Raw genomic sequence first — 1,041,153 nt, forward strand, 5'->3', positions numbered from 1 at the left:
TGCCAGAAGTGTCAAAATTGCCTGCCATTTGAGAGGGCAGGTAGATGTCAGATCCTTTTAATAAAAGCAGCCCCTAAAGCCTCTTATGTTTCCCTCCCCATGCACCAAAACCTTCTTATCATGGCCTTAAGAGGGGACAACAAGCCCGCTGATTAATTTTAGATCTTTTCCATGAAAAGAGTAGCTTACAGTTTATAGCCATCGCACACAATGTTGGGGCAAGACATGGGGCCAGATTGTGTTAGACCCCGGGGATGAATAGTACACAGGACAGTTCGTTCTGGTTCACAGTCATATACAGTAAAAGCTCATATAGGGATCAACAGTATCACAGTCTTAAAATGGGACTAGTGAGGACACTGTTATTAATAGGCTGTGTGCCCCCCCACCGCTCAAAGACACATGTCATTGTGCACACCTTATGTTACCAGATATTTTCTCCTCTCAAAGTGGGTCCTGAAACCTGACAAATTAAAATGTATCTGAAATTAGAGAGACAAAGGAAGGATCTTTTTTTTCTTGGAAAAAATTAGTTTTTCATTAAAAGCTGCACTTTTATTGAAGCTATACTGGACAGATTTGTATTATTAATATGGTACATTTTTAAACATCTTCCCAGCTCCTCTTCATACACGTTTTGACAAATGACAATTCTGCTTCAGCTGTCACTGCTTTACACCTTCCTGCTCCAAACTTTAGCACCTTACTTTTTTTTTTTTTTCCATTCGGCTTATCCCATGAGTTCAGTGTCGCCACAGCGGATCATTGTCCGCATGTTGATTTGGCACAGTTTTTACACCGGATGCAACCCTCCCCAATTTCTACCGGGCTTGGACCACTGCCCAGCTGGGGAGGGGAATGGGCTGTTAGGGGGGTTCCGTGTATCGGGGATCGAACCACTGACCGTATGGTCCGTGGACGACTGCCTTTCGCAACTGAGCTACAGCCCCCAGCACTGTGACCTTACTATTTAACGCAATTCATGGAAGTGTACAACCCTCTTTTAAGCCACATAGTGACTACACAACAACAAATTTACATAAAATAAGTCGACTTCCAGTGCTCCAAAAAGGCCCAGGCTGCTCCTGTCAGTGGCAATTTTAGTTTTAAGAGACACAAATCAACCTGGACATCTGCATAATGTTTGACAAATACAATAAAACCCTGACCCTTAACAGTTATTTCCTTGGGGGAACAGCCTTTGGACTCAAATCCTCTAGAATTAATTTTGTGAGTTCACAACCTCTGACTGTTGGCCTGTATGCACTGATGCTATTTTTTCCCTCATGACTGCCCAAGGTCTCCTGAAGAAGGCAGGTCTTCACCTGACACACTACAGAACCTCAGGCAACTCACACACAATTGCATTGCTCTGTTAGAAATATATAAAGCAGAGGAATCATGTGGAGCTTCTTCAGTCCTCCTCTGATGCACAAATTAAAGAAAAACTGGGTTACAGTCATAAACCTTCAACAAAATGCCCCAGTTCTATTTGGGATTCAGAATACATCAGTCAATCATTGTGACTGTTTACAATCTGTGACCATCATTTGTAGGACTGTTCTTTACATGGCATAGGAGCTGGAGCAGGAGCATCGAGAGTGGGATAAGCAACTTTTCATTAAGGAAAATTAGTTGCTATGGTTAGTTTCTGTGCTCAATTTAAAAGAAAATCATCATCATTGAGTGTTTTTGTTGTCCCAGCTTAAGAATGATACACCTTTGTAAGGTAAACAATGAGCTGGTGTCATGTGATTCTTAGGGGTTGCATTCTACTAGTCAAGTCTCATTAATATCAATAATAGAAGAGGGACCTCCGTTTTTTAGTTCACGTAGCTCATAAAAATTATTAAGTGGCTACACCTATTTCAATGCATAGGATGCAAATGAGCTGCAGGTTTGTATGGCATTATTTTTCATTTGATTGCTGGCTCCCTGAGAAAAGGTTATGTTGGGATTAGATGACAAACCGAGGAAATAGAAGACTGAAGAGAACTAAGGGACAGGTTGCTCAAGTAGTTGCTTTATTAAACTGTCAACACACTCTCACACTAAGCAAAAGAAAGATTCTGCAGAAAATACACTCTGACACACAGAATGTCACAAGTGTGTGCGTGTGTCTTAGGACATTTTTGTAAAGTGAGGTCATTGAGCTGCTACTTTGTTCAACAGGAGAATAACTCAGCAGCATTTGGAGCCACGATAAAAAATTCACTTAAAATTAAGGGTCTTGTCACCATCTTTTTATATATATTTTGCTGTTTAGATGGTTTGTAACTTCTATCTATTTCTATCTATCTATCTATATATCTATAGATATAGATATATAGATATATATAGAGAGAGAGAGAGAGATGCACATGCACAGTTGAAGAAAGCCGATTAGAAACCTGGTTATGCATGTACATGGCAGAAAAATCAGTGTTCCCTGACACCTAGAGGAACCAGGTTTCTTTAATCTCCTACCCAAAGTTCAGAAGCCAGCTTAACTGTTTACATGAAAATTAAGAAATCAGCTTTCCCGAGAAAGCCGACTGCAACCTTAAATCAAGTCCATGTAAAATGCACTTGATGCAGCTCCTTTAACACAGGCATAGGCAAATATTTAAGGGCCTGAACCTGCTTGCTGCAGAGGATCGAGTTGCTTCTCTCCAAACACTATAATCCGTGCTTGGACCAGTCTATAGCAGTACACAGGACACTGTTCTAGAATAACAGTTCTTTGACCAAACTTTATAGTTTCTGGCTGTAAACACAGCACGTGCTGAGTTCTTCTTGCTTTTAGGTTGTTTCAGTTTTTAGAAACATTTTATTGTCAGGACACACTGGAGGAGGTGGGGAAGGACTGGGGATCCTTAAACCCGTGAGCCAATCATCAACAAGCATGCTTTGCAGTAGGGCGACAAAAATATGGCCACTTATGCATCAGGCCCACACGACCCTCTTGCTGGCTAGGATGATGTATTTGAGGCGAAGCACTGGGTTCTGCGACACTTTCCACAGCAATGAATTCAACTTAACCCATCTCAAAAATACCACTGGAATGTGTGCAATGTTAAAATGTATCGGGACATAACTAAAAAGTCCAATTAGAAAAAAAAAACATTTGAATAATTTACTATGCTGAAATTTAAACTGAATAAACCAAGCTGCGTCTGACAAATACACTTAAATGTCTAAGTGTGTGTGTGTGTGTGTGTGTGTGTGTGTGTGTGTGTGTAGTGGCAGAGTCGAGACTGTGTGACAGGCCACATGGCAGCTGGAGGGTTGGGGGTGGTGTTCAGGAAGCTAGGTGAAGACATGATGGGCTGAAAAAACTCCACAGTGCTCCAGGACGGAAACCCAGGCTGACAAAAAGACTCACGCAGGAATCCAGTCAAACAGTCAGTTGTGCTGTTCCCAGCACAAACACGCCACATCGTCTTGACACTCCAGGTTTTCCTCTTTGTTGGCACTCTCAACAAAAACTTTTCTTCTTCTTTTCGATCACAGAAAGAAGTAAGCGGAGACAGAATGCCGGACATAAAGTCAGCACTTAGTCTGTGCTGCTACAAATCCACAGTTCTGCTTTTAAAGCCAGTGAGCTTTAACAAGAAAATGTCTCATAGAAAACAAGCATGATTAAGATGTGCAGTATGATTAATTGTCTGCTGTCTGAAAAATATCATGAGCCACGTGGTATTTTTCCTTTATGAAAGACCTAATCAATCACCAAATCAGTCATTCCTTTAGTTTCCAAATGCCTTTAACTGTTTTATCTCCAAAACTGATCACTCAGTCTCTGTGGAACTGCACTTAGAAAAAACTGATTGATAGAATATTCTACTGCACCGATGAATTCATTTAACAAGAAAATTATCTTACATCTCACAGTTAGGTAAGAGGTTAGACAGGGATAATGTGGAACTTGATAATCTCAACTAAACAACATAAAAATTATATTTTGGTATCGTGATAGTTTGATTTAAAAAAAACTGCAGCACCTACATATGAATCTTAATAGTGATGTTCTTCATTCAGCACACACTGCATCTATCACAGCATCAGGATGAAAAAGGTGAATGACATCACATCCTGCTCGTATCACACTTGCAGTGCAGAACGTTAGTGTGGACTAAAACTTCTGTGTGCTCAGACCCTCACAGATTTGGCAGACACACAGTTTAAAACACATGAGCTGTTCTTCAGAAAGTAGCCTTATGCTTCCTCTGTTAACAGGATTCAGTTAAACTCTAGTACACTTGATGGGGATTGACTTCCAACTTCCAATATGAACAAATAATAATATAACTGATGCACTATTAAAGACCAAAGATGCTGTACATACCAAAGAACTCTTCTCCTTCTTCTTCCTTCTGTGAGCTGCTGTAGATGGACACTTTCAAACTTGGATGAGTAACACAACAGAAATTGTTGAAGGCAGTGCACACTCTCCAGCAGAGGAGCTCCTGCTTTCATTTCTGCAGGAAGCATGTTGCAGCTCGTAGCCTCACCTAGTCTGTCACACACACCTGCTGCTTGAGGGAGCGATGAAGAAGCAATATGGACTCCAATTAGAGATCTAACCTCTCATAGAGGACAATGACTCGCAGTTAAATCAACAATATGAAACTGCATAGGGAAGAGGTTGTGGTGGAGGGAGCTTCAGCTCGATGGATAATCTGTACTGAAAATAAATTTCATATCCACTGTGTGCTCATTAAAATGTTGAATTTGGGTGGGCATACTTTATGAAGCATTGAAATGTATGACACATTCTCAAGGTTAATTTGTGGCTATCAGAATAAATAAAATAAAATATAACAGAACACACTGATACATATTCCAATATATTCCCCTATACATAGGATTTCATAAAAACATTTCCACCATAGTATAAAGCAGGTTTGACATTTCACAATTAGTTTTTTTTTCTTCGCAAACACTCAAAGTATTATTTGTAATACTGTCGAGAAGAAAAGAGCACTTTCCGTGGGAGAATTCCCTCCCTAGTCACACATCCCTGTCTCTTTTCCTCAGGTTTAACGTCACTGAAAGTTGTCACCACGGGTGGAACGTGTGAGGATAACTGTCTGTGATTTCCTGTACTGGAATGTGTGAGGCTACAGTTGGGCACATTATCAGCATGTTATTTCATCAGCTCCAGCTTGACATGGAACCTTGTTGTACTTATTAAGGAATGTACGGAGAGTTTTGACGTCTGGAGACAGCGGTGGGGGGGACCTACATTAAATGAAAGCTGCAGTTAATTCATACAGAAATACAGTGTCCATTTTGGCAGTTGGGTTCACTCTTGTTATGTAAATTTTTTTTTGTCAAATTTGACTCATTTGATTTGTTCCTTCATTCCAGGCGTTAGTCAACTACAACTAAAAACATTTTAGTTTAGTTTTCATTTGATTGTTTAGTTCCATTTCCCCTCTTTTCCTAATATGTTAATATAGAAACTTATATATAGATACACTAAATATAGAAAATATAAAAACGGATGTCACCAACTTGTTTGGTGACACCAACCTTTACTATGGTTATGGGCAGTGTTCTTGTCTATCATCAGTAGACGCTTCTTTATTTGGTCACACATTCTATGCTCTGTAAGACGCTGGTTCACTTATATTTTGTCTAAAATATAAGGTAAAGCTTTATTGCTTGATAGCCTTATTACAACAACATTTCTGTAGCAAACACGGTGATCTTACCTTCTCATCTTAGCAGTCTTCGTAGTCTCACCTGGTTTTGAGTTATCATGTCGAATTCACAATAAATTAATCTAGTTCATAAATCCAACAGCAGCAGGTGACAGCGCTAAAGTTACCAAACACAAGCGGCTAAATTAACTTTTGAACCAGAATTATTTTTGGTGGAGGAGTGAAACTGTTGATTAGGAGTTTACACTTTTCTACAGATGCTGCAGGTCAGTGAATGAAACTTTGAATTAAGATGCAAATGTTCTGCACTTATATAGCGCTTTTCTACCTATTGGCACTCAAAGTGCTTTACACTGCTTCTTATTCACCCATTCACACACACAATCACACACACACTCATACACCGTTGGGGGAGCTGCTATGCAGCTGGCCAACACTCACCCGGAGCAACTAAGCCGGGGTTCAGTGTCTTGCTCAAGGACGCTTCGACATGTGACCGGAGGAGCCGGGGATTGAACCAACAATTGCGAGATTGGTGGACAACCTAAAGAGTAATGTGGACAACCGCTCTACCTTCCTGCGCTTCAGTCGCTACCTCGTTCTTCCACCTTAATTACACTTTAGTTTTTGATTTGTAAAATAAAATGTTTTAAATGTAAAATGTGTCTTCCTAGTTTGTATTTTCAATAGACAGTTTAGCTTTAATCTCGTGTTCATCATCAAAAAAAAGTATCAACGAATAATATTTTTTAGCCGTCAGCACTGCTATACTCTACTTTACTCTTAAAAACATCATATAGCCCTTCAGTTATTAATCACACTTAACAAGAAACTGCAAAACATACACCTCAAGCAGAAATACCTAATTTTCTGTGATTGATCAGGTCTGAGCATTAATGCGCTATTGCCAGTGTTATTCAGTGGGTAAGACGTCTCAGGAGGTGTTTACAGCATCTTTCCCCAATTAGATATGTTTTGGAACATATTTTGAGTTAATAATAATAATAATAAAATATAGTGTAGCTTTACAAAACACACACTGGTGACACACGAAACAATCCACAACTTTTACTTTCAGAAGGCAGAAATATGGCCCAACAACAAGTGATAGCCATCAAACACACAGAGGTCTCCATGTGTGCTGTCTGCAACAATCATACCCGGATGTATTGTGACACCTGGATATTGTACCAAAATGGCTCCCATTCATTCCTGAGAAAGGTGTTCAGAGGTACCAAAAAAAAAAAAAAAAAACCTTGCAATGTGATCCTCACTTTTCTTTATTGTTGAACATGAACACGTGCAACCTTCTCCTGTCAAGCCCCTCGGCTCTGCACAGAAACGTATGGTTTGTAATAATTAAACATGGCTTTTACACCAACATTAAAGTGTTCATCTGGCTAATAAAACCGTCTGCTGTGAAAAGGCCCTTTAAGGTGGACAGTCTGTCCCACCCTAACTTCCTAACTTACACCCACCGGCTACTATTAAATACATCTGTTCGACCGCTCATTAATACAAATATTTCATCAGCCGGTCACATGGCAGCAACTTGTTGGTTGTAGAGATGTAGTCATGGTGAAGATGATCCCCTGAAATTTCCACTGAGCATCAGAGTGGGAAAGGAAAGTATTTCAGAAAGTTTTTATCTACTGAGATTTTAAAGCACAGCCAGTCGCTAGGGTTTTCAGAGAACGATCTGAAAAAGAGAAACTATCCAGTGATCATCAGTTCCCTGCGTGAAAATTGACCTCTGGCATCAATAAGGTGCCAGAGGTCAGAAGAAAATGACCAGAATGATTTGAGCTTATAAAAAGGCAACAATAATGCACATTGCAAAGAGCAACTCTGAACACACAACACGTCAAACCTTGAAGCAGACATAGCAGCAGAAGACCAAACCGGGTGCCACTCCTGTCAGCTAAGAACAGGAAACTGAGGCTACAATTGGCAAGAGCTCAGCAAAATTGGACAAAAGATAGAAGATTGAAAGAACGTTGCCTGGTCTGATGATTCTTGATTTCTGCTGCAATATTCAGATGGTGAGAACAGAATTTGGTGTAAACAACAAGAAAGTATAGAATGATCCTGCCTTGTTTCAACAGTTAAGGCTGCTGCCAGTGGTTGAATGATATGGTGGTTATTTTGTTGCTACACCTTTTGGGCTGATGGCTACTTCCAGCAGGATAACACGCAATGTCACCAAGTGAAATCATCTCCAAGTGGTATCTTGAATGTTCACTGTACTTAAATAGCCTCTACAGCCACCTGATCTCAATTCAGCACTGTAACAAATTGCTGTAATTTCTACAGTACAACTTTACAATAACTTCTTGTTCTGTCATTTCACAAAGTTTAAGTGTATATTGCAATGCATCATGGGTAAAAAACAATCACAGTTGCTAACAGCATTTTTCCACAGTAACGTATTGTACAATTACAGGCAAGTTGTGTCTTGATCGTAGACGATTCTCAATACAGTTGAATGCTGTTGATTTTGGTGTAGGTGTATTTGAACGAAGAACAAGAGCATTTCCTGCCTGAAGCAGAGGAGCAAAAGTAAAAGAGGAGAGGACATTTGCATTTATTAGACAAAGAGGAGCAGGTAACAGCCTGAAGCAGAAGAAGCCTCCGGAGGAAGCCAGATGAAGCCTCTGGCCTGCTACAGCTACAGTCTGACCTGCAGACACCAGCCACAGAACCACGTCCACGACAGCCTCCCCCTCATTTTCTCCACCGTTCTGTTTGTGCTGCCCTCTATGGCTGCTGAGTACAAACTAACTCTGTGTGTGTTATTTTTTTTTTAGCATTGAGCATAATAAGCAGCGATTAGATCCCAGGTTATACAGGTTGAAAATGATTTTTATTTCATTTGCAGTGAAACTGTTTAGTGTCCACTCAGCGTGTTAAAGTGCAGCTTTATGCCCTATTATGTATTTAAAACAGAGATGCTTCATATCTCAGAGGGAAAAGAAGAAACAGGGAAAATGTTAAACTCAAATTTAATTTTTAGGGTGATAATCTACATCCAACCCTAAAATGGAACCAGCTATAAAATATGTGACAGATATTTTAAAATGGAGATAAAAAAGTAAAACTCTGCTCATTTAGGAACTCAAAATCTCTTTACTGTGATTTTTTTGAGTGTCAAAAAGGTAAGTTAGCAGTTATTCAACCAAATGCTCTGTTTATCCCACCGCACCATTACTTCCTTGCATTACAAGTTCTGCAGAAACACAGGCCAATCTGAGCTATTAGCTGAATTAAGATTTTGAATTGAATTGGCCTTAAATTGACTTGTTCTAACATTTGTATAAGGTTTGCACTAACATTTATATGTGGGTGGGGGGTGTTCATCAGGATATTAAGGACTTAGACCACTTTTGAGAAGTAATTATGTTAGAGAATTCCCAACATCTCCACACGAACAACAACAGCAGAAGCAAACTAGGTCAACTGTTAAAGTACTTTTAAACCTTGACAACAATATTTTTAGTGATGAGTACTATATGAGTATGTTAGTGCAATTGTTTGATGCTGCTGTAATACTTCTAAGCCAGGGCTGGCTGAGAAGTATCCAACCAGAATTTAGCTTGATAAATCTACCTCAGTATTGGTTAGTAACTCATACAATCTGGTGACAAGAAATTCAAATAAACCCTTTGACTGTTAAGAAGCCCACATTTCCATTGTATTAGTCACTGCAGAGCTGCTTCCCGCTTCAGCTTGGACAGCCCAGTTTTCATTTTGTAAGGGCAAATGATTAGTTTGTCTTGCCAAACCATGTGGATTTTGGTCTCATGTAGAATAGATTTAATCAGTGTTGTCATTACCTTTCTTTTGATGTAATGTTGTGATTGAACCAATGCAACCAAGACAGCAAAGTGCATAAGAAGAAAACAACAGTCAATCTGAGTGCTTCATTTCTCAAGTGGACTTGTATGGCTTTGAGCATAAGTCAGACTTTACATACAAAAGATGAGGACTCTTTCATCTCAGGTTCTTGAAGCTATGTAAAACTGTTGACGTTTAATAAAAGTAGTTTTTTCTTTACAATGTTAGTTTTGGATCACTTTTGCACTAAGGTGTCATTTAAAACACGTGTGAATATGTATTGTAAAAGCTGCTAATGTAAAAGCAAAAATTACCTTTAAAAACATTTTCCAACAACGTATTGTTTTGTGAACTATTAACAGCTATTTCTGTAATTTTAATAGAATACAACATAAAATAGTTGTTATATTAATATAAATTAAAATTATATATAAATATAAATAAAAAAATAATAATAATAAAATATATATATGCTGTTGTATGCTGTAATTCTTTTTACAGTAATTAAGTACAAATGTAATAGGACTTAGTTGGGAACTTTTTGTCAGCTTATTACTGTAAATTCTACAGGCATTTCTTTGCAGGGAAAGAAACACCTTTAAAATTTGGTAGAACTGAAAAACATCATGGATGTTATTTAAGTTTGTTTGTTGAAGTGTTTGCAATAAGGCTGCTGAGTGTGTAGTTTTATAGCTTATTATATATAAATGCAGAGCAATTACAGAAAAATAATTAATTTCAATAATTTGTTTTATTGCAAAGCTCTGTTTTTAACTCTGTCTTTAACTTGAGTGTGCGTAGAAAAGAAAAATCATTACATTGTGTGGGGAAGGGTTTGCCACATCCAGCCACTATTTGTGATCCTCACATGCCTGCAGGCAAGAAGCAAGAGTCCCTTAAATCAATGCCTGAGCTAATTGCTATTACAGCTGAATAGAGGGACCAGGGTTACAGCAATAGGATCAATGTTTATTGTGTGGATGAGCTGGCAATTGTGCCTGAATAAACTCAAATTAGAGTATTTTTGCCCTATTTACATATGAGTAGCACCAGGACAATGAGCATTAATCCTTCCACGCTGAGGTGCAGGTGGAAAAGAAAATGGAGCAGGGATGTTTTTTAAGGTTATTAACAAGAAAACTAGTGTTGTAGAATGGCATCATACTGTGCTAAGTATTGCACTAAGTCTATAGGGGTTGAAATACATCATCATTTTCCTCCACCTATAATGTCAATGATTAAAAACAGAGGTGAATGACTTCTGTGGCGTTTATTGGAATGCTACTGTCACCTGAAATTAGGTGGCGTTGGGTTTTAAATAACAGGCCCACAATTTCTCAGCTTTGTTTTAAAGGAACTGTCGGGTTCCCACATTAACACTGAACGTGGACGGTTCAATGGATGTGATGGGGGGACAAAATCCAAAGTCCTTTTACTGTGGCCGAAATGTCCAAGTCAAAAGCGAAAATGAGGCATCAGCAGTTAATCAAAGTGAAAGTATTTCACTATAAAATTCCCTCTTTGTGCTTCTCTGTTCAGTAGCAATTGATGCATAATAACAAAGCAGAAACTTTGTAGTAAAAAAGTTGCAAATCTGCAACGAATCCACTAAATGTAACAAATCTAGATTATTAAAGTTTTAGTTTGTCCTCCAATTAACGTCCACATTAGACAGAGGACAGTGTTTTCCCCTACAGGACACTTATTTTGGGGAGATCTGGAGGAATAGTTATAACAAGCAAAACTAACTGTTTAAGGCAGACTTATGACACTGATGCTTATAATTGTGAACATATCCTTTAATAACTCATTGAGTGTGAACTAATTGTGAACTAGCTTTACATTTTTAAATCACACCTAGGAGAATGCGTTTAAATTATTAGAAAACCTACAAAACAAAACAAAAAAAGACGACCCAAACAACAAAATGATCTGGCAGAGTTTCATGTCTCCATGCATTTTTCCTTTTATAGCATAAGTAAAGTTAGACGACTAGAGCATCGGCTTCTATCACCACACAGCAAAATAAAACTTGGGCAGCAAGATTTGCCATTATAAGCAGATGACAACATTACTTTAACTTTTAATTTTAAAAAATTATCCCAGAACCTCTATACAGTGAATTTCTGGTAAAACTTTTCTAAAATATTAGTGGTTATAAATGGTGACTACTTTCATCGCTAGCAACGGTTCGTTAATATTTACTGGTCAGTTAATTGGATCATGACCTGATTTGGCAGAATGCAAAAAAAATCAATATGGCAGGTGTTAGGCTGTATTTAGTGATAATGCAGTTGCAGATGTTGGCATAACGCCTCACTGGTTTGTCACTTTCCAAAAATTTTTCCAATTTTTCATAACCTGGTAACCCGGAAGTTGTTCTAATGGCTCACAACTGGTTTTATTGACTAGTAACTGTTTATGAGCCATGAGTTACTTTTTTCAGTATCTGTGCTTTTAGTAAAGAGTGTTCGGGTTCAGTAGTTTAAGACTAAGAATATAATAAAATTGCCAAAGATAAAAATGGTTTATAACAATGCTGTCTTAAAGTCATGATGTCATTGGGGAACATCTGAAGTACCTGAGAACATGTTAATTTTTAATCTCAAATATTATTTGACTTACATAGATGACCCATATGTAAACAGTAAAATAACGACAGATCTGAATGGGGATGGAGTTATTACAATCACGAGAACATAACAGTTGTTAACAGCCTGTTGTCCACCCCGATAACCCCTCTTTTTTATCCCCCACCCTCCGTGTTGTATGAACTTGTTGGGAGTCCCTCAGGTAAAATGGCCTGCAAACACATGAATTCAACGCGGCTCTTGTGGCTGAACAGAAGAGAGGCTGCTGCTCATTGTAACTCCCACACAACACTGTGGATTCCAGCAAACGTCTTGTATGGCTCCTTAGAGGGAAAAAGCCTCTCTTTTCATTTGTCCATGTGTACCTCTGACCAAGCTAAGTCTTTTCTTTTTCCTCTCTCCCGCTTTAATCCGTCCCTCTATTTCAGGAAGGAAAAAAAAAAAAAAAACACAAAACCAGGTTCACGCAGTGCTTTAGTGGCTATAAGTGAAAGAGCTTGTGTTTTTTCTTTCCCCCTTTCCCCTCCCTGCGCTGAGTTGAGCCTTGAATCGCTCTGGAAAATTGATTCTTTTGAATAGAGGGGAGGAACAACGTTTAATAGGATCCAAAAAGGAGTTTCTGCCCTTAAACAGGTGGAACGTCCTGTTGGACGTCCTCGAATTTATCCAAATAGAAAGTAAAGGCGGAGTGGACAAGGAGAGATCCCGTCTCCGAGGATTAGCACCTTTCTTTGGAGAAAAAAAAAGTGGAAAAAAAAAAACAAAAAAACAAAGATGTATGTTGTTACCCAAATGCAAACACAATCACCAGCTTAATATTTTCACCTCTTTCATATTTTTGTGGAAGACGACACATTGCAGCCTGTATGACCCGTGTCTAACGCTTTTTTTTTTTCTGAGGGCGTGCAGGTTGATGAGGGCGTCTCCCTGTCACCCAGTTAAGAGTTTGGGTGCCCGCTAATGTCAGGAGACAGTGATCCGCGCTGAGGAGGGGCGGGCGCTGCCAACATGTGACAGAGAGCAGTCGGCTGGTTTCTCCACACCCATCTGACCATTCACGAGGTGAACTCCAGCAACGATTCTTCCTTCAGGAGCTCCGACGATTTTTTGGTCTTTTTCTTGCTCTCCCCTCCTCGTCTTCTTCTCCCTAACGAGCTCAGTAATGTCCTGTTAATTTTGTGTGCACTAGTTAATGAGCATTAATCCATCACACCTGGGTGCTATTGTTCCGGGGGGGTTGGCCATTTGAATGCAAATACGTGACACTGTGACAGCAAGGTGCTTATTAAACTGATGTGTCCTCGTGTCTTTTCTGCTGGGAGCTCAGGAGAGTGAAAAGAGGAGCTGCTCGGACTATACTACCAGGAGTTGCTCACACTAAGTTCTGCTCTGCTGCAAACAAAGCAAAGTCCACAGCAACAAAATGGCAAGTTCTGCCTCACTGGAGACGGTGATGTCCTGCGGTAGGACCGGACCGGCCGCGGCCCCAAAGACCCTGGCCTTCTCCATAGACCGGATCATGTCCAAGAGCTCGGAGTCGAAGGGCAGCACGGAGGAGCGCTCAGAGGGGAAGAGGCTGCTGGGACTCTGCTCCCCGATCCCTTGCATGATCCCGTTGCAGCCTTTGAGCTACGACCTTCAAGCCAAGGCGCTGATGAACTACTCCGAGTTGTGGAGAGCCAGTTTCAGGGGTACTTTTTGCGGTTCCACGGCCGCTCCGTGCAAAGGGAACTGCGCCATGTGCGGCAAAGCGGAGTCGAGCTTGAAGCAGCCGCTGCTGTCATCAGGGAGCAGAGTGGTGAAGCCACAGGTCATCCACCAGGCCGTGGCCGTGCCCAGCGGCGGCTCGCTCTACTATGTCAACTACCTGGACTCTGCGTATCAGCAGTCGGAGCTGCTGGCCGGACACTGGTTCTCCAGTCCGCAGACCCAGGCCTCCCTGTCGGCGCACCACCGACTCTTGCTGCTGGAGAACGCCAAACTGGCAGGGCTGGGGACCGAGAAACTCCCCACTCCTCAATACCCACACAAGGAGCATCTGCCGGGGCAGCTGGACCAGATAGTGAAGGAGAACCACGGCCTGAGCGCCGAGAAGAACGGCGTCAAGACGCACAACAAACTGAGCGGCAGCGGTAGCGGCACCGCAGACGGAAAACCCAAGAACTTTACGTGTGAAGTGTGTGGAAAGGTAAATGAAACTGTGCTCTAAGTAACTAGAGCTTATTTGTTGTTGTTTTTGTTTTTGTTATATTTGTAGATTCAATTTTTATTTTTTTTTTTTGGTTTCCATTTAATCGAAAGTTTAAAAAAAATCCGTTTAATTAAATACAAACATGACATTTTAGATAATGTAAATCAGGTTATTATACTATGAAATATGTTCTCGATAATTACAAATAATTTCCCGGGTGTTTTTGGAATTCTCCGCAGGTTTTTAACGCGCACTATAACCTGACCAGACACATGCCGGTGCATACCGGGGCTCGGCCCTTCGTGTGTAAAGTGTGCGGGAAGGGGTTTCGTCAGGCCAGCACGCTGTGCAGACACAAGATCATCCACACACAGGTGAGACTCTGGATACACACCTGACAGACACATTACTTTGTGACTTTAAAAATCCGGCTTAATTATTTTAGCTTAACCATGTTTTCAACCCATGTTTCCCGCTTGAATGCTTGTAAAAGGAGAAGCCTCACAAATGCAACCAGTGCGGGAAAGCGTTCAACAGAAGCTCGACGCTAAACACTCACGTCCGGATCCACGCAGGGTACAAACCGTTCGTCTGTGAGTTCTGCGGGAAAGGCTTCCACCAGAAAGGTCAGTGATCCACGCCGCTGTCATCTTAAAATAGTTCTACATGGACGGCAGACAGACAGCTTTATTATAACAGGTCCGTTTGGAACGTGGCAGTTTTTTCGTTTTCGCTTTTTAATTGTTGTTTAAATATTTAAAATGATCTGTGTGAATCGAATTTTTATTTCGATCTTGTTTAACGTCCTGACGTGTTTTCTCAAACTACAAAAAAGGTCCGCGTTCGATTGAAATTTTTAACAGTAATTAACTTGTAAAAAAGCAATTATTCATTTATTTATTTCTCTAACATATATTTTTATATATTATATACATTTAAATGTTAAATAAAGATTGCAGAAAATCTGCTTACTATTTGCTCCAAGTAAAGGAGAACTCAGGCCGGTGAGTGTAGGAATTCCTGCTCTGTGCGTCTGGTTGGGCGGAATTGTGCAGCTCTGCAGCTGGACGCGACACTTAAAGCCAAATTAGGTTATTACGCTGTTGTTCTGTTGCATTAATTTTGGCGTGAGGAAGCAGGATTTGTTTTTTCCAGCCGCGTGTTTGGATTCTACACAGTGAAAACTGCAGTGACTCTGCAGGGAAATCCCTGTTTGTTTACTGTGAAGGAATCCTCTCAGCTGCTGAAATAAATATTAGCAGGGTAAAAACAGCACCATATGCTGCTGCTCTTTAGATATCAGCGAATGAACGGGGGAATAATTGCAGGGCCGCCGATGAGCATGAGGCGATCAGTGGAAATAGGACATGTCACTTTCCACGGACTAATTCTCCCTTCAAGACGGCAGCATTTGCTCTGGGTCAGCTGCTAGACCCCGGACAACATGGGGAATCGGAGCTATTTTTTTTTTTTTTTTAGTTGAGTTGGCGCTGCACTTGATTTTGACGAAGTTTGACAACTTCTTGACTTTGGCGCACAAAACCCTGATTAATGAAGGCTGAGGAGAGCAGAGGGACAGCGGACGCTCCGACTTCCCAATGAACTGCTGACCCGGACGGGAAAAGAGAGGAGAGGAGAAGAGCTCCCCTCATCCTGGATGTCTGTTAAGATGTCTCACTTTCCTCTCCTGATATGTTACAAGCCAACATTTAAGGAGGAAAAGGATTTTCTGGTTATTTCAGCTGCGGTAGCATTAATGTGCAGCAGGGGAGATTATTTCTTTTAACTGTAGTGCTTCATTTGTTCTGAATGAATCAAGCTGCATCATTGACTTTACTTTCGGCTTTTAAAAATTTTCTAAACTACAGTTCAGGCACGTGGAATTAACGAATCCGAATGCTTCCAATGATTTAGAGGAAAAATATGATCGTATTTTGTGTACTGATTTTATTACTTTCAGAAAATATTTAGTTGTTCCTCATGAAAAAAAAACTTTTTCATTTTGTTTATGCGTTCCCACAAGGACATGTTTAATCCATGATTTGTCTTCAGGGGTTAGAATGAACGTGGGGGCATGGTTGTGGTCATAATGAGAATTATTTGTTATGAATAACACAAAAATAATCAATGCACGATAAATAATAAAAATAACGTTAAACAGCTACATGTGCATCTAGTGTTGCATTCAGACATTTCAGAATGTTCTGTTTCTATTCTTACGCGTGTTTTTGTTTTTGGGGTTTTTTGTTGTTGTTTTCTAGGAAACTACAAGAACCACAAGCTGACCCACAGCGGGGAGAAGCAGTACAAGTGCTCTATCTGCAACAAGGCCTTCCACCAGATCTACAACCTGACCTTCCACATGCACACGCACAATGACAAGAAGCCCTTCACCTGCGCCACTTGCGGCAAGGGCTTCTGCCGCAACTTTGACCTGAAGAAACACATCAGGAAGCTGCATGACAATGGCTTCTCTGGGGCCACAGAGGCCTCCAGAGAGCTGCAGAGCTGAGCCATGGTGCAAAATCTCCACAGCACATTTTAATACTCCTCCTTGAACTGTGAGGCTTTAAAAACACTGGCTTATGTCCTGCAGCTGTGGCCAATGCTGCATAGGTTTTGAAGGTCCAGAGAAAAAGAACGTGGTGTATTCCACGATTCCTTAAAAAGAACTATGGTGCGTCAAAGGCTCTTGCCAAAGTGTCTCAGCAGTGATACTATAAGAATGGAAGAGCAGAGAAGACAGTGCAACAATGTACACATAACATTGGGTCCCAACCTGTAGAACTTCTTCCTGCTTTAGCTGATAAAAGCACCAGACGGGGAGAAATCATCTGCCTCTAAGGCGGAACTGTAAATAATTATTGGAAATGAAAAAAGATATTTAAAATGTGAATCATCTGGGGAGTACTTTGGCCATGTTCTGTATTCCACAGAAAAAAAAAACTGTTAATGTGAATAAATAAGTTATAAGTTATAATGAAAACTGAATGTTTGAGCCATGTTGTTTCCACTTTTGAAAGCATTTGAAAATAAACTAATATTATCAAGTTTGCACTGACTATATTTAGAAACCTTGTCTCTTTAAACCGCAACAAAACATAACATTTCAGAAAACACATCAAAACATGTAAAAATGTTTTTAGAGGTAAAAGCAAAAGTGTTGAAGGAAATGAAAAAGTGAAAAAAAAAAAAAAAAAACACCAGTGGTGAATTTATAAATTTGTAATGGTGTTTAATTGGCTGTGAACTGGTCCTGATGTTTCAACTTGCAATAAGCTACTGTATGTCTATAACTTCAAGATGAGTGTTCAAAAATTGTGACACAAACAGTTAAAGTGTAATGAAGATTGGCTCTTGGTTTACGGACTTTACAGTATCGCATTACTGTCAAGTACACAAGAGAATTAGTACCATCATAAAAATGCATCTGGGTCCCGACTTGATGATTTCTGGCTTTAAAATCTAAAGTTTGAAATTTATTTCTGTTTATTCTGACTAACAGAGTTCTGTCAGGATTCTTATTTGAACAAAAAAAAAAAAAGAATTCTGAAAAAGGTCAGAACTTAAATACATTTATTAGTCTAGGTATGATGGTTGTGTTTCATTGTGTTTTATTGTGAAGTGTTGTCAGAAATGCACACATAGACTCAGGCTGTATGCTCTGCAGCCACTTTGCTTCACCATTTATTGACAGACACGATCTTAATAATGCAGCATTTACACTTGACTCCGGCGTAATGATCAGAGATAACACGGGCCCTTGAAAGCGAATTACATTAACCAGCTAAACGGCCTCGGGAGGCTTGATTGTGTAGGGGGGGCTGCGAAGGAGGGAGGGGGTGTCGCATCCGGAGCCGCTCATCAGAACAGGAGATAATGGAGCACTCAGGCCGCAGCTCCTCATCTGGGCCTCTGCGTTAATAGAGCACAAGTTATTCTCCGCACGGCTCCTGGAACAATATTATCCCTGCACACATTCTGTCGAGAGGCAGATCCGTGCTCCCAAATGGCGCTCTTTCTATTAACAGCCAATTAGCGCTCAGCCGGGCTGGCCGGGCCTGCACAAGCCTGGCAGGGCTAATATTGCCAGATGAATGTCTTGCTCACCTATTTCATCAACCTACATCACAGACATTTTGTAGGAGAAGCTACGAAACTGTCAACTTTATTAAAAGGCTCGTGGGCTTTGGGTTCAAATAAAGAAAGTATGTGACAACCTGGAGCCTCTTGGTGCCTTGGAAATATCTGGAAAGCCATCCGTGAGATCCACAGGCTGTTGTGGTTTTTTTCTTCTTCACTTGTTTGCGAAGTTTGATGATCAAATTCACCTAATTTTCATTTTCATCTAAATTATTGTTTCATAATAACGTTGAGCCCCAAGTGTATTCATCATACTCTGTATTCAGAAATACTGCATATGGCAAACACCCAGAGTTGGTAAATAACAGTATACTGTGCTTTACTGGATCATTTCCGTTAATCTACTAACATTCAAAGGGACATTTTTTCTCACATACATTTGACTATTAGTTACTTTTTGCAAATAATAACTCAATTAAAATTAAAACTGATAAACAGCAGTCAGGGCATAAAGTGGCAATACCAGCTGCTGTTTCTCTTCCGCATCAACATACAGCTTTGTCCTTAGTTGTTATTCATTACTGAACATTTACTTTGACAGAACTTTTAGCTTTGAATGGACAAATATGAAAAAAAAAACGCGTTAATCAATTCAACAGTGATGAAATCTAATGTTTTCTTATAGTGAGCTTCTTGTACATTTGTATTTTAAGTAGATTCTGAGTATCGGCCACTTCAACTTTAATTAAAAATGAGATTGTATTTCTCTTTCTTTCTGTTTATAGTGGAGTACTTGCACTTTTACTGTTGTACTGCTGTGCATTTGTTACAACCTCTGCAGTCTCTACACTATTGTCACCAATGAATGGTATTTTTGCATAGTACTTTCTATTTGGTTTCAAGACCACTAGCATATTATGACAAAAAATACAAATCTCCTGAATGAAAGACATTACACATATGGAACCCCCCCCAACACACACACACACACACACACACACACACACACACAAAAAAAAAAAAGAAAAAGCAAAAACACTGGACACAATACTCCAGCAGATGTGCACAATGTCTGTGTTGGATTTGTGTTCACTAATAGCCTACTTATTTCTAACTTATTACTTATCCGTGCTGGACGCAGATTTCACTTTAGCCAATCCAATGCAATGTGTGTGGTGAGAAAATAAACACACACACACAAGCCCTGAGCCTGCAGGCTGCGGGACACGAACAACAATGTCGTAGCAGTAAACAACCTAAAGGCAGCCAGGTTGCCCTTTTCTCTGCACTTTTTTTCCCACCTGCACCTCTCCAGCATCTGAGCAACCGCTTCAACATCCACAAACACGTTAATTGACGAACGGGAGCTTTAATTAAGGCGCGCGCCCACGCAGGGATTAGGGCGGGGGAGGGGGGATGCGAGAGCGCGCTTTAATCAGCTGTCAACAACATGAGGACATCTTTCTTTTGCTCCCTCTGCCACCGGGGGATCACCGGGGATTCAGGCAATTTACGGGCCACAAAGGAGCTCGTTTGAGACAGGAAGAGAAGAAAAGCGAGAGGCGGACTTTTTGTCTGGACGATTGAATTGATTGTAAATGGGAGATTAGCGGGGAAGCTTCACCAGCGGCCCGTAAGTGCCCGATCGAGGAGGTTGGAGAGAAAAGGACCAATTAAGTCTACCAAATGTTAACTTACATCAGTTTCCCCTCAGTTTAGCCCACATGAAATTCCAATTTAAGCGTCCCCGGGCTCGCAGCTTTTCTCTTTACAAGAGGATGGAGGGGTGACAGATTGTGTCACTACAACAGCCAACGTTCCCACAACATCTGATACCGTTACCTACAGGCTGTGCGATGGGCCATTTGGAGAGCAACACAAGAATTTTATTTAACAGCACTGAAACCCTAATGCCAGTGCGAAAATAATAAGATTAAAATAAAATATAAATGATAATTATATAGGATTTCAAGGAGACGGACTGGATTTAGGCTGTGAAAACAGGCAGACAGAGTAATATGCAAAAATAAAAACAAAACAAAAAAAATGCTACAAATTAAAGTAAGGCCTTAAAAAAAGAAGGATGTGTTTATTAGACATCCTTTCTTCTGCAAGTCTCAGATCCCCAGGCAGGAAGCACCCAGGGCCCTTAGTGCAAAAGACTTGCAAATCTGCAAATTATTCCCTGTTAGTCTGAAGGTCAGATCACGTGATCGCCAGACTCATATTAGAGAATATCAATAAAATGAAATTTGATTGTAAAATAAGAATTTATTCATCCCTGATAAAATATGTCAGGGGAAGAAAGGGCAGATACAGTATGAAGAGAAGAAAGTGCAGGAAAATGAAAAACATGGTTCAGTTAAGCATTTGGAGCTTATAGTATAATATTGAAAATGAAAATGCTAAAAGCCTTTTAGTGAAAATGTGAGAGGGTAAAGCTTTATATGTATATGGGCTCAATGACAATAAAGGTTGTTGTTGTTCTTCTTTTATTTTCAGTGTTAATGACATTTGATGTTTGTCATAAATCTCCACCCAAATATGCTGTTTTAACATACTGTTCTCCAGTTTTTCAAATGTTATTAGTGACATAGACTGTTGATTTGTTTCACGCATCTTTGAAAATTGCAATTGATGAATGTCATCCAGGTAAAACTCTGTGCAGAACTTTTTGTTAATGGTGGAAAATAAATTTTTTTGTACATTCTTTATTCATCCCCCCTATAAAGAGTCAACATAATTTACTGTGTGTATACCAACAAGTTCTGTATATATATATTCAAGAGAGTTGGGGCTACTATAAAAAATTTAGTTGCCTTTTTTTAAAAAAAGGAATTAAAATCAGAAATCTGAATAAAAAGTCAGAAAAAATTTTTCATAGTGGTCCCAGTCATCTTCTGTATACACATCTGTTAATTAATTGTCGTTTCTGTTGACATATGGATCATAGTGGATTGTGTGAAATCTACTTGGTGCATTTAAAATGAGTTTCTGTTTTGGGTGGTGGGGAGGATCTGCCCAGAGCACAAATTTATACATGTTTCAGCAAAAGTTAAAGTATCAAAATTGCTAATTTAGCATGTTTTAATAACTCATAATGGTCATTTTTATATCTCCATTTGCATTTAATAAAAAGAGCAAATAGAAAAAGCTCAACTCTTTTCCAGCATGTGCTAAAGTTAAAAGATGCCTTCACTGATTTTGAACTTGCTTCTTTTGGATAGTACATGTACATAAATTCAATTCAATTCACAGTCTGGACAATTTCCATTAAACTTCTCATTGACTTACCTATATTAAAATATCTCTCTACTCCTAGCTGAAAAATGCCTCCAGATGACATCACTTCGAGGAACCTTTATTTCAGGTTATGTCACCTTGTTGCTCATACTATACATACTAAGTTTGTGATCACAAGCGTCCTGCTTTAACAGACCTCCCCCAGACGACATCATCTGAACTCCGCTGGGTGATGTCATCTGGAGGAGTTTTTGGCTATAAGCAGGGAAATATTTTAATATAAAAAAGTCAAAGGGAAGTTTAAAAGCATTAATGTACATTTACACCCTAAACTAAAACCATAGAAAGCAAGTTCAAAATTGGTGAAGTTGCCCTTTAATATTGAGATAAATTAACACACACACACACACACACACACACACACACACACACACACACACACACACACACACCCCCACCCACCTACCCACCCACCTCAACTCTCCCTGGGCCTCGTTAGGAAACCACTGGCTCTTTGGCACAATGAGCCTCCAGGATTCATTGTAACGTACTGAGGGGTTAATGAGCAGTCGCTTCACTCTTTGGCTCTATTGCTGCTTTAAAAGAGAAGCAGTAGAAAGGATGGAGGCTGGACCAGCCAAAAATGGAATTTAGAAATGCTGGGATGCTATAAATACAGTTATGTTACAGTTCTTCTACAAAGCAAGTTATTGAAGACAGTGCTGCCATTAGCTCTGGTTTGGCTCAAAAATGTAACGAAGAAGACCTCAGTGTACTGACCCAGGCACTGAGGAATCCAGGGTGTGATGCATGGAAATGAGCCACTCAAGAAGCAGCACAACACACAGATTAGAATGGAAGAGCCGCGGCATTCACTCGCACCTCATTTAGATTCTTTTACAAAGTCAACCCCGAGCCTTTCACCACCAAAACCTCATCAGAATGTCTTAAAGACAGCAGTGAGCAGCTTGTCCCTGGGATGTGCCTGCCTTGGCATGTCAAGGGAACGGCGGGCAGGGAGAAGGTGCTTTGTGGCTGGGAGGGAAAGTGGTGGGCTGCTGGGAACTGAGCAGGGAGGGAGCTCTCATCGCCGATCTGTTGTCAGACTCCATTCTCTGACCTCCATCTATCCATCCGTCTATCGGGTCTTTAGCTTGAGACTAAGGAGGTTTATCACTTAGGTGAAGGAGGATGGTGACATAGGGCTGACCCCAGATTTTACTGTTCCTCAGTAAACTCAGCAAGGCTGATAATATGGGAGAAAACATTACTTTTTATTGTGTTTGGCCAATTTCAGGACCGAAAAACATTATGTAACATATGGCATAGCATCCCACAAAGCAGTATTCGGGCAATGACACTTTTTTGCATGTTAGAAATAATCAACATTAAAACAAACAGTTTGTCAATAATTTTAAAACACAATTAATCAGTAATTTATTAAAGTTACGTTTCTTAGAAAGTGTCACATTTTTGAAATACCATTTTAAGTGGAGAAGTGTGGGGGAAGCCTCCCGTGACACACACTTAACAGCACTTGCAGTAGCATTCTAAATATTTCTAAGTGAGGCTCACCCTACTGACCAATCAGAGAAAAGCAACAATTTCTGCACGTTAAATAGTTTTCTTATTTATTACACCACCTGCGCAGAGCGTGATGGAGCATAATGAGTGGAGTAAAGCTGTTCCGGAGAAAGACTGTTTTAGTCTCATTAGAGTGCTTGCTAAATTTGCACACAGACTTTCAACACACATTGCAGAACCTGGGTAGTTTTCTCATGCAGCTCAGAGCAAAAGAATAGAGTGTGTCTGAATTTAAAAGACAACAAACCGTCTTAAATCTGTGCTTTTCGCTTGAGGTTTAAAATAAAATCTTTTGTGAGACACAATTAAAAACAAAAAAAGAGATAAAATTATTTGTCTATCTATAGTATATTTTATATAACACACTGTTCTAATAGTCTAAAGCCCTTTTCCCATATGAAATCCAGGCATTGTTCTGAGACCCAAGACACCCATGTAGTAGACAACAGGAGATTGCCCTTGTCAAACGCATTCTCACCAGATGTGTTAGAAATGCACTGGTTTAGGAGCGGTGCCTATAACTGGCAGGACTGGACTCAAAAAAACTACATTTTTGGTAATTTCTGTGTTTCGTCTACGGCACAATGAAGCAGCTCCAGTTGCATGATAGAAAGGTCTCTCCGAATTCTCTGGACAATAACCATCTTTTATTTATACATGGACTCGCTGGCTGTATACTATTTTGTAAGTTTATTGCCCGGCTAAACTGCTCCAGACACTGGCATTATGACATACATCTTCTCTAGGTAATGTCCTCAAATACATTCTCTAAAAAGTCAGTGGACTTAATATAGTTTTGCCTCATGGTCCAGTAGAGGATTCTTAAAATAATTTTAAAAAAAAAGGCAAAGAGCAGTGCTACACTAATGACTGTGAAACATCCAAAAGACAGTATTTTGCATTTTACATTAGCCTGCTGAAATTCATTATCACATAAGCAAGTTCTGGTCTAACCCAACACCTGCTATCAGTTGCAGGTATCCAGAAAGGCTGGAATAGAAGGTGCCCTGGAGGCATCTTGGTCAGACACCTGAACCATCTTTACTATAAGCTCTCTTGTTGAGTCATGCAGCTTTATTATTTTGGTCACTACCAACATCTCATGCCCATAGGTGAATGTTGGAGCATAGATCGACTGGTAAATCAAAAACCAAAGCAATTAACATGTCAATCGCACGCTCCCATTTTCCCCAGAGGGAGGGGTGAGTTATTGCCTTACACTTCGAGGTGCGGACTCTCCTCCCGAACATTTCACACAGAGGTCTGACGAAGCCAACAATACCACATCATCTGTATAGAATAGAGAAGTGATTCAGAGGTCCCCAAACCAGACACTCTCCTCCCCCAGCTGTGCCTTGAGATTCTGTCCGTGGAGATGACAAACATAACTGGTGACAAGGGACAGCCCTGCAGGAGCCCAACACCCACTGAACAAATGCTTGACTCCCTGTCAACAATAAGGACACATATCTCAATGGCCCTGGTGCCCCCATACCACCCCTTCACCTGAAAACATGTACACTGAATCCCATCTAGTAAGCTTAAGAGTGAAGTGCTGCTCCAGTGTTTAAAGCCTTGAGACATACCTGAGCTCCTCTGCAGCACCTAAGCATAAGCTTTCCCAGGGAGGCTGAGCAGTTTGGTACCCCAATAATTGTAGCACGTCTTCCAGTCCTACGTTTTAACAATGAGAAATGCAGTAGTGACCCCCCCCCCCCCCAAAAAAAAAAACACCCAAACAAACACATACATACAGAAAATCTATTCAAATATGTAAATCTTTGTCCATCTAATTGCAAGCAAATTAATGTGATCCCCAAATGCCCCGGCTGCACTTAGCTCTTTTCGGTGTCTCTTTGTTGGGGAGGATCAGTTGATTTGGAGATGTCCGGTGCTGGATTTAATCCTTTTGACCTGACCTGGCCCTGCTGGGAAATCTCCTCTCCCCCTTCACTTTAGACCACCATGTTAATGATGAACCACTCTGCTGGCTCACACAATTAGAAGACCAATTTAGGCTGAATGAAACTCTACACGATGCTGCACAACAAGCTGGGAAAACTACATGATGAGCATTCTCTAACTAATCACATTTAGATGCTTTTTTGAAACTGGGTGCTTAAATAATGTTCAATACTAAAGCAGGAAGGAGTGACACAACTGACGTCATATGACCCTTTTGTTATATCTAACATAGTAATTAATTCTAAAGACCAGTGGATCTAAGGTTTAATCTAAGTATAGTTTTAAGCTGTTTGAGCTAATTTACTGCAGTTCAACTCTTAGTAAATTTGCTATGACCCGTCATTTTCACTTGACTGGCAAAATTCCACTTTTTCATATATTCATAACTTTTAAAATACTTTAAGAATAGTTTTTTCACACTGTTTATCCAGAATCACAATAACTACTGACATTTGACAATTCTGCAAAACCTGAGATTCTGTTCATTTTTTACGATTAAAATCCAGATTTAATTTAGTTTTTTTGAAGTACAGCTATAGTGAGGGCAAAGTAAGAAAAATAGTGATTCAATGAAAAATCAGGGTGAAAATCTAAAATTAATCACAGGTCTATGATAATTCACAAACTCTGATCTACTACAGTTAAGTCAGATGTGCCATATATCAATACGACGCACAATTTTCCAAACTGTTGGCACTTAGCATAAATCATAGCATAACATTTAAATAAATAAGCAGCAGACCCACTGATGAGGCACCTGGTCATACGTGTGTGTTCCATCTATCTATTCTGTAATATTTAGAACACTAACATTATATACACTTAAACAAAGCACATCTTCTTTAACGCAGGAAATAAGTGAGTCTGATATGTTAGAACAAGCACACCCAAGTGTGATGAGAGGTCCCTTTTTTTTTCCCAGAGGGCACTGCAGCAGAAACCCCAAACAGGATAGTGATTACTTGTGTGCTTTTTATAAAAGTAAGAAACCAATTTAAGTGTTTGCTTTGACTGGTATGTGTGATGGTAAACTGATTAGAGTGTGATAAAGGACTTCATTAAGAATGAAACAACACACTGGTGCCATGTGTGGATCCATGCCAAGGCAGAATCAATATTAACAAAAGGCACAAGTACACAAACACAAAATTCAGACGTGTCCTTTCAGCTGCCCGCTTAATCCGTCAGTCGATATGAATAGCACCGCACATTCTGACTTTACCGGGCGGCGGCAGAAAGACATCCATGGAAGCACAATCGATACTGTGACTGAAGTGGAATTCAACAAGCACAACCTCCCACTGGATTTCTCTAGGAGCAATAATGCAGCTCAAGTACAGTGGCTTTAGAAAGCATTTACACCCCTTCACTTTCTGCACACCTTGTGTTGTCGATTTTATTTTAAATGGATAAAATTGACAATCAATCTACACTCAATAAGCTGTAATGACAAAGTGAAAACATGCTTTTAAACGTGTTTGTGTGTGTTTGTAAGAATCTATCTAAAAAAAATCTAAATCAAAAATCTCTCATTTGGGGTTTTGTGTGGCAATATCTTGGTCACCTCCCTGAACAAGGTCCTTCCCGTCTGGCGAGTCAAGAGGTTGGTGGACAAAAGTGGTAATTTTATCCACTTAGAATGAAATCTACAACAAAGTGCACAAGAATTATGTTCTGAAATGCCGAGGTGAGGAAGAATTTTACCATTCTCAGCTCCAGAAAGCTGGTTTTGGTTAAATGCACAAAACAATGGATAAGAAGAAAGCATTCATTTGGAAAGAACTGCAGGACACGAGAGATGCATTTGATAACACTAACACAGGCTGTTAGAGAGGAAATTGTACAAATTAGTCTGTGCAGTCAATGGGGAGCCACCTTGAGGGCAGTGTTGGGTCCTCTTAGTGTACGACACGAGGCCTTCGATTTAATGCGAGACAACATGACAACAGTCAAGATCTCTGCGAAGGAAAAGACAAAAAGCTGGCGGCCGGGTTCTTATATAGAGGTGACCTGCCATGATCAAAGGAGAAGACGCAGGACTTACAACCTCCCACAGAGTCAAAGGGAAGCCTCGAACAGAGCCACCAGCACAACAATGGGAGCCGCTCTCATCTGTGAAATCTGAAATTGAAAGCTGAGAGAAAACAAAAAAAAAAAAAAAGAACTGTACAACAATAAAATGATGTCATTTGCAATTTAAATGACATCAGCAGTTGATACAAATCTGTGATCTCTCCAGGCTCAACATACAAACAAATGCAACAGACTCAAAGTGTGAAATAACAGGCTGCAAAAACACAGCATGCCAAAATATTTTCCCTCCCCTTCGCTTGCCCCTCCAACACCCCCGCAGTATATCACTGAATGAAATGCAGCGTGCAATTACCCATTATCCAATCAACTGGAGTCGACACTTAACCATTTGCACGGCTTTGGGCTCAGCCAATTATCTGTCAGGGCTCTCAGTGGGCTCTCAATAGCCGAACCGTGTTGCATAATCTCATGGCTCCAGATTCATGCCATGCCACCAGAGACTGAGGAAGGCTGGAGGAGAGCCGGGCTGCTGTCTGAGGGGTCATTATTGTTGTTGCTGGATGGCAGGGGGAATCGAGGTCTGGTCACTGACAACAGCGGTGACTGCAGCACCCCAGGGCCTCAGCCATTAGAATACATAATGAAGGGCTAGTCATTTGGAAGGGCTCCAGATCGTGCTCTTCAAAACCCTTTTAGATAATTTGCTACATCACATCTTCATCACCCCCCTCCCTACCTCCCTTTCATCCTCCCACTACACGATCCTGTCACCCCTGACCGTATACATAGACCTCCCCCATCATAGTGCTTTTTAAATCCTGCCCTTGACCTCACAGAACCCTACTACCAAACCAGCACCCCACCACCTAGCTGCTGTAAGTCCAGACCGGCCCAGTCAGTCAGTCAGTCAGTGGTTAGTTAAGCCCCTAAGGGCCTTAAGCGCTGGGGCCCCAGCTGAGGAGCCAGGGCAGCTGCCAACCACGGACCTCTTCAACCTCGACTGTCCGGATGATTGCGTTTGTCAAGCTGCCACTCTGAGTCAGTGCGATGCAGGTCTGATCACAACAATTAGGGGTTAAAGCAAGGGAGGGGGTGCCATCTCTGGTGGCGTAGAGAGAGGATATAAAAGTTAGGGTGTTGGGGGCCTTATCCACCCTAGCAGCAAAGAATCAGGTCCCACATTTTTTCTTTTTATATTTTGCACCAGGTGACATGCTTGTCATTACTCCACTGTCACTACAGACATCCCTTTCTCCTCTGTATGTCCACACAACCATATTACAGCCTGGAAAAATGTGAAATGTGTTGTTTTGATCCACTGTGGCTAGATGTAGCCATACTGCATAGACTCAACTGGTAAATGGCAGTTGACAAAGCTGAAGCTTCCAAGAACACTTGAATGTGCAGCACATAACAGCTGAAATTCTATACATACTAAATAATAACCTGTGCAATACCTCAGTCTAATCTCGAGATTAAAGGGTATAAATATGTGAACATAATGTGTCCCTCAGGTTACAGCAATATAGTTGAAAAATCTAATTTTTTCAAACATAATTATATTTTTTCACTTCTAGATTAACTTATAACAAAACATGATTTAAAATTGTAATAATTTATTAAAACTATATGCTTTTTCAAAGTATACAAGGAAACATGTACAATGTCAACTAAAGAAAATCATCCCGAGAAAGTTGTTCCTCTTGGCCGCTATTACTCCAGCTAGTTGAATAGCAAAGCCAACACGTGCATATGTCATCAAGGAAACGGTGATAGCTTCCATTACAGGTGCAACTCCAGAGATCTCTCATTGTTGAAAAACAATTATTCAAATTAATTAATTAATTTAATTTAATATCAAGCCCTACTCTGTATTAAGGAAGCGTTAAGGAAGGAGTAACTGTATAGAAACAGAACATAAAAAAACAGCCAACCTTTTAAAATATGTCAGTTTTTAATATCGTTAAGAAACAGTACAAAAGCTTTACCGTAACAATATAATAAATGTACAAAAAAAGAAATCATACTGTGATGATATAAGCATACTCCCACAGTTCCCTGCTTAAAAAAATACTTTGCTTCGTTTACAGATATTTAGATGTTGCTATAGTATGAGGAACCATATTCAACCATATTGCCCCATTGTCAAACTTCACTATACTACACTTTTCACAAGTTTTCACAGTTCCACAGATGCCTATTCCAGATACATAATGACATCTTCAGGATAGTACTGAAAGTTAAAGCTACAGTATGTAATGGTATTTTTTTTTTTTTTTTTTTTTAAATAGAGATATTTTCCAAAACTGCTCATAATGTAAAAGGGCAGTCAATGCCTCCTGTGACACAGAACAATTTCTGGAAGAGATTTTCTCTTATAAATGTTTTTTTCCAAGGCTCGTCCTTCTAAACATTCAGAGAAGACCATAGCCCGTCCATAAACATGTTGAGCTTTAAAAGGGTACCTTTCAATCTAGTCTCAAGCTAAAGCTAACTTGATTCCAAAAGGTTGCATATTGTAGATTCCAGATGCTTCTGCAGTGGCTTTAGAATTAGGCTGTGGCAGTAACCACTGTGCACACTAAACTAACGGCCTCCTAATCACACTAAATGTGCTGCATTCATATAAAGGCCCTTACATTAAGTGAACTCACTCGTTTAAAGCAATCAGGAAGCCGTGACAGCTGCAGTGAAGGCATGTAAGAAGAAAAAGGGGGGGGGGGTCTATAAATAAGAAAATCTCACAGCTTATTAAATATTTTTTCACCCAACCCTCAAATTAAATCTTAAAAAACCTATGGACCTAATTGTATCTTTTTAGAAGACTGACAACAAGTTATGTTCGCAAACTTAATGATGTTTATTAAAGTAGCTCATAATCTGTACATGAATGGAAAATCTATACTTCAACAAAGCAGTCTGGATAATTTCTAAAATAAACCTGTTCAATCATTTTATGTAGAAAATTGATTACTTATACCTAGAATCATGGCTCCATCTAGTGGTCTGAACACAACATAGCTAACATTCTCTGTCTTAATTTCTCTGCTTTTTCCTGTTTATCAGTAAGTCCGGTATCACTGAATTCAGTAAACCTTGAGATAAACTGCAGTTCACCAAGAGCAGGCAGTATTCAACCCAAGTCAGCAGGGAAGGTCAGCTGACATGAGTTTGACCCACATCGCACTTCTAATTGAAGGAGGAGCACCATCTATCTCGTGATCATCTGCATCATGTGATAACCAAAGCTTTTTTTGGGATATAGCGCTATCAGCTTTACCTTTCATTTATCTAGCAGTCTTAGGTTTTGGTCGAGGAGGCAGGCCCCGATTAGCTGTGCTGGGGTTCTGTTTACCTCTCCTAGCTGTCTGATCTGGACCATCAATCGGATGTGGGCCTTTACCCAGGAGGAAGTGTTCCCAGGAACCAATGGATTCTTCCACAGATGCCCAATATCTTGCCTAAAAGAAAGAAATACAAATAACAGTAACTTCTAGGCCTCAATAAGTAAGTCAGAATAGCTTATTTCATTACAGCTACTGTTTACAGAGTTGCAACAAAAATGACCTGCAGCTTAAGATACAATAAATTTGGGCCTGCTGTGAGCATCATAACCAGTTTACCTCGAGAGCCAGAACATTTGGATGAGTCATTGGTCTTCCTCTGAGACCATCCTCAATCTCCTTTAAATCCTGCAGTAACAGAAGAGATGCTGTTATCTACACTTATCTACATTTATCTAAATGTTAGAATAGGTAGTGACAACAAAAACTTATTTGGGATGAAACAATCTAATCTCACTATTGTTTCCTGACTCTGCTTCTACACTACTGGGGGTTCACACATACGGCTATGATCCATTTGCCTGTAGCTTGCCTTCGGGGAGCTGCAGTCCTTTTGGTGTGTAATGCTGAGAATTTTCTCAGTAATCTCCAATTACAAAGTGAAACAACTAAAACAAAAATGGTAATATGTACTACGCTCCCCAAATCTTTTCATTCTCAAAACACAAACATGCAGGTTATTACATCAAATTCATTGTTGATTTTGGATTCTGTATGAAAATTGTTTAAACTAATAAAATATATAAATGATGACCCTCCTCATCCTTTAATAAATAAATCATGAAAATTGTAAATGTATTTTTAGTGGAGTAATCAACTGGTGTCAGTTAATCACAACCACACAGTCCTTAGGAGGCTCCGATCAGCTAAGGTGACAACAGTAGTGTACTCCTGACCTAGAAGAGGGTTCAGTACAATCAGAAATGTTATGGCTCTTCAGGACTATGTACCATCGCCTCTTCTTTACCTGCAGCAATGAACTGTTCCTGTGGCGAGCAGCCTCGGACAGCTTCACCTGCTGCTCCCTTAGGATCTTCAGCTGCTCTATGCGACTCTCCATCTGCTCCAGCAGCTCTGCTCTCTTCTCCAAGCTGATGTCAGACACAGAATAGAAAGCAACTCTATCAGTATTCCACTAGACAACTTCCAATATGAATGAGGAGCTGATGTTGAAGAGAAGGGAAATTTAACTTGCAACACCTGCCGTGCTCTTACTTGTCATAGTTTTAAAAAGAGAGCAGGACTTGGTTTACAGGCTGTACATCAAACCAGTTATAGTGAATAACCGCTCCACTTGTATGCTACAACCTGTAGACGACTAACAAAGGGTAATTTAAATCAGTTTACCAGCATTTGACATTGGCGACAACTTGATTCTGCCGGTGAAAACTCAAAAAAAAAGGTTTTCCCGACGTATTTTTCCTTCTATCCAGATTCTAGTCCAAATCTCAAATCTGAATGTAGGTTAACAGCAAAAACATTTAAACTTGACAAATCTGTACTAACGTTACTTCTCAAATGTAATTCACAGTGGAAAATAACAATCTGCTTTTGTCCTTTCTTCTTAGAGAGCGTGCGTCCCACTTGGAAATTGATAAGTTACGCTTTTAAAACAGGCGCTGCGCATAACAAGCTTCACACCGTCAGCGTCGTAACCAAGTGAACCAACATTAGCTAACGTTAAGCTCTGTCAGCTAACTCTGACAACAAGAGTCGTATTTACTCTTTAAGGAAGAATTACAGACGCCATTAACACTAATATGGACCAAACTCCACCAGGTCCAACTCACAGTAAAATTGGCGCACTCACATTTCCTCGTGTTTTTCAATTAATTCAAGTTCTTCGGGTAAAAAAGCGGCCATCGCTATGAGCAGCTGTGCCAACGGGGCCTCCGTCCGCACGGGAACGTCAGCATTAAGTAAAGCACACTTTCAGCGTAACACAACAGGAAATGACGCACTGGGAGCTTCAACATAAATGTCTGCTTTTTCTATTAGAACATCGATACATGTCTTCGTATGTACATAAATAATTTCTTCGGATTTCAGTGTTGAGGATGAGATTTGTTCAGTAGTAGTAAAGATGTGTCTTGATTTTCTTTTCTTTTCAAATATTTTTGTAGAGGAGTATTATAACATTAGTAATGATATATAATAATAATAATAGACCCCGTTAATTTATGGCTTATTTTACACTATTTTGGTGTCTTTATTATTAAATACTAAAAGCCAAACCTTTTAAAATTAGGCTGAATCCAAAAATGTCGATCCGGAAGCGCTGGTGCGTAGTTTGACCTACTTAACAGTTGCTCTTTGGAGGAGTCCAGTAACCATAGCAATTATGACCGGTGCTGCTCCCTGCTGGTTGTATTCTAGAAAGCAGTTCATAATCCAGAAATCATCCCATTGACTGTGTATTTTGTTTCTCAGACAAACTAGGCCTACTGTAGAAGACGAAGAAGGTGATGGAGAGCTGAAGTAGTTAATGTTAGACATGTGTTCTTAAACATGGCAACTGCACATTGACAATTTTTTCTGATGACTGTCAGATTAAATGTTAGTTGATGTGGATAGATGAAAGTGACAATTCACAGGCCAAATGCAGAATAAACTTAAGACAAGCATCCTAATCTTAGAATATACGCACTAAACAAATATATGGTTTGCACGTAAGTATTGGGAAACATACGCATTGCATCACACACCACATGCAGGATACATGACTACATTTTATTGTATATTATAATGGAAAAAAGACAGCAAAAAAACAGAAAGTTGTGTAATGGTAGTGAAACCCATCAAAGTCCATCTGCAGACATAATTATGTTTTTCTCATTGTTTTATAGTTTCAATTATATAAATGATGTGTGAGCCTGACTCTCCAGAATGTCGTCTGTCCAAGTTGTGACACTAGAAAATTGTTTTCACTTTTACAGTGTGCGACTTACAAAAGGTGGTTTATTTGGAATTTGTGATTTTAAGAAATTGTACAAAGTTTATAAAGATTTTTGTTGGGTTTTAATATGAATTTCATAAGAGCTCTGTACATTTGACATGACAAAAGTCTACCACATCTTGGATTAAAGGTCTAAGGACTGATGGTGTCCCCTGCTGTAGACTGTATAGGTCTATGTAGAGCTTATGGTTTTACTAAAATAATATTTGTCTTTTCCTTCATCATATTAAAATATTTCTGTATTTATAGGTAAAATCTTTTTCTGAAAATGTTGCACCTAAACTGAGGGGCTTAGGGTTTTCAGTTTGGATATTTTATCTAGAGGAACAGGACAACCCAGAGTGAATTTAAAAACTCTACATAAGAAGAATGTATTTTCCAGCATTGGAATTCTAGGAGCTAACAGCATTGGCTCTGTTGAGACACCTGCTTTTTATGTTATCATGTGATTCAGTGGCCATTATCTGTACACTGTAACAGATTTCTACTGCTGTAAAATGAATACATGCTTACTGTAGAACCTGTATACAGCATTTTGCTGTAGATCTGCAATGCATCATGGTAAGAAATTGTTGGCAGGTATATTATACATATTATTTTACTGTGAATGACAATGCAGTAATTTTGAGATGGATTTTTATTTCAGCAGTAGAAAAACATCTACCACACAAATTTGCTACTGACAAGATTCTACACTTTCTTCAGCCATTTTCTTCAGAAAGGTAACCTAACTCATTACAGTGCATACAGAAAGTATTCACAGCGCTGAACTTTTTCCATATTTTGTTATGTTAGAGCCTCATTACAAAATGGATCAAATTCTTTTGATTGTCTACAGACATATCCTTGGACTTAAATGCTTGTGTCAGAAAGGCTCCAATTTGAATGGGACCACAGGAATAGACAATTAAAATCTGTACACATTTGAGTATTTTATAATTATTTTATAATCCTTTCCAAGTAATGTTTCAACTGCACATTGAAATCCACCTGTATCATACACAGTAGTTAGTACTGCAAATGCGCCACCTATTGTTAGGAAAAAATCAGTAATCTTAGCCACTACAGAGTTACGTAATAGGCCAGACAGTTGGTCTCAGAGTGTATGACTCAGATGACTTAAAGTGAAGGTATGCATTCTTGACTTGTTGTAAGTATTGTCTTGCAGATTCTTCCTTATAGTATGTATTTATATGACATGTATTTATATGACTCAAATACTGTTCACTCTGTCTTGATTAAGCATGAAACTGTATCAGTTTGTTACCAACATTTTTGCATGCTATGTTTGTTCTATGTCAGTGTTTTTGTTGATGATGTTCCACCTCATGCAGTAACTGGTTACATTTTATCATTGTTACCATTGTTATTTTAGTACAATTGCTGTGTGATATAGTTACCAAACTGAGCATTTCCCAGTGTGATTTGATAGAACCACAAGGCGTCACTATTGTTTCTTTTATTATGGTTATTTTGGAAGTAGGTATTTAGGTGAAATTTGTTTTAAAGGAAATGTATTAGGATATTTCTGAGATTTGGTCTTATTTGCTTACTTTAATTACATAGTAGTTAATAGTAGTTTTCATAACAAAGCTGATGTATTGGCAATATCATTATGTTAAGTTCCAGTGATTTCAGTTAGTATGTCAGGGCGACTGTGGCGCAGGAAGGTAGAGCAGTTGTCCACCAATCTCACAGTTGCTGGTTCAATCCCCTGCTCCTCCGGTCAAATGTCAAAGTGTCTTGAGCAAGAAACTGAACCCAAACTTAGTTACTCATTTTGGTGAGTGTTGGCCAGCTGCATAGCAGCTCCCCCATGAGTGTGTGTGTGTGTGAGAGTGTGAATGGGTGAATAAAAGAAGCAGTGTAAAGCACTTTGAGTGCCGATAGGTAGAAAAGCACTATGTAAGTGCAGAACATTTATGTTCATTGTTTCTTTTCTATTTGAATCTGTAGAACCACACACACATATACAAACACCACGCATCCTCCTCTTCATCATCAACCCCTAATAAAGTGGACCTAAAGTGCGTTCAAGTCTTCAGTTTGTGTCCTGATCGACACCCAGCGGCGAGCATCAATATTAATCAGCTCATAAAGATACTCTAGCCCCCATCTACAGCTTAGTTTGTGCTCTGACATGCACTGTTAGCTGTGGGACCTTGTATAGACAGGTGTATGCTTTTCCAACTCATGTCCCATTAACTGAATTTCCTAAAGGTGGACTCCAATCAAGTTGCAGAAACATCTCAAGGGTGATCATTGGAAATAAGATGCACCAGAGCTCAGTTCTGCGTGTCACGGCAAAGGAAAACTTATGTACATGTGATTTTGCCGTGATTTATTTTTAATAAATTTGCAAAGATTTCAAAGAAACGTCTTTCACGTTGTCATTATGTGGTTATGATTGTAGAATTTAGAGGAAAATAATGAAATGGTTCCATTTTGCAATAACGTTGTAACATAATAAAATGTAGAAAAAGTTAAGTGCTGGGAAAATGCTGGAAGCACTGTATTTTGCAACTGTGATTTTATCTAGCACTGTTTTGTCTTGTAAAGTTTCCAGTATGTAATTTGGAGCCAGCGCTGGGAAAGACAAGTGGAAAGACTAGATAGTGTGCAAGGAATATGGAAAATATTTTTATCTGGGGGACATTTATTTAATAAAACAGCATACAGGTAGGGAAGGGTACCGAAACCCAGGGCAACAAATATTTAAAAACAGCTGTGCATAAAGCCGTAGGATATGAAGGCGACTACTGAAAGCAGAGAGACACAGCATGTTTGACAACTTGTGTAACGTTAACCCAATACCAAGCATGTGGGTACCCTGGCCCCAGTGATGAAGATGATGAAAATCTTGAGTAATTAATAAAAAAATATTGCCAAAGATATGTTTTAACTTAACTGATTTATAGTCAGGTAGTTAAACCACAATAATACATAATCATTTATTAGATATGATTAGATAGTATGTTTGCGTTGTATATTTGTATTGAAGGAATCTTCCAGGCAGATGCTGAAGCCCAAATTTCCCGGCCTAGCACTTCAAGGCTCTTCATTCTCGGTAAGATCCCAAATCTAGACACATACTGGCTTTTCTGGTTACTTCACCCAGTTCTGTTGTAAGAGCTTATTTCTCATGCTGTATAATCCAAGTGCATGTTGATACAGTGCAGGAAATAGTTCTGCCTATATGAAGCTGGAAAAAATGGACTGAAGCTATTACATGGATGGGTTGTTTGAAAAGTTTAACTTTTTAAGCCCAAAATTGTGTTTTGGGTGTGTTGTTGATTTTGTTGCAATACAGTAAAGTACACTTCTTGGGAAGCTCTCATTCTTAGTCCAAGTAAGATTTCATAGACAAAACGTGATGGGTGTACTACAATTGTACGGAGCAGCAAATACCATATAAATCCGACTGTGATGCATTTTTGTTTTGTTCTACTATGCTAGTTTTTATGAAGTGGTGTAAGAAATAGAAACATTTTGTGGTATTTTAAATTTGAAATGAGCATTCAACAAAAATGGTCATAAAGCCATCACTGTTTCTTTTTGTCCTTTCACTGCAGAGATGCAAACTTCTGCCCAGGTTGAAGAATCAGGTTCAAAGCAGGACCATCTGCAGGCATGTATAGGTCATATAAGTCACATTTTATAACATTCTAAATGTTTGGCGTTTTGTGTTTTACACAGTTTGATTTTTAGCTGACTATTTTAACTGCATGCTCAGATTTTACCGTAAAATACTTTCATAGTTTTTTACTATGCAATGTTCCTTTGGGTTTTTTCAAATTAAATCAATGTTGTAGAATACATGGGATTGCCAGTAAGCAAATAATATATGACAATAGAGGACTCACACACGTATTTATGATTAACAACCACTGTCTTTTTTTTTTTTTTTTTTTTGCTTTAATTCTTGTTTCTATGACTACAGTCAAATTAGCTAGGAACCTGTAAACAACATGTGAAGCCTTTTGAAACTCTCTAAATATGCATAAATGATCAACTCAATAATTACATGGTCAGGGTTATTTTGAACAAAGAGTTGTTTACAAAATGAAAACTACAAAAATGTATGTAGTATGTATGTATTTTTAAATTTAAAAAGTTGGAATTTGAAGGGAGTGGTAAACAAAATGTCATTTTTAACAAAAACAGTCTGTTCATTTTACAGTGTAAAATAATTTTATAGTTGTCAGTTTACGGCAGCTCAATATTGCTGTGATTTAAAATAAAGCATCCTATTACTGTGATGATAATTACAGTATTATCATAATTACTGTAATAACGATTACAGTATTTATGAGTATTACAGTATTTTATAGATACTGTGATTGACATTTACACTAAGTTAACTGTGCAATCTTCTACACCAAGTTCCTGTACATTTCATGGTATTCTTGTTACAGTGTACTTATCAGAACCATCCAGTAGATACTTGCTCCACATTCTAGTGGGCTCAGTAGGTCTTGATCATGCTATATAATGCACCACAATGTCATTCTCATTTTGGATAACACAATCGCAGAATCAAAACCTTTCTGATCCAAAACACAGCAGCTTGCCTCATTTTTAATCACCCATAAAGGACTCATGTCACACCACTCCTCAGATCTCTACACGGGCTTCCTGTAGGTGCTCACATCAGATTCAAAGCTATGTCTCTTGCCGACAGGGTGATCACCTTAAGAGCTCCTGCTTACCTCTACTCCTCCATTCAGGTCTACAATCCCTCCCGTAAGCTGCGGTTTGCCAATGAAGGTCGTCAGGTGGTCCCACCACCACACAGAAGGCACCAAGCAAACCCTTTCAGCTAAAATGATGCGGAAACAAGCTCCCAAACTCTACACGCTCAGCAAACTCACTCCCAATATTCAAAAACACTGCTGAAAAAAGAACTCTTCCACACCTTCCTATGCACTGAAAACTATTGATAAAAAAATAAATAAAGCAAACTTCCTTTCTGCTTTTTCTTGCACTTGCATCTCATGAAATGTAAACGCTTTTTTGATAGGACTTTGTTTTGATGTTTTCTCCTTGACTTAGATTTTTGACTTGTGCCTCACTTTGGATAAAAGCATCTGCTGATTGACTAAATGTAAATTAAAATGGATCATGCCACAATGTTGTGAGGTGTGCTACAATACTGAAACTACATGACACAACACAAGATGGAGTAATGTTATAAAACAGACAGAAACTGGTTAGATTTAGGCACAAAAATTAGGTGTTGGGCTTAGGGACAGATTGTAGGGTGTCTTAAAATACAGAAACAATACTGACTCAACATAAAAAATGGGATGTTTGTCAAAGTCCTGTGTTTTTTTTTTTATCAAACAAGCAGCACTGATTTAACCTTTTCAGCTCTGGTAACCTGTCATATTTCCTACAGCCACTAGATGCTGCCATGGTTCCGTCAGTAGGTTGTAGGTGACTTGCCAAATCATAACTATGGGTGGATGATTAATTAATTACAATTTAATGGCAAGATAATGCTAGAATCGGTTGAGTTGTGGTGTTTATACACTTTTCTAAGTTGAGTCATCATCTGTTATATTATTAAAGGATAATATTTTGTTTAGCTTTAGGCCCCCAAACATCCAGCAAATTCACAAATTAAAAGTTGCAATGTTAAGCTAGTTAGCTAGTTAGATAACATACATGAAAACAGACTCAAGTATCTTATTCCCCCTAAGAATTATGTGTTCATTAAATATTTTTAATATAAAGTAAATCTCAATAAACCTTTGTAACATTATTAAGAACATATTTTCATTTAATTAAATGGAGGAATGTGTCATGATCCCTGTGTTCCCCTGTTTCATTTTCTCTTGCTCTGCCCGCTGTGTCTTGCAAACTCCTTTTCCTTGCTACACCCCTCCTGCTCTGGTCCTTCAGCCACCTTCCACACACAGACACACACACACACACACACGTGCGCAAACACACAATCACCCTATGCCCAGCTGCAGCTACTTACTCAGTCACACCACAGTATAAAGAATCCTCTCTATCCTCATATAGCAAACACATCTTTCCCTTGGTCTCCAGCTTTTGTCAGCCTTTAGCTCTTCCTCATCCCTTGTTTTGGACTTGGGTTCTCAGTTTGGAAAAACATTACAGGAATGGATAAATCAGTGGACTATTGCAATACTAATACTTTTAACTGAAAGTCTGCAAGATTACAACCCAATGTAATACAAGATGTAAAACAGGTACAATAATGTCACTTATTTTCTGAGAGTGTAGCCTGGAGTTCAAAGAGAGCTGTTGTCTGTCTCTACAGCTCTTTCAGTGTCTCATAGTGAGCAGTTGTATGTGTCACACACAGTTTTCCTCTAAAGGAGGGGCCTTGTTTTTACCAGCAGAGATCTTAAAGAATTAGTTTGTCATGTTCAGTCAGTGTTGCTAAGACGTAGGCTGCATAAGGAGATTTATGCTGCTCCCATGTCTGTAGAGTGGAGCCACTTTGTCCATCTGGGTCATACTGTATGTTGGGTTGAGCATGTGTTGTTCCACTGATTTCAGTCTGTGACAGATTTAGCTTTTCCACAGCTTGCTCTGTTGCCTTTTAAGCAAACACTGGATTTAGCTTTGTTCTGACAGTTACAGCAGTGACAAAGTTGCCATTTGAGTTTGATTTTGATGAAGAATTTGCTACATCTGTTTTTCTACAGGCTGCAGTGTAACAGGACATACCTGTTTTGATGTTGGTGCTTTTCTTTGCTTATATGTTGGTTGGTTCAGTGCTGTGCAGTTAGAGGAGATAAGCCCCATGATCACTCAGCTCAGAGGACTCTGAGCTGTCTCTAGCCTCACCCCTCAACAACACACAGATTGGTAATGGTCCAGCTACTGTGGAAGGAAAAGCTCTGAGCTTTAAAATGTGTTGCAGTTGATACAAGCCTAACATCATGTCTCTGGTTTAACGCAAATATTTAAGATTTTAAACATCCTCACTTTCCTGCAACAGCTGGATCATCAACAAATGGTCCTTTAAATTGTTTAGAAAAGATGAGGAGGTCAGAAACTAAATACATGTGCTCAGATCGTGAGCACTTTTCAAGTACTTCCATTTGTACTTTTTAAAATGTTTTTTTTTTTTAAATGGTTTAGTTATTTTTTCAAATTCAGATCCCCAGTCAACTAATAAATGCTGTTTGTTATTATGGTTATTATGGATGAAGCAGCTGTCATTAAACCTCAAGCAGCTGCTGTTTCAGTTGTCACTTCCGTTCCGTTTCACTTCAGTTGAACTTCCAGGGTCGTGTTGTGCTTGCATACTCTTCCAATGAGCAGTTGTCATGTCAAATCCAAAATTCCAATCAAATGTATTTATATATAACTTTGAATACAACACCATCACTAGACACCAGTCTCACGATTTTACACGTTTTGATAAAAACACATTGTTGACAATCAGGAAACTGCGTTTCTGCTTTAGTTTTCTTTAACTTTCCCCTGTTGTGCAGCTCGGCTCCTGTTAGATAAACCCAGTGGGTGTTACTCAGCAGCAAAGCTGGCCTTCCATTGACAATTAATGGACAGCTGTAGCTAGCTGAGACCTTTGAAGCCATGTGTGTGAATGCTTGGTTAGAGGTTTTTTAAGGCAGCAGCAGTGCACGGAAGTTTTAATGGGTGCCTCAGCTCAGGTCATTTTCTTACAATACTTCAATTATTGTATCACAACTGTGGTGGTACTTAAAAGTATCACCCCCACAGTGTCTTGCATTCACTATTAGAGTAAATGTATAAATGTATTATCTCAAACATTCTAAAGAACCAGAAGTAAAATTATGCAGAATGTACATCAATGAATATGATTATTGAATTATAATTATCAGTGTATATGGGGTCAACACTTTATTGTTAAAAAGGTCATATGGAAAGTAACTAATATATGTGGTTGGGTAAAAGTATAAAACTGACCTCTGAAATGCAATAAAGTAGAAGTGAAATAAAATCATCTCAAAATTATACATGGTGTAAGTAACAATGCTGAGGTACTTTCCTCCTCTGGTTTCTATTGTGTGCAGCCCCAAACATTTGTTATTGCTACTACTGGGGCGCATGGAGGTAGAGCGGTCCTCCACCAATCTCGCAGTTGTTGGTTCAATACCCAGCTTTTCTGATCACATGTCAAAGTGTCCTTGAGCAGGACAATGAACCCCAACTTAGTTTCTCCCGGTGAGTGTTGGCCAGCTGCATAGCAGCTCCCTCATTGGTGTATGTGTGTGTGTGTGTGAGTGTGAGTGTGAATGGGTGAATAAGAAGCAGTGTAAAGAGCTTTGAGTGCCAATAGGTAAGAAAGCGCTATATAAGTGCAGACCATTTACCATTTACTAACTAAAAGACCAATTAGAAAATAGAAAAGTAGGAAAACATGAAGGAATGATAATGATTGTAGTGATTCTTGGATCAATACATGAAATAACAAGGTCTGAACATTTAATATTTCTAGAGAAACCTAAATTATGGGGCACATTTGGACCAAGTTTGGACTAGTATATTCATCTAACAAGCAACATCACATTCAAAAAATATTTAAAATACTTGCAGAGTGCTGGTTCTTTTGTAGTGTGTTTTCCTTTGTAGGGGAGTAATTTATTTGAGTACTGACTCTCTGTACTTCTGCAAACCCTGTCTGCGAACACTGTGTAAAAGTACACATTGGATGAGTAGAGCCTTGAGGCCTAAAATATATATCACACAAACCATTTCAGAAAATTACATCAAAACCCATATTTTATTTTATGTATAGCAATACCATTTACATATTAAATAACACTATCATAGAATGCTTCAATATAGCTTTCAACCAAACAAACCAAAAAAGAAATCCACCTTTTTTTCTTATTTCATATTAGAAAAGAGGAAGGATCAGCCACCTTTTCAGAACGGGTCAATGAAGAGCAAATGATCCAGAGACATATCAGAGAGCTATTGTACACGGAACAGAATCATAGGTTATAGAAAGAAATCTAGTAAAGAGATGATGCCATTGTAATATCACAATCACTGCCTGAACGGTAATGGATGGTGTGAAGTTGGGAAGTGATGGTGACCACAGAGGGGCTTCCACAGAATCCAGCACAAACAGTGACGCCATGAGTGAAATCAAGTGAGACATAAGAATATGATAATGTTTGTGACCACAGACCAGACCCAGGAAACCAGGGAATGGTAAAAGAAACGAGGTTAGATTGGAAAATCATCAGCATTCAGCATGTGAATGATGCCATTTTCAAATCTGGTAGATGTCTCCTGACACAGGCTGTACAGCCTTTCTTGAGAAGAGCTGAGTTACAGAAGCAACAGAATCTATGTACATGTTCTTATTGACAGTACACATGCATGTGCACTTCCAAGGCAACATTAATCGCTTTAAATGGGGACAGTGACAATGGCCAAGTGACCAGCTGAACAACCTAGTCTACATTTGTCTCATGCACCTCTGTGCGGCAGCATCTCTTTTCCTACCAGAAGACTAAAACCATAATCATGTCTTCGATTGGTGCTTAACTTTAAGGGACTGGAGATCCAGACTGGTAAAAATGAAAAGTACCGTCTGCAGTCAGCCGTGCACAAGACATAAATAGTGAACAGTATGTCTCTGAATTAGCTAAGTGGCATGTTTTAAAAATCCCTTGAATTTAGCTCGTTCTGGTGTGAGCGAACATACCAGAAGGTAAAGAAATGTTTTCTGGGTGTCTAAGAAAAGAATAACAAATGAATTTGTTTTTCATCATTATTTCTGTTTCTTACTCCATGCAATCTGTGCACACGCAGCTGTAAACTCAAGGGCCTCGCAGAGAACGTTTGTCGGTTGCAGCTCTGCGTCGTGGCAAACACGATACGCCACTTGCCCAATAGGGGGCAGTATAAGCTACCAACAAGATTAGGTGACTTGTGAGGTGAATTTTCTGCTATTGCTAAATCAACATGTGAAGAAGAAAATGAGCCTCTGAAGATTATATTTGTCATGAGTAAAATGTGAATGAACCCAAAACGACCACATGTTAGTGGGTGTGCATCATCCTATGGATAGGTCAACACTGCCTCTTTTAACATACTAAAATTTCTATTCCTCACTTCCTGCCACTGCCATTTAGCAGTTTACTGACACTAAAAACTTTTCCTTTCAGTAAACAGAACCTTCAGAGTACAGTGACAGCCCAGTATTTGTATCAGACATGTGTGAAATAACAACTCAAGGGTTGGCGTCGGCACAGCTTGCATAGAGTATGAAAGAGCCCCTGATGCTCTCCTCTCTGGCCGTCCTAATAAACGACATATGACAATATAGTGAAGTGGAACTGATTAAAATTTCCATAAGGACAATGATCAAAATGCAAATACAGACAGGTAAAATGGGGGGGTGTTGGGCCTCCAGTCAAGTAAGAGGACAGCGTGTCCAATGTCTTTTTCTGCATGGTAGGAATTCAAGTCTTTGGTAAACGTTAAAAAAATACAAACACACTTGTCCATCTGTTTTGTGCTGTGTGGGAAAAAAAAAAACACGGTTTTACATTTTTATTTAATAAGCAAAACCACAACTGTTTTATTTTACACCATTGATCACAGAGGTGCAGAATATCATCATCTAAAACTGTGGTTAAATGAGAACATCGTCATGTTAAAGAAAGGCGTGTGAGAGGTTACTGCGGCTAATGCAGGAAACATTCGAGACTCCACACTTTGCTTTCAGGCCACAAAAACACAACTACATGAGTGAAGAATGGAAACTATGTACACAAGGCCTTGGGAGGTTAGAGCGAGGGATCAGACCGCTGACAGCAAGCACAGATCTCGAAGGGGCCAAATCTGACATGCACTTTTTACTAGTCCAGTCATTTAATTCACATTGTTAAAGAGGGTCCTTGCTTTTCAGCATGTGACATTTCTGAAAGGGGTCATAGGAAACAGGTCTGCATACTATGGGTAGAGCATGTGTAAGGGGTTTCCTTGGTATATGGGGTTGATTTATTGCTGATTAGTTATGGTTTAGAGGATGATGATATTTTATTAAGGTTTTGTCCTGTGACATGACCGAATCGTATAATGAATTGCACGCCAACGTTTTCTTGTATTCATTGCAAGTATGTCTAAATCTTTGGAGTAAGGAAAAAGAACATAAAACACCACAGAGGAGGCAGGTCAGATTCCTTATTTCAAATAGCTGGAGACATGGAATTTAATGTGAAAATTCAATAGGCTTCACATTGTAGTAGAAACCTTTGCAGATTACCACCTCTGTGCGGCAGCATCTCCTTTTCCGTGGCAACACACAGAAGATTTTTGAAAAGATGAGCAAAAGAAGCAGTGCCAATCCTAGACCGGGAGCTAGAGCGGTCAGCATAGTTTTTTTTAATAGTTTTGGAACCAAAATGCCATTTGAGTGACAATAATAATAATCTCAAAAACTATTTAAAGTAGTAAAAGTACTTTTTATGCATAACAAACATGATATCATTATATTGTAGTTACTGACGCATCAATGTTCATCAATGTGAAGTTGCAGCTGGTAATGCTGGAGCTGATTGTAACAATCTTAAGGGCTGTTTATGATGATCACGTGTTTTGAATCTAATGATACAAAATAATTTACTTCTTGGTTACTGTCCATCACTGGATCAACCACAAGAAAAGCTGTGTGGATTTGGTGCAAACTCTTTTTCGGTATGTATCTAAAACCTAAACCTACATTTTCTCCAGTTTAAACAACTGATTTCAGACTCCACAGTGCCCAGCTGTGTCACCAAATTACAGACTAAAATTTCTACATAAAAGCCGCTACCACTATTTAAACTCTGACAGCCACAGACAGGATCACAGGAAATCTAAAAATATTACTACTCTGTTTACCTTCTAATTTCACAGTTATATTAATTTGTTAAAAAATATAAAAATCATCCTTCATGTTCAACACAACAGTAAAGCTGACTACTGCTCTACAGCAGGTAAATAAATAAAGTTGAAACAAATACCACCTATAGTTTTAGTGTATTTAGCACTTTTTTAATTAACTTGAGGAGGTTAGTTACATTTCTGACATCATGACAGTATCTGGGGACATTAAAGCCCCTGGGCAACACAATTCCATGTCATCATATGTAACAAAATACTGCAAATGTATTTATGGAACTGTGGTGAGATGAGAAAAAAGGCCTTTCATATTACATTAGTTACCTTGTCACTCGGGTCTGTTGTGAAGTTTAACCTGTCACCCATTATCCAGCTTACTGTGAACACAATCATTGGAGTTGATATACTGTAGGTAGTATAGTTTTATGATCAGCAGCTCAATCACTTAATCACCAAACGATATTGGACTTACTTGTGATCTCATCTCATGTTAGATCTTCAAACTAAATCTACTATAAAACAGAGACAACACCAAGTTTGAAATTAGAATTTTTCGGCCCACTGTTTTGTAATTCTGGCACAGGTACACCGTCAGATACTATCTCCAAAGACAGTAAATCTTCCCTGAAGTGACCGACTTTCCAAAATGAACCCAAATGCATGTTGATGAGTTGTCGAGGAAGTCACAAAAGATCAAAGATAAAGATCCGGAGAACTGGAACTTCTCTCACCTCAAATGGGGGGAATGTGGCTTAGTTTGGTAGAGCAACCACAAGGTCAGTGGTTTAAGTCCTGGTTCCTCCTGGCCATGTTTTAAAGTGCCTTTGGGCAAGACACTAAACCCCAGGTTGCCCCTGTAGTGGGCTCTTTAATTATAAATCATTTTGGCCAAAACCATTTGATAAATAACAAATTGTAATTTGTAAATAAAGGTCATTGTTCATGACTCCATTATCTGAAAGGCAGCAGGTAGATGGGTTCATGTGAGAGTGGAAAGGTAAAAACCACTGCTAACCTAGAAGAACATTAAGGCTCATCTGAAGTCTGATACAAAACACCTAGATGAGAGAGGAGGATGTCAGCTCATCAGCCTGTGAGGTGATTATCCCAAGAGTCAGAAGACCTCTTAATGATGCAATATGACTCTAGAATATAGGTTTTTGTAGGGGTCTACTCAAAGTTCAGACCTAAACAAGCAATTAAGTTCTGGGGGTGATCGCCTTCCCATTTTGGGGATTTAGATGTATTTTATTTCAAAGTTCCACTCAGTTTTACTGTTGTTTTGAATGTTAGATTTAGTTTGAAGATCTGAGAACTGTTTAGCTTGAAACTGACAGAAAAAGAAAGGAAATTAGGAGGGGGTCCAAAAGTTTTTCATTTCAGTTAATGGAATCAAAAAGCAGGTTTCTTCAAACAACCCAGCTTTTCTTATCCTTAAGAGACGACAGGAGAATTCATCGACTTTCTTAATTAAGGGAAATTTTAAGAAATTTGAAGCCAAGGCCCAAAGAAAGATGATAAAATGTAAAAACACCACCAGGGGACTAATCAAATCTGGACTAGACCAAACTGTTGCATAGAGCTTGATGCTGAGTCTGCTGCCTCCCTGCACATGATACTTGACACATGTGCTCCACACCTGGAGGCTCCACATCCAGGCCCCTGTGTTCTTAATCTGTGCTTGTCTGTCAGAATTGTGGACCAATAAAAACCCTATAAAAACAGGATTTTCAAAAAGATGGGAAGTGGCGTGAGGTTGCATCACCTGTTGTAGTTTGTCAAATGTTTTAGATGTAAAATCTCTACTGGTGGCATCTGTGTGTGTGTGTGTGTGTGTGAGAGAGAGAGAGATAGAGAGATTAGATGACATAGCAGCATACAAGACTGTAGAGGACTGAGAGAGTCCACTTCAGGATGGCTGTGAATCAGCTGTGAGTTCTGCAGTGGTAAACTATTGAACACAACCGGCCTGCGGCAGGAGGCCACAAAAGGACATGTACAAAAATCACAAAGTTATTATGATAAGGATATATTTATATATGTATACATACAGTATTTCCATATATTAAAAAGCATAATATGAATTATACTAAGAAAGAATAAAGTTCACAGTAGCAGTTGTTACACCACCTCAGGTACTCTAACATGGGCGTCATTCGCTAATAGGTGGAAGAGTGACAACAAAACAAATTTTTGAAAAAGGGTGAAGAGAAAGTATTATTAAAAAGAAAAAAAAAAAGCACTACTTGTCTGTCGCAAACGGCTCCAAGATCTTGTGGTAAATGAGTTGTAATATGAGTACTACAGATGAGCAGGGCGGAGGAGGTCACACTGAGCTGAAGTCGAACAGCAATTTCTGTACTGAGGCTGAGAGTTCTTGCCTTCCTCCATACACTGCTTTAAATGAACTGGGAGGTGGTGGGCAGAGCAATGTCCTTCACAGGAGTAGTTGCTTTAATAAATGCCAAAGCTGTGGAATGTCAAAAAAAAAAAAAAAAAAAGAAAAAAAAACTAAGCTTGAGTGGAGTAAAAGCAGAGTGATTCAGCTTTAGAATAGGCAGTAACACTGACATTATATAGTGCAAACAAGAAAAGACAGGAAAAGTGTTTCTCGTTGCCTACCGACGCTGTCGTGAAACTCAAAATCGCAGGTGCAAACCCTTCAGTAGGAGAACATTAAGACATAAAATGGCGAAAAAAATAAATATCAAAAACTTTTTATCAGAGTAAAAAAGTAATCAGGTTATTCATTTTAACCAAGAGTCTGGCAAAAAAGGCCTCAAAAAGTCTTGTCCACAATAGTTCCATTTTACAAAGTAAAGCGCCTCCTTTGTGGGTTCAGGGACCTCGCAGAGTGTTTGGACCCACAGGATGCCCTCAGCTCAGCTCTAGGTCTCTGAAGGGCCTCTCTCACACCAACGACTCCATGCTCTCTGCCTGCTCAGACTGGTTGGACACAGATACCATGGTCCCGTTAATGTCCCTGGCCAGAAGACCAAAGCTGTCCACCTTGGTGTTGACTAGACTGAGCACAGCTTTGTATAGGTAATGGTACTGGTCCTGTGGGCCAATCAGAGACAGACAGAGACAGATAGAGAGGGGACAGAGTGAGAACAATACATCATCACCAATGCTTTTCTTCTTCAATCCATATCCTGTATAAACACTGATCAGCCACTATTGACACCAATGTTGTGGTGGACAGGGGTCAGCGTAAACACTGAGACTACACACCCCACACACAGTCATGTACTGTGTGTGTTCTGACTTCGTAGATCATAGTACCATTTTTCATATGCTGCCCCTGTCTTATCAACCATTACTTCATCGTAACAAACCAAAATCACCAGTAGATTCACCTTATGTTTTAAATTTCACTTTTTTTGTCGGCACAGTTAAATAAGCCTCACAAAATGACATGTCAACCAAATAATTTGGAACCTAGTTTTGACTGTAAATATCACAAAGCCAACATATTAAATGTTGAAAGTGACAAATTTGATCATTTTGATTACCACCGTCTTGAACACTTTTCCTTTCATTCTTGCTGATACTCTTTTATCACACAACACACCTGACACTTTTCTCCACCTGTTCCAACCTGTACAGTACATTTCCATCCTTATCTTTAATCACACTAACCTGCTGCACATCCTTTCCATCTCTATCTCTTTGTCTGACCAACCTGTACAAATCCACCTCTCCCTCCTTAGTGTCCAACCTAACATACAAGTCCTCATATGCTCTTTGTTTGGCCTTTGCCACCTCTACCTTCACCTTACGCTGTATCTCCCTGTACTCCTGTCTACTCTCTTCAGTCCTCTCAGTGTCCCACTTCTTCTTAGCTAACCTCCTTCTCTGTATACACTGCTGAACTTCCTCGTTCCACCACCAAGTCTCCTTGTCAACTTTCCTCTTTTCAGATTACTCTCCTACCTGTCTCCCTGATCATATTAGCTGAAATTGTCCAGTCATCTGGAAGCACCTACTGACCACTTCTCCTCCCTGAAAACTACACAACATTCTTCCTTTTTCCAATTCCACCTCTTTGTCCTCTGCTCTGCCTTTGTCCTCTTCATCTTCCTCACCACTAGAGTCATTTTACACACCACCATCCTGTGTTGTCTGGCTACACTCTCCCCTACCAATACTTTACAGTCACTGATCTCTTTCAGATAACAACGTCTACACAAGATGTCGTCCACCTGAGTGCTTCTACCTCCGCTCTTATATGTTACCATATTTTTCTGCCTCTTCTGGAAGAAAGTGTTCACTACAGCCATTTCCATCCAGTTTGCAAAGTCTACCACCATCTGTCCTTCTGTGTTCCTGTCCTGAAGACCAAACCTGCCCGTCACAGTCTCATCACCTCTGTTCCCTTCACCTACATGTCCATTGAAATCTGCACCAATCACCACTCTCTCACCTCTGGAGATGCTCTGCATCACTTCATCTAACTCACTCCAGAATTTCTCCTTCTCTTCTAACTCACATCCTACCTGTGGAGCATAACCACCAACAGCATTGAACATCACCCCTTCAACTTCCAGCTTCAGACTCATCAACCTGTCTGATACTCTTTTCACCTCTAGAACATTCCTCACCAACTCCTCTTTCAGGATAACTCCTACTCCATTTCTCTTCCTATCTGACCCATGGTAGAAAAACTTGAACCCTGTTCCTAAGCTTCTAGCCTCGCTACCTTTCCACCTGGTCTCCTGGACACACAGTATGTCCACCTTCCTTCCCTGCATCATGTCGATCAACTCTCTAACCTTCCCTGTCACAGTCCCAACATTCAAAGTCCCTGCTGTCAGTCCTACATTTTTAGGTTTCCTCCTCTCTGTGCCTACGAACACACCTTCCTCCTGTCCTTCACAATTACACAAATAATGACATTAATTGACAACATGTCAGTATAATGATTGGGTATAAAATGAGCATCACAAATGTGTTGAATCTTTGACAGTTAAGAATGGGGTGAGGTTTGCCATTATGTAAAAGACTGCAAGGGCTAAAAGACTTAAGAACAAATCTGCAAATAATTATGAACATTGTAGTATCTGTGTTACATTATATCATTAAAACACTTAGAGAATTCAGAGTATCTGTTTAATTTAAGGACTAAGGCTGCAAAATTGTACTTAAGGTGATCTTTGGGTCCTCAGAGATCACTGCAATAAACCAACATAATTCTGTAGTAGAAATCAGGACCTCAGGAAGTCCACTTCTTTTTCAGTGGAAAACCACTGTCCATGAACACACTTTGTTGCTTCATCAAAAAAGGTAAGTTAAAAGCATAGTTCAGGATCTTTGAAGCTGGTCCTAATAGAAGCTTGAGTGATTTTTATGAACACGTACTGTATAAAAATCTTGTTTGGTAAAACCTTTCCTGCTTTTTTCTACAGTGTCTTCAAATGTTTCCCCCCAGAAAGTGACTACATACTAAGAGATGAGATCCATGGTCAACAGCCCTTGTTCAGTGCTAAAAATGCACTTCAACAGCCACCTGAGACTCATGTGAAATGTCACAGTTCCAGTGTTTTTTTCAAGGATATTATCTACCAGATTTTTACTCCTGGTTACAGATTGAATCAGAAATGTAGCACAATATTTGTTTTTTATTTATTTTTATTTAGCATTGCAGGAAAAGGCACAAGATTTTTACGAACCAGAGTACATGGATAAAAAAGGCAGAATAGGGGAAATTAACCAAAACCCAAAAGCATAACCAGTCTCTAAAACTGTCTTTGTTACTATAATCTGCACCCAGCTGACAAACACTATCATTACTTTCTGCAAAGCTGAGGAAGAAACAACACAGACCATAGATTTTTCTCCACTTACCTCTCGTCAGCTGTTGTTAGTTGATGATTTTAGAGCTTTCAGACCTTTTCTCATAGCATCGTCCTCTGAGAAACAGTCTCCACATACATATAATAATCTGTAAATGCAGTTCACTTACTCACATTGCAGTGATCCATTCTGATCACTATTAGCCACAGCCTGCTCCTAAAAACAGTGTAATTTATCTTAAAAAGACTTTGAATTTGAAAGAGTAGGACTTTAATTTGCTCGTGAAACCACTGACGTTTCATATGACAGGACTCTGAGGAGCATTTTTACCATGGAAAGAGAGCTGTGTGGCCCTCATGTCTTACACTGGAGTCATGTTCTAGGTGGAAACATTTGTGAACACTGTGAAAAATAGAAAAACTTTCATCCAGCAAGATGGTTAGATATGTGTATAAAAATCCAGTTTCTATTAGGACTGCTTCAATGATCCCAAACTATTAGCCTAATACGTCACCATGGAGAATTATAACCATAAGGTCCAGATCCTTCTGCCAAACCACAAAGAGCAGTATACATATAACAGTAAAGTAAAGGCGTTCAGGTGCTGAAAAAGACTATTTACAATCAAAAATAGGTTTCAAATGATTTGTTATTTGCATTCTCTTATGCAAATGACATTTTACAGAGCATCTCAATTTATTTGGGAAATGCACACCATGTGATCTTGTCCCCTGATCTTTTTCAAATACGCAAATTATGTGCTCGACAGATTTAACTAAATTTTGCTAGATTTTGCCTGTCAAATTGAGTTCTGAACAAGAAGCTTACTCATATATTGTAACTAGGCATTGTTAAAGACTTGCTGAGTGTCACCCAAGCTGCAGACTCACAATGTCTGTGAAAACTCCTGGTCTCATGAGGTTGATCATCTTGGCCACTTGATAGATGTCGACGGCGCTCTCACTCTCCAGCTGCTGGGACAGGGTGGTGAGGGCACATAGCATGCCAGCTGATACTGCTCCCAACCTGACACATGCACATGTGCGCACACACACACACACACACACACACACACACACACACACAGTAACGGACGGTCTATTGTTAGCAACATAATATTATCAGAAAATTCTCATCACATTTTTATCTTGTGCTTCTCCACTTGTTCATCAACATCCCATTGATTTAGTTGTTTTTACAGGTGTAGCAGGAGTGGGGCCGAAAGGTACTGCTTTTATTGTAAGATAGCACAAGAGGAAAGACTCTAGAGTAATCAAAATGAAATCTTTTTTTTTTAATATACAGCTCACATTTTGTCTCAATCCATGAACTTTCTTGTTCTTACAAGAAGGGAAGAATTACAGAAATGTTTTAACTGAGAGAAACTACTCATGGTACTGTATGTACATTTCAAGTCAGTCTTCTGATATCATTTGCACTTTCTGTGTTTACAGGAGGACTCCACAGGCTATCGTACAGTGTTACAGAACAGAATGCTTCATTTACAAAAGCTTCCTATACCATGGCCTACATTTTTATCAATAACAGACTCTTAGGTTGCAAATTCTTCCCTTATCTTCTGTTTTCTTGCTCCTCATTATGAAACATATGTAATTTAGTGATGCACATTGAAACTTTTTTTGCCTCATGATTTTCTCGTGATCAGCTGGTGTATGGTGTATCTCAGCCTCCTTGTTATCCTTGTTATACACACATTTCCAAATAAAAAAAAAAAAGCACCTGGCAGCAGCTGAATGCACAGTGTACTATACGTTATAATTACTGTATGTGTTCGACATGTGTAAAAAGTTTTTCTTCCATCTATCTTTCCATCATTATTTAATGTTATCTTCACAGCATGCTGAGGGCAGCTTTTTGGTTATGCCTGTTAGTGAAAGCATATGATAGGTCTACATGGAACTTGCTTCACCACCAACTCTAAATTATCCAGGTCTTGGCCTTGTTTGTGGCTCCATATCTTATAAAGTTGTAGGTACACAGGTTGATGTCGCTTGTATGCCGGTCAAATAGTTTAAAAAAACCTCCAATCCTTTCATATTTTGGAACATGACACACATAAGGGGATACTATTTACCAGTATTCTCTTTTTTACACAGTGTCTCTTCTTCCTGACGGAGGACTTTTCACTTTGTTTGATTTGGCTGGACACCATGTTAGCTATGTCTCAATTCAGACATTGTGTGATTGGAAGCATATGAAGAACAATTGTGCCACAGCATAACAAGACTCTCCCATTTTGAAGGCTGCTTCAGATTTTATGTTACAGCTGTCATAATAATAACACTTTACTTCCTCTAAACGGTTTCCACCAATGGTCTGATGTAGTTTTGCTCATTTGCTCTGTCCTTTCAGATTGAAATCTATTGCAGAATAAATCCTCTGGGTGTGTTTGAAATCTCTGTGGCGGTAGCTCCGGCTGGGAGTGAAGACCCTCACAGATCAGGGATGTCACATCTTAGATTAAAGATTTATTAGCAATTGCATCCACCTGAGGATGACAGCTCAAGCGAGTGTGAGCCTCTCCGGAGGACGGCGGGTCGCCTTCACAATGTAAAGGGTCTCCACTTCCATTAGCAGCCCTGTCAGGAGAGCAGCAGGAACTGCTGCTAACAACCCATGGCTGGCTGAATAATGAGTGCACAGACAATTAGGACGAGCCTCTAACTGACAATCTCTTAGGTGCTGCAAGCTGGCTGCACCATAGCAACCAGATGAAGTGCTCAATTAGTCACTTTTCTTCTTGAGGATGCGACAAGCAATCTTCATTATTCTAATGAATAAACATGAGCAGAGCTGCTGGATTAGTGTGTCGTTCAAGAACACTAATGTGTGTCAATACTAAAGACACTTTCATTAAGTTTAATTGGGCTGATTTGTGGAGTGCCAATTGTCGGAGGTGTCAGGGGGTTAGAGGGACTGTCACTTGTTGGAATGAATATGGCCGTTTGAAAGTAAAACCACACATGCGTTTCCTAGCTTTACTTAAAGAAAACGTATTTTCCCAGTGTTTCTATATGTCAGTTGTGTTTTTGTTCACACAATTCATACACAATAGGGGGAGTGAACAATACTGGTGATAACAACCACTTTAAATAGAATGAATATTATCATGTTACAGTTAAATCCTACAGAGACTGATTTTGATTTCTTTCAGAAAAGACTAGCTATTGTTTGTTATTGCAATTCAAAGAATGGATGATAAGGAAATGTTAATACTTCAAATTATGGCTTTCAATCTTGGATTAGCTTATATTTTAAAATAGTGTAAATGATCAACATACAATGATCTTGAACATATCATGTTTCACTAAATCGAAACTGTGGGTGATGTGATACTGTGATATGTTGACATTATAAAAGAGAAAAGAAAATGTCACACTGACTCATCGTGGACGATGGTTGGTCCGTCCCGGGTGGCTGCCTCCTCTTTGATGACATTGATGAGCTCAAAGGTGCTGCTGATGGGCGCGTCGGGGTTCGGCCACTTGGGGCACTGAAAGTGACGAACCTCTAAGACATAGTCATCCTGTTTGTCAGAGCGTGGGTGAGGCAGGCAGAAAGAAAGCAAGAGATGTTTGATTAAAAACAGTTATGTTCAACTGATACATGTGACTGGAGTTTGGACCAAAACAATGACACTGAATGACATAATCCACTACCCTGTATTTAGGCTAAGGCATTAGGGAGATTTCCCCTGGAGAACAGCAATTTCCTTGACATGTATATGTGTAACCGTGTTTCTAATCAGCTTTCTACCACAGCTCAAATGCCAATGCACTCATGTTTTGTTTTTTTTTTTGTAAGAAATGAATAAGCTATTTTGCCTTAAAGTTGTGTGTTGAGGGGTATGTCCCTGCTCAGATTAAACAACATAAGAAATACCAAATATAAGCCAAGTAAAGCTGGAAAGGAAAACCAAAATAAGAGTAATTTTGTTGAGAATGTCAGTTTCAGACATATTTCAACATTTTTGCCTTTTAGGTATATTTCTACTTCACGGTCGAGTCAGATGAACAACAGTGAGAAATGAAGGTGCTGCATTCAGGTCAAATCTAAAGGAACTCACTCTGCTCTCAAGTGAAATTTATACACTAGGGATACAAAACTTGAGAGTGAGCAGCTTTGAAAATAATGAGATCTAGGAACCCATTTCCTCTGGAGGCTTAAAACATTGATCACACTCAGCACTTTGTCTTCACTCACTCTGACAACCTGTCTTGAATTTATAAATCTCCACCTGCCAGCCTTAGAATCGGGAGCAACAGTTTTCTTCTTATACACATTTACTTAACTCTCTGTTGTCAATCCACTATTTTAACCATAGCTGTGGACGGCGGTCAAAAAGTTCTGTGCTTATTACTGCAGCTTCTTCCAGTCCTTTTAAAACTTGGATCTGGTTTCTCTTGTGTTGCCATAATCACTAAATGTCAAAAGGCCTGATGCTCATTATAGGTTTCAAAAATTTTAACCCACTAAAATATGCGGAAGACCACAGATATTGATGTAAGGTTGTGCTTCATATTCTAAATGATAAATATCAAACATGTTTGAAATAAGAGGATTCTTAGCCACCGAGTAGCATTACGATCGTGTCTGTAAACCCCTCACAGTACAGGAGCATTTGGGCAGATCAGTTCACACCAGCCTTGAGTCCGAAAATCCCCCTCACCTGTTTGTCAGTAGGCACAGTTAACTTTTGGGCCCAGCATAATCCCATTCCTTTAGCACTAAAACCAAGTCTTACCCTAAAACAGTCCGCTGATGTTGTGAAGACCAGCCAAACTATTCTCACAATGCACAAATGGTCTCATCACAATGATATTAATGTATCCAAACATTCCAAACATTCGGACACACACAAGCACTAAACCCAAGTGGGGCAGCTGTGGCTCAGTTGGTAAGGCAGTCTTCCAGGGACCACAGGGTCAGTAGTTTGATCCCTTGTCTTGGCTATGTGTCGAAGTGTCCTTGGGCAAGACACTGAACCCCAATTTGCTCCCAGTGGGTCAGGTGAGCATCTTGCATGGCAGCCACGGCCGTGAGAGAGTGTGAGTGAATGGGAGTCAACATTGTAAAGCGCTTTGGCCAAAAGCACTATATAAGTGTCCATTTACCATTTAACACACACAAACCTGAGTAGCTTCCAGGATGAAGTCATGGATGCTGATCTGCTCCTCGTTGGACAGACAGATTCGGTCTTTACTGATGAGGGTGACAGTGAATGCCTCGCAGTTCATGGCCTCTTCCCGACTGGGCCAGTACACAAACTCATCCTCTGCCTGCAGAAGAGCAAATACAGACTCTGTTTATTCATTTAACACCAGTTGACAGAATTCAGTGTTACATATTCTGTGTTATTAAGTATCTTATATACACAGTACCAGTGGGTAAACATTTAAGTTCCACTTTATGTCAATAAAAAAATTAAGCAAACTGATAAAAATGAGTCATTTAAACGTGTCTTGAAGTCCCGGTGTTATGAAATTACTTCTTCTGCATAAATTTCATTCATTTCTTTTGGATTTCAGTCCCTCCAAGTTGCAAGTGAACCAAAAGTTCCAGTTTGAGAGAATGAAGTGGGAAATGTCAAGCTTAGCTTTCAATTACAGGCTTGTTAAAGGCAACTCAATTAGGTAGTGTTCCAGTTAATTAAGGAGCACCTATTGATGGACGATGTGAATGGAAGGTCCAGAGACGCAGTGCACGGCTGCAGTGCGCTGATCTTTCTTTAGCTACTTCTGTGGTTATACATTGGTCTCTGTGGGCATATGATTCATATGCACACAGACCTGTGACCTCCCTGGTGGTCAGTCCTCTGACAGCCCATCCGCAGAAAATTTCTCGGATCTGTCAGGCACATATGCATCTGTGTGCATATGGTGCGTACCACAGTGATGCATCTGAATGTATGAATCGTAATACTTTAAACACAGGCTTAAAATCCAAAAAACACACAGGCAGGTGCATGGCCGTCATAGTGGTAAGTGACTGACTCTTAAACTCCTGCGCATTACTGCATCTCTGTGTGTGTGTTTCCTACCAGTCCATGGTTGGCAGGCAGCATAACAATAATTTGTGCGTTGTGGTCCCAGATCATTCTCCAGAAGTCTTTTGTGGTGTGGGGCAAAGGATGCTGGGTAATGATGAACTCATTACTCCGAATGTAACCCTGGAAAGACCAACATTTACACCACATGAATTTGAATTCAGATAATGCCGAACCAGCATGAACAGTGTGGACATGTACACTGTTCCCAATAAAGTTGGAATTATTTTCTTTTCCGACAGTCTATAATTGTGGTTTAATTTTCAATGCGATATGTTTGGAAGAGATTGATCAATACATTTTTAAGAATAATATACACTTTATCTATCAAGAATAAATCACATTGTGACAACAATTTCATGAGAAGGTAAAAAAATCTTTTTTCCAGCTTTATGGGCAACACTGTACCTTTACTGAGAAAAGAATTCATCTGCACATTTGATTTTGCTTCATTTTAAAGTATTAAACAGAGCTTTGAGGGTTAAAACTCCAGCTTGTGCTGGATGATACTGAACTGCTATTAGCTGAGCTATGGGTTTAGTCACACTTTAAAGGGACAATACACCAATTTTACACTTCAAGGTAACTTTGCTAGTTATAGACGGCGCTGTTCAGTCTGTGGAAACAGTTGGACGATGTGTTTTGCTTCTTGAGCTTTAAAATGAGAAAATGGGAATGTCACAGTCAAGTTATTGAGGGTATCGCAGCTCTTTTTAATCAAAACCTTTCATGACAAATTGGTGCATGAAGTACTCTGTGCATTATCTCTTAATTTGGATGACTTCAAGTTCAATTTAAGTCAAGTCTTCTTTTGTTGAAAATCCATGCATATTGAATTAGTATAGTGATGCAAAATGGGAAATGTAGGATCCAGTGTTTCTTGACCTGTAGCACTCTCCCATGTATTGCATCCATTTGAAATATAAATCTACAGATGGATGCAAATATCTTTTGTAATAATTTAAATTCGTTTTTTTTTTAAGTTATTGTATACAATTTTAGGCAACTAATATCATCATGATGTGATTGTTTTCCTTTAAAAAACATGCTACATTCAATATTCATTCAAACTGAGTGAGACATTATGGTCTTTGGCGTTTGTTTTTGTTGAAACAATATTGTCATAGTCTGAGAAACACACTAAAATTGTTTGGTTTTTTTGGAGACTTAGAAAATGTCTTGATGTCATTTGATTAAGGATTTCCAAAGGGTATTAATCTACTGCTTTCCATAAAGACTGTGACCCAAATGTACGGTATGTAATATACACGAGGCACAAGCTGCAGCTACGGCCAAACGGCCAAACAAACACACAGTGCCTGATTCTTTTATGAAAACCCTAAATATCTAAATGATTCCTACTTCACTTCACTGGGTCAAAATCTCAGTACTGAGCTGGTTGAACATGCTGGAATCTGGGCATCACTCTAACAAACTCAGAGAGCGAATCTTTAAACACACAAGCAGTGATGTTAACTGACAGTGTTTTGACTTGCTGTATCCTGCTCTAAATAAAACATCAAGGAGAGAGTGGAAAGATCAATGATTGGCAGAAGAAGTGGAAGTGCTGACCATGATGTAAGAGGCATTAATGTAATCCGTGCCTTTGATGCCGGGCAAAGGCGCTAGTCCTACCCTCGCTCGCTCCGCTGTTCACAGTTAGAGAGGGGGTGGGAGGTAGTGAGAGAAAAAAAACAACAACATTATTTACTACTTTATTAGAACAGAGTAACCACATTTCTGTCACACTGTGTGCATTCATTCATCCTTTAATTGTTACTGGTTGAGTGTAGACAGTTCTCCGTAGTTCTTGGCTGATGAACTGTGGAACAGCCATTGACTCTCAAGAGATTTCGTAACAGCTGCAGATAACCACGAGTACAGTAGCTAAATAATGGTAATGGCACCAGACACCTTGTAAACTATATACATCCCAAATCCATAGTGGGGTTCTATATTCTATATTTTAGGACAAAATACATTTTCTGTAGGTTTACTGCAAAATCAAATCATATAATAATGTCTAATAATACAAATTTACAGTGAGAGTTGCACTACATGCAGAATCTAAGAAAAACTTGTGTTTTGGAGATAATGGCATAAACCGCTGCAAGAAGAAAGAGTTGCCCTGAAAGTTTAAAACAGCCGGTTTGCGTTTCTAATTACAGCTGTTTTTACTTTAAGGTATTTAGTTATTGATGCTGAAGTCTGTTCCATTTCAAACTTTAGTTACCCCAAGTTCTACTGTTTTCCATGAGTCTAAAACTTACATGGCACCACAGAGGAATTTCGGTTTTTCTCTTTGTTGCACTCCTTCTGAGCGTTGAAGCATTCCGTGAATCTGGTGTTGCATTGTGTTACCAGCTGGATCACAAAAGAAGAACAGAGTGAGGGTAGGATCATTAAACAATTAAATTAACTCTGGCTGAATACTACAGGTTGGCAATCATAGATATTTAAAAAAAAAAATCTAATAAAAGGTAGCTTGTTTTATCTCCTTCTGTCATTTGGAAGATGCTTTTACATTTCAATTTGTTTTTAAGTGAGCTAAAGTTAGGCCCAGTGTTGTCACATACTATAGCCTATTTCCTCACTGATGTCAACTCATCAGCCCCATTGATTATCATGTTAAAGCCGGGAAAAGTTATGTAATGCTAAAAAAAGAGAAATCTGTTGAGACATGTTGTTGTCGCTGACATCAACAACAAACACTATTTCAACAACTGATATGTCCTATTTACAACAAAAAAAATAGGTTTTAAGTGATTTGAAAATCATTGCATTGTCTTTTATTTACATTTTCCAGTGTCCCATCTTTGCTGGCAATGCGGTTCAGAGGAATCTGAGTTTTTCAACAATGTACAATAAGAAGAGTCTCATGATAAGAACTGACAGTAAAACGAGAAACAGCTCACTCAATAGAAACTCCTCAGGTAAGAGCTACAGTAGCAACACAAAGTAGCTTAGAGGAGTTGGGCAACAACCACACACGCCAGAGAAAAAAGAAAACAGATACAAAAAGCAATTCTATTCTAATCCTGCCATAAAGCACAAGAGTGAGGGGGGGGGGGGCATAACTGTAGTCTGGTCAGCACATGCTGTTCTTAATGTGATGGTTCATCAGGGTTCATAAGAAGTTTAAAGTTTTGCTACTATTGTAATAATGTTTTGTTTTGTGTAATGTCTCATCACCTTGAATTGTTTCTCCAGCTGTGTCCGCCCACTGTGTCCTGGTGTTGTGATGCTGTTGAAGTAGCTGTGGAGCTGGTTGGCAGACACTTCCGTCTCCCTCCCCAAAATGGCTTCCATCAAGGCATCGTGAATGAAGATGTACTGCTCCTAGATCAGCCAAAAGACAAAAAAAGGTGGACAATTTAGTCTTTGTATATTTAATTTTTTCCTATTGTAAACCTCACACAACCTCTTCTCTGGTGCCTCCGTCCATTCATTCCTTCACTAATCGTAAAGTTGGCATCAATTTGGTGTGTGTGTATTAATGGTCATCAAAGAATGAATTGTAATGATTACATTTTTCTACTATTATTACACCAACCACTTGAAAACATTATGTGAAGGTTTGTTTCCTTAGCAAATGTAGAATTGGTAGACTTTGGTGATCCCATTACTTGATGTGTAGTATCAACTAGACACTTGGATGATGTGTATTGAGCAGACAGGAGGCAGGTGTAATCTGTGGGTATATGCTAGCAGAAACCCTGTTATGTAGACACACATATACAAACCTCAGTCTGGACTAGGTAGTTGCGTTGGGTGCGTATGTGTTTGAGGAACCCGAGTACATTAACTGTGCTCTTGTCTTTGATCTGCTGCAGCATGCTGTCAATGACGATGTACGTCCCTGTCCGACCCACTCCAGCACTGCAACACAACAAACGAACACTGAGCACCATCAGGACACATATTGGAGATAATGCAGTCAGTCTGAAATTCCAAACATGGCATTGAATGTCTTTAATTGGAAAAGTAAGCGTAGAAAGCTGAAGGAAATAATAGATTTGGGCTCAAACCAGGGACGTTGCAATTACATGGTCCATGCTTCAAAGAGCTAGGCCATCAGGAAACTCCATAATGTACTTTTGATTTACCACAAGATTCTTACAGAGCAATTTTCTGTTCTGCAGGACATGCTGTTGTTTCTCTAAATGAAGACATTCATATTTGAAACCACAAAATTGGGGGTCTGTGAGTTGGATTGTCCCACAATGGGGAATTAGGAGTGTTCACTTTCTTATAAAAATGTACACGTTTAAACACTAACAAATATTTAGGTCGTGTCTGAGCCGACAGTGACAGATACATTAGCACAGTCGGACTTTTGATAGCATGCTGGGAACATTTTTTTTTTTTTCACTGCCCAACTTCGTTGTATTTTTTAAATATAAGCAAATTCAGAGCTTGATACCTGCAACACTGTTAAACAATGGGATGGACATATTTTTACCACTATGTTACAGAATCTTTGCTTTTAATTATACATTTTCCAGGTTTTCATGGTTCATGGTAACTAAGGATATTACATGTTGCAGCTTTGCAAGTGGAATATTTGCTTAGTCTTGCAGGATATATCTGCTGCTCGGTGGCTGTGGTCGCTGTTGTCTGATTCTACTTCATGATGCTCCACACATTGTCGATTTGAGACAGATGCCAGTCAAACACACACACTATGTCTATGATGCTGTTGTAGAACATCCAGAAGTGGGTTTGCTGAAATATCCACTGACTTCCTGGGAAATTCTTTTGCCTTCGTATATCTTTCTAAAATCACAATATACAATTCTGTTTTGATGGCGCTTTCACACATATGCAAGGCTCCCATGTATGTGTACTGATTCCCTCCACAATACATCACAGATGTTGGCTTTTTCTGATAATAACCTGGTCAGTTTTTTCATCTTTGGTATAGACTTGTGCACTTCTTTGACCACAGAACCACTGTTTCTCATGTTGCCTGAGGGCTCAAAGGCCATGTATGTTCAACAGTGGTTTTCACCTTTGGCCTTTCCTATAGAGTCACAGAAGCTTTTCACAGCATGTTGTACTGTAAATGGTAGAAGCATTTGAGAAACAGTCCTAACCTTTCTGGAAATGAGATTTGTATTATATACTGTAGACTCACTAATGTGTTTTAAAACCTTCTCTTTTTTAAAAGTTTGTGTCTCCCTCTGTTTTCTGCCAGTGTATTTCAATCAAACGCATCTTCCAGCTGCAGGTTAAAAGGACTTTTGAACTTAAATGATATGGTTTCATACAGTGTACTCAACAGTCGGAAATAAACTCCCATGCTTATATTCTAAATATGTCATATTCCTTGAGAAAATGATGTCTCAGATAATGCTGCTTATCTGAGACATCATTTTCAGTTATATAGAATACAGGAACTGGAGAAGGAAACAAACAGGGTCTGAAGGACAAGCATTTTTGAAGAGTTTCTACCTTTCTCCACACTGCGTTTTCGAAATCGGGACCTTTCCTGTTGCTTTGAAACAGCATAGCAGCAGAGTGATTGTGAATGTGTTTCTGCTATATTTCTTGCATAATGACTGGAAAAATGTGTATGTGTGTGTCCCAGTACTAGTAATGAGTAGTGTGTCAGCAGCCACAGCGCCGAGGCAGTGTGACAAGTTATTATCGACCATCACAGTGTAGATGATAGCAGATAGCTTCATACTCATTCCCCCCGGGACCACACTCAGTGGACAATTACCAGTAATTTCCCCACTGCCTTACTGTAAAATGCTCTTAAATACAGGCGGGCAACTGGGACTACAGGTTTGCGGATGCTGTGTAGATATGCCGCTGCAGTGAAAGCAGCGAAAAAAAAGTGTGAACAAAAGCAATGGTACAGGTGTTAACAGATGCAAATTGATTTGTGATATCCTGGGCTAAAAATACAGCGAATTTGTGATGGAACTAAGCGAAATGAATGTCAATCAAGTATTTCCTGTGCGTTCTAAAGGACGGTCAGTGACGTAAGTGCCTGTGAAAGTTATACAGCTTCCAGATCATGGTTTTTCCAAAAGTACTAATTGATAGCAACTCTTCTTGCTTGAGGTTTTCAGTGACCCTCAAATTGGAAGTAATTACACAAAGGTTTAATTTCTTTAGATTGAAGGGGAAAGGTCTCAGAGAACCTTTAGGGAGTCCAGTTTCCATCTAATGTCCCTTAAGTGTGTAAAGAATTTTGTACAGTAACAACAAAGGTTAATAATTGAGTTAGCAATGATGTTAAAGCAGTATTGACACATTACCTGCAGTGAACAAGCATAGGTCCCATGTCAGGTGTCTGAGCGGCCGAGGACCTGCGGACAAAGGTGAGGACAGGCAGGGTGTACTCTGGGACACCCATGTCTGGCCATTGAGTGTAATGATACTGGAACACTGTTCGTTCACTCTGGCCACGTGCCTTAGGGTTCCCCTTTCCAGCCTGAATGCAAGAAAGACAGATGACATGAGGGAAACAATTACATTGACTTATGAGGCTGTGGATGCTATTTGTTATTGTCACGAAAGCCTATAAAGAGACTAAGAGCAACCATGAAGTGAACGAGAACTACTTCCTATTGAGACAGGGCATATCACTTCCTGTCTCTCAGTCTCACCTTTTTTACTTTAGTGTTGCGCAGTGCAAACCGGCGAACAGTGTAGCAGGCATGAACTTTGGTGCTTTTCACTGTGACTACAATGTTGCCGTACTCCTCACTGTTCTCTGTTGGCCAGTACTGATCACATTTCCTCTGGAGAACAAACACACACGAAACAGTGAGAACAAATTGCTGTCAACTAATTGAGGTGAGTCGCTTACACAATTTTTTTCACTTTTCCTATCAAAAAGATCAAAGACCTGTATTAGCAGAGCTGAGTACGCGAAGCTAACTTGGAAGATGCATATGCTAAAGACAAGTTGGGATTTATAAAATCAAACTAGAGTAATTATGCAATTGAGATATTTACATGCACTTGGTAAAACACTTGGTTTTGTAAAGTAAGATGATTTTTAACTGTCAAACTAGGAGACACAAGTACCTGTGCAGGAAAAATTACTATAGTCAGGCCGAATTAATAGAGTGGACGGGGAGGATGAAAAATAGAGTCTAACATGCTTCAATGCCTTTGTTTTTAAACTGAGTCCACACAAAAACTGACTAAAACTGAAATAAACACATGATGGCCTGCAGAAGTCACTTCCCACTGTTGTTATTTTTTTAAGTCAAGACAGTTTGTGCTGTGAGAAGAAGCTCTGTTGTGTCTATCTGTCCGTGCACTGTCAATCTCTAAAGGAATAAATAAAAAGTCAGGAAGCAGCATCTGACACTATACAGTTAAAATCTGAAATAAATCAGAAATTGAGGTGAAGTCAAATTATTAATCTCCCGTATGTAAATGTGTATTTACACCAACCAGGTTATTTCAGGTTAAACATGGTCAAAGTCAGTACGGTGAGCTAGAGAGATGTTGTATTTCTGGTTGTGCTTATAAGATTATTCCACAAGCATCTGTCTGTTTAAATGGATGCATGCTGGCCCAAACCTAAAGTTTCATCATTATCAAACTGTTAAGTGCCTGATACTGACTCATCACCACATTCCCAAGCCCCCCAGAGCTCAGAGGCTTGGAACATTTAATGCCCATATGCAGAGATGCAGAGCAGAGCATGGCTGAACATCAAATGATAAAAAATATTCTGTGTGCAGAATATATGTTGCTCAGCAGCAGGAGAGTTTGTGTAAAGGAGTGCAAACACATATTTTCATAATAAATTTTTTGGTGTATAATTTTTCTGTCTTTTGTGTGAACATAAAGCTTTGGTTTAATTTAATTTTAAAATGGAGCCTCTGCATTTGGATAACGTAAATTAAATCTAGCCGTTGTCATTTTGGGCTGTGGGAAACATCCATCGTCAAATCCCTTCCAAAATATACTGCAGAGATTTGTTATTTTATTTGCTATTTCTACTACTTCAGGTTGCTGTCTAAGTGTGCATCTGAGTTTAACAAGTTGGGTTAAGGAGTGAGAAGAATTTTAGATAAATTTAAATTATGACTCTGCAGAGGTGGGGTTTGAGGAGGCAGAGTACAGAGGCCTGGTGGACAGTTTTGTAGACTGGTGTGGAAACAATAACCTCATCTTGAATGTGGTGAAGACCAAAGAAATGGTCTTGGACTTCAGGAAGATTATGAACCATCAACAGCATCTCAATTCTGGGTAAGGAGGTGGAAGTGGTGGAGGTGTACAAATATCTCGGAGTTCACCTCAACAATAGACTGGACTGGACATGCAACACAGTCTACAGTGTCTCAGTGGAGACTGAGCAGACTTCCTAAGGAATCTCAATCTTGTGTGCAGCCAAATGTTGCAGATGTTTTGCCAGTCGGTGGTGGCCAGTTCAATCTTTTTTGCTGCTATCTGCTGGAGCAGCAGCGTCAGTGCCAGTGACATTAACAAGCTGAATGAACTGATAAGGCAAGCTGGCTCTGTCCTGGGGACCACTGTGGAAACTGTGGAGTTGCACGAGCCTCTGGCCGAACAGCGGAGCAGCTTCAGCAAAAGACTTCTAAAAGACAGATCTTCACCACTTCATCGCAGTATACAGTAACTACAGCAACTGTATCATACATCCACTGTTTCTGCATATGCAGATTAGTACAAACAGTCCCAATGTTTTTTTACGACTGTTGACCTCCATAAATTGCCCAATGTACTGTACCCAATGCATGTATTAGTATCTATCTTTCCATCTATCTATCTAAACATTTGAATTGTGTGAGTGTCAAAACATACTCTGCCTTTCTCCACTAAGTTGGTGATCATGACGATGATGCTAGTATTTTGCTCCCACACCATCCGCCAGAAGTCCTCAAAGGTGGTCTTGAGAGGACCCTGGGCTGCAATGTATGCTTTGGGCTTATTGTAGCCCTAAGGGATAAATCATGGAGAGACTGATGATTAGTGCCAACACGTGGCACATAAAACTTTTTGCATTGCAAAAACATTACATTGTCATAACAAAGCTCAAGAAAATATTCAAAATAAACAGCATATCTGGAATGTTGTTTTTTTGCATTTCTTCTTGCAGGCATCATCTCTAAAATGCTGCTCCTTATCTCACACAAAGACGTGAAAAAACACACACACACGAACACACACACTGTGAAAGCACTCACGTCCACATAGTTGGCATTGATGTAGTCGGTGTGTTTGGAATCCTTCCCAGCCAGCGGCCTCAGCTTCACCCTGCTGTGGTCATCTGAGGAGGAAACACAGAGCAGTAAAACACCGAATGTGTTTGTGTGATTGAAACCACTGCAAGACCTAATCTCAAACCTAACACAGTGCTGTCCGTGTAACGTTGTTACTTGGTGCTCTGCCAAGGCACCTGCTCCCAACCAGGAAGCACATTAACCTTTGTAAATGAAACAAAAGCCAAACTGGATTTTGAAGCTTTTAAACAGCATGGCACATGCCCTCTACCTTCACTCAGTACTCTGATAAATACAAGACAGAGAAGCAAGAGTTGTATTATTTTCCAAGATGAAATATTAACAGCAGATCGATCTAGTCAAGGACCAAGCTGCTTGACGCTTCAATGAGTTTGTGGAAACACAAATCCATTGTATTTACAAAACCATTGTACTTACATTTTTACATTTTGGTTATGAGAAATCTGCAATTTCTCTTTTAAACCATTTAAAAATTGTCAAAACGCAGCAGAAATCACTGGTGTGTGTTTTGCCAAGATATTTGGCAAAATTATTCATGCTCTCCTAATTAATTTTTTTAATGATGGCATGACCATAGGCAGTGCTATTAAGAGGCGTGGGCAAGATAAGACTCCCCCCCAAAAAAATCATAGAAATATTATTCTAAAACATTTTGCTATGCTGTGTATGTGCAAAAACTCTGTAGGTTATTTTAGTGAGAAAAATGAGGTTTGTGTATTTTGAATGTATAATTCAAATGAAGCAGAGATCGGAGAAGCAAATGCACAGAAACGACAATATGATGCTTAAAATGTAAATGAACCTTTAACTGTCTAAATGCTCTTAGAAGTTAATCTTTTATGTTTAGGTAGAGTGTTTCTCTTGAACTAAGCATTGATTTATAAATGAATGTGGCTGTTTGTGACACAAGCTGTAGTTAACAGCTGTTTTATGTTGTCCTCTATGTTACACAGGAGACATCCAGGGCTTATTAATCCTGACGTCTCTTTCCAATGTTCTTCAGCTTTTTTACTGGCTCATCTTCAATTCCCAATTCATATAAGGCAAATATGTTAATGCAATGTTACTTTAGGTTAGTCATATGACCTTTTTCAGGGTCTTCCCATGCTTCAGAGAAGCCCAACTGTATTTAATGATCTAGAACTAAACTAAAAAAAAAAAAAAATCTTCTTTTAAATCATTCTACTTCTTGATAAAACAAAAACTGGTTTGGACAATCAAAACAGTCTAGCTCCAAAATATAATGTATATGAAGATTCAAAATGACAGACAGAAATGCATTACATTTGGGCATCTAGCAGCACATACAGTATGTAGACTTATGGTCCTATATGGAAGAGTTCAGGGCTGCTGGTTGGAAACAATAAGCAGAGGATTTTCCCACAGATTACTAAAGATCAAGTTCAGTCTGAAACAACTTTCTGTGGTATAATATAAATGTATATGTGCTGTACGTGGTTTCAGTTCAGGTACATAGAATAACATCAAGAAAGCAATACTTGAAGTCGAGTAACAGACCTCTATGTCAAATATTATGTTTCCTTACACATCTTAATATATGTTATATATATTTTGCCCCACATTGACTGGGCCAATTAGTGTATTTGTTCTATAAAAAAGACTAAACAGTTCTATTTATTAATGCTTTGAAATGTGTACTTACAGGCCACTATGTTAATGTATCGGTTCTTGTGCTTGTTGTCAGGGTGGTTAGAGTGCTCGGATGTCACCTTCATATCAGAAGTGCACCGCTGCACCTCCTGAGGAAGAAAACACACACATTGTTATCATTTCATGGGTTTTCTTTTTTGGCTGAATTACATTCACCCCAATACTAACACCTGCCAACCCCTAACTTTACCCTAACCCAGAACCCAAGTCCCCACTTTTAAACTCCCATGGTGTAGACTAGCATTTTGTCCCTATGGGGAAACAATGTGCAAACAGTGTGACACTGTAACCCTTGTTGTAGCATCCATCAACTGTGCACATGGTATCTCAGTCCTGACTGAAAAGAAATGAGCAGTTTGTATCTATGTTCTGCGGTGAGGTGATGACCCTTTTGTCGTGCGCAGAATAGTGGAAATCACTACCTCTTTGCTTCATTTACTTCAGAAAATGTTTCTCTTTTGATTACTCAAACTTATTTTGACGTTCTTTTGATGAACGTCAATCCCTTTCCAGGGAGGGAAAATCAGATAAGACAGTGCACAGTTCATTATACATGTCATTACATGTTTTGCTTTGCTTTCTGTCTAAATGTGTCTGATTACTTCTCACGATTCAGCATATATTGTGTATATATATCGTATAATATAACTTTTAACAACCTGTTCAGGCTGACTCAACCCGTTAGATTGCATTTTACTTCTTCATTTTATTGTTAATTAAGCCACATCACTTCACGCAGTGCACTTTAGACTGGAGCTCCAGTACAAGGATTCACTTTGCAGATTTATTCTTGTTTACCTACTTTAATTATTCATATTTACTCTCCTGTGTGTGGATACTGCCTATGGCTGCTGCTTACAGTTCTGAACATGACAGGTCTATCAGTATTTAATGTTGAGCTTCTGCCAAGCGAACAGCTGTTGGCTGCTAGCACAGCATGGCCAACAGGGAGGGGAGGGACTGGATTTGCCTCTGACCTCTTGGTCTAATTTTCTCTAAAGCTTCACAGAATGACCCCCGTGTTGTAGCACTGTCACATGGGTTCATCATACTAATTGGGATTTACAGTATTTCAGGCATAGCAGGCTTGAGATGTGTAAATGTGAGAGAATCATGTTGCAGGTATAAAGCAAGGAGACATGATGATGTCACATAGACACATATGCGCGTCTTTGTGTGTACCATCTGCAAATCAGATCACCTATGTGAAGACTCAGTCACATGCAAGGACACACAAGCACTGCTATTTGAACACCCACATTTATGCATTCACACACATGAGGACGTCCTACTTCTGTTGCTATCTTAGAACATCAGGGATGGCATCATGTTCCTTTTTCTGTGATTGTGAGTTCATGTATCTCGAGACGTGGCCTGCAGTTCTGTGTGGTACATTCGTGGCATTTTCTGCTTTTTCAAGCTGATACAGTCATGCAATGATGTTTGTAATGTGACAAGCGAGCTTCATGATGCTGCTTCCAGATAGGCTGCAATTTGACTTCGCCACAAGTGTGTCAAATTGTACAGATGGGTGAGACCTGATGGGTGACAAAAACAGAAAATGTACAGGCAACACACAAGATTCTCTATTTCCAAAAGATGTTCCCTCTCATTCTGTGCTCTGATGCTGTCTTCATAGGATACGGTTCAGTCAGGTTTTTCCAGTTGCGCTTGTTAAATGAAGCAGATAATGCATAAAGAGGCCTTGCTTTTATATACATTCTTCTCACCTTTCAATGTATTTTTCTTGTGTAAATAGACACATTTACTCATTCTGAGACAACATAAGAATGTAGTCCTCATTTCTATATTACCCTTGGAAATGTATTTGCCATTTATAAAAGTACCATTTCTGGAAACTAAGGACTCAAAAAAAAAATGAAATTAAAAAAACACACGTATCAGTACATCTGAAAACCAACACCTGCGTAGATGCTGACAGAAAGTTGATGTGGGATCCTACATGTTGCTTACTTGACAGATTCTGTGTTGACACAAAATAACATGTTGTTTTAACATGTTTTAACATTTTTTGGCAAGAACATTACTTCTTTAGAGGAAGGGATCCCTTGTAAAAGCACTTTCAGTGTCTGTTAACTCTAAACTGGGACAAGGAGGACACATCGATATCATATGTGGAGCTTTGTTCGTCTAGTTAGGTAATTTGTTTAGAGGGTTCTGTCCAGTTTCTCCTTCTAGGATGTGGGCATAAGCAAAGAATGCAGGGAGATGTAAAGCGTGGTGTTCTATATGTGGTGGTTAAATCACTCAATAAAAGGAGGAGGCAGATGGAGACGGATAACTTTCTTTCACAGTTCGGACTTCCACTTTATTAATCTCACGCTCTCGCTTTTCACTTCCCCTAACATCGACACCTGACAAGCCAAAAACCCAATCAGGAACCAGAACAACCTAAACTCAAGCAAATTAAGGCACAGAGAAGCAGATTCAGTCCACCAATACAAACTCAAACATGGCAAACAAAATTGGAATTATTGTTATGATATCTAATAACTAAAAATAAGATAAAATTAGATCCTTACACTTTAACTCAAATACACATTACATAAGTTCTTAACAGAACCTTACAGAGACAAGGATGGAAAAAGAAAAGAAATAAAAGTGCAAGATATTTTAACAGACTACGACTGCAGAGGGAACCGCGGCCAGAGTGATGAAGTATGCAGCTACATTTAAAAAGTCACTAAAAGTACTCTCTTCTCTGTGACTACAATCCTTCAGTTTGCAGGTCTTTTGTCTTCATTATTTCTTACTCTATCAGCTTTCAATATTTACTTAGGGTGGAAGTAAATTTAGAAAGTACAAAGCCTGCATTTGCATCCCTTTTAGGATGAAAAACATTCAATATCTTTTATTGACCAGCTACATGTCAGCTCTGTAGTGACATACTGTATGTAGTGTGAATTAAATATCAGTTAAAGCTTTAAAAATACAATGTGGATAATGCTAATGAAAAATCTGACACAATGGACTGTAGCAGGAATTGTGGAGGGAACCTGCTTTAGTATTTTGTGTGTGCAAAATACTGGCTGGTCTTTTTTTTAAAAAAGAAAATTCTAAAGAAAATCTCTTAATCATCCAGATTATTGCCCCTACACACAGTTAAGCCTGTTTTAACACCAGTAAGGGATCAATTTCTCAAACTTGTTAAATAGCTCCCGAGAAATCGTGTCTTTATGTCTTGATCCCATTCTAAGCTTCTTAAATGTTCAAGGTTTGTTCTCACACCTTTTACCTGAAAAATCTCAGCTCTTAAAATATCACCAAGATCCAAAAAGTTTTTTGACTGAATATACTTCTCTTTTGGCTTTTTACTTCGCGGTTCATATATTTGTCCCAAAAAAACCCCTCTTGTCTTATATTAATATTCAATATTTTAAGGCCTAAAATACAGGAAGGTGGCTCAAAAGAATAGCAGGTTGTCAAATCACTGGTGGATCTAACCCCAGTTCCCCAATTCCCCCAATTAAGCCGAACCTAAACTTTTTTACAGTAACTGACTGTTTGATTTTGTTTACCTTTGTATTCTCAACCCCCCCAAGAAAGTCCTCACCACTCTATAGGTTAAGTAAAACATCCTCCTTTTCTACAGTAAATCTCCTGAGATGAGTTTCAAACACAAAATTAGAAAGTAAGAGAAAAACACGGGGAAGACAGCTGTGACCTATATAAGAGCCAAGAGAACAGTGAATAGCATCTGAAGAATAAGATCTGCGAATGAGAGTTGGAGACCGAGGGCCATGAAGGATATGCAGCGGGGAGTAAGCTATTTGGGAGCAAGGCTAAAATATCCTACTCAGCTGCTTGCAAAAATAGACGTCTATGTGTCACATCATCTTTACCACCAACAACAGAAATGAACCAGTGTCCTATTCTGGTTGTAAAGTTTAATTTTGTCCCTGACTGTTTTAAAGACTGTAATGTTATAATCTTTATTATTATCATATATTTAAATAATTTTAATAGTCATTCCAATGTTTACCATGATCCCGCATGCAAAAATATAAATAACTGTTTGGAATGGGGAATATATGTTTTCAGAAGTGGTTAATTTGATTTCTCTCTCCAGTGACTTTTGTTTCTTTGTTTTCTAAAACTTTGTGCTAAATCCTGGCACTTCACTACAGAGAAAAGTGGAAATTAATGACCTGCCACAAGAGCCTAAACCATCTGGAAAGTGAACAAAGTAGAAGAAAGTCAAAAGAATTAATGGTTCAAGAAAACTGATCCAAAGGACTTGGTAAACTACTTTTACCATCACTAAACTGTTGTTGGTTTAGTCGGAGTTTTTCATTTTAATTCTGAACCAAAAGTTTTACCCAAACCTATCCAAATTTATTTTTAGCCTAAACCTTGCATTTTGTTGTGGCTAAATGTGACAAAGTTGTAGCTCTGAGTATAGTATTGTCACTATAAAAGCCTGACATGTGGTAGTGCATGATACTGGCAAGTAGAGAGGACCTAATAAATTATATGTATGGACTGATTAGAACAGATAATGGGGCACTGGATAGCCTGATAACATCAGAACAGGGATGAAGCAGTTACATCAATGTCTGTATTAATAATGCAAACAGCTTTTTAAAAATGATCTGTAGCTCCCCTTGACTTTATGAAGCTTTATAGGGACTTTCAGCTTATTGTTTAATATCTGGAGCACAACAGTTTTTTCCTCAATCTCTTTGCTGTCAGCAGAGGAGAATCTCTGAAACAACATTGTCCACCACCTGTCCAACAGCAGACAGCACAGTTAAGCACTAGCTGGTGAACAAAGTGGCAAACATTTAAGCATATTTTCCTCAGGAGTTGCAGGCGACCAAAAAAAAAAATACAATAATCAGCAATTGTTTGCTTAACTGGTTACCATGTCAACTTAAAAGGTGATCACAATGTTTCTAAGGATCACAGGATGGTTACAGTATCCTCTTTGGTTTTTATTTATTAGACTTACCTCAAAATCTTCAGAGAACCCACGCTGGTTATTGGAGTAGAGTTCAGAGACGTGTTTAATGAACTGCTTGACCGGAATAGCTTCCATGTCATCTGCAGAGAAGAGTTGAGACCGGGGTTAAACTAGAATCAGAGGAACAGTAACTTGCTCTGAAGTAAAGCCGCGAGCCGTCGTCCCTACATGTGGGAAGCATTGTAATACAAGGGAGCAGCCTGCCTTTGACAAACAAAGGTAAAGTACACAGGTATGTGACTACTGAGTGATGCTGCACCAGAGTAATATCATGGTGTCAAATCAATTCATCCCTTGCAGAATGGTGTAGGGTTACAGTACAGCACTATGGGACTGGAAGTAACTCAATGCCTCAGTTTTTACTACAAGCTTTAGGTACCTGACATGACCGATCAGCATGAGTACAGCAAGCAAATGTGTGATAATGTGACTTATCTCTTAAAATTTTGTGAAAAAACTGACTTTCATGGTGGAGAAAAATGTAATATCTGCGGAACACTGTCACATTCCTCCAGTTTTAAAATAGCAATGAAAGAAAAAAATGACAGTCCAGGAAGTGGAATTCAAGGCGTAGAAGTTCAACCTCAGTAACAAAGTGTCCAAAATGACCACTTTGTCAAGTCCTTTGGCGGCGCTGTATGTTGATGCAAACATTCGTTACTGTCATGGGAAGCACAAGGCCGTCGAGTACAACAGAAACCCAGGTCCTTCGACATTTCATGCTTAAAGCAGTGTCATAGTATATAAGGCCAAAATCCACATGGGGAGGTTATCAGGACATTTGGATGCAACAAGACATTGGACATTCTGACAGAAGACAGGTTGAAGAAGACACTGTGTATTACCCTGAATTTTAGACGCCTAACCCTAACCAAACTGTGAGGTTTGCACAACTGTAACAGAGGTGCAACATACAGGCACCATTGTTCCAATGGTGGCAAATAGTGATGCTCATGGGGCAAGAAGAAGATGCCAAAGAGCATAGTAAACGTCAAAAATGAGCAAATAAAACTGCAAACACTGCAACGCTGCAAATGTTTTTGAAGAGAATGTAATCAGTGGAGGATTATGTTCTAACGCAGTGATTTTTCCATTTGAGTGAAGCACTAGTAGTGTAGTTTAGTAACAAGAAGGCAAAGAAAACATGTTGTTCAAGAACATTTCACTGATATGTTCACTGTCAGCATAATTGTCACATGCAATTCATGTTACTTCTCTGGTGGCAATTACAATCCCATCAAAAATGTATTTGCTCTTTTAGTTTAGTATCCACAACGTTTTATTTATAATATTCTACATTACTTACTTGGTGGAATACTTCTGCATTTGTACTTTAAGTAAATATTAGAACTTTTACTTTTTTTACTTTGAGTAAGAAATTTGAATACTCCAACTTGTAGTGGAGTATTTCTAGGCAAATACTTCAGGGTTGTGTGGTCTGATCAACTATTGTCAGTGTCATTTGTGCATTGTATGGTCTACGAGAAACAGTGTCTGCCTGCAACAAACCTCTATAAAATCCTAAAAGGCCACAAAATAGGAAGGCTGTGCGCTTTTGTTGTGATGATAGATGCAGATGCAGATCATTTTAAGAGATGCAGTGTTAATCAAACAAGATACTTCATGAAAAGCTGATAGAAATAGCAATCAGTAAATCAAAAGGCCACGGCCAAATACAAGTGTGCAAACTCATGGTGCTAAGTGGTACTTTGAGAAAATCCATTCCCTTGAATGATCAATGAAAGAATAATGGAAAATGAGTAATATATTTCAGTTCCTCTGCATTACGACAGAAGAGCAGGCAATTAAAGCTGTAAGCGAAAGCTTGCTTATCACATTTTTTGTTGTTGTAGGAGCTTTTAGTGAGGAGACACAGAACTGGAGGGTATGTGTCATCAGATGGTCCACTTATAGAGTTGCAAAGTGGTAGTCATCCTTGCTGGCAGCACAAAAAGCTGAACTCGACCCAGATGATTGGAGCCAGTTCAGTGGAGAGGACGCACAAAACACTACACTCAGCTAAAACTCTCTCACAGCTCCCTTCAGTTTAGTCTTCATCAAATATTAACAAAAGCATACGCTCGCTTGCTCTCACTCCGTGTCTCTATGAGACGTTCACTTAGGTATGCAAATATGTCAGAGATATTTGTGTGTCAGTAAACACAGCAGTCTGCTGAGTTTTAAGCAGAGAGGTCTAGGAAAAAAAATGGCAAAATGAAAAACTGATCCAAATTAGTTTTATTGGTTTGACACAGGAGACTAAATCTTAAATACACAAGTGTATCTAATATATACCAATCAGCCACAACATTAATACCACCCAGTTGTTTGAATATTGCGCTGACACATCTTCCCCCTCATTCTTCTAGTTCCAAACTGAGGTACTTTAGCTCTTTACTAGTTCTCTTTCCTTCTCATTCCTCCTCTTTCCTTTCAGTACCTTCTGTACTGCAGCCTGAGTTTTTCTTTAAACTTTATAGCTGAGTAAAAACTGCTGACATGTGGTGCAACTCATGGAACTTTATGTACTGAGATGTCTGCCTTTCTAAACTATGTCCAACCCATTGGATTTTCCTGAGGTGGACTCCAATCAAGCATCTCATTAAAAACAAATAGAAAGCATGATGTAAAGGATCTGAACACTTTTGCAATACAGTAAGAGATTAAGTAAGAGTAAGATTTCACTTTTTCATTTTTTAATTATTAGCAATGTTTTTTTAATGTATGTTTAATGTTTCACTTTGTCGTTATGAGTTGTAGTGTGTAGACTGAAGTGAAAAAAGCTATTTGACTTTTTGCACACAGGCAAGTAAAAAAGGAAAAAGGCAGAGGGGGCCTGAATACTTTCCAAAGTATCCGAAGTGTCAACCTTCGCTTTTAGCATTGAGTTAATTGTGGGATAGGCCTTAAATATGCTACACTGACATAATGTTATTTAGTGACTTTTTGCAGTTGTTAATACCAAATCATCTGTATGTGGTGATAAACATGGTGAATACTGAGATATAAATCACATGCTCATAAAATGGCAAATACTAAAATAACACTAATGTTACACATCTGAAAAGTTAGCATGTCATAGCATGAGGTGTGCGCGTGTGTGTGTGTGTGAGGTGTGTGTTGAGTGCTAGATTCTGTTGTAAAGGGCTGCCACCTGCATGTTGTAAATCCAGCATAAGGCCTTATTTTGAGGATTATGGGATGCGTGAGGCTCTAGTTCAGATCTTTTCAGACAATTAACACAGCTAACATATGGTCAGACACCACATTTGTGTCTGTTTCAGTGGCTCTGATACCTGCACCTTCCAACAGTCGACAAAAAAAGCAAATATATTGGTGATTTGAACTTCAGAGTGAGTCCAAAACCGGAGTACTGTGTGAGCCTGTTCCTGCTGGGGAGAGAGACTACGGCTCAGTGCTGGACTTTGCCATGCTGGGCACCCTGGGCCTGGCCTGGTATGAATGGAGGCCTTTGGACTCTGCCAGGGTCCATTGTAAAGAGGCCCCTAAAGCTTTTAATTAATTTGACGAGTTTGGATGCAAATCCTGGACCTAAAGACCAGAGCTGGATTAGCTAGAAAGCCCTTTCAAGCCCTGCAGAGGTTTTTGTGTGTGTGTGTGTGTGTGTGTGTGTGTGTGTGTTTTATAATAGGTGAACTGAACCTTGCTTGGCTTTCCCTCTCACATGCACACACAAAGAACCATACCAACAATCCCCATCTCCTGTTTAGACGTCCACTGATACATAACTATATGTGATTTTATGCAGTCATGTGTCCAGTAGCACTCTGGATTACTGCTGAGTCTTAGGGCTGTAAAGTGGACGTTTGGATCAGTAAGGTCTTCAAGCTGGCTTGTGACCTTAGACCGCTGCGTTAAGAATAGCCCTGACCTGTAGGAGCCCTTAGAGTGGACCACCACCCTAGCTAACACTGTGCAGAAACCCTGTACCCATATAAAGTGGGTAGATGGAAAAAAGAAAGAGATTAGCAGAAAGAAGGTGATTATCAGCATAGCGCCAATGATGGCTGGTTGTTACCTGGTATGGGGATGACAGGGATGGTTTCATTAGCCACCACCCTGGGTGAACTGCTATCTTCCACATAGAAATGAGCTGTCTGGAAACAGCGCCTGGAAAAAAAAAAAGAGAGAAGGGGTAGGGGTGTGATTACATTTGATTGCATCTTTTTATGGACAGAAGTCGGTATGCTGTGGTTCTGTGGTAGAAGGTCTTTCACCTGATGTAAATCACACATCCTTTCTGTCCTGTATTGCTGCTGCTGTACAGTTACTTCTTTAAAGGGGCAACTTCACCAACTTTCAACTTGCTCACCAGGGCTTTAGTTTAGGGTGAGAATATACAACAATGCTTTTAAACTTCTCTCTGACTTCCCGATATTAAAATATCTCTCTTCTTCTGGCTGAGAAATGCCTCCAGATGGCATCACTTGGACGGTTGTTCACACTATAGAGGTTTGTGGTCAACTTGCTTTTCCAGAGCTCCCCCAGATGATATTATCTGAACTCCTAATGATGTAAAACTCCTGTGATGTCATCTGGAGGCGTTTTTCAACCACAAGAAAAGAGATATTTTGAAATAGGGAAGCCAGAAGTTTAAAAGCATTATTGTATATTTACACACTAAACTAAAGCCACGGGGAGCAAGTTGAAAATTGGGCTCAGGCTCAGAGTTTTGATCTTGTTTGAGGAGGTGAAGCAGACTGGACCTGGGTTTCAGTGCCTCTTCTGGACACACTATAGGCCATAACTACTGAAGCACAACATAGCCAGATAGTCCACAGATTGTTTTTTGGGCCAAATCTTTACACAGGTAATCTTCGAGAGCCTTAATCAGATATAGAATTCATCATGAATGTCAGTGGTGACAGTCAGCCATCCCACAAAGTACATACAGCAGACATGGACTTTGAACTTTACACACAATTATGCACAAGCCACACACACTGGTCTTTGAAGCTTATCTAACTTAAAGTCCTCGTGAACAACACATTTAACTGCTACTTTTATAGCAAAGGGATTTATTTCAAAGCTTGTTCTACTAGGTGACAAACACACACATAGACACACACATAGATACACACACACACACACACTGTGCCTCACTCCAGGTGAGTTTGAAGTCGCACACGTGTAGAAGCTGCCATAGAGGGAAGAGCTCCACAGCACACATAGCAATAGGTCTACTGTTGAGCTTCTATGACGGTGACAATTCACAAGTGTGATGTTTTACATCAAAGTGCTTTGAAATGGAGATCTGCAGCAAGCATTTAGAGAAGAGCTGGAGCAAGAATACAGCTGAACAAAAAGAAAGAGGTGTCACTTGTCTCCTCTCTTAAAAACACCCAAAAAGTAAAAACCTAAATCCTGCCAGGCAGTTTAAAAGGGGAAAATATGTGCCTGCAGAGGAGATGTGCCTGTGACCGTATTATTACATTTACACATAATCATGGGTTTGAGTAAAAAAAGGATTTTAACATTGTGTTCCCACCCAAACTGAAGTTGTCGGTGCAAACTGAAGTGATACTGGGTGGAGATGGAAGGATTTGGGTATGTCTTCAAATGTTCCTTCCATCTTCTAAATTGTTCAGTGCATCTAGGCAGGAAGATTTTCAGGAGCAGACTTCATCATCTAAAGAGATGCTACACTGAACAATATATGAATCAACTGCAATAATACTGCATCTTGACTACAGTATCTGGGCAAGTTGTCATAATACTGGAAATGCCTTTGATACAATACCTTGGAAAAGTACTGACACAAATTCTGACACAGCGTTAAGTGCTTGAATATTTTCTTGAAAACATTCATATAACAAGGCTACACCGAGAGCTAATCCACGAGTGTGTACTGCTTCAGCACTGTTTAGTTTCTTAAAAAAAAAAAATCAAAAATATCTTGTAAGGTCAGCTTTGAATGTTTTGGGTCCAATCCAGCTTAAGTCACCTAAACTTCTCTTTGATGCTTAAGGAGAAATATTTTTATAAACTTTTATTTTTCTCTTTGGATGATGCTTTGAAATAAAAAATAAATACTTATTTAACTAATCACAGAAATTAAGTATATTTATTAGTAGGCTAGTGTGTTTTATGTATCTAAATGATTTTACTTCTATTTTAAATGTGTTTTAAAGTTTATCAACTGATACTCAGCTGTCAAAATCTAGCTGCCCTCCCACCTCATACTACAAGAACACAGTCAATGCAGGAGGTACAGTCACACGAGAGCATGTTCACTGAGAAATGTTAGCAATCATCAACATGTCACCTCAAGGAAAAGTCACTAGATTGTTTACTTTTAACTTAAAGTTATTTTTATATAGGTCCCTAAATCTAGTAGATCAAAAAATGATGATATGCATCAAAACAATCAATATTTTTGACAACAGCAGTATTTGGCTAGCTGGAAATACCAGGGAATAGAAATTATGTCACATGGATAAAGTCATCACTGCATTACTCACTTAGTAAAACAAGCCGTGTTTGTGTTTTTGTGATGCATGACCTCTTGTGGTTGTGGGTATAATGACAGCTGCGTGCCAGGACCACAGGCAGAAAGAATGGGACGCCATAGCACTGAAAAAAACCTCACCACAGACCATCCTACCTACAATGCAAATACTGGTTACATTTAACTATAACCACAACATTTTACTCAACTTAAGAAACCTAGAAAGAACCTCTGGCTGCTCAAACCTAAAGGATTCACTGATTTTGAACTTTCTTCTTTTGGTTGTAGTTCGGGTCGTACATGCACATAAATGCCATTGAATTCCAAATGACTTCCCTCTAACAAAATATCTCTCTACTTCTAGCTGAAAAACGTCTCCAGATGACATCAATCGGAGGAACCTTCAGTTTAGATTATATCATTTCGTTGCTCACACTATGGAGGTTGTAATCCTTGTCAATCTGCTTTTCCAGCGCTCCCTAAAATGACATAATCTAAAGTACTAATTATGAAAAACTCATTTGGGTGATTTGGAGACGTTTTTCAGCTGGAAGCAGGGAAATATGTTTATATTGGGAAGTCAGACCAATGTTTAAAATCATCAATGTACATTTACACCCTAAACTAAAGCCATAGAAAGCAAGTTGAAAATTGGTGAAGTCGCCCTTTAACCAAATCTGCACCGTAGATGTAGAGGTTCAGAAAACACTCATGGGAACTAACTTTCAATCATACGGCTTAGTAGGCATTACTGACCACCTTCTACTCTATTCGTAAGGTCTGAGGTCCTGTTGGAGCAGGAACAGCAAAAATACAGAATGACAAAGACAACACAATAGAGACATCACTTGTGGCTGTCTACATACATGTCCACATTAGTAGTAAAACAGCTATGATCTCATGTTTCCTGAAATACACCTACCACCTATCCACTATGGTGTCCCCTATTCACAACTACACCCTCCAATGACAACAACAACAACTCCTTCTTATGTATGTGTGTGTATGTGTGTGCAGACCCCCCATACCTGTAATTTATACAGAGCAGAGAGCAGAGAGCATTCATCCTGGTGAACAAATAGAGGAGAGAGAGGAGACGGGGTGCCGCATGCTGCTGCTGGCACGAACTGAAAGCAAGTGCACGGAGACAGGGGGACAGACGGAGGGAAGACGGAGGGAGGGAGGTCAGCTTTCCTAACAAGGCATGAAGGGGGTTGTTCCCTCTCTGTGTGACACCAACCCACACACACACACACACACTCACACACACAAAAAAAGGTCAATCCCATACCACTTCCTGGTGTGGGACAGCCAGTGTCATGATGCGTTCAAATCACATTGGACAAATCTAAAAGAAGCATGCTGTGGTCTAAAATACTAGTTGACAAACAAGAGAGCAAGTCACACTCAGTTTCCTTCTGATCATTTGATTAAATGGGATGATCTGGGATAGTGAAATGGTTTAGATGGATCAGTATTTAACATGTTACTAAAAAGTATTTTCAATTCTTTATGGTACAGCCATAAACTAAGCGAACAAAACCTCCTGTTTCGTGTAAACACAGTAGTTTATACAGGTGACAGGCGAGTGTTGTAACACCATGACAATTGTAACACTATCAGTATAACCAATTGGAAAACAAGTGTGATGATGTCACCACTATCTTACACTCCCACTTGCATCAAGAGACATGTCTCTATAAGCATCATTGTAGACTTTATCACCCAAACACAGTTTCTCGGGTATTCAGGTAAGATTATTTTTAGCCTGGCATTTATTCTGTTGTAGATACAATGGTTTGACTAACGTAGGTAGATTTATACAAGAGAATCCTGTTTTTCTGCCAAGTATGCATGTAACCAGGTTTCTAATTGTGCATATAGATAACAAAAGGCTCCAGACAGGGCAAATAGCCGAGAGAGACACTGAGTGAAAGGGGAGATCAATAGCAGAGGGATGCTGCCTCCTTTTTAAATCAAAGTCCATCTAAAGTTTGACTGAAAAATTGAACTAACACACAAGTGTTGTTATTTAGACTTGTAGAAAATTAAATTGCTTTTTACCACAGATGTCTTTTTCAGACACTTTGCACTGTGTGTCAACTGTGACTCTCTGTCCCGTTTGCTGTTTCTGCCCACTCTTGCTGTCAAAGCAATACATGGACACAGCCAAAAAAAAAAAAAAAAAAAGTAGTCACTATCCAGGTCAAATCTGTGAGCCAGGCTCCCAATACAAGTCCAAGAGATGTCCAATTACTTGTCTGCTGTAATCTGTATACCAAGTGTTGTGCATGATTCTATAAGTAACCTGGTTACTGAAGTGACCGTAAATGCAGTAAAAAATACAAGCTTCAAAGCAACATGGTAAAACAGTTCACTATTTATTGGCTGCTTGAGGTGAGGCGAGTTTCCTGGTCCCCCCCCCCCCCCCCCCCCCCCCTCCAAATGACAAAACAACAGTTTGATTTTTAAAGCTCAGACTTGAACGCAACAGAGCAACAGTTTGGGTAAAGTGGGCAGCACCAACAGACGGTGGGTGGAGTCTGTGTAGAACACAGGGTTGTGACCTGAGCTTTGCTCCACAATACGATTAAATACCCGAACACACCCCCAGCACCTGTTGCCAGGCCTATGTGTGTGTGTGTGTGTGGGTGTTTCTCAGTTTCTCAGCACTTGTACACCAAGTAGTGCCACTATTCCAAGTCAGAACTAAGAAGCAAAACTTGGGTCTTGGTCAGTTGCAACAGTGATGATTTAATATGAAACCACTAAAGAATAATGATGTAAAGCAAACACCATCAGGTAACTTGTCGAACACCACATGCATATTGTGTCAGTGTTGTTTACTCTCACACTGTGTTGCCTTCACATGCCACCAATGATTTGCTATGTGTTCTAGATTTCAATAAAGGACCATGCTGCTGTTGTCTAACTTGATTTAGCCAATTACCACTGGTTATATAACCACCATCTGATGCTTTTATCCCACAGTGTAACAGCAGAGCTGCACACAATGATGCTTCAGCATGAACTCAATGTTAGACCACAAATTCTAACAAAACAAAGAAAGATTTACCATTTCAAGTGCGTATGCCTACACAAAATGCAAGTACACTAGATTATAAATTTCACATTACAAACTAAGCATAAGCCAGATGCTCACTTAATTTTTCACATGACCTCTGCATTTTGATATATTACAAGGAAAATATTCTCCTTGGCTTCCTCTTAATCTCTGCTGTAAAATTTCCTGTGAATCTCATGATGGGGTCAATTATCTTCCCCTCAGTTGCCTCGATTGGTGCTTTGATGCGGACTTACTTTTTTAAAACAAAACGTCAGCTCAGTGATCAAATTATCTTATTAATATTTACCTAGACTAATGTAGATGCTTTATTTTCACTTCAGTTATCAATACAAATCGAAATGATCATTGTGGTCTGACACAACAGTCCTGTCTCTTCAAACATTTTGTTTGCTTCTTAAGATTTTCTAGTTTGCTTGAAGTTAACTGATATGATGGCATGTTTTCATCCAAATGCAAAGCAATTTTAAATCAACAAAAGCTAAACAAATTAAATAATATTGTGTATTGTGTAGAAAAGCATACAAAATTACAGAATGATCAGTAGCGCATTAACTTTTAGAATAACAATCACATAAAAATCCCATTGTCATAAAACTGCATGTGCAAATACATTTTCTGGGATATGTAAATGCAACCGAATTATATTTTCTATTACATAATGATGATAATTTGACATTTAATGTAGATGGCAAGTGACAAATATGTTAATGTTGAAAATGTTCATGTGGGGGTTTAGAGACGCCATCTGGCGTCTCCTAGATACTGTACACACAAGGTGCCCTTTCACGTATGTGGCACACAGTCTGGCCAGTCCTCAGTGGCTAGGAAAAGGAACTTCTCTTTGAAACATTTAGTGATAAATAAATAATAAATCTGTGTCACTAAAGTTTTTTCTGTAAAGAAAAGAAAAAAAATTTAAACCACTAGAAGAATCAATCTGATATATAATGTGTAAAGGAACATCAAGGTTGAATTAGTTGTTTAGCTGCGCAATGCACTGTAAACACAGGTCTTAAAAATATTCTCTGGGTATTGCTTTACTACTAGATTTATCGAACTGACACTGGTATTCTTATACAGTGTGGGGAAGAATGTACTAAATGAGGTTTTTTCAAATATTGACATGGTATCACTTGTGTTTTAAAATGCTTAGTTGCAAGGAGGAAATTGACTGTCTCTGCTCTGTCAGTGAGGAGGAAAGGCAGCTGAGTCAGCTGGTTGCTTTTAGTGTTCACAGGCCTTAGGCACAAGACATACTGTAAAAGACACACGGTGGACACCTAGAATCTATTTACTGTATGTAAACAGCTTTGTCTGCTGTTATCTGCTCTCTGACATTGACTGGAAAATCAATCAGTCCTAATAAGCTAAAAGTTTTAATAATGTCATTGAAAACTACACTATTTGAAATGACTGAAATGATTTCTGAAAGGGTACATTTAGTGAAATCTCAGCAATGAAAAACCATATTAATTGTGCTAAATATTATCTCCAAGACCTGATTCCTCCCATAATAGTTTACCCTGCAGGTTTCAGGTATTAGCCTTTGTGTTTTTATCATTTCACTGAGCTTTAATTACCACAAAGTATCACTCAGAGGACAAAGTCACACTAAATGACTCCCAGTGACTCTCAGCCTGCATGATGTGATGTATTAAGTATAAACAGAGCTGGTAAAATAACGGAAGGTATGAAACAGCTTATTTAAGGGGGGGGCTAATTTATGCATTAGTATTGATTGAAACCTCCTGTATTCACAGTGAAACGATGTTGTACTCACACCTCCCATAGAAAGCTACTACAAACCCGATTTCCAGAAAACTTAGGAGGCTGTGAACAATGTACAAAAACGTTCATCTATTGATTTACAAATCCTTTAAAAGCTATTTAGATTGTAATTAGTACAAAGACAACATAACAAATGTTTGTTTGTTTTAGACAAAATTTAGCTTTTAGCTACTTTTAATCTCATTCTGCAAGTTGGAATTTCGATGTTTGGTGGCACAACCTGTAATGTGTTAAAACTACCAGCACTAAAAAGAAACTACAAAAAAATTTCTATATTAATATCTCAACACTTGGTGACAAAAATCTGTAATGCATTCCTCATTGCATAGAATCCTGTGCATATAGCAATAAACACTACAACGCATCCATTCAGAATATTTTACTTGTATGGAGTAGTATTGCATTTTACCAGCTTGCTTTTCACCAGATGAGAAGTAGTGATGGCGCTGTTGTAGTGTACCTACCTCCAGTAGATAAGCACAGCCAGCAAGATGACGATGCAGAGGAAGGTCAGACCTGATACCACCACCAGAGGTACCAGCCACTCTACGCGGCCTAGGCCTGCCCCAGGTCTGGGTCTTGTCTGATGGGTCAGATTCGTCACTGCACTGGGACGGTCTAGAAGTAAAAGTGAAGAAATTAATAAGAGAAAGAAATTCCATATTTGAACAGTCAGGGTACAGTGGGAGAGGTGAACTAAGGAGGTGACTAAGACACTCGATTCATCACAAAAGAATGGCATTTAGAAGAAGTGTGTAATAGTTACCTTAGGAGGAATATCAATACTTAGTATGTGTAGAAATGGGGAGTTGATTAAAGTAAATGCATTGATGAAGTGTCAAGAAAGAAAATAGAAACGTAAGCAGGAATAAGGGAGTTATTAATTATTGTTAGCAATTTCTTTTAGATCATGTATAATCGGTGGTTCGGGTCTTTGTATGTTTGCTGTCATTTAACAAAGAAAATACACGAAAGCCTCTAGGGAGGTAGCAAAGGTACACAAAGTCAATACTAAAGAAAAATGGGAACATATGCCTAAAAAAAAACTCCAATCCAAGTATAAGTACCACTTGTTACTACAAACCCAAATACCACTGATTATTTATTTAACTATATTCCCTAGGTAATGATTTCCGTCGGCATCAGCCCAACTGAGCTACTGATTAAAAGTTTGAACGGTAATAAACATGTTACCATCTTGAAAGCGTAGTCCAGAGTTGGGCAACATGTTCCTCATAAGTACGTTTTTACGTTTTTTAATGTGGACATTCAAAAAGGGAACTACTTAAAAAACCAGATATCTGACTATTTACCAGGATTTTTTATATTAAATAGTAAGAAACATAGTGTTTTTGAACCAACATTCAACTGACTTATAATTTCTCAGGTTCTAAGGTTATAATTGTACTATGTGTTGATTACTGAGGTTATTGTGGGGGTCATGGAGTCATATTAGAGAATGTACATTAACAGGTGGTTCTAAAGTTTTGGCCACTATCTAAAATTAATGATGTTTTCCTTTACGGCTGTTGGTGTTGGAATTTAACGTATAAACCAAAAACCAGTTTCAGACAAACAATGTATGTGTTTGATGAGGCCTCATAGCCTGTATTTACAGTGTGAGAGCAAGCGTGAGTTACTGAGTGCCAACCAGTCAGACAAGATTTCTGGGAAACGGAGTCCATTAAAAGCACAACATTGCCAAACTGCTGTACCTGTTACAAGAGAGAGCAAAGCTTCAGGGTACATTTGAATGTCAGCATAACAATAAAGCACAAATTATATCCCATAAACTATCTTCTGACATTTTTTGGATGAGTCTTCTGACAGCTTTAGAGTTGTTGGAAGATGGAACTTTTCACTTTTGATGGAAGTAGAAGTTTCCAATCTGATTCTAGTGTAACACAAAGCACACGGCCTGATGTACCTCAAAATAAACTCCATGGAACCTGGCTATGTTTAAACTGGAGCACCTGCAAAATTAAATCTTCTACATTCGCGTGTTTTCAGCAGATGACAAGTGACATACCATAAATAAATCTGTGGATCATCATTAGAGACAAGAAAAGTGTGAAATATCTGGAAAAAATGTGCTTCCTGAATATTAAAATTTCTAGATTTTACATTGGCAGACAAGATCCATACTTTGTCTGACATCTGCCCGAACATGTCTCACTTCGTTTCCTGCTCATGTTCCTGTTGTCACTGTGTATACTTTATTAGAATTTGTGGAAGAGTGGGGAATTGGGACACAGCTTATTTGCAGTAAACTAGGTTAAACATATATCTACTGTATCTCTGTGCAGGACACTCAGAAATTGTTACGTCTTTTCCAAAACATGATGTTGTTCTTTTGACTTCAAACTAACAACAGAAGATGCTGCCGCAAAGACAATCCATCAAATGAATCTAAATGAATCAGCTCAGTACAGACTGTCAGGCCACATCTTGGCTGCTGCCCTGAGGTCTGCACGCTATGCACACTGCTTGAGTAAGTGCAGTCAAATAACTTCACCAAATTAGCAAACAGCAACAGTCATTTGGTAAATTCAACTTGCTTTTTGGTCCCTTAATAGATACCACCACCACCTACCCAGTTCAACTGCTGCAGCCGTGATGTTGCTGGAGCTGACGCCGGCCCCCATGGCCTTCAATCTGCCTGGAGCCGAACACTACATCAGGCTGGGCCCCTGCACTGCACTGCAGCACAGCTGGCTTGCATCACCATTCTTGCATTGCCACTAACTCTGCATCCCCTCCCTTGCATCCACACGGACACAAACAGGCACAGTGGGCACAGAGAAACCAGAGCTGCTGCCTGCCTCTGTTCCCTTCTCTTCTCCTTCTGCTTTTCTCTTACGATTACAGTGCTCTGTCAATAATAAATAAATAAAGCGTCGCCGACAGCACACACACACACACACACACACACACACATATATATATATAAATAAATGGAGCAGAGGCTTTTTTCTCCCCTGCAGCTGAGTCTAGCCTCCAAGCCCCATCTCCTTTTCCCATGTATGAAAGTAGGCCAGTGCTCAGATTGCAGCAAGAAGACAGGGAGAGAGGGGGGATGAGGGGGTGTGGGTGAGTAAGGGGAAGGGATGGGGGTGGGGGGTGGGAATAAGAAAACAGTACTGAAACAAGGGATGGAGAGGGTAAAGAATGAACTTAGGATAATAAAGGCAAAGTTTGATCAACGGAGAAATGCAGAAGTGGGAGAAAGGGGACAAAACCGTTGGAGACAAATGGAAGAAGAGAGTCTCAGCTTATTTTTTTGTTTGATTTCAATTCTATGATTGTAGCTTTGACAACGCAGTTCCATGAGGTGCTGAATCAGCGACCCCACCGTGTGCTCCTCTTTCACTGATTTTCCTCTACTACACTTTTTGTTAACCTTTTTAAGGTTGAGTGAGGGTTATAATCAAGTCAAAGTTTAACAATGCAGCGGAGAGAGTGTTAAGTGTAATTGAAGTAAAATTGTGAATATTAATACCAAAATGCATTTATGCATGCAAAGTAAAAAAGTTATGATTTGAAGCCCTTCTCAGATAAATGGATTACTGAACAGGCGTAATGGGCACAGTTGCCTAGTGGTCAGAGGGTTATAGTACAGAGGCTTTGAAATTATTTGTCATATTTCTGGTTTTAAATGAGTTCAGGAAGAGGAAACAAAATGACTACAAAGCGATTCAGACAACCACAACAAAACACCAAAAACACAGCCAACTGTCCAAAAGACATGCAAAGATGACCTAAAAGAGTCACAAGGCTAAGAAAAAGAACTTCAAGTTTGGGGTTAGGCACTAAGACTTCAGCGTAAAATTAAGTTACAAGATAATTAAGTTTTTATAACTTAATGCTACATACAGTGACAACAGCACACAGCTACTTCCTATCTATGGTAAACGTGTGTATCATGTTGTGTAACGATCATCATTAAAGTGCACAACATGTGGCACTAAAGTTGAACCAGGGTCTTCTGTGGAAAAGTCTTGTGTCTAGTAGGTTCATCCACCACCTCAGGAAGGAGAACGGGCTGGTTATTCATTATTTGGTAATATACTTTCTTTAAATTACAGTAGATTCACTTAAAATAATTGTCCCTGCTACTAGTATTTTAAAGTCATTTTACAGTTAAAATTTGAAATTGACAAAATATTGTTAGCAATGATTAGCATCAAAAAAGACACAAACTGACCAAAAGCAGACACAAAACATTCAAAGGTAGATACAAACAAAAGTAGACAGAAATCAAACGATGACCAAATAAGCTACTGTTTCTCGCTGCGTGACACTTTTCGGCATTAGATTTAGTATTAGATGCTGAGGTTCAGGAGCAGATTCTGGAGAAAGTGTCAGTTTTTCTGTAAATACACATCTTTAATCTGAACCAATGACATTATCATTTACCTCTGACTCTTCCTGAGCCACCTGACTGGATGAAATCCAACAAGACCCCCTACATTTGTGCCATGATGGCCATGCTGTGCCTGTTAAAATTACATAACTTAATCATATTCCAATTCTGCACCTGCCTTGTTGATTTTGAGAGATGCGACATCAAGGGCCATCCTGACCTGCTTTTGGAGATTTAATGCAGCTTGTTTGGAGTTGAGAGACTAGAGTATATAGTATTTCATTTCTTTTATGAATACTAGGTCATGCAGGGACTGAGGGAAATTAATTTGCCGTCAAACAGCTAAAGAAGCTCTTTTAAAGCAAACTATTGATTTGAAGACTTTGTTAGGAAGACCAGGGTGTTTTTTAACATTTGTTAAGAAAAATAGGGCATGCACCTGCAGAATGAGTGGGGAAAAGAGCAGAGGGGCAAACACTTCTATACAATCAACTGTCAAAAGGTAAATATCATCTATGAGAACTGTGAGAATGACCGGCAAACATCCAGATGGTCTAAATCAATGTGGCACCATGTCATTTTTTCATTTTTTTCCTAATAATTACAAAGAAGAAAGACAACAGCTATTCACTGAAGTATCAGATTTCATACAAGTTTATTTTTCCTTCTTCAGAAAATATCTCCCAACGTAATAAAGTATTCACAATACTGTGGACCTACATGTTAGAATTTATAATAAATAATTAACTCTACTTGCTAAGTGGGAATTAAGAATTTCTAGTCTTTGGAGGGCAGCTTGCTGGATATTTACACACTGTAGTCCAGATATGAGCCTCTTTGGGTTTGGACTTGGACTGGAGTCCACCACTGACCTAAAAAAAGGCCAGTTCTTGTCAGTTCAGGCGCTTCTCTACTTCTTCTCTGGTAATGGAACTGCTGGACCTTGTGACAGGATGCTAACAGGCTTTGATAGCCAGGTGACCTCCTGTTGTAGATAATTATTGGCTGGAAGCTATTTAAATCTCCCTTGTTTTCTGCAGAACTTGTTTTATAGCCTTTTTTTTCCTGAAAGGCCGTGCAGAGCACGGCAGAGCTTAGCAGATGGTAGAAGAGAATCATGGAGCAGAGAACGGGACAGCTGGATGGAGCACAGTGCATTATTTTTGACTTTTATGCTAGTGCTAGCTATTTGATATATAATATAATATTATATATGCATATAAATTGCAGGTAAGCATGCTAGTATTAATTGGCATGTAATTCATAAATGCCTTTTTGCTCACATAGTTCACACAACTCAAGCCCTCATTAAAGACAAATTCTATCATTTCTTTAGTCCAACTTTTACAGTTCATGGTGTATGAAATTGTTAACTGGTCGCATTGTATATTTTCACTGCTAAATATCTAAATAAATTTAGTAGCATTGACACATTATGCCAAGCTTTGGGCAGTGGCATGACAAGCCTACTTTGTAGTGATGAAACCAGAAGGTATTGGCTTCTGCAATTACTTTCCTTCCTTTCATTGTCATTAGCATGCAATCTCTTTTTTGTTCAAGCACCCAAAGAAGATCCATCAGAACACTAAACTGGTTTACACAGATTCATAAATGTTAGTGCATTGAATCTAACATGAAGGTGGTGGGATTTCCGAGCTATAATGACACCAGCAAAAGACTATATCTTTCCATAACTCTTTACAACTTGTGGCCTCTTTTTTAAAGGAGCTAACATGTCTATTTTTTTATGAATGGCATTGCATTATGTCCCTTTTCCATTTTTACACATAAAGTTGTTAAGATTTCACAGCCCAGATTTCTCTCCGGTAACAAACAGGCCAGTGAGATGATAAAATGTGCATTATTCACACCTACCTACTCTAATTGGGTGGAGGTGTGGCCTCCACATTTTTCAGCCAATTGGAACACAACCTATTGAATAATGAATATTCTGTTATGTCACCTTTTAACCTAAATAATTGTGGCCATCAAAGGCAAACTGTAAATAGAGCAAGAAGTCTGATCTGCAAGGACCTACCGTTGCACAATTGAGGCTTTTTGAACAGGATTTTTCAGCATGGTAGGACTGCGTTGAAACTTCATATCAAAGTGATATCGATGTTTTAAATAAACTGAAGCCATCTTCAAGGCCATGCTTCTTTTAAGAGTTAAAATATCTTCATCAAAGTGCTGTGCGAGGACGGGCTTATCTTTGTGAATCTGATTACACATCTGGGTGTAATGTAAATAACCTTAAACACAGTAAAGATAAGAGTTTAGTAATTTGACAGCACAGGAGGACGTCCACCACCACCTCAATCCAGTCAAAGCTCTCTTTTTAGAGGGAAGGGGACACAAAATAGCGTGGGTAGAGTTGGGACCATACCATGCTGGTACTGGAACAGTAGTCTATGCATTTGTACATTAAACATTGTTTAATTGTAACACATTTACAATGTGATCAATCTTTGTCACTGTCCTCACAATTTATACAACCACGCAGCCTTTGTGCTTCTCTCATGTTCTCGGCAACTGCAGCAGAAAATGACCGACAATGACTGAGAGCACAGTGTAAGAGGAGAAAAAGAGGTTGTTTTTCCGCCTAAAACAGCTCAAATCACAAGAGTGGGAAGTGTTCATTATCCTGAGGAAGAAACCTGCTTGTTAGCTCAGAAGTGGGTATTACCTTAAGCGTTGTGGTCAGAGCTCTGGATTTTATGAAACTCTTGGATGGTTTTACACTGAAAGAAGAAATGTCAGTTTTAAAGTAAGAAGGTGTTTCAGTGTTCACAGCTGTTTAATGAATGGGCTATTACGTATTAAGGTGTTCAGTCTCTGTGAACTCACTACTCATTTCTCTCCACCTCTGGAGAAAGTCAGTACTGATGTCTATCACAGGGGGTTGATGGATGCTATACAAATTTAGATTTCAGGCCCATATTACTGGTTTTAGAATAGTACAAATGTCCATATATATAAACAATTACAGCATTGTTTTCTACCCTTGTAGGTGCAGCTAATGAAAAAAAAAGAGCTAATGAAACGAATTGGAAACAAATTATCTGCATAGTTTAATAATTATGCATTTATCAGAGACATTGAGATACACTGAGACAGATAGACTAGAGACACACACAGTCATTAAGTGTTAAATTCACTTTTCTCTCTCTTGAAAACTGGGATTTGCATTTGTTTGTAGCTTCTAGGCTAAAGATTGATGGTTTCTGAAGTAATGAAAATGAACTTTCCCACAGCAGAAGCTCTGAGCAGAATGTATACAGTTACCACTTTTACAAAGTTGTGCAATAACTTTTAAGCATTTGCCCTTGAGTCCCTCAAGCTCAAACAGAATAAAATTTGCTAAATGTGCTTTGACAAAGAAATTGAGAAAGCCATTTCCGGGGAATATCACAAGATTGCTTTTGTTCATAATAATGTCTGGTCTTGCGCTTAGACTGTGTTTCAAAGCACTTGAAATTGAATTGATATCCCATGGTGTTTGGTTGGCTAATGCAGTGCCCTGCTGAACGTCTTGGTTGGTGGGGGGGGAGAAAAGCATTAGGTCGACTCTCAGCCTGCGCTGGAACTCTGTTAACACTACATCACTGCAATTCATCACAACTTATTCCATTAAGACCTTGGATTTAAAGGTTTTTTTAAGAGCCTAGGAACCACCCCTACCCCCCACCTTCCAAACATTACATCCAACTCTATATTACAAACTGCATTTAGTTCATATTACAAAATGGTTTTCTGCTGCAAACTTTACTGAGATAAACTACAAGCCGTTGACCTTTTATGGCAAATAACATGGTCATTTCATTTGACACTGCAATATAGCCAGTCTTTTGTAGGTCCCATTTTATACCCTTTTTTAACAAGTTTATATATGTCTCAAAGTAGTGCAATAACTTTTAATCATTAAATGCTGAATGTGTTTATTTATTTCAGACCTGGAATATCATTGACATCATGCAATGTGCTGTTGGCTTTATTGCAAAACCTTAGGTTTTGGTGTCTTTAGTTTGAAGGCTGTGAGACACCAAGCCAATGTCAAAAAACAAGTAGCAAAGAAAACGACCTGCTCTGTTGCCGCACATTGTCTTGTCTTGGCTGACAGGTCGTCATATTCTACGTGCATGTCCTGTACTTTAAGGGAAGAGAAAGCAGAAAACCTGGAACCACATGTCTTCAAACTAAACAAAGCACCGCTTGCTTACCGTACTCACACCGCTCTCTCGCATCACATGTGGTTTGTAGCTACTTGTACATGACAATGAGTCTGATACTAAGTTATTGTACTTATTGTATTGTACTGGTCCCACCAACCAAGAGGACCGATCCCCATTCAACATGCTGAATCATCAGCCTGACATTTTGATACCACAAAGGAGCTACAGTATGCCCCCCGCACCTCTTTTCAAAGCATAGCTCAAGTATACACCAACATTTATGTTTCCCCAGTTCTTGTGTGTGATGCTTGGGTGGCGTTAGACTAAGCTGGAAGCGTGACTACGTAAGCAACTCCCTTTATGAGGTCATAAAGTGAGAGAATTGTTTGAGTATACTTCTCTGCAAAAAGCAAAAAGGAAGCGTGTGGAGTTCTCTGATAATTCACACATTGAAGCATGCAGAGAAGATACTGAGGACACATGTAAATGTACAAAAATGATCAAAAAGTGGATTTTGCATAATAGAGGAACTTTAATGTTATTGTTGTGTGTTGACAAACTACCAAAACCAGAAAATAAAGTAGTCAGTGACCCATTGAATTGGATTCGGCTTCAAAGTACTACTATAAATAGTTAATCTTCATTCTCTGTGTTATTGTAAGATTTGCAAAGAACCCAACTGATGTGTTTGATTCTTTCCATACGCCTCTTTATCTTTATCTAAAAAGAACTGCATAAGCATTGATCTCACACCTTTAGGAGATAACAGTGGAGAGGATGAAAATTTGATCAAAGCAGCAATCTAGCCTCTACATCTTACTGTTACCTTCCACTGAAGCAAAATAGCAGTCAGACCCTTCTTATTCTGTATAAAGAGAGTTTGTTTGTGACACTGATTTCAAACTGATATCACATTGAGATGCGTAACATCAGTAGGGACGTCAGAGATTTCAATTCATCTCTGAAATCCGACTGTTTTGTCAGTGTAACCTCACGTTAAGAGCTAGTTCAATAGGCCTTGGGAGCCATAGATGTTAATGAGTTGAATTTGAAGGATTCCTTCAAATAGTTCCTTGTTGCATCCTTGACTATGCAGCTCTTGTACTGGATACATTTGTAGAAAAAAAAACCTATATTTAAAAATCAGTTGACTCACCAGTATGAATGAAGAAAGGCCAGTGCTTCTTATCTCTCCCTGTGCTTGGTCTGAGTGTCCCTGCAGGGTCCTTGGAAGCAGATAATGTAGCTGATTCATTAGCTGCCTCTGTGGTGATGGTGGTGTTAGAGCCAAGTGTATTGTGGGTGTACGTCTCCAGTTGTTCAGCACCAGGTGGCATGTCAGTGGGATCTGGTTCGGTCTGTTTTTTCTCCTTTGCGGTGGAGTCTGGGGTCTCGTTGGGTGGCTTACTCACTGCCGTGCTGTTGTCCTTTGTCTCTGGTTTGCCATGACTTCCTGATCCTTTCCTCTCCTTTTTCTCTTCTTTCTCTTCTTCTTCGTCTTCTTCATCCTTTTCCTCTCCTTCCTTTTCTCCATCCTCTCCTTGACCCTTGCTGTTATCCCTGTCCTCTCCCCCACCTTCATGGTTATCATTGGCTGCAGTTGTGACAGCAGAGGCAGGGGTTGTGGTGGTATCTTTGGTGGGTTCTGCGGTCTGGCGTGTGGTGGTCGGATTGTGGGCCGGTGCTCTGCTTGGCCAAACAGAGCTAGGGAAAGACGAGATGACACCCCCACTGAAGCCCAGCCCAGCAAGTAAAGTGCTGGTCACCACAGATGCCACAGTTGCCTGGCTACCACTGGATGATGGGCCAATGCCGGTCGCCATGGACACAAAGGAGAAGGGGATGCCTGAGGAGGTCCAGGTAGATGAGCCAGAGGAGATAGGAGCCATGTCAGCTGAGGAAGCTGGAGAGACTGTTGGCTAAAAACAAAACAATTTACTAATTAGATTATATCTAATAATCTTTTTTTTTTCTCCTCAGTTAGACGTTATTGACTAAGTTGTTTAAACCTTTATTCAGAGTTGGCACAAACAGGTGGCACAGCATACTTAAGTAAAAGTACCTGCCTAAAAATGAACTATATTATAAGTAGAAGTCCCACTCAAGTGCTGTATTTGCTGTATTTCAACTAGAAAGTTCTTGGAGTCCAATAACCTCCCCTGTAGTTAAGAACCTCCAGTCCATTGTAACTTGCATTTGCACATCAGGTCCAAAGTCCCTAAAGTTGCCCCCCACTGTCCCAACTCACTCCACTCTTGACTCACTCCTTGCTATGTGTATTCTTATTCAAATTACCATTACAGCTATATTCTTTAAGGCAGTTCTTGCTTTGTACCAAACAAAACAAAATACTCCCTATCTGTAGTCCCATGCTAGGTGACATTCAACACTGCAGGCCCCACCCCAGTAGTTCCTAAATCTGGGATCTTTTTTTAAAGGGTAGAAGCATATCCAGAAGTACATTTATATCCAGGATCCTCTAGTGGAAATGCAGATAGAGGACCTGTTCCTTTTGAAAAGTCCCTTGCCTTGAAACAAGTCTTAAGAAAGTTATTTCTTTGGACATGAATCTAACGGAAAGTGATGCTGTTAATAACACAAGTTTACAAGTCTAGTCGACATTTGTTCTACATGTGACTCATCAATAAGGTTTCTGCATGTATCCACCCTCCACCCCAGACACATACCGTCTTGAAAAGCTGTGGCAGGAGGCTGTGCCCTTAAAGAAAAGAAACCTCTCACCACAAAAACGTTTTCTTTCTGACTGCCTCCTCATAAAGGCCCAGATTGCCACAGACCTAACCCGGTGCTTCACATAAAGAGGACTCTTACTGTTTAAATCCCAAAAGGTCAAAATGTTTAGGAACAGCTCAAGTGCAGAACAGGATTCTTTCATTTTAAACACATTATACCATATAACTTTACTTATTCATAAATGTGCATGAAATAAGTAATGAAATAACAAAAAGACCAAATTTAATCCTTAACAGTCCAAAGTCCCAAGAATAAAAATCCTGTTATCCTGTTACATGTGAAGTGTCTAATCCTGACTTAAATTCCCACTGGGACATTCCCTTCAACACAGAGAAAAAAATGCTGCAGTAATACAGACACTGCTCTCTGCTGGATAAAAAGGGAAAATACAGTAGTAGGGATTCCAGAATACGTCTCTTACCATTCCAGTTTTCACAATCCTTGTCCCCTCGAAGATCCTGGTGGTGTTTGCTGAAGCACGGAAAGGGAAGGGGAAAAAAAAAACTGAGAATCCAAAGTGAAACTCAAGAGAAACAATCAGACAACTTCAAGATTTGTCTCCAAGACATCCATGGGAAGGCAAGAACATTAATCACAACATGACACAACATGAGCAAGGCTCTGAATACTTAATGGGGCAGCCAATAAACGTAATGTAGTTAGATGATATTAATACATCTCACTGGCTTTTATCTGCCTGCTTTGTTTAGTTCTAGTCTTTTCCTGTGCTACTTTCCTTTAGCCTGCAGCTATTGATATGAGCTTACCTACAGTAAATAACCTGAATATGAAAGATTACAGTGCCACACAAATGTATTCATGCCCCTTGAAATTTTCCGCATTGTCACGTTACAACCACAAACATAAATATATTTTAATGGGATTTTATGTGATAGACCAACACAAAGTGGTGCATAATTGTGAAGTGGAAGGAAAATGATAAATGGTTTTCAGATTTTTTACAAATACATATCAAAGAAACATGTGGCGTGCATTTGTATTCAGCCCCTTTTACTCTGATACCACTAACTAAAATCCAGTGGAACCAATTACCTTCAGAAGTCACCTCATTAGTAAATAGTCCACCTGTGTTTGATGTAATCTAAGTGTAAATGCATCTGTTCTGTTAATCCTTCAGGTTCGTTAGAGAACATTAGTGAACAAACAGCATCATGAAGTCCAAGGGACACACCAAATAGGTCAGGGATAACGTTGTGGAGAAGTTTAAAGCAGGGTTAGCTTATAAAAAAATATCCTAAGCTTTGAATGTTTCACAGAGCGTAAAACAATCTATCATTCAAAAATGGAAAAAGTTGTGGCACAACTGCAAACCTACCAAGACAAGTCCACCTAAACTGGCAGGTGGGACAAAGAGAGCATTAATCAGAGAAGCAGCCAAGAAGGCTCGTGGTAACTCTGGAGGAGCCGCAGAGAGAGACCAAAATTGAACCTTTTGCCCTAAATGCAAAATTCTGTGTGTGGCGGAAACCTAAGACTGCACTGCACCTGAACACACCATCCCCATGTGAAACATGGTGGTGGCAGCATCATGTTGTGGTGATGCTTTTCTTCTGCATTGACACGCTTTGACAGTTGTTCAAAGATGGCCGAGACATACCCCAAAAGACTTGCAGCTGTAATTGCAGCAAAAAAAGGTTTTACAAAGTATTGACACAGGGGGGCTGAATACAAATGGACACCACACCAAAAAAAATCCTTCCACTTCCCAGTTATGTACCAATTCATGTTACAATTCATACATTTACATTTGTGATTGTAACGTGACAAAATGTGAACACTTATAAGGTATATATATACTTTTGTAAAGCACTGTATGTGATGTCATGGGGAATGTATGTAACTGTCAGAATATTGTGTTTGCATAAATACAAGTCAATATGTTAGATGTGCTGAGAGAAGGCTGTGTTTATTAAAGGAAAATGTACTTATGCACACATTGATGACATCATGACATATTGTGGCACCAGTGTGTGTGTGTGTGTGTGTGTGTGTGTGTGTGTGTGTGTGTGTGTGTGTGCATTACCTCTGAAGAGCATGCTCTGGCTGAAGTCGCTGCGCATGTCATTCATGCAGACAGCCTGCACTCGAAACAGGTACAGTACATCAGGGGAGACGGGAGAAATGATGGCCTCCTACACAGCACACACACAACACATAAACATAACTGGTAAAGTTGACTGTAGGGGGAGCTTTAGTCCCAATAGAGGTTCTAAAATTATTGTTAAATAATGGTTAACTAGAAAATAACAAGAGTTTTTATACTAATCTATATAAAACAGGAGAATAAAAACAACAGAGCACAAAGTGTAAAGAACTACAAATAACCATCTTGGGGCTTGAGTATTATAGGCTGATGTGTAGTTTGGTGCAGTTTATGAAGGTGAACCACAGCAACCACCCTGTCACTACACACATTTCCTATTCCAACTGCAGTTATCCCAAACCTGACAATTTAGAATCATCAATTTCATCCAAGCTGTTTGCTTCTTTATTTTCCAAAGGTCATTCCTAAAACCCTTCATCTCCACATCAGATAATATTGGCTGAAAGGTCCAGTTTTTGGATTTCAACCATAGCTGAGTGTCTCCTTCAGCAGATGGAGCTGGCTCAGGTATAATGACATGAAAACAAGCTGGGTGTGTAATGGGGTGATGGCTACCCCTGTCCCAGTTCAAAAGTCAGTTACAGGTTATAGTTGTAGTTATTAGTAGCTTCTAATGTTATTATTAATCTTTGCATGACTCCCTTTAGTTTTCATTGTGCTTCCTGGAAGGTATAATGTACGATTATCCTGGAAGATGTCTATTTTGGAGAGGAAGAGTGAGGTTTCAGACAAACAAGCAAAACAGATTATGGAAACTATTTTAGAATAACACAGGCCCAAAATCATGGTATATTATGCACAATATAGCTATTTGTAAAGATTTCTCTGCCAGACACTGTGTAGGGGGAAAATAGCTTCACACCTCTGATTTAAGCCATGTTGAGACAATCTCCCTTCACATCCACTCTCATGGAGCTACTGTACATAGCGGTTCAGACTCCATCTCCATCAAATCACATAAAAACTAGATGCTAATGGGATGAAACTGCACCCCCCCCCCCTTCCAAATCTGAGTTCATTAAACACTGTGGGAGCCTTTGGAATGGAGTAGTATCATCAACCTGCTACAGTGTGAAGTTTCCATCTTTAAAGTGCAGATTTCTAATGAACTGGAGCCTGGAATGAAATCTGCAGTAGCTAATGTTACAATACAGCAAACAGATGGCTAAAGGCTGACAACATTCTCAGTGACAGTTCCATTATTTACACTGATAGGAGTGCAGCATTACCACAGATGTGGTGATGATACACTGATGTTCAAATGATACATCTTCTATAAAAACAAGCATACTATTTTAGTTTGGCTTAATTATAAGTTTTCACATCTCTGTTGTGAATTGCCAAGAAATGTCTGTCAGAGTGAACTAGACATCATCACTGCAAATGCACCACGGGACCATTCAGCAAATCTCACGTGCTGAGAAAGGTTTCGTGAGATGGCAGTGGTGTTGCTCTTCGCACTGATGCTGTGGACAATTCATGCTTCCAGCTGAGTCCTGCTCTCTCACAGATAGGTGGCAAAGATTAAGTAAATTAGATGGTTTTTATGTAAACATCTTGGGGCTGCAGTGATAAACAGGATACACATACAACTCACAGCTTCATTATTACTCCTGGAATAATCCCAGTGGCAGTAGAGAGACAGGACACACAAAATGCTAAAACCACTGAAACTTCTATCCTCATCTTTGGTCACTTGTCAGCCTGCAGCCTGGATTAACTTGTGTGTCTGTGATGTAGACCTCCTTTGCTGTCCACAAAAGCTTCCCTGGATGACTTATTTCTTTGTTCAAAAATACGACATTAAAATTGTCTGAACTCAAGCAAAGAGTTTGTGCATGCACAGCTGAAGAGCCATGGTTTAAAGAAATGTCCATCTGGAGCATGTGGTGGGGCAACATTTTGGGAAATATAAAGGCATCAAATCATTGAACATGATTAGTTTTTAGAAAAAATGTTATGATGAGCATATTTGGTCATTTATCATTTGACTAACTTTCTTAGTCATGCCAGTGCTGCTTTGTTGAATCCAGTCACGAACCTGTTACCCGTATTTGTTACCCCTTCTTCAAGTGGTAGGGGCTGTAAAATAGTCTAGTCCACAGTGATTTATTACATGGGGATTCTCCATTGATTGTGACAAGGGGATGTGAGTGAGGGATTTGGGGGTCCTAAAGCCATGTAAGTCCCCGTTGTGACCTAGATAGAACCATCAAGGGAGGATATGAGGAATAGAAGCAGACTCACAAGGCTGACAGTTAGAGGGAGGAAAGAATATAGTGTGGGAAGGGGAGATGGGATGAGAAGACACGGCAACAAAGATACAGAGGTGTAAGGGAGAGTGAAGTGGATTTCAGAGGGAAGGCTAGTCTCTCTAGTTAATGATGGGAGTGTAAAACACTTTCCACCTCTTTTCCTCCATCCCCAAACGTGGCAGAGTCTGAAAAGGGCTCTGCTTCAACAGCCAGGGGGCACTCTGATCCCTTTGTTGCAACTGATCCTGTTTTCCCACATAGCTACTGGCCCAAGGTCATGCTTTTTGCACAGGCTGGCAGCCCTGCATCCCTTCCAGCTTAGCATTAGTATTCAGGTAGCTGACCAGCACACACCACAATGTAAGGCAGGGGTGGGGGAACCCATGCTGCTTGAGGGGCCACAGCCCTGCTTGTTTTCCACCCAACCCACTTGCTGATTACCTGGGCTGGGTGTGTTCAGTCAGTCAGAGGCTGGAGGAGCAGTGGGTAGGGCAGGGATAGTGGAAAACAAGCAAGGTTGCAGCCCTCAAGGAGCATGGGTTCACCACCCCTGATGTAAGCGAATGAAACCTCCTGTCTGCTCCACAGCTTTTTCTCATAACTCATTTTGGCTCCTGATGAGACTATTTGTAATGGAATTGATGGAGGATATTGCTTGGTTTGTGTGCTCGTGTTGATATGCATGTGTGTGTGTGTGTGTGTGTGTGTGTATGTGTGTGTTCAAAAATGTTTCTCTTCACACAAATAGTAACTACTGTATTAAGACCTCCACTGACTCATTTTTTCCCATAATGAATATTTTGCCAAAGCTGCATGTTTGGCTTTGTTAAATCAAAATAAGGCCTTTTTTAATGATGCAATCTGTGCTGATTTTGTATATATCAAAACAATTTTCCTTCAAAACAAGTTATTTGATTTTTTCAAGGCCCTTACAGTCATTTTTTGATGATGTAAAATCTGCTGTATTTTTGTAATAACAAACACACACACACACACACACATAAGCAACTGCACTTGAGTTTTTGTCTATAATATTCTCATCGTAATTTGCAGTTATAGCAAATAAAGTTGACTTTGGCTCTGTTCAAAGCTATTTCATTGCCCAATCAGAAATCCATCTGGACACTGATCTTTACACGTTGAAATATATTAGGTGATTAAAAAAATGTTGCAGGGTGTGCAGAGTATCACAGTGAAAAGGTTACATCAGAGTTCATTAAGTGAGTTCACCAAATAACATGAAAATAACCTGAAGGCCTGGGCAGTGGGTGGCGTGTTTGCAGTGTATCAGCAGGGAAAGGATGAAGAAGGAAGGAGAGAAAGAAGAAATAAACAGAATAGAGATGAGAGAGGACAAAAAGGTCAAAAGCAAGAAAGTAGCTGCAACTACAAAAATCATATTTGTTGTGTGAAGGTGTTTGTGGTTGGTGGTCAGGGTAATGGTCTGATTCCTGGCTGAAGACTAGTGGAAGGTTTACTGATGTGGAATCTGGAATTGATTGGACCTATTTAAGGCCTTTATCAAAGCTTCAAAAAACATTAAAAACATTAAAAACTTTCACAATGAGACTGTAGGGGGAATTATTAAGCAACGTAACATTTACAATTTCCTATCAAACAATAATGTCAAAGTGAAAATCAGCAATGAGACAATTTCAAATTGAAGGATCTGCAATTTATTAACTGGAAGCAAAAATAGGTCTTAAATTAAGAAATGTCATAATTAATTATTAGTGTCCCTGTTTTATGAGCATGTTTTCTGGATTTTGGATTTAATCTAACATCCACCACATTTGATTTGCTAGTGAAGCTGTTGATGTAAACTCAGGACTTTCAGCGGTAGTGGAAATGATTCTGGAAGAGATTACACTTTATGATAATGCAAGGAAAGAGGATTGATACAACATTCACCATGTGAACACTGAGATAGTTGCTGGTTCCTGTTCCCCTTGCTAATTAAGTCATTACTTTGTGGAGAGACTTCAAGCTAAGAACCAAGGGACACGTGCATAGATGGATTGGGTTTGTTGCTGGTGTTCTATCCCAGCAACGTGAGAATACAAAAGTAAGGCAAACTGTCAATGAAACAGAAAGACATCTTTAAGTAACTCAGATTGGATGTGTGGCACTAATATAAACCTGACTGTCCCTCTGCTCTACATCCTGTAAGTAGAGTGAAGTGAGAAACTGTTTGACCTCCTCCAGATATTTTTTCTCTTTTTCTGTCGCAGACTAAACATTCAGATTTTCCAACCAAGTCTAACAAAGGCACATTTAGCAAGCTCAATACAAGTTTAAAATGAGTTTCATATTCACTCAAATAAAAAAGTTCGCCCAATACCTAAATCACCACTGTTAAAAAAAACAATCCCCCCCTAAACTTTGACTAATTCACTTTAAATCTTTCATCTGATTCCCCTGGCCCCACCTTTATTGCTTTACATTTCTTGGGATGTTTTTCTTGGCTGGTTAGTGACTTCCTGGATGAATTGTCATCATGCTCGTGGAATACTTATTAAAGGTCTGGGCCTTTGGGAAGGTTCACTATTGTTCCAAGTCTTCTCTATTTGTAGAAATTGTCTCTCACCGTGGAGTCCTTAGAAACACTTTTGTAATTTCATGTCAGACTGGTAGATAATATTTTTGGTAGTTTTTTGGGTGTAGTAACTAGGATGCAAGCACTTTTTCCCACAGACTAGTTGCTGTTACATCATCTTCTTATTTAATCTTCGCTCAAGTTGCCTTCATTTAAAGTTAGATTTAATTGGAATTTTGTTAATGGTTGAATTAAATTAAACTACACAAACTGACAGAGCGATGAGTACGGCGGAAATTATACTCTTTTCAAATGTGTCCATGTGTGTTGCAGGAACAGCAGTATGTAACATACCAACACTAGTTTTAACATTGAGTTTTCACATTTCATTAATTATTCAGCTGTGGTGGCTGCTGCTTGATTTGTGTGTTAGAAAAGCCATACACTGGCTGACGAGGTAAACTAAACAGCACTACCTTCACACGTAGAATTCCTCACACAGTCTAAAACACATGGTTGTGATGAGGCACACAAGGATCAACTGAAAGCATTCATTGTTCTTCTGAGTCTCCGCGGAATATGTGGCAGTACAAACATGGATATAGACAGCTACGAGTCAGAAAGGAATGCAAAGAGCTGTTTTTTGGCTTACAAACCAGGCCAAGGAAGCACATCAGAGAAAGACTGCCTACATTATATGTGTGTGTGTGTGTGTGTGTGTGTGTGTGTGTGTGTGTGTGTGTGTGTGTGTGTGTGTGTTTGTAAAGCTCACTAAATAAAGGCTATGAAACCCTGAGCTCATTATACTATATGTATATCCACAGATATTTGATCTTAAGCAAACATTTATAGTTTTTAAATATGAATGCAGATACATGAACAACATTTTATGCATTTTAGTTTAGTTAAAGAGTTGGACTGTTGTGGAAGCAGACATACTTTATTTAGGGCACTGTGCGTGGATGTTTAGAATCTTTGCTTGGCCGAGAGGGGTTCGCGCTCAGACACACAATGTGGTGAACTTTTGTTGTGATTACTGCAAATATCATAATTTGGGTTCAAGTAACAGCATGGATTGATTGCTGGTGCACATTAGAGGATTTTAAAATCTTCATTTTTAAAAGATGGGAGGCCATAGACATAAAAACCAAACACACACCTAGGAACTGGCATCTCTTAGAAATGCACTTGATGAAATGTGGCTTTGGAGCAAAATAAACTTGGAAGTGGCCTGTTGTGGTCAACTACAGTACATCTTGTTATGAGCTGTTTTAGACTGCGAAACAAAAGCAGAGAATAATGAAACTATGGCTGAGAAAATAGAAGCAGCATGTTTGATACTGTAGATTTTGCAGGGTGAGCTGGAGTCGAAATGGAAACAAAGTTTTATTCTTAGTCTCAAGTGAGGCTGGTGGAAGCTCCTGCTACAAGTAAACAACATCTGTTCGCTTTGGCTTCAGATCGCTCTTATTGGCTTTTGCTGGTTTTTGCTCAATGTAAATATCAAACATGATTGATATTTACAATTCAAGATCAGGAAGAATCTAGCCTCTCTGGAGCATCAAAATTCCACACGCTACAAGATCATTTGGGCTGATAACCTGTTCCGAACATCCTGTAGTGTATCATAAGCCTAAAACTTTGAAAATGGGAAGAATACTAGTGTATTCTGTCTCCCACCCATCCATCCTGCACTTTGACAAACTTCCAGCCTACTATTTTTGCAAATTTTTAAGCACTTCCTCAAAATACAATATGTATTCATAGTGGCTATAATTTTAAAGAAATAAATGAATAATAGTGGAAATACACATTTATTTAAGTTAGTATTTTGTGTAGTGTGTACAGTCTAAAGTAACACGAGTTTGCATTAAAACCAACTGTATCCTAGTTTAACTCATAGCACTTAGTTAAGTATATGGATTAGATATGCACATGTGATCATGCACATCAAGATTGTTGTTTGGTATGTCCAGTAAACACCAAGACTTTTTACCATAGAGATCAGAATATTGACTAAAAGTAAATATTCTCTAACCCTGATAAGGGAAGCACACTAACACAGCTGCATTTATGTTGCACTGCAACATTCTAGTTTTATTATCCCACAAATATATCTTCTCAATTGGCATTAACCAAAAGTATCAGCCCCATGTTTCAGCAGCGATTCCCACAGCATCCTCACCAGTTTGTGTTTGGCATCGGTCAGGTGTGTTTCCTCAAAGCTGTCGTCATGAGTTGTCCAGCTGTAGGACACCAGGAAGTGGAGGATGGGAGGGTGATAGGTGACCTCTGGACGAGCCCAGCGGACCACCAGAGTGCTGCCATTCACATGCTGCACTTTCATGTTGATTGGAGCACTGCTGCACACTGAGGGGGATAAGGGCAGAAAACAAGAGAGATAAAGGTGTAAATATGAAGAACATGTGTAAACAACAAGAAGAAATGAGGGAAAAGATTCTAGTAAAATGAAAGCATAGAGGAGAAAATGAGGAATCGAGTTACAGTTTTTAAAAAGGGTAAATGGACACTTAAAGTGAGCATAAGATGCAGGGAAGAGTAGGTGAGACAGTGTGAGCGAAGGACAAAGTAAGAAGTGAAGGAAGGAATGTAGAATGAAATTATGGGGGAATAATAAAAGCAATGAAGGGACGCATGAAAACAAAGGACAGATGAAGAGGAAATAAATAAATAAATAAGGAATTTAAGGTGGAATTGGGGGCAGAAAAGACACAAAGAAATAGAGGGAAGTAGATGAGAATTTGTCAGAAAGAAAGAAGCTCTGCTATGCTGCTAATGGAATTTTTGGAGAGTTTAGAGACAAATCTATGACATAAGATATCTCAAATTTAGCTCCATGTTCACCTTACTCAGTCCTAACATCCTGATGCTGTTTTTAAACCTGTAATCTACAGGTTACACATAGAGTGACCTTTAATAATGGTCACAGGTGTGTTTTTCCTTGCAGAGAGGACACTAGAACTGCAGCACTCTGTAACAACAACCACCTTCTCTTTAAAATTACACAGAGCCCACTTGGAGATTTATTTGGCTTATTTTACAAGATATGAAGTCACGACGGAACAGAAGTCCACTGGCTTTTGTCGTTTTTTGGAAACGTTGGATAAATGGTCTACACTTATATACCGCTTTTCTTTTGGCACTCAAAGCACTTTACACCGCTTCTTATTCACCCATTCACACTCACAATCACACACACTCACCAGGTTCAGTGTCTTGCTCAAGACATGTGACCGGAGGAGCTCGGGATTGAACCACCAACTGCGAGATTGGTGGACAACCGCTCTACCTTCCTGCGCCACAGTCGCTCATATGGATAGATATGACACAGAGAGTAGCTGTTACAGAATTCTCCAATCAACATCATGCAGCTGATGGCACGTGTGCATGGATATGGGAAGATGTTACTGTGAGACTCATTTGTGTGTCTGCCTTGTATTGTAACTACTGTGTGAATAATTACAACAAGGCAATGTAAACCCAATGATTACCTGTCTAAATTTCAAACAACCAAACCTTCTTCTTCTTCTTTTCCTTTCGGCTGTTCCCTTTCAGGAGTCGCCACAGCGAATCATGTGCCTCCATCTAACTCTTCTCTCACACCAACTAACTTCATGTCCTCTCTCACTACATCAAACAACCAAACGTATTGAATCAAATAAGCAAAACCACAGACATAACAGATACTTTCTTCCCCCGCTCCTCTGTTAAACCCATTTTTTATTTATATCAGACAGTTTATATGCTACTATTTCTTTAACAACTCAGATCAAGTTCTAACTCAATAAAACTAAAGGAAAATATATGAATTGATTGAAAAAAGGTTTTGAAAAATGCTTCAAATATTTAAATGTACACAGTCATAATTATTAGAAAACAAGTTCCTTTTTAGTTTGAATTTTATGTTAGGCCACAGTCCCCATCAGATCTATTTTCAAAAGAAAGCAGAGTAAAACTCATGCATAAAAGAGAGGATAGGAGAAGGAAGATAGCGGATAAGAGAAATCCATAATGCGAAGGAACAAGAGCAAGAAGTAAATTTAGATGAAGAAAAAAGAAATCACACACGAAGAAAAGGAAAAATGGAAACGTGGAAAATTTTGAGTGTAAGGCAAGAATGAAGGATGAGAATTAAAGGGAGAAGAAGATGAGAGAAGAGATAATTTAATGACTAAACACATCAGCTCAGTATATCTTTGAAAGACAGCAGAAAGTGAGTGATATGCGAGCGTGACTTGTATTCATGATGTTTTATTAGTATTTCCGTGAGACACTCTGAGTCACCCAGTAACAAATACATAATCACATAAAGACACACACACACGCACGTGCACAACACACAATCCAGTTCACATCATGTCTATGGCTGGACTTGCACAAACTGTGCTAATATTACAGACACACACACCCACACAGATACAGGTTTAGTCTACAGGCTCCAACAACACACACATTTACATACATTTAGCTCCAGGCAAAAAGCAACAAAGCTGCTCCACTGTCAAATATCTGGCGGTGAGAGATATGATATGATATGCAAACACATAAACATTGTCATTTAACAGCAAACACACAGAAATGTGGCTCCACTACTGCTGACCACCAACTGCTTCTGTTTGACTAGTGAGGACTAATTGTCCCACATATTGAGGAGTCTATTTTATGGTGTGCTGAAACCATCATTTACCTCAAATGTAGAGAAAACTAAAGGCTTTACTTGAAACTGGTTAACGATTGATGCCTTTCTTTTTCTTTTAATTCATGATGCTGTTATCATATACATTCTCATTTATATTAATCTATTTAAACTTAAAGGTTTGTTCTTTAAATCCCAGTGCTATGGATTCAGCTTAGATAGGTAAATGTATTCAATTTTTTTTTTTTTTTTTTTTTTATCTTACAAAAAACAAACAAACTTATTCTTAGTTCAATTTTAATTCTTGATGCTGATGGAGACAGATGATAGCAGAGGTAGGACAGACATCATTTTAAGTTGCTCCCAGTGGCTAAATAGTGTACTATGAGTAGGGACTGAACTATGATCAACATTTTATTTCAATATGAAACTTTGAGAGAAAGACGAGGTTTAAACCAAGCCGTCTATGGACATCTTTAACTCTCTACCACAGCATTGCAGGAAATTTGCTCATATACTCAAGTTTTTTATTTTTATTTTTCTAGTTCAAAAACTAATACAACCCATCAGCTGGACAGATCACTCCTCTAGAGGACATATTATTATTATTCCCCCGTAGTAGTTGTTTTAAATGCCGCACAAATCACTTTTTACAGCAGTGTGTAAAAACAAATTCCTATGGACACAAGCAAGAATATGTTGGAATGTTGGTGTCCAGATACTTTGGTCAGCATATCTGTAGTGGAAGTGTGTTAAGCAACAATTTGTTACACTATTTACTGTTGAGAAAGAAACAGTAGCAGTAGTTGAGAAAGTAGCAAGAGTAGCATCCAACAATGCCCACAGTGATTATTCCAAACACTGTATCATAATATGCAAATGTGTGCAAAGGTAATTTGATGATGAACATGGGTTGACTGAGAATAGAGCTCATGTGCCTGGTGGAACCAAATTGATTAGCTTGCTCATAAAGAGCTGCAGAGTAGTTTTTCTATTCATAACCTGCAGCCGAGCCCCATGTGACTTAGCATTACTAAAGCCATTAGTCACACACAGACAAAAACACACACGCTCACAAAGTAGAACACACACATACACCTACAGAGACATCATTTGAAAGTCAAACTGTGAATGACCTCTATCCAGGCAAAGCGTATTTAACAGATTTTTATCAACCTGGGCCCAGTGAGCCATGCCTTGTGTGCGTGCATGAGTGTGTGTGGATAAAAGTTAGAGTGTTAATCCCACTGTAGTCCTCAAAGCGTGTACTGTACACGTACAAAAAATTACTACAAACTGAGTATGTATGTGTATGTGATGACCTGTCTCTGTCAATGCAGAGAGGATTTCATTGTTCTCTGGAAAAAAAAATTCCTCTGCATTTCTCTGCAAGACAAATTGTGGACCCATGAAGCTGCTGTTGCCCACACGATTTCTTTAACTCCTTTTCAGGAGCAAGCTGTTTGTGTGTGTGTGTGTGTGTGTGTGTGTGTGTGTGTGGAACACAACTAAAAGGTTTTTGTAGCCCCATGCGTCTGGCTGGGTGATGAAGAGATCCTCTTACAGCTTTCATCAAAGATAAGCGGGTCATCTTTCTCATGTACACTCACTCTCACACGCACTCCCTCACAGGGGAGAGGTCTGGATCTGGATGGCAGTGAGGGATAGAGACTCGGGTCCAATAACACAGAACAGAACATGGGTAGAGGGGGTGACAAGTGGGTCTGACACAGGTACATTTGTAAGGCTCCCTCTCCCTCTCTCTCTCTCTCTCTCTCTCTCTCTCTCTCTCTCCCATAATTCTCTGAGACATCACTAGGAGAGGGAAAGGACTAAGCACTTTGCAGGACAATCATATCCAATGAAGAAGATGGATAGAAAGTGCCTGAACCTGCATGTAACAGTGGGAGTCAACAGTTTCAGGGCGACTGTAACGCAGAATGTAGAGCAGTCGTCCATCAATCCCACAGTTTTTAGTTTGATCCCTGGATCCTCTGGTCACATGTCGAAGTGTCCTTGAGCAAGACACTGAGCTCCAACTTAGTTGCTCCCGGTGAGCGTTGGCCAGCTGCACAGCAGCTCCCCCATTGGCGTGTGAGTGTGTGTGCGAATGGTTAAATGAGAGGCATTGGAAAGCGTTCTGAGTACCAATAGGTACATGAGTGCAGACCATTTAACAGTATCAGAGAGAAAAATCTCATTATAAAAAAGGGAAGTGAGAGCAAATCTATGAAATACGGAGCCAGGCTAAGGAAAAGATCCCTCTAACCTTTAAAAAAAGAGCTGTGTCCAGTATGAGTCCACTCATCAATAATGGCTGCACACACCAAACAAGACATTTACAGTACAGTACATTACTACTGGCATGTAGTTGACACGTCAACTTTTCTAAGTACGACCATCATCAAAAAGCATGAAAATGGCCTGAGCTTCTGACGGCAAATGTTATGTGGCATTTGTTGATGGGGAAAATGTAAATGTAGCTCAGTGTGAAGATTATTTTTATTCACTGTACAGGTCTGTGCAGCACAGCAGCATCTACTCTACAACACTTTGTGTCATTGTTTTATAACAGGTAACCACTCAGTGGCATGAAGGACAGTAAATTGAGTAGCACTTAGACTGGCACTGGCATAGCTCAAACTACTTGATACAGTGCTTGTATCTTTTTGTAAAACTGTTATTGGTGCACCTTTAGATATTATGCAGGGACCTCATTCAGCTCTCGGACATCTTAACCTTGAAGTAAAACCAATCAGACACAAAGTGTGCAGAGAGGTGAAGAATGAGTACATTCAGATCAGAAGAGGCTTTTCTTATTATAGCAATGGGACATTTTAACACGTGCAAATGACCTTAGTTCAAATACTTCAAACCTTAATTAAATGTGAGTAATCCACTCATTTATGTAAGTGATGTTTTGATGCTGAAAATTAATTGAAACTTATTTAAAGTTAGATAAAGAGTTTACATAACTCTGACAGGTGACAAATGACAGGAAACACACAAGTGCAGTACTTGGTCCGAGATCGCTCCTGCTCTGTGGCAGGTATAAAAAGATGAGCAGGTAATCATGATTTTTGGATCGTGATAGCAAGTTACTGTAACTTTGGGAAGAGACTGGCAGGAGGTTCAGTCACAAAGACTGCTCACTGGCTGGCGTATCAAAAGGAACTGTGACTGAAATTACATTTCTTTTTAAGGTCTTTACAGACTAGTCGTTGAGATACAACCCCAAAAACAGATGAGCCCTCTGTGGCCACAGAAGATGGCTGTAGCCCCTCAATATCCAAACAACTAAAACTGGATTTTAATCCCCAACAGCTGCTATAAGAAGCACAAAGAACTAGTGAAGCGTGTGGCTGCATATGTGATCGATGAAATGATGCCCATTTTTACTTCTGACTCTTTGTGTATCTTTTTGAAAGTTTTTGTAGAACCTACTGTACTGTGCCCACTAATTTGTGTTGCATACGATGTAAAAAGTTGTGGCGCTTCAATTCACCTCTTGCTTTTTTGAGCAGTTTATTTATTTTTTTATTTTTTATTTTTTTGCAATTAGTTTTTTTTTTTTATTCACAACAAAAACAGTACAAATAACACGATACAAAACATAACAGCTAGCGAGAGATAAGACAAAAAAAGAAAAGACAGGTGTGACCTATGTACAGTTTGTGTTTGCTTGTGAAAGTGCAACAGGGTTGGAGGACTGAGGAGGGGCAGTGAGGAGACACGGAAAAGTTCTAATCCAAAACACAAAGGAAGAAAAAAAAACCTAAAGTCTAAGAAAACAAAGAAATAAAAAAAGAAAAACTGTGTGGATGGGGGTTGTGTGACTGAATACCTGGTGAGATCGAGGTCCAGTCAGAGGAGTTCCAGGGTGGTCCGGATGGTGTGTTGTATTTTTTGGTTGGTTAGCTGTGTTGAGTGTATTGTTTGGCTGACCTCATTCTAGCCCTAACTCTAGCCCGGAGTCGCCCTCAACCCCAACAGGTGAGGGCTTACTCGCTGCTTGTTTCCCTTCTAAACTCCCAAACCCTGAGGAGGGGGCCTGTTTATTAGGGTGAAACAGTAGAGAGGTGGTGGTCTTGAAATTTAGTGAACCATAGTGTCTCACTCAGAGCCAAACCCCAACGTGTCTCTCCATCAGGAGCAACCAACAGGCCATTCAGTAGAATGAGTAAGTGATAATTAGGTATAAAAAAAAATACATAAATGAAAAAAACTAAAATAAATGCTAAAATAGGATCATAATAATATATATATTTCCTGATTTATTTATTTTTTTTTATATTTTATTTGTCACACATCTGCGTGGCTGCAGTCTATGTAGAACTGCAAAGAGGGCAAAGTACTGAGGTATTTACTTCCTGTACTTACTATACTATGATATATGTTATATTGTTTTATACCAGCTACTATATACTGAACATTTGGTTTTAAAGAAGATAGTTAATTAGTAGCTGTTAAATGTATATTAGTGAGTTTTAGAGGCATAGCAACGATAGCTCCCAATCACTGTTTCCAGTCTTAAGGGCACCGCTAACTGCCTGCTGGCTCCAACATCATATGGGTAAGAGGACATATTTCTAAAACGGACAAAATCTTTTTTCCACAAATACTGTATACAATACTAAAGATTTAGCATTTAAAAATAAGTGGGGAAAAAAAACCTTTAGTAATGAAATCTGTTTCTTTTTATATTAGGGAGACTAAGCCTACTTCCTGTAATCCTGAATAAAGGTTCAGCATCTTTGAGATGCCAATAAGCCCTATGTCTATGTACAGTGTGTGCTTGGAATCTCAATCATCTCATTACATAGAATAGAAGAGGACAGGATACGACATCAGTATAACCACACTCACTGTGCATTACTGTCTAAGGCCACACGCTTTAGACTAAGCCCATACGGTTTTATGATCATGCTGGGAACACATAATGCTTACTGATGCATTTTATCACTTCTCATAAACAGTATAAATATAATGTGCTATAAAATATAAGTGCAAGCATATTATGAAGTTAAACTCTGAGTATTAGCAACGTTACTTGACGTGTTGCCTAAGATCAATAAACATAACGTGTGCCCCTCTTCTCATGTGTTTTAGGCTCCTTGAAAAGTTGTGCAACATGATTACATAATTTATGATGATGCATAGCTTATTCATTTTACTTTGCTTGCTTTGCTAACTTGTCACTTCAAAATCAGCACTTAAAGCACTTGAAAAATGCAAACAGACCTGCAGGTTATTCTTAACAGTCCTTACCAGACAGGCTCAAATACACATGCCATTAGATACTTGTGCATGTACTTTATTAGAATTTTATTTTACTGATGTATGATTTAATGCACACTTAGAATGCCCATGTGACCTCATAATGCATTACAGCTGTCTTAATAATACATAGCTGTGATGAATTAAAAAGGCTACATGTCTACAAAATGCTTTTGATGTTTCCCTCCTACTTGGAGAATGTACTGGCAGGCTGCTCAAACATTGCTTGCTAGTCAGTAATGCAGCTTAGCTTAGCTCTTCACATCTAGTTAAGTGAACGCAAAGAGGAGATTCTTTTAAGACTCGCGGGTACTCCAAGACTCTTTGTGAGCAAAAGTCAAAAGGGCTGACACTTTGATGCAAAGAAGCCCATTGAGACCCCCAGCTAGTTAGAAGGGACCCCACTTGGGGTTTTGTGTAGCAACAGAGATGCACTGTATAATGCAATGCTGCTTAGAAGCTGTACTGAAACTCTGGATAATATGTACATTAATTTTCTATTATTGACATATTAACCCTGTTACACTTTTGTTACACAGGTTTTAACTTATTACACCATTATTACAAAGTTATTATCAACTAATGTCATGTTATTACCTAGATATTACCGCTATAATACATGATTTTTCTAAACTATTGCCTTACTATTTATTTATCTGTTATACCTTTTTATTGCAGATACAACCAAATGTATTACTACCAAAACGCAAAATTTTGTAACCTAAAATGGCATCTACAGGGGAATGGCATTTATTTTATTCATTCATTCCTTTTTTATTCATTCCTTTTAGCAGGCTTACCGGACTATATAAGCTAAGATTAGGAGATGTTTAAAGCTTGTCCAGACATTGTTGCATAAACAGCAAGACAGAGAAAAGTTAGAGGGCTGCAAAACTCACATTACAAGAAAGTAGAAGATATCATGGAAACCAGCAAATAAACCGAGTTGGCAATTGTATGCTAGTCGTTAAATCACAAATCAACTCTTTTACGTTACAATTTACAAGTAGTAAGGAGTAGCACGCCAGGACAATGGGTAGCAAATAACTCGGCCTCTTTTCTCTCTGCTCTATCCTTGCTGTTATCTCAGAGTGCAGCATTGCATGTTAGCTCCAGTGATCTGCTCAGAGCCCTGGATTTTATGAAGCTGTGGAAGGCTTTACACTCTCACTGCAGAAATACACTCCAGTTTGAAGGTCAGACAGCTCACACAGTTACATGTTCGAGGTTGTTTAATGAATATTGATAGGGCTTTGTGTTTTAAACATGGTTGTCTCTCAGTGATATACATAACATGGTAACTGCCAGAGGTGTCTATCAAAGGTGATGTGTGGTTAAAAAGTAGCATGCGATAGAAGTGTGTCACATACAATTCATCTCTAAACAGTAATTTCATGGGTTTACTGCGGCAGCTTTGTTACTACATAAAGAAAACATTCATATAGCCAATATGCATAAGCTATTATATTTGTGAAAACATGGTGTCTAGCACACAAGTGCATGTGCAGCTTCAATTATTTGCACAGTGGGCACCCGGGCTGATAAGGAAGGTTAACCAAATACTGACCCTGTATCTAGTCTGTGAATTATTATCAGCCATCAAAAATATGACAATGGTCTATAATGTGAAATGTCTGTTGTTTAGTTCTTATTTAGTAGTTTGAGAGTCAGTTTTTCATTAGCTTCTCGATTTTCCGAATGAGAAATACTCATTACAGTAAAAAATAAGGATTCTCTATGCTGGTGTCAAGCAAGGAGCTGCTGCATGACAGATATTGATATTCGTATACTGGTCAAATAAATCCAAAGCCTGGGGACATTTTAGTGATATAATATGTCAACATTTTTTTAATTCGCCATTAATGTAAATTAACAACAAATCCTCATTATGTTCATGAAAAATCTTTTTTTGATATTTTTTCTAATTTTAGAAGAAAGGGTTGAGTAAAAATGGCAATAACCAGCCTAGTAGGCAGTGTGTTTACTATAATGACACATTTGGAATAGTGATTACATGTTTATTGGTCCATAACACAGGAAAAGTGCAGCACTTCGTATCTGAAAGTTCTGAAAAGCTCTATACAAATAAGTGACTATGTTCTGCTTAACTTTGGCACTATTATGTAAGACAATGGTTAAAGTACAGTATGGTGTTATTCTGTAACCAAAACACATTTTCTAAGCAATTTGTGTACTGACACAAAAACATTCATTTTAATGTGCATTTTTGTACATACCCATAGGTTGGAGGACTGCTGATGGGATGCCTATGTGATTTTTGGAACACATTTTATATTTCTTTGTATTTTATTAACATACCTCTTATTTTTCTAACAAACAAGATGAAAACCCTCGTACTGTCTGTTATTTTTTATTTTTATTTTTTTGGTTTCTGGATGCAGGCATCAATTTTCAGCTCACTAAATGTTGACCGACCAATCACGACCAATCACTTAGGGTCCCACAAAACATATGGACGAACCATAGCTGATGGTAAACGATCACTGACAGGAGAAAGGTTTTTAAGCTGAGCCACAGTAAAACGGAATAAATTAGCACATGGAGGGAGACCTGGCATTAAAATGATTCATGTTTTCCAGCTGCTGCTGATGCTGCATAGGTTTTGTTTTTAGCTTTTCGTTCTACAACAGCACCTGAGTGTGTTTGGATGTTGTTGTGAAGAGGAGAGGGGTTATAGGCCAGCTGAACACTCATATGCATGCAGTAATGTCCATTCCTAACCCACTTAGCTGTAGCTATGGTAGCATTTTGCAAAGGGTGTGTAGGAGGCCCGTGGTCTGTTTTTTTCAACTCTAATTCTCCTTTTTGCTTTTTTTCCTGCTGTCCTCCTCCTCCTCTTTTACATTTCACTGCCAGCCTTATAGATCTGCTTACAGCACACATGTCCCACTGCTGCGCTCAAGGACATACTGCATGAGAACACAGCACACTGTGCCAGGACAACACACACACATATAGAGTGTGTGTCTGTGCATGTGTGAAGTACCTAGGTGAAGTACCTCTCTCCTGGTCGACCATATGGAAGTATGCATGAAGGTAGGGAGGGAACAAACCCTGCTAGGACAGTTGACACAGCACAGATGCTGGGCCACACACACAAGCTCTTCCAAATACACAGAGAAACAAGTGCCCATGCACACACACACAATACACAATGTGTAGTGTTGTTTGAGTGGTAATGAGGCAGGAGTGGGAGGACGGCTGGTGTGCCTCCCACTACCTTATGCTAGGGGAGTTGCCCAGCTCGCAAGTGAAATTGACAGACTAGGCCAGACCACACACACACACACACACACACACACACACAGTTTCCTCAGGACATTTGAGCATCACTGAATGTACCTCATTTATTAACTTAGGAGGAAATGTCACCATCCAGGAAGAATAATGTAAAAATACTAGAGCAGTTTATGGAGAAAGAGAATGTAATGGTGTGATATGGATCAACTGGTAGAAAGAGCCATAATCCCTGGGAAAGTGTGTTAGAGCTTGAAGTTAAACACATTTTTATGCACTTAATACAACAAAAAAAGTAGCAGTTCTTATTCTTAAAAAATGATATTGTGTCTACTATTTATACCTAATAAAATACCTACACAAGTTTAATCGTGAAGAATTTGAGCAATTTTGAGGTTTCTTAACAGTCAGTGTTTTCATTATGAATTAGCACATTTATGCTGACATACAAACACTCATGTACCTTTGGAAGCCTCGGTGCCAGATGGCCCACTGCTGCTGTCAGTCAGGTCGGGCAGCCAGGCGTCTTTGATGGCCGACTTGAAAACGTGACGGTTATCTAAGCTTTGAATGGGCCTGAAGTTGCTTCGCAGATACTCCACCGACTTAACGTGGTCCTGCTGCTCCGTGGTAAAAATTGAGTAGAAAGCCTCCAACTGGTGCCCGCAGTAAGGGGGGAGCAAGCATGGTAGACACAAAGACACAGAGAGAAAACATGAAGAGTTGGTGCCAGACTTAGCTCACATCCAGTGGTTCATACTGTACAGACATTCATACAATGGTAATAAGCCACTTTCGCTCTCGCCACAAACTATACAATAAGAAAATACAAGATTTTCAAAGATTACATTTTATCATCACCATGAGAAAACTGGGTCGCTGCTGTGCCAAAACAAAGTTTCTATATAACAACAAAGATACAAGTAAAAACCTCCAATCTAAATCTTAAATTATATTTTTTATTGAAGAATATAAGAAATCTTGAAAGGTCTATAATGAGGAATGATCAGAATATTTTTAAAATTGAAAACGTTCAGCTTGGCTCTGCACAGGCTGCCACCTGCTCTTGGGATTTTCCCTGACAGCAACAGGATTTAGAAAGTAAACAAATCATTTACGTTGGATGCTAAGCTAAAGACAGTCACAGGGGTTTTTAAAAAAAAAGAAAATTCTTAATATAGCTCTACCTATGATATTAGAGTGCAGTCAATTTTTGAGGTAGGCATGAAGCCGGAGTGATAAATTTGTGGTACATGTTGACTTAAGGGGGAACAGAATAACTGATGACTGCTTGTTTGAATGTGTATGTTTTAAGTTTGGGAAAAAGAACGTTGGTTTGGTTAAGTGCAGGTGATTAATACTGTAATTCTACAGAAGTGGTGAAATGGTTAAAGGGAACACTCGTGGTTGCTTTTTACAAATGAAAAATAAAATGTTTACATATGAGTACTGTAGAACTTTTAATTCTCTTTTAATTCCTGCATCTAGGAGATGATGAGTCAATTATGGTAAAGACCTGTGGTGATGCCCTGTAGCGGGTGATTTAGGTGTTAGGAGTTAGGTGATTGAAGCAATTATCATATGGCCAACTGCATGAAAAGGAAGTGCAGAAATATAATTCGTTATAAAAACTAAAGTTACTTATGTATAGACTTATCAGGAAAAAAATACTTAAAAGGCAAAGGTAAAAACATTTTAGGAATAATGTAGTAGTAATGTGGACTAATGCATTAATGCAGATTATATGCAGCTTGGGAAACCTGACTACTAGTATGTCTCTCAAGCCCACTGTCATTCCTGAGGCACCAAAAAGTGCATCTTTGTCCAGTCCCCATGTTACATGTTAACACGGTGATCAAGGCTCGGAGCTTTCAGCGCAGGACAATGAAAACCCTAACGGTTCAATATTAACCACCTAAATAAATGAGGTTGTATCTCAAGTGAAAAACTTTCCTTGGGGCGGTGGATGGGATGGTGTATAATACAAGACACAAGACTTTGTCACACGAGACCAGGCTTTGACTCTAGTGCGAGATGTTGCACTTTAATGATGTTTGTAATGCATGGTGAACAGGATTACTATGGTAAGGAAGTAAATGTACATGTGTGCCATTGTCACTGTTTTGTATTTATGGTTTTTTTCTTGTAACCACCCTGAAGTTTTCATGCATGAGAACATGTTGGTTTCCCCCGATACCAGACACAGCAGACGTACAGCAATCGAAACATTACTATAATTTGGTATTAATGTTGTGGCTGATCTATATGGTGAGATTGTTGTAAACAGCATGATGAAATGCTTTTTTTCAATCACTGGTGATACTGCACAAAAAACATTATTCATTAGTCATGAAGACGGGAGACATACAGTAATCTAACACTCTGATCAAATTGATGTATCTTTGCCTCATGGTCATAGAATTCAGCAAATGCTAATTAGTGTCTTCAAAAGGTCACATCCCCAGGCTTTAAACCAGACAATTCAATCACAAGAAAAAGGATACGTTTTTTGACTTGACCCGAGAGAGATGTGGCTCTTCAAAAACATGAACTTTTAGTGTGTGAGGGTGCTTGTGGCCAGCATGTCTGAAGCATTGTCCCCAGGGACACTGTAATTGTGAGTTTGGAGTTCTGATTGCATATTCATGCCTTGCCAGTCTGTCTTTCAGACTGGGTTGTGTGTGGGGCGGCAAAAAGCCACCACAGATTCTCTAACCAGTGTTACAAATGTAGTGTTGGGGTTGGCCTAGTCAGTATTTTGATGAACACTGCAATAACGAATAATGTTGTCACTTATTTGAATGAACTGCATCTGAAAGAGCTCATGCCAAGGTGGCCAAAACCGCCTGGCAGCCCGGATCCAGTAAAGCTAGTTGCCAAACTCATGGTGGACATGTGATGAATGATGAATTATCCAAGAGTCAGATTCTGGGGACCAACGGTGGCTCAAAGAGACCTCAAGTGTTGCTACAAAGAGCTGGTTCTCAGATGCATTTGGCCCAAATCTGCAACACCTGAAACCTGTCCAACTGTCGCACCTGGCTAGACTTGGCTGAATCAGTTTGGTTTGGGAAACTACAATGTACTGATGGAGTGGGCATATTAGACATTGTGGTTGGCATTAGTGGCAAAACTTAATATCTGATTCAACGAGGCTCTCCCCAAAGTGGGTTTAGTCTGAATTTAGCCTCTATGCTATCAAGCTGTGAACATGCTGTACTGCTTTGGTTTGATGTTGAAGTTGTTCTCTTCCCGCATGTTGCCATTTGTCAAACACGTGCTGGGTGGCAAGACGTGCAACCAGACATGGATTTGCACTGTGTGATTGAAGTGTCATCTTTCTGTCTGTGCTGGCAGATGGATACTCTGTACAATGTGTTTGGAAGCAATGCACACAGACAAACAGCTTGTGTGCAAGTGAATGTTGAAAAGGGGAGGGTGTACTGAGAGCAGATTTATTTTCATGAAGGTAAATGTCAGGAAATATCTGAGGACAGCAATTTCTTCCTGTGACTCTCATTGTGCTGTACGACAATCGGGTGCTGTAAAATCCATCAGTAGCTAAACCACAGAAAAATAAGCTTTCAGTATTTAGTCTGACTATAAATTATGATGTTATCGTCCTTGGAGCAGCAATCACTTTGTTTGTCAAAGAAAATAGCAAAGATATTTCCTTAACTACTAACAAGGAAAAGGCTAAAACTGAATTAAAAATATAATTTAAAAACAAAAACTATAACGATATGTTTTACATTTTCACCAACAAATAAAAACTAAATTATCGTGTGAATGGACATGAAATGACTGTCCATTCATAATGCAATAAGGTAGAAAAACACAATTTAAATGCAAAGCATTTAACATTTAGATGTATCCTGCATAGCTACTGACTTATTAGTAGCTCCCCATTTAATTAGCCTCATGCACACAAGACAACACACATAAGTGCACAAAAGAGATAATACCCATTTGTACAAATGGTTTTACCCAACTCCACTGACCTACATTAGGCAATAAGGCCATACCAAACAGTAAAGTGCCAGCAAAGACAGGAAGAAGATCCCCAGCAAGTCAAGGGATGTAAACAACACGTTTCTCGTTGTTTAGAGGGAAATGCCTTCCACATTTTTGTTTAATCTCAGGGATAAATGCACATTTTGGTGAGAAACTGTTTTCATGCAGTTCAGTGGACATCTGTTCCAAATGGGTCGAGATCCTTTCATTGAACCTACTGTACCTGACAATGTAGAAAAGGCTCCACCGCAAGTTCAAACAATCTCTTAAGACATAGAATGATTAGGTTATATTTATGATTATATTATGATTAATGCTCTATGCCTCCATAAACTAAATGCTACTTTACAGCACAAGGATCTTTATAATCAATGATAAATATTTAATTATTGTCTTGGAACAAAGCAACCATTGTTTGCATGAATTTATATGTCTCCATTGGATGACATTCTTCTTCCTCCCTTCTACTGACTCTACCAACCTGACCAGTGTTTTGTCGTTGCTTCTTCTTTTCTTTTCAACCTGCAGTTCGTCTTTTAAGCCACTAGGCGTTGCAAAGTGTCGTCCTCATTATAAGTCCACAGTACTGAATCCTACTGTCTGTGGATGCATTAACAATATCTTGTGATAGTATTATCTATCACACAGCTGCTGTAATAACCCTCTGTTTATGTTGACTTTGTTTAGATGATTTGATGGACTTAAGATTTCCTATGGATTGTGTCTCTGTCTCTTTAATGAGGGCTGTGATGAGATTACATTAGTTTTATACAGTTCAGTTACTTCTAAAAGGTTCATAAGCAACTAAACTGCAAATCATTTTGAAGGAATAATTGATATTTGGATTATAGCCCATTGCAGCATGTCTTGATACATTTACCTACAGACATGGAAACACTTGTCTATTATTCTACTGGAGTGGCGAGATGGTAAAATGTGGTGCTTTAATGCCAGATTTGTGAGTTTGATTCCAATCTTGTTCCATAAAAGAACTTTAACTATATATTATTATAATTATTACTATTAACTGTTCTTTAGAACAGTTTTTAAATAAATTTTATCATGAAAACTAACTGAACCTGTTTGTACAGAATGATACCTGGATAACAAACTACCAACCCCATCCGTTGCCCGTGTTGAACTGTTTAAAAATCATCTGTTTGTAACTAACCTGACACAGTAGAGATGCAGGAGCCCTTTTTATTGACTTTAAAAATTTCTGTCCGGTCTCAGTGTCACTGAACTGCTGCTTTAGTTGATTGATTTAACCTTTTTTTTTTTAGTTGCAAGGCTCAGATGTAAACAAAACATTGTTTCCCAAATTAAAAATTTTAGAACATGTGCCTCCTTCTTCACGCTGATCGCACAAGGAAATCGAACTGATTTTCACACCTCAGGTTGCTTCTCAATCGAATGATCTCTCGCTGTGAGTTACATGTTAGCAATGGGTTCTCTGTCTCCCTCTGTCTCTCATTCTCTCAACTAATCAGTGTGTCTCATGTTTAGTTTTTCCTCTGCCTCCTTTATTGATAATGGTATCTGTAACAAGTGTTGAGTTTTTGCAGCTTTAGAGACGAGGCTCACAGAATTGAAATTGGAAAATAACCCACCTAGTAAGACCCCAGTAGCTGGTGCAGACCACACAAGGCTCTGTGTTAGGACCAATACTTTTTACTCTATACATGTATCCTCTAGACAACATTATTAGAAAACACATTCCCATTGCTATGGTGATGTCCTTTACCTCACATATAAAACAAATCTCTAGAACAGCCTTCTTCCACCTACGGAACATTGCCAAAAGTAGGAGCATCCTGTCTCAAAGTGATGCTGAAAAACTAGTCCATGCATTTGTTACCTCTAGGTTGGACTACTGTAATTCCCTACTTTCAGGATGCCCCAGTAACTCCCTAAAGAGCCTGCAATTAATCCAAAATGCTGCAGCAAGAGTGCTGACTGGAACTAGCAAGAGAGATCATATTTCACCTTCACTAGCTTCTCTTCATTGGCTTCCCATTAAAGTTAGAATAGAATTTAAAACCCTGCTTTTAACATATAGAGCTTTAAACACTCAGGCTCCATCATATATAGAAGATCTCATAGCACCATATCATCCCAGTAGACCACTTTGTTCTCAGAATGCAGGCCTACTATTGGTCCCCAGAATTTCCAAAGGCAGAATGGGAGGTAGAGCCTTTAGCTATCAAGCTCCTTTCCTGTGGAAAGCTCCCAGTTCAGATTCGGGAAGCAGACACCCTCTCTACTTTGAAGTCTATGCTTAAAACCTTCCTCTTTAATAAAGCATAAAGTTAGTTATAGTTATGCTGCTATAGGCTCAGACTGCTGGGGGACCCACCCCCCGATGCAATGAGCTCCTTTCCTCCTCTTGACCATCTCTCCTCTCCTCTCGCCCCACATTTGTCACTGTCCTATTAACTTTGTCTTCTTTCCCACGTAGTTGTCTTTCTCCTTCTCTTACTCCATCTCTTTTCTACAGATGTCCCCAGCTTTGGAGATGTGTGTTTTCCAGTGCGCAGCTACTTGTCCTACCAACTTATCCAATGTTTTGTTGGGAATTAAAAATGACACATATGATTTAGACTGAACATTATTAGATTGATGTGATGACATACAAAGTGACACAGAGAGTGATACAACACAACAAATAAACCTCATTCTTCCGTTACGGTGATAGACTTTAAAGACGAAAAAAAAAAACACAATAAAGTGCACATAGTCTCGAGGCTCCCAAATAAAAACTTTCAACTTCTATGTCCTTACCTTCTTCCAGAGTATTGATTCAACTGTGATGAATTTTTCCCAATTATCCAGTACAGAGAAAAAATGTTTTGTTTGATTTAAGGCTGAATTTCTCAATAACAAACACAGAGCAGTGTGCCCTCTGCTGGTTATTTGGCACACTGCACAAAAGAGGAAATATATATATATTCTAAACTGAAGGTACACTGTTATACATTATTTAGAAGGTACAAGTAAGTCATTTGCTGTGGTAAAACATACATTTAAAGGAACAGTCACTTTTTTGTCAAAAGACGGGGGGTCAACATTGATGTACTTCATTATTATTGCATCAATTTGGTAGAGTTGCATGTTAGGTCATGTTCAGTAGTATATTTCTCCACTGACTCATTATTATAAGGGTGTTTTATATAAGATTTCTATAATTTCCTATGTTTCCCCTATTAATAAAGCTCAAGGTTACTCATTTTGGCCTTAGCTATAATCGATTTTAGATTTGAGGGCATTTTGTCAGGGGGACAAAAAAAAAAAAAAGGAGTCTAAATCTGTACAGTCTTTACATTATGTAAAGTACCTTGAGATTACTTTACATTGAGTTGGCAGTACATACAATATGAAAAGTTAATATTGCTGGCATTCTTTTAAAATTTGATTGCATATGTCAATAGAGAAACAGCATCTGGATTTATGAACAAGCACATTTATTAAAGGCTGTACAAACAAGCACTACAGCAAAAAGAGGTAAAAACAACCCTGTGTCTTACCAATTTACTGACTGACATACATAGGAGTTGGTGTGTACATTGCAAGGTGTCAGAAGGTAATATCTGAGCAAATGTTAAATTGGGTATTTGCAGAGAACAAAGACAGACTGTGCAAATCCTCCTGTGGTCAATTTTGCAAAACAAAGTTTGCTTTAAATTTGATGTGAAATCTGATTTGATCTCAAGACACATTTTGAGAACCTGGGGGAGGCTAGAAAAAAGTCTCCTAACTGACTATAAATGCCTGAATATTACTTGTGTATATTGTGGTAATGTGTTTCTTGAGGTAGCACTATACAGAGTATTGATACACTGAGATTGAAATGACACTTTTAGTCTCCTTGCTTACCAGCTGCTGCAGTTTGGTGTGATGGAAACTGTTCTATTCGGATTCAAAGACTGTCCTCTAGAGAACATAATAATCCATACCAAAGGCAAAAGAGACAGACAGCTGAGACATGTTGCTTTGTAACAAATTGTGATGCATAGATACCCAATCAAACTACCTGATCTTTTGCAAGAGAAAAACGAACAGTAGACTAGAATGTGATTGCAGAAAAACAAAATCCCAAACCCCCCGAGCTGCTGGAAAACAAATGTAAAATACCCATAAAACATCAGCCTGCCAGCTTTGGTGACCAGCTTTAGGGGTGACTTTCTCAGATGATGGAAATCAAATTTCTGTGTTAAAGCAAAGGATTAATAAGAAATGGCCCCAGACTAATTCTACTGTTTACCGAGCTGTAGAAAACCCTCAGGGTTTAGGCCGGACAAAGACTGAGAACAGAGGTAACACTGCACAGTGAAGGAATAAATACAGATCCAGGCAAGGTTCTTTAGCCCACTCCTTTGTGTTAGGTTTTCAGTGGTTTCTAAGGATTTGTTTTTTTGTGAAGTGCTGATTATCTTAGCACATTTCCCTTTAGGCTGCAGGAAACATATCTCATCATGCCTTTGTAGAACTTTAGAAACACACAAGGAATTATTCATATTTCCTTTTATTTTTATGTGGAGTCAGTTAACCTAGGCCAGTCCTGATTTTGCTACGTTGAATTTGCTGTGCAACCACATATACATATAGTGTTCCGATGACTTCAGAACACTGTGCTACATTATAATCATTCAGATCATGTGCTGGTCTGGCTGTGCATTTAGCTACATACAGGCTTGTTGAGGGTCATTCACATGCTCTCAACGATCAATCGACATGATCATCTTTTTAGAATATCCCTTATCTTCCGAAATACATTGTCTGTCATCCAAAATCGTTTATTCTTGTTCAATGTGTCACTAGTACACAAAGGAACTCTAACTTTGTATTGCCCCCGTGTCCATTATGTAGTTGTCTAAACCCCATTTAACAGTTTGCACGTACTGGATTTCCTTAAAGCTGCAATACAATGAGATACAGTATTGATGAATGCTCTGAGAGGAAACCAGGCAATTTTCATATATATGTATATATATCAGCGCAGCTTTAAAATTGGAAGATGTATGCAAGTAATGATTCAGTGCCTCTAAATCTGTGATTTTATGAACATATGTTCTTATTGTGTTTTTCAACATATGCTTCACGTATCATTTGATTGACTGTGTGTGTGTGATATATAACTGATATATATAGCCTGGCTCCAATCTGTCTTTCCTCAAACAGCGGACTGCAGTTTAGAATGAGGCTTAGAGCCAGCAGAACGTCCTCCACTTCTGAATCAAATACGGACCTCACTGGCATACTGTACACAGTACAGTGCAGCCTCACACCAGCTCTTCACTCTGACCATCATTATCCTAGAAATCTAAATCGAAGTTGCTATAGCATCAAAGCCCTGGTCACAGCAGAAATTACCCGTGTGAGATTGTTCTGGCGTTATAGGCAGATTATAAGCAGCTTATACTGTATCTGTTGCTACGGGGAACAACATCATCTGAGAAACGGCAGAGAATTCACAATGATTTGTTTGTTTTGCAAACAGTAAATAAGGCTTGTTCTCATTGTATATCCTCTAAAGGTCTGGCTGCATTTCTTCACCACACACTGTACATAATGAATGTGGTGTTGTCTCCTTGGTCTGAGGAAGACTGGTACATGTACATTCTACACAAATCAGCCACAACATTACCACTGGTGGTCTTAATAATGTCATGTAAGACAAGGATCAGCAGTTTGCAGCTACACAGCTATCACAGCAAAATGTGGTACACTATGTGCAGAGGTGGTCGGAGTAAACAATATATTATTTGGAGTGCAAGGGATATATGGGTTGGGGCACGATAGCCAATTGCACCACAGGTCTGCTGCAGGAGATGAGACAGAGAGGGAGAGAGAACACAGTTTTTGTGTGTGTATAAAGTCGTTCCCGTGGCGTCAAATTGTGACGGCAAAGGGTACTTGTGACATCATTGAGATACACCAAAGGAACGTAAAAAAGGCCCAGTTTGACGCCTGAGGAGGCATCATTATCTGATGCTGTGGGATGAAAAAGTGTTCTTTCAAAAAATGTGGGGTTTACATAAATATTGATAAGATTGCCACAACTCCACTGGAGACATGCTCAGTTGCCTTCCCACTTCCCTGAACATTGTACTTCTCTCATTCTGGAACTTATGATCAGCCACCTAGACAAACCTCAGGTTCTGACTCAGTCACTACTCTTCATACTTCGGACCACTTCTTCACTCAGCTCACTGATCAAACTCCTATTCCACTTGTGCGGAGGCTGCATTCTCTGACTTGGGGACCTCTGGCAGAGCTCTGGCTCAGATCTTACCTGTCTGGACAAGCCTTCAAGTTATCTAGGCAAGCATGAGTTTCTGACTCTCACTGCCTTTATCATAAGACATTTCAGCCTATAATATTGCATTTCAAATGCATGAGTAAACTGTAGCTTAATAAAAGCTGTAAATAAAAGCTGTGCCAAAAATCTCTCTGAAAAAAAAGAGCAGATCCCACCTTTCAGAATATGCAATCCAACTGCTTGTGCAGGGAGTAGTAATTATCTTGGGGTGGACCACAGTGACAGTAATTCAATTCCCAGTCCATTTTGGATATGTGTAGAAGTGCCCTTGAGCAAGACACTGAACCCCAAGTTGCTCCTGGTGGATCAGGTGAGCACCTTGCATGGCAGCCATGTGTGTGTGTGTGAATGGGTGAATATGAAGCCACATTGTAAAGCGCTTTGGATTAAAGGGGCCAGTTACCATTTATCTCATTTCGATTACTGCAATGCCCTGCTGAAAGGGCTACCAGCATGCACAATGAAACCCCTCCATATGCAGGAGCATGGTAAACTTCAGTGCATCTTTTTACATAAACTCCCTCATCCAGGTCTCCCCCACTGCACACTACCAACAAATAGTGTCTGGTGGATCCGAAGCAAAGCTCTTCATGTCAGTTGTCCCACAATTGTGGAATGAGCTGACAAACTCTTCCTGCTCAATAACTTTGCTCCTAATAATCAAGAAGTTGTTGATGACAGGATTCTTCTGCAACTTCCCACACACCTAAACAATGCAAATATCTTCTTGCCTATCATTGCACTTCCATTTGTCCTATGAAACAAAACTTTACTTTTCATAGCACCATGCCTTGAAGTTTTCTCTTTGATAGAGATTATTTACTTGCCTGGTAGGACTCTTGTAAGTAGCTTTCGATAAAAGCATCTGCTAAATGGCTAAATGTTATGGGTTACTTCCAGTGGTCATGGTAGTGTAATGTGCTTAATGGCAGCTCAGGTGGGACATCTATGTTAGGGGACAGTGTTGTTTTCAGATAATCAAAATATGTTGTAGTACAGGATGCAGTGGACATTTAGAGTACTTGTCCTATTATAAATTAAGCTTGTTGACTGTAGCATTCATGTAAAGTCTAAAGGCAACTGTCAGTTGATTACACTCAGAGCATGCTGTGCAGACTGAGCAACTCAGTGCATTTCTATCACTTCTGCATGTAAAAGCATGTCAAATTCATTCAGCAATGAGTTTATTAAAGAAAATACATCTTATTTGGAACTAGTAACATTTAATTTACCTTAGCTACTTGGATGATATGGTAATAAACAGAAAAAAACATTTTTACATTACAAATCAGAAGATTCTGGGTGAGACAGACTCAGACAACGTGACTATTATTACGAGCTGATAAGAACTGATAATGCTTCATTAGATGGTTTGATAACTTTGTGGTCAGGTTGGAAATAGTCCTTCTGTCTTTTGTTTCTCTTGCAGAACAAAAAATATACTGAGCTAGCACAACTAAGGTACGGACTGAATTTCATCAGTACTTAAATTACTAAATCTTTTCGGAATTGTAAACTGCTTCACATTTTAATCATTAAGTTTTCCAACAATTAAAAATACACTAGAGTAAAAAGAGAACTTTGTTCTACCACATTTCACATGGCTTTTTAGCAAAATTTAAAAGTATACATCAAATCGGTGATTGCTGAGGAGGCATTTGACAATACAAAATTAAATTAAAGAGAAAAGAAACCCATATGGCAGCACCCTAACTTTTTTCTATAAATACTGGCACACTTGCACACACAATACCAGGTGGAAAATCATAAATAAATTCCCACATGTCCCACTTGGAATTGCTAATCTTGAGCTGATCTCCCCAGCACTTCTCAGTTGGCAGCTGATATCTACAGTGACTATGATGTTAGACTGGCATGGCATATGGCCAACTTAGGTCAGTAACATCTAAGACACAGTTTCCCTCTCTCCCACAAAGTCATGTAGGCAGGGAAATATAAGAGCAGCAAGTCCACATGTCATGTTTGAAAGGAAGGCATTTTAGGTGAGGTGTTGTGTAAGAGCCTGAGCATTGATCCACTTTAAAAGCAGGCCCAAAGCAACGGCTGTCACTCCTGCTGACCTACTTCAACTATCATCCGAAACAAAAGACTGGCACAAAGAGGGGAGAGAAATAAAATACGAAGAGGCAGAGAGAGACAATAACTGGAGTCACCATCTGTGTTAATTCTCTTCCCAGCCTCCTCCTTTTATCTCTCCATGATGTTTTCCCAAGAGAGTCGCACAGAAAAAAGGAAAAAAAAAAAGTGGGGACAAAAGTACTTCAAACGGAGCTTTTAAAAATGTTAAGAAAGACTTGGTAATGGTCAGAAATCAACAGCCAGAGAACAGGAAGGATGGGTGATCCCCCATCGCCTGCTTGCTTTGTTATGTTTCTGATTACATATTTAGTTGGACTTTGCATCATTTCCCATGAGTTGGATTTGACTTGGCTTGTTTTGATTATTTGATTGCTGAAAGTGAAATACATTGGAAAAAATAGCTAATTATTAATCATAATCAAAAAAGTATGAATGACTGAATAACAAATTGGTAAATGGTCTGCACTTATACTTATATACCCAAAGCGCTGTACACTCTTTCACCCATTTGCACTCAAAATCATACACACACACTGATGGGGGAGCAGCTATGCAGCTGGCCAACACTCACCAGAAGCAACTAAATTGGGGATCAGTGTCTTGCTCAAGGACACTTTGAAACATGACAGTAGGAGCTGGCAACCAACAACCCTGGGGTTGGAGGATGACTGCTGTACCTTCTGCGCCACAGTTTCCCACATTAATATCACAAGGGTTCACCATGACAGAGGTGTAGTGCTGTACCGAATGCTTATTATGTATTGAAATTTGGTATTAAACATCTTTGGTACCCAGCTCTAGTTTTCACATTTAAGTTTGACAGTGCTTTATGAGACAATTGGACCCCCTCCTTATTTCTCTTGTTATGTGTGTATCTCATAATAAACTGTTTCAGATCTTCAAAAGATTTGGAAATAATAATGTATTTATTGAAACAAAAAGTTAACAGCTTGTTCAGGGTTCAACATTTTTACACTAAAATTTAAATTTGTCATTCGTCACTCTTATGTTTGGGATCACTGACTTACTACAGGTACAATTGAGCTTGAGCTCACATACTGATGAGCTGAAGGTCTCCTTTAAAATTATCGGATAGACAGCAGAATGGCAATTCTTCATTGCCCAGATGCAGCAAAGCATCCCCTCACCATTACATTATCACCACCATGCTTGACCATATACAATGCATTTATTCAATTTAAATAAATAACCTTATTCATCTGTGTTGTTTAAGCCTGTTGAAACATAAGCTGAATTGCACTGAAAAAAGCTGCTAAATGTGAAACGCCTCAATCGACCAAGCAAATGCCTGCGTACATTGCAAACTGCTTGAGACAGAAAGTGTAAAGTGAACAAAAGACTGGACCCTAAACAACACAGAAAATTGTGAAATAAACATGTCATATCCTGGTAGACATCCTCAAAGTCCAACAACATTATCAAGGCTTTTATTATATTGTCATATTGCAAGTTTAATTAAATTAGTCCATATTTTGCAGTCAAATGTTTTTTCTTGGGGGTGGGGGGACAGTGCAGTAGGGTTTTGACATCAACAGTGTGGGTACTTCACTGACGTCTGCCAATCTGTCATTGTTGCAAGGAGCCGACCTTTAAATTATTAAAGCCTAAAGTCCAGACAGTCTACACTACATACAGTCACCATTCTCTCCTTTACCACAGACAGATGTTTAGTCTTTAGGAAAGAGGACATGCAGCTTGCTGGATCACAGATCCGACCATTGCAAATAAGCTCTGAATGCATGCAACAAGACAAATTTTGGCATGTACCCAGACAAAAACAGAGACAGAGACCTTAATCAAAAATGTTCTTTCTTGCTAAGGTTGAGAGATTAATTGATACTTCAAATAATTGCCAGTTGCAGCTGCAGCGCTCTCACTGGTTGTCTGGGTAAGACTGTGTAGGAAGGAGTCAGTAATTTTTTTTTTTTACTGTTTCATTTAATGCCCCTGCTGCTTTTAAGAGGTACAGCATGAGAACATCACCTTCTGTTTGGCTTTCTGTCTCCCTGCCTCTGCTGCCTTCTCCATCATTCGTTACGACGTCTCCTCTGTGCCTGCTTTATATTGACCTGTTCTTCTAACTTCAAGGTGTAGAGGCCAATACTTCAGGCACATTTGGCTTGCACCACTGCTGCTCTTAAGCAAACTCATTGGGTCTGCCAAGTGTTCTTCAGACTGGGGAAGGAAGATAAGAGCTAAATACTTTATTCCAACGCATCCTTTTCTTCTTTCACACACTGGACTTGCTTGAGCTGTTCTTCTGTTTATAATGACTGCCTCTTATTTTAGTTCATCACCATTTTCATTCAGATGTAGATATTTAGTAATAGTCTGGTTCTGCATCAAATTGATCTATTTTTAGTAATTTAGTGTTACGAAAAATTCCTGGCAATTACCTAAACACAATACAATCAAAATACAGTCATTGCTGAAAAAATACAACCACCTGCTTTATGTTTTCATTGTAACTTTCAACCCTCTTTTGCAGTAGTGTAGCTTGTGAGAAAAAACTTTAATAGAAGAGTTTAAATAGACAAAGAATTTCTTTTTCGGTCATGTTCTCAAAACAAATTTAGCGTAAGACTTAGTGACAGGTCAGCGACAAACAGGTCAGCTTTGTCATTGTCACACTGACCTCTAATTTAGACATATGTGCGCGTGTATGTTGAAAGCAAAAAAGTAAATGTAAGAACTGGTGTATGTGTGCAAGGGTGTGTTTTTTGTGTGTGGTATATGCTATTGAAGACCCACGGGACAAGTGAAAAAATAAATTGAATTTAGTAATAATAATTAAAGACTTTAGAGCAGGTAAACAAAAAATCAGCCACCTCTGTAATTTGTAAGTTCCATTAAAGTTTGTTTTTTTAATATATATTTGGGCAGGCTAATCAGCTGTTCCATGGCCAGATGTTGTTGTTTTTTTGTTTGTTTGTTTGTTTGTTTCTTTTTTGTCTTTAGGTGACTTAATTTTTTTCCAATGTTTCCAATGCTTCAATATTTGTTATTTTCTCGGTCATTGTTTTAGTTCTCGGTTATATCTTTCTTGGTATCCACTCCCCTGGGTTATCTTTAGGTTTCTGTGTTTTTGTTTAACGGTTTGGTTGTTAATGTCATTGTCTCGGGTTTTTAGTGACCTCCTATTCCTTCCACGTTTATCTCCTATTCCGCCCTCGTTAATTTCCTAGTGCCTCGTTTCGAGTTATTTCCTTGTTTTGTAGCATTCCCTCAGAGTTTGTGTCCGTTTGTTCTCCGTTATTGGAGCGAGTTTTCGTTGTTTATCCCTATCTTTTATAATTCTAAATGAAGCTCAATCTTCTCACCGAACCCCCCTCTTGCCTTGTTGCTCTTGGGTACACTTTAAAAACTAATCCTGGCCCATGTATTCGTGAACCATGATGGAGGTGGTGTTATGGTGTGGACATGCAAGGAACTGGTTCTCTCCTATCTATCAACAATATCACTGCAGGCAAAAGCAGCTGTAGTTTTAGCTTAATGCCAAATCATGCTTTGCAAATGCTCTTGAATGCCCAGATTGAATTTGTATATTTTTGGTAATTCTGAAGAATCTGAATCAGTAGGATTATATTGTACTATAATATGGCCCTAACAAGTTAGATAAAATGCATCTATCAGCAGCAATCACACGCTCTGATAATTCAGTTTGTGATTGTATTTATCTCAGTCACACCTCTTAACAAATCAAACAAATCAATTACTCATCTTCTCATTGAGTGAATTCAATATGTGCTGATTTCAAGTAAAGTTGGTGAGCTTGATGTGCAAATTTGTGTTGACTCTCAGCAAACTGCCTTGACAGTGTTAAGCACTAAATGAACAAAGATAACCTCACAGTCCACAGTTTAAAATGAGCTTTCCTCCCTACATCCACTTCACTACAAACTTAACTAGCTACTGCTCACCCTGTTAGCAATGCTTTCACTAACCTCCTAGCAGGACGTGTAAATTGTGCGGTTTCATTATTAGCTGTGAATAGACACTAACACGTGAGCTAACATTTGTTTTTGTAGGGAAATCAAATTTCCACTTACAGCAGCATTAGAAAATATCTGAGAATTGTCAGAACAGAGGATGTGCTGCTGCTGACACCAAGAAGAAAACTAATTACTCTGGACAAACTTGGATGTGTACACAGCAGAAGCAGCTCAGGTTTAACACAGCATTAAATAGGTGCAGTGATAGACAGCTTTATCCACAGTGATTTAAATATGGGGAAGGAAAATGTCTAGTGTCTGCTGGCAGTATGTGTGTGCTGCCCCGTCGTGCTGCCAATGACGCCGGGTCATCCCATGAAAAACAAACTGAGCTACTCTCACAGATATTTAGACTTTCAGTGAATTGACAGGTGGCAACAAACTGATAGGAGAATAAACTCAGGGGAGGCAAAAGAGTTTACACTAGTTTAATATGTATTTGCATTTAAGCATGATATTCTTACTTTTTTAACTGCCCAGTTAAAGACAAAGGTTTGAGGATTTTGTATAAGAAACTTCGGCACTATAACATAATCCCAACACAGGACCCCGAAGGACATTCACATTTTGAAAGTTGGCTTGCTTGAAAAAAGTACTTTAAAATCAAGTACGTACCACAAATCAGTACCTGAAATGATTAAAAAACCCAGTCCCCAGTCTCAGGTTGACTGATACAGATCAGAAAAAATAGGAATAAAAAACCACAGATTCAACCCAAGCCAAACTATGCATGAAATCAGTCTTAAATCCATATTTTTCTGCACGTTTCTTCTTACTTCTTCACTGTCTTCAAAAAGCAGAGTGGAATGCTTCTGCTGCAAAAGGGACATACGATAACATAGTTACTACTTACTTATGTCTGCATTGGTTGGCTGCCTGTCTTGGAGCATTTGTACCTACTTCTCCTTGTCTTTTGGTATATAATGTAGGACAGCATTAGATACCTTTAATGGAGAGCATACCTGCTAACAAGATTGCCATTGTCTGAAATATCCCTGGTAAGTTTTGGTAGCCTATACACTGCACCATTCACATGTACAACCAGGCCAGGCTGAATTTGTGACTTTTAAAGAGTGGAAACATTGTGATTGCTAATGTTATCAGGGATACAGCTTCCATCCCCTGTGAGGCTGAGGTGTGCACATATTATCCCCATGAAAAGCTCAAGATTGTGCGCTCACATTATTTATTTTTCCAAAGAGGGTTAACGTGGCTACTGCTACTACTACACCACAGCTTGATAATAGCATTACCTGGGGCTCTCGCCCATGATTCACGTGACAAAGTATATGGGCTGGGAATACGGTGAAAGATACTGAGATTTACTGTGACAGATGTGTATTGTATTGTGTATGTATTGAATCACAGCTAATCACAGTCAGCTGTGGTGGTTGATGCATCTAGAATCCTCACTTTTTACCAAAAATGATTTTGAAGTCCTTAAGTAAGGTTTAAACCTGTAGGAAACGCCACTCCAGATCATTTTAGAGCCACAGCATGTCCATGTTTTTCCACAAGCAAAAAAACATATCAAGATCCATGAACAAGACTCATTCTAAAAAAAAACTTGTGCAGCTCATGGTGAGAGAACAAAGTCTGAACCTAATTCGGAGACACAAAGTACCACAGAGTTCATGGTAAACACATGCTGCAGTAGGTGTGTGAGTCATAATGAAGTTCTCAGAAAGGTGATAATTGGCCCCCTCATTCATTTTAAGTAGGGTGGCCAAAACCTACCTAAAAAAAAAACTACCTCTTTTTATGATCCACCTCAGCACAACTACTCACTATGAACTCAACAAACAGAGAATAGAATTATAACCTTTCTGACAGTTTGAACCAAAAAACTGAGAAATTATAAGATTGTAACAGTAGAACATTTTCACTTTAAACACAGAGAAATACAGGATTTAAATTGGGTTTAAATGTTGACAAAAATAAAAAATAAAAAATAAAAAAAGGATTAAGGTTAGTAAAAATGTCTTGATTTGCCTTAAAAACCTATACTTCCGGAGTGTGAAATCTCGTGTGACATCGTGTGTGTAATGTAGGCCACTTGACTGGTTCCAAAAACAATAGAATAGAATAATTTCACACCAGATTTCCCTGTCTTTCTGTGTTAGGAGATCAATCCACCACCCCAACCTCCTGCAGACAAGCACTTCAGTGTCTAAATACTAAGTGACAGTCTTACAACCCCCAGATGTTGCCAAACAGTAATATGTAACTGTACATATGAGCCATTCAGTCGTATTTGACATGAGGACGTCTCCAGAGATTTAAAGTTTTGAGAGTACGGTAGGAGCACACACCTGACAACGGAGTAAACTGTGGACACCACAACGAATTACTGGTAAAAACAAAACAAATTTTATGTTCTTGAACCAAAACCAATGAGGTGCTAACCTTTTGTACTGATCATGGCATCACCTACCATAGAGAATGGAGATAAAATAACTTTGTAATAAGATGCTAACGTCAGGTAAAGCTGTGGTAACTTAGTCCCTTAGTTGGGACGTCATTGGTCACAAATGTAAATTGTAAATAATAAAGGTTGTTTTTGTTTTTGTGTAACATGTGTTCCTTACCTGTTTGTATGAGACGTAGATGGGTCTGCTGAAGATGATCCACTCCACCACCTTACTGCAGGGAGGAGTGGTCAGAGAGCCTGTGTAGCGGTAGTAACTTCCTAACGAGGACGGCAGCAGGTCCTTCAGCACAAACGGCTCCAGGAAGGTCTCTTTCTCTATATAAGAGAGGACAGAACGGAGAGTTCAGATCAATGCAACATCTACCAACTACAGTGACCAGGTTTTCTGGAGCACATCCAAGTGCTACTGTTTTGTAGGGCTTGGGTTTATGTTATTGATTCCATTTGTATTGTGTTTGCCTCACTTAGTGTTCCCCCTATTGACAGATGTAATTATACTAAACACCTATAATTATTCCTCTTTTATTGCTGGATTGAAATCACAAACAATGCTACAAAAGAATTGAGCCCAGAAATTTGCACACAACATCATTTGTACGAAACACTGGTGTCTGAAATGTAAATAAATTTTACTTTCAGTGTCATAAAGACACCTATTGTCATACAGTGCATCCGGAAAGCACCTAACTTTTTCCACATTTTATTATGTTACAGCCTTATTCCAAAATGGATCATATTCATTATTTTCCTCAAAGTTCTACAGACAACACCCCACAAGGACACTGTAAAAGAAGTTTGTTTGAATTCTATGCAAAGTTATTTAAAAAAAAAATATATGTCTATAAGTATGCGCTACCTTTGCCATGACACTCAAAATTGAGCACTGGTGCATTCTGTTTCCAACGACCATCCTTGAGATGTTTCTACAACTCAGTCTACCTATGGGAAATTCAGTTGATTGGACATGAGTTGGAAAAGCATACACCTGTCTATATAAGGTCCCACAGCTAACAGTGCATGTCAGAGCACAAACTAAGCCATGAAGACCAAGGAATTGTCTGGAGACCTCTGAGACAGTAGTGTATCAACGCACAGATCTTGGGAAGGGTATAGAAAATTTTCTACAGCGTTGAAGGTCCAATGAGCACAGGCCTGTATGGTAAAGTTGCCAGATGGAAACCACTCCTCACTAAAAGGCACATGACAGCAGCCTGCCTAAAGGATTCTCAGACCATGACAAACAAAATTCTCTGGTCTCATAAAACCAAGACTGAACTCTTTGGCCTGAATGCCAAGTGTCGTGTCTGGAGGAAACCAGGCACCGCTCACCAACCGGCCAATACCATCCCTACAGTAAAGCCTGGTGGTGGCAGCATCATGCTGTGGGGATGCTTTTTAGCAGCAGGAACTGGAAACTAGTCAGGATTGAGGGAAAGATGAATGCAGCAATATACAGAGACATCCTTGATGAAAACCTGTTCTAGAGCACTCTGGACCTCAGACTGGGGCAACAGTTCATCCTTCAACAGAACAACGGCCCTAAGCAAAAAGCCAAGATAACAAAGAAGTGGCTACGGGGCAACTCAGTTAATGTCCTTGAGTGGCCCGGCCAAAGGCCAAACTTGAACTCGACTGAGCATCTTTGGAGAGGTCTGAAAATGGCTGTGCACCAAACCTTTCCATCCAACCTTATGGAATGTGAGAGGTACTGCAAAGAAGAATGGGAGAAACTGCCCAAAAATAATTGTGCCATGCTTGTAGACTTAAGGCTGTAATTGGTGCTAAAGGTGCTTCAACAAAGTATTAAGTAAAGGCGGTGAATCTTTATGTATGTAATTTTGTTTTGGTTTTTATTTTTATTACATTTTTTACATTATCATTATGGGTTATTTGTTAAAATTTTGAGGAAAATACTGCATGCACTGTACTGTAGTTATTAAGAGTGAGACATCTAGGAAATTGGTGAAATCTAGTGGCCATAGTAAATGTTACAGACACCATATTTAATAATTAAGTCTTTGTAGGGAAGAGTTTGGGGAGGATGGGTGCTTGACAAAATCTGTTTGTGTGCCAAAACTAAATCCCATTGTAACACACATTATCATATGATAATAGCCTACTCAGTCTACTAGCATGTGGAGCAGGTAGCTACTGGCCTGTTGCTATGGTGTTAATAGAAAAAGATAACAACCTGAAAGGTGTGATAACACCAAAAGTGGATGATTTCACTCATGGAGCTTAATTCTAAAAAGTAGTACTAGAGCATGTGATTCAGAAATTGCTGGGTTCACCACACCCACCCAGATTTCACCCAGATTTAGACATTTTCCTTATTGCATCTCACATTATGTTCTAAAAACAGAATCCTACAAATTCTATACATCACCTCTTAATGGCTATTAAGGTAAGATTTCTCTTCTAATTCATAACTGTTCCTAATGTTGTAACATTTAGACTCCAATAGGCTGTTTTCAGATAAGCATTGCAGTAATTCTTTGAAATTTTGTAACTATAAAAAAAATTATATAATATATATATATATATATATATATATATATATTTTATCAAACTTATCACTCATCTGCCTGAGTACAATGTGAGAGGAAAAATAAGGCTTTGTGGATGAGAAGAGCAGATGGAGAGAGAGAATAATGCCTGACAAGAGGAGGGAGGAGTTGTCACCAGAGGAGAGAAGAAGAAGGAGGAAGTGAAATGTGAAGCAGAGGGAAATGTGGGGATGGAGGGGCTGAAAGAAGAAAAATAGGAAACCAGCAACAAAAAAAGAGGAATGGTGATAAGAGATGAGAGGGAGGGGAGGAGGGGAAGGCGTTGAATCCACTGTTCCAATGAAAACGCGTGAGAAAGGAGGATGACAGCAGTGGAAATCAAGGGTGAGGGAGTGTGTACAGGAGACTGGAACATGAGGCTGATGCATGCAGTGGGGTCGGCCACTTGACAGGAGTGATGGTGGCAGAATGGAAGATGTCTTTATTGGCGACAGATAGAACCCTAGCCTTACTTCTACTTCCTCCAAATCCCCCATCTCCTCTTCCTCTTCAGCCTCCTGCTGACAAGCCTCTTGTCCCACTGGCTAAGCAATCCTAACTTCAGAGATATATTCAGCTCTACTGAATCATTGGGTAGGGAATTGTGGGGTGTATTTGGAAATGGAAATTGATGGGAAAGACTTTTGAATTATTATAAATCATACACATCCTCCTGTAAGCACAGAACTCAGGGAACTAACAGGTCCTCCAACTTAAACGCCCAAAGAGTCTTTGTACCTAGGGATGAATAAACCATTTAAGGAAACAGTGCTGTCAAATATGGAAGTAGACACAACAACATGGCGCATACCCAGCCCGCTTTCATTCCAGAGGCGCCGCTTTTTTACGGTCCGTTTGCATCTGTAACTGACGCCCTGAGCTTTCAGTTTAGTCAGTTAGAAACCCTGGTGCGTCAGTATTGTACACCTAAATCAATGACGAAAAAGAGAAAAAGTGTAATAGGGAGGTGGATGGTCATGGGTGACTGGGGTTCAACTCTAGTGTGAGACACTGTGCGCTTTATTGATGATTATTTCACAACATGGCGCATGTGGTTACTATATTTAGGAAGCACGTGTGTGCCATTGACAGTGTTTGTAGCCTTTTGTTTTAACCAACTTCTAACTTATCTTGCCTAATCCTAACCATTGTTGATTCTTAACGAAATGTTGCCCTGAAGTTGTTTTCCCTAACCCTAAAGTAGTTTTTTTTGTGTATATAAAGTCGTTCTTGTGCCGTCATAAGTTGATGCTCCTGTCCAATACTGAAGCCAAAGTGCAGCTGCAGCGTCAAAACCAGACACAATTGTTCCAAAGGCGTAAAATAGTGGCGCCCCTGGAGTATAAAATAAAACGCCAAAGGGCACCTCTGGCATCAAAATGATACGCCAAAGGATGTACAAAGCAGCAAAATTTGATGCCTTAGGAAGCGTCAATATCCGATGTTGTAGGATGAGAACGTGTTGACATACCATTTGTTACAATGGAGCCAAAATAATGCTAGTTTCACGCTCAGTTTTTGGCACCAATCACCAGACTATGCAGGATTTATGAAAAAGAAGAACAACCTTTATTGTCATTGAGCCCATACACATATTTCACACACATGTTACAATAAAATTCGTTCTCTGCATTTGACCCATGCCCTGGGGGAGCAATGGACAGCCACAGCAGGGAGCACCTGGGGTGCTGGCACTGAGCATCTTTCTCAGGGACAAACCTGGCGGGTCGGCCAGGATTTGATCCTGCTGCTCAACCCATTGAGCAACCAGGCTGCCAGGTTTAAATGTGCAAACCTAACACAAAAACATCAGGGGTGGGTTAGGTTAGGTTAAGGAACTAAATTAATATGTTAGGGCTATTTAAAAAAAAAGGATCCTGCCTTTTTAAATCTGTTTGGTATAAACATCATGTCACGTTACACTTGATATTACAGTTGTCTCACACTGGACTTCAACCCAAGTCTCGGGAGTGAAGGTCCTATGTGCTCCGAACCATCCATCATCCCAACCTGCTTCCTGACAGACTTTAAAGGCTCTGAACTCATTTGCGTAAGACTGCCTCTCCACCCCAACCCAAAACTTTGAGCACCAGCCACCACAGTTTTATACAGCTCTTTAAAAAAGTAGGAAGTATTATTGTGATGAGCTTGTGCAGTGATGGTCTCTGGAGCCTTTTATCTCCCACCAGCAGAAGTGATGGTGGAGAAGGGACACAGAACACTGTCGACACAGAAGTCATTTTTCAGTATTTGTCTCGTGTGCATCTGTCAGAACCAATCAACTCCTTTTTTAACCAGTCCAACTGTCTATACAGATGTTGGACCATAAATGCAACACAAAATACAGTTTTCACATAACACAACAACAAAAGAAAAATGATGACTGTGTAAAACACATTTTACAAAGAAACTTTTACAAAACACGATGACACTTCACATAACAACATTTCAAAAAACACGGCACAAGAGAAGACACATTTCACAAAAAACATTACAAAACATAAGAACGAAAGAGAAAACATGACATTTCAGAAAGCAACAATTGAGAAACAAAAACAACAGTAAAACAGTATCCTGTAACATACAACAACATTACGGATCACAGAAAATGTTGGGTCAACCATTGTGGCCCTTAATTTGACAATATCAAAGTTAATCAAGATTTGGGTCAGTATACAGACCAATATCTAATCTCCCCTTTATTTCTAAAATCCTTGCAAAAGTAGTTGCAAAACAATTATGTGACCACCTGTACAGGAATAATTTTGTATCAAGACTTTCAGTCAGGATTTAGAGTTCATCATAGTACAGAAACAGCACTGGTAAAAGTCACCAATGATCTTCTCATGGCCTCAGATAATGGACTCGTCTCTATACTTGTTCTGTTAGATCTTAGTGCTGCATTCGATACCATTGATCATAACATTTTATTACAGAGACTGGAACATGAAATTGGGATTAAAGGAACTGCACTAGGTTGGTTTAAATCTTATCTATCTGATAGATTTCAATTTGTTCATGTTAATGATGAATCGTCCATGCACACAAAGGTTAGCTATGGAGTTCCACAAGGCTTAAATTTCCACTGCTATGCTGATAATACCCAAGTTTATTTATCTATGGAACCATATGAAAATAATCAGTTAATAAATCTTCAAGCCTACAAGACATAAAGGCCTGGATGTCCCACAATTTTTTAGTTCTAAACTGAAGTCATAGTATTTGTGCTCAAAAATCTCAGAGATATGATGTCCAACCATATTGTTACTCTAGATGGCATAAGTCTGGCCTCCAGTACTACTGCAAGGAACCTTGAAGTTTTTGACCAGGACTTGTCCTTTACTGAACATATAAAGCAAATCTCTAGAGCAGCCTTCTTCCACCTACGGAACATTGCCAAAATTAGGAGCATCCTTTCTCAAAGTGATGCCAAAAAACTAGTCCATGCATTTGTTACTTACTGGTCAGGCTCCATCATATATAGAAGATCTCATAGCACCATATCATCCCAGTAGACCACTTCGATCTCGGAATGCAGGCCTACTTGAGGTTCCCAGAATTTCCAAAGGTAGAGCCTTTAGCTATCAAGCTCCTCTCCTGTGGAACCAGGTCCCAGTTCTGATTTGGGAAGCAGACACCCTCTCTACTTTTAAGTCTAGGCTTAAAACCTTCCTCTTTGGTAAAGTTTATACTTAGTTAAAGTTATGCTGCTATAGGCTTAGACTGCTGGGGGACCCCCCTCCTCATGTCACTCTCTGCTCTACTCTCACCCCACAATTGTCACCACTGTATGTCATTAACTCTGTGTGTTGTCTCCCGTAGTTGTCTTTCTCCCTCTCTGTCCCTTTCTGCAGGTGTCCCCGGGTTTTGAAGCTGTGTGTTTTCCAGTGTGCAGCTACTGGTCCTACCAACCTGCCAGATGTTTTGTTGTTGCTTTTGTTGCTCTTTTTCTTTTCTCTCTTCACTTTCCACTCACCCCAACTGGTCAAGGCAGATAGCCGCCCACCCTGAGCCTGTTTTTTCCTCTCCACTGTTGCCTAGGGCTTACTCATTGGGGAATTGTTGGGTTCTCTCTATACATCTTTATAGTCTTGACTTTATTCTGTAAAGTGCCTTGACATGACTTTGTTGTAAATTGGCGCTATATAAATAAAGTTGATTTGAGTTGAATTGAATAAAGAGGTAAGCCTGGTTTACTTTTCTTCCTAGGAATGCTACGGTGGGACTTCAATAGGGTTGGATATATTTTGGGGCAAGAAAGTAGCAATGTAGGTTATACATTGTATGTTATATGTGATTACATCATCCAAATAACATTTACCTTTGTATACTAATGTTCACTTTGGTTCCAATCAGGAGCAAATGATATTCTCACTATTTTTACATAATCTGAAACATTGTGTTATGTGAAATGTTATGTTTTGTAATTTGTAATTATAGGCCACTGTAGCTCACATTTCATTTGAGTTTTACATGTGGAACTGCAGACAAACGCATCTGCTTAGGCTTCAATTCCAAATTCCTAAAGTTAACTTGCATAACCACAGTGAAGTTGCAGTATGCTCTGAGCACTTCCAGAATGCTCCTGACCTAGACTCTGTGCTGTACCTGAACACATGGGGCAGTGGAGCTGCTGCTGATCTGCTAATGTGCTGCTTCTGTATAGATACAGTGAAACATTAGTTGTGCCAGCATGAAGCTGTTATCCCACTGTGAGCATTTTAAGCTTTAAGCCTCCTGTGAGTCACCAGAACAGCTGTCCAGTCATCTAATTGTCCATTAGCATCCTCAGTTAGTCACTCAAGTCTTAATATTTCATTGCACAGCAAGGTAAAATCACACACTTAGCACAACGAAATATCTTTTGAGAGGCACTCAAGGATCTGAGCTTTTTATGACCGAGTGTTTGTGCTGATATTGATCTAACGCTGCTCTATTGTCATGATCAAGCTTGTTACAGTGATCCAAAGCACTGTGAAACATCTGAAAATATCATTCCAATTGAATATTTAAAAAGATAGTCAAATCACAAACTACATCTGCAGATGAAGCTCAAATCTCTTTCTATTTAAGCTTGCTCTGGCTGCAGTGGAGCTGTTTTCTGATCATGCATGCCCTTTAACATGATCACACTGCTCATCATTCGATTTCAAAATGAATAGATGTGTTACTGAACTGATTCATAGAACAGTTTTCTTACCAAAGAAACAAAAATAACTAATTTCATAGAGCAACAAAGGTAGCTTTGTGTTACCCTATACCAGCGGAACAATCTCCATGGCAACTGAGTAAATTCCATCCACCAAACAAGACTCAAAGATGTTAAGGGGTAAGAGTTAACTTTTATTCTGTAGTTGGCCAACTTAGTAAAATATCATGGTTAAAATGAACAAATGTAGAAGACATGAGGGAAATCTAACTACAGCCAATGCTGTTGTCTTTCTGTTCATAGTCTCCCACATGTTTCCCTTTGTTAAATGTAATGTAACTACTGCTCTGGAAACAGCTGCTATAACTTAAGGTATAGTCACATTTGCCTTCTGTTCAGTGAAATTGGTTCGCACTCAGTGCAGATAAGGAAGTGACAAGTGATATCACAGTTTCTATTTGGAGCCAGGGCTCCAAATAGAAACTTACAGCACAGCCATCACACAAAGTGTGTGTATTATATAGTGTGTAAAAACAATACTTTTGAATGTGTCTATAATGGTGGAATGAATCATATTAGGGAACAAAACAAAAGACTAATGGGATGACTTTGGACTGGTTTTCAGTCAGCCTCTTCATATTCCATCTGTGGTCAAAATGTACTCAGTCCCAGTAAATTGTTGCACAAACATTGCAAGTTGCAAGCTTTACTACTTTTTTCTTTCCTAGTTTTTCACACTTTTTTCTTGACAAAACCTTGTAATCTCACCTTTTATAACCACAGTTTTACCCATTAAAATATTTATACAACTTAGTGATAGTCAGGCTGTTTTTGGTGCACAAGATTCATTTTGCATGATTTCTAGACATGATGATTGTTTTTAAATAGTCCTGTTTCTCTATCACTAGTGGAAACAAGCATATGATACTGAGGAGCCAAGCTCCACATATGGCCTGTGGGAGGACACTGCACTTAAAACTCGTACTGAGAAATACATTTGCATTTTTATATGTGCATGTACATAAAATCGCCTAAGCACAGAGCATAGAGGGAATCAATGGATTTACTGTAGTGTGTCTGAGTGAATCCAGTTTATAGGCAGAATGGGAAATGGGAAGTGTACAGATGGGTGACAAATTGTAGGAAAAACCTGAATCAATAAGTAAAGAAACATAATGGATGCAGATGCTGTTTCACAGATAATACTCTTTGGCCAGTACAAAATACTGAGCAGATCCAACTCATTCTAATTTTGGATCAACAATCCAAGTGCAAACCAGCTATGAGCCTTTTAAAAAGTAATTGCACCTCAGAAAAAATAGATATTCTCCTTTTACCTTATGATGAAACATTTTTATACTGATGACAGTGGTCTGTTCCACTATGATAATGTCCCCTTTCATAGGACATGAGGGTTCACTGGATCATTTCTATGAGTATGACAAAGATATCAGTAATATGCTGTGGCACTCACAGTCACCAAATCTAAATTTTGGATGAACATCATCAGAATATTCCATTAGGGAATATCTTTTGGAAGATTGGTGTTCTATCCCTCGAGTAGAGTTTCAAAGGCTTGGAGATTCAATGTGGCAATGTGCATTAAAGTTGTTCTCTTACTGGGAAACAATATGTTGGACTTTCTTTTAATATTTCACTCGTCTGTATATGAGATTGATAAAGCTGAAGAAGCTTAGGAGGCTTAGAGATGTGGACGGTAAAAGGTTAGGATGCATTTCGTAGCTCCTATTACACAAAGGAAGGAAAGAGCAAACAGCTGAAGAGGAGCAGATTGTTTTTGGAAGACAAACACAGATACAGGCAGTAAGTAGCCAACCTGAGGCTTTGCTTTTCTTGCAGAAAATGAATGTCATTTAACATGTCTGAGAACATGATGACTTTTTTATCACAGTTTTATTGCATCCATTTTTAAATCTTCTGCCCACGCCTGGTTTGACAGCTTGAAATGAAGGAAAATAAGCACTGAGGTTAGCAACAAGGCTGGAGACTTGCCCTGAGAGATAAAAAAAAACAAAAAACTAACTGTTGGCAAGGTTTTTTTGGAATTCTAAACGCTAATTCTAAACACTTTGAAGGGTTTAATAAGACCAATGTATTCTTAGTCGGAGAGCCATTTAACACACTTATGACATGGTTTGTGATACTGATGATAGATCTGCATCATTCTAGTTCACATCGAGTGATTGTGCAGGTTTAGTGGCACTGCAAAAAGTAGTGTGGAGAAATGCTGACAGTAAGGGACAAAGAGGTCACTTTACAGCATGTTGTGGCCAAATGTTGTGCTCCTTCCTCTGTGGAATTATCACTTTCATCGCCAAAGTAAATAATAGCTAGAAACAGAATGTATGCTGCTGTGTCTCTGCACAGCTCTATATTTAGCCTTATTAGAGAAGCCCCAAATAAAGGACTTCAACATGATATCATAAAACAACTTATCTTTCAAATACACTAGTATCTTGGAGCCAACATTCCCCTGCTGCTGGCAAGACAACAACATGATGGAGCGATTGTTTTGCTTCCTGAGTATTAAACATGCCCTATCACCATCCTTGAAGGCTGGCATGAAAACAATAAGAAAGCACAGCTTGTAGCCAAAGCAGGTTGCAAAGCTCCCTAAAGAGAGATTTTCTTTTTTAGATTTTTCCACCTATGGATATTGTGTAGATCAGGGGTCAACAACTAGCTTTCCATGGGGGCCATTTTCTGTGAGGTAAACAGTTCTACAGGCCAGAAAGAGGTACAAACCCTATTTCCAGAAAAGTTGGAACATTTTCTAAAATACAAAACGCACATGTGTAAATATGTGTTAGATCAATATTAGCCCAAAAACTGTTAGGCTTCGTTTACTGTACAAAAGCACTGACCAACGTATTTGGCTTTAGTAAGTATAAGCAAATGTTAGTGTGATGGCTGCAAGACACTAGGACATAGACATATTCACATTTCCTTTTAACGACACTTTGTAATAGACACGGGATTGAGGATATTGATAGTGAGGTGGCACAATATTTCACAATTTAAAAAATGTCACAATCCTTTTTTATTTTAACATTAGAAGGTGTCAAAGGTGAAAGATGTTTTCTAAACTGACTCTTGTTGTCTCACTTCACTTGCTAATGAAGTGTCTGATTTTGAGGAAGCTTCACTGGACATTTTGGATTTTCAGCACAAAGGCAAGAAAATGGAAGCACAACTAAAGAAAGACCAAACAAAGACTATGTACAGGCTCTGTGGATGCAATGTGGTTTAGTTAGATGACAGATAAAAGCACTAACTTGCTAACTGCTAAGTTATATACAATGATATCCATAAAACACGTTACAGTCGCCTTCACCACTCCACAAAGCTACATCACTGTTACAGCCATGTTATCACCATGGTGAGCTTTGTTCTTTAAGTGCTGCAATCTTTAAATCACAGACTGTGAACATTCCCAACTGCTGCCTTTAAATATGGAAATGTGGATTTTATTACACAACAGACAACAACCAAAAAATGTAACTGTTCTAACCTTTAAATGCAATGTCCTTTGACAACATTGAAACTACAAACCGGTAGTTTGGTAACATTCTTTCAACCAGAGTTCATATATGTATGCCTCATATCAGTGAGGCTGACCACAGAATACATTTCCACTGTCTTTTAATCTAATCTTACATGAGCCTGACCATACAGTATGTGGCTATCTTCATCATGGTAGCATGACAGCATCTTGTGTAATGCTGCTTGAGGGTACAAAGGTCAGGCATCTTGATTTCAGTTGGTGATCACTGCGTATGTTGTTTTATAAAACATTACATTTACAATGCCTCCAAAAATAATTATATTATTGTTCTTATTATTGCTAACAACATCTTTTCCTTTGTGATTTCAACATTGTGAAGTTTGCAGAAAGTTGGCTCGGAGCTCTCCATGAACTTGATGAAATGGGGATTTGGACAGCCTTCAGCCTTTGCAGACTTCCTGGGAATGTGCCTGTTAAGTCCACAAATCTGTGCAAGTGCAGTGAAGTCTGGACATTTGGATTCAGCCTGAGAGTGTGTTAGCATGCTGACATTAACATTTAACTCAAGGCACTGCTGTGCCTCACTACAGCTTCACAGAACCACAAGCGTGGCTCCACAGTGTAAAGCTTGTTTTTAGTTATTCAGTTTGCACTGAGTGTTACAAATTATCGTCAGAGCCATTGTTTTGTCGGGTGTTAGGCGTAAACTGTGAGAACCAAATCTCAACACTTCTTGCTTCTTTCTCTCAATACATGTTTCTCTTGTCTGACTTTCTCACCAATATTAATAGAATAAAGAACGAGGAAAACATGGGCCTGCTACTTTGCATACCTATGTAATACATCACCACTATATAATTAATAATTAGAATAATCCCAACCATTGCATGTGGGGAATCAGCAGTTAAGCCAGGTTAGCACACTAAAAAAGTACCATATTATAATTAGTTTCAAGTAGATGAGTGGGAGAAGGTGAAAGGTCTTCAGCAAACCAGTCTGATGATAACACAAACTAAATAACAATAGTGTGAAAGTTATTAAAACAACACACTTTTCCTACTTGACCTTATTTGGCAGGGCATTACACTTTCATGCTTGGGTGAAAATGATTAATATTCCATATCAAGCAGCCCCTGTTAGCAGCCTAAAATATGCACTAGTGTCAGAATGAATTAGATGTTTGTTTGCCTCTGGGTTACAATGAGCACACAACCATTAAGCATCTATGATGAAAGAGTGTAAATACAGTAGAGCCATAACTGCTGTTTCGCTTATTTCTAAACTTCCTGGACAGTGGTGCTGTGAGGTTGTTAGAGAAGTCATACAGGGACAGCGAGGTTTACTTATTCAGTTTTTTTCTTTTTTTTTTCTTTTTTTTTTACAAGGCTTAGATTTTTCAGTTTCTAAATCTTGGAGTGTTCAAAGGCAGTTACAAGAATAAAAGAACGAGGGACTCATTTATCTGCACTGCAGTTAGATTGCTTCATTTGCACATGAAATGAGGTGGCATTTTATGCCTGGATGAGAACTTTGTATTTTGCAGTGATAAGTGGATTTTTACTGCAAAACACTAAGCACTCTCTACCCAGTCTTATCAACAGATGGGAAGTGTTACAATTTATTGCCAGGACATATTTGAATTTTATGTCATGTTGTAGTTTCTTTTTTTTATTGTGTGTTCCTATTGTAAAACATTGGACAATAATGTTTGAATTAATTTGGTTGTTTTACGGTCATGAATTATAGTTCTCCCAGTGGTAGATTATTAGCCACTGCAACAGTTTAGTAGAAAGACGTGTTTGTTCAATCATATTTCAGTGCTACATTTTCTAATTGTCCATAGTCAATGAGAACATTCTAATGTGCAAACACGATGTCTCAGTATGTGTTTCTCAACTGTTCCATTGTACATTAAAAGATGCAAAGGCAGAGGCTCGTATATTGTCACTTGAGGTGTCACCACTGTGGCAGTGTGAAAAAAGTGCATTCATTGTTTTTGAGTTAGATGAAAATTATCAATGAACATTCAGTGTAGGTAAGAGCAAGTAACGGGAGCCAGTAAGGCTAGATCTGCATAAAACAGGAAGCATGAATAAAACAGCAAACTGTTCTATTCTAGTATATTTTAATCCACACAGACACACCACATAAATCTATAAACAAGGCTGCACGTTTACGTGGAGTGCACATTAACCACGGTGGCTCTCAGTGTGTTTGGTGTAGTTCATGTCAAAGTGTTGGTAAAAACAATATCTGGTGGAGTTGATGATTATTTAGAGCAACAAAACAATGGGGACAAAAGTGACAGGAATGCCATCTAATACAATTAACTTTTTTTTTCTTCAATGTGTAGTACTTACGTTCACTGCCCCTAGCAGCTACAGCATGGCATGAAGATAGAGTCGGTTCTTCACTGCTGATGGGGTGTGGAATTATAAGACCTTGGTTAAGCTTAGTGGAAGGTAGTGGTTGTGTTTTACATTGTTTCTAAAGTTATTATTAACATTTTCTATATTAAACCCAAACCACTTTTTTTTTCTTTAACTATGGCTTTAAATACTTTAATAACACTGTAGTCAGACAAACTGTTAGTTGCACTGTAAAATCTCAACATATGGCAGAAAAGAAATTAAGAAATAAATTTTACTTAAAATGTTTAGTACCAACATTTTCAATTTGCCATTTATGTAAATTAGCAATATATCCTCATGATGTAGTAATATAGTAAATGTAATCGGGTTGTGGTTCTGTTGCGTACAATATCTATCTGAGATTGCAGTTTACTTGTGTAGAAACACCAGGTGGTAATAATGTTGTGGCTGATATATTCACACTTCAGCACTGTGTTTTGTCCTTTTTATGTCTGTGCTCCCGCTGCTCTGATGTTACAGTGCTGAAATGAAGCCCTTCCTTCTCGCCGGCACAAATTACAAGTCCATTAATTCACTATCTCACTCACTGCAAGGAGTCTCTGCTGACTTGGTGCTCTGCGACCCTGATTGGCAATTAATTTTTAAAGGGTGTACATGGCTTATGGTGATTTCCACTGATATGAGGTACCATGTAAACCCTGTGGCACTTTTGTAGGAATTCCAAGAAGTGAAATTCTGCGTTCACATATCCATATCCCCCATATTTCCTTTTGTCTCCACTACTGTAAAACCATGTCGTCAATTCTTTTACTGATGGGGCTTAATCCCGAAGTGCTCTCCTTTACATCCAACCACGGTTCTCTGCCTTCATGTTAAGCTTCTTTTTCATCTTCTCTTCAATAGGATTCTCGCAAATTTGAGGAAGACACATGTAATAATCTTCTGTTCACTCATGTTGTGTTTTAGAGGATTTTATTAACAGCCTCGTTATTTTAGCAAATAGTTGGGCGGATTTGGCACGCCAGATTATTTTAGGGTGACCACTTTGGAATTGTGAGTATGGTGTTGGAGGTATTTACTTAGCATTCCATCAGACCTCCTGGTGCATCTGCAGCTCAAACACACCATCTCCAGCCGTGTTGTGCATTTTGTCATTTTGGGGATAACTCCTAAAAGGCCTACTGTTCTAAAAACGCTGAATGAGAGTCTCCCGCATTTTTTTTCTACAAAACTGCTGGCCACATAGCAGTGATATTTGATATTAACATTAATGCAACATTTTGGATACCTAATAAGCTCACCAGGTAACACGTTGTCTCTCAGTTGTCGAATTGGTAGTTTACCATAGAATGTGCTGATATGAATTAAAGATCTGCTGTGGTTCATGTGGATGTTGGTAAGAACGAAGTGTAAGTGATCATTATATTGCTATCGTGCATTCAGGTATGTATCCCAACTGCAGATTTTTGTGTGTCCTGTGATCATAGTGGGATACACAATCTCTCTATCGAGCAAAGCAGTGGAGGCAATTATGAGGGCGTGTGTGGGTTGTAGAAAAATAGAGGCTTCAATCATTAGATTTCATCCATCTCTACTGCAGCACAATGTAGAACGCTGCTATGCCGAGTTTAGACAGATTCAAAAGGCCTGCTATGAATTGTGCCGCTCTGTGTCCCGCCCTCATGGAGATGACGCTTTCAAAAAGCGCCCCTTCGCTACACTATAGTGGAAAGTTGAGAGAGGCTCAACTATATGCAAATGCCCTCTAACATAGTACAAGCCAGTGAAAGCTTATCACAACCATCTTAATTCCAGCAGAGACTGAAGCACAGAGTTGTTAACTTCTTTATGTAAAAGGGTTTTAACAAAATAGACAAAAGCTGATTGTAGCTCATCTGAGCTCATCTCCCTCTATTTATGATGTGCATGTGTGTAAGAGTAGTCAATGTGTCAGAAAAAAAACAAGTTAGGGCAGAGAATGTAAATAACATGCTGAAAAGAACAGAACTACAGATTCACCAGAGGCCGGCTATGGTTTGCTACTTTACATCCCTGTGTGTGACAGTGATAAAGAGCAGATCCACATCCCGAGACAGCAGGCAGTGGATGGCATAAAGAGAGAGAGGCGTCGGGCCTCCCAGGCAAACTCAACCTGTGATGCCTTCAGTTTGCTCCTCTGCCACTATTGTTACGGCTCCTGACAGTGTGTGGTGTACCAATTTCTAAGGTAGAGAAGCTGCAGTGAATGGTTTAAGCACTTACATTAGAAAGTGGCTGCGAGGGCCACACTGCCTCAGTGTCAGATTTTGGGGCTCACTATAACAAGTTTAACCAAGAACTTAAAATGTGCAAAAGCAAAATTGGAGTTGATGCTGTCAAGAGTCCAGGGATACAGTAATGTCAAGTACATGGCAAAAGTCTCCAGGACAAAGTGAAAACCTGGCAGTTTTACAGCTTAAGAAAGAACATAGTTCAAATGTACCCTATCTGCCCTAAAACGTCCCTATGTCTAAGCATAGCACAGCAACAGCAGCTCTTATGAGGAAACTGTAAAGGAGATCCAGGGGCAAGAATAGTCTGCAAGACATACAGGAGCAGCCTGCAGGGCTAGTGGGTGAGTTGGGAAATGGGAGATGAAGCTTTGCCAGAGAAAAATACGAGATAAAGAAGCAACTTCTGATCTAAATCAGTTGCCAAGAACTAGAAACAACTCATTCATTACTAATTACTTATTTGTTACAATGTGATGCATCATACTCGGTGGCTACTAAGTGGTTCTTTACTTTATTTAGCAACTACTGATTTTTTGTTGGGGGGTGCAACATTATAAAACTGCAGTAATATCAAACTAAAAAAGGAAAAATCAAAGGGATGTCATTGAACTATACCTTAATGGATCCAGTAACAAAAAGGTATTGGCAGCTTAATAAGTAAAGACAAAGACAATGAGAGGTGAGATGATTTATCTGACAGAACTTATCATTACCTGCTGATTCATTTATTTAGCATCTCCTACTCTCTTCTCTACTAATTATCAACTATGTTTTTCTTCAATCTGAGTAATTCTACTCATCTGCGTTTCATTAATTATGTTGTCATTCCTGATTCTTTCCTCTCTTGTTCCTCACTAACTACTCTCATCTTTTTGTACCATGTTGTAAAGTGTGTAATGGTTCTAGAAGGGTTGGACAGATGATATTAAATGACATGGTCATGTCAGTAAGGGCGTCACTTACAAAACTGCTCATGCTCCTTTTTTAAAAAGACAATCACAAACATATTATGTTGTTTAGCTAATAAGACTTTACATCACTTTATGTCATGTTCTGTCATTTTTGTCATGTGTTGTAGTGCATCCAAATATTTCCACTATGGTGGTGAGTATTGGACTAGTGATGAAGGCATTTTAAAATAATATGCAGAATTCACTACAACCGAGTTTAAATTGAAATACATGAGAGAGGGACCATGATGCTCATCCTCCTACTGGCTGCCACCTCTCAGCTTTCCCATCATTCCACCAAATCATTATCAGTCTTTGCATCTGCTTCCAAAACCAATGCAACCCTGTGCAGACAATGGGCTCCTCTGCTCACTTCCAAAGCCTTTTATGAGTCCTCTATGTAAATCTGACTCAGCCTTCTTAGCACGCTGATTTCACAGGGATGACACAGAGCCGTTCACTGGCCAGCTAGTCAGAGGGCATTTGTTCCAGTGAGGTTTCATGTAAAATGCAACAAGGCATGAGGTACAAAGACAGAAGAGTCAGACCTGTGGCGCATGTCCGCCAGACAAGGCTGGCAACTAGAGAAGAAAGTGCTGTGAAAAATTTAACCACCCGCTGCTACATAGAGTAGCACTGGTAGAGACAGAGCAAATTAGCCAACCACCTTCCCTGTGGGAGAGATGGGAGCTTGGCCTTGATTGAACTTGAGTGGTCTTTGTGTTAGATGAATTATAGAGGCAGAGTAGTCTTTCGAAGACAGCTGAGCAGGAGATAAAGTGCAAGTATCATGCAGTGGGGGTTTTATCAAAGTTTTATTTGTGAGTGCTGAAGCCCTCAAAATTCACTCTGAAGTCATTCTGTTGTTGTGAGGCGAGCGGGGCCCTTTGGGGGGGACAAGACAGAACATTGCTTTAGGATACATGTTTTGATCATGACAGGGCTGCACTTCAGGGCTGTGTGCAGGAGACAACTGTTTTTGACTGAGGGCATACAGTACCAACAAAAAACTATATAAAACCCTCTTAATTTGGTATGTGAAAGAAAAAAATAGTGGATCATCCCAGAAGTCCTAATTTACTGTGAGAACATACTTTACAGGAGGCATTAAATGACGCAAAAGGATGCGACTTTTGATGAAGAGCACTATCAATGCTGGAGTACCCTACAGCTAAAGTTGGATAAAATGTTATTCATCAGAAGTTTATCCCACTTTGGTATTGTTGCATACACAGGGATAGATTCAACTTTATTGTTGCTGTGCAGCTAATAAATACACAACTAGAAATGAAAAATAAGATGTCTGATATGGGTAGAGGCTGCCCCTACAACTGCTGTCTGTTAACACCATCTGGATGGGATGGTTTGGAAAACAGCCTGAGCTCGGGGTGAGAGTGATCCTTGACAATGGTTCTTGCCCTCTGTTGGCACAACCCCAGTTGTTAGGGAGTCCATGATGAGCTCCTTGGTCTTTAGCTGTTGAGAGCCAAGGTTTTACCTCCACACTACATGAGCAGGTCTTAAACATCCTGTAATCAGCCCTACTACTGTGGCGTAATGTTTAACCTTTATTATGGTATTGGATTCATGCACGGGCTAAGCAGTCAAGGGTGATGTGAGAGCAACAGAGGAGCACACAGCCCTGTGGTGTACTGGTGTTCACAGTCAGTGTGTTCTCAATCCTTGCTGTCAGAGAATCAAGGGCCTAGTTGCACAGAGAGTTGCTGAGGTTCTTGGTTTGACCATGTTAGAGATGTTCTCACCTACTGGAAATACTGGTTTAGGCAAGGGGTGGTGCCTAGGTGCAGCATGCAGGAGGCATGACCACACACAAAAAGGATGCTGTGGTAATCGCAGTATTTTGTATGCAGGACATCCATGTAGTAGCAGCCGTATGATAGAAACCTTGTCAACACGCCTACTCGCTTACTGTGAGTTTTATGGACAGTGACTGTGTTGCAGGGCTGTGGCAGGGTAAAGTCTACGTAATGTCAGGGCTGTAGTGCATGTCTGAAAGCAGCTATACTGTACTAGCTCTGCATGGTAAGAGTAAAAACCCTCCCTCATAATTGCACCATAGCTCAGAGTGATAAAGCTTTAGGTAGCAATGCTAATTTACCATTGTAATTCCCCTCTCCACTTAAGTACAGTGAGGAAATTAGCTAAGCAAATTTACAGTTCAAATATTATGCCCCATCAATGTGTAAATCTGATATGGATAAATGCATCTGTAAATTAAACAGAAATAATTAAACCTAAGGCATCTGAACTCCCTCACAAAACTGGAACCTGACTGGCCTACAACAGTATGGTCCTCAGATGTACAGTAAATGAGATGAATCTGCTGAGTCCAACCTTTTCAGTTCAACTGCTGCAAACCCGCCTGACTGGATAGAATCACAACAAAAACTGAGGCTGTTGTTGCACCACTGAGTCCACATTTTAAGAGAATTTGAATTTATGTGGTGACCAACTGTATGAGCAGATAAAACTGTCAAGGTTCACGGCTGGACTTAAACCTACAGTAAAGACATGATCTAGAGAATAAAAACTATGATCCTCCATGTATTTGTAAACTTGTCACGGTAATGTATGTACATTGAGAAAAAAACCCTGAAATCCAGGCTCTCTTGTACTGAAACTGCTACTCACCATGATGAACAACACCCTTTAGGCCATGGATTATAGGGTCGACAGCAGGATTGTCCTTCCCTCCTACCTGCAGAAGAAAAAGAAGAAAGATCTAAATTTAAATATTTGTAATTGTTAAATGTTTTCTTTGAATCTTGTTATATTGCCCAGTTGTCAGCTCCTTCATAGGTGACTTTAAACAACTCCAAATCATCCACACCCACACTTTCCCACATCAGGAATGACGTTGTATTGTTTCTGACTGGCTGTGTCATCAAAAGCTGGAGTTAGCGCAAGTGATTTGAGGATTGTGACACACTAAGCTCTGTCAGTGAGTTACTTAGAGAAACCAGCTGTCTGGAGTAATCAGCGAATGGACTTTACATGCACTTAAGAAACCTGGTTACTTTAAATTGGTGTGTTCATGCAGCAGATGAGTAATCTGATTTCTCCTCTACCTCTGACTTATTATATTAGCATGACCCACAAACTGTTTAGCGACAGAAAATGACTTTACACGTCTTCTTCGTTCTTGTGTGTGTGTTTGTGTCACAGCAGAGTGACAGCTGCAGAGGGAGAAAGAGAAAGGTGAGAAACTCAGTTGAAACACAGCATGAACTGTCTGAATATATGTGGAAATTGCTTGATTTATGTCTTCTACAAGACACTGTTTGTTAGTTCCAGTTGTTTTAAATTTTTGTTCTGACGTTAAACGACCTCTGATTTAAAAATAGGGCAGCTTCAATCATTATTGATCTTTCTTTCATTCAGCCTTTTATTCTGCTGCTTGTCCTGTTCGGCAACCTTTTGTGTTGCGCATGCTCTTTTGGAGAAAGCTAATTACAAAGCTGATTATTCATATACAGAGAAATCAACGTTCTCCGAAAGAGATCTACTTTGGGAAACTAGGTTTTCTGTTTACAAGACAGTTAAGAAATCAGCTTTCCCGAGACCAACTGTAAGGTGGTTACTTAAAGGGCCACTTCACCATGTTAATGTAGATTAATTCTTTTAAACTTCAATCTGACTTTCTTATATTAAAAATATTTCTCTGCCTCTAGCTGAAAAACCCCTCCAGATGACATCACCTGGAGGATTTTTTTAGTTATTAAGATTTCAGATGATGTCATCTGGCAGAGCTCTGGAAAAGCTGGTTGACCATTACAAACTTCATAGTGTGAGCAACAAGATGACATGATCAGGAGGCATTTTAAGCTAGAGTAAAAAGATATTTTGATATAGGGAATAGGGAATTCAATAGAGGCAGCAATGGCTCAGGGACCAGCAGTGGCTCAGCTGGTAGAGTGGCCGCCTACCGACCATGGGTTGGAGGTTTGTGCCCCGCTCTTCCCGACCACATGTTAAAGTGTCCCTGGGCAGGACACTGAACCCATCCCCAACCGTGCAATGCTGATCCCATGCTTGGTGGAAATTGGGGAGGTTTGCGTTAGAAAGGCCTTCCGGTGTAAAAGCTTTGCCACATCATGCATGCAGACAAAATGATCCTCTGTGGCGACCCTGAACTCATGGGATAAGCCGAAAGGACAAAAAAAACAAAAACAAGAACAAGTCAATGGGAAGTTTGATGGCATTTATGTAAAGGTACTACCCAAACGAGAACCAAAAAGAGCAAGTTCAAAATCAGTGAACGCATCCTTTGAGTCATTGTAAACACTATTTGAAGTTGGCTCGGTGTGTCAGGATCCTGTTATTCAGATGTCACTTAGTTATACACACCTCTGTCACCCTGCACCACCTCCAGCTGCAGTATAACTAGTAATTTTATATAGAGGCATTTACTGAGCATTTAGAAGTTAGCTTAGTGTTGATGGTTGCACGTAGAGAACTCTGTGTTTATTACTACTGTAAAGTGGACCCGGTGCTGCTGTGGTGATTCAGCCTCCTACAGGTGTAAAGTGTCCACTAATGTGAGCTTACATATTGCACACATCTATTTGCAAGTGTCCATTTAACTGAAATAACACATTAAGAGCTTGAATGTTTCTGGCTAAAAAGGCTTGTTTGACTAACGCATAATTAGGTAAAATAACTACAAAGTAGTACAGTAGCCAACAGTATGTGTTTTAATTAATCTACAATAAAAGAGAACAAAGGTTGTTGCTAAATCAGGACACAGAAAGAAGTGATGAAAATAATAGAAGGGGAAGGGAAAAAAAAAGTCAAAAAAAAAAAAAAGCACAGAAGAGATGCTGAGAAAACAAGTGCAGCGTAATTAGGGGGAACAAACATCAGCAATCAACAAGCTCTCAAAAGCCCTCTCCATCTGAATGCAAAGGGTGTGTGATAGTAACATGCACATTTTCATTGTCTTTCAATTGAACATCATTGCTTTTGTGAAGCGAGGCATAAAAAAAAAATAAAAATACCTGAGTGAGAGGCCCAAGTACGATCCAAAATCGATCCAACATAAAACATTTAAATATTTTCTCATTGGAACTTTTGCTTAAAGTGCACAAAAAAGGTGTGTGTGTAGGACATGCTATGCTAATTCAAGGCACAGTGACAGAAATCTTTCAGATCATAACAAGTAAACCCGTCTCATGGACTTCTTTATGTAACTGATTTTACATGAGAATAGTTTTTTTGTTGTCGGTGGTGGTGTTTTTTGTGCTTGTCAGATGCGTGTCAGAAACATGGATGAGGCTTTGGAAAAGCAGCTGGATAATATATGTACGTATGGCATGCTGTTAAAATGACAGAAACCACTGTCATTAAGCACATTGTAAGATGACGAGCAAGATCGACAGCAGAGACAGCAGGACACAGAATTGTCTTTTTTTTATGTTAAACACTAACAGGAAAAAAATGCACAAAATGTCTGTTTCCCCTTAGAATCTAGAGTCATTTTGTGAATAGAGTTGAATCATTTTTGTATCGCTGTTCTGCTGTCGACAGGTTTTAGGAGGAATTATTTTCTTCTGAAGGTTAAAAAACTGTCACCAGTGAGGTCTGGATTATTTGCAGTATCCAGGACACTCAGGTCATTTCCAATGCTTTTAGCTTTGGAACAAACCTAATACATTAACACACTTCATATATTCTATGGCTTAGGGTTAGGGTACATTCTATGGCAGCAGAAGTATAAACAGTGCCTATTTTAAATCCAACATAGTCATTTTGTGTGATGTGGCCATTTAGAAAATGTTGTATTTAACCATGGACATATTAGCCTTTACTATACTGTGTCTTTTACAAAAGAATAGGAGGCAGATCAATGAAAGATGACAATTTGCATTTTCAATAGAAAACTGCCAAATAAAAAGTCACTGGCATCAGAGGTACAAATTCACAAAGCAGGAATAATAGATAGAACATAATAAAATAGACTAATAAAAAGCAAACATGAGCTAACATGCTCAGTCACCCAACAGATGTCCTAATGTGTGACTGAGTCAGAGCCTTTATACAGGACACAAGTCTCTGGAGTCAAATTCAGGTCTGTTTTGAGGCAGGTTCCATGCCAACCTCCTCCTTTGAACTCCATAGCCTTTAATAAATGTAAAAATAAAATAACTAATCTTTCTTTTACTTTTACTGCACATCATTACTAAGTACTGCTTGTGCTACTGTACAATTACTGCTATCTACCACTACTACAATGACTATAAATACACAATAACTACTCAAACTGTAGCATTTTGTTTTTTTTCATGGTTGTCAGCATACTTGTGTTTTAGGCAGCAGAGCTGCCTCTTTGCTGTGTATATTTCAAACTAACCCAAACTACCAAAAACACACTGCCAGTATTCATTTCCAACATGCTGCACGAGCACCTAAAAGAGTGCCAACTTGACTCTCCACAACTTTTTCTCTCATGAATTCAGAGACAGACACTTGTTGACCTAAGGCTTTAACAAACACACAGACAAATGTGCACACACGATGTCCAGTTGGATTTTGAAACACACACTGGCTTGTTGGCTTTAATTGTCAAGTTTGGTGTGAAGGATTACTGGGATTTGTACTTAAACTGGCTGACTGCTTGGAATACGGCAAAAGCACAAAATACACTCAGTTACAATTCTGTACTTTCACCAAACAGATGAGCAAATGTTATTCCAAAGCACTCATTATTTTAGAGGATATGTTGAACAATTGGATCTAATTCTCATAATTACAGAAAATGATCTTGATCACAGATCATTTGACTCACAAATGTTATCACTTGTGAGGATGCATAAGAAGCAGTTTACTGATGTCTAGCTCTACAGGTGTCAGGGGCTGGCTACTAGATTAAGCTCACTCCCATCTTTTGTTTGGCTGCTTGGCTCCCAGAAGACAAGTGCCACTTCCTTTGCTGGGTAACAGATCTTCTTGGACATAAGCAAAACAGGCTAAACCAAATGTAACCAAGTGGATTATGTTCTTCAAAACAGCATTAATCCAGTGTCTTAGCCTTTAAAATGCTGTGTCTCACACACGGCAATCTTATAACATCATAGCCTGGCTGCTTTACAATCTACATTTTTCAGTTTTCATATGTATCTTATACTAGCCAATTTCAGATCTTCAAACAAAATCTAACAGTACACGATCAGGTGAATACAAAATACTACTTAGGTCTGTGGGAAACAATATTCACCCTATTAGTTACCTCATCCAAAAAGCTACCAAACTCCAACCCATCAGTGTGGGAAGGACTATAAAGCTGGCATTAGGGCTTTCAACCATTCACGATCAATTCACGATTAAGCACCTCGTGGCTTTTGTCACTACATCTACTGTATGTTCAGTCCCCTGCAATCTACAGTAGATCTGATTGAAAAGAAGTGAATATAAGCAAAGTTGATCCACTATTAGCTGACCTTTTCCATTTATGTAAAATGCTGCTCACTTGTACATGAACATCAGGGGTTTACATATGCTGTTACCCAGATGCACGAAGATGTAAGATAAAATTTAATAGCTTATGCCTTTGCACATGGCACTAATATTGACTCTTATTATCTTAAATAGATTGTGTGCACAGATGTAAATGATGTCATGGAAGCTGGTACACTAATTAACACGTGTGCATGTCAGGTCAAAAACAGGAAGAAAGTAAGGCTTTTTTGTTTTTTTAGCCACTGATGATATTATATAATCAGTAATCATATCCAGTGGAGAAGCTTAATATTTGTGCCAGCTTGCCCACCCCCAAAAGTAAAGAGAACCTTATCTTGCATGTCATTGTATCCCGTCAAGAGTCTGCCTTTACTGTGATTGCAGTTTGTCCTGCCTCTATTTATACCTGCATTACCGTGGATTTACATTTTCTAGGCACATATCATGTTATTACCAGTCGGAAATGTTTTTTGTTTTTTGGCTGAGGCTGTTTGCAACATTCAAAAGTTGTCTAATGCCAAAAAACCTGAAAGAATTTAAATATTTATGCACCGTTAAAAAGCACCCAGAGACTGTGGGAGAATTCCTGTTCCTGTGTGATAGCTCCCTCATGGACAACATGGGTTTTGTACAGCTGTAAATGAAGCCGAAGCAAGGAACATAAGGCAAATAGTAGAATAATAGAATAATTATATGTGGGAAAGTTAGGCACAGACTCTAACTTACCCCCACCCCCTCTCATAAACACACACATTGTGTAATCATTATAAATAACCAACGTTAATAACTGAGACTAGTATGAAGACGGAGTTTGTTTTTTATGTTTTTTTTCTAAGAAGGCAGGAGAGAAAGTGGGTGAGAAATGTAAAAAAAGAAAAGCGACCATGGAGACAAAGAAAGAAAATGACAGACAGAGAGACAGTGAGGAAAGAAAAAAAGGAGGACAGAGCGAATTAGCTTTTCATTATTAATGTTTATCTCCTAAAGCCCACAGGCTCATCCCCTGAGACCTTCAGCCACCAGGCCTCACATCAAACTGCCCTACTCTCTTTCAATCTACCGTTCCCCTTTCTTCCTCTTCAAATCCTGCATCTCTCGTTCGTTCTCCCTTATTCATCCCAACAGCTCCATCTCCCTCCTTCTCTCCAGGGAAAGACCACTGTGGTGACAAATAGGGAAAAAAAGAAACTGTGGTACAATGTGAAATGTCGTTATATTTCTCTTCTTCACCACTTCTCTCTCTCTCTCTGATCGTCTGTCCCCTTCTCCCACTGTCATCTATCCAAGATTCCTCACTCTTGACTTCCTGCACCTCCTTCTGTGTCTTACAGAGACCCATCTCCTCCCCTGCTTTTGGCAGAGCTAACTGCTGATGAATCAATGGCGTAATGGATGTAATGGCTGGACGTCTTTCGAATGAGGCACACTGAAGTGCAGAGTTATTAATTGCATCAGTGAACAAATTGTCAGCAAATGTTGAAAGATGGGAAGAAGGACAGACAAGAAAATCTGGCAATACTGTACTACTAGTTGTTTTTGACCCAGCAAAAGATCTTGTCCATCAGAAGCCAAGCCACAATCTTTCCCCAACATTAACCAAGTCCTGTGAGTGTCTGAATATAAGTATGTAACACTAATAACAAAAACTGGGTATTATACTGCAAGATTAGAAGGCCTGGCTAAAAAAGTTGTCTGGTAAAATTTTACTGATATGTTTAGTATAATTCATTCCGCATCTTGCCATATACAATAATAATTTTCAAAAAATCCTCAAAATAATATCTGAAAACACATGCAGAATTTAAGGAGCCCGACCTTGATGCCATTCCTAAACATAGAAAATAAGTTAAAACCTGATGCAATCTGCAACAGATTTTGTTCTTCAGCAAGAAAATGATCTGAAGCATACAAGTGAAGCTCCACAGAAATTGTTGAAGACAACAAGATTAATGTCCTGGCCGATTCAGAGTGCAGACGTCAATCCAAATGAGAAGTTGTAGAAGGAATTGAAAACAGCTGTTCATTCATGATTGTTGTGCAACCTGACAGAACTTCAATAGTTTTGCACAACAAAATTGAGAAATATTGCAGTGTCTAGATGTTGCAAGCTGATTGAGATCTAGAAATGACTCAATGCTGTAACTGTTGCCAAAGGTGTATCTACTATATAGCTTTTGCTATATATATAACTAACATGGCACCTTGCAGGACTGTTTTGCTCTGACAGACTGGGATGTGTTTAAAGCTGCAGCTACTCTGGAGGACTCTTCCGTCAGCGTACAGGATTATGCTGAGTATGTGACTGGGTACATCAGCACTTGTGTCGATAACATCGTGCCCAGAAACCAGAAGCCCTGGATAAACAGTCAGGTACGTCACATGCTGTTTACTCGCTCTCTTGCATTTAGATCAGGCAATGAGACCGAGTACAAAGCTGCGAAGTACGGACTGAGAAAAGCCATCACACTGGCCAAGGGGCAGTACAGAGAGAAGCTGGACAGCTTCTATTCTACTGCTGACTCGGGGCAGATGTGGCAAGGCCTGCAGCACATCACAGACTACAGGACCAACACCACCAACATCACCACCTCAACACATTCTACACCCGCTTTGAGGCCCCCAGCTACACTGCAGAGAGGGGGCCCACACACACCTGGACCACTCAACCCCCCTCCCCTCCACCAACCATCTCAACGACCCAGGTACACAAAGCTCTGAGAAAGATCAACCCGCGCAAAGCAGCAGGACCAGACAACATTCCTGGGCGGGCCCTCAGAGCATGTGCCAACGAGCTGGCTGACGTTCTCACCTCCATCTTTAACCTCTCCCTCAGCCAGTGCACTGTTCCTTTGTGCTTTAAGACTACGACCATCGTCCCCCTGCATGAATGACTACAGACCAGTGGCACGCACTCCAATCATTATGAAGTGTTTCGAGAGAGTGGTGCTGGCCCACATTCAGAGCAGCATACCAGACACTGTTGACCCCCTGCAGTATGCCTACCGGCCCAACAGGTCCACCTCGGATGCCATTGCTGCTGCCACCCACTACTCCCTCTCTCATCTGGAAAATAAGGACTCATACCTGAGGATAGTTTTCATAGACTACAGCTCCACTTTAAACACGGTCATCCCCCACAAACTCACCCACAAACTGTCCACACTTGTTCTACACCCCACCCTCTGTGACTGGCTCCTACACTTCCTGACTGGCAGGCCTCAGTCTGTCAGGATGGGTAATAGGACTTTTCAGCCAGTATCATCACAAACATTGGCAACTCCATAGGGTTGTGTACTCAGGCCCATCCTATACACCCTGTTCACCTACGACTGTGTTGCCTCCCACAAGGACAACATCATCCTGAAGTTCGCGGATGATATCACCGCAGTGATAGGATGCATTGCTGGCGGAGATGAGGCAGCCTACAGGAGGGAGGTGGCCAGTCTGGCGTCATGGTGTGGAGACAACAACCTCACCCTCAACACGGACAAGACGAAGGAAATGATAATGGACATGAGAAAGGAGAGGGGAACGCATCAGCCACTGTTCATCTGGGAGCTTGAAGTGGAGAGGGTGAGCAGCTTTAAATACCTGGGTGTCCACATCACTGAGGACCTCACTTGGAGACCTCAAGTCACGCAGCTGGTCAAGAAGGCCCAACAGCGGCTGTATTTTTTCAGGAGGCTGAGGAAGTTTGGCATGTCGCCTAAGATCCTCAGCAACTTCTTCAGCTGCGTCACTGAGAGTGTCCTGACCAACTGCATCACTGTGTGGTACGGCAGCACTACTGTCATGGACCGCAAACGCCTGCAGAGAGTGAAGACTGCACAGAAGATCACCAGGACTCCACTGCCCTCCCTGCAGAGCATCTACCACGGCAGAGTCCACAGGAGAGCTGCTTCCATACTCAAAGACCCTTCCCACCCCAGCACTTATACCCTCAGGATGGAGGTACAGAGGTGTGAAATGCAGAACCTCAAGACTGAAGAACATTTTCTTCCCCTCCGCCATCAGACTCCTAAACAGTTGACAGGAGTTTGCCACCATGAAGATAACATAACATAACTGTTTATTTGAGTTCGTTGCTCATGCTTAAATCCAACTGAAACATCCGAAAGTTCTCCTCTTCAAGCAGTCCTGCTCTTATGCTGGGCTATTCCAAGCACAGCAGGAAAACCATATGTGTTCATCTCTGACTGTTTTCTGATTACTCACTCAAAGTCAGAGATATGCTAATAGTAAGGCTGTTGGTCTTTACATGGCTGTTGCAGTGAGTTTATTGTTATCTTAATAACATGCACCCACCATGAAGTGATCTGGGTTTTCAACTATAATATATGCATTTCATCAGACACGCTCTACTAAAGGGTTTTTACACCTAAGTGGACTTTTTTAGTATACTAAAATCACCCTGTTGTGGTCATTGTTATAGCTAGATTGTGCACCTTTGTGTTGTTGTTCTTCTCATTTGTATTAGTGAGAACATCACTATAAACCAAACCAAAAGACCTTGTTCCCCTTTCACACCATTATAAAGTAAAAAATATTATAATAAAGTCACTGCAACCTTGTTGCCATGTATAGCAGAATCATAGAATTTCAAAATCAGCATGAAAAAAAAGCCTTTTTAATTTGGTGAGGGAGAAAGGCGATGACACTGACAGACGATTCTTCAGTCTGAGTGATGGTGTACGTTAAGTAGGCCAGCGGTCATGGAGAAAAGGGACGGCCAAGACAAAGCACATGGGAACATTACCCTTAATCACAGCGAAGAACAAAAACTTCATCGATTTAAACATCAGTAATACTGTGAAATTCCTAGCAAACGACTAAAAAACCGACCGACTGCAAATTACATGTAATGAATTCTGTTTCGCTGCATAACTACTGAGGCTAATGTCTCCTCAAGTGGTGTGCACTGTGCTAAATTGGAAGCAGCTCAGTGGTGGTTTAGCAGTGTCTGCATATATCGCCTAATTACCATCATTTGGGATATGGGGCTGAATGAAGTTGTGTGAGGTCTTCAATTCATATTTCATCATGCTGTTCTTACTCCTGCTGAGCACCTCCACTTTGCCACTACTACAGTAAATTTAAAGTGAGCCAATGGAACTGCTTTAAATGAACTACAAGGCTGTCTGTTGTCAGACTGAGCCTACTGACACAGTCACTTCACCACATTCACAAAACAAATGGGTTGCTCTTTGCACTTTGTTTTACAGAGGTCAGGTAGGGCTTGTGGTGACTTATGCAGGCCTTTGCATGCCTTAAATTAGATCAGAAGAGTCTCTGACCAAAAGGAAACGAATGCCAGCCATCATGAAGACAGATGTCACACACTTTATCTACCAAGGGGGTCATGAAGAGATATATTGTACGTGAAATTACACCCACTGTTAGCAGTTAAGTAAAGTCAGAACGGAAATTATTTATATATAACAATCTGCATTTATTAAAAAATGTAAATGCAGAATTTCTAGAGAAAACAATATACATGAATCATCTTAACTAAAATCTCAACACTCCTCCTCCCTGCTCTGCTTTATGTATATAACGTATTTAAAAAATTACAATAAAATGACTTAAAAGTTAATTTAAAGAGGCAAACAATCGTAGTTAGATGACTTTAAATCCTAGAGTCAAAGGTTTTGTTGCCTTGAACATTCTTCCACGGTAGAATAAGGTGCAGGTGACAGGCTTCTTTTTGCTTCCCCTGACAAGTTGAAAAAAACAGGTGTCTATGAAGTATGAATATCGGTCTCTTAATCCTTTAGGTCTCTGTGGGTTATATACGTTCAGGTAAAAAAAAATAGTCATTATGTTTTAAATATTTTTTAAATGTTGAGGTAATTTTCAAGAAAACCCTTCTCAGCAACAAGAACCTCTGCTGTAATAACCTGACATACCCGATCCATTATAATACTAAGTGTATAAGTGTGTTTACCAAAAACCAGACAACGACAAATGTAGTTGATCCTGAAACCTGTGGCAAATAAGAAGAACTTGAAAACTTGACATTTTTTTAAATTTCTTTTTTCATTCTTCACAGAACATGTAAGTTTGCTTTCTTTCAGCTTCACAGATACACTCTCTGGTTATTGGTATTATAAAAAGGTAACTCCTGCATGGATGCTGCTTACATAGTGATCAATAACCCCCCCCCCAAGAAAAAAAATATTAAAAATGTAATACAGCAATCAATGCCACCAGAATGAGTTTGTTTGAAATGTACTTTTACATTCATTTTCCTGATACCTACTTCCCCTTGATGTCTAATCAGGCTGTTTTGTCAGTAAGCAGAGTGTGTGTGATGATGTGGAATTTGCAGCCCAAGAAAGCTCTTCGTTCATTCTCTTTGTTCTGTGTGACTGACTAGACTGACTCATTCTACCCCATAACATTAAATGAGGTGCCGATGCTTTCAAATCAGGTGAAATTAAACCCAGTAGGACCTTCAAGTTAGAAAACAAATAGTAAAAAGTGAATTAGATATTGCAAGTGATTTGCATCCCACCTGGGCCTCAGTTTGGCTTCTTAGCAGACAATGTAGAGAACAGAGGAGGCATGCAGCGCTGTAAATAAGCAAATAAAAGGGCAATGATAGCTGTTTACAACTGCCATCTATTTCAGTCAGCGGCTGCGGTGCAGTGCAGTGCAGGGTCATAAAGGCGATTCCCTAGCTTAACTGAAACGACAGGGCCAATTTGTCCTGTAACACAAGTGTGATGATTTAATTAATACACGAAAAAACAGTGATGCAGTCACTGCAGAAACACACTGATGTCAGGAGAGGGAGATGTTACAAATGAATGGATTACCACATATTAATGGTGTAATTATCATGAGATTTAAACAATTACAGGAATAAAGTAAAGGGAAACATAAAGACTTTGTATACAACTACCATTCCATGTAACTATGCCATATTGAATTATGTCATTATTTATTGAGGGTTGTTCTATGTAACTGTGAAAACAGACAGTGTCAACATCCTTGTGATCACGTTTCATGTGACACAGATCACATCTCATGTTGGCCTGACACTCTGCTTTTTCATAATTACACCATTCAGCCTTAAGATTAATACTACCGCGTGGTTTGTATTAAAGCCAAACTGGTCATGGCTCGACTCCTTTTCCTAGGTGTTTGGTAGTTTTATATTTGTTTTATGTACGTTTTATATTGTCACTCCATGCACCACAGCACATGTGCTGGCACAGAGCATTGGAATGGTGCAGCTGACTGTTGTCACAATGCTCTGCATATGAATGCTATCCTGTAGGGCAACAAAACGGCCAACGTGTGCCCATTTACACCAGTGAAATTGGTGATTAGGGGCTTTGCTGTTTTTTAGTATGTCTGATCTCAGTCCTGCAGGGTGATAGTCAGTGGTGCCGATCCAGCTTACTCTCTGCCCTATGGTGCCTGGATCTGCATTCAGGAGATTGCCGTTTGCAACACTATTTATACCGGTGGGTGATATAAAACTTGATTAAAACAGGTCATTAAACACCAAACACTAAGTAAAAGGAGAGAAATTGTGACCCATGTCCTTTGTGATAGGTGGTAATGTTGTTGAAATGTAGTGGGTAGGGGGGACTATCCAGCAGCTACCCATACACAGAAAGCTGTGATGCACTCTGTGATCTAAAACTATCAAAATCAAGGTGGCGACTGAGCGGTCTTCCACCAATCGCAAAGTTGTTGGTTCAATCCCCGGCTCCTCCGGTCACATGTTGAAGTGTCCTTGAGCAAGACACTGAACCCCAACTTAGTTGCTCCCAGTGAGTGTTGGCCAGCTGCATAGCAGCTCCCCCACTGGTGTATGAGTGTGTGTGTGGTTATTAGTGTGAATGGGTGAAAAGGAAGTAGTGTAAAGCGCTTTCAGTGCCAATAGATAGAAAAGCGCAATATAAGTGTAGACCATTTAGCAATTACTTTTCCCAATGCTGACCCCATATCCACAATGTCAAAATCAGTGTATAAACACATGACGTGACAATAAATTAGCTGGTTCAGTTGATAGAGTGGCAGTCCATTGACCATAGGGTCGGAGGTTGGTACCTCTCTCTTCCAGAAGGGAATCCGCCTTATAAACGGTGCCAAATCAACATGCTGACTAATGATCCGCTGTGGCGACGCTGAACTTATGGGATAAGCCGAAAGGAATAAAAAAATTTAAAAAAATAAAAATATAAATCCAAAAAAGTTGGGAAAATGTGATTACATAAAAAAAAAACCACAATGTAATGATTTGTTATTCCCATCAACGCATTTTTATTCACAACAGAACATAAAAAACATAACAGATGTAACAATTACAGAAAAATGTTTCCCAACATAAAATTGCAAAGACTTTGAAGATCCCACCATCTACAGCATATAATATGATCAAAAGATTCAGAGAATCAGGACACATCTCCGTGCGCAAAGGACAAGGCCGAAGGTAAAAACTGGATGCATTAAAAACAGGCATGATTCTCTTATGGACATCACTGCATGGGCTCAGGAACACTTCTAGAAATCATTGTCTGTGAACCCGGTTCGCTGTGCAATCCACAAATGTAAGTTAAAGCTTGATCAAAGCTGTGCAAAAACTATATGTGCTTTATTGCCTATGATGTGGGCAGCTTACACATCTGGAAAGGCAACATCAATACTGAAAAGTACATAGAGGTACATATGGACATCAAGACAATGTCTCTTTCAGGGGAGGCCTTGCATATTTCAGCAAGACAAAGCTAAACCATATATTGCATCCATCACAACAGCATGGCTTCAAAATAGTCTGGGTGCTGAACTGGCCTGCATGCAGTCCAGACCTTTCACCAACAGAAAAGATAAAATGAAAAATCCAGCAACAAAAGCCCAGGACTGTTGAGCAGCTAGAATACTGCATCAGACAAGAATGGGAAAACATTCCTCTCAGTAGGACAATTTGACATTGCTGGAAGGAACATAAAAAGCATTTCACATAGAAACGAAAATAAATGTTAATAATCAAATGTCTTATGATGTTACAATGCCTTTCAACTTACAGGTGAGTTACTGTATGAAAGTGATGTGATGTTTTTGTGTTTTCTCATACCGGTAAAATGCTGATTGCATATCCAGATTTAGCTGAACAGAGAAATCAGCAGCCTGGACAGCTAAAGTGAAACACCCTTAGCCCTGTTGCTATCCATGCTTAAACACAAAACTAAGATTGATTTTGAGTGGCTCCATTCAAACTAAATGTAGTGTATTTGCCTCATCCAGTAGTTATAACAAAACAACATTATATGTGGAAAATTGTTTTTAAGCTTCAATGAAATATTGCGTTCATTCACCACAATGTGTGCGTATTACTTGACCTCGAAATAGAAACACATGGACATGTTACAAACCTTATTTCTTCCGAACCAAAAAAAAACAAAAAACAACTGTATTATAGATCCCTGCTACAGACACACACACAGTCTGAGTCTGTCTCCTGAGGTTACCCAAGAAAAACCGAAGCATCCGAGCAGGGCAGGTGAATGAGTGGCACCTGGATGAATAAAGAAAAATGCACTTCTGAGGCCGGCACCCACGCAAACTCCTCTTTGCATAGGAACAAAACACATAAGCACACCCTGTTGAGATCCATGTGCGAGAGCCAAGTTATTGAGGGCACGGGTTCAAATCAATCTTTCAGGTTGCGAGCTGCAACTGCACAACACCATCAGGTTCAGAGGAAATGTGGGGTGTGAGTGTGTGTGTGTGTGTGTGTGTGTGTACCATCATATCAAAAATCTAAGAAGTATTGGAGTGAAATAGAACATATACCGAAGGACAACTGGATCTACCTGTCAGTGAAGGCAGCAGTTTTGGCTGCTTTTCAAATAAGTCTTTTCTGCTGTTTCCCATAGCTGCTTCAAGGTAAGCAATTTTTCCATCTGCCTACTCATCTCCTCTGTTTTGTCATAACTGCAAATGTATCCGTTCCTGCCAACTGCTTACTCATTTTCTGGCAACACATGGTCCTCCAGTGAATTATTCCTATACGTGACCCCCACTGACCTTTTCTCTAATGTCATCTTCATTTCAGAATGAGTCAATGTAAGCCTTACACAAAAGATTTCATTTTCTATTTCCAAATGAATAACCATTAACCAAACATTTTCATTTTCACTATTTAAATGAATCAATGCAATTACATTAACTTCAGAATTTAAATCCCTAACTAACTAAAATTTTTCATGGTATCTGAGGCTACTTTCCACTCATCGTATTTAGTGGCACTATTACGTTGTGGAATGTCACAATTAGCTTTCATGAGTCAGATGTGTGTTTTTGAGTTCAATAAAGTGCCTTCAGCTTGTCCTGCTAAACTTTAGAATGCAGAAATGCAGCTGTGTCTGGAGCACCAAAACCAACAATAAAGAAACTCCCATGGACAGTAACAATTACAGACCATTATCCAATCTCCCTTTACTCTCTAAAATCTTTGAAAAAGTAATTCTAAACAATTATGCAAACACCTGTTCAGGATTAACTTGTTTGAAGACGTTCAGTCTATCTGATAGACTTCAATTTGTTCATGTTAATGATGAATCCTCCATGCACACAAATGTTAGATATGGAGTTCCACAATGCTCTGTGTTAGGACCAATGCGATTTCCTAAAATGTCTCCTCTGTCAACCTCATTAGAAAACACTCCATAAATGTCCATTGCTTAGCTGATGACAAATAAAACTTTATAGTTAGTGATATTCATGCTGCTATACGCTTAGACTGCTGTCCGACCAATATCCAAATCTATATGCCACCAATACATGAGATTAAGTTTGTGTATAACAATAGATTTGTGTCTTCTTTCTCCAGAAGTTGTCTTTCTCCCTCTCTGTCTCCCTCTCTCTGTCCCTTTCTGAAGTTGTCCCTGGCTTTGGAGCTGTGTGTTTCCAGTGTGCAGATAATGGTCCTACGGACTTTGTTTTTGCTTTTGTTGCTATTTCCTCTCTCCACTTTCCACACACCCCAACCGGTCCAGAGAGATGGCCCATCCTGAGCCTGGTTTTGCAGGAGGAAGAATCCTAAAAGAGGAGTTTGTGAGGAATGTTCTAGAGGTAAAAACACAGGTGATAAGTCTGAAGCTGGAAATTGAAACCTTGATGTTTAATGTTGTTAGTGGTTATGCCCCAGAGGTAGCATGTATGTTAGAAGAAAGTGAAGTTAGAAAGGGATGCAGAGCATCCCCAGAGGTGAGAGAGTGGTTATTGGTGCAGATTTCAATGGACATGTTGGTGAAAGGAACAGAGGTGATGAGAATGTGATGGGGAGGTTTGGTCTTCAGGACAGGAAGGAAAGGGATGGATGGTGGTAGACTTTGCAAAGAGGACGGAAATGGCTGTAGTAAATATACTTTCTTCCAGAAGAGGCAAGAACATACGGTGCCAGGAGGTAGAAGCACTAAGGTGGACTACATCTTGTGTAGACGTTGTTATCTGAAAGAGATTAGTGACTGTAAAGTATGTGTAGGAGAGAGTGTAGCCAGACAACACAGGATGGTGGTGTGTAAAATGACTCTGGTGGTGAGGAAAATAAAGAGGATTAAGGCAGAGCAGAGGACGAAGTGCTGGAAGTTGAAATAGGAAGAATGTTGTATAGGTTTCAGGGAGGAGAAGTGGTCAGGAGGTGCTTCCAGATGACTGGACAACTTCAGCTAATATGATCAGGGATACCTGTAGGAGGGTACTCGTATGTCATAGGGAAAGAGGAAAGTGGACAAGGAAAATTGGTGGTGGAACGAGGAAGTTCAGGAGTGTATACAGAGAAAGAGGTTAGCTAAGAAGAAGTGGGACACTGAGAGGACTGAAGAGAGTAGACAGGAGAACAGGGAGATACAGCTTAGGGTGAAGGTAGAGGTGGCAAAGGCCAAACAAAGAGCATATGAGGACTTGTATGTTAGGTTGGACACTAAAGAGGGAGAGGTGGATTTATACAGGTTGGCTAAACAAAGAGATTGAGATGGGAAGGATGTTCAGCAGGTTAAGGTCATTAAAGATAAAAATGGAAATGTATTGACATTTGCCATGAGTGTGATAGGTGAAGAAAATGAAGGGGGAACAAAGAGTAGAAGAGGTGACTGTTTTGGAGCAGGAAGTAGCAAAGATTAGTAAGAGTGAAGTGAGGAGGACGTTGAAGAGGATGAAGAGTGGAAAGGCAGTTGGTCCTGATGACATACCTGTGGAGGTATGGAAGTGTCTAGAAGAGGTGGCAGTAGAGTTTCCAGTTTGTGTAATAAGATCTTAAAGAGTAAGAGGATGGCCGAGGAATGTAGGAGATGTGTACTGGTTCCAGTTTTTAAGAACAAGCGAGCTGTGTAGAGCTGTGGCAACCTCTTTTTTTTTTTTTTTTTTTTCTTTCAGCTTATCCCGTGAGTTCAGGATCGCTACAGCAGATAATTGTCCATTAGCCACAGCAAGACTGAATACATGTGTTTGAGTGAGAGGGACCCAAGGGGAACTATAAAGTTACAGGGAGCATATCTGAAGAAGGTGCAGGAATTTCAGTACTTACAGTGAACGGTTCAGAGCAAAAGAGGTGAAGAGGCGTTTGCAAGCAAGTTGGAACAGGTGTAGAAAAGTGTCAGGTGTGAAAGAAAGGTGTTCAAGACGGTGGTGAGACCAGCGATGTTGTACAGTTTAGAGACAGTGGCACTGAAGAAAAGACAGGAGGCAGAGCTGGAGGTAGACGAGCTTAAGATGTTGAGGTTCTCTTTGGGAGTGACGAGGATGGACAGGATCAGGAATGAGGACATCAGAGGGACAGCTCATGTTAGATGTTTAGGAGATAAAGTTAGAGAGGCCAGATTGAGGTGGTTTGGACATGTTCAGAGAAGACATTGTGAATATATTGGTAGAAGGATGCTGAGGTTGGAGCTGCCAGGCAGGAGGTCTAGAGGAAGACCAAAGAGGAGATTTATGGATGTAGTGAGGGAGGACATGAAGTTAGATGGTGTGAGAGAAGAGGATGCAGAGGACAGAGTTAGATGGAGGCACATGATTCGCTGTGGTGACCCCTGAAAGGGAGCAGGCGAAAGGAAAACAAGAAGAAAAAGACACAGGAAAAGACTCGTCTTTGTTTGTGCAAGCATCTCTGCACAGTGCCTGACAGATATGACAGCCGGCACATATATACCCAACCAATCACAGCTCTTTGCTAGTGCCATAAACCGGCTTAATATAAAGTTAGGTCTATACACTTTTTGTGTCAATACGAGGATTCTTCATTCTTTAGAGGTAATTATAATGGATGATTTGCTAGCTTAATGCTAATGGCAAAACCTTCCTGTTTCACAGCTCCAGCTCGCAGCACGAGGAGCAACTTCATCAAACACCTTTTACTTATGTGCCATGTGTGCAGAAGAGCAAAAGTCTGAGTGCTGAATAAAGCTAAAAGAAAAAATTAATTTAAGTCAAACACATTATAGACTTTATGTCCAGACGATGAAAGCCAGATTGTCTCAGTCTCCATTGTGATGACTGACACCTATCTTTGCTCCCAGCACCCTACAGCAATGTGTCAGGTCGACCTGTTATTGGGCCCAGTTCGTTCATTCCTGAACCTGGCATTGCACTGCTTAGAGGAGCCCATTGTTACTGAGTTTCTTCACAAGGTTTAAGAAAGTCAAAAATTTTATGGAGCTTTGAATCTGCCACCAGTTGACAACATCTTTTGACATACCTCAGACCTAATGAGCTAATTAAGCTCAGAAATGTGTTGGAAAAAAAAAAAAAAAAAAAACCCGAGGCTTCACAATTGTTATAGTGCCCAAACTATTGCACCTGCCAAAATGATCAATTTTTTTATTTATTTTTTTTTGAGCTGTCTATGACATGAAACGTGGGTTTGCACTAATGGCTGCTCATAATATTGTGTTGTATGTCCCCTTATTTAGGCTGTCTGCAACTAAAACATCACTGAAATGTGTTATTTGTCAAGGTGTGGTTGAACCATTCGATACAGTCCAACTACACATGCATAAATCATGTGCTTCTTATATAAAGCTTTTTGATGACATACATGTCAATGCTGGCAAGTGTGCAGACGCTGAAGAAGATGCATTCAGAGCCTTAGAGCAAGGGAGAGAAATGGACGGTACAGACAGGCACAGTGAATGAGAATGAAAGGAGAGGAGGAAATATTAGCTGAGGGTTAATGGTCCAACTAAAAGCTCACTTAGGTAATCGATGGCCTCAAATGAACTTTTTATTCCTGCCATTTGAGAGTGATAGTGCTGACAATGATCCCGGTCCCACTGCTCTACTTAACAGAGTGGAGGAAGGGAGAGGACTTCACTGGTGGCTGGACTTTGTTCTGGATGTACAGGTTTTTCAGCTCGTACCCACACACCCTCACAACACTCCAACACAGAAAACCTGACCTTTTAGCCTTCTGAAAAACTCTCAGTAAAAAGAGGTAGGAGATGTGTGGGGGAATAAAGTACATTTATGGAATACAAACTTTAATCTGTGGCTTTAAAAACACACTGTAAGTCAATCCTAATTCTGACCTCAGTGTGTTTCTCTACCAAACATCACATCAAAGGTTTAGATATTCTCAAATGTGGGAGCTCATATTTCCAATTTCAACCCATGTTCCTCTTATCTCGTATCGTGAAATAAACTGACTTTCCAAATGTATTTAATTGGATGCTTTTTTACATTAGCTACACTTTAAAGGTTTATCAAACATATAAACTGCCTTTTTCAGCTAATAACCTTTGACTAAGCTTCTAATTGTGGGCTGCCCCTACAGCCATATGTTTTGGTCAGTTTGGATCTATGCTCTGTCAAACTCAGAGAACATCTGAGCCACAATCTGAAATGTAGAAACAGCTAAACGCTAAATGGAAAACGCCATAAAAGCCTCCACAGCTTTCACATCCATTTGACAAACTTTAGCTGAATGAAGTTTTCCAAACCGAAGATGAAAATACTCAACAGTACAATTGCCCTTTGAGGCCACAAGACCTAGATTACTCGCAACACAGTGATAATAACAGAGGTTTCATTTTGGGGTGAGCTGTTCAGTAAACCATGAACCATCAAATCCTGTGAGGTGAGACCAGACAAAACTCTCCTCTTCCTCTATTTTAATACAGTCACAATGCAGGCATGGGATGGGAAAAAAAAGATTTCTACCTGAAAAAACACAGCCATGGCTGCGATGATCCTCTTCTCCCTGAGTGCTGCACTGAGGCTGTCAAAGTCATCTGAGTTGTACATGTAGATCTGCATCTGTGGGAAACAGTTGACAGCAAATCACATTTAATGTAATAAAAACATTTCAGCAGATTGTTCTAGTTATTAATATCTTTCACAAAATAATCTGAAAATAATAAGTTAGATTCACAGTCTCTTTTGGAATTTGCATCTTTGTTATGTTTAGAAAGAAAGAAAGGGCAGCAGTGGCTCAGTTGGTGGAGTGGCCACCTACTGACCAGAGGGTCAGAGGCTCACAGGGCTCCGCTCTCCCCAACTGTAGAGGCGGATTAGAATCTGACATTCCAGCAAATACTTCCCTCCGGCAATCGTTGTATGACGAACATGGAACATTTATTGTACTTGCTTCTCAACTCAACTGAACTCACAGAACTCTCAGAACTCGGTAAGAAACCGTGTCCCTCTACAGCTACACACAGAACCTTTTTCTTCTACCTTGTTGGGGTCCACACCTTTCTTGTAGTCAGTTCCTCTGCTCCAGCTACCATGTCACGTCAGTTCCCTTCACTAGCTGAGCTGAACAGCATTGTAACAAACCCTTAGCATTGCATTGTTCCCTTGACCACTGGTCGACAAACTTAAAAAGTAAACTGCAAAGGCAACCATCAAATGGAACTATCAGAGCTATATGGAATCAGTAATGACATCATCACTACACAAAAACATAACACAACACACAATACAGTACAGATCACAATACACAATGGATACTACATAAAAACAAAAAGCAAAAACTGAGGAAACCCTTGGTTAACTCATACAGCAATCACATGTCAAAGTGTCCCCGGGCAAGACACTGAACCCCAAACTGCCCATCCCCAGCAGGGAGGGTTGCATCTGGGATCTGGTGTAAAAAAAAAAAGTGCCAGATCAATATGTGGCAACCATGAACTTACAAGAGAAATAAATTAAATAAAAACTACAAAATTATGTGAAGAAAGAAATTTTTCATACACACAGATAAATATTGTCTTCATATACATAGAATAAGGTTTTAATTATAAGTATATGTTAAATATACTTAAATTATGTTAGTTGACAGAAGAGGTCACCTCAGTGCAGTTTGCTGAAGGCTTTTTGATTCATATAGTGTTGTATGTGACCCACTGATATCATCTCCACAATGCTGTATATGACCAGGCCTTATTGTTCTTTATGTTGTTTCATTCATTTACTTTGTGAAACAGAGCAGGGAGCTACATGCATGGGTTTACTCAACTGGAGTGCAATCCAATTAATACCTGTGCTTGGCTTTGGACAAAAACGTACTCGCAATACGAGTGTGCATGTGGTTCTTTTCATACCACAGTTAGATAAGTGTACGCATTTCCAAACATGTACACGGCAAAACATGATGGGAATTTTTGACAGTAAGCAATAGAAAGAAGAGCTATTTTGTTTCCAGCTGAAGAACATAAAAAAAGAAAAAAAAAAAAACCTGAATGTGCAACAGCCTTAACCCCCTAGTTCAACACAAGACAGATGCAAGGATGCTAAACTAAAGAGTACAGTCAGTGAGCAATGTCTGTAGAGTCCACTGCCCCTTGAAAAAGAAGTATAGATCCAGATTACCAGTATCTAGGAGTATAGTATTGATGGCACAATTACGGCACCTTAAACATAAAGTTTTAATCTATGTACTGCAGTACTGCTGGGTTGTTTAGGGGAGTCTCAGTTATATTACACGTTCAATCTGATTTCCATCAGCCCAGGAACGTCTCTTAAATTAGACCTTTTTTCATGACTAAAAACGGGGAAGCAGTTATTCATGCTTTCATCACATCCTCTGGGATTCCCCCTGCTGTTTGGCTTTTCAGAGTGCTGCCTAGAGAAACCCTGAATTCGAATATTCTACTGCTGGGAGCATCTCCTTCATATGAAGGTTTTAATAACATTTGAAACTGATGAAAATGCCCAACAGGAGGAAAAAACCCACATCTCAATTTTTCTTCTGTGAGATTTATGAGAGCAGTGTGGACTAAACAAGCCGGGTAACATCTGGTATCAACAGCTCCAGGCTTCATTTATTCAAGAGTCTGACTCAGCAGAAAATCTCCATCTAACTTTATATTCTAGGTTTCCATCATTACAGAAATGAAGAAAGGAATTCAAAAAGTTGCCTCATTATATGCAACTGGTGATGCAGTGCTAAATTGTAAAAAGCTGAACTATGACCTCTAGTCAGTGAGCACTGTAGAGGACTTATTTTCAGACTTATTTCATATCCATGCTATACAACACCCAGTTGGTGCTGCATATTATTATTTGCATTATGCATATTTATGAGTAAATGTTGAGCATTTACTGTATATCAGATTCACTATTATTAGCTACAGGTGGTAACTCCAGTTTAGCAGCTAATGATCTCTGTGATAAATGGCACTGCATGCTACCAGTAGGAGTTTGTATGTGTTAGGATCGGATAGATTTATTGCTCAGATTCACCTAACACACAACATGCTCTCCTACGCTGTCTTGTGTGCCATCGGCAAGGTTTAGGCATTCCAATCAGGATTTGTCCTGCAGAAAATCCCATTCCATCAATGAGTTAAATTACTGAGGAATACAATGAAAATATTACACACCCCCAACCCCCACTTGCTTTATTTATAATCCCATCTGAATAGGGCTTTAGTCTTGATTTAGGATTTGCAAAACAATGACTTTGTCTTACTCCATTTTTAGCCATGTATTAATAGACATTTGGTGTTCTGCTGAGTATCTTCAGTAGCAGGATGACACAGATTGAGCCCAAATAAACTAGTGTATGTTCATGGTAAAGAAGGAAGCTGTTACCTATAGCAACAGTGTGACTCACAGATGGGTTTAATTTTTGGTCAGCAAAGAAGCTATTGCTAGAAGAACTGGTCACTATCATTACATTTTTAGTTACATGCAATAAAATTACTAAATTACAATTACAGGTACTGAGAACAAATATATTTGGATGTGAGTGCAATCACTAGGCAACAACACTGCAGGAGGTATGCCTAGGGGTTTAATCTGAGAAATGTATATATGTACACAACACAAGATTCTCCTTTGGCCTCCCACAAGTAAATAGGTCTGGAATAAGAACGAGACATAAAGGCCTGGATGTCTCATAATTTTTTACTTCTAAAGCTCTGAATGGTCAGGCTCCATCATATAGAGAAGACCTCATAGCACCATATCATCCCACTTTCATCTCAGAATACAGGCCTACTTGTGGTTCCCAGAATTTCCAAAGGTAGAATGGGAGGCAGAGCCTTTAGCTATCAAGCTCCTCTCCTGTGGAACCAGCTCCCAGTTCGGATTTCGGGAAGCAGACACCCTCACTACTTTTAAGTCTAGGCTTAAAACCTTCCTCTTTGATAAAGCTTAGTTATGCTGCTATAGGCTTAGACTGCTGGGGACCCACCTCCTCCTCTGCCTCTCTCCTGTCCTCTCACACCACAATTGTCACCACTGCATGACATTAACACTGTGTGTTTTCTCCCGTAGTTGTCTTTCTCCTTCTCTGTCTCCCTCTCTCTGTCCCTTTCTTCAGGTGTCCTACCAACCTGCCCGATGTTCTGTTGCTGCTCTTGTTGCTCTTTTCTTTTCTCTCTTCACTTTCCACTCACCCCAACCGGTCAAGGCAGATGGCCGCTCACCCTGAGCCTGGTTCTGCTGGAGGTTTCTTCCGTTAAAGGGAGTTTTTCCTCTCCACTGTTGCCTAGGGCTTATTCAAGGGGGAATTGTTGGGTTCTTTCTATAAATCTTTATAGTCTTTACTTTATTCTGTAAAGTGCCTTGAGATGACTTTGTTGTTAATTGGCGCTATATAAATAAAGTTGAATTGAAATGGAATTGTATTGAATTGAATGATCTATAACATGGGCTGGTAAGAAGCTTTAGCAATCACTAACAGGTAAATGAAAGGTGAGTAAAGCCTTCGTAAGGTACAAAGCATAAGCAGATATTTTCTACAGAGAAGACTCACAGGGCACCTGACACCATGAGCAGGTAAAACAAGGGAGGAAGCTCAGAGCATGTAACAGAGTTCATGTGCAGTAGGCAAGTGATTTTTAATCATGAAAGTAAATAGATTAACACATGGTAAATGTAAATGTTCTGCACTTATATAGCGCTTTTCTACCTATTGGCACTCAAAGCACTTTACACTGCTTCTTATTCACCCATTCACACTCACAATCACACACACATTTATACACCGATGGGGGAGCTGCTATGCAGCTGGCCAACACTCACCGGGAGCAACTAAGTTGGGGTTCAGTGTCTTGCTCAAGGACACTTCGACATGTGACCAGAGGAGCCGGGGATTGAACCAACAACTGTGAGATTGGTGGACAACCGCTCTACCTTCCTGCGCCAAAGTCGCCCGGACATGGACAATTAACTAACCAGTCACCAGGGGCAAAGTCCAACAGCAAACAGACAACAGTAGCAAACATGAGAAAACAACAAGAAGCTTTGCATGAAAACAAACATGAAGCACTGGGGGGAAAAGTGGCAGACTGTGCGTATGGCTGCTGTTTGGCTCATATATTGTGGTTGATATCAGGTAATGCAGAGCAGGTGGGTCGAGTAAGACAAATGGAGGGATAAACAGAACAAAGAAATTGGGATGAGCGGAGTAGTAGTAGTAGTAGTGGTGGTAAGTGAGTAGACACATTTTGAGCATTACTTTATCATTTGTTCTTTTGTTTTACTTTGCATAACCTTTTGTCTGCTACTCAAATCTATGCTCGTTGCTGAGCAACCACAGTAGCTGTAACAGTCACCCATGAAGCATAGGGTCAGTGGTTTGACGTCTTCAAATTGAAGTCTAGCTGGGCAAGACACTGAATCCCCAAGTTGTCCCTAGTGTCTGTTACTTACTTGTAGGTGGTTCGAATGAAAGTGTTTCCTGAATGAGTTTACATTTACTTAATAATGCATACACACTAATGTGTCTTCATCAGAGTCAACTAGAACAAAGTCAGTAGACAACTGGTCCAATTGGTCATGCACAAGGTATACATCCCTGATTAATTTATGACCTACTACATAAGAATTTGCTTCATGCATTTGTTCTGTTATAATCTGATGCAGGCCCAGGTGTGTTGAAATGTTTAGTTTGTTTGGTGGATCTAAGGCATCTAATCACCTGCACATTGTTAGATGTTTCCTCCCACAGAACACCTTTCTGGGTGGCCATATCATTGGACCAGAACATCTTTCAGTGCTGGAAATCATAAAGGTAAGGTTCACTGCCTGGTTTAAAATGAGGATTATTCACAGGACTTGGCAGTTTTATTGCCCAGTTTTCATATTTGCTGGAAAAGTAATACAAAATAAACGAAATATATTCTTTCATTTATTTAATGAAGTACTTAAAATGCACCTTCCTAACAGTGGTCGTAACTTCGGAAATTTGTTTTACTATATTAGTCAAATATAACTCTCATATAGTGAGATTATGAAAAAGGGATAGAGACAATCAAAAAATAAAGTCAAACAAGGCTGCACCCTGAAGTCCAAAACACTGTAAAATGGACTTGGAAGATGCGTTGTTGTATTGTTGTATTGTTTCACTGAATAACAGTTCAGTGAAAACCAATGAGAACACACACACACCCTCACGTACACACAAACACAAAACCAGTCAGTCAGGCAATATTTGCTGTCATGGTGATATGAAGGCATGATGCATTAAGGCACAGGGTAAATGTGTGCACAGAGTGTGTGACTTGCAATGATACATTATTGGGCCTGTTTGTGTGCACGGACACAGAAACTGGTTAGATGCACGTGTGTTTACGTAATCTCCAGTGTTGGAGAACACATTCCTGCATGCCAAAAAGCAATTTCAGGGGATTTTTCTTTGCCAAGATCAACACTGTCAATAACACTTGTGTAGCATTTTCTCCAGCTTACTAATCCTCACATAAAGAACCCCGTGCATCGCTTTTTGATCTATTTGCAGAGTAAACTGTTGTCAAGCAGCCTGATATAGAGTCTGTTTGGTGAATTTAGAGCAGAGACAGCTCAACTGGAACAAGACTTTCTCCCAGACTGGTATTAATTAAATTTAAAGTGGGGGACTGTGCTTATGAATGTAGCAGTGAGAAAGCAGCTCAACTATTAAAAACACAGCAGTATTTGGCCTAATGCTGGTTATGTGCGGTTCCTCCTGTAGTGAAATGGGATGGTGATGACACAAATCATCAAAAAACTATTGTACTACAACGATTATGACGAACGTAGCTTTCCGCCATCTGGGAGAGTGAAAGCTGAGCGACATGGAGCATTGGCTCTCAAAGTGTGGTGTATATGCAGTTACATTATATGAGAAGAAAATGTAAATGACATCAGAGAATGTAAAGTTACTTCATGCCATGCTAATGGTATGTTCAGTCTGCCACGCTGGTTAAAGGAGCTTGCTTGATTACTTTTGTTTTGTTTGGTGAAAAGGTTTCAAATGTGATGGAAACATAGAAAAGTAAGGCACTACTCCCATACTCATCTACTGTGGTAGCAGCACTGACCTACATTGATTTTTTTTCAGATTCATAACTCCATGACAGTGGACAGTACATTAGCTCCTTTTCTTTGTTTAGCATGTGTGGGCATTACACAACAACAGGATACACTAGATGTGTGTGTCTCCAAACTAAGAGAGGGGCTGAATGCAAATGATGCACAGCATGTAGCACAGCAGTGGTTACTTTATTATAATTAATGGAATCTTGGGGATCATAAGCTTAGCATCATCTCATCATGTGTGTATATGTGTGTGTATGCATATCAAATGATAAATACAAAGGAAAGAGCAAATCCAAAAGATAGATCAAATCTGAGAACCCATCCTGCTTGGACACAGATGAGTTTTCCTCACAAATCCCAATTTAACCCCTGATGAAAGCCATGTTGAAATTAAGGTGTTTTTAGATTTAGAGAATTAAAGATATTCTATTAAAGATTTGAAAGGTATTACATGAACTTTTCACAAATTTGTGATAATCATATAAGTCAAGCGATCCAAGCTTGTGAAGCTTGTTTCAATACAAAACACTTCTTTTATTAATAATGATGTGAGCTGTGAGATCCCATGTAGACTAACGGCCTACATGGGAACGACTAATTGTGTGGGACCAGCAGCAGACTGGGAGTTTTAGCTCTAAGCTGAGAGTTTACTGGGGAGACTGTCTGGGGTGCAGAGCTAAGAACAGCAGGATGAGAGCAGTTTTGTATGTCTAACCCTCTGTAACTCTTTTGGTTGCTATGCCACTGCTTTCTAAGCTGAGTATGTCTGGATTAAGATGCTTTCAGTTAGAATGTCTGATGGTAACTAAAGTGACCTTCCCAACTAAGAAAATAAGATATTGGAATAGAGTTTTGTATAAATTCTATGGTAAATTGGTACAACATGAATGCAAAATGTGTTTTTTAACTTTATCCAGAATTTTAAAAATGGAGTTTAAGGTTTAATTACCAATTGGGCCAAATGCCAACTTCTTGGCTGCCTATGCCTTTTAAGTCTTTTGGTCAATCTGGTTGAAAAGTATAATAGCAATTTGGGTTATTTTGATACATTTTACATTTCTTTGGTGAAATGCAACCTGAAACACAATTTTAAAAAAAACGCTTGTTTATCTTGTGGAAGTGTTGTAAAAGGCTCCTGTGTCAAAGCCTAACCTGTCTTTTTTTTTAGCTCTTGGGGTTAGAACATTCGTGCCAACCATCATACACATATTTGGCATACTATGGTCTTTTAAAGTTAATATCGCTTAAGTGATAACCATCAGCGTGATTAACAATTGCCCAGTTACACGTCAAACCAAACCGAACCAATCGTTCCATAGTGGCCTGCCAACACAACCCCTATGTGTGTCACTACTCATTTAGTGTTTGGCCCACTGCACCACACTCTCCATATTTATACAGCGAGGGAAGCTTCCAGCATACAAACAAGACATGAGGACACACAGTGCAGGCGGATGATTCAGACCACCAGCAACAAAATCATCACACTGCTGCTGATAGGTCAATAGCTGCTTGATGATGGCTAGCTGCAGTTCCAACTGTGCACAGATGGGACACATCACTACTGCTCCATGGTGTCTGCACAAAAAAATAATTAATTGAGTACAATAAGTGGTGTATAATTAACCCTGACTTGTTATTGTAGAAGGGAGGAAAATATCATTTTTTCTAAGGAACGCAAATAGCAACAATTTATTTGATTTTATTTATTTTTATTGGGTTTTCTAGATGTCATAATAAGTTGACAATGGCCAACCATAGAGCTTTCATCATAATCTAAACATGTTGCCAAGATCTATGCACATTTTTCTGTACATTTTTCTGGGGATTCTCTACACAGTTGGAGCCTCTAAGCTCTCAGGAGTGAAATCAAATTGCCACAGCCTAAAGACCCCACCTATGATCTCTGCTTGACTTAGACAAAGCCAAGTCGTTAAACATAGCGTTTGTCTGTTTAGTCCGGGAAAATTCGACTCGCTTTGGCTCAGCACCATCTGAAAACATTGACAAGAACTGGTCAATCAGTGTGTTAACATGGACTTAAGGAACCAGAACAGTCGGCTTTCTTAGAAAAGCTGATCACTTAACGGGAAAGCTGGTTTGTGAAATCGGGGTAGGGGATTAGGGAAACCTGGTTTCCCCAGGTAGATTCCTGAAGAACACAGATTTCTCTGCCATGTTTACTCGTGACCTGGTTTGTAAATAGGTTTTCTCCAAACCTGTAACAAAAAGTGTGTAACAAAAGGCTGCATATGGGAATAAGTAAGTTAAAGGCTGAATGAAAGGACAGATCATGAGCAATGTCGCCTCATTTCTAACAAAGTCCAACTGAAAATGAAACTAACACAAAGGGCCATTCCCCTAGCAGATGCATGTAAAGCCAGTCTATAAGTCAGGTGTTGGAGCAGTGTTGGAACGTACTTATTTTATGTCCAGAAAAATACACTATAGTTCCCACATCTACTACTACTACTACTACTCTCCTTTCGGCTTATCCCGTGTGTTCGGGGTCGCCACAGCGGATCATTGTCCGCATGTTGATTTGGCACAGTTTTTACGCCGGATGCCCTTCCTGACGCAACCCTCCCCAATTTCTACCGGGCTTGGACCGGCACTGCATCGCTGGGGAGGGGAAATGGGCTGTTAGGGGTTCAGGGTCTTGCCCAGGGACACTTCGACATATAGCCAGGGCCGGGGATCAAACCACTCACCCTGTGGTCCGTAAGCAACTGCCTTTACCAACTGAGCTATAGCCGCCCCCCACACTATAGTTCCCACATGATACAGAAAAAGGGTTTTCATGTTGTAGTTATTCCTTCTGTTTATGGAGGCCACAAAACAATTACTTCTTTAAGCCATTTCAATGGGCCTGATGGGGATTGTGCAAATGTATTCTTTATTTAGGTCAATATGTGTCTGCAGCAGTTTATGATAATCTAATTGAGTGGAGCGCTTCTATAGTCTTTTTGTTGTGACGTTCAGGTTTTTCTTGACAGAGCTTTACTGTCAGGATGTACTGAAGGATATGGAAGGGAATGTCTTGTTAGACAGACGGCAATTTAATCAGACTAATTATTAAGACTGAAGACTTATATTATCATTAAAAATAGTTTGTAATTTAGTTTTGCATACAAGGAGAACTGTGGATGTTAGCACCCATGAACATTCTATGAAAAGGTGTGAGGCTGTGCTTAAATAATGTTTATAGAGCAACGGAGGCCCCCAGGTGGTCTTCCAGATAACATTTGAACCCATATACTAGTTGTATATGGGTTCACATAATGCAATGAAATTTTACATCTGAGGCTACATTTAGAAAACAATTTTCAATAACATAAAACATGTACAGCATATGATGTGTTTTTTTCTTTTTTCTGTTGACATGATGTCCTAGATCTAGAATCTATAATCAGTACAATTACCTATGTATTCCACAATATAAGCACTACCTTATATTGTACACATTACAGCCATCTAATTAAAAGGCACAGTAAAAGCACTATAATGTTGACTTAATGTATATTGTACATTTTTAACCCATGTGTTAAGGTCTTCTATATTCAATACAAAGGAGATATATATATATATATATACATACACACACACATATATATATATATATATATATATATATATAGAGAGAGAGAGAGAGAGAGAGATAGAGATAGATAGATAGATAGATAGATAGATACTTCACACACACGCACACACACATACATATATATATATACATATATATATATATATATATATATATATATATATATATATATATATATATATATATATATATATATATATGATGTATAGTGATGTATTTATATTACTTTTCTGTAGCAACAACTTCTCAATGCTGAGGAGGTGCTTGTATCATGAGCTGCTCTGGATAAATGTGTCATCAAAAATGTAACAGCATTCAATCACTCTGTGGCCCATTAATCCAGCCACAGGCAGATATTTTATGTGGCTTGGGTCTGTTATTTGAATCACTCTGTAGTCAACTCACTCGACTATTATATTGTAACAGTGACAGTCCCTACTTTGTGCTCACGTTGTCTTTGAAATGTCTTTCAACGGAGCTCCTTGCATATCAATATTCCCCACTGGCACAATAATAAGACTGTCAAATATTTGAACGTTGTCCGTCTCTGCTCTAACCTCCTTGTGATTCCTATGATTTACTACGATATTGAAAAAACTCTTATCAATAGCAAGTGGCAGGAGATATACTGTACAGCAATTGACTGAGGGTATAAAAGATATAGAGTTAGGGAAATTGCACACTGGGAGGAGCAGAGAGGAAGAAGAGGGAACCTACCTCCCTCTTGGCAATGAGCCTTAGGGGGCCTGTAACAGCACCTCTTCCTTCCTGGAGTTCAAAAGCTTGAGTGGGAGGTAGAGATGCTGTTGAGCCTGGAGGCAAGCCATCTCATCACCAAACAGCCTATTTATTTTCTGCTCACAAAATACTTTGGGAAGGAGAGGGAAACCCCCTGTCGCTCTTGAGGCAAGTGGGGTCCATTTTGCTACTTTTATATCTTCACATCAGGCCAAAAGAAATTGCCACCCAGGTGTTCTGAGGACCCACATACTGTAAGCTGCAACCTATAATCAGAGCTAGAGGAAGACCGATCCCTGGGTCAAGGCCTTGGTTAAGAATATTTTCTTTGTGTGACGTCTCCAACGAGCAAACAGAAATACTCTAGCTGTACTCTCTAAAACAACATCCCTTAAAATCATAATAAGCTCAAACCAACTGAATAAGTAAACAAACACCATATCATAAAGGAATTAACTAAACAATTAACTAAGTTATTTTGTCTTCATTTGCAAATAACTTGATTCTTATTTTTGCAATGAAAACTCCAAATAGCAATACTGTTATTAACTACACAAACACAATTTAGTTTGTTATTCAGTCTGAGACCATGGAATGCATGGACCAAGATTCTGTGCCAACTCATCTAATAAACAAAGAAACATTTCATACTAACTTACACGATTCATCATTTGGGAATTATGATTGTGTGCAGCTTCAGTAAATATTTTAGATATACCGAAACAACCTGGCTGATTAGGTCTTCCAGATATCACTGGGCATATGTCTGGTTTCTGAAGTGATTTAAAGAGACCTGATGTCATGTTCATGGCTATTTCCAAGACAACTAAACCACCAATCAGACCACTGTAAGTTACAGTATGTTATGGTACTTATGATATGATACACACTCTTTTCCACATATGGAATTCTTTTCTTAGGCTGGTGCAGCTGCAATGCTTCATTAAAACAGCAAGGACACATATAGGATTTTGCAACATAAAACATGCAAGTATGGTACATCTTAACTTTAAACTAGCATCATAAAATTATATCAACCTCTCAAACACTTAACAGTAATTGCAAAACATATCATAACATACTGTATGTTAAATTATGCCACTGTATATACCAACCACATGCTACAGTGATTACTAGTTATGATGTCACCTCCATAAGAAATACTCACGGGCAAATGGCAACACACATAGTGTGTGGATAATGCAGACATAGCTGCAGGGTTGTTGACTTAGGCTGAGGATATACTTGTTTTTATCCACATGTTTGCATGTGCATTATATTTAACTCATGTACTCTGCACTGGGCATTGGTTGTGCACTGCTTGAAAAATTAATGCGTTGCATATGTGAGATACAGTCCCGCATAAAACCAGTGGAGCAGTATCATCTCACTAGCACATTTTTATCTGGTAGCAAAACATAACAAATCTTTCTTAGTTACTTTTGAATCACCACATTGTTGATAATAACTACAACAACAATAGCAACGTTTTCATCACCATTTTCTCCATCAACAGCATTGTGGCCAACACAAGTGATGCCATGTCTTCTGCTTTGTGCAAAAATGGAAATAGATGAGAAATATGTTCCACTCTAGTCTAGTCTCCTTCTTGTGAACAACCAATACATTTTCCAGACACACACAAATCATGCATGAAAGCATGTGAAAAAATAACACAGATGACAAAAAAACGTTGCTTTGTCCAGTCCCTTCTGCGCTACACCTGAGTACCTCAGGTACTTTTGTGCATCAGCGATTGAGGCTCAGAGGTTTCAGTGTAGTCAAATAGGAACCCTGGCTCTTCAACATTTGATGCCTAAATCAATGATGGAAAATCTAAAGAGAAAAAGTCTCATAGGGAGGTGGACAAGGATGTGGTTGGTACAACAAGACACTGGACTTTTCCATGGGAGAACTCTAGTACAAAATTTACTGATGATTGTTTCACAACTTGGCGCACGTTGTTATTATAGTAAGGAAGTATGTGTGTGCTGTTAGCGTTTTCTTTCCATGGAATTTGTCTTCTAACTTAACGTTACCCTGAAGTTTTGTCGTCAATATCTGATGCTGTGATATTAGAACGATTAGACTGATCCATTCCGGTTATCAGGCAGGACGTTGTTATCCCCAGTGGAACTCAATAAAACTTTTATCAGAATTTGTAACAATATTACTGTACAATGTTACTTGACTATTCTCAATTAAATGCTTTAATTTGAAGAATTCTGTCCAGTTTTATGAAAAATGCATCTGTTCTAGCAACTTGTTACACATTTGGTGACATTTACTAAGCATGTAGGTGTATGGCTACATATCTGTGTGAGGACCAGTATGACTTTTAGATTTAAGAGAAAGTAAGGACACTTCATAAGGCTTGAGAGTTTAGAAGTGTAGAATTGCACTTAAATAAGATTAGTGACAGACACTTAGTAGTGATCGTTGAGGTTAAGGCAAGTGGCTAGAGAAAGCATTATGTCAAAGAGTGTCCTCACAAAGACAGAAAGTACAAACATATGTGTTTGTGTGCGTGTTTGTGTGCGTGCGTGTGTGATCATCATCAGTGTGCGTGATCACAGATGTGATGTAGTGTAATGTACTCAATGAAGCATTAATATGTGGGAAGGTAAGCGCAGGAGACAGTCTCACCATGAACAGGCTGCAGTGATGAATCAGGCAGCCTGCACTGCTGACACCTTAATGCATCATTATTATAGATGTTCTAAGTGGTTTCTGAGGGAGGGGGCGACAAGCTGATTTAAAGCTAACAACCCACCTGAAAACTAAATGTACATGCATTCATTCTATGCTGATACAAGATTCTATTATCTATCACTGTGAACAACTCTCCTTAAGCTGGAATTTCGAGAACATAGGCCTTCATCAGTCATGTCTGAAAGCCGGCCAAATCCACACATGTGCACCCACATAATTTAAAATGTTCTTCCATGTCATTTAGGAGAGGAAATTCAAATAGATTTCGAAAGTGAAATATAAAATGTCTTCCCAAAGACAGCGTGTATTTAACCTTCTTGAGTCCTGTAAATTATATGCAGATGTCACTGCACAGTGTAAGCAGAACACAATGCATATTCATTCTGAACACCTGCTCACAGCCATGTTCCAGTGAGGCATATATATATGTATAGGCAAAGATAAAATGAAGGGATGACAAGTTAACTATCTTTTTCGCTAGAAAAAGAATGTTGTTATTACTTTGGGTTTAAAATAACGTATGTTTCCGTACTTAAGAGTCGGAGACATTCTGTACGTAACCTACAGCACAGGGAGACAAGTTGACATTGCTTGTATAATGAAACTGTCCTCATAAGAAAAACAGGATCATTTGTCATTCGTTTCCCTAAACACAACATACATTTACCTCGATCTCTAGTGGATATGTGAGTTATTAAGCTTTTCTTGTAGAAACCAAAGCAGACATGGCGTAACATTATTAAAACAATGGCGTCTGTCTGAGGGGGGAAAACATCAGTAAGCAACCAAAGTTTCCAGAACACAATGAAAGAACAGCTCTTAGGCGAGACGTTGTCCTAAGATTTCAATTTTCTAAACAAGTGGTCATGTTGGAAGTCACTGTCCCCTGGGCAGTCTGACGAGAGGCAGCACACGAGCGTACAAAGGCCAAATATCTTAACTGTTAATATATTAACATAACTGTTAGAGGAATATGCCCTTCTGCATTTCCAATAAGCTGGGCATCATATGCTTTGCTGGGCAGTTTCTACACTCAGTCTCCGTAGAATCAGAGGAGAGCAGGAAATAACTTCGAGTAAAAGTAGCGCAAAAGCTGGGGAAAAAGCATCATGGAGGGCCATTCTGTGATGTAGTGTGCTACTTGGACACAAGACGGTGCAGCCAAGAGAGGGTGTCTCATTACCTAAGATCCTAAACACTCCATGACTCCTGGGTTCAAAACTGATGATGTGTTCAAGTTGCTGGGAAAGAGATTTGCAAAGGGTCCTCCTTTTTGTTCAAAGGAGCTAGTGTTATTGAACTGAATTATACCTCTGCGTTCCTCATGCATGCGAAGATATGACGGTTTACCTTTAGAGACATTTCTGTTATACATGTGTGACAGATGCCCACAAGGGGCCAGTGTCACCTTTAGCAAATCAGTATTTACTGTATTACTGTATTTTACTAAGTAAAATTAAACTGGAAGTGAAACAAGTTACTCCAGCGCAAACAAACTAAACTATGTGTTGAATGGAGAGAAGGGGAATAATATGGGCAAGTTGTGTTTATAATTTCTAACCTTTCTGATTTCTTCATTTTCCTTTTTATTATTATTTTAATGCTGCCTCCCAATTCCATAACAACAGAGTTGATTTGCAGCACAAAGTGCCTGAACAAAAATCCCCGATGGTTAGCAACTTCTTTAAACTTCTACGAGGCAATTTGGACTAGTTTCATATTTAGTTGGACTTTAGGTGGATTTTAAAGTGATCAGCTCATGATGCAGCATTGCTCCATAATGATCTTCCATTTGTTGAGATTTTCATTCATGTGCTTGTGCGGTCTGCAGCCTTTTGTTACACACATGTTGTGTTGTCAAAAGCTAATTAGAAACCTGGAAATGCATATACATAGCACCGAAATCTACCAGGGAACTTCCATAATATTTGGTCATAAATGATCATTTGATGCTGAGACAATGCTTTTGCGTTTGTGTCATTGTGTTTGCTTGGGAATGAAAATGCGTCATATGTGTCTTTTTATACTCCGTTGTTATTGTGTAAAGATTCATACCGGTGTTATTATGGAAAGTAGTAAATGGCATGTTTCTAGTGTTGACCGTAGATTTTTGTGTACAAAGTCTCTTAGGGTAACTGTGGGTCAGGAAGTGGAGCAGTTATCAACTGATCTCAGGATTTTAGGTTCAAATCCCTGCTCCTCCTGTCACTGAACCCTAACTTAGTTACTCCTGAGTGTAGTCCACCTGCAAAGCAGCTACCCCATCCGTGTGTGAGTGTGAATGGGTGAAAGAGAAGCAGTGTAATGGGCTTTGGGTACCATAAAAAAGCGAAAAAGTGGCTCAGCCAATGAGAGTGCTGCCACTTTAGGTCCACCTTTGCAGCTGGGCTGATCTCAGTTCACTTACTAAAATGCAGAACTCAACATCAACAAATGCATAAATGAAGGTTTTTCTCCTAATATTACAATAAAACTACAAATTTCTTTTGGACTGTACAAAACCTTATTTACATTTCCTAATCTTAAGTCCACAGTTGTCAGCATTTCGTTGTGTGTGTTGGCTCATTTTCGGTTTTAGAAGTTGTCAGGGTCCGGAAGAGTTTGCTTTAAGTTGTGGGTGTTTGAATGTGGCCAGGATTGCAAAGATAACCGACACTGTGACCTGGATGTATAAAAGGAATTTTTAATCTAGCCAGGGGTGTCGGGATATTTACAGCTTACACCTTTGGCAGGAGCCCAGGACTCATTTTAATTCAAAAAATGTCCTGGCACTCTCTTGTGTCTAGATGATTTAAAAATCAAACAGTAAAAGTCTCATTTTGATGCTCATAATGCTAGAATGACATGCAAGTCCAGAGGGGAGTACAGCGCTGCCTTGTTAACTCCAGTTACATCAGAGAATATTTCTCATGTTGCTCAGGTTGAAAAGTTTCAACTCTCTGGTCAGTTGCAGAAAACCTGTGGGACTGTCAAATCTGTTTATAGTGTTTGGCAGTGTTGCAGTTTGGCTATTTGTATTTTACATATAAATGAATTCCTGTGAGGCAGAAATTGCTCAAACATTGTGTGCCAGAACAACAAGAGGAACAAGGATGGAAGCAAAGTGGCTGACTTCATTTCACACTGTCTAGCTCCAGTCCTCACTCCAACAATACAAGCCCCAAGGTTACAGATGGTCAGACTAAAGGTGATGAGTAAGATCAGTCACTTAAGGTAGTCCCTGTGGCACTGACCCTTCAGACTTTATAAATGGCCTGACTAGGCGTAGATAGTGGGCAGGAAATTGAAAAGACCCCCTGATACACTAGTGGATGCAGAAACAAATTGATAGCTACTTATGGATATGCAAATTTTTCCAGAATGCTCTGGGTCTATGCTGGTGTCTCCTACAAGTTAGACAAACCTGGAAAAGCTTGGATTGGATTGGTGAACCACTTCAGCTGGCTCCTTCCAACATGATGGCAAAGCAGCCCTACTCTAAACTCCCCCCAGATGTCTGAACTCCTTCACCTATTTCTAATGTTGAGCCCAGCCAGACTTTGAAGGCAATGCATTTTTGGAGGATTGTATCTGCTGTTGGACAAAGCTTATGACCTTAGGTTGAAAAGTTGGAGCAGATATCAATCACGTCATCGAAGTCAGGAGAGTTCATCCTCAATATATAAATAAAATTTGTACCTCATTTCGCGAATATGTATTTGATAGTTTTCACTGCTGCACAATTAATCTAAAGGGGTTCTCAATTGTGATGTCAGCATATGCGACTAATTAATTGCAAAAGACTGCAATTTAAATAAATCTGGCGATCTGGTTAATCCCACCTGTTCAAACAATTAAAACTTTGCATGAAACTGTGATTTGTTTCTTTAGAGCAATGGACCAGAAACTAACCCTTGCACCCTTTGGGTTTGAACCGTCTAAATTAAAGCCAATGGATTTTTTGGGATTGACTCTTACCCTTTTCTAATTCAGAATGTTTTATAATTGTTGTGCAGAGGAAAGTTTGCTCAGGTCTACACAGCTATAGATCTACCAATTCAGTCAAGGATGTCAGCAGTTTGCCATGCATGTTTGGAACATTATAGCTGTTTGCACAAGTTGTCAGTATTGAAAGTGTTTGCTTTCAGCTCTGGGTTTTTAGATGTGGCCAAGATTGCAAACTTCACAGAAAGTGTGAGATGAATGTATGATTGGATGTTTTAATCCCACCAAGGGTGTAAAAATTTCTTCATCTTGAATTTTGCAAACATCATCTGAGGAATGTACTAAGTTCCACTCAGCAAATGTCAATTCTCTTTTGACTCAAGGTTCAACGTCTCATCATTAATTAAGAAAGAAAAAGCAATATTTCAATTAACTAGTTCTCGTTAAAACAGAATGCAGACTTCATCCAAAGGAAATATAACTTTTCTTTTATTTCTTATCTAAGTAAAGGGACTACTTCCACCAAAGGGGAGTCAGCATTTTCTTCCTCTCTTTCTCATCAAGTAATGGGGAAATCTCTACAGATAAAGAATATTTTATTGCTATTTCTCAGCTAATTTAATATCAGACGTCAGACAAGAAAAGCTTTTAGATAATTCAGCTTTAATGTGATGTGCAGAATTGGTGATAGCAAAAGAGAAAGAGATCCTCAGCTAATGTAAGTGGAAGCTTTTGTGGTCTTTGCTATAATACTGTCTGAATGCCAAACTCCAAGAAACAACTCCAAACTGCCTTCAACATATTAGTGGTATAAGTCTGCTTGGAATCCATTTATACCCAAAGTTAAACATAATCTTCTACTAGATTTTAAGGGTGAGTGAAAAAATTGATTCACATAGGACTAAATTCATATCCTCTCTAACAGTGCACTCACTCACAAATTGTTACAAATTGTTTTTGTAGATACTATAGAACCAAAATGTGCAAGGACATGTTGCAACCTGAACAACAGACAGCATTGTGCTATAGTTGGCCTGAAGTTAATCCTCAGCTTTTGAACACATTTAAGGGCATTTTAGTGACCTGATAATAACATTTGGATGATGATGGTGGGAGACGAACTCTGGGGCTAACAAATGAGTGGCTAAGCGACATACGCAGCACTTTACAAAGCCTCAAGCAAATCTGGTTGAGAAAACCAACTACCCTCTTTCAAAATACCTGTGTTCATCAGTATTGTGATTAAAGATGACCCCTAATGTTGTAGCAGAGAATGTTCTCCACTGTAAGATTAACACCACAGCAGATAACACTATGTATTTCCTCCTCCCTCCCCTTCATTCCAGAACAGACCTGTCAACTCCTGTTCTTACAAAAATACATTTTAACAGCGATGTCAATGATGTTATATAACAAACTGTTAGAAGTAAATATAAATCTCAGTCCCACTTTTTAAATTTCAGTTTCTTCTCTTTTTTTGCATGCAAGACATTATGTTATAGTTAAAGGCCTAAACATGTTCAGTTTAAAAGCTGTATACTTATTCATACACTTTGCTGTTGATCGATAATAGCATGCAGCCCACTAGTCAAAATATCATGTCTGTCTTTCTTTTCCTTTAATCGAATCATTTTTGAATTGAGAATCACCATGAATCGATCAGGACTTCTGAATAAGATCAGGAGTTTGTCAAAGATTCCGAACCCCACTAGGTTTTCCATTTAATTTAATTCAAATTACTAATGTATTTTAATAAAAAATTTTAATATAGGACTGATTTTAACACAGATTTTATACAACAGATCTGATCAGTCGGGAGCCTGGCGGCTCAGTGGTAGAGCATTGCTTTGGGATGCAGAAGGCTGTGTGTTCAAATCCCGCCCCGCCAGGTATGGCCCCTGCCCAGCCACCAAAGGCCACCTTGGTGCCGGATATAAAATGGGAGGTTCGCAGCAGGAAGGGCATCCGGTGTAAAGACACGCTGTGGCCGTGGCGTCGCCTGTCTATAGGACAGAGCTGATCTGCATTTTTGCATTGTGTTTTGTACTTTTATTAAGAAAAGTTTTTTCTTACATAGTATATGGACAACAATACTGAATACTCTTTACTGTTCAGGTGACTGTATGCATTAAAGTCTTTTGTTTAAATAATTTGAGATAATTGCAATTCTGTCTTGAGTGAACTGCACATAAACCACATTATCTAAAATTATTTAAATAGATACTGTACAATACAAAGGTAAATTTATCATGTAAAGGGTTTTTTCTTATCACTCATCATCAGCATACTGCTTTCTTCCATATGCTGCTTTATAACTAACATCTTTCTTTCCACCAACAATAATTTAATTGACAGATTATTTCTGCACCCTTCAAATGTGCAAATCTTTGATGTGACGAGCCCCTAATATTGTGCACTTTAATCACAACAGGCCACTATCCCACCTGACTAACTTAATCAAAAATGGATACCAACATCATATTGGGATTTAATGATCACAACACTAAAGTCATGCTTGCTTTTATTGTATCTGCTTCCCCTTTACACATGCATAGAATCCATGTGCCACTAACTAGAGTAAATAGGATATTTTCAGCTTTAGCACCACAGCAGGCGTGTTAATAGAATATGTCACAGGCTCAGTGGTGACAGATCACACAGCAGCAAAGGAAATGTTTCTGAAGACTGAAGCAGACCTCTACCCACTGGAAATACCATGTGTGGTTCTCCTCTGTTAAGACAGCAATTTAAAAATTTGTCCTGACAGAGATCTCCTGTCATTCTTTCCATCCACCTTCAAATGTCTCCTGGGACAGCTCTGTTACCTCAGGATGGAAATTTAAAACAGGGGTATTCTGGATTTGGTGCTGCTGCCATGACCACATTATGAGTGCTTTGGGACTGGGCACAGCAGCCTATGATCCCCTCCCTCCTGAGGGACTGACAGATCTGAGGTGACATAAGCAAGGCTTTTTGTGAAAACAGACAACAGAATGCGCCACATGGAGCATGTCCTTGCTGAGAGCAGGGAGCGAGGACATCAAGAAGAAGGTTTGATGCAGTCTCGCAATCCGAGCCAAGCTATGGGGTTTTGAATTCCCCTGGAGCTGGAGAAAGGGCGTTCATCAAAAAAGGTCGTACAATATACAGTTCGGCAGGCAGTGATGTAACGCACACGGAATTTCATCTCTCTCGCTGCCTTGGCTTTCGAAAGCGGATCGGACATGCTGGGACAGGGCCATACAATCTGGGTTAGGAGATATGTTTAGAGCGTGCTGCGACCTCGCGCAATCTATCTTAAAAACCCAATTGAAACACATTATGTGAGAGATGGTCCTGGGAGTCAGCTGTGGCTGTTTCAATTGCATGAATGTTACTGTTTCATTAAATGTAAGTGGAGGGGGATGGGTAGCAAAAAGAAAAAGGGGTGATGGAGGTCACCCTTATCAGCAAGCCATATTATTAAAAATAGTATGGAACAGTTTCGGCAACTGGGACAGCATGTATTCGCCCTAGGTAGGATTGGGCTTTTAAAGAATGACTGTTGTGTGTGTGTGTCTGTGTGTCAGTGAGGATGGGCACCTGGAAACTAGGAATGGCATGTGTTCCTATCCAGAGGAAAGGCCAACCATAAATAAAAGGGAGATAAATTAGAAATAAACAAGGGAGTGCAGCCTGACAGTCATCTTTTATCTTTGAAGCTTTAATGGAATGTAGCTGGATGGGAGAGAGAAAGACCGAAAAGCCAAGGGAGACTGAGGGAGAAGAGGCAATAAATGAGAAGAGCACCAACAGCAAAAAAGCAAATAGGCTGGACATAACAATAGAGAGAAAAAAACCTCGGGAGATATCATTACTAATAAGATCAACAACACAGAAAAACGACCCCCATCACCCCGATGTGATTATGAACACAGCACCTCCACGTGTTGGCCTGCAACACCCAGCTACACTGATTTACTTACTCCTGTTGTGCTACAAGAGAACGAACACCGCTTTCCATCTGCTCTGTCTTCCAGTGTAACTGCACAGTCCCTCTGCCTCCCTCCATCCAATATCGCTTCTCTCCTGACGCTCACAAACTACTGCTTTGGTACAGATAGCTGACAGCTCACCTCTCTTGTCATAAACAGATGCACTCATTTATGCATTCAGCCTCTCACTCCATTCACAAACATACACAATTAAAGGCATTCACACAAAATCCTGCCCAGGCTGTGTTTTGAGCCAGTTTGTCTTATTCATGTAATTATCAGCTTTTACATTTGAGACTTTTTGCATTGGTGATTATGTTCCAGCCACAAAACATACAACCCACACACGGGCTAAAAAGCAAAAAGGACATTGACAAAAAGAATATTTAAAAAGCCAATTTATATCCAACAAAACAAATTTTTAAAGACGTCCAAAAATACAATCCCATCTCCTATAAATTACATTTCTATTTAATGAAACTTCAAATGCAAATACACTCTTTGGGGCATAAAATTGCCCCCACATTTTAATATAATGAATGTAGTTTGACAACGGCAGATATGTTGTTACTAAACATAGCAATCAAATAGACCCAAACATTGTATTTGGTTTCTGCCAAAACATCTAATATTGCAGTGCAAAATCCAGTTTGAGTTTTCTGATTATACTCTCACAGCACACAGTCTGGCTGAACAAAGAAATAAATGAAAAGTACTTTTACGACATTTTTTTTTTTTGGTACACTTTGGTTCACCAAAATTGTTGTCTGGTTTAAAACATGACTGCAACATGAAGGCAGACGATGAAAAAGAAATAAGCCCAATTTTGAGTTAGGATTATTTGGTTCTCATACGATTTTGTGGTCAAAGATGAACATTCATGCTTACATGCCACCATGAACCACCAAAAATGACTGGCGATGAAAAGCTACTCAATACATCTCTGTTGATGACTAATGGAGACTAGTGGATTATTATATGATTTAATATGTTGCCATTGAATTGGGAATATTTTATGAAACCATGACCATAGTATTTCTCTAATCTAAATAAAGTGCTAAGCTAATGATAGCAAAAGATTTTTGGAAGGCGCTGACACAACCCTGTGTTCAAATGTGTCTCCTAAAAATTATGATAAACGCAATTACTTTTTCCAGGGAAACGTAATTTCAGCCACATTGTGTTTTCTGTGAACATGATGGGAATATGCTGGCATGTAACGAAAACTGTGAGTTGCAAATACATTAATGTTGAACACCGTTGTTACCAGACAACGTATTTTTGTCTGCCAAAATATCCGATCTTGCAGCAAAACCCCCAGTTTTGTTATTATCCTGCATTACAATGTCCCGTTTGTGTGATTACAGTGTTATTGAAGCATTTTATGGTTGTAATTTTGTAGTTGCAGCTGCTAGTTACGGTAAGAGGAAGATCAAGGGCTAGGTAATAAAATAAAATGTAATATTTTACGGGAAACATGTTTCACATCCACAGTCTCTCTCTAACCCTAACATCAGTGGTTTTCTTGTCTGAAACTAATCAGCTACAGGACTCTGGAACTTATCTGGGGTCTTTAACTTAACAGTACAGTGCTTTCTACACCCACTTTCTTGCAACTCACTTTTCCATAATAAAAGTACAGTTTGTTTCATTCAACAAATATTTTATTTTAATATTTTCCTTTAGTGTAAAGGACTTTATCAATTTTCCTTGGAAGTGAAACACAAGTTCAAAAAACAATAAAACAAGGTTTTAGCAAATTTTCAATTAGGTCAAACACATTTGTCAAAAACTTCAGTTGCTAAAATCTCTGCATCAACAAAAAGTGTCCTATAATATGCTGATGCTTTAAAATGCACCTGCACAGCTGGCTCATAATTTACATCCAGTGCCCACTGTATGTTCTTCATTAGACGGGTGCAAAGAGCGTAGAGGACAGGGCATGTCCACATAGTTTCCCACCAATCAACATCACATTACTAATGTATCAATACCTGCTTTATAGGAACTTCTCTCAGTTTAATATCAGCATGATCACACCCCAACTATATTTCACAGATTACACTTTTATAGGACTAAAATGTGTAGCCAATTCTCGATACTCTGCCAGACAGGAAGTAATATCAGTATATTTTCCCCATCCTTATGTCATCTGTATTTACATCCTTCTGGCCTGCCCCACATCACTGGGCGTGCCTTTGTTGCTGCAATGTGATTTGAGCTGATGTCACGCACCACCATATGTTCCACGGGCATGGCAGTTGTAAAAAGCTCAGACAGTGCCAACTCGCTGAGGTGTTTTTGATTGTTCGACAAATATATGCCACATAAAAGTTTACGGTGTCAGTTTACAAGTCCAAATGAGTGATGGTGTTCGTGCTGAGCACACTGATTCCAGTGCTGTTTATTGTGCAATTCGGAGAAGGACTGCCAAAAATGATCAAGGAAACAAGGGGTAAATAGAAGAGAATTAATTGAGCAGTATTTTTAATATGTGTCAAAGAGCAATTGTGTTTCTCCTATTGTGCATTTACATTTTCTCCTCGTTGTAATTTACCCTCAGTGTTGGTGCTGGGTGAATTAAGAGCTCTCTGCCCTCCAGTGTGATTAAACAAGGTACAAACAAGAGTCTAAACATCTGCACTGCAGTTTGTGGTAGCTCAGCATTCATTTTTAGCTGTGATATGAAAACACACACCACAGACCTACACACACACACTACGGGTGCTCATAGAAACAAACAGTTTGCATATGGCACTTTGCAGACAAATAGTGCAAAGAAATGAAAACTGCTACCCAGTGTTATCATTATTCATCTGATGATTTAGGGGCTGGGATGCGCTTTCCATTTCCCACACAGCAAAGGTTGATGGGAAATAAAATCCCATTCATCAATGACACATCTTTATCTGTGATACCTGCGGCAAAGCAAAAGGAGGAAGTGTGTGTGTATATGTGCGTGAATGAGTGCACAAGATCCCCCCATCCCCTCCCCTCCCTACCCCAACTCCACCCAATCCACACACACTCACACACACCTAGAAACACACACACACAGTGCTCTCAGCCCTCCTATCGCGTGTTAATTTACAGTGCCTCTCTTATCTAGGCAGGTGGGTAAAAGCTGGGAGAGCAAGTTCTGGAGCCACACACACTCTGCCCTCCTTACTCCATCTTTTCATCCCATGCTCCTTTCGTTTATTACGTTAGGGAAGCTTGGAAGGGGGTAGAGATAAAACGAGCCTCAGCAAGAGGCAGTCAGACAGAATGGATAGCTTAGCTCCTCAGCCAGGTAACCCCGATCGCACCCTCACCTGTTCTTTTGGAGGTGGGCATTAGAACGAAAATGCTATGTAATGTAAAGATGGGTAATTATTTAATCATGAAAAGAAAGATCAATAACAGATTTATATTAAGGACTGAGCTTTAAAATATTAATTATTGGAGTGCTTACACAGTTAATAAAGGTGTTTCTCTACAGCTGCCACACGAACGAAAGTGACTTGTTACCTTAGAGAATCTCTGTACTAAACCACATCAACCTTTTAAAATTATATCCAACCAAATGAGTTGTAAAAATACATAAATGAACAAACATGGCAAACTTTCTTTTCCTCTATTTTCAAGGCAAACAATTTGAAAACAAATTGCTTCCATCAATAATGAGCCTACCACTCTTCACACTGCGATAGAGCCCATACGTTAACTAATGACAAATTGTAAAATTGTAAAAAAAAAAAACACATCTGAATTCTTTGCAAGTTAAATCAATTATTGCCCTCAAAAGCAGAGAAAACTCTGCCATTCAGACTGAAACTGCAATGAATCTAATCACACTTCATCAGTGCAGTGTTGTTTTCCCTGCCAGATGTCAGGAGGGCTTGGTGTGAAATTGCTGCTGTTGGTTAAAAACCTCACAGCTTTGCTTCCAAATTAAAGTTGTTTTTTAAAATCATACATGGGTTTAATTTGGAATGACATGGACTTTCCACAGGGCAACAAATTAAATTACAAGACAGTTCAGACCAATTGTCAATAACTAAACAGTGGAGACTTGCAGAGATTTCTTTACATAGAAAACTATCAAAACAATGAAGATTAGGTGATAAGATTCAGCAAAAATGTTTAGTCAAACAAATGTTGCACTATATGATTACTTCTACTACGCATGGTCTGCATCTATTTAACACTTTTCTACCTGTTGGTACTTAAAGCGCTTTACACTGCCTCTGATTCACATGGGGGAGCTGCTATGCCGCTGGCCAACACTCACCGGGAGCAACAAGGTTGGGGTTCAGTCTCTTGCTCGAGGACACTTCGACATGTGATTGGAGGAACCTGGCATCGAACCAAAAACTGTGAGATTGGCGGTTGACGGCTCTACCAGCTGCGCCACAGTAGCCCCAGAAGAAAGCTGAATTTACGGCACAGACAGTGTGTTCTACTAAATATAATTTCTCAAACAAATAAAGCTCTAAGTGTGTGTGTGTATAAGTTTGCTTTTTCCACTGTCAGTCGACCTTGGAGTTGGCTTGGCAATTTAAAATCGCACACACAAACACAATCTAGTTGAGAATGGGAATGAGAGATCCAGGTGGATTCATGCATGTTTGACTTGTGATGCAAAGCAAACAACAGAGTGCACAATAAGAGTGTACAGGACAGAGGGATTCACATTCACACACACACACACACACACACACACACACACACACAGACACACACACAGGAAGTGCTGGATGGCACACTTCAGTTGAAGATGTGTGCTGTGCTGCCTGGCAGCGCTGTGCTTGGCATATTAACCAGAGTATTACTGTTTAAACTAGCAGGTAGGGGAGCAGCAGGTCCCTACTTCATCATGCCATTCAAGGGCCCTATTAGGCTACAATTACTAAATGGCAAGGCTTGTAAATCATACATCATTCATGTGGAGCACTCAGGGAAAGCACAAGAACACTTTATTTCACCGCCGCCCACTGCAACGCAATGAACTACTGAGAGGTAGAGGGCAGAGAGCTAAGGAAAGGAAGTGAAGAGAATGGAGCACAAAGAAAATGGTAAGTAAATGAATAAATGCTAATGAATAAATAGAAGAAAATAGAAGAACATTATGGAAAAACGAAAAGCAGACAAGAGAGAAAAACCAAATGAAATAAAAGAGAAGACAAATGTTGCATATTTTTTCCAAAAAAAAAAAATCCAAAGCATGTCTTTGTATAATATCTGCTGGGGATATTAGTGATGCCCAGAGGGGGAATCATGTTAATCATATCTAATGGGAAGATGAAACCAGACACAGTGTGAGCTTTCCTGTAGCAGCACCTCAAAGACAAGCATGTACTACACAAGACATCTGACAACCAGTGAAACAAAAGCAGAAGGTCTCAAATTTTCTTCGTCATTTTATTTTGATTACTGTAATGATGAGTTTTCTTCATGGTAGATCTTTGCTCAGATTTTTCACTGTAGAACAGCACAGCCGTGATAACAGTATGGAAGGATAATGAGAATGCTGGTCTCAGTATGGCAGCATGGTAATGATGTATATGAAAGTTATATGTACGGTTCCATAGCCACCATTTTAATTTTACAAAAAAAAAAAAAGGGGGGTAAAAAATGCTGATCACAAAGCTGATGCTGTAGTCAGCATCGGCATGAATTTATATTCAGAATGATAAAGAAGCTGAAAGTTCTACCCCATGATTATGTTCGCTAAAAGGTCAGTGAATCAGCCAAGTTATTGCAACGCATCCTCTCTGAACTAAAATGAGAACATGTTGGAGTGGATAGAGGATAACTACAGTCTTCAGGGTACATCAGGGCTGCATGGAGACTGTCCTTTTTCCTGAAATATGACTATTGTGTTTTTTGCCAGCAGTCAGAAATGACTAAACACTTGTAGTTAACTGAAAACTATCCTTTAGTATTCAGATCCTCAAAGGTTTCTCAGGAGGAGGATAGAGTGGGTGGATAGGACACAAAACACAAGATGTTCCCATAAGATATTGGAGTTCAAGTCAAGTGTGAACCTACTGGTATTTCTGTCCTTGTATCCAGTCACATGTGATTAAGGACCTAATCAGACAGAATGCATTTTACCAGCTGAGGGCATTTTTTTGTAATTGCTTTCAGTGAGAGTGAAGGCTTTGCGTGCTGCTTTGTGGTGTGATCTTCCTCACATTTCTCTGCTCTATGCACCTTGCTTTTTTAATTTGCTGTTCAATTAGATGATTTAAGAGACCCAGTGATTGAGTACCAAACTGTCCCGATTCATCCTAAAATAAGCCGGGAAGCACCCACCATCCAGACAAACCTCCCGGACAAGTTGTTATTCATCCTCTGATCTCTCTTCTTTCTGTCTCATGTACCCACATAGAGCTGGGTTTCTGTGTTAGGCATAGTGAAGAGCAACCTCTCCCTCTGAACCAGAGCCAGAGCAGGTACCTCCGCCTCTCCATTTTTAGTAATGATGAATATAAATGTTTAGAGATGTTTAGCTAACTAGCTGTCTTTACTTTAGTGGCTTGGCTGACGACCGTGATTCAATGGTCGCCTAGTAACATCCAGCAAGCAATTAAAAAGCATTGTGTCTGATTAGGGCTTTCTTAACATAAAAAGCAGTGCTGTGCTTTTATACTTAAAGTGGGTCCTGTCTGATCAGGCCCTAAGTAAGCTGGGTTTAGCAGCATCTCAGCGACCCATTTTTTTAACAAACCCTAACCATCTTTATTCAGTGCCCACACATTTGTGCAGCAGTTTTAACTGTTTAGTAGAAAATTACTGTTACACCAGCTGCATTGTGACTGTAATATAGAGCATCTGCCATTTTGGTGCCAAACGCATGTATTTTCAAAAGACACCTTGCCTTCCTTCGTGGGAGACTTTTAAAAGAAACTGTAGAAAATAAGTAACTGGATAAGTAATTAGATTGTGAGATATATTTTGCAATATTAAAAAAATGACATGATTTTTTTACTTGATAACTTAAATATCCCTATTTGGAAACGATTAGTGTTATATATCTAGAATAATAGAGTTGAAAGGCAAGAAGGCAACATCACTCCTGTCCCCCAAAACATTACATCCAACTGATGTTTGATAAACTGATAAACTAGATGATTTGTGAGTTTTCCTTTTACATTTACATTTAGTTACACTTTTATCCAAAATGACTTAGAATGGAGGAGTAAGGCAGGGAAAAATAAAAAGTTTAAGTGCACAGAAAGGTGTGGATGAGTTCTTTTTTTTTTTATATTGGAAGTGAGGCTGCTGAGTGTGCAGAGCTTGGTAGCTTTTATATCAATTAGAACAAAAGCGAGATGTGTTTGAGTTTGTTTTTTTTACTGCAATGTGTCTATTGCAAATGTGCACATTGTGATGACAGTGCTCTGAAAGTTGTGAAAGCCTGTACATCTATGGGAATCTATTCTCACATTAACAATAGGAATTTCAACTTCTGCTTTCAAATCATTTGGGAAAAGCAGAGCTAACATCACACACATTGACGTTAGGTCAGTTAAAAAGGCAGAGAAACAATGTACAACAACTGGTTAAAAAAAAATCAACTACAGTGGAGTACAGTGGAGTATTTATGTTTAAATGGACTGGGCAGCTGTCAAATGTAGCTGATATAAATCTGCAGTCATAATAAAAATAATACAGAGGAGACAGACTGTGGGGGAGACAGACAATTACATTATGTCTTTATTTTCTTCTATTTTATTTACAGCTCTACATGTGTAATTTAACACTTTGTCTACAATGACCATGCAGTGAGGTCAGCTGCAGTCACAGTACTGTTGTGTAATCATCCGAGCTCACCAGACTAGTGTCATTGAGTTCTGATTGCACAGTCTGAGAGCTACAGGTACACGTGCTCCCATGTTCTGAGGTGATAAACATTATAACACTGGTTTCCTGTACCTGACGACCAAACAGATGTGAGTCTGGAGTTGATGTTCTGCATTTCATAAACCACACACCAGCTTGAAAACACAGTTTCGGTCCCTGTTGCGCATTTTATTTCTGGTTACAGTAAGCGAATACAGGGTTTAATTCACTTTAGCCATTAACAGGACAGTATGAAATTTTATTTGACAGTGTTGAGACAACATTAGTAATTTTGTTTCACGCACCCACTTGTAGAGTTCATTTCTGTATTGCGGCTTTAAACATTTCATTAAACATTAATGAGGAATTGTTGATAAAGAACTTGCGAGTGAATAGCAAGTCTTTGCAACCCTTGACTTTTTCCCTCTTTAGATAAGTAAATTTTTTTTACAAGTACATTTTTCCTTATACTTCGAATGCTGTCTCATAGTGCAGATGGTTTCGGCTTCATTAACACTTTTTTTTTTTTCAAAATAAGTGCTGATTTCAGCACTTCCATCCGAGTATAATAAAGATTAAAAACAGAGATAGCACATGATAGATCTCAGCAATGAAATTCTCTAAACTTTTTCAAATTAAACTAAACTATATCCCACTACATGGTATAGATGCCCTTCTCAATTGTGCATTAAAAGTGCTTATTAGCTGTAGTGTGTGCATACTATAGCTACACACACACATCTGTGTGTGGGTGTAGGTGTGTGTGTTTGTGTGTGCATGTGTGTCCATATATTCATGTTACATTCTCTCCCTGCAGAGAATACATTGTGCAATGTAGCAAGCAGGCAATAAGGTCAAACCAGGGGCTAGACAGCAATCAAACTGTGTTCCTAACTCACTGCTGAGGCTGAGGCTGTGTGAACTAGCATCAAAGGCCACGCTGAGAGAGCTTTACGGTCTGATACTTCAGTCACTCACTGTCAGGCGGCGGAGAGCTTTATCTGACCACAGATACAAAAATAAAGCGACTTACTTTTTTGTTTTACAGTGAACACAATGTAATTTTCGTGTGTCTGTGCACAGTACAACAATTTGAAATGTGCTTTAAATTAAACAAAAATGTTTTTGTATTGTTTTCTATAAAAACTATCACATTAAATCGCATCATTTTCAGTCACTTAGACACTAATTAGGTGGACGTATCTTTTTAAAATGCATAACATCAGTAAAATGCTGCTGCTGTGGGCACTGTGTGTGTGTGTGTGAGCTGCCCCAGCCACCAGTAGACAGAGAGGTGCACAGTGGAGAATCTGCATGAGAAACACAACACTTAGACCTTCACATCTGTTAATCTCACTCAGTGCTCCTTGAGTAGAAATTATGGACATAATCTCACATTTTTTTAGAATTGACTTTTGGAAGTGATTCTGCGGTAAGGCAACAGGTCATTGTAACAGATGGCTTTCTAAGGAATTTGCATTATTGCATTAACATTCACAGCTCTAAACTCTGAAAACCAGTCTACCACTTCCTCACGGCATCATTACAACAAATTCTACATGCAAGTAATCTGGACTGTATTGCCAAACACTTCAGACCAACAGTATCAAATTCCAGTAGAGAGCAACAAAACCCTCATATTTAGTGACTATGTAACTGATCATAACCTGGACCTTGTCTGTCTCTGACTATTTTTGTCTCAACCAACACCAAGTGGATACTCCATCCTGGACGCACTACTCTGTGTCCCCACTCACACCCACTGTAGCTTCATTCAATGCACTCTCACACTGTCTTGACCAGTTAGCACCTTTGCAAGAAAACTGGTCCCACTGTACACATCTAAACCTACAAATATTACTTTGATAAATATAAAAAAGGTATAAACAGAGGAAAACTACTCCCCTCATGTGGTCCAGTCTAGTTTAAACCTCTGGAGTTTAGGGTCTATCTGGTTGTTTTTGAATGCTTTTCATTTTACCTTTATATTTCACCTAAAAAATGTTGCCAATAATTTTGACATATTGTAATAACACATCAAACACCAAGTGTTTTTGCTGAGCTTGACGTCAGCAGATTTACCACGAGGGACTTTGCGTTCAAGCGGAAAAAAAAAGGACGAGAATATTCAAAGCAAAGTCTGGCTAGGTGCGTCCTAATTTGAGCCTCTAAACACACAAAGCATGTATCATAACTATAGTTTTGAGATATAGAGACCCTTCAAAAACTGCCATAGAGTTTGACATCTGCACTTACGACACGCAAACAATGAACTGTCTGCAGTGGTTTGTCCTTCTGCTACATCATCTTAAAGGGATTGTGTGATTGCGTCCATCGACTCCAGGGGGTTAAACAATCCCAAAGCTCTCTTCTCCAAAATAGACAATCTCCCTAAACCCATAGACAACATATTCCAGCATTTCAGAGTTGATAAATGCAATGCCTTTCTCAACTTCTTCCAATCCAAAATTAGAAGAAGGTGCTCCCCCGACTCAAATTATCATAGGAATCGAAACAACCACCTGTCCTCTGGATACTATACAGTCCACACTCAGCAAAGACTGCCTTCCACACATCTGACATTTAAAAGGATGGATGCAAGCAAACTTTGTCAATATCTTCTCTAAGACCTTGTATTTTAAATGTTTTGACCCAGACATGTAAATTAGTTTTGATTATGGCTTAAAAGTAAACTCTGCGTATTTCAATCATATCATAAAATGCTGCATTAAAGGAATCTTGTTTTCAGGGATGCATGGTAATGAGTCTGACTGTACAAGGGAAACACTTTAATACTTTAAAAGTATTTACTTAAATTAATTCAAACATTCCAAAGATACTGTAAATGTATTAATTTTAAATAATTTATTTTTAAAGGCTTTTAAAATGTCTCATGTTAAATAATTAAATGTTGTAAATGTCTACAATAATTCAGCTTCCCAACACCCCAAGAGATTATTATATGTTACACATATTAAAAAGAGTTACACTGGTACACGGATCAAATCACACCACTCAGCAGCTTCATGCAGACATATCAGTGTCCATCACGGTCCTCTTAAAGGAGTGACCTTAGTGGAGCCATGCTGACAATAAGTGTGAGGTGTGACAGTGTATGTCTCTAGAAAACCTGTACAGTTTACTGGCAGGCTCAAGCAATATGAGAAAACAGGCTTAATTTTCACTGGAACATCATATAAATGGTACATTGAAACTTTTCCTTACTAATGGCTCAGAGCTAAATCCATTGTGATGGCATATTATAAATCTTGCAATTTAAAAAACCGCAGACCCTGAAAGCTTTATCCTGCATTCATATAGGCAGTTTTGTGTTTTCAGCAGAATCTTTGAATTCTTCACCGACGGACAGGTAAGCAATATTTCTAAACTGAGCAGCGAGAACAAATGCATCATTTCCATATGAGGCTGTCTCAACTACTGACACAAAGGCACCTTTATGCCATTTTGTGGAAAGGTTTGGGGAAAAAAAGGGGGTTTGGAGAGGAAGGAGAAGATTACAATATCAACCTGAACTGTCAGTGTACTGATCTACCAAATGTCAAACAATACATATTCATCTGTTTGGCCCACCACAGTCCAGAGGCGGTGCTCTAGGAGAGGTCCAAAGTGAGGGGAGGTTGACATTTTAATGTTCAAAAGACTGACAACTGCACATCCACAACATGCAAATACACAATACATGTTTTACTAATGTATGCACTTTGTTGGAGAGGTGATTCCCTGTTTTAAGAGCCAACTGGAATATTACTTCTATCACTAAGATAGAAGATACACACACACACACACACTCTGCACAGACCTCCAGGTAGCACTAGTTATCAAATTACAGTAAGTAAGAATGTTGTAAAACTTACTAAAGAAGCAAAAACCGACTGTTCTATAGAGTGAGGCTCACTCAGAACCATTTTACAAGTGAATATTTCTGCAGAGCTGTTCAATGAGTCTGCATCACAGGAAGCTCCCACTGCTACTCTCCACGTTAAGCATTAGACCACATTTCTGTTAAAATAAGTATGAGAGAGAGTAACTTTAAGTTATTCATGATTTTGAAAATCCTGCCTCCAAAGTGAGAAGGTTTAAATCAGTACAGGTACTGTTGTGTATGTATTTCTATAGATTCAATATAATCTATAGAAATTCATCTTTTATAGTATCGGAGATACGTTTAGAGGAATCATAAAAACTTGGGGAGTAAAAATGTTAAAATATGTTTCAATAGATTCTGTGTTTAGAAAAAAGTTTAATAATCTTGCATAAACATAAAAATTACCAATCCTAAACATCACCTACCTTTAGCTATAGACACTTCACTTCAACACACACACGAACACACACATAACTACCAAGGTTTATCAAAAGGGTGCGATTTCAATAAACATGCGTCCCTACATGAGGGGGACGGAAGTGTGTAAAGGTTGCAGGACTTGGTGGCTGCATAATATTAAAGGATGCCTTTGCTAATTTTCAACTTGCTTCTTTTGGTTTGGGTAGTACATGTACATACATGCCATTAAACTTACAGGAGTTTTACAGCTAGAATCAGAAAAATGTTTTAATATAGGGAAGTCAGAGTAAAGTTTAAAAGCATTAACGTGCAATTACATCCTAAACCAAAGCCATAGAGAGAAAGTTGAAAATTGGTGAAGTTGCCCTTTAAACACACCTGGAGAATGACTGAAATGCGGTGACAAAAGACAAGACAAATCACTGTCACAAATGCTGCTTTGGAACAGCGTGAGTCTGAATAAATAAGGATGGTGAAATGTTACCATGGCATAAATCACTATGTAAAACATGCTTCCCCGTTTGCATGACAAACTGTGTAGTGTGTGTGAAAAGTAACATTTTTGTGTAATAAATGTGCATTTGTAATGTGTAATCTGACGTAAAACACATATACTACTCTCCTTTTGGCTTATCCCGTGAGTTCAGGGTCGCCACAGCGGATCATTATCCGCATGTTGATTTGGCACAGTTTTTACGCTGGATGCCCTTCCTGACGCAACCCTCCCCAATTTCTACCGGGTTTGGACCAGCACTGCACAGCTGGGGAGGGGAATGTGCTGTTAGAGGTTTAGTGTCTTGCCCAGGGACACTTCGACATATAGCCAGGACCAGGAATCAAACCACTCACCCTGTGGTCTGTGGACAACTGCCTTTACCAACTGAGCTATAGCCGCCCCGCCAATCTGGCGTAAAACACATGCCAAATTAAAATGTGAATCATGACTTTCACACCGAAAATGACTTCAATACCAGATCGGTCGGGGCCCGGGTTAACAACGACCACCACCTGTGCTGTTGACCTACAGGGTACTGGTGGAAATTGGACTACTGTTGGTCGAAGAAGGAGAGGAGGAAGAGGTGTTCATAGGCGGAGAGAGAAGAGGAAACCTAAGAATGTAGGACTGAAAGTAAGGACTTTGAATGTTGGGACTATGTGAGGGAAGGCTAGGGAGTTGATCGACATGATGCAGAGAAAGAAGGTGGACATACTGTGTGTCCAGGAGACCAGGTGGAAAGGTAGCGAGGCTAGAAGCTTAGGAGCAGGCTTCAAGTTGTTCTACCATGGGTCAGATAGGAAGAGAAATGGAGTAGGAGTTAACCTGAAAGAGGAGTTTGTGAGGAATGTTCTAGAGGTGAAAAGAGTATCAGACAGGTTGATGAGTCTGAAGCTGAAAATTGAAGGCGTAATGTTCAATGCTGTTGGTGGTTATGCTCCACAGGTAGGATGTCAGTTAGAAGAGAAGGAGAAATTCTGGATTGAGTTAGATCAAGTGATTCAGAGTATCCCCACAGGTGAGAGAGTGGTGATTGGTGCAGATATCAATGGACATGTATATAAAGGGAACAGAGGTGATGAGAATGTGATGGGCAGATTTGGTCTTCAGGACAGGAAGGTCTTCCAGAAGAGGCAGGAACATAGGGTGACATATAAAAGCGGAGGTATAAGCACTCAGGTGAAATACATCTTGTGTAGACGTTGTAATATGAAAGAGATCAGTGACTGTAAAGTATTGGTAGGGGAGAGTGTAGGCAGACAACACAGGATAGTGGTGTGCAAAATGACTCTGGTGGTAAGGAAGATGAAGAGGACTAAGGCAGAGCAGAGGATGAAGTGGTGGAATTTGAAAAAGGAAGAGTGTTGTGTAGTTTTCAGGGATGAACTGAGACAGACGCTGGGTGGTTTGGAGGTGCTTCCAGATGACTGGACCACTACAGCTAATGTGATCAGGGCGACAGGTAGGGGGCTACTTGGGGTAACATCAGGAAAGAGGAAAGTGGACAAGGAGACTTGGTGTTGGAACGAGGAAGTTCAGGAGTGTATACAGGGAAAGAGGTTAGCTAAGAAGAAGTGGGACACTAAGAGGACTGAAGAGAGTAGACAGGAGTACAGGGAGATGCAGCGTAAGGTGAAGATAGAGGTGGCAAAGGCCAAACAAAGAGCATATGAGGACTTGTATGTTAGGTTGGACACTAAAGAGGGAGAGGTGGATTTGTACAGGTTGTTCAGACAAAGAGATAGAGATAGGAAGGATGTGCAGCAGGTTAGTGTGATTAAAGATAATAACATACATGTATTGACAGGTGCCAGGAGTGTGATGGGAAGATGGAAGGAGAACTTTGAAGAGTTGATGAACGAGGAAAATGAAAGGGAACGAAGAGTAGAAGAGGTGACTGGTGTGGAGCAGGAAGTAGCAAAGATTAGTAAGAGTGAAGTGAGGAGGACGTTGAAGAGGATGAAGAGCGGAAAGGCAGTTGGTCCTGATGACATACCTGTGGAGGTATGGAAGTGTCTAGGAGAGGTGGCAGTAGAGTTTCCAGTTTGTTTAATAAGATCTTAAAGAGTGAGAGGATGGCCGAGGAATGTAGGAGATACTGGTTCCAGTTTTTAAGAACAAGCGAGATGTGTACAGCTGTGGCATCTACAGAGGAATAAAGCTGATAAGCCAAACAATGAAGTTGTGGGAAAGAGTAGTGGAAGCTCGGCTAAGGGCAGAAGTGAAGGGGTTCTCTTTGGTCAGAGAGGCCAGATTGAGGTGGTTTGCACATGTTCAGAGGAGAAACTGTGAATATATTGTTAGAAGGATGCTGAGGTTGGAGCTGCCAGGCAGGAGGTCTAGGCGAAGACCAAAGAGGAGATGTATGGATGTAGTGAGGGAGGACATGAAGTTAGATGGTGTGAGAGAAGAGGATGCAGAGGACAGGGTTAGATGGAGGCACATGATTTACTGTGGTGACCCCTGAAAGGGAGCAGCCCAAAGGAAAAGAAGAAGTGTAATAAAAGTCTCAAATAAAATGTCTTAGCACAATGTGAAAACAAGAAACAGCTACTTTTGAAAAAACCTTTTGCTCCTCCAACTGCAAAACGAAAACCAAAATAATTAACACCTAAAACCAACATGCTTAAATTTTTAAGGAAAACTGCACAGAATCAGACATTTCAGGCCACAATGATCCCCCTCAAAAATCCTGCAAAATTCTCTAGGGACTGATAAGTGTAATAATAATTTCACTAATACTAAGCTCCACTACCTTAAATGTTTTACTCAAAATAAACTCAGTGATACTGCTGAATATGAACATAGATCACAGAGTAATTATTTCAGCAGCATTTTCATGTTCCATCCTCATAAGTGCAGAGTATGTAATGGGCTCCTACTAATGTGTTTTTAAGTGTGTTTGATAACTGGATTGGCACTGAGTGCTGCTACTGAATACAAATTGCTAATGTAGAACAGTTTTACATAAACATGAAAGAGTGGGTCTGGCTGTGCCTGTGCCATCCAATTTTGTGCCACCTATTTGAAAGTCGGTTGAATTAATAAAATGTATAAATAAAGTAAAAGTGACAGCTCACAAAGTGCACCTACCAAACAGTCAACAGCAGTGTCCATCAAGACAAAAGTACAGAGAAAAGCTTTCAAAGCAACAGAAATCTCAAAGTTCCCAAATCCATTTCCAGGCCTATCTGTAGTAAATACACAGTTTCCACCTTTACCCTAAATAAGGTTTAACCATTCTTATGATAAGATCATGTATTGGCCTAGATATGTTTAATTTTATAAATTGAGAATAGCCACTAGCCTGCTTATTATTAGATACAGATGTACGGCAGATTTTTGAAAATCAAGTCAATATAGTTTTTCATGGGCTTTACACAGCTCAACAGAAAAGGTGAGTCATCTGGACCAGTGAGTTAGACATCTGCACCGCGAGCAGGCAGGACAGAGAAGATTAAACGCTGTAGATGTTTTCAGACACCAGAGATTATAAATACAGCACTAAAATAATGACTTTAGAAGAGAGCTTTGGTGAGTTGTATGGATGTGAACAAATCTACATTACAATAACATAAGTACCCATTCTACTGTGCTTGTAGTTGTGTTTCAAGTGAGCTGCATTTCTTTTAGATCCTAAAAAGTAAATCATGGATTAAATTTCTCGAAATCACAAAGCATTTTGCTTCTAATAGCTCATGCTGCAGAGGCTGGCAATTTGTCTTGGAATAAGGGAAAAAAATCTAGAGTCATGTTCTTTGCTTTTTTACAAAGAACAACGAAGGAAATGCTTAATGCAGCATTCCATTTGATTTCCCAGACATGACGCAATCACTTCGGCTCTTTAAATGTGTACAATAACAGCTGTAGTCTGAGTGAAGCAAGGTTTGACTTCATGAGTCAAGACTGAGCACTCTTTCAAAGTTATCATCACGCAACTCAAGTAAGTGCAAGGCTAATCCCATCTCATACATTACAGCTCAATATTAGTGGTGTTATTTTATAAAAACCACGAGGTAATATAGAGGTAATATCTAGGTAATAACATGGTAATAGAGGTTATAATATCTTCGTAATAACAAGGTAATAGGTAACTGTGAGAGAAATTTCCTGCATCCTACAAATGCAAAATGCCTGTTCATGGTGAACAAATGCATTCTTTGAACTCTGCTTTCGCACCTCAGCAGACCTTCTGTCTTTAGACCAGAGCTTCATCAGGAAGCTGTCCCAGCAGGAAACACACAAGAGATGAGTAGTCTCACAGACTTGCTAATTAGATTACTGAACACTGTGTATTCACCTGTATGTATGTTCTGCCCTTCCTCTTGTGTTACGGTCGGCACCGACCCATTTTCAGTTTTAAATGCATAAAAGAACCATATACATTTGTTTATTACATCAAGGCTTTTTGACTTTGTCAGTAACCTCTATTTCAACAAAATAAAAAAAAAATTAAAACTTCTAACTAAATTATGAAATGCTCTTATTAAAATTATGACCTTTGTGATGTTAGGGTCGGTTTCGACCCACTTCTAAATATAAGGTTATAAAGCAATATTTACAGCAAAAACTGAAATAATAAGTGCACTGTCAGCCTAAGCACTGACAGCCAGCTCCTCCCCCAATCATGTGAGCTTTAGGTGACTCTTGTTTTCCTCTATAGCTGCACAAATACAGAACAAACAAACAAACTTGGACGCGTCCAGACGTGTGAATTCAGTATTGAATTGGTGACTTGCAGAGTTCACATGTCCAATTTACAGCTTCAAAAATTAGAAAGATTTTCAATGAGCCAAGTACTGGATGGTATTTTTGGTGAAAATGAGGAAGTAAACACAGAGGAACAAAGCGGAAAAAATGTCCATGGTGACACGTGGAAAGACATTGATGAGAAATACCTAGATGCTTACATTGGTGTTCCTCAAATCCTGCAATGAGGCCACTGATAGTCTCTAGGACGTATCAACAGGCAGAAATATTTTTCGGGCAACAATGTCACTTATGGTGTAAAAATCTGGGCAGCCTGTGATTCAAAAACAAGCTATGCCTGGAATTTACAGATTTACACAGGCAGAGCTGCTGGTGGCATCCCAGAGAACAATCAAGGAAAACGTGTGGTCCTCGATATGACTACTGGACTGCAGAGTCACAATATCACTTGTGTTTTTTTTTTGTACCAGCTATGACCTTGGACAAAAGCTCCTCAGGAGGAAACTTTTAGTGAAGCTTTAGTGAAAGGATTTTATTTTTTGGCTTTTTCTTGAAGTAAATGTATACGGGTCAAAACTGACCCGTAACACCACAGATGTTACCATTGTTAAATTTTATTTATTTTTTTTAATAAACTGAACCAAATTATTAAAGTGATGTGTTCTAACATTCCTCAATAATGGCAAGGTAACAAAACAATCTTATATTTATTTATATTTTTCTATTGAGGGTCATTTTACAATATTTTTATATTCAGATTGAGGGGTATGCTGACAAAAAAAAACCCCAAAAGGCCCACACCTAAAACATTAAACCTAATATTTTCATGGAAAAAGAAGCCTAACAAGGTAACCAAGAAATGAGAAACAAATTGGATGATAAATAATTGTTTTTTTTTTGTGTATTTTACGGCTGATTTAGGACACGGGTCAAAACTGACCCATTAACACAAGGGATGGTCACAGAAAGCTAACACAAGAGGAAGGTAAGGTTGACTTGAGTCATTCCTTTATCCTTTTTTGAGGATTCAGCTGCTAAGTTGAGTGGTTAAAGTGGCGACTATGGCGCAGGACGGTAGAGTGGTTGTCCACCAATCTCACAATCCCCGGCTCCTCTGGTCACATGTTGAAGTGTCCTTGAGCAAGACACTGAACCCCAACTTAGTTGCTCCCGGTGAGTGTTGGCCAGCTGCATAGCAGCTCCCCCATCGGTGTATGAGTGTAAATGGGTGAATAAGAAGCAGTGTAAAGCGCTTTGAGTGCCAATAGTTAGGAAACCGCTATGTAAGTGCAAACAATTTAAAACACACCCATAAGCTGCAAAACCTTGTTAATCTGATTGATCCACTCTTGGGTGTATTTCTGTTCTGCTGTGTGTGTTTCTCCCTCTTGCTGATTAAACTCACCATAACCAAGACTGTGAACTGCCTCCTAAACTTGCCTTAAAGTTTTTGCCACTACAGTAACAAGGTAATATTAAGTTTTTTTGTTTATGTTTAATATATTCTTTGTCATATTATAATACAACCGTGACCTCAAATGGATTTAGTTGTGAGGAGCACTACAAATATTTCCATGAAATTAAGTTTTACATTTTATAGCTAGCATTAATTGTACATACAGAAACTGCCATGAGTGGCTCCAGGTAATAATTATAGCTATTAGTGGTTAGTTAAGATGTATAAGATGTCGTCCACCTGAGTGCTTCTACCTCCACTCTTATGTGTCACCTTATGTTCCTGCCTCTTCTGGAAGAAAGTGTTCACTACAGCCATTTCCATCCTCTTTGCAAAGTCTACCACCATCTGTCCTTCTGTGTTCCTGTCCTGAAGACCAAACCTGCCCATCACATTCTCATCACCTCTGTTCCTTTCACCTTTATGTCCATTGAAATCTGCATCAATCACCACTCTCCCACCTCTGGGGATGCTCGGAATCAGTTCATCTAACTCACTCCAGAATTTCTCCTTCTCTTCTAACTCACATCCTACCTGTGGGGCATAACTACCAACAAAATTGTACACCTTCTTCAACCAACAGTTGTCCAATTTCCACTGGTACCCTGTAGATGGCGGTCGTTGTTTACCGGGGCCCCGACCGATCCGGTATGGGAGTCATTTTCGGTGTGAAAATCACGATTCGCATTTTTAATTTGGCACGTGTTTTACGTCGGATGCCCTCCCCAACACAACCCTCTGCATTTATCCAGACTTGGGACTGACACAACAAGACAATTATAATGTCATGGTATCACCCACTATTACTATGCTAATACCTAGATACCAGCCCTGCATTACCTTTGCATTTCCAAAATATTACCCCATTGTGACTGTGGCGCAGGAAGGTAGAGCAGTCGTCCACCAATCTCACAGTTGTTTGTTCAATCCCCGACTCCTCTGGACCCCAACTTAGTTGCTCGTGGTGAGTGTTGGCCAGCTGCATAGCAGCTCCCCCATGAGTGTGTAAGTGTGTGTGTGATTGTGAGTGCAAATGGGTGAATAAGAAGCAGTGTAAAGCGCTTTGAGTGCCAATATGTAGAAAAGCGCTATATAAGTGCAGAACATTTATTACCCTGCTGGCCAGATGATAATAGCCATTCTGAATGTTTAAGACCACTGAATGCTGCATCTGCCCAAAGAACTGTTTCAGAGTCAAGAGCAACACCTCAGCATCTTATAGATATCATTCTATATATATTTCCAAAGAGCAAGGTCAAATAGTTTTTCTTTCTTTAACATGTATTTCTTTTGGACCATATTGAAAGTCTCAACATCTCAATCAACAATCCTGAACATGTCAGGGCTATGTGTATTCAGCTTACCTCCACGGGGTAACGTCGGCCATTGATGCTGTGTTCAGAGCCCTCAGACCCATTGCTTGGACCCCAGTGAAACTCCACTTTTTCTGCCTTAAATCTCCCTGGTAAGCCTGCTCCCCGAACAAAGTAATCATCCTTCAACATAATAGCCACTGCAAAAAAGACAGAAGAACAGGGAAAAACAGAGTCAGAGCGGGAGAGTGTATGATCATACATCACTGAACATCTTTTCACACATACACAGTAATCATTTCTCTCAGAGAAACAGACAACAGAAAATCTTTGTGTGTTGTGGATCTCATGGCAAAATTCAAAGGTCGCTGGAAACACAATCAAAGCTTGTGTGAAGACACATACACAGTGTAAAACCTCTTTAAGGTTTAAAGAGACACAGACAAAGGGAAGCATTTTGAGGACATGCTAAAGTGTTTATCTTTTAAATTAGCTCTGAAGAAGACGTGCTCAAACAAAACCATTTCTGTCATTTTCTTTCAGCCTTCAAGGCAAGTTCTCAAATAAGGGGCTAATTTGCCAAGCAAAATCAAGCTCTACAGCCAGTGCAAATTGCTCCTGGAAGATCCTTTGTTATTTCATCTCGTTGCTGGAATATAGTGAGTATTAAGAGGGGGCCTTATTTTCACATTCACAAATGGCTTTGAAAGGATTCCCATGTTCTATTAACCAATGGAGCAGCCTTCTTCTCATACTTCATCAGATAGTCCTGTCCCGTTTATAGAGGAAGCACTCGCGCGAAGAGACCGAGCTGGTTCATCATCTAGATTTTGGCGAGAAGACTCTGAGTCATGAATTATCATGTGAATGTGCAGACTATACAATTCTGGTCTTTCCCATTTTTTCTGTAGCTCTTGCAGTATTGGCTCCACATTCTTCCATTCATTCTAGCATCTACATCAAGTATCTGCATGACTGCAGTTGCTCAACTCCTGTACTTCTGTTTGTGTATTGCTATTAGCTGATGGGGTGTCAATCCACCACTATCAGCGCATATTCATCTTCTGAACTGTACATACGTCAAAGCATTTTATTCCAAAGGCAGTTTTTTCACAGTCCTGTTCAAAATGGAGTCGAGGTGTCGTTGAGTAATCCACAAAAATTATGCAGTATGCAAACAAAGGTGCAGCTCCTGTAGTCATTAAATACCAAGATCCAGTACTAACACACAATCTGCAGCTATTCCCTGATGCTATGCTAAGATGACAGTGTCTGTGAGCAGGAAATTAATTCAACACCAACCTTTTAATTTTTATTATTATGACAAAAAGAATAATGTAATGAAAATATAGGGAAATTGCTTTTTTAAACTATAAAAAATACTCTCTGGACAGCTTTTACACTCCACCAATGCATGGTGGGAAGTCTGCTAGTTTAAAAGTTTAATGAACTTTCAGCAGTTTATTCTATCAACTTATAATTTAAAATTGAAAGACCTCAAGTCAGAACAATTAATGTTTCTAAGTTGTAAAGTGGTCTGAAGTTTGTTCAACTAAAAGATGTTAGTGTACATGATGATACTTTGGTAGTAGTGCAATATACCCAAATGTTCTAAGTAATAAAACAGAACTCAATCTTATGAGTACTATTTACTGAAACTGTTAAAGTATAAACAGACTGTGGCCTAACTTAAATAAGAAGGACTTTGTGAGACTTTACAATTACGTGATCTGTGTCCTCTTTCACTCAAACATGCTCAGAAAAGTTCTTTTCTGTGTGAATGTCATAGTTTGTTTGTTCATCTTCCAAACTCAGCTTTATTTATGCAGTTTTAAGACACTTTGTCACCCTGTCTGACAGAGCTGACCCTAAAGGCCTGTAAACAAATCATATTCTTCTTTACAAAATAACTGGTTTCACTTCTATTTGAGAGGTTCAGGATGTAGTTCAAGAAATAAGCACAGAATGCATTTGATGGTATACTCTGTGCATGTAAAACCATTTTAGCAGTTTGACAGCAGTTTATTATTAACTGTTTCATACATTTTGTGAACATTCTCATTCCATTTATGTGTCTGTTGATTTCACATTCACTCTAAATAAGTTAAAGTTGATCTGTGAAGAAAAATGCAATTCATGTCTCTGAATTGAGACTGTTGTGAGGGAGGTGCTGAGGGCTTATCCAGCCTGTGCCTGCCTGATTTCACAGCTCCATCACAGCATTCAGTAGCATCTCCACCAGGTGATTCCACCACAGATAAAATGCTCATCTGTCATTTAGAAACAGTGCAGAATCCATGCATAATTCATGGCAAAAACGCAGGGACATTTGTCTTGTTAGCCATGCATTATGGAGCGAGGGAGAGCAGAAGCTGTGCGCCATTTTGTTTCACAGCTGTTGTTTGTGTTAGCATTTTTACATGGCTCTCTACATGCTGTGGAAACCCAAATCCACTGAAATTATGCTCTGCTGTATTTCTTACTTTCCAGGTGGCCGTGATAACCATCTCTTTTTTTCTTTGCGAGGTGCATGGTGGCCTCAGGGAGATGGCTTTAGTAGCTTAAGGCCTGGAGACGCTCAGCATCAGATGTCTCAGAGAATTTTTCATCAACACCGCGATGATGAGCTTGACTCTTTTCTGTCTATGTCGCTCACTCACATCTTACTGTTTGTGCTAGCGGGTGTCAGTGCTAGTGATCATCCACCTGAAGGTCAAATGGCCAGTCTGCCCCCACAGGGATTGACAACACACTGTGTGCGTGCTTTGCTTTATTGAGCTGCTTACACTCAAACAAACGGATGTCTCACATCTCAGCGACATACTGCCGCCCGCTCATGATGCAGTGGCAGGGAGGAGGACAGGACATTTACGCACTCTCTTTGACCTTTTCACCTTAATCAGTCACTGAAAATTGGAAACAAAAATGGGCACAGCATCGAGGCTAGAGAGAGAATTTGCAAGCACCGAAAGATTCTTTGTTCAGCTCTCCTGTCTTTCTCCTCTCTTATGGCCAAACTGTGATGAGGATTATTGCTAGGAGAGCCACACATGTTTTAAAGGTTTTTAACATACTAAACACAACATATTCATGCATTATATGTTATCACTATGAGCAGATTCCCAAAGCTTCCAGTCTTAGTGCTAAGCTTTAAAGACGAAGACAATAAAGAAACAGGTGTTAGGTAGTAAACAGGTACATTTTCCAAATTGTGAGTGGTTGTTTTAATGTCTGCCATCACATTTGCTTTTTGGACTCCTAATTTCACCGAGCTCCAGCATATGCTGAGCATATTTGTGTTGTAAGATGATATCAGCTGGGGGATGGACAGGACACTGGCCCTGTGCACATTGAAAACAGCCTTTTTCTGAGTGACAGAATGATCTGAAGCATCAACAGTTATCAAATCACAATGTTGTAGTTTTTTTAACAATTGTGAACAATAAAATGTTAAACACAATAAGCATAGTCCAGCGGTGTATAGTCCCCTTTTGATCTTAAACCCAAAGCGAACAGCAAAAACAAATGAATTGGCTTTGTTGTTCTAATACTTTTGGAGGCGACTTCATGCACATTGCATTCAGTGCATTCAAAGTTTCAGACCCCCTTCATTGTTTTTCTCATTAATCCACATTCATTTTAGAAGGTTTTGCAAATATGTCAAAAAAGAATAGTCTGAAATATAAATGGTAATTGGACCCTTATACAGTGCTTTTATCCAAAGTGCTTTACAATGTGGATTCCCATTTACCCATTCACACACACACTCACACACCAATGGTGGTGGCTGCCACACAGGTTGCTCACCTGATCCGCCAGGAGCAACTTAGGGTTCAGCCCAAGGGGACATCGGCATGAAACTGGGACTGGGGATCAAACCACTGACTCTGTGCTCCTTGGACGATTGTCTTACCAACAAAGTCCACCCGTGGAATATTAAATTGATTGGACATAATTTGGAAAGACACAGACTTCTCTATAGAAGTTCTCACAGCTGACATTGCAGAGTGTATCACAGCAAAAGCCATGATGTCAAAGGAACTGTCTGCAGAGGTCAGAGACAGGATTATTACAACCCACAGATCTGGGGAAGGCTACAAAAACTTTCAGTTGCCCCGTAGGTTCAAGAGCACAGTGGCCTCCATTATTCTCAAATAGAAAACTATTCTAAGAGCTGGTCACCAGGCCAAACTGAGCGGGGAGAAGTGATCAAGAATGTACAGAACAACTCAGTGAATGTCATAAAGTGGCCCAACCAGAGCCCTGACTTCAACTTTATCAAACATCTCTGTCCCCATCCAACCGGACTGAGCTTGAGAGAATTTCCAAGAAATAATGGTAGAAAATCCCCGAATCCAGTTGTGCAAAGCTTGTCACGTCATGTATTTATAAGACAAATGACAAATGTATTGAATGTGAAAATACATTATTATAATATACATGAACGTCAATGAAATAATTCACTATTTACAGGCTTCTGAAAAAGACAAAACACAGTTGATAGCCTGCCGCAACACTCACTTAGTGTAAGACAACCATTTAGATGAAAACTTTTCATTTACCAAAAAGATCCTTCCTGCTCACCCTTAAGCTCAGTCCTAATAATATTTTTGATCCAAACAACATATTTGTATTATGTGAACAAAACATATTAACAGATTTCACACCTAAATCATTTGTTTTGTATAAATTGTGTTATACAGTAGTAGTACTAGTAGAAATAACCACTGAACTGATTATGCTTCAATACAACATATTCGTCATTGATGTTTTCATATTTATTGTTCATTTGCTTTTTCTCAGGATGCAGTGGGATATTTAGGTGGCACCCCTGCTCGTGCCGTTGCATATAGAATTGCTTAGCACTTATTGCTGAAAGCTGTCTATGCAGCACTTTGATCCCTTAGTTTTCACCCATCCTTTGATGCCAGAGGTGTCCTTTGGCCTTACTACTGGACGCTCCACAAGAACCACTATTTGATGCCTTGGAAACGACAACATCCGGCATTGATGCTGCACTTTGGCTCAGTATTGGACGTTCCAGAAGCGTCACCTTGTGGCGCTGGGGGAACGACTTCATATAAACACAAAAGCTGTGATAGAGTTAGAGGGTAAGGTTACTTTAATGGGGGATTTCACAAATATTCTAATTGCTTTCTATGGCTTTAGTTTAGGGTGTAAATGGAAATCAGTGCTTTTAAACTTCCCTTTGACTTCCCTATATTAAAATAGTTCTTCAATTCTAGCTGAAAACCTCTTCCAGATGACATCACTTGGAGGAGTTTTTCATTATTAAGAGTTCAGATGATATCATCAGGGGGAGCTCTCGAAATGATGATTACGATGATTATCTGTTTTGTAAGAAACAAGATAACATAATCTCAACTAAAGATTTCTCCAAGTGATATCATCAGTTAGAAGCAGAGAGATATTTTAATGTAGTGAAGTTGGAGGAAACTTTAATGGCATTCATTGATACTGATATGATACTCAAACTAGACCCAAAAGAAGCAGCTTCAATACTGGTGAAGGTCCCCTTTAAGAGACAACATGGTTACGGGTTAACCACTAAAGCTTCAGGGTAAAGTTATATTACAACATAAATCACAAAGAACAAAATGCTACAAACGGTGACAGCAGGACACATGTACTTTCTTACATAGTAACCACGTGCACCACGTTAGGTCCCATTCACCAATAAAAGAATAAACATCTCGTACTACAGTCGAACCCTGTCTCCTGTGGAAAAGTCTGGTGTCTTGTTGTATCATCCACCACCACTTTTTCCTATAGGGAAAAGTCACAAGTATTTGCAACCTGTGATTTATGTTACCTGCTCCACTCTTTGATGCTTCTTTACAACAGTTGTCTACAGCACATATCTAAGTTAAAGACTGACACACCAGAAGCATGAGTAGGGGAGATTTATTATTTGTTTTAGTGCCTGAATGAGCATTGTTGAAAATATTATCAATGTAGAAAATGACCAAAGATATCCTTTAAAGTAGCATAGACGTGTATTTTGACTCCCATTCCTATTCATGTATTTAATCATTGCTTTTCATTACTGAAGCCATCATGCATTTCAACTAGAATGCAAATCAGCTCTCTGACATTATATGACTTGAACCCCAGGAACTCATAAACAGCTGCAGGAGCCATATTTTTAATTTCCCTCGCCATTTCCTCTGTGTAGCTGTTTTGAAAGTTAGTTGACATTTGCCAGAGTGGATAAGTGTATAATTAACGCTTCGGCTGCAACGACAAATGGCACTGTTATATGAAAGGCTTAATAAACAGCAAGCATTATAGGGTATTTTACCAGACCAGTTGACATATTCAAATAGGCTGTGTGTGATGATGTGTGGTTAGTACCAGATAGAACTGGCAGTATGATGCAAGTATATTTAGAGAAATCCTGGAATAGTTTATGGTCACTTAATGTGTTACATTGGATTTGTGTCTCTGCAAAACTTTGTCCTGTCATGAATGCAAATGAATGCTTTGTGCTGACAGTGGGAGACAGAGAGAAAAAGCAAAAGAACGGCTATGACAGCAGGTAGAGAAGAGCTCTACGCAAGACTGTTACTGTTTTTCCTGTAAAGCAGCTCAGCAGCAGGTATAGAAGATGTTACACCATTTAATAGATATTTAATCCAATAACATTTAAAAATACAATCACCTGTTTGCAGATGTGGTCACATGTCTGCTATGAGCATAAAGTTTAATAAGATGAGCACAAAATATCACAACAAGCTTAAAAACTGAACTGCCCTCTATGCAGAATCTGCTACAAGCTGCAATATTTTACACTGGACAGAACGTGTTGGGCAAAAGAAAACAACACATTAGTATTTTGCTATATTTACAGCCTTAGCTTAGCTCTGCAAATACCCTGGCAATCAGCCTGTTATATTTTGTAGGATCAAGTGTGAAGGTGGAAATACTGGTATAAAGCTGGCGCTAAAAGAAAAGCCTTAGGGTGCAGCAGAATCTAAATCAATTGCCTTAAAAGAAGTTTAGCACTCGGCTAGTTCTCTGCTCCATCCTATATTTAGTATGCGCGTCACTTCTGCTCACATGAGACTTATCTTACCACTGTCACAGTGTACAACACTGTTTATGTGTAGCCACAGTGTTGCACAGCTCAAAATGCCTGCACATCACGTCAAGCGAACATTAACGCTGGCTCTCACATTTTAGATTTTTAATGTTGAACCTTTAGCTTGTCTAGGCTGCATGTAATTGTGTATGAGACTGTTCTTCTGAAGTAAACGTCAGCGCCAGTTTTTCAGCCAGCGCCTACGTGGTTAATTGTCAGTAATATTTGGGACGTATGATTAATTTAACTTCAACATTTAAATTTGCATTTCGTTCTAAAACACAAAAGAAAAGATAAGAAGGGCTCTTTCTTTGTGCAGTGCAATTGTAACTGGAAATTGTCAATTTAGATATCTAAAGATATCTTGGAACTCTTGGTGGGTGTATAGACTTCCTGCAGCATATTGGATAGTTTATGAGTTTGCAAGATAATTATATTACTTTCATTTCTTATTAAAGAAAAGTTCTGGTCATGCTGTAAATGAGTTGTATTGTCAGCAATCCCCAAATAGACACCTAAAGCAACAGTGAATCTCCTGTACTCACATTTAGTGTCTGTGAGTCTGCAACCTGGATTTATTTATTCATCTGTACTATAAAAAAACTATTAATAACACATCAGCCAGACACTCCCCTCCACTGGATGATGTGTTTCTTCATTCCAAAACATGTGAAAAACATTTTAAAACGTAAACCAGCACTGCACATGGAAGAGAGGGCTGGTAGAACTATGGTGATTCTTAATAGATAGGACAATATTTTGTCTTGTGACAAACTTCTTCACTCATGTGCTTTAGAAATAGAAAATATCACCTAGTGTCTGGTTGACATTTTTTGAACGCTGTTTACATTTATAGAGCAAATCCAAGACTGGATGTGATTGGAGAAGTCTCGTTGTAAGTTTTAACATCTGTGTGATGATTGTTGACAATATGATTTATTCGAAAAATTCATTAAAACTATCCTTTAAATCATTTATCGGTTGTGCATGCTAGGTTTCTGTAAACTCTGCTACTTCCCTGGCAACAGCCTCTTGGAAATAAAGTTTTTCCATGGAAGCTGGAAGGATCCTGATCTCCCACACATCACTGTAACTGCAAAGTACAACATCCTGGAAATCAGCTATTCTCTGTTTTCTCTTTGTAAGTTGACCTATGATCTGCCTTTGTGTGTCGGCCTTATGTTAAGACTGTGACGGCATAAAGGCCATAACATGAGCTGCCTGTCGAGAGCAACTCTTAGAAAGCAAATAGGTGCATTTGACAAAATAGCAATCTATTGCTTTAACGTGATTTATTACATTATGATACTGTACGGTAACGTTAAGTGGTGCAGACTGAAATATCTCAACCCTCTCGGCCGACCCCTGTATGTAAATGGTCTGCACTTATAAAGCACTTTTCTACCTATGGGCGCTCGAATCGCTTTACACTGCTATGTGTTAACTAATGACACCGTTCACCACTACAAACCTCTCTTTATACGTAAAAACACCTCAGTTTTGTCTTAGCACTCAATACGTCATGTGTGCCAAGCTGCACCACACATCCATAGTAGGACTCACCACATTAAACTAGAGTCAGATGTGCTTATTTTACTTCTGATAGCAGTTAGGTTAAATCAAACAGCTCTCAAAGCTAAACTTTCTTTTTGTGGTCTCAGATATGTTCATAGAAAAAAATTAATTTAGTTTTCCATAGCTAAGTCAGGTAATATCAGAATATGACAATTAGGTTAGGCTATTCACAGTTTGTAGAACTTTGTTTTTTCAAAAATCTGCTTAATGCAGCAACAGTAAACCTAAAGACAAATTGGCAATTTATTCGACTGTGTCATCACATGCAACTCTCAAATTCCTGATTGAAAAAATGATGGGATGTGAAACATCACTCTGCAAAACACACAGCTGTGCTCTGGGCAGCACTCAAGAGTGCTGTCAACAGCTATGCCAACCACCTGTGGCCTCTGCCTCTCAACAGCCTTTCAACTCCATTTCTCCACTAAGGGGAAAGGATCATCCATCTTAGTGACAACCTGGAATTGTGAAAAATACCTGTGGCTGACAAGGAGGGTCTTCAAGATGCCAAGCGAGCTGAATGCAGATGGGCTGCTGCTGAATCCTACAGACAGTGACACCTGCCATGGCACTTGCACTAATATGGTTTGCAGCATGTCTGAATGAGGACAGGATGTGTAATCTTCATCATAAATGACTGGCTGCATACTGCACCTGTCTTAGTTTATAATCATGTGAAGGGAAGTTATGCAACAGATGTTTGACATGAAGACATCTGTCAAAATGAGCTAAAACTATTAGGGATGTCACACTGGAGCCTTTAATTGTCTTAGGACCATGGTCTGTCACTGCATCATATGGTTATAAACATTCTGTCATAAATAACTAGCAGCATTTTATTTGACAAAAATGACTCTGTCACGCTGACTACGTTATGTTATCCTAATTTTGGTGTCATGTTCACTGACAAATATAATAAAAGATCTCAAAAGATAATTCAGTCAGAAAAATTGATCATTTTTTTTATATTTTTAACAAAGTTATAAAGTAATTGTTGAGACACCATACCAGGCATGAAAAATGAGTAGTGAACAGCAGAATACTTTATCAAATAATCTAAGCCAGGAGAGCAGGAGGGGAAAAAGACAGCGAGCGTGTCCAGATGTTAATGAGAATCCTACATGGGTAAAGTTTTTCTCCTAAGCTTTATTACTCTGTAAAAGACTGCATGGACAAATAGTTCAACTTGAGAACATTTCTCATTGTAACATTACAAATAATTTTGGAATTTCCCGATCTACAGTACAAAAAAGGCTTTCTCCATATAAATCAAAAACATATAAACCAGGATAAATTCCATCAGTAACAACTGCACCTGTTTTGCCAGTGTTCTTCATAGATGTCTTATTAGATGATTCTGTGTCAAAGCCCTCAAGTGTCAGTTCCTGATATTCTGTAGATGCTTTGGTATCCTGGTCCACAATGTTGATTGGTGACTGGTTCCTCTCTCTGCATCCTGGGTAGGCAGATGCCCAGCCCTCATCAGGCCCATAAATACCTGAGGAAGGCAAGGAATCCAGGATTAGAAATACATTATCAAACCGAGAAGGCTTTAAAAGACTACAGCAGAGAAAAATGACATTTCAAAACCATCTCATGTCCCCTGAAATCAGCTGACAGCGTGCACTGCCAAGTCATCTGAATTCCAATTAATCATTGCTCACAGAATAAATTTATAAAAAGCCCCAAACTGACACAGCTGCTGAAAAGGAAAAACATTTTCATTTATGTGGTAAATACAAATTTTCAAAATGTCATTTTCAAAGGCCATGACTTGTCCTCGGCTGCCTTTTTCGAACATGATACATATAGAATAAATTCTGTATTTGGTTTTGCACTGACCTCCTTCTCAGAGGAGAAGCAGCCCCCCCCCCCACCATCAGTGTCAATCACATCGTTACTGAGCTGACAGAAAACCCTAAATCAAGTCAGATGAGTGGGGAGGAAGCCATTGTGTGTGACTATGTGTATCAATGCATATGTGTGTGCGTGTGTAGAGAGACAGCGTTTGACAGTAAATGTCCACAGAGTGAAAGCCTGAGGCCAGATGAGCACTGAAGTCATTTTTTACAGAGGCTCTGAGATAAAGAAAGTCAGGACTCAAATGTCGCAGGCCACTGATTTTGAGTGTTTACTCGAAGGGTTGCAGCTGCTGGGCACACTGAGGGGCTCGCCCTCGCACTGTGTCTGACCACTGAGATCCAAACCAGCAGCAAGAGGAGAGCAGTTGAAAATTAAATATGTTCATGAGAATAGTAACACATTCTTTATCCATTATAAAACTGTTCCTCAAACTCAATCAAAACCATACTGACTTAACCAATTCAAAACAAATCTATTATGGATCTGGATGTAGAAGATAAAATCCAAAAGATTCTGCAAACTTTATTAGTTTGTCATCCAATTAGGCAAAGTCTTTAGTTGTACACATGAAGATGTTCTGTAACTCCAAATATATTTATTATTTTATTCAAATGAAAAGACACACAGTTTCATTCCCATTATTGTACTGTTACCCAGGTACAATAGACACAATCTCACTTCCCAGTAGATCATAACCCTACCCCTCATTTTTGAGTGCTCCCTCATTTTCCCCTCAAAACACAGTCATAAGGGGCAGTGGTTGACATATCTACCCATGAAACTGGACGACCTTTCAGGACCACTATGCATCAAAAAATCTGTCTTGTTTGCTAAGAAGTCCCCAGTAAAACACAGGGACACCCGTCACAATACGCAGTTAGCAGTAGTGGATAGCAACACTTTCTCCTACCTGCACTGCTTTTACAGAAGTGACGCGATGCCAAAAGGATTGAAAATGATCTGGAAATGTGAATGTGAAAATGTGGGACTGTGACGCACGAACACTCATCATTTTAGTTAACATTAGAGGTTAGTTCACTAACTGGCTTTCTAACATTGGATAAACTGATATTGGGGATTATTTTTATTATTCTATTTTATTATTATTATCCTAACAGTTAATAGAGAAATATGGAAAAATACTTCCATCAATTCATAACCTTCAGTACCTAGTCTGCCTCTGAAATCGTTCTGTTTGATGGGCTCCATAGCTTTAAATGGTACAAATATAGCGCTTTTCTACCTTTTGGTATCCAAAGCACTTTACACTGCTTCTCATTCATCCTTTCACACTCACAATCACACACACTCTCACACACCAATAGGGGCTTACACTCACCAGGAGGTGAGTGGGGTTCTTGCTTAAGGACACTTTGACATGAGAGCGACTGCACTACCTTCTGCACCGCAGTCGCCCTGGTACCATGGTAGCTTTACCATTCAGCCTTCTACCACATCACATATGCATACAAAAACCAAGATTTAGGGCCAAGGGGAAGTTTTGGAGTTGGGGCAAAGTGTCTAGCTTGATAGCTTCAGTTTTGCTCTAATCAGACCAAAGAACCTTTAGCCAGTTGACATCGGGGACTGTCACCAGACTTTTGACAAATGAATGACAAACTTTCTGACAGGTTTGACTTGTGTGTTCCTGTTTAAAAAGTGATTCGCCAGTAACTGGATCTTCCACTTCTAGGTACAGATGTATATATACTCCAATATTTTGTCCACCTCATTCATTTTAAATAGGGTGGCTAAAACATTAGAACCACCTCTTCTTATGATACACTCCAGTATGACGCCACTACCCAGCTTGACCTCAATAATAAACAGACAGTAGAACTATCACCTTTCTGACAGTTTCGACCTAAAAACTGAGAAATTATACCATAGTAAAATTAGAATTCATAGCAGAACTGCTGTATAGAATTGCCTTAGATTGTACAGGTGTACATAATAAAGTGGCCAGTGAGCGTAGATGTAATTTAAAAAAGTAAACAGAAGATGAGAACTTAGCAAGACAAAAATTTGTTTAGTCATCAACACAAAAACTAAGCATTAATCTTACAGTAAGTTTGTCTATCCGCGTCCTGTCTTCAACTGCTAGTACGAACTGGTTTCATTTTTTCACATCAGAACATTCAAGTCACTGCTATACTCCCAGCATGGGGCCTAACAACAATGAAATACCCCCAAAAAAGTTAATGAGGTGAGACAGACTTTGACATGACATTTGAAGAAGTTCTCTATTCAATTTAGTTTTACACCAAACTACTGTACGATTCCTGCATTTAGTTATTTTTATGTGGCTGCACACTTATGCCTATCTCAGGCTTGTGATATGTGATAAAAAACCTAGATAATAGGCCACACGACCCTAATTAATTGCTCTACATTCAGCCCTTCATTCAGATATTCTCCTTTGTGTTGGGCTCCGAGCTGCTTTGCTTCAATGCCATTTCCCATTCAAGCAGCGATGTGAGCAGCACAGACCTATAATTCTCCTGTCAGTGGAAACTAATTGAGCTCTGTGATGTGGAGGACGAGACACAAGCAGTTAAAAGCAATTTTCATTAGAACGTGACTAAAAATCAGACAAGGTGTATTGCATTGGTATTTTCTTGGAATACTTTCAGTAGAGAAATTGCCTGAGTTAATACAACTCTTTAAAATAGCAGTTGTTCGTCCTCTGAATTACTCCTGTGGTGGACTGTGAGAAAGGCCAATGCAATAGTAGTACTGTTATAAGCTTATCAATTTTGCTTTACTGTGATTCATTTTTGACGAGATTTAATCTGTGAAAGACTTTGTTTCACTTTGTAGATGGGTAGTTGACATTAGTATGAATATTCATATATATAAAAGAGGCAATACACCCATTTCTAACTGCACAGTACTAATGAGTTTGGTGATACTTGTAAGTGTGATTTTCCAATAACATTTATATTGTACATAGACAAAAATAAAGATGCAATCCAGTCAAATCTTCTGGCCTCTCGATGGTAATGTTACAATCCTGTTCCCATGTTTAGTTGTTCTAGCTCTATTTCCTGTCTTTGGCTTTTATTTTGTTGCTCCTCCTGTTCCCTTCATGTTAGTCTGTTTGGTTTCTTCACTTTCCTGTTTGTCCCGATTTGTTTCACCTGTTCCCCTGTCCCTTTATACCCAGCTCTCCCCACTGTTCTCTGCCACTTCGTTTGTAGTCTGTACCCGTTGTATTCTGCTCATACTCCTGGCTCTTTCCCGTTTGGACACTCACCTCCCTGCTCTGCCTGTTCCCCTATTTTGGACTCTGTCAAGGTTTGGTATGTGGTTTGGTTACTTCTTTGCTACATTTTTGCCCTTAGTTTATCCTCTGCCTGTTTGTTTTATCCTGGTCCCTGTATTAGTTACTATTGTTAATTTCCCTCTGCCTCAAGTTTAGTTTGATTATGATTTATTCCCATCTGTCTGTTCCTGTTTAGTTCTGTTCATTTGTAGCTGTTAATATTAGTTAAGTTGTTGTCTGGTCCCTGGGTGCACCCTACATTGGTTCTGTCTAGACCAATGCAACTAAACCTGGTTGGTTTAGTTGCTGTTCTGACTGACGTTCCCCTTATTTGTATATCATTTATTTCCCTGCTTCTCTGGCACCCAACCTAAGTTGTCCTCCCTGAGCACAACATTCCAATGATGCGACTATGGAAGAGCACTTCTTTTCAAACAAAAACAAATGACGGTGAAATAAGCATGGTTGTTTATCATCTCCCCTGCTGTCATTACCTTTCTCATGGGGAATGTGTTGGTTCTGTCAATGACTCTCTAAAGCCTTGGCCTTATTACAAAAAGGGCCTTGAGATGATTTTGATATAATATGACGCTACACATAAATAAAACCAAACTGCATTAGAAGATGAAAATTAAAAATGTTTAAGTGTTTTCTCTTGACATCTGCATTGGTCTTATGCCCATAGATACTTTGGATGCAAATGATCTTTGGGGAATCATCTTTCTAGATTCTGCTGATACTTCTTTTTGACAGGGGTGAAGTGTTGAGTATGTAACAATAGGAAGCAGCAGCAACAGTAGATCAGTAAATACGCCAGCGACCTACTGATAAGTCATCATTCCTTTCTAAAAGACTGCAAATAAAGGCATGGATCTCTCTTCAGTTGAGGTAAAGAAAAGGTATATGCATAAAGTGAAGATGCTTGTTACACATTACTATTTGGTTCTTCTTTCTGTTTCAGGGTATTGACCTCATCTTCCCATTTCCATCTGGGTAGGTGTAATCTATTCAGCTCTCGTCTAAATGTTTTTCTTGTTTATCATTTTTTCTTTAACACGCTCGGAGATTTAGTGATTTTCCACAGCTGTGTGTTTCATCATATCAATTCTTTTACATCTAAAAAGGAATAAAGTTTCATACGAAAGTAGGACTTTGCTGGTCATCAAGATCCCTACAAAAGTAATCATCCACTTGTCATCAGACATACATGTTAACTTGGAAACACATTCATAATATTTCGGTGAGAGAATTAAAGTGAGTGGGATGTAAGAAATGCCATTCATGCATGTGTTCCTGTGACAATGCAATATAAACAAGACCACCTTCAGATAAGCACAAACCTTCACGAATGCTGGGCAATTCTTTAACAGTGCTTTTGTTTGCCAGAAGATAAAAGAGTTATGGAGGCTGGAGCTTTTTATGTTGCTATTGGACCACTGGCAACTGATTGTATTTCTGCACAACCAGCCTTGGAATAGAGTTTTGGACCATCTGTTGTAGCTAAAATACATACACAAATATAAACAATGGTGTGCATGTTACAGATTACTGGACTCACTGATGCTTTAATAACATTCATGTAACTTCAACTTCGTTACGCTGATGGTCATCAGGAGAAATCAGAACCGTGAAAAAGGTCATATTTCACCATATTAGTCTTCTCATGTGGTAAACACACAGTAAATCAGATTGGATTTAAACTGCATTCAACCAATAACAGGCAGCACGGTGGTAGAGTGGTTAGCACCACAGCCTCACAGTTACAAGGTCCCTAATTCGACTAAGGCCTTTCTGTGTGGATTTGGCTTGTTTTCCCTGTGGTTGTGTGGGTTTCCTCCTACGGTCCAAAGAAATGCATGTTAGGTTAATTGGTAATTTAAAATCAGCTGTAAGTGTGAATGTGAGTGTGGATGGTTGTTTATCTGTGTATGTCTCTCTGTGTTGTCCCTGAGATAGACTGGAAACAAGGTGTAGCCCCACTCTCGCCCTGTGACAGCTGGGACAGGCTCCAGCCCCCCTACAACCCTGAACAGGATAAGTGGTTACAGATAATGGATGGATGAACCAGTAAAAGGTTGTTTTCACTACCTATAAGGAACAAATGGAAGACAAACAAACGTAGCTACTAGTTGATGAACATAATGGAACATTTAGCAGCTAATTTGCGACAGCAACTTTGTGTGGTGATAATACTGTAAGTTAATCTGGGATGTACAGAACAATATCATATTATTTATGGCTCTGTAGACAGTCATACACAGTATAAGGCTGCACTACAGGCTTCAAAATGTCACTTTAGAAATTCACGAGTGAGGTCACAGTCAATGTATCTATAGAAATGTAAAATTACTTTTTACTTCAAAAGAAGCTGCATGTGATCAGTCATAGAGATCTTTTAACCTTTAAAGAAAACCCAGAGAACTCTATGCAAACAGTCAAGGTTTGTGATTGAGAGCCGACCCCTCTCGTATTCAAAAGTCACTGGCAGATTATAAGGCTAATGGAGAATAGCATCAAGGTTAGAACATGCACACTGACCTGCTTCAATTTGTTTCGGTCACAGTGCTATAGAACTAAAAAACACTTGACTTTTTACATGCATAAATCTATCATAATACATACATTATGAATAATACATTCAGATTTCCAATTGCCAGAAAAGCCAGATGGAAGCTGTCCATACAGAAGAAAAGATATAAATGATCCCTGGAGTTGAAAAGGAAAAGCAAACACGTGTTGACTGTTTTCATTGTGGTAAAAACATTTTTCACATTTACCCTCAGCACAGTCATAGAAATCCACGATAACTGCTAACAATAACTGATGGCATTTTGTTGTCTTGTTTTTTCAATCGTTTTCACTGTTTTCTCACCGGTTTTCCGCAAGCACACATGTTTACATGTCAGGCAGAATGGTGGTAAAGTTGTTAGTGTTGCAGCCTCACAGCTAGAAAGTCCCGGGTTTAAATTCCGGTCTGATGCAGTCTTTCTGCACGAGTGACCTACACTCTTCCATAAATTAGTCAAAAATGACCTGTGTTAAAATTAACGTGTTTTATGCTACTTTGTCAGTTTGGTTAAAAGTAATCATTTGTATTATATTTTCTATTATAGTTTTGTCCCCACAAGAATGATTTCATGTTAGAAATATTAAAATTTTTTATTTGTTAAAGATTTTTTAACATTTTTAAAACATTGTGAAAAATTGAGAAGAAAATTAAACAAGAGCAGATGGAATAAGTCTGGCCTCCAGTACTACTGCAAGGAACCTTCGAGTTATTTTTGATCAGGATTTATCCTTTACTTCACATATAAAACAAATCTCTAGTACAGCCTTCTTCCACTTACGGAACATCCTGTCTCAAAGTGATGCCGAAAAACTAGTCCATGCATTTGTTACCTCTAGGTTGGACTACTGTAATTCCCTACTTTCAGGATGCCCCAGTAACTCCCTAAAGAGCCTGCAATTAATCCAAAATTCTGCAGCAAGAGTGCTGACTGGAACTAGCAAGAGAGATCATAATTTACCTTCACTAGCTTCTCTCAATTGGCTTCCCATTAAATCTAGAACTGAATTTAAAACCCTGCTTCTTACACATAAAGCTCCGAATGGTCAGGCTCCATCATATATACAGTAGAAGACCTCATAGCACCATATCATCCCAGTAGACAACTTCTATCTCAGAATTTCCAAAGGTAGAATGGGAGGCAGAGCCTTTAGCTATCAAGCTCCTCTCCTGTGGAACCAGCTCCCAGTTCAGATTTGGGAAGCCGACACCCTCTCTACTTTTAAGTCTAGGCTTAAAACTTTCCTCTTTAATAAAGCATATAGTTAGTTATAGTTATGCCGCTATAGGCTTAGACTGCTGGGGGACCCCCTCCTCCTGTCACTCTCTCCTCTCCTCTCACCCTGCAATTTGTCACCACTGTATGTCATTAACTGTGTGTTTATTCTCCCATAGTTGTCTTTGTCCTTCTCTGTCCCCCTCTCTCTGTCCCTTTCTGTAGGTGTCCCCGGGCTTTGAAGCAGTGTGTTTTCCATTGTGAAGCTACTGGACCAACCTGCCCAATGTTTTGTTGATGCTTTTGTTGCTCTTTTTCTTTTCTCTCTAATTTCCACTTATCCCAACTGATCAAGGCAGATGGCTGCCCACCCTGACCCTGGTTCTGCTGGAGGTTTCTCGCGTTAAAGGGAGTTTGTCCTCTCCACTGTTGCCTAGGGCTTGCTCAAGGGATTGTTGGGTTCTCTCTTTACATCTTTATAGTCTTGACTTTATTCTGTAAAGTGCCTTGAGACGACTTTGTTGTAAATTGGCGCCGTATAAATAAAGTTGAATTGAATTTAATTAAATTGGCTGTGATCATTAAAAACCTTTGGTGGAGGTAGACAGGGTGGTGAATGGTTCAACAAGACACCGGATTTTCACAGTAGAACAGGGTTTGATACTGGTGCGAGATGTGCACTTTAATGATGATTGTTACAGAATATGACACTATAGTTACTACGCAAGTACATGTGTGACTTCTTTTCTAAGTACAGTTTTGTTTTTATGCAGTTTGTCTTCTAACTTAATCTAACCCTGTGGTTTTAGTGCCTTTAACTGATTTGGTGACTTAGTGTAATGTTACGCTGAAGTTGTTTTCGCTAACCCTAACACAGTTTTGTTTGTATGTAAAGATGCTCCTGTGGTGTCAAATAGTGGTGTCCCTGAAGTGTCCAATACTGACGCCAAAGAGTACCAGTTCCACTAATATGATATGCCAAAGGATGTAAAAAAAGTGGTGCACTTTGACACGTCATTATGTGACACTATGGAATGAGAATGTGTGACTTGTGGCCATTGTAGAGACACTGACATACAGCATGTGACCAAAACAAAGTGTGCAAACAACCCAATAAAAGTTTCTACAAATACTGGTTCTAAAAAGGGAATATGATATCAGCATATAAAGGACTTGTGAGTGACATTGATCAAGTTATCAGCATCTGTCCTTGTTACAGTATGTGTACATGTATTGACACCCATGGGGACACTGTGGTTGGAAAGCTGTAGGTCCAGCAGTAGGTTACCTGCTCAGCAGTGAGTCCACAAGCTTAAAATAAAAGCTTTCACAGCCTTTCAGGTAGCGAGTACTTTAAAGTTGATTTTTATCAACTCTCAGTCTTAAAGTATTTTCAGAGTTGCAGGGAAAAAAAAAACAAAAAAACACCAAGCTGTCATCAGCGCCACAACCCACAGCAAGCACACACATTTTCTGCAGGAAATATTTTTCTCCCTCTGTGTGAAGAACAAACTCCTTCTTAAACATCTCTCTGCAGATGTGGCGTAGAGTTTGAACAGTTCAGCTTCACAAACATGATGCCAGTGATGACAAAGATGTGTCATCAGCGTAAAGTCTTTAGTGAATCAGTTTGTCTTCAGTCACCTTTTATCAGTCCCCCAGTCTGTGTCTGTGTTCTCTTTCAGGTTTGAGCAGCAGCTTTTATACTAGTTTGAATCGAAAACTTTCTTCCATCTTTTATTTCATTTCAATATTTGTTTTTTGTTTTGTTCAACTTTTTCAATCTTAATGAAATGATTTACATTGGTTTGAAAACCTCAGTCAGTCTCCCGCAGATGAGTCACTGTCTGCATTTCATACCTAACTGTTTGAAGTCTTTCACTGGCTGTACTGTATGTCTGAAGAAGACCTCAGCTATAAATTGGTAGCATTCAACAGAAACTGATCCGAGCTCGGTCTGAACCTCTACTTCTCTGTGTCTCCTTCCTTTTCATGCCCACTCACACTAGCTCCAACTATATGCACCCCACATGCTCTAAACTCTGCCCTTAATTGAAAGCAATACTGGGCTCCTGGGCTATAAAATGAATTTGTCTATGATTACTCATGCCCTGGCGCGTTGCAAGCCCGGGGTAATGTCTATTTCATTGAATTAGGCAGCATCCTGTTCCCCCACCCTCCTCCTCCATCTCCATCCTTTCTCAGGGGCTATCGATTGAGGTGGTCTGGCTTTCGTAAAAGGCTAGCATTACCTATGAATCCAGACAGTGGCTGGCCAGGCGTGCAAATGCAGTGGAAGGGAAAACGTGAAGTGATTAGTCACTGCCTTAATACAGATAATTTCTGCTAAAAAAAAAAAAAAGCAGTGGGAGAGTGCAAAGGTAAAAGAGGGTGGAAAGAGGAGACTAGCATGACTGCTGGAGCACTAACCTCAATCACACACCTGGCTAATGGCTAAGAAGCTGTGTGCTGAATAGGCGGACTCACAGAAGGGTGCTGAACCTAGAAATCTACTTCTCTTCAGTTTTCAATATGCTCCAGCACCAACTGCATGCGAAAGGTATAGTCCACACCAACTTAATGTAGCACAAAGAGCTTGTTATCAGTTGTGATAATCAAATCAATCACAGGGATGGATGATGTAGTAAATCTGTAAAGCTGTGCTGCGCTCTTTCTTTGAGCATGCACAACACACTGCACATATTAAATCAGGTGACACTGCATCCAGTTATTGGTCAACTATTCCTAAAACCACAACAGAAGATGTGTGGAATCCTAAAGGGTGACACTACAGTGTAGCCATGACACACCGTATTTGCCAGGGGGTAATTCATTCAAATACTGCTTCAATTATTAATATCGTATGAATAAAAAAAAGACCTGTGAAAACACAACCTCTGAAATTGACAGGACAGGATCCTCTATATGAAGATGTATCACTCTGTTGGATTTTGTGGAGCTCCAGTTTCACTTCGTTTACATAAAGTTCTCCAGCAGTGCAGCAGAGTGGAGCATCCGCCCTGAGAAACTTAGTCCATGTACAGACACTGGCTACAAGGTACAGAGATGAAAAGACTTGGCACCAACAACTTTAGTCAATCACTAAAAATGAGAACCTGATGTTTTCTACACTGACATTTGCTACTGATAAACAGTTGGAGTTTACATCGGAGTGATTTACATCATTAACTCAACTCTGAAAAAGTGCCACGTTCAACTAAGAAAGAAAAAATGCTTCGATGTAAGGGTGACATCAATCCTCTGGATTGGACAGACATATCTAGTTAATACTAGTTTTATGTAAATCAACCTGTGCTGATTTCTAGGACCTGCAGCCACACCATTTCTAGATACATGCCGCTCTGACAAAGGAATCACAAACGGCAGGTGTAGAAGACGATTTGAAATAAAAGTTGTTCAAATTCTGACTAACGTCTTTTTTAAAGCACTTGGCAGTTTAAATTAAAGAATAAGGTAATGCACTAATTAGATAAAGTGTCTCCACACCTTACCTCCAGATTGACTTGTGTAAATCTCCGATATGTGTTTTGCACCTAGTGGACAACACACCAGGAGTGGGTTTCACTCCAAGTAAAGAGTTGAAAGCAGAGAAGGGTTAGGGGGAGTCTGGTACTGACTGCTTCTAGAGATTACAACTAATACCCCTTCCTCAGTGGATTGGTTCTTCTCCTCCAAATCCAGGCATCCTTGACATACAGGCCAACTCCCCAGAGCATTGATTTCTGTCATTTATCCACTAATCCTGATGGAATCAGTGTTGGGAAAGGAGATCGCTGAGTGCCTGCTGAGAGGAAGCTTCCTGCCAAATGGAAAAGAGACACACCACACAAAGCCCTCTGTCCTTCTCTTTCTCGTTATTTCCATGCTCGAGGACATGACGTGAGTGTTTAATTGCAGGACATGGACATATGGCAAGAGTGAGTCTCATTTTTCCTGGACGAAACATGAATCAGCATCAAAGATCACTCTCTATTTTCTTCACCCTTCCCCCTGCGTCCCTCCTGTCCTTCGTCTCATTAGGCACACCTTGATTTCGCTGTTATTTTCGAGCATGACAGATTTTTTTTTCTGACAGCATTATTTCTCCCAAAGGTGTTTTTTTTGCCTTTGTGTAAAAAATAGCTTTTGTCTTCAGAAGCTTGCAGTCCATAATTGTGGTCTTTAGGCAGCTTTTTTCCATACAGTCTTGGGTTTGTTTATGCTGCAAATTGGAATCGTGGCAGGCTTTTCAGTGAGAAGTGAGCGAGGTCGCCTGCACAGCATCTGCTTCAAAAATGGTTCTTAATTGACTGAAAAGCCTCAAACTCTCTCAAAGGTCAGAAGAGACAGCCAGGTGTATTTACAAAGTAAATAATTGACAGAGATGAAGAGTGGGCTCTCTCTCCTGAGAGTTGCTGACAGTCTGCAATGGAAGTTGCACCAAAGCAACATGAATCTCAGATGAAAGAACATTGTTTTTCCCTCCCCCTGCCTCCTTGTGTTTAGCTGAATGACAGTTAATCTTAGTCACATTATCAGCTTTGCCATTATTAGTGCTTGTGCTTACTGTCCTTGAATGTCCACAGGATGGCAAAGGGCCCCTGCAAAGGTTTTTTCTAATTCAGCATCAAGTCTTATGAACTCATTATCATAAATATTGCTTTGTTATGACTTTAGTTAGTCACCACTAGCATTCATACAAAGAGTAACCAGGACATTTTCCCAGGAGTGGCCAAACCTACCCAGAACTCCTTTAGACAGCAAATCATTAATTATCTTCTTTACGTTTAATATTTGCTGGATCAGTTCTTCACACATGTGTAGGTAGTCCATCCACGTCTTACTCACATACACAATACTAGGAATACCTGGAGAGGACTTGTCCCATTGTCACACAAACAGTTGGATTACCTGATGAACTGATTAGATTCAAAGGTTAAAGGTCACTGTCACCTCTCATCTATCAGAAGCATCTGGATGGAACTTCATTATGGCACAATCATTCCCACTAACTGATTAGAATATGAATCTGGACAGACATGCATGTCAGCCGCAACTTGATAATGACAAGGTGATATTATTGATATTTACAGCATTGATTGTTCCTAAAGTAAGAAATGAAAGCAATAGTGTTTCACAGTGATGTCTTCACACAACACAAAAAGCACAACACATTAAAGAAAATCTCAAGTACTGAGTTTTGTCAGATTTATTTGGCTTGTTTGAATGGTTCTTCAATATTTTCCATCAAAATTTTAGATTGCTAGGACAGTTATTTCTCTAAATTGCTACTTTATAGAAGCAGCTCCATGCTGCTGTCCAACAAAATCTGCCAATAAAAAAGGTGAAAAATGGACGGGAGCGAGTAATGCAAGTCACTGAAAAAGTGAGATTATAAAAACACCATGTAAAGCACAAACATTCAAAAGAATGAAATCGGAGTTATTTATAGAAGAGCCTGTTTACTGTAAACTCTGAGGAACATGGACATTTTCTGACCTAGATCTCATAGAATGGGAGACAGACTATAACAAGCTATTGCTGCCTCCAGTATTGCACGGAAAGTACAAGTCACTTTGTTCGAAATGTGGTTTGTAGTTTAATAATTTGTCATTAATTCAGTAGAACAACCTTTATTTTCATTCAGCACGTCTACATGTTACAATGAAACTCTTCCTCTGCATTTAACCCATCCCCCTGGGGGGAGCAGTGGTCGGCCACAGCATCCAGGGAGCATCCTCAAATGGTTACACCTGTTCCCCTGCCTTTTTAAACCCAGCTCTCCCCTTGATTCCCTGTCAGATCATTGTCTTTGTTTTCTATGCAACACCCCGTCTTCTGGTTTGCCTTTCTCATGGTATTTTGGACTCCTGAGTGATTTTTCATTTACCTCTTATCCTGTGTTCTGTTATTAGTTAGTTTTATTGTTTTATTCCTTTTTCCCTCCCTGCCAACCTGGTTTATTTGTTATTCCCCTCTTGTTGTTCCATTTTAAAAAGAAATACAATTCATTTATATTTCAGATCCCTCTCACTGTGTCGCCTTTGGGTCCATACAAAGCCTTGACACAGGGACATGCATGGTAGGCAGGCTGGGATTTGATCCCTCAACTTCTGTTCTACCCTTTGAGCTACCAGGCCACCTTCAATGTCAGGATTTGAGCTCCAGGACACACAACAACACATGAACATGTCCTTACCTATTATGTTACAGGGATGCTAATGCTGATGGTCATTTGGCAGTCTCTCCCCCCTCCCCCCATTGCCACCAGATTAAACTCGATTTTTGATTTGCTCTGGGGAAGCTCGGTTCTCTTTTCGGACGACCAAAGACTCCCTGTAATTCAAACACTGCTCTGTGCTGCCGACTGTTCCCTTAAGTGAAACAACATGAACAAGTAGGGCATTGATCGCTTAGTTCTGCAGGGTCAGGTAGTGAAGGGGATTTAATGTGGCAGCTTGGGGTGCTGCTGGCTTTGTGTTTCCATCAACACTGCCTCTGACACGTAAAGGGACACAGAAAACAGGGAGGTGGTAGATATTTTATTAAGCATTAACAAAGCTTTTTGATTGAATATGTTTGACTACGTGTTTTTATTTATATATATTTTCTCAAACTCAAAATGTTCACTTTGCTGCTGATATTCAGCCTGTTCATTGAAGCCTTTCTCTCAGTGACTAGTTTCTATTGGAATAAATAAAGAACCTGAATAAGAACCAAATAGACATGTCAATGTGTGTCACACTTTTTAATTGACAGATGCCATCTCTGTCTGGTTTATTTGGAATTAGCAGCACTTTCAAAGCACCACCATTATTACCGTATGTACTTGTAAAATGCAAGTCTGCTGGGCGGTGTTCGAGCTTTCTGCCAGGTCACTACTGGGGCAGCCAGATTGGGTTTTAGATTTGAAAACATGCATCAATTTTATGTGTGCATACTGTTTAATGGTCAGACCAGCTGCCCGGATAGTCACATTATCATCTTGAATTTTACGAATATAGACAAAAAGAATTGGTCCAGTAGGGAAAGTAAATATTGCGCAGCTGGTGCTGAGGGGAATGATGCAGCAGGTGGAACAGCCTCTCTGATGCCTGGATTTTGTCTTTATCTAGTCATAAGTGAAACACAATAAAAACAATCAAACTTTTATAAAGCTTATCCTACAAGCAATCGAGAGGAACAAACACAACAAGTGTCAGGAGTCATTTGTGGAACTCCAGTGCTCATTTAATCCAAACAGTCCATCAATGGAGAGCTTTGGTTACTTCTTTCCACAGACATACGACCATTTACACTCACATTCACACCTGCAGGATATTTAGAGTCACCAGTTAACCTAACATGCATGTCTTTGGACTGTGGGAGTCAAACCAGAGTAAAACCCATGCGCGGGGAGGACATGCAACTTCCACATAGAAAAGTTACAGCTGGCTGGGGATGCAAACCCTCGACCTTTGAGATATGAGACTGCAGCACTAACCAGTCCACCACTGTGCTCCCCTGCCCTACATCCTCAAACATTTATTGATAATAATACTTAACGCAACTAAGCCCTGGACCCTAGGAAAAAAACATTTGCTCCAGATTTGTTAGAAGCTCTGCTGTTATGTTTCTTTGCAGAAAAAAATAGCAATAAACAAGTCCATGACCACCTGAGCTATGTTTAGGAGGTTCAGCTTCCTCCCACCGTCAAAGCTGGTTGGGTAATGGAACTCTAACTTGTCTGAATGTAAACGTGACAGCTTGTCTGTCTCTGTGTGTCAGCCTTGTGATTGACTGGCCACTTAACAAGTATGTAACCTGCCTTTTACCCGGCGACACTGAGTCAGCCAATCATAACCGCCTTTGAGAATAAATGGGTACAAGACACTATAAAAATATTATCACTGAGTTAAAGCTTTGAACCTGATTCGGGCAGCTCCAGTGCAGAGATCTAAAGAGTGGTGTGACCCGTGTCCTTTTGGATTGATCAAAAAACAACAGCTACATATGCATATAATGCCAAACACACATGCCCTATACAAAGTTTGCATTGACAGAAAAGTCAAGATTTATCCTGTAAGTAGTGATTTATTTTATGTGCAAGTGATCCAGTGATGTTACTGCTCTCTAAATGGGGGGCAATTGCACTGTCTGCAATCCATCCCTAAAAATCACAGGTACAACTCACCTACACTGAGGACTGAAGACAAGATAAATGACGGGGAGATGGAGATGCCTCTGCGAAACATAGAGCGGAGCAGCAGATGATACTGTGTGGTGTGCAGATGCATTAATAACCCTGATCAATGTTACCCGGAATCATCCCGTTACCTTTTATTATTACAGGGCATGTGTCTAAATGCTTTGTTGCAGAATCCATTACGTCTTAGCACCATGTGAGTGTATGTCATCATTTGAAACCATAAATAAGGTTGTGTCCTTCTATAGAATTCTTTATTTCTTTGATTCTCCAATCTTCAGCTCCAATGGAACCCACAGAACCTAGATCAGTACATACACCCACAATGTACCAAAAAAAATTATTGCATGTTTGTGTTTTCAACCAGTAATCAGTTGGTGATTAATATTCATGAATGTGCAATCTGGAATCAGCTCATTAATAAATGTAACTAGTAATCTGCCCGGTGTAGCAGTTAATTGTGTTAACTGCTCAAAGTGTCTGTCAGCATTATGCTCAAAATGGCTGCCTCATTATCTCCTCAGAGAAATCGGTTGCCACTCAGCATTGCCAATTACTGTGCTCCATCATCAACATGTGAGGGAGGAGCTGGGGAAATGTGTCCACTGGCTATAATAAGGCATGTGGCACAAGGATGTCTGGAAAATCCCCCTCCCCTGGCTTAACAAAAAATCACAAGGCCCCCTGGTAACGTTCCACACGTGATCAGAAATGATTCATGAACTTCTCATGAATCAATGAGTGCTGTACTATTTCCACAACTATATTCATTAAATCTAATGACAAACATACAGCCTGGCCGTTGTTGTTCGGAGTAACAGGGATTTTATTTAATTTATTTGTAGCAGTTTTTGGATTACATCCCAGGAGGATACTGCATTATGTGATCTGAGACAAAGAAATCAATTATGTTTTAAAGAATAAATAAAACATAACTGACATTTGTAGTAAGTCTGAGCAAAAAGAAGAAATCAATGAATGACAGGTGTGGAAATGTGGCTAAATAAACAAAGTACATTTGTCGAATGTTTGAATATAGAAAATGAATGACCTCACGAAGCAAACATAGCATCCTGTGAATCTGGGTGCTGCATATAGACCCCCATGGGTGCTGACTCCTGTCACCTTGAACACAAGTGCCATCCATTCTCCTTCATGACTGATGGGAAGAAGCCAGCCAGAGTGAGAGTGCACACGTGGGTAGAAAAATGCAGGCTGCAGAAGCAGAAATGGCACTCAGCCTTAATTAGATAAAGTAAAACTCTGTGTGTGTGTGTGTGTGTGTGTGTGTGTGTGTGTGCGCGTGGACAGAAAGGTACAACATGACAGAGAGAAAAGTGGAGAGACTCTGTTGACACTGGGGCTCCTAGCTTGCCATCGTCAATCAGTAAGTCTGGTTGGAGCCACTGTCACAGTCCATTTCACTGCTATCCAGTGTCACATGCACACACACCAGGACACCATAAACATATTTAAACATGCGAAAGCACAACATTTACAACTAGTCATTCAGTATTTATGTGAGACTGGATGCCAGTAATGTCAGACACAGAGTGTTTGAATGACTATAATCCAGAGGAAAATCATGGAAGTTGTCAAAAACACACGGAAATAGCCTCAAGTAATATATAGTGTCCTGTGTAGGGTCATGGGGGGGTGGAGCCTGTCTCAGGGCCAACATAAAGAAACATGCACAGACAATTAACCCAACATGACTGTCTTTGGACAATGGAAGGAAACCGGAGGAAACCCAGGCAAGCAAAGGGAGAACATGCAAACTCCACACAGAAATGCCACAGCAGGTTTGGGATGTGAACCCGTGACCTTCTATAACCATAATATGCTATAATAAGTCAAATCTATTGTAAAGCAATTGCTGTAAATCAACTGTATTCTATTCATCAACTTAAAGATGTTGAGTTGATTAAATGTCCAGAGGATTGTTTATCTAACCAATGATTTTCCATTATTTAGAAACATCGTTTGCTTGTTTACATATTCTTCCCAATATGCAATTCATTTCTTTAACTTTCTCATCTGAAAGGGAAAAAAGCATTACGATGGACGACACCTTTCACAAGTACTGATAAGATATAAAGCTCATTTGTAAACAAAACAAAAAAACTTGTGAATGGGTGCAACAGGCACATTTGAATTTGATTTACTTTACATAAGTCTAAAATCTGTGTTGTTATAATGTGAAATATTATGTGAGTCCAGATCAATTTGGAATTTGTTAACAGAAGTAATGTTGTAAGTTGGTTAAATTCCTGTCCTGAACATAAGACATTAAGTTACCTTATCACCAAATTCAAACGTTTGCTGAAGCTGCCTTGCAATGTTTGGGTTTTGTCTATGTTTGTCTTTTTTACAGTGGACACCCTCACACAGATGTGCACCTATGGTCCATTATTTGAATTTACTGTGCATGGGAACTATTTCACCAGTTGTATTAGCACAGAACATTAACTGGCTGAAGTTGACAAATCTAGTTTAAATTCGTAGTCTTTCCTCAGTGGTTTACTTCACTTTATATTTATTAACTTAAAGACTAATACTACAGGAAGAATGTACAGCTGCAGCTGTTGGACCCATTTTATACTAAAGTCAGTGGAAAGAAAACATGTAACCTCTGCTGTCTTTATTTCTGTCTGTCTCTTAAACATGCTTAGCATTCTTATTGTTATTATGAAGAATTATTTATGTACAAAAAATGACCACATAATTATTTTTTTCTCCAAAAATAGGGTTTGAAGGGTTTAATTCTCAAATAACACTGGGAAGTCTATAAATATGCCAGTTTTGTGTCTTTAAAAAAATCCTCATTTGTAGTTAAAGGACTTTGGACATCTATTGCCTATAAGCTTGGACAATAAGAAGCGTCTTAATTTGTGTGCGGTGTAACTACTGCAGCGTTAAAGCAACCTGACATTTATAGGATTGGAAAAGTAAATTAAGTAAAACTAAGTTCCAAACAAACACTAAAGGGAAAAGAAAACTGAAACAGAAAACCTATAAATAATTATAATTAGACTCATAATCAAGCCATGTTTACTGAAGCCTGCTCTGTCAGCTCTCTGTCACTGGGCCACGGAGAAGTGATTTCACACCTCGTCCAGTGTCCCACTGACCCCATCACTCTGCATGCTGCCAACCATTAATCCCATCTGACTGTCCAACTGAGCGTGAAGAGACTGAATAACAAAAGGCCCCCTCCACACACAACAGTTTTCCCCTCCTGCCCATCACTAGCACACACACACACACACACACACACACACACACACACACACAAACAGGGTAAAAGAAGTAAAGAAGAAAACTCACACTTCCACTCAGGTAATGTCATTTCCACCACACCCACTTGCACCTCCCACCTCTATCGTCTCCTCATGACGTGTTGTGAAGGAGAGAGAGGACAAACACTAATCCAAGCGTCAATAGCAACAACTTAATCTTTTTCAGTCTTTTCTTCACCTTAACTGTCTTAGGTTTAAAGCAAAAAGTGTTCATCTCAGTCATAACTGTAAGTTCAACAATTAAAGTCAATGTAAAGTCTCTGAATGGTGACGAGATGCATAAATACTTGCATGATGGTCAAGTGTTGTGATGAGAGATATTTTTTGTTGCTGGCACTTTTGGAGTTTTCGCCTAACAGCTGTAACGCTGTCTGCTGCCTCCATCTGTAAATCTGACCATAAATAGTGTACACTGCATATCTGCACATCTGGATTTGTTATCCTATCTGCTGGTACATCTGGTACCAATACTCACTCACTTGCAGAACTGCTGCAAATCCATAAACGTGTCAGCAACTGCGTTGTTGATTTAATCAGTGTATAATATCCCCTACTTTGTTTTAAATGTTTTACATTTGCACCGCTAGAGAATTTCTTGGCTGCATTACTCTCTTCTGTCTGCACAGACTAATCCTCATCATGGTGTGAAGTAGAAGGTTAAGGGTTCAGTCAGAAATGTGGTTTGTGGAATAATTGTGATTCAAGGTTTATGTATTATTATTCACACTTCCTGAGTTCGTCACATTCTATTGGTCTTATTTTCATGAGTGGAGCAAAGAAACCACATGTTCTGTACCCACCAACAAAAATATATAGAGTAATACTGGATACTTCTCAATACAACCACGAGGAACACGTTACACAACATTGGGGCCTAAATTTTGTTTAAAAATGTTATTTATGAAATTATTTATATAATAAAACTACACAGGGACCTGATGCATGTAGATGAGCTATTTTACAGCCCTGTTCAAATTATCCGCTTTATTTGAGAAACATTTCATTTGTTTTTTAGATCAGGCCTTAAAAATGATAAAAATTATTGAATGACATTTAGCTTTAACAAAAATGAAGGACATGTAATTGACCAGGACAAACAATGGTAGTTAGTGGTTTGTCAGTTAGCAACCATTTCCAAACAACTGACTTGCAAATGAAACACAACACGTTAAATTGCTTTCACAAAAATCCACCATCTTTTTCAAATCCTAACCTAAGTGATTTTGTTTCTGTGACATGACAGTGTTGCACTTTATATGTCCACCATCCACTTCAACCACCTGCTGGTAACACTCTTTCCTTTAGTGAATGTGGGCATCTGAACATTAATGATGAACTCAATACTTTCAATACAAATGTTATAAGGTGTGCAGTTAGTTGCAAAGATAAGTAATTTATAGCACAAAGAGCTGTTGTGTCAGAGAGAAGTTGTATTAATACAGCAGAAACCCTTTCAAATACTAATTATTGATATGACTTTGAGAAAATCAAGTAGAAAATATAATGATATTTATTTATAAAATAAGATACATTTAGGTGCATCATCTAGCAATGAATCTGTTACTGAGTATCTGTTCTCTCTAAAAACAATGTACCAAAAAGTTTCATAACTCAAAGTTACCCAGATAAGCATTTTGAGGGTTGGCCAGTTGGATTATTTTAAAAAAGCTCATTAAATACGCTGGTTACCGTTAGTAATAAAATTATTGGAAGTCGATTAAGCAGCCTGTCAGACCTCCATAAAAAACAGTTACTAAACAAAGTACAGCACATCCTGTCTGACAGCTCTCATTCCCTGTATTCAGAGTTCCATGTCTTGCCTTCGGGCTTTCTCTTTAGACAGCATCAAGTCAGAACCGAAAAAAATAAGAACTCTTTTCTAGCCTCTGCTACGTCTATGGTGAATTTCTGGAGGATACAGCCATGTAAGTTGTAACTTCTCTGCTTTATGTGTTCTTTGTTAGACGTTGTGTAGGATTGTCTGTCTTTGCATTTCTCTGCGGCTGCACAAATAATCTCCCTTTGAGGACAATAAAGTTATTTTTGTGTTGTGTGTGGTTAAAAATGGGCCGATGCATGCCCCCCACCGCCCCAGTGAGGCTCACGCCTTTGTTTCTTATTGAGAACCTCCCTCTGTGGACCTGATTTCTTCATGGAATTGAATAGACCTTTGTGTTTCCTCAATGAGGAAAAAAAAAGAAAGAAGAAAAAAGCAGAATTAAGACAAACCAGCCCACTCATAGTTCTGCATGTTGACTTTTAAATGCAGTGAAAAGATTGAAGCTGCACAAAACAAGAATGGTAACAGAGAAGTAGTCCACACTGGTAAATGTAGTCAGTCCCCTAGAAATAGAACTAACTATGTCATAGTTTCTGTGTTTGTTAAGTGATGTCATGTACATGTGATGTACATGTCAAAACCACGCATGGCATCATTTGTATTTTCTTTTTATGTATTTGTATATTTTATGCATCTCACCCCACCTCTCCCCTGATCTGAACTTTAATCAGCCTGTGTAATATTAAAGTTGAATGTGAACATTCAGTAAATAAAAGACAAACTGCTGCACAGCTATCTCTAGTCCCCAGCAGTCAGCCTATTAGGAATGCACACTGACTTCCTCACTAGATGAATTCATGGCTGCTGAGGAGCTGCTAAGGAGCTGCACCCACGCTGTCGTACGCTTCCCTCTTGTTGCCTCTCACCTCAACACAACACACAGCAAATGAGTGTGGGATGAGTTTAGTTGGAAAAAGTTTGTGATAAACGGCTGCGTGGGCAGTGTTGGAGGCGCAGTAAGTTGAACAATCATCCTCGGAGTAGATGTGCTGCTCTGACTGACAGAGGCCAACCTGTTGCTGGCTTAAGGCTCTCCACTCCAAACTGTGTGTCCACAGTTCTTTTTTAAAGGTGAAAAAGCAAACTTGAGATAAAGGCAGCAGAGTTTCAAAGCTTTGAGGAGTGATGTAATACACACACACACACACACACACACACACACACACACACACACACACACACATGTTTCTAAAGCTCATATGCTGCTCTTCTGCTTTAAATCCTTATCACACAGACAACAGAGTCAATTCTTTTGCCCCTCATTTATGTGTACAGCACCAGTGGAAACTAACAGTACCAAAGTGTAAAAATACTGCATTCAAAATGTTGCTCCATACAAATACTAAAGCATTAGCTAAAATATAAAAGTATGCTTGTAGGTATGCAGAATGGCTTATTTCAAATCCTTGAATATGATAATACTGTTTTATACTGACTGATGCATTCATGTATTCATCACTTTATCGGTACAGCTGGCACAATTAGAAAGATAATTTGAACAAACGTTTACGCTAGTAATTATAATTTGAATTACTGTACTTACTCCTAAGTAGCTTCTGAAAAGTAACTATAAATAAATGTAAAATGTGAGCTCTGACATGCTGTACCGAAAGCAAATTCTACCAACTTGTTGTGTGGCCATTAATAAATTATTAGGATTTTGAAAAGTAAAATATTAAACTCTTTCAAGTATGAAGTAACAGAATAAAAACACTGAAGTGCAGTTGAAACACTAAAAAAACTGTACTTGAGTGCAGTACCTAAGTGTAATGTAGTTAATTTCCAGCCCTGTAAAGTAGTGTCTTACTGCAGATGTTGACTAATCCTGAGATGAACTAGTGGACTGTCCAGTGATACCAAATGACAGCTGGATAGGCTGCTTGAATGTATTCTGGAATAGATTCACGTAGGTGTTCAGGGCCATTGTTCTGCTGCAAAGCTTAGCTCCTACAGCACATTGCTGCCAGAAAGCTATGCTGACATTATAATGCAAGGTGTTCTGATAAATTCTGATAAATCTTTTCTAAGCTGTCCAAGTGTTGTTATCAATTTGGTCCTATTCAATAATAATAACTATGAGTGGTAAGTGGCCTACAGTATATGGACTAATAATGATTGACAACTTGACATTCAATGGCATGATAATGTTATAATGTTGGCTGGAACAATAGCAGTATTTGTGTGTCATATTTGATTGTGTTGGTTCATTATTTTTATTTTAGTGACGGTCTGACCATATGTTAACACACAATTATAAATAAACGTAGGTAATCTCACATACCACAGTACCTGTGCATCATATAAACATATAATACATACAGAAAAAATAAATGCAGAAGATAAATATTGGAAATTTGCCTAAAGTCAGTTCATTCTGTGTTTGAAATTCCACAAAAAGAACATCATGCCTACAGTGGGATTGTTTGGGGATGCTTTAGTATGAGATGCAGTACCGTGTGACAAACGCACAAAAAAGAAGAAATCAGGAAGGGGTCCAATACTTTTTCACATCACTCCAAAAACACTTGCCTGAAAAAGTACTTCACTACAAGTAGTAATGTCACTTAAAAAAGTTCTGAAGTACTAAGTACATGGTCTAAAATTTACTTTAATTTCAAAAGTCAAATAAATGTAGTGGAGTAAAATCTAGAACATTTCTTTCTAAAATTTTGTAACATGATGGAAATACTCTACTAAAGCACAAGTACCTACAAATTGTACTAAAGTATAGTGTGCTTGGGTACTTGTATTTAGAAGTTTACCACCTCTGTATCCTCTCACTACACCAGAACACGCTTTTCTGTAAAATAGTAAAATGATATAATAATATTGTCAAGATAAGAAGAGTCCATTAAATGTTCAACAAAAAGTTTTTTTCCCCAAAAAAATTGTTGAAGAAAGATTTCTGCTGGTCAAGGAGCTGATGAATTATGGTCAATGCAGAGTCATTCTACTGATGACCTCTTTTCAGCCCCATGGCCAAGAAATGATATGAGTCTTTTGCTATTTTCCAAGAGATCAGTCTGCAGGAAAAGAAGGTCTGATATGCTTGTAGTGTTGGTGCAGGTATGCAGGCAGTAGGCCGGAGGAGAAGTGCATTCACAGGTAGGCTGAAGAACATATTCATAATTTAAATGAAATAAATTAAAGAGTGTCAAGTTCATTCTTGATGTGCAGAGAAAATCCAAAAATTGTATTTGATATTCGCTTTCCTATAAGAATCTATGTAAAAAGATCTAAGGACTGTGGAAAATGGAACAAGAACCCAGCTTCAGTGCAAAAACATGAGCATTGTCCACCACAAAGCTCTTATCTGTATGCTGAGCTTGTTTTATCATTGTTTGCCTGAATGCATTTCACGTGCACGTGGGTGAATATACGTACGTGAGTGTGTGTGTCCATGTGATGAGGGGTTTTACAAGCCGAGACAAACAGCACTGATCCGGATTGTTGGAAATAAAAAACATTTCATTTTCATGGCCCTGAATCCCTTTGACCTTGCTTTGTGCAAATTCTCCTCCTGCTGCACTCTTCCTGGATTGTTCCACTGTTATTATTGTTGTTCCTTCTTTTTTCTTTTTTTCTTTTTTTTGGGCTGCTTATAAATAAAAGATAATGATGGTCCCCTGGGCAAAAGAGGGCAGAATTTAATTCTAACAGAGATTTAACTGAGATTTACTTTGTGTGTAGTTTTGTTTTGCGTGTGGGTGGGTGTTTCAGAGAGGAGTGGAGTCTGTGAGAAAAGAATTAATGGCCCCATAAACAAAATGAAAATCAATTATGTGACTGAATTGTTTTTCTAAAACTAAAGTGAGACTAGGAGGGAATGTCTGGAGCTATTCTTCAGAAGGTGATAGAAAGGGGGCTGGCATGGGGGGGAAGTGGGTCATAACAGTCCAGTCAGTATGTGAAAGGCCATATCCAATGATCTATGTATAGCACTGCAATATTATTCCATCATCGTCATTATCATCATTGTTAAACTTTATAGGCAGGTTTAGAGTGAAATCCAAAATTGCACAGAAGGTCCCTTATTGGCTTTCAGACGTGATTCTGGGAAATAGGCTTGAGGTGCAAATTTCACAAGGTAACTTTTGCTCACTACCCAGAGCCACATCAGGCTGCTGATAGTTGAACAGTCAGTGTACAAGGTGAAATATAACATCGTATCTATTAAAGACATATTCTAATTTATGACAGCATATTGTATTTACTTCTCCACTGCCAGTTCACCTATGACGGCCGACTTACCAACTGACGCATGAGATGTTCTACTTACACTTCCAGCCCTTCCACTTCAGCTGATAATGCTAAAGTGTTTATCCCTCACTCCTTAAGTGACACTTCAGCCCTTTTCTGATGCTCATGCTTCAGCTATCTCCTGAGCTTCCAGCATCACCTGAAATGTCAACTGCTTTCTCCTTGCTCTTCAAATGAATGTTCAACTGCTGTCAACACTTACACATCAACTGACATTTCAGGCACTTTTATAGCTTAGAAACTGACAGATGTTTCAGCTCTTTTTAGCTCTTACTGCTCAAATATTAGTTGCTTTAACTTCTTAGATACAGGTGATGATGCAATGCCTGCGGGGTTTAAACTTAGGGTTCAAATGCTTTCAGCGCTGACACTCCAAATTATTTCAGCTATTTTAAGCTCTTAAAAGTGATGTAAAACCTTTTCAGTACTTCAGCTTTTCCTCTCAGTTTTAACTCCTTTACATGCTGCAGACTGACGTCATGAATATTCATCTGGCCTCCTATGGTTCAGTAATACATGTAAAGTATATCAATGGTATTAAACTTTCCTCTGCCTTCCTCCTATTAAAATATAACTTGAGTTGTAGATAGGAACTCAAAACTAGGAGTTGTGGAGGATCATGTGAACCAAAATACAACCTCCATAGTCAGAACAACCAGATCTGACCTGGATGAGCGTTTGAGCAAAGAAGCAAATAGATATTTTATAGGGAAGGTAGAGAAAAATTAAACATATTTCATCAACCCTATCCAACATATACTAATTCCACAGCATCAGATAATGAAGCTTTCAAACTGAGCCATGTTTTATATCTGTTTGCATATCATATTGACACCAAAGATAGCCTTTACCCTGGACGCTCCGTGAGCACCACCATTTGACACCATGGAAATGACTTTATGTTTATGTTGCAATGTGACATCTTTAAAAAAAGAATGCAGTACTACATTAAGTAAAGGGAAAACAACTTCAAGGTAATTTGACAACAGAGAGACAGCAGGGGTTAGTGTTACGCACAAAAACAGGGTAAATTACACTACAAACAGTGACACACGCATACTTCCTTACTATGGTAACTACTTGAGTCATTTTGTGTTACAATCACCGTCAGAGTGCACAACATCTCACACTACAGTCTCAATGGTCTCCTGTGGAAAAGTCCCATGTCTTGTTGTACCATCAGCCACCCTTTGCACCTCCCTCTGAGGCTTTCTCACTTAATGCTCTACATCATTTCTTTCGGCTTCGAATATTGTAGCGTTGGGATTTCGAATGTACTACACTGAAAGCTCAGAGCATCAATCACCAACACAAACAGCTACCTAAATGTCAGCAGCTAATGCAAGAAACACAGAGAAAGAGTCAATGTTTAGTGTCTTGGGAATGAGAGTGGACAAAATTTAGGTCACTTAGGTCAGTAGTTATGTTCCAATGCAACATATTTACAAAGAATGCAGCACTACATTTAGTAAAGAGAAGCAAATTGCAAAAAGGTGATTTGTGGTGGATTAAACAACAGCCAACCGACCAGCAGCTAGTGTTGCAATCACATGTAAAACCAAAGCAAACAATTTAAAAAAAAATTGAACATTAAAGGGCAAGTTTAAAGGAAAACCAGTAGACTTCAGGTTTACCGCAACAAGCCACACTACCCAGTTTGGATTCTTCAGCAACTAAATACACTGTGACAGACCACAGTAACTGTGGAGGCTCACAAACTTTTCACACTTTTCCTGTCACCTCCTCTTAATTTGCCTCATCTTCACAGTTCTTAGGGTTAGGTGGGAAAGCAAACATGAACATTTGTAGTTCACAAGTTCTGTGGTTCCTGAATGTTTTATTTCTCTTAGTTACTGCATTAAATTTTAAACAGAAGTGACACTTTATTTTATTTCATTGTCATATGCCACCGTGCATGCATGGAATAAAGTGCCTTCTGATGAAGGGACAGTCTTGTGTGCTGGTACCTTCAAAGTGTAAACGACAAATGTATTCCCTGTAAAAAGAATTGCTGATTTCAAGTGTGTGATGGATTGAGGCAAGAAAAGCTCTTCAAATAAGGCTAAAGAAAAACTGTGGTTTAGTTTAATGGTCAATAAACACATTGTGGTCTGGTTTAATCAAGAAAATCTCCAGCGACTTCATAAACAATCTTTCTTGAACCTGAAAGAGTCTAAACAGCAATGTTAGAAAAACAGGATTTTGTACTGACAAATATGACAACAATGAAAACAACGCATTCTCCTCCCGCTGTCTTTATCTAAACGTCCACCCCCTTCCGAACCAGGCTTTCCTCTCTCCTAGCTACCATATGTTATCCTGCTTTGACAGAGTCTGTATGGGCTCATCTTGGTCCATGATCACCCAACTATTTACTACCTCTATTCTCCATTTGTATCTGTAGCACTTTAGTAACCAAGAGTACAATGCTATCACATCTCAACGCATTCACATGCACAAACACACACTTGCACAACCTAGTCTGGCTCAAGCTCAGCGGCATATCAGCAGCTGGAGTAGATCTGCCGACCCCCTGCTTGTACTCGGTGTGACTGCAAAGGCCCAGGTTAAGCAATCCGTAAGCCCTCCTGCCTATTACCACTGTGTTTCTTCCCCAGCCTCCATACTCAGCTGCCATATCCCCAGTGACAGGTTTTCAAGCTTTCTAAAGTATTACCATCATCCCTTGTTGTTTTTTCAACCTTGGAAAGAATATGCCGAGTTTTTGGAGGATTGTCATGTCACTCAACTTAGCTGAGAAGTGAAGAGAATGCAGCAGGCAAAAAGTGCCTACTTGTCCCAAGGGACATTATTATCATGGGAGAAATGGGAAAAGTCAAGTTAAAGAACAAATTGAGTCAATTTATTAGAAGTGAAAATAACACTAAATGCACTTTCAGAATGAACTAAAAATCTGATTTTGTTTTCATATAACCCTTTTTCTGTCTTCTTAAAGTGTGAGACTCAGCTACTGTATATCATAGGTCTGCTTGAGTAACCACTAGCATATGCAACAGCTTGTTACTCACAGAGGGAATGCACGCGTGAGACTTTTCAACCCAACTTCCAAGGCAGTAGATGCAAACTGGAGAGCAGTGTAAGAATAAATGCAAAGCTTTGGCTCTTCATGAATTTCTTTGTGCATTCCAAATGAACAAGTAGAAATCTTTAAACCTCGCTCTCCTATGCATTGGGTTCATGAGTGATTTAACATTCAGTGGCAGAGGGCAGGAAGCAAGTAGTATGATAGTCACGGTACAGTGAGTAGTTTACTGTTCAAACGATGAACAGAAGCTATAGTTTTAGCCATGTGCTAATCCTGGCTATTGTACCCTAAGACTGAACAACTGGGGTTTTACCTCTACTCTGTTCCCTATCTGCTGGCAATATTTATTTATATATTTCTGTCATTTAGTTTTTTTATATGTTGAATGCAACCGCAAGGGCGCACAAGCCAGTGTCTTCTTGTGCCAGAGCCAAGTCTGGATAAATGCAGAGGGTTTTGTCAGGAAGGGCATCCAGTGTAAAACACATGCCAAATTAAAAATGCGAATCATGACTTTCACACCGAAAATGACTTCCATACCGGAACGGTCGGGGCCCAGGTTAACATCGTCCGCCACCGGTGCTGTTGACCTACAGGGTACAACTGGAAATTGGACTACTGTTGGTAGAAGAAGGAGAGAAGGAAGGCGTGTTCGTAGGCATAGAGAGAAGAGGAAACCAAAGAATGTAGGACTGACAGTAGGGACTTTGAATGTTGGGACTATAACAGGGAAGGCTAGAGAGTTGGTTGACATGATGCAGAGAAGGAAGGTGTATATACTGTGTGTTCAGGAGACCAGGTAGAAAGGTAGCAAGGCTAGAAGCTTAGGAGCAGGGTTCAAGTTGTTCTACCATGGGTCAGATAGGAGGAGAAATGGAGTAGGAGCTATCCTGAAAGAGGAGTTTGTTAGGAATGTTCTAGAGGTGAAAAGAGTATCAGACAGGTTGATGAGAAAGAAGCTGGAAACTGAAGGGTGATGTTCAATGTTATTAGTGGTTATGCCCCAGAGGTTGGATGTCAGTTAGAAGAGAAGGAGAAATTCTGGAGTGAGATAGGAAGAGGTGGATTTGTACAGGTTGGCCAGACAAAGAGATAGAGATGGGAAGGATGTAGAGCAGGTTAGGGTGATAAAGGATGAGGATCAAAATGACAGGTGCCAGGAGTGTGATGGGAAGATGGAAGGAGAACTTTGAAGAGTTGATGAATGAGGAAAATGAAAGGGAACAAAGAGTAGAAGATGCAGCTGGTGTGGAGCAGGAAGTAGCAAAGATTAGTAAAAGTGAAGTGAGGAGGACGTTGAAGAGGATGAAGAGTGGAAAGGCCCTTGGTCCTGATGACATACCTGTGGAGGTATGGAAGTGTCTAGAAGAGGTGGCATTAGAGTTTCTGACTAGTTTGTTTAACAAGATCTTGGAGAGTGGGAGGATGCTGAGGACTGGAGGAGAAGTGTACTGGTGCCCATTTTTAAGAACAAGGGAGATGTGCAGAGCTGTGGCATCTACAGAGGAATAAAGCTGATGAGCCAAACAATGAAGTTGTAGGAAAGAGTTATGGAAGCTCGGCTAAGGGTTCAGACCAACGGAGAGTGTGTAAAAAAAGAGGTAAAGAAGCATTTTCAAGAAGGTTGGAACAGGTGGAGAAAAGTGTCAGGTGTGTTGTGTGATAAAAGAGTATCAGCCAGAATGAAAGGAAAGGTGTTCAAGACGGTGGTGAGACCAGAGATGTTGTTCGGCTTAGAGACAGTGGCACTGAAAGAAAGACAGGAGGCAGAGCTGGAGGTAGCGGAGCTTAAGATGTTGAGGTTCTCTTTGGGAGTGACGAGGATGGACAGGATCAGGAATGAGGACATCAGAGGGACAGCTCATGTTAGATGTGTTGGAGATAAAGTCAGAGAGGCCAGATTGAGGTGGTTTGGACATGTTCAGAGGAGAAACTGTGAATATATCGGTAGAAGGATGCTGAGGTTGGAGCTGCCAGGCAGGAGGTCTAGAGGAAGAGCAAAGAGGAGATTTATGGATGTAGTGAGGGAGGACATGAAGTTAGTTGGTGTGAGTGAAGAGGATGCAGAGGACAGAGTTAGATGGAGGCACATGATTCGCTGTGGTGACCCCTGAAAGGGAACAGGCCAAAGGAAAGAGGAGGAAGGTTTTTCATTTCTTATTTTACAATAGTAACATTGGAGCATTTGTTATTTTAATAGTAATAGTAACATTCTTCTTCTTCTTTTTTATTAGAAAGTTCCAGGCTTCTCCATAAATCAGTCAGTGATTGATAGTAATATGAGTTTATGCGATGGGTACTTTCAAGGTTTAGTGATTCATTTTTGATATTATTAAGGTGATTAAATAGAGAAAAAAACAGTAAACAATAAAAAAAATGATTAAAACAAGTCCTGAAGGTTTTATGAACAATATGAAAATACAGAACAAAAATGACCTTGTATCCTAGCGAAAGAAGTATCCAGCATGACTGATTTGGCTGGCCCACACATGCTGACAGATGGGAAGGGTACTTATGGAGCACAAGATCGACCAATAACCCCCCTCTTCCCCTTAACTGTACTGCGAGGTCCCTGTGAAGATTTGTTCTGCAGAAAGGTGGCAGATTGTTAGGTGATGAATGAGAGCGGGGAGTCAGGCCCTTCAAATGGCTGTAAGCTGCCTGCATTGATTTTTAGTTCCTCACAAACAGTCTCTAGGGAAAACAAAGCTATCGCCTACAGTGCCTGATGTACAGTACACCCTCCTCAAAACTCACCCCGGCAACTCTAGTGCACATTGAGTGGGCTACACATGTGACCTTATTGTGTTGGTAACAGTGCAGAAATGAAAACTCTGCTTAGAGAGAAGAAGTGTCTGAAATATGAAGTGTGTTGAATAGTCTTTATTAGATGTACCTGTATAATATGTATGTTTCCTTATAGCATTTGATAATCACCAAAAGTTTTAAATGTCTGTATAAAATCAGGCCTTAAGTTTTCACTGCTGTGTTAGAAAATTTTTATGAACAAAATATATAACAATTTTTTTAGTTGTACAGAAATATGGACCATCCCATAAACACAAACTAGGTAAAAACAAACAAACAAACAAGCAAACAAACAAACAAGCCACTTACATTCATTTATTTTTGTGTGAAAAAGATCCGGCCTTAAATATCTGTGTGTGACCTTCAATGACTGGTGTGACCCCTTTCACACCAATAACCCAAACTAACTATTACCTGTTTTCTGCAACAAACGGTAAATGTTCTTTTTTCAGCTTTTCCGGCATCGTTAACCCCACCGACCCTTTCACCAAGCTCTTCAGAAATCTCCTGTGTTCAAGCCATGACACACTTCTACAAACCTATGTTATCAAGATCTGACTTTAAGATTAAAGAGCCAGATTTTTCATCTTTATATAAGTCAAGGTCTCCCATAATCACTGCTTTTAATGCTTTTGCCACACACAATTATATAAGAACGGATTAAATTATTTTCTATAGTAAATGAACAAACAAGAGTCATTTTGTGCCTCATTTAAAGATAATTCTAGGGGTTCACATATTTTCAAGCTTCACTGTGTTTTCATTATGAGTCAGGATTTAGTAAAAGTTGTACATGTGAGAATTCATTTGGTGAACATTTGGTGACAGTTCTGCTCGAGCAGCTGAGATGCTGCCTGACATATTGCCATTTGGACGTTGCCAATTTGTCCAGATGGAGATGCTACTCAGCATGTCCAACTGTGGTCTCATGCACTCTGGAGCCACTAGCAAATAGTTCATGGGAGGTTTGGATTGGCTGATTGTGAACACTTAGGAAAGATGGTCCTCTCCTGTCACAGCCAAATTGGTACAAGTAGCGCAGTACTGTGGAAGGTTCAAATGCAAGTATGTTTGAAATTGTGTGTAAAATTTTGGTGTGGAGTAATTAAAACAAAAGTAAAAATTGGCAGTTGGGTAGCTGTTTGGGGGTAATGTGAAGCAATATGCTCTTCAGAAACCTCAGTGACTCAGTGCTTCCGGGACGGTGGATTGACTAACCAAACTCTGAATGCTCAGCAGCCTCCGAACATTCAAAAAGTTGCGGAACGTAAAATTCTCCCCAAGTGGGACTGTGGCTCAGAAGGTAAAGGCAGTTGTTGGTTCAATCTGTGGCTCCCCCGGTCGAAGTTTCCTTGAGCAAAACACGGATCCCCTAACTTAGTGGCTCCCAGTGAGTGTTCGCCAGCAGCATAGCAGCACCATTCACACACCCCATCGGTGTGTGAATGCGCATCTGATTGTGAGTGCAAATGGATGAATGAGAAGCAGTGTAAAGTGCTCTGAATACCAATAGGTAGAAAAGCGGTACATAAGTGAAGACCATTTACCATCCTCATTAAAAAAATTTATATAATGATAATAAGTTTGCTCTTTCTTCTATATAGCACATATGTTTCATGAAATAGAAATATTTCTTTTCCACTTTTAATGTTTACATTAAAAGTGGAAGTAGGCTTTGTACCTCACTTGTGTGGTACTCGCCTATGATAAAAGCATCTGACCAATAACTAAACGTAAATATAAATGTACAACACCTCTTCTTTTTACATATTTTGTCCCTATTCATCATGTAGTTTACCACATGTTGCATTAGCTCTTGTGTAGGGTGTCCAAATATCTAAAATATTTAAATTGCCACACAATACAGTAAAAACATCCACAATACACAATACAGTAAAATACAAATCATCATTAATTTCCCTAATCCAAAATGAGATGTTTACAGTTATGTTAAGTATATCTCAAAACAAAGATCAGGAGTTTTTACTTGCTGTACATATTCTTCCTTTTATTACAGGCCTTTAAGAGATGCTTGCTATATAAAAAACTAGGGGCCACAATCCGCAGGTATGCAAAAATGTATGAAAGAGTCAGGAATCAAGTCAATCTGATAACAAGATAAAGCTTTGACCTTCCCAATTAGTTGCACGCTTTACAGAACAAAATTATTTTTGTTCATTGCTTTGACTCCACAGGAAAACACAAAAGGGCAAATATTATACTAAAAACACTTTAATTTCCCAAAATATCTACTTGATTTATTAAGCTCAGACTGGCTTCTTATCTGCTTCAGAAACACATTTAAATAAATTTAAACAAACTGATTTTGGCCCCCATTACTTCCATTAAAAGGGCTTAAAGAGCTGATTTATCTATGACCTGTATGGACAAGAAGAGTGAAAAAATATTGAAAAACCTCCTTCAGTGTGACTATAGCTTTAAGAAATACTTGAACAAATGTAAAACCAAGTGTTTCTTTTGTTTAAGAGGCTATAAGAATATCGTAGAGCAAAATACTGTTTCTCCAACTACTACTGCTTGCTATTGGTATTTCATTTCTCCAGTTAGAATTCCTTTTCTTTTGTATGTGTCCCCGCAGTTCACCTCCCTGCCAGCTGAGGCTCTCCACCATCACTTCCATCTGCCTCCAACCTTTCATGGATTTCACTCCTCAGCTTGCACCGGTCATCACACCTGATCCACATGAATTCATCCATTCATGTTTATTCGGAATTTTAAGTTCCAGTCTTTGTTTCTCGTGTGTCTCAATATGTTCTCTGTCTTTGCATATTGCTATTCTCATTCCTTCGCCAACCACCAGCTTTGTTTTTCAGAGAATACGTTAGTTATTTGCAGAGTTTGTTAGTTTGTACCTTGTTGTGTCAGTATATCTTCTACCTTTTGTAGGTAGGTTGTTTTTCCACATTGGTTGTTTATCCTCCTACCTGTGTAGTGAGTGTTTTTTCTTGTCTATATTTGGAATCCTACCATTTACCTCCTATTGAGCGTTTTCTGTTAGTTTTCCTTTGTCCGTTCGCGGTGACGCAGTTTTGACTTAGTTTAATTAGTAAAGCAGTCCGCTGCACTCCCATTACTGTTCTTGGCTCCTGCTTCTGGATCCTGTGTGTGTTGGCTTCTCACATATGCAGGTAACCCATTCTAACCACTGAATGTACAAGTAAGCGGACCACATAGATCACAAAATGATCTATGTCACGTCACAGCGTGACGTTTGGTAATGTTCGAGTTTAGAGAATGATTTGCCCATCTATGATATTTCTGTTTCCTGGATATTTGTGCCCTGTCAGTCATGTGTAGTGCAGCTCTTACAGTCTGAGTTACACACATTGAAAAATGTAGAGACAGCTAAATAAAGTTCTAATTGGACTGGATGTACTGGAAAATATGATACAATATATATCACTTTTAGCTTAGACCATAAAAATAGAACACAAATGTGGTAAAATTTAAAAAACATGGACTAATAGTTTAAAAAAAAGTGCATGTATATCATCTTATTTAAAATGCAATAGTACATAAAAGATCCTGAGCAAAGTTGTTCTAGTTGAGGCGTCCTGCTAGAAAGACTGAATGACCAGTATGACAAGTATCAGAAAAACAAAGTGATACGTTCTGAAGCCAATATACGATGGAAATGGCTGCATGCAACACATTGCCATCTAGACAATCTGGCTAACTTTGTCCCAGGGCACCTCTACTCAGCAGCCTGAATATTTTATCACTGGCAGATGGTGGATCCTCAGAGAGGAAATGACTTACAGGATGGCTAACCTGAGCTGGGTGAGGATTCAAAGACAATAGAATCCACCAGCTGTTTAACACACTGGAGACTCCAATAACAAAGTTTGTGTGCTAGCAGAGATTTCTAATTGATTTGTTGTTCCTTAGGCTCACCAGCTGCTGCTGCCAGATTAGCTAAACTGAGTGTCAGCCTCCATCTAAGGAAAAGACTCGGGAAACACAGTTAGGTGCTCTCCATAGCTACCCAAGCGGATACTGGAAGTAAGATCACCCATGGACATTAAAGAGCAAATGCAGAGGAACATAATGCACTGTTGTGTAAAAGAGTCCAAAAACAAACATTTTCAATTTGCCTGACCATTGTCAAACTTTTTTATAGTTGTAAATAAACTCTTGCAAGACTTGGTTAACATTAGAGGAAGACTGTGGTCTGGTTTATATGAGACTTCAGACACAACGTGCAAATTAACCTTTGTTCAAAACCACAACCTTCTCTACTTTCTTTTCTCAAACAGATACAGCTCAGTAGTCAAAGTCAGGACTGCGATGTCAGAGTCCTGTGGATTATACATCTCCCATTCTCCCTAACCACCACCTTGTGACCTGGTTTCTGATTCACTTAAAAACATAAACACTGCATCTGAACATGATCTATCCAGTAATCATATTGGCAATTTAGCTGCATGGAAACTTCATTGGAAAAGTTGAGCCATGATCAAGATATGCCAGCCAAACGTATTTTATTAAATGTGTTTACATGGACTTAAGTAATCGGGTTACAATCAGCTTCTTGGGGGGCAAAGATCTGGGGAAGGATACAGAAAATTTCTCCAGCATTGAAGGTCCCAATGAGCAAAGTGGCCTGGATCATCCATAAATGGAAGAATTTGGGAACCACCAGGATTCTTCCTGGCCGGCCGGCCAAACTGAGAGATTGACAGCGGGGCCTTAGTCAGGGAGGTGACCAAGAACCCGATGGTCACTCTGAAAGAGCTCCAGCATTTCTCTGTGGTTAGAGCAGAACCTTCCAGAAGAAAAAAAAAAAAAACATCTCTGCAGCACTGCAGCAATCAGGCTTGTATGTTAGAGTATTGAAAACCATTCCTCAGTAAAAGGCACATAACAGCCCACCTGAAAGACTCTTGAGAAAAAAACACGAAACATGATAAAAATTCCCTAGTCTAATGAAACAAAGATGGAACTCTTTGGCCTGAATGCCAAGCATCATGTCTGGAGGAAACCAGGCACCGCTCACCACCTGGCCAATGCCATCCCTACAGTAAAGCCTAGTGGTTTGAACCTGATTGAGCATAGGTTTGCCAAGTTATAGCATTATGCTCAAAAAGAGCTGAGGCTGTAATTTTTTGCTAAAGATGCTTCAACAAAGTATTAAGCAAAGGTGGTAAATATGTACATGTGATTTTGTTTTTTCATTATTTTTTTTTTTAAGAAATTTAGCAAAGATTTCACAAAAACTTTTTTTGTTGTCATTATTAAAAACAATTAATTTAATCTTTTGAGGAATAAAGCTATAACAAAATGTAGTAAATGTTAAGTGCTGGGACTACTTTTCTGGATGCACTATATATACATTGTTAGGCCTTATCCTCTTATATGTGCCAAAGAACCCGCTGTATGTTGAAAGAGCCCACCCCCCTATTGCAGCAGGTGTGTGGAAAATGCACACCTTTACCAACTGGTACCAAAATGGCAGTTGCTGTCAAAAGTGGCACCGAACTGGAAGCTGGTTTAACAGTGTTTGTGCTGAAGTAGATCTGTTCAGACACCGGAAGTAGGCAGGTGTGTAAAGCAACAAAGTCCACATTAGGAGGACTCCCCGTATAAAATCTTATTTAATTAAATGTTTTTTTAATTTATTTTATTAACATAATTATAATGGTTCAACTCTGTACCTCTACTTTAACTCTAAAGCACTTTATCAAGTGTTACACTTTTGAATCCTATAATTGCTGCAGGTTCATCTCCGCATTTTTCAAAGCTTAAAATCTTTGAATGATTAAATGTTCAGAATCAAAAACAAAATGTGGCATTAAATTTTTTTTAACTGATTATTTAATAACCCATCAGTTTCTAAACCTTCCATCAATTGCCAGATTCAGTGAGGGACACCTAATCTTCTCTTTAAGCTGGTCGGAACAAAGCCCCGTTTGATGAAAGAATTTTTTTCCACTTCTTCGATCCCCTGTAGGTAAAGTTGACCCAGCTCTGCACTCTTCAGACTCAAATGGTTACTTCCTGTCCCTTTCAAAATGAGGTGAATAAACAGCTAATGTGCTCTTGCACTTCCTCTCTTCTCTCCACTGTGCCATAGTTAAAACCCCATCAACACACCACGCAGCTTCCTTCCCCAATGTGCCCACCTTTGGCCCGCCGCACGATGTGTACCATAAATCAACACTGGCAACAAATAACATTACAATCATTCAGTAATGGATTGCACCTCTCACTGGGGGAATGCACGATCCATTAAAATTCAATTTAGCCCCTACACTTATTTCTCCAAACAAGTAAAAGTGCCAGTCATCATTTTGTGATGCAGGGAGAGACTTGGGCACTTCTAGGCTGGAGAGATTGATGAGAAGAGAGATTAACACTTCATTTTCAACGCCACTGGAGATAGCCAGACCATAATGAGATAAATGGACTGAAAAGAGAGTTCGAAGGAAGGAGAGTGCAGAGACAGAGTGAGAAAATATAAAGATCCAGCAAAGGAGTGAAGGGTGTTTGAGGATAAGACATGTCTGACAGGGTTTCAGGCCCAGGGCAGAAGGTAATGGTAGAGGCCAGGTACAGATGGATGAGGCAGAACATGGACGCTACATCTATTACAAGACAAGCAGGCTGACATTGAGTCAGCCACTTTCAAGGCCAGCGTTCACACTGTCAACCTTCTGACCTTGCAAAGCCACCCAAAATCTGACAAGCTTGGCTTCTCCTCAGTCTGGAACATAGCAGTCTTAAGATTAGGCAGGAAAATAAAAAGTAAAATAAAAACTCAGACAAGTTCGTGTTATAGGTAGAGTTCACAGAATGAAAACATACAATGTTTGAGACAATGCCCGGCAAACATAAGAACCATCCAATTACTGTCTATTTTTAGAGAAAAAGCAGTTATTCTACCACACTACCAGAGTGTATTTATATACGTTTGGAGAAGTTTGTGAATCTACCCAAGCCCACATGTCGGTAAAACTCAGTCTAATCCCAGTCTGATTAATCTTTTAGGGATGACAGCTTTGTAGAGATAGACATGTTCAGCAAACTGTTGTCCCAATTGTAAGGAGATGTAAGCAATATGGTGCTTATTTATAATAACCATGGCCATAACTGAACTTTTTTTATAAGAACTTTTGCAGCAGAACAAGCTGAAATTACAGAATCTTACAAATCATCACCTAAACAAACTCTAGACAGTTTTGCATGAACACATCCATAAGATATAAGATTGGTGTTCATCAGCATTTACCAAGATACTGTAGTTGTCTGCCATTTGCTGCTGGATATCCTCATGTAAAATAAGTTTCTATAGGTCATTTTTTCCAGCTGCACAAAATGACCTACACAAAACATTTGGGTGTTGTCTGTAGTGAACATGACAAGTACATAGTATGTGGACTTATGGCCTCTTGCAGGCAGCAAAACCATTTTGTTTCTGTGCCTAAACCCAACCAAACCACAATGTTTGCATAGTTGTAATCCAATGTTTTTAAGTGAATAGCAACGCAATGTTGCACTAACCCACTTTTTTCGCAACTGTAATGCTTTATTCACTATTCAATGTATTTGTAATTTGCGCTACTAGAAAACCAGCAACCACAGATGCCTAGAGATTTGACATTTCCAATCATGGGACTCATGGGTTGTTTTGATCTTGTTCACCTGTAAAACTGAGTCACACATTCATCAAGCTGTTTCATTGCAATTTGGCTCAAAATGCACCTACACAGGTGAATAAATATAGAATATAATAATTAACAAATCAATTGATGCTAAAATATTAGAGATTATAACTTTACATGACTGTGATCCACAACTTTCTTGCTTTGGCTATCACAGCTAGAGAAGCAGATACAGTGTATCATCATCATCATTATCATCATCACACCCATCACAGCCAACGACTGTTTAGGCTGTTTAAAGGCATTTAGAGTAAATGCTTGCAGTTATTTTCCTGTTGTGCTTACTTTTAATTTTTTGTTAATTTCTTCTGAATCTCTTTGTCGTTCTCTGATCCTTTTTTCATCTCCCTTACTCACTCAGCCTTATCAGGAATTACTTGACTGCTGAAGTCTGTATAGGATTTTCGTATTTGTTACATGCATCTCTGCCATTAATATGCAACTAATAGAAAGTAAGTCATATGCTCTGACCTTGAACCATTCAAACTGTGCGTGCATGTGTGTGTGTATAGCAAAGCTCTAACACCATTCACTTTGTTCAAATAGCTAAAATTATTTTCCAGCTACATGCCTTTGATGCTTGCAGTAAAGAAGTCCTGCAGTGCTTTAAAGCATCCTCATCGTTGTTTCAGTGATGTACACAGAACTGCATGCTCAGCTTGCATCTCAAATTGCAAAGCTATTAGCCACGGAGTGCCTGATGTTTATAGCCTCAACTCGTTAGGGCTCTGGCTCCCTTATGCTCATTTATGCATTTTGTACAGCTTTTATCATCTTAAATTATTAATGTGTGTTGTTCTTTACTGTTTAATGCGTAACCTCTCATATGCCGCTGTCTTGGCCTGTAAATATCAGATGTTCATCTCAGTACAGTTTAAGTAAAGGTTGAATTAAAGTAAAATAATTATAAAAATACAGCCAGTAGGTCACAAGTTCACATAAGGCCTTTTAAGTTCTGTGATTAAGTAAGCTGGTAATACCAGGGTGTATCAGCGCTCACAATGGGGTTACGTAGGGGTGTCACTGCTCATACACCCATTTTTAATTTACAGCAATTAGTGTTTTCTTCTGTCCCATCTGTCCTCTGTTGATGAAGCAGAATGTTCTTCCTTTAAGGTCAATATTCAGCAGTGGAGGACAAACAGATCTATATATCTTTTCCAGTTTTAATGACATGCAGTCCACATACCAAATAGCCTTGTATCTCTTCTACATTCTGTAATGGCTGAAAGGCTATAAGTTAAAGTCTCATATCAGAATCTCAAAGTTTGTGAAAAAAATACATAAATAAAACAAAATACAGAGAGTATCTTTAAAAGAATGAAAATTTCTCTAAGATTAAATATTTAACAAGATGGCGATGTCAGCTGAATTTAAAATTTATGACAGTAGCTCAGAGCAGAGCCATACACCTGCAACCCTATGACTTGCAGTGCACCTACAGAACTGTACAAATACAGCACATTTGACACACTTAATATTTAATATAATGAAACTCACACACACACACATACAGTACATATAGATTAAATCAAGTAGGGTGACAATGCCATTAAAAAGTATCCTTTTTAATTGCTACTGGATTATAAAACATTATGGATACAACAGAAGGACGAGCAACCACATTTACGGCAGCTGCTCTGTTACCTCATCTGGAACAATAGCAGGACACATCACTTTTTAACAAGTCTGACACCAACTCCATAAATATACAAGCAGCCCCTCCTGACATCCTCTCTGACAATCTGACTTACTTATATGGGGAAACGAGCATATTGTAGATGAAGTACATACATACACAAGTCATTACGTATATATCTGATTGTGAGGCATTGAATGACACTTAGTAGCTCTGATATGGATGGAACATTAAATGGTCCTTATCTGATCTGTTTTGTGATCTTTTGTGAAGCCTGGACATTTATTTTTTCAATGTTTTATGCTTTCACAGGAGATGCACACTGATGGTAATGTTAGCATCACACACACACACACACACACACACACACACACACAAACACACTCACTCACTCACACACACACACACACATATTGTAAAATGTAGTAGGTTGTCTAATGTTTTTGTGCATTCAGTACGGCAGTATTTCCTTGAAATGGTTTCCATTGTCATTTTTATCCTGCAACAAAAGAGTGAAAGATTAAAGTCTTAATATAGACAAAGGAGAATCCTCGTGGCAATGCAGTAATGAAGAGCTAATTAAGAAAAGTTTCATTTGCTACTGATCACAATCTGTATATGCTCAGACATTATCTTGATGCAACAGTCTAATCTAATATCTTTTGAATATTTTGAAGTGCGATATAATAAAGTTTTCTGATGGTCTAGAATAAAATGTAGCAAGGCTAAATAAGCAGATAACCAAATTAAATGAGCCAGTGAGAAGTCCACCAAAATGAACATTTGCCAGTAAAGATGGGGTCAAACTTAAAGGAAAAAAAAGCAACGCTTGGGGATTACTCTTTAAATCCTTGTCCTTGATCTTCTGTCTAAACTGCAAACCTTCCCTTGTAAAAGGTGTCTTCTTTCCACGTATATTATGGGGCTGAGAGGCAGCAACATAATATTTACAGTCAATTGAGTTGATCTTTTTAATACTCAATGACAGTTTATTGCTTAGAAAGAGGTTGCATACACTAGGCTCATGTGATCACTCCACATACAAATATATTTTTCTCTATATCCATATGAATGACCAAGCTTTAATTAACATGAACCTAAAGGGGTTCAGGTCATTTATTTCATACTTTAGATATGTGAACACTGAAGGCATATTCATTTGAAAAAACATACTTTCAAAAACATTTTGAAAGGTTTGGTATCATACACTAAAGCAAAGCATGACTTCTGTCACTTTATGTTTTCTTAAATAGTCAGTACAAGTTCATCCAAGGGGGACCTGGCTTTTGTTTAGACTATTTAAACTCTTTATGTCAGCAAACGCAGTGTTTTGTTTCTTGTTTTTTAAGCTTTTTATGATGTGATAAACAGAGTATCTTGGTGTGATTGTTTCCTCTGCTCCTGTGGCATGTCTCATTTTACCTTTCAATCAAAGCAGTCAAAGAAACAAGAAAAGCTACTGTACGAAATTACACAAATGTAACTGAACAAATGCTCACTTTGAACAGCATGATAAATTTAAAAAGGTAAACCATGGAGGGGGGAGGGTTCCTGAACTGTACTGCAGCCATGGCTTAAAGTTGCTTCACTTTTTTAATTTCAGGCAAAACTGTGACAATCTCTTCAACACGTTCTGCCCCGGATTCTCCATCCAGTTGGACAAGAAAACCTCCAACAGGAGTTGCCCACGGTGTATCTTGATTAAAAGCCCAAACAACTTCAACTGACTCCTTTTGGGGCCAAGAAGCAGAATGGCTCTGCTTCCAGTTCTCTTCAGATGTCCAAAATCTGTACCTTATCTCTAAGTGTGGCCACCTTACGAAGGTAGCTCATTTTGGTCGCTTCAAATAACAATCTTTTAGTCACTATCCACAGCCCATGACCAGAGGTGAAGGTCGTAGAAGAACGTAGACTAACCGGTAAAATGCGAGCTCCACCTGCAGTTGATACTGATCTTCTTTCTATTTGAGCTAGACAGCAAACAAGTGTATTTCCAAGAATGCCAGAGTTCTCCTTAACCAGGACTTCTCTTTGATTGAACACAAGGTGCATGTTCCACTCTTTGGCCCATAACCTCTATGTGCTTGAGTTCAAGCAGTGTTAAATGGGCCGCTTACTGTGGCAGGGCGACCCTGGCTAGAGATCCCATAGAAGTAGTCCGACTCAGCTAACTGAACAGGAGACACCTTCATTATGCTGCTGTCAGGAACACACAGGCTGGGGTCAACCTCAGCTGGCTGTGCACACACACTTGTGTTTCTATAGTTGTGAGTACAACCACTGACAATCCCCTACCCTCAACCATCAACACTCGGTGTTGATCCCCACTCTTTCCTCTCGGCGCAATGAAGTCTAATTTTAGCCTCAATGCTAAATCTAAAGCTTCCTTTTAACAGTCCTTCAAAGTTGCAAGGTCCAACCAGAATTTGTACAAACAAAAATTTGTCGATACAACTACAGACACATAATCAGTTTTAAAAAAAAATATGTCTAATTATATTTACATCCAGATGCATAATACACATAAAACATACAGTCAGGACTGTACATATCTAAGCAGTCACATCACTTAGGTTCTGTACATCAGCACAACAGATTAATATGCTTGGGTGTTGAATGCTAGCCTTGTTTTAAGGGTTAGGTCAAAAAATATTCAAAAACGGTTTAGAAACAAAAAATATATTTAAAGTTGAAAAACACAGACCCCCAGTTTTATGGGCTCCTACATATTTTGACAAATCAAGTGAAATTCTCTCTTTTAATGTGTGTTTGGGAATCCTTTGCGGTCAATGACTACCTGAAAACTGGAACCTATACACATTTGCAGATGCTAGATTTCTTCCCTGGTGATGCTCTATCCAGCCCTTATTAAAAGTGTGGACATTATAATGGCTGATAACAGAAATTTAGCCTGGTCAGCTTTTTGTCTGTATTAATAATATTGTTCTTTAACGATTTTTCCACAATGTAAAAATGAATAGTGGTGTTGTGCCCAGATGGTAAAAATCCAGATTTTTTTTAAGCACAAAAAAACAAAACAAAATGTCTACAGCATAAACATATAGAATGGAAAGGTTGCCAGTAAATAAAACACAGGTAGATATGTTTTTTTTTTCTTTTGGTGCACACAGAATATATACAGAGCTAACCACCTGTCTCCGATTTAAATAAGTTTGTGCTAACCCTCTAACCTGATCATAAAGACCAGATTTTCTATCCAAAGGCACCATAAAGGCACTGAATGATCATAGTGGGGAATTCCTACTGGGCATTGATTAATATTGGGAACATTGTACAATAATCTCACCTTACTGCAAACTTATTTAAGTTTTTTATGGAAAATGAATTCAGAACTTCATCTGTCTCCCAACCTTGCAAATAAATGTGTTGAATTTTCAGGTGACACATCTACGCACAGGAAAATACATAGTAACAGTGCCATAAATACAAATGCGTGCACACTTAATTATAATACTGACTCCTTAGAATTTAAGAGCTGCAGCCATGTTTACCATGTCATTTCTCTCACACTTATGGTGTTTTAAGACTAACAATTTAACACACTCCTAATCATTCATTCAATTCAAAACAATCTACAATATGGAACAAAAGAGGAGCACTAGCTCCTGAAGGGTTAACGTTTATTCCTGCTGCCTTCACCTGGAAAGGCAGAGGGAGTGACAAGAACATTTGAGCTCTATAATTCCTACGAACAGCGACAGCCCGAGCTTGTCTCGTCAACGTCATGCTGGGAGCGAGAGCTGACAGGCTTTGTGTGTATGTGTTTGTGTGTGTGAGTATGTGCGTGTGTTGATTGTATGGGAATTAAAGCAGTGTGGAAGGTTGGGTGGGTGGAGCTGCAGTGTTGGCAGAAGTGAGTAGGATGAGAATTGGCAGGCAGATTACAGATGTGGCACTTGGGGTCTCTGCCCCAATGGTGGGTAGCTGGTCCAACGTATGAGGTTGCTGAGGTTCTGGCCTGATGCTCCGGTCTTGTCAGACAGGCAGAGATGTAGCAAGTGACATTTCCATTGACAGGGAACCATTCTGGGCATCAATCTTTTCTACCTGTACAGTAAACTTTAATTTTAAAATCAAACCTTTGTGTCTTTAAGCACATTTCACTCTGGGTCCCGCAGACAAATGAAAGAAAAGATCGTTCTGTTTTTAGTAATGTACAGGTCTAATAACCTAATCTTTAAGGTGAAGCATGCAGCCCAAAATCTTTTAGTCTGTTTGAATTTTTGCATTTTAAATCTGTAACTGTACCAGAGATTAGATTATTTTCAGTCAATTCAACTGAAAACCAATAAACCATGTCAGAAGGAACGGATTAGGATTTTGGTTTTCAGAGGTTAAAGGCCAAAGTGACTTTGACATGACATCCATCATATCTGTCCATCCCAATTTTCTGAATGCAATATAACAGGAACATCTAAAGGGAAGTTCTGTAGCCCTCATCAGGACTCCCAAGGGTAAAGAGCCTAGATTTGGTGGTCAAAAGCTGTATCTCAGTTATGCCTACGGGGAATTTTATTACATCTGGCACAGACATCCAATTTGACTCATGCATGAACTTAGAGGCTTACAATGGCAATGCAGTATTTCTAGTTATTTTTCCATGCAATAGTATACAGTGGTGTATAATAAGAAGACTGTGCTGCAGAGAGCCTATCTAGAGGTACTGTAAGAAAGAAAAACCCAGCCTGGGTTTCTCACCACACTTGTGACAACTTATAACAAAACAGCTTTAAGTTATGGTGTAATTAAAACAGCATTTAAAATAGTTGATTCCCAGGAAGCAGGAAATAAAAATGTCTTCAAAACATAAATTATCTCTCAAGACTTGGACTTGAAGTCAGATGCCTCCATACTTCAAAAGCTACATCAATTTTAATGAGACACAACCTATCATTCAGTTTAATAATACATAATAATCATCTATAAATAAATAATCTACATTTTCATTAAATATACCTATATCAGATTGCCAATGATTACTCTCTATATCGTATTCTTCTGGATTACACATTATGGTCATCAACGTTGAGTTTCTCATGACTTCTGACACATTACCATTTGAAACACAACAGTTGAAATCATCAATACAGACACTTTCATTCTTTATGTTTACTGTATCATTAGCACTGTATTTTTGATCCAATAGTAGAAAAGGCAACGAGTATGTGGAACTGTTAAACCACAGGCGATGTGTGAAAATATGATTTTAATGAAGAAAGAAAAAAAAAGTCTTCCTCTGCCAGAACAATACCAGACCAAAAACGGAAACTTATTCCAACAACTTCCTAAAGTTTCATTCTGACAATTCTGCCATTCTTATCTTTGAGGCCAGAACACACTCTACTCCCTACATGCTCATTAGTGGTGACCCTGGAGAAACATCACAATAAAATATTGCCTCTCATGTTGGAGATGTACACATACATCTCCAACATGAGAGATGTTTGTGTACTATTATAACAAAAATGCTTTGTTGCCGTATAGCTTCTAGCTTGTAGTCATTCTTCAAACAACACCTTTACCAGAATGTGTTGCTTCTCTACAGCAGCATTTAAATATGTACTTTACATAACTACATTTCTAATGTTAAAGCACAACAAAGTCATTGGCTCCAACACTGCATATAGCAGTGGTTCTCAAACTTTTTCTGTCATTCCCTACTTTTTGGTGGGGTGGCAAGTTCACGCCCCACCTGTCCTCCATCAAAATAGTAATGGCATAGGGCAAGTTTCAAATTTATAACTTCTTTAAATAATTTTAAAATGTATAAATGTATTAGTTTTAAATCAATAACACTAAGTTCAAAATAGAGAAAATAAAGGTGCGAATGTCTTAAAACTTAGCTTTACTTTGTGACTTGAAAAAAAGAAAATGCATTTGGAACAAGAACAAGAACAAGACGAAGTGGACAATATGTGATTAGTGGCTGCAATGAGCCTGTTTTGCACAGCACATATTTTCAAAACGGGGTTACATGTGTTCTATTGCCACTCTCAAGTCAAGCTCAATGTTGAGCTGAGATCTGTACTTTGTTTTCAGTAAAGCAACAGATGAAAATCCCATCTCACAGAAATAAGATGTGGCAAAGGGAAGAAGAATCCTCACACCCCTCTGCCCAATGAGTGGTTGTCTCTTTCTCCTTTCCAACCCAATCCCCCTCCAATTAGTGTCTGAGCTGTAAATCTCAGCCTTAGGGTGGAGTCTGAGGTCATCTCGATGAATTGGTCCTCTTCAGCAAAACTGAAATCAACAGGTGCTGCTGCATTGATCCACATGGATCCTTTATTTTTCCCTGCCACTGTCTGTGCACCATTCGAGCAAACGCCCACACAGGTTTCCCATTTCAGCTTGTGTTCTTTGAGGTAACTTTCAAGAATCTGGAACAGCTCATCAGCTGTGCCCCTGGATCGGACATACTTGCAAAACAGCAAATCCTCGCTCAGTGACTCAGAATTTACAAAACTGACATACGAAATGAACAATCATTATATCATTATTGCTGTCAGTAGCCTCGTCCACTACAAAACTTTGAGCCTTTTCTATGAGTTGTTCATCATAGTTGAGCATACGTCTTGCAACTGTGTCTTTCGACGGGGATAGCTTTCAATTTTGCGGCAGTTGCCTCATCTAGAATAATTGACACTATGTCTACAGCAGCAGGAAGAATGAGCTGCTCAGGGACTGTATGTGTTTTTTTTTGCACTAGGCAATTCTGTATGCAACTTTGAATGAGGCCAATTGTGCTTTGCTGTTCGCTGATTACCATGCGACTTTCCTGCTGACGATATTCCACTAGTTTTCTCTGAAAGAAGTCCAGTGGCTTATTGACATGACCAGGGTGAGTTTTCTTTAAGTGTCTTCTTAATTTGTAGGGTCTCATGCTGTCTGCTGCCAACGGTTTCAGACACAAAACACACATGGGTCTCTCCTCTTCCCCCACCATCTCTACGTTGAATCCAAAAGCAAGATAGCGTCAAAAGCATCATATTTTCTTCTAGGCTGTCTTTTTGGTTGATTAGGCCTACTGTCTGTCTCTTGTTTGTCTACTGGTGCCCAATCACCTCTTTCAATGCACATCAGTAATAAAAAAACCTTTGTTGTTTCAAAACCTTAATACATGCAGACCAACATAGAAACAAGTAGAACACAATGTTTACATGCAGAAACTGTAAAGTTTTAACATCTGCTTTCTTCTTCTATAAGCAGCCTCCTGCGTGCTGCTGTAGACTTGTCCACACTGATAACTACAGTGTTGGAGAGTAACAACACAAACCAGAGAGGGGCTTGTACACAGTATGAACACAGGGTGGTTTCTAAGTGCAGACAATGCACACTGGAGCTCACAGTCTTAATGGAGAGTTTTCTTTTGTAATTCTTTTTTATTTCTTCTACTCAACTCTTCCTATCCCTTCCCATTCATTTCCTTCTGGGACTCCTAACCTCCTTTTGACAGGTAACCCAGTTTAGTGGTCTTGAATCTCCTAAGAGTACTACATTGAAAACAGATAAAGGCGGAAATTGGTAGAGTCTACTGCAGAGAAATCAGGGCAAGAGAGCATGTAAAGCCAAAATGATTTGTTTATACTACACTTCCCTAAATCTCCCCACCCCCTATTTTGTTATATTTCAGTTTTTTTCCATTCAGTGTTCTGACCAGGTTACCTGACATGTAAATAAATAGTATATAAAAGACACTGTTTCTTTTCAGGAAAGATTACCCAAGAAAATAGTGCAAAGACATTTATGTGTTCCACAAGAACACCAACTGTGGCTCCACTGATAATAACAGGCACATTGTGCTGTCATCTTTGTAACACAGTCATCTTCATTTCTCAGGGGCCTTACTCCAGCGCCTCTTTAAAATGTACAGTGCTTGTGCAGCGTACAAGTTCTGGCATGTTAGATCAAAGGGCAAGCAGGAATTGATTTGGATGCATCTTTGCCGCCTGAAAATAAAATACCTTGTAATGAAGCGTGCTTACTGCCAGAGCCCAGCGCAAATATCCCAGAGGAACCATATAATGCATAGAGATGGCAGGGAGTGGTGTTTGTTGTGACACGCTGCCCACCCATAATGGCTACTTAAATTTGACAGTGTTTCCACATAGCCTACTTCAGACTCAGCCTGCAAAAAGAGAGGCATTCGCTGAAGACAGAACTGTCAGGAACATCCCAGAGCAAGAGCAGTGCAAGTCTCTGATGATGTGTAGAGACGTCCTCGTGGTATGGATGGGAGGACAAGCAAAGGCACTCAGTGACATAATGGTAGTGACTGGAGCTCAACACATGGATACTGATCTGTTTCAGGTTTAATGATGGCACTGCCTGCTGATGTGTTAGCCGCTTGTCCAGGACCTTGTTCCTGAGCATGACAAGGCAAATAAGTAAATCAACAAAACATTTTTTCTAGGATTACAGACAAGTATTTTAGGGTCGCTATAACTGCAAAATCATAATATAATCATAACTATAAATGAATATTCATATCTAATAGGCAATATCTACCATTTACCAAATATTTTTTTTTTATACTTGATTGCCCATTTTGCTTAATGCATTGACTTTGCTGGTGACATAACATTTGTATTAGTTCACACAATATATTACAGTGTTACAGTTTGGTGTAATTTTGTAGCCAAAGACGCACAACTGTTTTGGTGCCTGTGTGAAATGGGTGCAATTTCAATACCTGCCTCACTACTGGGTTTAGTGATAGGGACAAAAGACATGTGTAAGGGAATTAAAACAGGTTAGAGCCCCAACACATATATTGTTATTTAACCCCGTTGTATCTTAGTTCATATTCTACACTGTTCTTTTGGCACATTTGATTTGCTAGTTTACCTTATTTTGAGACATCTGCACTTCAGTCTTCTGCACACAGACAACATAGTGAGCTTTTATAAGTGTTGTTACCGATGTTCGCCACAAGAGGGAGATACCCTTTAGCGAGCGTTTCTGTCGGGAGTTTACAGGCAGCGCCGACACACTGTCATATAGCGCTGAGACGAGACACCAGACAGAACGATGTTAACAACAGTGTACTGTTTGTCTGTAATTTTGCAGGTAAGCTGACGAGATATGGAATAGAGGATTAAAGTTTCATATAAAGCAGAGGGTTATGATTAAAGTGGGAAAGTTGGCCGTTTGCTCCCATTCAGAGTGTGTTGGCACGAGTTAGATGTTAGCAATGAGAAGGTAGCAGTTAAGCTAACTCGGCCATTAGGATTAGGACCCTGTACGATACATTTGATTGAGAAACATCTAAACTGCATCACATGTAACTGTAAAGATGTCAGGTGTAAGGACTGAAGTTGTAGTAGTGCTGTTTCATTATTGGTGCCAAACATTTACAAACAAACAAACAATTGTTACGAGTATGTGTTAAATATGCTCAGGTCGGGAGTTTGCAGGCAGCGCCGACACACTGTTATATAGCGCTGAGACGAGACACCAGACAGAACGATGTTAACAACAGTGTACTGTTTGTCTGTAATTTTGCAGTAAAGAGAGAGAAACCACCAGATCCTGTCTGCGTGTTTTGTCAAGTGTGCTAAAAAATTTGGTGGCCCGTACGGGGATCAGCTGTGCTACTGAGAAGACAGTGTGAGGTTGCAGAGGCAACACAAACGAAATGGCGCTGGAGCACCTGCAAGACCAGTTGAGTGAGACCCTGGTATCTCTTAGGTTGGAGCAGCTACAAGAGGTGTGTTTGCAAGCAAAAATCTCCACTGACAAACAGTCCAAAAAGCACACGCTGATCAGGTTAATAACCGAAGCAGCAGAAATAGCTGTTGAAAATGAGGAAGAGGAAGTGGCTCATGAGTTTTTGGTCCACTTATTAACAAATGCTAAAGAGGTGAAGGAAAGAGGTGACCAAGCACAGGGGACAGGGGCTAGGGCAAGCAAAGATGCTGCTATGTTAGCCAGCTTACAAGAACAATATGCAGAACTACAACTGAGTTTTCAGACCTCTACCAAGAAACTTGAGGAGGAAATGTTGAAGCTAACTAACAGAATAACTAGTCAGCAACAAAGGCATGCTTCCCCTCACCAACCAGCCTGGTCCACAGTTACACAGTCACCTGAAGTAACTCTTCGGAGGGAGTTCAAAATTAATGGACAGATTGGAGAAAGAGGGCAGAGGGACAAGCTGTCTTATTCTAACCTCACCCACCAGATTGACATGGGACTAAAGAAAAACCATAGTGAGGCGGAAATTATTGAGGCAGTGGTCCGAGCTGTAAGCCCAGGGTTGAACCTCCGCGATATGCTGGAGATTAAAACAGATCTCACTCTTTCCCAGCTGCGCACCATCTTAAAGGGACATTACAAGGAGGATAGCTCTGTTGATCTGTACCATCGGCTGATAAACATCACCCAGGATAATCACGAGTCCCCACAAAACTTCCTCTTTAGGGCAATAGAGCTGAAAGAGAGACTGTTAGCTTCTTCCAGAGAGCCTGGTACAGATGAGCAGTACAGCCCTGAGCTGGTTCAGAGGAAGTTTCTGAGAGCGGTGCGGACGGGGCTAATTAGTGACAGTGTGAAATATCAGCTAAAAAATTATCTGGATGACCCAGCCGTCACTGATGACGTGTTGATTGCAAAAACAAATGAAGCAGCCAGCCTGGAGTGGGAACGGCAGCAGAAATTCAGAAAGAACAGTAAAGAACTCAAGGTGAGAGAAATAAAAGCAGAAAGATCACCAGTCCCTGAGACAACAGTGAGAGCAGTTGATGGTGAAGAACAGTTCTCCTCCATGCCCACCAAAATTAAAATGCAAAAAACACCACCAGCAACCACTCAAATGGAAGCGGAACTGCTGGATACAATCAAACAACTGAAAGAAGAGATGGAAGAAATAAAAAAAGTTATCCATGGGTCTCCTAAGCCTCCAGTACAGCAACGAGTAAGCAGCGAACGTAGCTGCAGAAAATGTCAAGACAACAAAAAAGGAGAACAGTGTGACCATTGCTTCAAATGTGGGCAAAGCGGTCACTTATCCCGTGGGTGTAGGATGAGGAGGAGCACGGAAAAAAAACCAGGACAGGTAGAATTGTCAGCAAGCACTGCAACACCAACACCATCAGCAGACAAGGAAAGTAAGCCATCTGGAGATGTTTACAAGCTGATTGATGACAGTATCCAAGGTTTAGAGAACAAAAGGGATGTTAAAGCACAAGACATTGGATCACAGAGAAATGACATGATCAGTGTCAGTCTTCTCTCTCCAAGACGCAGAGCACAGTTGCTCAGCCTGATTGGGAAGAAATTGATGATCACCTGCCTGTTGAACGGGGTTGAGACAAGAGCATTGTGGGACACTGGGTCACAAGTCTGCCTGATAAATGAGAACTGGAGACAACGGCACATCCCAAATACCATGGTGAAGAGTATTGCAGAGATCCTTGGATCAGAAACACTAGATGGAAGAGCAGTGAACCAGACACCAATCCCCTTCTCCGGGTGGGTGGAAGTTAAATTTAAACTGCCATCAGACCACACCACACAATTGGAACTCTTGGTCCCAATGCTGGTAGCTAATGAAGATGGTGTGGCTGAAGAACCAATTATTGGATACAATGTAATAGAACATCTGTTAGAGAAGGGCATAGACCCACCCCGTGGGATTACCGAGGCTGTCAGTGCAGCATTCTCTTTTGACTGCAAAAGGACCGAAGTCTTTCTAAAATTAATGAGGAGTGGAGACGACAGGCTAGGAGAAGGCATGGTCAAAGGAGGTAAAGAGATTACGACTATCCCTCCAGGTCAGACAAAAGGACTTAAATGCAGTGTACGTGTAGGCCCCCTCCCAGAGCAACAAGATGTCCTTTTTGAACCCCGCTCACAACCACAGCTCCCGGAGGGGCTGCACATTGAAGAGAGTGTGGTGCGGTTACAGAGAGGCACCTGGTCCCGCTTTACTATCCCAGTGACGAATAACACTGCTCATGATATCTATCTCCCTCCAAGAACCATACTGGGGCAGACCCATGTAGTTAAATCCATCTACCCTGCACCGGCAGAACCGGTGGGAAAGAATGAAACACGAACGGTGAACCAAAAGTCTCAAGAAAAACAGGAAAGGGAGGCTAAGGAGACAGTGCAAGGAGACATGACAGTGAATGGTGATAAAAATAGCTGGGACCCCCCAGTCCCCCTCAGTCATCTCTCTTTAGCACAACAACAGCAGGTCAAACAGGTCTTGAGGGAGGAGTGTGGAGCTTTTTCTCGGGATGAATATGACGTGGGGACCATTCCATCACTGCAGCTCAAAATACGCCTGAGTGACCCCACACCGGTGAAGAAGACATATGTATCCATCCCCAAGCCACTTCATAAGGAGGTAAAAGAATATCTGGAGGATCTGTTGAACAGAGGCTGGATCAAGAAATCAAAATCTTCTTACTCCAGTCCCATTGTATGTGTGAGGAAAAGGGACGGAAGCTTACGTCTGTGCTGTGACTATAGGGAGCTAAATAGGAAATCCATTCCAGATCGCCACCCAATACCCCGAATACAAGATCTGCTCAACAGTCTGAAGGGAAGCTCTTGGTTTTCTGTCCTCGACCAAGGGAAGGCTTACCACCAAGGCTTCCTGGAAGAGTCAAGCCGCCCTCTCACTGCATTCATCACACCCTGGGGCTTGTACGAATGGGTGAGGATCCCTTTTGGATTGTCATCCGCACCCGCAGAGTTCCAGAGGTCGATGGAAGAGTGTCTAGGGGGACTGCGAGATGAGATCTGCCTACCATATTTGGATGATAATCTGGTCCATTCTAAGACATTTGATGACCATCTCAGTGACCTCAGAAGTGTATTACACAGTTATAAGAACCATGGGGTCAAGCTAACGCCAAAAAAATGCGAGATCTTCAAAAATCAGGTGAGATTTCTAGGGAGGCTGGTCACAAAGGATGGCTACACTATGGATCCTGCAGACATCGCCCCTGTGCAGGCATTGAAGCAAAGGAAAGTTACCACTGTAGGAGAGTTAAGAAAGTTGTTGGGATTCGTTTCATATTATCGCAGCTATATCCCAAACTTCTCTCGCATAGCCAAGCCTCTGTATGATCTCCTCTCTTCAGACAAAATGGTGAAAGGAAAGCACAAACGAGTAAAACAGGACAAAAACAAGCGGAACAGTGGAGGCCAGTTGTCATCAAGTCATCCAGTTACATGGTTAAAGGAACATCAGCAGGTATTGTGCCAGCTCATTGACCTTCTTTCTCAGCCGCCCGTATTAGGATATCCTGACTTCGAGCAGCCATTTACCCTACATTGCGATGCCTCGCAGGAGGGGCTTGGAGCCGTGCTTTATCAGAAGCAGCAGGGAAAGTTGGCTGTGGTTGCATACGGGTCCCGGACTCTAACAGCCCCAGAGAAAAACTACCACCTTCACTCGGGAAAACTGGAGTTCCTGGCTCTGAAGTGGGCAATATGTGAGAGGTTCAGGGACTATCTGTACTATGCTCCAGCATTCACAGTTTACACCGACAATAACCCTCTCACATATGTGCTTACCACTGCCAAGCTGAACGCAACCACCTATAGGTGGGTAGCAGAACTCGCCGACTTCCAGTTCTCCATCAAGTACCGTCCCGGCAGAGCAAACAATGACGCTGATGGTCTCTCGCGTATGCCATTTGATATGGAGCAGTACATGGAAACGTGTACACAGGTAATAATGCCTGAGGTAATGAACAGCGTGACACAAGCGGTGGCTGTTCAGTCCCAAACAACTGAGCCCTGGCTGTGCCCTGCGATCATCTCAACAGTAGTAACTGAAAATAATGACATGACAACATCAGTAGCAGAAATCCCTACAATCACCTTAAGGGAAGCCCAAAGAGAGGACCCCGTGATTGGTGAGGTGCTCAAATATGTCCTGTCAGAACAGTGGCCAAAGAGTAGAAAACAACTCCACAATAATAAGAAAATAGCTGCACTGGTGAGGCAAAAATCAAGACTACACATGGACAGTAATGGGCTGCTATATCGGAAAACTGCCGGTCGAACGCAGCTACTTCTGCCAAAGAAATACCACCAGCTTGTGTACAAAGAACTCCATGAGGAGATGGGTCACCTTGGAGTAGAGAGGGTGTTGACCCTTATCAGGGACCGCTTCTATTGGCCTCATATGCAGAAAGATGTTGAGCATCACGTCACGCAGGTGTGCAGCTGTCTGAAAAATAAGCGCCCCACAAAACCAACTAGAGCTCCTCTCTCTAACATCATTACTACATATCCATTCGAGCTGGTGTCCATTGATTTCTTACATCTGGAGAAATGTAAGGGAGGATATGAATATATTCTTCTAGTAATGGACCACTTCACACGGTTCGCTCAAGCTTACCCCTGCCGAAATAAAGCTGCCAAAACAGCTGCTGAGAAAATATTTGGAGATTTTGCACTGAGATTTGGTTTTCCCACAAGACTCCATCATGACCAGGGAAAGGAGTTTGAAAACAGACTGTTCGAGAAGCTACAAAAGTATAGTGGAGTTAAAGGGTCCCGGACCACACCATATCACCCACAAGGGAATGGCCAGGTGGAGAGATTCAACAGGACACTGCTGGCAATGCTCAGAAACCTACCGGAGACTGCTAAAACAGATTGGAAGGCATCGCTGACAAAATTGATCCACGCTTACAATTGCACACGCAGCGAGGCCACAGGGTATGCACCTTATTTCCTCTTATTTGGCCGTAACCCCCGGCTCCCTATTGATCTCATGTTTGGGCTTGCTGCAAAAGATCAAAGCTCATCTCATACAGACTATGCAGAGAAATGGAGGGCAAGAATGACAGAAGCCTACCAGCTAGCATCAAACACCGCCTGCAAAGAGGGAGTAAGAAGAAAAGTCCTCTATGACAAAAAGGCCTATGGTGCAGAGTTGTATCCTGGGTGCAGAGTGTTGATCAGAAATTTAAACGAGAAGGGCGGTCCGGGAAAACTCAGGTCATTCTGGGAAGATCAAGTGTATGTCGTAATACAGAGGAAACACCAGGATAGCCCAGTGTATGAGCTTAAGCCTGAAAATGGGAAGGGACGCACTAGGGTCATTCACCGGAACCTTCTGTTACCATGTGACTTTCTCCCAGTTGAAGAAGTGAAGTCACCTGGTGAACCGAGAAAAGTGAGTGAAAGAGTGAAAGTCAACAAACAGAGACATAGGGAACAGGAAAAGAGCTCTGATGAGGAGGATGACTGGAGAGCCATCGTCAGAACACAAGCAAGAAGTGACGAAGGGGTCAAAGGTTATTTGAGAGCAGAAGCACCTGAGTTCTATCCACACACCACAGTAGTAGCAACAGAGGATTTGACTCCCGAGGACAGTAGAGAACAACCACCAGAGGAGGAGGAAAACAGAACAGCGGATGAGAACATTGAGACGCTGAACATGGAGTGTGAAAATGAGTCCTCTGAATCTGCACCCAGTAGCCAAGAAGACACTGACCTATCACCGGTCAGACAGAAAAGATATCCTTTGAGAAGGAGAAAGGCAAAAGTTATTCTGACTTATCATAGGTTAGGTGAGCCTAGCATGTCTCAGTAATAAGTAATAGACCTAGTCAGAAAATAAGACAATTGGAACGTTGGAAAGGAAAATGTTGACATTTTTCACAGTTCATAAGAAGTACTCCAGCTACAGCTAAACAAGAATGTAAGAAAGTTTTGGGAAAATTAAATAATGATACTATAGGAATGTTGTCGTTGAAAATGTTAGCGCAGTCACCTATCATAACTTGTGTACGACATTCTTTTGTAGGAAGGTTATTACTAGGTTAAAAGTCCTTACTCTCAGAAGTAATGCAGATACCCGTGTACATAGCGGAAGGGGGCAGTGGCGTGTTATCGTGCACATTAACACCTACTGCAGACATATGGCATTAACAGGAGATATGTGTCATATGATTGGCTGGGAGCAGCATTGCATTTACAGGAACGCTGTGAACTCTGACTCCTACTGGGAATAACCTATCTATATGCTATGCATAACAAGTGTACTGATCATTTAATTACATGAACTGGTGATTGCATAATGTCAGGATGCCATTATTTTTGGAGGGGAGAGTGTAAGGGAATTAAAACAGGTTAGAGCCCCAACACATATATTGTTATTTAACCCCGTTGTATCTTAGTTCATATTCTACACTGTTCTTTTGGCACATTTGATTTGCTAGTTTACCTTATTTTGAGACATCTGCACTTCAGTCTTCTGCACACAGACAACATAGTGAGCTTTTATAAGTGTTGTTACCGATGTTCGCCACAAGAGGGAGATACCCTTTAGCGAGCGTTTCTGTCGGGAGTTTACAGGCAGCGCCGACACACTGTCATATAGCGCTGAGACGAGACACCAGACAGAACGATGTTAACAACAGTGTACTGTTTGTCTGTAATTTTGCAGGTAAGCTGACGAGATATGGAATAGAGGATTAAAGTTTCATATAAAGCAGAGGGTTATGATTAAAGTGGGAAAGTTGGCCGTTTGCTCCCATTCAGAGTGTGTTGGCACGAGTTAGATGTTAGCAATGAGAAGGTAGCAGTTAAGCTAACTCGGCCATTAGGATTAGGACCCTGTACGATACATTTGATTGAGAAACATCTAAACTGCATCACATGTAACTGTAAAGATGTCAGGTGTAAGGACTGAAGTTGTAGTAGTGCTGTTTCATTATTGGTGCCAAACATTTACAAACAAACAAACAATTGTTACGAGTATGTGTTAAATATGCTCAGGTCGGGAGTTTGCAGGCAGCGCCGACACACTGTTATATAGCGCTGAGACGAGACACCAGACAGAACGATGTTAACAACAGTGTACTGTTTGTCTGTAATTTTGCAGTAAAGAGAGAGAAACCACCAGATCCTGTCTGCGTGTTTTGTCAAGTGTGCTACACATGTACTGTATGGTTGGAGACGTTGTTGGTTGCTGTGCGGTCCACCCCACTGGCTTTGGTGGTAACAAACATTTTTAAGAGGTAGTAACGTACATATAGAGTGATGGATAGATAGATAGATTAATCGATAGCTTGATTGATTGACTTTAAAACTGGAAAGCTGGTTTTCAAAATTAGTGTAAGGGATTAAAGAAATTTCCAATCAGAATGTGTGTATTAAAGGGTTGCAGACAAGGTTCCAGGGCAGTGAAATTCCACACAAAATCCCCCTGAAAATTCAATTAAATAACATAAAGTCTAAATGACTCACTTCCTACCACTTATTTTCTTAATTCAGACAGTTTGCCTTGTGTTTTTTCAGCTACTTCTGTCCCCCCTCTCTTTTCCACTCTCCCCCCTGTGCTGTTACTCTGCAATGGCAAAAAAAGAACAAAAAAGGAAGATGATAAAAAAAACAAACTGTGTTTGCTGTCACTATACAGTTAAAATCTGTGAGCCAGGCTTCTGTGAGACAGTAAGTCAAAGGTAGAAGAAAATAAACCAGGTGTCTTAAGGACGTGCTTAAGTTCCCTGATTACTCAAGAACTGATTTCAGTACCATGGTTACTTAAGTATAGGTGAACGCAACGACTAACTGCATTGTTGTGTAAGCATTGAGTGTCTTCTTGCTTGTTTGCTCCTCTGAAAAAAAGTACTAACTTGGGGATTTTACCAGAGGATGAATGTCTCAGCGCTGACAGTATCATGGCCAATTAGGCCAGCTGATTATGTGACTTAATTAGCCATGCTAAGGAGCACTGCTGGACTCTAGGGAGCAAAAGGAGCAGAGGAGGACAAATTAAAGAAATTATTTACTCTTAGTACAAAAAACAGCCCAATGCATGTTGCCTACATATTCATGTCGACTAAAGAGGCAAAATTAACTTTGCTTTTTAACTTTCCCTAAGTCACTATTTGCATGCTTGATTATGAGCTAACCTATAGGCATAATAAGCCAAGCTTGTTCATACACAGATGATGCACATTGGAAGGAAATACACTACTGTATAAACAGAACTGCTGGCAGACACACAGAGCAACTTGGTACAGTAAAAGACTGCAGCTGCAGTCAATCATTTTTCATCTAGAAGGTTACCCTCTGCAGGGAATCGACTTTAGCTCCCTAAATGGCTAAACTCAAGTCAGACTAATCCCCATAAGCATTTGCAAAAAGTGGCATTATCTGAAACCCCACATGCTGCATTTATTCAAGCTGTTAGCCCGGGTCCCCTGGAGCCTGCTTCCGATCGGTAGATGCACACCCTCACTAAGGATAACGTATTGACTGAAATCAATTATAGGCCCATTTACTTAATGAGCTTGGTCAACGTCTGTGTCGGGGTGGCCACTGTGCGCCATGCTTGATCGGTCAGCTTATGACGATAGCCGAGGCCAGCACTGATGGTGATGGGACACAGAAACCTCTGAGCTGCCATCTATTGTGCTCTGTTTGGAGAGCAATGTCTGTTCTCACTTTTCTCATTATTAGGACTCAGGACACAGAAGGGAGCCTCAAAGACATCACAAACTACCTGATGGGTATTCTGAGATTTATTAGGTCAAGTTGTAAAGGCAATAGAACCTGGCAACAGTGGCAGTAATATCCCATACTGGTTAAATTAAAGTGGGGAATTCGTCACCATTTGCACAGAAAACAGAACACATCATTGATGGATAAATGCTTTTCAGAAACTGATATTTTTCCAGTAGATTTTCTATGTGTGGACCATCCACAAATATTTGGCCTCACTCAAAAAGAGCTTTTTATTGTTTTGTTTAAAAAAAAATGCAGCTGCAATATTAGCCTTAACTAGTACTGTACAAGTCGCAAAAATAAATTCTGATCTGATCTGATCTTCACAAATATCAACAATCACAATATTTCTAAGCTGATAAAACACAGTCACAATATTTCTTGTCTTTTTTAAACAAACCCATTAAATAACACTAGACTTCTGATGTCATTAAATGTAAGCTGCAATTAGGGGTTTGCAAATCTGGAGTCGAATCAATTAATTGAGAAACGAGCCATGGTTCACTAAAAAGAGATCTCACAAGACCTGTGATCAAGAGTTGTTCATTTTCACGTAGTTGGAAAGGGTTACAGACTAATCTCAAATGCTTTAGATATTCATCGGTCTTGCATTGCTTTCTCTGGATCTCGACCACTTGCCAATGTGAAGGGGAAACTGAGTTGCAAAGTTTATCAAGGTATAATTCAGGATAGTGTCAGGGTTACTGTCTACAAGCCGCAGCACAGACGAATCCGGATGATCCATTAGGCCAATGACCCTAATTATTGATGTAAATCTACTACAGAATGGCTTCAGAGACACTGAATCCACTTTTTGAAATGGACCCGACAGAGCCCAGACCTCAACCGCATAAAGATGCTGTGAAATGAGTGAGGTAGTCACACTAGATGTCCTAAGAACATGAGATCCTTCAACAAAAGATCCTTCTTTCAGTCCTCAGACCTTCATCATTGTGCAAATAAGTCCTTTGCTTCATTAAGGACCGAGCAATAAATCAATATTAATAAAGCAAAGGGCAAAAGAGAAACGATGTGTAGGATTTTTATTGGTTCTTCAACAGAGTTCTTAATTTGACACAGCAGTCTGTGGGATTCTGCGTTGTGCATGAAATTTTAGAAGCCATTACCCCCAATGAAACCACAAAACTACTATAACACTTTCAAAAACTTCCAATCACGTGATCCTAACACGATTGGAAACCTACAAATTCACACAGATCTATTAACCGGACCATATTCTTCTTTACTTGTACCCTGTGGTAACATGCCTGCACCAATACACCTTGCACTATTCTGCTGTAGTGTTATTGCTGGGGTGGGAAATCCCTTGGGCATTTACAGTAAATCAGAAGTTGTTGAAAAATAGCAAGCTTCTGCAGGTACAGGCAGGTTTTACAAAAAGCACTTAAGAAGTAACAAAATAATCTCCTGGCTGAGGCCTAATGACAGTAAAACATGAAAAAGACAGTTGTTATAAGTGATTCATATCATTCACATTATTCTGTGATAATAGAAATAACTGCTTCAGTGCCATTGAAATGATGACTGAGAGCATGACTATGAGGTAAAAATAAAGAGCAAGGTGAGGAAAAGGTGAGCGAAACGGAGGGGAAGTGTCAGGGAGAAAGAGAGACAGAGACAGAATGGAGGACTAAGTGCTAAATGGTGTGAATAATTGAGTTGGAGGTGGCAACTTAATGAGGTGAGCAAGAGAGTGATCACGAAGAAGGCCAAGACTCCCAGTGTGGCCCTCCCAGCAGGACAGGCTAACACTGCCTGACACATGCTAATAATGAGAGAATTCACACGTGCACAAGCACAGAGCAAGTGTTACAAACACTGGAAGGAAAAGTTTTCCCAAATTGGTTCTTAAAAAAACACGCGAACTGGTCACGCCCAAGATACAGCTTTCACATTCAAGTAATACAGAAAAGTATATTCACACAATATTTAGAGTGGCTGTGTATAGAGCTGTGTTCACAAATTTGTATGTGTTAAAAGAAAAAGACGGATTCTACCCAACCAAACCAGAATCTATGATGTAAAGCCAAGACCTGCACAGCTAGGTTGAAGTAAGGCAAAGAATTGAATAAGATGGAAATATTTATCATAGAACAACTTCAGCAGTTATCAGTCCATATGGATGTGTTTACTTGTTGTTCTGTTTCACTGGATTTCATCATAATGACTTTAAGATGCCTGTCAACATGTAATCTGGGTAACAGTGTAGTGACTGATTTAATATTGAATGTTGTATTTATTAACCAGTCCCCCTAGGAATTTGGTAATTTTTGGGTTGACTTGTTGCAGCCCAAAATGCCTGGTTACCATTGTTTGGATTTATTACCACTAGTTAAGCTTATTTATTCAAAGTCTCTTTGAGTCTTTCTGCACTTGCAACAGGTCTGGATGCAACCACCAGTGTTACAGTGATGAGTCCCATGTGTTTTGCAGTAGAAAAATGTTTGTCAGTGCAGACAGTGCAAAGCAGTTTTGTGCTGAACATATGTGGATTCACATTTTAGCAGCAACCTTTGCAGACATCTCACCTCTCCTACGTTCTGGTCATCTTCCTGCTTATTAATGGGACCTTTCTGACCCCTGCAAACTATATATGCTGTATGTGTGTTTGTGCGTGTGCGTGTCTGAGAGCTAAGATCTCATTTCTTGTGCTGTGGTACGATGCATATCTACTTGCTTGGAAAGATAAACTGGAGACAAACGGACATTTGACCTTGGTAAACTGATGACAGAGAAAACAAGTGTTATTACATCAGGGCCCTTTGAAAGAGGAGCTAAAAGTCTTGTCAAGTTTTGTCAGCCTTGTCATTGGAATTTGCTAAGAACATGTGGCATCAGAGTCTGTGATAGGCTTTTGTTTCACAAGTCTCACTGAGAGGATGTTAACTAATGTAGACTGGTGCTTTACAGATGCCCATCACTTGATGATCCTTTTCTGTCACGTGAACACAACAGATCTTATTTTAACTCACTAATTGGGCATTTTTATTGATGAAAAAAAAAGGGTTATGATTATTCAGTCTGATCCTAATGTCAGTATACAGTAGTTAGCATAGGCCAACACATTCTCATCCCACAGCATCAGTTAATGAGGCTTTCTAAGGCATCAAATTGTGCCATTTTGGCCTTTGGTATATCATATTGATGCCACAGTTGCTACCAACAGTGACAATGTAACACATGTACTTCCTTACTATTGTAACTACGTACACAAAGTTTGGTTGTTCCTCCTGCCTTAGGCGGCGAGCGTTTCGTGTTTGTTTTATTTCCTTTGCCTGCGTGCTGTAAGTTTGAGTTTATGTTTTTGTTAATAAATCTGTACTTCCTGTCTCGTGTTGGCTCTTGCAATTGAATCCCCATGTGTGTTGGATTTTCACACATATTTAAAGCACACAATGTCTCCAACTAGAGTCGACCCTTGGTCTTGTGTGGAAAAGTCCTGTATATTCCCGTCTACCATATGGACCTTTTCAGTTTATATACTACATCATTCCTTCCGGAGTCAAATATTAAAGTGTCAGACTTTCCCTTGTACTGCACTGAAAGCTCAGACCGTCGATCAATGGGACAAACAGGTAACTTAACTGTCAGTAGCTAATGCAAAGACACTGGACAAAGTCGCAATTTCTGAAGCCTCTGGAATGAGAATGGGCTATATAGGCATAAAAACTGGCTCCCACAAATTCTAAGGCCATCAAAATTGAGATGGATAGTCGTGGTGCTTTTAGCATAAATCTGTACAATCTGCTTTATGTCACTTGGACTAATGAGATATTTGCAACTGTGACTCTAGCACTGTAAACATGTCTTGTCAAGCCTGACTGAACTGAAAGTCAAATCCAGAGGAATGTGGGTGTCAAACTGTAGTATGTCAGCGTTGCATTGCCCAGCCAATCTGACTTCATAAGCAAATGTATCCATTAGAGTAACACCAATACATGTGCATGACTGATCTCAGTGGATCATTTCAGCTGATCAAAGACAGGCTGCTATTAATAAATATTTTCACTGACACATTGCAGCAGATTTCAGCAAAGAATCATGGCTTCATCATTTGTAAATGGTTTTCTAAGGATGGTTTAGCCTTTGTCACATTTAAATTGATACTACAGATAAATCTCAGAATTTCTAACTTTAAATAATCAATGTTGGTATTAGCCTCAAAAATCCAGTATTGGTACCACTCTGTTATCTGCAGGACAAAGTCTGGACATTCTGTAACCCGAGAAGAAACATTCTATTACAGCCCTGAAGGTTTCACATTTTCCATCACAGTCTTTTCTAATCAATATGTTGATTATTATATTAACATAATATAATTTTTTTTTTTTTTTTTTTTGTCCTTTCAGCTTATCCTGTGAGTTTGTGACGCCACAGCAGATCAATGTCTGCATGTTGATTTGGTACAGTTTTTACACTGGATGCCCTTCCTGACACAACCCTCCCCAATTTCCACCAGGCTTGGACCAGCACTACACACAGCTGGGGAGGAGAATGGGCTGTTAGGGGTTCTGTGTCCAGGGACACTTCGACATATAGCCAGGGCCGGGGATCGAACCACTCACCCTGTGGTTCATGGACGACTGCCTTTACCAACAGAGCTACAGCCTCCCCCATTGACATAATATAATATCGGTGCCTATATAACAGCAAAATATCTTTGCTGTTATTATTTTAGCTCAGTAGAAATTAATCTGGTCTGAACAGGTTAACTGGCCCTGAATCGTCAAACCAACCCACTCACTGACTACATGAATGGAGCTCATCATGATTTATATTGATGTGGATGTGGAGTAGGGGCATTGTAGTGTCATTAATGCTCAACAGGATAGCAGCTTTACATTTGGTTCGGTTATGTTTGCAGTTCTTAAACAGAGATGTTAGACCCTGTTACAGGTTGTACACATGGCTCACTTTCTTTTAGTAAAGGAAGTACCACAATTGCAGCAAGTATGGGTAATTTCCTGCCCAGCCACAGTGGCCTACCATTTGAATGTGGCATACAGTATAACCTGCTTACTCATGATTCTTTCATACAGGTATTAGTAACTGAACTACAGTGAAAAAACACATAAACAGCTGGCAGAATGCTTTGCACAGCTTAACCAACTTTTGAGTAAGCAAATGCAAAACATGTCTCATTCATTTTAGCACCTCTCCTCTTCTTCTTGAGGTTGGGAAGATAGATGTATCCATCCACATGTTGACTGGTGACCTAATTTTAAATCACAAATTCTTAATGATGACAACTTGAACCTATCACAAAATCTCAAATATTCCCCTAAAGCACCATCAACCTTGTACACAACACATTTTACTTATTGATGAACTTCTGCATTTTTTTTATATTGTCAGCAACTTATAGGAAATCACTGCAGCATTTTTCCATTTTGTCTCCCAATTATTATTTTTCTGCTGGACCGATTTGTAAATCGTCACTCCTAGTGACAAATCTACAGATAATTATCACCTAAAATCTTTGGAATGATTTCAATATCCAGCGTACAGACGCTGCTCTCATCCTTTTTTTAGTAACAGCAGCTGTCCCGAACACCGGCTGTCAAGCACAAAACGGCTAAGAAATTTAGCAACTAGATGACACGGGGAAGCGTTCAGGGACTAAAGACAGAGATATTTTTGGTAGAAAGGGGTTGGTAGAGACCCACATCTAAATAGGGAGTTGACACTGGACTTACACCCAACTCCAATTAACATTCTTAATGAACGCTAATATTGCTCCATCACTGCAGGATGTGTCGGCGGCTTGTTCCGCTATCCCAAAGTGGCACAACCCGCTGACAAATATACAGTTAGTCTTTGCTTAAACGGAGTTCCTAAAACAGCTGGTCCACAAAAAATATTCAAATAAGAGGAAATGGGGCATTTAGTGGTTATTATTAAGTGGATTGCTACACATCAGTTCCGCTTGTGAGTGTTTGAGGCATAATAGTTTTTGGACAACAATGGTGCTTCAGTGGCACATGAATGAACTACTCTTTACAAAGCTTTGAAAATAAACACAGTACCTGTTAGTAGAACGTGTTCAGTGTCGCTTTTTGTGGAATAAAAACAGCATATCACCAGCCTGACAACACCAACTAGTCATATTAAATGACATGATGAATGTTCGATGGCTGCACTGTTAACCTCAACACATTCAGGCAATCATAAATAGATAACAAAAATTATCTTACCTGTTGTGAATACATCATCGCAGCACATGCAGTAGAAAAAAAAACAGAGAAAGAGAATTAGAAAATTTTTTTTTTTTTGCTCTTACACGTTTAGAAATGACTTCAAGTCCACACATTCTGTAGAGTTACTGAATGAGTTTGCTCTTCGTTCATGGACACAGACAGAGAGCAGAGATTGATTTGCACTATAATTCCAGGTAATTGCCAACAACATATTGGCAACAACATGTCTGACACGAGAATTGATCGGCTCATTTTAGAGGCAAGTGTCTGTAAATGATTCTCCAATACACACCACTAGATCCAAATCTAAAATAGCCAAGCGAATGAAGTACATTCCAGTAATTACTGCAGTGACAGCCACCACAGTCCAGGTAAAAGCCAGTGTCATTTTTCTGATCAAATGTGTGCCTGTAACAGGGGGTTCAAAAGGTTTCTTACTAGATTTACAGTTCAAAAACGGCATCATTCAACAATAGATACCGCATTTATTGTATATGTACTTAGGATAGGATCAGACTTGTTGACAAGGTTGTTGGACAAGTGGTCTCCACTTTGATTCTGTTGGAATTATTTCCACTTTGCCATGAGAATTGGTGCAGACGGTCATGGCCTCTCAATGTGACCCCTGGACTTCTCCTCTAAAGCTATCATTACCACAAATTTTTATCAATTATGTCTGAAAAGTTCGTCGGTCTTTCAGGATATCCCAGACGTGCTGTTCAGTGATAATTAAACTTCTTCATTCAAGACATTTCACAAAAGCTTTATTGCGTCTATCTCTTAGTGACTGTGGCAGGTATATAAACTCTGTGGAGTTGTTAAGTCATTTGACACATTGTGAAACAGCTTCAGCAGTTTTACAAGAGCTGCATTACCCAGTGTCTGATATGTGGTGTTATAGACCACAATGTTAAAAGAGGTCATTCTAGTTTGGGTCAAAATTGCCTTCTTTATGTCTTTTTTAAAACCCATGGGTTTCACTGTCCAGAAAGTGAACAATGCTGTCCATTGTATGTTTGTGTCCTGCTACCTGCAGCAAACTAGGCAGCATGACAGCATCTACAATAGCGAACATGGCAAATATTATCTAGTGTTAGTCTTATGATCCCTGTTAGCATTGAGAGTAAAGACATATGTTCCGTCTTGATTACAAAATGCTTTAAGAAATTAAAATCATTATTGTTGGAACTTGAAAATACATTTAAAATCTATTGCATTACCCATTTCTAAAAGCTTACTCGTGTTTCCAAAGATCATTTTTTAAAGACAGTTATGTTTTAAGAGAGGATAATGTCAGCCTTCCTGGCCTCCTGTCTGTTTTATATTTTACATTGCCACTGGCAAAAAATCTGCTACATGCCACAAACCAGGAGAACAATGATCTTCATACTGTGCACTAACTGCACCTGAGCTTACGTTTTACCCACAGCTGGGCCTTTTTTCCTATCAGAGGCATAAGTAAATGTTTGCACATGGGCTTTGACAGGAACGAAGCTGAAGCAGAAGCGGTTGACTGGGGTGCATCAAAACTCCTGCTGAGGCTGTGATAGGCAGCCGTCAGCCAATAGCTCTGTTGTCCTAAATATGCAGGCAATGTAGAATGCTTCCTCTGACTGCAAATGAGCTTTTCTTTTTTCCTCCAGTCCCCACCATCAGTGATTGTTCAGAAGCCAGCAGAAGTTACAATATTTACCAGGACTTGGAGACAAGAGCTACCTTGTGAAACAAACTATGAACAATGACAGAGACACTAGAGAGAGAATAGAGTTAAAAACTCAAAGGTCCTTCTATGTATGCTACAGAGTTCATTACACATCAAACAGGATCATTTTAATTTCCCTTATTTGCAGATAGTGGCGCAATTCCTTAATTCTAGTCATGGATCTTGGTGGCAATCTGTATTTTACATTATGACTCACAGTATCTTGTGTGCAACATTATTATTTTGTCCTGAGAGACGCACTAGTAAAATGGTATTGGACAGTCCAAAAGGAAAAGGGTTCTATGTTAGTATGTTTAACAAATTCCATTAAAGTGTACAATGATTGGTTACTCTGGCTGTCATCCAGGAAACTGACCAATGACAGCTCTGCGTGCCTCTTGGTCTAGTTTGAAAATACGTCTGTTAAAAGCCGCTTCGCTGCGTGCGGCATTCACGCTCCTCCTCCGTTGGTCCACTAGTTACCTAGATTATTTTACACCTGCCTACTAACTGATTACTTGGAGCAAATCTGAGTTTTTTTTCTTTGGGATGTCATCGAAGAACAAAACTCTCGAATGTGGTCAGAGGAACTTAAGTGCAGCCACTGGTTACTGAGATGAAAAGACAGAGGAGCTACCCCTAAGATTAATGGGCATTAAGACTTTCCTTTAAGACCGTCCCATCAGCAGGTCCACTCCTGAGAGCGACAACTGGCTCAAAATCGTAGCAGCAGCAGCAAAAGGTAGCTTGCTACTCCAGGTAAATGTTCTGCACTTATATAGCGCTTTTCTACCTACTGGCACTCAAAGCGCTTTACACTGCTTCTTATTCAACCATTCACACACACTGATGGGGGAGCTGCTATGCAGCTGGCCAATGCTCACCGCGAGCAACTAATTTGGGGTTCAGTGTCTTGCTCAAGGACACTTTGACATGTGACTGGAGGAGCCAGGGATTGATCCAACAACTGAGAAATTGGTGGACAACCGCTCTACCTTCCTGCAGCACAGTCGCCCACAGGTGGCTACAAAACTACCCAATCACATATCATCAGCAAACTAGATTGATACTATTTTATTACTCTTGTTACCTGATGTTTTTGTGTGTGGAGTTTGCTTTCACAAATGAACCGAATCTGCATGTCTTTGCATTGTGATTCTAAATTTGCCGTAGGTGTCAGAAACAAACTTGTCTTTTTACTTTCCTTTTTTTAACACTGATAACTGCTAATGACAAAAGTCTTGATTGATATGATTGATATTTTTAGATCAAGCAGTGGTACAAGATTTATAAGAAACAGCAGGAACCCAACACAGAGCCAGGTCTTTGTTGGGTAGGTCTTTGTAGTCAAATTAAAATTAAATCGACTACTTTGTAAACTGTATATATTACTGTATTATTAGGTATAACTCCTTTAGTGTTTTAATGATAATAAGTATATTTGTAAGACCTTTTCCCCTGTAGTGAGATGCCAAAATGTCTTTTGATGGCAAAAAATTATGGAAAAATATTAAGTCCTACTAATTAGGGACATTTTATTGAATCTTACTATGTCTTTATTGTCAATTCCCCTCAGCCCCTACATGCACCAGCTGATTACTGGAAATTTAGAGGAGGGGTTTTCTTAATCTGCTACATTGCTCTATTACTTCTGGAACCAATTGATTGACCTTTTGTGGCACATTTTTAATTTTACTTATTAGTACACTGTAAAGTAAGGATTCTAAAATAAGACATTGCATTGCATATAATATCAGTATATACCGTATATACAGCCCCCAGGTGTTCGGAATATTGTGTACAACTATATAAAAGAAAGACAAGACTCAAAAACAGCAGCACTGTGGTTCCACAGAAAAATATAACTGATTTTGTTATCAAAAACTCCGTGTTTTTATAAACCTCAGTGTGCATACAAAATCCTTTAAAAGCAGTATCTCTGGTCACAATCATTCATATTTTCATACCTTCATGTTTTTATGCCTGTACTATTATATGGGAAACACTGTACATCTAAATATATTAAATAGTCTCCTCTAAAAGCACTTCAATTTAAACAATGAAAATCTTGTAGATCAATTTATTTTGTTGTTCTTCTGTATGTTTTCAGCTCAGAATATCTCACAGTGCCCTTAAAGCTTATGTTATGAGAATTTGAAGAAACTTTTTCTACTGTTAAAATGGAAAAATGTAACAATTAACTATTGTTTTAAGTTCAAACATGTTTTTAACATTATGTATTTAGTTAAGTTTAAAGTCTGGCATGATTATAATCTGTTCTTTACAGTATTTTAAGAGACTACAACCTTTACTGAAGGTGTTTGATTGTAATAATATAAGACTGAAATACTAATAAATGAACAGTGCTTCTCCAAAAATTCTTTAAGGACATTTTCTGTAATTGGGTTTTGCACTTTATATAAATTAGGATATTTTGCCTAAATTTTAAATTTATTTCTCTTGCAGCCTCTGCTGCCAGTCATTTAACAGCTTGTTTTGTTTTGGGTTTTTTTTTTTGTTTTTTTTTACAGCATAGCTAAGACAGATAATTTCACCATAATAGTGAGTAGCTAAGTAAAACATATGCATGTAAAGGTTGCAATGGCCAGACTTTTACTTGATTTTTGCTACTGACTTTTTTAACCATGCATGTGAGTTACTTGAGTTACTTGAGTTACCTATTCATACCTTTCCATTTTGCTATTAATGAAGAAGAAGAGATGCATAACAATAACAAACAACAAATAACAAACTCTCGGTTGGAATGTTAAAATTATAAATTAACTTCCTGTCTGGCTGTTTACTTGTCTAACATTAAGATAGAAATGACCTGTCACAAACTGCTTCAATGAATATGATTTATTTCTGCCACCTCTACAGCAATCGAGAGAGTCTGTCTTTGAAACCTAGGATCACTGACGACAAATCCAAACAACAAACATTACTGGAGCGGAATCTTCTCTGTCATGATAAAAGGAGCCAGAGCTTTATTGAAGCAAATGTTCATAGATAGGTGTAGGTTAGTGGAAGGAAAGCGTGATTATGGTGATGGTGGTGTTGGGAACGGGGGAGGGGAGTTGGACAAGAAAAGTTCCCTTCGATTCAGAATGAGCAGGAGAGGCCTTCATGGAGAGACAGAGCTGAGAGGCAGGGGGAACAGGTAATTAATGCTATTCAGGCCAGTCTGGGTGGGAGATAAGCCCAGACTCTTCTATTTCACACTTTCCCCAGGCCTTCCCATTACCTGAACCAACATAATGACTTTGTGAGCACCTCAACACACAGCTTGGCCACTACACCACTCACCCCCCAGCTCTCACGCCCTCTCTCTTGTGCAAGAGAAATAGATGAGAAACATGAAAAACCAAATGGCCACTGTTTCTGCTGAATCGTATTTCTGTGCTCTCTGGTGGTGCTAATTATTTCCATGTCATGTTTGTCCCCTCTCATAATGGATGTCATAATTATTTTTAAATTGGGTAATAATGGTCGTGAGCAGCAGGGAGGGAATGGAGAGAGACTGGGAGGATTTTTATTTTCTGTTTTCAGGTCAGTTTTCATGTTCTACTTTAAAATTATGAAATTAAAATTAAATTTGATATTATTTGTTAAGAGATTCTGTCTTGAGCAAGTGGATTGCACATTTTTTCCTAATGTGATATGTGTTTGCAACATGAAGAGCTCTGTTCACTAAGCCTGTTAAAAAGGAAGGCCTCAGTCTATTAAAGCAGCAGAAGCTGTGTCTCGGGAGACACATCTAAAGTAGCACTGAGACATTGCAATACTTGGAGCAAGTATCTCAGCAGACTAGGGAAAAGGCGCACGGCATGCTGGCAGTGTGGCTGTTACGCCAGAGATACAGGTTTGGTTATCTTTGTTATTTTGTTGCAGGATATTTGTGGATGTATGCTCTTTTGATAGAAGGGCTGAGAAAAGGACATAAATGGCTGCCTAAAGGCACTGTAACCAAGAATTATGGGTTGTGATTGTCCTTGTCTTTGTCTAATAGCATTAAAGCCCCATATGATCATGTCCTCATGTGATTATCCATATTTTATTATATACAGTCATTCTCTTCCTTTCATTTTGCTGTGTCTCACCTTCAGGGCACACAGAAATGCTGTTTACTGATCTCTCAAATTCTGAAATAGTCTTTACACATTTCCCTCTGAGCAGTTTTAAGTTAGCACCTTAGCACAAACTGGGATCTCTCTAACTGTTTCTCTCAGAAATGCCAAGATTGTTCATTTTGTTCTCTACCGGAACACATCCTCAGGTGTGAGAAAAACGCCGGCCAGAGCAAAATCCATTGGGCCAAGAGAGAGTGGAGAGGATGGAAAATAATGTTCTACTAAAACTATATTTATCATATATTTACAAATATTTTTATCTGTTGTGTGTGTGTGTGTGTATGGGGGGGGGGGGGGGGGGGGGGTCTATCATTTTTATGTATAGTGCTGTATGTAGCCTGCTTTAATGTATTCTATCCGCCTGTATATTCCCACTTACTATACTAAGACAGATGCATTTTTTTAAGAACAGAACATTGCCCATTTAAGCCTGCTGTTGTGGAAGTGGCCCTCTCTCTCAGTAACACTCTAAACCGAAGCATTCTGCAGAATATGTGAACGTGAAAAATGATTTGGGCACATTGGTGAGTCACTTTGAGTTTACACACTGAGGTCGGCACATCGCATTAAACCCGACATTATGATTAGCAAATGTCAGTGTACATTCACACCGAGCTAGCAGCTTCTCATCTTTAGCCATTACCGACAAATGTTGCCATACTATCATTTCAGTTCTCACTAATTCCACGTAACATCGTTAAAGTCAAAGCCAAAGATGGTCTTTGTGAGAAGTACTCCTCCATGTAACACCCACAGGAAAAACTTACTGCTTATCAACTCCTCAGAAACAAAATTGTGATTCTCATTAAAGCCTCATTTTAGTTTCTGTTTCACGGATATGTTTGTGATTACCTAACCACGGTGTATCCCGCCATTCTCCCAATGACAGCTGGGATTGACAACAGCACCCCTGCGACCCCCCCCCATGGGAGAATCAATTAAAATGATGGATGTTTTCTGCATGTTTTCTCCTGAAATTCACTGGTACTAATAGATGAAAGAGATGAAACCCACTTTGGGAAGAAAAGAAGCAATATTAGAAGGACTACTGAGTGTGAGTCTACAGTATATACACAGCATATTACACTACAATGTATTAGGTACATATAGTCTCATGATGGCTTTCATGGGCCTGACAGCATGGGCTGAAACTCTTCTAATAGTGAACCATGCTTTTGATTCATGCCAACCTCGGCTTTGAATATTATCATTGATGGTCTAATGAGATGCATGTCTGTGTGTGAGAGTGAGACAGAGTGAACGGGTACATACTCACTCCGAGGAGGGTACACATATATATATATATATGTGTGTGTGTGTGTGTGTGTAAATGTATGTATATTATCAGGATCTCCAGTGTATGTATGAAATCCAAGCTCAAATCCAGACTCATTCATACCATAAATGTCATTTGTATCATGAGCATTAAAAAATAAAAAAAAGCATTTGTTGTGAACATGTCATTTGTATAACACTATACATCATGGACAGGTGATAAGAAAATGGGCTTCTGGGTATCCGTGGTGGCACCAGGAAATTGTGGCTGGGGGACCTCAGTTGCTTTGTTTTTAAGTTTTTAGGTTAACAAAGCTATGCAAGAACACAATGCTGCAACCTTAATAATAAACGGTGAGGTTGTATCTGCTGTCGCATGCGCATCCGTTCTCCCATTTTGTAGAAGTCGAACCTTTTTCACCTTATCGAGCCAAAGTGCATTGTAGGCTACATTGGTTTGGTCAGAGTGACACGGTCTCTGAAACCCACAAGGTTCCAACCATAAGTGTGACAGCTGAGCTGCCAAACAGAGGTTATGTGGCTCATGCAGCACGTTCTCTTGTGCACCTCGAATGACAGGCAGCTACACAGGGATCAAACTAACATGGACAATGCCACAGTATAATTGTTCTTGAAAGCAGATTTGAATAACTTGCATCCACCACTTACAGTACTTCAATTTACAGGGTAAGTACAGCAAACTTACTGTGTACTTATTAGTAAAAATAGTACCTCCACAGTGCCCATGGATACATATTTGTTAACTAGGGGGAATAACAGGGTAACAAGATGAGAATAAGAAAAATACCTACAGTGTAAGTATAGTGTAGTTATGGGGTACTTAATTAAATATTGCATAATTGGAGCAAATATTGATGATGTAACTGCTGTGTAACTACAGATAAGAAGAGGGTAAAAGGCTCCACTTTAAATTACAGCCGGTATTTGTTGTACCTACTGTACAAGGGATGTTAGATATATTAATTTTTGACTAAATAAATTGCAATCATGCTTTTATTTTTATTGCCTCAAAGCATTAAAAAACCAATTTAATTCAGTTGAACTTTAGTATTCTGAACAATTTATTGAGAAATAATTAAATATTACATGATAGGTGCAATAGGTGTGATAGGTTTAGATTGGAGCTTCTTATCTGTAATTACACAGTAGTTACACCCAGAGTCAGTTCTAGCCATTTTGGTGCCCCCTCACCCCCCACCCTACCACACGCACACGCCACCCCAAACATTAATGGACGTTTTTTGTAAATATTTAGAAAGTCCTGACAGCTCCCACAATATGAATACTAAAAAGGAGCCATGTGCAAACAATAGCCCTATAATATAAGAACAGAATTCAAAAGTTGTAATGTGGGTTTAACTCAAAGTCAGTCCCCTGCCTAGAAACCTCACGAAGGCCACTACTGAGAGCTTGGCAATATGAGAAAAATAAGATAATAAGATCATATTTTATTGATCCAACAGTGGGGTAATTCTTTCATTAAGCAGCTCACAGGAACCGTATTAAGGGCAAAAGGGCATTTTTAAAGTATACAAAAATAGACAAAAGCATTTATAAATAAACACAAAGCCAAGAGAATTTACAGTAATCAAGCATGACGAGAGATATTCAGCTGAACTGTTGAGTTGTATGGTCTTACAGCCATGGGAATGAAAGATCTGCAGTAAAGCTCCTTCCTACACTGAGGGTGAATCAGTCTGCCACTGAAGGAGCTGCACACAGCCTCCACTGTCTGATGCAGTGGGAGGTATTGTCCATCATGGATGTCAGCTTGGCTAACATGCTCCTCTCACCCACCTCCTCCACAGAGTCCAGTGGGAAGTCCGGGACAGAGGTTGCCCCCAGTTTTTTCAGTCTCTTCCTGTCAGAGCTGCTTGCAGCCCAGCAATATGACTTGCAGTTGACATCTGGCAACAGGAACCACTACCGGAGATGTGCACCGATAACTCGTCCCATCACCATCAATTAAATAATGAGAAACAATGGGAGGGGATGGGGGTTGTTCTTGATTGATTATTTTATTTTCAAGACAGAGCACAAGGAAAAGGTATCAGTCGGGGCGGCAAATTATTATTATTATTATATTTTATTTATTGGGAGATTTTTTTTTTGAAGGATTGAAGCAGTGCCCCCTCCAGCAGGTGGCACCCTAGGCGATCGCCTATATGGCCTATGCCACGAGCTGGCTCTGGTTACGCCATAAGAATTTGCTCCTATCATCTAATATTTAATAAGTACCCCTTAACTGCAAAATACTTAAACTGTAGGTATTTTTCTTATTCTCATCATGTTACCCTGTTATTCCCCGAAGTTTGGTTATTGGTACAACATGTATCTATAAGTACTGTGGAGATACACCGTTGTTACTAGTACACAGTCAGTTACCCTGTAAGTCGCGAGCTGTATTGTAAAGCTGTCAATCAATACTTTCTCTTCCTCCGATTCCTCCTCTGATGTCACTACCTGCTCACCTCTACCTTTCTGTTAGCTGCTGGGTAGAGTTCTTGTGTCCATGATTACAGAGACTTTCTGCATCATCGCTCATTTTAACAGAACAAAAAAAACAATCCATAATACTGCTACTTTTTTTTTTACACATAGACATGTGAAATCTACAGCATCAAATCCCAGCCTACCCACCAGGTTTTTCCCTGAGTGAGACACTCAGCGCCAGCTCCCTGGGTGCCCCCTGCCGTGGCAGCCCACTGCTCCCCCCAGTGGGATGGGTCAAATGCAGAGAAAAAATGTCATTGTAACATGTATGTGCAGTGTGTATATGTCCTCAATGACAATAAAGATTGTTGTTCTGTGTTGAGGTAACATTGGCATGAAAATGTCAATTTCTGCCTCACATTAGTTCTTTGAGAAACCCAAAAAAAAAACCCCCACAGTGAATCAGTTAGTTACTAAGTGACAAAAAGTCACTTTTATGACTGTTTTATTACTATTTATTTTATACTATTTAAAGGGAATTAAATAGTTAGGTTAACTTTTTAACATTAATTTAAAAAAAAAAAAAGAATTAATTTACTCCTTTTAAATAACAGAACATTTTTTTTATACTTTTGACTCTTCTTGGTCAGTTTTTTGTTGTTTTGTTTTGTCATAATCTCTATCTGGTCAATTTGCGTCTCTTTTTGGACTTTTTGACTGGTAATTCCTTTAAGCTGATTTCCAGATTGACAATACAATAAAACAAATGGGAACATTACAAAATAAAAAAAAAAAGGAAGCTTCATGAGACAGTGACTCCACACGCACAAAAGATTTACAAAAATAGATTTAAAATAAAATAAAATGATCACACAGCTACAAGACAATGACAAATGATGGAGCACTGAAGCTGCTTTTATTGCTCCCAGTAGGCAAAGCAGCTTCGTTTTGAGATTCTCTTAAGTCAGAAGCTTTAAATACATCTTCATTAGGCATCCTGACTGGCAGAGGAGGACGGAGACCATAAGCAGACAACAATCACGTTCTACTTTTCTGTTTACCTGTAATATGCTTAATAGCAGAGTGGAGGAGTCAGCAAAACGAGTCAGGAAAAAAACTAACTGTAGTCTTTAGCTCTTCTTTATTTATTTTCAACCTTTCTTGCTCTTTGTACATATTCTCCCTTAATTTCACTTCACATCCTCCTTAAAATGAAAGAGGAGTGTTTTTGTTGCTACTTGACAGTTGTTTATTGCACAAAACACTTGAGTAGAAAATATCTAAAAAGGACGATGGTGTTTTTGTACCCTGTTGTGTTTGTATGTCACACATCCCTGCTCGTGTGGGTGTGTCAGAATATGACTGCAGCTCTGGGTTTTTGGTCTCACAATGAATGTGCTCACGTCCCCTGTGATGTGTGTGTTTCAGAGATTTGATTTTCTGCGGTGTGTGTGCGTGTGCGTGTGTTTGTGTAGGTGTGTGAGGGGGTGGCTGGCTGCGAGAAAATGGGTCACGGGTGGAACAATAACAATTTAGAGAAGAAAACAATGAATGTGACTGTGACAGTTGAGGAAAATACATGGGTTTGCTTTTAACAAACTCCACAGGAAAAAAGGGCAAAAACAAACAGAGCTACAGAGGTGGGGTTCATGATGACTCATTGCACAACTGAATGCAGGTTAATAACTTCACAAGTAGAAAGTTTACATATGCTGCTCTGTATAAAATTGAGAATGTGTCAGCGCACACTGACAAAGACTGGTCGAACCCACTGAGTGCTTTGTGTTCTTTGTGAACGTCTGAATAACATTTGATGAGTGTGACCCCGGATGTATTGCCTAATATTCCACCTACATCATATTTCTTACAGGAATTGTTTATAAATTGCTCATAAACATTAATTTCCATCAATCCATTATCTGCAACCATTTATCCTGTTCAGGGTCATTTCCACAATGGACAGGTCACCAGTCTATCTCAGGGAAACACAGACGCACACAGACAGACAACCATTCACACTTACATTTACACCTACCGACAATTCAGTGTAACCAATTTACCTAACATCCATGTCTTTGGACTGTGGGAGGAGACTCACACAAGCACAGGGAGAACGTATAAACTACGTAGAGAATTGAACCTTGGACCTTTTTGCTGTGAGGCAGCAGCGCTAATGAACTCCACTCCACCATAAACTTGGGACAAACGTGTGTCCTAAAAATTATGTTAATTAAATTCTGAGTACATAATCAGTAGATGATTATGTTTCGATGCAATGTATTTTACGAAGGAACAAAACTCGAACTTTATAATTAGAGAGAGTCACACGGATCTTGTTTGGGTGGATTGTGGGTGTACAGAGGACCTGGTGGGTCACAGCACAGACCTGAGTTTAACCGCAAGCTCCAGTGTGTTGTTAAGTGTATGCAAATAAAAAAATAACACTGTAGTCAGACAAACTGAATGTTGTACTGCAAGATCAAATATATTGGTGAACAAAAAAATGTTGCCTGGCAACATTTTACTGATATGTTCAGTATCATCATCCATTTTCCTACCGTACAAAATGTGCTTGCACATACAGTTTATTTGATTGATGTTTACTGGCCTTTTTGTTAAACCAACACTAAACTCAGAAAGAAATAAGTCTAATAATTAACCTAAAGATGTGAAGAAAAGTAAAGTGTGGGAATAGACACTGCTAAACTGAGCATTACTCAGTAGGAGGATATGAGCTTGGGTGTCTGAACTGAAAATTGTGTTAAAACTCTTTACATTTTGTGTTTTGCTGTTGTAGTTATTTTTTGTTGACACCCTAGTCGTCAGAATCTGAGTACAGGAAGCTTATATTTGGGGCAAGTTCAGCCAGCAAACTGCTACAAAACTACCAGTGCTAATTATTAATTCTGTCAATTAAAGTGACAGTATAAAAGGGAACACTTGTCTCTCAAATATTTAGATTAAACCTGCAAATATAACATTTTTTTTATCAGTCTATTCATTCAGATTTCTAGACCACTCTTGTGTTCTACAGTCTGCTTCTCATTTATTTTGCAAACCTATTCACCCACAGATGATGTCTAAACTCCTTGGAGCATCTTTCTCAAAGACACCTGAACATGTGGACAGGAGGAGCCAACCTGCACTGCCTCTCGTGCAACCAAGGTGAAATCTCTTCACTTTCACTGTAACGCTGCACCTGTGCATGACCAACTGATGAGGAGTGTGTTTCGATAGATACAGTTTTGACAGATCCATGAGTTACTCTAGTCGGTCTCTGCAGGCTGTAGCCGTGTTCTGCCTCCTCCGTTTGTCGGAAATTTTGAAACACACGTTTTGGCATTGACATTCCATGTGATCTTAACAACAGCACCTCTAACACAATTTCAGCTATTTTACATGAATGACAAGGAGACTTGAAGGGGACAGAAGGTTTTTTCATGCCCAGTGGCTCAGCTCTGTCATTCAATCAGCTCAGCTCAATCATAAAAGAAACCAACATTTCTGAAAGTCCTGCCCATGTGATCCAAATACATCCATTCTAGTCCATTATTATATAAAAAAAAGACATTATCTCTGATTCAATTCATTAAGGGATTATTCATGAAATTCTTAGGACCTGAAACTGCAAGCTGTGACCTAATATCTGACCTATTGCTGTACATCCTGCACACTGATCCACAGATTCATACATGCAGAGCTCTTGGGCAGTTTAGCTGCAGCTGTGTAGACTTCACTGTCAAAGCAGATTAGGCAAGAAAACAAAAGAATTGATTTTAAAGCTGTGCAGAGTCAATGAGCATTAATCTCAACCTCAGTGATTTTCTGGTGTGTTTACAAAAGACATAAGATAATTAACATGGTACCACATTTTATTACATATATTAAATTTACTGTATTTATATGAATATCTTGTGACTGTGTGACGTGACTTTTTTCTTTAGATTTCAATAACAGTGGATTTATGTAACATACGTGATGATTTGTTATTGAACCACAGAACTATTAAAACTTAGAAAGTGAGACTTTAAACAGGTGAAAACGGTTTTAACCACGATCATTCACCAGTTAGATACATTTAGTGGCAGATTTGAACCCACACTACTATCTTTTTACTAACCATAACCAGCTGTCTTTGCACTTCAACCAAAATTGTTTGTGTGCCACCAAACAGTGGAGGTTTCACATTTGTAAGCCGATGCTCATGATTATTCCCATGACAAAGAAGCTACAGTCACAGTGTAATATCTACACACACCTGCGACATGCTCATGTACAGTAGAGACAGACAACCATTTATGCTTACAATCACGCTTACAGTCAACCTAATTGAAAGTGGGATGAACATGCAAACCCCATATGGTAAAGCTCTGACTGGCTGGGATTTGAACAGGAACCATCCACTGTAGCTCTGCAGACCATCAAGCTGCCTGGATCGGATACTTGTGTGTATTCATTCTCTGAGTATCTGGCTTCTTTCCCTTGTAAGCACTTTCCAGAACCAGACAACAGGCTTACAGTGTGCATATTAACAGAATCTAAAAGGTCCACTTCTTTACGATTCTGAACTTTAGAACCCCACCTCATAGTCTCCACTTTCTAAATGGAGCATACACGGCATAAACAGATTGCTTAAAAAGCCCTATCATTAGTTGGAGTTTAAAAAAGAAAGCATTAACAATTTTGTGGTTGGGTGTTTTCATGTTTCAAAGGGATTTCTATTTGGTACCCAGTTTAGCATCAGTCCATTATTTGCACTGCAACTACTTCACATTGTTTTTCTATTTTTTTACCTATGGAAAGTTAACTTTACCTCTAACTACAAAAAACTCCTTTTGTGTGGAAACATGATTCATATTTTTCAAGCTCATGGTTTTATACTGAACACGTAGCAGGCTGCACAATGAGCTTCGGACACTGTCACTTCCTCTCTCCTCTGTCCTCCTTCAATACTTTGAAAACAATGTAAAGGCAGAGCTCTGCCCCTATTGTCTTATTGCCTCCAAGAAGTGCAACGGCAACTGCGTCATTGATTCTTTTATTATTGCTCTTCTCATGATGACATTTCCCATTTTGTCAGTTCAGCTTTTTTCCTCCCTTTGATTTCAATTGCTGATTATTCCGCATCAGTCGACTCTGATTTGAGGGAGCCAACAGAGTTATTGCTTCCCTCATTCACAGTTATTGCTCTCTGCTCTTCCCAAGCTGGCCTCGCTCAGGCTGCATGCAGAGCGTCAAATAATATCGATGGAGGAGGTGACCGACATTTTTACACATCAGCAGAAGAGAGTGACTGACAGAGAGTAACCACACAGTGCAGCACATCTGGCTGCCAGACTCAGACTATATTCACACTGTCTTCATCAGAATTCTAGCTGTTTAATGTGTAATTTCTTTTCTTGTGTAGGGCCGTTTGTTCAACATTTAAAGTGTAAAAATGTTATATGGATTTAATCACGGGTTGAACTTTGATTGGCAGTGATAATCTCAAACAAGCTTATCTGAAAGCTGTGGATTAGGGCCTGTGCAGCATTCAGAAGGAAATCTGAACCATACTTCGACTCAGAACTAAGCTGAGCTCAGATATATTCTTAAGATCTGTGGTGTAAACTGCTCTCTGGATGTATCTCCACAGCATCTAAGCCATTCTGCAGTAAATATGTTTATGGTCCTGCTACATGAGCCAACTTCTTCTAAGCTTCAGCTGTGTCCTGAGGCAGGTTTTATATGTGGTTCCTTTCTACACCATAAATTATCCTGTGTGTTAAGCTTGATTTATAATTATGTGGTGAATCTATGCAGAGGGTATGTTGTAAGCATTAATAGTTGTGCGGTGGGGAGTTTGCAATTAAATCTCCAAACTGCTAGCTGGTGGTGGGGTTTCTGTGCATGCACCATGAGATTTCTTCCCGTTCCTACTTTTTTTGGCGTGTGTTGCATCAAGATCTCTTAAGCATTTCTGTGCATTGACACAGAGGATAATATGGACTGTTACGAATTTGAACTGTCCTCGTACACCATATAATTATGCACAATTATCTTAAAAAAGGTTTATGGGTGGCACCTTTTCCCTAAAGCAGCACAAATGTTTGTTTTGTGTGAATGAACATTTGCAAATAACCTGAAAAGTAAGTGTATTACCAAAAATCTACAAGAGCACCAAGGTGAACTGTCTGTGAATATGATTATCACAGCTCCGACTGAATATGACTTTCAAATAAATGAAGCTCATCTGAGTGCAAAAATGGCAGCAAATGAGTCCACAAAGATGGTCTACTATCCATTATTCATTATTGGAGCAGGTCCAAGCTGTTCATCATAGTGGCACCAGTGGAAGTTTGCCTTTCGTGGTTTTTCGGAGATAGTTGTTGCCTTCCACACATATAAATTTACCTGTCGCAGCCTGAGAAAATATCAAACATGTCAAGGTTTTTAAGTAGGGTGTCACTTAAAAGGTCAGATACACACAAATATATGTGTTACAACTGCCTGAACTGACATTAGCAAAAGTATGTACCACCATATGTATTCTATAAACATTTTCTGCATTACACAACCACTCCAAACATCTGAAGCAAGCTGTGTGTATTTTTTTGTCCACCCCATTTATATCAATGAACCAGGGCTAAATAACAGAAACAGAAATTCCAGTCTTCTAGTTCAGTTTTAGGAACGCCTAGCTTAAACTGAAAGAGCGACCGAGGTTCATGTCTGTCCTACGCAAAGAGATTAGCCTGAAATTCAACTCTATTTAATGTATGCCCTAATACTGGATATCTTTGAACTTTGCAGTCTACGCTAAATGTCATGAATTCTGAAATACCAATGATCTGAGCTGGGGGTAAGAGTGATGGGAGCATTTTTCAGATTAAAGACGGTACTTGGTGTGTGTGATACAGAAAACAGAATAACTTAACCACTCAACTTAGTAATGTTACTCTTGTTTGTACTGTGAAGGACTGACCATATATTCATCACAGCTAAGACAACAGGCAAAATGTTATCTTGGAAAATCTTTCCCAAGTTGTCCCTCAGATCTACTCACAAACAAAATAAAACCAGGAAAAAACAGCAAAACCCACAGTGACTATGATATTTTCTGTATTCATAGTACTGGGGGCGACCGTAGCTCAGTTGGTTCACGGTTCAGTGGTTCGATCCCCGGCCCCGGCTATATGTCGAACTGTCTCTGGGCAGGACACTGAACCCGTTAACAGCCCACTCCCCTCCCCAGCTGTGCAGTGCCGGTCCAAGCCCGGCAGAAAATGGGGAGGGTTGCGTCAGGAAGGGAATCCGTCGTAAAAACTGTGCCAAATCAACATGCGGACGATGATCCGCTGTGGTGACCCTGAACTCACGGGATAAGCCGCAAGGACAAAAAAATAAATCAAATTCATAGTACTGGTGACCTATCAGTGAGTCAGCTGCCAATCAATGCAAGGACTTCACAGCCTCCTCTCACTTATCACCACAGTGGCACATATAAAAAAAATAAATTTCCCATAGGCAGGATTCACACTCCGTGGGGAAAATCCAGTGCTATATGCCGACTGCTGTCATGTGGGTAGTAATGTGACTAAGTAACTACAGGAAATGACATGTATTTTACAGGACAACAGTCTCTCAAAAACATGTTTCATTCATGCAAAATTGTTTTCTTGTGTGGATTCTTTTTTTTCTGTACTTTTCTAATTAATTGTTTGGTGTTTTGTCACCACTACAGCTCCCAAAAACATCCTGTGACATACAGATACCATAAAGGAAACACTTCATACATTAGTAAATCATATAATCAGCAAATTATATCAGGTGCTTTGCTAAAAATGTTTTTAATGGCACTGGAGTGTCTTTTATGTCTTCACACATAGCTCTAAAAAGCCCGGAGACAAAAACATGTAAATAAAAGGTATCTGGTTTACAATTCAGGTGCCAAGTCTGCAGGCTGTAGAACGGAGTGTAGAGTGTATTGTGTACGAAATCAGCATAGCCACATCCCTGCTATAATCCATTTAGCTTGATTCCACCACGGCCCTGCTGGGAAGAGCTAAGACTCAGCAGAGTGCGGCGACAGGCCAAAACCGCATGTAGTATACCTCAAAAAATCTGGCCTAAAAATACCATTTGCAACTTTTGTCTCTGAAACCCCACTGGGTTTGTTGACACACCTTCCACATTCTCTGATCCCTCAAAGTCATGTTTCACGTCACATCTCAGACTGAATAAGCCACTCTATTCCTGGCATTTTCCATGGCCTGAATGCAGTAAACAAAAACACAAAAAAAGTGCCCAAATAATAAAAACAAATAATTGGTTATTTTGACTAATACTATATAGTAGTACACATTCACTAACAGGTTTCAGTTTGCTAAATTTTAGCAAATTTTAGCAAAGTCTCTGGATTTTCAGTTCTTCCAAAAGCATTGGAACAGCAAGGCTGTTTCATTTCATTTTGCTGTACACTCATTTGGGTTTGAGATCAAAAGATGGATATAAGACAAAATTTCAGCTTTTTTTGGTGGTTCGTATTTACTAATACTACTACTACTAATGACGGTGCGACTGTGGTGCAGGTGGTAGAGCATCCATCCACATGTTGAAGTGTCGATGAGCAAGACACTGAACCCCAGCTCTCGGTGAGCGTTGGTGAGTGTGATTGTGAGTGCGAATGGGTGAATGAGAAGCAGTGTAAAGCCCTCTGAGTACCAATAGGTGAAAAGCACTATATAAGTGCAGACCATTTAATAATTATTATTATTATTTGAATAGCACTTTTTTTAATATTTTATATATTTCTTATATATTAAAAATATATATTACAAACACAATAAACAGGCATCAGTTTAAAAGTAAAATTAGTGGAATGGAAATATCCGATCAATTGTTAAAAGCTGTTTGAGAGTTTTAAGGAGTTTGTAAAAGTGAACAAATTGGAACAAGTATGGATACATTTAGCGATAGAAAAAGACTTGTCACCCTGGGTTTTATGTTGGGTTCTGCATCGTGTGGATAAAAGGTTAGCATCAGCTGAGCGGAGACTATTGACATAAATGTGGCGATGGAGAAGGCCGGAAAGGTTAAAGGGGAGTTGTTTATGCAGGGAGTTGGGAGTGATAAGAAAATGTTTGAATTGAATGTGTTGCAGGGGAGGAACTTTGAGTTCTCTAAGACAGCGGTGATGTGGTCACAGGAGTGGGTGAGCAGACAGGCAGCAAAGTGCTGGATGCTAGTCTGGACTGTAGTTTATTGAGCACTTCAGATGATGAATCATACAGAATGTGTGGCAGTAGCCTGAATGTGACAAAAACACAAATGAGGGTTTCAGCAGCCGAAAAAAAGGTCTGGGGGCAGGCAAGCTATGTTTTTCAGTTAGAAGAAAAAAATTATGAGGTTCACGTGATGTTGGTGGTGGAGGTTGGTGTCAAAATTTATACCAAGGTGTCAGAAATGTGGGGAGGGATAAAGAGTGAAACATCCATATTGATGGTGTTTCTTGTTGCTCAGATGTGTCCTGTGAGACTAATAGTTTGGACTAATAATTGTTCTAAATGACTACTCTTGGTTTTTGCTAGTGAAGACAAGATACATCAACATAAAAACCAACCAAAGAGGCATCAACAACAATTTCACATGGAAAAGAAAGAAACCACTAGTGCACTTAGCGACAAACATAGAAAAGCTAAAGACACAAGCATAGTTAGAGCTGGGAGGAAATCAACAACCTCCATAGAAGGATGGAAGTGTCACAATCTACTCTTTGAAGAAAACCTCTTGAGCAGAGCTGCAGAGGCCATATCACAAGATGTGGATCCTGAGTAGGAACTCAGGACCTGCAGCAAGCTACTCCCATTGGCCACCGTTCTGCTAGCATCCCTCATCAAACCAGATGATAAACGACTCGACTCCACAGCTCATTTCACATTAGGCTCAGCGACTCAGTGGGTCTGATTAACAGGACGGGTGATGCCGGCACCCAGGGTCTAAACACTGTATTAATCACAACAGGCTTTTCTGTTCAGCGGCGTCACCCCAGTCGACGGCCTGTCTCTTCACCTCTGTCCTTGTACACACCCACCAATCATGCCAACAAACACAGACACGTATAAACATACACACAGTAGAGTCATGTGGCTGGGTTGCCCCCCTGCTATTTCATGCTTCGTGCACCTGCCAATTGAAGGCCTGTGCTTTGGGAACAGGGTATGTGTGTGTGTGTGTGTGTGTGTGTGTGTGTGTATGTGAGTGTGTCACCAGGGAAAGTAGGGCAGCTTCGGGGCCTGAGGGCATTTAGAGCAGCCTAAGGGACACACAGCACAGACAGCAGTGTGTCTGAGGAGGAGCTATGTGTTAAAATGTGTTTGTGTGTGTGTGTGTGTGTGTGTGTGTGTGTGTGTGTATTTTTATGCCTTGTACTGTGTTTTTGTGTTCCTTTTCATATTGAGAAAAAAACATGCATGGTGACATACTGCAGCTACACTTATACAGCTATAGGTCTGCTGAAATTAGTAAAAGCAGTGCTATTCTTAGCTCTGTTGGATAGTTATTTTATTTTGAAAGATAGCTGTAGTGAACAAGCTGTTGTTGGTGGCTAAGAGGGCACTACTGTAATATAACGGGCTCATAGCAACGGTTATTTTATCCTATTCTTGTACAGTCACAGCGTGTCTAAATCCTGCATTAAAGTGGCTGATGAAAGCTGGGATCACAGATGAAGTCACTGTTAACGTGCTATAAGCAGCAGTCCCCCTAATGGTCACACGATATTCTGGACTTTTTTGCCCGCTGCAAAATTCTCCTTCATGTTTTATTCTCATTCAGAGTGATCGGAGTGTTTTGACCCTTTCATATTTGTTACAGTTGCACCAGATCAGACTTCCTATGTGTTTCTGAAACGTAATTACAATGTTGGTGGTGGTGGAAATGCTTACTTCTTTAGCTTGTTATGAATAAGGTAAAATCATAAGTAAGGTAAATTACGCTTTTTTTCATGGATGATTCAATTAGTTTTATGTGTGTAATCAATCCTTGGAATAATCAAAACTATTTCTTTGCAGAAAATTGAAGCAAATTTCACTTCCAGATCCTTGAATGTCTGATATATTAAAGAGGCTCTAAATAACATGTTCTCGCAGCAAGTCCAGCTGTCAGCAGCACAGAAGGCTGTTCCCTGGCCTAAGTCCACACACCCATACATTACATACAAAGTCAGAGCGGAAGTTTGCATTTTCCTTGCCTATCGATCACTATCTTGTCACCAAGTAAAGTATACAGCACTATAATTAAAACAAGTGGAGTTAAAACCTTCCATTTATGCCTCTAGAGAGGAATCTTATGAATCAAATTAAATGGGCATCTGTGACATGAAAATGTATGAAAAGCTCTAAAGCAGACAGCACTCATTTCCAAGAGGGCAGATGTTACCTATGTGTGCTGCACATCTTGCAGCTGATGCTCTAAAGACAAGATAGTGGATGCTAAATCATGTAAATGGTGCTGTAAACGTTGACTGTGTGAAGAAATAAAAACTGGAAGTAATTTAAGTGACGCTTAAGATGCTATTACGGACAGGAATGTTCGTTGAAGGAAGAGGTTTTGTTGTTGTTGTTTTCTTGACGCATTAAATCAGAGTACCCACTGTTTTCTGTTCCTCTACATCAGATATGTTGGACTTGGTGTTTATGTTGTATGTTGTGTTTTATTTGGGATAAATTTACCTGCCAGTTTTCTTCCATCAGTGCGGCCCCATCATAACCTGTAGAGATGTGTCATTACATCAATGCTGGGCTAGTCTCTGTTCCACTAGCATCAGAAGCTCAAAACAATCTCCCATCGAGAATCTGTTTCATTGTTTTTCCAACCTTTATGCTCATATAGGCCGTTTGTTCCAAACGTATCATATAACCCAGTTTGTTTAAATAGGGAGGCAGGCATCTGCTGAAACTGCGGCCCTGTGGCTCATACCTTTCCTTACATTTGAGCCAAAATGGCCACCACTTATTTTTTTGTTATAAAACATTTGACTCAAACCCCAGTCTCAGGTTTGAAAGTCCTGGATTTTGTGAGCCATCTACCACCATAGAGTCTTTCAGGCGTTTTAGCATCTTAATACTACAGTGTGTGCTGGGGTTACAGCTGCTATGTGCCATCAAACAGTAACACACTTCTGTTGGTCATTTTCATTGGGGAAATACACACTCTGTGGTATGTCACACAAAAAACAAGATAAGACAACTGTGTGGCTCTGTAAGTCTCATCATTATTATTCACAGATTTGGATTCCTATTTGGGCTCTGGGTTTTGTGGCTGTGTGTTGTTGGTCCCTTAGTGTTTTTCTGGGATAGGAGCTTGGATTGTGAGTATGAGAAACTATTCAGATTGATACAAATAACTGTTGGACCAGTTGTTGTTTAACCTTGGTGAATTGGTGAGTTTCCTGCTGAGCTCAGGCTTGTCATTATTCCCTGTATTCAGTGTCTCTGTGCTTCTCCTCGGCTTTTTTCGATTTACCTGTTCAGCCCAGCCATCTTCTCGACCCCCCTGTTCAACAGTCCTGCATTTATGCAGTGCTTTTTTACTTTATTGGTACTTAAAATGGTTTACACTGCTTTTCAATTACCCATTTGTAATTATACAATAATGCTTCTCTGAGGTTGGCTGCACCTACCTACAACAGCAGCCCTTGGATTGGTGGACAACTGCTCTACCTACTGATCCACATCATCTTCTCCACTCACCTCACCACTCATCTGCTGAACTCCACTATCTCGTCCTGCCCGAGAGCACTAAAGCCGCCTGAGCTCCCGCCCCTCCTATCCAGCAGAACCCCTCAGTACCACCTAATCTACTGCATGATTACAATAAACCATACCTCTCTAAACTTGCTAACTGCTTGGGGTTAAGTATAAAAAAATTTTGTGGTTTGGGTTCTAATGCAAAAAGAAACTTAACTAAAGTAACAACCTTAAGTTACAATTCAGGAAACAAACTAGTTTCCCATGTTTTAAAATCCTGTGTTTGCTCACCCACCAGTAGCTGGTCAGAATTGACAGAAGGATGAATGCGGCCAAATACCGAGAAATAACAGTTCCCAGATGCCTTGCTTCCAATCTAACAGAGTTTCTGAGGATCTGCCAGGAAGAACAGGACAAACTGCCTTAATCAATGTGGTACCGTAAAAAACTATTTCTCCATACAGGGGCCTTTTCCAATGTACTGACTTTGGCATCTGAACAGTTTTGTAAATGAGAAATTTAAGTTTATTTATAACACATTTTGTCAGTATGGGTGATCAGTAGATGAACATGGCAAATTTAATTTATTATGTTCATTGGCAACACAAAATGTGTACGAAGTGAAAGGGTTCGAATACTTTCTTTAGCTTCTCTAAGTACACATTATACATTATCATAGTAACGCTCCTTTTTTTTGTTGTTCTAACAGTTATTAAATGCTACAAATAAATAAAACATGGCAGCTTTAGAGCTGAAGGAGGATGTATTTCTTATTGACAGAGCTAAGCTATGCCAAAAACACATAACTCTGGATGTGCACAAGTCAGCTTATCTCCAAAATGTTGGAGATGTACTTGCATTTACGTAAAAGCATTCATACATATTTTTAAAGGAGCGAGATTTGTGTTTCGCAGTCTGTTCCTTCTTTTTCTCCATGAAACAAACACACACACCCTATATAAGAGAGAAACAGAATCATTTCCAACCCCTCCAACACTAGTGGATACAGTGTTGTTTAAGGTACTGGGTGGAGATGTGTGGGTGTTTTTAAGTTGAGATGAAAAATAAATAAAACATTTTCAAACACTTTTTTCACTGTTTCTGACCCTTCCAGATCCATGGCAGTGGGCTGGTGTTGTATATAATGAATTAATAAAGTGTGTGTCCATGTAAGTAAATGTGTCTGTGTGTTTGTGTACTGTTTGTGTGTCAAGAGGGAACTGATTTTTCAACTGTGAAATTCATGCAGTCCCCTTCAGACCCTCAAGGAGAAGCGGTAATTTATTCTCTAAAGAAAACACACATGCACATGCACATGTACACACGCACACACGCACACGCACACACACACACACACACACACACAAACACAGATCTGACTACCGTTGAGCTATGGAGGAGAGCTTTTCTTCAAACAGGCTGCACATTAAATAGCATTACAATGTTCTTTGTTTTTCACATGTCCCCCTGAGGGTCTATCCCTGGGTTCCTCACCCCCTTTTCCCTGAAGCTACTCACCCACAATACATCTGTACCAGGCTTTGCAAAAAGACCCTGCCTAGAATCAAGATAAACCTGCTGGATCAGCTGCACCCATTTAAAACAAGAATCCTTTTTGGTGTCTTGTGTACATTTAGAAGACACACACACACACAGTTTTGGTAAAATGACAGCTTGTACTCTGGTGCTACAGCATCACAAAGGGATGTTGGGCTGTATGATATAGATTTGTGATGTCTGTCCATTGTCCTTCTAATTAGTAGAAAGTGGTTTAAGAAAAGACATGTGAAAGACATTAAAGCCCAATAAAGGCTACATGCTCATATGAAGGGCTAAAGAGCATCATGATATGATGATGAAAGGAAAGGGGACCCTGCAATGCAATCTTAATGAAATTAGAGGTAATCATGGTTTAATTTTTTGTAATTAGCAAGCCTGCTAGATCGAATCAGGGTTCCAGTCCACTGAAGGTGTTTATTGATAGGAAGTGAGGATGACATTGCTTCAGCTGGCCTGACCGAGCCTTCCCGATACCAATGGCAAGAGGTAATCGAAATGTTCTACTTAACATGAGATTCATATTTCATATGAAGGTCTACATCACTTTTACAAACTGCTTTTCTCTTTGAACTGTGATGAACTCACAGACCGAGGGTTTTAAAACAACTAGTTGGAAAGTCAAAACCCAGCAGTAACCTTTTTCTGAAACTTGTGGATGCACCGCCTTGTGTGGACATGACATGTTTCGTGAAGACACAAACATAATTGTGAGTCTAATATTACATGTATGAGTGTTCAGCTGCTAAATATTCCACTTTGCTGACCAGCCGCTAACACTGCTTATGTATATTAAACTGAATCTAATCAGTGGATTGATTATGTTCTGATGTAACATAGTTTCTGAATGAACAGAGGTCTAAATTTGTCAGCTGTGAGTCACACATCAACAAAAAAATATAAAGGCAATTCAATTGTTGTACCTCAAGATTGGATATTTTAGAGAAAAGGAAATGTGTTGTCTGGGAACAATATATTTGCATCTTGCCATTTACAATAATTACAAAGATTTCTCATTATGTTCATGGATAATGTAATCCAGTTGCAACTGCATTCTTTATCAAAATGTATTTGTGTAAATTAAAAGATACTAAAACTGCAGAGTTGAGTCATGATTTTCTGTGCAGGGCTGAACACAACACATACTGTATATCCATACGTTAAATGTCTATATGTACAGGTGAAATTCCTTCCAGATATAATCTGAATGATGCTCACTGGGAATCTAGTTACAGTCAATCTTTCCATCAATCTCTACTGTTTCCCTAAACTTTAAAACCTGATTATATCCACTCAGTTTTGTGAGATATACAGTTGAGCAATAAGAGGATTATAGGAGCTTGTACAGATTAATAAAACATTGCATGTAGGCCACCAGACTGTCAGCATTCAAGTCCTGCTTTCTGATGAGAGTTCTCTGTGTTAGATAAGACTTCCAAATACATTGGAGCTCATGTTTGCTCTATCACTGCTCACGTTCATCTAGCAAAAACATAAAGAGCAAAGTTTAACTGACTGTAGTGAGCAGGTGCAATATGGAATAAGGAAGTGTTCATTCAAGTGAATCATTGTAATGTTTTTTTTTTTTACTTCATCCACCCATTAGATATACTTGCTTATCTGTACCAATTAGTACAACCATCAGGGTGTTGGAGAAAGCTGCAGAAAAGTCCACCGACCTGGTCATGTGCACTTTTTGAATTCATGCATGCACATGACTACAAACAAACATTTACTGTAAAGCAGCTGCAGGCTCTGCAATGAACAATCTTTAAATGTCCAAATTGAGAAAAGATAAATACTTTAAAAACATTTTAGCAATGTTAAATATTTCTACAGTGCAATACATTTTCATTTGCTGTCTTCTTATACAACGCAGACATTTGTGCAGGTTTCCACAATTTTCTTAGTACAATAATAATGGTTCTGTTTCTGTGTACCAGCTCAAGATTAAATCTCTGTGTATACATGTTTCACAATTTCATGGCACCAATCAGTAAAAACAGATATTTCTCCTGAGGCTGATAAACAACAATTTAAAAAGAAGATAAATAAGAGCAGTAGCAGTAACACTATTATGAACTGAACACATAGTCTAAATGTCTCCAGTTGTTGCCCAGAAAAAACACGTTTGACCTTTTCAGTCCAGTGTTATTTTCAATGTTTCAGGTTTCCTTTGCTTTACATTCACTGTGTTCTTTATTTTAGCCTTTGTTGTAATTCTTTTCTTTCTCTTTGTTTTCCATGTTAGCTTTTTTACTTTTCTCTTCACTTTTGTTCACTTCAGTCATTTAACCTTCTGATTGTTCCTTTACATTCCTTGGTTGCTGTTTCCCACATACTTGCTTCATATTCTATCACCTTTGCTTGTGTTCCATTCAGTCTAGTAAAATAAACACAACAACAGAATGGTTGAACACAGCTAATAATGGAACAAACATAAATCAGCAAAATAAAGTTTTTTGTGGGAAGGTAATTGCTTTTTCCTACATATATACAGCTTCGTGACATTTCACATGGGCCTAATGTCAATACAGATAATTTCTACTCTGTCTTGTTCACTGTATTCACTCTGTGTTGAAATAGACACGTCAAGGCTACAGTCGAATCTAATTAAATTTGATAAAAATATATATGAATCATTTTTTCTTCCTTAATATTATATCAATCCTTGATACTACATAGATCATAAAGGAGACTAAATTGTTAGTGATTTATTGATGTAATATAAAGTAATGTGCCGGTACAAATTAAAAGATTACAATTTTAATTTTGATCTTGTCAGGATCGCCGCTAACTTCACTTCCTACCTCAAGCTTTTTTTTGCACTTACTTCCTGTTCGTGCGCCCTTCACATTCACGCCGCTTCACTTATCACCGGTAATCAGTTTCACCTGCTCTCACTACTGTTTATATACCTCCTCAGTTCTCTTACCAAGCTGCCAAATTGTCTGCATTCTCACTGCGACTTTCCAGCCTTCACGGAATTCATCATTTCTATCTACGGCTTGGACCATGCTATGTTTATTGACCTGACTCTGCCTGCCGCTCTGCTATTGTGAGTAACCGCTTCCTATTGACTCTCTGTTGCCGACCACACGAATGACTAAGGATTATGAGTACTGTTCTCTGTCCATGAAGAAGCAAGATTATCACGAGCGCTTGTATCCATGTCATTATAAGGAGAAGATTTACCACGCTATGTCTATGCTTTTATCATGCCATGGACACACTTTTACCAAGCCATGTTATTATCTGCTTACTACTTTATAAGTAGCTCAGACGAGCGTCCATCACCTGTTCAAGTATTCTGGGGTTACCTGTATCAAGGACTTCTCCAGTGATACCAAGTAAATATTCAGTATTCAAGGATTCTCGTGTATGTCAATGTTATGAACAAATTTAAAGTCATGAAAGGAAATTATGGAGCCCAGATCGTGAGTGCTTTGAGTGCCAATAGATAGAAAAGCGCTAAATAAGTGCAGACCATTTTAGGAGGAATTTGGAGATCTTTTCATTTCAGGGATACAGGGAAATTGACCACAGCTACATTCCATGCACTCACTACCAGGACTGCCTCTGTTACAGATCCAGACCACTACATCTTCCCCACTGGACTCTCCTCCCATCATTTCCATAACCTTTCTTCAAGCTACTCATCCTCACTGCATCTAAGGATCTATCTACACTGCCAGGACCATATTCCACGCTTCCCATAAGACCCCTGCTTCTCCTCCAGACTCAGCTCATCTCCCTATTCACTCTAAATGTTCTACACTTATATAGCACTTTTCTACCTATTGGCACTCAAAGCACTTTACACTTCTTCTTATTCACCCATTCACACTCACAATCACACACACATTCATACACCGATGGGGGAGCTGCTATGCAGCTGGCCGACACTCACCAGGAGCAACTAAGTTGGGGTTCAGTGTCTTGCTCAAGGACACTTTGACATGTGACCGGAGGAGCCGGGGATTGAACCAACAACTGTGATTGGTGAAAAACCGCTCTATGTTCCTGTGCCACAGTCACCTAAGTGCTAAGTCTTGTTTCATGTTTAAACTCCATATCCCAAAAGTCACAGACATCTCCATGCTGCTTTGCCAACTATATTTTATAATCGTTATTTAAACTGAGCTGTTGTGTCAAGCGCCTTAAAACCAGTCCCTTACAGTTCTGTTTCACTTTAGAAACTATAAATCTACATTGTAAAGCAGCATTTGGTAAGGAGGAAAAATGTGGAGATGAAATTGAATCACCAGAGATTGTCATTTGTATCATCCACAGAACAATTAACAAATTCTTCTTGTTCGGCTGTGACACGAGGATGTGCTATTTAGAGGCAACAAAGTTTATCAGGAGGAAGGTTTGGATGGTTCACAAAATGCAGCGCTTTCTAACAGGAGACCAGTTTGAGTCCAGCATTGTTGTTGTTGACAACTGTTATTCCAACAGTCACGTGAAATCAGTACTTCTAGTTGTTTTGTTAAGACTGCAAATTTTTACAAACCCTAACATCTTTCAGTATTTCCTATTGTTTTTGTGCCTAATCTTAATCAAGCTGCTGTATTTGCACATTTTAAATCCTGCATATTGCGTGTTTAGAACAAAAAAGAAGTGCAGGGGGTGCCGTTTCAACAGACTGAGGCCTGCCACCTTAAATGGGTAGTTAACTTTTGAGGGTAGGTACATTGGCTCAGTTGGCCTCCTACAGACCATAATCTAGACAATGGGGCCCCACTCTTCCCAACCACATGTCGAAGTGTTCCTTGGCAAGATGCTGAACCCCCAACAGCCTCTCCCCAGCTGTGCAATGCCAGGCTCAAGCCTGGTAGAAATTGGAGAGGGTTGCATCAGGAAGGGCAGCCGGTGTAAAATGTACCAAATGACCTCAGAGGATAAGCCAAAAGAAAAAAAATAAATAAATATGAAGGTAGGTACAATGTCTTTGGGAATTAAAGGTAGAGAACTTGTTTTAGATACTAGGGTGCGGTTTAGTAATTACCATTTCCTTAGTTTACTCCTCCAAAGAATTGGTACATCTGGGGTTTTATTTACAACCTGTCTGATCATATGACACCAAGTAGTCCTGCACATGAAATATTAGATTATATTCAACCTTGTAATTAAAAGACAATGAAATGCAGACCTCTCATATCAGAAGAAGGTACAATGCAATTTTTAGTTGTTAAAATTGTGGGAGGTTGTTTGCAGTATGAGCCTTCTGATAGTTTCAGTGTTTTCCCAAAACCCTGTGAAGATAAGAATACACACATTTGAACTTTTTTTTTTTAAACACAATACAATTATTTAACCAGTATAACTGGGATATAATTAGTAACATCTAGTTTATTGACACTCATATCTAGCTGTTTGATTTTGGATCAGATGTAAGGAGGGCAGGAGTCTGTAGTATATTTTGGATTATATTCAACTTCATTGTCATTGTGAAGAGTACAGGAACAGAGCCAATGAGAGGCAGTTGGCATCTGACAAGAAGTGCTACAAGAATTATTTAGAAGAAAGGTACAGCCAAGAGTAATAGATACAAGGACATAAGTGGTGCCTTAAATCTAGTATAATTATAATGTAGAGTATGTGTACAATGCATTACACAAGATATGCATTTGTTAATATATAATTCCTGCACTATGAAAATTGAAAATCTTGCAAGCCCCAAGCTGATTACAATAATTGCACAATTCACTGCATAATGCAGTGCATTATTATGCATTTATGCTGAGGTTTACAGTTCAGCAAGGTCATACCCTCTGGGAAGAAGCTTCTCCTGCTTGCCTACTGGTGTAAAAGCAGAGACTTCTGTAATTGTGAGCAACTGTAGTCAGTGACACACGCCAGGGATTTGTAGTCAGAGATGATGTCAGTGATAATGCTCTTAGTAGTCAGTGATAAAAATCCACCAGTAACCTGTGATACAGGTGAGCACAGGTAAAAACGTACAGATATATTATAAAAATCATATGTCTAGAAGAGTTTGGACATTGTGTCAAATCTAAATAAAGACATGATATGCGAAACCTATTTTTGAAATTCTTCAATAAAAAGACAAGATATCTGCTGAAATGTTGAAACTAAAAAAATTGACCATCATGCCAGCAATCCAGGCTTGTCAAAGACAAAGGGGCCCCTGAACTGTTGAGCAGGTGAAATTCTGTGTCAAGCAAGGATGGGGGGGAAAAAAATGGTTTCTTTGAAAAGAAATAGTTGTGCTCCTCAGTTCCCAAACACACAGTGAACGTGTTTACATGGATTTAAGAAACTTCATTAGGTGGTTTTCTCAGGAAAGCTGATTTCTTAAGTGTCATGGACACTGGAAAGGTGGTTTCTGAAATCGGGGTTGGGGGTTAGGCAAACCTGGTTTCCACGATTAGATTTCTGTCGGAGAACACCAATTACTCTGCCATGTATACACGCAACCAGGTTTCTAATTGCCTTTCTCCAACTGCCCATGTGTGTAACCAGAGGCTCCAGCTGTGTAGATCAGCTGCATGTGTCTTTCCTTTTTTCTTCCTCGCGCTGTCACTCTGCTGCAACACTAACACACATCGAGACAGGCAGAGAGAGCAAAGACAAATCTGTTCAAATCTGTACACTAGTCTTATAAAATGAGTTAGAAGTGACGGAGAAATCAGGTTACTCTGCTGCTGCATGTACAGTATACGTGGATTTTCTGTAACCAGGTTACTTTAGTACACTGCCTAATAACCGTGCACTTAAGTAACCAGAGTACCCTGGTTACTAAGTAACCACAGTACCCTGGTTACTTAAGCCCATGTAAACGCAGTTAGTCCTGTTAAAAAAAAAAAAGAGGTGATGCAACACATGGGTTAACTTGCTTCTGTCCTAACTTTGAGACCTGTTGCTGGTATTAAATTTAAAATGAAGAAATATGTTTCAAAAAACCATTTCAAAATTGTGTGAACAGTTGAATTTTTTTTTTTTTAATGCAAAGCAAACTTTGTATTGTTTACAATAAAAATTACTTTCACATGATGTGCTAATCCTTCTATTTTCTTATTTATATTTTACAATATCACATCTTTCATGGAATTAGAGTTTATAAACTAAAGATTAATAGTAAAATGCTAATTATTATTACTTAATGTGTTAATTATTTTCTGATAATAAAATGTGAAATGTCCACAGATATAAAAATTCCCGCTGTTGATTTTAAGGTAACAGAAATATCACTTTCAACTTTATTTCAACTTTATTGAAGTCAGTATGTAATGATTAAACCTTTAAAATAAATGTAGTTATTCTCATATTGTTTTTGAATAAAGTAAAACTCTTATTAGGTTGTGCAGCTTCATAATTGTTATTTGACAATAACTACTACCTGAAGGACTGCTCTCTGACACCACAGGAACAACTTTACATACATACAAAACTCATTAGGGTTACAGAAAACACTTTCAGGATGAGGTTCCATTCACAGATAATGTGTTAGGATTAGACAAAAAAAACTTTAGGGTTGTCAAGTTACAAGACGACAAAAATCTGCAGTGACAACTTAACACACGTACCTTTTTACTATAGAAACTTCTTCACCATAGTAACCACCTGTGCCACGTGTAATGAAAGAAGCACACAACGCCTCGCAAAGTCAAGCCCTGGACTACTGAGGGAATGTCTCGTTTTACCATTCACCACCCTGTCCACCTCCATATTAAATGTTTTCACTTCATATACTACATCATTGCCTAAGGCATCAAAATTTGAAGCGTCTGGGTTTCCATTGTACTGCACTGAAAGCTCTGTGCATTGATCAGCAACGCAAATGGTTACCTTTCTGCGTCTGGACAAATGAGAATGGGCTGACTGTGCCTAAACACATCCTTTGTAGACACAGATCAGGGACAGGAGATGCTGACGTGCTACTTTCACTAAATACTGCAGAAGGGCGAAGCTCATGAAGAAGCCACGTTGGCATTTACAGAAGTAGTAGTCCCACCTCCCAGTTTATTGCTTTTTTCTTTGTTCCCAGAAGATAAGACTTGTCAGGTAAACGTAAACACAGGTCACTTGAGGTGTTTGAACGAGCTGCTACTCCTGTCGATGTTATTGTGAGGACAACCTCATTGAAGATATTTGCCTTCTGACACTTGAGCTGTGAGCCCCTGCATGCTATCTGAGTCACATGGAGAACTGCTCACTTTCCTCCTTCCCCTCCAAGTCTGCTGGAAAGGTCAGTGGGATAATTAGGGCCGTCTGAGGCCGCCTCATCCCTTCTGTCCAGCACGTCAGCTGCATTTTCTAGTCGGCCCCTCTCTATCCTTTAGCTGCTGCACATCACCCAGATTGACTTAGTTTGGAGCAGGCATGGCTGGATTCTAACAAGAGGTGGGGGGGGGGGGGACGGGGGATTGAAGGGCTGTTGTTGGGCTGGAGATACCGTAAGTAGCATCAACATTAAAACATTTTATTTTAGCAGAGCGCTAACCTAATTAGCCCTTCTACTGCACCACACATATCTGCAATCTAATAAGTAATTAGCATCCGGCACTGCTTCTACTCAGCATGTGGGGAGCGAAACAGAGAGGGAGAGATGGAGAAGAACAGAAAGGAGTAAGAAAGCCTATGGCCATTTCTTCTGTCTCATTTACCATCCTTTCCCTCTCTTCACCCCATCTCATCTCCACCTCTGCCTCCCGTGTTCTCTCCCTAATCTATATACCAAGCCTATTTCCCACTCTATCTATACTCTCTCTTTCTCTCCCTATTGTTCGCAGAAGGAAAACAAGGTAAAGGAAAGAGGAGAGTAAGAATAAAGAGGATATAAAAGGAGCCGTGTTCATTTTTCTTTCATGTACCAAAAGGTTCTGGGAAGACAAAAGGGGGGCGAAAGTCCCAAGAAATCCGAAGCAACAGAGCTGATAAGGAGACGGGAAGAGGAGAGTATTCTTCTACTTGTATTCTTGTGAGATTCACTTAGTTTTAATCATAAGTATAATAAAATAACTGGGAGAACATTACTTATAACTGACTAATGAGATCCTAGATCATCTTCTCTCACCAAGAATCTTTGGCCGCCTGTCTCTATCCTACAGAATACATTAGCAGAAACAACCTGCCAAACCTGCAAAGTTTGTCAATTTAACCAATAAGATTCGATCAGATTGTTACTTATTTCACTATTTGGCTTTACAATCACGTTGGTAAAGTTTGATCTTGTGCTCATAGGTCTAGGAAACTTTTTTTTTTTTTTCAAATCCCAACCTGCCTTTTAGATTCTTGCTGTTCAAAGGGTGTTGAAGTCTATCTGTACCCTGCTCTGTGGAGGTTGTTGGTGATGGTATTTACTGTTTGAGTTTTTGCTTCACAGCTCTCACAATACTTTTTGTTAACTGGTTTGTTCTCCTTGGTCAACACAGTCTGTGAATGTTGCTCAGTACGCTAGTGGTTTCTTTCTTTTTCAAGACATTCCAAGTCATTGTATTGGCTCTGCCTAATGTTTTTGTAATGTATGTTCTTCTCCCATAGACAGCTCTCTAGTCTTCATCTGATTTATTCTTTTTAGCAACAAATACAGTCTTTACAGTTAAACCCAAAGCTAAAACTAAAAGCTAGACTACAGTTGTATAACAATATTTACATACACATACCATGAACATGACAATCATGGCAATACTGGGTTTTATGGATTTCTTTCAGCTGTTTACTTTCAACAAATAACCAAACACTGAACAGAGGCGGCTAGGCAGGGATACACAGACGAAACGTCAAACCAAAAAATGAGAGTCAAAAAAGAGAAATTAAGTAGAACAGGGAGGGCTGGACTCCATGCAGGAAAGCACAACATCCAGTGGCATTGAGATTGCAAAGAGACAATGTGGCAGGGGACTGTCGGGAGAGAATAGGTGTAAACAATCAGTGGGAAGGATGAGTAGTGAAGTTGCTGAAATGACAGGAAGTGGGACAGAGGAATTACAAAATAAAAGCCGTAAAACAGGAAGAAGGGCGGGGGAAAACAGGATCAGAGAGGAAATGGAGGAGAGGATAAGACCGATAGGAGAGGCAGGGTAAGGTGTGTGAGTGGGTAAACTGGTGCAGGGAAGGCTAAAAGGTGGAGGTGAGTAGAGTCCATTGTTAGATTCATGACTGTGTTGGTCAGTACAATGAAGCCTTTTTATGTGGGCACAGAAAAGCCAGCAGCTGTGACCAATCATGATCACTAACAGGTTAAAAGTCCTTGGGCTTGGCGAAACAAGACATTTGATAACTTCTACCACCAATGAGTTAAAAACCTAAATGTGTGTATGTATATTTTGGACCCTGTTCATATAGGATGAGGCTGTGTTGGTGTCAGAAAACTTTAAATTGCAACTTCTGTACCAAATTCTTTGGTTTTCACTTTTTTAAAGGTGTATATAGTGCAATCATTCTATTGTGAATCAGGCTTTAGAAATTACAACTAATGCCCTGCTGTCCTATAATAAATATATCTCTAGTTGCAGCATTACTGAAAGGATTAGGGATATTTTGACAGGCCACATCTCCATCCAATCAAAGCAGGTTTATTGTAAATAAATGTAATTTGATATGAATATTTTCTCACATTCTCCTGGATGACAAAGGGGAATATGGGCTGTTGGGAATGGTTATTTGCAGAGGCATCTAATTCAACTAAATAAAATGATAAATAAAATATCATGTCTTTAAAATCCCCAACAAGGTAAAATTCAATCTCCCATTAACAAAGTTCTTCAGTCCCTGACTCAGCTATAGATAATCACACACACTGTGAAGGAGATTAGACTAAATAACTGTAGTCAGTAGATGATCCTCACCAAGATAGTTGGGGCATAGGTGCATGAAAGTTGGTTATGTATGAGGCAGATGATGTGAGTGACCAAAAGATAGGGGCTAAACTAATAAATTCAATTTATATTGATATGGCAAGATGAAAGAATGCAATTTCTGCCTTGCACAGGCTGCAACATGGCTGGTTTGTTATGATTCATTTTTGAAAGCCACAACAATTACAGACTCAAATGGAGAGACTGGAAAGGCATCTCGCAGATGAACCCCATCACATCCTAATAATAACATCGCTGTGTGTGTGCACTCACTCTCCAGGCTTGTTTGCAATTCATTTTGAAGAAAGATTAGACTTATCATCTCAATTATCACTAACCTTTTCTCTGTCCATGGAATTCACAAACATAGCAACACTTCAGCAGTGTCCCCAGATGCACTTATTCACTTTAGTACACAAAAGGATATGGAGCAAGGTCTCAGAAGGGTTATATCATGTAATGTGAAGTCACACTGGGAAGGAAAGGAGAATGATAATGTAAAATATTTGCCTGCCTGGGTTCAGATTTAGTCTGACTGCTCCCATTCTACCAACCCTCATGACAGTCTTGCTGCAGAGGTTTAGCATTTTTTGCAAATTAGCTCATTCATTTTTGTGACATGATAGCTTAACACAAACACATGAACTGGAAGATAAATATTTGTTATTTTTTACCCAAATTCATTTTACAACTTTAATGGGACCCAGTGGCCAAAACATAACAACTGAACTGTTCCTGCTACATTCAGCCTAACAGTCTTTAGTCTTGGATGTAACCGTGCTGTAGTGGGCAACTGAACAACCACACACAAGCAAGCATGATCTTTTCCTTTTATTAAATTGTTCAAAGTGGCCAAGACTAGTCTTTCTTTTTTAGTGTCTCACTTCATGTCCTGTTCTCCAGTACCGAACCTTTATCAATACACCTTGTAAGAGTTTAAAGAACTGCATGTAACTGCATTGACACAACATACAGCTAAAGTAGGACTCTAGGCATCTAAAGCTAAACATCTACACCTCAATATAATTCATGTAATATTATTCAAGAAAAAGGAAAAGGCTGCAGTAATTTATAAGAAAGTGATACAAAGTGCAGAGGCATTAGTGAGAGGAGAGAAAGGAAAGTGGCAAACAACAGTTGACTCTCAAATATCAGTCTCAATCTTAACTGTGTCTCTAAACATCTGTAAATGGAGCTTTCAAATGACTCAGCCCCTGTGCAGTGTACTTTGGGCAGCCTGATTACATAAGCGCAGCATGGGCCTGATGAGCAGCTTCCAATTCCTTCTGCTTACACAACGGAGCCTCCTGCACACACAATGTCAGAGTTAGCCAAGACTGAGCACACAGCCTGACATCCGCAGAGATACATAAAGGCCTCACAGCAACATCTCATAAATCAACCATAACCCATGTGGCCCACTTCACATTTCACAGCATTTAAATCAATTCTTCAGTGACTCTGTTTCCTCGCCACTTTCTGTGATGTGAAATCGTCGACAAAGTGCTTTAGTCAAAGTGCCTTAAGAGACCGGGTTGTGTGATCAGAGGTTTAGACCTCCTGTCTAACTGCTGTGGCCCTCAGCCCCCTGTCCCCATGAATTCACTTTCCTGTCAGCCGTTGCAGCTCATAAGCCCCTTTGATTGTCTTTCGGGAGATCTGGCATTTTTTTTTTTTTTTTTTTTTTTTTTTTTTACCAACTGTCGCTACAGTAGTCTTCAAAAGCATAGACACCACAGCCAGTGTTTCTGCTGACTACCTCTGTTCTGATCAAATGCACAACTAAAAGCTTGGGATTGAATCGTGTACAAATAAAACTAAATGCAAACTCGCCTGGCAGTGTGACACTTGACTTGAGTGTTTAGACATCATAAAAAGCCTTCAGCAGAAGCAGAATCCACTTCATTATCAGAGAATGGAAAGGTGATAAAAGCAGAATACCATTCAAATCAAGAAAAAGAAGATATTTTCTCTGACTAAAAAACACATCATACACAACACCATGCCCCTAACAAGTCAAATATGTCTAAGCTGCTGTATTTAATGTCCCCATTTGGTGAAAAACAAGATCAGAAGAACAAGTTGTCTTGATGATCACAAATGTAGTCGTAGATTTGACCCCGAGAAACCACATCACACAGCATCAGAGCGTCGCAGGACAGCGATACCAACTCCATTTATACTCCAGAAGAAATCTTGTCAAGCAGCACTATCTCTCACACTCAGCTGTGACAACCCATCATCTGAGATACACAAACTGCTACTTTTGGGGGCTGGGAAGGATATCAAGGCAATCCTCATCTAGCCAGTCAGCTTATCTAGCTATGAACTGCAGCACCACAACCTGCTGAGGGAAGATTGCCTGGAAAAAAGACGGACAACCTACTTCATATTTCTTACAGTAACACATTCTCATGTGATGGGCTAACATTATAATTATTGTGATGGAAAAACAATACATGGGACTTTTTTTTACTCACTGTATTCCTTAAAAGGGATAGATTGTTGGAATTTTAAATGATCCCAAACTATTTCAGTATAGCCGTATAATAAAAACAAAAACCCCGGATTGCACATACAGTCACTTCTTTTCTCTTTTCCAATTAGCAATAGTGTTTATGTTCTATGATGTAAATTGTGGGCATCTCCCAAATCTATATACAAATACCCACCACACTCTATACATAACATCTATCTATCTCCATGATAACTCGAATAAGGTGGTTTCAGATTCTTCACTCTTCAGTAGTCATGACAGCACCTTCGGTTAATGCAAATCTCTCCCATAGTTACAGCATTTTTTTCCATGCGCATTCTGTAAAACCCAATGCGCAAACTGTTTGCACATATTTTATGTGTGCGCTCATGGGAACCACATCATCAGCAGACTCAGGAATTTAAATAACCACCAGGTAGTAAATAAAGCTTAACTTACTTTTCAGAAGTGTCCACTGTCTTAATTGCAGCAAAGGTTCTTCACTGCACCCTCTATTTTGATCCTCTGTCATTTCTAAATTATTTTCTATGTCGTCTGTCTTGTTTCATTGTACTGCAGAGGTACTGTACTTTTCCTACCCTTTCTTGCTGCTTGAGCTTGGAGTGAAAATATTAGATAATATTAATTAATTATTAACTAAACTTTTATTTAATAAGTAATTTAACAATAATAATTAAAAGCTAAATCACTCTGTTCCAGACAGTCAGCTGATTGGAACGAGCCATGTTAAATTATAGTAAATATGTTTCAATATATCTGGCCTAAGGGGCAAACTTTCAGCATCAGATTTAAAGACATTATCTACATAATAACCAGCAGCTATGTACAGAGTCCTAACTTCATAGCCTGGATATATTATAGCATTAGCTTGGCTGTCATTACCAGCTTGGCTCCTTACGTGTTTGCTAATAACTAATTTGTAGAGTTGGATTTCCTTAAATAACAGCATTGGTTCACAGCAACAACTGCTCACAGACGAGTCAGCATGTGTGAAGAGGGAGAAAGAGAGAAAGGGAGACTCTGTGGATCAGAGCACTGTGCACAGCTCTGCAATGAAATAAGATTTAAGTAAAAGAAAGAAGAAAAGAAAATCAATATGTGGTGGTCAATGCTAATATTGTGGCAGGCTGTCACAAATAAATGAATATATGGTAGACAGTTGGAGGCAGCTGCAGAAGTGCCCTGATTAACACATTCTTCAGCTATTCATATAGATTTTGTATAGTTGGACCCACAGGGCTGCTGTGGTGCAGGAGGCAGAGCGGTCGTCCACCAGTCCCACACTTGTTGGTTCGACACTGAACCCCAATTTAGTTGCTCCTGGTGAGTGTTGGCCAGCTGCATAGTAGCTCCCCCATCGGTGTGTGTGTGATTGTGAGTGTGAATGGGTAAATTTCGAAGCAATGTAAAGTGCTTTAAGGACCAATAGGTAGAAAAGTGCCATATAAGTGCAGACTATTTACCATTTGCCATATCAATATCACCACATCATCTAGGGTTCTAGAGTTGCCTTGTTCATCTATATGTCCCAACACTTTTCAGACCTGACTGATCAGACTGCTCTGATCCCGTGTGTAAAGGTGCTGTACTTCTATGAGTTTCACTTTTTGTAGCTGAAGTGTTTATTATGTGGTGAATCCTTCAAGGCAGCAGAAACACATTAAGCAGCAGTGACTTTCAGCGAATAACTGAATTATTCAGTGCAATACAGGCAGCTCAGCATGCGGTGTAAGCTGTCATATTAAACACAAAAACAGCTCACAGGGACTTGACAGGATATCAAACACATTGCTTTTTTTCAATATCTAGCTAATGTATTATTTTCAAGATTCTGATTTTTAATATCATATCTTGAATTCACAACACAACCATGGTCTGTGTGGGCATGTGGAGGTAGTTTCTGGGTGTAATGGGATCCCTCGCTCCATCACTGTGCAGACCTGCTAACGGTAATAGAGTCGATGGAGAGATGCTGCTGTGGATCTATAGCACGCACACACACACACTTATGTATTTGTATGCTTGTGAGGACTCCTATTGACTAAATGTATTCATTCCTTGTCCTGAGATTCTCAACTTCAGGGTCCTGACCCTGAATTTTAAGGCAGTTTGATATGCAAAGACAGATACATTCATGTCTCTTTTTAAAATTCTTCTTACTATTTTAAATAAAGGTAAATAAAACATGTCTGAAATGAATCATTTATTCGGGAGATACCTCTCTGCCCTTTTATTAATCACCATAAAAAACATTTATTCCAAATTCCAGTTCCAGATGGAACTGTTAGTTTTCATATTTTGCAGAAAATATTTTATTTTAACTAGACCGCAATTCAATCATTACCAAACCCATTTGGTTCAGTTTTGGCTTAGTGTAATATGAGCCTTGATAATGGTGAGGCTTCTTTTATGTAAAACTCATACTCATACTAACAACTTTCTGCTTCTCCAATACAGGCAATCATGGAAATTACCATTGGATTGGGCTAAAAAAATCACACAACTTCACACATTTTAGATGTATTATCAACTCTACTTGTGACCATCATTTTAAATTCATGTTCCAAACACAAAATTAGCACTCAAACAGAGAGGGAACGATGACTGGTCCTCACAGAGACAGTCCCACAGAAGCACGTGTATCACACACATGGAGATCGCTGCCTGCTTTTCACTCTGTGAGGTCAGAATCCCAGTGACTCCGAATCGAGCGGAGAACAAGAGAGAGATATGGGGTTAGAGTTGTTACTGCAGAGTGGCTCTTTGCTCATGCTGGAGGTTGTGAAATAAGAGTCGAAGCATCATTTAGGTGATGTGTCTGTGTTTATATCTCTGTCTCTTTATTTGTTGCATTTGTGATGACGGTAACACTAAAGTGGTGATACAGTCACTGTGGTAGAAGGAGGAGGAGGAGAGAAAAAAAAAATCTATATATTGCCATTCAAATCTTAATTTAACCATAAAAAGACCAGAACAGTTCACCAAAATTACCAGTTTGAACCATCAGTAGGGTTTTCACCACTAAATTAACAAATTGTTGTCATGTGCTCATCATAATCAAGTCAGAAGTAGTTTTAATATATAAAGGTTAGTTTAAATCATCAAAACCACCAAATTTCAGTTTTTTAATCCAATGTCGACCATTAAAGGACTAGGCTTAATTCCAGCCAGATCTTGTTTAGTTTTGCCTTTCTAGATGTTTAGATCATTTGGGCATTTGGATCATTTGGTTTGAACAGAGGAAACATGTCATCCATTGAGCCGCTTGTTCAGCTGATGTGTTCATATTGATTAATGACTTTAAACAAAAATGGAGGTCTACACCCCAGACGACTAAACTAACCCAGGTTGCAGACTGAAAGACCTGCAATGTCAGTAGAGGTGATTCAGTGTTGGTTATAATGACAGAGAGACTCAAAGTGACATCAATAACAGCCTAAATAATTTCTGACTCCTGAATTTTGTCTCTAAATGTTTAAAAGACCGGTTTAATAACACCAAAACCTGTACAGACTATTCAACTGTTTAGCAGCTAAACCACACAATCAAACAACAAGTCTGAATTATGTTTTTTTACAGTTAGTTCCAGTGTTGGAAAAATCCAGCAGATAAGAATGAAAATATATATACAGCACTTTTACAGGCTAAGAGTATATACATCACATGCTGAACTGGGAGAAAACTGGCTGCCAACTTAGGAAGGTTTGAAGAACTTTTAAAACAGCGGTGAGTAGTGCAGCCTGGAGTGCAATTCCACCTTCAACATGGGCCAAATATTTGAATGTATTACAATAATCTGAGCATTTCACTATTCTGAGCAACCTGCATGCCTGCTGGCTTCAGATTAGTCAGGTGCTCCAGTATTTTTAATGCAGTAAAAACTCCATATGGCACAGTCTGGATTACAGCCCAGATGTGGAATGCATAATTATAACCGGCACTTAAACTGGGGTGTGGGTACAGCAAGTCACTGCAATAATTAACACAAAACAAACAACGAGAAAAGCTCTCACTGGCAATAATGACATTAAATAAGCAGATGAGGGCGACTTTGGTTATGACTTGTGTGAATTTCATAAGATATGACATTTATGACCGTAGCCAAGTGCTAGCACACTGGTCAATTACACTCACACACCCAGCCTTTCAGCGGCGCATTCACCAGTCCTTGGCCACTTAGCACACTTGTGCATTAGTGAAGCACATGAGCACATATACAAACAGACGGAAACATATAATAAAGCATGATGCAGTGGAAAGGTGTGGGGGGCCACTGTGATTTGTCCTGCTGCACATGAAGCCCAGAGGCTGGGAAAGCGAAAAACAAACAGGGCTGCATCACATTAAACAACAAATAGTATATTGTTCTCCTTCACTGTCTGCTGAGACACATATGACCTTTTGCTGTTTTAAGGGAGGAGCCGCTAGCACATCTTCCTCATTAGTCTGCAGTAATAAGCAGAAGGTTACTGTTCCAGAGCTGGAAAGTTTACCACCAATGGCTGCAGGCAAGTATTTCAGGAATCTAGTTTTCAAGGGTAAAAACTTTGTGTCAGGATCTCTTTTTTTTTCACTGTGTGCAATGACACGCTGGAGGCAAAGTTCACCAATGAAATCCATCGTGTTCTGTTTACGTATCCAGTGTCCCCTCATGTCCTCAGATCAACAGTGAATAACTGTTGCCCCAAGTCAACAGTTACTCACTGCTGACTTGAGGCATTTTCTTTTAAATTTAAATCACTGGTTAACAATTTTTTTATTTGTGTCTCATAACAATAGTCAGGTGTGCATATAAACAATAATAGAGGTGGCAAATGACTGTTAATTTAAGACTTGAAAAACTGTGGACCTATCGTTTGTAGCCATGAATCTTCACATTTACTGTATGCTATTACAAGACAAGCTATAAAGAACTAGCTTGTTGCTTTTATTACAAGTTGGCAAGCATTCTGTCTGTGATGTGAGAAGAGTTATTGTTCAGTAGCTACAGATAAACTCCCTGTGTTGGAAACAGAGTTTGTGTATGCACTGCAAAGCCCTGACATCTGAATATGCTATATATGTAGTTTTACAGCCTTATAGCTCCTTTTTCAGGTCAAGCAGGCTAATTTGCCTCTCAGAGACCAATTTACTTTATCCTTTTGTCTGTTAACTTACATTCACCAACCACCTTGCAGTCGCCTGCCTCCACCAGCTACTGAACCTGCATGTCTGTCCACACTGATATAAAATATGTAATGAAGACTATTTTTAATCCCCCCCTCATTAAAGGACAGACAACATAGTTTTTTTTTTTTTTTCTGAGAAGACTGATCCTTCAGTGTGTCAGTCCCCAGCAGATCAGGCTTTAACAGCCAGTTCTCCCTTCTTTGGGGTGGTGACATCAAGGCTTGGTGGTCAGCAGTGTCAAGTTGTTAAGGAAAGAATAAATACCCTTAATATATAATGGAGCAGTGGCGTGGACATACCAAAAACGTAATCTCTCCGAGATTTAGACTTTTCTTTGAATTAATATTGGACTCCCATAAAGTCAGGAAATTGAAAGGCTCAATAAAACTAAACAGAAGTTTATGAGATACAGTTATGTTAAAAATGGTAAAAAGAGTAAAACAAATCATTCTTTTAATCAGCATAATATTTTACACATTCAGCACAAATGGCCAATGAATTATGCTCACCTCAGTCAGTGCTCACCTGACCCACTGGGAGCAACATGGGGTTCAGTGTCTTTCCTAAGGACACTTTGACACGTAGCCTGGAGTGGGGATCGCACCATCCTATGGTCTGGTGATAACTGCCTTAACAACTGAGCTACAGCAGATCCATCCTTCATGACATTGTTGTTCCAGTGTTCTTGGTTATCTGCTATGTACAGTACAGCCTTCTTTAATTCTATCCAAAGGCGACTGATTTTAGATATTAATTACCTAGAGGGTTTATCAGGGTTGGTACAAATTGTTTGACTGATATAAGTTTCACAATTTTATTCCCAATTTTTATTTTTTTACACTCCTTGACCATTTTTGTTATTTTTAATGATGGGGCTCTTTGCACTAGCCGAATGTGCATTAAATTAAAAAATTTTTTAAGTCCTTGTTTTACTTTTTCCCCTTTGGACCATAAGAGGATGTACACTTTTTTACTTAATTGTATCCTGACTTTTAGTCCATAACAAATTTTACCAACTAAAAGTTTGATATCCATCTTTTTTTTTAAGTGCGGCGCACGTTGATTGTATCTATTTCATTCACTTCTTCTTTTTACACTCACAACTTGGAGCTGAGTATTCATGACTCAGTAAAAAAAAAAAAAAAACAGCTACTAGCTAGTCGCTCAGATTTCTCTTGATCTTTGCTACACACACACACACATACACACACAACACATAGTTCAATAAAAAAGCATATCCTCTTCAGGCTTTAACAGAGTGCACTTGATGAGACCCATGTGGTGAAGAGAGAAACAGCAGAATAGGATTTGGTCCAGAGCACCTCACAGCCACAGGCTGGGACTCCCAGCAGGAACAAAGCCTTTGACCTTGCAGCTCATCTGAAGGATGAGAGTCAAAGGCTTGTTAGTCAGAGCCAGCTGGAAACTGGTTGTAATCTATTGAAAGCCTTCCACAACACAAGACCTGAGCAAAATATTGAGAAAATAATACAACACTGCATTTTAAGTGTATTTACTCAGTGTTAGCTGTAAAGAGCAGAACTACTGTATAATTGTATTAAAATTTCTCCTATTATTTTATCCCGCAAACATAAAAAAAAAGTAGCAGTAGGATAATAGTTTATAATCTTTCTCTTGAAAATAATAAATCATGTTACCATTTTACTTTTCAGTCAAACCCATTTTTTCAACCTTAAGCCAAATGTTTTGAAATTGCTGAATTATAGTATCGATCAATGGCTTTCAGCTTGTCCCCTCATGGGGTCTCCACAGTGGAATCTGTTCCGCACGTTAAATTGACAGGAGGTTTTTGTTTTTTTCACGCCGGATGCCCTTCCTGTCACAACCCTCCAATTTTTTATCTGGACTTGGATAATAATCATGAAATTTTTTTAAAATGTATACTAATGTCATTTTTGACTGTTTTACAAATGCATTATTAAAATATGTCTTTATTGACGGCAAAACACAATTCTGGCATCAGTACATTATATTTGACTCCAGATTTTTTTTAACTCATTTGGATTTTTAAAGAAAAGCCTGAATTCTGAGCATGCAGTCAGGAGTCAGAACTCAAAGAAGGATTTTTAGTGCCTCTAATCATCTTCCATAATTTAAAAACATACTTGCTTTGAAAAAGTTGTTTGAAAAAATTGTTCTTCATCTTTTAACTACTGTAAAATGTCTCATCATCAAAGTTTTTTTTTAACATCATTAAGAAAAACTTAATTGTCTATTATTTCATTTAGTGAGTTCATTGCAGTACTGTGCCACTGATATTGCCTTATAATTAGAGTATATTTATGTATAATTAGCAGAAGCTAAGTCGTGGCTTACTAGGACATATAGAATGTGAAGTATGCAAACTAATTGATAAAGTCTTATTTATGAGATGCATTTTTAAAATTGGAAATAAGTTAGTAGACAATATAAGTAAGTTGCAAAGACATAAGAGTAATCAAAGCAGCTGAAACACTTCAGAACAAATAACATCAGGATGAGCTGCATAGACAGAAATATCTACACAAAGACTAATTAAGATTTACCGCACTGCATTATGAATGCAGCGCAGTCCAAATGAGTACATTGTTCCAGTAAATGTTTATGTGGGTCTTAAAGTGTTCTGTTAAGACCACTCAGGATCAATAAAATCCATATGGTGTGTCTTGTAAAAGCCAAACACTGGCAGCTAATGGCTTGCCAAAAACCACCAGAGTTAATACCCATAATTGACCCATTGCTGAAATCAAAGGTACAAAAAGTGTTATATGCACATAAAAGAAGCAACCTCTCCAGCTGTAAAGATAACACCTGTTACCTCAAGTGAAATATTGACCATTTAGTCTTAAGAAGATGAAAAAAAGCTTGAAATTCAGCTTCTACTGCAATACCTATAAAAAGTCTATTTTTGGTCGATCATTGTTTGACCTTTTTAGCAGTATTTCCAGAAGGGAATAAAAGCCTGTGTGGTCAGTTATGCCAAACTGAATGTTGATATCCAAGGTCGTACAGTATTTTACCTACCAGATGGGAATCATATCAAAGAAGCCTGCTTACTGGCAGTCTATATAGTGTCTGTGGCTACTGTAACAGATTAGAGATTTTTATTTTGCTGTAGCATTCAGCGGTCTCATGTTCTTGTGTTTGCCCTGGAGACAGAGATCATGCTGTTCCAGGCCACTGTCTCTACTTAAAAGTAGTACTGGAGATTTTTCAGTCCTCTTGAAAGCTAAATGCAATCCAAGCCCTTGGGGTGTTGCATCAAAGGAACTGTAATATCAAAGCAATATATGTGAACAGCTGCAGTGATTTTGTAGGAATCCTCAGTGCCCATGATTTGCAGATTCATTGCTCAGGTATACATCCTCCAGGCATGGTGCAGAAGCCTGGGAGCTCCAGGACCTCTCTCCCCGAGGCAGCACATTCTGTATACGTGCAAGCAGCAGATATGTGTGTGATGACTGAAGGCTAACTTGAACATAGTCTCGTGGTAGGAGAGCATCCCTCCAGGAAAAAAAGGCTGATATTCACCACTGGTATTAAATATATGTAAAGGGCTATTACACTTCCAAATGATGAGGGGTGAAAGTCTGAATGGAAACAAACTATGAGATAAGAAGTGCACTTCATTATGTGCCCTTTTGCACAGAAAGGAAAAAAGAGAGAAAAAAAAGTCAAATGAACTTCCTTTGGTTCTATCATACCAATCTGTTCAATATTCCCTTAAAAGCAGTTAATTTAATATCTTCACACAGACATTCTGCTTATATTAGTCATTCACTTGTTGTAATAGGTGATATGAATGAAAGCAGAGGCCCATGTAATTAACACCAGATAAAGGTGATGTTGAATATTGCACTGACCTTGAAAAAAGCCAGTCTGAAGTTCATATAAACTACTAAATTATGAAATTTGAAGTTAAGAAAGGCAAATCTAATGTAGAATAAGTGGAACTTAAAGTGCACACTCTGGTTCCACCCATAAGATTAGAAGATATCGTGCATTACTGGTGTGATGTTAAAATTGAATTATTAAAAAATCTATTTTAGGTTAGTGAATCTGTGAAACGTAGATACTGAATGTTAAAAAATAAATAGAATACCTTTAGACTGACAGTCCCTACAGCAATTAGCACACATTAAACCAATCCCCGTGGATTCTATGTGACTTTGTAGTTTTGTTTAATCGCTGAAACTTTTCCACAAAATTGACCTACATGCTGGACCTTTTCCTGAATCCTGAATTCTCACTTAAAGACTACAGCTGCTGGTAGGAGCTTCTTAATGCTACAGCGTTACTTAAAAGCTTTTTGTCTACTTAAATATCCAATCTTGCAGTAGAATATGAGGCTTTTATGGTTGTATTTAGACTTTCACAGCACATGATTAAGTTAGGGAAAGATTGTGGTCTGGATTAATGGAGAAAATTGCAATGGTCACTTCACATGTGTTCTGGAAACAACACCACAAACAAGCCTACAAACCAAACCACACACAGGACTCTGGAGCCAATCTCAGGTCTGTGGAATGACAGTTCTGAACATGGTGCACCTGCAATTCAACCCCAACCACCTCCCTAGGCTTCAATTTGCACCAATTTTACAAAGCTCATTTGCACAAAGAACAAAAGCCTGTTATGATATGTTTTGTTTCTACATTTCTCTAAATTCAGCACTCTTCAGATACATTTTTGTGTTGATTAAACCATTTAAGTTTACTGCAAGTGCAGGCGCTCTGTCATGCAACAAATAGTCACTTTTCCCTTTTCATCCAGCATCTCCACCTATAACACCATACTTTCCACCTTCATAACATCTTTCTGTTCTCTCACCCATTAGAAACTCTAAACATATTCATTACAATAGTTTCTTCTAAACAGCCAAGGTGTGAAATTCAACCTGTCTTTAAAGTGACAAAGCAAGCCAATATCAGCTGATTGGTGCTCCTGGCAGGCAGGCATGCAGGGAGATGGGGGAGGGAAGGCAATGGTGACATGCCAGTAGTGTTCAAAATGAACAAAGGACGGGGGGGGATTAAAAAAGAAACAGTGAATTACTGATCCAGTCAACGCTGAGTCCTCCTGGTCTCCAGTTACTATTAATAACAATAGCTTTCTAGTTACCATCCACACTCAAGCACATGAATATTGCAACAGCCAGTAGTTTACTGTAATGCCAAAGACATCTCTTTGTGTTTGGTAAAGAAGAGGATCAAAATGACGCTTTAATGAGGGGAAAGGAAAAGGAAGCGAATGGCCGTCTGTTTCCTTAACAACCCCGATGGTGAGTATCACAGCCAGTGAAGCAGAGTTACAAAAGTAAAGGAAAGGGATCAAGACAGGAAGAAAGAATGCCTGCCAGTAAGAGGTTAGATGACTCATGAATAAATGCATCCACAACATAGTCACCACCCTGGGACATCCTCCAACAAGTACTAACACCTAAAGCTTTCATCTTCACACTAGGCCAGCACAAAGTCAGGGCTATCAAGTTTTAAGAAAAGGTGCCAATTTCGGTGATAGCAAAAAGAGAAGGAGAAAGACCAAATCAAAAGTTTTTTATATTTCCAAAGAGTTGTTATACGGAGCATAAATTTTATATATTCAGTAAATTGGTTTAAAAACTTAATATACAGTACATAAGGAATTAGGCCTATTTTAGTACATTCAATTTTCTTATCAGATGGTTAAATGAAAAATACCACTGCTACCAGTGAAGAAGTCAGTTAGAGCAGATGCATTGATGAAATCAAACAGTATTTGACTTGAGATCTTGACCTATTTAAAGGTTATCATTGTCTTCCAAAGCTGTTTTGGGAGGGGATTGATTATTTACAAGTATCTTTAACATATTTGTGCAGCTTTAAAACATAAATGTATTCATATTATTCACTTTCATTATTTTTCATAAATTCTACAAACAATACCCCTTAATGACAACGTGAACGAAATTTTCGCAGATTTTCCTCCAGATATGACTTGATGACTTGCCATTCAGGCCAAATTCAATCTTTGTTTGATCAGACCAAAGAGGTTTGTTTCTCATGGTCTGAGAGTCCTTCAGGTAGGCTGTCATGTGCCTTCTACTGAGGAATAGTTTCTGTCTGGCCACACCATGCAGGCCTGATTGGTAGAGTTCTAGATGTTTGTTCTTCTGAAAGGTTCTCCTCTCTCCACAGAAAAATGGTCATCACCCTTTCTATCGCTCAGTTTGGCCGCCCGGCCCGCTCTAGTAATTGGTTTGGTTGTTCCCAACTTCCATTTACGGATGATGACTGTGCTCATTGGGTCTTTCAGTGCTGCAGAAAGTTTTCTGTACCAAGCTAATATGTTCCATGAAATGGTAAAATGTCTCAGTTTCAACATTTGATATGTTGTTTATGTTCTAATGTAAATAAAATATGGGTTGATGAGATTTGCCAAATCATTGGATTCTGACTTCATTTACATTTTACACATCGTCCCAATTTTTTTTTGAATTGGTGTTGTACTTATGGAACTGTTTTAAAGCTAGGACTGACCTACCAATTAAGTGTATTACAGGGTTTTTTGTATATTTCGTGATACGCATTATTTGCAACTTTACTGATGTCCACATGCAGTCCACAAATAGTGTGCTGACTACTCTGACAAAACTAAACTGGATGCTTGTTTTGTGCTCCGTAAGTATGTACTGTTACCATCCTATGCATGGAAATTATTATCTGAAGTTCCAGAGCATTAACATCCCTCAAACACTCGTCCTCCTGCCACATCTATAAATATCTTCATGCCTTGCAGGTCCCTGTGTTCTCAATTTCCATACCCCAACCTCCCTTACTTCTTTTTATTGCCTCCCATAGGGCTCCCAGATGTCTGTGAGCATAGGGTGATGATGAAGCCAACCCAAAACCTTTCCCACAATGCAGCCATCACAGTGTCCACGCATTGTGTTCCACTGAAGCCATTAACCAGTTGCATCACTGTTCCTATCTGCCAAATCCTACCAATAGATTTTATTTATGCAGGGACATGTGCATGTATGTACTAAGAAATACTAAATCTATTGACAATTAATGTTAATCAAGGCAGGATCCTTGCAGGAGCAAATTTAAAGTGAAAAAGTAGGACATTCAACTGGCTGCAACATAGGAAGTGACATTGACATAACTACTCTGTCTTAAATTGCTGCCAAAATATTCTGTGTACATTCTCTCAATTAAAGTTTTAAAAAGGGTTAAATATATCTGGGAAATTCATGACATGGGGTTTGGGGATTTTGGATCAGGTTCTGCTATTTCAATCACCACTGCAGAAGCTAGGAGAACTGACTAAAAGTCCTAGATTCATTCAACTTTTTTTTACCTTGGGATTAAAGCCTGTAATGTCCTAGGACATTTAGGCATTTTAAATCATGCAAATAATATTTTTGGTTTAGACATCACATTTAATTTGGTAAACTGGAAACGGTAAATAAAATAAATCTATAAATACTGAATTGGTGTCAGATCTTTCTCCTGACATCCTAGAAAATGTTATATGTAAATAAATGTGATAAGTAGCAGCTACTGATTTAGAACTGTGTTTTCTTCTGCTGTTGTTAACCTGTTGTCTAAACTTTTACTTAAATTCAATTTTAATGTCTTTAGGATAATTGAGCTGTGTCACCATCTCTGTCACTGTCTCTGGCTGCAGAGCTTCCTGTCAGTTCTCAGTTCAAGTACAATAAAATTGAGTGTGTGAGGAGTGTTGGGCTGTAATCCATTATTAGTAACACGTGGGTGTATTTATATTACTTCTCCCAGCAACATAGTATCAAAGTATAAAAAGTTAAAAATTACATTTCAGTAATAATATTAGTTACTCTTTCCAAAAACAACTTGTTGCAACAGAAATTTTTGTTCTCATGACTCCAAAGATTGATTTAAAATTCAACATTTAATATTCATAGATTTGCACATCACTCTTAGCAGCACCGTAAGCACTAAGCTGGAATGTGATATAAAAATCTTTAAAATCCTGACCCTTCAGATAAATAATATGCAGAGTAATACAACCAATTACTTTTGACAAGGAATATTAATTAAAGTTATATATTATGCTTTTTCAGTGTAGCTCAGTTGGTAACGCAGTCTACAGGGTCAGTGGTTCGAACCCCAGTCCCAGCTATATGTCGAAGTGTCTCTGGGCAAGACACTGAACCCACAACAGCTCATTCCCCTCCCCAGCTGTGCAGTGCCACTCTAATCCCGGTAGAAATTGGGGAGGGTTGCGTCAGGAAGGGCATCCAGTGTAAAAACTGTGCCAAATCAACATGCGGACAATGATCCGCTGTGGAGACCCTGAACTCACGGGATAAGCTGAAAGGAAAAAAAATATATATATATATGTGTTTTTTCAGTAACGATCTGAACACTACTGATAATCGACAAGGATATAAGAAGTATAAGAGTAGGAAATATAAGATGTATATAAATAAATTAGATCTGACTGAAGCAGGTGGGGAAAAAAGGAAACCAACCACAACTTACTTTAATATTTGCATCCTGAAAATATAGTTTTACAGGGTTTGGGGCCAATGTTTGTGTTGGAGCCTTCAAAGACATGCTGCCTGAAATGTACTAATACGGGCAAATTGTTCTTATTAAAGATTTGATCTTAATAAATGTCTATTTTCTTATTATTTATTAGTATTATTATTGGTGATATGGACTTCGGTGTGTATTTGTAAAGTGTATTTGACTACGGGGGGATTCATTAATCAGTTAAATTGTCTCAAACTACCCTCAAGTGATTAGGATTCATTAGCTATTAAAGTAGTTACTGTAATGCTTGGTCAATCAGGCTAAAGTTAACAGGAATTGCACATTGGGGTTAGCGCTTTTAGACCAGTCCCTGAAGTGCCTCAAATATAGTCACACGGGTTTCTGGGTTGGGGCTGGAGCAAGTGAATTGTGAGAAAGAGCAGTACAGGAAAAAGGGCTGGACATGATGTGACATCCCAACCATACATCATGTGGCAAGACAGCAGAGAAGACCAAACTACCCATACATCATCCTTTTGCAACACTGAGGCTAATGGTGACACAGCGTTTCTCTCTTTGCTCACAGGAAATGTCAGAATTGGGTCCCATTAATAGTTTTTAGAATTAATTGAACATATCAGTGTATATATGTGTCATTAATCCATCCATTATCTAAACTGGAATCCTCCCAGCTCACACTGGGCAAGGGCCATGGAATTTGATCAGGAGTCACAGATTCACCTACCTCCTGTTTTCTGTAATTTTTTTGTCTTTCAGCTTAAATTCAGGATCACCACAGCAGGGTATTGTTCTGCATGTTGATTTGGCCCTTCCTGATGCAACCCTGCCAATTTTACCAGGCTTGGGGCCAGCACTGGGGATGGGGATGGGCGATTTTTGGTTCAGTGTCTTGCCCAGGGACACTTCAACATGTGGTTGGGGAGAGCCAAGCGCGAACCTCCGACCCTATGGTCGATGGGTGGGCATCAATGAGCCACTGCCACTGTGGATTAGCCCGATACAGACAAGAGAACATGGAATCCTCAAAAGAGGACTGCAGTCAGAGAGGGACCCAAATCCAGAACCTTGTAGCTAGGAGTCAACGAGTCACGATGCAGTCTGGACAAATTAATTTCATTAATTGCAAGATTCCTGCTGGGCATTCATCACAAATGTTAGCTAATCAACTCTCACTTAGAGAAGCTGGGAGATCAACATGAAGAAGGTCTCGGATGGAATAAAAGCCATCATAAGCTGCAAGAAGAACAAATGCTGCTCAGCTGATGGGGTGTAGAGAGAACAGACCAGTTTAACAATTTTTGTAACAGGTTTGACTGCTCTGCTTCTGTTACAATGTTTGAGCATTTTAAATTGGGTAAGATACTGGATGCCTAAAATTTCCCTTGGGATCAATAAAGTATATGTCAATCAATATTACATTCTAAGAGTAACAAGCTCAATGCCGCTTGGGAGAAGTCAAAAAAGGTCAAAGGGGTGATTACTGAAGGTAATAGGAAAGTAGGACACACTGTTTATTCAGTTAGTCAGTAGTTACTGATTTTTTTTTGTCAGATCTGACACCTTTAATATTGAGTATCTGCCAATACTGTCGAGTCCAATCTGACACTTATTCATCACGTATCTGATACGTTCCTACTTAATCTGACAGACCTTATCTTTCAAGAGCTTCTTGATACATATACTCAGGGATCTGCTTCTAAATATTAGTATTATACTTTTAAATCATTGATATATGAATTAAATGACTAGCTTTAATTGCACAGTGTAACTTTAGGTTAGAATGCAACAGACCGTCTCTTTGCAGACATGCATTATGCACTAAATAAGGGTTGAATGACTACGCCAAGTTGGTGTAATTGCTGATACATGCGAAATCCCTCCAAAAAAGCTATAACACTGACTCCACTATGAATGGAAGCAGGAATGCCTTCTGTTGGTGCAGTCAGCCATGAAGCAGTCCGAGCCCTGATACACGCTCTCTCACAATGGCAGTAATATAGGTGGCAATGAGCACCCACATTAACAAATATGGGTCAGCAGCTCTCCGATATTATGATTTATTTTGCTTTTGTGAGCCTGAGGTCCTAATTTATCTGCCGCTGGCAGTTCCAGAGGGAATGCTACGCTGGCTAACTCAAATCTCCCCCAACACAATGTGCCTTTGAATGTGTTCTCGCAAACACAGACATAACCGCATGCTGAGCCATAATTGGCCTGCGTCATTTGCATTTGAATGGAGGGAAGCCATGCATAGGAGACCTCTGCAAGAGAAATATCTACAGTACATGTCTCACTGTAGCAAAGACCGCGAGAGGAGAAAAGGGAACTTGGGGAAAGGAAAGCAAATAAATGAAGGAACAGAGTGAGAAAGATGGACTTTAAGGAGAATTTGTGGAGGAAAATAACTATTAACTCAACAAAGAGCAATAGAAAACTAGAATTATGCAATTTCTTAAAAGATAGCTTCATGAGTGCTGTAACAGTTGCTAAAAACAGCTTATGCTGATATGTATTTGGCTGTAAACAGGATGAAAACCTGGAAACTTCTGTAAAAACTAAAGTCTGTAAAAACCCTGTGGCCAACATAACCTATGGAAAAGTTTGGGCTAGTTCTAGTTTTAGGTTTTATTGGCCATTAATTAATAAAATTGTATAATATGTAACAATTTTATAAAAGAACAGCCGAAGTGAAGAAAAGTCCTATTGATGGACATTTTGGTGGACTTTTAATAAGGTGAATGGCATCTCAGCTCTTACAGAGTGAACCTGAATTGGCAGTTAGTTACTCTACAATGACCCAATGGCCAATAACAAGAAAACATATTATATTTTCTTGCATGTTACATTATATTTGACATTTGTTTTTACAGAAACCTGAGATTGATTTACAGTGTGACCATTGCGCTGCTGTTATCGTATTCAATGTCACTTCGTAAAAAGTCATTAATGTACACACCAGTCAACATCATTGTTTGGCTTCTGACATGTTCTTTACTGGTACAGTAACAACATTAGCTTTCAAACACATGCATATGTGCATGTTCATGAGTAGGACTCAAACTGCAACTAGTATTTGACAGTAGTGTAAAGGTGACAGTAACACATCACGTTTAGTTTTAGGCAGGACAAATTGACTATGACAATATATATTAAACAGCAAGTACACATATGCTTTAAGACACAAAGTTAAAACGGTGTATCTTTCAAAGTTCTGTTCACCAACTGTGTCCCAACACTCATGCAATGAGGAGTAAGCGCAAAGCAGTAAAGTCAGCAGACTTAGCTTGTGATGAGAGGATGGGAGAGAGGAGCTCCAATTCGAGAAAATAAGAGGAGTCTGATAAGATGAAAAAAAAAATAGATAGACAACAGCCAGATGACATTGAAGAGTTAAAGTTTAGGATGAAATTATCTGCAGAACAAAAGTAACAAAAGAAAACACTGATGTCTTTGGCATATAAAAGCCTTTGATTATAGCCCAACTAAAGTAGCAAAAGTCATCCATTTAAACTGTCAAACATCTTGTCAAAAGTGATTTGAGATTAAGAACAAAAGGTCTCTGAAGAATTGTACCTGGCCTGGCTTTTCTTCAAGCTTACAAACCAAGAAGGGAGCATTTTTTAGCAGTGACAGAAAAGAATAGGGAAGATACCGGTTAGCATATAAACAGTTGACATGTGAAGAGCTGTTTGGTGAAGCTAATTAATACCTTGCCTGCATGTGTGGAGAGAAAAGAAATGGACAGTAAAGACATGCATTATCCACCTGTAAACATTTCAAATACAACCAGCAGTTTTACTAAAATAGACTGTTTATGATAACAAAAGTGGCTCAGCCCAGTCTTGAAATGAATGGAAAATCAACGGTACCCGAAACGCTGATGTTGTCCAGCACTTTGAATATTTTCAAGGAATCAGAACATTTTTGAAACATCTAAATCAATGATTTAGGTCCACGCTATTTATTCTATTTACGTCAGGTGTTTGTCAGATTCAACAGCAAAATTATGTCTGGAGCCAAAGTCTAGCAGCCCTGTGCTGACAGTCTAACTTTAATGCCTAAAGAGGTCATTTACGCCTACTCTTACTCATACTTATGTCCCATTGAACTCTTGAAATAGTGAGAAAAATGGAAAAGAAATAGAAATAGTGAAAAAGAAATAGTGCCTTGTAGCCATGCACAGTACAGAGGCAGGTGTTGAAATAGCAGCGCTTTTGGTGTCATAATAGCAAAAAAGATGGATACCACACCACTTTTTTGCTTTAAACACAGATTTAAACATTTAAACACACAGTAGTTTGGTTGGTTAGGTACAAAAACATCAGGAGCAGGTTAGGTTATAGTAAGGCACTGAATAAAGATTTAAGGGTTAACTTAGTTGCAGTCTGCCTGGTTGTAACAACAATAGTTGTTTTCACTGGACTAGAACTCTGGTCTTCTGTGTGAAAGTCCTGTGTTTTGTGTGTCATCCATCCACCTTAACCTGCCTGCTGATAGTTTAACAGGTTTTAATACTAGGTTACGTTGTAACATTCACTAGAGCTGCTAGGTGTCGCAGAACATTAAGACATATCAATTTTTGGTAGCAGGTAAAAACAACATACTGTTTCATATTTACATCATATTTGAATTTTCATAAGACTCCAGTCATGCATTTTAATATACTGAAACATTAAACTGAATGGCGAACATGACCTGGTCTCGGTGGCTGTTGGTGTTCTGGTTTTAAAATTGTTATTAGTGTTTCAAAAGGGTGAATATTGTTTAAAAAGGGTTTTTTTAGTTCAAACAGGGGAGACTGTAGCTCAGTTGGTAAAGGCAGTGGTCCAGACACCACAGGGTGAGTGGTTCGATCCCCGGCCCTGGCTATATGTTGAAGTGTCCATGGGCAAACCACTGAACCCCTAACAACCCCCTCCCCGGCCGTGAAGTGCTGGTCAAAGCTCGGTAGAAATTGGGGAGGGTTGCATGAGGAAGGGCATCCAGCGTAAACACTGTGCCAAATCAACATGCGGACAATGATCCGTTGTGGAGACCCTGAACTCACAGGATAAGGACAAAAAATAAATAAATGCTATGCTCACACAATATTTTACACGTATCATGTTAAAACCATAATTTCCAATAGACGAAAGATATATTTATAGAATAAAATACAACTACAGTTATATTTTTTTAATCTGAAACTAAACTGAAACTAACAACAGTTGTCTCCAAAACAACTAAAATCTAACAAAATAATAAATTGAATTTAGAAAAAGAATTAAAAACTAAAACTAATATACACTGGTGAGTACTCTTCCAAAGCAAGATGCAAATAAATGTACATATTAGTGCTAAGACGGAAGAAGATGTGAGCTACAAAAATTTCTTATTCTATTTTTGATATAACTGGCATTTTTATTTATACAATGTGTTGACTATGTAAAAAGTGAAATTAGATGTTCTGTTTTTAAAATTGTTAGTTGTGTTTCAAGCGCCGGTTATCCAGTAACACATACTGCATCTTGACACATAAGCAATGTGGGAATTGCATCACTGACACAGGCTCTTGCAGTAGAGACAGAGTGTGTGTCAGTGTCTGGGTCTGGAAAAGAGGCCAGTGACAGCAGGAAAGAGAAAATAATTCCACAAGTCAGAAAAAAAAGACATAACAGCACTTGATGTGACTCAGCACAATTACTCACTCATACTGACACACACGAGTAACTCCCATGATGCGTTGACCAGCTGTGTAAAAGGTGTCCTCAGAGACCACGTCCTAACCCCTACCATCTTCCCTACCAGCATCACCTGGCCCTGTCACAGCCAATCAGATTGGCCATTAATCACGCCTCACGCAAACACTCTCCCCCTGTTGCAGCCCTCTCTACCCACCAGGCTGCCTCCCTCTTTTTACCTCGCTTGACTCACCAGGCAAACCCTAAAATCAGGAAATGTCTTTTCCTCACCTATCGCTGCTGACATTCCTCTCCTTGCCACCACTAATGGCCCCCAACCTACTGCACTCAGATGAAAATGTTAGCTCTGCTTCAAGCTGCTGCAGAAAGCTCCTCTGCTCTTTCACATAGGCCATGGGTTTCCGAGGAGGACTGTGTGACTGACTGATGATGGGGACTGATGCAACATTTCAGTGTCTAATATCATATTCCAAACACTAATACGTAACAGGAACTCTTACAGGATGTTTTTTCTGCCGCACCTTTACTTCCATTTAACCACAAGAGCATTAAAGGTAATGACCAGGTAATCCTAACGGTCGCTCCTATACGGTGAGTCCTATTTATAGGACAGTCAACTTGTTCCACATAATATTTTGTATGAGCTGCTTTTGTGCACAAATGCTGTCATATTGAAACAAAAACTGCTTTTGCAAACAATTTTTCAAGGATGCTACCGTCTAAAATATCATGTGGCAATGGGATTACCTATAACCTGAACCGAGCAATGGACTAACAACACACAGTGCAACAATTATTTGGTCATTATTTGGCTGGTTCAGCTGCAAGATTTCTGCTGCTTCCTCTGATTTATATTAGAGTCTTGTAACAAAAGCATTGATTTTTATAAAGCAGTTCAGTAGATAATATGCCAAATAACAGATCATGGTTGATCTTTTTGTAATTCACTGGTATATGTGTTAATTTTCCAGACCCTGCTACACTGTTAAATTTCCTTATATGGCCCTGCCACAAATTCACCCCTTTGACTTCTAATTCTACTTTCTGCAATATAAAGAAGACCAAATGTAATCACATAGCCACAATGACAGGTGCAAAGCGCTTTGGCACATAGCCTCTGTGTGTCTCTAGGTACACTAGCTATTTTGATCCATGTACAGTAGGTGACATAGCACAAACTACAAAAGACCTGGAGGAAGGTGAATTTAGAATATGGATGGTGTGGTAACTAAAAAATACATTTTTACACAGTTACATCACTACAACATCAGCTATATACAATTATAGATCTAACTACGCATTAACAGAGAGAGCACAGATTTGTATGTTCATAAAAGGCCATTTATACTGTTTGTCCCTCCCCTCTCATGCGACAGAAACATTTGTTGAAAGAGCGCCCCTAGGCCAGCAGACACCTGCTAAAATTGCACCCCTTTGGCGCCAGCCGCTGAAATAGCACCTGCTGTCTGGAACAATAGACCTAGACAAAAACCTAGACAGTCAAAAATGCAGAATTACATTTGTGCATAGTAGTTTGGTTGGGTTTAGGCACAAAATGCACACAGGTTATTTGAGTGCAATGTTGTGGTTTGGCACAACCTGTGTCCACAATAACAGCAAAAGACTTGGATTCGATCTCCAGTTCGATCACCATCCCTGATCTCTAAAATATGTGAGAATATGTGATTCTCCATATAACACAAGCTTGACGTTTCTTAAATGCTAAACCGATCACTGATTATCATTATATTCAAAGTGGTTTGAATTTTTTTGCATTCTTATTCGTTTTAAATACGCTGGCCAAAACATGTATTATGCGCTCCATTGTTCATGGTTGCAACTTAAAATAATTAAACCTTGTAATGTGAAGTACTTTATTTTGTCATTGTACATACAAGGGGAGATTAAGGTTTAAAAGTAAAACTTATCGCAGGGCTGCTGTTGGATTGTGTTAGGTTGTGGCTGATCGATGAAAGTTTTGTGCATTGATTCTTCTTCTGTTCCAAAAAAGTTTGTATTTTAATGCAGATTTAAGTATTAAAACTTACGTTTTTCTGATTGGCACCAAATTAACCCTTTAAAAGTCTGACACTTTCTCCCTTGCCATTGATAGACACTCTATCACTCCTTCCCCCCAGATTAAGATTCGGGCGTTCTCTTCGATAGCACCTTATCTTTGTACCCTATAAAAAAAACCTCTTACCTTCATCTTAATAACATTACTTGCCTTCGTGCTCCTCTTGCCTTGCAAAACAATTATCCATCCTTATCCACTTGCTGGTCTCTTTCAGTCTTGAATACTGTAATGCTCTGTTATGTAGTATCTCACCCAAGCTTCTCCATGAACTGTTTCAGAACTCTGATGCTCATATAATAACCCAGATTCCTGCAACCCAACATGTTACCCCCACTCTTCAACAGCATCACTGGCTTCCCATCAAAGCTCTGCATAACCTTGCTTCAGCTTACCTTTCAGAGCTCCTACAGTAATATACCCCTTCCTGTACTCTTTGTACTTCTTTGTTGTTTTAAGTAAAACATAACTTCCATCTTTGTTTTAAAAAATGTTGTATCACTTTGCAATATTGTGGAGCTTTTGGTTTCACAAAAAATGGTTTAGATGTTTTTAATAACTAGTTTAATTGCTAATTTTCCATGCGTACTACTGCTTTACTACCTATTTGAAGCCACTGCCTTTCATTTATTTCATGCTACTTTGAAACCCAGCTTTGGCCTTGAACGCTGCTTCAGTGAGGTAATCCATCACAGTCAACATCATGTCAGCTTTTATTCTTGTCAATGTTAAATTATGGCAGCATGGTAATGCAACTGAAAGTGCTGATAGATTTGAAAAGTCTGAACTGTATTACCACACAGCACTAACTAAAATGCAAATAAAAGTAGACCTGGTGTTCATGGTGATGGATTAGTGAAGTTAAACAAGCTTCATGTCTTGATTCCTGCATGGTGGTGGAATGAGGGGAAACCATCAGGTGTCTGGGAGGTTAGAACGGCACATTTAGCTTTATATAAAACATCAACGTTTACTCAGAAAAAGGCTCTGTCAGTCATGTAAAATACCATCAAACTAAAAAAATTACATAATGTCATATAGCCTACACTCAACAAGCTTCCACCTGCCAGTTTAGGGTCAGTTGGCCAATTTATTCCACAGCTAATCATCAATCGAGGTAAATTTAAGTTAACAATTTCTAGGTCTTCAGTTAATTCAGGAACATCAATAGCATCTTTGCACCCTAATCGAAACAATTATAATGGCTACGTTATTGGTATAATCGCTAGCCAAGCTGCTATGATGCTGAACACCACATTTACTCACAAATATAATAAAAGCCTAATTACGAAGACTGCTTATCAGGTTACTGTAAACAAATTATATCTCACCTTTCATCTCTGCGGCTATAATTTATTCCCTCATCTACTTTTTACTCCTTCTCTCATATTGGCTAATGGGTTTTCTTTTTAGTGAATATTAAAATGAACATATACCGATAGAGAGTATAATTGTTTTGGACAATACTACGAAGCAAAGCAGAGCTAAGCTGTGTTTCCTCCATTAGTTCTTTACTTTCATGCATTATCACCTTCATACTTCATTTTTTTAAGTTTCTGGTCAGTGAGAATTATGATTGATGATGATATCATATTGCTGTTGGATCTATTGAATGAGTATGTAGTGAGTAAATTTGATTCAAATAGATCATTTCAAAAGCAGGACATCAGAAATTGCATCAAAGTATTAGCAGTTTAATAAAAGTCACAACACAAACATAAAATTGCTACATATAGTAATAGTATCATAGGTTTACCAGTTTTTGTCTGAGAACTCCTGTGCAGGCAACAGAATTTTAAATGTGATGATTGAATATTTCTTACAAACATGCACTTTTCTTTTTGGCTTGTACTTATCATCAAAGACTCAGATATTTTTCAAACACAGCTGTTAATCAGCATGTCCATTCTATCCTGGGAAGGGCTCCAGCTGTCATATCTCATCTATCAATGAACCTTTACTCCCTAAACTGGGGCAGTCTTCCGACCTCACAAATTAATTCAGACCTTCCCTTACCCCTGGTCTGCATGTTACACAACAAATAGAGGCAATAAAGACACAATACAGAATAGAATCGCAGGAAATAATCTTCACAAACACAGACACGCACACACACACACAGACACAAAACCACAAACAAATTCAAAATTCCAATAGATACAATTGAACACACCTTCCACTTTGCATGTTATTACACCATTCAATGGACATCAACAATTGTTATCATCACTATAGATATGGGCCAGTAGATACCTGCTCTACATGTTCATTATCAAGAAATATCATCAGTTTGATCCTAACCTTTACATTTTTGTGCCTAAACTCATAACCATGATTTATTTTTGCTGACACTGAGAACAAAGCAGTTCTTAATATCGCATGATAATGACCTACTGAGCCTACTGGCATGGGAAGCAGGTACAAACTGGCACATATAACATACAAAATTAGTATTTTATTGACACTGTATTTATCTTATAAATATCTTACATAAATTACACTAAATAAAATTAAATTCAAATAGTCTTTCAGTAGTTATTTGTTCAAATGTACTTGCCTAATCAATAAAGCTTAATATAAAAAAAATATGAAAATCAGGAAAATTGAATCAGGAAAAAATCTGCAGAATTTAAATTAAGCTTCCATCTCCTAAACCACTCTACTATAATCCAGTGTTTCTATTGGAAATAGCACTTTACAATTAGTCTCCCATTCACCCAATCACACAAACACACTGGGTGAACTTGGGCTTTTGTGTCTTTCCCAAGGACAAAACCAAAACGTGGACCACAGGATCAACAGTTCAAATATGCACAGGATGAGCTGCTTCACCTTTTGAGCCATGGCTGCTCACACAATTGATGCCTGATCCGGACAGGATTTATCCACTACAACTTCATATGCACATGTGGCTTCGCACACACACACACACACACACACACACACACACACAGGAAACGCTTCACCCACACAACAGACATAGTGAAGAGGATAATGTAAATTTAATAAATAACAGTTTCTTACCTGGATTTGAGATGTCCGGCAGAATCAGGGTACATGGGAAACAAGACAACAGAAAGAGACAAAACAAAGAGATCATTAGATGATACGAAAGTATGAGTCAGAATATCTGTGGAAAAATATGCAAAGATAAAATATGAGGACAAAGACAAGGGGCAACAGTACAGTATCTCAGTTTCTACATATTGTTTCTGTCATTTCCCAAACCTCTGTGCAAACTACGGTGCAAAACACCTTTAGGCTGAGAAAAGTCTTGCAATGTAAAATGTGATCATGCACTGAAAAACAAGGCTGTTTGTAGCATATGATGAAAACATATTGCAGATGTGACAGTTTCATCCAGCTGAAGAAATATTCACACACAACAACAAATCAGCTGGGTTAATGTATAGGTGCGTTTGTGCTTTTCTGAAAGAAAGGTGCTAATGTGCTACCACAGACGCAAGATGTGCCTTCAGAAAATGTCTCTGTTTTTAAAGGTGACAATTACTATCAACGTCTGAGAGACAGTAGTTAACATCTAAATATAATTGCAGTGTTCTACTTAAAGGGGGCCACATTGTTTGGAGATCGACTCTAAATAAATTTACTGAGGTAGCATAGTAGCAAGTAGCAAAGTATGGTACTGCTAATTTTTTTTTTGTGTCACACAGACAATGACATCACCACGCTTTCATGCAGTGTCACTATGGCGACAATCTACAGATGGTACTACATCTGTAGTGTAGAGGCCTAGTAAGGCTTATACTATATATGTGGTGGAAGAAATTTCTTAATGAAGAAAACTGAGCATCTCAGCTGTGGTTACCAGAGTCTGCAAGGTCCTCAACAACTACTTCTTAACCATCCCCAAATTTCGGAGCAATGACTGAATTTTTTTCAACCCCCATCAAATGCATCATCTGTATATAACCATTTGATCACAACAACTTTAGTTCAAGAAACAAGCTTAGCGTAATTTACAATAGCCTATGGGGTTCATAATGCCACACCATTCAGTCTCTCCTGAGGTCAATGTGAAGCTAAGATGCAGTGTGATATAAGTCAAACCAGGAGCTCAGCCCCAGAAACCATCAGATGCCTTGGTGTGTGGCCCCTAATGTATCAACCCTTGCTGCTCTGGAGCACCAGAAGCATCATTAAGACATAATCACCTCCTGCACCTTGATGCCAGCATGGTCTCTGAGAGAGAAAGAGAGTGGCACACTTCAGTGACCACGGACTGTGTTTGTGACCCACTGAGAGCAGCTTGACCAAAGGAAAGAGACTTTCTTTCACATCAGTGCAGACACACACAGAGAGGAGATGAAACGCACAAGAACTAGCACTAATCGTCCCATCAGATGAGAAACATCTGCATCAGGAGCCATTATAAAATAACAGCTCGTGAGATTTAATAAAATGTTCACAATGCTGAACTCACCTCTGTGCATACTGTAGAATGGTATGCAGACTCAATAACTGGCTACATTTGATTTCAAAAGAACACAATTATTATACTAATATTTTAGAATATGTGCATAGATGTATCCTCTTGACCGTGAGCCATGAACGTAATTCACAGGTCAACGCCCACTAACACATCTGCATTTACTGTGTCCCAGTACATAACCTACAAGTAACCTACACAGATCATGTGTTATTATACTGCCTATTGTGGTAAATGACTTCAGAGCATGTTCACTTAACATAGTAAACAATACCTAATCTAACTAAATGTTTTGCAGTATTAAGGCCACAGAAGTGAATGTTAGGATCTACAATTACTGATATAAATTAGGAGTTTCCTTTCAGTACCCAGGAGCAAGAAAAAAGGGCTGTCAAGAAGCTAAAAACGGCTATGACACAACAACATACTAAGGGGTTTTCTCTTTGAAATGTACCAGTAATGGGGCAAAATGCAAAATCATTTGCTCATTAAAATTAAAACCCACAGGGAAACATGAATTTGCTCAAAACATTCCATGGTAACCTGCCTATCAGATTATGAGATATCTCTTGTGCAAAGTTGACATTTTTGCCTGAGGCTAGTGGCCCAGAAAATCATTCATAGTGCGTCAAAAATGGAAAGAGGTTCATTCTATGGGGAGGATAAATGTCTTCAGTAAAGTGTATGGCAATCTATTCGTTAGATTTGAATACTTTTATGTAAAAGTGCAAGTATTTACTCAGTGGTGGTGCTTGGGGAAAGGTTAAGTGGTAACATAAAAAAATTCCTATTAGGAAGCACAGAGTCCATGAAAATCTTGACAGTGGTTTTTGATAGACCTCATTTCTTGTCAGATGTTCAAACAAAAGGTCTTGGAGTGGTGCTCAGGTCAAGAGGGCCGACAAAATATTAGGTGTAATACTTCTAATATCCTGATTATATAAAAATGTTCTAACACTGTGGAAAATGTATGTTAAACCAGAAGGAAATGATTTTTAAATTATTTCAAACATAAATTTAACAGAAAATAAAGCAAATGTAAAACCAGAGAACTTTCTTTGTTTTTCTCTAAAAAATGTTTGCTCATTTTAAATTCAAACGGGTATTGAAGCTGCAAAAGTCATTGTAATATTTACAAACAGCAAATGCTGAGTTTAATCAGCAACAGGTCAATATCATGATTGACTATAATAGAGTATCCAAGAAAAAAATGGATGGGACGAAGTTTTTCACCCTGTGAAAAAATATGTGTTTAACGGTTCAGAATAATATGTTTATTTCAATGTAAAATAAAAGAGAAACAAGGGGTTTCATTATATACAGTATCTCATATCATTAAAAGATTCATTGAATCCAGAGAACTCTCTGTACACATGGGCCAAAGCCAAAAACCAATAATGAATGGCTGTGATCTTCAGGCTCCCAGAGGCAACTGCATCACGCACAGAAATTATTCTGTGGTGGAAATCACTTCATAGGCTCAGGAGCATGTCTGAAAACTATTATCAGTGAACACAGTTTGTCTCTAGATCCACGAATGTATGTAAAACTTGCAAAGAAACAATCATATATAAAAAAGATTTTGAAACACCACCACCTTCTCTAGGTCTAGTCTAAGGTCATTTAAAACAAGAGAAAGTACATATTTTGAATCTGTTTATATTTACATTTGATATTGATATCGCAACTCAAGTACAAGCAAAGCAAATGTTGTCAAGCTTTTTGGATGCTGAACAAGTGACTGGCAAAAGTGAATCCAAATCCGCCCAAAAAAAATATCAACAGTTGCAACCAGTGAGTACTGCAACTCTGTCAGTTTTGTTATTTAGTAGATTTAATTTTTTTTTTTTTTTTTTGTACTTGTGTGCATAGCAAAACATCCAAGGCATATGTCATGTTTTGGTAAATAGGACTATCAAAAGAGCTACAACTCCCAAGCCATTAGGACTGTGATTTCTGACCTCACCATAGCCCGTGGGGGATGGGATTCCACATCTTGCCCTTCTTCTAAAAGTAAATATGCTTTTATATTCCACTGTGTGCATGTGGAGAAGACATTTATTGGTCCAAGGAGTTTTTCCTTGGACCAATAAATGTCTTTTTTACAACCAACATACATGTTTGAATCCATCAGAAAACACAACTTAGGTGCTTCTGCAAAGTGTAAATGTGTAAACGGATGATTGTAATAGCTGAAATAATGCTTGATTTTAACAAAATATTTGTCTTACATTTAACCACTTAAGAATTAATTTGAATGGGTTCAAATATAATGCATTTAATTTTCAGCTGGTGTCCAGCTAGTGATAATGTGTCATACTTGTACATTTAATTTACTACTATTACACCTCCTCATCACCAATCACCCTTGAGCACTAAACTCAGGTACAGGTTTGTCTGTTAAATGTGCACCAATTAACCAAATCATTAAGTGGTCTTAATAATGTCATGGAGAACAAGGGTCAGCATGGCCACTCTGAGCAGTAAGCCACTAAGAAAACAATGTATTTGTATTTGTATGTACAATGTATTTAATTATGGCAAAACATGTACAGTACTTAATAAATTCAGAGTCAAACGTCACTGTTGGTAAAGGTGGAGCTGATTTTAACCACTTTATGTGCTGACAGATGTTTAACACATGATGAAGCATCAGCATTTATTAGACTTTCATGTTGCTCCGATACTCCAGCTAGTGGTTAAGGTCAGAAACAAGTCATGTGGTGGTTTATAGCCATGTCTCTGTAAATGGTGAGAGTGTGGTTACTGCTAATCAGCACAATAGTTACTCTTTTATCTACACAACAGAAATTCAGAAAAAAACTGACAAATGGCAGAAAATGGTTCCTTTGTAGTTGTTTTCAGTGCACAAATTAGCAGTGACAGGAAAGTGTTCAGTGTCTGCTGAACAGTAACAGCTACTGTACTTTAACACAGACATTCAGCTAAGGCTGGTGACACACCTGAAGATTCATAAAGAATGGACGATTCCCACATAAAGACTGTCACAGATAGTCTTTAGAGAGTTCTTACTGAGTCTCAACAAAGTTCCTGAATTCATACCGCATGTGTTTTATGTGTTTGCATTTCTTTACTTTGATAAATACATTTCATGTGATAGGACAAATTAGCTCCTTACTGAGTAGCTATGGTGCCACTGATGTCACAATGCACCTTATAAATTCTGCAAGAGAGGATTTCTTTAGGTGCTGATGCAAATGCCATCATATATATATATATATATATATGTTATATAATATACCTTTCTGAGACATGCCGTACTCTTCTTTGCTGGCCCCCGGCCTTCAGGAAGCTGTGGGGCATTGCAGAAGCTAAGGTCACATCATGATGTGTGATGTTGTGTCCCTTGGTGGAGCCTGACCCTTGACCAGCCCATCCCAGTGCAATCACAGTGTTTATTTAGAGCCCAGACCATTTAACAGCCGAGTAGGTCTCCTTCGGCATCTGCTCAATTATTAAGCACTCTGTGTGTGTGTGTGTGTGTGTGTGTGTGTGTGTGTGTGTGCACGTGTTTGTGTGTTTGTGGGAGGAAGGAATAAAATGAAATTTATGTATATATGTTTGCATGTATATATAATTGTGTTAGAGTATTGAAGCCTGCATTACAAAGAGAGAAGAGTCTTTCTTGGCTGCCTTGGTAGAGCTGTTCAGACTTACATATATGCAGTGTGTATTCTGTATGTTCAACACTTAAGAGTGTCTGTGTGTGTGAGTGTGTGTGTTTGTGTGTGTGTGTGTGTCCTGCAGTGCTGAGGGCTGCCCAGGGAGCAGTAGAAACAGGTTTGTTAGCTGCCAGACACAAACACCAATTAAATCCACAGGCAGAGGTAGCTGAGCTTCAGTGGATCCACACTGGATTGCACTGGCCTACATAGAGCATTCTGTTCCCACACACAAACACACACACACACACATTCATGCAAACACTAAGAGAACTCAATCTACTGTACTATTACACATTTTTGATCATGAATGCAGATAGGTTTTAACAGTCACCAAGCATATTATTTTCTTCGTGTCATTTAGAAATGATTCTGTTACCAATTTCATTAAGACAAAATGTAAGATTATTTACTGTTATCTTTACTGTACATAAATTGAACTGGTTTACCAGTTATTGTATGGTAGATTTAATTAAATTAAACAGAACGGTTTAATGTTAGTCTCCAAAACCTTAATAGACCTTTTAATAAGTATTTGTTTTGATTTCTCCAGGAATATAATTATAATTAAAAATACATGTTTTGTCGGTGACTGTCTGCTGGTTTAGATTTGGATTTGAAGCCTCACTGCTGCAGGTGAACGTATGAAATTAAGCTCACAATGATAAAATGACTTTTGCTTGAATTCCATTTGAAAAAGAGTTGTTTCTAGAATGTGATAGAATAAAGATTTATGTTCTACCACCTCTGTCAGTGTGTGTGTGTGTGTGTGTGTGGCACCGATGAAAAGTGGCCTATTTCTCCCACGTAAAGAAAGCAGTGTGTGCTTGTGGAGAGGGAGAGAAAGCTGACACTGTGACTTTCCACAGAGGTCCTTCCTGCCCCGGGGCACAAACCAGAGTAAATGTCACCATTTTCATCTCCCCCTGCATTGATCTCACACTCAGCTGTTCAAACAGTTACTGGACCCCTTTATGCCCTTTATGAAATCAATGCCCACCTCATAAAAGTCCTACAAATGGAAAGAAGGCAGGACTCTCACTCTCTCTCAAACACACACACACACACACACACACACAGGTTATAGCCGACTTTACCAGACTATTTTATATGGATCATTATCTTAATTAATTTCTCAGGCTATTTGCTGACCCAAGAGCTAGAGGCTGAAATGAACTCCTTGTCTTCCTCTCCTCATCTGACCTTTTACTACAACACTTACCTTGTTCTCTCCTTCTCTCATTTGGTTGTGTTGACTTTTTTTATGACTCTCTACATCTCCTCCTGTGTCCTTCATTTACCGTTTCTTCTAATTTTTTCCACCCATCCCTTTGGACATTTTTTCATTCTTACTACAAGACAAAACCATATTTTATTAGAGTTTTGGAACTCTAATAAAAACAAAAATGTAAAACAAATGCATTTTTAAAGCATAGCATACCGTAGATCTTGAACTGCTGATGGATAGTGCAAATGGAAAATAACAAAAACACAAACTGTATAAGTTATATACTGTAGGTATAGAGAATGGATGTCAGCCAAATTGAGCAAAGCAAGAACATGGGTGCTACAGCAGGTGAACAATTGCTGTATTATCAACTGCTGGAAAAGTTCTAATGATCAACATAGAAAACATATCACAAATGGATTTTTAATTATTACGTTTTCCAGCTTAAAAGCAAAATAGTGGAGCTCAGGTCACAGAGTTAACACTGACGCATCTCATGAGATGATCAGCAGCTGGAAGATGAATAAGCTTTAACGTCAGCAACTTTTCCCATAGTTGCTGGGAAAATTGTGTATACAAATTATAATAAAAAACCATTACACTGGTATGTGGCTATCGCTAGCTGCACATACATGACATAGGGTTGTTGGTTTCTTGTTGCTACACAGCTAACTGTTAACAACTAGCAGGCTGCATTTAGCCACATTACTAATCAAAGAAATTGCGTTCAGGCAACTAACATGTGAACTGCTGTCACACTGTCCGAGCACCATCATGCTACCTCTGGAACAAATAAAAGAAAGCTATGCACTTTGAGCTGTTTAACCAGTGGACACAGAGGGAGCAAGCTTTGACAGAGAAGAAGACGGACCTAAACCAAGAGGGCTGGGTGGTTGTGGGTTGGGTTGTGGGTTCTGGGTTGTCCTAACTCTGATGATTTATGAACTGCTGCTGCATTACAGCATTATTCATCACAATAACAAGCAGTCGTTTAGCAGATGCTTTTATCCAAATTGGCTAACAATTAAGGAGCACACATCCAAGGCCGACGTGGGGTTCAGAGTTTTGCCCAAGGACAGTTCGACATGTTTAAAATTCACAATAACAATGTCATGTGGAAAAGACATTATGTGACAGCGTAAAGTTCAAATACAGAAAAAAGGAGATTAAAAAGCTGTGTGCAAAGACAAGTTTTATCAATTATTAATCACTCGAATTTGTATGTGGTTATACCACAAACAAGATTACATGGGGAAGTATAACATTCAGCAGCTTGTAGAGATACCAGCCCGTTCTCATTCCCGAGGAATTAAAAAGCGCTGCTTTGTCCGGACCTTTTGCGTTATCTGCTGACGCTTAAGGTAGTCACAGTGCTCAACATTTGGAGCTTTCAGTGTATGCAATGGAAAAAATATTTGATGCGTAAAGCAATGACAAATACACACAAATATTTTGTGTGTGTATAAACTCGTTCTCGTGGCGTTAAATAGTGACAGGTAATGTCAAAGGGTACCTGTGGCATCAATATGAAAAAAGCACCGGAATTTGACGTCTTATGAAGCATCATTATCTGACACTGTGAGTTGAGAACATGTTGATTTTTACACACTTATTCTGATTATTTACTTTATTTTCTCTAATCAACGCTCATTTGCTTCCTTGTTCACATTCTCTTCGTAATAAATGTTGCACTTCATCTTCAAACTGTCGATTTGTGTTTATAAATAGTGTATCCTAAAATATGGCAACCACTACCCAGAATGCAACACGACGTTACGTTGCTGCCCCTTCTCTTTATGTCAGTCTATCACAGCACATCTCAGTTTTATCAGTTATCAGTTACTGTGCATATTATATATATGTTAGTGTTTATTACACATGCATTTTACACGAATGAACAACATTACAACGGTGATCTAAAGCTAAACCTAGAATTTGAACTCGGGTCTGGATAAGTTCCAGAACAGAAAATTTCAGTTTCAGAAAGTTTCAGAGCCTTTAACTCTGTGACTGAAAGGTTGAATAGCAATGAGTCTTTAACATTCTACAACATGAAAAGGTTAAAGACATAATAATGTCCCAGGGCAGGTTTTCCATAATCTATGACAGAAAGACAGAAATTTGAGATTTTAAAAAAACCAAAACAATACTTGATGATGTCTATGATGTCACCACTGAACTGTACTAAGTTTGATATGAATAAGTGGAGAGTATGAAGAAGAGCGAAGTCCCACTGATACTGAGTGCGTGTGTGTGTGTGCGCTTCCATCGTAATTATTTTGTGTGCACGGTTAGTGTTTCCAAAAGTGTGTGACCGCGGGGTCACCTCTAGGTCACGGCATGGAGGAGGAGTGCTCTCCTGGTGATTTATGGCTATAGCAACACTGTCAGGCCAACCCTATTTTTCCCAGTGGTCCTTGCAACAGGAGCCAACATAATACTCCTTTTCCTGCCTCTTTCCTGCCAGCCAGCCAGCAGCCTTCTCACCACCCAATCACCTCACCCACATCCACCTTCCCTCTCTGTAGCTCCTCATTATATTCATCCAGTCACTGTTTTGCAGTTTTACATTCAGGGAGGTAGTGGAGGGTAAACCTGTCTATAGTCACTTCACTCACGCTTCTATTTGTGGAAAGGTATTTCATTGGAGTGAAATAAATTTGTATAGCCTTTATTTTTAAGTTTTAAAATATACTACTTTGTAGTCTTGTATCTTGTATGTATATCTAATCCACGGGTCTGTTCAAATTAAATCAGAGTGAGTTGCTTTTGATAATGCGTGTGGGTTTTTACGGCTTTTTTTTTCTAAACTAGCCAAAGCCAAGTTTCAAGCTTACTTAAGTGGACTGGCCATTTTAAACACATTCACATGAATGACACCCACAAGCAGCTGGTCCTTATTGTTACATGGAAGTTTTAACCATGGCAGCTTGAGGAGGTTGTGGCTAACGCATTATCACTTTCCTGCCTTCTCATGAATACCGATAGCAATTTACATCTGCCCTTGAACCATGATTGCATGCGTGTGACAGCCACAAGGAAATTTACACATGATCAAGGACAGATTCTTTCTTAGCCTGAAAAACACAACCAAGACAACACACTATGGATTTGCAATGTACATGTCTGTACATTCAGGCCTTTGAGGTCAGTGGCAGAGCTATAGTGTCTTGGTCATGGTGAGTAATAAATGCTGAGTTAAAAATAAATTTTCCTCCATGTAGGATGATGATCAATCTATGCATATCTCTGTCTATGTAGCTATGAAAACACAATTTATTTCTAGTAACACCTGATTATTCAGCTTTATCTCTGTTTGGCTCCCTTCGTTTTTTACTTAGAGTGTGTCACTCACTAGGTTGCTGACACACTTTATGGATCTTTCATTTTAGGAGACTATTAAAAACCTCTCAACCATACACCCTGGTATTACCTGTTGCGTTCTCCTCATTTAGTTTCAGCATCTCCTCTCAGACAAATTAATATAGGAGGAGAGATATGGGGTAGCAGGAGTAATGATCACCATCTATCACCTGAAGTTGAAAATGTCATTTAAAAAATCTGCAAGAAACAGTATGTGAGCAAATGCTTTGAAATGACCAAATCCAAAACCAAACAATAAACAGACAAATTAACCAACCCCAATTTTTTTTTTTTGTCTTGTGTTTGTCATGAATGGTATGTTGCATTAACATATCAGTCACTGTGTTCTGTCCTGTTCCACATTTGTCAGTGACTAACTGTGGAGAGTAACGAGCAGTATCTGAAAATCCAGGCAGCAGTGACTTTTGTATTTGTAAGGTCCTGTCAGTGGAAGGAAAATCTAGAGTTTGATGATGGCCACCCATAGATCAGTGAGTATCAGCAGTTATGCTTATTGAGAACATGCTTTCCCTCCAGACTTGTAGCACTTGATGAAACTTCATTAATTCACTTGTCCTTTCCTCTACTAATTGAGAACATAATTACTGGATAAAAGCTATTTTGGCCATTTCACATGCTGAGAACTGACTGAATAATTTATAAATGTTACTACAATAGAATGCATAAATATATAATCAGTTTATATAGATGCTTAGGAAACTCAATTGTTGCATGACAAATGCTATAAAGACAAATGAAAATAAATTAATTGCAACTTGAACTCAATGTTTCCCAATTTTTAGTCCAAAATTTCACCCTTCAGAATTTCAGCTATACTGAGCATGGATCTAGAGGCCCATGGCCCAGAGCCTCTGAATTTACAGTTCATATTTCTTGATTAAAAAAGGTCAGTTGGAGGTCAATACAAAACTATTTAAATATGGCTTCAGAAGCCTGCACAATATTGAAATTTTGTATGAAGACCTTGAGTCAGGATTTAGAGTTCATCATAGTACAGAAACGGCACTGGTAAAAGTCACCAACGATCTTCTCATGGCCTCAGATAATGGACTCGTCTCTATACGTGTTCTGTTAGATCTTATTGCTGCAATCGATACCATTGACCACAACATTTTATTACAGAGACTGGAACATGAAATCGGGATTAAAGGAACTGCACTAGGTTGGTTTAAACCTTATCTATCTGATAGACTAAAATTTGTTCTTGTTAATGATGAATCATCCATGCACTCAAAGGTTAGCTGCGGAGTTCCACACGACTATGTGGTAGAACCAATACTTTTCACTTTAGAAATGTGTCCTTTCAGCAAGATTATTAGAAAACACTTCATAAATTTCCATTGCTATGCTGATGATACCCAGCTATATTTATCTATGGAACCAGATAAAAAAAAATTACTTAATTAAGATTAAGATTAACTTTATTGTCTGTCCCACTCAGTGACAGAAGTTCATCTTTGTCAGGTTCCAAAAATCATATGTACTACATTCAATAACCAATGCAATTAGACAGTTAAAACCAACAACATAATAAAAATGTCTTTTAACATTTTTAAAAATGTTTTTTACTGTTTAGAATAGTTATTGCACTGATGATAGAGCAGATAGAGCAGTCTGCAGTGATCCAGTTATCTGGCTGGCCTGATTAATTAAGTTTGTTTCTGTGTTTATTGGTGAGAAAATTATTCCAAGTTGTAATATTGAGAATGAGAATGGATTTCATGAGTGATCTGTAAACCAAACTTAAAATGTCCTTACTGATTGAAAGACCTTAGCTTCCTCAGCAGATGGAGGTGCTGTTGTGCTTTTTTGTACACTGAGTCAGTATGTTGTGCGAAGGACAAGCACATGTCAATCTCTATCCCTAGGTACTTAAAAGATTGTACTTGCTCCACCAACTGGCCCTGAATATTCAGCGGTTGGTTTAGCAAAGGGGAAGTTTTTCCTTTAACCCCAAAACACATTTCTTTAGTTTTTTAATATTCAGCTCCAATGAGCTGGTCATTTTGTCTTCTTAAAGATTTTAATTATTATGTATTCCTTCCACTGTTTTGGTACACAGCTGGAATCCAGACGATGCTGAAAGAGCCTTTTATGAACCCCACCCAGCTGAGCGGAACATTCTTTAGGCACTAAGCCTCTGAGTCCTTCTGGTCCAGCAGCCTTGTTGGGGTTGACTTTGCCTAAGATGGATGTGACAAGTTGTTTGCTGATAGTGAGGGCTTGAATGGAGGAGCATGGGGTTACAGATGAAGCTTCAAGCATACCTACAAGACATAAAGGCCTGGATGTCCTACAATTTTTTACTTCTAAACTCAGACAAAACTGAATTCATAGTATTTGGGCCCAAAAATCTCAGAAATATGATGTCCAACCATATCGTTACTCTAGATGGCATAAGTCTGGCCTCCAGTACTACTGCAAGGAACCTTGGAGTTATTTTTTGACTGGAACTAGGAAGAGAGATCATATTTCACCTTCACTAGCTTCTCTCCATTGGCTTCCCATAAAATCTAGAACAGAATTTAAAACCCTGCTTCTGACAAATAAAGCTCTGAATGGTCAGGCTCCATCATATATACAGAAGAAGACCTCATAGCACCATATCATCCCAGTAGACCACTTCGATCTCAGAATACAGGCCTACTTGTGGTTCCCAGAATTTCCAAAGGTACAATGGGAGGCAGAGCCTTTAGCTATCAAGCTCCTCTCCTGTGGAACCAGCTCCCAGTTCTTATTCGGGAAGCAGACACCCTCTCTACTTTCAAGTCTAGGCTTGAAACCATCCTCTTTGATTAAGCTTATAGTAAGTTATACTTATGCCTCTATAGGCTTAGACTGCCTGGGGACCCATACATACATTTGTCACTTATAGATTAGACGTCTCAGCTGAGCAGTCTAGCCTTTCTCAGACTACCAGGCCTCCACTAAAGTTTGAGGGTCCTGCACAGTATCTTACATATTCCTAGGACTTTACTTTTCTACACAGAGATCTCTCATGTTGTCTCCCAGCTTTTTGATATCAGCCACTTCTTCGGTGATGGTGGTACATAATGTGCAGGGGTTTGTGTATATGAATACCTTCTTGTACAGCTTCAAATCTACCATATAGACCAGCATCAAATCCTACACTTCTTGCACTTCATTTACATTACATAAATATTATAGAGTTTGGCCAAATAAATCGTGTGTTATTCTTGTGTGTATAATTGTGTTTGTAAATTGTATTATATTGAGCATATATATGAAAACAATTTTAAGATATGCCATTTCTGTTAATTGTCAATATATGATCAATATATTAAAAATGATATGTTATAATATAAAAAGCTACAATTTGTAACCTAAGCTAGCGGTAGCAGGTGACCTGAATACAGTCAGCTCTACTCAGCCTTCTTGCCTTTATGTTATGTTTACATACAATCTGTTTTGCTCGGTCAGCTTTGCAAAGTCTGTCAGATATTAGTCAGTATCAAATTCCAAAGAAACATCAAGAAATCATCAAAATTTTATGATTGGTTAGGGTGACAGCACCTCTCTACAAAAAGATACATTTCTACTAAAACAATGTAACAATTTAGTTACATGCAGTGACTTTACCATTTCAACACAGATGCCAATTAAAATCATATACTCCAAGATATAACCCATATACTTAACCATAAAGTGGCTTATAGCAGTTGATATAGCATCTTTGTACACCCTGGAAAATAAGGTATATTCTAAACTTTCAAAGAGGAAAACAGTGGAAAAGTAAAGTAAAGGTTCAGAAGTTTTCAGTTGGAACAGCTGTTTCCTGAGTTGGACATCTACTGTAGATTAAGGAGTTCAGCCATCAAAATGGTCAATTAAATGATTTCGGTTTGAGCTGACAGCAATTACCATGGCCTGTCGCACATTACTGAGATGGCACCGTCGAGACATATAAAATGACCAGAGTACCGTATATATTTCTCTGAAGCCCATTAGGTAATTGGGGTTGGTGGTTGGGGAATTTGAGGGACATTGCTGTTCTGGATGGGAGAAAATTCATGAAGGTGCTCAGGTAATAATTACAATCATTCAGCCTCCCCTGTGATAGTAAAGTCATCCAGAGATGGCTCATTGTACGAAGGCCAACTGAGTGTTAAGACAGAATTAAAAGGATTGTATCCAATACTTGTTTGACCCTTGAGGGTAACTATCTCATACGATGGAGGACACATCACTTGAATGCCCTGGTGCAGACAGTCTGCATTTTTATTGCTTAGGTGAAATGTTAATTTATACATATACACATGTAACTGTTAAATTAAATAGGAGTAATTAAAATATATAAAACAATTAACAATTAACCAAATAATATAATTACTACTACTATAATTAACTGACACGCAGGTTCATCTTCGATTTGTAATTAGTTTCCTTCTTGCATGGAGTTGGTGTAACCTTAGCCCTGGTGCTTTCTACATTTAGACGTGAGCAAAGTATCAAGTGTCGGTTAAAATTTGATTAAACATGGACAGTTATGGGATTATGAGGGTCACCTGTCTCCACTTCATAGCCATCTTGGGGAGGCTTTAATCTTCCATACCAGTAGAAGTCAACGGGGAAAGTAGCAACCCTAGAACAGCATGGGGCTAATTTCACTGCCTGAAGAAGTGATGAGTTCCCTCGATGGACAGTCAGGGGCCTTATTACCTTAACACCCCTTGGTAATGAAGCATGAAACTTGTTCAACACACACACACACAGACACACACACACACACACACACACACACACACCTACCTGATACGGAGCAGTAATTATTGCCCCTTGCCCCTGCTTTCCCCTGCTATTTGAATGCATTAGCAGTCACCACAAATATTCAGTAGATGCAGATGAGACACATGGCATATATTCCTGAGGCTATGGCCCTGACATTAGAATTTAATGGACACATTTAGCTTCACTTAGACAATGACATACTTTTATTCTCTCCATCCCTCCCTGCATCATACCTTGTTTCTGATTCCCCTCTTTCTAGCTCTGCACCTTTCTTTCTTCCTGTAGACATGAAGCCACTGAGCACAGACAGCCAAGGTGATCTTGACTGAGGCCAATTAGCCCCCCCCCTTTTTTCAGACTGAGCTTCACAATGGAAACGCTTGGGGAGAAAAGCAATAGGTTTACTCTCTAAACATGCCTGGCATAAGGACAGAAATCAATAGGTACTCGTGTAATTCACTTTACGGCAGATAACTAGGAGGTGGGAGGGAGGATTAATGAGTTTCTGACCAATGTGATGAAGACAATAGACACTTATAGGCCAAGCCTCATCAGGGCTTTGCCGATGCTCCATGGCAATCAGATAGAGCACCAAAGGAGTAGCAACCCTGGGCTAAACAGAACTGACTTGGACTGGTGCTACTAGATTGCAATTATTTTAAATTAGCTTCGCATTCAAAAAAGCAAATCAGTTTTCTGAATTATGACTAGATATGGAAACTCAGTACAGTTTGACTGAACTACATCTGCAGTATGTGAAACTCATTTTTATGTACATTTATTTTGAAAAATGACTTTCTCTTTGGAAGAAAGATGTCCTAGGGCTCACAGTCTGGTCTGGAGTAAATGTAAATTTCAATGCCTTGAGCACCACAAACTATGGATTTTCGAATGACATCCACAGATAGTGGCAAAAATCTCAGGGACGGATACTGGTAGGCAAAGCAAACTCAGTTCAGCTTGGTCAGTCCAGAGTTACACAGGAGATTAATAGTCTAATTTAACCTTGATTTCTGTGTTCCGTTCCACTTAGAGCTGACCTGAGGAGGTAAACAGAATCCGCTGCTGTATACCTTCAGCAATTCTGTTGGAGCTTCTTAGGAAGCCATTCAATGCATGTCTTCAGAGAGCAATAGTGAGAGGCTGCATCGTTCTCCACCAATTTCACCCTCCATTTTTCTCAACACTGTTGTTCTTGGGTAATCAGTGTCTGCACTGCCGGGGTGGATCATTTTTACCTGCATGGTGATCAATCGCCTCAGTATTCCACTCACCAATAAACTGATAACCCAACCCCCCCCACCCCCCACTTTCAATTACACAGTGATAAACATGTGCAGCAGCAAAGCAGTGGAATCTATCACATGCCAACATGGAGATAAGGCTGATAACACAGCTACAGCTGATAGCCCACCAGCTCTTCTCCTCCTCTCTCGCATCCACACACCAACACACACACATTCACTGTCTAGACAGCCACATGCATATGCACTTTCTTTATCTTAAGCATACCCAAACACTCTCATTTATAATGAACAGTTCATGTGTGCATCCTTCAATGTTCATCTTAATTCATTTTCATTTCATCACACATCATAACCATTATCCAATGAAATTTGAATAGCCCGTGGAAAATATACACCACACAGAAGTGCTGCTGTTGAGGTTTACTTCTTTAAGTACCAGCCCAGGACAAGTTCAACAAAAGGCCCCAGCTCTAACAAACTGTGGCTAAATCAACGCATCATGTCACATGTCGTTTTGTATATTTTCAAGAAAAATATTAGAATCTGAAACTGTGACTATAAAGGTGATAGAAAGGTGATATTAGAGAACAATGTTTAAATCATTACCTTCCCTTTAAAATCACCACTCATCACTTTGATGCTGATCCACTTGGGTTATTCAGTATGTGTAAACACACACTTCCCCTATCTCTTACTTCTAGCTACCTACTCTACCTGTGCTCTGTGTCCTCAGGCATTGTTTGTCCATGTCAGTGTTAAGCCGCTGGTCACAGGGTATACACTTCATGGCGTCATGTGTAAACTGCGTTAGGCATATTAAACAGGCTGTAAGCCAATAAAGCCAGCCGGGGTGAATTTTAGGAACCACACTAATCTACTCTGAGCCCTAAAGAAGAGATTCCCTTTGTGTATTGAATTTTATGCCTACACGTGTTTTTGTATGTGTTTGTTTTTCCTGTGAAATTACTATTTTGACATCTCCTAACCAACTCTGAGTCTGTAAATGTTGGGCAGATAAACGGTGGTTTATCTGTGTCTGTAGGATTGTTAAAGCTAAAACTATTCAGTGAATTAGACTACTCTGGACTTACTGTATATGACTTCTCAAAAAATGATATTTGTCAAGAAAAGGCTGCACGTATGACTGTATGGCAGCAACATGAATGTTCCATTTCACTGGATTGAAAACTGTATTGTTAATGAGGCAGAAAGTAAACACAAAGCTCCTACTGTAATGAAAAAATATGTATGTTTTCCTCAGCCTATTTGTACAGATCACTGGTTTAAAGAAAAAATATAAGACCACATGAAAGTGTTTTACACTTTTACCTGCTGCACTGATTCAAACCTTTGAACAGCTGGATCCTATAATTATCACAACATGACCAAAAGCTTCTTCATCAGACCTTGTCGCCTCCTCTTTGGGAGTGTAGTGTACATTTGGAGCTAGTGACAAGGGAAGTCAAACTACTGAAAAGCTACTGTCCCAGACAAGAAATGGTTAACATGTCATGCAGTGGTCACTGGTCAGTCAAAACTGCTTTTCAGACTAAATGGATTTTCTAATGATATCTTATCTGGGGAATTTATTTTGCAGGTACTGTGGATGCCTGCCTGAAGTCAGACTCATTGAGCAGCACTGGCAGCAGTGAAGAAATATTCACTTCTAAAGGTTTTTGAGCAACTCTCATCCTTTAACCTTAAAAAAAGCATTTAAATGATTTCTGCTTGATTTGTAAGTTCGGTATCATTGTCATTTACTATAATCTAAAAGGGACTAATACCTGAGGTCCAAAGTGTGGTGGAGAGTAACAGACATTGGAAGAGCACAGCATGCAGGGAAAGGGAGTCTTATGCCAGTGCTAGATTAAATCGTAACTGCAGTTTTAATATAATGAGGACATGCTGACAACGGCAGGTTGTAAATAAATTGTGTGGATGTATTTTTTTTGTTTACTATCATATTATCCAAGCTTGCAGTAGAAAATCCAGTTTATCTGACTCTGGTGTTATTCATCTGTTTTATGGTTGTTTTGAGACTCTTGCAGCACTTAGTTAATGTTGGGGAAAAAATGGTGGTCTAACGTATGTTAAGAATATTTAGGCGTCACGTCACAAAGTATTATTTACTATTTAACCAAACCATAATCTTTCTCTAAACTTAACAATGTGTGTTTTTCTTGCCTAAATCCAACCACAGACATGACTCTAGAGTTGAGAATTAGAAACAAAGAAAGAATTAGAACATCATTTCTCTGGTCTTTACAAATTCCCTACAAAAGCTTGATTGCATTAAGAGTTAAATACTTCTTCTTTAATACTACTTTTAGTTTAGTACTTCTTTTTTAATTTCAGCCATTGCCTTTCAGGGGTCGCCACAGCGGATCATGTGCCTCCATCTAACCCTGTCCTCTGCATCCTCTTCTCTCACACCAACTAACTTCATGTCCTCTCTCACTCCATCCATAAATCTCCTCTTTGTTCTTCCTCTAGACCTCCTGCCTGGCAGCTCCAACCTCAGCATCCTTCTACCGATATATTCACAGTTTCTCCTCCAAACCACCTCAATCTGGTTTCTCTGACTTTATCTCTGAAATATCTAACATGAGCTTTCTCTCTGATGTATTCATTCCTGATCCTGTCCGTCCTCGTCACTCCCAAGGAGAACCTCAACATCTTAAGCTCTGCTACCTCCAGCTCTGCCTCCTGTTTCTTCTTCAATGCCACTGTCTCACCACCATCTTGAACACCTTTACTTTAATTCTCGCTGATACTCTTTTATCACACAACATGCCTGATACTTTCCTCCACCTGTTCCAACCTGCTTGCACACAATTCCTTCTTTGACCAATAGTAACCCAATTTCCACCGACACCCTGTAGGTCAACCAGTAGGTCGTTTTTAACCCGGATGTGGAAGTCATGATTCGCATGTTTAATTTGTCATTTGTTCAACATCGGATGCCCTTACTGACACAACCCTCTGCATTTATCCAGACTTGGGACTGACACAAGGAGAAAGTGGCTTGTTTCCCTTTGTGGTTGCATTATCAGGACTAATGCTTAAATTTGACAAATCTCAACAACCAAGACATTTTGCAGCTGTTTTACAGGTTGAGTAGGCTACTCCTTCCCCCACCCACCCACCAGGTCAACATTTCACTGGCACCCTGCAAAAAGAGGCATGTACACATACATACCTGCTTTCTTCCTGATATCTTTATTTATGAAACATTTTGAAACAAGGTGTGATAAAATACAAATGTCAACATTGGACCAAATCCCTATCAACACATGGCCACCTCCACAGCACCAGCTGGTTAAGTAGGCCGCTTCACAACAAAATAAAAATGTTTCTACGTTTCTTTAACAGGATCACTATCAGAGCAGGCAAACACATTTTTAAGTCTTTACTGAAATATTATTTATTCATATGTCAGACAATGAACAGTCATCATTAGCTCTGCAATCATACATGCCTCTTCTTTCAGTCAATTCTTCTTGTAACATTTACTCTACATTGTTTGGTACAAAGTGTAAAAAAAGCTCTGACTCAATTTCTTATTAGTTTGTGCAGAATGGAATAATATTGAATATTTTTCAGGGTGTGCATGTTCTAGTTTCTAAGCTACTTTAAAAAAATAGAACAAAATCAAAAGCAAAATCCTTCCACTGTGGTTTCACCTCTGCTTAGACCACTGGCTTTGTATTGACTTAAAACACATCTAACTCTCACCAACACCAATACCAATCCTTAACAAATGAAAATGGCTTAGCGATGTATCCACTCAACAGGCACAAGTACTATGTGTGATATTTTTATGATGTTTCAATTTAACTGATCCCGTTGTGGTCGGCAGGATCAATTGAAGACAGACACCAGGAAGGAGCTTTAGATTGGCTTTGATCACAGGAAACCCTGAGCCCTGAGCAAAACCAATCCACTCCATCTGCTGATGCAATGAAATCAAATGCACTGGAGGGGACGGTGGCATAGAGTACATCACAGCATGAGCTGCTCATATTGGTTTCTCTGCTCCGGTTTTTTTAAAAAAGGCTGAGGCCAATGCCTCAGTCTTAAAAAGAGAAGGTCTTAAGTTTAAAAATTAGACTATGTACAGTAATTGTTAAAAGAAACATAGACGTTTGAACTCATTTTGAATCAAATTTCATCTAAATAGCAATAAAACACATCCATGTTCAATTTAATATGCTCAGAGGTTTTGTTAAGACATTCATATTTAATCTAATGCATCCAATAGTTTAAGGATGGCTAGAAATAGCTCACATTAAACTTAAAGTAGATCATCACAACAGTCGCTCCATCCATCCATTATCTATAACCACGTATCCTGTTTAGGGCTACAGGGCAGCTGGAACCTGTCCCAGCTGTCATTTGACGAGATGCATGCAGAAAATCATGCATACTCCATACAGAAAAGGCTGCAGCTGACCAGTGGTTTTGAACTGGGTACCTTTTAGCTGTGAGGTGGCAGCACAAACTACTCCACCACTGTGCTGCCTCATCACAATAGTCATTGGACAATACAAAAACAGTGATGGCATGCTTGCATCAGCTGTTTAGAATTATCTGCATTAACCTGACTTTACTGAGATCTGATGCTCCTGTGTGTGTCAGTTAAGGCAAAACAGGTACATAGACCTAGTTAAAAGTCCAAAGCCGTCAGCTTCTAGATACAATAAATGCTGCCTAAAAGTAGAGGAGCCTAAAATGTTTCCGGAAGAGAGTGACTAAAGTAAAGGTCAGTGAAATTAAAATGATAAGTGCATTTGGGAGATCACACACACATAACAAATTCCATGTACGTGAATAAGTTAGATTACATTATCCATTGTCTTGTGTTGGCATTTGGTTCTGATTAACAAAAGGTCAAAAAGTCACTGAAATGATCAGGTATCATCCCTGGAGAATGTAATTTTTGCCAGTATATAGACGTAATTGTTGCTTTGCTACAGTGGTAGTCTACAACTTTAGAGGTAACCCATGCACTGGATTCTGTGGGTTTCCACTAACAGGCATTGAGCAGGTGTTAGGCCAAACCAGCAGTTCCTTTTAGCAACATGTGCTGGCACTGAATAACACTAAAGCAGTTTATGTTTGTGTGTCTCACACTTAATTGTTTTAGATATTCAAACTACAGCTAACATAAAACAGACACAAAATACAAGTTGGAAATGAGCAGCAGTTCTCCGTAAACTACTGAACATTTGGAGAAGTCGTCCACTAGAGTGATTATTGACCAACGGGCCAACTGGCATCGCCATCCTTAAGCCGACTACCACTGGACAGAGCTTTGAGAATGATGTATTCGAATGAACATGCATGTAGTGTAACCTAGTGTTAGCTAACAGCAACTCTGCAGGGATGCCCCTTTGGCACCTCCACTGAACAGGATTCAGTGGAGATGAGAGGGCTAAAAGCCTAACTCCATGGTGGATTAACAATGCAGGGATGAAGGTAACTGCTCTGCATGCAGACAAGCTAGTGTGAGCTCAGGGGATGATCCAGGATCCTATTCTACTGCTATGGCATATTTTGGCTCGGTCATCTGCAGGAGTAAACAGGCTTTGTCAATAGCCCTAAAACACACACACAAACACACATCCACTCCCTGAGGTGTGATGAAGGAATGCATGTGTATGACAGCAACCCTCCTGTCTTTGCATTGCTCCCGAGTGTAATTACAGCCCTTAAAGATGAAGGATCACTCACTATTAATTAATCAATAGACAACACACAGGAGGAAAGAGAGGTAAAGCAAATGCAAGCAGTTGGTACATTTCCAGCCTGCAATCCATCCATTTTCCAGAGATAGAAGAAAAAATGTACAAGGAACAGTCTGGTGAAGCTGGATCATTCTGTGTGTGTGTGTGTGTGTGTGTGTGTGTGTGTGGACAGACTTAGTTCAACACCCTCACTGTGAGTACACATTTTAGCAAAGGGATGTTGGAGGGCTAAGGCTAAGTTAGGGTTTGAGGTTGGACATTTAGTTGTGATGGGATTTGAGATGGTAGATGGAAACGAGACAGTTTCTTCCTCGTTCTACTGGTTATACCCAATGTTTGTGCAATGCCTCTGAAAAATGTTCCCTCTTTTCTCAGATTTATAATGGCTTAAGTGTATTTATCCTTTGCAAACAACAAATACAGTCTTTGCAAACCCAGTCAGTCTTACAGGACACACCTGTCAATGTTTTGCTCCCCCAAATTTGGGTAATTAGATACTAATGTGCTTTGTTCAGTTTCTTTTCGTTTTCAGATCAGTCTTTGGATTTTAAACCCACATATCTTCAGTATACAGCAAAAACTAATGGTTTTAGAGGTACCTGTGGTTCTTTGGTGACCGATAAAGGTCAGGGTCAATGCTTATAAACCGGCAAACTTAGGGTAATGGTCGTCTTTATAAAGACAAAGACGCACAGTTTATATTTTTCTAAATATGCTTGAAACTTAGATGTTGCATATCAAAGTTTTTCTCTGTTTTTCTCTTGAACTAAAGGCCCAGCCACTAAAGGCTCTGCCACTAGTGCTAGGACTGCTTTTTTTCATCAAAGAGGATCATTCAGTGCATGCACATGAACACACACACTCTAAAACACTGTGAGTCTTGACTTAGGGTACATCAATAGTCCTTCAGATACGCTCATTAGACCCTCAATTAGCACTAACTCCTTTGATGGCAGCCATGATCTAGCAAAAGGACGCACAACCATGCACATACTCACATACACACTGTGTCTATAGTAGAATAATGTATGAAAGTTCATTTATATTAAAACTACTGAGGGATCACACAAAACAAGAACAAAACTAATCCGAGAGTTGATACTTGACAGTGTGCAGGGACACTTTCATGAGAGCAAAACAAATTTAGAGAGTGAGGAGGACAGCCTGTGATCGATGTTTTTAGCTTCCAAAGGAACTGGGCCTTTAGATTTGAGTAAGCAGAAGCCCTTAATTTGCCTTCGAGCAAAACAGCTTTATCTCTTTTTTTTGGCTAGATGTCGTACTGAGAAGCTGCTGTGGATTCAACCTGAGAATGAAGTGTTACCCTGTTATTCTAACCCGACGGTGTCGTCCAGTAGCTTTGTCTTTCATTAAAAACTATAGAGTTAACAATAGTACTATTTGACATCTTTTCCACAATTTGCAAAATGTTGTTGCAATATAAAACCAAGCAGTAGTTTTGTAATCGCCCCCTCTTTTGCTGTCATCATTCCAAGTCCATGTCACACTAGGATGAATTTGGTTGCGCGATGGCTTTTTGCAGCACATTTTTAAATGCTGCACAAGTGTTGTCAAATTGATGAAGTAGTTTTTTTAATTTGCTTGTGTTTTGTCTGCTTGTTTTTTTTTTTTTTTTTCAAATTGCAGTGCTATGAGCTCTCAGGGCCATTGTATAAATAGATTAAAAGCAAAAACATAAATCTAGTTTAACAAAAGACATGCAAATAGAAAAAAATGTTAAAAAAACAGAGAACACAACAGCTAATTGAATGAGCAGATAGCTGTGTTAACAGAAAGAAGGAGTTGTTGATCATGATGTTTTTTAAAAAAAAAGTAATTTTCTAACACCACGGACAGATAGTTGTCCTCATTAACTTCATCCATTACCATGGCAACCCAAGAATGTCCCAACCTATTCACCTTTCAATATCTTTAGGTACACTTTCAGTTGATGTATGGGCTCATTCTGGTTTTCTGGGTTTGATCATTTGCTTTTTATTTCAGTATTTTCTTATGTTTCCTCACTTTGCATGACAGATGTATGCATGAGTTTATAAATGTATAAACTATTCTTGTTAGATAGTTTATAAATTATATTCTAGTTACTGTACATATGTGTTCTAATCACAGTGTTGTTGAAGTGTACACTGGTTAACTATGTATTTGGTTTGTGCTGAAGGACATTTTGTTAATAAGCCTTAACAACAAAATACATTACAAGAAAAAGCAGCCCCCAGTTCTCCAGCCAACTCTGGTGGTCAGCACTAATCACAGACTAAAGCAGGACACATCTAAACATAGAAACAAGCACGCTGTAATGAGTGTGTGTTTGCGTGTGTGCATGTGTGTGTGTTTGTTTGCATATTTGTGTGTGTGTGTGTGTGTGTGTGATTGTGTCCATGTGTAGCAGTAGTAGGCTCTGGAGAAGGGAATGCCTTTGTTCTTTTTTCAAGAAATTCAGTTCCAGGATATCAGCAGTGACCTACAGACTAATAGGTTTTTCTGGTCCTGGCTGCATTTTACTTCTCTCCTCATTCCTGTTTGTTCAGAGACTCAGGAAGATGGATGGGATGACAACTGATGTAAATGTATAATCACATCAGTGTCTGATAACACAATGGGCTACTGAGAAATGAAATACGGCAGGAAACTGAAAAAGGTCTGGCTGAATTGAAATGTCCACCACCTGGACTAGCAGACTAGATCCTCACAGGACTTGGTAACACATAATGTCAGGTGTATAGTTGTTAATTCTGAAATGTAAGACTGAACAACTCAGTTGGATCACATTATAAACCTTGATATTCAAAAGGTTTTGTCTAGTTCATAGTTTTCCTCATTTTCTTTTCTTCTGGAAAATCTAGTGTGTATCCTTATGTATGTTCTCACACACATAAGGAGAAATAAAAGATGTACCTGTACATAGGCGCACGTGCCTTATTTAAGACCCTCACATACACAAACAGTACATTTTAAAGCCACCTGGCAGCAAAAAAGGCCTTTTGGCAGCAACATAGCTGTCATCCATCAATGCTAAAACAAATCCTTCACTCCCTGTCGATACAATATTTATCCTAGCCATTGCAGTGTAGACTAATTTATTTACATTGCTGATATACTGGTGTTTTTTGGGGATTTTTTTTTCCCACCGAAGCAGGTTGATAGATGACTGGATAGGTGAAAGGAGGTGATTTGGTGATTTAGGGCCCAATTCTGGGTGCTAAAATTGGTTCCTGCCAGAGTAATACATCAAAGGGAATTAAAAGGTGATTGTGGTGTGTGTGTGTGTGTGTGTGTATGTGTGAGATGCTGCAACATCAACACACACACAAACACACACACACACACACACCGAGCAGATGGATTTAGGATGTGGACAGGAAAAAAAAAAAGAATTGGAAGAAAAGAATGGGGAAGAGATGGAGAAAAGTCTTCAAAGTCTCATTGACCTCAGCCTGATTCAGGTAGCCCCAACTCACACATTCACACAAGCAGCCCCTGTGTGTCTCACTAAACGGTGAGTGATGGGACACTTGTCTCGTCATCATGGCTGTCATGTCACACCAGGATAAATGATATCCAGCAGAGCAGGCCAGTTTGGCTCAGATGTTGGAGAGAAAGGGTTCCCTCAGAGCTCCAGTCAGTGTGTGAAGAGCGACATCCTCCATAAACTATAACAACTTGACATGACAGTATTTATTTCATTGTGCACTTTGTAAGCTACTCCCGCACTAAAATCTATAATCCTATACTCCTCAGGTAATCAGAAGAATGAGCTGTGGTCAACACAGGGTGTTGGTCTATAGTAGCAATCACACAGGAGACATGGAAAAGCTAAAACAACCTGATTAAGATATAAGTATATGGCAAAATAAACCTGTAAACTATCTTTGAACAGAGATAAAGATGGATAAGAATCCAAATGCTAAAGCATCAGGTTATGGATACACCTACAGACTAGTGAAGACTTTAAAAAAACTAGACTTGTTTCTGTTTCCACCAACAGTTTTCTTGTTTTTGACAGTCTGGAAGAAGAACACCTGACAACTGCTGACAACTGAGTAAACACTGGTTGGAAACAATTGGAAGGTTTAAACATACACAGAAAAATGGAGGTAAAATACTGTAACAAAGCTAACTACAGGTAAAACTTTCTCAAACTGTTGTGACATTAGTCGCTGATGTCAGTGGTAAACATCTGTCTCCTAAAAATGACGTTCCTATACAACTAAACTGCAAACACCATTACTTTGATCCATAGTGCTTTACAATACTGCTTTTCATTCACACGCACCAATGGCAGTTGCTGTCATGCAGGGTGCTCACCTGACCCACCGGGAGCAACTTTTCTTGCCCAAGGACACCTCGGCTTGAAAGTCCAACCACTGATCCTGTGGTCAACTGCATTACCAACTGAGCTATAGCTCCCGACATGTAACCTAAATGCCAATTTGCAAATACTGTATGTTGATAGTGAACATGTCAGTAAAATGTTCGTCCGCCAACCTAACCGAACTTACAGCCAAATATCAGGTTTCATTTTCTGCCCATAATATGTGATTCAAAAAAAAGATATGTGATCCAATGTCAACTATTTTGTGACTACAATATTATTAAAGCATTTTATGGTTGGGTTTAAGCAGTTATAGGAGCTGGTTAGGGTCAGAGGAAGGTTGAGGGCTATAGTAATACATCTTACACAAAATGTGTTTTATTGCTTTTAAAGACATCCGTGAGCTTTCTCTAACCCTAACGTCAGTGGTTTTCTTGCCTTAACATAACCAGACACAGGACTCTTTGACTTTGGCTTGATAGTCCTATGCTTAGAACATAATTTTTTCTTAATAACAAATCAGTTTCTTTTGTTCAAAAAATACATTGCCTCGGAATGTAATGAATAAGTCATTACGTTTGCTACAAAAACATAATTATCTTTGCAAGACTAAGAAAGTCATGCAGTTCGAATCCCATTTCCCCCCACTCTTTTTTTTTTTTTATTTATTTTTTTTTTATTTTTTTGATACTGACATTGAGTCACTACCACCCTTTCATTAATTTTGGTTGTCCAAAAGACAAAACTATCTCAGACAAACACCCATTGTGTTACGCCCCCCCACTTCATAGTGGGCTGAGGGAAGAGGGGGCAATAACACAGAACAACCAAAAGAAGTAAAAAGGCCAGGGCAGAAATATAAGACATACGGTTTATTCTCAGTGTATTAAAAGAAAGACTACTGAACACAAGACTTGGGGAGGACAGGACCAGGAAGATGTGCCAACTCAAAGAAATGAATAAAACAAAACTGGGCCTATCTGCCAGCAGCAAAAGTAAGGAAACAATGTCAAAACAAAAGCCTGGCTATCTACAAACTGCTTCGATTTAAAAAGTACAATGAGGCACCAACTTCTAAACCTAGTGTCTCTGACAAGGTCTCTCCTATGTGTGGCACGTATATAGGGTACCCCCACTTTCCAGCCTCCCACCACATCATAACCTAAAAAAATTGTGTCTCCATAATTTTTATGTTTTAGGGTTGAAAGATTAAGTATGTGTAAAACGATCTTTATGAGAATAACTGGCAGTCACTGGGAACAAGAGGCACGATCTTTACCCAGCACGCACTTTCCTCGGCTGAATGTCTGCACCAACTGAACCCGACTGGCACTGACACTGACACATTGTACAGTGTTTCCTGTGGTTGGAGACTAAGAGAGCTGCTGTTTTTAAAATTCAGTATCTTACAGTGACTTCAGCTTGATTAAACTTTTATGGTTATGTTCATAGCAGTGGTTAAGATTAGGGAAAGACTGTGCTTTTGGTTAAATATTTAAAAAGTCAACAGGGACATTAGAATCACTCATCAATATTACACCAAAACAAACATTTATCTGTTTCTAACCAAGTGCATTGATTAAACATATCTGACCATACACAAGACTTAGGATGAAACTATGCTGTCAATTCCTGCATCAATTTCTACTCAAGCCATTCACCCTGACCACTTCTAGATGTCTCTTGGTTTTTCAGGGGACAGAGCCAAGTGTAACGGGATGGTGGATAGATATCAGATCACTGCTTTTTGGCATCATGGTGGAACTAAATGAGGCCTGTGTAACTAAAAATATTGGGAAGCAACCTCCTGACGATCATCAGTTGCCACAGCAAAATCAGTGACCAGCAGTTGCTTTGGTCTAAAGGTTTGCTCCACCAAGTCTGTGGCACACAGTCCCAACTCCCACTATGACTCACATATATAGACTGACCACAACATTAAGAACAAATGATTGAGGTCAGGGGTCAGCATGGACAATCTGAACAGCCTGCAGATGTGCAGCCCGACAATATCTGTGCAACTTTGGAAAGGTGAAATAATTAAAAATAGACCAGCTGTGTTTTGTAATAAAACCACCAGGTTTCTAGCCCTGTCTGTGTTAGTGCTGCGTCTTACTTGTGCTGTAGAGAGGAACGTTTTCCATTTCTATCTATACAGAACAGCCTGTACTGTGTCATCAGCGCTTTGTAGAGAATGAACAATAGTGACTACAGCGCTGTAACAAGACAATTCATCCTCTGAGTGGGAAATGTAGTTTGAATGTGGCAGGACCTTTTGTAGACTTTGTCATATTTACCAATGAATATGGAAAGGGCTATGCACATTAAAGTGTGTGCTTCATGCATACACATAAGCACACATGCACCCACATTATCCATCACTACTGTTTTGTGCTGTACAGCAGGCATGTTTTAATTTATGACAATTATTCAAGGTGACATATACAATCAATAATTTATATACCAGCTTCTTTCAGAGGGAGATGAAGAGCCATCACTGAACAGATGTGTGTACAAGAGCAATGTGCTGTATTTGTATGTAAATGGATTGTGAGAATCAATAATCAATCATACTGCTTCAACTCAATCTATACCAATACGGAGCTGCATAATGTACACACACAGATCACTGTAAAGATCAAAGAAATCGAAGCAAGTTAAATATTAAGTTTCTTTTGCAAAATACATTTTCAAGCTTAAATATATCAGTAAAATTGTTTACCACAGCTGTATCCATGTCAAAGAGCAAGACTGACCATTGTTGTACCCACAGTCCAGCCATTGACATGTTACTAAATAATAAAGCAAATTAAACTCTTATGTGTCGTAATATTGCTTAATGAAATAAATAATTACATCCTTAGTTATTATATTTGCAGTACCTGGACAGTAGCTGCACAGGAACAAAATATTTAGGAACCATGTCTGGCACAACAGAGTAGGGTGTTGAAAATCATACTGTATATGGCAATGTATGTTAACACTGTCTCTATATATATTGGTATTACTAGAGCCACAACAATCAGATAATGTTAATAATAAAGCTGTCAACAATGTTTACACGATAGTGGCAGAAATAACGGGGAAATTATTTGAGGTTAGACGGTAAAAAACGTCTCTGTAAGGAAAGTGGCTCAACTAACATGAGAGTCAGTCAATGGGGGCGAGACAGTCGCTGAAATATTAGACAAGTTAAAATTATACCCTGCAGCAGGTGATGTTACACTGTCAAATGCAACAGATGATGATGCTGGACAGCAACCTGCATACAAGTCCTAAGGCAGCTGTCATGCTGAGAGAATGTTCCACTGCCACTGGGCTGTTCTGTGCCAATAAAATCCTCAAATATTTTCATAATTATATGTAAGAGTTCTGTCAAAATATGAATGAACTAACAAATTCCATTGATACTTGTGAATGTGATACCTATCAAGGTAAAATCACCGGGTAAGGTTGCTGCTTAGCTGAAACTGTAGTCAGGATGTGAGTTTGAGCCAAAATCATGTACAGTAATTATTCATAAGAGGATCAAAACTGTAGCTCCATACACTAAAAGCAACTCATCATCCATGATAAATAAACACCCTGCATACCTCCGAGTCAATCGTGTCTCATTGACAGCAGATAAAGCCAGGCACACTGACCACAGCAGAGGTGCACAGATACATTTCAAATTGGACTTGGTTTAACAACACTCGCCTCATGTCTACACAGAAAGAGCAGCATGAGCCCAAATCTTCAACTCCTGTGAGTAGGATGTAAAAGCTAGATCATTTGCTTCAGATGTGTTTACTTAGTGTAGTTTTCTACGTTCGGAAAATTATTTTGTGTGTCTTTCTGTAGAGTGTGTTACATATGTAGAAACAACAAAATACACTTGAACTGAACAGGAGCCAACATGTGGCCAGTGTGAACAGCTAGGTAATTAAGGTAATTACGGTAGGAGTTAGACTGCAATGACGTGTGTGTCTCAAAGAGACAGCTGATGGCGCCAGTGTAGACATGTTTGTTATGAAACTGAATCCAGCCTAATGGAAATATGATGTGAATTTCTTGCCATTGTTATGATAATATTACATATTAGTTTTAAACTAAAGCTTTTGGAAGGTGCATTTTGTTTTCTTGCTATTAGTCTTTAATAGAAAGACTCAACTAGCTTAAACATATCCTGGACCTGTCTCTTTTGGACATGCACTGGACTTACATAGGAAACATTTGAAGATTAATATTCTCATCCGAAAAACTTTGTACACTTTGTAAACCATGTTTTGCTTTCTCCAAATGGCCTCCGCAGTGGACAAGGATGCTCAGTTTTAGCTTAGCTTTTTGTTGCTCTGTTCTTTTCTCTCTCCCCTTTCCACTCACCTCAACCGGTCGAGGCAGATGGCCGTCCACCCTGAGCCTGGTTCTGCTGGAGGTTTCTTCCGTTAAAGGGAGTTTTTCCTCTCCACTGTTGCCTATGGCTTGCTCCAGGGGGAATTGTTGGGTTCTATATACATCTTTATAATCTTGACTTTATTGTATAAAGTGCCCTGAGATGACTTTGTTGTGAATTGGCGCTATATAAATAAAGTTGAATTGAATTGAATTGAATTGAAAAATTTTTAGTTTTATTCTTCACAAAAAGTTGTCCTGTATTTATCCGCATATTTGCCTATGGCTCCATTGTGTTTCTACATTCATCAGACACACAAACTTCTCTTTTTGTCGTACCAGGTTTGTGCCCCTGTAAGGTTAGATCAGTATCTCTTAACAAAATTCTGAAGGTTTGACAGTAGACTATGGAATGTTGCCTTTCAAAGGAGACAAGGCACATGATCTCAATCCCTAGGGTTAAAGAACAGAAACCATTTTATTTTGGGTAAAGCCATTTTCAGCCAGTGTGTAAATTTGGTTGTTTTAAGGCCTTGAAATCAGGATGACAAAATGACTGTACTCCACACACAGATGTCATTTCTTACACCTTGTGCTTACAAGGATATAACACCTTGCCTCTCACTTCTGCAATGTTGTCACGGCCTTGTCAGATGATGTATGACAAGTCTTGGAAATCTTTAGCCGAGATGATCTGGGCCAAATGAATTAATAATTCATGTTTGATGGAGTCTTTTTAATATTTCAGGCATAATTAATAAGCAGGGGCATCTCTTCCCCTCAGCAGGGGAAATCACAGTCAGCATCAACAGCAGATAAATGAGACACAGCGTCCTGTCCCAGCTCGCTTTCTCGCACACACACGCAGACTAGGGCGTAGCCTGGCTTACTATTAGTCAAAGAGAGAGGAATGAAGGAAAGAAGATGGATGTGGACGGATGTGGAATAAAGAGAGACGGGGAGGAGGAGTGTACATCTAAGTCCCTATTAAGTTCAAATCCGACTCTCAGCTCATAGAAAATTAATTCACAAACGGGAGAGAATGACTTTCATTCCCAATACACAGCAGCACTGGATCTTCTCAGGCCGACATGCACACACGCAGCGCTGTGGGGGGAGGCATTAGATATAGTACAACACACATTCAGTCCCTCGAGTGAATCACTGTGTGTGGTGGATGGATATTACCAGCGCACAGTAATGAAGAATGGTTCTGGAATACACACTGCCTGCTCTAAATAAACCATAATCAGTTTCAGAAACATCGGCCCTTTTAGCTAATCCATCCTGCTCCGCCTGCAGCCAGAAGGTGCTACTGCTGAGTGGGGCGAGGTGAGCGTGGAAGTGGCTCGAGTGCACCTTCTTCCCCAATCAAAAAAAAAAAAAAAAAAAAAATCTAGGGGGAGGGGAACTGGAGGTCAGAAGCAATGAAGAGGAGAAACAAAAGCAGTACCAACGGAGCAGCAGCTCAGCGTGAAGAAAGGAAAATTAGGAGGTTCAATTATAATCACTGACCCAATGCAGCGACTCTACTGAATCTTGATTGGTAACGCTTTGGATTTCAACATTAGTGTTTCCAGGGTGGTGCAAGTACGATGCGGCCTGGCCCAACATGTATTCCAGGATGAGCAAAAGAAGATACTGCTGTGGTACATTTAATTACTTACCATACCTCAATGTGTACTTAAATGTTTTAATGTTTAACTTCCGTAAAGCTGTCGGAATCACAAGAGACAGAAAAAAAAAAAAGAAAACAGCAATTTTCAAAATTGAAGCTACTTTATAGGACATTCTAAATTTCCTCCTCAACTTCCTTTGTTGTCACAGGTTTTGAAGGATTAGTCTCCAAACCCAAATTTGTGACTGAACAAATCATCCTAGTGACCTGGTTATTTTGAATGGCTTGTGGGTAGAAGGGATCCAAGTCCTACTTGAGAGTCGTTCTTTTTGATGTATTGGCCAAATTTCACTGCCTGTCCTACTTCCAGTCCACTTTATCAGAACAAAGAAAACAGCTTTTTAAACCGTTGTAGACTTAATTTTTCCAAAGGCTGTTTGATTTGTCTGTTGCTGTCCCTAAAACCTTCAGTTGCTCTGTCCTTTCCTGGCTTAGCATGCGAGAGCGAGCGCAGCAGTGGTTGTGTGACATAACAAGTGAATAAAGAGAGAGTGAAGTGAGAACAAAGCAGAAGAAGAAAACGTAATTGTTTCACAGTTGGTATCTTGTTAAACACAAATAAACATGGTCACACAAGCAATGTTGTGTGAGTGCAACTGAAGTGCACGTTTCTTCTGCCTGCTTCTTTTTGTCCTTTTTCCTCTGCAGGGGTGAGTGTGTGTATGTGCGAGAGTGTGTGTGTGTGTGTGGGTGTGTGTATCTGCAAAAGTGGACAGGTGGAGAAACCAGACAGACATGAAACAGACAGGGGAGAGAGGGTCATGGGGAGGAGGTCAGCTTGTCCTAATGATTTGCTTCGATGATGATCACTTCCTGGCTTACTTTAGGATGAGTCAGGACAGTTTGGTGGTGTGCTGTGAATCATCGGGTGTCTCAATTAATCTGATTGGACAATGACAAAAGAAAGCTTTTCCACTCAGAGTTAAACTTTTTCAACTGGATCTGTTCAGGGCACTGCTGGAGAAACTGCGTGGTGCATTACAATACAAAACCATAAAACAAAATTACGACAAAGCGGATGCAGGCTGCTAAAACACATACTGTCTGATTAGGTTTGCATCTTTTCTCAATTTGGTTGTGTTGTTGCTTTATGCAGTACAATTCTTAATGCAGCACTGGTGTCGACAAATTTGCTTGTGTTTCGTCTATTTGCAGTGCTACGAGTTCTTAGGGCCACCGTAGAGGGCATGTAGACTCTGCCTCAACTTGACAGTATTGTATCTGTAGCACATTGTACAGTTGAGTGTGGACCAATCTAGGCTTCGTGGATACATATGTGCCGTTCTTTAATCACTTAGCTCTAACATTCTGGGCACAGTCATCGCTGAAACTGAAAATATGTCCTAAAAGTAAAATCTGAATCTGATGAAGACGTGATGTAAACTGTATTTTTTTTTTTTTTTCAGTCTAAATCTTTTCTAAATCTCTCACTTTTCAATCAGCAGCAGCTGCTTCAGGAAAAAATGTACTGACAGTCTGCAGAATTACATTCTTGTTCTATACTCCATGCTGCTTAAAAGGTTCATCACAGAGGTGGAGCTCTGTACTGCTTTAAACATGTCAAAGGCTCTGAGCATAATGAAGATTTTATGTTAAAGCACTTAAAATTAATTTGCTCGACATTTCTGCACTAAAACATAAAGATCCAATCTAAAAAAAATAGTATTTCTCCTAAACCATGGAAGAAATAGAGTTAAATGAATCCATAAAGACAAAAATGAACATGTATGACTGTAACCTTATGACATTGTTTTACTTCACCCCTAAATGGGACAGGCTAGATCCAGCCCTGGTTCAGCTACAGCCCAGGTGTTTCTAGACTAAATTAAAATATTTCTAGGTTCATGTATAATAAATGGGAGGCTTCTCATTTAGCTCTTTATGTAGGGAACAGTTGTACTGTAGTTTGTGACATTGCATCTCTGACACAACTACTTCACAAGACATGAAGATATTATAGACACAGCATATAGATTCAAATATTCTGCCAACCAGAAAACAACATGAAATACAAGATCGCAAAGTATTCTTTATACACATACCAAATCCGGTAGTACGGATACAGTTCCCTACAGTGGACTAACAATCACCAACTAGCAGTCAGTGTAAGACATAGCAGTATAGAGAGATGGCAGAAGCTGCCAGTCTCCACATTAGTAGCCTCATTTGTTCACACTAATTATACTAATGTGTGAAAATTAATGTGCTAATGATTTATTGATGCTAAAATGCTAGCACCTTTAGCTGTGAGGATTAAATTAGCAGCCAACATTTCCAGGAAATCACATTTAAATGTAAACACCATTGTGTTTATCTCACAAAAGTGTGGCGTGCTGAGGCCAGTGACATGACATTTAACACTCGACTCGACAAATTATTTCTGATGGGAAAGAATTCTTGTTTTATTTTTTGGGTTTTTTCAATGTGTAACAATTGCACAATTGAAGCTTAGGGCACTAGTTCATGAAGTTTGTTATAATCTGGGGATTTGTAGTACTCACATAAGTATCAACACGCACGTAAATTTGGTTACACAGTCATATTTTGGAGAAGAAAAGCAAGTCTCCAGAATAAAAGTCATTTAATGTTAAGATGAACACTTTAGGTTTGAGTAACGTGTGCTGCACAGGGAGGTGAAATAAATAAATAAGTTTAATGCTGGACAAGGAAGCAGCAATCAAGAAAGGTAAAATCCAATTCCCTCTGCCCTCCATGTCTGTCACGCTAGGGCTGGACTGGGATTAAAAATCAGCCCTGGACATTTGCACAGACAGACCCACCACAGTCGGCCAGACAACAACTATTCTTGCTCTATCCTTTCAATAAATTTACTTCCCAGTCCCAAATTCCACCACTTAGCTGAGTAATACCCTACATTCTATAATAAAAAATGAAAAGTTCTATTGTTACTGACAGATGTTTGGGAAAAAAATATTCTACTCAAGTGTACAGGGCAGTACATTTACCACAAAGTGCTTTGGCCTTCCAAATATTTATATTTTTATCTCATATTCTTGAACCAACTACAATGAGCAAACCTTCACTTTATGCAAATTACACAGACACACACACACACATATGTATATATGTGTGTGTGTGTGTGTCACCGGAACACAAGACTGTATAAATGTAAGAAATCTTAACAGTATGGTAAAAGGTCTGCCTTTATATAGTGCTCTTCTACCTATCGGTACTCAAAGCACTGCTTCTCTTTTAGGCATTCACACTCGCAATCACACACACTCTCACACATCGATGAGGGAGCTGCTATGCAGCTGGCCAACACTCACCAGGAGCAACTTAGTTGGGGTTCTGTGAAATGTTCAAGGAGACTTCAATGTGAGGCCAGAGGAGACGGGGATCGAACCAGCAACTGGGGGATTGATGGTGAACTGCTCTACCTCCTGCATCACCCATGATGATGATCGATTCAACAATCATGGGGATTTAGTTTATTTAAATCAAGACACCTTGCTTCATATACCACACTGCTGAAACTGCCAATGTGACTGTTATCATTCTGATAGTTAGAGTTCAGTAGGCCACATATTACCTACTGGTGGGCCAGCGGGTTTTTGATTATTAATATATGTGGTTATTTGGCGACACCAAGTATGACAAAGGCAATAGAAGCAGTTGGTAATACACAAGAAACAAAGACCACAGGGGAAAGGTGAACAGGTGCGGGCAGAAGCGATAAGTACCTGGATGCAAACCAATCCACTATCAAGACCACTGACAGATGAAATACATGAGATTGATTATCTTGTCACAATAGCACCTAAAGGAAAGTAAACCAAGTGTCCCTGACGTTGATGTGGAAGCAGAAAACATTCATGTGGATTCTACTTTGACGCGTACTATATCTAAACCTGGTTGGTCACCGAGTACATTCCTTGATGTCAGTGACGTCTTTTAGCAGAATCATGCACCCTGCCATACTGCAAAAGTAGTTAAAGGATGGTTTGAGGTGTGGACAAATTCTCCAGGTCACAATCCAATCGAGAATCCATGGGATGTGGTATAAGCACACATCCAAAACCATGGAGGCCTCTCCTCTAAACTTACCGGACATCAAGGATATAATATTGATGGCTTGGTGCCAGAAATCACAGCACACCCTTAGAGGTTTAGTGGCCTTAATGCCTTGCTGGGTCAGGAATGTTTTGGCAGCGAATAGGACCTACTCAATATTAGGTTGGTGGGTTTTATTGTTATGGCTGATTGGGATTTTCGTATTCTGTTAGCTTTAGAGGCTACTTGAGGTGACTATATAATTGCTTTCAACTCAGAGAAAAGCATACAAAATGATTTTGACTGTAATTATATTAATTTTGAGCATGAGACTTAGACAGTTATATCAGCAATATCTGCAGTTTAACATATGTTATAGCATGTATATATTTGTATCTCCATTTCATATTTTCCCATAATTGATGCAATGGAGGCAGTGACAGTCAAATTAGAACTAGCTACAGTCACCATGCTGGAGAGGTAAAGACGTTATTCTTTAAGTCCCTAGTACATTTTCAGGCCATATCAAGAAACTTGTGTTTACTGATTCTGATGATAGCTAATGTGTATCATGAATTACACTCTGACTCCCCTGTTGTCTGTCCCGCTCTATAAGGCTCAGTGAGCCGCTCAACATCTTGCACCTGCTGCAGAACAGACAGAGCTGGTGCCACTGCAGAAGTGGTGTCTGATGAATGTGTAAATAGGCAACTGTTTGCTAACACATTTTCAACTTTATGAAGTGATAATATGTCAGTGTTGTGTTTACAGCTTGTTGCATCCAATTGGACCAAAAAAAAAAAAAAAAAAAAAAAAAAAAAAATCAACTCTTGTTAATGCTGCTTTCAAGTTGGTTATTTGGAGATTTGTAATGTGTCTGATGTTTTTAAATGGATTGATACATTTAAATGTATTTGACTCATGACTCATTTAATTATTTTTTTATTACTTTTTGTATATATTTATCCAAATGATTCCAGATGTTTTAAAGAGAGACATGCTCTCATCTCTTTCTCTTTCTAGACAGGGTTCATAAAATAAAGAGGATCACTTGACAATGTGATATTATGTTATAGTGAAGAGGCTCTGAACATTTGCTCTCAGAGTTAAAGGGTTTGTTGCTTGCTTTGTATCCTTTGTATTATTTAGTTCTTCCTTCTTTCTATGATTTTTTTTTAAAATAGGATTTGATGATCCTCAAACCCTCTGATGATCATCAAACCCTGTTTTGAAGCTGCTGTCCCCATACAGGCTCCCCTTGCACGAGGTATTTACAGGACACCAACATTGTTTAAGTAAAGAACGAAAAGGAAGTATGAACTGCAATGAGACTGGAATTGCAGGTGTTGCCTAAACATCCACGACCATAACCCACAGGTGCTTTTACATGGCTTGTGTTCTGTAGATGTGTACCTCCCCTGACGCAACAGCATCTCTCATTCTCCTGCTCTCTGATAGTTGTATAGCAGAGCAATGATGTCAACAGCAAAGATCTCATTGCTAGAAGCTCAGCGGCTCAATGTGACCTACATGCTTTATCTACACAAGATGTCTTTTACTCACCTCTGTCTCTCTCTTTCCTCTCTCCTCTCTCTCTCTCCTCTCTCTCTCTCTCTCTCACCAGTGAAGGGTTGCAGCAGCATGAAACGAAGAGATTACTCAAACAGGACAAAGTCATATTCAATTACAGCGCAGGGATATTGGCTGTACAGTAAATTGAACAATTATGTGGCAGGGCTACAGTGGCAGATGTGCAGAGGCCCCCATTTTAGTGGCGTGTGCTGTCAGCAGTGCTGGGTCATTTCATTACAGCTGCAGACTGGGAGGGAGGCTATTGTAGCATACTTATTAAACTACACACACACGAACGCACACACACAGTGGAGAACTGAAAGACAGTGATAATAAAGGAAAAAGGCAATTCCTGGTAAATTCTTGGTAAATTTGCTCAAAAAATCTATTTATTAAGTAGAAAAGTACCATATAATACTTCTAGTCTTATGTATGTCCTGTCATGTCCAAAAATGTCTCATTATAAAAGCATATATATATATATATATATATATATATATATATATATATATATATATATATATCTTATATATATATATATATATATATATATATATAAGTATTAAAGTAGAAGAGTAGCAATGACTTGCATTAAATACAAATTTATTCTGAGTCTTTAAATGAGAAGCCAGGAATTTGACTCAAAGCCCCCAGCACCCATCTTATCATGTCATGCTAAACCATTTTTATATTTTGTATGTATTTTTTTTTTTTCATTAACATAGCATGAAAATCCAAGTTTATTCAACCTAATGTTCTGATTTCTGTCAGAACTAACATATATGCATTAGCTGTTCTAACTTTTAACTGGAAATTGTGAGTTGACTGAATAAAATCTCGAGCACCATGGTGGTAGAATGGTTACCACCTCGTGTGTTTCTCTCTGTATCGGCCCTGAAATAGACTGGATGGCCCTTGCTTCTCACTCTATGACACCAGGGATAGGCTACAGCCCCCCATGACCCTTATTAGGATAAGTGGTAACAGATAATTGATGGATGGATAGAAGAATGAAATTCTGTGACCACAGTTTTTAAAGAAACAAACCTAGCGTATTAGTAGATTTCCCAGCATGCACTTTTTGAGCTTTTATATTCCTCCGAAAGTCTACTTTGTTTTAAAACGTGATGGAAACTTTTTGTGTTTATTACACAATTAAAAAGTTTCTATTTATAATACGAGAATAATGCTAAAACCATGAGTTTAACCAAACAACTGGATTTTGTCAAAGTTAATGTCAACAGTTTGTTGTCTTGGCATTGATTTAGACAAGCAATTGCCCCAGCTGGTGAGAATTCTGGTGAGTCCTTCATGTGGAAAGAAGAACTGAATTTAAAAAGTAATAAAATAAAAAAGTCCAAAAAGTTTAAAATAAAATATATCTGCTAATTTTAGTAAAATAAAAAAACTAAGGTAAACTTTTGTAGATTTTTCTACTGCATCCAATTCTACAGCAGTGGACTGTAAGATGGACACTGCTTTAAGGGAATCATTTTACAGAACACAGTAGTTCTGAGGAAAGTGCAATTGAAATATAATTTTAATGAGATAAGTTTTTTAGGACATGAAGAAAATTCTGCCAGCTACAAATTGCCCATGGATTGTAGTAAACAGTGGGCTAAGCCTTGTCAGAACAGGGATTTTTCTATTGTAATCACTGAAATGACAAAGAAAATAATATGAAACGACACTGATTAGGCATTAATAAGTATTTCAGCACATGCCTGAGTATTTGTACCTGTAGATTCTAAAAAAAAATTTTATTTTAATGGCAAAATTCAAATGTAGGTCAGAGTTAAAAGTCAGTTACAATCAAACAAAGCACAATCAATTAAAAGATCCTCAACTGTCATCAATGTGTTTTCACCCCCTTCATTCGTATTTTCACGTTGTCTCATTGGTGTGCACCCCCCTGTCAGCCTTCCTTCCCAGTGTTCACACCTAATGTTTCACTGAGGCACGCTGCCAGTGAATTTATTAGCACACATTCAGAAAACAAAGATGAGATGGAAGGTGGCACCGAGACAGAAGGAGAAAGTAGATTACAGACATATTTGAGCTACAGTAGGGATGGTGATCATGTGCAATGATGGTGTGGTTCTAAGTTACAAAACAGCAATCAGCCTGATAAAAAAAGACAAGGTAAATCCACTGGATAAACTGTAGCTGGTATTGCACTGTGACAGACCAAGCTCAAACCAAATCACCAGTACAACATACTGAACTGTATAATGAGGAAGTACACAAATACACATAACACGTTGTCCCGTCTGAACGAACCTGTCTTTACACAATGTTAATGTTGACACTAGTACGAGATGGGAAATGATCCCAGAGTGCTGGTGTCAGTTCCTTTCCAAGCTTCTCCCAACTTGAGCCAGAGACACAACAAGCTATATGTCATGTGTTTCACTGTTAGAATCTCTTGTATTTTAAATGCATTCCTACTGTAGAACAGCGCTGCTGTCACCACATGTTGGGGCGACTGTGGCGCAGGAAGGTAGAGCGGTTGTCCACCAATCTCACAGTTGTTGGTTCAATCCGTCCCCGGCTCCTCTGGTCACATGTTGAAGTGTCCTTGAGCAAGACACTGAACCCCAACTTAGTTGCTCCCGGTGAGTGTTGGCCAGCTGCATGGCAGCTCCCCCATCGGTGTATGAGTGTGTGTGCGATTGTGAGTGTGAATGGGTGAATAAGAAGCAGTGTAAAGCGCTTTGAGTGCCAGTAGGTAGAAAAGCGCTATATAAGCGCAAACCATTTACCATGACCATTTACATTGTGATGCATACAATGATCACACGGTCCAGAAGCATGATGCTCTATACTAAAAGCCTCAGCTTAAATACATAATTGTTTATTGGATCACATCTATTTCTAAACCTTAGAATAAAACCCTTACACAAAGTTTAAAATATTAATGTCTCTTTAAACAATTATAAGCAGCATCTGAGATAAACAATCAATCTTTACCACTGGTGATTTTACCAATACCAAAGCTGATGTTTGTTAAGTTGTCGTTATAGCAGAAAACAACAAAACTGACATTATTTCCAACTGTCATGCAGCCGATTTGAGTATTGTCACGATGTGGCCCTCAGTTACACTTCCTCCCTTTGGACTTTATTTTGTAGCCCCGCTTCCTGTTCCTAGTCTTTTCCTTTAGCTTTACTGTTCGTTATCCCTCATTATTGTTTGCACCTGTTCCCCTCAGTATTTAGGTCCAGTTTTCCCCACAGTTCCCTGCCTGATCCTCATCTCTAGTCTAAATTCTCAACTCATGAGTTACCTGACTCCTGTGAATTGGACTCTGTTTTCCAGCAATGTTTGATCTGAGGTTTGCTGTGTTTCTGTTCATATATCCCCTTAGTCTTTGTGTTAGTTGGGTTTCCCGGTTTGTAGTTTAGGTTTAATGGGTTGCATTTTGGTTTCCTTATAATTTGTCTAGTATTCATTTGGGTTTGTGTTCTAAGTTGTATCCTTGTATCCAGTATATTTCTGTTGCCTTTCGTGTTTATCTTCATACCCTCTTGTTAGGAGCGATTTCTGTTAATTATTGATTCTTTTACTGATAAATGTGTTTATTAGTTCAGTCCCTCTCGGTCTCCTCACCGTGTATTTCTTAAATTGTTGGTGAAAATGGATTTGCATTTCTGTCAGTGAACTAACCTGGAGAAAATTTTAGGCCTGTTGTGGTGTTTTTTTTTTTTTTTTTTTTCTTCCCACCACCAATACCACAAAATTTCTCGATAATACAGTCCTCAGATTCAAACGGTTAAATTTGTTCTTCACTCATCTGATCACAGCAGCCACTCAAGTCGAGCGTTTCCTTCTCTCCACACACATACGGGGGGTCTCTGTGTCAATTATTTTTCTCATTCCACACATATTAATATGCCGCCTTTTATCAGCATTCATAGAAGCCCCATTTTCCAGATCTTTGTCATAGTTACCTCTTTCCTCTGTGTCTCCCTGCCTCCCTCCAAGCCAAACCACATTTCTGTACTTGATTTCCATCTGTCTTACTGGTTTTCCCATCAACGCTGAATTATGTTCCCCATAAAGGAAAACAATGTGCATCAAAATACTTCACACAGGATGAAAAGTCAGCCAGCTCTTACTTTTGTAGACGACATCCTGGAGACGCCTAGGGGTGCAAAGCGGGCCAACACACTAAAGAGTACATTATGGGACATAACTGTCAAACCTGATGTTCCTACTCACTTACAAAATCCACGTGCTATGCTGAAGAGCAGCGGGATTTTATCTGTGTAACAGAAGAACCGAGATAGCAGAAAAGCTTAACTTTCAATAAGTCCCGTGTATTCATCTCACGGAAAAGCTTGAAAAGCCTTTATTGTAGCAGCTAATGACCTTCCATGAGGCACCACTAAAATTACAGCTTTTTATAATATTTTATCCATCTCCATTTTATATATTGATTCCCCAATCTCCAATAGCTAAAGCAGCATTTCCCCTCTGTGCCTCTGAGTAAAAGAGATTGCTGTGATTTTATGAGCTGGTACAGTCACCATTGTCCTTGAATGCTTGCAGCTCTGGGCAATGAATTCCCCTCTGTTTATTACTTTATTCATTCTGTTTTACTTTTCTTCTAGTTGTACTAAGAGTTTCAGTATCTGCCAACTCAAATCTAAGCCTGACAGACAACTGGAAACATTTTACAGATGATTTTTTTTTTTATATTTCTATAGTGTGGACTGGACAGAAGGTAAAACAGCTGATAGATATATAAGTTTTCGTTAATGTTACAGGTACATGTATACATATATAAACTAAGATTTCAGCAGTTGTTCATTTGGTTGAGGATTCTGTGCAAAGTGACGTATGAATAAGATAAAATTCATGTCACATTCTACAATACACATCACTGTACATGCACAAACTAACATAAATGCCTCACAAATGACTAGTGAAAGAGCATATTGGGCTGTCTCTGAGACACTAGGCCCACCACTGGTCCTTTTTACTTTTTTCAGTACTGGGAAGATTATTCTACACAAAAACGGATAATTATGAAAAGACATGACACACTTACAAGATATTGTAGGTGTATTTTGTTTATCATTGCACAACAACGTATCACAAAATACTACCTCCATTCTACTAATGTTATTGTCAGCATGCAACATTTGTAGAGTTGAGGTATTTTGCGTGTGTGTATTTGTGATGGCAATATAATAAAGTCTCTATCTACAAAGACCAGATAAGAAACTCAGAACCAGATATTGCCAAAATATAACAAGCTGATTATTAAAGTGTACCAAAAAGCATTGCATCTCATTGATTTATTGTTGAAATTGAGGTTGTTGCAGCATTTTTGAAATGTTTGCTCCACTAAATGAATGACAGCCCTATTTTGGGGTCCTTCATGACTGCAGAGCACACTTACCCGATATATACACTTGATGGATATTACACTGTTCAATAGATGCCAAGGCTACTCAAGGTCTAGTTGAGATGTGTGGAAATATCATGATGGCTGTGAGGACATCAAATTGATGCATTTTACCCGGAGAGGAAGTTGGTTTGATCTTGCATTAGACACAGAACCAATGATGCAATCACAGAGAGTACTCATATAATGCATCACCCCTCACACCTTGCACGGACAGCTCAATATGTTCATTTAATCAGCATACACATATTGAGGGGCTGGAGTGTGTACGGGCATACACAGGTATAGGCAGTGACAGTAAGCGACAAGGTTGATTGAGAGGAGTCTTTTTTGTCCTCTGTGTCCTCTGAATGTGCTGAGGTCCGTCATCAGATCCTGGAAGAATTGTTGTTCCTGTATTTGATATTTGTTTTTTCACGCTTATTTATTAGATTGACTGGATGACTGAGTGTGGGTTCATATGAAGGGGTGGGGTATGGTCCTTTTAGTTTGTAATTGTTTCCTTCATAGGGGCGACTGTGGCGCCGGAAGGTAGAGCGGTCGTCCATCAATCCTGCAGTTGTTGGTTTAATCCCCGGCTCATCCTGTCACATGTTGAAGACACTGAACCCCAACTGAGTTGCTCCTGGTGAGTGATGGCTAGCTGCATAGCAGCTTCCCCATCAGTGCGTGATTGTGAGTGCGAATGGGTGAATAAGAATCAGTAAAAAACTCTTTGAGTGCCAATAGGTAGAAAAGCACTTTATAAGTGCAAACTATTTTCCAATTCAGGTCGCAACAATAAAGCTTATAATTTTTCTGGTGATGGGGCTACGTGGGATACCAGAGCCAAAAAATGCAGTTTTTGCACAGTTTTTACGCCGGATGCCCTTCCTGACGCAACCCCCCCCAATTTCTACCAGGCTTGGACCAGCACTGCACAGCTGGGGAGGGGAATGGGCTGTTAGGGGTTCAGTGTTTTGCCCAGTGACACATATAGCCAGGGCCGGGGATCAAACCACTGACCCTGTGGTCCGTGGACAACTGCCTTTACCAACTGAGCTACAGCCGCCACTAAATAAAATCTTAGGCTAAATGTCATAAACATTCAGAGATTTGTTGTAATTTTTTTCAACTGTACTATAGCTTTGCACAGCAGTACATGTGATGTAGACGTGTGAGACAGTATTTAAAAGTGTTAGGAAAAAGTAAGAGTGTTGAAAAATGTATTGACTGATAAATACTCTCTCTTGTCTGACCATTTAAACACCTAAATAGCAAGCAGATCTTAGAGTTGCAATACAATAATGTATGATTTTTAAAAAGCACAAAACATAAGTAAATCCATCTTTTACATATTATTTTCTGACTAAGTTACATAAATTATCTGAATATATGGCATGAAGTGAGAAATTCACTAAGTGACCAGTCACTGGATATTAGTACATCAGCTGAGTATTGCATAAGCTGGACCCAAAGGTGTTCCTTTAGGGAACTGCGATGAAATTTTGTTTAGATCTTTATATTTTTTAATAATTATTATTAGTAGTAGTAGTACTAGTAGTCGTAGTAGTAGTATTACTACAGTATATTTTGCATTGAATTTTTATCATAGTGCAACTGAGAACATTTTGTGCAGTGCGTTTAACAGTAAGCAGTTTTCTGCAAGCCCTCCAACTTTAATGGCCACAGAGGTCATTTCTACCTACCCTCTTATACATCAAAGTAAAATATTGCCTCTATGTACAGATGCAGGCGCTTTTCAAATTGCACCCTTTTTGGCATCACACTAACCAAATAGCTAAATTGTATTATGGGAACCAGAAGACGTGGCTAAGCAGTAAGAGATATGCCTTATTCATTTTAGGCGGCCAACACATATGATGTAGTCTTTCGTATTTAATAGAAAGTTCTCCAAATACAAGTCTCTAATAACTAAAAATGAATGTAAGTAAAGAAAGTTTTTAAGACATCATCAATTTGGAACACTAAATGTTACTGGCCTCTGAACACTTTTGAAGTAAAAATGACCCACACTCTGTACAGCAGACACCCACCGTGACACACAATTGCTGCTGTGCCTAACATAAAGACACAACTCTTTCCTAAGGTGAAACCTGCACACAAAGGCTGGTAATAGGTCATCAAGACAAAAACAGTAGAAATATGAAATGGGGTTGGGGTTCTGTTGTCCCTGGTGTCAGAACTGTTAGAGCCCTAATTCACAAGTCAGGTCAATGTGAACATGAAGAGTGTTTAACTTTCAGCAAAATGCATATACAGAAACAAAAAAGTATTTTAATTAACCAATAGATGTCCATGCATGCAAACCAGTGGATTGTCATGTGAAAATCTGGACCCAATTCAGGACAGCAACTAATTCAGTGCCTGTTTAATGTCAAATCTGGTTTATTAGCTTTTTTGTATAAGCAAAAACAGAAGTGAGTCTGAATTCTGAGCAAGGCAAAGCAAAAAAAAACTTCTTAATGGACCTTTATAGTGTGTAGTTCTATAAAATTCCGCTAATTCATAGAATTAAACATAATTACACATCATTTCATAATAATTACAGTTTAGTTCTAGTTTACATTCTCTCTTCTCTGAGTGAGTCTGAGTGTCATCATGTAGTACTCACACTTTGTGGGCATTTGTTAAATGACTTTTAAATGTGAATATCATTAAGTTGATTTTCTTCCCTAATAGAAGTGTCTGGTCATCAAAGGCAGGTACAGGTACAAAGCATTAACCCGTTCTAAAAGAACCACAAACATTTGACTGCGAATGAATGGAGTCATTTACAAGCTGTTGATGTCCTAAGTTAAAGCAGTGACTACTGAAAGGCCCGACAGGCTTTTACAGCCAGCCCACGCTTATAATATGGATTAGTGCACCCAAATGAAGTCTGAGTGTTTCAGAATATCGTCTCAGTATTCTCACAGTCCTGGGTGGTTCCCTGGTCCCATACAAAAGCCTGACTGTTATCACATTTATTATTTAGAAATTGGAGCCTCATTCTGCTCCTATGAATAGAAAGTATCACTGTCATCATCATTTATTATATTACTTGAGGCTGACACCTATTTGCTGAAAATGTACACAACACTTAAATAACTATGTCCAAATACTGACTTAACTGAAAAAACTATTGATTTATTTAACACATCACATGATTCACCTCTCTGATTCACTGCAACTGCAGCTCAAAGCGTTGGCAGTTACATGTGACATATCCAGAGTACATTTCATTAGATATCAAGGAAGTTTTGAGGAGAATATTCTTCCTAATTTACTTAAGTGCTGTATAGTTCTCTGTGGGGAGATATCGGTTTTCTGCTGACCCTTTTCATAATGGAGGCAGAGGTCAGCGGCCGTGCTTACAGTAGCTAGAGAACAGAGCCCCAGAGCTGGTAGAGATTTAGTGGACTTCAGCAGAATGGGCTGAGTTATTCCGTTTATAAGACAGAAATTAGTTTTCTCCTTAAACTGGAGTCTCAGTACAAAGCATAAAGCATCACAATGAAAAAATATCCAGTGAATTATTTATCTAAAATTTTTTGCAAGGTTGACTGTGTTGACATTATGAACAGTCACTATAGAAGCATTTCTTTTTCACTGAACTTTCAAGCAATAGCAGTAACACAGTAGGAAAATTCAAAACAGTGATGAGAAAAGGTAAAGACAAAACAAGGTTATGTTTGAGATATATTACAGCTCAGAACTTGTGTTTTTCTAATAGCTGCTGAATCTCATAGAAAAAGCAGTGAATAATGTCATCAGAGGAAGGTTAACCCGTGACCCTCCCATTAAGTACAATCTTGCTGTTCAAATTCACAGTTCCTTTAAAAGTGTGTTATACTGCAGCAAAGTTTTTAATGCACCTACTCATTCTGACATTGTACAGTAGTCCTTCAACCTATTATAAGTGAAAGTCAAAAAGACAGCAGGAAATACAGTACATTGGTTTGTCGTCCATATAGGAGGGATGTTAAAGACATTATCCAGCGTTTGGATGATATTCACATTCGGCCTTTCACACACATTCACATGAGAATATCGATATCCAACCGGAATTGAAATTCACAGTTTTTCTACTTGTACGAATGAAATACATATAAAATATTGTTTTCAGTAGCAGTTAGCACTGGAATGGTTCTGGAAATGCCAGATTGAAACTTTTTTCCCCAATATTTTCTTAATATTAATAAAACATAGTGGCTAACTTGGGAGATAAAATTAAAAGTTGTCTGACCACAGTTGCTGAACATTTTTAAGATTTTGTTCAGACTTTGTCAGCACTTGCTTAAGGTTAGATTGTAATGGCAGTTTAGACAACGGGCACTTTACAGTATTTTCCTTCATTTTTATTTATTTGTAGTTTGTTATACAAAAAGACCAGTAATTCCCAACATCTCTTCTATCATTTACACACATATAGGTTGTTTGTCTCTACCCTCATATACAACCAATTGAACATTTTTTTAAAAAAATAGTACCACTATGTAGAGTTCTTTTGAAATTCCACCCCTTTAAGCACCTGGCAACAAAACGGCTGATACCATTGCCTACAGCGGTGCCAAATAGCTCCTAGTTTCCCACTCACTGGAATTTTAAACGTGCAAACACAGCAGTTTGGGACAGATTAGGTTAGGGACAGACACTAATACAAATGTTAGGATTAGTAAAAAAAAAAAAAAAAAAAAAGCCTTAATATCAGTACTTACTAGTGTGACATCACAACAATGTGCATCATTTCACTAGCTGCTACAACATTAGTTGTTTCACACTTGACACCAACCCCACCCTCCTGTGTGAAATTCCTTTACTTTGTGACACATCAACCACCCCAATCTATCTTAGTTCTAAATACTATGCAGCCGTCTTGCAGGAGTTACACTAGATATTGCCAAACAGTGATATGTATCTGTATCATTTTGGCAGCCAATACAACAATTTACTGCGTATGTCTATCATATGTCCTATGACTGTGGACTATCATATGTCCACAGTCTTCTAATTTCCTGTAATGTTTGGGTACAGCAGTTTTCAGCAAACATCATTCAAAAAGTAGACAATATATGTAAAAGTATAGTAAGGAAGAAAGTTAGTATTAAAGTGTTTGGCAGCAAATAAATCCACATATTTACAGTTGGGAGCTGTAAAACTGGGGAATAAGACATATCAGCTAGTGCTTGTTAACCAGTTCATTTCTTATGGTCTTATTTGGTCTTTTAATATTTCATCTTTATCCTTTTTATTTTGAAACAGCACCTGCCATTTATAAAATGTTATTAATTAATTGTTTTACTACAGGCATAATACAGGACCTACATGTAAATGAAATGCTAATTTAAAGATTATAAATTAAAATCTGGTGGAAATTTACATTGTGATTGCTTGAGAAAACTGCAGCACTTTTGTGTGAGCCAGAGTTATATGCTTCAGAATGAAGAAAATTGCATTTTTTCACTGTGATATTAATGCTGTATTAGGAGGCCATTTCAATTTTCAGACACAAAGAAGAGCCAAGACAAAAAAAAAAAAAAAAAAAAAAAGCCATTTACTTTCAGGCAAATAAAACTCCTTTTTCTTGTGAATAAAATGACTGTACATAACATATCATCAATTTCCATCTTCATTTACCCATTTCAAGGCTGCAGCACAAAGGCCTGAGGGCTGTCTGATGGTGACTTGAGGTGAATGGTAAAACGGCTCAACATGGAGCACGCAAATTAGGTTCGCCTCTCCTGTCGATAGCAAGCCCTGACATTGTTCAGGCCTAAAAATTAATTTCCTGTCAAGGGTGTGGATCTATGAGTATAGGCGTGTTTGTCTGTACGTGTCTGTGTAGTGCTGTACGGTGATGGTGGGGGGCAAGTAATTGTTAATACCAACATGCAGGTCATACCGTGAAGGGAAAAAATGAAAAGAAATCTTTCAAAACAGCCACTCCAGTGTTCGAGTTGTCCAGCCGGCAGGAACCGAGAGCCAATCAGTTTGACCTTATAGTGTCACAGTCAGCTCATTGCAAAATATGGCCATGTAAAATGATATGGCCAAGCACTTATAATAATTTATGTAATAAAGAATGGAAAACATATATCATTGTAAGGGTAATACAGTATATTACATCGATAAGCTTCTATGAGGTTATAAAATGTACACTGCCATAATAATCTTTTTTGATACACTGATTAAAATCACTTAAAGTCACTTGATCATCAAGTCCCTCATTTGTAAATAACAGTATGCATAGAAGTAATATAATTACTATATTACTACTCTAAATACAATATGAATAAGTAGTTTTGATACTAACCATCTAGAGTTACCATTGTGTCACAAACATTCTTCAACAAAGAAATTCTATACTGCATTACCTACAACATTAACACTGCTGTTACTAATAATGTCATGATGAACAAGGGGCAGTATGGCCACTCCGAGCAGTCTGGACCCCATCTCAGCAAAGTGTGGTAAACTTTGTGCAGAGGTGGTAGGAGTACACAAACTCAATACTGCAAGTGCAAGTACTGAGTAATCAATTTTCTATTACAAGTACTACTTTGAATTTTGTACTCAAATAAAACTAATAAGCAGGATATGTACCTTTTACTTAAAGTACAAAACTAAGCATGCTCCACTAAGATAATGTATTTTAAACAATACTTATGATAATTAGAGTAATGAATACAGAATAAGGTTCAAAGATCAGTGTGAATGTGATTTTCATGTGAATGTGAATCACGGTGTATGCATACATATGCATGTTGTTGAAGTTGTGGCTGATGAGTGTATGTGGTTATATATGGTATTGTGATTTTTTTTTTTTTTAGTTGTTGTCAGCTTTAACCTCATTGATCTGACAATAGGTCCATAACAAATTCTATGGTTGATTTTTGCGATGAGAACCATGCTATAGTTGAATTCATCCAGCATTAACCATGAATTATAAATAGGGCTGAATTAAATTGCTTTGTGCATTTCAGTTTAGAGCACACTGATTGAATGTTTCTTCCTGAAATACTTTCTGACTCTAATCTTAGTAACTATGATGTGGGATAAAATATAGTTTACCTTGAATAAAATGTTGCATTTGCTCAAACAACAAAATTGAACCACAGTTCCCCTAATCATCATGTTATCTTCTGTGTCACATTCTGCTTTCTACAAACAATTTTACACATTTAACATTCAGAATTCAGAATTCTACTTTGCATAAACTGACATATAACAATTTCATTAAATTCTAAAAATAAGGCCTCTTGAGAAATAAAGCACACATAAGCCACAGATTATTTATGATAATGAAGTACAGAGTTAATCTTTGTCTTTCTCAGTCTCCTATTCTGGAGGACTGTCCCCAGATAATGCTTGATTTGTCAGCACTGTGCCTGTTTTTTATCTGTCATTCTGATCAGGCCAGGGGTAGAACAGCAATGGCCCAGTGAGGTCCTGATAGGGGTTTGTCAGACCTCTGGAGGACACGATTAGAACAAGCTAATTAGGGCAGATTGAAGTTTGGGAAACTTTGGAGGAGTCATTGGAGGAGACAGAATGCAAAGGAATGTGTGTGTGTGTGTGTGTGTGTGTGTGTGTGTGTGTGTGTGTGTGTGTGTGTGTGTGTGTTAGTAACAACTATTTACATTAGAAAATCAAAAATGATAAATGTGTTTAATGGTCACAAAGCACAAAACATAATTTCAGTGTTGTTCAGCTAATGTGGACATTTTCATGCCATTGTTTGGTTTGTTATCAGTCATTATCATACTGGTTGGTCACCTACTACCTACTGCTATAGTTATTATGAGTGAGATGTTTTTTAAATTAGTGAGATCTATTTGCTGTAATAATTGTTACAGGCCCCAGAGAATCATTTGAAGATGTTCTTTGAAGTTTGAAGTTGTGTAGGAAGGTGGATGGGTAGCTGGACAGGTGGCTCACATCTATGGAATTGGTCACGTGTTATCAACAAATGCTTGATAACATCCGAAAACAGGTGACTTTTTTGCTTCCAAATAACAAACGCTGAATGACCAACTGAATAACTACCAGACGGTAATTTTCAAAATAAAGAGACGGCAGCTCTTCATTACAAGCAGCTTATTGCAAAGGTTATGTTTATTCTTAGTCAACTTCTACAGGTCATAATAACCATGGCAGGAGAACAAGAGAAGTTAGGTGATGTAGTATGTTGTGTAATGAGTGACAAAGCTTCACCCTTCTCTAGGGTTGAGGAGGCCAAAGTCAGTAGGAGGGAGGGTTCAGTCAATACAAGAGTTCTGATCTACTGTTCGCTCTCACACCAAGGGTTCAGCTGCTGGGAGGTGTTGCTATGGCTTGTAAATCAACTAGTCAACTAATGGAAAAATAATGGTAAATGGTCTTCACTTATACAGTACTTTTCTACCTACTGGTACTCAAAACGCTTTACACTGCTTCTCATTCACCCATTCACACTTACTCACTCACACACGGATGGGGGAGCTGCTATGAAGCTGGCCAACACTTACTGGGAGCAACTAAGTTGGGGTTCAGACACATTGACGTGCGTCCAGAGGAGCTGGGATTTTAACTGTGGGATTGGTGGTGCCACAGTTGCCTACTGTGTTAATATGAAATTTTGCCCTCAGCCTTATAGGAGGAGAATTCTGTCATGCTAAAAACTGTCTTTAAGTGTTTTGACTGAATTGAGCAGAGGGTTATCAACAGTCCGTGAGACCATGAGCACAGCCTTGTTCTAATATTAGCTAATAAGAGCCATGTTGTAACAGAAATCTTTCATGAATCATGAAAATAAAACATCCACTATTATTCCAGTCTGCTGTCTCTCAATTGTTTTTCTCTCTTGCCCGGATCCTGCACACCATTACATCAGCATCTTATGTAAGAGCTGCGATCAAACATGTGCGATGGGGATGGAGGGGGTGCATCAGCTGCAGCAGCCCTAACTGAAACTGTCACCGGCTCTGTTTTTACCCACAAGCTCCCGCACTCTCACGGGCACAATGGGCAACCAATTAGGGCTGAAACTAGCAAGCGGAAAAATTTAAATAAATAAACTAAAAGATCATTTGTGGCCTGGGGCTGGCATCACTTGCATGGTGAAAGATTAATGCTGACCCCCTGAAAAAGTATAGGCTAAAAGGGACAGGGTAAGTAGCTTTTTTTCTCTTCTGAAGCGCTGGAAATAAAAAGAGTGGGCCTAGAGACACCTTCAGGCCATATGAACACCGAGCAGAGACGAGGAAGAGAGCAGCGGAGAGAGGACAAAAAGAGAGAGAGAAAGAAGACAAACATATTGTATTGACAGTGGCACATAAGTGCTTTCCCTCTAAAACATACATTCCCGCACACAGCATGCTCTCAACCACACACTGTACTTGTAAAACTCCTCAAAGTACTGAAATGTCCAACATTCTAAAACAACTGTAAAGCTCACATCTTTAAACCTATAAAAGTCACTTTTCTATAATACATGAGCCTTTAATAAGGGCAGAGGGTACGGCTGGGACACTTTAAAGGCGTCTCACTTATTTTCTCTATTTATCTCCTCTCTGCTGTTCTTTCATTTGCTGTTATAATAAGATGTTAATCAAACTACATTTCCTGCACATATGTCACCTTAAAAGCATCCCAGGAAACCTGGAGATTATGCACTTTGTATTTTTTTCTTTTTTTCCAGGAAGTGAAAAGGGAAAAAAGGAAATTAGAATCAACTAAATTAGTAGTGACAGTTCGGATAGAAAGAGCAAAACAGACGGGCAAAGTGGTGATTGTGACACAACCCTGTTGTTGTACAGATAGAATTCAAGCTGTAAAAATTTGCAACATTCTGCATCTATCGAGACACAGGTAAGTATGTAGAAAGTCCTGTGTCTGCATTGAAAAGCTAACATTTATATTGTTGATCTGTTTAACACAGACACCTCTCTTGACAAATAACAACTTGAAAATGTCATTTAATTTCTAATTGGGGTTTGTATATTTAGTTATTCTGTGTTTTATTTCCTTATTGCCTTCATTCCAGTGCTGATTTGAACACTGTCAGTAAATACACAATAAATCTTCTCCATCTTTGATTCATAAACATACAGTAGAACATGGCTGTTCATGAAATGTGATTGATTTCCTTCTCATGTAAGCCGCAATGTGTGGGGTAAACAGCAAGCACGACACCAGACTTGGATGTTATCATTAGAACACGGCCCAATATCTGTTCCTATCAGGCCATGCATACAGTATGGCTTAGTAGGTCCCTACTCTAACTGCCTGTGGGTACAGTAAGTGGGTATCAGGCACGTAAACTATACGTATTTGGCACAAAAAGGCACAAAAATGATGGGTTAGGTTTAGAATAAAGATATTGGTGTGAGTTAAAATAAAGTAACAACACAACATTAAGTAGGAAACAAAGCCACTGTGCTGTCTGTAATATTGTTTCTCATAAACCTACTCATTTCCTACAACTTACTGGTAAATAGTAAGTTCCCTACTGAGCCTGAACAAATGATGGTTCACTTCCGTCAGATGTTTTCAGGAGGCCAGTAATGGTGTAATTCTATTATGTATTCTGTTGTTACCAGATTCATTTATTTTGGAGAGCGGAACGTGGGGATATTTGGACAGATGCCGCTTTCATAAAAAATGTAGACGGATTTAATGTTTCTTTACTACTCGCTTATGGCCTTGATGAAATCTTATTTTTAAATTTCTTATTTTTAAACTAAATATAATCAACATGACTGTGCCAACCCTAACATGGCTCTGTTCCCTTCACTGCCATTGGATGATGGTTTGTGGGCCTGTGGCGACTCATTTCCTTTGATTATCACTGTTCTGGCTCTGAGTTGATGCCAGTAATTATACTGAAGACAGTTATTTTTTTCTTGTTATGTGATGAGACATCCACTCTTTGGACAGAAGAAGGCTGGCACCGTCCTTGGTTCTCGGCTATATCAAAACACTTTTGATTGTCCCAGTGTCTAACATCTTTGAGTGTTTGGAGTCTGTCAAAAGCTTGCCATTTACAACTTTTTTTTTAAGTAATACAAATCCTGAGCCCAGCTTTCCTACCAAAACACAAATGAAAATCCAGAAAATTGGTGTCTCCAAACATAGAACGAGTCATTTACAGGCTTTCTACATTTACTAGTGCATGTGGAACAACCAAAAAGTCAGCAAACTTTCTTCACCAGAAAAACTGGTTGTTAAATACCAAACACACACAAACACATACCTGAGTAGGCCCAATAGGTCTCCTCGGTAGTGGCTCTCCGGAGTCGTGTCCCACTGGCCATGGCTCGGCGAAAGCCTTGGATAGGGGATTTCAACTCAGCTTGGCTTCCTGTCAGTGCTGTGGGGGAGAGGAACATAAAGACAGAGGGGGTTAGCATAAACAGCACCAGAGCTTCCGCAGAACTCTGCAACCCCACCTAGATACATGCTGGGCAGGATGACAGCTTACTCTGTACTATGCTACCTTACCATGCAAGGTGCCTCATAATATCATTCAAAGTAGGAGCAAAGGTCAAAAACTTAGAAAACTAAGAATAGCAACTGTGTAGAAAACAAACCAAGATACCTCACATACATTTCAGGACAGCATTACTACTCAGCTTCTGTTCATGTAACACAACATTAGAAATGAGACCAAATGAATTAAGTGGCTTCCTAATATACCAATATTGGTATATTGAGAACAGTACGTAGAGAACAGAGATCTGAGTCCCTGCTTTGTTTCCTACACATACAAAGTCTAAATATTAGGGTCATTTTAAAGAATGAATCTTGAGTTAATCTGTTGCAATGCAAACGAATAATTAATTGCACATTTATGGTCCACTTCAGACACCGAGCTGAGTAGTCTGCTATAGAAAACTGTCGACAGAAAATATCTGTAACGTGTGCACAATTTCATCATAACATAGTTTCACTAGAAGATAGGATTCATTTAGAAAACAAAATGTATTTAACTTTTACTTCAAGGACATATTCATGACAATTTACAGCATTTGTCTGCAATTATTATACTTATGTCAATAGAACATTTATATGTTTCAAATTAATATCGTCATAACTTAACAAATTGTGTTAAAGCTAAATTGCTATTGATATATTTTATGGGGCTTTGGCTGGTAAAGTCAAAGAGGGAATGTCTAATTCACTAGACAGCAGCTGTTCACTTGTTATATATTTAGGTAAAAGTATAACCCAAGTGGGATATAGTTTGACTGGGATTTCTGTATTTTGATCTGTTTCTGTTGCCAAGGCTGATTGAAAAGTTTAAGCCTCACAATATCTGTCTGGTGTCTTTATAACCCATTACATCATCAAAGTATCAGCTCAGGATAGTAAGACCTCACAGTATGGCTAAGATAACAGTTGGAACGAGATCCAATCCTGACACGTCCCTTTTCTTTTAAGAGAAAAAGCAAACCATAAGCTTCCATTAGGTTTACAAAGATCCACTCACATCTTACGCAATGCACAAATCTTGAGGTGGATGCATTGGTCAGTCAAATAGTAGATAGTACATGTCTTAAATTTTACACCTTTTAAAATCCTATGTCTCTTCTTACAGTTAGAAATATTGGAGCAAGGCAGTTTTTCTTAGAAGTAAATTTTCCAGGTTGGTTTAATTTGAAAAATTCAGAATACTTCTGTTTGTTTCATGGGTGAAACTTTTCTCGCCTCCTCTGAGGCTGAGAGACCTCCTTGAGCCCTGCCAAAGAAAAGGCAGAAATGGAGTGTTCGCTTTAAAGGAGGACAGTGTTTCTGACAGCTGCTCTTCTAATGTCTCTACTTTGCAGTGTGATTTGCCTCTTTAAAATCTTTCACAGAACAAAAATCGTAAGAAAATCATTGGAATTTCTGTAACCCTGCTTAAGGCCTATTAAAAAACACATTTTCTTCTACAGCAACTTTTACTTTAGAACAAGACATTTGCACAAAGTAAGCAGAAGTGAACAGAAACTTATAATGTGGTGTTCTAACCTCGAGGGTGGCACAACAACATTACATGAATATATGGAAAGACTTTAAAATGTAACTGTATATGGCCTGCCCACATCCCAAAACGGTAACTTATTAAAATAAGGTCAGTGAAATGTTGGTTGAATAACAAGTGCATTAAAAGCATTCAAACTCTTCTAACATCTAATGATGACCTATTGTACATGTCTTTTAGCACATTTCAGCTGAAAACTTAGTAGGGCTGCAAAGGAGTCCAGCTGAAAAAAGGTACAGTCAGATGATCAAACCAGGTTGCAGAGAAGCGCTCGGTTAGACGTACTGTAGTACTGTCACAAGAAGTGTCACCTCAGAGCTAATAAAACCACCATAGGTACAGTACAAAGTTGGTGGATGTGAACACAACCAGGTTTCACAAAATGATGCTAATATTCAACGTGCTTGTATGGAAAGTGGCTGCAACCAGATTGCATTTTCTTTTAACATAAGGAGGATATGTTGTCAACTGACATCTGGCTTAAGGAGATAAACTAATAACAACTCATATCTAATACAAGATGTTTTTTCTCTAACCTTAACTAACATCCTTTCCAAACAAGGCCTTGGAGGTGAAGATATTTCTGTGGTTTGACAGTTGTGCACAGCGTTGTGTACCCCAATTTTTTTCCCCGCTAATAAATGTAATGATTTATTAATGCAAAATATTTGGAATATAACTCACTTGTGAATTATCTGTTCCTTACAAAAACTTAATTGCAGTTCCATATTAGTTTTAGTTTAGGGTATAGATTTGTTTGTTGATGGGGACAGTCAAGTGATAATTTTACAAAAGGCCATGTACTAAACTCCAAATACATTTTTAACCTGTCTGATTGTTGAAATCATTTTTGCGAAAACAAAGTAAACTTAAGTACTTTAAACAAAGCAAATAATGCAATCCTTTATTTTTATCAAAGTGGGACTGTCAAATGTGTCCTCCCATCAGGTCGATCCCCAGCTCCTCCTATTCATATGTCAAAGTGTCCTTGGATATTGAATCCCAAGATGCAAGCTTTGTATCAGGGAAGTACCTTACAAGGTAGCCACCATCAGTGTGTGTGTGTTTGTTCTTTGTGTGTGTAACTAGGTGAAAAAGAAGCAAAATGTAAATGTGCTTTGGCAATAAGGTAAGAAATCTACTCACAACAACAACTGTTTTTTAAATTAAAACCCTTTTTTTGCAGTACGCTAACAAATGGGGCTGCTCCGGCTACTGCAGGTGGTAGGGGAGGTGGTGTGTGTGTGGGTGTGTGTGTGTGTGTCTGTATGTTGGTGGGTCACTTACACTTTCACATGTGTTCTCTTGCTGCGATGTGTGCTGTTGGGTTTCAGTGGGGAATTGCCTTAGCTCACTATAAATACAATGTGGCAACATCAGGAGGTGGAACTGCCATTTCACATTTCACCCTGCAATGACCAGCAGTGATTATGTGAACACAAGGAGGTGTGTGTGTGTGTGTGTGTGTGTGTGTGTGTGTGTGTGTGTGTGTGTGTGTGTGTTTGTGATATCTGAGCATCAGGAAGACAGACTGAGCTGTCTCGACTCGAATGCCAGGCAAACCTGAAAACGTCAGTCATGTTGTAATGGAAACCTAAGGTCTCCGGCACTTTGCAAGGCATTGTGGGGGAGTTTTAAAGGCTGAGGATGAACAAAGGGTGAGTCTTTGTTTCAATGACAGACAGCGCTGCCCCTCCACCCCCTCTCCCCTCTTCTTGTTTTAATTCTTTGGGATGTAAGCATGGCTCATGTCTGTGAATGCCAATGGGAGGCAGCTCTATGGCTTTTCTATGAATTACATTATTGATTCTCAATACTGCTCAGAACAGAAAATGTAATTATGCACAGACCCCACCCTAACCCCCTTCATCCTCACCGAACACATCTTCTCCATTCCCTCCCCTCATTTCTTTCTTGTCTTTCACTCAGTGGCTTTACATCAATTTGTCTTTTGCTCCGGCCTTTAGTAACGGCCTCCCCCCCTCCCTTACCTGACCTCTCTAAAGCCTCTGAGTGGGTTGTCCTTCAATCATGTCATGATGGTAAAGGCTTTCCCGAATTGCTCTGCAGCAGCATCAGCAGTACCACTATTTCCACACTGCAAAAACCTTTAGCTTAGCAAGGGTTTTTGTTCCTCATAGAGCCCCAAACATAAGCTTTTTATTCTAATCTCTTTCTTAAAGTGACTTTGTTTTTAAAACTAGGGAATCAGACGTTAGCTGGGAAAAGCATCTGAACATCAGCTCTACAAAAGCACTGTCTAGAGTTGTCCAGTATTAGACAAATTTCTTCAGATCCTATCTCCAGAAATGTTGTGCATACAATGTTCAGGTTTAGTGGTGCCTTTACAGATGGCACTGGTAAGTCAGAAAGTCCATCTCCTCCTGGAAGACACATCATTCAGGACTTCCAAAGATAATTTAAAGTTTTATTTATTTATTTTTTTTTTGGTTTGGGCTCAAAGAAGTTGTGTTTCTGGATCCTGCTTATACATGGTTTCTTTGCATGGTTCAAGTTTTAATTTGCATTTTTAGATTCAGCCACAAACTAAAAACCAAAACAAAAAACAAATGTTTTCAGGGTTGTTCCCATCCAGTGCCCATCCAGTGATATCAGAACTGTGTCTGTTTTTACAGGTAACCTTTAATGAGCAACAAATAAAAGTAGTGAAAGTTATTGTTTTGCAATTCACAAGACATCGCATGAAGTCAAGTCCAATTAAAAAACATGAAATGTCCAAAACATCACGTTTTGAGTCCTTAACTGAGAAACCATTATAGTTACAAATTTACTAATTAAAGTTTATTGGCTTAGATTCTGATCTCAGTAATTATTTGGTGTCTGCTGATTCCAATGAGTCCAATCCTGTACTTACTTAATTGCAGTAAAATATCATTAAATGTGTAAATACACTAAGAACACCTGATTCTAATTTCATCTGACATGACAAATAGTGCTGTTCCCAGCATATCAAAAATAAGTTTATTTGCTTAAATTGTTTACATGAAGTAAATGATTGGATACATTTTAATGATTTGTATTTCTGAATGAATCATTTAAGAACATTTACCTAAACAAACCAAAAGCTGATAACTGTGGTTAAATATAATGGCTAAAGTATGACATGCAGGACCGGTTGACAGACCTCAGTTCAACTCACTGCCCGAGAATAACTTAATATATAGTTTGCTTATTTAGGGGCAATGAGAGAAAAACATAATCGTAATAACAATACCAATTCAGCCGCCAGTGTAGCCAGTGTGAGAGCAGTATCAATACCAAATATAAACCTTCTGATATTCTGTTATAGGCTTAGTAGGCCTCCAAACTACACATAATTATGGGAATATTGAGAAATAATAAGTGACACATTTATTGCATTTTGATCCTACACAAATACACAGTAGGGGAGAACCGTCTCTCTTCTGTTTAATAAATTAATATAAATTAAAATTATTTAATATAAATTACAATCTGATAGCTCTTATTTTCCCTAAAAAACAGCAGTTCCAGTCTTTGAATCATCAAATGAAACAAAACCAGAGGAATCGATACCTGTTATTGTCCGAGTTTTGGCTAATTGTCTCCTCAACTTCCCAGTTTTGCAGCTTGCGCTGTGAACAAGGGCTGCTGTATTCAAACGTGAGGGGGGGGAGCGAAGTTTCTACTTAGTTGATTATTGCATCTTACAAGCAGAAAGCCCAAATATCAAATGGAATCTTAGTAGCTCCTTCTGTTGTATGATTGCAAGTTTGCGAAACAATGACCGACCAGTTGATTTAAACCCACTAAAAAGTATGACAGTGAAGAGATACAACTGCCCAACTGCCTCCTAAATAAAGTTATCATTGCAATTCACACCACCTCCATGATCATCTACCCTGCCCCTTGCCCAACAAACCTTTGTAGAGAAGTTTATTCTTGAAAATGTACTATGACAGCAAATTTGTAAGTGAGACAGAACAGAAACAAACCAGAAACAATGACCTGCCGCTGTAGACACATCACTGTGGTAACTCCATCAATTAGCCCATTATTATTGATTACGTCCAACACTGAGAATCCACCAGTCAGGATTTTAAAGTCATTAAATCTGTGTTCACATTCATGCCACTTGGGAGACTGGACATTAATATGTAGGGACTCCCCCACCTCTCCCTTGTCTGGGTATTTTTCTAACACATGATAAATAGAAAAACTCAGCTCAGGCAGTGGGTTGCGCTGGTAGTTGAAAAACCAGCGTTCATTCTGTATAAACAGCTTCAAATTCTTTATCATGATTAGATTAATTTGAAAAATAACTGTATAAAACAAAACTGAACTTTATATTGGACACACAGTAACCTATTAAAACAAGTGTGGCAATATTACAAATATTAATAAACACTAACTTAATTACAACTGATATTGGAGGAGGAAACAGTGCAGTGAGAAAAGAAGGAAAAGAGGTTGAAACACACATAATAGTTCCATAACTATTTGCCTACTGCAGGGAAAAGTCACTCTTGTTTTTGTTAAGATGATCCAGCTTATCCAGTTTCCAGCTGATGTGACACCAAAATCCTGCAGCGTAATTAGGTGCACAAAACGTGACAGCAGCCCATGATAAACAAAAAAACGAAATATAAGAACTGATTTTAGTGTGCAAAGTCGAGTGGGGGGTGGGGGTTTACAAAAATCCTTGAGGGCAAATGATTAGTTATAACATCTTGTCTAGACACTGATGATGTACTAAAAGTCCTTTTCCTACGCTCTTTAACATTTTTCTCTATACTGCTCTACTGCTAACGCTTTGTCGATGGGGTTGCCGGTATCCACCATCAAACCCTTGCAGATGATCCAAAACGCAGCAGCTCACCTCATTTTTAATCAGCCAAAAAGGACCCATGTCACACCACTCTTCAGATCTCTGCACTGGCTTCCTATAGCTGCTCGAATCAGGTTCAAAGCTCTGTCTCTTGCTTACAGGGTAGTTAACTCAACAGCTCCTGCTTACCCCAACTCACTCATTCAAGTCTAGAATTCATCCCCCCCCCCCAAAAAAAAAACTTCCTTTCTGCTCTTTGTCGCACTTGCCACTGTGAAATGTGAACACTTTTCTGATAGGACTAAATCGAGTTGCAAAGCTTTTATGATTTTATCCATTTGTGTCTAAAGTCATAACAATTATGACAGAAGTCCAAGTCATGTGACTTGAGTCAGTGAAGAATGGATGAATTTGCAGACCATCAAAAGTTAGCTTAGCTGTGGTGACTGCAGGGTTCATGTCTTTGATGTTTTCTCCATAGAATTAGATTTTTGCTGCCTTGTACCTCACTTGTAAGTCACTTTTGATAAAAGCGTCTGATAAATGACTAAATGTAAAAGTAAATGTAAATGTACACTGCAAATTATTTTTAGCATTTATATAACACTGATGAAGATGTAACATCTGAACATTTAAGTTTGCACTCCCTTTGCTGTGGTTTTGTGGTGAGTTTGCAATAAATCTTTTGAAGAAGATATTTTTGCCTCCATGGATTTTTTTTACCTGTGCAAAGATCTCACCTGCTCCTCTGGAATCGCAACCCATGATTAAACTGAAAAGTAGCAGCAGGAAAAAATGTGGATTAAATATGTATCTGTCTCATTACAACAACAGCTTGAAAGTAGTTTTTATACCTTATTTATCACAAACTATCACCTCCCCACAATGATACACAATTTGGTGCAGAAATAATCTGCCTGTGTTCTCTATTCTCAAGTAAAATATTTCAGGGTTAAGTTTTAACAGTTCATCAAAAACCAATACATCACTTATGTTCATAAAATAAAACATCATCACAGTCAACATTCTCCTGTTCCCCGTGAGTCCTAGCAGAAAGAAGCCCACTCGAGTGTAAAGGCAAAGTCGAGTTGCAAAGCTTTTATGATTTTATCCGTTTGAGTCTAAAGTCATAACAATTGTGACAGAGGTCCAAGTCACGTGACTTGAGTCAGTGAAGAATGGATGTATTTACAGACCATCAGCAGTTAGCTTAGCCTTGGTGACTGCAGGGAACACGTCTTCCAATTCTTACAATAGTGTGGCGCAGGAAGATAGAGCGGTTGTCCTCGCAGTTGTTGGTTCAATCCCCAGCTCCTCCAGTCACATGTCAAATTGTCCTTGAGCAAGACACTGAACCCCAACTTAATTGCTCCCGGTGATTGTTGGCCAGCTGCATAGCAGCTCCCCCATCAGTGTATCAGTGAGTATGTGATTTTCAGTGCAAATGGGTGAATAAGAAGCAGTGTAAAGTGCTTTGAGTGCCAATAGGTAGAAAAGCGCTATATAAGTGCAGACCATTTACCATTAACATGAGTGTGTCCTAAACATAGCTTAGACAACAGAAGGTGAATTCCTCTTCTCTAAGATGAGGTTAGTGTCAGGCCTCCAACTGACAAGTCTCAGACAAGGCATCAACATATAGAGATTAAGCTCCAATAGCTCCTGGTAACACAGTTTGCAAGTATTACTGAGATTAGAAATTGTAATGGTTTTCAGCCAATTGCAGTCCTGTACCAATTGCTCACTAGTGAAACAAGTAATCACATAACCTGAACATTTTACTCAGCTATTTTAAACATTCCTAACACGGAATTTATGCATGGTCTGTGCAATTATTTCTAAAAGGAACAGATAATTTTTTAGGCAATAATTATTGCTACACATTTTTTTAAAGGTGTGATTAACCTGAACTGCAAAACTACTACAGCACATAATTTATCAACAATGTCTCCTAAAAACTACATTCATACCCTGTTAAACTGCAAACTTTGTTATGGTGTTTTAGTGAAAACAACAGAGGTTAGACAGTAATGAAGTATTTGTGTTCACGTAGAAATTTCAGATACCTGGTGGTGGAGTATTTAGTGCCCTCGGGTGCACCCTGCCCCACCCCCCAACCCTAAACAGGGTTTAGAGTGCTGTGTTTTTACGTTTTGGCAACACAAGCACTTTGGTTAAGGAACATTTTATGGATAAAGTTTATATCAACATATTTGTTGCATGCTGTTTTTGATATACTTTATTGAACCCTATATTTTGTGGATTTTGTTGCTGACACCCATTACAATAAAAGCACAAATGATGGATTCAGTATTTTGTTTTCAATATTTTCAGTACAAGAACACTTTGAACTCAAAATTATTAGGGCAGGTTAAAACTCAATTATATTGGTTTAGTCCATTTATTTGGCAGAACTTGCACAGAACTCTAACATACTGATATATCATGGGCAAACACTAAAGTCAGGTTTTTGTCTTTAAATTTTGGAATCTGATGTGTAAAAACAGGTTATTTTTAATAGGTTGAGTTTCAAAAACCAGTAATAGTGGAGAACTACTGGAAATTAGAAGATAAAGGTATTTTTCTTTTTCTCTTTCTTTCCTTACTCCCCTTTCCTCTCTGAATCCCCTTAAGCTCCAATCCCATCTCCATCCACATATTCGTGTATGTGTGTATTCGTGTATGTCGTGTATGTTAAAATGTACCCAGCCAATTTAAAGGCTTTATTTATCTTAAGCTGATGGACAGACCCAAACTGAATCCATTTCAGGGAAGGGGCTCTCCAATGGGCTCCTACGATGTTTAAGACAGTGACAGCAAAAAGAGACAGCGGGTGGACTGAAAAGAGAGGTGAAGGACACTAAAAAACATGAGGAAGGAGAGGAATGACAGATGAGAATGGGAGGAGAAGGGGGAGGAGGACGATAAGACAAGACTTAAAGCAGAGAGATGGGCTTAAGCAGAGCCAGAGAGGGGGTGAAGGAGAAGCCAGAAGAAGACTGAAGAGAGCGAATAAAGAAGAGAGGGATTGAGCATGAACGATGAAATTACACCCCTCTCCTAGCAACAGTTACAGAGTCACTGATGGACACCTTGCTGCATGGCAACCAGTCAGTGGCAAAGAAGGAGAGCAGGAGAGATGAACAGAGGCCTAGTGTTGGTCTGAGAAGGAAGAATAGAACAAGAGGGAAAAAAAAGGGAAGGAGCAAAGCTCCTACAAAAATGTCTCACTACAAAAAATATCATGTACTGCACTCTACTCTATGTACAGTATAAATATTAACATTATAGACATTTAGCTGATATTCTTCCCCTTGGAGACCACACAGTATCTTTGCACATAAGTACAGAGAAAAAGATTGGAAGTTTGACTCTTGGGCTATTACGGCACCTCCGCTGTCTCTGAACATCAAAAGTAAAAGGCATGGAAGAGACTGCGAGAACAAAATAACTACAGCATATGATTATGACAGGAAGGTTTAAATATTATGTTGTGTCATAAATAAAATTTTTTAGTATTATACTAAATACATAATTTAAATATATAAGTTGTTCAATAAAAAGTTATAAAAACTAATCACAAGGGGGAAGACTGTCCACTCATCAGCAACAACAATGAAAAGAACATGCTGTCCTATAAGGAACTAGGAACAATCTTGAATGTCATTTCTTCTAACCAAAGCAGAAAATCTGTCTGACAAAGCTTCAGAGTAGACAAAAATCCTACTTAGTGCCTGCAGACTAATGGCAATTCCATCTATAATGCTTCACAATAGCAAAAGCTGTTACTTATCTATTTCTGCAACAGTGGCAATCCTCCTTTTCCCATCTTAGACTTTGTGGATTATATGGTAACAAGAAAATCTTTAAAATATAAAAAACTAGGTGGATGTGAAGATTATTTATTAGGTTGGCTTATATATGAATACACTTTATTTTATGGCTCATAGGCAATTTCGGTGGCAACGTGGGTAACATTAAAAACTTGTCCATGACTACTGCAACTCCCTACTCTCAGGATGCCCCTAAAAAGCCTTAACTCTAAATGCCCAAGCTCCATCATATAAAAAAGACCTCATAGTTCCATATAATCACAGTAGACCACTTCGATCTCAGAATGCAGGCCTACTTGTGGTTCCCAGAATTCCCAAAGGTAGAATGGGAAGCAGAGCCTTTAGATATCAAGCTCCTCTCCTGTGGAACCAGCTCCCATTTCAGATTAAGGAAGCAGACACCCTCTCTACTTTTAAGTCTATAGGCTTAAAACCTTCCTCTTTAATAAATCTTATAGTTAGTTATAGTTATGCTGCTATAGGCTTAGACTTCTGGGAGACCCACCCCCTGATGCACTGAGCTCCTTTCCTCCTCTTGTCCCTCTCTCCTCTCCTGTCAGCCCACAATTGTCACTACTGTATGACATTAAATCTGCGTGTTTTCTCCCATAGTTGTCTTTCTCCTTCTCTGTCTCCCTCTCTCTGTCCCTTTCTGCAGGTGTCCCTGGCCTTGGAGCTGTATGTTTGCAGTGTGCAGCTACTGGTCCTACCAACCTGCCCAATGTTTTGTTGTTGCTTTTTGTTGCTCTGTTCTTTTCTCTCGTCACTTTCCACTCACCCCAACCGCTCAAGGCAGATGGCCGTCCACCCTGAGCCTGGTTCTGCTGAGGGTTTCTTCAGTTAAAGGGAGTCGTAACACATGTTATTTCAAACATGTTTCAATATAATGCTATGTTGTATAGAACCAATATTTTCCAACGATACTGGATTATATGATATCCATCAATATGACAGACGGATAATACATAACTGCATACAAATAAAATATAAATAACATTTGAAGATATGTTGGGCTTAAATTTGATAAAAGAAGAACAGCTAGAGTTAAATTTGTCACATTTAGCACCAACTTTCCGTACCTGACATTTTTTTATGCTCTCCACTATGGACAAAATACAGTCAGTAATAAAACTGTATTGAGGTTCCATATCCAGTCTTAACATAGTACATCCACACACTTTTTATTTTCCTTCATCAGACATATTAAAATGCCCTTCCTCCAACATCTCCACAGAGGCTTGTTGAGATCTGTATCATCCCAGCATAGTGCAAAGGGTGTGGGGTTATTGCTCCCACTACAGGTCCCCTGTGATGTCAAGGAGCCACTGGTCAGACTCCGCTGTTGGCCAGCAGTTTATAGCACTATAGAGTGCTCTCATTGTCCTTATAAAGGCAGAGAGAAATAAAGAGGTGACACTTTTCCCCTCAAGCTATCTGCTCATAGAAAAAAGAAATCAATGATCTTTTACAACAACAATAAGTCTTGCAACTTTATACATAAATATCGCTGCCACTCCACTACATTTCACAAGGACATATTGTAATTTTTACTCCACTACATTTTACAGTTGCTTGCATGTTTATCGAATTAAAAAATCTAGTATATTATTATGAATGAAATAATCTGAGAAAAAATTAAAGTGCTGATTACACCTAAATGAACTAGAAATAATAAACCATTTAACATAGTATATTAACTCTGAAAGGGTCGTTTAAGGTAGGCTATTTGAACTCCAGGTAATAAGTCCCTTAACAAGTTCCACAGTTGATTCTTGCTATGACTACAATTCTTGCTATGCTGTTCAGACTTCAATTGTGAGTAGCCAAGAGCTCAAAAAGATCAGTCAAGCCTGTCTCCTAAAACCACTGATCTTGCTGTAAAACAGTATGGTTGTGTTAATACTCTTCAGCGGTTGGTTAAGATTAGAGAAAGATTGTGCTCTTCTGGTTTAGCAGCGATGAAAAACAAATGGCAACACATTAATCTACCGCAATTAAATTCATCAGTTTTTCGACCACAACTGCTCCTTTGGAGAGCAAGTCAACTTTAGCATACAGCCATTTCAATTACATTTTTGTGGTTATGAATAAACAGAAGCTAACTGTTTCCCACAAAAACAGAATCACAGTTGCAGTGTAGATGCATAGAATCATAATTTTCAGGAGACATTGGACATGCTTGTTCCAAGTCTGATGCAGAAGAACTTTTTATTGATATACTATTTTACTAATTTTTACATTTGTCCCAATATATTCACAAAGTTTAAAACTTTACCGCAGGAGTTTTGAAAAAAAACAAAAAAAACAAGTTATGTCCATCTCAGCAATATAACAAAACTCGGAGCGGCTGGTGGTTGAGTTTCCAACTATGTTTTGAAATGTAAAACCCTGTCTGTGCAAATCTACATCGGTGGCTTTAGTAAACAACCTTCCTGTTACTGACTAACAGTGCAAACACACATACACACACACAGAAAGTGCATAGCAGATGCACAGGAGATGTGTACCAAGGTAACTCATTTCCTCTCTAACACTCTGGCGTGCAATGCCAGGAGTCAATAAAGCTTAAAGGAGTCAGGACTTTGGCTGGCCTGGCCTTTTGTGCCCAAACACACTGCAGCTCACACAAAAGCTCCTCTTGAGAAGAAAAATAGACAACACTGGTTCCTGTCATCCATCACAGGGGGCCATTTAGGGGAATTGCAGAGTGTTTGCTCAAGCCTTAATTAAAATGCACAGCCCATCACTGTGTTCCTGTACTTAACCTTGGCTCGCCCACTTCTGACTTGCTCTCTCTTCACAGCGAACATCAGGGTGTTGCATGGGGAGGCACACACTCACACATACACACAAACAGATACACTGTATGTATGCCGGAGCTGGCCAAGTCAGTCCTTACTCTGGTGATTCACTTCATTAGCATTCTTTACATCTCCCTCCAATGCTCTTACTGCTGAAGGACATCCTCTGAGAAAACACACACATCCACACAGAGGAGAAGCTAGATTTAACTCCAGCTCCACTGTGGAGCTGCTCTCTGGACAAGGTGTGCCGCTTTATCGCAACAGTTGCTCTGCTACGGGAGGCTGGCAGGAGGGGAATGCAGGGTAATGGTCACCCTGCAGCCTGCTGGTGGCTGGCACTGAAATCTGAAGGGGAGGCGGGGTCCATGTGTGAGGTTGACTTTGTATTCTTTATCAAAAGCAGCACGCAAAATCTCATGTCCAAATTCATTATTGCTATGAAACCACTCTATACCCATTTCAACATCTTGTACCATGACACTGACAGCATCTCTATGAAATAAACTGTCCTGTAGAACACACTGACCAATTCAGCAACAAATGAAAACATTTCTTCATAGTGCTGTAGACGTGATGTCTGTAGAGTGATGTCACATATTTACATTCTGATCTAAAACCAACAAAACCAGGCTGGTATCAGCATTGCTCCTACAAATACCAACACCAGCACATAGCAATAAAGGGAAAAGGATGACTCAAGTCCACAGAAAGTAAATATTAGGCATAACTATAGAGCGTTGCTGGTTTTATTACCACCAAATGGTGGCAGCTTAGTGTCAATGTTCTCAGACAACTCAACTTGTTGCAGCCTTGATGTTTAATCTATATACGTTTTTTGTGTGGTATTCACTCATTTTATGACTTACTTCATCATAACCATAGTTATATAGTACATAGTACTTCGCTAAGTTTTATTATTAAAAAACTAGTAGTCTGTACTTTTAGGAATGTGGGGGGAAAGTGAAGTATAAACAGATGGGAATCACTTTCCCACGGTCAGTGATAAATGTCATCATTGCTTCTCACTCCCTCTGTACCTATAATGCTGCCAAAGCTAAAGGATTCACTAACACTGATGTCCAGTTCTAGTAGCATATTTCTTCTCCTCCACCTCTTCTGAACGGTGCTTGTTAATATTATTACTCTATATTGTTGGTGCTTCTCAAGTGTAAGAAGAAATGGCTATTAGTGTACTTGTACATCTAAATAAACGTATCTAGGAAGTAACACTTAAAGAACACAACTTAAACCCTAACCAGCTACTGCTGCCAACTATTTGTCCTAATGCTGCATTTTGAAGAAGAAGAATGGTAGGAGTTCCCATAGAAACAATTAATGAGTACATTCACATGCATTAACTGTCTATTTAAGGTTGTAAGGTTGTTTAAGCTACATACATGTGGAATTAGGTGTAAACAAAAGCATTTATCTTCTTAGGTTCAAGTTCAATTTTATTAGTTTTAAAACTGGACTTCATTCTACCAAGTCAAAGACATTGTAACTGTCCGAACTTCCTGAGATCAACTTCCTGAATTACAAGTGAGAGGTTGACATGATATAACAACATGAATGCAGCATTAGCAAATGTTCTAGAAGCCACGCTGGGTCACCGAAATAACACATAATTAAAAACGTCACAGCCTTTCACCCCCATGCCCACTGCCAGCATAATGCAGGCTCAGCGATGAACCACCATCACAGACCCATACATTTATAGGGGGGGGGGGGGGGTGCTCTTAAATAGGCAGGGTAAAAACAGCTTGTCTCCTTTGAGTTAAGCCTGTGTGATGACTGAACAAAGTCATCAACATTTGAGTTTCAATACTAAAATTCACCATGGCAACGGGTAAATTTGGAGCAGATCTGCAAATTTAATTCAGTGCAGCTAGAAATATTATTAATCTTAAAAAAAAAAAAAACTGTAGCAGCATTGAAAGAGGCTGAGTTGGAGAAGAGTCAATAGATTTAAACTATTACAATATATTCAGTCCATTCATTAATTATTTAGCAGACTTTCCCTAACAGGTATTAACATGTTGAACTCCTACCTAATGTTACATTCACTTGTTTAATATACTGTATTTATTCAGCTGTAGCGTGAAGGCAACACATTGTTTATAGAAGTCAGATTTTAGCTTCATAGTCTGACACACTAATAATGATTTAGGGCATTTCCAGCTGAAAAATGTCCCACAGTCAGTGAGTCAATACAACCATATACTTCACACACAGCTACAAAATGCAATTATGCTTATCAAAATTAAGTGATTTTACTTTGTGATTTGTGAAGGTCACATCAGGTCCAGGTGGATGTAACCATCTGCTGCGTGCAGTTTTTTTATTTGGTTGTTGTTTGCCTGATTGTTTTCTTGTCTCCCAAACTATAAGAAAGAAGAATGAGTCTGCAGGTCTGTAAAGGCCCTTTCATGCTCACTGTATACATCTTCAATACAGCAGTCAACAGGCAATGATATCACTAATGATAGCATTACATCTGTTGATGTTTGATAAGGCCAGATTTTAAACTACACTGTAATGGAACTTTCAGACGTAACACGAAAACAACACTGCTGCTCTCTGAAACCCATTATAGCCAATGATTTACCCCGTGCCAAGGCAGTTTGTCGCTGTGTAGAGCTAAGCACATGCGCAGCCTCCAACTTGGTGACCTCACACATACACAGGTCAAAATTGAATTAATTTAACTTTTACCATTGCACACTGGGACAAATAGCCACAGGGCCATAAAAGATAAAGCATCCAGCCATGATCCAGCCAGAAAACAGCTTAGGTTTCTACCCTTTAGTAGCTCGACAGAACCTAGAAGGTTCCACTGGAAATTCTGAAAACTCTGCCTATGGAATCATCAGCCAGCACAGCACAAGTTATGTCGTATCTAAAAGGTAAAATCTAAATCTAAATCTAACAAATATATATATTGCAGGTATTTAACAGGGGGACGAATTAGCTCAGCTGGAAAGGCAGTCGTCCACAGACCACAGGGTCAGTGGTTCGATACCTGGTCTCAGTTATATGTGTCTCTGGGCAAGACACTGAACCCCTAACAACCCATTCCCATCCCAGCTGTGCAGAAATTGGGGAAGGTTGCGTCAGGAAGGCCATCCGGCATAAGCCAAAAGGACAAAAGAAAAAACTAAATAAAAAATTGCAGGTATTTTACACCATCCACAAGACCACGTGGCAGTTTCAATGCTGTAGTGGACAGGGGTCAGCATGAAAAACAAAGCTTTTGGCATCTCATGAGATACCCTCCTCTGATTAGTTAGAAGGGTGAGCCTCATTCAAAAAATGGTCCTTCTGCTAGTATGGGAGGGTTCAACAGAATCTCTTCGTAGTAACAGTAGTTATGAAGCATCACTACAAAAAAGGTTACAAACCGTAACTTTAAAACTATGTGCACAAGGATTTTTCAGCTACTGTACATAAATGTGAAGAGGGAAAATAATACAGATTTCTTTATAAGAATGGCACAAGAGCAGACTGTGTATGATGACAAGGGTAATTAAAATCATTTGTTTGGGTCACAAAGGCTTTATATAGACATGAAACTACACAGGCATAATCTGTCGATGAAGCATATTTCTTTTAATTTCATTAAAGTTTCGGGTTGATGCAGCAGCAATTTGGCTGCCATGACTTTTATTACACCTTGGGCTTGCAGGCTAAAAGCAGAAAAGATAAGGCTTTGGGTTAGGAAAAGACAGACAGACAAAGTTTGAGGTTAGGAAGAGTGGCTTAGGATTATAAAGCGGGAGAAAGGAAGGCGAGAATTGAGCATGGCAGGGGAGGGGGTGGAAGAGGAGGCCGTGGTGAGGAGAACAAGGAAGGGTCATAGGGGGAGGCAAAAGGGGAGGGCGTTGAGATAGCAGCCTTTTGTGGCTGGCTGGATGTCGATCAGAGCAAAGCAGAGAGAAATCACTCACTCATGGAGTCCGCCCAGCATGACTTCATGTTTTTTTGCAGCCCCAGCCAAGGGCAGAGAAAGACAGTGGAGTGCACACACACACACACACATACACACACACACACAGGAGGTATGAAGCCCAACAAGGCACATCATCATCTATGAAGCAGAAACACTGGGAGGCAATGTTGTGTGAGGAGGACAGAGGAGACAGAGGGAATGTGGCCATAACATATAGCTCAAAGAGCTGTTTAATGTCAAGCAAAATGCCCTCACAGACACGCTTCGCCTTCAAAGCACCTTCCGCCCGTACTCCTCACCTTCCTCCACTTCATTGATCGTATTAATACAGCCAAGCAGGCAGGCAGGCTGGCTGCAAACAGATGCCACTCACACCCTCTCCTCGATCCCTCCAGCCACCCAGCCATTACCCATCACCCACCTCCTCCCCCCTGCAGCATGACACACACATACACACGCACACACACGCTTGGCTAATTAATAGCCCCTGTTCAATGAGACAAGGTCATGCTGCCAGGGGGCTAAACACAATGCCACAAAGCTGACACCTCTGCTGGGACAGGAGACAGACGCTGTTAATGCACTCCTCCATTGTCCTGTCCCAATGGAAGTTGTTCCCCAGTTCCCACCTCCACTTTAATTCTTTTTTTTTTTTTCTTTTTTTTTGGAGCATACTCTGCTGTGATATCAGTAACTGATTGTTTTTCTTGTGCAGTGAAGGTCACATCAGTCCCATTGCGGGTCCGAGTGGGTGCAACCATCTGCTGCCTGCAGGTTGTTGTGTATGTCCACTATCTGTACATTCACAGACCAAGCTGCAGGCCCATGGCTACCTGTATGCACTAGATATAGCAAACTCACAAAATAAAGCTATTATGATAGCAATATCCAGTGTGTAACATCAGGCACTGCAACCTACTGCTCATGGTAGCGTAAGGATGCTAATGGATTCAACAATTTGTTAATTATGAACTTATAAAAAGCAAAATAAAATAAAATGGAAACACTATAAATTTGGCACGCTCCCTAACTACAACAAAACTCAAACTACATCAAAAAATATCTCACAGCCTGAGGAAAACCACTAGGACAGAACATTCCTCCTTAGTCTGATAGCTTTGTATTTATTACAACATTGAATTACAATTACAGAATCACAATTCTATGTGCTTAAATTACTTTGTGTTTCAAATGGATTTATGGGGGAAAAACCAAATCACAATTTGACAAATCAATATTTTACCTTCAGTAAAAACTGTGTGGTGTTTGGGAACTTCATGTTAAAGGTACAGTGTGTAAGATATAAAGAGAGAAATGGAATGAACTATTCATATGTTCTTATAAGTGCAATCACCTGAAAATAAAAACAATTAGAAGCCCTTTAAATCTACATAAGGAGCAGAAAGGCTGCTATATTGTGCCAGTATTAATCCTGCAGTAGCTCAGAGGGGACAAACAGCTGGCTGTACTTAGGGGAATTTCAACATTTTACCACATTGAATAACTTCTGATTTCTCTTCTTCTCTGGAGGCTGGTAACACCTATCCATCACCTGGCTCTGATTGCTCCACCACCTCCGTCTCTCTGCCCTCTTTCTCTTCTGAACACCCAGAATAAAATAGCTTCTTCTAAATATTTTGTTAATGTTTGCGTGTTTCAACACAACAGCAAGTTAATGTTAGCAATAAAACCCTGACACAATCTGAAGTAATCTCATCTCATGATGTGGTCATAAACTCACACATGTCATCTGATGAACACCACAGGCTCTTTCACACTTGTAAAGCAAGGGATGGAGGGTGATTACAGTCTGCAACTTCCCTGCTAGATCCCACAGCACTTCACACACTGCAAACTTAAAGCATCTGAACAAATAATTCAATCAATGAAATCAGTCCGTCAGTTATTCAGCCAGTCACATCACAGTACTTCATACAAATGTCTTTAGACGTGCCTGATGATGAGTTTCAGTCAATCTAAAAGTGAAAGCACAAAGTTGGACTTGCCCACACAGCACTCTTTAAGCAGTGATACAGGCGGTAAATGATGTAGTGTGCACTCAGTGAAATGTTTTTCACCCATCTCTGCTTTCAGTACATGATGTTCCACTGAGTGCCACTGAAAAGGCTTCTAGCTTCAGCTGTGACTTAAATGACAGCCTGATGGAGTACAGCACCGGCCTGCTGAACTTTCCCCATAAGGCACCAGTCCTCCCCATAAATATTCAGAGCAGGGAACTGTGGGTGATCTTTAGTAATGTTCCAGCTGATTGGTGTACTATGGCGGGGGTGATTTGTTGGCATCACCTTCCCACGGAAAAGGGAAAGGATAAAATCGTGCAGGCCATCTTGTGCTTTTACTAAGGATGAAAGGCGAGCAAAGAGAAATGAGACGTACTCTTCTTCATCACTTTCCTTCTATTTTCTAAGTAGGCGTGAAGGTCACCGCATATGAAACAATCCCTAACAGATGTCGCATAGCTGAGTCTGAGAGGAGACCAAAGGCATCTGCTTCTCTGCTGTGCTCATGCTGAAATGGCCCTTTTCTCTTAATAACTCACCGTCTTCTCATATGACATTTCAGTATTCACAGAAACATGTCCATCCTGCAGGCTCCACATTGTCCATTGTCCAACCATATCAAAATGTCAGTGGGTTTGGTGCACTGACATGTTGTCAGGGCTGCACCCTCACACGTGTGTGGCCCATAGCGCTGCTTTGTTCCCTTTCTTGATAGATCACTGTATGAACACAGGATCCTTTTGCGATGTACGTAAAGACCACCAGTTAAAATGTTGCAAAAATGGTTTATTTTACATTCACACTGGTCTAACTTAAACAATATTTTTACTGCATTTTCAATAAGGAGAGGTTGCTGCACAACCAAACACACAGTACTAGGTCAGAAGAACAAGAGAACTAATACTGTAAAATAAGATAAAAACAAGTTGAAAACTGTGAAGATGGATTTGATACTTTGAAAAAGAATGATGTGTTGTAAGCTTTGGCAGCTGGAGTCTAGAGCTGGGTGATGTGTGTATGTCTTTTATCTGATCTGTCAGCTCAGCTACTGCCCCAGAAGTGAACATTGTTACTGTTGCAATGTTTGTGCATCCATTTTAGAGACGTAGTTACTGAAGGAAGGGATGTATTTGTTCAGCTGTTGAGTTCAGATATCAACCAACATTAGGGACAACTCCTACAATGCATATAAGCCCACTCTTTGGATGTTATCGCACCGTTCAGTTGTCATTATCTGTTACTATCAGTAACAGATATCACTACAGCTTTGAGCCAACAGGATCTTGCTCCACATGCTAGAAAGCCCAGTCGGTTATTATTGTTATGAAGAATGTTCTATAGCAATGGTTTAGGCGCAAAAATGAGAAAGATAGAGAAAGATCATGGGGTGGGTTAACAAAGGAATGACATTGACTCACACTATCGAGCTGGACATGAGTTGGTGTTTCTCGTCTCAAAGACCTGTGTTTTGTCACCCACTAAGTTACTCTCACCTCACAACAAATCCTTTAAAGACTTTTCACGTGCCATTTTTATGTTTTCATTTAATTCCTCGTTACAGGGCAGGGTTAGTTAATTTTCTCTGGCTGGTGAAAATGTGTTCAACAAAACCTTGAATTAAATTAATATTACAAACTAACCTGACCTGGAGGAGTTAGAAATATTCTTTATACAATACAATGCTTTCAAATGCATTTTTCATCATTGTTTATTGACTGTATTATTTGTTAACATTAGGGGTCAAACTGCCTTCAAGTCAGTAAAGCTTAAAATTTCTACACAAACTACAGTAGACATGTCCTCAGAGGAAGCTATGGCCCTGGGTAGTTGGCATTTAAAATGAAGTGTAATGCCAAATGTGCACCCTGTTGTGGGGGCTGGTGCGGGTGGCAGCAACTGTTCCTCCAGCACTGAAATGGTCAGAAACAATCCTGGCACCATGTGCTATAGTCTGCTGTCTCCTGTACTCTGGGACAGGTGTGTTTATGAAAAAATCTCTCAATGGAGAAATTTAGGCACATAAAAGCTGCATGAGCTAATGCACACTGGGGTGCATTCAAGAAGTGACAATATGGCTGATGTTATACAAAGCTCTGGCTTTTCAGACTAGTGAATGTGCCCTATTAGGAATAGTGGTTGTGGTTGTTTTTCAGAGCTCCTGTGGTTAAGTGGCTGCGTTAATTAGGCAAACATTATTGTGCAGTCATTCAGTAGACACCGTTAAGTCAAACAACTCAGTTAAGCCTTGCGCGCAGTACAAATGTGTCTTAATTAGGAGTTAAAAGTCTAACTGTCGAATTTTCAAATCTAATCAGTATGCTTTTGAAAGGCCAATCTGGTTGCAGCCTACACTTGTGTTTGTATGTCGCTGTTTGACACTCGCTTGATCTACAAGGCTGTTTGGGTTTGTTTTAACTCAGTTCAGCTGATTGTATAGAAAAGAAGCATTGCAGTTAGGGGTGGTGTGGTCTTAATTTTTCTCCCGTCACACATAAATGCCGTAAGTGAGGGGATGCTAACAAAATCTAACAGATTTCTTATTGATAAAGTCTAATTATTGAATAAAAACACAGCCAGGAGACAGCTATAGGAGCAGCTGTACATGCACATCTTCTAAATAAAGTCTAATTGGTTTATAATACTGGTGCTCAGGGTTGAGACATAACAGACTGTATAAAGAACAGATCCCTAAAACATGTATATGGAAAGTAATTCAAAAGTCATTTTATGTGACTTGTGAAAAAAACACCTAGCAGCCTTGGCGCTGACATGCTTGAAAAGGAGAATGCATCTGGAATTAATTGTTGCTACAGTATCAAACTTAAACTACTGCTACCATGAAACTCAAAAACAGTCAGACTATTCAATGAATCTGCATGACAGCACATTACAACCTTTTGTGAAATGGCGTATACTTTCTCACTCCATGGAATTTATTACATTGTAGAATAATAGTGATGACTTCAAAACTATGAACCACAAATGAAAGTATGCTGTAGAAAAATGCTGTGTTTTAATTGTAGATTATTCATGACATATTCATCTCAAATGGTTTTGGAGCAGTCTCCACCTGTCACACAGCCATAACATAGACCCTAGATGTGTTTCAGGACGTTCTAGTGATGATAAAAAATGATAGTGCCACTAATAACAAACTTCTGTAGCGCTTTCTTTGCAGCAATTTGACCATGAAGGCCTGACTCACACACTTAAGATGACATGTTTGCTACTTGGTAATTGGTAAATTATCTGCCGTTTTCTACCTATTGGCACTCAAAGCGCTTTACACTGCTTCTCATTCACACTCACAATCAGACACACTCACACACCGATGGAGGAGCTGCTATGCAGCTGGCCAACACTCACCAGGAACAACTAAGTTGGGGTTCATTGTCTTGCTCAAGGACACTTCAACATGTGACCAGAAAAGCTGGGGATCAAACCAACAACTGCAGGATTGGTGGAAAAGCGCTCCCCCTTCCTGCGCTACAGTTGCCCCTTGCCCCTCTAGGAGCCTGACATTCACTCTAATGTTAGGTTCTCATTGTTGCTTATCTCTCACTGTGGCAACCTACACTTTGTAACAGTTGTTACTTTTTTATTTTGTTTTAACACTTTTTTTGTCCTATAATAAAGTCTCTTGTCGATTTTATAGTTTGGATTGTTGTAAGTGTTGATCTTGTTTACATTCACACCTACAGACTGTGTAAAGTCATCAGTTAACCTAACTGTGAGCCTTTGGGCTGTGGGAGGAAACATACACAAGCACTGAGACAACATACAGCTCCCACAAAATGAAATTCCAAGAGCTGCAGAGGTACTTGTGTCTGTGTCTCCACATGTTAGCCGTAATACAGAGTAGCATCCTGTCCAGGGTCTACGTTGCCTTTCACACAAATTTCTCAGCTGCTAAAGGCTTCACTATGTTCACTTGACCACTTTCTGGTCAAACACAGGGAAGTATTTGAGTTGTATTTGAGCCTTATTCCTGTGTATGTGTTGTCAGCAGAATATGGAGCTCAAGTGAGATGTCTCTCACTTACTTTCACATAAGTACCTCTGCAGCACTTTTTCCAAATTCCGCCTCTTCACTCTTTTCTACCTACAAGCTCCCTACTAAATCTGTAATTTCTAGTCTCATCTTGACTTCCACGTTTGTGCTTGATCCCTTGCCGACTCACCTAGTTAAAGTGTGTTTACCTCTATTTTCTTCCTACATTATCCTCATTATTCACTCTTCGCTGATTACTGGACAGCTCTTAAAACAGCTGCTATAATTCAAGTTCTCAAGAAACCTGTCGCTGACTTCACATACTTAATAACTTCAATCAAATGTAACATTTTTCTCAGAACATAAATTCATGCTTATTTTAATGGCAATAATCTATTTTATAATTTCAGTTACTTCAGTTCAGTTATTTCAGAGTTTCATCCAAAACACAGAACTGAAACAGCCAGGTTAAGGTCTGTGATGATCTGGTAATCTTCTATCCACTTTTACATTTACATTTAGTCATTTAGCATACACTTTTATCCAAAGCGACTTACAAGTGAGGTACAAGGCAGCAAAAATCTAAGTCAAGGAGAAAACATCAAACCAAAGTCCTATCAGAAAAGTGTTCACAGTTCACGAGATGCAAGTGCAAGAGAGCAGAAAGGATTTTTTTTTTATTTTATTTTTTTTTCCTTATCCACTTTCTGGTCACTTCCTGTCTTGACTACTGTAACTGGTTCAGAAGGCATACACTTACAGTCACACACCCATTTCCTTTTGCTCTGTTTCTCTACAGTGGGCTACCATGGGGTCTAGCATATTCAGTCACACTGCTCCCCTTCTCTGGAACTCTCTGACAAACATTTGTAACACAGATTCTTTCCGTAATTTAAATGGTAAAGGGTAAAAGGTCGGCAACCATATAGCACTTTTCTACCTATTGGTACTCAAAGCACTTTGCACTGCTTCTCATTCACCCATTCGCAGTCACAATCACACACACACTCACTCACCGATGCAGGAAGCTGGGAGCAACTAAGTTGGGGTCTTGCTCAAAGACATTTCGACATGTGACCAGAGGACCCAGGGAACTAACCAACTTTGTCATCATCTGGGATGGGAAATGGATAAACACCTATTGCTTCAAGCCAAGACACCTTCTCTCCATCTTGCTGTTCAATAAAACATATTGGAATAAAAATTTCATTAAGTGGCTTCACTTTCCCAGTTGAATGAAAGGAGTTGTCAAACTGGTATAAAAGGTGCCATTTACAACTATAGAGACATGATCATAAAACATAATGAAGAACGGAACTGCCCTTATCTAAGCACCAACATTTTCAAGAATTACTTTTTTAAAAAGCAATGCCACATAAAACTGTGCCTAGAGCTTAAAAGAGGAGAAGAAAAAAGCGAAAATGGGAGGGAAGAGGAGAGAGTGAAAGAAAAATCAAATGCATACTTGAGCTGGTGTCGGAGTGGAAGATAAAGAAGGCCAAGCAGATGAGTGATTGTGAATCGATAGCCTCTGGGCACAGTGCTCTTCTCTCTCTCGCCAAAGAGTTAACCTTGCGGGTCAGTGCTGATTCAATACACCTCCACTACCAATATGCCTTTAAGCCCAGAGGCACACAAACCCCTTCATTAACAGCCTGGTATTACTGAATCGCTTCTTCAAGTCTCCACATTAGGCTTTGTGCAGTGTTTTCCTTTAACCTCACACAATATATACTGATCTCCTGCCCTTCCCATGGTGCTTTTCCCTTTGCTCAGATCAGGGACTAAATATTATTCTCTTTTGTCTTAAAAAGTGCAAATGAGACCAGCTCGGTTTAAGCAGTGGGCATTTAAAGGCCGAAGGCATATTATCTTATTCAATTAAACTTGTTAAAGTTGAGTGTTTCTCAACCTTTTCAAGTGGCCCCTGTCTTTACATCCCATCTTACATCCCAATGTGCTATGTGGTCAAAGTCAAAGAAACATTTGAAAAATAATCATATTAAAAACTGGTTCCTTAGGTATGCAAAAAGCATATCAATTAAATAATCAATGTTTCCACTGAACATGAGCAAAGGCTGAAATCTCCTTTCTTATACGTTTTCTTGGTTGTATCCTTAAATATATATTTTAAAAAATAAACTATGATGAAATCCAGAACATAACTGGAGTTCACGAAATACAGCCCCATTTATATATTTCAATTACACCACAGTGCTGAGAAAGAGCTTTCTTTAGAAGCAATATTATTTTAACACAGGCTGTTCACTTTGTAGTTGATTTACACTCTAATGTCTTATTTATTGCTGCCAAATATCTCCTAACAAAGTACCTATACTTAATACCTCAACTTAATTGGTGTTTGTCCCTAAACCCCAACTTATAATACTTTTGCACCCACAAATTATTTCCTTATGAAGAAGGTCTCATAACTTGCTTCTATCATGCTTGGATATGATGGGGGAGTCGACAAGCAAAGCACAATGATCTGCCACAACAATATTACACATTATATATTTGTTGCGCAGTTGGTAGAGGGGCCGCCTACTGACCATAGGGACAGAGGTTTGTGCCCCGCTCTTCCCGACCACGTGTCGAAGTGTTCCTGGGTAAGACACTGAACCCATTCACATCGCCAGCTGCGCAGTGCCGATAGCAAGCCCGGTAGAAAAAAATATATATTTGAAGGGACTGACAAATTATGGTATTACAAAAAAAGCCCTATTATCTTCTCAATCTCCAGTTTCAGGTTTTATAATTAGTTCTTTATTGTGATGGGGTAGAAGACCCCGTCACACAGACATCCCATCCTTTCAAAAGACGGTAATGCTAACGTCCCACTACCCACTTAAAATATCGTTTAGCCCTTTATCTATCTAACTCCAACCCTACCACTCTAGCTGTACTTCCTCTGGCTTGCTATTGGGTTTGGCAGTTTGGCAGATGGAATGACTCATCAATGAAGGTCAATGAAGCTTTGTTTTTCTGTCTATATGGATCCTTGTTTTCTCCCTCCATGACTGCAGGAAGGAAGCAGAAAAATGGATATCTAACCAACCTTGGGGTGCATGCTTCATGACAAGATTAAGACACCTGAAAGGATAAGATCCAGCATGCTATGCTGAGACGGCTGCCATCATCGCTGCTGAGGCTTTTAAAGGTGCATTTGAAATTGCCTCAGTGAGCTGATAAACAGGGTTTTTGGCAGGCAGAGTTTGTGGGGCATAATCTCTCAGCAGTGGGGATGCGCTTGAGTGCTGGACAGTGAGAAATTCGATTAACGCCTCCACCAGGGTCTTCCTCTCCGCCCCCCAGCACCATCCCCCCCCGCAACCTCTAGGGTGGATCCAACTCAGGATATGGACCCCAACACACGCAAGAGGCTAATGACAATGCCACTGTTCCCTGGCTAGAATACCATCTGCTTGTGACAAGGCTTCAGAAACAAACACCATGCAGGCGACGACGGTTAAAAGGCTGCCATGTTCCTGAGGGTATATATGTTTGTGTGTGTTTATGTGATTACAAATGAGCGTTTTTGACCCCCTTCACACCTGATGATAACATGTATTATGGGTAAACAGTTTGCCATCAGGGAGTGAGAAAAAAAACTGATTAATTCAAGGTTTAAATGTGGGCTAGACACATGAAAACGCAGATCAACCAAACTACTTTTTGCAGGTGAGCAAGGACACGCTTTACCACCAGAGTGTAAATGCAACACGTCTCCAGTGCATATCTCTGAGACACACAAACGCAAATTAACTTTTATGCAAAATCCCACCCAGGGACTGTGCAAAGCAGCAGCCAACCAACTTTACACCTTACTGGTTTACTTCTTCACTGCTGAATTTATCACTACAACACAGGGTTGAGTATTTTACTGGATGTCAGTCACATCCTACAACATACATACATATTTTTGTTTAAAATGTTGATTAAACACACAGGGTAGTGTACATTGGATTTCTACTGAAATAGTTTTATTGGTGCAAATTGTGAGTAGACCTATGTCAGACCTGGCATCACAATTTTCAGTTACGCAGTAAGTCAGTGTTAATCATAAGTATTTTACTATACTTTTCACACATGTCTAAGGTAGTACTGAGTTATTGTTTTGCAAATCTAAAGTAAGTGTCAAGTGTTTACTACAAAGTCTCAAGTCAAGTCCTCACCAAATAACTGCTGGTTTAGATTTCTGAACATAGTCTAAGTAAAATACAACACAGAAATAATTATCAATCATCAGTACTTTTTAAAAATTATTATTTTAAAATACCAGCTAATGTTGGGGCAACTGTGGGCTAACTAATAGAGTCATCCACTACATGTAAGATCAGTGGTCAGATCCCCAACTCCTTCTGTTAAAGTGACCCTGAGATGGTGAATCCTAGTTTATCAGCTTATCAGGCTCAGGTTCTTGAACTGGTAAAGTAGAAGAATACTAGATGTTTAAGACCTGTGACTCGAGTCCCCACCTGAGCTTTAAGTTGCATGACAATTACTTAAATTGATCTGGGCCATGAATGAAAAAGTTAGGTAAGAAGAGTCTGCTCTGTACTGGTGAATATTTCTAGAAGAAAAACGGATATGAACCATTGAACAATTGCAGTAACATAACTACAATGACTGGGCGGTACACCAACAAAACTCTGCCAGCAGAACTCTGAATGTACTCTTGAAAAAAATGCTTCTGAATGGGATTGAGCTAGGTAGATTTTTTAAACACCCTTAAACCATGACTTCTAAGCAGAATTCTTACAGGAAGACATTTGCATTTGGTTGCCCAAAAATCTTAATGTCAGTTGGTCACACAAACTCAGGCACTTATCCACGGTATTTACAAAAAAATAATTATCCATCAATTACAAGCTGTAATTTGCCCAATCAGACATGTAAAACTCATATTAAGTTGAAATATTGGAGGAAATAAATATTAATAACAGATTTAAACTGATTCTGTAATAATTTGGGGTCTTTTTTTGGCCCAAGTTAATTATTTTTAATTTACAAGTAATAACACTGGTGGTTATATCAAACATCTGGCCTCAGTTTAAAAGTTAATAGAGCCTCTACATTTACAATCTCTCAAAAACAAATTTATGAGACACTTTCAATCTCCAAAAATGTGGGGGGAAATAAAATGGTACTGTGTCTCAGCCCGACACGGCTCCTGGACAAGTCGGGTGCCCCTCACAGCCCAACTAACTGGTAGAAATGCATAAATATTCTGTCAATTAGACGTTTAGTGTTAACCTGCTCCCAGCAATTTCTGATAAGGTGTGGGAGTGGTGAGGTGAATCCAGCTAATAAATGACTAGAGCCACTGGAGCACCTCCTTGGAACGACAGATTAAAAAAAAAAGGAAAAGTCGCCTGGCAAATGTATTTCCCTTGGGAGAAGCCCAATCTAATTATGGAGGGAGATGAGGGGTGGAGGTGGCAAGGAAGGTGCTCGGGAGGTGGGACAGGTTGTTTTTAAGCACTGGCAATCCTGTGCCGCCATGTGTGAATCATAGGCTCAATATCTAATATTGTGCCTGTGTGGTTGCATGATAATGTTATAGATGCCTTTTAAATAACAGTTCTGTAAAAGCCCAAAGCTAATAAACCCTATAGATCTGCACCCACTTCAGATGTTATCACGTCATCCAATGTCAGAACCATAGCTATGGGCCAGTAGTTACCTGCCCCACATCATTGTAAGCTCAGAATTTTAATAACATGCAATAATAAGTGCTGTAATGTCAATACACAAAAAATAAGACTTATGTTTAGTTAAAGATACAGAAACAACACTGAATAAAGTAAGAACATTGACAATGATATAAAACAGGACACAAACTGGTATCTCTTATTTCAGAGTCTTGTGTTTTATCACCCTCCTACACATCCCAACCTCTTCCCTACGTAGACCATGTCAATTCAAAATTACGTAAGTCCTAGTTTGCAACCATGACCCATCTGGGATCTGTAGATTGACAGTCCTGTGATTTGTACACCTGCCAACCTCCTCAACCACCTCCTTGTGGTCCTTTGTCATTAATAAAAGCAGTTTCGTTCATTCAAAAATACGTTACAAAAGAACATAATGACTACCTCATTACGTTCGCTAAAAAAATGTAATCGTCTTTTCAGTTTAGTTATATAAGAATATAATTTTTAGGAGACAGGGTTGAGCTCTGGCACCTGTCATTAATACTATGGCCACTAAATAATGCCAAATTCCCTGCTCATAATAACTACACCAGTAAGTAGAAGGTGACCTGCTAAACCATAACTCTTGGCTGACAGTGATTTCTGACTTGCCATTTCATTCATGTTAATAAACATGATAATCGTCTGACAGATATAAAAAATGATTTAAAGTTAAAAGGGCACATCCTCTTGGAAACATAACCATGCATATTCGAGTTCAAGAAAATCTGTACGACTAGATTTAATTATTCCCATGAATACTAACTAAATGCAGGTCAAGAGCCCCCCATAGTGGGGCTGTCATGTAAAGTTATCATAAGTACAAGTGAGCCAGTGTAGGACTGTGGTTGGTTTTCACAAAATTTTGAATGTACCCGTTGTGAAACAATTCTGCCTCAAAGGCATCATTATTCAGTTACGTGTAGACAGGTAGCTTGGCAGAATGACAAAGAGTGGCTTTACTGAATTCAGGTAATGGATAAAAACTGTTGTTTTAAAAAGGAGCAGAGATCAAAGCTGCCTTCGCTGTCACAACTGGAGTTCGGCGTTTCTAATTTGATGATAAAACTGTTTTGTCAGTGATGAATTCTAACCTATCTGTCAACCCACCGCAGGAACTGCTCCTCTGATGCATATGTGTGTGTGTGCATGTAATGCGATCTGATGCCATCTTAGAGACTAATATCACACACAGCACATCTGCGCATGAAGAGAGAACTGATTGAAGCTTAAAATACAGTCTCAGGAACAGCACTGTGAGCACACGCAAGTGGAGAAAGTGTGAAAAAGTCAGCAATTATTGCAACAAAAATTCAACCAAATTAGCACATTTCAAAGTTTGATTAGTCTTTCTAGTCCTGAGCCATTGTTTCTATAAATGTCTTATGACAGTTCTGTGTTTCCCACGGTGAGGAACAGCAGCAAACATCCGATTTGTCATTACACCCAGTTAAGTAGCAATCACTTTGACCAGCTTTCTTAGAAATCAAGCCACAGTACCTTGTTTTTTGTTGCAAGAAGGCTATTAAACCTGGAAACCCATGTTCTTTTCCATTGACAGTAAAATAAAATGTCTCATTCTACAAGAAAAGGCACAGTGAGTTTATGAATTTTATGCAGTGTTAGACACTATCTTCAAAAATATAAAAAAAAAAATACAATAAAATGTATTGATTTCAAGGTGACGTTTTTTGCAACACTATTCTGCCACAGTCTTTATTGAAGCACTGTATTTAATGAATTTGAGAAGAAGCACCTCAAAGGATAAGTCTTTTGTTAATGCCATGCAAAAAGCTAGAAACTGAATTCATTAAATTCCTTAGAAATTGCACCAATCCTTTCACTTGTAGATTTAATTTTAATTGATTAAAGTGCCAGTTACTGTGTGTCAATGAGTCAGTACAACAAAATGACAAAGTGAACACATTTTGAGAATCTCACTTTTAAAAGTTTTCTGACCTTTTTCTTTGGCTCCAAGTTGTGGTCAGATATATCCTGTTTGTTTTATTTAGTCTCCGCATGTGTTTAGAAGTTGACTGGAGTCCATCTGTGGCAAGTGGACTTAATTGGACATAGCGTAAAAAGACACACACCTGTGCATATACAACCAAAGTGAACTGAAGCAAACATAATGAGCAGATGATTATGTTCCAATGCAACATGTTTTGAATGAATAAAGCCCTACATTTAGTTTTTAGAAGTGAATTGCAAGAAGTGCATGAGTCCCATACCACAGCCCCAAGTTTGACTTGGTTTGATTTAGCAAAAAAGCACTTTGGTTAAGCTTAGAAAAAGATGTAATATATAAGAAAATAAATATGCTTCTTCAGTATCAATGTATCTGCAAGTTTTTCAAACATCAGCATATCCTCATTTTGTTAACAGAAAATGCAATGTCCATAAACTGAGATAATACAGTGTCTTTCGTTATGACAAAGACTTGAAGCCAAGGCAACACTACACTCTTCTTAAACTGTCCACACCAAAGCCAAGACCTAAACCCCGCGCAAAGCAATGGTTCACAGACACTACCCGTCCGATTTAATGGAACTTCAGAGGCTCTGTCAGGAAAAATGAATACCAGATTTCAGTTTTTGACTTCTGATTTTACTTTGTCATAGTGGGTTATTATTGTGTACAATTTATTAATTTAAAATGACATCTGCAACAGCGTGAAGTGTCAGATAGAGAAGGTATTTTCAGGATTTTACATAATTCAGATAAGTGATTCAGGGAAGTATTTGCCTTATTTGTCATGTAGGTAACTTATGCAGCAGAGTGCTTCAAAATCAAATGTGATTGTTAAAGGAGGAACCAGGGGTGTAAATAGTTTTCTATCACACACTGATCTTGTTCTGTGTTCACTTAACGGTGTCTGCAGGGACTGAAACTTGTGACATGTTAACATGCCACAGAGAGAAAAAGGAACGATCCCTTAATCACACTGAATGCCTCTAGAGGAGAAAGAAGTGCACCTTGTCAACAAGAAGAGCTGTGGCACATGTCTCCAAAGTGGGTCAAATTCTTAGAAAACTTGTTATCACCGTAAACTGTTGGACAATTTTTGAATTGCATATTTCTGTTTGGTTCTTAATAGAAATGTGTGCTGATCACATTCAGGATAAGTTAAAATGAGTCTGTCTTCCAACACTTGGTCCTGCTTAGAGACAGAAAAGGTCACGCTAACAGCTCTCATCTCTCCACATGTCACTGTCTCAGCACAAAGTAAGCTCTTTATTGTCACCTCTAGCTGCTGAAAATATGTTTTGGCACCAGTGAATAAATAAAAGAACTGAACATTAAAGGCAACATATGGACTTAATAAGTTGCTCTACTTCTAATCAGTGTTTGGATTTTATCTCATACACCCAAAGTGAACTTGTGTGTCCGTCCTACACTTTGGTGCAGAGTAGGATATGCTCCTAATATTGGTTCCAAATGACCTTTGGATGTCTAGAGATTGTCTTTGACAAACAAGGATGGACAAGCATCCAAGGGCCATGTTAGATGAACAATTTATGACCATTTATGAGAAATAGCAACCACAAACAATTAACTCTATTTACAGTGTCCATGAATATATTCGTCTCCCTTGAAAGTTTTCCATTATGTTTTTTTACATTAAATTGTGGATGATTTTTTTTTTTTTTTTACACTGGTCAACAGAAACCTTTTTTTCATGTAAAACAGATACAAATTTGTTTTTGCAAAGCTTCTCAAACTCTGCCTGCACAGGAAGTTCTCAGTTGAATTGAGGTCTGGGATCTAACTTCACCACTTCGGAACATTAACCTTGTTGTCTCTGAATAATTTCTGTGGAACTTTGGCTAATATGCTTGGTTTCATTGTTTTACCAGGAAACAAATCCTCTCCCTAGCTTTACTTCTCGTGCAGACTGCATCTCCAGGATTTCTCTATTTTTAGATTCTTTACCTTCTACCATCAATAAATATGCTGATGACACTCAGCTTTATATGTATTCTGTATTTATGTGTATTATATTCTTTCGCAAATTTATTTATTTCACCTAAATAAAACAAAAAATGACCGCTTGCATTTAGCTTAATCAGGCATAAATTTGCAATTAATTAATTAGTTCATTAATGGATACATTATTTCACAGGCTGCTTTTCTCAATTCTTAAATATTCCATATTAACAACAAGAATTAATAAATAAATAAAAAAGACTCCAACATTTCCATGAAGTTGCAGGAGGAGGCCAAATATTTTATGAAGGGCTCATTTGGGCCTTATTTGAATGCTATTGGGTTCATCTCTATTCGCCCCCCAGTTCTATACAGCACATGTAAAAATGGCTTGCACCCAGACTCCTATCAGCTGCCATACCTCAATCTTTCTGTCTGTGCTAGGTGGAGCATGGAGAAAGGAGAATGACATCTCATTCCTGATTGGGTCAGACTGACAGGAGCACAGTATTTTACCACAGACACCGTTCACATACACACACATGCACATTCTCCTGCTCATGTACCCCGACTCCTCTCCTCCTTGAGGCTCACCGTTAAAGGAGACATAAAAATGAGGAGATGATGAATTTACTGGAGAAGTGCTTTGTCCCCTATTCTGTTCCCATCACTGTTGACTGAACACGGGACAGGATGATAGATGTCCAACCCCTCCTCAACCCCCCACCCCCGATCCCACAATCCCGCCAGGACTTAATGGTGCATTCCAATAAACCTACATTCAATCTACACATTACTGGTACAGCTCCCACTTATTGACCTGGCCGGTTATTACTTTCTAATGGAGTCGGTGCCAATCTGAAAGTTGAATCTGAGAAGGAATCAATAAGAGAAAAATGAATGACTTGTTGAGTAAATTATATACTTAACCCCGCACACTCATCCCTTTGACACTAAAAGAAAAGGAACAGCAAAAACAGATTTCAGACATAAAAATGGCTCCAGAGAGAGGCATTAGCAGCAGGCTGGTTTTAATTTTCCCACTGGATGCTGGAATTATTAGGGTTTAGCCCTGCATTATGACAGTGTAAGCGGAGGGCAATTCTTCTTCCACCCAAACATGTAATCAAACTCTGTTTTGTCAGAATGCTGTCGAGGCAAATGTAAATAGCCATTAGCATCAGTCAAGAGAGAGAAAGGTCAATAGAGAGAAAGAAAGAGAGAGAGAAAGGTCCCAAGCAGAGGCAGCAGTAGAGAGAGAGAGATGTATTCAAAACAGCTCAACATTGAGAAATGCTCTGTAAGTATTGGTACCTAGTATTAAAGCAGCTATACAGCCTCTCATGCAGCAAACTGGGAAGAAATGTGCATTCTGACACGTTAGTCATGGTCAGTATTGAAATATTTCCCATGTTAACTACAACATTAACTACAACATTAACTATACCAGGTGGTAAATATTTTATGGCTGAGCAGGGTATAATCAACAAGACCAGACTTTTTACTCTCTTTGGTTTATACCTGTAAATAGGTGATTGTGGTGACTGTTGATGTATTTAATGTTTTAATTATAATGGAAACTATCAGGTTGTCCAAAATCCCTTGGGATAGCCCAGTTAATCATTTTACAGTTACAGCTAATTGAGTTCAAAACTAATCTACAAAATGCAGACAAATATTTTGTGGTACTTTGAAAAAATATTCCAACCGTTTCTCACAGCATTATATATACACAGCCAAATGCAGCAAATTAAAAACTTAAAAAGTGGATATCAAACATGCTGGACCATCAGTGACTTCTCTGTGGATCCAAGGCTCAACTTCAACCTTGTATCAGGATATCTGGGTTATGACATCTGACAATTAGCTGTGTTGCAGCCTCGGTGTCTCAAACTAATGCTGCTGTGTGATACAAATAAAATATCCAGATAAATGGTCTGCACTTACAGTGCTTTACACTGCTTCTTATTTACTGATTTGCACTCACAATCACACACAAACCGATGGGGGAGCTGCTATGTATTTGGCCAACACTCACTACGTTGGGGTTCATTGTCTTTGACATGTCACCGGAGGAGCCGGAGATTGAACCAGCAACTGCGGGATTAGTGGACTCCCACTCTACCTTCCTGCACGACAGTCGACCCATACAGATCGTATACAGAATGTTAATACCACAAGGAACTGAATTGAAACTTTTAATACATTAACATTAAACCACATGAAAAAGCAGCAATATTATGCAACGGAAAAGTAGAACAAACTCTAAAACTTCAAATTTTTGTCAAAACCAGATCTATAACCCCCTCTACATATTTTTAGATTTACAAAATATGTAAAAACTATATTACTCAAAAGTCAAAGTGTAGAAGGGAATTTAAAAAACAAGAAGCAGTATGATTTCCACTGGGAGAGAGGAGAAGTGAGTACAGATGGAAAGAAAAGACAAACAGAGAGGCTGTGGTGAAACTGCCAGATACATAAAATCTATCCTCCATTTTATTCTGCGAAATCCAAATAAAGACTGGTTACAGCATGACTGATAAGCACATCAGGCTATGGCCTCTCATTCTCGTGCCCATGCTCACACACACACACACACACACATACAGAGCTCAAACAACTTGAGCAGCCTTTATGTCTTTATGTGTTAATGTTTCCATTTTGTTCATGTAGTTGTATGGACAGATTTTACATTTTGTTTGGCCCTCAGAACTTTAACAGCCAGTTTGAGGGTCAAGACTTGGTTTAAGGGTCAAGGTTAGACTTAAGTTTAGAGGTGCCATGAGGCATTTGGCAGTGATGGTTAAGTCCAAGCGATGATTGAAGTCCTTACAATGACCACAATAACCACAACTGAAGATAAAACACACACTCATATCAAACCCATGCTGCTGGGGTTTCGTTTACTGCAAGCCAGGATTGCAACACATACATATAAAAAAACTAAAATACATACAGACACATTTTCCAATCTTGCAATGCAAAACAGCAATGAGTCAGAGAGAAAGAGGGTCAAGCTTCAAGGGCACAGAAAGCCTTTAGCTTTAAGGGAAGTGAAGGACACAAACAAGCATGCAGCTGAAGGGTAAGCTAAAGCAAATCCCTCTCCTCCAGACCTCTGACCACCATCCTTCAGCTTGCACACAGCCGATGTGAGGTCAGCTACAAATAAAAGAAAATCTCTGAAGGCGGTTGGTCAGCCAGCACAGGTGACACACGCAAGATCAAGTAGAAAGAAGAAGAGGAAAAGTCAGATACGGGGCGCTTTACGTCATCATGTGGATTTTAGCTGCTGCAAGCATCTCAAAACAGATCACCGATATGCAAAGTCCACAGGGTCAAAACTTCAGTTATTAAAAAAAAAAAAATTCAAAGACTACCATACTCTAGCTGGCTAATTATTTATAATTATTATTTAAATTTTGTTGTGTTTGTTGTGTTACTTTTATACATGTGTGTAGGAGGTGTGGTTTCAAATTTGTTTGAAATGCTCATCATTAAATCATTTGTTTAAATGAAAAATGACAAGTGGTGAGGAAAAGAGTTGCAAGCTGGTTACTGCAGAGAATGACAGGCCTCTTAAGTGCTTGATTGTCAACAAACCTAATGTTCACTGTGTTATAGGTTTAGGCCACTTTATTTGAGGTTAGAGGAAGAATGTGTCTGTGAAATGATTGTTCATTTGTTTTTTAAACTAGACCACAATCTTTCTTTGACTTTAAACAAGTGTGAGAATCTAAAACCAATATAGAAAAGTTTAGGAACACTGTAGTCACAAAAAACTATTTTCCAATTATGTTCCCTCAAAGCACATTTACAGTTAAGCTGTAGGTATAGTTAACATGTATGGTAGGTACTCAACATTTTCTTGTTTATATCCATATATAAATCATTTGCAAATGAATACATTTTGAATTAAACATAATTATGGCCACTTTTTCATCAACATAAAAAGAGGACATGCTGTAAACATATGCATTTATCAAGTGCTTTCATAGTCTAAATCTAACCACAAACAGAACTATAGATAAGTTTAGTTTGCAGCAACAGCGTAACTGAGATAACAGTTTGGTGACAGGATTGTTTGTTTGTAGCAAATGACTACGGTATGAAAACATAGCTAGTAAAGTCATGCAAAAAAAAAAAAAAGTCAAATTACTGAAATAGATCAAATTCAGTCAGTGCTCAGTAGGTAACAGCTAGTAACCACACTAATTCTCATTTCTCTTCCTCTGTCTCTGCCTTTCTCTTTCTATCCTTCACACACACACACACACACACACACACACACACACACACTGCATTCATGAGACCTGTGTACGTGTGGTTCACTGTGGTGTGTGATGCCAGACGTTCTCTGTGGGTTAGGATCTATTTGTAGTCTGCTGAAGGTGGAGGTGGTCTCTACAGGATAATTACTCCATTTAGTGTTAAGGTGAGCTGCAGTTCAGGTAGAGCGGAGGAAGAGTAATTATGTCGGCAAAAAACAAGGGCCATGCTGTTACTTAGACCATGTTATAAAACAATAACAGTTTTTAAAAGTTTCCCCAGTGAAACATAAGATTGACACCTTTGGGAAGTTAACAAGCAAATATTAAAAAACTGCCAAGAATAAAATAAAATAAAATGTCTATTTAAATGAATGAGAAATACATTCTGAATGTAAAATGTGATCTCAAAGTTTGACAGAATGATTTGAATTTTCTATCTATTATGTTTTTTTACACTAAAACGAAAAGTCGGACAGCTGTAAAATAAGATCTGCAAAACGAAAAAGACTAATTGGTTGGATCAGCACATGACTTTAACAGGTGAAGAAGAAGCAAATGACTGTGACAGGTCCAACATGGGGGTTTTATATTAAACATTTCTATCCGCGATGCTTTTCCAAGATTTCGAACAGTAATAAAGCAGGAAAGCCAACAACCTCCACCATGAGTGGGGTGGAAGAGGTAAATATAGCAAAGCATTTCTGAAACGTGTAATGAGACAGCTAGAAATGAAATAAGATGTGATATTTCATACAACGTCTTTGCAGTCCTTGCTCTCAGAACCTTACTACATTGCACAGATGTGACCCATACTGCTGAAATCAGCAAAAGTACATCTTTCATGGAGAATAGAGTCCCATAAATCAAAGCAAAAACAAAAGATACTTCCAATTGTTCAATATTTCCACATCACCACCTTCTTCAGTATGAAATGAAACCTAGGTTATTATTGTCTGTACATCCACAAAGAGAACACGAACAGCTGGTAGGAGCAACATGACTTCCAAACTCCATTAGTGTAAAATGTATATGAAAGGATTTGCAAATAATCGAGCCTGATTTTCAATGTAAAAAGTTCAAAGACAACCTATCAAAAGGTAAATCTAAGAAATTAACAGTTTGAAAAATATTTATTTTTTTAATTTTGAATATGATCCCAACAGGTTTCCAAAAAGGTGGAACAGGAGCAACAAAAGACTAAAAGAAGTTGTGTAATACTAAAAGAAAACACAAACCACCAATGTGGTTACAGGTCAGAATCATGATTAGGTATAAAAAGAGTGTCCCAGAGAAGCTGAGTCATTTAGAAATGAGGATGGGGTGAGGTTTATCACTCTGTGGGTATAAAGCATTACACTACAAATAATTTAGTGATTTCATCATCTATGGTTCATTCAGAAGATGTGGAAAAAATGGACAAGGTCAAAAAAACAATCCTAAATAGTCATCATCTTCAGTCCCTCAGGAAGCACTACTACAACAGATATTATTTTGTAGTTGAAATCACTGCATGAGTGCTCTCTGAAAAACCACTGTCAGTGAAAAAAGTTAAAGTTAAAACTACCACGAATAGAAACAACTATATATAAACAAGATCCAGAAACAGCACCACAGTCTCTGAGCCTAAGCTCATGTAAAATGGAGTGAGGTCAAGTTAAAAACTGTCTGGTCTAACGAGTCGAAATCTGAAATTCTTTCTAGAAATTATGGATGAAAATGAAAAAGGAACCAACTGATTTCCTATCAATGCACAGTTGAAAAGCCAGTTTCTGTGAGTGCTGTGGGGGCTCATTACACATGACACCTGTAACTTGCACATCTCCAATTATGCTAAATGATGTATAAAGGTTTCAAAGCAACATATTTAACAAAACTGTTAGATTTGTCAGTTTTAGCATTTGCTATGTTGTTTTTATTATATTTAAAATGGAAAATGGGTTTCTTATTAGTGAAACATCATTGCAATCTCTTTCATATTTACATTTTACACAGCACAGCAATTTTTCTAGAAATTGGGTTTGGTATTTATTATTCGAAATTTTTCAATTAAAGGCAAACAATCAACAAATGGTGGTATGTTTCACTAAGAATGAAACAGTTGCTATGCACAGATAAACAGTGACAAGTGAAATCTAGAATATTAAGAACACTGACTGTGAGTCATACTACAAACCTACACGGTGAATAGGAGGAAAAACAATATAGTAAAAAAAAGCAAAAAAATCGCAAAGCATAAAGAGAAATTGCAAAAGCTGATATTCAAACAAATAACCGAAGACAAACCAAAGAACACACATTCCAACACAGCTGCAGCTCAAAGGAAATGTAAAACGTGGCTTCTGATCCTCCAGCTGAAAATAAACTCTATCCATCTTAGACCCTGGTATTAAACGGGTGTCCTGGGGTTAATCGAATCCGCTAAATAAAAACACACACACACACACACACACACACACACACACACAGTGTCTCTCAAAGCCATAAACAAAACAATCTTGGCTGTAGCTTCACCACATCCTCTCAGGTTCACCAGCCTCAGCTCAGCCATTTCCAGCTGCAAGATGCAGGGCAAAACCTCAGTGTGTTTAAAAGTTGTCTTTACATGATCCTTTTAAGCCCGGTGACAAACTCAGTCTGTCTGAATGTGTCAAGTGTGTGTTGGGGAAGACAGAATGACGGAAGGATAGGAGAAGCTGCCTCACTCCGAAAGAGATCTAGCTCATGTTTGTCTTCAGGAATTGTTGCTCCGCTTTAGATTTGCTTCTTTTCAAAAGCCTATGTGGGTTTAAATGCCCAGACACATTCAAAAGACTGTGCGAGTCAAGCCAAATGAGAACAACAACACAATTTAATTTCAATGTGACCGCCAACTCAGTCGAAGCTATAGCTCGATAAGGAACGAAGCCTCACAAAGATTCAACAAGCTTTGTAATCAAACTTTAATTTGGCTTTCATGTCAGCTCAGAAAGTAATCACTGTAGCCCATTTCTGTCTAGTCAGTAATATAGATACATAAATGTATGAATATATTTTTTGATCTAAAGCAAAGGCTTCTATTTACTGCCACATAATATGCAAATGGGAAATGCAAATGGTCATTAAAAACAGCAGAGTGAGCCGGTGCTCGCTGCTGTGCCACATAGTGCCGATGGCGCTTTCATGTCTAATCAAAGAGGAAAAGCCAAGTTACTATCAGTGATATCAAAGGCCTTTTCTGAAACACAATATAATCTTATATCTATCCCAATTATGGTAGTAGTCTTTTTCTTTCATAATAAAAACAACTGGGAGCATGCTTCAAAGAAAAATAAGAATTGTACTGGCTGCTAGTTGGAGTGAGACACAGAGGAACATCAGCACTCCAACACATTCACAAATACAAAGAGCTTATGTGTACACAGAGGTCAGACTGCAAGCACAGTATTATTGCTCTACTTCAGAATCTCACTCAGTGGGGCTTTGGAATGGAGATAGCACCGACTGATACCCTGAAAGCCTGCTATTCACAATGACAGGCTACCTACTTTCAAACATTTGAAAATTAATTTAATCTAAAGATAGACATCCCAATCCCAATTTATATTTTTATCCTCTATGAAGTAGAACAAACCTTCCAGACTGCTAGGTGTCATAGTCTTGCTGTCTTGTTTCCTGAGGAGTCCCTGAGATGATCAAATACAGAACGCTTTTGCAACAGCATTCACATTTCCAGTACATACTGTATATATGCTAATGTTATTGCTTGCAATCACAATAAACCGGCACTAGTTTACTAGTTAGCAATCCATTCTTATCTCGACATTCTGCCGGCACTGCTTTTAGAAGAGCAACATTGTTATAAAATGTGGCATTTTCATCTTCATAACAAAGCCATAATGGTCATAACATTAGTTTTTGTTAGCTGGCTGGCCTACAGACATTGGGTGAAGTGATACCAGGATTTTCTTATTTGGTTAGTTTGTTCTCTTCTCTTTTGTTAAAGGAAATGTACATTAAAGCATTGAGACAGCGTTAAACTATTGTAGTTAACGTCATTTTATGGGCTGGTTAAAAAAGATTAATTTGTTTATAGCACCCAGTTTGGGTAGGAAAACTGTCAGCCTGCAGGCCTACCTGGCCCTACCCCTTCGATGTAGTCCTTGCTGCTACAGTGAATCAGGACAGCCCTACTACCACAAAAACACACAAAACGTTTGAGAAATACTGGACCAGTCAACAGGTTATCAGCTCAAGTACTAAATGAACTACTAAATGAACTAGATAAGATTGACTTTGTCATTTTCCTCCAGATTTGCTGTATTTGGTAATTCCCAAAGACTCCCACAGACCTCATCTCTGCCAACCCCCTTTGCTGGCCTGGGGAGACTGGGTAAAGACCGCCATGTGTGTCCTCAAAAACACATGGAGCCACCAGCTGCTTCTCTTCCAGTGACAGCCTGGGCAACTTGCTTCGCGAAAGTTTGACGACAGAAGGGCACTGGCCTCCAGAAACTGGCTGAAGTGTTTATGGTGGTGGGCGGTGAGTGTTTGGACTTCAAATTCTACAGAAAACCTCAAATGATGCTGCTCACTGAGGAGTATGCACCATACCTCCTTCTAGGCTTCATCAGCTTGGCTGAATTTGGATGTTGGAGTCTTTAAGAAGATAACAGCCAGAATAGCACCAAACTCCAAGACTGAAACCAGTGTGTCATGTTACAAACGCTACATGGTGTTTTTACAATATGTATTCAATACACTGTGCAGTGTAGCTTTTACAACCTTGCAAAATGGGGCTTTCATCTTGAACGGAGAAGTCTGTGACTGAAGGGACATCAGAACAGTAAAGTGGCAGCTCAGGGTAAAAGATGTAGTTTTTCTGTGTACTGTAGTTGGAGGCTGTGTAGTATGACAAACAGCTGGAAGGAGAAGCACAAGAACTAACAACATGTCACCACTGGCACTAATGTTACCCGAAAGGAAGAAGTACAGTAGCATGTCACCACCACTTCCACAGCCCAGGGGTGATGTGAAAGCAGCCTTGTTTTTAACTAGCGAGTACAAGTAAGACACGTTTATTTATATAACAGTATTTATAGACTTACAGTTAGAAGTATTGATTGAGGAGAATGTCAAAAATACTGTGTTGGTTAAACAATTTAGACTTTCTACATCCTGAAACCCAGTTTTGATTTAAGCATTTTGAGCATTTTGTCTGGAATGTCTGGAAACTGCACTTTATAATGGTCATTACTGATTATGCAAGATTGCCTTCCTTTGTTCTATTTATTCGTTTTAATTCTGATACATTTCCATCTGTGTTTTTTCAATAAGTCTGCATTTCATTCTGCAGCCCATTAACAAATCAGCATATTAATAAAATGTTTCTAAAACATTTTTTGTCTGACTAATGCATTAACAGTTTTATGGCTGTGTTTAGATTTTCACTGCACTTGGTTAAGGTTAAAGAAAAATTGTGGTTTGGCTTAGAGGTCAATATAACAATAAGTTCACAAAAAAATTTTTATTTGCTTTTAAACAAAATCACAATGTGTCTCTAACCTTAACCAAAGTACTTTTGTGCCTAAACTTTAACACACACAGGACTCAAACATGTGTAGAGCATTACTGTTTGCCTGCCACCTTCCCCATCCAGCACCTTTCTATTACTATGTTGCATCAGAACATAATCATCAGCTGATTAAATTCCCTTCAAAAAACCTTTTAAGTTTAGTTATATGTTGACTCATTCAAGCTGAATGCCAATTTACACAAATGAGCTACAGCATTAATACCACTTTAATGTTTTAGCACCTGGGTTCAGTTATGGACAACTTATCCCGTGTATTTTAATGTTGCATTGTCATAAAGTGCAAATTAATATATTGGTTTAATTTAAAACAAATCTAGGTCTGATCAGAATGACCTCACCATGCCTCATATCAGATGCTGGTGCTTAAAATATAGTTAAACACACATACACACACACACACACACACCCCTAAGCCTAAAACATTGACCTTTAAACCTGTAAAAAATGGCTAAATGTCCTCACTTTGCCAAAGCTTCTAACTTGGTTAGAAAACAAAAACTTTTTTTGGCCTTAGGTGACAAATACAAGCACATACACACAGTCTGCCCATCATTTCAGAGAGGGCTAGGGACAATTTTACTGCAGCTGACTTCCAGCAGCTGAGAGCTGGAATATGCTGCTGATCTGACTGAAAACTGAAGCCATGCTGGTCAAATCATGCTTTGAGTTTCCCACCTGTGGTCAGAGGGTCTGTTCTGCCTCTGTGTTACCATAGTTTTTGCTGATGTTTGTGTAGCTATATAAAGCTCAGTGAAAACCCAGTAGAGTAGAGAACCTATCTGTCACAATTTTATGGCTGACATAACTCTTGCAGATATACATAGTTTACATCATAATACACAGACCATGGTCACATGGCAATGGTTCAACAATACACACAACACCCTCAGTGATTGATGTTTGTTCACTTCAAACTTCAAATATAATAAAGAAATACATAGTTCAGAATTTCCTTTTTCACAGCAGAATGCAGTATCCAGCAGCTCCAAACTATTTTCCATCCTAATTTTCTTTTGTTTTATAATTGACCTTGTGCCATGCAATTTGGTTACAGTTTGTAAGGTGTGTGTAGGGATTTACAGCTCTGTATGAGTAAATGCATAGAGCTGTGTTTGTTCATTGTCAGCAGCATGAATCCAAACAAAACACTTGAGTCCCCAAGTGCCTGTGAGCACTGAGCTCAGCTGGTCAACAGAGGAAAAGTGTAGTGGAACTGTACAAAACACACCATCAATTAATAAATGTTTAGTTCTTTGTTAAAGCAGACTGTCAACCTGTCTGCAGTGTCCCAGTGGATGCTGTAAAGAAAAACAGACTTAGAATATATTGAATAAAAGCACAGTAAAATAAATCTGTGAATCCCTCAAAGCTGTTCCAAAAGCTTAAGCTGACGTTTGAAGTCGTATGTGGTGGATTACGAAGTCAGCTTTGGATCACTCTCCTGTTGTAGAACCAACCTCTTTCCAGTTTATTGACTGACTGTGTATGTGCATCCAACATCTGTTGATATTTAGTGGAATCCATTCTTTCCTCGAACTGTGCAGTGTTTCATGTGCCACTGGCTGAAACAAAACTCCACGAAGAATATGTCTAAAAATTGGTGCTTTCATGTGTAGACAGAATTTGTTGACATGTTGCTATACAGTTTTCAGATATATATTTGTGATTAGAGCAAATTTTTTAGCTCTAAAAAAAGAGCTAACTTTTTAATCAGGGCTACACAGTTGTGTCTACAGAGGATGTGCAGTTTCATTTGAAAGATTTTCTGGTCGTCCACACTTGTCTTGACTTCCACAGTTTACTTTAACTGCTGGCATTTCAGTCAGTAGAATTGTAAAGCTTTATATTTTATACTGAACCCTGCTGCGTAGGCACGAGTTAGCTTATTTTAGATCCTCAATTAACTGCTTAAAGGAGCCCATGTTGTTCAGGGTTACCAGAAGATATGAAGCGTCAAAGAATTTATCATGCTCTGGATCTGAAATCAGCTAGCAATTAGTGACAATCCCTCAACTGCCTAATAAGTCTGAACAAGTCAATTAAGTTCTCAAAATAAAATGTCAGATGCCTTACAATAATTTGTTTTGTCTTATCAAAAGTCCAAAACTGGAGGTTACACAACCAATTAACCCTGAAATGACTGGAGATGCTTGAAAGTCACATTCTAATTATTTTGGCAGTTTTATGATGCAAAACAATTTAGTGCAATCCTCATAGAAAAAAATTAGATGTCAGGGTAAAAAATGTCAAATGATGTTACCAGCACTGCACTTTTTCATACCTCCTGATTTCTGTAATTGGTCCATGATTCCCCTTTATTGATTAGAGTCAATCAACTGAAATTGTGGTTTGGTGCTGCATTTGGTCGAACGTCTGTTGGACCCACCTAGTTGCTAGCGTGCAGAAATTCTGCATATGAAACATAAGCCGGAGCTGGAAATGGAAAAGACAGACAGCGAGAGGCAAATGAGACGATGGAAAAGAGAGGATGAGAAGCAGCTGCTACGCTGAGCATAATGAAGGAGAACAAGTTGACTCTGATTGGAGCAGAGTAGGGAGTGTGTAGTATGTGTGAGTCTTTTCCTATTGATTCCACTGTGCCATGACTGTAGCTAGGATAGGCTCAGATTTTTCACATTTGAACCATGGTAGCTAATATTGTAAAACTGCAGTGGGCTGGTGACTAACACAGTAAAGGTCTGATTTAAGCCTGATGGAATCTGTCAAGTCTGTGTTCTGCAAGTCTCAATAAAAACTAGAAAAACTGGGCATGTTTGCACTTTTTTAACCAAAAGTGTTCTGGGATATAAGTCCAGTTAATAAATTCCAATAATAGACAAATTTCCAATAAGGACTAAACTTTCTAAATACTCATTAAATTTCACATCCTTCCTTGCAATTTTTTCTATTCTTTTTCTCAGTGTTTTTATTTATATCAAGTTATTAGTTATGCTAGAAAATTACTGGTCAGACTGTGCACTACTGGAGCACAATGCTTAAAAAAAGGAAACTGTGTTGTGTTTTTGCGCGTCGAACTGATAATCTGGTCCTAACTTGACATCTTTGAAAATACACTAACTGGCCACTTCAGTAGGTACACATGTAGTGTACTGTAGCCATACAGATACAGATGATAGAAATCATCATACATTCTTGATATAAAAAAGTTCACTTTTCTGGGAAGATGTGTCAGCACTAGAACTCAGTCCCATATTTATTATTACAAACAGATGATGTCTAGCAGGATGTGGTGCTTGTGTTTTCTGTAGTGATTTGGGATATATTTGGAACTTTAGAAGACATACAAGCACACATAGTATGTTTCCCTTTGACTTGAGTGAAGCTGTAATTGTTTCCCTCTTTCCGTGTTGTGAAATGAGCTCAGCAGAGTGAAAGATCATCTGTGATCTTTCACAGCGAAAAGAAGTACAGAAGGGGAGTGGTGAAGAGGACAGAGGGAGGGTGGAGTGAGTACAAAAGTCAGCAGAGGAGGACAGATGGCAGGAAAGAGGGAGGAAAAGCAGAGGAAAGAGGGAGAGGGAGCTGATCAGCAGCATTTAACACTTCCTGGTGCCAACTGGATTTGGGAGATTTCATTTTAAAATAAGGCAGTACGACATTGGATTTAGAGAAGCATGCTGAGCCAAACTGTACCAGATCCAACCATCTGCAACCAGGGACAACTATTCCGCTGCTTTACTCCAAGTTAGAGTGATATGCACATCTAATCCAAAAATGTTTTACTATTTATCCAGTCGGTCACAGTGGCAGCGGGTTTAGCGAGGTATTCCTGACGTACCTTTGCCCATCATTTTCTCTCTCCTCCTGGGGGATCCAGAGGCATTCCCTGTCCAAATGAGATATATAATCTGCCCAGCATATTCTGGATCCAGCCGATAGTCTTCTAACAGTAGGACATGCCCAGAAAAACCTCCGATGGAAGGAACCCAGGAGCCATTCTGATGAGTTGCCCAAATCATCTCATCGGCTCTTTCGACGCAAAAGAGATGAGGCTCAAATGTGAGCTCACCACGAATTACCAAACTCCGTGCCCTGTCTACTGTATAAGGCTGAGCCCAGCTACCCCATGGATTGTACTTGCAGTCTCATTCCTTCAGTCGCTAGCAAAAGTTCACAACCGTAAGTGGGACAGAGTCTGTCTAGTAAACTAAAAGCTTTGCCTTACAAACAACGCTTAGAATTTATATCAGTGATGGGAAAAACGTATGTGTTTTTATTTTTTTATGAAAATAAAGGAAGTCATGACTTGTTCACAAAAAAATATTAATCCACCCAGTCTTCCAACAGCCCATTTAGTTTGACCAAAGGTCTGACCACCCACACCTCAGATTGGTTCCGTCTCCAAATTATGTTTGCCCTTCTGATGGCTATTTTCCACCGATGGAAAAGCAAAATCATTCCAATGTTTCAAAGCTAGCCAGCTACAGCCAAGAAAACAGAAAATCTCCAAACCATCTGACTCGGACATTTATATCCTCACATACGCCACCTCCAAGTAAAGTCTGAAGAAGATCAAAGCATGTGTGAAAGAGGCATCTATTAGCACTTGATACCATCGTTGATCTGGTAACTTATTCAACTATAAGTGTCAAAAGTAATTCTGAAATAAACACGTAGTCACATGGGGAGGACAGGACTGTGATGAAGTGGTCTTATTTCTTTGAATTAGTTAAAATCTTTGCAGCTGCATTTTGAACCAGCTGTAGGCAGGCAATTAGACTTTGGCTCAAGTAAGAGTAGATATAGTCTAAATAGTCTGGTGGTACCCATTGTTAGGCATTGATTTGGGTCTATTTTTTTACTATTATACGCATTTTGTCCTCTAATAGAAGCAAATAGATTAAAAATACTAAGGTCTTAGAACTAGGCCTTGTTGCACACCACAGGTCAGTAGATTATAAAGCAGTACCAACAGATACATATACATTTCTATGTCTGAGATGTGATTTTAATCAATGAAGGGCAAAGTCAGACATTGATGTCAACATTCTTTTAAAATTCTCTGTACTGTAGTATGTTTCAAATTCTGGGAGAAGTTATTCAATGAAGCATGTTTTAAGAATTCCAGAAGAAATTAGTATTTTACCATCTGTACAGACTGGCTGCCCCTGTCATAAATATTCATATATATTGTATTTAAGCCCCTCTAGCCTATGCAGAGAACTGCAATTAGCTGTTTCACACATTGCCCCCAGGAACTACACAAACATATGCACACATATGCACTATTTTAATTACATGTTACCTCTGACTTCGGAAGTGTCAATGTTGTGGATGACTCCAAGATTCAGACTCAGACAGATCTCAGATATTAATATCAATTTCTTCTAGTTGCTGCGAATCGCAAAGAGGCAAGCAAAGGAAATGTATTATGTCATGAGCAGGAATTAGTTATAAATCACCTGAATGTAACAAACTAAATCAGGGGACCCTGAAGAGAAGATAATTAGATGATAAAAAAAAAACACTACTTTCTCATGTATAGACGTGAACCTGTAAAAAACAAAGGTTTAATGATGTGTTTGCATAATGTGTTAAAACAGTGTTTTATTTGTGATAGTAGTTGGTATGAGTTGTTATGCTAAAGGAGTAGTTGTGATGTTGATGGTTAAGCCCATTAGTAGTTCACAGTGAAAACAAAATGAAGTGAATACCTGACATGCCCACTCCTCAAGGACATGTCCTCTGTTGAAAGGTCCTGATTTTTTATCAATTTCTAGTGGCATTTTTAAAAAAGTAACTTGTGTTCTCAGAGTTACAGAGATCGAATATTAGAATGAGTGAAATTATGAATAGAATAATAAAAAATACAATGTGATAATTTGATTTCACCCAAAATGGCATCCCAAACAAACCCAACCTGAGAACGAATGCAATATCCACATCGTGATCCACCAACCGATAAACACCTATGGTCAAAACACAATTTCATGCCATTTTTTCCTGCCCTTAGAAATGAACACTCTCATGTTATATTAAAATAATTTTTCTCCCGTGGTTACGTTACATTATGTGATCACAGGGGTGGATCACAGGTGTGTTTCCTAGCATCTATTCAGGTCAGACACACTGACAGACAGGACAAATACAACTGGACCCTCCCCAACTCAACTGAACTGAACATCATTAGGACCTGGCCCTTCTCAGGTCATCTGTCAGCACAGAAAAGAAATGGACCGATGAAGGATCTGTCCAACCCTTCTCAAACAGCCTATGTGTTACTAGGTTTTGTAACTTAATTCACTCCATTCTCTTTTTATCTGTAATCTCTCCTCCCAATCAAACATCCACACTGTCCATCCAAAATGAGTTTGGATTTCGATATTTCATTTGTTTTTCTGTATTTGCATTTCCAGTTGTATAAAAACCTAACTTTTGGGAGGCCAAATTGAGTTTTGGACTTACAGGATGTCTTCTTTTAGATCCAGTAGTAGCCTACAAGATTTAACAATGAAAACAATGAAAATAATTTTGGATTGCAAATCATCTTGGAGAGCTATGGAGAAAAAAATAAAAGCTATTAGTACTACATAAAAAAACACTTAAAATTCAGGTCCAGGACCTGTCCGAGTGTTGCATATCAAATGTTTGCAGCTCCTGACAAATGAGGTCCAGCGAGTTTAGCTGAGAATGTCAATTGAAATTCACTGAATCATGTCAGCCATGAGAGCCAGTGTACTGCAAGCAGTACAACTAGACCTGGTTCTCATCAGCCTACTAATGAAGCTGCTAATACCGGAAACAGATGTGTTGGTAATCCAACACACACATTTAATATGCAAGCTGCTGCTAGCAGAGCTTCAGTCAGGACAGGACACAAACAGAGAAAGAATAGGTGGCACAACAGAACATACAGAGTTCAAATCGGGGTCCAACTCCAGGTCAGGTGACATACAGAATGGAGATAAAGTCAAACAGGAAGAGTGTTTTAAGTCAGCTTTACAACCTCTCCAGGAACTTTGTCCTATCTCAGCAGCACACGCCACATACCTATTCTCCAAAGAATCCACAGATTATTCCACCGTTATCTATTTCTATGTGTTTAAGCCTTTGAGGGTTAAGTACCCTTGGCTGAGGGCACGTCGGTGCATTCCTATGAGGGAGAAGATTGGAGTAGATGGCTTTTACAGCTCTGCTCAGATGAGACGGAAGTAGTATTTCCTTGGAGATATTTCTCTTTTCTGTTACGCTGTGCCACCAGTCACCAGGAGGTAGGAGGGAGTCGACAGCAGGAACCCGGGGGACTCTAATTAAAATGGTGCCTGAAATCCCTGCTGCTGGCTGAGCGTACATTAACATACAGTTTATTGTGAAAGCACCTTTGGACCTGATCAAAATGTGCATGCATGACTTCATGCACCTTCATACTGGCCCATAACTTTATTATACACATAGTACCTACAGAAAAACAAGATCATTTCAGGATCACAAACGATGAAAACGTTCAGCTCTGTAATTATTTAAAAGCTCACTTTACATGCAGCTGATCTGTAATCGCATACTACATTTACAGTGGTGGAAAATTTGTAGTAATACTGCAGAGGGGGAATTACACAGTGTTATCCTAATACTAGTAAAAATCAGATACTTGATTAGTTGTGAAAGAACAAAAATCAGATGTGAAAGTAGAATCTTGGTACTAATACTAAAACTGTCTCACTCATACCGTATTTTCAAAATCACACACTGAATTTAAGAATGAATACTTGCACTGAATGGGGTAAAAGTTGTTCATAGTTAATGTGAGTTCTGTAATCAAGGCACAATATGGCCTGATAACTGCATTTCTGTTGCAGTGGTAAAAAAGAACATAACACATAAATCTGGATTTTTTTTTTTGTCATGCTTTCCACTTGTGTCTTCTTCTACATTTCCTGTCATTATTTCACATTTACTGTAATTAAGGCAAAAATGAATGACTGTGACCTTCAAAACAAATGGCTCAGCTTAAGTATAAGTTACATTGACCAAATGCTGAATGTAAATGTATTTCTCCACTACAATTTGGACCATATGCACAAGTTTTAGTTATCAAAATTAAGTGAGGAGAATTGTATGAAAAACTAAAGCAAAGAATACTTATAAATGGAGTTGCTAAACACATAAAGAAAGTTAATCATTGGAACTGAGTACAGAACAAATCAAAACAAATTCATATGTTGTGTTGTAAAACAACACTAGTCTTTCTAGATACTTGGCAGGTAGTTTAGTTCCAGGCAACTTGAAGAACTTTTAGATTTGGTCTGCCTCAGTGTCTCTTCATGTAATCCCAGACTGATTCCATGATGCTGAGATCAGAGCACTGTAGGGGCCACACCATCTGCTGCAGGACTCCTTTCCTTCTTGTCTCTGAAGATATTTTTTCATGACTATGGCTGTATGTTTGGGCTCGCTGCCGTGCTGCAGAATAAATTTGGGACCAATCAGAATCCTCCCTGACAGTGCCTAAAACTTTTTCAAAGTACTATATACTCACAGGAAACCAAACATAGCTACAGCTTAAATCTGAGCAAGTATAAATGAACTATACTCACCTGAATGCAGCTACAATACATCAAAAAAAATGGAAATGTAGTAGAATAAGATACATAACTCAAAGCTTCATTTAACTCCAGACATAAGAATTGTAAATTGCCAATGAAGGAGGAACCAGTACCACTGTAGAAAGTACTGGAATTGATGCAGAGTAAAAATGATATATTGAGAATGGCACTAAATCACTTAGACATACATTATATAATACTATATAATGATATACATATATATTACACTCTATGTAAAAATGTTCTTTTAGTCTCCTCTACTGTGCACTGTAGGAGGAGTGTTGTTTTGCAGAAATCTGTCTAAGAATAAGGGCGCTTGCCTTTCCCTCATTATGGTTGCTGAAGGGCAATTGAGCAAGGCAGCTTCTACAGGCTATAATACTGAGATCCTTCCTAAGGACCTGGAGGAAGCTTTAGTTGACACAGCAGTTGTGGAGCACCATTTAACATCATTGCTTGAGCAAACATGGTGTAAATGCAAGCGCTGTCAGAAGGCACGTTTACTGCCAACCTCATCACAAAAGTCAACAGCTGGAATACAGTATGCAATGCAGCACCTTGCCAGCTGTTAACTGTGAAGGTGGAAATAATTTTTCCTCCGGTCATATTCCAGTAATATTTCCAACTAAAATCTAGTTTTAATCAGCACACTATTCTAGACCTCAGTGGCCTAACAAGTCCTCTAACCTCTCATACAACCCAAAGAAGTGTGTTAAAATGCTTCCCTCATGCAGGGAGACAGACTTCTGTTAATATTAGTTTTAGACTTGTTGATCTATTCATTTACCCAACCTCTTTGCCACTACACGTTGCAACACACTAATACATTTATGTTGCTCATTTTTCCCTGCGTGTGACAAACAACCATCTTATTTTGCAGGACAGTCTCCAAAATCCACCATGAACTACTTCAACAAACTCCCCACAATCCCATAGACGCTGACAACACACCATAGAAAATGATTTGCTTTATGTCTAGGGCAGAGCATATAAAAGATCCATGAAAGCCTTTGTTTTACTCAGAATGCCCTTGTCATGCTCCTACCTGGCTTATCCAATCTGCTCTGCTCTAATAGTTATATACTGATCCGTAGAAACACTGCTAAAGGCCCCATGTGTTCCAGGAGAACAAAAAAACAACCAGCCAGTGAGCATCCATTGTCAGACATGTGACATAAACTATGATAAAGTGTTCTGGAATGCAGTCTTAAGTTTGTTTCTATTATTAATAAGAGTGTCAATAGGATTGATACCTAGTTGTTTTTCCTCCATGGCCTTGGAACCCTGCATGGACTAACACCCGGAGGACCATCTGCACTACAACCCTGCTAACGCTGGCTGCACTAGAGAATGAACATTTGATGTTGTTCAACCAAATACAACAGAACCAGGACCTCTTTTTTTGTTTTCAGTCATCATCATATATTCTAGAGCGTTTGTGTGTGTGTAGGTGTGTGTGTGTGTGTGTGTGTGTGTGTGTGTGTGTGGAATGTGTCTCTCTGCAGGTACATACAAGCCTGTCTGTCACCTGTCTGTTTGCCCTGGATTCTGAGTCTGCAAAAAAATTCAAGAACAGCACACTACCTTTGAACAAGCGCAGTAAGTCTGATCATTACTTTGATTATAACATTTCACCCTCTGGTAGCTGCTAGTGGGGCTCTAGTGCCTCATGATCATTTTAATCCAGATGTCCCGTATCGGCAGAAGTAAATTTATGTTTTTTTTGCCCTTTTGTGCATTTTTTTGATGTTCAGATTCCACTGCTACATTGCAAAAACACCAGTAAAGTCTTGCAAAATTCCATGACAGACTCAATCTCTCTCTACTCTAACACACAAGCGCACACACACACACAGCTCATCACATTTGCCCCGGATTCTATCTCATGCAGCCATCAGAACAATCCCCATACAATAATTGGTCTATTAGTTTTGACATTAGCCATGGGGGAGTGTCCTGCAGCCATTACTGCTGCAGCAGCCTCTGACCAGAGCACTGATTGACCAGTCGGCTTGCAGGCTGACCGGGGCATGGGGGATACAAAGTAAGGGGGTGAATAAAGCAGAAGCAGTCGCACCATTACCCAACTAAAACAATCACCCATGCACTTTCCCCCTAATGACAGACACCCCACCTCCCAGACCAATTACTTATAATCATGGAAGGAAAGGCTGGCTGTCTGCATTCAGCACGCCATCTTTGATTAACCCTTGCCTCTGCTAAAATATCCTGTCCCATGCAGAATGCCTGCATAGCAATTGAGGCCATTTGTCAAATAGCGTTAAGGCTTTTATTTACAACTCTATGTCATGAGCCAGCGAGTGTGACAGCAGGGAATTCCGAAGAGCGTGCAGTAAGTGGCTGTATCAGTGATTTATATTTTCGGGGGAACCGGAGAAAGGTGTGAAAGAATAGGGAATGCTACTCACACTGCAACCCCACAGTAGGCTATTAAAAAGAGGTATGGCATGAACACAACTCTCATTCAGTCGCAGTTATTGATTCTGGATCATTTTTGGGTGTATTTCATAGATGGGGTGGAGGAGGAGGTGATAGTGAGGTGACAGCTGTGATGGATAAAAGCAGCTCGACTCAATAAGAGCAGGACAGGATTAGAGAAAGGGAGGAAGCAGAGATACATAAAAGGCTGGAGGTGGTGTAAAGTCTAACTGAGCATAATTAAGAAGGTTAAGACCTTCAGATTATACATTTCTTGCAGGATATCAGCAGGAATGGGACTCACTAGTCATGAAAAAAACCCAGCTGCGCTGTTGAATCCTGGCACCGATCAGCCTTGTGCTTTGCCTCTCTCCTCTTGTTTCTCTTCTCTCCCCTCCTCTTCAGGCACTGACACCCAACTTCTCCCAGTTGCTTTTCGCTGTTCGATCAATACGCCCCCTAAGTGCTGTCTGACTAAAGGCATATTCCACATTTAAGTTCACTTCACACAGCAGTGGCTGTAACTCAATCTCCACACTATCCCACTCCGTGATGATGTGTGGTGCCATTTCTTACAGCTCAACTAATGTGAGCTAATGTCTCTGTCTCTGTGCTGCAGTCTAATCCTGAGGCAGAAATTCATTCTGTGCTCTTTGCAGCATCACATAACCTACAACTATAACTAATTTATTTAATAACTAACTAATAACAACTATGAGATAAATGACATGCTCTTTTTAGGTATCGGATAGGGAACTTGGCCATCATTCAGGATGTTTCTGACAAAACCTAGACGGCACTTAAAACATCAGTTGACCCTGAGATGAACAGCTTAAATGTCTTTCAGATTTTGCCTCCATGCTATGGTAACCAGGGCACTGCTAGCACATTTGCTGCTTGTTATCATTTTCATGAATTTATAATCCTTTAATACTCGATTATTTTGTATCATCATATCCTGGCAGTCTACGGTCCTGACAAACCAGTGTGGATGCGTCAACAGTCTGATGAATCCAAAGCTGGTTAATACTGTACACTGAATGAACATACAAATAAAAATACTGAAACCCGACAATAGAAATGAGAGGAAATATCAGTTTAATTACATATCAAATGTAGCATTAACAACAGAATGATGGGGCTCACTGTAAAACTGAAGCTTGGGTAAGTGTGAAAATAGCCATTTTTACAAAGAGATTTTTTTTTTATCAGCTATAAAGTATAAAAAGTGGTTTTTGAAGGTTCAGATAGAAATTTGTAACATACAAGATCAGATCTGAATCAAATTGTGCCAGGTGGATGGTGCAGAGGGAAAACACTTGTCAGTCACTACAAGGACACAGGTTCAATCCCAAACTGTGCTTGATTCTGGCTTAGTCCCACTTAATGTTGTTGATGGTGGGAGATGTGTACCTACTGACAGTAATGGGTACAGTTTATACTGGTATGCAGCATATAACCACAGCACATCATGCAGACTACAGGCAGTCACACTATTGTCTTTCTTTAGTATCAACTGTGCTGTTTAGTGTGAAAAAGAGAGTTTTGTTTCCTGACTTTCATGTTTAGGGCTGCACCTCCCACAGCCAACACAAGTACCCCGGGGAGGAGAGCTTGCTAAAGCAACTCAGCAGAATGAATGACTTGCGTGCTGATGTTCTGTAATCAGCAAACTCGACAGCTTACACAATTACAAATGTGATCTATAAAAACAATCTAACAATATTTAGACAAATGACTGAGGCTTGAAGGACAAGCATCTTCAGAAGCAGACACTGAGACACACATCCGATAACAATTCTATACTGTAAAACCACGAGAAGGATATATTGATCAGCGCCTTTTGCTGCAGTTTCAGTTCTCTAATATGAGAACACTGTATAACAAGTCGTAGTACAATGAACTTCATTTCGGCCAATTTATCTTTAAAATCACCAATTTACCTTCAGGTAACACTCAGATAAAATTAGTATCTGAGTGTTGTAGTTGGTCACATTAAAGCTACTTTTAACAATTTTAATAAATTTAACAATTTGTAATATATAGCAGTCATTTGTATTATAAGTTTTTGAATCAAGAAAATAATAATTGTAACTGTCTTATAAATATAGTGCAGCACAACACACAAGATCGCCAAAGGTATGAAGTTGGTCAAAAGTAGCAAAGTAAAATTGCCTTGAGTTTATATGTAAGTCTAGTGCTTAGATAAATATACATAGATTCATTCTATATTCAATTTCCTTCTAATTAAGCAAACTATATAGTAAAAGGTGCCCATTGAGATTTAGGGTATGGAGCTTAGGTCAACTGGAGCTTCAGCTAACTTACCTACCAACGTGTGTTTTTATAGCTACATTTTGACCACAAACCCTGTAGTATTCTCTTTCTTTGCAGCAAGACTCCAAGAACTTCCCCCTGGGGTAAAAGTCCCTTTAGTGCATTTAAATTGTAAGGTCTTTATCATGACTTAAAGGTTTTGCTTGCTTTGTACCTCACTTGTGAGTCACTTTGGATAAAAGCATCTGACAAATGACTAAATGTATCTTGCATTTCAAAATCAGGGCCAGAGCCCAAGATTTAAAAATGTTAACCCCTTATTTCTCAACTTCTTATTGTGTAATCACTCTGTAATTTTATTCAAATGGCCTTTTCAGATATACTGTGTTGAGTAGTTACTGCTTTTTTTTAGCAAGTAAATCAAACCCTTTTACTCAGCCCCAAGTGTGAGTGATGAAGTGCTGGGTGGTATTTGAACAAAAACGTACAATGAGAGGCTGAGCCCTGAAAACTTCTGAACGTCTAGAAAATGCAACTCATAGACAAGAGACTTTTTCAGGGGGTAGAAATAAAGCCCAAAACTAAATTTAGAAGCTGGTTCTTTTGATGGAAATACAGTTAAAGGAACAAAGTTCCACAAACAATCCTGGTCCTGGGATTTTTGGAAATGGAAATGTGTTTACCATCCCGTCAAGGCTGTGCGGGATTCTATCTCCATATTCAAACTGAAAGCTTGACTTGCTTAGGGGAACCTAACATTAAGGTTAAGGATGGGAAAGAGCTAATATTTAATATCCATGTCTAATTTATTCGTGCTGGTTCATCAATCAACTTCCTGACCTTTCTGTCGCATTCCCACATGCTTCTTAAAGCTCTGGGCCCCGCCTGGTGGAAATGATAAAAAGCGAGATGTGATCATAAATAATCAATCAGTCCAACATCTAAAATTTAATACTGCTGAATAGTCAAAAAGAAGAAAGATGATATTCTACCTTTTGGGCACATTTGAAAGTCAGTACTCAAACCTCCCAAACCTAAAAAAAAAACTGTCAAATTCAAAACACTGACCAAAAAGCTTCTGATTTGTTGCTGCTGTCCATACAATCCTCCCTCTAGCTGGATCTGGTTTCCTCCTCTATTTCCTACTCCTCCAACCCCCCACCTCCCCCAGCCCATCTTAAGTCAGTCAGCCAGCCTCTTTGATGTTATTTTGGGATCAATATGTTCTGGAAGCCAGTGAGCCACTCTCATGCCACTGCAACGAGGGAGGAGGAGAGGAAAGCGTGAACCAGATATTGTCGAACGACAACGTTTTAGAAAGCATTGCATCACTGTCTTCCTCAGGCCACTCCAAGCTGTCCGGTGCCCTTTCTCACCATGTCCCCTTGTGTACAACAAATATGGACAAAACATTCAGGGTGCTAACAACTGGACTGGATGCTAAGGTTGTGTTTGCCCAGGAGGTTTGTATACTTAAGATTTAGATGGTCACCTCTAAAGGTACTCATGTGACATGGTACATGAATAATAAACAGTCAAGTATTTGTCCCCTCAACCGCACACTAAGCCGTTTATAATGAGTATCATTTTGAAACAAAGTCTGATCTGGTACATTTTCCTAAATTAAACACACATGCACCCATACACACACAAACACACACACAGTGCTCCATAGAATGGTGGGGAAGATGAGCAAACTTAGTTTTAAACTGTACAAAACAATACTGCTAATTTTCATTTACACAGTTAATCCGATTCCACATATACACAAATTAAAACCAATTTGCTAAAATTAGCATCATATGACTGATTAAACAGACACACACACACACACATCATAGAAACGGACCAGAAAGCCTTAATTTTTTCTGTGATTTATACTATATTAACATTACTAACCTGCTTATTTAATCTAACTCACCTTGCTTGTTTTGGCACTTGCAGATCTGGATGCAACGGTCTCTGTCATACTGATTTGTTTTGTCTGTTGTCCCCGTGTTTCAGCCATTTTTCAGATGGGCTTTGTGGGAGAAAAGTGTTTTTGGTGATTGTTCCATCACAATGTTGTAGGCACTGTAAACAGTTTTCCCTCAATTCTCTGCAAAACATCAGGAAATTGCCCTGCACACAGTCTTTAGCAGTAACTTTCCTGGACATCCCACTTTTCCTGGAAGTTCCAAGAGTCCCTGACACATGTGACACTTCTGACTCAGACAATCCCCTGCTTTGTGTTACATCCACTACTCACAAAAAGTTTAGGATATTCGACTTTCAGGTGAAATCTATGGAAAATGTAAAAAGTTCATGCTATAGTGACAGTATATCATGAAAGTAGGGCATTTAAGTAAAACTATGTAATGGGAATATCTTCATCTTAAACAATTTATTGAAACAAAAGCTAACACCAGTGCCACGAGAAAAAATGTCAGTGTCTCAATATCAGACATTGTGATTTTTGCACCTTGTTAGAGAACAGCATGTTATGCAATAAGTACTGAAACATTGAACAGTTTGACATGTACATTGAAAGGTTTAGAGAAGGTAAAATTAAGATCACCTATAAAGGTTACAGTGCATTTTAGGTGCATTCTGAAATTTCACCTGAAAGTAAAAAATCCATAAATAAATAACTTTTTTTAACTGGACGTTGTCCAGAGTTCATTAATTATACACATAGATAAATTTTCAAACCACTGAGATAACACCTATCTATACTTACAATACCTACAAAAACTTACTCCTTCTCACCCCTAGACCAGTTTAAGTGTGTGTGTTAAGTTTAGCAAGCTGCCTTTGATCCCTAATGAATTAGACAAAGAAATCACAACAATTTTTTAAAATGTTCATTTGCTCCTTCGGTTGCATTTCAACAAACACTTTGCAGCACACATCACATTTTTTTCTTTTTTTTCCAAACTTGCTGTGAAATCAGACACTTTAGGCTGCAACAATCTCAAAAGAAGTCATCAAAATCCTAGAGGGAGTGATTTAATGTCTGTGCAACCAAGTGGGTAAAAACACTGAAAGCCCTTTAATGTCTTTTCTACATTACGTCTAACATCATGTGGTCATAATATTCAGCTGTGTATGATAGATTTCTGTTTGGGTAGAAATTGGCTTGATGTATAAAAATCTGCAGCTTCTAAACAAACACATCTGTGGTTTTATCAGCGTTTGTATCCTTACATTAGCTCAAACTCTACATGTGCACAGTCTATATGCACTCACAGTTATTAATCCACACACACACACTTTGACAGAGAGAGAGAGAAACAAACACTCCTTCATGCTGTTACCTCAAGCCAAAATCCCTCAGCCACATTTCAATCTGCATTCATATTAGTGTCAGAGCAGCCAAGCTGCTTGCCACCCCGATGAATAGCCATTACCAATCCATTTGGACTGGGTTATCATCAACTGGCACTGGCCCCAAATCCCATTTCACCCCTTCGACAAGCTCTGACTCTGTCCCTCACTCTGTCCCACACAGACATTATCTGTTATTGGCAAAAATCTAATCATTTCATCATATATACTACTCCTGCAGCAGATCAAATCAGATGCAGCTCCGCACACTGCTGCACTCATATTGCTAAATCCTCTCTTTATACTGTTATCATTTATTATTTACTCATTAAACCTAATTATTATATGTAAATGACTTAATGTCCATAAAAGCATGCACTAATTCAAGCTAAACCATATCTATTCTTAGGGGTGATAGATTATGGTATACATCCTTATCCTGAGATAAAATAAATAAATATATAATATGAATATCAAATAAATAAATATAAAAAATAAATATACTGCCTTAAAGCTCCCTTTTGTGCACATTGTTCAAACAACTGGTTCATACATTTGATTTCACAAATATAGTACAATACAATGTATAACAGTATGCCATGTATCTGTATTAACCCGGTATAAGACTCACAGTGCCCTCTGAAACCGCTTTCTCAAAACTCAGAGTTGTTTGGAAACAGCCTCTAAAATCCCGCAGATTTTCTGAAAGACTTGACTTGTCTTTTTAAGCCTGCAATCATCGGAATGGATAAGCGCTTTAGAGACTCATAAAAATAAAGATTAGGACAACAGTCAATCCTCTATTTCTCAGCCTCTGTGGCAGATAGAAAGATGAATAAACAATACCTTTGTATACCCTAATAATAATACTCTATAATATGTATATATAATAAATTAATTTAATTTAATAGAAACCAATAAAATGAATAATAATAATAATATGTGGCACTGTAGCAAAAGAGGCACATAAACAACATCAGTGGCAGTTTTATCGTCATCCTCCAACATTATTCATTATTCTCTTACCATTATTATTATTATTTGTAGATCTGTTCTTTCACATGGCTTTGGGGTAAGAAGTCTGAAAAAGCTCTGGTTGTTTTCATTTCTTTGACAATTTTGAAAATAGCTATAATTATGTTGCATCTTTAGGGAGGTCAGCATTTACTCACAATGTTGGTGACAGTTCCTGGATTTCAATTTATCTTGGAATCCAACAAACTCCTCCTCCTACTTATCCCCGATCATTTCTTATGTTCTTATTTCTTCTAAATTAATTCAAATTTATAGTTGTTCTGCACACTGTATGCTGGCACATTGAAAAAGATTGAATCATATAAAATGCAAACACGTTGCTTTAAAGGTAGAAGTGTCTTAATGGTTAATGAAGGATAACATCACATTATTAGGAGGAAGACAACGATGATCCCATGATAAAGTGATGCTTAGTTAATCATGATCACAATTGTTAAAATGCAACACAATAAATGCACCATTGTTTACTTACAGCAGAGTTATCTATGAAGAACTATGAGGAAACTTACATCATCAAAAACTCATAAATCCTGATAATTCAATTACCTTACTGGTAGTATAATTCAAAAATAACAAACATTTGTGTTTGGTGTTTGAATTCAGATAGTATTTTTTATACTAAAAAAAAAAAAAAAAAACTCAAATACTGCAGTTATGAACCTACGTGCACACACAGAAGCAACAAAGTGTCTTCCTTGCTCTTTATCCATCCATCCATCCATCCATCCATCGCTCTGTCTTTCGTGCTCTGTAAGCAGAGCTCAGACTCGCTGCTTGCCAGTTGCATAATAAATACTGCCTGCTTGGTTCACATGGGATCACAAGCCTCTGTATTAGCATTCCTCACACATGCACACAAACAGACACACACATACACAAGCCTGGCTGACAGCAGTGACATCACCAGACTTGTCAAACTGAGCACACTCTCAGCCTTTCCACACAGAGCCAGCTCCAAACACTGTCTTGCTTTTACTTCTCTCCCTTTACCAAATTCTACCATATACAAGATGTTTATGGCAACCTCATTACAAAGGGATTTGCACCTGAAGTTTGGGGATGGAGCTGCTGCTTCAATGATTTACTGTATGAACCAGATATAATATTATTTATTGCTCATTAATGTTCAAAGTAGGACATTTACAACTGCTTATTTTGTCTAACATGTGTTTTCTGCACAAAACAAAGCCACTGGAAAACAAATGAAATGAAATGATTTCTTAGGACCTTCTATTGCATTTTGCTTAGCGCATTGGTTGGAAAGGATTCCAGAAGAATGTGTGGGCAGATTGTCCCCAAACAGTGAACATTCAGCATTCGTTGTTACCCTCCAGTGTGGTCGACCAATAAATATCACAACAAGATCAAGATGTGGAACAGTCCAGGACATCATAGGAAACCCCAGTAACACCATTTACTGAAGGCAGGGGTTTACATACTTTGCAACACACAAATGTTTCAAGTGAATTATTCTTCAGTAAATGGTAAATTTTCGTACTCATTTTTCTAATTGGTTGGCATTTATTTCGTTTTTGTGAATGTCTGATCACATTTTTGGTCAATTTATGCAGATACAGAAAAAAGTCTGAAGCATTCACAAAGCTTCACCATAGATGTGATAGAAACCTTTATTTCACATTTATCACAAGAACAATAACCATGATGGTATTATGCTTTGTTGAGTTTGAAGAGTTTTAAGTTCAAAGTCAAAAATAATTAATCCTCTTCCAGTATATATGCAGATGGAAAATTCCGTATTGTAAAGGTAATAACAGGGTCAAAAAAGGTTTGTATGGTGTTATGAATTGTGTTTTTACTGATCTGAGATCATAAGTCTAATTTTGCAATTGAGCTAGAGAAATTAAGTGGCTGACATGTGCTGATAACAATTAATTGCACATATTTCCACATTCAGTATAAACCTTATTACTCTGTATTAAGGTTCATACCCAGCCATGACGAGCAAGCGCACACCTCTGAGCTGTCCATTTCCCCTACATCCTCCTTGGATCTGGGACAGATATGGAGGGAGGGAGGAGGAGAGGAGGGGAACCACTAGCTAATGCCGATGAGGTCTAATTAGAGAGATTAGAAGTAGAAGGAGTGACTCACACTACAATAGCAGCTCAGACCTTACAGCTAATGTTCTCCACCCAGCCCATTTAATCCAATTCACATCCATTATCTTAAGGCCCTTTGTGCTTGTCCCCCCCACCCCCTACACCCCGTCACTTACTACTGAATGTCATCCTTTTTTTAATGCTGTTGTTTCCTCACATCTTTGGACAAGAGAGCCAAACAATAGCAGATGTAAACAGAGGTTCATAATGCTCTGATCTTGTTTTAAATATAAATCAATGATGCAAAGATTTATGCAAAATCTCTTTACAGCTTTATCTTCCTTTTAATTGGATGGGAATAAACACTACAGGTTTCCTACCAGCCTATAGCCCCAACCTAAAAATAAGAAGCATCCAAGGACTATAAATGGAGGCGGCTGTTGCTCAGATGGTAAGGCAGTCATCCAGCTGTGCAGTACAAGCCCGGTAGAAATTGGGGAGGGTTCCGTCAGGAAGGGCATCCAGCGTAAAAACTGGCAAATCAACATGCGGACAGTGATCTGCTGTGGCGAACCTGAATTCACGGGATAAGCCGAAAGGACAAAAAATAAATAAAATTAAAAATCCAAGAATTATAAATGTTGCGTAAATGTTCATATATGCACATTGAAATAACAAGTGTGGACCTTTTTCACAACATCATTTCTATATACCAATGTCAAGCTTTTTGTTAGAGGATCTAAATTTATAAAGTACAGAGGACATAATTGGGAAGCTACAATTTTTATTTAAATGCATTCACAGTATTTACTTCCGACTTTGTAATGACATTGGCGCGACTGTGATGCAGGAAGGTAGAGCGGTCGTCCACCAATCTCACAGTTGATGGTTCAATCCCCACCTCCTCCAGTCCACATATCACACTTGAGCAAGACACTGAACCCCAACTTAGTTGCTCTCGGCGCCTCCCCCATTGGTGTGTGTGTGTGTGTGTGTGTGTGTGTGTGTGTGAGAGTGTGAATGGGTGAATAAGAAGCAGTGTAAAGTGCTTTGAGTGCCAATAGGTAGAAAAGTGCTATATAAGTGCAGACCATTTACCATTTACCATTGCTTGAGAAAATAAAATGATAGTGCTTTAAACTGACAGCGAATGATCTTAAGATACATTCATGGTTTAAAGGTAAAAAGTATGAAATTAAAAAGCGACAAGCACCTTAACTGGTGCTGCACATTTCAACAACACATACAAGCAGAATCTACCGAAAAGCTAATTTACAACCTCTCTTTTTAAACAAAAACTGAACATTATCGGCTTCATGGAGGATGATTTATTAAGAGAGTCTCATCTTAGACATCATTAGTTTTAGCTTGGCGTACCTTATTAAACTGCTGAGTGTTGAGTGTTTAAAAAACTGTGTCAGAAGCAAATATGAAGTCAAATCAAACAGAGCCTTGTATTGTGTGGGAGTGAAAAGTTTTCATGGTGAAGTCCTGATATGACACTAACTCTCAGGTGCTGTATTTTCATTGCAAGGAGAGGCGAGTATCAGCAGCCACCAGTCCACTCCATCATCAACAGCTCACACTAGCTTTAGTCCCACATCACAGGGGACCTTTCAAAGCACCTCCAAAGGCTCAGGCGGGCGGTTAGGTCAACCTGATAAGGCGTTCAGGACTGGCTGAGCTGAGAGTCCAGAGGCTGAGGTGTGGGAAAACATCAGGCCTTTGATTTGCAGCAATAGCCCAACTCCAACAATCAAATTACTGATTTCATGGAAGCACAAAATACAAGTAAACTGAGAAGCATATCCAGAAACACTGTTTCAAATCACCCCCGACAATGAAAAGTCAGCTCTATGTGTTGTCTTTTTAAGCCTGCAATCATCGGAATGGATAAGCGCTTCAACAGAGAGTCATAAAAACAAAGATTAAAACACGATTGGGGCCCAGAGCCCAAAGACAACATTCTGTGTGTTTCAGTGGATAAGCATGTAGACTGCTGTAGATGGCTCACACTGCGGTAGCTCAGGATTAAGGAGAAATAAGAATAAAAAAACACATGGTCTTAGCAAAAGCAAAACCATTGTTTCAATCAGGGCTTAAACTTTCTCCTGCAGTTCATGTGTATAAACTGCACAACATGTGGACAAAATAAAAAAAAAGAAAAATACACTTTGAATCAAATATTTAAGTAAAAATCAACTTATATATAAATGAAATAAATGAATAGAATAAAAAGTTACAAAACAGCAATATGCATCTTAAGCTCACACTAGCATGAAACCAAGAATCAATCCACTCTACTTCACCCAGTCCTCCCTCTCCCTGCTTGAATCCGTTCTTCTAGCGTCTTCTACAGTCTACCCCGCTTTGCGCAGTCCTTCAGATTTTAGTAATTTCCAAATAACTATAAATCAGAATGCTGCAAAACTTACCAATCAACCAGAAATTGTCCAACTTGTGGTTGGTTGGTTGATTGGTTAGCAGAAGAAATTTCCAGTGCTTTTCATTAAGTCTGACATCACGAAACAGCACAGGTCAACAGCCCCTCACCACAATAAGATACAATTTGCAGCGTTTGGTTGCTATCAATCTGTAATATAGTGCCGTAAGGATGACGCGTTTTTGTAGGCCAACCTTTAGTCTCAGCTAGTCACTTGTTAGCAACCATCTTTTTGAAGACATAAAAAGGCTCAAAAATACCAAAAGTGGGCTATTGACTGATTACTTTAATATTGAAGAATTAAACATTAATATCTTTAAGACTTTGTCTTAACTACAGATCTTATGTCAGGCATTTATCCAAAAACCAATTCAAAAACCCACAAACGATGAAGAAACAGAAAGAGCAAAAATGCTGACTGATTTCCAGGTTTAAGGGCTCATTCTGGCATCCTCTGCCCTCCTGCAGCTTTTTTCAATGCAAATTACAAAAAATATAAAAAGAGTTCTACCAGCAAATCCTGGTTTTTGTAGGCTGAAGTTTGGTTTTGGATTGTTGCTGAAGAATTTCAATGTCAACCTGAGCTCTGAGAAATTGTGATGACATTTTTCTATCTTTTTAGACAATTTAGTGGTTTAACTATTACTCAATTATTAAAAAAAAAAAATAAATGTCTTTGGTACTGTGCAATCACAACACAAGTTTCCACCCAAGCCATCACTGTGAGATCAGTGTATGCATATATAAAACTTGAAAATGCCAATCAGCCATTGTTGGAGGGATGGCTGTACAGAAAAAACGAGATATTACACCAAAATGTAATAGAGGAGAGAAATAATTTATGATTACTGTTACAGACTACTTCTCCGACTGGAGCTATGCATTGTCTTCTTCAGATAATAAAGCTGTCGTCTGGTCTCCATGCTGCAAAGTTCAAAGTCTTGTTTTATCACTGAGCTGCCAGCACAAGTGGCAAGAGGAAACATGATGATATTGTGTCACCAGCCATCTGCAGTTCAGCTTAAAACACTTAGCCTGCAACCCAAAACGCCTGTGTGTGTGCACATCCCTGCCTTTATTCTGTGTACTCCTCTGAGCAGAACATATAATGCATCATCCTCACGCAGCCACTGTACTGCTCAAAACAAGGTGGGATCAAAGCCTGACACATATCATAATGGACAAACTGTGTATCACTTCTAACTGCGATATTGGATTCCATGTGTGACTCGGGCAGCGTTGGCTAAAAGGATGTAAGAAAACCACATCTAGATGAGACAACATGCACTCTCTGCACCAAAGATTTCAATTGTCACCTCCTGAAACTTGAAAAAAATTGAGTGCTGTGAAAAGGGGGCTTGTGGCAAGGACAGAGAAATGTGTGACCGTGAGTCTGTGAGTGAGCCAGTGAAGTATGTGTATGACTGTGTGTGTGTGTGTGTGTGTGTGTGTGTGTGCTAATTCTGGTTAATAGGCCTGGGAGTGATGTTGCTGGCTAAGGCATGGCGCCCTGGTTTAATTAGATTTTGCTTTTGGTTGGCTCGTGTGGCTCCTCTCAACATCATGTCACAGCTTTGGTCTTAGGAGTGACACTGGCTGAGAGGCTTTTTTCACTGGCCAGAGCCCAAGACAGGGCCACAGGCATGAAGGCAAAGGGAATCACACAGTGCAACAAGACACACAACTACAAAGAGGTTGAGAAGAAGGGCAAAACAGAACAGCAAGCGGTGCTAGAGGAAGATAAAGGACAACAGTGTATTAAAAATACTAATAATAGGGCTTAGTGTTTGGAGTTGTTTAGTTTAGTCACAGATACCTAACTAACATTAGGTGTGATCAGATATAAAGTGTGATAGATGTGTGACCAGCAATTAGTACAGAAATGAAAAGAACTCTGTTACCTTTATAATCATGAGATATCAAAATAAGAGTATCTTGCTTTTTTCCACAAACATTCTTAGAGGATTTTTATTCACTTTTTTTGGTAACATACTCTTATTTTGATATCTGACGAAGGCTGGCCACCAATGTGACTAAGCCCATTGTATTATTGTTCCTTACTCTGCTCTTTCACTAACTATACTGTGCATAGGCACTCTGTCCACAAATCCTGTAATATTACCCTGATAAAAGGCCCTGTGCTGAAATGCATTGGAAGAATAAAGAATTCCTTAATTAGTCAACTAGTGTCGCTGAGTTCTTTTTCTATTTTTTTCTCTGACCCCCAGTGTGAGCAATCATATTCACAAAGGACCTTATAAAGGAATGAGGCGCTTTGCAGCCTGGTTTTGTCACCATAAGTAGTATAAGCAAGTAATTTCAAAGAATTTGAAGGATTTGCCTATTTCTTCCTTCTTTTTTTTTTTAAACACGATGAAATTTACGGATGGTTCACACTTTTGTTGCATTTCATAAATGCATAGGGACAAACCACTCATTTGCCTTACTGATTATTAAGGAGGTTTGACCTGAATCAACTGGAAGCTGAAAGATGATATGGACCTAAATACATGCAGGTGTACCTAAATATAGCATGTAGAACATCTTTAATCACAACTGCTTTTGCATTTTAGTAGATTCAAACCAGGGACCTTCTAGATGTGAGGCAGCAGCACTAACCACTCCACCTCTGTGCTGCTGCCGTGTTTTGTGGTAGTAGTATTCGGTATTCGCTATACACTCTGTATACTCCAGATTAATTACATAATCCTCATGTTTTCCTCCTTCAACAAAGTGTTTCATACACATTCAACCCACCCATCCACCATTTCACCCACAAGTCCATCCATCCTTTCCATCTTGTTTCTATTCAAAGGCGTTTCAGTTCACACCAGAACTGATTTACTGTATGCCAGTTCTCCTAAACCCAAAACTATACACCATAGAAACAGCATGTAAATGAAGGTTCTTTCTGCTGTTCCATTATTATTCAGATTCTTCATATTACGCTTAGCTAATAGGAAGCTGTTTTGTTAGAGAGCAAATATTGTTATGACACTACAGGGCTACACTTTACACATTTTAAAGGAATTATGTCAAGAAACTACTGTAACAACATCTCAGGTCACAGGGCCATCCAGTTCACCCAGGGGACAAAAACCAAATAAACAGAGAATCGAAGTTAAAAACGACTCAGTTAGTGGACTTTTAGATTTACAAACTGTATCCAAACAGAATATCACAGACCAACCAAAAGATATTTGATTCTACAGCTGTTTGTTCCTACTAGGCAGGAAATCTGTCAGGCTCATACATGTAATGATAACGTTTTTGCTGGCTCAGTGTTTACCCCTGAGTCCATCTAATCTACATAGGCATGTGTCGGTAATGGGTTGATGGATTTCAGCGTTTACTCATTTGGACCCATGTGATAAAGATTTGGTTTATTGAAGGCAAACTTTATTCATTCAACATTTAGAAAATGGTAATGACTACTTCTCGTTTACCATCAGAACTATGCCACATAATAATGTAACGGATACGCTCACTATTTCCGTCTCTCATTGGAATATTAAGTAAGTACACAGAAAGCTGAAAAAGGTAATATGAATAATAAGGTGCTGTTGTGGAGGCAAACCCAAATGGCTCCAACAAACCACTCTCGTCCAAACACTATTCATTAGCGCCTGGCAGAGTAGAGAAGTTGTTGGGCTGAAAGCAAATGTATGCATTTTGTGTGGGATGCTACCTGTTTAAATGAGGCAGGCAAAATTTTGCAATATGATTAAAGGCCAAAAACATGCGACTACCTTAACACATTGTAAAGTGTTCTCCTCAGCAGTGATCACTGTAAAATCCTCCTACGTTGTTCCATAACTGGATTTGATGGTGTCTTGTTTTCTCAAATTGTTGGCAAACCCATGGGTGGAATCAAGGCCATGTTACTAATCAGACAAAGCACGAAATTGCCTCAGGGCCCCAGACCTCTGGGAGCCCCTTTCTCTCAAATGCCCTGGGTTCAGTGTCTGTCAGTTTGTTAGTACTGAATTAATAACATACAAGTGTCTGTTGCATCATGTTGTATATGCATAAAAATCACAGTATGATACTGTGTTTTTTTTTAAATATCAACTATATGGAAGAACCTGAGTAAACATATCTATGGATCTGCCCATCCATCCAATCATCAAAAGATAGATATCAAAAAGTTCATCAAGTCTTATAGTGGCTTGTCCCGGCTGTCTCATACAAGCAATAGGAGCAATTCTTATACTGACCTAATGACCTTCATCCTCATGGAAACAATAACAAACACATTATTATGATTGCAGTACCATCACACAGGGCTGTACAGTATTGAAGTAATTATACTTCACCATGATAAGAATTTTGTTATGGCCTTCTGATGATACACTAGCTGTGTGATGATGTACGCGCTGTACCGTTGGCATCGCAAATGAGCCTACTTACAGAAGGCTGAGGCAAGAGACATGATGTCAACTGCTGACAAAGTCAATGATGAGTCAATTATAAAAAAAAGATCGCAAAGCAAAATCGCAAAGTAATGGCATAAGTTTTAGTTTATTAGATTTTACTGTAATAGACATTTTTCATGCTTTAATAATCTTATCAGTATAGTGGACACAAGGTACTAATGAACTGACAACTTAGTGACAGTTAGCCTCAATTCATGTAATTCTACATCTACAAAATTACATAAACTTAGATGTATAAACCTAATAATATCCTTTCATCTACATTAAATAAAAATTAGTCTAAAATGTATTTAGAAATCAGTCATCATTCACTTATCAGTTTTTAATCTATGTGATGTGGTTCACTGCTGAGCAGGCACAGCTGGTAGAGGGAGGTGGTTGGTTTAGTGTACAGACTGCTAGAGACTCCATCAGAACTTCCTCAGTCATTAAGTCATGTGACAAATCAGGATAAACACATGTATAGTTATTGTTTAAGGAAATTCATAGCAATTAGAGATCAGACAAAATCACTATATGCACTCACCCAGAGCCTACACTACTACTTTCTGCATCTTTATGCTTGTCCACTTACACCAATAAACCACTTTAACCTGCTGTTTTTACTCTATGTTACATTTGTTTGAAACTGCCTCATAACCACCGTCTGCAACTTTCCATCCAGTAATGTTACTCAACTCTTCAAGTGCAAATAAAATCCGATTGGAGTATATTGGTTATCTAAACCTCCCATTCACTCATATGGGACAAATCTTGTTTTGAGAAAACTGGTAAATGCACAAATTCTTTTGAATCCGCCTAACATTTCCGCTCATATAACTTGTTCTTGCAAAAGGCCCATTGTCCTTTATTTGAATGCACACATTTTTCTTGCTTGTCAAAACCTGACACATTACATTACCCATTACCACTGACAGTTCAGTCAAAGACTGGGGTTGTGTCAAACTAGTAGTAGCTAATTTAGCCTAAAGCCCCTAGCCTGAAGCAGAAATCAGGAGGGGGTAGCAGAGGTCTCATAACCTCACTTCTTTCTATCACCACAAATTTCTCACACAGTACAGATTATTCTCATTTTCAAACTTGTAGCCTTTAACTCTAGTAGTCTAATGTTATTCACTCAAGAAAGATCAGCTAAGGACTGAAACCACAATAGGTTTACATTTTTTTTTCAACAACAGTCCTTACAAATGTATTGGGACAGCAAGATAAAATTACATATATATATATATATATATATATATATATATATATATATATATATATATAGTTTTAGGGTTAAAATTTCAAAATGGATAGTTCATCTCTAGTATAATCTTAATCTTGACAGCAACACAGCTAATATGTTATGGGTGTGTCTATTTGTTTGTGCAATGCCTCCAAGTTTCTCTTTATGAACCTAAGTCTTTTTGTTTAACTAATTATGTCCTTACATGTATTTCCTTTTTTTCATTGAAAATCTGTCATGTTGCTACTTGCTGGTTCTCCAAAGGAAATAAAATCTACAGAAAGTGGGAGGAACAGGGGGTCAATCGGGAGCTGCCAGCTTACTGCCCCCCCGGGGCCTATAGCAGGTAATCTAATAATCAATCACTTCATTTATCATTTAAAGCATTTATTAACCTAGTTCCACATTGAAATATTGTGCTTCTCTCTTCCCTGTAATTGAATATTGAATGTGTGTGCGTCTTTAAACTGTTGCTCAAACACAGAACACCATTTGAAGAGAATAGTGTGGTCCCTGGAAAACTGTGGTCATTGTTTTTCTTAAATAGTGAAACAATGAATTTCAGCTTTAAGTGAAAACAGAGGTGAGATAAAAGAGGCAAATCAAATGATTGAGCGACATATTTGACCAACAGCCTCCATGCAACAAATAAGAAATATTTTTTTCTATGAGGATCTTTGGCTGAGGAACAAATTATAGCAAACTACTCGCAAAGCCGTTTTTTTGGCTACACACACTCACTGTTTTACACACACAATTACTTTGCTATTCTATGCTCTCTCTCAAAGCGGTACACAGAAAGTACTTCAGAAGCGTCAGGCTTGGCTGGTTTCCATTCGATTTCCCCTGCGGGTCATTCATCGGCCTAGGGACGTGGCAAGCCGGAGCACCCAGCCCCGAGGTGATTAACTGAAGAAATATGGCTGCAGTTCGCAGCGTAAATCCAAAGGCATTTCAGGTGGAACACGGGTGCTTGTCTAGCAGTGAGGAATGAGGGAAGGCTTCACCCAACCTACCACTGAACACCTCTCTCCCTCTCTGCTGTTACGACTGTTTCAGCAAGTCTCAAAACAGAGAAAAGGCACAACAAAAAATAGAAGAAAGGAAGGTGAAGAAAATATTTTTAAGAAGACATGAAAAGTAATGAAGGACAGAAAGCTATACTGAGACAAATCACTCAAGAGTGACCGAGACTGAGAGAGCTCGAGTAGAAACCTGTGCACCCTGGGGTGATATTAGTGAACCACATCTGTTGAACATCTGGCGTGAGGAACTAAACACCTCAAGCAGCCTGCACAGGAAATCTTAAATTTAGCAGCCATGCACTCGCAGAGGACACCGTGAGCCTCCATCCTGCTGAGACCCACGAAGATAACGGTGCGGTAAACTCTCCATTCCTCATCCACCAACATGTTCCACTCCATTTCTGGATGTACCCTCCTAATAGTAGTGAAGCACATTGACAGTTGTCTTGGATGCAGCTACAACACTGTTTCCAACAAAGATTGGATGCTGTGTAAATGTAAATAAAAACAGAATGCAGTGATTTGCAAATCATTAAAAACCTACAGTGCTGTGAAAAAATATTGGACGTCCTCCTGGTTTCTTTTCTTTTTGTGTGTATTGCTTATTAACTGTTTCTGATCTTCAAACTAAACATGAGCAAACACAAAATTCAGGTTTTAAAGGATAATTGTATTTGTTGATGTTGACTGTGCTATTTTTAGATTGAAACGGTAACAGGCTTGACAATTGCCTAACTTTTAACATTTCAGGGATACAAGCCACAGCACTGCCTCCAACAGTATTTGGTGCTTCAGTATCTATGTTGAAGGCTGCCCTGCTGAAACATGTATTCATTAAATCTTTAATATATTTGTTTTTCAAATTCCCTGGACTAGTCTTTCTCTGCTCAAACATCTGCTCAAATGGACTGTTGCATGAGATAATTTATCTCATTTAGCAGGAATTGAACCACAGTCAGGTTGAAGGTTTAATTGTCTTGCCGAAACCAGGTAATTTGACTTAACAGTGTAATGAGTCCTCTTAGGTGATTGTTGAGTTGCTGCAGTGACTTACAATTTGTCTGATTACTTCTGTAAACTCTATTAAACACTCAAACTACCCAAAGCAATATTTTTTGGCATTTGATACCCGAACATTTTGATCACCTAACCAAGTTTTATTCCAGAAATTGTTAGACAGAAGTACCTGTCCAGCTTTGGTGTTTCTGTCCACATGTTCCTAAGATATGGGACAGGGGAAAGTGATTACAGGGAGCGAGAAGTCCTTGATAACTGGAGCGTGATTGTGATGTAGGAAAAGCCAAAGTTGCTAGTCAAACTTCAAGCACATTAATTAGTGCAGCCACTGGTTTCATGTCTGTCTTCACTTCAGATGTCTGCCTCACTATACAGGTGGGTCTTTTCTGCTTTGTCACAATCTTAACTCTTTTTTTTTTTCTGCGAGGAGCTCCAACATTACTTTGTCCCCAGGGAAGAGTTGCATGTTCAGTTCATTGCTGAACAGCCACTTTTTATTAATCAGGGCAATAGTGTAGCTTGTGTTCTGGTTTGGTGGTCTCCTTGTCACTTTGGCTTAATTGAAATATCTACTGTAGCTGCCATGCAAGGTGCTGGAGCAATGTGGGGTTCAGCGTCTTGTCCAAGGACACTTCAACAACAGGAGAGGTCGGATCAATCTCCTACCTTGAAACATCAATTCACCTCTTGAGCTGGCTTTAATAGACATATTAAATGTCCATATGTGGTTTTGTAGAATATAAGGTTTTGAAAATCTTTTCTTAAAAAGTGGTAAATTTTTAATTAGTCATGTGAAGTAGATATATTCCGAAGCCTTTTTTTAACTTCCCTTCCCTTAAAACTCAACAAGGAGGCAGAAAAAAAGAAAAGAAAACTTTGGGAGATATCCATCAGATATGATCAACACCCACTGCTGAAACCTCATATTAGCTTTAGATACACACTTGAATACAGAACGAGGACTGCATACTTGGCTTAAATCACTTCCATTGCCCATTGCTTTAGGGAAGGATCTAACCATGGCCAGTATGAGAAGGAGGGATGGTTGCAAAATGAAAACCCCTCTTCAGTGGTTATGTAGCTCCTGACTGTTTTAACACAGACTTGAAAATAATGTTTATCCTGTTCTTAATATTTGCAGTTATCCAATAAATTTGTATCTAATTGATGTATTCACACAAAATATGGTACAGGCGTTAAAAATTGCTAGATTATATATTCTAATGTCATTGACTCTGGCCTGTCATTCACTTTATTTGACACTGACAATGACATTTTTACTTGTCAAGTACTCTGACAAGTACTAGATAGACAGCAATGAAATGCGGTACCATCTATAAATCCAACATAATACATACTATAGTTCCCTGCTACACACTTAACACTCATAATCACAACAATATAAACACTTTTGATATCACTTATTGAAGGTCTTGGTACAGGCACCCATTTTAGATGTTACCACAGCCTTCAATGCATGTTATCTGTTGTTATCAACACCATAGATAAAGTCCAATAGGTAGTTGCTCCTCATGCTACCAGGCTCCGTAGGTCTATCATTATGTTCGGAATTTTTTTATTTTTTATTTTTCCACAAAGAAAACACCCGTATGATAATGTTTGGGCACAAAGATGACTATGAAAAGATTATGTTTAGGCTTGGTTTGGGTTAAAATAAGTAAAAAACATCAACTAAAATAACTGCTTGGTACAGGAAATAAACTGGCGTCTCACTCGTTAGGAGGAATTTCAGGTCACAGTCATGTAACACAGTTTGATGTCACTTTGCTTTACTTGATTTGAAGGCATGTTACCTTTTTTGGTTGTAGCTCTATCAATGTTCATAATAGCAACATTAGCATTTAATACATTTAACCTAGCTTACCTGTGGCTCTGAAAAGCAAGCCAATTCCCTTTATTTTAAAGGACATGCATCCTAAATGTGCACCTCTGTGATTCTCCCGATGGAGGATGTTTTTGTGCTATTTGTAGCAAGAAATGAACCTAAGGCAAATTTTAAAAAAGAAGGTGAACTGCAATTTTATATGGCAGAATCTTCCATGCCTATCTCACATTGGGTCAGTCGGAGAATGACACAAACCGAAAACATGATGTCAAATAAGATAGTTTGAATAGGACAAAGCACTGAAGAGCAAAATAGCTTAATACACACCAGAGATCTAAGATAGAAAGAGAAAGAGGTCACTAGAGATTAAGAAAGGCGTGAGGGCATTGCTGTTTAAACCACCTCCCCCTGGAACTAAGACAAATTGGGCTACACGCTTGTCTCAGTGGCCCCCAAGTCCCTATCACTCTCTGAGGAGGAAGCCAGCATCTCCCAAGCATTAAAGTGGAAAAACCAATGCCACTGCAAGAATTTAATGAGGAGGGCTCTGCACTGTTCTCCGCTCAGTGTGTGACACAACACTTCTTGGCATATAGTGATTTTCTCTCTTTCTCTCTTCTTTATTCACTCCCTTTATTCCCACTCCATTCCTCCTGTGCCTAGGAATGGAATGGGTATCTAAGCTTGAAGCCAGCCCAGGTACACTCTTTGTCAGGATGCAAGAATACCATGGGGATGGCTGTGGCTGCATTGGTAGGAGATGTTATCCACAAACCACAGGATCAGTGGTTTGATTCCTGGATCCTCCTGGCAATGTGTTGAAGTGTTCTTGGACTAGATACTTAACCCCTACGACTATTGACATCATACGTCCACATTCTGGAAATCCTTGTTGGCCTTACATAGTCTTTGGTAACATGGATAATGGTTGGATGTGTCCACCAGAAGAAAGATCCTGGGTGTGTTTAGCAAAGCTTGGTCAAAAGGCTTGAAGCAGAGGAAGATGCCAGGCCAGTTCAGTCAATCTACATCTTGGAGGGAATCCACTACTGTAAATTTTCGTTATTGTTTTCTGAATAAATCATTTTGTACGATATACAATTAACATGCATGACATGTTTATACTTCACTGCATTCATCACTATAACTAACATAATGCAGACATGGTTTCACTGTGATGTTTGTCCAGGGTCACCACTAATGTAGGGATTGAACTGTACTCTGGCTCAAACGTAAGAATGACAGAATTGTCTATGTGAATCTTTAGAAAATTGTTGGAATTCTGTTTTGGTCCGGTATTGTCCTGGCAGAGGAACAAACACTCAAAAGTGCTTTTTGTACTATCAGATCTAAAAATACAGTGTTAATGGTACAGGAAAAAATGATGAAGGTATATGTCTTCATGATTTTGACTCTTGTTTCAAATAGTAATGTGTCAGGTCGAGAAAGTGCACACCGATAACTATTAAGGGTAATCCAGAATAATAAGAATGAAAGTTCAATCATTAGTAACCAGATTTTAAAAAAAGGTCTCTAATCAGAAGAGCTGTGAGACATGGATTATGTGGTGTTAGTGTCTAGTTGCAGATAATTAACAGTAGGATACTGGCAAGCACATAAATAGATAGTTACTTTATTAATCCCTGGAGGAATCTTTTTGTGTTGCAGCTTCTGTTTTTGTAAGCCGCCTTAATAATGACACATAAGTCTCAGTTGAGCAAAGTTGCTTTTTGTTATAAGTGTGGTTTAAAGTGTAGCCTATTTTGGCCAAGGCTATTAGTTTTTTTTTTCCATCTGCCATATTCTTGAACAGTATTTTCTCTTATTTGTTTCAGCAAGTTAGAGTTAGAAAATGTTTTTTTGCTGATTTGATACTATCGTTTGTTGCTTTGGACTTTTTTTTTTTCCTTCACTTTTTCACTTAATTTGATGTAAAACATTTTTATCTTAATTACAAATGAAGATAACTAAGACTAGTTTGGGAAACAGGGAGGGCACAGCCTTTGTATCTTGTATGTTGCACTCTTACTCCAGACAACAATTGCTGATTAATGTCCATCTCCCTGAGCTAAAGATCTCACAATGACTTTAAATAAATGACAGCTGAGAAATAAAATGAAGAACTGAGCTGTGAAGAAGGTTTGTGCTCCCTTTATAAATATTTGATCAATGTAGAAATCACAAGCAGCAGTAAGAGTGGAGAGCAGGCATCCACTCCTGTTTGAGAGCTGCTTGTATGAGATTGAATAAGAGGGAGGGAGAAGAGCCAACAATTAAAAAATTAATTTAGTGAAGTAGGAGGCAGGGGAGCTTGATATAAAAAATATGTCAATGGTAAACACCATGTAGATGGATGCAAGTACTAGTTATGCACCAATCATCCCCTGCTACAGAAAGGAGCTGCTACTGTGACAAAGAATGAAGATGAATTATGAATAATACAAAGAAATGCGATGACACAAGAAAGAAGACAGCCGATAGAAGGAGACATTTCTCGAGCAGATCCGGGGGGTTGTTTCAGCACCAATTGGGGTGTATTTTAATGGATCGGTATAAAACAAAGCAAATCAAAACCCAATCATTTCTTTGCTGAACTCTTATTGTGTTGTATCCATCTCAACCTGCTGCTGTTGCAGCTGCTCTCCTTCACAGCCATGCTGTATAGCATAGGAGAGGGAGAATTACACTGTGTAAAAATGAAAACTGATTTGGGCACATTGGAGTTTATACACCAAGGTCGGCTGTGATCCTTTTTAAAAAGAATTTAACATTAACAATAGAAGTGTACAAACCTACTCTAACGTTTGTACTGTTGCACTTAGTGTTATTATGGCACCAGGTTTTCAGCTGTCACTAATAATAATAATAACAACAATAATCAGAGTAATTTATAGCCAGTGTCTGTATGTGACCATAGATATTCTACGAGCTAAGATGATCCACTGTAATGCCAGTGTTGAACCCCATGTGACCTGAGTGACACTATAGTTCCGGAAAACCTTGCAGAGTGATACATCTTGACTCTAGAGCACTGGTGTGTTGTACCCCAGTTCACAAGGGCAACAGCCCAACTAACCCTGCACTGCCCATTGCTGATCAGGTGTGTTCCAGCGATCAGAAATTAGAAGATAAGGGTTGTGCAAGAATAGTTGGTAAACAGTCAGGGCTGCAGCCCTCGTGTCTCATTGTAAATAGTAAATGGGAAATGTTCTGCACTTATATAGCGCTTTTTCTACCTATTGGCACTCAAAGCACTTTACACTGCTTCTTATTCACCCATTCACACACACTCATACACCAATGGGGGAGCTGCTATGCAGCTGGCCAGCACTCACCAGGAGCAACTATGTTGGGGTTCAGTGTCTTGCTCAAGGACACTTTGTCATCTGGCTGGAGGACGTGGGGATTGAACCAACAACTGTGAGATTGGTGGACAACCGCTCTACCTTCCTGTGCCACAGTCACCCATAATGCATCATTATCGAAATGTATAAACAAATTTGGGACCATCAGTGTTTGGATGATGGAGTTCTTGAAAGACAAGGTGTGTCAGCAGGAAGTAACTGTGAGACCCTATAAGGCCAGTATCCCCTATCTATAGTGAGTTGTGATTATGGATGTGAGTTGTCTTGCTAAAGAATGAGATTCTTCTTTTTAACATGACATAATCTCACATTAATGTTGGGAGATGTGTGAGCGACAGATTCAATGTGTCCCCAACTTTATGCCTCTGGCTTATAATGTAGGCTTTTTGTTAAAAATGTGTAGTCTCTAAGCCCAAGCTGAGGCTGGAGTCTCCTCCTTGACATTATAAATTCTCCAGACTAATCTGTTGTTCAGCTTTCAAATTTGTGTTCGTCTGTGTTTGCTTAATATGTGTGTTTGCTTGTGTTTTGCTGCACTCTTCCAGCAGTCACATATCGCAATTAACCTGCTGAGTAAAAGATGATTATCACTGATGGAAATGTTGGCCAAAGCTACTAAAACAAGACCCAGGCTGTAAATAGCCAGAGTTTTGTCTCTGTTCAGTCTGTGTTTGGGGCCATTTATCTTCATAAAATGATAATATCTTATTTATTTCCTCATTAACAGCCAAGGCGGAGATTTTAAAAAGTGTCCTTATGTGTCCTCAACACTTTGCATCCTGATGTCGACTTTAAATTTCATCCTGAATCTTAATATTCATCACCTAACTCATTAGTGACTTTTACTTCAAGTGCTAATTTAAATTAAACTTAACAATTGTAAAATATTTTACATAGCTGTGTGTGTAGGTTTGTATATATATATATATATATGTACACTTGATTCTTTTTTTCATTCAGTTGAAAAATGGGATTTAAATTCATTGCCATCAGTTTAGTCTACAGCTATATTGTGTTCAGAATAATAATCCATGGTTACAGAAGCATGTTAATGTGACCAGAGATGGGAGAAACCCAGAGCGGGGGGACAGCTACAAAAATGAAATACTGCTGTATGAATCAGGAAAAAAAAGTAGAAATAATGCGGGAATAAAAAAGGAAGTAAGGGAAGAGTGGGAGACAATGAATAGAATATAAATATTCAAAGGGCTAAATGAAAAAAAGATAAAATGCATGACAAGGAATGATAAAAAAAAGTGCAGAAAGCAAAAGAAAGGTATTCAGAAATGGAAAGGAGCAAATGAATAAGACAAAAGAAGGAAGGGAAGACAGTGGAAGGAATGTAAAAGAAGGGAACAAATAAATGTAGGAAGAAGAAGAATAAGTGAAATGAAGGAAGGAAATAATTAAATGTGCAGATGCAAGCAACAAAGAAAACTGATCGAATAAAAAGAAGGTGAGATGTGAGGTGAGCAGAGGAACAATTAAAAAAGCAAGGGCCAAATATTTAAAGGTATAATGTAAAAAAAGAAATCAACAGGAGCCGGAGGAAAGAAAAAAGGTTAAGGCAAAAAGAAGAGGAAGTCAGTGAAAAGTGTTAAGTTAAACATTGCGATGGTTGTCTGACTGACACTCCAAACATCATTGTACGATGGTGACATTTCTTTCACCTTTCTAAAGGAGAAAGCAGCTGCTTCCATTCTACTGTCAGCAGGGATGACTGATGGAAGTCGAGTGAAGTGCATTTCACCATTCAAAATGAGAAAGTGTTCTGGGAATGGCAGGAACACCCATCTACACCTTTCACTGGAGTATCGGAGAGCTGTCACAGCACTAGAGCGAATGGCCACCTATAGCGCCTGACAAAAGAACACAAAGTGTCAGAAAGTCCTGACATGTGCCATGGTGTTGGATTTTTTTTTTGGGGGGGGGGGGGGGGGTAAGTACCGTGGTGAGAAGAACCACCACCTGGCAACCATCAGCCACCTCCCTCTCAGGAATATCCCATCGGATTGCGTCCTACAAATTCCAAAACACCTGGCAGTGTCACAAGCTTCAATCTAAGAGGGGCAGGGGGGGTGCAAACTCTTTCTTCGTGTCCATTTGTTTTCCCATCTCATCTCCTCCTGCCCTCACCTCAAAGTGTTTGTTTGGTGTCAGCGTCGGTTAGGCTCATCAGCCTCCACACTGGCCGACAGCCTGTCAGTCTAAGCTCTTTTTAACACTCAGCAGCCCTGCACAGTGACACAGAGGCTCCCTCTGGCATCGCGCTTAGCGAAAAGGGGGGAAAAAAGGGTTTGACTACATACACCTCTCCACTCTTATCAACATCTCATGCTGTCTCTACATCTTCGTCTTTTCCTTTGTTTTTTGCCGCTCTGCGTTGTGCCCCCTCCTGCATGCAACCACAGACCTGACAGGGCGTGCAGGTCTTGCACCATTTATTGGTTTGCCAGGATGGAATAAAGTCAAAAACACAGAAGTGTATTAATTTTAAAGCACAAATGCACTCAACTAATCTGTTCCATAGTTGTTGTTGCCTGAATGATTATGTATAGTTTTTTTTATTCCATTGCCAATATACCTATGGATCAAATGACTACATGACTAATTGGTATGTACCAGAAGAAGAACCAGACTTTTTTGTGTTGGTGACGACCAATAAAGAGCTATGAGTAGGGTTAAAGTTTCCCTACTGTGCATGGTTTCTGGTTTACCTTTTTTTTCTGGGGTTCCCCTTAAACAGTTTTGGATAATTTACAATTCCAAAAGCTGCTTATTTGTTTTATAATGGGCCTTTATGCAGTACAGGGATACTTTTAGCTTCTGTCTCTTATTGGCCAGCTTGTGGAAGCTTGCTGACGGGCGGAGCAGAGCAGTGAGCCATGCATATAATACAAGAGCAAGTGGGTACAATTATGTACGATGTGTTCCCAGACCGATTATGTTAATTTGTAGGACTATTAAAAACATTTTGGGAGGATGCAGACAAAATCTCTGGGAATTTCTGGAAAATCTCGGCAAAGTCTTCTGACAGAGTCAACAGAGCAGAGAGAAAAGAGATTTAGTGCAATTTGTTTTCTACATATGTTAAGCTCACAATTAAGAACCCTTGTGTAATAATAATATAATAATAATAAAATACCTGTTTAGGCATTTCACTATAGTTATAACATTTCAATCTATGAAATGTAAAATTTGAAAACCGTTTTAAATTAAGAACTTTAGAGCTAAAACAAGATTACAAGTGTGCCCACATATTTAATGCCAACTTTAATATTTGGCAATTTTCAGTGCTCTTTGTTACGAACACATTTTGGTTTGTACCAAAAACGTTTTGCGATTTGTTACCTGGTTCTTTTTGCCTTGCTGAGGGAAACTTCAAACTTATTGATGGGTACAAATCCCTCACACAAGTAGAGCAGTGTGTTGTGCTTCAGTTTCTCTTTAAAGACAATGCAACTGGAGCTGGAGTGGAATAAAACTGCTTCAAAGTATGTTTGCTACTGGATCTATGCTTTTTCCAAGAGCCTTAGACAGACATATGAATAAAATGTTTTCTTCAGAAACAACAGTGATAATGGCAGGGGAAGCAGAACATATGGCAGCTAACATGAAACCCTGCCGGAAGCAAACAAGACTTAGCAAAGCAGAATGAACAGAGTGGGAAAAGTGGGGAAAGAGGAGGAGGGGTATGGATGATGCTGTTGGGAAGCAGGCCTCAGTGAGCTAAAACTTGAGAAGCAACATCCGGAAAATGACAGGGGAACAACCTTGGCTCTTCTCTATATAATACTGCAGAAGACAATAGAAAAAGGAAAAAAAAAAAAAAAAAAAGAGAGAGAAGAAAAAGTAATGGTGGTGGTTGGAGAGCAATAATTGTTTGCAAGCCTGCAAGTGGGCAACACCGCTCCACCTTTCCCAGTGTTCTCCTTTTCCAGTGTTCTCAGGGGCTGTGAGCTTAAAAAAAAATGCAAAAAATAAAAAAATAAAAACGTGATGAGAAACAGATTAAAAATCTAACAGGCACGCTCAGCTGAGCAGAGATGCTGATGGAAAAACACAAAAAAGAAGATGCCCCGCGCTCCGTTCCACTCATCGTATTCCTGAGATATCATTAGCGCCTCAGCACGTAATATCATCATTACTATTGTTATCATTATCAGGCCTATTTATCTTTAGTTTCCCCCTTTGTGAAGCAACACAGCATCATTTCCTGCTAAGAATCAATAGCACAATAGAAGGACTTTTTTTTTTCGTTTTTCCATTTATTCCCCCCACCCCATAGCTCCTAATGACAAGGCGACTGCTTCCAAAGCGGCATCTTACATAGATAACTGCCTAACACCACCCCTCCCACCCAGTGCTGCATCTTACACACACATGCCCACACAAAAACACAGAAACACCACACGCACTATCTTTTAATCAATCTATTAAGAAAAGACATGGTGGCATTGACAGGCTCAGGGCTGACTGATAGAGTGACCTGTGAGCCAACATGGTAGCATTTTTCCGTTCACAGCAGAGATAATAGCTCGGCAAGCACTGAGATGACGATGATGATAATGTTGGCAACTGAGGGCCATGAAGCATATCCAATCACTTCCGTAAATGTCAAACCCCTCCCCATATTGCTGCAACAAAAAGGCTCAGAGAGAAGGTTTGTGACACGGAGACCTCCTCAGAATGGTTAACAAACCCTCATCACCATCGCCCTCAAATCCCATTTGTCCCTAGATTTAAAAGAAGCAGAAAAGATGCACATGCATGCTCTCTCCCAGCAGAGAGAAACAGTAATGAAAGAGACAGAGATAGATGGAAGGAGGGGAAGTGTGTGTTTGTGGGGGTGAAAAGATGTGCTAGCGCAGACACTTGTTGTGAGATTACAATGACTGTTCTGTTTTTCCTCCCAGGAGCGACAGGCCCCATTCATTTTTCGCAGCAGAAAGCGACAGATTGAAGGCCGAACATCTCTTTCTTTCCCTGTCCCCACTGTCGTTTTTTTGCCTTCCTTTCTTTCATTTCTTTCTTCCTTTGTCTTGAGTATTTGGTTAACCCAGGGCTGAAGTGCAGCGCAGTGACAGGGGCGTGATGCCTCAACGCTGACACGGCAGGCTGCAGACAGAAAAGGAAAAGTGATGCCTTGTGTCAGCTAGCGGACGCCCCACGGTGATGTTCAGTGCTTTCCATTCCCAAAAAACAGATGTTCGTGTGGCTGCAAACCGGCCATTATGTGGGCGACCGGGGGCATGTTGGCAGCAGTCAGGTCACTCATGCAGACACGAAGGCACTGCACAAACTTCCTGTATATCTAGGGGCACTTGGCTTAATCATTGCGGGTGTTGCTCTGCAGCAAGGTATGACATTATTTAGGTGGACTAGAGAGTAAACAATGCACTGTAGTTTAAAGCTTGGAGGATAAAGCGCGCGCCCTGTTCTTCTAACACTGCAGGGTTGGGGGTCTTAATTGTCGGCGTCAAAACCTTTGAGCAGGGAGAAAACAGAGAGCCCCTACAAAGATGAGGTGCATGCTTTACGAATTCACAGACCTTTACACTTAATGTGAGTAAAAACTACTGAGACACTTAAAAAATATCATCTCTTGATTGTTGCTGTTAATATAAAAACGGCACAAAATATGACACAGTTGTCTTTCCGTCATCCTGTCTCAATTTAGCTTTAATGATTTTAAAATGCAGCATCACTGAATCTCTTTTATGAATCCAAATCTTTTTTTCAGTGTTTATAATTTTTTTCCATCACTTGTGGCGTTCTGCTTTTTCTCTTTTCTCTATCACTTTACTGACAGCGGTTCCCCATATATACCTGTTAAAAATAAAAAATGACTTAGTTTAGAGAAGATGAAAAGAATTTAGGACCAAATAACACAAAAATCGATCCAGTAAAATAAAAAAAGTATTTCTGCATAAACTAGAAAATGCATACATTTGAAAAATATATTCAACTGCATTTTAAACACATAACAAAGAGCTCCAGTAAAGCAGACGAAATAAGAATGAATTCTTCAGATGCTGCTTTTTTTTTTTTTTTTTTAGCTGACTTAAACTACCAAAGATATCCACATTTGCATGTGGCCCACAGTTGACGTAATATTCGTGGAAAGCCCATCTTGCCTTCTCCTCATGCTTTTCCAACCCAATCTCCCAGCTAAGAGCCTTATTAATAGAAAAGAGGAGCGGGCTGGAGGTAAGAAGAGCAGCACTGAGAGCCTGCGGATTGTGATACCCAGCAGGAGAAGAGCACACTCATCTCTGTTTCTACATCATCTGCCAGCCGTTCAACATGAACCAGCCACCTTGGGCTTGCTCAAAGCCGCTATCATTGCAATGTGTGCTTGAGGTGAGGGGAGAGAGGAGCAAAAGCGCATTGAGGTGGGGGGGTTTCATGTATAAAGAGAGTGAGAAGAAGAGAGAAAGAGGGAGAAAGAGAGATTACCAATATCTGAGCTGTGGATGTGCCCTTTGGTGACAATGCCTACTTCGCCAGACATTCATCACGTCTTTTAAGCATCACAAACTGGCAACTGAATATCCACCCGTTCATTCTTTCCCATGCAGAGCTTCTATTTCGGTTAAAAAGATGTTCACCAAATTAAAAAAATATTTTGACTATATTAAAATATAAAGTCACCAAAAATTATAATTAAAATTATTTATTTATTTATTTATTCTTTGTGTGTGTGTGTGTGTGTGTGTGTGTGTGTGTGTGTGTGTGGCATTTCCTTTCAATAGACAGAAAAACTTTTTGAGTATTGTAGTATTCATCTTCATTGTTTGTGAAAACCTGAGGCTTAATCTCACATTTTCTCAACCCTACAAACAATTCCCTTGTTTTTATGAACAACCACAGATACATTTTCAGCCCATGGATAAGACTATGCCATTTCATTAATCCATCAGTTCCATTCTCGCTCTTTTACTGCTATGATTACTTGACTTCATTTTCCTCCAGATCTGAGATTAGAAGGAATGTGAGATAAAGAATCGAGGTGACAACAAATCCTAAATGTCTAACAAGACTCCCGTGTCCAATACTGAAAGTCCGTCGTTCAGTCCTAACGATATGTGAATACTGGTCTGGATTTGTTAAAGCAGTGACCGTGTGCAGCTTTAGAAATTGCTCAGACTCTCATCATGTTATGTGACATCTCTGAAGACTGAAGACATACACAGAGCTAATCTCAGTGAGCTGAAAAGTAGGCTAATACAGTCCAACTAACTGGCTCCGTGAGAAAGTGTCATATCTATAGACAGCTAAAGGGACTTAAACATACGCTCGATAAATTTTAACTCCTAAAGTCGCCGCAGGCTGGAGGTTTGGGGGCCAATGAGAGTCCACAATGTGTTAGAGGATCATTAATGCACTGTTCAGATCACTAAAAAGACAGATTTTAAGAAGCTTGTTTTTTTCAACTACAATAAGTCACACACAGGATTGAGAGCTGGATCTATACATAGACAGTACAGCAATACAAAATCAAAATTAGGACTAAGTGTCACTGCTTTTCTCTTCTAAAATTGAGACTTGCGTTATAAATGGACCTTTCAATCCTTCTACAAGGTGCATTACGTTTCTGAGCCAATTTGCTCGCTCGGGCTAAATGAAACAAGCAGTGAATGCCTCTCTATCACTCTGCATCCACATTACACACTAATTTTTCTCTTTTAATATTATTTTGTCTGTGTGTGTGTAATATCTCCTGAAAGCACCATCAGTACAGTAGACACCGATCAGCCACTTGGTTGTTTAAATGTTGTGGTGGATGGGGTCATCACGGGCACTCCGACTGATGCACTGTGTGTTCCGATACCTGTGGATCCCTGGTGGGGTTAATATTGTGGTCAAGTAGTTTAAACATATTTCATCATAAATACCAGGCCATTTACGGTCCTGTTCACATCACTTGAGCTATGTTAAAGACGCCTGGCTAAAAAAGATGCTCCCAGATGGGAAGATTGTGTAAACATTATCAACTATGCAGATGTAATAATTTACATGTGAGAAAATGGCAAGTCCAGATTGGAACACAAACAAGTCTTTTAGAGCATGACAGCCTGCGGAAGTGTTCACAATTGTCTACAGCTGGAGGTATTTGGTGTGTATAGACACTTTGGGTAAGGTCCAGTTCAATTTGTTGGATTTATTTTGTGATTTTCTAGTATATCTTCCCTCTTCTCTGTCTCAGAGTGAAATCACAGGAAAGAAGCTGATGGTAATGATTATTTTAAGGTACTGAACTGATGGTTAAATAGTGGAGACTCCACTGACCAGGATAGAAGGCCCAGGGGTCTTTGAATTAGCTATTATTAGAGCAGAGGGTTCCCTTAAAATGAATCTGGGAAATAGTTCAGTTGTGTTATATAACAACTGGAGATTAGCCCAATTAGAGAAAGTAAGCAAGCAGAACAGTGTTTTCTCACCATCCCAATGCAAAGTAGTCAGTGTTTCACTGCTGTGTGTGCATCTGGAGTCAGGTCTTATCATTTGTGGATCACAACCCTAAACTAACAGATGAGAGCTGCCTTCACCACAGATCTGAGCCTCCAATGCATTTTTTTTCCCTTTTCTTTTTTCCTTTTTCTTTTTTTGGGGGGGCTGAGTGTGTGAAGCGGCTTCACAGTCCTGCTGTCTTCCTTCAGGCGGTGAGATAACAGCTTTGGCATACACGCCATCGGCTGACAAGGCATCACATCTTCCTCGTTTTTTCTACCCATATCCCTGACCCAACTACCAACATACCCTGCCTACTGCTCCTATAATGGCATCCAAATCTATTTGATTGTTCCCTAGTCTGACTGCTGTATATGGGGTTAAGAAGAAATAAGGATGTGGAATTGGACAGCCATAGAGGGAGAGTTCCACCAGAGGGATTAAACTAGGGTTATTTCACTCCTGTGACAGTTGTTGTGTGTCTGGGTTTCAGGGGGTTCAGACATGCCATTCAAATGCACAGATATCCATTTACTGTCTGCCTTTTTCGTCCGACGTGCCGGTGCCGGGGAAGCGCATCATGCCAAACGGCACGAATATTCCCAGCCAGTGACCCGTTACAAGATATTCACTTGGGGGACTTGACTTTACTCTTATCAGCCTGTTTGCGATGCGTTCCGTCCGAGCACTGTAAGAGTGGTAACCGCATTCCTTCATACACCTAAACAAGTAAAAAAAAAAAAAAAAAGCCCAGTGTTTGACTTGTGGGGTATGAAACTTACCAGGGTGACACTCGGCCCAGAGCACGAAGACTGGCAAAATGAGAGAGAAAATCCACCAGCAGCAACAGCACGATTGCATTAGCCTCCACATGGTAGTAATATGCACGTCGACATGCACACAATAAGCACCAACAACTGTTGAGTTTCTCCCTTTGCGGTCAAATCAGCGACGCCTTCGTTGCGTAAAAAGCAGCGCTGGAGACGCAGCGGAGACGGAGACTGGGCACGGTGGAAGTGGTGGTGGGCGGAGAGATTTAGTTAGAGGTCCAGCAGAGAGTCTTTCCGTCCCAAAATCCCCCCTATATTCCAGGATATGAGCATAACACTCGGAAACTGGAGCTTCTGGAGGAGCGTGTTCACGCAGCCAGGGAAAAGCGGGTTAGAGGGGACTAGCAGCGACGGTCCACACAGCGCGTCGTCGTCGCTCCTGTCGCTGCGGCGGTAGAGGCAGCACTCGTCGGGCACGCAAACAGGGGAGAGTAGGTGTTGGTGATGGTGGAGTGGTGCTGGAAGCTTTCCATTCCTTCATCCATCCAGGAAGTAACGTGTGAGCCCAAGTCTAGCAGAGACTTTAAAACAGTCTTGGGGGGAGAGAGAGCGAGAGTGTGTGAGAGAGAGATGGAGATAGAGAGAGAGAGAGAGAAAGAGAGAGAGAGAGAGAACAGCGAGAGAGTGGTCATTCTTCTGGATCCTAGCGCCGGCGACAGAACGCACAGTCGCTCAAAATAATATCGTGTACATGTCCCATAATAAAAGGTAATAATAGATCTGTGCTCTCCAGGGGGTCTTTCAGCTTATTGTTAATATGAATAGCTTCAAAATAGATTCACATTCAACAAAGCTCCCTGCTTCACAAAGGGACTTAGTGATTCGAGACTGGACTCGTTCCAGGAAAATCTTTAGCGGTGATTTACCACGCATATAGAATTAATCATCAGTTAATCCAGTGCAAGGTGTAGGAATCTGAACTTAGACTCTAGACAGACATTTCGTTCACTACAAAAGCAGGAAAAGGTCAAAAGAAACAAAATTCAGATCATACACACATTTGGCCCTTTCCTCTTATAGATGAAATACTGTATGACGTGCAACACTTCAGTATCTATAAGCCCATTAACCAGTGGTCCTCTATTAGTTTTCATTAGGGTCAGATTCCCTGAACATGGGCGTCAAACACTGGATAAATAAATGGGATGGGGGTGAAGTTCAACATGTTATATGACTTTAAAGTAGTTATTAGGACTTTAAATTACTTCCATCTAGGGCGTACCATCAGCATTTCTTAAATTCTGGGGTCGCACGGGACATAAACAAATCTTCTGCGGGCCATCACTTTTATGGTCCCTGCTTTAGACCCCCTACACTGGTGTCATTCTAAGTTTACAAGACAAGGTTGTTCGGACATGCAGGGAAAATCTACCAACATCAGCGTATTACCAAGAAGTGAGGCATAGTGGCTGTAGTGAACATTCCCCTATTATTTGGTAAAAATTCAACATGTCCTCCAATGTTAAGGCCCACAGAGAATATTTGTCCCTCATGGCTGTGCTTGGCACTGTTAACTGTGGGACTTTATATAGACAGGTGTATGCTTTTCCAAATCATGTCTAATCAACGGACGGGGACTCCAATCAAGTTGTAAAAACATCTTAAGGATGATCACTGGAAACAGGATCCACCAGAGCTCAATTTTGAGTGTCATGGCAAATATAATTGTGTACATGTGGTGGCCAGTTTCACCCGCATTGTTTCTTTAAACTTTAAAAAATGCAACATTGAAACAGTGCTTGGTTGGTTGGTTTTAGCTGACAGAAACATCAGGTGTAGTTTAGGTTATTATTTGTTTATTAATATTTAATAATAAAGATGTTATGGTCTGTAAATACCTTGATTTGCCTTAAAATAAATCAGTACTTTTCTTGAAATCACATCAAGTTTCACATGGCATGCATCATGCGACTGTTGAAACAACAGTTTTTTTCACAGTAAAACTGCAATTTTTTCCTATGCATAATGGCACAAAGCAGCTGTCTTACCTTAATTACCATTTTTAGGAATAATGCCCATCCAAATTATAAATGTAGATTTTCTCATTACTGATACTGTGAAGATAAACACATAAACCATGACCTTTGATATCTTGGTGGCCTCCTTCGCTTTCTACTTCTTGCACTGTCAGACTATCAGTTAGTTTACATGTGCTTAAGTAACCAGGTCACAGTCTGAAAGCTGATTTCTTGACACTCGTGTAGATGGGAAAGCTGTGGTTTACGAAATTGGGGTAGGGGATTAGAGAAACCTAATTTATTAGGTAGATTTGTCTCATTGAATGCATGTGCGTAACAAAAGGCTGCAGACAGGAACATGCAGCTGAGCGAAGGACTGAATGAAAGAGGAAATCATTAATCAGGCAATGCTGCCTCCTTTTAAAATCAAAGTCAGTTCAAAGTCCAACAGAAAATAAAACTAATACAAAGTGACTCATAGAAGTCTAAAAAATCTTTTTCCACCACAGATTTTTTTTTAAATTCCCACAGATTGCACTTTGTATCAGCTGTCTTTCTCCTCTCTTTTCATCTCTCCCCCTGCAGCTGTCCCTCTGCAGAGACAGGAATGCACCAGAAAAAAAAAAACGTCAGAAAGCCGCACTTTCTGTCACAGTTAAATGCTGTATGCCATGCTTATAAAAATAAGTCAGATTACCCTGCTACTGCATGTAAATGCAGATTTCCAGTAACCAGGTTTCTTAAGTGCATGTAAACGTTTTTCCCCCAATTATACGAGCAAGCTGATTTCTCTAAGTAAATTTTAAGAAAGGCCTGGTCAAGACAGATTTGTGCCATATTGCTTCCATTTCTCAATAATTGTACTCCAACAGATAATCAGTCACTTGGAAATGTTCGTGTACGCATCCCCTGATTTCTGTTTTTCATGAACCTTTTCATGGAGTTGCCTAAAGTGTTTTGGTTTTTGTGTGTGTCAATTGTAGTTGAAAGTTATTTTAGATTCAAGGAGAGATTGTGAAGTTTCCAAACATTTAAGCTTGGAAAAAAGCATCAGGAATTCAACATTGATGGGCTGGTGCTGTGGTGTAAGTATTTTCAATTAATAGGCAGAAAAAATGTAATCCTCCTGTGTCCTAGTGATAGATATGCAGCGTTTGAGACATGCAGCTCACATTGTACCAAGGTGTTTGAAGTTGTACATGTACAGTGATGACCAAGAAATACTAAGGATCATCAGCGTTGTGAGTCAGTTCTTAGAGAAACATGACTCACATTGAATTGTTATTTTACTCTCCTGGGTTCATACATATCCGGACGTAGATATTGGCCTACAAAGCTCTAAAGCTTTGGTCCTTTGAAGGTAAACTCGTAGATCTAATCAAACTAAAAACAGCTAATGCAGAGAAATTAAAGTACAGTATTGCAGCGGCTTAATATATGATAATAATCTGTGTAAAACACTCATGTAAGGTCAGTCAATGAGTGGGCTGTAATGGATCTTTATATTTCTATGTATTTACATGACCACATACATTTTTCTAACACATACAAGGAATTTGCTTTGGTCATTGGTTCTTCTCAAGGACATTTTGTGAGTTTTTACTAATTCACCCTTAATTGACCTTGTTAGGTTAACAAGAAAGCAGTCCAGTTGCCAGATAACCTCACATAGATGCCCGAGATCTAGGCTTTTCACAAACATTCAATAATTTAGGATCTTCACGTCTTTTATCAAGTAACTTATTATCTGCTATACAGTACTTTATTCACATTCAATTAAGTTATTCTGGAACCAGTCAGGACCTATCATGTCATGTCCTCAGTAACTTATAGTGTTTTTGTCTTCAGTGTTGTAAAGTGTGAAAACGGTTTTGATGAAAATGTGGGTGCATTAATATTACCTGCACCCAACCAACATAATATTGTAATAGTAGAAACACAATGAATGACTCAACCCTTATGTGACAGTGGATAAAAAATATTTTTTTTCCTGCTTTTGTTCTGGTTGCTTGGTTGGGGTAAATTTAGAAGCTGATAATGTGATATGTTGTCTTGGGTTTATATTCTAAAGGGTTTGTTTTTACTGTAACAAAGAAGACACTTGGCTGGTCAACATTAAAGCAGTAATTTGAAATGAAGTGATTCTTATATTAGCGATTATAGTGATTCTATTTGCTTTTCTGGTTTACATATTTTAGGGGTTATGTGGAGGTTGTGTATGAAAGAAAAAAGCTAAACCAGTCAACAATCCTCTCACATTTGGTGCAGGCCCTATGGGGGTGAATGTGAAGAGGGGTGGTACATGTAGTCTCATTGAATCAAAGCAGTGTGGCTGACACCCCCCAAAGCTGATTATTCACATCTCTGCAGAAAAATACGGGTCTCGTGCTTCATGTTTCATCTTGCTCTGTGTTGGATTCTTGGAAGCAGCAGAGGAAGTCTGTTAAGATTTGAACTTTGACACATAGTTTATTGTAAAACTAATGTTAGATTCTAACTATTCACTGTTAAATCTGTTTTAATTACGAAGCACAATAAAACTGTTCAAGGCTCAGACCTTCGTGTGTATTAGGCAACACAAAGATTCAAGCAGGGATTTTAGCAATGGTAGAGGCATTGGTCCTAACGATGCATGTACATGTACTGGCATTAATCTTACTCAGATTTCTTTCACACTCACCTATGACCATCCCTACCCCGATCCGTCCACTCTCATACACCCCGTCCTCTGTTAATTTTTAATCGATCTGTCTCTCTTCCTATTGGTCTCTCCCTCTGTCATTTTCTCCCTCACTGTTTTGTTCTCTCAGTCTCTTGCTCTTTCTCCTTGGTCTTGGTCTTTTACTCTCTTTACTCCATGTGGCAATCATCCACAGGTGTTCCTTTTACCTGATTGCTTTTCACCACTCCTGCTTTCACTCACTTGCTTCTCAGCACTCATTAACTACACAATTTAAAACTCTGGCTCCTGTTTTTGGATTCTGTTCCTGAGTAATTAGTCTGATGTTTGGTTAATTTGTTCATCCCGGTTTATTGTGCGCACCTTTCTGCACGTGCTTACTCTAGCTTGTTGTTTCTGTGTGATCTTGATTGATGTCTGCATACGCTCACTCCTTGGTTATGGTTAATATCTCTTCCTGGTCGCCCTGTATGTTTTACAATTCTTTGGTTTAATTAATACCTGCCTTGTAGTTCTGTTTCCTTTTTTCCCTTGCACTTTTACATTTAGTTTCACTTGTAGTCATTCACACTGTTCTTTGGTTTAATTCATGCCTGTGCTCCTGTGTCCTTAGTTTCCTACAGCCCTGCCCCCCGCATATACTACCCCCCCCCCAGGTTAGATTCTTTTCAGGTTCTCAAGTTCACCATTTCCGTGTGGTGTCAGAATGAAACCCTTCCACCATAACACCTCCTCACATTGTCCACTCACTTGGGTCCTCTACTTACAACGGAAACCTGACGCATACGTTACAATTTTCTAGTTGTGTTGGTAGACATAAATGGCATGTCTATTCTGTTTATTAATATTATTTTCCAGCCTTAAACTGCTTCACTTGTTACCTGCCTTACTCCTAAATCAAGGTGGCTACATATTTCCTTCGCAAAAAATGTAATGTCCCCTCTCTTGGCTTACAGGTCACAGAGAACCACAACCCAACACCCTTAAAAATGCACTAACTAATGTATTTACAGCAATAAGACCAAGCATACAAAATGCTTATAGTTTATCAAATACTTGTCGTGTTTAGCTTTGTGGCCTTCTGCTGCAACCTTGTTGTGCTGCAGAAGACTTGCCTACAGCAACATTACAATGTCTGATAGAAGATCCAGCTATGCCTACCCATTGGCAACCCACCATTCTGATCTTCAAGTCAAGTCAAGTCAAGCCTTATTGTCAGTTCTTCCACATGGACAGTACATACATACAGGAAACTGAAATTGTGTTTCTCTCGGATCCATGGTGCGTACAGATAAAACAGTGGAGCCTAGATCTAGATCACATATAAATATAAAAATATAAAATACAACTATACAATAAGGGCATTGAAGAGTAATACTAATAAAAAATTAAGTAAAACAGATTAGTGCAAAAAAAGCTTATTCAAACTGGGTAAAGTGGCAAAGTGACAGAGGGCTCAAGAGCAGTTCTTTAAATTAAATTGACAGATGAGGTAGATGGGGTTATAGTTCCCTCTTCTGCCAAGTTCGGGAGCGAGTTCAGCTTCCTGACAGCCTGGTGAATGAAGCTGTCCTTCAGTGTGCTGGTCCTGGCCTGTAGACTCCGCAGTCTCCTTCCTGATGGCAGCAGGCTGAAGAAGCTGTGTGATGAGTGAGTGGGATCACCTGCAATGCAGAGGGCTTTGCGGGTGAGACGGGTTTCATAAATGTCCTGGAAGGAGGGGAGAGAGACACCAATGATCTTCTCAGCTGCTCTCACTATGAGTTGTAGAGTCTTCCGGCAGGAGGCGTTGCAGGCCCCATACCACACTGTGACTTGACTGGTTTGTCTGTACTTTGTCTGTATTGGGTGGTTTACCCTATATTTTGTTAAGACACCTAAAGGGGAATAGCTGAGTCTTGTTGATTTTTTTTACTGTTATCACACCATTCAACTGGACATTATCTATTGCCATCAGCCCATAATTATGGCTGAGCAGGTGAGCTACTACCTACTAGACTGATGAGGCAAGTAGTGTGGTAGTAGCAGGAGGGACTGTTGGTGATATAGTTTAAAGACAGGTCTGCTTGGGAAAGAGGACAGTGTGAATAGGTGAATGTCAAAAAAGAAGACTCTCAAGAAGGAAACAGCAGATGTTCTGATCCATTTTGGATCATCTGTAGGGGTTTGATTCTGCATGCTGTTAACCCCATCAGCCTTACATTGCATTAGTCGAGACAAGATATTACCAGTACCTGCACAAGACTATTTTGTCTTGTATGTTGATGGCTCGATCTTAAAAGTACAGAATATTTCTCTCAGAGTTTGTCCTAGAAGTATTGCTACCGTCAGTGGCAATCCTCGAGTCTGTTCGGGCCCTAGACAAAATGTATGCAACATAGAACCATTATGCTTATTATAAGAAAAATACAATACAATACACACAACACCACACTGCACATAGCAAAATAACTTACAGTAATGCATCAGTGATTTACAGTACACTTCTCCAAATTTCTTTCCATTTAAATTTCATAAATTAGCATTCATAGCTTGACAGTTGGACAGAGATTTCATCAGTTTTACCACAGACAAAGAATTGTTTTTTTTTCTCCTGTTTGCCTTTTTTCACTCCCAGAAGTATAACTCCTCTTCATTTTCACCAGCTGGTTTTCCTTGTTTCATTAGACCTGTTAGTTTACACTGAGTCATGCGCTACTTGCAACGGGGTTGCAGTCGGGGTCTATGACTAGTAGTGTCTCTGCAAACTTTGCACACAGTCAATGCTGTACGTAGTTTAACTTTTGCCGGCCATCTGGGGCCCCCTACTGGCCTAGGGCCCCAAGCAGCTGCCTGCCTTGCCTGCTGGCACGGAGCGCCTCTGGCTACCTTTGTCTCACTTCCTCATAATTTTTATATAACCGATGCCTAGTTATCAATTATCCCACAGGTTTTGCCACCTCTGCAGTACTTTAATAAAATGTGTTTTGTATATCAATTTTTGACCACTGATAGTGGCATACAGGTTCATAACATGCTTGCTTTCAGCTTGTCCCTTCAGGGGTCACCACAGCAGAACGTGTTATGCACTTTGATTTTGCATGAGTTTTTGAGCTGGATGCCCTTCCTGCTGCAGCCCTCCCATTTTATCTGGGCTCGGGACCTGCACCAAGGTGGCCATCAGTGCCTGAGTGGGGCCACACCTGATGGGGTGGGATTCGAGCCCACAGCCTTCTGCATCCCAACTCAATGCTCTAGGTGCTGGGGGTTTGAATGCCAAGCTTCTCACGCTTGTAAAACTACCAAATATCTGATCTGCATATATGCAGATCATTTACCATAGCAAAAAATAAGAAGCCACTATTAATACAACAGCACATGATAAGAACAAACCTACTAGATGACAGAAGTTTTTATCAGCGCATAATTATGGGCTGATAAAAAGCTGCTCAACAGGTCGCGAGTCTATCTCAGGTCTGATACACAGGGACATACCTATGGGCAATTTTGGAGTCACCAATTAAACTGACATGTATGTCTTTGGACCATCAAAGGAAACCCGCACAAGCACAGGGAGAATAAAGCTGGTGACCTACCTGTACGAATGAAATTTTCTTCAAACCACTCCCTTGTCAAAAACCTCTGCTGTAATTTTTTTTCTTATTCTAGTGTTTAATTTTCCCAACTTGCTAATTGCATTTTAATGAAAACATCCGAATGCAGTAAATTTAATACTAAACTTACTCAAAATGTATTATTCAACTTCTATTAGTCAACTTTATCAAGATTCAGTTGGATCATTGCACTGTTGAACTTTTTTCTCTCATAATTTTTCCATTCCATTCCATGCTACATCTCTTCATTAAATGCTGTATTCTATTTTTCTGTCTCTGCCCATCATCTGACCTCTTTCATCTTTAGTTATCAAACAGTCTGTGTTGCTTCCTGTGCTTGATGTAGACTGCTTGACAGTGCCCACTACAATGCTTGGAGGGCAAAAACAATGCCAGCATGACTCGCACCAAGTAGGCACTAATTGTTACAAACAGTGTGCACACGCTAACAGAGGAGTTCACTGTCAGATGTGGTTGGTGGAGGGATGAGTGGTAACAGGCCAAGTCTCTGACGATCACTAGTTGCTCAACGTGCCAGTCAGCCTTTTCAAACATGCATCACTAAGTAATGTCCTAAGTAAGTGTCCATCACTAAATAATAGCAGGTCTACCAGTCAAAGTACCCAATTATATTATTTCAACACTTCAATTACTACTGTGTCCAATACTATGTACACTAGTTTACAGTCCTCCTAAATTGAACACTGTTTTTATTTCTGAATTGTGTTACTAATTGTCTGTTTAAGAAAAAAACATTTCATAAATCAGTTAATCACTGGGTCAATACAGGGTATAGGCAACAAGACATCGGGGGGCCAACATGGCAAAAAATTAAACAACAATCTAAAACTGCAAAATGACAAAAAATCTGACACAAATTAGACAGAAAACTAGACAGACACATTATAATTATAAAAACACAGAAAACTGATGTAAAATGACCACAGTCAGACTCAAAACAAGCAAAAAGAAAGGATAGGGGGCCCTTCTCTCGTCTGTGCCCAGGGGCCCATTTTGTCATTTGTGCATGCACAGTTTGTTCAGTGTTTGCATCCTCTCTTCAGTATGTTCCACAGTCTCCATAAAAAGGTACTGATTTAGATTTATTCATGCGATGAGAGATAATGTGATGATACAGAGTCTTTGACAACACAGGGTACACAGAGTACTGTGGTGTGTACAGCTCAGAGATAACACATCCTGTCTCATTTTCACTTGATCAGTCTAAAACTTTAATAAAAGGAGCTTTAACTTTTATCTTCTGGCAGAATCAGGTTGGACTTAAGAAATAAGATACTTTGATTTATGACTAAATACCAGCAAAATTGACATTCCTATCAGCCTTTGCTGCATGATGTTCAACAGCAAGGGTTAGCATTCTAACATGCTTATCTAAGCTGGTGATCATTAACACTATACATGCTAATCATTGGAATATTAGTGCACATGACAGATTCAGATTCAGTTGCTAGATTTTTTGCAGGGTTACAAACTGTGGCTTGTTACTACAGTTGTTTTTCATTTGCTGTTAATTAGAAGCATCCCAGTTGCAAAGAGATTCCTTCTGCTCTCTGGCTTAAGTTTGGATGACTAAAAAGCAAATTGTGTTGGATGTTTGCATGTGTAATGATTCTTGCTCAGCCTCCATCTCTTCTCCTCATAGTCCTTCTTATCTCTTTAAAATATCTATTTGATCAGTATAGGTGGGAAATTAGATAATAAACGCCCCCACGTCAGAAGGACTGTGACGAAATTGCACCCCTTCAACACAAGGCACCAAAATGGCCAATAAGGTCTGGCAAAAAAAAATATTTAAGCTGAATTTAATAAATTAAGGTTCTAACTGTTGAAGCCTTACATTTTGTAGATTTTTCACTGTGTTTACGTTGGATTTAAAATTTTAATCCTTAAAAGGATTCTTTTTACACTGATTTAGACAACATAAAAAATAGAAAGAGGACCATTTACCTTATGACCCAGATATGAGATGTTTCTAGACAAGATGCTTGTCTTAACCTTATGACAACCCTATTGCTATGTTAAGTTCCTGTTCAAACCATCAGAAAAAAGGTAAAGTTTATTAGTTTATTTAGTTAGTCAGTTTATTTAGTTAGTTTATTTCGGGCGGTCTGCATACCATAGCAAAACCCTTCTCAAAATGGTAGCTCGTGTAACACTGAGTGCGTTTACATGGACTTAACTAATCAGGTTACAGTGTGAATTCTCGGCAAAGGTGATTTTTTTCAAGCTGTCCTGTGAATGCAAAAGCTGGTTTTCAGATTGTGGGAGGGAAACCTGGCTTTTTAAATTCAGACAGTTACCATCTACCGTGTGTTTACCCTTTTTTTTCCCCTTTTTCTCCGCCTATGCTTTCACTCTGGTGTGACACGAACACACACACAAACGAAAAGACAGAAATCTGTGTTTACTTTCTCTATAAAATTAAACACTGTGAGCCAGGCTTCCAAAATAAGTCAGACATGTATCAGATTAGTCTTCTGCTGTACTTATACGCTGATTTCCAGTAACCAAGTTTCTTAAGTGCATGTAAATGTTCTCACTACTTTCCCTAAAAAATAGCTGGATTGCAACTGTTCTAATGTAGCAAGGGAACAAAAAAACGTATAGGTTTGCTTTAGGCACCACATGGTTGTGTTTTAGCTTAATATCACTGCTTCCTTAATTGTAAGCACAATGTTACATGCAATGTGTCTGTACCTTCCTTTTGATTGTAATAAGAACAAAGGAGGTGCAGTTTCATCAGATGCCTGCCTACCTGCATGGGAGAGCTATTTCAGTGAGTCGTAAAGGGGGGGAGGGACTATCCACCTAAATGGATGCTAAGGTTCGAGGACAGGATAGATGACATAACATAAATTATATGTAATTTCTGTCAAACAAACTTTTCCAGTAATACATTTCTAAAAAGGACAAAGGTTGCTGTTGCTTTAGGAATAAAAACTGCAGCTGATAAAGATAAACCAGATTTTAAGCACTTTATGTACTGACAGCTGCTTCATCCATAAAAATACTGTACATCAGTATTTATTTATTGGTTATATTTTGTTTTGAGAATTTGCATAAAGTGAAGTAACTAAAGCCGTTAGATAAAATAAGTGGACCAAAATTATAGTATTTCTCTCTTTGAATTGTAGTTAAGTAAAAGTACAGTAACCTGAAATGAAATCAGTCCAGTAAAAGACCTCAATTTGTACTCAAGAGTGAATGTACTTACATACCACCTCTAAATCAGAATTATGTCTTTTTGTACCACAAATGTGTGGCAGTATAAAACTAACAGGGTGACATCACCATTAACAAGGTCCCACCGTGATGCTTTTAATCTGTTGAGAAATAGAACTCATGACCCCTAATTAAAGCACTGGGGGTGTTAAAATCTTTTGTTAGACCAGAATAACGATCCTCTTTCAAAGAAAGTGGTGGGAGATACGAGATTTGACTCGGAGGATCATGATTCTTTCACCAGGGAGACAGTTTAACAGTGTGTCAGTCTATCTTAGAGCAGATGCTGGATCATTTCTGTCTGATTTGTCCTCTCTTACATCTGGATGACAATTCATCAATGCATCTATACACTGCTCTCAAGCTCTCACGCTGAGCCTGACAAATGGTTCCTTTTATGACAGAAGTTTCTTATTGGGGATTGTCTGATAATGAAAAGCTCTTTTTCACTTTATTGGCAATTAATTTACAACTGATGTAAAAAGCTTCATAAACTTTGCAGCTGCTTGTGTATAGTGCTATGTTTTATCCGTTTAGGCAGACCCAAAATCACCCCTGTCTATTTAATTTTTTTTAAATTAATAGGGGTGTTAATGTGTCCCATGATTGCTGTCATGTTCAGCTCTGCATGCATCTCTGCACTGCGTAACATTCGATACAAAGGTCATTTTGGCCTGATATCACAACAAGGTGCTTTTCTCTCTGTACCTTTGGCTGTAATTACTAGTTACTTTACCCATGCAGATGATTAATGGATATATTATGAACTATAATTGATGCATTAATATAACTTTTTTTGTCTCATTTTCTGATTTAAGCTTCATACATAAGAAGAAAAAAATAAGTTACTGTCACGAGGCTGCTTCTTGGTGTGTGTATGTGTGTGTTAAATAATTATTTTCTCCATGACCAAGTTGGTGGGGGGGGGTATCTTTCCAGAGAACTTATCACAACCAGTGTTCAGAAACGTTTGCTAACCTCCCCCTATAAAGACAAACCTTTGTGTTGTGTTGTGTTGTGTGTGTGTGTGTGTGTGTGTGTGTGTGTGTGTGTGTGTGTGTGTGTGGGTGTGTTTAGTCAATGCTCATAATGAATACGTTTTTCTTGTGGATCACGTAAAACCCATTTCAGTGATTTTTCTTAGCAGCATAGTTAGATGTCAAAGTTGTCAGAATGATTCCCATGTGCCCTGAACGCAACATAAATCTTGCCTTCCTTCCGCTGTGGCACTTGTAGTCTCATTTACAGCCCCGCAGTCTTATCTTCCTGTCTACTACGCTTGGGACAAACTACACTTCCCATAATCCACGTGCAGCCTTTCAGCCTAACACAAGGTCAGTGTTTGTTTTCAGTGTTTGTTATTTGAACGAGGCGTACGAAGCATCGCCCTGTGATTCGGTTTAAGCTTGTCATTAAAGAACCGTCATGGCTGATTAACTGTTGATTTTACTGTAAATATAGCGAGGCGGAGCCGACACACACACACACACGGACAGACACAAGGATGGCGTGTTATCTGTGCCGGAGGACCGTGAACCAACATGTCAGTCCCTTTAAATCGAGCAAGCCGGCGGACTGTAATACACAGTAACTATCTTGTGTTTTTAGAGAAAACGTTAAACCATCAGGTTCCGGGTCCATTTACATTTAGAAACGTGCTTAACGTCACTTTACCTCCGTACAAATTTAACAGCAGCTTCGCTCCGACGGCTCCGGGCTGGAACGTCCGGAGTGCACTTCCCCGTCTGAAGCGTGTGTGACCTGCTGTTTAGTGACGGTTATGCCGCTGAGCTGGACATTTCATACACGTAAAGCTGTGTAAGGACTCATTAATACGCCTTCAGTCTAGCTACCAAAAATCACGTTGCCAACGCTGACACCCCTTCGTCCCAGAGCACACGATGACACACATCTAAAAGTAGTTATGAAACAAGTATTCACCAGGACATTCAACATTTCCCAGACTACTGTAAAAGTAGTAAATTTTTCCAGATTTAATAGTACACAATATTAAGCAAAAATACAATTACAGTTGGCTACATGTCTACAAAAGCATATTCTTTGATCAGGTTGAAGTACATGTTCTATACATTAAAAACAGTATTTTCGCCATTATTTAATTTTATGCTGCTGAAAACATGACTGTACAAGTGATCTCAAATGTTCAGGTCTTGTTCAATTCATGTACATATTTACTTGCAAGAGGCTAAACATCAGTAAAACCCAAGTCCAGACAGGAGAAAATACAACTTGTTTCACATTTGAGCCCTAAACTGCAAACACACTTTCAAAGGTGAAAAATATGATAAAGAAAGTACGTGTTACTATAGAGACTTGGCATTGATTTGAACCACTTTATGTGCCTACAGCTGCTTGATTCATTGTAATACATTAGTAGTTTCTGTATTAGTTGATTATATTATATTAGATTATATCAAGAACCTGCCTTTTCAAAGTAAAACTTATTAATACAGTAGAGTCAAAAGTAAATGTACAAAGAAAGGAAAACTCAGCAATACAGTACAGGTACCTGAATTTTCTACAATCCCTGAGGAAATGTTTCTTAGCACACGTCATCTCCGGTGAGGAGCACGTGTTGGGGCAAAGTGAGAGTAAGGGGGCGGTGGAATGCACTTAATACTGAGGTGCCAGTCCAGAACTTTGGATGTATCTAAGACATTAGTGGATGAAAAAAAACGCATTCACAAGGTTATAACAAAACCAGAATCATAATTTTATGAGTTTAAGGTTGCCATAGCAGATAATTTTTGCCCACATGTTAATTTGGCACAGTTTTTACGTCGGATGCCCTTCCTGATGCAACCCTCCCCATTTTCTATTGGCCTTGGACTGGCACTGCACGCCTGGGGATGGGGATGGGCTGTAGGGGGTTCAGTGTCTTGCCTGTGGTAGGTAGATGTCCACTCTACCGACTGAGCCACTGCCACGATATACCAAAACCATAATAATGCACAAAATTAATTCAGCATTAAGCATTCATTTGTAATCAGTCACAATCTTTTAACACAACCTCAACCTTTTTTAAAATATTATTTATCTTTATGCTTTTTGTGTGTGTGTTACTGTAGCTTGTCAGCCACAACATGTGTGATGTGATCGAGTGATAGTAATAGTAACTAGATACTATCTGGTAACAATTAAGTGATAAACTAGATTATGTTACTTTACAAAGAAAATGGGGCCAGTGCGTTGGAAAATTTGGTCTTTTAGTGCTGGTCGTGTTTTAAAGGTCTTTCACTGCCTGTGCACTGGTGTCACAGAGATATTATGAATTGTGCAAACTGTGTTTTTTATTGATAAGATTACCTCACGGGTCAAAAATGCTGAGTCCTTGGCTGGAGTTAAAGCAGAAGGTTAAGTGTCAGCTGCTGTGTGGTAACTCAGTCAGTTAAATGCTTGAAGTGGCTTTGATCCACATCAGTTTGTCAATCTGAATGAGAATAAGAAATCATAACGGGGCTAAATGTTTTGGAGAGGTTCAAGAGATAAAGAGGTCATCCTCCAACTCCGGGGCCGGCCGTTTGATCACCAAATGTCAAAGTGTCTTTGAGTAAGACACTGAACCCTAAGATGCTCATGGTGGGTTAGACTAGTGGTTTTCATGGCAGCTGCCGCTATTTGTGTGTGAGGGTGTGTGAATGAGGAGCAACTGTAAAGCACTTTAGATACTGATGAAGTACAGTGGTAGAGATAAGTGCAGGGCAGATCATTTCCTGTGTGCACCCGATTACGATCTCACAAAGCCTCTGTAAACTTTTGTTGTTGTAACCTTCTAAACATTGCACAGTCAACTGTAAATCTACTCACTGCATTCTAAATTAAATAAAAGTACAATATGCAACTCCTTGGGGTTCAGCTACCTGTAGTCAAGGTAGTTGTAGTAGGAGACTTAAAGTCTTTCCACTCCACTCAGCCCTTCATCTACGTGCTCAATTGCACCCCGCCACACACTTTCTTAGCCATTCTGTTTTTAGTCTCATAAATTACGATGAATAAGTAGCCAATAACAGTGAAGAAGAAAAAAAAAACTTAAGAAGTGAAAATCTGTACTGTTGCCAGACAGAGTGTGGGCCACAATAGGCTTAAACAGCCTGGGTCTGCGTTTATATTTTTTGGACTTGACTCATAATAAAATAGAAGACGATGCTCATTTAGACTTTTCAAAACTTGTGGCAGGATGTGTGTTGGTTGTGGTTTATTAGTATGTGTAGATAGAATTGACCGGTTGTGTCAAACTTTTAGTGCCAGCTTCAATCAGAAAGGTTTTAGGTTTTGAGACACACACTATTTGCATCCACTCTGTGGTCCATGTTTGGATCGGATGAATTTAATGGAGTGAATTTGGAGTATTAATGTATTTAATTAGCTCGTTTAGAGTTTTGCTGTTAAGTAAGATTATGTGACTCCTCCCTCCTCTAATTGCAGCCATCTGTCTATGAGGCAAAAATAGCTTTTGTAAAGAGTCTTTAGAAAAGTCTTTAGATTTTGAGGTTTATAGGAGCTGGGCTCCTCTGAACTGTCGGAACCTGACACAAACACCTGCTCAGAGCTGCAAGTGTGCGTTGTAGTAACCAGCTAACTAACACGTCTAGGTGTGTGTGTTACTGACAGATCAAGCTGTTTTGTTCTGGCTGGTATTTAGTGAAAATACTCACTACTTTCATGAGAATAAGTAGGCCTGGGAGTCAAAGGCTAGAATAAGGTTTTTGCAGTGATACATACGATGTTCTCTGAGAACAGTGTCTAACAATGAGTGAGGAGAAGGTGAGACACACTTTGGATGTGTGGTGCAGACAGTGGGAGAAATTCAGCTAGTCGTACTAGTGGTAATTTGCATTGATACATGTCAGTGGTGCATATTTCCATAAAGCATTAACAGTGCGGATCATTAGATCAGTGACACTGTATCCCTCAGATCCCCTGACCTCCTTTGCGCCACAGCTCCACATGGAGATTTGCGAACAGCGATGCATAATGTAGGAGAGCCTGTATCAATTATACACCATTTACTCATTCCACAACAATACGTTGCACAGTTGATTTGGTTCCTTCTGCTTCATGTATTATTCAGTAAAGCTCTGTCCATTCTCTCACAGCTATGTATTTTCCCCGCTTGTTCGACATGCAGACGGATTTGGTTAGTGTATTGTGTGTCATTTCTGTGCTGCTTCACTTCTGGAAAAGAATTTTGTGTGTGCGTGTGTGTCTGTCTGTCTGCATTTAAACACAGACCAACACATTACACTTTGAATCGGGCTGATTTAGTTAAGTGGCAGTTTTTTTTAAAGGCAGCTGAGGTACAGGATGTCCTCTAGAATTTCGTGAAAGCATTGTCCTTGCAGGATTCATGGTCCAAAAGGTCATTAGCTTTTTATAATTGTAAATTTTTGAATAAATAGAGAGTTAGAGATGGGATGTATCATTTAAAAAAACAGCTTTGCAAAGGGATTAACTTTTTAATTTAAGAAAAACATGATTAAAAACTGTGTTGTCTGAAAAGATGTAACAACATAAGCAAATCCAATTCAGTCTCAATGTTGCTAAGAGCTTTTTTTTTTTTTTAAATAGTATGTTCCAAAATGTATCTTCGTGTGGAGAGATTTTGGTAAACCCTCCCATCACTCACGGAGGAACTGGCAGCAGTGCAGAGATATTTGCGTCTAAGTGATTTGGGAGGATCATCCTGCTAAACAGTCTGCGAATTTTCAATGATTCCTGCTTGATTAGTGAGTTTTGTAGTATTGTTTTTTATTTTAACTCTTGTGCATTTAATGGCTGTGCACAGCATAGCAGAGCATTAAGAGCATAACAGGGAGAAGGCAGGTTGGGCTACACAGGGTGGATTGATTTTGAGTCTCATAATGCGGCTTTCGCCTTGTCCCTTCCGGGGTTGCCATAGCGGACGTTTTTACGCCGGATGCCCTCTCTGCCGCAACCCTCCCATTTTACCCAGACTCAGGACCAGCACCAAGGTGTAACTTCATGTAACTCTAAAAAATCTACAATATATCCCAATGTTATAATTTGTATATTCATAGTATACACACAGACACACACAGGGTACAAAGTGACTCTAAAGTAGTTACAAATACACCATGTCAAATGTGGCCATGTGTGTAACCTCTGTTGCTAATGAATCTAAGAAGGATGGGTATATGCACTGTTTGTGTGTGAGCGTGTGCATAAGGGCCGGATGTGTCAAGTTTTTCTGGCTCATGGTTCTTCTGGCTCATGGTTTCTTCTGACGGGCCACTGATACTGATAGACACAAAGTTCAACAAATCTCCCTGCCTCCCTCTCCGTTTTGTGGATGCTATGATGTAAGAACTTAATCAAACTCTTTGAAAGAGCTGAATGTTCTGTACCTTATTAAGTCACCTATTAAATTCAGCTGCATCTGTAGGTGTGTTCTGATCATCTGTGTGTTCAATCATATTTTCAATCATATTTTCAGTGAGTTGCTTTTGAGTGTTCTTTTGTGTTCATGGTTCAGTTTATGGCCAGGATACTGATTCACCTCATCAGATACAGGTGTATTTGTACTACAATCCTTTAAACCCATTCACGGCACTCAGGTGATCTCCATTTAATTAATTTAATTAATTGACTTGTGGGACAAACCAACTGCATCACTGATGATTCAGGTGAGTTAATTTAAAGGGAGTGAATACATTTTCATGACAAATGAAATTGGTTAACAAGGCAACGAGAGACACATTAAATTAACTGTGATTCAATGTTGTGAAAAAAACTATAGAGAACTATACTGTCATAATGTATGGTAGTAGTATATAACCTGCATGATTGCGCATGCGTGTGCATTCGACGTGTGTGTAGAGTGTCGTGACTGTTAGATGGGCCAACCCTAACCCTCCCCTCCACGTGGTTGCTCTCGTGATGGTTCATAGGTGTATGTCACCTGCCAGTCACGATCAGTGGGCCGGGGATCCTCCAATCAAATGTTTCTACGTCATACCTCGATGGGAACACCTCCTTTCAGTGCGTATATAGTTTCAAAAAGTAGCTGGTCATTATCCTAGCTATTGGTGCTGCTGCTGTTGATATTTCTTTTAATTCTTTGGATATTTTCCCACATGATGACATACGGATCTGCAGGTATGTCTCACGGAGATCTGTCTACTATTTAACCTGTTGCAGCTGCAGCGATGGAGTGCTGTCCACCGTGTAAAAAAAGACACGTTGAGAAGCGTACGGCGCCCATGGAGTTAAAGCTAGAACATCTTGGAGTGCATGGGTATGTTTATAATATTAAAAACAAATCAGGGGATGTTGAGCTAAGTGTAGGAGACTGTTTTGATGGAAATGATTGTTCATTATGCATGTGTTTATCAGTTATAATGTTGGAGACTTTTCCGTACATAATTGTGTACCAACCTGAGTCAGCCTGACTTCCCAGAGTCGATTGTATGTAGCGCAATGGGTCAGTGCATCCGACCCTGTGATTTACAGGATCGATTATTTTAACAAACCACATGACGGATTTAGATTTTTTCGTAAATGCGGGAATATGGATGGGATAATGGCTTCCAGAGGCCGTTCAGAATGGTTGCGACAGCCCTACCCCATGACCATGGAGGAATCTGACACATGGTTTCCAACTGTGTTTTTTATTCAGCGGTGCGACAGCAATCCCTGCAAAAACTGTTCGGTTGTATTGATAGGGCGATCCAAAAAGACACGGTCTACTCGTCTTAGGAAGCTTTTGGAAAACGTCTTTTTCTCTCTCCTAATCCGAGCGCTGTGCGGCCTGGGCTGTCTACCCTCAACTGTCTATCTCTGCCCAGAATCATCAGACACATTGACTACTAAAAATGAAATGGTAATTATTGACGTTTTACTTTAAAGTATGCAATATGTTTGTATTGAACAAAATGTCTGTACTGTTTCATCTGTCATATATTTATCATTTATAGATAACTGCGTCTACAATGAAGAGTCAGCACAAAGTGCTTTTACAGATGATGATGTTGCTATGGTACCCAGCACACCGACGCCAACAGCTCCAGCACCTGTGTATAATGTATTTGTTGACCAGCAGCAGGATGATCAGCAGGAGGCCTATTCAGGGTACAGACTGTGGTGTGTGGAAGAAGAACTCCCTACCGTTTATATGCTAATCTGCTCATACTTGAATCAACCGATAGACTCAGTTACACGACCACACCATAGGGCCGTACGACAATTACTGCCGAATTTTTGGACATTTTGAATGCTGTTTTAGCCGATGCATCTATGAGATGATAGATGCATCCAAAAGAACAATGTGCCACGGATGCGTGGCTGAAGATCACCAGACATGCCGCGTTTATTCTACCAACTGTAAATATGACAGAGCTCGCTGGGAAATCTTCAGGCATCTCTTCAGAGATTATTTTGACCAGGTTTTAGTGTTTATTTTGAACTAACTGATGACTATAGGTATAACATGCTTATGCTTCGAGGGGTAGCAGAGGCTATTCTCTCTAAAATATTTAATAATTTTGATTTGTATGAGTGTGCAGCGGAAGAAGCGGGAACTCTGAGAAGATACAATCACGATTGAATCATCCGAGAGGCATATGATCTCTGACGTCGTTGAAAAACAAATACGGCATAACGGCCGTATTTGTTGAAATAAAAACAAGATATTAATGTGTGGGTTTTAAATGGTGGATACAATGAGTGAAATAGCCTAGGTAAAAAACAAAGTATGTGCGATAGAGACTGGAATATAATTATGTGAAATAAAAAGAGATATTAATAGAAGTGTATTGGTTCATTTGTGTTTTCTGAAGCGAACATGGAAAGCTCTCTGCAAAAAATTTATTATGATCCATCCCATCCCGGAGGCCTCAGCAGTATACAGAAATTATATAATGCTGCAAGAGCAAATTGACAGCAAACCCAGAACAGCCATCGCTCTCAGAAGTTAAAAAGTATTTACTGAAACAGGATGTATATACTCTTGATGCCAATGCAGCCAGCAGGTACCTGCTAACATGTATCAATGTTTTTTCCAAGTATGCATGGGTGAGGTGTCTTTAAGATAAATCGGGGTCTTCTGTAACAAAGGCATTTCGGGACAAACTCAGAGAGGGGAGGATTCCTCCTCATACTCTAATAACAGATTCTGGTACAGAATTCTATAATAAAGCTTATCAGAGAATGTCTTTTAATATTTAACACTTTTCAACTAACAGTGAGGACAAAGCATGCGTTGCAGAACGTTTTAATAGAACTTTACGCACCAGAATGTGGCGCTATTTTTCTTTTGATTCACGGCGATAGATTGAAATCATACAGGATCTTGTTGGTTCCTATAATAATTCTCATCACAGATCGATAAAGATGGCTCCCGTAAACGTTAATAAGAGTAATGACTCTGATCTTTAAAACTCTTTACAAAACAAACCCCAGGAGTATTGTCAGCTTCAAGTACAATGTGGGAGACACTGTAAGGATATCGAAACTGCGCAGTGTTTTTAGAAAAGGATATGAGCAGACATTCAGTGATGAATATTATACTATATCTGAGTGTGTAGCGCTAGAGCCACCAGTGTACAGATCAGTGGATTGTGCTGGTGAAATATTGCAGGGGACATTTTATGAAAAAGAGTTACAGCAGGTGATTGTTGATAAAGATAAGGTTTTCAAAATTGAAAAACTTTTGGATAGAAGAAAAGTAGGATGTGGAATGTATGTTTTGGTAAAGTGGTTAGGATGGCCTGAAAATTTTAACTCTAATACCTGAAACGGATATAATTGATTTGCACTGACGTGCTTAACAGCAGGACACGCTGGTCCACGCGAGCATTACATTGCGTCCAGCCGTGCCATCATGGATAAAAATGGATTTTACATCACGCTCCCAAGCAACTCATCATCACATATAGACCCAAACAATGAGATATGGAATTACAGAACAAAGCTCACGAGACCCATAGTTCTTAAGGAACCTCACCAGGTGGGGTTTACTGAGGTGCAGTTTCCTCGGGTCTGGAACACCTTTTTAAGCAAGGATGTAGTTATAAATATTTGTAACACCGAAACAAGAGAGGTGTACAACTTTACACTGTCCATGGAATTTTACGAGACCGTCTCTAAAATAGTGAAAGAAATTAATGCCCACGTTATTGAAGATTTGTCTACAGTGAGGGTGTCCATGCAGTATAACAATATTACAAATCATGTCTACTTCATGGGGGCTAACAGGCCTGTCGCTCCTCATCTGAAAAAAGCAGCATCTGGTATTGTGGTTGATATGCTGTTTAATATTGGGAGAAGCACACAGAAGCAGGAGGGACTAGCGGTGTACAGTAAAAGACCAATAAAAAGACCTCCTGTGTATATAGGCGTGGCCTCACAGAGCCCAAAACCAGTAAAAAAAATTGTGTAAAACAGCAAGGATTGCTAAGAAGAAACCTGGCAAAAACAGAGGCAGGACCAGATGTAGAGCAGGCCTGACAAGCAGCGACATCTTTTGAAATAAACAATGGTACTGATTCATATCCTGTCACACGAGTCTGTAAAGAGCGAATTAGAACTTTTTGCCATACCCTATACGCATTGATGTCCAAGTATTGAGAAATCCACGTATGTTGAAATTCCACCGCTCTCTGCGATAACTCCCCACACACGTCTGGAATTTCACATTTCATCGAGCGGAGAATATTATCTAGACTTAAATAATACATACCTGTACATCCATGTCAAAATCACAAACCCTGACGGGTCAAATATTGCAAACGCTCTAAACGTGAAATTTATAAATTATCCAGGAACAACAGTTTTTTTTTCACATGTTGATATAACACTGGGGGACAGGTTAATAACTCAATCCTCCAACACTTATCCATACAGAGGCATTCTGGAACTGCTTACAAACCATGGAAGAGAAACTCTACACACGCAATTCAGTACAGCTGTGTCTTGAATGGATACAGCTAATAACACAGATGATTCATCAATAGGTGGCGACAATGAAAGCCAAGGGCTGATTACACCCGAGACAGCTGGACAGTGAAGTTAATAGCCCCGATACACGCAAATCTGTTCTTTCGGGAGAAATTATTATTGAACGGAGTCGATATAAAGATAAAATGTAAATGTTCAAAAAACTAATTCTGTCTGATGATTTCTACAGACAAAATGTCAGTATTGTGTCCAGTTTATTCATCAAAAAAGTAGCAGTGTCTCCCAGCGTGAGACTGGCCTAAAGCCAGGCCCTGCAACACACTAATGCAAAATATGCTATAAACAGAGTGTGTGTTAAAACCCCGTCAGTACCCGCTGGTACAAGATTGTGTAACCATCTATATAGGTCAAATCCCTAAATTTGTCATAATAGCATTTGTTGACAATGAGGCTTTCACAGTGAGCTATGACCACAATCTGTTTAATTTCCAAAATTATGATATTGAATTTATGAGTCTTTTCGTATCAGCCATTGTTTAATAGGGGCCAGTCAGCTGATACAGTCAACAGGGAGACACCTAAAAGACCGTTGGCTAGCGATATCAAATCAGGGTTTTGCTAGAGGATACACACTCTTTTGTTTTAATATGGATCCAGACGAGGGATGCGGCGGCCACGTGTCTCTGGTTAAAAGCGGAAAAGTCAGACTAGAAGTTTGCTTTAGACAGCCTCTGCTCGTCACAGCTACCATTTTGTCATATTCTGTGTACGACCCAATTCTCTTAGCGTCTGCAAGGAGACAGATTTTGATGGACTTTTATTAGACATCATGAATACCGTAGAACTGACGAGTATTCTTAAAAGGGTTAGCAGCAAAGAGGCTGTTGGGATTTCTTGTGTGTCTTTCCATGCAACCACTTAAACGATAAGAAAAAAGCAGACTACCTGCCATGTTGGTTGTTAACAATGACCCTTCTCATATGCCCGGAGAACATTGACTAGGAGTCTATTTTACTAAGAAAGGACACTGTTTTGTTTTTTGATAGCTTTGGTAACCCCCCCCCCCCACACACGCTCAATTCCCGCCTGATATTATATCAGGTATTATATCAGATGATATAACAAAATAGTTACAGTTTGTAAGTACATTGTAAGTACAACATACAAATAAATCAATAATATCTACATGTAATTAAAATGTAACCATACATTTGACTTCCTTTTACACCCTGCATTATGACTTAATGCGGGGTTATATTCACTCAGACATTTTAGAAGGTTTTTGACAGTCACCAATTTCAATCCCTGTAATGAGCCGGCTAACCTGAGTTTTGGGGATGGAGGACAACGGCACGTTGAAAGCGGATAGGGTTAGGGGTTCTGATAGAATCTGTATTTTGATTCTGGTGATGCTGTTTTAAAGCATCCAGCTGGTGGTGCTGTGGGATCAAATACATTTTCTGGGCATGTTCCATTACTTCAGAGTAAAAAGACACTCAGCTACCCGTAGTGAGACTGGCGATGAATGGAATGGCAGCTCCTAAAAGAGCTGGTAATTCAATTTTCAATTCAATTTTATTTATTTAACAATTTACAACAAAGTCATCTCAAGGCACTTTACAGAATAAAGTCCAGACTACACAAGTATGTAGAAGTAACCCAACAAATCCCCCTTGAGCAAGCCCTAGGCAACAGTGGAGAGGAAAAACTCCCTTTAATGGGAGAAACCTCCAGCAGAACCAGGCTCAGGGTGGGCGGCCATCTGCCTTGACCGGTTGGGGTGAGTGGAAAGTGGAGAAAGAAAAGAAAAGAGCAACGAAAAGCAACAACAAAAAGCAACAACAACAACAACAACAACAAAAAAGCAACAACAAAGCATTGTACAGGCTGTAGGACACAGAATTAATGGCATACAGTGGTGACAAATGTATAGAGAAAAGCTAGTTAGGGTTGAGTGAGGATTTTTAACTATAAGCTTTATCAAAAAGGAAAGTTTTAAGCCTAGTCTTAAAAGTAGAGAGGGTGTCTGCTCCCCGAATTTGGATTGGAAGCTGGTTCCACAGGAGAGGAGCTTGATAGCTAAAGGCTCTGCCTCCCATTCTACTTTTGCAAACTCTGGGAACCACAAGTAGGCCAGTATTTTGGGATCGAAGTGGTCTAATCGGGCGATACAGGACTATGAGATCTTTTAAATATGATGGAGCTTGACCATTAAGAGCTTTGTATGTAAGGAGGAGGGTTTTGAACTCTATTCTAAATTTTATGGGAAGCCAATGAAGAGAAGCTAGTGAAGGTGAAATGTGATCTCTTTCCTAATCCAGTCAGCACTCTTGCTGCAGCATTTTGGATTAATTGAAGGCTTTTTAGAGAGTTATTAGGACACCCCAGAAGTAGGGAGTTACAGTAGTCCAACCTAGAAGTAACAAATGCATGGACCAGTTTTTCAGCATCACTTTGAGACAGGATGCTTCTAATTTTAGCAATGTTCCGTAGGTGGAAGAAGGCTGTTCTAGAGATTTGTCATACGTGACGTAAACGCCAAATCTTGGTCAAAGATAACTCCAAGGTTCCTCACCATAGTACTAGAGGCCAAAGTTATGTCATCTAGAGTAACTATATTGTTAGACAGCATATTTCTCATGTTTTTAGGCCCAAAGAGGATGATTTCAGTTTTGTCTGAATTTAGAAGTAGGAAATTGTAGGACATCCAGGTCTTTATGTCTTTTAGACATGCTTCAAGTTTGACTAATTGGTTAGTATCTTCTGGTTTCACAGATAAATAGAGCTGGGTATCTGCATAGCAGTGGAAGTTTATGGAATGTTTCCTAATGATTTTGCCTAAAGGTGACATGTACAGATTAAAAAGTATTGGTCCTAACACAAAGCCCTGTGGAACTCCATAGCTGACTTTGGTGCATAAAGAAGAGTCATCATTAACATGAACAAGTTGGAATCTGTCTGACAGATAAGATTTAAACCAATGTAATGTGGTTCCTTTAATCCCAAATCCATGTTCTAGTCTCTGTAATAAAATGTTGTGGTCAATGGTGTCAAATGCGGCACTAAGGTCTAGTAAGACGAGTACAGACACAAGTCCATTATCTGAAGCCAGGAGAAGATCATTGGAGACTTTTACCAGTGCTGTTTCTGTACTGTGATGAGCTCTAAATCCTGACTGAAAGTCTTCATACAAATTATTCCTGTAAAGGTGATCACATAATTGTTTTGCAACTACTTTTTCAAGGATTTTAGAAATAAACGGGAGATTTGATATTGGTCTATAGTTGGCTAAATCACCTGGATCAAGACAAGGTTTTTTAAGTAATGGTTTGATTACAGCAACTTTATAGGCCTTTGGTACATAGCCAGTTTCTTAAGATAGGTTAATCAAATCTAATATGAAAGTGTCTATTAAAGGTAGAACATCTTTAAGCAATTTGGTTGGAACAGGGTCTAAAAGACATGTTAGTTTTGAGGAGGCGATAGTTGAACTTAGCTCAGTGAGATCTATGGGTGAAAAGCAGTCTAAGATGGATTGGGGCCTTTTTGAGGATTCTAGAGCTGTTGTACATGAAGATCTAGCCGTAATATTTGTCAGGAGGATCTGGTGAATCTTTTCCCTAATGGCTACAATTTTACTAGTAAAGAAAGTCATAAAGTCATTGCTGCTCAAAGTTAAGGGAAAACTAGGCTCAACAGGACTATGGCTCTTAGTCAGCCTGGCTACAGTGCTGAACAGAAACCGGGGGTTGTTCTTGTTTTCCTCTATTAATGCGGAATAATATGCTGTTCTGGCATCACGGAGAGCTTTTTTGTATGTTTTTAAACTGTTTTTCCAGGCTAACCGGGATTCTTCTAAATTAGTGGAACGCCACTTCCTCTAACTTTCGTGTTGCCTGTTTTAAGCTGTGCATTTGTGAATTGTACCATGGAGGTCGGCTCCTCTGATTATCCTACGCAGTGAGGCGGCAGAATCGTCAATTAAATAATCAATTTGCACAGGAGTAAGATGGCTACTCACCATAGTATTGACACATGGTGGTGAAAAAGATGAAGAAATAATTTCTTTAAATGTATTCACAGCATTTTCAGATAAACATCTGCTGTAGTGGAATTTTTCCCTAACTGCTGTATAGTCCGTTATTGTAAATTCAAATGTTATTAGAAAATGGTCAGACAGAAGAGAATTATGAGGAAATACTATTAAATTATCAGTTTCAATGCCATATGTAAGGACAAGGTCTAACGTGTGACTAAAACAATGAGTGGGTTTATTTACATTTTGGGAAAAACCAATTGAATCTAATAATGAATTAAACGCAGTGTTCAGACAGTTACTGTCAGCATCTACATGAATGTTAAAGTCACTCACTATAATGACTTTATCTGTACTAAGCACTAAATCAGATAGAAAATCAGAAAATTCAACCAAAAACTCTGAGTAAGGGACTGGAGGACGGTACACGATAACAAATAGTGGTTTTTAAGTTTTCCAGTTTGGGTGTGAAAGGCTAAGAGTAAGACTCTCAAATGAGTTATAACTATGTTTAGGTCTAGGAATTATTGATAAGCTACAATGGAAGATTGCTGCAACTCCTCCACCTCAGCCTGTGCTTCTAGGAACATGATCATTAATATGACTTTGGGGGGTTGACTCATTTAAACTGACATATTCTTCCTGCTGCAACCAGGTTTCAGTGAGACAAAATAAATCAATTTGATGATCATTTATCAAGTCATTTACTAACAGAGATTTAGAAGAGAGAGATCTGATATTTAATAATCCACATTTGAAAGTTTTGGGTTTTGGTTCAGTATGAGCAGTAGTCTTAACTTCTATTAGGTTTTTATGATTAACTCCCCTTGTGTTCATTTTTGGTTTAAAAAGTTTAATTGGTCGTGGAGCAGACAGTCTCTATGGGGCAAAGAGCAGTGTGGTTAAGATCATAGCATTCAGCAAAATAATTATATTCTCTTGGTGAAAAATTAGAATCCATAAGAGCTGCATTTTGTCTGTTGGTAACGTCAGATTCTATAAATATCTCGGGCTGTTTGTACCTGTGGATGTTGTCGGGTGTTGGAGCGGAGGATGCAGGACAGGTGAGCACATCAGAGCCACAGGTGTTTTCAATGGTCAGCCAGTCTCCGGAGACTGAGATGCTGTGGACAATGTTCTCAGTCAACATCCGTGACCCCAGAAAGTTCGGGTGCAGTCCATCTTGCTTGAAGTACTGAGGACGATCCCAGAAAAGATTGAAATTGTCCACGTAAGAGAGTCCGTGTGCGGAGACTTGTGGTTGAAGCCATGTGTGCAGGCTGAGGAGTCTGGAGAACCAGCCAACACTGCGACCCAGCGTGGGAATTGGGCCGGAAATGAAGAACCGTCTGTCGTGGAAACTCTCCAGTGAGTTGAAAAATGACACGAAGTCACGTTTCAGCAACTCAAACTGTTGGCGTTTTGTGTCATTTGTGCCAACGTGTATCACTACTTTTGTTGCTGTAGGATGTTTTTCAATCAGGTTTGGAATTTTCTCCGCTATGTCAGTGACTGTGGCTCCAGGAAAGCAAAACGTTTAAGCTGATTTTAAGCGGACGTCTCTAACGATGGAGTCGCCAATAATTAGCATGGTCGGACCGGGAGGACGGTGCGGTGGAGAGGTGCGCCGAGGAGGAGCATGTGGATTCCTCTCTGGAGGCATGGTGTTGGTGGCGGTTGCACGTCTGGTCTGGCGAGGCCCCGGCAGCAGGCCCCGACCACGCTGCCCGCGGGAGGTGGAGCCATGTGGTATCTCACGGGGCAGGGATTCACAGGGAACCGCCGCTGGGGAAGTCGGACTTTCCAGCTCTTCAAGAACAGTGAAACGGTTCTCCATCTGGACCGGGGAAGGTGGTCCAATGGACTGGTTGACAAGATTAGCTGCAGCAGGTGTAGTCCGATGTCTCCTTTTAGCCGGGATCCAGGCCTCCTGTGTCAGCGGCGAGGAGCAGGCCCGTGTCGGGACAGGCCGTTGGTCGTCCGACAGGGCCAGAAGGCCGCGGGTTGGCATCACGTTTCCAGCGGAAGCAACAGGGCCAGACCACGGCAGCGTGTCATCGGTGTCCTGGGTCACTGAACAAACAGCTGGGTGGATAGAAACCGTTTGGTCCATGTAGCTCGAGGTATTAAGAGCTGCGAGGTGCTTTGCTTGTGTGGTGGCAACGTTGGAAAACCCCAAGATAAGTTCATTTTTTTTGCTTAGTTCGTTTTCCAAAAGTTTGATGGTTTCTTGCAACTGCGTGAAAACGTGTACACAGTTTGAACAGACCGCCATTTCGAAACTACGGAAGTGACGTCCTCCACTCTGATTAAGTGTTTTTTTCTTCTGTGAAAGATTCCTATGCATGCGCGCTGGCATTATCAGGGTCTTCGGTTTTCAGACACGTACACTACTTGACGGTCTGTTCTGAGTCATAGATGATGAGGTCAGATCAGCTTTAAAGTCTATGAGCAGATACTCGTAGGCAGGGCTTGTAGCCTTGTTAAAAGCATCCAGGAAATATATGCCATTATCGGGGAACATCTGTCATCTCTAGCCAATAATGTGATTTGGTATTTGTGGGTTTTTAAATAACACTAAATAGTCTGTGTTTAAACTGATGGTCCTACTTGATTTACCCTGAATAAAAAGATACTGAACCAGGTACAAACAGCTAAGATTTCTATGATCAACATATTTAGTGAAAACATATTTATGGTCATTCAGAATTTTTTAGAGTAAAGGCCTTTTTATTCCGAACAATTGTGTCAGGTTCAGTGGTCAGGTGATCATCATCTGAAACCCCATTGGCCACATGATTTAACAAGACTCTGCAGTGAAGATGCATTTTTGGCGTTAAGAGTGACTCCTTTGCATTTCACTTGTGTCTTCCCACATTTGGTGAAATATGCGTAACACTTAGGACCCACCTAAACATACTCTGTGACAAAGTCTTCCTCAGGTAGTCCACACACATCACCATCATTCATCTCATCAGTTACCCAGGTAAGGATGTCCCATCACCCAGTGGTGGGATCCAGTCACCGCCTTTAGATGTAAAAACAATGCTGTCAGTGTCAAAATACAACACACGCTCCTGCAATTTGTGCATAAGGTCATATAACATGAGTCTCGCGTGTGCTGTGGTCATGGCTCCTAAGAAGACATTGACATCATTAGTTTAAGAAGCCCTTTTGTCAGCATGAAGCCAATGAACCAATGCCACGTCTTCTGAGATGAAGCAAAAATGTCGCACATCATAGTGGTGGGTGAACAATGAATTGAGAGGACTCGATATAATAATATTAATTCACAATTGGCCATATCACTTTTCATGCTAAACCGACCCCAGAGGGAGTTAAGGAGCAGTTTATTACAGCTTCAAACAGCTTTGTTCAATTGGATATTCATTGGGGCTAGTCTTTTTCAAAATAGTCAATGTATTTTTGCCTCGCAGTGTCGTCATTCACATGCCCCAGGTAGCCTGCGATATGACCTGAGGGTGTCCTACAGGATATTGCTTTCGGGCCTGCACAGTCAGGTACCGACTTGTAAAGTTGTGATACCTGATTTTTGTTTTTAAGCCTGTCCCATTCACATTCCCACATCACAACAACATGAACCCCATGCTGTCTTCTGAAGACCACAAGCTTCTCATTAAATTGGCTTTTTGGGATCTTATTGAGATGGTTCAACTCTGCTTGATTTGTGCATTTTGTACAACCATGAAACAGGCATCCTGGAAACTCATACCACCTTTTTCAGCGGGCGTGATAACCATCCACAAAGTAGGGGCCAAACTGTTGTTCACCATGGTTTACAGGTGCCTGACCTCAATTTTTTTTCACATACTCTACATACTCCAACCACTGTATGGAGACACATGTTTTATGCTGGTCACTGTCATATATCAGAGCTACGGTGTCTTTGGGGAGAAAGTGTGTCTTGAACACCCCCATGCAGCTAGATGCCAGCGTGGTGAAGTTAAATGGATCCAGTTCTGTACACTTGATAAAAGCGTCAAGATAGATCAGACATGCCTGACGCAACACTTCCACATCATTCACACCATATACCCTGCTCTTTTTGAAAGTCAAAAATCTCATCATTGACAGAACCGTACCACTCCTTTTCTTTTCACTCTCATTCATCCTGTCGTAGCCATAAAATCTGACATCTGGATAGGACCCCACATACGGTTCGTTTTCACTAGTTTTAAATTTATTAGGGAAATTACCTTTTGCAAGTTTATGACTAAACCCTAGTAATTCAGTCATTTTGGATAAATGCATTTGCAGAAAACAGAAACTATCGATCCACCGCTGTTTGTAAGCAGCGTGATGCATTATTTCGACTCTGCTCCCTCTTATGGTCAGAGTGGGTGTGATAACCTGTTTGACCAGATGCTCCACCACAATGCAAGAATCAAATCCTGAGGCATTGTGCGCAATAAATGTGTAGCCTTTGTATTTATTTGTCTTTTTGTTCCCCTCATAATCCATAGCACACGCAAAGTTAGCCTCTTGTCTAGCATCGTGAATTCTAGTTTCAAAGTCATAAAAGATGTAGGTGCTCTGAGACTTTTTTTTTTTTAATAGGCTGTATGAAGCAGCTATGCGGGTCGTCTCCACTAAGCTTTTCCTGAAAGTGCATATATTTAGCAGGTTGACAAACATGCCCCGCTTTCTTACTTTCTGAGATGATGTACAGCTTCCCACACTCTGTGCAATATTTTAACCTATCACATGGGACTGTGTTGTGTATGGGGTCGTGTTGTTTGTGTCTTTGATAGCACTGAATAAATTTGCAGATGGGCTTACAGTCTGTGCACTGCACAGTAGCGCCAGAACGGTCACACTTTGTAGAACACACATTACATAGATGTCTACAATTGTGGCGCAGGGGCTTCTCATATGGTGTGTAACAATATTTAGAAATTTTGGATAAACCAAAAAAAGCCGTCTTATTCAATAAAAGTAGAGCCACACTGTCTGGGGGTGAGGTTTATCACACCTGTTAACATGTTTCATCCTATTTGGTAAATCCTGCAGCTTGCTTAAATCAATATCAAGCAAGTCCACAAACTGACGCAACTCCACAGAATTAAATGTCGGTATCTCTCTAATGTTTATGTGGTATAGCTGTCTGCATGCAAGGACCGCAGAAGCCATTGTCCCCCAAGACCCTCCTGACAGGGCGGGGCTTTGCGCTCTCGTAATGCATTACCAACTCTAGCATCTGGCTGTCTGAGACATCAACACTAGCATCACCCTCTGTAACCATTCTGACACATTCTGTGCTGTTTCATATTGTCTTACAAATTCACGCATCTGACTCTCACTGTCCTAGATCATCGAACTCCAGGGTTGTGAACCCCGTGTCGATTTATAGATTGTTAAAGTTTAATGTCTGTAATACGTCTTTCTGGAGGGTTCCTGAAGAAAACAACGGTACAGTGTCTGCTAGAGTGTCCTCTCTGTCGTGTCTACTCCTTTTAGCACTGGCAAATATCCCGCAATGTTGAAGGCTTTCTGTTTTTAAAAAAGACAATTATCAGATTACTAACTATCCGTTTCATGACACTGCATTAATAGTCTGATAAGAGAATATTATTTAAGATATGTACACACATTTTCAGAGGCTTGTCTATGTATTATAAATTCCTGAATCCGTGTAATGGGACTTCTGTGACATGCGGGGCGACCAGACTCTCTATAACAGCTAGAGACATAAAAACAACACAGCGTAAGAACAAAAATGACCAACCATTCTCTAAATAAGTTGAGAGTCGCAGGGACTGGGTCATACACACCTGTCACGATGACACACGCTAGTGCCTCCTCTGCTATGCATCCGAACTCCCCTGTTGAAGAAGGCCTTTAGCAGGAAGGCATATAACACATTTTACTTTTCTTGATATAGTTTTTAATTTATTAAAGAAATAACTATACATCTTTTTTTAAAATATATAATTAAGTATTATATTGTAAAATAAATTATAAAAACACTCACCTGTAATATATGCCATTTTTCCAAAGGCTTTTGATATTGTAAGGAAATAGAAAAAAATACCAACAGCAGCAGCAATAGCTAGAATAATGACCGGCTACTTTTTAAAACTATATACACACTTAAAGGAGGTGTTCCCATCGAGGTATGACGTAGAAACATTTGATTGGAGGGATCCCCAGCGCACTGATCGTGACTGGCAGGTGACATACACCTATGAACCATCACGAGAGCAACCACTTGGAGGTCTATCTAATGGTCATGACACTTTACACACACGTCACATGCAAAGGTGTGCATGCACACGCGCAATAATACAGGTTATACACTACTTAGAAGTGGATGATTTCTTCGTGTGTGGTTGGTTCAGGGAGGAGAAACAATCTCAGCTATCTCAAAGTGCAAATGTGCATGTGAATATCAAGTTCAATTCACCTTTATTTATATAGCTACAATTCACAACAAAGTCATCTCAAGCTAGTGAAGGTGAAATATGATCTCTCTTGCTAGTTCCAGTCAGCACTTGCTGCAGCATTTTGGATTAATTGCAGGTTCTTTAGGGAGTTACTGGGGCATCCTGGAAGTAGGGAATTACAGTAGTCCAACCTAGAAGTAACAAATGCATAGACTAGTTTTTCGGCATCACTTTGAGACAGGATGCTCCTAATTTTGGCAATGTTCCGTAGGTGGAAGAAGGCTGTTCTAGAGATTTATATGTGAGGTAAAGTACAAATCCTTGTCAAAAATAACTCCAAGGTTCCTGGCAGTAGTACTGGAGGCCAGACTTATATCATCTAGAGTAACGATATGGTTGGACATCATATTTGTGAGATTTCCTCTCTGACTTTATCTCCAAAACATCTAACATGAGCTGTTCTTCTGATGTCATTATTATTCATCCTGTCCATCCTCGTCATTCCCAAAGAGAACCTCAACATCTTAAGCTCTGCTACCTCCAGCTCGGCCTCCTGTCTTTTCTTCTGTTCCTGTCAAGGTTTTGGTTAAGGGAGGACCCAAGTGAAGAGACTGTGAGAGGGATTATAACGGGAAATAACGAGGGGCTGTATTGACAGATGTAAATCATTTACAGAAGTCGCTCCTAACAGGGGGGGTACTAGGAACCGGATACAGGACAAAAAAAAAAACTCAGACTAACCAAAGGGACCAGAACATGAGGGGTATGAACTTAATAGATAGTAAGATGGTAACTTAGGACAACAGAACTTAGGACAACAGGCTCAGGAAACAATAAGACTTGGATAAACATAAAAACTAATAACCAAAACTCAGACCAAAGGGGAAAGCTGCACAGAGTCCCAAAAACAAAAGTCGAGGAGAAACAAGAGTCCCAAATGCAAGAGTCCGTGAAATACACTAACAGCTTTTACCTAGAGTCCAGAGTCTGAGGGGTTGGTGAGGGTAATGAGGGTAATGACGACGACGACAACGACGACGACGACGACGACGACGACGACGACGACGACGACGACGACAGTAACCACGATGGCAGAGACCACATTAACAATGACGAGGATCTGGCAGGGGAGTGAAGGGAAGACTGAACTTAAATAGAGGGGGGGACAGGTGCAAACAATGAGGGACAACGAGGGCAAAGCTGGGGAAAAGAACCAAGGCCACCAAGGAAGTAGGGAGTAGGGCCACAAAATAAAAGTCCACAGACAGGAAGTGCAGAGAGATCCTGACAGTTCCACTTCTGTTCCACATCTCTGGTCTCACCACCGTCTTGAACACCTTTCCTTTCATTTTCGCTGATACTCTCTTATCATACAACACACCTGACACTTTTCTCCACCCGTTCCAACCTGCCTGCACTCGCCTCTTCACCTCTTTTCCACACTCTCCATTGCTCTGAACCATTGACTAAAAGTACTTGACAGATTGACCTAAGTACTTAAAGTCCTGCACCTTCTTCACCTCTGCTCCCGTAACCTCACCGTTCTACCTGGGTCCCTCTCATTGACACACACGTATTCTGTCTTATTGTGGCTAAGCTTCATTCTTCTGTTTTCCAGAGCAGACCTCCACCTCTCTAGATTTGCAAACATCATAGTCCATGGAGATTCCTGTCTAACCTCATCTGTCAGTCTGTCCATAACCAGAGCAAACAAGAAGGGGCTTAGAGCCGATCCTTGATGCAGACCCACCTCCACTTTGAACTCCTCTGTCACACCTACAGCACCTCACCATGGTCTTACAGCTCTCATACATGTCCTGCACCACTCTAACATACTTGTCTGCCACTCCAGACTTCGTCATACAATACCACAGCTGCTCTCTCTGCACCCAGTCATTCGCATTCTCTAAATCTACGAAGACACAATGCAACTCCCTATGACCTTCTCTGTACTTCTTCATCAGCATCCGCAAAGCAAATACTGCATCTGTTGGAATCTTTCTAGGCATGAAACCATATTGCTGCTCACAAATGTTCACCTCTGCCCTAAGCTGAGCTTCCACTACTCTTCCCCACAACTTCATTGTGTGGCTCATCAGCTTCATTTCTCTGTAGTTGCCACAGCTCTGCACATCTCCCTTGTTCTATACATCTTTGTTTCCTTTCATTTTCCTCATTCATCAACTCTTCAAAGTTCTCCTTCGATCTTCCCATCACAATCCTGGCACCTGTCAATACATTTCCATCCTTATCTTTAATCAAACTAACCTGCTGCACATCCTTCCTATCTATATCTCTTTGTCTTGCCAACCTGTACAAATCCACCTCTCCCTCTTTAGTGTCCAACCTAGCATACAAGTCCTCATATGCTCTTTGTTTGGCCCTTGTCACCTCTACCTTCACCTGTCACCCTATGTTCCCGCCTCTTCTGGAAGAAAGTGTTCACTACAGCCATTTCCATCCTCTTTGCAAAGTCTACCACCATCTGTCCTTCTGCATTCCTGTCCTGAAGACCAAACCTGCCCATCACATTCTCATCACCTCCGTTCCCTTCACCTACATGTCAATTGAAATCTGCACCAATCACCATCATGTCGGCTCTGAATCACTTCTACTCACTCCAGAATTTCTCCTTCTCTTCTAACTGACATCCTACCTGTGGGGCACAACCACTAACAACATTGAACATCACGCCTTCAATTTCCAGCTTCAGACTCATCAACCTGTCTGATACTCTTTGCAACTCTAGAACGTTCCTCACAAACTCCTCTTTCAGGATAACTCCTACTCCATTTCTCTTCCTATCTGTCCCATGGTAGAACAACTTGAACCCTGCTCCTAAGCTTCTAGCCTTCCTACCTTTCCACCTGGTCTCCTGGACACACAGTATCTCCACCTTCCTTCTCTGCATCATGTCAACCAACTCTCTAGCCTTCCCTGTTATAGTCCCAACATTCAAAGTCCCTACTGTCAGTCCTACATTCTTAGCTTTCCTCTTCTCTCTCTGCCTACGAACACACCTTCCTCCTCTCCTTCTTCGACCAACAGTAGTCCAATTTCCACCGGTACCCTGTAGGTCAACAACACCGATGACGGTCGTTGTTAACCCGGGCCCCTGACCGATCCGGTATGGGAGTCATTTTCCGTGTGTAAAAGTCATGATTTGCATTTTTAATTGGCATGTTTTTTACGTCGGATGCCCTTCCTGACACAACCCTCTGCATTTAACCATACTTGGGAGTGGCTTGTGTCCCCTTGCGGTTGCATTAGAGACATATATAAAAGTATTGGTCCTAAGACAGAGCCTTGTGGAACTCCATAACTAACCTTTGTGTGCATTGAGGATTCATCATTAACATGAACAAATTGGAATCTATTAGATAGATTTAAAGCAACCTAGTGCAGTTCATTTAATCCCAATTTCATGTTCCTGAAGTTGTTCTCTGTAATAAAATGTTGTGATCAATGGTATCGAATACATCACTAAGATCTAACAGAACAAGTATAGAGACTAGTCGGTGACTTTTACCAGTGCTGTTTCTGTACTATGATGAACTCTAAATCCTGACTGAAAGTTTCCATACAAATTATTCCTGTAAAGGTGGTCACATAATTGTTTTGCAACTTTTAAATGTTTTTAGAATTAGAAATAAAGAGGAGATTACATATCGGTCTGTAGTTGGCTGTTGGCCTGTTGTTCATAGCCGGTTTTTAAAGATAGATTATTGATATCTAATATGAACGTATCTATTAAAGGTAAAACCTTCATGAGCAGTGTAGTTGGAATAGGGTCTAGCAGACAGATTGTTAGTTTAAATGAGGTAATAGTTGAAGTTAGCTCAGAGAGATCTATGGGTAAAAAGCAGTCTAAGAGGGATTGGGGCCTTATTGAGGATTTTAGCATTGTTGTGCATGACTGTAATATTTGAGGGGAGGATCTTGTGAATTCTTTCTCTAATAGCTACAGTTTTATAATATGTTTTATAGTAACTATGGTTCTTAGTCAGCCTGGCTACAGTGCTGGAAAGAAACTGGGGGTTGTTCCTGTTTTCCTCTATTAATGTATATTTTAAAAATGGTTTCCCAGGCTAAATGGGACTTTTCTTAATTGGTGGAATGCCACTTCCTTTCTAACTTTCGTGTTGCCTGTTTGACGTTCAGACGAACAAAATCTTGAATGCTGACTTTCAGTTATAAATTAAGTGGTAAATTTTTTCAATAAACAGCACATTGCTGCTGATGCCTTTTCAACATACAGATTCCCGTTGTCAGATTTCTTCTGCTTCTCTGCCTCTTGACACAGTATTAAAATGGAAAAAGGAGAAAGTTGGAGTAAGTGGCTACTCTGGGTAAAAATTCCTCAGTTGTAATTCAGCTGTCAGTGTCTGTCTGAGTGCATGCATACTGCTAGAGGTCAGAGAAGCTGCCAAATGATTTTTCACTGTGAGGTCGTAAGGTCAACGTCAAGGTGTCGGCCAGACCTCAAGCTGAATATCAATGCTCCACCTCTGTCCCTCAGTGATTTTTACGTTTACATCAAAAATCACATCCATCCTGCTTTCTCCCCCCCATAGGCAAGGAGAGCAGAGCAGCTGGTACATTCTGTCAGAGTCACGAACACGAGCAGTCCACTGCACCACTGACGGGCCATCTTTCACAGGTAAAGACACAGCTAACACACTGCCTGCTGCATCAGGACAAAGTCATTGCAAGTTGTGTAAACTTAACAGTGAAGACAACACTTTACAGCACAATTTCTTTGTTCTGAAATGATCGGAACACAAAGAGACTAAGTTTGAGATGTTTTTAATACTAAGCTGATGTAATCAGTGGTTTGGTAGGTAAGACATCCTCACTGTTAACATTTCAAACCATCACAATTGCATTTCTACTCAGCAACAGCATGGTTGTCAAAACACCTTTAAAAATCCCTTTTGAAAAAGGTGGGCATTAATGTGAAGTGTACACAATCTGTCATTTAAACATGCAAAACCACCAGCATGGTCTTTTAACTTGAAGTACTCATCCTCAGGAAAAAATTAATTCGAATCAGTTGTGGTGCAAACATCCGCTGGTGAAGAGCTGTGCAGGAGCAAAAGGCTCATTCATCAGTATTTGCAAGCTCACTGTGCTTCAGTCTGAAGCCCCACTAATTCACTAAGTGGCTAATTCTGCCTCCATTCTTTATGCAAGTAAAGAGTAATTTGCTGCACCAGACTTTGGAGTTCTGGGTAAGGAGAGGGATAAAATTTCATAATCAGGTGACATACACTGTAAGTGGGCTGGCAGTGATAATAACTGAATATTTTTATTGATGATCACTAATGTTATATTGATAAATTCAAAAAGGCAAAACCAATAAATATCTAAATAACAAATGTCTAAACATTCCACGAACCCTGAGGGGATTAGACTAGACTCGACTAGTCACCTCGTTCCCTAGGGTAAACCTGCACAGAGTACATCTACAAGTCCACATTGAAAACATCGAGCCTGTTGAAAATAGAAAGTTATGATTCATTTTCTCTGATGTGAGATATTTGGAAGCTTCAATCATTGAAGGAATTCTTAGAGAAGAGTTACACGAAAGTGTGTGCACTAGATGCACAGCAGAGATGTATTAGATGACTGAAGAGGTAATATACAGTGTAGCAGGCACAAGTGGACATATTGCTTACAGGAGGTGTTTTACTGGTGTTTTCTGACTCCCATTTTACATAGTAATGGAAGGCATAAAGTTGTCTTTCTTTGGATGTGTGCTGATTTCCTCCCTATGTGCATAAATATGGCCGAGGCCTTTTTATGCCTTTTGTACTTTAAGCTGTAGCGTAATTTCCTGAGTGGAGATACAGAGGCTGTATTAAAAGATCTACACACATCATCAACAAAGGAATATTACAGAAACTATTTACAAAAGTTTGGGAAAAAGGTTTTATGGGCTGCTGAGTCCTAGATTAACCTCTACCAAAGTGGAATAACTTTAGTTGATAAGATGATAAGAATCTACTCATGAGCCAAAACTGTACAAACTCATCAGTGAAGCGTGGTGGAGGTAGTGTCATGGTTTGGGCTGCATGGCTGGTTTTTGGAACAGGCTCACTAGCTCTTTATTAATGATATAACTTATTATTGTAGAAGCAGAATGAATTCAGTGATTCAGAAACTTACAGAGGAAGGCATGGTAACTAATTGGGAGGAGCTTCATTATGCAAGACAATGATCCAAAACACACTGTCTACTCAACAAAGGACTCAATCAGAGGGAAAACACTTTAGGTCTTAAAATAGCTGAGTCAATTATCTGACTGTAACTTAGCTTAGTATTTTACCTGAAGAAAAATATGAACAAAAACTGAAGGAGGCCTGAAAAAAAAAAGCCAGGAAAAGCATATCAAAAGAAGAAACCCACATTTTGATTTTAGTTAACTCCAAACAATGGATTTGCAACAAAATATAAACATTTATTTATATTAATTTACAAAACAGAAAAGTCTGTTCTAATACTTTTGGAAGACATAACATGTGTGATCTAATTTAAAGATATTCTAAACTTTCATCTGGTATCTGTCTTTAGCCAAATGTCTTCAGTGTACAGCAAAAACAAATTATTAGTCTTGCTGTTGCCATGTGTCAGATTAAGTAGGACAATGTTCAGTATTTATTCGGAAAGCCCAGAATATCAGAAAAGCAAGTAAAATGAATCAGTATCTACTCGAGCCATGAGGCACAGTGTGATTTACTTTACTGACATGTCAGATGTGTGCTGGTTTACAGAGGATGCAGTAACAGCCTGTTGTCTGTTTTCATTGTCTTTCACTGAACATCTTACTGTGGCTCTGTTTCTGCATCCGCTGAGCTATCAAAGCTTGACTTACTCTGTTTTAAACACAAGTTGCTTCACAATAAAAACCTCCTGCTGCTTCACTGATAAAAAACACTTTTAATGTGAAGCAGTAGGAAGTGCTCCATTAGCAATAAGAGTAATATAACACAGCACTGAAATTAGTAAAATCAAACAGCAAAATCAGGCTAAATCTGAGATAACACAAACATGCTATTTACTGAAACAATTTGGCTGAACACAGAGAGGCTTTTGAGAAAGTCACCAGCACAGCACCAGGTGTTCAGCCAAACAAAGTCACATGCATGTGTTTGCGGTTTGTAGTGGCTCAGCAACCAGACCAACCCAGGCACAGTGATGGAGTGTTCAGATCTGACTGCCTCAAGATACTTTTCTTCAATGAAGTGAAAACATATTTTTAGGAGATTTTTGATAGTACAGTAGCACAATGTGAACTTAACGTTATAAATTCACATATAACAACTAAAACAATAACCTAAATGGAATGTTGTTGTTTGTTCGTACAATAGTGCTATTATATGGCAGCTGTCCTCTCTTTGCACATGGCTGAACAATACCATGATATTCTGTTCATGGTTTGTGGTTGGTCTGTCATATGTGCACTCCATCTATATAAAAGCAAAACCAAAACTCAAACCAGTGAACTGTTCACAAGGCACCATATACTTTCAGTCATGCATGATTGTATTGGCTTCCTGTTTGCAGAGAGAGTGTAAAAATCGGTGGGGATAAGTCAAAGTCATTCATGACCTTTTGGATCATTCAAATGCAATAAAAGAAGCACAGTGAAATATGGAAGATCTTTTGGAATATACAGTAACCTGCTTATCTTTAATGCCCTTCAGCTGAATCTGCCCGGTGAGTGTTGCTGCAGCGGCAGCTCACATCTTTTGGCAGAAGCTTAGTGTACGTCAGTGTCAGTGCTTGCTAAATTGGGGAAGAAGAAACAAACCACAGCTGCCTGTTTGCAGATCCCAGCACATGATTGTTATTTAATCTCACTCCGTAGTTGGTGCCATTAATCCATCTTTAAACAAAGACCCTTATTAAAAGACACGTTAACTAGTCATTTTCTGGTCAGTTTCAATTATTTTGTTTCAGTACATGCGAGAAATCATTAGCCAATAATGACTATGTAATGTGGGAAGTTAAAATGAAATATCAGGAAGAGGACCATTGAAGAAGATTCCTGACAGTGTAGTGTCATTCTTTGATATAGCTGTCCAGTCAATGATATATGCCCTGTGGATACTCAAATAATTGGACAAAATGTCCTGGGTAACAAGGAGATACCCTCAAAAAACCAGATTGATCAGTTTGTTACACAAACTCTCACAGAGGTCAGATATGTGTACTGTAGGTTTTTGCCAAATTAACTTGGAGCTGCTGGGGCTAACATGCTGCTCATGTTACCATTATAGCCTGTATTTGTGAACAGGGGGTAGGAGTCTACAGCCACTGTAAAGGCTGTACTCAAGCAGAGAAATGCTTTGAGCTACACACAAGTCAGCATGGTAACAGTTTGCTAACTTGCATTGAGCAGTGACTTCAGGTGATGGCATTGGCACCAATTTGCAGGTACTGGGTAAAAAATGCTAAATATGCTGCAAAAGAATAAGGGTTTCTTGTTGTAGAATACATTTTAATCACCAAACAGAGACATTTCTACAACGATCAACACTGTTGGTAATGAGCAGTAACGAAGGTACATTTACATTTTTATGGGTTAGTTCAGTTTTTGGTTAAAGCTAAATGAAGGGTTATATTAGTTTTTTTTACATGGTGGAGGTCTGGGAACCTTGGGAGCACCACATCCCAACCCATTAAAACTTCATGTCAATAATGGTTGTCATATCCTCCTTCCAGGTTTGCCCTCTTAGGTAGTAAGTGCTGCTCTGACTGAAGGTGGTATCATCAGGTGGGACTAAGTGGTCCATATGAGGATAGTCTCCACTGCCATAACAAAACCTCCTGCTGTATTGCTAACTGTTGCGAAGCTATAGTTGGCTTTGCAGTTTTGAAATTTCATGAAAATAGTCCCTCCCTGACTTATTTAACAGTGCAGTGTATCCGGAAACAATCTAAAGCTCCCACAGCCATCTGGGTGGAACAGAACCAAGAGCACTGTTTAAATCCAGGAATTCAAGAATTTCATTTGCAAATCTCTTCGAATCTTGCTTGTGTAGACCACACATACAATATTCTACTCCTAGATGACACAGCTTGACAACCCCTGTGCCACTTCACTAACAAAAACTATACCTTCAACTTTAGGAGGCAGAGTAGGTCTAATACCTAACATTAACAGAATATTAGTTCTTAGGGATGAAGATCCATCTTACCTTTTACCATGACCTCAGAAAAGCTGCATCCCTATTGCAGGGGGGCTTTTTATACTTTTATATAAAAAACATGCTTAGTTCTATGCAGAGGTGGTCAGTAGCTAAGTACATTAACTTAAGTACAGTACTTGTATTTTACTAAGTATTTAAATTTTATGTTTGCTTTTACTCCACTACAATTTAGAGAAAAATACTGTACTTTTACTCCACTAATTTTATCTTACAGCTTTAGTTAATAATTACCTTTTTCAGAATATTGGTCATACAAACTCTTTGTTAAATTAAATTAACTAACAAATGATTATGTATTAGCATTTTTTTTTTTTTTGCACCAAGTTGCTAGATAACCCTACCCCTTATATTCTAATAATTATCACACATTTATACCTTGCCAACAATAACACCAACAACAACAACATTACCTTTCCTACTGTTTATAATGTGTTATGTAATTCCACCACCTCTATGCTCTGGGCTGATGCTCACCTATTTCTGCATCTTTCAGCATCTGGGCTTTAATATTCCTTACCATGTCATGCATTTTTACTATGAATAATAGCCAATTCTCCAAATTTTGGGCACACTTATGTTTTTTTATGCAAACATTTCAAAGGGTTGATAAGTTCTTCATTTCTTCATACCTTAACCACAGGCTGCTCTAAGTAAGTGACTATAAATATAAAACAGAATCGATTGATGCCTCCAAATTTCCACCGTCAGATACTGTATGTCATGAAGCAGTGTCTAATAAGGGAAAGTTGCTCTCGAAGCTCAGATTAGATGGTAACACAATACCTTAGCAACTGCTAGGAAGTTGAAATACTAGGTTGTGCAGTAACAGTTGCACAGACAATGGGAAGAATGGATTTCACTAAATGCCAGAAAAAATTCAAAATGTATTTATGATCTGGAATTGAAAAAAGGCTGGCCTAATGATCCAAAGAATACCTCAGAATTCACTGTGACCTATTTCAAGACACACAAGCTGCAACTTCTGAAACAGTTCCCTGATATGAACATAATTAAAAATCTGTGGGTGGATCTTAAACAAGCTGTTTGCATAGACACCCTAAAATAAGCACAGAACTTGAAGTGCTCTGCAAGGGTGAAAACCCTGCATCAAGAATAGAAATACTACAAAAATGTGTACATAAAAGAGGCTACATGCTGTGATATCTGGACAATCACTGGTATTTGAAGAAAGGTTTATTTGTTAAATTGTCTGTTTATTAAAAGTTATTTTGACCTAGATCCTGAGCCTTTGTAGGGATAACTTTGGATGAATTTTATTTTCAACAAGCCATGTGCAGTTGACTCTTGCCTACTTTAAACCACTGCACAAATTTAATACAATCTGAAGCAAATGGGGCAACATTTAGTAAAACATTCTCAACCATGTTTTTGGAATAAAGAGAGATATCACCCAGCGGAGTGTATGCCTGACTGAGGTTTTAAAAAAAATCTTTTTAGATACAAATGGAGGTCTGCAGGACAGATGAATAATCTAAGCTACAGACTGAGACACTACCCATGAATACTGGGTACATATTGTTGGTTCTAGTGTGTGTGTGAGGATTGCGGGGGCGACCGTGGCACAGAAAGGTAGAGTCCACCAGTTTCGCAGTTGTTGGTTCAATCCCCAGCTCCTCCAGTCACATGTCGAAGTGTCCTTGAGCAAGACACTGAACCCCAACTTAGTTCCTCTCGGTGAGTGTTGGCCAGCTGCATAGCAGCTCCCCCATCGGTGTGTGAGTGTGTGTGTGATTGTGAGTGCGAATGGGTGAATAAGAAGCAGTTGTAAAGTGCTTTGAGTGCCAATAGGTAGAAAAGCACCATAAAAATGCAGACCATTTACCATTCCTGAAAATATGATCAATTTAGAAAATGACCAGAGTTGTAATATTTGGATCTCCTGATACTCAGTCTGAGCTGAAAATGCTTGTCTACAATGTCAGTCAAATATTGATATAACAGTTATATCTTATTTAATCTGACACACCAAATATTTTCAAGTACTTATGATCCAAATACTATAAGTCCAACTACTGAACAGTTGTACAGCTGTGTAACAGAGTGGAGCATCTTCACAAATGATCTTTGCCTCTGAATAGCACTGGTTACAAAAAGCACTTTGACAAACAAGTCACTTACAGAAACAGTGTTCATTATTGACAGCTGAAACATTAACGCCACCCCAGTCCTCCAGATCACCACTGGACATCTTTCATTTATATTTTGTTATATTTTCAACCAGGGTGAACACACTTCAGATACACACTATGATTAACAAAAAAACCTTCTTTAAGATTCTGTGTGGTAGATGGATCACATAATGTTTTTGTGTTGCTCTCTTCCTTTAGCAGAGTTTAATAAGAAGGATAAATGTAGGCCAGTGTTAAATAAAGGGTTTACAATATTTGATGGGACAAATTTAGTCCATAGCTCAAATTAAGGGCAAATCTGTCCCTGCTGCTCTTGCTTAATTTTTCAAGACTGACAGAATCCAGTTTGTCATTTGTGTTAGTTTAAAATTTGGATTTACAGGGAACATTTTTTGCTTGGGGTTTGATCAAGTATGGAGTATGGAGTATTATCATGTTTATGCATAATCTCTCCCAGCTGGTGGATTTGTCTATGCTACACTGAACAAAGATAGCAAATATTAGCTGCAATAAATGCCACAGTTTTTCATGTAATGTCAAGATTCACTAACCAGAGGCCATAAATGCAACGCAGCCTGTCAAGTTACATTTATTAGAATGTTCTTATTACTTTTACTTGGTCAAATATAAAAAAAAAAAAATGCAAGGAAAAATGCTACTTACAATTTTATTTAGATTACTATGATTGTTAAAGAATGGGATGATTCATTATGATCAATATTCTCTCAATGTAAAGACAGCTGTCTTTTTAATAGAAACCAATTTCTTCAAAAAGTATGTACTGTCTGTACCCTATGTCCCTATGTCTCAGTTAGGTTAATTAATTATTTATAATTTATGTAATAATCATAATGGGGTTGCAGTGCAGTAATCTATATTTTTTTTATTCTAGAAAGAAAATTATGATTTAGTAGGAATGACTGTCTCAGTATCAGTATCAGTCTGCTTTACTATGTAAAGCTTTCTGTTATTGTTATTGTGAATAGATTTCCCAAACCTTTTTTTGAACCTTGTTTTTGGTGACTAATTGTCACCCATGCCTAAGCCCAACCAAACCACTATTTTTGTAAATTTTAGTAAAAAAAAAAAGTGATTTTTCTTTTATTTATTATTTGTTTGTGTTTTTAAAACACAAAGTTGGACCATGATTTTGATACACTAAAAAACTGAAATTTGATGAGATCTACAAATTAATTAATTTGTTTAAAACTTAAAATCCACGTATGTTGATGTGTACAAATCAAATACTAACCATGAAATTAAAGCTCTGATCACATTATAGTAGCAAAAATGTAAAGGAAGTGCTCGGCAAAAAAAATACAGCTCAAACATATTCATTATAAAGGTGAACAGGTGCATTTTAAACCACATGACCTAATCACTAAAATTACAAAATAACAATAGCAACAAATTAACTAATTATACTATAATTTCATTCTAATTATTTCATAGTTTCTACATTTAGCTGGAGTGATTTTTAGAAATAGGTATTGACCAGGTTTACCCCTACCTATATTTGGTCATCGTTTGAATATAAAAAAATAATATAAGTATTGAAGCTCTGCTACAGTGTAGCTTTAATGTATTGCAAACAGTGTTGCTGTGTTTTAATTATTTTTGAGTTAATTTTACTTATTTTAGGTTTTTTTGTTAAAGTTTTTTCTTATTGTATAATATTTTAATTCGATTTCTATTTTTACATGTATAAGTAGTAAGTCGATGGCCAAAGTGTCTCACTTTTGATAAAGAGTTTCCCTTGTGGCTACTTTAGCTTCCAGGTTTACCTTAAATGTGTGTTTTATAGTGTAAGAAATTTTCTTCCTCTTCTTCTTATTCTAATTCTATTCTTATTTTTTTTTCTTCTTCTTCTAATTCTTCATGAAAAATGTTTCTGGGTCATTTTTATTTGGTTTGAATTTGAAACAAGACATTCAGTTTATTGTCGTGTTAAAAAAAGTGTATTGATTTGTAGTGTCAGATTATTGTTCGGATAAAACCTGACATTTTATGACATTTTATTGGACCACTGGAAATGATAACAGGCATGACATTTTATGGACAAAAATTATTATTTAATAACTATAACTTGATTTTTGATATATTTTGATTATTTATTTTGATGAATATATTATCAATAAATAAATAATGAACATAATTGTTAGATTAGATTAGAATTGTTAATTAGAGCCTTTGTTGTATGCTCTCTAATAAAAGCTAAAATTTACGATTATATTGTAATTAATAGTATACATTTTAGTTGAAGGATGCTTGCTCCGAGCCATGAAAATTTCATGCTCTGACACTCCATCACTCACAAGATAGAAACAGTGATCAAGGTCACTGTCTATCCAGAGTCACGCTGCCCTAGGTGAAGTTCTGCTGGAACTGGTCCACGGGCTTCACTGGCGACTCTCCTGCATCTGTCATGCATGTCAGAATGTTCACAAACTTTAAAACAACTTTCTAATCAGGAAGACTCGCTACAATGAACCCAAAGTGTCTGAGTGTCAACCACGGTAAGAGAAGTGGGAATTTTTTTAAAGCTATTCGAATTTATGTTCCTCCCTTATCTTTTTTACCACATATAAATCTCCGAGCACATCTGCTGTCATCAATATGTAGTTTTTAGAAAATGTAGTCATCGTATTTGATTCTATAAAGCACAGCAGCTTGGTAATGACTGCAGACTAAGCTAGTAATTCTGAGCCATTTCCAATTTTTCAGCATTTCCAACGTCTGACACAATAGACTGAAAAATAATATGTAAATGGGAACAACTATTGAGTGAACTGTGCTTCATCAAACTTGGTAAATTCAAAGATTCAAGATTCAAAGTGTTGTCATATGCACAGACAGAAAGCATGTTTCCCTGCACAATTAAATTCTTACTTTGCTGTCAACAGTAAATGTCATACAGTAAAGTAAAATAAAAATAGAAAAAAAAATAAAATAAAAAATTAGAGCAAAAAAAATAAGAGCAATAAAGGCAATAAAGGTGAGGTAGTGCAGTTTTGCATAAGGCAATAAAAAGTGAGGTAGTGCAGTTCTCAGTGAGGTAGTGCAGTTCTGAAATAATGAGTGCAAAAGCAAAAATATAAATCAATGTGGTGGAAGGAGATACCAAATGAGCTACCAAACTCTGCACGCTCAGCAGACTCTCTCCCAATATTCAAAAAACTGCTGAAAACAGAACTCTCCCGCATCTTCCTATGCACTATGCAAAAAAAAGTTCCCTTCTGCTCTTTCTCGCACTTGCATCTCGTGAACTATGAACACTTTTCTGATAAGACTTTGCTTTGATGTTTTCTCCTTGACTTAGATTTTTGCTGCCTTGTACCTCACTTGTAAGTTGCTTTGGATAAAAGCGTCTGATAAATGACTAAATGTAAAGTAATTGTAAATAGTTATGTCCATGTAAGCAGTTATGTCCCTGATTGCAAACCCCTAACAGCTGTTTAGGAGTCTGATGGCAGAGGGGAAAAAAGAGTTCTTCAGTCTTGAAGTCCTGCATTTCACACTTCTGTACCTCCGTCCTGAGGGTAGAAGTGTGAACAGTCCGTGCTGGGGGTGGGAGGGGTCTTTGAGTATGGAAGCAGCTCTCCTGTGGACTCTGCGGTGGTAGATGCTCTGCAGAGAGGGCAGTGGAGTCCTGGTGATCTTCTGCGGGTCTACACCACTCTCTGCAGGCGTTTGCGGTCCATGACAGTAGTGCTGCCGTACCACACAGTGATGCAGTTGGTCAGCCTGATCATCGCCAGCGATGCGTCCTATCACTGCGTTGTTGTCCGCGAACTTCAGGATGATGTTGTCCTTGTGGAAGGCAACACAGTCGTAGGTGAACAGGGTGTAGAGGATGTGGCTGAGTACACAACCCTGTGGAGTGCCAATGTTTGATACTGGCTGAAGTCCTATTACCAATCCTGCCAGACTGAGGCCTGCCAGTCAGGAAGTCTAGGAGCCAGTCACAGAGGGTGGGGTGCAGACCAACTGTGGACAGTTTGCGGGTGAGTTTGTGGGGAATGACTGTGTTGAAGGCGGAGCTGTAGTCGATGAAGAGTATCCTTAGGTAAGAGTCCTTATTTTCCAGATGAGAGAGGGAGTAGTGGGTGGCAGCAGCAATGGCATCTGAGGTGGACCTGTTGGGCTGGTAGGAATACTGCAGGGGCTCAAGAGTGTCTGGTATGCTGCTCTGAATGTGGGCCAGCATCACTCTCTCGAAACACTTCATAATGATTGGAGTGTGTGCCACTGGTCTGTAGTCATTCATGCAGATGGGTGGGCTTCTTCTTAGGCAGGGGGACGATGGTTGTGGTCTTAAATCACGAAGGAACAGTGCACTGGCTGAGGGAGAGGTTAAAGATGGAAGTGAGAACATCAGCCAGCTCGTTGGCACATGCTCTGAGGGCCCGCCCAGGAATGTTGTCTGGTCCTGCTGCTTTGCGGGGGTTGATATTCCTTTGTGCTTTGTGTACCTGGGTTGTTGAGATGGTTGGTGGAGGGGAGGGGGGCTGGGTGGTCCAGGTGTGTGTGGGCCCCCACTCTGCAGTGTAGCTGGGGGCCCACAGCGGTTGTAGAATGTGTTGAGGTCGTCTGGCAGGCTGTCTGTTGAGGTGGTGATGTTGGTGGTGTTGGTCCTGTAGTCTGTGATGTGCTGCAGGCCTTGCCACATCTGCCCCGAGTCAGCAGTAGAATAGAAGCTGTCCAGCTTCTCTCTGTACTGCCTCTGGGCCACTGTGATGACTTTTCTCAGTCGGTACTTCGCAGCTTTGTACTCGGTCTCATTGCCTGATTTAAATGCAAAAGAGCGAGTAAACATCATGTGACGTACCTGACTGTTTATCCGGGGCTTCTGGTTGGGAAACTTCTCGATTTGTATGGTGGGCCCGGGTGTGACAGGGTGTGCTTGTTTTAGTCTTTCTCTGTAAGCAGGGTACAGGAACAAAGAGATGTGGTCTGAGTGTCGGAAGTGGGGGAGGGGTGCAGTCCACGTATGTTACTGTAAACATGATTAAGAGTGTTCTTATCACGGGTGGGAATGTCCACATGCTGGTGGTATTTGGGGAATACAGTCCGTAAGCTACACTGGTTGAACAACAATAAAAACAGCGTCAGGATGAGCCGTTTCTAACGCGGTAATGACGTCATGGAGTTTGCTGAGTGCTGCCGTGGAGTTAGCTCGCAGGGGGATGTAAACAGCGGCCAAAAACACAGCAGTAAATTCCCTCAGTAGATGATAAGGACGGCACTTCAGCAGTAGAAACTCCACATCTGTTGAACAGTGTTCATCAACTGTCTGTATGTCTCCACACCACGAGTTGTTGACAAACGCACACACCCCTCCCCCTTTAGCCTTACCGGATGCGGCAGTTCGATCGTCTCGGTGAACCGAGTGAGTCTGTAGCTGAATGGCGTCCTCTGGGACTTTGTCTGAGAGCCAGGTCTCAGTGAAAATCAGGGCGCAGCACTCTCTGAAATGTGAAACTGAACAGAGGTTCGAATGAGATCTTTCTCTTGCTAATTACAAGAATTGTTTCCTGATTAAGTCAGAAGCAATTAAATATATTATTAAAATGTCATATCAAGTCAACTTCTAGAAATATGTGGGGCTCACTGAGTCTTTGGACACAGAAAGGCAAGAATGGCAACAGATCATCTTTGGTAATCAATTCATAGCAAATGGCAAAGCAGGGTTTTGTCGGATAACACAGGCTGCTTTAAATGAACGAGCATGTTCAACAAATGTCGACAGTCAATCTCATTGCAAATTAGCACAAGCCTCAGAGATAGAACTGTAAAGCAAACCCATCACAAACCAACCAGTATCTCCTAAACAGGGCATAAATATTTCTTTACATTCCACCACAGTATATATCAAGGTACTAGAGCCTATGTACATTTATTTTTCTGATCCTTTCTGGGCTGTGATCTTCATCGGCCAAGCAGCTTAATATCAGTCCTGTTCAGTCTTTAATGCAATGTAACATGAAAGATTGATGTAAGTCTTTTTTAATTTGCCACCTCTATAGTTTAACTTTGGGTAGTTGAAGAAGTCTAGGGATTGATCATGTGGTTAAGAGAACGAGTGATGACTTTTAGCGAATGGTGTCACAGTTTGACCCAACTTCCTCCCCACAACTGTACTGTGCATCGAGAAAATATTCATTTATTCCAAAATGGATCGAATTTGTTAATTTCCTCAAAATTCACACATTCACAATACCCCATAATGTCAGTGAAGATTCTCTGTCGTCCAGGTTTGGTATCCGAAGATTGAATCATGTTAACTGGACTGCCTATCCAAGCAGACTGAAGAAGCTGCTAGTACAAGTAGCAAAACGCTTCTAACCAAGAAAAAGAAGTCCAGTTGGCATGATTCAATCTTCAAATATACCATAATGACAACGTGAAAGAAGTTTGTTGAAAATCTTTGTAAATTTATTAAAAATAAAACCAAATCACATTTACATAAATATTCATGGCCTTTGCCATGACACTCAAAATTAAGCTCTGGTGCATTGTGTTTCCAATGATCCTCCTTGAGATGTTTCTACAACTTGATTGGAGTCCCCTTATGGGAAATTCAGTTAAATGGACATGATTTGAAAAAGCATACACCTGTCTATATACGGTCCCACAGTTAACAGTGCATGCCGGAGCACAAACCAATCCATGAAGTCCAAGGAATTGTCTGTAGACGTCTGAGACAGGATTGTATCGAGGGGTACAGATCTGGACAAGGATACAGAAAGATGTCTGCAGCGTAGAAGGTCCCAATGAGCACAGTTTCCTGCATCATCTGTAAATAGAAGAAGTTTGGGGAGACTAGTCAGGATCGAGGGAAAGAGGAATGCAGCAATGTATGGAGACATCCTTGATGAAAACCTGTTCCAGAGTGCTCTGGACCTCAGACTGGGGCGACGATTCATCTTTCAACAGAACATCAACCCTAAGCACACAGCCAAGATAAGCCAAGAGTGGCTACAGGACAACACTGTAAATGTCGTGGAGTGGCCCAGCATGAGCCCAGGCTTGGCTGTGCACTGACACTCCCCATCCAACCTGATGGGGCTTGAGAGGTACTGCAAAGAAGAGTGAGAGAAACAAGGTGTGCCAAGCTTTTAGCATCATACTCAAAAAGACTTGAGGCTGTAATTGTTGCTAAAGGTGTTTTAACAAAGTATTAAGCAAAGGCGTTAAATACTTATGTATATGTGATTTTATTTGTTTTTGGTTTTAATAAATTTGCAAAGATTTCAATCAGTCTTCTTTGAAGTTGTCATTATGGGTTATTGTTTGTAGAATTTTGATGAAAATAATGAATGTAAATACTTTCTGGATGCACTGACTAACAACTTAATTCCTTCTTTGCTTCTTTGAAATGGCAGCAGTTAGTCTCTCGTAGCTTTTTTATGAAGGAGTAAACACACAATAGTACTGTCATGTTTCTGGTGAATTTCTTCAAGTATGTTCTAAATTATCAATCAATATAATCAGTTTTCAGTACAGCTTTTATTTAGATTCCTTGAGTGTAAGGAATTGCTTGTCTCCTACATATTTGAGCTGCATTGGTAAATGTAGGCCTGTAAAGCGAAGTGACTGTGGTATTAGCCCTAATTTAACTTGACTTGCATTAGGCTAAATGTACCTGATTATGTTCCAGTCACATAGAAATGTATTCAGATTTCTTTGTGCCAGAAGGATTCTAGAAGAGCAATCAATGTTGCTGTAGTATTTAGCAATTCTTTTGAGAAGCAACTGGAAGTTCTCCTGATTTAATTTACTATCTTGTAGTCAAAGAAAGTAACTATCTTAAAGCTTTAGAACATTCCATACATGAATATTCAATACATAAATTATAATGATTAATACTGTTGTGTAATATTACAGTCCAACAGTGAGCTAGTGTCAAGTCATATTCATTTGTGTTTGATGTCCACTGAAGACATTTGGTGTAAACATCAATATAAGATGAAAGTTCAGTTTCTCAGCCTTTATTTTGTAGTATGTAGAACATAGAACCTCTTGAATCAGGTGACCCAAACAGGAGAGGAAAGTATTGGAACATGTGTCTGGTGTTTCACGGGGGCATCCTGTTAGGTTAGTCAAACAATAAATAGCTCTACATGACTATTCATTGTTTTCACCTTGGGTTAAATTAGAGCTACTACATTTGCTAAATTTGAAATGTTCTGAAAAAGAAAGAAACCACTGGTGTGCTGAGGATTTCTTTTCATCATAAAAGTATTTAATGCACATTTAAGTAATACAAATCTTCATCCAAAATTATTATGAAGTAATATTTTAATTATAACATTTTTCATATAAATTCCTTTATCCGTTTTCTTGTTGCTGTTATTTTGTTATGCTTAGGGCTAAGTTTGCATTTAAGTGGATGTAAACCCAAAACCTAACATAAGTAGTTATGTTCTTGCATCATTACATTCAGAAAAAAAAAACTTGTTTAGCTCTTTTTGAAATTTCAACTGTTTTGATGCAATATCACAAGATGCAAACTCTCAATCAGTAAAAAAAATGAGCAAGCTGGGAAAAAGTTTACACTAAAAAAATACAGAGGCGAGCCACAAAAGAACTGAAAACTGAAGAAACCCAGATTAACCGCTACCAAAGTACTGGATAGACCAAAGTGGAGAAGAAGCATGGTGAAAGCTTTTAGACTGGCCAAGTTAATTACCTGACCTTAATGCAACAAAATATGCATTTCATCTTTAAATTATTGCTTATTCTACAAAGAGGAATTAAAATGGCCTGGACAGCTTTCTCTGTATCTCATCTAATTTATTAAGTGTGTGAGTTTGCTTATCATACTGTTCTTACAGTCATTTTTATAATCATCAGATCTATATTTATTGGATGTTTGTTAAAGATTGAATGTGCCTATAAATATAGACAAAGAAACGAAATGAAAACACATACAGCATTAGTGCTTCTGCAGCGTGACAGGGACATACAGTCTTGTTCTCAGCTTTACCTTGAAAAGCTCTGAGTAGAGCATTTCTACTTGGATCTGTACAGTCTTTCTGGTCCTTCTGTGATGGTGTCTCCCCTGAGATTCTGCTCCAATTGAAGTGACTGAGGACAAAAAAAACTTAACTTGAAGACTGATGTGACATGATATCTGCTGCAGCACTATAGAATACTGTCTTCTCTCTTTCTGGCTTGAGAGACATTACTGTTTTCTCTCTGGGTGGCCTCCTTCCGTCACTCTAATCAGCCCTTTTAATTACTTTCGCGATCAACCACCCGACACTTCCATGTCACCCCTGGGACTCTCTGCCTGGAAAAGGAGAGAAATGGATAGAGAAAGCAGGGGCAGGCGAGGGGCTCATCAGGGAGGCAATGGGGAGACCAGGGGCTGTGGTAATATGAGGCCTTTGCCAGTCCATCAGCAGCACTGCCAACTCAGCCCCCTTCCTGCTTTGCAGCTGATGTCATGATAAATGGGTTTTTCTTAGCCCATGTCAATCCAGACCCATCTTTAAAAAGTATAATGCAACCAAAAAAAGGGTCTAAATGGGTAAAGGGTCTGCACTTATATAGCCCTTTTCTACCTATTGGCACTCAAAGCGGTTTACACTGCTTCTTATTATTAATTAATAAGAACACACACACACACTCATACACCAATGAGGGATCTGCTATGCAGCTGGCCAACACTCACTGGGAGCAACTAAGTTTGGGTTCATTGTCTTGCTCTAGGACACCTCGACATGTGACTGGAGGTGGTGGGGATTGAACCGATGACACAAAATGACCCACAAATGGGTGCTCAAGTCTAATAATCAATAGGATGAAAAATATATGCTGTCTTAGATTTCACTTGATTTACTAACTTTTTTTCCGATTGTCGAGTCCCATTTTCGTGGTACTTTTTTGAATTAGTCAATCTTTGTAAATTTGGGAGGGGGCCTGGTGACTCAGCGGTAAAGCCTTGGGTTCGGATGCAGAATGCCGTGGGCTCGAATCTCTCCTCACCTGGTGTGGATGGGACTGGTAAAATGGGAGGGTTGCGGGAAGAACGGCATCAGGCAAAGAGCCAAATCAACGTTTGGAACACGTCTGCTGTTGCGACGCCTGAAGGGACAAGCCGAAAGCCGTTGATCTTGTTTTTAATCTTTGTACCTTTGAAATTCAGACACTGGGTGTTGAGCTGCATATTGTATACTGTCAGGATTTTGTTATACCTTTAGCTTTCAATATGTCCTCGTACATCACTCTCTGTCATGATCACTGAAATGAAAATATTCAATAAATAAATAATTTTCAGTGCTTAAGATTTACATGCCTGAATATCTTTATAAATACACCAAGATAGTGCAGAGTAAATATTTACTCCTACCTTTCTTTAATTCAGATCATGCCATGATGCATTTTTGTGTGTGCAAGACAAGCAAAGACTCTGGAAATGCCTCGAAGCAAAAGCTATCTCTGCCATCCCTGGAATATAACAATGACTCATATTAAAAATTGAGCTGTGGCATGGTACTTTCACCAGAGTGACAAAGCATAATGTTCTAACATTAACAGGCAAAAGAACATCTGAAAAGATCATTAACATCTATAAAAGCTGATCTACAAAATAGATAGCACTTATACACAACACTTACAGAATCATTCTGTCTGTCTTTGGTCACCGCTCTTTTGGTTTACTGCGTGTTGGGATTTTAAAATAAAATATAGTCATATGCCATGTTTGAATTTTCATGATCTCATTTCCAGTGTATTTAACTGCCCTATTATCATCATCATCATTCATTTTTAATTACTGTCTTACAATATGTTTTTATGTAACAGCTTATCAGTTCAAGGGAATAAAACTGTTTGCTCCAGCTCTTGTGTCTTTTAAAGTCATGTCACATACTGATAGTATTAAAAAAAGCTGATCAGAACCAAGCGTATAGGGACCTTTTCGTCTATACAGCAGCATGTAGACACATGTTCACCTCAAGCTTTGGGCCTTTGACTATGTGTAATATTGATGACCACCTTTACAATACACTAAATCATGTAAAGGCTTCTCAATCTCAGTTCTCGTTCTCTGGAGCAGGTACTCTCATTGTCTGCTGCTGAGATGCACCCCTATAGCATGATGTTGCCCCCACCATGCTTCACCACAGGGATGGTGTTAGCCAGGTGATGAGCGCTGCCATAAATCCTGATCGATGAAGTGTTACTGAAAGGCCCATTCTACTGTATTGTTTTCCCATCCCAACTTCTAAAGCCAATACAGTGACTGATTTGCTCCTTGTTTATTTAATCAGTTAGGATAGTGTTCCATCTCTAGGAATATTCATGGAGGTTTCAAGCTTCATCCATTTCACACTTACTGAGGCCACTTTGCTCCTGTGAACACGCAGAACTTGGAAACGATTTTGTAACTTTGAGTTTCATTGACCTCATGGTTTGATTTAAAATGAGCCATGTTTTTACTATAACTGTTCGGTGTTTATTTTAATTTTATTTCTTTTTTAAAATAAACATAGTATGCACTGCTAATGGATCATTATAGGTTAAACACCTGTTAGCACATAACATAGTTAAATCAGCTTCACCTTTAATAGTGACCCTTGACTTTTATTTTTTATTAATGACTGTACATGTTGTGCAATACCATAATTAGTATTATTTGAAATAAACTTTTTCTTAGTAAAATACTTTCACTTTTGCATTTTAGGTAAAGTGTAGATAACATGGCTTAGTACTGTTGCTTGAGTAAAAGATTTGAAGTGTTACTTACATTTACATTTACATTTAGTCATTTAGCAGACGCTTTTATCCAAAGCGACTTACAAGTGAAGTATAAGGAAGGCATACGTTACTTTTAGTGGAGAACTTGCTTTAGGCCAATACTTGCACTTTAACTTATTTATTGGCCTTGTGTACTTCTACTACCTCTGCACATAGTGATGTGATACACTGTTGTTGTGTATGTGGCTGTGTAGCTGCAGATTGCAGATGTTGTGGTCTAATCAGTAAATGTCCTGACATGTGCTTTTCTCCAGTATGTCCCATCAGTTCAGTTTGTCATGGATCCATCAGGTCTCAAATACATCTAAGGAAATATTATAACAAAGAGTCACATAGGAATAATTTGACAAATAACAGATTTAACAGTTAAAAGAAAACAACAAACAAAAAAAAAACATAGGTTATGTGTGTAGATTATTGGCCAAAGAAATCTGATTTGTTTCATTTTAGAATAAATGTATATATCAAAAGTACTCTCTTGTCCCATCATCTAGTTTTACATTTTACAGTTTCCCCATGCTAATGCTTAGCTCTTGACAAATGTAGGTTAAAATGCAGTGGTGTGTTTGATAGATGATTTAACTCATTAGCAGAGATACAGGTGGGTTAACATACAGGCTGGGATCTGTCTGGGGGCATCTCTGCTGTCTTTGTCAATACTGAAGTGGCTCCCTGCCAGTGTGCTGCTGTCACAAAGGCCTCATCCTTAATCATTCAGTGTAACATCCTGGCTCCCGACCCCATATGTTTGATCACATTTTGACAGAGAACCCTTATTAGTCCTCTGTAACCTACAGTAATTAAACTTGTCTTGTTATTTTGTATTCCCTCTGCCCCCCAGCCTGAGTGCCACCTCTCTCCATCCGTTCCTCCATCCTCCCTATAATTATCCATCTATAAGGCTGTGGGAAACCAGGAAGGCTGAAGGTAAGTGTGTTTACTGTTCCACACCCACAATAAAATTGCACATTGATTTTGCTTTGCTTCTTTCTTTCTTGCTTTTTGTGGGGCCTAAGAAAGTTTATTCCAATTACTGCTAGAATAAACATTAAATGCTATGTTCTCACCCTTTCAGTCAGTGCAAATGGCTGCACACTTTGTTGGTTTTATTGTTTGTGCTCAGTAGCTCTCACTTTATGGAGTGCTCATGGTGTAGTACTGTGCAGGGCCTAACATCATACAGGTCAGTACCGAGTGCTATCGAGTAAATCCTGTGTCTTGTGTTCGAATGAGCACATTGGAGACACTTAGATGTACAAAACAAAACATCTTGATGATTTTTTCATTGTCGATACTTTTAAACTCTCAAAGCTTCCAGCAGCACTGTGAAGTATTTCAACACAGTGATAATCTGTCACTGGAGATGGTTTGATGTCAGTAATGCTCAAACTATTGGATTACTAGGACCAGCACTGCACAGCTAGGGATGGGAAAGGGCTGTTGGGGATTCAGTGTCTTGCCCAGGGACACTTCAACATTGGGGACGGGGAACTGTCTTCAAGGTACATTTGTCATTATTTAACTTTTTTCAATCTTAGCTTTCTTAGTTTTTGTATCTTCTCCACTAGGCCCCCACCCCCGCCCCCCTTCAGCAGGTTGAGTTTGCTCGGTTGTCATGGAGATGTTAGTAAATTAACTTGGGGATGACAGTGCAGCTCTTGTAGAATTTCAATCATCTTCTTAAGAGTGCAGTTTTGTTATGCAGTCCTGGTGGACTCCCCATGCCTCCTCCTTCTCCTCCTCCAGCACAGCAATATCCAGTCAACAGCTGTTTGATTAGATCTGCCCTCCTCAGCGTCTCAGTGCTGCTACACTTCCCTCTACATTCTGTTTGTGTTGGCTGTAACACCTCACATCTGGCAGTTAGTTTTTTTTTTTTTTTCAGTTACATCAGTGCTACCAACCTGCAGGATCTGTGGACTGCTCTTTATTATTCATTTCATTCATGTTTAGCTGAGAGCCAGAACAAGGCCCTTAAAAAGCAGCCCAATATAACCTGCTATTTTGTCAGCACTTAATTGCATTGGTACAGTTGGAGTGCGGGCAAAATGTTTAATGCAAGAAGCTGAACAGGTATAATTACCTTTCATTTGATGAGTTGGAAGATGATAACCGCTGTTAATGTGTTAATGTACTTCAGAGGAAACAAAGCAGCATTAGCATTTTTACCACAGGCTTCTTTTTGGGCTCAGTATGACCATCAGTATCACTGCCATCATCACAACAATTATCATTATTACTGTTATCATCACCACCACAGTTCCTACCTAGACTAAATGCATGTTTGCAGTTTAAGGCACTTTAGTGCTCCAAACACAACCTTCTATTTCTTTGTACCTGACTACACAAACCCTGTGTTTTTACCCAAAAGAAGGTTGCATGGAAACAACAATTATCATTTTTCTGAGAATCATATAAACATTTGGCTTTTTGGCACAGCCTTGTGAAGTTGTTTATGTATTTAAAATTTAAAGAAGATACTGCAACAAAATGTGAAAGAAAAAAATGTGAAAGTGGCATATAATCAATTTCCACTTATGAACAAATGTATTATTATTATTATTATTATTATTTATAATTAAGTAAATTATTTAATGTATATCTCTATGTATAAGAGAGAATATTATTGCGATAGCATTTTATTGGTAATTTTATTATGCTAAAGCAGGTCAACATTAGCAAAGTACATATTCTTATGAGTGTTTACAAGAGGAGGGCAGAAAGGCTGAGGTGGTGAAGCAGTCATGTTACATCTTACATGTTATCCTACATTTTAATGCAGCAAACCAATAAATAAAACAGTATAGCACTGAGAAACGGGATATTCAGGATAATAAGAACTCATAAGTCCATTTTGTTTTTTTGTTTTTTTAATAATCGGATATATTTTTGCTAGACTTGTCTATGAGGTAACAGGCTGGTCCTGGGGTGAAACCTATAGCTTGATGTGAAGAAGTGCTGTGAAAAGCTGACTCATGGCCCAGTCTGGCAGACATGCAGAGATATTCCCCTTTAAAGGGTTTGAATAAGTTTCCCCATTATAACCAATTGAAGAAAGTGGGGGGGGGGGGGGGGGGGGGGGGGGGGGAGCCTAATAGGTGTCTAAAGAGAGTCTAAGGAGCGTTCTTGGTGTGTTTTTAAGCCATTGTTTAGTAATGGTTGTATCATCAGTTTCAATCGTTAATTCAGAGTATTAATCAAATGGAAAAGTTTTACACCTGGCAGCAGAGGATTATTATCCTTCCACTCAGTCCAGAAACCCTGACAACTGCATGGCAGGTAATTTACACGCTCAGAGTGCCATTATGTCAACTGTATGTTAATGCAGAGCTTTTACCAGCTGCTCGTCATTATAAACAGACTTTTCCTCTGCTTAAATGCGCTGGTTATAAAAAAGAAAAATAAAAGTTTAAAATCCTCCAAGTTATTATGTAAAATAGGGATACATCTTAAAGGTGTTAAGTGTACTTGCTGAAATCACCATTTTTAAAGTTAAAAGGAAAATTGCTCTGCTTGATCTGGAGTCAAAGTGCTCATGCTTGAGTGCAGCGTAAAGTCTTGCTGGCTGCTGAACTTCATTCTGGATAGAGAGCTTTTTTTTTTTATCAACAATAAAAGTCACACTTTCTTTATCACAGCTCAAGAAAGACTGTCAAACTGACACCTTTTGCGCACTGAAGGCCAATTTAATGTCAAGTCCAAAGTTGCTATTATGTTGTGTAGTGTACATGTGGGACATACCATTTATGCATCCAAAACTGTACAATAAATAAAAAAGTATCATAAAGTATAAATTAGACTTTAAACTAGTTTTATTATGTGCTGTGTCAGTGACTGAACAGCACCAGTAGTGGTGAAGATATTTGCTTTTAAAGGTATAACAACAATTTCTGCTTGATAACTAAGTTTTTGAGCTTCCTATTTATTTTATTTTCAAAATAACATCTAGGACTGTGCAGAAAGTAGCAGAAACAGAACCAAAGTTGTATCACGGGAGGAAGGAGAGCGGCTCAGCTGACTGATTCAAACAGGTGCTAGGTTAAATTGCACACTAACTTTAACAAACATTTTGTGGATTCAAGATCCAAAGATTAGTGGCTCTGTTTAAGTGGTTTGACCTGAGTAAAATTATTTGTTACGCAGAAAATTTGTACAATCCCCATTTTATAGAAACTTGGAATGTTATATAAACTATGTAAAATAAAACGAGAATGCAAAGAATTAGCAAATCATTCACAACTTATTTATCATTGTAAATAGTCCAAAGATAAAACATCAAAGATAACACATTTTGGAACAGGGAAACTGTTTTTTGAAATATATTTGCTCATTTTGATTTAGATTTCAGCAAGAAGTTTCAAAAGAATGGACGGGGCATGTTTTATGCTGTGTTACATCATGTCTTCTTTTAGCAACACTCTGTGAGTGTTTGGGAACTGAGAAGACCAACTGCTTTACTTCTCAAAGAAAGAGAAGATTTTCCTATTCTGGCTTGAAACAGGGTATCAGCTATTTAACCTCTTGTGTCAGATTTTTTGCATCGTAATGCTTCAAATGTGACAAGTATGAAATACGGGCAGACGTTTTTAGCACCTGGATTCTTTTACCACTGAGGCTTGTGTCAGAGATATAGAAAGTCAGTGCAAAAGATGGCAGCCACATTGAATGGGGCCCTACTTTTTGGCAGTTCTATGGCCAGTGCAACCACTACTCTGACAGGTTGCTAATTTGAAGACTTTAAATGTTCCTTTCTTTACCTGTGTGCTATGCACATGTTGGAGGAAGGTACAAACAAGTGGCTAACACCGCCAAGACAAAAATCCCATCAAATCCAAGTTAGGTTTCATTAGCAAAATTTGGAGATCGGAGTTAACAAGTCCTAAATATAATCCAAAAGCTTTTAAAACTGTGTGCATGACAAATATCTCTAAATTTGACTTTTTCAAACTTTCATTGAAAAACACAAATTGGTCTCATACTTCTCTCAGAGAACAAATATGTTTTAGTGTACTCAAGTGTACATTTTTATCTCTAGATGCCCCTTTCACACATTAGTACATTCTGACATTATACTGACTTTGTCAAAAAGGGTAAATGGAAAATAAATCAAAGTGCTTTACACTGCTTCACCCATTCGTACTCATAATCACAAACACACACTCACACACTGACGGGGGAGCTGCTATGCAGCTGGCCACCACTCAGCAAGTAAGTTGGGCTTTAGTGTCTTGCTCAAGGACATTTTGACATGTGCCTGTAGAAGCTGGGGATCAAGCCAACAACTGCAGGATTGGTGGATGACCACTCTACCTCCTGCGCCACAGTCGCAGTTGGTGTCAGGGTGTATGTGTGAACAAAAATTCCCAAGTGGAATGCTGCCGACATTACGCAGAATTTATCCTTCAAGCCCCAAGTCCAATGTCCATATATTTATATGATGAGCTTGTGTGTGTAGCACTCCGCTCTGACCTGAATTGAATTGAAACTGAATGGCATATTAAAAATGAGTGAGTGGGCGTGTTGATGATGTTTCTGTCACTCAACTGTTTTTGTAGTCGATTGATTGAACATTTTTTTATTAGTTGCATGGCTTCAATGTGCTGTAAACAAAACACTGTTTCCCAAATTTAAAATTTTATATCGTGTTGTGCTTCCTGTGTGCGCTGATGGACACTTGGACAATCTCCCACTGTGAGTGACATGTCTGAAAGGCCACATTTCAAGGTCAATTCTGAATTCTCCTAACTTTGTCCCTATATAGTGCCTCTATATGTGACTGTTTGAAATGATGTGTTCTCCTGGGTGAATGTGGAAAAAATTGGAAAACTATGTGATAGTGCCCTGTAAAGTACCCTGCATGACCCCACACAAGTGCTTTTAAATGAAGAAGATCTAATGCAGTGTCCTGTGACTTGCCACTGTAATGTGGGGATTTGAAGGTCTTCTATGCCTGCAGTTTTATTGTAAAGAAAAATGGAAAAAGTGCGTCTTTTGATTCCTCTATGTGTTTCAACACAGAGCAGGCCCACGTGAGAAAACCTGATGCCGCCCATTTAATAAACAAAAAGAAAAAGAAAATTTAATAAACTTTGGGGATAAAACATTATAAAGTGCACCTCAAATAAACATAACATGATTGTGCTTTTTAAAACACAATGTGCTTCACTTGTTTACAATGTGAAAAAGATAAAATGACAATAAATCAATAAAAATGTGCCGACATATACACCAGATCCTAATAAATACAACACAAAGATATTCACAGAAAAATACCTGCATGTTTTTTTTGCATTTGTAATGTTATAAAAAACAGTATAAATCATAAAAATACATCCTTATATGAATATGTTTTTAACCCGGTTTTTAAGAGGAAACTGTTTTGCTGCTCTGAGCTTCTCACAGATGGAATTCCATAACTCTAGACCTTCAGTGGAAAATGCTATGTAACACAGTTAAAGGTTGGGATAGTTAATAGGTTCAGATCATAAGATCAAAGGTAAACGGCACTAATATGTTTAAGTAATACGTTAAAAACATTAAAATCTCTTAACATAATTAGGAGCTAATGCAAAAAAGCAAGGACACGAGTACTGTGTTTTCTCCTGGTAGAACATGTCAGTAGTCTAGTGGCTGCATTTTGAACAAGTTCGAGACGAGCAATAGATCCAAAGTTCAGCCCAGGGTAGAGACAGTTGTAATAATCTAGAATGTGGGAGATAAGAACATGAACTTTTTTAAGGTTCACAAAAGAAAGAAAAGTTTTAACTTTAATATAATTTTTTTCTGAGATATAAAAAGCAGGACTGAACTCAAATCAAACCCTGAAATTAAAAATAACATCCAAGCTTTGTGCAGACTGTGTAATATTGTTGCTTAGGCTCTAAAGGTTATTTTAAATCTGTGAGGGCAGATTAGAAGGAGCAAAAAAAGATTACCTCAATTTTAGTGTCATTTGACGAATAACATTCTGTGACATGTAGCATTCAGTGTCGAACATACAAGACAAGACATTTGGGAAAATGCCCTTTTTCACTTGTATATTAGTGTCATTATCAGTGTATACGTGTCACCAGTGTACATATGATATATGTTACGTAGAATCTGACTTTAAGAAGAAAGACTTGAAACCATTCAAAAATAAAATTGTCACTTATGTATGAGATAAGTTGAGTAATTATGTAGGATTGTAGAGTCAAGTGAAGGTTTTTCAGAAAGGATCTAACAACATCATGTTCAAGAGTGTATTGGAAGGGTCGAGTGACCACGAAACAATTGCAAATAAATGCAAGGATTTGTGTTAAAATGATATGGAGGGCTTCTTTAAAAAATCTAGTTGATATTACATCTTTTGAAAATGATGTTTTCAAGCAAGTATGCTCAAATCAAAAAAAGAAATTAGTTTAAACTAACACATGAGATTACGATATAATATTTGGTATTCTCTAGGTTGAGAGGTGATTTGGAACTTTTGGAACAAACCTTCTTTGACACCTACCTTTGATCAATGTAGTGTTTAGTTTATTCAAAAATATGTTGCATGGAGACATAATTAATCTGATTGATGAGCTTTTAAAAATGTTAATTTTCTAATTGCTTTTACAGCTTGGTTGCATTGAATTTACTATTTTTTACTATTTTTACTTCTGCAACACAGAGCCTGAATCCGACCCTGTCAACTATTTAAATTGTTACACATGAATAGGCAAACTGAGATTAAGGCACAGATTAAGGAAAAACACAAAGAAATATTTTACTCTGGAAGGAAACTGAACCAACCATGCTGAACACACACACATTGTGAACTTCAATATCTTTGTAAAAGCCCATGCTATTCTGTGCAATAAGAGCAGTCTTTCATCTTGTGTGCGATGATTCTAATAAAAACCTGGTCTTCAGTTGCACCAGACTGTACAGTGTTTCTAGTTTGGAGGCATGTGCAGTGATAACTGGGTGAATCATAGCTCCATGATATAATTAGACGAGAATTTTTGAAAGCAGAGACATGCTTTACATCAGTGAATGTATGTGTCTTTTCATGGTTTTTTCTGATGAATCTGATTTTTAGATGTAAAAACTTGATATAACAAATGTTGTAGGCTCTTATTGGTTGACCAAGACCTTCATGTTTCTCTTTTTCTTCTTTTATACATCTCTTTCTTTTCTAATCTCAAACTAAAATGTTTTATTAATTTCTAACAAACATGTTTTAGCAGCCTTTAAATGATTAATTCATTTATTTAATTCCAGAAATGTAAAGGACCTTTCTCCTTAAAGACCTTTATGAGTATCACTGATGGCCAATGTTTAAGTCACCAGCCGCCTGTGGCAGTTTCCTCTCATTGAATAATGCTCATGTCACTTAAAGCATAAACTGACCTAGATGTTATGTGAATTTAGATATTATTTGCCTTTTTATGAGGTAAAATAAGATAAGGCCTTATTCCTCCTACTATTTCCTCAGGCATGTTGTTGGACCAGTTAAGTTTTTTGTTGAGGTGCACACCTCGGTATTTAAAAATGTCCACACACACTATGTGTGAGCCCTGGATGCTCACCAGTTTGACAAGTGGGGGTTTCTGTCAGAAGTCAATCACCAACTCTTTTGTCTTGCTGGTGTTCACGTAGTTTTTTCCACACCGGCCAACAAAGTCAGTGATGGCTTCCCTGTATTCCTTCTCATTTCCCTCGGACATACAGCCAACGATGGCAGTGCCATCTGAGAACTTCTGCATGCGACAGTGGGGCGAGCAGTACTTGAAGTCTGATTTGTAGAGGGTGAGCAAGAAAGGGGAAAGCGCCATCCCCTTGCTACAGACCACCACATGCAACAAACTGTCATGCAGACTTACGTACTGTGGTCTGTGAGTGAGATAGTTGATGGTTCATTCAGACAAATGTTGGTCCACGCCTGCCACCTCCAGCTTCCTCTGCAGCAATGATGGCTGGATGGTGTTAAAAGCACTGGGGAAGTTGAAGAACATGACCCTCACAGTATTACAAAGAGAGTCCAGGAGGGAAAGGGCACAATGCAGCAGGTAGATCTCAGTGTCATCCACCCCTAAGCCAGGTTAATAAACGAAGGTTAAGACCATGGGACTTCCTAGGGTGCGCTTTTTTAGGAACAGGAACCATACGGGAGGTCTTCCACAGAACTGGGACCCTCTAAAGGCTGAGGCCCAGGTTAAATATGTACCGGACCTCATACTGATCTGGTCTGAACACTCCCTGAGGAGCGGGGGGGTAATATGGTCTGGCCCTTGGGCCTTCCTAGCCCTGGTCTTCCTTTTCTCACCTGGTCCACAAGTGAGGCAGAGGGAGGGGTGGGTGGTGATCTGTCATGGTTGTCTGGAGCTGTGGGCTGTTGGGGAACCTTGGTGACAATAAGAGCAGGGGCAAAGTGGTCCGCATGGAATTGAGGTGTGAGAGGCTGCAGCTGGGAGGAGACGGCTGGCCTGGACAGGTTTGAAGAGGGGCCTGGGCTGGGGAGTGGGCAAAATCAAATCAGTTAAAGAACTAATTCAATTCATTTGCCCAAGCCTGGTCTCCAATGATCTGGTGGCCAACCCCCCTCTTCAGTGGCCCCTAGAAGTGTTTCAGTCTCCTCAGAACATCAGACATTGTTCTGCTCCATCCGCTGCTCCCGGTTTTTCCTGTAGCTGTCCTTGCATCTCCTGATGTTGTACTTCAGATCCCACTGCACTCTGCTCAGCTCTTCCCTGTCCCCTGAGAAGCCCTCTTCTTCTTGTTCAGCAGGGCCTTTAGCTCAGGGGTCACCCAGGGCTTGTTGTTAGGAAAGCACCGTACTTCCCTTGATGGCACGTTGTTCTCAACACAAAAGTTAATGTTGTCCGTGATACAGTGTCAATGTCCTCCCTGTGCAGACTTCAGCGAATGTCCTTATTATCATATTTTGTTTACTTTTTATTATTAATAATTAGCCACACATTTAATTAAGGCATTTAATTCATGCAGAGCATTTTTTCAGGAGCGGGGGTTAAATTTTTAGGGGTCATCTATCCATACAGAGCTATTTCCCAATATTACCATTTTTTTTGTTGTTTGTTTTTTTTGTCCTTCTGGCTTATCCTGCGAGTCCAGGGTCGCCTCAGCGGATCATTCTCCACGCGCTGATTTGGCACAGTCTTTACGCGGGATGCCCTTCCTGACGCAACCTTCCCCAATTTCTACCGGGCTTGGACAGGCACTGCACAGCTTGGGAGGGGAATGGGCTGTTAGGGGTTCAGTGTCTTGCCCAGAGACACTTCGACATATAGCTGGGATCGGGGATTAAACCACTGATTTGCTTTTCTAGCATATCTCTCAGATACTCAATTGGACCGAGTCAACACCGCATTCTTATTGGCCTTTTTCAAATCATTCTTGTACATTTTTTACAGCATTGCAGGGTGCGTAATCCTGCTTAAAGAGGCCACCCTCATCGGGAATTGCACCATGAAGTGGTAATGTTTAAGTAGCTGGTACACGTCAAAGTAATAAATAGCAGGACCCAAAGCGTCACACTGCTTCTGTCAGCTTGCCTTCTTTTTATAGTGCATCCTGGTGCCATCTCTTCTGTAGGTAAGAGAACATACACACCCAGCACTACATGTAATGTAATAGAAATCAAGATTCATCAGACCATGGCACCTTTTTCAATTGCTCCATGGTCCAATTGTGATGCTCACATGCCCATTGTAGGGGCTTTTGGCGGGGACATGAATCCACATGAATACATTGACTGGTGTGTGCCCATACAGCCACAAAATGAAAAACTGCAGTGCACTGCCTTCTGACAGCTTTGTCACCAGTTCACCAGTTTTCCATCCTTGGACCACTTTTGGTAGGTCCTGACCACTGCAGACCGAGAACCTCTCACGAGAGCTGCAGCGTTGACCCATTCATTCTGCCATCACAATTTGACTTTTGTCAAAGTCACTGAAATGCTTATGCTTTCTCATGTTTTCTTCTTCCAAGATATTAGCACCAGGGACAAATTGTTCATTTGCTATATTCCCCATTTTGAGTGTAATGAGATAATCAATGTTATTCACTTCCCGTGTCAGTGGTGATAATGTTATGGCACAGCGGGGTGGGTGGAGCTACAGCTGAGAGACTTAGAGAACAGAGTTTGACTGTGAATGCTCCCCAGTGCATTCAGTACCTGAATACAAAGAACACATTAGGTTGTCAGTTTTCACACTTGGGGCATCACTAGCCACAAACAACATCCAAATGTATCTACAAGAATTTTCACCTTTGCACCTGGTCAGTAACTGCAAAAAGATTTTCGATGTGTGTCATGATACAAAGTTATCAGATTCTGTGAACAGAAAATCATTTAGGAAGCAGTAACAACAATGTGTGAAGCATATTGATACAATAATCATACAATACTTAAATTCAAGTGATGAATATTATGCTGGTATGTAAGTAATGGCAAGGTAAAAAACAATACCAATCGTGGCTACATTAAGACATAAACTAATAAAACAAAATCTGGGTTAAATTATATTCTGTGTTCTGACAATAAATCCATGAATATGGATGTAACTTGTAGAATATATTGCATTTCTGCATAATTTCAACAGAAGCCCTCTGATTAGATTTTCTTATAGAGAGAGCATTCAACGCCCTTGTAACATTGTCAAGGACATACTATGCCTCATTTATCAGTGGAAGATCAGTTTTACTACTACACTTCACAGACTTTACAAACTTCACAGAAGGATTTATAGAGAAATTTTAGAATCGAAAGTTTGTCTTTTAATTTTTTTGTTTAAAATTAAAGAAATAAAAAACATATTTCCTTCTGATAGTTGTATCCTTTTATTTGGATAAATATATACAGGTGAGGTTTTGCTTTTGCTTATACTGGGCATTTAGGGTTCATGTAATGTGTACTGCTCAGTAACTGGGGCCAGGTGCTTTTGCCAAGCTGAGGTGAACTTAGCAATTAAATTCATCCAGATAAAAGACTGTATATTTTTTATAAGCAACTGTTGGTGACATTAGTGGCAAGAACCAAGCTTATACAGATCCCATAGTTGCCCTGAAATCGAATTCTTAATGTGCAGGAAAATGTGTCAGCTCTTTGAATTATTTATATCAAAGTGAGTGAGTGAAGGTATGAATATTTTATTTTCCTTGCATGCCATCTAAATTGTTTAGATGTAACTGCATTACGTGACACAAAAACAGTAAGTTATGAGATGTGGCTTTCTGTTGCTCTTACCATCTGTGTTATAAAGAAAATTATTTGTAATTCATGGATAAATGGATAGATTTTTCTATTTTAAAATGTGATGCTAAGACTAAGGATAGACATGTTTTTTCTTTTAGTGGTTACCTAATTTGTCCTTGCACACTAACAATATTATGAAAAATAAGGTTTATGAACACATTAATGATTTAGACATAAAAAGTAGCTTTTGTTGGTCATAACACTGGCTCAAGTTACTAGAGTATAGAACTGAATTGTTTTCTGGTCAATAGTCAGATATAATTAGTTTTAGAAAATGATTTACCTGTAAATCATAATAAATGTCTTCTGAGAATAAATACTATACAACTGTGGAATATCATTGTAATACGTTGAGATAAGAAGTCAGCAATATTCAGGATATTACTAATGTATTTATACATCAATTAATCAGCACACTGGTGTGCTTATATCGATAAATTAGTGTTTGTGGTGACCTAACTAGCTATTCACCAGTAGAAAATGGCTTTGCTTCTCCTGCTGTGCTCAGTTCAGGAGTGAAACAGAGTGCAAACAATGATGAGTCTCACAGTGCACATGTATGATTATATATCATGCAGGTTAAGACTTGAAATAGGTGAATAATTAATGAATAGTAAGTTAACAGTGAGTAAATGAGTTATTAGTAAATTAGCATGTTTATTTGGAAAAGGGGCATTAAACAAAGAAGTCAATATGAGTGGGTAGCATAGGCATTAGACATCCAAAGCTCACAGCTAATTTAGAAAGGGAAACCCTTTAGTGGCTGCTGGGTATTATTTCAATAATATAATCTATAGCAATATTTCAAACTAGTAGGACACAGAACCCCAACTTGCTCGTGGCTCCTGGCATGTCACCCACCGCCACTGTAGTGTGTGTTTGAATGGCTGAATGAGAATCAACATTAAAAAGTGCTTTGGATAAAAGTGCTATATAAGTGGCCATTTATCATTTACCCACCCATTTTATTCAGGCTCAGGACCAGCATCAAGGTGGCTCCTGTTGGCTAGGCAGGTCACACCTGGTGGCAGGAGTGGCAAGTGGGGCGGGATTTCAACCCGCGGCCTTGTATCCCAACTCAATGCTCTACCACTGAGCCACCAGGCCCCAGTGACTGTCATGAAAATAATGGGCTTTAAATAATTTCTTTAAACTGCTTTTTTGCTAAGGCAAAATGCCTCAACAACATATATAAAAAAACAAACAAACAAAAAAAACAACAGAAACCCAATTAATATGGTTTAATTTATTTAGGGTTTTCTGTCATCAACACATAATCACAAACAGACATACAAGCTCAAGTTACTGTATAAAAATAAAAAGTATTCTCTTAGCACAGATTATGGCATTTTTATTTGCCTATAGGTTATGCATTTAGGCAAGTATATGTATATATATATATATATATATATATATATATAGAGAGAGAGAGAGAGAGAGAGAGAGAGAGAGAGAGAGAGATCCGGCTTAACATTATGACCACCTGGGCAATTAAATGCATTACTCAAAGTACATCCAAGTCTTTCTTCCAAACAAATACACAAATAATAATGTCATGGGGTAAATTGGATGCAGCCATGCAGTGAGTGATGTTCTTTATAAAGACAAGGTGAGCATCATGTGAGAAAGCTCTTCTGGTAAAGCTAATTAGGCATATTGGGGATTGCACAGTAATATTTGCTTACGGAATATTTACTTTATTTGCAATGAAACGTTAGAGCGAGGTGAAGTTCAGTTGGTGATTTTAGATGTCTAACATGTTGCATACTTATTAGTGGTATGATTTTTTTGATCTAGTACAGTTCATTGTATTTTGGTGTGTCTGTGAGACCCAGCAAACAAGCACATGTGGTAAGTAGTCAAAAGAAAAACTCTTCAAACTATTTCTTGCAGTAGGCTCAGTGAATTTCTATTAATATTTCAAAAAATTTTTCTACACATGTGAATATCATCAATAGAATATTTCAGAAGAGAAAAGTAAAAAAAAAAAACCCTCAGTGAAAGGAGTTTCTACATAAATGTGCAATATCCTGAATAATCTATTCAAGCATTAGTGTCTAAGTCAGAGGTTAGCAGCCTTTTCTATCTGAAGAGCCATTTTTGGCCATAAAGGGAAAAGAAAATCTGCCTGGAGTCAAGAAAAGGTTTGAGCCATTTACATGCAGTTACCCCAGCCTGTTGGTCTATATTAACATATTAACATTACTAATAGTATAATGAGACAGAGTGTATGATATTTGGACTTTTGTTAAAAAAATAAAAATACAGCTACACCAAGTAGAAACTCTAAATCTGTAAGCAAAAGCTGACCTGTCTTATATACAGAAAAGACTGGTTAGTAAGGCCAATGCTAGGAAAATGTAGGTAATGAGCTTAGTAATGCTGCCCCTCTCAATGTGGTTTGCTGATTACAAATATTAATAAAGTCAAAGACAATGAGCTACATTTGTTTGGTCTGTGCAGAATTGTCTGAAAGCTTCAATGTTACTGTGAGAGTTGATGCGATTCTGGCAAAGACACAATTGAGCTCTGGTTGGGTGCCAAACAAAGCAGAACACTCTGGCCCAATGGAAGGGACTTCTGGGGTATCAGCCACTGTTATTGGTAATTCTGATTTTCAAACAATTTGTCTATTTTATTTTTGGAGGCCAACCAGGACATCCTGAGACAGGTTTGTGGTTTTTTTTTAGAGCTTTTCCATGTGGCTCATTTGTGGTTTTAAGTGAGAAAAGCTTTCCAATGGCCAACATCTTCAGGGTCCACTGTCAGGCTTGTATTGTAACTTGTCATGTCTATCATGAAGTCGAAATTATTCAACCGATCGATATTGTTAGTTATGTACTGTAACTCCAGATTCCATGACGTGCAGCCCTATCGATATTAGGTTTATTAAATCTTTGTTTGTTACACTGTCACTTCAGTCCAAAAGGTCTAGGTCATCCTGCACATTAAAGGGTTAATACAAGTTTCTTATATAGGCTAAGGTGAAGGAATTCGTCCAGCTACTTACTTTATCTTCACCCTAATGTTTCCCCCACTGTCCCCTAAATAATACCTGAAACTATAGGTCTGAAACTATAGATAGAAATGGAGCCACACTGGTTATCTGCCCTCTTATTATAATCGATGTTATCATGGCTTTCACGAAAGAGTTACTCCAAAAGTACTTCTGCATGGAACTTGTGAAATCCCATCTACAAAACGGATATGCCCTGGCACAGCCAAATCTGTCAACATGCCCATCACCATGTTCAGCTTGTAGTTGCCTGCTAATTTTGGCAGATGTAACCCACCTTGGTAAAATGTCTGTAGAGCAGGGCTTGTAGACCAGGAACTCTGAGCACTGGGATGTGTGAGTACCTCCAGCTCCACTAACAAGGGGCAGACAGCATGTGTCCGGGAGATGAAACACGGTGAAGACCTCACTTCCTTATGTGAACGAGGCTGGAGGAACCACACATGGGCCAATGCACCGCAAAAGAGAAAACAATTTGATCACTCTCTCCTGACATGAGTGCACTCATGCTGACTGATATCTTGGACACTACAACTATACATGTAGTACGATCCTAACTTGGGAGAACAGTGCTATTTAGGTCTATAGCTTTCATCCTGTTCTTGCTTAGCAGGGCCTCATCTCACTTAAAAAGTTCCCTAAACCGTGCCTGGAGCATGTGGCAATGTGCCAAGGATCAGAGGGGAACTTCAAAATGCACTTCACTAGTGGAGAGGCTGCAAAACCATAGCTTATGCTGGACAAAGCCATGAAGCATGAGTATGGGATTTATGACTATACTGAGCACATTAGAGGTCAGTATATCACATGTGTGAAAAGACTATGCTGCTGCTGATGGTCTACAAGCTTGTGGACAAACTGTAGGTCTGTTGCTTACAGGTCTGACCAGTACAGGAGGCTTATTCACTAGGTGGTACATGACCACCAAGCTTGTGTGGGTCAGCAGCGTGCATCTTGGTCTCCTGCCAGATGTAGAAGGCATGAGTGAAACAGACGTGGCAGGATCCGTTGTTGCTGGGTTGAACTGTTCTGTTGTTTGTTGCAAAAATGTATTGACACTAAACTTTCAGTAAAATAAGCACGTCTCCTCTCCCTCGCCCACCTGTGAAGACACCATGTGTACTGAAATGTACTGCTTGGTAGGACAGGTCTGTAGCAGCTGATGACTGAAAGGTCATGGCAGCCCAGGTAGCATGGAAGGGTGAGAAATAATGGTCTCTGGTGAAGTGTCAGAGAAACAGGGTATGACTGTTTGTAAAGCACTGTGGGAATGTGAGACAACTGTAGCAACCGCAAAACAGACAGTGTGGGCTGTGAACTAACAATACCAGCTGAATGACATAAATAGAGGTAGCTGTTAGTTGAGGCACTCTCAGAAGACATAAACCACTACAGTATAAAGCACAAGCATGACACATTCTCCACCGAAAATAAAATGTCCCTTGAGGTCTAATGGGAGGTTTTATTTCATCTTATTTTGATGATTTAAGTATTTGAATAAATATTGTAATTTAATATGTTCTAAACCATTAATGATATTTACTGTAGAAACAAATGACACCGCTCAGTAAAGGGATAGTACTCAGTTTGACACTATATGCATCGTCTCACACACATTCCACTACACGTGCACCCCGCACAGAGGTGGCAGATGGCAAGGTCTCATGAATGCCCTAAAGACCTCTACCCAGCAGCAAGACGGAGGTGCCCAGTCTGTTACTACGTAATGGGAGAAATGTGTGCAATTCAGAAGGGGAGTTATCTTGGAATAATGAATAAAGTGTGGGGAGGGGGGCTCACCCATTATTGAACAGAGGGGTTTGGAGCTCCTGACCGGGAGTAAAAGCTACCTATGGCCAATCCTCCTGGTCTGGCCTTGCTGAGGTGGTTAGGTGAGGGACCTGGGTTCGTTAAGCTCTCTGGTGTGTATGATGAATTGTGTGTGAAGGGACTCACAACAGTTTTTCCCTCTAGTGGGGCACAGTGTCATCACTGTGGAAGCCCGCTACAGGAGTGAACAGAGGCTAGCTCAGACATGATGTAATGACTTATTAGACAAACTTAATTAGACAAAGTTCATATTTGGACAAATCAGCAAATCTTTGGAGATTTTATTGTAGAAAGCAGCTTCATTACACCCGTCTCTGCAATGTTTTTACCTTTACTAAATCACAGTAAGAATAAAGAGATACAATATTACACATATCAGACCGGTCTCTTAGGACTCTGTATTCTGTTGTTAAAATAAATGTGAGATATCCGGTTACAGTGCGTCATTGCCCTTTGTAGCTTCATTTTAGTAAAAATAGCTTTCCGTCTTTACCCATTAAAAAAAGGCATTATAGTGTGTATGCTGTTTTTTCACAATTTACATTATGATGTGACCACTTACAACTAGAGATTCAGTAGAAATAAAACTGAAATAGGGTTGGATTAATGTGGCTCTTTGACAGTTTTTATTTCTATCATCACTGAACAAGTTAAACACAGCATCACACACCATCTGCCTTTAGTAGACCTGAGGTGCTTTGATTTCAGGTCGTGCTGTCCTGCTGCAGAAACCCCTATCTATGTGTTTGGCTGTGTCACTGTGATTGACAAAGCTGACATAAAAAGATGTTAAACTATAAAAGCACTATTTGTGCACATTTTATACAAAGGAATAAGCAGATAAGCAAATGTCTTTTTTCTCCCTTTTAAAAATGTTGAACATCAATCTATGAGAGGCCTGTGTGGTTACACCTCTACAGCTTGTTCAGTTTATTTAAAAAGGCCACAAGAATCCTGCAATCGGTACAGTACAGTACAGTTTCTATAATGTCCTTTCTAGGGTTTTTTCCTCTTTCTCTTCCTCTGTCCTATATCTCTCTTAAACACTGTCTGCTGTTTTGGCTGATCTACAGACAAAAAGCAGCCTCTCTTGAGCAGACCTTAAGTCATACTGTCATACTGCTGTGTTCCTCTTTCATGTACAGCCATGCTGCTTATCACTTTGATGTCAGACACTTTTTTCTTTCTCTCTTTTTTTTTGCAAGTGAACACATTACACTTCACCTGCAGAACTGTCCAGATGGATGGCAGGGAGCATGCGTGTGTTCCCATGCCATCTGCTCATTATCTGCATGGACCCTCTCTCCTAGCTTAAATGAAGCCTGTGCCTGCTATTGGCCTTCTGGGGACTGAGTCATGGAAGACACACACGTATGAGAATACACATGAACAGCTAGTTGTTGGAGGCTCAACAACAACATCCAGCTAGAGTTAGAGTGGGGGACATGTTTGATTTTACCCGTTTATGCCAAATCCAACCTAAAACTACTTAGACAGAAAATTATTGGTAAATGTTCTGCAGTTGTATCTCTTGCACTTGTATATCACTTTTCTACCTATTGGCACTCAAAGCGCTTTACACTTCTTCTTATTCATCCATTCACACTCACAATCACACATGGATGGGGGAGCTGCTATACAGGTGGCCAACACTCACCGGGAGCAACTAAATTTGGGTTCAGTGTCTTGCTCAAGGACATTATAATAAATGACCAGAGGAGCTAGGGATTGAACCAACAACTGTGAGATTGGTGGAGAACCGCTCTACCTTCCTGCACCACAGTCGCAGAAAGAGATATATTGAGATATATCTTATTCACACTGGACTAGTGTCGTATGAGGGTCCTAGTGGGATTCATATATCTATGTCTACATCTGCTACCTTCATGGTATAAACCGAACTGTGTCCCTAAAATTTACTGACCAAATCTAGAAGATTATTTTCAGATATGCCTGAATTGTAACAGATCTTCATGCTGAGCCTTCTGAATTTAAACACATTAAACACCCTATTTGCACAGGACTAGTGTTACCGGGGTTTTGTTTGTGTCCTTAATCCTATGCACGTATTACATTTCAGGCGTCTCAGTGCAGATTTTCTGTGGATTTTACACATCCATCAAAGACACATTTCCTCTACCCAGTGAAATTGTGTCTCTCTTTTCACAGACATTGAACTTTACAGGCCTAAAGATGTGTTAAGACTCAATCTCAAAGGAATTGTCGTACTATGTGATTTGTAAAAATGTAACAATGGAAGTGTTTTGAGGTCCGTGTTTATTCACCCCCGACGGTCAGTGCCCGCTGTGATCTCTGTTCTCGGTATTCCTCAGAAACTTTTCTTCACTTCAGCCTTCTGAAACCACTTACATTTCTGTCCTTGTATTGACTATATAATTTGCTTCATGTTCAGTTTGAACATGTCTTGAGACCATGTCCAGACATTACCATTGTGTAAAAAAAAAACTGTTTTCATTTAAATGAGACCACATTCACTGCACTACAAAAAAAAAGCGATCTTGTGGAAAGTAAAACCTGGCATTTAGTACAACTCCAACACAATGTGTTGGTTAAAAACATACAGAGACGCATTCCTAATAGAAGCGTTTGTAATCTGAGGAGTGGTAAGGTGAAACACCTTTTCAGCTTTTCAGAGCGTTTAGAACACAATTCAGATTGAATGTATTGCAACAGTAAGTGGATTTTATCTTGAACAAAATGTCCACCACAATGTGGTCACTTGTCTTTTTTGTTACACAACCTATTTTTCAATTTTAACACCTCGTAAAACCCAGGAAATTTCATTTATTTAGCAAATTTTATACACAAGGAAAATTAAATTGCCTTACTTAATATAAACTAGAATTACCATTAGGATCCCTCTGCCAATCAGTCAAGTAGTGATTTGTATGCATAAATGTGCTGACTGATTAGTTCATTCAGACATTCCTGAGATATTATGCTGACAAAAATAGGACAGATAAGAGGTGATATTGATCTTGACCTTTGATCATAAAAAAATCAAATGACTTTATGCTGGAGTTGAAGTATGTGCCAAATTTAAAGAAATCCCCTAAAGGCAGTGTAATGAGATATCATGTTCAAACTAATGGAAAGATGTGAGGACACAATGGCCTTGAATTTTGACAGCCAAAATCTAAACAGTTTGTCAATGAGTTCAGCTGGATATTTTTTATCAGTTTTAAAGACATATGCCCAGGGTATTTACATAAAAAGAAAAGAACAATAAAATAAATTACAATAAACAAAGTAATTAGATGTAATAGACTAGTAAAATTCATAATATCTGTTTAAATGTAAAGAAGTAAAGAGGCTGCCTAAAGTGTAAAAGTACACTCTAATCCATCAAAGCACTAAATAAGGCGTTCTTTAGGAACAGATGCTTTACTCTTGTCCACGCTGAGCAAATGGTGACACTTAAATCCATGCCGTACAGAAGTGGGTTTAGTATACCTCTAAACCATGTGGTCTACTAAGTAGTATGTCATCAGAGAAAGTGCTGGAGATACCTAATCATCCAAGGGCCTGAACATACTTGCTACAGAGGATCATGTTCTGTTACCAAAACCTTACATTTCCTGTACGTTGTACAATGTGTGTTCCGTGGCAGAAACTGCAAGGCACGTTAAGAGTCACAGCTTACAAAAGATATTTAGGTGAGGTGAGGTTTATTCAGCAAAAGAGAAATACAGCAGAGTACTTTTCACTCAGTGGGCCAATCAGATTGACCTTGTTTTACAGGATGTGTTCAGCCTTCAAACCACTCAGCTCACAGCTGAGTTCACACAAAGGGACGAAGGAATTATCCAATGCAGATGAACCTTACAGAACATAGATACAGTTCAATACACAGTGCTCTATTCAGTGCTGTATTGTGACTACTAAACTTCTATGTGTTCCCTGCTGGCACAGCCTCCTGAGGAAGCAGTGGTCTAACGACAGTGCAGATAGAAGGACTGCTGATGTGTGAAAGCAGAGTTCAAAGGATGCATTTTGTCACCATTGACAGGATTTGTAAAACATTTTGTCACACTGAGTTCTACATGCATTAATTTGTTTTTGCGTTTGCATTACTTATCTTATTGTTGGTGCACATTGATATTAAACAGAGAAGGTGGAGTCAAGGTTCCCTGATTGACCCAGTCACCTTGCTTGGGCTACAGTGACATAACTGCTGGATGCGTAGGGTTTTGTGACACCTTGTGCAGCGAGCTAAACGGTGGAGGGAGAGATCTGGTTGTTCACTGTGTTTTGAGTCTTTCTGAATTGATAAATAAAATTTCCTGAAATCTCTCACTAAACCTAAACTTCAAACGAGATGCATAAAACCTATGACTTAATTTTTTCAAATCAAAGAATAAACTTAAAATGTTTTTGACTTTGCTAAGAATCAAACACTGCTGATTGAATCAGAAAACACACACAGTCAGTCAGTGTATAAACAATACACAGCAGTCATTGCTGATTACACAGAGTGAGACCAAGACATGATCTAGGATTCTCGTTCCAATTTCTTATGACTGCTGTTGTTCTTGGTCTTTCTCATCCTTCTCCTCTTGCTCTTTGAGCACCATCTCCGTTGCTATTCGCCATTGCTGATGCTGTAAGTCAACTCACTTGTTCCACTTTACATTTGAACTGGCTTATGTGGTTTGACCCCAATTATTGACTAGACACTTGTGTTTCCCAATTTTTACCTATAGCGTGTATAAAGTGACAATAATGCGGTAGTTTTGTTTAACCTTTTTGGCCTGTGATCCATTTCACATGAAAGTTCACTGCTGTGAACAATGTTTTTTTGTCAGTGAAAATTTGTTTAGAGTTTTCAAAGAGTAAGTCACTCAATAAATGAGTTTTGGCAGCTGCCAGCCTTGTTCTGAGAATGAGGTTTAGTATTTTAGCAGTTGAGAATGACTGTAATGCAGCAGACAGGTCTAGGAGTATGAGTGAGAGGAGATGGACTTCATTTTGACAGCATGGACCACTTCTGTCACTGCACTGGGGCTGTCTCAAAACCCGATTGCTGTGGGTCTAAAAAGATATTCTGTAAAATTACTGGCCCTTAGAAAAAAAGGAAAGAAGAGATACGGGTCAGTGGGTCAGTGGTCTATTTCCAAACACTTGTGTGGGTTACGATGGGGAAGAATTTAGAGTCTGGACAATGTAAAAGGGATGTGGTCATGGAGAAAGGAAGTTGGGCAAATCAAGGTCAAGAGGTTTGAGACATTGTAGAGGGAGAGGGGGATAAATGAAAGAAGAGTGTGAAGTAAAGTGATGCTGAACACACTGAGTGAATGTTGGATGAGGGGGATCAGTGCGTGGAGAAACTATGTGGTCGAAAAAGGAACTTCAGAAATTTCTACCTTCAAAGAATGCATTAAAATTGTCAGACAGGAGAGACGAAGAGTTGGCTGAAGCAGGAAGGAAGTTAAGAAGGTCTTTTGAGAGTTAGAATATTCTTCACATATTTTCTCACATCTCAGTGCACAGTGAATCAGAAGGCCTAGGTATGTAGATGACCTTTAAGCCCTGGAGATGAGTGGACAGAGCTGGTCCAAAGAGAAGGTCTCAGTGGAAAACAGAGATGGGAGAACAGAGGAGGAGAAAAGCTGGGGGAAGAGAGCTGAGGTTCAGAAAAGCAGATAGAGCTTGTGTGTGGATTCTGTATAGAAAGACATGAGAAGAGAACTGAGGGAGGACAAATTCAGAATTCTATGAGTGGATGTTGAAGTCTAAGAAGAATGAGCGACAATTTTAAAGGAGTGTGTCTATCATCTGACTGAGCAGCCTGTTGAACAATAAATAAAAATTATTCATGTGTCACAAGCATTCAGCCTTGAACTCAAGCCACCTCTTACAAAAGTTCAATAGAAAAGACACATTTCTGTTTTCATCAATACAAATCATAGCAACTATTCTGCACTTTGTTTGTCTTCCCTTTGCCTTTAACCTCCTCCTACCTCTTTGGTTTCCCTCTGAGCAGCATTTGTATCCTTTCAGGTATAATTCTAGCCCGTTCATTATGACATAATTACTTCAAATCTACCAGAATGCTTGGTTTTCTGCCATGTATAGCCTTCTTCAAAGTATATATATAATAGTAATAATAATAATAATTCATTTTAAATTCATTTTAAAGCACTTTACATTTGTTAACAAATGTCAAAGTGCTACACAAGCGGATTAAAACCAAGAATAAAACATAATAAACATGTAAAGCATAGAAACATATAAATATATGTATATAACACAGCATTAAAGAAAAAGTAATGATCACTTTTAAAATGTTTTTCTAGAGTCTCTAGAGCAGCTGTTGAGAAGGCTCGGTCCCCCATTGTGTGGAGTTTGGATCAGTGGGGGTAGAGGCGATAAGTGTTGGTGGAACGAAGGTGTCTTGTTGTAGATTGCAATATGAGGAGTTCCTTAAGATACTGTGGGGCATTTCCATGGATGGTAGGTAAGTAGACAGACTTTGTAATCAATGCGAAGGTGAATGGGGAGCCAGTGAAGTTTCCGGAGAACAGGAATGATGTGTTCATGTTTCCGCACCCTCATAAGGATCCTGGTGGCACTGTTTTGAACATATTGGAGCTTTTGAAGGCTCCTGCCGGAGATTCCAATGAGAAGTGCATTGCAGTAGTCCAGCCTGGAGGAGACAAAAGCGTGGACCAGCCTTTCAGCATCACAGAGGGACAGAAAGGGGCGGAGTTTAGCTATGTGTCTGAGATGAAAAAATGCATTTTACAGAGGTGTTGGACATGTGTTTCAAATGACAGGTGGAGGTCAAACTTGACCCCCAGGTTGTTAAGAGAGTTGGAAGGGGTAATGGTGTGACCAGAAAAGGAGATACAATTAATGGGTGAGGAATGAAGCTGATGGATGGTGCCAACTAGAAGGGCTTTGGTTTTGGTGCTTTTCACCTGAAGGACATTCTCAGTCATCCACGCCTTAATTTCCTCCAGGCAACAGGTGAGAGTTGACGTAAATATCGGTGGGGTCGGGCTCAGTGTCATTTACAGCTGGGAGGGTTTTTTTAAATGTGGTGTAATTATTGTTATAATTATTATTATTATTTTCAGTGATGTTGGGACTGTGCCACTCTGGAGGGAGTAATTAATGATGCTGGTGATGAGTTGGCTTATGTTTGAGACATTAACTACTACCAAGGGAGTGGGTCCAGGGTGAACGATGAGGGTTTCATCCTCTGTATGATAACTTCAACTTCTTTCACAGTAGCAGCCGAAAACTTTGAGAGACAGCCTTCTGGCCTAAAAGTGCGGAGGTCCTGGGGTTGGGGGTTTACGACAGACAGTGAGTAGCGGATAGTTTTAACCTTAGTGGTGAAATGTGCAATGAAACTGTTGTACTGCTCCTCTGTGGGTTTGAGGTTTGAGTAGCTTATTTATTATGGAAAAGAGTTATTTTAAGTTCCCGGGGCTGTTTTTGATTATATTTGATTAATATTGTGATGTGGCAGTGGCAAGTGCTTTGGAGTAGTTGTTTTGATGTTCCCGGTAGGCAATTTTATGGACAGTAAAGTTGGTTGAGACAAAGCGATGCTCAAGGGCCCGCCCAGCTGCTTTCATTTGTCGGAGCTCCCTTGTAGACTGCAGATTTGGAGAAAGTGACAACACGTGATCTAACAGGAGCATGGGCGTCAAGGATATTTTGGAGGTCGTAGTTATAGTAGTCCACTAGTTCAGAGACTGACTGGAGTTGTGGGACAATGGGAAGATTTTTGATGTCAGCGTTTAAGTAAGAGATATTTATGTTTCTCAGATTCCTGAACCCGATACAACGCTGTGGCATTGAATAACAGTGTATATGAGGGGAAGTCCATTGAAATTATTTTGTGGTCCAAAACACCCAGGTCATATACTTGGAGATATAGTTTTAGCATTTTGACTGATGGGAGGAGGCCTTTCCTTAAAACCTTCTTATATTGGGCTGCATTTTTTTATCCCTTCTATTTAAGCAGAGCTCCAGTACCTGATGCAGACATACAACCCAAAACATCAGTGAGCCTCCACCATGTTTGATACTGGGAATGGGAGTTTTCACCTCACCACACATACCAGTGTAAATTATGACCAAAGAATTTAACTGTGGTCTGATCAGACCACGTCATCTTGTTTCAAAACGTATTTGGTTTGTATACACAGTTAGTGAAGTTGGCATTAACAGAAGTGGGTTAAGTACCTATAAACTGTACTTAAGTGAAATTACAAATGCACTCTAGTAAAGTAAGTGAACACAGGGCGACTGTGGTGCAGGAAGGTAGAGCGGTTGTCCACCAATCTCACAGTTGTTGGTTCAATCCCTGGCTCCTCCTGTCACATGTCGAAGTGTTCCTGCTCCTGGGGAGTGTTGGCCAGCTGCATAGCAGCTCCCACATCGGTGTGTGATTGTGAGTGTGAATGGGTGAATAAGAAGCAGTCTAAAGCGCTTTGAGTGCCAATAGGTAGAAAAGCGCTATATAAGTGTAGACCAGTTACACTGAAATTTCTACTTTAGTACATGATTTATATTTTACTAATGTTACCATCACACAGCCTAACTAACAGCACTGTAATTTTAAGAATGAAACACTGATAAAATGTCAAGATAGAGGGCAATAAGGTGAAGACAAACAGAATAAAAAAACATGAATGTGAAGGTCTGTGATTTATCTTTTATTTGGTTGTTTGCAAATGTGCCTGGTTTAGTGAAGTGATTCCTGTCTTGCTAGTGGTTTATGAATTGTGTAAAGTAATTTTATTGGAATGTGTAACACAACTTTGATTCAAAATGTAGTGTAAAGTAAAAAGTATTTGCTCTTAGTAGTGGAGTAGTAGTCATAATAGTTATAATTAAATTGTTACAATTAAAATGTTTGTGGTTATCCCAAAGGTGCTAATACAAACCTCAAAATAATCAATTACCTTAATGACTACCATCGACTTTGAATCCTGATGACTCCTCACTTTAAGGTAGAACTGAAGGAGCTTCAAAAAACCTAAACAAGTCCAGTTGCCAGTGAATAGCACCTTTAGGAGTACAGGGCAATCAAACCACAGATGTACAGAACTCTACAATGCAGTTTGTGGTTGTGTTTAGGCAACCATAGCAAATTATTCAAGTCTGTGAAATATGGTGGTTATGTTTTACCACATTTGGAAGTGTCCCTGGGCAAGATGCTGAACCCATTCCCCATTCCAAGCCATGCAGTGCCAGTCCAAGCCCAGTAGAAAATGGGGAGGGTTGTGTCAGGATAGGCATCCAGCGTAAAAACTGTGCCAAATCAGCATGCAGACTAATAATCCACTGTGGCAGCCCTAAATGTACAGAATAAACCAAAAGGACCAAAAAATAAAAAGTCCTGTGAGGATCTATAACGTTAACCATAAAAATCTGGTGGCTGGTATCAACAGGTTTTTAACTTGCCAAATTAAGAAGCCATCCTCCTTATGTAAACCATAATATCGGTAATTACTTCTCTCATAGCTCCTCAAATCTTATAAGGCAGCCAAAGACTATGTCTACATTGAACTAAGTTACTAACAAAATGCATCTTTATTATTGACTTTAAAAAACAGTCTTATAGGTATTTTGTGCTACCAGCAGACATTCACAGGCACAGTTACGACATAGTCGGATTTGCCATTGATTCATTTCATACTCTGAACTCTGCTTGGGGGAAGTGTAGAAAATCCTCTGGCAGTCTGCTATTATTTCATTCAACAGGGTATCCCTGCTGAATTCAGTTTGTGTCTGAGTTCGTCATTGAAAAAGACAGCATGAGCATGAGGTGCACTCTTTACTTTTCCATCATAACTGGAAATTGGTTTGTACACTACAGACATGTGAGCAGCAGTAATTAAGTCACAATATCAGCTACATTCTTCTTTTCCTTTCGTCTGTTCCCTTTCAGGTGTCGCCACAGCTAATCATGTGCCTCCATGTAACTCTGTCCTCTGCATCCTATTCTCTCACACCAACTAACTTAATGTCCTCTCTCACTCCATCCATAAATCTCCTCTTTGGTCTTCCTCTAGACTTCCGGCCTGGCAACTCCCAACTCAGCATCCTTCTACCAATATATTCACACTCTCCTCTGAACATGTCCAGATCACCTCATGAGGTGTCCCTCTGATGTCCTCATTCCTGATCCTGTCCATCCTCATCACTCTCCCAAAGAGAACCTCAAAATCTTAAGCTCTGCTACCTCCAGCTCTGCCTCCTGTCTTTTCTTCAGTGCCACTGTCTCTAAGACGAACAACATCTCTGGTCTCACCAACGTCTTAAACACCTTTCCTTTCATTCTCGCTGATGCTCTTTTATCACACCTGACACTTTTCTTCACCTGTTCCAACCTGCCTGCACTCGCCTCTTCACCTCGTTTCCACACTTTCCATTGCTCTGAACCATTGACCCTAAGTACTTAAAGTCCTGCACCTTCTTCACCTCTGCTCCCTGTAACTTCACCGTTCCACCTGGGTTCCTCTCATTCACACATGTATTCTGTCTTGCTGTCTAAGCTTCATTCCTCTGTTTTCCAGAGCAGACCTCCACCTCTCTAGATTTTCCTTCACCTGCTCCCTGCTCTCACTACAAATCACAATGTCATCTGCAAACATCATAGTCCATGGAGATTCTTGTCTAACCTCATCTGTCAGCCTGTCCATCACCAGAGCAAACAAAAAGGGGCTCAGAGCTGATCCTTGATGCAGACCCACCTCCACCTTGAACTCCTCTGTCACACCTACAGCAGAACTCACCACGGTCTTACAGCTCTCATACATGTCCTGCACCAATCTAACATGCTTCTCTGTCTCTCTATACCCTGTCATATGCTATTTCTAAATCTATACGAAGACACAATGCAACTCCATATGACCCTCTCTGTAATTCTCCATCAGCATCATCAAAGCAAATACTGCATCTGTTGTACTCTTTCTAGGGATGAAACCATATTGCTGCTCACAAGTGTTCACCTTTGCCCTTAGCCGAGCTTCCACTACTATTTTCCACTACTTCATTGTTTGGCTCATCAGCTTTGTTCCTCTAGTTGCCACAGTTTTGCACATCTAACTTCTTCTTAAAAATTGACACCAGTACACTTCTCCTCCAGTCCTCAGGCATTTTCTCACTGTCCAAGATATTGTTAAAAAACTACTCAGAAACTCTACTGCCACCTCTCCTAGACACTTCCATACCTCCACAGGTTTGTCATCAGGACCAACTGCCTTTCCACTCTTCATCCTCTTCAAGGTCCTCCTCACTTCACTCTTACTAATCTTTGCTACTTCCTGCTCCACACCAGTCACCTCTTCTACTCTTCGTTCCCTTTCATTTTCCTCATTCATCAACTCTTCAAAGTTCTCTTTCCATCTTCCCATCACACTCCTGGCACCTGTCAGTACATTTCCATCTTTAATCACACTAACCTGCTGCACATCCTTTCCATCTCTATCTCTTTGTCTGAACAACCTGTACAAATCCACCTCTCCCTCCTTAGTGTCCAACCTAACATACAAGTCCTCATATGCTCTTTGTTTGGCCTTTGCCACCTCTACCTTCACCTTACGCTGCATCTCCCTGTACTCCTGTCTACTCTCTTCAGTCCTCTCAGTGTCCCACTTCTTCTTAGCTAACCTCTTTCCCTGTATACACTCCTGAACTTCCTCGTTCCAACACCAAGTCTCCTTGTCCACTTTCCTCTTTCCAGATGACACACCGAGTACCCTCCCACCTGTCTCCGTGAACACATGGAGCTGTAGTGGTCTGGTCATCTAGAAGCACTTCCTGACCACCCAGAGTCTGTCTCAGGTCCTCCCTGAAAACTACACAACATTCTTCCTTTTCCATCGTTCACCTCTTTGTCCTCTGCTCTGCCTTTGTCCTCTTCATCTTCCTCACCACCAGAGTCATTTTACACACCACCATCCTGTGTTGTCTGGCTACACTCTCCCCTACCAATACTTTAAAGTCACTGATCTCTTTCAGATTACAACGTCGTCCCAAGTCTACCTGAGGGCTTCTACCTCTGCTCTTATACGTCACCCTATGTTCCTGCCTCTTCTGGAAGAAAGTGTTCACTACAGCCATTTCCATCCTCTTTGCAAAGTCTACCACCATCTGTCCTTCTGCATTCCTGTCCTGAAGACCAAACCTGCCCATCACAGTCTCATCACCTCTGTTCCCTTCACCTACATGCTCAATGAAATCTGCACCAATCACCACTCTCTCACCTCTGGGGATGCTCTGAATCACTTGATCTAACTCACTCCAAAATTTCTCCTTCTCTTCTAACTGACATCCTACCTGTGGAGCATAACCACCAACAACACTGAACATCACGCCTTCAATTTCCAGCTTCAGACTCCTGACAACCTGTCTGATACTCTTTGCACCTCTAGAATGTTCCTCACAAACTCCCCTTTCAGGATAACTCCTACTCCATTTCTCTTCCTATCTGACCCATGATAGAACAACTTTAACCCTGCTCCTAAGCTTCTAGCCTTGCTACCTTTCCACCTGGTCTCCTGGACACACAGTATCTCCACCTTCCTTCTCTGCATCATGTCAACCAACTCTCTAGCCTTCCCTGTTATAGTGCCAACATTCAAAGTCCCTACTGTCAGTCCTACATTCTTAGCTTTCCTCTTCTCTCTCTGCCACGAACACACCTTCCTCCTCTCCTTAGACCAACAGTAGTCCAATTTCCACCGGTGCCCTGTAGGTCAACAACACTGGTGGCGGTTGTTGTTAACCTGGACCCCGGCCGATCCTGTATGGAAGTCATTGTCATGATTCGCATTTTTAATTTGGCAAGTGTTTTACGTTGGATCCCCTCCTGACACAACCCTCTGCATTTATCCAGGCTTGGGATGGGCACAAGAAGACACTGGCTTGTGCCCCCTTGCGGTTGCATAACACTATCAGCTACAATGGTTATATTTTTTTCAATTTGTTCTAAAATCAAAACACAATTTAGTTGCATCCCTTAGTTTAATGCCAATCTTATACTTTATTACCTTTCCATTTGTGTCATGCAAATAGCACAGCACATAAAAATACCAGACAAACCGGCAACCTAGTTTTGAGATTACACAAATGTCACTCAAATGCCAACATATCACACATGTGACGGTCAGGAAAGCACACTCTGAATTATGCTTTATTGCATTTGCCCAAACCGTCTGTGTTCTCATCCTTATTGTTCTTTAACAAGCAACTTTTTACATCCCCAGCTTCTATCGCTGTTTTCAAAGGACAAATCTAACACCATGTCTTAATAGACTGCTTTCAATCATCTGTTAAGAACTTTGATTTGCATTCTGTGTGAAAGGTGCTATATAAATACAAATTTAATGATTGATATATACAATTTTTTTTAATTCATAAACAAATTCTGTCAGCATGGACAGTACACATTAGTAGTCATTCCATGCAACAATTTGTAAGGCAACAAATTAATATATTAAGTGCAAATAGTCAATTGCTATCCTTGCTATAACACTTGTCAAATAAATGTTTACACATACAACTTGATGTCCCTAAACATAAACAAAGTAATCACAAGCCCAGAAATGGGCATTAACACAAGATTAACTCAAACATGAGATGCATGAGGTGCATCTTTAATTGAGACACTTAGCTTCTTTTACAATATATTACATCCAGTGACAATCCTAGAGTTGGGGCCACCAAAAATCATAAAACAGCTAATCTTAAGATATGGAAGATACAATTAAACGCACACCACACTGCACATATTAAAATAACTTACAGTAATACATCATAGTGATTTATGTACTGCCCTTTTATACCTACTGGCACTCAAAGCGCTTTACACTGCTTCTTTTTCACCCATTCGCACTCACAATCACACACATTTGCACACACTGATGGGTGAGCCCTCACTCGAAGCAACTAAGTTGGGCTTCAGTGTCTTGCTCAAAGACACTTCGACATGTCACCGGAGTAGCCGGGGAATGAACCAACAATTGGGGGAATGGTGGACGATCGCTATACCTTCCTGCACCACAGTCACTTGTCTGGGTCAAAATTTCTTAGCATCTACATTTAATACCTTAGCATTCATAGCTTGACAGTTAGGTTAGCTGGATACAGCTTTCACCTCAAGTATCGTCTGATTTAGCAGAATATTTGCAGCCTGCTAGCTAAGCTAAAAAGTTGACTTCTGGTGAAACATTAGGCTCCTGTGCTAACTTAGTTAGCTACGTTAACTCATGTTAAATGTCAAAGTAAACAAAAGGAACAATGTGATACCAGTGGAAGTTCTGTTAGTCAACTGTCTTTTCACTACAGAATTACAGCTACACTAGCAGCATTTAGCTAAAGCTATTTAGTTTATTAGTTTATTAATGAAGGGAAAATCCGAAAGCCGATGATTTTTTCCGTTGATATCCGCATTTTTTTCCCCCTCCCCTTGTCGCTACCGGGAACGATAACTCCTCTTCATTTTCGTCAGCTGTTTTTTGTTGTTTCATTAGACCTGTTTGTTCACAATAATTCATGCCCTACTTGCAATAGAGTGAGAGTCAGACCCTCTTAGGGAGGTCAGTGCTGTACATAGTTTAACTTTTGTCAGCCCTAAGGGGCCCTCCACTGTCCTGGGGCCCCAGGCAGTTGCCTGCCTTGCCTACTGGCTGGGAGCACCTCTGATTTCCTAGTTTTGTGCTTGAATTAGTCATGGAATGAGATCTGATCTTCACCAAGGTAACAAATAACACAATATTTCTTATGTCTTTATTGAACACACCCATTAAAAATAGAATCTGATGGTGGAAAAAGTAAAGGCAACAGTGTTTTAATAAGTGTTTGAACAACTTTTGCTCAATCAAACACTCATATACTTATGACATCTGGTGTGAAAAGCTCTCGAGGTCATTATTAAAGTATCCTACAGGATATTATCAGGGAAACCCCTCCTAAAAATCCCAATAAAATACATTTACATTTGTGACTTGTAATGTGACAAAATGTGGGAAAGTTTAAGGGGTATGAATACTTTTTCAAGGCACTGTATGTGAATTGATAGATCTAGGTCATTCTCACTTATATGAAAGTGGTTTGATTTGATAGATGTTTCTCAAATTATGACAACTGGTTCCAAAATTTAGATCCTCTCCAGCGTAAACAACAAACTTTAGTGGAATCATTTTGTAAAAAAAAGGTGTCTTACAAAAAATAAAGGAGTCTCACTAACCATATTTCCTGACATAATATCCAAAATATATGTCAAAATTAGGATTAGCCTCTCAACCTCTTGTTGAGAAATTCACATATATTGTGAAAGGATTTGTGAAACTAAGGATTTCCAATCCCTGACATTCCTTTTTAGTGAAACAACAACCAAAACTCCTAAATCTCTTTGGTGACACAATATACAAAACTCCAAAATCTCTTAGCTCTGGTTTCCATAAAAAGTAGTAGACAAGTAATCACACGGCTTGGTAAAACAAATGTTTGCATGGCATGATCAAAGCATGCACATCGCGTGGTAAATCGTCTTCTTCTAATGACGTGGTTACGACGTGGTTCCTCGGACCCTGATCTACAAGGTCATTTAGTTGATGGGTTGGCATTGATAGCCAGTCTATAGCCAGTTTAAAATTCTAGGAATTTTAGGTATGCAGTCACAACTTTATCTGCTACGACGCACCAGTACTGTACCTACTGTACAATAGAACTCTGGAAACAGGGCAGTGAACCTCTCATAGTGGGCAGACATAAATGTAGAAGTAGTGGAGATAAAATATTTTTCATTGCATAAGATCTTTTCAGTGTAGGCTGTCGCACAAAAGTAAATTATTGCCTGTCACTCTACAGTTGACACTGTAAAGCAAAACTGCAAAAACACCAGCAGCCAACATTACAAAATTACTAGACATTATACGAAAGCACAACCATATAATATAGTTCAATGTGTAGGTTATTGCATAAGAATAAAATTAGATTACATTAGATTATTGGCCATTGTTATAAATTGAATGAGCAGCACTCTAGGTGTGGAATGTATATGTTGTACAGAGTGTGTATGTACAGTATTAGACATTAGTTTCTGTGATTATAAGAGAGGGGTGGGGGTGTTTCACACTAGCTCTGTCCTCTGCAAGCAGTCTGAAACTGTTGGGTAGAAACTGCACCAGTGTGTGTTCATACTCTCTGGTCTGTGATGTCTCAGGTTGTATCTTGTATTATGCAAACGGGGCAGAAAATCTCCTGGGTGATGAAGGTCCTTGATGGTTGCTCAACCTTTGTTCCAATAGTAGCCAGATTCCGAGGTGTCCATGGAGGCCTCCATTTCTCCAGGTCTGTACTCTTAACCACCGACTGGAGAACTTTCTGTCTATGTTGTGTGGTCATGCAAAACTACACAGTGGGCAGTTCTAGGTCCACTAGTTTCACTTGCAACTTTAGTGGCCTTGCTGAGCGGTAGTTTAGGAAAAGAAAACAAAGAACTTGTTCTTCTAAACCATTCACACTACCTACACCTGGACAACTTGGCTGACCTGAATTAGCAACACTACTCAGTATTCATTGGTAAATATGGTATGATGTAAAAACACCGAGGTAAACAGGACGCCAAAGGCTAAGTTAACCAGTCAGGGATCGATGAGCAGGCCAAGGTGAGGCCTGGGAAACTAGCTTAAAGAAAAAACAACTAAAAACCCGAACAGCAGAACAAAAGATGAGGCCTGTTGAAAAGGAAAAACAGGGCAGCAAAAACTGGAGCCTGATAACACTTGAAAATAAAGACTGGAATAAGACAGGCAATCAAGATAAATCATGAGTCAATGTCCGTAACAACTGTCCATACCCAGAAATATGATGACTAACACAACTGTCAAGAAGTAAAGCAGGCAGATGATTTGTGGAGCTGTGGCCCCTGTTTTGTTAAATAGACAAAACAGGGTCCACAGGAAAAACAGGACAGCTTGAACATGCATGAAACTATTGAATGTAATTAGTGACTGTTTCCTGAATTTCTCTATACTCAGTATAGACAGTCTCCCAAAATTATCTGGCAGTGGGCAAGTAGGGGAAGCCTGCTAACAGTATAGTATAAAGGATACAGTTGCAATAAAAAAGAAAAGATACTTTTGTTCTAATACTAGGTGTTTACAGTTTCCTGGTTTTCTGATAAAACAAAGTTACGATCTTTTATGTCATGTCATGTCTTGACACACAAAATAAACTCTGACTGTATATTTTATTATCATATTTGTGGCTTTGGTGAAGATAAAATCACATTTTATGACAATGTTTTTGCAGAAATCCAGGAATTTGCAAACAGTGCCATTACCTTTCTTTGCAACTGTTTTGGTGCAGTGGACAGGTAGAAATGGAGGGAAATGGACAAAGGCTGAGTGCGTGTGTAAACTAGAAACTGAGAGTAGGGAAATCAAGGGGGAATAAAGGGCCCAAGATACAGATATAGACCAGCACAACCAGAACTCCATCAGTGCTTAGTCTTGCACATTGTCCCACCAATTTATTTAGAAACCATGATTGCATTCAGAGTTTCAGATATTTAATATGCTGTAGAATGTGATAGCTAATGTTAGCTAAACAGATATTCTTAATACATTTTTTATCATTCATGTAAAAAGTTAGTTGCTTACAAAAGTAAGCAAACCAAATCTGTCTTCCTCATTTGTGCATCAGTGAGTGTCTGTTTTCCAAATCTAAAACATTCTCAACTTCTAATTTGTCCTAAAGCACCTGTTCCCCGGACCCTGTTTTCAAAGGAGCTTTACCCATTACAGGTTGTCATTACTGCATGAAAAGCCATGAAGCAAGAGAACAAAGCATTAGGACGATTATAAAACAGGGCTTCATGCTTTAGTACTGTGGAGTTTCATAGTGGGTCAAATAGAATCTACGCTGGACTTCTCAAACTGCTCAACATAATGGCTGTCTATTGGCAAGGTGACAGATGACAGAAATGGAGGTGTACCGCCTGAGGCTCTGGGCTAGTTAACCAGCGGCCTGAAGCTACTCCATCTCTAAAATCTGCTTTACCAAAACACATTACATGCATGGAATTGCTTGCTCTTCCCTTTTGTCTTTTACTGTTCTTCTTGTTTCTTAATGGCTTAACACACACACAGAGCCCCCCTGTATCTTGAAAACCTGAAACACATTGGTTCATTAATATGGCTTTGGAGCAATTAAACAAGATATTTTAAATAGCTATTATTTATTCCAACATTGTTTTATTCTAATATTGCTATTTTGTTCATAAAACTTAACACTTCCTATATGCTTACACTCCCCTCCCTCATACCTTGGGGTCAGACACAGCATGGATAAGATAATGATTTAAAATTTTCAAACCTGCCAGCATTTATTTCCCTGGTTAAAATATTTATTTTTAATAATAAAAGAGTAAATCTACCAACTATATACCCAGTAATACACATACCCAGCTTCTATTTACACTTTATTACCTACATACATTCATATGCTGCGTTTGTTTTGCTTCTATGAACCGCATAGTTCCATCATGTTACTATGCATGAGATCAATCTTTACTTCGGAGAATCCTAATAATCTAATCTAATGGAAACACTCCCTAACTGCCGCCAATATGTTGATGCCTGTGTTCACTGTTTAATGTTATGTCTTCAGCAGGAGGTATTGAGTGTTATTGAATGCACATAGGAAAGAATGGGAAAGAAAACCAGCAACGTAGAAGTCAGTGAATGAAATTGTGAGTGAAAGCATCATTTATTGGATAAGGACAAAGTCTAAATAGTGACTATGCACATTATTTTGTGATAGTATAGGATAATCACAAGACGATGCATTTTCATGACCTTAAAATTCTGTGTAGTACTTTAATGAAATGTACCGAGCGTGCAGTGCACAAGCGAGGGGTCCATTCAAGCTAGGCTGCACAATGCCACATGATGGTATTTTGAAAGTAGGTTTTTGCAGTGAGAGTAGATGCTTCAGAACCACATCTGTTAATGTAGCAGAAATCATTCAGGGTTTATAAACAGTGTACACCGATCAGCTGCAGGATTAATACCACCTGGTGGTTTTAATGTTGTGGTGGACAGGGTTCAGCTTGGGCATTCTGACCGCTCTTCAGCCACACTGCCTTCAGCCACAACAAGCTGTAATGCATTTCCTTGTGGTTGTGGTTGATCATAGACAGCCAAGGTTTTTGGCATGCTGACTACCAGGTGGTATTAACATTGTGGCCAATCAGTGTACATTCATAGGCAACTCTTTCATTATCTGTCCATAGCTTTACACAGCACGAAAGCTTTTTGCCTTCACTTCACGAAATCTCTACATTTATCTGAAGGCAGCAGGACATGTATGGTAAATCGGTAAATTTGCAGCTTCCTATTTGAAAGGGTCACTCTAAAGTGCAGTGCCATTAGACAATGCCAAGCACTGTGTTTACCTTGATTAGATTCCATGCAAATGCCACTAGGTTGCTACAAAGTGACCACACACATTAGGCTGGTCTGTGAAGTATTCTGCCTTTTCCTGGGTGAGGCAATGGTTTATCAGCCCATAAGAGCTTGTTATAGTCTCCTTTGTAATTACAAAAAAATTATTACTAGATCATATTTTATTCTTTTTATTCTATTCTCTTCTTCGATTCTTACTAATTTGGAATTTACAAGGTGAAATACAATACAATTATAACTAAACTAAATACAGTTTGATGCAATCACATAAAGTGCTTTACCAGTTTTTATTCTTTAACCTTTACATTAAATAACTGTTAAAAAAACACCATCTACCCTTTTGCTGCAGGTTTGTGATGCTGTGCATTCACATCAAAGATCTCTGCACCATGTGCACAACAATAATAATAACAATAATAATCCCACCTGTCAATCTTCATTCCACTCCAGCCAGCCCTTTTGCTCTTGGCACCGCTCACACTCACAGTAGCCTGAAAGGAGCAACTGTAGCGAGCTCAATAACTGTTACACTGAGAATGTTTGTTTTAGCCCTCTCCATGTTACCTAGCCCACCCTCCCAATGCACTGATATTATTAGTCTTTTATTAGTTACAGTAATTAAAGTAAAAAACATATAATACATCTGATAGTGACTATTACCTTAAATTGAATCGTATTAATCTGAATGTTTAAATCTTTTAGAAAAAAATGCAATTTACGTATTGTCACAACCACAGCATAGCTGCCCTGTGTCCAAGTTATTGTGCCAAGGAAGAATACATCAATGATGGTGGCTAAGGGAACAGTTAAATGGCCGCTTACATAGCGCTTTTTTCCCAAAGTGCTTTACAATGTTGTACTTTCACACACCGAAAGGGTTCACCCCCACTATTAGCAACTTGGGGTTCAGTGTCTTGCCTAAGGACACTTCGACACAAAGCGAGAACCTGACCCTGTGGTAATTGGATGACTGCCTTACCAACTGCGCTACAGCCATCATCCTTGATGATGCAAAGTATTCTTCCATGACACAATAACTTGGACACAAGGCAGCTATGCTGTTTAAAAGTCAACAAATCATTGCTTTGTTGACTAATAAATGACATAACATTTTTTTATTTTTATGCAAGCAGTCAGGACACTTTGACAAGAAATGTGATCATAAAAGGAAAACAAATGTCTTTCATATCCACAGAACATAAAAAAACCCTTTTTTCACAATAAATCCAGAAGGAAGTACCCATTTACCTTATGTCACCCCGATTTAGAAAAATGGTACATTTAATTCTACAAATTAAAAAATCATGGTTCCAGCACAAATTTGACCGGAGGAATTGGAGACTGTGGCAACTGACTCTTGTTGCAGTTCTCCAAACCTTATCATAAATATTCAGAACTCTTTCTAGTTTTAAAGATTTTTTTATTATTGCACAATTCACATTTACTAAATATTCACTGTTATTGTCCAGGGCAAATTCTACTTGATAAACCAATGATGAACTGATGTCACAAACTGTTGCCTTGGTCCTTCTTTCGATACATTTTACAATTCTTTCTACTATCCTTTATCTCATAATGCTCACACAGATCAGCACTGTGAGCCACAATGGCTCAGTCCATGCACACATACAGTATACAGGCCCTCATGTCAACATAATACTATGTATATCAGTGTGAAATTGACCCTGAGTCTCTTATTGATCTTTACCTCTCTCTCTACAAGGGCTGTTAAGTATTGTTGAGCTGACAGCTGTATAATCTGTCAGACAAGATGCTGCACTGTTTCTGTCATTGCCTGTCCTCCAGGTTTATGTTGTGCACTGTGATGGTTTTTTATTTATATATTGAGGAAGACAGGGTATTTACAGTGACCCATCAAGGTTTCTATAAAACCATCCAAGGGATATAGAGCAATGTGCAATGGACAATATATGATAAGAGGGCATAGGGATGTGTCTTACTGCTACCATCTGTCATTGAATGCTTTTAGTGTTTTCAGATCACTCAAAGAAATTCTTGTATGACATTCACTCTCGTTGACACACAAAATACTAAATGTGCCATTTTCACAAGGTAAACTAGGTGTTACAAATAAAATATTAAGTTACAAATAACAGCAACCAACAGAAAATGCATGTTCTCCCTGTGACATCCTCCTGAGAAGCGGGTGCACAAAACACAAATATCTAAGAATATCTGGACTTTATCCTGCTGTAAGGTAGGATTGGTGTTCCAATTGCTGAAACAAGACGGAAGAGGCAATTTAGAACTACTTTGACTTATAAAAGACTGAGACACTCAGACTGTGTCAGTGTGCTATTCACAAGCAGGATCAGCCAATGTGACCCCAGCATCACAGAAAAAGACATCTGACAAACCTGAAATCAAAAGTTATAATTTTACATACAGGTAAAAATGGTTACAGAGTGATCTGAAACAGAAAATATTTTGGCAAGAGCGCTATGTATGTTGTAAAAAGGAAAAACATGAAAAGATCTTGGAGGGTTCATCCTGATTTGGGGCTATTTTACTATCTCTTGACCTGCATTACAGCAACTACAGGATAATGTCAGATTAGTTGTCTGCAATCACAGGGCAAACACAAACCCAACAGAGTGGCTGTACAATGACCCCAGAGGAACTGTTCACACCAGGTGTCTGAAGAATATGGCTGAGCAGAAGCAATTTTGTAAGAAGAATGGTCCGAAATCATGATCTCTGAACAGGTCTAACTCACAGGTACAGGAAAATCTTTCTTGATGTTATTGCTGCCTAAGGTGGTTCAACCACTGTTGCTATTATTTTCTTCACCATCACTTTGTATGTTTAAAGGTTGCTTAGAAATATTGTGTTTGGTGATATTTTTGCATCTGAGGAAGATCAGATCGCATTTCATGACCATTTAATGGAGATAATTAGGAAATAGCAAACAGTTCCATTACCTTTTTTTCACTGTATGTGGAAGAATAAAATGTGCTCTTATTTTAAAGGTATTCAAGGCTCTTCAATGCCACCATGATTAAAAAAGTAAGTAAAACCAGGATTGTCATTCTGACTCATTGAATTCATGTTGTAGGAGAAAGAGAACTAAAACGCATGTAGTTTAAGTTACTGATCCTTAACCGGTACAGTACAACCATACTAAAAAAAAAGTAAGGAGAACAGAGAACGCTCACTACAAAAAGTAGGAGGTAAATAACTTTACAAATCAATTTAGAAAAACACAGCACTCACTACAAAATGTAGAAGAGATATGAACAAAAAATTACTCTGGACAAGGTACTCACAAGACAGGCTACAAAACTACTAACAAATTCGGTGACAAACAAGGCTGGTGGTTGGGGAATGAACGGGAATAGGAGGCAATACTGATCGGGAACATAGGAGGACACACTAGCAAAGAACACGAGAATTAGAAGTCCTTATAAACATGAATGTATGTGGATCAGGTGTGACGAGCGTTTACAGCTTGATGCGGAAAACCAAGTGGGGTTGAAAACGGATGGAAGTGGAATGGAGTGGTGTAGAGCCTCAGCTGGCAGGGAGGAGAACTGCAGGGACACATACAAACAAAAGATGAAAAAACTAGTGACACACATGAAAACCTAATACTGATGAGAGAAACAAAACCCTAACTTCTGACAATACTCTCTTAAAAATTCTGAGGGGATAATTTTTTTCAGGAAATTTCATGACAGAATGACTTTAGTTCATTCTGATTTGGATTCTAAATATCCATGGCAGATTGTTTCTCTGCTCAGGTCTTTAATCTGCTCAAGATTAAAAAAAAATACATCAGCCAGACACACTCATCCTGAAGTTAACATATTTTTCTGTTATAAACGTCTTAGCTGAGATATTATTTAAAAACAAATCCACAGTTGTTTTTAATTGTCATAACTTTTTCATGTAATCTTGCACACTGCTTGGTTGAGCACTGTTTTCAACAACAGGATGTTGTTGCAGACTAACAGACATGATCTGTGAGTAGTGGCAATTCATTTTTGATTTTAGTGCATGTATAAGGTTTGCTGAAAATACAATTCATTAAGAAAATTACCAATGATCATGTCTTTATTTTACTCTCTTATACTTGACCTTCTATCCATGCATTCATTATATGTAAGGGCTTATCTTGTTGAGGGTTGTGGGGGGCTGGTACTTTTTTGTTGCCACCACATGCCCAAGTTGGACCCCTGTCTGCAGACTTTGGGGTGATTAATGTTGTATTGATCAATCTGATTGGCTTTTCAGCATGGCGACCAATGCCAGAGCAAACTGTACTGTTGTTGTAAATTCTTATCAAATATGTTCAGTTAGAAGTAGTTTGTTATAAATTATCTTTGGTAAACTGGATAATGAAATAGTAATCTTGTTTTCTTTACAGTTTGTACATATGCATTCCCAGGTCTTCCATATTCTCTGTAAGTCTAACCAAGTGCAGAATATACAGTGCCACATGCTTATTCTTTGCATCAGCTCGGTGTGTCACAGCGTTTAGATTGAACATTGACATTGCATTGTCACACTAGAAGGCAAAGTAGAGTTAATCCAATATTCTAAAGTATTTGAATTAAACGTGTCATGATTTACTCTGAAACTAACTTTTGAAATAAAAAGAACACTCCATGTGTTTGTGACTCGTGATGTTGGTGATGGGTAGTAGCTCTGATCCTTGAATTGTTTTGAAAAATCAAAAGGGGCTTGTACTCGTATTAATGGATGCATGTGACGAGATTCTGTCCTGAATAATATCCAGAATGATGTGTTTGATTTCTATTGTTCATTAGAGTCTGCAATTAACATTTGATTTACAGCTGAATTTATTCCAATGTTTAGATCTCTTTTCTGTTGCATACACTCTGTTTTAAAAGTCGATGTTGTGTGTGTTGCATTTACAGTGACCCTAATGGTATAATATTATTATTTTTATGTAAGTCAAGTTCCACTTAACAGCACATTTTGCTATAAGTTACTTCTGGGCAGTACATTATAAATGGATTCAGTCCTACAATCCAGACTGTGGCCTTGGAGTAATTTCCAGACATGGAACATCTGAAACCATCAGCCCTAAACATTTACTCCACATTTCTCCTATTACTTCCTGGCAGGAAGTGGTCCCGTTGGTCCCTCATCTTGGTTAATGGTGGCTGAGTGGCTCTCAGGCCGCTTGTATAATGACCTGTAATGCATAAAAGCTCACCTACTGGGTCATATTCTTCCTCTCTCAATCCTAATGTACATTTGAGAGTCCCTTCCAAATGTGTCATTCAGCCCAATGTGTGATAGGAAAAAAATCGACTAAAGGGGGTGAAATGGATGGTATTATGTTGGATGCAGAGCTGCCAATGATGGCTGCTTGCTGATACAGACTATATTGCAAAACAACAACACATACAGGGTATAAACACAAGGAATCAAAAGAAAAGGAAGAAGAAATATTTGTGACTGTCCCATTTTCCATCCTTGCAGTCTTGTGGCCCTAATGTGCCTTCTTGTGAAGGTCTGTGAGAGCTCAGCATGTCCCATTTCTATTTCTGTATTCTGAGAAGGTGCTGCTGTGACCTCGTGATGTGCCCTTTGGTGAAACCAGTATTATTAGGCTAATTTATACGTCAGTGAAAGAGTGGTGACCGACAGAATTTTTTCAAACTGCGTCTCTCTTTCTTGCTATTTTTTTTATTTTAAGTTTAGCAGCAGTGGGGTTTTTCACTACATCAACCACAAACAAAGAACCAACTGAGTCTTGTGTATGATGAAAGGCAGCACATAGAGGAGTGCTGCACATTGTGCAGTTGGAAAAGGCCTCATTAGAACAAAGGAACTACTGGAAAACTGTGGGCAAATAAAATACCTTATTTTATTGTTCCAGGGAGGGGGTATGATCACCTGCTCTGTAGGAGCAGTAAATTGTCATTTTAAACAGTTGTTAATCATTATTTGGCAATAAAATGTCTCCATGAACCTTCACATGTCTTTTTACTATATTTTGTGAGGGAACTATGGTCTGCCTTATAGTACACTAAAGTAATCGTTCATAAGTCATAACCTAAATTCAGAAAGCATTTAAAGGATAACTTATTTATAATGTACATTTTTTAAATTAATCACATGGTTAGCAATGCTCATACAGACACTAAAATCAAAAATTATTTGTGTCCACCCCCCCCACAAACACACAGAAACACAAAGCACTCTCTCTTGGCACAACTAATGATTAGTGATTGTTTGCTATGGAGCAACATCCTCACCACTGCCAGCAGTTACACTGAGAGTTTAGTAAACAGGTCTATTTGGAAAGAAATCAGAGAAGTTCTTGGACAAAAGCTTTGCCAGTCTCATATATCATTCATTCCATCTGGCTGTATCCTTGAGATGTTTGCTTTTGCGGCATGAAAGGCCTAAAGAGACATTATTGAAGGTGCAGGACATAATGCCTGAGCGTTTCAAGGAGAGAATGTGTATGCCAAATTTGTCTGCTCTGTTCAATTCCTCAGTGCAGAAATAAACATTGGGTTGTTTGAGTTTATACTGAAAATGGACCTAAATGATAAACATTTATTTATTGCACATTCATGAAAGCTCTATGACATATTTTTTATTATATATTTTATGTATAATAATATATAATATATAATAAAAATATATAACATTATATAATAAAATAAATAGTAATATATTTTATTTTTTATTGTATTGCTTCATAATTTCTACATAACTGCAAAATAAAGTATATAGCTACTGGAAAATAACTATATGGAAATTACTTTGTGGAAACAAAATTTCAGTTGCTAATCTCCATGTTTCAAACTGTACCCAACATTGAGAAGCTTATATGAATTTTACATTTAGTGTATAACATGGTGTGCTGTGAGACTGTAAATATTGTCCACATTAAAGTAAAGTGATGTAGTTTATTTGTCCAGATTAAGTAAAATACATAATCTAAGGTGTTGACAGGTGAACCAGGAACTATTAAATAAACAGTTACAGTATGTCACTAAATGAGGGACGTGATCAGATATCAGCACAAAACATGTAGACTGATTTGAGTGTGCTGTGTCTGTCCCCTGAAACAGACTGGCAACCTGTCCAAGGTTTACACTTTAACCCAGTGGCAGCCTCTGACCCTTAAAAGGGTACTGTAAGTAATGCATGAATGGATCATTAGCTTTGGCAGTGAAAGTGAATTTGAAACAGTCTACTTCTGATCAGATGAGAAAATATTAGAAGACCCACATGTAATAGCGATGAGTCCAAGTGGAAAGTTGTGAAATTCTCCACAGGCATTTCTGAGATATAGCATTTCTGAGAATGGAATGGGCATAAGTTCATGGTCACTTTGAACTTTAACCACCAAAATGAAAGCAGTTCATCATTGAGTCATGTTGGATGCTCTGTTTCACATTTGAAGAAAGTCCATAAAGAGATTATGGTGATATTGCATTCACAAAAATTAGAAAAATGCGGAGTCACAGTGACACGACCTTTAACCTCTGACCACACGCAGCTCATTCTTCAGTCCAGGTGGATGTTTTAGCTAAATTTGGAAGACTTCTGTCAAGGCATCCCTGTGCTGTTGCTTTCACAGATCTGAGGTCACAGTTATGTTGACCTTTGACGTTTGAATCCCAAAATGGAATGAGTTTATTCTTGAGTGCTATTGGATGTTTGTGCCAAATTTCTGGATGGACAGACAGACAACCTGAAAATAAATACTTCTGGCTCTGGCTGTTGCCATTGTGAAGGCATAAAAAGTAAGAGCAGGTAAAAAATTGAAAGAAAGTGTTACCATTTCCTTTCATCATATTTTCTCTTATTTTCACCACCAAAATTCACACTAACCATCCCAGGCCTTTATATGTTTTTCTTTATGTGATCAAACTCTAAAGTCTAAATTTGTGATGTAACCGACTTCCCTAAGTGTTTAGTCATCTGCCTGACATTATTTTTTGAAAAGGACGCATTTTAAATGTGCAGTTTGGAATACAAGAAAACCATGACTATTTAAGTAGTCCTGCTCTCTTTCTGTCCATTACAAATACACATGCACAGACTTGAGCTGCCTATAAATTTTGGGTGAAACACGAAGCACATCTTCACTGAGGATTAGCTCGGGTTTAAAAGTGTAACTAATTACTTTCTGCTTTGCAAGCCGGGGCTACACTCCATGTGTATCAATGAAAATCATTAGATTAGACAGAGTTAACTGAGATTACTCTATCGTCACACCATAGATAATGAGGACCAGCACATGTACATGTTCATGCACATACATGCACACACACACAAACAAGCACAAATCACACACATTCACTCTTTTATGCAAAATTAAGCCTCTTGAACCGTTATTTGGCCTTCCATCCATTCTCCATCCCTCCTGTCTTTCTTGATCCCCGTACCGTGTTTTCCACAACAAACAAGCTCACATTGTGCTGGTGAACTTCAATATTTTCCTATCACTAACATTATTTCTGTATGAACTTTTGTACTTGCTGGATTTTGAGATTATTAGTGTTTGGACTATGTAGAGGTAAAACAGTAACTGGAATGCTGGAGCTTGCAGTATTCCCTGGCTGAGTTGGCATGCACGTTGGCAGTTTGTAATATACATTGCATCCATCTGTTTGTGTCAGACATTAAGGATGCTTTTATGCTTAATCTGCGAGGTTCAGTTCAAATGAGCATTGGTGCCGTTGCCTGTTTGGAAGTGTTTGTTTAGGCTGGTGCAAAAGCTGTCGATCTGAATCTGGTGGATAATAAAATACAAGCACAAAACTGCCTAGAAATGTGATATTTAAATGATTTTCACAGAGCAACAACTCATGATCATAGGTACGCAATTGATAAGTAAAAAGCTTTGCCTTCTGGCTCAACTCCCTCTTTACCGCAGTTGATCAGTACATTGCCCACATTGGTCCTGACACTGCACCAAGTCACCTGTCAGTTTATATTTCCATTTTGGTCTAACTTGCGAACAAGCACCTGAGTGCTTAAACCTCTTTACTTCACTGAGGCTCTCATCTAAGCAGCATTTGAGTATAATTCTCTTTCATGTCATTCTTAACTGATTTAAGTGATGAACCACACTATGAAAATGAAATCACAAAAAATTACCTTGAAATTATTGTTTCTTGAAACAGTTCTAAAGAGATGTCTTAGTAGTAAATCTTTTACAGAGTCATGAAAAGACGTTTGCATACACCTTGTATGTTTAAGCAGTAACCAAGATTTTACATTATGTATCTCACAGTAGATGTTTGGTTGAAAAGCTTGGTTGGACTGGAAGAGATTCATGTGTATGCAGAGATGCAGCACACACCCACAGCACAGGCAGAATAAAGCAGCAGAGTGGGAGTTGGATTGGAAGGACTGCGCAGGGAAAAAAGAGTTCAATTACAAAACCAATAAAGTAGCTGTGTGAAGTGGTGTGGAGGAGAGGAATTACATCTCCGTAGCATTGAATGGCCCGTAGCTCTTCCTGCCTCTGTGCTATCATTGTCTCCTCCTCCCACTGCTCTCCTGATTTTAATTGCCATAGACTCATGCATATTCACAACAGGTGTCAAGTCCTTGGTTGGTGATACATTGAGGTATATGGCAGTTTTGCATAGAAATTATGCATTTGTTTTGGCAGGGGCAGCAACTAGCTCATGCTGGATCTCTTCGGGAGCGCATGTATATGTATATATGTATATGTATATATGTATATGTATATATATATATATATATATATACATATATATACATATATACATGCGCTCCCGAAGAGATCCAGCATGAGCTAATGGTATATATAGAGCTATATATATAGAGAGCTATATATACATATATAGAGAGCTATATATATATATATATATATATATATATATATATATATATATATATATATATATATATATATATATATATATATATATATATATATATATATATATATATATGCACTCTCAAAGAGATGCAGCATGAGCTAGTTGCTGCCCCTGCCAAAACAAATACATATATATATAAAATGTGCACATATTCAGATGAAGATGAAGGGAAGATCTCAGTCACCATCTTCAAATATTATTAGCCTTATAATGATCAGGCTGTTATAAGTGTGAAGTCATTACAGTATATGTGAGTTAGTAGGACCTACTTCAGCTAGGCTTGCAAGGCCATTATTACATGCCTGACCAGAGTCTTCACGGAAGAAGAAAAAAGCAGAGCATATCAGCTTCAGGTGCGAAATCTATTTAATAAAGCTTACATGGAAAAGTATTTGGTTGCGGTTAAGGAAAGATTGTGGATTAAAATAGGTAGTTACAAAACTAACAAAATAGACCAGAGAAGCTTAATAATTCCTGCTTAATAAATACATTTTTGAGGTCAGGTAGTCAATAACAATGATTTCCTGAAGCACTGGAAGGAGCGAGTTGGTGTGCAGCAGACAGCAGACCACAGCAGAGCAGAGCAGAGCAGAGCAGAGAGGACTAGACAGGACAGAGTGAAATGATTTTGCAAATATAATATAATATCACTATAATATATGTCACACTTGTAAAAATGGCGGACATGGATGCAAGATAGCAAGATGGAGTTTACTAATAAAGAGGGTTTATTGGTGTAACAAAAAACAGGACAAAGTGCAGGATCAATCTAAAAATCCCTCCCAAAAGGACGACAGAAGCTACGTTAACAACAGCATGACAGAACATAGCAAATGTGATAATAATTAAATTATTATTAAGAAGCAAACCCAGAGCACGACTAAGGGACTATGTCTGTCTATATTGCTCAACTCTACAGAGAATAAAAACACACTTTTTAAAGCATCAAATACTATACATACATACTATAATTGAGTTGCAATTTACTCAGTAGTTAAATTTTAACAGTAACTGACACTGGGCAGCGTTGATTCACACAACTGTAAGAATAATAACCTGTAACCTGTAATAATAACCTTGTAATTGAGCACATATACATATTGCACACAAGTTACAATGAAATTATTTTTCTGCATTTAACCAAGAATTTAAGCAAGAATTAATATTTTTTTTAAATAGAGTTGTTGTCATATTATTACTGTAAATTACCAAAAAAGTTTCTTAATATTTAACTTGGGTTTGGAGTAGATTTGTATTTTAAAAATACTATAGGGAGTTATTAATAATACTAAAGTGAACTCTAGTGAATTTATTTATTTATTTACTTTATAACAAGCACTCCATAGTTCAAGATCAAGTAGTTGATCAAAAAAGAGGAATGTGTCTGAAAACAAAAATATTTGCCAAACTGTTGCCCAACCTTATGGGCAACCGTGTATTGATCTGACTTCTCTGGTCTTTTAAAGCAGTGATGTTTTAGCCTCAAACCGGATGCACCATACATATAGGAGTGGACCTTTTTTTTAAAAAAAAAAAATGCTCTAAAGAACGAAAGAGCAGAACAACTTATGTTGATCATTAATCAGTTTCTAATCTCATACCATTAGTAACAATTGGTGAAAACACTATATGAATCAAGAGGAGCAGGTTCTTTTTCAATACATCACTAAAAATAAGTCTTTCTCACAAGACACCATGAGTGAATAGCATTCAATCCAAGATCTTTGCTACCATCAACCATTTTCAACCCACTTGCTCTGTTTTGTCTATCAGTATAACGATAGATGAAACTATAAATCCTCTGTAACAATTTTTCTAGAAATAGATTCACACTTCACAACACCTTCAAGTAAATCATGCATTATGCCAACTGCAGGAGTGGAACATATTCACATGTATGCATCTATTAAACAAGCATTTCTCCAACCAAATGTTGAAGCCAAATTAGGATTTTGCTGTAGATCTGCACACTGTTCTGGATGAATTTCTTTTGTATATAAGTGATGCCAGGGTAATTTTCAGTGAAGACAAACTGCAAGTTATCCCTATTTCTTGGTTAAACATAATTAACAACAATATGTTGCATTGAAGGACTCGATATAACCAATTAGCCTGCGCAAAAATAGATTATCACTTGTGACTTGAATAATAAACCCTGGTAATGGGGACTCAAACAAAGACACCTTCCTTACGTTTCTATTTTTTTTTGTTTTAGGTCATATCCATATTTCTTCAGGTCTTGTGAGTGAATGATTGCCACATATATTGTATATTCATCAACACAGAATTAAAAGTTGGGGGCAGGTTAATAAGTAAAAACTAAATGCAACGAAGTTTGTGTATCTCCTTTAAACCTAAGGGATTCGCTTTCTCAAATCAAAATTATGAGGTACATCCTGGTTGTCTACATTTAGAAGGTAATGTTTTTCATGGATATAAACCATGGTGAAATCTCAGATTCTGACATAGCAATTAAAAACTTTTAAACATATTTGCAGGATATCTATCACCTAATGGCGTGACAGCCTCACTCTAAACTTCTTAAAACCTCTTAAACTTTTCCTTGGCACTTCCCACGTCAATGTGTTTAACATCATGGTTTGGATGAACATATGAAAGCTGTTGAGGGATTCATGATAGTTGACACTAAAGATGAAGTGTGATTTAAAAAGCTCATCTAAAGTAAGATTTGAAAAGCAGGATGTCTGTGTCTTGCAAGGGAACCTTTGAATGTTCTTCTATTAACCAGCACACAAGAGGAAGGTCTCAAGGAAGGTCTTAAGACTCGTTCCAATCTGCAACAAAATCCACAGTGAGAACCATTAACTAAGAAATCTCTCGAGAAATGGTTGACTGCTTGACATGAGCATGTGGCCTTTCATTATCTAGTTTGGGAGTCTGTGTAGGTTTGGATAAGATAAGATAAGACTTTACTGATCCCAGGATGTGGAAATTTCAGTGTTCCAGCAGTGAAAAGACAAGCACCAGATATTGCACCACACATTAAATCAAAGATATTTCCCCTCAGCACTCACATAAATGAATATTCCACAAAAGCACAAAAAAGTTCCATAATAGACACAAAGGTTTCTCCCATAATAACCATACACATGACAAACACAGAAACTATACTCTCACTTGTTTCTCAGTGTATTATTGTGTTGTACAGTCTGATAGCTGTGGGGAGGAATGACCTGCGATAGCGGCCCTTCATACACTCAGGTTGTAACAGTCTTGTGCTGAAGTATGGTGCAGGGGGTGGGAGGCGTTTTCCATGATGGATATCAGTTTGGCCAACATCTTTTGCCGGCCACCTCTTCGATGGAATCGAGTGGGCAGCCCAGGACAGAGCTGGCTCTCAAAACCAGCTTTTTGAGTCTCTTCCTGTCTCTGTCCATGGTGCCACCCACCCAGCACACAAAGGCATATACTGTCATGATCCGGCCCTTTAGCTCTACTTTCTGTTCTGGACCTTTGTTTTGTAGTCTTTTTTTCCATTTCCTGTTCCCAGTTCCTGCCTCCAGCTTCACTACTCTGAGCATCACCGAGCACTATTGTTTACACCTGTCAGATCCTTGCCTTTTCTATTAGATTGAACACCCTGCCTTCTGCTTGCCTGTCTCGTGTTACCTGGACTACTAAATGTATTTCATGGACTCCGTTACTGGTGTATTTGGTCTGAGGTAGGTTAGATTTTTTTGTGCTCGTTTTGGTTGTGGGTAATCCTTGTTTTTGTGTGTATGTTACACTATGTAATAGTTTTACATTTATGTTTTGATTGTCTAGTTCTTGCAGTATCCCGGCATTTTTGTTTCAGTTCTTGTAAACTCGCTCACTCACTCACTCGTTGGTTAATTAGCCTCATTCTCGTTAGTTGAATGTTTGGTTCTCCTATTCAGATTCAAAGTTTCCATAGCCCTGATTAATGTTTATTTCCTAATGTCCTGTGTTTGTATTAAGGCCCATATTCGTTAGTTTCACTGTCAGTAGTTTTTGGTTACTTCCTAATTTTAGTATCAATGCTTTAAGTTTTAGCTTCACCCAATTAATTCATACTTATTTCCTATTCCGGTTCCTCAGTATGTCAACTCAGCCCTTGTTCAATTCCTTGGAGTGTGTGTTTCTGTGTGTCCATGCCCGAGCTAGTTTGTTGTCTCGACTACTACTTTGACTGTTTGTAATGGTGTCAGTTTTTGTCTTCCTTGTAGGAGTGAATTTTTGTTAGTTTTCCCTTGCCTAGACTTAAAAGTAGAAAGGGTGTCTGCTTCAGGAGAGGAGCTTGAGAGCTAAAGACTCTGCCTCCCATTCTACCTTTTTCGAATTCTGGGAACCACAAGTAGGCCTGCATTCTGAGATCAAAGTGGTCTAGTTGAATGATATGGTATGTGGTGGTGGCTGCCATGCAAGGTGCTCACCTGACCCACCCTGACCAGCTTGGGGTTCAGTGTCTTGCCCAAGGACACCTCAACACATAACTGGGACCGGGAATTGAACCACTGACCCTGTGGACTGTGGATGATTGCCTTCCCAACTGAGCTACAGCCACCCTTAGCTAAGGAAAGCTAAGGAGTTAAGTGAATACTAGGTTCAACAGAACTATCGCTCTTAGTCAGCTTGGCTACAGTGCTGAATAGGAACCAGGGGTTGTTCTTTTTTTCCGCTATTAATGATGAATAATATGCTGTTCTGGCATCACGGACAGCTTTTTTGTACATTTTGTTTTTCCAGGCTAAATGAGATTCTTTTAGATTTCTGGAACGCCACCTCCTTTCTAACTTTTGTGTTGCCTGTTTGTTACTATACCATGGAGATCACCTCTTCTGGTTTGCTGCCTTCTTTTTCAGAGGGGCAACACAATCGACTATGTAATGAGGCTGCAGAATTGTCAAAAAGATAATCAACTTGTGCATGATTAAGATTAAGGTGGCTACTTTTCATTGTATTGTAGCGACACACAGCTTATGGGAGCTAACTGTTAGCTAAGGCTAACGCTAACTTTTTTTTTTTTGTCCTTTCGGCCTATCCCATGAGTTCAGGGTCACCACAGCGGATCATTGTTGATTTGGCACAGTTTTTACGCTGGATGCTCTTCCTGATGCAACCCTTCCCAATGTCTACCGGGCTTGGACTGGCACTGCACAGCTGGGGAGGGGAATGGGCTGTTAGGGGTTCAGTGTCTTACCCGGAGACACCTCGACATATAGCCAGGGCTGGGGATCGAACTTGTGGTCCGTGGACAACTGCCTTTACCAACTGAGCTACAGCCCCCCTAAGGCTAACCCTAATGGTGCTCGCCAACACATACACCATGTATAACAAAACCAAAACGTCGAACAACACCTAACAACACTAATCCTACCACAAGTCATGCACATTAAACACTTTTTAAACACAGAGAACTTTTCACATGGCTTTTACTCATAATTCCCCATGGGTCACTGTGCCAGACTCCACACTAACCCACTTGCTAGGCCGTTATAGTATCTATATTACTATTTTGACTTAATCTGTAAGCACTAAATGAGACAGAAAATCTGATAATTCAATCAAAAACTCTGAATAAGGGACTGGAGGACACAATAACAAGTAATAGTGGTTTTTGAGTTTTCCAGTTTGGTTGTGAAAGGCCAAGAGTAAGGCTCTCAAATGAGTTATGATCATGTTTAGGTCTAGGGTTCATTGGTAAGCTAGAGTGGAAGACTGCAACTACTCCTCATGATAATTAACATGATAATTAATATGACTTAATATGTGGGGCGACTCATTTAGACTTACTGAAACTTGGTTGCAGCAGGAGTAATATGTAAGACAAAATAAATCGAATTGATGATCGCTTATTAAGTCATTTACTATGAGATTTAGAAAAGGGAGATCTCATATTTAATCTACTACTACCCTTTCGTCTTATCCTGTGAGTTCAGGGTCGCCACAGCGGATCATTGTCCGCATGTTGATTTGGCACAGTTTTTACGCCGGATGCCCTTCCTGACGCAACCCTCCCCAATTTCACTGCCTCGCTGGGGAGGGGGGATGGGCTGTTAGGGGTTCAGTGTCTTGCCCAGGGACACTTCGACATATAGCCAGGGCCGGGGATCGAACCACTCACCCTGTGGTCTGTAAGCAAATGCCTTTACCATATTTCTGATCGGCTGAAACGTAAATGCTGGCTAAACGTAAGTTTAGCCAGGAGTTTCAAATATGATTCAATGTCACCTGTTGAATACATTTGACTATGGCCACATTAAGTCTATAACTTCACATTTCTGACTATAGAGCTAACATTTACCAGAGTTGGTTTCTCAGCAGGATTGTCGCTGAGTGGGGAAAATTCTTTTGAAACTCTGGCACCTGTTTAGCATTAGATCTCTTAAGGCTGTAGTAGCTGTCATAGCCTTTTTCAGCTGCAGCCACTTTAACATCGTTCTATCACCAAGTCTCACCTTGACCAACCCAAAGTCACTAAATCATCAAGACAAGCATACTCATATAGTACAATAGTACAAAAAGCTACACAATACAAAAAGCTATGCAATGCAGCATAGATTAGTATACTAATCTAATTATCAGATTAACGAAATTGCAACTTTAAAATGTAATAATGTTGTTGTTTCATATTTTTGGCATAATATAAAGTTGCCTGAAAGTGGACAGAATGTGAACCTTTTTATGTGAAAAGTCCTGCCTTGAAGGGAAGTGATATGAAAGCAGCTCGTAAAATATACCAACCAAACTTCCAATATTTACATCTATAGAAAGGTGTTTAGTGTCAAACCCAATTTACTTAGTTTAACCTAATCCTACAGGATATATTCATGCCATAGCCATCCACAATTCTACAACATGAGAAACGTGATCGCAGAAATGGTAATGCACATGATTCGCAATAAAAGAGTTTGTTTGCAAACAATCAGAAACAAAGTGTTGTGAGGCACCAGTTTAAGCAGATGCACTTCTGTAAACATCCATTCATTATCGGTAAACGCTTATCAGGGTTGCAGGGGGCTGGAGCCTATCTCAGCTGCTTTGGGTGAGAGGCCCTGTACAGGTCTCCAGTCCATCTCGGGTCCAACACAAAGAGACATTTATGGACAGACAACCAATTACCCTCACATTCACACATACGGGCACTTTAGAGTAACCAATTAACCCAACATGCATGTTTTTGGATTGTGGGAGGAAACTGGAGTAATCAGAGGAAACCCACACAAGCACGGGGAGAACATACAAACTCACAGAGAAAGGAATTCAAACCAGGCCGCAGCACCACTAACCACTCCATGACTGGGCTGCATTCTAATAGTAATAACAGGTTTCTACTAATATTAATAAAAAATGTATTTCAATGTTTATAATATGTAAGCGCATATCAAGATACTGTAGTTATTGACTTAATATTGGAATATTAATATTGTAATTGTTACATTCATGTTGTTATCCTGAGTTTAATTTGGATTCTATTCATTTAATAAAATTCATTCAAATCAATAATTTGCAAAGAACATGATGAGTAAAAGGTAAGTGCTTTACTAATACGTAGCAGAAAAATCCTACAAACCAAAAAACTATTACTGGCCAAGCCAGTAGCTTTCAAAGTTCAGCCATCTAGCCACTGTCTGTAAGGGTCGTTGTGCAGAGCATATGTTAGATCTGTTTCCAGTCACCAGGCACGGAGGTTGGTGAGCTCCTAAGTGTGTTTCACTCAAACACCTCTCTGTCTGAGTCCTCCTCATTAGACATCATAATAATTGTGATCCCTCTCCAGAAGTCCATTTCCTCTGCAGCTGCTAGTCCCCACCTTTCTTTCAGCAGCTGTAAACACAATTGATACAGACAATACAGCACGGTGCACTTCATGTTGGCACATCTTCTAAAACAACTGAAAAATAATCTCAACAATGAGCCGCTGAGGAACAATTAAAGGAATGTGTTAATACATGTAAACCGAGTGCCAGAGTGCACTGGAACAGGCTTCACCATTTTTATCTCCTAGGTGAGAAAGAACATTAATGCATATCCTAGTAAATAAATAAGTGTTGGTAAAGCTGTTTAATCGTCAAATCAATTCATTGCTTTTTCGTCTTAATTCCACTCTCTAATGACGTAACATCATAGCACGATATCAGTAACCTGTTAGCACTATGAGACAAATTATGAATAAAACCTGAATCTGAAAAGCGAAAGTGAACCAGACGAAGCGAAAGAAGAATCTATGCACACAAGATTAATAAGCCTCAACAATCTAACCTCCCTGGTATTACAGGCAGCATACAGTGTCCTAACCAACGTGCCTGAGGTGTAGAGGTGCATGTCTTTTATATCAGCCTACTATTGTTTCCACATGATTTATTAAAGGTAAACACGGTGCGTGGTTGTGCATAATGATACTGTGCTCTAATGTGGGGCTTCTGGAGTCAAAGGCTGAAGCCTGTTAAATATGTGTCCTGCAGCAGAGAACTGTAGAAACCTTTCACAGTATAAAAACAGCAACAGATTGTGCCAGAATCAAATTAATCCCTCTTTAAAGTTATGAAGATGCAATGCACAAGGCAATAACATTGTGTGAACAAACAACACATTCTTATTTCACAGATTCAGAAATTGATGCTCCTAAGGTGTCAAATTATGCCGCTTTGTACGTCCTTTGTTGTATTATATTGACTCCACAAGTACCCTTTGGGTTTACTACTGGATGCTCCAGTGTGCCACTATTTGATGTCCATGGAACAACTGCATCCGGTATTGACACTTTAGGTTCACTTTGGCGTATTGGAAGCTCAAGGAGCGTCAACTTATGACGCCAGGTCAACGTTACATTTAGAAACAACAATGGTTAATGTCACAAGCCTGCTCTCCTTCGTGTTTGTGTATGTGTGTGTGTGTGTGTGTGTGTCTTGCTGTGTTTTCCATTCCTGATTTGTATGACTCTCCTACCTGATACTATCTAAAGGAAGCTCCCTTTCCGTTTTGTCAATATGACTTATTGCTCATTTGTTTTATTATAATGGCTGATGCCTCAAGTCTGTTTTCAGACTCCTTTTGGCTTTTGTACTCTTAGGTGTTTGGACATTGGACCCAAACCTCCTGACTTACATTAAACAGACTAATTGTTTAAACACCTGGGCTTTTCTTTTATTACTTCCCCCACCCCTAACGAGCCAGAGTCATAATAGTTAGGATTATGCCCAAAATCTTAAGGTTAAGTTATGAAATTATGCCTCATAAGAAATTATGTTAAAAGCTCAGTCACCAATGTGAACGGGTACCTTAAACATCTGCATTTAACGCAAAAGGGACTGTGCAACCCAACATTTTTAATGCCTCTGGAATGAAAAGGGTCTGGAAAAAAACATAGTTAGGCTACTTAAGCATTCATAGATCTTTCAGCAGCTTCTTCACTAATCCCACGGTTGTTGACACGCTTTTCAGAGGTGCTGGTTAGCTTAGCAGCAGATCTGATTCAGCAAAGGTGATTTTGCTTAATTAGTTTTGCTCTTCTAAACATTCTGGACACATTCATTGCTGAAACTGAGTAATTTGACCTGATGAAGAAAGTCCTGTCAATTGTATTTTCTCTCAGACCAATTTTTTTACTAGATCTGTTACTTTTCAGCAGCTGCTTCTATACGACTATAATGTATTCCCCACCAAATTTTCTCACTGCCCCCTTAAACCTCACAGGCTGGATCCGGCCTGTGCTTCCTCAGGTCTATGGCATTGATGCAGAGTCTATGTGGGGACAGCAAACACTTGCTTTGGCTGCTTGTTCCAAACATTTCTGATGCTGGTTCATCATGAAAAAAATCAAAGAAAAACTTAATGCTCTTCTCCCCTCAAATTACAAGCGTCTGACAAAGCATTTACTCTGCCAAACTTCTGCTCACCCTAATCAATTCTCTGGATGAATGAGCGACTTTATGATGTTCCTCTCCAATGAGACACAGTAAAATAACATTAGTGTTACATCAACGTAACCTAGAGCTCAATAAATAATTTAAAGTAGAAGTAAACGAAACAATGTTACTGTGCACAATATGAAGTATGATATGACTTGATCATATACAACACAGACATTAATAAATTAAATCCAAATCGCAAGTATACATTAAAACTTACACCAGTTAGCTACAGCAGGACTTCCACTAACCCCTTTATAGAGCTTAAGGCGAGTTAACCTACACTGGTACATGTCTGGGTTGCATGACCAACCTTTAATGGTCTCCTTTTTTAGAGCAAACTAGATAGTGTGTTGAACTGAGTGGGTCAAGACACGTTTTTGTTGGTGTACAGTGAGAAGTCTGTTTTAAAATCTCTGTCTGCTTCGACTTCAACTGAAATACCTGTGGTTTAGAGTTTCACGCTGTTTGCACTTTTAGATATCAGCTTTATATCTCTTAACAGTTTGCTTCATCACAGCCGTATCAGAGCCATGTTTACTTAATTCGTATACAAACCAAACATTTCCTGCTTCTATTGTGTCACAATAAAAGTTTTACAGTCACAAACAATATCTATTTTTTACTATGACAAAGCTTAAAAATTTCTATTTACTTGTCAGCCAGTTAAGGAAACTTTGTTCAAAACAAATGCCTGTAAATGTCTGTACACAACAAGACGTGGACATTATGTGCCACATGGATTGGGTTCAGATATTGCAAGAAAGAATTGTGGAAAAGCAACAATCTGAATCAGATTTATTTACCAAGTACAAAGAGTTCAGTGTGGACCACTCTCAACATGAAGCACAAAATAAACATTATACATACAAGACACAGATACAGCAATACAAATATTAATATAATAATGAAGGTAAAATGACAGTAAGCAATTAATGAATATTGCAATATTTTGATCCTGTGTAGTTTGGGTTGGGGCTATGAGAATATTGACATGTTGAAAATGGAAGTGTGTGGGGACCAGCGTGTTTTGGCATGCATGGACACTGTAAATAGAAGCTGTGCAGCCAAGCTGTATATGTCCTTGTTGAAGATGGCTACACCTTGGGGAAAGAACGTGTAGAGGTGATGGGTGGTCTTGGTTCTGGAGGCTGGTTAAGCTGGTTAGATCAACAGCTGCTGCTTCTTCTGCACATTATTAAAGGAAGAATTATGGTAGGCTCAGGTAACCTTGGATAGAATTCCAGCCATAGACTGTTGTTGCATGTCATAGCCCCAGGAAAAGCCAATAGGCATAGTTGAAAATATAGAATTAAGCAATGATTTCTATCATCCATCCATTTTATGTTACCACTTATCCTGTTCAGGGTGATGGGGGGCTGAACCTATCCCACTTGTCTGTGGGTGAGAGGCGGGGTCCACTCTGGAGAGGTCTCCAGTCTATCTCAAGGACAACACAGACAGACAACCATTCACTCTCACATTTAAACCTGGGTAATTTAGAGTCACCAATTAACATGACATGCATGTCTTCGGAGAATATAGCACACTGAATGGTTTGATGCGAATGAAAACAATGTGCAACATTACACTATTTCCTAGATGCTCAGGACTTAAAGAGCATGTTACTGTAATACATTCCTGTTAGGGTTTGCTCTTTTTTGCACCCACCAGTATATACAGTATATGTACATGCAGTATATTCTTCTGACAGCCTGTCCTTACTCATTCCTTCTGGCCTTGAATGTCCTTATCAATAACTGCCATGACCTTCCCGTGAGGGCTGACAAGTGTTCAATATTTACCCCTAAAGAGTGAACTTTCTGTATGTGTGTGTGTGTGTGTGTGTGTGTGTGTGTTGTGTGTTTACTCCTCCCCATGTACAGAGAGAGCACATTCCCTCAGGTTCATAACAGGTTTCATGTCCATGAATAAGCAATCACCAGCCTTGGGTTACTTTGTGTTGTACCTATTGATGGCACACAGTGACCTGCAGCGTCTTTCCCACTCCAGCATCATTTTTGAATTCTGGGTAATGAATGCATTTGATGTCTTGGGCTGAAACATGAATGCCTCATATCAAAATTAAAGCCAAGTATGTATGTCGTGTTCATTCTCTTTCTCTGAACTCCTTTGAAATGCGTTAATTAGTTTCAGTTTGTTAATTGCACATTGCTTTGAAAGTCATTTCACACTAGCAATTTACTGATTTGCTTCACAGAAAAAATAAATAAATAGTCAGTGTTCAATATCAAATCCCTCATTTGGTTTATCAGGTGGAATATTGGGCCTTGTGATGGATTTTATTTGACTGTATTTGCGTCTGCTCTGTGCCAACATGTACAACAGTTTAATTAAAGGAGGGGAAAGCCTGAATGCAAATGTAATTGAAGAGTAAATTGAATTATTGTATTTGTTCAGTCGTGTTGCCCTGTGGGTGTTCTCTGGATTTCATTTTACTCAGACAAACTCCTGAGAACGCAGCTCCCTGACATGATACTCACACACAAATCTCACACCCAAACGCACGCACATATACATAAACAATGTTAATTTCATTACATCAATGACATGCATTTATGAACACCCCTCCCTCCCCCCAGGAATATAAAATTAAACCCTTTCACTTATTCATTTGATGCACTGCAGTTTATTAAGTTTACTTTTGGCAATTGTGGTTGGGGAAAAATGAAATGAAAATTTAAAAAAGCATTTAGGGAAAGGAATCTAAATTAATTGGCAATCTTGTATGCAGATATGAGCAGATACTGAGGTGTGTGTGTGTGTGTGTGTGTGTGTGTGTGTGTGTGTGCGTGTACACAGGCTGTGGTGTTTTTTATGTTTTTCTCTGTGGTGTGTCCTAATACACACTGTCTATCAGACATGCCTTTAAACCATACTATCAAACCCAGTGGCTCAGGGGCACAGATGCTATTGCAAGTTACCTTCAGGCCTGCAGAATTACGGATCACCACATCTTTTCAGTTTAGTGGTGTATTTTCTAAAAATGAAGATGTAAATATACTTGGAAGCAACTGAGTTATTTTCACTAAATGGTCACTGTTGAACTAAGATTTCAGAGCATTACAGAACCTGGTTGCATCTTAATTTTCTTAAGTTTATCTCAATGATCCTCTCCTGAGCCTGTCAAACAGATATTGCCACTGGGATTTGCCCTCTGGCCAAGGCCAATTAAAAAATGACACCAGTTTGATTTCTTCCCCAAAAAATTAAACTTCAACTTTTGCATAAAAGTTAAATGATATGTATTTGCTTTAATAAATCTTTAATGCTCTGAAGGCACTTTAACTTCCTACATGAATTATGTCGCAATAAGTGTGTCTACTCCAAAACAGGCTTGGAGGTGGACAAGAGGGCAGACAGCACACATTCATGTGGTTATGTGTAAAGTATAATTTGAGCTTTAATCCGATTTCCCTCTAACCTTGACCAAATGCTGTAGGCAAAGTAATAACAAGTATGAAAATGTATTTAGTCTCAGGACTGAGATTCTGTTAAACAAATAGAGTTTGTTGACAATTTTATTCTGGGTCACCCTTATAGTAATGTAAATAGGGACGCACACAAAACTCATGATATACATAGAAAAGCGCTATATAAGTGCAGACCATTTACATAATGCGCACAAGATGAAAATGCACAAAGCATTCGTGAAAGCTTTGTTAGGACTTTCGTCCTAACAAAGGGTTGAAAGGCTCCCTTATCCAGCGCACACATCTTCTGTCACTAAGCCAGAAACATCCCGGGAACAAGCAGGAACCACCAAGCACCTTAGTTTTTTTTGGTCTATAATTGGTCTACACTTATATATCTCTATTCTACCTGTTGGTACTCAAAGTGTTTTACACTTATTCCCCCATTCGCACTCACAATCACACACACACACACTCATACACTGATGGGGGAGCTGCTGTGCAGCTGGCCAACACTCACCAGGAGCAACTAAGTTGGGGTTCAGTGTCTTGCTCAAGGACACTTCGACATATGACTGTAGATTGAACCAACAACTGTGGGATTGGTGGATGACTGTGGACCACTACAGTTGTGTTACCTCTCATATCATATATAGGGTCATACATTTCTTTGTAATGAAGTATGTTGTTGAATGACAATAAAGTATTTTATCTATTACATAACAAACCTAGTGACCTTTTTATTGAGGCCTGTCAGCATAAGTAGAGCAAGGCCCAGGCCATTATACTTGCTTGATTATATGATGCTGCACACAGAACTTGCAAGTGCTCTGATTTTGCTCTGGTTATGTCCCTGGAATTATCTGACTTACTATCCTATTTCAGCAATAATAAAATGGAAATCAATACATGAGCACAGGACCAAAATATGATAAGTTCTGATTTGCTTAAAATGCTTATGGCATCTAAAGATCAAGCTGTCCTCAAATGTCTCCTTGGGCATTGCTCTGCCATCAATGGCACAACTGATTCAATCATAATTTAAGCTACAATATGCAACTTTCACAAATCTACCCACCCCACTCTGCTCAGCATTTAAAAGTGAATATCACCGCACTGCTGCCACTGTTTAATGAGTCTGTTTCAAAGAAGCCTTTTACAGCACATGTCCAAACATGTTTACAACATATTTTCTAGAAAAAAAGGAAGCCTACATATGAATTCTGTTGATATATTTTTGTAATGTTATAGTCTATTTGTTATTTATGCAGCTCAATTACAGAAACAGATAAAGACAAAAACATTTCATTTCAAGTTCACAACAAAGTAGCTACAGCCAATAAATGTCCATAAATAATCATATAAATAACCATCAACAGATTATGACACAATGGACCCCTGGGCACAGACATTTTAGAGGCCCTCTGCCTTTTCCTCATTTAGGAGTAAGGAGTAAGACCCACACTGTGTGTTTGTGATTAGTCTCTACTCTTTTGGCCCATAGTCCAACTGTGTTGTTTGCCATTTAGAGTGACCTTTAAAGTGGCGGGATAAACTAGGAAAGATGCATGATGCCTTTTCACGTAGGATCTTTTTGTCGCAGGCTTGTGTGTGCACTCTCAGGGTAAAAATTTGGGGTTCTGCGGGTTTCTTGGGTGGACCCAGTACTGGAAGATTCACAGTTCCACAGCCTCATTCAGTCTAGCATTGCAGTCTCCATGTCAAAGCAGGCACAGTATCAGGGTATAAGGGATGTTTTCCACTAGATGAGTGTTGTACATCCTATGTGCTCTCTCTCTATTTCCATACTTGATGTTCAGAGTGAGGGTATCCATTTGGGAAACAGAATTGGTTTGTTAACCTTTCTGTTAGTGGCAATCCTGGTAATCCTTATCCTTGAGGTTGTCAAACCCTATTGAGTTCTTGAGTACTCGGTGTTTCATGATCTTTATCTCGGTATCTGGTCTATTGGCTTTAGATATCATGGCCCATACAGGTTCCATAAGAGCATCTAAATCTTTGTCTCTTCTAATTTCAACCCTTTTGGTTGGCAAGTGGCTAACAGCTGCCTCCAGGTGATCTTGCTTTTTAGCTAGCATCGGCCCTGTTAGAATCTTGATCTTCATTTTACTCATGAGATTTTAGTTGGGGAGTTTACCTGCTTCTCATTGCTTGGGTCACATGACTTCTTAGCTTTTCAGTTTCTTGAAGACATCTTCACTGCTGTGTTGTAGCGATTTACACTGTTGACAGCAACAAAGCTGTGGGTTCAGACCTACTGGCTGACTGGAGCCTTTCTGTATGTGGTTTGCATGTTCTCCCTATCACTGTGTAGCGTATAATTGCTTACAAATGGTACATTTACAATTACATGTAGTGATCTGTCATACGCTTTCATCCATACCGACTTGCAAGTGAGGTACAAGGCAACAAAAATGTAAGTCAAGAAGAAAACATCAAAGCAATTGTGAAGTGTGGGTGGCTACAGGAAGCCAAGCAGACATCTCAAGAGTGGTGTGACATGTCTACTTTTTGACTGATGAGGGTCATGTCCCTACAGAAATTTTGCGATGCCAAAAATGTCCTTACCATTAACAAACGACCTGTTTCTTTGGAGTGGCTTGTGAATCTTACAGGAGAGCAATTCTTTTTGATGTTTTGTCCAAATTTTACTCCCTGTCCTAAATCCAGTCCCCTTTACAAAAACAGTGAAAACTGGCCGTGTAAAAATGTGTTCACTGTTCCTTTAAAAGCAGTTTGATTTATCCATTGCTGTCCCTAAATGCACCATTCAGTTGCTGCCTGGCTCAGTGAGAGTGAGAGCAGCAGTTTTTGATTGTCATAGTGGGTGAATAAAAAGAAGCAGCAGCATTTGCAAGAAAATACGCTTTTATCCAAAGTGACTTACAAGAAATTTAAGGCAAGCAAAGATCTAAGTCAAAAAGAAAACAAAAAGGGTCCTATGACTCCAATGGCTATATGTAGGAGCCGGTTCCACTGAAAGACTGAAAGATTTTCATTTACTATTTGGGCAAAGTTGTTTACATAATAATTGCCGTAAAGTCACCCGAATTTGGGGAAGCAATGGGTCAGGCCATGCCCCTCAAATCAGACCCTTCACCAAGACCAACCATTTACAGCTATATACAGTAAGTTCACTGTGCTGGACAGTAAACAGAAAAAAACCTCATTGGATTGTTCTTTTAAATCCTGATCAACTAACAGAAAACTGAGGGCATCAGTAACCGCACTTGTTTTGCTTGCAGCCTCAGGCATGGTGTGTGTTACTACAAACTAAAGATGATCAACCAAAATACAAAATAATTATTTCCGGGAACACAAATGGGAAATAAATAAATCAGTTAACGTAAAAACACGGTATGAGGAGAAAATGTAGAGGAATAAATGTTGGGGAATTCTGGGTAAACAGTGACAGGAAGCTGCTATCTAGCTACAGTATCTACTGTAGACATAAGCAGAGTTTTTACTGGTGTTAGTTACTGTGGTTATTTGAGGCTAATTCCTACATTCAGTGGTCCAGCCAAGTAGTGCTGCTGCTTATTTTACTGTTGTGTCCTGACAAATGTTTTGACTAAATCTATCCCCTTGAGGTGCAGGTTATTCTGTAGTCTCTGAAAAGACATATATACAGCAGGTAATACCATTTTTCACAAAGCAAGAGAACAATGTCATGTAAAGGGCCGGAATTCAATTTCTTTAAGAGTCCTCTTTGACCAATGATTTAACAACAGCCCTACTAAATCTTTCCATATTTCCATGTGCAGAATATTGTGTAAATTAAAAAGAAAAACCTAACTGGTCAATTTTCTTGTAATGGCAAGTAACATGCTAACGACATATACAATAAAAAAGGGCAAAAGTCCTAGGCCAGCATTAGATTTGTTGTTTTAGCATTGCTAGAAGTCTATGCTGGAATTCTCCACTTGCTTAAAGACAAAACTTCTTATCAGAGTTTGACAGTTTTCTTGGTCTTCCAGTCCACATAAGCACGAGAGGGAGTGCAGTTGTAGTGAAAATCCGGAGGGCTGTGATAGCTATATGACTGCATCACAGCCATGCTGATATTCAGCACAACACCACGAACTTAAGTGTGATATTGCAGTTCTACAGTTCTACGCTATTTATTAATTGACAGTACTAAGTGATAACAGATTATTGTTTGTTTATTTAATCAGCTTTTTAGCTCCGCCAACAAAAATAGATCTGAAACTGCACCTGTCTTGACTGTTGCCAAGCAACATAAACAGCTTGCTAATTCCTGCACACTAGCTTCCCTACACGTTACAGCAAAATGTGGCCAGATATTTTCATTCTTTTATATCAATAGCTTAAGAACCCCACCACACAGGCACAGACATCTTTCTGATGTGATACAGGAACACTGTGTCCAGCAAAGTTTCTTTAAACTTACAATCTTTGATTTTCCAGTGTAGTCTGCCAACACTTCTTTTTTATTTTACCTGGCCCTTAGTCCGTGGACTATTTGGTCTATAATGTACTGGGAGACAGCAAGTGTATTTATCTACAGCATTTTAAAAAAATCAATCATTCAAAGTATAACCTATTATAGCCTACATATCTAAAATAATGTTTATAGTTACTTGTTAAACTATTATGTGTGCTGTTGTTAACATTCACAGTTTTTTCAAGTACTTCAAGGCCAGAAATGATCTTTCTCCATATGAATTCACTTCTAATGATTTGGAGGCACATCTCAAATAAATGTCACACCTCCAGCTACATACTGTGTTACTTTTAATTCTCAAAACAAATCAGTGGTGGGTTTTGAATGAATTATTTGGCAGGTACTAATGTAGTATGTAATAGTAATGATGTTCAGTTTCATTGCATTTCTGTTCTCAGTCTAATAGTGTATTGTGGAGTCTCCAGCTCCTGTGTTTCTGTTGATGAGATTTGTGTCTCTCATAGTCTTTCATAGTGTTTGTTGAAGTATTTTGCTGAGAGCAAAGAGCGTGTTATGCCTCAGCTACTTAGAAAATACAAAGTCTTCACATTTCCCATAGTCCCAGCATGCATTAAGGTGGCAAGCAGGGAGACACTCCAGATGAATGGAGGACCCATTATAAGGCAAACACATAAACAGACACACTGATCAGCCAGAACATTAGTAGCACCTGGTGGTTTTAATGTTGTGGTGGACATGAACACTCAGCCAAATGTATTCTGACACCTGTCGATTGTAGTCAACATTGCATGTTGTTAATGTTGAGGCTGACGGTGCTCTGGATTACTGTGGATCGAATGTGTGCAGTTCACCTGAGCTGCATGTTAAAAGCACTTCACATGTTCTTCAACATCCACATATGTATCATTTGGTTAAGCTGGCAGTACAGAAGCTCAGGCTGTTTAGTCCTGTCACCTCCTGCCAGGAATGTAGCAGCTTTGGCTTTGATCCTAGATCAGTGTTAGGAAATGCTGACTCTACCTTTTACCTGTCAGTGCACATTTAGCTTACCTGTGCAGGACATGACCGTGTAAAAGTTTTTTAAAATGTATTTTTTATGTTGGCAGGTTGTAAAATTACCACCCACAGGTAAGAAAATGCTACTCAGATTTGTCTGTAGTGAATAAATCAGCAAGGATCACTGCCATGCTGCTGAAAAAAGTCCCCAACATCTGCACTATTCCCACACTTGAATAATGTTTGCTAAACCAAATATTATACCAATCTGTTTTAACAGGCAAGCTCTTAAGAAAGCATTCAGATTTGGATGAACATTTTCTTAGTTTGGTGTATTTATAGAGAGAATGTTTGTGTTGGGAGGAGACGGTTAGATCCCAAAATACAAGACTGTCCCTTAGTCCATATTTAAGTACAGTGTGTAATGTGTGTTTTAAAAGGATACTTTTATTAATTTTATTAATTGTATTGTCCACAATCACGATACCAATGCTAAAGCCAATACTTAATCTTCTCTACTCATGTTTGGTTAGTTGTTAGTCAGCAGCCTGGATTTGCTAATTTGTTGTAATATATCACCCAGTAGAGCAGTGTGTCAGAATGATGACTGACTGAAGTTTTCTACAACAATGGGACGTCTATGGCATCAATGGTCTGGCTGCAGGCTGACTAAGACAACTTACCAAATGTGGGTTCATTCAGTCATAACTTTTATGGTGATTGTCATCAAAATAATCATTTTAGATGAAAATTGCAGTTCAACAATTTTGACATAGGGGGTTGTTTCACTATATTTCCTCAGAAAACTGTCAGTCTGCTCAGGGGTGCTACTTCAAGAGATGCTCTTATGAATTGTATGTGTCATGATGTGTTTCTCGGTGTGCCGCAGCCCTTATACCTACTGCTTCTGTCCTGTTTATGCTCTGCTTCCCACCACTCAGCTTAGCACAGCTGTTTTGTATTGATTACTTACCCCAGTCCTATTTCAGCCCCATACCCTCAATTTTGCTGTTTCTTTCTCTCATTCATGCCCTATTTTCTCTGTGGACTGGAGCAGTTTGAGAAACTTTATTTTTAGTTTAGATATGAGACTGTTTATGTTGTTTGTGTTTATAGGAATTTATATTGTGAAGTTCCTTGCCTGCTTTTTACTGAATAATACTGAATAACCTCTACAAATAGGGGCATCTTCTTTATGTGTAAACACAGGTACAGCCTGGAGGCTACAGGCTGCTGCTATTGGTGAGGTACAGCCACTGAGTGGTTGATTGAAACCTTTGGACAGTGTCTCTGGGCAAAGGGGAGGTGCTGGGTTGAGCAATAATATGTCTGATAGACAAACAGGCAGAATTGCAATGATCTTTTATTGAATGTCTTAAGAGCCGTGGGAAAGCTGTAGCTCAGGAGTTATAGAGCTTGTCCACTAGTCGCAGGGTCGGCTCCTCCTGTCCTTGGGCAAGACACTGAACCCCGGTTGCTCCCAGTGAGCGTTGGCCAGCTGAATAGCAGCTCCCCCCTCGAGTGTGAGTGTGTGTGTGCGTGATTGTGAGTGCGAATGGGTGAATGAGAAGCAGTGTAAAGTGCTTTGAATACCAATAGGTAGAAAAGCGCTATATAAGTGCAGAGCATTTATCATTTAATGTGAAGCAACATGTAAAGAGCTTTGAGTATTGATCGGCTAGAAAAATGCTATATTAATACAGACCATTTACCATTCGAGTAATGCAGGCAGAAAGATCACTGGTCAGATTCAATAACGTGATTTGTGAATGGAGTAATTTGTGGAGAAGTGTGGGAAAGCGGATGTGACGGAGAGAATTAGATCTGAGTATGTAGCCAAAGTCAGACCACAGAGGAACAAGTCAGATGTGAGGATAGAGATCCCTTATTGAACTTTTGTCTAAGTTTCACTCGGTCAACAAAACTGACAGTATTTAGGGCTGCACACTTTGTCACTCCGCTGTCTGTTGTTGTGTTTTACCATGGTGTCCTTTTTTTGGTGAAATACAGCAGTTGATTTTATGTAAATTTTGCAGTTGCAGTTGTTTCCACACTCAGTAGGTTGAACCTGTTTAAAAAACATTGGCTTTAAAAGTTGTTCTTTTGTCAGTGGGAAAAAGTTTGATGGTAAGATCTCACATCACACTCAGAAATTCAATCAAGATTAGTGTAAGCCTCCTATAAGCTTCAGTAATTAGTGCTCCTCCAAGCAAGGCAAGCATACCATTCAGCTAAATAAGGGCTGCTCCACCAGGCTTAGAGTAATTGCCTCACTCTATAAATCTTCATTTCTCTTACACTTCATGCACTGCATCCAACTGAATAAGGAATTTAACATCCATATATTGGCACTGTTTTTTTTTTTTTTTCGGTGCAGCTTTAATCTCAGGGTATCTTGCTACACAAAGAGGAAATGATACTGTGTTAATGATGTTGACTGTGTATGTGAGAAGAGAAGGCATGCAGATGTGCAAACAATGCATAATAATTTGAATGATATTATTATGTGTCTGTATTCTGTCACACATAATTAACACTAATACAACACAATCCTTGCCAAAAACTAACAGGAGCGATTGTTTACTGTTTGCATGGTGCCAACACATGGCTCTTAAACAGAGGTGTTGCCACATACAAATATGTTGTCAGTCAATGATACAAAAATAATGACAAGGATTAAATCTTATGATGATGATTAAATGATTAAATTATTTGATAATTTATCTGTCCTTTCAAGCAGACCCAAACACTGCTGCAGATGGATTAATTCTTCTTTTGATTTAATAGAATAGGGTTAAGTGTGTTCATTTCTTTTCGGGCCTCTAAAGAAGACAAAAAGTGAAATACTGCATTGTGTCCTCTAGAGGCTGCAGACTTGAAATTAACACACAGTACTAACAGTAACAAGCAACAAGCAATATGTAAAAGATTACTTCAATTTCTATTTCTATAGCACCCAATCACAACAAAAATCATCTTAAGGAATTTAATAAGAACTTTACATAGATTTACAATCATAGAAAACATTGAAAACTCCCTTTGATTAAGTACTAGGTGACTGTGTGTGTATGTGTGTGTGTGTGTGTGTGTGTGTGTGTGTGTGTATGTGAATGAGTAGCAAAATTGTAAAGTGCTTTTTGGATAAAAGCGCTATTTGAAAATGGATGCATGAGATGGATTAACACAAAATACTGGCTGCTTAAGACTCAGTCAGTCCTGTGACTTTTCACCTTAAACCACAAGTAGGTTAGTATTTTCAATTTACCAGTATCATGACAAATATTTGATTTTATTATAATGAAATGTGGTATAAACATTCTTGTCACAACTGGTTGATCCCCTGCCTTTTCATCTACCACCATCCAAAAGATTTATGGTCAAAGACTTTAGTTTATGCACTATCCCTATTAGCCTTGGCTGCACTGTGTGTGCGCAATTTTGCCCGTGTGACTGAATACTAGTAGTAAACATACTATGTTTAATGATGGACATTGTTGACATTGTATCTTGTTAAGCTCAACAAATTAACGTAGATATAGTGACGATGTTAACAGACAGATGTTGACGCACAGATCCTACATGAATGTAAATCACTATCATCAATAAACAGTTATTTGACAAACACTGAAGTCAAACTAACAATTTTCTTCCAAGCTGCATTGAGACAGTGATTAAGCATCAGGAGCATCAGATTTCTAAAGAAAACACAAACAGCTGTGAGTACAAGGACTTTTTTTCATGTAAATGACAGCTGCAAACAGCTGCACAGTATCCACGCAAACCCCATTCAGATTTACTAAACCTTAACCCTGAGCATATAAAAGTAGAGTAGAATATAGTATAGAAAGCTAAAAAGTAACTTAAGGCTGAAAAGCTTCTAACCGTAGTGAGTGAACGCTTTTGACTGTTTTAAAGCAGAATATGATAAACTGTGGCTAATTTTCCTTCTTTGGTAAAGCACTTCAGAGATCAGTTAAGCTGGCAAATGTGGTTACATGGATCAGTAATTTTTTCTGATATTCGAAGTGTCTGAGCACCATTTAGAGCTGCTGGCATATGAAGCTGCTCAGGGCAGTCTGAACGATAGAAGTGCTCTGTGCACTGTAATCTTGACCTTTCTGAAGAGGATTCTACTTAGCTATATAGTTTGGAGTTTGGAGATCTCTTCAGAGTTGATGTGAGCTAAAGGGCATTTTGTGACACTCACCTTACTCATCCAAGGCCTAATACCATGTGGGAAAATCCCATCAGGAACACTGCAAATAGGTGTTTGTGCTACTGTTTTACAAAAGCTCACTGTCCACACTAAACTATGCTGTATATACATGTTCATACATGTCCTCCAGTGTTTTGTTGGCATTGAACAAAGTAGTGAAATAACACCACCATCTAGTCCAGATATTGCTGAATGGATTTCATTTTGTGCAATATGATTGAAGACTATGCATAGGGTAAACCTTCATCCTTCCCTGTCTGAAATCACTATACTTCTATGCTATGCTATACTTCTAATGACACAAATGATCAATCAGAGACAGAGGAGGCAGGTAGCTACACCTGATGTTGGATGATGGTGTCATTCCTTGGACTGGTCAGTTTCCAACTAAAAGGGCACATTAAGCATTGTGAATCTAAAGTCACATGGCAGGAGTTATGAACTGTAATACAATAAAATAATTCCTTTCAAAATTACTAGCAGATGAAATGTAATTGAAGGCTTAGACTTTGGTGCTGGTTAATTGTTGAACCATCCATAAATGCTGCAGAACCAAGCTCTAAACATGTGACAAGAGCAGAGCGAGGCCTGTTTAATGGAATACAATTTGTAATGATTCACATGGGCTGTTCAGTGGTGAACAAAAATACACTAATCACTTATTTTAAAACTAGATTACTGTGTGCCACTTAAATTAATACTAATATAAGGCTTGGAATCAGTCCTCTTTGCTCTTTCCAGCTCTGCTTCTTTGTTCACTGATATAGTTTTTGTTTGCTCATGCAACCAGAGCGATTGCTGCTACACTCTTTCTATGATGATTAATACATAGTGCTACCTTTTAAATTTCTATTTTTATTTATTTACGTATGTATTTCTTTTTGCTTCTTTTGTTGGTCACCCTCTAAAGGGGTTACATTAAATCCTTTGGAGCTAGAAATCTACACGCATGTCACATTAATGTTTGGCATTTTAAATCATAAATAATTTCTGTTTCTTAAGCTCTAAAACATTTGGAGAGGGCATGTATTAAATGTATTTTTCTTCCTTCTGCTTTTCATATATTAAAATATGTACTTCTCTGCTTGTAATTGAAAATCCCAGTGATGTCACCGGGAGGAAATATTTAGTTTAGTTTATGTCAGAGGAGATTTTCAGTTGAGATGATGTCTTATTATTATAGTCTTGGTTTACCTGCCTCTTTAGAAGAGTCTTGATGACATTATTTGAACTGAAAAAGTTTGTTTGTTGAAGGTGTACTGTAGCTACTTTCTAAGATCTAGAAAAAGACCAAAATTGTCTCACTCAGTTCAGAGGACAAAGGCTTAGATGGTGATGAACAAACCAGGAACCATCTTGATTCACCAGTGTCACTGTCTACAGTGGTAACACGGCCATGAGGTTTATATCAACATGGACTTAAAGGCACCAAGAAGAATCACCTTATATCAAAGATTTTAGCTGACCCCATTGACAACAACGAAAAAAAAAAACCTTCTGAAGGAAAATTTTATAATTTGATACAGCAAAGATGGAGTTGTTTGAGCAGAGCTATATTTAGGTCTATTTATTTAATAATGGATGTTGTTGACGTTGTACCTTGTTAAGCTCAGTATATTAACGTAGTTATACTGAGGATGTTAGCAGACAGCCTTACAGATCCATGGGTGTGAATCACGATCAACAATAAAAACACTGAAGCCAAACTAACTATTTTATTCCATGCTGCATTGAGAGATATTGATTAAGCATCATGAGCATCAGATTTCTAAAGAAAACACAAACAGCTGTTTGCTACTTTTTTTCATGCAAATGACAGCTGCATTTAGACACAATATCCATACTAAGAAAAATGTGAGGCATTCAACCCCATGAACACTGTTTCCAAGTGGACCTGGATAGAATAATGAAGAAGGTGAACATAACCTCAGTACTACTATCATCTAGATGGTTGAAACTTGATGTTTTTACCACATTTGTTTTAACAAAAAATGTTTTAACAACCCTGTGCCTTAAATTCTGTATGTTGTATAGTGATGGTCATGTATATGAAGGGTGTATTTACATTTACATTTACATTTAGTCATTTAGCAGATGCTTTTATCCAAAGCGACTTAAAAGTGAGGTACAGGGCAGCAAAAATCTAAGTCAAGGAGAAAACATCAAAGCAAAGTACTATCAGAAAAGTGTTTTTTAAAGAGGTTTAAGTGCATAGGAAGTTGTGGAAGAGTTCTGTTTTCAGCAGTTTTTTGAATATTGGGAGAGAGTCTGCTGAGCGTGCAGCGTTTGGTTTGGTTTGGTGTCTTCTGTGCGGTGCTGGGACCACCAGACGTCGTTCGTTGGCCGACCGCAGCGGGCGGAAAGGATTGTAGACTTGAATGAGTGAGTTGAGGTAAGCGGGAGCTGTCGAGTTAACCACCCTGTGAGCAAGAGGCAGAGCTTTGAACCTGATGCCAGCAGCTACAGGAAGCCAGTGTAGAGATCTAAAAAGTGATGTGACATGGGTCCTTTTTGGCTGATTAAAAATGAGGCCAGCTGCTGCATTTTGGATCATCTGCAAGGGTTTTATTGTGGATATTGGTAAACCCATCAACAAGGCGTTGCAGTAATCGAGACGAGATATGACCAGCGCCTGTACAATGAGTTAGGTTGTTGTAGAGAGCAAATCTGCTACCCTAGAGACTGAGGAGATGTGGTCCAGCTCAGTTGGTCGTCGATGACCACACCCAGATTTTTGGCCAATTTAGTGGGGACAATCACTGTAGATTCAATGTTGAGGCTGATTTTGTGTTGTGTCGAAGGTCTGGCTGGGTAGACAAGGACTTCTGTCTTGGAGAGGTTGAGTTGAAGATGTCTCTCACTCATCCAGGCTGAGATGTCTGAGAGACAGGCAGAGATGCGTGATGAGACAGTTGAGTCTTCCGGTGGAAAGGACAGGAAGATTTAAACTTCTAATCTGACTGTAAGAAATGCAAAAGGAATTTTAATACCATTCATAAACATATACTCCTCAAAATAGAACCATAGGAAGCAAATTGAATCGGTGAAGTCACTCTCTAAGATGAGTGAGAATTCCACTGCTGACTTCAGCTCCACTCTTGAACTCATTTAGAGCATTTAGAGTACAGATACTGCATGTGCCAGCTGTTTCAACTCCAGGTCTGTACATTGACAAGATAAGGTTAAAAGCAGCTACACAGCAGTTACATTTGGGGACGTTTTGAACATCCCGGGATGGTGAGCTCTTAAGCCAGCACATGACAACAGCTGAGTAAGTAGTATACCGCAGTGTAAGTAGGTTTGTGATGTGCCCCCTTCATATGAACAGAGTTATGTAAGAGTTGTGTATTAATTAATGCAAGTGAAACAAAGAGTTCACTGGTGTAGTTCTGTATGCAAATAAGGCATTTCCATGCTGAATGACTGCTGAAATAATCACACAATATGCATCTTTCCTGCATAGGACAGAAAATAATCCAGCTACCAGCCTTGCAGACTTTCAGTGGTGTCTGTTCATCTTCAGTCAGTGGACTTTGTCCTGTTTGTGACGGGGATGTATTTGTCTAACCCGCGGGTCCCTGTGTCACCACTCCATTACATGCCAACCCTGGTTTTGTTCCATTGCTTTCTGAATAGTGTTTCTGGATCCCCAGGGCTGTGAGATTGCTCAGTTATCACCAGGAGGAGATTATTTCTGTCTGGCTTTTCAGCATGCCATGGCAGTTATCCAGTGGGATGCTCGCAGGGCTATTGTCTAAGGGCCTGGGGAGGAGACAGCTCCAACATTCAAGACCATGCTGAAAGGCAGGGGGAGGGAAAAGATGAGCTGCTGAAGATGGATGGCCAACACAGCAGGTTTTTCAAATCATTTCATACCACATCACTTTGTACACAGTGCACTGAAAAGAGAGGCATGTTATGCATTTTGCTTGGTACAGGCAAGGTTTATGGCTCCGACTTTTGAAAGCAGTGTAATAGTACAAACACTGCCTGGTGCAAGGAAAGACAGGAGGCTGCACCACTATGTAAACACTGGACACTGGTGCTAAACCACACTGATAATAACCAGTTTTCTAAATTGATCACCGCTGATTCTATGTCAGTGCGGCTTAAATTGGTCTAACATTTTAGTCCAGTATTTAGTGGATGGATTTTTACGGCAGTCAGAAAACAACTTTAATGTTCTCTGTAGTACCAAAAACATGAACACTTTGGTCAATGGCTGAATTTTGCATGTTCCTTCAAGAATCCTTTTGGTTTAGTCTGCACTGACCTTGCATCTAAGAATAACTCAAAGACAAGTGGAGGAGTTTCTGACAAGCTGCACAGGAATTACATTCAGATAAAAGCACATTTTAACCAAAATATGAATAACTTGCTTTGAGCTGCCTCATTTGAATAAAATTCCCATTTGTCCCATGTTTTATTATTGTTTGAATGGCTAATTTAACTTCTGGCTGAGGGACAACAGCCTTTTGGCCATCACTGGCACATTTATGGTGATGCTGATTAATGTGTACGCGCTCTGAAAAAAATCTAATAAAAATAAAATAAACATTTATTCTTTCTCCCCTAGTGCACTGAGCATTGTAGAAACCTGAGATGAAAAAGCCGAATTAGAATCCAACAGGACTGTTATACTTTTCTACAATAAATAAAGAAATATTACTCTAAGGTTCTGTTCCAGAAGTACCAAAATCAGTCAATCATCACGAGATCCTGTTCTCATAAAGAAGGTCATATATACAAAATGAATGGTATACGTATGGGAAGGCTTCTTGTTTTCAGTATCATAGTAATGTACTGATGTCCAATTGTACTAAGCCAAAAGAAGTGTTACTAACTAATTCAGTATATTTACAGTACTAAAATGAGGGTAGAAATATGTACAAAAAATACAGAACACTCTTCACTTGTATAAATACAGTAGATATCTGTACAACAAACAGGTTGTACAGAACATTCTGTATCAATGTCACCATGGATACAGAATGTTATCCTGTTTTAGCTTCACCAGATTAGCTATTAACAGTAATGTCTTGTTATATGCCTTTGGATGCACAGATAACTATCACTTAATTACCCTATTGAAAACTTCCAATCTTGATGATGCCTCACTGCACAGAATCAATCAGTCATACAATGATCTGTTAACTGTCTTGTATTTTAGCCTATACTTTATTTTGGTTAACTAATTTTAATTAGCTATGAATTAACTATGAATACATAATTAGAAGTGCTGACAACTCTCACTGAATTACTGTTACAATGTCAATATCTTAAAAACTTTATGATTCTCATGGAAATTCTGAAGCATTTCCATCCCTTCCCCAATTCATCTATGTGCATTATGTTGTTTTTATTAGAAAATGTCTATTATCACGATAACCACCTTGCAGTGATCTTAATTTAAAGAAAATAGTAAGCCACAGCTAATCACTGCTCCACCTGGTGGATCAGTACAATGTTGTACAGCAGTTCTGCATGTATATACTGTATGTCTCCATACTTTCATTCAGAGAGGACACGGCAGCAATGGCTGGTACATAATTTTCTGGTCAACACACTTCACACTCTCTGCTTATATGCTGTCATGTGAACAAAGACAGGTGAAAAACTGCTTACTGTTACAGTTAACAATATAGATATAGTTTTTTTTCATTCATGTGATGTTTACTTTGGTAAAGTTGTATAGAGCTTCTCTGTACAATGAAATATTGCATTGCACTAACTCTCAGCCTATTCTCGTATTCACTGACTGAGCAGCAACTATACATTTTTTCCCTGACATAAGTGTCTTTGCTGCTAAACATCTCAATTTTCATGGATGCTTTAGTGTTTTGTTAGTTGTTTTTTCCTGGTTTACCTCTATACACTGGAAGTTTTCATGTTAAAGACAAACTACAAACCTGCAATAATTAGTAGGTAGTGAACAGTAAGTACACATCAGACTGTACCGAATTGCACCAAAAATACACCAAAGAAAATAAAATTATATGTGCCACAACATACTACATACAGATATTATGAGTCCTTAGGATTAAGTGGGTAAAATGCCTGCATACATGATCTCTTTCAAGATTGTACCAATCTCAAGGTAGGTTTTTGTATGGGTTTAGTTTTGCAATTGGAAAAGATGGTGAAGAACTTTTTTTTTTTTTTTTTTTTATTCCACAAAAGGACAGGTCAGTGGGGGGTCGAGTGGTCTGCCACCTTTATTAAACCAGCTCCATATTCCAGTGAGACAGCACAAAGAGGCCCATCTGGCCTTGTGCTACCCTTCTCATTCTCGCAGGCTACAGTGCCCTTGAATCTTGACATGGATATTGATATTCACAAGGATTGATGATGACCATTTAATGAGATGTAACATCAGACCATATTCAACAGTCCCTCTTTTAGTTTGCAATACTTGGGAGCTTATTTGAGCCATGAAATTATGACTCCAGTTTGCCAGGAATTGAACAGGCCTTATTATTTATGTCTGGACTAAGGGATAGTAAATATAGGCAAACAACATGGTACATAGGGTGATAACCAGCTTAATTTATGCTGATGTTTTCCTATAAAATATTTATGCAGGCTGTTAGTGATTGTCAGCTTTATATTGCCATCCCAGCAGCTATAAAAAAAAAATCTAAAAACCATTTAAAGTGAATGTCAGAAACAAACAGGGACATGTTACAGAGCTCTACTCCCAAGGCAGCAGAACAGTGTTTGTCTTGTATCCTGTGAAAGAGCTCAGGATCATTTCATTTCCTTTCTCCTCTAATCGTCATTTCCATAATGGGACCTTGGTGTCCAGATGGCATGTAGTTTGATCACTCTCAGAAGGCTTGTTTGGAGGTTTGGTGGGGTGTTGAGCATTTGCCTTCTCCCAGGATCGCTGGGGGAATGCATTAGATGCCTTTTGTTCATTTTTCACATTTCTCAGATACTATCTAAAGGCTTACCATTCACTTTCTTAGAAAAGAAGTGACCTTGGAGAGCATTTGCTGTCTTAATGAACATCATCGGTATTCGTCTATGGCACAGCTTAACCAGATTGATCTAGAGTGGATCCCCTTGGTTTTTTTTAGCTAAGATCCATGCATTTCAACAAGGGCTGTCCAAGGCTGCTGGATGGGGAGATGGACTTTGAAGTAAGGCTTTAGCTTACAAAGAATGCTGCTGGAGCATAGTCTTCCCACATGTCCATCACTAACCCCTTCATCCTCCTGAGCACCAGTCTTTAGTCTACCAGGGAGCCCTGGGAGCACTTGCCTGTTAGAAACTGTGAGCTGTGCACTTTCCCGGCTTTTTACACCTTTTTTTTTTTTTTTTTTACTCTTTCATTCTACTGACATCAGCTTCCATTATGGGGTACCTAAAGATTATTCCATGCCCTTTTTTCCAAATATGTACTTCCCACTTACTTTAGCTATAAATGTGTAATGCTACAAAAATGTCAGAATTATTTTTTTCCACCATTCGATAATCATATTCTAGCATGCTCCTGAAAGCAGATCAGAATTGCAAAAACATTTTTTCATCTCTCCTACTGTTTATAGATTTAATGTCAAAAGACACACTCCCTGACTTAGTTACAGGGTATAGCAAAGCATATTTACTTTACATTACAAATACTAGTATAACAATATGTGCAGTGACAGACGTCAAACTTGTCTTGCCACAGAACATTTGATATGAAACAATCCAGACGTAATGTCACTTGTAATTTATAGGTTTGATCAAAAAAATGGGATGAAATATTGAACATTTTTTTATTGTATCATTTCAACAATGCTTGAACATTTGTGAATCCATTAACAAAAGGCTGTAATTCCTACGCGATTCATCCAATATTTTCCCCAGACCTCTTAAATCAAAGCTTACATTCACTTTAGGCACATCTTGATTCATTTCATTTTGATTTCACTGTGGTGGTGTACAGAGCCAATAAAATGACACTTGTTTCACAGACTAAATGTAAATACATCAGTCTGTTATTATTTTCACCTCTAGTATCACTGACTTGCTATTTACTTTAATACTACAAATAAAACACTTTGTTCTGTAGTCCTTTGTGGTTTGTTAATACAAGTTTTTTTTTTTTTTTTCATCTCTGTGCCAAGTTCTCACAGTTGCCTAGACAGACAATGCACAGTTATTTTCATACACCATAAAAAAACTCATTATTACCTGCCGGTATTTATTGCTGGTCTCATTAGTGAATTTAGAACTCATTTATACCCAAACCTCATGTGGGTCTTTATTTCCCCTTCATGCCTAATCCTTCCTGCAAGTTTAGTATTTGTAGTCAAAGATACAGTTGTGTGTTTGTGTGTGTGTGTGTGTGTGTGTGTGTGTGCGTGTGTGGATAAAATTCAACAGCGAAGACAAACACCAGGGACATGATGGGACAGAATGATAACTGTAATTTTGAAACTAGAAAGCAGAACACATAAAATGAAACATTTTGATAAATCAGCCTAATGTTCGACCCAAGGGCTGTGGACAGATAAAACAAAAATCAAAGTAATTTACCAAAATTACTGAAGTTATGTTTGGAAAAAATGGGGAGCAACAATTGATGAAAACAAGTACTTTGGGGTGGAATACTGGGCTAGTACTACTTCAGTGGTGCCCAATCTCTTTCACATTTTGTTTGCATTTGTTATTTATTTCTTTTTACTTTTCACTTCTCATTTTCCTTTTTTATGGCACTGGTTTGAATAAATTGGAAAGTGCAAATATATTTCTCAAAAAAACTAAGGGTACCATCTAAAACCAAGGAACCCAGAGGCAAAAATAGGGATAGACAGGATGTCGGGTGACCCAGAAGAGGGACTGCTTCTGTTCCAGTCAGCAGGTGAATGGTAAATGGTAAATGTTCTGCACATATATAGCGCTTTTCTACCTATTGGACAGCTGACCAGGGGGCAGGCCCACGGACAAGTTTGATGTCAGTCGACTCAGAGACAGGAACAGAAGGGGTGTCGTCCGACACAGGCACAGCATCAGGAACAAGAACAGAAGGAGTGACAGCCAACTCAGGCACAGGAACAGGAACAAACAGACAATCAGCCAACACTGGTACAGGTCCTGAGTTGGATTGGATGTTGGCCAGGCGTTTGGTTGGCTTGGAAGTAAGTTATTAATGGCAGTGGCTATAATGTCTCTGAGGGTAGCAGTATCTTCCACAAGTTTATTCCAGTTTTTTTGGAAGTTCCATTAACCACGGTCTAGAAAGCAGGATCTTTTCTTTTATAGCCTTTTTAGCCAAGGCTGTTAGGCCACTCTCTGGATCAGACCCTCTGACTGATCGGAGCCACTGACTGTGGCCTGGAAACGGTTTAGCTTGCGCAATATGATTTCACTTTCCCTCTCTATGCTTGCTGGGTCCATGTCATTGGCCAGATCCTACTATAACATTTTTAATGTAATCACGGACCAAAAGCAGCAAGACCATGGAAAGGGAGTGTGAACAGGATGTATTAAGATAAACAGAAACAAAACTAACACTAGTTAGCACCTCATAGTTCACTTAACAAGAGTTAAGTGAACTAGGCTTACACATGACAGACAAACTGAGCAAAAACTAAACATGAAGGCAGGCAAAATGAACTAGGAAACTACACAAAAAGATTGCTCACTAGGCCAGTCCCAGAACCAAAGAAAATATACACAAAGTCCTCCTGTGGGAACAGGAGGTCTAAGTCACATAGAGATGAGGATCTGGCAGGGAGTGACTCTTGCAGGGGTTTACATAAACAGGGGCAAAGGTGCAAACAATGAGGCCTGATGAGTAGCGAAGTTGGTGGAGTGAAATGGGGGAGTGCAAGTACGGAAATTGACGGGGAACCGAGATTAAGAGTGGGGGAGCAGGACGGAGATGGTCCAGAGTGGGATTCGTGACACATTTTTCCTCACAGAACAGCTTCAACTCAGAAATGTTAGTTGTTTTTCTTGCACAAACTGCCTGCTTTCACAGCATTTCTTACATTTTATTTTCCTACCACATTTGCTAAACAATGATGTTGAAAGAAAGATAAATTGCATAGACAGGTTATGACAGGTTAAGAATACAAGTGACATTTTATAAGAGGAGACGTAGGGAGGGTGGTGATGGATGGCCGCTGATCAAAACAAAGCAATAGCTAGTTTTCAACACAGCCACAGCCACAGGCCTCTGATTGAGGCTGAATCATACAGTAATCTGAGTACTCTGAGGAAGCTGCTTTCTCAGGTAATGGGGAACAGTGTTTACATGCACCTGGTTCCTGTGTGTGTGTGTGTGTGCGTGTGTATGCGTGTGTTTGTGTCACAGCAGAGTGACGGCGCAGGGGGAGACACATACAACCGATCCACAACAAGAACTGTCTGAATTTTAAATATCTGTGGGGGGCAGTGACTTATTTAGACTTCTATGAAGCACTTTGTGTTAGTTAAATTTTCTGTCAGACATTAGACAGGCTTTGTTTTAAAAAGGAGGCATCATCGCCCCATTACTGATCTCTCCTTTTCATTAGGCTTTTATTCAGCTGCATGTTCCTGTCTGCAGCCTTTTGTTACACTCATGCACAGTTGTCTAAGTTGATTAGAAATCTGGTTACACATGTACATGGCAAAGAAATCTGCATTTTCAGACAGCGGAATATCAGGTTTCTCAAATCCCCTATCGTGATTCTGGAAACCAGCCTTCCTGATAATACAAAACATGTAAACACACTCACTATTTTCTGATAGATTGGACAAAGTACTGCAAATCTATGTGGGTCCATGAGAAAGAGCAGCCTCACACAATGCAATGACATTCAAGTTTGGTTCTCAAATGCCGACTCCAAATTGCCCACAGGTATGAATTTGAATGGTTGTTTGTCTCCAACACCCTTAACTGAATAAGTGAAAAATCCTATAGTGATTCTTATTCAACCAACTGATAACAATACATTTCACTGGTTTAAGAAAATGCTCTTCTCTTCTCTTCTGTAAACACCAAGAGTGTAGAGAATGACAGTCTGATGTATTTTTCTTACACATGAGATGACAGTTAAACCAGATTAATAGCTATTGCTAGTGGATGATTGAAGTCCCACTACAGGTCCATATGGCAAAGCTTTTTATCTATAGTTCAGCTTCTATTACGTCTCTCGATATCACCCCCACAACATTAGACAGATGTATTGTATGTGTGCAAATGACACTATTCTCTGTGCTTAATTACATTCCTTCATTCACTGTGATAGAGAGCAGTGATTATGGTGAGCAGAAGGTTTGCAGTGGAGATGTCGTTGTTAGATGTGTATTACTGAAATAATTACTTTTTCTCATGAGCCATGTGCACAAGAATATTCTGACCATTTCATTTGAGGGGCGGCAGTGGCTCAGTTGGTAGAGTGGCCATCTACCGACCATAGGGTCCAAGATTTGCGCCCTGCTCTTCCCAACCACATGTCAAAGTGTCCCTGGGAAAGACACTGAACCCCCAATAGCCATCCCCAGCCACGCAGTGCCGGTCCCAAGCCCGGTAGAAATTGGGGAGGCTTGTGTCAGTAAGGGCATCCGAAGTAAAAAAAAAAAAATACTGTGCCAAATCGACATGCGGAGAAATGATCCGCTGTGGCGACCGTTAACTCACAGGATAAGCCTACGGGACAAAAAAACAAACAAACAAATTGCATAGACATTTTATGACAGGTTTTCAGGAGCAGCTGAAGCTGACAAGCCTGATATATCCTGTTAGCTCCTGTTAGCTATTCATATTTAGATCAAAATAGAGGGTATCATCATTAGACCCACCACTTGACATAATGCACTTCAGTATGACTACGCCACCCTTTAATCTCAATAATAAACACATAGTAGAATTATCATCTTTCTGACCATTTTAATGTAAAAACTGTGAAATTAGAACCTTATAAAAGCAGAATTCAAGGCAGAGCTGCTGTTTTGGATTGGATTGCATTATACAGTCGCCCTAATGACAGACAGTTTCCTACTATACAACACTGAAAATAATGTTTCAGTAAATCAAATTCAATAAATCATTTGAATTTGCTCTAGAAATATTAAGTATTATAGTATGAATCTCATTTTTATTTGTTACATTAAAACATATATACAGCATAGACATAAAATGTGAGCCTTTTGACTGTTAGACTAGATGCCATGACTAGTGAAAACCCAGGAAACAGTTATATGCACCGTCTCTCCCACGTCAGCTGCTGAAGCTAAAGGAGTAATTTGTGTCTTGGTGGCCTCCATCACTAGTTTCCTTCTTGCATGGTCACTTGGTTTTGGATTTTGCTACAGGATTTACACATGTGGCATAATTTCAAATTTTTTTTATCATTAATTTACTGTACTCCAAAACCTTTTAATGACTAAGAGAATGTTTCTGATTTCAACATTCTTATAGAGTTGATCAGAGTGTTCTTATGCGTTTATTGTGTAAATCTTGATAAAGTTACTGGTTTACTATTAAACTTACAGGTGTATTTATACCACAATACTTTAAATCTCCATTTAACCAACTGGACCAGTGATAATTTAGGGGGTAATTAGTTATGCAATCTTTAAAAAAACGTAATCAATTGTAAACTACTTTATAGACATCTGTCTTTTTTGCACTTTGTTGTCACAAAAATAAATTGACCATGACCATTTATTATACACAAAAAAAGAGGCAAAAACAAAGGGATGAAAACTAATTATTCATTAATTTATTCATCCACCTTCCACACTGTTTAGTGTTGGAGTGTACATGATTCCAGTTACAAAATACTTTTTTATAGGACATCCACTACTTACTTTGCCAAATATGGGTAATGTGTATTAAAGTTAGACACACTGAGCAATCTCAACAATGACTGAGTTACAAATGTTCAAACAAAAAATGTGACTACAATAAAAACAAAACTAAAAGAAATCAGTGCCTTTTAAAGTAATTCTACTATACTATTTACAAAACTAGAATACTATGTATGTGAAAAAAGTTGAGTTTAATCACAATCTGATAAGTGTTGTAATGTCATATGAGGCAGCATCAGTTGTTTAAAAAGATTACAGGTTGGAAGATGAAAAATATCTGCTGCTGTGGAGCTTTGCACAACATTCCTCATCTCTGATTTAGACCAGAGCCTTGGTTTGTTTTGCTCTCCAAATGTTGAGCTGCATCGTTGTTAATGTAGGCCGGGTTTTGACACAACAAAAACAAAAAATCTCCAGTTTGATTTTGATCCTTTGCTTAAAGTCTGACACTGTTACAGAAGAGAAATATGAAGTAAGAGAAAATGTAGTTGAGTGTTCAGATGCTTCAGCTCAGCCTGACATTTTTTTTTTAAAGAATCTCAGTTTACTGATTACAAAGTGAAATTTTCCTGGCTTTTGACTGTAGAGAAGTAGACACTTTAGTGTGCTGGATGAACTTAGACATGGATCAGGACTCTATCTGTCAGATGTCATAAGCCTACCTTTGTGTAAGCGTCCTCTACTCGAGGTTCCCTAATCTCTCTTGTCATCAGTGTGTCCTTTCTGTCACTGATGCTTTTTGCCCACTCTAATCTCATTTCCACTGCTAATGCCTGTTTCCTGGAGATGGTGTGCTGACAACGCACATTGTGATAATGATTCATGTACACAACCAAATGGGATCTTAAACATCCCTGACTTGGGGAGGGAGAGCTGCATTGATAAGATTTGCTTGCAAGCTTCTCTGGTGATAATGGGTATAATGCAGGATGTGAGCACTTGTTTAAAGTTGACTGGTACACTGCAGACATATCAAGAGTGCAGAGAGACTTCATAGCTCCCCTGGACTCACCATGTGATTCAACACTCAGTTTAATTCTGTCTGATGTGGAGTGTAGTACATAGGTTAGATCAGACGGATCAGTGTCAGCGTGCCTGTGCTACTGTGATTGTCTGTCCACCCAGAACACCACAGTGTTTGATGTCCGCTGAATAATTAAATTTTAATATGTGCTTTTATGTGCAGTGTGTGTGCAAATGTGAGTCTGAAATTCCTGTCAGAGGGACAGCAGGCAGGGATAGCAGATGTATAATACATCAGAACATCACAGATGTTATGTTTGCCTATGGTGGGCTGCAGCAGCTTTGACTTGATTAATGGAGCCTTTGGTCACTAACTAAAAGAAAAGAAAAACAACTTAAATCCCATTAACTCACAAAAGCAAGTTAATGGAGGCATAATTGCAGTGGCATTATTAGTTGCACAATTTGCTCCACGACAACATTATGGAAAGCCACAGAAAGGATTTCTCTTTGTTTTCACAGGAATGCATCTGTGCTTCCTTTAACTCAAACCTATTTTTCATTCTGTTCCAGCATTTTTCCCCAAGGTGTAATGCTTTTATTGCAAATACATTGGTGGCTAATGAAGTACTAATGAGAGAATTATATGGGTTTTATAAGCGTACAGTCTAGAAAAAAAGATTTTATGCTGTTCACCTTTAAAGGTTTTGAACATCACTTTCTTTTTTCCTGAAAGTGTGCACGATCAAATGTGGTCCACCATATTCCAGGCTCAGTGGTGCTGAAGTCAGGGTGCAATTAGATTGTTTTTCCAAGGGCCTGGTATCACATGCATTAATAACACTGAGCTACAATTACATGCATTTGCACTGCAGCTCTACAGCAGGAGATAATCACACTGAGTCGTACTGTTGTAGCCACGGCCGACCTCGGATGGTCTTCTCCCTTAACCAAAGCTGTGATTTGCACTTAACTGATTGTCTCATCCCGAGCTGATGATGTGAAAGCTCTGTTCTGTGCTGAGCTACCGTAAGATATAGCACTACTGCTTGCCCTCTCAGTGATTGTCCCACATTTAGGGTATGTGTCTAATTTTTGTTCTCATCAACTGAATTTCACTTCACTTTCTCACAGTTTCTTTTAAAAAATATCTACTTTAAGTTATGCTTCTATTATGCTGTGAAACGTTTGATTGATAAGCTCAGACCCACTATGGATGTCCCCATTTGTGACAACGTGGCGACTGTGGCGCAGGAACGTAGAGCGTTTGTCCACCACTCTCACAGTTGTTGGTTCAATCCCCGGCTCCTCCGGTCACATGTCGAAGTGTCCTTGAGCAAGAAACTGAACCCTAACTTAGTTTCTCCCGGTGAGTGTTGCATAGCAGCTCCCCCACCGATGTGTGTGTGTGAATGGGTAAATAAGAAGCAGTGTAAAGTGCTTTGAGTGCCAATAGGTAGAAAAGTGCTATATAAGTGCAGACCATTTACCATTCACTATGTTAGAGTTTGTTTTTGGGACTAAGTTAATTTTCAAATTCACAAAGAAAACAAAAATGCAAGTTGAGACATAAGTCCCTCTGGTTTCATATGGCATTTAATTATGTTATTAATTGAAAGGTATTTTTGACATCTTAAAGGTATGTGGATATGCTTGTCAAGATTGAACAAATATGGACCATAGCTAATGCAGTATGAAATTGAAATTAAAACTATAGGAACGTCTAAAGAGATTCACTACAACATTAAACCACCTGTTGTGTTAATGCTGTTAAGCAGGATAAAGGAGGCCTGGGCGTAGCAGAGTGGATTGATTTCGAGACTCATACTACCACTAATATGTACCCATTATTTTTTTATTGTAGCTTTAAATTTATATTAGATATTTCCAAAAGCTTCAAATGACTCTCACTGTCTTAAGTTATTTTGCAGATCTCACACAATTCTGAGAGTAAGTCAGAATTTTGCTGTAGCGCTCCAAATACGAAGCTGCCATTGTAAAACAAGTCATACATGACTACACATTCAGAGTGAGCGACTCTGCCTCTAGCAGTTAATGAGCTCCACTGCACTAGCAGTGTAGGGGGGCGATATTTTTTATGTACAGTAACTTGTGTAATTAAGACACAGCAGCCTGCTCATCCTTCTCATCTGCACTGTTACGGTGTATGAAAAATCAATGAAGTACACATTGCATTTAATGCACTGGCTTGTTACTCACATCCTGGCTGGGCTTATCATTTAGATGAGATCACTCTGTTATTTTTTTTAGTTAGGTCGAATCTATTTTAGCAGTTTCAGCTTGTTGTCAAAGTGGCAGGGGAAACAGTACAGTAAACCTTCCTAAAAACTGTTCATGTTAAGAAGATTTAAGGCCCCTGTTTTCAGTGTACTGATGGTGTGTGTAAGGTAGTTCATTTTACAAAAAAATTATTTTGTCATCTTCAGACATTGTTTGTCGGCTTTGTTACCTCTGCAGATTATATCTGATTACTGTATATCGGCTTAGAGGCTAGTTCAGATCAGACATCAAACTCACTGCCTCTTGCAGAACACCACAACAAGCCAATCCCAGCTGACCCTGGGCGGCCGAGTACATCCTGAACAGCCACAGGGGTGTCAGTTATGTATAATGGAGACAGGCCTAAGAGCGTTTTGTATTCCTGTTGCCTGACCTTTTCTCTGAGCTTTGTTTGCACAAGTTTTCCAAACCGGATTCACTAAACTCTTCTAACTGCACAAACTTGCCATGAATCGATCATTTCAGTGTAAGTAAACCACATGTTCATGCCCCTAAAATCACCATATAAAGCTTTAATTCCCTAATCCCAAGGATTTTAGAGAATATTCCAGCTAAAGTAGGTAGTGTCCCACTGTCAGCTGTTAGAACAGATGATAATACTGAACACAGACCTAAAGAAAGACTGTGAGGCAGCAGCAAGAGGGACACAAGTTTCCTACCAATAGAAATACTAAAATGATGAGTGACAGGTGACAGAATATACAGAGCATCCCAGCTTTCTATCTAGCTGCAGAAAGGTGACCATGCTGATCTCTGAGCACAACATTAAAACAAAAGGTGGTGTCAATGTTGTCGGTGATTAGCATAGACCATAAGTCAAACACACACACAAACTCATAGCAGCTGTATTTATTGTGAAAAAATGACAAAGTGTTACTCCCTGCTAAAAGAATTAACTCTATGCCAAGGATGATGCAAGGACCCTTAAACAAATGACAGTTTGAACAGCCATGATCCAGCATACTGGTTCAGCCATGGTACATTCAGGTTTTTGATCCTTTTTGTCCCTTTTGGTTGTTTTTCATCTGTTTCAGTTGTTGTAAAAAATAATTGATGCCCATTAAAATGTTTTTTTTTAATAATGTTTTAAATTACAAGGTCACAGCGAATTCACAGGGGATTGGTTGGATTAATTGTTCCAATTGCAACATTGCAAATTTCTGCAGGGACTGAGTAATGTTATCGACTGTGGCACAGGAAGGTACAGCGGTCGCCCACTTATCTTGCAATTGTGGTTCGATCCCCGGCTCCTCCAAAGCTCCATGTCGAAGTGTCCTTGAGCAAGACAGTGACCCCCAACTTAGATGCTCCCTAGTTGGCCAGCTGCATAGCAGCTCCCCCATCGTTGTGTGTGTGTGATTGTGAGTGTGAATGAGTGTGAATAAGAAGCAGTGCAAAGCGCTTTGAGTGCCAATAGGTAGAAAAGTCCTATATAAGTGCAGACCATTACACCATAATTAGGCAACAATCATGCCCAATATCAAGCTTTCAGTTTAGTCAATATCTATGAGCAAAAATGGTTGACACACCCAGGGTGCAGTACAGGTGATCATGTTTTAGACAACACACCTGATATTTGAAGAACAGCAGAGACATTACGGATGACATAAAACTCACTTAAGGTTAACAGCTTACAGGCCATCTGGACCACTGACCTGGGCTTTATGAAGTTAAACATGACTGACCTGCTGTTTTTTCCTTATCCTTTTTTGATATTTTAGACAGTTTTTTCTTAAATAGAAGAGTTTTCTAAAAAAAGAATTCCTTGCGCGGTTGCAATTGGAACTTATTGAGATGCTTTTTCGCTGCTTCCCCCAGTCGATTCTGTCATGATTTGACTTTTCCCAATCACTGCACATGTTTGGCCACATTACCCTTTACTCCTTTTATTAGTCCCCAGCTATCTGCTTACCCCTTTCTCTGTGTGTAATACTCATTCTCGCCTAAAGACTTGATAAGTGTGCCTGACAGATATACTGTTCATCCACCTCCCATCAGAAAATTGAATCTAAATAAGATTTTCTTTTCACCACGAGTCCCATTTGTGTTGCATATGATACACACGGGCGAGTTGCACAGCCGAGGTGTTGTCACAGATGTAGCTCTTTAATTAAAAAGCAGTCTTATGCTGCTTTCTATCTTTGTGAGTTTCCTTTTTTACCCGCACCACCCTGTTACCAGACTGCTTCATCAGTTATTTCCTTCCCAGAGAAAGGAAGAAATTGCTGATAGAAGGCTGTCCTCCTGCTCGACTAAATCAAATTTGTTATGAAGTAGTGCTGATGGGATTAAATTTCATTCTAATGGCCAAGCTCTTATTACCTAACCAGGCGCTCTGCCCCCGGACATGGTCAACAGGTGAAATGATGGGGTTCTTTATTTATGCTTTGTTAATTGATTTTACATTGACCACAGTTAATAAGTGCGATCTCCTTTTGTAAGCAGGCTGGGGCAGTTTAACAAGCTCTTATTAGATTGAAATAGATTGTTAAATGTCTTATTAAGTAGAGCGAAAGGACTGGTCTGGCTGTTGTCTGATTGGCTGCTCCCTTCAGACATGCTGTGAATGTCCTCGTTTGGCAGTGCTGAAAAACATATGGGAACATCTGCAATTTCAAACAGGTCCACCATGAGGTGTGGGTGTCACCTGTACAGGTTTTTAAAAAGTTGTTTCACATAAAAAAAACTACAATAATATGGTAACTGTATGTGAGTCTAATTGAGCATTCTTTGGAATCACTTTGAACTTCAGAATCATTTTTATAGTCAGTATTGATTAGAAAAGCCTCTCAAATGTAATAAGCGGAGGCAAAAGGTACACACCACAGCCGTATCTTAGTTCGGCTGGTGAATAAAATACAAAAGTCTCGAAGGTGTCATGGAGGAAAGGGCTCTCGATTTAATAATTCGTGCTCTTGAATTAGTAAATCAGGCTTTTGATTTAATATTGTTTTTGCAGTACCACATTCACCCTCTCTCTCTGTCTTTCTCTCTCTCTTAGACCCAGCCACAAAGCTAATCCTCATGTACTATTGTATGCTGTACTGTGTCTGGAAGGTTACTTCTAACGAGTAAATGTATGTTTTACTCGTTAGCCCAATAAAAATGTAATAAGTAATGCAACTGTTTAAATTTCTTTATCAAAGTAATGTAACTTATTAGATTTGATTACTATTTAAATGTTTTCAACAAATGTTTCAAAATGGTAATATATCTGAGAAATACAGAATTTCTAACATCAATTTAAACCTTTCAGCAGTCCTCAACACTGATTACTGTCAAACAACTTGTTTCCCTCAGGCTGAATAAGGCTCATTTTTACTGCTGGTTAAAAAAAGCCCTTTTCTAAATTTCAGAGGGAAAATATTGTTGAACTTCCAGCACTGGACGTTTTTTTTTGTCTGACAACATGGCCACATTATCCGGCCATGGCACACTCAGTTCGCTTAACAATATGCTGTAATTTGATAGGTAAAGGTGAGAAGGCAGGAAAGTAAAACCATGCTCAAAATGTGAGTGTATGTTGTTGTTTCATGAATAAAGCCAATCTAGATGTAGAGACAGCTCCTGGTCTGTTGATCCTTTGACTGCTTGACATCTCCACCTTCAGGCCAAAGATAAACATCCTCTTCCAGTATTGTGTGTTTAGTGCTAATTGTCAAGTGTTAAAATGTTAACAGGGTGAACATTATACTTGCCAATGCATATTTGCATCATAATTATAGTTCTATTAACACATGGCTTGCATGTTAGAATTTAGTCCAAAAGTGGGACATGCATGGCTGTCAACTGTTTCTTAGTAGTTTTGGTAACCTTGAAATTTATTTTATGACCTCTATAATAAAAGAGGGACCCGACACATTAGGTTTGCAATAGGTTGCATTAGCCTTTGGTCTGTGTTCTAAGAAAACAAGTCAGCTCCCCTTCTCTCTCCAAATGTCTCTGTGGAATTTAGTCCAACAAACTGACTAAATAATGCTGGTTCAATCACAAAATTAGCTATACACAAAGTTCAAATTAAAAGGTGCAGTGCATGTTCTCAAGCTTACTATTGTTTGGACAAAGGGTTAGTCGGGTGTTAGAATTTGTTGAGTGTTGAATTTAGGTTTACTTAGGAACCAAGGGAACAATGTTAGTTTAGGATCAGTGCAGGGGTTAACAGAAGAGAGAAAATCAAGAAAAAAAGCTTTTCAGTAAGGCTTCATGGAGTAGGAGAGACCAGGATGGTAATAACACTACTTGTTTAGAGATAATGAAATACAAAATGTTTGTTTACAATCCAACCCACTGCTCGGGTGAGTTGTAACACTAGCTGGGGTTAGTCATGCATGGCTGTCAACTGTTTAGTAGTAGTAGTTTCGGTAATCTCAACATTTTATGACCCCTATAATATAATAGGAAACCCGTCATAGGTCTGAATAGGTTTCATTGGCCCAAGAAAACAAGTCAACTGTCACACTTGCAGTAAATGTAATTGGCTCTGTGCCCCCAGAACTGACAGGGTGCACAATTAGATGTAGCATTTGTTATGAACTGTTACTCCTCTTCCCACACAAGCAGCTGTCACATACCTAACTGTGTGTTTGAAGTTGCAAAGCATCGAATAAACTAGAGAAGCTGACATTTTATGTTATGAAAGTCAATCCAGTGACAATGAACACGGAGTAATAAAAAAAGTTACTTTCTTCAGTTTTTAGTGTTTTAGTCATAAAGTCTAAAATCAAGTGAGAGTGTGTCAGTAGCAACATCATGAAAGCTCTTTTCGGATTGGTTAAACTAACATGGTGTTACAACACTCCTTGTCACACTCCTTGTCTCCCCTGTTTGTGACAATCTGCAATTACCATCAGATGTCCTGTGCCATTTTTCCTCAATATCCACTTTGTCTTGAGTTACACTGAGTTTACTTACTGATATGTTCATAAATAGCAGCAAGAAATGATGCACATTGTGTTTTCAGTACTCAGTCCCCATCCTGAGTCATCAAACTCTTAAGTCCTATGTTCATTAAATACATTCAACACTGTCAGGAAGTTGCATTTCAAGCACTCAGCTGTTTACATGTAATAGAAAGGCTGAAGTATTGCTGATACTGCCATTTTATTTCCAGAGTGGTTATTAGTTGTGTGAGATGTCATCTCAAGTAGATGTGTTGAAAGGAAGACATTTGCAACATACAGTGCAGACACAAGGATGACATGATTTCAGAAAAGAAACTATTGTCAAACTTAAAATGTGACAGCGTAGAATCTTTTTTTTTAAAAGAGTAACATTTATTTTACAGCAATCACATTTTTCATGTCTCAGTGATCCTGAAGTAAATCAGGCGAATGACACTTTATTCTACAACCTAATGTAATAAACTTGTTTTAGAAACAGCTGATTTGAACTAGTCCCACCATGGGAGAGTTTCCACTTCTTTTTCCTGGGGTTCATGAATCAACAAATAACCAGTACAGCTCATGACTTTTATCTCTGTTCTACTTCTTCCCTCGAAATACAATTAATATTTTCAATTAAGTGCATACAACATCATCAGTCACACATTTTGTTACAGTGCTAATAACCCCAGTGGATTTCATCACAATTAATGAGACCTTGTTTTAAGAGCTTTGATTTACTCATTTTCTCTCTGTATCATTCGGTGGCACTCTGTGTGTGTGTGTGTGTGTGTGTGTGCACACTCACACCTTTGTATATGATATATTCTTATAACAAGGGAGGTGAAGTTAAACTTGTGCATTGAGGGAATCTGTGCTGTGAAAAGCAATTTGAGATTAAAGCTGTGGGTGGTTGCCATTTACACCAGCCACACATGTAATTGAGGTTGCCCCCAGGCTTACAGTACATTGAGTTAAAGCAGCCGAGGTGCACACACTTTAACAAGCTTCATTCAAGCTTCATGTCTGTGGTTCCTGACACACGGAATACAGCAGGAGTAGGCCATAGTTAGCCATCATGAAAGCATTACATTCTTCTCATGCTGACAGGAGCACATAGAGAAAAGGCCGGGATACAATACACTATATAATTTCTCTGACACGGTTCCAATGTTCTAAATAGGACCCAATTAAACAAATAAAAAGAAAATACACTTTCATTTATTCATTTTGGAAAACGATCATAAATGTGTGTGTGGCAAAGACTATGTGAGGCTCTGGGGTTATTGGTTTATTAAAAGGGGAAATTAAAGCCTTATCCTGAAGAGTTTTTGATGCTCACAAGCTTGGAAAGGGTTACAAAAAAGGCTTTGGACCAGTTGTTGTTGACTGTAAGGGAGATTGTGAACAAATAGAGACAATTCAGCATCACTGTTATCCTCCTCAGGAATGTCACTAACAAAGATCACACTAAGAGCAAAGAGTGTAATAGCCTGGCAAGTCCCATGGAACCTTAGGGTAACATCTTGGAAACTAAAGGTCTCACTTGCAGTGGTCAATATCAGCATTCATGAGCCCACCATCAGGAGAACACTGAACAGCAATGGTGTGCTATACATAGCAGTGATTGAAAACACTACTCTTCAAAATGAACCATGCTGCTTATCAAGCAGAAGGATGTTGGATTAATGTTCTGTGAAAAATGTGACTACATTCTGGTAGACACTGCACTACAGCTACCTTGTTCCATCTATGACACACAGTTTGAGTAGTATCAATATCTGCAGTATATGCTTTGATGCCTCTGGAAGAGAACAGCCTGCAATCACTGATGGAGGTATGAATTCAGAGTTAAACAAGTAAATTCTACAGGAAAATATCAATGTATGCATCTGTGAACCCACAGCACAACAAAGTGGATCATGCAGCAAGACAATGATCCCAAACACACAAGTCTGGCTAGTTAGGTTCTGCAAAAGAATAATTAAAGCAGAACAAATGTAGCAGGCAGTTAACCAACATCTCTAAGGAGAACTCGGTTAAAATCCCTCCAAGACAATGTGCTTGGTTAATTTTTTAGTTGGATTCCTCTTTATCTGTTTTAGGATTTGTGTGGAATCCTATAACTATCCATCTATAGTATCTGTCTGTGTATCCTTATGGCTATCTAGATATGTTTTTCAACAGGATGCTAGGGAATTTCTCTGATACAGGTAAGAGTACTGCATCCCATTGTTGCACTTACTTTCACCCATGACACTGGGTTATTAGAGTCAGTGGCAGTGACACAGTGAAACCCTGACTCCAATCTGACGAAAGTCACAATGTAATAATCAATAGCCATTTCCTGGCCCTGGGTGTTAAACAACATGGGCTAGTGATTGAGTTGAACTCCCAACAAAGTAGAGTTCAAGTTAAAAACCCAAAGACATTGACCGGATGGTTTAAAACATTAGAGAATGAAAGAATGAATAATGAGTGTGAAGGTGGTTAGAACATAGTTTTATTGCAGAGCTGAGTGACTGGAACATCTCCTCTCTCTTGCAGGGTGGGGAAATATTGACCCTATGACACTGTGCTGATGCTAAACAATAAGTAAATACATAAAAAAGAAAATAATGCTAAACAAAAAGTTAAACATTTTGGTGCTGAGAGCAGCACTAGGTCTTGTTTGATGTCAGTAAAATGTCAGATACTCAAAGGGGTATGTGCACTCAATTGGCAAGTAGGAAGTCTCTGCTGGAGGAGCTGGCACTTAGCTGTATTGTAAAGATAACTGCTTGTTAGTATGTCAGACAAGGGAAATTTGTGTTTCTACTTCTTCTTAACTTTACAGCTGCTTTGAAACAAACCTGAAGGAGGCTGCAGAGTGATAGACTTCATGCAGTTTTTGCAAACAACCAAACAAGTTTTATTCACTTTAATTGCCATTATAGTAGTCTGTTCCAATACTTTTGGAAGAAATAAACTTTAATCTAATCCACCTTTTGATCTTATACCCAAACATCTCCGGTGTAAGGCAAAAACAAATGAAAAAGCCTTGACTTTCTAACAATTTTTGGAGAAGACCTATCTCCCACCCTTGACAGGTGCCATCGTAATGAATTATTAAATGTATCAAACGTCAGTGGTTTTAATCTTGTAGCTGATATATGTGTTTATTTTAAAATAGGATTTCCTTTAATTATTATGACAGGCTCTTTTTGTCATTTGTTATTCAGCTAAACTGCACTTATTTGTTTAAACTCTCTGGGGTGAAAAAAAAATACAATGACATGACCTGTGTGTCCTCAATGGGAATTACAGCCTGTGCTGTAAGTGTTCTCAATAAAAGAAAGAAATCAGTTGTGCTTTTGTAGCTGAAAAGGCTGCTGGCATTTACAAATTGAAGGTGATAAAATCTGTGTAAAGTAAACACTAATTGGGTCATCTCTGCACGCAGGGAACTAATTGCAGCATTCTAGTTCTTAATTGTGGAATTGTCAGTGTGCTTTCGGAATGCTAATGCGGGAGAGACAGCTGGTGAGATAGAGCGGGGATGAATCTTCTGGGACCAAATCCAAATTCTCCCTTGGCTCTGTGTGTCACTGGTGGTGTAGCAGTTCAGGTATGAGAGTGGAGAGACAGAGAGATGGCAGTGAGATGGGAGCATGCCCAGTAATGATTATCTCCAGCTTCCAGCCTACCGGCTCCTCCTCTGTCTCTTCTGTTCTGCCTTGGTCAGACCACACAGCCCACCAAGAGTGAGCCGTGTAATCACTTAGGCATCATTTAACCTCATTACAGAAAGTCACTCACTTGTTTCAATGGAAGGGGAATCTTTCTTTACCCCCGTTTGAACTCTCCCAGTCATTAGGTGTAATGAAATTGATCATGGTAATGTGCCAAATGATTGTGCACCTCCCCTCCTCAGGGCAACTTTTTCTGTTTACTCCCAAGTAATTTGCTGTGCTTGGAGGATTTTGAATTCAAATTGAAACACACTGCGCACTTGGTGCTGAGACTCCAGAGGTATGAGGGAAAAAATTAACAGGTTGAAAAAACTGAATTAAAACTATTAAACATTTCTTCTAAATTGTATTTTAATAAAATATGGAAACTATCTAAACTTAGATGAAGAGCCTTACATCTGTTGTATCTGTTTATGGTCCATGACAAGAAAAAAAATCACAAGGACACATCAATTAGCAAAGTTCTAGTCAGTCAACATTGTAATTTTTTTCCTGGAATATTTATTTTGCAGAGTGATGATGTCCAGTATATCCACAGCGTGGCACATGTATGTACTAAAGGGGGAAATGTTTTTAGCACGTTGTTCTCAGTAGGCCATTATGATGCTGCTTTGTTTTTTGGTTTAGACACAAAAACAAGAAAGTTCACATCACTGACTAATGTGAGAACACTAACAGTTCTAAACAGAAATTGGTGTGTCTCATTTCAAAGTCATGTGCTGTACCACCCCATATATGAAATGATCATCATCATCTATACTTTCTTAGGCTTCAGTTATCAAGCATGTTTTTAATTTTCTGTAAGACTTAATAAAATAGTTGAATCTGTGAGTGTTGATGTGTTAGTGTTCACTGCAATTGCACAAGAGAAACAACAATGCGACCAGTGCCACTAGCTTTCCTACCTCTGACTGAGCAAGCCTTTAAAACATCTGACCAAAATACATAAGACCCACTGATCAGTTACAGAAATATGAAGCATATTTCCAGCATTAAGGTAAAGGTTAGTGACCCAAAATATTAAGGTTAGTGTTAGATGTTATGATTGTCTAAAACATATCTATTTTTTTTTTCTTGATGGTAGGGAGGCATGAGGAGCATACGAGGGGCTAATTTGATATGCAGCAATGACCCTCTCATACTTGATTGACCTGATTTCACCTTCAAACCAATTTATTTGGGTCTGATCTTATGGATGTGTTTGCTGCAGCTGCTGTGGTTTAGGTATCATAGAAAATGAGTGGCCATTTTGTACAGAGGACTTTGTAAAAGGGGCAACAAACACATGGCAGATATTTGCCTTGAGAAAGATGAGCAAGTATCAGACTAAAGCAGGGCCATGTGTGATATTACCAAATAGAAATGCATTCACTGTTATTGATTAGGTTAATACTTCTTTTATCATTTAGACTGAAAGGGTAAGCATGTTACTTTGTGTGGAACGAGTGATTTGAGGTCTGACATTGTCTGACATTGGAATGTTCTGCAGGCCTGAAGAAAAAGAGCTGCTTGCCAAGTATTATCCTGTTCCAAAACCAGAGGCAGCTTTCGCAAGAAATGATAAACAGTGGTGATACTGCAGTGATAGAAGTAAGGAACATTTTGGTTTGTGTATCGTTTTTTTTTTTTTTTAAGTTAAATGGTTATGAGAAGATTTTTAAAGGGGTTATTGGGCCTTTATTTTTTTTTTACCTTTTAAATTTCGTTTAGAACTCTTAATCTGTTTATCTTCAAACTTCTAGGATAGTTTAGGGTTAAGTTAAACATTTCAGTGCAGTTTGTAGTCTTTGAAGCTTGTGTATTTGCCACTAGCAACTGCTGTACTGTGAAAACAGGCTTATTTACATTTAGATCAAAGGTCTAATATGCAGACATATCTGTATATACAGTATGTTCCCAAACAGTACTGTTTGGCGATAAGATCAGTTGTGACTTACCAACACCTTCTCAGTCCAGAGCTGCAATAATGTCACTCCAGTTTTAACACCTATGACACGGGGATAACTTAAAGGGTACAACAAATTCAGAGACAGTTTTGTAAAAGTATGTATTCTGCTAATGGCTGTAGTGCTTTGAAAAAAAAAGTGTATATTTTTGAAGCATAACTTAATCAATAGCATGACTCAATCAATATGCCTCTAAAGAGATGCTAAGAATGTGGTGCTCTCCAAATTGACAGGATGTAACTGTTTCTTCTATCAGCTTGGTAAATATGGATGGATTAACTCACACTAAAGGTTCTGCTCAACCTTATACTTGCATGTAGGTGTTCAGTCATCCTGGCACCAGCATGTTCTGTTATTAGAGTGAGTGAAAATAAAAACTCCTAACAATCATTAAGCCAGATAGCATCATGCTATTCCAACCCTTACAACTAAACTGTAATGTAAGTACATTTGTAAGGAACAGAGCAGCAAATGGATGTCATCGTTATTAACATCATAAGGAAATGTTCATATAAATAAATGGGAAGTTGCATGTTCATATTGAAGCTTTCAGTTTTCCCACAAAAAACTGCAGTTTAGGATTGAATTTTTTTTAATTATAATCAGTAGATGATTTTTTTACTCCTTACTGGTCCTTGGTTAATTTCTATCCTCACATACATGTAGGTTTATGTTACATTATATTTCTATACAACTAAACAGAAAAACTAAAAAAAAAAAAAGATTTTTTTTTTCAACAGCTCCTCCTGCTGAAAACGGCTTTTGCAAATTTCAGACCTTTCTAATCTCTACATCGGGCATGTAATTTTACCTCAGCAGTGCTACTGTTTATATATAATTCTTCTAATATCATAAATGGAGATTGAATTGCATAAAATCTGAGCTACAGTAACTGTTTCAGCCCTTAGCTAAAGAAAATATTCCAATGCGAAGCACAGGGGTATTAGATTAGCATAATGTAGTTCCTAAAAAAAAAAAAATTGAAACAATGTCTTTCTGGAGACTTCCGCTGTAAGTTATGTGGAGGCAATAATGGTTTCTCTCAGTAGGATGTCAACCATGTAGCAGTTGATGGAGGAGTTGTTCACACGTGACACAATCTTTCTATCTTGGACATGGTCTGATAAGTTGGATTCATCTTTTTACCACAGTGGATGGCGCCAAGGGAGAAAGAGTGGAACACAATAATGTCTTCAGTATTTTCACCTCTGCTGTGATTACTAGATGAACGAAAGGAAAACCACCACCATCATATATCCACTTCATACAATGTGTCAGGCCTGTTTCTTGCTGTATTTGTCTGACCATTGCTTTGGTTAATAAGATTGGTACGTTGGTTTCAATATTAAGGTCATATTTTGGTCAAATGTATAACCAGAATATGTGAGGCTGTCAAACCTTGAAGACTGTTTGAGAAATTCATTACTTTTAAAAGGACTTGGGAATTCACTGGAGGTGTGAGGTTTTTAACAATATATTTCTGTGCCCCTCAGCAACTCTCATGCTAAACCTTTTCACATTTAACTAAGCCACCATCAGCCACATTTAGAATCAGCTCTACTTATTTCTTTAAACAGCTCCTCTGCTCCATCTACTGTTGTATGTGTAAATGTGTGCGCACATGTGGAAAAGCATCTCATTTACCTTCTGTTAACTACGTTGACTTATTTGTAGTTTATCACCGGATCCTTCGGACTATCCTGTATTTTCTTTAGCTTTGATTTTCTCATTAAACTTTTACTATCATATGGCCAAAAGATAAAGTAAACAGAGTTCTATTTGCCTGCAGGCACTATGTAAGCATTTATTTCAATTGCAGGTGTTACTGAATTATCCTCAGTGTAATTTTGTATTTTTGCAATTTGCAAAACGCAAGGCACACTTGAGTGTACCAGTGTGGGAGAAGACGTGTGGCTCGGTATGGCTATGTTTATGCAGCTTAGGTGCCATAGTGTAATTTTGGTGCTTATTTTGGACCTTAAAAGCATTTGCAAAGGAACACACTTAGAGCTGGTTACTTGGCACTGGCACACACACTGCTGCAACACCTTTCATTCATGTCAAGTGTGGCCTCTTTCCATTTGCTATACTATTTCCAACTTCTCCAAATTATTATATGCATATAAGTAACTGAATTAAACTAAGAAAATCATCTGCAATATCATATAGTCAGTATTGCTTTTCTGTGTGATGACTGAGCTGCTCATAATGGCTTTTTGATTTATATATCTGCACACAGACACAGACACAGGTACAGTAACTGTTGTAAACTGTTTCTAAACACGAGATTGGAAAGCTTTCACTAACCGTTTCTAGGTTTAAGAACTAAAACCCTCTTGGGTAATGCAGCTGCTCTTTAAACTGATTATAAAAGTATTAAGCCTCCTTAGAAGTGTTCTTTTTAACCTTTTGTTTTACATTAAACATTACATTGTTGTTTTTTTTACAATAATGTACAAAAACATTATTTCATGTGAAATTAAAAAGATCTCTACAAAGAGTCAGACAGTCAGTCAAATGGAGATCACCTGAGAGCAGTAAATGGCTTTAAAGAATTGTAGTATAAATACACCTGTGAATACATCTTTTTGGAGAAAAAAAACACTTAAACAGAAATCAGAGGATAGATACAGGAACAGGGTCCAAGTCACTAAATATCTCTTGGTGTATGGTTCAGTCAAATAAATAAACTAATTAATTATACCTGTGCCACATTTTTTTCATTAGGAATTGAATTGGAAATTATGACAGGAAAGGCTAGAGAGTTGGTTGACATTATGCAGACAAGGAAGGTGGATACATGGTGTGTCCAGGAGACCAGGTGGAAAGTTAGCAAGGCTAGAAGCTTAGGAGCACGGTTCAAGTTGTTTTACCATGGGTCAAGTAGGAAGAGAAATGGAGTAGGCATTATCCTGAAAGAGGAGTTTTTGAGGAATGTTGAGGTGAAAAGAGTATCAGATAGGGTGATGACTCTGAAGCTGGACATTTTAGGCATGATGTCCAATGTTGTTAGTGGTTATGCCCCACAGGTAGGATGTGAGTTAGAAGAAAATTATAAATTCTGGAGTGGGTTAGATGAAGTGATGCAGAGCATCCCCAGAGGTGAGACAGTGGTGATTTGTGCAGATTTCAATGGACATGTTGGTAAAAGGAACAGAGGCGATGAGAATGTAATGAGCAGGTTTGGTCTTCAGGACAGGAACATAGAGACACAGATAGTGTCTCTATGGTAGACTTTGCAAAGAGAATAGAAATGGCTGTGGTGAATAACTTCTTCAAAAAGAGGCAGGAACATAGGGTGACATATAAGAGTAGAGGTAGAAGCACTCAGATGGACTACATCTTGTGTAGACGTAATCTGAAAGTGATCAGTGACTGGAAAGTACTGGTATGGGAGAGTGTAGTCAGACAACACAGGATGGTGGTGTGTAAATTGACTCTGGTGGTGAGGAAGATAAAGAGGACTAAGGCAGAGCAGAGGACAAAGTGGTGGAAATTGAAAAAGTAAGAATCCTGTGAAGTTTTCAGAGAGATAAGACAAGCTCTGGGTGGTCAAGAGGTGCTTTCAGATGACTGGACAACTACAGCTAATCTGGTCAGGGAAACAGGTAGGAGCGTACTTGGTGTGTCATCAGGAAAGAGGAATGTGGACAAGGAGACTTCGTTGTGCAATGAGGAAGTTAGCTAAGAAGAAGTGGGACACAGAGGACTGAAGAGAGCAGACAGGAGTACAGGAAGATGCAGCGTAAGGTTAAGGTAAAGTGGCAAAGGCCAAACAAAGAGCATACGTGGTGCCAATTTTTAAGAAGAAGTGAGATGTGCAAAGCTGTGGCAACTAAAGAGGAACAAAGCTGATGAGCCACACAATAAAGTTGTGGGAAAGAGTAGTTGAAGCTAGGCTAATGGCAGAGGTGAACATTTGTGAGCAGCAATATGGTTTCAGGCCTTCAAAGAGTCCAACAGATGCAGTATTTGCTTTGAGGATGCAGATGGAGAAGTACAAAGAAGGTCAGAGGGAGTTGCATTGTGTCTTCTTAGATTTAGAGAAAGCGTATGACAGGGTGCAGAGAGAGCAGCTGTGGTATTGTATGAGGACGTCTGGAGCGTCAGAGAAGTATGTTAGAGTGGTGCAGGACATGTATGAGAGCTGTAAGACAGTGGTGAGGTGCTGTAGGTGTGACAGAAGAGTTCAAGGTGGAAGTGGGTCTGTATCAAGGATCAGCTCTGAGCCCCTTTTTGTTTGCTCTGGTGATGGACAGGCTGACAGATGAGGTTAGACAGGAATCTCTGTGCTGTGTGATGTTTGCAGATGACATTGTGATTTGTAGTGAGAGCAGGGAGCAGGTGGAGGAAAATCTACAGAGGTGGAGGTCTGCTCTGGAAAACAGAGGAATGAAGCTTAGACAGCAAGACAGAATACATGTGTGTGAATGAGAGGGACCCAGGTGGAACAGTGAGGTTACAGGGAGCAGAGGTGAAGAAGGTGCAGGACTTTAAGTACTTAGGGTCAACGGTTCAGAGCAATGGAGAGTGTGGAAAAGAGGTGAAGAGGCGAGTGCAGGCAGGTTGGAACGGGTGGAGAAAAGTGTCAGGTGTGTTGTGTGATAAAAGAGTATCAGCGAGAATGAAATGAAAGATGTTCAAGACGGTGGTGAGACCAGAGATGTTGTTCGGCTTAGAGACAGTGGCACTGAAGAAAAGACAGGAGGCAGAGCTGGAGGTAGCAGAGCTTAAGATGTTGAGGTTCTCTTTGGGATTGAGGAGGATGGGGTTAGATGGAGGCAGATGATTCTTGTGGGGACCCCTTAAAGGGAACACCCAAAAGGAAAATAAGACGAATCATATTTATGTTATGTGAAAAATATATCTGGATTATTTAACAGTTATGATTCTTCAGTTTCATAATTATTTCATCTTGATGTCTCTACTTATGTTTAAGAAGGCAATCTCTGCAAGTATTATTTTTTTCCATACAATCATCATCAGTTTTATGTCCAAATAGTCAGAATTGCCCAGTGGTGGTGGATTTGTATAACTTGTTTTGGAACATCTTTATTTTGGTTGAGAATCTGTAAGGCATTTATTTTTTGAGGGTATCTCTGGTTATATATATATGACAGCAATTAAGACACATACAGAAGCAGTGTTCCCCAAGTCACAGAGCACTTCAACACTCTTGATCAGAATTCCAACATTGACCGATGGAGTGGTGGAACCACCTCCCTCAGTGCTTTAGATGCCATGGACAGCATGTTCATCTTCCTATTGAATCCTGAATCTGAATCACAGGGGAAAGAAGCACAAAAACAAACAATGACAATTCTAAGATACAGAATTATGCAGCAGGTTTTACTTCAGTGTGCTTATAGCATGACACTTCAAACTCTGTCATGTGTTTAAAATGAAAGGAAATAAAGTAATTGTTTAATTGGTTCATGCTGTATAAGATGGTCAGAAAAAATGGAACGAAAAAAACACAAAACAGCAGAACAGTAGACTAAACTGGATTAGATTATTATTCAAACTCTGAGAGCTCAATCTGCAAATGCATGTCCACATTCAGCCACTGCATCACTTTAGTACATTAATATGACAATAATCACCTATAAACACTACATGCAAAGTACAGATAAGACTGATCGGAATGTTATTAATTTTTACAGGCTATTGATCATGACACTTTAAAATGTGGAATTCATTATGGCACTGGATGAAAAGGTAGAGAATGAACTTATTACATTCATTTTAAAAATTGTTAATGACTTGCCATGAAATGTTTTAGCAATACAAATGACAATCTATCACAGGTACAACCATAAAATGAGAATTATTTAATATGTTACATTTTGTAATCGCAGTTAATACAATTGTTTACACCCCTTACATTGCATTGCTTTAACACTATAATGTTTGGATTAGACACAAGACTAGGGATAAGATAGGATGTTATGCCTTTTGTTAAAACATACTATTTCCAAATACTTTGTAAATGACAGTAAAGTAATATATTTTTTGACTTGAAGAGACTCAGGTACTGAACCCCTTGTTTTCTAAAGAACACTGCACTGAGATATTGTTTAAGAAGATATGGAAATGCTTGTTTAGAGGTAAAACAGTTTTGTAGATGTTGCCTTTCATTTGGAGTTATCTTTGTCTCCATTTAACGAGCGCAGATCTAATATTACTCTTTTTGCCCTGTTTTAGGTCTTTGTCAACTCCTGAGTCAATGTTCAAAAATCATAATCTCTGTATCTGTCTGCTGTGTGGTACTAAGAAGGTGATGTACATTGTCTTTTTTAATGCCAAATGTAGTATTGACTCGAAGATGTTTTTAAACTTATACTGTGAAAACAGAAAAAGCAGATTTATATTTCTCAGTGGTGCATGTAAACATCTGTGTGAAACTAAGCATAGAAGAGTGTTGCAGAAATCCGTAGGTCACAGAGGAGTCAACGTGCACACCTGTCAGTTCTCAAAAACACATGCTGAGCTGTGCACTGAGCATGCTGATAAATTAGTGTCATAGTTGTACAACTGTAAAGTGGTAAAGCCAGTTTGCATTTGTGAAGGTGGTGTGTTAGATTAAGCAGGGTTATAGATTAAGCAGAAGAAGAGAGAGGTAGGAACTAAACTCAAAATGCTTTTTTTTAATTTTATGACTTGTGATGGATTTTTTTCTACAGATTAATTTTGCAAAGATTATTTTTGTATTTATTTTTCAGGGTTTATTTGTGTCTAATGCACAATAAAAAGACAGTACATATGTTTGTGTGTGGTTTGTTTTTATTTATACTTTTAATGTTTTAATGAAATGAAAATTGTCAGTAAGGTTCTTCAGTGCAGCTCTCAGATGGTACACAGATGTGGGTGATGAACACAGGTTTTGTTTAGTTTAATGTTATTGACCACCTGCTGTCTCTGTGTCTCCTCCAGACCTGTGAGTCAGTTGGAAATGTCGACCCTGCGCTTTGGACAACATCTCATCAAGGCCTCAGCTGTGTTTCTACAGACTGAGCTGTCCTTCGCCCTGGTCAACAGGAAACCTGTGGTGCCTGGACGTATCCTTACATTACTTACAGGTGAGAGGCCTTAGGTTGAATTTGAACACGAAGGACTTAAATTGTAGACTTTATTTTAAAACCAGATGAATGAATGAAGTCTAGGAAGTAATTGTTTAGGTCTGATGTTTTTCTGTGTATAATCGAAGACTAAACCTAACATCCTGGGAAATTCTGAATCATTTATGATGGATTTGCAGTGATGGATCCTATTATTCTTTGGTCACAGCAATAATTCAAGCTATTGAAAAGAAGCGGTGTGGCTAAAATGAGCTATTTTGAATATATGTATTTAAAGTTGTTATTTTGGCATATTATACTGGACAAATGAATACACTATATATAAAAGTCCTGGGATAAAAAGAGGAACATCACAGCTTCAAATAGTGTCAAATTTGTAGATTTTTTGGGTCTGTTTTGTTTTTACCCTTTAAGTAGACAGTATTATTCAATTGTTGTTGTCTCCCATGCACACTGCTCCCTGCCGGTGTGTGAGCTTGCTTCTCTTAAATGTATTTGTTGCTGTCATATGGTAGAGGGCTTTCAAATGTCAGACCATCAACATCACATTTGATTTGGTTAGATTTGATGTCCACAGTCATAAGTCTTGTAGTTTAATACTGAAGGGTGGACTTTGGCCCAGGAGGCAGAGGTCATCCAATAAATATGGAACTGGAGGTTTTTCTGGGTTTTCTTTTCCATATGTCAAAGTGTTCTCAGACAAGACTCTGAACCTTAAGTTGCATCTGTTGGATGAAGCAAGCGCCTTGCATAGCAGCTGCTGTCGTGAGTTTGTGTGAATGAGTGAACTTGACGCAACATTGTAAAGTGCTTTGGTTAAAAACAATATTCAATTGGTCTTTATTTATATAGCGCCACTTCATAACAAAGTCATCTCAGGGCACTTTACAGAATAAAGTCAAGATTACAAAGATATATAGAGAGAGCCCAACAATTCCCCATGGAGCAAGCCCTAGGCAACAGTGAAGAGGAAAAACTCCCTTTAATGGAAGAAACGTCCAGCAGAACCAGGCTCAGGGTGGACGGCCATCTGCCTCGACCGGTTGAGGTGAGTGGAAAGTGAAGACAGAAAAGAACAGAGCAACAAAAAGCAACAACAGAACATCTGGCAGATTGGTAGGACCAGTAGCTGCACGCTGGAAGACACAGCTCCAAGCAGCATAACTATAACTAACTATATGCTTTATTAAAGAGGAAGGTTTTAAGCCTAGACTTAAAAGTAGAGAGGGTGTCTGCTTCCCGAATCTGAACTGGGAGCTGCTTCCACAGGAGAGGAGCTTGATAACTAAAGGCTCTACCGCCCATTCTACCTTTGGAAATTCTGGGAACCAATAGTAGGCCTGCATTCTGAGAGCGAAGTGGTCTACTGGGATGATATGGTGCTATGAGATCTTCTATATATGATGGAGCCTGACCATTCAGAGCTTTATATGTAAGAAGCAGGGTTTTAAATTCTATTCTAGATTTAATGGGAAGCCAATGGAGAGAAGCTGGTGAAGGTGAATTAACTCTAAATCCTGACTGAAAGTCGGGCAACGAACGCATCTATTAAGGGTAAAGCTTCTTTGAACAGTGTAGTTGGAATAGGGTCTAGCAGACAGGTTTTTGGTTAAGATGAGATAATACTTGAAGTTAGCTCAGTGAGATCTATGGGTAAAAAGCAGTCTAAGAGGGATTGGGTCCTTATCGATGATTCTAGCACTGTTGTACGTGGAGATCTTTCTGTAATATTTGGGGGGAGGATCTGGTGAATTCTTTCTCTAATACAATTTTATTCATAAAGAAAGTCATGAAGTTATTGCTGCTTAGAGTTAAGGGAATAGTAGGCTCAACAGAACTATGGCTCTTAGTCAGCCTGGCTAGAGTGCTGAACAGAAACCGGGGGTTGTTCTTGTTTTCTTCTATTAATGATGAATAATATGCTGTTCTGGCATCTCTGAGAACTTTTTTGTACATTTTTAAACAGTTTTTCCAGGCTAAATGAGATTTTTCAAAATTTCTGAAACGCAACTTTCTTTCCAACTTTCGTGTTGACTGTTTTAAGTTGCGTGTTTGTGAACTATACCATGGAGATCACCTCTTCTGGTTTACTGCCTTCTTTTTCAGAGGCGCAACACTATCGAGTATTGTACGTAGCGAGGCTGCAGAATTGTCAATAAGATAATCAACTTGTGCAGGAGTAACATTAAGGTGGCTACTTTCCATTGTATTAACATATGGTGAAGCAAATGATGAAAGAATAATTTCTTTTAATTTTTTTACAGCTTTTTCACTTAAGCATCTGCTATAGTGGAATTTTTCCCTAACTGCTGTATAGTCCGTTATTATAAATTCAAATGTTATTAGAAAATGGTCAGACAGAAGAGAGTTGTGAGGAAATATTGTTAAATTATCTGCTTCAATTCCATACGTAAGGACAAGGTCTAACGTGTGACTAAAACAGTGAGTGGGTTTATTTACATTTTGGGAAAAACCAATTGAATCTAATAACAAATTAAACAAATAAAGTGCTGAGGCAGTTACTGTCGGCATCTACATGAATGTTAAACTCACTCACTATAATGACTTTATCTGTACTAAGCACAAAATCAGATAGAAAATCAGAAAATTCAATCAAAAACTCAGAATAAGACTGACTGGAGGACTGTACACAATAACAAAAAAAAAAAAATCAAAATTTATGTTTTTTTTTGTTTAAACTGCTGTAATGAGCAGTTGCGTGGAAAAGAAAGACGTTCGTATTAACCTCTGATTTGAACAGTAATTCTGATGTAGATGTTGGCAATTTCAGGCTAATGTTATTTCCAAAATTGGTATTATGACTTGTGAAAGTGACAATATAGCAGATTCCAAACAGACTACAAAACCACCCTTACTGATGGTAAAATAATGGTCTAAAATAATAGTTGGTTCCTTAATTTTACTAAACCTTGCCAGTCTGCCAAGATGATCTTAACGCAGCATATTGCCAGAAATATAGCTTTATTAATAACTAGTAAAATAATAATTAAATGTATTTATACAGTACCTTTCACATCACAAAGTGCTGTGCAACAATTGGAATTTAAATCCAAATCCCCCCTGTTCTTGGGTGAGCTAAACCTTCTAGAAATGGAAATGATTGTCTTTTTAAACTGTTGAAAGGCTTGTATGGCTTTTTGGTAAGGACTGGGCAGATTCAGGAGTTGGTGGCACACCTGACAATTATCCATATTAACTGTTGTGTTTTAGCTGCACATACCACTGTGATGTGATGTGATGTTCTTTTGTGATGCCACATAATTATTTGACTTCTTTAATCATCTTATGATAATCCTTTGCCTCTATGGTATAGTTTCTTGACAATGCCGACATTTTACTCGCAAATATGGCAAAATGTTGAGTGTGCAATTGTGAAAATGCATTTGGGTATATCAGTGTTTAAGACTCAAAAGAATGCCAACCAATTCTCATCATTTTACATGCACTTGTGGTGTGTACATAAAATGCAGATTAGCAGAGTGTTCAGATGAACTCTGCTGTGTATCAATCCATTCTCCATTATCATTGTCAGTAAATAAATAGACAACATCCAGTGCTGTATAAGGCAGCATGTCTGACAGTGATCTACCGAAGAATCAGTCTCCATCTTTCACAGTCAATATCTGTCTTATTGTGTCTCTCTGACTCTCAATGGAGCACTTCCTAAAGCCCTGTCGTTGCCTGGCAACAGATGCTGTCTTTGCTGAAGTGAACCCAGCCTTGATATAAAGGTCATATAAGCAGCTGTTTGCCATACACGCACATAAAATTGATAGCCAGTAACAGTGGTTGTTGAAGGTTGCCCAGGCCTGTAGTTGTGCAGGATTGTTTGCTTTCTGTTTCTTTGCTTGATCATTGTGTTTTCATACTCCACCACTGAACAGATGTTTAGTTTACCTTTATATAGGTACGCCTTGCACAGAGGAGGAAGGAGGTTGTGAATCCTTGATGACTCTCTGCTTGTGTCTTCTTTCTCATTGTAGGAAAAAAAAAAACTTTTGTCTATTAATCCTTGTTTTCAACCGGCTTGAGCAAAAAAAAGTCTTGAATTAATTTGCATGATTTCCATCACTGATTTGTTTGAATAATGTACTTATTCTCTTCTCGGAATGATAATCAGTTCTTGGCTTTGTGCTCAACTTCTCAAGTGCTGCTCTTGCCTTGCACAAGTCCTCCATTCTTAGATTAATTTTGGGCCAGGAAGATTTCTTTATCTACTCTGTTATACACCTCCACCTCGAAGTTATATGTTAGCAGTATTTAACATTTCTCATTAAACACTGTGATTATCACTGTTGATTGTAGAGGCCTGACATCCTGACAGAAAGCTGCAGAATACATTGAGTTTGTTGTATTTTCTAAAATAAAGAAGTTGTTCAGAATCAGATGCTCTGGTTTACGCAGACAGACCTCACCCGATTTTCTACAAAAAAAGTGAAACAAAGACAGTAAGAGCAAAAACCCTGAAAAATCTAACTGCATCTACTGAAATGAACAACAAAAAACTTGCAACAAATCCTAATGCGCCACATTTGGTCTCTGCATGTGTGTCATATTTTTTAGCAGTCTTGTCTGGGAGTGGTTGTAAGGCCATATTATAACATCCACTTTTAAATATATTATAAGTTGCAAAAAATATTTTCAAATGAGAATGCTTAAAGTAATAAAGACATAATTGAAAATTAAAAAAGACACATAAACAGTGTTCATCTTGTTTTAAATTTTTTGTTCAAAATTAATGTTTCTCACAACCTTGAAACTGAAAACATATGCACTTAATCGCAGAAATTTTCATTCAGTAACAACTGGACTTGCTGTAGTATTGTAAAAACGTTTCACCTCCCGTTCAGAAGGCTTTTTCAGTTCTGTGAGTTCTGTGAGTTCACAGAACTGAGGAAAGGTGAAAATAATTGTTAGTTGCAGCTTTAATATTAGAGCCTTGAAATTTGTTCTCGTTAATATTATACTGTTATAGTTTTATTTCAAGCATCTTTTTTAGTGAAAATTGTGATCATTTGAAATATGGTCTGTATGTATAATATGTATTTTTAACTTGGTAATGCAATTTCCATAAATTTGAGTTAATAAAATCTTCCTCCCCATCTCTGTACCAACAACATTTTATGTTTATTGTTTTTAATTTAAAAAAAACTGCATGAGTAATATTTTATAGCAGGACTACACAGGTTCAAAAGGTACCCAATTCATTCATGTTAGATGTTGTGATGTTTAGTTGACACTTCTGTATGTGGTTGCATATAGTTTTCTGCAAGTCACCATTTAAAAATTAATAATATCATTTATACCTTAAGGCATGTGATGTTTAATAAGTCATTTCCGTAAGGTGACTTGTGGTTTAGAATTTCATGCATTCTAACCAATGTCACTTTCAAAATTAAGAAGAACCATGTGATGACTACATTTTTTAGAAGTTTAAATTATATTATTTTCGCCCTGTGCCACGTTCTTCCTATACATTTTTGTCTTTAAATTTAATTCTACAATCATCCCAGCTGTTTTATCAATCAGTTAATGCCATCTGAAGTGACTTAAATTAGGGATGCTCTTTCAATTAACACACATTTAATCAGAAGGAATATACAGGGCTCAGGAGACTGCATCCTTAATAAATAACTATAACCACATGGCATAGCGTGCTGTGTAACAGTGGATCACAGAATCTAAACATGTCTGGACTGCCACTCATTTTTCTTCTCTATATGGAATAAACAGATGGCAAATGATGGCTGGGTGAATTCACCTTTATGCTACTATTGAAGTGAAAGGAGGACTTGTTGCACATTATGTGATGGAGAAGAATTATAGTTTTGTCCTGCAGAAGGTTACGCTTGGAGAGAGCGATTAGACTCTCTATTATGGCCCTAAGGTGCAATATAGAAATTTTGGTTGCCTACTAAAATGAAATTAAACTTGTCTGAAAGGAGAAAACCATGCTTTAAATGATATTAGGTTCCATGGAACAGTGCACCAGTAAAAAAACGTGGGCTTCCATAGCCCATGGAAAAAACAAGACAAAAACATAGGCATTTGATTCTTGATAAGGCAAACCTTTTTAAGGCATTGGGTTTTATTGTGTCCTTGCGGCTTATCCCGTGAGTTCAGGGTCGCCACAGCGGATCATTGTCTGCATGTTGATTTGGCACAGTTTTTACGCCGGATGCCCTCCCTGACGCAACCCTCCCCAATGTCTACCGGCCTTGGACCGGCACTGCACTGCTGGGGAGGGGAATGGGCTCGTTTACTTTTTTCTAAAATTTAAGAAATTGATTTTTAGGTGCACTTTTACATATTAGCGCAATCTGTCTTTTTTCACAAGTATTTTTATATCTTTAGCATTTGTTTTTAATTGGCAGAATACATTTTTGATATTAAACCTGTGGGCAACCATATATTCATTCTACAAGGTGCTGAAACACACTGTGTTCCAGTGACAGATCAACATTCTGATACTGCCATGCAAATGTCCCTAACAACATAAACACGCTCTTTGATTAGGTATCTTCTTTCTAAAAGAATTAATTAGACCAAGAGCTGATTACACACATTTAGTAATCCTATTAAAATGTATAATTAGTAGCATTTTCTCTCTTGTGAGGTTCCAAATAGCGGGTGGGGAAAGGGCTGCAATTAGGAAAGACACAATGCTGTCCCTCGTTATCCTGTGATCATGTGACACATATTTGCATATGCTCAGGCAGAGATTACTGAAGCTTTTTTTTTCCAAATAGCCCCTGAAGTGTCTATCAGAGCACTGTGGTGTCAATACAGCAAATTTTAGGTAGTAGAAAGTATTTTCATGCTGACTTGGCTCTAATATTTTCAATGACATCAAATTAATGTAAAAGCAAATTTAAAAAAAAGACAGACTTTCCCAAAGATGGATTTGTTAAACAGCTCACAGTTCTTAGGTGTAATAAATGTGCTAAAATGGGGAATGGGCTGTTAGGGGTTCAGTGTCTTGCCCAGGGACACTTCGACATATAGCCAGGGCCGGGGATCGAACCTCTCACCTTGTGGTCCGTGGACGGTTATGGTTTACTGTGCAAAATTAAAGCTGAAGCCATATTTAAACACAATATAGAAACACTGGGCCAAAGCTCATATAAAATGGTCTGAGGCAAAATGGAAAACAGTTCTGTCGTCAGATGAAGCAAACTTTTAAATAAATTTCTTGGAAACCATGGACGCCCTGTAATGTTGACTAAAGAGGAGTGGAACCATCCAGCTTGTTATCAGTAAGTTATCAACAGTTCAAAAGCCTGCATCTCTGATGGTATCGGGGTCCATTGCCTATTGTGTGGGCAGCTTACACATCTGAAAAGTACATAGAAATTTTAGCGCAACAGATTCTCCCATCAAGACATCTCTTTCAGGGAAGGCCTTTCATATTTTAGTAAGACAGTGCTAAACCACATACTGCATCCATGACAAAAGCTTGGCTTCACAGGAAAAACGTCTGGGTGCTGAAGTGGCCGGCCTGCAGTCCAGGCCTTTCACCAATAGAAAACATTTGTATTTTCATAAACCGAAAAATGCGGCAACAAAACCTCAGTACTGTTGAGCAGCTAGAATTCCGCATCAGACAAGAAAGGGACAACGCTCCTGTCCTAAACTCCAGCAACTGGTCTCCGCACATCCCAAAAATTTACAGACAGTTGTTAAAAGAAGACCAAAGCCTACACAGTGGTAAACATCGGCTGGTAAATGGTAAACTCTTTTTTTCTATGAAATGATAAAATACCTCAGTTTCAAAATCTGACAAATTGTTATTTTGCAGAGGCGATCCTATTCGAAACTGACGAATCTTGACGCTCAAGCAAAAACTTCACTCCAGCGATCGTTGTATGATGAACATTGAATATTTATTTTACTTGCTTCTCAACTTAGCCGATCACGGCTCAATTGTACAGTAATCTAAGCATATTCACAAACAGCTTCATCAAACAGAGTTTCTCAAAGTATGTCTGAACTCACTGAACCCGCAGAACTCGGAGAACTCTAAGAAACCGTGTGGCTCCACAGCTACACATTGAACCTTTTTCTTCTACCTTGTTCCGGTCCACACCACCTTGTAGTCAGTTCCTCTGCTCCAGCCACCATGTCACGTCAGCACCCTTCAGTAGCTGAGCTAAACTGCCTCTCTTGCCACAAACCCCTTGCATTGCATTGTTCCCTTGACAACTGCACAACAAACCCAAAAAGTAAACTACTAAGGCAACATTCAAATACAAACTATCAATCATCAATACACAGAAACATAACACAACACACAATACAGTACAGTTCACAATACACAATACATACTACATAAAACAAAAACTAAAACTGAGGTAAGCCTCGGTTGCTGTCATACATTCATAATATTGGAGCCCTAATTGTGCTCCAATATTAGAAACATTTAATGCTGGAAACAATTACTAAATTACTTTGCACAAACACAAAATCAATCATACAATAACCCAGAAACATCATGACTATTCTTCTATGGTGTTCTCTCTTCTTTCTTCTGGTGCCAGAGGTTACCAGCACTTAACACACCGTAGGAGATCAGTCTTTACCACTGTCTCACTCTGATTCCTGGCGAGGAAGTGGCTCCGAACAGGTGCACCTCCGTCGTCAGTTCCTCTGCTCCAGCTACCATGTCACGTCAGCACCCTTCAGTAACTGAGCTGAACTGATATCTTGCCACAAACGTTCTTGCATTTTTCTCTTGACAACTGCACAACAATTTTAAAAGGTAAGCTACAAAGGCAACCATCAAAGGCAAACTATCTAAGCTATATGTTGTCACTAAATACATCATCACAGAAACATGACAAAACACACAATACAGTACAGTTCACAATACACACTACATAAAACTAAAACCAAAACCGAAGAAACCCTTGCTTGGCTTATACAATGACTATTGTGAATAAAATAGGGGTTGATGAGATTTGCAAATCATTGCATTCTTTTTTTGAATTGGGGTTTGTATATTATTTTAAAAAGCTCTGTTGTTTAGAAATAAGAAAGTGTTGTTACCAATAGCTAGAAAAGTAATATAGAAGTATAGACTATTTACCATTTACTATTCTTTATTTACCATTTATTTGTTTAAAGTGGAAGAGATGCTCTCCACCATTCTCCAGCCAATTCCCTTCTCCAGTCCTGTCTTCTATTTCTGCCTCAGGACACATTAAACAAATTGTGACACCCATCCCAACCCCCTCATACACTTGCAAACACACACATACGCAGACACACACAAACAGTAGCCCCATACCCTGAACCAAACCCCCCATGGTTCTGTCTCACATGCACACCCAGCTGTGCATGGATCACTGGTGTTCACATGCTAGAAACCAAACAAACAAAACCAGGTCATCTGCTTCTTTGAGCTGTGGGAAGTGCTGAGCCTTGACATTTGTTTTCTTCCTCTGTGGTGTATTTGCACCCATTTCTCGCTGGAGGCCTTTGCTTCTTGGCCTGTCGGGTGTCAGACTGAGATTTCAGGCGGGCCCTCACAGAGCTTTCACAGCCCACTGCCACATTCTGGACAGCAGGATCCGCAAAGGCTGGTACATGAGCAGGTCACAAGGCACAGAGCAAGGGGAGATCAATCATGCATGTGCACATGCACTGATATTAAATAAACACATAAATAAATATATAAAAAGTTGCATGTCACTTAAATTTCAAGTTATTCCAGAGTGTTGCTCTTGGTTTTGCCTTTTAGGCTACATAAAGTCTGACCTAACAATTATGATTGTTTGGGTGTGTTGATTCTGACAGGAAGCTCTACAGACATCAGCTGTCCCTAAAGCTAAAACAAAAATCATGGGTTTAATTAATGATTAATAAAACATCTTATTATTAGATAATTATCAGACGATTATAGTTTCTGTTCCAAAGAAAAAACATGCATGAAAAAGAACTGAAGTAAACACAACAAAGGATAATGTTCCAGGGATTCGGTCTTTGATGAAAGACTTTGCTGAATGTAACTATATTAAGTTTTTGTATTTTTGGCTAAAAACTATTCCTAGATATGTATGTATTTTACTAGCAGACGGTATAAATTTGACACCTTCATCACATCAGCAACCAAAAAGTAGCCTTTATTTCTGTCTGTCACATGTGTTTGCTTAGAAGATTCCATTCCATTCTAATTCACTCTGATTTCCAGAGGTGAATTATTTCTTCCTGCGTATTTTACGTACATAATATCTGCCTTTAATGTTCTTCACGTTTTATATGTGAGGCATTATTGGCACTACTTTGTCCGTTATGATTTGTAATGAATACCTCACCTCTCATTAGACCTTAACTTTATTTTTACAAAAAAATATCGTTCATCTGTGCCTGGAGGACTTAGACTTTTTTGCAGAATTAGTTGTTGCTTAAAACAAGCAATACCTTAATTTTTTTAAGCTTCATTCAGCTGTCAGGATTAAGATGCTTTGTGTGACCTCTGAATTGCTCATGATGGAAGAGCATAACATACAATTATCAGTGAAGAGTTCGGCTGTTCTTTTTGGAAGTGACCCAGACGGAAAGGGTCAGCTTTGTCTTTGTGTTTTCTACTGTAGCAACCCTCCAACCAAGGCTCAGACTGCAGCTGACATTCGTGTAGTGTTAACATGCTCAGGTGACATGACTACATGTGCGATTAGTTTTGCGTAGCTCAAAGTGTCTGCGTTCTGGTACCTGAGTCAATCATGTTTGGGGCCTTGGAAACTTCTATTGTACCTTGAGTAAAGTGGGCACAATTGTTGTCCTGTTTATTACCTTATTATCTTTGTTGTTACTGCTGAGAGCTTGTTCAGCTCAGAATGATTAAGCAGAAGAACTTAGGGCATACTGTGAAGGACCAAATACTATTCAGACAGGTCAGCATGTTTGTATGTGATTATACCACTGCATTTTCTGCTTTAGTTATGGTTCTGTGTGGCTGTGTTCTGAGAAGTGTAGGGTTATTAAATGTATGTACTTTAATAAATTAAATATTATTGCTCTGCATTATTATTGCTCTGGTGTTTTATCCTATTTTCTAGTTTATTATAATAAGTCCATGCTGAAGGAGACAGTTTTAACTGATCAATTTTATGCACAGACTGCAAATGTCTGCTATAAAATAGGAATTCCTTTTGGAATTTATAAGAGGCTCTGTAGCGTGGTTCACATGTGTGTAGTAGTTGTACAGAGTACATTTTACCTGACCTCCTGTATACTTTTTGTTCTGAGCACTTTTTAAAAACTCTTATAATGAAATTACTTTTAACATGTGTTCAGAATTACCATTTTAATTTATTTTCATTAGCACACCAGTGCATGTATTTTTTATTTACACTTGTGTACACAAGCCCAATCAGTTTAGTTGCTATTCTTATGTAACAATTTGGACAGAGAAGCTGCTCAAGGTATATTTAGTGCCCCATAACACAAGCCCCACAAGTTCAATTGAGAAGCTTACAGTTTGTACAAATCATTCACATGGTGGAAAGACAAAGGCAGTGCTTTGAATGGAGCCATGAAGAACATTTGAATGTAATCTCTTCCCTATTTCATGAAACTGCAAATTTTCTTATTTCAGTTCAGTTTAATTCTAACTGAGCCAGTTCTAACTACAAGCTTTTAAAAAAAGGTTTGGCCTCCCATTCGACTTTTGGAAACTATGGGAATCACAAGTTGGCCTTGCTTCTAAGATTGAAGTGATCTATTGCAGCAATATGGACCTTTTAGGCCAAAGCTTTGCCATCTAGATTAGCAATATGGTTACACAGCATATTTCTCAGATTGTCAGGGTCAAATACAATAACATATTTAGAGGTATGTAATTACAGGTCATCCAGATCATTATTTCTTTTAGGCATGCTGGATGTTTGACTATTTAAATTGTTTCATCTGAGTTCATAGTATTATATAGGTGGGTGTCATCTGCGTAGCAATGAAGATTTATGGAGTTTAAGGCCTAGTTTTGGCAACAATACAATAAATCCTACATTTTTAATCCAGAATAAGATGCTTTGGCATTTTGCTATAAAATATGTCACTAGAAGTCACTAGAAGTTGTTAAATGACATCATTACCTAATTTGTATAAGTGACCATGTGCATGTAATTGTAATGGATGCAATGGGAGAGAGCGATAACATTGTGAGATACACAAAATGTACGTAAAAAATGCCCTATATATGTTTAGAACTACAAATAAACATTAAATTCTTGTTTTTTTTGATTTGTCGCTAGTCACTAGTGGAAATAGCTAGTGGGAATGGTCAGCAGGCAGGTATCAGCAACAGGCAGACAAAAAACAGGTGATCTAGAAGGGCAGGGGTTACTGCAGGGTAGGTAGGAGTAGCAGAATGCAAAAGGACAGGAGCTTTAGTGGAATTGCAGAGAATCAGTGAATGAATGTGACTGAACTGTGAACATCTCATACATTCAATTTTAACTGTGCAATGAAATTTGCTGTATTGTACTTAGATAATGAATAGAAATGTTATTTCAATGTGTTGCACTGTTTTCTGTGCAGTGAGGCTGTATATGAGAACAATTAATGCACACATCCAGATTTTGTATTTCTCTGGACAATTTTGCAGTGGCCTCTTTTTCTTCAGTTGAGACTGTGTTTTATAATTAAAAGCTCATCTCCCATCGGTCCTTTCCAGATGTGCAACTGAACTCATCAGCCTCTTGTGTCCCACAGAGAGATAGCACATACAGCCGGGCAGCTTGAACTTGGGGAGCCTTGGGCACAAAGCACATTTGTTTCAATATTCAGTCTCCGCAGGCCAGCAACAATCAATGACTGTCCCTTTTCTTCCTGCTTGCATTAATGTGTTGTCATTTAAGATATTTAGCTATTCCACTAAACAAAACTAACGAACATGTTAGAAGCACACACAACGTATTGGGCAGAACAAAAAAAAATGAGGGATGGCAGTGAGGGTAAAACAGTACTGTTTATTCTAAAAGCAGTGCTGAAAAAAAGGCCACACGGTCATCAAAACCAGCGGGATTTTTATTGTACAATTCCAATGTGCCCCTTTGATTATCGGTTTTCTGTGATTGTATCTTGTGGGAGTATCTGTAAATAGCATTACCTGTAAATAGCATTAACCGTAAATAGCTATAGGATTGTATCATCATGTCATAAATCACTAATATATGACACTAAGCTTGTCCCTATTATATAAAAAAATAGATAGACAAGGTGTGGAATTGTGACAAAAAATTCACCAACAGCTATAGTTCACCAATATTTCACCAACAGCAGCAATATGAGGTGGATATAATGGCAAATGTACACCTGTATTTCAGAAGGGTTTATCGATACTGAGTAATAGTACATCCAGCTCTGTGCTAAATAATATAAGTGCTATAAAAAACTAAATCCTCCCATTTTAACCCATACACAGCACATCTCTGCATTTACACATCTGTCTTAAAATGCTAATGTAAATGCTTGCACATTATAAACGTGGGAATCATTGCCTTTCACACATTCTACAAGTGGCACAAAGAGTGATTTCACGGAAATACAGTGCATTCAGAAAGTGTTCAGACCCTCTTAATTTTTTTCAATGTTGTTATGTTGCAGCCTGATACAACAGTTGTTTAAATTCATTCTTATCATTAATCTACACTCAGTACCCCTTATGACAAAGTAATAACAATTTTAGAACTGTTTGTGATTTTATTAAACTTAAAAATTAAATATCTCCTGTACATAATTCAATTAAATTCAATTACAATTCAACTTTATTTATATAGCACCATTTCACAACAAAGTCATCTTAAGGCACTTCACAGAATAAAGTCAAGACTATAAAGATGTATTGAGAGAACCCGGCAAATTCCCTGTTGATCAGCCCTAGGCAACAGTGGAGAGGAAAAACTCCTTTTAACAGAACAAACCTCCAGCAGAACCAGGCTTAGGGTGGGCGGCCATCTGCCTTGTACGGTTGGGGGTGAGGGGAAAGTGGAGAGAGAAAAGAAAAGAGCAACAAAAGCAACAACAAAACACTGGGCAGGTTTTGGAGGACCAGTAGCTGCATGCTGGAAAACACACAGCTCCAAAGCTGGGGACACCTGCAGAAAGGGACAGAGAGAGGGGGACAGAGAAGGACAAAGACAACTACACGAGAAAACACACAGAGTTATTGGCATAAAGTGTTGACAATTGTGGGGTGAGAGGACAGGAAAGAGGGTCAAGAGGAGGAAAGGAGCTCAGTGCATTGGGGGGGGGTGGGTCCCCCAGGAGTCTAAGCCTATAGCAGCATAACTATAACTAACTATATGCTTTATTAAAGAGGAATGTTTTAAGCATAGACTTAAAAGTAGACAGGGTGTCTGCTTCCCAAATCTGAACTGGGAGCTGGTTCCACAGGAGAGGAGCTTGATAGCTAAAGGTACTAAGTATTAGTAATGGTACGAAGAGGTCTTTAGATATCATGGAGCTTGACTGTTTAGAGCTTTATATGTAAGAAGCAGGGTTTTAAATTCTATTCTAGATTTTATGGGAAGCCAATGGAGAGAAGCTAGTGAAGGTGAAATATGATCTCTCTTGCTGCAGCATTTTGGATTAATTGCAGGCTCTTTAGGGAGTTACTGGGGCATCCTGAAACTAGGGAATTACAGTAGTCCAACCTAGAGGTAACAAATGCATGGAGTTTGCATAGTTCTTTGGCATCACTTTGAGACAGGATGCTCCTAAGTTTGGCAGTGTTTCGTAGGTGGAAGAAGGCTGTTCTAGAGATTTTTTTTATATGTGAGGTAAAGGACAAATCCTTTTTAGGCCCAAATACAGTACTAAGACTTCAGTTTTGTATGAGTTTAGAAGTGAAAATTGTGGGACATACAGGCCTTTATGTTTAATCATTTGGAGGATTACAAGCGATTGAGTGGGGGTGTTAATGATGTTTGTATCACTTAACTGCCGGTGTAGTCGAGTGATCAACTCTTTTTTTATTAGTTGCACGGCTCCGATGTGCTGTAGAGAAAACACAGTTTATACCTCCTGTGGGCGCTGATCACGCACGGAAATCGAGCAGATTTTCACACCTGAGGATGCTTCTTCCGCTGTGAGTTACATGTCTGAAAGGCCACTCCTGACAATATCTTAGGCTCTATTCTCCTGAATATGTCCAAAGTACATGTCTGAAACAGGCGTATTTTTCTGATCACCTTCTCCTTGGTTAGGGTGAATAGAATGAGAGTAATATAGCACTAAAACAATCTGCATTATTCGCGTCATTGTTCAGGTAATTTTTTTCATGGGTCGGAAAATATTTCCTGACTCCACCCAGTCTCATCCAGCTGAATATTTAGTGCATTATCAAAATAACTTCAGCCTGATGAAGATTTAAAACACCAGCAGAGTACAGTAATTTCTAGGTAAAACCAGTTTTCTCTTGATAATTAAAAATAGAGCCTGTGATTTATAATTTAGATTTATGTGATTTATATATGCCTATTTTATTTCTTTTATGGGGAAAGGCTTTTAAATAAAAAAACAGTAAAATGCACATAGTCTTGAGTCTCCCTTATAAACACCGAAACAGCTGTCATGTCTGAATAGTAATTATCTGTGTAATCGCTTGATAAAGTCAGATTAACTGCAACATTATTAAGTTTCCTTGAAACTTTGTGTTTGGGAAAAGTTTGCTCTTCTCATGACTCTTGAATAATACTGGATATATCTGCTACTACAGTATATTGTTGGTGTACAAATACAGTACTAGAGGTTGTTTTAGGGACTGTGATGTGAACATGCACATGCATTTGTGACCTATTTGTAGCAGTGAAAGTTTGCTGGTTGCAAACTGATCTAAGAGCAGCATTAGACCTAATTATTTTATATTAGATTTAGATGGCTTATTAAACATGCCTGTACTGATTATCCAAGCAAAAATAATTTTTTTAACCTCCTAGGAAAGAGTTATTCCAGCGTTTTGTATAACTGTTCTGTAGGCTTGTTTGCAGGCTGTGGTTTTACGAGTGAGCGTGTGTCTGTGTGCTGCTGGCTTGTTACCATCTAATTTCCTCATCTGTGTGTTCATTCATTTCTTTCAGCATTTACATTTTGGTCCTCCATGATGTGACTGAGTGCTGTGTTTTCTCCATTCCCACTCCCTCAGACAGATGACAGTGCTACTTGGCGAATGATTCACAGTGCCTACAATGGGCTGAAAATTGTTATAATAACCCACTTTTATATTCTAATTCTCTCTAACATATACACTAACCCCAACTACCACCCTTGCTGGCTTTAATTAATATTAGGGGCTGAATACCTCATGAGACAGTGCTGATAATTTTTTTTCTTTTAGGCATGGGTGAAGCTGCAGGCAGTTATTGGTAGTTATTGTTATTTAGCTAAATTAGACTAATATTTTGACAGGTCACCTGCAGTACAGGAAGATGGAGGCAGAGAGGTATTGGCCCATTTAGTGATCAGCTGAAAGATGGTGGTAAGGCAGCATGACTCCAGTAGACCATCATTAGCTGGGTTAGACCAACTGTCAAGTTAGCAGCATAGCATGTAAAGACAATTAATATCATCTAGCACAGCCGGTGAGGTGACCCATGTACATACCAAGCATGTTTATGAAAGAGCTAAACTGATCTCTTGTTTTGTTTTGTTTTTTGTGGATTTACTTCCCAAAATGAAGCAAATTTTTTAAGCTTGTAGTCTCTCACATTTGACGTACATAACTGCAGCTTTTGTGTACTGAGTTATGTGTGCTGATGAACTACCTGAACACATCATGTGATGACAGACAGGATTGAAGCTGCTGCTGCTCTGCTGACATCCTGTTCACACTTCTTTGCAGCTAGTGTTATGCTTCACTGTTGAGGTGTTGTACTGGAGTCATCTGTAGAAGAGGAGCAGATTTATCCTCTAGTTAAGAATACATGAGGATTTAACTTGTACCACTTCAGTGGAACCAGGGAACCTACAGTACCTTGCCTTACCAAGCAGCCTCATGCATTCATTATAATACACACACAGGGATTATGTCTAAAGGTTTTTTATTCACTTGGTGGATTGCAGTGAGAATGGATTATCTTGATCACCAAAGGCAACTTTTTCTATCCCACCAGGCGGTAACCATCTGTAACCGCTTATCCCATTCAGGGTCATGGGGGTCTGGAGCCAGTCGCTGCTGTCAGTGGGCAAGAGTTGGGGTCCACACTGGACAGGTCTCCAGTCTATGACAGGGCCAACAAAGAGCCATACACAGAAAAGCCATACACAGAAAGATTACCATCACACTCACATTACTCACATTCACACATATGGGTGATTTAGAGTCAACAATTATCCTAACATGCATGTCTTTGGACTGTGGGAAGAAACCAGACTACCCAGAGGACACCCACACAAGCACATGCAACATGCAAACTCCACACAGAAAGGTCAGCAAGTAAATTTAAGCCGAGGACCTTCTAGCAGTGAGATCATAATAGCTTTTCTCTAATTCAGCTTTATTTAAAGAGATTATATTAGCCTATATTTAATTAGTTCTGTGTTATCTTTACTTTATTTTGCAGTAGAAATATGCACTAAACACAGTGCAGTCCCAGCTGATCAATTAGTATAGTACCTGACAGGATTTCACAACTTTTACAAATGACAAAAAAAAAAAAGTGCATTTATAGCATTTGCTGTTATTAGCCTAAAAACATTTAGCAGCTTCCTACAACAAATCCACAACAAATCTGGCTAAAATTCTGGGGGTGTATTATGTTGAGCACATTTATTTACATGCTGTGCTATGACTGGATGGTTGTTTCTGACATATCTGAGAGACACACCAACAATGTAAGCAATTTTTCTTTTTACCATTTAGTAATAAATCAGTAAACTGAGACTATAGCAACCAGCTTTTGCTGTGTTTTATTTTAAATTTATTCATGCTAGATGGTTAAACTCTCACACATAAACTTTGATTTTTGCCAGAATCAACCATCACCACCATGATTAGCTGTTGCTAAATTCCTTGACAGAATATCTGCATATAGTTTAACTTTCTTAAGCTTTTCCTGTTTGACAATAATTGGCAGGTGTCACTGCCTGAGGTATTTGTCCCAGATAGTGGGAACTAGTTGATAGTTTTTTTAGTTAGTTAGTTAGTTAGTTAGTTTGATAAAAAAAAAACTCCGGCCACTGTCTTTTGTGTAGTTATGGTTAAGGTTAGGTACCTCACAAAGCTGGTAAAGGCAGGGGAAGACTGTGACCATGAAAAAGAAAATGTTCCGCTGATGCATCCTTATTCACAATGTGGATGTGTAGATGCTTCTGTTGATATTATAACTGGGGATATGGGATATGGAATACGTATACAGATCCTTTCCACTACAAAACATAGTCAAAATTATGGAGAGTAGCAAAACTGAAAACATGAATTGCTTCACAACAACAGGAACAAGGACATTAAACTAAATGCTACATGTCTTTGATTTAGCAAACAAGCCACTGGTTTACTTTTCTAGCACATGCACATATACATGGTGCTGCTGTGGACGTCCTGTAGACACACATTTGTGGTCTAACCCAAACCTCAAGGACTGGGAAGTTGATCAAATTTAGACTAAAAGTCAAAACTATAAACCACCCAACCACTGAACCCGAACCTGGTTTGGAGAACATCACGCTGCTTCCTGCTCCAGCAATGAATATAAGAAGGATTATTGTTCCATAATTTTAGCTATTGTTTAGCAAACCATGAATGTTGTTATTCTTATGGTATGGGTGGTATGAAGAAATTGGAAAATGGAGACATCTACTATAGTATATCATATTTACATCTTAATTTGTGACAACCCTTATTTTGCAAAGTCTAATATGTTGTGCATAATCATTGTGAAGTTTGATCATTAATATATGAATATAAGAAGCAAAAGTTCTGAATAAGTATCAATTAAAATATAACTTAATATTACTTGTTGTTTTAATAGTATTGTCAGTGTTGTTTAAACATACTGGCCATCCTCAGCATAGGAGAGAAGGAGCATTTTCTAAACAATCTTTTTAAAGTCACTGAATAAACACATAATTTTTCTTAAAACAATAATAATTTAAATCAGAAATTGTCTAAATAAAGGATAAGAAAGCAACATATTTTGACATACACGGTAATAGGCTCCATGGAGACTGTGTGTGAATAAAACATTATACCAAGTTCCATCCTTTGGCCTTGAGTCACATAATTTCAACATGACAGGTAATCTGAGTTGAAAATTTTATAGAAACTGTTTAAACATAATATTTGATTCGTTGTTACATTCAAAGCATCTTAACACAGAATACAGTTAAAACATGTCTAAGGATTGGTTCAAAAAGAAATTGCACAGGCAGCTATATGGAGCTGTGAAGCACAGTGCGAGCGCTAAATATTCTGTCCTGAGGCAAAACATCCTGTCACCTGTCAGCTTGGGATGTTGCTGATTCATACTTGTGGGGATGTCACAAAGGTGTGTGTCAGCGCTCCCACATTCAATTTCCTCTGAGCTGCATATGAGCTCTGTAGATCTGACTCTACACTGTGAACATAATTTACACATCCAAACCTGTTTGTTAGAGCACTCATCTGAAAATAATAACATTACAAAATTGTACAGGATATTTTGTTGTCTTATGTTTTTCTATGTTCTACTGGGTGTGGAGGCCCACAAGTGGCAAAATCAGTGCATTGTTTTCCTGTCCGGCCACACTCATTAACCCATAATGACACAATGAAAACATACGAAAAAATAGCTAAATGGTTTAAAATCACAGTTTTCTTTCTCTCTGGTGATCTTCACAATAGCATTTTGTGGGAAGACACAGTTCAGGACAAGGATACAAAACCATTTATGATATTCATGCAATGGAAGAAGTTTGGAACTTCCAAGAGTCTTCCTCAAGTCAGCCATCCTGCCAAATTGAAACAAGATGAACAAGAGATGAACAAATGAACACGAAGGACATTAGTCATCAATCAGGACAACTTCAACACTACATCAATCAGATCTTTATGTTTATCTTTATGAGTGGTTAGATAGAAGCCACAGCTTCTATCTTTTGTTTTGAGTTTGTCAGAAGCATTTAAAGGTATTGAAAGCATAAGGACAAAAATTCTAAGAATAACTGGAAGCACTATGTCTAGCAACACCTGATTACTACTTATGACCCAGGTAATACCATTCCTATGATGAAGCATGGTGGTGGCTCCAAAAATTTTACTAAATATGTGTGAATGTCAAATAATACATATACCACAAGTACATTTTGTAAATTAACTCGAGATGCTCTTTAAGAATTAAAGGGGTAAACTGTTTAAATAAGAAGCAGTGTAAAGCGCTTTGAATGACAATAGGTAAATAAGTGCGGACCATTTACCATTTAAACTGATGGCAATCATAACGTTGTCCTACCAACCACTTACACACTGCTATATACAACATCTAACATCAACATCTATATTTTGACTGGATTACTATGGAATCTTGCTCAGACAGCCATGTTCACAGTCCCATCTTCCCATGTGTATGCATCAGTTAAAAAAACAAGTGCAAAACCTTTTTTCTTTAAAACATTATAGAAATAAACATTCAGTTTTATTTTGTTTGCCAATTTTTTTCAGCTCTGAACCATGGTAAACATTATACCAGCTAAATTAGGATGAGATGTTAATGGTGTTGCTGTAAAGATGTTAGCATGCTGACACTAATGTGGAGAGGTAATTTATGGCTCAGGGAGTGTGTTGCTTTACAGTTGGTTTCCTTTGGCCATGGGCTCACTTATGTTTCTATAACTTGGCTCCTCACCGAGAAATCCTGTGCTTGCTGCTCTATTCATTATGGGCTTGGCCAGCACTGCATGTTTTCACTGCTACATTATTTTTTATATCACACATTTTTGGCATAAATGAGATATTGTGTTGTGGGATACCTCCCCAATAACAAAATGACCTATCTCTATTGTCATGGAAAGCAGTCACACTCTTGAAAGTGTTTGTTCCCAGAGGCGGTAGAGGGATGAGTTCACCTGTCCTCTCCTGCTCTCCTCCCTTTTTTGACGTCCTCTGCTTTGTGCAGCATGGACAGTAAACACTTTCTAAATTGCTCATATGGAAAATCTGACATTTACGTTACATACCATCTATCTTCCTGTGCTTTGCTGGATTGCTGATGCAGCCATGCCAAGAGTTTTGGGGGACACATGCAGAATGTTACCCCATCATTTCCCATAGATTCACAGAACTGTTAAGTCAATTATGTGAATAGATGTGGATCCTGTAAAATATTGTCATGCAATTGTCTTCAGAGAGGCAGGGAGAAAATGTTAAGATATTCAAGTGCTTACAGGGTGGTAATTTTACTGATATGACATTTTGAGAAATGTAATTGGATTGGGGTTAATATCTTATATAAAATCTCATATCATTAGGTAATTCTTATTGTTATTGAGGGAGGGCCTGGTGGCTCAATGGGTAGGAAGGGCATCCAGCATAAAAACTCATGCCAAATCAATGTGCAGAACACATTCTGCTGTGGCGACACCTGAAGGGACAAGCTGAAAGCCGTTGATCTTTGATCTTGACCTTCTGAGCGTATGTTGCTCTAAAATCTCTATGTACGTTACAGCATTGATGGTGACTCTCCACATGTGGAAGCTGCCCACGCCATAGACAGTGATTTCTGGAAATGTTCCTGAGCCCATGCAGTGATGTCCAGTAGAGAATCATGTATGTGTTTGATGCAGTGCTGCCTGAGGACCCAAAGATCACATGCATCCAGTTTTAACCTTTGGACTTGTCCCTTGCTAGATTCCTCCTGATTGAAAGATTCAGAGAATTATAATATATACTGTAAATGGTGAGATCTTCAAAGTCATTGCAATTTTACATTGAGGAACATTTTTCTGAAATTGTCCTACAATTTGTAGAGGTAGTTTCTCGCGGATTGGTGAACCTCCGCTCATCTTTACATTCAAGAGGCTCTGCCTCTCTGGAATGCTCCTTTTATACCCAGTCATGATACTGACCTGTTGCCAAATGCTCCTCCATTTTTTTTTATTTTTTTTTTTACTTTTTCAGGCTTTTGTTCCTTCTCTGCCAACGTTTTTGAGATGTGTTACTGCCATCAAATTCAAAATGAGCTAATATTTTTTACGAAATGGTAAAATACGTTGTTTATGTTCTATTCTGAATAAAATACTGGGTTTAAAATATGTCCCTCTAATTTGGTTACAGGTTTGTTTCCAAGATACTCAACATCTCATACAACTTCATCCACCTTAGAAAAGATATATGTAAAACAATATTGCATTTGACAAACATGTATAAACACTTGGCTTCAGTAACTGTTGTGACCCCTTTGGAATCAATAACTTAATTTAAACATTTCTGTTTAAAGTAACAGGTCGATTTGGTTTCTGAGATTTCCTCATGTATGTTTGAGTTTCTTTCGGCATATGACAATGTTTCTCCTTGTTAACTGACATTGGGTCTTCATGCCATGTCTTTGATCAAACATGTATCTTTCACAATGATGTAAAATCAATAAGAATATTCTATTAGGTTAAATGACCCATTCGTTTTTGAATTATGTATGTGTATGGATTCCGTTTGTATTTTAATGAAAGGTCATATTTTAATGTTCATTTTACTGGTTTTAGTAGTGTCCCTGCCTTCACAGCTACAAAATGCCAGTCAGTATTGTTGATTCAAACATGATTTTTAAAGTTGTCATTTACCCCAAACAAAAAGCTTTTTCTATTTATTGACTCGACTTTAGAACTAGCAAATAAATGTGCAGTATAAGATTAAATAGTAGCATGGTGTGTAGTCAGATGTAGATTTTAAAGCGTGGCTTCAAATATTGGAAAATGCATGGAGTCCCACTGGATGTAAGTTTTCATTAAACAGACAATTATAATGATGTGATTAAAAATGAAGAAAGAAAGTATGAGAGAAATTACTGTATTCATGAGGCCCATACTGCACATTCTATTAGTCAGACACTGCTGCTGTCGCTCCACCTTGAATAAATATGTTTCCTGATGGGTCCCAATACTACCAGCCATTGTAATGGAGTCCCAAATTAGATGTTGGTTATTCTAGTCATCATAATGAACCTGCTGACTGGGAGTGCTCAGGATAGACTCACAAATCTGCAGTAGCGAATCTGTGAACCCCCCAAACACAATACTGCAGATAATTAGGGTTTTTAATGAGCTGGACTTTGACTATCAACCCCCTCCCAGTGTGTTGTTGACAGAGTTCCACTTTAGTCTGTACAGGTCAGGTCCACAGGAGGTGGGAGATTGAACAAAATTGCACACTGTAATGACTTACAACAATTCATGAATAGTACATCAGGCAAGGAGTTTATCGTGATGATGAGTTTTCATTTTGGTTTATACCTGTGTGTATTGTTGCTATACAAGGGTAGTAGTTAATACATGCATGCATTCACTCTCAGAAAATAATTAACATTATTGTACCTTTAGGGGTACAACGGCTTGTCAGTGGGCCTGTACCCTTTAGAAGGCCTTATTGCACCCAACACACTGGGTTTTTATTTGTACCCTTGTGGTTTCGTTAGAGAGGAGAGCAGCTGTAACAAGGCAAGCCATTTCCCTTTAGGATTAATAATAAAATGTTTAAATCATGAATCTTAATTATTTGGGGCCTGACACTGTCTTTACTACTTAGGAACATACACCCACTGGCCATTTTATTACGTACACCTGTACAATCTAATGAAATCCAATACATCCATCATTCATTTTAAATAGGGTGGCCAAAACATTAAAATAGAATAGAATTATAGAATTATCATCTTTCTGATATTTTCAACCTAAAAACTAAGAAATTTGAACTTTGTGAATTCATGGGAGAGCTACTGTATTGGATTGCATTAGATTGTACAACTGTACCTAATAAAGTGGCTAGTGAGTGTATGTGTACCTTTTGGGGCCTGAGTGAGGTGCACATAGTTACCTTGAGGTCTAACAGCGAATACTTTAGATACTGTAGAGGTAGGTACTGTAGATTGTCCCTTAGGGGACAGAAAATGACTCCTATTGTACCCATAGCGTTTGGTAACAAGCAAGTAAAGTACAGTTAACTGCCTCATGTATTTTCTTAGTAAAAACAATTACCGAATAAATTATATATATTAGTAATATGTGGTATTTATTGAGAAATATCTGACATGTAAATATTTCATTGTAACTGTCACATAGGTATGTGTATTTGGTGCCAGATCATTTCTTCTATTTGTTAATTCATCTTCTGGTATAAATTTGATAATTTTAATGATTGAAACCTTCACTTTCCTCCCGTGCCACAGTCTCCCCAACTGAGCAGCTGCCTACTGGCTGAAAGCAAACCTTTTATTAAGTCCTAACAAATGAATAATTAATCAAATGGAATGGTCTTTCGTCGTTAATGATAATGAAACTATGCAGGGATACTTATGTCCTGCATGGAAGTATCTGTATTCAGTATATTTGTCCATTTATTTTGTTTCATTTAAATCTTTTAGTTTGATGCAATGGGTGGGTGCTAATCAGTTAAAATTCCTCAGGTTTGGCTCTCTAGCTTGCACACTCTATGCAGACTGAAGCCAAATTTACTGGTTTGTGGTGGCTGTCTTATTTTTGCCTGTGTGAAGACACAAAGCCTTGACTTTTGCTTAGAGCTTTCTGCCAGACTTCTCCAAGTAGTTACTAAAACTTTTTTAATAAGAATTAAATTTTGAGATATTGCCAGCTGTCTATCCTTAATTTTAACATAGTTTTATTAAGGAAAGAAATCAATCTCTTCTTTAGTAGTTTCTGTATACGTGTGTTTATTGCTTTGTCAGCATGTCAGCAGTGTGCCTAAAGACAAACGGTATTAGTCCATCCTTCTATGGCCTTATCTAAAAGACTTATTTGACATAATAAGAGCACAGTCTTTCATGTGTTGTGTGTTGAGAGGTACCATGCACAAAAATCTCTACTCTGGTTAGTGCCAAAACTCATCGTTTCAAACTCACCATCCTAGAGCGGAAGGCAGTGACTTTCCTAAGCAGATTTGACGGTCAACATCTTACTACCACAAAATGACATATCTACTGAGTGACATGGCTACTTATGAGTTTCTGGGGTGAGATTGCATTCAACAACCAGAGAAGAACAAAATTATTGACCAAGCTAATAAACATTTAGCCATCATACGAGCTTCTCTAGTTGACAACACTGTCCACCATATCCACAATTCACATGATTTGGTAAACATTGTTCAAAAATTTTAAACTGGACCCAGAAGAAACAATGGGGTCCTATGATGTTACATAATTCCTTCTATTCATTACCACTTCAATCCATAAAGTCAAGACTGTGAGAAAACAGCTACAGCCAAACATCATGTTGTCTGTCAGACTTTGTCTGATTTTAAACACAACAAGGCATTTTACAGAAAGAAACAGAGCTGTGCTAGAAGCTCACTCTTGTCCCCTGTTTTGGCCAGTTTCTACATGAAAGAAGTGGAGAACAGACTCTTGAGCTCTTTCACAAGAACAACACCCAGTCACTGTTTTTATGTATGTGACACCTGGGTTAAAATTAAAACCCAGGAGGTGGAAGTTTTCACAAAAGGCATCAATATAGTGGACAAAACATCAAGTTCACTTGGAAGGATGTCACAGGAAACTATCTTGCCTTCACATCAAAGAGCCTCAACCTTGAAGTTTGCAGGAAACCCACATGCACAGATCATCATTTACTCTTTGACTCACACCACCCCCTCGAGCACAAACTGGGGTGGAGGGGAAGGAGAAGGAATTCAAACACATCAGTAAAAAGTAAATAGTCAATTTTACCCAGTTGATATTGTCAATGGATCACGTATAGAAAATAAAGTAAAATGTGCATTATATATAATTTTTGAGGGAGCACAGACATATACCTATTAAAATAAAATAAAATTGTGGGTGAATAGAGTCGGTAAATTTTGTCATATGGTTAGATAATAAGCAAACAGGCAAACAAGATGGGCTTATTTAAGAGATCACAGACAGGATAAGAAGTCATGGAGTGTCTCATGTTTAGAGAAATGCTTAAGATCACCTTAAGTACTTTGTTGTTATATGGACTAAAAGAATGTAGGAAATAATGGATTCTGGCTATGGTACACCCTTTCATGAAAACTGTATTCCCAGATGCCTTTGGCCTCTTTCAGCAGGATAATACACCCTGCCACAAATAAAAAAAAAAGGGGTTCATGAATAGTTTAAGGAGCACCCAACAAGTTTGTGGTATTGACTTGGCCTCCAAATTCCCCAGGTCTCAATCCATTCAAGCATCTGTGGGATGTGCTGCACAAACAAGTCCAATCCATAGAGGGCCCCCCTTGCAGCTTACTGCACTTAAAGCATCTGCTTGTAACTTCTTGCTAACATCTTACAGCACACCTTTGGGGGTCTACAACACAATATAAGGCAAGTGGTCATAATATGACTCCTTGTTGTAAATCAAAACTGGTCCACAGAAAGGAATAGGGAGAAAAAACTGTCAAGTACTTTTAATTTTAATACTTTACGTAAATTATAAATCATGCAATAGAAATATCAGTATTGGAATTTCTAGAGTACATTTTTGTTTGTGTATTTCTACTAAGTACAGTTTTCAAGTACTTCATGACCAATATTTTCTCATTCAACGTCTGATAATGACGCTTCCTATAGGCTTTAAATTGCGCTGCCTTTTTACATCCTTTCACATATATTGATGCCCTTAATATATTGAGGCACACCTGGCATTAGTATTTTACACTCCAGGAGCACCACCGTTTGACAAAACATGAATGAACTATAAACAGAAAAGCTGTTTAAGGGTTGGGGAAAATATCCTCAGGCATAGGTTTAGTTGGGAGACAAGAATGGTTAAAGTTATGTAAAAACTTCAGGGCAACGTTACAATTCAGGGACAATGGCACCAGCGTACTTAGCTGCTATAGTAATCACATGCTTCATGTTACCATCGTCATTAAAGACGCTAAGAGTCAGAATGAAGGACTGGACAAAGGAGCACTTTTTGAAACCTCAGGAATGAGAAGGTGCTGCAATGACAGTGCCTGTTGCGTTTTGCCTTTATTTTACTAGATTCTAACACACCAGACCTGTGAGTTACCTCTAAACAACAGTCAGCTAGCTATACTTGTTAAAAAGCCAAATTAATTTCACTATGATTCAATGTTGAAAAAAAAGATGAAAACTTGGGTGAATACTTCAAATGAAAGCATGGAATTGTCTTCACAGTATATGAATTGTAAATGGTCTGCACTTATCCAGCACTCTTCTACCTACAGTATTGGTACTCAAACCACTTTATACTGCTTCTCATTCACACATTTGCACTTACATTTTCACACCGAATAGGGAGCTGCTATCCAGCTGGCCTACACTCACCGGGAGTGACTAAGTCGGGGGTCTGTGTCTTGCTCAAGGACACTACAACATGTGACCGGAGTTGCCGGGGATTGAACCAACGACCGCTGTACTTCTGTACCTTTAGCACCACAGTGTCACAAGATGTGGCATCCCAGCAGTAAATTTCACACCAAAAATCCTAACAGGACCCAAACAGAATGCAAAGACAGTATGCAGAAACAGTCTACACACAGGATAGTAATTATTTAATATACAACAGCACACACAAGCTTTCAAGCTTCCCAGCATGTTCCATCACTCTTAAATACTGTATCTATGACACTATGGATGAGGTGTTGCAGTGCTGTTTTCAGCTTTTATTTTGCTTCACATAAGAAAAAAAATAGACAATGCTAAATAGATACATCCTAGCCTCCATGTAAGCGTTTTTTTTTTTTTTTTTCATGTATACGCAGTTATATAGAAAAAAGAACATGCAGTCAAAGGCTTAACTTTCAGAAGGCTGTTGCTAAAGTTGGTTGTTTTGTTGGTCATTTTGCTGGTTTGGGGAATGTAAATTACCAAAAACACAATTTTTAGTGCCTTCCAAAACTGTACTTCATTTGGTATCAGAATGAAAAATTATAATTTTCTCAACTGCCCAGATTTTGCTATTATTTAACTGAGACTGACAAATTATCTCACTAACGAGGTAACACATTTTAGTTCAGCATTACCTTTAAAAGTAACAGTAAAATGCAGTATCATTTTTTGTGATTGTGTAAGTTCTCCCGCTTAACTTGATGACAGAGGTCTGTAATTTTCATCATAGGTAAACTTCAACTGTGAGAGACAGAATGTGGAAAAAAAATCCAAGAAATCACATTGTAGGATTTTTAAAGAATTTACATATAAATTCCTGCGTAAAATAAGTATTTGGTCAATAACAAACGAGCAAGATTTCTGGCTTTCACAAACCTGTAACGACTTCTTCTGTCCTCCACTCGTTACGTGTATTAATGGCACCTGTTTTAACTTTTTATCTGTATAAAAGACAACTGACCACAGCCTCAAACAGTCAGACTCCAAACTCCATCATGGCCAAGACCAAAAAGCTGTCGAAGGACACCAGGAGCAAAATTGTAGACCTGCACGCGGCTGGGAAGAGTGAATATACAATAGGCAAGCAGCTTGGTGTGAATAAATCAACTGTGGGAGCAATTATTAGAAAATGTAATTGATAAGATCCCTCAATCTGGGGCTTCACGCAAGATCTCATCCCGTGGGGTCAAACTGATCATGAGAACGGTGAGAAAAAATCACAGAACTACACGGGGGGACCTGGTGAATGACCTGCAGAGAGCTAGGACCAAAGTAACAAAGGTTACCATCAGTAACACACTACACCGACAGGGAATCAAATCCTGCAGTGCCAGACGTATCCCCCTGCTTAAGCCAGCACATGTCCAGGCCCGTCTAAAGTTTGCCTGTGACCATGGTGATGATCCAGAGGAGGATTGGGAGAATGTCATGTGGTCAGATGAGACCAAAATAGAAATTTTTGGTAACAAGTCAACTCGTTGTGTTTGGAGGAAGAAGAATGCTGAGTTGCATCCCAAGAACACCAAACAAACTGTGAAGCATGGGGGTGGAAATATCATACTTTGGGGCTGTTTTTCTGCAAAGGGGACAGGACGACTTATCCATGTTAAGGAGAGAATGAATGGGGCCATGTATTGTGAGATTTTGAGCAAAAACCTCCTTCCATCAGCGAGAGCATTGAAGATGAGATGTGGCTGGCTCTTCCAGCATGACAATGATCCCAAACACACCGCCCGGGCAACGAAGGAGTGGCCCTGTAAAAGCATTTAAAGGTCCTGGAGTGGCCTAGCCAGTCTCCAGACCCCAACCCTATAGAAAATCTGTGGTGAGAGTTGAAATCCCGTGTTGCCTAGCGACAGCCCTAAAACATCACTGCTCTAGAGGAGATCTGCATGGAATAATGGGCCAAAATACCAGCTACAGTGTGCGCAAACCTGGTAAAGACCTACATGAAACGTTTAACCTCTGACATTGTCAACAAAGGTTAAATTACAAAGTATTGACTCAAACTTTTGTTTGTTCACAGTTGAAGTTTACCTATGCTGAAAATTACAGACCTCTGTCATCATTTTAAGCGGGAGAACTTGCACAATCGGTGGCTGACTAAATACTTTTTTGCCCCACTGTACCTGGGTAAAGTATGAATTTCAAAAAATATAGCATAAACAACATCTGTTACCTGGAATTTATCATGGCGCGACATCAACATCAGGTTCTGTCTAGACTGACGAACAAAAGACTTTATCAGCATGTTTCATTCTAAGACACTTAAAATTACCTTTTAATCTTTTTAATCTTATTATATCTAATAAGCAATTAGTATATCAAAAGTTATATGTTATCATTAAACTTTATTTACTTAAATTGCATAAACTTATTTTACAATAATTCATAAATAATGCATGTAATAAATTATTTCTAAATAACCATTCATCTAATTATATGGTTAATATATAACAAATCATCCTGGCCAGCCCTACTTGAAGGTGTACTTGTACTCTGTGTCCAGTGCTGTTGGAGGCAGATGGTTAAGCTCTGTGGCTTCCTGTCACCAACTAGACAATGAGTGACCTGCCGGTGCAGCATCTTTGTCAACTGTCACCAGTAGGAAGATTCAGCTGAGCTGAAAGACCTGGGGTTGTGGAGTGCTTTTGATAGTGTCAATGCACAGAGAGCTGGTAATCTGTCTCTCCAGCTCAGCCCTTTCATCCTGTCTCTCATACCTTTTTGTCCACTGGGTTAGCAGTTAGTCACAATGCCAACCCAGACCTTTTGTTCAAAGTGTTGACTCTTTCACCAAAGACATCTTTATTTTTAATTTTCAAGATTAATAGCGTGATTATTTTATGATAGAAGGCAATGAAAGTTGTCCACATCAGATACATTATGGTTTAATCTTAGTACAACAATGTTTGTTTTTTGTCTCTAACAGTCAGGTTGGCATAATATGAATATGCATAAAACTACACAAAGATCTTTGACTAGGATAAAGAAAATCAAATATTTAAAAATCGTTTTGGCTGAAATTGCTCACAATAAAACCAGAATGCATCTTGGACCACCACCATTTGTTGTGAAAAGCACATGTACATAGGCTTTACCTACTTTACTAAATGAGTCGATGATTTAAAAAACAAAATATAATTTCTTGTTGTTTTTGTCAGTAAAAAAGGTTCAAAATAGTTGCAAAACAAATGTTTAAAGTATTTATCTGGGATGAACAAACTGGCAATTGTGGTTTAGTCTGCACCAAAGTAACTTTTCCAAAGTTAAGCAATTACCTAGTTTGGAGTTTTTGTCACAGTCCCCCTGTCAGTGATCCTTTGCAGTTTTTTAAAGTTAAATACCACAGAATGCCCAAAACCTAACCATATATTGTGTTTACAGCTTAATTACTGTAATATGCATAGCATTATGTAATTTTCAGTAATTTGCTTTATGAAACTATGGTACAGTAATTATAACATATTAGACATATCACAAGTTGCATCATGTCTAATGTGGTGATCATGTACTGTGCTGTCTCATTGACTTAAAAAAAATAGGACTAGGATTTGTAATTTGTACTAACAAATGCTACAAATTACAATTCCTAGTCCATTTAGCTTTTTAAGGCAATAAGTTTGCATGCTTTTTTTAAAGTAAGGTTAACCAAATACATTTACAATTTGTCACAAGTTGATTGGTTGGTTCACTTTAAGCTTTTATATGATTTTTTAACTGCCGTTCAGTGGTCACATGGCCTATATCAAATATTGATTAGATATATTAAATATTTAATGACCTCAGCACATTCTGGATGACTTTAGCTACCCGAGTTAACAGGTTAAAGTTAGAAGGGCAGGTTTTGTGTTTTTATGTTTTTCGTTTAACTTCAACTGAATAATTTGTTAAGCTCGACAATTAATTTGATATTAGTGTGTTGGAAATTGATATATATGTTGAATTAAATTTGTTGAGAACCAGGAAATAAAGAGAACAGCTTTAGGCCAGTTCCAGCCCCAGTCACCCTCCCCCTTCCTGTTGTAGAGTTGTAGAGTTCCCCCTAGTCTTAGAGTTTAATGGCCTCTGGAAGAAAGGATCTCCCGTAGTGTTCTGCAGAGTAATTAGCAGTGATAAGTCTGAACATTCTCCTCTATCCAGCCAGCACACTGTGGAGTGGGTGGGAGGAACTATCCAACAATGTGAGGAATTTGGACAGGATCCTTCTCTCAGTCAAAACATGTACTGGGTAGAGCTCCATGCTCAGAACAGAGCCAGCTTGCCCTCCTGATTAATTTGTTCAGCCTGCCACCTTTATGTTGCTGCCCGAGCAGAGCCCAGTAAAGAAGACAGAGACTCATAGAACATCCACAGCATGGTTTTACAGAATTTGAAATATCTAAGCCTCTGTGGAAAATACAGTCAGCTTTAGGATTTCTTGTCAAGCACCATTGAGTGATTGTCTAGTCCAATGTTTTGTCCAAGTGGACACCCAGGTCCACTTGGGAAATGTAATTCACGCCAACATGTCAAAGTGTATCATCAAATAACACTGTGTCAACTCACATTTATACAAAACCAGCTAAAAACTGCAGTTATAATGAAAAGAAGCAGTGATGAACAGAGACAGATTTACACCAATATGATTATGAGTACCAGCAGTGTCCTACACAATATTTTTATATATAAGAAAACAGACGTGTTTTATTTTTTATTTTTTGTCCTTTCGGCTTATACCTTGAGTTCAGGGTCGCCACAGCGGATCATTGTCCACATGTTGATTTGGCAGAGTTTGGCAGGAAGATGCCCTTCCTGACACAACCCCTCTCCAATTTCTACCTGGCTTGGACCGGCACTGCACAGCTGGGGAGGGGAATGGGCTGTTAGGAATTCAGTGTCTTGCCCAGAGACACTTCAACTTATAGCCAGGGCCGGACCACTGACCTTGTGGCCTGTGGACGACTGCCTTTACCAACTGAGCTACAGCCGCCCCTGATTTCCATGGAAGATGCTGTTCTAATATCACAGAAAGACCAATAATAACCACAATGTAAAAATTCTTAGAAAGCTGATTTTGTTTTTGTGATATCTGGGTACAGATGAGTAAACAAAATCAGTATCATGTATGGCATCTGTGTAAATACTTTAAAGTCTGCTTAATTATGTATAAGTAGCCAGTGGAGAGAAATCAGAGTACGGGTGATGTAATGAACTTCCTTTTTTCTGGTTAGGATTTTAGCTGCACTATTCGGAACAAATTACAGGCAGTTAGTGAGGGTGATTGATGACTGGAGTAGACCTGAGAAAAGGAAATTACAATAATCAAGCCTTGATGAAATGAATGCATGAATCAAAATCTCTGTATCAGATAGTGAAATAAATGACTGCAATAATATGGACACAGTACAAAAGCTGTTTTAACAGTTTATTTGATATGGGGTTCCAATGACAAAGGTCAGAGTAACAGTGTACTGTTATCAGTGTTTTAACTGCTTCACTCTAAGAAGTTGGATATGCATAAAAAAAGAAAAGAAAAAGTTTTACATGGCCTTAACTGAAGCAGAATAAGATTCATGGGCAGTGAACTTACTGAGCCCGGAAAGGACCGGGGAGTAATAAATAGGACCAAGGAGGTGAAAAAAAATCTGCGTGCACTAAACCTTAATTTGTGCTGTCAATTAAGTCATTTGTGCTCTCAATTGAGCTAGCAATTTAACTCTTATTGTTTTTTGTTTATAGCCTCAAACAGCCGCTTTCAAGCTGGGTGGTTTCCTCTCTTACAGTTGAAAAAAGCGATGAAAACACTACCTAATGAAAATATAACATATCTATAGACTGTGAAATGCTGATCTTCAACACACAGGACGATGTGTCTGAACATTAGGCATTTTTTCCCATAAACATTAGTCCACTCTATGCATCACTGTCACTATTTGTGTGGTTTCAGTTGGCAGAGCCGAGGCTCACACACGCACATACACACAGATCTAACCCAAATAACAAACAATCTTTATCTATGTAAAGTTTATAATATTTTGCATTGCTACTGGTAATAGGTTTATTAAACAATTAATTGTTACTTACAGGTAACTCCAGACTGTCTCTGATCATCCTGGAGCTGATCATTGGCTGAGCCTTTGCCATTCTGGTTATTCTTCAATCCATTTTGATGGTAGTCTTCCGTTTTCTTCCACGTCTCTCTGGTTTTGCTCTCCATTTTAAGGCTTTGGAGATCATTTTAGCTGAAAAACCTATAATTTTTTGCACCTCTTTATAGGTTTTCCCCTCTCCAATCAACTTTTTAATCAAAGTACGCTGTTATTCTGAGCAATGTATTGAACGACCCATTTTTCTAAGGCTTTCAAGTGCATGTTCAACAAGTGCTGGCTTCATCCTTAAATAGGGGGCCACCTGATTCACACCTGTTTTTTCACAAAATTGATGACCTCAGTGATTGAATGCCACACTGCTTTTTTTTTAACACACCCCTTTCAACTAATTGCCCAGTTGCACAGTTTTCCAAGCGTGAATATCATGAATGCTGGGTCTAGTTTGTTTTCTGAGAATTTACTGCGCCTACTGGTAACTTGTTTGCCATGTAGCAATAAAAAATATACTAAAAACCTGTATTATTCCGGTTAGTCACATTGAACTGCTATTATTTTGAACAATACTGTAGTTGTGTTTGGGGTGTGTGGATTTGGGCTAGTTTGGACTGACAATTGGAACATGTCACTGCATCATAGCTGACTATAGACCACGACCCCAGGTAGCCAGCCAAACTGGCCTGAGTGTTGACGCACTCACTTGTGGTCTGGCCCAGTGTACTTGAGCAGTTTAACATTCAACATAATCATCCTGTTGGTGGCTTAATGTGTTTTTGAGCCACAGACTTTGCAGTACATAGCTACTTGTTTAGATGGTGACAAACAGCAACAGTACTTAAATTCACTTTGTTAGTTACTGACATTATCTGGGGGTTTCCCGCAAAGTGGTGGTAGTTTAACAGAGATCTCTTTAAAACAAAGGAGGATGGTTTGGCCTCAGTGTTTTCTTGTTTTATATACAGTAATTGTTTCAACTTAACTTCTGTTGGCAGCTTTCGCTATTAATTTAAACACACTGTTATACCCTCAAATATATTTGCTTAGCATAAGCATGTTATTTTTCTGCTTCTCAACAATGTCTGATTTCTGCTGGGTTAGGAGTAGTGTAAAGCACCTTTGGCATAACTATAATGGCAAAGTTACACCAAACAAACATACACACACAAAACAAAGAAATCTTTAAAGAGTCAAGCAGAAAAAGGTGTGTGTATCCCACAAGTGGGAGAGGGAATGATTTATTCATTCTGTATCGTCTGGTCACAAATGTATGTCGACAAGTGAACAGCCTCTGCAGTAAAGGTCAGCAAGTAATACACAAAGACAGATCAAGAGGAGAAGTCACATTCACCTTTAATATTTTTGGTTCCAAAAAAGTGTGTCTCTACATAGTGTGCAGAGAGTCCTTTGGGTGATTGTCTGCTCTAAACATAATGAAATTAGGCCTGGTACTCTAACCTTTGGACTGCTACTGCCCCTATTTTGCCATAGCTTAACAGACAGACTGGGTGGTATTAATTAAAAAGACTATATCAGTCTGTAATTAGGATTTTTTTATCGTTGAAGTTGAGGGTCATAACTTGGATCACTGGAGGGTTCCAAACTTTCTTTTAATTTCCCTGCTGAAGTTTAACGACTTGCCACCTGTACTGCTGTAGCTCTTTTTCTGGTAATAAAGATGTTACTTCATTTTGTCTAACCCACGGTGAAACTCACTGGGGCTAAATTTACAAAGAAACACTATGACTATAATTAGATTTATTACATAGTATTGTACACACGGCAAACATACAGAGCTTTCAACCTGCTCAGGTCACTTGAGCAGGAGAATTGTGTATCTTGTAAAATTTACAGAAGAATATTTTTTTTTTTTTTATTTGAGCAACTTCAGTGAAAACTTTCTGAATCATTGGTTAGAAACAGTTCAATCAGAGTCATCATCACAATCATTATCAGGTATGATTGTCCTCCTGAGAGGCATTTTCGGCATTGTGATACATAAAAGGAGCAACTCCTGAAACCACAACCTTTTTTTAGTATCAACACTGTCTTCTACAAATATATTTCTAAACAACCGACCTGTATTATAATACAGGTTGTAATACAAGTTTTTTTTTTTTTGTAAAATGTGTTTTTGTTAACATACTGAGAAAACATGCTGAGAATTACTGACTATTTGCAACTAATTACAATTATCAGTATAGCACTTTGCACATCCACCATTCAAACACCTTCTTTCAATTTAAAAAAAAAAATGTAGCAGTTAATTCACAATCCATCTACTGATTATTTTTCGTAAATATTGTTTGGAGACATTATTACAAATGAGATATAATAATTCCTAAATTATTATACGTAGAATTTTTTATACTCCAACCAACATGTTGACAAAGTAACCAGGGTTAGACCTAGAACATTTTTATTCGAGTTGCAAAACTGGGGCACATGGTTTGTACACATCTAAAATGATTTCAAACGTTTTACACTCAAATTAAAAAAATATTTTTGAAGATAAAACTTTGCAACTGTTTAAGGATAAAAAGGTCAGGAGGAAAAAAAGCCATCCTATTGAGGGCTAATCGTGCAACTGGCGATAAAATAATGTGATCAAATGTATGACAACATCATAAAGGCACATAATGATTACACACACAAATACACACATATTTCGACCAGTCAATTAAATTTTTTCTCTATATTGCCCATTTTTGGGCCGTGTGTTTTGGACCATGCTGGCTGGATAGCTGCATTATAGACATCTAGATATCAGTCTACAGATTTTGGTGTAATAAAATTTGTTTCACAGACCTATTCATTCACAACCACAAACACACCACTATATTGTTCTCATCAACACATGATAAGCACAGTAAGCTTGTGATTTAAATATAGCTTAATCAAACCCAATCACACGAAGCAAAAAATAGAAAAATGTGATGGTAGCTAGTGAGATTTGCTTTTGCTCAGTACCTTCTGTACTTTAGCTTTTTTTTTTCTCACCTCAAGTCTGCTGCTGCAAATGCACCTGATATTCCCCTATCACTGCAACATGTGTACGCAGACCCTCAGTGCTCCTTCCTTTGCTGCATGCCTGTTAGTGCACACTGCACAGCTCTTGGGTGATGTTTTCCTTGATCTGCTGGCGCCATTGACTGCATTTCATAATCCCAGTATTCACAGCTTGGTATTGTCACTTCCCACTCCTTGCTGAGTTAAGTTTCCTTGTGGAGAGTGACAAGGCCATAGCCAAGATGTGCTGAACATTAAATAGTGTACAAGTACTTAATTTCCATATTAACACACATGAGTTGACCGATGGAACTTGGGTGCTTTAGTTTTAGCCAGGCTATCTTATAAGCTCACTTTATTCCTTGCTCTAAATATTGTTTTTGTGTCTCTTTTTATGAGATAGAGATGAAAATGAATTTTATCATGTGCTTATGCGTTTCAGAATACAAACGGTATGCTAATTCCTCAGTTCTGTTCTGAGTGTAATACTAACTAAATCGTTTTTAGTAAGACAGCAGAACAATGGCAGCTTTTGCTTTCACTTCTTCACAGGATTTAGAAATGGCAAATGTAGCTTTCCCAATCATCCTGGTTTATCAGTACTATACAGTATTTTTTACAACAACTGTCAGTAATACATAGCTGCCAATTAATTAGTTTTTCAAAGTGTTAAAATGGAGCAACTTTTTTCAGACTGGAAGTCCATAATGAAGTGACTTTTTTTAAATTTTTTCTTTCTTTTAAATGTTCTCGTTTCCTTTCAAGTGGTAGACTAAAGAGGAGACTTTGATATCCACCCAGAAAAAAAAAACATGAGCATTTGGGAGATGCTGAGAACCAAAACACCATTTGAATTATTTGCCTTTGAAGCTCCATTCATGCACACTTTTTGCGTATCAGCCACCATAACTTGAGCTGCATCTCCAAACTTTGTTTTTGGAAGAACAAAGTCTCCAAGATCTTTTGTTTCTACACACACTTCTGTCTGTGTGTATTTGAGTCTCTGCATGTGTGTGTCAACCTGTACCTCAGATAAGTCTACATGAGTCACCTGAACGTGGGTTACTATGTTTGTTTGAATTGTTAACACACTTCCACCACCCCCCATCAGTCTGTTGGTGATTTGGTAGTTTTTGGCATTCAAATGGTGTAACACCTGCACTGGGCAAAATACATTCTGCAAGTGGTAAGGTGTTACTGCATGTATCCCTGTGATAAGATGGTAATAAACTTGGGGATTTGTGATTCCAAATGAAAGAGTTACATTGTTCGCACTGTAGTAGATATAAAGAAGGGAAAGGACAGGAAAGAAGAACTTTTCAAAGCTGAAGCAGCAGGCGGTAGGGTTTGACAAGACAAAGAAGAAAATGACTTCAAGCTTTTATTCATAGCTTTGAGACATTCATATTTACTTTAGTGAGTGCTGATATGACAGCGGGAAAAAAATAAAAAATAAAACCTCAAACAGTCTCTCATCAACAATAATCCCTTGTTTGTGAAAAGACAGACAAGTAAATGTAATATAATTAGAAATAGAAGGTGCTGCTGTCTTTTCCCACAGGCGATGTGAGAGGCTCTTCACCAGAGTACCTGCCTGCCTACAAACCAGTCTGAGCAAGACTAATTGCTGGTGTGTTTAATGGGCCTCTCAAATAGTTCATTTGAAACAATATACGTAAAAGTTGGTTTGAAGTTAGAGTTTTGGTCCTTCACTAGTCCAACTGAAATACAAGTAGGAATTAGCATATTGCTCTGCTGTATGAAGCTTAATCTTATTTAAAATACTACCAGACTCTGGAAATCTGAATGCGTTTGTGTCTTTGCTTCCAACCAACGAAACAGTCTCATTTAAATCATATTTGGTGATACAAACATGGAGCGTAGGAGGTGTCAGGAAATGCTTTGGATTTATTAAACCCTGTTTAGTTGCAATAAAAACAAACAAACTAAAAAAAAAACACTACTTCGTGCTGTTGCAGCTTTGACAAGTCTGTGTCTTTTGCTGGCTTTGTGAATTATTGCCCCATCTGACCTTTATCTAACGATAAAGTCTATTAACTCTGATTCCTTCTCCACAAAGACTAGAATGTGCTACTTTGCAGTTAGTATCTTTGTACAGCATGCTGCTGCATAGGAGAGTAAAAAAATAAGATTGTGTTTACATGTGTTATGGGAAAAATTATTTGGACGGAGTTCAGACACTGAGGTTAGTGAAATGCATTTGCTGTGATGCTATTTATCATTAGCAAACTTTAGTGTGCAAAACATTCAGCTAGCATCTTCTCACTTTCAGCCCAGATGCTGCATCCACTGATTAAAATGACAAATGTTGCTGGCGGCATGTGGTTTCAGCTGCCACTAATGAACATTAACTCTATGAGTAACGTGTTGGGTCAAATATATCCAGCGTCTGTATGCAGCCAAAAATTGTTTGAAAGATGTTCCCATCTTTTAAACCACTGCACAAACGATCTTCCGGAGCGATACATCTTCACTCTATGATACCATCATGCATTTATCTATCTCTAAATATTAGTTTCATTAATATATCAATAACTTAAAATAATGTTTATGTTCTGAATACTTCCGGTATTTGGATTGGGAAGCTTTTGAAAAATAACGTGTCAGTAGGATACACTGTAGCTGTTTTCACTGTGTAATATATTGTACATATGAATAGTTAATGTATCTAAAAATACATTGGATAAGATTTGGTCAGCATTCCTAATTAAAACAGGATCAGGGATTGCTTCACAGATCAAAGACCAAAGCTTATTTTTCAATTCTTACGACCAGATTAAAAATTGATTATCTTGGGGACTTCTCTAACCTTTAGGTCACCGCGGCTACATATTTTGTATTTATACCAAAACCAGTACTGTATTTGTTTTTACACAAAAGTTCTTAAAAACTAACCTGCAAATTCCATCTGTCAGCTTAGATACTAACTATGCTGGTCCAAATACAGCAGTTAATGTGCTTGCCTTCTAAAATAGAGTTATCAGCACAAGATTTTCTTTATTTTTTTTTACTTTGTTCATCACACATGCACTGGCCTGCCCACTCAGAGGCTTGAAGGCTAAAGGAGAATTTCTGGTGTCTCTCTAGTGATGTGTTCATTCCCTTTTAATACTGAAAATCTTACAGATGCATGACTACATATGAATATAAAAATATGACTTTGTCATGGTTTTTGACTGCAAAAAGGATTCTGAGTTGGACTTAAAAAGCTGAAGCTGGTTGAATTTCCCACAGGCCTGCTCTTCTCGCCCTTGAAGATCCTCAGACATTTTTATAAGTCATCGTGTTTGTTGTCTTATCCTGAATCAAATGAGACCTTCAAAATCAATTTCCTTTTTGTGCATCCAGTAAAGATATGGGTCGAGCGCAAAAACTGGAAGCAGGGCGAAGTGACTAAACATAACTCCATAACCAAAAAAACAAAAAAACATACAGATACTACAAAGCTGATTTACATTTAAACATGCCCAAAATGTTTCTTTAAAGTGCAGTCATATTATTTCATTGAAACAATTAGAAAATAACACAAGCTCCATAGAACCTTTTAATCAGGAAAAAACAATCCAACATAAACAATGTTTTTTTTTTTTCATTTTGATTGCATTCTCTGTCTGCTGCCCCAATATATTGTTATAACACGTTCCTCAGCCTTGTTTCCTCCAGTCCTTCCTTCCAGTCCCAAACAGGAAAAACGTTTGTACATATGTCTTAAGCACTGCATTTTATGGAGCTGCGATTTGATTTTGGGTTGAGGATTTGATTTCAATGAGCTTTGTAAAAACATGCAGGGTTTCTTGAAAAAAAATAATAAATATATGAATCAGCCACCAAATTAAGAGATTTAAAGCTGTGGTGGACAGGAAGCTACATAGAGAAAACTTTAGTTTATCATCATGTTTAGCTGCAGACTGCAGGTCAGAGTGCCAATGCTGACCTGTATCCACCACAATAGAAGAACCACCAGGTGATATTAATGTTGTGGCTGATCGTTGAAGGGCTGAGTCAGTGCTAGTAGAAGGCCGCAGTGTTAAATTACTGGAAGGATTGTCATTAATAAGCAGTGTGCTGAAACCGCCAGTGTAATTACTTTGAGCCATAATAAGAGCAGCCAAAGAATAATGGTTACTGCACAGTTTTCTTCATAAAAAAATGCACGTTTCTTTCAAAGGTCATCTACTTAGTTAAAAATGTTTCAGTGGAGTGACCCTCCTGTGCAACTTCAAATTCTCAAAATCCTAGTGTTACACAATGCCGTCTTGATAGGGTTTTTCTCAGTATGCAAACCTAATGGCATATGTTCATGAACTTTAATGAGTGAAGGAATGAGATCTACTACACATCTAAAATGAGTTTCCTATCGACAGTGGTTGGGCTAACACTTAGACATGAGGAAGTCCAGACATCCAGGGAGAGCTTGTGCATAGTGGAGTTTACAACAGCACTGTTAGTAATGGTCCCCATACTGCCAATAAGACCATCAATGAATTGGCTCTCCTCATGTTTAGTTACTATTAATCTTACAACCTGGAGGGGCTTATTAGTCTGTGCCATACACCTGTTTCTTCATGCCGATATACACCTTCTCAAGAATCTGAATCTTGTTCCTTTTGTAGCAGGGGAGACAGACTGCTGATTACATCCACTAGTACTCCAACTGCTTTTGTTGCCTAAACCTAACTACATGCTCTACAATAAAAATTATACATAAAATAATACATTTTGTAATCATACAAGTTTGCTTTTGCAGTTTTGTTGTGTAGAAACATCACCTGAGTAGACTACATTGTTGACACTGACCAAGGTGGCTGTCTCTATGCTGGAGGTCTAAACCTGACACAGAGGTGATAAAAACCTACAGGTCAGAATGTAAATCTCCCCGTCCAAAAAGCCAACATTTGAGCGCTGTCTATTTGTTAGGTGCAATCATATTTTAAAGTGGCCAAATTATTGAACCCATTACAAACGGCCATTAGCACGACTGAACCCCACCTGAACCAAAACATGATTTCAAAACTTCTGTTCCATTGGTTTGGTTTGAAGCATCAACTCTTTACTTTGTCCATCCATGGAACATCTATTCCTCCTGCCATCAGAGTAAAAGGATATATTTAATCTTTTTGATTTTTTTAGCCAGAATATTCACTAATATAACCCACAGTTTCAATTTGAAGATCAGGTTCAAAAAGTAATTTGCCTAACAATTACTGATGCCACATAGAACCACACTTTGCCCCCGTAGTGAATTTATCTGTAAAATGCAACTAAATGCAACACTACAGTTGTTGCTTTTAGATTTGTCCCCTGTCAATAAAACCACTAACTTATATTAATCTTGTGGCTGATCAGTGCATGTTTGTCTTTACACCAACAGCTATTATTTGTGCACAGCTGACTCCTAACTATCCCTCCATAACAGAGACAGATGTTGGTGCTCACAGTGTTCTGATCTGACTACAGAGCTAGTGTCAGTGCAGTTTTGCCCATCTGCTGCCTGTCCTGGCGGTTTGGGCTGTGTAGCCATTAACCAGGGTCAGCAGCTGGTAGAGGATCGGTGTGCTGGCAGGTCCTCATGTTCTCCCTGACTGTGTGTCACCCACTCACCCTGGATGCATGTATATGAGCCCGGAACACTGCGGTGTGAGGTTACAGTGTCACTGTCATTAGAATAGAGGTCAGAGTGCTGTAATGACTTCCATGCTAAAAGGCCTGCTTCCTATCAGAGGTGCCACAGGTCATCAGATACATCATCATCATGGGACTGGCTATTTATTCTGGCCAAACAATGTCAGAAGCTTTGGGTAACACTTCAGGTCACACTTTTACTCTAATTACACTGCAATTAACCAAGTAGAAGATGTTAACCACTGGTGACCTGTACACACAGAGAGGTAAAACTCTCCAGTGAAATTTAATAGAGGTTTACAGTATAAAACGCATTACTACTTCTCTATAACACCAAATAATCTGTGAACCCTTCAGCTGTTTGGCCACCAACTGACAAGAAATGTCATACCAGTGAACAACACCTCTATAATATTTGACCTGACCTGGCTCTGCTCCTGATACCTTTTATGAAACTGAGTGATGGCAACATTTATCTTTTCTTTCCAAAATGTGCACAGTGTCATCCTTAAAACTGTGCTCTTTGTCCTTCAGATTAATGTGCACCGCTGGTTGTGGTCCCTAGGTGTGTCTCCTCCTGTGCTGGGCCATGCTCTTATGTAGACACTGTTTGGTCTCTCATATGTACAGCTCAGAATACTCTCTACTGCAACAATTATTAAGTGTATTATGTGTTTTGTACTATTTTAATGAATTTGAAATGCACTTATGCATTTTTTCACTTGTGTGATGATTTCTGAATAATTGAGGACCCAGACAAGGTGATGGCGAGAGAAAAAAACAAAAATCACTCCAAAGGGATAACAGGGAAATTAATACTAACTGAGAACACAGACTAGGGAAAACTGTGAATTGGAACTTAATAGTGAATAAACCAATAATTACTCATTAATAATTTTATTTAACCAAGAAGGGTGGGCACATACAAAAACATCCTGGACTAAATGATAAAAATAAGTGGGCAAAAACACTAAACTTAACAGTGCGCACATAGGGGATCGATCAACCAGAGAAGCAACCCAGCCAAGGAGGATGCCGGTTTGGATCTCAGCTGAGCGATCTGGAGTCCGGTGATGGGGGCTGAACCCCTCCAGGGGACGGACTGAAGACTGGACTGGAGACCAGCATCGATGACTGAACCCCTCTGGGGAATGCACTGGGGGCCAGCGGCTATGGCTGAACACCTCCAGGGAACTGACTGGAGGCTGGTGGTTACGGATGAACCCCTCCGGAGCATAGACTGGAGGCTGGTGGTAATGAGACCTAACCAGCTCAAGACCTAGATGAGCGTCAGCCGCCCTTGGTGCAGGAACTCGAACTGGACAAGCATTGGCCGACGGGAGCTGGACGAGTGTCGGCTGACCTCGGTGCAGGAACAGAAATGAAACAAGACGGGTGTTGGCTGAGCCAGGCACGCAAACAGAAACAAGGTGGAATGCCAAAGTGGTGGCACTGACCCGCTCGGAACAGGGAAACATTTTCCAATACCGCAAGCAATACAAATTTTAGCCTGACGTTCGTTGAGCGGGTACTGTAGGTGGGGTTGAATATGTGGTTTGGAGCTGATTTAGGATAAGTGACCAAGAGGTAAAGCCAACTGGAAGCTCTGCTCTGCTAAAGTCTTGAGATCCAGTTGCTAGCAGTCATTCTCATAAAGATTGTTTTAAATATTTTTAATATTTATACTGGACATTGAAGTAAATATTACATATAATACTACAGTTTTACTTTAATTGTTTCTTTGATTTACAAACTCATTTTACCTCCATTTTCCTGTATTTACATGGCCTGGTGGTGGGGAAGTCTCCCAGATTAAATTTCAGCCCATGCATCACGTGTGTCCTTGAGTAAGACACCCAGGTCTAGATGCCTGGGCACTGCCTGTAGCTGCTCACTGCACCCGTCAGAGGAATGGTTAAATGCAGAGGACAAATTTCTGACTCTACAGCCTTGTGTGCAACCCTACATCTGTGATCTCCTCCATCCTCAATCTATGATTTGTTGGATTGATTTTTTTTTCTTTTTGTTCTTTTGAACAAAAATTGTCAGAGGTTGTGGTCATCATGTGTCTGCTTCTTTCAGACTGTCAGAGACTATTTGGACAGTGTCTCCAGGTGTCTTTCATCAGCTGAACTAGGCAGTGGATTGCTGAGCATTTTACTTTTCAGCAAGCCTTACTAGAAGAACAACAGTTTAGTACTCATATTAGCACTCGGTATTGACTCAAATGTAAGTACTTGAACTCAGTAATTGAAAAAGTGGTATCAGGACATCCCTACTTGATACCTTCAAGTATGAACATTTCCTATAGGCTTCAGGTACTGAACTGTTTATTGTGCAAGTGTATTTGAGTTCCTTAAAAACTCAATATATAAATTAGATTAGCAGCTGAACTGTGGTTAACCTGTTCACTTTGCTGTAAATTGTTGTTACATCCCAGACTCAGCAAACATTAGATGAACAAACCGCTTTTGTGTCCAATAGATGAGGTTATGCAAACTAAAGCCACACAGCACAAAACACAGTTTGTGTGTTTGTGTGTGTGTGTAACCATCTATGGCTTTAGCATGTTGTTGTATAAACCTGTGTTTTGCATTGACAGAACATATGTGTTCTCTTTTCTGTTTTCCTCTCTGCCTCCCTGTCCTGACCTGCCCACAGCTACTAATTGGTATCTAGAAGACTGTGTGTCTTCCTCGTTACAACACAGTTTACTTCAGAATGTACTATATGCACTCATTGTAGATCTGTTCTTAACTGCTGTTTATTTCTGTAATGGTTAGTGCTACATGGCCTTCATGAGGGTGGTTCAATACATACATGTAGCCACTGGGGCAACTGTGGCACAGGAAGGTAGAAAGGTTGACCACCAATCTCACAGTTGTTGGTTCAGTCCCCGGCTCCTCTGGTCACATGTTGAAGTGTCCTGAAGAGCAAGACACTAAACCCCAACTTAGTTGCTCCCGGTGAGTGTTGGCCAGCTGCATAGCAGCTCCCCCATCGGTGTGTGTGTGTGTGTGTGTGATTGTGAGTGTGAATGAGTGAATGAGAGGTACTGTAAAGCGCTTTGATTGCCAATAGGTAGAAAAGCGCTAAGTGCAGACCATTTACTGAAACACAATCTACAGTATGCATAAGCAGTACTATGTGTATTTGTCTCTGGCCACAGAAGCTAATAGGTTTACAAATAGTTAAATAATATTTTGTTCATCCGTTTTGCCTAAAACAATCAAAAAAACTGCATTTAAACAGTTCAACCATAGTGGTGAGTTTAGGCCTACAAACACATGGGTTAGGTTTGAACACTAAACAAAGATGGTTACATTTAGGTAAAAAGTAGGTGGCCTTGCTTTATTAATGTTACATGTGATGTCACTTACATTGCCTTAAACTACATATGTTACAACATGTACATAATATCCTCATGGTTAAAGTGACAATGAATTTGAAGTTGAACATAACGTCCAAAAGCGTTGTATCCTACATTTACCATTTCTCTTTGTTATAGCATATCTTTAGATTTGCATGTATGATAAAGCATATCCGTTAGACTCCCTCAGTTTTAAATGTAAGGGTTGCATTTTTGTTATGATATCTGCATTATACAGAACCGAGTTATCCCCGTAGTCTGACATCCCCATCGTACTGGTTTATTTGCTGAATCTCGTGCAATAAATTCCATCTTCAATTTGTTATTAAATAAAGTGAAGATAGACAATGAAAGTACAAGATGGGTTTTAGTAAAAATATAAATAATAAAATATAATCGGTTTTCAGTTATATGTTTTTTTGTCACTTTTGAAATTGGCGCCATTGATACACACTTATAGAATATTTGATAAATGTTGATTGATGCTTCTGCTCTGCTGAGAACAAAAATAGCAGTAAATAAATCACCTGGTTCGTGTGGAGCCACTGGGAGATAGTATTGTTCTTCAAATTAAGTTAAGCAAAAGTTCAATAAGGAGGACACTTTATCCATACCTGTCTCCTCCTTTGCCTTCTCTCCTGCTTCATATCATTCATCAGCTGTTGGAAGGGGCTTTTCTTTCCATATCCAATCAGTCTCCAACATAGGTGTCAAAGATCCGATCACAGCTGTCAAAGTAAAATTGCTCTTATCTCTGCCCCTGTCAGCTGTCATTTTAGCGCTGCATTGCATCCTCCCCCACCCCTCTTCCACCTGCTCGTTGAATCAGCATTCCTCAGTTTCTCCACTATGTTCATCTTAATCAAAATTCTCCATCGTAGATATACAGACAATGTGACAAACGTTCGGGTGCATGTTTCTACAGTCTTGCCTGTATAGTTGGAATATTTTTTATTTCAGACACAATCCTCCTTTTGCAAAGGTTAATTGTGTTTTAATTTTCGCTGTGATATGTTCGGAAGAGACTGATCAATAAAGTTTTCAGAAGATATACACTTTATCAAAAGTAAATCACAAGGTAAAAAAAATTATTCCAACTTTATGGGTAAAAGTTCAATTCAACTTTATATAGCGCCAGTTCACAACAAAGTCATCTCAAGGCACTTTCTAAAATAAAGTCAAGAATATATAAACATGTATAGAGAAAACACAAAAATTCCTCCTTGGAGTAAGTGGAGAGGAAAAACTCTCTTTAACGGAAGAAACCTCCAGCAGAAACAGGCTCAGGGTGGACGGCCATCTGCCTTGACTGGTGAGTGGAAAGTGGAGAGAGAAAAAAAAAGAGCATACGTATAAGTAACAACAAGTAACTATGAATGTTATTAAGAGGAAGCCTAGACTAGGAAGTCTAGGAAGTCTAGACTTAAAAGTAGAGAGGATGTGTGTTTCTCACGAAACTGAACTGGGAGCTGGTTCCACAGGAGAGAAGCTTGATAGCTCTGCTTCCCTTTCTACCACTGGAAATCCTGGCAACCACTAGTAGACATGTATTCTGAAATTGGAGTGGTCTGATATGGAACTATGAGGCTTTTTATATACAATGGAGCTTGACCGTTTAGAGCTTTATATTTTAATTTTATTCTAGATTTTATGGGAAGCCCATGGAGAGAAGCTATTAAAGGTGAAATATGATCTCTCTTGCTAATTCTAGCCAGCACTCTTGCTGAAGCCTTTTGGATTAATTGCAGGTTCTTTAGGGAGTTACTGGGGCATCCTGAAAGTAGGGAATTACAGTAGTCCAACCTAGAAGTAACAAATGCATGGACTAGTTTTTCGGCATCACTTTGAGACAGGATGTTCCTAATTTTGGCAATGTTCCGTAGGTGGAAGAAGGCTGCTCTAGAGATTTGTTTTATATGTGAGGTAATTGACAAATCCTGGTCGAAAATAACTCCAAGGTTCCTTGCAGTAGTACTGGAGGCCAGACTTATGCCATCTAGAGTAACAATATGGTTGGACAAGATATAGGCACATATGATCAAAATCTTCAAGCAGCATGATCAGGAATGACGGAGACCCTCTATAGATAAGCAGATGCTCTGGCCTCCTCCCCTGGCCTCAGTCAGCTGAGTTTCTCTGTCCCCATATCTTCTCATGTACTTACTTATTTGTCACTTTCCATCACAACCTCAGAAATTTTAATCCTTGTGAGCTGTCTGCTTGGCTTCCACAAATGTGTCTGTGTCTGTGCTGCCACCACCATTGGCAATCTAAACCACAATCAACTAATTCGGGCGACTGTGGCGCAGAAAGGTAGAGCGGTCTTCTACCAGTCACGCAGTTGTTGGGTCTCTCCCCTGCACCTCCGGTCACATGTTGAAGTGTCCTTGAGCAAAACACTGAACCCCAACTTAGTTGCACCAGTGAGTGTTGGCCAGCTGCATAGCAGATCCCCCATCAGTGTGTGATTGTGAGTGTGAATGGGTGAATAAGAAGCAGTGTAAATAGGGTCCATGTGCCAATAGGTAGAAAGGAGTTATATAAGTACAGGCCATTTACCATTACTCTCAGCATGTCTGCAAAGTTCCTGTCCTCAAAATCTGCTTATCATGAGCCCCCCAATCCCTAACTGCCTGATATGATTCAAGAACAGTGCACAGTCTTTGACATTATAAACCACCAGACCTTTTTCATGCACTTTGATTTCGGCATCTCTTGTACAGTGCTCACTGTGCTCAGGTCACAGATAATTTGGGAAACCTCTTAGGTGTTTTAACAGCAAAAAATCATCCAGCTCCCATTACCTCTGCACCAGATTGCCCCAAAGCTCCATCCTCTGCTTCTTCATATATACCACCATAACATACACTCATATTGCTTTTGGTCTCATTGCTATTCCACCAACACCCAGCTCTTCCATTCTTTTCTATGGATGAATCCAGTGTCACAGCACACCTCTCTGCCTATATCTGACTTTGCCAGATGGTCAAAAAAGAAGCTAGCCTCATTTTTTAACACCCAAAAGGAACTTGTCACACTAGTGTGTATATCCTTGTTCTGGCTTCCTGTTGTCCTCTATATCTGGTTGAAGGCTTGGCCAGGGTGGTCAACACTTCATATCTGAACACCTTATCCATTATTTAATCCCTTTTTCCCACTGCAGTCTGCCAAGGAACGGTGCCTGGTAGTCCTGAAGCCACACAGCAAAAGGCCCAATGGTCCCATGCTCAGCAGCCTTATATACAACGTTTAAAAACATCTGAAGATAGAATTCTTCTCCAACTTACTATGCACAAAACTTTACTGAATCTTTTCTTTTTCCCATCTGGCACTCAATTTCTGACAGCACTTTGCTTTTAATGTCTTTTCACTGACTTTTGCTGTTGCTTTGGATTTAAGTACCTCCCATATGACTAAATGTAAATGTAAAGAATGAAACCTTTCCATTTAAAGCTGTTTTATTCAACCACCATCCTGGGGGTCTATGTCAACTTTGCATAGTAGATAATTCTGCTAGATCTCTGTGAAATATTCACAACACGTAATGGTCTACAGAGGATGAACAATAAAAGCAGTGAGATAACTGGTGGGATTCGGTGTTGAACTTCCACAGAATCAGGTATCATTAGAGACCCTAACTCCACACCTGGTTTCATAAGCAAGCTATTGGTCCGACATGTCTTGCTTACAGTAAGCTCAGATAACCTTATACTATGATATGGTCACTTTCGCTATAGCTCTCACTAATCTAGAAATATGTAATTTACAAATTAAATATAAAAAATAAAAGTTTCTTAGGCAGAATAGTTTTTCAACACCTTTTCTTCTCCCTCTGTATTTAGCACATTCTATTATGGCATTGTTAGAATTATTGAATTGTAGTGTCTGACACATCTGAAAGAAATCTCCTCACCTACAGATGCCTTGCATTCGTTTTTTTATTTACTTTGCTGTCTGTGGCAGAATATTAAAGTTTTGTCCATAGAGTACAAGTATTCTTAGGCTCATTAGTGAGGGAACAACTTTATTTACTGACAGTGTAGGCAGGCAGTAATGTAACACTCCTCCTTCCAGGAGGATGATGGCTCTACTTCTACGGTGATGAACATCCCCCCCTTTTCCCATCAAACCTCTCCCAGCTACTGCAAACCTCATCATAACGTGGCCCTGGGGCTTCACGTCAGATCAATTCCAGTTCTCAGCCTGGCTATTTTTCTATGTTCTTTCTCTCTTTCCGTTAGTGTGTGCGTGTGTTTGTGTGTGCCACCTATATCTCTGTTTCCGCTCCCCTGTAGCAATCTGAGAAGGATGACGTGTGGTCATAAACAATAAAACGGATTTCTTTTTCTAGTGCATTTCCCTCCCTTGCTCCAACAGTCAGTAAACCCCCAACACTATGATCACTTATGTGTGTGTATTGATTACAACGATAAGGGACAAGTCATCCCATTGACATATATATGTGCACTGTGCAAGCATGTATTTGTGTACCCACACACAGAAATGCCACAGCTCTGCAGGGAGATGAATAGGAGAGTAATTGACTGCGACAGTACAAATAATTTGCAGCTGTAGAAGAACATCAAGATTGATAGCTGCTGGGGTATCCTCTGTGAACCACCTCCTAGTTGTGTGGAGGTGAAGATAGTTTGTGAAGCAAAGAGGGGAAATGTTGAAGTCACAGAAAGAGAAGGAGGAGAGGAGAGAATGTTCACAGATGACAGGATGTGGAGAGAAAGCCCTGATGAATGGTGATGAAAGGAGGGGAATCGGCCTATAGAGGGCAGGCTGTTATAGCTAAATCGCTCTCTCCCCCCCTTGTCTCACGTTGATTAACCCTGTCATACATTATGCATCCTGCACTGGAAGTGAAAATGACTTTTGGAATTGGGAGATGTGTAGGAACATGGAGCCGGTGCCGCTGCTCAGATTGGTCTCCTACAGGAACATCCATTCTCAAGTAATCCTTTTTACTCCTGAAATTGTATTGAATTTTTTGACACGTCAGCTGTCGGCGTTGCAATGCATGCATTATGTGTCTCGATGAATAATATTACACTTTCTTTCTTATATTTTAATATAATTTTTGTGAATAGAGGATTGTGGGAATAGTCCCCATACGGCTTTCAGAGATGAAAGATTTTATAAAACATTGTGTGGATAAAACGGAGATGTGAAGGGAATAAGTACTCAAGAATAAAAATGCAATTTTCTGAAACCAAGACTAACTTTTTAGTAAAGAATTTCCATAATCTAAAATGTAATAATTCAATTCTTTTGTAATAATCTGATATGAGCGTTTTACTTTACAGAAATGAAACAACTTCCAAATTAAATCATGTATTGTTTATACATGAATAAAACTATATAGGCTAGTTAAACACATACTACACACAAATACTTTTATTTGTATTAGTATTTCTTCCCATGTTTGACTGTTGGACCCAATAACTGTTGCAAACTCTTGTAGTACTTATTTACTTTATTTTTAAGATCTTCATTTTTTATTTTAATATTATTTTAAAGCTAAAACAAAATATGATTTTGTTTGTTCAACATTTCCATACATGCCATAATAAATATTTATGTCTTCTGCAAAGTATTTGTATGTTTGTCTGTATGCTAGTCTTAATTATTTTCTATCGTCAGATTATTTGTTAAAATCAAGAATCCTCATGAATCTAATACAGACACTAAGTATCAGATTCAAGTTGAATCATCACTTCCATATAGATCCCGACCCCTAATGTAGCTGTACATTAATACAATGATGTATCTACTTGAAAAGTTACATAGTTTCTTTTTAAAATATTTGATCATAATCTGGAACACACCTCGACAGCGTAACATGCAGCTCAGTGAGTCAAGTCAGTTCGAGCCTTCCCCTTCCCATAAGACATGAGCCTGATGTCGAATCTGATCGTCATGTCCTCACCCACCAAGCACAAAAGCCTCCATCTATATCCTATCAGTGTTCTTAATACAGCAGATAAATCCACCTCCTCTCTGTGATCTCTCCTACCTCTCATCTGTTCCATCTCTAATCCTGCTCCACATGGAACACATTGTATGTGTGTAGAAAAGGGTGCTTCAGCTCTGTAGAAAATGTCTACACATGTAGGGGGCCCTAGCTAGCATGCAAAGCGCTTATGGTCTAGATACCACTTTTAATACCTGCCAGGCATTGTCATCTGCTCTTACATCTGATAGTTCCCACTGGGCCGACAGATGACTCAGGCCTGAATTATTAATGACTCCTTTGTCTCCACAACAATGCTGCACTGATCGACACCACTAATATATATAAGCATGACAGTTAAAATAACCCGACAGACAAGAGGGATTTGTCACACTAACTTGGCACTCACAACAGCAGTGTGAGCCTTCGCCAGGTTTTAACAGTGTCAGGTTTGTGAGGTTATAGAGGACTGTTTGTAAAAAAAGAGAGTGCTCATTACCGAAAAAAAGGAATGGGTTTTACTGCAAATGTTACTATTTACAGTTTCCTCATGGCTCCCTCTGTTCTGTAGTTTTAAACTTGTATTTTTCTACAGTTTCTCCGCCCACAAATTGTGTGATTTATTTTTCCTGTCTTCTAAACTTTTACTATAAGTGAATGTTTGTTGTTTTTTTTTTTTATTAATGAGACTGAACTATGTCTGACTTATTCCTGGACATCAGGTACCATTTTAGAGCATGTTTCCTGCTAGGCAACATGGCAGTGCCATAGCTGCTATGATCTAAATGCATGTTAACTGACTTCTTAAGAATTGCTTTCGCACTGACATAACTGGACTTGTTGTGGTTTGGAGAGGACACAGAAAGAGGCCATTTTAAAATGTTCTTGTCCAGATTACACACTTGCACAGGGTATCCTGGGTAAAGAATACTGTTAGAAATTAGAATTCCATTGCGGGTTTCTGTTAAGAAACACACTCAAGTATACTGCATTAAAGTTAGTCATGCTACACACATTCTTACTTTCCAGCACATTAATAAAATCACACTGCTTCCTGCTTTTGGTACTGCATGCTAATTGTAAGGTGTGGATGGACTATGGAGGTAACTCAAAGGGAGTCTGTACTGAGTCCTACATTATAAACTCTCTCTAATAAAATGGCTGGTATCATCTTGAATCCGGACGGAACATTGCATATGTATATTTTAAACATCTTTTGGAAACAAGCCCTCCAACATTAATACCTGTAGCATTTGTTTGTGCCTACACTCTCATCCAATCCAGAGAAGTGTTTGTTGCAAGTGCAGCACTGTGAAGGGACGTGGATGACTGGACAACATCACAACGGAGATTCTTTTTATGGGTTAAAGAAAAAGATTCTTGGACTTGTTCTTGGCTTGAGACAAAAGCACTTGCTAAGATGTGGATGTTTTTATGGTTAACTGACAATTGCAGAAGCACTGTGCGAAGCTATATGTGTTAGCTTTACTCCATCTGTTGCTACCACTGCTACCACTGTTGCTTAACCTTTGTTTGCACACAGCTACCTTTGACTATTTTATGAATTTCCACATTACCAAATATAAAACACTAAATGTTTATTTGTTTTTTGGTGGCATTTGACAGACAGATTGCTGCTTTTAGGAGAGAAATATTAATGCTACCCACATACACATATACACATACATAGTGTAGCTGCAGTCGGGTAGAGCTTTCCTTCCTGACAGCTTTATCAATATTCTCTCTCATCAGAGCACCCGGTCAGTAAACGTCACTGAAAGGCCACTGCTGCACGACTAACTGCCTCATTAAAAAGTTTGGAGGGGCATGAGGGGCAGCTGGTGGTGCCCAGAAGGAGCCCTAGGTTGACGGGGCTTGGAGTCCCCGAGGCGGTAGTCTCCGGAGATCAACTCTCATCGGAAACTGACCCCAGCCGCTGACCCTGTCTGTTTACACCTCATTCAGACAGGCGAGAGAAAGAATACTGTCTGTCTCCATCTGTCTCTCCACCTCCACCTTCCTCTCTGTCTCTCTCTATTCTCTCTGCTGTTACTTACCTAGCTAGCTGAAAAGACAGACAGAAATGAATTGAGAATAGATAATGATGTATAAGTTAGGAAAAGAGGAATTCCAATCGCCAAAAGACCAGTACAAAGTCCTGATTTGAATGTATTGATATTGATGCTCAGTCCTTTCCACCATAACCTCAAAACCACCAGGTGGTCTAATACAACATATTTTCTAAATGAATGAAGTGCTACATTTATTAATGAAAAATGAGTTGTAAGGAGACTGGAGGATTTGTAAGCCTGGATGGTCACAGAAGAGATGAGTTCGACTTCAGAGAGTTGAACAAAGCACTTTGTTTAAAGTTTAATTGGTTAAACAGTTATCCCAACAGAAAACATAATCCAGTTGCAGTTATGTTCACAAGAAAGGTATTTGCCTTAGCAGTTGAGCTGTATAGAAATTAGCCAGGATTAAAATAATTAACCGTTTACACAGACAGGGTCTAACAATGTACAACTAGATAGTAGATAAAATAATTGCTTTTTTATGTTGTTTTAAAAGGTGTTTGCATTAATTGATTTTTTTTTAGCCTGTATTTTATTACAGCAGCCCTGCATCGTTTAAGTAACCAACAACGGATATTACAAAGACATCCTGGTTGCAAGTTTAGATTGTGTAATGCATTCCCCTCTTAAATAATTATATATTTTTCTACCTTACGTGACACGGATATGACACATACATGATATACATTACCTGCATTCAATAATAAAAACTACTCCTTCCAAAATCAGTTTCATTGAATTTGACCCGCTGCTAGAAATTCAAAGGTTGTAATACTGTTCACCCTTAGTCCACAGTGTTGTTTCTCCACAAAAGCTATAAAAGAAAACTTATATCTGTGAAGGGAGTGGGATGAAGTGTAAATTCACATCTTCGTCTTTCCTGCTCCTGGTGATCTGTCAGAAGCAAACACAGATGTGGCCACAAGGGAGGTACATAAAAGAGAGAAAAAATGTTCAACACATTACAAAACAATAAAGCTGATCTATTCTTGATAAAGGAAATTGAATTCTAAAACACTATTTATAGGGAAGATTTGCCTGGTTTTTATTGTGTACCTTAGGGGCAGTCAGTGGAAATACTGTGAGCACAGTCATAAACAAGCCATAATCATAATGTAAATCTCTCTTCACATTCCTTCTGTTTTTCTGGTGGCAAGAAAGCATCAGCACTTAGTCCTGCTGCCCTCAAAACAGCCATATTAATATAATTTAGATACAGAGGGATAAAAACAAAACGGAAGAAATAATACATGGATGTAAGATGATAGAGAGAAAGACAGAGTGAAAGAGAAGAGAGGAAGTTAGCAGACAGCTTGCTTCCTCTCTCTCCTCCGCTCTGCTGGCTGAGAGTTTAACAGATGGAGGATGACAGCGGATGCTTAATGAGTTTTCAGGCACACAGGCAGTAACCTGCATCGCCAGAAAAAGAAACACATGGGTAACTATTCCTCAACACTTGGAGAGTCCCTCCTACTGAGATACGCACATTTGTCAATTACCTCATACTTCCCAGGCCACTGTTTTCTACCCTTTCCAAGTGGCTGCTCGCCAGAAAATAATAAGCAACAGCAAAATATCCTCATCTCATGCAGATGACCACAAGTAACTTAGTGCTCCATTTTAGTGGTGCAATCCCCCGGGAAAGTCTGAGTTGCTGATGCTAATTTTTAGACAGCAAAGGCTCAGAAAAGCAATGTGTAAAATATTTGGGTGAAGGGGAAAAAACGGGGAGGGTGATAGTTAGAAATAGTTACAAAAGTTACCACACGGCCATGTTACTTCACAGTTTTGTTTCTTTGAACATCTTTGATATTTGATGGTGACAGAAAATGTTTGATTAAAACATTTTTGTGTAAAATGTGGCAACAGAGTAGGTCAGTAGCATTTTCTCAATGATTCTAAGCTAGGAGACACTCAAGTCAATAGTCAGGCTGCAAAATATTGTAAAGTAATACAATAAATTATTAACTGTACAGGTATTTACCATAAATAATAACAATTTATGTATTTAAACTTAACTAAAAAATGTAATATTCAATTTTTAAATTATTTTTAAATTCTTGTAGGAGACAAAGCTTTGTCACTGGACGACAAAGATCGCTGGTCTTGGTCTTGACCTTTACTTGACCCACCAGTCCTTTATCTTTTAGAAAAATCTCCACAATTTTTTCCAGTGGCCATGAATTTCTGGGGGCTGTGTCATCCACAATCAGCACCACATCACCAACATGAAAGTTTCTGCCAGGTGAGCTCCATCGCTGACATTCTTGGAGCTGCATTAGGTATTCTTTGCACCAGCATTTCCAGAAAATGTCTGCAAGATACTGAATTTGTCTCCAATTGCGGTTTGAGAACTGATCATCCTTGTCGAAGACTCCTGGTGGTAACTCAGGCTTAACCTTACGTAACAGGAGATGGTTGGGTGTTAAGGCCTCTAGGTCATTGAGGTCTGGAGATGCCTTTGTAATGCTGTTTACAATAGCCTCAGCTTCACACAGCAAGTTATGAAGACCTTTTTCATCCAAATGTTGTTCCTTTACTGTGGCATTCATCCAGCGTGAGCTGTAACATCAGCACAAGCTTTGTGGTGTGTGATTGCTTTGGCAAAATGGCTTGCGGTTTGGAGTCCTCTAGCATTTCTGCTCGACTTAACCTGCCTTCAACTCTTATGACTCCATCTGGAATTACTGGTGTCAATTTAGAGAGAGAGCTGCTCTTCTTCACCCTTTGATGTTTAAGCGTTTCATTCATTTTTTCCCTGGGTATGCCTGGATTGTCTGTTTGCCAACATTTTCTTAAGAAAACCCTTCAGTTTCAAAAACCAGGCAACAGAACGCTTTAGCTTTGTCCAGGATGATTAGTGGTTCATCAACTGGTCCACTGCACCTTTAGACTCCTGCACCTGAACGGCATTCACCTGATCCACCCTTTTGACTTCTAAGTCATCAAAATCCAGATTTTTAGGATCAGGATTCTTGGGCCAAAGATCTTGCTGAGCTGAGCCATAAATTTGGTCAGCTGTCAGATTTTAGGACTGCTTCAACACTTCGACTTTGGTGGTTTCAATTGTGCAACACTTGCTTTTGCCATCATTAGGTTGCTTTCAACTGTACCACTTGCATTGTGTAGCAGTAGGTAGCCTGTTGCTCCATAGGCATCCTCGTTCACATCAGCAAAATGATCCAGCTGTGCAGAGACTCGTGAACCAAACTGCCTTGTCTTCATGCTTCTGTTGACGTAAAAATTCTCAAGATAATGCAAATCTGAAACCCACCTTGTCCAGCTCTTAATGGCATCATCAGGTAGTTGTTCATGCCAGCTGAGTTTCTGCCAGCACAAATCTTGCAAGATTTTTTAATCAGGCAGAATTACTGGTGCAAGAAATCCCAGCGGATCAAAAATTTAACTGACTAAGGAAAGCAGACCTCTCCTAGTATGTGGTCGATCTTTGAGGTTGATCTTAAACTTGAATTTATCTGATTCCGCACACCACTGGATTCCCATTGCTCTTTCCATCCACAATCTCCCGTCGTAACCTTAGGAGGACTTCTACCAGTGTGCTTGTTAAATCTGGTCCTTGCACTGTTGCTGGTTCAATGACGTACCTTGAAAGCTTGCCCTGAAGTGAAAAAAGACAATGCGCAGTTTTTGCTTGAATCCATGATGAGGCAGATACCATGTTCTTCCTTTAACTGGTTTACATTTAGCACTGCTGAGTTTAGTTGCATAACCCTTTTTAAGGATGTCATCCATACATGCAACATATTGCTCATAAAACATGATCTCTAGAATCTTTTCCTTAATTTTAGTGCACGTTGCTCTGCAACTACTCATGCTATGCATGACAAACAACACACTATGCAACAACAAACACTGTAATGGCCCACCACTAGCTTTACAGATTGAGATGTCATTTTAAGAAACTAGTGATCTTCCTTGGACATTTCAAGATTTTTGTTTTGTCCAGCATCAGGAAAATCCTGCTTAAAATGAAATGTTTGTGCTGCGTTTTTGCTGCGTCCATTCATGTAAAGTTGGCTTAACAGTGATTCTGTAGCAAAAGTATCTAAACTACCTGGATCCAAGAATACGTAGGTTTTCACTGTCTTGGTTCCCTTTTTTGCCTTTACACACACTGGAATGATTGACAGAATACAATCTTCCTTATCAGTCCCAATGACACCAAAAGTTGCATTCTTTTGCACTAAGGCACTTTATAAAAACTGGTGAGCACAAGTTTCCATTGATGTTTCTCATTGTGACTCTTTAGTGCTGATTTGTAGAAGGGTAGGATGTAGCCGGGCACATTCTTGACATTGAAATTTGTCTTTGCAGCTGCTACTCATGTGACCATGTTTTAGACATGCAAAACACAGGTTTTTTTTTTCATAAATTCAATTTTGTCCTTATGTGGCTTGCTTTTTAGCTTCCTGCAGACTGTAAGGTTGTGTTGTTCTCCCCCACAATAAACACAGGTCTTTCTGCTTGCATCCACTGGATTGGTCTGCTTTTTTGATGTTGCTTGTTTATCATTTTCAGTCTTAACCTTGTTTTCCACTTTAGGATTAACAATGGCTATTGTGAACAACCTTTTAGGTTTTAGTGTTTCTGTATATTGAGGTCTTGCCTTTTGTCTGACTGAGTACCTCATGCTTGTAGTGGTGTCCTTAATATTTCCATAAACTGGATGTAATAAATACCTAACTTGCTGATTAACAACGTAACCAAAACTTTTGAACCTTACTCTTTGCCTTGTTTTTCTTGTAGGTCACAAGCATATTTTGAAGGTTTCTTTGAGTTTGTATGGAAGCTTCTTAGCTAGCGGCTTTATGTTAGTTGTATTATCCAAGTCTTCCAAGGAATTAATTTCAAACATTGCATTGGAACAGCCTGTGAGAAATAATGCAAAAGACTCAAGTGCAGCGCCATCTTCTGGCTTCATTGTCTGTCACTCCAAAGCCTCCTTTATGAAGGATTATGCTACCTTGTAGTCGTCTCAAAAAAACTCTTTCAGCATTTGTTTTGCTTTACCATAACGTACTGAAGGTTCCATTTGAATGCAGCTCCTAACCAACACATGGGAATGTCCACTTGTGTACTGCAACAAAAATAGTAGGCGTTCCCGATTGTCATCAGTGTCATCAATTGATCTGATAAAGGAGTTATACAAGTCGCTCTCCCTTGAATGTTGGAATGGTGATATCAGGAAATAAAGACGCCTTGTGATTTTTTACAAGGTACTTGAAACATTGACTTGCTGAGAAATAGCTTGGCACAGACTGTCAAGCACTAGTGTGCAAGACTCGGTTTTGGTCTGGGTCTTCGAGGCTCAAACATGTTTAATTTCAAGTTTTTTATGGGGATCTCTCTGCCAGAGAAAAAGCAACAGTTTCCGGCACTGGCTGGTGTTCATAACATTTTAAATGTTGTAACTCATTTTGGAATATAAAACCTGGTGTTAGCTGTTCTCTAAACTACAACAACTACCTCCCGCAATGAGCTCATCATTGTCAGGCTATTTAGAATTTACAATCATTGAATGTTGAATAAGCTAGATGATTGCATCGCGGTGTTTAGATTTGTTAGTTCAGCTGTTAAAAAACAACTAGCCTTTTGTAAGAGCGCAGGGAGGCAGAAAAGAGACATAATCACCATGAAGTGATGTCTACTTGTTTTTACATCAAAGTCCTGAGTAAATTTGAGGAAATTGGCGGTTAATGAATTTGCGGAGGTCTGGTTGGACAGGTGCTGGGGGAGGATTTGGACGAGCGGCTGCCGACCTCAGAGCCGGGACAGGAACTGGATGAGCCGAACCGGCCGTGAGCAGAATCGAAGCTGGTGGCATTGACTTGAAGGGACCTCTTCGAACTACTGGCAGTGTCGACCTGGGCGGACCCTGTCGAACTGCTGGCGGTGTTGAACCATTTGAGTAGCAGAACCGGGGTGGTGGCATCGACCCGCACGGGAAGCAGAAACAGTTGTTGTCTCTAACAACTGTAATGGCCATGTGTGTCACTATGTCGGTAGTCCCCTCACAGGAATCCATGAAGTGGGTGAAACATTCTACAATCACAGGGAGCTGTTTAAGCTGGTCAGTGGCTGAAGCCAGTTTATGAGGCAAGGGGGAATAGGACGACTGAGAGTGAGGACCATGCTACTTGGCAGACACCAGTTGTGCAGCTGGAATCAGCTGACTCAGGGACAGACACAGGCTCTAAAGCAGATACAGGGCCAGGATTGGCAATAGCAGCACACACAGAGAGATGGAGGGGGGTAATGAATAATGGAGGCTGGGGCCAGAGGTGCGTTCAGGGGCTGAGGTTTGGTCTGTCATTTGGCTTTCCTCCTACATCAGCATCAGTTGCTGGGAAGAAAAAAAGGTGAGAACCCTTAAAGCCATCCCTAATACAAGATGGGCTCTCTAACTCAGGTCTATAAGCAAAGAAACGCATAAAGGACTCTGTAAGATCCATGGGGGAAAACGACTTGCATGTCTCTGGGTCCTTTATTGGCCAATTCGTAATGTCATGCATTGGGTATTTTGGTTTTAAGGACCCATTAAAGGAGACGGCAAGAGGAGGTTCAAAGTAAACACACACCAATATGGTGTGCCGCATGCCTCGGCGCTTCTACTGGTTGGGCCTGCCGTCAGGACAACGAGCTCCATGTGAACTCCCGGTTTGGAGTACCAGACGAACTATACATTAATCAGGGGCAGAACTTTGAGAGCCGGCTGTTTGCTGAGTTGTGCCAGCAGCTTGGAGTGAAAAAGACCCGGACCACACCAGTCCAGCCTCAGAGTGATGGACTGGAGGAGCGGTTTAATCACACCCTGGCCATCCAGCTTGCCATATTAACCAGCCGGCATTAGAGGGACTGGTACCAACACCTGCCCCTGGTCCTGAGGGCTTACCGGACCGCTGTCCAGAAGTCCAGCCAGTATACCCCGGCTGCACTAGTGTTCAGCAGGGAGCTCTGAACACCAGTGGATTTGTTTTTTTGGGCCTGAGATTGATAGTGGAAAGGAGTTGGACTACCTCATGTGGCTTAAGGAGGGCCATTGTGCGGTTCATCAGTTGACTTGAGAGTCCCAGGGGGATGCTGGGGTCCAACAGAGGCTAGCATTTGATGATGCCATGGACACCCTTTTTCAGTTAGGTGTATTGCCCCATGAGGAAGTGGGGATTCTCCCCAAAACTCACTAGCTTCTGGCAGGAACCTGGGGAGATTGTGGACCAATTCTCTGAGGTGGTGAACCGGGTCTGCATGCCAGGGCGGGCCGGAAAGTGGTTCTGCACAGAGATCGGTTGGCACCGTACTATCCCCTGTCTTCGACTCCAGTGACTGAACATAAGGACAGAGGCTACAAAGACCAGCCTATGTTCGACGCAAGCCAGGACAGTTAAGGGACTTTGTTGTGGGACTATGTAATGACTTAGGCTTGTGGGGACACTGAACCCTTTGGGGGGGGGCTGTGTAATGCCCCGTAATGTTTGTCAGCATGAGATGTCCTGGTTTGTAATGGTGAAAACACTAGTTTTGCACAAATTCTTACTACAGGTTAAAAAAATGACAATGATTTCTGTTTTTGGCAGTTGTGGGTTTTAATAGTACACAGATAAAGTAATGTAAATGTTCTGCACTTATATAGCGCTTTTCTACCTATTGGCACTCAAAGCACTTTACACTGCTTCTTATTTACCCATTCACACTCACAATCACACACACATTCATACACCGATGGGGGAGCTGCTATGCAGCTGGCCAACACTCACCGGGAGCAACTAAGTTGGGGTTCAGTGTCTTGCTCAAGGACACTTCGACATGTGACCAGAGGAGCCGGGGATTGAACCAACAATTGTGAGATTGGTGGACAACCGCTCTACCTTCCTGCGCCACAGTCACCATATGTGACAAACAGAATGTTTATTTCCTGTTTTGTCAGCAGGGTCATGAATAACCATTCCTATGTGTCACACATGCAAATATCAGCAGATAACCTGAATCTTTAGTCAAACTAGAACATCATCACTATATTAACTGTGAAGCAGGCTCGATCTAGGTACTGGACAAACTCCAGACATCTTTACTGTCTTATCCCTTCCATTTTTCTGCTCTTGTTGCTTGTCTACACAGTCAATGAGCAGCACAGCGTCAGCTTTTGTTTGTCAGTGTGTAGAGTATGGATGTTTGTTGCTGTGCTTTGTTTCCTGAGTGTCTTTGGTGTGTTATGCTGACAGATCATTATGTATATTACATAAGCCGTAGAACAGATACAACCCCTAGCTGTCCCACAACAGCTGAGCTCTGTGGTCAGAGTTATTGCAGTTTAAACATAAATCTGAGTAGAAAACATGTCCAATGTGGATATTTAGCCAGGCTCCTTGTGCATTTAACCCACATTGAAATGGGTCAACCATGACTGGTGTTAAAGTTGTTAATCTTTGTGAGTTATGTGTTTCAGGTGGGGTTTTATTGTTTAGCCCTGTTGTTTACCTCCCAGGTCAACACTGTTCTGTGTTGCAGTTTGCATCCACTTAGCCCGGCATGCCTGCTCTATGCCTTATGCCAGCTCTTGTTACCTTCACGGACAGTGCAGTAATAGTTTGTATTTTGTTTTTTTGTTTGTATTTTGAGAAGATTTGTGTTTTTCCCCCAAACGATGTTAGTTTGTGTTTCTGTCTTTTCCCCTGCCTGCTGCCATGAGTTTTGTTCTCATTAGACTTACACTTCCATCAAAGGTTCTCACAGTTAGTTCAGGACTAGATTTTGACTATATAACTGTAATTTCACTAGCTTTCAGCAATTCTAAGGTTGAAGAGTCAGCTACAGTTTTGATACAAGCACAACAAGCACGTCACATAAACGAAACACTAATTTAAAATTTACATTCATAGAACACTTCACAGAAAACTCTTTTTTCATGCAGGTGAAACAGGCTGCAGTTCTTTGGATGGTTCACTATTGCTCCAAGTCTTCCCTATAGATAGTATCTCTCACTGTGGATCTGTGGAGTTCTACAACCTTAGAAAAAGCTTTGTATGCCTTCCTAGATTGATGGATTTTACTTTGTCGCCTTAGTTACTACAGCCATAAACAAAAAAACACTTTTTCCCTCACAGACTTGGATGGTATCAAAATATTGTCTCAGTTAATACATTTCCCATTTCAAACTAATATTTAGTATTTGCTCAGGTTGATTTTGTTTTGTTAGATTTGGTAGAAGATATAAAACAGTTTAATATTAGATACACACAAACCTGGGCTGTAGTGCAGTAGTACTTGGCTGTAATAGTAATGGCACACTGGTACCTGAATGTTTACAGCTTATGCCACGTTACAGCAGCTTCCATCCACCTGGGGACCTTTGCTGCTTGTTATAGGAATTCAAGTAAGTTAACTTACTGAATATGTTTCCAGTCACATGTGATATTGTGGGGGGGATCAAACTGACGACTGCTGCTGTGACAGTGTTGGTGGGTTGGGTACTAGGGGCAAGGTCCTGTTTTAAACACTTTAGGTAGGATTGAGTCACATCTGCTCAGGAAAATGTAACATGAACAGCACCTTAACTGCTAAAAAGAGATGGCACTGCTTCTTGTAGTTTTCACCATTCACTGAATCTTAATGGGCACTGTTCCCACCTCCCTAGTTGCTGAAAGGAGTGAAGGGTTTTTGATTGTTTATCTGAGTTTTCACCATTTGTTTGCTGCATGTATGTCTACATGCAGCGTTCAGCTGCAATAGAAAACACAGGTCACTTATGTTTTGGAAGCACTTAGAGCCAACTACAGATTCAGTAGAGGCAGGAAATTAGACTTTAAGCCCCAAAATATACTACTGTTCTGGTTTATGCTCATATTTTTTTTGTGACACAAGTCAACACAGTCTGTGAAGACAGCTGGAATGATTAAAAAGGAGTTTATCTGTTGCATGAGAAGTAGTCAGTAAGCAGCACTGGACTTTTTGGACATTTCTACAGATTAATGCAATACATATACTCTTGGCCTGTGCGACTTTTATCTGATTTGCTTTAGGCACCTTAGTTCCAATAAGGTAATTTATAATTCTACAGCATGTAAGAATACGGCAGGTAGTGTGATTCCAACTTTGCTTTGAACCATACACTTATCCTTCAAGAAAACCAACATTTGTTAAAAAAATAATAACACAGTGGGGTAATGTACTCCATATCTAATAAGTTGAAAACACAGAAAACCACTGCGATCATTCCAGTTCACAATAGGTCCACAGGTTGTCCTCCTCTTACAGGACTTTTTTTTTCATGTACTGCTAGGTCCCAAATTACGAACTAAATTTACGGAAGTTTTTATTATTTTTTATTTTTTTACAAGCACATGTGTACTGCTACAGTGGTTATGTCAGAAAGTAGTTGTGGGAAGTATGGCCTCTGCACTGGCATCAGTCAACTGTGATGCCTACTATGTGTTTGCCTTGTTGGCAAACACATGTCCCATTTCAACACTGCAGCTGTATATTTTTGCAGCATCAGCAGCTGGCTTTCAAGCATAGTGTGTGCATGCATCAGTTTGTGACATCTGTAATTAGGCTATGTGCAGCTGAGGCAAGCAGAGAAAATGCAACATAATCTAAGGGTTGAGCAGAGTTCAACTCTGTAGATAAAGTTAGAGGGTCAGCGGGATAGGTGACACTTTTTTTTGTCTGCTCTCTCTTTTGACCTGACCTAAAGAATTATCAGTGAATTTTTCAGCATATCTATCATATGTGCCTTGTGCACTTGGCAAAAAAAAAACAGACTTAATTAAGCTCAGGGAAAGTAACCTCAATGCCTAGATAGTGGTGATAGAGGTTGAAGTCTAATGAGAACATTACTGGCTATGACTTTACTGATCTACTTATCTTTGGAAAGACTCAACATAAAGAAATGCCAGTGAAGAAACAGACTGCAGTGGGGTAAATGTATTCTGGGATTTTTCCCTCCATGTCTGTCCTCCATGTTTACTGCCTCTCCTGGGAGCTGAGTGAGGGAGGTGATAATCTTAGTGTCTCATTAAGGCTCAAATTAAAACGATAAGCAGGGTAGACTCTTAGGCATGTAGGTGACTTATTAAAGTTCTTCAAAGCTTAAGGACTGCAATTCAGCTCCTCCTTTGATCAGTAATTGCTGGCAACCTTCCCACAATTAATTGATTACTCTTGGGAAAACAGGAGTTTGTGTTTGCATTTGTGTGTGTGTGTGTGTGTGTGTGTGTGTGTGTGCTCTTTTTTCTTATATTCAACCTTTCCCAAGGTGGTAAAGAAGCACAAACTTAATCATAGAGCCCCCCTGCCCCCACCCTCCTTCCCCCACTGGACTATAGAAAGATAGAGTTACAAACTGAAGCTAGTGGATGCAGGGATAAGAAAGAAGACTGCTGCTGTTTCCCATTGGGTCCCCTTGGGTCCACTTGCAATCTGCTGGAATCCCTTATTTTTTTCCCTTTGGGCCCCAAGGCCCTCCTTTTTAAAGTGGGACCCCTGAGAGCTGTCATACAGTTGGCAGGTGGAGAAGAGAACACAGAAGATGATCTAAGTGGAGCTTAGATTGGCTAGAAGGCTTCACGTGTGAACTTGTGTTGTTACAGTTGCTGCCTGGATGAACTCATGTCTTGCAGCTGTTCTTGCACATAACAATAAGTGGGGCAAAATTTCACCCAAATTACTTCTTCCCTTATAAATTATGAACTGTATGTTAAATTATATGAGATAAGATAAGATTAACCTTTAGTCCCAAAGTGGGGAAATTTCCATATTAAAGCAGCAGCAAAAGTGTACAAATGTGTGCAAGCTTTTCTGAACAGAATGAAAAAAGTCAATATAAAAAAATCTATTTAAATTAAAAGTTGTTCTCTCTCTCTCACACACACACACACACACACACACTTTTTAATGATGGTTAGTGGCGTTCCCCAAGGCACCGTTCTTGGGGCCTTCAGTTCGTTAATGACCCCAACCCACCTTTAGATGCAATAAGGCAAAACAACTGATCAAAGATTTTCTGATTATCAAAAACAGAAATCAGCTTTAAATGAACAGCCTTTCCAGTAGTGGAAGGTGTTGAGCTTATCTGCCTCTATATACCATTTACGTTGTTGCTGTTTTTTCCTGACGTAATCTCAGCATTATCATCTTCCGTTGTTGCCAAGTTTATCCGGATAAAAGTCATTGTCAGTCAGGAATAATTGGCCTCAAGTCTCCCATTGTGTGGCTAACCTTTTACAGTTATTATCTGCTTTCACACTATTACTGGATTTTGAGAAGTGGATTAAATTATCCCAGATTATTAATCTGATAATCTGATTATTAGTCTGGGATAACTGTGTGCTCTCAAAACACTCAAAACTTAATTATGCATCCTAATGACAAACAAAGAAGAGAGAGACAGCTACAGAGTGTTTTTTTTTTTTCACCCTGACAGAATGGTCCTGAACATTTTTAAAAGAGTGCAAAAGATCAAAAAGATGGAGGCAATTATGATAAATTAAATGTTAATCCTTCACAAAAGTATATTCAATGATCTGATGGTAAGTCATTTGTATAGTGTCTGCATATATTTAAAGAAATTACATGTATAAAGAAAAAGTGCCTGTGTGCTCCCTTTACCTCTATATGGGGTGATCAGGTGATAAAGGATAAGGAAAATAATCTTTTAAAGAAGGGGGAATATGACTATGCCGTTTCTGGGGACAAGCACACAGACTCAAAAGAAAGAGAACTAAGAATATTGCATGTATGAGTAAGGCATTTCATGTAACACTCCTCCTAAACATCCAAATTCCAAAATTTCAATCCCACAACCACAGTAAAAGTCCTCATCACACACCTAGTCCTCCAAATCCAGACACCCTCTTCATAAATTAAGATTCCAATTTTCACAAACAATACATTCGCATTCTTCTAAAATCCAAAACACAATAACCACAAAACAATTTATTTTCAATCCTCTTCCTAAATCCAGAGTCCTAATTTCAAATAATATATTGGAGGACAAATAATACAAGATAGACTTGCATTACGGGCTAAGACTGGCTAAGGCAGAGAATCACAGACAACAGGTCAGGAGCACAGATAGTTAAGCGAGGTTGCTGGTTAGAAAGTCTCTGTGAGCAGAACCTGGAGCAATCTGGGAGCGATGACGGGTTAAATAGGCTTGGGTAAATTCACATCAGGTGTCGTCAGTCAAGAATTAGCAGACCAACTGCTGATCAAACCATAAACGGGGGAAATTAGTGCCAAATATAGTGGCAGGTAAGATTGTATCCTGACGCCAATGCAGAATTTGGAGACAAACCATGAAATGTTGTCTTGTTTAGACTGACTAAACCTGGGTTTGAGACTGTGGATCTGTGGGACAAGCTCAACATGACTTTGGAAGAACCAACAGATCCTGGACCTTGTCAAATTGTTTAATTCATCCAGCTAACCTGTTAATCCATGCATGAAGAACGGGGCTTTGTTATCTAAATGTCTCAAACTCCATCAACATTTACTGCAACTATAAACATTATTCTCCTGTTTTTGTGCAAGATTCTGATTTGTTTAACTTTTCATGAACAGCTCTATACAGAAATCCCTCAGTCATCCAGGCTTGGTTAACCAAAGATTGAGTTATTGTCAACTGGACTTCTTTCTTCTTGGTTAGAAACATTTTGCTAATCATCCAAGCAGCTTCTTCAGTCTGAGACGTTGGCTAGGGAACCCAATATATTTCCTCCAAAGTAGGCTTTGTTCCATCCTGATCTGAATAGGCTCGTTAGGTGGGAGCTGACAACAGGGTGGAGTTACATCAAGATGTAACGATTATGGCCCTAACACCCCTAATCTTCTAAAATGGGGTTGTTAGATGTTTTATCTTGGTGGATGTGCGAAGTGGTCTTAATCTTTCTGGGGATGGATAAAAGAGCAGCATGGAAGATTGGAGACAGGTTGTGCCTGGTGTCTCCTCTTGTGTTGAGAGAAGGTTTCTCAATGTAAACATAAATGGCTTCACTTACTTCTCTCTCATACCATCTGTCTTCTTTGTCTAAAATGTTGCCACCTATGTACAGCACGCTAACATCACAACCAAGCTGTATTCTGTATCTCCACTAGCTTAGTACTTTACATTATAACTTATTTGAGGCGTTGGACAACTGTGATAGACTGCTTTTACAGCAGCAAGTTTACAAATGGGCTGGTGTGCCTGTGAGTGAAAATTAGTCTAAAATGTTATTTAAAAGTGGTACTTTAACTATGTGTCAAAATAAAAAGACTTTTTTAAAAGCACAGAGAACAAACTGAAATGGACAACGATATTCTGAAACACTTCCAAACATGCAGTACTGTAAATACACTGCAAAACTGAGAGAGAACAGAGTGTAAATGACAGACACCACACTTTATTCCTGTGCTATTAGTTTCACATCTAAATCAGATTTATTGCTCTTTAAGCAGGCCAGATCTGACATATGGGCTACTATGTGTTAGACTCTGCCTCTCAGAGTTGTTACTATCAATCTGTAAGGACAAAGCTAGTTTTGTGATCATCCTAAAAGTAATTTACCTAATGGATGAGTATCATTATGACAACAGTCATATTATGAACGTAACAAAGTACAAACTGTAGTTCATCAGTGGGAAGAGAATTGTTTTGGGGGGCATGAGATAAGGAGCTGAGCAGTGAGAATAGGTCCAGTGTTATCATTTATTTATTCCCATTTCCCATTTAATTTCTGTAATGTGGTGAGCTGCCTGCCTCTTGGTGGTACATCTGGTTGGAACGCTCAGTCAACATGAATACTGCATATATATTTTATTTTAGTTTTATTAATAGAAAGGGCTGCCTGTAGGTTTGCCTGGTGAACATAGAGACACAATGGAGCCACAGTCACAAGTGTGGACAAATACAGGAATGTGCTGAAAAGGACAATAAAATTATGACTCAGCATTGTTTATAGCACACAGCCTCATGGGATGTATGGCATGCGAGTATTCTCCCGTTTGAGAAAACTTCCATGTCATATATCCCTGAAATTGTAATGTTATTGGCTAAAATGTTTATCAGTCATATCAAAGAAAGCATAGGATTGGCTGGCTGCCTGCATAGAGAAAGTTGTCCCCGTCAAATTGTCACTTGTATTATTGGCAATGGAAAAATAACTGACTTGCTGGACTATAAGTGAGATTCTTATATGAGGCAAGATGGACAATGTTAGCGTAAGGCCAGAATGAAATCAAAATAGTAGAAGCATGGACAAAGTGCATAAATCAAAATACCACAGTGGTTTTATGAACATTTCTTGAATACAGCACATTGTAGTACATTTTAGTGTCTTTTTTATTTAGAGCCTTGTGGACAAATTGATATCCAAGGTGTGGGGATCAAAGAAGTGTGTCTTCATAGGTGACAGGAAATATCATAAAATTACAAACAAGGAAAAACATTTATAGTTTGCTGTGTATTCCTCCTAGTTAATACAAAATACCAACAACAACTTTTCAACTATCTTTCTAACTAGATATAATTTACCACTTAAAAACTAATTGAGAACAGACCAAAACTAGTTAAAAATAAAAGTGATATCAGTAGCTGTGCTGTTTATTATTTAACCAGTTGATCAAACAGTAAGTAGCAGCTTCTCCTTGCTGAGCCTTTTCTGCTGTCTATTGATTGTAGTTTTTGTTATGGTTACTTTACCCAGGAGATGTTGCCATTTTTGACTTAGTAAAATACATGCAATGAGTGATTCGCTATATATATCCATGTATATGTATATCACCAGGATATACAGCCAGGACATCGGAATTTCATTTGGACTACTGTCCCAAGTGTTGTTGGATGGTAACAAGGAGAGTAAAGGTAGTCAGAACTTGGGGGATTGTACTACCAGACTGCAAGATAGCAAATGTTGAGGATTGCTACAAATACCGTGTGATCCCACAGGCAAATGGCAACCATGAAGAGGCTACAAGGAAAGCAGGTAGTACCAAGTACCTACAAAGAGTAAGGCAAGTCCTGAGAAGTCAGCTGAATGGGAAGAACAAAGTCCAGGCGATTAACATCTATGCCCTCCTGGTCATCAGGTACCCGGGCAGCATAATAAGCTGGCCAAAAGAGGAGATAGAGACCACTGACATCAAAAAGTGCAGGGAATTTTTCAACCAAAATCCAGCATCCTGGGACTGTACACTAAGCGAAAGGAAGGAGGCCAAGGATTATTGAGCATCAGAGCCACTATCCAGGATGAAACAACCAAGGTCCATGAATACATCAGGAAGATGGCTCCATGTGATGAGATGCTTAGTGAATACCTCAGGCAGCAGAAAACAGAGGAACAAGGGATGCAGGACTCCTCATGGAAGGACAAACCTCTGCACAGTATTTTCCTCTAAAAATTCCTACCAGTGGCTGGACAAAGCTGGACTGAAAGACAGCATAGAGGCATTGATCAGTAGAGGCCAGGGTGTACACGAGAGGAATCAATCTGCAGGTGGTGAAGAGAAGCCCCTGATACAATCCAGCACACAACAGCATGGTGCAAGATGCTAGCAGGCATGGAACACCATAACGAAGTCGCTGCCTTAGTGTAGGGCAAGCTTGAATGAAGGATTAATTGCTGTTGGACAAGAAATTAGTAACTTATTAGCAGACTAATTGGTTTTTGTTGTTGTTTTTGCTTGTTGTGTTAGGTTAAATGGTGACTCTTAATTGACTGGAGATGTGAATGTGAGTGTGAATGGTTGTCTGTCTGTGTATATCTCTCTGTGTTGGCCCTAAGATAGACTGGAGATCTCTCCATGGTAAAACCCACCTTTCACTCAATGACAGCTGGATTAGGCTCCAGCCCACTGTGACCGTTTCTGCAGGGATTGTTGAAACCTGTCTGGTGAAAATTATAATCAATAGTTTGAGTCAGAAATAGTAACTGCAGTTCTATGTACCAAATTCTATCATCAGTAAACACAGGCAGCAGAAATAAAATGTCTGACTCGCTTTACATAAACAACAAATTTCTTACTGTGGAAATGTTACAGACCAGTAATTTGTTTTCTGCTGTTGTTTTATCAGAAATTATTAAAAACTGATTCACCCAAGACTGTACTGTAACTCAGACAATACAGAAAGATCCAATCAAGAAAAACATTAACATGTCTATCAAATGGCTACAAAAATATGCAAACTTGATAAAATTAGATATAAAACAGCCTTGAAAAGTACAACAAAAGTATGACTGATACAAAATGACTTATACTTATATATGATTTATACATATCAGAGAAAAGGATTTACAGATATCTACAATAGGATGATATCATTCTATTACCATCATGCTCCTTTGTGCATTTTCAATGTGACAATAGATCAAACTATGCATACAGTTATTAAATGCTGTAATAATACTACGACTTCTGATGCTTTTTTCTTCTTTGCTGGTTAAGTAACAGCTTAAGCTTTTAAACACATGTGCAAGTACAGTACCTCTGTTCATGAGGAAGACTTAACCTGCAACTCGTGAGTAAATGACACTCAGTAACAGTAGGGGGAGACAAATCAAACTGAAGTACCAACTTGTCTTTATTAGAGCTTAAAAGTGTTTTTAGAAAACAATTTCCAAACAATTTAGTTTAAACCTGTCAGTGAAAAGATTTTTATTATTTTCTGAATAACTGCAGTTTTGTTGGAGGAGCAAGCATCTAATTTTGGTCTCTTACATCTGAATGCTCCCATCTGCTGTGGAGATTCACATATACTTCCTTTTTTCAGATATGTAGGTGTAAAACCACTGAGGGCATGCACACACACGTGCACATACACAAACACCATCATGCCTTGTCTTGCTAAACAGATTGCCTGTGTTGCAGAGCATGTGGGCTGGGTCCACTGAGAGATGTCTCTCTGTGGTGATGGAGTGTTAGCAATGCATGGTGGAAAACAAATGGCTCTTCTTTGTGAGCACAGACATGGGTGAACAAATTCTACTTATGGTAACGTCACACCCAAACACTGACAGACAGATTCACACATAGACACATATGCTTGTGTATGCTATATGGAGACACATTTACATCTTTGTATTTAGTCTTTCTTAGAAAAGTATGTTAACAACATTTATCTCCCTAAGCTTGAAGGCAAGCATGAAGTGTTGTTTAGGAGTCTGTATCTCACCCTCTCAACTAATGTAATACACAACTGGATAGATAATATCCTTTTGTACTAAAATGACACAGCCAAATCTGGCACAGTATGATGCAGTACAATTATAATTTAAAACAATTTAGATTGTATTCAATTTCAATTTTACTTCAGCTTTGTGTTTTGTATTTTTTTTTTACTCAACTAGAATTTAGTCATTTGGCCAATGTACATAAATAATGCAAAGATTCTTAATATGAAATACAATCAACCATATGATAAGTACATTCTGTCAGTAACACCTGTCAGTAATTTACACAGTAATGCATCAGTAAATATAATGCAGTATTATATGCAACATTCTAAAGTCATCCGATCACAAGTACATTTAAATTTATTTAACTGTGTAAAAGACAAGTTGAGATAAAATTATCTCTTTTTCAATGGTAAACTGGCCATGAAGACAGCACGTTTATAAACATTAGTCACATGACTATTAAAACAAAAATACAGGATAATATTGTAATGCAACATCACACACACACACACACACACACACACACACACACACACACACACACACACACACAAACAAAACAAAACAAAACAAAACAAAACAACAAAACCAAAAGGCAAAACACACACATAAAACAATCAGTCACTACAGAGCAGGATGTCATGTAATTTTTAGTTATTTTCTGTTTAAAAGAGTTTAGTCTTAGTTTATTCGGCAAATGATTTCATGAACAAAGATCAAATTATGATACATGTTTTCTACCAACTTCAGTTCTCAGAGTTAGACACCTATAAGCAAAACTGGCTGATGGATCTCAGATAGTATAAATATTGCACAGAAACAAACATGGACCTGAAGTAAGGGTAAATGTACCCAGTAGGGCCCTATAAACGAAATGTACTAGTGCCGTATCCTGCGGTGAAAAGAACTAACCAAGTTATAGAGCACACAGTCAGTTCTGTATCTACAGTTCGTTATGAATCTCAATTCACAATGATACAGAGGGTACAAGCAAAACAATAGACAATGTCACCATAGTCAAGCTGCGACAGAAACTAATAACCAAACGCTTACAGGCAGTATATGAAAAACATGACTTAAGCCTAAAGAGGAAACAAAGTGTGAATGTAAGTTTTCTACACAATGATTCAACGTGTTATTCAAAATTAACATTTCTGTCCAACCAAAAGCCAGGATATTTGTATGAATCTGCAAACTCAATATGAATACCATTTACTGTATAGTTTTAATAGAGATGGATGGTGGTTTAGTTTGACTTTTACCAGTGTGGCTTCTGCACTATGATGAACTCTAAATCCTGACCGAAAGTCTTCATACAAATTATTCCTATGAAGGTGATCACATAATTGTTTTGCGACTACTTTTTCAAAGATTTTAGGAATAAAGGGGGGATTAGATATTAGTCGGTAATTGGCTAAAACACCTGGGTCAAGACAGGGTTTTTTAAGTAGTGGTTTAATTACAGCTACCTTATAGGCCTGTGGTACATAGACTGCTTCTAAAGATAGATTAATGATATCTAATAAGAACGTATCTATTAAGAGTAAAACTTCCTTTAACAGTGTAGTTGGAATAGGGTCTAGCAGACAGGTTGGTGGTTTAGAAGAGATAATAATTGAAGTTAGCTCAGTGAGATCTATGGGTAAAAAGCAGTCTAAGAGGGATTGGGGCCTTATTGATGATTCTAGCACTGTTGTACGTGAAGATCTATCTTTAATATTTGGGTGGAGGATCTGGTGAATTCTTTCTCTAATAGCTACAATTTTATTCATAAAGAATGTTATAAAGTCGTTGCTGGTCAGAGTTAAGGGAAAACTAGGCTCAACAGAACCATGGCTCTTAGTCAGCCTGGCTACAGTACTGAACAGAAACCGGGGGTTGTTCTTGTTTTCTTCTATTAATGATGAATAATATGTTGTTCTGGCATCACAGAATTTTTAAACTGTTTTTCTAGGCTAAATAAGATTCTTCTAAATTTCTAAACACCACTTCCTTTCTAACTTTCGTGTTGCCTATTTTAATATGTGTGTGTGCGAACTATACCATGGAGATCACCTCTTCTGGTTTAATGCCTTCTTTTTCAGAGGGGCAACACTATCGACCATTGAACGTAGTCAGGCTGCAGAATTATCAACAAGATAATCACTTGTAAGTCGCTTTGAATAAAAGCGTCTGCTAAATGACTAAATGTAAATGTAAATATTCAACTTGTGCAGGAGTAACATTAAGGTGGCTACTTTCCATTGTATTAACATATGGTGAAGCAAATGATGAAAGAATAATTTCTTTTATTTTGTTTACAGCTTTTTCACTTAAGCACCTGCTATAGTGGAATTTTTCCCTAACTGCTGTATAGTCCGTTATTATAAATTCAAATGTTATTAGAAAATGGTCAGACAGAAGAGAGTTGTGATGAAATATTGTTAAATTATCCACTTCAATTCCATATGTAAGGACAAGGTCTAACGTGTGACTAAAACAGTGAGTGGGTTTATTTACATTTTGGGAAAAACCAATTGAATCTAATAATGAATTAAACGAAAAAAGCAAATGTCTCTACACTCCTGCTACTACAGAGACATGTTTAATGACTCTGGGTCACAGGAGGCTTTCATAGCACTTCTGAGCTTTTATATAAAAATATATGTTTTATTGATAGTAAAACATATATTAAAAGAAAAAATGCCTCATGCGAATCCCTCACCAGAGCTAATGCTGAGAGGCTTCTCATGCTAAATCTGCAAATCTTTAAAAACAAATATTGCAGCCTGTTCTCATTCCTGAGGCATTAAAAAGCATCGCTTTGTCAAGACCTTGTGTGTGACATGCTGACACTGAAAGTGCTCATTTGCATCAGTGATTGACACTCTGAGCTTTCAGTGTAGTTAATTAGAAAACCCAGCATTTCAGTATTTGTATACGTCAATTTTACATCAATATCATGACGTAAAATAAGAAGAGAATAAGTCTCATAGGGAGAAGGACGGGGTGGTGTATGGGCGCATGTGCTTACTCCGTTTAGGAAGCACGTGTGTGCCGTTGTTATTGTTAGTAGCATTTTGTTGTAATTTTTCTTATAACTTAACTTACAGTAAGAAACAACTATGTTTAGGGTTAGGGACAAAAATTTAACCCACAAAACCTAAGATTGTTTTACCTAAGACTAATGTAATTTCTTTCCGCTTCCGCTTTTGACGTACCTGGAGCCTGAAACACTGAAGCCAAAGTGCACCTGCAGCATCAATACTGGACAGAGTTGTTCCCAAGGCTTCAAATAGTAGTGTTACTGGAGACTCTAATAGTAATGCAGAAGGGTATCTTGATGGATGGATGGATTACATGGACTACACAGTCTGAAGGTTCAATACTGTGTCAAGAGGGACACGTACACATGCCAGTAGAGGGTACGCACAGACTCGGTGTCAAGCAGAGCAGTAGCCACTGGTATCTGAGGAGAAAACACAGTCCCCCCTTTGTTTCCACGTCAGAAGGCATCATGTTAAACAGACAGATGCTTTTCAGTTGACATATCCGTCAACGGTGTAACAGAATAGTGACCTCTTCATGCTCTGCCTGTCTGTCTGGTCTGAGCTTTGGAAAATGGAGGACATAAAAGGAAAAATGTGTCAACCACAATCCCCATTGTACCCCGTTGACACGTCTGGCTTCTGTTGCTTGTTTCTTATGTTGTTCTGTTTCCAATTTAATTGTGATGTAGTTGGATAATATTTCTGTACAACACCTGTAATTATAGCTCTATCAATATTTATTTTTGAATTGTGCTATATTGTCTTAGTCAGAGTTTTTTTGATTTAAGGGACAGTGTAAGGAGGAGTGAGATAATTGGAAAGCAGTGCACAACAAACAGGACAGTATCTGCTGCCATATTTGCATTGTTTTTTCAGAACCACACTGGATGAACTGGTTTGTCCTGCTTACAGCATTATCAAAATATCTCGTCTAGACCAAGTTATTTTCCACAAAAGTCTGGCATTGCTAACAGATATCACCCCTCTTTGCCCACAGGCTGTTCACTCTTCAACAGCAGCACTCAGTATACACTTTAACATTTTAAGAGATGGTAGAAAGACATGTTACATGAGTGTGTTCATTTTGAGCATACTGTAGCCTAAAGGCCTTTAATCTTCTTGATCACCTGGATCTATGAGGTGACGGCCCCCCATAAGAATTGCAGGCACACTCGAGGCTATTGCCTCATCTGCTGCATAGCATAAGAAAGCATCACTAAAGGAGTGTATCTTCCTCCCCTAAAAGGCAGTTCCAGTTAGATGTCTTCATAAAGTTTGGAAAGTCTCAAAAGTCTGGACCTGATCCAATACTGACTCATTGAAATGCTACCCAAAATTATTCATCCATTATCTTTATTGGTTATCCTCTTGAGGGTCTTGTGGGGCTGAAGCTTATTCCAGCTGTCATTGGGTGATCAGCACAGTGGACAACATGGTCACCAGTCTTCACACCTACAGTCAATTTAGAGTCACAAATTAACCTTACACGGATGTCTTTGGAGGAAACCCACACAAGCACAGAGAGAATCTTGTAATCTTGTAAGTCGCTTTGGATAAAAGCGTCTGCTAAATGACTAAATGTGAATGTAAATGTAAATGAATCTGCAAACTACACACAGATGTATTCCTAAAAACCAGCCCAGATGCAAACTGGAAACCTTCTAGCTATGACACAAGAGTCCTCTGCTACAATCCAATATGTGCTAAATACATATGGGGTTGACCCAAAAGCCAGACCAGAGCCAAACAGACTTAGGCATAATTGGATCTGATCCAAAACGCAGTTGACCCAGATATGAACAGGGAGAAAAGACAAATCCTATTAGAAAATGTTTTAATTACCAACAATATAACATTTTCAAAGACATAGGTATGTAAATACCTATGTCCTATTCCCACTATCAATAGATGCTATTGCATGCATTTTCAGCTCAATTTGGGTCCACTTAGACGTATTGGCATGCAGACCCAAAACCAATGGCAGTATAACTAGGGGTCTTGGAACCAAGTGGACCACTGAAAATCTTTATAGAGAATTACTGTGTTTACATGCACCTACATAAGTATCCAGGGTACTCAGAGAAATCAGCTTTCACAGGTTATCGGTGAAAGGTGTTTACATGCAAATGGTTATGAGATATCCACGTATACATGCAACGGAAGAATAACCTAATTGCTCCTCCACCTCTGACCTATTTTAAAAGCCTGGTTCACAGATTTTTTTAACTGTATAGTGGTGGAATACGCTGCTTTCTGACTTCTGTGTGTGTGTGTGTGTGTATGTGTGATTGTGTCGCAGCAGACTGACAGCTCAGGGAGTCACTTTGTTTTAATAAAAGTTTCTGCCAGACCCTAGGCGGACTTTGTTTTTAAATGAGGCAGCATTGCCCCTTTAACAATCTGTCCTTTCATTCATTCTTTCACTCAGCTTTTTCCAGTTTGGTGTCTGCAGCCTTTTGTTACACACTTGCGCAATCTGGGTTCTCTGACAGAAATCTACCTGAGGAAAACAGGTCTCCCGAATCCCCTACCATGATTTCAGAAACCAGCTTTCCTGATTACATGACACAGAAAACAGACTGAAAACAGACCACATTACTTAAGTACATGTAAACGCACTCAATGTGCTGTATCATGCTATATTAACTGTTGGGGGATGCAGGTCCCATCTTGTGATCTATAATGTCAGTTGCCAATGTCAATTGATCCGCTATCCTTTCTTTTAGCACCACCCTTAAAGACAAATTTCACAGTTTGGCTCAAGTGTAAAAATGACTAAATCATTATTACATTTTATGTCTTTTGCTTTTTTGTCCTGTTGTATTCAGATCTTCTGAAGATCTGCAAGGTGTGAGCCACTAAACCACCATACATTACATTCAGCTGTTCCCATGCATATGCACAGGATTTAATTGTGTGGATGTACTGTATTGATTCTCCAGGATTATCACAGGTTGTTCAGTGACTGATCATTTTATGCTATAGTCTGAGTATAAACTCTACCCAATGTGCTGTAATTAATCATAATTTGTTTGTGGGATGGACAAGACTGCAGAAATATAATTGAATTTTAGATTTTATTTTCATTATGTACTGTACAACTAACTGTTGCAATTCACAGAAATAGTACACATGACAGCATGTCTGCATTGTAAGAAGCAACATTTTGACATTATTCTTCCTCAAAACAGGCATTGCATGCCATCTTATAATAAAATGTGCCAATCCAGTCTTTTTCAGATTATTATTTTTCCCCTTGTTATACACAGTGCATTATGAAAATGACATGTAAAATGGAATATCCACAAGTATGTTGATTTTTAAACAGACATAGATGTTCATACACAAGTCTTATGTCTGCTGTTAGAAGAGCAATATACTTTATATACCAACTATACAATTATTGTAAAAATATAATTGTCTAAGGTTTTACATTAACACTTGCAGTACACTGCCTCATTGCAGATAAATAGTTCTGCGGACTGTCTAATGTGCTCCCTGATCAGTTCTGGTAAATAAATATGTAGACATTTTCATGCACAGATCTGAATGAATGGATTATGAGAGGGATCATTTTATTTTATATTTTATCATTTTTCAGTTTAAATCACTTCTTTAGTCATGCATAATTTGTTGTTTTTTTTATTACATTTGAAAGGTGCAAACATCTTGCTTTCTATGATATTTTTATATGTTTGTGTTTAGGCCCATCAGGGACTGATGACTTACTAGCAATGTCTGTCAGTGCTGTGGTTCTTGTTTGAACCTAGATGCCACTGTAGTTTTACCAGTCCAATAATAAAAATTATTTCCTCCCATATGTACATATCAATAAACCTTTGCTGAGATGGAGAACCACAGGGTGAAAGTGACAGTTTTAGTAGATTAGTATTGATGGTGAATTTACATAATTTGGTTTTCACACATACAATAAATATGATAATCTTAAGATTAATTACATATAAAAGTAATAGATTACCAATGAATTCATTATTTTAAAGATGGATCATTTATTCTTACTAAAATAGTCATAGACATCAGTTAATTATTGGTTTTGACAAAAAAATGCGGAAAAACAGCAACAGTAACAACTACAACAAATCACAAATATGTTATATTTTTTTACAGATTTTATTTTGTGACATTACGTTGCATGACAGTTTCTTCTTTCTGAAAATAGCCATAATATAACCATATAATAACCATTGATTTAGAATTCTAAATCAATTGAACTTGGTATTTAAAATCTAAATTCCTATATTAACTCCTATTTCCATACCACATAATCACTGATGCATGCAGGTCCACTTTAAAATGATCAATGGCCTATTTTAAGTAAACATAAGACAATAGCTGCTTTATTGTCCTTGATCACCATTACTGCTGCATTCCTATGAATCTTAATGACAGAATGTGAAAGGGAGATTGAGGCATGTATGCTGCATTTTGCCAGCACCACAGGGCCAAATTAAAAGGACATACATTTTAATAGGTACTGGCCTCATCCATGGCAGTTACTACTATCTGATTAATGGCTCAGCACTCTCATTTCAATAGTCCATGAATAATTCTGCTTGAGTGCCAAAGTCATGATTAAGTGTATTCATTGCGAGGAAAAAGGAAACATAGATATGTGAAGGGGACATTATTAGAAAAGATTAATCTGGACAAAACCGGCAGATTCATTCTGACATACAGTATCTGGGTGGTAATACAAAAGCAAATATGAAAACTTCTTTTTTTCTGAAACTTTCTGTGGTATGATATGCAAGTTCCACATAAGGAAACTGGCAGTATAACTACCATCTTCTTATGGTGCTTTTTGACCTCAAACCCTTGGTCTACACATCAACCACTGCAGCATGACAATATTCAGTGGCCCATTATCTGTTGTTATCAGCAACATATATATGGGGCAGTAGTTCCCTGCTCAACCTGCCAATATGCTTAGTACGTCATTATCATGTGATAGGTCATATCACCTTCATTTCAATGGTTACAGTAATAAATGAGGGGAAATCAATATTCATGTCCAACCTCTTCACTCTGACTTCTTCCAACACAATCTTTGTACCTTTTAAGTTAGAGTTACTTTACCAACTGCCATCTTTCTACTGTTATACAGTAGCATCTTCTTCCTGTGCCTTTGTGGGTTTTCTCCCTGGTGCTCCAGATTTCCCCTACAGTCCAAAAACAGGCATATAAGGTTATTGGTGAATCTAAGTTGCCTGTAGGTGTGAATGTGCTAAACGTACATAGGCCCTGGATTTCTGTATAAGTGAAAACCATTTCCCTAAACATTTTTATGAACAGTTTATCTAGTTTTGTAGAATAGTATCAAAATATCACCATGTTACTAGGTTGCCATTTTGAGTCCCATGTAAAAGAGAAGTATCAGTTTACCACCACATCACTCTATACACACCCGATCTGATCTCAGAAGCCTGGTTAGTACTTTGTAGAAAGACTGCCTCCGAATACCAGGTGCTGTGGTACAAGGGGTAGATCAGTTTTCTATCAACCCTAAGGTTGCTGGTGTAATCCCTGGCACCTTTGGTCACATATTTCAGTGCCCGTTAAGCAAGACACTGAATCCCACTTTAGTTGCTCCTGGTGAGTGTAGGCCCCATCAGTGTGTGATTATGAGTGTGAATGGGTGAATGAGAAGCAGTGTAAAGCGCTTTGGTTATCAGGTAGAAAAGCACTATATATGTGCAGACTATTTACCATATAAAACAGGGAACACAGAGGTTTAAAATTTATTCCCCCAAATATGTTTTTTCTATTTTAGTATCAAAATATCACTTTGCTAATCAATTGCCATTTGGAGTCCCACATAAAAAAGAAGTATTACCATGTGGCCGACTTGTAGGCGACTGTGGCGCAGGAAGGTAGATCAGTTATCCACCAATCTCACAGTTGTGGGTTCAATCCCCAGCTCCTCTGGTCATATGTTGAAGTGTCCTTGAGCAAGACACTGAACCCTAACTTAGTTGCTCCCGGTGAGTGTTGGCCAGCTGCATAGCAGCTCCTCCATCGGTGTGTGTGTGTGATTGTGAGTGCGAATGGGTGAATGAGAAGCAGTGTAAAGTGCTTTAAGTGCCAATAGGTAGAAAAGCGCTATATAAGTGCAGAACATTTACCATTTGTAGCTGTAGTGCAATTAATACTGTCATGTATTTAGTCCCACAATGTTTTGTCAGGATGGGGGTTGGAGTGGTAGGATAGGTCACAAAGCACAGGACCTTGCCAAAAAAGGCCAGAGGTCAAGTCCGGTGCGTAACTGCTGTTGCTGTTCTTGTATCCAGTTACATGACACACATGTTGTGACATTAGGGAAACAGTGATTTTAATGCAAACTGTGTTTCTTTACCTAAATTGTCTGCACCTAACCCTGATGTCTTTGTGCCTAAACCCAACCAAGCTGCTGCATTTTCACTGTGTTAATCCAGCACTTTTGAATGTTTATGGCCAACTGTACTCTCCTGTGCCAAAATGGTCTTATTGGTTGCATGAAAGGGTAGAGACAAACAATCTTGAAGGACTTGCTTTAAAGTTAGGGTTAAAGAACAGAAACTGTTTTATTTTGGATATGCCATTTCGGCCTGGGCAAAATATTGCGTGAGTCAATCTCAAAGAAACCATCTCTTTAACATTATTATAGGTAATGTGACTTCATTACCAATATGTGACTGCTTTCTCACACAAACCATCTTAATCATCAGAAAAAATAATGGTTGCTGGTCTTTGTTCAAGCATTTAAAACTATGTATGTACATCCTTAAAAACTGCCTATGGAAACTTGGGATTTTAAACTTGCTCTGAGAAGTGACTGAAAGAATTCTAATCAGACATGGAAAGGACATGTGGGCAAGAGCAGATTATTGCCATGACATAATATTTGCGTAATGAACCTGTCAGAGGTCCAGCACCTACCTCTGGCTGCCATCTGCCAATGTTAAAAGTTGCGCATTGCAGCTTTATGACTGCCCACTCGTCCTGCCACAGCTACATGTGATAAATAAATTCCTATCCTAGACATCAGTTAAAGGTATCAGTGTATTTTTGCTACTAAAGATATTCCTTCCTTTTCTCCTCCTTCCCCTTGTCTTGATTGTTTTTTCTTTTTTACTGTGTGTCAACTGCTGTTGCATCAAATCATGTTAGATGATAGAATATGTGTTGCTATTTAAATGCTAATTTTACTTCCTCTGCTGGAGAAAAGTTTTCTCTCTCTGGCAGGAAAACAGTCAGCTTATCTATTACTGGGCTCTGTTTTATGTTCAGGTAGTGAGAGTTAATATCTCATGCAGATGATGACTGCAGTCGGAAAAATAGAGGAGACATAGCTGCTTCAAGATAAGCACACCATTCAATTAACTGTCAAAATCTTTTCTCTGTTGATAAAAATAGAATATGGAACAGCTTCTTTTTTCTCTCCCTCAAAGAACACCTACACGAATCTTCTGACTTTTATTCCCTTGGTACCATTGTCACCTTGCGCTTATGGCCACCACATAAACGCTATATAGATGTGGTGGCAGCAGAGCCAATAAAAAGCTTTGCATATAAAATGCCTCTATCCACAGAGATCTGAGTTTACAGTAAACTCCTGAAGTTGCCTATCAGCAGTGGTTTTATTTGTACTTTTTTGCTGTGTTGTCAATAGGACCATATGTTTTCCTCAGCAATCAGCCTTCCTCGATAACATTGGAATAGTGGGAACATTCTAGTCTTGTGCTGATTGCAGCGTCACACCAAGGAATTGAATCTCTGAGCAACTGGAAGGCATCTGCTGCTGAAGTGTGGTCCTATCTTTGCGTGGCACAACTGTGTGTGTTTCATTTATTTGCAAATACCTGTGGTTTTGTTTTTTCTTACTCTAGTTTTCATTTGTGGCACTTTATGAACTCATTTATTATTAGTTCAATTTCTGGAATCTGCTATAGAGTTTCCAATATGTTGTTAAATTAAAGCCCTACAGATTATTTTCTTCAAACTAAACACATTATTGCTGACATCTGCATTTTGTCTAGCATCCCTTATACTCAGCCCTGCCCTCAATAAAAAATTCTCTTATACTAGTTACTTGCTTTTACCCAGTACATATTATTGCGAACTGTATAACAGCTTAAATTACACTCAAAGCAAGTTTAACAAACTCTGAAGTTAATCCTGAACTCTAAATTGAATAATCCTAAACTGGGCATTGTAGTATTGAAGCCATCATCAGAATACAAGATACAAGATACTATGATTCACCATGGCAACAGGTAAATAATGAGCAAAGCCACCATTTTAAACTAGTGCAGCTTAAAGTATTAATGTGTGACAGAGCACATTTATCACATGCATATTAAAGATCAAATAGTATCAGTGAAATAGCCTGAGTTGTAGAAAAAAAGTAAATTAACACTGTTACATTTTATTCGGTGCAATCCATTCATTCATTATTGAGCAGACTTTTCTTAATGGATGATAAAGTGCTGCAATCCTACTTTATGTTTCATTAATTTACTAAATATATTCATTCAGCTGTAACCTGATGGGGACAAAGTGGTGGTAGGAACAGTAGATAAAATCCCACAGATAACATGAGTTTATTTGTAGGCCTCTGATTGAAAAACCATCTACTGTAAGTTAAAAGTGAGTGACAAATTTAGATATTAAAAACTTACCAGTCTTAACATGTCTACTACTGTTGCTGTTTTGAGTGCAACAACATGCATGCAAATATTTGTGGTGTTTTTCCTGTTTAAAACTTTCAAACTAGTGGCTGTAGCTCAATTGGTTAGGCAGACATCCACGTGGTTCGATACGCAGTCCCGGTTATATGTTGAAGTGTCTTGGGGCAAGACACTGAACCCCTAACAGCTGTGCAGTGCCCATACAAGCCTGATTGAAATAGGGGAGGGTTGTGTCAGGATGGGCATCCGACATAAAAACTGTGCCAAACATGTGGACAATGGTCCAGAGGTAGACCAGTTGTTGGTTCAATCCCCAGCTCCTCCAGTCATGTGTCAAAGTGTCCTTGAGCAAGAAACTGAACTCCAACTTTATTGCTCCCAGTGAGTGTTGGCCAGCTGCATAGTGGCTCCCCCATCAGTGTGTGATTGTGAGTAAGAATGGGTGAATAAGAAGCAGTGTAAAGTGCTTTTAGTGCCACTAGGTAGAGAAGCGCTATATAAGTGAAGACCATTTACCATTAATAATATGGTATCATCATGGTATCATAATATAAAGTATCATCAAAAAGGGTGGCTCAGTGATAGAGCATTAGTTTGGGATGCAGAAGGCACTGGGCACGTATCCCACCCCACCAGGTGTGGCTCCGCCAATCCACCAAGGGCTACCTTGGTACCAGTCCCGAGCCCAGATAAAATGGGAGGGTTTCAGCAGGAAGATCATCCACTGTAAAAAAAAAAAATCAACATGCAGAACACGCAACACATTCTGCTGTGGCAACTCCAGAAGGGACAAGCTGAAGAGACAAGCTGAAAGCTGTTGATCTTTGAAGCTATCATCAGATGAATAACGTCTTGTCTTTAAATGTAGTCCGACAACACATTACATGGACTACCACGCTTCAACCTTATCTCGGGACTAAATGTTGGAATACAAAGCCCCACATTGTCAGGGGATCAGCTTTTTAAATACACATATATACTGTAGTTCTGATATGTAGTACACACCCCACCTCATATTTGCATGTGCAAAGATTAAACGGTTAACAACATATAGAAAAATCTTTTTAGATTCCAAACCAATGCTTTATATAACCAGTATGAAAAGCAGAGTGCACAGACACTGTGAGGACAACTGCATCCCCACCAGGGCCCAGATCAAGTACAACAATGACAAGTCATGGTTCACTGAGAAACTCTGACATCTCTGCCAAGAATGAAGCACATAGCAGGGGAGATAAAGACTTCTACAAGCAAGCCAAATACAAGCTGAGGAGAGAAATTAAAGCACCCAGAGAGAGGCACACTGAGAAGCTCTTAACAGAGCACCTGTCTTCAATTTGGAAAGGGTTACTAGGCTCCAGAGAAGATCATTAGCTGCAGACAATCTACTGCAGGTTTTAAAGACAAAGGCTCCACCTGACTCACCTTCTCCTATTTCACATCCACTTCTCTTCACACTTCCCGGTTTCAGCTAACCATCCTAACCGCTGCACACTACTTCACATTCTCTTTGACAATGGGGAAATCCCCCCACCATACCCAACGATAGAGAATCAAGAGGTTAATTCTGTTCTGCTGACAAAAAACACAAAGATGCTTGACCTGAAGAATGTAACATTGTCCACTTTAAAATTGGTGCAGACCGTTTTTCTCCTAAATACACACACATACTGAACCAGTCACTGCAACTCTGCTAGACCCCACCTGCTTGAAATCCTCCACCTTAGTCCCTGTCCCAAAAACGCAAAGAATTATAGAGCTCAGTGATTATAGGCTTCTTGTTCTTACACCTTTGATGAGTTTTTAAAAGACTAAAATTAAAAGGATAACAAGAAAGTCATGTGCTCCGATTTGGCACTTTCTTGTTATCCTTTTAAGTTGAGTCTTTTAAAGGCCATAGGCTTCTTGTTCTTACTAAGGCTAAAGGCTATAGGCTTCTTGTTCTTACACCTTTGATGAGTTTTTAAAAGACTCAACTAAGACTCAAAGAATAACAAGAAAGTCATGTGCTCCGATTTAGCACTTTCTTGTAATGTTTAAGCTGGAATAATGGAAACTCCTAAGAGAGTGGACAATATTTTTTAGAGTCTACTGGGACGACTATGGCGCAGAAAGGTAGAGAGATCATCCACCAGTCTTGTAATTGTTGGTTTAATCCCTGGCTCCTCCCGTCACATGTCAAAATGTGCAACTTAGTTGCTCCCGGTGAGTGTTGGCCAGCTGCATAGCAGCTCTTCCATCCGTGTAAAGTGTAAAGCACTTTGAGTGCCAATAGGTAGAAAAGCATTATATAATTGCAGACCATTTACCATTTCTTGGTTTTTAGAAAGAAAAATGACTAAACATGAGGGAAATGAATACTAATCAAACATGAGTAGAGAAGATTTGATGTTGACTAAAGCATGTGATTTAGAAAACGACCAACATTCTTTTTTAATGAAATGATTCTCAAAGTGGTGTCCAGGGGTAGTTAAAAAAACCACTATGGTCTCATAAAAATAGCTTTCATAACTTAACAAGGGGTGTCAGTTAAGTTATGTGTCACAACACCATACAATAAATCAAACACACCCTTGTCAGTAAATCTAGATTTGTTTTCATTGCAGCAGTCGAGCAAACTAGTTAGCTAGCTTTACTGCAAGACTACTCAAAATGAAGTGACACAAAGCCCAAGTCAACTAAATTAAGAACATATACATATATAACTATATTTAATTTGGCTTTAATTAAGGCAGCAACATGACACAACAATATTGGTGAAGATTCTCAGTCATCTTGTCAGGATTGCCAACTTCCCACATCCCACATCCCACTTCAAGACTTTTATTTTGCAGCCACTCCCTGTTCCTGGTCCCGTCACATTTTCCCTCTCATCACTTTGTTCATATACCTCCTCAGTTCCGTCACCAAGCTGCCAGATTGTCTGCTTTCTCACCGCAGCTTTCCTGCGTTTATCTAAATCATCTTTGCCATCTATGGTTTGGACCACGCTATGTTTTTGTACTGACTCTGCCTGCTACTTTGGTTATTTGAGTAAATGCTCCCAATTGTCTCTCTGTTGCCAACCAGGATTATAAGTACTGTTATCTGCCCATGATGGATCACGTTTTTCACAAGCCCTTGTAACTATGTGATTAGAAGGTGAAGATTTATCATGTAACGTCTGCGTTTTGATCATGCCAAGTTACGCTTTTACCAAGTTATGTGATTATCTACTACTACGCTAATACGGAACTCAGACTAGTATCCATCATGTGTTCAAGTTACCTGTATCAAGGACTTTACCAAATGAATATCCACTGAAGGTTTTTTTCATGTGTACCGTTTGTGGACCAAGAGATTATCAATTATCAAGGAATCAGCGAAGTAACTATCCACTGTAAGAATTCTCATATTAAGAACCATGTTTGTGTCATGCAAGAGATTTATGGAATCCAGAACTATGAGACAGTTGCACTAGGGCACTGAATCACTAAAGAGATTTTGGAGTTTGCACATTATGTCACTAATGGGATTTTGGAGTTCTCTTCATTATCAGGGAATAGAGAGTAACCACAGCTATGTTCCACAGTCTCACTACCAGGCCTGCCTCTGTGTTACGGATCCAGACTACTAAATTCTTTTCAGTGTCCCCTCCTCCCACCATTTCCCTACCCTATCGAGCTATCGAGTTACTCAACCCCGCCGCATCTCAAGCCTCGTCTACTACACTACCAGGGCCATACTGTACTCTTCCCCATAAGAACTTTGCTTCTCCTCTAGACTCCGCTCATCTTTCCAGTGATTTGTTTTCATGTTCAGACACCATATCCAAAAAGTCACTGTCAAGATGCTCATCATCTTGTCCTCTCTCATAGACTGGAGTTCAGCACCATCTAGCAAGTTGGAGGACTTACTTAAATCTCCATCTTGTTTTGCCAACTATTATATTTTATAATAAACCTTATTTAAACTGAGTAATTGTGTCCACTCATGTCCATTGGACTTCTTTCTTCTGTCTCTGGTTTTTAGCAAATGAAGCAAGCTAAGCTAAACCACTACCCTACAATGTAGTCAAGTCAAGTGGCTTTTCATTTCTACTATACACAGTGGAAATGAGATAACGCTCCTCCAGAACCATGGTGCTACAAAACAACACAAGCTATGTAAAGTGCATTGAGTGCAACCTTGTGCAGATGAAAAACAGTGTAGACAGATAACACAGGACAGGACACAAAACCTAAGACAGCGCCGACCAGTAAACCTATTGTATACTTTGAATATACAGTACAGTCAAGTGTGCTAAAGGTGCAAAAACCAGCATGTAAACGGTATAGTGCAGTTAAATGTTCAGCATTTATACAGTGGAATGTGCAAAAAACAGCAGGTAAACAGTGTAGTGCGGTTAAGTATATAATTAAATAAATGATGGTGGAATGAATTGTGATGAGTGTGTGTTAAGTTCAGGTTGTGCGTGGTGAGTTCCATTTCAGTTTGGTGTATTGAGGAGCCTGATGGCTTGCGGGAAAAAACTGTTGCACAGTCTGGATGTGGCGGCCTGAATGCTTCGGAACCTCTTTCCTGATGGCAGGAGCATGAAGAGTGTTTGCTACAGCTGCCCCCTTAACCTCTATCCTACGATATCCTATGTGTGTGATGTGTGGGGTTGTCCACAATGCTGTTGGCTTTGAGAATGCAGCATGTGGTGTAAATGTGCATAATAAAGGGGAGAGAGACTCCAATGATCTTCTCAGCTGTCCTCCTCTTGCGATCTGAGACGGTGCATTTCCCAAACCAAGCAATGGTGCAGCTGCTCAGGATGCTCGCAATGGTCCCTTTGTAGAACATGGTCAGGATGGGGGGAGGGAGATGGGCTTTCCTCAGCCTTCTTAGGAAGTAGAGACACTGCTGGGCTTTCTTGGTGATGGAGCTGGTGTTGACTGACCAAGTGAGGTTGTACGCCAGTTGAACACCAAGGAATTTGGTGCTCTTGACGATCTCCACTGAGGATCCATCGATAACCAGTGGAGAATAGTTGCTCTGTGCTCTCCTGAAGTCCACAATCATCTCTTTGGTTTTGTCAACGTTCAGAGACAGGTTGTTTGCTCCACACCAGGCTGTTAACCGTTGCACCTCCTCTCTGTAAGCTGACTCAACATTCTTGCTGATTAGACCCACCACGGTCGTGTCATCAGCAAACTTGACTATGTGGTTCGAGCTCTGCATTGCTACAGTCGTGTGTCAGCAGAGTGAACACCAGAGGGCTGAGCACACAGCCCTTAGGGGCCCCAGTGCTCAGTGTGGTGGTGCTGGATATGGTATTCCCGATCCGGACTGACTGAGGTCTCCCAGTCAGGAAGTCCAGAATCCAGTTGCAGAGGGAGGTGTTCAGGCCCAGTATGCTCAACTTCTCAATCAGGTGCTGAGGGATGATTGTGTTGAATGCTGAGCTGAAGTCAATGAACAGCATTCGTATATATGAGTCCTTGTTGTCCAGGTGGATGAGGGTCGTGGAGATGGCATCGTCCGTGGAACGGTTTGGACGATACGCAAACTGCATGGGGTCCAGGGAGGGTGGTAGTTTGGTCTTAATGTGCCTCATGACGAGCCTCTTGAAGCACTTAATCACAATGGGTGTGAGCGCGACGGGACGATAGTCATTGAGGCAGGAGACAGTAGACTTCTTTGGCACAGGAACAATGGTTATTGTCTTGAGGCATGTAGGAACAACGTTGCTGCTCAGGGAGATGTTGAAGATGTCTGTGAAGACATCCGCTAGCTGTTCTGCGCACTCCCTGAGCACTCTGCCAGGAATGTTGTCTGGTCCAGCAGACATCCGTGGGTTAACTGCATAGAGTTTTCCTCACTTCAGCTATGGTTAAACAGAGCCCATGGTCACTGGGAGGATGGGTGGTCTTCCTAGCCTTCATGTTATTCTGTACCTCGAAACCAGGCATAGAAGTGGTTCAGTGCTTCTGGGAGGGAGGGGTCACAGTCACAAGCAGGTGATGTTGTCTTGTAGTTCGTGATCGCCTGGATGCCCTGCCACATGCGCTGGGTGTCTCTGCTGTCTTGGTAGTGGTTGTGGATTTTCTTTGCGCGTGTGCATTTCGCCTATCTGATGGCACGGGACGAGTTTGGCCCTTGCCAAACTGTCTTTTCGCCTGTTCTGAAGGCAGAGTCGCTTTGTTTCAGCAGCACATGCACATTAGAAATTGTCCACAGCTTCCTGTTGGAGCATGTAGGGATGGTTTTGGAGATGGTCACGCCATCAACGCACTTGCTGATGAACTTGCTTGCAATCGCCGTTGGTTGTGGCCTCCTTAAACATGTCCCAGTCAGTGTACTCAAAACAGACTTGAAGAGCAGAAGTAGCTCCTGCTGGCCAGGTTTTCACCTGTTTCAGAACCAATTTAGAGCATCTGACGAGCAGTCTGTATGTTGGAATTAGCATAACAGAGATGTGGTCTGAGTATCCGAGATGGGGGCGGACAATACGCGCCGGCGATGTTTGTGTAAACAAGATCCAGCATGTTCGCTCGTTGAAAAGTCCACATGCTGATGGAGATTAGGGAGCACAGTCCTGAGATTCGCATGGTTGGAGATTAGGGAGCACAGTCCTGAGATTCGCAAGGGGCGACTGTGGCGCAGGAAGGTAGAGCGGTTGTCCACCAATCTCACAATTGTTGGTTCAATCCCCGGCTCCTCCAGTCACATGTCGAAGTGTCCTTGAGCAAGACACTGAACCCCAACTTAGTTGCTCCCGGTGAGTGTTGGCCAGCTGCATAGCAGCTCCCCCATTGGTGTATGAATGTGTGTGTGAATGGGTAAATAAGAAGCAGTGTAAAGTGCTTTGAGTGCCAATAGGTAGAAAAGCGCTATATAAGTGCAGAACATTTACCATTTGAAAACTCAGGCAATAATAAACAATCCGTCGGGTTGAGCATTCTGCAGGTCGCTAATAGTGCCGCAGAGTTCACACAGTGCCTCCTTAGCATTAGCACTGGGGAAATATACACTCTGACCAAAACCAGTGACTTTTTCATAAGGAACATTATGGAATACACGTCAGAAAAAGCAAATGGTTAACCTTGCACCTATTCCACAAAAATCTGAAGGTTGAGTCATGTCAACTGGACTTCTTCCTTCTTGGTTGAAAATGTTTTTCTTCTCATCCAAGCAGCTTTTTTAGTCTAAAGACACTACTTAAATAAAAAAAAGAAGTCCATAATATAATTCAGCCTTTCAGATAACCAAACCTGGATAACTGAGAACCTTCAGAAAAAGCCCAGAAGGAATTTTATTTTGTCTCTTGCTCATTGTAAAAGTTTGTTTGTTTGTTTTTTCTTACAAAAGGTTTTGTTCCTGCAAACAAATTTTCATTCAGCTAGATGAATCAACAGATGTAGCAAATACAGCTCAACTGTCTCAGGGAAAAATATTGAAAGTTGTCAGCAAATTTTCTTATTTGCAAGGAGGTGCCTGGAAGAGCATCAGGAGAGGAATTATTCTAACTGCTGAATGCATTCATGATAGCGGCTGGACTGAGCCAGAAAAACTGTCTGTGTGTAGTGATGGTGCAGTGGCAATGATGGGCCATATCAGTGGAGTTACTGCAAGGATAAAGGCTGTCAACCCAAACATTGTGGCAACGAACTGTTGGCTGCATTGCCAAGCACTCGCTTCCAAAGGTATGAGCTGGACTCAGTTTTAAACACTGTTGAGGCCACAGTGAATTTTGTAAAATCACAAGCATTAAAGCCTTGTTTGTTTAGCTAGATTTGCAAAAAGATGGGTGCAGATCACAATGCAGTGTTAGTTCACAATGAAGTATGGTTACTGTCCTGGGAAAAGTTCTTCAGCGAGTGAATGGGCTGCACAGCAAAGACTTAGAGTTTAATGTATGAAGGATGTGAAACCTGAGGTTGGAATACTTTTTTCTCACCTGAAGTGGCTGTTGAAATGGGCCTATCTCGTGGACATATTCACTTCACTTAACAGACCTAACTTGTCCATTTAAGGAGCTTAAACATCCACGTCCACATCCACATCCAAATGACAAGATCACTGCATTTATTTATAAAAACCTGTCTGTGCACTCAATGAAAACTGTGGCCAAATCTCATCTCACAGCCCAAAGCCAGCTTATACTTCTCTGATGTAAACACCAAGGCTTAGGACTGGGTGCAGAATCCTTTTGGGACACTTGCAACAGTTTTGGCCTTACTAACTAAATTGCTTCCCTCTAAGGGAAAACTTTGAGGACCACTGCTTTAACCAAGCCCCTGGACCCATGCAGTTTGTGTACCAGGCTAAGAAATGGACAAGACAGTCAACATAAGTATTGAACTAACATCATAGTGTGCAACCTTCCTTCGTATTCTGTCTTGCATTTTCCTATAGCTTCAATGTGATAATGATTATAAAATTATACATTCTATAATGTATAAAATTCACATGCCTCCAAAGTTTAGTCATTTAGCCACATAACGAAGTCAGCCAAAGATGCACAGTCTGCATGTTTGGATGTTCCAAGTACACTACAAAGGCTGAGGAAATGAGTCATCCTAAGTGTTAATGACTGTGGCTTTTATGATAGATTTCTTTCTATTCAAATTGGGTAAACAAATGCCTGCCAGAGAGCTAAGACGGTGTGAGCATTTTTCATCTCCTTCCATTAATGCTGTTTATATCGCCTTGTTCCAGTCCCCAGGAGACATCAGGAAAGCATCTCTAAATTCTTCACAATCAACATACACTATCTGCATAACTCAATTAGGACTTCAGCATGACTTTGAATGTGCTTGTTGTGTTTTTCTCCTCTTCTCACTCTAATTTTTATTTCTTAACATTGAGGACCTGCTGAATGAGAGTCCTCTCTCCAGCTCTATTTCTAAATAGTCTTAAATATATTATTGCAGTTCATTGCAATGTGTGATGTTTCTGTGGTATTTCCATCCTTATTATTCTCTTATTAAGGATTGTGTAATTGCTCATTTTAAGAAGTACTACATATACTGCTCATCCACAGAATTAACAATAATAGTCTTAATAATTTCTTGCAGGACAGGGTCAGCATTGCCACTCTAATCAGTGTGCAGCTACACAGCCAAATGTGTGCAGAGGTAGTAGAAGTACACAAACTTGATACTTAAGTTAAGTGTTACAATTGACAGCACCACTTCCAATCTTTTACTTAAGTACTAAAGAAGTAATAAGTATTTTACTTAAAGTAACAAAGCAATAGTATTACATTAAGAAACTATATTTTAATCAACATGGATTAAAGTCATAATAGCAAAACAGTGATTAATAACAAAGGTCAAAGATCACTCTTGGTAAAGGTGGAGCTGATTTTAACAACTTCACTGTATGTGCGAGGTGGTTAACCCATAATCATACATAAGCATTTATTAGCTTAAAATATTTTTCTAAAAATCATATCATATTCTTATATTTAAACCACCAGGTAGTATTAATGTTGTGGCTGATTGGTGTAAATAAAAGTATTCATGTAATCTTTATTGCTCACAGTTGACTAGCGCCTGATTGTGGAGAGTACTGTATAATACCTTGGTCCAAGCTCTTCTTTAGATGTTCAGTTGTTTTGAGACCTGGAGACTGCAAAAGTCATAGCATAAGAGTCATAATTCTTTTTTTTAGGTTAATTGGTTACTCTAATTTGCCCATAGGTGTGAGAGTGAATGGTTGTCTGCCTGTGTATGTCTGTGCTGGCACTGAGCTAGGCTGGACACCTGTCCTGGGTGGATGCCACCTGTCATGCAATGACAGCTGAGATGGGCTCCAGCCTCCTGCATCCCTGAACAGAATTGGTGGTTAACATAATCGATGGATGGATGAATCAAACCATTCAGTGAACCTATGTGTCCTTTGGATTTCATTCTGTAAGAGACCAGTGCCATAAGGATAGAAATGTTTCATAGGATATCGTAGGATAAAGGTTAAGGGGGTGGCTGTACCTCAGTTGGTAAGGCGGTCATCCACGGACAACAGGGTCAGTGGTTTGATCCCCGGTCCCGGCTACATGTCAAAGTTTCTCCAGGCAAGACACTGAACCCCCAACAGCCCATTCCCATCCCCAGGAAGAAATTGTACCAAACTGTGCAAAATCAACATGCAGACAATGATCTGCTGTGTTGACCCTGAACTCACGGGATAAGCTAAAAGCACAAAAAAACAAAACAAAAAAAGATAAAGGATATCACCCTCAGATAGCTTGGTGATAGACCCCCCCACAACCAAAATAAAATAAGTTGTTAAAGATAATGGATGGATGGATCATTACTCACAACAACTCTGGCTGATTTGCAATTACTCTTCTGTCCAACACAGTGATTCACAATACTGGTCCTCAGAGATCCCTGTTCTGCTTGTTTTTCAACTCTCCCACCCATATAGTGCACTACCTATTTTACCATACCATAGAACATTTGCTCTTACCAAAGAGCATCAAAATGTTTCTGTTCATAAACAGACACATGATGCTTGCATCTTTGCAAGCCTATGCTGCAAAGTAAAGCTCTGATTATGGGTGTAAAAGTGCTGGCTGGGTGGTGCATTAAAGACCAGATGTGTTTTTAGATGTAGTACATTCGTGGAATTAGTTTTAATCTTGTTAACCTGGTTTTTCAGTACATCAGAAATACAGCTGATATACCTCTAGCTCTTTAATCCATGTAAACTCTAATCAAGATATGGAGGTGAATAGAGTATTATCAACATCAATCAGTATAAAACTCATCAAATGTCTTACATGACTTTGAAAGTTTTACCATCCAAAAAACAAGTGTAGTTTCCTTTGAGTTAGTACTGATATCTGAACAACAACAAAAAAATACATTTGAATAAAGAACTTCATCACAAGCTTTACACTCTGACCTTAGGGTTCCTGTTGAGCTTCTTCATGAAAACATTCACATTTTGATCATGTTATTTCCACCCAGAAAATCTTATTGATCTATCACAGTACCCATGTTTTCAATTTTACACTGTATACTGATCAAGCAGACTCAATTCACAACTGGTCTCTTCCTCATTAACCCTCATAAGAGAGTGTGCAGTCATGCCAAAATTAATGTTGTTGCTCTGATGATGAGTTTAGTTTCACAGTAATCGCTGCAGCCTTCACTAAATCACTGGGCTTGAATAATCTTGAGCATTTTACACGTAGAGCATCTGTCCCCATCTTGAAGCGGCAGGGGGGGTTAATGATTAGTTATCCATTGATCAAAGGCTGTTTATGTTTGATCTATCAAAAGTGAGGCTTGTCTCAGAAAAGGAAGATAGAGAAGCTGATCCTGACAGATTCCCTATGATTAAAGGGCCTCTGCACACACCCCAGTTCCATTTGTCTCTCTGACGATATATTGATAATATCTACCTTTTATCAAATGGAATGAGGCAATTGATTATTCATAGTTGTTATGTGTCTGTATGTGCATGTGCTTAAGACAAAATAGTAGTTATACACTATTGGGAAAAGAAAAGCACTTGTTCCTTTGAGGATGACCTGAAGATGTGGCAGAAGCTAGCCAATGAGGATATCATAACATTTTATTCTGGATTTTCTAAGGTTGTGTAATACAAATTTAGCAGATCTGCACAGTTGTCATATTTGTAACCTGAATTCCAGAGTGGCTAATGCTTTGGGCACCTACGATATTTTGTCATTTAATTTCTTGGGAGCAAGCCTTTTCTGTGTTAGCTGCACCTGTTTGGTATTTTCCTGGCACCAAACAAACATTTTTTTGCCCAAGTGGAAGTAGAACTGTGGTTGATGTGCTAATGCAAATTAGACTGTAATTTGGTGCATTTGTTATTTTGCTTTCACTGTTGGATAATGAGGGCAAAAGATCAGGGCACAAGACACTGTCAGAATGTATAAAGGCAAGATGAAATGATGTCTTTTTGCTAAAAAATAGAAAAAGAGAAAACATTTAACATTTCTGTTAAATAGTTTACTTGTCTCCAAATTTGCATGTTGCATTAATACCTACTCAGAGCCTCTTATCAGAGGTGCAGATGCAGTGCATTTTTGTATTGGCAGAGGTGTACAATCACAGACACCCAAAAAACATGTTCCCCACTTTCTATTCGCTATACATTCTTCAATGTATCGTCTACATCATCTATCATCATATACTTCATCTACATAATTAGACCAAAATTACAGCTGTATGATCCACGAGAGCATAATCCTGAGACCCATAGTTCTGTAGAAATGTCAGTAATGTGCTGGGCTATATGGTGACAGACAGAACATCATTATTTCTCATCACACAATCTAACAGTCAAAACTAATAGAAACATTAGATTGAAAAACATTTACACACAGATTCCATATTAACAACAAAATCATCATGATGCCGCTTTCTTCACAGTGAGTCTTCGATGCAAAAATCCAAACTCTTCATCAAAAATATTTTTTATGTCACACGAAAGAGATTATACTGTCAGTATACTGCCAGGAAGCACAACAGCAAGCCATAATAAATGCTGCTTTTGTAAAAAAAAAAATTAAACACTTTTGTGCCTACTGAGACAGAATTTCAGCCAAAAATGTTCACTTCCTTACCTTCAGAAGTAACTTCCAGTACTGTCATACATCTCTTTGAAATTAAAACATCTACCTTACACACTGCTGGCATAGTGTGGATACCTTCATTAAACGATAATATTTGCCCTTCATTTATTTTGCTTTGTCTTACTTTTAAATTGGTACATAAGTAGCAGCACGCTATAATTCTCTCCTGGAAGTATTGGTGCTGTATTTAGTGGTCAATGTCATGTTACAACAGTAATCACATTTACAGGTTCATTAAAACTCAAAAGCACCAGACAGATATGAGTTCTTTACTGTGTATGTACTGTGTGCATCTTTTAGTGTTGTGTATGGTAAAACGGTGCTATAATCTGGAAAAGATTGGCCTGCATGTCATCCAGTGCAGAGTGTGAAGATAAATTTCCTCAATGACTCAGAGTGATCTGGAATAGGTGAGGAGCTGAGGCTGTAAGGTTCAAATGCAATACTAAAAGGCAAGGACAGGTATGACAAAGGGGAAACTAAACAAAACTCTTTGTGCCAATGTGCATGTGAACCAGGATAAACTAAAGGAACTCTCCACACAAGATAAAAACACTAACTGCTTGTTAACATCCATCAGATTATGTCTGTGTTCTGACTGTATACACTATGAAACAGGGCTGTGGGTAATTAGTATTGCTGATATGGTCCAGTTGGAGCAGCAGTGTTTGATTTTGGTGTCAAAACGCATTAAAGTGAATGACAACAAACAAGAATGCCCAGGCATTTTATTCCTATAAATGATGTGTGAAAGCACCTGGTGCATTGAAAATGAATATCTAATTGTGATGGAGGGGTGGCTGATTGTTTTAGATGTGGAGCTTAAGAAAAACAAGCACAGAGGGAATTTGAATAATAGCCACTGTACAGTAGAGCTGCATTTCTTTAAGAGTCCCATGTGGTCCAGACTCCCTTTACGCTCCTCCACATAGAAATCCTGCACATTGTAAATGATCTCTTCCAGGTTTATTTGTTAATTAAGCAGCTTTACACAGACAGCTGCAACAAATTTTGATTACATGGTGAACTAGGTGTCATTATTCATTAGTGTGATTGTCAAATGGTTAATCAAGTGCAGAACTGTAAGTCACAAATAAATTCAATTGAAAGTTTCCACATTTGTAGATAAATATATTAACTCTGTTGCAAATTTATCACCATGCAGATTTTTACACACTTTTTTTTTTGTTTACAACTGGAAAACGCCACACAGTTTAGTTATATATTCATTAATAGTAAAAAACATGTTTGTATAGACAGTAAAAGAAGAAGCTGAGTACGTTAACCTAATTTAAGTCTGCAACCATAGGTCATTTTTGCCACCAACCAAACACGACCTACAGATATATATTTCTGTTTGGACACCTAGCAGCTGAAAAACCATGTATTTAAACACTGAGCCATTTACAAAACAAAACCCAAGACCTTTTTACAGGTTTGAAACTATACCTTTTTTTGTTGTTGCAAATACTTGAATACCTGAAGCATGATAAGTGGCATGTTTTACTAACCCTAATATCTTTATTTAGTTCCTAACAGTAGCCTAACTGACCACTGCTGTTTGTGCCTAACTCCAACCAAACAACCGTTTACATATTTGGGTCCCACATTTAGCACAAAAATCAATTGGGAAACTGGATGCAATTTTGACTCAGAAGTAAGCAATGATATCTGCTCTTTTGTTGCTTGGCATCAAAGGGGTGCAATTCTAAAACACATCTGACTCCTTATGTGGCGGTGCTATTTAACCAATGGTTCATTGGTTTGTATGAGAGTGTAGAGACAAACAACCTACTGAATACGCACGTAAATGTTGAAGGACAGATTGAGTTTAATTGCCAATAGTAGTTGTCTGTCTGTGAACAGTTGGTCTCTCTGTGTTTTCCCTAAGATTGACTGAAGACTTGTCCAGGGTGTTCCCCACCTCTCACCCAATAACAGCTGGGATAGCTCCAGCCCCCCACAAACATTTTCAGGATAAGCAGTTCATGATCATGGGTAGATGGATGGATGAGTGTCTCTGCACTGTTACCAGTGCTGTTCAATGTGTGTGTCACTGAAGGGTTCCACCGCCATGGGTCTGTCTTCACAGATGGCGATAGCACTTCTGCACAACTTCTGGGACAAGGGATTTTTATATCCAGCTTTTATCCAAAGCGCCATACAATGTTGATTCCGATTCACCCATTCACACACAAACTCTCACACCGATGGCAGTGGCTGCCATAGAAGGTGCTCACTTGACCCACCAGGAGCTTGGGGTTCAGTGTCTTTCCCAAGGACACTTAGACCTGTAGCCAGGAAAGGGGATCAAACCACTGACCCTGTGGTCTGTGGATGACTGCCTTTCCAACTGAGCTACAACCACCCTGAAAATTGCATTGGGCATTTAGAAGCAAGCTATTCATAAGTGGTTCGTACACGCAGAGGTACTGCTGGGGTTTGAACCGGGGATCTGCTGTTTACAAGACAGGTACTTTAACCAGCTAAGCCACAGCGCCTAATATTTAACTCTATTTACAACCTTTTTAAATGTAGGCATTATCAGGTCCCAAAAGATCAACGGCATTCGGCTTTTCCCTTCAGGGGAAAGTTTTGAGTCAGTTTTGAGTATGTATGCCTTTTTTTTTTCTGTTGGGTGCCCTTCCTGAGGGAAACCTCCCTTTTTTAACTGGACTCGGGGCAGGCACCAAGGTAACCTTTGGAGACTGGGTGGGGCCACACCTGGTAGGGCTGGAGTCGAGCCCCTGCATCGCAACCCAATGCTATACCACTGATCCATCAGGCCCCCCTAAATGACATTATCAGGTTATTATATATTTTGTTCTGATAAAGTTGTGTAACAAGCTCCCTTTTTATGGAAATATACAGTCTGCGAAGACACAGACACTAATAGCTTCTTATTGTATACAGAAAAAGTGATGCTGTTGTGTAGAAGATTATTAAAAAGATATGAACTAAAATAAATAATAAAAAAGCCCAGTGTTTGGTGTATAGCTTTTTGTTGCCCTTCTTTTCTTTTCTTTGCACTCTCCCCTCACCCCAATCAGTCGAGGCAGATGACCACCGACCCTGATTCTGTTGAAGGTTTCTTCTGTTAAAGGTTTTTTCACAGTCGTGGGGAGGACTTGTTGGGTTTTCTCTAAACGTCTGTATGGCTTTGACTTTATTATGTCAAGTGCCTTGAGATGAGTTCGTTGTCTACTGGTGTAATAAAAATAAAGTTGAATCTAACTGAACTGATAAAGGTGAGAACTCTGAGTCAGCTATTCTAAAGTATTACATATACATTTCTTGTGCTTTAAGCTTTTCTTGGTAGAAAGTTTTCACATCAGCCTTTAGAGCAGCTTTTAGGATCACTGTTTGAAAGGACAAAAACATACAAGTTATTCACAAATGAATAAAGAGGAATAGACCTCTGACCCTGACTGCTCTGCACGTTCTCATGTAGCATTAGCCTCCTATCCATCCTATCCCCGACAGTTTCATATCAGCTCCTCTGCCTGTGCTGCTAATCAAAGTGACTACAACTGCTTCACATCTAATAATTATAAACATTTCTCTATAACCATAAAAGGCAGAGCTAATGCTTCATAAAAGAAAAGGTAAAGCCTGTGCATATCGTCTGCCTTGATACTGTTTTTACATTATGTACCTTAAGCAGTGTGTGCTATGTAAGTGAGCTGAAAACAAAGATTGATTTGACATTGATTTGGGTGATTTATTTGAATAATAATATTTTTTTCTCTTAATGACAAGGATCAGAACAGTTCTCTATGGATCTTTTTAAAGATGAAAATGTTTCAGGGATTATATTTAACAATGCAGTAATAATTTTACAAATTGTTATAATTTAAAATAAAATGGGTAAAACTCCTAAACATTTGTAAAATGTATTTAATGTGAGTTATTTAAATGGTAATTTAACAACAACATAAATAAATAATGATATAATAATGAAATAATGATAACTAATTTAGTTAAGTAAACTAGGTTTAGTACATGGTACTAAACCTGACATGATAACTGAGTGAAAATTCATTAGTTAATATCTACAACAGCAAAGTCATATACAGTATATCCCTAATCCTTTTAACTTTATTAAATAAAATATAGTCTTGACAATAATCACTAGGTGAGTTTTAAAATTATTAAATTACCTGTTGCCTCACCTGTGTGTAACCTGTGTTATCATCATAACAGAACCTGTGTTACTGTCATCAAAATTTCTTTTGAATTTGTGTTAGCATGGTATTGTCCTATTAACATTGACTGTCATAAGAATGTTACTCTAATTAGCATTTATCTACTGGAGAAAAAAATATTCCAAGTTGGACAAACTCAAAATCTAAACTTAAAGTTCCAGAGTGCTTTTGGTTTTATATTTTTTAGTAGTAATACTGTATAGTATAGCTGTTGTTGAAATGAGAAAGGCTGCAGAGTAGTGCTCCAGATGATCTGACATCAACGCGGAATAATTACATAGCTGTACAAATCATGAAAGCAGCCCATCATGAATACAAACTAACTATAATAACTAATCTGTTTTAGTCAAAAAAACTCAGGTAACTCACAGTACATTTAACAATGCATTATTTACACACAATACATGCTTCAGTGCACAAAATTTCCACATGCATGTCTTTGGATTAAACAAGTTTCTCAAAGTGGCTGAACTCGCAGAACTCTGTAAGAAACTGTGTGCCTCCACAGCTACGCATTGAACCTTTTTCTTCTACCTTGTTGTTGTCCACACCACCTTGTAGTCAGTTCCTCTACTCCAGCTACCGTGTCACGTCTGTTGCCTTCAGTACCTGAGCTGAAAAGCATTGTAACAAACCCTTTGCATTGCATTGTTCCCTTGACCACTGGACGACAAACTTAAAAGGTAAACTACAAAGGCAACCATCAAATGCCACTATCAGAGCTATATGGGATCACTAATGACATCATCAGTACTCATAAACATAACACAACACACAATACAGTACAGTTCACAATACACAATACATAATACATAAAACATACATGGCTCATACAATGCGTGTTCAGTAAGTTTTTACTCTACTGAAGGTAAATATATACTGGATCAGGTTCAGACTGGCAGATACCAAATATTGAAGGACTGGGACCGGTATTCAAAAAACCTTAACTGGTTTGGACATCTCTAGTACAGACTGTGTTTGGCTCACTCACAGTTTTATGTTGGATTTACCTATGACAAAACTTTAACAAAACTCTGCTTCACATTAGGATGCCTACTTTATCCCAAAAGCTCAAATTTTACAGATTTTATTAGTCAAATCTATGTGGAAACTGGTGTCCAAAAAGGGGGTATTTGATTACCTTAACTTTTTCTACAAAAGTTGTATATAATTGTACCTTTTTATTGTTTTAATCTTTGACATTTCATCCCCCCGTACTCTAAAAGTTCTTCATGTTCAAGGTGTGAAACCGTTTAATATTCATTGTGATATCAGCTAAACTGGAAATTGTTATACAAGCACACTTCGTAGTTGATACTTAAAAAGACTTTGTGCTCCAGCACTTTTCTTTTATCCTCAGGCAGTAATTACTTACTGGATCAATCTTTATGCAGATCTAGTCTAATTTCCCTGAATAATTGTCATTATAACATGGCACTAAGCTGTCTGTCAAACCCACAGCAGAGTCACCTAGAGTCCCCATCTCTCCCTTTAGTCCTTTAAAGATGTGTCTCCCCTGTCCCAGTCATGCAAATCAGCTAGAGGCTAGGATTGAGGTATTTAAATATATTTAAATGAAATTGAAATGTATTGAGATGAGCAGTTCTTCTGCCTGCAAGCTAAATCACAGTGATTGCTGTGCATTCATGAGTAGATGTATGTTTTTCTTCTGCACTGATCTACACAGTCAGACACCTGCATCCAACTTATCTAACACATTTTCATACATGCTTCCTTACACTGCCGTGTGACAGTCATCTCTCTGTTGATGTCACACAGTTCTATCACATCTACTACACTGAGATGTGAATGTTTGGATAAACATGGCTGCATACTGTACTGCTTGACACAGTGGTAAGGATTTATATAAATATAAACTGAAAGTGATCTTTACTGGGTGCTGTGAGTGAAGGAGCTTTTGCTTAAGATGTAAATGTTCAGCCTGAGCAAAAATGAGGAAAAATGAGTAGATAAGAGGATTAATAGCGGATGTGAAGAAAAATCAAAGAAACAGGAGCTACTGAAAATTTGAAGATGAACGGAAACACACAAAGCCTGTTGTCCCAATATATCAGTAATTGTAACTCAACAACAAATGTGTAGTCAAATGTGGCCAAAATATCACAGTAGTATGATTTCTATATACTAAAACTTTGCTTAGACATGTTACAGCAGTTAAAAGGATATTTGGCCATAACCACCCAACACTGGTCAAGCCTAATATACAACTAAGCTGCAACTGCAAATATGTTACTGTAACTGTGTAAGTGTTGTAATGCTGTGCATATTCCAGCATTATAATGAGAATATACTGACTAGTACACTAGTATGTGAATGGCAAGTGGGAAATCTATTAATACTGGACAAATTTTTTTTTTTTCTTTTAAAGTATTTGATCTTGCAGTTTTTAGTAGTATCAAAGTTTCCAATGGCAGCAGGTATGGTAATTTGGACTTCAAATTTGCAAGTGGGTAGATCTCCAGGGTCAGTTTCAAGGGGTTTGCTGAGAGCAACAACAATACCAGTAGCAAGTATGAGTACATACTGTAGCACTAAGTCTGGTACTTAGCTAAAACTGACAATTGAGTGCACAGGCATTACTACAGCGAACACCTTTTTAAAGGCATATTAAATATATTATATATATAACATAGGTTTTAGTTTAGAACTATAAGTACCAATAGTCTACTTCAAAGTTTTTTGTTTGTATGTTATTTAATAGTTTTAACAGTCTCAAGAGTTGTAGCCATCTGTTTACATTTTTTTTGTAAATTTTGGTGGAATTGACAGATCAAATTTTGGAGAGCTGGTGTATTTTTCTCATCAGTTCTCCTCACATTGTGGCATCATGAGTCTCTTTACTAGTTAGCTTATTGGTGATATTTAAAATCAACTTAATGTGATAGAGTGTGTTTTATTGATTGTGAGGAAAAACTGGTTTATTACTCATTAACATTGCCCACTGTATAGCTATACTGAAGAAGTTTAATATAAAATAATATAACCTAAAATAACCTACTTACTAACGTACTTACTTACTTAACATACATTACTTTGTTATTTCCCACCTCTGTCAATCAGGCACATTGCTCAAATATGCAGTTTGGATACAGGTCAAGAGCAGTGGTGTCACTGTCAGTCCAACTAAAGTATAAGGAGCAACAGTGTGACACACTGAACATTTAAACTAAGGCTATGTTTTAAAGGGGCCTGGTGGATAAGTGGTTGTGCATTGGGTTGGGATGCAGGTTTGAATCTAACCCCACCAGGTGTGGCCCAGACGCAGCCTAAAAGGTCCACCTAAGCGCTGTACCACGAATGGATAAAAATGGGATGGTTGCAGCTGCAAGGGCAAAAAAAAACAAAACATGCCAAATCAATGTGCGGAACATGTTCCGGCGTGATGACCCCTAAAGGGACAAGCCAAAAGCTTTTGATCTTTTAGGTTTTAAAAGGGTTTTAACTAGCTACTTATATTGTGAAGTTTTATTTAATATGTTGTTCTTATTGATTAAAATGTTGTATCTTTCCTGTGAACTCTTCCCTTAATGGCTGTTTACAGTGTGTCAGTGTAGCATGTGAGGTGCATTTGTTTTAAATATCGTGTAACAGGAGACTGAGGCAGACACATAGTGGTACCATGTTAACAGGATAGTATGTATGATAGATGTAATGTTCCATAAGTTAGCCCTCCTAGAATTTGTAGAGCAAACTAAGAGCAGGTATGTGAGAGTGACAGAAGCAAAAGCACCAAGTTTCATGCCAGTAGCTTAAAAATCAAGTGACAATTTGTATTCAGTATCAGGATTAGAAATCAGCAGGACCCAAAAGGAGCAGAACACAGAGGACTGGGAGACAATGTTAATTTATTTAGAGAAAGAATGTAGCCAGGGTGGTGACTCTGGGCTGGAGTGAATGAAAGGGATGGCCAGGACGCGGTAGAGCGACCTGAGGGCGGAAGAGAAAACAGAGCTGAGCAAAACCATCTACGACACGGGGAAAGATTGGGGCGTAACTAGAATCTTACTTTGCCAGAGTGCAGAGGAATGGTGGTGATGTGAAGCCCAAACGGTGCGCGACAACTAAGGACGGCCGGGAAAAAACACAGCAGGAATCTAGCAAAGTACCAACTAAACATACAAAGTATCAAATCAACAGAAAGTATCAACAAAAACAACTCTTATCTTCTGGCTTGCGCAAAACTCCTCTTCTATGAATAATCCTCGTTGCTTAAGTCAAAACGTGAAACGTAAAGTCACTTACTGCTCTGAAAGCCAGCAGGGCATCTGAGGTAAACTGTCCATGAGCAGGAATTCCTCGAAGTATCAGCATGACAAAATACAGCAGGTGACCACGGTTTAAGAAAGGGAGCTAACAGGTGTAGGGAATCTAGGCTGATAGGCAGCGCAGCGGGGAGGGAGAAACAGATGCTCACCAGGACAACATGGAGCAGAGTCACGGTCGTGACACTCAGTATCCATTATATAATAGTAAATCACTACATGGCACAGAGAACAAGCCACAATACATTGAGTACATTAGAGATAATGCCCACCTCTACTCCACAGTCCAGGGTAGTAAGCAAAAGTCTGGATTGTTTGGGTGAAACCACACAGGAAGCAATTGTTTTACTTCTAGACATAGGGCAGGACACTCTGAATCTGCTAAGGAGGCTATGACCTAACTAAATGACTTTTGGAACAAGATAATGTGGTCTGATGGACCAAATTATTTGGTCATAATTCACAGTGGTGTGTGTGGTGAGAAGAAAACTCTGGCAATGAGAAGAGGAACACCCCGGTGGTCAAACATGGTGAAGAAAATTATTCCTGAAAGGACACAAATGCTGTTCAGAAGGTAATATATCTGCACTTATATAGTGCTTTTCTACCTATTGGCACTCAAATGGCTTTACACTGGTCCTCATTCATCCATTTGCACATCGATGGGGGAGCTGCTATGCAGTGGGCCAATGCTCACTGGGAGCAACTAAATTGGAGTTTAGTGTCTTGCTCGAACAAGCAACTGGGGGATTGGTGGACGACCGCTCTATCTTCCTGCACCACAGTCACCCAAGGAAACCAAAGAGGTTGGAGAAGTTTAAAAAAGCAAAGGGAGGACATACAAAGTATTTGCATTTACATTTAGTCATTTAGCAGAAGCTTTTATCCAAAGCAACTTACAAGTGAGGTACAAGGCAGCAAAAATCTAAGTCAAGGAGAAAACATCAAAGCAAAGTCTCATCAGAAAAGTGTTCACAGTTCGTGAGATTCAAGTTTATTTTTTAAAAAAAGAGATTTAAGTGCATAGGGAGATGCAGAAGAGTTCTGTTTTCAGCAGTTTTTTGAATATTGGGAAAGAGTCTGCGAGCGTGCAGTTTGGTAGCTCATTCCACCATGGTGGGATCAATGCTTGGTGTCTTCTGTGCGGTGTTGGGACCACTAGAAGTCTTTCATTGGCAGACTGCAGCGGACAGGTAGGATTGTAGACTTGAATGAGTGAGTTGAGGTAAGCGGGAGCTGTGAGTTAACCACCCTGTGAGCAAGAAACAGAGCTTCGAACCTGATGCGAGCAGCTACAGGAAGCCAGTGTAGAGATCTGAATAGTGGTGTGGTGTTTTTGGCTGATTAAAAATGAGGTGAGCTGCTGCGTTTTGGATCATCTGCAAGGGTTTGATTGTGGATACCGGCAACCCCATCAACAAAGCGTTGCAGTAATCGAGACAAGATATGACCAGCGCCTGTACAATGAGTTGGGTTGTATATTCTGTGATGTAGGGTCTGATCTTCCTGATGTTGTAGAGAGCAAATCTGCTACCCTAGAGACTGAGGAGATGTGGTCCTTGAAGCTCAGTTGGTTATCGATTATGACCCCCAGATTTTTCGCTGATTTAGTGGGGACAATCACTGTAGATCCAATGTTGATGCTGATGTTGTGTTGTGTTGAAGGTCTGGCTGGGAAGACAAGGACTTCGGTCTTGGAGAGGTTGAGTATAAGATGTCTCTCACTCATCCAGGCTGAGATGTCTGAGACACAGGCAGAAATGCGCGATGAGACAGTGGAGTCGTCCGGTGGAAAGGACAGGAAGAAATCTGTGTCATCAGCCTAACAGTGATAGAAAATTATTAGAGAACATTTCAAAAAGAGGGGTGCAAAAGAAGCTGATATAACTTTCACGGTTTTACTATACTTTTCATTTTAAACTCCTTGACCATGTGTGTTACTTCTAAAGATAAAGGGACATTCGTACAAGCTGAATGTGTATTATATATTATATTATGGAAAAAAAAATGTTTGTTTTACTTGGGACTGGGAAACAAAAGATTCTTACACTTTACAGATACACGCACAGGACAACACTGCCAGACTCATTTACATCACTAGACGCAACTAATACAGTGTTGCAGAGGGGACAGAGGCACTTGACTGTTTAACTGAGGATTGGGATAAATCTACAGGTTCTGCTGCCTCTTCTCAACATGCTAGTATGCTGTGGTGCGTATGAAATGAATTTACAATAACCCACTTGTGCAGATGTGACCAGAGCTTGTTTGCATCGGTAGTGTTGTGCTTGAGTGTGCTTATGCATATTATGTTCTCTTTTGAAAATTGCAGCTTTTTGTATTTGCATAATTTCTGTTGATCACATTCAGTGTGGTCATAAAGCGTTGGGGGACAGCCCTGTTTTACAAGCCTCTCGACACCACCCTGATATTGTAGTGCTCTGCTTGAAATTAGGATTTCTCAGTAGTACAGGTATGAGTAACAAACCCGTCCCGAACTCACATAACTTGAGCTGTTCATGTCTCTTAAAAAGTTCAACTTACTTTAGTGAATTGTAAACATTGGACAATCAGAAAAACAACACAGTTTTAAATAGATACTCATAGACATTTACCTATGATAAATGAAAAATATGTTCAAGAAAGATATTGAGCATGTTCAAGATAGCAGACACGTCTCCAGTAGAGGCAACGATACCCAAGACCAAAGAATGAACAAAGAGAAGGACAGAGAAACACACACAGACAAAGTCAGTCCATAATCTTCCATAGGTGTTGGGATGAGATCTTATATCTGCAAAGGCCACAATAAATAATTTACATCTTATTCATAATCAAGAAACTATTCAGTGGTTCCTCATGTCCTATTGATGGGGCATTGTCATCCTATAGGAGACCACTGTCCTTAGGTTAGAAATTTTTCATCATAAGATAAATGTGATTACTCAGAACACCTGTGGATTCATTTGCAGTGTCTCTTCCAACAAGTGGAGCCCAAACCACTCCAGAAAAATGCCCCTACAGCATAACAGATGAACCACATCTCCTCATTGCAGGACTTATGTTCTGTGTTGTTCTCTTGGTGAATTCCACATAAGCCAGTTTCTTTTTTACCATATCTCTGTAGAATGGTGCCTGTGCTTTTTGCACCAAATGTGTTCATATTTTGCACAATCTTTGTAATAATTGGTTTATGTATTGCAACCCCACTGTAAGTTCCCTATGTAACTGTCCATGGACTGATCTCTTCTGACTATAACTAGTGGTCCTTTTGAAACAGTTGAGCCAGCTGATAAAGGATGTTGTTTTCTGACAAATCCTCTATCCTCTATCATCAAGTTACAGTTTTCTTGAAAACTGTTCCCTCCAGTATTTCCTCCAGGTGTATTTATACTAAAATGCTTTGAAGATATTCACTGCACTCAAATGATCTCCTTTCAACAAACTTTGTGACTTTTATAACCAAGTGGACCTGTATTAATTTAAATAAGCATTTCTCAACCAGGATTACATTGCCCACTAGGTGGCCTAAGTGAGGCCAGAGGGTGGTCCTCCACTGCATTGTATTGTATTGTATTGAGAAGCATGTCAATAATCATGTCATGACACAGGGATATACAGGAATGCTATTAATATAAGTCTACACAACCTTGAAAACCAAAATTAAATTGTGGACCCACTGTCAAATATGTCTTTAAAATGAAAATTAAGTAAGCTGTGAGCATTAATGACTAAATTGAGAATGCTAATTAATTAATGGTAGACCACAATTAGCAATTTAAGAGGTTGTTGTTTTCTCCTCCATGGCACCTTCTGGGATCTGTGTGAGACAGACAAATATGTAATACATATTGAGCATCTCTATAGCTCAGTCATCCACAAACCACAGGATCAATGGTTTGTTTTCTGGGTCCTCCTGTCAAAGTGTCTTTGGGCAAAACCCTTAACCCTAAATTGCTCCCAGTAGGTCAGGTGAGCACCTTATATGGCAGCCTCCGCCATCAGTGTGTTCTTACTATAGTAAAGATCCTAAAATTAGTAAACACTTCAAAATACCTTACCTTCCGCCAACACTGTGTTTAGTAGGGGTATCCCTGATTTAGAATTTTCATAGTCAAACCTAATTTCTATTGTCCACTGAGTGTTAGGTCTTCACTGTTTCTCCCTCTCTTTGAACAGTAGTTCACCACATGTTGTTCAGAGAAATTAATTTGCTTTTTACCATGAGCATCCACAGTGCCTCTGAGGTTCTGTTCTAACCTACTGAAGGAGTCCCCAGTGTAACAAGTCCTCTTCTCCTCAGGTGCATCATGCATTAACCAGCATAGAAGACAATAAGGATATATTCAAATTGTAGCTAATATCAAATACATAATATAAGGCTTATTCACTAAAGACTCCCAGGTTTGTCTTAAGTGTAGTATAATGGGTAAATAAATGATTTTCTTCGTGAGGGTATCTAAGTGAAAACCGCGAGTAGCAGGAGACCGCGTGTATAAATACCTCTTGAGTTAGATTCAATTTAATTCAATTAAACTTTATTTATATAGCGCCAATTCACAACAAAGTAATCTCAAGGCACTTTACAGAATACAATCAAGACTATAAATATGTTTAGAGAAAACCCAACAATTCCCTCCTTGAGCAAGCCCTAGGCAACAGTGGAGAAGAAAATCTCCCTTTAACTGAAGAATCCTCCAGCAGAACTGGGATCAGTGTGGGCAGCAATCTGCCTTGACCAGTTGGGGTGAGTGGAAAGTGGAGAGAGAAAAGAAAATAGCAACAAAAATCAACAACAAAACATTGGGCAGGTTGGTAGGACCAGTAGCTGAGCACTGAAAAACACACAGCTTCAAAACCGGGGAGAGCTGCAGAAAGGGACAGAGAGAGGAAGAAAAAGAAGGAGAAAGACAGCTACAAGAGAAAGAAGACACAAAGTTAATGTCAATACAGTGGTGACAATTGTGGTGTGAGAGGGGAGGAGAGAGGAGCAAGAGGAGGAAAGGAGTTCAGCGCATTGGGGCATGGGTCCCCCAGCAGTCTATAGCAGCCTATAACAGCATGACTATAACTAACTATAAGCTTCATCAATGAGGAAGAGGAAGCCTAGACTTAAACGTACAGAGGGTGTCTGCTTCCCAAATCTGAACTGGGAGCTAGTTCCACAGGAGAGGAGCTTGATAGCTAAAGGCTCTACCTCCCATTCTACTTTTCAAAATTCTGGTATCCACAAGTAGGCCTGCATTCTGAGATCAAAGTGTGCTACTAGGATAAGCAAAAAAAAAAAAAAAACCCTCTGCCAGTGTGAAAACTGAAAACAGGTTTCTATATAAACACCTAACTAAACACATAATCTCATATCATATTAATACTTATTGCTTTACATCATCTCAAAATTTAAGACCTTTCGTGATTTCAAATAAGACTTTATAGCGCTGTGAATTTCAGCACCATGGATGTGTTAACAGCGTCCAGAGACCGAGACGCAGTTTGTCAGTAATCCATTCAGTAAGCGTTAGTTACGTTACATCAGTCGGTGATTAAGTGTATAGATAAGCTCAGGCTGCATTATAGTAGATACTGAATGAAAACAGAGTTGGGATAAGAGTTAACTGACTCAGCTTGGAAATAAAAGAGGGAGGAAAGAGGTGTCTTGTCTCCTCCACCTAGATATTGATGACTTGTATATACACTAATGCCCACATAGGTTAATTGGGTTTTAATTTTTAATGTGTTATGATTGAAAAAGATTGATCAATAAAGTTTTCAGAAGCACTTTATCTATCTAGAATAAATCAAGTTGTCACAATAATTTCATGAAAAGGGGTACAAAAAATATATATATATAATATATATATATTCCAGTTTTATGGGCAACAGTGTAAATTGTTATTGACTGATATTTAGATTACAATATGCTATATATAATGATAATTTGGATAAGCAAAGCTTTTTTATGTAAAAAAGCATACATTCAGCATCCCCATCGGGCTGGAATAGAATAATCTTTGTAACTAATAACCCCATCCGCAACATTTGGATTGTGAAATGGATGGTTGAATCAGGACACTGAGATCGTATCATCAAATATTTGACTGTTCAGGATCATTCCTGCTTTTGAACATTAACAGATTCTGGGCTTTGTTAAAGGCATTTGAGACTTAGGCCTCATAAGCCTGCCCCTGGCACTGCCTATGGCCATGATTATCTAATGTCACTCTGCTACAACAGACAGCGGATATGCAGACAGGAGCTCTGTCAGAGGGCCATAAATGTGCTTCTAGTGATCAACAACACTTTTTATTTACATTTTTTTATATTTACAGCATATTATTGGAAGCAACCTGATGGGTTCTGACCTTTGACTCCTGTCAGGGATGGGTTCAATTCATTAGGAAAACCAGGCTAAACATCAGTAACGATGCTAGTACCCTTGGGATGCTGTACTTTGTCAAAGTGGATATTTGCAGCAAATGCTAATTTCAGCATGTTTACAATAACAATACCAATGTTCTCGTGCTAAGTAGATTTAATGTTTACAATGTTCCCCATTTTTTTCACTTTGCTCATAAATAAAAATCATTGAACTCATGAATCTGTCCTGAATATTGAGCTGCACAAATTAGGGGAATGCTTGTGCTGTTTGTCAAAACGTTTCAGTAGACCAAAAGCCAAAAAATAATGTCTCTACATTATAAGCCAGAAGATTGCACCGTTATTAGAATCTGTAGTAAACATGGTGAACCTGACCAAAGTGGTTTACAAGTTGGAAATTATACAGACTACAAAGAAAGCTAACATTTTATCATACATTTATGTGCAGAAGCATGTTTCAATCTTTTGGAGCTCATTTAGCATCTGTTTTGCATCATTGTAATAAGTCAAGTGTGTCAAGTGTAAGACAGCTAATTTTCACACTTAAGAGTGATTCACAGACAGAGTATAAATACCTTGTATCTGCAGTTTGGTTGATTTTTGTTCTATTATCAGTTGAAAGTAAAGCATACAGCACATCCTCTTACAACTCTTTTTAAGCTCAGGAGCATTTATGTTTGTTAACAGATCCACAGGATACTGTCAAAAGCCCGCTGTCATCTTGCTTAGACAATTTTTTTTTATTTCCAGAAAAAGGTTTCCACCTGGCAATTGCAACAACAACAAAATATTCATAATTTATATCTTATTTATTCATGAACAGCATAAAAATAGGTCTTACCATAATGTATGTTGAATTGTAATAAAGTCAGTCTCCTGTGTGTATCAACATGGTTTTTCTTCTTTTAATTATTTTTTTTTTTCCCCACACTGGGAGCGCTTGATTCTGTTTCTCAATCATTTGCTACCTGGGGCAGTTAGGATTAGAAAGGAGGAGGAAAGGTTGTAATTTGTTTGTGCCTCAGGTTTCAATTCTGCAGTTATACATCTGAGTATGTTTGCCACTTGTTTTTGACTGTATTTTTAACAACACCTTTTGAATTCAGAAACATTATCATAAAAGGAGGGAAAGGGGAAAATGCAGGCCTATAATTTCCTATCTGAACAGATGGTAAGGGCACCTTACAGCTGTGTGTATGGTGTTATTCTCAGTGCTAAATTACCTCAGCCAGCAATGTATCTCAGCTGTGGAAGTAACAGCTTTAGCAAACAAATCACTGTGAAAATACAGAGTTAATCTCTTAATTTTTCCCCATTTTGTTTCCACTACCCAACACTACAAAAGGGGGAGGAAGATGAATAATAAGAAGCAGTGACAGTCCATAAAGGTTTGCATTTACCACTTCTGAGACCAGAGGAGTCTAGGGAAAAAAGAAAGCAAAGTTGGGAATTTTAGTTTATCTTAGTTATTGCTCAAAACTTGTGGTAGAGCAGTTTGAAAACAATAGAAGAAAAAAGTCTTCCACCTAGAGGACAAGCTCTGCATGGTGCCATCACGTGTCTCCACACTGCTTATCACTAACTCCTGGATGTGATTATTTATGAGGGACATCCCATTGGTGAATCCATTTTTAATTGTGTTTGCAGTTTGAAACGGGTTGCCTGCTAGATTAAATTTAAAAGTCAAATGATTTTATGTAGGTATAGCAAAATAGTTTTGTGTTTACAGTTTGGCAGATGAAGGTTTGGGGGCTGTTTTCCAACACTAAAGACTTCTTGAACTTTTAATGAAAAAGCATGTTGCAATTTATGTGATTGGCAGGTAGTTTGTTGGTTTTTGCCTGCCCTGGGAAGATTAAAGGTGCATTATGTCTAACGCATTCTCTTTGTCTTCTGGAACGCACAATAAGCCACAGTGAGTAATGGGCCCCAGGCAAATTAGGCAGCTTGATTAACACTCCAATATACATCGTGTCTTCACAAATGGTGTCTTTCTTTGCTCTAATGGAGTCTCTAAAGAGCTTATGTGGATGGAGTTTGTGGTGTAGCCTAAAGTGTAGAGAGGAGGCAGCTGCTGAAAATAAGCTATGGTGAAGATGCCAGAGCTGAAATACAGTTAATGGCTTGGAAGGCAAGCTCGTTTAGTCGAATCTGCAGTTTCCATGCCTAATGATGAATAAGCCATAACTCCTGGCATTACTGCAGGTCTCACAACTGTACACAACAGCCAGTGAAGGAAGCAATGTGCATATCAATTCACGCTCACCTCATTATCAATGTAAAAAGTCAATTTAATAAGTCATTTGCTCTGTTAATACTGTAACTTAAAATAATATGTTGTTGTTTTTTTCAGCCTATATCATACAACATTTAAAAATTCTACCATGAAAGAAGTCAGAATACAATACAATACAATACAATATAATTGTGACACTGGTCAGACAAAAAGTCAAAATATGTTCTGTACTGTCCAAAATGCATGGTTGGTCTCTGCTAATGGAGAGGATTGAATGTATCAAATGCCCTTTAGATTTTTTTTTCACTCATGCACCTGAGTTCTTCTTTGCTGAAGTAAAAGTTACAAGCTGAACTTGTGCAAACCCAGTCTGATCTAGGATTAAAAAAAACTAAAGTACTTATACTAAATCCAAACGGGGGCCCTGGTGGCTCAGTGGTAGAGCATTTGTTTGGGATGCAGAAGGCCGCTGACTTGAATACCACCACACCAGGTGAGGCCCCATCCAACCACCAAGGGTCACCTTGGGTTGTGGCAGGAAGGGCATCCAGCATAGACACTCATGCCAAATCAACATGCAGAACACATTCCGCTTTGGCTAGACCTAAAGGGACAAGCCAGTAGCCAGAAGCCAAGATCATTGACAATCAAAAATGAATCTTTATTAAAATACAGAGTCCTAAATTAGTATAAGATGGTTTAAAAGTTATATATTTAAAGAGTTAGATCTTCCTGTTGAATTAAATCCACATGTAAAAACCTGTAATGTAATAATGATGTAAGCATTTAAATTTGTTGCTGCATTAACAAAGATTCAGATTTCAAGCAGTTATTAAAAGACAGGATAAAGCACTTTTCTGAATCTGGCTCTGCCTCATAATCTTCAAAAGTGCACTGCATGTTCCATTTTCACACTAGTTATAATATGTTTGATGTTAAAATTATCAAATTTTACCTGGCAAGGAAAAAAAAGTGTGTAATCATCTGGATATAAAAAGTTTCATTTTGATGCAACTTTGATGCCTTCACATAAACAGTCTGTTAAATCAAATATGGTTAATGTACTGAGACTTTGTCTCTTAACACCTCTCAGACAGGCTCATGGCATTCTAAACTCCATACTGATGACAAACTGATAATAAGATATGCATTATATAATTGTCCTATTGTAAACAATTTAAATATATGTGAACCATTAAAACACTTAAAAACAGTTGACAATGTCTTAAACTGAAGACTGGTATTAACGTCAATACAGGCACAGTTTAAAGGAATGATACCATCAGGGGTACCAGCTGCTCTTCTTTTCAACCAAGCTCTACAGTGCAGCATTCTGCTGCAGATGAAACTGAAAAGAGTTTGTGAATGTGGCATACCAGTGCGTTCAGACTCTGTTGTTGATAAAATGTGCTAAGTGTATAAAACATTCATCTAAAAGCTTCTCATTTTCTGACTGCTGACTGCTACATTTACTGCTCAAAATGTGGCCAATTTCTCTCTTAGAACCCTAGAACTAATTGTGACTAAAATCTCAGTTAAAACATTTTGTGACATTCAAGCAGTAGCATCTAAAATTTATTTAAAAAGAGCATCAGATTGTCCTGTGTCAGAACACATAATGCTCACATAAAGCTGAATGTCATCAGCATAGGTATGGAAAGAAATAATAAGTCTCCTGGTGACTAACTGAGAGCTAACACACATTGAATAAATGGTAGTGGCCCTAAAATGGACGTTTTGGGGAACCCGAGATTGAAGTTTTATTCATACTGACTCAGCATTTCAGTATGAACCAGGTCTCAGTGTCAAGGCCTAAATGTAAGAGAGTACAATTAACTCACGTCACTAAACTGAATCTGCAAATATATTTCGGTCGGTTACTCCTCTTAACTATAAATGCAGTCTGAATAAAGTCTCGAATAAATCTGAACCAGAGTGTAGACACTCAGTGCTATTTATTGTTTGAATAATCAATGTCCTAGGACACACCTGGGAAACAAAACACACCTGTCAGTCACATGTTCCAATAGTTTTGCTCACATGAAAAATGGGTGGATTCAAACAAAAGGTGTTATATTTTTTAAGTTATGTATAAGATTTAGATGTAAATACCTGGAAATAAAAGCTGAAATGTTGACCTCTCTGTCAAACCCAAATGTTTGCAGTCTGATCTTCCCATCTGGGCAAGACACTGTGTAATGCTCTAAGAAGCGGAGCCAAAAGCAGGAGTCAAGATGTATCGAGAGAGTAAATATACTTTTATTCCCAAGACTTCAATAGTTTCTTAGCACGCATGCCGGGGAGAACAGAATAACAAAAGGAACATAAATAGTCTCAATACGGATGGTAGGTAGGAGCACTATAATAAACAAATTGCTAATAGTAAATCTATAAACAAAAAATCACCCCCTGGGAGATTCAAAAAGCTACTAACAAAAAACACTCAAAAAAAGGAATTTAAAGACTATTAGTACGACTAAGGCAAACCTGAGACCGAGACTCACGAAGATTAGGAAAGGCTGGTGGTCAGGGAAAAGACGAGTAGGGTGGAGAATACACGGGACCAACAATGACACACTAGCAACTAAACAATTCAAACATAGGGCCTTAAATACATAGAACAAGCAGTGGTACTGATCCTGATTATACAGAACAGATGAGTGAACCTGTAGCCCAGCCAAGAAGCAGTGACCAAGAAGGAGCAGAGACCGACAGTGGAAGATTGGCGTGCTGAGGAAGCCTTGGCCTCGGCTTCCCACTACAGTGGGAACACAGGGCAGACAGTGAAAGTACATTAAAAATACTGGCAAAAATACAAATACAAAACAAAAAGAACTTAATTATAATACACTGAACCCCTGAAAGCCCATCTCTATCCCCAGCTGTGCAGTGCCAGTCCCTAGCCCGGTAGAATGTGGGGAAGGTTGCGTCAAGAAGGGCATATGGCATAAAAACTGTGCCAAATCCTGTCAACTCACAGGAAAAAAAACCCAAATATTTTCAGTCTAAAGCAAAAATAAAGGAATTGGACTCACAGTCCTAATCTTAGATGGGAGTGTAAAAATAGAAAAACTTAACAGTGACTCATTTCTTCTCATACCAAACCACAATCTCTTGCCAAAGTGCTTTTAAATGTTAAATGGTCTGCACTCATATAACACTTTCCTACTCAAAGCACTTTACACTGCTTCTCATTCACAATCTACGCAGCCGGCCAACACTCACCGGCAGACACTAAGTTTGGGTTCAGTGTCTTGCTTACTTCACTTCACATGTTGCTGGGGATTGAACCAACAATCCCGATTGATGGAGGACCACTCTACCTTCCTTCGCCACAGTCGCCCGATTTTGTTGCCTTAACTACATGCAGGACTCTGGAGTAGAACTGGGTCTATGGTGGGACAGTCATTTGTTTCCACTTATACATGTATCCCTTCATTTCTTCAAAAAATTATATTGTATTGCAATATACTCCACCCTGTGCATTAGGCTTTCGTGAATATTCAGGATGGAGCAATGTGTATGGAATATGTATTTATAATTCACTTTTATCTCATCCCATTGAGTCTACATACTGTAAATTTACTGTACCCACAATTAACAGGGCCTCTCTGACTGTGCCAAAAAAGCACCACAGCTCTGACATATTTCTCTGTGTGCTTCAGGATTACAGAGCACAAATAATTGCACTTTTTTCCTAGTGGAAGCCTAAGGCAAAACAGAGGCTAGTGAAAGGATGCCAATTATCAGATTGAAAACTCCCACTGAAGTAAATGGTCTTAATTTGATGTAATTACTAAGTTCATAAGCAAACACAACAAAATGCAACTGATTTGGGTTACAGGCTTATTAAAGGCTGCTTCTCTGCAGTCTTTTTTCTCTGCTCATGCTTCTGTAGACAGCATTTTGATGAATATTTCTGTGATCGACACAATTTATCCAGTAGCAAATTTCACACAAAATAATACACAAAGAGCAATTTGAATATCTTTTTTTGTCTGTTATGTGTGATTCCATTTTCTGTCTGTTTTCTGACTCCTCCCATCCCAATGCCTTTTTACCTCTCTCAGTCCATTCATGCTTCTCTTTCTTCTCTTTTCTACTGCCCTTCACCCCTCTCTACTTGTCACTTCCCTCCCAAGCCTCCACCTGGAAATGTATATTTATGACACTCAAAGCCAGAAAAACACGCAGCATAACAAGTGCTCTGATGAAAAACTAATATTGCTGCCAGCCTCAGAATCAGCAGGATAGAGAGTGAAGTGCTTCTGTAGTTTTTTTAGGACATGAATCTAAAGTGGTCCCTACAAGTCTCCATTTTATATCTTTTTTTGCAATCATTGTAACAACTGACTTTGCATTACATACCACTGCAAGTGCAAATTTCCTCTGTAGAACTCTTTGCCCTTTTGCACCAACGATTCAAAACACTGCATGAAGCAATGCCATTTACACAGCACCATGCTTACATAGGTCCCATGTCATTATGTTAAAAGCACTGTGAAGGAGCAGGATAATGCAACCGCAAGGGGGCGCAAGGCAGTGTCTTCTTTTGCCAGTCCCAAGTCTGGATAATGCATAGGGTTGTGACAGGAAGGACATCCGATGTAAAATACATGCCAAATTAAAAATGCGAATCATGACTTTCACACCGAAAATGACTTCCATACCAGATTGGTCGGGGCCCGTGTTAAAAACGACCGCCACCGGTGCTGATGATGCACCTATGCCCCACAGGTAGAATGTCAGTTAGAAGAGAAGGAGAAATTCTGGAGTGAGTTAGATCAAGTGATTCAGAGCATCCCCAGATGTGAGAGTGGCGATTGGTGCAGATTTCAATGGACATATAGGGGAGAAGGGAACAAAGGTGATGAGAATGTGATGGGCAGATTTGGTCTTCAGGACAGGAACGTAGAAGGACAGATGGTGGTAGACTTTGCAAAGAGGATGGAAATGGCTGTAGTGAACACTTTCTTCCAGAAGAGGCAGGAACACAGGGTGACGTATAAGAGCGGAGGTAGTGGCTGTCAGGTGGACGACATCTTATGTAGACATTGTAATCTGAAAGAGATCAGTGACTGTAAAGTATTGGTAGGGTAGAGTGTAGCCAGACAACACAGGATGGTGGTGTGTAAGATGACTCTGGTGGCGAGGAAGATGAAGGCGACAAAGGCAGAGCAGAGGACGAGGCATTTGTCAGCAGCAATATGGTTTCATGCCTAGAAAGAGTACAACAGATGCATTATTTGCTTTGAGGATGCTGATGGAGAAGTACAGAGAGGGTCATAGGGAGTTGCATTGTGTCTTCGTAGATTTAGAGAAAGCGTATGACAGGGTTCCGAGAGAGGAGTTGTAGTATTGTATGAGGAAGTCTGGAGTGGCAGAGTATGTAGTAGTAAGTATGGTAGAGTGGTGCCGGACATGTATGAGAGCTGTAAGACAGTGGTGAGGTGTGCTGTAAGTGTGACAGAGGAGTTCAAGGTGAAGGTGGGTCTGTATCAAGAATCAGCTCTGAGCCCCTTCTTGTTTGCTCTTGTGATGGACAGGCTGACAGATGAGGTTAGACAGGAATTTCCATGTACTATGATGTTTGCAGATGACATTGTAATTTGTAGTGAGAGCAGGGAGCAGGTGGAGGAAAATCTAGAGAGGTGGAGGTCTGCTCTGGAAAACAGAGGAATGAAGATTAGCCGCAGCAAGACAGAATACATGTGTGTGTGAATGAGAGGGACCCAGGTGGAACGGTGAGGTTACAGGGAGCAGAGGTGAAGAAGGTGCTTAGGGTCAACGGTTCAGAGCAACGGAGAGTGTGGAAAAGAGGTAAAGAGGCGAGTGCAAGCATGTTGGAACGGGTGGAGAAAAGTGTCAGGTTTGTTGTGTGATAAAAGAGTATCAGCGAGAATGAAAGGAAAGGTGTTCAAGACGGTGGTGAGACCAGAGATGTTGTTCGACTTAGAGACAGTGGCACTGAAAGAAAGACAGGAGGCAGAGCTGGAGGTAGCAGAGCTTAAGATGTTGAGGTTCTCTTGGGAGTGACGAGGATGGACAGGATCAGGAATGAGGACATCAGAGGGACAGCTCATGTTAGATGTTTTGGAGATAAAGTCAGAGAGGCCAGATTGAGATGGTTTGGACATGTTCAGAAGAGAAACTTTGAATATATAGGTAGAAGGATGCTGAGGTTGGAGCTGCCAGGGAGGAGGTCTAGAGGAAGACCAAAGAGGAGATTTATGGATGTAGTGAGAGAGGACATGAAGTTAGTTGGTGTGAGTGAAGAGGATGCAGAGGACAGGGATAGATGGAGGCACATGTTTTGCTGTGGCTACTCCTGAAAGGGAACAGCCCAAAGGAAAAGAAGAAGAAAAAGAGTGTGAAGGAGCAGGATATCATTTTCTATGACCAGCAACAAATCATTTGCCTGGACCATGACAGAGACAGGTGAACAAGTGATAGGTGGTTGGTGTAACAGGTGCAGTTTAAATCATTTTACTGTGATCTGGAAGAAGTAGAAAATTGACACCTGGGATCTGGCTTGTATGTAATGTAAATAAATGTTTATTGCATGGTTTTGCTGTTTAAATAAAACTCAGTTTAGACACAGCTGTTGTCAGTAAAAGAAGCAAGCAGCAAACTGCAGCTGAATTAACAAGATGATGGATCTTGATGGATCCTGGAGCAGCTGATTGGGAGGCATCAGTGGTGGCGTGCAGCCTCACTACAATCAACCTAGCTGTAACCTTGGAAACATGATGAGTAAAATTATTTCTGAGAAGCGGTGGTGATGGTTTTTCATCTGACTCAATCAGCTGCATGTTGTAAACAGTAGTATAGTAGCCTGGTGGATCAGTGGGTACGACAACAGGCTGGGATGCAGAAGTCTCCCAGTTCAAATCCCAGCCCACGCACCAGTTGTGTCCTTTAGCAAGACACTCAGTGCTAGCTTTCAATGTGCCATCTGTGGCTGCCCATTGCTCCCTCCTAGGGAATGGGTTAAATGCAGAGCACATATTTCATTCTAACGTGTTTTGTAGGCACAAATGTTTTAGACATATTTGTAGTATTTGAAGCAGATTTTACATTTTGTGATCACTATAACACGTGATAACACATTATACAAATGGTTGTTTTCATTACAACCTTGTAAGGCGTAAAATGTGCAGGACCATCAAGCTACAGACCCATGATCACTTCCTGAATCCTGTGTCTTCTTGGGTTCAAGTCACTTATGTTAGGGTTAGAGAAAAATTGTATCTGTGTGTAAAAGCACATTGTGTGTGACTGATACATTCAGCTATGTTACACCAGCCCTTGAACTTCCTGTGACTATAACCTGTAACTGCCTAAACACAACCATAAACTGCTACAGTAAAACAAATTAGATGTTGTACTGCAGGATTGCGAATTTCAGCAGAAAAGGATGCAGGATATTTTATTGCAAGGTTGGATATTATGGAGGCCAAAAATAAGTTTTGTGGTAACATTTTATTAATATGATCAGTAGTAACGTATTTAATGAACAGTGATACGTTTTTTTCATAATTAACAATGTTAAAGGCACCGTAAAAGTGGATTTGTAAATCAAATCAATTGAATTGTGATTCCTTGAATTTCTATTTGAAATTTAGGCCAATTTTCTTGAAGTGCTATACAGCTAGTGTAACTACAGAAAGCATAGTGTGAGCACTATGTTGGCAGAGTAACGGCTTCTGAGCTTCATGTCTGACTTCACAAGAGGTGTTCAAGTCTAATGCAAAGTGTAGTTCACCCTTCTTTTGGAGGCACTCAGAGCCCAATACAAGATAAGATAAACCTTTATTCTTGCCACACTGGAGAAATGTCCACTGTGTGTAAACAGGAGTTGCTGGGTGTGCACTCTGCTGATGCCATGGCGTGAACTGGTTTGTTCTTGTTTCACACTGCTGACATAACCAGCTAAGCCCAGCGACTATCTCCAGGATGCAGCAAGGCCTGAGAAGATTGTCCAATAGGCCTGCTGGGTGGGAAGACCAAATACTGTACTTGAGAAACATCCACATGAGGTTCCTATTTAGAGCCCACTGTGACATGGAGTGAGGTCTGTTTCTGAGTGTGCACTTCTACACAGATGTGTGATTGGAAGCTTATTACACGGATGTAGCTGGGGTTTTTCGTAGAATTGTTTGTGTGTATCATTTCTGGTTGTACACCAAAACCACTGAAACTCTAAATGAGGATAAATTGTCTTGTTTGGCATGTCAGAGTAAAGAGTCAGAGTTTGCCATTGAATCAAATTTTCTCATACAAAACAAAATGGTCAACTTAATTACTTAGCCCTTTTTGTCTATGCAGCAGTCCTCATAATTCACTTGGTTTTAATGTGTGATTTGGAGTTCCAACTTACTTTCCTAAAAACTGTGGGTTTGTTGCACATGAAACATAAAGGTTATGGGGAGCAGACAAAAAACATAAAATATGATATCAGTTCAGGTATATACAGGTTTTATTCACTACATGAAACTTTGCCTATTCTCAACATGTTTAAAATCATCTAGAACTAAGTTTATAATCACTTTCATAACAATGCTTAGCTGTGGGAGAGCTGATTTTGTTCACTGCAAACACACCTAAATTTAGCTGCTGGGAGAGTCTTTGAAGCAGTTAGTCTTCTACTTGTGAAATCATTATCTGACTGAAATTCAGTCTGCTTTTCTGGGAGGCTCTGGGCTCCTGGGGATTGGTGTCCCACCTCTCATGTGATGCCTGACAATGATCCAGGGGCCATTGCAATTTCTGGTCTACTTCTTCTTTTATTGTTTATCAGTAGGGGAATACAACATGGTCTATTACCCAAGAAACAACTACCAAGAACCCTGCTCACGTTTGCTGAATGTTTTGATCAGTGTGGCATTCCCTTGCTGATTCAACCTAGATCTCTAAGCAAAAACAAAATATTCTGTCCACATGTAGGAAACACTGTTGTGGTCTGAGATGTCTCCAAATACATTTATATACCAGATTTCAAATATTTTGTTTTCAATATGAATTTTTTCTTGCAAGCAATATGTATTTAGTAATACATATTGCTTAGTTTAAGTTTAATTATTAAATACGTTGGTGCATGGCATTTAGAAATTAGTTTCAAGCATTATTGACATAGAATCACAGAATATATCCTAGTGCCAATTGAACATTTAATAGAAGTAAGTTAATAATAATCAGCATGCTGACACACAGTTTGTCATACTTCAGAAGTGTCACCAAAAGATTTGAAAACAACAAGCATACTTCAAGAGTTTTGCCTTGCAATCATTTGAGTGTGACCAAGTACTGATTTTTAACAACAGAATTGTAGGAATATTGGCTGGGGAAAGCAGAGACAGCAGACCCAGAAATGAGCACATATGTGGTTGGGATTGCATGCACATATCTGTGTCTGCTCATCATGTTCACATGTTCACTAAACATTCTTTAAAATTGACTTGTGGCTCTCAAGGTTTTTGCCATTAATATACTTACATAAAAAAATCCATCCACAATAATTAAGCATAGGTTTTAAGATTATATCAGGGTGCAATCACGTCTGTGTATTCAATTTTCATTCAATTCAACTTCATTTATATAGTACCAATTCAGAACAACGTCATTTCAAGGATAATAAAATAAAGTCAAGACTATAAAGATGTCTATAGTCTGTTAACGTATCAGAAGATGGAATCATGTCAACTGGACTTCTTTCTTCATCAGTCTGAATAAAGTGGATGGGGAACCCAGTTATCCTCCAGAGTAGGTGTCATGATCTGGCCCTCACATTCACTTCCTGTCCTGTATTTTTATTTTGTACCCCTTTTCTCCACTTTTTGTTCCAAGTTCAGTTGTTCACCTTTGCCACTCGTCAATGTTTTCGCCTGTTCCCCTGCCTTTTTAAACCCCAGCTCTCCCTTTGGTTCTCTGGAAGATCATCTTCTTAGTTTTATCTTGAGTACTTGGGCGACTGTGGCGCAGGAAGGTAGAGTGGTTGTCCACCAATCTCACAGTTGTTGGTTCAGTCCCTGGCTCCTCCAGGTCACATGTTGAAGTGTCCTTGAGCAAGAAATTGAACCCCAACTTGGGTGCTCCTGGTGAGCGTTGGCCAGCTGCATATCAGCTCCCCCCATCAGTGTATGAGTGTGTGTGTGATTGTGAGTGTGAATGGGTAAATAAGAAGTAGTGTAAAGCACTTTGAGTGCCAATAGGTAGAAAAGCGCTATATAAGTGCAGACCATTTACCATTTACTCATGCAAAAGCACGTCTCCCGTTTTACCTGTTTCATGGTTTTTGGACTCTTGACTTGTTTCATGTGAATTTCGGTTACCTGCACCTTGGTATGAGGTTTGGTGTGTTTTTCTTTCGGGTTCCATAGTTGTTTTTTGTGTGTGTTCACTTAGGTTTTTGGTACTATTATATTCAAGTAACAATGTTTGGTCCATTTCCTTTTCGTATTTTCAGTCCTTCTCCCTAGTGTTCACTTTTGGTCTGCGTCTATTTAGTTTCCCTAGTAATTTGTCTCCTAGTGGTCATTTCGGGTTTTATAGTTTGTTTCACATTCTTGTTTCAGAGTAATTGTTACTGCTAAGTTTTTTCATGTCCTCTTTTCAGGAGCGAATTTTTGTTGACTCCTTTTGAGTTTAACTTGAATAAAACCTGTTTAACAATTGACTCCCTCTCGCCATCTCTTTACTTGGCTCCATCTTAATACAAATCCTGATAGTAGGCCTTGTTCCACACTGGCCTGAATAGGCCCGTTAAGGTGGGAGGTGGGAACAGGGTGGAGTCATCAATATGTAACGATTACAACCCTAACTACATAAGCCCCTAAGATAGGGGTCATTAGCTGTGGCCCTGCTGGTGGATGTATGAAGTGGTCTTAATCTTCTTGGCAATGGATGAAAGGGCAGCATGAAGAATGGGAGATAGGTTGTGCCTGAGGCCTCCTCCTCTGTTGAGAGAAGGATTCCACATGTGAACATACAATGCCTTGAAAAAGTGTTAATACCCTTTTCCACATTTTATCACGTTACCACCACAAACATAAATGCATTTTATTGGGATTTTATGTGATAGACCAACACAAAGTGGTGCATAATTGTTAAAGAAAAATAACTTTAATATTATTTTACAAATGAATATCTGAAAAGTGTCGTGCATTTGTATTCAGCCCCCTTTACTCTGATACCCCTAACTAAAATCCACACAAGTTATCTAATTAGTAAATAGAGTCCCCCTGTGTGTAATTTTATCTCTGTATAAATGCAGCTGTTCTATGAAACCTTCGGAGGTTTGTTAGTGAACAAACAGAATCATGCAGGATTAGGTTATAAAAAATGTCCCAAGGTTTGAACATCTCACAGAGCAATGTACAATGTATCATCCAAAAATGGAAATAAAGTAGCACAACTAGAAACCTACCAAGACATGGCCGTCCACCTAAACTGACAGGTCGGGCAAGGAGAGCATTAATCAGAGAAGAAGCCAAGAGGCTCATGGTAACTCTGGAAGAGCTGCAGAAATCCACCACACAGATGGTAGAACCTTTCCACAAGGCAACTATTAGTCATGCGCTCCACAAATGGAGCCAAATAAAGGGCAATCTTTAAAGAAAACCTGTTAGTCTCCAAAAGACTTAAGACTGGGGAGGAGGTTCACCTTCCAGCAGGACAACCCTCAACATACAGAACTACAATGGAATGGTTTATATCAAAACATATTTATTTGTTAGAATGGCCCACTTTAAGTCCAGACCTAAATTCCAACTGAGAATCTGTGGCAAGACTTGAATCTAACTGAGCTTGAGCTATTTTGCAAAAAAAAAAAAAATGGGCAAGTTTCATTCTCTAGATGTGTAACATGTCTTGAAGTGAACATGTATGTGGAGTTTTCTGAAGATCCTTTTGAGCTTCTTTCACACTCCCACCATGTAAAGATCCACCAGGTTTTTCCTTTGACTCCGAGTCTCTGCTCTGTCCGTCATTCTACTGTTGGATCTTAACGCCATTATATATTATTTCTAGGTTGTCACAAGTCCTAATGTTAACTGTGCAGTCCAGGATGGCCAGTCTGTTGTCATCCCACCAGTATCAATGAGAATTTTCACCCACGTTTGTTAACATAGCATAAATGTTGCTGGTTCTGCATAGTAGCTACAGCTGTTGCATTCTCACATCTGCAAACAGTACTTTGACAAAGGGTTTGTGAAGGTGGAAGTACAGTATTTAGCCAAGCAATTAGCAATCCAATTTCCCAGTCTGAGAATAACCCACAAAGTTGACTTTTTGGCAAATAGCCGGTCACACAAAGCCTTGGGTATGATTAAATGAAAATATTAATCACAGTAAGTGCACATTTTTTGTCCCACAGTGGCTGACACTCAGACATCATAAATAATCAACAGCCAACAGTTGTCACAGAACCATTTTTATCAGATGCCCATTGGTTTTGAGATTTTGTGTCTATCTTTAATTTTATGTGTCCACAAAACTATATGGCAATAGTCCTGTAGTGTTGGTAAATGCAATGGTTTAAGCAGAGTTTGTGGGATTTGTATAATGAAATACAGAATACAAAATACAATATTTTGAGATTATGACCTCTACATTCAAGGAAAATTAATCTGACACCAGCTTATAGTTCTGTGCTTATTAAAAAGAAAAAGATAAAATACATAGTAAATACAATGATATTTTTATTTTTAATAATGCTTTTATTTCTGAACTAGAATACAGGAAATGTACCCTTCAATAATTAAAAGTCTTAAGTCAGTGTCAGACCTTTGGAACTTTGTCCTGTGTGTTGAGTTGACAGTTTTCACCAATGGTGAATTAGGGAGTTGGTTTGCCACTCTCACTCTTGTAAAACTGAGCTGAACCTTATCTTTTGGATACAGAAGATTGTGATTGTTTTTTTGGACCCTGTAATTCTGGATTTTGATTAAAGTATATCAGGTAATCCTTCTCTGCCTTAGATTATTTGCATTTCAGTCCTTCTAGAACACACGCTGGTGTCCTAGAGAACACAATGGTTGTGAGTACTTCACCATGGAGTGGTTCAATTCCCACTGTGGGTATAGCTTTCATAATTTTTATCATCCTTAGATTACCCCTAACAGCTGATTGTCATGTGAGACAGCATCAGCGTTAGCAAATGCCACAAAACCACATTTGTATTCAAGTGACAAAGCCCTTCATTGGCCTTAGTAAATTAGGTGGTAGAAAAGGAGGAAGTTCTGTGGCAAAATCTTTGGATTGAAGAGGCTGGGGTAAATGGATTAGTCAGCAAGCTGGACTTAAACATTATTGAAATATTGAACGTTTCTCATTCACTGTCAGGCTCTACAGTGCAGCATCCTATTGCATAGTGAAAATTAGAATGTTTAAATATGAAACACACACAGTAGTGTTTAGAGACAGTAGTAGTCCATAGTCAGTATAGTGCTTTTAGTTCTGATTATTTTAAGCAATAGCAAATAGCAGTGTACTCAAATAATTTAGCTTACAGCATTATTTTACATAATCCCAGTTGTTTTGTTTTTATTAATCTAAGTTTATAAACTTAATAGTTTTGAAGTTAATCACATTTTACTGTAGTTAAGTAAGTGCAAGATCAGTATGGATGAATACCAAATATTAAAGGATTTAGATCACCATTGGATCAAAAAAATTTGTAACTTTAGATGTTTTTCTATTAGTCTTCCGCACTTACTTGCTGCTAAAATGCACACTTCCCTTATTGGAGCACTGGACGTCTTTCCCCCATATCATTTTAAATTGGGCTTAACATATTGTTTTCCAAATTTCTTAGAGTTGAAATTGATATTGAATATAATCTGTCTCTCAAACAGTAATTGTTTTTTTTCTTTTTTTGTAAAATCCTGTTGATCTGTCAGCCATCAAAGGCAATGTACTGTATATTAAGCTCAAGTACAATGGAAAAAAAATACAAAGCTAAAATATAAAGCCAAACAAACTGCACCTGCACAACTAAGATGAGGTTATTGTATTTATGGCTATACTGGTAACCAGCTTTGCCCTGAACAAAGAAGATGATAGCAATTTTCCCACACACACAACATTGTCCGTCTTCCCTTTCTGTGTCAAGTGACATTTTGCGCAGAGCAGATCACCACACAGCTTCAGCAAATGTCTCTAACAGAAATGTGAATGCATCTCCTTGGTGACTTTTGAGAGTTGACCAAAATGACTCATCTTTCATACTGAAGGAGATTTATAGATTGTCACCTCAACACCTTTCCTTCACGTTTCCACACTCTTCAATTGCTCATTGTAGACCAGAAACCAGATGGGGGCAAAAACAAAACACCAGGAGGCATTTTGTCATCTTTCACAACTGTCATCTGTGGGGAAAACACAAAAAGATGGCTTTAGGTGCGTTATCAAATAGGAAACACACAATCTGAGGGGACTGTTTTCAGTAATGCTACAGATCAGAGGGGGGACAATAAAAAGCCTCAAATCCTGGTGCTGTTGTTCAGAAACAAGCAGTTGCTAAAATGCCTTCAGGCTGCACTCGGGGGTTCATGTTAAACAGGGCCACAGGTATCACTTCACAAACATTGATCTTACAAACACTGCTTCCTCTTCACTAAAAAAAACGCTGTTTAACTTTCTTTACTGTACCGCTGTTTACCCTGATGCTCAGTTGGTCTCAGCTAACAAATGGCTTTGCATTTTAATGAAAAGACGCTTGTTTTCTATCTAAATGAAAATTAGAACATCAATTTAATTTCTGTTAGTCTGATAAAGAGCACTGAGCCTAACAAAGAGCCCTCCCAACAGTTGCCTTGGACAGTGTAAACCTGACTATGGCTGCATCGCTGAGATTCACGTCTGCTTGTGTGTTGTCCTTATATATTAATACTTAGAATAACCCATAAACACAGAGTCTCGTTTGTTAATATCAATACATGAGATTTTATAGAAACAGGAGAAAAAAATATAATATTATTTTCTATTAATTATTAAAAAATACAGAATGATTAAAATTTTAACTTTTTTCATTCTCTGTCCACCTTTTAAAAAACAAATACATGTGGCATTCATCAAAGCTGGCCATGTTAAAGATGTCCTATACATTGGACATGTAGTTTCCATTCAATACCACAGGCCCCACTTACATTAAGCACTTTGAGATTTGTCAATAAATGAAGTGCTTTATAAATAAAATGAATTATTATTATTACATAAATATGTTTTCAATGTATATCATGTTTAGTTCAAAGTGTGGTTATAAAAAATCAGAACATATATGCAACCTAAGGATCTAAAAATATATTTGAATATATGTAAATATAGAAATGAATAGGTAATGAAAATATAAATTCATGGCAAACCAAATACATACCTGAGTTAATTTTCAAATTCGTATCACAAAAAGTGATCCTTAGAAGCAGGTATAAAGTGTGCTGTTATACATCCAAATCAATCCAATTCCAGTGTAAATAAGTTCAACTCTAGACAGATAAGCGCTAGATGTCATTATCGACTTTTTCATTATCCAATCAAATTATTTGAGAGGCCTAATGATTGATAGGAGATTGCCAGACTGTCCCAATTTACCCTGAAAAAAGCCAGGAAATAACAGCAGGCAACACTGAGCTCATCCCCTTTCTTTCTCATGTACCCACACAGATCTCAATTTAGGGTTGACTGTATTGCAGGAGGTAGAGCGGTTGTCCATCAATCCCCCAGTTACTGGTTCGATCCCTGGCTCCTCCGGTCAAATGTCGAAATGTCCTTGAGCAAGACATTGAATCCCAACTTAGGTGCTCCCAGTGAGAGTAGGCCCCTCATTGGTCTTTAAGTGTGTCTGTGATTGTGAATGCAGTGTAAACCTGTTTGATTACTGATAGGTAGTAAAGCATTATGTAAGTGCAGACCATTTACCATTTCTGTGTTCAGCGTACTTGAGAGCAGCCTCTCACCTTTACCAAAGCCAGATCAGGTTTCCTTTAGCTGAATACATTTAATGCAGCAATTAGAGAAATTATAAAAGTGTTGAAAGGTTTAAATATCAGTCTGTACTTAGCAGTTAGGCTAAGGACGGTAATTTGTTGGTTGCCTACCAACAATAAAAAAGTGAAGCAAACAGCTTAACAGCTGTTTAATTAAAAAAGGGAATAAATGCATGCCACGTTCTGCAATTTATAAAGATACTCTGTCTGATTTGGGCATGCAATAGGACTGTGGCTACAACATGTGGCACAGAAGAAGAAGAAAAGGTGTTCACAGCTGCCTCTGTCGCAGCCATGGCTCTGGAACAAGGAAGAAGCCCTCTTATTACTGGAAATGTTTGAGAAGAATATGCAACTGCGTTCAATTTGTAACCATATTGTTGGAACAAAACTCTTGAAAAATTAAACTATGCATTGGTTATACATTTATGTGTTGAAAATGACTTGAAGACACTATATATTGGGGTGTTATTAGTTGTTATAAGCCTATAAATATGATCCAGTAGGTTGCTTTCTGCTGGCCTCAGGTAATAGAGAGGCAACATTTAGCAGCTACATGAAGTTTGACAAAGGCAGGGTTGAGCGATGGATAAGACGGAAAGGTGTTCATTAAAGCATTTTCAAGTAAGAGACACTAGTTCCCCATCTCCAAATTCCAGTGTTTGTATTTGTATTTTAATCCTAACCATTTTCACTAAACTTTATACTGATGTTTTTGTGCTTATCTCCAAAAAGGTTGTAGCTCTGCGTCATTTTGTAACTGTGAAAGTCTGGCACAACATAGCATATCAAAATAATCTATAGAACCTACTGAGAGCTAGATGAACAGTTACTGAGCAATAGTCTTGGGCTGAAAGAACTGATAATAAGCCATTGAATTAGTTTAGTATATTAGTTGTCAGGGACAATGAACATTAATAATGAACATTTGCTGTAAATGCGTCAGAGTTAAGCAGAAACTATTTTCATTTGTAATCTCTGGAAAGATATTAAAACCATAATGTTTTCTTGCAGTTTTTGCAGTGGAATTTGTAGTATTTAAATTATCGTTTATGAAGACTAATTCTCACTCATATAAAACTAGCTGTGACGCTAAAAAGTGACTGTAAAATTACTCATTGACCCCAGGACAAATTATTTAACGACATATAACCAACAATCTCAGAGAATCTGTATTTTTACTCATTTCTACTTGAGGAGTAAAGTTTCAAACTGTTTTACTTTAAGTTTTACTTTAACTGTTCGAGTGTAAATTGGCTTGATAGAATCTATGTACTTTTAAGGACAAGTCTGAAAAATAAAAAATACTTTAATAACTTAGGCTTAGAACTTTGTATCTAAAGTTGCTATTTCTTTATTGATGATTAAAATGTACAAAATCTTGGCCCTAACTGTTGTTCTTACACAGACTTGTTATGCAGCATCTCCTTCTAGCTGGGGACCATATTCCTCACATTTTGATGGGCAGCATGACTGAAGCTTGCAGCAAACTTACGGGCATATGAGGACCATTGTGGGGTTTTGCTGTTTCCTGACAAGGCTTATTGCTTTGACAAGTCTCTGTCTCTGAGGTCTCAGGCTTTCTGACTGCTTGAACCCTGTGATCCAGAAAAGCAGATATTCCTCTGGCTGACAGTCCCTGTACATTTCACATAAAGGTTAGACAGACAGAAGAGCAAAAGAAAGACAAAGGCAGTTGAGTGATGTGATGTCCTTATCTAAAAGCTAAGCACCCTTCTTGGAAGCATTTACCATAACTATTGATTTCTGCTGCTTCTTCCTGCTCTCATCCAAAGACTATTTTGTTTACTCCTATCAGGTTCAGAGTCCTGATCAACATTGATAGAATTGAGTGCCCGAAACAAAGCTGCCAATTTCTATTTAAGACATTTCCTTTTTTAGATTCAGTATTGGTATGTAAGAGCTCTTGACATTAAATTGATCTGACAGAATCAATGTGCTTTTGAGGACATATCTACAAGGAAAATAGAATATACTTTCATTTGCTCTGACTTGAAATTGTAGTAGGTTCACAGTGACTGATTACTTTAATATGACCCATTTTTTGCCAGCATTGCGGCTTGCTGTGGAAAAGCAATTTATGAATTTGTCTGTCACATGCCCATTTGCTTTTCCCTCACTGCAATTTATTTGGTTTCTGGCAGGTGACAGAAATGGCTAAAACATGTTCACACAATCTTGGCAAATAATGCCGTATGTAAAGGTCAGCCCAATTTGTCGTGTGGGCAGGAATTCAAATAAACATTCCCATAGAAACTATACTGAAGACAACATTTGGGACAACTGTTGCATTTCTCTGTACAGTACATGGCATCATAATGACCTTGCTCACACTTACTAGATTGCAATAGCACATTCTTAACCACAACTTGGAGTTGAATTGTACACAGGTACTGAGTTACAGTATAAATGCAATGGGACTGAAAAAACAAAACTCATAGTAAGGTGTCAGTGGTCTTATGTTAATCTTCAACCTACATAGAAGTGCATTATTAAAGCCCATACAGCCATCTTTGGTTTGCACAAAGTCCTAGTGTGATCCTGTTGAGATGGGGATTTGGAGAGGAGAGTTATATTTGTTATCTGAGGTGATTCCTTGGCTGGTTTTGTCTCCTGTTCCAGGCTCTCTCATCCAGACAAAGTCTCTTCAACTATTTTCTTGGGATTTTGAATGGATTCAATGTGTCTTAAGACCACCTAATCCTAGCTGACAGCTAAGTAATTATTGTCGAGGTGGGCTTTTCCCAAGGCACTGGCTATTAAATGAGGAGTGTAGTGGCTATTGACAGACAGAGGAATTCTATTTTTAACAGATAGAGACAGCTTAGGTAGTGTGAGAAGTTGGACACTTTGGACTTAGCCCACCTCAGTCAGTTTAAACTTTGACTATCTGTTGTGGATCAAGAATTGTCTCTTATAAGGTGGCTGCTTCTGTGTATTCACTGTACAGTATATCCATAAAATGGCAGACAAGAGAATGACTTCTTCTCTACAGTGTACTGCTAAAAAAACTACAGATGACATCCCATTGACCAACAATCAATCTGGATAAAGCAGACACAATTAAACATGGAACGTATGTAAACATCTGACTCTTTAAACTGAGAATAATCATGAGATTAAAATAAAACTTAACACTGTTAGTAAGTTAAACTTCGTAAGTTAAATTCAACTTCATTCATTTACCGCCAATTCACAACAAAGTCATTTCAAGGTAATTTAGAGGATAAATTCAAGACTATAAAGGTGTATATAGAGAACCCAACAATTCCCTCCTTGAGCAAGCCCTAGGCAACAGTGGAGAGGAAAAACCCTAAACAGAAGAAACCTCCAGCAAAACCAGGCTCAGGGTGGGCAGCCATCTGCCTTGATCGGTCGGGGTGAGTGGAAAGTGAAGAGAGAAAAGAAAAAGAGCAACAAAAGCAACAACAAAACATAGGGCAGGTTGGTAGGACCAGTAGCTGTGCTCTGGAAAACACACAGCTCCAAAGCCAGGGACACCTGCAGAAAGGGACAGAGAGAGGGAGACAGAGAAGGAGAAAGACAACTACAGGAGAGAACACACAGAGTTAATGTCATACAGTGGTGACAAATGTGGGGTGAGAAGAGAGGAGAGAGGGACAAGGAGGTAAAGAGCTCATATATCGAAAAAATATAAAATATGATCTCTCTTGCTAGTTCCAGTCAGCACTCTTGCTGCAGCATTTTGGATTAATTGCAGGCTCTTTAGGGAGTTACTGGGGCATCCTGAAAGTAGGGAATCACACAGTAGTCCAGCATAGAAGTAACAAATGCATGGACTAGTTTTTCGGCATCACTTTGAAACAGGATGCTCCTAATTTTGGCAATGTTCCGTAAGTTGAAGAAGGCTGTTCTAGAGAGACTTGTTTTATATGTGAGGTAAAGGAAAAATCCTGATCAAAAAGAACTCCAATGTTCCTTGCAGTAGTACTGGAGGCCAGAGTTATGCCATCTAGAGTAACAATATGGTTGGACATCATATCTCTGAGATTTTTAGGCCCAAATACTATGACTTTAATTTTGTCTGAGTTTAGTAGCAAAACATTGTGGGACATCCAGGCCTTTATGTCTTGTAGTCATGCTTGAAGCTTGATTAACTGATTTTTTTTCATCTGGTTCCATAGATAGATATAGATGAGTATCATCAGCATAGACATGAACATTTATGGAGTGTTTTCTAATAATGTTGCCTAAAGGAGACATACATAAAGTAAAAAGTATTGGTCCTAACACAGAGCCTTGTAGAACTCCATAGCTAACCTTTGTCTGCATGGATGATTCATCATTAACATGAACAATTTGAAATCTATCAGATAGATAATATTTAAACCAACCTAGTGCAGTTCCTTTAATCCCAATTTCATGTTCCAGTCTTTGTAATAAAATATTGGGATCAATGGTGTCGAATGCAGCACTAAGATCTAACAGAACAAGTATAGAGACGAGTCCATTACCTGAGGCCATGGGAAGATCATTTGTGACTTTTACCAGTGCTGTATCTCTACTACAATGAACAATAATTCCTGACTGAAAGTCTTCATTCAAATTATTCCTGTACAGGTGGTCGCAGAATTATTTTGCAACTACTTTTTCAAGGATTTTAGAAATAAAGGGGAGATTAGATATTGATCTGTAATTGGCTAACACACCTGGGTCAAGACAGGGTTTTTTAAGTTGGGGTTTAATTACAGCTACCTTATAGGCCTGTGGTACATAGTGTTTCTAAAGAGAGATTGATGATATCTAATATGGACGTATCTATTAAGGGTAAAGCTGAAATATGGTCTAGCAGATGGGTTGTTAGTTCAGATCAGGTAATAATTGAAGTTAGCTCAGTGAGGTTGATGATTCTAGCACTGTTATACATGAAGATCTATCTGTAATATTTGGGGGTATAATATGGTGAATTCTTTCTCTAATAACTACAATTTTATTGATGAAGAAAGTCATGAAGTCATTGCTGCTCAGAGTTAAAGGAATACTAGGTTCACTGAGGTTTTTAAAATATAAGAACCTACCCTTTTATTGATATTACTGACATTATAAATCAATCATGGTCAATATAAGTTGGCAACTTGACAAAAAAAATTCAGAAAAAAAAAACTCATTAATTTCAAAGTGAAAATAGGTTTCTACAAAGTAATATCAATTGAATAAAAATATGTAATGTCAAATAAGTGTTTACATAAATATTCACCCCCTTTAAAATTACTAACCTAATCTAACAGATGTCCAGCCATTTGGTGCTAGTAGTCAAACTACTAGTTGTGAAATGGCGATCACCTGAGTCCAGTGAATGTGTCTTAAGTGACTGCAGTTTAAAGATAGCTGTGTTTGGAAGGTCCACTCACTGGTTATTCAGTATTCCTGGCTGCCATTACACCATGAACACAAAAGAACACTCCAAGCAACTCATATAACAGGTCACCTGTTTTCCCTTTGACATTAAGTATTTTTCTGAAAATGTTTTTGTCAACTTATATCGACCATGATTGATGATGGTAATTATAATGACCATGATTATAATGTCAATAAAAGAGTGAATCATCCAAGGAGGTGAATACTTTTTATAGGCACTGTAACTGTATGTCTAACCTTCCACTCAGACCTCTTCTCTACAATATATGTGAAGTGTAAGACTGTCTCACTCACATTTTAACATAGCACCAGCATAAGACTTAAAATCACTCTGGTCTGCCAAGCAACCCTGTTCCTGCTCTGGTTAACCCTGCTATGCTCTGTCCAGTGCTTCAGATAGTCAAACTCGTATGATGCAGAAATGCAGAATTAACTTTTCTCTGTAATACTGTCAGTGTTGTTCACTGAGTCGGGTTCACAGGAAGCTTCAAAAGCATCTCTGTACATTTCAACATAGTTATACTAAAATATTTTTATTCAGGTTAGCTAGTGTCTCTGCCATTAGGATTAAAGCTTTGTTTCTGTCAACTTTCTATGAATAAATACTAAATAGTTGTTGGTAAAATAGGTTCAAAAATAACTTGAGAGAATATTAATTGAAGAGAGCTGCAAATAAATTAATGAGGAAACAAAACTCTCTTTGCTATCTGCACTTGTGGGTAATTGCCCACCCCCCCCAAAAAAAAACACATAACACAAACACTAAAAGAACAAACTTTGAATTACAAATACACACAGTTAAAGATGAATGATGAATGAAATCTGGTAGATATTAAGTGGAATGCTGGAATGAAATATGGAAAATCAGTTCAGTTCTGATACCAGACAGTGTCACACATGGTCAGAATGCTTTTAGTTGACACTCTATAAAACTTGGTCAATTGGAGAATTCTCGGTTTGTTTAGTTAAACCACAATTTTTTTTGGGTGAGGCCCAGGAGAGTTTTTTCACATTTGCAATTAAGAAACTGCAACAGTATGTGTTCAGGAAGTGTCTGTCTGAAGTTGATGTTAACCTACTTCCTTTTCACTAAAGTGTGTTGTTCTTACACCATGCTGCTGGTATCTCTAGTATCTCTAACTATTGCCTTTTAACTGATGTTATGACTGACTCTCTTCAGTGATGTTAAAAGCTAACCCATTGCATGAGAATCATACCCTTGTACTGATCAACAAGCAGTCTTGCATTCATGCATGCATTCATTGATTTTTAGATTACATTTTATCCTAAAAAAGGAAATAATTACTTTAATTAATTAGGAAATATAAACATTTAATTCAGTTTAACTTTAACATCAGTTCTATAGTTTTCAGAATGTTTTTTTTATTGTTTTATAATAATATAAACTTTAGATAATACACATAATAAATAGCAATTAGTATTTTTATTGGTTTTTGCTTTTATGAACTTTCTTTATTGGGTTGGGTCATTTTTGTTCAGTTCTGTTTGGTTGCTTCTGCTTCCTAAATTTTGACTTATTTCATCATTTGCTAAGATGAGGTTATGTTAAATTATGTGGAATTTGACATTTATATTGCACATGCTCATATTTTCGACATTAACTAAAAATCATTACGAATACAAAGTCTGTTGTTTTGGGTGGTTCGTTTTACTCACGTTACTGTACTACTGTCAAAAATTACAGGTCACCATATCGGTTTTATTGGGTGAATATGAAGTTATTCATGCATAATTTCAAGCACTGCATCTCCTTCTAATATGATTGTTTATCCACTGCTTTTGTCTGCATTTCAGGCAGAGTAATATTTTAATAATAAATCATGAACACAGCAAGCCCCTGAATAATTTGCCTTCCAACAGAGAAGCTGTGTAGTTATAATGGGAGTGTATGCGACTGCACTTGCTTGCCCTTGTATTCAAGTAAAGACTTACTATATCATAGATCACATATATGGCTGTAGGCACTTGGGATCTAAACAGCTTTGTGTCCTCCCACAGGCCACATTGTGGGTGCAGAAGTGTCTCTTAAGTCTGATTGATTACATAGACACAATTTGATTTTAGATTCATTTTGTCTCCAGTAGTGGAACATGTGTCTCATTGTTGGTGGGGCTTGGCCTGTTTTTAATGGTTGTATTATGTAAATAAATCTTAACTTATCTCATGTTGGTTACCATCTGCTATAGTTTTAGTTGAAGGATTTCCTGAATTAAACTGAACATAAAAGCACTGATAAAATAAGGTGTCATGTATTGTCAATAGCGGTTGTTGGTGCTGTCAATCCCTGCATATCCTTGTAGAGTGTCTTTTTTTAGCTAATCACCACCAGTCAGTAACAAACTATTCAAACACAGGCTAAAAAATTGTATCTCCTCAGACAATAGGTCTCTGATTTCAAAAGCAAAGTCTAGCACATCAGTCCCATGCTTGTCAAATCTCAATAGTGTATTGAAATAAAATTAAGATTCTATTTTCCTCCTCCTCACTTCTTGCACACCACTGTTGTTTGTATGATGCCAAGAATAATGTATGTTTTAGGCTTCAAGAGAATAAACGCTTTTGAACTTGAGGCAGACTCCCAGTTAGCACAAAGCTTTGTTCTTCTGAAAAATACATGATGTGGAGCACTTCTTCTTTCATAAACTTCATGTGTCCTGCCAGCATTGACTGGTTGTTGCCGATGGACTTTATCCAAGCTTGATTTTTTCGCATTAGCAGGTGGTACACCTTTCTCCTCATTGGAGCCTGTACACATCAACAACAAAGTCCAAAGTGCTTTGCAAGAAATGTTCAGTATTTTGATTTAAATCTAACATGCAGCAGCTCATTACAATCAGGCCCATTAACATGTGTACGTGGTCACATGGGTAGCTGCTTCTAAGATCACCAGCAAAAAGATGACAAACATTTTGATTCTCTTTTTGAGCATCTTCTTTATATTACCTTGCATTTAGGGGGGTGGGGACTATTATCTATATACCTGTTCTGGAGAGGTTGAGTTTAAGTCTCTATCTTATCCAAGCAGAAAACCTTTTGCTCAGTATACTGTTTATTCTATAATGACACCTCTTATCTCAAACAATCTTTAAAACGCAGACGGTGATGTCAAAGCAAGTTTCCCTACCAGCTTACAAAGAGCACAGAATCCTAACAGCAGTAACTTTCAATTTGGCTTGCCTTCAATTTCCAATATCAAGTAATGCTTGCTAGCTACAGCTAGGAGGCCTGGTGGCTCAGTGGTAGAGCATTGGGTTTGGATGCAGATGGCTACAAGTTCAAATCCCAGATAAAAATTGGAGGGTTGCAGTTCAGATAATGAATGGATAAAATTTGTCTAATAAATGTATGCATTAATCAACCGGTGTGTTGTAATACCATGTGGTTGGCCAATTTGTACATAAAAATTGTGATTTTTTTAAAATGATATTCTTTTAATTAACGTGTGACACGTTTGTCTCTCAGGACTCAGTTAAGCACTGAATATTAAGGGCGTGTTTGTCCAAATGGACTCTGATGCATTCGTTTCCTAATAAACTGGTATTGGAACTAGATTTTTTTTCTGGCTGTTGTCGTTAGCTAATAAAGCACTACAGTAAGACAATATTCCTATGTTAACTGGAATATTGTCCTATGTCCTGTTAACTGCTAAGTTGATACTATTCTAATATGAATGTGAATATCATTTTTGAACAACAGAAAATGTTAATGTAGTGTGGTGTAACAAAATGCAATGACCCATACGTGTAACACTACAGTCTGAGATTAGTCATGAGCACTTCAGGTTTAAAAAAAAGGAGATGAAAACCTAAGTTTGCTTTTCCTATCAAAACCAGTCTACAGGGCAGTGTAAAGTCAATTTTATATTTCACTTTTGTTTATTTTTGGTTTTGCATAGCAACACTATTTTGTGGATGTGATTTTAAGTAGATGATGATTTTGAATTGAAATACTGAAGATGTCACTCATCTGCTTTTTTAAAGGTCAACAAATCTTTACTCTGAGCTACTATGTTTATTTTACTACTGGCTGAGATAGGAATAGAACAAAACCCTCAGGGTGACACTAATATATGAAGCCATTCCATCTTCCCACTGCTCCACAGATAGAAACTTCACACCATGAGCTTCAGTGCAAGTTAATATGCTAGTCCATTTTCTCCTGCAGCTGTCTGAGTGTGTGTGTGTATGAGAACATGGTGGCTGAGGACCTGTTGGAAGCCAGTGTCCATTAGCAGGGAGGGGACTCAGCAGTAAGGCCTGGGAACAAAAGCCAACTGAAAAAGAGTCATTATAGAGCCCAGAGCCTCCAGGAAGCCTCAGTACTGGAGAGATGAAACACATTTTTCTTTTTCCTTTGCTCTTTTAAAAAAATATTTTTTCCTGTGAAGACAGCGAACATTTCGTCTGAGAATATTTGATGTCTGTGTGATTAACTTAATGAGTCACTCTCCTGACTTAAAGATCCGCTTACTAATGATTAAGCCCATGATAATTGTATATTCTCCCCTGTGCCTCTGAGAGAACTCCACTGTGTACATTTACATAGCCATCAACAGACACTAGGTACTAACACACAGCTACAGGTGTTCTTCTCCATGTGGTGTGTGACTTTCTCAACCTCAGGTCCTCTAACAAAGGCACTGCGCTTCTCTGGATGGAGTATAGGTGTCATAATTATTTATTATGTTCCAATTTTCTGAATAAAATTTACGGTTAGAGCAGAATGGTACTTTTTTGTCTGTTGGTAGAGTGCGTTGGTCACCGGGAGCACCACAAAAGCTCCAATTTCCACTGGCAACAAGCGCAGTAAATGTGCCCAATTTTTTAGTCATGCAAGTGGTTCTGTGGTGTTAGGAAGCTAAGGAATTTCAGGTAAAGTTCATCTGTGGCTGGTGGGAAAACAAAAAAGTATCCTCACCAGAGGATAGGTGCTATTTACATATATATATATATAAGCGACCATTTATTTACATGAAAAGTTGATGGGATCAGAAAAATTAATACAGTTCATCCTGAGACAGACCAGGATGAACGTATAAAATTTCATAGTGAACACAGAACTATCAACTAACAGAACCAAAGTAACATCTTGCTCTAGATGATAACCCAAGAGGAACACAAAAATGTTTTGCAAAAAGTACATCATCAGTAGTGGCTCAACCAATAACCTCACTCTGTGTGTCAGGCACCTTGTTTGTCCAACATCTTCACAGCAATCTGTGAAATTTAAGCCTTTCTTTTATGTTTCTTTAGATGGTTTGCATTTATTGTCTCAAGCAATTTCTTGAGATCATTGGTATTCACTGTAGTATATCAATGGATTTCATTGGACTGGGGTTTTTGAAACTTTTTCTTGAGTGCTGTGTGATGGGTATATGGACTGATTGTCATTGCCATCTGAAGAGCCTCATAATAAGTAAAAGACAATAATCTATTCACTAACTCTATGGATTTTAATTGTTTTCTAAACCAACAATACATCCAACCGAAAATAGACACACAACATGCTCCACGTCACACACACCAGCTCTTAATTAGATTAGTCTTGTTCTGTGCTGACAGGAAGAGGTCTCAGCTGCAGTTTGGGGATTAAGGTTTCTGTGTAAGTGAAAAGAAAGTCTCAATCTTCTGCAACAGTGACAATATTGCATTGGTGACACTGACTACCCAGTTGATTTCATTATGCACAAAATAAAAAAGATTTCTTTCTCACAGTCTCAGTGTGACTGAAAGCCTAATAATAAAGTTCTAAATATTTGATGAAAAGTTATTCATAAACTCTGATTAGAAAAGGGTACTTCACTTTTTCTCCGTAGGTCTGTTTATAATCTCTTAAATAAGAGGAAGTTAAAGTTGTTGTTATTTGATGCTATTAAGGCGAAGGATATTTCAAATTAAATTATTTCATCCACCACCACCATTCTTGTAAAGCACACATGTATAGTCCTGATACTGTTGAAGCCTATTGCTTATTTATTTGACTGATAAGTGTGTATAGATTAATGCCATGTGGTGTTTTCCAAACTATGATGGTGTCTCCCCAACTGGGTTCTGGAAGTCTTCAGGCTAGTGTATTATATAGCAAAACAACAATATTCAAAACATTTGTACGTGAAGCACAGCACAGTTACTGTAATACTGTTTTATTATAAAATTTGTTATTTTAAACAGCCTGTACTGTAGGTATTGTGAATGGTCATCTGTTTCTATGTGTCAGGCATGTGAGACAGAAAATAATGACCTGTATACCCCACCTATCTCCCAGTGTCAGATGGGATCAGGTCCCTTTGACTCTCTGCAGAAAATATGATAAAGATAATGATGGGATGGATGGATGAATGGTCACCTGGATCAGTCACGTCTATACTAAATAACACAAATAAAGCATGAACAAAAACAATGTCCAATCTTTTGATTGGCAATCAATCTCTGGGACCCAAATTTGTGTTTTATGTTTCTTCCTCTCCCATTACACAGACAGGAAAGAAGTAGGTTTTCTTTCTAATTTCAGTTTACCAAATCCAGACCTGTAGACAGGTTACGTACTGGCTGGCAGGCAGGGTGCACCCTGGATGGATCATCGGGGCTTAAACATAGAGACAGACAAACATTCAGTCTAATGTGCACACATACAGTTTTAGCATAAACTGCATGTTTGTTGCTGATATTTTTACTTATGACATGCCACCACTGCTAACAAGCATAAAGTCTACAGTATGGCTGTCGTTAACGTGTAATGTAACACAACATATTTTATGAATGCCAATAGAGGCATACGGTTGATACCCATTGTTCCATGGGAATGGGAAACAGTAGGAATCTGACTGATTCTCAGCATGATATTTGCACTTGAAATGTACACAGAGTGAGATTAGCGGATGTGAAGTTATAGTTGTTGACACTCAGGTGGACTTTTACTGTAACGTTACTTAGAAAAATACTCAGCCAATAAACGTCAGCCAATAAAGTAAATAGCCAAAAAACGTGGTCAAAAACAAACCTAATTGGTAAAATCAATGCTGTCTGAGGTGACTATGCATGTATGTTATCCACTTTTTTTTTGATCAACTGTCATTTCTAATAATATATTAAAACAATAGTTGTCTGCCTATTACACTCACAATTTAGCATGATTTGTCACATAACATAATAACTGAACAAGTTCTGACTCTCTCTGGCAGCCTTGACACTTTACCTGCCCACTTGCTCACTAGCTATACCTGCTTAGTAGTGTCTAACATTAGACAAAGGGAAACGTAGATGAGTATTTCAGTGATAGTGACTGTAACTAGTTTCTAAATTTCATTCTAAACCTTGCCTGGTGATTAAAATCAGGATTTTTTTATGTAGATAAAAGGATCAGTCACTGATCAGTCAGTACCATACATTCACTATGATAAGAAGAGTATTAGGACTGGAAAATGTCTCTTCACAGTAAACTCTTATCAGATAAAACATATGCCATTAATTTGGGCTTGATAAGCATTTTCCAATGACAGTCTGAAAATAATTGTGATTAAAAATGTTTCAGTCTATTGACAATCTGAGTGTATACTCACTACACAAAGCTACCTAGCAAAATACACTCATGTCCACCCCCACCACAGCAGCAGCCCCCCATTCAACCCCACCTGCCTCACAAACTCTAATATCAACACATTAATGTATTGAGGAGAACATTGAAAGTTGCTAGGGGGCATAAATGGGAAGGCCCTTTGCAAAGAATGCTGGTAGACTCATGATTAGCTACTCTCTTCCATCACTGGTCACCTGTCCTCTGTCAGTGCTCTATCACTTATAATATGTCTTCTATCAATATAGATTTACTCTTGTAGTCCAATTTTTATTGATGCAGGGCAGGTTAGGTGAGCTGTAATCAAGCAGAAAAAGCCAACAGTTGCAGCAGCAGTGATGGATTTCTTTGTTTTGGTCATCCAGGATTTACAGCTGCCAAAGGAAAAGGGCATTGTGATTCATTTGAGGGCCAGTTACCTTCATCACAGCCTGTTAGAGAGAGAGATAGAAAGAGGGAGACAGACACACAAACAGAGAAAATGTGGTTTTGTCATTATCTTCACTCTTATTCACTTATTCACTTAATTGTAGGAGTACGCCTCTTCTTAAAACAAAGAAACATTTTAGAGTGTAACTTCTGTTTTTCATATTAGCAGATGAGAAATTGAACCCTTTACCTCAAGCTGCCACTCAGACACATAATAACAGAACAATGTTTTTCAAAGGGACCACCTACTGTATTTCCTTTTATATGTCTGTTTACTCTTCTTACAATACAATTCACCCTGTGAAGACATAAGAGAAAACAAGCATGATGGTGTCATGATTATACTAAGGAAGAAAAGGTTAATTTAAATACACTATGGAAAGTGTAGGACTTAGTGTTTGTCTAGTGTTTTTATACCTAGTACTGGACTTACTAGACTTGTTATTACAGTTCTTTCAATTCACCTCTTGATAGTCACTGGAAGTAGCTGGAAGATACCATCTTAGATATGGGTGTAATGTTCGAGGTGAATTGATATTTTCCCGATTCTGGTTGGCTGAACACACATGACCCAGCTAATAAGCAGTAGGTAAGAAAAGGATAAAAAACAAAGCATGGCAGTGGTTATTAAGGCAACAGGTCCTTCAACTGTAACACCCAAGGACATTTTTTGTACCCACCCTCTCATATGGATCAATGAACCCTTTGTTGAAATAGCCTCTCAAGGTACAGAGCTAAGCATCTGTTTGAAGGGCTACCATTCATTACAATGGATACAAAATGGCACCAGTTTCCAACCCCCTTTTGCCCTAAACACTCAATTATGTGGGTTAGGCAAAAATGAAAATATCAAAAACAGATTAAGAAATATTGGCTAAACACAGAGGTTAGGGTTAGTAAAAAAAATCTGCCTTAAATATCTGTACTTCCTAATTGATTGACTTTTAAGACTATTGCAACAATGATAAAAGTTTTCTCACAATGGATTTAAACCCCAGTCTCATTTGTAAAAGTCCGGTCTAAATGTTGTCACATTTGCTATTGCTTATTGCTATTGCGTTATTTCACAGGAGGACAGTGTTCTATAGACCTGGAATGAGTATCCCTGATTGAGGCAACAGGGAATATGAAATAATGTCATTCCTTGTTATCTTCTGGGGGACCCAGGTGCCATTTTGTGATCAACTGTATAATAAGCTTTTTCTATCAGAATATCACAGATGATTATATTGTTTCATCCCTATTTAATACTAACAAACAGCAAGATGTTTCTCTGACACTGTTGATCTCAGGAAGGATTTGATGAGTTTTAGCTTTGAAAAGCTTCCCTCTGCTTCCCCCAACACTGGGACAATTTCACTCAAAGCAGAAAATGCAACAATATGTGAGAGCGTGATGCAGGGCATAGCCCACTTTTGCCCTTATCATTCCTAGGGTTAATCTTCCTGCAACTCATAACTGACTGCATGAAACAAGTCAATTATCAGCATACACCATAAGCCTCATAAGATCTCACAATACATATATAGCCTGGGAGTTTGAAGCACACACTCCCAGGCTTTAAGAAGTCTATTTCATTTGGTAGTTTTCCAGTCAGAATGGTCCACAGAATCAAACTATATTAGAATTAGTATGTAGTGGAAAATTGGTGTGATACAGATGGGAAAAAGGGGTGGGGAGGTGGATTTAGTAAGAAGTCTCTGGTAAAGTCATTGCAGTAGTGTAAAAATGAAAGTATGGTGCTAGGAATATTGGCATGTGGGGGTGGTAGTGTAGAAACAGATGTGTTCCCTCAAAGAAATGATTGCATTTGCAATGTAAAATTAATCTGTGATGTCTTGTTCTTATTACATGCATCATGACCCTTGGAGAGAATCTGATGAAAGCAGTCAAATAACTATTGTGGCAGATAATAATGGGATATGAGCAGATGGTTTTCTCACTATATGTTAATGCTTGAGCTCCTCAATCTCACCCCCAACCTACCTAAACTGGAGCAGTCGGCCAGAGACAGAAGGGAGAGGCTGTTCAGAGCTGAAGATGAAATTGGCCCAGGCAGTGACATATGGAAAGCGCTCCCCACTCATACCTACACAATAGTTGTGGGGATAAAATCAATCACCCATGGCATGCTAATAACCCAGACCATGTGGGATCCCTTAAAAAGAAGGAGGTGTGTGTAGATACACATCGAACAATGTTGTATGTATTGGCATACAGTGAAAGGAGTGAGGGATTGGCACCTTGTGAAAAGTTCGAGTGTTTATTAGGAGGTGATGAATAGGATGCCAGACTTGTGAATAGTCTGCTTCCTGATCGAGTTTGCTATCAAGCCAAGGATTACACAATGAGGTCAGGTGGTAAACAGAGCATCGCAGTAGCCAGTGAAAATACAAAACTTGTGTCTGAAGCACAGACTTTAATAATTAACTTCCCACCAAGAGTAAGAAACAAGCTGACTGCAACCACCTTATAAACCACCCCTGTCATTGCAGAATGATGTGAAAGACTGGTCTTGACGTACATAAAATCCAGCATTCCCACTCATCTTGACCCACATTAATACACCTATAGAGCACACAGATCCACAGAAGACACCATTGCCACCGCTCTTCATACAGCACTCACACACCTTGACCTGAAAGGGACGTACAGTATTTCAGACTGCTTCTCATTGACTACAGCTAGGCGTTTAACACCATTGTCCCCAGTAGGCTGGTAACCAAACTGCTTGGCTTCAGTCTAAACAGAAGTCTGTGTATGTGGATAAATGAAAGGAGGTAAAGAGATTGACACATTGGTGCAATGACAATAACCTCACACAGGGACCAAGTAAGGAAAATCAAAAATCACAATGGACCTTACATGGAGTGCTAATCGCTCTCCCCTTGTCAAAAAGGCTCAACAGCAGCTCGACTTCTTGTGAACAATGAAAAAGAGTCATCTATCTGCAGAGTTATTGAGAGCCTGAGGACCACTGCTCCATTGAGAGCGTGCTCACATGCTGAATAACAGCCTTGTATGTAAACTGCACAGAGACTGTAGCTCAGTTGGTAAGGCAGTCGTCCACGTACCACAAGGTTAGTGATCCGATCCCCGGTCACGGCTATATCTTCAAGTGTGTGGGCAAGACACTGAACCCCTAACAGCCCGTTTCCCTCCCAAGCCATGCAGTGCTGTTCTGAGCCCGGTAGAAATTGGGGATGGTTGTTTCAGGAAGGGCATCCGGATCATTGTCCACATGCCAAATCAACATGTGGAGAATGATCCGCTGTGGCGACCCTGAACTCACGGGATAAGCCGAAAGGACAAAAAAAAAAAGTGAACTGGACGAGACCGACCTTCACTGGAAATTATGATCACTGCCCACCCTAGAGGACATTTTGTAGGATTTGTTGACTTTGTTAATTAAAATGTCAATTGAAGCACTAGATAGGACAGACCACATTGCTGGGCAGAGAAATCTCCTTCCCAGGAGCAGTTTGAAAGATTTTATATTGGGCCACACACTTAAAATAGGGTGTAACATTTGGTAAGTAGGGCTGCACCTATTTTTTGTCGATTGATCTATTTTTTCGATTAATCAATTAATCTATAGATTATTTTCCCACTTTTATCCCACTAATTTAAAATTTAAAAGGAAAAATTTTAAATTCATCAATTATTTTATATTTCAATATAACAATTAAAGTACGCACTGCAGGGCATTATTCCTCCCCCCAAAAATAGGCCAGTCTTACAGTGTTTTACAGAATATAAAGTCTCTCCAAAATATAATTTAATCAAGAGCTTGTTCCATTCAAGTTAAACGAATGTGGTGTAATCTACATTTCGTCAATAAACTGTTCAGTTTACTTTAGTTTAAATTAAAAAGTTTGACTTAAAAAAAATTATATTCATATTATTAGCAGATTTCTAGATCACTTCGTTGTCACAATTATATCTTAAATTTAGTCTATTCAGGTCTGTTTTATGTTGATGCCTCCCCCCACCTCTATTGTTAAGTGATTTAAAAGGTTTAAACTTTAGCTTAATCAACTACATAAACCCGTGGGTGCACGAAGGTAGAGCGGTCGTCCACTAATGTCGCAGTTGTTGGTTCGATTCCAAGCTCCTCTGGTCACATGTCAAAGTTTCCTTGAGCAAGACACTGAACCCCAACTTAGTTGTTCCCGGTGAGTATTGGCCACCTGCATAGCAGCTCCCCCATCGGGGTGTGTGTGTGTGTGAGTGTGAATGTGAATGGGTGAATAAGAAGCAGTGTAAAGCGCTTTGAGTGCCAATAGGTAGAAAGTGCAAAACATTTACCATTTAAAAATACAGTTTTAATTATTTATCATGATAGTGATTTCTTTCAGCTTCAGATTTGGTCAGTTCTCCTTGTGCTGTTCTATAATAGGTGTGGCCGATCAGATTTTGGGGGTGGCCAGCACTACCTCAGACCACCCGTCTAGCCGACCCCTTCCTCTTACATTAAACTTTCTCAGTCTTACTTCTATCATTTTATCAGATTCCCTGTATATCCAAAATGCTATGCACTGTTTAGTACTTGAGGTCATTATACTTAAGTGTAAGTGCTCTGTTATCGTGTAGGATGTATAGGGATGATTATGTATAGTATAAATAAATTATATTTAGTTTAGATCAAAGCAACAATTCCTTTTACCAAAAACAGTACAATGACCTGTATTAATTATGTTTCAACAAGTGATAGGGATGTGATTCAGCTAACACACCAGATGTGAGCATAGTATGTTGTCTCAAATGGTGTTCAGCATTATAGCAGAACTCTTTAAATTAAATTTCACTTTATTGTAGTTACTTATTGCATGAAAAACAAATAAATAGCATGCGTTCATTCACATGCACAGAAGGGTTTTAGAGAAATACTTGCCAAAAGAAGCAAATTGTCAAATAAAAGCTGGCATTTCAAGTAACGTCAGAGTCTTAAATAATGCCAGCACAAACAAAGCAAGGCTGGGTAAAACCAATGAAGAGGGGAGGAAGAAACAACACTGTAAAGCAGTGGAGAACTTGTTGAGGTTAATGTGTTTGTTTAGAGACATTATTCATCCAACAACACAAGTAAACAAGTCTGCGGCTTGGCGCTCTCCAGCCTTGGTTTGTCTCATCTTTCATGTGGGCAAGCTCCATCACCGTGGGAGCACAGAGGAAAGAAAGATATCAGCTCAAGTACTATCTGATTTCATTCCAGTGCAGTTTGCACGTACAAACATGTAGGGTATATAGAAAGAAAAAAGAGCAAACTGATCATTTGTGCCACTGTTTGTGGCTCTTGAGATGAATGGCTCCCAGACGAGGCCACTGTGGCATGAAATGCTAAGATGTAATCATCTTCTCGCAACAGGATGCTGCTTCATGAGTCAGTCAGTTTTTTCCACACTATCTCACATGCCTTTGATTTGTGAAGGAAATCAAAGTATTTGAATTTTTTATTGGTTCAGAAATGCTCTGCTTTAATATTGAAATTGTATACTCTTCTATCTTCTGCTTCTGTTTGCCACATAATTTGGGGGCCCTTAATAATCAATTGTTTCTTTTAAATGGGTTCAGAGTTCAGGCTTTTGTTATAGTACACCTGACTTACAAATATTTGGAATATACAACCCCAATTCCAGAAAAGTTGGAAAGATGTGAAAAAGTAAATAAAAAGAGAGTGCAATGATTCTCATCAACCCATATTTCATTCACAATAGAACTTAAACAACATATCAGATGTTGAAACTGAGAAATATTATAGTTTCAACATCTGACATGTTGTTTATTTTATATTGTGAATAAAGTATGGGTTGATGAGATTTGGAAAACATTGCATTCTGTTATTATTTACATTTTAGTCATCTTCCTAACCCTTTTGAAATTGCGGTTATATTATTTAATTCTCTTAATTAATGTCCGTTTGAGGCAAAAACACTGAACTCACTGATTTAAATCATTTCCTTTTTATATCATACGTTGCAGGATTTATACTTTAATGTATTTATTCATCTGCATTGTGAAAAACAATTTGTGTTGCATCATGAGGCTTCATTCTTTTAAGGTTAGTTTTGTGGATAGATCATTTTGAGGCTGTGAAGTTTACAGCCTGCTATACTGTTACTACTTCTGAATTTCTGTATATGATGACAGAGCTAAAATGCAGAGTTTATCCATTTTGTCGTGCATATGTGCTTCTTGTTACGTAGCGGCTAGGGCTTAAATGGAGTGCAGTTGGTACAAGAGGCCAGATTATCATTTCTGATAAACAATGGATAATAAATTGAGATAAGTGGTGGCAGCAGTGCTTGTTGAGGACAAGATACCACATGATAAATTGAAACGTGCCATGAATATAAGAAACCCTGTTTTTCAGCTAGAAGCAGAGGAATATTCTAATTTAAGGAAGCGAGAGGGAAGTTTAAGAGCATTAATGTAAATTTACACCCTAAACTAAAAAAGTAGAAAGCAAGATGAAAATTGGTTCAGTTACCCTTTAATGACAGTGAGTTAATTGTACATGCACAGATCAAGTAGCCAAACTACTTAAGGAACACATTTTTTAAAATATTAACATTTTGCTTTTAACACGCAAGCTCATTTTTGTTTCCAAACAAAGGTAAGGACAGAATAGTGCTTTCAAATTCTATACATAAAAAGAACACTTGAACACTTTACACTTAAATGTAAAATAAAACTTAAATAAAAAGCTTTGTATTTTTTCTTTTCTATTCTGTTCCCATGTTAAATCACTTTTTTGTTCCACTCTTTCCAAAGAACTCCTTATTTGGTCCCCTGCCAATGTTACTGATTAAATGACCCATGACGGAAAGCAACAGCTTCCTGAAGCCTTTTGGACATTTGCTCTCTGCAGCAGTCGACATACCAGTCATCAAGCTGTGTCTTACTTCTGTTACCAGGCTTGATTACTTTTCTGTGCAATCGCTCTGATGTGGAATGATAGCTTTCCTCACAATATGTTTCATGACCTTTATGACTTTAATGAAAGTAATAATTTTTCTTCAAATGTTGACTCGTGCTTTGTCATAGAGCATGTAGACACGCTGTGCTTTCACTATATGTACTGGTTTTTTCATTTGAAATATTTATATTCACATCAAACACAAAGGACTTCCTTAAGTCTGTATCTGCAAATTTAAGCATTCAACATTCTGTGACTTAACAAGAATGCATATCACTGACAGCTCAGATTACTGTACATCACTTTGCAGAGCTGCCAACCTGCCAGTGTCAGACCAACCTATACGTAATTCCATGGTGTCAAATACTGACACTTTGCCAACCCTTTTCTCATCTTATACTGATACTAAATGTACCCCATGACATCTATGTGCTATGCCAAATATGCAGTTCTAATTGACACCATGACAATAGCAAGCATTAGGTATCTCTTCAGAGACCACCATAATGGCAGCTACCATGTTGGACCTGCTGTTATGACAGCAGTGACTGTGTTTCTCAACTCTCAACTAACCAGGTTACTCAGGAACCAGCTTTCTCAGGTTTAAATCTGACTTTTTTTTTTGGTAGCACAGTGGTAGAGAAAACAGTGACAGAGTGACACACAGCTAATACACAGTGCAAACTGTGAAAAGTGACTTATTTAAACCGCTATAGGCACTTTGTGGTAGTTTCATTTGAAATCGGTAACCAGCTTTCCCATTTGCATTTTTGCTAAAAGAAGAAAAGAAAGAAATCGACTTTTCCAAGGGGATCAACGGTAACCTTGTTACTTAAGTCAATGTAAACACACTGACTGGTAAATGTTTGGTTACAATTGTGGTGATTGTGGGTTTAAGGACAGAGAAAAACATCATCAATATCACAAAAATAAAATCCTCATTCATCCCCAACCTTCTCCCTACACTGACCCTGTTGCCTGATATTCTGTCATTGGTCTAGTTGTCAAATGCTGCTATGAGTGGGTTAATATTAGAGTCAAATGAAAACCTTATGCCAATGGAGCGGGCAAAATTATTTGGTCAGGCCTTCACTATGTCTCCATCCCAAACCAGTCTATGCCTGTAGGTTTTGGGCTGCATTGGTTCCTTTTTATGCAATTAATATACAGTACAGTCTGATTGAATAAAAGTTTAGTCCATTTACAATCTGGCGATTACGGCCATTATTGAATGAATTGCATTCAATGTGGAGGTGAAGACAGGCTGTCTGAAATGCTGTTAGTTGTAAAACATGGTGAGAAAAGTTCTTCATAATGAACAAGGGTTGTCTCGTTTTATTTATATCACATGGTGTCAGAAGTTAAATCAGAATGGTTCAATGTACTTTTAGACACTTTGCATGATTTCCTGTTGGATGACAGAATAGTATGGTGAATAACTAATGTTCAATAGAAGGCATATTGGTAAGAAAAGTGAATTCTAACAAAGATCAATATTTCCTGTTCAAGTGAAATTACCTCCAGTCAGAAGACAGAAGAAGTGGAAGTGAAAGAACGAGATAAAGTAAACCAAAAATCTTGGACAAAACAAGAGAATATGCAGTACATGCTGCGTAAAAGCAAAACATCCTGCAACTACCAAAACATGTGAGTTATATCTCTCTGCAAAGATGTGTCAGTAATAGGGTCAGTGTTAACATGGAAGTAAAGTGAATGCAGCTAAGCAAGGTGACATGACATGTTTTTGGCCAGTTAAAGAGGAGCATAAAAATATCAGGATAGAGGTGAAGAAAACTGAAACTTTGAGAATAAATGAGAAAAGAGTTTAACCCTGGCCATTAAAAGACAGCTTAAATATTAAATGCACTCAATGTTAGGGGAAAGTTTAAGGGCAAAAAAAACGCAAACTTGCTGCTTTCTCTGGTCACAGATGGTATTTCAGTGTGGTATTTGTAATGAGAACATGAAAAGTGATTCTATGAGCTGTTACTGTCTCACCAAGTGCTACAGAATGTAGGAACAGATCTATGAGGATCTGGTGCAGTGCATGTGGAGGCAACCACAGTTAGAGTGCTATTATTGCACTGAAATAGATTTTTGTGTAATTTAAAATAAAATTCCTCAGTATGAAACTGCCAAGAAAATCAGAAACAGAATGTCACAATCATGACCTTTCTAAGGTAAAGTTAAAACAACTTTAGTTGAGACAGTCATGGTCCCTTCAGGATGAACTGTAATAATCTGAATTGACCAGGTTAAAACAGTAATTTGTCATTTAAGATGAAATACATCCAAAACTAATAATAGCTGCAGTGAGCTTAGCTAGTGAAGCTAAACACATTAACTGAGGTGAACAACACAGTGAACATTATTGTTTAAACCACTAACTTCTGTGTTCTGAATATTTGAGCTTTATTCATAAGCTTACTATATGTGTATGTGAATTTGACAAGGTCACTTCAAAGATACTTTAAAAAAATATTTTACTGGAACAAGCTAAATTGTGTTTCTCTTTGACAGTCTAGTTTTTTTTTTTTTTTTTTTTTTTGTTAAAACAGATGATAAAAATAGGCTATAATGAGGAGTAAATAAAACTACTTATCCATTCTATTCTTTGTTCCTGAACAGATTCAGTGAGGAATCCACTACTATACTGTCTCCACATCCTTCCTCTGTAGGAAGCAAACAAACCATGACTTGTCATGTAGCTGCAGCAGAGTTGGTAAAGTGTGTAATTCCACTTGCCATAATGTGTCAGCTTGCGTTAACTACATTATTTCATGTATTCATGTAGATGTATTGGCTCAAGGGCACTTTCTTTTAGAAGAGAAATTCCACAGAAATGTTCTCTATACATCTACTAAATGTGTAGTGTGATTAATGACATTCTATCTAAATCTTAGTGGGTGTAATGCAAAGTTAGTGCTATAACAGCAAATATGTTCTTCTGTGTGGGTTTTTTTTTAGTAAAGACACACTGAAGAGCAGAAGAGACATAGAAACAAGCCTCTTGTCCAGCTTTCATCCACACAACACAGACTCAACAGTTACTGTAAAGTCAAACCAAGATTGGTTATGTGAATCTGACGCTCCCCCTCTGTAGTGCGCTCTCTCTGTTTACTTCGTCATCCTGGTACTGCTCTCTCTCCTGATTGTTGGTGCCTTAGCCCACTTGTTTTTGGACTCTTCCCTAGTAACCACCATCGACAGAATAAAGTTTTTCAATTCATGTCAAAAAACATTAAATGTGATTTTCAATTGACATGGAATTATTTTTCTGTCAAAAGCAGGTATCACATAATTTATAAGCATCGACTAAACATTCCAATGTTTGTGTTGCAGGGTTGTGTCTTTATCAGATAATTCCTTAACAGATCTTGTTCAGATGTGTTAGTGTGCCCTCTAAGATCAGTGGAGCGTTTTCGGGATCTTCAACCAGATGAGCTTGCAGACTTATTCAGCACCACTCAGAAAGTCGCCAACCTGGTAGAGAAACACTTCAATGCCACCTCACTGACCATTGCCATCCAGGTAAAATATACTCTAACTCATATATAAATGGGGCGGAGGTGGGGACAAATTAATGAATACACCTGAAAAATGAATCAATTTTTCTAACAGATTCTGTTAGATTCTTACGATTTAGGTGAAAAACAATTACAATGACAATACATTTTTTCTCGTCTTTTTAATTTTTAAAAAACCTCAGTTTAACTGCTAAGTTAAGGCAGCAAAGGTACTTCCTTTAACGTTAGGAATACATTGTGATTTTGTTACCGTTATGTTTTTAGATCACAAAAAAGTGCTGGGAAAGACAAAACTGTAAATAAAGAGGGGTTTACATACTTAACACAGAGTATGTGCTTGGTAAATACATTGCAAAAATGACAGGATGTGCTAGGTAATTACAATATTGAATAAGTAAGTAAATAAGATAAACAGACAGCTGAAATACTAAGAATCAGTAAAAATTTTGGTTTACTGAATCGACTGTTCAAAGTACCTTGTAGTTTTGGATAGTTTAGGTTGGTGATAACTCATTTCATTGTGTACTTTCTATTAATGTATGTAACTAATTGCTAGAAACAATCCCTCTATTTGTCATCAGTTGAAAATACAATTGGGTTTATCCAACTGTACTTTCCAATAAATTATTTTTTCTTGTATAAATATTGATCATAGCTCTCCCCTTTGATAAAGTGTTGAGTTAATAATTTACACTATACTTACCATGTAACCAACCCCTAGATTTCCTCCATTTTCACTGCACAAATTACAATACTGGATACATTCCTTTCAGATAATTTTACAATTTACTAAATAAATTGTTATATATTATTTGCTTTTTATTTTAAAAATTAACCATGTACATTCTGCAAGGTTACTAAATAAAATAAGAGTATGTACTCAGTATGTAGACACTTCTGCACCTGTCGACTGGTAGTTTGGCCTACTCCTTGTGAGCAAACTGGTCCAGCTGTCTAAGGTTTAAAGGGTGCCTTCTCCAGACTGCGTGTTTCAGTTCTCTCTTCTCTTTGAAAGTTGTTCTGGGCTCTTTGGTCAAGGCACTTTACAGAGTAAAGTCAAGACTATAAAAATGTATAGAGAAAACAACAAAGGAAAACAATTCCCCCTTTAGCAAGCCCTAAGCAAAAGTAGAGAGGAAAAACTCCCCTAAACAGAAAAAAACTCCAGCAGGACCAGGCTATGGGTGGGCAGCCATCTGCCTTGACTGGTTGGGGTGAGTGGAAAGTGAAGAGAGAAAAGAAAAAAGCAACAACAAAACATTGGGCAGGTTGGTAGGACCAGTAGTAGTAGTAGGAAAACAGCTTTACCTTCCTGCAGGGAGAAAGAGAATACGAAAGCCAACTAGGGAAAAAAAACAAAAACAAAGTTAATTTCATGTAGTTGGGACAATTGTGGGGTGAGAGGAGAGAGGGTCCAGAGGAGGAAAGGAGCTCAGTGCATCAGGGGGTGCGTACCCCAGCCGTGTAAGCCACATAAGTACTTCTTTCCTATAGTAAGTACATGTGCCATGTTGTGAAACAATTATCAATAAAGCACACATTGTCTCAAGCTAGAGTCAAGCTCTACGCCTTCAATTTAGGCATTCAGTATTTAGGCAATACTGAAGCGCCAGGGTTTCTAATTGAATACACTGAAAGCTCAAAGAGTCACTCACAGATGCATACAGGTACCTGAAGTGTCAGCATTTACAACAGAAGGCACAAAGTGACACTTTGGCACCTCGGGAATGAGAACAGACTCATTTTTGACCCTGTTGAGGCCCCACTCATTTTTGTACATCCTACAAAATATGATCACTAACAAGTGCCTAATGGAGACTACAGAGTCAGAAAGTTTAAATATCATCAATATAAACACAGACTCATCCAATGACAGGCCTGTGGAATGGATTTTTGATTTAAAACCCCTACTCCAGCCCCGCAAATATTCTATGATTATTACTGTAAAACATGTCAAAGATTTTTGAGCAGCAAGTTGCAACAGAATACACTATCATTTAGAGAAGAAGCAAATATAAAAATAAATAAAAGTAATCTCACAGCTGAATCATCTATTCATCAAATGTATTAATACAAATTAAGCAGTATCTCTTAAATAAAAAAAAATGTAAATAAAATAAAATTCAGTTGCATAGATATACAGTATCTAAGTTGTTTTCCTGGAAAACTGCTGGTAAATTATATTTGTTAAAATAGTCTTATTTTATTGGAGGATTGTTTAACTTGTTTAAAGAAAATAAGGTTTGAGAAAAAAATCCAAATGAAAAGATAGAAACTTTCAGCTTAGCAGCAGTGTGGAATTAGATGTGTTGGTATTTTCAGTGTGGATCAGCTCTGCTGTCGTATGATGGAAGCTAAATACAGAGCTGACTCTGACACCCAGACAGGCTCTCGTCTCAGACTGAATAGCCTATTCTGCATAACTGGTGATATATATGCTAATATCAAAATAGCACCTAGCTCACTCTGCAGCCCTGTCAGAGAAAATTGTTTTGCAGGTTAGGAGTGAGAAGAAAAAAAAAGCAGAGCAGCAAAGAGTAATCTTTACCTAGATATCATTTTCTTTGACTGGGGAGGTGATGAGACGTGATGATAGGAGATTAGTTGTGACAGCTCCTGGGTTAGAGCCACCACATTAAAGGAAAACTCTCTGCAGGAGGGGGCAACTGTTCTCTGCAGTATGCCACTCCTATGACAAATAATATCACACAAATCAACCTCACTAGAGGATCCGTGGTAAAAAACAAATTTTTGAATGGTGGTACAAATAAAGTATTTTTCCTCCATCAGTGTTAAGAACTGTGAAGTGAATTAGGGCTACACAAATTCCATTAATCACCTAGCACAGCTAATAAATAAAGTGTAATCTCAGTAAATATTATCACACCAAATATGACAGTCTGAGAAGCAAACAAGTGTTAAAAAGTCAGCAGATTAACAAGTAATTTGTTCAGCAATCCAGTCAGAATGCAAAGATCTAAACAGATATTGTAGAATTATGTAGACAATTGTACCACTTTATTGGGAGTACACTGGGGATCGAACCAACTGTGGGATTTGGGGATGACCGCTCTACCTCTTGCGCCAGAGTCACAGAAGGCCAACTGGGAAGTGCTGGGAACAATGGGGATACTAACATGCCCTAGCATCATTGAGAATCACTATCCCCACAGAACAAGAATAAAGTAGTAGTGAGAGTGAACTTCTGGGCGGATTTTACCAATTGTATATTTTGAACTGGTCTTAGGGTTTGAAATCTATTGTAAATGGACCATTTCAAAATCTTCCATTGTAGCAGCAGCTACTTACAGTTGTGGCAGATGAATGTTGGTTCCCGTCATCACCACAGCCTAAGAAGCAGTGAAGGAAGAGCTTCTGCAGCCTGTTCTCATACCTGAGGCATCAAAGAGCACTGCTTTGTCCAGTCGCTTCTGCATTACTTGCTTACACTTGCAAAATGTTTTATTTGATGCTTGAAGCAATGACAGACTATAAGGTAAAAAACATCTCATAGGGAGATGGAAAGGGTGGTTGAAGGTTCAACAAGACACAAGACCTTTCCACAGGATACTAAGGTCCAACTCTAGTTGTGCACTATATGATGATCATGACACATTATGGTGCATGTGGTTACTATAGTAACGAAGTTCTTGAGTGCAGTTGTCACTGTTTGTACCATTTAGTTTTTAAGTAATTTATCCTGTAACTTAACCATATCCATTTTCACTTCAACTTTATATACCACCAATTCACAACAAGGTCATCTCAAGTCACTAGAGAATAAAGTAAAGACTATAAAGATGTATAGAGAAAGCACATCAATACCCCCTTTAGCAAGCCCTAGGCAACAATGGAGAGGAAAGATACCCCTTTAACGGAGGAAACCTCCAGCAGAACCAGGCTCAGGGTGGGCAGCCATCTGCCTTGACTGGTTGGGGTGAGTTGAAAGTGAAGAGAGAAAAGAACAGAGCAACAAAAAGCAACAACAAAACATTGGGCAGATTGGTAGGACCAGTAGCTGCACACTGGAAAACATACAGTTCCAAAGCTGATGACACCTAGAGAAAAGGACAGACAGAGGGATACAGAGAGGAAGACAGACAACTACTGGAGAAACCACACAAGGTTAATATCATACAGTGGTGACAATTGGGGAGGTAAGAGGAGAGGAGAGGAGAAGAAAGGAGAGGAGAGGAGAGAGGGTCAAGAGGAGGAAAGGAGCTCATTGCATCGGGGGGTGGGTCCCCCAGCAGTCTAAGCCTATAGCAGCATAACTATAGCTAACTATAAGCTTTATCAAAGAAGAAGGTTTTAAGCCTAGACTTAAAAGTAGAAAAGGTGTCTGATTTAGAAGGGGAGCTTGATAGCTAAAGGCTCTGCCTCCCATTCTATCTTTGAAAATTCTGGTTCATTCATCACTCTTGGATTTTGGATTAATTGTCAGCTTTTGTGGGAGTTACTTTAGCATCCGGAAAGTAGGGAATTACAGTAGTCCCACCTAGAAATAACAAATGCATGGACGAGTTTTTCGGCATCACTTTGAGACAGGATGCTCCTAATTGTGGTAATGTTCTCTAGGTGGAAGAAGGTTGTTCTAGAGATTTGTTTTATATTTGACGTAAAAGACAAATCCTGGTCAAAAATAACTCAAAGGTTCCTTGAAATAGTACTGGAGACCAGACTTATGCCAGCTATAGTAAGAATATGGTTGGAGATTTTTAGGTTCAAATACTATGACATCAGTTTTGTCTAAGTTTAGAAGTAAAAATTGTGGGACATCCAGGCCTTTATGTCTTGTAGGCATGCTTGAAGCTTGATTAACTGATTTTTTGTGACTAACCTTAACTGATGTTGTCTCTTAACGTAAGATTATCCTAAAGTTTATGTTAGTATGTATGCGTCAGTATGATACACTAAAGGAAATACAAAGCGGCGCAATTTGACACCTTAGAAAGCCTCAATATCGGACGCTGTGGAATGAGGACGCATTGGCTTCTCTACTTTTTCCAACTCATGTAGTTCTGTTGAATCAAACAGTATGTCACATTTACCAAGCACTGGGGTATTCTGAAGCCAAATGGGAGGTAGTTGGAATGGGAGTCAGCACCTTTAATTCTGAGGGCAAGGGTCTCTGTCAAAGTAAGGATAATGACATTGGCAGAAAGATTGCTGCAGCAGCAATGGTACTGCAGAGGTAGCTGAGCCTCAAGGTAATGCTTTTATTCCATTTCTCATCTATGGTCATAAGATAAGTGGCTACAATGAGTTTCCTCTGTAGATTGGCATATTCCATTTCAACACATTCAATCTTGAAATGCAAAATCCAGATTTTCTGGTTCATTTAAGGAATCATAGCACTTGGCTAATGTTAGAGCGAGATTATGGTCTGGCCTAAAAAAAAATGCTTTTCATTTCATAAAATTGTAATCTTTATTGAATCTTAAACTGCTTCAAGCTAGTTCCCTCTGGGATTAATACATTTTTAATTACCTACTAAATTGCTTTAAATTACAAAATGCAGAGCTTTATTAATTTAAAATATATAGTGCATTGGAATGCAAGAACATATTCACATCTACAGCCTATTTGCATAGAAACATCATTTTTAGGAGACCGGGTTGTCACCTGTCACTAATATCATCTGTTTGATGCTTAGCAGGTAGTTTACACTAAGTTTGGGCAAGGGAAATGTTTGAAAATTGTTTTACTTTTAAAACAGTTGCCAAAATGAAGATTACATGTTCTGTAGAGATAAACGACCCCGTAAAGGTGCTGATTATTCTCTATGGTTCATTACTTTGAGCAAAATATTTTACCTTACACATAGAGTGCCTTCTATTGGGGCGACTGTGGCGCAGGAAGGTAGAGCGGTTGTCCACCAATCTCACAGTTGTTGGTTCAATCCCCGGCTCCTCTGGTCACATGTCGAAGTGTCCTTGAGCAAGACACTGAACCCTAACTTAGTTGCTCCCGGTGAGTGTAGGCCAGCTGCATAGCAGCTCCCCCATTGGTGTATGAATGTGTGTGTGATTGTGAGTGTGATTGGGTAAATAAGAAGCAGTGTAAAGCGCTTTGAGTGCCAATAGGTAGAAAAGCACTATATAAGTGCAGACCATTTACCATTTATTGTGCTAACTGATGCCTACTACAGTTGTCCCTTTTCTGCGACCTGGAAACTGATTGAGGCCCCTTAACATCAAAGATATTCTAATCTCTTAAATGTGTGTCAGAGGTGATGAGTAAGGAGACAGGAGGCTCCCACATGAGATAGTAACGTTATAATTTCTTTTAACTAAATACCTATTCTGTTAGGATTCTGTTATTAATTGGTCACATTAGCTGAGGGGACAGTAAAATGAGTACCTGGGTTATGGCTGCAGGATATGACATAATTACCTACATGCCTTTCGAAACAGGAATGTCTTGTTATGCTAATCTTCTAACATTTTATTTAGCATATTTATTTGTTCCTGCTCATTAACATATGCCATTAACTGCAGTCCTTGTGGTTCCCAGAATTTCCAAAAGGTAGAGTTTAAGGAGTCTTAACTATCAAGCTAAAGGCTAAAGTTAAAATTGAATTGAAGAGACATTAAAGCCTGGATCATTGTAGACATTATGTAGATAGTTCATTTCTACTTGTGCTCTGAACAGTCAGCCTCCATCATATGTAGACCTCATAGTGCCATATCATCCCAGTAGACCACTTACATCTCAGAATGCAGGCCTACTTGTGGTTCCCAGAATTTCCAAAAGGTAGAATACAAGGCAGAGCCTTTAGCTATCAAGCTCCTCTCATGTGGAGCCAGCTCCCAGTTCAGAATTAGCCAGAGAGATCATATTTCACCTTCACTAGCTTCTCTCAATTAGCTTATCATTAAATGTAGAATAGAATTTTTAAAACCCTGCTTCTTACATATAAAGCTCTGAACGGTCAGGCTCCGTCATATATAAAAGACCTCATAGCTCCATATCATCCCAGTAGACCACTTCGATCTCAGAATGCAGGCCTACTAGTGGTTCCCAGAATTTTTAAAGGTAGAAGGGGAGGCAGAGCCTGTAGCTATCAAGCTCCTCTTCCAAATCAGACCGCCTTTCTACTTTTAAGTCTAGGCTTAAACGTTCCTCTTTGATAAAGCTTATAGATAATTATAGTTATGCTTCTATAGGCTTAGACTGCTGTGGGACCCACCCCCTGATGCAGTTAGCTCCTTTTCTCCCTCTCTCCCGACAATTGTCACCACTGTATGAAAATTAACTCTGTTTTCTTCTCTAGTTGTCTTTCTTCTTCCGTCTCCCTCTCTCTGTCCCTTTCTTCCCTTTTTGAATTGGCGCTATATAAATAAAGTTGAGTTGAATTTAATTCTAAACATTAGACAGTTACTTGCTATGATGAAGCTGTGGGGAAACATGGTGGAAAGCCACTGAAAACTGCAGCTTCTATAAAAATACTAAGCAGTTAACAGCAGCTGGCCATCTGAATAGTCCTTTTAAGACAATTTCACTGCTGCCAGACACACCAACATTAGATGTTTGTTTTCACAAGTTGTTGATTTTGTTTCTGTTCTAGTCATTTATCATTTGCAGTCTTATTGTGAACAAAGACAGCAACCAGATCCCTCCATTTTGTTTAAATTGTCTTTCTGTAGGGCAGTGGAATGACTAAATTATATAAATCATGACCCACACAAAGACACGACTCTTCACTGTCAATACTGTATTTGGTTTTGCTGTAGATAAATGGTGTTAAATTGGAAGAACATGTCGTAAGTGGTTTTGAATAGTGGCTCACGCAAGGATTATTCATGCTACATCCTAACCAAGCTCCGCACTTATGCCCCCCATGTTATTTCTGTTAGAACTCAGGCAGAAGCTTGGAATCATGACATGGGCATGGTCTGGACTTTAGTAAATGATGTAGAACCTGATCATAAGACATTAGCTTAATTGTATTTTCAGGGACATTAAAGTCTGGATCATTCACTCAGGACAATTATGTCAGCTTTCAATTTTTAGAGTTTTCTCACTTTCAGTGTGTACTGCCTAAACATAGATCTCAAACTGCTGCTCATTGTTTCATCTTAATTATATAGTAAGAAAATAACTGCACATTTACTAAATATTATTGAAAGTGAAGTCAAGGTAGAAAGTTTTCGGCCCTCTTCAGTTTCGATTTTAAAATAAATGTACAAAACAGTAAAATTTGTAAAAAAAAATAAAAAGGTCTCAATTCTTTCCAACATGACTGTACTGCATACATGCAACTTCTTGTATAATTATATTATTTGGATATTCATCCATACAGCCTACACCAAGTTTTTTTTTTTCCTTGCTTTACATACATAGTTGCTGTATCAATCAGCTGGAAATAATGTAGCGGTGTACAAAAAACACTATATAAACATTAGCAACTTGTATCTCTCTTTCAATATAATGCAAAAGAAATTATCACAATGAAATGAAATGAAAAGAAGGTGATAAAATAAACTAGGGGGATTTTTTTTTTTTTAATTAGAGGGAAAAAGTGAGGTGCTGAAGCTCATCTGAAATTCAAATCTCTCTAAATTATTGATGCAAATATTTCTGAATTCCCCACTCTTTTACTCTTCTAATTACCTCTTTCTGTTCCCACCAGGATGGCCCTGAAGCCGGACAAACCGTAAAGGTGAGAACTTAATAATTCACCACCTTTAAATATGTCATGAGGCCTCCGCAACAGTTATACACTTTTAAATAATCTTAATATTTCATTTGCAGTGCTAAATGCCTGGAATGGCTAAATTATTTAGAGATCTATTCTGAAAGGTTTAAATAATTTTTGGGGTTTAGTTGAGCATTGTATAGAATGATTTAATTGGCTCACTAATGACCCAATGGGATCCAAAAAGGTTAAAGTGATAGACACAATAATTATCCGTTCTTGCAACTCCATATGTTATAACGCCGTATTGGTAAATTATTTTGTATTAATTTATACAAAACATCTAATCTCCAAGTATATGACTTGGGTGTCTCAGACCATACGATCATTTTGATGGATCTCCCTTCATATACACCATACTCCAAAACACAACACTGGATCCCCTTCAGCAATCTGTTAAACAAATATCTCTGATGTAAATGCTGACATAAAATAAATCTGCCCATCGTTCCACTATTCTCCTCAGTCAGTAAATTAGTGGACTACTATAACTGTCATGACCTCATTTCCACTTCCTGGCCAGGACTTTTATTTTGTAGCCCCTTTTACCTGCTTCCTGCCTTATGTTAGTCCATCACCTGTTCCCCGGTTCATTTATACCCAGCTTTGCCAGATCAGCAGGGGACTGTGGGGAAAACTACCCCTGTCTACCTCGGACAGTGAAATTTGGTCCATGGTTAGCCTGACGTGTTTTTGGATTCTTGATTTTTGTTTTTGCACTCTGTTCCCTTTCCGAGGTTTGGTTTGTTCACTTTTTGATTTTGTGTAGTTATCTCAGCCATATATACTCCTGTTCAATGTTTACTACCTGTTGTGTTTTTTCGTCTCCTCCTATCAGTAGAGAATTTTTGTTAGCCCTTTAGTTTTTTCAATTAATAAACCCATTTATCACTTAACTCCCTCTCGCCATCTCTTCACTTGGGTCTGTCCTTATACTAAAACCTGACAACAACATGCTACTGTTAGGATATGAATGGTCATTTTTTTTAAAAATCAGACCCGTGATTTACAAGTGAGTTCCTTTCAGATGAAAACTGCAGGACAGGCCCTTGAACAGTGCTGTTTCAACCAACCTTACTCTCCATAGAATAGCCTACTGAAAACTGTTTCCACTGCCAGATTGCAATATTAATCAAATATAATCAACAGTCCTGGCAATTTAAAACAACTTTTTTCGATAGCTCATCTGCTCAAAACCCAAACCCCCACAAGCAGCAATCTCACAGAGGAGCAGTATAATAGTTTCATTACACACAATCCACTCCACAGTGTCCATCTCCAGCCCCCTACCCCTAGACTTAGCCACATCAAAGGCAAATGGCTGTTTGACACAATTTTCTGTCACCACAGTGGGAGAAGTTGAGGATATCATAGAGAAGATGAGACCCTCAACATGCACCTGGGCCCTCTCCTCATTCCCCTGGTAAAAGCTAATGTCTCATATATAAGCCCCCTCATCACCAGAATCATTTTTCACTCTCTCCAGAGCAGCCAAGTCCCAAAAATATTACAAACTAAACATCTAAATCACCACCATCTAAAAAAAACTCTCCCTGGATCCTGAAGTTATGGAAAACTATCTTCCAATCTCCAAACTTCCGTTCCTATCAAAAGAAAGTTGTCTCGGGGATGTCGATCTTTATGCTCTTACTGGGCCACGTCATTGGCAAGCATGGATTCTCATTACACTGCTATGCCGATAATTCTCAGCTCTATTTGAGGTTTAACCTGATCTCCCCAACACTTCCATCAGTTCTCACCTGCTGCCTGGAGGAGATCAAGTCTTGGATGTCAACGAACTTCCTTCAACTGAACAGCACCAAAACCTAAGCCCTTTAAGTGTTTTTTGTACTGTTCAGAAAAGCGTATTAATGGGACTGCTACTTTCTTTTATTTTCTACGTTTTTGTGTTATTAATATTGTTTTTAATCTGCTTGTGTAGCACATTGAGATTTGCCCACAAATGTAAAGTGCTTTATAAATAAAATTAATTATTATTATCATCATCATAATCATCATCATCTCTGGGGAGGTAGATGGAGTGATGATTAATCTGAGGCAGAAACTGGAACAGGAAGCCCAAAAAAAACCAGGAAGTACATATTTTAAAGATTCAGGCAACCCTTGGTAAAATATTTGTACTAACAAGTCCTTTGAAGAGCAATCTGCTACAATCGTTTTGAATTCTATAGCATATTCTGCTAGTCCAATTTTCCTGCGTGAGTTAAGAGAGAAGGTGAGATGAATCTATATCTGATTTAATAGGACAAAAAACCCTGAGAAGCGAGAGAAAGAGAAGGTAAGCAAAGGGAACAATTCTTCTAGTAGTGTGAAGGTGTGGAGATCTTCTGCAGTGAAACTGGGAGACTGGAGAAAGTAGAAGCCTGCACAGGCAAGGTAAAAAGGTGAATTAAGGTTGGCTGAAAATATCAGGGAAAAAGTGAACACAAAGGCATATAGAAAGCAGCAACAAACAAAAAGTGCCCGAACAGAAATAAATCTTACAGTCTTCGGTCTTGAGCAAAATCCACTTAAGTAACACAGTCCAATGATTAAAAAAAGCTAAATTGAGCAGCGCTCAGCGTAAAGTCACTACTATATGGTGTATTAGAAAGGGCGTAGGAAGAGGTTCAATGGAGAACTCCAGGTGACCAGACAAGCGAACAAGCAACTGAGCACAGGTAGGACAGATCACAGGGTGAGGGGTTTGATCCCTGCCCCTGGATATATATATATATATATATATATATAAACCAATATATATATATATATATATATATATATATATATATATATATATATATATATATATATATATATATATATATATATATATATATATATATATCGAAGTGTCCCTGGGCAAGACACTCAACTGTGCAGTGCCAGTCTAGGTCCGGTAGAAATTGGGGAGGGTTGCATCAGGAAGGGCATCTGGTGTAAAAACTGTGCCAAATCAACATGCGGACAATGATTTGCTGTGGCGACCCTGATCTCATGGGATAAGCTGAAAGGACAAAAAAATACAAAATAAAAAAAGAGTTGGAAACATTACATCCCTATGACTCATCCTCTTCTCACCCCTCCTAATATGCACTTTTCACTATTTCATTGTTTTAGGCCGGAGTTTCCATTGTATTTGACTGTCAGCCCTGTGCGTCCTCCGATGCAAATAGGGCACCTTTAGCATCAGCATGTAACACTGATGCTAAACTGGGCGACTGTGGCACTGGAAGGTAGAGCGGGTATCCACTAATCTCACAGTTGTTGGTTCAATCCCCACCTTCTCCAGTCACAACTTAGTTGCTCCTGGTGAGTGTTGGCCAGCTGCACACCCCATCGGTGTATGAGTGTGTGTGAATGGGTGAATAAGAAGCAGTGTAAAGTGCTTTTAGTGCCAATAGGTAGAAAAGTGCTATATAAGTGCAGACCATTTACCAAAGAACTGGACAAAACAGAACTTTTTGACACCTCAGGAACGAGATTGGGCTGTTTCAACAATCTCCATACAGACTCTAAAACAAATTCTACTCATGTTTGGTGTCTTTCAGTCTGCAACCTGGATTACCTGGTACCCTACTGCAGGAACCTGAACCTACCACAAGCATACCTATGATCTAGTTTGTTTTTAAACCTGGACCAAGCTCATGAAATCCAACGTGCAGTTCTCCTTTTAGCCACCAGACATCACAAAGTTGCTTCTTAATCCCCAGTCCACAGTACTGACTCCTACTGTCTGTGGATGCATAAACAGCTTCTTGATTAACAGTAGTTTAAATCTGACTTATCAGACAACAGCTGTCATAAATCTGTGTTTATGTTGACTTTCTCAGATTATATGGTAGACATAAGATTTTCTTTAGACCGTGTCTCTGTCTAATGTTATGGGTAGTGATGAGATTACATTATTATTATTATACACTATAGGCTTAAACCTGTTGTAATTTTCATCCTAAGACTACTGCTTTATTAAGTTTAGATATTGTTTATGTGGAAAGACAATTACCTTACAGGGCAGAGAGATCATGTATCAGAAAAATATGTGGGATTCTCCGCGCTACCAGGTGGAAGCAAAAATTCATGCTAAACTGTCAGTTGAATTGGAGCAAAACTGGAATCTACCCCCCTCCCCCAACTCTGTCTTTTCAACAAAAGACTGTTTTCAAACACTGTCTCATACTGACTGCAGCTCCAGCAATTCAAAACTTATTACATTAAATAATACATACATAAAAAAGCAAACCGTGGTGTTTTATTTTTCTTCGTCTTTACCTTTCAGCTGTCCCCTTTCAGGGGTCGCCACAGTGAATGCTCTGCCTTCATCTAACCCTATATTCTGCATCCTCCTCTCACACCAACTAACTTCATGTCCTCTCTCACTACATCCATAAATCTCCTCTTTGGTCTTCTTCCAGACCTCCTGCCTGGCAGCTCCAACCTCAGCATCCTTCTACTGATATAGTCACAATCTCTCCTCTGAACATGTCCAAACCACCTCAATCTGTCCTCTATAACTTATCTATAAAACATCTAACATGAGCTGTCCCTCTATGTATTCATTCCTGATCCTATTCATCCTTGTCTCTCACAAAGAGAACTTCAACATCTTAAGCACTGCAACCTCCAGCTCTGCCTCCTGTCTCTTCTTTAGTGCTACTGTCTCTAAGCTGTACAACAACGCTGGTCTCACGACCATCTTGAGCACCTTTTTCTTTCATCACACAACCCACCTGCCACTTTTCTCCACCTGTTCCAACCTGCATGCACACGCCTCTTTGCCTCTTTTCCACACTCTCTGTTGTGGTGTACTGTTGACCATAATTAAAGTTGTGCACCCTATTTACTTCTGCTCCCTGTAACCTCATCATTCCACTTGGGTGCTTCTCATTCACAAACATGAATTCGGTCTTGTTGCAGCTTCACCTTCATTCCTCTGCTTTTCAGAGCAGAGGAATTAAGGTTTTCTAGGTTTTTCCTCCACCTACCTCCTGCTCTCGCTGTAAATCACAAAGTCATCTGCAAACATCAATGTCCATCGAGATTCCTATCTAACGTCATCTGTTAGCCTGTACATCACCAGAGCAAACAAGAACAATACCTACAGCACACCTCATTGCAGTCTTACAGCTCTCATTCATGTCCTGCACTCTAACATACTCCTCTGCTACTCCAGACCTCCTTATACATTACCACAGTTCATCTCTCAGCACAGTGTCATAAACTTTCTCTAAATCTACGAAGACACAAAACAACTCTGAACATCTGCATCAGCATCGGCAAAACAAATACTGCATCTGTTGTACTCTTTCTAGGCATGAAACCATATTGCTGCTCACAAATGTTCACCTCTGCCCTTAGCCGAGCTTCCACTACTCTTTCCCACAACTTCATTGTGTGGCTCATCGGCTTTATTCCTTTGTAGTTGCATGTAGCTCTGCAAATCTCCCTTATTCGTAAAAATCGGCACCAGGACATTTCTCCTCAATTCCTCAGGCATCTTCTCAGTCTCCTACATCTTGTTAAACAAACTAGTCAGAAACTCTACTGCCACCTCTCCTAGACACTTCCATACCTCCACAAGTATAAAATCAGGACTTTTCTCACTTTTACTAATCTTTACTACTTCCTGCCCAATGAAATCTTCTTCTCTTTGTTCTCTTTCATTTTCCTCATTCATCAACTCTTCAAAGTTCTCCTTCAATCTTTCCATCACACTCCTGGTACCTGTCAATACATTTCCCTCCTTATCTTTAATCAGACTGACATGCTAAACATCCTTCCAATCTGTATCTCTCACACTCACCAACCTTTACAAATCCACCTTTCCCTCTTTACTGTCCAATGTAGCATGAAAGTCATCATATGTTCTTTGTTTGGCCTTTGCCACCTCTACCTTCACCTCACACTGCATCTCTCTGTTCTCCTGTCTCTTCAGTACTCTCAGTGTCCAACTTCTTCTTAACTAACCTCTTTCTTTGCATACACCACCAACTCTCCTTGTCCACTTTCCAATTTCCCGATGACACACCATGAGTACTCTCTACCTGTCTCCTTGATCACAATAGCTGTAACTGTTCAGTCATCTGAAAGCACCGCCTGACCACCGAGAGGCTGCACCTCCTGACCACCTACACAAGCTTCTTCCTTTTTTAACTTCCACCCTTGTCCTCTGTTCTGCCTTAGTCCTCTTCATCTTCCTCACCATTAGAGTCATTGTACACACAACCATCCTGTTTTGTCTGTTTACACTCTCCTTTACCAATACTTTGCAGTCAATGATCTTTTGTAGATTCACCTCTGAGGGTGCTTTGCATCTTTTCATTTAACTCACTCCAGAATTTCCCCTTCTCACCTAACTAACATCATACCTGTAGGGAACTGGCTTGCTACCTTTCCACCTAGTTTACTGGACACACAGCATATCCACCTTCCTTCTTTGCATCATCCCAACAGACTCTCTAGCTTTCTCTGTCATAGTCCCAACATTCAAAGTCCCTAGTGTCAGTGATACACACTTGGCTTTCCTAATCTCTATCTGCCTATTAACACCCCTTCCTCCTCTCCTTCTTTCACAGTAGCCCAGTTAACACTGGCACCCTATAGGTCAACAGCATCAGCGGCGGCCATTGTTAACCCGGGCCTCGACCGATCCTATATGGCAGTCAGATTCAGTGTGGAAGTTATGTTTTCATTTTTAATTTGGCATGTGTTTTATGTCATCCTGACACAACCCTCTGCATTTATCCAGACTTCGAACTGGCACAAGAAGACAATGGCTTGTGATCCTTGTGGTTGCATTAGTGGTCTTTTATTATTGTTATTATAATTACCCAGCTGGAATGAAAATAATGTACATAAAATAGTCAAACTGAACCCAAATTACCTCTCACTAGTTATTAGGCTTAACTTTACAATAAACCCTGACAATGGGATTTTTATCCTAAGTTTTTCTTCACTTAAGTTCAGGAATATGCCCAGGTCCTACAGAGGTAAGCGTTCAGAGTGCAAGCTGAGTTCCACCTACAGACGTTATACAATATTCACATGTCATGATTAGACATTTGTCAGGGCAAAGTGTGACACTTTCAGTGTCCTCATCTGTTGTCAAAAAACTATTAAAACACAATGGGCAGACACTGCATGAATTTTATTTTCAAAACAAACTAATTCTATGTATAGCATTCTGCAATGTTTAATAGTCAGAAAGTAGTAGTAGTTTGAAACAGGCTATTTGCCTGGGCACATCATATGAAGACTTGTGTTCCAAACACAGGTACTGAAATTTTCACATCACCTTTAATCCCCTCTTTGAGTTTATTATACATAACATGGACAAACTGCGCTTCAAAGGGAAACCACTTAAATTTCAGCAGACATCGTTATTCCAAAGCTACCAACATAGCACTCCAAAAAGAGCAATCTTCACTTCTTTATTTTTCCATTTCCACAACAAGTCCCTTTTTTCATCAACCAGTTGTTTAACATGAAATTGCTTTCATTTAGCAATAAAAACAAGGTCAAAGCGTATTACATTTTAGTGGAGTTCAGTGAGATTATCACCAAGGGGTAGGTCATATTTTAACATTATCAGAATATCAGCAGCTCAGGAATATATCTTTGGAGACCTTTTGTTGGGGGCCTTTAAAGCAGTTAAGCACATCAGTGAATCAAAGACAGTAATAGAAGAGCAGTTGTTCCCCTCTGATCCTTAACTCTGAACTGAAATATTCTACATATTTTATCAAGTAATTTTAGCACAAAGCAGCTCTTGATGTGGAGAACTGTCCTTTTTATGAAAACAGATTATCTTAGCACATATAGCACACCTGCTACTGTAGAGGCCAACCCACATCTATCAACACAGTTATTGCAATCAGGTGCCTGCACACTAGCAATAAAATTGGTCTTCTGATTGAATAAGAGTGAGGCAGGCTATAAGAGAGGAAAATGCACTCTTATGAACTCACTGCCTGGAGTTGCACAGACACAAGACAAATCTGTGTTTTGAATGAATAAAATTGGATTTTATTTTTGTCTTATGTAAAAGTGCGTATGGTGATTTTTCATATGGAGGGCTAAGTATAAATCAAGCCTGCTTACTCAAAAAAAATGTCTCTCTCTCTCTCTCTCTCTCTCTCTATATATATATATATATATATATATATATATACATAGAGAGAGAGAGAGAGAGAGAGAGAGAGATATCTATATATAGATATAGATATAGATAGACAGATAGAGAGATCGATAGATCGATCGATCGATCGATAGATAGACATTTGGATTGGCTCAAGGCAGTAGGATGACCATAAAAGGGGCCACAAGGAAAGCAGTAACTATCAAATACCTACCGAAAGTAAGGCAAGTTCTGAGAAATCAGCTGAATGGGAAGAACAAATTTCTGGGAATTAAAACCTACGTCCTGCCAGTCAACAGACACCATGCTATCCAGGATAGTGACCTTTAGGATCAGGACTTTATGGCCTTGGTTTAACCATTCAAGGTGGGTTCCATCCTTTAGTAGCTGGTTCATTTTTCTCACCAGGTGCTCTTGAGTGAAGTTAGTTTCCGGGGATGTTGCTGTGGTTTGCTCAGATGTCCACTAGCCACAGTGTATGTTGTTAAGTGATGCTTCCTTCTCCCATATGCTTCTCCACTATTGTTTAATCTCCAGCCCTGTTGAGCCTGCTCTCACGTTACTACCCTGCCACTAAGAGAACACTTTGAATGGCCTGGTTCCCCAACACCTGACACAGACCTTGTTGACACGGGCAATTTCAAAAAGGCCTCCGTTTGAATTAAAGCTCCACATTTCAGATATACCTTCATCAGAGGCCAAATGGGCATAACAAGCAGAAAACCTTTTATAGCTTTTCCTAATTTATTTTTAAATATCCTTTATTAACATTGAGTGCATCCCTTACTTTTGATTTAAAAAAAATAAAAATAAAATTCCATTCAATTCAATTCAACTTATTTATATACAATACAATTTATTTATATAGCGCCAATTCACAACAAAGTCATCTCAGGGCACTTTACAGAATAAAGTCAAGATTATAAAGATATATAGAGAAAATGGTAAATGGTCTGCGCTTATATAGCACTTTTCTACCTATTGGCACTCAAAGCACTTTACAATGCTTTTTATTCACCCGTTTGAACTCACAGTCACACACACACACACTCATACACCGATGGGGGAGCTGCTATGCAGGTGGCCAACGCTCACAGGGAGCAACTAAGTTGGGGTTCAGTATCTTGCTCAAGGATACTTCGACATGAGACTGGAGGAGCTGGGGATCCAACCAACCACTGCGAGATTGGTGAACACCCGCTCTATCTTCCTGCTCCACAGTCGCCCCTCTTCAATATTTTGACTTTTTTTGAAATATGTGAAGACAGCTTTGATGCTGATGAACTAACCATGAGCATAATGTCACAGCAAGATGCAGTTTGCTGTGCAGAAAAATATTTAGGTCTAACATGGAACATCTTTATTAATGAAGATGTTAAGGCTGTTGTGCCTGTTTCATATGCTTAACCATGCACAGTGTCTCTATCACACATTCTGGAGATACACACTTAACATATTAACCTAGAGATGTACGTTAAGGATAATTAGTGTACATTTGTTTGTCAGAGCGAGACAGTGTCTGATGAGAAAATACTGTGAGCTCATACATTGTAGAAAATATTAAAATGTGTGCAGTAAATTGTGCACAGAAAGGGCCAAGCTGGTTCGAACATTGTTGCCGTGAGGTGACAGTGCTCACCACTGCACTGCTGCATATTTTGATATGGCAGCTATTTTCCTTGTTTGTTTAAAGAACAATTAAGAGACACCTGGACTGATTACTTTGTAAAAACACTGTACAATAAAGTTTTACAGGTATCATATGTACATGTTGGGCACACACTAATTTCCTAAGGCACACTCTATCAGTGCAGTTAATGGGCGATTAGCGTTATGGGCAACTTTGCTTGAAGGACGTTGTGTTTGAGCTTGCATAATCCTCAAGTAGTGAATGATTGACTAATTATCTGTTGTACATACACTACACAATAAGGAGGTGTTCACCCAAAGCCAGACTGAAGGACATCAATGAACAGTGAACCATGAGCTTAACATCTGCAGAGTGTGCAATCGGGAAGCCCAATAAGAGGGAAGACACTTTGACTAAGTATCACCGTCACAAGCATGTGAGGAAAGCTGTAAGTTGCATTGCCATTACTGGTTTTTAGTACAAAGCAAAGCGATTGCAATTCAATTCAATTCAACTTTATTTATATAACACCAATTCAAAGTAATCTCAAGAAACTTTACAGAATAAAGTCAAGACTACCAACCTAGTGCAGTTCCTTTAATCCCAATTTTATTTTCCAGTCTCTGTAAGAAATCAATGGTATCGAATGCGGCACTAAGATCTAACAGAACAAGTAAATAGACTAGTCCAGTATCTGAGGCCATGAGAAAGTCGTTGGTGACTTTTACCAGTGCTGTTTCTGTACTATGATGAACTCTAAATCCTGACTGAAAGTCTTCATACAAATATTCCTGTACAGGTGGTCATATAATTGTTTTGCAAAAACTTTTCCAAGGATTTTAGAAATGAAGGGGAGATTAGATATTGGTCTGTAATTGGCTAAAACACCTGGGTCATGACAGGCTTTTTTAAGCAGCTGTTTAATTACAGCTACCTTATAGGCCTGTGGTACATAGCCTGTTTCTAAAGATAGAATAATGATATTAAACACGAACGTATTTATTAAGGCTAAAGCTTTCTTGAACAGTTTAGTTGGAATAGGGTCTAGCAGACAGGTTGTTAGTTTAGATGAGGTAATAATTGAAGTATTCTCAGTGAGATCTATGGGTAAAAAGCAGTCTAAGAGGGAGTGGGGCCTTATCGATGATTCTAGCACTGTTGTACATGAAGATCTATCTGTTATATCTGGGGGGAGGATCTGGTGAATTCTTTCTCTAATAGCTACAGTTTTATTCATGAAGTCATTGCTGCTCAGTGTTAAGGGAATACTAGGGTTAACAGAACTATGGCTCTTAGACAGCCTGGCTACAGTGCGATTGTTCTTGTTTTCCCCTATTTATGATAAATAATATGTTGTTTTGGCATCCACGAGAGCCTTTTTTGTACATTTTTAAACTGTTTTTCCAGGCTAAATAAGATTCTTCTAGATTTCTGGAATGTCACTTTCTGTCTAACTTTCGCGTTGCCTGTTTTAAGTTGCGTGTTTGCGAACTATACCATGGAGATCACCTCTTCTGAAATACTGCCTTTTTTTTCAGAGGGGCAACACTATCGAATATTGAAGGTAGTGAGGCTGCAGAATTGTCAACAAGATAATCAACTTGTGCAGGAGTAACATTAAGATGGCTACTCTCCATTGTATTGACATGGTGAAGCAAATGATGAAAAAAATTGTCTCTTTAAATTTGTTTATAGCTTTTTCAGAAAGCACCTGCTGTAGTGGATTTTTTGCAGTGTTGAGGCAGTTACTGTCAGCATCTACATGAATGTTGAAGTCACCTGCTATAATGACTTTATATGTACTATGCACTAAATCAGATACAATATCCGAAAATTTAATCAGAAACTGAATAAGGGACTGGAGGACGGTACACTATAACATATAATAGTGGATTTTGAATTTTTTAGTTTGGGTGCGAAAGGCTAAGTGTAAGGTTATGTTTATTCTATGTTTATGTTTATTATAGCTATGTTTAGGTCTAGGGTTTATTGGTAAGCTAGAGTGGAAGATTGCTGACATAGCTCCACCTCGGCCTTTTATCAATTATCATATTCCTCTGTTAGGAACATGATAATTAATATGACTTGGGGGGTTGAATCATTTAGACTTACATATTCTTCCTGCTGGAACCAAGTGTCAGTAAGACAAAATAAATCGAATTGATGATCGCTTATTAAGTCATTTACTAATAGAGATTTAGAAGAGAGAGATCTGATATTTAATAATCCACATTTAATATTTTTGGGGATTTGTTCTGTAAGAGAAGTAGTTTAAACTTTTATTAGGTTATTATGATTAACTCCTCTTGTGGTTGTTTTTGGTTTATGTAACTTAGTTGGTTGGGGAACAGACACAGTCTCTATAGGTATGTAGGAGTTTTGGGGGGTAAGGACACTGGAAAAAGTTGTGTAGGACTGGATCTCTGTATCCTAGGGTCAACTCTGGATTGTCATACCTTGGGTTGTCTTATTAAACTTCCAGTCACTAATTTTGTCGCACATTCATCATCATCATCTTGTTGGTAGTGTTGTAACAGTCTTATGAGCACAAAACTATTATGACTATTATGGGAGCTGCCAACTACCTACTTAAGATGTGGTTAGGTTTAAACACTAATTATAATAGATCTAATAAACTGAGGGCCCAAATGGAGTGTTGACCTTTTTCCCAGCTTTTCATTTTTTTTGCTTTTAAAAGACAAGGTCACACACCCTCAGTGGTCCCTGTGAAATTAGCATAAATATTGGTTCCATTCGATATTTGTTGTTTATTCGATTTTCTTAAAAGGGATGGCTGTAGCTCAGTTGGTAAGGCAGTCGTCCACGGACCACAGGGTCAGTGGTTCAATCCCTGCTCCCAGCTATATGTCAAAGTATCTCTGGGAAGACACTGAACCCCTAACAGCCCATTCCCATCCCCAGCTGTGCAGTGCCAGTCCAAGCCCAGTAAATATTGAGATGGGTTGCAGCAGGAAGGGCATCCGGGGTAAAAACTGTGTAAAATCAACATGCGGACAATGATCCACTATGGTGACCCTGAACTTACAGGATAAGCCGAAAGGACAAAAAAAGTTCAATTTTTTCTGGATTTCTTTCTTCTTCTAGGGAGAATCTTTCTTTAACAAAGTGCCACAGGTTGCAACCCCTTAAGGCCTCTCACAGTAGAACGATGTCTCACTTTTTAGTAAGACTATTGTACGGTGTTTGCTAACGTAGAGGGTTCTGTCCAGTAAATCTAGGATTATCCAAAAGAGAACCCAAAAATAAATGCAATATCACTCAGAAACAGGGGTGTCACATTGTCGTAGTTCAACTCCACTGTGCATTGTTAAGGCAGATAGTAACTTGGTGGTGGTCTTTGGATGTTTGAAAAACTAACAAGCAGCATATTTCAGCATCTGTTAGAAAAATAGTAACCATGTGGTTTGAGTATCTAATCACAAAAAAACATTATAGATGCAAACACTTGAAAGCAGCACACAGTCCCATTGTCTTAGAACAGCATGGCTACTTCAAAAGATGGATATGAGATGCAGTTATAAATTTATTATGAAATTAATTATGATTAATTTCAGCTTTTATTTCATAGTAATTGATAAAATAATCACTCAGATTATGCACATTGTACGTCCTGCAAAAATAAGTAAAAAGACAGTTAACAAACGTGAAGGACAGCTTCCATGATTTCCAAAAATAAGTCAGCAGACCACTGGAAGGTTTTCCCTTTCACTTCACTTTCACATTTTAAACGAGCTCAACCTCATGGAAAGTGCTGCTGTTTCTGGATCTTGTTGAATGCTTCTTTGCATAGTGGAGTTTTAACAAAAATATTGATGCAGAGACAACCCATGTTTGCTGACAACAGTTTTCAGATGCGTTCTTAGGAGAAGTTTCCTTTGTATGAAAAGATTGTTGGAAAAAAATGTTGGAAACCCTTATTGTTATGTTTCTGAAACCCTGTATTCTTCCTTTATCTCTACATATTAAACCTTTCTTTCTTAACTTTTCCAACATATTGCTGCAGTGGTTCGTAACTGTAAGTTGCTGTTGTATAGCATTGTATAGTATTATTCTTGTAACATTATCGTTCTAATGTCATTCATTTTAAATTGGTTGGCCAAAACATTAGAACTATCCTCTTGTTATAATGTAGTCCAGTATGACTGCACTACCCAGCTGACCTCAATAATAAAGTAGAATATTCACCTCTCGGACAGTTTCCACCTAAGAACTGAGAAATTATAACATTGTAAAAGTAGAATTCATGGCAGATCCACTGTATTGGATTGCATTAAATTGCACAGATGGTCAATGGTCACAATACTTAACTAACCCAAACCTGCCCTATTCCTATTCCTCTCTCTCTCTCTCTCTCTCTAACGTACACACAACTTTGTCAGGCCACTACAGTTTAGTTTCCTTTAGCATTCACACCACCCAGTTTCTTTTAGGCACACTCTCTCAGACACAAACATACAAACACACACGGCCTGTCCACTGGCAACCACCTCATTCACTCAGCACTCATTTAGAAAGCTGTGTGATAAATAACTTTTCCGTCGTGATGTGTTATTTTTTCTGCTTCAGAAATTTTCCTCAAGGTAGGCAAATTTAATAATGCAGACATTATGTAAATTACCTCATTAAATAAAGAATACATAAAAAAAAAAACAGATGCCTCAAAACATGCTATCTTGTTTGTGGCATTTATAAATACTCATTCAGCCTGCCTCAACAGTTTATCACAGTTTAGTAATGAAACATGAATAAAAGCCCTACAATAAGCTTATTATGTCCTTGATGATGTATACACACAAAGAGACACCTCAGGACAAGGCCACAGATTACAGGATGACTTAGGACAACACATAGCACTGGATCATCTGTAGCTATAGTAAGTGACAGAAATTGTAAAAATACTGGCTCACAGAATGGAATATAAAGTATAAAATGTAATATATACACGAAATTGAACACATACATATCAGGAAAAGCAGTTTTTTTGTCTTATGCTTTTGAGAAGGTGTGTTGTTTGTTGCTCAGAGTGTCAGATAAAGCAGTTTCTTAGGGACATTACCATATCATCCATGCAGAGAAGGAATTCGCAGTTAACCATAGAGACAGCCAGGTTTATGACAGCAGTGAGGTTGACACCAGAGTGGGGACTGGAAAAAGTCAATTAAATCCTTAAAAGCATAAAAATAAGGAGTCTCTGAGGTGAGCAGGTAGCACGCTTGGTAAAATGCATAGTCACCCTCCTGTGATTTGTGGCATGGCAGTGAAGCTCTGCTGTGGCTTCACTGACGTACTCTGAAGTATTCTGGACTCTACGGAGACCATTCTGTTGCATCTGTTTGTCAGACAATTCCCAGAAAAAAAAGGACCTATTCTCCAGACAGACCTCAACATTTACTATAATCCATGGTCTTGTCTTGTTTGTTTGCTTACAGCATGTCCATGTCCATGTGCTGCCCAGGAAGCAGGGGGACTTTGAGCAGAATGACAGCATATACGATGAGGTAAGATGGCAGACTGACCATTGTTAGTGTCTACACTATACCTACACTGCCCTTAACTACTATACTATTACCACCACTTTCAAACTATAGGTAGGACAGATGAACAAAAGAACCTTTTTGTGTATATATGTATCAATAATACACATGATATTTAACAATGTCCTTATATACATTTATCCACCTTCTTTTATCACTGCATATAGTAAATAAATAATATATTGGTATACTGTTCTTCCACACAAAGCTGTGTAAATCAAAAACAACTTGTGTTCATGAGGACATTTCCAAACACAGATTAGTGAAGGTCCCAGTCAGCGAGGTATAGTTATTAGTGAAGCTGATTAAGTTCTTTCTACTTAAATTGAAATGTTTCACCACACTATTGAGTAGCTTCATCAGTCAGTGAAAAGCTGTCTACGTCCAGTGTTGTCACTTCTTGGGTATAACTGATATACTTTTACCACATTGGTTTGTCACACCAATGTGTATTGTTATTATTGACCTGCACAGGCACTCAGTGTGTACTGTATCTGGAGGATTTAATGTATTTCCTCTAGGGAGCAGAAGACAGAATCTCCCACAGTTCTATCCCACAGCTAGGAGGTCGCTGGTTTGAATCTAGTCCAGCCAGCAGGGTGTGTGGATTAAGCATATTCTGTCCAAGCTTGTGTGGGTTTCCACTGGGTGCTTTGATTTCCTCCCAGAAATGACTTGAAACAGGCAGAATTTCCTGTAGGTGAGAATTTGAGTTTTAACCCCTTAGGAGTGTGCAGTTGTTTTTTTGAAAACATTTGAATTCATCATAATGCAACACATAAAAAGATGTGAGTCAATTACAATGGCATGATTACAGACTTTTATGGGTTAATGATTGTCTCTGTGTGTCTCAATATGTGGGCCACGAGACAGACTCCCCCAGTGACAGTTGGGATCAGCTCCAGCACTCGAGCTACCCTTAGCAGGATAAATGGTTTAGATAATAGATGGATATGCAACACGGCAACACTTGAGGTAGTAGTAATAGTGTTGGTGTTAATATCACAACAGACAATACTGAGTTAGGAAAATTGTACGTGTTTTTTTTTTTTTTTTCTTACAATTTAACTAAATCCATGCATCAATGCAAGGATGAATCATAAGACTATGTCACACTGCTACAACAAGTCTGTTCCATTCCAAAGGCTTCTTCAAAAGCAGCCATTAATATGACTATCTTTGCCTGGGCATTGAATTTTTCTTGGCCCAGCCTCTGATTTTCTCCCATGGAGCAGAGACAACTCTTATGACAATTCATATATGCATAATGACTATGAAATATACACACTACACATGGGTCACCTATGCAATACTCCATTTTTTTGGACTTTAAGTCTATTTTTTAATAATTCTAAATAAATATCAGCATAAAAAGTTTTTATAATTACTGTATTGAATGTGGTCTTTAATAGTAATTTAAATGTTAATAGGGGATCTTTACTGAATTTACTAATAGCAGCATGATGCTGTTGTTATCCAAGAGTGAAATACCTGTGTGTTACTGCATGTAAAAACACACTTCACTGCTAATGTACTGATTCACCTGTGGCTCTTAATAACTTTAATTAAACCTCTGAGAGATGAGTCTGAACAAATATTTACAGGATCCACAGCCCTCAGGAGCCAGAACCTCCGAACCAATGAACCACAACACTTCAATAAGAAAATAATGAACATGCCTTTCAGGCTGTTTTAAATTTCACTGTGACATTTTGAATTTGTAACAACAGAGTCTGTAGCAAATGAATATCAATGATTGGTGAGTTTGATATGAATATTCTAATAACTACGTCTAATAAAAAGAACTTGGCTATACTTCCTCATGGCGCCTCAAGGGAGAAATGAAATGTGCAGTTCCACAGCAGAGTCCCAGCAGGAAAATGTAAATAGGTTTATTTTTAATTTGCATGTGATCATAAGGGTTATTGTGAGAGCAGCAGCACCATCACCATTTATATTTTCCATGTCACACCCAGCAAATAAGAAAATTTCTCTTTAAGCTGTTTTTCTTTGCGAATAATAATCACCAAGTGTTTGCTCCCCTCATACCTTACTACTATTAAGTGTTTATAACCCTGATTTAACACATTTGTACATAAAGACCATTTGAAAAGCAGTAGAGCAGGTTAAGCTTCTCTCTTTCAACAATGTGAAAAAGAATGCCACCTGTTTGCAGTTTAATTTAGGTATAGATGGTCACAGTTCAGAGCATCAATTAAAATTGCCTGATGTGGAACACAGGCAACTAAATGGCAATCTACAAATATATATATAGGTGATAGGAGAAACCTTGATGAAAGAGTAAACATTAAATGTGAATGCACAGTGGTTCACAGAAAGATTTAATCTATAAGCTATGGGCTTCTTTTTGAAAGTCACATTAGACTCTGTGAAGTTCTCAGTCAAGTCGATATATGTAATTATTAAGTGAGATGGCTTTAATATCAGCAAAATTCAGGGGGCAGGCGACTTACAAGAGCCAGCCTGAAGACTACAAAATATTCTGTAATTTCTGGTTCTATAACAGTTTGTCACGGTTTTGGTTAAGGAAGGACCCAAAGAAGAGACTGTGAGACGGATTGCGAATAACGAGGGGCTTTATTGACAGATGTAAATAGTGAACAGAAGTCGCTCCTAACAGGAGGGTACTAGGAACTGGATTCAGAACAAAGAAGACTCAGACAAACTAACCAAAGGGATCAGAACATGAGGGGGATTAACTTAATAGAAAGTAAGATGGTAACATGATTTACATAACTTAGGACAACGAAGGCTCAGGAAATAATAAGGCTCGGATAAACATAAAAACTAATAACAGGCAAGGAAACGGAGGGGGACTAAGGAAAACTGATAAACAGAGGAAGTCTAAGGAAAATAACAGATAAACTAAATTAACAAGACACGGAAAAACAAAACTGCAAACAGCCACCATCACCAAACATCACCAAACCTTAGACAAAACGGGAAAGCTGCACAGGGTCCAAAATACAAAAGTACAGGAGAAACAAGAGTCCCGAATGCAAAAGTCCATGAAACACACAAACAGCTTTTACCTAGAGTCCAGAGTCTGAGGGGTTGGTGAGGGTGATAATGACGACAATGAAGACGGGAACAACAACAGCAGTGACCCTTTAACAACAGCAAGGATCTGGCAGGAAGTACGGTGTATATATAGGTTTGTGTAAAATATAACATAACATGTTATTATATACTTTAGTGAGTCAATGTTTCAACATATATAGTACTGAGTCATTTATATTGAGATTTTGCTCCTGGTGAACGAAAAGGTTTAGCGTGTAAAGCAAGCCAAAAAAATAACTATAGCGCAACAAGTGTCTATCTTTTTCTTCAGTCATTAAGACATTCCAACAGCCGTCACTTTTTTTGTCACTTTTTGAGATACCATTTTGATGGCAGTAGAACTTGATTACCTCCTTTCAGGACAGGAAGGACAGCTAATTAGATTTTACTGTACACTAAGGACATTTGGCTTTAAGAATAAAAGGTGAAAGTTCAGAATATCAGCTGTTATATGAATCTTTTACATCTTGATACATTAAACAACACAGCAACTTTTGTATTAGACAACAACATTTTATCTTGTAGGGTAGAATAAAAGGCACTGGTACTGGAACACACTGTAAATTAAAGTTAAAAAAGATTTGGTTGCAAATCCCTTGTTTGCTTCAAGACTGAGAGTCAGTGACATCACCAAGTTGGTGTGGGCTTTAATAGCCTCCATTAAACAGGAGTTTGTTGGTGGTCACTTACGGTTGTTCTGGGTTTTTATTTTTTTTTTCACAGCTCTCACAATGCTTCTTACAGCACCTTTTTGAGTTTGCTGACATGTTCTGTGTAAGCACAGTGTTTTTTTTTTTTATTCAGTACATTCCAAAGAGTTGTATATTGAAATATCCCAATGTTTGTGTAGTGTCTAATTGATATTCACCTTTTTCTCAGATTGAAAGTTTGCTTTTCTCCCATAGGCAGCTCACTGGTTTTTATATTTTAAAAACAAATGCAGACAAACACAGTCTGGGTAACAAGAAGCACCTGTCCCTCACATGTATATCAATACTTTTACTCACCTAAAATGTTACACACAAAAGATACTATGTTCTGTGTTGTTCAACATATTTAGGTGTAAACCATCAATTAAAAGCTGAAATTCTTTAGGACATTACATAATTATACAAGATCCTAACACAGTCGATTACTCTGAATTAATTTGTGTCCTGTTGTCATTCTACTGTCATTGCAAGTCTTACTATTACAGTATCAGCTTTCCACATATGGCGAACCTCATACACTAAAATTGTTTTTTATGTAGCTACTTTATTTCAGTCCACACTTGTGACCTGCAACAAGACAAATTATATCAATGTGAATCGAAAGGAGGTTTTTACTCAAGCAAAGTAAAAACCGGCAAACACACAACATTATACCAAAACAAAAGAGAGGTTTCTATAATAAATCTATTTCATATAAAGGTCTATTTTGTACTGCACTTCAGGTTCAATACCACTGTCTGAGAATATGGTATAGCCAGTGGCTGCTAATATGTCACAAAACAAAAACAAACTAAATAAACTAAAGTATTTTCAAGCTTTTTTTTGGAAGTCACTTATGAGAACATAACAGAGGATATGAATTAGAGTGCAATGAAGAATTTCTGTCACAAAATACTTTAAAGTGCAATAATGGAACAGTTCACAATATGGGTAATCACAAGAAAACAGGTAAAAAGCTATTTATTACTTGCATTTTACCCTTCCTGCCAGTGCATTATTGTGCAGATAAATGACAGTGAAGCCACAGTCAACGAGCTGTTTTTCGCTGTACAGAAAAGGATGGGACTCAGGAGTGTAGTTGTATTGTCATTTTATTTAGATAAAGTGGAGCAGAGCGGGAGGCCCGGTGCTGCTTGGTCAATCCAGCAGGCTGCCAGCAGCACTCTGATAGAGAATACAGTCAGCAGCTGAAAACTGTTGTAGCTATGTGTCTGTGTGTTTCTCTGTCCAACTGTCTTTTCCACAGTCTCTCTCTTCCTCTCTGTTGGTATCTCTGTCTCCCTCTGATCTATGAGATGGCACATTCAATTTTCTTTACAGTGTCACCTTGCCCAGATAGAGCTGTCACAGTACATCATATAGGCTTTACAAGCCTTGCTCATAGCTTCCTTTTGTCATATCTTACTTTTTGCCTTTGCTTAATATATTTTAGCCTTTTGAACCCCTAAGCTTGTCAGCATTCATAATCCAGTCAATGTTAAGTGCTCTATTTCAGTATTTCGCGTTCTTGCTGATTAAGCTTAGCTTTTCCTTTCTCACAGAACCATGATTTTCTGGAATCTTACCGGGCTAAAAATACCAGTTTGTCCTGAAGGTATCAGCAGAGGAATGGTCATGGGTTTAACATTATCAGTGTGAAGAGTCTCTGAAGAGTTTCGCTTTTCAATCTAAACATAAAGCTACAAAATGCAACATTTGAGAATCAAGTTAGCCGTATCACGAGACTCAGAAATCTATCTACTTAGGATTTCCAATGCTGATGATGTGTCAAAGCGTTTGTGTTTCAAATATAATTTATAATTTCTGTTCCTCTGTCTGAAACACAAATGCAATTTTTTAGGAATATGAGATTGCAGAAGTAGATATTAAATAGTGACAGCTCCAATTTATTGCTGCTAGTCTGCATGCCTGTGCGACAAAACAAAGTTTTTACACATAATCACAGCTGGAGTTTGAGTTTTTGAATAAAAGAATGAACAGGGGTGACACAATAGAAAGCTGTTTTATGGTGGGTGTTCAAACCGTGGCTCTCGCAGCTAATATTGTCTCCAGTGTTCTGAGTGTAGTTATACTTACATTTAGGTGAGAAAACTACTTTGGTTGGAGTAAGGTCACAATCTTGTATTAAAGGAAATAAATATTTGTGTCTGGAGCTACCAATTTTTTCCTATTAAGTCAGACCACAATTTCCCCCTAACCAAATGCTGTGAGTGCCTATAAATACCTGTAAAAATAAATTATTCTCCAGGGGGCGTAAATCTGGTCATTACAGTTTGTTTAATTACATTTAATGTGTAACATATAAGAAAGGTTTGAGATTCCCAAAATATGAGGCTTTATCTAACGACTCTGGGGTTCATTTTGAAACTTCCTGTCATAAAACAAAGGGTTAATTAAGGTGGATCACAGCTTGTTTCTTTTTTTCCTTTCGGCTGTTCCCTTCATCATGTGGCTCCATCTACTGCGACTGTGGCGCAGGAAGGTAGAGCGGGTGTCCACCAATCTCACAGTTGTTGGTTCAATCCCCGGCTCCTCCGGTCACATGTCGAAGTGTCCTTGAGCAAGACACTGAACCCCAACTTAGTTGCTCCTGGTGAGTGTTGGCCAGCTGCATAGCAGCTCCCCCATCGGTGTATGAGTGTGTGAATGGGTGAAAAAGAAGCAGTGTAAAGTGCTTTAAGTGCCAATAGGTAGAAAAGTGCTTTATTAGTGCAGAACATTTAACATTTATCTAACCCTGTCCTCTGCATCCTCTTCTCACACCAACTAACATGTCCTCTCTCACTACATCCATAATTGGTCTTCCTGTAGACCTCCTGCCTGGCAGCTCCAACCTCAGCATCTTTCTACCAATATATACACAGTTTTTCCTTAGGACATGTCCAAACCATCTCAATATGGCCTTTCTGACTTTATCTCTGAAACATCTAACATGAGCTGATCCTGTCCATCCTCATCACTCCCAAAGAGAACCTCAACATCTTAAGCTCTGCTACCTCCAGCTCTGCCTCCTGTCTTTTCTTCAGTGCCACTGTCTCTAAGCCGAACAACATCTCTGGTCTCACCACCGTCTTGAACACCTTTCCTTTCATTCTCGCTGATACTCTTTTATCACACCTGACACTTTTCTCCACCCGTTCCAACCTGCCTGCACTCGCTTCTTCACCTCTTTTCCACACTCTCCATTGCTCTGAACCGTTGACCGTAAGTACTTAAAGTCCTGCACCTACTTCACCTCTGTTCCCTGTAACCTCACCGTTCAACCTGGGTCCCTCTCATTGACACACATGTATTCTTTCTTACTGTGGCTAAGCTTCATTCCTCTGTTTTCCAGAGCAGAACTCCACCTCTCTAGATTTTCCTCCACCTGCTCCCTGCTCTCACTAAAAATCACAATGTCATCCGCAAACATCATAGTCCACGGACAGTCCTGTCTAACCTCATCTGTCAGCCTGAGCAAACAAGAGCCGATCTTTGATGCAGAGCCACCTCCACCTTGAACTCCTCTGTCACACCTACAGCACCTCACCATGGTCTTACAACTCTCATACATGTCCTGCACCACTCTAACATACTTCTCTGCCACTCCAGACTTCCTCATACAATACCACAGCTCCTCTTTCGGCACCCTGTCATACGCTTTCTCTAAATCTACGAAGACACAATGCAATTCCCTTTGACCTTCTCTGTACTTCTCCATCAGCATCCTCAAAGTAAATATTGCATCTGTTATAGTCTTTCTAGGCATAAAACCATATTGCTGCTCACAAATGTTCAGCTCTGCCCTTAGCCTAGCTTCCACTACTCTTTCCCACAACTCTCCCTTGTTCTTAAAAGTGGGCACTTTTACTCCAGTACACTTCTACTCCATTCCTCGGGCATCCTTTAACTCTCCAAGATCTTGTTAAACAAATTAGTCAGAAACTCTACTGCCACATCTACTAGACACTTCCATACATCCACAGGTATGTCATTAGGACCAACTGCTTTTCCACTCTTTGTCCTTTTCAACGTCCTCTTCACTTCACTCTTACTAATCTTTGCTACTTCCTGTTCCACACCAGTCACCTCTTCTACTCTTCGTTCCCTTTCATTTTCCTCATTCATCAACTCTTCAAACTTCTCCTTTCTTCTTCCATCACACTTCTGACCTGTCAATACATTTCCATCCTTATCTTTAATCATCATAACCTGCTGCACATCCTTCCCATCTTTATCTCTTTGTCTGGCCAACCTGTACAAATCCACCTCTCCCTCTTTAGTGTCCAACCTAACAAACAAGTCCTCATATGCTCTTTGTTTGGCCTTTGCCACCTCTACCTTCACCTTACTCTGCATCTCCTTGTACTCCTGTCTACTCTCTTCTTTGAATATTATATCATATAAGTAATTCATTAATGGTTCTGCTGATATTTTTAATAATCAACCCACATCTTTCATATAAAGATGCTCATAGTTGGATAAACTCAGAGTTTGTTTGGCCTTTGCCACCTCTACCTTCACCTTACGTTGCATCTCCCTGTATTCCTGTCTACTCTCTTCAGTTCTCTCAGTGTCCCACTTCTTCTTAGCTAACCTCTTTCCCTGTATACACTCCTGAACTTCCTTGTTCCACCACCAAGTCTCATTGTCCACTTTCCTCTTTCCAGATGACACACCGAGTACCCTCCTACCTGTCTCCCTGATCACATTAGCTATAGTGGTCCAGTCATCTAGAAGCACCTCCTGACCACCCAGAGCCTGTCTCAGCTCCTCCCTGAAAGCTACACAACATTCTTCCTTTTTCAACTCCCACCACTTCGTCCTCTTCTCTGCCTTTGTCCTCGTGATCTTCCTCACCTCCATAGTCATTTTACACACCACCATCATGTGTTGTCTGGCTACACTCTCCCCTACCAATACTTTACAGTCACTGATCTCTTTCAGATTACAATGTCTACACAAAATGCAGTCCACCTGAGTGCTTCTACCTCCACTCTTATGTGTCACCATATGTTCCTGCCTCTTCTAGAAGAAAGTGTTCACTAAAGCCATTTCCATCCCCTTTGGAAAGTCTACCACCATCTGTCCTTCTGCGTTCCTGTCCTGAAGACCAAACCTGCCCATCACATTCTCATCTTCTTTTCCTTCTCTGCATCATGTCAATCAACTCTCTAGCCTTCCCTGTAATAGTCCCAACATTCAAAGTCCTTATATCTGTCAGTAGTCCAATTTCCACCGGTACCCTGGTAGGTCAACAGCACAAGTGGCATTAACCCGGGCCCCAACCGATCCGGTATGGATGTCATTGTCACGATTCGCATTTTTAATTTGGCATGTGTTTTACGTCGGATACCCTTCCTGGCACAACCCTCTGTATTTATCCAGACTTGGGACTTGCACAAGAAGACACTAACTTGTGCCCCGTTTTGGTTGCATTGGATCACAGCTTGTTTACCTGCCAGAAAATGTACTACTCAAATCCTTGGTGTTAAATGCTCTGAGATCTCTCCATAGAGAAAGATATAATGTTCACAGTCACACACTTTTATTGGTTGCTTTTAAGTCATTAAGTTACAGTGCAGACATTTAAGGATATAATAATAACAATAAACAGCAGTTTTTATGCCAGATGTCCTTTCTGCCACAGCCCTCCCTGCTGCAGCCCTCCCTGTTGCAGCCCTCCCATTTTAATTCGGGCTTGGGACTGGCACCAGGCCTTTTTTGGTGGCTGGGCGGGGCCGCGCCTAATGGTGTGGGATTTGATCTTGCGGCCTTCTGTATGCCAACTCAAGGCTTTACCCATTGAGAAACCATGCCACTCTACCATCTCTTCACACAACGCAAACTTAATTACACTTGCAGCTTATTTCTGAATTATTGTTAAAATGTTCTGAATGTGGCCCCACTGGCTTGTTGAGTTGTTCTACTTGCAGGTAGCTGGAGGTGGAGCTAATTATGGCACCTGGGCCCCGGTGTCCTACTTCCTATAAATCCCCAGCCTTCCTCAGAGATAGGAGGTTTGCCAGCTTGCTTGCTGGCATGCTCTGTCTGGCTTAACTTTTGTTTATTTTGTAATCTTGTTTTGTAATGTTACCTTATGTTTCATTCATCTATGCATGCACTCATCACTGATTGGATTGATGAAGTTATTTTAGGTTATTTTCTACTTGTTTAGTTTTATTTATTATATTTTTGCTATAATAACTTCTCTATTTTTGCCCTTCATCTTCCGTGAGAAAAGAGAGAAAGAAAAACTGACATCCTCTTAGGAAAAGATAAACACTTGCATGTTTGCCATTCTGAGTGGCATTTGTTCAGTCCTGGTGATCAGGTGATTGCATTACTTCCTATCATTAATTCACCCTTTCAAGCTAAGTATACAGGACTTAAAGTTTCAGATCAGAACTATGTTATTTACACCAGAACGTAGAAGATCGACTCAGCTTTGCCACGTCAACTTGCTTAAATCCTATTATGCTCATGTCTCTCAGTCATTGATGGTTTGATACTGATGGGAGTTTGTTTAGCCTTGCTTCTAAGAAACCTGAACTTTCTTTTGGTCTTGGTTTGGAGACGATATTTCAAACAATTGATAATACTCTTACACTGTCATGCATTTTAGACTCTGAAAAGCATGTGGTATGTTCCAGCTCTTGATCATATATTAGGGGAAATGCAGGGCTCCGTGGTGTATTTAGATGATGTGGTTGTGTCCGAATCAGAGGTTTGTCAGGTGGTCATTGTTTCTACTGTCCTACAGTCTCGATATTAATTATGTGAAGGGTTCTGACAACATAGTCGCAGACGCATTGTCCAGAGTTCCTCGGGTATGATCATGGGTAAAAGTGTGCCCTTCTTGGTATTCCTCTTGCATCTTCCTGGCCTCTTAAATTGCTTCCTAGGTCCGCCGATTGCTGAGGTGGGAATGCGTGCAGGGTATGTTGGAGCTTGGAGTGGTGCTTATGGACCAGCCATTGTTATAAAGTGTTAAATGTAGTTGCCTAAATGTTTCAAGGATTTAGAAGGTTTTTCGCTAGGAGACAGATTAGAGTCTACTTATTGTTAATTGAAAATTCAATTTCTTCTTTTCTAGGTTTGCAAAAAGCAAAAGATATGGTAACACTTCTGGAGGTTACAGTACTAATAAAACTGTTTGCCAATCCAATACACTGGTCAATCATCCATAAATAGTCAGAGAAAAGTAGATCATGAAGATGCTATTATGGATCATGGATGTAAAATGGAGAAGTCAAAGATGTGGAGTGTGTGATAGAGATTGTAATCAACCACTGTTTGAGGGCTGAGGTATGAGTAAAATAAAGAATTAGTGGGCACACAACACATACACCAAAATAAATAAAAATAATGTCCATCCATCCATTATCTTCTGCTTATTGGTCTTAATAGTCTGGTCATGGTAGAAGCATGTCTTGCCTTGTCCCCAGCAAGGATTTCCAGCTTCTATGGCAAGATTCTGAAGCCTGCAAAGGCTAGGTCTCCTACTAGCTAGGTATGCCTGGAAGACTTCTAATGCGAAGTGAACAGGAGGCATTTTTCTAACCAGTCAAACCACCTTAACTAGCTCTGTTTAACATGAAGTGGCAGCAGCTCTACTCCAAGCTTTCTCCAGATGTCCAAGCTCCACACCCCATCTCTAAGGCTGAGCTCAGCCACCTTACAGAGAAAACTCATTGTTGTCAGTAGTATTCACAATCTTATTCTTTCAGTTGTTACCCAGCGATCATGATAGGTTAGGGTTGGAATATAGATTAATGGGTAAATTGAGAACGGCTTAGCTTACTCTTCACAACTGTTAAGAACAATCTCCACATTTCTGCTGATAATGCACCAATCTCAGCTGTCAATCTTAAGATCCATTTTATCCTCACTCATGAAAAAATGATAAAAAAAAGAGATACCTGAACTTCTTCACCTGGGGCAGCAACACATTGCCCACCAGTATAAGACAATCTCTCTTTATCTGCAAATAACCATGTCCTCAAATTTGGAGGTGCTGACTCACATCCCACTTCCTTCAAACTCAGCTACAAACTGTCCAAGTACATGCCACTGGGACAGAACCACATAATCTGCCAAATGCAGAGATGGAAATCTGAAGTCCCCAAACCAAACACTGTCTGCACATTGGCTGAGAATACAGACACAACTCTCACTCCAGTTATACAAATACTTGATGTCTTTTTCAAAGTGGCTGAGCAGTGTGATAACCAAAATAATCAGAGCACATCCTTGGGTCCCCTTTTGTAAATATGGGAACCACCTACCCAGTTTGCTAGGGGCTTTTTTTTTACCTGAGAGACTTCCACTAGCAATGTGGATGAAGCTTCTCTCAAGTCTTCAGCCACTTCCTCAGAGGGCATGTTAACTGGGTGAAGAAGTTCCGCAAAGTGTTATTTCCACTGACCTATGATATCCTCTATCCAGGTCTGCAGCCTGGGCCAAGCTATACTTTCCCCTTAACTTGGAACCACTTGAATGTTAACATGGTAGGAATGACCTGAGGGAAACAGGAAGATACCACATGGAAATGTTGAGCTTTGGAGAACATAAGAGTGAGGATTGAAAGCACCTTAAATAGTGGACAGATGAACAAAAATGAACTCCAGGAGGAAAAAACAAACTGCAGGTAGGAAAATGTGAGAGTGTATGGAAGCCCTTAATCAGGTGAGTGGGAACAGCTGAATGTGGCTGGTAGGTAATGGGGGGGAGAAGGTAAGCAGACCGAGAGCTGGGAGAGAGTGAGTGTGGCAGAGAACACGCAACTAATTATGTGAGTGAGAGAGCAGACTGATGGCTGTGTAAATGTGCAAAACAGATCAGGATGCAGAGGAGGCCATGAGCAAAAAAAGTCCAGGATCATGACAGTACCATCCCTTCAAAAAAAGTGTGTACAGAAAAAAAATAAATCTAGATAAAGAACAGCTATTTATCACAGGACTTGGCTATATTTCATGGTCTCACCACTGGTGTTATTGATTCCCATGTTTAAACACATTTCACCCCTGTTTATGCAACATTTCTGTGTGTAACACTATTTTCAACTGAGGCCCTAAGATAATAAGAGGCGACTACTGTATATGTCAAAGTGTCTCTGGGCAAGACACTGAACCCCTAACAGCCCATTCCCCTGCCTAGCTCTGCAGTGTCGGTCCAAGCGCGATAGAAATTGGGGAGGGTTGCTTCAGGAAGGGCATCCGGCATAAAAACTGTGCCAAATCAATATGCGGACAATGATCCGCTGTGGCGACCCTGAACTCACGGGATAAGCCGAAAGGACAAAAAAAAAAGAAAAAAAACTGTAGATCTTGAAATGTTTTATTTATTTATTATTTTGTATTGCAGTCCTAGCCTTAATGACATTACTGCAAAGCTCACTTATACTAAGGCACAAAAGCTATCAGAGAAGCTGAAGTTAGTGGTCTATTAAGTGAGAGGAGAATTTAAAGGGCAATGCAACATGTTGAAATAATACTGAAAGTCAAGAATTCTAGTTCAAGTGCATCATCAGAACTGTAAACATAGATATAAGATCCATCAGTTGTTGATATAATAAAAATAACTTCTGCAAACTTACAGGCAAAACTGGGCCGATATCTAGTAGTTCTATTTATAATACTTAATGTAAACATAGACACTTGGACTTTCATTTAAGACAGAAATATAGGCCTTTAAAAGACTCCGACAAACCAACCTAGGCCAAGTTAGATCTAAAGAAGTAATAACACATTCTGCCACAGACGAATTATATTTTAAGGAATTAAACATGCCTTTTCTTAATCTAGTTTGGACACAGAGTTTGCTGCTTTGTCGCCTCTAATGGTCGGGTGGGACCAGAAGTTTATGGTGCCAAATATTAGCTACTGTACTGTAAAATATACTAATATTGATATATCTAAACATATACTGAATCTATAATATCTATATATCAATTATATTTATTTCAAAACATTTGTTTGTTTTGATTAGGTGGCCAGGGTATAAATATGCTTGCAAATGATTAATGACATCATGATGTTGATTTAATTCTGAATTTAAAAAATTGGAAAATCATGTAAAGTGGTTAAGTTTTTTTGTTTTTATATAATACCAGTGCACTAACAAAATAACATATTGTATTACTTCAAGGCAGGGGTACATGGTTAATGGTCTGCACTTTTTTTTACCTACTGGCATTCAAAATGCTTTACACTGCTTCTTATTCACCCATTCACACTCTCAATCACACACACACTCATACACTGATGGGGGAGCTGCTATGCAGCTGGCCAACACTTACCGGGATCAGTATCTCAAGGACACTTTAGCATGTGAACGCAGGAGCTGGGAATCAAACCAACAACTTTGAGATTGATAGAGGACCGTTTTACTTCCTGCGCCACAGTCGGGTAGCAAACGCTGGTCCTCCACAGACTCCGTCCTTCCAAATACCCTTCCCCATTCCGCTGCTCAAAGCTCCGATACGTTGAACACACCTGATACAAGTAATAAGTATTGGGTGGAAAGCAAACTCTGACTTCCAGGGCCTCTGTGGTGCAGGAGGTAGAGTGGTCGTCCACCAATCCCCCAGTTGCTGGTTTGATCCCCGGCTCCTCTGGTAACATGTCAAAGTGTCCTTAAACAAGACACTGAACCCCAACTTAGTTGATCCCGGTGAGTGTGGATCTAGCTGCATAGCTGCTTTCCTAAAAAAGAAGATTTTAAAGCTATATGTAAATTATGCAAAACCATACCCAGAGAAAAAGTACCTGATATCCCAGCTGATAAGACTGAATCATCACAGCCAATACAGCGGAATTGTAACTGTACCATATGCATAAATTACCTAGTTCACACAAACACACAGAGACATAACAGCAGTCAACTCAAAGGAGGTTGAATAAAAATTAAAATTGTATTCACAGAGCAGACCTGATAGGCTCTGGATGCTTCTAAAACCCAGATGACCTACATTCTGTGTTGTCCCTAAATTCCTCTCAGACACAGTGCTCAAAAGCTGCTGCCAGATGACATTCCACACCTTCTATGTAGACACAGTGACATTCTTCTTAAACTAAAGCCACTAAAGCATCCCAAAAAGCTGAAACTAAAGCTGAAACCTTTAGTTTAATTCTAAAATATGTGTCTTGCACCTAACTGTACATGTACACACATGCGCACACAAGTGAGCATTTTCCACCAAGTCAGTGGGGTACTTTATCAGTCCATTATCAATTTTCTTTTTTAATTTCTTTGGTAATCTTCAGATCCTCTTGTATTTTCTCAGTTTGCCTTAAGTACAAATAGGACCTACAAGCCAATCATATCAAATAGTGACTAATCGACAGCTGTGAAGACATCAGACAATACTGTAGTTTTATAAAATTTTACTGAATAGTTCTTGTCTCCTTGAATGACCCAAATCAAGTCCAAAGTACAATATGTAAAGATGTGTCCTGTGGCCACAATAAATTAAGTAGTCATCACCAGTCAAGGCCATGGCACCAAAAAAAAGTTAATTACCAGAAAGGGCCATTGCATGGGACAACTCCATAGGCTATGATGATGATGATGATGATACCTGCTACCATAGCAGAGTGGCACAGAGACGCTGAGTTAAACATGCCAGCCAGGCAATGGCCCTGATATCACTGTGATATTTGAGTGGCTGTTCAATCAGAGCAGGGTTTATCAAGATTTGCTAACCAATGTTTTACATGTTAATTCTACGGGTAGTAGCAGGGATGTGTCAAAGAGCCAGATGCTTGAGATTGTGAGACAGTACGAGAGAGCAAACCCTGCTTTCCCACACTAGCTGATAATCTGCAATATCGTTGTAAATAAATATATTATATTCACCACCATGGATGTCTGCAATGTAGGAAGCTGCATAGATCTTTTTCTTTTGGGAATCCATGGGACTCCCGGTTTGAAACCCAATATCTTTGCTAGTTTTTCTTTGAATATGAACATTAGACGGTTAGCCCCCATAAAGATTTGTAATATTGTTATACTGCATGGACATCCACTCCACTCAACATTTACAGATCGCTGTGAATTAACAGAAGAAAAATAGCACCAAATTCTGGTGTGTAAGGTTCTATTAAACTGCTCTGCAATTCATGGTTTGGTCTCATTTTTAGTCTATCTATCTATCTATCTAAATAGATAGATAGATAGATAGATAGATAGATAGATAGATAGATAGAGAAGATTAAATACTAAGATATATATATAAGATACTCTGTAAAGATTTATTATAGAATTCAGTACCAGAATCTGTGGTCAGAGTTTGAGGAACCTGCCCCTCGCAAAGTATGGCCCGAAATGCCTTTGTTACAAAGACCCCGATTTATCTATAAGACACCTTACCCATGCATACTTGGAGAAAACATCGATATGTGTCAGCAGGAACCTCATGTTGTCATTTTCCTCAGAATATGTCCACCAAATCAGCATGAAACTGTTTGTGTACCCCACAAACCAAAATCCTGATTCTTGGAAAATGTTTAGCTGAGAGCTGAAGGAGAGAACTTCCTAGAGGGATGGGTGCACCCCTGTGATTGCTCTCACAGCACTATACAGCTTATGTATACTCACAAAACCTCTGGGTTGGGACGGATCATAATATATTTTTTGCAGAGAGCTTTCCATGTTCGCTTCAGAAACAAAAATGAGCCATTACTTCTTTTAAAATCTCTTTCATTTATTAGTCAATGACATATGAAGACATATTGATCATATACTGATATTTTAAATTTTTTTTTACACACTTTGCTTATTACCGAGTCTATTTCACACTCTTTATCCCATACTTTAAAAACACACAATAATATATAAATTATTTTGCTTATCTCATTTTATTTTAACTGCTATGCTTTGATGTGAATTAGGCCAGATATCATATGCCTCATATCCTATGCCCTCGAAGCGTAGGTTTGTCAATCCTATTGTCACCAGCTATTTCAGAATAAACATGTTCTAATATTTGGTCAAAAGAATCTCTGAAGAGATGGTTGCAGATTCTCCAACCAACCCTATCATATTTAGGGTTGATAGAATCCTCGCGTCATGTATGACGTCCTGTTTGTTCATCTTCCGCTATCCATCCGTAACACACAAACTCACACACACACACATGGATTTGAATATTAGGATCAAATGGTCACGTGCACATAGGTGCACATCTGCCACATGTGGGCTCTCTCTCTCACACACACGCACACACAAACCATATTTTACTGGAAAAACATGTATATTATTACCATTTAATTTTTTGTAGTCAACATGTCTGATGACACATTGCATAGACAGACAGTTGAGGGAAGATAGCCCAGACTGCACAGCGCTCGGATTATTTGAGAGAAAAAGACGTTTTCTAACAGCTTCATAAGATGTGTAGACCGTGCGTTTTTGGATTTCCTTATCAACAGTCTTTGAACAGAGTGGCAATCGCACTACTGAATAAAACACAGTTTCAGACCACATGTCAGATTCCTCCATTGTGATAGGGTAGGGGTGTCGCAGCCATTCTGAACAGCCTCCGACAGCCATTATCCCATCCATATCCTCACATTTACTAAAAAATTTAAATCCATCATGTGGTTTGTTAAATCGATCGGCCTCGACTTGGTAAGTCACAGGGCCGGAGGCACTAATCCATTGTCCAACATACATCAGCTCTGGGAAGCCAGGCTGGCTCAGCAGCAGCAACAGCTAGGATAAAAATGTTTCCATGTGTTATCCAAAGAATTAAGGATAATTTGACCGGCTAGATTTAAAGGGGTATGACGTGGAAAGATTCAGTAGGTGCCAGGTGTTTTTTCCTCAGTAGTCATCAAGTGAAACGAACACCACACTTGCACAACCACGTGGTTTGGGGTTAGGCCATCAAAAAATGGACACAGGGACCCTTGCTGTGGGGCTGGCCAAACAGATACCACCAAACTGTTAAAACGGAAACGGCACAAAACATGCAGGGCACGCGCAAAGCTTTCTTTCTTATGCTACTCACCTTTCCCTCCTTTCTCTCCAACCTAGCTTACAAATCCTCATATGCTCTGTGTTTGGCTTTTGCCACCTCTACCTTCACCTTACACTGCATCTCCTCGTACTCCTGTCTACTCTCTTCTTTGAATATTATATCATATAAGTAATTAATTGATGGTTCTGCTGATGTTTTTAATAATCAACCCACATCTTTCATATAAAGATGCTCATAGTTGGATAAACCCAGAGTTAACACAGGCAGTTTATAACCAGCGTCATGACAGAAGTTATCCTTCACAACTAGTGTTGTCATGAAGACAGTAATACAAGAGAACTGCAGGAATATTTTTGTGTTTTGTTATACAATATTTAATCTTCTTGAAGCTCTGAATCCTCTTATTGGTGCAACATTATTTGGCTAATCAACACTTGAAGGGTTGATGCATAGTGACACACTAACGGGTGTTTTTACCCTGGTGTGTTGTTGCTGAGCAAGAAAAACACATGCAAGAGTTGGCACGAGCTGGAGAACAGGACATTGATAAATCATAACTTTCATCTCTGATGTGTTTAGTTTAGTTTTTATGTCTGTTTAAATGTAAAGCATTTAAATGATCATCAGTGTATGTTTACTAATGTGCTGGTGGATACTTACCAGCTTCATATAAGCCAGATAATGCAAAGCAACACGGCAAGTAGGCATAGAGTTCTATTTTCTATTGTATTCAAATTCAAAGTTGAATCTGCTAAATTAAAAAGATTAACTGATGTTTCTCATGCATGATACAAGTTAACATTACCTGAAGACAAACTGATGCACTGGTAGAGGAGGTAGACTGAACAAGGAATTCAAGTTCTTTGATTTCTTCAAGGCAAAAATGACTTAAATAAATAAAGTTAGTGAAAGGTTCAATAAGCAATAATTTCACCAAAAAGCTTTACAACTGATGACTCTAAATTGCCTGTAGGTGTGAATGTAAGGGTGAATTGTTGTCTATCTGTATATGCCTGTCTTGGTCCTGAGACAATGGACGCGTAAGAAGGAAACTTTGCAAAATAATCTTATTAATGTTGACAGAATTATATTGATTTTGAGCGGAGAGTATCGAGGTAACTGTTTAAGGGTGGTTGGTAATCTAAACGTTGTTTAGCTATCAAGTGTTTTTAAGTTGATAATGTTCAGAATGGCTCAGGTATAAGTGTTGGGATACCCCAATTTAATCAGGTGTTTGTTCTGGAGTCCCCAATCACGTCCTACATGCTGAAATCACGTGACTGTTAAAAACTGTTTTAATGTGGTAAAAGGAAATGTTTCCACAACAGCTCAGACTCAAGGATTAGATATTGCTCTAGGAAGGGCTGAAGTAAAATGAAAATGACCTTTATGCAACAAAAAGTTTCTGTTTAATCAGACTTGTAAGTGGGAAGTTTCCATTTAGATTTTGGGTGGAGCCCTCTATGAAAACTGGATGGTGAGTGGTCCCAGACTAAGATCCTTCTCACATAAAATGCTCAACACTAAAGCTTTATCAACACAGAGTTTTTACAATATTACAATTAGCCACACCATTAAAATTAGCAGGTTGATTTAATGTTGTGATTGATTTGTGTTAAATGTAAGATCTAAGCTGAATTTCCTAATAATTATGGCAAGTACATTTCTGAGTTATGAGAGCATTATGGTGGTTAATGGATAAATAAAACAACCCTTTTCCTTTAGCTTTATGATAGATTTCATGATGCTTTAATGTCTTGTTTAATATGTGATATAAGAATTATATAATAATATATTTGTATTGTCAACTCTTGGACAAAACAGGTGCTGTTTATTTTAGAGACAGGGTTGTTATTAGAGGGACCAACCAGACCTTCTTTGAAATCCTTTTCTAAAATGAACTTGTAATGATTTATTTCTCTTCTCTGAGACAGTAGCCTTGACTGTGGCAGCAGTGCTGCTGTGGATCAGATATGACCCACATAAGCTTCAAGATTTAATTGCCGCAGTGACCTGTATTTTATGTTTTCCCATGGCCATGTAGAGAAGGTATTGAATCTTGCTTGCAATCAGATAAACAGTATACTATCTAGGACAGAGTAATTGCAGGCAACCTTCTATTTGGAAAAAATAAGAACGCTATTACTGAGGTCAACTTGTGTCATCAATCTGTTTGTGTCTCTTTTCTGATTTATTTACAATAAGGCACAACATTATGATTTTTTTTCCACCTATTTTTTATTTCTAAGTGTCATTGTTCTGATTGGATTGAATATAATGAACACATTGTAGGTGAAAGATATGCTGTAGATATTAAGATGATTATTGAGGTTTTACCAGCACATGATTCATGATACACAAAGCAAACCACAAGACAGGTGGTGTGTTGTAAAAGGTTATGGAAGTAGAATAGTAGCAAAATTATTTGTATGTGTACAGGGATTCGTGCATGCGTACTCAGACTTGAGTGTCTATACTCTGATTTGTATTTCAGTCTGTTTGTGTGTCTGTACCCAAATCTGTAAATGTAAATAATATTTGTGCGCATGTAAAATAATTTGCAAATCTATTCACTCAAAAAAACTAATTGTAAATGTCTAAATATCTGAGAAAACACTAAAAGTGCTGGGAAGCCCAATGTGCTGTATTTGTAAGGGTGGATTTTTGCTACTGTTCTGGCATCTGCGAGATTTGTGTGTGTGTGTAAAGCGATTTGTGTGTGTGTAAAGGAGCCTCAGTATTCACTAAGCCTGAGCACGGACTGTACGGCACACTTTGAGCTGAACCGTACTCAGCCTGTAAGGGTGAGTTTGGGAGACTGAACTAAGGACAAGGAAACCTATTAATACAGACAAATCACTTTACACACACACAAATCTTACAGAACAGTAGCAAAAATCCTCCCATAAAAAGACAGAAAATTGTGAGGCTTTCCAGCTCTTTTAGTTTTGGTATAGAAACACAAATCCGAGTACAGACACACAAATAGACTGAAATACAAATCCCAGTACAGACACACAAGTCCGAGTACGTACACACAAATCACAGCACAGACACACAAGTCTGAGTACGCACTCACAAATCCCTGTACACATACAAATATTTTGGTACTACTCTCTTTTTTAAGTAGAATAGTTTTTAAAAGGTAGCATTAGAGCAACAGAGAGAAAGCAAGTTAATGTAAACAGTAAAGGTTTAATTAACAAGTAAGGCACATGTGGAGGCAGCTGTGCATTATGTTTTTTGATGGATAATTCTGTTGTACTATGTACTTCGTTAACAGTGTAGTACACATAGAACTCACAAAAGTAACTACTGAGAGTTGGGAACATTGTGATATTTCACAAGTAAATAAAGGAGCAGGTAATATCAAAGTGTTAAAAAGTGAATTTATTAAAAAAGGAACTCCAAAACGTGGAAACAACCATCATTTCTTATAGCTTCTTATAGTGGTATGTGTATTGCTCATGTCAAAATCTTCAACCCTGTCTCCTAAAAATTATACTTCTAATCCAAGTAAACTGGAAATGCAAATATGCCTGTAGGGCAACATAACTGGTTTAGATTTTCCATCAATTAATGAAGGCATGTAGATGTTTACCGTAAATGGTGAGTTGCAAATATAATAATTATTATCTGATTAGCCGCTAAGAATGTAATTGTTTAATAATAATTTGTTAATAAGAATAATGACTTGATTTACTAATATTAGCTGATTTAAAGCTTGATCTGAGTTTTAGAAACCGTCACAGCCTAAAACAAATAATGCAGAATAGATTAGCAAAATATTTCATTTGTTTAAAATATATTTTGAATTCTAAGAAAATTGGCAAAAGTCATTAAGTATCAGTTTGATAAAACAATGTTAAAAAATTAAAAATGTTTTGGTGTTTAGCAGCCCAAACAACAGGATAACTGGTGCACCACTCCCTTGGTTCCAAATGTTGGCCTTAAAAAGTGTTTAAGGATCAACCTACACTTTGTTGCTAAGCCGTGAGAACTCTAAATTACAACTTAGTTAGTTTAGTTGCAGTAACTCAATTATTCACATCCTCTCAGCTTCTGCACAGTGCTGTCAACCTCTTGAACAAGGAGTCCCATTGGCCCAGGAGGAAAATGACTTCCTGATTATGTTTCATTTCACCCTGTTCCTTCTAAATCGATTTCTGCTATCCTCCGTCTCCATCCATCCCATTTTCTGCAGCCACATCTCAGTGCACCGCCGACACTGTGCCAGCAATGAAATGTAGTGTCTCAATTCTCTCCCTCTGTCTCCATCATTAGATCTTTATCAATGGCTGTTCTCCTCTATCTGAGTGATTATTTTCAGGGGAGCCTTCTTCATCGTTGCTTAGCCTTGATTTTGTGATGTATAGATGCTAGAGACATAAAGTGTAAGTTGATCCTCATTTATGATCAAAGAGAGAGGCTGTTATGTGTCTAGTTTGCACTGTAATAGGATAATGTTAGGATTTACTTTGCAAACTTTTATTTAGTACACAATATACCACATCTGGCTTCCTTTCCATTAAATCCATCTAATAACTTATAGAAGTGTTTTACTTAATGTAATAATTGTGTTAATGCTGTATCTACATCATTTTTATGGTAGTACTTGTAGTCTAATACAACAGTAGCAGATATATCATGGAAACAGATTATCAATAGTAACAGGCATTAAAAGATGTGTATCATATCCACACTGCAAAAGCAGGTCAATAATATCTACAGGCCAATAGACTAACTGTACTGACTGTCTTTTAACTGTAGACATATGTAGTAATTAGCACCTGTAAACTTTCGCAGCACATTGGACAATCAGACATAGCAACAAAAACTTTTTTTCTGTAAAACATTTTTACAGAAAAACATAATTTCAAAGATTGTGAAAGTGAGACTGTCACTGGAGATGAGGAGAAAAGAAAAGGTTTTTATTTTGATGGTCTCTGTTCTGGAATCACAAACCGTAGAAAAGTAACTGAGGCCATCACCACTGTCAGTTGAGAGTGCTGGCAGAGGTAAATAAAAAGGTGATTGGATACAGTATTGGTGCGTGGCAAAAAGGCACATAAGGCCCATGCGAGAGCAATGGCAACAACACAAGGTCTGGCAACCCTGTAATATCTACAGCAGATGAATGCTTTGCTTCAATTTATGGGGAATTGTTGATGATCAGGACTGTGAGTCATGTGGAACCTCCTGCTGATAGTCAAAGGTGCTCGGAAAACAATAGAATATCGTTCTTATTTTATGCAACAAAGCTCAGGCCGAAAAATCTTGTACACCTTCTCTGGTTGATAAATAATCTACCCTGTTATGCATCTACAGCCACGTCCCTTTGAGAAGGCCAGTGCAGCATTTCATTACACAGTGAGCATGGCTGTGCACAAATTTTGCTTGGGTTTTGTGCTGTTTGTGGCCTAATTAGTTTCTAATGCGGGAGATGATTGTTGTCCTCTGAAACCTGAAGTGAATTGTGTACCAGTTTACTTTATTGCTTTGAGTCAGTAAAACTAAGTAAATCACAAATCCCATTTCCAAAAATTTTGACATGGTAAAATGTAAATGAAATGCAATCCAAAAATACAATGATTAAAAAACTATTTGAAACTTTGTAATACTACAAAGACAACAAATCAAATGTTGAAACTGGGTTTTTTGGGTTTTGACAGGAACAACAGCAGCATGTAAAAGATGTCAAGTGCTAAAAACACACAGTGAAACATCTAAAAAATAATTGCCAATAGGTCAGTATTGAATATAAAAAGATCATACCTTAGAAGCTGTGTTGTTCATCACACAAAAATGCATGTTCCGTGCCTTGAGAATAACATATATTAGTTTAAAATTGCAAAGAATTTGTGGATTTTAAAATTTATGGTTCATAACATTCTTAAAACATTCTGGAGAATCTAACAGAATCTGAAGAAAAGAGACAAGGCTGAAAACCAATACAGAATGGTCATGATCTTTGTGCCCAAGGACAGCAATGCATTAAAATCAGACATGACTCTGTGGTGGCAACTACTGAAAAAAATGTATTTATTTTTTTTCATCTGACCAGAAATTGTTTTTTAGGATTTTAGGATTGTCCATGTGTTCAGCTAAAAATTAAGTTGCTGAGTTTGAAGCTTGGGCTTCTTCTTGGACAGCAGCCTTTCACTGCATGGTGGTGTAAAACTCACAGAGAGTGAAACTGATGTTCTGGTCTTCTTCCAGAAAGTGATAATTGGCTCCACCTCCCAAAAATAATTCGAACTGAGGATCATGGCATCTGCAGTGTTTGGAAATATCACAAGAGATATTCCTGACTTGTCTAATTCTACAATCATCTTTCTCAGATCTGTTCTGTGTTGATCAATTTTATGAATCTTTGTATGTTGGCAAAGAGGAGCCACCAGCTGCAGTCAATCATTGTCACTAACAGGAAGTCTGAGTGGCTGTATGTGTAGTTTAAATTCTTTAAACTACACATAAATGAATAACTGAATAATTTCAAGCCTCTGATGAAGGTGAAGGTAGAAATGGCAAAGGCCAAACAAAGAGCATATGAGGACTTGCATGGACACTAAAGAGGGAGAGGTGGATTTGTACAGGTTGGCCAGACAAAGAGATAGAGATAGGAAGGATGTGCAGTAGGTTAGTGTGATTAAAGATAAGGATGGAAATGTATTGACAGGTGCCAGGGGTGTGGTGGGAAGATGAAAGGAGAACTTTGAAGAATTGATGAATGAGGAAAATGAAAGGAACAAATAGTAGAAGAGGTGACTGGTGTGGAGTAGGAAGTAGCAAAGATTACTGAGAGTGAAGTGAGGAGGACGTTGAAGAGGATGAAGAGTGGAAAGGCAGTTGGTCCTGATGACATACCTGTGGAGGTATGGAAGTGTCTAGGAGAGGTGGCAGTAGAGTATCTAGAGAGGTGGAGGTCTGCTCTGGAAAACAGAGGAATGAAGCTTAGCCGCAGTAAGACAGAATACATGTGTGTCAATGAGAGGAGCTCAGGGGGGACGGTGAGGTTACAGTGAGCAGAGGTGAAGAGGTGCAGGACTTTAAGTACTTACGGTCAACGGTTCAGAGCAATGGAGAGTGTGGAAAAGAGGGGAAGAGGCGAGTGCAGGCAGGTTGGAACGAGTGGAGAAAAGTGTATTAGTATGTGATACTCTAAAAGCGTATGATAAAAGAGTATCAGCAAGAATGAAAGGAAAAGTGTTCAAGATGGTGGTGAGACCGGCGATGTTGTTCGGCTTAGACACAGTGGCACTGAAGAAAAGACAGGAGGCAGAGCTGGAGGTAGCAGAGCTTAAGATGTTGAGGTTCTCTTTGGGAGTGACAAGGATGGACAGGATCAGGAATGAGGACATCAGAGGGACAGCTCATGTTAGATGTTTCGGAGATAAAGTCAAAGAGGCCAGATTGAGGTTGTTTGGACATGTTCAGAGGAGAGACTGTAAATATATTGGTAGAAGGATGCTGAGGTTAAAGCGGCCAGGCAGGAGGTCTAGAGGAAGACCAAAGAGTAGTAGTAGTATAGTAGTAGTAGTAGTAGTAGTAGTATGGATGTAGTGAGAGAGGACATGAAGTTAGTTGGTGTTAGAGAAGAGGATGCAGAGGACAGGGTTAGATGGGGACCCCTGAAAGGGAACAGCCGAAAGGAAAAGAAGAAGATTAAACCTTCTCTACTCAGGTTTTGTTGTTTCTTTTTCAGCCAGCTGCTTGTTCGTCTGTGACCTCTGTGGTTGTTCAAAAACTATTCAAAACACATCAGCTGGACACAATATTCCACCAGATGACATGTTTAACTATTCTAAAATTAGTGAACAATCTATATGTTCCCCAAACTGACATAAACCTTTACACACAACAGTTAATGTCCACAAATGACTTTACACTAATATCAACAGTTTACAGAATAATTCATTCGAAAGTCAAAAATGAGAAACAAGCAAAATCATTCCTTAAAAAATGTATTACCCAAATGCACCGATTAAAGCTGCACTTTATCAATTTAAAATCCATACAGTATGTGTAAAGAAATAAAACTTATTCTTTCAATTCCTCTTCCATCACAGGAGATGATAGAGTAAAATCAAATTAGCAGATTTTTTATCCAACACCTTTTTTCCCTCTAAGAAGTAAACCCTGTATGTCATCTTGTCTCCACTTTGAAGATTCTTTCCCTGCTCCTTCACAGAGCGTGTTTAGGCAACGCTGCTTGTTTCCCTGTACCCAGGGATTTTCATCTGTCCTCTCACATCATTACATCTAGTAATTTTGCATTACAATTAGTTACCCTCGGAGAGGCCTGGCTTTGTCAAGTCTTTACATGCATTGCCCTACATGTTGTCCTGTGGACTACATTTGTCAATGATGAAGGTGTTTATTATTTCATAGACTGGGGGATATTTCGCTTATTATTTCCAGCACAAGGAAAAAACACTCGCATTCAATTCTTGTAGCATTTTGTTCATGTTTAACAGCAGATAACGTCTCTGAAACATACTTTTTGTCATCTCCTTTTCCTCAAACAGTTTACCCCACCCATCTCAGTATGCTAATTTAGTTGTACTCACTCAAGTCCTGTGATAAATTGCCCAATAAAGCAGGGAGCATCTGAAGTGCTGTCATACACTCAAGCAGTTACAGCTTGAACTCAATTTTTGTTGTTAGCAAAGTGCGAGTATAGTTCAGTGGATGTCGGGGAGAGTGTTGATTTAATGCCTCATTTAGCATGCAAATAGATGTATGAAACCTGAGCTGTGATTGGCATCATATTGCAAATAACCTTCTCTTTATTATAGATTGTGTTTGCCTCTTTGAATCAGTCTGCAGTGATAAAGAGTCTCTCCCTTACTCTCACTTAACAATGTCAGTAGACATAAGCCCTGGATCATGAGTTGTTTCATTCGGTTTCCAATTAAGTCTCCAGGAAATATCATTAATATAATATCACTAACATATATAATATAAATATTGGTATCAAATATTGGTATCTCCACCCAAGAAAAAAGGGAATATCTTACAACAAATTATATGGCTAAATGCTGTAGTAATCTACTGCTATGTGGTCTTCTCTATGTAAAGAGGGAAATGACAAACAAATATTATAGATGGAAACCATATACACGGTTAAATATGCACACCACTACAATGAAATAAAATCACTGCAACCATATTAAACTGTTGGAAAAACATTTTCAGGATTAAATGTTGCTAAACCAGAACAAGTAATCTGTTGTGTATATGCTAAAAAGCTGCTGTGGCTGAATAGAAATAAACCCATAGCACACAGGGGCAGAGCAAGTTTTTCAACTGTGTCAAAAAACAAACTGAAATATGACCTTTCTCCAAGATTAGGAGGAGTATACCCTCCAATCAACCTTCTCTATAGGAAAGAAGACTCTTTTGGCAAGTATATTCATCATAAAACTCAATGCTGCATAACCAACCTGTCAATCAACTCGAAGATTCGCTGGCTTTATTGTGGGATCTTAATAAATGTATTCAGTTTAATCAATTATTACAGAAAAACTACATATGTATGTATGCTGTCTATGAGCAAAATAAACAAGGTGCAAATAATTGAAAACTAAACACGCTCAGTATAACAGGTCCACTGTGATGTGACATGGAGCAGGAGTAAATAAGGCAGCAGGTTAACTTAGGTAGAACGTCAACAAAAATAGGCAGGAAAAAAGACCAAGCTAAACTCCAAACCAAAGTCTTGTATTATGGTATGTTATCCGGTGGCTCAGTGGTGTTTGGTTGGAATGCAGAAGGCTGCAGGTGTGACCCCACCCAGCCACTTAGCGCCACCTTGTTGATGAGCCAGGATAAAATTGGAGGGTTGTGGCAGGAAGGGCATCCGGCATTAAAAACTCGTGCAAAAAGAACATGTGAAACACGTTCCACTGTGGTGTCCCCTGAAGGGATAAGTTGAAAGCCGTTGATCAGTTATTGATGGTTGTCTGTCTGTATATGTGTGGACCTGTGATAAACCGCTGACCTGTCCAGCATATACCGTGATTTTGTCAGTTGACTGCTGGTTATACCCCCCTGATCTTTACCAGGCTAAGAGGTTCATAAATAATGAAGGAATAGACATTTATACAAGATCTTTTTCTGGCAGAGATGTGAAACACTCTCCCTGTCCACTCTGTCCAACTGTACAGATGAACCGACAGAAAGCCAGATGTTGGTTTTGATGTGATAAAAATGAACATCTCTGGATCACATCTGTTTCTAAACCACCATCACTTCACTGGCCATGAACAGAAGCTCATTTTCCATCTCTTCATTTATAATACAGAAATAAACAGTGTTCTGTCTAACTATTATATTATTATTAAATGGTGATTTTTATGGATATTAGTATGGATATACTATATTAGTATGGATATACTTTTATGGATAAAGTAAAGATAAATATATTGTATTTAAAGGGATTTGTTTCAATTCAATTCAATTCAATTCAATTCAACTTTATTTATATAGCGCCAATTCACAACAAAGTCATCTCAGGGCACTTTACAGAATAAAGTCAAAATTATAAAGATATATAAAGAGAACCCAACAATTCCCCCTGGAGCAAGCCATAGGCAACAGTGGAGAGGAAAAACTCCCTTTAACGGAAGAAACCTCCAGCAGAACCAGGCTCAGGGTGGACGGCCATCTGCCTCGACCGGTTGGGGTGAGTGGAAAGGGGAGGGAGAAAAGAACAGAGCAACAAAAGCAACAACAAAACATCTGGCAGATTGGTAGGATCAGTAGCTTCACGCTGGAAGACACACAGCTTCAAAGCCGGGGGACACCTGCAGAAAGGGACAGAGAGAGGGGGACAGAGGAGGACAAAGACAACTACGGGAGAGAACACACAGAGTTAATGACATACAGTGGTGACAATTGCTGGATGAGAGGAGAGATGATCAAGAGGAGGAAAGGAGCTCAGTGCATTGGGGGGTGGGTCCCCCAGCAGTCTAAGCCTATGGCAGCATAACTATAACTAACTATATGCTTTATTAAAAAGGAAGGTTTTAAGCCTGGACTTAAAAGTAGAGAGGGGGTCTGCTTCCCGAATCTGAACTGGGAGCTGGTTCCACAGGAGAGGAGCTTGATAGCTAAAGGCTCTACCTCCCATTCTACCTTTGGAAATTCTGGGAACCACAAGTAGGCCTGCATTCTGAGATCGAAGTGGTCTACTGGGATGATATGGTGCTATGAGGTCTTCTAAATATGATGGAGCCTGACCATTCTACTGCTTTATATGTAAGAAGCAGGGTTTTAAATTCTATTCTACATTTAATGGGAAGCCAATGGAGAGAAGCTAGTGAAGGTGAAATATGATCTCTCTTGCTAGTTCCAGTCAGCACTCTTGCTGCAGCATTTTGGATTAATTGCAGGCTCTTTAGGGAGTTACTGGGGCATCCTGAAAGTAGGGAATTACAGTAGTCCAACCTAGAAGTAACAAATGCATGGACCAGTTTTTCGGCATCACTTTGAGACAGTATGCTCCTAATTTTGGCAATGTTCCGTAGGTGGAAGAAGGCTGTTCTAGAGATTTGTTTTATATGTGAGTTAAAGGATAGATCCTGATCAAAAATAACTCCAAGGTTCCTTGCAGTAGTACTGGAGGCCAGACTTATGCCATCTAGTGTAACAATATGGTTGGACATCATATCTCTGAGATTTTTGGGCCCAAATACTATGACTTCAGTTTTGTCTGAGTTTAAAAGTAAAAAATTGTGGGACATCCAGGCCTTTATGTCTTGTAGGCATGCTTGAAGCTTTATTAACTGATTATTTTCATCTGGTTCCATAGATAAATATAGCTGGGTATCATCAGCATAACAGTGGAAATTTATGGAGTGTTTTCTAATAATGTTGCCTAAAGGAGACATATATAAAGTAAAAAGTATTGGTCCTAATACAGAGCCTTGTGGAACTCCATAGCTAACCTTTGTGTGCATGGAGGATTCATCATTAACATGAACAAATTGAAATCTATCAGATAGATAAGATTTAAACCAACCTAGTGCAGTTCCTGTAATTCCAATTTCATGTTCCAGTCTCTGTAATAAAATGTTATGATCAATGGTATCAAATGCAGCACTAAGATCTAACAGAACAAGTATAGAGATGAGTCCAGTATCTGAGGCCATGAGAAGATCGTTGGTGACTTTTACCAGTGCTGTTTCTGTACTATGATGAACTCTAAATCCTGACTGAAAGTCTTCATACAAATTATTCCTATGAAGGTGATCACATAATTGTTTTGCGACTACTTTTTCAATTATTTTAGAAATAAAGGGGAGATTAGATATTGGTCTGTAATTGGCTAAAACACCTGGGTCAAGACAGGGTTTTTTAAGTAATGGTTTTTTTACAGCTACCTTATAGGCCTGTGGTACATAGCCTGTTTCTAAAGATAGATTTATGATATCTAATATGAATGTATCTATTAAGGGTAAAGCTACCTTGAGCAGATTAGTTGGAATAGGGTCTAGCAGACAGGTTGTTGGTTTAGATGAGGTAATAATTGAAGTTAGCTCAGAGAGATCTATGGGTAAAAAGCAGTCTAACAGGGAGTGGGGCCTTATCGAAGACTCTAGCACTGTTGAACATGAAGATCTATCTGTAATTTTTGGGGGGAGGATCTGGTGAATTCGTTCTCTAATAGCTACAATTTTATTCATAAAGAAGCTCATGAAGTCATTGCTGCTCAAAGTTTTATTTGTTTATTTGTATTAGTTTCCTAATATTTATAGAGTGAAATGTAATATTAAGTCTTTATTAACACCTTTTCCAGGGAAACTGATTTTCTTGGATATTCTGCAATAGTAAAATAATGTTTCCACTGCCCTTCCAATGTGTATAAAATAACCCCAGAGTTTTTAACAAATGCCAGGACCAGAAAGATGATGCAACGTTAATTATTTTGTAGAAGTGGCAGTATTTTTTTCAATGGGTTCAGATCAAAATCACGATCTCCTGTGGCTGACTCATAGTGTCAGATGAATTGCTCCACTGTCATTCTTAATGGGTCTGTAAATATATTGATTTTCACACTGTCAGCTCTAACATGTTAGCTTGTCACCACCATTGAATGTTAACGTCAGGTCACTTAATTTTCCCTCACTTAGAACACTAGAGAGGCATTCAGGTGTTCTGGCTTTTGTAAAGAGCATAAGATCTTTATGAAGACTAGTGTGAATTCCACCCCCACCCTTCAATACCACCACCTTCATTAGAGAGAATTAGATGAAAATGGCCTATACTTCACAGTAAGCACACTCATAGCACTGGCTATCAACTAGGAATAAATTAATGTAGACATGGGTATGTGAGGCGAGGTTTGACGGGTTTAACAAGAACAATTAGATGTACCATAACATTAAGTCTTTACAGGATTATTTCACCATTTTGAGAAATGGGCTTATTTGCTGCAAGTGTACCAGAGTATATACAGTATGTGGCTCTACTCCTGTGACAGAATACGACCAAAAATGGTTTGAAAAATGTTATTACTTGTCAGTCAAAACTAAGTTCTTGCCTTTTCTTACCTATTTCACATTGTCACTAGATTTTTGAATGCATTCAGACATGCACTTACAAATAGATCAAAACCACTGAATCCACAATACCCGATATTCAAAAAAACTAAATACAAAAACTTAGACAAAACATTAAGACGCTTTCCTTTTTAGTAGAACATTTTGACTTTGATCTCAAACAAGATCAGACAAGGCTTTCCCTGAAAGCGACGGGAGCATATGTAGCTCTAAAATCTCTATGTACTTTTCAGCATTGATGGTGCCTTTCCAGATGTGTAAGCTGTTCACGCCATAGGCCCTAATGCACCCCAATCTGCTGCTATGTGATCTTTTTAGTTGTCCACTGATAACAAGCTGGATCTCGTCCTCTCTTCTTTAGTCTGCAGGACACAGCGTCCATGGTTTCGAAAAAGAATTTTGATTCATCTGACCAAAGAACATTTTTCCACTTTGCCTCAGATCAAGGGAAAATAATATGCTTTGGCCCAGAGAATACAGTACCAGTTCTGGATCATGTTCACATATGGCTTCTTCTTTGCATGGTACAGCTTTAACTTACATTAGTGGATTGCACAGTGAACCATGTTCACAGACAGGGCTTTCTGGAAGTGTTCCTGAGCCCATGCAGTGATTTCCAGTGGAGAATCATGTCTGTTTTAATGCAGTGCCAATGAGGGCTCAAAAATCACTCACATCCAGCTTTGGCGTTTTACCTTATCCCTTGTGCACAGAGATTCCTCCTAAATTCTCTGAAACTTTTGATATTATATACTGTAAATGGTGGGATCATAAATTCAATTCAATTCAATTCAACTTTATTTGTTTCCCATCTTTACATTTGAGAAGAGAGGCTAATTTTATTTCCAGTCATGTTACTGACCTGTTGCCATTAGTTTTCAAATGCTCCTCCATTTTTTTTAAATTTGCAGCAATTACTTTTCTCAGCCATTTGTTTCCCCTGTACTAACTTTTTTGAGATGTTTTGCTGCCATCAAATTCAAAATGAGCTAATATTTTCTGTGAAATGGTAAAATATCTAAGTTTCAACATGTAATATGTTGTTTAGGTTCTATTGGGAATAAAATGGCTTGATGAGAGTTGCACGTCATTGGGTTCTGTTTCAATGTAGGTTTTACACATTGTCCCAACTTTTTGAAATGGGGTTGTATATGTGTACAAACATACAAGATTAGGCATAGATGGCTAATATTTTCCATCCTGTAATGTTGACCAACACAACACACAACATACACATAACATCTAACATAAACCCTAAGGCTTTTATTTCTTCATACATGTCTAGAACTCTGATTTAGTGTTTAGTACAGATAAAGTCATTATAGTGGGTGATTTTAACATTTATGTTGATGCTGACAATAACTGCCTCAACACTGCATTTAATTCATTAGATTCAATTGGTTTTTCCCAAAATGTAAATAAACCCACTCACTGTTTTAGTCACACCTTAGACCTTGTCCTTATGTATGGAATTGAAGTAGATAATTTAACAACATTTACTCATCTGTCTCATCTGCCTCATCTTTCCTCAACTCTCATCTGTCTGACCATTTTGTACATTCAACATTTTAATTTACAATAACCATTACAGCAGATGCTTAAGTAAAAAAGCTGTAAACAAATTTAAAGAAACAATGTTTTCATCATTTGCTTCAGCATATGTCCATACAATGAAAAGCACAAGTTGATTATTTTGTTGACAATTCTGCAGCCTCACTACATTCAATACTCAATAGTGTTGCCCCTCTGAAAAATTAAATTAAACTTTATTTATATAACACCAATTAACAACAAAGTCCTCTCATTTCACTTTACAGAATAAAGTAAGGACTATATGTTTAGAAAGAACCCAACAATTCCCCTTTAGGCAAGCCCCAGGCAACAGTGGAGAGCAAAAACTACCTTTAACGGAAGAAACCTCCATCAGAACCAGGCTCAGGGTGGGTGGCAATCTGCCTTGACCAGTTAGGGTGAGTGAAAATTGGAGAGAGAAAAGAGCAACAAAACCAACAGCAGCAGTGTAAGCCCATAGCACCATAACTATAACTATGAGCTCTATCAAAGAGGAAGGTTTTAAGCCTAGACTTAAAAGTAGAGAGGGTGTCCGGCTCCCGAATCTGAACTGGGACCTGGTTCCACAGGAGAGGAGCTTTATAGCTAAAGGCTCTACCTCCCATTCTACCTTTGGAAATTCTGGGAACCACAAGTAGCCCTGCATTCTGAGATGAAAGTGGTCTACTGGGATGATATGGTGCTATGACGTCTTCTAGATATGAGGGAGCTTCACTGTTCTGAGCTTTATATGTAAGAAACAGGGTTTTAAATTCTATCTTTTAATGAGAAGCAAGTGAAAGTGATATATGATCTCTCTTGCTAATTCCATTCAGCACTCTTGCTGCAGCATTTTGAATCAATTGCAGGTTCTTTAGGGAGTTACTTGGGCATCCCAAAAGTAAGGAATTACAGTAGTCCAATCTAGAAGTAACAAATGTATGGACTAGTTTTTCGGCATCACTTTGAGACAGGATGCTCCTAATTTTGGCAATGTTCAGTAGGTGGAAGAAGGCTGTTCTAGAGATTTGTTTTATGTGTGGGGTAAAGGACATATCCTGCTCAAAAATAACAAGGATCCTTCCTACTGCCTTAATGTCTTGTAAACATGCTTGAAGCTTGATTACCTGAATTTTTTCATCCGGTTCCATAGATAGATATAGCTGCGTATCATCAGCGTAGCAACGGAAATTGTATTCTAATAATGTTGCCTAAAAGAGACATATGAAGAGAAAAGTATTGGTCCTAACAATACTGTGTGAAAGAATTCATCATTAACATGAACAAATTGAAATCTATCAGATAAGATTTTGTCACACTATCAGCGTGTAGTTTTATAATTAGGACCCAAAAGAGGAAACGGCGAGGGGACGTTTTGCAGGTGAAATAAAGTTTTTTTTAACAAAAAAGGGTAAACAACTGAAAATCACTCCATGAGGATGGCAGGAAAAACACCTGTAGTAATATCAAAACAAAGTAAAACAGAACATGAACCTAAACACACTCGGAAGGGAGGATTAACTAAATTAAAACTCTGCTGGGGAAGCAAGAGAACCAACTTAGTAGCTAAGGGGAAGCAGACACGATCAAACTGAACATAAAGCGCAGACAGACAGAAGGGGACAAATACATACTCAATTATAAAACCTGGAAAGCAAATGAAAAAAAAAAAATAAGGAAAGCAAACCAAAACGTAAGGGGAGGGAATCCAAACATGAGGATCAGGTAGGGTATGGAAAGACAATGTCCAAATCATAGACTATGCACAGAAATTTTCACAGAGAAGGAATGGAGAGACAATCTGGCAGAGAACAATGGGGAGAGCTGGGTATATGTACAAGGGGGCACAGGTAAAAACAAATAGGGTTAACCAGAAACAAGAAGCTAAAGAAACTAACTAGGAAGTGGTGCTGAGGGATAAAAATAAAAGCCAGGAGCAGGAAGTAAAACTAAAGAAAACTGAAGTCCAAAAACCGGGACAGTGACAGATTTAAACTCACCTAGTGTAGTTCCTTTAATCCCAATTTCATGTTCCAGTCTATGTCATAAAATGTTGTGATCTATCTGTCCTCTCGCTGATGGTATTATATCCAGTGATGCGTTTCATGCCAATCGAGACTGCTCTGTTATCCTTCTGTTGAAACTCTGTTCAAGCCTCCTTCCACTCTTTGATCTTTACCTACAACTGTCTCTGGAACTCCATCGCTGCCTTCTTCTCAATCAGGCACAATGTTGACAATCATGTAGTACAATGGTAGCATTAAAGGTAGCAGATGGTAGTAGATTGACTACATTTAAAGTAAATTTCAGTACACCATATTTCTGTAAACAGGATGTTCCCCTTTTTAGCAGCACCTTGTGTCTATGTTTGTTAACCGATTGTTTTATAGCATGGATAGAAAGGGGGAGAGGGCCAGCTAGAGGACAGAGGTCTCCTCACAGAGAATAAATTCAGCAGAAACCTGATTTCCCCATAAGACTATATAATATTTTTTCACACACCCTCAAACACCAACTACTCTATTACTCATGAGAATCCTCACTTTTCCATTCCTCTATTTGAGGGATTGTGAACTTAAAAAGCACCCATGTATGTCAGTGTCCAGTGGGGACTGTCACAGTTGCGTAGGAGTAATGGTTAGGACATGATAGAAGCTGCCAGTTAGGCTGTTTTTAATTTCTTCTGGGAAATTGGACATAGCCATGCTCAAGCATGGGGGATATTTTAAACATGTATTTCCCCCATTTTCTAACATGTCTCTGCAGTGCGAATTACTTTGGTCATGTGGTGACGAGAGCTTGGAGGACAGAAGCTGAAAATGGGTCCTATGCGCGGTACCTGCTGGGAGTAGAAATAGAATAGTAAACAGTGGTACAGTGTGACAATGGCCTGGGATAGTTATGCAGGACAGTCTGAATGTCCCCAGCTGTTCGGTGTCCTTGCCGTACTCTAACAGCAAAGCTCCTGTGGTTCAATTAGAGAATTCAATGGAAATGGTCTATGCTGCACAGTAAATACACACACACTGCAAAATAGTCAAAGCCAAAGACAGTGGAGGAGATGTGAAAGTCATTGATGTAAGGCATTTGAGTCAGACATTAGATGTACTGGAACTTAATGCTTGAGTTCAACAAGAGTTTTGTAACTGTATTAAAGAAATCAACAGCTTTCTCTGGATTATTCATTCGGTGTTACGATGGAAGAGGCTGATCAAATCTTGTCTCTAACAACACATTTCTACACTATGGCATGGAGCTTGTCTTGGGTGCAGTGTGTGGTTGTCTCCATACAAAGCTTCTACAGTGCTGTTCTCTTTTTGTGTGTATTTTATACGACAATAATTCTGATCTTCTTCTGAAATCGAACATAAACCCACATGAACAACACTAAATATAAGTTTAAAATGGTCATTGTATTTATTACTGCAAAAACATGAAGTAATACCTAAATAACCAGTGTTAGTATTTACCCCATGAGCTTAAAAACTATTCCAAATCTAAACTTCAAAGGTAAATAATTAATACATTTATAACTTGTTTTGGGATTTCCTAAGATGGTCTTTTTGTGTTAAATTTTGTTTGAAGTTCTGAATCACTTTAGTTTGAGATAAACCCAAAAAGAGAAATATGGAAGGGTTCAGTATTTTTTCACAGCACTGTATGTAAATGCTTGTTGCAGCACCTGTACCTTACTCTGATGTATGTAAAGTGCACATTAATTAACGTGATTTGTGAATAATGACAATATGAATAAATAAAAGTTCTTTCAAAATCCTTCCATAGTTATTTGTGCAGAGCAGCCCTGAAGTGTGTTTTAACAGTAAAAAAAAAAAAACAATGAAAAAAAATAGTGTAAAATAGTATTTTTCTTATTCGCTTTAATCTGACACGTGTTCATTCTTATTTGTACTTTATTTGAAAATGAAGGTGAAAACAGCTGTGTATACTGCAAGTAATTTGTTGAAGTAGGTTATTTTTTAAGTAGTTCTTTGTACTGATATTACTGATGTTAAGGACCTCAAATAGTGGATCCAAATGCAGAAGCAAAGATTCCTTTACAGGCTTCACATGAGAAACATGAAATACTCGGTGGACCCACATACTGCCTGGTAACCTCAACTTGAAAGCAACTGTGTTGATCACTTTGCTTATTTGAAATAGGCCAACAAACCAAGGAGCCAGTTTCCTGTTCTCCACCTTCCGTGGAAGGTCTTTGTTGGACAACCACACCCTGTCGCCAACTTTGTATTGAGGAGCTGGGGACCTCTTCTGGTTAGGGTAATGCCCTCTGCTGCCCCCTTACATGCCATGCTTTGACCCGGGTCCAGGTGGAATGAAAATGTTTGGTGTAGGCACCTATCCAGAGGTGGTTGGTATTCATCGGCAGCCTGTAAAGAAGAGAATCCTAGGGCAGACGAAGGCAGGGAGTTACACTCCAACCAGGGCAACTGCTGGGTGGACTACATATAAATCTCTTTAATAATAATCTCTTTATTAAGTCTTTCCATTTGACCATTGGTCTGGGATTGGAACCCAGATGAAAGAGTTACAGAGGCACCCAATGCCTTGTGGGACCAGAATGCTGTCGTGAACCGATGTCCCTGGTGTGACAGTACATCCTCAGGCAGTCCATGAATCTTGAAGACATGCTGTTAAAGCAGTTGAAGTCCTGCAACTTCTTTACCTCTGCTCCGTGTAACCTCACCATTCCACTTGGGTCCATCTCTTTTACACACTTGAATTATATCTTACTGTGTCCAACCTTCATTCCTCTGCTTTTCAGAGCAGACCTCCACCTGTCTACATTTTTCTCCACCTGCTCCCTGCTCTCCCTATAGATCACAAATCATCTGTAAACATCATAATCCACAGAGAGTCCTGTCTATCCTCATCTGTCAACCTGTCCATCACCAGAGCAAACAAGAAGAGGCTCAGAGCCGATCCTTGATGCAGACCCACCTGCACCTTGAACTCCTCTGTCACACCTACAAAGCCAACCATCTAAGGCAAACTATCAAAGCGATATGGTGTCACTAATGCCATCATCAGTACACAGACACATATCACAAATACACATTACATAAACAAATAACTAAGCTGTGGACCCTTGGTTGGGTCATACAAGCGCAAATTCATAACAAAGTAATCTCAAGGCACTTTACAGAATAAAGTCAAGACTATAAAGATGTATAGAAAAAACCCAACACTTCCTCCTGGAGCAAGCCCTAGATTCAAAGATTCAAGATTCAAAGATTCAAAGTGTTTATTGTCATATGCACAGACAGAACGCATGTTTCCCTGCACAATGAAATTCTTACTTTGCCGTCCACTCTAAATGTCATACAGTAAGTAAAATGAGAATAGACAAAAAATAGAAATAAAATAAAATACAAAAAAAATAAAAAATAAGAGCATACAAAATAAGAGCAATAAGGCAATAAAGGTGAGGTAGTGCAGTTCTGAGTAAGGCAATAAAGTGAGGTAGTGCCGTTCTCGGTGCGGTAGTGCAGTTCTGAAAAAAATGAGTGTGCAAATGCAAAATGTGATTCAACGTAAGCAGTTGTGTCCATGTAAACAGTTGTGTCCGTGTAAACAGTTATGTTATGTTATGTTCATGGTTGCAAACTCCTGTCAACTGTTTAGGAGTCTGATGGCAGAGGGGAAGAAAGAGTTCTTCAGTCTTGAAGTCTTGCATTTCAGACTTCTGTACCTCCGTCCTGAGGGTAGAAGTGTGAACAGTCCGTGCTGGGGGTAGGAAGGGTCTTTGAGTATGGACGCAGCTCTCCTGTGGACTCTGCGGTGGTAGATGCTCTGCAGAGAGGGCAGTGGAGTCCTGGTGATCTTCTGCGCAGTCTTCACCACTCTCTGGAGGCGTTTGCGGTCCATGGCAGTAGTGCTGCCGTACCACACAGTGATGCAGTTGGTCAGGACACTCTCAATGACGCAGCTGTAGACGTTGCTGAGGATCTTAGGCGACATGCCAAACTTCCTCAGCCTCCTCAGAAAATACATCCGCTGTTGGGCCTTCTTGACCAGCTGTGTGACGTGAGGTCTCCAAGTGAGGTCCTCACTGATGTGGAAACCCAGGTATTTAAGGTGCTCACCCTCACCACTTCAAGCTCCCGGATGAACAGTGGCTGATGCGTTCTCCTCTCCTTTCTCATGTCCACTATCATTTCCTTCGTCTTGTCCGTGTTGAGGGTAAGGTTGTTGTCTCCACACCATGACACCAGACTGGCCACCTCCCTCCTGTGGGCTGCCTCGTCACCGCCAGCAATGCGTCCTATCACTGCGGTGTCGTCCGCGAACTTCAGGATGATGTTGTCCTTGTGGGAGGCGACACAGTCATAGGTGAACAGGGTGTAGAGGATGGGGCTGAGTACACAACCCTGTGGAGTGCCAATGTTTGTGATGATACTGGCTGAAGTCCTGTTACCAATCCTGACAGACTGAGGTCTGCCAGTCAGGAAGTCTAGGAGCCAGTCACAGAGAACAAGTGTAGAACAAGTTTGTGGGTGAGTTTGTGGGGGATGACCGTGTTGAAGGCGGAGCTGTAGTCTATGAAGAGTATCCTCAGGTATGAGTCCTTATTTTCCAGATGAGAGAGGAAGTAGTGGATGGCAGCAGCAATGGCATCCGAGGTGGACCTGTTGGGCCGGTAGGCATACTGCAGGGGGTCAATAGTGTCTGGTATGCTGCTCTGAATGTGGGCCAGCACCACTCTCTCGAAACACTTCATAATGATTGGAGTGAGTGCCACTGTAGTCATTCAGGCAGGTGGGTGGGCTCTTCGTAGGCAGGGGGACGATGGTCGTGGTCTTAAAGCACAAAGGAACGGTGCACTGGCTGAGGGAGAGTTAAAGATGGAGGCAACAGTAGAGAGGAAAAACTTTAACGGAACAAACCTCCAGCAGAACCCGGATCAGGGTTTGCGGCTACCTGCCGAAAGTAACACAGAGAGGGAGACAGAGAAGGATAAAGACAACTACGGGAGAAAACACACAGAGTTAATGTGGTGACAACTGTGGTGTGAGAGGAGGGGAGAGAGGGTCAAGAGGAGGAAAGGAGCTCAGTGCATCGGGGGGTGGGTCCCCCAGCAGACTAAGCCTATAGCAGCACAACTAAAACTAACTATAAGCTTTATCAAAGAGGAAGGTTTTAAGCCTAGACTTAAAAGTAGAGAGGGTGTCTGCTTCCCGAATCTGAACTGGGAGCTGGTTCCACAGGAGAGGAGCTTGATAGCTAAAGCCTCTGCCTCCCATTCTACCTTTGGAAATTCTGGGAACCACAAGTAGGCCTGCATTCTGAGATCGAAGTGGTCTACTGTTATGATATAGTACTATGAGGTCTTCTACATATGATGGAGCCTGACCATTCAGAGCTTTATATGTAAGAAGCAGGGTTTTAAATTCTATTCTAGATTTTATGGGAAACAAATGGAGAGAAGGTAGTGATCTCTCTTGCTAGTTCCAGTCAGCACTCTTGCTCTAGCCTTTTGGATTAATTACAGGCTCTTTAGGGAGTTATTGGGGCATCCTGAAAGTAGGGAATTACAGTTGTCCAACCTAGAAGTAACAAATGCATGGACCAGTTTTTTGGCATTACTTTGAGACAGGATGCTCCTAATTTTGGCAATGTTCCGTAGGTGGAAGAAGGCTGTTCTAGAGATTTGTTTTATATGTGAGGTAAAAGACAAATCCTGGCCAAAAATAACTCCAAGGTTCCTTGCAGTAGTACTGGAGGCCAGTACTACTTATGCCATCTAGAGTAACGATATGGTTGGACATCATATTTCTGAAATTTCTGGGCCCAAATATTATGAGTTCAGTTTTGTCTTAGTTTAGAAGTTGTGGGACAACGGAACATTCATGCCTTTATGTCTTGTAGGCTTGAAGCTTGATTAACTAATTTTTTTCATCTGGTTACATAGATAGATATAGCTGGGTATCATCATCATAGTAATGGAAATGTACGGAGTGTTTTCTGATAATGTTGCCTAAACGAGAAATTATTGGTCCTAACACAGAGCCTTCTGGAACTCCATAGAGGATTCATCATTAACATGAACAAATTGGAATCTATCTGATAGATGAGATTTAAACCAACCCAGTGCGGTTCCTTTAATCCCACACCTAACCTGCTGCACATCCTTTCCATCTATATCCCTCACCAACCTGTACAAATCTAACTCTCCCTACTTTCTGTCCATTCTAGAATACAAGTCCTTATATGCTCTGGGTTTAGCATTTGCCACCTCTACCTTCATGTTACACTGCATCTCTCTCTATTCCCGTCTACTCTCTTCAGCCCTCTGTGTCCCACTCCTTCTTAGCTTACTTCTTTTGCTGTATACACTGCTGAACTGTCTCATTCTACCACCAAGTCTCCTTGTCCAATCACGTTTCCTAATGTCACACTTTATACACTGTACCCTCCATCACTACTCCCTGATCACATTAGCTGTAGTGGTCCAGTCATCTGGAAGCACCTCTTGATCACCTAGAGCTTGTCTCATCCCCTCCTGAAAACTACACAACAATCTTCCTTTTTCAACTTCCAACACTTTGTCCTTTGTTCTGTTTTAGTTCTCTTCATCTTCCTCACCACCAGAGTCATTGTACACACCAGCATCCTGTGTTGTCTGGCTACACTCTCCCCTACCAATACTTTGCAGTGACTTACTCTTTCAGATGGCAGCGTCAATAGAAGACGTAGTCCATCTTAGTGCTTCTGCTTCCACTCTTATATGTCACCCTATGTTCCTGCCTCTTTTGAAAGAAAAGCCATGTACATCCTCTGCAAAGTCTTCCACCAGCTGTCCTTCTGCATTCCTGTCCTGAAGACCAAACCTACCTATCGAATTCTCATCAACTCTGTTCCCTCCACCAACATATCCATTCAAATTTGCAACAATCACCATTCTCACCTTTGGGGATGCTCACTCACTCCAGAATATCTCATTTTCTTCTAACTCACATTCTACCTGTGGGGCATAACTAGTAACAACATTGGACATCATGCCTTCAACTTCCAGCTTCAGACTCATCACTCTATCTGATACCCTTTTCACCTCCAGAACATTCCTTATAAACTCCCTTTTCACCTACTCCATTTCTCCTCCTATCTGACCCATGGTAAAACAATTTGAACCCTACTCCTAAGCTTCTAGCCTTGCTACCTTTCCAACTGGTCTCCTGGACACACAGTATATCCACCTTCCTTCTCTGCATCATATCAACCAACTCTCTAGCCTTCCCCGTCATAGCCCCAACATTCAAAGTCCCTACTGTCAGTCCTACACTACTGGCTTTCCTCTTCTCTTTCTACGTACGGACAGGCGTTTCTCGTCTCCTTCATTTGAAAAACAGTAACTAACCAACATGTGAGCGGAGGAGCCGAGGATTGAACCAACAACTGCAGGATTGGTGAACAACTGCTCTGCCTTCCTGCATCACAGTCAAGCCCAAGCAACACAATACCTTTTAGAAGGCATGTGTAACATAAGTACTTTAAGTAGAGATATGGACCAATTAAAATAGCAGCATATCTGCTTTACCAAACATACACATTGACCAAAAAATAGGCTTTCCATTTACAGATTGTGGGGGAATAAAGTAAATTTAGTCATATGGTTAAATAATTGGCAAATAGTCCACCAAGATAGGCTTATTGAAGAGGTCACAAAGAGGACAAGAAGTCACAGGGTGTGTCGTGTTTAGAGGACTGCTTAAGATCACAGTAGGCACCCTGTTGTTACAAGGCCCAAAGCAAAGTAGTAAATAGTGAGTCCTGGGGTCACAAGATCTACAAGAAGGTGTAATAAGAGCATTTAATTGCTTTTCAACTGACATCTCCGGATAACCTAGATAGGAACAAGAGTGATGACTGTCAACTGCATGCATCTGGTTTCTTTAGTCATGTTTTTTGAGGGTGGTTCCTTTCTTGGGTTTGAGTATAAATAGAAGGGGTTTGAGAGATACAAGTCAGAAGAAGACACCAACATCCATGTGTTCTTCTCCATGCAGGCATGTATTTAACTGAGATGGTTCATCACGCTGAGTTCTATAGAAATTCTTCCAAGAAGGAAAATTTCTATCACATGCTACTTTATAAGGATAATTTACTTTGCATTACTTCATCAGAATGAACCTCCCTACATACATGACTAAATCTAATACTTTTGTCTCTGCAGTGGGCTACATTCGCAGTTGTCTCTTAGTGTATTTCAAATACACCTTCTACATGAGCCCAATTGCACCATGTTCAATTATTTGAGTCAGCATGGAGGCATTTTTAAAGGGGGGACATTCTGAAAGTCAGTCTCATTAAAAGCAGTAAAAATCTCAGTCCAGAGATAATGACTTCTAAAGGTTTTTGAGTTTTATCCTTCTACCCAATCAGAAAATATGATTTACTTTTACTTGATTAATAAGTTTTGTAGCCCTTACTTTATTGTAATTTGATATGTAGTACCTGAAGGGCTGTGCAAAATGAGTATCCCACTGACTTGCATATTAGAAGGTTGAATCATGTCAACTGGACTTCTTTCTTCTTTGTTAGAAATGCTTCACTTCTTATCCAAGCGGCTTTTTCAGTCGGTATAAATGATAAACCAAACCTGGATGACTGAATCTTCACAAACATATTGCTGCAACCTTTGGGGCAGATATCCTGAAATTGGTGCGGGAATATGAGAAGACAGTGAGTAAAACGTTAACTTTCGAATCATGTTAAATTCACATTTTTAAAATAGGCAAAAATATCAATCGGCCTTTGCAGCTTTATGTATGAACTTGACAGGGGACAGCAAACGCCTTTAACCAGTCACAGTTGACAATTCCACAAGCACCTATCCCCTCAATTCAATTCAATTTATCTTTATTTATATAGTGCAAAATCACAACAAAGTAATATCAAGGCACTTTACATAATAATGTCAAGACTATAAAGATATATAGAGAAAACCTAAAAATAACCTTTGTATTACCTCACCTCCAGTTTTGCATTCCTACACAAGAATTTGTATTCCCAATAATCTGTAGAATATAAGACTGAACTGTATGTATTAAAACTGTATTGTAAATGTATTTACTTTTAAGGTTTCACTTTACAATAACAGCCTCTAACATTGTGTGAAAGGTACAAGGCAGCAGGGGATAATAGTTGTGTTCATCTGAAAAGAGGTGGCAGCTTTGGCTCTACTATAATGAGTGAACAGAAAGTAGAGTCAGCAATGTAAACATGCTCTAGCTACATACCCACTGTGTAATTCAGTCTTCTGGCAGCCTGCTGGCCTCTTTGAGACAACCAGCGGCCTACTGTTCTGGCACACAGTGCCTTAGTGTCAAGCATGTTCACACAAGCATAAAGTATCACCAATTAGCTGCCACCACTGCTGGCTTTTTGGTGGTGAGCCACAGTGTGGTTACGTTTAGTGTATAAAGCAACAGTCTATGAATACCTGATCTCAACTGAAATTAAATAGTTGTCTTTTTTGTGTTAAACCACAGCTAATTGTTGAGATTGTAGGCTTACAGACAGTATGAACAGCACATTGGACCTTACATCAGGTTATACGTCAGAGGATTTAGGTAAAAACCCTTCTGCTGTTTTGGAACTTCAACAGCTCCAGACTCTTATCAGATGTTTTTCTGAGTTGGCTTCACAGACATTTTGTATTTAGTGTAATTATTTTACACTAACTTATTCAGGTGAGTCAGACTGCATAATGCCAGGACTCAGGAGTTGGCTTCCCTTGGTAAAATGCCGACATCATTACAGTTTTTAATTACACCTGTAATTTTTAATTACACCTGTAATTAAAAACAGCAATGATGTCCTGCAATGGCCTGTACAGTTGATTGAAAAAAAGAACTATCTTTTTATATTAATTAGCAAGAATTTCTCTCCGAAAAGGGTTAATTTAAATTATTAATATTGAAATGGACAGGGGGTGTTGTAAGCAATAAACACATTTTAATTGTATGTCATCTTCCTGTCAATGGCTGAAAATCATCATTCATCAGGTAACAGCCTACAGTTTGATATAAGATATATTAACATTATTTCTATGTGTAAAATGTACCTGTGCTCATAAAGGTTTTACATATGCTAGATATAAACCATTATTATAACCTGGACTAGCCAAACATTTAACAATAACAGCATTTTTAAAATTTAAATTCTTAGTGGAGATGATGCAACATATTTACAGTGGAGATCAGCTCGACCAAATCTAAAGGAACAAAAATGACTAATAAATAATAACAAACAAATAATTCTGCATTGAGACCGTGTATACACAAGCAAATGCAAACTCCAAACCAACAAAAGACACTGATGCCTGGATTCAACTCATCAGAAACATGTCTCTTTAAATTATTTTTTAGAGGAAGGATGTCTCATGTGTTTAAAAACACATTTCCTCATTTTGTGTTTCCTTATGTCTTTCCCTTCTTCTTTATATCTTTAAATGTCTCAGGATGGACTAACCAGTCATCCACACATATGTATGCAATGTATTTACCTGTAGCAGGCTCTGGTGAAGCTGTACTTGAAGGGTGTTTTGTGCTGGCCATGTTTTTTACTCAATGTTTTGTAATGTAATCTAATCTAATCTAATCTAATCTAATCTAATCTAATCTAATCTAATCTAATCTATTTATACTAACTTGCCTGTTATGGATATCCTGTCTAGATTTAGACTTCACCTTGCATGCGTTACCTTTGGAGAGGTCACCTTGTTCTGAATCACTGGCCAGTAACTGACCTCTGCATCTTTTGACTCCACCTTCCGTTTCTGGATCATATTTCCTGCTTGTTCTTGATTGTTCACTCTTATCTAAATCTTAACTACAGCCTTTCTTCTCACTTACTTCTCACTCTCCAGCATGACAGGATTCATGAAAAATAACAGATAATGTTGGGTGAAGAAATCACAGACTCCTGCCACAGGTTGGCACTGGAATCTTAGGGCAACAGACCTGAAAAGCAAAGAAGACAGCATATGAATTCTCCTCAAGCTGTCTCTTGTCTATAGTATAGCGAACCTCATTAACATTAGACCCCAATGCACTACATGCAAATGAGCTCAGTATCAGATCTGTGCATTATCACAAGATGACAGAATTAATAAGCCATTAAAAGAGAGTAATTGTAAACAGCAAATGACAATAAAGGAGTAAATGTCCTTTTAAATCTACTGGAGGCTCATAGCCTGGGCTTATAGCAGGTCTCAAACTATGTCCTGGGGACCTCACGTTTTATCAAAACTGCAAATGATAAGGATGCAGTGTTAGTAAAGTCCTTTGGCATGTGGTAAATTGTAGGTGGAAGATGTGAAGGGTCTTTTCTGGGAACCAATAGTTTTGAATTATCAAAGTCTTTTATTGAGCCTAATCTCTGTGGCTATGGGCGGATATTTCAGTGTTGGGGTTCTGTGGTTTTTGATACATGTGCTTTCTAGTCCTGAAGTTTAATTGTTACAAATTTAACACATAAATTAAATGTATAATCTAATTTTTAAATGAAGATTCAACAGTATATGGGGATAGATTTGGGCTAGAGTTTGTAAAAGAGGACAAAATGTGATGGTGTCATGCTTCTGTCTGGACTGCATTAGAAGCCATTCATCTGGCTTTAAACCTGGTATTTTATTTATTTTGAAGTTTTTTATGCTAGCTATAACTATATGTAACTATAGCTAGAAGGTATAACGAAGAAATATAAAGTAGAATTTCTTTGGAGCAACTTGTAGTTCATCATCAATAAACAACTTGCTGCAAATTGTAGTTCTGGCCAAAAAACCGCAAGCTAATCTTATTTACTGTTTCTTCTGTAATTTGTACTAAGTCTACACTTATAAATACTGTATCTAGGAAATAGCCATATGCATTAACAGAGTCTTATATTACCAACGTCTAAGACTCATCTTTCTGTTTAGAGACGCCATTTTCTTCTCCACTTTGACATTTTGCCAGAAGTGATCGGATTTGAACCAATGACTAAAAATATGGTTCATGATTGACTCTTCTACACACTGATCCCCAGCCAGCCCTGAGATCAATGTCAATTTACCAATGCGTATGCAACTTGACAAGTGTTTAACTATTTTATTTTTAATTACAAGTATTTAATTTATGTTTTCAAGTCAAGAAAACAGATAATAAAGGAATGAGGAAGGTTGCAGTGAGGGAGGCGGCTGTAGCTCAGTTGGTAAGTTGACCACAGGGTCAGTGGTTCAATCCCCCGGTATGTTGAAGTTTCTCGAAGTGACACTGAACCCCCAACAGCCTGGCTTGGACCAGCTGTGCAGTGCTGGTCCCAGCCTGGCAGAAATTTTGGGAGGGTTGCATCAGGAAGGGCATCTGGCTTACAATGATCCACTGTGGCAACCCTGAACTCACAGGATAAGCCAGAAGTCTGAATCCAAATATTAGTCACAATGTAACTGGTTTTAGTGACATCATTGGCCTATCAATATACCTGTACTTTATAAAAATAAAAGCACTTCCTTCAAATTGCACTCAAATGTGCAGACTGGACAAGTATAATCCAGGTTTAGGCATAAATTTTCAGTGCAACACAATGAATACCTTGGAGGGAAGACTGTGTGCTGGTACAACTAATCTGTACAACTCCCCCCTCCCCCCTCTCTGTAACAAAAATCTTTACATATACAGTATTTACAACAGCCTTGTAAACTGTAATACATACTTAAGCCACTCATTTGGACTTAATAATAATTTCAAAATAATTATATTAATCAGAATAAATGTGATTATTTTAGCCCCAGTCTATGTGATGAAACATCTGTAATTACAGATATGACCACCATTATGCAATACTGCAGGCATATGAAGTCAATGCTAAAAGAGTGACACGGGAAGAAGAAATGGTATCTGTTTTGTCTGTATGGGTTTTAATGATACAATGTCCACAAAGAAAACAATTGTGGTAATTTAAACATAATTTCAGTTGACAAATGAATCGAGTGTAATTTTAAATCCTCAAAATACCCTGTTAACTGACTTCACAACACTGACTTTGGCAACATGAATAAAGGGAGACATCCTTAAAAATAGAACTGCTTATTTCACCCCCTCAGTGGAGAAGGGGAATGTCAAGGGAGGAGAATAGTGCAGCAAGTATTAAGTGGGTCATTGTATGACCACTTACACAGAAACCCTCATTACTCAGAGTTTGAATAGGTGGGCTGTAATTACTCAGAATTAGCAACTTAAAGAGGGTTGGAGGATTCGAATTTTGCCTTAATTTTTTCAACTTTATTTTAAATAAATTTAAACATCAGTACAGTTCTAATTGCAAGGTGGGTCTTTTGCATTGTTAAATTACATTTTGTCCTGGATAACATGATAAATTAACACTCTTCTCAATGTATTTTGTCCCTGTAGTCAACCTGATATTTTATAATATTAAATTCCGCCAAAGATTTGGTGTTTTCACTTGAGACGACAGCCTTTATGGAAAAGATACACAATGAAATTTGACATACACAACGTATATGATGCCAGGGAAAAATTGTGTTAAATTTCCTTTTCCTCTAATGTTACAATTCTACAGTTAAAACTAAATAGTGAAAGCTAAATACCAACAGTAATGGATAATAACAGATTATTAAGTTTTATTAAAACTAAATTGTACAGGTTAAGAGCCATCGATAGTGGGCAACTGTGGCGCAGGAAGGTAGAGTGGTTATCCACCAATCTCACAGTTGTTGGTTCAGTCCCCGAAATAAAAATAACCACTGTATACAATCCAGTACTGTACAGCATCACAATACAATCACACAGTCAAGGTTTACATTAAGTGTAGAGTGATGGCTTTTATTGAAAGGTTTGGACAAACATTTTCGATGAACCATGTAGGAATTCTCTTCCTGTTGTTGGTTAGATCCCCCGCTCCTCTGGTCACATGTCGAAGTTTCCTTGAGCAAGACACTGAACCCCAACTTAGCTGCTCCCGGTGAGTGTTGGTCAGCTGCGTAGCAGCTCCCCCATCGGTATATGAGTCTGTGTGATTGTGAGTGTGAATGCGTGAATAAGAAGCAGTGTAAAGCAATTTGAGTGCCAATAGGTAGGAAAAGCGCTATATAAGTGCAGACCATTTACCATTTACCATCCTCGAGGCCCTTTTTGATCTGGACGAATGTTGTGAAGGGGTTTTTCTTCACCACTAAAAGTAATCTCAAGTGACAGTGGTTTTGTGTGGTCTTCAAGCATAAATCTTTAATTATCTAATATAATATACAAGGAAATATAAACAATATTAATAAAATAAATATTGTGTGTTTAATCTGTTGCTTTTTTATCTAGTTTTTCACAGCTACAGCACCAAATGAAGTTTGAAAAGCTCCAGAGATCTGTGTATTCAACTTCTCATTAACTTTAGACCCACAGCAGCAGCTGTTATTTGTTTACATGGAAATATTCAGATTTGACAGGCCAAGGTCAAACTGGCATAAGGTGGTCTTAGGTGAGCTTATTTTACATCAACACCGTGGAACATCACACAACTGCATTTTGTTCTGACACCGTCAGGATACATTTGCATATTTTTCAGTTTCTCGGGGGGATGCAGGCACGCTAGGTGCTACTTATTGATAGCAACATTGTGTTCACTTCAGATGTCATTATGGTGCACTGATCAAATCTCTCCTGCTGTAACTTCAGTCATTGCTCTCCTAGTGGAGATCATTAGAAAGAAAGAAAGTACACAATCAGGCAAAAACAACTATGACTCTGAAAACACACACTTGTTTTTCTTGTGGGAAAAACCTCATCTGTTCAGACATCTGGTGTTTATGCTATGTTACCATCATGAGTCATTCAAGTGTGTCAATGTAGAAAATAATGTCAAACTCATACGTCAATCTTAATTTTATCTATTTGGGTTTTCTTAGTGCCACCCTATTGTGTTTCACAATTGGCTTTTGTTGGCGTTTTAGAGGTCAGTTTGATTGGTTTAGGCAAAGCTTTGTAGCTGTTGAGATGAAAAACATAACGGGGTGCTATGTGTAAAGATAGCTCCTAATTATTCTCTAAAAAACTGAAGAAAAAAAAGCCAAGGGGAATGTAATGAACACACTGGTGACATAGACATTTTAATTTTTAGAAACTGGCATCTATAGATGGCAGCTAAACATTTCTAGGAATCAAATTTGAAAACCTATTAAACAATAAAATTAATTTAAACATTTTCATTTTGTTAGAAGGAAAAATGAACTATCCAAAATGATAATGTTCTAGTTCAACTTATTTTCTGAATAAGCTTTAGGCTATTACTGAAAAGAAGTTGCGGTGCATAGTGGAAGCACAAAGTGCACTGTCACACCAAACCTGAATCTGTCTCCAAAGTCATATAGTGCTTTAGCTATCCTCTCGTGCTTTGACATTTTCTTTTTGTAATGCACTTAATATCACAATAAAAACAAAGATCGGACATTCATTTTCACTATCTGAAGTACAGTGTATGTAGGCCGAATTCATATTTACAATAGGCCCCATTTTGCACTGCCACAAAAAAAAAACGAAAAAAAAAACAAAACATGTTGTTCCATGTTTCCTAGTACCTTGGAAGTTTCCCTTTCTTAATAAACCTTGTAGCATGTTGTTCAGTATCCACACAATCTTATTTTGACATGTTGGCGACGATTGTTAACTTAAGTTAATTTTAAGTTACTGTGATCACAAAGGGAGTTTATGCTCAGTAGGCATAATGTTCACAAAGGCTGAACAAGCAAGCCACTCAGAAATGCCCACACAGCCTTAAGTAGTGCTTTAATATGTATAAGCACTGTCTCTAAAACAGTTGATATTATTATGCAAATGTAAAGTGCAATAGGCTAACATAAATTTCAGAACAACAAAACCCTCTGTGCCAGTGTAGTTAGCATCCTCAGTACAACAAGTGTGTGTGTGTGTGTGTGTGTGTGTGTGTGTGTGTCTGTTTGAGTAGCGGAGCAAAAACTACTTTCAAACTATTCGCTTACAACAAATTAGCACTTTTCTAAACCAAAATAAAAGTGAACTGGCAGTAAAATACAGTCCCCAAGAACAATACAATCCTACAGAAAAATAACACGCATTGACCTGCAAGAAGTTATCCATTTTGTTGTTGGCATTATTCTGTAGAGATGGCCAGCTCTCCTAACAGTGATAAAGAGGCAATATGGTTTATGATTTTTGTTCTGAGACTCTACTGTAATAGTTTTAGATGATATATAATCACAGGAGCTGTGTATTTTTCTTACAATTAATTGAACTGTACTTCAGCTTGATATAAAAAAAAATAATAATTATCTTTAAAGCCAGAATGAATTCACCCTAAATCCACTCTGGCCTGTTTATGGAAACCAACAGGCCTCATTGCTAAGCACGTAGGCATATTTGGCTTATTGGCTAACAGTGGTCACTGGCCCAACAATGATTTTTTTCATTAAAACTCATAACTGCTTATTGGTAAGTTATTAGAGAGGGTACAAAACCAACCACAATAACCTGGTTTTATGTTCTTCACAGCAGAGTCATGATGGCTCAGCTACTGCCAAAATAAATTCCACCTCCTCAGACTAAACATGCAAATTTCTCCTACACACCACTTTCTTGTGTGTGTAAAACAGAATGTAATGTTCAATCTATGCTTTTGCAACAATGAGCCACGCTGCGTGGCATGTGTGTTTGATCCACAAGTGGACTCCTGCGGTAAGCGTATTGCATCACTCCCTTTTTCTGCACATTCTTGGGTTTCTACCGAAGGACTGTTTACTGATTAATTGCAGCTCCTCACAGAGTTGTGACATATGCTTGTATTTACACAAGAACCTAATCTTGTAAAAACATAACCAGCTAACATTTACTCATGTTTCACCTATTTTAGCTTCGCTAGCTTAGCAGTTATCCGTTAGCAATGGCTTCTCTATTGCAATGGCAATATCATCAACCTATCTTTAGAAACAGGCTATGTACCACAGGCCTGTAAGGTAGCTGTAATTAAACCACTACTTAAAAATCCCTGTTTTCACCCAGGTGTTTTAGTCCAATTACAGATGAATATCTAATCTCCCCTTTATTTCTAAAATCCTTAAAAAAGTAGTTGCAAAACAATAATGTGACAACATTTACAGGAATAATTTGTATGAATGGATTTGTATGGATTTAAACTTTATCATAGTACAGAAACAGCACTGGTAAAAGTCACCAACGATCTTCTCATGGCCTCAGATAATGGACTCATCTCTATACTTGTTCTGTCAGATCTTACTGCTGCATTCGATACCATTGATCACAACATTTTATTACAGAGACTGGAACATGAAATTGGGATTTAAGGAACTGCACTAGGTTGGTTTTAATCTTATCTATCTGACAGATTTCAATTTGTTCATGTTAATGATGAATCCTCCATGTACACGGAGGCTAACCTCCTGTACAGCTGTACTGTAGAGCTCCAGTACTACTGCAAGGAACTTCTATGGAGTTCCACAAGATTCTGTGTTAGGACCAATACTTTTTACTTTTATATGTCTCCTTTAGGCAACATTATTAGAAAAGACTCAATAAATTTCCATTGCTATGCTGGTGATAGCTAGCTACATCTATCTATGGAACCAGATGAAAAAATCAAGCTTCAAGCAAGCCTACAAGACATAAAGGCCTGGATGTCCTACAATTTTTTACTTCTAAACTCAGACAAAACTGAACTCATAATATTTGGGCCCAAAATTTCAGAAATATGATGTCCAACCATATCGTTACTCTAGATGGCATAAGTCTGGCCTCTATTACTACTGCAAGGAACCTTGGAGTTCTTTTTGACCAGGATTTGTCCTTTACCTCACATATAAAAAAATCCCCAGAACATTCTTCTTCTACCTACGGAACATTGCCAAAATTAGGAGCATCCTGTCTCAAAGCGATGCTGAAAAATTAGTCCATAGATTTGTTACTTCTAGGTTGGACTACTGTGTAATTCCGTACCTGCAATTAATCCAAAATGCTGCAGCAAGAGTGCTGACTGGAATTAGCAAGAGAGATCATATTTCACCTTCAGTAGCTTCTCTCCATTTGCTTCTCATTAAATTAAGAATAGAATTTAAAAAACTGCTTCTTACTTATAAAGCTCTGAACGGTCAGGCTCCATCATATATAGAAGACCTCATAGCACCATATCATCCCAGTAGACCACTACAATCTCAGAAAGTAGAATGGAAGGAAGAGCCCTAGTTATCAAGGTCCTCTCCTGTGGAACCAGCTCCCAGTTCAGGTTTGGAAAGTTGACACCCTCTCTTCTACTGCTTAGACTGCTGGGTGACCCAGCCCCCAATGCACTGAGCTCCTTTTCTCCTCTTGTTCCTTTCTCCTCTCCTCTCACCCCACAATTGTCAACACTATATGACATTAACTCTGTGTGTTTTCTCCCGTAGTTGTCTTTCTCTTTCTCTGTCCCCCTCTCTGTCCCTTTCTGCATGTGTCCCTGCATGTGAAGCTGTTTGTTTTCCATCGTGAAGCTACTGGTCCTACCAACCTGCCCGATGTTTTGTTGTTGCTTTTTGTTGCTCTGTTCTTTTCTCTCTTCACTTTCCACTCACCCCAACCAGTCAAGGCAGATGTCCGTCCACCTTGAGCCTGGTTCTGCACTAGGTTTGTTCCGTTAAAGGGAGTTTTTCCTCTCCACTATTGCCTAGGGCTTGCTCCAGGGGGAATTGTTGGGTTCTCTCTGTACATCTTTATAATCTTGACTTTATTCTGTAAAGTGCCTTGAGATGACTTTGTTGTGAATTGGTGCTATATAAATAAAGTTGAATTGAATTGGACATATTCAACAACTTAAATGACAACTAGAAAGGAAATAAAACATAACTTACCTTTTAAAAGTTTGAGCAGGTGCAGCACTGACACTGACAGTGCTGACACTGATATTCTGCAAGCTTGGGGTTGCCCCAGTGGATCATGGGTTTACATGTTGATGCCCTTTCTGACCAGACTAGCACTTAGATATACACCACACAGCTGGGGTTGGGCAGTCCACATGAACCGTCTGCCCTATTGTCCATAGGCAACCACTGTACAGTTGCCAGTGCTGACCCTGCAGCATGACTGACACATTTTTCACTGATCCATAGGCTACATATTTTGCTTGGCCAAAATTTTGCCATCCTTGTATAGCCTAGATCACCTATATTAATGTGGCAGCACTCTGTGGACCAAAATGGAGGCTTTGGGCTAACAGTGTTTCTAAGAATGAGTGTTGGGCATGTATAAAAAAGTCAAGATAAAGTCTTTGAGACCTTCAGAAAAAGGTCAAGAAACTCCTGTGACAGAAAAAAAGCATATTGTGGATTTATATAGTGCACCTTGAACTCCCAAACTATCAAAATCATAAACACATAATTGCCAATTTAATTCCATATTTCAACATTCCTCCACGTTTGATCCTTCATTTACTTGCCTTATCCCTTAATTTAAAAGGCTGTCTAAATAAGTCCTGAGCTGATTCTGACATATTGAGACCAGGCATATTGTATAAAATCTGTGTCAGCTAAATCAAAGCTATCAACATTTAATCCCTCCTCTACTAAACTGCTTTGCTTGCAACCTGCTGCTGTTGCAGTGCTGCTGTCCCTCACAGCTAGCTAGTAAAAATATTTTAGGCACACTGTGAGATCAGACACTGAGGGTGGCAAATTCATGGATTTACTGAACTCAGGTGCTATTCATTATACCATTCAGCAAGCAGTTAATGTTTAATTTATATAAAACATAAAAACTGTATACTTATGTGAACCGGGCAAGTTGTAGTTTACATCTATGTATGTCCAGACTCATTTAGTGCAATTAGTTGATCCATGTGTACATTTGTCCCACATATGTGAAATTCCCTCCAGGTATTTTTGAGATAAAGCATTCATGGGCACAGGCTGGACATAAGCTAACAGTGACGTTGACCTTTGGCCACAAAAAATAAGTTTATTCTTGAGGCCTTTTGGATGCTTGTGCCAATTTTGAAGAAATTGCATCAGGTGGTGCCTATGATGTTCCATTTACAAAAATGTGAAAGAAATAAGGTCAGAGTGAGCTCACAGTGGCCTTGATATTTGGCCTTTGACCACCAGAGCCTGATAGCTGATTGTGTCAAATTTAAAGAAGTGTTCTCAACCCTTTCCTAAGATATTACATTCAAAAGAATGGATCTAGGTGAAGTGACCTCGGTGTTTGAACTCCAAACATCATCACATGACATGACATTACTGTGATAGCGTGTTCGCATTATTGGGAGGGATAAATGGGACAAACATTACGTTATCAACTTGACCTTTGTCCACCAAAGCACAAGGAGTTCATCCTTGATTCCAACTGGTTTTAAATCTGAAGAAAATTCCTTCATGGAAAAACTTAAATTTTTGACCTCTAACTAACAAAATCTAATCAAGTCATCTTTAAATAAGTACAAATTTGTGGCAAATTCTAAGAAATTCACTGAACTTGCGATCACAACAATAGAAAGATTAGGTCTCATAGTGACCTTAACATTGACCTCCTAAAATCTAATTCCTTTGTCCTTGAGTCCGGTTGGAAATTTGTGCCAAATTTGAAGAAATTCTTACAAGATATTACTGTTACATTGTGTTCACATAAATGGCATTGATGTTAGGAACAGATTTGATATGTAAAAGTGTGACCTTTGACATCTGGACACCAAATTCTAATCAGTTTATCCTTGACTTCAAGTGCCAAATTTCAAGCTATATCTTATAGCCTATCATGTTCAGAACAATGGGAAGGAAGGACAGACAACCTGACAATATAATACCTGCAGCTATGGCTGTTGTCAGCATATTTTTGTACCAGGAACTTTGGATCAATTGGTTCCTTAAAAATAAGGTCTGTTTTTAATTGTGAAAATTTAACACTGTCTGTCTATCTATATATCTATATATCTGTTTTTGGGTTTTTTTTCGTTTTTTAAAATTTTTGTTGTGTCTCTTGCTTTCGGTTTTAATCCCACCTCCCCACCTTGTGATAATAATCAATTACTTTTTCAACATGCAGCTCCACACAACACATTGTTGAGATATGGGAGGTGAGCAGATCCACGGCTCTGTGTGCCTCTGGGAGCTACACTTCCATAACAACCTTCTCTGCAGTGGTCTGTATCGATTGAGAAGCATAATCCGACATAAACATCCTTTCACGACCATTGTTTTTTGGTTCCTGTAGAGTAACAGGCAATTTCAATTTTGTACAATTCCTTCTTGTCAGTTTGTATTGTTGTATTTATTTGTTGTATTTGTTGTATTGTTGTATTCCGCCAGTTATTCTTTTGTTAATCCTGATTTCCAGTTTAATCTGGCAGACTGTAAAATGTGTTTTTTAGATTAACAAACCCATTAAGATATTTAAATATTTCAGATACATATTTAATAAAGATTTAGTTCTACTGTACACTGTGCATTTAAGCATACAATCAAACTGGCATTGATAGATGCCCAATATTAAAAACTTGGATCAGGATCAGTTCCACTAAAAATGATGGCAACATTCCTAATCATAAAATTTCATAATAAAATAATATAATCTACAAAATGGGTCCCATTTCACAGTATGTAAAAGCTAAAAAGAGAGACCTCGAGATTAGTTTAAACAAATTAAAACTGACCAATCTACTTAAGAAAGTAAATGTGAAAAGTTATTTTTATTTACAGCCACTGATTTTGGGAGTCACTAAGTTGACCTGTCAATTATCAAAAGCAAATGGTGTTACTATGTGGGTCCTGCATCTTTCTGTTTCTCAGATAGCTTATGGCAGGGGAGATGACAGTTTTATCGGTAAGAATTTTTCAACATCAAATATACCAAGTAACAAAGCTCGCTGAGACGTCAGAATAATTACAGTCACTGCCAGAGTATTCGAAACACTGAACATTAAATCAGTGCAGACAGAGAAGTGTGTCCTGCTTAATATAAATTCTGCATTAAGTAGGAAGTGATCAAATGCTAACAGACAAAGTGGACAAAGAGAAACATGGCATTGCAAGTCTCGTATATTACAACATAAATGCACATCATTCTTGCATAATATGCAAATGTCCTCTGAATTCCGCATTATGGTGAAATATGTATCATCTTGTCTATCTGTACATGGTACTGTACACTCAAGTGAGTTTCTCTCATTATTTTTAGTATGGTTTTACTTCACCCTGCTCTGCATTGATGTAGCCCAAACACAGTTAACACTTTAGAACATCAAGGATTCCTTTCTGCACTTGTTGCGTGATGATCATTGGACAGTGACTTGAACGATTTTTTATTATTTCTACTATTGTCTCCAGACATTGTTGTCACAGAAAGACAGACACACCAATCAAAATTTCCACTAGCTCACATATTTTGTGAGCTAGTTTGTGAGCTATCTTAATAAAGTGTAGTTTTGATATGTTGGATCTTCCTGATCCATAGATTGTTTTTCACATTACTCTGTTCGTTGATATATTTTATCCTAAACGAAAACTGAAACGGGTTCAATTGGGTTCAAGTCTGTGCTCTGGCTGGGCCATTCAAAGACATTCACCGAGTTATCTTGTAGCCACTCCTTTCTTATCTTGGCTGTGTGCTTGCGATCATCATGAGAGATGAACCGTCACCCCAGTCTGAGGTCCAGAGTGCTCTGGAAAAAGTTTCTAACAAGGGTTTCTCTGTACATTGTTGCATTCATCTTTTCCTCCATCCTGACTAGTCTCGTAGTTCCTGCTGATGAAAAATATCCCCACAGCATTATTCTGCCGCCACCATGGTTTATTTAAGGGATGGTATTGACCACGTGATGAGTGGTGCCTTGTTACAGGCCTGATTGGTACAGTGCTGCAGAGATGGTTCTTCTTCTGGAAGGTTCTCCTCTCTCCACAGAGAAATGCTGGAGCTCTTTTAGAGTGACCATCGGGTTCTGTGTCACGACCCTGACTAAAGCCCTTCTCTCTTAGTCACTCAGTTTGGCTGGCGACCTGACCTGGCTCGACAGCCATGACAGTACGCAATGTGAAGGCCAAATTAAGAACTTTATTATAGCAAAAACAAGGCTAAACAACTTAAAATAACTTTGTCAGGCCCATCAGTGATTTGTGCATGCATGGATGAGTGAACATAAAGTAACATAACAAAACAAGGCAACTACAAAGCAGGTAAAAGTTCAGCAACAAAGAGCATGCAAGCCAACAGGCTGCCAAGCCACTTGTCTCCAAGGGAGGCCAGGGTTTTATAAGACCCTCTGGGGACACCCAAGGGATAATCAAAGTAAAATTCACTACTACTTGACTACTTGATGTTCAAAACACAAATCAGTAGCACAAGCAGTGTAAAGAGCTTTGGCTTTCAATAAGTAGAAAAGCACTATGTAAGTGCACACCATTTATCAGATCCTGAAAAATTAAGTAAGGTGTGGAATGTTTGTTTTACTAACTACCACAGCATATACAGAATAGACTGGCAAGAGCATTATTACACTTTAGTTTGATGGACAAGCTGGAGTCATAACCCAATCTGGTCTCATTCAGGATTTATGCATGTTTGGCCTTCCTACTATGGATCTCACAATTAATGTCTGTGAGTACAGTGTATTGACAGCAGGCTACAGTATCTATGGAAGGCTTGTTATCTATTCTGTGGATGGTACCAAGGTCACATTGACCTCTCGGTCACTCTGTGGGGTCACTGTTTAATGAAAGCGTGTCCTGTCTGACGTAAAAGGTTGCGGCCTGTGTGCCATCCAACACTCAGAAACTACAGGAGAAAATGGGGTTGCCAGAGGTTAACCAAGTGCAATTTATTTCTCTCACTCAACTGATATTTCCTTCTCCACTTTGAAAAATGTCTGCAGAAAGAGCTATACACTGAATCCAGTGCTACAGAAATTTCTACTGTGAATGTATGTAATGAATGTATGTTTCAGCCATTTTTAGGAAAATTCCTTTTTAAAAAACATAATTCTGGTTTTCCTTAATCACCATTCTCATTGATAAGCACTCTTTTCAAAAGGAAAATTACATTTATTGCTTTATAAGAAAAAGCTTTATATGTATGCAGCACAAGAGTAACATTCAGTAAATTGTTAACAACAGTGACATCCATTCATCCGTCATTCATTTCCACATGTGCTTACCCTGTTAACGGTTGCAGAGGGGCTGAAGATTATTCCAGCTTTCAGCGGGCAAATGGCGGGTCACACCCCTGGCAGGTCATTCTCAAAGCTACTGCCTTAACATAGTCAAAGTTAATAAGTCTGTAATAAGTCTTCAGTGTGAACAGTTTGCTCAACTGCTATGCAGATGGATTTGTTCAAAGTAAGTTATTTGCCATTCTAGTGGTATTATTTCTTTTGAAATGGCAATATCCACCACTTTGGTCCAGATGACGTATTTTCACAACTTTTCAATACAATATTTATCCATTTAGGTGCAAATTGCCTGCAGCAGTTCACCAGCCACGACAATGTTTACAAGATTTATTTCACTCAGTCCAGTGGTTAAGTAGAAATTATGAGCAGTATTTCTACAGGTTAGACTTTACACAGGAAAATATGTCTTATATGCTGACTTTATGATATGATATTACATGTAGAATTCTATCCATAATGAGGTGAGGTGAGCCAAGATTGCCAAGATTTCATGTTATCAAACCCCTTTAAAAAATAAAGCTAGAGACACTTATCAAGTTTTCTGCTAATTAGATTTATGGAAATATGTCTGGCAAAGGGCCTGGTTGCCACTGCTAATTACCACCCAAGATTGAGAGATTTTTCACCCCCAGCTGCCATCTATTTTAGTCTTAGGAGATCTGGGAGAGATAGAAATGCGGTAAAAGCTAGATGAGGAATCCAATACACATCACTAGTAAATGGCCATGGACAGTGTATTGTATGTTTTAATCATATGATTTCAGTCTGCCCACACACACCATCTGAACTTTTATCTCTTTCTCTCTCTCTCCCTCTCCCTCACTCTGGTCTCAAAGAAGGGTGTGACTGTGGTGCAGGAGGTAGAGCAGTCATTCACCAATCCTGCAGTTGTTGGTTTGGCTTCTCTGCTCACATGTCGAAGTGTCCTTGAGCAAGACACTAAACCCCAAATGAGTTGCTCCCAGTGAGTGTTGGCCAGCTGCATAGCAGCTCCCCCATCGGTGTAAGTGTTTGTGGGATTGTGAGTGTGAATGAGCAAATGAGAAGTAGTATAAAGCGCTTTGAGTACTAATAGGTAGGAAAGTGCTATATAGGTGCATTTAACATTTCTGCTTGTTTAGTTTTCCCTAATAAAAATGTAGCACAGTGTACAGGTTAAAGTAGGAACCAAGTGCGCCACTAGTACTCGTCTTCAGCTCATTGTGCTACTATTCAAAACTGAAAATATCTCCAGGTGAACAAATGTGATAGTAGGAGATCCTTTGGCTGTATGAGATGCTGAAGCCCTCAGCCCTTCTACCTACTCTAAAGTCCAATGTACAAATTACTAGTAGTCAGTTGGAGAGTCTTTGCATCTCCAAGGGTATGACAATTATGACATAACGGGAATAAGAACAGGTTGCATTGTTCTTTTACAAACACGTTTTGTGGTGTGGAGCTTTTCTACCTATTGGCACTCAAAGTGCTTTACACTGCTTCCTATTCAACCATTTGCAGTCACATTCACACACACTCACAAACCGATGAAGTGGCTGCTATGCAGCTGGCCTCCAATCACCATGGGCAACTAAGTTGGGGTTTAGTGTCTTGCTCAAAGACACTTCGACATGTGACCAGAGGAGTCGGAGCTACCTCCTGCGCCACATTCACTGTATCTTTTTCTTACAATACAGCTGTTCTAATAGTACTAATACTAATACAATTGGGAATAGTATTGTTATTAAGTGGAGGGTATCACAGTGCCTTTTTAGTAATGTTATACTGTGTAAAACTGCAACCTGTTGCAAGAAGTACTTGCTTGATGATACTGCTACAAAAGGTGGTTAAACCAGTTGCCCTTACTTTTTGCTCTATTGCTTTGTATGTTTTTTCAATGTAAAAATATTGTTTTTGATATTTGATAAGGTGACATTTAATTACCACTTTATGAAGAACACAAGGACATTGCAAACAGTTGCAACTAACGCAATCCAGTATAGTGGCTCTGCCATGAATTCTACTTTTACATAGGTATAATTTCCCAGTTTTTAGGTTAAAACTTTCAAAAAGGTAATTCTACTATGACTTTATTACTGAGGTCGAAGTGTGTAGTGGAGTCTTACTGGGGTGCATTATAAGAAGAGGTAGTTCATTATTTGGCCCCCTATTTAAAAAGAAAGACACTGCTTGTTGGCTTGTTTGATAATAAAGGAAATCTTTGCAGTTCATAAAGTCAGGCTTTATTATCACCACAACATACTACCACAAGCTGCTTCTGTATTTGTTTAATCAACATTAAAACTACAAGGTGGTGTAGATGTTGTGGCTGGTAGGTGTATGGGGAAGTCATATTACTGTTATTCTAAACTGATCAAGTGTAATAACAAGGTAGTGTTAAGAACTGACCACCTTCTTTTCCTAGATTTTAATGGCCCATTATAAAGTATACTGTGTGTTCTTAAGAGTCTTGATCAAGTGTAGAGTAGCATAATATAACTTTATGGAGATAGAGACACAAGGACAAGGTCTGTTTTACTTTAGGACGTTCACACAATTTTTCAAAAGTAAATAAATAAGTAAATAAATAAACAGAACTGACATTGTACTTTATGCTTTTTGTAGTTGCAGAAGCATGATCGTGAAAATGGAGACCCTCCCTCCAAATGGAGATCAGAGGAAGAGATGGCAGCTGAAGCTTCAGATCTTAGAAAACAGCTTGAGAAGTTTTAAATGGTAAGTTTCAATTATCAACTATATTACTACCTAGAATCACTTCAGCCTTTGATGCCCTTTTTGAATGAAAAATCAAATTTGGTTGGTTAATTGAAATGTAGTTATTAAAGGGTATATACTTCATATTCATATACATCACAAATAGTAAAAACCCAACTACTGAAAACAATTGCTGGCCAGACCTGCTGCTTTAAAAGTCTCCAACCATCCAGCGTGGTTCACTGTGCAAAAACATACTTCGGATCCGCTTCCAGTCACCAGGAATGCAGGTCGGCAAGCTCCTGATTGCTATTCACCCAAATATACATTATAATAATTGTTATTTCTTTCCAAAAGTCCATTTATTTAGCATCTGTTGCAAACACAATCACAAAGAAAAATAATATCAACAATGAACAATATGTGTGACTCTACTAGTGCTGCCAGAGTGCACCGGAACAACCTAGGTATTTGCACAGTATCCTAACAATTATTTGGTGAAGCTGTTTAATGATCACATCAGTCCAAGGCTTTTCAGTCTTACTTCTACTCTCTAATGTTGAAATACTATATAACCATAGCAGCATTTGCATTGTGAGACATTGACAAAATAAAAACTGTTGGAAAAAACATCTGGGTGCAAAGGTTTAATTTGACCTGGAACCTTTCTGGTATTAGAGGCAGCATGTTGAGTCCTAACTGACCTGTATGAAATATAGAGGTATGTGTGTTTATTCTGTTGCTATCATTTGCACATGATTTAATAAATGTTAAGATGGTCAGTGGTTGTGCATAACAATACTGCGCTCTGGCACAGGACGTCTGAAATCAAAGGCTTTAGCCACCTCTGTTATTCAAGAGGTGTCCTGCTGCAGTGAACTGGAGACACTTTTCATACAGTCTAAAATGGTGGTGGGCAAAAGAGTGCACTAGGATCTAACTATTTTAAATTTTGCAAACTGCAAAGGGTTATAACCTGGATGTTTCACAGTTTAGTGACGCATCAACTACTGACCCCATTTACTCAGGTCATTCTCCATACTCCTAAAAAAAAAAGCAAGATGAACGAGACACAATGTGTGTATCATAGATGCACACTTAATATTGCCATGACATTGGGATTGTGCTGCTATCTTCCTCCAGACAAGCACTGCATTTTTCTGTGGCTTCCAAAGCAGCCGTGCTGTCCTCCGTCACTGGATTTGTTGGATAATTTCTAGTGATGTTATGCTGGAAGCAGACTACTTGAAAGAGTATCAAGCAGAATTATCACAACAAGGTGTTTTACAGCCTCACCATATAATGCAAAAAATATCATGACCACCATAAATGAAGCTTTATGACACTTGTATTAGAAACATGTCACGCTGATTTTGAACATCATATGAACTGCTTTTTCTGATCATTCAAAGTTGCAGTCTATTGAAATTTAATTTATTTTAATTATACAGACTTTATTAAAAAAATCACAACAATGACAGCTTAAAACATCCTGTATTATAATGAACACTCATCATTGATTTTGCCTATTCAGATGTAATATTAATGATTTTGCAGCAGATGTCGCCATATTAACTGTGTCAGATGGTTCAAAACACTGAAACATTGTCAACACATATGCGCCATGTTGATTTTGTGCTTCAGGAAGTCTCCATTTTCCACGACTTGTAATTTCTGCGTAAATCTCACTTAGCTTTTATGTCGTCCTCTTTTTCTCCTGTTTTTTGGTGGTTGGCCAGGAATGTGCACAAATTACTGCACATTTCTGAACAGGAGTGTGGCTCCAGACAACTTCATTCAATTTCTCTTAAATAAACCAATGTATCTTAAAAAGAAAAAATATATATGTTTTGAACTTGTATTTTTAATATGACTTGTGACTTTATGATATATCAGGCACCCCATAATACATATTCCTATGAACCTTTTAGTCTTTTATGTCCATGCCTTAATCATAAAACTACTGAACATCTTTGTCTAGATTGGTCCTATAAGTATTGGTAGTACTGACTCACTTCCTCTTTGCAAATAAGCAATGCCCCGTTCTTTAAGTGTCATTAAAATTCCTCTTCCCAAGTAGTAAATGGTTCAAAAATGTCAGTTATTAAGTTAAAAAAAATAATATTGCAAATTTATTTTATGTACATATAAAATAACATATAAAAACATTTTTATCTCACAGCACACAATTACAGTAAAATGCAAAGAACTTCAACAAAAATGACTAAAATTGTGTTTGCATTTCTCACCAGGAGGGTTCCCAGTTCATCTGATACCAGGGTCAACATGGACTGGATGATAATACCAACAGTTGATATTAATACTTTTGTTTGTACACATCTGTTTGATGTACAACCCCTATTGAACAAAAATGTTTGGAGGATGGTTAAATGTAAAAATAAACAGAATGCAATGATTTGCAAATCTCATTAACCCATATTTTATTCACAATAGAACATATCAGAAGCAACATATGAGATGTTGAAACTTAGACATTTTACCATTTCAAGGACATTATAAGCTCATTTTGAATTTGAAGGCAGCAACACATCTCAAAAACGTTGAAAGAGGGGCAACAAAAAGGCTGAAAAACTAATTCCTGCAAATCAAAAAGAAATGGAGGAGCATACAGCTACTTTTTTGAGATTTGTTTTTGTTTATGTTTTACACATCCTCCCAAACTTTTGGGAATTGGGGTTGGATTCCCTAATCAAAATAAAATTAAAATAAAACAGTTTATCATTACCGTTTATCATTCTTTCAAACAAACAATACCTTAACAGTAGGTCTTTACCTGACAGACATTTAAATCTATTAGTTATTAATGTTATTGAAAAAACAAACAAATAATATGCTGGTTATAGAAACATTAATAAACCTCTGAGCTCTGGAATGAACATTTATTATTTTGTTGATATCTAAAGAGTAGGCAGTAATTTATCAATATGTAAATAGTTTATCAAAATTAGCAATTGTATTAATTTGCTTCAGGCCTGTATGTGAGAGGTCAGTTAAATTCCTCAAAAAAAAAAAAAAAACAGTTCCAGTATTTACTTGTAACAGTTGGACATGTTCTGCATTTCTCTTAAATACGAATGTAATTAAAGCTGTGTCAAGTTAGGATGTGACATAAAAATGTTACATCAAAGTAAAAACATATAGTTTAATTCAAGATCAAACCCATTTTAATTGTTTAGCTGCTGCTTGCCTGTCATGCTGTTTTCATTATATTTAATTTGAATGCACACTAAAATATTCAGCACGTTATTAGTAGAGAATGTGGATGATAATAATGGATAAACAAAGCAAGGAAAGAAAGGTTTTGGGTAATAGTGTGGACCTAGACCTAGAAGTATTACAAGTGACTCGACCTTCTTGATTTTTAAATTAAGATTCTCTGATCCACATCTACTTATGACAAAGTGAAGAAATATTTTTTTTCCAAATGTTTACATACATACTCTAGTGAGTTAATTAACCTTGCTTTAGAAAACATGCAAACAAATTGCTTAAAAAAAGTAAACTGGAATAAAACAACACATTTATTGGCCAACTATGTGGCATTACTTTCAACTTTATATGTCTGAGTTGTAAATTCTTAAACAGTCATCTCATTTACATGATAAAACCATGAAAACCAATTGTTTTTATAAAGCCCAGTACGGTTACTTTTTCTAGACACATTTTTATAAATTGGTGTCTCCCACTGGGCTGTTGGGAGTTCAGCTTCTTGCCCAGGGACACTTCAACATGTGGTCAAGAAGAGCAGGGCGTGAACCACTGACCCCATGGTTGGTAGGCGGCCACTCTACCAACTGAGCAACCGTCACCCCATTTGTTGGCACTGTGACTGACTTTCATTTAGCTTAAACTATATTTGGCTGGCTTTGTTCACCTTGCCATTACCTCTAACGTGATGAACACTAGTATGAAGTGTATGTTGTTGATAACAGTTAATTTAACTAAATAAAGTAAGTTAGGAAAGCTAGATTTTTACAGAAGCTCACCAGGATAAAGACACGGCAATACCTGGTGTGCTAAGTGAGTCTGCAGTGCTCTAGCTTTAAACGTTAATCTTAAACAAATACACTGAAAATAAAGTACACACGCTCTATTGATTATTTCATACACATATTTGAACCCTTTTTAATTTTTCTGACCTGCAAATAGTGTAACCACAAGATAGTGTTCTGATTTTTTCACTTGCTTGACTTACGGTGAGGAAGGCATCCCATCCCAAGTGTCTCACTTGGGAGGTACGTTTTCCTTTTGCAAATATCTGTATTTCAATTCTAACACAAAGGTAAACAAAGGGTAGGATTCAGTAAATGCAGGAAAGGAACACAAGGGCAAGCAGGTGGCAGGTGAACAATAAAAACAGGTAAAGTAAATCATGCCATAAACAATATAACTTAGAAAATACAAAAGGTGTCTATAACTGTTAAAATGTGAAGATAAAATACAGCAGCCACTCTCTCCCGTTCTTGAACTGAAGCAGTTTTTAATAACAGTACAAGGGGGTCTGTTAAATCCCACATTTCTCTTTCAAGCTGCTTAAATTAATTAATCAGCAGCAGCATCCACAATCATACACATGTCGGCTCTACCACAAGGACAGTTAGGAGCTTGATATTACCAATAGTTTAACGCATTTATCGCTAGTGGCCATGCCTCATTGTTTTTCATCAATTGTGATCAAGGTCCTGCTGCTTTTTTGTTTGTGTTTGCATTAGTGCAGTGGTTTAACATTTCTGAATTATTACATGCATAAAAACAGTTTGGAAGGCCTTCATTTCCAGACTGATAACTATTTCCTGAGATTAAATGTGTGCACACTGCAAACACACGGATTCTGGAACATAGGTATTGCCCTTATCCAAGGTATACGACTGTATATAAATAATGAGGGATGATTTTGCAGATCATTCATGGACTTCACAACCAATAAGCAAGCAGCTGTTTCAGCTTTTTTCTTTCCTCCTAAAATTTGTTGTACCCCAGACCCACACTAGTCTGTGTTATTTATAGCTCCGACAGCAAAGGTCATTTTATCCATCTTTCTGTCTTTCACACCATCAATCACAATTTAAAATTGAACTGATTTAAGCATTTATGTGCCTGCATCTTAATCACGTAAATATATTTTCAAAATAATTTTAAAGAAGCTTGCTTTTATAAACATGATGATTAAGATTTATATTAATCATAATTACAATTTATGTGTAAGAAATAGAATCAATCAGAAAAGGTAAGGTAATCAGGAAAAGTGAGGAACTTTCTTCTCCTTGTGCACAAGCTGACAGCACCACATGCTGGTATAATGTAGAACACAACATCCCCCATTACTTAAAAATGCTGTTCCTGTAGCAGACTGTATTCTATAACTCGTGACTCTTAAGGGAGAAATGTTACCGGTACAAAGCTCAAATTATAACAGTGTAAAAAGAAAAGAAAATTTGTTAATGCCTTTCTGTAACTACCTTAACAATACATATCTATTTTCCAATAATTATATTTAGTAGTGTTCAATTTTCCAAAGATCACATAAAGCACATGGGTTTAGTTTCTAGTTCTGTCGTCTTATAATCATCGGGTCAATCTGGTGGCTTGTTTATCCTGAAGGCACGTCTTTGTTGCCCTGGAGATCTTCACTATCTCTCCTCCCCACTGTGATTTCCCTCGGTCTCTTTTTCTCTCTCTCCCCGTAGTGCTACCTAATAAGCTCCAACTCAATTCACCTGTTGCCTCCCCTTTATATGCCCCGTTTACCTGCTCTTTTGTGCCGGAGTGTGTTCCTGTATTTAGTTAATAAAGCTGTTGGTTTATCCTGAGAATTCTGATGTTTTCCTTTTCAAGTTATCTGTTTTGTCTTTGATCGTTTGCTTTTTCTCACCTGGCCACTGGATCCTGAGAACTTGAACGTTGAAGTTAAACATTACTCTATGGACTACATGATTACTGGATCAAAAATTACAAGAGGATTTTGCACAAAACAGAAGGTTGTTGAGAAGACCTGCAACTTCTCTTTGGATAATTTAGGTCGCTACTTTCTGTTTAGTAGTTTCTTTGTGCTTGCCTTTGTTGTCATTTTCTCATTGGTAGTTCCAGGCATCCTTAACTCTCCTCCTTCCCAGTTCCCTACCTGAGCTGACTCTTTACACCCTGAATCGGCTGCAGATTGTCTCCGCTCATTCCATTGGTCTAAAGAGTTCAATCACCTTTTTAGAATTTTTCTGTGCTTAAACTGTTACATTCCTTCTCTCCTCCCCCCCCCTAGATCTCCACACCATTATCCGCTGATTCAGTTACCTCCTCAGCTCACACAATCTCATACCGCCACTCCGTCTGTCTCATCATTTGCTCTTAAATCATTAAATTAGTTATTGCCTTCTTATTACTCTGCTCCTTTCTGGATTCCAGCTGTCATAGGGTGAGAGGCTGTCTATCTCAGGAAAACATGATTTCTAATGTTTTCTACGTTTCTACAATTGCTAGAATTTTCATGCAGCCATTTCATTTTATAGTTACTTGAGGCAAAATGGTCGGCTTTTTAAAAACAGGTAAGCATAAATTTCGCTTTTTCTCTACTTTTCAACAAATTCCAGCTTTTTTTACAATAAGTTTCACCTATTTCAGCAAAAACGGTAAAGCTTTTTTCAGCATTGCTTGGAAAATGGGTTTTAGCACTGAAGCATTCAGTGCATGTTCTTTTCGGAAATGCCTATTCTAGTTCGTTTTTGTTTTTTTTTAATTGAGGCCAGTCATACTTAAGTGTATTGTGACAGGTTCTGTTTTAGCCATGCTATTTGCCGATGGCAAACCATGTGAGAATTGATTTAATTTTTTTCTTTTCCCATAGCCTACTCAGCTAAACATAAGTGGGCTGGTTATGCAGTGGGATAACATTTGCTTGACTTTTCAGTTGTGGAAGGTTGGTGTATCCGGAAAGCATTCACAGCACTTAACTTTTCCCACATTTTGTTATATTACAGCCTTATTCCAAAATTATTTTCCTCAAAATTCTACAATGTCCCATAATGACAATGTGAAAGAAGTTTATTTGAAACCTTTGCAACTTTATTAAATATATAAAAGAAAAATCCCTATTTAGTTATTTCTCCACCTACTAAGCAAACTAACTACTCAGACTGCTATTAATTGTAAAGGAAATACAGTTGCTGTTTCAACCATTTCAAGCACTTTATCCATAATCCAAGCACATTTCAAACAACATTAAATTCAAGCATTTTCAGGTCAGGTATGTGTGGAACTCCCCTATCTGAAGGCTTAGTTGAGCAGGTGGGGGGCCAATCGGGGGTCTCGTTTTAGCTTCTGATCGAGAGCAAAGTACTTCTGAGGAGCTGTTTCCTTGTGCCTACAACAAACACACAAACATGAAATACATTAATTATAATGTATAAGCTTGCCAAGCTGTGCTTTGCGACATTACATCTTTAAATTGTTAAAAATTAAATCTGTTTTCAGTGTTTTCTTCAAATGAGTTGCTGAACGTGTGTGTGCGTGTGTGAGTACTGTACATCCTGAGTCGTTTTTTGGCGACATGTATTTGCAGTGTTTTCTCGGAGCAGTATGTCTGATACTCTTTCTCCTCTGCTCTAGACATGTTGAGCTGGTTCTTCTGGTACCACTGCTGTTTCTTCTGCAGCTCCTGTGTTTCCTGAACAGACTTATTTCGTAAATATTTATGGCTAAAACAGCAGAGCAGCAGTGTCTCAAAATCCTTTTTTTTTTTTTTTTTTTTTTCCTATAATGCTTGGTTTTGCTTTTGTAGTTCAGAATATCAGGAACATCTCTTAATATACTGCAGTTCACTTTAACACCATGCTCACAGCTCAGAGTTTGCAGCATGAGAACTCCGTAAGCTGTACCTTTTCATAGCGTTCCTGGATGAGGTTGGCCTGCTCCACCAGTAACTGTTTATATTCAGCCAGACAGTCCTGGTGGAGCTTCTTGGCATCCTCAGTGCTGAAAGTCACTTTGTTGTCCATCCGGATGAGGAAGGCAGCCAGGATGTCCTTCTCTTGTTCCTCCAGCCACCTTTGCTCCTCCAATGCCAGACGTTGCTTAAACAGCAGAGAAATAGCCGAAACATTAAGTTATGGACATGAGTGTCTGGCTTTTCTGATGCCTGATGTACTTAGCTGTTTTAAACAAATTGTATAAGGTGAATTTCATGACATGTTTAAAATATTAAGATTTGTTTTGTTGGTACGTGTGTGAATAGGTTAATAATGTAAAACAGGACGACTGGTAAATAGAGAGGCAGGTAAGTGGGTATGTTACTTTTACTTAATATAAGGTAATCAAACTACTGTCTCACCATTTTCTCTCTCTGTTCGCAGGCCCTGGCAGCTCCTGCTGTCGTCCACGGGGAGAAAAGAAGCTGAACATCTCTCTCTTCCTCCTCTCTGCAAGCCACAATCTCTCCCACCTACTTACACATACAGGAAGAGGTTAAAGAAATGTACAATTCCACAAGTAAAAGTAGCTAACTTACTTTTCCAGGCTTAAAATATTGGGCTCTGACCTCTTATTCTAGTGTGAGTTTTTGGACATGTTACCTCTTTCTTTGACCCCTGTATTTGGAAAATTACATTCTCCTCGTCTTTCACGAGAGCCTGCAGCATCTTATAAAGTGTCATGGTCTTTAGAGACTTCTCAGATGGATCCACCTGAGCCCAGATGCACACAGACGCAAATGTTTTAATTATTGGAGAGTACGATCACAGATGCCGAGTGTTAGATCCTCCTGTGTATCTGTACCTGGAAACTTGAGACCATGTCAGATGTGAAATCTTCTGCCTTCTGCTGTTCTGTTGAATCTTGTGGTTTGATGAAGCTCCTCCTCGAAGGAATAAATCTGTGATCCTCTAAATGATAGGTGATCTCAATCTGTCTTTTAGTCAGCAGGAAAACTCTCTTTGCCACATCTTGGTTGGCTGGTTTGGCTTTGTTCCTGTGAAAATTCTCCACCACTTTCTGTTTACATGCACACAAAAATGCACAAGCACATAACTCGATGAGAAAGTTCAATCCACAACTAATTATAAATTATAAGAAATCCCACAGATTGGATACAGACACAAAATCATCCTTACCGTACTTGATAGTGGGGAAATAACTCCCCTCACCCATATTGGACTAAAATCCACTAACTGCTTAGATCTACCAATACACCAACATGCATTTTACAACAGCTTTATCTAGCATGTTTAATTCAACTATTAACTTTATAGAATTTACTATAGGTACTCAACATCAAATACTGAAATATGATCTTATGAATGAAGCTAAGATAACTGGCAGCATTGTGTTGCCTGTGAAGAACAGTGAGCTATTTAAGGAAATGGCTGGGGCAGTGTGCGAATTAAAGCTGACTATTTTTGAGATCTTTAGAAAGATCTTTCTCATGAGCAGATGTTATAAAAGGTAGAGTCAAAAATGCATTGCTACCAATCTAAAATGCCTCAACTAACCTGAGTTTGTGATATTAAATATACAATTTTATTTGATGGTGGATATGCCTTAGTACAATTTTTTTTGGCTCCTTATTTAACATATTTTACCTGTATAAAGTGTTTATTGACATCCTCATTGTCCTGATAACTTTCTGAAAACTGCACATGTCGATTGAAGACAACATGCCGGTAGTAGAGAAAGTCAGATCGACCCTCAAAGATCTCTGTCATTTCACCTGGTGACACCACCCTCCGCACCAGATCATCAACGCGAGTGCTGCTGAACTCCATTTCATACTGGAAGTCTGAGGTCAGTGTTTTGTACCTGTAAACTGAGGAAAACAAACATCAAGGAGAGGCTCTAAACATTAAGGGTATTTTATTAGAAATTAAGGTTAGGGTTTAAATTTCTCTGTTCTAGTGTCTTTATATTACTGCTGAGGGGTAATAAGACAGTTCCTGTATTTACATTGTTATCAGAATAAGTAAAATGCTTTTAAAAATCATTTAACTTTTGTTTTCCAAGTTCCTCTTGAAGGTGCTTTACCCAGTATAGTTTTTTTTAATACTTTTCCAGAACAAATTTCAATTTGGGGACAACAACTGCTCTTGAGCGCCAGAAGCTCACATTTAACGAGGACAGATGAAGAAAAAAAACAGAAGGAAATAAATGTATCTACATGAAACAATCATTACTGAATAAGCACTAAGATGTGGAACATAATATCTTCACCTCTGCCATTATGCCCAGGCCTGTTCTGGGTGATCAGTTCTGATCAGTGATACTAGTGTGTGTGTCTGTGTTAATGTAAGCAGCAGGAAGCAGATTTACATAAAAGGCAGAAACGTTGTCCATGTGTGAAGTGTTCGGTGATGAAGGCATTGACCTTGTTGACCTCCCTCTCCTTCAGGTGGTCCTGTCTATGCTGATACCACTCCTTCACCATGGTGACCTCAGTGCCTTTAAGACACATGCAACATTCTATGTTAAACACAAATACATTTCACATAACATACAACAAAATCAGAACACTTCTAGAGCCCTCTTGTTATACTGCACTTGTACCAACCCTGTTGAGGACAGTTTTAACAAATATATTTTTAAAAGTGACTTTGGTCTCTCACAAGCCAGATCTTTGTATGTAGTTAGCTGTTTAACCAGTCCGTCTAATTTTAGGTATGGTGCAAAATTCTCCAGCTTTGCTTTTCTGTAGCAGGTCACTTTCTGTCCTCCTGGCCAGCGGGTCTCGAGGTCTAAATAAGAACAAAAAGAGGCAGCTGTTTGTTGATATGCAACATCAGGTTTACCATTTAATGTATATTTACGTGGCTATATTCACTTGGAAAATACTCAGATGTTCTATGGTATATCGTGTTTTATAGCCTATCCCGGCTCTCATAGGTTGAGAGGCGGGGTACACCCTGAAGAGGTCTCCAGCTTATCTCAGGGCCAACACAGAGAGACATACACTGATACAGAAATTTTGAGTTACCACTAAAACTAACATGCCTGTCTTTGGACTGAAAGAGTACTCAGAGAAAACGCAGAACATGCAAAGTCCACACCTATTCCTCTCTGCCAGAACGAGAGTTTTACCTGTTGTTTGTTCCTTCCGAGTCTCCCGTTTTGTTTCCCAAATAATTGTTATTGTTACACCGTGCCTAGATTTGAAGTCCAACTGGAGGATTGGTTGACAACCGCTCTACTTTCCTGCACCACAGTCGCCACGAACGCCGACCCTGTAGATCTCCAGCATTAAGTTACAGACTTTGATCTCTCCCGCATAGTGGATTATTGCCTTGAACTCTTTTTGTAAGGATGAAGACTGTTGTTTCCCAGTGTTTTATAATCGTCTGACAATTTCAGTTGCTACTTTGTATTGTTTCTGAATTGATATTTTGTGCCCTTAACTAGTGTTTTCAGTTCTCTGGTTGTCCTGCCTCTCCTCTCGCTTCTTATCTACCTTTTGCAGACTTATAAATACAGAATATTGCAGGAATATGCGCTTATGTTAGAGCCGAGGATGTCAATACACCTTACTCACCTTCTGTTATCCCTCCTAGATCATAGTATGTTACATCCTGGCTTCCATCTGCAGTCCTCACTTCTTCTCTCTGCCACACCATCCATTTCTCCTTACCAATATTACCTTAATAAATTACATTTACTACCTTCCACTGCCTTGTCTGTCCTCGCTTATCATCTGGGTCCCACTAACCGTGATAGCATGTTCTGGCAAACATGGACCCAGCAAGAAGTAAGGAGTGGAAGAGCAGAGGGCGCAACTGTGGCACAGGAAGCTGTCGTTCACCAATCTCGCAGTTGTTGGTTTGATCCCCGGCTCCTCCAGGGCTGATGTGAAGCTGATCTCAACTCCATTTTCCAGCTACTTTGACAGGTGTTATCGGCTCCCTCTGCCTCTTCCTCTACACACAGAATTATGTGTAGTCCCTCCTGAAATATACTCTGGGGACCCCAAGGCTTGTAGAGCCTTTTTAGTCAAATGTAGGATACTGTTTGAGATGAGACCCTCTGCTTTCCCTAACAAGCCCTCATGTGTGGCATATGCAGTTTCATTACTCGGGTTGGGCTGGTGTGTGGAGAACGGCCTAGTGGAGAGGAGTCCCCGGACTACTTCTCATTAAATCTGAGAGACACCTCTAGTCTCCTTTCCAAACTCTCTCAGGGGAGAGGGTCAGTATTTGACTATGCAGTGGAGTTTAGAACTCCCTTGGCTGCGCTTGTAGACTTGGAATTTGTGGATGAAGACTTGGCACGTAAGCTGGGCATCCCTTTAATTCTGCATTCCAGACCCATTACCATCCAAGCTCTGCATGGCCTTTTGTTGAAACCAAGCAGCCTGTCCACTGCTTCCGTCAGATTAAACATGGAAAATCACAGTGAGAAGTTGTTGTTTCAAATTATTCAGTCCCTACTAGAACCTCTTGTTCTCAGTTCTACTTGGTTAGCACGTCATAACCCTCACATTGACTGGCTGGAGAGGAAGGTCTTTAATTGGGGGCCCTCCTGTTCAATCCCCCTCCGCATTGAGAGCAGAAAGCTGGCTCCCTGGTTTCAGTTCCTTTCCCCATCTCGAAGATTGTTTTAAACCAGTTGTCAATCTGCTACAAGGATCGGTGCCTTTGTGCTGTCTTTGAGTCCAGCTTTGTCCAGCCACTGGTAGGAATTTTCAATATTAGGCACTTCTATCTGACGTACGTTGCTGGGGTATGTCCTTCCATGAGGATTCCTGCATCCATTGCTTCCCTGGTTTCTGCTGCCTGAGGTATTCAAAGCACATCATCATATGGGGCTATCTTCCCAATGTGTTAATGGATTTTGGTTGTTTCACCCTGAAAAGTGGCTCCGACGCTCACTAATCTTCTGCCTCTTTCCTTACACTTAGTGTACAGTCTCGGGATGCTAGATTTGGGGTGAAATCCTCCATGGACTGTAAGGAGCTTCCTTGTTTTGATCTCAGTGGACTCGTAATTCTGTTCTTGGCCAGTTTATTAATACAGCGGGGTACCTGATGACCGTGAAGGGGTAGTTGTTAATTGCCTGGACTTTGTTCTTCCCATTCAGCTGACATCTCAATACTTGCCTTATTGTGTGTAGGTACTTGGTAGTAGTGGCTTTCCTTGTGGCCTCTTAAGGGTTACTATTTGCCTGTCGGATTCTAAGGTGATTGTAGCTATCTTCAACATATACTATCTGGTAATAAAATGCCCTCAGTTCTGACTACCTTTACTCTCCTTGTTACCACGCGACCACACTTATCCACTCCAAATGACATTCCAATGTCCTGCCTGTATACCCTGATGGTATGGATCAGTGAGTCAATGTCTTATTCACTCCTGGCATACAGCTTGATGTCATCCATGTAGAGTGGGCTGATGGTTGCTCCACTCTGTAGTTAATATCCGTCATGATCTGGCTGAGGGGTTCAGGCCTATGCAGAACAGCAGAGGGGACAGATAATCTCCTTGGTATATGCCGCACTTAATGTTGACTTGTGCAATTGGCTTAAAGTTGGCCTCTAGGATTGTTTTCCACTTCCCCATTGAGTTCTCGATGAAGGCTCTTAGAGTGTCTGGAGTGACTGCTTTATCTACCAGTAACCGGTGCTTTTCTGCTCTGGTGTTACTATCAACTCCTTTCTTTGCTCTGCTCATGTATTGATCAATGACCCTGCTCATCTTAACCTCTATGCCTAACAGGGGCTTCCATGTTGTGCTGAGGCAGGTTATTAGGCAGTAGTTGGATGGGACTGCTACATTATGGGGGTCCTTCAGGATTAGGACTGTGCAGCTTTCAGTTAACTTTTCAGGGTGGGTTCCATTCACTAGTACCTTTTCCATTTGTGCCCCGAGGCACTCATGGAGTGAGGTTAGTGTGAAAAAACATTCCTACAAATGCAAAATGCCTGTTCATGGTGACCAAATGGCACCTCAGCAGACCTTCTCTCTGCACTGTCTTTAGACCGGAGCTACATCAGGAAGCTCTCCCAGCAGGAAACACATAGGAGAGGAGTAGTCTCAGAGACTTGCTAAGTAGATTCCTGACCACTGTGTATTCGTATGTATGTATGTATGTATGACTAAGGCTATGTTCACGTTAAAGTAACAGAGGAAATGCCTTAACTGTACCTTTTTTGGTGATTTTGATATAATTGACCCAGGATCTTGGCATTTCAAAGACCTGTGGCTCTTCCTCCTCCTCCTGCAAATCAAACAGCACAGTACTGAGTGTTGTTTACATATGTAGTAGCTATATGTCTAGTTAAGTGGGGCATTTTCTATTTTTTTCCCCAAAATAATGCCTTAACTTTATGTTTTTGATTTTTTAATGAACACACTTGGTGTTTTTATCAGACACCATTTTTAATCTCTTATTTCTGGGCTGGACACAGGTGTGCAGTGATTTGCAAACTTGAAGCCACTTGAAGAATACATTTAGCCATCCAAGTTAACCCTAATAAACAGCTCAATTTAAAAAACAGAAGAAAGTCCAGCAGCATTTTTTAAACTGTTTGCAAAAGCTTTTTAAATTATTTGATATATAATAGTAAATGGTCTCCACTTATAGTGCTTTTCTACCTTACTGGTACCTAAACCCCTTTACACTCTCACACACACTCTCTCTCTCACACACACACACACACACACACTCTCTCTCTCTCACAATCTCTCTCTCACACTCTCCGTCTCTCACTCTCTGTCTCTCTCTCTCTCTCTCTCTCTCTTTCTCTCACACACACACTCTCTCTCTCTCACAATCTCTCTCTCACAATCTCTCTCTCTCTCACACTCTCCGTCTCTCACTCTCTGTCTCTCTCTCTCACACACACTCTCTCTGTCACCCACTCTCACACTCTCTCTCACTCTCTCTCTTTCTCTCTCTCACACTCTCTCTCACACAATCTCTCTCTCACACACACACACTCTCTCACACTCTCTCTCTCTCTCTCTCACACACACTCACACTCTTTCTCTCACACACTCACTGAGTGTTGTAGCAGGGCATTAAGGAAAACAGATTTGTAAAGGATACAACTATCTGAGGGTAAAGATAAGACAGTCTGCATCTTCCAGTTTGACCACAGAGTTGGATCAGCACAATAAAACGGAAAAGTATTTTCACAAAGGACAACTTACTGACTGATAGATTAAGATTGCATAGTTGTAGTTGGTTTACCTTATAAACTGACTACAAAATGTACAGTATATATATATATATACATAGAAATACTGATACCAACCTTGTCATCTATGTTAACTCTGTCCTTCATCTCCTTTTTCTTCAAGACATCTAGTATAAGCTGCTTTTTGCTGGTTGCACCAAATAGGACCGGCTCCCATGCCTTTAAATCTTCCAGATCATACACTATATCCTACACACACACACACACACACACACACACACACACTATTCAGGCGTGTATAGAATATACCTTTTCTGCCTTAATGACTCCTTGCACATACTTTCAGATGCGATCAACTGTTAATAATAATATTATGTATGGAGCTGTCATGGACTCACAGCGCAGCTGTTGCTGCAGTCCTGCACATTGACATAGTAGTTAAGATTGTTCCACACGCTCTCGATGCCCAGGAAGTTGTCATCTGCGGTGCTGTATCTGTTCCCGGTTAGAGGGTCGATGAAGAAGTTCTCCTGGATGCTCCTACTGCCCGACAGCACCAGCACCCAACAGTGCACCCGCAGTCCTCTAAGGGGGTCTGCAGGTCGCTGCTCACTCTCCTGGACATGAAGGGAAAACAATAAGTCAAAGAAGGGAAAACAGAGATATTTGTTTAATCAGCAAATATTTTAAGAACTGAATGATCATTTTAATATATTTTTGAATAAAATTTGAATCTGAAAATCACCTTGGGATGTTATATTATTTATTATCACAGGCATATTTTACTGTTGCCAGATATTATTTAGACAAAACAATAAATAATAAAGAAAAAAAATAGATGATTACTAATTAAAATATAAATTTCTATCAAACGGCTATTTTTAAGAGATTTCAAGCCTAGCTGATTACTCAAAGCTGATATTTGCTCTTTCGTAACAAGAGTAGCGTTTTACTCTAGGGCAGTACTGTTAAAGTAATATCTTGTTAGTTGCAGCCATATCATGATGAGCTGAATAACAACATAAAATGTTGGTCTAAGATATTTAAACTTCTTTGTGTTACTATGTGTCCTGTATGTACGTGGAGAAAAAACTGTCAATTTAAAAACTTCTCGTCATTACTAACAGCCATTGTAAACTCTTTTTCCTGCCTGTTTATGTTCTTGACATACTTTACCTTTCTTAAGATAGACAAATAATTACAAATCTTTTGACTTAGTTAAGATCACATTCTTGCATTTGAAATGTGTAATTTTGTGTTAGATTTGCCTAGGATGCAGAGATACAATCCTGCACTCCTCTCTGCAGTGTCCTTTCAGCAATCACCCCCAAGACCTCCCAAATACCTATATAGACTGTTCCCTAACTCAATTGCATAAATAAAAAATGAACACAAGGGGAGTAAATCATGATCAACCTAATAAAAGTTAAGACTACTCCTCTTACAAAGACCAAAAATAAATTAAATGTGGATTATTAAATATCACATCTCTCTAAATTGGTTAGTAAATGACTTGACTTAATTTATTTTGTCATACTGAACTTGGTTGCAGCAGGTAGAATATGAAAGTCTAAATTAGACAACCCACCGAAGTCATATTATCATTTTAATTATCATTTTAATTATCATTTTATTCTAGAAACACAGACCGAGGTGGAAGAGTAGCAACAATCTTCCTCTCACACTTAGAAGTAAAACCTAGTTCTTAGTACAGATAAAGTCATTATAGTGGGTGATTTTAACATTTACGTAGATGCTGCTAACTTACTCAATACTTCATTCAATGAAAAAAAAAATCAATGAATCAAACTTCAAGCATGCCAACAAGACATAATGGATGTCCAACAATTTCCCACTTCTAAACTCAGACAAAACTGAAGTCATACTACTTGGGCCTAAAAATCTCAGAAATATGCTGTCCAACCATATTAATACTCTAGATGGCATAACTCTGGCACCCAGTACTACTGCAAGGAACACAGGAGTTATTTTTTTACCAGGAGTTGTCATTTACCTCATATAAAACAAATCACTACAACAGTCTTCTTCCACTTATGGAATATTGCCAAAATTAGGAGCATCCTTTCTCAAAGTGATGCCGAAAATTTAGTCCATGCATTTGCTACTTCTAGGTTGGACTACTGTAATTCCCTAAGTTCCTAAAAAGCCTACAATTAATCCAAAATGCTGCAGCTAGGGAGCTGACTGAAATTGGCAAGAGAAATCATATTTTGCCTTCACCAGCTTCTTGCCATTAGTTTCCCATAAAATCTAGAATAGAATTTAAAACCCTACTTCCCACAAATAAAGCTCTAAACACTCAAGCTCCATGATATCTAAAAGACCTCATGGTACAATATTATCCCAATATCCCACTTCGATCTCAAAAGTCTTCTTCTTTGAAAAAGATTATAGTTATAGTTATGCTGCTAGACTGCTGGGGAGTCCTCGTCTCGTCCCTATCTCCTCTCCTCTTACCCCACATTTATTTGTCACCACTGTATGAAATTAACTTTGTGTGTTCTTCCTCCTGTAGTGGTCTTTCTCCCTCTCTCTGTCGCTTTCTTCAGGTGTCCCCGGCTTTAGAGCTGTGTGTTTTCCAGTGCACAGCTACTGGTCCTACCAACACACCCAATTATTTTCCCTCTCTACTCTCCATTCACTGTAACCGGTCAAGGCAGATGGCTGCCCACCCGTAGCCTGGTTTTAATAGAAGTTTCTTCTGTTAAAGGGAGATTTTCCTCTCCACTCTAATCTAGGGCTTACTCAAGGAGGATTGGTTGTGTTTTCTCTATTTTTTATTTCTCTATATTTTTAAAATGTATAGTAAAAGTAAATATATTATGTAAAGTGTTTTGAGATGACGTTGTTGTGAATTGGCACTATATAAATAAACTTTAATTTAAATTAATTTAATAGATTTGTCTTGTCAGGAACTTCTAATACTGCAATCTGTACCCATGAAGAAAGGTAAACTTTAAAAGAATGTATACCTGGTTAAAAAAGTTATGTGAAATAATTTAAATATATCATGTTTTACTGTAATCGACAAATCTGTGACAGTGAATTGTACAGTAAAGATTATTACTGTACAGCCTAACAAACTATTTTCTGTTTAAAAAACGCACACGTAATCCTTTGTGGGTGTAAAATTTAAGCATCACACGCTAAAAAGTCAACTTCAGCGGTAACTGTGAAACCACACAAATATGTTAAAAAACTCAAATAAATTAATGGATATTGTTAACAACATAATGAAGTATTAGGGGATCCTGAAAAAAGACAAGGCAGATACCATTCTATTTTCAAATGAAAATATAAAATCAAATCTATGAACTTATACAACTAAGACCCTTATGTGTGTTGCATTCGTTCATGGCACTGTGGACAGATCACATTACCTCCTGTTGTTTTTGTTTCTGCAGTAATGCAGCTTCAGCTTCCCGTTTCTTTTTCTCTTGTTCCATCAGAAAGCAGCTCTCCAGTTCCTTTGGAGGTTTTACTGTGTATTTATTCTCCTGTTGCTCCTGCTTTGAGATCACACTCTGCACACACGGGCATAAAGCATTTACAAACACACACCACAAAGCAGTCCCAATCATTCACCAGGTTTGGTAAGCAGCGACCTACTGTAAAGAGAATCTCTTACCTTGACATTAGTGTCCTGCAGGGGGCACTCCTGCAGGCTTTGGTCGAGCAGACACATTTCTTTGACGGCGTAGCCACTCACACAGTAGGCATCATAGTGCGTGCCAAGCAGCAGGCTGCACAGCAGGGTGGCATATTCAAAACATGTGGCTTTTTGACTCAGCAGCACTGAGGTGGAGGAGAACAGGTACCTAGGCTGAGAGAGCAACATACAGTACACATCTTTATTATAACTCATACACAGATGACTAATTTTTGCTCACTGAGATGATACAATTCCAACAGCTACTGAAAAAAATGATGGTGATTTTTCTGACCAACTCGACAGGCGATTCTAGCAGGTCCAGAGACAGGAAACCAGCAACAAAGGAGGCACAGCCCTCCCAGGTCAAAAGTTCAGGGTAGGTTGGTGGTGTGGGCCGAAGGGTCATAGACACAAACTTCTGATTTTTTTAAAAATACGCAGTGTTAGTGATACATACAAAATATGAGCAGTTTGTAAATACATTACAAGGGTGAGGCGGCATTTCCCCTTCTGCTAGAAGAAAGGTGACACTAAAATCTGTGTAGTGAGATCAGGTGGCATCTATGTTACCTTTACACCACATTCATTGACAGGGCAGAGAAGCAGTGGTTTGCGTTCTGGATACAAGTGTAAATACTGACACTGGAAGTTGTCGGCAATGGCCATCAGTCGGATCTCATCAGGAGAGTTGATCCTGTAGGTCTCAGGACACAAGTTTTCCACTTTGTCCTGGTCCCACCTGTTAAGAGGGTTGATATGCAGCACAAGTGCAAGTCAGATTAGATGCTTTAACAACACATGCAATATTTATCATTAATTATGTTATATGCCAACAATTTATACCTGGCCTGTAAAAATTGTATTTCAAATAATTGTTAGTTAGAAAATCTAAAATTAAACTATTCCTTAATATTACAGTTCAAATTATGTTCTCAAACTGTAGCTTCTAAAATGTGAGGATTAGGTGTTTTTTTCCATTGTTATATCATCATAAATCCGATAATACATCATCATGGGCTCATGTGAATTGTATGAATCATTAAGTGAATTTTAGAGGTTACTAAGATAACTTACAGCTGTAAAGTAAAAATACCTTATGGTACACTAGTGTCACTAGTCAAAGACAACCAGAATAAAGATGCTTCAAATTATTAATTCCAGACATAATCAGTGGAATTAAATGATTTTATTGAAATGCAACCACAAGGGTACACAAGCCAGTGCCTTCTTGTGCCAGTCCCAAGTCTGGATAAATGCAGAGGGTTGTGTCAGGAAGGGCATCCGACATAAAACACATGCCAAATTAAACATGCGAATCATTACTTCCACGGATCTCATCTGACTTCCATAGAGGATTGGTTGGGCCCGGGTTAACAACAACCGCCACTGGTGCTCTTGACCTACAGGGTGCCGGTGGAAATTGGGCTAAGAAGGAGAGGAGGAAGAGCAAAGCGGAGAGTATAGGACTGACAGTAGGGACTTTGAATGTTGGGACTATGACAGGGAAGGCTAGAGAGTTGGTTGGCATGATGCAGAGAAGTAAGGTGGATATACTGTGTGTCCAGGTGACCAAGATGAAAGGTAGCAAGGCTCAAAGCTTAGGAGCAGGGTTCAAGTTGTTTAGCCATGGGTCAGATAGGAAGAGAAATGGAGTTAGGAGTTATCCTGAAAGAGGAGTTTGGGAGAAATGTCCTGGAAGTGAAAAGAGTATCAGATATGGGTTATATAGGGTTAGGGTTAGGGTGGAAAGGACTTTAAGTACTTAGGCTCAACAGTTCAGATAGTGTGGAAAAGAGGTAAAGAAGCATGTGCAAGGAGGTTGGAACGGGTGGAGAAAAGTCTCAGGTGTGTTGTGTGATAAAAGAGTATCAGCGAGCATGAAAGGAAATGTGTTGAAGACAGTGGTGAGACCAGCAATGTTGTATGGCTTAGAGACGGTGGCACTGAAGAAAAGATAGGAGGCAGAGCTGGAGGTAGCAGAGCTTAAGATGTTGAGGTTCTCTTTGGGAGTGATGAGGATGGACAGGATCAGGAATTAGTACATCAGAGGGACACCTCATGAGGTGATCTGGACATGTTCAGAGGAGAGTGTGAATATATTGGTAGAAGGATGCTGAGTTTGGAGTTGCCAGGCCGGAAGTCTAGAGGAAGACCAAAGAGGAGATTTATGGATGGAGTGAGAGAGGACATGAAGTTAGATGGTGTGAGAGAAGAGGATGCAGAGGACAGGGTTAGATGGAGGCACATGATTAGATGTGGTGACCCCTGAAAGGTAACAGCCAAAAGGAAAAGAAGAAGAGATCACATTGAAAGATCATAGATTCTTTATGTGAAACAGCATGTTTAGGGCCTCAAATAGCAATACTTTTCAGTACTGATTGATCTGACAGTTATTTTGTCAATCTTTGTATTGCTTCGTTGATGAAACCTCAGAAAATTTTGAAAAAGATACTTTACAACCAAAACAGACTAAAAACAATACTTCACAATTAACAATTTTATAATTTGTAATTTGAAGCCAGTTTTACATTTTACAGGAATTACTTTTCAGCAAATCACATAAACAATTCATTATTTTATCTGTTGTAAGGTACAGTATATTAAGCAGCATAAATTACCAACTTTTCCACCTGTTCTGTCTGTATTTGTGTTAGTGTGTGTGTGTAAGCTCACAGAAGCTCATCAGCAGCAGAAACATTAACGTTACTGAGACTCTGCTTAAGCTGTCCATCCTCCTCTTCACGTTTGTCTTCACTTTTATGTTGCTCCTCACTGTCTGACTCCAGCACTGTCTCCATATTTTACAATAATGTGTTTATTCATCCGAGGTTCCTACACTGGACACAGATTATACATTAAGAACCTGACTTTAAATTAAAGATAAATCCTATCACCTGTAGGTAAAAGGTCTGCACTTATATAGCACTTTTCTACCTAATGGCACTCAAAGCACTTTGCACTGCTTCTTATTCACACTCACACACTGATGGGGGAGCTGCTATGCAGCTGGCCAACACTCACTGGGAGCAACTAAGTTGGAGTCAGGGTCTTGGACACTTTGACATGTGACCATAAGAGCCAAGGATCGAACCAACAACTGCGAGATAGATGGACGACTGCTCTACCTTCCTGCGCCCTGCAGTCACCGCAGTGTAGGGGGGATTCCTTTTTTTGACTGGTCCAGAAACTGCTTCTCATTTAAAGAAAATCTAGTGGCTACGAATATATTTAAAAACAGAGTATTTAAGGTACACATCACTGGTTTAGGAAAATTCACTTAACACTTCAGTAGCTGCACAGAAGGTATCGACACATTAGGAAATTAGGAACAGCAAATGCTTTTTAAGGGTTTTATTTGAATGATAAAAATGACAAGTAATTTGTCATTTTATGACTAACAAAACAGATTCAAAGAGGTTATATTCTATGATTCTTACAGGGAAAATGTACTGGACTAAACAAAAAAAGACTAGACAAAGTCCTGCATTCCAAAATATGTGAAAATAAAAAATAATTAAATTTATGATTAAAATATATACAAAATTACCAACCCAACCATGTTAATGAAGTGTTATAAGTTAGACATATGTAACGAAGTACAAACTCTCATAATGCTGACTGACACATTACAGTAATGCAAACAATAAAATAAACATGTAAAAATCACTGATGTCACACCTGGTAAAGGGGGCGTTAATTGTATCCACTTTATCAAAAAGAACTCAGCATTTATTAGGCTATTTATTGTATGTTTGCATGGACACCTGAAAAGTCACATAACCAGCCAGATAAATTTAGCAAAAAGTACATTTTCCTCTAGACCGTGGTGAAGCTAAAGCAACAAAACATCAAAACACTTAAGCTAGGAACAAGTAAACTAACAACAGTCCTGTAACATACTTGAGTAAAAGGGCCGCTTTTCACATGACTTCTGAACTGCTGAATTAGTAGCCTAACATTATTTTCATTCCACTTAAGTTATAGTTAACAATAGCATGTATTACGGTAACAACGGCAACTATAGCTACCATTAGTTAAGCTCAATTTATCAAAACAAACAAACAAAAAAAAAACCGGAAGATATTTTTAATGCGTGGAGAATCCTTAAACTAGCGGAATGGAAAAGATTAGACTGCTGTAAAAGAACTTTTAACTATTCTCCCCCCAAGTTATTGGCTAACGTTACAGTTAAATTTGCAAATAGTCCGCAGGCCGCCATCTTTCTGTTAACTTACTTCAGAAACATTCAATACTTGGTAAACCTGTTACAATATACGCGTCGTTACTCACATCATTATAAATCCGGATTAGCATTAGAGTTTTTTCGAAAAACCAAAAGATACCCTCAGGACATCGTTTTTAAACGTTATCTGGGTTGTTAAAAAATCGCAGGTTAGTTAACTACAACAGAAAGCGATGGTATGTCTCTGTGACTGAATGTAACATAATGAACACCAAGTTCGCTAAATGACTAAATAGCGCGGTCATATTTTCACAAACTATTAAGAAACTCACCTGTGCACCAAGTTTTACTCACCCTGTGGTGCTGAAAACTAAAGTGCAGGGAATCGATAATTTTCCATTCAGCGAACCTTAACGTTAAATCCCTTCAATGTGCGTCGTGGCTGTTCCGTGTCCATGGCAACAATAATACTTGATGACGTCATCGTTGCCTTCAGGTACCGTTAGAAAACAATCTGAACCCAGACGGAATTTTACTGGCTGCATGTTTATATCTGACAGCCACGTTTTTCAGATTAAGATTTTACATTAAAGCCCTTAAAATATAGAGTTTCAAAAGACCTCATTGTGTTCCTCATTTTTATGAATAAGTAGGGACGCCAAGAGCGCCTCAGATTATCAGGAAAAAATCTTACTTTTTCGGTTGGACCTTTAAAATACAGTATGTTAAAAATATCTTTCGAAAATATCTTAAAATAAAATTATTTACTGACCTATTCCATTCCAATGATTCTTCCGTCATTAATTACTTTACTCATTGCTGTAATTAAAATTATGAACATTTATTTTGGAGGATCTTGCTGAAAGATTCTTTCTTTTCTCTAAGACCTGCCAACAGGCTTAATAATGTACTATTTATATCTGCATTAGTATATTAGCATGTTTGAAATGGCCCTCCAGCTCACAGCATCCTGTCCCTTTGTACAGCCTCATTGTTATTATAAATTCTTGAGCTGGCCCACAGTTCCACTTCCTGCTTTGGCCTTTTATTTTGTAGCCCCTTTTCCCCGCTTCCTGTATCGTCATCTGATTGTCTACACATGTTCCTTAGTTCATTTATACCCAGCTCTCCCCAAAATCCCCTCCCAGATCCACGTCGTTTCTCCTTGTACTTCTGCTCAGTTCCTAATTCTGCCTGATTGTATTTCATGGATTCATTACTTTGATTTTTTTTCTTTTGTTTTTTTGCATTCTGTTTCCTTGATAATTTATCCTAGTGTTCATTTAGGTTTGGAGTTTATGTTTAATATTCTCGTTCAGTGTTTTGATACCTGCCGTGTATTTTTCCATGTCCTCCTCCTTATGAGCAATTTTCTGTTAGTTCTTGAGTTTTTCCACAATAAACTTGTTTATTAATTTACTCACTCTCACCATATCTTAACTTGGGTCCGGCTTTATACAAAACTTGATATATTATAATATGAAACCAATCCTTTCTAAAATCGTATTTCTCCCTACAGTAAATAGAAATAATACAAATATTTTAGTGAATGAAATTAATCATGGACATTATAGAGAATAAGAACCTGAAAACACTACACTACTACAATTTCAAGGATTCAATTCAATTCAATTCAACTTTATTTATATAGCGCCAATTCACAACAAAGTCATCTCAGGGCACTTTACAGAATAAAGTTAAGATTATAAAGATGTATAAAGACAACCCAACAATTCCCCCTGGAGCAAGCCATAGGCAACAGTGGAGAGGAAAAACTCCCTTTAACGGAAGAAACCTCCAGCAGAACCAGGCTCAGGGTGGACGGCCATCTGCCTCGACCGGTTGGGGTGAGTGGAAAGGGGAGAGAGAAAAGAACGGAGCAACAAAAAGCAACAACAAAACATCGGGCAGATTGGTAGGACCAGTAGCTGCACGCTGGAAGACACACAGCTTCAAAGCCGGGGGACACCTGCAGAAAGGGACAGAGAGAGGGGGACAGAGGAGGACAAAGACAACTACGGGAGAGAACACACAGAGTTAATGACATACAGTGGTGACAATTGCGGGGTGAGAGGAGAGGAGAGAGGGTCAAGAAGAGGCAAGGAGCTCAGTGCATTGGGGGGTGGGTCCCCCAGCAGTCTAAGCCTATGGCAGCATAACTATAACTAACTATATGCTTTATTAAAAAGGAAGGTTTTAAGCCTAGACTTAAAAGTAGAGAGGGTGTCTGCTTCCCGAATCTGAACTGGGACCTGGTTCCACAAGAGAGGAGCTTGATAGCTAAAGGCTCTACCTCCCATTCTACCTTTGGAAATCCTGGGAAGGAAAATAAACTGGCATCATTGAAACTCATTTTAACTGGTTTTCTAGTTCTTTGTCTTCTCCTCGTGGAAGATTTTTCAGAGTGCTAAAGGATATGGCGTTCCAGAAAATTTTCAGAATTTAATTTAGCCTGGAAAAATTTACAAAAAAGCGCTCCATGATGCCAGAACAGCATGTTTTTCATCATTAAAAGAGGAAAACAAGAAAGAAAAACCCAGTTTCTTTTCAGCACTGTAGCCACAATGAAATTGTAACTATTAGAGAAAGAATTCACCAGATCCTCCCCCCAAATGTTACACATAGATCTTCATGTACAACAGTGCTAGAATCAGGCCAGGTCTGTGTAGTATGTTCTGCAGTAGTTTTGGTCCAGGGTCTATGACATGGTGGTGTTGACGAGGACACATTTGAGGGAACAAAAGAGAGAACAAAAGAGAGAACAGTAGTAGCTGTGTAGTAACATAACATGCAGGTTCTCCTTTATGATCTCCACATGTATGACATAGTATTTATATCATTCTACTGTACAAACAGTATTTCCGGAAAAGATGTGACTGTGTAAAATGTAAAAAACAGAACGAAATGATTTCCAAATAATCTGGAACCTATTTTTGAGTGTAAATAGCACAAACATAAATTTTTTGCCCATTATCAAAAACAAGTTAGGACAAGGGGAACAAAAACAGTATGAGACAAGGTTCATTAGTCGGCAAAAGTGTGTTTCTCAATATAAAATTGTGAAGAATTTGTACATGTCAACATTTACAGTTCATAATATTTTTTAACATTTCAGACCACCAGTAGAAATCAGTGTACAAATTGCATGCTTATTAAGCATTGTATTCCTAGTCTGCTTTGGTGCCACCACTTACATTTGTCAGATTTTGCTATTAGCATTTTGTTGCACCAATTTATAAAAAGTGTTGATATACAAAGTTTGACTGATACTTAAGCCCATTTCAGAAGAAAACAAAGAAAAGCAGAAAGATGCTTTGTGTTTTATCACATTTTCCATGCTTTGTTCTATTTCCTGCAGATAAAATCCTCACTTCTGACATCAGAGCAGACTGAGAAAATTGATTGTTCACATTAGTAAGTGTTCTATGATCCTTTACAATACATGTGTGTAGTGTTCAATACCATTCGCTTTGTTCGGTTCTCCGGGCTACCACTTTCTGAAGTCAGCTTCGTCAGGTTAGTAGAAACCTGCCTTTTCCAGCTGTTCACAGGTGTTAAACTGGCAGAACCTTTAAGATAAAATGTTGGAAACCTGCTTGTGGTTACAGTATTGATGATCTGATCTGCTTGTAAATCAAATAATTGTCTGTCTTTACACTAGTTAATTCTATATTTATAAATGAGATCATAACTGTACTGTGTACTGCCTCTTTCCTTCGTCAAGCACAACATTTTTTTCATTCCAGACACCAGATCATATTTCAGTAATATTTATGTTTCAGACGTGGGAAGAAGCTTAGAACAAATACGGTTATGATGTACAATTCTGAAGTTTTTTTTTAATTCCAATTCTGCAACATTGCACTGTTTAGTCAGCAACATGAACATCAATTTGCAGCTTTACTTACTAGTTACTCTCTCAGACAATACAGTGGAAGCAGTCAATGTAATTTGCGTAGATAATATTGGCGAGGAGAAGTGGATGGTGTGGTAGGGAGAAGAGGTAAGGACTGCAGAGGGAAGCCAGGACTGCCAGGTAGCAGAAGGTGAGTAAGGTGTCCAGAGATATATACAGAGTATTGGAGGAATGTGTGCTTACTCTAGAGCAGAGCATAAGCCTGCAGAAGGTAAATAGGGGGGCCCGGGTAGGAGGAGAGGCAGGAGAACTGGAGAACTGAAGAACTGAAAACACAAGTTAGAGGCACAAAGTAATAACTCAAAACAATACAAAGTAGCAACAGAAAGCGTTGGAGTAAAATTACACACAGGAAAACAACAATGGACCTGTGAAAAATCAAATGGAGACATTAATCCTCTATGCAATCTCCAGAGAAAAAAAAGCAGAGGAACTCATGGGAATTTGGGATGCCAAAGCCAGACACAGAGTAACAATACCACAGGGAGAATCAGAACGACCAAACAACTTGTAAAACTCTCAGAAGATATTATGGCAGAGAAGAGTAGATGATGAGGGCATATAAAGGGGGGGCAATAGGTGAGATGAGTTGTGACTGATTAGGTAAAGCAGCAGGGAGGGAGAGAGCACGAAAACAGGGTGGAGAGACATAGGTGGTCACAAGGGCAACCCAGTAACACTGTCCCAATCACCACTGACTCCTGGCACTTTCCCTACAGCCTCTACAATGCTGTAAGTCTTGGACCCCCAAAAAAGTTCTGCAGCCTCTGTCCTTAAATGGGTCTGTAGTAGATATGGTCAGCGTGTCCAGTTCAAGGGCTTGCACATCAACAGGAACCTAATGAACATACAGCCACAGTGTAAAAGGCCAAGAAACAACTCTATTTTATCAAAAGGCCTAAAAACAAGACTGAACAACAGAAACACCAGAGATAAGCTTCATGAGACAAGATTAGAATAAAACTATCACCAGGTCATTCATTAGATAAAAAGTCAATAAAATCATGAGCCTAGGCTTTTGTTATCTTTGTTTCACTACATTACTTCCTGTTCACTGATTTTTATTTTGCAGTGACTCGTATCCACTTCCTGTTCTCAGTTCTCATAACGGGTGATTCACCTGTTCTTCTGATTATTTAAATCCAGTTTACCCCACAGTTCCTTGCCAGGTTTTTCCTGTTTTGTTACTATGTTCACACCCATACAGACACTCTGCTACTGGACTTTGCACTTCTTGTTTGGACTGTTGTGTTGGTCTGAGGTTTGGTCCTTCATTTGTCCCTGTTTGTTTATCTCTGTTCCAGTGTTAGTTTTAGTTTTCTGTTCGTCACTGTTACTCAGTCTCTGTTTATACACTTTGTTTAGTAGTTTGTTAATCCCTGTCTGTCAAACTTTGAGCATTCTGACTTAGTTGTTAATTTACCCCTGCCTGTTCACCCTGTATGAGTGTGTGTTAAATTTGTTGTCTGGCTTTGATTGATCCCTATATGTGCACACTGTTTAGAATTTGGCCTCTTTAGTTTATTGCTTAGTCCTGGATGTTTTTAAATGTGCGCACCTTTCTTGGTTAAATATTATTACTAATTAATTTTCATCTCGGGCAGTGCACAGCTGAAATTCACCTTCGACTGACTTGAATAGTCAAACCACATAAGGTGATTTTTGCCAAAACTTTAAAAACTTGGCTGTTGAAAAATTTACTAACGTTTGAGGTACATAATTTACTGAAATGTTTCCAATTGATCTTACTTTTATATTTACTCCAAATATCAAAGTATTTCTATACACTGCTACATTTGCAACAGCTTTAGTTAACAGTTACTTATAAAATATGTATTATTGTAGATGAAGCAGCTGTCAGTACATAAAGCGGTTAAAAGCAGCTCCATCTTTACCTACTGCTTTTTTGTTCCACAACAAATCTCTACAGTAATGTTTTTAGGTTTAATCCCTCAAAACTGTTTGTTGAACAAATCTGAATATGGCTTGAACACTTCTGTTAAATTTGTGATTAACAAAATCAATTAGCCGTGTTCATATTTCTTAGTTTCCCCTTAATTTTTGTACACTCACGTCTAACCTCTAGTTTTCTCTATCATGTTGATGCTCGGCTCTTTCTAGTTCTTAGTCGTGTTTGTGCTTAGCTCCTTTTTCTCACAGTCCTGTTTAGCTTCTGTTTTCTCAGTTTTGCTTAGCCTCTTCAGTTCACTAGCACTGCCAAGAAATTCACTTATTTTATGTACCCTTTCATGTTTTACTTTGTTCAATATCCCCATTCACATTTAATTCAATTTCCATTCAACTTTATTTATATTCCGCCAATTCATAACAAAGTCATCTCAAGGCACTTTACAGAATAAAGTCAAGACTATAAAGATGTATAGAGAGAACCCAACAATTCCCCCTTGAGCAAGCCCTAGGCAACAGTGGAGAGGAAAAACTCCCTTTAACGGACGAAACCTCCAGCAGAACCAGGCTCAGGGTGGGCAGCCATCTGCCTTGAATAGTTGGGATGAGTGGAAAGTGAAGAGAGAAAAGAAAAAGAGCAACAAAAGCAACAACAAAACATCGGGCAGGTTGGTAGGACCAGCAACTGTGCACTGGAAAACACACAGCTTCAAAGGCCGGGGACACCTGCAGAGAGGGACAGAGAGAGGGGGACAGAGAAGGAGAAAGACAATTACGGGAGAAAACATGTCATGTCATGTCATGTCATACAGTGGTATATGGTAGGAAAGGACCTCACCAAAATGTTGTTTAAAGAACAACATTTTTAAACAAGGATAATTGTCAAACAAACTTTAAAAATAATTTTTCATGTTCTCTTGCCCATGAATCTTTTGTGAATCTATTATTAAACATATTAATAAACCTATTACATAATCGCTAGATGTCACCCTTTTACCTCCCATTCCATGTCACCACTTATTAACAGTTTAGGGGCCATTTTATTCACCCTGATGTGCACTTTATCACTTTAAATTTGACCCCGAAACCCTGCAGTGTAATCCAGAATTTGACAGACAAAAATTAAGCAATTTTATTAAGTTACCGACATCTTTACAGAGCTTTACTTTATTTAGAAGAGCTCCCAAAGCCCTGCCAGCAAACCCTTATAGGATCCCCATTACGATTTGGAAAAGAACCAGAAGCATACAAAACAATCTGTCCCATTTAGAGTTCTAAGAGTCATTTACCTATGTTTTATTTTGAGTATTTCACTTGGTATTCCAACTTGAATTAAGACTTGGAAGTGGTACTTGTCCTTGTAATTAAGTATTATTTAGGTGAACACTAGATCGGTTTACTGCATTTTGGACCGGTCTGGACCGGTCACCAGACTATCTCAGCTAGTGGGGTGGCTGTAGTTCAGTTGGTAAAGGCAGTCGTCCATGGACCAAGGGTTCAGTGGTTTGATCCCTGCTCCCTAAACGTCGTAGTCTCCTTGGGCAAGACACTGATCCCCAAGTTCTTCCCTGTGGGTCAGGTGAGCACCTTGCATGGCAGCCACCGCCATGTGAGTTTGTGTGAATGGGTCAATGGGAATGAACATTGTAAAGCGCTTTGGATAAAAGTGCTATATAAGTGATCATTTATCTCAGATTGGTATTCACTTTCAGTGCCACACTAAATTATAGACTTTCTTCTGCGAATTGAGTCATTTTAATGCGATATCAATAAATCAAACTCTTACCTTATGCACTCACCGGGTGAAACTAAGTTGGGGTGCAGTGTCTTGCTCAACGATATTTCGACATGTGACCGGAGGAGCCGCGGATTGAACCAACAACTGCAAGACTGGAGGACAACCGCTCTATCTTCCTGCGCCACGGGCGCGTTTCTATACATTTCTATGGATCTGTGATGTCTATGGAGACACACCAAGTAACATAGGAGTGCATTTCCTATATTTTTCACTTTTCCCTTTTTTCTGAAACCAGCGCAAAGGTCCAGGGAGGTCAAAGGACTCTCCCCCTCTGAGCCGCGCAGCAAAAGCTCCACTGGAACTTCTCTGTACCCCAATGTTACTTCCTGCTTCAACAGACAAAGAGCTGATTCTCTGTTGCTGACTGTTAGGACCAACATTTTTTTTACTCTATTGCTCTCAGGAAGTATTTGGTACTCACACACACAACTACACACACACAAGACTAATGTTTCACTTTTGCTTACAAAAAACTTCCTTTAACTCACTGTGTCTGTTATCTCCTATCTGGCCGAGGACCAGTTCACAGCTTCACTGTTGCTGGATTAAACTACTACAGGCCTGAAGCTCAAACATGGAGTGATTGTGAATCAAGATCTATTCCGGTTTGTGTTTCATCCTGACATAGTTTACCACAGAGACATGACCTAATCTTACATTTACTTTGCTTAACAGTCAATTGTTTGCTTGATAAACTCCACAACAGGCAGAGGCTTTTTTTGCATTAAGTTCCTAAAAATATATCAATTGGAAGTTGAATTGTCAACAGGACAGTGTTTGTAAGGTCACATTACTGCAGTTATTATTATTAGTAACATTGTACTGCAGATCTGAATTACTTTTGATGTCTTGTTGTTCATATGATTTTATATATATTTCAGGCAGCTGTGTCCTGTAAAGAGGTGGACACCATAGAGAGAACATCAGAGACATCACCTGCACCTCCAAGAGGATGATCTGGAGGTCACTGGTCTCACAGGTGAGGCTTTGAAAATTGTGCCGAATTGCTACAGTGACAGCTGGGCTTTATATAGTTCTTAGCTAAGTTCTGTTGCTTACAACACGATTTAACAACAACATTTCGGTCTATTTGGCTGTATACAGACCTTTTTGGTCTGTTGTTAAACCGCTCCCAGACAAAGCTGAGAAGGTAACGCTGGTCTTAGCTCCCTAATGGTTAGCATTAGCCACATGCTACATCCCACAATAATCTGTGATAAGTTACACAAAATAGGATACTAACCATTCTGATGCTTTAAAAGATCTTGTAACATTCAGGTGTTGCTGCTCTCTTCTGATAAAGCAACTAAGGTTAAAATTAAAATCAGTAGATTGAATGCCCACGCCAATGCCCATTCTGCTGATGCTGCTGAGCCCTTGTTTTTAGTGGGCTTAGTTAGATTTATATTTACATTTAGTCATTTGGCAGATGCAAGCAAAAATCTAAGGAGAAAATATCAAAGCAAGTGCTATCAGAGGAAGTGTTCCTATTTTATGAGATGCAAATGCAAGAAAAAGCAGAAAGTTTTTTTTTTAGTGAATAGGAAGGTGCAGAATAGTTCTGTTTTCAGCAGTTCTTTTAATATTGGGTGGGAGGTTGGTGAAAATGCAGAGTATGATAGCTCATTCCACCATTGTGTGATCACTGAGCTGATGTCAGGACTGTGACTCGGCTCTACCTTGCCCTGCTGAGCCTCACTACCTCCTCTCCCCCCTTTCTCTCTCTGTCTCTCCCGCCCTGCCTAATCAGCCTCTATTCTTTACACCGGTTACCTCGCCTTTATAAGCCCTGGTTACCTGTCTCTCCCTGCCTCCCTGTCTTCCTGTATCTACGCGAAAGAGACTGTTTTGCTGTTACTCGTGATTTTTCTGTCTTTTTCCATTCCGCCCTGCTTCACCTGCCTGCAAGACTTTTGAGTAACTGTTGTTTATTGTTCCCGTGGACTAAGTGAACTTGGAACTCCTTATTTGCAAGACAAAGGAAGCAAACCAGATGAATGCAGTATAACTCAGTCACATTTAGTTGGTACTTTGTTGTGTTGCTACTATATATTTTAGTTGTAATTAGTTTTCTCCTAATTGCTTCAGCTGCCCTCAGTTCTCCTTTTCTCCGCATCCCCTCACATGTGTTGACTTCTCTCCTTCGTGCGAGCTGACTTCACTAGTGGGGCATCACTCGCCACCTACCCAACGTAAGAACCTCAATATCCTAATAGAATATACTTTAGTTTTTGCCATAGCTCACTCTCTTTCTCCTCCTTAGATACTCACACAGTTGTGCACCTCCCACAGTTCTGTCTGCCTACCTGTTCCACCACTACTTCCCACTCAAAATAAACTGTTTGCTTTCCAACTCCTTCGTTTTTTTCTGCATATTTTGGGTCCAACAAATCCGTTTCTATTTCTAAAATCCTGATAGCTGAAGAGTTTTGCTTGTTGGGATAACCAGATGTCATTCGTTGGTAGAGTGCAGTGGACAGGAGGGATTGTAGACCTGAATGAGGGGGTTGAGGTAAACAGGAGCTGTTGTGTTTATGTTGTTGTGTTGAGTTGATAGGCAAGTGCAGAGATCTGAAGAGTCTGAGTCCTTTTTGGCTGATTAAAAATGGGGTGTGGTGCTGCATTTTGCATCATCTGCAGGGGTTTGATTGTGCATGCCACTAACCCCATCAAAAGGACAAAGTAGTAATCGAGACGAGATCTGACCACCACCTGCAGAAGATGGGTTGTACAAGCCGAGAGGTAGGGTTGTCACAGCATCCGCCCTTCCATCCTCCCCTCCCCTTCTTCTCTCTCTCCCTGTCTCTTTTGTGTGTGTTTTTTTCTAGAGCACCTGGACCGCAGTGGCGGCCACACCTGCAGGCAATCACTCATCCTAATAACAGCAGCTCATAAACCGGTCTCCTTCACACCACAAGTTGCCAGATCGTCTCAGTAACCTCCTTGGTACTCGAGTACACTAGGCTCTTTAGAAAAACACGTTAGTGTAAAACTGCTGACCTGCTCTTTGTTTCCCTGCCCTCAGAACCTCCGGCCGCCCTGCTGTGTTCAGTGATCCCCTCGGTTTCTCGTCTCCACGGCTCCTTCCCCCACGATCACCAATCCACCTCCTCCTGTGACTCGCCGCTCCATCGCTCCCCCCCCGCACCGGGCGTCAAGCTCCTCGGACCAGGCTCTCCTTTCCTCGCCCCCTGGCAGCGCTCCCCTTTCCCCCCGACCCAATCTATTATAACTTCCCCATAATAAATAATTTATGCCTTCCTAACTCCCTGGTTCCGTCTCTCTTTCTGGGTCCGCAAAACATTAAATGCACATCTAAGTGTGACAGAACTTTCTGGCCACTTAAATAGACTCTGGGACAGAGCATAGTTTACTTGACGCCTCCCAAGCTAAACAGTGGTCCCTTCCCCTTATTCCCCTGGATCAGCCTTTAAAGGTCAGAACCCTTGATGGATCAGTAGTCACAGAGATTTCACACGAAACAGCCCCTCTGCACCTGTTAGTTTCAGGCAACCACCAAGAAGACACGTCCTTTTTCCTTATGCATTCGCCTGACAATCACATGGTTCTGGGCTGCTCCTGGCTAAAGAAACACAACCCCCACATTGACTGGTCCTCCAATAAAATAATCGGCTGGGGAACCTCTTGCCACAACTCTTGTCCCCTATCAGCTCCATTCCCCAGTCGCCGCTCTCCTCCCGTGGACACCTCCCCCCCCACCGGACATGTCTCTCATTCCCCCAGCCTATCATGACCTGCCCCAGTCTTCAATAAAGAGCAAGTCCTGTCACTCCCTCCCCACCGCCCATTCGACTGTGCTTTTGATCTCCAGTCTGGAGCGCCATTACCCACAGGTCGCCTGTATAAACTCTCTCGCCCCGAAAGGGAGGCCATGGAGAAATACATCAGGGAATCTCTACAGGCCGGTCTCATCCACCCATCTTCCTCCCCTGTCACTGCTGGTTTTTTCTTTGTTAGTAAGAACGATAAGACTCTCCGTCCATGTATAGATTACAGGGGGTTAAACAACATAGCTGTCAAGAACAAATACCCTCTCCCTCTGCTTAACTCTGCCTTTTAGTCCATACAGGGTGCAGCCATCTTCACCAAGCTAGATCTCCGCAACGCCTACCATCTGGTCCGAATCCGCGAGGGGGATGAGTGGAAGACAGTGTTCAACACACCACTGGGTGAGTTCCAGTATCTGGTAATGTCTTTCGGTTTAACTAATGCTCCAGCGGTTTTTCAATCTCTGATCAACAGTGTGCTTCGTGACTTCATCAACAGGTTTGTGTTTGTTTACTTGAACGACATACAAATTTTTTCATGCAATCTCCACGAGCACCAACAACATGTTCAGCAGGCTTACAGAGGCAGAGAACAGTCTCTTTGTTAAGGCGGAGAAGTGTGACTTTCATGTCAAAACTGTGTCGTTCTTAGGATTTCTTATTGGTGAGGGAGAGGTGAGGCCTGACCTCAAGAAGACATGTGCTGAGTGGCCAAGACCTGGAACCAGAAAACAGCTGCAATGCTTTCTGGGCTTTGCCAACTTCTATCGCCGATTCATCAAAAATTACAGCACAGTAGCTGCCCCCCTGATCAAACTATCATCTCCAGTCGCCCTGTTCCACTGAGGCAGGAACCCAATCCCAACACCGGACTCCCTTGGTCTCTTTTTTGTCCCATCTCGGGTTTGCTCCCAGGTCCTCCAGTGGGCGTCTCTAGTTAAGGACACCCGGGAGTTTGTGGCGGCCTGTGCCACCTGTGCCCGGGGAAAACACCCCAAAAAACAGCCAGATGGCCTCCTTCAACCCTTTCCCATACCCAGTCGCCCATGGTCGCACATCGCCTTCCCGGATTCCCACCGTCTCATGGAAATACCACTATTCTCACCATCGTTGACCGCTTCTCCAAAGCTGTCCACTTTGTCCCCCTGCCAAAATTACCTACAGCCACGGAAATTGCTCAGCTTCTCATGGTATCCCTCGCGATATTGTTTCGGACCGTGGCCCAGAGTTTGTCTCCCAGGTTTGGAAAGCGTTCTGTAATGCTCTGGGGGCAACCGTCAGTTTGTCCTCGGGATTCCACCCCCAGTCCAATGGTCAAACTGAGCGTGCAAACCAGAGGCTGGAAAACGCCCTCAGATGCGACACCTCATCTAACCCCTCCACCAGGAGTTCATTCATTCCATAGATTGAATATGCTCATAACTTTCTCTCTTCCTCTGCCACAGGTCTCTCGCCCTTTATGTGCTCTTTAGGGTACCAACCGCCAATGTTCCCAAATCAGGAGACGGAGATCGCAGTTCCATCCGTCAATGCACACATCCGCCCTTGCCGTAGGCTATGGAGAGAAGCCCAGGCAGCCCACCTTTCAGACAACACAGAGAAACAAGCTCCTCGCCGACCATCGGAGAACCCCGGCCCCCACCTATTAACCAGGTCAGACCTTTCCTACCTTTCCACTCAAAATATTCCTCTGTATGTTGAATCATGAAAAATGGCCCCCCGACATATTGGCCCATTCCCTATTGAAAGAATCAGAATCAGTAACCCATCCGCTGTATGACTCAAATTCCCAATTCAATTAAAACCAGTCTCTTCCAGTGCTTTGTCAAGCTCCTCGGACCAGGCTGTCTTTCCCCCGGACATCGCCCCCCGGCAACGCTCCCCTTTCCCCCAGACCCAATCTATTATACCTTCCCCAAAATGAATCATTTACGCCTTGCTAACTCCCTGGTTCCATCTCTCTTTCTGGGTCTGCAAAACATTAAATGCACAGCTAAGTGTGACAAGGGTCTGATCTTTCTGATGTTGTAGCAGGTGAATTGCTGATGATGACCCAAAGATTTCTGGCCAAATTAATGAATATAATCACTGCAGATCAAATTTTGATGCTGATGCTGTCTTTGGTCAAAGGTCTGGCTGGGAAGACAAAAACATCGGCCTTGGAGAGGTTAAGCTAAAGGTGTTTCTCTCTTATCCAAACAGTGATGTCAGAGAGAAGGGCAGAAATATGTGATAAGATAGTGAAGTCATCCGCTGGAAAGGACAGAAAGAGCTGTGTGTTGTTAGCATAGCAGTGATAGTAAAATCCAGAGATGTAGTATAGATGGAGGAAAAAAGAAGAGAATCAAGAACTGAGCCCTGGATCACACTGGTAGAGAGGCTATGAGTTAGAAATGTGCCCCTGCCAGGATACCTTGAATGTTCATCCAGATAAGTAGCCAGGTTAGAGCTGATCCAGAGATGCCCATGTCATAGAGTGCGGACAATAAAATTTGATGCTTCACAGTGTCAAAGGCTGCAGATAGATGGATGGAGACAGACGAATAACATCTTGCTTTTGCAGCCCACAAGGATTCCACGGCCATTAGGATTAGTAACCACTCCTGAAGCCAGGCTGGTTGACATCAAGGAGATTGTTCTTGGAAAGAAAGACTGAGACTTGATTGAAAACATCTCATTCCATCATCTTGGCCAGAAAGAGGAGGACGAGTATATGTATATGTCATCCTCAGTCAGAGTTGAAAAAAAAGAGAGTGATGCACTGTTGGATGAAGTTAGCAGAAAGTAATCACCTGGAGAAGACAACTGGTAGCTGATGGCTTCCACCTTATTAGTAAAGAAGCAGGCAAAGTCAGCAGTGAGAGAGGTGGAGGAAAGAGATGGAGAAGGGTAGAGGAGTGATTTGAAAGTCGAGAACCGCTTCCTGGTGTCTGTGGTGTTGCTGAGCTTGTCCTGGTAGTATTCAGTTGTTGCTCTGGTGACACTTCGAGAGAGAGACACAAGCTGACCCTAATACCCAGCAAGAATAGATAGACTATCGGATTTGCACCACCTCCTTTCAGCCCCCCTGAGCATAGTGTGTTGCTCATATACCTCCTTTTCAAGGACTGGGTAACAAGGATTTCAGCATTTAACAGGCATGATCTGACCTCATCCAGTTGATCATTGTGTCCCCTGCTTGCTTACATATATGCAAGACTCAAAAAATCAAGTGCAGTCACAGACTATTTGGAGGAATATCAGTGTTAGCTATTAGAGACTTCTATCAGCTACCACCGTCAGTCTAAGCCTCTTTGCGTACATAACCTATCAGAGATTGATCTGTGACAAGAACACTTTACAGTGGTTACTCTGACTGAGATCATCACCATCACTAAACTTGACCTTTATCCACTTGATGTTCTTCACATTTTGGTAACAAGTGGGTAAACAACGCAGAAGCATTACCTCTGCTCCATTCTTACACCATTACCATTGATGAGGATGACAAAATGCAACAAAAAAGATCCACAAACTGACAAAATGGCAAAACCATTTAAAGGAGGCAGAAATGAATTACCAGATATCAAAGATATCAAGAGACATCATAAACTTAGTTTTGCAGATGTTTTGGGTCTGACAATAACTTGCATACAATGCTCCTTTGTTGTAAAACCTCTCCTTTTAGACCGATACAAGATGTTCAAATGCAACAGACACCTATCCTACATGACTGCTAACTGAAGTGGAGGTGGGGTTACTGATTTTGTGGCTTTGAAGGTTAAAGCTTCAGTGGCTGCATTGATTGCAGCTGTATACAGACCTCCAGAATATAGGTTGCCATCATTCTTGTCAAACCTGGGAAGCCTTTTGGATGCCCTTGAGATCATGAATTTTCATCTTGTCATTGTCTGTGGTGAGTTCAATGAAAATCTTTCCAATGATAGAAAGCCATACTGGAGATTTTCAGCTCTAGGGGATATTGAACCACTTATCACTGGTTCAACAACAGAAAAGAATAGACTGCTGGACCTTAGCTTAATCTCACGACCAAAGCAGTGCCTTCACTATAGTGTAATGAGAACCTATTACAGTTGATATAATTCTATATTCTGTGTATTGTCCTCTAGCACTTCATGAAGATGTCAGGTGAGTTTTAACAGATCAAAAATGACTGGTGAAAAAATAAACTGATAGCAGTGCTAAGAAGTGGTTCATTAAAACTATGTTTACAAGATGGAGGTGACTGTGGGGCAGGAGGTAGAGCTGTCACCCACCAATCCCACAGTTGCTGGTTCGATCCCCGGCTCTTCGTGCTCCATTTGTCAAAGTGTTTTTAGTTAGTTGCGAGTGTTGGCCTTGCTGTGTGAGTGTGTGATTGTGAGTGCAAATGGGTGAATGAGAAGAAGTGTAAAATGCTTTGAGTACCAATGGGTAGAAAAGCTCTATATAAATGCTTAACATATAGAGATAATGTTTTTTGCTGCCTTGTACCTCACTTGTAAATCGCTTTGGATAAAAGCGTCTGCGAAATGACTAAATGCAAATGTAAATGTAAATAATGTAAAAGGATAAAAGTGAGGAAATCTTGTCTTAAAAACAGACTGATGTAAAAAAAAACTCAACTATGTACATGTTCTCATTGATTCAAAAAAGATGCATAACGATATATAATTATGTTTATTAAGAATCATATAGAAGCTATGACTGTCACACTTAGAAGTGCAGTTAATGTTTTGCGGACCCAGAAAGAGAGACGGAACCAGTGAGTTAGCAAGGCGTAAATGATTTATTTTGGGGAAGGTATCATAGGTTAGGTCGGGGGGAAAGGGGAGCGCTGCCGGGGGGGGATGTCCGGGGCAAGGAGATCCAAGGAGCTTGACACCTGGTGCGGGGGGGAGTGATGGAGCGGCGAATCGCAGGAGGAGGTGGATTGGTGATCGTGGGGGAAGGAGCCGTGGAGATGAGGAACCGAAGGGATCACTGAACACAACAGGGTGGCCGGAGGTTCTGAGGGCAAGGAGACAAAATAGCAGGTTAGTAATATTACACTGATGTGTTTTTCCAAACAGCCTAGTGTACTCGAGTACCAAGGAGGTTACTGAGACGATCTGACGACTTGTGGTGTGAAGGAGACCGGTATATGAGTTTCTGTCATGGAACTGGAAGAGGACTGGTTTTAACTGAGATACGTGGAACACGGGATGCAGTCTCATATTTCTAGGGAGTTTGAGTTTTACAGTGGATGGGTTAACGATTCTTTCAATGGGGAAGGGGCCGATATTTCGGGGGGCTAATTTTCTGGATTCAACATGCAGAGGAATATTTTGAATGTAAAGGTAGACAGTCTGACCTGGTTTATAGGTGGGGGCCGGGGTTTTCCGACGGTCGGTGAGGTGCTTGTTTCTCTGTGTTGTCTGGAGGAGGGTTGCCCGGGCTTCTCTCCATAGCCTACGGCAACGGCAGATGTGTGCGTGGATGGACGGAACTGCAATCTCCATCTCCGGATTTGGGAACATTGGCGGTTGGTACCCTAAGGAGCACATACAGGGCGAGAGACCTGTGGCAGAGGAAGTGAGAGAGTTATGAGCGTATTCAATCCATGGTATGAATGAACTCCATTTGGAGGGGTTAGATGAGGTGACGCATGTGACGGCAGTTTCCAGACTCTGGTTTGCACGCTCAGTTTGACCATTGGACTGGGGGTGGAATCTCGAGGACAAACTGACAGTTGTCCCCAGGGCGTTACAGAACCCTTTTTCAAACCTGGGAGACAAACTGTGGGCCTCGGTCCGAAACAATATCGTGGGGGACAAAGAGAGAGACAAAGAACATGCGGGGTGAGAAGCTGAGCGGTTTCCGTGGTTGTAGGTAATTTTGGCAGGGGGACCAAGTGGACAGCTTTGGAGAAGCGGTCAATGATGGTGAGGATAGTGGTATTTCTATGAGACGGTGGGAATCCTGTGACAAAGTCCATGGTGATGGGTATGGGAAGGGGTTGAAGGAGGCCATCTGGGGTTTTTTTTCCCCGGGTGCAGGTGACACAGGACACCACAAATTCCCGGGTGTCCTTAACTAGAGACGGCCACCAGAAGTGACTCCGGAGGAGGTTTATGGAACGGTCCACCCCGGGATGACAAGAGAACTTGGAGCAGTGGGCCCACTGGAGGGCCTGGGAGCGAACCCGAGACGGGAAAAATAGGTCCCGGGATTGGGCTCCTGCCGCTGGGCCGTGCGCACAGTCCGTTCAATTTCCTAGGTGAGGGGCCCCCAGCACGCATGATGGGTGGAGGATAGGTTTGGGATCATGGGAAGATGTCTCGGGGGCGTGGATGCGGGACAAAGCATCGGTTTTGACGTTCTTTGAATTTTAACAGTCAAAGAAAAGGGACCATTGGGCTTGGCGGGAGTTGAGTCGTTTTGCAGTCCTGAGGTGAGCGAGATTTTTATGGTCAGTCCAAATGATAAATTGTTTTGGTGCCCCCTCTAGCCAATGGCGCCACTCCGCCAATGCCAGCTTGATCAAAAGGAGCTCGGGATCACCAACAGAATAGATCCTCTCTGCAGGGGACAATTGGCACGAGAAGAAGGCGCAGGGCCGCAGCTTCTGGTCGCCCTCACGGCGCTGGGAGAGAACGGCACCCACGCCCACTTCTGAGGCATCCACCTTGACTATGAACTGGTAAGAAATGTCGGGCTGAGACAGGACAGACGGAGAGGTTCTTTAAGTCGAGTGAAAGTGCCCTCGGTTTTCTCAGTCCAGTGGAACGGGGCGAATGGAGATATTAGTTTGGTCGGGGGGCAGCAACTGTGCTGTAGTTTTTGATGAATCGGCGATAGAAGTTGGTAAAGCCCAGAAAGCATTGCAGCTGTTTCCTGGTTCCAGGTCTTGGCCACTCGTGACCGCGCGTCAGGCCTCACCTCTCCCACACCAATAAGAAATCCTAAGAACAACAACTTTGACATGAAACACGCACTTCTCAGCCTTGACAAAGAGTCTGTTCTCCAGTAGCCTCTGGAACATCTGCCGGACATGCTGTTGGTGCTCGTGGAGATTGCGTGAGAAAATTAGTATGTCGTCCAAGTAATCAAAAACAAACCTGTTGGTGAAGTCACAAACTCACTGTTGATCAGGGACTGAAAAACCGCTGGAGCATTAGTCAGACCGAAAGGCATTACCAGATACTCGAACTGACCCAGTGGTGTGTTGAACGCTGTCTTCCACTCATCCCCCTCGCAGATTCTGACCAGATGGTAGGCGTTGTGGAGGTCTAGCTTAGTGAAGATGGCTGCATCATATAAGGACTCAAAGGCAGAGTTAAGCAGAGGGAGAGGGTATTTGTTCTTGACAGTTATGTTGTTTAACCCCCTGTAATCTATGCCTGGACGGAGAGTCTTATCCTTCTTCCTAACAAAGAAAAAATCAGCGGCGACAGGGGAGGAAGATGGGCGGATGAGGCCGGCCTGTAGAGACTCCCTTATTTCTCCCATATTTCTCCATGGCCTACCTTTCGAGGCGAAAGAGGTCATGATAGGCTGTTCTTCCGGTTTGGGGGAAGTGTCCACGGGAGGAGAGCGGCGACCGGGGAATGGAGCTGAGAGGGGACAAGAGTTTTGACAAGAGGTTCCACAGCCGATTATTTTATTGGAGGACCAGTCAATGTGGGGGTTGTGTTTCCTTAGCCAGGAGCATCCCTGAACCATGGGATTGTCAGGCAAATGCATAAGGAAAAAAGGCGTTTCTTCTTGGTGGTTGCCTGAAACTAACAGGTGCAGAGGGGCTGTTTCGTGTGAAATCTCTGTGACTACTGATCCATCAAGGGTTCTGACCTTAAATGGCTGATCCAGGGGAATAAGGGGAAGGGACCACTGTTTATCTAGGGAGGTGTCAAGTAAACTATGCTCTGCTCCAGAGTCTACCAGGGCCTGTAGGGGGAGGGAGACTGACTGTTAACAGAGAGTTGTGGATACTAGTAGCCGGGTTTGAGGGTTGTCAGGGAAAACGGCTCCATTCATCAGGGCCCCCAGTCTCCCTGATGAGCTCCACCTTTTGGGCGTAAGGGACAATGTGCAGTAAAATTTCTGGTGGACCACAGTAAATGCACTCACCAGCTTGGAACCGGCATTGTCGCTCCGTGGGGGACAGACGTGCAGCTCCGGCCAGATAGGTTCCGGAGGTGGGTCAGGAGGGGCTGAAGCACTGGATCCAGGTGAAACGGGACTCTTGGGAAGAGGGGGAGTGCGCACGCCCTGGTGGACGGACACTGGTTTCTGTCCTCTCTATCTCCACCACTTACGGATGCGTTTGTGCAAACGGATGGTTAGATCAATTAGCACATCCAGGGAATCGAGAGGATCCATGCGTGCCAGCTCATCCTTCACCGAGTCGGACAGACCGTGGCGAAAAACCGCCCACAGAGCAGCGTTGTCCCATTGGGCCTCCGTAGGGTTTCCCCGGAACTCCACCGAGAAATCCGCCACACTACGAAAGCCCTGGTGGAGAGAGAGAAGCCTGTGGGCAGCGTTCGGAAGAGGAAGCAGAAATGGAGCACAGAACCCTAAGTGTGTCAGTCACCTGGGAGAGCTGCTGGGTATTGCTGTCGAAGACCTCCTCGATCCGCCACATCTGGTGGCCATGCTGGTCCAGAAGAGCACCCTGGCGGGAGACCACATGCTGCAGATGGTTCGCGTCTGCAGGGTCCATTTAAGTGACCAGATCGTTATGTCACACTTGCAGAAGTGCAGTTAATGCTTTACAGACCCAGAAAGAGAGAGGGAGACTGGTAGATAGGAAGGCTTAAATTATTTATTTTGGGGAAGGTATCATAGGTTGGGTCTGTGGGAAAGGGGAGCACTCCTTAAAACAGACAGGGAGAGAGAGAGAAGGAGGGGAGGGAAGGATGGAAGGGCGGATGCTGTGACAATGACAAATCATAATTTAATTATGGTTGTTGGGTTGAATCTGTGTTTGGTAAATGATGTTGGTAAAAGGTATGTTGATGAGATTGCTATCAGATGCCATGGTATCTCTCTTTTTTTTTAGGGCAAGCTTTGATATGCTGTAAGCAAAACACGGTTTCTTGCAGCATACTTTTTATGTCATGTTGTTCCTCCTGTATGTGCTGTTTCCCCTGTAAGGATGCTTCTGATGACTGTGGCACAGGAGGTAAAGCAGTCGCCCACCGCTCTCTTCCTCACAAACATAATTTGTATCTTTATGTATTCAAATAAAACATGTTGAATTATCTGAGAACATGGTGTTGCTACCCTACTTTGTCACAATAATGTTGAGCCAGGTTGTGAAAGTGAGCAAGACACTTAACCCCAACTTAGTTGCTCCCAGTTAGTGTACGCCAGCTGTATAGCAGCTCCCCCATCAATGTGTGTGAAGTGTGATTGTAAGTGCGAACGGGTGATTGAGAAGCAGTGTAAAGTGCTTTGGGTACAAGTAAGTAGTAAGTGCAGACAATTCTGACTTTGACAATGTCTTACTGTGTGTTACATGTGTGATGAATTCATTTTGTACTGTCAATACTGAAAATAATTTAATTTCTGCTTGTCCATGAATGTTGGTCCTCTAAACCAAACATTGGATTGATGTCCGATATCACAGAACTGTAGCCCTTTTCCCAAACTCAGAACAGTCCTTGTTTGCTCACTGTCTCTCTCCCACTACAAAACCTCCGGCCGCTCTGCTCTATCCAGTTTGCCTCTCCACGAATCTTTTCCCCCCTGGCTTCAACCCGCCATTCTCCGGCTCCATCGCTCCCTCCTGCACCGGGAGTCCAAGCTCCTCCAGCCACTCACTCCCCTCCAACAACAGCGTCCCTCTCCTATTCCCCCCTCCCTCCTGTTCCTACCAGTGTTGTGATTCTCAATAAAATGCACTTACCACTTCTATTGTTGGGTTCCGTCTCTCTCACTGGGTCCACATAAATAGTATACACTCACGTAGTGTGACACTACTAGGCCTAGACTGCGCATGAAATATGGGAAAGTGTTTCTTAAGTTGTTATAGGGCATGTAAAATTTTTGTTAAATTGCTTTAGTATATTTAAAAATCTAGGAATGTGAGTAAACTGGCCGTTTAGTTCAGGTTTATAATTTGTTTAGTTACGCCCTCTATCCCTTGTGTCTTAAATTAGCTTGGCCAGACAGTATATACGTTGTCCCTGGTGTGTTACACAATTTATTCTTTGTTCATCCATAGAACTTGTGATTTTACATTGTTTTGACACTGCTTGAATCCTATGTCAGCAATAACAGTTCAGAAAAGGCTGTGTGGTCATTTTAATCTGATGTTTGTGAGCACAGAAACATCTTGCTTTTTGTGTAAATAATGTTTTCATGGTTCATTTGAGAACTTGTATAGTCCATCAGGAATGCTTTCCTTACAGAAACAAAGTGACAAAGGTTTTGTTCTTCATAGGTTTTTATTCAGAAATATTTTCTCTACTGTGGAAGGCTTCAATCTGCTCCTCTTTTGGTTTACCAGCTCCTCAGCTTTAGAAAATACAATTTCAAATGGAAAAAAAGCAAGTTTTCAAAACTGTCTTTCTTTCATCAACCTAAGTTTATTTTTTGTTTGTATTTTAACTTAGACTCCTATTGATATGTGACCTGTACAGGTCAGTTGACCTGTACCTGGACAGTTGCCAATCTTGAGTTGGTGTCCCAGCACATTCATTCCAAGGTCAGTCCGAGCAATGCTCGTAGAAATACAAATAAATCCAGGAGCTCTATCAGGAACATCTGATAGAGCCTACAGGCTTCACTGAGCATGTTAAATGTTAAAGTCCAAGACAGCACATATATAAGAAGACACTGAACAAACCACAAGACTTGTCTTTGTCCTATGGACAAGTGGAGGTGTTTATGGAGGTGTTTGTAATGGTGGTCAATGGAGTGCTGTAGAAATTATTCCTACAACCCAGAAAGATTTGGCATTTTTGCAGTTCTGGTTCACATAATAAAAAAATATTTTTTTGACTAAATGCCTGAAAATAAGTTATGTAGTCAACAAAAGGTCAAGTAATTGTCACTTTTTATTTTTTTGACATAAAACTAACCAGTAACTAGTTTGCCTGTGCTTTTGAACTTTTGCATCTTGAAAGAAAATTTTGCTAACAAGTGGTAAAATTAAATGACAGAGACATTAAATGTCATCACTGTATGATGAGACACTGAACTTAATCAGGTCATTACAAAGTGTGTTAACTGAAGTTACAAACTGGAAGATTTGAAAAGAAAATTTAGGTGAGAATCTGTTAAAAGGGAATTTTAAAATCACTGTTATAGTCACAGTTTTGCATCCTCGGACACCATTTGAGCATCTCAAATGGAGATACTCATTATCCTTGATAAGCCAAAGTTCTAAGGTTTTCATTTTGTAAAAAGTGATGTTGAGTAACACTATAGTACATACATATTACCAGACACAGTTAAATCAGGTCATGTGATTAGCCTCAGTGCTACCTGACATTTTTTCTAACTTTTGATACACAGTGGAGAAGGACAAAGTTTCTAGACTTAAATCTGTACTAACGGAGCAATTAATACAATTAAAACAATTAATAGGAGGCAGAAAACTAAGCCCAAAAGTCCCAAAATATTTCTTAAACAGTCTTGTTGGCATGAGTGTGAAGTTTTCATATGGTGAACAACCTTTGATAACACAGACAGGCTCAAACTGATAAACACAGCCGAGCAGAAAGGAATAGCAGCAGGACCCTAAGTAATGACACTGAAACAGTGGCTAATGCTGACCATCTTTTCAGTAAGTAAAAACTGCTCACGTTTCTATGGGTGCCTATAGGAGACAAGCGGTACATGGTGTCATGACAGAATTGATTGTACTGAACACCAACTAAGGTTTATGATGGTTCTTGATTTAGCAGGAGATTGGGCAGTTCTCGACAGCTTTATTAATTAATAGCTGTAAGTTCATGATTCCTTAATCCAACTGCATATATCTGTCAATTGTATTTTTCTCCTGTAGAAAATATTATATTTAAGTTCCAGGGAACTGGACAGTCAGAAGTCAGTGCTTTACTTCAGAATGTTGTACTGCAGTCATAAAGAATACAGATTACAGAAGTTGCATGTCACTATTCACACTTAGATAATTTGTTACTCTAGGGAGAGTTAAGATTTATTTCAAACTGCAGTCTAAACAGGAGTAAGGCTGCCCGTGGAATTGTCAAAGATTTGAGGCATAACACAAAGTGAAAACAACAAAGGGAATGCATTACAACTGCTTTTCTGCTGTCAACGATTAAACCATGATAATATTTTTTCCAATTTCATGTTCAGGTACAAGCCTGAATTACTAACTATTGACTGAGCAAAAAATCTACTTTAAGGCTTGGTAAAAACACTGAGGAGCAAATGTGCTACAGTGGCTCACACAGTAATTTCAAGATAAGATAAGATAAGATATGATAAGATAAGATAAGATAAGATGGCGGACATTTTCCACTCTGACTCAATGCACATGCTGCTAATTTAGCTAAAGTATTTACATGCATGGCATGAACATCAGCAGGAAGAGGCAGCTGCAGTCATTCATACAGTAGTTTTATTAAAGATAATTAGGCCCTTTTTGACAGACATGGGTGACTATAATATTTATACTTTAATGACAGTATTCTCTGGCCAGTTCTAGTTACACTGAATGGATTAAAAGTTAAGGTTAGATAGAACATGAATGATATATATATATAAACATGGCTTGTACTGTGGGTGTACATGTATATTTTGTAGATACAGAGTTACGTATCTTTATGTGTTTTATTACATCCTATCCCAGTGGTGTGCGACTGATGATTGAAGAGTCAGCAGAATGCGCTTAATTAACTAAAATGTTCACACAAATTTCCAAAAGCACTCATTATTCATACTTTTATGCATGCTATGTGGTAATAATCTATTTAAATAATGTTTTGTCATTAGCAGCCATATGGTACAAATGCGGGGAAGGTTCAAGGATTTGTAGGACTGAAACTGAGGTTTTGGAGGGATTCTGTGATCAGATTTCAGTCAGAAACAGATGTGAAAAAAAACCCTGGCCTGGCAGAAACCATGGTTTGAGCTGTTCATTCACTATCATTTGACAGAAACACATCGGTTTCTTCTTGACTATCACAAGTAGGGGGGAACCAAATATAGACACAGTTGGATGGATGCAGTGAAGAGGTTGCAGTAAAGTTGATGATGACTAGCCTCACAGGCATACAAGCCAGCAATTACAGGTGGTGTCAACAGGCAAGCAACAGAACTAAGGTAAAGAACAAAACAGACCATGTAACAGGCGGGTAGCCAGAATACAGATCCATTTAAAACAACAGAATAGACAATGGTTGACTACCGGTAAGCAGGTAATAGTTTAGATTAGGACATATTACTGTTCAAGTCTAACCCCTTACCAAAGGTGTAATATATGAACCCAAATCGAACCACACAAGTATAATTATATTTCATGTCCAAAACCGTCCCAACTGAACCCCACCTGAACCCAAATGTGTCATCCCATTAGGTTCAAATCAGCTATCCACCTTTTAGACTAATTGTAGCATTGACAGAAACTCATGTTGATAGAGTGAAGACTAAATATAGAGAAAACCCAAAAAATCACCCTTAAGCAGTACTAGGCAACAGTGAAGAGGAAAAACTCCCTTTAACGGAAGGAAAATCCAGCAGAACCATCTGCCTTCACTAGTTTTGGTTAGTGGAGTTAAGTGGAGAAATTGTTTGCTACTTTGCAGTCAGAATTGTATAAAAACACAAAACAACATTTGGATTAACTCAAAAACACAATGCAATCACGTATTTAATCAAGCTGTTTGCTTCTGAACAGCTGATATACAATGAATTTGCAGATTTACAGCAGCACATTTTTATTTCTGCCAAGGAAGATGGGCTCGATGATTCATTTTTTTAGTATGTGCAACTATTAACTCTTCTGTTTTGATGGTGTTTAATTTTATATCATGTTTTTAATGTTATTTCCAGGCACAGATTCAGAATTTCCTGGCTAGTTAACTTTGATATTTGTGTGGAGGCTGTGCCCCCACAACCAATCAGGCTTTTGTTTGCAATTGGCAGATGAATTTAAAAATAATTTCGCCTTGCTTCATGGAGGGAAATGATTAGAGGGATGTGTCACTGTGAGGAGTTCAGCTAGTGAATGATAGAGCTCTGGCCCACTTTGATAGGCCACACACAAAAAAACACATCCTGCACTTCATTATTGAATGGGTTTATACTGTCGTATACATGTTCAAACCCTCAAATATGTAATATTATGTGATATGTAATAAGTAATCCTGTGTGACATGACAGTGATTATATTCTATATCTTCAAAGTTTTGATTGGTAATGCAAGAGTCTTGCTGTTGTTTTGCTCTTCTCTCTGAGAACACAAACACCTCCCTCAGTATAAACACATTCTGCACTCTGTTGCTATTTTCTTTTCATTTGGAACCAGTCTTTACATTAGTTGATAGAATAGGTGCATTGTGGCTGTTAAATTGCACCACCTGTCGATCTCACAATCCATTTCACTCCATATACTCTACTCCTTCACTTGGGACTCATTCCCAACTCGAAGGGGGCAATCCACCGTTTTCCAGAGGAGAACCATGCCCTTAGATTTGAAGGTGCTGACCCGCATCCCATCCACTTGACACTCGGTTGCAAACTGTCCCAGTGTATGCCGAAGGTCTGATGAAGCCAACAGAAAAAAAAGCAGAGAAGAGATTCTGAGGTCCCCAAACCGGACACTCTGCTTCCCCCTGCTGCTCCTATAAATTCTGTCCAGGAAAATCAAAAAACAGGATTGGTGACAAAGGGCAACCCTGACAGGCAAACACCCACTGAGAACATGTTACCCTCCCATGACCCCTCCTTTAGTCTTACAAGGATAAAGAGTTAGTCCACTTTTTCACAGCCAGGGCTGAATACACATTGCTCCTCCTGAATCTGAGGTTCAACAATTGGTTGAAGCCTCCTTTCCATCACGCTGGCGTAGGCTTTTCCACGGATAAGATGTCATCTCTTGTCCACAAATCTCTTGTTCTTGTTCCTGTAGCCAAATTCTCATCAGGTTCTGGTTCTGGCTCCGGTTCCCCAACACCTGACGTGGACCTTGTTGACGGTGTCCAAGCCGGTGTGACTCTTGTTATATTGACCAAGCCCTAACTCGAATCTACGACCTACAGTACCAAAGTCAGTGGTGTCAACCTGTGTGTATGTATATATATATATATATATATATATATATATATATATATATATATATATATATATGCTATATATGCTTATCTACCAGCATCCCATTATGATAGCCAGTGGAAGCCACAACCGCTCCAGTGGAAAGTGGTCATAAACGCAGTTATTTAGTGTGGCACATTTTCTCTAATAGTCTTTGTAATTTAGTATCAGTCATCTAATTAAAGCCCAAAGGGGGAACCCAGCTTATGTGTCTCTGTTTGGTTAAGGTGCCACAGATGGCAGTGAGGCTGATTCTAATGAAGGACCCTCCACTGTGTCTAGGGCCTTTACTGAGCAGCAGTTTTTAGTAATGTCAACAACTAGGAATTTTCCCGATTCAATTACCTGATTACAAATCCTTCCCTATGCTCAACTGATGGTCAGAAATGGTATTATTTTGTTTTTTGCCTATTCATCAGTATTTTTATTTGTGACATTGGCTTCAGACAAAAACTTAGATATTTAGTAAATATTAAACAATAATTGCATTGCAACATAATTTATCTGTCTCCCCTGCTGTCTCTCCATCATTCTCTGTACTAATTATCCTCATATTTGTCCAGTAACACTTATTTGACACTTAATGTCTTCTTCCTGAATACTGTTTTTCCAGGGCATTTTGCAAGAGCAGCTAGGCACAACTTGTACAGAAACTTCTTTGGGGATGTTTGAGTGAATCGCAGTCAGGAGCTCACCGACCCTTGTGCATGGGGACTGGAAGTGAATCCCAAGTAAACATGCACACTATGACCCACACAGACAGTGAATGTTTGGCTAGAGAATTTAAAAGCTACTGGCTTGGCAAGTAAACTTTTTTTTACACAGTTGTGTTTGTACCATTTCTCCTATGTATCAATAAAGCACATACCTGTTAATTATAATTTTCCTTGCAATTTCTTTTCTCTACAAATAAATGAATATTCGTGTAACTTATCATAAATAAACAAAATAAATAAATAAATCCCCAATCACTCCCTTTCCCTACTGTGCAACTGCTTGTTTGTTGATTATATACTTATTTGTACTGTATGGTAATTTTTTGTTTTTTAATCTTGTACGGAAATTCCTGCTGTACATTTGCACATTTTTTCTGCTGACTAATAAAGGTTTATCTTATCTTTCACTGTGCAGTAGCAATTTTGTATTTTGAACTCCCATATCTTAGCTTGGTCTTGGCTGAAAATCCTAGTGGTGGGATCAGTGAGTCAATGTCTTGGTTACTCCTTGCATACCGATTGTCATTCATGTAGAGGATATGGCTAATATTGCTTCACTCCATAGCCTGTGTCCATATCCACCCCTGGTGATGATTTGGCTGAGGAAGTTCAAATCTATGTAGAACTTCAGCAGGGATGGAGCAACTCCTTTGTATATACCAAAACTTAATGGTTGTTTTCCACAGCCACATTAAGTTCTTGATGAAGGTCTGGTTGATGTTGTACAGTTCCAAGCATTCCAAGGTCTACGTAGGTTTGAAGCATCGAGTTGTATGCTTTTTTGTAGTCGATCCAGGTGGTGCACAGGGTGGTGTCTCATCTTGCAGTCATGGTTTGCTTTGCTCCTCTGATGTAGCTACTGTGGAGCAGGAAGGTAGAGCAGTTGTCCCTGGCTCCTCCTGTCACATGTTGAAGTGTCCTTGAGCAAAAGACTGAACCCTAACTTAGTTGCTCCCAGTGAGCGTTGGCCAGCTGCATAGCAGCTCCCCCATCGGTGTGTGAGTGTGTGTGTGATTGTGAGTGTGAATGGGTGAATGAGAAGCAGTGTAAAGCACTTTGAGTGCCAATAGGTAGAAAAGCGCTATATAAGTGCAGACCATTAACATCTACCATTTAATTCCTGTCTGTATGGAACCGTCAACAAGATGACACATGACCACAGAAGGATGTAGAGCAGCAGCTCATCAGGTAGAACTGTCGTCCACCAATCCCAGGGTTGCTGGTTCAATTCCTGTTCCTGCCACATGTTGAAGTTTCCTTGAGCAAGACACTGAATCTTAACTTAGGGGCTCCTGGTAAGTGTAGTCCACCTCCATAGCAGCTCCCCCAATGGTGTGTGACTGTGTGTCCTTTTGGCTTATCAAGTATGTTCAGGGTTGCTACAGCAAATTATTAATCTGCATGTTGATTTGTCACAGTTCTTACGTGGGATGCCCTTCCTGACACAGCCCTCCCTACCGGGTTTGGAGCTGTGGATGGGCTGTTGGGAGTTCCGTGTCTTGCCCAGGGACACTTTGACCTTTGGTTGGGAAGAGCAGGGTGGAAACCTACAAGGGAGCCACTCTCACCCCGGGTAATTTTTAGGAGCGGTTATTTTAGTAGCAGTACCTCCCTTTTCCTCCTGCGGTAAGCGTATTGCGTCACTTCCTGTTTCTGCACACTGTTGGGTTTCGATTGAAGGATTGTTTACTGATTAATTGCTGCTCTCATTTTACTTAAAAAAAGGTATTTCTTCACACAACAATTAATACTTGAGTCGTGACATACGCTTGTTATTACACAAGCACTTGATCTTGTAAGACATAACTAGCTAACGTTTACTAATTCAACACTTGACCCATTTTAGCTCCGCTAGCTTAGCAGTTATCTGTAATAAGTGTAAGGTTTTTGCAGCTTTGGAGGCGAGGCTCATGGAATTGGAAGCGCGGCTCCGCACCATGGAAAATAATCCAGGTAGTCAGGCCCGGGTAGCTGGTGCAGGCCAACCTAGCGTAGCCCCTGTTAGCTGTCCCCCGGCAGTTCACGAGCAGCCGGGAAGCCAGTCCGGCTGGGTGACGGTTCGTAAGAGATCTAATGCTAAACAGACACCCGAGGTTCACCACCAGTTGGTTCACCAGTTAATGACGCAAATCGTAGGTCACTAAAATGAACGTGTGTAACTTTGCCAAAACAATGTCAGACTAAACAGTGACGACGTGTATACCTGCATGTCGTCATTCAACCTCTGACTGTCTAGGTAGTGTCCAGCAAACGATGTGGGCTACATATATAATTGGAAGTGATTTTGGGGAAAACTTAGGCTGATTAGGAGAGATGGCATCCATCCTACTTTAGATGGTGTAGCTTTCTTATCAAGAAATATTTCTGGTTTTATTAGAAAACCAAAAGAATGACAATCCAGAGTTGAGCCTAGGATGCAGAGATCCAGTCCTACACGCCTCTCTGCAGTGTCCTTACAACCGTCAAGCCCCCACAACTCCTATACTGCAGCAACAGACAATGTGTCTGTTCCCCGACCAACTAAATTACATAAACCAAAAATGACCACAAGAGAAGCTAATCATGATAAATTAATAAAATTTAAGACTACTCCTCTTACAGAACAAACCCCCAAACAAATTATTAAATGTGGATTATTAAATATCGGATCTCTCTCTTCTAAATCTCTTTTAGTAAATGACTTAATAGGCGATCATCAATTCGATTCATTTTCTCTTACTGAAACTTGGTTGCAGCAGGAAGAATATGTCAGTCTCAATGAGTCAACCCCCCCGAAGTCAAATTAATTATCATGTTCCTAGAAGCACAGGCTGAGGTGGAGGAGTAGCAGCAATCTTCCACTCTAGCTTACCAATTAACCCTAGACCTAAACATAATTATAACTCATTTGAGAGCCTTACTCTTAGCCTTTCACACCCAAACTGGAAAACTCAAACACCACTTTTATTTGTTATCATGTACCGTCCTCCAGTCCCTTATTCAGAGTTTTTGATAGAATTTTCTGATTTCCTATCAGATTTAGTGCTTAGTACAGATAAAGTAAAAATTCCACTATAGCGGATACTTAAGTGAAAAAGCTGTAAACAAATTTAAAGAAATTATTCTTTGATCATTTGCTTCACCATATGTTAATACAATGGAAAGTAGCCATCTCAATGTTACTCCTGCACAAGTTGATTATCTTGTTGACAATTCTGCAGCCTCACTACAATCAATAGTCGATAGTGTTGCCCCTCTGAAAAAGAAGGCATTAAACCATAAAAGGCGGTCATCATGGTATAGTTTGCAAACACGCAACTTTAGAAAGGAAGTGGCGTTCCAGAAATTTAGAAGAATCTAATTTAGAAAAACTGAAAAACCTTGAAAAACTGTTTAAAAATGTACAAAAAAGCGCTTCTTGATGCCAAAACAACTTATTATTCATCATTAATAGAAGAAAACAACAACAACCCCCGGTTTCTGTTCAGCACTGTTGCCAGGCTGACTAAGAGCCATAGTTCTGTTGAGGCTAGTATTCCCTTAACTCTGACCAGCAATGACTTCATGACTTTCTTTACATTTACATTTAAATTTAGTCATTTAGCAAACGCTTTTAACCAAAGCGACTTACAAGTGAGGTACAAGGCAAGCAAAAATCTATGTTAAGGAGAAAACATCAAAGCAAAGTCCCATCATCTTTATGAATACAATTGTAGCTATTATAGAAAGAATTCACCAGATCCTCCCCCCAAATATTACAGATAGATCTTCATGTACAGCAGTGCTAGAATCATCGATTTAATTATTACCTCATCTAAACAACCTGTCTGCTAGACCCTATTCCAACTAGACTGTTCAAAGAAGCTTTACCCTTAATAGATATGTTCGTATTAGATATCATCAATCTATCTTTAGGAACAGGCTATGTACCACAGGCCTATAAGGTAGCTGTAATTAAACCACTACTTAAAAAACCCTGTCTTGACACAGGTGTTTTAGCCATTTACAGACCAGGATCTAATCTCCCCTTTATTTCTAAAATCCTTGGAAAAGTAGTCACAAAACAATTATGTGACCACCTTTACAGGAAATATTTATATTTATATTTATATTTATATTTTAGCTATGGAGTTCCACAAGGCTCTGTGTTAGGACCAATACTTTTTACTTTAATATGTCTCCTTTAGACAACATTATTAGAAAACACTCCATAAAATTCCATTGCTATGCTGATGATACCCAGCTATATCTATCTATGGCCTGAATGTACCCTCATTTTTTACTTCTAAATTCAGACAAAACTGAAGTCATAGTATTTGGGCCCAAAAATCTCTGAAACATGATGTCCAACCATATTGTTACTCTAGATGGCATAAGTCTGGCCTCCAGTACTACTGCTAGGAACCTTGGAGTTATTTTTGACCAGGATTCGTCCTTTACCTCACATATAAAACAAATCTCTAGAACAGCCTTCTTCCACCTAAAGAACATTGCCAAAATTAGGAGCATCCTGACTCAAAGTGATGCCGAAAAACTACTCCATGCATTTGTTACTTCTAGGTTGGACTACTGTAATTCCCGACTTTCAGGATGCCCCAGTAACTCCCTAAAGAACCTGCAATTAATCCAAAATGCTGCAGCAAGACTGCTGACTGGAACTAGCAAGAGAGATAATATTTCACCTTCACTAGCTTCTCTCCTTTGGCTTCCCATTAAATTTAGAATAGAATTTAAAACCCTGCTTCTTACATATAAAGCTCTGCATGGTTAGGCTCCATCATATATAGAAGATCTCATAGCACCATATCATCCGAGTAGACCACTTCAATCTCAGAATGCAGGCCTACTTGAATTTAACCAGAATTTCCAAAGGTAGAATGGGAGGTAGAGCCTTTAGCTATCAAGCTCCTCTCCTGTGGAACCAGTTCCCAGTTCTGATTCTGGAAGCAGACACCCTCTCTACTTTTAAGTCTAGGCTCCAAACTCTCCTCTTTGATAAAGCTTATACTTAGTTATAGTTATGCTGCTATAGTAGTCTTAGACTGCTGGGGGACCCCCTCCTCCTGTCACTCTCTCCTCTCCTCTCAACCCACAATTGACACTACTGTATGACATTAACTCTGTGTGTTTTCTCCCGTAGTTGTCTTTCTCCTTCTCTGTCTCCCTCTCACTGTCCCTTTCTGCAGGTGTCCCCGGGCTTTGAAGCTGTGTGTTTTCCAGTGTGCAGCTACTGGTCCTACCAACCTGCCCGATAATTTGTTGTTGCTTTTGTTGCTCTTTTTCTTTTCTTTCTTCACTTTCCACTCACCCCAGCAGGTCAAGGCAGATGGCTACCCACCCTGAGCTTGGTTCTGCTGGAGGTTTCTTCCATTAAAGGGAGTTTTTCCTCTCCACTGTTGTCTATGGCTTGCTCAAGGGTGAATTGTTGGGCTCTCTCTATACATATTTATAGTCTTGACCTTTATTCTGTAAAATGCCTTGAATGAGTTTGTTGTGAATAGGTGCTATATAAATAAAGTTGAATTGAATTGAATTGAAATTGAATTGTTTGCGATGTATCTTGCTACAAAATTAACTCTTTCTCTGCACACTTGGACAAACATAATATCTTGCATTTGCTGTATCTTTAGATCAACCCACAGCCTGCTTTAACAAATTTGTGTGTGTGTCTAGACTTATCCTTGACAGTGATGGATGGGACCTGGCACCACCTTCATTCTCCTTGCCACTCATTTGCTGACTGCACTGTATGTTTTATTCATGAGATTTGAGGGAAAAAGGAAAAAGGAATTGAAAAGGTTTGAAATATATTCTACTACTTGGACTTCTATAGTAAATGTTCCAAATCTGGTAACCAGTCTGGTTGGAATTCTAGGACAGAATAAATAAAATGTGAACAGGGTAGGGGAAAAAACATAAACAGGGCTAGGTGAACTAGGGGAAACTAAAAGGCTCACCTGGTTTGAGAAAAGGCATAATATATGCTAAAAAGTATACAAAAAAGTTAAACATAAATAGAACAAGAGGAGCTATGTAGGTGAATATTGTAAATAAAATCCCAATTTCCTAGCTCTGTGTCATTATCTATCTCCAAAGCTAAACAATTATAGCTACTTGCCATTGACGTCAATTTTAAGTAAAGATCTTAGCTTGGCTGTAGTGGGATCCGCAGCTAAAGAAACACTGTCTGAGGCTTTACAAAGTTTTTGTGGTACTGAAATTGTCCTCATCTGTGATCCGATCCGACAACCCTAATTCAAAGAAATGTGGGACGACATAAAACATAAATAAAAACAGAATGCAATGATTTGCAAATCTTATCAACCCGTATTCTATTCAAATTGGAACATAAACAACATATCAAACGTACCTGAGACATTTTACCATTTCATGGAAAATATTAGCTCATTTTGAATTTGATGGCTCTTGGAAAGGTCCATTTGGAAATGCTACACACACTTGCAATTATATAAATTGACCCCACATTGCACATATTTTAAGACTGATACATACCATCCATACATTTATTATTTTAATTCCTTATCCTGTTCACAAGTACAGGGGGTTTGGAGCCTATCCCAGCTGACATTGTGAGAGATAGGATCCACCCTGGACAAGTCTCCAAGCCATCTCAGAGCCAGCACAGAGAAATATGCAGAGAAAGACAGCTTTTCACACTCACATTTAAACCTACAGACAATTTACATCAATCTTTGGTCTGTGGGAAGAAACCCACACAAACACAAGGAAAACATGCAAATTCAACAAAGAAATACTAGGGCCAGCAGGTGACTTCCAACCAGGGATCTAGCTGTGAAGCAGCAATGCTAACTACTCCACCACTGTGCTGCCCCACATACACACACCTATCAGTGGAGATACCTCTTTAAGATGTGTTTTTTCCAGTGCGCAGCTACTGGTCTTACCGACCTGTTCGATGTTTTGTTTTGTTTTTTTGTTGGTCTTGTCATTTCTCTTTCCACGTTCCACCCATCCCAATCGGCCAAGGCAGATGGCCACCCATCCTGAGCCTGTTTCTGGTCGAGGTTTATTTCGTTAAAGAGGGTTTTTCCTCTCCACTGTTGCCTAGGGCTTGGTCTTTGGGGAATTGTTGGGTTTTCTCTTTACATCTTTATAGTCTTGACTTTATTCTGTAAAGTGCCTTGAGATGATGTGCCTTAGGATTTGTTGTGAATTGTCACTATTTAAATAAAGTTGAAATTAATTGAATTAAGTTAATGTCAGTTTCCCCACCTGGCACATCTAAGTGTTTCAGTGGTTTACTGTATTAATGTATTAGAGAAGGTGGATGGCTGCTCTAACTTCCTGCGCCACAGTCATCCCACAAAAGCCTCCATCACCACAGTAGTCTTTGTTTAGAAAAGACTCTTCTATTACAATTTTGGACCAAAGGTGCATATTTTAGAAAAGCTGACATCATATGTTTCCTGTCACTTCTGCTGTGCAATATCTGACCCAGGATTTAGTTGTTCCTAATCTTGGAGTCCTGCTTTTTCAATCAGTTGTTGAATCACTTTTTACATTGATGTCATGTTTGTTGTCACACTGTCCTCCAGAAGTGCTGCAACCATAGCAAGTAGAAAAAAAGTTAATTTTGTTTTGCAGTAAAATTGGTATTTAACAAACTGGGAAATAACAAACCAGGTGAGACAAGTTCCTCCAAGCAACCCATCCCCCCCCCTTTTTTTAATAAAGATGCATATTACCAGTGGGTTGCCAACCAAAGACAATTTTCTTTCATTTTCTAAAGTGCTTTATGAATGGAAAATTACACAAGATGTTCCTGGGAGCCAACTATGATTAATTTCTTCTAGGAGTTGTGATTACAATTGACAAACTTTGCAGTTGGCATTGTGGACCAAGACCGGCCCTTTAACAGTGGATTTTTGTCTCACTTCATTACCAACAAATAAAATGCAAAAAACATCAATGTCAATTGAGACACTGCCATCAGAAACCTCCGTATAGCAAGGTACCAACTCAATGTTTCTTATTAAAAGACAGTTTTAGTAGAAATTGTTTTACACATGCTGACTTATACAAAGTACAAGCATACATATATACAAGCATCTTTAAATATTACAATGTTTTATTTTATTTCATTTTGGCTGTAACTTTTTGTGGAGCTCTTTGAACCACTGTTAAAGAAACCAGAAGATGACACCATTTAAAATCTAGATTGATGACGGATGAAGCAGCAGTTTTATCAGCGATGAGCCATATAAATCACCTCAAGTTAACCAAGGCTAATGACAGTCTGGGAAAACATCTTGATAATGAACTTTATAATGATGGATGATATTAAAGATTGTCATGTAAAAAAAAAAAAACATAGATCATGTCTCTTTTCACAGACATCAGCGCTGAGGAGGAGTGAGAAGAAATATGTAAAAAAGAGAGTTTGACCTCTACCCAGGCATGGCATGAAATGTTACTTTCAGTCTCGCCTTGGTTATGCACTGTACTGACATCTTGCACTTCAGGGTTTAGTCAAGTTACAAAATAGATTTCATGTAAAAAAAAGTTACAATGAAGGTGGCACACAGGTACTTCCTTACTATAGTAACCATGTGCACCACGCAGTGTTACATTCATCATTAACGCGCACGATGCCTCGCATTAGAGTGGAACCCTGGGCTCCTGTGTCTTGTTGTACCATGCACCAACATGTCCATGTCCCTGAAATATTTTTTCACATTACATGGTATGTCTTTGCTTTAGGCATCAAACATTGTGAAGCATTTGGGTTTAACTACACTACTCACCAACGCAAATGGGTACCTTAATCCGCAGCATGTAATGCTAAGAAACTGGAAAAAGCAGGTTTCCATGAAGAAACACATGGTTATATTAATATGTTATTCAACACTAAATGATCCATCAATGGATTTCTTTCTTTCCTAATGAAACATGCATATTTCAAGACAACAATGCTGGGATTTAGGGGCAACTGTGGCGCAAGAGGTAGAGCAGTTTTCCCCGGGTCCTCCTTTCACATGTTGAAGTTTCCTTGAGCAAGACACTGAACCCCAACTTAGTTGCTCCCGGTGAGTGTAGGCCAGCTGCATAGCAGCTCCCCCATTGTGTGATTGTGACCATGAATGGGTAGAAGAGAAGCAGTGTAAAGCACTTTGTGTACCAATACAAAGAAAAGCACTATAAGAGCAGACCATTTACCATTTACTGGGCTGAAGTTGTGAGTCCGGCTTTACCCATAACCAATCCAAGATTTTGGTGAATATGAATGCGACTCTGGACAGAAAAATAATTGTTAGATTGCATAATGAATGATGCCATAATGAATGTATTCTATATCAAATTTCCATATCGAATGGTTTCCATATCAAAGAAAAAACAAAAAAAAAACAAAAACAAAATCCAACAAAATATTAGTGTGCTTTTCTTTTTCAGGCAGTTTATTCTTTCACGAGATCGATCGAGATCAATGCTGTATAGAGCAGCTTTTTGAATTTCCAATTTAGAATAATTGATCCCACATCACCACAGATGACTAAAACAATTCTTAAAAGTAAAAAGTTAGTCATTTTTTAAAAAATATGTTACTTCAAGTGAACATAATAATTTATGTATGCCAAAGTCATTTAAGTAAGCAATTTGATCAGAGCCGCAAATTAGGTTGCAGCAAAAGGTAAATGCATTCATATGCAATCAAACATCAATGCAATTACAGCAAATTACACTGATTTGGCCTCAAATCTCTGTAAAAGGTGCACAGCAGAGTTCTGGAGATTTCTAAGGATTTCAAGTTTCTTAGAATGAACAGTTGCCTTTGATCATTTTGGCAGAGCCTCAATGTTACAAGTACGTAGGTTATTATCCATGTTTGTGTCAGAACAGTATCCAGTTTAAATCAAATCAAATATGTAAACAAAATTTGACTTCCTTACCAGAATGGTGGTGGCCCAGGTTAACAATGACAGTCACTGGTGCCATTGACCTACAGGGTGCCAGAGGATATTGGGCTATTGTTGGTCAAAGAAGGAGAGGAGCAAGGTTTGTTTGTAAGCAGAAGAGGAATTAGTCCCATTAATAATGTTAATAATATATATGTATCCAATATATTGAAGAAATCACTGATTTTTCCAATTTAATGTCAGAAACATGATTTTTTAAATTCAAATTGTTGTACATTGTACAGAACCTCATCACAGTCATCATTGAGCACCGATATGCTGCAGAGTAGTGCTGATTTCTGAATGTAGTTTTCAACGCTCAAAAAGTTCAAAAATAGTTATTTTACCACTTCTTTACCCTCTTCTCATTTTTCACTTTGCTTCAATATCACACAAATGTTTTAATACTTTTTATATGAAGCCGGGCAAATGACACTCCACACTTAAAATAATTTATTTATAATTTAAAGGTATTATTTCCCACTGATGGACAGTGACTAAAGTTTTTAACAAATGTAGAAATTTCAAAAAGAAACAAACAAAAACAAACAAACACTAGAAGCCCAGTGCAAGTTCTATGGTAAATAGAATAAAAATAATAACCCTCAAAAAGAATAATTTGACAAACTGTGTAGCACAACTAGATTCAAATATTCACACAAATAACATACGGCAGTGGCACCTATATCACGCAGTGGGGCATGTGTTTTTAATGTGCAAATATTTCCACTCCGAGTCCAACTGCAGTACTCTCCACTCATCGAGCGCGTGTTTTTCCACTTCCTGTATTTTTCCCGGCAGCCCTTCACCTGAGCGCAATACACAGCTGTTCACACAGTTATGACTTTGCCCTCTGGTGTTGAAACTCGGTAACTGCAGCAAAACTACTACACCACAAAATACAGTTGACAGGATATAGGTGATTTTCACCACCTGGTTACATTCTCCCCTGCGCAACTGTCAACGTCCGCGGTGACAACGTAACTGTTCTTAACTTCTTTAAGAGCCTCTCTGAAAAACACAGTTCCACAGTAACACAGGATTTGTGACACCACTGCTGGGCTCAGTGACTCCAAAACTGACCTAGGTTCATGATGTGGATTTGGATGAGTCCCTGCATTTATTCTTTTGCTTCTGCGTGGAGCTGGTATCGGTGGGTTAACTCCAAACTCAGAACCTAACTTCTTTCTGTTACAATCAATTGGGAAAGTAGACTGTGAAACAGACTGTGGGTCCAACCAGGACTCAGGCTCAACTGATTCTGCCTCTCCCTGGCCCCTGGCAGGAACCTCATCTTTTTCTGGCTCAGACATAGACTCCACCAGCTCATACTCACAGTTCTCAACAGGTAAACTCTCAGCATTAAAACCAGGGTTCAAACCAAAAGAAACATCCTCCACTACAACCCCTTCCTCTGATTCACCATCTGACCTTCGGTCTGACTCAATGTTGGTTTCGATGACAACATCTGACTCACGTACTGGTTTTGCCACATTTCTAGGAGTTGGCTTAGGTGGACTAATAAAAGGTCTGATATCCACTCTATTCACTCTCTTAGATGGTCCTCCTTCTGCAGGTTGTACAGTGTAAGTAGTTCCTACGATATCTAAAACCTGGTACACAGTTGCTCCCCATGCATCTTGTATTTTGTTGCGACCTGCAGGCCGATGTCGCAAATAGACATGCTGACCTATCGCTATTGCCGGACAGTAGACCTTGTCACTCTGAATAGCAATACATTCTGCAGCCTTTTGTTCTGCATATTCCTTAGCTTTGGCATGTGCCTCTTTCAATCTCTGCTGGTGTACAGCAAGCCACTCAAGTTTATTGTTTCCAGGATGCTCTTTGGCAAGAAGTGCATCAACTGGAAGGTGTGGTTCCACCCCATAAAGCAGATAGTAGGGGGAGTAGCCTGTGGATGCATGTGGGGTCACATTGTAGGCATACACAAGTTCTGGTAAATGCTCAGGCCAATGCTTCTTTTTGTTAGCTGGGAGTGTATGCAACAACTCATGCATTGTGCGATTAAAGTGCTCACACTGGGCGTTACCAGTTTCAAAATTGCGGCCCTGATCAGAATGCAATCGCTCAAGCACACCGTACTTCATGAACCATTCTCTCAACAGCACCTTTGCTGTGGTCTCGGCCTTCTGGTCACGAGTAGGAAAAGCCTGAGTGAACTTGATAAACACATCTGTGATTACTAGAACTTTTTCTCGTCCATCTGTTGCTGGTTCAAGCACAGTGAAATCAACTGCAACAACCTCTAGAGGTCTGGAGGCAAGAAAGGACTTCATGGGTGGGTGAATCTTGGGATGCGGCATTTTGGTCAAAACACAGCGCTGGCAGCTTTTTATCCAATGCTCAACATTTCTGTGCATGCCCATCCAGAATGCTCTCTGCCTCAGCAGCTGCAGGGTTCTTTCTATGCCTTGATGACCCATACCATCATGTACACTCTCCAGTATCTGTTTCTGCAAACAATTTGGAACAAGCAACTGGAAACAGTCTCCATAGCGTACATCCTCAACCACCCGATACAACAATCCATCTCTCTCTCTGATATGCTTCCATTGCTTCAAAAGTGACTTCACAATCTGAGGAAGACTTTTCCTTTCTTGGGGATTTGGTCTACATTTACGATCCCAAAATGTTCGAAACACACTAAGCACTGAGTCCTGACCTTGGAATGTTTGTAACTCCTCCTTGGAATAGCCTGGGAGAGTTGGAGTGCCTTCCCTACCACTCAAATGACACTCACCAGCTCCTAAGGCCCTTACCTGACTGACCTGACAGCACTCGACTCCAGCTGTGACCAACTCTGGTTCCAGGGAGGTTCACTGGTGAAGCACATTACAAATGGAAACACAATCATCAATCTCTTCATCATCTTTGTTAGATTCAGGCTCCCCTGCTAAAGGGTGCCTTGAGAGAGCATCAGCTGCAGCATTGCTTCGTCCTGGACGATACTGTACATTAAAATCAAAAGCAGCTAACTGTGCAACCCATCGCTGTTCAATGGCTCCAAGTTTTGCACTTTTGAGATGACACAGAGGATTGTTATCAGTAATGACAGAGAATTTTGAACCAAGCAGGTAACCACGAAATTTCTCTACTATGGCCCACTTGAGTGCCAACAGTTCCAACTTCATGCTGCTATAGTTTTTATCATTTCTTTCAGCATTTCTTAGCCGTCTACTTGCATATGCAATGACCCCTTTCTGTCATCCTGTTGCTGATATAGGACAGCACCTAAACCCTGACCACTCGCATCAGTTTCCAAAATAAAAGGGCGAGTAAAATCTGCAAACCCTAAAACTGGTGCAGTCATCAACTTTTCCTTTAACACTTCAAAGGCCCTCTCACAGTCAGTGTCCCATAGTGTACCCAGTCTCCTACTCCTACTAGCCTTAGTTGAACTGCTAACACCACGACATTGATTAACCACCTCATGCAGAGGGGAAGCAATCTTTGAAAAACCATCAACATACCGTCTGTAGTAGCTACACAGACCCAAAAAGGACTGTAGCTCTCTGACTGTCGATGGGACCGGCCACTCCTTAATAGTCGTCACCTTGGAGGGATCTGTTGCAATGCCATCTGCAGATATCTGATGCCCCAGAAATCTGACTTCTCTCTGAAGGAAATTACATTTTTCCCACTTAACCTTGAGTCCAGTATATCTGAGACGCCTAAACACTATGTCCAGCCTTTCCAAATGTGACTGAAAAGAGAGAGAGTACACCAAAATATCATCTAGATAAACTAGCATCATCTCAAAAATGAGGTCATTCATAGTCACCTGCATAAACCTTTGAAAAGTTGCAGGACCATTGCAGACACCCATTGGCATACGCAAATACTCAAAAAGACCAAAAGGTGTTGTGAAAGCGGCCTTATGGCGGTCTTGCTCATCTACCACAACCTGGTGGTAGCCACTGGCGAGGTCAATGGTAGAAAAGTATTTGGCACCCTTCAATGCATCAAAACTCTCATCGATGCGAAGCAGTGGGAAGGCATCCTTCACGGTTTTCAAGTTAAGCTTGCGATAGTCCACGCATAAGCGGATACTACCATCACTTTTCCGCACTATAACTACAGGAGAAGCATAGGAACTTTAACTTTCCCGGATTATCCCCTTTTTCAACAGCTTTGAAATGTGTTCTTGGACTTCTTTGTACTGGTTGGGTGGAATACGCCGATAGGACTGAGTGACTGGTAGGTCATCAACCAGCTTGATTTCATGTTTTACTTTGTCAGTAGACCCAAGATCATCATCATTGTCTGCAAATACATCTGTGTACCTAGCCAGTAGTGCACAGAGATCAGCTCGCTCTTCTTCAGTGCCACCTATATCAAGTTTTTCTAAGACAGATTGTACTTTACTGTCAAACTGTTCATTTTTCATGTCAACAGAAACCTTTTCAACATCTGCGGAGATGCGGTGGAACTTCACTCCACAGGTCTGATTATTTTCAACACATTCGACAGGAGAAATAATACCTATCCTACTCCTTGGACACAGCCAAATGTCCTCTTGTGAGAAGTTAACAACCTGGACTGGCAGGACGCAACTTTTGTTGTCTACAAGTGTTGGAATGATAAGTACGCCTGGGGGAAGTGGTGCATTTGCTGGTTCAATAAGAAGTTGCGTGTCCGTGCCTATCTGGGAGAAATGACCCTTAACCATCACAGTTGAAATGGACTCAGCAGGTACTCGCACCTTGTCTCTACCTAAAACCCGAGCCATTATCTTCTGTTCAACAACGCATGTCTGAATTTGCTGAAATGCACTCCTCCACCCAGAATCCAATGCGCCTTCCAAAACTGTATCAAACTCTGAGACAACCAGCTGTCGACACTTATGAATGACATTCATACCAATGATACAGTGTTCTGCTGGGGTCACACCATCAGATGCTTTCAAGACTAGAAACCCACAGTTTGGGATTTTTAAGCCCATCATCTCAACTTCCAGTTCAACATAACCTTGGTAAGGCCATTTGCAGCAGTTAACTTAAGCCAACTAGACGTAGCAAGCATAGCATCATCATCCCCTAACAAATGCTTCCTGAAGAACTCATCTGTAATTGTACTGACTTGGCTCCCTGTATCAAGCAAACAGCAAGTTGCTACCTTGTTTAGCATAACATCAACTACTGGACACCTGCCTATGGCACGCTCGATCACTTGCTCTCGTGTAAGTTCAGATTTGGTTGAGTCTATCATCGGCCCCTGCATTGCCCGACTCACTGCAACCAGGGGTTCCCGTTTCCCAAATTGCTTGAAGTAGGAGGGCTTTCTGAAACTTGCGCCACTTCTGTGGGCACTGCTTGGCAACATGACCTTCAGTCTGACATCTGAAGCAGATTGGCTTATCATCAGCTGTAAATTTTGGGACCGATATTTTTTGTTGGCTAACTGCCATTGTGCTCGAGCTTTGGGTTTGAGTAGTCAAATCCTTCACTGCTCTGGTCAGTTCCGTAATCACTTTACCTTGTTTTTTAAGAACTTTCAAAACATCATCCATTGAAACAGATTGCTCAGCTTGGCCTGAAGCACTAACTTTGCTTGCTTAGCCAGAGCCTTCATGACATCCTCTAGATAGCATGGATTCTCACTGGTAGTAACAGCTCTACACTGCATATCAGTTGTAAGATGGCTGCAGGCTTTCACTTTACTTTTACCGCCTTTTACACCTGGTCCTAGGTCTTCCGAGGACCATGAGTAAGCCTCTTCCCGTACTTCTATCAGGGAGGAGTCGGGATGAGCTCTGACATATTTACGAAGCTCTCGTCTCAATGCAGGATGTCTTACACCCTCTATAAACTGATCTTTCAATGCAATTTTTCCATTAGCAACAGAGCTAGGATAATGTTTCATTACTGAGCTCAGCGCTTGTGATAAGGCATGAAATAAAGTCACGTATGTCCTCACCGTCTCTTTGCTTGCAGCTATAGAAGTTTTGTAGCAACTGGGAGGAACTACGTCTATCTCCAAAAGCCTCCCTGAGATAGCTAAACAGGTCACTCGTCTGCTCAGTTTGGTCATCTTTATGTAAACGCACCTCTAAAGCTGGCCCTCTCAGGAGTGACATGACAAAATCAAACTGTTCGGGTGGGGACTGGTTGCGTGTAAACAGAACCCGTTCCAACTCATTGATAAATTCATCTACTGATCTTCCATCCTTATCCAAATCTCCACTAAATAGTGCAATATGTCGTTCCCTTGGCACGTACACATATGATCTAGTTGGTTCTGTGCTCAATGAGGACAGGGCAGACATAACTTCTTGTTGCTTTTTAGCTAATTCAATTATCTGTGTTTGCACATCAACTTGTCCTACTGCATCCTCCTCAGAATCATTATCCTGGTCATTCCCAAAACCCTGTTCATTTCCTACTACAATCTCCTCACTTTGGATTGACATGTTTCTTGTTGTTTTCTTTTCTATACAGTCTTTGATTCAGTCCAATAAGATTCAGTCATTAATATTTTTTCAAATAGCTCAGTCTGTATCACACAGAAAAAGGATAATCCTGTTGACTTCACTCAAGACTCATGAGCAATGTCCACTCCAGCCAAGAGTTCTTCTCCGTCGGATGACAACTTCTGTGATGTACTCTTCAGCCTCAAGTACTGGTCCCTCCTTGTCAAGTGGCTTTTCCACTACGTCCCGGACACCAACACTCTCTGAAGATCTCCCTGGTCCTCAGCTCACCAGGATCTGCAACCAGGCTACTCTTCACCACTGCCGTATAACTTGTACTATACTGTGCAGACAACTGCCTTTTGAATCTAGATATAAACTTATGTTTTTTATAAAGAAACCCCACTCCTGGTACCAAGATTTGAAGCCACTGATGGACAGTGACTAAAGTTTTTTACAAATGTAGAAATTTCAAAAAGAAACAAACAAAAACAAACAAACACTAGAAGCCCAGTGCAAGTTCTATGGTAAATAGAATAAAAATAATAACCCTCAAAAAGAATAATTTGACAATCTGTGTAGCACAACTAGATTCAAATATTCACACAAATAACATACAAATACGGCAGTGGCACCTATATCACGCAGTGGGGCATGTGTTTTTAATGCACAAATATTTCCACTCCGTGTCCAACTGCAGTACTCTCCACTCATTGAGCGCGTGTTTTTCCACTTTCTGTATTTTTCCCGGCAGCCCTTCACCTGAGCGCAATACACCGCTGTTCACACAGTTATGACTTTGCCCTCTGGTGTTGAAACTCGGTAACTGCAGCAAAACTACTACACCACAAAATACAGTTGACAGGATATAGGTGATTTTCACCACCTGGTTACATATATATAAAAATATCTTTTATTATTTACAGTACTGTCATGATTCTGCCTGACTTCCTGTTTTGGAGCATCCAACTTTCTGTTCTCTAGACAGCTTACCATCTTACTCTTACTGCTGTTAACTGCCAGAGTGCTGTGCACCTGTTTGTCTGAACCAGCCTGATTTTTGACCTGTTGTTTGTCCAGAGACTGGTTACTCCCTACACTGCAAGTTAGAGCCTTTCTGAATTTTTTTACTTTGTGTTGGTTTTGGCTCACTGAAAATGTTTTTTCTACTTGTCACTTAGAGGATTTTCTGTGTATCATCTTGGACTGGATTATTCTTATAGTTTACCTGTTGTCCATGTTTACACTCTATCTCATCTCGTTGTGGAGTGAAAATATTTAACCCTTTACACTTTCCATTTAAGTGTGTCTATTATAAATTCACCTGCCACCCGGAAGGCCACATCTCCTCACCTACCACTGTTGAAGTTTACCTATTTTCTGGTTATATTAGCATTTGTGAGACAGATGTGTAGTAGGCTTGGCTTTTCAGGACCCCTTACCAAAAAAACAGGAATTAAACTTTGGAGTGGTTCTACTTCCTTGTCTTAAGTTTTTACAAACTTTGTTAAAGCATTATATTACTCTTCCTATTAAACCACCCCAAAACATTGGCTGTCATCTTAGAAAAATCATATTTTGGACCAGATTAATAAAAATGCTATATTTGCAAGATTTGAAATACTTGAGCTTTGTTGTCACAAGGATTTGCCTATAATATCTCAAAAAAATTTAGCCTACACCAAGAACTCATCTGTAAAGGGGATTACTAACATGTACAACAGCATGTTGTCATTCAAATGCTGGTTGTCTAGGTGGTGTCCAGCAAATGATGTGGGCTACAAAGATACTTGAAAACGTTTTTGGGGAAAACCTAGGCTGATTAGGAGAGATAGCATCCATGTTACTTTAGATGGTGCAGTTGTCTTAACCAGAAATATGGTTATTTGTGGCTACTTGTGATTCCCAGAATTTCCGAAGGTAGAATGGGAGGTAGAGCCTTTAACTATCAAGCTACCCTGCTGTGGAACCAGCTCAGAGTTCAAATTCAGGCAGCAGACACCCTCTCTACTTTTAAGTCTAGACTTAACTTTCATCACTATTAAGCTTATAGTTAGTTATAGTCATGCTGCTATAGGTTTAGACTGCTGGGGGACTCAGCCCCTGATACACTGAGCTCCTTTCCACCTCTTGACCCTCTCCCCTATCCTCTCACCCCACCAGTGTATGACATTAACTTTGTGTATTTTCTCCAATTGTTGTCTCTCCTTCTCTGTTTCAGAGAAGGAGACACTCCAAAGCCGGGGACACCTGCAGTGTGTCTTCCAGCTACTGGTCTTACCAACTTGCCCAATCTTTTGTTATTGCTTTTGTTCCTCTTTTCTTTTCTCTCTACTTTCCACTCACCCCAATCAGTCAAGGCAGATTGCCGCCCACACTGAGCCTGGTTTTGCTGGAGGTTTCTTCCATTAAAGGGAGTTTTTGCTCCCCACTGTTGTCTAGGGCTTGCTCAAGGGGGAATTGTTGGGTTTTTCTCTACACATCTTTATAGACTTGACCTTATTATATAAAGTGACTTGAGATGACTTTTTTGTGAATTGGCACTATATAAATAAAGTTGAATTGAACCTAGGTACCACCTAATGGTACCTAGGTGGACAGGTGGTGCACTCAATCTGAAAGGGAAATACAGAAACATTACATTACAATACAGTCATTGGTAACTGACAGTGCAGGATGTGACGTGCGAGACATCACAGGAGAGGGCGGCACCAAGACAGTAACATGGCGGCATCCAGTCAGTGAACCAAAAACAAACAAATTTCTTTTGCTTTTTCAAAAAAATTACTATTACCACTAGTTTTAAGAAAAATACTTAGACAAATCAAACCGCAAACAATACCCGGGACGGCTTTTCTCTTTTTTTTTTTCATTTTCTTGCTCTCTGCTGGAAGAGCCACTCACCCAACAAGTAACTGAAACCACAATTCACCAAATCATAATCAGTGACCACGCATCTATCTCACTTACACTGAATATCCAAACCCATATTAAATCATGCATATGATGGTGTTCCAATACACCATTACTCAAAGACACTGACTTTGATAATCTCATAAAGAGAGAGTGGGCATCCTTTCTGGAAATTAACGATTCTATGGATACCAAACCATACCGGGCATATGAGAGGGGTGTGTGTTAACAACCAGCATGGCAGGTAGTCTGCTTATTTTCTTAAGATATCAATGCTTGTCAGGCCTGCTCTACATGTGGTCCTGCCTCTTTTGCGCAAGGCTTCTTCTTAGCAATCCTCGCTATTTCACACAATTTTTTACTGGTTTTGGGCTCTGTGACGCAACGCCTATATCCCACAGGAAGCCTTTTTATTGGTCTTTTACAGTGCACTGCTTGCCCGTTTCCCTCCTGCTTATCCCAATATTAGACACCACATCACCCACAATATGCTTTTTTCAGATGAGGAAGGGCAAGACTGAACCCCCGTCTGAGTAAAGCCATTCTGAAGAGACTCGGTAAAACCCCTCTAAGTCCATTTCCGTATTGTGCACTACTGCCAATAAATCCTGGTAACTCGCCACCTGCCTGATTTAGATAATCAGCCGTGTATCTCCCGTCTTCATGTCTATATGGATTATAGGCCATATTAACTCCTTAACCCTTCTGTGTTTCAGAAATATTGTTTTAAAGGTCTGAAGTGGAGTTTAACGATTACTTTGCTATATGTAAATGATATATATTGATTCTGATCGTTTTTTTATAGAAATTGCTGTTCCGTCTATGACTGATTTGGAGAGAGATGTATAGTGTGGCTTATCATAATTCAGAGTGGGCATCCTATGCTCATAGTCGCATATGTTTATACTCCTTAGTAGTGGGATAAGCTGTCCCCCACCAACTTACAATCTGCAACATAGCTGTAAATAAATATATTATATTCACCACCTTTGATATCTGCAGGGTAGGGAGCAATATGGATCTTTTTCTTTTCGGTATCTACAGGGATGATAAAAGCAACTCCCGGTTTGAATCCCAATATCTGCGTGAGTTTGCCTATAAATATGAAAGTTAGCCCGTTAGCCCCCATGATTTGTAATATTGTTAATAATATTTCACTATTTTAGTGATGGTCTCGTAAAATCCCACGGACAGTGTAATGTTGTATACTCTTGTTTCGGTGTTATAAATATTTATAACTGCATCATAGTTCTCTGCCACTCCAGACTTTCTCATACAATACCAAAGCTCCTCTGGTTTACTCCCTCCTTTTTCAGAGGGGCAACACTATCGAGTATTATACGTAGTGAGGCTGCAGAATTGTAAACAAAATAATAAGTACGTTTGAGTAAAACTCTCAAATGAGTTGTAACTATGTTTAGGTCTAGGGTTTATTGGTAAGCTAGAGTGGAAGATTGCTGCTACAATCAGCCTGTGCTTCTAGGAACATGATAATTAATATGACTCATTTAGACTGACATATTCCTCCTGCTGCAACCAAGGTTCAATAAGACAAAATAAATTGAATTGATAATCACTTATTAAGTAATTTACTAACAGAGATTTAAAAGAGAGATTTGATATTTAATAATCCACATTTAATGGTTTTGGGGTTGTGTTCTGTAAGAGCAGTAGTCTTAACTTTTATTAAGTTATCATGATTAACTCCTCTAGTGGTTGTTTTTGGTTTATCTAATTTAGTTGGTCGGGGAAGAGACACAGTCTCTATTGGGTACATGGGAGTTGTGGGAGGCTGACGGTTGTAAGGAATGTTGCCTTTGTGTTTCACAGGTCTATTTGCTTGCACTTTCATGTAGTCCAAGACCTTGTTCACCTGTTCACGCTGGAAACATGTATGAGCATGTAAAGGTAAATTTACTACACATTTTGTTAAAAAGGTCCACACTGAACTCTCGAACACCATCTATTTAAAATTTTTTATCTCGCTGCAGAGTTTCAGAGTCATTTTAAGTGTTTTCTTTGGTATATAACTTCTTTTGTTTGTGTAATAAACAAATAAAATAAAAATGGTTAATTACACATATTTGCAACCTCCCTGCATGTTTATATTACAAAGTTAATATTACGGTCAATTAGACACCAGTAAAAGTTGAGGCTAAAAAGGGTCAGAAGTGTCAAATACTATTCACACTTACAATCACACACACCCCAATGGGGGAAGATGCTGTGCAGCTGGCCTTCACTCACCTGGAGCAACCATGTTGGGGTTCAGTGTCGGGGTTGTGTTGGGGTTCGACATGTGATCTGAGAAGCTGGGTATCAAACCCACAACTGTGGGATTGATGGACTCTATCTTTTGCACAGTTTCCCCCTAGTAAACCAGCATGTAGGGTTAGTAAGCGTTGGTGTGTGTGTGTGTCTCTTTGCATGTTGTTCTGGTTAAAAAACAGTGCTTCAATAAAGGTTGAGCCAGTTTATTTCTGACTCCCCTTCCTCCCCTCCCCTTCTTCAGGCTCACATCCACCTTCCATCTCAGACTGTACCCCAGTCTGTTTTTGTTGATTCCGGAGCAGACAAAGAGTTCATGGACAAGCAACTTCCCCTAAAACAAGGTCTAACTCTTGTTCCCAATTCCGAACCACTCAAGATCCGAGCTCTGGATTGTCATCTGCTCAATCCTAGCTGTTATCATTCTGAACTTTCATTCATCTGTCTATAGAAATCTGTTAGACTGGAGGTCTAGCAAGATCCTGTTTTGGGGGGAGTCTTGCTCATCTACATGTCTTCGAGCTGCAGCTGGGCTTCTGGTTCTGGGTGAAAGTTTCCCTGAACTGTCTTGTTTAATACCTGCTTTAAGCCCAGATATATAGTAGGGACACCTGGCCAATGCCACCTCCTTACCACACCGTCTATATGACTGTGCCATTAACCTCCTTCCTGGTTCTATGCTTCCACATGGCAGATTATATTCCCTTTCTTCACCTGAATGGGAGGCGATGGAGAAGTACATTTCAGAGTCCTCGGCTACCGGTCTTATCAGTCCATCCTCGTCCCCAGCAGGTGCTGGATTTTTCTTTGTTGGAAAACGTGATGGAGGTCTACGACCCTGTATTGACTATAAAGGTTTGCCCTAATCAAAATCAAGAACAGTTATCCTTTAACACTCATCTCTTCGATTTTTGAGTTGCTACAGGATGCCTCCATCTTTTCTAAGTTGGATGTTTGAAATGCCTATCACCTGATTTGGATCCGGGAAGGCGATGAATGGAAGACAGCCTTCAAAACGCCCATTAGCCATTACGAGTACCTGGTTATGCCTTTTGGACTAACCAATGCCCCACCAGTGTTTCAAAACCTGGTCATCGATGTTTTGGGAGACATGTTAAACAAGTTTGTTTTTGTCTATCTAGACAATATCCTGATCTTCTGCCACTCTGAGAACGAGTATTGTAGCCATATCTGGAGGGTACTCCAGCATCTCTTACAAAATAACCTGTTTGTCAAGGCAGAGAGGTGCACATTTCACTTCACCACCGTCTCTTTCCTAGGATTTATCATCTTGGCAAGCAGTATTGAAATGGATCCAGTCAAAGTGGCGTCAAGGCGTCCAGAAATGGCCGGTTGCTAAGAATCGTAAGCAGTTACAACGCTTCCTTGGTTTTGCAAATTTCTAGAGTCGTTTCATTTGAGGCTATAGCTCCATTGCTTCTCCTTTACATGCACTCATCTCTACCAAGAAAAGGTTTGCATGGACTCCGGTGAAGGATGAGGCTTTCAGTCACTTAAAGACCTTGTTTTAGTTCTCCCCCCATCTTAACCCTACCCAAGCGCCAAGTTCATTGTGGAGGTGGACGCATCTGATACCGGCGTTGGGGCCGTACTCTCTCAACACTCCACCTTATTTACCCCTGCGCCTTTTCTGGTTGTTTTACTCCTTTTGAGAACAACTATGATGTTGGTAACAAGGAGTTATTAGCGGTCAAACTGGCCCTGGAGGAGTGGCACCACTGGTTGGAGGGAGCTGAGAACCCCTTCATAGTCCTCACTGACCACAAGAACCTAGAATATCTAAAGACCGTAAAGAGACTTAATCCTCGTTAGGCCCGTTGGGCATTATTTTTTTAATCATTTCAACTTCATACTCACCTACCGTCCTGGTTCCAAGAAAAAGAAGGAAGATGCCCCCTCCCGTCAGTTTGAATCTCCAGGCAACCCTGATGTACCGGACTTTATTCTTCCTCTATCTGTACGTTTTGGTATCATTCAGTTAGACATTGAGAGAGAGGTCATCCAGGTTCAACAGAACCAACCCGGCCCATACTCTTGTCCCTTCAATCGTCTTTTTCTTCCAGATTCTCTCAGTTCCAGGGTCTTACAGTGGTTTCAATCCTCCCACTTGTTCTGTCACCCTGGAGTAACTTGCACCAAGTTTGTGGTTCAACAGACGTTGGTGGCCATCTCTCAACAAAGATGTTAAGGAGTTTGTTTCTTCTTGCCCTATATGCACTTAGGCAAAGTCCAGCAACAAACCCCCCAGTTGCCTTCTTCAACCACTCCCCATTCCCCCGGCAACCAGGGGGAATGAGATACTCCACTCCACCTAGCAAACCATGTCTCTAGGAGATTTTGAAATGGACCTTCAATCCCTAAGTTCTTTGCTAGTTCTTCTGATAGAGAAGTTAAACCTTCTGAAGCTCTGGTTATGCTCCAAACCGGAACTGTGTTATTTGAGATGAAAGTAGAACAGAATGTATCAAAAATTTTCACAGACACCTCCTTTTTCTGCCAACAGCATGTCTAGAGCCATTCTATTTTGCCATGCCATTAGAGATGTTTAATCCAATTGTCAGCTATTCCCTTTAATGCATCTCTAGTAGAGTTCACAAATCTTTGTTGGTTGCAATACAAATAATTTATCCAGTCTACATTTTTATATATTGGCAACCACCAGTACAGGAAAGATTCAAACCCTGTGGCTATTTGGTTTTGTGCTTTGTACTCATCAGTAACCCCATTGGATCAATGTATACCTTACTGTCAAATGTTTCACAAGCCTGTATTTTTGTTTTGACCGTTGATGGTAGAGTATTCCTGAGAGATTCTTGAAGTCTCCTACCGGCAAGAAATGAAATGGCAATAGCAGCTTCAATATCCCACATCTGCCATGCCACTTCGGTTTCCACACATCCACCAAAGGCCTGCTCTACTAGTAGATTGATGAACAAACCACGAGGCAGAATAGTTTCCGTTATAATGGGTTACCTTGACAGTTTTAGTACACCACTTTAGTGCTCCTACGTTTTTTCCATGTCCTATTTGGGTGAAACAAGAATAATGTCCTGGCAATGCCACTGTCATTGGGGATAAGTTGGTTTTTTACTGGTGGGAGCAAAAAATCTAATGTTTTACATTGTTCAGTTTTAGGTTTACCCAGAGGGGTACAAGGTAGGGGTTAGTCTAAATGGAGCAGTTGAATATGTTGGCCAGTATTCATCATCTATTCTAGCTAATTATTTCTGTCTACATATCCTGTTTCCAAGGCAAATTTTTCTCCCATTTGTTACATTTGTAAGATAATTTATTTGAGGATCTTTTGCGGTTTGATTGTATGATACTGCAGTAGGGTTAGCGTACCTCCGTGTTAACTTGGGTTTAGTTAAATTAAACTGGTAACGTGTACCCCTAAGCTATATGTTCCAGAATCTGTAAGGTAATAACAATGGGATTACATTTGTTTTTGTCACACGGGATTGGGATTGTGGTCCTAATAATGGTTAGTCAACATTTTAAATTTGGTGCACTAGCGGGTGCGGGTTTATATCCCCAATTATTATAGCCCGTATTTGAAATTACCCATTGCTGACAATTATATCCATAGGTATCCTTGACCCTTCCTCAACTTGTGTATGTATTGCATTTAGCTGTGGTAACAGATGTACTTGTCATACTCATCCCAATTGTTGTTGTTTGTATTTTCCGCAGGAAATTATGTTGCAAAGATCTACTTGTATAGAGGAAGTGTCTCTGAGTAATTTTGTCTCATACCATATGATGAAAGTTACTAGGGTAAGGTTAACAGTATGCATATGGTCCCTCTTAGACCGCAGAGGCTTGGATGCCTAAAGGAATTTCAGGCTTGTGGCTTATATGTCATTGTGGTTTCATCAGGGGTTCCATACTAAAAATTTCCCTAAGACTACTTCACCTCTAAGTGATTATGATCTCAATTATTCACTAGGTGAGGGACGGCCCGCTATGGTATTGGAAAGGAGCCCCTTTTGTAGCCCAGACTTCCCTCAGCCACTGGTGGATCAGTGAGTCTAAGAGTTATTAGTTTGGTCTAGACCTTCAGACAACCCAAATACCTTTTTACACTGTGTGATAGATGAATTAATAAATGAAATAATGTGGTTCTTTCAGCAGTCTTTACAGCTATGGGGGTGGTGAGTAGGACCTGAAATGGGCCTTCTCACTGAAGACTTCACCAGGTTTTCCTCTTTATGATTTTAATCAGCACCAGGTCCCCTGGCTGCACTGCTGAATCTTCCGGATTCGGTGGGGTCTCTGGTACAGAGTTGACAGAAGAGATTTATTTTTGCATTATGTAATCAGCTAATTATCTTTCTTCTTCAGGTCTTTGTCCCTGCATGTGCCGGGGGTTCCAATTTCCTGGTCTGACAAGCAGTTTCTTTTTTAAATCTTTTTCTATTCTTTGTACTTATTTTGTACATTCATGGACACTTAATTTTCCTGAGAAGCTGTACTTTTTTTCCCATTTTTCCAAATATTTTATATTTTTCTCTTCCCTATGTAACATATACTTTGCATCTCCAGTTATTTCTTAATTGAATTTTTTTTTTTTTTTCAAAATGTACTTCCCATGTTTTATTCTTCCCATTAACAGCCAGTCAGTTTGTATGGAGTTCACCTGAGCAACTGACACAATCAGTAAGACACTGCTTCTGCTATCAACATTCGTGTTGCGTATTTCTGGTTATCTCATTCGTTAACATCCATAATATATTTCTGTGTCTATATTAATATTAATTAATTTAAAATACTATCACCACCGTGTCTAAATATCCGTGAATACACGTGACTAATCCGTATCCGGATTAGTAAACTGGACTATTAACTAACTGTCTTACTCTTGACACCAGATACATATCTTTGGCAACTTCTTCACAGCAATATGTACGACACAAATATGTTTTCATATCAATCTAAGTTATTGATACCAACATACCATATCTTTATGTAATGATATTGACAATTGCTGGTGGTTTATCGATACTACTGGTTAATCATGAAAAGCAATATTACGTCTTTTCTAAAATCCTAACAACAACTTCCTTGCCATTAACAAATATTTGGTATGACAAAACATACCAAAATTTCTTACATTTCACAATCATACCGAAAATAATCCACTTCAATCATCAATACATGACATATTGTTCCACACTCTCTGGGTATTACCCATTAATGGCACTCACGGTCTAGTAATTTTCAATACTATGTCCAAAGAGAGTGTCTACACTATTTAGTGTCCATATAAATGTCTCTTTTTTTCTCCTTTTTTTAATATATTTTTGTTTTACTCTATGTAGTGTGACTCCAACTCTTTACGGGCAATTAAGATCAGAGGAGGTTGAACAAGGATCACTGCCTCTGACTGCAGATCCACAGAGGGAAAGAGGCCAATGGAGAATGTTGATCAACCTCCTCTGATCCTAATCTCTCTGCTTACTGGGTGGAGTTCAGGCCCAACAGTGCAGTTAACTTGACCATCCTCTGATGCAGTACCTATCTCCATGTCCAGTTGCTCAGGAAGTATCTCCCTAAGCACCATGTCTGGTACAAATGACTCTGCATTTGGGTTTAAGCTCACAGTCCCTTTACTCTGTGGTTTGGGGGATGGAAACCTGCACACCAACTCAATATCATCACTAATTTCATTGTATGAACTTTCACCTTCACTGTTCCGCTTGTATTGTTTTCTGTGCAACTGGTTTTCTGTGATTTGTCTCTTCTTGCTTTGACTCTTTTATAGGTTTGTCTAAAGGTAGGCTATCACATGGGAGTAGGAGGTTTATGTGGAGCACAGAGCTTTTGCCACCTCCTTCAGGTACTGTACAACCTCATAGCTCCACTCCAAGAACAGTTTTTTTTTTTCAGGTCCGTGGATGACTGCGTTTACCAACTGAGCTACAGCTGCCCCTTAAGCAAAGGCCGTGAATACTTACGTAAAATGGTAAATGGTCTGCACTTATATAGCACTTTTCTACTTATTGGCACTCAAAGCGCTTTACACCGCTTCTTATTCACCCATTCACACTCACACTCATACACCGGTATATTTTTAATACATTTGCAAAGATTTCAAAGAAACTTCTTTCAAATTTTTATTAAGGTTTTTGTAATAAGGTTGTAACACAACAAAATGTGGAAAAAGTTAAGCACTGGGAATACTTCGTGGATGAACTGATCGAACCATGCCTACATTTGCCAATGCCTCTGGGTTCTGAATGAGCTGAATCACAGATTTTGCTGTGTTGAGTGTAACAGAAATTGAGGGCAGTCTGTCTTTGGTTGCTGCATACCTTCTCCTCTATTCCATTGAAACCAATTATGTGCTCCTCTGCCACATTAGGGTCACTTTACAATAAAATGGGGATTAACAGTGGCTCTACAGGTGCTGGATCCTTTAGTAATTTAAAATACACATCCACCCAACACAGAAAATGAATCTGTGTCTAGTTTGCAGCTGGTACAATCAGTGTTCCTGACTCTGGAAGTTCATCAAGTGGTCTCACTGTTTAGTGTGTTAGCTTCTTTTTCCTACATAAGGCATATTCTCCTGGCATATATCCTGAATCCCAGAGTCCCTTTACTGGAACTCCATCCAGCTGGGAGTGGACAATGCATCTCTTGCCAATGAGATTCAGAAGTTTTGCTTTGCGCCCCTGTGGGAGATAGTGGACTGATGTACTGTACAGCTCAGCCTGTACTTCAATGACTCTAGAGTGGGCGTGTTCATAACTGCCTTTCTCAGTTTCGGTTGTCTTTTGTTTTCTAGGCTTGCAGCTTCACTTACACATTCAATTAACACCTCGTCTGTAATATTAAGGCTATTAAGAAAAGGCTTAAGCTAAAACTTAACTGCATCACTCAGTAATCTACAGATCGAATCAATTTTCTCTGGATAAGTTCTGTGCTAAACTGCTCATCCTCATCACCTTACTTTTCAAAGTAAATTCTCTTTCAGTTCAATGGGTCTAAACGGGAAATTCTGGGCTGATTCTTTAGGGTCTTGTGAAATGTTTATTAGTCAGTGCAGCAGATCTGAAAAAGAATCCACTTTGAGGTGACTTCTAAGGATATTCTTTGGAGTGGGGAGACTCAGTCCTCTTTTTATTTCCAGCATCTGTCTTAGATGGAGGCCTGGACTCACAGCCTGTAAATGGGAAATTGTAAATTCCTGCGCCACAGTATGATTGCTTCAATGATTTTGGTTTCAGAATGTCCTTTATGCTGCCCAGACTCTATTTGGTTCGTCAGGCCGGTGTAGAACATTTTGTCTTTCTGACCGGCTTCAATGTGTCCAGATATTTGAAATTCCCGCCTCAGTGTAACTTCTGTTGTAGTGTAGTTGACAGTAAATTTGTTTTCTACTTGTGTTTTTGTTTTAGTCTCTCTTGCAGCACCCCAATTTCATCCCCCAACCTCTGTGGTGCTTTATTTTGCTGCTGTTGTAATTTAGTATACTGATCCTTATAAACATCCAATGCACTAGTTTTACCTTGGACAGCTTCTGACATGCCTGGATTTCGTTGTTGTAGGAAATGTTTAAAGAACAAGAAATTCGGAAGGTACTTTGGAAATGCCTCAGAGTCCCCCTCAATTTGTATTTCATACAAGGTTTTCTCAGCCAACCTGATGAGGGTTGCTCCTTGTCACTACAACTGTGGGGCTAGGACATGGCTACCTTGCTAATTACACAGTGTTGCTCCTGTTCTGTTTAGATAACAAAAACCACAATATTACTAAAAAGGAATGCACGAACATGTAAGCTAACACCGCAGATCTGAATAATATCACTAGCTTACCTCTAACATATGAAAAAAATGTTTCAGGTTGACAATCGCTACACAGCATTTACAGTTTTTAGCTTGTACACAGGTAATTTCACAGTCTGGTCTGATTTACTTGTGACTGTACCTGTACATTGGCTGTTTGTGTAACAATACTGACACCTGCTGGCGGTTTATCACTACTACCGATTTATCATGAAAAGCAATAAAACACCTTTTCCTAAATTCTACCAAGAACTTCCGTGCTATTAAGAAATATGAACTATGAAAAAACATCATCTCATCTCACATTAAAATCATTTCACACCATTAGTTCCAGAATACTTTGGGGTGCTCATTTCCCCTCCCAACTTTTAAACTGGCACAATATTAATATTATCATATAATTTCTTTTAACAGGAATTCAGCCTAGGATCGCTAACCGTGAAAAGGTGAATGTAGTAAAAAAATCTGACATTTTGTATTTAGTTATATATAAAGACAATGTGTGGGTATGTTGGCTTAAATTGAGTTTTATTTGCTTTGCTTATTTGTAACCTGGTATAATTATAATGTTTCATAAGCCCACACTAGAATGAGCAAAGTTCAATTGCTCATTATTTCAAAACTGAAGTATAATTTGGTTAATCATCAAAATAGAGTAATTACCTCCTAGAAACACTTTAAGAAAGAACATTATGTTCTTAGATATAATTAATAGTTTGAGCAATAATAAGGATTTTTTAGATTCTGTCTTTTTAGTAGATAAATTTATGGAATGTACTGCAATAATCAAACAAAAATAAAGAAATAAATAAACTATTTTTTACGTGATGTTTAGACACAGACTATTATAGTATTGTGTGTTGTGTGTTTGTGTGCATATGTAAACCACATGGTAGAGGACACCAGGAAACCAGAAAAAGTCCATGTAGTGGTAATGCTCCAGCAGAGTTCTCTCCCAGCCAGGTGGTTTTAATGTTGTGGTGTGCAGGGATCTATGGAAAATAATTTGTACATTTATTCAGTATCCTTGATATCAGACAGAAATGTCTTTTGTCAGTACTATTTAGATGTTTGGTTTACATTGTTTACAGTTTTTTGCACTAGCTGAACAAATACTTTAAGTTCCAACAAAATACATATTTGTTGTTACCTGATAAGATTAAGCAAACTTTGGGGAATAATAGGGTAACAAGTTAAAAATTAGTCCTAAATCCCCCAAGGCAAAGTATGTAATGTAATGTAAAAGATCATTAGGATTCAGGAATGAGGTACCTGCAAATAATCATACCATGAAAAATTTGTAGGTCAAAGCAATGAGGGAGTTGCAGCACTAATAATAAGATAAATAATTCTTTTAATGTTGAAAACAAGTTAAAGAGAACACTACAGACCATAACCCCTTCTTTAATTAGGGAATGTCAATAGCTGTAAATTACTCAATAAATCACTTTTCACTTTGAATTTGTTATAACAAATTCAATTGAATACACTGGAGAGGAAAAACTCCCTTTAACGGAAGAAATCTCCAGCAGAACCCGGCTCAGGTTGGGTGGCCATCTGCCTTGACCGGTTGGGTTGAGTAGAAAGTGGAGAGGGGAAAAACAAGGGCAACAAGACGCAACAACAAACACTGTGCAGGATGGTAGGACCAGTAGCTGCACACTGGAAACACACACCTCCAAAGCCAGGCACACCTGCAGAAAGGGGCAGAGAGAGAAACAGAGAAGGAGAGAGACAACTACGTTTTATGTGTGACGTAAAAGCCAGATCCTGGTCAAAAATAACTCTGGGGTTCCTTGCAGTTGGACTGGAGGACAAAACTATGCCATCTACAGTAATGAAATGGTTAGACAACTATTTTTAAATTGATTCATTGTATTTTGATACAAATATTAAATAAAAGTAAAATTTCAGTGTAACATATTCAGAAGTGAATTTACAGTAGTAATGTACTACTGCTTTGATTACAACACAATATTACTAAAATTAAATTACAAAAATGAAGAAAATAAAGGGCAGCAAATAAGGCAGCGGGAGGCACTATATTAATTAAGCCATGTACTACTGCATGTGTTTATTTTACAGTAGATTTGATCTGCGTTTTCTTAACAACGTAAATAGTATTATTAAATGATGAAATAGCTATGATAATAATATGCTCAACACTACTTTAAATTATTTGATTGTACTGTAAAAGTGAATGGTTGTATGTATGCTAAAGAGGCAACTGCGTCGCATGAAGGCAGAGCGGTTGTCCACCAATCTCACACTTGTTGGTTCAATCCCCGGCTCCTCCGGTCCTATGTTGAAGTGTCCTTGAGCAAGACGCTGAACCCCAACTTAGTTGCTCTCGGTGAGTGTTGGCCAGCTGCATAGCAGCTCCCCCACCGGTGTATGAGTGTGTGTGATTGTGAGTGCGAATGGGTGAATAAGAAGCCGTGTAAAGTGCTTTGAGTGCCAATAGGTAGAAAAGTGCTATATAATTGCAGACCACTTAAATGATCTGCACTCACAATCACATACCACTCGGGTTGCTCATCCAGAGCAACTAGTTTGTGGTTCAGCATCTTGGTCAAGGACCCTTCAACATGTTACAAGAGGAGCTGGGAATCAAACCAAATACTTGGGAGTGGTGGAAGACTTGTCTACCTCCTGAGTCACAGCCATCTCATGGTATGAACCTTTGATAAACTGTCAAGCTGTCCAGGTCCAAGGTGTGTAAGAAAAGAGACAGAATTGGGTACAAAGGGAGAGACAGCTGAGGGCTAAAGAGGAGAAAACCATGATAACAACCAGCACGAGCAGTTCAGCCTGTGAAACACTGAAACCCTGTGCAATCATTACACAGATTAAGCACTCCAGAAGCAATTTGATACATATACTGTATAATACAATTATACTAATGTCTGGAGAAGAAGGTCCATGTAGTGGAGGGAAGGGATTCCTGGAGGGTTATTAATCATAACCTATAGTTAGTGATAACATCTCCATTGGTTTGTTGGGTTTTAATATGAGTGACCCAACATATCATGTGAGACACTTTAAGTACTTAAAGTCCTGCACCTTCTTTACCTCTGCTTCTTATAAGCCATTCCACTTGGGTCCCTAATATTTATACACATGTATCTGTCTTGCTGCAGCTAGCCTTCATTCCTTTGCTTTCCAGAGCATATCTCTAACTCTTTAGATTTCCTTCCACCTGCTCCGTCCTCTTGCTAGAGATCACACTGTCATCTGCAAACATCCTAGTCCACAGATTCCTGTCCAACTTCATCTCTCAGACTGTCCATCACCAGAGCAAATATATACTGCACCACTCTAACATAGGTCTCTGCCACTCTAGACTTTCTCATACACTACCACAGGTCCTCTCTCAGCAAACTGTCATATGGTTTTGCTAAATCTACTAGATACAACGCAACTTCCTATGACCTTATTTATACTTGTCCATCAGCATTATCAAACCAAATACTGCATCTGTTGTACTCTTTTTAGGCATGAAATAATCTTGCTGCTCACAAATGTTCACCTCTGCCCTTAGCTTAGCTTCCACTACTCTTTCCAACAACTTAATTGTTTGGCTCATCAGCTTTATTCCTCTGAAGTTGCCACAGCTCTGCACATCTCCCTTGTTCATAAAAGTCGGCACCAGTACACTTCTCAATTTCTCTGGTGTCCTCTCACTCTCCAAGATCTTGTTAAACGAACTAGTCAGAAGCTCTACTGCCACCTCTCCTAGACAGTTCTATACCTCCACAGGTTTGTCATCAGGACCAACTGCCTTTCCAGTCTTCATCCTCTTCCACGTCTTCCTCACTTCACTCTTACTAATCTTTGCTACTTCCTGCTCCGCACCAGTCACCTCTTCTGCTGTTTATTCTCTTTCATTTTCCTCATTCATCAACTCTCCCTTTCCATGAGGGGTCAGCAGAGGCTGTACTTCTTGCAGCATCTGAAGACATTTCACTTCCCTGTGAAGATTTTGGTGAACTTAATCTTAAATAATCATGAATTACATTCACATATCCTCCATCACATTCTGGTTTGCTGATGCCATGCCAAGGCCAAGCTGCAGTGCATCATCCTCTGCTGAGAAGGTGATCGGCTGCAGCCTCCCATCTCTCCAGGAGCTGTATGTCTCCATGACCCGAAGACAGGTAGCCAGAATTGCAGCCGACCCTTCTTATCCCGGTCAACCCCTCCCCTCTGCCAAGAAGCTCCAGTCCATTAAGACCAGGACCCTACCGCCACAAGAACAGCATCCTCCCCACTGCAGTCAGCCTGCTGGACAGTACCCAAATACACACGGATATCTATCTGCCTCGCCAACCTGTACAAATCCACCTCTGCCTCCTTATTGTCCAACTTAGCATACAAGTACTCATATGCTCTTTGTTTGGCCTTTGCCACCTCTACCTTCAGCTTAGACTACTTTTCCCTGTACTCCTGTCTGGTCCTTCAGCACACTCAATGTCTCACTTATTCTTGGCTAACCTTTTTCTCTGTATACAATACTGAACTTCCTCATTCCACAACCAAGTCTCCTTGTCTACTTTCCTATTTCCTGATGACACACCGAGTACCCTCCTACCTGACTTCCTGATCACAAAAGCTGTAGTTGTCCAGTCATCTGGAAGCACCTCCCAACCACCCAGAACCAATTTCTCAATTTTAATTCTAAATAAACTTTCCTCATTCACCAGCTGTAGCTGTCGAAGTGTCCTTGTACAAGACACTGAATCCCAAGTTGCTCCTGGTGGTAAGGTGAACATCTTGCATGGCAAGGTGTGAATGGGTGAATGGCAATCAACATTGTAAAGTGCTTTGGATAAAACGGCTATATAAGTGACCATTTTCCACCACTTTGTCCTCTGCTGTACTTAAGTCGGACCGTGACCAATCCAGTATAGAAGTCAGATTCAGTGTGGAAGTCATGGTTCGCATATTTGATTTGGCATGTGTTTTATGATTGGATGCCCTTCCTGATACAACCCTCTACATTTATCCAGACTTGGGACTGGCACAACAAGACACAAGATTATGCCCCCTTATGGCTGCATTACCATTTTCACTAGTTAGATGCTCAGAAATACAGACCCCACTGAGATTGGAGCTTTTAATTATATTAGCTCTGGATGTGTGTGCCTTTGAGTGGCAGAGGTGTTGGCATTCCATTCTTTCAACAGGTAGAGGTCATGGGCTCAGTCCAGATGGATGGCAGGTTTTTGCATGCAACATTTATTGTGTCCTATAATCAATTTACAACCACTCGATTGAACAAAACCAACAAAATCTAATAATAAAATTAGTGTGTAGGTGTTTCCATTTTTTTCTTTGTCAGAAAAACAGAGGGTTTAGAAGATACCTTCTACTAAACAATAGTTACTTCTAAATACATGATGCATTTCTTTCAACTAATGTAAAATTTGTTTCAAATTTAAACACACTGCAGATACACATCAAGGACACTGTGCATTATAGTAAGGGTAGTTTGTTTACAGCTTAATAACTAGATCACTAGTGTTTATATAATTTTTCTCATTAACTCTCACATGGTGCTTGGCTTACAGACAGACAGGGGAGGACGAGGTCCCTGAAAGTCTGTGTGTGTGTATGTGTCTGGGTAATGCTAAGCAACAATGTGTGGATTTCAGGTCAAAACGTAGACAAATACAGATACATAGGGCTCAGTATTTTCTCTCTAACTTTCTTTGTGTTTGAAGATTTTAAAACATTTTAAATAAATTTTGATCATAAAACATAAGTTATCCATACAAACATTTAGATCGATTTATCAAAATTTGTAATCTTTACTGTATGCAGTTTTTGGTAACAAAGAAATTCTGTTGACTCTCTCAAATAGATCCATTTTTCCACTTTCTGTAGCTATGGAGCAGGGCTTGACATTAACACCTGCCAACCTGTTAAATGCCGCTGGTTTTCAGCAGTGGCGTGTAACACAGTCACTCCCACTGGGCAGGTCATGCATACATGCATCCATACATGCATACAATAACCAGCTATGCAATTTAATCTAATCCAGTATAATGGCTCTGCATTGAATTATAGTTTTACAAGGTTAAAATTTCTACAATTAAAAGTTTAAGAATTTGAAGAGTGTCACATATTAACATTAGTGAACGTGAAATTTAAGTTGTAGTTTTCAAGCTGCCGTTTCTCCAATGTTTGCTCTCTGTCTAACAGGGTCGGCAGCTTGTCCAAACACATAGTGGAGCTGCAGCTGTCAGGAGGAGATATATACCGTATATAAAAACCGTATATATATATACATATATATATATATATATGTGTGTGTGTGTATGTATATGTATGTGTGTATATATGTGTATATATATATTTATATATATATATGTATATGTGTGACACAAGACAGGGAGAGCAATGTCCAAACATATTGCAACCATATTGACTGTCCATAGAAGGGTTTAGGGATGAGGAAAGCTGGGTATATACCCAGCTTTCCTCATCAGAGGTGTACATATGTACATCGGGGCACAGGTGAAAACAATCGGGGTTAACAAGAAACAATAAGCTAAATGAAACTAACTAGGAAGTGGTGCTGAGGGACTACAGAATAAAAGCCAGGAGCAGGAAGTAAACTAAAGACAACTAAACTGCCAGAACCAGGACTTTGACAAGTTCAGCAGCAATAAAGTAACAGTTGAAAAAGTTAAGTGGCAGAACAGTGTTATTTTTACAGATTATGATCAAAAACCTTCAATAAAATGTTAACCCATGCTCAAGATTGTAAAATGACATATTTTTGAAAATATTGTAAAAAAGAAGTCCCTTAAAATACTGTATAAAACAGATTAAAATCATGCCAGACTATAAACTTAACGAAATACATAATGTTAAGCCCTAAATAAAATACAATATTGTATTTTACAACAACACAGGAGATGTTAGGGTACAATACAAAGCGAAGGTCACCCACATTTTAGAAGCACTCAAAGCGCAATACAACATCAGAGGCGACATGAATAAACACAGGCTTTTAATTATGCTACAGGTTGTGTGTAAGCATGTGTTTTTGTGTGTGATACACATTACTTTTGGTCATGTGCATGAAACTTTTTAGTGTAGTCACAGTATTAAACACTTACTGGGACTGCAAAGTCAATTAATTTGTATTTGCTGCAAAATGAATACATTTGGGTTTTACATTGAAAGATTTCCTGTAAATAAAATGAAATGCATATTTGATTTGCAAACAGATGTTTTCTTTACTTTTCCAGTTCTTTTAGGCATGTAAAATGTTATTCATTTGATGATAAAGTTGCTCTCCTCTGCTTTGTATGTTAACACATTAAGCTCTTAGTACCAATAAAGAACCACCTGAAATGTATTGTCATATCCATATTTTGACCTTAAACCCAAATGTCTACAGCATGCTGAAAAAAAAAGTTTCTTGGCATTACAATGCTTATTGAAATTCAAACCCCTTATTATAAGTTATATAAGTTTGAATAACAGATGCTTTTATTCAAAGCGACTTACAAGCGAAGTTTTGGATTGACAAATTCAGATAAATAATTGTTTAACAATTGTTTATTTGTAATAGTATATTACAAATAAACTGCGGCTGTAGCCCAGTTGGTAACCACAGGGTCAGTGGTACACTCTGCGGCCCCGGCTATACGTTGAAGCGTCTCTGGGTAAGAAACTGAACCCTCGACAGCCCCGTCCCATCCCCAGCTGTGCAGTGCCGGTTCAACCTCAGTAGAAACTGGGGAGGGTTGCATCAGGAAGAACATCCGGTGTAGGAACAAAACTGTGCCAAATCAACATGCGGACAATGATCTGCTGTGGTGACCCTGAATTCCTTGCAACACTAAGATTTAGACTGCATTGTCACAGCTCATTTATATTTAATTTCATGACTGTGTGTTATTAGTTTAGTTTACTTTATTTTCAGGGTTAACACCTATCTCAGTACCATGTACTTAACACTCGGGTAACTGTCTTGGCTAGGTATTTTGATGTACATGACTTCTACCGGATTTCTGTTTCTACAGGCCAACTATAACACACCACACCAACATTATCTATCCTCCACTTGAACACGTCTGGGGTCAGGTCCTAGAGGTCCTTTGTTTTCATATTTTGGCTGACAACTGGAACGTTCCAATGTGTAATGTCAAGGTCATTCAGCATGTCCCATTCCACAGTGAATGACATCGTTTGTAGAGTGGAAGACAAAATAACTGACCACCAGTGTTTCTGGATTTATTTCTTGGGTAACTTGGTTCAGTCCATAATGCCAGGGTCCTTAAAAACACTCTATGTTCAGCAACTCTACCTACCTGAATGCTACTGTCTAGTTAGAGATGTCAAAAACCATTGCACTCGTTAGACTGTGAGAAGCACAGTTGCTGCCAGGTTTAACAGGCCAAGACCCATTTTTGTAAGAGAAAGGGCCTTTGGCATTATATAGACAAAGTGGCAATCGATTAAATCAAGACCCTAAAAAGTACATCCCGCATCGCTGCTACGCTTTCAGCACCAAACAACATTCCACCACGGCTTCTAGAGCATGATTATTAAGAAAAAATATTTAAGACAAAGTAAATTAATACATTTCTTATTGTAGTATTTCATCATCCTAATTAATCTGTTAAGAAAATGGCATTTAACTGGGCTTTTTTTCTTCTTGTTTAATAGTTGTTTTTTATTGATAACCATTGTGTATCAGTGTCAAAAACAATGTTATGTTTTTATGTCAAACACCACTTTTACATTTTTTATACAGTCTTTTCCCTAAAGTTAAAAGTCTTTCCTATCTGGCTTCAGTCTACCTTATCCTTTCCTCTGCCTTGTCCAAAAACTCTAAAATTGGTACAAAAGTGGTACAATATTATGTTAAATTTCTTCCCTGATTCAGTGCCAACACTTTGCACAAAAATAAGTCACAATTTTTTTTTAGTCCATAAAATCAAAAATATACAATTTACAAATACAATTTAAATGTTACCCACTCCCATCCTACGGGATCAACAAATATCTTGCCTGAGTAGAAGTGACCTCTCTTCCTTCTCAGGCGATTTAATTTCACCACATCCTCGTCAGTCTATTAAGAAAATAAACTTGCATTTAATTGGGCTTTTCTTTGGGGCTCTTAACACTGTTACTATTACCACTCCTGTTTAAAAAAGCAATCTGGGTGGCTAGCATGAATGTAGCAATTCACTAGCCATAATGTGTGCATACACATCCCAAATGGCACCTTTGCAATAACCCACAAGGATATTTAATACCTAAAACTCCTAAAACAATCTTTTTTTTTTTTACTTCAAGGGAAAATGAAATGTACTTACATTTGTATCTGAAGGACAGTAGTAGAAAGACAGTAGTTTTGCTAGGAATAGGAGAAAAACATGATATTTGTCCTTGAAAACTGTTGCTAAGCAGGAGAAAGTTGAAAGAGAGTATGTGAAAGTGTGGGGTAGTAGAAGTGCTGATATAATAATATGTGTGTTACAAGAAGGATCTTTTGAATAAAAGTATGAGTCTCGGTTAGTGTTGGAAGGGGTGTTGGCTTTCTCCATTCGCTTTCTTTTCGCCTTTTTGCTTTTTGTCTGTCTGACTGATGGTTCTTTTGACTGAGTGAGTTTTTCATCCTGTCTGATACAAATTGGAACCTCTCTGTACCATTGTACAATAAATCTATTTTGTAAATATGTGACCTTGTTATGGTCTGAGTTTATTCACGACAAAAATGGCATCACAAACAGGATGATGACCCAATTGGAGAAGTCTTGCTGCTTTTTGCCTCCCCACTTTAGGTGTGTTTCAACGGGCCAGAAGGTGAAAGTTTGCCTTTGCAAAAGTTGAGATGCCCTCTGGGCTGGGAGGTGAACTGAGACCATCAAATCCTGATTGGCTATCATTCAAGAATCTATTTGCCTATTTTACCAGCTTATCAATGGGTTGAATTTTTTATTAAGACATGATGTGAGATTACTTAGGCTACTTGCTGTTAATGTAATACTAATGTTAATATGGCCTTGAATTTACTAACTGCATGTGACTGTCTTATTATTATTATTTATATAACTGTGTAATATTGATGCAGCCTACTGGATTCTAAATTTTATGAGTGGGTAGACAACATTTGAAGAGTTAATCTTTAGGTAAAATATAGCTCTACATTTGACTAGTTATATCAAGGCTGTAAGCACACGTGTCCTGGCTGTTGTGGTTCTTACAATGTGTTTCGGTTTGTGTAAATCTCATCGAGTTTGGCTATTCTAAAGTGTTTAAGTGAATTTTAGGAATCAGAGCACATTTCATTCAGTAGGCACCCAGCTTGTGCAACTATCGTTGGTTTAGGCTCCAAAAGTGATATTGCTAATATAATGTGAGCAAAACAAACCTGGAGAGGTTAGAAAACTTGTACAGCTGCGGGATAAAATTGTGAAAGCAAGAAGAAAGACTCAAAGACTAAAAGATACTGACTATAGACTGTTATGTGAAGAAGAGAAGTGTGTATATCACCAGTGCTGTGTTTTTGTGGTTCTCATAGTCTAGAACACTATAGAACAAACTGTTTTAGATTGAATATTGGAAATTGGGGTTACAATCCACTGACTGGAAGAGGTGGTTTTCCTGTTCCTGTGGTTTGATTTGCATGTTTTTCTAAAGCCTTCGTTTGAAAAATAAAGAGAAATCGAGATAACGTAGTTCAGACTGAATATAGGGTGTGAAAGCCAAGGAGAACCTGAACCTGCATTGGTCAGAGCCATACTGGAAACGAGTTGTGAGTTTAGCTAATTTAGCTCCACGTACCCCTCTACCACAAGCAATGCTGAGGAGTCCTACACACTTAGAGTAGAGAAACTTAAAAGCAGATTCTTATTTATACTTACAAGTACATTTTGATATACATTTAGATTTGCAATTTCACAGAAACAGTTAAAACAGTTGTTTTGGATTTCTACATTAACATCTTTATTAGATCTTATTTTGTGCAAGAGTTGAAGTTCGTACGCCAAAAAAAGGGAGTTTATCTAGTGTGGGAGGGAAGACATGAGATTTAGGATTTGCCTGACATAGAATGAGGGTGTGACACCTGTGCAGCATACACCTGTGTAAGACATACTGCGGCGTATCACCTCCCAAGATCGGGACAAACTATGTGGAGAATAATGTCAGCTTTAACTTCACAAAACCCCATTCACTTGCAATTTCAGATGCAAACTGCTGGTACTTGATCAAGCTCCTGTGAATTTGCTTGGAGGAGATGCTATGTGTTAAAGGGAATGTGAAGTGGCACACTGCCTGCGACTGTGGCTGAAGTATAGGATGAAATCTTTTTGAACTCAGCTGAGATGTGAACTTTTTACAACTAATCTAATAGATATGTTTACCTACTGAGCTCCCTTATTTTTAAAGACTGAGCGTAAAGGACATATAAGTCCTAAAAGAAAACAGAAAAGTGTATATGGACTAGTGCATCACCTATAAGTATTAAATGTTTTAAATTAGCTTAAGCTCCTTAACTGATCACAGTTAATAAAAATAAAAAACCTTTTTGGGAACCTTGATATAAATTGACTGGATACAGTACAGAGTGGATTGATGGATATTCCACTGTTTTTCAGCCACTGAGAGACAGAATGACCTTGTTGAACAGTTCCAAGTAACTATTTTACTAGTAACTAGTTTAGCAAGGAATAGGAGTAAAACAGGATATGGTGTTTGTCCCTGAAAACTAAGTTGCTAAGGAGAAGTAGAAAGGAAGAGAACGTGGACCAAACATGCCCTATTCACCCGGCTATTTGTTCAGTGTCCCAGGACCCTGATGTCATGCTGCCATGGTCTGGCTCTGTAACCTATGCAGGAGACACGGTGCCAACCAGCAGTCCTCTGGCCCTGTCGGATGACCAATGGCCTATCCCAACACTGGCCTGCCCCTCGCTGCTGACACAGGAGGTCTGGATCCTAGGTAAAAGAAGACATCGGATGACATCTGCCGCAGCTTATCTGGTCAACTTGGTCCACCGTGCTGGAACAGTCCATCGGACCACCTTCCCCGGTCTATGTGGATAACCGGTTCACTGTGCTTGAGGAGCTGGAAAGACTGAGGGCTCTCGGCGGCAGTTCCCTCAGACTGCCTGCCCTGTGAGTTGCCAGATGGCTTGGCCCCTACAGGTGGCCGCTCCACCTACCGTGTGGAGCGCTGTCGGGGCAGGCTACCGGGATCCCGCCAGAGTAGACGTACCACCAACACCAACACCAACACCGTGCCTCCAAAAAGGAATCCACATGCTGCTCCTTGGCGCACTGCTCCACTGCAACATGCTAGTCTTCCACGTCCGACCATGCTAATTATTGGCGACTCCATCCTTAGAGAGGTCCGCTTAAAATAACCAAAAACTTTTTGCTTTACTGGAGCCACTGTCAGTGACATAACAGAGAAAATTACAAACCTGCTAGAAGAACAACCCATGGCATCAAAAGCCTTGATACACGTTGGCACAAATGACACCAAACGCCAACAGTCCGAGCTGCTGAAACGTGACTTGAGAGTTTTTACAACAGACGGTTCTTCATCTATGGCCCAATTCCCACGCTGGTTGGCTGATTCTCCAGACTCCTCAGTCTGGACACATGGCTTCAACCACAAATCACCACACACGGACCCCTTTACAGCGACAATTTCAATCTTTTCCTGGGATCGTCCTCAGTACTTCAAACGAGATGGACTGCACCAGAACTTCTTTGGATCATTGATATTGACTGAGAACTTTGCCCACAGCTTCTCAGTCTCCGGTGACTGACCGACCATTGGAAACACCTGTGGCACTGATGCACTCATTTGTCCTTCATCCTCTGCTCTAACCCCCGTCAACTTCAACAGATATGAACAGTCTGAGATGTTTATAGAATCTGACATTACCAACAGACAAAATACAGCTCTTATAGAGTCAAATTTTTAACCCAGGGAATTGTACTATTTCAATGAATGTTATGATCTTGAGTATGATGTTGAGTGTTGACCAGCTGCATAGCAGCTCCTCCATCAGTTTGTGAGTGCGTGTAAATGTGTCTGCGATTGGATGAATAAGAAGCTTTGTAAAGCGGTTTGAGTGCCAATAGGTAGAAAAGTGCTATATACTGTAAGTGCAGACCATTTACTGCTGTTATCAGTTCCTGACACTATGGAAGATTTTAAATGTGGCCTTTTGTAGAAAAGTATTGCCCACGCCTGATATTTCAGCTCTGTCCCTACCATTTGCATTATTTTTAAAGGTCACCCAGTTTTAAGGAAGTGCAACACTACACTGTTGACAGCCTAAATATTTTAACCCTGCCTAAACTGTGCTCTATGTAATTTGCTTAATTAACAGTATTTGACAGTACCTTGTCAAATAGCAAATATTGTTCACCTCAAAGTGCACACCTGGTGGTCATTTGGCCTGCTGTAAACAGGAACCTTCACAAGCAACTGTAGCTAATGGCAAGCAGGAAAAGGTTGACAGACCTGAACACAAGCATATAGAGCAATGTCTAATTCAACAGCCACCCTCTCTCAAAAAAGACCAACTGTGGATATCTTTGGCTATCTGCACTGTCAGGTTGTGGAGACCAATAAACTGTTAGCAAGCATGAAAGGAGTGTAGCTTTAATTAAGTTAATTATAAAATAAATCCCAGTTGTTGAGGTTAGGGGATGTCATCAGTGTTAATTCTCTTACATGCTGAAAGTTTGCTCCCACAGTTCAGATGAACATTTGAAAAAGGGCTCATGCTAGGGCGGTGTCAGTCACAAGAGATATTAGAAGAAAAGTGTGGGAGCTGGAGCAGCAAGAGAGTATGAGGAAAAGACAGCTGTAGACAGCAACTGGCATGTTTGTTTTTTCAAATTTTGTAATAACTTTCATTCAAAATAAACATAGTGGCCAAATGTATAATTAGCGTGGGCTAAGAAAAAGGGCTAGCCTACAGAATTAGTGTTTTGGTGCTTGGCAAAAACAGGATTCCCAAGCCTGACATTGTTTCAGTCCATAATGCTTCAAAGTTTTAGTGCAAATTATAAAAAACTTTTGATGGAACATCCTAGTGACATTCAACTTTTGGGTACATTATGAAAACACTAAAGTAAGTATTGATCTGATTCTGCTCACTTATCTTGTTTTCCACTGAGTACATCAGGCAGAATAAAGCTGAGAATATTACCATCTATTTGGAGGATGCACTCTATTGGAAGACAGTACATTCACCGCAGTATTCTAACTCTAGGGCACAAAACAATAAAGGCATGGGAAACATGTGAATAATGTTACACAGTTCCCCATAATGTACTGCTGGCTGAATAATACATCATAATGACTGCCCCAAGATACAGACTATTAAAGAACTATATTAAGATAGGATTTTACAGCAGGAAGGGGAAGCACAAATATCTCATTTGCAGTACGCATATAAAGAATGTTTTTCTTTAACGCAATCTCCCTTTGCCTTTACATCCTTTTTGAATGTAAAAACTAAAAATCTACTAATAATAAATCCTGACTGGGCCAATAAAGGCAGTCAGCTTTAGTTTACTATAATGGATGAGGATAGACATGTATTTGGCAGGCAGAACACTGAGGGTACAAAGTTTGATTGTATTTGTTTTTCTTGTATTTCTTGTATTTTTTGTGCACAAATCACATTCATCTTCTTTTGCCATGCGAACATTTGGACTGAGCATTTTATTCTTATAAAATGAAAACATCTGGCAAACATCTGTGAATGTATCAGAGTGCTGGTTGTTTTTCCTCGATTATATCCCCTCTAGATCAAGTAGCCCTTGTTGAAGTTAAATCTGGGCTGCCAATTTAAAATTGGAAATGAATGCTTCTCTGAAGCTAAAGGTTAAATATGGTTAATACTCCACTCTGCTGTGTGCAGACATTTCATTTCAGAGAATAACCACCCTCCAAAATTAAAATATTTTGGGAAGATAAAATTCAATATCACTGTACAGTGGAAATTATGATTATTTACATAAGGCTGCAATTAGTTATTTCTTGGTTTTTTAGTGAGACCAGAATTTAGAAAGAAACATATGTCATGACTACATCTAAAAGCTCATGCTGTGCTACAGTATTCAAGTTTGAACACATCCAAACTGCTAAATAATTACCATTTACATTAGCTATACATAAAAGAAGTGGTTCAGCAACTGTGTGGTCTTTTCATCAAGTAAGATTTTTAAAGTTAACTGTAACTCAAACTAAAATGATACATTTAAAAACCGAACCTTAAATCAGTCTCAATTAGTTAGTTGTAAGGTAGATATTTAGTCTTTGTTTTTATTTGTTTGGGCAACATAATAGATGTAACTAATGATGTCACTATACTATAATGCCCCATACAGTTTTCACATAATTTGACAGCAAGAAACCCTTAATTATATATCTTGAATTTTCACCTTGTGTACTTTCTTAGTTACAAAAAAAAAATGGGCAACAAGTGTAAATACTGTAAATATATATAATGTAAATATTTTTATCTAAATAATTCAAACTGAATTGAGGACTAAATCGCAAATTGCATTTTCAAATAGCAGGCCTAAACTGAAAATTGAATCGCTAATTAAAATATGAATTGCCACTTAAGTTATGAGCCCCATATGCTTCCATAGTCTGCAGCAGAGGGAGCAGGCAGCCCATATAAAGTCATAGTTACTCCTTAACTCAATTGAGTAAATAATCAAAGCATGCAGAAAATTGATCATTTAAGATGTGCCTGCAGTTCTCCATCCACCCACATGTGTTCACCACAACAAGCTTATTGGTTAATTGCCAACTGCTAAAACACATTAGTTTATATAGAGCTAAGGCTGGAAGTTTAAAAAAAACTGGATGTGCTGCACTTAATGCACTCTTTAAAATAATGTACAACAGGTTCTGGTGGACACTGAGACATTCACAATTCCAAACCAGACAGGACCCTGTAGCTGTAAGCACAGAGTTACTATCAGCAGCAGACAGAGGAGGACAGGGATCAGTGATAGTGACTGATTTCATGTTAATTCTTCTATTCTGTTACAGTATTTAAACTAAAGTAAACTGAAGTATTTACTGAGGAAATGATCATGTATCAAGAAATAAGTATCAAACAAATAGAATAAGAAGCAGTGTAAAGTGCATTGAGTATCAATAGGTAGAACAGCGCTATATAAGTGCAGACCATTTAGCATGACTCAAGGAAAACAGGAACACTTCTGGTATGGAGGAGCAGGTGAATGAGGTATATGAAGGGGAGTCTACAGGTGAAACTAGTGAGACCAATTAGGTTATGTGGAGGGGAGAGACACAGGAAAATCAGAGCAGAGGAGACAGATAGGAATTCTAACCGGGGCAACATAGGTCAGAGTCACAACTGAACTGAAGGTTGGATTGAGCCAGAGGTTCCTTTCTTAACCCAGGGAAGAAAGCCAGAGCAGCTTTAGTTAGTGTTAAGATGCATCCAGAGATTAGTTAAATGACAAGTTTATTTCTGAATGTCATATTTGATTTTACATTCAAAAATGCAGGTAACAAAGCAGGGACTGAAGGAGACAGGTGGAGTCTCATGATATAGGGTAAGGCGACTGAACAACCAACTGCTCTACCCCTCTACCACAGCCCTCCTAGATTGATGTCTGATAACTGCTGTCAGCCCTTGGTCTCTTCTTGTGCATTGATTCAATAGCTAAACAATCTATCAGAGGGGACTCTCTCACTGATGGGAGCCTCCATTAACTCCAATCCTAAGTGAATTTTTGTTTTCATACAAAAATTATACCCAAAAAGGTATGTTCCAAAGCAGTAAAAGATATCATTTATTTGGTTAAGATACAATTTCAGAAGTCTGTTTAAGATTTGTGGATATGAAAATGTACTATTAAAATTGCTAATACTGGCTAAGTTAATCCAAATAATGTCAGTTGTTTCATGTAGTAAATTTATATGTATATAACTTAAATTCAACTATAGATATAACATCACCAAGTAATATAAAAGTGTGTGTTTCAATATCTATTGCCATATATTGAGCCCTTAGGTACTGTAGACAAAAATAATATAAAATCATAAAAAGAAATAGAGGTTATTTAAAATTGTGGGTAAAGCTATATAAAATGAGTGGGGCTCTTTGTTCTCTAAACGTTGAGCCGGAGGTAGACTTTTTCTCAGAGATCTGTCTTTTTTGTTTTTAGCAGAATTAATGTGGCTGTGCGTGCTGTCATCACTATGACCAGCGACCTAACTTTGCTTGATGTGTTGGAGAGCACCTGTCATGGAGGTTTCTTGTTGTTGGCTTGTCTGTCAGCTTCAGACAGTGGTTCACTTGTCATTTGTAATTTTTTTCCGACATATTAAATATAGCAGTTTTCATTGGAGACCCTCTGTCTTTGTCATACATGCCAATATCGATTTTGTGGAGGAATGGGGGGAGAGTGCCAGTGCTTATCTGGTTCAAAGTGAGAGAGAGTGGGATTAGCTTTCAAATAAATGCCTGAATTTGCACATTTGTTGAGTTAGGTACTCTTTACTCTCTACCTGTTTAGTAGTGAGCTTTAGAGTTAAATAACCAGGGAGTCTTATCATTTTTTGGGGGTCAGAAAAGAGCAGTGCAGGTGTTTAACAGGTTCAGTTCCAGTAGAAGAAAGATTACCATATGAAATAACTTAGAAATCCCCATAGACGGTGTGATTATGGCTAGGGCAGATGCTGAACTCATTGCCCTGATGTCGACTAAGGGTTAGGGGGTTAATTAAGGCATTTTAGGAGGGGGTGAAAAAACTGTAGGTACAACACCTTAGCACTGTCTCATCTTATGGCATATCTTATCTTGAAACCCCACACACAGACTCAAGTGATAGGATCTTAACAAAATGACTACCAAACTTGCTGCTCTACTGTAACACAAAATTCTCTGTTGATTGACAGTTTGGCTTCGCATTACATTTTCCTCATCTGTCCCTCTCCTGCCTCATTTCTCATGTTCCTCTCCTCATACTAATGCTGTTGCTTCTAGTGTTCCCTCAACTAAATAAACACTCTTGGCTATTTTTTGTCATATTTTGTCTTTACCATCCTTTTTATCACAGTTGCAAGTCACAAATACACATTTTGTTGTTCCTATCAACAGCAACTTTCTAACTCAGTTTGCCCAGCATGCAAACAAAGTAATTTACTTAGCACAAAAAGCATTGTAATAATTATGACATCTTTAAGTAAAGCTTTTGAAAAAAAAATTACATGTTTTACATTTTTCATCAATGAATAAAAACTAAATATAATATAACAGAGGCCTGAATCAATATGAGAAAACGTTTTAATGGGACGTTTTATTCACTGACCTGAAGCATTTGTGAATCACAAACTGTAACTCCTCATCAGTGTAAAAAATTCCTCCACCTTGTTGCACCACTTTCTTTTAGCAGAGGTGTTGACAGGGGTGAGAGGGGTTAGACATGGTGTTGCCCACGCTTTTTTGACTCTGGACAGGTAAGCCCATTTGGCTCACAGCTAGAAGGTTGCAGGTTTGCATCCCCAAATGAACGCAGCCTTTCTATGTGGAGTTTGCATTTTCTCCTCCTGCTTGCTTGTTTTCCAAATGTGTCAGCACAACCCTTGTTTTCAAGCTTGTGATTGACTCAACACACCTTATCCAGGCAATCAGCAATGGGTAGCTGGAAAACAGGCAGGACTGTGTGTAATGCAGGCGTGACCCACCACTGCCCCAAGGGCTTCTTCTAGGGCTTTTTTTCTGAGTTCAAACTGCAGTTACATGCACTTTAGTAACCAGGTTGCAGTTGGCTTTCTCAGGATTCCGATTTCCTATAATGTAAACAGGAAAGCTGGTTTATGAAATTTAGAAACCTAGGGCTTAGAATATCCTGATTTCCCCAAGTAAGGTCCAACAAAGGTCTAGTTATTTGTCTTGTGGGACAAGTGATGTACTTGTAAAAATTCACAACCATCGTTTTAAGGCACATATGATTAAAATATCACAGAAGTTTTTGCACAGCATCAAAAATAACTTGTGTAGTGATGGAGGCATTTGCTTTTAGGTGGATATATGCTACTGCAAAAAAAAAAATAAGCTGTGGAAATTCCAACAGCAAGTAGAATGCTTAAAGCTCTATGTGTGGTTTGAAGACTTGGTTTTTTGACAGTCACAGCCTTAGGGTTAAAGTAGTGTTTGGTGAAGTATAATCATTACCTGCCACCTTGTTCTTTCCCGGTCAGTTCGGCTTCTTGGCCCAGGCGATGAGGGTGCCCCTTACAACCATCCTGGTTGCGGTTGGAGAGCCGCATCTCTGTAAGAGCGCACACAGCAGTCTCAGAAGTCCATCTGGATTTTTACTGCAGTTGTAAAATTGTTCCTTTTTCAGTTCAGGTTTTGATTTTTAGTGCCATTTTCCCAGGGCCAGTCACACAATGGTAGGTGTATCTGAGTGTCACTATTAAAAAAATGTAACTCCTATTTTTGCTGAGTATGCAGCACCAGGTCAGGCATAGCCAAACTGACAGAATAGCTTGGTTACACACTATCAAGTCAAAGACACAGTTAGAGCTCGTGCTATCAAATGAAGCACATGAAACCTCTTGATGTTAAACTGATTTGAGAAATTCTCTGATCAAAATGTTTATTCTTTTTACAATTTTTTTGTTATAACCCAGCAGATAGAGCAGTGTTGGGAGCCCTATTAAGGAGGCACTAAGTATTATGGTACTAAGGGTGTGGAATCAAGGACAGTACCAACTGGCCTCACCCTCTTCCTGTTGCAGTTTGCTGCCTAAGATGAAAGGATTCAGTGTCTTGCTCAAGGACACTGACATGTGACCAGAGGAGCAAGGGATCGAACCAGGTGGATGAGCACTGTACCATTTTGCACCACAGCTTCCCCCAAATATAATCAGCTTTTTTAATCTTTTTTTTTCATTAAAATGAATTGAAAGACGCTTCAGCTACTCTTCACCTTTGTCCTCTTTCAGCTTTAACTAGTTGAGCATATTTCAGCCTAATGACATTTAACTTTTAGCAAATCACAAGATTTCAACTATCAACTTTGTATTGAGCATTTTAATATCTTTTACATTTTTGAATAATCACATTTTTACTTTGAGGTACTTTTCCAACTGAGGAATTTTCAACTTCTCAATTAGTCTGTATTGCAGTATGTTCGCCCCACTAGAGCGGGAGAGATCACACACCTTAACAAATTGTATATTAAAACATAGGTACTTTTGTGTTCTTTCAGGAAATGTAAATCTCATAGTGTCAGGACTTACAGTTTACAGTTCAGTATTTGGACAGAAGCAGACAGAATGCCGTCTGACCCCTATTAGACCCCATAAAAACAGAGGTCCAGAAATTCTCCTCAAATCACAAACATGGGCTGTTTTAAACTCGCTATCCCGCCTTTATTTTATTGAGCATCTTCAAATAAATTATATCACTGTGTATAGTGAAGCCTTCTGCCACTCACAGATTTTTTAAATTTTGTTAATAGGACTAATACTTTTTCACATTTTGCAAGGCAAAGTCTGAGCAGTTTATAATCTGTGTTTGACCTTAAGATGTGTTTTGTGTTTGTTTTCAAATGAGAGTGAGGGCTCTTTATTTGTGTGTCTGAGTTGTAGGTGCCCTGTCTGATTGGCTGGGAGCTGACTGGTCCAACATACAAAAGTTTAAAAAGTCTGGTTTCCACCCGCTAGACTGTCCCCAGATTCCAAGCCTTTTTGAGCATTTGGATTATTTTATTTTGATTATTGTATTGTATTTTCTGGGCTAGTGCCTGTGGAGTGTGCCTTTAATATTTTTGGTTTATTTGTATTAATAATTTAGTGTCATACTTACCAAGTAATAGTAAGACTGAATGAAGCGAGTGTGTATGTGTGAAACATAGAGTGAAGAATGTATATGAGTTGTTTTGCAGATACTAAAACAGAAACAAGCTCCAACAGGCCAAATCAGGAAGAAACTGCCAGAAGAGCCACACCCGGAAGGCACAGCTGCAGTGGCAATAAAACAGACTGACTAAATAAGATTGGGTCAAGGGAAAAAGACTTCATGCCCTGACACTTTTTGTGTTGTTGCTAGGGAGAAACTCTGACCCGGAGCTTCGATTATATTTTCACATCTGCTTCTATTTGTTACTTATATTTAATATAACCTGGATTCTGAATCTATTTTGAACACGTTACATGCCACACTTTTGTGTATTTTTGTATATTTTGTAAATAGAAGTAGTCGTCACCATCTCTGTCGTTGTCACAGCTGTGAGGCTGACTCAAGTTGCCCTGGTGATCAGCACTCTCTCCTCCCTGCTCTGTTTTCCTTATAATAATCCTATATAATTTCCTTATAATTTTGTTATAATAATCTGAGAATATTCTATATGAAGTATTTTGGGATCTTTTTGTTGCTAATGTTTGAAGAATTTTGAACAGTAACGTTACCTACATCTTCAAAGTTTATTTTCTGAACCCTTTAAAAACTTGCCACTTAAAACATCATTGCAACATTTAAAACTAATATTTTTGTAACTAAAGTGAGACATTGTTGTAACAAAAGAAAAAAAAATCCTACCTAGGTATCTTAGCTTATATAAAACTGCAAACAGAGAAAAACAAGAAAACACCATATTCACCAAAATTATTAATTATTATTTTTATCGTCTACCTTGAATGTGAAACCTGATTGTCAGCTGAGTGGTATTTAACTCTTGTGTCTAGTTGTTTTACCAGCTGACGAAGTCTAATCTAAATCAACCACCAGGTATCGGGTCCTGTTATGGTTATCACCTGCCTGGACTTTGTAAAACCAGTATTTATGTGGACATAAACCACCACGATTACTGTAAGTTATTCTGAACTGGAGCTCCAGACCCTCGGGACAGAGGTATTCTTGCTTTCTTAGATAGTCCCTGTTTCAAAATCTCATTTAATTCTTTCAGCATTTCATTTCATATTTTGAATAATTCCTTTTTCTACATGACTGGTTTTAATGAAACAACAAATCTTTCACATTACAGTTTGCAAAGGTTTATAGCTGTTATTCTGGATAGTGGGAAATGTACAGACGCAGTCCTCCATCAGATGGCAGCCTTGCCTTCCCTTGAAATTCTTTTCCTGCTGCAGGCAACCACTGATATGTGGGTTTATCTAAAAAAATCAGGGAAATCTAAATTTTTACATTAGATGACTTCCACAGAAACAGTTCCAAATACATAACAATGAGGTGAGAACACCCACATCATTTTTAGTCTGCTGTCAGAATATTATCCGCTGGGAAAGTGTCACCCTTCTCCTGCTCAATCTTCACCGTGGCCATAACAGAGAACTTACAGCATGATGCTGTTCATAATTACAGAATCGCAGTGCTGCCTCATAGATAAAGGTCCCTGGTTTGAATCCTTTTCCTGATACTCTGGTTTCCTCCCACAGTCCAAAGACATGCGTGGTGTGCAGCATGGAATTGGTGACTCTAAACTGCCTGTAGATGTGAATGTGATTGTGAATGATTGTCGGTTTGTGTATGTGTCTCTGTATTGGCCCTGAGATAGACTGGAGACCTGTCCAGGCTGGACCCGCCACACATAAGAAGTGATTACAGATAATGGAAAGATGGAATGTTCATCTTAGAGCTGCCTTCAACATGCTTCATTATGCATGGGGCAGATAAAAGTATTGACCTCTTTTAAAGCTAAAACATTACCCCAAGCTGTGATATCAGAAGATATGTATAGTTCACTGCAACAATACCCTGGACCTGGACCTGGATCCTTTTTTCAAGTAATCCAGATGTTCAGAATGTCTTAACTCCTGCTTTCTATGATTTGAGCAAAGGTGCAGTTTTTTAAGCTTATATTCAATCTTCTGAGCAGCCAAACTCCCTTTCTGAAAAGATTTGAAAACAACATCCTTAAAGATTTAGCTTTGACATTAAGTGTGTATTCAGCTGACACTTATGTAGTGCAAAAGTCAAAATGCTTGTCATATCATTCAGTCTTATCTAAATCATCTGCTTTGTCATTTGTTCCTTTTCTTTCACTTTATATGTTTAATAATTTAATTCACAGTTCGTGAATGAAATATGCAGTCTGATTATTTTTTCAACTACTATTGGTGTCTCATTTTGTATCCTTTTTAAAAGGATGCTCTTCAGCACTAACTCATTTGGGCATCAAGCTGTTATCATATTTGTAAGCCACAACCAAGCTTCATTGAAGAAGGTTTAGTGACTAAACCAGTTAACAGAGGGATTTTACATTGAGGTAAAATAATTACGTGTGTGTTTTAAACTAAGGCTATGTACATTTTGACAAATCAAATAACCCAGTCATGTTTATAAAAATCAGTTTAAGGTTTCAAATTGTGCTTTTTTTAGTTGAATTAATAAGACCAGAACAGAATATCAATATCAGTCATGTCCATCTTTTATACATTTGTTGAGCATTTTTTCAACAACGATACAACCCACAATAATCTCACAATGTACATGGTGGACGAGGATTTTTCACAATGTGAAATGAAACTTCTAGAGCCCACAGTGTCTCTCTGACTCTTTCGGTCATCCACCTTGGCATCTTGACTGTACCAAGAAACCTTATTTATGGGTTGGGTAATCAGCACCAGCTGACAAGTGTTGAAATAAGTCCATCCGATGTGTACTTGTTCCATCTGACAATAGTTGGCAGCCTGATGGCCCTGACTGTGCTGTTCTTTGCTGTATTTTTGATCACTGGATTGTATTTTGAGAATACATGTGTTAACTCCTCAGCCTCGTCTTCAACATAAACTTCTACACCAGTATCTTGTGATTGGGGCAGCAGTGAGACTCTGAAAAGTCACAACAGCTGCATAGCAGCTCCCCCATCTGTGTGTGAGTGTGTGTGATTGTGAGTGCGCAAATGGGTGAATGAGAAACAGTTTGACCTACAGGGTACAGGGCACCGGTGGAAATTGGACTACTGTTGGTCGAAGTTGAAGAAGGAGAGGAGGAAGATGTGTTTGTAGGCAGAGGGAGAAGAGGAAAGCTAAGAATGTAGGACTGACAGTAGGGAACTTGAATGTTGGGACTATGGCAGGGAAGGCTAGAGAGTTGATTGACATGATGCAGAGAAGGAAGGTGGATATGTGGTTATGCCCCACAGGATGTGAGTTAGAAGAGAGGGAGAAATTCTGGAGTGAGTTAGATGAAGTGAAGCCGAGCATCCCCAGAGGTGAGAGAGTGGTGATCGGTGCAGATTTCAATGGGCATGTAGGTGAAGGGAACAAAGGTGATGAGAATGTGATGGGCAGATTTGGTCTTCAGGACAGGAATGCAGAAGGACAGATGGTGGCGGGAACATAGGGTGACGTACAAGAGCGAAGGTAGAAGCACTCAGGAGGACTACATCTTGTGTATGTGTTGTAATCTGAAAGAGACCAGTGACTGTAAAGTATTGGTAGGGGAGAGTGTAGCCAGATAACACAGCAGGGTGGGGTGTAAAATGACTCTGGTGGTGAGGATGATGAAGAGGACAAAGGAAGAGCAGAGGACAAAGAGGTGGAAGTTGAAAAAGGAAGAATGTTGTGTAGTTTTCAGGAAGGAGCTGAGACAGGCTCTGGGTGGTCAAGAGGTGCTTCCAGATGACCTAACCACTACAGCAAATGTTCAGGGAGACAGCTAGGAGGGTACTTGTTGTGTCATCTGGAAAGAGCAAAGTTAAAAAGGAGACTTGGTGGTGGAATGAGGAAGTTCAGGAGTGTATACAGAGAAAGAGCTTAGAAGAAGTGGGACACTGAGAGGAATGAAGAGAGTAGACAGAAGTGCAGGGAGATGCAGCGTAAGGTGAAGGTAGAGGTGGCAAAGGCCAAACAAAAAGCATATGAGGACTTGTATGTTAGGTTGTACACTAAAGAGGGAGAGATGGATTTATACAGGTTGTCCAGACAAAGAGATAGAGGTGGGAAGGATGTGCAGCAGGTTAGGGTGATTAAAAATGAGGATGGAAATGTATTGAAAGGTGCCAGGAGTGTGATGGGAAGATGGAAGGAGAACTTTGAAGAGTTGATGAACGAGGAAAATGAAAGGGAACGAAGAGTAGAAGAGGTGACTGGTGTGAAGCAGGAAGTAGCAAATATTAGTAATCAAATCAAACCATCAGAATCATCAGAGTTGAAGTAATTTACATTCCGAAAAAAGTGGCATTGAGGAGGAGTTGAACAGCACCTAAATGCATGAGTCCTGTAAACTATACTAACATCAAAACCAAAGTCATGCCAAATCATATGTGAAATTACTATGAGTAATAAGAGTCTTTATATAATGTTTGTTAAAATGATGATCAATTAGTTCCCCATAGTCCAAATATACATTTCTGGTAGATCTCAATATCATTTCAATATTAGAATAGTTGTCACTTGTAAAGTCTCCATTGATCTCTTTGACTTTTCTGTCCATTTGGCCTTTAGGGTATCTCTCTCTTGTGGCGAACATGGGTATCAACACTTAATCACAGCTCACTATCTTGTGTGTATGTAGAAGACATCAAACTCTGAGTGTGTACACAGTTGAGCTTTATGCCATTTGTGGTAGCCCTTGACTGGGTGCAGCAAACAAGAACTAACCTATACATGCAGTGACTCTGTCTCTGCTCTGTCCAGTATTAGATCAGGTACATCAAGGTGCTGGCAAGACTTATTGATGAAAGTATTGATGATACACTCTGCAGTAGTAAGTATTTCTGGGTCCCTGATGAATTTAGGGAATGAGAGACAGGTTGGCAAAGCAAGCTGTTAAACAGTCAAACATAGAGGTCAATATTAAACTTTCAAAAGAGGGTAGGAAAGAGCATTATATGGGAAAAAAATCAAAAAAGAGTGGCAGCAGTACTGGGATCAGGAAAAAAAGGGTCGACACTTCAAAAGTGTTTGGTCCACAAGGTAGAAAGTAGGAGGTGGCAATGAACAGGATACCAATAGGGCATAGTAATCTAAACAGTACTCTTCACTTAATAGGGAAACATCAGACTGGGCTGTGTGAAGAATGTCAGGAGTTAGAAACGTTGGAGCACCTTATGTTAAACTGTAGGAATGAGAGTGGACTCTTAGAGCACGTGCCAACGAGCTGGCTGATGTTCTCACCTGCATCTTCAACTTCTCCCTCAGCCAGTGCAATGATCCTTCGTGGTTTAAGACCACGACCATCGTCCCCCTGCCTAAGAAGAGCCCACCTACCTGCCTGAATGATTACAGGCCAGTGGCACTCACTCCAATCATCATGAAGAGTTTCGAGAGAGTGATGCTGGCCCAAATTCATAGCAGCATACCAGACACTGTTGACCCCCTGCAGTATGGTAAATGGTAAATGGTCTGCACTTATAGCGCTTTTCTACCTATTGGCACTCAAAGTGCTTTACACTGCTTCTTATTCACACTCACAATCACACACACACTAATACACCAATGGGGCAGCTGGCCAACACTCACCGGGAGCAACTAACTTGGGGTTCAGTGTCTTGCTCAAGGACACTTTGACATGTGACTGGAGGAGGCGGGGATTGAACCAACAACTGTGAGCTTGGTGGACAACCGCTCTACCTTCCTGCGACTATGGTGCAGGAAGGTATGCCTACCGGCCCAACAGGTCCACCTCAGATGCCATTGCTGCTGCCATCCACTATTCCCTCTCTCACCTGAAAAATAAGGAGTCATACCTAAGGATACTCTTCATAGACTACAGCTCCACCTTAAACACGGTCATTCCCCACAAACTCTCCCACAAACTGTCCACACTTGGTCTTCACCGCACCCTCTGTGACTGGCCCTTAGACTTCCTGACATGCAGGGCTCAGTCTGTCAGGACTGGTAATAGGACTTTAGCCAGTATCATCACAAACATTGGCAACTCCATAGGGTTGTGTACTCAGCCCCATGCTATACACCCTGTTCACTTACGACTGTGTTGCCTCCCACAAGGAGAACATCATCCGTAAGTTCGTGGATGACGCCGCAGTGATAGGACGCATCGCTGGCGATGACGAGGCAGCCTACAGGGGGGAAGTGGCCAGTCTGGTGTCATGGTGTGGATACAACAACCTTACCCTCAACATGGACAAGACGAAGATGATAATGGACATGAGAAAGGAGAGAACGCATTAGCCACTGTTCATCTGGGAGCTTGAAGTGGAGAAGGTGAGCAACTTTAAATACATGGTTGTCCACATCACTGAGGACCTCACCTGGACACCTCACGTCACGTAGCTGGTCAAGAAGGCCCAACAGCTGCTGTATTTTCTGAAGAGGCTGAGGAAGTTTGGCATGTCGCCTAAGATCATTAGCAACTTCTACAGCTGCGTCATCGAGAGTGTCCTGACCACCTGCATCACTGTGTGGTACGGCAGCACTACTGTCATGAACGCCTGCAGAGAGTGGTGAAGACTGCGCAGAAGATCACCAGGACTCCACTGACCTCTCTGCAGAGCATCTACCACCGCAGAGTCCACAGGAGAGCTGCTTCCATCCTCAAAGACCCCTCCCACCCCCAGCACGGACTGTTCACACTTCTACCCTCACGACGGAGGTACAGAAGTATGAAATGCAAGACTTCAAGACTGAAGAACTCTTTCTTCCCCTCTGCCATCATACTCCTAAACAACTGATAGGAGTTTGCAATCATGGACATAACTGTTTACATGGACATACCTGTTTACATTGATTTAAATTTTTGCTTTTGCACATTCATAATTTCAGAACTGCAGTTCCTCACTTTTTATTGCCTTAATCAGAACTGCACTACCTCACCTTTATTGCTTTTTTTTTTATCTTTTCTTTTTTTCTATTTTTATTTTACTTTACTGTATGATATTTTTTGTACACGGCAAAGTAAGAATTTCATTGTGCAGAGAAACATGCTTTCTGTTTGTGCATATGACAATAAACACTTTGAATCTTGAATCTTTGATGAAAGAACATAGCTGAGAGAGAGGATATGATGTGTAAATGGAGAATACAAGGAGTGGGTGAATGTGGGATTAAAGGACATACTGTAACCAAATAATCAATTTTTTAAAAAGAACGGGTCTGTTCTCAAGAATATAACGGTACAGTATATGTAGGGAGGGGTTAAAACCAAAAGATGGTAACAAAAAAAAAACACGAAGAAGAAGAGTCCAACCTAGGGGTGGGAATACTATTACCCAAGCTTATACGTGGGTTTACATATGATTTCTATTTCCGTAAACAAACACAATGTACGTAAACATCTTGACGTACGTCGATAGACATATTTACGTAAATTGTAAATAGGTCTATCGTATCCCCCCCCACCCCCCCGTTTTGAAAAATTAAACATTAATGAACTTTCCTAAATTACAACCACTCATAGAGGTAGAAATACTGAATACAAAAATAGGAGACAGAGAAGAAAAAAAAACAAAAGAATGAATTGGGGAAAGAATTTTACTCTCAGATTGGTGAAAAAAAGTTTGGCATCTTACTCAATGCCCATTCCAAGAATGCCATCTGTGTACACAAAGGAGGTGGATTTTAAAGATAGGAGAAAATGTGCAAATACATTTATGAGGGAAGTTCTTAAAAATGAAATATTTCCACAACCCCTTAAAAGGGAAAACGTTAAAAGATTACCCCAAAGAAATAAAAGTCAGAATTAGAAGCAGATACCTCTCCCTCTCCATATCACCAATGGCAAAAGATAATCATTTCAGAATATCAAATGATATTTACCCATGCAATGAACTGTTGAGACAATGTTTTAATAGCGTACATGAGGCTTACAACCTGGAGTCCTCTGTTCCACCTATAGATGGTCAATTTTGTGACAGTCAAGATTTTACAAGCAGGTATGATGTATGTAAACACTGCGTCCACAGATGTAGACTGACCAAGAAATCATGGTTAACACTTAGTTGAACTGTTAGTGTTGTTACAGTATCTGTACTGAACAGAAATATCTTTAGTTCAAATATATAGTGAGATACTGTATTTTACATATATGTCAGGAGGTAAAGGACCACAAACTTTTTGTTCCCTTTCTATCATCTTAAAGCAGTCCAGCCACTCTTCTCTGACCTCTGGCATCAACATGACATTGTCAGCCAGAGAACTGCTGCTCACTGGATACTTTCTCTGGTTCAGACCGTTCTCTATGAACCATAGAGATGGTTGTGTGTTAAAATCGTCCTGAATCAACACTTTCTGAAATACTCTGTCCAGCACCCACCGTGTCACATTCAAAGTCACTTAAATCACCACGCGTACATGAGGCTTACAACCTGGAGTCCTCTGTTCCACCTGTAAATGGTCAATTTTGTGACAGTCAAGATTTTACAAGCTGGTATGTTGTATGTATACACCGCGTCCACAGATGTAGACTGACCAAGAAATCATGGTTAACACTTACACTATATTGCCAAAAGTATTCGCTCACCCATCCAAATAAATGAATTCAGGTGCACAAAGCAAGGTCCCTAAAGACATGGATGAGTGAGTTTGGTGTGGAAGAACTTGACTGGCCTGCACAAAGTCCTGACCTCAACCCGATAGTACACCTTTGGGATGAATTAGAGCGAAGACTGCGAGCACTGTGTAATATGTATTTCATAAACACCCTCCTAAAACTTGTGGAAAGCCTTCCCAGAAGAGTTGAAGCTATTATAGCTGCAAAGGGTGGGCTGACGTCATATTAAACCCTATGGATTAAGAATGGGATGTGACTAAAGTTCATATAGGTCTAAAGGCAGGTGAGCAAATACTTTTGGCAATATAGTGTAGCTGAACTGTTAGTGTTGTTACAGTATCTGTACTGAACAGAAATATCTTTAGCGCAAATATATAGTTAGACACTGTATAAATATGTCAGGAGGTAAAGGACCACACACAAAATTCAAATATATCAGTTAAAAGTCAGACAGTATTTTATGTAGGTGTGTCAGGGACCAAGCAGGTAGACACAGGACACGGGAATACAGTCGCAAAAGAAAATGGGTTTTATTTACCCAAATGTAACATATACAAAGAAATTTACTAACAAAATGTGGGCCCTAAAAGAGGTCAACCAAAGATATCGAAACTTAAACCACGAAACTGAAATTACAACACAAGTTCTTACCACAACAGAGACAAAACTGACCTCACCTGAGTGACACGCAAGGGGCGACATATATACTGCCTGGCCAAACCAATAGAATAGAAATAACTGTAACTAGACAAGACAGTTTAGTAACATTATTCAATTACTTAAATATGAAAAAGCAATGACAAAATAATGAAACAAATAAACGTTAATAACCTATAACATCTAAAGAAACATTTTCCCCATATTTTCCCCTCCCTGCATCAAACTGGGTACAGTCTGGGCCCAGTAGAAAGTATTTAAAGTTGATACGGGCCTAAATCCAATATTTTATTTGAATGACCAACACCCCGAGACCAGCAGAATGGTAACTCAAGAAAAAGAGAAATTAAATTTAAACAACTTAAACTTAATAGGAAGAAACTAAACTTCAGGTAAAAGGTAAGTGAAAACATTACCAAACAAACTTAAGGTGTGGCCATCACAAGGTGAATTATGAGTTTGTATGTTCTTCTAGTGTCTGTGGGTGGTCTCTAGGTGCTTGAAGATCAAAAGATGTGCAGGCCAGTTGGATTAAAATCTACATATTGCTAATTAGTGAGAATGAGTGCTCGTTTCTGTCTCTGCCCTGTGATAGAATTGTCCCCTGTAAAGGTTGTACATGGTCTCATATTCCATGTGAGCTGGGATAGAAGCAGAGAAAGCATTAAAATAAAGTGTCATACAGTACAGGCTTAACATAGGTTTTTAAGTTTTATAAATCCCACTCAGCCCACAGTGGTCCCAGTGATTTCCAAGTGAGGTGGTTCATTTGTGATATACAGATAGAAAACTGAAGTGTAATAATGCTCCTTTTTCTCTCACTGCACTGTTTTCCACGGGTATCCTGCGTTTTGGATGACGGCTGGGATTGGCTACAGCACCCTGCAGCCCTAGACAAGAGAAGCAGGCTGGTGATGGACGGATGGATGGATGTTGGCTGGCCCCTGATTTTCACTTTTCACACTCCCCTCCTAAAGTACTGGAACAGTGAGGCCAATTGCTTTATTTTGCTGAGACTGAAAGCATTTGGCTTTGACATCAAAAGATATGAAACAAGAGATCAACATTTCAGATTTTATTTTCAGCTATTTACCCCTGGATCTGATTCACAACTTAGAAGACGGCACCTTTTGCTTGAGCCCACCCATTTTTCATGTGAGCAAAAGTATTGGAACATAGAGACTCAAAATAGATTGAAGAGAATAAGGCTTACTATGTAGTTATATAACTGCAATACTGTAACCCACTGACATCACCAAATGTTTGCATTCTTCATTTGTGATGCTTTTCCAAGCGTTTGCTGCATCCTCTTTCAGTGGTTGTTTAGGGGGTTTACTCCCTTCAGTCTCCTCTTTAGCGGGTAAATGCAGCTCTGTAAGGTTTAAGTGTAAAACCTTCCACTTTGTGACGTTTCTTTGATGTCAAAGCCAAATATTTTCAGTCTTACATGAAGAATTTAGCCTCACTGTTCCAATACTCTTGGAGTGGAGTGTATATCATTTAATAACTTTCTCCTTCTGACCTGCCTCCACAGATGGATGAGCACACATGACTTAGACCAGTGACACAAGTGGACAGAGACTGGAAGTTGCTGACCAGGGATTCCAGCACGAAACTTGAAATGTTTTTGTTGGAATAAATGTATATAAAGTTATCTCATTTTCTGTATTTTCTTAGTGGCCAGCTTAAGTTTTATATATTCTTTGTTTAATAAACAGTATGTGCATGTGTGTGTCTAACTAACATTTCTGCTTTATGAGAAAAACAGGAGGCACATCCCACGGACCTTTCGGAAACCTCTCTGAGAGGAGTTGCTAGATAAAAAGCCACATCCACCTGCAGACACGACATTGAGCTTTGTTTTAATTTCAAAGTGTTATCTTGGTGCAATGCTGTGTGATCCCTCTCCCTTTAGAAAGGAATGTAACAGGAAACCTCCCTAAACTGAATAAAAGAGAGGCAGCAACATAGATGCATTTCAGAGCGAGTAGGAGATGTTACTGTCTTGCATCTATGCTTGCTCTCCTCATGAGTAAAACTGAATAACGCCTTTGTCTTTCTTTCCTTGTATGTTATTTTTAAATCTTCTAGGTGCTTAGACCTGACAGTTTCATTTAGTTATTTACTTTAGCCAAGGTGGTTGTTATTGCTATGGCTCTGACATTTTGCTGTGTACTTTTCTTGGTCATTTAACATTGTAAAATGTGAAATGACAACATTTGATAGATGATTGATTAGAACACCTGACTAGCTAACAGGTCATTTACAGGTCACTACTGACTCTTCAAAGGTGTAGAAAAACAAGGTACTGTTGCCAGATCATTAAACCTGCTGGGGACCCTGAAGTGCAGTGTGTTTGTCTTTTCCAGTACCTACATAAGTTCGTTTGGATGTGCATGTTCTCCTATCTGTCTGCTTTTTGGAGGACAGGTTTGTAAGAGGAGTGTGAACAGCTTAAGCACGTCTGCCTATCTAATCAAAATCTTCCCATCCCATTTTTCCAAACAATGAGGAATGAATCATCAGATTGGTTGTGAAACTAAAAACAGCCTAGAAAGTCAAGAAGCACATTTCACTTTGTTGTATGTCCTCAAATTACTAATATTAATTTTTTTGTTTAGCAGGGATGTTTGCCAACATGGCATCCGCTTGTATGATTTTAGATCTTGGTTTTCAGAAAACAACATTAGCTGCAGGGCCAACCCAATCCTGTCATTTTCTAAAACCCTTTCATCGATTCATCAAAACATTTAAATCTATAGAAGCTTTCGTTCATCAAAATGGTGCATGTCAAAGATTTCATCCTGACCTTGCCTCTACCTCAAAGTAAACATGACAAGTGGCTTTTTTTAACGCAACACTTCAATGACTTAATTTTTTTTTTTTTTATTAAGTTGAAAATGGAAAACATTAGGGCTGAAAATTCCTGAATGTGCTTTATGACACACACATTTTTTTAAATACAAGACCAAGTAAATGAAATAGCCTTAAACATTTGCCTAAAAGATCATGATATGACCAGTGTGTGTTCAACCATTTTAATTCAAATTATGACAGGACTTTGGGATTTATTTTATAAATTATGATTTGGCTGGAAGTAAACTCATCAAAAGCCAGGAACAGACATTGTTTAAAATATTAATTATGCTGCAGGGGTATATTTTTAGGGCTGTAGTTAAACTTGTTGGGTAGGCTACTGGCTACAGTTCTCTGACAGCACTAGAGCCTACCTATGGCATGGCATACTAAACTAAACAGCACGAGCGGCATTACTGTGAAACTGAGCACAGTGCAGGTTTCTCCTCCTCTTGGTTGCTATGATAGTTATTGCTATCGCAGCAGTATCAGAATGAGTGGGGAAAACTAACTTGAGTCACATTGGATGATTCTTGGTGGAGCTGCTGTAATTCTTGACAGGGCTATAGCCCCTTCTAGCCTGACCCTAGAGTCATATACGGGGAGCAGAAGGGCGAATGTGGGAATGTTTCAGCCACCCTATTTAAAATTAATGAGGGGGCCAAAACTTTAGAACCACACTCCAGTACAACTGAACCACCCACTATGACCTCAATCATAAACAGGGAGTAGAATTATCACCTTCCTGACAATTTCAACTTAAAAACAGAGAAATTATAACATTGTTAAAGTATAATTCATGGCAGAGCTGCTGTGTTTGATTGTACAGGTGTCCCTAATAAAGTGGCCCAAACCATTCACTATAGCACATTTGTGTAGGTTCTAATTGATTCAGCTGATATTATCTGGAAGTTAAATAATGGCAACTGGAGTTCTTTCTTGTTAGTTGTTATTTTACTGGTCACTGAGTTGTGAAAAGTTGTGAAATGTTTCAAACTAACAAGAAAAAGTTAGCGTTGATTGTGTCTGTGGCAGATTAATGCAATGCTCGGTGAGTCAGGGTCAGTCAGGCACAGTGGCAGCTCAAACATATGAGTCAGCAGAACTGGCTAACTTTTATGAATCTACATTTAGTTATTTCTAACCAGAGTACCATAAAGACATCTAGGAAATGAACCCTGGCAGTATTTGGTCATTCTGAAAAAACTGCCCCAAACTTACTCAACTTTAAAATAAGCATATCCCTTTTTATCATATCTCCTTAACCCATCTCATTATCTCCTTAACACTTGCTGTAGCGAAATTCAGCTGTGCCACAAAAAGGTGAAGGAACAGTGTGTTCAATGGCTGTAGGTTGACAAAAAGGGCATTTTCCTGTCATTTAACAATTAGCTGTACTTTTTATATCCTATATTATAGCTTTTTTCAAATCAACATTTGTTTATCAGTAGCTCTTTGCAGTAACATCTGAAATGATTAATTAGATAATGCAGTAATACAGGCTGTACATTTTTTAGAGTTGAAGTGTTTCTGCAGGAAAGGTTCCCAGTGAGCCTGATCCACCAAATCTCCAAGAGGGTGATCAAAGAAGGAAGCATGTGCCAGGATCTGTCATCCCTTTCATTGACAAGGGTAACAGCCAGGTTGGCTTTCTTTCTGGGTGTGACAAAACAGGAGAGGAGAAAGAAGACTGGCATGCTTACACTGAAACTCTTACTCCGTTGATGCTGTAACAATACATTTGACCAACAATTATGTAATCAGTACTAGGAGTGTACTAATTATATACATGATATTTCACTGTTGAAATACATCTTGTATTTCTTCATTTAGTTGTTAAATTAAAACGGAATTTGCATTTAAATGATATTATTTTAGTCTTTACTTTATTATCAGTGCACAGAGTACTATAAAAGCAGTATGGAACCCAACTAGAAAGTTCAAAATGTCCTAAAACACACAGAAATATGTAATATTATATCAAACTGTTTAAACAGAATGAAGAATAAGCAAATGTAGAGTATTAATGGGGGAACTTTGTACAGTATGACCATGGGTATGTAGTCATACTGTATGAATAGATATACAACTATTAGGATAGCAGACTGTATAATGTAAATGAATAAATATTATTCTTACAGAAGCTGAATTACATTGAATGTTGACGGGTTGATGAGGCTGCCAATCATTTGAGCATCTGCTGATGACTTCTTCTCACGGTTACAGTTTCCTGTTCACCGCTGGCTGAAGTTCTATTTCTCATCTTCACCTATTTTAATGGAAAGACACGAAACCATTTCAACCACTACAATACCAACAACTCCAAAAACAAAAGACACAAACACTCAGTTTCTTAACAGCTGTTACCTCGACTTATTACGTGACATCAGCTTGAAGAAACCCCAAGGTTCTGTTACCATAGTAACATATTGCTGCACTAACGGTTCATGGGAACTTGTGGCGGGTGTTGGACGAGAATAAAACGTTTCCCTTCAGTTCTGTAAGGTAGTTTGGGTAAAAGCTGCTGGAAAATGGCGTTCACCGTAGCGGGTAAACAGTGGATACCAACTGTGGTGAAGGTAGGAAAACAATATATATTATACGTTAGCTAAGCTATATAGCTAATGCTAACGAACAGCGGCAAAGTTTCACAAAGTTGATCTGCTTAAGCTTCCGTTTAGTTAAAATCGTTTATGACTGCAAACACGAATAATTTAATATTTTACAAGAATGTATGGTATAGGTAGGCAGACAGAAACCAAAGTAACATTAGCTGCAGCAATAGTGTCTGTTTATGACGAATCTGGGAAATATTATGGCATTTTTTCATAAAAGCTTCAAAGCCAGTTAGCCTGACGTCGATTACGTCATCAAAGCAACATGGCGAAACAGTTGGTAAATGCTCCAGCTGCCTTTTTCAGCTTTGCATGGAAAGTCCTTTCATGGCTGAAGCATCATAGAATGAAAAAAGACATAATAGTGATGGGGGTTCATTCCTCATCCTAATCTAGTGTGAATTTTTAATCTTTATTTTTAGACTATTTCAGCTGTTCTAACTTAAAAATGTTCATCTTGTAAAGGACATTATTGTATACGGCTTTTTAACATCTTTTATACTTTTTAAGATTTGTATACTTTTAAAAATACGACATCAGAAGTTTTTAAGGCTAACTGGCTTTGAAGTCTGTCTAACCAGTATCAGTTTAAATGAAAGCCATTTGATGAAAAAGTTTAACTCTGAGATCATCATATCACTAATTAAATAGACTTTTTATTTGCAATAAATTTAAATACTAAGAAATTAAAACTGCGTGGTTTGTCATACCATAACTGTGTAATTAGACCCCTTTAAAAGGAGTACTGTATGTACATATCCTGTTTGTAATCTTTGTCTATAAATCTTACCAGAACCAGTTTCTTAGGTGTTTTTTGGACCAGATTGTATGAGGTCAGTTCTCTGATGTGCAGCTGTAACTGAAAATGCACACTGACTAAATGTACTTTTTGCACCTCGTTAGTTTGATATCAGTTTTGTGTGGACTGAAAAATTAATAATCAAAGTTAGTATGTTGTTTGTAAGAGTAAAATAAATTGACTTAAACTTGATATATGGTGTCACAAGTTAAAGATATTCAATATGAAGATATTCAATTGGAAATCATAACGAACATAAATACATTATAATAAAACCTGGAACAACCCATTGATAAAGGACTTTCTGTTGTTTTTCAGGTAAAAAATAAAGCTCCTACAAAGGTGCAGATCACTGCTGAGCAGCTGCTCAGGGAAGCCAAAGAAAGGCAGCTTGAACTTCTGGCACCACCACCACAACAGAAGATCACAGATGAGGGGGAGCTTAATGATTACAAACTACAGAAGAGGAAGGTAGACTTTTCTTACAGCCTGTAAAATTTCTGGTGCTTTGCCGCTTTGTTTTCAATTAATATATAATACTGTAATAATGGGATTTCCTGACTGAGCAAAGTCATGTGAGACAGACATTTCTTTGAGGTTCTCAAGACGAATATATTTGAGGTAAGACACAAACATCACAACAGGAACAGCAACTGGACGCCATGAGATGCAGCAGCACTCAGAGTCATGGTGTAAACATAAACTCCGACACAACATCAGACACAACATGCTACAGAAATGACACCCTGTGGGTTGTGTGGGTTATGTAACATAGTAACCCACACAACTGAATTCCCACAATCCATTAGCATCTACAAGTCAAAATGTTTTTTATTCATCAATCATTTATATTTCAATATAATAATTCAAAATAAGCCCTGCAGGCCATTATTCCAGTCTTAATTATTAATCTGTGTTTTACAGACTAAGTCTCTCCATAATATAATTAAAGCTCCTCTGTCTGCTGCTGATGGGGACTCTCTGCTGACAGCTACAGGGTCTTGTTTGGTTTGGGACTGTGACTGTCTCAGTGTCCACCAGAACCTGTAGCACATGAGTTTGAACAGTTAGTGCATTAAGTGCAGCAAATCAAGCTTTTTCCCAACTTCCAGCTTTAGTTGTATGTAAACTAAGGTGTTCGTAACAGTTAGTAATTAACCAACAAGCTTGTTGTGGTGGACACATGAAGGTGGATGGGGAACTGAGGACACAGCTGAAATTAAGGCTTTTCTGCACGTTTCCACACTTGAAATATGGTCCATGTGTGTTTGTTCAGATGTACTTGTTATTTACTGTATTCAAGCAATGACAAACCCAACACGAGGAACAAAAGCAGATGAATTTTTTTGTTTTTTCCAGGAGTTCGAGGACAACATCAGAAAGAATCACGCTGGCATGAGTAAGTGGATTAAATACGCACAGTGGGAGGAAAACCTACAGGAGATCCAGAGGTAGTGTGTGTATCTTTGATCTTGAAAATATTAGGACATTGTTTTTGTGCATTGGAAATCAGATTTAATTTAGAAATTCAAAATGTTTTACTTTGGTTCCAACCACCCAGGTTTTCTCAACACTACTAATAACTGCTTTTCATTTTCATTTCAGCCTTCCCATTTTTAAATTTCAGATGAATGTAGTCCAGGTTACACTTGTTTTCTCATTTTTCTCTGAACAAAGAATTTGTTGTGTTCATGTCAGTAACACATTGAACCAGTGTATCTGATGTATTTCTTTCTCTCTGCTGTTTTATTTGGTTTCAGGGCTCGTTCCATTTATGAGCGAGCGCTGGTTGTCGATCACCACATCATCACTCTGTGGCTGAAGTATGCTGAGATGGAGATGAAGAGCCGCCAGGTGAACCATGCTCGCAACATCTGGGACAGAGCCATCACCATTCTCCCACACGTCAACCAGTTCTGGTACAAACTTTTAACTACCTGCTCATCAATTATACTGCAGTTTAAAGATATTTATAGGTTTAGTGTTTTTAGTGTACTTCTACTACTATAATTTTCAGCATTATACATTTTCCCTTTGTAACATATAGCCACAATTTGTACACGGTTAGATGGAGGCACATGATTTGCTGTGGCGACCCCTAAAAGGGAACAGCCGAAAGCAAAAGACTTGACTTTTAGTTCATTTTTGGAGCTTACTTTTTTCACAGCTGTGCTAAAAAGACATTTCTCTTTTGTTTAATGTTTGTCTATTTGTCTGTCCATCAGGTACAAGTACACCCACATGGAGGAGACGCTGGGGAACATCGCCGAATGCAGACAGGTGTTTGAGCGCTGGATGAAGAGGGACCCTGATGAGCAGGCCTGGCATTCCTACATCAACTTTGAGTTGCGCTGCAATGAAGAGGACAAAGCCCGCACCATTTATGAGAAATATATCCTTTTGTTTTATAATATGTTGTTTTTGGAGCATGAACACATTCACCACTCTGGGTGGCGTCTGGCAGCCTCAAACAAATTCCTTATTATTATAACCTCAACACAAGGTCATGTAAATTATATTTGTGACAGGTCTTGTATTTTGTAACACTGGGATGATGTTTGTTGTCTGAAAACTCCTCAATTCCAATGCACTTATCATCGTTCACCCTGAAGTAAAGAACTGGATCAAGTACGCTAGTTTTGAGGAGGAGCATGGCTACATCACTCGCAGCAGGGAGGTGTACGAGAGGGCAGCAGAATTTTTTGTAACTCAACATATGGACGAAAACCTGTTTGTGGCCTTTGCTAAGTTTGAGGAGACGCAGAAAGAGGTTTGTGTATAAAATCCATCCTGTAACAAACTTAAGGACAAAGTTATTTGATTATTACACTGGAAGAGTTGTAAAATATATATTTGGATTGTGATATTACCTTGAGAATGGAGTTTGTCTTGTTAAGTGTACATTCTTCTTACATTCACAGTGCATTTTCTTTGTGGAAAAGCTTTTTCTAGTTAAAAACAATTTCTCTTTACAGATTGAACGTATTCGGGTGATTTATAAGTACGCTTTGGACAGAATCCCTAAACATCAGGCACGGGAGCTCTTCAAGAACTACACAATGTTTGAAAAGAAGTTTGGAGACCAGAGGGGAATTGAGGACGTAATAATCAGGAAACAAAGGTTCCAATACGAGGAGGAAGTCAAGGTTTTTACCACAAAACCATCAGTAGCTTTAAGGAATTTGGCCTCGAAATTAGCATATGAATTAGAAGAGATGTGACTTTTTATGTTTTTTAATATTACAGAGATATATCTAGTTTATAGTTGTACAAACAAATGCCAATTGAAAGATGACAGTAACAGGAATTTTTAGAAAATGTAAAGTAACATAGTAACTAGAAAGCACAAAAAGAACCTAAACATGAGAAACACATTTTCTTAACACTGGCATAAAAACCTATCCCCTAACCCAACCCTTATACAAACAGTATTTAGTGGAGACTATGTATTGAGACTGTTCTTTGGAAGAATGAGTCATATTATGTAAATGGGAAAACACAGTTTTTACATCCTGTTAGTAAATTTGAACAGTCAGATAGTTAGTGCAGCCATCAGATAAAAATGTTACCTTCTGTTTTGATCCCTGTCACTAAGTAATTCTTTGTTTCCTTGTTCGTTTGTAGGCAAACCCGCACAATTATGATGCATGGTTTGATTACCTTCGTCTGGTGGAGAGTGAGGCTGACTCTGACACAGTGAGAGAGGTTTATGAGAGGGCCATCGCCAACATTCCCCCCATTCAGGAGAAGAGACACTGGAGACGATACATCTACCTGTGGATTAACTACGCACTGTATGAAGAGCTGCAGGTTAAAGTGAGTAACAAAGAATCTGTTGTTGTTACAAAGTTCACATAGAAACAGGAATTAACTTGTGCTTATTACCAACAGATGTTTTAGAAAATATTACAAATGACACAAGGAAGGAAGTGGGTGAAGTCCCCTGTGTGTCCCTTCTCATTTGTTGTTTCTGGTTTGTAAAGTATGCTCAATTAATTCAAAAGAAATTCTCTACATTGTGGACAGTAACTAACTACTAACTAACTGTCTGTTATCTACAGTAAACTTCTACACCTAGCTCTGACCTTTTTTCAGAACTATAGCCTAGTGTTTTAGTCTGTTATAAATAATGTGTGAAGTGAAAAGTTTGCTTATTCTGTGGGTAGCTGCTTGTCTGGTTTTCTACACATGCACAGAGAGTTACTCATCTTGTCCATGGACAGAGGTGATTAGAGAAACAAGCCTTTCAGTTTGAATCAAATATCAGTAACAAGCTGTGTCACTTTATTTCTCTGCCAGGATCCAGAGAGAACAAGGCAGGTGTACCAGACCTGTCTGGAGATCATCCCTCACAAAAAGGTAATTTTTTAAAAATGTTTATTTTCTTAGAATGAGGCTTCATTCATTACTGTACCTAAACAAAAAGTTGATGCAGTTGATAGAACAAAAAAGTCTTGGCACTGTTATTCAATGAAAACCTTGTCATGTTTTCATTTCAGTTCACATTTGCTAAGATTTGGCTGCTCAGCGCTAAGTTTGAGATCAAACAGAAGAACCTCCAGGGAGCCCGGAAGATTATGGTAAAATATGCATGTTAAAGCACCTTAAAAACAACACAAAGTGCTGCACACAGACATGAAGACAAATAAAACACATAAAAGAATTATAGATATAAGACACAAAAAGCCATTTTAAAAAATCCAACATCTCAAACTGAGTTAAATGCCCAGGAGAAGTAATGTGTTTAAAGGGAAGATTTAAAAACTGTTAGTGAGTTGACCTGCCAGATGTGCAACGGCATGGGCATTTTTATTTAGAACAGTACAAACTAAAATATATGGAAATAGATTTACAATTATCTATAGGAGTATGAGAGGTCCACCTGTTCTAAAATTACGTGTGTAACATGAACATTAGTCTTATTTAATAAGATAAAAGTCTCACATTAAAATATTTGAGAGATGTGGCCAAGAGGTACCATAAAAACACTGATCACAATAAACACACAAATAAGATACAGTTGAAGCAACAGTCATTATAATTGACAAAACAAATTCATTGCTTGTAGAGGTGTTCAGTCTGTCTGTGATATTAACATTGACTTTTTTCACAGGAAAGAGCAATCGGTAAATGCCCAAAAAACAAATTGCTGAAGGGCTACATTGAGATAGAGCTTCAGCTACGTGAGTTTAACCGCTGCAGGAAGCTGTATGGAAAGTACATTGAGTTTAGTCCGGTGAACTGCACCACCTGGATCAAGTTTGCAGAGCTGGAGATGATGCTGGGGGAAATCGACAGAGCCCGCGGCATCTTCGAACTTGCCATCGGACAGCCACAACTTGAAATGCCCGAGGTATTTGTTGCAGTCATTTTCAGAGTCATAGATTTAATTTTTTACAGTTGCGCATATTGATTTGACTATCAAATCTGGAAATGCAGCATTTTGTTTCTTTATGTTGCTATCATGCCAGATGCCAAACAAAGTGACAACATGACCAAATATGAGATGGTCAGGGGGAAATTATTCATGTTCTTAGGTTCTGTATATATTTAATCACTTCATGACTGAAATTGACTTAGTTACCATTCATGCTGATGAGATTCATCTTCTCATTTCTTCAATTTTGGTCTGTTTGTCTCTTAGCTGGTGTGGAAGTCGTACATTGACTTTGAGATTGAGCAGAAGGAGTATGAAAACACCAGAAACCTTTACAAGCGGTTGCTGCAGCGCACTCAGCATGTCAAGGTGAAAGCTCCACTCATGAAGTTGTGGACATGATGTAATGTTTTCTAAACCAAACATTGTTTAGAGTTTTGTAAAACTCAACATTACAAAACATAATTCTGTCCTAAAAGAAATATGGCAGAGCTGCGAGGAATTGTCTACTCTAGAAATTATTTTTGATCAAATTCAGTTAATAATACGAAACACTGACAAGCTGGTTTTAATGTTTCTTGAAACTGACCCCGGTTGAACTCTAATCATCCTCCTCTTCCTCTCCTGCAGGTTTGGATCAGTTATGCCAAGTTTGAGCTGTCTGTCAAAAGGCCCGACTGGCTGCAGAAGTGCCGGCAGATCTACGAGGATGCCAACAAGAGCACGAGAAGCTGCGAGGAGAAGGAGCAGCGGCTGATGTTGCTTGAGTCCTGGAGAGACTTTGAAAAGGAGTTTGGCACCAACATCACCAGGTGGAAAGTCAGGAAGCTGCTGCCAGAGAAGGTGAAGAAGAGGAGGAAGGTGACAGCCGAGGACGGGGTAAGATTTGGGTGTAATGTTGTACTGAACATATCCCGGATGGACACTAACATGCAGTTTTGAAACTGCCCTCTATAATTAATTACTCAAAAGTATAATAATCACAGTTTTCAGGACATGTATGAGAGCTGTAAGACCGTGGTGAGGTGTGTTGTAGGTGTGACAGAGGAGTTCAAGGTGGAGATGGGTCTGCATCAAGGATCGGCTCTGAGCCCCTTCTTGTTTGCTCTGGTGATGGACAGGCTGACAGATGAGGTTAGACAAGAATCTCCATGGACTATGATATTTGCAGATGACATTAAGAGCTGGAGCGAGAGCAGGGAGTAGGTGGAGGAAAATTTAGAGAGGTAGAGGTCTGCTCTGGAAAGCAGAGGATTGAAGGTTAGCCGCACCAAAACAGAATACATGTGTGTGAATGAGATGGACCCAAGTGGAATGGTGAGGTTACAGGGAGCAGAGGGGAAGAAGGTGCATGACTTTAAGTACTTTGGGTCAACAGTTCAGAGCAACAGAGAGAAAAGTTTCAGGCGTGTTGTGTGATAAAAAAGTATCAGCAAGAATGAAGGGAAAGGTGTTCAAGACAGTGGTGAGACCAGCAATGTTGTTTGGGTCAGAGACACTGAAGAAAAGACAGGAGGCAGAGCTGGAGTTAGCAGAGCTTAAGATGTTGAGGTTCTCTTGGGGAGTGACGAGGATGGACAGGATCAGGAATGTGGACATCAGAGGGACAGCTCATGTTAGATGTTTTGGACATAAAGTCAGAGAGGCGAATTGAGGTGAGGTAATTTGCACATGTTCAGAGGCGAGACTGAATATATCGGTAGAAGGACGGATAGGTTGGAGCTGCCAGGCAGCAGGTCTAGAGGAAGAGCAAAGAGGAGATTTATGGATGTAGTAAGAGAGGACATGAAGTTAGTTAGTTTGAGAGAAGAGGATGCAGAGGACAGGGTAGTATGATTCACTATGGTGACCCCTGAAAGGGAACAGACGAAAGGGAAAGAAGAAGTTAATAAAACATAAATGCCAAACGTATTATGCTCCTAGCTTCTCAAGTTTGTTGGTTTTCATTTACATTTACATTTACATTTAGTCATTTAGCAGACGCTTTTATCCAAAGCGACTTACAAGTGAGGTACAAGGCAAGCAAAAATCTAAGTCAAGGAGAAAACATAGTTCACGAGATACAAGTGCAAGAGAGCAGAAAGTTTTTTGGTTTTTTTTATCAACAGATTTAAGTGCATAGGAAGATGCGGAAGACTTCAGTTTTCAGCAGTTTTTTGAACATTGGGAGAGAGTCAGCTGAGCGTGCAGTGTTTGGTAGCTCGTTCCACCATCGTGGGATCATTGCTCTGAACAGTTTTGCTTGGTGTCTTCTATGCGGTGCTGGGACCACCAGACGTCGTTCGTTGGCAGACCGCAGCGGGCGAAAAGGATTGTAGACTTGAATGAGTGAGTTGAGGTAAGCGGGAGCTGTCGAGTTAACCACCCTGTGAGCAAGAGACAGAGCTTTGAACCTGATGCCAGCAGCTACAGGAAGCCAGTGTAGAGATCTGAATAGTGGAGTGACATGGGTCTTTTTTGGCTGATTAAAAATGAGGCGAGCTGCCCATTTTGGATCATCTGCAAGGGTTTGATTGTGGATATCGGTAACCCCGTCAACAAAGCGTTGCAGTAATCAAGACGAGATTTTCAAACAATAACTTGAAAATCTACACTAACCAGTAAAATAAACACTGTTGCTTATTCATTAGATTTTTCCACCGTTTTCTAAAAATCTAGACTGAATCTCTGCATCAACTTAGATAAACCTACTCAACCTGGAAAACGATGGACACATTAATCTAAACAGACAATTAGCAAATCTGTGCTTCCTTCAGTTGTATAAATCATAACTACAAAGTACGTTGAATTTGAGTCTCACTCTAAATTACATATTACTGTATGTTACATACTGTAAGTTTAAAATGTGAAATAAGTAGAGACTTGAGACTGTTGTTACTGAACTGAGCACAATCTTCAAAATATTATTTATGAAAGCTAAACACTTTTCTGGCTCCACTTCTGTTTTATGTTGCTAAGCTAAAGTGACAATTTATAGACCAATTATCTAAAACAGCCACAGATCATCTGCTGAAAATAAATAAAATAATCACAGCCATGGGTACTAATCAGTTTTTCCTTTTGCCTTTAGTCGGATGCAGGCTGGGAGGAGTACTACAACTACATCTTCCCAGAGGACACCGCCAACCAGCCCAGCCTCAAGCTGCTGGCCATGGCCAAAATGTGGAAGAGGCAACAAGTGGACGGCAATGCTGAAGAGACGACGTTGCCATCGTCCGATGAACCTGCAGCTGCTGCCGAAAACCAAAACGAGTCCGAAAGAAACACTGTGACTGAAAGCAAAGAGAAAAGGTACAACGATCCAGACGACAGTGGCAGGGGCATTAGAGAGAGTTACAGTGATGAGGACGACGGAGAGAATAATAAAAAGAAGAAAAGAAAGCCGGAGCGGGAGGAAGATGAAGATTAAACACCCCACTCAGGGACATAAAGGGAGTGAAAGTTCAGGGTTTTTCTACTGTTTTTTTTTTTTATCAACTACAATAAAAGCAGCCAATGAGCAGTGTTTATCTGTGTTTTTTCTGCAACTATATACCATTACATAAATCATACTGATTTCTTACAGTAAATTAAGCAGAATATTGAATTTATGATGCAAGAAGCTTAAATTGGTTTAATCAGTGACTATTGAACTGTGGGAATGATTTAACTATGTACAGTCTATCTGAGCAAGCCTGGTATACACTTAAATCTCAAAAAGTGTGAACTAATGCCCATCAGAAATCAGTCTTTCACCAAAATTGCATTAGCCATTTCTAACAAATTTATTAAACTAGTAAATGACATGAATTACAGTTTTATTTGGAAGAAAATACACCACTATCACCACTAAGAAAAGTGATGTGTTTAAAACTTTAAAGGACGGAGGATTAAATGTAATTGAAATAATAAATGGTGTGGTTACAGGAAATGTTGCAAAACAAAGGAGTTTTCTGGTTTAATTTACCATCAAAACTATTTCAGAAATGTGGGAGAATACACTTTATTGAGGTGTGATGTCTGGGTGGGTAAATTGCAAATTAAGCTCTGAAATTTTCATCAGCAGGTCGTTAATTATTGGAAATTGTTGTTGTAGAAACATAACTACTCCACACAGTTCAGCATTTGGAACAATAGATATATTTGGTCTAAAGGGAAAAAGTCTTTTTATTACTGTAACTGGATGGAGAAAGGTGTTTTGTCTATTCTGCACTTTATGTATTACACAGATTTTGGTAATTCATTTAATGTATTTAATGTCAATGTGTTTTGGAAAGAAGTGTGGATGTCAGAAAAAAGACACAAAGTCACCTGTTTCATGAAAGAGAGAAAACTGGAAATGTTTTATAATTGTTTACTTATTTAAGTCAACAATATCTTCACAGATGTCGAGTTGATGTAGACCACTGTTTTTGTTTTTTGTCTTTTATTTAGTCATATTTATTTAATTGAATATATATTTTATGTATAGATTTGCACAAATTATACATGAACATATATTGTTGTAGCTTGGTATTTATCTCGACATTGTTAGTCACTGATGAGCGAGTGAGAAAAAATTAGTGGATAGTGAACGTGGGGGTTACAAACTCGGGTCCTCTGTTCCACCTGTAGATGGTCAATTTTGTGACAGTCAAGAATGTACAAGCAGGCATGATGTATGTAAACACTGTGTCCAGATGTAGACTGACCAAGAAATCATTTTTAACACATAGTTGAAGTGCAAATATATAGTTTTTGTATTTTTACATATATGTCAGGAGGTAAAGGACCAAACACAAAATTCAAATATATCAGCAAAAGGTCAGACAGCTTTTTATGTAGGTGACTTGTGAGTTTGCATGTTCTCCTAGTGTCTGTGGTGGTCTCCAGGTGCTTGAAGATGCATCTTCCAGATGTTCTAAACTGTTCTAAAACTTTGAAAATAAATTCAGAATAAGCACAAAGCCCATCTATCTGGTCACACCAAGCATGCAAATGTCTTGTTTCTATAAAATGAATGAGAAGTGTCGCTGGACAAAACCGCCGAGGGATTTGGTGTTTATGTTCAGTGTGAAGTCCACTTTGACGCCGGTCAAGAGATCAGAAGATGTGTCCACTGTGGTTACAAAGGGATGGACGTGGTCAGCAACAAAACTCACGTAGTGTAGGCTGTGGCATTTAAATGATGCTCAGTAGGTACAAAGGGGCCCAAAGTTTGCCTAGAAAATATTTTCTGGTAGATCTCAATATCATTTTAATATTTAATAATATTAATATTGGCCTTTAGGGTTTCAGGCTGCTGTGAATTCTGGATATGCATGGAGCTGGAGGCTCATTCGTAAGAGCAGTTAGGACATGTCCTGTATGTGCATTACAAGTAGAGGTGGGTGAGATGCCATTAGTGGTGCAACTTCTAGTAAATTACTGGGTAAACCTGAGAGGTCATGAAGACAATAATACCACTAAAAAAGTTCCACAAGCTTGTTGGGAGAGGGGAAAAATACCAAAACACAGTTTTGGATGGACAGTGGAGGCAGCAACAAGAGACTTGAAAGTGTTGCAAGAGACTTGAAAGTGTTGCAAATTGAATTCTGTTCAACAGTGGTGTAGTCTATGGTTCCTGTGTGGCTGTTGGAAACAACAATAGAAGATCTAGAATTACTCAACATGAAAGGTGTAGCACACTTGATAAAAACATGCAGACATGATCTTGTGGGTTCTTTCTTTACTCACAAAGCTGCAAAAATACAGACAAAGTAGTGCACTGTGTGTCGGCGCTGCCTGTACACTCCCGACACAAACGCTCGCAAAAGGGCGTCTCCCTCTTGTGGCGAACATTGGTAACAACACTTAATCAAAACTCACAATGTTGTCTGTGTGCAAAAGACTGGAGTGCAGATATCGCAAAATAAGGTAAACTAGTAAATCAAATTTTGCCAAAATAACAGTGTAGAATATGAACTTAAGTTACAATGGGGTTAAATAAACAATATGTGTTGGAGGTTCTGGTTGCATTAGGATTTTTACAGACGGGTCAAAAGATCCTGTAACAGGATTAATTAGTGCCGCAGTTACAGTCCCATCTCAAGGAGTAGATGATGCTAGAAGGACATAAAACTCTCTGAGTCTGTACACCGTTGAGCTTTAAGGCATTGTGATACCCCTTGACTGGGCCCTTGACTCTTACACTTATACTGTGTTGTTTTTTATGTCTATAGCTGAAGAAGCTGAAGCGAGAAGGGTTGTCCCCCGTGTCACAGACGTCCCATTGAATGAATTCAGGAATGTTGTAGTTCATGGAGATGTGTATGGAAACGGTGTGTATATGTCTTAAATAAATAATATTCTTTTATCAGACTATGAATTTTGTGTAATTAGTAGGATAGTTGGTAATCTGATATTTATCTTTTGTTTTAAAAAACAGAAAACCTTCAACATAGCGGAGAGCTACCCAGTGCTAAAAGGAGTAGAAAAAAGGGAGACGATACACTAGGGGACCCTCCAGAAAGACATATTACCAACAATAAACTTTAACGATCTACACGTCGACACGACGTTCACAACCCCGGACTTCGAGGATCTAGGACCGGACCTCTTCGCCAGCATCTCCAAAACTGGCCAGTACACTGTGAGTACCTGCTGGGATTGGATGAGATTTTCGATGTATTAACAACTGTTGATAATCACGAGGCGGGTCTTGAGACAGACAGGGAAGCTAGTGGGGATGTGGGGATTCTATGTAAACCGGAGGTTGTAGATGCTATAGACGGCTTGGGCGCTTTATAGCTACTCTTTGGACAGGAGTGAGAGTAATATTATTCTGTTGTTTTGTTTTAGGGTTTTTTTTGGTGAAAAATAATAAAACCAGCCAATGAGCAGTGTTGATTGTGTAACTGTGTTTTCTCTGCAACTATAACATTACTCATAAATCTCATCTTTCTTGCCAACATGCCCCATGTCATTATGTAAGTGTTTCAACACCAGTGACTTCAAGCTGTCAGGTAGGACTAGCTGCCATCTATCTGGAGTCTTACAATATAGAATCCCATTTTCAATGCATAGTTTAGCCCATTCCTGCATTATTTTTTTACTTGCACCCTTTACATTATGCTTCATGTCATCTGTGAATGTTTTTTTGACTTTTCATTATCTCGCCTATCACTGAATCCCCTTTTTGAGCTCTTTGCAGTTCAGCGGGATCCATAGGCAACAAAACATCTCTGCTGCTTGGTTCAAGCTGGTCACCCTGGGAGATGGTCAGGGCGGCAAACCAGGCAACATCCTGATTTTTACTTCCCCTGCAGCCTTCCCAGGTGGTAGTGACAGCTTCCCCAGCCAGTTGCTCCGTACACTCTTTCATATATTTGTAGATGTCAAGAGGGCATCTAGAAAGAGTGTCTGCATCAACATTCACTTTTCCAGGTCGATAACATATGCCAAATCTGAAGTCAGACAGTTCCCCCACCCATCTGAAACTGACTGCATTTAATTTGGCTGTATTCTTGACATACGTTAAGGGATTATTGTCTGTATAGTTGGTGAAATATGGGGCATAAAACAAGAAATCCCTGAATTTCTCGCAGACAGCCCACTTCAGAGCAAGAAATTCCAAGTTTCCCGAGTGGAGCCGGTAGTTCTTCTCGCATGGTGTGAGGGTCCTTGAGCCATATCCAATCACCCTGAGTTTGCCGTTCTGATTCTGCTTCAAGCCCTTTGTCGGACGCGTCTGTGTGAAGCACAAATGGCAGTTCAAAGTCTGGCTAGGCGAGAACAAGTGGATTTGCCAGCATATCAATTAACTTAGACAGCGCCTCTTGGTGTCTCATTGTCCATGTATGGATATGGACTGTGCACCTATCACTTTCTGTACACCACGTCTCCCTACCGATCCTCAAACGTGCAAGCATAGCATAAGATGTCGTCCAAGTATGGAATGCAGCACTCATCTCGCAGGGGGGCAAGCATTTCTTCCATACTGCGTTGGAATGCAGCAGGTGCATTAGTCAGCCTAAAAGGGATTCGCACCCACTCGTACAGGCCCCAGGGGGTTATGAATGCAGTTCGGGATACACCCCATATCATTGTAGTCTCGAGCAATTGCGGTTGATTCCTCTCGCAGCATTTTTTGACAATCTTCTGCTGGTCGTCACTTAAGTGACTGACATCCACTGGTGGATCCCATGTTGATGTCCCACTACTTCCTGCATGCTCCTGACCGGCAGAGGAGTCCTCACTGCTGGTTTCCTGGGGAGTATGTGACTTAAACAAGTTCAGTTCCTTAGTCTTATTTACTTACTTACTTTTGCTAAATGTTCAATGCTCCCCAAAACAGTCCTGCAGTTCAGGGTTATACTGTGCTGTGGACGGTTGCTAATGGGAAGTGTGACGTAATCGCCTGAGAGATTTTAATTAAACTATCCCCAACATCCAACTGTTGTACCTGGGGATTGTCCTCATGGGGTTCAAAGAGCACAAGTGGGTTTGACGTGTCATATGTGGAGGGTACTTTACACTTAACATTTCTAACTTGACCAGCTGGAATAACTACATCATACTGCCCCAATCTCAGCTTGCCTTGACATGTACTCTTGTCATTGCTGAGTTTCTTCTGGATGAAGTTGACAAGTGCAGTGGCTTGATCGCCCTGAAGATTCATTGCACCACGTATGCCCCAGTGTCTAATAAACAGTCTACTGCATAGTTGTGAATGTAGCATTTGATTCGACATTTCCTCCCAACTAGCTGAGGTACAGTCTCACAGGCTTCTTCAGTCTCATGTTTTGTGAGCAAGGATGGCACATAGCTAGTCTTCACATTGGCCGTTTTCTTCTGATAAAGCTCTGATTTTGTGGCGTTTGGCTGCCCATTGCTATTAGGTTTATGTGCTTCAACAAATAAGTGACTCTGTGGCTGTACTCTCTTAAAACATCCAACTGCCCTATGACCTGCCTCTCCACATATGAAGCAATGACTGCTTGAACTCATGCCTCCTTCATCTTGGGGCAGCCATACTTCCTTGATAGTAACTTCGGTTTGCTTCGTTTAGTATGAATGCACTGGTAAGACGGACCCTATTAGCTGCGAGGGCTTCAACCACTTTAGTCAGAAAATCAATTTTGGCATTCAGTTCTTCTATTACTTTATTTTTACTCCTTACTTTACCATCTGATGTATTTTCAATGTCTCTTTCAGTAGTAAGCTGAGCACTATGAGCATTTGTTTCATTTTGACAAGAGGATGCGCCGTGTCTGGGCTGCCTTTTGCCCTCCTCACTGGATATTTTGTTCACCTGCCTCATTAGTGCTTCATCTGTCACGCCATAGCCTGAGAGGAGGGGTTAGAGTTCAGTACGAACATCTGTGTATTTTGGGAGAAGGCCCATATCTTTAGTTCAAATATATAGTAAGATACTGTATTTTTACATATATGTCAGGAGGTAAAGGACCACAAACTTTTTGTTCCCTTTCTATCATCTTAAAGCAGTCCAGCCACTTTTCTCTGACCTCTGGCATCAACATGACATTGTCAGCCAGAGAACTGCTGCTCACTGGATACTTTCTCTGGTTCAGACCGTTCTCTATGAACCATAGAGATGGTTGTGTGTTAAAATCGTCCTGAATCAACACTTTCTGAAATACTCTGTCCAGCACCCACCGTGTCACATTCAAAGTCACTTAAATCACCTTTCCTCCCTGTTTGATACTCACTTTGAACTTTAGCATGAATGCATTGAGTTGCTGGCCTGTGATTAAACTTTTGCATTGAGGAGCAGTTGAACAGCACCTAATTGCATGAGGCCTGTAAACTATACTAACATCAAAACCAAAGTCATCTCAAATCATATGTGAAATTACTATGAGTAATAAGAGTCTTTATATATTGATTGTTAAAATGATGATCAATTAGTTCCCCACAGTCCAATTATACATTTCTGGTAGATCTCAATATCATTTTAATATTAGAATAGTCGTCACTTGTAAAGTCTCCAAGTCTCCAACGATCTCTTTGACTTTTCTGTCCATTTGTCCACCGTTAGAAACGGTGGAGCATCTTATGTTAAACTGTAGGAATGAGAGAGTGGACTCTCAGAGCATGTGCCAACGAGCTAGCTGATGTTCTTACCTGCATCTTCAACCCCTCCCTCAGCCAGTACACTGTTCCTTCGTGCTTTAAGACCACGACCAGCCTCCCCCTGCCTAAGAAGAAGAAGGCACTCACTCCAATCATCATTAAGTGTTTTGAGAGCGTGATGCTGGCCCACATTCAGAGCAGCATACCAGACACTGTTGACCCCCTGCAGTATGGTAAAGGGTAAATGGTCTGCACTTATATAGCCCTTTTCTACCTATTGGCATTCAAAGCGCTTTACACTGCTTCTAATTCACCCATTCACACTCAAAATCACACACAAACTAATACACCGGTGGGAAAGCTCCTATGGAGCTGGCCAGGAGCAACTAACTTGGGGTTCAGTGTCTTGCTCAAGGACACTTTAACATGTGACTGGAGGAGGCGGGGATTGAACCAACAACTGTGAGGTTGGTGGACAACCGCTCTACCTTCTTGTGTATGCCTACCGGTCCAACAGGTCCACATCAGATGCCATTGCCGCTGCCATCCTCTATTCCCTCTCTCATCTGGAAAATAAGGACTCATACCTGAGGATACTCTTCATAGACTACAGCTCCGCCTTCAACATGTTCATCCCCCACAAACTCACCCACAAACTGTCCACACTTGGTCTACACCCCACCCTCTGTGACTGGCTCCTAGACTTCCTAACTGGCAGGCCTCAGTCTCTCAGGATTGGTAATAGGACTTTTCAGCCAGTATCATCACAAACATTGGCAACTCCATAGGGTTGTGTACTCAGCCCCATCCTATACACCGTGCTCACCTAAAACTGTGTTGCATCCCACAAGGACATCATCCTGAAGTTCACTGACGATATCACCGCAGTAATAGGATGCATTGCTGGCGGAGACGAGGCAGCCTACAGGAGGGAGGTGGCCAGTCTGGTGTCATGGTGTGGAGACAACAACCTCACCCTCAACACGGACAAGACGAAGGAAATGATAGTGGACATGAGAAATGAGAGGAGAATGCATCAGCCACTGTTCGTCTGGGAGCTTGAAGTTGAGAGGGTGAGCAACTTTAAATACCTGGGTGTCCACATCAGTGAGGACCTCACTTAGACACCTCAGGTCATGCAGCTGGTCAAGAAGGCCCAACAGTGGCTATGTTTTCTGAGGAGGCTGAGGAAGTTTGGCATGTCGCCTAAGATCATCAGCAACTTCTACAGCTGCGTCATCGAGAGTGTCCTGACCACCTGCATCACTGTGTGGTACGGCAGCACTACTGTCATGAACCGCAAACGCCTGCAGAGAGTGGTGAAGACTGCGCAGAAGATCACCAGGACTCCACTGACCTCTCTGCAGAGCATCTACCACCGCAGAGTCCACAGGAGAGCTGCTTCCATCCTCAAAGACCCTTCCCACCCCCAGCACGGACTGTTCACACTTCTACCCTCAGGACGGAGGTACAGAAGTATGAAATGCTGGACTTCAAGACTGAAGAGGGGACTCTGCCATCAGACTCCTAAACAACTAATAGGAGTTTGCAATCATGGACATAACTGTTTACATTGATTTACATTTTTGCTTTTCACATTCATAATTTCAGAACTGCACTATCTCACTGAGAACTGCACTAACTCACCTTTATTACTCTTTTTTGTTTTTGCTCTTATTTTTTATTTTTAATTTTTTTCTATTTTTATTTTACTTTACTGTATGATATTTATTGTGGACGGCAAAGTAAGAATTTCATTGTGCAGAGAAACATGCTTTCTGTCTGTGCATATGACAATAAACACTTTGAATCTTGAATCTTTAAAGAAAGTACATAGCTGAGAGAGAGGATATGATGTGTAAATGGAGAATACAAGGAGTGGGTGAATGTGGGATTAAAGGACATACTGTAATTTGATATAATCAAATTGCAATAGTAAACAATGGTTTTTGGAAAAAAAACTAATTCTGATAATTACGTCATCAGTTTTCTAGTGGCTGGCCTCAAGATCTGCTAATTCACAAGCTGCCAGTCCTCTGGCGTGAAATGGCAGCATCCCTGAGCTACTGTGGCAATGCTCTTCCTCAATGTCACCAACAGAAACGCAGAGCAAATGACACAAGATGGCGCCTGTGTCCCCTAACAGTTGACACCGTGTGACATGAACATATTTTCTTTACTGTCAGTTATCAAAGCCAAATATAGCAAACAAATATTGAGCTCTGTAAGTTGTCCTTCTCTACTTCCTAAACCTTTTCCACAGCGGCTGTCTTTTCTTGCTTCTGTGTTATTTATTACATCATGTGCATGAGGGTTACAAACTGGGGTCCATCTGTTCCACCTGTAGATGGTCAATTTTGTGACAGTCAAGATTTTACAAGCAGGTATGATGTATTTAAACGCTGTGTCCAAAGATGTAGACTGACCAAGAAATCAGGGTTAACACATAGTTGAACAGTTAGTGTTGTTACAGTATCTGTACTGAACAGAAATATCTTTACTGCAAATGCATAGATACTGTATAAATATGTCAGGAGGTAAAGGACCACACACAAAATTCAAATATGTCAGCAAAAAGTCAGACAGCTTTTTACGTAGGTGTGTCAGGGACCGAGCACCTAGACACAGGACACGGGAATAGAGTCGCAAAAGAAAATGGGTTTTATTTACCCAAATGTAACATATACAAAGAAATTTACTAACAAAATGTGGGCCCTAAAAGAGGTCAACAAAAGATAGCTAAAACACACAACACAAGTTCTAACCACAACAGAGACCAAACTGACCTCACCCAAGTGAGGTGACAAGGCGCAACATATATACTGGCTGACAAATCCAATATGACACACAAGGGGTAGACATAACTGTAACTAGACAAATTATAAACAACTCTAGACAAATACTTTAGTAACATTATCCAATTACTTAAATATGGAAAAGCAATGACAAAATAATGAAACAAATACACGTTAATAACCTATAACATCTAACCATCCCTGCATCAAATGGGGTACTTGGTACAGTCTGGGCCCAGTAGAAAGTATTTAAAGTTGATAAGGGGCTCAATCCAAGCTTTTATTTGGATGACCAACACCCCCAGACCAGCAGAATGGTAACTCAAGAAAAAGAGAAATTAATTTAAAACAACTTAAACTTAATAGCAAGAAACTAAACTTAAGGTAAAAGGTAAGTGAAAACATTACCAAACAAACTTAAGGTGTGGCCATCACAAGGTGAATTATGAGTTTGTATGTTCTTCTAGTGTCTGTGGGTGGTCTCTAGGTGCTTGAAGATGAAAAGATGTGCAGGCCAGTTGGATTCGAATCTACATATTGCTAATTAGTGAGAATGAGTGCTTGTCTCTGTCTCTGCCCTGTGATAGAATTGTCCCCTGTAAAGGTTGTACATGGTCTCTTATCCCATGAGAGCTGGAATAGAAGCAGAAAAAGCATGAAAATAAAGGTGTTTTACGGTACAGGCTTAACATAGGTTTTTAAGTTTTAAAAATCCCACTCAGCCCACAGTGGTCCCAGTGATTTCTGATAGTGAGATGGCTTAATTTGTGAGATAGAAAACTGAAGAGTAATGATGCTCCTTTTTCTCTTACTGCACTGTTTTCCACTGGTATCCTGCGTTTTGGATGACGGCTGGGATTGGCTACAGCACCCTGCAGCCCTAGACAAGAGAAGCAGGCTGGTGATGGACGGATGGATAGAACACAGGTTAAGGTGAAGTTAATTTGTTTGTTTTCTTAATTGACCTTCAGAAAACAAATTCAATTCAATTCAATTCAACTTTATTTATATAGCGCCAATTCACAACAAAGTCATCTCAGGGCACTTTACAGAATAAAGTCAAGATTATAAAGATATATAAAGAGAACCCAACAATTCCCCCTGGAGCAAGCCATAGGCAACAGTGGAGAGGAAAAACTCCCTTTAACGGAAGAAACCTCCAGCAGAACCAGGCTCAGGGTGGACGGCCATCTGCCTCGACCGGTTGGGGTGAGTGGAAAGGGGAGAGAGAAAAGAACAGAGCAACAAAAAGCAACAACAAAACATCGGGCAGATTGGTAGGACCAGTAGCTGCACGCTGGAAGACACACAGCTTCAAAGCCGGGGGACACCTGCAGAAAGGGACAGAGAGAGGGGGACAGAGGAGGACAAAGACAACTACGGGAGAGAACACACAGAGTTAATGACATACAGTGGTGAGAATTGCGGGGTGAGAGGAGAGGAGAGATGGTCAAGAGGAGGAAAGGAGCTCAGTGCATTGGGGGGTGGGTCCCCCAGCAGTCTAAGCCTATGGCAGCATAACTATAACTAACTATATGCTTTATTAAAGAGGAAGGTTTTAAGCTTAGACTTAAAAGTAGAGAGGGTGTCTGCTTCCCGAATCTGAACTGGGAGCTGGTTCCACAAGAGAGGAGCTTGATAGCTAAAGGCTCTACCTCCCATTCTACTTTTGGAAATTCTGGGAACCACAAGTAGGCCTGCATTCTGAGAGCGAAGTGGTCTACTGGGATGATATGGTGCTATGAGGTCTTCTATATATGATGGAGCCTGACCATTCAGAGCTTTATATGTAAGAAGCAGGGTTTTAAATTCTATTCTAAATTTAATGGGAAGCCAATGGAGAGAAGCTAGTGAAGGTGAAATATGATCTCTCTTGCTAGTTCCAGTCAGCACTCTTGCTGCAGCATTTTGGATTAATTGCAGGCTCTTTAGGGAGTTACTGGGGCATCCTGAAAGTAGGGAATTACAGTAGTCCAACCTAGAAGTAACAAATGCATGGACCAGTTTTTCGGCATCACTTTGAGACAGGATGCTCCTAATTTTGGCAATGTTCCGTAGGTGGAAGAAGGCTGTTCTAGAGATTTGTTTAATATGTGACTTATAGGACAGATCCTGATCAAAAATAACTCCAAGGTTCCTTGCAGTAGTACTGGAGGCCAGACTTATGCCATCTAGGGTAACAATATGGTTGGACATCATATCTCTGATATTTTTGGGCCCAAATACTATGACTTCAGTTTTGTCTGAGTTTAAAAGTAAAAAATTGTGGGACATCCAGGCCTTTATGTCTTGTAGGCATGCTTGAAGCTTTATTAACTGATTATTTTCATCTGGTTCCATAGATAAATATAGCTGGGTATCATCAGCATAACAGTGGAAATTTATGGAGTGTTTTCTAATAATGTTGCCTAAAGGAGACATATATAAAGTAAAAAGTATTGGTCCTAACACAGAGCCTTGTGGAACTCCATAGCTAACCTTTGTGTGCATGGAGGATTCATCATTAACATGAACAAATTGAAATCTACCAGACAGATAGGATTTAAACCAACCTAGTGCAGTTCCTGTAATTCCAATTTCATGTTCCAGTCTCTGTAATAAAATGTTATGATCAATGGTATCAAATGCGGCACTAAGATCTAACAGAACAAGTATAGAGATGAGTCCATTATCTGAGGCCATGAGAAGATCGTTGGTGACTTTTACCAGTGCTGTTTCTGTACTATGATGAACTCTAAATCCTGACTGAAACTCTTCATACAAATTATTCCTATGAAGGTGATCACATAATTGTTTTGCGACTACTTTTTCAATTATTTTAGAAATAAAGGGGAGATTAGATATTGGTCTGTAATTGGCTAAGACACCTGTTCCATTTCCAATTCCAACATAGGTTTGTTTCTGACAGAAGATTACAGTAATAAAATGTTGGCTGGCCCCCTGATTTTCACTTTTCACACTCCCCTCCTAAAGTATTGGAACAGTGAGGCCAATTGCTTAATTTTGCTGTAGACTGAAAGCATTTGGCTTTGACATCAAAAGATATGAGACAAGAGATCAACATTTCAGATTTTATTTCAAGGTATTTACCTTTAGATCTGATTCACAACTTAGAAGATGGCACCTTTTGCTTGAACCCACCTTTTTCACGTGAGCAAAAGTATTGGAACAGAGAGACTTAAAATAGACTGAAGAGAATAAGGCTTATTATGTAGTTGCAAATCCTTTGCTTGCAATAACTGCATCAAGCCTGTGACCCACTGATCACCAAATGTTTACATTCTTCATTTGTGATGCTCTTCCAGGCGTTTGCTGCATCCTCTTTCAGTGGTTGTTTAGGGGGTTTACTCCCTTCAGTCTCCTCTTTAGTGGGTATATGCAGCTCTGTAAGGTTTAAGTGTAAAAGCTTCCACTTCATGCCATGTTTGATGTCAAAGCCAAATATTTTCAGTATAAATGAAGAATTTGGCCTCACTGTTCCAATACTTTTGGAGGGGAGTGTATATCCTTTAATAACTTTCTCCTTCTGCACTGCCTCCACAGATAGATGAGCACACATGACTTAGACCAGTGACACAAGTGGACAGAGGATTGGAAGTTGCTGACCAGGGATTCCAGCACGAAACTTGAAGTGTTTTATTCAGTTATTTACTTTAGCCAAGGTAGTTGTTATTGCTATGGCTCAGACCTTTTGCTGTGTACTTTTGTTTGTCATTTAACGTTGTAAAATATGAAATGACAACATTTGATAAATGATTGATTAGAACACCTGAATGGCTAACGGGTCATTTACAGGTCACTACTGACTCTTCAAAGGTGTAAAAAACAAGGTACTACCCTGGAAACACTCTCCGAATTCTTTTTATGATGATAGTGAAAATAATACGTAAAACAGCAATTCCTGTGTTTGACAGATAATGCTCAACAATAGCCTATGCAGTTTAAATCTGCCACCTGACAGGGACGTGTCAGATCGGACTGTAGAAAACAAAGACAAATCATGAATAACCAGCATTCACATAACAAGTAGAACAAAAATGTTGCCGGATCATTAAACTTGCTGGGGACCCTGAAGTGCAGTTTGTTTGTCTTTTTTTAAGTCCAGTACCTACACAAGTTTGTTTGGAGGCGCATGTTCTCCTTTCTGTCTGCTTTGACCCTTACCAAAACAATGTGTTGGCACAGTTTAAAATATGTTTTTGAATGTTTAGAGGGGGAAAAAAGTGCGAAACTGGCTGCCATTTTGGTTCCATTAAATACAACGGTATTGTTTTGATTCCAAAAGGTGTGAAGTTTCAACAGACTCTCGTGAATCAGTGGGTCCTTTGAAAGAGTAGGGACAAATGACCTATAGCCTCTTAAGACCCAAGCTCTAATTTGATATGATTTTTTTTATTTCTCTTTGCTATTTGGGCTTATTGGAACTTCATAAGTATAAAAACTAAGCATCACCTTTTGAAATGATGTAGTTTTGGAGAAAAAGGATGTCCACATATGTGGACACTTGGTCTGAAAAAGAGAAAAAAGAGTCACCTTTGTGTAATTAAGTGCAAAACTCTTTATTTCCAAACATATGTCAACAAAATATTCATTATTTGTGAAAGGCTATGTAACAGAAAAAGAGGAATTAAGCTTAGCCACAGTAAGACAGAATACATGTGTGTGAATGAGAGGGACACAAGTGGAACAGTGAACAGGTGGAGAAAAGTGTCAGGCGTGTTGCATGATAAAAGAAGTATCAGCGAGAATGAAAGGAAAGGTGTTCAAGACAGTGGTAAAATCAGAGATGTTGTTCGGCTTAGAGACAGTGGCACTGAAGAAAAGACAGGAAGCAGAGCTGGAGGTAGCAGAGCTTAAGATGTTGAGGTTCTCTTTGGGAGTGAGGAGGATGGACAGGATCAGGAATGAGGACATCAGAGGGACAGCTCATGTTAGATGTTTTGGAGATAAAGTCAGAGAGAACAGATTGAGATGGTTTGGACATGTTCAGAGGAGAAAATGTGAATATATCGGTAGAAGGATGTTGAGGTTGGAGCTGCCAGGCAGGAGGTCTAGAGGACGACCAAAGAGGAGATTTATGGATGTAGTGAGAGAGGACATGAAGTTAGATGGTGTGAGAGAAGAGGATGCAGAGGACTGAATCTCTGCATCAACTTAGATAAACTTGCTCAACCTGGAAAACAATGGACATTATGGATATTAATCTAAACAGACAATTAGCAAATCTGTGCTTCCTTCATATGTAATAAATCATAACTACAAAGTACGTTGACTTTGAGTCTCATTCTAAATTACATATTACTGTATGTTACATACTGTAAGTTTAAAATGTGGAATAAGTAGAGACTGGAGACTGTTGTCACTGTGTCACTGAACTGAGCACAATCTTCAAAATATTATTTATGAAAGCTAAACACTTTTCTGGCTCCACTTCTGTTTTATGTTGCTAAGCTAAAGTGACAATTTATAGACCAATTATCTGAAACAGCCACAGATCAGCTGCTGAAAATATATAAAATTAAATAATCACAGCCATGGGTACAAATCAGTTTTTCCTTCTGCCTTTAGTCGGATGCAGGCTGGGAGGAGTACTACAACTACATCTTCCCAGAGGACACCGCCAACCAGCCCAGCCTCAAGCTGCTGGCCATGGCCAAAATGTGGAAGAGGCAACAAGTGGACGGCAATGCTGAAGAGATGACGTTGCCATAGTCTGATGAACCTGCAGCCGCACTACAGTGTGCCTGAAAGCAAAGAGAAAAGTACGACGATCCAGAACACAGTGGCAGTGGCATCAGAGAGAGTTACAGTGATGAGGATGACGGAGAGAAAAAGAAGAAAAGAAAGCAGGAGTAGTGAGGAAGCTAAAGATTATGTCTCTGTGGGTATATTGCCTATTAAGCTCTGAAGTTTTCATCAGCGGGTCCTGTAAGGATTTGGACCTCGTTTCCACTTCCTCTCCAGGACCTTTGTAGCCCATTTTACCTGCTTCCTGACTCATGTCATGTTAATCATTCTGATTGGTTTAACCTGGTCTCTTGTTTATTTACCCAGCTCTCCCCACAGTACCCCGCCAGATCCTCCGTCGAACTCCCAGACTGTGCAGCTTGCTCCCCTGACATCTGTTTTTTTGGATTCTGATTCTTGTTTTTGAACTCTGTTGCCTGTGCCCTGCCCGAGGTTTAGTTCGTTCTGTTTTTGATACAGTTGTCTGCCATTTATCCTCGTGTTTAATTGTTTCCTACCTGTCGGTTTTTTTTTTGTGTCCTCTAAGGAGCAAATTATGTAAATGGTAAATGGTCTGCACTTATATAGCACTTTTCTACCTATTGGCACTCAAAGCGCTTTACACTGCTTCTTATTTACCCATTCACACTCACAATCACACACACATTCATACACCGATGGGGGAGCTGCTATGCAGCTGGCCAACACTCACCGGGTCACAGTGTCTTGCTCAAGGACACTTCGACATGTGACTGGAGGAGCCGGGGATTGAACCAACAACTGTGAGATTGGTGGACAACCGCTCTACCTTCCTGCGCCACAGTCGCCAATGTAAGCCCTTTAGTTTTTTGATTAATAAACCCTAGTAATTATCCTGTTTTTGTTAACTCCCTCTCACCGTCTCTTCACTTGGGTCCATCCTTATACAAAATTGTGACAGGTCCTTAATTATTGGAAATTGTTGTCGAAACATAAGTTTACTCCACACAGTAAACCAATTTGGAACAACAGATATACATGATCTAAAGGAAAAGTCTTTTTCTTACCACAACTGGATGGAGAAAGGTGTTTGGTGTATTCTGCACTTTATGGATTACAAAGATTTTAATGTATTTAATGTCTTAATGTGTTTTGGGAAGAAGTGTGGATGTCAGAAGTAAGACCCAAAGTCGCCTGTTTTAAAATATCTTGGATGTTAAACTAGGAGTCTTCATGAAAGAAAGAAAACTGGAAATGTTTTATAATTGTTTACTTATTTTAGTCAACAACTTATTTTAGTCAACAATATGTTCACAGATGTTGAGTCGATTGTAGACCACTGTTTTTGTTTTTTGGAAAGGAATTCCAAAATTTAAGACAACTTAAAAATACGTGGAGGAAGAAGCTCAGAATATCAAATGTTTATTTTATGGATGCACCATTAGACGTCTTTTATTTATTTATTTTTATTTAAAGGAATTTATATTTTATGTATAGATTTGCACATTTTATACATGAACATATATTGTTGTAGCTTCGTATTTATCTCGACATTCTTAGTCACTGATGAGAGAGCGAAAAAAATTAGTGGATAGTGTACGTGGGGGTTACAAACTGGGGTCCTCTGTTCAATGGTGGTCAATTTTGTGACAGTCAAGATTGTACAAGCAGGCATGATGTATGTTTCAGGCTGCTGTGAATTCTGGATATGCATGGAGCTGGAGGCTCATTCGTAGGAGCAGTTAGGACATGTCCTGTATGTGCATTACAAGTAGAGGTGGGTGAGATGCCATTAGTGGTGCAATTTCTAGTAAATTACTGGGTAAACCTGAGAGGTCATGAAAACAATCATCCAACTAAAAAAGTTCTAGAAGCTTGTTGGGAGAGGGGGAAAATACCAAAACACAGTTTTGGATGGACAGTGGAGGCAGCAACAAGAGTCTTGAAAGTGTTGCAAATTGAATTCTGTTCAACAGTGGTGTAGTCTATGGTTCCTGTGTGGCTGTTGGAAACAGCAATAGAAGATCTAGAATTACTCAACAGGGTTCTGGTTTCTTTCTTTACTCACAAAGCTGCAAAAATACAGACAAAGCAGTGCACTGTTTTAGCATATTTCTGTCTCGTGTCTCCTCTCAGCGCTATATGACAGTGTGTCGGCGCTGCCTGTACTCACCCGCAAAAGGGTATCTTCCTCTTGTGGCGAACATCGGTAACAACACCTAATCAAAGCTCACTATGTTGTCTGTATGCAGAAGACTGGAGTGCAGATATCTCAAAATAAGGTAAACTAGTAAAAGTTTGCCAGAAGAACAGTGTAGAATATGAACTTAAGTTACAATGGGGTTAAATAAACAATATGTGTTTGGGGCTCTGGTTACATTGGGATTTTTACGGACGGGTCCAAAGATCCTGTAACAGGATTAAACTAGTGCCGCAGTTACAGTCCCATCTCAAAGAGTAGATGACGGTAGAAGGACATTAAACTCTCTGTGTGTGTACAGCGTTGAGCTTTAAGGCATTGTGATACCCCTTGACTGGTTGCAGCAAATAAGACCTAACTCAGTTATGACATGCACTGACTCTGCCCTGTCCAGTATTAGATCAGGTAAATCAAGATGCTGGCAATGATGATACACTCTGCATTAGTAAGACAGGGGACAGATGTAAAATTATTTCTGCGTTGCTGATGAATTTAGGGAATGAGAGAGTGGACAGGTTGGCGAATCAAGCTGTTAAACAGTCAAACATAGAGGTCACTATTAAAATTTCAAATGGGGAAAGAAAGCATTATATGGGAAGAAATCAACAAAGAGTGCCAGCAGTATTGGGATCAGGAAAAGAAGGGTAGACACTTGTACTTCATTCAAAACAGTGTTAGGTCCACAAGGTAGAAAGGAGGTGGTGGCAATGACCAGGATACCAATAGGGCGTAGTAATCTAAAAAGTACTCCTCACTTAATAGGGAAACATCAGACTGGGCTGTGTGAAGAATGTCAGGAGTCAGGAGAGAAACGGTGGAGCATCTTTTGTTAAACTGTAGGAGGTACATAGCTGAGAAAGAGGATATGATGGGTAAATGGAGAATACAAGAAGTAAATTACGTAAATTGTATGTAAATAGGTTTTTACAAAATTCCTCTTCTGCTCAGAAATGGTTCCGTTAGTCATGTTTGTAATAAAATTGGTTTCTACTTTGAAGTGTAAGCAGGTGTTCTATATTTTGAAGTGGAGTATAAAAGGAAGCCCACTGATATAAGTGTTTAGAGAAGCATGCAACTGAATACACATAAAAACTGATTAGTTGGTATAGTAATACTGTAAAACAATTGGGAATAAATAAATCAGAGGTTTTCTCTCAATATGACCACACAATGTTCCCCTTCTCCTGTCTTAAAACATCATTTTCTTTCACAGCGAACTTGGAGGACAAGTTTTATGGCAGTGTGGTACAGTGATGTGTGCTGGTAGACAAACCCAGTGGTAGGATACTGAAAAGGTGAGCTGCAGTGTTGACTCCACCTGGGGACCTTTGTTTTAGATCATACCCTGACCTTCTGTGGCAATGCTCTTACTCAAAGTCACCAACAGAAAAGCAAAGCAAATGACACAAGATGGTGCCTCTATCCCCTAACAGTTGACACTGTGTGAGATATATATATCATATTTTCTTTACTGTCAATTATCAATCAAAGCCAAATATAGAAAACAAATATTGAGCTTTGTAGTTTGTCCTTTTTCTACCTCCTAAAATGTTCACACATAGTCAATCAAACACAGTTCTAATGTTGATGTATGTAAACACAGTATCCAAAGATGTAGACTGACCAAAAAATTGTGGTTAACACTTAGTCGAACTGTTAGTGTTGTTACAGTATCTGTACTGAACAGAAATAACTTTTGTGCAAATATATAGTTAGATACTGTATTTTCACATATATGTCAGGAGGTACAGGACCACACACAAAATTCAAATATATCAGCAAAAAGTCAGACAGCATTTTACATAGGTGACTTATGAGTTTGCACTTTCACAAATCACAAAACAGCATGGTCATCATGGTTTATCAGCTTGACGGCTGCTGTGGATGAGTTTCTGGTCAGGATAAAATATTTAACAGAACAAAACAAAACATGAAAATAAAAATTCCGTATTTAAAATTGGAACAAACTTCAAAAACAGCACAGTGATTTTCCTCATTCTGATGCTCAAGGAGCTGTGCTGGTCCTTAACTGATGATAGGTTTGTCTGCTCTTCAAATAGGTTCATAATGTCGTCATGATCTTCGCCCTGTGGTGGACAATAAAGCAGAGTAGCCTATGCTGAATGAAATAACTGGAGAATAAAAAATACCTGGAAAACAAAAATGTTTAATTATCATTAAATCTGCAGCTCTTAAAGGCTGTTTAGCAACTTTTAGATTATAGTTTTTGTTTTTTCTCCAATACAACTGCAGTGCAGATTTACCCTCTACAACAGCAGAAAAATCAGACCTGACCTCACGGAATATACAACCCAACTCATTGTGCAGGCGCTGGTCATATCTTGTCTTGATTACTGCAACTCTTTTTAATGGGGTCACCGGTATCCACGATGAAACCCTTGCAAATGAAAATGTAAATTTGAATAGTCAGGTTAGTCCAGCCATCAGATAAAAATGTTACCTTCTGGTTTGATCACTGTCACTGAGTAATTCTTTGTCTTTCTTGTCTTTGTCTTTTGTCTTTCTTGTCTCCTGTCTTTCTTATTTATAAAGCACCTTAAAAACAACACAGTCGGCCAAAGTGCTGCACACAGACATGAAGACAAATAAAACACAAAAGAATTATAGATATAAGACATAAAAAGACATTTTAAAACAAACAGTATAACACAGTAAAATCCAACATCTCAAACTGAGTTAAATGCCCAGGAGAAGTATTGTGTTTTAAGGGAAGATTTAAAAACTGGAAGTGAGTTGACCTGCCTGATGTGCAATGGCATGGGCATTTTTATTTAGAACAATACAGACTAAAATATATGGAAATAGATTTACAATTATCTATAGGAGTATGAGAGGTCCATCTGTTCTAAAATTAGGTGTGTAACATGAACATTAGTCTTATTTTAACAAGATAAAAGTCTCACTGACATTAAAATATTTGAGATGTGGCCAAGAGGTACCATAAAAAAACTGATCACAATAAACACACAAATAAGATACAGTTGAAAAAAACGTCATTATAATTGAAAAAACAAATTCATTGCTTGTAGAGGTGCTCAGCCTCTCTGTGATATTTTCACTCATGAACTTTTTTTGACAGGACATAGTGATTGGTAAATGCCCAAAGAACAAACTGCTGAAGGGCTACACTGATATAGAATTTCAGCTACATGAGTTTAAATACTGCAGGAATCTGTATGGAAAATACTTGGAGTTTAGTCAAGAGAATTCCACCACCTGGATCAAGTTTGCAGAGCTGGAGATGATGCTCGAGGACATCAACAGAGCTTGCAACATCTTCGAACTTGCTAAGTGATTGCTTTGAGATTAAGCAGAAGGAGTATGAAAGCACCAAAAACCTTTACAAGCAGTTGCTGCAGCGCACTCAGCATCATCAATCTATCTTTAGAAACAGGCTATGTACCACAGGCCTATAAGGTAGCTGTAATTAAACCACTACTTAAAAAACCCTGTCTTGACCCAGGTTTCTTAGCCAATTACAGACCAATATCTAATCTCCCCTTTATTTCTAAAATAATTGAAAAAGTAGTTGCAAAACAATTATGTGATCACCTTCATAGGAATAATTTGTATGAAGACCTTTAGTCAGGATTTAGAGTTCATCATAGTACAGAAACAGCACTGGTAAAAGTCACCAACCATCTTCTCATGGCCTCAGAAAATGGACTCATCTCTATACTTGTTCTGTTAGATCTTAGTACTTCTTAGAACATTTTATTACAGAGACTGGAACATGAAATTGGGATTACAGGAACTGCACTAGGTTGGTTTAAATCTTATCTATCCGAGAGATTTCAATTTGTTCATGTTAATGATGAATCCTCCATGCACACAAAGGTTAGCTATGGAGTTCCACAAGGCTCTGTGTTAGGACCAATACTTTTTACTTTATATATGTCTCCTTTAGGCAACATTGTTAGAAAACACTCCATAAATTTCCACTGTTATCCTGATGATACCCATCTATATTTATCTCTGGAACCAGATGAAAATAATCAGTTAATAAAGCTTCAAGCATGCCTACAAGACATAAAGGCCTGGATGTCCCAATATTTTTTACGTCTAAACTCAGACAAAACTGAAGTCATAGTATTTGGGCCCAAAAATCTCAGAGACATGATGTCCAACCATATTGTTACTCTAAATGGCATAAGTCTGGCTTGCAGTAATACTGGAGGTATTACTGCAAGGAACCTTGGAGTTATTTTGGATCAGGATCTGTCCTTTAACTCACATATAAAACAAATCTCTAGAACAGCCTTCTTCCACCTACGGAACATTGCCAAAATTAGGAGCATCCTGTCTCAAAGTGATGCCGAAAAACTAGTCCATGCATTTGTTACCTCATGGTTAGACTACTGTAATTCCCTACTTTCAGGATGCCCCAGTAACTCCCTTAAGAGCCTGCAATTAATCCAAATTGCTGCAGCAAGAGTGCTGACTGGAACTAGCAAGAGAGATCATATTTCACCTTCACTAGCTTCTCTCCATTGGCTTCCCATTAAATCTAGAATAGAATTTAAAACCCTGCTTCTTACATATAAAGCTCTGAATGGTCAAGCTCCATCATATATAGAAGATCTCATAGCACCATATCATCCCAGTAGACCACTTCGATCTCAGAATGCAGGCCTACTTGTGGTTCCCAGAATTTCCAAAGGTAGAATGGGAGAACGAGCCTTTAGCTATCAAGCTCCTCTCCTGTGGAACCAGCTCCCAGTTCAGATTCGGGAAGCAGACACCCTCTCTACTTTTAAGTCTAGGCTTAAAACCTTCCTCTTTAATAAAGCATATAGTTAGTTATAGTTATGCTGCCATAGGCTTAAACTGCTGGGGGACCCACCCCCCAATGCACTGAGCTCCTTTCCTCCTCTTGACCATCTCTCCTCTCCTCTCACCCCACAATTGCCACCACTGTATGTCATTAACTCTGTGTGTTCTCTCCCGTAGTTGTCTTTGGCCTTCTCTGTCCCCCTCTCTCTGTCCCTTTCTGCAGGTGTCCCCGGGCTTTGAAGCTGTGTGTCTTCCAGCATGCAGCTACTGGTCCTACCAATCTGCCCGATGTTTTGTTGGTGCTTTTTGTTGCTCTGTTCTTTTCTCTCTCCCCTTTCCACTCACCCCAACCGGTCAAGGCAGATGGCCGTCCCCCCTGAGCCTGGTTCTGCTGGAGGTTTCTTCCGTTAAAGGGAGTTTTTCCTCTCCACTGTTGCCTATGGCTTGCTCCAGGGGGAATTTGTTGGGTTCTCTCTATACATCTTTATAATCTTGACTTTATTCTGTAAAGTGCCCTGAGATTACTTTATTTTGAATTGGCGCTATATAAATAAAGTTGAATGTCAAGGTGAGAACTGCACTCATGAAGTTGTGGACATGATTCTAAACCAAATGTTGTTTAGAGTTCTGTAAAACTCAACATTACAAAAACATAATTCTGTCCTAACAGAAATATGGCAGGGCTGGGTGGACTTGTCTACTCTAGAAATTGTTTTTGATCAAATTCAGCCAATAATGGGCTGGTTTTAATGTTTCTTAAAATTGACCCCAGGTGAACTCTAATCATCCTCCTCTTCCTCTCCTGAAGGTTTGGATCAGCTATGCCAAGTCCGAGCTGTTGATCGACAGCCCCGACCGGCTGCAGAATTCCCAGCAGATCTACAAGGATGCCAACAAGAGCATGAGAAGCTGCGAGGAGAAGGAGCAGCGGGTAATGCTGCTCAAGTCCTGCAGAGACTTTGAAAAGGAGTTTGGCACTAATATCGCCAGGGAGAGAGTCAGGGAGCTTGCTGCCAGAGAAGGTAAAAAAGAGGAGGAAGCTGACAGCCGAGGACGGGGTAAAATATTGGTGTAATGTTGTACTAAACATACACCGGATGGAGGACACTACTTTTAGGATGTTTTATTTTTATCCCCACCATAAATTCGCCAAATAATTTTGTTTTTAAAATATTTTGTTGCATTTCATCTGTACAAACATGCAGTTTTGAAACTGCCCACTTTATTTTATTAATTAGTCAAAAGTATAATAATCACAATTTTCATTATTAAGTTGCTTAAACATAAATGCCACATATGTTCTGCTCCTAGCTTCTACATGCTGTTGCTTTTCAAACAATAACTTGAAAATCTGCATTTACCAGTAATCGACAAGTGAACACCTTTTTCTTCATTCACCAGTTGGGTTTAAAGGATAAACTCTGTTGCTTATCCATTAGATTTTTCTTGAGTTTTATAAAAATTTAGACTGAATCTCTGCATCAACTGACACAAACTTGCTCAACCTGGAAAACGATGTACATTTAGATATGAATCTAAAAAGACAAATCTGTGCTTCCTTCTTATGTATAAATCATAACTACAAAATACGTTGACTGTGAGTCTCATTCTAAATTACATATTACTGTACGTTACATACTGTAAGTTTAAAATGTGGAATAAGTAGTGACTGGAGACTGTTGTCACTTGTTTTTCAGTTGAGTTTAAATGCTGAACTGAGCACAATCTTCAAAATATTATTTATGAAAGCTAACACTTTTCTGGCTCCACTTCTGTTTTATGTTGCTGAGCTAAAGTGACAATTTATAGACCCATTATCTGAAACATCCACAGATCATCTGCTGAACATAAATAAAATAAAATAATCCCAGCAAGGAGTACTAATCAGTTTTTTTTCTGCCTTTAGTCGGATGCAGGCTGGGAGGAGTACTACGACTACATCTTCCCAGAGGACGCCGCCAATTAGGGCCGTGGTTAAGATGTGGAAGAGGCAGCAAGTGGAAGGTTGACAGTGATGAGGATGACAGAGAGAAGTAGAAAAGAAAGAAGAAAACAGGAGGAAGATAATGATTAAACATTTTTTTAAGGAGTGAGAGTAATATTATTCTGTGGTTTTCTGTTTGGGTTTTTTTTTGGTCAAAAATAATAAAACAGGCCAATGAGCAGTGTTTATTGTGTAACTGTGTTTTCTCTGCAACTATACCATTACACATAAATCTCATCTTTCTTGCAGTAAATTAAGCAGAATATTGAATTTAAGATGCAAGAAGCTTAAATTAGTTTAATCAGTGGCTCTCTGACTATTGAACTGTGGGAATGGTTTAACTATGTACAATCTATCTGAACAAGTCCTGGAGTTTTTCTGTACTATGTTAACAAGATACAAGGAGCAAAGCATCAGAGAGCCACAGTCTACTGTTACTCTATGTCTTCAGGTCTGACAGGGTGTGACAGTGGGATGATCGACTTCTTTTCTTTGTCCCTGCTCAATCTTAAATCTTATCAGTTTTTCAAACCTGACCTGAGCTTTCTGAGATCTGTAAGAAACACATTTTTACAACAGGAATTTGTACTAGTTTAATACTTTTCCACAGTCATTGTGGTAATGATGTGGTAACAGTTTAAATTTTGGTTTTATTTGTCCAGGTCTC

At 39.2% G+C, this 1,041,153-nt stretch overlaps 6 protein-coding genes across 17 annotated transcripts; 3 read left to right on the forward strand and 3 right to left on the reverse strand.

Moving 5' to 3' along the window:
* The first annotated feature begins 12,565 nt into the window (after positions 1-12,565).
* Positions 12,566-17,315, forward strand: fezf2 (FEZ family zinc finger 2). Its single transcript, XM_067506136.1, has 4 exons — positions 12,566-14,261; positions 14,504-14,638; positions 14,758-14,890; positions 16,526-17,315. The coding sequence occupies exons 1-4, from the start codon at positions 13,497-13,499 to the stop codon at positions 16,774-16,776; spliced, it is 1,284 nt and encodes a 427-aa protein (XP_067362237.1). The 5' UTR covers positions 12,566-13,496; the 3' UTR covers positions 16,777-17,315.
* Positions 17,316-28,850: 11,535 nt separating this feature from the next.
* cep15 (centrosomal protein 15) lies at positions 28,851-32,447 on the reverse strand. The gene is made up of 4 exons (XM_067505957.1): positions 32,328-32,447; positions 31,485-31,608; positions 30,797-30,865; positions 28,851-30,634 (listed from the first exon to the last, which is right to left on the reverse strand). The coding sequence occupies exons 1-4, from the start codon at positions 32,378-32,380 to the stop codon at positions 30,461-30,463; spliced, it is 420 nt and encodes a 139-aa protein (XP_067362058.1). The 5' UTR covers positions 32,381-32,447; the 3' UTR covers positions 28,851-30,460.
* Positions 32,448-42,246: 9,799 nt separating this feature from the next.
* ptprga (protein tyrosine phosphatase receptor type Ga) lies at positions 42,247-494,126 on the reverse strand. 2 transcript variants are annotated; one of them, XM_067504880.1, is made up of 29 exons: positions 493,517-494,126; positions 406,602-406,718; positions 225,824-226,006; positions 215,883-216,031; positions 174,181-174,276; positions 154,189-154,255; positions 134,878-135,035; positions 116,307-116,499; positions 104,837-105,021; positions 97,780-97,888; positions 96,157-96,206; positions 94,138-94,900; positions 84,911-85,064; positions 77,141-77,232; positions 73,090-73,181; positions 68,110-68,206; positions 66,390-66,472; positions 66,007-66,141; positions 63,828-63,962; positions 63,477-63,652; positions 60,951-61,086; positions 60,400-60,546; positions 59,478-59,571; positions 58,780-58,856; positions 57,202-57,330; positions 56,294-56,440; positions 54,545-54,687; positions 52,031-52,166; positions 42,248-48,404 (listed from the first exon to the last, which is right to left on the reverse strand). In XM_067504880.1, exons 1-29 carry the CDS (start codon positions 493,605-493,607, stop codon positions 48,255-48,257), a joined length of 4,284 nt encoding a protein of 1,427 aa, XP_067360981.1. In that variant the 5' UTR covers positions 493,608-494,126; the 3' UTR covers positions 42,248-48,254. The 2 variants fall into 2 exon arrangements, with proteins under 2 accessions (XP_067360982.1, XP_067360981.1); XM_067504881.1 differs by lacking the exon at positions 63,828-63,962 and having other exon boundaries at positions 42,247-48,404.
* A 12,137-nt stretch (positions 494,127-506,263) lies between these two features.
* On the forward strand, positions 506,264-900,009 carry fhit (fragile histidine triad diadenosine triphosphatase). Of its 4 annotated transcripts, none has more exons than XM_067505333.1 (9): positions 506,264-506,372; positions 530,988-531,073; positions 550,386-550,471; positions 652,496-652,620; positions 805,597-805,742; positions 814,374-814,403; positions 829,657-829,725; positions 891,420-891,530; positions 899,873-900,009. In XM_067505333.1, the coding sequence occupies exons 4-8, from the start codon at positions 652,515-652,517 to the stop codon at positions 891,525-891,527; spliced, it is 459 nt and encodes a 152-aa protein (XP_067361434.1). In that variant the 5' UTR covers positions 506,264-506,372; positions 530,988-531,073; positions 550,386-550,471; positions 652,496-652,514; the 3' UTR covers positions 891,528-891,530; positions 899,873-900,009. The 4 variants fall into 4 exon arrangements, with proteins under 4 accessions (XP_067361434.1, XP_067361433.1, XP_067361435.1 ...); XM_067505332.1 differs by lacking the exon at positions 899,873-900,009 and adding an exon at positions 893,762-894,246; XM_067505334.1 differs by lacking the exons at positions 829,657-829,725; positions 899,873-900,009 and adding an exon at positions 893,762-894,246.
* On the reverse strand, positions 898,453-914,946 carry ccdc135 (coiled-coil domain containing 135). 7 transcript variants are annotated; one of them, XM_067505326.1, is made up of 18 exons: positions 914,844-914,945; positions 912,980-913,138; positions 910,877-911,045; positions 910,599-910,724; positions 910,283-910,477; positions 910,035-910,178; positions 907,032-907,250; positions 906,751-906,882; positions 905,639-905,711; positions 902,114-902,242; positions 901,821-901,949; positions 901,097-901,320; positions 900,294-900,509; positions 900,092-900,202; positions 899,851-899,961; positions 899,399-899,593; positions 899,048-899,187; positions 898,457-898,884 (listed from the first exon to the last, which is right to left on the reverse strand). In XM_067505326.1, exons 2-18 carry the CDS (start codon positions 913,102-913,104, stop codon positions 898,797-898,799), a joined length of 2,526 nt encoding a protein of 841 aa, XP_067361427.1. In that variant the 5' UTR covers positions 913,105-913,138; positions 914,844-914,945; the 3' UTR covers positions 898,457-898,796. The 7 variants fall into 7 exon arrangements, with proteins under 7 accessions (XP_067361429.1, XP_067361427.1, XP_067361425.1 ...); XM_067505324.1 differs by having other exon boundaries at positions 912,980-913,143; XM_067505325.1 differs by having other exon boundaries at positions 912,980-913,143; positions 914,822-914,938.
* A 94,032-nt stretch (positions 914,947-1,008,978) lies between these two features.
* LOC137127686 (crooked neck-like protein 1) lies at positions 1,008,979-1,039,421 on the forward strand. 2 transcript variants are annotated; one of them, XM_067504996.1, is made up of 12 exons: positions 1,008,979-1,009,049; positions 1,009,359-1,009,517; positions 1,009,824-1,009,990; positions 1,010,190-1,010,368; positions 1,010,574-1,010,744; positions 1,011,223-1,011,414; positions 1,011,898-1,011,957; positions 1,012,098-1,012,178; positions 1,012,712-1,012,951; positions 1,013,243-1,013,344; positions 1,013,606-1,013,854; positions 1,016,046-1,016,458. In XM_067504996.1, exons 1-12 carry the CDS (start codon positions 1,008,994-1,008,996, stop codon positions 1,016,382-1,016,384), a joined length of 1,995 nt encoding a protein of 664 aa, XP_067361097.1. In that variant the 5' UTR covers positions 1,008,979-1,008,993; the 3' UTR covers positions 1,016,385-1,016,458. The 2 variants fall into 2 exon arrangements, 1 of the variants encoding a protein (XP_067361097.1); XR_010914450.1 differs by lacking the exons at positions 1,008,979-1,009,049; positions 1,009,359-1,009,517; positions 1,009,824-1,009,990; ... (6 more) ...; positions 1,013,606-1,013,854; positions 1,016,046-1,016,458 and adding an exon at positions 1,039,311-1,039,421 and having other exon boundaries at positions 1,013,258-1,013,344.
* The last annotated feature ends 1,732 nt before the right edge of the window (positions 1,039,422-1,041,153 follow it).

This window comes from Channa argus, chromosome 5, assembly GCF_033026475.1.
Source record: "Channa argus isolate prfri chromosome 5, Channa argus male v1.0, whole genome shotgun sequence".
NCBI lineage: Eukaryota > Metazoa > Chordata > Actinopteri > Anabantiformes > Channidae > Channa > Channa argus.

What these genes read in the sequence shown, in the direction of transcription:
- fezf2 (XM_067506136.1), top strand. Translation starts at nt 13,497, where the DNA reads ATGGCAAGTTCTGCCTCACTGGAGACGGTGATGTCCTGCGGTAGGACC. An exon ending in CGTGTGAAGTGTGTGGAAAG is followed by an intron (nt 14,262 to 14,503) that starts GTAAATGAAACT and finishes AATTCTCCGCAG; the next exon opens with GTTTTTAACGCGCACTATAA. An exon ending in ACAAGATCATCCACACACAG is followed by an intron (nt 14,639 to 14,757) that starts GTGAGACTCTGG and finishes TGCTTGTAAAAG; the next exon opens with GAGAAGCCTCACAAATGCAA.
- cep15 (XM_067505957.1), bottom strand. Translation starts at nt 32,380, where the DNA reads ATGGCCGCTTTTTTACCCGAAGAACTTGAATTAATTGAAAAACACGAG. An exon ending in ATTGAAAAACACGAGGAAAT is followed by an intron (nt 31,609 to 32,327) that starts GTGAGTGCGCCA and finishes GTCTGACATCAG; the next exon opens with CTTGGAGAAGAGAGCAGAGC. An exon ending in CAAATGTTCTGGCTCTCGAG is followed by an intron (nt 30,635 to 30,796) that starts GTAAACTGGTTA and finishes TCTTTCTTTTAG; the next exon opens with GCAAGATATTGGGCATCTGT.
- ptprga (XM_067504880.1), bottom strand. Translation starts at nt 493,607, where the DNA reads ATGTGGAGGCTAATGCAATCGTGCTGTTGCTGCTGGTGGATTTTCTCT. An exon ending in GAAGAACACTGGCAAAACAG is followed by an intron (nt 216,032 to 225,823) that starts GTGCAGTTGTTA and finishes TCTTTTTTGCAG; the next exon opens with TGGCTATTATGTTGAAGGAT. An exon ending in AAAGGGTGTTGTTCATCATG is followed by an intron (nt 135,036 to 154,188) that starts GTGAGTAGCAGT and finishes TCTCTTATATAG; the next exon opens with AGAAAGAGACCTTCCTGGAG.
- fhit (XM_067505333.1), top strand. Translation starts at nt 652,515, where the DNA reads ATGTCGACCCTGCGCTTTGGACAACATCTCATCAAGGCCTCAGCTGTG. An exon ending in CACTGACCATTGCCATCCAG is followed by an intron (nt 805,743 to 814,373) that starts GTAAAATATACT and finishes TGTTCCCACCAG; the next exon opens with GATGGCCCTGAAGCCGGACA. An exon ending in ATGACAGCATATACGATGAG is followed by an intron (nt 829,726 to 891,419) that starts GTAAGATGGCAG and finishes TGCTTTTTGTAG; the next exon opens with TTGCAGAAGCATGATCGTGA.
- ccdc135 (XM_067505326.1), bottom strand. Translation starts at nt 913,104, where the DNA reads ATGGAGACAGTGCTGGAGTCAGACAGTGAGGAGCAACATAAAAGTGAA. An exon ending in ACAACGTTTCTGCCTTTTAT is followed by an intron (nt 901,321 to 901,820) that starts GTAAATCTGCTT and finishes TGTTTTCCTCAG; the next exon opens with TTTACAGGTACAAAACACTG. An exon ending in GCGAACAGAGAGAGAAAATG is followed by an intron (nt 899,594 to 899,850) that starts GTGAGACAGTAG and finishes CTGCTGTTTAAG; the next exon opens with CAACGTCTGGCATTGGAGGA.
- LOC137127686 (XM_067504996.1), top strand. Translation starts at nt 1,008,994, where the DNA reads ATGAGTAAGTGGATTAAATACGCACAGTGGGAGGAAAACCTACAGGAG. An exon ending in TTGAGGAGACGCAGAAAGAG is followed by an intron (nt 1,010,369 to 1,010,573) that starts GTTTGTGTATAA and finishes TTCTCTTTACAG; the next exon opens with ATTGAACGTATTCGGGTGAT. An exon ending in ATGAAGAGCTGCAGGTTAAA is followed by an intron (nt 1,011,415 to 1,011,897) that starts GTGAGTAACAAA and finishes TTTCTCTGCCAG; the next exon opens with GATCCAGAGAGAACAAGGCA.